General features: G+C 38.0%; 5 protein-coding genes, 1 long non-coding RNA gene and 1 other non-coding gene across 11 annotated transcripts; 3 read left to right on the forward strand and 4 right to left on the reverse strand.

Annotated features, from left to right (window-relative positions):
• Nucleotides 1-17,272: 17,272 nt before the first annotated feature.
• Nucleotides 17,273-107,882, reverse strand: LOC23687449 (protein henna). 2 transcript variants are annotated; one of them, XM_021839842.1, is made up of 4 exons: nt 107,684-107,882; nt 26,216-26,522; nt 25,529-26,151; nt 17,273-17,793 (listed from the first exon to the last, which is right to left on the reverse strand). In XM_021839842.1, exons 1-4 carry the CDS (start codon nt 107,735-107,737, stop codon nt 17,407-17,409), a joined length of 1,371 nt encoding a protein of 456 aa, XP_021695534.1. In that variant the 5' UTR covers nt 107,738-107,882; the 3' UTR covers nt 17,273-17,406. The 2 variants fall into 2 exon arrangements, with proteins under 2 accessions (XP_021695534.1, XP_011493674.1); XM_011495372.2 differs by lacking the exon at nt 107,684-107,882 and adding an exon at nt 37,453-37,677 and having other exon boundaries at nt 17,274-17,793.
• LOC5579875 lies at nt 49,736-498,585 on the forward strand. 2 transcript variants are annotated; one of them, XM_021839841.1, is made up of 13 exons: nt 49,736-50,965; nt 353,762-354,209; nt 363,944-363,946; nt 372,314-372,993; nt 389,410-389,635; nt 390,237-390,604; nt 422,316-422,438; nt 438,185-438,655; nt 452,306-452,428; nt 467,200-467,454; nt 490,283-490,537; nt 496,483-496,622; nt 496,736-498,585. In XM_021839841.1, exons 1-13 carry the CDS (start codon nt 50,914-50,916, stop codon nt 496,901-496,903), a joined length of 3,312 nt encoding a protein of 1,103 aa, XP_021695533.1. In that variant the 5' UTR covers nt 49,736-50,913; the 3' UTR covers nt 496,904-498,585. The 2 variants fall into 2 exon arrangements, with proteins under 2 accessions (XP_021695533.1, XP_021695532.1); XM_021839840.1 differs by lacking the exon at nt 363,944-363,946 and having other exon boundaries at nt 372,272-372,993.
• LOC110675311 lies at nt 107,063-107,532 on the forward strand. The gene is made up of 2 exons (XR_002499359.1): nt 107,063-107,232; nt 107,298-107,532. It is a non-coding gene; the product is annotated as an uncharacterized LOC110675311 (long non-coding RNA).
• An 8,582-nt stretch (nt 498,586-507,167) lies between the features above and the next one.
• On the reverse strand, nt 507,168-577,241 carry LOC5579873 (fibrillin-1). The gene is made up of 7 exons (XM_021839843.1): nt 576,513-577,241; nt 555,431-558,424; nt 554,901-555,365; nt 554,600-554,842; nt 554,410-554,540; nt 508,355-508,514; nt 507,168-507,583 (listed from the first exon to the last, which is right to left on the reverse strand). Exons 1-7 carry the CDS (start codon nt 576,568-576,570, stop codon nt 507,357-507,359), a joined length of 4,278 nt encoding a protein of 1,425 aa, XP_021695535.1. The 5' UTR covers nt 576,571-577,241; the 3' UTR covers nt 507,168-507,356.
• Nucleotides 507,877-507,950, reverse strand: Trnas-aga. Its single transcript has one exon. It is a non-coding gene; the product is annotated as a tRNA-Ser (tRNA).
• On the reverse strand, nt 576,648-829,719 carry LOC5579245. The gene is made up of 9 exons (XM_021843826.1): nt 828,867-829,719; nt 777,719-777,949; nt 693,272-693,458; nt 692,191-692,381; nt 658,238-658,750; nt 640,356-640,481; nt 611,548-611,799; nt 576,912-577,223; nt 576,648-576,853 (listed from the first exon to the last, which is right to left on the reverse strand). The coding sequence occupies exons 1-9, from the start codon at nt 828,988-828,990 to the stop codon at nt 576,648-576,650; spliced, it is 2,142 nt and encodes a 713-aa protein (XP_021699518.1). The 5' UTR covers nt 828,991-829,719.
• A 23,205-nt stretch (nt 829,720-852,924) lies between these two features.
• Nucleotides 852,925-980,976, forward strand: LOC5579871 (autophagy-related protein 13 homolog). 3 transcript variants are annotated; one of them, XM_021839845.1, is made up of 6 exons: nt 852,925-853,316; nt 858,357-858,380; nt 900,750-901,107; nt 956,536-956,731; nt 971,613-972,144; nt 979,018-980,976. In XM_021839845.1, exons 1-6 carry the CDS (start codon nt 853,161-853,163, stop codon nt 979,312-979,314), a joined length of 1,563 nt encoding a protein of 520 aa, XP_021695537.1. In that variant the 5' UTR covers nt 852,925-853,160; the 3' UTR covers nt 979,315-980,976. The 3 variants fall into 3 exon arrangements, with proteins under 3 accessions (XP_021695537.1, XP_001664333.1, XP_021695538.1); XM_001664283.2 differs by lacking the exon at nt 858,357-858,380 and having other exon boundaries at nt 979,018-980,840; XM_021839846.1 differs by lacking the exons at nt 852,925-853,316; nt 858,357-858,380 and adding an exon at nt 879,557-880,114 and having other exon boundaries at nt 979,018-980,840.
• The last annotated feature ends 25,384 nt before the right edge of the window (nt 980,977-1,006,360 follow it).

Raw genomic sequence — 1,006,360 nt, forward strand, 5'->3', positions numbered from 1 at the left:
GATTTTTCTCCAGTGCATTCAGTACCCATAAACGGTAATAGCAAGAAAGTGCTTAAGATGTATGTGTAGTGGCACAATGTCGATAAAAGCCTCGAGCGCTGCCGAGGGGACGTAGAGAACGCACCAGACATCGAGATTTGGAGATGGTCCAATTTTGATTGGATTGTTCTCACTTCACTCTTTTGCCACCACACAAGACACCCATAGAGTAAGGTGGGGAAAAAGTTCGACCTTAGTGGTATAATCAAAGTTTCCAGGAAAACAATAGCAGTTCAAACAAAACAAATACCATACAGTGAACCTTCAAAATATTGGCTATAATTTTACTGAACAAACTTGTGTCAAAATATTTACCCATTTTTAGTTATAACAGTTTCAAAATTGATTGTCTTATTCGAACTTTTGCCCCACCGGTGGGGCAAGAGTTCGAATCTAGTGTGGGGCAAAAGTTCACTGGCTAAAACACAAAATATCGATCCTTTTATGACAGGCATACTTTACACCAGCCGTAAACTTAAGTTTGACGAAAAATACATACTAAATTTTCATCAAAAAATTGCCCAAAACCGGGTTGATTGTAATATACTCAAAAATAGCAGTTTTTCTCAAAGCAAAGTGAAAATGTAAAATTTTGGTGACAGTTTTCACACGATCAGACAAATTTAACTAAATTTGAAGATAATATAAGGATTTTAGGCAATTTGCAATTTTTTCCGTGATTTTATACATGGGTCGAACTTTTGCCCCGCTGATTCGAACTTTTGCCCCACTATGGGCCAAAAATTGGTTTCAAGCATTTATGCAAAAACTAATACACCTCAAACCAACCTTATAACAGGCCTAGAAACGCCCTTCCTTAGCCGAGTGGTTAGAGTCCGCGGCTACAAAGCAAAGCCATGCTGAAGGTGTCTGGGTTCGAATCCCGGTCGGTCCAGGATCTTTTCGTAATGGAAATTTCCTTGACTTCCCTGGGCATAGAGTATCATCGTACCTGCCACACGAGATACGAATGCGAAAATGGCAACTTTGGCAAAGAAAGCTCTCAGTTAACAACTGTGGAAGTGCTCATAAGAACACTACGCTGAGAAGCAGGCTCTGTCCCAGTGAGGACGTAATACCAAGAAGCAGCAGAAACGCCCTTACATAAAATATTGAAAAAGATTTTATCTTCAATTGGTTCCATGCAACGAAAGTTTGACCAAAAATTACAATATTCACGTTGAAAAACAACAAATAGCCATAACTTTTCCAAATCTCAATCGATTTTTATGATATTTGGATTGAAAGTCTCTTACTTGAATAGCATTCGAACCACCATGACATTTATAAGGTTTGTTTTGAATTAGGCTAGAAATCTTAAAAAGAAACTCTTACCCCACTCGAACTTTTGCCCCACTTTACTCTATGTCAATATTGGTCGAACAACTGTTGTGTAAATCCAATTGATATACTTGGGTTTGAGGCTCCATGTTTTACCAAAGGTTCACCGGCATTAACCGAAGGCCATGCAAGCTTTTTTGATTCTGAAATCAATGGGAAGTGTTCAGGAAAATCTGGAATCTAAAATTACTGCTTCATACGTTATCTGTTCAGTCACATTAATCTCAGTGCCATAAAAACGAAAAGGTCGAATTCTACACACTTAGATTAAATTACTGGGGTCGGTAAAATTTTACTGGGTTTTGGAACTACCGAAAAAGTCAGTAAAATGAAAACTGTCGCCACGCGTAATTAAAAAGCAAATTTCACCATGTTTTATTCTTTACCGATATATGATATAAAAAGAAAGCTCTCTGCAAAATTTCAGTGAAAAATCTCTGTTTTTCGATTTCTGACATTTATTTTTAGTTTACTGACTTTTTCGGTAGCTCCAAAACCCAGTTATTTTTTCCGAACAGATTGAGTGTGTATTGCGGTTTCGTCGTTCCATACAAAGCACAATAGATGTTTTATTCAAGTTAACAGAAAGGCCATATTTGCGATACTAACTTGACTACCTGTAGAGCACTTTGCATCAGGTCGCTTATGCACACGCTACCTATCAAAGTTACATTGTCGTCAGCATGCATAAGTTGGAAAACCTCTAATATAGTGCTGCCTCAATAGCGTATCGGCTACGAGATTCCAAAAAAGTGGTAATAAGACTCCCCCTTGGAGTCATCCGCAAACACTTAATTTCCGAATCGCAGCTTAACTCAATGTCGAGAACAGATGACGGTTTTTGAGATTTGATAAATCCAATTGGTAATCATTGTAGGTAGCCCATGGTTTCGTGCAGCTTCCAATATGGCATCGAAAGACACATTATCAAGCAGGATTGCTTCTGAGAGAATGCTTTCTCGATATCGTATACAATTTTGTGTAAAAAAAGTTACTGTCGACTTTCCAGATTGATAAGCATGTTAATTCACATGAAGAGGCAAGTTTGCCAAATAAACATCACGGATGTGATGATCGATAATGCGTTCCAGACATTTCAGAAGAAAAAAGGTCAAACTGATTGGTCTAAAACTCTTCGCTTCTTCATCAGTGGTGGAACAGTTCGCATCACGAAGCAGCTCACGAGTGTACATCAACGCATAACCAAAATGACAGACTCGCGAACTGGCTACCCGAGCAGAAGAAAATAACTACTGAATACCAAATTGAGGTACTCCATACCAGATAATTTCCAATACTTACAACCTGAATGAGGTATGAATGATTTTCATATACAAGTGAAATTTTTCAATAGTAGTTCAATACCTCCAGCAGACCTCAATAGCTGTTCAGTACCTCAATGAAGTATTTTTAATTGCTCTAAAGATTTTTTTCAATACCATTATAATACCAAATTGAGGTATTGACAACTGAACAATACCTAATTTTGGTATGATACAAAAATATGGTATGCATAAGTTATTGGGGAGTTATTTGTTCCTTCTCGGGTAGGTATGAGTAAGTCCGCATCCGAACATCCATGGGATCCGATTGCAACCAATTCAATGTAGAGTTTCCAGTTTGTTGACCGTGGATTCCTAAAACGCAAAGTCTGCGTAGTTGCCATAAAACGCAGTACCGACATTTACCGGCCTGCTCTTAAAAATGTTATCAATATCGTACAATTAAATGCAGGAAAAAAAGTACGACGATGAACCTCATTGGCTCGTGTATTGAAATTTTCTAACAAAAGTAATGATATTGATCTAAAATATAAAGCGGAGGATCCCATTTCGGGGTGAAATTGATCATTTTTGTTAAACTGATTATTGTTAGGTTTAAAAATTACTCTACATAGGGGAACTTACGTATTCTCGGCAGTCTAAGCCGATGCCGCGCATATTTTGTAATTTTCTCGGACATCAGCATACAAAGTTCGTGTTTGTCTGTTTACAATTGTGCGTTGCTCAATCCTCTATCGATTTACACCGACAGACTTGTCAAAATACTTTTAGAAACGTTTTTACAACGCTGCGAACGTCTCTTGTCCGTGTGACTATTGTCGGCAGCCTCATTCTCTTCGGCAACTTTCCCATAAAAGCTGCTGGTGAATCACTTCGGCAGCTCCAAATCAGTCGCATTTTGAGGCGTGTTCATTTGAATTGATGACATCTCTGGCGATATTGCTTGTCCAGTCTCGTAAATCTCGTCAGCGGGAAGCGGGCAGAACAAAGAATCATCTGAATGTTTTCATTGATTGTTTTGATAAAAAAATACTGTGTATTTGGCGTTTGAAATTTGGTTGCTGATAATAGTCGAATGGTGCCGAAGCCGTAAGTCTCCCTAATTAACTTGGACTTCCTGAATCCGAATATGATTGCCAAATTTTTTACAAGACAATATATCGAAATACACAATAATTAAATTTCAAGAAAACCACGGAAATCCCCTTAATGCAGACATTTTTTAAAGGATTTTCCTAATATGTAGCAGAACTTTAATTATTTCAATTAAACGAGCAACTTGGTACGAATTTTGATGGTAAACTCTGTTTTGGGGATATATTTAAGGGGGCAGGATCCGTCATCAATTTGGGAATTTTCAAAAGCAGTTTTTTCGTTCAAATTCATGAAAGTTCGCATGAAAATGTGTTCACTGTATTCTATTCTCCAACCGAAACACAGTGAACACATTTTCGTCGAAAAAAAAAAATCAGTTTTGAACAGAAAGACTGCTGTTGAAGTTTCGATGATGACGATGATTACGATAACGGAGCGTTGAACGTTAAAACAACCTCAAGTTGAGGAGCTCAACAAACTTTCAGGCTGACATCACGTTTAAACCCTTGTTTAGAAGCTTATGGATATCTTTCAATACCACATCAGACGTGACTCTAGAATTTCACATACAATAATACAGATAAACATTCTTTATAATATATGCAATAGTATACAAAACTGTTTAGTTGACACACACAAGATTAACACCATCCAGTCAACATGTTGGTTGGTATAACTTTTGTTATACATCATTAGATATGAATCAATTCAATCGTATGGAATGCATGAAAAATCTATATACCTACAAAAGTTTAGGGTATATGCGTACTTGGCACGACTTTTTCAGAGTTTCTGCAATCAGAAACACGATGCCACAAAATTTTGATGAAAATATAAATAAAAGTTTCCAACAAGCCTCGAACGCGAGACCTCTGGTATAGGAACCGGACACCTTATCACTGTACCACAAAGGGTCACATGGCGAATGAGTTATTATTTCCCAATATTAATGAGTGTTTCATGTACAGCGACACTTGCATCGTTGTTCTTTGAGGCCAATCGTCAGCAGATACCAAGTTTAGGAGGCAATTTTTGCTAAGTTATTGCGATTTCGTATGATGCTTTCTGGATTGATATATGATCTGTCAGTTTATACAACTTAACGCGATTCTATGTTGCACTATTTACGAGATGTTTTGCTGTCAACACAGATTAATCGTATTGGGGATATATATATAACTTGTGTTGACATTGATAATGCTTAATTTGGCATCTTATGCGGTTCTGATTTTTGACGTACGAATATGTGATTTTGGAGGCACGTTCTAATACGTTTCTTCACTGCACAGTAAACATTTGCGAATATTAGCCAGCACGCAATTTGGACATCGATGGAAAATTATAGCAGGCATTTGCAAATTACAAGCGTTAGTCAACACCATTGGCGTAGCGAGGATTTTTTCCTGGAGGGGGGCCCCCCTAGGCCTTACCGAAGTAATGTCGCTCGCAATGATCACAAATTTCGTAGTTTGCATAAATTTTATATATTTGTGATTTTGTCTCACATCCTATATATCGTTACTTGTAAATTTCAATTTTCATTACGGAAAATATTCAATTTATGTCTAATCCAGTAAAAAATCCTTCAAGAATTCTTCCAAAGAACTCACGAGGAATATCTCTTTGTAATTCTTGCAGGAACTTTTCAGATATCGGGGATCTCTTCATGAATTATTTCCGAGCCTTTCCAGTACATTCTCCCAGAACGCGTTAAAGGGAGAGTTCTGTATGACCGGACAGCCTCTATACCTGGACACTAGCCGTTTTTTTTTCAGAAATCAAGAGTAATTTAAAAAATTTAACATCATAATACAATACCTATTGGGAAGTTATTTGGTTACACAGAATATGACGTTTCTGTCTTCAGCCCTTAAAAACACTGATTTTGTCAATAAAAGTGCATAAAAAATAATCAATTTATATGAAGCAGAAAAAACAAATGTTATATTTTCAGTCTATGGTATTGATTTGAATTTTCTTCAACTGATTCACTTGTACGAGTTAACTGAATTTAGTATCCGGGCATAGAGGACACCTACAAATTTTTGCAAATTTTTACAAAAAGTGTGACAGCTTTCAAAAACATATTGTGACGGTTTAACGAGCCACACATATTTTATTCCTCTTGTTCAATCGTAGATCTTTCAATTAGTAACAAAATTCACGCCAAAAGTAATGTACTTTTAGAATTATGAATTTTCAACGAAAAGTGTCCGAGCATTCTGGACTTGACCCTACCAGTTTTCACTAAGTTCCCGCTGAAACTCCCACGGAAAATCATTTCCGGGATTAGAAGTTATTATTTAACAGATTTTAGGCTTTCTAATCTTACCATAATTTTTTTCGAAGAATCTGTATCAATTTGCTCTTGGAGAATTCCAAATTTTGAACATTTCGCCATGAAGGTAAACTACGTACTTATTACACATAAAATTTAATTTTTTGGTTGAAAATATAATCCAGTTGTTCACTAATAATTTGTTGAGGATTTTCTGGATATATTGAGGATTTCTCCAGAAAATAGTACAATAAACACTACCAAAACTGTCTTCAAGATCACCAATATTGGACTCTTCCCACAAACTCATCAGAGAGTGCACTTAAAGGTTTTTCAAACTTTGCCTTCGTGATTCTTCCTAAAGTTTCTCTTCAGTGGGCTTCGTAGCCGTGCGGTTAGTGTCACCGAGGCATTTAGCCGCATCGTGCTAAGGAGTGTGGGTTCGATTCCCGCCTCAGGCCGAAAAACTTTTCGAGAGGAATGTTTACCGACTGTGCCACTGGGCGTTGCATGCTAGTCCGTTGTCTAGTGTGGTGCTTCCTTCAAAGGGCAACTAGCCCACTGGAATCATTAACGTGTAGTGTCTTCAGATTTATTCACCAAATCTTTAAGAAAATCTCTCATAAAATCCCTCAGAAATTCTTAAAGGTTTGCTCGAAAAATTCGTAGCAAATATTATGCAAAAAAAAAAAGTTGGATGATTAATTCAAGATTATAATAATCTACCAGATTTTCATAAGATTCAATTGGGAAAATGTCCTTAGTGATTTGTCAGTTTTCCACAAATCTATCTGCTTTATTTTCACAGAAAATTTAAGATTTGTCTGAAAATCAATTTGAAATTGATCCCCGAATTCCTTCAAAATTCTCTCTCGCAGACTCCTCTCTAATATTTTAAAATTTGTTCAATCACGCCTACCTATTTTTTCAATTCAATCTTTCCAAATTTTTTAGCGGAATACGTTCAGCTATTCTTTTATAAACTCTTCCGTAAAAATACTCCAAAAATTCCCGGAAAAATTTTCTCAGAGATTTCTTTAGATAGTTATAGTATTGCTTCCCCTGGGATGTCGTCGATTATTTCGAATAATTCACCAGAGATCACCCCAAGAATTTTCCAAAGATTTTCTATTTTAAACAGCATTATCGATTCTTCTGGAAATTTAAAAATAGATTTTTTTTAATAGATTTACAAAAGGATTTTAAACTTCTCCAGAAATTCCTCAAAATCTTTACAAATTGCTCTACGAATCTTTTCATTGATTTCTAATTTTTTTAATTGAAGTTCAAAAAGAATTTGGAAAAAATTCTGAATTCTTGTCAGGAATTTCATGAGTTCACCATAGAATTTTTGATACTTTTTGGTGAAATTCCTGACGATGTACCTCACAGAAAAAAGCTTTTGTGGTTTCTTGTGGAGGATTACCTACAAAAAATCTTGTTCATTTTTATCGTCTTTTGTAATGGGCAATGATGTTAAAACGGATGGAATTTTTACTGAAAGTGTTTGTTTCTAACATGTTAGCAAATGTTTTGCATGAACTCCGAAACATCATGGTAGTATGGCTAACTGATAAATCTGAAAATTATTTTTTCTACTTGCAAAAATTACAAACAAAATTTTTGAGGGAATATTTTTAAATTTAGAGGAAATTTGTGCTTTACTTTGGAAATTCGTTGAGGAATTCCTGATGGACTTTAAGAAATCAGGAACCATACGTATAAAAATCCTTATTTTATTCAATACTCCTAGAATTATTTTTTTTCCTTTGGATTCTTTAAAATGTTGCTTTTGGAGAAAGATTTTTAACAAAGTTTTTCGAGAAAGCGTCATGCCAAAGAAGGAGAAACAACAAAATGTTAAAGCAGATAGAAACAGCAGATGGATAACAAAACAACCATAGATAAATGATTTTCTATATTTCTTCTTCTGGAGATGAATAACTGCAGGATAATTGAAACCTCTCTAATGAATTAAAAAATAAACTTCTCTAGGAGCTCTCTAGGAGCTTATTCTTGAAATCAAGAAGAATTCCTTCTTTGACTTCTGGATTCCCCATAATTCTACCAAAAAACATTTAAGAATTCTGCCTTGGAATTACACAAGAATTCAATTCCAGAATATTGTTGCAGAATTATAAAGGTATTCCTAAAGTAATGTTTCAAGTAATATCTTTATAAATTTCTTAATTATTCCCTGCCTAGTTATTATTCTACATGTTTCTCCACAGATTTACTTTACCGCTTTGCTTATTTTGGGAGCAAAAGTATTCCAGGCAGTTTTCAATAAATTTTCTCTTAAGTTTCGAAGCAGAAAGGCATTCCAAAAAAAATGTGGATAATTTCTATATAATCCGAGGATTTGAAGAAGAATTTACAGAAAAAAAGGAGAATTTGTTACGCAATTTACTAAGTATTTTTAAAATATTTCTGAAGAACTTTGCGATAAAGTTTTTAATAACATTTTTGAGAAAACTATATGAAGAAGTTTGACATAATCAATTTTTTTTTTGGGATATTGGCTAAGGCAATGTTTGAGCTTTTGAAAGGTTAAGTATGAATATTTTAGTTGAATCCGGGAACACTTTTCGGGATCAATTTAAACATGAAAAAAAAAAAATCAAAATATTTTTTGACTAATTTCTAAGAGATTTGTAGCAAAAGGTCTAAAGCCACTCTTTGATATACCTTAACGAATTTGATTAAATCAAAATTCTTGAGACTGTACATTTTTTTTCTAGGTAAAACGTAGTATAGAACTTAAGCAATTGAATTAAATTCAAGAAATTATCAAAAAAAAAAAAAAACAAAGCGAAAACAAAGAAAGAACATATTGTTGGATTAAAAATCTATGGCCGATTTTTTTTTTCAACTTTTGGTACAAGCCTTAACCAGGTTGAAATTCGGTGTCGGTGGCCTCTCATTAAGTAAGTGCTACATCAACATTTCCTTCCCCTATCCCAAGTTACGGTAAAGATGGGCGTGGCCGAGAATAGTGATATTCATGCTTTTAGTATTCTTGTTTATGATTTGAACAAGGTATACTCCCCTGCCTTGTTCCTGAAAGTAGTCAGGATGAGATTATTAAAAAGAAACATGAATGTTGCTAGTATACAATCTACGAAGTATACCGTAACTACGCTAACGCTAACGCTAAGCCTTAACCAGGTTGAAATTCCTTGAAGATATGTGTTATGAATAAGGTTTTGTTTTTTGTCAATAATTCCAGCTATCTTATGTCTAAGAAGTTCCTTTAGTAATTTTGCCTATTTATTTATTTGCCGTAAGCTTTAATGTCTATTAATTTTGTTCAGTTGTATTATTTTATACGAGTTGTAATTATGTATGGACCCTCCAAGTTGTAATTATTCAGGGCACCTTCAAGAACATAAGAAATCATATTGCAGGTCGAATGCTGCTCTATGCTAAAACATTTGAAATAGCATTTTTTGTACTATTCAAAAAATACGAATTAAAGGAACTGCATTTCCTGCATACTGACGGTCTTTAGTATCACAGTATTTTTTTTTCAACGAAGTTGTCGAGCGACAGCCGGACGATTAATCTTTCGATGGTCGCACGTTTCACCGAAGACAGAACCGTCACACTGATGCTGTGTATGACAAGCGAGGTTTTCCCACTATTGTTTAACCGAATAAAAGAACGTAACTACTGAATTAGTGTTGGGCAAATTTGTCCAGAACATCGATGTTACTGAATCGATTCACATTTGAACTGCCGAATCGATTCACCGATTTAATCGAATCGTTAGCATCGATGTTTTTGAATCGATTCGAATCGAATGCAAATTGAAATTTATAAAGTTGGAAATTAGACCAAATGCATTTGCATTCGATTTCAACGTCTTTCGCTCAATCAGTTTTTAAAATCAATCGAGCAGATTTACTACTTCAAAACTAATTCAAAAATTGATTTCTCTTCCACCAACTTATTAAGAAATATTTATCGATTTCCACAAAATGAATCGAACCAAAAAATCGCAGGAAGAGAATCGATTCACCCGATCTTAGGTGTTCCAAACATCGATTCAAAAAATCGATTAATCGGAATGAAAACATCGATTTTCGGAACATCGATTCAAAATCGCCCAACGCTATACTGAATATTTGTCAATTGTATCAGAAGATTTTTCTTCACCCTAGAATTTTTTTTTATTTTAATATATATTATCATTCAAAATTCTGGAGGGGGCCTGGATGATTCTGGGGGGGGGGGCTGGCCCCCCTGCCCCCCCCTGTTCCTAAGCCAATGGTTAACACTGTCATTCATCTTAGGTAGAACCTGTTTATCTCTCATCACCGTTTGCTTATAAGGTATGACAGCCGAGAGAGCTCAGGTATGCAGCTATCGCAATGTAGGTCGCGAGTTCGGATCCCGTTTAGAACTTTTTTTTATTTATTCTTCTAGTTCGGCAGCTATTTATAGCTCATTTTCAAACCAGCACCAATGTAAATTTGTGATCGAACATTCTTACGCCCTGTTTGACATCAATTTAAAATTGATGCCCTGGGGTAATTTGACCTTATTCCTCGTTCATCAGGTACATCTCAACACCTTGTATGACATAAACTGAGAATTCATAGCTGCACCAACGCCCTGTAGTAATTTGATCTTATCCTATGGAGATTAAGTGCATCTTAACGCCTTATAGGAAATCACTTGAAAATTCCAAGCTGTATCAACGCGCTGGAGTTAGTTGACCTTATCATGTATAGACCAGGTAATTTAAATTTATTCCACATAGATCTTGGTCAGATCAGGATCAATTTAACGTTCTGTATGGAAAATAAATCGAAATGTTCAGGCTGCGTCAACGTAAAGTACTTTGACCTGATCATTTGTAGATAAGGTGCATCCTAACGCCCCAACTAACAATTTTAGCGCTTTAAGCCAAGATTATTTTCTTTTTGCTGTAAATCTGTAAAGAAATCTGTCAAAAATTGAACGATTAGCGTTAATACAGGTGTAACGCAAACATTTTGCAGCTACAAATCTTAGCTGAATAAATTTCGTCAGTTATCGCTTTTTCTGCTTTCACTAAGCTATAACTAATCACCGTAAAAGGTAGCAACCTAATGATGTGGAATAAAAGTCCCCATTATTCATCCGGCTGCTTCTATACAATATGTTTTGTTATGCTGCTAAATTTACAATTAAGAAGTGCTTTGTCATCAACTATACAGCAAACATACAGCAGTAAGCTGTGAAACAACACTTGTGGCGCATCTACACAGCTTGTAGGATGTAAACATTTTACAGCCAGATGAAGTGGTGTAAGCTATTACATCTTTTACCATTATTATAAAATAATATATGAACCGTTTTCGATGTACAACAAAACGGTGTGTTTTCTTGGCCTTCGATATATACTGTGGTGGCAACAAGGACAACTTCGAGACCTGTAAATGCAAAGATCGTGAGTTCGATTCCAAGCGGTGGCAGGTGCTTTAATTGAGTAACGTTGGGAATGTATTAAATTCAGGTAATCATGATATAAATACCGGAAGCTTCCGGAAATAATATTTAATCCATAATACAGGAAAGCTGTATAAAAATTATTCAACAGTTGCAAAATAGTTGAGAAAGCGCCTTCCGAAGATATGTTACACAACTACTTGTTGAGATAGAGCAATGATCGGTATGAAAAAGAGCTGCCAACATTGCTTAAAAATAGCTGAGTAGATTCGCCAGATTTGTTGGTAAAAGGATGGCATAGAAGCCTTCGTCCGTTTGTACAGCGCCTTTACTCAGCATCAAGCCGTATAAAGAGGGCTTAGAGAATGTTTACATTTGCAATACATGTTAGTTGGGGCCCTGTATGACATCAATCGAAATTGTCAAAAAGTATCAATGCTCTGGGGTAATTTGAACTTGCCTCGTGAAGATCAGTTGCATTTAACGCCCTGTAGGACATCCGTTGAAATTTCCAAGCTCTATCTACGCTCTGGAGTAATTTGACCTTATTCCAGGTAGATCAGGTGTACTCTACGCCCTATAGGACATCAATTGAGAATTTCAAGCTGTATTAACGCTCTGGAGTAATTTGAAATTATTCCACATAGATCTTTGCCATTTCAGGAGTATCTTAAGGACATATCCCCATGAGTACCAAAATGGCCTCTAATATGGCACCTTACTTCCCCCTTCGCTTTCCGCTCCCTCCTCCCACACTTCTCACAGTGTTTTGGAGAGCGATCCCAAAAAATTATTATTTGAAGTTACTAACCTTATTGTAGAGCGGTGGTTTCTTAACTGAAAGCATTCCATAATATGTTTTTCACAAATCACCAGTTTTTGAATGCAAATACGTAGTTATTGTTGAGATTTGTGTTGTAAAATACCACGCACTTCCGAATCACTTCTTCTTCACGCATCGAGTTATTGTTTGCTGGCTTTTCGGTGCCCGTTCTAAAACTCACTTTTAATCGTATTTCTACTCACCGTAGCAATTCAAAAATCTAATGCGATACTTGAAACACTTTGATTATTCACGCACGATGCTCCTGGGAGCAATAAATCACTTATATTAGTCAATTTGTGCTCGAAAACAGCACCGGAACGCGAATTCACTGAGCCTACATTGTTTATGATTCAGATGCGCCGCTCTCACTGATTGGAAGTGATGCCAGTTTTTATGTTTGCAATTAGGATGGTTTGAATATTCATACACTTGCTACAACCACGTATTTTACAATTTCATAATACTCAAAAGGTATACAATGTCAGAAGTGTTGAGAAAAACAATGTACGACGCAATTTAACAGCAAAAATGAATATAAGATATTATACAGTACAATTGACTGTAGAATTCAAATGCATACTGATGGCAACTTTCTCCCTCCGTGAGAAGCGAGAGAAGAGAGGAGAAAACTGCCAAAAATAGTAAACAACACACGTATGGTGTGAAAAATGCTTATAATTTTGGTCAAAAAACATATTCTCACTACCAAATGAAATAAATTGTGATTTTGAGTTTCAATGAAGTTGTTGATGAATTCATATCGACAATAATACCTTTGTATGAAACGTGTGCAAGTAACACTACCTACATAATTTTGTTGGTGGAGGTATACATGAAACATGATGATTTATTTTTGGCCGACGCACATAACATTGTGCTCCGCCTTGTTGGGTGGCTCCAGAGGGTGCTTTAGCGGGTGGCTCGAGTGGGTGGCAACATTATGTTTACGTGCTCAATGAACCTTCACCTTAACGCTTTGTGTAGAAAATAAATCGACATTTTCGAACTGTGCCAACGCCATGGAGTAATTTGAGCTTATTCCACAATGATCATTGCGAGATCATGAGTATCTTAACACCCTCTATGAAGTCAATCTACATTTCCGAGCTGTATTAACACACTGGAATAAGTCGATTTATAACTTGTAGATCAGGCACATATTAACGCCCTAAATGACATGTTTAAAAATTGTTTAGATGTATTGTATATCCACTTGAATATTGGATTATCCCGGCGATTTAGAAGACTGCTCGACACAGACGTCGAATATTAGATTATCCCGGCTATTTAGAAGACTGCTCGACACAGTCGTCGAAAATCGAGGGGAATCTCAATGTATTCCATCCAGATGAAACAATGTTGCGAATGTTGTAGAAACACATAATTAGGTAAACTATACATACCTTACGCGCAATAAACTATTGCCAGTTATTGAATTATTTCATTGAACCTGTATTTTGACCACTAGAAACATTTCTTACAAGTTGAATTGCCGAGTGTCAGCTACAGCTGTTTTAGAAATCTGACTCCACGCCCGCTCTGCTGTCTTTGTTGCTCTACTTGAAAGAGTAGGTGTGCTCGTTTGCGCGCGAAAATCTTCTCGCTCGTTGATGCTGCCAAATCTGACAGCGACTGTTTCACCGACTGTTTAGAACGACGACTGTTTCAAACGGTCGTGAACAATTACGAACTGAACGGACAATATCAACGCCCTGGAGTAATTTGGCTTTTATCCACTTATAGAAAAACAATCGAAATTTCCGAGCTGAATTTTCGTTATTACGTTATACATTTGACGAAATTTGTTCGAAATCTGTCTGCAATGAATGTATGCAAATTTTTGAATCCGCTATAATCCAAATATTAAAATCAAAAGCAATCGCCAACTCTATTTTTCAAGTCCAAAAAACCTCAAAATTTTCATGATGTCCTGCTTTCAAATACCTCAAAAATTATTTCGTATATTATTTTTATCGATTCAATTATTTTTTAGTTCTATTTTTTCCAAGTCTGTTTCATATATGACTTCACGTTCAAACGAAATCAAAGATTCAAAATATTAAATTTAAAAAATATTTTAGAAATATATTTTATATGTCAAGTCTTTGAACTTTCCTAGTCTGTGAGGACTAGGAGCACGCATAATACTTTCATAAAAAAAAAAAAAATGCTGCGTATGGTTGCTACTACAAGTGGGTTAGTATTTTCCGTTGATGTTAGAAGTTATCTGCGGCAACATAAGGAAGACAATTAGAAAGGGCTGAACTGAAATCACCTTCCCAAACTTTTTGGATGCACGACCCACCCAGCTGACCGCCTTATTTTTCACAACCCACCAGAGAAAAAATCGATGAGAATTTAGTTTTATGCAAAGCTAGGCCATAGTTGACAATCCAGTGACTATAGGTATTTTAACAACTACTCAAACAATTTAAATGTGTTTTTGAACATTCTTCTTTTTTTGAATATTTTATCGCACCATGACAAAGAACGGGTATAAAAGAACGTTTGATGTATAGACATTTGGCCGAATGGATGTCGCGTATGCCAAATGGAGTCCTCCTGGAACTGATTCATTTTCATGGATACTCCTATACTCTACTCAACCATCCAGATTAGAATAATTGAGATTGTTGCAAATGATTCTGTCGAGGAAGACTTCAGCAGGAACTAATTTCAAGAATTAGCTGGACCTTTTAAATATCAGAAGAAATTCCGGAAATCAACTTCAACGTCCATTTCCGAGGCTCAAAATGCGTTTTAAGGCAAACAGTTTTATACTTTATTGCAATATTTCAAGATTAAAATAAATGAAACATACAGAATAATTTTAAAGGAATCATGAACAGACCGGGAATCGAACCCAGACACCTTTAGCATCACTTTGCTTTATAGCCGCGGACTCTAACCACTCGACTAAGGAATTGTTGGAGATTCTGCCTGAGGAATTCCGGCTACTATTCCTTCGCCGGACAGACGTCCTTAGCGTGAGAAGAATCTCCGCAAATCATGCATTTAGCATCCATGCGGCAATGTTTGGTACTATAATCCTTCTTTTGGCACCGACAGCGCTGAGTGGGGTTCTGGACATCGAACATAAGTTTTGCTTTTTCTTAAGTTTTAATATTATTTAGATCACTTTTGTTAAAAAGAATCAAATAATATTCTTGAGAAAGCTCTTTCCGATGAATGTCAGATTGAGTTCTCTTTTTCATAATGATTTTATTTCATTTTCGATCTCTTCAGGTGACTTTAATCACTTGATTCAAGTCACTTGAAGAGAGCATTCAAGATTACCTCGAACAAACGTTCAGTTTTGTTGTCATATGTAAAAATTGAGCTTCTTCTTTTCAAGATGGATGCGTGAGAAGAAATTCGCGTAGTTTAAAAGATTGGCAAAATGCTGCAGTTATTTTTTGTGATTTAGAAGAAAGCCTTGATTCGATCACGATTAGCAAAACCCTTTACTTCCCTACTTGAACCGAAGAATTTAGACTAAATGCCTGCTTCAGATTCTGCTCGAAAAAACTAGTCTAAAGCAACGAATTGGTAGTATATTTCGATGCTTTTACTTAACTCATAGACTCATCTCTCGATTTGTTCGCAGTCGCAATCATAATTACAGGGATGACCTTCGAAGCGGGGTTTTCCCAAGACGGCGTACGAATTTGTGTACGAGAGTCCGATTCGTACTGTTATTAGAATGCATTCTTTTTCTCTCTGGCGTAACTTCCCAGTTGAGGAACAGAGCCAGATTCTCAGCTTGACATTCATTTTCTCAACCAACCTCTGCGTAGCCAATAGAATAAGAACGATAATATCCTCGTTTGGGCATTAAAAACATATATCGCTGTCATAGTATACATCAATCTCATCAAGTTACAACCACCCGATGTGTAGTGTGCTAAACACAGAAGGATTTGTATGCCAATCACAATAAAAATAATAATAACATGTTTAGGCTCCAGATGTTATATACATTTAACAAAACCCAAACATATTTTTATAAGCAGACACACCGAATATTGTTGCTAGATTTCATTACATCAAACGAGTGGGATCATACTAAAGGAACAAGTGTATGAATGTAGCTACAAACCGGCATCGAATATAAACAATTCCCAACTCATTGACGGATTTTTACAGGGAGATGTAATTTTTGTAAATATAGTGTTATAGATATTTATTCCCAAGCTGTAGTTCCGATTGGGCGAACGACGTAATTAGCGAGAAAGGCATTCAAAGCCTGACCAATTCGATGTTCCATTTGAAAATCACGTGATAACGAGTCCATTCCAGTGAGCTAATAGAGTCTAAATAAAAAAGGAAACCACGAGCTTATGGTACAATTCACCACCAGATGTGTATATTTTCGTACGGAAATTTGTGTACGCATTAGATATTTGCAGCGAATGACGTTTTTGTAAGAGGATACCATTTTTTGTATAGCAATCAGTTGTATTTATGTATGTGGAAATAGTCAGTGTAGACGAAGCTGAAAGAAGAGAACCCGCCGTAACTAAAACACCAGGGGAATTTATTTGGTAGGATTCTTCGAAATGTCCCGACAAGTAATTGACGAGTGCGATAGAGGATCCGTTCTATTGAATGGCACTGAGTCTTATCGCTATGCCTAATTTAGTTTGGCGATTCGCATGGACGAACAATTTTACGAGGGCTTGACGTAAATGGATTGTTACTGAAAATGATCGGAACGCGGCCCCATAATCTGAAAAGAAGTTGCCTCCCGTCTTACGCTCTGTACAGTAAATCAGTAATTAGCAAACAGCATTGACCTTGGTCTTGTGGTGTCGATGGCAGAGCGCGCTACAATCTCTTGCCGGTGCATGGTTCGATGACTTTGACTACACGCCTTTCCACACGCTTCGACTACTGGGGAGTTATCACTTCGAGGTAATTGCGTTGTGTTCCTGTTTTGGCGGTTTTCGGATGATTGCAAACACAATCTACTCGCTGGGATTGTTTTCAATCGTTTGGCACAGTCTTATTCATATATATTTTGCGTTTCTAAAACAATTTCCTATTTGTGATGGGTGTAATCTTAAGAGTATTTTGTTTAAAACTTAGCATCTACAGCTGCTCCACTTCTACAATTTCTTGAAAGCATTCTGCAGGATCTCGAACTCGCCGTGGATGTTACGCATGAGGTTCGAAATCTGCGGCTTGGAGTCCAGGATTTCCACACTTTGGGTGTAGGCATTGTATCGGACGCCGAAGGGACGAGGAATGGTGTTGGCGTAGGCCACCATTTTCTGCACGGCCTCATCGAAGCTGTTGGCCACGAAATACACTGGTTGGTACTCGGTGATGGGGTACTTTTGTTCGCCCGTTTGAGGGGGATTGAACTCACGGAGTTCAGGCTTGTCGGACAGGCAGTATTGGAGCTCACCGAAGGACGATAGCAGGCCGGCTCCGTAGGCTTTTAGTTCGCCATTTTGGCGACACAGACCGAATTCGACCGTGAACCAGAAGCACTGAAAAAAGATGAACATAGGGTAGAAGTTAGCACGCTTGCAATTTTTTTTGTACATGATTTGTTGAATGATATGGAAAATGTGAGCTAGAAAAATAGAAACTATATTCGAAAGAATTTCTCCGGAAATTACTTCTAATCAGATAGAATTGTTCATGCTTTTAAAGCATGCACAATTCTTAGCGTAATTCATGAGATAGGGCAGGAGAAGCTTCACGAAATCCTGCATGAAGTTCAGAAATTTATCGTTGTTGTTTTTACAGAATTCTCAGAATAGTCCTGCGTATTTTTTCGACAAATTGAACGTATCTGTATTAGGAAATCTTTTATCATAGATTTTATGAGAGTATTTCGAACAAAATCATTATAAATATTTCCAAATGAATTGCTAAAGCTTTACGTTGAGCTCTTGGGATAAACTTCACAAGTAATGTCTCGAACAGGTCTGATAAAATCTTTTCAAATAATACTTCTATAGTATTGAGTTATGTGATAAAGAATTGTAGATGAAGTAAATGATGAAATTGGATCAGAACTTCAGAAGCAATCTCAAAGGGCTTAAAAGGTTTCCAGGGATTAAATAATGATTTTAAAATATCTTTCATAAAGTTAAAGATTTTTCAGTGGGTTCCAAGGAAGTCCACCGTTGATTTACACGACGCTCAAAATGTTGCAAAAGGTTGATGAAGACTCATAACTTTTCAATGTGACTCAAGCGTTGTTGCCACTCTTAGCACTTTTTCATAATAAAACCAAAATCTTTTATCAGTTTGGCCTTACTAAATAGATGCGCGTTTACCACTACGGATATCTGGCTCTCCAAAAATTATAAGTTTGAATATTTTTAGAACAATTTTTTTAGAATTTTCCGGGTAGCTTTCTTCTGAATAGTTTCAGAATTCAGGATTACATACAGGTGAAATTCGGTGAAATTGTAATAAGAAGTTCTGGGAGGCATTCCTGTTTTTTTTAATCTAAACCTTGCAAACGTTTTTCAAACGTTCTGATGGAAATTTTTGTTAAAACTTCTGAAAGCATTTTTTCTCTTTATGGATTCATCAAGAAATTTGGCTATGTATTTTTTCAGACTTATTTTGAAATATATGTACCATCTGAAATGGCTTCTGAACTCAAATCTTTGATCATCAAACTGAAGGAAATTCTTCATGGGGATTCTTTCCTCAAAAATTCAATAAAAATATCAAAACTTTGTCCGATATATTACCGATTGCAATTTCTTGAGGCTTCTGGCAAGAGAAGAAGTTTGCACTTTTTGTGACGGGAGAAAAATATGATTTCAATAGGGTCCTTAAATGTTTGATGCAATCTCGTTTGTCTTTATTAACACGAAAGAGTATATTCTTGCAACTACTTTAGCAATTTTTCTAGCTCAAATAACGACTTTATCATATTTGAACCTTGATTTTTAAAATGGGTTGAAATATAAACCTTGAAACCTTTGGTCATGTTTGACGTTCACTTACAGGGTGTCCGCAAATTATCCGAACAGCAAAATATTTGAAAGATGATCTTGCATTGAAAACAATGAAAAGTTAATGTCCATGTACCTTTTATAATACATCTATATGTTAACACAAAATACAAATTTAAAAAATTCCGAAATGATTGCTTGTTACTAAGATAGGCAAATTTAAATTTTTCGGAGACGTTTTTCCTGAGGGCCGCTAGTCATACTGGAGATGTGTTATCCCTAAAACCTAAAAGAGATAAATCCAAATGTCTCATTATTATTTGAAGAAATCTGCAGGTTAGTGGCTTCAAGTTAGACTGGAAATAGAAAATTGTACGGTTCAAATCCAGTGAGTTCTATGGACATTTCTCTTCCGTCATAAAGCTCGGAAAACAGCTCCCTTTAAGACACCTCAATACATTTGGGTTGGTTTTGCAATTATTTGAAATCGGAAATATGTCAAACTTACTTCTTAAGAATATAATAAGCCAATGGTTAAAACCATGCAAGAATATTGATTTTATTATGCTTGATTGTATAGAGCCATGTCTTCAAAGTTTGTACGGATAATATGCGGACACCCTGTAGTAGTCAAAAACACCAAAGGGGCTTGAGATTTAACATTGGGGTTGTTATACTATCTGGCAATTCGGAAAGGACACGGAAAAAAAATACACCCAACAAATTTAAAACGAGGGGTGTGACAAAATCTCAAAAACCGTAAACATTGTTTTTGGACTCAAACCAACAAAAAACATTCAAAAGTTGTGTAAACATAAATTTCTAGCCTAAACTGAAGCCGTTGGTACTAAAATTGGTGCATGGCTTAAGGAGAAATATATCTTGAACCCTTTATATGAAATCCTTCCGAAATTTATCAGGAAATCCCTCTGTAACTCATTCATAAACCTATCTGGAGCTGTTCCGTCCAAAGATCCTTTTTGAATTATTCTGGAAATGCTTCTGGGATTCCTCTTGCCATTTCTTTATGGCACTACAGATAATCTTCCAAGAATACCTGTGGGATTCTTCAGAAAAGCCTTTCTGGGATTCTCCAAAAATCCCTCGGAAAGCCTCTAGGTTTCTTTCGGAAATCCTTCTGAAAATATTATAGTTATCTCTCTGATCGCTCTGCGATTCTTCAAAAAATCTTCCTTTCTCTTAGATTTTCCTACAAATGCCTCTTGGTTTTGCATGGAAATCTTACGGCTTTCATCCGTAAAATTTCCCTGAAATTCTGCCGAAAATGTTTCTATGATTGCTCCAGAGATATGGAATTCTTTAAAAAGATCTGTGATTCTACTGATTATCTTTTGAAGATTTTTTCCAGAAATTTTTCGGGGTTCCTTACAAAAATCCCTAAGGATTTCTTCGGGAAATCCATCTAAATTATTTCATCCATCAGTTATTCTTCCGTAAATGTCCTTAGATTGTGGGATTCTCCTGGAAATCCGTCTGATACTGTAGTAAAAAAAACTGTTCTGTCACTATCAGATTATTTCGTTCAAATTCTAGGAATTCTTCCGGAAATCTATATGGAATATTTTCGGAAATCCTGGCCGGAATTTCTTTCAGATATCTCACGGGGATTTATTTGACAATCTTATTTTTGGAAATCCATCTCAGAAATTCTTCCAAAAACTCCTCAGAAATTGTTCGGAAATCCTTCTGGCCCTTTTCTAGAAATCCTCTTTCAATTCTAACGGAAATCCTGCTTCAGTTTTTCCGGAAACCTTTCTGGGAAATATTTAAATATCCGTTTGGAATTCTGATTAAATCTCTCTGTGATTCTTCCGGAAGTGTTTTTGATTTTTTTGTGATTCACCATTTCTAAAATTCTTGGTGGAATCTTCAGACAATTCCTCTTGAGTTCAAATGGAAATCTCTTAAGATAACTTCCGTAAATCTTTCTAATATTCTTATAAAATTTCTAATATTCTTATAAAATTTCCCCTGAAATTCACGTGATAACTGAGTCCTGAAATTGTTCCGGAAATTCCGTTTGTTCTTCCGTAAATCTTTCTGGAGGTCGAACATCGCTCTGGACCTATTCCGGTGTATTTCAGGGGATTCTTCCGGATGTCTCATAGAATTTTTCTAAAAGCCCTGGGAATTTCCTGGAAATATCACATGGATTCCTCTGAAATAACTTCTGGGATTCTTTTGGATATTACTATAAAACCCTATTTGAAATTCTTCAATAAATCCTCATGGGACTCTTTCAGATATTTACGGAAATCCATAAGTATATTTTCCAGAAATCTTCCCAAAATTCATTCAGAAATCTCTCTGTGATTATATCGGAAATTATCCAAGAATTTTTCTGGATAGCATTGTACAACTCTAAGAAAGTCCCAGAAGATTTTTTAGAAGAATTCCCGAGAGATATTCGGAAGAGTCCTATAGAACTATTGTCTGAAGAATCCCAATGTTACTTCCGCAAAAAAACCAGAACGATTCACGGTAGAATCCCAGGAAAAGTTCCGATAGCATGAATGATATCTTGATGGTACTGTATTTCCGGATGAATCTCCAAAGGTTTTGCCGAAGAGTAGGAATAATTCTTGAAAAACAAAATCCGGAAGTATCTCTCAAAGAATTATGAAGCAGACATCCCGGAAGAATCCTATGGAGATACTTGAAAGAATAATCACACGAAGATGTCTTCAAACATTTAGGAGGAATGCCCAGAAGCATTCTAGAAGTAATTTTGGAGGAAGTTATGAAAGAATCTTCGAAAAAAATTCTAGTAGGAAGTTTTCAGAGAATCCTCAGACAGATTTCCTAAAGAATCCCATAAGTTTTCCGAAAAAGGCCTCCAAAGGTATCCGGAAGAATTCCTAAAGGATTTTAGGAAGAGCCCCAGAAGAATATTGACGAAAAAATTACAGAGGTATTTTTGAAGAATCTCATGAGTATTACCGGTATAATCTTAGAAACGGAGGAATCCCAGAAGAATTTTTATAAAAGCCCTAGGAAGTCTTCCAACATCCAATAGAGTTTCAACAGGATTTTCTGTAGAAACTTCCGTAATATTTACGACAAAAAAATATAAGAATTTAATTTCCAGGATTATAAAAGGAATCCCAAGGAGATATACGCTAAAATCACAGAGAAATTCCTGCAACAATCCGAAAAATATGCCCAGAAGAATCACAGAAGTAATACCGGAAGGGTCCTATAAAATTGTTTGGAAGAATCTCAGAACGATATCTTCAAAAATACGGGGGCTTACAGAAAAAATAAAGATATATCAGAAATAATCCTAAGATTTCCAGAACAATCCCGAAGGGTTTGGAACAAATCAAGAGGAATTCAGGGAGGAATCCTAGGAGAATTTAACAAAAGATTGTAGAGCAATTTCCTCATGTATACTTAAGGATTTTTTTTCTTAAAACATGTATAACAATATTATGCTTCGAATCAATTTCTTGTGTAGCATTGGATTTTACTGTGAAGGCAAATCGTAACATCAATATTGCAATTAATCTATAAATCTTTTTTTCAGGTGAGTTTTTGCACAACCTAATTAAATAAAAGTCTTAAGAATAGAGCCCCATTCTCATTAAGGATATACATATGTATATTTGTTATTTGATGAGAAATTCCTAAATTATATTTTATCAAAAATTATCAGTAAAAATGAAAAAACGAATTTAGTTTGGAGTTGATTTGATTTCAGGAGGAGAATAATAATAAAATCAACAACCGGTCATTTTAAATCGAGTGGCAGTTTCATTCCGTTTAAAAATATGCGCCTGAGGTATTTTATGCGCCTTCTTTCTTTCGCTATCCTACACAACTCAGCACGAACCACCTCGGGATGGATTGGTGAGCTGTCTGGCTGTTGCAGATGAACAACTTATCGAGTAGCGCGACATCGCATCTCAACTCACCAAAGAAACGGCCAGTAGAGATTAACAACAGCCCTCCTGTTACGATTTTGTCGACAAATCATGATCAAAAGTGTCAAGGTTCAAATTTGAACCCAATTCTATAAATTGAAGTTTAAATGTGATGTAGCCGTTATTTGAGCGGAAAATCCAAAGTAGTAGCAAGAACACGTTCTATTGGGCGGTATGAATAAAATGTAGTACAGTTGAGTTTACTACATTCTCGGTAGTAAACGCTATATGTGGAACACGAGTGGAACATGTTTGTGTCATTTTCCATTCTACACCTTTCGAACATACTATGAATAAAGGTAGCATTTACTATAAAGCTACTGGTAGTTAGCTTCAGAGGTTGCTATACATGCTTTAAGATTGCGGAATTGAATGCAACAATTAACTTTTGAGTAAAAATCATAGGAAAACAATATGAGTTTTGATATTTCGGAAGGCATTGAGTTTTGCTTAGGAATTCTTAGGTTACGAAAACATTCGCCCCTCCAATTCTGAGATTCCGGTAAGATTACCGGCTGTAGCAATTTGTAATATCCGTGTGAATTCTGGCATTATTTTCTAGGAATTTTGGAATGTCGGTAGGAATTCAGATATTTATAACGTAACTCTGAATTTTACGTATAAATTCTGACATCTCAGAATATCAGATTTCATTTGGAATTCCGGAATTTCTCTAGAAACTTTGGGATTCCGATAGGGATGTCGGATTTTTAATGATAATTCTGGTATTTCAAAAGCCCTTCTAGGAATATCGCGGAAATACTAGAAATCTGGTAAAAACTCTAGAATTGGGGTGAGAATGGGATTCCGGTTATTAATCTCTTGGAATTCTGGGTCTGTCTTTGAGACGGTATTTTTGTAAGAATCTATGACTTGTTTTTAATTATGAATCGTGGGTTACAGCTAACCAACCGAGTGGAAGTTTAACAACTAACTAGAGATCAGGGAGTCGTGAGTTCGACACTCACTTTTTCGCAAAACTTCACATAAATTTGTCCATTTAATCCAATTGCAAAGTATATGTAATGTTTAGCATTTCGGTAGAATCTATGAGATTTTGGTTGGATTCCTGCTAATTATTGTGTGAATATTTGGAATTCTGAAACCAATCTTTGTAATTATTGTAAAAACCTTTAAGATTCCGTTGATCTCCAGTTCCGTTGGAATTTCAAAGCAAAGCTTTAATACAAACCTTTTGAATGTCGATAAATATTTTCTAGATTTCAATGGGGTTTTTTGTGGAATCGATAAGAATTTTATTAATTTCAGAGGGAACCCTTGTGTTGTGGGCGAGATCCTCATTGAAGTCACTACAATTCTCATAAAAATCTCTACATTCTAAATTCTACAAATTCCAAGGATACTATCAGAAACCCCACCGAAATAACGAGAATATCACAGAAACACTTAACATTTCCGGAATTCAACATGCTGTTAAAAAACACACACGAGCCTAAAAATTCTACCACAATTTCACTAGAATATCAATACCGGTGCTAGCAAATGTGTGGTTCTTAGTTTGATAGCTGTAATTTCAAGATCTCTTCATAGATTTCAAGCTAAAATTCATCAAGTACTGGCGTTGGCGAAGACTGAATGGAATTTTCTTAACGTGCAGCATCAGTCACTGCACATTTTCGAAAGTAGTAGATACTACATGTTCGAAAGGTTTTTTTTATTAATACCAAAAGATTATTTAACTTTGTGGATTTTGTTTTTGAGTAGTTGCTACATGTAGTAAAGTTCAACGCTTTTTATTTTTGGGTGATATTATTGTGTTATTAATTAAGAACAAGATTTTATCAAAAGTTTTAGGACCCTATTGCTCCACCAACAATGTTTTTTCAAGATACGAAAATAAATCATGACAAAAACTATAATTGCAGTAAATGGTAACAGAACGGAGAACGGTTCCTCATATCATATTCGTATACCATTAGGCTCGTTATGAGTTGCGAATTACAATGAGTATAAAAAATAGCCTAAAAATCGAAGGTCGCCAATTGATCTGTCTAAATTCATACCCCAATTGTTAAACACCACATTTTTTTCCAAATCGTGCATATAAAATTACGTTTCTGTATATTTCCATTCAATAATTGTAATAATTGTAAATAATAATTAATTGTTCAACTTCTATACACTGAGCTCAATAGTTCGCACAAATATAATTTTTCAACAGGAACAGTGAAGATCTCAGTAATTCAGCATATTTTTGATAAGTCTCAAGTGAGATTAACTTTGAACTTTCTACTATTGGCCTAGGATTTTTGTAGAAAATCTTTCATCTCAGTCCATTCACGTTAATCCCATAATTCAAAAGAACACACGTAACTATCCACTATGTTTCAGTTACTCACCGTGGCCAGCTTTTCGATGTACTCATCTGGGGCTCCGAGCGAAGCCAATCCGATTTCCTGCGAAAACTGTGCAAACGAAGGATCGGCAAACAGCGGCGCATGGCCAAGCAGTTCGTGGCATACGTCCGGTTCCGGGGTGTACAGAGGCTTGCTCGGGTGACGGATATACTGCGTCGAGTGGAACACGCGGAACGCCAAGCCGGCGAGGAAATCGCGCGATGACAGCAGGCCAGCAACCGGACGAAGCGTAAAACCGGTACAATCCTTCAGGAAGTTGGACACGTCTTCCAGCTGTGGGATGTTGTCCTCCCTGTAGCCGCAGTTCTCGATTAGCAGAGGAAACACGTGGTTGTGCTCCCGACAGGCATGCGTCGGGTAGAGTTTGGTCAGGTTCTGGAAGACCACCCTCCAAGTGTTGACCTCTTCTTCGGTGTAGTCGACATGTGGCAACGGTTGACCGTGCTTGTAGTTGAACGCAATGTCGGCAAAGTATTTGCGACGGGCGCGGTATTTCTCATCGGTGAATCCCGGATGGTCAGAATCCAGTTCTGCTCCGTAGGATAAAATTTGATTGGCAAAGCGATCCAAATCCCGAATACGACGTGGGAACCAAGGCACGGTAGCTGTCGATAAAAATCACACATTTAAGTTAGTTAAAGTTCAACAACAGGTAGCATTCAAACATACCTTCATTATCCTTGTAATCGCGCGAGATGATGTTGAAGTAGTCACTCTGATCCCGAACGGCTTCAATTGCTGCGCTCAGGTTCTGGCTCTTGCTGTCGCACTCAACCATGAACTCATATCCGGGCCCACGAGTCGACGATCGGGATTCGATATGCAGAAGGTTCACTCTATGCTCGTCGAAGATCTTCAGCATCTTGGCCAAAGCACCGGCTTCCTCCTGTTGCGGCGAAAAGATGATGCTGACATTCTTCGCTTCGGCAGATTCGTGTCCTTCCATGATGTAGGATCCTCCCTCCTTTAGGGTTGGCTATTGAGCAAGAAGAAATAGGAAGTTGATCACTTTGTTCACTGTGCTTCCGCGAGTTCTATCCTCGGCGATCAATGGGACAGAACTGAATGGGAGCCACGTTCCAAGTAGTAGATTTATACCATTCAACCCAGTACGGTTGATTGACTACTGCTTGTTAAGGGGATTTCAACAAAGTAGAAATGGAAAAAACGTCGCAATTAACTGTGATTGACGCGTTCGGATCCGATCGACTGGGGATTCGGATCGGGGTTGTTCCTTTCGAGTAGCGATCGCCACTTGTGACACAAAGACCTAGTGGCGAGTCGATGACTTACTCTCATTCACTAAGCAGTAGCCAGTAGATAGCAGCTAACAGAAGTGTAACATAATCAGTGCGGATCATTGCGCTTGTGATTAGGGGTGTGATAATGATGAAATTCCGTCGGAGATTGCTGGATGCATATTTGGGGAGATTTCGGCTTGTTTGTTCTCCGTAATTACGTTGTTTCAGTTCAGTCAAATTTAGTGACAAATATTGTAGATTGTTTTTGGATTGAATGCAATGCAAGGACATTATGTCTCGTGAGAAGAGTCGGTAAGAAACGAATTATATGCCTTGCTTAACATGCTACATATACTTGAATGAAAATTTTCTTATGCTAAATGTTTTTATGCGTATTAGACTGCTTTACTGACAATTCCATTAATAGCAAATTATGTATGCTATTTAGATCCACGTGATTTTTCACAACGCGATAGATCATGGTCAAGGTTTTCTATCGTTATCAAAATTTTCATGAAATATATCAACACTTATGAAAAATGTAAGCTTTACAGCCTTTTTCAAAATCATTTGCATGTTCTGAAATTCACTGATCTTGATCTGGTTAAAACAATTTCAATTCTGAATAGTTATAACTTTTTCAATACTCTGGGAAATTACATCGTGGATATGTGGAAAATGTATTGTTTAACTTCCATCAACGGTGATGAAATTTCTTTTGAAAGTTACTTCATTGCTTTCATCATCAATCAATGTTGAAACTTATGCCAATCAAAGTAGAAGAAGGTGCTCCGAATCTGATTGCTAAGGTAAACTGGACTTCCCAAATAGCGTCATTTTGATTATTTGAAAGATGACTATTATTTTTGCTTAGGGGGGATCCTCTTGTTCCGGACACCTATTAGTTCATAATTCATAATTCTAAATCTATTGATTTTATGCGATCTTGATACCCATTTATTATATATATTATCATTTTTTGCAGCGTTCAAACATAAATTTGAAAATACAGTCATACCTTGATATAGCGTAACACGATATATCGTAACTTTTTTTGCTCCCATGAAATTTTGAATTAGAAACGTGACTCATGAACTAAAACAACATTTTATATAGATTTCAACTGCCTATCAATACTAAGTTATAGCAATACCAGCATTCGTATAACATATGACACAAAAAATAATCCCCACAGAAATTTGCACTAATAGAAGATTGTGGATCAAACTCAGATAGGTAGTACCTTTAGCTTTGTAGTCTGCGCATCTATCAGAACACCCATGCAGCCATGATTCCATTGAATCTTACTAAAATTTGGACTTCTGGTTGAGCATAGAGTTTGCTAGTTTGGTTCTAAATGTTTAAGTTTGATCATTTGTAATTTTAAGGCTAAATTTTGTATATTTTAGGTTGAAACTATTAAAATTTCTCTATGCAATATTTGAACTCCAGTTTATACTCGGACGCCGTTGAGTGAACACGTACTCGAGAGTGCTGGTCAAGTATTAAACAGTTGCTCACACTTTGTGTGATTTTGTTGTTGTTTATTGTTCAAGCGGAATCTATTCATCGAATAGATAAAAATGGAAACCAGAAAGAACACGTTGAAACTTGCTTTTTCGCAAGGTGCAAAGATGCCAATTCACCTGGATGTTTTACGGTTCATGATGCGAGTACTGAAAATTCCAGCAACTGACGTGCATTCAGTGTATAAGGACGAAAATGACCAACGGTTTTACGTGAAATTTATCAACGAAACAAGCTTCAACAGATTCAGTAGATCGATGGAGGATCAATATTGGTTCCAGTATGCGGATGGTGAAAAGACCAAGGTTCAGCTTGAGATGGCCTGCCGGCAATTTAAGTACATACGGATTTTCAATCTACCCCCTGAAGCGGATGATAAGGACATTGCAGCGGTGCTAGGGCAATTTGGCAGAATCAGACAACACGTGCGTGAGAAGTACCCAACCGACTATGGATACCCTGTTTTTAGCGGAGTGAGAGGTGTGCATATGGAAATACAGAAGGAAATACCGGCAAACTTTTACGTTGGCCACTTCCGTGTCCGATTATATTATGATGGACTGAAGAACAGATGCTTCTTCTGCAAAGCAGAAGGTCACAACAAATCAGATTGCCCTAAGCTGGCAGATTGCAGAGATGCCGGTTCATCGGGATCGGTCAACAGCAGACTCTACAGTCAGGTGACGGCCAATTTGAGGATCGCGAGAGTGTAAATACCGCACCAACTTCGATGACGGTGCTCAGCGTTCCACAGCATCCAAGCGCACGAGAGGCTCCATCGGCAGAGGCCGAAACCGCAACAAAGGAACAGGCAGCGTCGATGAGTGTAGGAGAGACGAATGGTGAAACACCGGAGAGCAGCAGAGCAAACGAACCGAAGACAAGCGGTGTATCGTGCTCCGGCCAGGAGGAGAACAGTTTGAAACGGGGACCATTGTCCACGTCTGAAAACGATAGCTCGGACATGGAAGTAGTAAGCAGAAAGGGACGAGGTAGGAGGAAAAAAAATTCAATGGAGGTGCCTGGTATTCGATCTCGAAGTAACTCACGCCGCAGTTCTAGGAGTAACTCACGGCAAATGAATTAGAGTGGGAAACGGGTTTCTCCCGATGTGATAACTGTTTGGTCTTCACATTTGTTAACCTTTGCAGTATGCCTTCTCGCACTAGTATCTCTCAGGTTTTGATTTTCTCGCAGATTTGATCTTCGCCTAGCTTCCATCTGATTTGTTAGTGATCATGTCATACATTAGAAAGATGGCCACTGTAAATTTGAATGCAATAAGCACTAAAGTCAAACAACATCTTTTTAAAGAGTTCGTGTGGAATAACGACTTGGACGTTATTTTCATGCAAGAGGTAGCTTTTGAAAACTTTACCTTTATACCAACATACAGAGCGTTAATCAACATCAGTACAGACGGGAAAGGAACGGGTATACTAGTACGATCAAATATCGAATTTTCAAATGTAGTTATGCACACTAATGGTCGTATGACCTCCTGTGTTATAGACGGAGTGAATTTTATAAACGTGTATGCACACTCAGGTTCCAAGTTTAAGAAAGAGAGGGAAACCCTGTTCACTCATGAAATTTTGATTCACTTGGGAGAGTTCAACGAGAATATCATTCTGGGTGATTTTAATTGCATTATTGACAAAAACGACTCATCAAGTTCTGTGAAAAACCTGTGCAATGGCTTGAAAAAGTTAGTTAACGAGTTAGATTTATTCGATGTTCAACTGTTAAAAGGAAACGGGCGAACTTTCACATTTGTTAGAGGAGATTCAAAATCTAGATTCGATCGATTCTACGGTTCCAAGAATTTTATCGAGCAGGTAAAAAAAATGATACGGTGGCTGTTTCATTTTCCGACCACCACAGTGTGATTTTAACAGCTTCTGTGAAAGACATCAACCAGATTAACTTTTATGGCAGAGGATATTGGCGAATGAATTCAAATCTTTTAGGTGATGAAGACATAAAAGAAAAATTTGTAACTTATAATGCGAATTTGAAAAACAGAAATTCGTTCCACAATTTGAGTTTTTGGTGGAACAATGATTTAAAAAATGGGATCAGAAGGTTTTTTTTAAAATGAATCGTTCAATTTGAATCGACAAGTCAATAGCCTGAAAAGTTTTTTTATAAATGTTTCAATGATGCAGTTCAATATCAAGCATTAAACATCGACGTCACTGATGAGCTAAACATTGCAAAATCGAAATTAATGGATCTAGAGCAAAGCAGGCTTAATAGGTTTCGGAGTAAATTGAAAGCTAATTCTTTGCACAATGACGAAAAACTATCTTTTTTTCAAGTCACGTCTTTTATCAACCGATCTTCACAATCTAGATTGATGAAGTTGAACGTAAATGGTGAAAATACTTCAAATCCCTCAATTTTGAAACAAGAGATTTTTGAATATTTCTCAAGCAGATTCCAGAAAAACTCTGGGCCACTTCAAGAATGTCATGAGACTCTTAAGTACATTGATCGGTTTTCAACTGAAGATGATAAACGAACTCTAACTGAACCAATCGAATTAAATGGAATAGAAAATGCGATCAGAGAAGCTTCAAACAATAGCTCTCCCGGACCGGATGGAATTAATTATCAATTTTATTCAACTTTCTTTGATTTAATCAAAACTGAAATGCTTGCGTTGTTTAATAATTATCTCATAAATGGAGAATATTCTCCAGCTCTGTTTACATCTGGAATAATAACGCTGATTCCAAAAAAAGGAAATAAATTCGATCTCGACAATCAACGGCCGATCAGCATGCTTAATACGGACTACAAAATTTTTACAAAAATCTTATGCAACAGATTGAAACCTTTAATGAAAAAAATAGGAGCGGGACAATCGGCATGTGTAGAAGACAGTTCTTGCATTCAAAATTTGACCTTACTTCGTAATGTAATAGGGTCCTAAAGCCCTGTCCCAATTTGAGTGCCAAACGCTTAAGTTTAAGCCAAAAACACATGTTTACTCAATTTTCTAATGTTTTCCGTTGGTTTAAGCCCAAAAAACATTTTTTGAGATTTTGTCACATCCTTTGGCTTAAACTCAAATTTTGGGTGCATTTTGTTTTCCGTGTCCCTTACGAAATGTCAGATAGGAACAACCCCAGTGGTCGAACTAAAACCCCTGTGGTGTTTTTGTCGACTAAGCGAACGTCAAACATGATCAAAAGTGTCAAAGTTCATTTATGGACCAAATTTTTAAATTAGTTTAAACATGATATAGCCATTATTTGAGCGGGAAAAATTGCTAAAGTAGTTACAGTAACATGCTTTTTTGTGTTATTAAATAAAAACAAGATTTCATTAAAAATTTTAGGACCCAATTGTGAAAGCGAACAAAAGTAAAAAATTCAAAGGAATAATTCTCTCTGTTGACCTAGAAAAAGCCTTCGACAGAGTAGACCACGAGTTTCTATGGATTATATTGCAAAAGTTTAATTTCCCAACTGTTTTTATTGATTGTTTATAAAAAATATACAAAAACGCAACTTAGAAAGTTTTGTTCAACGGGTTTTTTACAAATTCGTTTCCGATAGGAAAGTCTGTGAGGCAAGGATGTCCATTAAGCATGGCATTGTTCGCACTGTATATCGAGCCGCTTTTGATGAGTTTAAGTAAAAATATCAAAGGAATACTTATCGACGATGTTTTTATTAGAGTCATAGCGTACGCAGATGATCTCAATATTTTTATAAGAAACGATGCTGAATTTAGCTCTACTCTGGAACTGATAAATTACTACAGTATTTATTCCAAAATTAAAATAAATTTCTCAAAATCACAATTTTTGCGACTGAACAATTGCCCACTTGGACCACAACAAATCCAAGAATCTCAAGGATCAAAAATTTTGGGTGTTTACTTCTATGAAAATTATCAAAAAATGATCGAGTTTAATTACGATTAATTGATTAAAAATATCAATTACAGTCTTGCTATGAATTTTACCAGAAGACTGAATTTAATTCAAAAAGTTTGGACTTTGAATACCTACATCCTATACAAATTATGGTACGTTGCTCAACTGTTTCCCCCAGAAAAAAGGCATATTGCAATAATTAGAAAAAAGTGCGGTAGCTTCCTGTGGAAAGGATTATTCTATCGAGTTGAAAGAAAAGAGATCTATGCACCAGAGTACAAAGGAGGTCTAGCTTTGATCGATGTAGAATCCAAGACAAAAGCCCTTTTTGTAAAAAATATACTCTGTAATACGAAAACTCGTACATATGACAAGTTTATGATGGAACAAAACAACAACCGAAAATTATCAATAACTACGCGTGAGTGGATAAATTTTGCAATTGGGCTAAAAGAGAGTAATATTAATTCAAGTAAACAAATATATGATAAATTGATTAATGATATGAACATAACTATTAAGAGCCAGTTCGCGAGAGCCGCAACCCCATCTTGTATCGATGATCTCCGATCAGGCTGAAATTTTCAGGGATCGTTATTTTATATAAAAGAGGATGTTTTGCAAAATATTAGATTTTTATATTAGGGGGAAGTGGGACAAAATGACCCCCAATGATTTCATGACACTAAACATGCAAAATCACAAAAACTGATATAACTTTAGTAAAAGTGCACGGATTATGTTGAAATTTGGCATGATTACTCTACGCTATATAAAATTTAAGATAAGCATGGTATATGAATTTTGAAAGAACTTAAAATCGAGAAAAACAAGTTTTTCATAAAAATTTCAGTGATTTTCAAACCGATTTTTTTCTTACCAACCGAACTAGGTCAAAAAACTAAATATGACGTTTTCTAGGGCAACTAATAGGCTTTCATTTGAGGTATGATCCAGACATGCCGTTTCAAAAAAAAAAATTTGAAAAAAAAATTTTTTTCGGGCTAGTGCCTTGAACTTGAGCCATTTTGCGAGTACCGCAACCTCCTTGCCCAGAGAGGTTGTATTGATGTTCTCCGATTATATTAGGGGTAAGTGGTATAAAATAACCACTAATGATTTTTTCTCAAATACAATATCAATTAAACTGCTTATAGCAATAGTAAAAATGCACGAATTTGTATAAAATTTTGCGTAAAGTAACGTTCTATGAACTTCAAAATGAACATGGTATTTTGATTTAAAAAATGTTTCAAATCGGAAAAAGCTGTTTGTTTTACAAAATTAGTTTTTTATTCAAATCGACTTATTTTTTGTCAACCGAACTAGATTAATAAAACTGTATACAGTAATTTCTCGATTAAATCACGGATCCAAAAAATTTTGGCGTGATATATTGAAACGTGATATAATGAAAATGTTGTTTCTGCCATATAATTTTCATCGAAATTTGAGCTCAAAGTTCTGCAACTAGAGCGAATGAGATAAAAAGCACGTATGAGATGGATCAAAGAGATATTTGTTGGTTGTTTGGAATTATTTGTCAATGTAAAATGTATGAAATTCATACAATTATTGTGGAGTGATAAAATCGAACAGAAAACCATGTTAAAATCTAGAGTGATATAATGAAGCGATATTAAAACGTGTACGGGGACGGATCTGGTGTAGTGGTTAGAACACACGCCTCTCACGCCGAGGACCTGGGATCGAATCCCAACCCCGAGATAGTCACTAAAAATTTCAGTGACGACTTCCTTCGGAAGGGAAGTAAAGCCGTTGGTCCCGAGATGAACTAGCCCAGGGTTAAAAATCTCGTTAATATATAATATGTTAATATATTAGTGATAGTGTCGATGAATACACCACAGACAAACAGACGTCACACTCTCATCATTGTCCATCGATCACCTTTTTAATGGTCGAATTAAAAAATATGGCAGGTGGCCAATCCGCCACCCGCAGCGCTCGCATCGTTTTTGTTTGCGTTTGACGTTTGCACACTACCGCCATCTGTTGGCCCGTCGGCCAAATACAATAATTTTAGCATTGGGCACACATGTCCTCGTGACCATGATTTTGATCGAGATTTGTTCTAAGTGTTACGTCTGTTTGTCTGTGAATACACCTACAACGTATATACAACTTTATTGAATAAAAAATATGATTTTTATATAGTGATTGTAACATAATAATATACAAAGTTATAATTCAAAAGTTTAGTCACACCACATTGCAAAAATATGCTGTAAATAATAATAATAAGTCGAGTCTAGTACACGACACTGAAGACGGCCTTACAGTTGAGGTCGAAATACGCGTATCTGTCAAAAGAAACAAACTGTAGTGGAATTAAATGGTATAGTAATAAATTCTGTTATTCATCTACTTGTAAATACAGTGTATACGAGCACTCGACACTGATGAAGTCTGTAAGTCGCAGACGAAATAGACCTATCTGTCAAGATAAGCAACATATTAGAGTTTAAAGGTATTTGCTCGCCTTACTAGTGATTTTAGTATTTTATTTTTTCTTTTGCAAAAAGTGTAGTCTTAAAGTTCAATTAGTAGTTTTTTTTCTCTTAATCAGGTAACCAAGTTACAATTAGCACAATTTATAGTTTTAAGGGCAAATGACTCTCGGGTTAAAGTCCCCCTTATCAAGCAACAACAACAAAAATTTAAACCTTGTCAAATATCTCATAATAATCTATAGTTTTGCAAGATGTGTTTATTACTATTCAAAAAGAAACCTATTTGGCAGAACTATACTTTTCATAAGGAAAAAGTGAGTCAAAATGACCCCCAATATTTTTGTGTCGGAAAATACACAAAATCACAAGAACTACTGTAACGTATAAACGGATTTTACTGAAAAACATGTTTACTACACCATTTTCGTGAAAAATGCAGTTTTTAACAATCTTCCTCTCTCTTTCACTCTTTCGTGAAATTTTTAAACATCAAGGCTAGTAAAAGTCAAAATTCCATTCAAGATATAAACAGTACAGTGCCTCATAGCAGCCATATGTGTAGTCAGTCTAAACTAAGCTAAACTCAATTATTTATAAAATGATCTCTAGCAGACATATCATCATATAAGGTACACACTCATGTGGCCCTCCCAATCGATCCTATCAAAACATTACCCAAAAAAAATGCGATAGTTGATTCCCAACCAAACAGCGTGAGATGAAACTACGTTTATTACTAAACCGCCGAGGCTGCTAACGAAAACATTAGCACAATGCCTTATTGTTATCCACATAATCACTTTTACAAGGAAGTAACATTTCTTTCAGATGTGGCAGCGGCAACACGGTATGATATAATCGGTATTACCACTACCGACAAGAGGCCTCCATACGCTGCTCATACCGTCCGGATTATTATTCACCACGGTACACCGCAAATGAAGGCCCCTGAGTTGCCCTGCAAAATTTCATATTTAATTTTTTGACCTAGTTAGGTTGACAAAAAATAAGACGATTTGAAAAAAATCTTATTGTACAAAAAAAAAAAAAGGTTTTTTTTTTCAAACACCATGTTTATTTTCAAGTTCTATAACGTAAAGTAAACATGCCAAATTTCATATAAATCCGTACATTTTTACTATAGCTATAAGCAGTTTAATTGATTTTATATTTAAAAAAAATCATTAGTGGTTATTTTATACCACTTACCCCTAATATAAAAATCTGAAATTTTGCGCAATCTATTCTTCTATATAGGAAATCAACTCCTGTAAATTTCAGCTCGATCGGAGAACATCAATACAACCTCTCTGGGCAAGGAGGTTGCGGTACTCGCAAAATGGCTCAAGTTCAAGGCACTAGCCCGAAAAAAAATTTTTTTCGATTTTTTTTGAAACGGCATGTCTGGATCATACCTCAAATGAAAGCCTATGAGTTGCCCTAGAAAACGTCATATTTAGTTTTTTGACCTAGTTCGGTTGGTAAGAAAAAAAATCGGTTTGAAAATCACTGAAATTTTTATGAAAAACTTGTTTTTCTCGATTTTAAGTTCTTTCAAAATTCATATACCATGCTTATCTTAAATTTTATATAGCGTAGAGTAATCATGCCAAATTTCAACATAATCCGTGCACTTTTACTAAAGTTTTATCAGTTTTTGTGCTTTTGCATGTTTAGTGACATGAAATCATTGGGGGTCATTTTGTCCCACTTCCCCCTAATATAAAAATCTAATATTTTGCAAAACATCCTCTTTTATATAGAATAACGATCCCTGAAAATTTCAGCCTGATCGAAGAACATCAATTGCCGTAGCCCAGATAGCCGTAGCGGTAAACGCGCAGCTATTCAGCAAGACCAAGCTGAGGGTCGTGGGTTCGAATCCCACCGGTCGAGGATCTTTTCGGGTTGGAAATTTTCTCGACTTCCCAGGGCATAGAGTATCTTCGTACCTGCCACACGATATACGCATGCAAAAATGGTCATTGGCACAGTAAGCTCTCAGTTAATAACTGTGGAAGTGCTCATAAGATCACTAAGCTGAGAAGCAGGCTCTGTTCCAGTGGGGACGTAATGCCAGGAAGAAGAAGAAGATGCCCAATTAATCATCGTCACTCGATCGTAAAGAATTAAACAGTAGCTCATAGATTATGTTCAACTCTACAATTAATTAGTGCCCGCTTTGTCTGGTTGTAGATTTGATTACTAACAAGCTCCTACTTAGTATGCTCGCTGTTTATTAAATGACTTATGACATATTACAGGTTCACTGCCATCCATTAAGACGCACATAGTTGTGACTACGATGACCGTTGAATGATAACGTCGACCACCATTGCCTCGACATGCGATTTAAAGCTGGTAATTTTATATGAGAGCTTTCATATATTCAATCAGATAGGTACTTTATTCTATTCAAATCAAATCTCCTCTAAAGTTTAGCTGTTTTTAGCTCAGTGTTCAGAAGTACGGTCTTAGTTACGAGATGATGTTTTCAATAGTTTTTTTTTACATTTTGACCGCTAAGAAAACCTAGGCACGTGAAAGATACTATTACCGCTATTATATTCAAAGATATCTATAAATTTCATATAACATTTTCAATTGAATTCTAAACATTTAACATTAAATCCATAAAATTCATTAATTAGTAATATTCACGTGCCAGCGTTGATGACTGAAGTGTAAGCATTATAATAATTAAACGAAATTATCGCCTCATCAAATCAACAATATGTTTTTCCTCAACAACAAAAAAATAATCGTTGTACCTACCCCTAAGGAATCCTGCCTTCCGTACATCTTGATAGTGAACTAATGTTTACTGCAACGCCTCCAACCAACAACGTTTTTCTCTGCAGATTTTAATAACTTCCACAACAAACACCTCCTTAGTAACAAAGCAGTTTTAGCAGTTCTGTTTAACACTGATTGAACTGAAACTGAACAGCCAATTCCGAAACGATCACGATCGACTCCAACTGGAAACTGATCGGTCCGGCTCTTGGAGTAATCGTTTAAGTAACCCGATTCGACATGCTGAATGTATAATACGAATTATAATTGTTGTTATCTCGGTTACCACTAATACCTTACTGTATTCTGAGAAGCTGCACAGAATGGAGGCAAAGATCGAAGACGGACAGCACCGAGTTGTGGTGATGATGATGATGACGTTTCGGGGTTGCTTTCCTATTGGTCACTCGGTCATCAAATGGCGCTGGATTGATAACAGCAGCACGCTCCGCTTCTGATTTATGGTGGAATCGATCGGATGGTTTGCATTTTTATTCGAGGGTTCTCAATACAGGTATGCAGGATCGATGTATGGTTGTTGAATATTAATATGCAACTGCTACTTTTCAACTATATGTCTATGTAAGCGTTATAATTCGTTTTTACGATGGGGAAACATGTTTTGAATATTGCTTATCTGAGTGCCCTACACGTTTTCAATTATTTTTGGCTAATCAGGGAAATGGTGCTGCGTCTTTGGGGGTAACGACAGCTCTGTAGTTATCTCATTAATGGACAAATTGCCTGTCAAAACATTTGATTGTTGTAAATTCATATGTATGCCACTGAATGAATTTGAACATTTTGCCTGTAATGTTTTTGAAACCCAATTTGAAAAATTTCAGTAGTTAATTAGTAGAGATTGAATTGTGAATTGATTGCTTCCTATTCGCAATGGAAAACTCCTTGCCATTGAAGTCCATAAAGTATCATCGTAATTCTTACACGATATAAATACGAATGCGAAAAAAAAACAAGGAAACTCTCAGTTAACAACTGTGGAACTACTTTTAGAACACTAAATTGAGAAGCAGGTTCTGATGCAATGGGGACGTAATACAAAGAAGTAGATGAAGAAGCTCCGTTAATAAAAAAATCGCATTCGGCCCAACGTCATGTTTCCAAATATTGCATTCAGTATTATTGCAGAGCTGCAGCCATTATCATTTTTCTTCAGAATTTTTTTTTCTACCTTCGTTAATCATGTTACATTTTTAAACCTTGTTGAAAGTGACAAGCGCGGTTTTCCCGGTTGCCGAACATGATCTTGAGACAAGGAAAACAAATGAGTCAAAAACAACAATTTGTTTTCAAATCTTTTATTTATTAAGTTCTCTAGTTTGAAGAAGTAAGGAGAAAAAACGCCGCCTGGAGGAGACGGAGTGCGAGGAGATGGAACAACAGTGCCGGTCTCAAGAAACACGCAAGTTCTACCAGAAGCTCAACGCATCCCGCAACGGCTTCGTGCCGCGAGCCGAGATGTGCAGGGATAAAGATGGGAGCATTTTGACGGACGAGCGTGAGGTGATCGAACGGTGGAAGCAGCACTTCGACGAATATCTGAATGGCGCTGAGAGCACAGGCAATGATGAACGAGACTACGGAGGAAATGCCTTCGTCAGTCAGGTGATGGAAATCAACCAGCCCCCACTTTGAGAGAGGTTAAGGATGCCATTCACCAGCTCAAGAACAATAAAGCTGCTGGCAAGGATGGTCTCGGAGCTGAACTCGTAAAGATGGGCCCAGCGAGGCTGGCCATTTGTCTACATCGGCTGATAGGCACAGTCTGGGAAACAGAACAGCTACCAGAGGAGTGGAAGGAAGGGATAATATACCCCATTTACAAGAAAGGCGACAAGTTAGATTGTGAGAACTTTCGAGCGATCACCATTCTAAATACTGTAAATACTCTAAATTCTGTAGTGAACGAGCTCGTGGAAAGTTATCAAGCCGGCTTCGTTGACGGTCGATCGACAACGGACCAGTTCTTTACTGCACGGCAAATCATCCAAAAATGTCGTTAATACCAGGTCCCAACGCATCACCTTTTCATCGATTTCAAGGCGGCGTACCGCGGCATAGGGTGGCATACGATAGTATCGACCGCGTAGAGCTATGGAAAACCATGGACGAGAACAGCTTTCCCGGGTAGTTCACGAGACTGATAAGAGCGACGATGGAAGGTGTGCAAAATTGTGTGAAGGTTTCAGGCGAACACTCCAGTTCGTTTGGAAGGTGTTATGCGGAGAACTTGGCTAAACAGCCAGGGTACGATTTTTACTAGATCTAGTCAATTTGTTTGCTTCGCGTATGATATGGACATTGTCGGCCGAACATTTGAAAAGGTGGCAGACCTGTACACCCGCCTGAAACGCGTAGCAGCAAAAGTTGAAGTGGTGGTGAATGCCGCCAAGACAAAGTACATGCTAGCTGGTTGGGCCGAGCGCGACAGGGTTCGCCTAGGTGCGTTACGATAAACGGAGATACGTTCGAGGTGTTCGACGAGTTCGTCTACCTTGGATCCTTGCTGACGGCTGACAATAACGTTAGCCGTGGAAGTCGGGCCTACTATGGCCTCTACAAGAAGGTGCGATGAAGAAAGATTCACGCCAGCACCAAATGTACCATGTACAAAACGCTCATAATGCCGGTAGTCCTCTACGGGCATGAACGTGGACGATGCTCGAGGAGGACCTGCAAGCACTTGGAGTCTTCGAATGTCGGGTGCTTAGGACGATCTTCGGCGGTGTGCAGGAGAACGGTGTGTGGCGGCGAAGGATGAACCACGAGCTCGCCCAACTCTACGGCGAACCCAGTATCCAGAAGGTGGCCAAAACTGGAAGGATACGATGGGCAGGGCATGTTACAAGAATGCCGGACAGCAACCCTGCAAAGATGGTGTTCGCTTCGGATCCGGTTTGTACAAGAAAGCGTAGAGCGCAGCGAGATAGGTGGGCGGATCAAGTGCGTATCGATTTAACGAGCCTGGGGCAGAACCGCCCAGTAGCCTGGAACACGGTAATATGAAAAATTTAGATTCTCGCTCCAATCCACTTTTTGGATTGCATTTAGGTCCCATAACAACTGTGCAAAATTTCAGCTCGATCGGAGAAACTATATTTTAGCGCCAGCCGTTCAAAGTTTGTATGGGATTTACTATGGGGAAACTTACTTTTGCAAAGAAGTTTTAACTAAACATATTTTCTGTTTTAGTTACATAACTTTAGTTTCCAGTTTAATATAGGCTAAATTGTATTACTTTTGCTGTTGATACCATGAAAAAACAAGTTTAGAACAGAAATAGTGAAAAAAAAAAATGAAAAAAAAAAAAAACTGATTGCATTGATGAAGATAACAGTAACGAGTAAGGGTACAATATATTTTATAATAAATTGAACAGAAATTTCGTTACATTAGAGGATTGTTTTTTTTATTATTCGTTGTTAAGAAATAGATTTCAATGAAAATGATCAACATGATATATTAATTTAAAATGTATCTTCGTCATTATTATCCGAATTCAAATCCATTTTGCAATCAGTGGCCAGATATAGAAAAGATTACACTTGTAATATTTGAAATGTTTAGAAAATTTTAGCGATTATTATACACATTATTCATTTCCATATTTTTTTCAGCTGAATTTCATAATCGTTCATCATACTGAAATAATCTCACACAACCTTTAATGAAACAATTAAATAATACAAATAATCTTTCTTCAAGTTACCGAGTAATTAAGAAAATTGAATGATATGACAATTTCGATAATACTCGAATCTGTTGTCCTCATTAATAAACTGTTCGACATATTTTTTTTGGATGGATTTATATGGGTCTTGAAGTGCAAGAAAAGTGTAGAAAGAGGCCGTTTTCAAATGATTTGCAGCACCCTTGGATTATTTTTTGATAAAGTTTAAAAATTTTGCATTTTTTTTGTCAAAAAAAGCGTAATAAGCAAAATATCAATATATTTTCAAATTAAATTATTCAAGCATTCAAATTACAGAATAACATAAAATAGCAAACAAATTATTTAGTAATCAACATTATCACATTTTTTTTTGCGAAAGCCGCTCAGGCAGGCATGAGCTCTTTTTGATTTAGTTTGTGCACAATACTTATCATTTGTGAAAACTGATTTAGTGGTAACATGCCTGCTTCTTACTTGTAAGATGAAACAATTTCTGGTTCAACCATTTCCGATATTTTTTTTTATTTTTTGGTTCTACATTTCACATATTTTTCGGTAATTTTAATCAAACTTTCAGATTTGAGATTTGTAATGAATTTCACAAATAATTGCAATGTAATCTAAATTAGTAAAACACTTGGTTTTCTATATCTTCCTGTTTAAAAAAAGAAAAACAGAAATTGCTTGAAGTTTTGCAAAATTGTTTAGGGTAGATGTAGCAATAGTGGAGGTACTAAGCACAATAGAACTTCATTTAATCGCCCAAATTCAAGAAGTGCAATTAATGTACATGTTAATGTTTAAACGGGAAGTAAAGACCATTGACTTAATGAAAAAAAAAATGATTTCATCGCAGTAATCCGCGGCATGTCAGTGAAAAATAATACCTCCACTATTGGTACACTGTTCCTTTAGTTGCGGTATATTTTTAATTTGTGTTCCTATAGTTGCGGTATCCGTTCATTTCTTATGGGATCCTCCACTATAGGAACACTTTACCGCAACTATTGGTACAAGTAAAAACAGTTTTAGCAATTTTAGTGTTATTTCATCAGTTTTGAAGCAATTTGAACGCTCTTTTCAACTATTCCGCGTACCAACAAGCCAATACGTCGATTGGCAGTGTCGGTTCTGTGGCTAATGTAATAAAATCAGTGAAAACGGCACTACCGCAACTATAGGAACACCCACAACTAAGGGAACACTTACCCTATCATAAATGTATGGATAAATTGTTTCTTCATTTAATTGAAAAGCATTTTTACTCGTTTAGAGGATATGGGAATGTAAGCTAATAAATGGACACGTTTGTCCTCATATGGGAAACGAGTTTAAAATTAACCTTAATGGTCGACTTCTTTATGTTTCCAATATGCTTACAACTAAACCCATTTGAAGAAATCATCCCATTGAACAAGAAACTAACGCTCCATTTGAAAGTTTGATTAAAATTGCTGAAAAACATGTGAAATGTAGAACCAACAAAAAAAATCGGAAATGGTTTAACCAGAAATTGTTTCATCTTCCAAGTAAGAAGCAGGCATGTTACCACTTAATCAGTTTTCACAAATGATTAGTATTGTGCACAAAGTGAATCAAAAAGAACTCATGCCTGCCTGAGTGGCTGTCAAGTGGTGTCACAAAAAATATGGAAAGGTTGATTACTGAATTATTGGTTGCTATTTTACGTTAGTCTGTAATTTCTAGGGATATTTTGATAACAATGGACCTCACGACAGGTAATCTATTCTTAATGAGTACCTATCAAAATCTTTGGAAATCGCAAATAACATTATTATCACATTTTTCACAGACATCGCCATCGGCTACTGATAAACCAGCTAGCGTGTGTAAGACCATTTACATGTCAGTGTCCAACCTATATAAATTTTGTATTTCTGCTGAGAGTTTATAAGATCAACCAGCCCATATAAACGTAACAGACACATCAATTTTCTGTAGTCGTTTCCTTGTTGAAATCAAATGTTACTGGATTGTATTGCTCTTTGCTTTATCTAATGGAGCAAAAAATAAAATCCTAATCAAGCGTCTTCTTGAACCTATAATAATCATTATATAATGAACCAGATAGGTGAAATAGAAAAAAAAAGGTATTATTTATATGGTACATATCCACATATGCTTGTTTAATGATCGTTAACAATCCAAACTCATATATAAAAATGATGCCAATATTCTTCTGAAATGGTGCGCGTTTCACTAGTGCTAAAAAATATTGATTTGATTAATTCAATGCTTGAATAATTTAATTTGAAAATATATTGATATTTGATAATTTTGATTTTTTTTGATAAAAAATGCAAAATTTTTAAACTTTGTCAAAAAATAATCCAAGGCTGCTGCAAATCATTTGAAAACGGCCTCTTTCTACACTTTTCTTGCACTTCAAGACCCATATAAACGCGTCCCTGATCCATCCAAAAAATTTTTTTGTCGAACAGTGATATTCAGGCTATTCCATCAAGAGCAATGATATATCAAAACAAATCGATGAGTTGATTGGGTAGAGGTCTCCTGCAACATTGAATGCATAATTCTCGGAATAAATATATTGTCTAATGTAATATTTACCAAAAACAGCATGTTATCTTGAAGCAATAAAGCCCCAACAGAATATATGAATAAAACTAAAATGTCTTGTTAAAATCTGAGAGAGAGGAGACAGCTGGCTTAGATTGTGAGCTCCCAAAATTCAAGGGAACCTGTCATCAACTGTCACTGGGAAACCGCACATTCGAAGGGCAGAGCGTGAAAAACTGCAAAATTAGGCCAAACTAAAACTGGATGTGATTGAAAATGTAGGTTGTTTTCCTTTGCTCTCGCATATAAAACCGATGATGATTTAAACTTGATGATGATTGGACTCAAATTACTATTGAATTTTTTAAATTTTGTGATCTTTTTGATATGAAATGGGATGTGAAAATAGTTTCAACCCAGATTGTGCTCTCCGAACCATTGTTCCCAACCCAAACATAAAAAGAAGAAATCAAAGATGCCAAGAAAACAAGCCAGTTGTCAGTGAGCTGTCTCCTCTCTCTCAGGTTAAAATATGGGAAAACAATATTCTCCAAGTCGATTGTTTTTTAACAAATTTATTGAACTTTTTATTCTGTTTATTTATAAATTTATTAATTTAGACACGAATATAATATAATATTAACATAATTATTTAAAGCTTTAAAAAAACTGTTTGTTGCATTTATCAAGAAAATCTAAAATTTCATTGTTTTTTTTTTTCAGTCTTGTCATATGAATGTTTGGAAGCCGAATCATATAACCCAAGTTTATAAGTCAAACAAAAAAAGGAGCTTGATAAAAAAAATGTATTCCATTTTTCAGCGCCTCTCTTTTTACTAACATGATTCAAAATGCTACGTCCACTAGCTAGGACCCCTCCCTCCCCCTCGTCACAAATTCGCGAAGCCCCCCCTCCCCCCTCAAAAGCTACGTCATTTATGGACGACCCCCTATTCGAAGCAAAAAAAAAAATACAATCAAATGATTGAAAGCGTGTGGACGCGGGAGAAGCAATGTAGAAATGGGAGAGGTGGTGAAACTATTTTTGTTTTGGTTTCTTCTATACCGGAGGCGTTACGCTTTTTGACGGGCACAAATAAACATTGCTGAAGGTCTAGCACTACGACAGCCCGTTATTTCGCATTGGTGTAGCACTATCGGCAGATAAACGGCTGACAAGCATTTATTGCCATGTCTTTGAGGCGACTATAATGCTAAAATAACACTGCTGAACACGTTTTTGTCTCAAGCACCAAAATACCGCTATTTACTAATTTAAGGGTTGCTGAGTCCATTGCCGTCTTCAGAAATATCATAGCACGTCTAGTTTTTGAGATATTGACTGTTGAAAATGCAAAATTTGACTGTTTCAGCCAACTTGCATGCAAGTTTGCCAGCTTGTACGGCAATTTATTTGCTTAATTTGTCACAGAATTCAAACTTCATGTATAAAACAATCTTTATCAACAAAGTTCATAATATTTTCGATGGTAAAATGTTATTTTTTGGTCGTTAAGAAAAGTATTGTATTATGCCATATAAGAGAAACGAAGAATTTCATATAAAGACTGCAATCATGTTGGAAAAAAATAGATTTCAATTAAATTTTATCGTGAAATTTCAACTAAATTGTATCTAAATTGAAAGTTCAAGTCCTATTTAGCATGTTTGATAGAGTATATTACAAAAAAGTTTTATAAATCATATTTTAAATTTCATGTAAACATCAATAAAACCAGTGATTTATGCAACTTTGGTGACCTGTAGCTAAAAATTGTGACGTGCTGGAACATTTCTGAGAACGGCATTAGATTCAGCGACCCAAAATCGACTAGAGACACATAATTTGATCCTTCTTCTTCTTCTTTCTGGCGTTACGTCCCAACTGGGACAGAGCCTGCTTCTCAGATTAGTGTTCTTATGAGCACTTCCACAGTTATTAACTGAGAGCTTTCTTTGCCAATTGACCATTTTTGCATGTGTATATCGTGTGGCAGGTACGAAGATACTCTATGCCCTGGGAATCGAGAAAATTTCATTTACGAAAAGATCCTCGACCAGTGGGATTCGAACCCACGACCCTCAGCATGGTCATGCTGAATAGCTGCGCATTTACCGCTACGGCTATCTGGACCCATAATTTGATCCTTGTGACACGCAAAAATGTAACTTTTGTTACGCTGTGTAATTCCATTTTAAATGCTTCATAGCTACTTGGGCGAGGATGGAGAGATGCGGCCACAAACCGAGTATTGTGGCGTGAAATTGTTGATTCAGTGTTATCTGTTTAGATGTTAACTAAATAAATGAATGGATTATTGCAGTTTAGCCCGCAATATGCGTATTTTTCAAAGGGGGCGAATTTGTAGTTGAAATTAGTTACTATACTTTGCAGCACTATGATGAACACCTGAATGGCAAATACAACCTAGTCACAGGAGGTCAGAACAGCGAAGACAGCTACCATCAAGATGGACCCGGAGAGGTAGGCCACTTGTCCGCATCGGCTGATAGTCAGAACCTGGAAAACGTGATAGCTACCGGCATAGTGGAAGTAAGGCTATCTACAAAAATTTTCACGAAATCCGAAGAATTTGTTTGCTTCACCGATGACATCGATATTATTGGGAGAAAATTTGAAACGGTGGCAAATTTGTTCACCCGCCTGAAATGAGAAGCAAAAAGAGTCGGACTGGTGTTGGATGAATAAAAAACAAAGTACATCCTGGTACCATGAGCTCGCTCAACTCTACGCCGAACCAAGTATCCTGAAGGTGGCTAAAGCTGGAAGGATACGCCAGGGCATGTTGCAACAATGCCGGAAAACAGCCCTGGTGCTCGCTTTGAATCCGGTCGGAACAAAAAGACGTGGGGAGCGCGAGCTAGGTAGATTGAACAGGTGCACCAGGACCTGGAGAGCGTGGGTCGCACTCGAGGGTGAGGAGAAGCGGCCATGAACCAAGTGAATTGGCGAAATATTGTTGGCGATGTTTAATAAATAAATAAAAAATAAATACCATATAATGAACCTTAAACATATTGGCTACAGTTTTGCTGAACAATCTTATACAGTCGAAGCTTGTTATAACAACATCGCAAGGAACCGTCGTAATAGAGAAAAGTCGTTATGGAGAATAGATATAACATCAACATAATTTTCAAAGGACCGTAAAATGTCGCTATAAAGAGGTTTTGTCGCTATAAATGCTGTCGTTATAAGGAGTTCTACTGTATCATTATTAACTTGTGTTAGTTGCAAAAGCTTAGCTTAGCTTAGCTTAGACTGACTACACATATCAATGGTTGCTATTCCGTGATTGACCGAAGTCAGTGAAAATGCACAAAGAATCAACTAGAAGTTCAGCTGGGATTGGCCATAATCTTCTTCAGTGTGCCTAATTCAGTGCCTCTATTTATACAAGGTCAATAACGGCGCCGGCCACGTCCTTGCAGTCAGGTGGGATTGAGGGAAGGAATGATAGTGTGTAACCTTTGCTATTTGGAGACCGTGTTTGCCTCTGCATCTCCACAAAGGTTACTGGGAGGGATGTTTGTTAATGGGGAGGATCGTTGGGTCAAAGGATTCACTTTGATAAGCGATTAGACCATGATAAACAATGATTTGTGAGATATATACATGCTTATACGTAAATATAATTGTTCATATAATTTCTATGTAGAGGAAAATTATGCCGACACTTGAGGTGACGAACCATTCAAAGTTTGTTGAACAAATACCTAAATGTAACATTCCTACAGCTGTCAGTACGAAAGCATGTGTTATTATATTTTACTCATTTGAAAAGAAACAAAAGACTCAATTGGTTGGGACATCATAGAACACTCTTATTCTTATGCCGACACTTACAGTGGCGAACCATCCAAAGTTTGTTGAATAAAGTGAACCTTTCGCAAGTCTACACTTGTAGTGTCGAACCATTCAAAGTTTTTTTAATTACAAAAATAAAGGTATATAAGGGGTGTTCTGAAAAAAAAATGTTAAACATAAATAAATCATGAATCAGAGTTTGTGTCGACACTCACAGTGACGAACCATCCATAGTTTGTTGAAACATCATATTTACATCCCACCATTGTAACGATTAAATGTGCAGTCATACATATTTTATAGATTAGAAATAGTAGCATGAAACGAGCTCACGTTATCCTTGACTGAGCAGCCACAATCCACTTTCAGCTTCACTCGTTTGCTCGGCTAGCACTCAGAAAAAAAAAAATAGGCGCGCGACCCGAAAAAAAACACGGACGACAGCTCGGGCTTTCTTGACGCACTGCCCAGGAGCAAGCGTCAAGGTCGTCGAAAGATCAAAAAGAACGAACCGATCGCGGCACTTTTTAACTTACTCCAACCGAACTCCCCGATCACGCCACTTTTTCACTTACGAGATCGACGCGCGACATGTTTGATCCTGCCCTCGTCGCTCGCTCCGGCAAAAGCAAGCGTCTAAGTCGAAAGATCAAACAGAACTAACCGATCGCGGCACTTTTTCTCTTACTCCAACCGAACTCCCCGATTACGCCACTTTTCACTTACACTGAGCCAGAATTGCGTACGAATTTCATAGAGAACGCTTGTGAATTGATTTCTTGACTGGTTTTCTCTCTTTCATAAGATTCTTATGAAACACAAAACGTCCGATATTCACAAGAAATTCTTGTCGTTATCATTAGAGATCTTATGAATATCTTTATTTTCCTAAATTCAAAGAGCGATTCTCTAAATACATAATGGTCCTAAAGAATTTCATAATTGATATCTATGATCCCTCATAAGAGTATCTTATGATATTATACCTATTTGTATTATGAACGCAATGATCGATGGAAGTTCACAAGTTTTTCTTATGAGTCTCATTAGATGCTTCTTATGTCTTTATTCCAAAAGAATTTCGTATGAAATTCTTACGTGGTTTTTGATAGGAAGTCGGCTATTTTTCACAAGTGTTACTTATCATTGTCATACGCGCGCTTATGAATCTCAATCGTGTATATTTTGTTATTAGCATCTCTCCACGTAATCCATAAGATTTTCGTATGAAATTGTTAAGAAAATCGTACTCCATTAGATTGTCTTATGAATGTCAATGATCAATGCGTTTGATATCCAAAAAGAGTTTCTTATGGAATTATATCTGTCTATGTAATGAGTGTTATTTCATAAGTCTGTTGTGGAATGTTATAAGATTCTCGGATGAAGAACAAAATACTTCTTATGTCGTTATTCCATAAGAAATTCTTATGTTTACCTAGACCGACGCGCGACATGTTTGATCCTGCCCTCGTCGCTCGCCCCGGCAAAAGCAAGCGTCAAGGTCGAAAGATCAAACAAAACTCTATTAACTTGTGTTAGTTGCAAAAGTTCAAAAATTGATTGTCTAAAGCAAATTAATGCACCACCGCCACAAAGGACAAAACTAGTGTGGGGCAAAAGTTGAAGACAAAAAGATTGGAATGAAACTTTTACCCCACCTTACTCTAAATAAACTATTTGTCAGTATTTTTATCTTATGTATTTGTAAATTGTTAGAGATTTTCAATTTGCTACAGACTCACGGAATATAAGCTGAAGATAGGCTTGAGTGCAACATTGCTCCCAAGTGGTCATCTGTAACAAGTTTTGAATCTGAACTGTAGCACAATAATGTGAGCTTTTCGCCCGTTAGGTACCGTTATTCGTCTCTCAACGCTCCCTCAAAGAAGCTTTGGTGGGTGGTGGTCTGAATGGGTGGTGGATGGTTTGAACAGACGAACCAAAACAAACGATGCTCTCTCGGTTTACTTTCTTCCGATTTCAGCTTCCAGCTGTGTTTTCATATGTGCTTCGCCGTTGGACCGGCGGCGGGTGGAAAAACCTTTCACGCTCTTTTCTCTCACGTTCTAGTGAGTGGGTGGTGAGCTTCGCGAATACTATTCTCATGTGTAAGCTCCCTCCGATCACGAGGATGGCAGGAAATGAATGAAACGCAGCGTCAGGAGTGTCGCGATTTTATAACGGAACGCAGCATCGAGATTGGGTTCAGTCGTCGTCTGTGGTCCGTGCTGGAAATGTCGCGTTCGCGATTCGATACTGGATGACTTGTAGTTGGTGTTATGGTCAAATCGTTTGGGTTTTGTTAATATTGAATGGAGAGTGTAAAGGTCAGCGATGACAGAAAATGCGTGAATCCGAGATAGTTGTCCATTTATATGAATATTTGATTGGGATGTAAAACAGGAGTTGGTCTCGTTCAAAGTGACAAGATTTTCCGAAGATGTCCTGAGAGAGCAGTATGCCAGGACAGAGAAGAGAAGATGGTCCTCCATCGCAGAAAGGATACTCCGCGTTGGGTTATAAATAATTAAACGTAAACATAAATAAAGCGCAGAAGAATTGTTCGTCCGACAGTCTCGTGCGGGACGTTATCCTGGAAGGATAATCGGCAGGACGTTCATATGGGCTTAGACGTGTCAGTGAAGAGAGCGTATGTGCAATCCCAAGTGGAGTTCGGAAAACGTGCGAAACCCATTCATTGGTATCATTGTGTTTTATCATGAAGGCAAAGAGTGATAGGGTGAACCCGAGTGGGATAATCGGATTGCAAAGTGTTGTAAATTAGCAAATGTTACGTTCTGTGTGCGCTTTCACGCTACAGTGGCACCGGAAATTTATACCCATTCGTGTATTTGAGCTTCGTGTGTGCCCTGGATGTGGAGCGCAAGTCGTCTGTCTGTAGAAGCGTGTAATTTTTGGCATTTTGGTCGGAAGATAAATTACCAGCAGCCATCCTGATGTGACTCGTATGAGCAGGGATATGAGTCTGACAAAGTTCACGTTGGTCGGTGCGAAGAGTGGTGCGTCCGTTGAGGAAAGTGTTTAATTAGAGAAAGAAGAGCAGGCTCATCCTCGGAAATATGAATGTTTGCGTTTAAAATTTCCATCCAACGGTGGTCATGGTCTACAAACCGTGAAAAGTTGGGAATGTGCAGTGTAATTTTTATACATTCTTCACTATGATATATCCCGGCGAAACTTTGCCCAACGGAGAGTGAATCGGCAGCGGCGGTGTGAGCATTGAAATAACATTCAAGCGGTTTTGCAGCAAAGTGTGTGGTCGGATTGTTCCTTGAGGGGTTTACTATCTAGCCAGACAGTAAACGAACGGCCACGGGATTCACTTCCATGGAACACATGTAATCCAGCAACCATGTCGAGGATAATTAAAATTTTGTTGACAACGCTACTCGTTTGGAGATTGGGTAAGTAGATGATAATGTATGTTGTGGAAATCGTTATGTTTCAGGATGATTAAGTTTTGAACATTTTATATGGTTCAGAACCGTAATTTCAGAACATTTTGAACAATTAACAATATCGTTTTTAAAAGAAGGTATTCAAATAGACTGAAGTACTATCAATGATTTACCACAATCGTTTAGACATAGTGGACAAGAATATTTTTTAAATAGGTGTTATGACTGAATATCAAATAATTTTACCAACAAAAATTGCTCAAAAGGAACGGGCCTGATGTAGTGGTTAGAACTCATACCTCTTTTGTCCACTGGTAAAACAAAATAAAATTTGTATTATTTCGAGAAATTCTGCTGTGTCAGTGCCCCTTGCATTATATTGATTTATTTCGTTTTTAATCAGACTATAATATGTGCAAGTTAAGGTCTTCCAATAACTCCTTGGAGTTTGGACATATGGTTCTATATGAGTTAAACAACATGTTTTTTTTATTCAATGCCCTCCACTGATCCCCATAAAAAAAAATCACACTGACCTCCCTGGTAATGGACACTAACAAAAAAAGAAAAACTAATAATTAAATATTAAACGCGGAGATAAGAAAAAACAACAATAGCAAAATGAAATCCCAGTGGAACTTTGTTCCTTTGAAGGGATTTACTGAATAAACAACTAAATTTAAATCAGATATGAGTTAACTAGTGATAGCTCTTGTGGCTTTAACGAATAAACTAAACTAAACATGCAGGGAAAACCCAGCAGAAGCCAGAAAAACCTACATAAACAAAAGGTTGACACGATCAAAGAATATATTCATTTACGTTCCTCAATATGTACTGTTTTAATTTGTTTTTAAATAGTATGATATTTGAAATTGACTTCAAGTCGGAAGGTAGTCCGTTACACTTCAATGATACGCACAAGGCCCATGTTCGTGCATGCATTGCTTCTCAATAATTCATTTTCTTGTCTAATGCGTTGTATGGTAACTCTGGTCGAAAAAACAATATTGTGGTGAAAACTACGATTGCACAAGATATTATGTACAAACATAATAGTTTGTGTATCCCGCAAACCAAGAATTGGTATAATTGTATGTTGTAGTCTAGTATAAAGTGAAACTGTCGAATATAATGATGGTAAATTAAAAATTACTTTTACACATCTGTTCTGCAGTGTTTTAACTTTTTTAAGTTCCGACTTTGCGGCATGACCCCAACCGATAATTAAATATTGAATTATAGAGTGGATACACGCATAATAAAATCGCAGAAGTGCTTCATAGGGTACAAAGGAGCGATCTCTTTTCATAATACCGCATAACGAGGAGACTTTATTTGAAACATGCTTTATATGTGCGTCCCAGGAAAGGGTCGAATCTAAGTACAACCCTAAATATTTGAAAGAAAACACTTGTTCAATTTGGAAATTTTCAACGTACGGATCAGAGTGTTTGCAGTATTTTTTTCCGAGACGAGTGGAAGATCATATATTTAGTCTTTGTGAGGTTCAAAGAGAGATAATTGCCGTTAAAATAATGCAAGAGGCTTACAAGGTCTGATTAAATATCTTCAACTATTGATGATATATTGGAGTGAGGATAGAATAATGCCGTATCGTCTGCAAAGAGCCATGGTGTTTCCCGTAGTTTCAGATTACCCAAGTCATTTACGAACATCAAAAATAATAGAGGGTCACTGTGGCACTCCTATATCAATAGAGCATAAACTACTACGGGTACCATTAAGCGCTACGTACTGCTTACGTTCTGACAGATAACTTTTTATTAGGTCATTTGCCACTTCTCTTATTCCATATCGATCAAGTTTTTTAAGTAAAATGCCATGATCGATAGTGTTGAAAGCCTTCTTCAAATCAATGAATAAGCCCCCACAATCTTTTTGCGGTCTATTTCGCAATACAGATCATCTATAAGCTCGATGATTGCAGTTGAATATTTTATTGACAGTTTTAACATGTTTCAAAACAACGAAAATATTTTTAGGAAGTTTATTAGCCAGATTGTGTCCGATGTTAGCAAAGTAGGTGTTAAAAATTTTAACAACATCTCTATCAGAGTGTACAGTTTCACCGTCTATTTTTAATTTGATTTGTTTTCTGACTTTTTAACGACCAACAATTTCATTCATTTTTTCCACACATTGGAGTGACTAGAACTCTTAAGAATATTTTCATAATATTCCCGTTCACAGCGAGTTTTTGCAGCTTTCACCTTTGAATAAATAAAATTAAAATAAAAAATAATAATAATCTTATTTGTTGCATAGAAAAGAAAGAATCCCTTTTCAGTGTAATGAAAAATTGAGGCGGAAACAGTTTTTTTCAGTTTTTCTTAGCGGTGTAATTTTTCATGAAAAATATCATCCATTCCGACTTATACTTCATTAAAACCAATTCCATATCTTTTTTTCAGATGTTTTAGAAAATTTGCAAAATCTTTGTTTTTCCGATGCTTTGATTGAAATATGGGTTTTCAAAGAAAATGCTTATATGGTCATTTTCCACAAAATTGGCCATAACTCAAAAACGAAAAAAAAAAAACTTTTCAAAAATTTCAGCGATAAAAGCTTATGAAATTACCTTCTCAAAAATATATTTTTGAAAGTTTTCCACTAATTGGAACATAGTTTTTCCGGCTTTTCTTTACGAATTTTCTCAACGGTGAAAAATTTTGTGGAAAACTTTTTCCAGTTATTTTTTTTTTATTCCTGAGAAAATTTGCTTTCATTTTCGTAAAAAAAACTTTGTTTCTATGATGCTTCGTTCTTGAATTAAGATTTTGCAAAGTAAGTAGTGTCAGGGGAAAACAAAAAAATTCCAACTGAGTTTTCCGGAAAAATAGGCGACCCTGAATTTTTCTCAATTTTTTTTATTCATATATTGATGAGCCCTGCCTGTGGAAAAAGTTTCATGAAAATCTGAGACCCTTTGGCCCACTTTGTACGGAAATAAAAAAAAATCCCCATTTCTTAAATGTATTTCAAGTATTGAGGTTTACTCTTCTCGAGATGGCTTGAGAATGTGTTGATTGATTTCTTTAACTTTCGTATTTATTAAGGACTCTTATGTATTTGTGAGATCGAAAAGACCGGGAAAACCACAGGTAAAATTATAGATTTGTAAAAAATCTAAATGTTGTAATACATGCTACAAATGATCACAATATTATTGAAATTGGTCTAGAGTGCCGTAGTTTGGTCAATAGTGCATTTACTCAGCAATTGCGGTTTAAGTTCTGATGCAGTACAAATAGTTAGAACAGCCGTGGGAAGCTAGTTGGATTATAACAATATATTATGACCATTATCAACAATATAAAATTGGCTCCGTAATGTATTATATCACTTGAGCCTATGAAAAATCAGTCAATTGTGAAAGCTTTTGACGACATGTAAGTTCAATTTGTCATTGAAATCATTTGAACATGCTTACCGGTATTAGAATGCCTAATTAATCTATTGAAAATTAGTGATTTTAATAGTTGTTACACTTCAAAAAGGGCGTAACTCAAAATTTCATCGATCTTCTTATTCAAAACTCTTTCCAGACGTTACAAATAACTAAAAACACCTACATTAAATCCAATTTTGTTGGTTTATTTCTTCAGATGATGACGGCCGTAACTTTAAAACGAGTCCTACGATTTTTTTTAAAGTTTTGCCCAGACATGCAGCTTAGCTATAGAAAACGACTGGTGAGCACAGATTTGATGGAGATTTTTTTCTGATAATAACGGTCAGGGGAGCACCGTGGACAAATAAATGATCTAATATATTATTGCTGGCAAGACGAGTTGCAAAAGTAATGGTGCAGACGTATCCGTAGTATTCTAATAGGTTTTTGTACATTATTATGCTGTAAGTTTATGGGTACATTCACTACACCTATTATAAGCATGGGGTAAGACACTCATTAATATTGGTATTAATATCCGTTAATACTGATTAATATATTATTTTTATGATATCATCGAGATAGCCACGATTTTCCTTAAGACATCTGACAGAAGTATCTTGAATTTAAGTCAATGTAGGGGGCTTATACACAAGTGACTAGGGATCGTGGATTGTATATCTTGCGGATCTGACATACCGCAAGAAACAAATTGTATCGGAATCGAGTTGTGGAATGGCCCGGAAATCGTAGAAAAATGTGGGGCATTGATGACAATTAAGCTTCACCGAATGTGATGCATCGTACAAGGTGCCAGTCTCTTTCTAGCCGGACAAAAATAGATTCTGATATTACTCCAACACATATTATGCTTCAGGAACATGTTTTCTTTTCTTTTATTTTAGCTAAAAGGTAATTCTGATCCATTCACCCATAATAATACAATAAACATAACTTGTTTTTACATATAAATAATCAATATGCCTTGGCAACTCCGGCAGCAGGCAAACAGCAAAACTCCATGCATACTTGATAATATTCTCAATATCAATATTAATATCATTAATAAATATTAATACTTTAATACTGGATCTAGTGTGATGATTATAAGAATCGGTTTTGAGGGAGAAGCGAGTGTTAGCCAGCCTTCCATAAGATTCTGAAACTCAGCGTAGTTAAACGAGGATGGACGGTAGATACCGATAACATTATAAAACTGACCATTAGGTTTTACTTCTAGATGAACGTAATGCAATCCTTCAATAGATTTAATATTTATCAATTTATAATCTAGAGAGTTCTTTATGAAAACCGCTAGCCCACCAGAGGAGCTTTCGCGGCAAGAAAATACAGCGTGATATCCAGGAAGATTATAAATATTACTGTTTTCTTTCTTAATCCAAGTCTCGCCAACAACAACAACATCAATGTTCATTCTAAATTCAGTTACAAAATAAAACAATTCATCAAACTTTTCAAAATCGTTTATCCCTCTAACATTCCACTGGACTATATTGTAGCAATTTTCAACTACTTTCTCACATTTTTGATTGAAATCAAACAAATTTTCATGGTGCTTGTCTTGAATCATTATAGTTGTTGAATCCATTTTTAAAGTTAGATAGAAAGTGCTTGAAATATACTACCGCATTGGCATTAACCATTGCGTACAAAGTGACACATAACGCGATCAAGATCCTCTCTATTCTTTACCAATTCTGGTTTGCTAACATTATCTTTTTTAACCAATATGGTGCCACCTCTACCTGCCCAAACGTACCGAACACCCATCATTTCTTGGGATTCTCTAAGCTTTTCCAGCAAATCCAAGGATAATGGAGACAACTCATCGCACGCCGTCTCGCTTGTAGCTTTTCCTTTAACCATCAATTTATCATCAATCATGGTAGAATACAATTTCCCATATTGCTTCTTTTTATTGAAGACCATCTCTTTTGATTTTTTGTTGTAGAACACAATCCTGATAGGGACCATGGTACCACTGCGTCCATTACTAAACAGTCGCTCAGCAGATTTGATATGTTCACTGTTCCCTTGCAGCCCAACGGAGACAAGTAGCTTTTCAACTAATCTGGGTACATTTTCTTCTATCGCTGCTGGAACACCTCACACTATCGCATTATTATCCAGAGCTACCTTATCAGCCTTGTCAGCATTACATTCAAGTGTGTAAACCATTTCCCGTAAATCAGATTGCGATTTCTTCATTTTTTCTATTTCGGCCACTAGTCTATCATTCTCACATTTGAGACGATTGAATTCAATGACAATATCATCAAACTTTGTGGACAAAAATTCCTGGGAATTTTCGATAGCATAAGTAATCTGTTTGACCTCAGTTGTAACTGTTGTCATTTCCTTAGCAACGGAGGCTGAGATTGTTGCTCTCATTTCTGAAGCTAAAGAAAACACAATGGAATAGGATCCTAAAATGTTTAATGAAATCTTGTTTTCATTCAATAATACAATTTTTCCCGCTCAAATAACGGATATATCATATTAAAACTTTAATTTAAACATTTGATCCATAAATGAATCTTGACACTTGAGATCATGTTTGACGTTCGCTTAGTCGACAAAAATACCACAGGGGTTTTAGTTTGAATGGAGAATGGAGAATGATGGAGGAATATTGGAACTATAGGAACCCCGAATGTCAGTTCATTTCCTCGAATATCCCTTTTCCCCCGAAGTATTTTTGGCACTCATAATTGGCATATCTTTAAACATTTCAAGGTTGAGAAAAAATCGATGATCTGATATTCACCCTCCTTCGTTTGATCAGCTGTTCTTTCAAGTTTCACCATCCCCGCCGGTTTTTGCAATATGTATATAGTCGAGAATGATCTAATACCACCTTCTTTTGATTGCTTATCGTTCTTTATAGTTCATCATCCAATCACTGAAGACTATTCTGTTACTTACCTTTGCGACCTGTATCATTTTTCGGGGGGAAACGGCTCATTAGGGGAAATGGGTCATTCGGGGAACTGGCGTTCGGGGAAACAACATTCGGGGAAACGATATTCGGGGAAAAGTAGCACATTCGAATCTACATGTTACTGAGAAAACGCATTCGAAAAACACTTATGAGCAGTTTATAGACCGTTTACCATTTTTTACAGTAATATAACAAATTCAATATTCAATAGACATGTTTTGATGAACTCAATTTTTAAATTAATAGTAGGCATCATACACTCAATTTTTTTAATAAACAGTAGGTATCATACAAAATTTACGTAACAGAATGGAGCAAGGCAGTGACTCAAGATCTAGATCGACTACCAGAATGATGTTTTTTTATTGAGAAAGTCAAGAGCAGCCATGTAATTGTGTAATGAATTTGGCCAAAATTCATACTGAAATTTCTAGCTTGCAACATCACGATTCTATTCGAGAATGGCATCGTCAGCTTGGTTTATCAAGGGATCAAGGCCTACCAGATGATGAAAATTTTCAAGATTCTCAAGATTTTTTTTACAGGGGAGACAATTGCTGTCATGGTAAATTGGGCTCTTATAAATTTGTTTTGAATCTCAATGGAATCCAAATGATTCTCTACAATGTAGTTTTGGTTCCAAAGGGGTTTCTTTGAATTCTCAAGGATTTACATCGAATCTAAATGGTTTTTCAAAGCTGAGATAAGTAACTAAAGAATTTCCAAGAGAATTTTAGATTTGTTTTTAATATTGCTCAAATGTTGCGTCACATTGACGAAACCCTCGGTGAAGCTTTAGTGTCATTGCGATTACCCTATAACGAGTAACGAAGCAAAACAAAAGTAGTTCCAAGACACCGTTTGGTTCTAATAGACCATGGTGTTGACCTTAGATGTTTTTGCAAACTCTAAAAAGTATCTCAAAATCCTTTGTTTTTGCTAGATTTGTTTTGGGCTTAAATCCTCTGAAAATAAAGAATATTTCTAAGAAGGATTTGAAGTCAAGTCTTTTATGTATTTTAGTATTTTAGGGAATTTACGTATTCTCGGCAGTCTAAGGCGATTTCGCTCTTCTTTTGTAATTTTCTCGGACATCACCACACAAATTACGTGTCTATCTGTTTAATTTATGCTCTGCTCAATCCTCTATCGGTTCACATCGAGAGACTTGTTAAAAACTTTTCGGGAAAGTTTTATCAACGCTTCGAGCATCTCATGTCAGTGTGATAGGCGGCAGTCTTTCCCATAAGAACTGCTGGTAATTCTTTTTGCTTACATCAAATCAGCCGCATTTTGAGGCGTATTTATTTTAATTAATTATTCCTCTAGCGAAAGAAATTGTTTGTTCAGTCTCGGAAGTCTCGTCAGGGGGAAGCTGACAGAACAAGGAATAATCTGAATGGTTTCATTGGTTTGTTTTTATAGAAAAATTACTGTGAATTTGGCATTTCAATTATGTTTGCTTATAACAGTCGATAAATTTATCTACCTCAGAATGCAGGAAAACGTATTTTAAGCACTTGAAAGAACAACATATTTCCATAATTTGCCGTAATATTAGAACTTATCCGATCAGTTGATTACAATTAAATTGTAGCACAATTATATCTAAATTTGTTACAAACAACAAATTATGTTACATTTTTGTTAGAAGCACTTTGAGTTAATAGAGTAAATTGTGACATAATTAAAACAAAATCTGTGATAAAAACAAAAGGTGTTTTCAATTTGTTATAAAACATGAGAGCAGTTCTTATAACAAATTTTGTTATGAAAAATAACAAAATGGATTATATTTTTTATATTTGAAACATAATGAGTAACATTTTAGTTTAAGTTATAACATATTTTGTTTCAATTTTGTTTAGTGTAGAGCAAATTGTGTTATATTTTTTTTTATTTTAACTACTAACCAGCCAAAATTATTACATATTTTGTCAGAAAAAAAACGCGCTAACTGAGTAGCAAAATCGGTTGCAACATAGTTTTAATCCACTGGTCGGGTATGTATTTGATGAAACATCCATAACAAAATTCCATCGGAAAGATCAGAATCGTTGGAGTTATCCAATAGCCTTTATAAGACTAAATTATAATCTAGTCTGGTGTGCCTGAACACCGTCCAAATGGTAGTTGATATACACGTATCTGTATAAAAGCATTATAGGCAAAATTGAAAGGTGCAAAATTCTCCAATGTAATTTAATTCTCAAAAAACTAACACAGACGGTCATCATATATGTAACACCATATTCGTGCTATGTACAACAAGCTTCTTAGATGGTGCTTACACTCTGTATACAACGTCTCTGTTCTTGGATTTTCGACTTTATTGTACACCCTTAACTGACTCCATAAAAACATTTCACATAGTTTTTCCTACCCCAAATAATGAGATTCTTGGGAAATAATTCCGCCTCATGTTCCACAGAATCACTGGGTCCAACTCCGACCCGGTAAAGCATGATGGAACTAAATGCCATAGTAACGAAATCCTATTTCTTCCTACACCGTCCTATGAGTTGCTTACGAAATAGAACAAATCTGAACAAAAGTGTGCTTCGTCAGTGTTCGACCGACTCCAGCCGGGAAGGTTAAATAATGGGAAAATCTGCAAATGCTCTGCTGCTTCAATATTGTTCAGGAATGTTCAAGCGGCATCAGGTACACTATGTAAAAGCACCGGAATTTCCATAAAAATATTTCATCCTCTTCTGCACTCACTCACACACATATTCAGCAGAGTGAACGGAGAAACTCGGCAGCAGTTCATTTCCTGTCATCATTTTTCAATCTGTTCAATGGAAGTTGGTTCGAGAACCTGAGCGTTGGCGCACACGTTTCGTAAGATTTAACTCATATTTATTTGCGTGTGCTGCATAACGGGTAGTCAGATAGGGGGAAATCCAACTTGACAAAATGATTCTTCAAATATGTGCAAGAGTCGAATTCCAGGATCAGCGGATTGGTATTACCGTTTTGTCCTGAGTTATTAACATGAAACGTTCAAAGAACAGTTGCATTCATAGACATAGAAGCTATCAGCTAACCTTTCTGCGATTTTATATCGATGGTGTAATCATCGATGTTTTTGCTTCGATCTAACGTTTTTTTTAAATTGATGTTAGCGGCATCAAAAGCGGGTCGATTTTCTTCTTTAGAACTGGTTTTTGAGTTTTTCGACTGATAATCCATAAATTATGTCATGCTTTCGACTGGTCATGTATAAATTATGTCACGCTCCAAGGGGGAGGAACCAACCGTGACAAGTCTTACCAAATTTTCATACTCATACAATAGCGTGACAATGGGACATAAATTGTGTAGCATCCCTAATTTGGAATTAGCCTTCAATATTATGATTTTTTTTTACAATAATCTGGTTTTTAATTTCAATTTATTCAATTTGTATTATTAATCAATTGATTTTGCTCTCAATTTCAGGAATCGAATTTCAAAAACATCGCGTTCGATTTAACCGGTGAACCGATTCCAAAGGTCAAATTTGGATCGATTCAATAACATACTCACTAAAAATAATTTAAAAAATGCGTAAATACGTTCCATCAATCTTTCATCAATTATGAACTCTTCGTACCCGATTTCACGCAAATTTACGAGACATACGTACAATGATGTGTCTTGTTTTGTTCATTAGGGTGCCGACGTTCGTGGAAACAATCTGTCACTGCGTGACACGACGAGATCTTCCCGGAAGCTGTTATTTTCCCTCTCCATGCGGATGCTTCGCATGTTTATTGCAATTAGGGATTACTCTTAATTATTATTCGTTTTGCAAAACTCATTTCTATTGAAGAGAGAGGAAATCAATTTTGGTTACCTGATAAAACTAAGCCAATTTAAATTTAATATAAAAATATTTTGATAATAAATCTTCGAGGTTCTGTTTCGGCTAGGCAGTCTGGATTTCTCACAACGTTTCGGCCACGTTTTCATTTCATTTATTTAGTTAACACCTAGACAGATACCACTGAATCAACAATTTCACGCCACAATACTCGGTTCGTGGCCGCATCTCTCCATCCTAGGTTCTGTCCCACGCTCGCCAAATCGATACGCACTTGATCCGCCTACCAAGCTCGCTGTGCTCCACGCCTTCTTGTACCAACCGGATCCGACGCGAACACCATCTTTGCAGGGTTGCTGTTCGGCATTCTTGCAACATGCCCTGCCCATCGTATCCTTCCAGCTTTGGCTACCTTCCGGGTACTGGGTTCGCCGTAGAGTTGGGCGAACTCGTGGTTCATCCTTCGCCACCACACACCTTTTTCCTGCACACCGCCAAAGATCGTCCTAAGCACCCGACGTTCGAAGTCTCCAAATGCTTGCAGGTCCTCCTCGACCATCGTCTACATTTCATGCCTCTAGAGGTCTACCGGCCTTATGAGCGTTTTGTACATGGTACATTTGGTGCGGGCGTGATCCAAGGTAGACGAACTCGTCGACCACCTCGAACGTATCCCCGTCTATCATAACACTGCTACCTAGGCGAGCCCTGTCGGCCCCACCAGCTAATATGTACTTTGTCTTGGTCGCATTCACCACCAGTCCAACTTTTGCTGCCTGGCGTTTCAGGCGGGTGTACAGGTCTGCCACCTTTTCAAATGTCCAAATCATCCGCGAAGCAAACAAATTGACTAGATCTCGAAAAAATCGTATCCCGGCTGTTAAGCCCGGCTCTCCGCATAACATCTTCTAGCTCAATATTGAAAAACTGGCACAAAAGTCCATCAACTTGTCGTAGTCCCCAGCGGGATCCAAACGGACTGGAGTGTTCGCTTGAAACCTTCACTTAATTTTGCACACCTTCCATCGTCGCTCTTAACAGTCTCGTGAGCCTCCCGGGAAAGCTGTCCTCGTCCATGATTTTCCATAGCTCTGCGCGGTTGATACTGTCATATGCCGCCTTGAAATTTATAAAAAGGTGATGCGTTGGGACCTGGTATTCACAACATTTTTGGAAGATTTGTCCGTTATCGATTGGCCGTCAACGAAGCCGGCTTGATAACTTCTCACGAACTCGTTTACTACAGGTGACAGACGACGGAAGTTGATCTGGGATAATACTTTGTAGGCCGCATTTAGAATGGTGATCGCTCAAAACTTCTCACAATCTAACTTGTCGCCTTTCTTGTAGATGGGGGGCATATTACACCTTCCTTCCACTCCTCCGGTAGCTGTTCTGTTTCCCAGATTGTGCCTATCAGCCGGTGCAGTCAAATGGCCAGCCTCAAGGCATTTGCTCCGTTATCCCGTCCTTCATTGCGTGTACTCTCAGCGCCATTCAGGTGTTCGTCGAAGTGCTTCTTCTACCCGTCGATCCCCTCACGCTCGTCCGTCAAGATGCTCCCATCCTTATCCCTGCACATCTCGGCTCGCGGCACGAAGCCGTTGCGGGATGCGTTGAGCTTCTGATAGAACTTACGTGTTCGCACTGCTGTTCCATCTCCTCGCACTCCGTCTCCTCCAGGCGGCGTTTTTTCTCCCGAAAGAGGCAGGTCTACTGTTGCTGTTTCCACCTTCTGCGGGTCTCTTCCCTTGCTGCAGCATGACCGCCCGCGCTGCATTCTTCTCCTCCAAAACTTCCTGGCACTCCTCGTCGAACCAATCGATCCGTCGACACCGTCTCACGTACCCAACGTTGCTCTCAGCTGCATCGTTGATAGCTGCTCTCACTGTTCTTCAGCAGTCCTCAAGAGGGGCTTCATCCAGCACATCCTTTTCTGGTAATGCAACCTCGAGGTGCTGTGTGTATGCCGCTGCGACATCCGGTTGCTTGAGCCGCTCTAGGTCGTACCGGGGCGGCCGTCGGTACCGTACGTTGTTAACGACGGAGAGTTTTGAGCGCAGTTTCACCATCACCAGATAGTGGTAAGAGTCGATTTTGGCGCCACGGTAGGGTTCTGACGTCGATAATGAAGAAGTGTCGTCCATAAATCAGAACGTGGTCCATTTGTGATTCTGTCTGCTGTGGTGAACTCCAGGTGTATCAGTATGGAAGGCTGTGCTGGAAGTAGGTGCTACGAAGGGCCATATTCTTGGAGGCGGCGAAATCAATTAGTCTTAGGCCGTTTCGGTCATGTTTATGGTCTTCTTCATGGGTTCCAGTCCAAGCAGTCAAATTTGGTGTAAAGTTTACTAATAAAATTGTTATTGGATTATGTTTCTCTAATGGATATTTTTTTAAAGATATATTGAACTGGAATGGTCGTTCGTAAAATAGTCAAGAAGACGAGTTGTTTAATTTTCTAACAGTTAATAGCATACATACAATAGTGCAGCCATTCCATGAAAAAGCGATCTATTTGGTCACCGAATTCCGTGAAAATTTGCTATTTTGTTCCTTATCCGAAATAAGGATACACGTGTTTTCGGATTTTTTTTTTTAATAGAATGACCATTAGAGTGATGCAAATTTTGAAATGTTTGCTCCCCTATGCTAGAACGATTTTAATTATGGTAAATAGCATCCTCTCAAAGTTTGAAGTGATTCGGAAGAAGTTTGACTGTGCACACGCCATTTGAAGTTTATATGGAGATTACTATGGAAAACGCCAATATTTTGTGTTCAGCCCTCTATCTTTTCGTCATAATATTAAAGAGAAAAGTGAACAAATTCTTCTAATGTGAAATCGTCCCAGCCACAACTTTGCCGAAGACCACTTTTTGGTTGGACCTCAGGATAAATTGTTATTCATCATCATAAAGTTGGTTTGCATGTAGCATGCTTCACCAACTGTTCAGCAGGCAACAGTGGTGCTCCTGGTTAGAAGAATAGGTCAAAGTAATCCAGGCTACTATGTTCTACAGCAACAAAGCAGTGTTGCCCTGAAAGTAATTGAATGATCATCTCAACATGATATAGACTTTGTTATCAATAATAACAAATTATCCTTACGTCCCATCGAAATGTGGTCTTCGGCAAAGTTGTAGCTGGCAAGTTTTCACATGAGATGAGTGTATTCACTTTTCCATACATTATTATGCTAAGCAGTTAGCGGACTGAACACAAAGGGTTTGCTTTTTCCATAGTAATTTCCATATAAACTTCAAATAGCGTGTGCACAACCAATTTTCTTCCGAATCACTTCAAATTTTGGGAGGATCATTTTCATGATAATTGATATCGTTTAAACATAGGGGAGCAAAAACTTCAAAATTTGCAACAGTCTAGTGACCATTTCTGAAATAGAGTGATCATAAAAATCGCGACTCTGCAAAATTTTTATTTCAAAAACAAAAAATATCATAACTTCTCAACCGTTTGACCGATTTGGACGAAATGAAAGCTAAAGATTTCGACTTTTCAAGAAAAATATAAAATTTCACAAAATTGTTTTTTACATTTCCATTTTTTTCTGTGCTTTGAAGGCCTCGGGACCAAAGGGGCTATTGTTGTTCTCAATTTTTCTTGAAAGTTCAGAAAATTTTATGTTTACTGTCCAGATGTATGTTTTTTAGTTTTTGAGATATGTAATTTTTTTTTAAAATAAAAAATAAGTCATTTTTTACCGGCACACACTGCACAATGGTCGGGCTCCATATGAAGGAGCGGCCAAAATCACCAAAAACTTTTTTGAGTTTTTTATGTTTTTTTTTTTAAATTGAAATATATCTAATGTATTATATTATGGTTCAAAACTTTTATCGAGCATGAGGATGAAAAAACAATTTTTTTGAAGTTTTAAAACAATTCAATATTACAATTTAGTAATTTTGGTGGTTTTGAACATGAAAAACAACTCTTGTCGCGTCATGTCGACGCCATTTCGAATATTGCACATCGAAAAGCATCCTTAGATCTTACAAACATCGTTTATTTTTTTTTATAGAAATTTGCTGATATTCAAGTTAGAGCTATTTGAATAATTCAATTTTTTACATGTATCTTGATGAAATTGTTCAAAATTATTTTAAAATTTATTTAACCACTCTTCATACACATTTTGATCGAACTCGGTCAAACATAAACAAAATTTGTGCTTTCAAACAAGTTTGATAGCATTCTCAATTAAAAAAAAAAACTTTTTAATAAAATGTTACGTCATATATGAATAACCAATTCTGAAACAATAAAAACGCAAAAAAAACATTTTCAGATTACATATTTCATCGATTAAGGCAAAAAAACTAGTTTTGGCTCAACTTTTTTTTTGATCATTGTGAACTGTAGGTCTCAGCGAATTAGATTTTTATTAAAAAAAATCATAACTTTCGATCAGCTCAATCGATTTCCGATCTTTTTTTTGGAATGAAAGCTAAAGGTTTCAACTTTTTAGAAAAAATATGAAACTTTAAAAAAAAATACAAGTAAAATTTCAAAAACATCTAGATTTTTTTGGCTTTTTTAGTTTTTTTTGGTATTTTTTCACATTTTTTTTCTAGAAATTTCAGAAAATTTTACTTATACCCTCAAATTTTCAGCAATGTATGTTCTTTAGTTTTTGAGATACAGTAAAATGGGGTGTTGAGGGATGAAAAAATATTGCCCTACCATTCTCTCGTCGTGTATATCAAAATTCAAATACAATTATGAGGATCCCATGACAGATTTCTGAGATAATATTGAAAATGTGTGATTTTTGACAGAAATGCAAAATGGGGTGTTAAGGAAATTGAGTAAAACCATATTTTGCAAACTGCAAAATATAATCTTTTTGGTCAATAACTTTGGTGCTTTCATTCAATTTCATAAGTTATTTTCAACCTTAATCAAATTAAATATTATTGAACTTGGAACTCCTGCAAACGCAAACTGTTTAATTTTAGCTGCCAAATTTTTGATAGTTATTAATCCTATTTGGGAACTATCAAAACATCGTTAAACTGTCTTAACATGATTTTTATACTTAAATGAAACAGGATCAGAACCTAAATATCTACAGTTTACGAATCCTGTAAGCTATGCAGAGCAACTTCGTAAATAATCTATAATATAAGGATAATTTCAACAAGCTTTTAGTTTTAATAGGGGAAATGATCAATTTACCCTGTTAATAAAACACTACACTGAACAAAGTATTTGCATGCAACACCCAGTGGCATGGTCGAAAAAATACTGAAGAGAAGTGTTCCAGTATGGAGCGAAAATCTAACGCTCACTATATAACATGTTTAGTGCCCGACGAGGTCGCGAAGTTTCTCAAATAGAGCTCAGAAATGACAGAGTCTATGTACAGAGAGTTACGCAAAGAGGCTTTTTTGAACGATTGTTCTCCGTCGTCTTAAAAAAAAGCCCCTATTTGATTGCTGATCTGCTCGATAGCTGGACGATTTGACAGCTCGATAGGTTTGGTTTAACTCTTCACGCAACTTTTCATTTATAGACTCTGTGAAATTAAAAACAAAAATTTAATATGTTTACCACTTCATAGGATTACCACTAAAAGAAACAAATGCCTCCAAACCATTTTTCATTTCCAAATAAAAGAATAATTGAAACTTTCCAAACAGTTTACCAGTGTGTTCGAACATGTTTTGGAAATAATATGTAGAAAAATCCTATATTTACTGTAATTCGGGGTGTAGTTGATCAGTGGGGAGAAGTTGATCATTCCCGTACCCACATTTATAAACTGCCAAGAGAGCTATTATCCGTTTTCAATTATCACAACTTCTCTCATATCGTATTACCTGATAGCTACTCTTGATGTTTCTTAATTCGGCGCGTCATTCAAGATAGTTATACCACGAAAAAAAAAGGTTTTTAAGGAAATGTTCGATGAAGTGTTCTACGACAAACATTCAACTTGTAGCCGTTGCTCCATGGTTAATCAGTTCATTCAGTTAGAAACCAATAATTTATTTCATCAGGTTGCCAAGGCTAAATAAAGACACCATTTAAATAAACTGTTTCATATATTCTAAATATGTTCTGTGAACACAGTTTTATATTTGCAATGAGGATGAAAAATCATTTTCAGAGAAAACAAAAAGTTCTTTTTGTGAGCGATTTGCTAAATTCAAAGAAAATTACATTCCTTTAGGCGTTTAATGTGATGTATTCTGTAATTCACAACATTCACAACATTTGACCGATTTATCATCAAGTCGTAGGATTTTTGAGACTTGATTGAGGATCAGTGACCCCAAATTTAGTAAAAAACACGTGAGAACATGCATCCTACTAGGAATTATAGAACAGAATCGCTCAAAAGTGATCAACTTCACCCCATTTTACGGTACTTTAATACGTTGTTAACAAGATTTTTCAACCAGTTTTACTTATTTTTTAGATTAGACATTTTTGGTGATATTCAGTAACAAACAGAATAGGGTCCCTTACTTTTACAATGCAGTTTTACTTCACGGAACTAAAGTATATTGGAATATATTACAGCATAAATCGAATAAGTTTAGTAATAGAGAAACTTTAAAGTAGATGGAGTACCGTGTACCTTTTAGTTCCGCTCCTAAATGCTTATCTTTGACAGATACGCGTATTTCGACTACCACTTGCAGTCTTCTTCAGTGTCAGTTACTCGTATCCACTCCAGCATTTAGGAGCGGAATTAAAAGGTACACGGTACTCCATCTACTTTAAAGTTTCTCTATTTGAGATTCTGCTCAGAGGATTCCAACATTCATTAAAGAGAAGTTTAGTAACTTGGAAAAAGTAGAAAAGATAATCTCTTAACACCCCACTTATTTTCAAAAAGATACTTTTTCAATAAAAAATATTAAAAGTCGAAATTTAGATAAAATTTGTAAAAAATTTTGCCCGCATTGTGATCTTAATTAAATATACTTATCTTCTAAGTTACTCACATATTTTTCTAAATATTGTTTCATAGTTTTGTAGTTAAATGTATTCAGCCTATAAAATTTGAACAACAAAATTTGAAGCGTTTTCAATATCCAGACTCCACAACACTTTATTATATTAAACATTCCCTATCACATAATGCAGCTCACAATCCTCCGAACTAATCAAACCTTCCAGATGATTTATATATCGACTTTCGACGTTTTTGTGACTTGTCAAACTTGATGGAGAAGTTCAATCCCTTAAAACCCCACGAGTTCTTATCACCTCGTCTTACGGTATATTTTTTTGAAATTTAAAAATCAGGTATCCCACAATGATAGATTATTTAAAATTCAAGTGAACTTTGACGAAACACAGCTCATACTGATTTGTATTTATCAATCAACGGGGGTTTTAGGAAATTCATAAATAAATGGAAGATGGTAAAAATAGGCAAAAACGATCAGTAAATAAAAAAAAAAACACGAAAAACAGATTTTTTTTTTTCATGTAAAAAAACATTTTTTGTGAAATTTTATATTTTTCTTGAAAAGTCAAAATGCTTAGCTTTCAATTCATCCAAAAAAATTCAAAATCGGTTAAACGGTTCAAAAGTTATAATTTAAAAATAAAATAAAAATTTAGCAAAGTTGCGATTTTTCTGGTCACCCTATTTTGGAAATGGTCATTTCGTCCATATTTCGGATAAGGAACAAAATAGCAAATTTTCACGGAATTCTGTGACCCCCTAGATCAATTACTGAAACTTATTTGAAACATGGATCCAAACTCAAAATAGATTCAATTTTTTTGTTGTTTATCGTACAGTCACCCCACAGTTATGGATCAACTAAGGATAATTTTTCAGAACAAAATATGATTCAAGAACATGGTGAAGCTGTACAAAACAAAATTACCCCTCTGGCACTGCAGAATATAGTTTTTTTTGAGAATACATCTCAAAATTCCCAGTTATTTACGAAAATCTATCGATTTAGATAGAAACTTCAAACGATGTCCACCGCACAGTGGATCAGTGGGAGAAGAGAATCCCTATTATGGATCAAATCGACTCATATTATGGATCAAAACAGCAATCAATCTACGAGTTAACGAATGGTGTGCTAGTGAAAGCATACGTTGTGGCCAGGGATTGAACCCTGAGAAAATTGAGAGAATCTCTCACGTATCGCTCGCTGTAACTATCATAACATGCTGCGCATTATGAGAGACTGTTTATCGTATACTGCTACATCTTTGATCAGATTGGGGGGATAGTAGTGCATGATAAAACTCCTCTAAACATGCTCCAAGCCTGAGGGACACTATTGCTATTGGAAGTTCGTGGATTGTTTATCGTGCCAGTAAAGAAAAACACCGGTAAACAACCTAGAAAAATTGATTTTATCATCGCTCTCTCTTTGGGGCTCTCGCTGCTTCCATTTATCAGACTTGTTACACCTTGCGATACAATGACGATCGTGGACCGCAACAGATGGGATGTTTTTGTTTGCTTGCTTTGATGGTGCTTCATACTCAAATGAGAGCGAATTCTGCAATGCCTGGTGGTGGCGTTTGTTTCGGAATCGTCTTACGCAGCGTCCATTTATTATGTAACGCTAAAATTGGAAATTTTTTACCCCCTCCCCCCCTCCGTAACGATTTTTGTACGAAAAATTTCAAATTTTTGTATGAGCCGTAACGTTTGAGCCTACTCCCCCCTCCCCTTAGAGCGTTACGTAATTTGTGAATGCCGCCTTATGTTTGATTCATAACTGTGGTATGGTTTTCAATGACCCACAGTTATGAATCAACGCTTCTGGGAACACGATTGACATTTTATTTCCCACGAACGGAAAAAAAATGCTTAGGCATATAATAATTGATTGTGATGCTGTACAGATTTATGGTTCAGGTAGGAAAAAGTGTAATGCGTAATTTCAATGCAACTTTGATCCATATCTGTGTGCTATCCATAACTCTGGGGTAACTGTAATTATCGTCTGGATGGAGCTTTATCTAGTTCTGTACCTAAGCTAAGTGTTTTGTTAAGTTTAACAAAGAAACAAATAATTTTCGACTCAATACATTCAGGAAAACTTAATCTTGCATTGCTTTTTGAATGAAGACATTTTCCCCAATTTAACAGCACCATATGGCTGCCACCTTTCCGCACTGATGTTCCCTTCTTTCTCGTCATTCTCGGCCACTAAATTTTCGTCAGAATTCCATGATTGTAATTAAATTGATTCGGACCTTTTTCTTGGAAGCCCTCAATAACTATCGGACGGAAGTCCATCCCGGACCGTCATCGTATTTCAATTTCATAAAGTTGCCGAGCCATCCTGAGAGCCAACCGCCCACTTTCATGAATTATTCTGCTAGATTGAGACCCGGGCACAACTCGGGAGGGAAAAATTCCTGCATAGGTTGCCGTGCATGTTCTGTGCTGGTGGCCCGAAGCACTTCTTTACTCTATTTTAGATTGAAAAACTTTTCCCTGGCAGCCATCGAATCAACCGACCCCCCGAATGGAGGAGTCCATCAGCCGCGGGGTTCGTCCTTTTCCTCCACTGACGAAGCGAGTCGACCAACTAATGCACAGTGGTATCACCCATATCCCAAATATCAAACATCGAGTTGTCTTCTTTTTCACTCCCATCAGTTTCCGTGTATCAATTATAATCTCAAGAATGTAGAAACACTTATTCTTTGAGCGTCCTAGTTGGATATTCACAGAAAAGCCAAGAACGATGTAGTCGAATATCATGGTTTTGAAAAATGTGAAATCAATCAAATGATTCAATACGTTCAATACGTTCGGATATCAATATCAAGTAAATTTTCAAAAAAACGTGAAGTACAGAGCCTTAGAATAGATTCATAATCATCTCTTCTGGTGCATATTAAAATCCTTTGTGACATCTAGGAGCTAATACTGATGTGATTGCACATTTAATAACCTCTACACTGTATTGGTAATACGGTTTTGGATATTTGCTTAAGCACATTTAATAAAACCTAAGCTGCAAAATGACCATGTTCGAACCTGAGAAGGTTCTAGATGCAAATACAGTCAACCCTTCAGAACTCGATATTGAAGGGACCATCGAGTTACGGAGGTATCGAGTTATAGAACACATAACCAGTGCAAATGCACTCCAAGAGACCATCGAGGTATCGATGAAATCCAACTTTTACTATGGTTATCTAACTCGATATCGAGATACCGAATATTGAGTAACGGAGAGTTGACTGTATTGTAGATGTGGATGCGAATAATTAAAACATTGAGGAAAACTACAAGTAGTAGTCGGAATGCGCACATCCGCGAAAATATAAGAATTTGAAGCGAAAACTTAACTTCACATTTTTTATTCTTTCCATTGAATTTTTCATCAATTATTGTATAAGATGATCTATAACGCTTTCTAGAACACAAGGAACCACTGTGCAACGCAACGATATGGTTTTCATTTATCTTGTACCTTCACTAAAGACACCGATCTTGTCTTCGTTTGCCGCAAGCGCCGGTTAGGTTTCCGTTTCGCCCGGTTTGATTGGGGCCCTTCTTCATGTTTAGGTGCAGCTTCACCGTGCGTCGCAACCGCAAGAGTTTCTCACTGAAGAGGCTCCGTCGAAGACGTCGTCGTCTCGATTCGATTCCCGTCTCGAGTGCACAGGTGGGTGGAAGGTGTGGAGCTGATGGTGCAAAATGCACCTAGTAAATCCAGGTGATTGGGATGATGCCGTTGATATTACAACGTCCTGTATTATGAGATCTTTTGAAGTAGCATGTCCTTTGCGTTTCGACTGTGAATATTACTTGAGGTAACATGGTAGAATTCTGATCTGACTGGATTTAGGAAACAATGTAGAAGGAGTTGGAACAGACGCCGTTCAATTAGATACACGCAACCGGAGCCTGTGAGATTTCAATTCAATTCTGCATGATTCTAATACAGAAATTGTATTAGATCCTTTCATATACAGAAATTGTAATGGTCGACAATACAAGGCATTGTATAACAAAGAACATTGAAAAAAAGCGAAAGAAAACGGAAAAATTCTCGTGTGTCTGCGCCGAGTTCGAGATACATGAGAACAGGTTGGCTGCATAATGAGTTTAAACTAACACAATCTCGTCGAGGTCGGGAATCGAACCGGGGGTTTAGGTCTTAACATCAAGCAGGAAACGCGCGCCAGCCAACTTGGCTATATCAGTTGCTGTATGAGAACATGGTTGAAGACTATTAGGTATAAACAACACCCAACTGCTTTCGGCGAAACCGGAGAGTGAAAGTAACTACAGTCAGGTTTCCTAACAGCCACACGGTTGAGGAGCGTAATAAAAATCCGCGTTATATATGGGATTTCATCTATTTGGGAATATTGTCAAATATCTGATACGCGTTAAAAGATATTCCCGTATTGTGTTCGGCGATGTGTTAGTACACAGTACGACCTACCTTGAAGAGCTGAGAACCATCACAGCTAAAAAAATTTGTAAAATAAAGTTTATTTTCATGCACATATTTGGAGCATCAATATAAACCTAAATTTCAACGACCAATCCATTATTTTTCAATCGAATTCACTTTAAATTTACACAATCATGTAATATTCAAACATTTTTAGTAGAAACATCAATGTATATTCATTTAAATTTACATGATAATGTAACAATACACGAATTTGATTTATTTTTACAGTAGACTTCAGTTTACACTACATTGAAATTTAAATATTTTTATCTGTGATCCTTTAAACCAGGAGGTTTCAGCCTTTTTGGCTCGCGGAGCACTATTACTAATGAAATTATGGCACGGAGCACCTGTTGTTCATCATTACTTTGTTTGAAATCTGGATTTTTTACACGCTGAAATCGACTCTATATTCCTACAAAATCGTGAAGTAAGGTTTATGTTGGTCAATCTCTCATTAATTTTGATAATATTTTTAAATTTTAGCTCTAATCTGAAAAGATTTGTTTAATGAGATTGAGCATAGTTTTTTAATCTCAAGGTTATGATGGCACATTTATAAAATTATATTTGTTTTTCGTCTAATATTCAATAATTCGTGGCTTGAAAACAGAAGTATTGCACAGCTAAAAATAAGTTGTAAATTTAAGTTTATTTTCATGCACATATTTGGAGCATCAAAATAAACCTAAATTTCAACGAACATTCCATTATTTTTCAATCGAATTCACTTTAAGTTTACACGATCATGTAATATTCAACCATTTATAGTTAAAAATTGAATGTATATTCGTTTAAATTTACATGATGCTGTAACAACACACGCATTTAATTTATTTTTACAGTAGACTTCAGTTTACATCACATTGAAAATTAAATATTTTTTTCTGTGTGGTTGGTAAATTGTCAAACATTTGTTGTAAGTTCGAACAACTGAGCGAGTTTTTGTAGGAAATATTTTTTTTAAGGACTTTATTAATGTGTCTGAATGAGTTAACCAGAAGTTCGACGCTCTCAGAATTATTCATAATTTTGTATCATTGTATCAACATTTTGATTGTTATTGAGTTTGCATGTATCTTAGATGTTTTTTCGACAAGGATTAGTACCAAACATTCACACCCTAAATGTTTCGAAATATTCTGTCAAGGAAAATAAGATTTTTTCAACTCATAAAGTTTTAAATAAATGAAAAATAAACAATATTGTTGCTATAACTGTCTTACACAAAGTTTATGAGAAAATTTTCACTGACAGAATACTTATTTCAATCTTTCTAATTACAAAATTTTGTCCTAAATTACGAACGTTTACATGAAAGTTCAATATTGATCGAGGGTTTGGCAGCGTGAATATAAAACTCGTAAAAATGTGTTTCGTCAAAAACATCATAAAGTGAAGAATAAAACCCATCTATATATTTTCAAGAGCACAAATTTAGAGAACCAAACAATGGGCCTAATGAAAATTCGATCAATAGGTCGCAACCTATGAGTTACTATTCGGTATTTTTTTTATTTTGTTCTCTAAATTTTAACTCTTGAATATTCTAGATTCGGCTTAGTTTGGTATAATTGAGAATTCGCTCTAAAGCAAAAAGTTGAACTATTTCAAGGTATTAGTACTAATTTTCAAAATTATCGTGGAGCCTATACGGAGCACGATATGAAACCGCTGCTTTAAGCTAAGAATTTGGCCAATGAAAGCGCTTCTTCAAACTTGATTAAGCTGAACCTTATAGAATAAGTATTTTCTTCTTCTTTGTGGTGTGACATCCCAACTGTGATGCTTGCTTCTCAGTTTAGTGTTTTTTTGAGCACTTCCACAGTTATTGGCAAAGAGCTTTACCTGCCTTTTTAGAATTTTTGCATGTCTATATCGGTGGCATTTACGAAGATACTTTATTTCTTGGGGAGTCGAGAAAATTTCCAACTCGAAAAGATCCTCAACCAGAGGAATTCGTACTCACGACCCTCAGCTGGGTCTTGTTGAATAATTGCGCCTTTTCCGCTACGGCTATCTGGGCTCCCAAAAATATATAACATATGAATTCCTTTGGACAGCCCATTAATTATGTAATACAATTTTGACGAATTTTAAGCATCGGGGGGAGATCCCCGCATGGCAAGGTTAATTGTAAGAGAAATAAAAATATTTTATACGTCCTCTTAGATCCAGATGTTTGGAGGTTGACGTCTTCGACTAAGTTGTTCAATAGGTCATAGGCTGACATAGGATAGTTCTCCATTATCAGAAAATTGCGTCCACAAAGCTGTTTTTAGATAATTATTTTAACCAATGGATTCGATATTTTGTGACCAAGAAATATGTAAGTGAGTTTTTTTTCGCAGTTATCTCAGGATCCTGATTAATTGAATATGAAAGATTAAGATAAGGATAAAGATGGAGCTTCGGCAAATTTTACGACTAATAACGTCATATTTCTATGTTTTGTTTTCCCGAAAGGTGAAAAACCATAAAGCACAAACCACAAGGCAGAAAATTCCACCAGGTGCAATTGAAAGAGTCTGAACATATCATAAAAAAACATAAGGCCGAAAATATCAAGAGGTGGAAATACCCAAAAGGCCAAACATATAACAAAAGGCAGAAAAAAACGAATGACAAAATTTTACGAAAGGCAGGGAACCTTACAAGGCAGAAAATTAATCAGTGGGCATGTTGGATTTTAAAGGGATTTGGCATGAAATTTTTAAGGAATAATATGGGGGTGCAAAAGGGTTATAGAAAAGCGAATAATCAATTGTAACTCCACTGACGCCCCTACTAGAATCTTACATACCTTTTCTAAAAAGTAGTTAGCTTGATGTTGCACCCCTTGCCACAAGAATCTCTTCACACACTGTTTCTCCTCCCATGAACTCGACAAGCTGGCTTAAGAAGGGGGTCATATTAGTGTTTAGGTGGGGGGTGCAGAGAGATTACTGAAGAGTGTGTTATAAATTCCAACTACATTAGGGGCCGTTCATTAATTACGTAAGGGTTCATGGGGGGAGAGAGGATTTCATATTTCCAACGTGCCATAGAATTTGATTTTCATTGTCATTCAAAAAATATTATAAAAATATTAGGGTAAAAAAATCTCGAAAATTGTCTTACGTAATTAATTGATGGTCCCTTACTCTCATACTAGAATACATCATGCCCATCTGAAAAACACCGAAAACAGGGTTGAAACTCAACCGGGTTTTGAAATTTTTTCAAATGTTTTAAATTTTTTGTTAAAATAAATATGTGAATTTTCATGATAACTTAACGTTTAATGGAAGTCAATGAAAATTACAAAATAAAAAATGTGTTTAGTTGAAAGGCGGATAACATAATGACAGATAACTTTTATTATAAATTTGAATGGTTTCGGTTTATCGTGTACAGTTTTTTTACGAATTAAAAAGAAGGCCATGGTTCGTGGAGGACCACTAGGTTGTTTGAACGGACAGTTTGACGAACTGCAGTTAATGATATGTTGTCTAAATTCAAATGTTTCTTTGAAATTTCAAAACATTTTTCAAATAGCTCCGTAGATCAAAATTTATTAAAGATTTGGTTTCAAAGTAATTTTTAACGACATTTCCTGGACATTCGACATTCGACTCAATTGTAGTGCTTCCCGCCGCTTGGAAATTCTTTCTCTCGGTCGTTTTCGCCTTGAGAAATGCTTTATTGTTGTTTTCGGTCTTTCGAGGTCAAACTTAAGATATCTACAAAACTTGCTTGCTTACTAGCTTAATTTCTAATTTATTTGCTCACATAAATGTAACTTTTGATCTGCTGAACAACTTTAATCAAGACACTATCGTTCTAAGCAGTCAGCATCCTGAGATATCAGTAAAACAATATTGCATGCTTACAAGCGCCACCTGGTGGAAAATTTACTCATCGACTGGCTCAAATAATGATAGTCAATGATCAACTGAACAACTTTATCCGAAACGTCATCTTGCTAAATAGTCAAGATCCAGAGATACCCGAAACAAAATTTACGTGTTTACCGGCGTTAACTGGTGGTTAAATCTCGAATCCACAAGCTTGCATAATGACAGCCCTTGAACAGAAAACAGATATCTGCAAATCAGGGCCACATTTATGGAGGGCCGAAGGGGTCATGGCCAATCAATAAAATGATACATACATTTTGAAATCGCATTTTATGATTTGGAAGATTTATTGCGATTCCAAAAATCAGAAAGAATGAGCGAAATTTATGCAAATAAACTTAAATAAAATTACTTTAACAAAATCATAGAACATTCAGAATGGAATTTTATAGACTTTACGAGAAACAAGAAGATTCAGAAAGATTGAAAAAGATTTGGACAAAAAATTGATATAGTGCCTTCTTTTGCATAAATTTCTAACGATTTTCTAACGTGACTTTTTCCAACTGTAACGAAAGCTTTCTCAACGAAGTTTAAGACTAGGTTTGAATGCAATTTTAATTTCTGCAGATCAACTAATAGGACTTAAATATTTAAATATTGATTTAGAAAATGATTCTATCGATCACATTGCAGGGTTGGTATCGTTTAAGTACCTTGGAAATAGGAATTTTAGAGACCTTTAGCCTGAAAAAAAGAGACCAGATAGGCACCAAAAAGAGAAAATGGATCCAACAAGAGACAAAAAAAAAACAAAACATAACCTAATAAAAACCTTAAAACTAGAGTTGAATCTTCATCATACAATCAGGCCAGATATTCCTCGTGACTATACTACAGTATTACAGCTGATATTGGTGTATTTTTCATGATTGATTTTCTCTAGAAATTTTGTGTGAATTTTTTTCTCTCGGTCGTTTTTGCCTTGAGAAATTATTTATTGTTGTTTTCGGTCTTTCGAGGTCAAATTAGGATATCTACAAGAAAAAAACTTGCTTGCTTACTAGCTTAATTTCTTATTTATTTGCTCATATAAATGTAACTTTTGATCTGCTGAACAACTTTAATCAAGACACCATCGTTCTAAGCAGTCAGCATCCTGAGATATCAGTAAAACAATATTGCATGCTTACAAGCGCCACTTGGTTGAACATTTACTCATCGACTGGCTCAAATAATGATAGTCAATGATCAACTGAACAACTTTATCCGAAACGTCATCTTGCTAAATAGTCAAGATCCAGAGATACCCGAAACAAAATTTACGTGTTTACCGGCTTTAAGGTGAAGATGAATCGAAGCCAAAGTTCAAATTTTCAAGAGCACGGATCTGGAGAACCGAACATCCTAGCTGGTGGTGACCAATCGATTAGGTTTTCAGCTCAAACGGATGTTTGGTTCTTCAGATCCGTGCTCTTGAAAATTTGAACTTTGGCTTCGATTCATCTTCACCTTAACTGGTGGTAATATCTCGAATCCACAAGCTTGCATAATGACAGCCCTTGAACAGAAAACAGATATCTGCAAATCAGGGCCGTATTTACGGAAGGCCGAAAGGGCCATGGCCCCCGGGCCCGCACATTTTAGGGGACCCCACAAATCTCGACAAAAATATTTAAAGTTAAACTTTTACGAATAACTAGTTTCAATAAAATGATACAGGCATTTTGAAATCGCATCATATGATTTGGAAGATTTATGGTGATTCCAAAAATCAGAAAGAATGAGCGAAATTTATGCAAATAAACTTAAATAAAATTACTTCAATAAAATTTTATAGACTTTACGAGGAACAAGAAGATTCAGAAAGATTGAGAACGATTTGGACAAAAAATTAATATAGTGCCTTCCTTTGCATAAATTTCTAACGATTTTCTAACGTGACTTTTTCCAACTGTAACGAAAGCTTTCTCAACGAAGTTTAAGACTAGGTTTGAATACAATTTTAATTTCTACAGGTCAAGTAACAGGACTTAAATATTTAAATATTTATTTAGAAAATGATTCTATCGATCACATTGCAGGGTTGGTATCGTTTAAGTGCCTTGAAAATAGGAATTTTAGCGACCTCTAGCCTGAAAAAAAGAGACCAGATAGGCACCAAAAAGAGATAATGGATCCAACAGGAGACAAAAAAAACAAAACATAACCCAATAAAAACCTTGAAACTAGAGTTTGAATCTTCATCATACGATCAGGCCAGATATTCCTCGTGACTTTACTACAGTATTACAGCTGATATTGGTGTATTTTTCATAATTTTCTCTAGAAATTTCGTGTGAATTTTGGTATTTTCCCAAAGATGCAGAGAATATTCCGAAGATTTCTTCGGTAGTTCATTAAGTGATTATTTCCCGTGGAATTCTTCCAAGAATTTTCCTAAGCGATTTTCAAAGAATTTTGTTTGAATATCTCAAGAATAACCTATAACCTGGATTTTCCCAAGGATAATTATAGAAATTACTTAAGAAATTCCGTCAGAAATTGCTCCAAAGATTCTTTAAGTTTTTTTTTTTCAAGGAAGTCCCAAGTCCTCCATAATTTTATTCGGCAACTCTTCCATCGATTTCCTTTTGTATCCTTTAGATCTCCTACAGTTACAACTGGAAAATTCGGTTGAAAAATGTCTGGAGGATCCTAGTATAGTCTTTGCCATAAAGTCAAGTAATTACTGAGGAAATTGCTTGAGGTAGTATCGTTGGTGTGCTCAAGGATTTCCTGGAAAAAATCCTCTAAGCATCCTTCGAAAAATCGCTGGAAGAATTTTTGGAATATATAATAGATGAATATCTAGAAAAACGATCTGTAGGGATGCCTGTGAAAGTTGAATAGCGACGCTATATGAGAAGAGTACCAATTTTTCGAGTCTAATAATTTTTCCAGCCTAGCATTAATTTTCGACCCCATACGATTATGGCCAACTTTGTATGAAAATCCGAAAATTGGCACAAATTTCTTGTGGGTCTAAAATTAGTGATTTTCCTCTAGATACTGCATAATTTTGAATCAGGATTTCATACAATTCATCAGGATTTTCTTAAATTTGAAACTGTTAAGTTAATCTGTATTTTTAAATATTCAAACATGAATAGAATAAGCATAATTGGAATTAAGGTACCAATAAGAAGGGAATTATCAATTTAATTTTGTCGTTGACGAATAAGCTCCAAAACATTGAATTTATCTTGTGAACATGTAAAATAAAAAACAAAACAAAATAATAAAGAAAATTTTAGTTACATTAATAAGACATTCAAAATTGACATACTTTAATGAGGGATTTGAAGCATGTTGTGGACGTTAATAAATAGTAAAACTTCTGTTAACGAAAACCTCAAAGAACATTAAGAAATATCTAGTATATTTTAAAATGTCAAAAAAGGGCCCCCGCAAGACAATGGTCCCTGGGCCCCCATATTTGTAAATCCGGCTCTGCTGCAAATCAAATCTTAGATACTGACTTCGCCATCTGGTGTCACTATTCAGAAGCATCGTATGTCATCAGTCTTTGAACTGATGAACAACTTTGCCGAAGACGTCAATCTTCCAAATAATCACAAGCTACACACTTATTTTTTTTTCGCCAAATCTTAGCATTTTTTGAATAGGTAGTTATTAACCGAGATTAGCACCAGTGATCGCTCAGAAAACATTTTTTTCGTCTAGATCTCAGAATTGCGTAGGTACAGAGAATAATCCACTTTGAAAGGACTCGCTCGCATGTATTGGATATCTTAAGTGATTTACTGGATGATCACCAACTCTTAAAGGTAGATCGTAGAGAGTACTGAAATTCCGTGTAAGACAGTTCTTAGCTATCTCTTAGCACATATATGTGCTGAATATCTCCAGTAATACTCAAAAAATGAATTCTCATAAGATATAACAATCGTATGCTTGCAATACACATTTTTGTTGTTGGAATCTTACAGTTTCTCACAAGCTATGTCGAATTTTCAATGCTATGAGAAATACAAACTGGGATTTCAGGGCCCCTAAAAGCTAGGGATCCGGTGCGGACCGCTTTCATGGCACCCCCTAGCTACGCTACTGTGGCCAAAACCAGTACAAGGCCCTACAGGATTCCTGTAGAAAAATCCCTTCAATTATAGATCACACCCTGAATCATAGATAGAAGAGTGGATGGCTATATCAAGTATACCAATATTTTACGTTGGACCAGATGGCTCTCTTCTTGAAGCTGATATGTATGGCTGATTCTGGTGTATATTGGCGTGAGCCTAGACTGAATCAGTTTTACTCACTTTATAGACACTGCATCGTTTTTCAGGTGGACATATTTGCTTTTATGTGTTTAGAGCAATCAACACTTCAGCAGCAAGCATTAAATAAAACTGATGAAAACTGCGAGTATTTGACAAAACATAGGGTCAATGTACCAATAGCCGCATAGCTAAGAACAAAAATTCGTATTAAATCGAAAAATAACGCTAGCGTCAGTATTTTTACATCATCTGAAAGCTTTTTATCTTGGTTTTGTGGGAAAAATATGAAAACAAAGAAAACTCAAATGTTTGTATTTATTATAGCGTGTGCCACTATAGGAATACATGTGCCTATAGTAGCACTATTTATAATTTCTGTTCCTATAGTAGCACTAGCATCACGGCGGTGGCAAAATACTTATCAAAACCGTATATGTACAAAACTTATATATTTTTCCTACAAAGTGTGGATCAAAAGCTTTCGTTTGATGTAAAAAAAGTTCTTAATTCATCAATTATTTCGTATAATAAAAAATAGTTTCTCTCAGTAGTGCTACTATAGGAACAATAGGTTTACTATAGGCGCAAGGGAGCTCAAATTTTAAGCAAAACTAATTATTTCGATCATTTTTTGAACAATATCAATCTGTGTATCAATGGTACTTAGATAAATAGCTCCTGACCTTCATGTCAAAAAATGTTTTGAAAAAATTTATGACAAAACGGCCGAAAAAGGCCACTAGTGCGACTATAGGGGACTGTCCACTAAGGGAACACCGACCCTACTACTTTTTTATTATTTTTATTGAGATTCTGTTCAGAGCGATCGAATAAATAAAATAATACACTTATTCTTAGATATTCAGACTGCTATTATAGCATGTCGAACTCAAACCAGTTATCTCTGTGAATTTTGAATGGGTGCATGGCTATTTTTCTATCGCTGAAAATGAATTGGCAATAAGAGTAGTGTGTGGTCTTTCGGTTCCATAGCATGCTCTTGCAGGGCGAGCGATGGAATCAAGACCAATTGTTTTCGGTCCGCGTGGCGCGAGTGCGAAAAGAGATTGGTCTTCCGATTCCATGGCATGGAGTTGTGTTTGATCTTCCGACCTTGCTCTTGCGGGGGCCGGCGATGAGGGCAGGATCAAACATGCCGCGCGTCGATCGAGTAAAGTGAAAAAGTGCCGCTTTCGATTAGTTCTTTTTGATCTTCCGACGTTGACGCTTGCTCCTGGGCAGTGCGTCAAGAAAGCCCGAGCAGTCGTCAGTTGTTTTCCCTCACGGGTTGCACGCCTATTTTCTCTGAGTGCTTTTATATAGCCTATTATACGAGTGAAGTTCAAAGAGGATTGTTGCTGCTCAAGGATAACGGATCAATTGGTGAGCTCGTTTTATGCTACTGTTTCTAATCTATAAAATATGTATGATTGCACCCTTAATCGTTACAACGGTGAGACGTAAATATGATTTTTCAAAAAAAATATGAATGGTTCGTCACTGTGAGTGTCGACATAAACTCTGATTCATAAATTATTTATGTCTAAATTTTTTTTTATTCAAAACACTTTCTTCTTTTTACCTTTATTTTTGTAATTAAAAAAAAACTTTGAATGGTTCGACACTTCAAGTGTAGACTTCCAAAAGGTTCACTTTATTCAACAAACTTTGAAACGTTCGTCACATCAAGTGTCGGCATATTTTTTCTCTACAAAGATGTTGTTCATATCAAATGAAAATATTATATTTACATATAAGCATGTTAATATCTCACAAATAATTATTTATCATGGTCTAATCGCTTATCAAAGTGAATCCTGTGACCCAACGATCCTCCCCATTAACAAACATCCCTCCCAGTAACCTTTGTGGAGATGCAGAGGCAAACACGGTCTCCAAATAGCAAAGATTACACACTAACATTCCTTCCCTCAATCCCACCTGACTGCAAGGACGTGGCCGGCGCCGTTATTGACCCTGTATAAATAGAGGCACTGAATTATGCACACTGAAGAAGATTATGGCCAATCCCAGCCGAACTTCTAGTTGATTCTTTGTGCATTTTCACTGACTTCGGTCAATCACGGAATAGCAACCATTGATATGTGTAGTCAGTCTAAGCTAAGCTAAGCTAAGCGCTGAAAATGAATTGGCAATAAGTTAGCTCGCAATGGAACATCGCATGACTTCATTGACTCTTTATCAGGTATTCAAATTTCAAAGTGCTGAGCAAACCTGCAGATTGGTTTTTATACAATAATTCAGATTGACCACAGATTGACTGGAATAGTTTGAGTTCAAGTTGTAGAAGAAAATTGTACATCACAGAGCCATCTCCAGGGATACGCAAAGTATTGAGCAAATGCATTTTTCCTGTTCCTATCGCGTCAAGTAAGATTTATCAAATAGGGTCAATATATGGCAATGAAACAAACTTTCAAATTGTCGGAGAACGTACATCTAGAACCTTCTGATACCAGATACCTATGATAATTACTAGTTGGATCCATCAACAGGCAAAAACCGACATTTTTCTAGATATTGAGTCAAGCAGCAATACGGATATTGAGTGATTGCGGATGCTCCTAAGGGGGAGTCTTATTACCACTTTTATGGGTAAATAGCGATTTTTCTACATGAGCAGGGAGGTTTTGCTGACGTTAATTTATAATTTAGTTTCACTTTTCATCCAAATGAGATCATATGTTGGAAAGACACAGAATCAGACATAGAGCGATGGACCACACTGTGCATTTCACACCATCTTCCCCGCCGTCGAACAAGTGATGCATGTGCAACAACTGTGGAACGGAGATTGAAGACATCGGCTCATGGGTGGAGGATATTTGCCAAGAATGGATCGCTGGATAAGATAGGGCTTGATTTAGTGAAATTGAATTGTACAGATTTGTTCCAACATGAGTTGAATCGTTCAATGGGTTGTAGCGGATAAGTTTCTTTGAAAAATCAATAAAATTATCCGGTTGAACGAACAAAGAACATCACTGCGAGGCAATATGTCTATAAAAACAGTTTACTTGCTATTCCATGGACAACTGTGACGTCTCTTAAACTTTTGTGAGTCCTTTGTTCAAGACATGAGCTGTTTGATGTATATTATTTTTTTTTTCAAAAGCACTCACAGATAGTTCAATTGGGGATTGAGCGTAATTTAGATAATTTGATAAGCGAATCCGGATAGCCAGAGGCAAAATGAAATGAAAACGCTTCCTCCATAGCTCATTGAAAGATGGGATTTCCGACAACAACAATCGAACTCCATCATATCGTTGTCAAAATGCCGTTTTCGTGCTCCCCTATCAACCAACCAAAGGGGGCCCCAGCTGCAAAACCGGAACGGCAGCAAATTTCATACCATCAGAAAGCAATAATAGGGCGAATTGGGTAAAAATGTAATATCGACAAGAAGAAAAGAATTTCATAAACTTCAATATACTAGCAATAATACTTGTTATAGCTGTTCTTCCGGTCGTTGAGTCGGTTAGAATGCGGGCTTTCACCACCATCATCATCATCATCATCATCATCATCATCGACTCGACAGTGTGTGGCATCCTCTTGTGGAAGCGGGATTCCCATCACGGTGTGTCTGAAACCGTTTTTAACGGAACGAAAGTCCACTAATTCGGTGCCTACCATTCAAAGGATACAGTTTTCGAGCATTTTCTTCATGGGTTGAGTTGAGATGCACCCAAACATGCTCAACCAACTAATTCCTATCGAAACTCGAAATCAACGGTTGTTAACATTCATCCAAAAACATCTTTGAGTGAAAGCTTTTGTATCTACACACGTAACCAGAGATCTTTCGAAGGTTTATGAATGAAGTGCAGTCCCGAGCAGACTCAAATAACCATATTCTACCAAGTTTGGAGTCGAACAGCTTTATAGCCTGGGTATTAGGAGAACTCAACTCTAGATCAACAGTTAAACAAACGTTCAAACGTTTCTTCTTCTTCTTTCTTTCTGGCGTTACGTCCCAACTGGGACAAAGCCTGCTTCTGAGATTAGTGTTCTTATGTGCACTTCCACAGTTATTAACTGAGAGCTTTCTTTGCCGATTGACCATTTTTGCATGTGTATATCGTGTGGCAGGTACGAAGATACTCTATGTCCTGGGAATCGAGAAAATTTCCATTACGAAAAGATCCTCGACCAGCTGGATTCGAACCCACGACCCTCAGCATGGTCATGCTGAATAGCTGCGCGTTTACCGCAACGGCTATCTGGGTCCCCCGTTCAAACGTTTATTTCAGCTGAATTAACTGTTGTTCAACTACTTATGTTACTTGGGTATTCTCTTTGCGTTTACACGCATGTGGTTTTAACAACAAAATTTGTACACAACTTGTTGCAAAAATAGATTTTTACAGCACTTTGTTTATCTTTCGAATAATTGGTGGACATATTTTTTCGTTAATAACGCTTTCAGAAACACCGTGCGCCATCGTTATGGTGCGGTATTGTGTACTTGGCCGGCTTGATCGAATTGCATCGGAAACTGGAATCGTCGAAGAGTGGACTTCGAGTAAGCAATCTTGGCGTGGTGTTTGATCTGATGGAAAACCATTTCGAAAACTCTGGCCAGGAACGAGTGAGTTTGTATTGTTCGCTGAAAGGATCTCCAGTTGTGAAGCGAAAAATGATGGTTTCTTCTTCGACATCGTCATCCTTAGGAGGAGAGTTGTAACTCGGTTGTGAAGGGTGCGCTTTCAGGATAATGAGAAAAGTTCAGTAATTGATATTTTATTGCCACCTGACCCGAAAGGAGTGATGCCACGGCGAGGAAATTAAACGTGGGAAATGACTCTGATGAGTTTTTCAAATTTAAAATCGTTCAAATAATAGAAGATGGAATTGATTCTTCTCTCACGGTTTTCGCCATTCTTTGTGAGAGCAAATGTCAATAATGATTGAATTATTTACGGCAAATAAACAGCTCTATTTTTAATGGTGTTCATTAAACGCTTCCATTGTTCCAAACCCCGAAGGGAAATATTCGAACGAAAAGAACAAACTCAAAATTAAAATTCAAAAGCCGTATTCTTCATTTTATGGCGTGCTATCTTATGTCAAATGCCATGCCCATCAAACCAAATCGAACCAATCTCCGGCTTGTTCGGGTTGATTTTCCCAGCTAAGGGCTCTGACGGCTGGAGGAAATTGTTTATGACACAATTTAGCTAATCCCAGAAGATGATACTTTTATCTCACTGCGTGACAAAGGTCCTGTGAAAATGGTGGTCAAAGTGTGAGAAAAGAGGTTTGACAGGAAGTGTGCCATCATCGTAAAAGTGCGACTTTTTACATTCGTTTTAAAGCTACGGTAAACAGTTGGAGGGTTTTTCTTAGTCTTGTGGTAACGTCTGCTGCTTAAAAGCAAAATGATGTTGATGGTGCCTTGAAATGCCGTGGACTTATTTGTAGTATCATCGTGCTTCATATAGCGTGATATATAGATTTTTCAGATATAAAAATGTATTTTCTATATAAATATCTTAAGTTCGCAAATGTGGAAGTATTCTCAGTACACTTAATTGAGAGAATGTTTTGTACCAAGCAAAGATTGCACTTTATAATAAAAATTGATTTCATTGAAATCTTTTTCTGATCACATTTTGATATGTTATTAACAACCAAAATGACAACAAACTGAGCTATCAAAATCTACAACATCACGGCATGAAAATTTATTTTCAACATGATGTCAAACTTTACTCGAGACCCATAAGAAAGTAACATTTTTTAATACCGTCAAACGGGGCTTCTTTTGACATTATTTCCACATTCTTCAACTTTGAGGATTTGTAACTCTTAAAATTATGAATAGATATTGATTATTCTTGCCTATGTTTAAGTTGTACATATACGTAACAAATGTGCAAAATATGAGGCAAATCCATCAAAAAATAACAAAAATGCTTGAAAAGCGAAAAAAGTGTGTCCTTCAAGACAAAAAAGGGGCTACTTTGGACATTTTCGCAATTTGATAATGAAATGATTTTTCCTTATAACTTTCAAACTGATACTATAGATTATTGTCCACTGTGATGTTATTGAACGTTTTTCATTGAAAAAAAAAAAAACATAATTTGGAAAATTGCAAAGCTAGACACATATATTACAAATTTCAACGAAACATGCCATTCACTATTCTCAGTTTGCAGTATGAAACATAAATTTTCAACATACTCTTAAATGGAACTATCAGTTTCGAATGACTGATTTTTAAGTTGACATGAACGAACGATGTAACTAATAGGTACTGCGATGATTAATGAGTTATGTACAAAAACTATTTTTTTTCTATTCTTACTGTTATATGAACGATATGTAGAAGGATCATTAATACCAGTAACTAATTCAATACCAGTAAGTAATTTTCATTCAAAACGCAATCTATGAAGTAAAGTTTAGCAAGATCGTAAAGAAGTAAGTTTGCTTTTGTAACATGCTTTTAGCTCTTAGAAGTTTGGAGCTGGCTTGAGAGTAGTTTATTTTAAGCATTTGAAGAAAACAATAGTTTCGTACTGCAAATTCATGTAAAATATGACGGAAAATATTTTTTTAGAGATTATGTTGTGAACTTGTCATTGGTACGTATTGAAATATGTGTGTTTTATGCCTATTCACTTTAACAAACATTTATTTCAATATTTTTATGTTGTAAATATACAAACCAAAACATTATAAGAAAATAAAAGTCGTAAAAATAAGACCTTTGATCATTTATTTTAATAAAACAACAATTTTAAGCAAAACAAATCACAAAATTTTCATGAAACATGACGATTTGATAGTTTTCTGATGCTCCCAATAAGTTTCCACGACATGGGTAAAATTCAAACATTGTTTGCCTAGCCAATGTTTTATAGCTTGTGAATATTTATTCGGACTTTTTCGAAATGTTTTCTTGTTTATCCTGTTATTGTTGATGTTGTTCCAAAAAGAAATCATGCCTAGCAATAGAACATACATTGATTAATAAAAGTGCTGAAGACACAAAATTGCTCAGATTAATATTTACGCTGCAAATAAATACAAAAGGTGAGTGTCCAAAGTAGCCCCCGGAATCAAAAGTAGCCCCGTCCGACGGTACTTTTAATTTAGATGTTTTTGAATACAAATTAAGGCTCTCAACTGAAAATCCAAAAATACTACTGTTGACGCACATTCCAGCGTTTGTGAGGTCAGTGCCGTGAAATGACCAGCTTTTAAAAGGAACACAAGAACGACGAACTTTCCTTCCGGTTACAGAATACGAACACAGAACGGCTTAATCAAACAGTTTATTGGAACATTAACAACAGAACACTTAACTTTTTAACAGGTACGTTGAGCTTATATTTTCACTAGTTACACGTTCTTTGGTTTTATATACTACTGGCTAGTTGTAGAAGGTCTTGATTGTCTTATATAGGCAATAGAACAATGCTAATGGCGCGAAAGCCGAAATAAGCCCGAAGCTCTTAAAATGGCATGAAAAGGATCAATATGATCTTATTAGAATGTCTAAGCATTGTTTGTAACTGCTAGAATTCATAGCTTTACAGTGAAACTGATTTATATACGAGCTACTCTAATTTGGCATTAACAACTACCGTAAGCGAATTTTTGGTTTTGTGCTTTTGATTATTCGGCCTATAATAATCAGCAAAAATTTTAACCCTTACGCATAGATATAAGATAGATTACATACATTTGACGGACGAATATCTTGAAAGATTCCACCAGAGAATGCTTAAGAAATTCTTTTAAACATTTCTCCAAAAAGATTGCCTACGTACTTTTCACATATAACATCCAATTGTTAGATTAAAATATCTTTCAGTTGTTCAATAGCAATTTGTTTAGAATTTTCTTGAATTACTGAGAATTCCTCCAAGAAATAGTACAAGAAAATCTAGGATTGTCACCAAATTTGTCTTCAAGATCACCAAACAAGTATTCTCTCCACAAATTCTTCAGAGAGTGCACCAGCTGTCTTTCTAACTTTGCCTTTGGGATTCTTTCTTAAGATTTTTTTGTTTTCTTCAAAAAATCTTAAAAAAAATCTTTCGAAAATTTTTCAAGGATTGCTTGACAAAATATCAAGGCCTTTTTGCAACAAAAATCAAATAATACTTCCATGTGTTACTCAGAGGTTTCCTCCTAATATTCTACAAAATTTTCATGAGAAATCAGACAAAATTCATTTGAGATAATGCTTTTAGCGATTTCTAAGCGAATCAATTTGATATTTCTCTCCGCATTTCTTGAAAACTTTCTCGAAAGTATCTAAAATATCTTCAAAAATGCCTACCTAAGAAAATTTTGAAACATTCACACAATCCTATAAAGTTTCTACCGGAATACGACTGATACTCTTTTAAGAAATCTTTCCGCAAAAATTCTCAACAGTTGCTCGAGTATTTTTTGCTGCGAATTATATGATTTTTTCCACTAAGATATCGTTCAATGAGTCTTTCCAAAAATTCACCAGATATTAATCCAAGCATATTCCATTGATTTCTTTTAACACCAATACCGATTTTTTTGGGGATTTCAAAAAACTTTGAATTCACTCCATAACTTTTGAATTTTTCGAAGGTAATCGCGGGATTGATTCACAAATAACGTTAAGAAATCTATCGACTCTTCATTTTTAGTTCAAAACAACTTCAGACATCAGCAAATTTGTTACGGATTTCTTTTAAAATTACTCGAAGTGAGGTATAGCAGAGGAGCTTAAGCTGTTTTGTAGGATTTACTACAAAAATTATCGTTCTTTTTCTTTGGTCTTATGAAATGGGGAATAATAGACGTTAAATAGAATGCTTTTTTTTTACCGAAGGTATTTGTATCTAACATCTTAGACAATGTTTCGCATGAACTTTGATACCATGGCACATTGGGCCAGACCGCAAATTTAGGAGGAAAAAATATTTTGACTTTGAAGATGATTTTTAGAACAAAAATGTCTTCGGCAAAATTTTTACATATGATGAGCACTACATTTTGACATTAAGTGATATTAGGGTGGTCCAACAAAATATGAAAATCTTTTTGCCAACTTGTATGTTTTCTAAGTTAGCGCTTTGAAGTTTTCTAGGAAATTGTTCTTTGTTTACTTTTGAACAACTTTGGCGAAGACGCCAACTTTGTAAGTCTACTATAGCCCTTGCTATGGTGTTTTCAATGATGCAGCGTAGGGTAGTCCATGAAAAATTGATATTTTGCCCATAACTTTTTTTTTTTTCAAATTCTATCAAAATTACGTCTTTTACAAAGTTTAAGAACTAGTTGAAATCCGTATTTTGAATAAAAAAATAAAGTGATTCTATTCATTCGTTAATGAGATATGTGATATGTGTGATATGTGTGAAAACGAACATTTTTTTTATTGGGAATTCATGATGTCACTTAATGTCAAAATGTTGTCCTGAATGTAACAATTTTGCCGAAGACATTTTTGTTCTAAAAAATCATCTTCATAGTCAAAATATTTTTCCTCCTAATTTTGTGTTCTGGCCCGATGTGCATGGCGAACTTGATGTAGAAACCAAACATTTCTTACTTGTAGAAATTCTAAACAAATGTTTTGAAGGGACTTTTTTTTAACTATTGTAGAAGAACTGTAAAAGTTTAATGCAAAAATATTGGTGGTTTTTTTAAGAACATTGCCAAATATGTCTTATGGTAAAATTCGGAATGAATGATTTTACTGCATTTGAATCTCGGAAGAAATTTTTGCAGTACTTTAAAAATTTGTTGTGGAAACTGTGATGGAATTTCCGAAATCAGAAACCAAACGTATGAGAATTATGTAGTTTATTCAAAATTCCTTGAATACACACCTTTTTTTAGATTTTTTAAAATATTGCTCTAAAAGTATGAAAAGATTTTTATACGAAGGTTCTCAAGAAAGCATCATGTGAAGGAGGGAGAAACAACAAAATGTTTAATCAGGTAGAAACAACAGATTCACGATTGATAAGTGATTGTTTACAATAATTTTATCTAAAAGTGAATGATAATTTAAACAATGAATTACAAAAAAATCTCAAGTGGTCAGAACATTTTTAGGAAATCTAGCAGGATTTCTTTTTTGGCTGCTGGATTCTCCCAAATTTTGCAAAAAAGCTTTCATGAACTCTGGCCTTTCGTAGTTCAAGAATTCAATCCCAGAATATGGATTCTGGTAAAATTTATAAAACTGTATCTAAAGGAATGTTTGAATGAAGATAAATTTCTTCATGAATATTTTAATAAATACCTTCCCTTTTTAGTTATTTGGCTAAATCTTTCTCAATAGATTCCTTCACCATACCTGGGAGTTTTCAATAGATTTCCTCTGAATATGCAAAGACAAGAGACATTTACAATACTTTTCGTAGATAATTCTTGTATGATCCTGCGGTTTCAACCAGAATTTCCAGAAAAAAAACCATCAGAGTATTTCTTGCGCAATTTATGGTATATTTTTTTTTTTTTTTGAACGACATTTGATGAACATTGCAAAAGATTTTGTAATATATTAAAAAAAAAATATATCAAAAAATATTACAGAAGAACTTGTAATAGAAATTTTAACGCAATATCTCAGTATTTAATTTAACAGAATCAATGATTTTTTTTTTGAGAAATTGCGAGGGAAAACTTTGAACTTTTGAAAATGTCTGGTTCGACCGCCCTGGGCTTCCCGTTCCTACGCCAATGAAGCTATGTTGAAATTTTGAGTGTAGGAATGGGATGCTATTTTTTAATTAGAAGCTTGAAAAATGGGATCAGGCCTAAGATCAAAGAAGTTCTGCACAAATGAGGAGTCTCTCACTGAATTAAAATTCAAATTGTTCTAAGCTATTGCAAAAGTTACAGGTCAAGCCCTACACTGAACATTGATTTTGTTTTATACACTTAATGAAATCGTTGTTTCAAACTACGAAATCATTCGATGCTTTCTCCAACGAAATAGTTTCACAGCAGTTATGTCACCACCACACCAGTTATGTTTAGAGCTTGAATGCATGTGAGGAAATTGGTCCTTGCTACCGTACAATTCGTAGTTGCTACTCTGTGATTGACCAGAACAATCGAAGTTGCACAGGGAATTAATTAATGGGGCTTGGGATTAGTTTACCATTCATTAATGTGCACAAATTGAAAGCTCAAATTTTTAAAGTCAATAATGGCGCCGGCCCAGATAGCCGTAGCGGTAAACGCACAGCTATTCAGCTTGACCATGCTGAGGGTCGTGGATCTTTTCGTAAAGGAAATTTTCTCGATTCCCAGGGCATAGAGTATCTTCGTACCTGCCACACGATATACACATGTAAAAATGGTCAATCGACAAAGAAAGCTCTCAGTTAATAACTGTGGAAGTGCTCATAAGAACACTTATCTGAGAAGCAGGCTTTGTCCCAGTTGGGACGTAACGCCAGAAAGAAGAAGAAGAATGGTGCCGGCCACGTCCATCGGTCATCGGGGAAGGGAAGGAATAATAGTTAGACAACCGTTGTTACTAGAGACCGAGTATACCTCTGCATCGCCACAGTTGTCATGGAAAGGATATTGGGTTAGTGAGATAAGGTAAAGATCTGGGAGTCACCAATGTTTGGTGATGCGATCCATGATATAATCACGCCTAACCGGATTCGCGAAATAATTCGATAATCGCATTGTACGCCGAACAAGTGTTCATCACTCGCCCACGCAAGAGCAAGCGACGCGATCAATATCAAACATCTACTGAGCGATCGCGGCACTTTTTCACTACGACTCGAACGATGCGCGATATGTTTGATACTGCCCTCATCGCCCACCCCCGGAGGAGCTAGGGGCAATGTTGAAGGATCAAACACTACTCTGTGAGAAAATTGATCCTTGCATTCTACAGAAAAAAAGCTATAGGCTAGGATCATACAGGGTATTCTACGAAATAAGCATATGTAATCATTTCCTTGCAGAAAACAAGGAATGCGTTGAGCAAACGATATGTTTCATAATAGCAAACAATGTTTAAGCAGTGTGAGTAGCGGTAGTTGCAGGCAAACGACAAAACTTCGAAAATACTAATCTATGAAATATGAAACGTTTTATACACGAGTATCAGAAAAAATAAAAAGCTGTTTTCAGTGTTGAACGCATACTTGAATTTTGTTCAACACCTTCTAATCCGTTATATTCATTGTTAGATATAGTATAAAATTGTAATCTGAATTAAAACTCACATAAATAAATATACACACTCCCTCTCTCATGTGTAATATAAACCGGAAACCGATGCTACACCAGTGACAGATCTTTTGTTTCGCTGCAGAACGCCACCCATTAGTGGTAGCAATATTTTCCAGCATATTTAACTGACCGCCCACCTCGAGCCGGGCGATGCATTTACTGGGATAACATCCCGACAACAAGAAAAAATCGACCTTACCGAAAGAATACGTTTGTTTTACCAACAGTAGCGAAGAACTTTTTTTTTTGGTTTTTGGTGTGCTCTCTTGTCGTTGCGGATTGTAGAAACACGTATAGCTAGTTACTTACACATACACCTCCTCGACAAAAGCGAATAAATCTTACCATAAATTAAGGCTTGATACAGGAAATGGAGCGCATAGTTCTTTCCAGGGTATCCTCTATTGTTGAACATACGTGGCGTGAAGCGGCACTGTGAGAAATTGTGTAAGCGATAGTTTAAAGTTACCTAGAATTTTTTGTTTCTTGATGAAATCCACTTTTTTATCTAAAAAAATACAAAAAATTCTACGAGACAGATCAGACCGATAAACTTGTAGGTAGGTTCTGGATTTTCAGTGATATAATACATTGAAACATAAATTGCATATTTTACGATACTATAGTTTTTTAACATCAAGAAATTCTTCTACTTTTTTTTAACTTTTTGGTGTGGTTATCTACAAAATTATTCATGACTTTACACCGTATTCAGTAGGTACATTCTTATACGAGAAAAAAAAATGTTTTCGCTTTTAATGTTTGTATTTTTATTCATCGTTTTCAATAAACAATATGACATGCTTCTGTGAATGTTTTGTCAGTGAATTACCTTGGACTTTATAAACTAACCCCCTCAACATACGTTAGTTTAAAGCTGTTTGATAATGTAACATATTGATCTGCTATATGAAAACTGAAAATTCTCGCAGTGCTTCCCGTGTACAAAGCTACACCTTTGCAACCCTTAGGAAAGCACTAGCACCGGCACATAAGCACGCTTCACACCAACGAGAGCAATCCTCCAAAATATATGGGACAAAATCTTCAAGGAAGCACAAAGTAGTACGATCGCGAAAAATTGCAATAAATTTAAAATTGTTCTTCCAGGACTTGGTGAAGAGATGCAGCTACGCTTCTATAACGATGGTAGTAGCAATTTCAGGTTGGCAGGGAAACAAGCGTTCTAACAACACTACTGGCCAAGGGTGTAGCAAGGATTTTTATCAAGGGGGCTTCAACAAAAAGAAAACGAAAACCGAATTTAGTACTATACCTATAAGTCTATTCTAGGATACGACACTGAAGACGGTCTTAGCTGTAGTATCAAGGTAACTTTATCTAGAATATATTTTGTTGTAAGATTATAACACAGGATTATAAATTATGAGAGTAACAACACGATCGTATTTAATAAGGTATAAGAGTACAAATGTGAAGGTACAGTATCAGACATATGCATATAATGCACCAAAACCGTTTTCCCATACAAAATGGTCAATTTCAGAGAGCTATATCTCCGTCTTTTCTCAACCGATTCTTCTCAATTTTTTTCTCTGACGAACTACAAATTACCTCAATTTTTGATGACCGTTGAAAAAGTTGTGAGAAAACCAATGGTTTAAAAGTTACAGATAGGTTGAATTTTACCATAAAAAATGCACCAAGACGAAAAGTGATGTATCAGACAAACTATGCGTCATATCCTTTCGGTGTCTTCAGCGCATTTGGTCCTTATCACTCAATGAACAAATGCGCTCAAGACACCAAGATGCTACGACGCGTAGTTTTTCTGCTACATCACTTTGTGTCTTGGTGCATTTTTATGTCAAAATTCAACCTATCTGTTACTTTTGAATCAATAGTTTTCACACAACTTTTGCAAAAGTTTTCGAAAATTGAGGAAATTTGCACAGTTCGAACGAAACGTGTAAATTTCTGAGACATATAATGCACATAATTGGAGCGTGGAATATCATGGATTTTTACATGATATGTCATGTAAACTTCAATTATATGTCATGTAATCTAGCAGGATCCTGAGTGATTACATGACATATAACACATTTTTACATGATTTCAAACATAAATTTACATGACGTCATGTTTACATCGCATAAATGAAGTTTACATGACGTGTAATCTTCATTAATTTTAACTGTGTGTAGTTCGTCGCTGAAAAAATGAGAAGAATCGGTAGAATAAAGGCGGAGATATAGCTCCCTGAAGTTGATCATTTTGTTTGGATAACGGCGTTGGTGCATTTCATATGTCCGATACTATACATACATTTTTTATGCAGTGTAATGGCGTATGTACATATATCGCCTCCAACTTTGTACTTTTATACGCTATCGTATTCGAGTTCGTGTTTACCTGAGAGAGACTCGCGAAGAGGAAAAATATCATCGTCATATGCAGCCCAGATTCCGCTGTCCCTGTCACGAAACGTCAAATTTATGCAGCCCGCCGTTTTTATGGCTGCAAAAGTGAAAAGTATTGTATTCACAAAAAACTGTTATTAAAAACTTCAGTCGGGGTGCAGTTTTTTCCAAAGTTGTTAATAAATCTAAACACAAGATTAGTTATTTCTAATGTCTGCAACGTTTGCTGGCTTGAAATTCCACTCCAAAGGCTATTTATGATTCAGTGTGATGCAAACGCAATCATTTTTTGCTGAGATATTCATGTGGAAGCTTGAACGGCTTGCGTATGATTGGTATAAACACAAAGTGGAATAAGAAAAAAAAACTCAGCAATCACAGAAAAAGAAGACCGTCTTCGCGAGTCTCGTCTCAGGTGTTTACTGGGCATATGCGTTCATAGGTTTTATACACTACTTAGAAATTTTCAGTTTTTGCTCATTTGCCGATTCCTCTCCTAGCATTGAATTCTAGGGTAAATCTTCCAACTGTAAGCTATAAGAATTGCTTAACATTTTGAACAATTTTAACTATGAGCTGTAATATTGCATTTACTAACTTATGTAGTTTAGCTTAGTTTGAAAGTTTGTGTTCATAGAATCAATCATTACTGTGCAAATGTAGATATCGAAAATTTTAGTTAGTTGTAACAATTTTCTTTTTTAGTTCTACAACTCTTACTATTGGCTCGGGAAAAGCTCTCCGTCCGCGTCAACTACCAATATTGCACAACAGAGGAGTCTGGCCAAGGCTAGGGTTGTTCGCCGTCACATTTCCCCTCCCGTGAACGACTACGATGTCCTAGATCTTTTTCACAACTCTGAGCGACGTCGAGTAACACCAACTTCACTGACGGCCGATGATTCAATCTTACAGCTGTTCATACCCAAGCACGTCAAACTTTACCGTCCGCACCCATGATTCCTTACTTCTCCGTTCATAACGAGTACCAGGTCACCTACCAAAATGTCCCTAACGTTGTCAAACCACTTCGATCGGCGTGATATTACAGTAAGTATTCTTTCAACCATCTTCTCCATAACCCGTCTGTCAAATGCTATGCCAATTTTCAGCTACTTCTCAAGGTTGTTCGATACTCTGTTGGTAACACCGGTAGTTGCTTGACGCCACTGGAGCTACACAGCAGGAAATGGTTGGTGTTGGTGGTTGACCTCTGCTTCAGTCTCCAACGTTTCTTCGTCGGGTTTTCGAGTAGCTTCGGTAAACGTGCCTATGGCAACTTTCACCGTACGTCACGGCATAAAAATTAACAAGGCAGGCTCTTTACTGACATAAATATCAAGTTTCATTGTAAACATGTGACGTCACTCCTATTGTACCATATACATTCCGGATCACTAGATCAATTTTTTCGCAAATTTGTTCGAGGTAGATAGGAATGATGTCGTTAAGTAGCTGTCAGTTTCCGGAATATATCACTTTCTTAGTATACACGATAAAAAGAAACAAGGTATTATATTCCGAAAAATGACATTTGGTAGTGACGTCATTCCTATCGCAATCTCGAACGAGTACAAGAGTAAGCAAAGCCTGCTCTCTTTTACTATCCTTCTAGCCCCATTCTTGGTGATAGGAATGACCTGAGACGAGATTCGCGAAGACGGTCTTCTTTTTCTGTGATTGCTGAGTTTTTTCTTATTCCACTTTGTGTTTATACCAATTATGCGCAACCCGTTCAAATTCTCACATGAATATCTCAGCAAAAAATGATTAAGTATGCATCACATCGAATCATAAATAGCCGTTTGAGTGAAATTTCATGTCAGCAAACGTAGCAGACATTAGAAATAATAAATTTTCTGCTTAGATTTATCAGCAACTTTGGAAAAAATGCTCCGCCGACTGAGGTTTTTAATAACAGTTTACTTTGAACACAATACTTTTCACTTTTTCAGCCATAAAAACGGTGGACTGCATTTGACGTTTCGTGAGAGGGGAATCTGGGCTGCATATGACGTTGATATTTTTCCTCTTCGCGAGTCTCTCTCAGGGAATGACGACACATGTTGTTATTGAAAATCGTTGTTTACACGTGGGAATAGCCTACCTTGTTGTGTATACCGTGCTTAGTATAGTACAGCGTGAAAGAACGTATCATTCGTTCTTACACTCCTCCCATGCGAGGACCTCTAGGTGGGTTGAACGACCACTTCATATTGGCGTTTGTGAAAATTGCGGCAAGCGTACAGTTGCGCTCTTCGATTTGCTTCTTCAATTTATTGTTAGCTCCATGAAGGTTTATTCCATTATCGCTAAATATGTCAGCTGATGATCCACGACGCGTAACAAATTTGCGGATGGCCAGAACGCATGATTCCGTCGATAAGGCATGAGATACCTTCATGAGTACAACACGAATGTACAAGCACGTGAATAGCGCAATCCACGAAAGTAAATGATCGAAAAAATTGGGTGAGGCGCACTTTCAGCAATGGAACCATCACCGCTGGAACCGCTGGAAGTGCCTTTCATACTCGGCATTGCAGACAATTCTTCGCTGAACAATGCTTACGGTTTCAGGATTTTATAACACTGCTTCACTTCATTAACCACCGTTTACCGGTTTGCGTGTTGATAGCGACAATGAAACTAATCTGCCAACAGGTTGGTAATAACCGTTTCTGGTGGAAGTTTTACTGGATACTTCGCCGCGTATGGTGCGTATGCAGATAAGTAAAATCGACCTCGCATGCGAAGTTCATTACATTTATCCATGAACGGACACAATTTAAAAATTTTACTTGATTTGGAGACTACCGTACAGCTTTTTTCGCCAAGCTCTACTTCCACAGAGTAATATTCTTGCTGAACAAACTTCAACAGACTTCTTTTTGCCTTTTCCAACTCAAACTGGGTGAGATATCCAACCTCCAACGGTACTCCCTGTCGCTTCCGCTTAATGTTGTCGGTCAAACGATAAACATATCCCATCGTTCGATGAAGCCTTCCTCAATGACTATGACGCAACAGATCTATGGCTAGCTCTGTTTTAGATAAGGTACCCCGGGGCAAGTGAGAATCCGGGGTAAGTGGGGCGTTTCGTCATAGCTCAACTAGGAAAAGTTTTTCATGGGGGTATTCTTCTAGAAAGTTGAAGATACAATGACAAGGAATGTATTTAGTACTAAACATATTGTTTTTTTTATTACCATGTGGTTCATGTAACAGTTGTCAGTTCAGCACCATTTTCAACATGCATGACAAATTGTGACACGTTTCACGTCTTGCATTGACTCGCAAAAAATATATGTGTTTTAAATCGAATTTCCATCAGTAAGCTATAATTTTTAGTATTATTACAAGCTGCTAACGATAAACCAGTATTTTGTTTTCATTTCATATGAAATTTTCGATGGTCTATCTTACCCCAAAATATATTTGTACCTGGGGTAAGTGGGACCTATCAAAACAAAAACCAGAATCAAAACTTTTCGTACACGTTTCATACATTTTGCTAGAGATTAGCACTGAAACATTCAAACAAATGATTTTTATCAAAAAAGATCAACCTCAAATTACGTAATTGCATAAGAGGGAGAAGGAAAGTGTTATTATTCTTTATTTTTTCATTAATTTTTTATTTTTGAAATACGGCTTCAAAATTGAACAAACACACAGCTGAAATTTGAAATGCACTATGAGAACGATTACTTTTCTATGTTATTTGAACTTTATTTGTTATTTCTACCCAAATTAAGTAGTGATGGAAAACAATTCCATCCCATAAGGTGGTTTTCTGCCATGCATATAAATAATAACAAAACATATTTATAATTTCGTCAATTATTGATTGTTTATTTGCTACATTTTAATTAACAACTTATAAATGATATATTTTGAACATGTTTAATTTCTGTTTACGCTTTTATTGAGGAATTTTCAGTTAATATTAAATGTGAGGTGACATACTATTAAATAAAGGGTTTCTTCCTAAAACGTAACGTATTTTATGGTTGATCCCTTTTGTACATCAAATATGTACTTTAAATTAAAAATCTATGACTTATCAATCCTATTATTGTAATGGTTGACTTACTGATGTGGATTGACGCATGAAACTGGATGTGTCCCACTTGCCCCGCTTAGCGAGGTAACTGCGTCCATTGGCTCATTCTAAAACTTTCTTCCAAAGTTTTCACAATTTCGAAATTATTCGATTAGTTTCATGCACACACCAGCAAATATGTTGCCAAAACGTGATTGTGTTGTTGGATTGAAAAATATTGACATTTGAAAATTTTATTGAATAATTTGTTTGAACTATCGTTTTTTTCGTTCCCTCTTGCCCCGCGGTACCTTACATGAATGTAGTAAGATCTAATTTCTTTAACAGTTGAGTCTATTTTTTATATTATTAATGACACTTTACACCACATTGGTACATTCGTGTCAAAATTGAGTCTAGTTCTCGGTGTTACTGTGGCACATATCCTCTGGTTGGCGTAGGAATTCCGGGTCACGATACCACACTCAGTTTCCGCTGAAATCGGGTCCAGCACGGCACTTAGTTGTAAGGTCAGCTACATTAGTTCCAGTGCCAATCCGACGATTCCGTAGTACACAGAATTTCTGCTACACGTAAACCTACGAACTGACAGTATTTGCGATGATGGTACTTTTCCCCAAATGCCAGATCCCCGAATGACTCGTTTCCCCGAAAAGTGATGCAGTTCAAAAAGGTACAATAATTGTCTTGTTCAGTATGCTGAACTAGAAGGATCGATAAGCATATATATATATTTGATCATTCTCGACTAAACACATATTGCCATAAATGCTGAGTATGGTAAAACTCTGAGAAGCCGTCAATCAAGGGTGCATATTCGATGACCGGTTTTTTAACCACCTTGAAATGCAAAAAAGCTATGACAATTATGAGTGCAAAAAAACTTTTGTGGGATCTGGGTTATTCGGGGAAACGGAGTATTCGGGTAACTGGCATTCGGGGAATTGGAGTTCGAGGAAACGACATTCAGGGAACCGCCATTCGGGAAAAAGTAGCACAAGCAGATTATGCATAGCGATGACACTGTTCAACAGCCGGGTTCCCAACACAGCCGCCTGTAGCTCCAAGGGGGAATAGACAACATTTTCAGCGAAGCTACTTTTGATTTGGCTGACATTAGCGCTACTTCCACTCCCGAGACTGTTTCCACGAAGAAAATAGATAGCGCTGGAAAATGCTGCTTTACTAGCATACACGTTTGCTGCTTGCCTCCTACAAAGTAGCATCGTGGAATACGGAGCGAATCTAATTGAAAATTGAAAATTCCTTTGGAAGTTCTTAAAACAGATTGTTTAGGAATTATTAGCATAGCATAAACTGACTCTACATGTCAATGCACATTGGTCCCAAAGCCATATCTAGGAAGACAAAAATGACTGTGCCTAAACCGTCAATTTTAGATATATGGTGTCTTCGGCAAAGTTTCTCCATATTTTTCAGACATTTTTTTAAAGATGTGAAATTAGGGTGGCCCACATGGTTTACGAGATCAGCATATGAACTTTTTTGCTGACGCATTTAGGACTACACAATGTTTTAGAACAACCGATTTGGAGCAACTTTGCCGAAGAACCCAAATTTCTGTCTCTTATGGTTCGCGAGTTATGATTTTTTTTATCGAAAAAGTTAGGTTGGTACTGAAAAATCAGTTTTTTCTTGATAACTTTTTATATGATAATTTCTCGCAAAAACTTTGTTACGAGCACTTTTAAAACTTTTGATTGCGCAACTTTTTGCCGAAGAAACTACTGTTCTATCTCTCATGGTTACAGAGTTATCAGAAATTTTCTTCGACAAAATGGTTGTTTTCAAATGCCGATATCTCCGAAAGGCGCAAACGTATTTTCAAGCTTTTGTCGGCATTAAAAAGATTATCTTTTTCTCGGTTTATGGTGTAAAACCTGTGAGGACGTTTTTTGTTTGAAACGATTGACAAAATTTTGAAAATAATATGTTTTTTGACCGAAAATTGTCAATAACTTGAAAAATATTCGAGATAGCTCTTTGATGCCTTCAGCAAAAATGTGCAAAATTGAAAATTCTGAAAGTGCTTCATACAAAATATTCATAAAAAATCAACGCTTCAAGATATATTCACCATAAATCGAATTTTATATGGCGAAGAAAGCGAAAAAAGAGATATTTGCTAGAACAAACAAAATAACTGTATGTAAAGTCATTTAAAATTGAATTATCATGTATTGATATCGATCATAGTAAGCGGAATCTGAGGAGTTGAAAAAAAGAAAATTATTTGCTGAAGCAGTTTTCGAGTGTTCAAGACCCACCTCCTGGTTCGTTACCTTAGACAAGTATTTGGTATTTACATCTGGTTCAAATTCAAGATTCATGCATTCTTCAACAGGCGAATGCTGCCCTGACTAATTCGTTTTGCCAGATAGAACAATTGCAGATACTTCTATATTTCTATGGGAGGATATCACGGGAAGTAAGGTTTTGGTAATTTGAAGGAATTCTTCAAAGTATACGTTTTGTTATCGTTTAGGATTGATAATATAATAAACGGGACCGGTATTGAACGCATGACCTTCTGCTTAGTAAGCCGAAGCGGTAGCAATTTATAGCCAACCACGGCATAGGTTAGCGGGACAAACATTATGTCGCGAGAAATAACAAGACTTCGTTTATGGATTAATGTTCCTTGGATCACTGTTAACGTTCAACGCGCCGTCATCGTAATCATCGTCATCATTGAAACTTCAAAAGCAGTTTTTCTGTTCGAAAACAAAAATTATTCGATGAAAATGTGTTCACTGTGTTTCGATTGGAGAATAGAATACAGTGAACACATTTTCCTATAAATTTTCTTGATTTTGAACGAAAAAACTGCTTTTGAAAATTTTGAAATCAATGACGGATCCTGCCCCCTTAAAACTGCTTCAGCAACTAACTTTCCCTGACTCCTAAGATTTCGCTTACTGTGATCGATCTTATTTCATTACATATATTTTCAATTTTAAATGATTTTACATACAGTTATTCCGGTTGTTCCAGCAAATATCTCTATTTTCGCTTTCTTTATCATATAAAATTCGATTTATAGTGAATATATCTTAGAGCGTTGATTTTTCATGAATAGTTTGTATGAAGCACTTTCAGAACTTTCAATTTTGAAAATTTTTGCTGAAGGCACCAAAGAGCTATCTCGAATATTTTTCAAGTTATGGACAATTTTCGGTTAAAAAACATATTATTTTCAAAATTTTGTCAACCGTTTCAAACAAAAAACGTCCTCACAGTTTTTCACCATAAACAGAGCAAAAGATTATCTTTCTAATGCTGATAATAGATTGAAAATCCGTTTGCGTCTTTCGGAGATATCGGCATTTGAAAACAACAATTTTTTCGAAGAAAGTTTCTGATAACTCTGTAATTATAAGATATAGAACAGTAGTTTCTTCGTCAAAAAGTTGCGCAATCAAAAGTTCTAAAAGTGCTCGGAGCAAAGTTTTTGCGAGAAATTATCGTATAAAAAGTTATCAAGAAAAAACTGATTTTTCAGTACCACCCTAACTTTTTTGTTAAAAAAAATCATAACTCGCGAATCAAAGGAGATAGAAATTTGGGTTTTTCGGCAAAGTTGATCCAAATCGGTTGTTCCAAAACATTGTAGAACATTGTGTAGTCCTAAATGCGTCAGAAAAAAAGTTTATGTGCTGATCTCGTAAACCATGTGGGCCACCCTAATTTCACATCTCTGAAAAAAAATGTCTGAAAAATATGGAGAAACTTTGCCGAAGACATCATATATCTAAAATTGACGGTTTAGGCGCAATCATTTTTGTCTTCCTAGATATGGCTTTGGGACCAATGTGCAATGGTTGCTACTCCGTGATTGATCGGAACTGGTAAGAATTGCACTTCGATCCAAATGAATAAATTGCTCGTGACATTACGCCTTGCTTTTGTGTTGGCATTTTGTCATGATTTTCTACAGGAATGACATCAGAAATAAAATAGGCTCACCCTAAACTTCTCCAGATTTTCTTTTGATGATTCCTCCAGTGAAACTTTCATGTATTTCTTTATGAATTGTTCTGATTTTTTTTTTAAGATGTCTCTATAACTACATCAAATTCCAGAAAAGATTCCTAAAATTGCTTAAGAAAGTCCTAAGATCTTTGGGCAAGTATTCGATGATACTTCAATGGAATGGTCCATTATATCCATTATCTAACTGGGAATTACTTAAAAAAAATATTTTTAGAAATTACTCCAGAGGTTTCTTGAATTTTTCAAGGTCACGAATTTCAAGCTCTCCAGTTTCTTTTTCAACTGGTGTTTAAAAAGTTCCATGCAAAATTTCTTATATTTAAATTTAAATAAAATGTATCATAAATTTCTCGATATAAAAACTCGTTCTGGTATTAAGTGAGGTGTAAATTTCATGATTTTAATCTGTGCAAAATTGTCGTTAGATATCCTAGATGAATTCTTGTAGGATTGCAGGATTTATGTGGTCGGTGTTTAGACAGACTGGACCAAGTGTTTTATAATGGTTTCAGGGAAACGTATCCCAGGAAATCGAATTATAAAAATATTTGCATTATTTGCTGTGATACTGGAAGTTATTTATTCGATGATTCATTTGTATTAAAATCGTTCAGAAAAAAACAGTAAAAGTGACTTCAGAATACCAAAATATCATTTAGTCAGCTTTGTTTGAACACCGGCCAGGTATAATTCTTGTACGAATCTTTAGGATGAATGGAGTGATGGATGGAATATTTTCCTGGAGAATTTCTGGACAAAATCGAAAGAAAATTTCTGAGAGAATTTTTGTAGCAATACCTGTGGAAGTTACTGTTGGGTGATTTTCAGGCGGAAAATTAGATTCTCTGGAAAAATTACTCAAAGAATTACTGAAGCACTTCATCGAGTGCGTGTACGATCTTATGTTTTTTTTTGGATTTACATCAGGAAGTATTCTTTTATGAATTCTTTTGTGAATTCCATCTTGATAACCCAATAATAGCCTTTAATAATTTTCCATGAAATTTTTGGTAATGAGACCGCTAACAATCGATTTAGCCGTTTTGTTTCAATCGAATGATGCGAGCTAAAAACTGGGTTTTCTTAGAATTTTTGGACTTACTTGTTCGTTGTGTAAGAAATAAAGAGGGAGATACATTTCATACACACTTAGTTATGAATGCCCAGCCTCGGCTAATTTTAACCGAGATTTGCACAGCCCAGTAGTCGCCAAACAAATTTCATGAGATCTCAGGAGATAAAAGCTGAACAAAGCGTGCTTTGTTACTAAGTAACCTGACAACTTGTTAGCTGAATCTCGGTTAAAATTTAAAACCGAAATTTGCACAGCAAAGTTCGTGATGATTAACTAAGTATAAAGTGTTAGGTTAGAATTTATCATAATTACAAAAACGCTGTTCATAAGTTGCAAATCTTAAATAAAATGGTTCTTTTGCTTGAGATTTGGCAATAATGTCTCCTAAATAACGAGGAATTGTACAAAAAAAAATGACTTTAGAGATCAGTTTTCATAGCAGTCTCCCCCCAAAAAAAAATGTTGTATGTTCTTTACAAGAATTTCTGAAGCAATTGATGAAGTTTATTCGTTGCGTTTTTGATCTAAAAATTTCTAGTCAAGTTTCTCTAAGATTATCGGTAAAGATGACGTAGAGTTTTTGAAAGAACTCTTAGAGGAGTTCTTAGAAAAACACGGTATCGCTGTTCTTAGGAATTCACAAGTGATATTCAAATTACATCCTGGAACAGCTTCTTGAACAATCCTTTGAATTGATTTTTTGAAGCATTCCCTGTGAGCTATTGATAACACTTTGGCATGATTTCTAGCAAGAACTTCAGTATCCCATCTGCTCTCGATACGCCCATGCTACATTGCTGCTTCTGCTCTTTTACTTCCACCGAATGGTTCGCTGTGGGGGCCAATGAATAGAAGTAGATGCACCCGAAGGAGCATAGAAGCAATGCATAAATGTCGCGATATGAACAGTTAGAGATTTCCTTGCGAGCGGCGAATACGACGATGATGGCAGCGAAGACACGACCCGGCAAGACCTCGGACATGACCAAAATCAGCGGGAAACTCAGTCGGTGGCTGCTGGCTGACGCAAGTTGCCCCCGGATAAGAAGCATAAGTTAGTTGAAATTTATTTCGCCCAAAGAAAATTGAATGAAAATATTATTTCACTCAAATGAATTTACGCGTCGCGTCCTCTAAACAAGCTAAACGTGAAGCGACGGCGGTGAAATGAGAAAACGATGCCATGGATGCTCGGCGGGATAGCAATAGCAGCGGCAGCAATGAGATGTGATTTGAAAAAACTTTTTTAGCTAAAGTGCAAGTGCGTCAGACTCAGCTTCTAGGATAGCAAAAACTAATGAATCTTTCAAGTTGGCAGAACGAAAGGGGGGTGAATGGCCACAGTCAGACTAATGGGTTCCCGGAATTGGATGATGGCACACATTTCCTGATAGTAAAGCTGCACATCAGTTGACATCCTGGCTATAGAATCATTCTCTGGACGTGTTTGTAGCCAACAACGTGGGGATGGTACGTTGAGATTGTTTTTATAGTCTTCTGGAACAGTATAAGTAGCAACGTGGTTCAATCGGGAGGGTTAAGAACCATCGCCTATTACCAAGGTCGTAAATGGGTTGTAGTACCACTGCTGAGATGATAATGAATTTTACGTGATTTAATCTGGACAATGTCTTCTGATGTCGAACCAACAACATAACCTAGTGGCGTGCTGGTATTTACCTGAATGTAATCAGTTTAAGGTGAAGATGAATCGAAGCCAAACTTCAAATTTTCAAGAGCACGGATCTGGAGAACCAAACATCCGTTTAAGCTGAAAACCTAATCGATTAGTCACCACCAGCTAGTGACCAATCGATTAAGTTTTCAGCTTTAACGGATGTTTGGATCTCCAGATCCGTGCTCTTGAAAATTTGACGTTTGGCTTCGATTCATCTTCACCTTAAATATCTGCTCAATCCAGGATAAATCAAACAATAATATGAAACATCTATCAACTGACTGATTTTTCGATAGCTAGTCTCATCCTCAATGAAAAGCTCACTCAAAACCTTATAATTTTGTTCGGTGTCATAAAGTTCATTGAGCAAACTTGCAAAGTAGGTTCCCGATAACATTGAAAACCCTAAAAAATTTGGTCAAATTAAGAAACATCAAGAATAAAATGTCAAAGATGGCTTAGAGGATGCTCAGTAGTTCTAAAAAACAGTTTAGCAAAAAGCAAACGCTCAACTCAATTTTACGTATTGCGTGGTAACATCGTGTGCTTATGGTATGTCTCCGTGGCTTCTTAAATGAATTAAAATCTTTCCACTCGTGGTTTGTAAACTTCTCCCTACATAAGATTACTTAAATTCTGTCGAAAAACTTCTTCAACACCTAGAACGACGACAGAAGTCTCACCTAGTTTCTCAAGCCTCCAAAGTTGTGGTCCAGAGGTGTGTGCTGCGGAGAGGCACTTTGATGGTACTCGTTTAATGTGCACCTGAGAATTCAAAGTGTCAGAAGCAAAGACCATAATTACTGCAGCAGCACTCGTTTCCATTAGCACAGCGAGGGGGCTCTGAGAGTACACACATTTACCCGACGCGAGAAGTAGCAGCATGTTTTATTTGTCCTGAGAGTATGGAAACAAAGCGGCATATAATGCAAAAGAGTCACTCACCACGAGTGCATCGCGCGAGATTTTTAACTGCAGCAGTTTCGGGACTTTGGATGATGTTTTTGGCGAAGGGAAAATGCAGAAAACCGCACATGATATACGAACAAACTCCCCCCACCGCAGGTATGTAAAGCATGTCGTCCTGGCAAATGGGAAATGTTAAAAAGCTTTTACCCATATCCCCCCAGGGCGAGTACCCCAGGACTTGGATCGGATGGGAAGGAAATGTGAGTAATGTGCAGCTGGAAGAAAGACACATCTCCCCCGAGATAGGAGGAAGAGCACCGCAGCAAAAATACTACTGCAAGCCCCATTGGATCTTTACTGTGGTTTTACGGACGCCTTTGCATGAACATTTTTTTCCTTCGTCGAATAAAAAAACAACATTGTTTAGTGTCCCCGCGGGATGATGGAAATGAGAAAGATACCAGCTCATGGAATTTTTATGAACCACCACATTTTGCATCGATGCGCTACGGCTACGGAATCCTACCCGACCTGTTTCTGTTTACATCATTTTCGTCTTGGAGCGGAATTTTTCATGGCGCAAAAAGAGGAAATTCGTTTTACATACCTCGGCGGGATCACCAATCCAGGCAATTTTCTTTCCTTCCGAGGACGAGGCCATCACGAGTTTTGCTTTAAAACAAATTGCACATGAAACACAAGGTAGCAGAGATTTGATCGCGAACAGCACAACACAACACTAAATCACCACTCCAATCTTAGTATCGATCGGTTTCCCAAGAGCTACTGATTGTTTTGTGAGCGTTTGTCTCTTTTATTGACGATCATAACATGTGAATGCCAATCTGAAATGAATTGTTTTCTTGTTCGTAGTTTGTAACGATACTCAGGTTCACTCAGGGGATCTCACGGAACAAAATGTGTTGCATTAGGGTGACTCATCTTTGTATGGAAAATTAGGCCGCAACAAATCAGAAATTTTACTTTTATCAATGCTAAAGGTTGATATATTTTTCATAAACGTTTTTCACTTAGAGTAATATTTACACCAATTTTACTGTAGCTTTTCATAATAGAATGTTTTAGTGATCTTCAAGAATGAAGTAATTCACACCTTTTAATGGATATGACATGCTTTGATACTCAGCTCCACAGACCATAAAAGCATAACTGTCCCATATGGAATTAGTAGGCATTGAGAAAATAGCGCTCAAAATTGGGTATTTTTCTTCTCACACAAAATTTTACATTTTTTTAGTACATTTTTGTGTGCCATATTCATTTGGCATCACAGCACATATAACTCATTTTGTTTCTATTGATCATCACAAAATATAAACTTGAACACAACTCACCTGCAAAACATTTCATTTGGATTGTAAGTTCATATTAGGCCGTCCCTTATTTATCGGAAATGCGAAATGTTATACGTTCGTCATTGTAAAGTGCTCGTTTTAGTAAGAAAAATATCAGGTAAAAATTTGAAGTCCGTACGTGGACGCCAAGTGGTCTCCCAACGACCCTAAAGGTATTAGGTGTAGATAACCACCGTGCGCCAAATCGAACTCGAAGTGTACGCATCATGAGTACGAAAAGCCATTAGTTTTTTTCTCAGTGTGACGAATTAAACTTTGTTCACCTTTGTCAAATTTTCATAAAATTTCGTGAATTATTTAAAGTTTAAAGGCGTGTGATTGGAATGAAATCCTTCAGTGAAGAAGTCGAAGGTTTTCCATATTGAAAATAAGTGTCCGGCGAAGTAAGTCACACAGGGGGGCGGGAAGAAACTTTTATCGTAAAGCGGTGTGACTCGATCGATAAGCATTTCTCTCAAATCGTATTCGTCCATGCGATTTCGGTGAATAAGTGAAAAATGGATGATTGAACTGAAGTTATTTATCGGAATACAGTAGATTTATTGCATTTTTGGTGTAAATTGTACAAACCATAACAGCTTTCTATCAGACACGAATGCCATGACAAATGGTAAAGTGTCTTAAATAAAGCATAATAATAATAATAATAACAGCTTTCACAAAATTACACTTGGAAAATGAATCTATCTTGCAAGTAAGTTTGGATATCCGTCGTAGTGGGACATTTTAAGATCGATACGACGAATAATAGTGCTTACGACGAATTAGAACGGATTCCTACATGAGAAATACCACACTCTGGTATAAATGTGGCCAAGGATGGAAATCTAGTGATCATGACAAAATCCATGATGTCTCGTGGTTGTTCGTTATCCTGCGATCATAGCAACAACGATGTATCTTTTGCGGTCTTGTTATCACAACAAACTACGCTCCACATGTTGCACGTGTGCAAACGATTAATTGTTTTTATCATTTTGAGGGTTTTAACACTTTATCTTAGTATTTTACCTCCAGATATGCTGTTTGTAATTCTAAAACTATTTGGACATTGGTTGAGCCATAAATAATAGCGCGAATGCGACATTATTCAAGTTGATCGCTACTTGTAACAATATTCTAACTTATATCCTTTCTACGCGCGCGTTATGATTATCCGGACGACAATCTACGCACAAAAGACGCGTAGATTGTCGTCCGGATAACGTGCTTTGCATGAAATCAGCGATGACCTGAAATTGAGCGATCATTTTGATAATGCAGGTTAATAATCATGGACAGGAATTGAATCGTGAGAAAATTCTGTAACTATCATATCATGCAGCACATCGTGTACTGTACAACTTTGATCAAATCGAGGGGATAGCAGTGCATGATAAACCCTCTTTAACCCTTTCGGGACGGACCATGTTTGAGTGATTATTTCAAAATTTACCTTATAAACTTATCATCTCGTAGAACAAAACATTCTTTATTTTGGCTATTCTATCACTCCATGAACTTTTTAGGGTCAAATTCAGACCAGCACAATTGTGCTGGTCCGTCCCCAAGGCGGTCGATGTTCGAAAAATTTTTTTTTTTTATTTTTTTAGAAAGTTGTTTAAGTCATGCCTTTTTAAAAAATTTTTGACCCGTATTTTTTTATTTCGTCATTAGGGTGCTCTTTCGTGAGATAGGGTGACCCAAAAATTCAGAAATAATTATGTTTGTTTTTAATGCACATTGAAATTTAAAAAAATAATGTATTATAATTAATATGATTTTTTTTTATAAATGGAACGAGAACAATGTACGAGAGATAAAAATACTTCATATTCTCTCTAAGATTCAAAGCATCACGTGACGATGACGTTTATCGAGATTATTCAAGAACTAGTCTACGTCATATAAAAATGGGTAAAAATACTTGTGTGAATAACTTGAAAACTAATTGGCTCAATCAAATCGTCTTTGTTTTGCTATGTTTGTTTATATCCTCCTAAATTATGTGGGATTTTTCCTCAAAAATAATTATGCAATAAAAATTAAAATTGAAAATAATAATAAACCTTCGAATTGTTTAGTGGAATACCTATAAATAAATGAAAACCGAATTGAGAACTATATCATTTTATTCCACTACAGTTTGTATCCTTTGACAGTTACGCATAATTCGACCTCCACTATAAGGCCGTTGTCAGAGTCGTGTACTAGACTCGAAAATTAAATTATTTTTTAAAGACTCCCTCCAACCTCTTTCACTCACTTTACCTAACATATACACTATCATTTTTGAAATCACATAGCCCTCCTTCAAATGATGCTTGAACGATGTTTTTGTTAAGGTTGGTAACATGGAACTAATTTATTTTAAATAACTGGAATCATTCATTTTATTCCTAGATCTAAAAAGGAAACGTCAAAATATTCAGTCTGCGTAAGCAGCTTTCCTAAAAATTCATGTAAATTTACGCCATATGTGCCCGGCACAGTCTTGGGAACTGTGACCACAATTCACCACAGTTCATCGATTCTGCCATTCAACCAAAACACAAAGCAGCAGCAGCATCAATACCATCAGGCTTTGCGCTGCCAACGGTTCACACACTGCTTGACTGTTTTTGTCTCTCCACTATGACCGTTTTCGAACAGGCATTCCAAGGTGAATGATTGAAAAAAGTGTTAAATCATTCAATCGCTAATATTTCGCTAGTGTTTTCAACTAATTGAAATCTATTAGCTCTAACAGAAAGAGCACAATCATTCCGTTGCGATACATATAAACAAGTTCAATTTCATGCTACCTTTATCGAGCAAAAATGTAAAACCCCGAAAACCGCAAAAATCGTGTCATCACTGTGCTCGAGTTATTTCGCATTCGGGGTTGAAAAACGTTGCGAAGAAGAAGATTACAGTTTTGAAGATCCGTGACATTTTTTTGTTTTGAACGGTTATGGTTTGCTTTGGATTTTGATGGTCGGGTAGAAAGATGTAAATGTAGAGGCGGTAAATGTTTGCTCCAGTACTTTTCTCATCACTGGCCCGGCAGCTTGGACGTTTTTAAGTGCTAATAATTACCATAAAATTTCTTCTTCTTCTTTCTGACGCTAAAGAAGCCTGCTTCTCAACTTCTCATTAGCACTTCCACAGATATTAACTAACAGCACAGACAAACAGACGTAACACTTAGAACAAATCTCGATCCAAATCATAGTCACGAGGACATGTACGCCCAATGCTAAAATCAGCGTGTTTGGCCGACGGGCCAACAGATGGCGGTAGTGTGTAAACGTCAAACACGACAAAAACGAAGCGAGCGCTGCGGGTGGCGGATTGGCCACCTAACTTATTTTTGAATCGACCGTTTAAAAGGTGGTCGATGGACAATGATGAGAGTGTGACGTCTATTTGTCTGTGCTAACAGCTATCTTTGTCAATCGACCAATGTTGCATGTGTATATCGTGTGACAGGTACGATCATACTCTACGCTCAGGGAAGTCGAGAAAATTCCCTTTACGAAAAGATGCTCGACCGGCTGGACTCTAATCTACGACCTTCAGCATGATCTTACTTAGTATCTGCGTGTATACCGTATGGCTATCTGGCTCCCAATATCAAATTTATTTTATTTTATTTTTTATATAGAGTCTATTTGCTTAAAATGGAATTTAAGTCATTGTAATACAGTAGAGACCCGATTTTGTCAGCCCCCCGATGAATTTTAGGCTGACAAAATGGGGAACCTGACAAAATCGGGACATATATTTTGTTTCTGTTTTTTTCAAATTTTAACATGTTAATATTTGCTTATGAATTACGTTTACGACTTACATAGCTTTTAAAGGGGGCGAGGGACATGGGCGTAGTCAGGTTTTTTTTTGTTTATCAGGGAGAGAAAAGCGGCCCTCACAATTTCATTCTCAAATTTCACGCCAAAGGATCTCTTTGATCGGCAATTTTGCTCTGGCCTGTAATACAACCGGCAATCTGAATCTTAGTTCTACCTAATCGTTGAATTATCTAAGAATTTTTCTTACAGCTAGACAGCTGCAAACAGTAGACTTTTTGATTTGCCATGAGCTTTTAAAGTTTCGCAATCGGTGTGACCGTTAGATTACTAAGGAAAATGTTAAGCTCGACCATGCTCGTAAGTTTTGCTTTCCCTTCCGTTTCGGTTGCATGTACATTTTAAGCTGTCAATCCTACCGTGGAAAGTTTCCTGGAAAGCATTATGTACGATTAGACGCATGAATATGTGATTTTGGATGCACATTCTTATACGATACGTGGTTCACTGGGTAAACTTATATTGTTGTACGCCGATCAAGTGTTTGTCGCCCATCCCCACAGGAGCAACCGACGCAGTGTAGATTGAGCATAACTCTCAGATCTTGTCTAAAATCAGAATCACACATGATGCCATATTAAGCGTTATCAATGTCAATACAAGTTGTATATAAATCCCCAATACGATTCATAAACGACAATCTGTGTTGACAACAAAACATGTTGTAAATAGTGCAACATAAATTCGCGTTATGTTATATAAACTGACAGATTATATATCAATCCAGAAAGCATCGTATCAAATCGCAATAACTTAGCAAAAATTGCCACCCAAACTTGGTATCTGCTGACGATGGGCCTCAAAGAACAACAAAGTATGTGTTGCTGTACATGAAACATGTATTAATATTGCCAAATAATCAACCATTGGATATGCAGCTCTTGGTGATACAGAGGTTAGGTGCCTGATTACTTATCTAGAGGTCCCGCGCTCGAGACTCACTGGAAAGTTTTTTTTTTATTTTCATCCAAATTTTGTGGCATCGTATATCTGATCGCAGAAAATCCGAAAAAGTCGTGCCAAGTACGCATATAGCCTCCACTTTGGTAGGTATATAGCCTTTTCCTGCATTTTATACGATTGAATTGATTCATATAGTATGATGTATAACAAAAATTATACCAACCAAAATGTTGACTGGGTAACTTTTGATGTATTTATTTCTTAGTTAATTTTCTACAAAATCAATTAACAATCAGAAAATTAACTGTTAGTACTAATGTAATAATCTCTAGTCGAAAGTAAAATATTGATTTTATAAACCCAACGCAAATGCAAAATTTCTTGGTTTTATTTGGCGCCGATGGTAATTCTCGTTTTCCCTGATTAGTTGAACAGTTTAACGATGATCAGAAAAGATAATGTATGTATATGACTAAATGAAAAAAAAAGGTTGCACTTGAGTGATTCCAAGCAACAGCACCAAAATTTGGTAAATTTTTTAATTCATTTTTTCTATTGAGCTGAAACTTTGCACAGTTTTTCAGTTCCATCTAAATCGTCATTTTCCGATATCAAATCTTCAAGTTGAGTCACGACTAACTTTTCAAAAGGATGTATGTGAAAATGGTTCAAATATATTCAAAAAGCTGCACAGCAAAAACGGTTCGTTCGATTGTTAGACTACTAAAGAAACAAAGTTAGACAACTAAATAAAGATTCCAAAAAAAAAATACACACAGTAAAAAAAATTTTTTTTTGCATTAAAAAACATAATTTTTGACACAAAAACTCAAATATCTCAAAACCCTATCAAATACCAACGTAGTTTTTTTGAGGGAAAACGGTCCATTATATTAGCTATCTACCATAAAAATTTGGTGATGGTAAACCAATAAACAAAAAAGTTATGACATTTCAAACATGTCACAATTTTCACATTTAGTAGAAAAAAAAAATATTTTTTCGGTGTAAATTATTACGGGAACCGCAGTTTGTTGCTGATTTTATTGTTAAGGGCCTTGCGTTAATTAAACAAGTCGTTTTCATGTATTCATTAGTATTATGTATATTATATGTATAAATATTATGTATATGTATAAATATTATATGTATATGTATATATGTATAAATTAAAATGAATTAACAGAAAATAATTTTTTTTTTACCAGGATATTTTTTTTAGAGTATGATCGATGAGTTTCTAAATGTTATATATAAACTTTAAAAGTTTTGGATTTGGGTATGCGTTATGAGATCATGAAAACATTTTATTAATACTTATTTATTTATTTATTGTTATTCAATTTTTTTACAATATCGAACACTTTTGCGTCATTATCAGTACAGTTCGAGTATAGTTTTGCTTTAATTTTATTTTCTGACAATGGAATGAAACAGTGAAATTTTTGGGTTCCTTGGATCGTTTTCGCGTTATTATATTGCTCGCTGGGCTCTGATGCCGTTAATTCGTACTCTTCAGTAGTAGTAAAACAAAATGATAATTTTGTTAAATCTTCTTCTTTTCTGCGATTCGCCCAATCAAATAGTTCTTTTGCAGTTTTAATTGGATGCTCACGTTCTTTGGCTAAACTTGCTCTTGTGGCCATGCGCTTTATGGTTCCTCCAATAGCATCACAAGGACCTTTGCCATGTGATGTAGCAAAGAAATGCCATTCTGCATCAATTCCGTACTTTGATTTAAATTAACATAGGCTCGAAAAATTCTTACGGTTTTTGTACTGCGATGCTGCTCCATCAGACATGAAATATATCTTTCTGATTTCTTTATCCTTATCAACGCGTAAAAAGTTAATCATTTTGGCAATGAACAAATTTACAGATACTGAGTCGTGTCTTAAATCTTCGGAAATTACAATAAAACTAAAATGTTCAATTTGCGTACTTCCATTGAAATAAATAACGAATGGATGAATTGTAGCTTGTTGTACGTTCCAGTGATGGGACTGCACTTCATCTTGCAATACAAAGCTATAGTTTTCAGAAAAATCACAAATGACTAAAAATTCACCATCTTGTAATGTATTTTTCGTATTTTTTAAAAAGCGGGATTGCTCTGTTTTAATAAAGTCGTGAGGAATTAAACTTTCTAATTTCAAGCAAAAAGTGACACAAACTCATCTACAGGTTTTACAACAGTTTCTAGGTCACACCTATCCGTGGTCACCCATTGCTCAAATGATAACTGATCAATATAATTTTCTTCAAACTCAGCGAATAAAGTATTTTCAAATGATGAAGAATCTGGACAATCCGAACAAGAACGTAGATAGCAATTTGATGTTGTATTTTCACACAAAAGACTACCAGTTAACATTTTAATATCCTTTGATAAATTGATTCTTTTCAAACTATGTAAGTTTAGGTTAATATTTTTGTGTGTTGTGCACACACAAACATTATGTGTTCCTGAATTGGATAGAAGCTTGCATTGCCTTGGACGAAGGCTTGCAAATGAGGAAAAACCTACCTTAATATTTTCGTTAATTTCCTTGAAGCGTGTATACGCTTCTTTCAAAGTAGTCATCATTAATCGTTTTTGGATTGCTTGACGCTTTCCATCTTTTTTTACAGATACATAATCTTTTTGGCCAGGCATAGCTCTACTTACTTCATCGTCTTCAAAATGTTGAATTATTTTTTCTTTTGTCTCATCTGTTAATGAAGTACTCGACCTAGCATTTTTGGTTGCAAGACAGTTATTTTTGAATTGTTTTGCCTCTTTTGCTGTATTTCTATTGGTTCTGAACTCATCAATGGCGTCTTGAATAGACCACGAGCTTGGCAGCATAGACAAAATCAATAATTTTTCTTTCCTTGTCGTGGCTAGATTCGAGAACCTTTCCTTCATATTCATAATTACCTCATCGTAGTCTGTATTTTCCACATCCTCAGGTCCTAATTTGAAGAGGTTTCTTCGTACAGCTTCGTTGATTTCACGGTATTTTTTCTCGGGATAATTGACGTAACCCATCTTCGTCCATTTAATCGGAGTCACTTTTATTCCAGCTATCCCTTCGTTGAAGCGTTCGATGTTGACCTTCTGGATGCACTCATCTTCTGATTGATTTGTTGAAACAGATGTCGCTGATGGTACCGTGGCAAGACTATCTGCACTTGGTACTTGTGGTAACTCCTCAGTTGTTGTCGGTGCATCTAGTAATTCCTCAGTTGTTGTTGTTTTCAAACTTCCTGCAACCTGATCCACCGATGATGTACAGATTGCCCGTTTGTCAACGTTTAAACGGCAGGACGTACAAATGCGTAAATTTGTATTCAATGTAGACATTGGAGCATAACCAGCCGCTTTCAGTTTATCTATGGTGCTTTCGGTGAGATTTCGTAGCTCTTTCGAACACTTTTTTTCTGCAAACGGCCTGCAACAGTTGAGAAAGCGACTACTCATGTTGCTCGTTAGATTTTAATAAACAAAATCACTTTTAAAGTTTTTACTGACTAGTTTGGTGTCGTTTGCTTGACTGAAGAAAAATTTTACAATTGAATCTTTTATAACCATAGTGGTAGTATATTTTTAGCTTTTTCGTGAGTATGTTCATGGTATGTACCTATCATGTTTTTGATGTTGTTGAAGTTACTCGCTTTCTCCCAAATATGATTAACAAAGTCTATTCTCTACCAAGGCGGGTCTATACCCAGGTGTAATCAGATTTTAACTTTGTGGAGAAAACCAGCGCCGAGAAAACCGACCTGCTTTACGTATACTAGATCACCTGGGTATAGACCCGCCTTGTTCTCTACGAGGTAAACTTTTTGCAGGTAAACTAGTCGTATACCTGTATAGAAAACTTTTTTTGTAGCTTTTGTCTTCAATTTTAGATTTCTTATAGGTTTCTTTTATCAAAAGGTTTCAACACTATTGAGAGAATTTTTCTTCAGTTACGTACAATAAAAAATATGACACTATCAAGACTTTAGATCACAACACTGGATCGCGTCCAACTTTCTAATAGATGCTATAATAGTTATGAATAATAAAATAAAATATCATGAAAACAACTTGTTAACCTCATGTGGTACCCTTAACAAAAAATTCAGCAACAAACTGCGGTCCTAAAAAAATTAACAATGAAAAAAAAAAAAAATTTCACTAAGTGTCAAATTTGTGAAATATTTGAAATGTCATAACTTTTTTGTTTATTGGCTTACCATCATGGTAGATAGCTAATATAATGGACCGTTTTCCCTCAAAAAATTACGTTGGTATTCCGATAGGGTTTTGAGATATTTGAGTTTTTGTGACACAAATGATGTTTTTTAATGCAAAAAAAATATTTTTTTTTTACTGTGTGTATTTTTTTTGGAATCTTTATTTAGTTGTCTAACTTTGTTTCTTTAGTTGTCTAACAATCGAACGAACCGTTTTTGCTGTGCAGCTTTTTGAATAATTTTGAACCATTTTCACATACACCCTTTTGAAAAGTTAGTCGTGACTCAACTTGAAGATTTAATATCGGAAAATGACGATTTAGATGGAACTGAAAAACTGTGCAAAGTTTCAGATATTTTTGAAATGGTCGATCAGAATCGACTTGCATGCCTCCGTGGAAATAAGTTTATAACAGAAGACCAAATTCTACGTACAACTCCGTTTTATGTTCCCCTTATGTTTTTTTAATGTTTGCTTAAGCAATTGCTCTTTAGTTTTTTAGTCAATCGACCAAATAATCTACTTACATCATCCCAAACTGACCTTCAACCTTCCATTATTTTCGTGGTCGATCTAATCCAAGTAATTCGGAATAAATTTATTCAAACCATTTATCGCACATGTGGCCTCTACGAGATACAGAATGTCACTTGCCTAACTTCCCAAAGTGAAACTCTTGGCAACAATTGCTGCCGAAACCCGCTTGTCCGGTCGTTTGTTGTAAGCTGCTTTAGCTATACTTAGCATTATGCCTTCCACACTTGCAAGTCGCTGCCAAATCCGTCTGCCATCGTTGTGGGTATTAAAATATTCTCCTTTAACAAATTCGACCCCGCCACTTCTGTTGTCACAGAACAGTCTCGAACAAACGACGATGAAACTCATCTTTGTTCATTCCGAAAAGATTTAGCTAATCCGTTTGTGGCTGGAAGCTTCTTAATACTTGTCCCTCAGTTCCCGGGCCAAGTAACCCAACCAGTCAGCCAACAGCACTTCAGTCTTGGAGGAAAACTTGTTAAAGAGCTCACGTCCTCTCAGGGGGGAGGCTCTTGTTTGGGGTTTTATAATTTTCCTATGTTCTCTTTCGGGTTCACCGGAAACTCAAAGACGGAAAGGCGGGAAAAGTTTTACGTTCGGATCAGTGAATAAAAGTGCGCATAACGAACCGAAATGCATCCTCCCTAACGAAGGCGACATTGCATTTGCTCCTAGTTAGGGCGAAAACACTTATGTGGTCGTTTGAATTCGAGCAGGCCAAATTCTTCCAGGGATTGATATTTGCTCATTCTTTTATGCTCTTCTGAAAGATGAGAGCGTTGCCAGAAAGAATTCTTTTACGTGATTTTCCACGAATTATTTCTATCATGCCATTCTGCAACAGTTTTCCTCGCAATCATTGCAACCCTTAATCAGATTAAGATTTTCCAAGAATTAACAGTAAAGGTATGGCAACCAGAAAGCTGAAAACTTACTAAACTGTTAATACCTCGTGAAGATTTTGATCATTTGTTTGTGCCTCATCTATGAAGCTTAAATTCTTGGGAAAATATTTCTCCTTCACACGTTCCACCGGTATTCCTTTCACGTGAACGTAGCACAAAGTAGCATTCCGCATCCGCCTGCACGACCAAGGGAATCGCTTTCATCCGCTTCTCTTCCCCTGGCAGACAGATTTTCATATCTTTTGTTCGCTCGCCTGTCTTATCCCGCATACCTTCATAAATGGAAACGCTTCTCCGCGAACTATTATTTGTCTAAGAATGTGCCCTATCGCTTTGGAGGCAGGGGTTTTCAGTATACATGTTCGACGGTGCACTTAACGTACCAGATGTTTTTCAAATTGAACTCTATATTGATCCAACATGTTATTATTCGATATTTTTGTCAAAAGTTTCAGCTTCAAAAAGGATTGTGCGATATTTGCCAGAAAACCATTCGCCAGAAAACTATTCGCCAGAATGACATCCGCCAGAAAGTACCATGTGCCAGAAAATCATTTGCCAGAAAGTACCATTCGCCAGAAAACCATTTGCCAGAATGTACCATTCCCCAGAATGGACGATCCCCAAGTATTTTTTTTTATTTTTTTTTCAGGTGAATCAAGTTTGCAATTGTAGGAGAACTAATCAAGCCACAGCGTTAAATAAAATTGGAAGATTATTGTTGTTTGTATAGAGTAAAGTGGGGCAAAAGTTCGAGTGGGGTAAGAGTTTCTTTTTAAGATTTCTAGCTCAATTCAAAACAAATCTTATAAATGTCATGGTGGTTCGAATGCTATTCAAGTAAGAGACTTTCACTCCAAATATCATAAAAATCGATTGAGATTTGGAAAAGTTATGGCTATTTGTTGTTTTTCGACGTAAATATTGTAATATTTGGTCAAACTTTCGATGCATGGAACCAAATGAAGATAAAATATTTTTCAATATTTTATGTAAGGGCGTTTCTAGGTCTATCATAAGGATGCTTTGACGTGTATTAGTTTTTCCATAAATAGTTGGAATCAATTTTTGGCCCATAGCGGGGCAAAAGTTCGAATCAGCGGGGCAAAAGTTCGACCCATGTATAAAATCACGGATAAATTTGCAAATTGCCTAAAACACACATACTATCTTCAAATTTAGTTAAATTTGTCTGATCGTGTGAAAATTGTCACCAAAATTTTACATTTCCACTTAGTTTTGCGAAAAACTGCTATTTTTGAGTATATTACAATTAACTCGGTTTTGGGCAATTTTTTGATTAAAATTTAGTGTGTATTTTTCGTTAAACTTAAGTTTACGGCTGGTATAAAGTATGCCTGTCATAAAAGTATCAATATTTTGTGTTTTAGCCAGCGAACTTTTGCCCCACACTAGATTCGAACTCTTGCCCCCCCGGTGGGGCAAAAGTTCGAATAAGACAATCAATTTTGAAACTGTTATAACTAAAAATGAGTAAATATTTTGACACAAGTTTGTTCAGCAAAATTATAGCCAATATGTTGAAGGTTCACTGTATGGTATTTGTTTTGTTTAATCTTCTATTGTTTTCCTGGAAACTTTGATTATACCACTAAGGTCGAACTTTTGCCCCACCTTACTCTACTCAAAAAGTACAGCATCTCTTGGACACCATCTCCAGTTGACTCAGTGAGCCAGCTTCGAATATCCATTATGGATAGTGTGGTTCTAGTATTCTAATTGATGGACTAGGTACACATGATTTCTCGAGCGTTCAACGATCAACATCAACATTTGAGTCTTTATAAATATGAATTGAAGAGGCAGCGCTTAATCCTGAGAAACCATGGAAGTAGAAAGAAGAAAACATACCATAGAATAACAATTTCATTCATTAAAAGCTGCTCCACTATGTATGAAAGATACTGGCAATAAAGTAAGGTTGTTTTTTAAATATATGTTTTCCCTGTAAAATGGTATTATGGTTTGGAAGACTTCACAAGAGATTCGCCCTTCTTTTCAGCATAAGCTGTTCTTCAAAGTTTTGTTTGCTTTTTATGGACTAATTCATTGAATATTTACGAGATTTGGGGGCCCAGATAGCCGTAGCGGTAAACGCGCAGCTATTCAGCAAGACCAAGCTGAGGGTCGTGGGTTCGAATCCCACCGGTCGAGGATCTTTTCGGGTTGGAAATTTTCTCGACTTCCCAGGGCATAGAGTATCTTCGTACCTGCCACACGAAATACGCATGCAAAAATGGTCATTGGCATAGTAAGCTCTCAGTTAATAACTGTGGAAGTGCTCATAAGAACACTAAGCTGAGAAGCAGGCTCTGTCCCAGTGGGGACGTAACGCCAGAAAGAAGAAGAAGATTTACGAGATTTCAATATACGTTGCAGCTATTGTTATACAGATTTTATAGCGTGAGATTAAACTTTTATAATTAGTGAATTCCATACGATTTCCTTCCTGAGTTTTTCAGTTTCAATTAGGGGAACTTACGTATTCTCGGCAGCTTAAGCCGATGCCGTGCTTCTTTAGTAATTTTCTCGGACATCAGCAGACAAATTCCGTGTTTGTCTATTTACATTTATGCGTTGCTCAATTCTCTATCGATTCACACCGACAGACTTGTCAAAATGCTTTTGGAAACGTTTTTACAACGCTGCGAACATCCCTTGTCAGTGTGACTATTGTCGGCAGCCTCACTCTCTTCGGCAACTTTCCCATAACAACTGCTGGTAAATCTCTTCGGCAGGTCCGAATCAGTCGCATTTTGAGGCGTGCTCATTTGAATTGATGGCATCTCCGGCGATATCTTTTGTTTAGTCTCGGAAATCTCGCCAGCGCACAGTGGGACGAAATCAATAAAAGTGGGACATGTGTGTTTGTGCTGAAACTATTGGTTTTAGCGTTTCGACATGTTCTACAAAGTTTCATCATTTATTGAGTACTTAATTTAAAAACTGAAAAAATTTCACTTGAAGTGATATACACTGAGAAAAAAAATTAACTTTTTTATTTATTGTCAAAATTGAAAACTGTCTAAGGAGGTATTGTAGGCGACATCATTTCATGAAAGTTTGTCGAAGACGGAAAAGCTCTATCTCCTACACTGACGAAGTTAGGGGGTAAAAACGATGGGTACCCATTTAAAACTCATATTTTCTCCATAACTTCTAAATTTGAATTTCTACATTTTTACAATGTTCTACAATGTTTAAGGTGCTGTAAAAATACACATTTTTGTCAAAGACACTAAAGCGCTAGCTCTTCACGTTGAAGATTTACGAACGATTTTATGATTTTTTCACATCAAATTTAAGTGTGCATATCTTGTAAAGTTGCAAGTAGTAGTAGCTAATTCTAGCATCATGCTGTTCCTCAACCTATTCCCTTTTTATATATGTACGAATAATTGCGGGGTCAAGCGGGGCTCATCGCACTTTGTTTAATTGAAAATTGTATTTCCTATAATTAAATATATATTTTTTTGTAGTTTTTATTTATGTGGTATAGATTTTAAGTTTTGTTTTCATTTTGCTATGGAATTTTTAATGATTGCCCATTTCAAACGATGATAAAATGTTATGTTTTACAGTTTTTGTCAAAATTTGAACAGTTATATGTTTTTAAGTAATGTTTATTTTTCCGTGTATCTGACAGCATTTTTATAAGTGTATCAAAGTGCTAAATACCGCTATAAGATTATAATCAACTGTTCAACTGATTCAACTGTACAATTTGATTGTATATACTACAATCTTAGCTATAAAAAATAATTGAATTGCACTCCTGATTGATGATTGATGATAGCATTCGATACACATGAAAAAATCCAGTAATTTTCACGGAAACAACAACTTTTCCTCTACAGCCATGTCAAATTGAAACTTGAACAGTAAACATTAAAAATTTGCCGTTCGTAAAATGGGCCAAGAGTTAAATATCATAACGAAACATAAAAAAAATTAACAGATAGAAAAAAACAATAATTCAAATTTAGAAAACATACATTCATTTATAGGAAATATAATTTTCAATTAAACAAACTGCGATGAGCCCCGCTTGACCCCGCAATTATTCGTACATATATTCAAAGGGTATAGATTGAGGAACAGCATGATGCTAGAATTAGCTGCAACTACTTGCAACTTTACAAGATATGCACACTCAAATTTGATGTGGAAAAATCATAAAATCGTTCGTAAATCTTCAACGTGAAGAGCTAGCGCTTTAGTGTCTTTGGCAAAAATGTGTATTTTTACAGCACCTTAAACATTGTAGAACATTGTAAAAATGTAGAAATTCAAATTTAGAAGTTATGGAGAAAATATGAGTTTTAAGGGGGTACCCATCGTTTTTACCCCCTAACTTCGTCAGTGTAGGAGATACAGGTATGTTCCGTTTTTATCACGTTCCGATTTTGTCACGTTCCGATTTCGTCAACAAATTATTCCGTTTATATCAACACAAAAAAATGTTTTTTTATTTTTTTTTTAAATGCTTGGAATATAAACTCAAAACTTATTTGAAGCTATTTAAATGTTTTTCAATAGCCCCAGGGTTGAATTTTCGGCATTATGTTGGTGTTGATCACCTACGATACATGGTAGGTGTCAAGTCATATACGATTCAATAAGGTTTAATCCCTTCCTATTCGCTAATCAATTAGAGTTTTCAAATTTAGCATGGGCTGATGGACAAGATTGATGCATCTTTCACCATTCGAAAGTTGCTCTGGCCACGTCCTAGCAACCAGGCTTGACAGAACTCCTCTGCAATGCAAAAATGAGGCGATTTTGATGCTATATTGTGGAGTAAAAATTGCACTCAACATTTTCAACACCGATCCTCTAACTATTCGGATGAGAGTGCAAAAAAGTACGAGGATTTTTTTCTGGTACTCTTTCTCTCTTGTTGCTAAGGTCACATTTACCCACACTTTGAAAGAACTCTTGAGTGTCCCGCCCGAACAAAACAGCACTCGCGGAGTTGTTATGGCACTTTTGCTATTGAATTTTGCTCTGTTCTGGATCTTCCTCGCGGATTTTTCGATACCTCTCTGCTTAGTATTTGTTTTCAGTTTCACGCAAAGAGGTAACGGCAGCACGCTGCTCTAGAGTATGTTACTGAACTCTGATGATGTACAGGAGTAGCATCGTCTGAAATTCGTGTTGCAGAGACTTCTCCTTATTCTTATATAACATGGCACCATATAATTTTCTAAATGAATGTGATAGTCATATATCAATGAGAATGATCAGTTCTTTGTTATAAATAATATACCTGAAAATGAACTCAACAATATTTAGGCAACCATTTTTTATAAAAATTTTTTGATAAGACTGTCGATCCGGTCATATTTTGTACATTATCTTCCATCTCTCAAACTCGATAACATTACACAGATTATAGCATTCGCCATTGATTAGGTCCTGTTTCAAGGGCAGGGGAAGAGGTCCAGCAAAACTTAGCAATCTATTGAAATATTTGGAATTTTCGTACAATAAGTTTGCATCAGGGAAGATAGAAAAAGACTGATGGCTAACAGTTTGAAAAATTGAGCGGACACGCACCTCTTCGTGGAGACCAAAAGTTTAATAAAGAGCTTATATCAACTACCTTACGCTAATTCATAAACCTTAGCGAAAGAGATTCTTAGCTTAGCTTAGCTTAGCTTGGACTGACTACACATATCAATGGTTGCTATTCCGTGATTGACCGAGGTCAGTGAATATGCACAAAGAATCAACTCGAAGTTCGGCTGGGATTGGCCATAATCTTCTTCAGTGTGCATAATTCAGTGCCTCTCATTATACATGGTCAATAACGGCGCCAGCCCGTCCTTGCAGTCAGGTGGGATTGAGGGGAGGAAAGTTAGTGTGTAACCTTTGCTATTTGCAGACCGTGTTTTCCTCTGCATCTCCACAAATGTTACTGGGAGAGATGGTTGTTAGTGGGGAGGATCGTTGTGTCACATGATTCACTTTGATAAGCGATAAGACCATGATAAACGATTATTTGTGAGATATAAACATACTTAGGAATATAATATTTTCAATTGACATGAAAAATTTCCAAATATGAGAAAATAGTGTCGTTACGTAACTTCAAAGTTTGTTGAACAAATAACTGAAAGCAACATTCCTACAGCTGTTAGGATATTTTACACAAATTGAAAAAAAATCGATTGGTTGGACCATCACATAATATTCTTATGCCGACTCTTACAGTGGCGAACCATTCAAAGTCTTTTGAATAAAATGAACGTTTTGCAAGTCTACACTTCTAGCACAGACAAACAGCCCGAACAACGCTTTTTTTTTTCTTTATAAAAATAAAGGTAACGGATTTTATATAAAACATATAAAACAAAAAAGTTATGAATAAGAGTTTATGCCGACACTTACAGAGACGAACCATTCATAGTTTGTTGAAAAATCATATAATTGTAACGATTAAATGTGCGGTTATACATATTTTACAAATTTGAAAAAAAAAAGCATGAAAAGAGCTCACCAATTGATCCTTAATCCTTGATTGAGCAGCCACAATCCACTTTCAGCTTCAATCGTGTGCTCGGCCATATAAAAGCACTCAGAAAAAAAGGGCGCGTGACCCGTGGAAAAACAAACTAAAATTATTCGGGTTTTCTCGACGCACTGCCCGGCAGAAAGGAACGCGTCACCCGAGAGGGAAAAAAACTGACGACTTCTCGGGCGTTTTCGACGCACTACCCGGACTTTCTCGACGCACTCCATTAACCTTAGCGAAAGAGATTCAAACCAAAAAGTTCTATTTTGGTTATGCTTGTTCTGGAGTTTGTACACTTTTGTGTTCTTGATAAACCTATTCAACATCGTTTTACCAAACAAAATAGTAGGATTTAATTTTGGTTAGTGCTAGCCAATTCGTGATTCAACGCAGAGCTAAACGGTAAAGGTGACGCTGTTCTAGAATGACGATTATTGCATCCCAGTCAAAGTTGATAGTGATAGTGAATAAAAATCACCCAATCATTCTACAGAATAAATTTTTACAATTAAAAATACAGGAAACCGTAAATATTCATTTAAGCTTGCAAAACTATCGCAACATATCCCCACATTTAATCATCAATCGGATGTCAAATGAGTGCAAAATGTACCTTAGCAAAATAAAAAAAATTCTCAGTTGATTACTGCGGAAGTGTTTATAACAACAGTAAGCTGAGAAAAACGCTCTTCCTCAGTTGGGATTTAATGTCTGTATGGCATTACATCCCAACTGAGGAAAAGCCTTTTTCTCAGATTACTGTTCTTATAAAAAGCAAAAGGATGAGCCAGACAGAAGAAAAATAAATTTTATCGTGTCAAATCTTTCTTGAAAAAAAAGAAGACAATTATCAGCTTCACCCACTTCCTTGTAGTTATTTTTACAAATATGACGCATCTCATTATGTAATGCACATTTATGTGATTATCGGTTTAGTTTTCCATATTAAATACAATGAATATTTAACCAACAAAACTTAAACTATTTAAGATTCATCGCATTAAATAATCATATTGATTGATTGAGCAGACAATTTTATTAACGATATCATACCATTGAACAATCTTAATACCAATCATAGCTCCGAAACATCAATTCTGTGCATTTATATGATGAAATTGTGTATTATCCTGGCAAAACTGCAATTTTGTTTTAAAATATGTAAAATATTTTGTCTAAGAAAATTATTCCGTTTTTGTCACGGTTCCGTTTTTATCAACTGAAATTTGCCGATCGTGTTGACAAAAACGGAACATACCTGTAGAGCTTTTCCGTCTTCGACAAACTTTCATGAAATGATGTCGCCTACAATACCTCCTTAGACAGTTTTCAATTTTGACAATAAATAAAAAAGTTAATTTTTTTTCTCAGTGTATATCACTTTAAGTGAAATTTTTTTCAGTGTCTAAATTAAGTACTCAATAAATGGTGAAACTTTGTAGAACATGTCGAAACGCTAAAACCAATAGTTTCAGCACAAACACACATGTCCCACTTTTTTTGATTTCGTCCCACTGTGCAGCGGGAAGTAGGCAGAACAAAAAATCATCTGAATGTTTCCACTGATGTGTTTTTATAGAAAAATATGATGTTTTTGGCGTTTGAAATTTGGTTGCCGATAATAGTCGAATGGTGCCGAAGCCGTAAGTCTCCCTAAATGTTGTTTTTTTATATTATTAAGTTTTACAGCGATTTATGGTTTGAAATATATCACAAGTGGTTCTCCCTTCTTTTTATTATATGCTGTTCTTTAAAGTTTTGTTGTTTTCAAGGACTAGTTCGTTGGATATTTACAAGATTGATTCTAATTAATGCCTCCACTCAAAAATCAAAGTTACATTTACTTTGAGGAGCATTCAGATAAATAAGACAGTTGTAGAATTAATAAGAACATTCTATATATGAAGAATGGAGAATTGTTATTTGCTCCAAACCATATCAAGTAGCGATAGACAATGACTCTTTTTTTGAATACTTTTTCATGTACTGAAATTTAGGCGACCATTCACTAAAAACCTTTTGGTCTATTTTTACCCGAATGTTGTTCCCTCGAGTATCATTTCCCCGAACGCCAGTTACCCGAATGACACTTTTCCACGCAATCCATTCTCCCGAATGACCTGAAATTAGTATGGCTCGTGGTACAGTACTGACCCGATTATGTCAGCTCCCGATTTTATCTACCCCCGATTTTAGCACCCTTTTTGACCCGATTTTGTCAGCCTAAAATTTATATTTATTTTATTTAGACTAAACACATCAATACTAGCAATATTCGATGCATAAAGTCAATTATGACCTTGGCCACGTCTATACAATTATCTAAAGGTCGAAATTTTGAATTTTTAAATTCTTAATATACTGCTTCGCGTTAGAAAATGGGTTAACCAAGGTGCGAGGTTTGAGTTTTGACCAACTTCGCCGTGTCGCAACTCGATTCTCAATAGTGCGCATGATGCACACGATGGAGGGCATAGATGCGCACTATAGCGAAGTGACTCGCGACGTAGCGAAGTTGGTAAAAAATCGAACTTCGCACGTTGATTCATCCATTTTTAGTCGCGAAGCATTATAATTATCTATGAAACTTATCAATGTTACCTTGGATTACGGTACATAGAAAAATGGAAGTAAAAAATAATGTCATAAAACTAAGTCCCTAAGTAAAACTTTCCCGATTTTGTCAACCCTAAATGCAGCATAGGGCTGAAAAAATCGGGACATTACTGTATTAGGATAAGAGCAACCACCTTCTACCCCCTCCCCACCCTCCTTGAACGACCCTGTGGTTGAAGGACGGCCTCAAAATAGATGCAGTTCAAAATAGATAAGAAACATTCTTCAGAGACAGAGTGGTGAACTAGAAAAAACGATAAAGAAAACAAGAAAAATGTTGAGTTCGGAGAAACTTTAAAGAACCGCTGATCTAAAAAGAAGGGTGCATATCATATGAATCGTTCATCACCCTGAAATATACAATAAATTATTATAATTATGAATGCCAAAACATTTTCGAGGAAATATGCCACTTGAGAAAACGGGGTATTCGGGGAACTGGTGTTCGGGGAAACGACATTCGGGTGAAAGTAGCACAACCCCAATAGACTACTCATTAAAGAGCAAAAATTAGCTGGCAGTTGTACGAGAAATTCGGTACAATACAATATTTTGATAAAGAACAGCTCGTGGTAAAAGAAAAGGCAATGCATAACTTTGAGAATTGAAACTAGGAAAAAACAGCTTAGAATATTGTCTCAAAATCTCATAGGCAAAAATCTCACAAGAGATGTAGAATAACAGTGTTATAATGTCTCCACTCTGTGCACTAACAGAAAGCTTAAAATGAGAAGACCGATATTGTAATCGCACTATTAGTCAAATTTAGTAGTATTGGAGATGTGAGAAGTGGCACAAGTCGAATATTGTGACGACCATCTTTGGATTCCGAGATATTTCACCCTTCATCAATTAATCAAAATCGACAAAAAAAAATATTCTGGGGAATGGTACTTTCTGGCGAATGGTACATTCTGGCGAATGGTTTTCTGGCAGATGTCATTCTGGCGAATAGGTTTCTGGCGAATGGTTTTCTGGCAAATATCGCACAATCTCAAAAAGTTATTAAATCATATAAATTTTCAATAATCAGTAAACTGAGGAAAATCATAAAATTGAATTTATGAAAGTGAAATAAGTATAACTGTTTTGAAAATCCTAATTATTGTTTAAATTGAAAAAAAAAACAATAGATATCAAGTAGTATCATGTACTTTATCACATCCCACCTGAAACCCCCTGTTCCCGAGAGAAACGATCCGTGCTCAGGACGCGAATCCCTCGTTGCACTCATTATTCAGACAAATATTATGCTTTCCTTATCTCATTACATAATTTCGTGTTGCTGCCGCCAGCTGTGCTCTCTTTTTTGCGCCACTTTGTCTTTTGTTTCCTAAGTTTACAAAATGCGAAAGAAAGATCTGCTGGTTCCTGCTTGCTCCTTGAGTCATGTAAAACTGTTGCACATGGAAAGTGTCGACGAAAAAAACGGAGTACATTCGACGACGTTTGTGGAGTTGGGTAAACTGTTGCGTAGCTAAATTGAAGCTTGTAGGAATCCAAGGGATATTGCCCTACCAGCAGCTTTTTGGGTGTGGCTTGTTGCGTGGGTTTGTAGAACAGTGTTCATTAACTGTCAGGCTGTGATTAAGTATTATACTTTCGCAGAAGACTATTAGAGCTTTGAAATGAGGCACCCGCATGCAAGAACTGAATTATTAAGGAGGATGAAGAGGAGTGAAGGAGTGATTGTTTCCTATTGACACTACAGTAATGAGTTTAATCTAGAGATTAAATAGAATTATCTGACTAGTTCAATACCGAAGGGGTCAAAATGTAATACTTATTTATCATAAGTGTAAACACCAAACCACCGAAATCAGTAAACTGCTTATGTGTGCCTCGGAAAATAGTTTATCTACTTCTTATTTCTGGCGTTGTGTCCTAACTGGAACAGAGCCTGCATCTCACCTACTTATGCGCAGCGCACTTCCACAGCACATAACTGAGTGGCTAAGAGAAACAGTTTTTAAAACAAAAAAAGATTTGCAAAAAAGTTTGGATATTTTTTCTTCATACTTGCAAAAATGGAAGATTTCTCCTAATGCTTCCAAAACTCAACTAATAATATTCCCACATAAACCAAAAGCTCTTTATTTGAAACCTTCAAGTAGACATGTTGTCACGATGAGAGGGGTTCCAATAAATTGGTCAGATGAAGTTAAGTATCTAGGGCTCATGCTAGATAAGAATTTAACTTTCAAAAATCACATTGAGGGCATTCAAGCCAAATGTAATAAATATGTAAAATGTCTCTATCCCCTTATTAATAGAAAATCAAAACTTTGTCTTAAGAACAAGCTTTTGATATTCAAACAAATTTTCAGGTCAGCCATGTTGTATGCTGTACCAATATGGACTAGCTGTTGTAATACCAGGAAGAAAGCTCTGCAGAGAATTCAAAATAAAATTTTGAAAATGATTCTGAGGCTTCCTCCCTGGTATAGTACCAATGAGTTACATAGAATATCCAATGTTGAAACATTGGAACAAATGTCAAATACAATCATTAATAATTTCAGGCAAAGATCGTTACAATCTTCTATTGCCACGATTAATGCGTTATATGTTTAGGTTAAGTTAGGTTAAGTATATTAAAAACGTTTTTTTTTCTCTCTTATAAGCAGGTGAAATCAACTCACCTGTAAAAAAACTGAACTGCTACGGCAAATGAAATGTAATATGTTGTTAACAAAATGTTAATAAAATCTTAAATTTGTTTTACCAAATTAGGATGATAGTGTTGTCTAATAACACAGAACACCTAGATATAAGAAATGAATGTAATACTTGGAATGATACTAATAAAGAAATTAAAAAAAAAAAAAAATAGTTTTAATTTATTTTTAAAGAATGCAATATTTTTTGAAAAATTGAAAATTGAAAAACGAAAATTAACAGCACATTCGCACATTATCTAATTGCAAAATTTTTTTTTTGCTCTTTCCAGGTGAGTAATTGATTCTTGAGAACTGTTTGTCAGCCTTGGTTATCGCACAGCTTAATAAAAGGTCGTAGCAAGCACACAGGTTTGGATTTTGTTTCACAAAGTGATTCTAAATGACGATCTTTCTAAATTTTTCTTTTAAATGAGTTTGAAATCAATTTACCGGCAAACTGAACTGAATTCATATTTGAAAGTATTCGAAAAGATTTCTTCTAACACCTTGAAAAGCTTCTCAAAGATGCTTGAAAAGCTTCTCAAAGAAGCTCTAAAGGCTTCTCCAAGAAGCTTGAAAGGCTTCTCCAAGGAGCTTAAAAGGCTTCTCCAAGAAGCTTGAAAGTCTTCTCGCAGAAGTTCGAAAGGCTTATCGCAGAAACTCTAAAGTCTTCTCGCAGAAGCTTCTCGCAGAAACTAGAAAGGCTTTTCGAAGAAGCTCGAAAGGCTTCTCACCGCAGCTCGAAAGGCTTCTCGCCAAAGCTCGAAAGGCTTCTAGCAGAATCTTAAAAGGCTTCTTGCAGAAACTAGAAAGACTTCTCACAAAAGCTCGAAAGGCTTCTCGCAGAAGTTTGAAAAGCTTCTCGCATAATCTCAAAAGGCTTCTCGCAGAAGCTCGAAAGGCTTCTCGCAGGAGCTCGAAAGGCTTTTCGTAGAAGCTCGAAAGGCTTCTCGTAGAAACTCTAAAGGTATCTCGCTGAAGCGCAGAAGCTAGAAAAGCATCTCGCAGATGCTCAATTGGCTTCTCGTAGAACCTCGGAAGGGTCGTCGCAGAAGCTCGAAAGGCTTCTCGTAGAAGCTCGAAAGGCCTCTCGGAGAAGCTCGGAAGGCTTCTCGCAGAAGCTCGAAAGGCTTCTCGCAGAAGCTCGAAAGGCTTCTCGCAGAAGCTCGAAAGGCTTATCTCAGAAGCTTGAAAGGCTTATCTCAGAAGCTTGAAAGGCTTCTCGCAGAAGCTCAAAAGGCTTCTCGCAGAAGCTAGAAAGGTTTATCGCAGAAACTCAAAAGGTTCCTCGCAGAAGATCGAAAGGCTTCTCGTAGAAGCTCAAAAGCCTTCTCACAGAAGCTCGAAAGGCTTCTCGCAGAAGCATAAATGGCTTCTCGTAGAAGCTCGAAAGGCTTCTCGCAGAAGCATGAATGGCTTTTCGTAAAAGCATGAATTGCCTTTCGCAGAAGCTTGCAGAAACTCGAAAGGCTTCTCGCAGAAGCTCAAAAAGCTTCTCGTAGAAGCTCGAAAGGCCTCTCGCAGAAGCTCGGAAGGCTTCTCGAAGAGGCTCGAAAGGCTTCTCGTAGAAACTCTAAAGGTATCTCGCTGAAGCGCAGAAGCTAGAAAAGTATCTCGCAGATGCTCAATTGGCTTCTCGTAGGAGCTCGAAAGGCTTCTCGCAAAAGCATGAATGGCTTTTCATAAAAGCTCGAAAGGCTTCTCGCAGAAGCATGAATGGCATTTCGCAGAAGCTTTCAGAAGCTCGAAAGGCTTATCTCAGAAGCTCGAAAGGCTTCTCGCAGAAGCTCGAAAGGCTTCTCACAGAAGCTAGAATGGCTTCTCGCAGAAGCTCGAAAGGCTTCTCACAGAAGCTAGAATGGCTTCTCGCAGAAGCTCGAAAGGCTTCTCGCAGAAGCTCGAAAGGCTTCTCGCAGAAGCTCGAAAGGCTTCTCGCAGAAGCTCGAAAGGCTTCTCGCAGAAGCTCGAAAGGCTTCTCTCAGAAGCTCAAAAGGTTTCTCGCAGAAGCTCGAAAGGCTTCTCGCAGAAGCATAAATGGCTTCTCGTTGAAGCTCGAAAGGCTTCTCGCAGAAGTTCGAAAGGATTCTCGCAGAAGCATAAATGGCTTCTCGTTGAAGCTCGAAAGGCATCTCGCAGAAGCATGAATGGCTTTTCGTAGAAGCTCGAAAGGTTTCTTGCAGAAGTTCTAATGGCTTAACGCAAAAGCTCGAAAGGCTTTTCGCAGAAGTTCGAAAGGCTTTTCGCAGAAGCTCGAAAGGCTTTTCGTAGAAGCTCGAAAGGCTTTTCGTAGAAGCTCGAAAGGCTTTTCGCAGAAGCTTGAAAGGCTTTTCGCAGAAGCTCTAAAGGCTTTTCGCAGAAGCCCGAAAGGCTTTTCGCAGAAGCTCGAAAGGCTTCTCGCAGAAGCATGAATGGCTTTTCGCAGATGTTTGAAAGTTTGCTTCTCGTAGAAGCATGATTGGCTTTTCGCAGATGCTTGAAAGGCTTCCCGTAGAAGCTCGAAAGGCTTCTTGCTGAAGCTCGAAATGCATCTCGAAAAAAACTCAAAAGGCTTCTCGCAGAAGTTCGCAAGGCTTCTCGCAGAAATTCGAAAGACTTTTCGTATAAGTTCGAAAGGCTTTTCGCAGAAGCATGAATGGCTCTTCGTAGAAGCTCGAGAGGCTTCTTGCAGAAGCTCGAAAAGTATCTCGCAGAAGCTTGAAAGGCTTCTCGTAGAAGTTTGAAAGGCTTCTTGCAGAAGCATGAATGGCTTCTCGCAGATGCTCGAAAGGCTTCTCGCAGAAGCTCGAAAGTCTTCTCGCAGCAGCTCAAAAGGCTTCCGAGAAGCTCGAAAGGCTTCTCGCAAAAGCTAAAAAGGCTTCACGCAGAAGCTCGAAAGGCTTCTCCCAGAAGCTCGAAAGGCTTCTCTCAGAAGCTCGTAAGACTTCTCGCAGAAGCTCGAAAGGCTTCTCGCAAAAACTAAAAAGGCTTCACGCAGAAGCTCGGAAGGCTTCTCGCAGAAGCTCAAAAAGCTTCTTGCAAAAGTTCGAAAAGTTTTTTGCAAAAGCCCAAAAGGCATCTCTCAGAATGTCGAAAACTGAAAAGGCTTCTTCCAAAAGCTCGAAAGGCTTCTTACAGAAGCTTGAAAAGTTTCACCTGGAAGAGTGAAATTCTTTTCGCAGAAGCTTGGATGGTCAATCAACTGCGGTGTTGTCCATAGAGCGTACTAAGTTAAGAAACAAACTACCAGTTAGTAGTTCAAGTTAATCGGGAAAATGGTTTCCTTCACTGTACAGACATCTCAACGCAAATACCTTCATCAATCTTCAATTGCCAATTCATCTTTGCTCCATGTGTTCATTGCACATCTGTAAACTTGGCACTCCATTCCAGTGGTCATCAGCTCCAACGTACGCTCGTCATACAAGCTAACCTCATTCAATTTCACATTTTGCACACGCATTCCACCTACTGACCCACCAATGAAACGCAGAGGTGGCGGTCGGTCAGCATAAAAGGGCTCCCCGCCTCATTAATCTTAATTACCATGCATGTGTTGAATGCACCCGACGGTCTTGCAGCATAGATGCATCTCACCGCTCGCTGGCTGCTAGTCTTGCTTTTAGCCCAGATGCATTCGAGACGAGATTGGACGTCGGTTAGTATGTCACACTATGAGCTTTTACTGGCAGGCGCTTGCGAGAATGCTGCTACCAAACCACAGAGTGCGACAAGTCAGGAATCTCAATAAGCCATATCCTTCCATAATACCGAACCTGATGCTCCAGATAGGGCAGTTTAGAATTCATCCTTGGGGCATGAAGGATCAAATAGTCATTGAAACATTTCATCGTTTAATTGAATGCCTGATTAGAACGAACGATTGGGTTGGATATGTGGAAAGTGCATTTTGTACCATCTTCCCACTTGCTCCACCAACGTCCCTCCCAACGATGACAACGACGGCCATGGCTCTGCGGTATGCTTCTGAAGCGCCGGTGACCGACTTCATTATTGATCTAATTTGTTTTCATTATCTCCGCCACATTTAATTTATGCAGGTCTGGCAACCTCATCATCCTCAGCTGTCCCCATCTCTAGGATATTTAGCCCCATCATCATCATCACCATCATAGACGTCCTCATTGCCGTTGTCATATAGCTAGCTGTTTGCAATACATTATTAAGTGGAGAAATTTCCATCCCATTCACACTGATTCGGTAGTTTGGTTGAATTTATTTCGGAGGTGGGTGAAAATCAAATATCCAACTTTTCCTCAATCCATCCGGGGGGAAGAAAACGGGAGTGGTGCGTGGATATTATGACGTGGGTTCGCTGAGTAGAAGAGGGTCCCTTTTTAAACTCATTGCGGCACATAAACGTGATCACAATCAAAAATTCAATAAATTTCTCGTTCTATATGATAATTCGGAAGCGCAATGAACGATATTTTATTGATAACAATAAAATGCGGTAGGAGTGCTCGGGAAAGGGTTCCAATGCAGAGAAAGAGGCTTTAGAGGAAGAGGAAGCAATAAAATTACTTTGGAGTCATCGCCATGCATAATTGAATTGATGCGGGTTTTCCCAAGCATTGATGATGAGTTTTATGAAGAGATGCTTCTCAGAGAAACCTACAACAAAGTAATGTATATCTTTTTAGATATTTTTTCACAGGATTCTTCTCATTCAAATTAATTATGATTGTTCACATACGCGAAGAGGATCTACGCTTGATCATTATCGATAACTACACCTTTAATATTGAATTTAGGGGAGGGATTATTAGAGTAAGTTTAAAACTACAAATTGAACTTTAACACTTCACTTTGTCGGAAACTCTTCAATATCGCGAACTTTTTCTCAAACATCTTGAAGAGAAGAAGCACATTTTTTTACTTATGACAACAAAACTGATCGTTTGCTCAAAGTCGTCTTGAAAGGTCTCTCAAGTGACTATAAGTCACCTGAAATAATCAAAAATGGAATAAATGATAATGAATCTTCGAGCTGTTTAGTAGAATACCTATAAGTAGATGAAAACCCGAATTTAGTACTATATCATTTCATTCCACCAGAGTTTCTATCTTTTGACAGAAACGCGTATTTTGACCTCAACTGTAAGGCCGTCTTCAGTGTCGTGTACTAGACTCAACTAAGACTAACTCACCAATTTCTGCTGTCGAGAAGACGCCGTATGAGCTGTGGCATGGGAAGAAGCCGTCGTACTTTCATTTGAGGACCTTTGGATCCGAGTCATACGACCATGTGCTAAATGAAAAACGTTTGAAGCTGGACAAGAAGGCGAAGAAGATGATTTTTGTCGGATACGCCGAAGGAAGGAAAGCTTACCGTTTTCTGGATCCGGAAAAGGATTGGATTGCGATCAGCCGAGATGCCAAAGTTTTGGAGACTGGTGTCTTGAAGTCAGAATGTGCGGCTGAATCGGAACAGTCCTCGCCGGTTCAACAACCAGACTCGTTGTAGATAAAAGCATTCGCTGAAGAGGCGGAAGATAAGGCGGTGTTGTCATTCGGGTCGGAAACTCCCAATCCGGGTTCATTGCCTGAAGCTGTGGAAAACCCGGAGTCAGAGGAAGAACTGGAGGAATCGGATCCCAGTCCAGAAATTGCACGACGTTCATCGCGGCCCAACAAAGGCATTGCACCGAGAAGATTAATCGAGGAGATTTTTGTTGTCGGTGATGTGCCATTTCAGGATACGACGGAGCCATCCGGCTTCAAGGATGCGATGATCGGTGAAAAATGCGCAAGAATGGAGGCGTGCCACGGAAGCTGTAATGGAATCTCATCAGGTGAAAGGTACTTGGGATCTGGTGAAGCTACCTGATGGCCGGAAACCCGTTGGATGTCGTTGGATGTATAAGTTGAAACGGAATACTGCTGGTGATGTGGTAAAATATAAGGCGCGACTAGCGGCTCAAGGTTTCAGTCAGAATTTGGACAGGTCTTTGCTCCTGTAACCAAGTACAGTCGAAGCGCGTTATAACAACATCGCAAGGGACCGCCGCAATAGAGAAAAGTCGTTATAGAGAATAGTTATGACATCATAGTTCAGCATCAAACTCAAGAGCAACAACGTACATTGGCCTAATCATATTAGGGAATTTTTCCTCCAATACTAAAATGTGTTTTAGCTAATCACATCAACCCGAATTGACTTGCTGTACTGCAATCCAATAGTTTGCAACCGTTTGTTTGTTCGAATAACTGTTGTTATGCGAGAAAAGAAATCTTTCAGAGAAAACGATTTCGCCATCATCGATTGTTATTCCGCAAATGGTTATTTGTTTACAAACATTGAGCTGTCAGTGGGAACCACTTTCCAGTGGGAACCAGAGATGTTTGCTCGTTATTTTTCAATGGGGTTGTATGGGCGGTGTCAGGAGGCTGTGAGAACCCTGCTGACTGACGCAAGCAAAAAGAAACTGATCCTGAAGTATTTCGACGTGAAGACGGCGTACCTGTATGGTGAGCTTGAAGAAGAGCTGTACATGAAGCAACCGCCGGAGTTTGAAATCAAAGGTAAGGAAGCATTGGTCTGTCGCTTGAAGAGGAGCATATACGGGCTGAAGCAGTCGGCCCGATGCTGGAACCACCGACTACGTTCTGTCCTCCTGGAGCTAGGTTTCGAGCAGAACACAGCGGATCCGTGCTTCTATACGAAGGTCGTCAATGGAAAGCGTGTCTACCTGCTAATTTACGTGGACAACATTCTGGTTGGCACTGGAAGCGAGGCTGAAATAAAGAAAATATTTGAAGCGCTGAAGACGGAGTTTGAGATGACGGATCTTGGCAATCTGAACTTCTTCTGGGGACTGGAGATCACCAGGACGGAAGGGAACTACGGCGTCTCCCTTGTAGCCTTATCGATCGTGTGGCTGAGCGATTTGGACTTCGTGACGCTAAGGAGGCGAAAACGCCAATGGAAGAAGGATTCACGAAGGGCAAGTCGGAAGGTCTACTTCTGGAGGATACAACGAAGTATAGGAGCTTAGTCGGAGACCTACTCTACATTGCGGTTTGTGCCAGGCCAGATATAGCAGTGAGCGGGCAGGAGTGTCAGCGCACCACGGGAAGAGGACTGGGTGGCGGCCAAGCGAGTGGTCCGCTACTTGAAGGACACGAAAAACTGGCGTCTGCAGTACGGAGAACCGGCTGGAAAACTAATTGGCTATTCCGACGCAGATTTGGCTGGTGATGCCAAAACGAGGAAATCGACGACCGGCAACATTTTCTTGTTTGCTGGTCAGGCAATATCTTGGGTGAGTCGTTTGCAGAGCTGCGTAACTTTGTCGTGGAGTCGGAGTACGCTGCTCTAAGTGAGGCAAGTCAGGAGGCAGTGTGGTTTCGGAAGCTGCTCGAAGATTTTGGCGAACCACAATTGGGTTCTAAAATGTTTGATAAAATCTTGTTTTTATTCAACAACACGAAAGAGCATGTTACTTCAACTACTTTAGCAATTTTTCCTGCTCAAATAACGGCTATATCATGTTTAAACATTAATTTTAAAATTGGTTTCATAAATGAACCTTGACACTTGAGATCATGTTTGACGTTCGCTTAGTCGACAAAAACACCACAGGGGTTTCAGTTTTAACACTGGGGTTGTTCCTATCTGACATTTCGGAAGGGACACGGAAAACAAAATTCACCCAAAATTTGAGTTTAAGCCAAGGGGTGTGACAAAATCTAAAAAACATAAAAAAAATGTTTTTCGGACTTATACCAACGGAAAACATTGGAAAATTGAGTAAACATGTGTTTTTGGCCTAAACTTAAGCGTTTGGCACTAAAATCGGGACAGGGCTTTAGGACCCTATTGAAAACTGTGGAGATATAAGAAGACAACCAAAGTTGCATTAAGGCTAAGTAGCCTGTCATTCGGTTTGGGAGCAATGAGGACTTTTCAGCTTGCAATTTCAAAGTAATATACCTCAGTCTCGATAGTTTATATTGACTTGAAATAGTATCACTATAAGCGCTAACATGCATGAAGTATGCTGATGCTTTTTCAGCTGTGTTAGTGCAAAACCAACTGATTTTCTTTTATTCGAAATCGTGAGATGAATTACCAACAATCATCAAGGACGTGTACAAATTTTAATGACGGCCTACTTCGCCTTAAGTTCGTCGAATGGATCATTGAATGTAGTTTTTGCAAGTGCTCACCGCATCAAAACAAAGGCGCCACTGTATATGGGATTGAACATTGTGACAGCATTGCTGTTCTGTCAAACACACAAGGCTACGGTGGCGCTATCTATGCTTTCCATAGCGGCCGTTTTGGTAATTTTAATGATCCATTGGAGAGAGTCAGTTGGCGATCGAAGCATATAGAAACCCGAGAGGCCTACGTGAAGGAACTGTGCGGCCAACGGGTGCTGATGATAATGTACCGTCCCACCAAAGAGATGGTAGCTGACGCACGTACCAAACCGCTGGGTAGGATCAAGTTGCAGAAGTTATTTTCAATGTCTGGTCTTGTAGCTTACAATTGTTGAGGACTACACTGAGGAAAAAAAACTTAATTATTTCTTAAGGAATAATTATGATTTGGCGCCACAACGATTATTTTTGAAATTTTTAAGTTTTACTTATGATTTTGGTGAAGAATTTCAGTAATAAATTTCATAAGTCAATCAATGAAATTCGAAAATAAACGCAATGATAACAACTTAATTCGAATTATCAATCGATAATATTATTCGCCTTCTATTTCAGGCGTGCTCAAAAATTGACATGTTTTGATAACATGTGATCTGTTTTCGATTAACTTGTAGCCAACATCAAAAGCGGAGTAGTTCTTCTAGCGATTGCTATGATAATTATTTCAAGTAATTCTTGTTAAAGAATTCAAAGCTCTCACTTATGAAACTTATGATCCCATTTTCGAAATGTTTAAGCGTGCAATGAAACCATAATTTGGTTGGTTCATAAGTCTTGATTTATGGAAAACCTAAGTATTTTTGTCTCAGTGAAGTATTGAGGCCGACAATAATCGCTGGATCATCGGCCAAACTACACGAACCCCCAATCGGCCGAACCCATTCACGCGTGCTGACAGATAGAGGTAGCAAAACGCAATGGACCGATGCACGAGTTCACTAATCTGACGTTTGAGCGGTGCCGTATTCACCGGTTTCCATGGTCACATAAATAACACGGCACCGCTCAAACGTCAAATAATGAACCCATGCATAGGTCCATGGACCGATGCACGAGTTCACTCATTGACGTTTCAGCGGTGCTGTGATATTTACGTGACCATGGAAACGGGTGAATTCGGCACCGCTCAAACGTCAAATTCGTGAACTCGTACATAAGTCCATGGAAAATATTTCGGCGCGCAATCGCACCGACTGCTGCGATCATTCTTTTTCATCTTTTTTGTTAACAAGTAACCTCTCGTCGAGTATAGAAGTGTTGTTTTATTGAATCAGTATTTTAAGTTCCAATCTAATTCCGGCGTTATTATTTTATTGAGAACTCTGCCCAATAAAATGCAAACACGCTGGAAAAATTGATTTTATCTAAATTTGATCTTGCAATTTCAACCAAGAGATCGCAGCAAGCCTTGCGCGCTGGCGGCTGCGTTTTGATATTTGTGTCACGTTTACCTCGTTCGCGTTTTTGTTTTGTCTCAATACGGCTGGTGAAAATTAGATTCGGCGGATGGTGCTATGCCACGTGCAAATGTTCTGTGATAAAAGTGCTATGCCATGTGCAAATGTTTTCAAAGTGATAAAAGTGTTTATTTTTTCGGATAAAATATCTTAAGATGATGTGTGAAAATTTGTTTTATTTTTTCTTTACTTTTATTCGGTTTGTTTGCGTTTTGCTCGAGAGTGCTCTGTGATGGCTTCAGCAATTGAATTCGTTTCGAGTGACTCGGTTTTTTTATTTCCTGTGTGTTAAGCGTGTTGATTCAAAAATTGAAGTTTTTTGTCGATTTTTCGTGTGGTGTGTGCATTTTGATGGGCAGTGCTAAGTTACGGCTCACGCTTTTGTTCATTGTTAGAGGAGCGACGGATTGCAGAGAAGTTTCGAAAAAGGAATTTGGTGAGTTTGTTCTGATCAGCAGCGCATGATCACAATGCGTAAATATTAACCATTTGTCGGCCAGAACGTCTACCGAACGTATCCCATGGCACTATCCTTTTCGTAGAATTCTCTGCATCTTTCTTAAGTAGGTGTTCAACCAATCATCCTTTCCCATTCCCTAGCTTTCGCAAGGACATGGCCAGGACAGCTCTCGACTATTGGAGGATGCGTCAATCTTGTTTAAGAGTTAGTCCCAAATTTCTGACTTTGGTAATGGACGGGAAGGAGGCAACCCTCATACAATGATCTAGGACTGTACCACCTACGAATTTGTGCGAAATGCTTAATGCTTATGCTAATGCTAATTTGATCTTGCAATTTCAACTGAATTATGTTTGGAATGATATTTTAAGTCAGATTTGGCATGCTCCACAAAATATATCACAAAAATTTTGATAAATCATACATCAAATTTCATGTCAACATCATAGAAAACAGTGTTTCATACAACTTTGGCGACCTATAGCTAAAAATTGTGACGTGCTGGAATATTTCTGAGAACGGCATCAAATACAACAACCCCAAATCTACTAGAGACACATAATTTGATCCTTGAGACACGCAAAAATATTATTATTATTACGCTGTGTAATCAAGACCTTGGTGGAAATTGCTGAGGATACCTTTATTTAAATCTCTGTGCATGGCCTTGTAGTGTTTCATTTGGAGACCCACTTGGAGCTCAGAGGTGGAAATTTGGAAACCCCTCTGGTTCCTTTTGAAAACTCTTTAAAAATAACTTGGTTGAATCTTATATCGATTAGGGTTGTTTTTCTTTGAATGTTCTGATTGTGTTTCGTAATCAAACGAGTTTTGTAAACCCTGTTCACGATTATATCAATCCTCAGAACAATTGAGCCAGCAAAATGTATGAGCATTAGCAGGTATGATTGTGTGGTGTACAAACATGTGGTAACCACTAATCTTCGAACTGTTCAGTAACTACCTGTTGCAAAACATTTTTATGCGTGAGAGAAACAATGTACGACGCAATTTAACAGCAAAAATGAATATAACATATTATAAAGTATAATTGACTGTAGAATTCAAATGCATACTGATGGCAACTTTCTCCGTCCGTGAGAAGCAAGTGATGAGAGGAGAAAACTGCCAAAAAAAGTAAACAACAAACGCATGGTGTGAAAAATGCTTATAATTTTAATTGTTTTATTTGGTTTATTTAAAAAGTACTTCCAGAAATACAATCAATGAATTTTCAGGAATTTAATGACTTCTACAGAATATACTCTGACTCCTCTACATCAAAACTTTGCCAAACTTCTCCTTGAATATCTCAAGATGTTTATTATAAAGTGTTATATGATTATTAATGTACCACTTAGCAACCACTATCCAAAACAACGTTCTAAAACTGTGACCCGTACATCAAAAATTGTAAGTTCTAATAGTTTTCTTTAAACATTTTTGTTTTACCAATAAATTACAGAGTAATCTTAAATGTGATAACTGTGCCATTTGCAATTCAATGAGCTAAACAGTCTTTATCATGTATTCTCGTGAATTGACGTGAATTCGTGAATTGACATGTATTCCAGGAGCAAATTTTAGTAAATATTTTTAGTAATGAATTGCGTGATAAAAAAGAATAACTTTATAGGGTAAATCATACAGATTAAATGCTTTATTCATTATAAATTTTACATATAAAATATATGAGTTACATGAATAGTTTTTTAATAATTTATCTCTTCCAGAGTTGAGCAACTTAATTTTATTATCAATATGATGAAATACGAAGTGATTACAAAATAAAACTTCCTAACTATAAAATTCACCGATATTCCATTTTACGGGTTTCAACAGTTCCCCCTTTTCAGCATTTCATTTCCTAGCATTCGATATTGATGAATCATTCTTTTCTGTCATGAATTTCAAATTTAAAGGAAAAAAAACTTCACCTGCATCTTAGTGTCGTTCATGCCTACAAGCAGTAAGAGAGTGATTCGTTATGCTCATGTGATGTTCACAGCCAGAAGAGCTTCGAAGCACTTAGCTCGCCACATCAGGCTGCTGGTACCGTCAAGCAAGGACAGATACTTCCTCAATTTTTGAACCACAGTTTTTAGATTTCACATTGTTTCGACAACACGATGATATCCTATTTACGCCTAATGAAATTGGGAAAAATTTCGAACAGTAAATTTTCTCTGCCATATCGTGATTCAAACCAATTCTTTTTTATTGACTGATCCATGTAAGACAGTTGATCAATTTCCCGCCAATCCACGGTCTTCCCGTGAGCACACCTACGAGAAGCAACGCACCGAATTCAATGTTTGCCTGGTGCGATGTGCAAAATTCCCGTGAAGAGACTCCACCGGCTGCGGGATGGATTTAGATGGCGTAAGCAAATATGCTCTGGTAGCTTTTATGAGAGCACATAAACCACGCATCACGGAATACACGCACCTTTTTGTCTGGCGGAGCCATTTCGGCACTCACATTCAGGACGAGAGGCGAATTGGATGGAAGTTTAGGAAGATTGCTTCCGGGCAGATTTGAGTGATTCCAAGCAACAGCACCAAAATTTGGTAAATTTTTAATTAATTTTTTTCTATTGAGCTGAAACTTTGCACAGTATTCCAGTTCCATCTAAATCGTCATTTTCCGATATCAAATCTTCAAGTTGAGTCACGACTAACTTTTCAAAAGGGTGTATGTGAAAATGGTTTAAAAATATTCAAAAAGCTGCACAGCAAAAACGGTTCGTTCGATTGTAAGACAACTAAAAAAACAAAGTTAGACAACTAAATAAAGTTTCCAAAAAAAATACACACAGTAAAAAAAAATTTTTTTTTTGCATTAAAAAACATAATTTTTGACACAAAAACTCAAATATCTCAAAACCCTATCGGAATACCAACGTAATTTTTTGAGGGAAAACGGTCCATTATATTAGCTATCTACCATAAAAATTTGGTGATGGTAAACCAATAACAAAAAAGTTATGACATTTCAAACATGTCACAATTTTCACATTTAGTAGAAAAAAAAATTTTTTTTTCGGTGTAAATTATTACGGGAACCGCAGTTTGTTGCTGATTTTATTGTTAAGGGCCTTGCGTGAATTAAACAAGTCGTTTTCATGTATTCATTAGTATTATGTATATTATATGTATAAATATTATGTATATGTATAAATATTATATGTATATGTATATATGTATAAATTAAAATGAATTAACAGATTACACGAAAATATTTTTTTTTTACCAGGATATTTTTTTTAGAGTATGATCGATGAGTTTCTAAATGTTATATATAAACTTTAAAAGTTTTGGATTTGGGTATGCGTTATGAGATCATGAAAACATTTTATTAATACTTATTTATTTATTTATTGTTATTCAATTTTTTAACAATATCACTTTTATTCCAGCTATCCCTTCGTTGAAGCGTTCGATGTTGACCTTCTGGATGCACTCATCTTCTGATTGATTTGTTGAAACAGATGTCGCTGATGGTACCGTGGCAAGACTATCTGCACTTGGTACTTCTGGTAACTCCTCAGTTGTTGTCGGTGCATCTAGTAATTCCTCAGTTGTTGTTGTTTTCGAACTTCCTACAACCTGATCCACCGATGATGTACAGATTGCCCGTTTGTCAACGTTTAAACGGCAGGACGTACAAATGCGTAAATTTGTATTCAATGTAGACATTGGAGCATAATCAGCCGCTTTCAGTTTATCTATGGTGCTTTCGGTGAGATTTCGTAGCTCTTTCGAACACTTTTTTTCTGCAAACGGCCTGCAACAGTTGAGAAAGCGACTACTCATGTTGCTCGTTAGATTTTAATAAACAAAATCACTTTTAAGTTTTTACAGACTAGTTTGGTGTCGTTTGCTAGACTGAAGAAAAATTTTACAATTAAATCTTTTATAACCATAGTGGTAGTATATTTTTAGCTTTTTCGTGAGTATGTTCGTGGTATGTACCTATCATGTTTTTGATGTTGTTGAAGTTACTCGCTTTCTCCCAAATATGATTAACAAAGTCTATTCTCTACCAAGGCGGGTCTATACCCAGGTGTAATCAGATTTTAACTTTGTGGAGAAAACCAGCGCCGAGAAAACCGACCTGCTTTACGTATACTAGATCACCTGGGTATAGACCCGCCTTGTTCTCTACGAGGTAAACTTTTTGCAGGTAAACTAGTCGTATACCTGTATAGAAAACTTTTTTTGTAGCTTTTGTCTTCAATTTTAGATTTCTTATAGGTTTCTTTTATCAAAAGGTTTCAACACTATTGAGAGAATTTTTCTTCAGTTACGTACAATAAAAAATATGACACTATCAAGACTTTAGATCACAACACTGGATCGCGTCTAACTTTCTAATAGATGCTATAATAGTTATGAATAATTAAATAAAATATCATGAAAACAACTTGTTAACCTCATGTGGTACCCTTAACAAAAAATTCAGCAACAAACTGCGGTCCTAAAAAAAATTAACAATGAAAAAAAAAATTTTTTTTTTTCACTAAGTGTCAAATTTGTGAAATATTTGAAATGTCATAACTTTTTTATTCATTGGCTTACCATCACCAAATTTTTATGGTAGATAGCTAATATAATGGACCGTTTTCCCTCAAAAAATTACGTTGGTTTCCCGATAGGGTTTTGAGATATTTGAGTTTTTGTGACAAAAATGATGTTTTTTAATGCAAATTTTTTTTTTTGCTGTGTGTATTTTTTTTGAAATCTTTATTTAGTTGTCTAACTTTGTTTCTTTAGTTGTCTAACAATCGAACGAACCGTTTTTGCTGTGCAGCTTTTTGAATATTTTTGAACCATTTTCACATACACCCTTTTGAAAAGTTAGTCGTGACTCAACTTGAAGATTTGATATCGGAAAATGACGATTTAGATGGAACTGGAAAACTGTGCAAAGTTTCAGATATTTTTGAAATGGTCGATCAGAATCGACTTGCATGCCTCCGTGGAATCCCTCATTTACAAACTGTCTTCGGGGGTTTAAAGGAGGATATTTTTCGTTGCGACTCTTATATGTATACATCACGGTGAAGCTTGCATGATTTAATGCTAGGAAATAAAGAAATATGCCTAAACGCTGTGACAGATGTTCCTCTAGAAATTTTCTCCTGTTGTACACGGAATACTGCACACTAACTATCCGGAAGTAAAAAGCCTTCGTGCTAATAGCTTCTCCCCTGCATAACCAAGCCACGTTAAGGTACGACCGTTGATGATAGTAAGAGCTTCAACGCCGTAGAAAGTTCCTACTCCCGTTTGAGGATTAGCCTTCAACAACTAGGTAGACGATTTGCTTCAAGGCAGTCAGTTGCGCTCGGAGGTGATTACATGGGGTAGGATGATAAAAGGCAACAGCACGTGAGAGATTAACGTGTGAGCCGATTTGCATAAAAGGTTGCGTTTAAGTTGGTTAGGATTAAGGATGTGAAAGAGAACGGACATGTTGCTTCTTGAAGAGGTACGACTTGCTGTTAGTTTCTGGGAATGACTTTTATAGGCAATTGATCATATAGTTCTTTATACGTGTAATGATTACTGGCTACCTTCGATTAAGAACTCGACGTCTAAATTACTGTCAGCAATGAATAGTAGCATGGAAAGCAACAAAATATAACATAATTTTCCTTCCCCTCCACACTCATGACTTATTGAGTTGCAATATGCTTTTGATAAATATATCCAGAAGCTTCACGAGTCTACAATATTTTCATGAATAGTGATACAACTTGTCCTTGTTACGTGTTTTGTAAATTCTTCAAATACTCTCAGATATTAAGGCAACCCTCAATTGCAAATAATCCTTTTTAGAAGACCAAGTGACACCTGATTCTCAAATTCCCTTACTGTGTATAGAATACTTCTCTTCTTAAAATTAAGCTAATTAGATGTTATTGATCACAGTCTAAATTCCACCAATAGGAATCTTCTTTAGATCTCGTCAGAGACGATCTTCTACACAGCTTAACATTCTCCTTATTCCGGATGCTTTCCCAAATTACTCATTAATCGCACAATTAAAGCCCTGATTTTCCTTCGTTCCACGAACGATGTCCCCAACGAGACCAGAGCGGATTTCATTTCACATCCGAGAAAAAGGCGATTGTCGATTACTGCCATGTCGCAAATACACCTAAGCCTTCCTCTCGTTTCCGCCGTCTGCTGTCCTGTGTGTGGGTGTTGTCTTCCTCGCCACCCATCTCCCCGTCCAATCTTTCGGGAATTAATTTACTTTCTGGTTAATGATAATGGTGAAATCGTCCCTCCGGCAATGGCATCGACTTTGACAAGGACGACGACGACGAAGACGACGATGCCTGCCGGAAATGAATACGACGTGATACTTCTTTTCAATTTGAATTAGCCGATGAAGATGACGAAGGCACAACGTCTTCCTTGGCTCAATGTCGTCTGCCTCCGATTCGACGGGCTCAGCCTTGAGCTTAAGGTTATGTGATATGCTTTTTTCATGACTATACGAAATGAAACGGTACACGGAATTTCTAGTAGTCGTTTTACTTCGTCGTAAGCGCTATTATTCGTCGTATCAAACTTAAAATGTTCCACTTCGGCGGATAGTCTAACTTACCTGCAACATAGATTTATTTTCCAAGTGTAATTTGGTGAAAGCTGTTTTGGTACACCAAAAATTCAATAAAACTACTGTTATTCGATAAATAACTTCAGTTCAGTTATCCACTTTGCGCTTTTTCACCGAAGTCGCATGGACGAACACAATTTGAGAGAAATGCTTAGCGATCGACACCAGTCACATCACTTTATAATACAAGTTTCTTCCCACCCCCTGTGTGACTTACTTCGCCAGGCACTCATTTTTACTATGGAAACCTTCGTACTTATTCACTGAAGGATTTCATTCCATTCACGCACCGTAAAAGTTCTATGATTCTCGATATTTTATGAAATTTCCTCAACGATCTCGTAAAATTGAGAATGTAAACAAAGTTCAATCCGTCGTACTGAGGAAAAAAGCTTCTGCGCATCATTTTGATCCTGCTCGGTGTAAAAAAAAAAAAGATTGTGTCATAATTGTTCGGAATTGTGCTTATATGTTTGAGCTGAATTTTGATAGCGAACAATGAATTGTAAAGGAAATTAATATATTTCATCATGCTGAAGGAATGATCTATATGTTCTAGTAAAACATTTTATTATAGCGTTGATAAGTTGTATTTTGACCACTCACTATATCACGTGAGACGAATCTGAAAACTGATAGCGACCGAAATGAAAACGATACGACGAATTTAGAAAACGGCAAGATGCAATTTGATTGCATTATTTCCATTTATCAAAATCTTATTGTACAATGCGAAAGCCGTTTCATTCACTGCAATTGCATATTCTCACTGATCAAAGCTTAATACGATGGATACTAGCACTTCACCCTATTGCTAATGAAGAACTGAAACGGAATATGAAAATGTTCCGTTAAACTCGATACAAAATCCAAAAAAAGGCGGATTTTTCAAAACAAAACGAAATTTTGATTTTGTTTCGCGAAATGTATTTTTCATTATAATTTGTTTTGACATATTTTTGTATTCTTCTTCACTATTAGACATGTGAAACCAATCAAAACTTCCTTTAGATATATTACCTGAATTGAATGAAAAAAGAAAAAAACGAGGACATTTATTTTGTAAAAGAACAGTGAACAGTGAAACGAAATCGAAAGACACAAATTTCATCTCATCGAATTCCGTGGAATTCCGCAGTATTTCGTTTCGGACGTTATTCGGCGGAATCTTTCGAAATATCGGCTCTACCCCATTTGGCATAATGCCATCTGGCATAATGCCATTTAGCATAATGCCATTTGGCATAATGCCAATTGGCATAATGGCCATTTGGCATAATGGCCATTTGGCATAACGGCCATTTGGCATAATTTGAAGAATACATTTCCTCAAATTATTGTCCTCAACTTTTGGCCTTATAATGATCAGCCTAAATGAAATACATGTCCATTCTAGACAACATAATAGAATCATTTTCGATTTTCGACCAGTGCCCTTCAAGTCACACTTGAAGCTGTGAGATTTTATTCACGTAGCTTCATAAAAAAGTTTTATGAGGAGTAAAAATTAGGCACCGTAGAGTGAGCCAGCTTTTATCATTCTTGTTATGCTCTTTGAACGTCTGTCTTTAATTATTTTTAAAGCATTAGCTCGATTTCTGGCGGTCGCTTGGGTGCCACGATTTTATATTGATTTTTTTTTTGAGGGCATAGAAGTTATATATGAAGAACATCCAATGTTCTAAAGAAGGAAAATCTCAAGAGAGATGCTTTGCCTTAAATGCTACAACAATCAGTTGATACACGGTTATTAGTTAAGCAGAATATTTCGTCTAGTGCTGAACGGCCTTAAATCTCGCCTATCACTGAAGAATATGTGTGTTCCTAACGAAATGTTTAACAATTAGCGAGCATTTTATGCATTCAATAATTGGTTAACTACCCAACTAGAAATTTTACCTTCTTTCAAACATAAGCTGTTCTTTTAGTATGCAGCGTAGTGAATCATAGGCATGCCATTATCGATTTTTAATTACATCGGATGCCCTTGGTACCGTGTTGATTCAAATTTCCCGGACGCTTCTAATTCCGGAAACTCATCTTAACTGAATGAGCACGACTCAGATCACGACTAACCGGATTTCCGATTTAACTCGGTTACGCATTGCATGCCAAACGAGTATGTTTCTGGTCCCATCGCTCGCTCCCGCATCCAATGGACTCAACACTACTCAATCCCAGACACTGCCCCTAATTCACACAAAATTCATTTTTCTTCTACTTTATGCATGGAGAATGTAAAGGACGTGGTAATTATGGACTATAGACGAAAAAGTCGGAATTTGGTCTAAAACATCGCGAAAAGGCCACTGTCCGGCATTCGCAGCGTCCACAGTTCGTTATGACTCGCTAGACTGCAAACTCAAAAGAACAGCTCATGTTTGTCATTTTTTCGTAATTTCAGACCGAATTGTTTCCTCCCCTGTGGTTGTCCACACATAAATTTTAAAATTTGTGTGGACTGTGGTCTTCGGCCAAACCCGTCTTCATCCCATAAATGACCACATGGTTCATGGACGACCCCTAATCTAAATTAATTACCCCATATGTTATGGGATACCTCTCCAGCGATATGCTCAACCTCAGATGTGACAAGTAATAATGTTGGTAATATTATTATCATCAGCCTCAAACGCACTATTTGGACGATCCTATCTTAAAGTATTTCCTCGTACTTACTTCACATTAACTTCTTTGGACTAAAGATCATTGTCAATATTAGTCCCTTTTTCCAGTCAATTTGACTTGTCCTAGACAAACATTTCAAGCACTTTAAGGGGGCAGAATCCGTCATTGATTTCGGATTTTTCAGAAGCAGTTTTTTTTGTTCAAAATCAAGAAAATTTACAGGAAAATTTGTTCATTGTATTCTATTTTCCAACTGATACACAGTGAACACATTTTCATCGAATAATTTTCAGTTTTGAACAGAAAAACTGCTTTGGAAGTTTCGATGATGACGATGATTACAATGACGGAGCGTTGAACGTCAAATGTGTAATGTGTGAGAAAAATATATTTTTTTAAATTATGTCAGATGGCCGTTATGCCAAATGGCTATTATGCCAAATGGCAATTATGCCAAATGGAATTATGCCAAACGGCATTATGCCAGATGGCATTATGCCAAATGGGGTAGAGCCCGAAATATCGCATCCTCTTAACCGTGCTTTGCTTTGGTCGGGATTATGTGCCGCCACATCGAGCAATAAGCTCACTGGATTATGTTTGTTCACTGAGTTTGATGAGGAATGTGACTTTCCGGGAAATTTGACGCTGGATTCTGGTTTGCAGTTTGATGTGTATTTAAAAGTCAAATGTCATTGAATTGTGATCGCTGTTATGAGGTGAAATGCTGAAATTGTGAGTTTTAACAAATAAGATATCATGACATTGATGAATTGAAATGATTTTGTAGGAATTTACTCTTTAACCCATCTTGTAATTATAAAATCGTCATAATTGTCACGAGCACACATTGTATCATTATTTGAACATGGAATTGTTCTGCAGCTGACGTGGACTGACAGGAAACCACCCTACAGGAGTGCATGGGGAAAAAAATCAAGCGAAAGCACACAGGGAAATAAAAATTCAAGTTTAATTAATTTCTGCATATTTTCAGGCGCAATTTTTATTACCCATGCACTGATATGAGTTTTAATTACAATTTCTTTGTACCAGAGGCTACTGCTAGCTATAATTAAATATTCCGGCTCCAGTTTTCGGCCTCACATGCGTGGTTTTTAATAGGCTTAATTGAAACAAAAAGAATCAAGCTCCTTTTATGAGCCTTGTCCGGTGATGGAATGATATGCGGAGTGAAAAATCGGCTTCCATTGTAATAACCCCAAATTCTGGAGAATGCATCAGGAATTATTCAACCGTGTTTAAATTCATTTTTGGATCACAAAATGGGATGATTATTCCATCGTTCGTTGGGATTCCAAATTCCTGAATCTATGAATAACAATGTTGATGATTTGGACAAGGGTACTACAATGTACGAATCGGAACTATTGGTATCTGCCACAAAAATGTTCTTACATTTGTAGGATAATAGCATATATTTTATTCAACGATTCATTTTACCCAAAAAGGGTATCTGCAGCGTTTAAGGTTAGTAAGAGAAATGGAACCCATTGCAAAAATAAGATCAAAATATGACAGGGGTTTCATGATTTATTGAATTTAAACTAATCGATGCATTTTTCCGGTTGAAACAAATTGTGCGGAAACATCAGCAATCTGGCGCGGTGTAAGTTTTCCATAGCGATGTACCTCTCCCAAATCAAATACTATTATTTTGTTTGTTTGGGTCAAAATTCAGGTTGCATTTGTTTCGTAAGTAAAAACAAGATATTTAAAAAAACTTCCACCGCTAACGAACTTAGCTAATACGCCAGCTAAACCTTTTCTACATCATCCGTGACTGGATGCGTCTCTTTATTTGAAGAACGGGTTGGTAAATTCCATCAACAATCGGGAAAGGGCCAAGGGAGCATAGCGCTCCTAAGTAAATATAAAGATCCCTTCTTCATTTTTTTTTTTAAGCACGCTCGTCGTTGGGTAAGAATTTATGATTCGCTGTTGAATGGCGAATGGAATGGATTCGAGGTCTGTTGAACTGCTTTCAGGTCTATCTTAAAGGGTTCTCTAACTTTACTCGGCCTTAGCATTTGTTCAAAGTTCGGCCACCTTAGTTGAACTATATATTCTTATTGAACTTTAAACTTGTTTTTCAACTACAGTGATACCTCCATGAGTCGATGTTCCATGACTCGATATCGACTCATGGAACCATACTAAAAACAAAATTTCATGGTTGCTATGATGGTCCCTAGAAGTAGCTTTCCAAAGGATTGCTGTTCCATGACTCGATATTTCCATGAGTCGATGGTCCCTTCAACATCGACTCATGGAGGTTTCACTGTATATTTAATTATGAAACACTGTTGAAAAAAAGTTGTATTTACCTTGTACCTTGATGGTACAACGTAGCGTCACTTAGTTGTCAAGCGTACAGCCAGCGTATTTGTGATCTTCCATCAAGTCGCCGATATTTTCCTGGTTCCCTGCTGAATATTATTTTCGCAATCCTTTCTTCAAACATTCTCACCAAGTAACCAGCTTACTGAAGTCTGCCGTATTTCACACGCTTAAAAATATTCGCATCTTTATACACTTGATACCATTGCACTATGGGCCAGGGACGCAATCTGGCGGGACAAAATTAATAACTCGGTAACGAAGCGTTTCCGGTATTTGGTGTCTTCGGCAAAGTTTTTGTAATAACGAGGACTATCTACTAACATAAACGGATAGTTCGTAAATCGTCCGCATAGGTGGCGCCACAATCCAACTTTTTACTGTGACGTTCTAGAGAATTGGCATGTTCGGCAAAGTTGTTCATTTTGATAAAACAACTCTCTCGAAGACGTCAAAATTCCACAGCCTACTGTTTTCGAGTTATTGGCGAAATTAGAGAAAATTAGTGAAGAAACGATTTTATTCATCGAATTTGACATTTTTCCTAAGAACCATGTCATATAATATTTTTTGCTGATAAAAATACAACGAACGCAAGCTCTGGTGGAAAAAAATAATAATACGACGCATTAAACCTAAGAAATTATGAAAAAACTTGAAAAATAGAGCAATTTTTGAACCTTAATATCTCCCAAAGCGCAAAAAATCGCAAGCTCATATTTTCAGGCAACATAGAGCAACACTTGATGAAACGGATGTCAAAATTCCAGAGAGGTATATTTTGGTGTTTTTGAGATTTTTTGATTTTTTTACGGTTTCCTTTCCATTACACGATTAATATTGTCATGGCAAATATTTAAGTGTATGCTCAAATTATCGGAAAAATATATTTTATTATTTAATGAAATTATTATATCTGCTCACAGAACAAGCTGGTTTTGGATTTCATCTCGAATTCGTTGTCACAGTTTTCTGGAAGCTCAAAATTTAAGTAAATCCGGTGATTAAACACATATTTAAGGTTAAACAACCTAACAGTTCTCAAAATCGAAGGAATCTCCGAATTGATACCTTTGATCTGTATCATCTATTTCGAAACATCCAAGAATCAACGCTCTTTCCGCTTTAAATCAAATCTACAAGCTCCGGACAAGAGATCGTGCGCTCTGAAATTTAAGTATTTAGAGATATTGACATGAATATGCTTTAAAATTTGATTTTTCGTGTTAAAAGCAACACATTCACAAAATAAATTGCTCACCTCGAACCATGATGAGAACAATTAACTGACACATGATCAAGTCTTTCATAGCATACTATATCATTTGAATTATTGACGAAAAACAATTATGTACCCAGTATAAATCTACACTTTCATCTACATTACTCGATATCAACTCAAGGAACTGCTCTTAAACTGAATTTCATGGCTACTATGCTGGCTTTTTAAACAGTTTTCTGAAAGTTTTTGTTCCACGACTCATTATTTCTTGAAGTCGATCGTCCCTTCAGATTTCTCATGGAAATTAACTGTATTGGAGAAATATAATCAATGTAAAAATAAAATGATAGATCTCAAAAACACCAAAATATACCAAGTGCTATATTGAACAGTAAATTCGAAAGTGCAACTCCCTGCTTCAATTCGTCTAACGTCACGAACGAGGTTGACACCTCGTCTGCACGTATGAGCTTAATTAGTGTCGCTGGAAAACCATGTTCAGTCAGATGCCAATTACGGATGAATTATCCTGCTAAATTCAGCGTACAAAATACGGTTGCGGCGTACGATTCAGTGAAAAGAAGTGAGCTGTGACAGATACTGTCTGAACATGGAAAGAATAGTTATGCCGAGTAACTGACACTGAAGAAGGCTTCAAGCGGTAGTATATATACGCGTATCTGTCAAAGGTAAGCAATCAGAGTGGAATTGAAAGGTATAAGGTACCGTTTTGATTCATATTAACAGTACTGTACTTTGTATGGGAAACATTTCACACGAAATGTTTCAATTTTTGCCGCTCAAAAGTTCTCACTTTGGAGGCTCGTTTTAGTCAACATTTTTCATAGATATCTATGAAAATTTATGATGCTCAGCTGCCTAAGATGCTTCTCTAGTGGTTTGCTGATCTCAATTAAATATTTGACTTTTCTTTGAGCTGTCCGGAATTCGAATCAAAGTGGCCGGAATACGAGGCAAATGTATGGAAGCGTCCGGAATAAGAATCGTGAAAAGTCCACACATTTCTATTTATTTAAAATTATTCATGTCGCGGAATCAGAATCTTCATCCACCATTCGAAAGTTAATTGTTTTAAGAGGAAAATAACCATCATCATTTTACAAATTTTCAAAACCAGTTGTTTTGCTTAAAATTTAAGCAATGTTCAAGAAAATCTATCATTGCATTACACTTGCTATCGGGATTGCGATGATAGATTTTTATGACGGTTCCTTTAAATTTTAACGAAAAAACTGGTTTTTCGTTTTTAATGATTGCTTAAAGGTTCGATAACGGGGAGAAATCATACAGAATGATTAATTTAATATTCTTTCTGATTAGTTATACTCCACGAGGCCTTAAGTGTCCGTAATATGAATCAAAACAGAACTTAAATCTACTTTTTTGATTCTTTATTGAGATGCTGCTCAGAGGGTTCGAAAAAATTATACCGTATTAAAATCCTTTCATTATCTTGGCAAGATATATGAAGATCGGGGCCTTCCTTAGTCGAGTGGTTTTGAGTTCGCGGCTTCGAAGCAAAGCCATGCTAAAGGTATCTTGGTTCGATGCCCGATCGGTCCAGGATCTTTTCGTAACAAAAATTACCTTAAATTCCCTGCACAGAAAAAAAAATCTGTTCTCGTATCCGTGAACAGCAGATGTGAACTCGTCAACAAGCAAAAATACACCGTGAACTAGATCATTTTTATGTGAACACGTTGCCTAGTTCCGAGAACGTTCATGTAAACATGATGGTAGTTCATGGTGTATTTTTGACAGTTCACGTTTTCCAGAAGTCATTTTTGAGCGAGATACAACTGCGAAAGTAGCAACTTTGGCAAAGAAAGCTCTCAATTAAAAACTGTGAAAATGCTCATAAGACTTAGCTGAGAAGCAGGCTCTGTCCCAGAAGGACGTAATGCCAATAATAATAATAAGAAGAAGAAGATGAAGATCGATAGAGATCTTGGTTGGTAAATACTGGGCATGGTGTGTGTCTGATGTAGCTCCCGCAAAACTGGAGTTTTTTTGTTTGTATTTTTTCCTGGTTTTCGAATATCTACCGCTGTTTCGGGTGTTGTTTGGGTTTTCAAATTACCATTTTTGAGTTTTTAATTATTTATATATAAATGGAATTTTGGAATGGAATTTTTTTTCATATTTTTATTTGGTTCTGCATTTTTCCTAATTCTTCCTGTTTTTTTTTTATTTCATGCCATTTTTGTTAATTTTTCACATTTTTTTCTAGTGTTTAATGACCATCTCATGTTTTTCAAGAACTTTCATGGTCGCAAAAGAGACTTAAGTGTCCTTGACGTAGCCACGTCGCAGACCGGCTAGCTTACCTCTTTCTCAGGGTCGGCCACCGAACTTGGGATAACTCGCGACACCAGACACTTATTAATCAACAAGGCGGACTGACTAAAAGGGTTTCGGAACAGGCAACATCCACCGACTCTTTCGAGAATCTTTTAATATTGGGAGAGATAAGAGCTTAAATTTATCCTATTTTTTTCGGGTATTCGAGTGAGACGGGAATCGTTGCAGCGCTGTTCGGTGACGTTGGGGCCCTTTAGGTGATGGTGGGGAAGAGAGGATGGTGCACGTACCTGTAGCAACCCTGCAGTGGGTTCTATGACGTTCACGTGGTGTTCGAGTGGTGGCGTTTACCAGACGAGGGGTGATGCGACATAGGCAGAGATGTGTGCCGTTTGAATATTTCAGAGTTTCTCTGGCCACTTCTAGATACTAGATATGTGGGCCAGTGAACTGACAAAAAATCATTTGAATCCGTTAAGAATTCGCTGAGCGGCGAGGATTCCAGTTTTTTTTCTTTCACTCAGGCCTATACGGGTTAAAGATTTTGCTATCAATGTTGGATATAATAGATGTATTTTAAGTTTTATCATTTAATAATACATGAGAAATGGCTTTGCATGATCAAAGCTAAAATTACGTTACGTGTAAATCTAAGATTTTTTTTTGGTGTGAGGCGTGAGAAGTGAGCGCTACTTCCCCTCCCACGGGTAATCTGCCATTTTCGAGAGCGTCCAGTCGCCTTTGGTGGGGACATACAGGAAATGTGTCACCAAATCCACATCAGAACAGAGGACTATGGACAATAGCGACTTTTGGCTCCACGTGCTCGCCCACTTCAGCGCAGTTCGTGAAGAACATGAACGCCGAGCGGTTTTTCGGGTAAGTACCAGGAGCCTACGGTAGAGATCGTCAAGCGGCATTACGTCGATGGTTAGGGACCATTTACTACATGCAAGCAGTAAACAGGACTACACCCCCGACCCACTAAACCATTTCCATTGCCGCCAAATCCTTCGTCTCTCCGGGACCACCAAGAAGGCATTGCTTCGGAGAGGGGCTATTGCACATCGCATCCTCCAGGTTAGCTGCGTAGCCATGCAGCATCGAACATCGATGACACGCTTAGGGGGGTCCACCAAGGTAGCATGCTGGCGCTTTGCCAGCTTCCCAGGTGGTCCTCACCTCCCGTTGTCCGCTGAAAGCGGGCAGGGTCGACCACTACGCCCGCGCCCAGCTGCACCGCAGGTATCAAGAACTGATACTGCGGGCTTCGCAATTTGACCTACTGAAGGCTAGCACCAGCTGGGATTGCTGACGAAGGGGCCTCCACCTGCCCCGAACAACCAGAGGCTCGTACCAACCCAGTAGGCCGGCGCTACGACAGCAGCGCTACCAGGATGTTCTCCCCGCGGCCACTTAATCGCTGTAAGGGTCGATTTCGACCGTAGGGCACCGGTATGACCTACGTAGCCGACTGCGAACCCTTGGACCACCTGTTGTTTAGCGTCTGCACTAGCCACTCCTCGAGTCCACTCGCCACCTCCTTTGCAGTTCCGAGACGATGTGGGTGATAGCCGATGAAACGGCATTCCAGCCAAACTCGTCTTCACACATCCTCTGGACCAAATTGTCCGGAGTCGTGTCCCGCATTGTGCGGAAACGCGGGCACACGAACAAAACGTGTTCCGCCGTTTCCTCTAAACCTGCACAAACTGGACATTCGGGAGAACCCGCATGACCGAAACGGTGTAGATACTGTCTAAAGCAACCATGGCCCGAAAGGACCTGTGTCAGGTGGAATGTTAGTTCCCCATGGCGCCTATTGACCCAGATATCTAACCTCGGAATCAACCTGTGAGTCCACACTCCCTTGGTGGAACTGTCCCACGCACGCTGCCATTTGACCATGGAGGCCAGTCTGGCAGTCCTGCGTATGCCTCTTGTGCCGCGCATTTCGAAGCACTCTATGTCTTCCATGATAAGGATACCAATAGGCACCATACCGGTGATGACGCAGAGTGCATCGTGTGACACGGTACGGTACGCGCTCGCAACCCTCAGGCACATTAGCCTATAAGTACCCTCTAGCTTGCTACGGTAGCTCTTGGTACTTAAGGCCGTGCCCCAAGCCGGGCCACCATACCTCAGTATGGACGAGGCGACACTGGCCAGAAGCTTTCGCTTGCTGGCGTACACCGCAGAGCTATTGGACATCATCCGGGACAGTGCCACAATAGCTGTGGAGGCTCTCTTGCAGGCATAATCGACGTGGCTACCGAAGGTAAGCTTATCGTCGATCATCACCCCCAAGTGTTTGACGAAGCGCTTCGAAGTGATCGTGCAGTCGCCTACACTGATCACCGCTTGCTGCACCGACTTTCGGTTGTTGACAACAACCGCCTCAGTTTTGTGGTGAGCCAATTCCAGTTTCCTGGAGCTCATCAACTCCTCCACAATTGCGATCGAGTGGGCTGCAGTCAATTCCACTTCTTCGATCGATTCACCGTAGACCTCCAGCGTAATATCATCGGCAAAGCCAACGATGACCACACCCGCCGGGAATTTTAATCTCAACATCTCGTCGTACATGACATTCCATAACACCGGGCCCAGGATGGAACCTTGCGGGACTCCTGAGGTTATGTGAAAGCACTTCCGACCCACCTCTGTGTCATAGACTAATACCCGATTCTGGAAGTAACTTCCGAGAATCTTGTACAGGTACTCGGGTATCCCCAGACACAGGAGCGCATCGGCAATAGCCGCCCAACTGGCACTATTAAATGCGTTCCTTACATCCAGAGTCACTACTGCGCAGTAGCGAATCCCCCTCCTCTTACGCTGGAGTGCTATCTCAGCGGTTTTCTTAACCGTCAGAATAGCGTCTACGGTGGACTTCCCTTTCCGGAAGCCGAACTGGTTGCTTGAGAGACCATTCATACTCTCAGTGTACCTCAACAGTCTGTTGAGGATGATCTTCTCGAGCACCTTCCCCGCCGTGTCAATTAAGCATATTGGTCTATACGCCGACGGGTCACCAGGTGGTTTCCCCGCCTTTGGCAATAGTACCAGGCTCTGCCTCTTCCACGCATCTGGAAATACTCCCAGATCTGAACATACCGGGAGCCTCCAAGATTGCGACTTTGAGGGCCAGGTTTGGAACTCCGTCCGGACTTGGTGCCTTCCCCATGCTTAGGGATTTTGCAATCCCTACAAGTTCCTCATCGGTTACTCTATCCTCATCGCCAGCCCCAATCCCCGGCTGTCCTACAAAAGGAGGCCATGGGCTAGGGTTGTGGCGCGGAAAGAACCCCTCGATGATCCCCTCCAGCATCTGTGGAGATTGCTCCGTAGGAGCAATTGCACCTCTTGTCTTCGCCATAACGATCCTGTAGGCATCACCCCACGGGTTCGCGTTGGCACTCTGACAGAGTCTCTCAAAGCAGGCCTTTTTGCTTGCCCTTATCTCGGACTTCAGCGCGACTTTGGCAGCGGTGAACACCGCCCGTCGTTCTTCACGCTCCTGCTCGGTACGTGCTCGCTGCATCCGCCTCCTGGCCCGTAGGCAGGCACGGCGCAGGTTCGCAATTGCTTGAGTCCACCAGTACGTCGGTGGTCTCCCATTTCTAGGGTGGACTTTCCTAGGCATGGTCGCATCGCACGCACGCGAAAGCACCGCTACCAGTTCGTCCCCGCTTAGGCCGAGTAGGTTACGCTCACGACGGAGCGCCTCCCTAAGTACTTCGTCATTGAAGTACGATGTCTTCCACCTACGAGGGCTTGGCCGTGACCTAGCCGCTTCCTCTACGCGCTGCCTGCTGTTGTTGTAGTCGATACTGTAGCGAACCGCCAGGTGGTCGCTGTGAGTGTAGGCATTGTCTACCCTCCAGTTCGAACTACTCGTTAGGCCAGGACTACAAAAAGTAACGTCGATAATCGACTCCGCTCCGTTTCGGCTGAAGGTACTTTTGGTACCAACATTAGCCAGATCGACATCTAGCACGGCCAGTGCCTCTAGCAGGATTTGACCTCGCTGGTTCGTGATACGGCTTCCCCATTCCACGGCCCAGGCATTGAAGTCACCCGTTATTACAACTGGCCTTCGCCCTGTCAACACGGTCGTCATGCAGTCCAGTGGTCGACCAACTCGGAGGCGCATAACAGCTACAAAAGAGGACCCCGTTTACCTTGGCGATCACGAAGCCCTCGTAGGTAGTAGACACCAACTCCTGGACGGGGTATTTACCCGTCGTCCATATCGCCGCCATTTTTCCGGATCCATCCACGACCCAGTTGCCGTTGCCGGCGGGTACTCGGTATGGGTCCGATATGATGGCGATATCCGTCCCCCACTCAGCAACTGCCTGGTACAGCAGTTGCTGAGCTGCGTCACAGTGGTTCAGGTTCAGCTGCGTTACCTGCACTGTGACTTTTCGTTAATGGCTCGTTTGAAGGTCGGGCACCTTGAGCCTCCCGTTGGATGATTGTTGTTCACGGACTTGCCGGAACAAATCAAGCACTTGGGAGGGTTCTTGCAGCCTAGTGCCTTATGACCTTCCTCACCACAACGCCTACACAACTTGGTCCTATCAGGGCCTTTACAGCCCCAGGACTTGTGTCCTAGTTCCCTACACCTAAAGCAGATCACCGGTTGCTCATGTATGTTCAGTGAGCATACTGACCAACCAACCTTGATCTTGCCTACCTTAGCGGACTTATTTGCGTCCGCCACAGGTAGGTGTACTAAGGCCACCTGAGTACCTGCCGGACCTTTCCGTAGCTGAACGGCAGCGGTGGGCACCTGAATCTCGCACTGTTGCCGCAGTGCTGTGACGAGCTCTTCTGCGTTGGTGATCTCGTCAAGGTTCATCACCTTCAGAGTCATTGACTGCGTCAGAGCCCTCACTTCGACACCCTCGCCAAGGACCTCTTCCACCAAACTTTTGTAGGCGGTGCCCTTGCGCTCCTTGTCGCGCTTAAGCTCGAGAATCATTTCACCTGTACGATTGCGTCTGACACTGCGTACGTCGGCTCCAAGATCTGCGAGCTTCGCGTCACTGCGCATCGCCTTCAGGACTTCCGAGTACTTGGACTCTTCCGTCTTGATGATGATCGCATCACCCTTTTCGCGCTTGGCACCTACCCTCCTACTTTTCTTAGGCCTGGTATCCCTGCGCTCCTGAATGTTCTGCTTCTTCTTCTTCTTCTTTCTCACTACGGTTGTCCAGGGGGCGTCCCCCCCCCCTGATCCGCCCTAACCTGTGGTGATTGAGGACCTCTCAAAGGTCGCAACCCCCTGTTCCCATCACTCCGTGAGGGGCCAGCCTTTTCGGGCCCACCCTTCTCGGCTTTCCGGGACGCCTGGCTGGGGTCACCACTCTGGAAAAAATCAAAGTGGAGTCCTCTCGCTCCACTACCGTTCGATTTGCGGATTCCGATTATTTTCTTCCGAATGGCCACCGGATCAGGAGGCTGATAGTCTAGCATTACCACGAGAGGAGCGGTCACAGATACCGCCAGGTGGGGAGCTGCGACAGTTGTACTACATTCCCCATATACATTAGACAGTTTCACGAAAATCAAAATTTCTGGGATTCAACCAGTCACCCCCAAGTCCTAGTTGCAATACTAAAACAAACTACCAGACAAATTTTCATCCAATTTGGAGAAGATTAGGAGGTGCCTCAAGTCGAAATTGTGTTTTTTGGCTATTTTTTACATTCAAAAAATTCTACCGAGTATTTGGAAAAATGAAAATTCAAATAAATACCACTGGTTGATCGTATTATTAGTACTTTACAACTTTTGAGAACACTGTATGCCGATAAGAGATGGTTTTGACCTCATAAAATTGATTTTTGTTCATTAAAGTACCTGTAAAACATACATTTCTCTACAGTTTTTGTTCTACGAGAATCTTAACCTCATGCCAAATCGTAAAAGTTCAATCGTAGAATCATTCCTTTGTCATTTCTGAACATTATTGTAGTACATCATTTTTGTATCCGAATTACAGATAAATTGTAAAAAATCGTCGGAAATACGACATTCCTCATTCCCCTGCATTTAGAGCTGCTGCTAAATGGCGCAGTTGCTGACATGTTACAAAATTGAACAAAGTAGCTTTGCTTTTTCAATGATGGATGATGATTGAAGAAAATAGCTAGCAAACGTCATCAACGCAGTCGTGTTTCAAACAACATTCGCATTTGATGCCAAGCAATTTCATATGTGATATAGTCCCGAAGTCAAGTTTCTCGACTACCGATCTTGAGGATCAGAGTTAATATCACTTTTAGCTATCCATATTATAGTTTGCTATTGCAAAGCTTTTCTGGCCTGCTGGGAATGTTGTTCCGTACAAGAAAAGTGGATTTTTTTTGACAGAATTAATTAAATAAATTTCTATAGCGAGCAACTTTTGAAATTACATTTCTTCACAACTGAATAAATACTGAGATCTAAAATAAAGATTCACTTGGCCGCGCATCATGATATTCGAATATATTTCTATTCAGGTGCATAGTTCTCAGAACCCTACAAATGATTTAAACATGTTCATACAGAGAATTATTTCTTTAATGCTTGATAGGTTTATGAAAAACACGAATCAGTAAAATAATTAATTACTAATTATGAAATAAGATCAATAATTTCGGACTGATTTTAATTTGTGTAAATAAACATTATTTTTGACCATTATTAACATTAATTGTCTCAATGTGCGCTAAAAATAGCCGACTGAACTCAGCTTGGATCAGCACTAAACAGCAACTGAATAATATTCTTGTTCAGCTGTTAGACGTTGTCGAATAGAAGCTCAAACATGATCAATATTCAGCTATGAGAGGTTTATATTTTGCACTGGACGGTTTATTTATCAATTCTAGGATGGCGCAGATGGCAAGGCATACCGCTGATGATTGGAAGGTCTTGAGTTCGAATCCAGTATCCAGGCGATTTTTAAATATGGTTGTTGATCATGATACTTGTGTACACTACATTAAAGTGCCTAGAAAAACAAATTTTTGTTTTTTATTCGTTTTTAATTATTTTTGGACCAGCCATTCTTCTTCTTCTTCTTCTTTCTGGCTTTACGTCCCAACTGGGACTGGAACTGGGACTTCTCAGATTAGTGTTCTTATGAGCACTTCCACAGTTATTAACTGAGAGCTTTCTTTGCCGATTGACCATTTTTGCATGTGTATATCGTGTGGCAGGTACGAAGATACTCTATGCCCTGGGAATCGAGAAAATTTCCTTTACGAAAAGATCCTCGACCAGCGGGATTCGAACCCACGACCCTCAGCATGGTCATGCTGAACAGCTGCGCGTTTACCGCTACGGCTATCTGGGCCCCCTAAAAGCTGAACTACATGCTTGTAAAACGTTTTTAAAGCGGAAAAATAAAGTTGGTATTCAACGACATGCTTTAAAGTTTCTCCATATTTGTGTGAATAACGCCTGAACAAAGGTTGGCTATGAAAATCATTAAAATTTTATAAAACATGATGCTGAATAAAACTGCCATAATGGTGTTTGTTGAATGAGTGAATGTTAGTTGGGTAGTGTGGTGTTTCCTTCAAAGGACAAATCGTCCACAGGACTGTTTATTTCGTTCTTAAACGCCAACAGTTGGCGCCAGCGGCAAAGAGTACAGGCAACAATCTTTCGCACATTTAGTTTCTTTCACTGGCCGACGAGCGACGACACTGTTGTTTGTATTCCACTCACTGATCGCGGTACGCTGGATCCTCAAATTTCTCAAACTTTCAACACAAGCGCATGGAAGAATGGTAGTCGGAAAACGGTCAAAACGTATGGAAAATAATGAAAAAAGTAAATTACTTGTAATTAAGAAACTGGATCAAAAATGTACTGATTAGAAATCAAGTGTTTAGTTTATCTTCCGTGCTGCTTTCTTTGTTCAGGATTTCGTTTTTACTACCACTGAAAAAGAGCCATCTATTATTGCCTTTTCAGTTTTGAATATCGCCCTATTTGTAGGTGGCGTACGGGCTGACAACTTAGTAGTGTTTGAGAAATTGAAGAGATGGAGAGTTAACAGATGTGTCCTAGCACATCCTAGTCATCGATTGCATAAGTAAATAAAAACAAAAACAAGAATGAGAAGTAGTAAAAGTCTAGAGAAAAGTGCGCCTAATTGGATTAGCGAAGATTAATTTGTTAATTCGTAAAAGCAAGTGTGTTAGCGGTGTTTTGGGAGAGTTTGGTTCAGTTCAACAGCCAAGCATACAAACAAAATATTTGTGGTTAGCTGGGAGTCGGGATTACAAAATATCATAGTAACTACACTCAGACGGACAACGAGACATAACGGGCAGATAACAGACGTACAATAAGAACATTTAATTTGAGCGATTTTGAAATACTGCCGTTGAAGTAGTAAGTTCAATAAATATGGGACTGAATACCAAACTATTAGTAGATGAATAAACCGAATTTAGTACTATACCATTTAATTCCACTAGAGTTTGTATCCTTTGACAGATACGCGTATTTCGACCTCAACTCGTCTTCAGTGTCGTGTACAAGTTTTAAAAACGAAACGTGGATGCACTATAGGAAGAACTTTGGAAGAAATTGTTGAAGATGTTCTTGGAAAATAGTTGGGAAGAACATCTAGTTAACCCGTATAGTGAAAGAAAAAGCAACTAAAACTCTCATCACTCAGCGTCTACTTAAAGGATTTCAACGATTTTTAGTCAGTATACTAGTACACATATCTTGTTTCTGAAAGTGGCAAGAGCAATTATTATAGAATACACTATCCAACATAGTCACAATCTGATGTTTATATGACACGATAACTGATACTGGATGCCTTTGAATTCAGCTGACAATTATACCTTATAGTTTGTCCCATAGTTCCCACGGATCAAATGGGATTGCACTTAATCCATTCGTAATTAATACCTTGATGTTACGCTTCCCAATGCTGGAGCTTGATTGCAAAAGTTCGTGGTACTGCCCTTCACACTTTTCCCTGCAGGACCATCTTCTGGAAGCGTCCTCTCTTTGATGCAGATCGAGAAGTGCAATAATTCTTCCGGAAGTAGAAGTGCATAAAAAAGCGAAACATAAGAATATTATTTCCATCTCGGCGATGGCAAGAGAGGACGCTTGCCAGCTGGACAAGCGTTAAAACGGCGGATCGCGACCATCGCACTTCAGTGTGATTTTTTTTTCTCGTTCAACTGGAGGAAAACGAAACTTTTCCTTTGGTCTGATGGAAGGAGGAAGAATGGATCCTGGGGGAAGCAGCAGGTATCAAACGCAACTTTTATGACCGACCGTGGGTACTTAATTATGTACAGGCTCTCTTCTCTTGTTGCTAACTTCTGCTTTCCAACTCGGGCCAGGTGAAAGTAGTATAAAAAGTGCGAGACAGCACAAATCATCATAAATAGAGTTGGTAGCGGAAAAAAGTGCTGTGCTCATCGCGAAAGTTGCGTTTTATGTTTCAGCAAAGTGTTCGTGGAACTAAAATTATGAGCTCGGAGTTGAGGATTCTGCTTGATTCGAGATAGTGTGTTGTACGTCATTTTTGAGCTATCGTTGTTACGTAGGCGGAGAGAAATCAGATTTATTCTAGGGTTCGCCATATCATCTCTTATTTACATATTCGAAATGGAAATGGAAGTCTAGTACACGACACTGAAGAAGGCTTTACAGTTGAGGTTAAAATACTGTAAGGAGTAGTTTTAGAATAAATTTCTTAAGAATTGCTCTTCAGAGTACTTTCGAGAGATTCTTAGGAAAATTGTTGTTCACTATTGATCAATTTTACGATCTAACCGATGTAATTCCTTCCGAATCGTTGGTTGAAGCCGTTACCTAGTCGAGAAAATCTTGTATGTAATAAAATGATCTATGCTTATTTGTCACTTGAAACTTGGTGTTGATGTGCTTATGTTGAAAATACCAAAAGAATATTTTCCCTTCAAAGCTTCACAAATCGTATCAGTACTTTCGCACTGACTTTCTACGCAAGAAAATGCAAAACTGCACCTCTTCTTTTCCATAGGATGATGCCTCAGACGGCTGAACAGTAAATAGCGAAATAGCGTATTTGGCTCCTTCATGCAGAAAAGTATTTTATATTGCCAAAGGAGTTGCCTCGCATTGCTACCTTCCTATACCTATTTACTTGCTGTTGCTGTCAGCGAAGAATCATTTTGAAAGTAAGCATAAGCGGATCATAGCGGATTGAATCGTCGTCGTCTTCCGTTTTATTACTTGGAATTCGATTGATAGCTGAAGGGTTACGGTGGAAATTGATGATTTTCAATAAGATCTTCTCTGAAAGTACGAAGTACGAACTAGAAAGTAATGCGAACCAATCAAATTGCGAAACTTTATTGCAGCTTATGACATGCAGTATCGATACAGGGCTTCTTCTTCTTCTTGGCATTAACGTTCTCACTGTGACAGAGCCTGCTTCTCAGCTTAGTGTTCTTATGAGCACTTCGATAGTTATTAAATGAGAGCTTTCTTTGCCAAAGTTCCCATTTTTGCATTCGTGTATCGTGTGGCAAGGGGGCCCAGATAGCCGTAGCGGTAAACGCGCAGCTATTCAGCAAGACCAAGCTGAGGATCGTGGGTTCGAATCCCACCGGTCGAGGAACTTTTCGTAATGGAAATTTTCTCGACTTCCCAAGGCATAGAGTATCTTCGTACCTGCCAAACGATATACGCATGCAAAAATGGTCATTGGCACAGTAAGCTTTCAGATAATAACTAAGCTGAGAAGCAGGCTCTGTCCCAGTGGGGATGTAATGCCAGAAAGAAGAAGATATCGTGTGGCAAGTACGATTAAACTATATGCCCAGGGAAGTCAAGGAAATTTCCATTACGAAAAGATTATGGTGTTCACGCAAAACGCGAACGGTGTGCAACAATTCAACCCTGATCAGTTCAGTCGTCGTTTTCACCCTGTTGTTGATCCTGTATATGTAATCCATTCCCCCCTATTCCCATTTATGTAAAGTAACCACATAACTAACCTCGAGTCGCCGCGAGTATTTCGGCTACCACCACTAACAAATACCCTTTTCTACCTGAACCACACACACACACACTACTTCACGCAACCCGACCGATTAGCTTGAGCTCTCCATCATCACACCACCCGGACCACCGATTGCGGCGTCCAGTGTGTAGTACGTGGGAAAGTGGAAATTTCCCACCGAAGCCGTTTCACTGTGCATGTGGTGAATCCTTCTACCTGCAGCCTACTTAAGGAGCTTTCGTGCACAGAATTCATTCATTCAGTATTTTGCCGTTGTATGGCACGCGCAATAAACCGTCGTAGTTCGAAAACCGATACCCAAAAGCGTTTCCCTCATCGAAGCAGCCCAGCTAGTAGTCCTTTTCAGGACTGTTGTTAAGAAATCATATTCACAGTCTGAGCTATCGACACCCCAGGCATTCCTTCAGGAGAAGGAACTGGCCGATCATCCCTGGCATTCCGAAGAGGAATTGGCCGCCGAAGCAGGGATCCTTCAACCGAAAGGATTGCCCTCGTCATCTACTGTTCGTGATCGGACATATGGAACGACCGGGAATTGAACCCAGACACCTTCAGCATGGCTTTGCTTTGTAGCCGCGGACTCTAACCACTCGGCTAAGGAAGGCCCCTGATTCAAAACTTATTGCTTCGATATATCCGAAGAAGGACGGACTAAGATGCGCACTACACCGTAAATGACAACCTTAACTGCGAAATTCTGCGAAAACTCGACTTTCGGTTTGTTGGTTTTTACAAAAACCAAATAGGGGAATTAGGGGCATAATGGACATGTTAAGCAAATGTTCGTTATTAGACCATACAATGGCAATGTTTTTAATTTACCCCCGGCTAGTTTTCAAGTTTGATGTTAGTACGACGTGCTACACTCATTCGTGATGATAAAAATCATATCATATGTCAGAAAAGCGAGATAGAAAATTAGGTCGAAAACAAGGCTGGTAAAAAGGTATCGGGGCGAAATAAACACTTGCATGAAATTTACCGATTCCAATAAATTTAATGACTGTCAATCGTTTCTATATGTAAAAAAGCTCTCCCTCCATCATAATAGCTAAAAAGAACCTTTTTGGGTTCGTTACTTTGCTCAAAAATTATATTATTCTACGGCCTTGCTTATATGCCAATTTGAAACTGAAAAAAACTTCAAGTCAAATTTTGAAGGAAAATTGGAGCAAAAAATAATCTTCAAATCCAATACAGAATTCATGCAGTGTATGAACTTTTGATGAAAAATGCATATTCTCAGATATTGAGAGGGTGTCCATTTTGCCCCATATGTTTATTATGCCCCTAATTCCCCTACAGTGATAGAATGAAAGCAGAGGAATATTAGAATACCATAAACCAAAGAAAAAAAAACATTGTTTTTTGAAACGTAGCAGATAATTTGCAGTTCTTTATATTGTTTTTCTTTGAATTTCTGGACATAATGGAAATTCCTTTTAAGAGAAGTGCACCAATGCGTATTTCAACAGTCACTACGTGGACTAGGAGCAAACGCAACACTTTGTTTTTGGTATAACTTTTTATCGTGTGAGTAAGAATTAATGAACTTTTGGGTAATACTAGTTTAGAGTGTTATGTTTATGTGTACAAAATTTTATCGCGATCTGTCAAGTAGTTTCAATGGACCTATGCACGAGTTCATTTATTGACGTTTGTGCCGTGCCGTGTTATTTATGTTACCATGGAAACGAGTGAATTCGGCACCGCTCAAACGTCAAAATAGTGAACTCGTGCATCAGTCCATATGCATTCGAAACAAGAAGAGCTCCGCTAGCAAATATTGGGTGCGGTGGTCGAATATTCTGATCAGTCGCCCAGATGGATCGGCAAAAGGCTTGGAATCTACCACTCCACCGTGTCCCGCGTTCTGAAGATGTCCCAGGAGACGAAAAACATCGAGCAGCGCATTGGAAGCGGCCGAAAACCCGAAAACGGAATACCCAGAGACGGCGCGGAAGATAAGGCAGTACTTTAAGAATAAACCAAACCTCTCCACCCGAGACGTGGCCAAGAAGATCAATTCGTCGAAGTGATTCGTCCAGCAGACCATAAAGCGGGCTGGGCTACGTGTTATAAAGGTCTGAAAGGCGCCAAGCCAGACTGACAAGCAAAACACGGTGGCCAAAATACGTGCGCGGCAGCTGTACCGTGAGTGGCTGGCCAAGCCAGGCTGCCTCAAGGCGGACACCAAACAAATCTCCGGCCTCGAGTTTTTTGTCGGTACGTCCCGCATGGAGGTTCCGGAAAAGTTCCGGAAGAGAAAGATGGACAAATTCGCGAAGAAGTACCTGTTGTGGCAGGCGATTTACGAGTGTGGACGGTACAGCACGCCGTTCGTTACAACCACTTTAAACGGACAGATTTATTGAGAGGAATGCTTGCAGAAGCGTTTGCTGCTCTTCTTCCGCTTTCACCGTAGTCCCACGCTGTTCTGGCCGGATATCTTCAGATAAGATATTTTTGTTTTAGAAATTATTGGTGAAATTTCAGAATAAAATCCCAAAGTAACATTTGATGAAACTTGATTTACTCCTATTGATGAACTCTTATGCCATTTTAAGGAAGTCTTATGAGGATTTCGTTTATAGTAGTAGGGTCGGTGTACCCTTAGTAGACAGTCCCCTATTATCGCAGTAGTGGCTTTTTACGGCCGTTCTTCTATGAATAAAAGCAAAATATTTTGGACGTAAAGGTTAGAAGCCTTTAATCTAAGTGCTATTGATTCACAGCTCGATTTTGTTCAAAAAATATTCAAAATTTAGTTTCGCCTAAAATGATGAACTATTTTATATTAAACGAAATAATTAAAAAAATGAGATTTTTTGCATCAATCGGAAGCTTCCCAACAAACTTTTTTGCTGAATAAGAATTGAATAAATCGTTCTTAAGCTTTTTCCAGTTTAACAAACTATTATTCAGCTATTAATGTTACTTGGGTTGTGATTCATACTTTAGAGGAAAAAAATGAAAGTTTTGTAGAAACACGACTTTGTTTGTGTTTGCCTCCGCCGTGAAGCTAGAGTTACTATATAAAACGAAATTAGAATTAGTGGCACATGTGTTTGTATAGTGGCACAATCCATAATAAATTAAAATATATGAAGTCTAGTAGTTTGCATTTTTTTTGACAAAACAGAGATTAGAAGCTTTCAGATGACGTTAAAAATAATGGCTTTTAAGGAGCTTCACGAGTAATGTCAGGCCATATTTGAAGAGGAGTTTTTGGAAGAGTATTAAATATGCTTCCTCGGATAATCTCAGGAAGAATTTTTTGAGCAATTTCCTGGGTAAATGCGAATTATTTTCCGAATGTTCTCAAAACCAAAAATTCGTGTGCTATTCTGTATTCAAATTACACAAAATAGTCAACCTGAGTAAAAATATAGAGATTTAGAGATGGTTCAAGCGACTTGAAGGTGAATTTTCAAATTAATGAAATTCTCGCTGAAACCAGGCCGCCACCTGCACCCATCGATAGAATTCCAATTTTATGTCAGTATATGGTAAAACTAAGTGGTGGTCCTTTCGGATTTCTCAAATTGGTGGAACGAACGCCAGCTAACTAAACAGTTTGCGAAAAAGCCCATTTCTAGAAAATCTGAGGTACAGTATGGCCCATAAAAAATGCGAAAATCGTCATATCATGTTTTATGGTAGTTTTTACATAGAAAATGTGAATGGAACATAAATATTATTCATTACTTGTATTGTATAATCTATTTAGACTCAGTTTTTCGCTCTGAACATGATTTTCATCTGTTACTTACACCTTACCAGAGAGGAATTGGAAGCATACCTTCAAATTTTATCATGCGGACGTCGAGTTCAATATCTGTGTGATGAAAGCTTCTATAACATTATTGATGACGTCAGCTTCTTCACAGGCCTTGTCTCCAGCATACGCCCATATCAAATGATAGAATTGGTTCATACCTGGTTCATTAGAGACTTAAACATATTTTAGAAAAAGCGGCTCATTTTGGAGAGCTTTGATTGAACCTTCATATAAGTGTGATAAGCGGCTCCATTTTGCTCAAAACCTATGAGCTAGTATTGATATAAGTTGTCTCTAACCGAAGGAAAAAATTTCATCCTGAAAAATCTGTTATAGGCCTCCGTATATATTTTTTATTCAGCTTTAACAAAAAATAAAGGCATATCAAACCTATAAGACGCAAGTGCCCTAAAAACTATGACCCTGGCAAAATATTTTATTGTGATTATGAAAAACACGTTCTCTTTGGGCGGACAAAATCTTTGAGCTCCTTTGCTTTATAACATTATTTAGGACAGAAAAAAAAAAATATGACAAAAATAGTCCTGTATAGCGAAGTTATGTAAGAATATACTACAATAATCAGAAATTGCATTCACTAGCAAAAACAAGGAAAATATCGCTTGTGGATGCTATATTCACGTTCAAACAATTTTCGCATTTTTTTATGGGCCATACTGTATTTCTTCACGTGCTATGTCTCATATTTCCCTCCTTGGAACACAAAATAAACTTAGTGGCATCGTATAGAGGAAGAATATAACTTTCATCTGAGACTAACGAAAAATTGGCGGCCATTTTAAATTTGGCCGCCATTTTGATTTTTTTAGAAAAACCTTTTTTTTACCATTAGCGCACCGCTCGTTTAGAATTCTGACGGCACAATCAGAAAGCTGAGAAAAAACTGAGTAATGTAGGCTACACAAAACTAGGTGAGCTTGTGTGATACGAGGGCTTCCTGGCAGAATTCTTAAAAACCAGAAGACAAGAAAGGATGAATTTAAAGGATAATTTTTAAAGAAGATTCTGTTGGACCTTCTTGAGAAATTTTGTTTATTTGTATATCAAGTAGAGAGGTTTTGTCTATCCTGTAATTTACCTCTAGAGAAATATTTTTTAATTATCATTCATTTTACTATTGCCCTACTTGCTTTGTTCTTCCTGCTTCAACATTTTGTAGTTTCTCCTTTTTTTTCATGACGCTTTAAACATCTTTCTTCTCATGATGCTATAAACATCCTTCTAAACTCCAAAAAGCAACATTTTGAAGAATCAAGAAAAAGGTAAAATATAGGAGTTTTGAAAAAATGCGGGGTTCTTATTCTTGACATTGCAGTTCGCAATTTCAAATTAAAAAAAAAAATATGTCCTCATAATTTCATCCGGAAAAGTTTCACTATATGCGCTGACATGCAGAGATTGTGCTGATACTTTTTCAGATGCGTCAGTGCAATACCAACTGATTTTCTTCAATTCGAAATTGTAACATGGCTTAGCAACAATCATCAACGATGCGTTCAAATTCCAATGACGGCCTGGTTCGCCTTAACACTTTCGACTAGTTCTTCACTCAAGAATCGTTAGTGCGAAAAAAGAAAAAAATCGCTGGAAAATACTTAGATGAATGCCTGGTAAATTTTTTGGAAGAATCTTATGGAAACAATAATATAATTATCTAAGAAATCCCTGAACAAATTCCTTGGAAAATTTTTGAGCATTTTCGCAGAGGATCTTTTGAAGGAACAGTTGAACATATTCCGCTAGGAACTTCATGGAATTTTTTGAATTCTTTAAACATTTCTCAGTTAAGCATTTTTGAAAAAAAAAAAAAAACATATTTCCGAGAGAATTTTGAAGATGCTCCTCGATTTTAGAAAAATTGCAAAAAATAATTATCTGTGAAAAAATGCAGAAAGATCTGCGAATAACTTCTCTGAGAAATCACGAATAATATTTTCCCAATTTCTTTTCTGCTCATAAAATTCTTGTGGAATATTATGGAATCCTCACAGCAACACCTGGTAAGATCATTTATTTTCTTTTTTGCAGGATTATTGGATAATATTTGCTTCGATTTCTTCAAACAATCCTGTAGGGAAACCTTAGGTTGAACTTCAAAAGCAAAGTTGGAAAAACTATTGGCGAACTGTCTGAAGAATTCTTGGAATGAATCCTTGCTTGGTGATGTTGAAGGCGTTTGTGGTGAGACTACAATTTTCTGTACTATTTTTCGGAGAAATCCTCAGTAATTCCTGAGAATACTCAACAAATTGATTATGAACAACCGGAGGATACTTCAAACTAATAATTGCAATTTATATGTAATAAGTACGTAGAGGACCTTCCAGGAGAAATGATTAAAATAAATTCTAATGCGCTCTGGCGGAATTCTTCGAGAGATTTTTCCAGGAAATTCGATAAAGATTCTTCGAGAAATTTCTGTTTAACTGCAAAATATGTTAAAATCGTGATTATTGCGACCGGCATTACTTCTGTAAAACAAGTATTTGCTATGTCCCCCCTCTGGGTCCCCTCCAGAAAAAAAAAATCCTAGCTACGTCAATGCATGGAGAAATACCTATGATTTATCAAAAAAAGGGCTTTTTCGCAAAATGAGCTAGCTGGCGTACGAGGAGTCCACCAATTTGACAAAACCGAAAAGACCACCCTTTAGTTTTACCATATACAGTCAACTCTCCCTTACTCGATATTGAAGGGACCATCGAGTTAGGAAGGTACCGAGTTACAGAACACAAAACCAATGCAACTGCGATCCAAGGGACCATCGAGTTAGCCATGAAAACCAACTTTTACTATGGTTCTCTAACTCGATATCGAAATACGGAATATCGAGTAAGGGAGAGTAACATAAAAATGGGATTTTAATGATGGGGCCTGGTTTCAGCGAGAATTGCTCATTATGACACCTTCATTGAAGTCTTCATACAGTCATCTCTCCCTTACTCGATATTTTGTATCTCGATATCGAATTAGAGAACCATAGTAAAAGTTGGTTTTCATGGCTACCTCGATGGTCCCTTGGATCGCAGTTGCATTGATTTTGTGTTCTGTAACTCGATACCTCCCTAACTCGATGGTCCCTTCAATATCGAGTAAGGGAGAGATGACTGTATCTTTGTTATTTTCTAACCAATTTTTTTCTCTTCAAAATCAAATTTATGTAAAGTTTCTAGTACATCGAGTTTGTCGAAAATCAACACTAGTCTTAGTTGAAAGTAGTTTTCTCCAATTTTTTCCTCTTTTTATTAAAAAATCATGTTTGTTTGACCATAACTTTATATAAACTTAACCAATTTCAATTCTTCTTACATGCTTTCGATGCAAATTTAGTAGTTTCTAGTCTGTGCGCACAACAAATAAATAAAAAAATGTTTTGGATTCAAAAAATGCCCATAAAATTATTTTTCAACGGAAACGGTACTCTTAATTTCAAATGTTTGACAATTTGACGTTAATACTTAAGCTGAAACTAAATTCCTTCAAGAACGGTAGAATGGTTTTTTTTACCTAAAACAATTCCTATATTAAACATTTGGAGGTATTCCTTAATAACAAATAAAATCAAGATAGCCAAAAAAAGCGTTAGTGCTCATGCATTTTCTGGAGCGGAAAAATTCTTCTAACCATCCCTTGAAACAACGCTGGAAGATTTTTTGAGAAATTTGGTGGTTGAATAAATAGTGGAACTTCTGAAGGAGATCCCAGAAGTATAGCTGAATAGCCTTTGTAAAAATCATTAGGAGAATTCCTGAAGCTTTTACTCGAGGAATCTGTGACAAAATCGTCTAATAGTCTTTGAAGGTCTTTTGGAGGCAGGATTCACTGCAACCAAAATAAAGAAAAAAAAAAGTGACTTTAGAGACTATTCCGCTTGAAATAGAGGCTTCAGGACCTTCCGTTAAAAATAGAGAATTCCATTAAAATTGAGACTTAGTCTCTAAGAAGTGATCTGCTACCAGCCCTGGGTTTTGTACAAACCATGTCCCGAAGATGATAACTGAATTTTCTTATTATGGGTATGGAAATCGGCTTGTTTAAGAATATGCTATGTAACATATTTCCAAATCAATTCCAAATACGATTATAGGCCCTAAATGGCAAAATTAAACCGAGTTATCGAGAATGAATTTTAATTAGGTATTTAAGCTATACTTGTTTAATTATTATTCTTGGTTTACGAGTAATAAGTCGAGTGGAAGTTTAACAACTGCGCAAAATCTTAACATTACATATACTTGGCAAGTTGATTGAATGGTCAAATTGATGTGGAATATGCCAAAAAGGTTACTCCTTCAAAAAAAAAAAGACGCGCTTTGCGAAAAACAACCACGTGATTGTTGAGCTGAAATCGAATTCAGGTCAACTTATGCGTTCATGAGACCTTTCGTGGTGTAGAGGTAACGCGCCCTATCTAGTGAACAGGGAGTCATGAGTTCGATTCCCACCGAAAAGACGTGTAACTTTTTCGCAAATTTTACATCAATTTGTCCATTTAATCAAATTGAAAAGTATATGTAATATTGCATTTGAACGCGTTTAGTTTGCTTTATAGTTCACTTTATTGAACGCAGAGAACAAGTAGGCTTGAACATTGATCAGTTCAAAAACATGAACCCGTGCGAGCTAAAAATTTATTCTAAACGGTTTGGCTAATTTACCAACGAAGTTGGTGTTATGTTTTGCTGTACAAAGCATCGAAGGCTGTATGATTTTTACATTTGTAAAAATTTTCGACGACCAGTCAGTTATTTCTCACATAGCAGCCCAGATCATAATTGCACGAGTTCACGATTTGACTTTTGAGCAGTGCCTTGTTATTTACGAGCCCATGGCAACAAGTGAATTCGGCACCGCTCAAACGTTAAATTAGTGAACTCGTCCGTCGGTCCATAGAAGAAGTGAAATGAAGAAGTGAAAGTTTTAGTATTTTCCCTTCACTCAGGCCTATACGGGTTAAACGAAGTAGTTCGGATCCGGATAAAATGTGGGATTCTTCATTAGATCGCCTTATGCTTGTTACCACTTGTAGTCGCAGTTAGAACTGGGTTCAAGAAAGAAAAGAGAAGCATTAGGGAGGTTATCACATAACATAAGTGGAACTCGAGCTCAAAAAGTGGCACCCACTTTAATATTTGCATGCTGGTATAAGGACATCGGAATGTCAAAAATGTTATACCACCAATACATCAATCGACATTGCACATTGGGCCAGACCGCAAAATTAGGAGAAAAAAAAATTTATTATGAAGATGATTTTTAAAACAAAACTGTCTTCGGCAAAAATGTTACATATGATGAGGACATTCAGTGACATTAGGGTGGTCCAACAAAACACGGAAATATTTTTTCCAACTTTTATGCATTTCAAGCTAGTGCTTTGAACTGTTCTATAAAGTTGTTCTCTGTTAAATTTTGAACAACTTTGCCCAAGACGCCAACCTTGTAAGTCTACTATGGCCCTTGCTATGGCGCTTTCAATGTTGCAGGGTAGGGTTGTCCATGAAAAATTGATATTTTTTCCATAACTTTTTTACTTCTAATTCTATCAAAATTACGTCTTCTACAAAGTTTTAGAACTAGTTGAAACGCGCATTTTGGTGAATGAGTTAAGTGATTCTATTCATTTGTTTATGAAATATGATCAGTTTTATAAAAAAAATCATATTTTTCAAACGTCAATAACGACAATAACGGAGATCCAATTTGCACAGGATCTGAAAGGTATAACTTAGAGGTTCAAATGGTATATTGTATTACTGGAGAACATTGGAGGATTTACCGTATAATTATGATGAGAAAATGAACATATAATTCGATAAACGCATTGTACGCCGACCAAGTGTTCATCACTCGCCCACGCAAGAGCAAGCGACACGATCAATAGATCAAACACTTTTAACAATCCGCGACGCTTTTTCATTTCACTACTCGACCGACGCGCGATATGTCGCCGCCCCCGCAGGGACAAGCGCCAAGGACGAAGGATCAAACAGAATTCAATTTTGATGAGAAAACGATCATATTTTACTGAAAGTTCATGATTTTAGCTGAAATATTCTTGAGTGCTGACAAAAACAAAGTCAAAACCATCGAAAATCTTCTAAATCGAATATATGTGTTTATTTTTTTCTTTTATAAATACATGTTTATATTTTTCTTTTATAAATACATATAAATTTATAAATACGAAATAATTGGAGTACATATCTATGACATAACGACATACTATGAAATGGCATTTACAAGCATTTACGCATGTTCCCGCGGATACGATCCGGTAGGGAATAATTACACGAGAGAGATGTGATCAAATTCACGGTTTATTTCAGACTGATTTGGTACAATACATGGTGTTGTATTTATAGTCCTCTACCCTATTGTACTTGCATAGAATATTCTCGAAGTGTATTGTTGTATACAATAATGTGCTGTATTTAAACTGTTATACAATTGACGGATTGAATATTCTCGAACTGTCAGACAATGACACAATGCAATATAGATAAACAATAACAATGTGTTGACGATCTGAAATATCGTGAGGTAAGTGATTGATTAATAATTTAACGATTCAATACTTATATTTGTATGTTTTAGGTATGATTTATGGAATGACTGGATGAGAATATTTTGCAGGTGAGTATGAAGTGTTGCCAGAATTGCGGTTTTGGTGTATATTGCGTGTTTGTGGCCGGCAGCATGAGGAATGCTGCGTCCACTGGTGCGGTGCTTGGATGAAGTACCCCGGTAGCTTGCTGCTGGCCTGAACAACGCATGTTGTTCAATGAAGCTGAACGTTTGTTCTTTGTAATGTAAACTGATCCAAGCTCAAGCACATGCTTATCAATTGCACATTGCAATTTTACAGTCTATTTTTTTTCATTAAATTTGATCACTTTCAACCATACACAGCCCATTCATTGGAAATATACAACGAATCAAAACGTTTTCATTGATGATTAAAAAAGAGGGATTATATTCCGAACACGCGGATTTTGTATGGCGTGGTGGTTGAAATATTTCACTGATATATGTCATCCAATTCCCAGGAAGTGGAAGTCAATTGCAACTCAATTTTATTTTGTTTGAACCTATTTTATATCCTGGGAGTAGTAATGACTTTCTAGCTCGATGTCAGATAAACCAGCTTAATTTAATTTGTATGCTAAATTATTTATATGAATAGGATTTATTCGTGCTGTTCGGAATATACGGCAGAATAATCACAGTGATTGACAATGGAAACAAAATTTACAATTAAAGGAGATATATTTATATTTTTTCTCCAATTCAGGCTGATTTTTGCCTATTAGTTGCATTTCAAGTCAGCCTAAGCAGCAAGTGTTCGGAATATGAATCTAAACATTATATAAATAAGTATAATATGCTAAAAAATATTCAGTTTAAAAGTTTTCAACCAAATTATGTTTAGAACTTTACAGTAATGTTCAACACGCAGAGAACTGACAGCTATTCAAAATAATATATATTTTTGTTGTTTTCAATAAGTGTTTTCGATTTGTTGTAATAAAAAACATTGTTGAAACTACAATGAATTTTATCAGAACAATCCAGCTTTTTACGCTAGCTATAAAACAACGGGGGGTGATTTGACTTTGACATTTCTTGGCTATCAATTTTATAGTTAATCGTAGTAGGCGATAATTGAAGATTGTTGATTGAAATGTCGATAGTTTTCATTTGTTTTGCTGCTGCGGTTTTTCTGTGCATATTGCAATGCCTACTCCATTTCACACAAAACTTTATTGAATGAAAATGGTCATAACTCATAAACGAATGAATATAATCACTTAATTATTTCACCAAAATACGCGTTTCAACTAGTTTTAAATCTTTGTAGAGGACGTAATTTTGATAGAATTTAAAATAAAAAAGATATGGGCAAAATATCAATTTTTCATGGACTACCCTACCCTACATCATTGAAAACTCCATAGGAAGCTCTCAGTAGGGAGGCTACAGTAGACTTACAGAATTAGCGTCTTGGGTAAAGTTGTTCAAAATTAAACAAAGATCAACTTTATAGAAGCGTTGAATTGCAAAGCATAAAAGTTGCAAAAATATTTCCGTATTTTGTTGGACCACCCTAATGTCACTTAATGTCAAAATGTAGTCCTCATCATATGTAACATTTTTGCCTAAGTGTTTTAAAATATCATCTTCATATTCAAAATATTTTTTTTTCATTTAATTTTGCGGTCTGGCCCAATGTGGCATTGTATTGAAATGAACCAAAGATAACATATATCCAGAGTGGCAACGAAGGGAATGAAAATAACTTTTTATGGTACAACTTTAGAATGAGATTTACACCACTCGTATTCGAGATAATTTAGTCAATGTATTAGATATCTATGTTGTTATGCTAGAATTATATTCTTTAGGTGAACAAATGGAAGGATTTTCGAAAGCAAAAGCTTTTTCACGTTACGAAACAGGAAGTTTTATGATAGGAAATAATATTTTCGAAGCGATCACATTCTGTGGTTATGAAACATGAATATTAAATAGTATGGCAGAAAAAATTCCATTTTATGAAAAAATAAATATGTTTTATCTTCAGACATTGCTTTCCAACGTTGTCGACCGTTCCCCGATCTTAATGTCTGTAATCTTCGCAGCAACTGGTCTACTGATCGAATCATATGTTTTTTGTTTACTCTTGGTACAACTTTTTAACTCGCTTTCCCTTCGGAGTTCCACATATGTTATGTGACGTTATTGAAAGGTATAGAGTACGCAGTTAACAAAGGATAATTGTCCATGTCATTTTGTCAATAGAATATCTCGTAGTTGCCACATAATATAGTAACGTTAGTAATGGAGAAAGGTTTCATAAAATACTAATCTGAGGAACATGCTGTTGTTAGGAGTCCCTTTGAATACCTAAACATGCCTTGAATTATTGCTTATCTCTGTAAACTCTTCATTGTTCTTGGATCACAATGAAAAACTTATATTATAACTTTTTCTTTCATCTTCTCTTTTCTTTCCAGGTGAGTCATCAAAGAAAATCAAACTTTGCCAAATAGTCCTCAATTCGTGTATGTAGGTATGATCTTCATTGAAATCATGTATCCATTCACCATCACGCATTCAATGATGAATCCTGACACACTGATGGCTTCATGGCTTTGGGATTTTTTTTCCCACATGAGCGGAAATATGACACCCGAGAGTTCAAAGTCAGTCAGTGTCAAACGTCTGAATGAAGGGAAAAAGATGAAATTCCTTGATACCATCCTTCGTTTCATATTCACCTACTTCGCAATGCTTCATCCCCCAACTTTGACAATGGCCGATGACTTGTTGTAATATACTGTGTGAACCATCAATGGTAAAAAAACTGGGAAGGATAGGCATCGTCAGAAAAATGAATGATAGAAGGAAAATGTGGATGGAAATTGCTTTTTGCGCATTCTTTCGCCCACTTTTACATGATAAAGGATCTCGTAGCAGTCGCTTTTTTTTTTGCCAGGCATGTGTAGGCTCATAAAAGTATTCACCGTATGGATTGGTTCTCTGTGTAACATGGAATCAAATGGAATTGTGCCATTTTTGTGATATGTTTCCGAAAAAAAAAGTCAATGTCAAAATAAAATACAAGTAAACCGAACGCAAATTTCGCTGGAAATTCTTTGGAAATGTAAAAAGTTGTTAAGAGGATATCAAGCCAGACAAAAGAATACAAAACAACAAAGAAAATGGTAACAATTAAACTGAAAACGTATAGAAATACCTTCATGGAATTCAAACTCTGTACGAAGTAGTTAACATTACTGTGACGACAACGTCACGAACATTGTTATCAACGAAACAAGCAATTTTGAGGTAAGCTGCAAAGTTTTCCAAACTCCAAATATCGAAAAATTAATTTTTAATCGACTTTTCCCAAGTGTCGCTTGCAGCATCTCGATTCGGGGGAACAACAAAATCTTTTCCAAGTCTGCTTCCTCTACTTGAAGGTACTCGACGCCACTTTTTGTCGTTGTCGTCGGAGGAGGTCGTTTACCGGTCGGCGAGTCAAGTAAATAGTAGCAGCCTGTTGAAAAACGCTTTGCCCAGGTCAGCCCCTTGTAATTGGAAAGCCAAAGTCCGAAAGTTTGAAACAATAGTTTCTCGAAGAGAACAACAGAGATGACGACGGCGACGACGACGACGACGACGACGACGACGATGGAAGCTTGAACTTTGTGTATTTCGAGATGTTGGAAATGTGTCCTTTTCACTACGGATTCGAGCCTCTCGAGAAGGGTTCCTGCGAGAAAACAATTTGCTTAAGTATTTTCATGGCAGTTTGCAAGATAAGGCAAATAGATCCAGAGTTGGGTCGGGCTCCGGATTGTTGTTTGTTGCCATGACGGTTTTCCAGAGAGCAAATGGTTTTTGGGGACGAAGGGCAAAGCGATAAGACCGGAAGTTGGAAGTCTGCAAATCGGCAAACGCGTGCAAGATAAATGAAACGGGTTGAAGTGGAACGAGAACTTTACGGCGAATTTTCTTACGGGGGTTTGATGGACAGGGAGTGTGGCAGCGAAATTTGGAATTTCAACCACAGCTTGAGACATTTTGAATCTTTTCAAGAAATAATTTATTTCTCGACGTAAAATATTGTCCTTGTATATGCAGAGGTTTTTTTTTCCTTTCGATTTTATCTTTAATAGGGTGCAGAGCTACTTGGGGGGCCCAGATAGCCGTAGCGGTAAACGCGCAGCTATTCAGCAAGACCAAGCTGAGGGTCGTGGGTTCGAATCCCATCGGTCGAGGATCTTTTCGGGTAGGAAATTTTCTCGACTTCCCAGGGCATAGAGTATCTTCGTACCTGCCACAAATGCATGCAAAAATGGTCATTGGCATAGTAAGCTCTCAGTTAATAACTGTGGAAGTGCTCATAAGAACACTAAGCTGAGAAGCAGGCTCTGTCCCAGTAGGGACGTAACGCCAGAAAGAAGAAGAAGAAGCTACTTGGGCACTTCTTTGAGTCACTTTGGCATGGGGGGTTTTACTCGGCGAATTGTCTAAACTTTCAAATAAGAAACACTCCAATACGATGCATATTTTGGCCAAATATGAGCACCACTGCCGAAGTGATCAAAAAGTGCCAAGAATAGAATCCGGCTCCCTACATTGCAGTTTTTCAAGGCGCAGGAATTGTTTTCGAAAATAATATATTCAACCTTCATACATGAGGTTGGGTAGACTATATCCATCAATCCTTAAACCACTGATGTAATTATGCAAAAGCTCTCAAATAAATATGTTAACATATTCAAATCTTTGTTTTTGTAATAACAATTCTAACGAAGTTTTTCAAAAAGTTTGGCGATACTTCTCTAGTTTCTTTATAGACTGGCAGCCAAACATATTTTTGTCTATCTCGTATGAAATATACAGTCGACTCTTCACATCTCGATGTTTTATATCACAATATCTCTCCTCTCTATGTTCCTGTTAATTTTTCGTTCCCAATTTCCTCTCTGTATGCCGATATGACTAATATCAAAGGTTACTAGACCCAATTTTTGGGAATCAAAATAAATTAGGAACGTGCAATGACGTCTGATTGTTAATTATTTTCTTGGTAACGGATTGTTTTTCAATCTAGTATTCATTAAAAAATTTTTATTCGTCTCAATATCTCCCTATCTCGATGGTCCCTTTGATATCGAGATGTGGAGAGGCGACTGTATAAGGGATGGTACACAAATTATGTCACGCTAAATTTCAACTTTTTTGACCTCCTCCCCCCCTTTGTCACACTTTTTGTATGAATCCTAAGAAATTTTTGTAAGGCTTGTCACGCTTGGCTCGACCACCCCTCCTTGGAGCGTGACATAATTTGTGCATGACCCCTAAGTTTTATTATGCAAATTTGACGTTTTCTTAAAAAAAGACTTTTTTTTTTTGGAAAAGGCTAAGGAAAATAATGAGTTTGGCTATTAAACATACTTAAAGACCTTTTTGGTGATAAACGCTGCGAAAAACATTCTATATTAAAACTCGCATAGTAATGATGATACGAATCATCTTGCGATATTCAGTTATCCCTCGATATGATCCTTAGCTGCTATTAAGGTGAAGATGAATCATAGCCAAACTTCAAGTTTCCAAGATCACGGATCTGGAGAACCAAACATCCGTTTAAGCTGAAAACTTATTCGATTGGTCACTAGCTGGTGGTGACCAATCGATTATGTTTTCAGCTCAAACGGGTGTTTGGTTCTCCAGATCCGTGCTCTTGAAAATCTGATTTTTGGCTTCGATTTATCTTCACCTTAATGGAAAATTGTTAAAAATTGTAGCTCGCAAAATGCGACTAAATGCGTCTCCTGTTCCGTTCCCTGGCTCAAGAATCAGACGGCTTAAGCGCCACCTCCGAAGAGGACCATCTGCCCGGCAAGAAACCCTACCTGAGGGTGGATTTGTTTTATAAGAGTTCAATTAGCAATTTAGGAAACGATACAAAAAAACTCTAATGGTATTGTTGGATAATCAGCCGTTACCTTCTTCTAGTGGAGCATCCTACCGACTCTAACACTGGGGGACCTATGGACGTGGCTAATTTATTGTCGCTCGCCGGGTGTGTGGCTCCTCTAGTCAGTGTTGCTGGATTCCTGTCCTTGACCTGGGTTGGGGTTTCTAGAGGGTTTCCTTGGAAGTTTTGGGTTTCTTCAGGGACACAATGGTTAGCAATACTCGCGGTTAAAGGCTCAAAGTACAACAAAACACTTTATTTTAAACAAGAACAGACTACATTTACTACTTTTGACGGCTGCTTGGGCACGTCAGGAGTTAATCATCAATATTAACCTCCTTTTCCCGAGCAGCCTAGATAGCCGCGTAGTGTCGGTAGCGGTTGTTTCAACTGGCTAAGAATTAACACTACGGACTGCCTGTTCCGCTTAGCTTAGACTGACTACACATATCAATGGTTGCTATTCCGTGATTAGAGTTGCATATTTCTCAGGAGCACATAAATGTACTGACGAGCCTCCAACCAAACCGTCTCTCAGCTCATCGGAATCCTAGTGTGCTGCGCTAGCAGGAGGCTCACGAAAATTCTAAAAGCGCGAGCAAGCCGATGTGCTCCCAGGGAGACTCGTCTCATGCGCTGCTTGGCGCTACGGCTCACCATCGGTATCTAAGTTGTGAAACAACTGCTTAGCAACGAAGATACTCTACGATTTTTTTCGCTTCTTTATGCAGGTGTCTAGATGGTCTACATGACATGGTCGAGGACTCGCGATCCAAGAGTTACAATTTCGATCCTCGTTGGAAAATTTTGTCATCATTTCAATTATTGCGCTTAATTTTAAACAGCACATGTGCTGGAGCGCATGAGACCGCATTGAGACACATCTCAAGAAAAATGAGGCTCACCAAAAAAGGTCTCACAATGTACAGCGCACCCGTGCGCTAGCAAGCAATGAGCCTCCTTCTTCTAAGGCAACAGCATGTGCACAGTAACTCTATCCGTGATTGACCGAAGTCAGTGAAAATGCACAAAGAATCAATTAGAAGTTCGGCTGGGATTGGCCATAATCTTCTTCAGTGTGCATAATTCAGTGCCTCTATTTATACATGGTCAATAACGGCGCCGGCCACGTCCTTGCAGTCAGGTGGGATTGGGGGAAGGAATGTTAGTGTGTAACCTTTGCTTTTTGGAGACCGTGTTTGCCTCTGCATCTCCACAAAGGTTACTGGGAGGGATGCTTGTTAATGGAAAGGATCGTTGGGTCACAGGATTCACTTTGATAAGCGATTAGACCATGATAAATAATTATTTGTGAGATATAAACATGCTTATATGTAAATATAATATTTTCATTTGATATGAACAATATCTATGTAGAGAAAAATTATGCCGACACTTGAGGTGACGAACCTTTCAAAGTTTGTTGAATATAGTGAACCTTTCGGAAGTCTACACTTGAAGTGCCGAACCATTCAAAGTTTTATTTTTAATTACAAAAATAAAGGTAAAAAGAAGAAGGTGTATTGAATAAAAAAAATTTAGACATAAATAATTTATGAATCAGAGTTTATGTCGACACTCACAGTGACGAACCATTCATATTTTTTTGAAACATCATATTTACATCTCACCGTTGTAACGATTAACGGTACAGTCATACATATTTTATAGATTAGGAACAGTAGCATGAAACGAGCTCACCAATTGATCCGTCATCATTGAGCAGCAACAATCCTCTTTCAGCTTCAGTCGTTTGCTCGGCTATATAAAAGCACTCAGAAAAAATCGGCGCGTGACCCGTGAGGGAAAACATCTGACGACTACTCGGGCTTTCTTGAAGCACTGCCCAGGAACAAGCGTTAATGTCGGAAGATCATAAAGAACTAATCGAAAGCGGCACTTTTTCACTTTACTCGATCCACGCGCGACATGTTTGATCCTGCCCTCATCGCCGGCCCCCGCAGGAACAAGCGTCAAGGTCGAAGGATCAAACACAACTCTAACACTACGGACTGCCTGTTCCGGTGGCAAAAGTCCACCTCACAGGTGACCCCTAATTTATGGTGTGATGCGTACCGTGCCTAGGAATGTAGACATTAAATTTGAATTATCACCTATATGGATTCGCATTATGCGTTTTACACAATGTACTCTGTGCTCTTTCGCCTTTGGCGACTTTAAATAGATACCGATCTGTTTTTTTCGTTGCTGGTCTTTTTCGTGCTGAGGTTGCAAAAAGCTTAATCCTGCCCAGTTTGGGTAGTGGCTACGGTTAGGTTAGCTCAGATCAATCTTCAGCATAAAAGAACAGCAACGATCAATCTTTGCAGACTCATGCAAAATGGTGCAGCCCAACCCGAGCAGAAGAAAATAACTACTGAATACCAATTTAAGGTATTCCATACCAGATAATTTCCAATACTACATACCTGAATGAGGTATGAATTAGCCCTGCATAAGAGGTAAAATACCTCAAATAATACCTCAAGCATATTCTACGAACACCAAACTGATAACTAGATCAGGTATTGTAATACCTCAATAATACTTGATGGATTTTCATATAAAAATGACATTTTTCAATTGTAGTTCAATACCTCCAGCAGACCTCAATAGCTGTTTAATACCTCAATGAAGTATTTTTAATTGTTTGAAAGATTTTTTTCAATACCATTATAATACCAAATTGAGGTATTGACAACTGAACAATACCTAATTTTGGTATGATACCAAAAAATGGTATGCGTAAGTTATTGGGGAGTTATTTGTTCCTCCTCGGGAAGTGGCGCTAGTACAAGAACCCTACTTTCGTAGAGGGAACTTCTATCTAGGTAACCTTGTGGACCCAGTTTTTGCTACTTTCAGCAAACTTGAAATGGCAAACTCGCGCTGATCACATCATCTGGGGCAGCTCAGATATCAATTTGAGAGGCTCCAGTCTGATGGAATACTTACGTAGTACTTACCTTGGATTACTTAACATAGGCAATCGCCCAACCTTCATGGTTTCTAATAGAGAAGAAGTGTTAGACATAACGCTCTGCTCGAACAGAATCAGTCACGAGTTGACGAATTGGCATGTATCTGATGAGGAATCATTATCTGATCATCGCTACATCTTCTTTGAACATTCAAATGTAACTGCGCAGATTTTGCGTTTTAGGGATCCCCGCTCAACAAACTGGGAACTCTATATTAAATTGGTTGCGACCAAACTTCATGGATATTCTCCGTCCATTGAAAATCCAAGTGATCTGGATAATGCCGTTGATACTACAACATCCTACATTATGGAAGTTTTTGAAGAAGCATGTCCTCTGCGGTCTGTAAAGACTACAATAGTGTTATAAAAGCTCCTGCTTCGGCCAACTCAAGGTCGAAGCTTGTTATCGCATGTCGAACTCAAATTGAAGTACTGAATTCAGTCAACTCTGTAAACCTTGTATGGGTACCTGGCCATTCTTCCATCGCTGGAAATGAATTAACCGATGAGCTAGCTTGCGATGGAGCATCGCATGACATCATTGGCCCTGAGCCGGCTATTCCAATTTCGAAGTGCTGGGTGAAGCTTCAGATAAACTCTTGGGCGGCAACTCAGAACTAGCAATATTGGAATAGTTTGGAGTCATGTCGTCAAACAAAATTGTACATTACTGAGCCATCTCCAAGGGTGGCGAAGTATTTAACAAATCTGTCAAAGCAGAATTGCAGTCTCTTGGTCAGAGCGTTGACAGGCCACTGCCGACTCAACTATCAAATAGCAAACATTCAGCGTGCTGACTCTTTTGTTTGATAGTTGTGACTCCGATTATGGAACTTCGTATCACCTGATATGTAACTGTCTAGTTTTTGTGCAAATGCGATTCCACTTACTTGGTAAACACTTATTAAGTGAAACTGAATTCAGAAGCCTGTTCTGTTATTCTTAACCCGCTGTGGTAATGAGCTATAGGCTCTCTTTGCGCTCATGCGTTTTGCAGTGCCCTTTTTAGGGCGCTGTTCGAACCCATTGTGGTATGGAGCTACATGCTCTCATTTCGCTTATGCGATCTTCCCTCTTCAAAGGACCCCACTCCTATTTCTTCCCATCTTTCCCTTCCCTTTCCTCTCCCATCGGGTAGATGATGAAATAGGCTCAAATATGGCGATGGCACAAATCTCCCAACTGGTGGGGAACGTGCATTTGGAGCCGGCCTTCTGATACCTGATACCTACCGACTCTAACACTGGGGGACCTATGGACGTGGCTAATTTATTGTCGCTCGCCGGGTGTGTGGCTCCTCTAGTCAGTGTTGCTGGATTCCTGTCCTTGACCTGAGTTGGGGTTTCTACAGGGTTTCCTTGGAGGTTTTGGGTTTCTTCAGGGACACAATGGTTAGCAATACTCGCGGTTAAAGGCTCAAAGTACAACAAAACACTTTATTTTAAACAAGAACAGACTACATTCACTACATTTATTTTACAACGACTACATCTATCAAATTAAAAATGAGGAGGGCGATCTACTCCTGACGACGATCGGATGCACGCTCAAAAAAGAGTTCTGGAAAACGTGAACTGTCAAAAATACACCATGAACTACCACCAATGGACCGATGCACGAGTTCACTATCTGACGTTTGAGCGGTGCCGTGTTATTTATGTGACCATGGCAACGAGTGAATTTGGCACCGCTCAAACGTCAACTTCGTGAACTCGTGCATCGATCCATGGATCAATGCACGAGTTCACTATTCGACGTTTTAGCGGTGCCGTGTTATTTACGTGACCATGGCAACAAGTGAATTCGGCACCGCTTAAACTTCAAATTAGTGAACTCGTGCATTAGTCCATGGTTACATAAACATGATCTAGTTCACGGTGTATTTTTGTTTGTTGACGAGTTCACGTCTGCTGTTCACGGATACGAGAACGGATTTTTTTTCTGTGTGGAACTGAACAAACATCGATGTACCCATCGAGTCATCACTGGACCTCGGTCATCTGCTGGTGTAGAAACTCTTCTGTTGGCGATCGGGTGGTCATCGGTCGAAAACAACTCTAACCTTGGTAGTGATATTGGCTTTCTTGACCACTGGATGATGGGGTAGATAGCACCGTTTTACGGATTCATCTTCATTATTTCCGACCTTCCACATGTGTCCCAATCGTAGATACTCGTCCATGAATGCAATGTACTGTTTCCGAAGCTCACCGTCCCTTGCCAATCTTCGTTCAGTTCCAAGCAAACGCCGGTAGGCGATATCCCGAGATTTGCTCAGAGTAGTGAGTACATCTCCATTTTTGGGTAGAGAAACAATGTAACGACCATCTGAATTTCGTTGGATGCTACGTTGGAACAAGTCTTCACATAATTTCTCCTCCGGTTAGTAAGAATTTTCGAATTCCATCTCTTCGCATGTCCAGAACCATTCCATCAACCTTTCCAGCTCCGTGGTTGCTGAGAAATGGCAGTTGATTTGCTGGGATTTTGTTGAAGATGAGCAGCCACCACAGACTTCCCAATCGAATACTGATTCCGTGAGGGTTGGTAGGCAATTTCCGATGGAAACTCTCTGTCCAGTCTGGAAAAACTCGAAGAAAGCCTCGATGCCAAGGACCAAGTCGACTTCTTTGGATTGGAAAAACGCAGGGTCGGCTAATTGGATTCCTTCCGGTTCATTCCACCCATCCGTGTTGATTGGGACCGTGGGTGAATTGGTGGTTTCCATGGGTAGTCATTTCTCGCGAATAATCCGAAACTCGTGATATGCCGAGAACAGACACATCGACCTGTTTTCTTGAGACCTTCATTCGCTGAGATTGCCGTTCCGATACAAAATTGATCTCCGATCCGGAATCCAAAAGAGCTCGAGCATTAAACTTGACACCAATGTCATCTTCGACAACGACGACCGCTGTTGCAAGCAGAATTCTCGATGAAACCTGAGCAATGTTGCACGCTCAAACGTCCGTGGCTGCCACGTTAGCCACTTGGGTTTGATTGGAACTAGTAGATACTTGGGATACCTGGGAGTTCGAAGGATGGTTGCCCCCAGCAACTGCTACGACCGTTGTAGCATTGTCCTTATGGGCTCTGAAGCATATCAGAGTGTGGTACCACTTCCTGCAGATCCGACAAGAGAATTTGGACCGTTGGATTTCAGCAGTGTATCTCGCTCCGCCACCGATAGTTGTTGGAATACGGAACATTGGTATAGAAAATGGCAATCCTCGCAAGCCACACATCTTCCTGGGGTTTTTTTTTCTATCTTTATTAACGAGATTTTTAGCCTTGGGCTAGTTCATCTCGGGACCAACGGCTTTACTTCCCTTCCGAAGGAAGTCGTCACTGAAATTTTGTTGTGACTATTTCGGGGATGGGATTCGATCCCAAGTCCTCGGCGTGAGAGGCGTGTGTTCTAACCACTACACCAGGTCCGTCCCCTAACCACTACACCAGGTCCTGGGGTTGATTGTTCCGAACTATAACTGGTTTTCACTGCCGTCGGTTTTGGTTTTGTCGAGAAGGGTTGTTGATGTACATTCGACTCCGCTGGTCTAGGTGGGAGGGAATCAAGGACTTGAATCCGTTTCCGGAGGAATTCAGTTAGATCCTCCAGTGAGTCCTGTTCCTTGGTAGCCGCCCATTCCTCCCATGCACGACGGGTTTATGGATCCAGACGCATAGTAAGAAGATTTACTAGCAGCAGGTTCTTATAGTCCACTGGTTCTATGGTCGAGCGTTTGGACGATTCGATCAAAATCTTCTACTAGTGCTCGCAACTCGGACACGGATTCTTTGGATAGGGTTGGGAGCTTGAACAAGGACTGAATCTGCTTCTTCTTCAGCAACTTGCTATTGTTGTATCGCTTGCACAAAGTGTTCCAAGCGATCTGATAATTGGCTTTGGTAATCTTCAAAGAGTCGATCAGACTTTTCGGCTCGCCTTGAAGACACCCCTTCAGGTAATGAAACTTCTGTACCTCTGGCAAGTCGGTTCTCCAGTGAATCAATGAAGCAAACAAGTTTCTGAAGCTCAACCATTCGTCGATTTCTTCGCTGAATGTTTGAAGTTTAATCTTCAGTAGCCGAATATGATCGAGAACACCCAACATTGATGACTGTCCTTGCAATGTATGATGTTGAAAATGTGGCCGGTAAGGTTGTTCTTTTTTTTTGTTGTTGTATAAGACATTTAAGCAACCTGTGTAACATATTATATTCAAAGAGGTTAAGGAATCTCAGTGTTTGAGCCAGTTGTTCCATTTTTTCCTAGTTCAAAGCGCTAGTGAAAAAATGATCTTTGCGAAAGAGGACCACGTGAATACATATTGCCTTTTACGGTCATGAGTTCTCTCGTGGCGTAGTTGTAAATGTGCCTGTCACGCGAATTGGGAATCGTGAGTTTGTTTATCACCGAGAAGACTTGCAACCTTTTAACAAATTTCACATTAATTTTCTAATTTAATCAAACTGCCAAGTATATAAAAGGTTTTAAGGTAAATGCAATTTTTGTTTCGCAGATATCTCAAACCTGTTGTCTATACCTGACTAGTGGCACATAACATAATATAATATATTTATTGAATATATTTCGAATTGTTTATTTTTAACAATTTTATAATAAAATTTAATACCTGCATATGTGGAAGAAAAGTCACTTGGGTTTCTTAAAACATCCATGCGGTAACAAATGTTATTATCTTAATTTAATTATTGACTCAATTGCAAAAGATTGAAAATTGAGTTTTTGTGCTATGAGCCCAAATTTTTATGTATAGTTTTGTTGAAATTTTCATATAATTGATAAAAAAAAACTCGTAAATGAATGTGTTATACCGTATATCAGACAAAATTATAGTTTTGATACTTTGTATCAAAAATTATAACTAAGATATACAACATGTTTTGTTATATTTATGTTTCAATTCATACAACTATCTAGATATTAAGTTCTAGTTATTTTATCGACATCCTGCATCAAGTTTGCAACAACCCATGTTCGATAAAATCTTTATATCATTATAACATACGCTGATAAAAGTTTGTGTCTTCGGCAAAATTGTTCAATGTGTCAAGGATTGCATTCTAAAATCCAGTAGATTAAAAATGTTAACGCTCGGTGGCTTTAGTGAGTATGCCATTTTTGTTTCGATAATTTATCAGGATCTAAGAAGGATCTAAGAAAGACATCATTCTCCAGAGTCTATTGTCAAATTTAAAAACAATCATTCATTGGTAATCTAACGTAATCCTGAGAAAAATCTCATAGAACCGATGTATTGAAGGTTATCACTAAAACATATTTTATTCTATTTTTTTGTAGAAACTTTTACCAATGATTTTGTTACTAACGATTTCCCGAAACATTTCAAATTGGTGGTGCACTAAAAGTATTGTCTGTTAGATTTGACCCGCAGTTCATAAAGGCTGGGCAGGCCTTGGTAAACTAGTCAATCATGCAATTTGGATTTCACTTCCAACTAACAAAGACAAAGAAAATAATACCCACTCTAGAATCTGCTGTTTCATACGTAAGATCAAAAGCCGATGAAACGAAAAGTTGTAATCAACGTTACAAAAACATCTCATGCCATTCCAAAAATAAGGAATTATAGAAGCAAATGGCACTACTCAGTTACAAAAAATGGAACAGAGTAGGATGGCCACCGGAGCCCTATCAACTTACTATTCGCATAGGTATTTCACTTGAAAACCTTCACTGCGTGAGGGTCCTTCTGTGTTACGCTCGTCCAGCATGACCTTCCAGCGGCGAACCGTGAACCGTCCAGTTGTAGTGATAAATCGGTTCATTGCAGAATTATATCGTTTCACACGCCACGTGCCCAAGTGAGGACAAACCCCGCTTTCCTCGGAAAACTCCAAGAAAAATGAGAAATGATGGGGTTCGCTTCGTTCCGAATGGGAAGTTTTATTTTCTCGGTCGGCGAAAGCACAAACTGACCCGTGGGTCGTCGGGTATATCGGTGTTGTTTATGCGAGGAGATTTACTCGGGTTCATCGAGCGACAAGTCACGCGGGTGAATCCGGGTTGAAATATGAACAAAACGAGTGGATCCAACGATAATGTATGAACGGAGATTAGCAACGAAAGATGAATGAAGTGGTGTTTAAAGAGATTATGTTATGGGAGCCAAATTACCCGACCAAGGAATAACATCTGAATTACAGGTTGGTTACATAGTTAGTACTATTTTTTCTAACAAAATGTGTTATAGTTGTTGCAAGATAGTAGTTAATATAACGAAAAAATATAAAAAAATCCTTTACATTAAACAAGGTTGTAACTTTTTTTTTATAATTTAAACAAATAAATGAAATAGTGTGATTTATCAATTATTATTACTAAACTAGTAAAGGTTTATAATTTCTTGCGAAATTGCTTAAATATTAGGATTTTAACAATATACGACACGAAACAAAATTTAAATGAAATGTGTAATAATTGAAACCAAATTGAGTTTCAGTGCCCCAAACACCCTCAGAAACATCAATTACCAAAGTTAAATGAACAGAAATCAAGCAATCATCTATCCGCCGTGATCACTGCGGCAGATTCTTGGAAACCCACCAGAGAGCAGAGGAAAGTGAAAACGGTTATCCTACGAGAAGGCGGCAGGAAATTGCAATGTTTGTGTATCACTTTTTCGTTTTACCACCGCCTCCATTTGTGGCCCTCTGGCAAATAACCTCACATAACATAGCGCCATTGGTGCTAAAATTGCTCCGAAAATGACCACTGAACAAACAGGACATAGGAAGCATCGCACCGTCCTTCGTTTTCGCCGCCAGTCAGATAAACACGGGAGCTGTTGTGGCATCGGGAATCGGATTCGTATGTCCTTGCGAAAACATTACCAAGATGGCAAGATGAAAGAAAAATGTTTTGTCGAGAATTGTCCATCTGCTGTGGGCGAAGACACTTGCACAGGGAAATAGTTAAGACAAAGCGGAAGATATTGGCAAGCTCGTTGTCAGGAGTCGAAGCTTCAAGTCGTTAAATTAGTGCAAACAAGGCGGGAAGTGGACGATCGATATCTCAGGAATTGAGCTCCGGATGTTCGTGATGGCTTACTTTAGTGCTCCAGATTACATGTAATTTTACGCGAAACGAACATTTCCCAATCAATGCATTTTATATCTGCATTACGTCCCCAATGGGATAAAGTATGCTTCTCAGAGAGTATTCCAAGAATACTTTTACAATTATTAATCGAGAGCTTTCCTCGCCAAAGTTGTAATTATTTACATTTGCATATTGTGTGGCAAGTACGATGCTACTATATAGCCAAGGAAGTTGAGGAAATTTCCATTACGAAAAGATCATGGGTTGCAAACTTCTTGATATTATTATATTCCTATATTGGGAACTATTTCCCAATCTGACGAAAAATCGTTAACTATAAGTTTCTATGGGTATGGTATCCTCTTCATTAGTTATGTAAGTTCAATGTCATTTTTGATGGTATTATTTCATTGGTTATTTAACGAATTATTTGGCTTTATTTTTTGCCCCTACTTTCGACACGGGAGTTCTGTCTTTGTCAGAAGGTAAATATTGCTATCGTTTGTAATCCTATGTTTGGTTTAACTTTATTAGCCAGGTCTGGATATAATAAAATAGCCAGACCTGACAGTTAAACAAAACATAGGATTAGAAACGACAACGATATTTACCCCCTGAGGAAGGCACAATGGCCGTGTCGAAACGTCGAGCATATAATAAAGCCATTGTCAAAATCAGGCTTTGCAGAATTCGCTCTCATTTGAGTATGAAGCACGATCAAAGCAAGCAAAGAAAAACATCCCATCTGTTGCGGTCCACGATCGTCATTGTATCGCAAGGTGTAACAAGTCTGATAAATGGAAGCAGCGAGCGAGAGCCCCAAAGAGAGAGCGATGATAAAACCCATTTTACTCGCTTGTTTACCGTTGGGGATAGGTATTTTTCTTTACTGGCACGATAAACAATCCACGAACTTCCAATAGCAATAGTGTCCCCCAGGATTGGAGCATGTTTAGAGGGGTTTTATCATACACTACTGTCCCCCCAATCTGATCAAAGTTGTAGCAGTATACGATAAACAGTCTCTCATAATGTGCAGCATGTTATGATAGTTACAGAGAGCGATACGTGAGCGATTCTCTCAATTTTCTCAGGATTCAATCCCAGGTCAAAATAAAGATTGCAAATCGAACAACATATTTGGTTATTAACCCTTTCGTCGGACTAACTACAACATCTTCCGTTATTGGTTATGGCTTTCAGTCTACTTATTTCAACAGATTTTACGTTTCCATCCGACGTTTCGGATACATCTATTGTGCCTTTCTCAAGGAATTAACTGAGCTCTGTTTTCTCATTGATATGCCCTCAGCATAGGCAGCATAAGTTAACATATAGAATTTTGCCCGTCCTGGTACTTAACACGGGCGTAGAATCCGGAAAAATGATCCTGGTTGCAGAACTTCGATATGGTGCGACCATAACCCAGAAGATAATCATCACAGTCGTTTCCCCGAAAAGTACAGTATCTGCTTGTTCCTCTTGGTGTTACGACCTAACTTGGTCAAAGGTGCTTCTCGTTTCAGTGTAGTTAAAGCATTTCTACAGTTATTAACTGAGAGTTTTCTATGCCGGAGTTGCCATTTTGCATTCGAATATCGTGTGACAGGTACGATATCGCCTTATGCCCAGGGAAATCCATGACATTTTTTTTACGAAAATATCCCGAACCGAACAGGTAGGGTGAAGAACCACTTGGCCACTTCCATGATTCATTTTGGCATTGGGGGTTTCTCACGGATTTTTTTTTTTGAAACTTTGCAAATCTCGCATACTCTGAGATAACGCCCTAAAAGCCATTGGTAGACAAGTGTGTAGCTCGTTGTTTATGAGCAAATGAAAGAATAAGCATCCAAACCAACATTACGGGCAGGTAGATAATGATCCTTTCTTCCCCATAGCATTGTTAAATAACATGAAAATCCATTCAAATGCTCAGAGACAACGAGCTACACGCATGGCTTTTAGGGCGAGATCAGAAGTTATGCGAGAAATAGAAGTACCGTAATCCGGGGTAACATTGATCAGCGGGGTAACATTGATCGGGATGACTCATCTTTTTAAACGTTCAAATAAAGATTTATTGATGAAACATTTTTGAACCATGAATGGTGCCTCTCTTTCGTATATTCATAAGCTAATGATAATTAAGGTTTTTGCCAAAATTGCGTTTAGTTCATGCGCAAATTTGTCAACTTTTTGAAACAATGATTTCTATCATTTTCACTGACACTACCGAAAATTCATGTCTCACATGAGTTCTGCAGACGATGTGATCAAGGAAAATGCGGGTGTTACTAAAAATGGCATCGCCGAAAACGATTCCGTTGTCAAATCTTTCATAAGTTTATTCAATTAGGCAACATTAACTAATTACTATTACGAATGAAGAATTTCCTTAGGAAATTGCCTACTTTTAGGCGTATTCCGCTGTTCAAGGTGTTTTTAATTTTGAAATAACTCAAAAAGTAAATGACTTGTAAGAGTTTGGTCTTCATATTCGGCTTCAGGGGCCCTAATTTTAGTAAGTAACGACATTTCCAATATTAGCGAACGTTGTTTACTTGGGTGATCAATGTTACCCCATATCAGCTGAATCAAAAAATCACTCAAAACATTTATTTAAACATGTTTAAATCTTTCGAAAAACAAAATGAAGTACATAGTTAGGAGCGGTGGGTGCCAGTACTTGTTTTAAAAATATGAAACTTGTAACATTTGTATTGTGAAATGAAAAATTTAAGAAAAACTAAAAAAAATGATCAATGTTACCCCGGATTACGGTACTTTAGTACAACGTATATTGTGTAAATATGTAAATATGGGCTCTCTAGCTTTAAAAAAAACCCGCTATATTCGTGCCAGCGTTGCGTGTATTCTGACAGAAGCTCTCGGTCCCAGCCAAAGATTTGTTCGTCCTCGGTCTTTAGTTCCCATAGCTCCTGCATAGAGAGTTTCGCCGTTGTGATGAGTAGGGTGTCGTCATTCGTCGGTAGTTCTATCTTGGTTCCGAGTGGATCTCTAGACTTTTGATGCGCTGGTCACGGTCTAGATCCACCGATGTTTTAGCGCTCGGTTGTCTTCCGGTACTTACCCTATGACGGCGTCGACATTAGAGGCCCACTTGCGTTGCTCGAAGCCTCCAGCGGAAAGAAGAAAATCTAGCTGCCTACAAAGTTCGATGGTTTCTTCCACGGTGTCTGCTCCAGAGAAAAGGTCGTCCACGTTAAAGTCCTCGCGTAGAACTAGGGTAGCTTTCATAAATGGAGTTTATTCGTCGTCGACAAGCTGGCGAAGTACTCGGGTGGCCAAAAAGGGTGCACACGCTGTGCCGTAAGTCACGGTGTTTAGCTCGTACGAGTTCATGGGTACGTCCGGAGAAGATCGCCAAACGATTTGCTGAAGCGGTGTATCCTGTTCGTCCTCGTGAATCTGGCGAAATATTTGTTTAATGTCGGCGATTAGTATAATGGGATGGGTTCTGGAGCGCATAATTATGGATCGTAAATCCTGATGGACGATTGGTCCGTGACGGCTTCTACACTTGCGGCAGGTGCTAGACGTGGGGCATTAACGAACTTGGTGACCTTTTCGGAGACAATTACGGCATAGTTGGTGGCTTCGGACCTCTTTTTCCTTGTCTTTGATGGTCATCTTGGAGAAAACGGCTCACTGGTCGGAACAGACGAGACACTTGCCGTAGTTGGGTTGGCTGGCCCCGTGACTTGCAACGGGACGATAAGCTGGTTTCTTAGGGGCAGTTTGGGTTGGAACTTCGGGTGATTTGTTGATCGTCTGCAAAACTGTGACTCTTCGTTGGACGAAAGTCGTCAAATCATTGAGGGTTACGTTTGCTTTCGACGACGAATACTCCTCCCAGTCACGTTTGGTAGTCGAATCGAGTCTGATGCGGATTGAGAGAATATCCCAGTACTCCGTATGCTCTCCCAACTGATTGAGTACACGGTCGTTTGCTTCAAGCTGATCAACAAGCGAGTGCAATTCAGAAGCTGATTCCCTTTTTAGGGGGCAAAATTCGAAGAGGGAGTCAACATAAAACTGTTTCAATCTAGCGGGGTTCTGGTAGTGTTCTACCAGCATAGTTTGATAGTTTGCGGCGCCGGTGGCGAAGGTTTGAATCTGCTTGAGGGTATATTCGGATAGGGAAGACCGCAGATAGTAAAACTTTTGTATGCTCGAGATTCCGTGCGAAGAATGGACGAGAGAGACGAACAGATCGTGAAAGTTTAGCCAGTTGTCGAGCTGGCCAGAGAAGACAGGCAACTTCACATCGGGTAGTCGAACCGAAGACGTTGGAGGGACTGAGGTGGTTTGCTGAAGAGCATGTGTACCGTTGGCAGTAGTGGGCTTATTGGTCGAGAGCAAGAATTCCTTGACGTGGAAATACCCATTCTCAGTCCGTTTGAATTTTCAGGTATTGCTCCAAGTCTTCCTCATTCAGCAATTGGAGTTGAGCTGCACTAACGTCCTTCTAGAGGTTGATAACGTGCTCCAGACGCACCGGGACTTGTAGAGCGTCTCGTTCTTCGTTGTATTCGCTCACGAAGGTGCTGACGAAGTTGAACGACGTCAGAATTCCCAAGTAGCACTTGTAACTTGTCCAGTGAATAAGAAAAATAGAGAGAATTACACAGGAATTACACTTATGATACAGAGAAACATATAGAATTTCACTTCGTTACAATAGTGTTGTCATTCTGTTACGAAAAACCTTAGAAAAATGTGAATCATAAAGCAGTTTCAAAGCGGTCCTTCAGTAACATTGTAGAAATTCAATGAAGTTCTATGTTACTGTGCAGTTATTGACACTGTTACAAGAAAATCAATAATTGCAAAATAGTTATACCGCAACTGAACCTTATGATGATTTTAAAAATTGTATGTCGCTTTAGATGTAGGAAACATATTAAAATAAATAAACAATAATATCATAAAACAAATGGTATAGAACGTTAAAATCTCTCTAAAATAAAGATATATGTTTACTTACGGCATGCCATTGAATTTCTGGGTCGAAATGGTTTCAATACCGATGACAAAGATCACTCATTACACTCGGTTTTCAGACGATTACACGCACGACACTTGCGGACAACACAGATTACACTTTTTCAATTAATTCCATAAATTTTAAAGCGTTTATCTATTAAAATTCACAACCAATTTAATTTTTTTCGTTTGTTAATTTCAAGATTACTTTTTACCATGAATTTAGAACAAGAGTAAACAAACAACACCTAGTAAACAGTCAACAGAGAAAGTTACAGCTGCGTTGCAGCATATATCTCAGAAGACTGTCGAGGTTGCCTGCTAACTTTTTTGACATAACTGCAACAATAATGTAACAATCATGTTATTGTATTGCACAATGGGCTAAACTATCGTTCTTATTGGACAGAATATTATCTTTTAATGATGAGCCAGAATTACGAAACAAATGCTATAGTTGGACTTATCATTGTACTTATGCCTTTAATTGTTATACTTGTTTTTTTTTTGTGTTACAAAGTACCCGTTGGAAGTTTATATGAACAAATTGTGCAAACAATTTTCAAGGAAAATAAAAGGATAAAATATAATTCTCTTTAAGGTCTCTAATCACGAGAGTATTAATATGTTTTGAACATTCAGACAATAAAAATACTCATACAAAACAATATTGAATGATAATAAATCTTCGAGCTGTTTAGTAGAATACCTATAAGTAGATGAAAAAACCGAATTTAGTACTATACCATTTAATTCCACTAGAGTTTGTATCCTTTGACAGATACGCGTATTTCGACCTCAACTGTAAGGCCGTCTTCAGTGTCGTGTACTAGACTCGACTTCGTCGGTAAATATTGAATCGCATTAAAAGTTGCGGTAACGTAAGTATGAAAATAAATATGAAGAGGCTTAAAATAATTAAATGGCTTAAAATTCCCTTTTTGATTTTGTTTTTCTTTTGTAAATATTTTGTTTGGCTAAAATTAAATTTAACGACATGTAGTTTGGTGACATTTTGTCCAAGATTCTGCAATTAACTTGCGGTGTTTGTCTGTTGCACAGTTGTAGCAATTTCAACGACTGTAATTCATATGTGACTAGTAATAATTTGCTTCACTTGTTACATATTGGCTCCGTCTCCTGCGCTTTTTTCGTTACATAGCTGTTAAATATTTCGTTGCATTGGCTTTGCCATTTTCTTTGAGTTTGTTACACACAAATTGCTGTGATTTATTAATGACATGGTGTGCTACTTGGGAAGGCCCTTCAAGCGATTCTTGAAGCACCTGATGCGGCGTTCCGTGAACTTCGTGGCGGAATGGAGAGGACAAAGACGCGAAGTGATCTGAAAAGCGACCTTGGTAAGGCAATTCTAATGCCTTGTATTGTTGTAAAGTTCTGGACAGCTAACCTCTGTGTCACGTGGCGGGCGTAGATCTGGCGGATTCAGCGAAGATTCCTGGCCGTCGGACTAGCGGAGTTCACGCTATCCGGCTCCTAGGACCAGTAACGAGTAGCACAGCGGTTGGATACACGTTTTTAGTTTCAGGAACCTTAACTTTCTATTAGTCCTAGACGAATTGCACCTGTTCATCGCGAAGCGAATCAGGGCTTTTATGATCTTCGATTCTGTCATAGCATCAGGAACCCTGTACTACGGTTGTAGTTGAACCGTATCCCGAAAAAATGCCGGAACTCACCGCAGTCGCTCATTTTGGAACACGGAAGCAAGTTTCTTTTTGATCAATCTAATGCGGCTCAAGCTTCTTCTGATAATCACCAGATCGTCGACGTACAAAATTTTGTATACATCATTACCAACACGGTTCCACACGTGCAGGCAGTAGTCCCTCTGCGATCTCACAAAGCCCAGTGGTGAACTTCTGGTTCCAACACCGTGGCGTGTTTCAGGCCGTACAGGGACTTTTGCAGTTTACTCGTCATTCCCGGTGCTGTCTTCGATTCTATGACACTACCCCGAATGCCACTACCCCGAACGCCATTACCCCGAAAGCCATTACCCCGAATGGATCATTACCCCGAACGCCACTACCCCGAATGGGTCACTACCCCGAACGCCATTACCCCGAATGGATAACATTTTGAGACATATTCTAGTTAGAGAGTGGGGAGATAATTGTACGATTCCTTTTGAGTATTTCACGAGTTTGGCTCAAAAATGTATTTTTCAAATATTAGAAGATAAAAAAGCAGCTAGTTGTTCAGCAAATAATTTTTACACACTAAGTTTTGTCCTCTAATTTTGGGAAGATTCACACAGCCACATTGCAGTGCTCTGAAGAACAGCCTATTTCTAAAAGAAGGGTAAATTTATTATGAGAAGGATAGTTATAATATGCAAAAAATTAGGATGTAGTAAAGTCTCTTATTGGAAATCGGTACCCACTTCCTTTACTCATTTTATAGGTGTCGGGCATTAAGATTAAGATCTTCTTAAAGATTTTGTTTTGTAAACGATGGTAATGGAAGTTCACCTTGAGATAGTCGCTGCAAGTGTTGTTCTATGGAACCCGCCTAAATCCAACCTAATAGACGACCGTTCCGCTATCGCACTTGTACACTTGTACATGTTAGAAAAATCGGCGGCCTCTGATTGACGCTACAGTTAGAATTTTTGTTGATTTGTGGGATCATTAATTTGAATTTCTGTGAGATAACCACAAAAAAAAAAATATTTTTATGATTCAACATAATGAAGAAATGATGATGGCAGAAAAGTGGTGAGTAAATCCATAAGAGACCTGTCTGTTTTAATACAAGAAGATAAAAGATACGGAAAATTTCCGATTAGAATTATAGCAGGAATCACTTTAGTGAATGCCTTCAAGATATATTTTTTTATAAAAAGTTGTTCTAAATGGAAATATTAGTGACTAGCTTATCCAACAAAAACGTGAAAGAACAGCCTATTTAAAAAAGAAGGGCAAATTTCTGGTGAAATGTTTGCAGCTATGACGTGAATGATCACTGTAACAACGTGATACTATGGCACAACCTATATTCATAAGAAAGAAAAATATTTGTTCAAAAACAAAATTGAAATATGAACACCACCAATAAGTCCAAATACCGGTGATTACGCAAGCAACATCATATTGAGGGTTATGGATTCGAATTCTTTTCAGTCAATAAAAGGCTTATTTTATTAAAGCCCATTCACAAATTTCGTAACGCTGAAGATAGCAAAAGAGTTTGTGGGTGGTTGTCCTCAAAATGTTACAGCCCAATCACAATATGTAGAATTTCCATACAAAAAAAAAAAAAAGTACGAGGGGGTTGGTAGATGTTAAAAATGGCAATTTTTGGCGAAATGAAATTTGTGAATGAACCCTTGAATTGCGAAGGTGCCCACTGAGCTGATAAACAGGCACTATCTCAGAAAGAATGAGACGAATATGGTTACCATCAAGATATTTCGAAAGAATAGCTGGATGGAAAATATATGATGGACATTTTACCAACGAATTTTACGTGCCATTAATTACCAGCCTTCATTAGAGACGCATTTTTGCACGCAAAACAAGGTACTGTACTGTATCTCATACTATTCGGGGTAATGGCTCATTCGGGGTAGTGGCGTTCGGGGTAATGACCCATTCGGAGTAATGGCTTTCGGGGTAGTGACCCATTCGGGGTAGTGGCGTTCGGGGTAGAGGCGTTCGGGGTAATGGCGTTCGGGGTAATGGGATGGAGTCGCTGTCTTCACACTGTCGAGGACGCATATGTAAAAATGCTCTTTCAGCTCACCATGAAGAAAGCCGGTTTTAACATACATCTATTGGAAGAAAAAGCCCTCGTGGACTCGCACCGCAAGGATGATTCTAATCTTAGCAAATTTGGCAACTGGCGCGAACTTTTCGTCGTAGTGCAGTTCCTGTCTCTACTCGAAACCCCTGGCGACGAATCTTGTTCTTGAGTCTTGTATCGCATCAGCTGCCACACCTGGTTCTTTCCATCGACTGTAGCTACAGCTCGCCCTGAATGGCCTTCAGCCACTCGTCACGGTTCACAGGACTCCCGGTAAGTCTCAGGAACATCTACTGCAGAGGAAAATGCGGCAGTGGTTGCACGGAAACCAGTGAAAAGTCAGGCAACATACTTGGTAACTTTCGATCTCGTTCGCTGCGCCTCGGCGACTCACTCTGGACATCGCGTTTCTTTGTTTGCGAAGGGAGTATCGCGTTAGTTGGGTCATTAAGCTCGTACTTCTCGAAATCGTCAGCATTGGCTTGACAGTTGTCCTCATCACCGGCAGCCTCTTTTGGCACCGGTTCATCTGCTGGTTAAGCTTTAGTCACCAACTCGGCTACTGGTTCTGCATCCCCGTCTTGCTCGATCCAATCCTGCCTTCTGCCGGTGTGGTGTCTCCTGGCACGGCTGCTTTTGGACTGCGGTTCATCAAGTACACCGCCGTTAATGCCGTTTCACACCACATGGCTTTCGGCATCGACGATTCGATCAGCATGATCCTTTATTTTTTCCACCACTATTCGATTGAATCGCACGGCCACATCATTCAGCTGGGACGTGTAAGGGACGTTGGCTTTGATTTGGATGCCCTTCTTCTTTTAGAAGCTTTTCTGCGCTGTAGAACCATACTCACGGCCTTGATCCACGTTGAGTTTCTAGATCTTCAATCCAAACTGTGCGGTCACAAGGGCTTTGTACTCCTGGAACTTCTCAAAGATTTCCGACTTCTGCTTGATCAGGTAGATCATTCCGAAGTGCGACTTGTCGTCGATGAACGAAATGAAATATCTCGATCCGTCCCTGGCTGGCGGATCGATAGGGCCGCAAACGTCCGAATGAATGCGCTCGAGTGGCCACTTTGCTCGCAGACATTGCATCGCAGAATCGATTCTGTCCCGGATTGATGTCCACGCCAGTTGCCAACTGCTTCTGCAGGATTTTGGCCTTGCTATCTTGGCCGTGATGCCATATATCGTTTTGTTCTACCTTGAACCGCAGTTGAACCGCTCACCTTGATTTCGATCTCGTACAGGTTGCCCCTCATTCGATTACTTCTCCATCCTTCTTGAGCACCGTTTCTTGAGGAACAGCACCTCAACTCCAGCAGCAGCCATCTTTTTAACCGACAGCAGATTGTCTCGAAGGTCCGATTCGTAGAGCCTCTTACGCATGTTCAGAGGGACACCACGATTGCTGTTGCCGTTAATTCTTCCTTTGCAGCCATACCTGCACCGTCCTTTGCCACGTTTATTACCACCGTGCACGGGAGCATTTTCACCGCGTCGAAAAACGTCTTCACATTCTCTAAATGGTAGCTCGCTCCGGCCGGAGTCCAATTTGAAATTGATGACATTGCATTTCGGCGTGGTTGGCGCATCACGGTTGACCATGAAACTTACCTCTTTCTTACCTTACATGTGGTAGCTTGACTATTTCATGTGACCGGTTTGACCGCCCTTGTGACATTTTGCCTTGAATCAGTGCACAGTGGTCCAGGAATCAGTTTTACGCGGAAAGATGCATTTTGAGCTTTAGAATGAAACATTAGACAAAAACGGTCTTCTACAAAGTAGTTTGTATTAGTTAAGCCCTTTGTTTGGTTTTATTGAAAACTAGGGTGGACCACATTTTCATAGAAATTGTGTAACTAACTTTCTTATTTGTAGAAATTATATTATACATGGTTCAGCAAAGTTATAGACCATTCCATTTCAAGCAACTTTGTCAAAAAAGTTTTTTTGTATCTCTTAAATTGACCGATTTAGAGCTTTTTTCCTGCAGTGACATAGGGTGGTCCGAACAAAATTGGTTTTCTGGCTCTAGAGTTTTCAATTCAAATTTCTCATCAAAGTAGTCTATGAAACACTTTTAGAGCTTTGAAAAATGCGTAATTTGGTGAGTGTAGAAACTCGCTACCTCCTTCCGTTTAGGAGTTATTGTTGTTTTTCTCTCGAAAACATGCCTACTTTGATTGTGAATATCTCTGATTGGGGCAAACATAAAAAATATCTTTTGACGGCATTCAAAAGACAATATAAAATTGTATATTATGTCAAAAAATTACAGATGTGTAATTTTTGTAACTCTAATAAAATGCCTTGAAAAACAAAGGATTTTAATCAGAAAAACTTTAATAACTTTTGAACTAAAATAGATATCATCAATATTTTTGCATGAAAATTTGCGTTTTGTTAAATTCTAAAAGTCGCTCATAGACCGCTTTGACGATAAATCTGAAATAAGAAAGATAGGGCTCTAAAACTGTTTTGAAGATTTTTATAGTATGTACAGGTCGGACTCGATTATCCGGAGTATCGATTTTTTTTTCACTCCGGATAATCGAATCACTAAGAAAAAAAAAAAAATCTTCGACAAGAGAACTTAAATATTACCTTTTTTCGTTGTTTTATCTATATGATGCGGTGGCGTAGCCAAAAAAAATATTTCTAGGAACTGTAGAGGGTTTTATAAGAAAAAATAATTTTTGATCAGCATGCACAAAAAAACACTTTTTCCAACCCACCTTTCCTCAAATACGTTCAAAACTGCAAAATCATTCTTATTGTATATTGCAATACCAAATTATCTCAGATCTCAGATTATGCATGAAAATTGAAAAACAAGAACATCAAAAAACATATTCCGGATAATCGAGTCTAAAATTCCGGATAATCGAATCCCGGATAATCGAGTCCCCGGATAATCGAGTCTCCGGATAATCGAGTCCGACCTGTATTTCTTTATTATTTTGCATTTTGAGCATGAAAATGAAATTTTAGACAAAAATGATCTTCTACAAAATTGTTTCTCAAAATGTAAGTTTTCATACTGTGTCATTTGAAACTAGGGTGGTCCACAATATCACACATATCATAAAATCAACTTTTTTATTTGCAAAAATACTGGTATATGCTCTTTGGCAAAGCGGTAGAACTTGAAATTTTGACCAACTTTGACCAATCTAGAGCATTTTTTCCTAATCATCGCAGGGTGGTCCAACAAAAATAAGTTTTTCAACTCTAGTTTTTTTAATATTATTTTCTCGTCAAAGCGGTCTATGAGCGACTTTTAGAATTTAACAAAACGCAAATTTTCATGCAAAAAGATTGATGATATCTATTTTAGTTCAAAAATTATTAAAGTTTTTCTGATTAAAATCCTTTGTTTTTCAAGGCATTTTATTAGAGTTACAAAAATTACACATCTGTAATTTTTTGACATAATATACAATTTTATATTGTCTTTTGAATGCCGTCAAAAGATATTTTTTATGTTTGCCCCAATCAGAGATATTCACAATCAAAATAGGCATGTTTTTGAGAGAAAAACAACAATAACTCCTAAACGGAAGGAGACAGCGAGTTTCTTCACTCACCAAATTACGCATTTTTCAAAGCTCTAAAAGTGTTTCATAGACTACTTTGATGAGAAATTTGAATTGAAAACTCTAGAGCCAGAAAACCAGTTTTGTTCGGACCACCCTATGTCACTGCAGGAAAAAAGCTCTAAATCGGTCAATTTAAGAGATACAAAAAAACTTTTTTGGCAAAGTTGCTTGAAATTGAATGGTCTACAACTTTGCTGAAGCATGTATAATATAATTTCTACAAATAAGAAAGTTAGTTACACAATTTCTATGAAAATGTGGTCCACCCTAATTTTTAATAAAACCAAACAAAGGGCTTAACTAATACAAACAACTTTGTAGAAGACCGTTTTTGTCTAATGTTTCATTCTAAAGCTCAAAATGCATCTTTCCGCGTAAAACTGATTCCTGGACCATAGTGCAGTGGCGTAGCTAGAATTTTCGGGGCCCGGTGCGGAGTCAGTTTTTGGGCCCCTAAATTAGAGGTGTTTGTCTTATGTCATTATGATAAATTGTAAAAGAATGAGACAAGTCCATGTATTGAATTAGTAATTCAATAATTCAAATACAAATTCAATAATTTTGTTCAGCTCCATAATAATGATCGTTGGGTTGAAAATGTCCTACTTAGTTATTTTAATGGCTGGTTTTTCATTCAAATAACTTAATTTGATATTCATCAGCAAAATTCAGTTGATATTTCTAGTTTAAATTATTCTGCGAATGAATCTTACTAAAGAAGATAAATTTAAGGATCAATAAAAAAAGCATTCTATAAGATCATGCCTGTTAGGTAACAACAATATTTTTTACCATGACTTCCTTCAGAATTCTATAAATGAAGAATTAACGAAAATTATTGTTATGACGCTAGAATTCAAATCGATTTTCACGAAATTTTGGCCATGAGTTCTGGATATGATCTTCGCGGATAACATGGGCAAGATTCTCACAGAATCTTCAATAAGATTCCATAGCGTTCTAGCTAAAATTTACTTTGCCAAGGTTGGAATGGAATCCTGGACAGCATTTTCAAAGTTTTAAAGTTTATACACAATTCTTTTAAAATTCCGAGTCCTGAGTTTCACAGAATTTTAAGCAGGATTTTGAATCCATGTATAATTCATATAAAATCTTCGGTATTATTATCACAGGGTCAAAAATTTCTATGGTAGACTCTTCCTGTGCATGATTATCATATGATTTCTAAAAGGACTCTCTCAATATCCATCAGCATTTGTTTGTGTTTTTTCATTTCTACAAGAGAAATTTGCTTCATTCACTGACATCTGTCAAATTTCATGCGAATATTTGAGCATTTAAGAAATTGACTGCGTCACATTATTAACTATTGCGATTTGGCCCGCGATTCAAAAAGGTTGGACAGGCCTGAAATAAGCTGTTGCTGTATTAGTTAATTGAAGATTCTTAGGGGCAAGTCCTGAAAGATTCAAGAAAGTTAAATTATTCTAAAGTAGTCTCAAAAAATAATAATTCATATGTAAATTAAATAAGGTGTTTCGGAAGAATTACAAAATAAATTATTTTGATGATTTCTTCATTGTTGGTAAAATTTTTAAAACATACATCGAAAGCTACCTGAGAATAAAAAAAATGTTCTAAATCTATCCAGGATGTCTCGTAACATTCCGAAGCATATTTCATAGCTCAGTGATAACAACCCCTCATTCAAAAAGATGTGGCAAATCTATTGAAAAAAAAAAAAAACTAAAGGGATAAGTTACCTGCTCCAAAAACGCTAAAGTGCCTCATAAATTCAAACGTCAAACATTGTGCACCCAAGTTCAATGTCAAATATAATTTGTAGCGGTATAATTTCATTATATCAGTGTATTTTTAATTCAAATTCAATAGTTTTTAAATATTTTTTGTTCAAGAATAAATCTACAAGTTCAATAAGAAAAAGAGAAATCTACAAGTTCAATAAAAATGAGAAATCTACAATTAAAAAATATGATTGAAAATGTGGATTAGTTTCTGCATATTTTCTTCCAACTATTTGACCAAAAACCCTTAATAGGTAATCCTCAAGTGAGCATTCTTAATGTTTTCCAGTATATCTCAGACAGCTCTATTAGACATTGATTGTTACATATGTGCTTACATCGCGTAACTCTATTGATTTGAATGTTTTGTTGAAACCTTTCTCGTTAATATCAAATAATTTAGCGATAAATACTTAGAGAAGTCCTCAAACTCGCATAAGCTTCAATTCTTGTTGGAACCTTTTTAAGCACTAGACACCACACAAATCAACAAGTGAACATTATACATAACAGGACTATGATTTTGGGGCCCCCAATATTGAGGTTTATTTATTTGAATAAAGTGTTTTACTATGAACCCAAAATAGTGATTTTTGCAAGCAATGCGATTAGATAAAGTGTTTTGCAAAATTGAAATTGTTTCCGAAATATCTAATGAAATATACGTCTGGTTTGTAGCTTGTGATAGAACAGAATGAGTCTTTATTAAATTACAAATTCATGGGTTACTACGATATTCAATATTCCCCTCCTTAACCAGGAATTTGTAGTAATCCTAATTGTTTTGCAGCTTCAACAAATTTTGCAATTGGGACCGCCTTCGTAAGTACGTCAGCCTTTTGCGAATCTGATCCGACGTGCTGAACTTTTATTGTATCATCGTTCAGCTTTTCTCTTACAAAATGATGCCGCATGTCTATGTGCTTTGTGCGAGGAGAATACCCAATTTCCTTTTCGGCTAGGCATATCGCACTACGGTTATCGCAGAATATGGGTACAGCATCTTGGATACCAAATAGTTCACCTCGTAGTCCGCGCCACCATACAGCTTCTTGTGTTGCAGCAGACAACGCCATGTACTCGGCTTCCATGGTAGACAACGCCACAGTTGGCTATTTCTTGCAACTCCATGATACTGAGCCACTTGCGTATTGGCATCATTGCCCCAGTCCGCATCACTGAAGCCCTCGAAAGAACGATCTGGTTTCTTGCAATAAACCAGCTTCATGTTGAGCGTTCCTTTGAGATAGCGCAAAATACGCTTTGCCGCCGTCCAATGAGCTTCGCCAGGATTGTCACTAAAGCTGCTTACAGAGTTCACAGCGTAAGCTATATTGGGCCGTGTGCACTGTGCCAGGAATTGAAGTCCACCAACTAGTTGACGAAATGGAATGTCCTTCATTTTATGTTTCTCCTCAGCAGTTCGTGGACACATAGCTTTCGTCAACTTTTGTGTCGAATCACACGGACTCGAGCTTGTGTTGTAGTCGTTCATCCGAAAACGCAGCAGTAGGTCTTCAATATACCGCCGCTGGTCCAACATGATACCATTCTCCTTCTGGGTGATTCTCATTCCTAGTACTTGCTCAGCTCGACCTAGATCCTTCATCTGGAACGTTTTCATCAAGCGATTCTTCACGTAGCTTACCCATTCCTTGCTGTTCGAAAACAGCAGGAAGTCGTCGACGTAAACAGCTATCACGATTATTTGCTCACCATCCACATGATAGTAGACACAGGGATCGTAGCTGGAACGCTTGAGACCGATGTTCTTCAGTTCCGCATCCAACTTCTTGTTCCATACGCGGCTGGCTTGTTTCAGTCCGTATAACGCCTTACGTAGTCGACATACCTTTCTAGGACAAGTTACATCTGCATAACCTTCCGGCTGTTCCATATAGATGTCTTCTTCATCCAATTCTCCTTGCAGGAACGCAGTTATGGCATCCATTTGGAACACGTCTAGATTCAGTTGAGCAGCCACTGCCAAGAGATAACGAATTGTGGCATAACGCACCACCGGAGAATAAGTCTGGTCGTAATCCACTCCTTTCTGCTGTGAAAACCCCTTTATCACTAAACGAGCCTTATAGCGATCCACGGTTCCATCCACGTTGGTCTTGATCCTGTAAACCCATTTACATTTCAGAGCTCGTCGCCCAGCCGGTAGCTCGGTCAGCTCCCACGTGTCGTTCAGCTTCAACGCTTCTAGCTCCTCACGCATGGCATCACACCACAACGTTCGATCATCTCGCAGGATAGCTTCTCGATACGACTCCGGTTCACATAAACGGGATGGGAAAAGGTTTTCAGCAAAAGTACTAGGGCAAGTGTACCATTAGTGGTGCACCTAAGGGAAAACTGCTAAAACACGGTGTTAAGATCATGAAATATATGATTTTAACGTATCATTCGATAGATCTCAAATCCTTCTATCATTCAAATGTATAAAAATCACGATTCATTTGAAATTTCCCTGCAAAAAGCCTTGCACCAATAATAGGAACACTGTTCCTTTAGTGGAGGTATATTTTAAGGATGGTTCCTTTAGTGGCGCAAACCATTGATTTCTTATGGGACCCTCCACTATGGGTACTGATGCACCACTATAGGTGCAAAGGAGCAAAAAAATTAAGCAAAATAATTGTTTTAAATAGTTTTACGGTTAAATTTCATGAATATTATTCGATCACTTGTATCATTTTCACATCGTACATAATACAAAAATATCACATAATCATTTATTAGTGCGAAACATGCCAAAACACACTATCTCCACTATTGGAGCTACCTCCACTAAGGGAGCGTTTGCCCTACAACTAGTTTATTGAAGATAAAGTTACAGGTTGATGATTGTTTTGGAACTAATCGAGCAGGGAGAAAATTTGCAATTTATAACCCTCCCGGTTGTTGACTCGGTTGTCATGATTTCCTAGACTACGACGTTGACGCCAACTCGACTGTGTCCGGTCTAGGAAAATCCCAGATTGCTACGATTTCAAGTATGCATAAAGAGCGTTTAATAGAATCGATTCAACGTTTGACTATAGCATGTTCCTCGACAATCCTACGTCGAAGAATCTGTAATTTTTTTTAGTGTTCAATGAGCACTTCCACAGTTATTAACGGAGAGCTTCCTTTGCCAAAGTTGCCATTTTTGCATTCGTATATTCGTGTTCGTAGCAGGTACGATGATACTTTATGCCCAGGGAAGTCAAGGAAATTTCCATTACGAAAAGATCCTGGACCGACCGGAACACCTCTTTAACCCATCCCAATGGTTTGAATTCACCGAGATCTGCTTATTCAAATCTCTGTAGCCCGTTCCCTTCAGACTAAAATAGTCGTATATTCCGTGTTTTGCCTCAGTGATGGCCCGAAACCCTAAGCCTCTCTTCACCAACCGCTTCTGATAGGATTGGATCGGATTGGAAATTTTCGTGTGTTTGCGATCAGTTTCACCCGCAAATACGAGGCTTACGTATCTAAACCCACATACTCCCTGTTGTAAGCCCCGGAAGTTCCACCTCCCGTGCTCCTCCTGCCCAACTAGGTGGTAAGCTGTCTGATGTGGGAGGCGGTAAAATTTATAAATTTGATAACGTGTTCGACGGATTTCTATCGGCGATGCAACCGAAAACCTCCGCCCAGTTGCGTGGAGACGGCTTTTCACGCCCCATCTGGTTTCCGACAGGTTGCGGGAAAAGCACCTGCAGTCCAGCTGGGATTAGCGAATGATTGCCAATAAATGGACGAGACTGAGGCAAATGGAGTGCACTCTTACCTACAACCAAACCGGATTGTGAGTATGTTTTAAACTGCACCCGGTGTGGTTTGGATGGGCAGCACTGCGTTCTTCAGGGGCGTAGACAGGATTTCCGTCTAGGGAAGTACGGCTTTCATTGAAAGCTTAGTCACCGATTTCGAATGAGCATGAGCAGTATTGACCTGCAATCCGTAGTTGCTATCGCGTGATTGACCAGAACATTTAAAATTACACAAGGAATCAACAGATGGCTTTCAGGAGTAACTTCCCAGCTTCAGTGTATAATTTCGAGAATTACAAATGTTAGGAGTATCAAAGTCAATGTGGTCCCAGATAGGAGACTTCCTTAGATTTGCCTCAGCCTTAGCCTTAGCCTTAGAGAGCCCTGGTTAGATTTCGCGGCTACAAAGCAAAGCCATGCTGAAGATGTCTGGGTTCGATTCCCGGTCGGTCCCGGATCTTTTTGTAATCGAAATTTCCTTGACTTCCCTGGGCATTTAGTTAGTTTTAGTTAGTGGGAAAAATTCAAACCAAGGATAGGGGCTCTCATTCCAACCCATCAACATCAAGCTTGTTACAACTTGCGAAACATTGCTGATCATGAACCGATACAGATACGAATACAGTGTTATTTGTTAACTAAATAAATGAATGAATGCAGCAAATCAGTTCGTATAACATGGCCCTCTTCCACCTCCCTGGCTATGCTCATGCCGTTCATCAACGCTCGGCTCAAGCACCGCCACCATTAAGGGGTTTGTAGATGCCGCGGAGGACGACGGCGGTCATTCATTGGCTTAAGCGTGTTGAGAATTGTGAGTTGGGAAAACATAAAGAGAAAAGCTTTTTTCACGTGTCAATGCACAGATAGGCAGGAGGTATTAACGATTTATGGGATTTTTGTGCTTCACCGTGTTTCTCCAAAGCTTGCATTGCTGCTGCAGAGAAAAACGCATCACAGTGGGAGTCGTGTTGATTGTGAGTTTTTGGAGGGGAATTAATTGAATTCAATGAAAACGTTATTACCGAAGCAGTAAGCGGAAAAAAGCAAAGCTCCGGTGAGTTTCGATTGTTTTACAACGTACGCAGTAATAATTTTTCATTTCATTTTTTTTATCGTAGTCAGCATATCTCTGTAGATTTCGATGCAGAAAGTATGAACTGAATTCTACAAGTGGATCTTAAATGTGAAAATGAAACTGCCCGAACCTTTTGGGTCGTTTCAATCAGGTCTTCAGATTAAATAACAGAATCAACACCCGCTGAGAATGTGCAAACAGCCGACACCATTTTGCATACATTTCCCAACATTCAATCTCCAATCTGTAAATTTTCCATTCCTCACCATCTAACCGCTGCCCTTGTGGCATGGAGCCGGACCCCTCCTGATAGAATATTTGAATACTAATGCTCTCCTTTAGTCCTTCAGTCAGTCTTCACAGTTCTACTCCCGTCGACTCGGAGAACATATTTGTTAGCTTTTACACAATCAAATATCAATTTCCTTTTCCGCTTCGGTAGCTTATCCCCACCGCAAACACATACACACTCTCTCTATTCAATGAAAATTGTTTGCAAAACCGACTTTGGGAGAGGATATAGAAAAGAAGCTGTAGGGACCATGGCAGCCACTTGAAAATCGATACACGATCCGACGGTTCCTTGGAGGGGAGGATAAATGTTTAGTGCCGCCACTCGCGTCGTCCCCGGAAGGCAAACCCTCGACTTGGCTACACACAACTCCATTCAGCCAACGTCAACAACCAAACAAGGATCAACCGGTTTGCAGCCAGCACCTTGTTCGGAGAGAAACGATCCTATTCACTCAAAAGGCACTCAGAGGCGTATGAAGATTACGACACGTCTTCCAAGGGAGAGCAGAGATATGACGGGTTTACCTTAGATGCTTTGAATTTTCAAATACATATTGAATTATGGAGCTTTCCTTAGCTAAGAGATTAGTCCGCGGCTACCAAGCACAGTTATGCTGACGGTGTCTAGGATTGATTCCCGGTCGGCACGGAACGGAAGTGTATCTTTGAAGTCAAAAAGTGATGAAAATTAACAGTCGTTAGTCACGACACCTAGCGGTAGAAGGCACACATTTTACACAGTAAATTGATATGGAATTATACAACATATTAGTCAACCTAGTATAAACAAGAATGTATCAATCGAAAGGTGCAAAGAGATATTTGAAGAAGTCGTTGCGTTGCAATTTTACAAATTGTGTATTGCTTTTAAAATCTCTACTTGTTACACGTTACACGGACTACAAAAACAAAACTTAAACTGGCATATAGCTCTCAGTAGGTAGTTTTTGCTTGGCAATGGACCAAAGCACGAGCTCACTATTTGACGTTTGAGTGGTGCTGTGCTGTGGCTATGATAACAGGTGAATTTAATAAACTCGTGCATTGGTCCAGATCGACGTGTCTCCGTTTTTTGAGAACATTGAGGTTGCGAGAGAGGCAAAACAGCCCAACTGGGGGTAAAAACTAAACGCGTTTTACTCAAATTCAAATTTCAAGAACTTATTTTTGGGGTTTCATTATTTCCGTGATTATGATTATGTAAGAGGTCCAGGTGAGAGGGGGGAAAGTGTGAGATTACTTACGTGCGTCATAATTAATTTCAGATTTTCACACAAAACATCTTACCATTGGAGAAGATGGTGGTTCAACAATAATAATAAAAGTGTGTTCAATGGACCTACTTAAAAGGAAATTCTGTTGAATTGAGTCAGCATTTTACTTCGGATATACTATTGTGCCCAAATATTCAATGAGTAATGACGTCACGGGCAACATATATTATTTCTGAATACCGCACTATTTCGTCTCCTTGATGTTACTAAATAACTCTAAATTTGAATTTTTTGACTTCAATATGTCAAAACATTATTCTCAATTAGATCTGCCAAATATCCACAAAATAAAAAAGAATTGTGCTTTTATTTATGTTTTCAGCATTAAGCAAATAATCACAAACGGAATAGTATGTGCATAAACAAGCATCACAATATTTCATTAAATAAATATTACGTCATCAGCTCCTACTTGATAAAGGATCGAACGGTACAAAACCATATATCGTGCGGATGTTTGTCCAAGGGACAGGTGACCAACACGGCCTCTTCGCTTGTTGGCAATACGTACAAATCCGTGGTACAAGCGAGCCAAGCGATATATATTAAAATAAATCTCATATGTGAACGAAAATCTCATTCCGGAATAAGACGCTGCTTGAAGACAATAATGACGTCACCATCTCGTTCATAAGAAGCTAACCTATTATTTCGTTTCATCTGTGGTTATTGTTGGATCAGATTCGGTTCGATTCCGTTGTGGTTTCTGCACACGTGTAAATACACGTTACATGTCACGAATACTACTCAACAGTTGTAATGGAAAACATAAACAAAGAGCAGCTGTCCCCGGCAAATTCAAAATGGGATATTTTCCACTATCAACTCTGCGTTTGTGTTCGTGACACCACTCGGAGAGAGCTTAATTGTTGACGTTGTTGAGCTGGTATAAGTATACCAAAAACAGGGAACAGTTCGATTCCAATAATCCGTACCAGTGAAATTAAAATGAAAATTTGGGCTTCGGAGCCGAGGTTGAAGATCGTGTAAATATATTGTTCTTTGCATCTTCCTACTGCATTGGGAATGAAAAGGCAAATAGCCAGCTATAATAGTATATTTACCAAGCTATGTTTTAACAGAAATACCCAAAGTTTCAAAAACTTTGGTTTCAAATGACGAAAAAGTAGATGCTATGATAGCAAATTCACATGCTTTATCTAGTCTATCATAACGATAAACAAAAATGTTTGGATCTCTTTTGAGTTTGTAACCAGGTTTCAAATAGGTTTCAGTAATAACTGCTTTATGTGTGTTATTAGCCGTTGGATAATTAAACAGCTCGTTCTATTTATCATTTTATAACGAGCATTTTAATTCAAAATATTTAAAAATATATATGAATCCATTAGAAAAACGTAATCCAATAACAATTTTATTAGTTAATTTGAACCAACTTGGACTGTTTCAGCCATTGTGGGGGTTTTGAACATTGCATCAATCATTTGATTCAATTGTTCAGCAAAAAAATCAAATTCAGAGGGAGACATTTTACTAGAAGTATTTGCATTTTCCAATATTTTTTTCCATATGGTTTGAAACAATTGAGACGGTTATCGGTAGGAATACAATTTGAAGGAAAGGGGCTGAAACTGCCTGCTACAATTTCGGAATAGGAGTTTCTTGGGGTAAATCCATTCGAAATTAGAAGATTCGAACGGCTACCCAGAAGAAAATTAATTTGTTAATGAGCATGATTATAATTTACTTGATTTGTATAGAGACGAACCAGCCAAGGGCTGAAAGTCTCTATAATAAAGACAATTCATTCATTCATTCATTGATTTGTATGATTCTCAAGTAAGTGATCGTTAACTGAAAAATAAGTATTGCTGGAGATTCTTCCTGGGGAATCCCAGCTGCAAAAAATGTTGCCGTTCATCTGCCTGGAAAGAGCCTCAACGATTCGTTTGCACGACCTGCAATCTCAAAAGTTAGACTTATGGTTGCCCTCGCAATTGGCGAACAAACTTTTTGGTATCTTTATTCACAGGACAGACGTCTTTAGCGTGAGAATAACCTCCACAAATAATGCATTAAGCATCCATGCGGCAATGTTTTGTACCATGACCCCGCTGTTGGCATTGACGGCAATTAGTGGGGTTCTGAAAATTCCTCCAGGTTTTTGGAATTGTTCCCATGTCACACGGACATCGAACATAAGTCTTGCTTTTTCTAAAGCTTTAATGTTATTTGGGTAGGCTCAAATGTTACGGCTCATACAAAAATTAACCATTAACCATTTCACCCTTGGAAGAAAGCACGCATTTCTGAGAAACGTCCTTTCTTCCCTGATTTGTGCCTCGTTTTGTGCATGTTTAATATCCCGCTGTTATTGAGAGGTTTTTTTTTTCCCAAGACAGTGTCCAAGAAGGATTGATACCGCTAGCTTTCACTAATGAGTCCAACGATAAATCGAAGGCACGGGTCCTAACAAGGATTCGTAAAGGTATCACTTGTAGAAAAATAGTACTGAAAAGTATACATCTAAGGTTTAAGAATAAATTTACCGTAAAAATGATTCAACATCCAGGTTGACAATTATTTTTGGAATACCCGAACACTATCGGACAAATTTGAAACAAAGTTCTATTTCAATTTCACATCTTTTCAAGTTTGAAACAAACGTGTCGTACAATTTTAAATTTGTTTCAAACATGGGCTTTGAAAATTGAAATGCAACTGAGCATTTGACGTTTTATCACACGATTGAAATGAAATAGGTGAAAGCCAAAATAAAATTATTTGAATTTTCGAACACGAATGTCATCACATTTCATAAGGTTCATTTGCTCGAAGTTACCCTTCCGTTCTGTGCGGTCGGTCCAGGATCTTTTCGTAATGGAAATTTTCTTTACTTTCCTTGGAGTAGAGTATCATCGTGCTTGCCACACGATACACGAATACGAAAGTGGTATATTTGGCAACGAAAGCTTAATATCTGTGCACGTGCTCTTAGAACACTTCTCTGAGATGCAGACTCTGCCCCAGTGGGGATGTAATGCCAAAAAGAAGAAGAAGGAATAAAAAACGTGTAAATGATAATTTGTGGTAACAACCAAATTGTGACTTAGGGTCGTTTTCAACCCGATAATTCAGACAGCTCACAAAAATTAGTGTGTTGACCGAATTTTTTTCTGCTGGGATTAAACGAAAGGCACACATGTTTAGTTTCAGAAACACTTTCGGAGATCCGGATTTGGTCACTGCTACATCTGAAAAAAGTTCCTTTAGAGTCCCTTACTTTGACATCCTGTAGTTTCGTAATTAAACAAGTAATATGAATCATCCTCATATTGTTGAATAGGTATTCACGTGGACTGTGTATAGAGATTCTCAAGACGGATTCCATGTCAAATCGGTCAGTCACAGAACTCGACCTTCTTCGATTTGGATTAAATTTTGCACATGTTTTTGGTATGGTAGAATCAGTGTTTTCATAGAAAAATTGATCATCTTGACTCAAGTGTAACTGTTGAAAATGGCCTATACATTTTTCCATGCAACTTATTTGAAAAATTCTTACTCCGAAACTGTTGATTTGAGAGAAAAATGTTCTGTGGAGAAGTTGTAGTGAACCGTTTGGACTATGAGAAAAAAATGTACACTGAAAAATTATTTCATTTATTTTCATAGAAAAATCGAAAATAAAACTTTAATTTTAAATAACACAAAAATCCCATTTTAAATATTTTTACATTTTCACCATAGAATCTTGATAGTAAAAAGATGTTTGGGACAAAGTTTCATGATGGAGACATTTTTAATAAAAAAGTTTGTCTAAGAACAACTTTCGGTCGTATTTTAAAATTTTGATTTTTTGTCAAAATAAATACGTTCCGATGATACAGTAAGCATTTTGAAATGATTCTAAGCCATGATAATTACATGAATGATTTCTCTATAATAATACGTTTTCGAGAGTATGGTCTTTACTTTCTTTCCACTTACTTATTTTACTTGATGGAGAATCACGAATAACTTATGAAAATGACCTATTTTTATATTTAAACAATATTTTTTGCATTAAACTCGATATAATTCGAAAATGGCTAATTCTAGAGAAATTTTTCGTACAATCGTGAAAATTTAAAAAACATTTAAAATGGTTTTTATTGTGTAATTTACAATTCAAGTTTTGTTTTTGATTTTGCTATGAAATTATATGTAAATAAAATATTTTTTCAGTGTATATTTTTTTCTTATGTCAAAACGGTTCACTACAACTTCTTCATAGAACATTTTTCTCTAAAATCAACAGTTTTGGAATTAGAATTTTTCAAATAAGTTGCATGCAAAAATGTATAGGCCATTTTCAAAAATTACACTTGAGTCAAAATCACTACTCATTTTTATAGTTTGCACTAACGTAAGAACTACACGACATTCACGAGACGCGACGGAGACAAGACATAACACTTATCGTTCTTACAAATCGTCAAAAAGTTTTAAAAATTACCTTTTCGTCGACCGGTTTCGGGCGCGATATAGCCCATCTTTGGGACAATGTCCGACTGATTACGCTGTATTTTCGTACGGTGTTCGTACTCGTCCAGGTCGAAGAGATGTTACGTAATTGTCGTGTCTGCTAGATTTAACAGACATGATGTGATGGGAGGGTCATCTTCGTTCATCAATGGTTCCTGGGTATTCGTGATGGATTCTACCCCATTACCCCGAATCCCATTACCCCGAATGACATTGACCCGAACGCCATTACCCCGAATTCCAAAACCCCGAACGACCCATCACCCCGAATGACATTACCCCGAATTCCAAAACCATGGGGAAATGTTATCAATATCATCATGTCAAGATAATTGTAAATTCGGGGAAATAGCATTCGGGGTGATGGAATTCGGGGTAATGGTACATTCGGGGTAATGGATTTCGGGGTGATGGCATTCGGGGAAATGGCATTCGGGGTAATGGGGTAGAATCATTGATTGTGTGGTTGGAAGCTGCAGTATGTGCTGCCACCCCTGATTCATTCGGTTTACTGGATTCTACCGCACTTCTGTGTTCTTTCAAACGTACAGTTGTGTTCAGAATAATAGTAGTGAAAGCCGATTTTCATACAAAATGCTCAACTTTGGCATGCTGTAACTATGTTTCCATATGAGCAATCGGCATGAAATTTTGGCAGTGAACTACAAATATGCTCAATTTCATTATCACAAAATTTGTAAATTTTCACACTACCGGCTAAAAAGTTAAGCACCAGGTGAAATCGCTCAAAATAATAGTAGTTTTAATAATTTAAATATCTGCTGTATTTTGAGCTTTAGAATTTTTCTTTACACATCCTTTCAACCAATTCCACCCAAGCTTTAAATGTATAGACAATACAATTTTTTACTAAATTGTTGCTGAACAAAAATTTACAAAATAAAAACTACTATTATTTTGAGCGATTTCACCTGGTGCTTAACTTTTTAGCCGGTAGTGTGAAAATTTACAAATTTTGTGATAATGAAATTGAGCATATTTGTAGTTCACTGCCAAAATTTCATGCCGATTGCTCATATGGAAACAAAGTTACAGCATGCCAAAGTTGAGCATTTTGTATGAAAATCGGCTTTCACTACTATTATTCTGAACACAACTGTACTTTCATTTTGCGACGTGTTTGACCAATGTAAACCGCCGGACAGTCTTTGCAAGTTATTTGGTATATACCTGGCTGTTCTTCTGGAGGAACCTTATCCTTTAGATTACACAGAAGGTCACGCAGAGTGTTTTCACTTTTGTGCACAACTTGAAATCCTTGTCGTTGGAGCGCGTTTTTAATCGGATTTGTGATCGGATTTGAAATCTAGCAGACACGACAATTACGTAACATCTCTTCGACCTGGACGAGTACGAACACCGTACGAAAATACAACGTAATCAGTCGGACATTGTCCCGGAGATGGGCTATATCGCGCCCGAAACCGGTCGACGAAAAGGTAATTTTTAAAACTTTTTGACGATTTGTAAGAACGATAAGTGTTATGTCTTGTCTCCGTCGCGTCTCGTGAATGTTGAGTCAAAATGATCAATTTTTCTATGGAAAACACTGATTCTACCATACCAAAAACATGTGCAAAATTTAATCCAAATCGAAGACTTCGACTCATTCTGGATGGAATCCGTCTCAAATCATTTAGTTATTCATATCCGGTTCCGGAAATCAGGAACATCCGAAAAGTAAGTTTCATCGCAGTTTTGTGTATGTAATTCACATCGGTACTATTTGATGGATGGATATTTTGTCATAAAATTTCAATGTAATAAGGAACCAATAACCGGTGCACATCCCCTGAAAAAATCGGTCCATTATGGTCCATGCGGAATCGGTTCCTGGAGTCCCGGAAGGTGGCTAATCCGGACAATTCGATAAAATTACTCGGATTTATGCCCCAAAACCAAATTAATTGTGTCCAATTCTTTACGATTTTTTATGCTTGGAAGTATTTTGCCAAAAGGATGAGTGGATGGTAATTCTGGCCCTTTTAAAGCACCGGAATTGCCACCAAGAAACCTGTAATATGAGACCACTAAGTTTTTTTTTGTTTTGAGAAAAGTTGTTCAGCGGATCAAGGACATCCGGAAGGCAAACAGTTCGATTCGCAATTTTGCCGCTAGGTGGTGCTAGCAAAATTGAGCATTTTAAGCAAGTTATATCTTGTGATCCACATGAGATAGATAGTTCGAGTCTTCTGCAAAGTGGTTCAGAAGGTCAAGGACATTCGGAAAGCAAATAGTTTGGTTGACATTTTTGCTGCTAGGTGGCACTAGCATGAGAAATTGAGCATTTTAAGCAAGTCCTTCTTGTGATCCACATGAGATAGAAGACTCGAGCCATTGGCAAAGTCGTTCAGAGTGTAGCAGACCCTGTAATTTATAAAATTTCCAGCTGGTGTCACTAGTGATAAAATAAAATTAAGGATTTCAATCGAGCTATATCTTCTGACCCAGATAAGATTTAAAATTGGAGACTTGAATCTTGAATAATTCAAACACGAATCACTAGGAAATAAAGTAAATCAAGACTGAATCACATGAACATAAAGTTAATCAAACTTGAAGCACTTGAAAATGAAATGAAACAGACATGAATCACTTTAGATCATTTGGACATTGAGTGAATGAAACCTTAAACAGTTGAATATGAAGTGTATCAGATATGAATCACTTGGATATGGAGCAAATTGAATCACTTGGAAATGAATCATTTGAATATGAAGTGAATCTGACGTGAATCACTTGGATTTGGAGTGCATCAAACCTGAATCTCTTGAATATGAAGTGAAACAGTTTTGAGTCACTTTAACATGGAGTGAAACCTGAAACACATGAATATAAAGAAGATCAGACAATAATCACTTGGGTTGAATCAACATGCAACGGGTCAGACTTGAATCACTTGAATGTGATAGATAATGACCTTAATCACTTCAACTTCCAAATGCCAAAGGCTTTCTAAACAACATTCTGGTCATTCTGTCTTATTTTATCATGAGATTCAATAACAGTCAACCTTCCATAGCTTGATGTTCCATATCTCGACAAAGAGTTGATGAACCTGAATAAAAGTTGGTTTTCATGGCAACCTCGGATCTCAGTAATATTGATTATGTTTTTTATAACGGGATCATCCCTTTTACTTTAAGTTCAAGATGCTTAATTTCACAAGCTCATCAGTCAATTCAGCATGTAAACTACCGCCACTTAGTGACTAATTTATGAACTAAACTGTTTGTTTTTCGGATTCCCTTGACCTGCTGACAAACTTTGACTAAGACTAAGTTCTCAAAATAAAATATGATTGATTAAATATGCCTATTAGTGCCGAAGACTGATCATTCTATCTAATTTGGATCAAAAGATAAAACTAGTTAAGAATGCTCAATTTTACATGCTAACTAGCGTCACCTTGTGGCAAAATTAGAACCAAACTGTTTGCATTTCAGATGACCTTGACCTTATAATCAACTTGGTCGAAAACTCGAACTTTCTATCTTATCTGGATGATGAGATAGATGCTCCGGCAAAATTTTGAATCAAATTACCTGTTTTCCGAATGTCATTGAAATGCTCAAGAGCACAAATCAAGGGAACCACACATAAGTTTGAGCTGGAAATTTAACTAACTGGTCACCACCAGTGATTGACCAGTGAGTTGAATTTTCATCACAAAAGGTTTGGCTTCGATGCACCTTCACCCTAACCCTAACAAATACGTTCTGAGGTTACGGCCACGGTGCTCCCCTGACCGTTATTATCAGAAAAAAATCTCCATCAAATCTGTGTTCACCAGTCGATTTCTATAGCTAAGCTGCATGTCTGGGCAAAAAAGTCGTAGGGCCCGTTTTGAAGTTACGCCCTTTTGAATGTGTAAGTCCACTAATTCAAAGGAAATCTGAGATATTTTGACGAGTTTTCATTGGCCGTGATTATCAGAATAGATATAATATTAAAATTTGAATCAAAGTTGGTTTACATACCAATTTGTAACTTCTGGGAGGAGTTTTGAATGAGAAGATAGACGAAATTTGGAATTACATCTTTTTGCAAGTGTAACCTTTGAAAACACTAATTTCCAATAGATTAATTTGGCATTCTTCTAAGCAGGCATTCCATTAAGCATGTGTAAATGTTTTCAATGACACATTGCACTTACATGTCGCCAAAGTCTTTCACAATTGATCATTTTTTTTAATGCTCAAACGCTCTAAGGCATTACGGAGCCCTTTTTGTGTCATTATTATTATGCATAAAATATTTCTATGGCCCAACTAGCTACCTTGGGTCTTCCTTAGCCGAGTGGTTAAAGTCCGCGGCTACAAAGCGAATCCATGCTGGAGGTGTTTGAGTTCAATTTCCGGTCGGTCCAGGATCTTTTCGTAATGAAAATTTTCTTGGATTCCCTGGGCATAGAGTATGATCGTACCTGCCACACAATATACTATGCGAAAATGGCAACTTTGGCAAAGAGAACTCTCAATTAATAATTGTGGAAGTGCTCATACACTAAGTAGAGAAACAGGCTCTGTCCCAGTGCGGACAGGCTACTACTGGCGGAGCGGCTACTGGCTATTGCGGCTAATTTTGTATTGCTTCAGCACATAAACTTCAATTGCTGAGTAATGCACAATTGGCCAAACTGTAGAACTCTACTGCCCATAAAAGCATAACTGTCCCATATTGATTTTCGACCCAATACCTTTTTCCGTTGCAACATCCATGTTTTAATGTATATTTTACCATGCATATAAACATTAACACACTTTATTTGGAAATGTAGTGGAAAAATATGAAGTTGATGCAGTCCCATATTGAGAAATAAAGGCATAACAGTCTCTATATAAACTTTCAACCTAAATAACAACTGCATAACGTGAATTGTGTTCAAGTTTATATTTTTCGCTAATCAATAGAAGCAAAATGAGTTGTCTGCGAAATTGTGTTAAATGAATAATATTTGTAGAAATGTACTAAAAAATTATGAATATTTGTATGAGAAGGCAAACTTCAACATTTGAGTACCATTTTCGCAATGCTTACTTTTTCCATATGGGACAGTTTATGCCTTTATGGGCAGTCTAGACCTATGTCAATATTTTTGTGATCATTTGTATTTGTGGCTATTGTATAAATACAATAGTGAAAGAATTGTATAAATCAATCAATCCATTCTCATGCTAACTTGTGAAGAGAAAGCCTCAGTACTTGAAATATGCTCGAGAAAAGTAAGAAACATGCGTTATTATTTGGTTTCATTGAATTTAAAATCATAACTCTTTCAGAGCTTTATGTTACATGTCTCCCTTGAAAATCAAACTCTCCTGAGAAGGTTCTATACCTCCGAATTATAACCGAATTATTACTCCGAATTTTATTAACCCGAGTGTCATCACCCTGAACGCACTATTACACTGAATGCTATTGTTCCGAATATAAAATTAGCTTGCATGACATTGTCCCGTGATAATGGAATTCGAAGTAATGCCATTCTAGAAACTGGAACTTGCGGAGATGGTCTTCGGGTATTCGGGGTAATGGAATTCAAAGCCCCTTGATTGTATTTTGAAAAGCCCCTTGAAAATTCAGGAAAAGATGTATAAAATATGGTAAAAACAGAGTTGTTCATGGACTTAACGTAAATCCCAGTTTTGATGACCGGAAAATCGTAAATTGTTCTGTGGCCCTGTTGATAACCTGCTGGTCTACCTACCAGAATATGGTTTCAATCCTACACAAACTGAAGATTTCCATGTAAACTTTTATTTGTTTTCGATCGCAGACTGTGCTTGTGACTCACCAGCTGCCATGACTCATCACAAACGGAAATACTTTGGGGTTTTCCAAATTAACAAAGACAAACATTCAAAATTAAGCTCTGTAAATGCAACAATTTTGAACTTTATTAAACAAAATAAAACGAATGTTCTAAAGTTTGCATTTCTTCCATTTGTATCGCTGCTTTCTACGTTGTTAATTTTATTTTATTCCATACACTACTACCCATAACCGAAAACTTAACTCGTAAAGTATTCCTTGACGTATACTTCACTTCGATGTACAACAGGCAACAATCAATTGCATGTAATATAATCTGAATCGTGAGTACATGGGTTCAACAAACTAGCCAGAATATTTTGGTACAAGAACTAATTTGGTTACATGATGAAATTAGCTCCGTAATACCTAAAAATACTTGAGCCCATGGGAAATCAGTTGATTGTGAAATACTTTGGTGGCATATAAGTACAATGTGCCATTGAAAACATTTGAATATGCTCAAAGGTATAAGAATGCCTAACTAATCTAGTTAAAATTAGTTTTTCAATGGTTACACTTCCAAAAGGGCGTAACCATATTTTTTTTATCTCCTCATTCAAAACTCATTCCAGAAGTTACAAAAAACTATATAAACCAATTTTGATTCAAATTTTAATATTGTATCTATTTTGATAATCACGGCCAATGAAAACTCGTTTAAATATCCCAGATTTCCTTTGAATTAGTTGACTTACACATTCAAAAGGGCGTAACTTCAAAACGGGCCCTACGATTTTTTAAAATTTTGCCCAGACATGCAGCTTAGCTATAGAAATCGACTGGTGAGCACAGAATTGAAGGAGATTTTTTTCTGATAATAACGGTCAGGGGAGCACCGTGACGGCGCATGCTGAGCAACAATCCGTGTTGCCTTGCAGATGATCGCCAACAAAGTACCTTGCTGCGAGAAGGTTCAGGTTTATCAATTGATAGCGGCTGTTATGGACATATACACGGGTTCACTATTTGACGTTTAAGCGGTTCCGTGTTATTTACGTGACCATGGAAACGTGTGAATTCGGCACCACTCAAACCTCAAATTTGTGAACTTGTGTATTATTCCATAACTAGGTAGATTCAATTGATCCCTGCATCTGAGATGACGTAGAGCAAAGCGGATGGATTTAGGTTGGACAACCTTGATGCGCTGAATTTCGTTTTGATAATATGGTAACCGAAACACGAAACCCAGCTGTGCAGAAGCCTTCGAAATGGTCCTTGAAAGTCAGCTTAGAATCTATCAGGTTTCCCAAATCCTTAAGGCTCAAGAATCCATCATTTAATCATCAGCAATCATCGAAAACTAAAAACTAAATTCTCATGAAAATCTATCATTGAATTACAGATTGTAAGTGCAATGCAACGATAGATTTTTATGGAAATTGCTCCGAATTTGAGCGAAAAGACTGGTTTTGAAAATTTCAAAAACGATTATGGTTATTTTCCTCTTAAGGCTAGGTAGCCCATCATTCATTTTAGCAGCCATGTTGGCTTTTCAGCTCGCAACTGAGTCGTCATTGGTAACATTGATCCAGAAAAATATCACTATATTCGTATACATGCAGAGCGTATGCTGATACTTTCTCAGCTATGATAGTGAAAAACTAATCGATAATTATTAAGGCTAAGTAGCCCGTCATTCGTTTTGGCAACAATGATGACTTCTCAGCTTGCATTTCAAAGTGATAAAACTCAGTCTTGATAGTTTATATTGACTTGAAAATGTATCACTGTACGCGCAAACATACATGAAGTATGCTGATACTTTTTCATCTGTGTCAGTACAAAACCAACTGATTTTCTTTGATTCGAAATCGTGAGATGAGTTAGCAACAATCATCAACGACGCATACAAATTTCAATGACGGCCTACTTCGCCTTAAACTGCTATCGTGAGATGAATAAACCACAGTTATCGATGACGCGTACAAATTTTAATGCTGGCCTACTTCGCCTTAATAGTGGATTCGCATTGCAATTGCTCGCCTGCCAAAACATTGGCAAACTGGATCATAGAATGTTTGCGCTCAAACGAAACGACCAAATATTTTGAAGTATTCAGCAATACATATTCGATTTAAGTGGCACCAGCATCATTCATGCCAACTTTGTTGAATTATGCTAATGCGATTTGGTGCTTCATTTGATCAAATACCGCGGAAAGGTCCGTATAGATGGCGTCAACTAGGCGAGTAACGAAAGAGGTGGAACATGTCAAGTTAGTAGGTAGTAGTCGATCCTCGTTCAGAGATTGAGTACAAGGCGGCTATTATTTATTTAGCTGGTGTTTTACATCAATTAATTTGATAAAACCTCGTTAACGATGTTACGCCAATTTACTCGGTCCATGGCTGTGCCTCTCCAACTTCAATTTTGGCCCACGTTCTCCAGATCTTGTTGCACCTGATCAAGCCACCTCGCTCGCTGTGCTACCCGCCTTCTCGTGCCATCCGTATTCGACGCGAAAACCATCTTTGCAGGATTGTTGTACGGTAGTCTTGCAACATGCCCTGCCTAGCGTACCTTTCCGGCTTTCGCAACCTTCTGGATACTGGGTTCGCCGTAGAGCCTAGCGAGCTCGAGGTTCATTCTCCGCCGCCACACACCGTTCTCCTGCACTCCGCCGAAGATCGTCCTAAGCACTCTTCGTTCGAACACTCCAAGTGCTAGCAGGTCCTCTTCCAGCATGGTCTATGCTTCATGTCCATAGAGGACCACCGGTATTATTAGCGTTTTGTACATGGTACATTTGGTGCGGGGGTGAATCTTTCTCGGACGCAGCTTCTTCTGGAGCCCATAGTAGGCGCGACTTCCACTGATGATGCGTCTCCGTATTTTACGGCTAACGTTGTTATTAGCCGTTAACAAGGATCCGACGTAGACGAACTCATCAACCACCTCAACCACTGGAATGTTCGTTCGAAATCTTCACGATATTCTGCACACCGTGCATCGTTGCTCTTATTAGTCTTGGTGATGCGTTGCTACTTGGTATTCACGGCATTTCTGGAGGATTTGCCGTACAGTGAAGATAGATGCCGTATAGTGATCGCACGATAGTTTTCACATCGAGGGAAGTATTTATCCCGCCAACGTTTTGATAGTACAACAGGACAACTGATGAAGCTGGGGCTGATGTACCATTTCGGGAAGTTGCTTTGGTGGCAGCAACAAATTTGAAGTACTGAAATTTAAAATACTTTCAGGCTTAGAAAATACCGGATGTAAATCGGTGGTAGATGTTCGGAAGACCCCAGCTAAGACGTACGATGTGGACGGCTGCTAGTCGCTGGCAGCGAGGGCTCCACTACGCAGAGAGATATAGGGATTCATTTGTGGCTAGCGGCAAGTGTGCGTCCCGGTGTCCAGTTTGCGGAAATCGAAACAGCCAGAGTCGTTTGTAATGATGCGAAACAACTCAAAAGAACAACCCGTCATTAAATGAGGAAAAAATTGTAATTGAATACTATCAGCTTGATGCCAATTACTGCATTACTAGTGTAACTTAAGACTTTGAGCAGGTCTAACGTCTTTATACCAAACACCCATTTGGCCAAATCTACATGACGTATCGGCGCACAAAGCACGCATGTACGCATTTCACCTCAAATTCATATTATTTTTCGTTATGTTACGATTTTGTGTCTGAAGAAATCTGTAGCAAACTGAAAAAAACTTTAAGCTCCAAAGTGTATTTATATCTTTTATTAATGAATGGAATCTTCTCAGAAGGATATTCGAGAGCAAATTTGCAAAACCGCCTGGCCTTGGCAGACAACTAATTTTGTCCATGTTATGACGCAAATTTGAGCAATTTATACAAATTGATTACTCAATCCCAAGAACCCTCGATTCCTACGTCAATGAACGCACTAGAGCAGCCCGCGTTGCCGCTCCGCTGCCGATTGGAAAACCTGTTCAAACTTTTTCGGGTTTTCCTGCATATAGCAGCTGCACTCATACATTCCGCCAACCCGCTCTTACCACTGCGACCGATGTCGAGAGTTGTATCCGCTGACGAACGGTTAAGAGCAAACATTTGCATAATGTGTTTATCCTTATTGAAAAAGTTTTCCCATAACAGCCGTTTTTTTTCCTGCTCGGATCTTCGCCCTACCTTCTCGGGGGACCCAAACCAAAGGGATGATCTTTCCGTCCTTCGGGGTGCCACACATTTTGTGTGTTTAGCTTCGCTTTTCCGGCAAACGCTTGGCCTTGTCTTGACTTCTAGGATATGCGCCCATAATTCTTCGGAGTTACTGGCTACCAGGTGCCATATTTTACGCTGAGATAGGTCCAGATGTGCTTCCATATTCCGTCTTTGGGGAGTTGGACAAGGAGTTTTAGGGAATGGACTGAGTAGCTTTTTTTATTTGTTACGCAGTGTTTCACATTTTTGTCACTTGTAACTTTCCACCGCCTTTGGGACGACGTGCAGATTTGAGTGGGAAACTTTTGAACAAGCTCATTATAGACCACAGTAGGGTTGGGGGTCGAATAAGTTGTTATATAGAGTGTAATCAGGGGGAACTAATTACAATATGTGCGTAATTGATAGGATAGAGTTAAGAATAATACTTTTTTCTCTATATTATTGAGATTTTTAGCCCTAGACTGGTTCATCTCATTGAATGACACATGTTTTGAAAATTTTGCTTTCTTATGGTTCGATATCGATTCTAATATATGATATGATGGTCTTTAATTCAATCATCAGATTTTTCAAAATTAGAACCCACTATGGTGGTAATCAGGCCACTTATCCAATTGTATCCCATCAGTCGGGAACATATCTGCTCAAGTTTCGTACAGCACTTCTTTGAATCTATCGTTTGCATACCGTGCACTTTTCTTCTACTAAACAAGTTTTCACATCCATAACCTCTCAATTGCCGTTTTTCAACTTCGAGCATTCATTCCAAAGTGATTCCATTTGCTTTTGCCAATTGCTCTACACTTGAAGTCGATCGTAACGTAACGTTCCTACCAGTCGGTGCCAGCCAAAAAACAACTCTATTAAAAGCTCCTTAAAGCTCATCAATTATGAACGTGTGCATGCATGAACGTTTCGGCAAAATGTGTGTGCGTCTCAAAAGCCATCCCATCCTGGGCTAAATATGCCAATGTGCTCTCTGCCGAACTGAAACAAGAAGGAACGGAATTCGATTAAGGTACTATCCCATTTACTTCTTTCCGAGAGTGGGTAGCTCAATCGTCTATTGGAGTTGAAAGAAAATTGCGAGGGAACACATTGGGACAGGCGGAATGGGTTCTGTGTTGAACTTTGAGTGTAAATGGAAATGTTTACAGTAATTTTTCAGTCTACGTGAGATTTCCCGTTTCTATAGGATACACTTGAACCTCGTTTTATGAACTCTATTTTGGTTGAATGATTTTAGTGGTTATATGCTTCATTCCAAATACTCCAAAAGATTGTCATGGATATTGCATCCCACTGACATGAGACGAAAATTGGAGGGAAATGCTAGTTAGCTTGAACAGGTTCGCGGCTCAGCATAAAAATCACTTTTCGTATCAAGTCCACGGATTCACCAGATATTGAAAAGAATATTGAAATTGTACATGCAAAATCCCATTTATTTCCCCAACCCAAATCAATTTAAATTTAGGATTTTGTACTTATCTGCTATTGTTCTAAATGTATTATATGTGTTAAGGCGTATCCAATCGCCGACGTATCAATTCGCATGGCAAATGGTAGTCACAGCCGGCATAGCCCACTTGGCACACCCTGGCTCAACAGCGACGCGACCATGCAGCGAATTGGCTGTTGATGACACTGCATCTCCCTCGACGACACAATCATTGGCATAAACTAATAGGCCTTAGGATGGATCAAGGACAGGCATCGTAGAATTTGCTCTCATTTGACTTTGAAGCACGATCAAAGCAAGCGAAGAAAAACATCCCATCTGTTGCGGTCCGTGATCAGCAATGTATCGCAAGTTGTAACAAGTCTCATAGCTAGGGTAGATGTACCAATAGTGGCGGTACTAAGCACGATTGAACTTCATTTAATCGCCGAAATTCAAGTAGCGCAATTAATGTACATGTTAAAGTTGTAACGGGAAGTAACAACCATTGACTTAATGAGAAAAATGATTTCATCGCAGTAATCCACGGAATGTCAGTGAAAAATAATACCTCCACTATTAGTAGGTACACTGTTCCGGTATATTTTTAATTTGTGTTCCTATGGTTACGGTATCCATAGTTTTCTTATGGGAGCCTCCACTATAGGAACAATTTACCGCAACTATTGGTACAAGTAAGAAAGGCTTTAGCAATTTTAGTGATATTTCATCAGTTTTAAAGCAATTTGAACGCTCTTTTAACTATTCTCTATATCAACAAGCCAATACGTCGACTGGCAGTGTCGGTTCTGTGGCTAATGTAATAAAATCTGTGTAAACGGCACTACCGCAACTATAGGAACACCCACAACTAAGGGAACACTAACCCTAAATAGTAACAACGAACGAGAGCCCCAAAGAGAGAGCGATGATAAAATCTATTTTCTCGCTTGTTTACCGTTGTGTTGGAATCTTCACCTACCCCGGGTAATCTGTATGCCAAGGCTCTGTGGATCTCATTTGTTGGTTTCAATTATCCTAAATAAGGATTCCTAATGAGTCTTCTGGATAAGCTTCTCAGTTGTGGGGGTTCAGAAACCGTATCACTATACTGCAAGTACCAAGAATCACCGCTTTTTGGATGCTGTGTAGATCCTTCTTCTATTCCAGCTCGTCTAGGGATCTTAGGACAAATATCGAGACAACTCAGATTGCTATACGGACATTATCTAGGTGTCACGTCTGCTTCAACTCCTCCTACAAGTCATGATACTTTGCTATCTTGTTGGAGAACCTTTAACAATTTTAACCCTAGACCCTGGACTGGAAATTGAAAGTTAGAATATTTAAGAAGCTCATAAACAAAGGGGTGTACGTGCTATTTTTATTGATTTTTAAATGAGTAGAGCAAACTCTACAGTTTTCAAGCGTTCTAACGATATTTTCAGTAGTTTTTTTTTCCTCTCAACAGAAAAAAAATACATAAATCTTAGGAGATTGACTTGTTCTCTTGTGACTCCTATACAATTTGTATAGCATGAAACATTGCTGAATCAAATTTAAAGGAAATTTTGTCAAAACTAGATTTTTATCACTGACATCCCTTTGTTTTGTTGTCAGGGGCCCAGATAGCCGTAGCGGTAAATGCGCAGCTATTCAGCAAGACCAAGCTGAGGGTCGTGGGTTCGAATCCCACCGGTTGAGGATCTTTTCGGGTTGGAAATGTTCTCGACTTCCCAGGGCATAAAGTATCATCGTACCTGCCACACGATATACGCATGCAAAAATGGTCATTGGCATAGTAAGCTCTCAGTTAATAACTGTGGAAGTGCTCATAAGAACACTAAGCTGAGAAGCAGGCTCTGTCCCAGTGGGGACGTAACGCCAGAAAGAAGAAGAATCCCTTTGTTTCTAACGCCCTTATTTTCATGCCAGTCGTTGCCACAAGATTAAGAAAGCTTTTCGTCTTTAAAGGACTTGTAGCGACTAAGTGCCTTAAAAATAGGAAATTGAAAACCTCTTGCCAGAAAATAAGGACCAAGAAGAGCCCTAAAAGAAATCAATAAGAGGCCGAAAAGAGACAAAACAGAAAAAAAACAATGAAAGCCAGGAGACAAGTGTTTGATTCTTCATAGCATCAGAGCAAACATTTCTCAAAGATCTAACACTTTTTAGAGAATTTTTCGTGACATTACGACAAGTATTACTGTTTGTGTTTTTTTTTATTTTCTCTAGGAATTTCATTGAGATATTATTTCTTAAGGAATTACTTCAATATTTGTTTTGGATTCCTCAAGAGTTCAACTTGGAGTTTTCCAACGAAAACTTCAAGACTCCCGGCCAAAACGTCCTCTAATATTCTATCACTAACTTTTCCAGGATTTCCTTCATTTTATTTTTCAGGATATATATTAGATTTCAACTAGGGATTTCTCTAAGGTTACCTTCAGTAATTGATCCAGAGATTCCTTCTAAGATTTCTGCATAAACTTCTCCAGTAGTTCGTTGAGATTTTCTCAAGTTATTCTTAAGTAATAAGTTATTTTTCAGAATTCTTCCAGAAACGTCTCCAGGAGTCCAGGGAAATGGCAAGAATATTGTTTTTAAAAATATATCTATGAGGTATTCCTAAAGAAAATCCTTTGATAAAACTTAGTTTTAAAGACACCCTCTTGTGGAAGTTTAAGAAGATTTCCTAGATAATTTGCTTAGATAATAAAAAAAATCAATCAAATCTCGGGATAGAATTCCACAGCATTTTATAAAGAAACTTTTCGGAAAACATTGGACAGAATCTCTGTAGAAATTTTGTGCGAAGAACCCCTCAAACAATTTTGGATTTATGGGAGGAAACGTGGATGAATTCTTTGAGTAATCCTATCATTGGAAAGGATTCTTGTAGAGTTTCTTGTAAAAACTCTTAAGCTATTTTTTACTAAACTTTCTGGAATAAACCTTTGTGGATTTTCTCGGAAAATTTTTTGTAGTAGTGTTTTAAAGATTTCTAAGAGCAACAACTGGAGAATTAGTGAAGGATTAGTGAAAAATATCTGGAGAAAATTCTAGGATAGTTTTAAAAAAGACACGGACACCGTCTTCAGCCATTGAGCTGCACAGACTGTAACTTAACACTAGACAACGGACAAGCATGCTCCAATGCACAGTGGTCCAGGAATCAGTTTTACGCGGAAAGATGCATTTTGAGCTTTATAATGAAACATTAGACAAAAACGGTCTTCTACAAAGTTGTTTGTATTAGTTAAGCCCTTTGTTTGGTTTTATTGAAAAATAGGGTGGACCACATTTTCATAGAAATTGTATAACTTACTTTCTTATTTGTAGAAATTATATTATAAATGCTTCAGCAAAGTTATAGACCATTTATTTTCAAGCAACTTTGTCAAAAAAAGTTTTTTTTGTATCTCTTAAATTGACCGATTTAGAGCTTTTTTCCTATAGTGACATAGGGTGGTCCGAACAAAACTGGTTTTCTGGCTCTAGAGTTTTCAATTCAAATTTCTCATCAAAGTAGTCTATGAAACACTTTTAGAGCTTTGAAAAATGCGTATTTTGGTGAGTGAAGAAACTCGCTACCTCCTTCCGTTTAGGAGTTATTGCTGCTTTTCTCTGAAAAACATGCCTACTTTGATTGTGAATATCTCTGATTGGAGCAAACATAAAAAATATCTTTTGACAGCATTCAAAAGACAAAATAAAATTGTATATTATGTCAAAAAATTACAGATGTGTTATTTTTGAATTGAAACCAGTTTTGTTCAGACCACCCTAAATCACCGTAGGAAAAAAGCTCTAAATCGGTCAATTTAAAAGATACAAAAAAACTTTTTTTGGCAAAGTTGCTTGAAATTGAATGGTTTATAACTTTGATGAAGCATGTATAATATAATTTCTACAAATAAGAAAGTTAGTTACACAATTTCTATGAAAATGTGGTCCACCCTAATTTCCAATAAAACCAAACAAAGGGCTTAACTAATACAAACAACTTTGTAGAAGACCGTTTTTGTCTAATGTTTCATTCTAAAGCTCAAAATGCATCTTTCCGCGTAAAACTGATTCCTGGACCATAGTGCAATGGTAGAGCCGAGAAACATTCTTGACGAAAAGTTTCAGTGGCTGCAGCGGGAATCGAACCCACACCTCATGACACGATGCGCTCATTGCCTTGACGACACTAACCGCACGGCCACGAAGCCCAAGTCAAATTGAAACCTGAGGAAATTACTGGAGATAGTAGCTTTGGAGTTTTCAAAGGATTTTGGAGCGAATGCTGGAGAAACTCTTCTAAGCATCCTTCGAAAAATCGCTGGGAGAATTGGTAGATAAATTTTAAGGAGAATTTCTGGAAAGATTCTTGCAGGAGAAATTATTTTATATTTTTTTTTATGTATTTGATATAGTTTTCATGATAATTCCTGAAGCTTTTCCTCGGGGTATCTGAGATAAATTTCTTGAAGAGGATCTTGACTCGTTATAGTATTTTTTTAACCCTGTACAATTTTGCATCAGGATTCAATGCAAGCAGAATAAGGAAAAAAGAGACTTTAGGGACCATTTTGGTAGAAATAATATTAAAAATAGGTAATTTTTAGAGACTTACAATAAAATTGAGACAAAATCTCTGTAAATAAACCTACTACCAGTCCTGTCGTTGGGTTTATTATTTGGATCACGTTTTGTTATCATTCATATTGCAAAATATAAATATCGTTTATATTTATATCTTTCTATGTAAATTTTATTAAACAAATATATCAGAAATGGACCAAACTGCTTGCCTTTACAACCAGTGAGACTGTTCTAATTCCCTCATATATTTCTAGGTAACAAATGGATGATTTTTAATTTCCAGACATGCCAATACTTTGATTTTCCATGTCGGCTAATACTTTGATTTTTCATGGCCATGCATATCTTAATGTCTATTACGTTCAAAGTTACGATTCATTTTACGAAAATAAACTGTAAAAAATAGGTAATTATGAAGCACATTTGAAAATCCACTGTGGGTGAGCCAATAATTGATGCATCGTGGTTGTTCTTTATCCTTCGATCAAAGCAACAACGATTAACCTTTTGTCGTCAAGTGAACACAACAAAATACGCTCCCCGAATAATGCATCATGTTGCATGTGTGCTAGCGATTAATTGTTCGCGAATCACAGTTCAATTATTTTGAGCATTTTTCCACTTTTATTTATTGATTCAACTCCCGACATGCTGTTTGTGATTTCGACGAATTGTGAACAATCGTTCGGACATTGTTAGAGCGAAAAATGATAGCGTGAATGCGACATGATAAAAGTTGATCGCAACTTGTAACAACATCCGATAGACTCTTTGTCCCACGACAAACAGTGCATCGGATGCTTCATATATCTGTTCTACGCGCGCGTAGTGAGCTGTTGAAATCATGCTGCTACAAGAACGCCAGTCCTCTTAGACCGTTCAAATACTGTTTTTTTGTCGCTAGAGACTATTTTTTCCATCCTTACCACCGTGAGCTTCAAAGAATATACAGTGAATCCACAATTAAGAATCACCCACAATTTATGAATCAGCTGCCTTTAAAGGACAGAATAACAGTAAAAAATAGCACAAAACATCACGGAAACATTTTCGCTTATAATTTATTTTGAGTAAAATTGTTTACGTGATGTTTTGTGTTGATTTTTGTTGTTATTTTGTCATTTAAAGTCAGCTGATTCATAAATTGTGGACGATTCTTAATTGTGGATCCACTGTAATAAGTTAACACGTTAGCACTACTTTTTCTTAGTCGATGATGATGATTATTTTCAAATCGTTCTACACAGCGAAAAATATGTTGTAAATTTCAGTTTATTTTCATGCACATATTTGGAGCATCAAAATAAATTGAAATGTCAACGACAAATTGCTTAATTTTCAATCTAATGATCTAACATTCAAACATCTTTAGTTGAAAATTAAACGTGATGCTGTAACATTAGACGAAATTGATTCACTTTTACTATACTCTTCTGTTTACGCTACATTGAAATTTAAATAGATTTATCTGTGTAAATGGTCAGTGAAATGCGATCAAAACAATACTCACTCGGAAAGAAAAAGCAATGCTACACAGAAAGAAAAATGCATGTAAATTTCAGCGCAAAATCATGCACATAAAAGGAATGCCAGATATGTCGCAAATTTACATGACACATCGTGTAAAATTACATCAACATCATGTAAATTTTTGCGAATTGTCGCGTAATCGATTAGAGTCCATGATAGATTGCACGATGTGTAGCAGAAATTTACAGGATGTTATAGTAATTTTACACGATGTGACGTGTAAATTTGCGACATATCTGGCATTCCCTTCATGTGCATGATTTTACGCTGAAATTTACATGGATTTTTCTTTCTGTGTAACTTGTTCAATTCATTCGTTTTCGGTACATGTGTCATGCATGATTTAACTATCATCATGTTGCGATGCAGTGTTCGATCTTTGGGCATTCCGAATACTGCTTGACCGGTAGATTTCTTGACATATTTTCAAATATGAACAGGTTAATCTCCATGGCTTCCAAGTACTGTGGCAGAATATCCTGATTTATGTTGCACTCGTTAGCCGGTAGGAATACCGTAGCTTTGTCGGTCATGAAGCAGTAAATGAGCATCATGATAGCTCCATATTTCATTAGTCGTTGTTTGATTTTTCAGACATAATGCTTTGAATATGATTGGAAAAGAAGCGCTCATTCTCTCTGTTGGAGTCAGGCCTTCTTATTTGTAACGCGATATTCTGTAGAAGATACAATATGCGCATATTAGTTTGAATGATGGTCGATATCGACTTGTGAATCGGTGGCAATCGTCATCGTTGAAGAAAAATATGTAATGGAATTCTGGCACTGGTTGATCACTGATGTGCTCTCAGTCTGCTAATAGTCATTCTCAATTAGTAATATCCTCCAGTTATTGGACCGGAAATGGAAACCAGTGCTGATAGACCATATCCAGAGAACCATCCATCAATCCCCAGAACTGGAAACCATTCAATCGGGTATGCAACAAGCAACCAGCCCATTGCCACAACTCCAAATGGAAAAATCGGTTCTCCACCCGACGAAAACCATAAATCACGCTGGCACATTCACCCGGAGTTCCCGAAAGAAGAAACCTCAAGCTATAGGAAAACATCCGAATCCTGGAATGAAATTTATAATTTCATTACTCTCATTCAAATCGGTTGGCCTGGCAAGCGATTTCGCCTGAACGGCAGCGGCATTGAGCCAATTGAACTCCAGCCATGGGGAAGCAATTGCACACTAACCATCCATCGTAGGGCAAGATGGTTCAAGATGCCAACTTAAGTTCAATAGCATTGTACATAGAATTAGAGTAAGGTGGGGCAAAAGTTCGACCTTAGTGGTATAATCAAAATTTCCAGGAAAATAATAGCAGATGAAACAAAACAAATACCATACAGCGAACCTTCAACATATTGGCTATAACTTTGCTGAACAAACTTGTGTCAAAATATTTACCCATTTTTAGTTATAACAGTTTCAAAATTGATTGTCTTAAACGAACTTTTGCCCCACCGGTGGGGCAAAAGTTCGAATCTAGTGTGGGGCAAAAGTTCGTTGGTTAATACACAAAATATCAATACTTTTATGCCAGGCATACTTTATACCAACCGTAAACTTATGTTTGCCGAAAAATACACTCTAAATTTTCATCAAATAATGCCCAAAACAGGGTTAATTGTAATACACCCAAAAAATAGCAGTTTTTCGCAAAACTAAGTGAAAATGTAATTTTTTTGTGACATTTTTCGCACGATCAGGCAAATTTCACTAAATTTGAAGATAATATGTGGATTTCAGGCAATTCGAAAATTTTTCCGTGGGTTTATACATGGGTCGAACTTTTGCCCCGCAGATTCGAACTTTTGCCCCGTTATGGGCCAAAAATTGATTCCAACTATTTATGGAAAAACTAATACACGTCAAAGCATCCTTATGATAGGTCTAGAAACGCCCTTACATAAAATATTGAAAAATATTTTATCTTCATTTGGTTCCATGCATCGAAAGTTTGACCAAATATTACAATATTTACGTCGAAAAACAACAAACAGCCATAACTTTTCCAAATCTCAATCGAATTTTATGATATTTGGAGTGAAAGTCTCTTACTTGAATAGCATTCGAACCACCATGTAATTTCTAAGTTTTGATTTGATTTGAGCTAGGAATCTTAAAAAGAAATTCTTGCCCCACTCGAACTTTTGCCCCACTTTACTCTAACTTGTAAAACAACACTGTAGTTAACAATATTTTCTATAGCTGTCAAATGTGCAAGCATTGCTTTCGGGATGCTTTTCCAAACCCCCTTGATATTTTTCCATTAGGGGGATTTCAAGTATTCTGGGCCATATTACCCAATGCGTGCATTTTGAACAATTTCCCCCTTTATTCGTATATGCTCGCCCAGGCTCACAGGGTTATAGTGCTGTCCATTCATTTTCGCTTCCCATCTCCTGGAAAACAGGGCTCAGCGGAAGGATTAGAAAGGACTTAGCCAAAGCTGAACCTGTGAAAACAAATGACACCAGCAGCACCACGTCTCCGGTTCGACTCTTGTGGAGGAAGTTTTGCAACTGTACTTACTCTTCGATGCACCGCAGTTTGAACGTGAAGTAGACGAGTAAAAAATAATTGTTGGGAAAAGGATACCTACTGCTAAAGGGGAAAAAAAGAAGTCAGTTGAACAGAAACAAACAATTCTTCGTTCTTGGAAGGCTGGATCTGGGGGCAAGAGGGAAGTGGGAGTTAGCCCGATGGCCGGGTTTTCCACTAAGTCCTTTGTCAGGTCTTCCCGCGTGCTCCTCCGGTGAAGGATGGTTTGAAGTAGGATTATTTATTGATCCTGTGCCGTAATTTATCTTCCGTTATTTTATAGTGCTGGGGCGACGGGTTCGTTCAATCCGTTCGTTTTAAATTGTACATTTCTTTGAAGAGCTGATGAGATAGCCAGTGATAAGGGGTGGATACAAAAAATAAATTTTCACTGTAAGTTCGTAACAAATTAAATATGCATTCAAGATATTTTTCTTAAGAGATGCATAGAAAAGTACTGCATAACTGTGAAATGTTTAGGCAAACTTTTTAAGGATACAATGATGGTTTCAAATCGAATTATTCGAAATTATGTCCTCTATACATACTTTATATATAATGTTGGCCACAATCCGTTACGTTAAATCAATTATACTCCTAGAAGTCATGGCTATCTTCTGAATATTAATGCTGCTTGTCTGTTCATCATCATTCTCCAGTTGCCCCGAACGTTTATAGTCGCCAGGCCCTCTTTCACTGCGTACAGCCAGCGTGGTCTTCCACGAAGTCACCTACCTCTTTCTGATTCCCTGCAGAACATTATTTTCGTATTTCTTTCTTCCGACATTCGCACTAAGTGACCAGTCCACTGAGGTCTGCCGTATATCATACGCTTAATAAAATTCGCATCTTTATACACTTGACATAACTTGTGATTCATGCGTCTGTGCTACACACCATTTCCTTGTATCCCACCGAGTAATGTCCACAGTCCGCCTCAAAAACAGCGAAGGTATTCAGGTCGAAAGTTTTCAATGTCCACGTTTTGTGCCTGTATCAATTCTTCATCTTCATCATCAGAGCTCACAAGTGTTCCAAGTTTGACAAACTCTTCAACAACATCAAACTCTGCCTCTGCACCAACACTACTAGTCCTACCTATATCTTAACCTGCAACCATGTACTTCGTTTTGGTGAAAATAATGGTCAGGTCACAGCTAGCGCATGTAGTAGCATGTCCGAAAGAACTTGAAACTATCGAGAACCAGAGCTACAGGTCCAAAGCCCTGATAAAAGTGGATGGTTGTGATGGCTACGACCGTGGTCATCATCATCAGTCCCTCTAGCACGATGTAGGTAGCGCAACCCTGGCTAGGTGGCCTATCGAAGACTCTTTATCAACCAAGAAAGACAAAAGTAGAGCAAACAGATTGATTTTACGGCAACAGACCCGGCAACGAATGAAGGACAACGATTGGAAAATTGTATCTTAGAACGTGAGAACTTTGAACAAACCCGCGCATGTTGGGCTCCTGGCTAGTGAACTGGGGAATGTCGGCGTGAACGTGGCAGCTATCCAGGAAATACGCTGGCCGAGAACCGGAGAACGTGAATTCCGAGCGGTGAACCCCATCGCCAATACTTCATTCAAGAAGAATCAACGTTGCTGGAGACGTCGACAGCCTGTGGGACCCTATCTACGAAGGTGTGACAACAACAGCGCGGGAAGTGATTGGCACTGGTCAATGACGAAGACGAAACGACTGGTTCGATGAAGAGTGCCAGAGAGTGACAGACATGAAGCATGTCGCCAGAAGCCGTATGCTTGTGGCCGGTACCCAACGGAACAGAGAACGGTACAGGGCAGCGAGAGCCGAAGAAAAGCGAATCCACCGCAGGAAGAAAAGGCAGCACGAAGAAAGTGTGGTAGCTGACGCACAAGAAAGCATGTACCGGAATGATACAGTCAGTGACATAAGTTAGTAATCAAATGCTGTTTTTCCATACAAAATGCCCAAGTTAGGGGTGCTGTATCTCAGCTTCTGATAGTCCGAATTGACTGAAATTTTGATGACAAACTACAAATAACTTGAAATTTTGCCTGTAAGGGAATTATTACATTTCAGTCATTTTACATAGAGTTTCAGAGGGTTGTTCAAAGACAAAAGTAAGTAGCCGAGCGTATTTTTAATTTAATTCGAAAACGGTAAGTCGTCACCAAAAATGTTTTTAGCAAAACGAATTCACTCGTTGCCATGGTCACGTAAATATCATGGCACCTCTCAAACGTCAGATAGTGAACTCGTGCATCGGTCCATAGGCTAATTGATGCGATTCACGTTTTTGAACTATGTACTGTACTGGGAAGAGCCACGTGAGCTTCTCGAAATTCAAGCCTACTATTACGGTTTAGGGACAAAATGTCGAAAGACAAAACGTCGAAAGCCAAAACGTCGAAAGACAAAACGTCGAAAACGGCGGATGTTCAACATTGTTTGCTGGACTTCTTATTTTCACATCGAGGTCGGTTAATTATGCTATGCATAACGTTTGGCACATAATGAATTATTTATTCTTCCGGAAGAGAATCATTCTTTGAAGAAATTTCGTTTCGTTCATCTTTTTTTACTTTCCGACGTTTTGTCCTTTCGACGTTTTGTCCCTTCGACGGTTTGTCCTTTCGACGTTTTGGCGTTCGATGTTTTGGGATTCGAAGTTTTGTCTTTCGGCGTTTTGTCACCCAACCTACTACTATTACCGTTCCCAGCACTGAACATAACCCTACATAAGCATGGGAAAATTCACTCACTCAGCAAGTTTTACATATGTAAGAAATTTTGCCATTGAGCTTATTTTTTTAATTACGGCATGGTCTTGTAAACTATGATTTATGGCCCTTACAAAGTCCCGTTTGAACCACAATTCAAACTTGCCACACATATATTTCATTATGTAGAATGTTCAACTTAACACTTTTGCTTTGTAAATGATATTTCCATCAAAAACTTTAAAACTACAGTTAACTCTCCCTTACTCGATATTCCGTATCTCGATATCGAGTTAGAGAACCATAGTACAAGTTGGGTTTCATGGCTAACTCGATGGTCCCTTGGATCGCAGTTGCATTGGTATTGTGTTCTGTAACTCGATACCTCCCTAACTCGATGGTCCCTTCAATATCGAGTAAGGGAGAGATGACTGTATAACTATAACGCATATCATGTATCGCAACGTTCTTATTACAAGGTTTAGTGCCGTATGTATACCTGAATCAATAAATTATTAAATGATTGAATTAAAAATATGAAAAAAAAGCTGCATGAGGTACCATGTGTTGCGGACACCTGATTTTTTAATTTCGAAAAAATATAACTCAAAAACTATCGCTTGAGGGCATACTTTAAATTTTCTGAAATTTCTAGTAAAAATTAGAACAGTAATACCCTCTTTGGTCCCGGAACCGAAAAAAAACCCAAAAAAAAAAAAACAAAAAAGCCAAGAAAACTAGAACATTTAATATTTTCATGTTTTCAGAGTTTTATTTTTTTTTCTGAAAAGTAGAAGTCTTAAACTTCCAATAAAAAAAATGAAAATTGGTTGAGCTGTTCAAAAGTTATGATTTTTTTAAAATAAAATATCTAATGCGCTGAGACCTACAATGTGCGCCGATTAAAAATTACTGATTTTTTATTTTTCAAAAATTATATCTCAAAAACTAAAAAACAAACATCGATTTTTTTAAGTAAACGTAAAATATTCTGAACTTTCAAGAGAGAGAAACAGAAGTAGCCCAATTGGTTCCGAGGCCTTCAAAACACGAAAAAACGGAAATTTTTGATGTTTTTCATGTAAAAAAACAGTTTTTGGTAAAATTTTATATTTTTCTTAAAAAATCAAAAGGTAAATCAATTATTTATCAGTTAATCTTTAGCTCTCATTTCGTACAAGAAAGTTGAAAATTGATTATAATTTTTTTTTAAATAAAAATTTTGCAAAGTCGCGATTTTTTGGTCATTTTATTTCGGAAATGGTCATCCTAATCAAAAATAGCAAATTTCCACGGAATTCGGTGACCCACCAGATCGGTTTTTCATGGAATGGTTGTAAAACAGTTTTAAAATTAATTATCTTGAATGAATTTTCGCCCTATCGATGGAGCAAAAGTTCGAAGCTAGTGTGGGGCAAAAGTTCACTGTTTCAAACACAAAATATCGATATTTTTGTGACAGAAATACTTTTTACCAGTAATAAAGTAATGTTTGCATTAAAAAAATTCACACTGATTTTGCAAAAAATAATACATCTCACGATAGGCCTAGATTTGCCCTCACTTTCACCTTAAAGTTTAAAGGAGATTAATTCAAATGTCTTATAATTATCTACAGGTGGTTTTGACACAGGCTGTAAATAGAAAACTATACGGTTCGAATCTAGAGAGTTTGACGTACATTTTTTTGCTGTCATGGTGCTTGAAAAATGGCTCTCTCTCTCTCTAAGACCGCTCTAAACATTTGGCTTTGTTTTACATATATTTGAAATCAGAAATGTTTACAACTAACTCCTTAAGATGTTAGATTCTCATGACATCAAATCATGCAGGAATGCTGAATTTATTCCGCTTGATTGCACAGAACTTTTACCATAGCCTCCTTCAAAGTTTGTATGCATATTTCGAAGACATCCTCAATTTGATATAACAAAATAAGAACGATGGGACTAGTCGCTATATTGTTTTATCGGGAAACAAAATATGCTAAATCAGGGCTTCCCAACCGGTAGTCCGCGGAGCTCTAGAGGCCGTGACGACTTTTCAGGGGATCTGTGAAGTCACTGAAAATAAGAATCATTAATTGATGAATAAATGTAAGTTTTTGTTTTGCAATAATAATTTATTACTAGGTTGCAGATTTTTGATATTTCAAACTCCATTGAGCCGATATAGAAGGGACCATCGACTCATGGGAATATAGGGTCATTAAACAGAAAACCTCTGGAAAGTTGTGTCGTGAGACCATCATAGTAACCAAACAATTTTGTATGTGGTACGACTCATAGAGATTTGACTGGGTTAACAAAATGTAACTGATTTTAACATAAAAATATTTAACAAATACTTCCTTTGTCAATAAGAGTTTGAAAAAGAAACTTAAGGTGAAGGTTCATTGAGCACGTAAACATAATGTTGCCACCCACTCGAGCCACCCGCTAAAGCACCCTCTCGAGCCACCCAACAAGGCGGAGCACAATGTTATGTGCGTCGGCCAAAAATAAATCATCATGTTTCATGTATACTTCCACCAACAAAATTATGTAGGTAGTGTTACTTGCACACGTTTCATACAAAGGTATTATTGTCGATATGAATTCATCAACAACTTCATAAAAACTCAAAATCACAATTTATTTCATTTGGTAGTGAAAACATGTTTTTGACCAAAATTATTAGCATTTTTCACACCATGCGTGTGTTGTTTACTATTTTTGGCAGTTTTCTCCTCTCTTCTCTCGCTTCTCACGGACGGAGAAAGTTACCATCAGTATGCATTTGAATTCTACAGTCAATTGTACTGTATAATATCTTATATTCATTTTTACTGTTAAATTGCGTCGTACATTGTTTTTCTCACGCATAAAAATGTTTTGCAACACTTGTGACATTGTACACCTTTGGAGTATTATGAAATTGTAAAATACGTGGTTGTAGCAAGTGTATGAATATCCAAACCATTCTAATTGCAAACATAAAAACTGGCATCACTTCCAATCAGTGAGAGCGGCGCATCCGAATCATAAACAATGTTGACTCAGTGAATTCACGTTCCGGTGCTGTTTTCGAGCACAAATTGACTAATATAAGTGATTTATTGCTCCCAGAAGCATCGTGCGTGAATAATCAAAGTATTGCAAGTATCGCATTAGATTTTTGAATTGCTACGGTGAGTAGAAATACGATTAAAAGTGAGTTTTAGAACGGGCTCCGAAAAGCCAGCAAACATTATCTCGGTGCGTGAAGAAGAAGTGATGCGGAAGTGCGTGGTATTTTACAACACAAATCACAGCAATAACTACGTTTTTGCATTCAAAAACTGGTGATTTGTGAAAAACATATGATGGAATGCTTTCAGTTAAGAAACCACCGCTCTACAATAAGGTTAGTAACTTCAAATAATCATTTTTTGTGATCGCTCTCCAAAACCTGAGAGAAGTGTGGGAGGAGGGAGCGGAAAACGAAGGGGGAAGTAAGGTGCCATATTAGAGGCCATTTTGGTACTCATGGGGATATGTCCTTAAATCTTTCCTAAACGTATCTATAGGTAACTTTTGTCATATTTGCGGAAGGCAGAAATTCCTGACTAAATCTACACAAATTCCTCGGGACTCTGGTGATTATTGACAGGATTGAGAAAAAAAAAACAAATAAAATACTCCCCTGTTACAAATCCAATCATCACGTTTATTTTGTGAGATTTTTAACCATTATACGGCATAGTGGTCTTTGTTAGATTTCTGCGAAAACGTGTATCAAAAATATGGTTTTCGTCGAGTTTCTGGCAAAATTTATAAAAGAAATTTTTGCAACGCCGACTCTTACGTAGCTTATTATCAAGTCGTTCAAAATATTCAACAGATTTCCGATTTTTGCCCTACTAGGACGGCATGACTTTTCGTTGGATTTTTTCAGAGATCTTTTATGGAAGTTTTGTCCTTTAGACCTTTTGTTGTAGACTCGTTTGTAGACCCAACTTCAAAAAAGTTTGCGAACCACTATGCTAAATCATGCTGATATGCCTGAGAATCGGAAATGTTCCTCGGATGTGATGTGACCCAATTGAACTGGATTAGCATCCACTCATGTGCGACATTATTTGTTCGATTGTTATGTTATGTGATGTTCGTGCGATTGCTTTGCCATTGCTCCATAATTGAGAAGTCGAGCTATTGCATAGAAGAATTGCAAAACGACACTGTAAATAGCATAGCAACAACACGAATACTTGTACATTAGTGTGCAGGCTGGACTCAAGATGGGAGCTTGTGTTTGATTCGTCTGATTGCAGATCGTACGTGAGTGCTTTGCAAATTGATATAATTTGTTCATTCGTGGAATGCTCACTTATACCAAAGAATTTGCTCTACGTCCTGATTATATAGAATACAAATACAAAAAATATACTGTTTTTTTAATTAAATGTATTCACACATTGTCATTCAACATTTTTTTCTCTTTCTTTACAGGTAAGTTGCCCCCCTATTAACAACACAAACAAATCGAAAGGTAAATCAATTATTTATCAGGTACAAAGTGCATTCTCAGAGTATTGTTCACATATCGTTAACCTCCTCAAAGAGATACAACGGCTGTCACCGGAAATGGCTATCCGTGTAGCGACAGAATAAAATTAATTATTTCCGTTTATTCTCGGCTTCTCCGAGTGGATGACATCGAAATGTGGCTCCGATATGAGAGTAAAAGCAAACTTGCATTCGTGTCATTTTATTCGCTTCGCGTTCTGTTTTTCACGGTTGTGACTGATGATTGTCTGTCAATGAATGGAATGTTCGATACGTGACACCAACAGAGCACGTTTGCCGGGTAGGGGAAAGGGATGCAAAACTTACCACTGGAACTATCGTGCAAGCAGCATGCTCTCTTGTAACAGTAAACTTTTTGAAAAAGTTATTTTGAACAGAATGATGGTCCAAATCAACGAAAATTTGTTTTTTTTTCTAAAGAACAATTCGGATTCCGACATGGACATTTGACCACTCATCAATTTTTACGTGTAACAATTTTAATACGTTCTAACAAATCTAGAGGCTACTCTATTGGTTTTGCTCTTCTAGATATTGAAAAAGCATTCGACAGTATTTGGCATGAATGTTTGATTGTAAAATTGAAAAACTTTAATTATCCAACAAACATCCAACATAATCCAAAGTTGTCCGTCAAATTGTACACTTCAGGTTAATTATCAGAACTCCAGGTTTGAAAGACTTCCTGTAAGAGCAGGTGTTCCCCAAGACAGCATTTTGGGACCACTATTATACAATATTTTCACATCTGACTTACCTGAGTGACATCCCTGAGGGGATGTCAAAAATCCTTGTTTGCGGATAACACAGGCCTCTCTGCCAAAGGCCGAAGTCTGCGTGTCATCTGTAGTCGATTGGAAAAAAATTTTGGATATTTTTTCTTCATTCTTGCAAAAATGGAAGATTTCTCCTAATACTTCCAAAACTCAACTAATAATACTCCCACATAAACCAAAAGCTATTTTTTTTAAACCTTCATGTAGACATGTTGTCACGATGAGAGGAGTTGCAATATATTGGTCAGATGAAGTTAATTATCTAAGACTCATGATAGCCAGAGATTTAAGTAGCAAAATAGTTTAATTGAGTTTTACTAAATTGGGAACATCTAGATATAAGAAATAAATGTATAAAAAGGGAATAAAATAACTCTGGGATTTATTCGATCACATAATAAAAAAAAATTGATACAACATATGCTTGATTTTTTATTTAAATTAATCTTGCACCACCTGTGCATTTTATACCACCTTCTCTTACATATATGAGATAAAATGAGGATGTTCTTCCATGGATTCGTTTGACTGCTTGGAAAATCAATTGAAACAAATTGCAGTCAGAGGACAATTCGCTTTAATTTATGTTAACACTGATTGCCCCGTTTCTGATCCGGCCATATACATATTCATTAATTTATTTTTTCTCATTTGAATCCATTTATCCAACCATCATTGAGATCAATCAACCCAGCACCTCCGTTGGACCGAAGCCTGCAAGTGCATCTAACGGCTATGATGCAATCGAATCTCTCACACTGCAATTCCATTTGTTTGATGAGTGTTGGAATTGGTTGATGCAGATAAATTCTTACGTATCAATTGAGAACATGATGAGGTCACAGGTCTATAAAAATGTTCATATCAGCCTTTGGCATCAAATGCCAACCCTCGATGTCAAAGAAATGATAAACAGGAACATATATTTCCGCTAAAACTTGATGCAAAGAAGACATTCTTGATTACGTCAACTTTTTAGGGCCCTAGATTTTACTTATCAAAAGCCCCGCGCAAACAACTACGCCTAAATCCCACCTCGCGAAACGCATAAACCTCGTAAAAATAAACACAAATTTATTACGATAAAATGTAATAAAAGAGTAATTTAAACTTTTTCCTTCCGTTGCGTAAGCGGGAGCGTTTTTTTTATTACAGCCATGACCCAACCTTGAGTGTCAGAAGTAGGATTTTTTCCGCTGTCCAAGCATTTTCTTCCTAGTAAGCACAATTTTGTTTCGCTAAGCCGGTGAAAAAGTACCCTCTGGCTGTTAATGCACAATCCCACACAGAAGTGCTCTCCCGCAACCTTCGACCACGGACAACAACGTGATACCCGACTAACCGAAAATTATATCAATAGTGTTTTTTTTTTTCCATTAAAGCAGCTCCCTCCCTGATATAGTACTATTGAGTTACATAGAATATCCAATGTCGAAACATTGGAACAAATGTCGAATGAAATTATTGATAATTTTAGGCAAAAATCGTTGCAATTTTCTTTTGCTACGATTAATACGTTATACATTTTGGTTGAGTTAGGTTAAGGTAGTTGAAAGCGTTTTTTTCTCTTATTAGCAGATGAAAACCACTACCCTGTAAAAAAATCAAACTGCTAAGGCAAATGGAATGTTAAATGTTGTTAGCAAACTGATAAAAAACAACTCTATCTTAATAACATATCAAGCTATGATTCTGATAGTGTCAGCCAGTCGGGATAGCACCCGTAAAAGCGATAAATTTCCACCAGTACAAATGAGTTTCGGAGTTGTGTAAGTTGTTGCTCGTCCGGGTTTGTTGGACTCTGCCCCCCAAGCAACCATCCATCGGTAAGTATCAATTACGCAAAACATCGTTCAACCTTGTCCCAGGTCCTGGATGCGAGCGAACGTTTTCCCCAGTTTTGTTGCTCTTGCCTCGGGAAAAGTTTTTGAAACAACAAAACTTACAACCAAACCAAACCGCATCCATTACAATTGAACGATTACAGTCTGGAGACTCTCTGGTGGAGAGGTTCGGGCTACCGTTGCTTTTGGAATTCAAATGGGAAACTTTTTTACCGACGTGCCCGCATGCACACATCGCAAATCTCTGTGATGATTTTTCTGTAGTTGGGTCAGTCAGAGAGGATTATTTTACCGTTCTGAGTGTGACCTGGATTGTTGGACAGTGGAGATTTACGGTCCACCATTCCAGAATTTTCGAAAATCGATTACTGATACTATCAATGTGCAATGTGGAAATTGAGATTAGATTCCATATGTGTTAGTTGATTATGAATTCACTGTTTAAAAAAAAGTCATCAAAACTATTTGTTGACTGATTTTTTTATAATATAGGTTGAAGCATATTTTAAATGTGGGGCTAGTGGCTATACCATCTAATTCATAAGCAGAAGGTCTTGGGTTCAATTCCAGGCCCGTCAATTTCCTCGTACTTTGTAGTTTAATCTGGGGGTGAGACATTTCGCATAAAGATGTTTCGCATAAGGACATTTTGCATACGGACGTTAGGTATAATGGACATTTGGCATTTTTTTTTGTTTTTTACAAGGGGGAAATCTGCAAACAGATCCCCTGAGAAGATAACTCAGGGAATGCGGGGATGACGCACCAACGACGACCCGCTAAAACCAGCCTATGCACTGTGCTTGAGCAATTCATTTAGAATTGCTCAAGTGGTGAACAGTGCATCGACATGACCCTTGGACTCAGACCCTCATCTCCCCGGAACCACCTTACGGTATTTCTTCGGGAAGGGACCAGTGCATATAGCACAACACGTGTAGCAGAAGTAGCCTAGGCAAACTGCTTCTCCTAGCCGACTTAAACAATGTTACAAGGGACCAGCCTCGGCAGGGCTAATCCTCTGCAGCCAACTCTTGGTCGGCGCGCCATAGACGCTGCAATTCTAACATAATGTGAGTGACAGCCGTGGTTACTGCATTCCAGCACTCGGCATCCGCACACATTCTCTCTATAATATTGTCGGGGGACGTGTCCCCTCCGCATGTAGTGAGCATGCGACCTCTCACAACAATGAAACGGGGGCAATCGAACACGACATGCTCCGCTGTTTCCTCTACACCAGCACAATTGGGGCACGCAGGAGATTCTGAGTGCCCGAACCTATACAGGTACTGTCTATAGCAACCATGTCCTGACAGAAACTGCGTCAGGTGGAAGTTCACTTCCCCATGGCTTCTACCACACCAATCTGACACATTTGGTATTAGTCGATGGGTCCATCTACCCTTAGTGGAGTTATCCCATTCCTGCTGCCAGCTTCTGAGCGTTTCCTCTTTACACGTGTCGCGGACTCCTCTGGTACCCCTTTGGTTGAAGCATTGAACATCTTCCTTGATGATGAGCCCGATGGGCGTCATCCCGGCTATGATGCACACGGCCTCTTTAGATACCGTCCGGTATGCACTTGCTACTCTTAAGCACATTATCCTGTACGTGCTTTCCAACCGCTTTAGGTTTCTGTTCGTTCTAAGCGCTTTTGACCAGATTGGTCCTCCATACCTTAGTATGGATAGCGCCAGCAGAGCTGTTAGACATCATCCTCGAAAGCGCCGCTATAGCCGTAGATGCCCTTTTACAGGCATATTCAACGTGGCTAGCGAAGCTCAGCTTGTCATCGATCATTACCCCAAGATGCCTAAGGGATCGCTTGGACTCTATGGTGCAATCACCTACCGAGATAAGCGCCCGTTGCTCGGACCTGCGGTTGTTGACCACCACCACCTCAGTCTTGTGACGGGCCAGTCCTAGTTTCCTAGACTTCATCCACTCCTCAACCAGGGAAATAGAGTGCGCTGCTGTCAACTCTACTTCCTCCATCGATTCACCATAGACCACTAGGATGATATCGTCGGCGAAGCCAACAATCTTAACACCCGTCGGAAGGGGCAGCCTCAGTACGTCATCGTACATCGCATTCCATAACAGCGGGCCCAGGATTGAACCTTGAGGTACTCCCGCGGTAATTCGAACGCTTTTCTGCCCCTCCTCTGTGTCATACAGTAGAATCCTACCATCAAAATAGCTTTCTAGAAGCTTACACAACTGCACCGGTACCTTGAGGCGGTGAAGCGCGTGTGCTATTGCTTCCCAGCTTGCGCTGTTGAACGCATTCTTCACATCCAGAGTGACAACCGCGCAGTAACGGATGCCGCTCCTTTTATGCTCGATTGCCACCTCAGCTGTTTGAACGACCGACTGGATGGCGTCCAGAGTAGATTTACCTTTTCTGAATCCAAACTGGTTGTTGGACAGGCCGTCCGCACTCTCCGTATACGGTACTAGTCTGTTGAGAATCAACCTCTCCAATAACTTGCCCGTCGTATCTAGTAGACAGATAGGTCTATACGCCGACGGGTCACCTGGTGGTTTCCCCGCCTTTAGTAGTAGCACCAATTTCTGTCGTTTCCATACATCCGGGAAGATTCCTTGATCAATGCAGCGTTGCATCGTGGTTCTGAACATGTCCGGATCCGTGTTCACTGCCGCTTTTAAGGCAACATTCGGGATACCATCGGGTCCCGGTGCCTTGTTTGACGCGAATGATTTCACGACTTCTGCCAGCTCTTCGTTCGTCACTCTCGCCACTTCTTCTCCTTCATCTGCCGCATACGGCGCTGGGGGCCATGGGCTTATGGGATGGTGCGGGAAGAGTACATCGATTATCGATCGCAGCAACTCGGGCGATTTCTCTTGGGGCGCTATGGCTCCTTTGGTCTTAGCCATTACCACTCTGTAGGCGTCACCCCATGGACTAGAATTGGCACTCTCGCATAGACTTTCAAAGCATGCCCGTTTTCGACTCTTGATTTCCTTTTTGAGAGCCAACTTTGCCTCTCTGAATGCTGCACCGCGTTCCTCTCTTTGTGCTTCTGTGCGTGCGCGTTGCATTCTTCGTCTAGCCCGAAGGCAGATTGCTCGAAGATTTGCAATTGATTCGCACCACCAATACACTGGCGGCCTGTTCTCTCTAGGAGGGGCTTTTCTCGGCATGGAAGCATCACACGCTCGTGATATCATAGCAAATAGCTCTTCACCGTTTAGGTCCAGAGTGTTTCGTTCGCGCCTCAGGGCTTCAGTGAATACTTCGCCGTCGAAGCGCGCTGTTTTCCATCCTCGGGCTTGGGTCGAGTTACATCGCGCTGCCTTCTGCCCGCCTGGTATTATACTATAGCGAATCGATTGATGATCGCTATGAGTATAACCGTCATCAACGCGCCAGTTCATGGTACCTAAAAGGTTAGGACTACAAAACGTCACGTCGATGATCGATTCTGCACCATTTCTGCGGAAGGTACATGCGGAAGGACATTTGGCATAATCAGAATTATTTGCCTTCTCTAAAATTCTACCTGCTCTTGTATGAAACTGCTTTATGCGAAACTTCCATTATGCCAAACGTCCGTATGCGAAACGTCTTTATGCGAAATGGGTCACCCCCGTTGTATCTATCACTTGCTAGTATCTTCCACACTTGACCTATTCGTTCATAGCAATCGCTAGAGCCAGAGACGAATAAGAAACGGTTTCTCCAATCATTATAGCACGCCTTTCCTAAAGCTCGATACATAGGCAGTCTGCTAACCACAAAGCAAGCCTCTCTGCCATAAAGTTTCCTTACCCATACCCTCCCGTATGAGCAGGTGTAGATACAGGGGTATATCCGGTCTATTTGGGACCTTTCCTCCCCCTTTTCGGAACGAGTGGAAGAAACACGCACAACCCAATCACAAAACCACACCGACGGATGTAAGATGGGTCGCCTGCCTACGTCACTGATACCGCGAGTTACTCCAAATGGCACGAGTTCTACCAGTTGGACCCGTTGGCGAAAGCTAGCGGTGGTGATCCTTCTTGGACACCGTCTTAAGAAAAAACTTCTCGAAGGTCAAGTCTTCTTTCGTTTATTCACTAAACATGGTATCAACAACAAACAAAAGGAAGGGTGAATCTCTGAATTCACTACTTCCTTCTAAAAAAGTGGGTTTTAAAACTGTCACTACACGTGGCAAGAATGAAAGAAATGAGGTTTCCCCGGAATGCGAACTTTCTTCCAGAGTTGCCTAATATCAATCATATCAGCTGATGGATGATGGTCTAAAACTATCAATATCACTTGCGAGCTATCAATATCACTTTGATTTGACAACCAACAGCAGTGATGCGACATCGCACTCTAGATCAAAATCACTGCAGAATGAGTGATTACGTGGTCATTATCCATGCTATTAATGTTTTTCAGTGACCAACACATAGCTTCAATCTATCTGCAACACTGTCGAAAATATCGTACTGATAAATTGCCATTTTATCTGCTTAATTTAAAGCTAAACTTAACCCATCAGTGATATCCATAGTCTATCGCCATCAATGCACTGGTGATGGAGTAGACAGCATGATGTTGATGTGATATGGAATGATCCGATTTGTATCGCAGTCGGCCTGTACAAATCAGCAAATTTTAAGCATTGATAGTGACATCGAGCAGCTCTGCTTTCTTCCAAGGGTGAAATGAATAATTGTAGCGAAATGAGCAATCAGCTAAATGCTCTCTCTTTTTCGAACACAGCAGTCTCTAGCCCAGGCTCTTTGATTCAAGTGAGGAGCAAAGAGTGCCGCCTATCGTGGTCAGTTGTTCCGAATTTGGGGGTTTTAGGCAGGAGATCTTGAACTCCATTAGGGGAATCAAAGTTTCCTTCCAAATCGCAAAGAAAGGAGACTGTCGCGTTTTGCCGGAAACTCTTAAAGATCGCGAACTTCTTCTCAAACATCTTGAAGAGAAGAAGCATAAATTTTTTACTTATGACGACAAAACTGAACGTTTGTTCAAAGTCGTCTCGAAAGTTCTCTCAAGTGACTATAAGTCACCTAAGAGATCAAAAATGGAATAAATGATTTACTTGAATTTTCCCTAGTCCGTATAATCATTATGAAAAAGAGAACCCAATCTGGCATTGTTCAGAAAGGGCTTTCTCAAGAATATTATTTAGTTCACTTTAACAAAAAAGAACTAAATGATATTGAAGCTTTAGAAAAAGCTAGACTTATGCTCGATGTGCGTGTGACATGGGAATATTCCAGAACCCCACTCAGTGCCGTCGGTGATAAAATTGGGGTCATGGAACAAAAAATTGCCGCATGGATGCTAAATGCATGATTTGCGAAGGCACTTCTCACGCTAAGGACGTCTGTCCAGTGAAGGAAGATACCGAAAAGTTCATATTCGCAAATTGCGGGGCCAATTATAAGTAGAGTTTCCAATCCCGGGAATATTTTCCGGGAACTTAGATTTCCCGGGATTCCCGTATTTCCCGGATAGTTCTATTAGAAAAGGATTGACCATCTATTTTCAAACAAAAACCTTCGCACAATTTTCTTTTCATATCATTCTATCCAGGGACATACGTTAGCCGAGTGGTTAGAGTTCGCGGTTACAAAGCAAAGCCATACTAAAAGTGTCTTGGTTCGATTCCCGGTCGGTCCAGGATCTCTTCGTAATGGAAATTTTCTTGACTACCCTGGGCATCGAGTATCATCGTACTCATCGTACCTGCCACATGATACACGATTGCGAAAATGGCAATTTTGGAAAAGAAAGCTCTCAGTTAATAACTGTAGAAGTGTCATTGAACACTAAGCCGAAAAGCAGACTCTGTCCCAATGAGTATGTAATGCCAAGAAAAAGAAGATCATTATAAGCAATAACCTCACTAGATCAGTGATATTTCGATGTTGTTTTGTTGTTTCAATGTTGGTAAATATTATTTGAATATCATACGAATTATCAAAAATTAAGCTCCACATAGACTTCTGCTTAAACTCACAAAAAAGACAAAGTAACCATACAAATTTACTGGTATAAAATAAATATACATGAAAACCGAATAACTTTAAAAGAAAATTCCATCAAATTTGCTTTATTTTTACGTTTTTGAAAATTTCCCGGGATCCCGGGATTTCCCGGGAAATAGCAATTTTATTTCCCGTTTCCCGGGAAGTCGAATCCCGGGAAAATTGGAAACTCTAATTATAAGCCCAGTTTTTGGGCTTGCCCTTCGCGCAGGCGAGTCGTTGAGGTTCGTGCCAGGCAGATGAACGATAATGTCCGTTACGATAACTGTCGTTTCCGGAATTGCCCAGGTTCGAACAATGCTCATTTTTCTGTTAACAATCGCTTGATTAAGAATCATACCTATTAGGAAGATTATAATCATGATCATTCACAAACTAATTTTAGTTCATCGGGTAGCCGTTTGAATATTTAAATTTCGAATGTAGGAAAACCTTTTGGCGATATCGTAGCAGGTTATTTGAACTCCCCCCCCTTTTCATACTACGAGTACCCGTTCTAATTGTTTCAAATCAAATGAAAAAAACCCTGCCGCCACAGGAAACTTCTACTCCGTCTCTTCGTCTACCAAAAAATCTGACGGAAAAACATCAGATAATGTACCCACTTCAAGTGATATGTCTCCATCTGATTTCAATTTTCTAACTGAACAATTGAATCAAATGATTGATGCAATGTTTAAAGCCACCACTATGACTGAACCAGTCTAAGTTGGTGTAAAATTTACTAATCAAATTGTTATTAGATAGAGATGAGCCAGCCTCGGGCTGCAAATCTCTTAAATAAAGATATCTATCTATCTATCTGTTATTAGATAACGTTTTTCTAATGGATCCAATAAATACTAATTTAAATATTTTAAATAGGAGTGCTCGTTCTTTGAATGGTTAAGAGGACGAGCTGTTTTATTTTCTTACAGCTAATAACGTGCATATAGCAGTTGTTACTGAAACGTATTTGAACCTGGATCTAAACTCAAAAGCGATCCTAACTTTTTGTTTACCGTAATGATCGGCTTGATGGGGCATGTGGGGGAGTTGCAATAATCATTCATAGGAGTATAACGCATCAACTGTTTTCGTCATTTGAAAATAAAGATTTCGGAACTTTAGGTGTTTCTGTTGAAACACAGATTGGTAAATACACTTTCACAGCTGCCTATTTGCTTTTTCAATTCTCTGGGCAACAAGTTAATTCGCTCCAAACTGAATTGCAAAAATTGACTCGAAATAAGTATTTTTTTTTGCCATGGGTGACTTTAATGACAAACATCGGTCATGGACTAATTCACAAAGTAATTCCAACTATCGTCTTTTGCAATAATTTGTTCAAAAGTTAAAATATATAAAAAAATAGGATTTTTTTTTTCTCGCACAGTACATGCATGTTATCGAATTTAAGTGATGCATGGTGTTTAAAATAAAAAAAATACTTTTTTGACGTAAAAAGTACAGTGGGATTCCGTTTTTCGCAACAAAGTCGAAAATTTCAGTTGCCGAAATCGGTACCCATTTTTTTATTTTATTTTTCAATTATTGGTTTTGAAAACATTATTAGAGTCGTTGAGGTTCGTGCCAGGCAGATGAACGATAATGTCCGTTACGATAACTGTCGTTTCCGGAATTGCCCAGGTTCGAACAATGCTCATTTTTCTGTTAACAATCGCTTGATTAAGAATCATACCTATTAGGAAGATTATAATCATGATCATTCACAAACTAATTTTAGTTCATCGGGTAGCCGTTTGAATATTTAAATTTCGAATGTAGGAAAACCTTTTGGCGATATCGTAGCAGGTTATTTGAACTCCCCCCCTTTTCATACTACGAGTACCCGGTCTAATTGTTTCAAATCAAATGAAAAAAACCCTGCCGCCACAGGAAACTTCTACTCCGTCTCTTCGTCTACCAAAAAATCTGACGGAAAAACATCAGATAATGTACCCACTTCAAGTGATATGTCTCCATCTGATTTCAATTTTCTAACTGAACAATTGAATCAAATGATTGATGCAATGTTTAAAGCCACCACTATGACTGAACCAGTCTAAGTTGGTGTAAAATTTACTAATCAAATTGTTATTAGATAGAGATGAGCCAGCCTCGGGCTGCAAATCTCTTAAATAAAGATATCTATCTATCTATCTGTTATTAGATAACGTTTTTCTAATGGATCCAATAAATACTAATTTAAATATTTTAAATAGGAGTGCTCGTTCTTTGAATGGTTAAGAGGACGAGCTGTTTTATTTTCTTACAGCTAATAACGTGCATATAGCAGTTGTTACTGAAACGTATTTGAACCTGGATCTAAACTCAAAAGCGATCCTAACTTTTTGTTTACCGTAATGATCGGCTTGATGGGGCATGTGGGGGAGTTGCAATAATCATTCATAGGAGTATAACGCATCAACTGTTTTCGTCATTTGAAAATAAAGATTTCGGAACTTTAGGTGTTTCTGTTGAAACACAGATTGGTAAATACACTTTCACAGCTGCCTATTTGCTTTTTCAATTCTCTGGGCAACAAGTTAATTCGCTCCAAACTGAATTGCAAAAATTGACTCGAAATAAGTATTTTTTTTTGCCATGGGTGACTTTAATGACAAACATCGGTCATGGACTAATTCACAAAGTAATTCCAACTATCGTCTTTTGCAATAAATTGTTCAAAAGTTAAAATATATAAAAAAATAGGATTTTTTTTTTCTCGCACAGTACATGCATGTTATCGAATTTAAGTGATGCATGGTGTTTAAAATAAAAAAATACTTTTTTGACGTAAAAAGTACAGTGGGATTCCGTTTTTCGCAACAAAGTCGAAAATTTCAGTTGCCGAAATCGGTACCCATTTTTTTATTTTATTTTTCAATTATTGGTTTTGAAAACATTATTAGAGTATTATTACATTATCCTTATAAAACAATATGGCATCAAGGCTTCGGAACAGTACACTTCGAAGCAGATTGTTACGTTTAGGTTAGTTTGTTTATCGTAACAAAATTAAGATTGTAAAGACAAAACTCAATTCCTTGTAAAACCTACAAAATTAGAATTTGTCGCCACGCACGCCTACATCAAAAAACACTAATTGCCATGCTGCACCATAATAACAACGGAAAACGGAAGATATCATTCGTTCCGTGTATATCGCTTTCGAGCAACAACCGCCGATTCAAAACACCGGCCGCTAAAAGCCTTTTTAAATAGGCCTATTCAAATGACGTCTCAAATCAGCTGATCGGGAAGCACTTTGACATTTCTCGCGTAACTTTTCAAAACGTCCTAAGTAACAAATGTAAACAAATCTAGATTATCATTGCAAATCATTTGCGTTGCATCACTTAGCAGCACACTAGAACACTCGTTCTGATATATTAACAACAAATTAATCTATTAAAAGCTTAAAAAAATGACCAATGTTCAAAACTGCATCGCTTTTAATCAATTGTTACATTGGACCTTTGATCAAAGAACCAACCACATGTCCTATGTAACATTGATGAATAAACACGATTCTAATGTTACATTGGACATTCCTGATAAAGCTTTGGAATGGGGTTTAAAAGGTAGAATGGTTTGTAGGAGCGTATCTGAGACATTACTTTGATGTATAGAATGCCGTAATAACTGCTTCTCAATCATTTCAGTCGATATTTTCAGAGTCGCACTGCCTCGCAAAATTGAAAACGCTCAAGTGACAAAAAGAGAATGAGTTACATAAAACTGTATTTTGGTCTTTTTGCCAAACCATGTTTTACCGTTTTGCTGGGTTGGATCAGCTGCAACTTCTCTTTTCATATTATTAGCGCATTGCGTGCATATAGGGGAATGATATTGAGCACAAGATTGAGCATCATGATGTCATTGTATCAATCTGATTCAGATGCATTGCCGATCAAGCATATAAATATACTTCCCGGCAGCAACACGAGCAACGTACATGTGCGACTTGCTCACACATATTTGCAGAGCGATCAATCACCGAAGAGAGGAGAAGCTGTATGTATTTGTTAGGCGTGGGCTCCTTTCTCAAGTGCCTACAACAAGATGGACGGCGTCGTCATCGTCATCATTCCCCAACGCAATTTCTTGTTTCAACCGACGGCTGGTGCTCAGGGTTGCCACATTTAAATCTGTATTTTTTCTCTCAATTATCTGTATTTCTGTATCCTAGAACAAAATATCTGTATTTTTAATCTGTATGCTTCAAAATTTAGCTAGAAGTTGAAATTATGCAGAAAAAAAGCATGAAAATACCAATCATTTGTAACCACATTGCGGAATTGTCTCATCAAAGGTTGAATTATAAAGTTTTCAAAAATAGAAATTTTCGTTTCACTCAAAAATCTGTATAAATCTGTAAAATTTTGGCCATATTCTGTATACAGAATCTGTATATCTATATTTTAACAAAAAATCTGTAATCTGTATATACAGATTCTTGGTCACAAAATATTCGAGAAAATCTGTAAAATACAGATAAATCTGTATATGTGGCAACCCTGGTATCCACTGGTATAGTGCTTCATGGGGAACTATGTTCAGAGCCGCATCGACGCAAGCCAGGTAATGGCATAAGAACCTACTCCCACCCAGTTGGAACAACCAGGCGATGTCAGTTTGTGCCGTTAGCCTACTCGCCATGTCAGGTTAGTGTCATCCGCCCTACTAAGGGAGTAAAATGTCGCCGATGTCAGCCTCAACGCTTATTATCCCATACGTATACCGTTACTTCTCCTTAGGGAGGGTGTTGATTTAGGCGGAAGGTGTCAACGAAAGTGTGACAGTGCATGGGTTATTTTAAGAAGCATAACAGAGGGGGAACGGGGTCAAGAAATCCTGACATCATCCCTTAACCCGAATAAAACATCTGGAATAATGGAATAGAACCTTTACGTCTTCTAAAGTACGTCACAGTTATTCTAGATTCCAAGCTTTCCTTGGCACTTCTTCTTCTTCTTTCAGGCGTTAAGTTACAACGGGAACAAAGCCTGGTTCTCAGTTTACTGCTCTTATGCCCAACTAACAATTCAGAGCCACAAACAAGCATGCATGTTTAATTATTGTTCAATAATGGTAATGACAGCTGAATAAAAAATTTGCTCTATAAAGAGCTGAGAAGGTGCTTTTTTAATACAAACTTAGATCAATGTTCAACGTTATGCATTAGAATAAACAAAAGTTGAATCGCCACTTATTAAACGTTTCCAAAGATTCTCATTCGACTTGTCAAGATTGTTCTACAAATGTGTTTCCCCCAATTAAAAAGCCAATATTCCACTAAACAAATGTATATGTATAAAAGGATATTCAGAAGACGAACTAACGTTTAACTTGCGTCGCACTTCAGATATTCCCACATGTTTAACATAAGCATGAATAAGAGCTGAATAAGTATCTTATAAAATCCTAATTCAGCTTCAGTATATTATAAGAACAGTTGATCCAATAGAGGCCTAAATGACGATTAACAAACACATTGTTCAGCAATAAATAAGCCTTGTAAAAGCGATCACACTACAGCTAAATTTAATGAAATGGACAAAATATCCGAAATTCGTGTTGAGTTCCGAATGCATTTCAAAGCTCATAAATTATTGTTTCTAAAAAATTTTTGAAATAGCTGTTCAGAAAATAAACATGGTCAGTCTCCAGAAATGCAGAATTATTATGAAAAACAAAAATAAACATTTGAGCTAAGTATTCCGATTAGGAGCAAAGTACTGACAAACAAAGCGTGATATTGATTTGATTGACATAAGAGATACAATATCTGAAGACAATATCAAAATTTTGTCCCTGGAACTTCTAAACCTATGAAAAATTTGATGTACGCGGATTTAATGAATAGCTCGCAGCTATTGGTAAAATCTTGCAGAATCTAAATACGACATGCTAATTTTGGTCTAGTGGTTTATTTTAGATATCATTTCCAGATATTTTATATCATATATCTATCGAGTTAATATCACTTTTAGCTATCCATATTATATTTTCTATTGCTAAGCTTTTTTCACCTGCTCGGGATGGTTTTCCGTACTACAAAAGTGGAAATTTCTTTGACAGAAATGATTAAATAAATTTCTAAAGCGAGCTACATTTGAAATTACATTTCTTCACAACTACGATCTAAGAAAAATGATTTACTTGGCCATCTCTGAAAATAAAAATCCCGCGCATCAAGATATTCGAATATTCTTCTATTCAGGTGGGTTCTGAGGACTAACCCTTCAAATGATTCAAATATATTCTAGAACGTTCCGATACTTCCGGTATATCGGAATATCAATATTTTGCTTTCGATATTCGATATTTTGGTATTGATATTTTCTCTTCAATATATCGGTGGTATCGATATTTCCTTCCGATATATCGTAAACTAAAATATAGAAAACAATTGTAGGGTTTTAGCATTAGCACTAGCATGTAGGCGGTATAGTCCTCGACCGCTGTATGAGGGTTGCCTCCTTCTCGACAGTTAGGGTAAAAGCACTATATTTCGACCCATGAAACCAGCATGTGAGTATTAAACTCCTAAAAAGCCTGCAAAAAAACATCAACTAATATTCAAATTTGGCAGTCGAATAACAAAACATTTTATTTGTTCATGAATAACTTCTATCTGATGATATTTCGTTGTAGTTTATGTATTTTTATAGATTAATTACTTTATCGTTCTGTGCTATTTTTCGACCCATTGTTTTATTTTTCGACCCATGCATGTGCTAATTTTCGACCTGTACCAATTGATACAAAATAATCGGTATATTGTATGAGGAAAACACTATATTAATGAATTTATATCAAGTTTGTGCTGATCTGATGGGAATGATTTTTTTTTCGAGAGCGTAAAGGGAACGTGGCAAGTATTAAACATTAATATATGGGCGAAAATTATCAATTTATTATTTAATATTCTTCGATTATTTTTCTTTTTAGAATTATATCCCAATGGAAACAGTGTATGCTTCCCATTTCATTAACTTAACAAACTTTATGATAATCAGTTCAAAAGTTATTATCTGATAGATCTAAGGAAGGCTCCTAAATACCATAAATTTTTGGTTTTGTATCCCTTTCACATCCTTTGAAGATGTTGAATGTAATACGTTTCGTTATTAGTCTAATAGTTTGTGGAATTGCGTGATTAAGTTGTGGACTACGATATTATAATTTAGGAGGAAAGTAACCATCATGTTTTACAAAGCTTTACAAAACCTGTGTGTTTTGCTCAAAATTTAAGCAATATTCAAGAAAATCTATCATCGCATTACACTTGATATCTGGATTGTGATGATAGATTTTTCTGAGAATGTTTTTGTAATTTGAACGAAACAACTGTTTTTGCATTTTTGATGATTGCTGATGATTGAATGATGGATTCTTGAGACTTAAGCACAAACTGCATGACCAAGGAAAGGTGACATTCATGAACACTAATCGAATTTTCTACCATTTAAACGCTTTCACGTGGAACATACTACATTACATTCTACTGTTGCGATAGGATATAGTACAGCAACGGGATATTGTTATTTTAACATGTAAAGCCATTTTGTATAAAACATTAATTTCATTCCATTATTTAATAGTTCAAGTAAAAAACTCAAATTCTTCTTTTAGCTCTCGATTTTGACTGCTTTTGAGGCTTCGACATTTATTTGATGGGCCGTTTCGGTACATTGTTTTTCCCCTTCAAATTTCGCTCAAATCGTTTTTCTTCAGCGTGGACTTTTTTCTTCATACCGGATTCTCTCTTCCGCTCCTTTCTAAGAATATCGCGTTTTTATTTATCATGCTCTATCAATTCACCTGGATGATTGTCTTTAAAGTAGCAGGGCCTTTCAGCAGTATCAAGAAACCCTTCGACATGCTCCAACGTTGAGTCACGTTTCACTAGCCATTCCCGTCGCTGATTGCCGAATTCACACCTCAAATTCTGCCTCCTCCTCCATTGTGGTCGGTACTGTACTTGTCTGTACTTTTTGGGCGCTATAATATGTTAATTCATATAATTTTGTTTAAATTGAAGCAAGATGAGTATATTTCTTACCGTTTTGGTTAAAACCGTTGTAGCAAGAAATTCAACTCCACGAAAGAACAACCACCATTATGAACGATGTTTATTTTTGATGAAGGGTCGAAAACTGAAACACATCACCTGCTGAAATCATGGCATGCTTTTTCGACCGGTCGAAAATTGAAACCTGGTGTTTCAATTTTCGGACAATTTCAAACGCGTAATAAAATTTATTTTCGCTTATAAATGCACAAAATTAAATACAATATGCTTAAATTTTATCTGTCTTCATCAAACTTTATCGATTAAGCATCACTTTGATCAGTCTTTATATTGATTTAAGCCTTTTCAATATGTGACGATTTTTCATCGAAGGAAGAAAAAAGGACTGATTCAGACACAGGGAAATCAGGAATTATCAATTTAGGATTAAAACTCCGTTATATAGATACAATTTTTAATGGATCATGACAGGTATAACAGCAATGGCATATTCCAGTGATTTGAAAATGTTTGAAAATTTCAAATAGTAGTTTAAATAGCCTTTGTTCTATCAATGGGTCGAAACTTAGCACTGGGTTGAAAATTAGATCCCTTACCCTACCATAGACAAAGTTTTGAGAGAAATATCCCTCTGAGTTAAGAATTGTCTTGGCCATGTCCTTGCGAAAGGATATGAAAAGATAATTGACCGGATACCTATCTACATCCAGCAGAAAACTCGTCTGATTGGTACGCAAAATTTGCGTACATAAAAATTATTTAACAATCTGACGAGAGTCGCAGAGACCTCTACAAGCTCTAAGTGAAAAATAATTGTATTTCCAAATATTACATATTTCTTGTTTAAATACGAGACATATATTAGCTTTGGAGAAAATTCAGAGCAGTTTCCGTTCGAATTCTATTATAATGTTTGCTAACAGAAGATATTTATGTAATTGTCAGTCAATAAAGCGATTATCTTGAGTATTCAAAGATTTTTTTTTGTCGAATTTAAGGGAACTAAACGGCAAGTCACTAAGCAATATAGGAATTTTGTCCCATTGAAATATACAGTACCGGACAGAATAAAGTCCCAACAAACATTTTTGCTAAACAAGAGCTGAAAAAATCGCGCTCAAGCTTATTTTAGTTTAATCAATTATTGTTCAGCTACTAATGTTACTTGGGGTACGCATTGGCCGTTTTTCCATACAAAATGATAAAGTTTGGAGTTTTATATCTCGGTTTCTAGTTGTCCGATTGACCTGAAATTTTCACCGCAGCTTGAAAGTAACCTCAAATTTGCTAGGCTAGAAATTCATAGTTTTTCATTGACGAACTTTTAAGTTATCGCAAATCTCAAATTTCGAGAAAAATGACAAAATTTTAAAGTAAAAATAATTTTTAAATGAAAATATTTAGAGCAATATTTCCTTCTGCAAAAATGTACAATTTCATAAGACACACAAGTTTGCAGAACATCATTTTTCGGTAAAACTGATTGTTTTCAAAATATTTGCAAAATTAAATTTTGCAATTTTTTGCAAATTGAGGGATTTTCAATAATTTAAAAGATTTTGTTTCAAATGCAGTGATATTTTAATTGAGTAAAACCTAGGTTATATCTAGGCTGTGCTGAAAATTTCAGCTCAATCGGACCACTAAAAGCTGAGATTCAGATCTCCAAACTTGACCATTTTGTATGGAAAAACGGCCAATATGATATTCCGATATATCGATATTTTGAATCAATATATCGGTGGTATCGATACTTTCTTTCGATAATCATATCGAATCAAATATCGATACTTTGCAATATCGGAACGTCCCTAAATTCATCTAGAGAACTTTTTCTTCAATGCATATGTAATAGCTTTATGAAAAATACAAATAAAACATAATCAAACTATAACTCATTAAATTATTTAAGTTTATGAATCAGTTTTGAACAAACTAAAACTTATTATGAAAGTAGATCAATCATTTCCAGGCAATGGACATGTCCTATATCAACTGCAGCGATTTGCAGTAAACAGGATGTCCCGGGCCCGATCTATCTGACAAGCCAATCGAGCCCTCTGTCACCATAGAAGATGGTGTCTCCATCATGTCGATAGCCTGGTCATTTCAGACTGATTTTACTTTGTGTAAATAAACATAAATTTTCTCACTGTGCGCTAAAAATAGCCGACTGAACTCAGCTTGGATCAGCACTAAACAGCAGCTGAATAATATGCTTGTTAAGTTGTAGATCAGCGTACTATGTGTTGATTAGACGTTGTCGAATAGAAGCTCAAACATAGTCAATATTCAGCTATGAAAAGTTTATATTTTGCACTGGATGGTATAAAAATCAATTCTAGGATGGCGCAGATAGCAAGGCATACCGCTGACGATTGGAAGGTCTCGAGATCGAATCCAGTATACAGGCGATTTTCAAAAAAAGATTGTTATACTATCATAATAACTGTGCACACTACATTTATAAAGTGCCTAGAAAAATATGTTTATGTTTTTATTAGTTTTTAATTATTTTTGGACCAGCCGTATAAAAGTTGAACTAAATGCTTGTAAAACGTTTTTGAAGCTTAAAAATAAAGTTGGTATTCAACGACATGCTTTAAAGTTTCTCCAAATTTGTGTAAACAATGCTTGAACAAAGGTTGGCCATGGAAATTATTAAAATGTTATAAAACATGATGCTGGTTAAAACTGCCATAATGGTGTTTGTTGAATGAGTGAATGTTAGTTGGGTGAGCACTTTCCCAGTTATTAAATGTCTTTACCATTTTTACTAGTGTATATCGTGTGGTAAACTCGAAGATACATTATGTCCTGGTTATTGTTGGCTCCAAAATTTTGGAATTTCTCCACAACGTTTTAATTGGTACAAGTTTTTATTTTTTTTCGATCTTCACAGTATATCTTCATCAAAAAATACCTACATTATAATTAGAGCCGCAGGGAAAACCGAGCCATTGTTCAAATTACAATCTCCCAATTAACCGTTCAACTTTGTGTTCTCTGACTTGACTGCACAACTGATACGGAACATACCGGGTTTCATTTGCCACCGGAAAGGGAGCTGTCAGGGGACGTTTATGCTCGTTATATGGGCCAACCGACCGATTTGTACAGCAGCAAATTGAAAATAAATAACCGGTTATCCCTCGGAGGAAATAAATGTCCCAGGATCCGTTGTTAGCCATCCAGCTTCAATAAAACGACAACAGCAGAAACCGACGTACATATGTTTGCTACCCGGAACAGAATATTTCATCGTGATGACCTCCCGGCAAATTTCCGTCGAACGAATTGGATCCACTCCGTTGGATAATGTAAAACGATTTGCTTCTGTTGTCTCGGGTGGACATTTGTTCAGGACCGGACGGAATGTGGATGTTTAGTTTTAACGATGGATCATTTTTCTAATCGTTTGGAGGGACTTTTATGGTGTTTTGTTGACGAGTTTGAAGCGGAAAACATATATTAGCTCAGTAATTTCCTGTTTGGATTTTACTGCTCTGATGCATTTTACATACGAGAAGAACGAACATTTCGAGTTCTCACAATGATGGTTTAAAGCGTGGAATATGATGAAAATACCAAATAATAATTTGGAACGAGGAAAATTTAATATACCACGCTTAATTTTTCCACGACAAATAACATGCAAATACTTTGTCTGAGTCTGCTTTAGAGTGGCTTGCCTCAGTGGATCGTGAAACATATCCTTATTTTATTATTTTTATTCACCCTAATGGTTTTATGGTCATTTTCACAGAAATCATTGGTTAATCCATACTAAACTTCATGAATATTCAACATATTCCAAATATATTAAACATAGACTCGATGTTAATTTAGAAGAGCGCACATGAACTTTTGATTTTGAGAACATTCGAAGAGTAAGCCGTAGTCTGAAGCACGGCAATGTACTATGACGAGAAAACTCTTGACTGGACCAGAATCAAACCCGATATCTCTGGGTTGGCATTCCGTATTCTTACTCGCTTGGCCAACTGAAGGCTTTGGGCCATTGAACCGTGTACAGGCTTGCATAATCCTAGTCATACGAACTTATTCTGTTCATCTCTGTTTTGAAAGCCTACATAATCAGAACATTGAAGAATTGTGTTTCGACTTTCACAACTTGTTTCCCTTGTTTCATTCCACCGAGTTTTCAGCATACATAGTACAGTCTGTACAATTTTCATCATATTCAACTATGCATCTAAACTCCACTGGCTGCAGCAACACCATGCAGTCAGCTTCATGTAGAAGCAAAGGATAAACAAACATTTTGGCTAGCTTTTTTTCAATTCGGTCACTTCCGGTCTGGCGCTTTCTTCCATGTTTGAGCATATCCGCCCTCCCCGGATAGCTAGGCGACTAGCTATGATGCTCTCTGATGATCTGAACCCAACAACAATGAGAAGATTACGTCCTGCTAGAAAGCGAGCTTCACTTCACGAGTGAGTACGTGTTGAAATTGAGGACACGATAAATAGGATGCAGAATAACAGAGGCTCGATTTACCGTAGAGAGTCAGAATTACGTCTTGTTTAAAATCTGATGACTTTTCCTCTTTCTTTCTGATATAACGTCCCAAATTGGACAGATTTTTAATCCGAAAAGATCCTTGACCAATGGAATTCAAACCTACGAACCTCAGCATGGTCCAGTTGAATAGCCGCGCGAATTTGAAAAAAATCTTATAATTGTGTGAGAAAGCATGATTTAGCTTATCAAAATAAAATTACATATTTTGAATGGATGTTCTGTAACACTGAGTCAAATTTCGTACCTAACGGTACGCTATACCTCTTCATCCGTTTGATCCACACACATTTTGCGTCCGAATCAAACGAGCGGGCGTTTTATTTGGGTCCAGTGCAGTTTGTGTGATGTTGGGGTGAATCACTATTGTTGGCATGGCGTAGATCCCTCCCCATATTGCTGCCGATGCGGATTATGGTATGCCTATCAAATAGTGTGGATACTGCAGTTGCTACGGAGTGTGCCTCGCCGAGTAGGGGTAGCTGGTTTATTTATGCACTGTTATTTAGCCTCCAAGGGTTCGTTATTGGAGTCCGATGTTTTCGGCAAAACCATTGCACAGTGGGACGGATTGAGGTTTTAGGAGGAAAGATGGAACTCACGCCTTCAATTGTGATTTTACGTAAAAATAATGTTCTACAAAGTTGTTTCTAATATAAAAACATTTTTTTCGGTCGGAACGAAAATTAGGGTAGCCCTATGTTAAAAAAGATAACCATCAAAACTTGTTTAATTTTCGGAATATTGATAAAGTTTGTTCTACAAAGTTGAAGATCGAAAAATTTCAAGCTGATTTGATAAAAAAAGTTTTTTCCTAGCTCAAAAATTGATCGTTTTAGAGCATTTTTCGCTATTGATGTAGGGTGGCCCATCAAAAATTGTTTTTTTTTGGTGTTTAATTTTTATTATTTCAAGTAAAATTGTCTTCCCATTACTTTCAAGACTAATTGAAACGCAAACATAAAAGATATAGCTAATGGAAACAAATAGATACAAGAGTCTTTTCGTAATGAAAATTTAATTTACTTCCTTGGACATAAAGTATCATCGATACTAATACATACGATATACGAATGCAAAATGAAAAATATGGCAAAGAAAGCTCTCACTTAATAACTGTGGAAGTGCTCCTAACAAAAATAACCTGAGAAGTATGATCTGTTCCAGTAGGGACGCGATGCAAAAAAAAAAAGAAAAGAATATTGATAAAAAATTTTTCTGATGAAAAGTTAAAGACTTTTTGATAACCAAAAAAACATGTTTATATGTTTGTATAGTTGGGAAAACAAAATGAATTGTGTTGACATGACGATAGTGTTTGTCAGCTTAAAAATGTGAATAATCGTATTATACTTCGGCGGATCTGTTTGCTAATGATATGACTGGTTCATATATTAAAAACCGTTACTAACAGACTTTTGAAGAAACTCCCAAATTTACTATAATGTTCAATTTTCAGGCATGGCTATCTCTAAATTATAGCCTTAATTAATCAAAACATCTAAACATGATCAAATAATGCATATAGTTATTCTTCTTAATCTAGCCTTGAAAGTCAGCGTCATAATCAGAAATCGTACTCTAGTAATATACCGTTCCAGATACGATATATCTCCTACGGTGGACAAATTACTAGTGATTTTTCGGTGGACAAATTACTAGTAATTGAGCATTCGTTACTTCCAATCAGAATGTTTCCCAAAGAGCCCAGCAAATCCCAGAACAGAAGTATTCGGAAGTTTGGGATGAGCCATGTCAGGAAATTCAACCGTGAGGTAAATTTAGATATTTTCAAAAAACTTTTCTCCTTGTTTATATTGCTAAGCTCCTTTGACTCTTTTCGGAAGTACGTATGAAATAAGTTAGTTTTTTATTCCGATTTAAAGCCGAAAGATAATAATTGTCATGCAAAAAAAAAATCTTTTTTTGCCCCAACTACATTTACAGTGCTGTTCTGAATAATAGCAGCGCATGTCGATTTTCATACAAAATGCTTAACTTTGACATGCTGTAGTTTTGTTCCCTTTCAAGCAATCGAGCTGAAATTTTCTCCACAGAACTACAAATATGATCAATTTTGTAACTAAACAAATATCAGTTTTTTCTGAGTTCCTGCCGAAAAGTGAGACACTAGGTGAAATTTTTCAAAAAAATAGCAGTTTTTCATTTTAAAATTTTTCTTCTACAAATATTTTAAACATTTTCGGTTTAGGTGTAGGTTTGATAAGTAGGAGGAGATTGTTCCACTGGTAAGTGATATACAATTTAAAACTATAATGTCAAGCCGAAATTCAAATTTTTAAAACTGCTATTTTTTCGAACAATTTCACCTAGTATCTCACTTTCCGGCAGGGGCTTAGTAAATTTTGAAATTTTGTGTTTACAAAATTGGGCATATTTGTAGTTCTGTGGAGAAAATTTCAACTCGATTGCTTGAAAGGGAACAAAACTACAGCATGTAAAAGTTGAGCATTTTGTATGAAAATCGACATGCGCTGCTATTATTCAGAACAGCACTGTACATGTTAAAAAACGTTTGTTTTTCATGAAAAATGTTTATAACTATTCACCGACAAAATTGTATAGGCCTCAAAATATGCGTCTAAATCGTCTAAAGATGAAGGAATGACAACTTTGATGAGAAAAAAATAAAAAAAAAATAAAAAAAATATAACACAAAAACCTATTTTTGAAGGGCCACCCTACATCAATAGCGAAAAATGCTCTAAAACGGTCAATTTTTGAGCTAGGAAAAAACTTTTTTTATCAAATCAGCTTAAAATTCTCCGATCTTCAACTTTGTAGAACAAGCTATGTAAATATTCCTTAAAATAAAAAAGTTTTAATGGTTATCTTTTTTAACATAGGGCCACCCTAATTTTCGTTCCGACCAAAAAAATTGTTTTTATATTAGAAACAACTTTATAGAACATTCTTTTTACGTAAAATCGCAATTGAAGGCGTGAGTTCCATCTTTCCTCCTAAAACCCCTATCCGTCCCACTGTGCATTGGTCATTTGGCGAAATGTTAGGGTTCGATGTGATAGGGGCCCTCGAGGTGCAGTCAAATTGAAGTGGAAAGTTAATTCTCCGTTGTATTTGGTCATGCATGAATCATGTACAGATAACATGAATTTAATATTTTTGGTGGGTCACATTCCTTGCTGTGCGCTTGAACAAGCCAGTTCAGTTTTTGGCAGTCGGTAGTGTTTTGGTTTTTTCTTCCACCGCCCGTGTGGTTTTTACCAGTGCAGTATTGTACCGTAGTGCTTTAAACCGCGCATCGTGAAGGAAGCGAACCAGATTGACAAGGGTCAACTGGTATCGTGCCACAATAAAACATTGTCACCTTCATCCCCCGGTGATTGGTTCCCCCCGTGCAAATCAACAGCGAAGACGGCGATACGATTTTTTGCCAACCTACGACGTGGAAGGCTAGCTGCTTTGCGGTCATCGAACGGGAACGGATAAGTAGCAAATTTCTATACCTATCCATACTCTATTGAACTGCTTTCGCATCTCCCAGAACAAACAGTGTTGAGTTCAAAGTTGTTTTTCGCTTCGCCTCTGTCTCTCTCCCGGAGCTATTTTGCTGGCTCTGTTAGGGGAAGTGTGTACCAAATAGTCCACTGACTGTTTTTTTTCTCTTCGAAAGTTTTTTTTTTTTTTTTTTTTTTTTTTATTATTATTTTTTTTTTTGCCCTTAGAGGGGAGGTGTGTACAAAATAGCTCACTAATTGATTAGTTTTTCTGCTCATTTTTTTTTCTCCGCATTTTTTTTTTTTATTTTTGTTGATTCGGTTGCGGTTGGATTTTTCCCGCATGGACGAATCGGATGGAGGCGATACGCCTCCTAAAGATCTCGTTGCTCGAACGCGGTTTTATCAACCGTCTTCGGCTGGGCCTTGGGTTGTCTATTTCCGGCGCAAAAATAAGATTTTGAATGTGCTCTCGATTTCCAGAGAGCTGACGCGTAAATATCCTGGGACCGTTATTCACCAAGTGAAGCAATCCAAGCTGCGTGTAACTGCACCTAGTTACAAAGCAGCGAATGAGATTGCTCAGCATGAGGCTTTTACTGTGGAATACTTTATCTACATTCCTGCACGAGAAGTCGAGGTGGAAGGGAAAATCATCGACGCGAGTCTGACATGTGAAGACATTAAGACTGGCAAAGGCGTTTTTGAGAACCGGTCAATTCCTGATGTGGCTATACTGGATTGCAAACAGTTGCAATCAGTTTCCATGGAAGGAAATAAGAAAGTTTTTTCGCCGTCCGCCTCGTTTCGAGTGACTTTTCCTGGTTCCGTCCTCCCGAAATTTGTTTGCATTGATAGTGTTTTTTACCCAGTGCGTCTTTACGTGCCGAAGGTATTCAATTGTACCAACTGCAAGCAGCTTGGCCACAGTGCTAGCTTTTGCGACAACAAGCCCCGTTGTGGCAAATGCAACCAAGCTCATTTAGAAGATACTTGCACACAGGAAGCTGAAAAATGCAGCTACTGTAGCAAGGATCTCCATGACTTGCAGAAATGCCCGGCATACAAAAGACGCATTCGAAATGAGAGTCGCTCAATTGTGAAGCGCTCCAAGAAGACGTATGCGGAGATGGTGAAAGCTCTAAATCCGCCTGCAAAAGAGTCTTCATCAGCCATCCCAGTTGGTAACTCTTTTCAAGAGTTGTCTTCCGATGAAGCGAACGACGACGAAACCGATGGGGGAGATTCTTCGGAGGTACACGCACCCGGTAAAAGAAAGTCTCCATCTTCTCCGGGATTGCGCCGTAAGGTATTAAAATCTTCCCTCAGAAGTTTGCCTAATTCCAAAGGTGGTGGGGCAAATTTGAAAATCCCGAAGAAACAGGTCTTTGATGCTTCCGTTCCGTGTTGCAGCAAAGATCTGCCGCCCCCGCCTCCACAGATAAAATACACTTCGAAAAGAAGCTCTAGACAAGAAAGCAAAAGAAATGCTACTGAAGCTCCTCGTTCTTCATCAAAAACCCCCAGGGCCAAGCGAGGTCTGATAACTTTTACGGCTCTTGTGGATCGCATATGTAATGCTCTCGGAGTTTCAGACTCATTCAGAGGCATACTCGACCTTTTTCTCCCCGCAATAGAAGAGTATCTCAAGGAATTGACTATTTCATGGCCCCTCCTAGCTGCGATCATATCTTTCGATGGCTAATTCATCAAGTGAGGTACAAGATATGATCACTGTGCTACAGTGGAACTGTCATAGTCTAAAACCTAAATTAGACACATTTAAGTTTTTACTTCACAATTCCGATTGTGATATATTTGCACTCTGTGAAACATGGCTTTCTTCTGAAGATGATCTTAACTTCTACGATTTTAACATTATACGCCAGGATCGAGATGATAATTACGGGGGTGTGCTTTTAGGGATCAAAAAGTGCCATTCATTCTACAGAATCCCCATCCCGACTCATCCAGGCATAGAAATCGTTGCTTGCCAAATAAACGTAAAGGGTACAGATCTTTGCGTAGCTTCTGTTTATATTCCTCCAAGAGTTTCAATAAACCGCCGTCATCTCTGGAATGCAGTCTCCATGCTCTCATCCCCAGTTCTAATACTGGGTGATATGAACTCACATGGTACTGGATGGGGCGAATCTTATGACGATTATAGAGCGGCTATTTTCTATGATTTATGCGACGATTTCAACTTGAACATTTTGAACACAGGTGAAGTGACACGTATTTCATCCGACGGCAAAGAAAGCCGTCTTGACCTGTCTTTGGGATCAAGTTCACTATCATTCGATTGCATGTGGAAGGTGATCGATGATCCCCATGGTAGTGATCACTTGCCCATAATAACCTCTATCAGAAATAATTGTGAAAGGTCAGAACAGTCAATTCAGGTTCCTTTTGACCTCACTAGGAATATCGATTGGCAAAAATTTGCATCAGCGGTAACTTTTGGTATCGAATCATTCAACACTCTCCCACCGTTGGATGAGTATCGATTCCTAACAGAATTGATTTATAAAAGTGCATTAGAATCCCAAAAGCAACGAGTTCCAAGTGCATCCTTCAAAAGACGACCAGCCACACCTGGTTGGGATGATGAATGCACTCTGTTGTATCGAGAAAAATCTAATGCCTTCAAAGCTTTTCGCAGATATGGTACCTCAGAACTTTATTTAGAGTACTCGAAGCTCGAAAAAAGACTGAAGAATCTTATTAAAGCGAAGAAGCGTAGCTATTGGCGACGTTTCATCGATGGTCTCTCACGAGAAACTTCAATGACGACGCTTTGGAGAGTGGCTCGCAACATGCGAAACCGCTCATCCTCAAATGAGAGTGACGAATACTCCAATCGTTGGATATTCAACTTCGCAAAAAAGGTCTGTCCAGACTCAGTTCCAGCTCAACCGCCATTCTGGGAAACCCAGAGTGACGATGCGTTGGACAGACCATTCACTATGCTGGATTTTTCTATGGCTCTTCTTTCATCAAACAATTCCTCTCCGAGACGCGATATGATTAAGTTTAATCTTCTTAAAAATCTCCCTGATATCGCTAAAAGACGGTTGCTTGACCTGTTCAACTCATTCATAGAGCATAACATTGTTCCACTTGAATGGAGACAGGTCAAAGTAATAGCTATTCAAAAGCCTGGGAAACCAGCGTCCGATCACAATTCATACCGCCCGATTGCTATGTTATCATGTTTAAGGAAATTGTTAGAAAAAATGATCCTTTTGCGACTTGACCACTGGGTCGAATCAAACAATATGCTTTCCAGTACTCAATTTGGCTTTCGCAAGGGTAAAGGAACAAACGATTGTCTAGCGTTGCTTTCATCAGATATTCAACTAGCCTTTGCGGACAAGGAGCAATTGGCTTCAGTTTTCTTGGATATCAAGGGCGCTTTTGATTCAGTTTCCATAGAAATATTGTCAGAAAACTTGCACAATAGTGGACTACCTGGAATATTGAATAATTTTTTGTACAATCTGTTGTCAGAAAAACACATGAGCTTCACTCTCGGTCAACTGACAACTTCCAGAATTAGCTATATGGGTCTGCCCCAAGGCTCATGTCTAAGTCCCTTGCTTTATAATTTTTATGTTAAAGATATTGACAACTGTTTGGAAGAACCATGCACGCTTAGACAACTTGCAGATGATGCTGTGGTCTCTATGAAGGGCCCACGAGCGGAAATCTTGCAAAGACCATTGCAAAATTCCCTTGATAATCTATCCACATGGGCTAGAAATTTAGGGATCGAGTTTGCTCCGCAAAAAACTCAACTGGTCGTATTTTCAAGGAAGCGGAATCCAGCCCAACTAAAGCTTAAGCTATTGGGAACAGACATCGATCAGTCTTTGACTTCAAAATACCTTGGGGTCTGGTTTGATTCAAAAGGCACTTGGCGAACCCATATTAGATATTTAACAGAAAAATGCCAACAAAGGATCAATTTTCTACGAACAATTACCGGAACATGGTGGGGTGCTCACCCGGAAGACCTCATAAAACTCTATAAAACAACCATTCTATCTGTTCTAGAGTATGGCTCTTTCTGTTTTCTCTCAGCAGCAAACTGCCACCTGATTAAATTGGAACGAATTCAATATCGTTGTTTGCGTATCGCCTTAGGGTGTATGCACTCAACACATAATGCGAGCCTAGAGGTTCTGGCAGGGGTTTTACCGCTACAGAACCGATTCTGGGAGCTCTCGCTAAGAATACTTATTAAGTGTGGAGTGAGCAACACACTCGTTATCGAAAACTTCGAAGAAATGCTCAAACTGAATACTCAGTCGAAATTCATGAGAGTTTATCTCTACTACATGTCATCTGACATTAGCCTTCCATGTTATAACCCTCCACGTGTACGCTTCACCAATGACAGTTCCTCTGTTGAATATGATCTGTCCATGAAACAAGCTATTCTTGGAATTCCAGATCAACTTCGATGTATAACTATCCCACGTGTTTTTAACGCAAAGTACCAGAATGTCGATTCCTACAGGAGATATTTCACTGACGGGTCCCGTATAAATGGATCCACTGGCTTCGGTGTCTTCAATGAAAACTATTCCGCCTTCCGAAAACTTCAGGAACCTTGCACGGTTTATGTTGCTGAGCTGGCAGCAATCAACTTCGCTTTGGGGATGATCTCAAACATGCCCGCAGACCACTTCTTCATCTTCTCGGATAGTCTCAGTTCTATTGAGGCACTCCGATCGATGAAACCTGTTAAGCATGCATCTTACTTTCTTACAAAAATAAGAGAGCAGATGTGTGCACTGGTCGAAAGATCATATAAGATTACCTTTGTATGGGTCCCCTCACATTGCCTAATTTATGGCAATGAGAAGGCGGACTCTCTCGCAAAGGTGGGCGCTGAGGAAGGTGAGATTTATGATAGACGAATTTCACACGATGAATTTTTTCATTTAGTACGTCAAAGTTCTCTTCGCGGTTGGCAAAGCGATTGGCTAAACGGCCAACTGGGACGGTGGTTACATTCCATAATTCCTAGAGTTTCCTTGCGAGCGTGGTGGAAAGGTTTGGAGGTAAGTCGAGATTTCATTCGCGTGATGTCAAGACTTATGTCCAACCATTACTCGCTAGATGCACATTTGCACAGGATTAACCTCGCGGTGAGCAATATTTGTAATAGGTGTGGTTCCGGTTATGATGACATCGATCACGTAGTTTGGCAGTGCCCGGATATGGACGCCTCCAGAGCGCAACTTTTGGATACCCTTGAGGCCCGAGGTAGACAACCCTATGTTTCAGTTAGAGATGTGTTGGGAACCCGTGATTACATGTATATGGTCGCAATTTACGATTTCCTTCGCTTGTGTGGTATAAAAGTTTAATTCTCTTGTGTTTTCTTCCCCAGTTTTTTTTTTCTCTGTGTTGTCCCCTTTGTGTTGGATTGAGGATCCTGGCCATCCGGCAGACGCATACCGACACGAAATTGGTACCAACGCCATGAGACGAAAGTTACGATATACCTCCCGGATGAGCTGCAGAGAACCCTAAACCCGATCCTTACCATGTCCCTCCTTCAACAATTGTGACCACTAACCTCGAGTTGCCACGATTACCCTGGATCCATCCCGTACTAATTTTGGCACTCAAAAAGTCAATACATTGTAAATAATACAAAAGATGAATTTCGGCTCCGTAAAGCGTTAAACGCGATTGAGCCACAAATAAATGAACTAGATAAAAAAATATTTTTGGTGCAAACTCTGCGTGTTATGAGTAATGAATCAGCATTTTTCATACATTTTTCGTTCTTTGTTGAATATGGATATCAGGTATTTGAAAGAAGTCGAGTCTAGTACAGGACACTGAAGACGGCCTTACAGCTGAGGTCGAAATGCGCGTATCTGACAAAGGATACACACTCTAGCGGAATTAAATGGTATAGTACTAAATTCGGTTTTTTCATCTACTTAAAGGTTTTCCACTAAACAGCTCGAAGATTTATTATCGAAGTCAACTGCCATTTTTGCATTTTTGTCATAGACCACGTTCGAAACAAATTTGAAAATTTTAGTATGGAGAAAAAAACAAGCAAGGGGGTCTGAAAAAAATGACCCATTGTCCATTGGTCATTTTTTTCAGACCCCCTTGCTTGTTTTTTTCTCCATACTAAAATTTCCATCAACCTCAACTTCACCGTCAACTTCAACTGACAGATCGGTTTGAAGCAATGATTTTTAATCAAGCAACCCACAATTAAATATGCATTGCGTCAAATACACGCATGTGCTAATAACACTGACACTTAACTTTGACTTTTGTCCTGGAGAAGCTCCGAGGAATTTCTGAAGGAACTTTGAAATAATCCATGGAGGAAATCCAAATCCGAAAGAATTCTCGGTGGAGCAAGAAATCTGAAAGAATTCCTGAAAGAACTCCAAAAGTAATCCTCTGAAACTCTGAAGAAATTCATGGAGGAATGTGCAAAGCAAATCTGAAGGAATTTCCGAAGGAACTATGGAGAAAATCCCCGGAGGAATTCCTTGTGAAAACCTTGAGATGAGTTCCTGGAAGAAATCTCAGGAATTTTTTGAGCCAATCCCCGGAAGAACTTCTTCCCATTCCCAAACGACATTCCCCGAAGAGTTTCTGCAGGAAATCCTCGGAACAATTTCTAGAGGAAAACCCGGATGAGTTTCTGGACCAAAACCACAGAGGAATTTCTGGATGAAATCCTCGCATGAATTGCTATTGGGAATCCCTGGAGAAATTCCTGTATGAAATCTCTGCCTAAAAATTTTTTGGACGAAATCTCCGTAAGAATTCCTGGAGAAAATCCCTGGAAAATTTTTTGGATGAACTCCCCGGAGGAATTTCTGATGCAAATACTGTAGGGTTTTCTGGAGGACATCCCCGTAGGAATTCCTGAAAGAAAAGACCACGAAACACCCCCCCCCCCCAGCCAACACATGATTGTATATAATACGATATATGAGTACAAATGTGGAGGCGATATACGTACTCTCATGCCTCCACTTTTGTACTCTAATGCGCTATCGTATACGAGTTTGTGTTAACTGGGCCAGTGGAAAATCTAAATAGGAATTCTTGGTGAAAATGTGGTAAGATACATCGAAGAAACTTCGTTACAATGCGTGGAAAGAGCTCCTGGAGATTTCTGCAGGATGAATTCGTTAAGGAATTATCAGATGATGCCCGTACTAATTCTTGGTGGAATCTTTGGACGAATTCCAGCAGAAATTCCAAAAAGAATTCTCCGGAGAAATAACTTGATGATCTCCTTCCTTCCCAAATCATTCATAAATTATTCATAATTTCACTTGCCTCAAATGAGAGGGAACCAGAGACGGTGGCTGTTGCAGGGAGAATATCTGAACTGGTAAACAAACGTGTATTTTCAAAGGAATATTTCCATTCATTCTTCCTAGGGCTCTCCAGAATTTATATCAGATATTCCTCCATGAACAACTGTAAATTTCTACAAAACATTCATATAGGAATTATTTCAGGGTTCCTAAAGAAATGTTTCCAGCAATACTTTCTAAAATTCCTTTTTGAATTACTTAAAGTATTACTCAAAAAAAGCCTCAAGAGATTGCTATGTTTTTTTCTTCCTTTGATTTTTTTAGAAGTCTTGCAGGAATTAGTCCGGAGTCTCAGTCAGAAATTTCTTCATGTATTCTTGAAGAGATTGATCTATTGACTTCTTTAAAGATTGTTTCAGGAAATCGTCCGATTATTCAAGAATGTGTACAAAGATTTCTCCAAAATTCTCAGAAATTCTTTAAGAGTTTGCTCTAGGAATTCCTCCTGAATTTCTTTCAGAATTTCATTCAGAAATTTTAACTGTAATATCTTGAGGCGCTCACAAGACGCGTCGCGAGACTGCACACAAAACTTATTGTTCTTGCAAACATAAAAATGATTTAAACATTTAATTTTTTGTCGACCAGTTTCGATGTCCAACTGTAGGTGGGCAACATCGAGCCCGAAACCGGTCGACGAAAAAGGTAAATGTTTAAATCTTTTTAATGTTTGTTAGAACAATAAGTGTTGTGTTCAGTCTCGCATCGTGTCTTGTGATTGTACTATAGTTCTTACGTTAGCACAAAATCTTAAAAATGAGTGAATTCCTAAGGAATTTCTGGAGGAATTCCGAGAGAATTCCTGGAGGATCCATAGAAGAAACTTGAAAGAACCCCCGGTGGAGCTCCGAATGTATCCCCGAAATTTTTTTTAAAGAATTCCTGCAGGAATTTCTACAGGAACTCCTGGAGAAACTCTGAAGCAAATCCTGGAGGAACTCTGAAAGAATTCCAGGTGGAGTTCTGGAGGATTTACTGAAGGATGTCTGGAGGCATTATTCGAGGAACTCTGTAAAATCTTAGGGAAAATGCTCGGAGAAAATATGAAGGAATTCCCGAAGGAGCTCTGAAGGAATTCCTGGTGGAACTGTTAAGAATTTCTTGAAAGAATTTAGATGGAAGTTCTAAAGCAACTCATGAATAATTGCTGGAGGAACTGCGAAAGAATTCATGGGAGAAATCCGAAAAAAATCATAGAGAAACGCTGGACAAATTCCAGGAAGAACTACGGTGAAAATCCTGAAGGAACTATGAAGGAAATCCAAATGAATTCCCGGTGGAGCTTTGGAAGAACTGCCGAATGAAATCCAGAAGATTTGAACGCCAGAGAAACTTCTGGAGGAACTCGGGAGAAATTTCTGTAGGAACTCGAAAAGAACTATCGGTGAAGCTCCGAAGAAATTCCCACAAGAACTCTAATGGAATTTGCGGACGAATTCTCGGAGGAACTCTGGATAAAATCCTAGAGAAACTCCAAAGGAATTCCTGGAGGAACTTCCGAGGCGTTCCTCGAGGAACTCCGGGATAATTTCTGGAAGCTATATAGCTGGAGAAAATTCGAAAGAATTATCGATGGAGCTCCGGAGGTATTTTGAAGGAATTACTGAATGATATATGTAGGAATCGCTAGAGGAACTCCAGAGGAATTGTAATTTCCCCGAATGACGTTTTCCCGAATGAACCACTTTCCCAAAAGCTGTTTTCCCGAATGTACCATTTCCCGGAAAAAATCTTAATGTTAGCTACATACTGAAAGTTGCCGACACTTCCATGCGCTTTTAGATAAAAGCCTAAAATCTCTAAATTGGACTGAATTTGGGTCAATTAGGTGGGTATCACGCATGATGAAAAAATCCTTGACGGAATAACACTTGACCATACAGCTTCATGGTACGGAATCTGGCCACATTGCTCTAATTTTGTTCCCTATATGGTTGTCTGCAGACATGGTATGACGTATGATTCAATATCCGAAGACTAATCCATTGCCCGGTACTGCGTGCAGCGCCGGATTTGAATCAATGGTCCTGGCATGGGAGGGAGGCACAGATACTAAACACATAATATGAAACAAAACTTTTCCAAACTGCAAGATAACTCCAGCTCACCAACGACAATCAAGGCAGGCTTGAGGAAAATTGCTAGTTTTCATTTGTTGTGCACCTTCGATCTTCCTGGACAAACATGGGAAAAGGGTCATAGTTTTCTATGCATTTTATTTTCACTTTTAGTTAAAAGAGTAAAAAGATACGTATTACAATACTTATATTCAATCAAAATAAAAGGTGCTACCGTGACATTGCTTTTGGACTTGTAGGAATTGATTTTCAATTGATTGTTGCCATCTTGGATGAAATGCAAAAATATGTGTTGATCAATTACACGCTTTTTTCATGTTTGTCTACTCTTTAAGATCCGGGCTCACAGTGACAGTTCGTGACAGCAAAAATCTCTGCTCACTAGGGTGCGGCTTATTTTTCAAAAGTTCTCAAACCCAAAAATTCGTGTGCTCTACTGAATTCAAATCACATTAAAAGAGAAACCTCAAAATCTGAGCCAAAAATATTAACATTTAGAGGCGCAGGCGTCTTGAAAGTGAATTTTCAAGTTATAAAAATGACCTGCAGTGAAGTAAACAAAACTTTGGTATTTTCCAACCAATTTCAAAACTTTTAGCATCATTATCTTCAGAATTGAATTTATGAAAACTTTGTAGAACATCAAATTTGTCTAAAATCAAAACTAGTCTCAGTTTGAAATACTTGTATTCAAATTTTTTATCATTATACTAAAAACTTCAACTTAGTTGGACCATAACTTCTTGAATACTCAATCAATTCCAAATCTTTTTTCATGTTTTTGAAGCAAATTTAGATGTTTTCAAACTGTTAATACAACACATTTTTCTAAAAAATGGTTTTGACTAAGTTTTTCACCGAAAACTATCCAAAAACATGATTTTAATGCAAAAATCAAATTTCTTTTGATTATTGAAGTTTTTTTTGCCGGAAATTGCATTTTTTCTGTTAAACTTAAATTTATAAAGCATTTAGCTTTTACTACAAATTGAATAGTGCATATATTTTTCAACATATGCAGACATATTTTTGTTTCAAAATTATTTAGAAATTGTTGCAAAGTTCTTCTCAAAAGTTTAACAAATGAGAAAAACCAGTTTCAGCTTTAAAAAAGACTGGCATTTTTCGTTCAAAAATAATGTTTTTGTGCAATTTTTGCTGAATAACTTGGTCAAGACATTTTTTTTTAGTGCAATGTGTTGTATGAAAGGTTTGAAAACAATTTTGAGGTTTGAGCTCAGAATTTGAGGTTTCTCTTTTAATGTGATTTGAATTCAGTAGAGCACACGAATTTTTGGTTTTGAGAACTTTTGACAAATAAGCCGCACCCTACTGCTCACCTTGACGTACAGAAAAATTTGCATCGGTTTCTCCCTCCCAGGTCCTGACTTTGATCCACAGCTGGCGGTGCACAGTGAGTCCGATGCTTTCTTTGTGGCTTTCAATCCGTCGAAATAGTTTATTCGTACCCATTCAGTACAAGCCAAACAATATATCTTGGAAAACAAAATTTTGCAATTTTCAATCTTGATCAAGATGTTTATAAAATTGAAAACAAGCAACTTTTATGATATCAATTTATTGTTACAGAAAAAATCCCAGAACATTTGCCTAAGTTTTATGGGTCACGAACTACTAATGAGCGGTTCCACGCCGTTTCGCAAACCCGATTATTTTCGTATTTTTTGAATCGCCTGAAAATTTGCATACAGATTCTTTATGACCAAAAATGCCATTATGCACTTTCAGACCGCCATTTTGAACCTCGCCTTATTTTTAAGAAGGGCGTATCGGAAAATGGCCTGGCAAATCTTTAAAAAACTGTAACTCGAAAACGGTTTCTCCGATCGATTTCAGATCTTCTACAAAATTGTAGGTATTGCTTAGGACTGTATGGAGAAAAATATGCATGGTGAAAAAAGTTACAGATTATTTTTAATTTCAAAAACAAAATTTTAAAATCGATTTTCTCCAGAAACGCAGTCTCGATTTATATTATTTTTGGTAATGTTTTAGGGGACAACTTATGTGATTTATTGCACAATGTTTCAAAATGGAAGAATTATGGACAAAAAAGTTATAATTTTTTAAAAAATTACAGATTTTGAAAAAAAAATAAATTAAATAACAATAAATGTTCATGTGATTATTTGAAAGTACAGACTAAAAAAAATACTTATGTAAATTTTTTCTAGGTTGCATCAATTTCGAGATATACTCATATTTATATAAAATTTTCAAATAAAAAAAGAAAAATAGGCCCTTTTCAAGCATATTTCGTGTTTCTCCATTCCAGAAAAAAAATATTTCGATTGAGCGAATCGTAGCTAAATCATTTATCGTTTGATCAAAACATTTATGCTTAAGAGTGCACGGTAAAAAATATAAACGATATTTTCAAATGAAAATTTGAAGCTAATAGTTCTTAAAAACCGCAACATTGATGTTTTTAATTTTTGGATATATTTTGCGATTGTTGTAGGTATTGTTTAGGACTATTTGGAAAAAAATATGCACGGTAAAAAATAATGACAGATTTTTTTAATAAAAAAAAAATTAAAATCAATTTTCTATGAAAATGCATCGGTGATTTTTATTATATTTGGACATGTTTTAGGGGACAACTTATGTGATATATTGCACAATGTTTCATAATGGAAGAATTATGGACAAAAAAGTTATAATTTTATAAAATATTACAAATTTTGAAAAAAAAAAAATTGTTTATGTGTTTATTGCGATTTTTTTACCACTTAGACTTTGATGATCTGAATTTCGTCTTTCTCAGATTTCGCCTTTGATTTCGCTGCCCCTTTTCGATCACCGTCGCCCATGCAATTATCCTGATGTTCATGACAGTTCACTCCGGCCGGCTCAGTGTTTACCATTTTCTCTTTGTTCTCGACTCACCAGCTGGTCTGGTTTACATAACAAAACCAGCTGGTCTTCCGATGTTTACAGTCATCGTCATTGTTCTAACCTCCAGCTGGTGTGTCGAAACAGTGGTAGTGACAGAAATCAAGGATGAAAGGTTAATGGTGTTTGAAAATGTACCATCAGTACATTATTGGCAGCTTCTCAATTTCGTCATGAAAGTCTTATCATTCGTGAAAACTACAAGTTTTATCACTGTAGCAATCATCATTGAAAAAAAAATGCGGTACAAAAACTTCGTGGTGTGAAGTACCTATGTAGTATATAAGGTAAGTCTGAAACCGTGAGAGCATTAGTGTTGTATCAACAGTGATTGTAGGTGACGTTTATTTGCCTGTGAAATTGACGGGCTACGAAAGAAGATACAGCATCATATTGTGGATTAAGGAGGCGTTTTACAGGAGGTATTTATTTTTGTTGTGCGTGAAGCTGTACAAATATCATTTTTTCGCAATGAGTTATATCAGTTCAAGATGTATTAAAGTGTTCAAACAAAGTTGTTCTAAACATTGTCGAAATCTTACGGAAGATAATATTCAGAAATTGGTTTTGTTGGGATTTGCTGAACAGAATAAATTAAATAGTAAGCTTAAAATTTGTGATTCTTGTCGTTTAAAACTGTCTAAATGTACTCAACTATCTAGTAGCGATGACTCATCGAGCAGTGATGAACATGTAACTTCTGATACTGAAATGAATGTTCCAAGTCAGGAGTCTTTGGTAACTGTACCGTAAATGACCTCGGTCAATACGACTGATTCTGAAATAGGTGAATGTTCACAAAGTGTAAATATTGAAATTTTTAACAAATCAATTTCCAGTATTTTAACATCTCCAATTGATCGTAAAAAAATGAATTCAATAAATTATGTAAAGCGAAAATATGAAGAAGTTAATAAAAATATATCCAAATTTATCGTTTTACATAAATATGTTTTATTTATTTTTTTTAAATAATTTATTTTTTATCCAAAAATTTTCCGTCTTGAGGCATTGTGCAAGAAATTACAAACAATATGCTGCAAACATATCCAAAAATTAAAAACATCAATTTTGCGGTTTTTAAGAACAATGAACTTCAGATTTTCGTTTGAAAATATCGTTTATATTTTTTTACCGTACATACTTTTTTAAATAGTTTAGTATATAGGTTTTGATCAAACAATAAACAATTCAGCTACACTGATAAAAATCCACACGCTCGATCTGTGTGTTTAAAATTATGGATTGATTCATGAACGTCCATATCGATTTGCTATGATTTTCTTGCAAACTTCGTGTGTGTTAAACATTAAATTCCTGTGTTTTGCTTCATGGATTGATTCATCAACCGACAACAGGGATTCCATGTTTTTTCCACATAAGTTCCCGAAGCTTTCTCTTCAGAGTCGTATGTGTCAACCTATGGACGCATAGATCATCACTCCAACACGGATTCAGTGTGTTTTGCTTATGGTTATCTTGTGTCATAATCATCATGTTCAAGTTGGTCGATTCATTGATTTGCGCAATGAGATTGTTATGATGAAATCCATGAGCTATGCTATCGATTTCCATGTTCAAAGCTTCTAAATTGTTTGAGATCAACCCATGGGATGCATAGTGAACTGAATTGCGGTTGTACCTCGTGTCGAACGACAGTCATCATCATGCTTCCAAAGAGAAGAAGCAAATTTTGAAGCTGAAAGTGTTAGATGAAAATTTGTGAATTCAATTTTTCTTTTATTAGTGAAGTTGACCGATATACGAGAATTCTACCTTTCTATAAGAAAACATTGATTATAATGTATAGTTTAGTAGAAAAATCGGATTCCACTAACAGATTTTCCTGGCTTTCAGTTTCGAAACAAAATGGAATATGCTTATCCCTGGCTTCCCAAATTATGGATTTGCGGCGCCCCGCTTGTTACTGGCTCACGGATTTGAAAAAAAAAATCAAGAGAGCTTGCGACAAGCAGAGGAGCCTCGGATCCATATTTTGGGGAGCAAAAGTTTGTCTACCAAATTTCTTCTTTCAGTCCCATGACATTTATGTTCTATCACACATGACTATCTAAAGCTACTACATTCGAATTCAATAAGCAAATCAGTTGGTTTTCATGATTTAATATTTGGAAATTCATGTTTGTTTCACATGACAACCTAATGTTGATACACATGTCATTATACCGTGAAATCAATGATGAAATCCATATGGCTACCACACTCAAATCATGTGGTTTTCCTCATTGCGCAAATCTATAAGTAAAACACACGACCTTGACGTTTAGATTTTTCTCAGTGTACGATTCACTCAATCAAAATAAAATATATCTGGAATGGAGAAACACGAAATATGTTTGAAAAGGGCCTATTTTACTTTTTTTTATTTGAAAATTTTATATAAATATGAGTATATCTCGAAATTGATGCAACTTAGAAAAAAATTACTTAAGTACTTTTCGATTGTAATTTTTCTGTACTTTCAAATAATCATATAAAAAATTATTGTTTTCCTTTATTTCGATTTTTTTTCAAAATCTGTAATTTTTTAAAAACCATAACTTTATGTCCATAATTCTTCCATTTTGAAACATTGTGCAATAAATCACATAAGTTGTCCCCTAAAACATATCCAAAAATAAAAAAAATCAAAACTGCGTTTCTGGAGAAAATCGATATTAAAATTTTGTTTTCGAAATAAAAAATAATCTGTAACTTTTTTTTACCGTGCATATTTTCCTCCATAGAGTCCTAAGTAATACCTACAACTTTGTAGAAGATCTCAAATCGATCGGACAAACCGTTTTCGAGTTACAGTTTTTTAAAGATTTGCTATGCATATTCCGATACGCCCTTCTCAAAAATAAGGCGAGGTTCAAAATGGCGGTCTGAAGGTGCAAAATGGCATTTTTGGTCATAAAGAATCTGTATGCAAATTTTCAGGCTATTCAAAAAATACAAAAATTAAATTTAGAAAAAAATTCGTCATGTTCGGTGGAATTGCTCTAATGCGGAAGCAATGATCGAATAAATAATAGCCTCGAAACGATGTGCTAATCTGTCAGATGCGTCCCAAACAAACTTATCATCCTCATTTCTCGCGTAACAATTCAAAAGGGCCAATCCTCAGATCGTTGACTCTGAGAAAATTCGATTTGAATATCATTCACCACATTTTCAATTCCTATTTTTCAGATTTCAAATCAATCAATGTGATTTCTTGCTAGTTGAGTGACGATTTACTGTTACTACACACTAATAATTGATTTTATTCTGAAAACTGAAAAAAATGTGGAAAAAATGATGAGTTTAAATGCTTGGCCCATTTTCGATTTTCATCAAGGCATGGGCCTTTTTTATTGGCCAAAATAGAATTTTATTAGCGTGCTTGGCCCAAGGCTAGGCCTTTTCGGTTTTCAATGAATGAGCAAGAGAGAGTCATTGGCCTCTCACCATGCTAAGGCCAATGACAGTTTGCGAAATTTTCCGATTGTAGGCCTTCTTGATGGAGCGAGAACCAATCATTGGCCTTTTCGAGCGGGGGCCAATGAATGGTTTGGAAAAAAGCGGTTATTGGCCGTTTTGAAAACCGAGTTTATAACGGTAAGTTTTATGATTATGTTGACAGTGTTTGCATAATTTGTGGGTGTTGGGAGATGCTATCGAATGGTATCAAAACCCGATTTGTTTACAATTTGATCATTGGCCCTTTAGAATTGTTACGCGAATTTTTTTCTTTTCAATTGTCCCTTTTGGGTCACGTTTTTGAATCCTACAAACAGTTTTCAATCAGTCAAACTTTATTTCATAACTTTGTCGTTGCCCGTTCAGCCAAATGTCCTATGAATTATGTCCGGACAAATGACATAAGGCATCACATTTGTTCACCTCTTTGAAATTCATTCAGTGATTCAGAAAATTACCCAATAACATAATGAAACGAAACAACATCTCATTCATTGTATTGCTTCCTTGATCCAATTTATTGTTTTATGTAAATCGACAGCAACCAGTGCTTAGTACTAACATTGCTGCAACACCATGTACACAAAGGCATCCACTTTTAAGAACCTTATCCAAACATTTCACTTTCCTTATTTGCTGTTTATTCCTCCGAAGAAAGCGCGAAAAACGGAAAACGAGGCTTCCGATACGATCCCTTTGTTCCTCAATGTTCTCCACGGTTATCAAATGGATCAGTCCAATCAGTGGAGGAAAAGTGAGTTCCTACTCTGGAAAGCGAGGTGCTCATCCGGCGTGAAGGGTAAAATTGAACGAATAAGGGTTCCCCGTTGGATTGCTTTCCGCCGCGCGCGGTACAAATTGTCTCGAGCGCCAAGCAGCTTGAAAGTGACTCCGTAGGCGATATCAGAAAAGGGAGGGAAACTGGTGGGAAAATTTTCACTCTAACTAAGCGAAAGGAAGCAACTCCGGAAAAATAGCTCCAAGAAGCCTTCCGAGACGAGTCGATGCGGAACGTGTCTTCCTTATTATTCAGTGCTTATGTTTTATGTTGATGACACAGTTTTTCGCACGTTTGCCAAGTTTGCTTTCGTCTGTGCTTTGAGTGACACTTGTGCAGAATAACAGTTGTTTCAGGCGAGAAGAATTGTGTCGCAGTTGTTAGTCTTCCGACGTAGGAAACTTTCTCAAGTACCCTCAGAGAGTGATTCGTCGTTTTTTCCTAAATTGACTTCCCATTGGTGAGCTTGAATCATTCAGATTCATTCGTATTTTGCGAGATAATGGCACCGTAAGGCATTGACACAGAGACACTGGAAGTTGGAGTTATTTCCGCAACATCACAATGTAATTATACAACTTTTCCTCTCAAGTACCCCCACTGGTGATCATGATGTTTGTTCTTGTTTGTTGGGCTTTATCACACTTTGAAGCATTGTGCTGCTGTCCACACAAACCAGAACACGACCCAACAGATCGGAGTCGGAATTTCGATACAGTCATTTTCACATTCCGACAAAAGGCGGCGTCCATTTATTACGTAACGCTAAAATTGGAAATTTTTGACCCCCTCCCCCCCCTCCGTAACGCTTTTTGTATGAAAAATTTTAAATTTTTGTATGAGCCGTAACGCTTGAGCCTACTCCCCCCCTCCCCCTAGAGCGTTACGTAATTTGTGGATGCCGCCAAAGGCCTTCCTATCGAACTACAGTTCCGAGCAAATGCCCATGCAAAGTGCGGAGCAAACTTTGTCTTGTAATGCAACACACTCGATAGCATATATGTATGTCGTTCTCCTATATGATAATGCACATATTAATAGAATCGCAGTATAACTTTGTGTTTCTCTTACTGAGAGCTCTTTGGTAATGTATAGGGGAAGTTCCCCAGTACCGGACACCTAAGCCGATTAATTATTTCAAAATTGGTTTTCTAACATCTCTTATTTTCCAAAAAAGCCGGGTTTTTTTTTTCTACGAAAACGTTGCATTTGACAATGTCCCTGTATTGGGTGTCGTCCGGCAATGGGGGAACTCTCCCTACACATTAAATAGACGACCGGCTCGTATAATTGCAAATTGTAGTTCAAGAACGATGCAACTATAGTACCATTGCCTCATGTTTATTACTCGACTAGCTCAACCTAACTTCAAACTGCTCCGCACAGTCATTGATCATTGATCTCAATTAGCCTTCGTTTGACTGAACAGAGTTCGGAACACAACCATCGTGTTTGCAAGAAATGTGCACCGAAGGCAACTTTTGTGCATCTCCCATTTAAATTTAATTAGCAGTAATGAGTTAGGGAAACTTGGGCTGTTTTTCGCGCCAAGAAAGTTACTTATTGACAATGAGAATCGTGGGAAAAGCTGGCATCGGATGGAAAGTTAACTCATATATTGACCAGCTTTCAATTAGTGTAATTAGTTGGATTTCTCTGGTGGAAAAGTGATAAGCACACGGCTTATGGCTTACGATTTATGACGTTGATTAAAATATTTCAATAAATTTTGTAATTCACAGAGCATGATTGCTAAGTATGCATATCACTTTCTTACAAAAAATAAAGAGCATATGTTTTCAATTGGGGCCTTTCTTAACCAAGTGGTAAGAGTCCGTAGCTACAAAGCAAAACCATGCTGAAGGTGTCAGGGTTCGATTCTCAGTCGGTCCAAGATCTTTTCGAGAAGGAATTTTTTTTTGACTTCCCAGGGCATAGAGTACCTGCCAAACGATATACGAATGCGAAAATTGCAACTTTGGCAAAGATAGTTCTTAGTTAAAAACTGTGAAAGTGCTAACAAGAACACTAAGCTGAGATGCAGACTCTGACCCAGCGAGGACGTAATGCCACAAATAAGAAGCTATGTTTTCAATGCCGAAATATGACATTAATGTGGTTCTCCTCACATTGCTTAATTTATGGGAATTAGAAAGTGAACTCTGGAAAAGGTAAGCTTCGAGAAGGATGAGATTCATGATGGTAAAACTATACCCAAGTTATTTTTATTCAGTACTTTACTTGTGAGCAATTGGCGTTGTTATGTTAAGATGGAAATGTTGAACAAATTTCAATAAATGAATATGATCGAAAATTTAGAAAAGTTCTCAACTTTCCGGTGACAGTAGTAAATATGTTATTTATCAGTGATTCCAAGCAACAGCACCAAAATTTGGTAAATTTTTTAATTCATTTTTTTCTATTGAGCTGAAACTTTGCACAGTTTTCCAGTTCCATCTAAATCGTCATTTTCCGATATCAAATCTTTAAGTTGAGTCACGACTAACTTTTCAAAAGGGTGTATGTGAAAATGGTTCAAAAATATTCAAAAAGCTGCACTGCAAAAACAGTTCGTTCGATTGTTAGACAACTAAAGAAACAAAGTTAGACAACTAAATAAAGATTCCAAAAAAATACACACGTAAAAAAAAAATTTTTTTGCATTAAAAAACATTATTTTTGACACAAAAACTCAAATATTTCAAAACCCTATCGGAATACCAACGTAATTTTTTGAGGGAAAACGGTCCATTATATAAAAATTTGGTGATGGTAAACCAATAAACAAAAAAGTTATGACATTTCAAACATGTCACAATTTTCACATTTTGTAGAAAAAAAAAATTTTTTTTTCGGTGTAAATTATTACGGGAACCGCAGTTTGTTGCTGATTTTATTGTTAAGGGCCTTGCGTGAATTAAACAAGTCGTTTTCATGTATTCATTAGTATTATGTATATTATATGTATAAATATTATGTATATGTATAAATATTATATGTATATATGTATAAATTAAAATGAATTAACAGATTACACGAAAATAAAATTTTTTTTTACCAGGATATTCTTTTTTAGAGTATGATCGATGAGTTTCTAAATGTTATATATAAACTTTAAAAGTTTTGGATTTGGGTATGCGTTATGAGATCATAAAAACATTTTATTAATACTTATTTATTTATTTATTGTTATTCAATTTTTTTACAATATCGAACACTTTTGCATCATTATCAGTACAGTTCGAGTATAGTTATTTTCTGACAATGGAATGAAACAGTGAAATTTTTGGGTTCCTTGGATCGTTTTCGCGTTACTATATTGCTCGCTGAGCTCTGATGCCGTTAATTCGTACTCTTCAGTAGTAGTAAAACAAAATGATAATTTTGTTAAATCTTCTTCTTTTCTGCGATTCGCCCAATCAAATAGTTCTTTTGCAGTTTTAATTGGATGCTCACGTTCTTTGGCTAAACTTGCTCTTGTGGCCATGCGCTTTATGGTTCCTCCAATTGCATCACAAGGACCTTTGCCATGTGACGTAGCAAAGAAATGCCATTCTGCATCAATTCCGTACTTTGATTTAAATTGACATAGGCTCGAAAAATTCTTACGGTTTTTGTACTGCGATGCTGCTCCATCAGACATGAAATATATCTTTCTGATTTCTTTATCCTTATCAACGCGTAAAAAATTAATCATTTTGGCAATGAACAAATTTACAGATACTGAGTCGTGTCTTAAATCTATTTTACAATAAAACTAAAATGTTCAATTTGCGTACTTCCATTGAAATAAATAACGAATGGATGAATTGTAGCTTGTTGTACGTTCCAGTGATGGGACTGCACTTCATCTTGCAATACAAAGCTATAGTTTTCAGAAAAATCACAAATGACTAAAAATTCACCATCTTGTAATGTATTTTTCGTATTTTTTAAAAAGCGGAATTGCTCTGTTTTAATAAAGTCGTGAGGAATTAAACTATCTAATTTCAAGCAAAAACATGACACAAACTCATCTACAGGTTTTACAATAGTTTCTAGGTCACACCTATCGGTGGTCACCCATTGCTCAAATGATAACTGATCAATATAATTTTCTTCAAACTCAGCGAATAAGGTATTTTCCAATGATGAAGAATCTGGACAATCCGAACAAGATCGTAGATAGCAATTTGATGTTGTATTTTCACACAAAAGACTACCAGTTAACATTTTAATATCCTTTGATAAATTGATTCTTTTCAAACTATGTAAGATTAGGTTAATATTTTCGTGTGTTGTGCACACACAAACATTATGTGTTCCTGAATTGGATAGAAGCTTGCATTGCCTTGGACGAAGGCTTGCAAATAAGGAAAAACCTACCTTAATATTTTCGTTAATTTCCTTGAAGCGTGTATACGCTTCTTTCAAAGTAGTCATCATTAATCGTTTTTGGATTGCTTGACGCTTTCCATCTTTTTTTACAGATACATAATCCTTTTGGCCAGGCATAGCTCTACTTACTTCATCGTCATCAAAATATTGAATTATTTTTTCTTTTGTCTCATCTGTTAATGAAGTACTCGACCTAGCATTTTTTGTTGCAAGACAGTTATTTTTGAATTATTTTGCCTCTTTTGCTGTATTTCTATTGGTTTTGAACTCATCAATGGCGTCTTGAATAGACCACGAGCTTGGCAGCATCGACAAAATCAATAATTTTTCTTTCCTTGTCGTGGCTAGATTCGAGAACCTTTCCTTCATATTCATAATTACCTCATCGTAGTCTGTATTTTCCACATCCTCAGGTCCTAATTTGAAGAGGTTTCTTCGTACAGCTTCGTTGATTTCACGGTATTTTTTTCTCGGGATAATTGACGTAACCCATCTTCGTCCATTTAATCGGAGTCACTTTTATTCCAGCTATCCCTTCGTTGAAGCGTTCGATGTTGACCTTCTGGATGCACTCATCTTCTGATTGATTTGTTGAAACAGATGTCGCTGATGGTACCGTGGCAAGACTATCTGCACTTGGTACTTCTGGTAACTCCTCAGTTGTTGTCGGTGCATCTAGTAATTCCTCAGTTGTTGTTGTTTTCGAACTTCCTGCAACCTGATCCACCGATGATGTACAGATTGCCCGTTTGTCAACGTTTAAACGGCAGGACGTACAAATGCGTAAATTTGTATTCAATGTAGACATTTGAGCATAACCAGCCGCTTTCAGTTTATCTATGGTGCTTTCGGTGAGATTTCGTAGCTCTTTCGAACACTTTTTTTTCTGCAAACGGCCTGCAACAGTTGAGAAAGCGACTACTCATGTTGCTCGTTAGATTTTAATAAACAAAATCACTTTTAAGTTTTTACTGACTAGTTTGGTGTCGTTTGCTTGACTGAAGAAAAATTTTACAATTAAATCTTTTATAACCATAGTGGTAGTATATTTTTAGCTTTTTCGTGAGTATGTTCATGGTATGTACCTATCATGTTTTTGATGTTGTTGAAGTTACTCGCTTTCTCCCAAATATGATTAACAAAGTCTATTCTCTACCAAGGCGGGTCTATACCCAGGTGTAATCAGATTTTAACTTTGTGGAGAAAACCGACCTGCTTTACGTATACTAGATCACCTGGGTATAGACCCGCCTTGTTCTCTACGAGGTAAACTTTTTGCAGGTAAACTAGTCGTATACCTGTATAGAAAACTTTTTTTGTAACTTTTGTCTTCAATATTAGATTTCTTATAGGTTTCTTTTATCAAAAGGTTTCAACACTATTGAGAGAATTTTTCTTCAGTTACGTACAATAATAAATATGACACTATCAAGACTTTAGATCACAACACTGGATCGCGTCTAACTTTCTAATAGATGCTATAATAGTTATGAATAATTAAATAAAAATCATGAAAACAACTTGTTAACCTCATGTGGTACCCTTAACAAAAAAATCAGCAACAAACTGCGGTCCTAAAAAAAATTAACAATGAAAAAAAAAAATTATCACTAAGTGTCAAATTTGTGAAATATTTGAAATGTCATAACTTTTTTGTTTGTTGGCTTACCATCACCAAATTTTTATGGTAGATAGCTAATATAATGGACCGTTTTCCCTCAAAAAATTACGTTGGTATTCCGATAGGGTTTTGAGATATTTGAGTTTTTGTGACAAAAATGATGTTTTTTAATGCAAAAAAAATTTTTTTTTTACTGTGTGTATTTTCTTTGGAATCTTTATTTAGTTGTCTAACTTTGTTTCTTTAGTTGTCTAACAATCGAACGAACCATTTTTGCTGTGCAGCTTTTTGAATATTTTTGAACCATTTTCACATACACCCTTTTGAAAAGTTAGTCGTGACTCAACTTGAAGATTTGATATCGGAAAATGACGATTTAGATGGAACTGAAAAACTGTGCAAAGTTTCAGATATTTTTGAAATGGTCGATCAGAATCGACTTGCATGCCTCCGTGGAATCCCTCTTATCAGAAAGTGTTGATTCATTAAAAATCATAAAGATTTTCTCATCTTAATAGAAGTACTATTTTATGACCTGCTTCGGTCACTCCCATTGATCATACAAGTAACGAAAACAACCACAAAAATGATTTAAGACATTTCCTTACACCGCTTGAGCACGATGCCATTCGGCAGCATAAAGGTGACCGACGACGCCAACGCTTGTCCCCAGTCTGGCTGCTCGGTGGTTTGTAATCAAATTTCAGAATTTGCATACATTTAATCCTTTCCATGACTAGGCGACGACGACGGCTACAACAGGAACAGCAACACGACGGCAGGGACTTTCTTTTTAGTTCTCGTTTCGCCAGGGAGACTTTGGCCGGAAGTTGCTAGCCTCATATCTGGTGCCGCTACCGTGTATTTGCCGTGGTTAGTCAGTTAAACGCTACGTGTTCGTTTTGCCATTCCACCGTTGCGAACGAAACACGACCAGAAGCTAATCTGCATATAAATTTCAATTTCATATTTATTCAAGAATGCATAATTGCGGAAACTGTTCCGTTCCGACTGACATGCACCGAGTACGGTATGATTAAGGAGCCATTCACCATTGCCCAGATGTGCACCAATTTAGGCTAATTCAATGACTCAGATAACCCTCGCAGGGAATCAAATCCAAAAGAACAGAACAGCAAATTACTTAAGCATCTGTCAACCGCCCTGGGTCGGAACTCTCAACAATTGCAAACGATTTGTCCCAATCATCTGGATCTCCCCTTTGTGCCGTAAAGAAAAACCTAGCGCAACAATAATGAACAGAGACACGACCATTTCCCGGAGGAGCCATTTCCATAAAAGTTGGTTCCCACAAAAAACACAGTCAAAAACTCAAAACAAGCTAAACGCTTTATCAAACGTACAAGAGGACATTTTTGACCTCCCTTCGGAACGGAGTATCCCATGGAAAAAGAACATCGAATCGGAGTGTAACGAAATGGAAAATAAAGTTACTGGATGAATGAATGTCTTCGGGAAATTGTATGCCACCCACCCTTTTTGCGGCAGCCTGTTTAAGGCACCGATAAAACAATTTTATAAGAGAACTTAACCTAACTTAAATAGACGCATTTATACTGGCAATAGAAGATTGCAGTGATTTTTGTCTAAAATGATTAATAATTTTAATTGACATTTGTTCCAATGTTTCAACATTAGATATTCTATGTAACTCATTGGTACTGGTAAAGGAGGGAATTGAGAACCATTTTCAAAATTTTATTTTGAATCCTCTGCAGAGCTTTCTTCTTGGTTTAACAACAGCAAGGCCATATTGGTACAGCATACAACATGGCTGGCCTGAAAATTTGTTTGAATATCAAAAGCTTGTTCTTAAGACAAAGTTTTGATTTTCTATTAGTAAGTTAATAAACACATTTTCATATGGCTTTACTGGCCTCAATGTGATTTTTGAAAGTTAAATATTTAACTAGCATGAGCCCTATATACTTAACTTCATCTGACAAATTTATTGAAATCTCTCAAATCGTGACATGTCTAGTAAAAAGTTTCAAATCAAGAGCTTTTGGTTTATGTAGGAATATTATAAGTTGAGTTTTAGAAGCCAATCTTCCATTTTTGCAAGTATTAAGAAAAAATATACAACGTATTTGCAATCTGCTACAGATGATACGCAGGCTTCGTTCTTTGGCGAAGAGGCCCGTGTCATCCGAAAACAAAGATTTTTGACATCCTTGAGGTAACTCAGGTAAGTCAGATGTGAAAATATTGTATAATATTGGTCCCAACATGGTGCCTTAAGAAATAGCAGCTCTTAGTGTACGATTTGACAGATAATTTTGGATTATTCTAAAAATGTATGTTGGACAATAAAAAGTTTTTTTTTAAATGTTACGATCAAGCCTTCATGCCAAACACTGTCGAATGCTTTTTCTATGTCTAGAAGAGCAAGACCAGTAGAATAGCCTTCAGATTTGTTGGAACGAATCAAAATTGTTACACGTAAAAGTTGATGAGTGGTCGAATGTCCATGACGGAATCCAAACATTGGCAAAAATTGAATTTTTCGTTGATGTGGACCATCGTTTTGTTCCAAAATAACCTTTTCAAAATGTTTATTGATAGAGGAAAGTAAGCTGGTTGAACGATAGCTAAAAGCTTCTGCAGGACTTTTGTCCGGTTTCAAAATTGGATTTTTCCATTTGTCAGGAAAATATGCCATTTCCGAAAGGGCTTAAAGCCAGGGATAAACAATTTTATTTTCAAAATTTTGGTTTCCTAATTGTGAAAATCGTTTTTTAATTTCTTTCTAATCCTGCCACATTATTTTAATAGCAGGATCGCAAGTGCGTTGAACTTGCCTTCTCCTCACGTTTTTAAGACGGATCAAGCGTTTAAGATCATCGTCTATAAACACGGATTCTAATAGGCAGCTATGAAAGTATATTTACCAAGCTGTGTTTTAACAGAAACACCCAAACTATCAGAAACTTTGGTTTCAAATGACGTAAAAAGTTGATGTTTTATACGCCTATGAATGGTGATTGCAACTCATAAACAAAAAAGTTTGGATCTCTTCTGAGTTTGGATCCAGATTTCAAATAAGCTCTTCAGTAATAACTGCTATTAGCTGAAAAATTATAGCTCTTTACCAGAAGAATGGGCATTTCAATTCACAATTTGAAAACATTATTTGAGTCCATAGGGGAAACGTAATCCCATACCAATTTTATAATTTTTTTCGGTATTGAGCATTTTGCACCTTATTAGACTACTGTGCAGAAAATTTTTGCACAGTGAATATTTTCACACCTTACACAGACACCTGCCTAACGGTATAACAGTTGCTTAGATACCAACGTTTTTCGCCACTGTTTTGATTTTTTAATGGGCCAACGATCGCTAGTGGTAAGTGTTTCGATTGCAATGGACCAATGCACGAGTTCACTCTTTGACGTTTGAGCGGTGCCGTGTTGTTTACGTGACCATGGAAACGAATGAATTCGGCACCGCTCAAACGTCAAATTAGTGAACTCGTGCATCGGTCCATTCGATGTGTTTTGAGTGATCTACACTACACTTCTTACTCTCATATCTTATTTTCTTTTAGTCATCATCGTCATAAATTGGAGTTCAATATGAACATAGCCAAAAATGCCGCCGGAAGAATGCTACGATATGGGAAACAGACGCTGTGTTGAATCGTTCCTAGCATGGATATCAGACGCTCCAAGTTGGAGATGCAAAGAACTATTTCACCGCAGAATATCTCAAGGAATCGTTTCTGGTGGCACGGGCCGGACTGGCTCTTAGGAAATCCAGAAGAATGGCCACACCCAACAGTATCATCGACCGCTGAGGAGGTGGAAGGAAAAAATGCCGAACTATAACGGTTACAACATCGTATTTGGAGATGATTCCGACTGCTGCAATCTGATAACGATTGATGAAGCTCCTCAGGAAACCTAAAGCAGAGAGAATGACTGGATTTCTCAGTGGCTGATTGAGACATTCGGTAGCTCAAATACTTTCAGTAGAATCTGAGGACTTCAAAAACCCAATTATTCTTCCTAAGGGGTATCGGGTGTTGTTTACTTGTTGAACTATACCACTAACGCTTACTGCCATATTGCCCAAAATGTGATCTAACTAACTAACTAACATAACTTTTTCCCAAGATTTTTAACATTTTTTGTGTTTTCTACAAAGTTGTTAAACATCTTAAAACGCGTGTTTTTAACCCATGCAAAGACGCTTATAGATAAAAGTTTTTATCAAATGACGAAAGGGGAGAGATGGTACTTCCATGATTTGCAAGAGTTGTCTGCGCCATTTTGCGCCGAAGCCAGTTATAGAGGCCTAAACTACCCCTTGAAAAAAGAGTAATTCATGAATAACTTTGTTACTTCAAAAGATAGGGCAATGGTATGTTCAGCAAAAACACGGGTTTTTCTATGACTAACAACTTTGTAGAAAACACAAAAAATGTTAAAAACCTCGGAAAAAAGTTATGATAAAAAGTATGATTTTTAGGGGTCATTCACATACAACGGTGTATATCTCAAGAAGTATAAGAGATAGAAAAATCGTGTCTTCGACAAAGTTGTTTCAAATTGCCAATTCTACATTTTTTCTGAAGACACCATATGTCTATCTAAATGTTTTGAAAAAATAGTTTTTCTATCTCACTGCTAGGTGGATTGATCACCAAACTTTTTTCGTAAAAAGTTGCGCCTTAGTATACCAAGAAACTTCTCCGAACAAACTATATCGCTAAAATCAACGGTTTGGGCGCTATTCAAAAAGCGCATGGAATCGAGAAAATAAAACACAGTGCATTGTTGCCTGCCGAGCAGTTGGTAAAGCATGCAAAATGCGAACCCATTTTATAATTATGAATAGCAATTTATCCTGACGTACAATCAAAATGTGGTCTTCGGAAAAGTTTTAGCTGAGAAGATTTCACATGAGCAGAGTTCGTTCTCTTTCTAATAAAATATTATGGTGAAGAGATAGAGTTCAGCCCTCTTCGTTTTCGTTTTTCATAGTAATCTCCATATAAACTTCAAATGGCGTGTGCACAGTCAAATTTCTTCAAAACCATTTCAAACTTTGGGAGGATGCTATTTACCATGATAAAAATCATTTAAGCATAGAGCAGCAAAAATTTCAAAATTTGCATCACTCTACTACTGTCCACGTAGAGCTGGTCTCCGACTTATCGACGGATCGGTTCAGCGGTGCGCTCTACTAAAAATTACCTGTTGCACAACAGCGGATGATATCTCCACACGCACTATGGGCGGTTTCCATACAGACTGGCGGCCAAAAATATTTTTTCCATCTCATGTCGTATTTATGAGTTTTATGATACAAATTTGATGTTTTATTTTCAAAAACAAGTTTTCGAGTCTAACTTTTGGATAGGGCCTATAGCGAAATATTAAACTTTGTTATTTATAATGTATATAAGCCATTTATGCTATTAACGTTGTGCAAACCATTATAAATATTAAAACTTACATAGAAATGATGATTTGAATGATTTAGCGAAATTCAGTTATTTTCTGAATCAGTTTTTATCTGTTTTTAATAGAAAAAGGTTAAAAATATTGGAAAAATTCAAAAAGCCTTAAATTAAAAAGTGTAAATTTGTGCAGCTAAATTCTTCACGATCCTTTAGTTTACATCTTAAAGTACCCTTGTAACTGAATTTAAGCCTGGGACAACTTGGGACAAAAAAGTACTCGATGTGTTAACAATAAGCTTATTCGATTTTTTTAACCGCTTTAAAAAAAAAAAAACATCATAGAAGCCACTATTTTGAAGCTTTTTCTATTTATTTTATTGTTTCTAGGAAGCCTTTTTTGTAAGCTTTTATATGGTGTAAAAACATTTCACGTAAGTATTATAGAAAAAAAGTTATATTCATTTGAGTAAACCATAGTTTTTGTTAATAAAAACAAGTTTTTCTCCATTGGCTCAACTTTGGCACCTCATATCTGAGTGTGCAATGCAAATCATGCCCTAATATTTTGGGGATTTCTTAGCAGACATGTTTACAATGAAATGGCAAACAAAAACTGAAATTTGAGACATATCACTTTTTTGTTTATTGGCCACCTGATAGGCCATAGTGACACGTAAGGACCAACTTCGGGTCCCGATTTTTATATGCAAATATTTGCCAGCTCATAGTGATGACCAAGGCGGGTTTAATTCTCTAAGGTGTTTCATTATGCTCACTTTGTGGAGAAAACTAGACAAAGTAGGTGAGAAAAGACTGACCGTTTTGTTTACAAACATCTGAGACAGGTAGTCGAGAGATTGACTCCTGATTGGTTGGAGAAATAGCGTTGTCAAGAATAATTCTAATCTGGTCGCCAGGGGGCCATCAAAAGACGATCTCTTCGTAGCTCACAACAAAAACACGTTGAAGATAGTTTCTCCTTTTATTTAGTGGCTTACACAAATTTTTACTCATTTACTTGCGTATTTCTAGAAATCGTGTAATTTTTGAGCAATAGCACACTAAAATCAATTCCGTCATTATGCGCCTTACCCAGCTTAAACCCAGGTTAATGAGTAGTTATAAGTTAACGTGAACAACCCAAAACTGTCAGATTCCCCAAAAGCGTCATTTTCCCAAAAGTGTCAAAATCATGTTGACCACTGTTCATGTATATGTGGTTGACAAGCTTGGAGGGCCCGTGCTGGTCGCCCCTGCTTCTTGTGTGCTCTACTTTTTTATGTATACACCAAGTGATTATACCTTACTCTGGCTGTAACTCCAGGATATACTAGTTTGTAAAAACGTGCACGTTAAATACAACCAAATCTTATTTGATTTCAACCAAAATCTTAGGTCGAAATTTGCACAAACATAATCTTAGTTTGATATTACTTTGTGCGTTGTTTGTAACAAACTAAAATTCAATGTAGTTTTTAGGTTGAAAATGTCATTTGATTCTACCATCTTTAGTTTGAAACAACCTAGACATTTGTTGTTTGATTTGACAACGGTGAAAACAACTAATATTTTTTTTCTTTTTAAGAGACTTTGCCCTGACGGGGCATTCGTCTCTGAACTAATATTACTGTTTGCGTTTGACATGCAAATCCAGTCTAACTGAGCTTCAAATGCGGTAACACAAAGTAACCAAAGAATACTTAGCAACCATGATGCATATCAACGCCAACCTAGCAAAGAAAATCAAATTTGAAAATCTTACCGCATTTGGTGTTCCCGCATTTGATATTTGCATTTCAAACGCACACAGCAATGTATTAGGTTGTTTAAAACTACGAAAAGTGGTTTTAACAACTAAAGTAAAATTTAGAACAAATCAATTTATTGTTTGTTTTTATTTTTTTTTTTTGGTAGGGAATCCTGCTTTGCATTCAATGAAAATGATAATAAATTTAAAGATAAAAACGTCAATGAAAAACTGAAATTTATTGTTTACTTCTCCAACACTGATATATAAATAATAATAAATGCTTCAAATAATTCAATGCTAGTAGCTCCTTCATTAATTCACGTGATTCCAGGTTGGTTCCAAGTGGTTCCAGGGGAATGTTGAATATTTCGCAAAACATTATCTGCAAAACACATTTATCGTTGCATTTAAATTGAGAAATGTAAATTTGAATTGTACCTCTAAATCCTCCATAGAAAAACAAAGGACGCATGACAGCAACTTTAACAAAAGAAACATGAAATATAATTGAACGGTATAGAAATCGATATGTTTGGATATATAAGGCATGCTTACCCAATAATGCACACTAGCAAAGATATAACACTTTACACGAACAGGTACGTAATGGTTACATAATTGGTTAACAATGAATTAATATTCACGTCTTTCTTTAAAAAGATGTCTGACAGTGATCGTTGTAAAAACAGAATTTATCAAACGAAATATTTAGTTGATTTTGAACCATAAAATGGTTGTTTACTTTTTCAAATCAAATCTTAGTTTGTTTCAAACTTATAGTTCGGTTTGGTTTCACGAAATCACTCCAAACAAAAACAAACTAGTTTATAGCAAAAGTAAATAAGATTTTGGTTGAAATGGTCTAACATATCGATTTATTACAACTACAACCAATATTGAATCAAACTGAAAGTGTTAGTTTAAAATATCGCAAATTTCAAGGTTGATTTAAACATTGTCAGTAGTTTGTAGCAAACAAATTCATAATTAGAATCAACCAAATTTTTAGTTTGAACACCAACCAAAAAATTTGTTGTTTCAAACTGGCTTGATTTTTCTCCGTGTTGCAGGTTGTCCATACTATGCCTGCATTCCTACGGATGGATGGACAGACGAATCTCATCGCCACTGCCCAGCCCATGCGATCGTTGCTTCTGCAATTAGCGTTGGGCAAATTTGACAATAACATCGATGTTACTGAATCGTTTCAAATTCAATATATCGAATCGATTCACCGATTAAATCAAATCATTTGAATCGTCAAGCTCATATTAACATTTACAAAAACAAATTTTCAAAATGAGACCAAATGAAATTACATGTGATTTTTAAATTCCTACGATTAATAACGTTTGAAAATAAATATTACATATTGAACACTTTAAGACTGATTCTTAACTACGTCAATTCTTTGAAAAATTCTAATAAATTACATCGTTTTGAATCGAAACAAAAAGTCGAAGAATATCGATTCACTCGATTTCAAGTGCTCCTAACATCGATTCAAAAAATCGATTAATCGGTACCAAAAAATCGATTTTTGGAACATCGATTCCAAATTGCCCATCGCTAACAACAATGCGGAGAGCTATTAGTTGAGACTTGGATGCGGCGACGATAAAATCGATGGATAGTAGTTGGCTTGGGTGCTCTCGCACTAACCAAGCCGATCGTTGGTCCTCTCAGCGGATGACGTCACTTTTATCGATCACAAGAGCACGGTGGATGAATGGTTTACAATATTTATAAGGTTATATATTCCGAAAACTGACAGCTACCCGACCAGTGGATTACAACAAATTTGTTGCACAATCATATAATTGTGCTACAAATTTGTTGTAATCATCTGGTCGGGTACTGGACGACGTCATTCCTATCCATCTCGAACAAATTTCTTGAAAAAATAATCTAGTCATCCAGACCGTATATGCCACGACAGTGGGTGGATGGATGGCTTGCTCTGATGATGATATCAAACGCATCTACTGCTCAGTTCCACTTTAGCTTCACAACGCGATTGGTCGCATTTTCCAAAATATTGCTGTTTGCGTTTGATGTGCAAATCTTGTCTAACTGAGCTTAAAATTCGGTAAAACAAAGCGATCAAAAAAAGCTTAGCAACCACGATCCATATCACCGCCAACCTAGCAATGAAAAATAATCTTTGACTTCGCCTTCCTTGATGAAAAATCTTACCACGTTTAGTGTTCCCGCATTTGATATTTGCATTTCAAACGCACACAGCAATACCTTTTCCATTGATTCGTTATAAGTTATGTAGAATATAGTACCGTTTTGACTCATATTCCGAACACTTAAGGCCAACAGTGACTTCATATGCCTCTGATGGGCATACATTTGCTGATATTAATGGAAATTGTATTTTCTCCGCAAAGCCTAACTGTTAGCTGTTGGGTGTGCCGTAAAAAATATTTATTAAAACTTGTTTAGTATTGTTTTAACGCAAAAGTATGGAACAACATTTTGATTCAAATGCCGAACACTGTGTTCATTCTGTCTCATATTCCGAACACCTTGATTCAAATTCCGAACAGCAAGAATAAATCGCATTCAAAAGAATAATTTCGCAAATAAATGTATCTGAGCTAGTTCTACTGGTCTCGAACTAGAGAACCAAATCGCCATACAAAAACCGAGTGTTCGGGATATGAGTCTGTTCGGAATTTGAGACAAAACGGTACTAAGTTGAGAACAAGACGTGTTTTATTAAACGGTACGAAACGAATTCCACCTGACCGCACTGAGTTACTCAGGTGAAGGCTGGAATCTGAATGCCGTAAAATCAAAGGCACAGGTCTATCGTGTGTAGTCTTACGATTCTGTTGCATGCTCCTTCGAGGCAAGCGACGGTGAGCTCGTTTCATGCTTATTATCGCACATTTTTATCGTGGCACCGTTAGGTAAATTTCGAACAAATTATGGATAATTCGTCACTACAAGTGTCGACATAAATCCTTATTCCTGTTTCATGTATTTTGAATATACACATACCTTTCTCTTCCCTTAATTACTGCAAATAACCTTTGAAAAGTTGAATGTCGACGTACGTCTTTAATATTCTACCAATATCTTCCATTTTTAGAGCGAAATAAATATTAAAATAAGAGTTTTTTACTTATCCATGGATCACAAAACCGAGCAAAGGTGACTCCCAAAAGTGACCAACACTCTTTCCGTGGTGATTGTGGAGATGCGGTAAGAGCCACCCCTTATTCGTTTGGATCGGAGTGCATGTTGTACCAGTTCTTATCAATCTATCTATGCTATGTTTTGAAGCATTGTTTTATTTTTTTCTAATGCATGTTTCTAATTGTTAAGGTAAATTGCTTCATTCAAGCAGTTATTTATTTTCTATGGAGTATTTGCATTTTCTTACTGTCGCAAAAACCTTTTGCCCTTTTTTCCTTCTGAACAGAACAGAACAGACCAGACAGATATCGTCGTCAAACGCAAATCGGAACTCACTGCCAGCCGGGATCCGGATCTTTTAGGGAGAAGGAGGTTTCCATTTGACTGGGTACGTTCACTTATTTAGGCAGCAGTCTGGGCAGACCTTTGAACCCGGCCTCTGCCACTCTTGGGTCCTTTTCTCGACTCTGAAACTTGGGCAGGCGATGGGCCAGTGAACACTTGAACAAACACCAGGCACTGCTGCTGAATGGGTCCAGATTTCCCGGAGGCCTTTCTGTATGCATGATTTGAATAATATCTGGTTGGTTGGCTTGATTGGTTGAACAGTTGTTTTGTCGTTTTGGTGAGTCTTTTCGCTATAATTCTGTTGATTGTAAAAACAGGTACCTATTCAGTGTGCACAAGAAGTTACGATTACTGTTTTAGTTATACGTAGAATGAAAGTGATGAATGTGTTGACTAGTCAACTAGTTCAACTATTGTAGATTGTTGGGTCATATTTCAAAATGTTCGATACCCAGTATGGAAATCGATCAAATGAACCACACTTTCGCACAACCAGTCATCAATTGTAAATGCCTTCATTAACACCCCTCACACAGTTGCAGAGCCACCACTTCGTTCGGCAGCCACTCGGGCACAATGTAATTATTTATTTAAATTAATTTCCACGTTTTCCACTGAGAGTTCGCCATCGGAATTGTGGTTTTTGTGTGTCCACATGGCTTACCGTTTGTAGTCCGGGCAGCAGTAGCGAAAGTAGCAATTGCACCCGATATCGAAATGGACCGCAGATAAAAAGAGCCGGTGGCCCCATCTGGCCAGTAGGTGGGCTCCCCGGATTGAGTTAATTACACTGTAACTTTCTGACCATGCCGATTGTTTTGAGGTTTTCCACCCCCTCCTCGTTCCCCCAGTAGATACCCCTTGGAACAAAGCATTCTTGGCCCGGAGTACGAATGTATCTGCTGGGAAAAACAATTATTTTTTTGCCACTACTCCGGGGTTTTTTTCGAGTTTGAAATCCAGGACGCCCAAAATGATAAATCACTGTTGTGTTCCTGCTGGGCGAATATGCGATAAGCAAAAAGTCACTAGCAAAACATGGTATTGGGGTTCGGATGAAGAGAGAAGAGTGAACCAGAAGTAGTATCTACAAACAGCACACGACAGTCGCTTTTTATCTCGTGTTTACACAGACCAGTGATTACATTCGGTGGTGGAGTAAACTGACTGCAATTTGTTGATTGTGGGATGGGAAAGTATTGCTTCATTCTTAAATTAAGTTTTTTTTTAAATCGGTGAAATCAGTATTTCACTCAATTTTCAATATAAAAATAGGAAAATTCAATCATCGATACGACAAGAAGACAAGAGGACATGAGTGATTTGACCAATATCTATAAATTTGAAGTGCATGGTTGCAGGTAGGGACCAACGCAAGTTGTCTAGTGTTTTTATTAGTACTGAAGTAGTGCTCTATGCAAATGTGTCATCAATTCTAGAGGAGGTAGTTGATCTTAGATCCAAATATCTAAATCAATCTTGTCACAAATACTTTCTCTATCTCATATATCACATAATTAAACATTTATTTATTGGCTAAACAGCGCGTTCCTTTCTAGCTTATAAAATCAGCTGGCAAAGGGCATACATTAAATAATTTCTCCATCTTATCATTTACGACTGCAGGTATACTGACTTCCCAAGTCATCACTGAAATTGCTTTTTTAGCGTGGGGTTTCCAAACATTCATTTACCTATTTCTTATAGTCGCGTCCTACTCTGTGATTAATACTGACCTTGACATAGCACAATAAATATCTTTGCTGGGTTTTCTTTCCAATTACTTCAAATATACCTTTTCACAATCCCACACAATTGCCCAAAGTCTTTGAAGCATCAAAAAAAAAAAAAAACAGCAGCGATGAATAAGTTATTCACTTTAATGTTTTGTTCTGTGTTGAAGATGCAAATGATTTTTTCTTCTATTTAAATGAACTCGATAAAATGCTAATATATTTTTAAGCTTTTGAGCCTCGAATTTTACATGTCTGAGGAAAACATTCATATATTTTACCATGTTATGGAATCTTTTGTATCAAATCTGTGGTCGAAGTACCCGAGCAGAAGAAAATAACTACTGAATACCAAACTGAGGTATTCCATACCAGATAATTTCCTATACCTACAACCTCAATATACAATACAACAAATAATACCTTCTGCATGTTCTACAAATATCAAGCAGATTTATAGATCAGGTATTGTAATACATAAATAATACATGATGGATTTTCATATAAAAATGAAAACAATGCTTGGTGGAAAATTTTTCCTTCTTTGAAAATAGATTTTCGACTTTTTGTCCTTTCGACTTTTTGTCTTTCGACCTTTAGTCGTAGATTCGTAAAATTGCATAATTCCCGAGTACCCATCAGCACTTTTCAAGACACGCTTGTAGCTGGCAGTACTCATTCGTATCGTTCCATTAAAGATTGTTTACCCTATTTAGCTAAAATATTCAATTAATTTTTTATTTCTATTCCTTGAACGAGCAAAATTCAAGTATTAAAAAAAGCCAATGTTCGAAACAAGGAAATTTGAAACAGAAATGATGTGTCTTAAATGCTACAAAAATCACTTGATACACGACAAATAATTCAGTATTGGAAATTTTACCTTCTTTCGGACATAAACTGTTCTTTTGAGATTGTCAAGATATAGGATTTACTTGGTATAAAAGTTATAATTCGTTGAACCGCCATTTTACTTATCTCAATTAATTACTTAATCACTGTGCACCAATTTTACGCATTCAACGACAAATTTCGGTAAATTGAAATCAGTTATCCCATATGAATTTCCACCTACGCGATATCCTCCCACTTGAAGGGACAATTCTATGAACAACATTTTATATCGTTAAACGACTCCAGTAGCAAATATTCAGCCATATTCACAACCTAAGATGTGATCAGTGATATACTAACAAAATAACGTGTCTCTTTTAAATTTTTTTCTTGTTCGTCACACAAACTTTTTTGTACTAAAAAGAATCATTGTCTATATTTGCCCCGTTTTTCAGTAAACTTTAATTGTCTTAGAAAAACATTTATATCACTAACATTTCAATGTCCCGGACACCGGCCTTAATTTACCCAAAAGTCGTTATTTCGACCACTTTTATGCATGGAGAATGTAGAACACGGCGCAGTTATGGGTACTAGACGAAAAATCCTAATTTAATAAATTTGAATCAGCACGATATTTATTTTCTTAAGGCCGCACGGGACGTCATCATAATCACCCTATCCATTTCAAGAATCAAATGCCAAGAACCATTCCATATATCGATGCGAAAAATGTATCACTATGATTCTATATGTGTAGTGCACAACCCAATAAATTTTCAACTTCATCGGTTCACTAAAATTCGGGATTTGCTTCCACAAAGTTTTGATGATAATTGTTAGAGTGAGACAAAAGATAGGGAAAATAACACGGTCTCCCGTGTCACCTTAATAAGTTTTGCCAAATGGCCGTTATTTCAAGTGTACATTATGCAAAATGACATTATGTCAAACGACTTTATGCCAAATGGAGTAGAGCCGACCAAAGCAGCTACTGTGTGGCCTCCATAACTACATAGTCCTTAACGTGAAGATGCATCGAAGCCAAACCTTGAATTTTCAAAAGCACAAATCTAGAGAACCAGACAACCGTTTGTGCTGAAAATGCTACTCGCTGGTGGTGACCAATCGATTAGATTTTCAGCACGAACGATTGTCAGGTTCTCTAAAATTGTGCTCTTGCAAAATCGAGGTTTGGCTCCGATGCATCTTCACCTTAAAACTTCATGTGATGTGAAGAACCGAGAAGAAAACAAATTAAAAACATCGTAAATTTGTGGAGCACAATATACTCTTCAAGACGAATAATTTATGTGATCCTTGGTCGTCATCCACGACGTCATCTTCGTCCTGCCCTGTCTTGCTGGATTTATTCTGACTCGTAGTGGCTCATAGCTGGCCAATAGTAAAAACGAAATGCAGTTTGTAAACTTTTTATTGATAGTTTTTCTGGCTTTCTTGTGTATTTGACAGTTATACCCTTAAAGTTTAGTTGGATTCGATATACAGGTCTTACTCGATTATCCGGAGTAAAAATTTTTTTTCACTCCGGATAATCGAATCCTCCGGATAATCGAATCACTAAGAAAAAAAATTGAATAATATATTTTTGTTGTTGTTTTATTTATATGATGCGGTGGTATAGCCAGAAATTATTTCTAGAAACAGTAGGGGTCTTTACAAGAAAAACATTTTTTTGACCAGCATACACAAAAAAGCACTTTTTCAAACCCCCCTTTTCTTAAATACGTTGAAAACTGCAAAACCATTCATATTGTATATTGCAATACCAAATTATCTCAGATTTATGCATAAAAATTTAAAAACAAGAACATCAAAAAACAAATTCCGGATAATCGAGTCTAAAATTCCGGATAATCGAATCCCGGATAATCGAGTCCCCGGATAATCGAGTCCCCGGATAATCGAGTCTGACCTGTATTTCATTTATACATCATGTGAATTGTAGGTGTGTCAGCTAAAACTGACCATTTTGATTTTTCTCAATTTTCGTGGTATCCAGAAAAATCGCTGTTTTTGTACTCACATTCAAAAAAACATTATCCTTTGTTTCGAAGATGTTTTGAATTGTATTTTACATATTTACTTTTTGAGAATGAATCTAAGGAATCTATGACATTTGCTCGAATGACATTTAGATGAATGAAATTTAGTCGAAAGACGTTTAGACGAATGACGTTTAGACGAATGACGTTTAATCGAATGACGTTTAGTCGAATAACGTTCAGTTGAATGACGTTTAGACGAATGACGTTTGGTCGAAGGACGTTTAGTCGAATGACCTTTAGTCAAAAGTACGTGAATTGCAACAGAAAGCATATGACATTTGGAGGAACCGACATTTCGTTTCGAAGTGATTTAGTCGAATATAGATAGGATGGAAACAAAGTTTGACATTTAGTCCGATTATTGTCGAGTGATTGAAAAATTTACAAAAAATATATGCCATCTTATCAATAATAAAAATATGGTTAGCATCAATTTGATGTACCATAATCTTCAAGCATATTCATCAATCCTTGCCTTTTTAGCTTTTCATTCAGGCTCATTCTGTTAGTCGAAACAAGCTGATCTCAAATGGAAGGAAGCCAAGTTTTGTCAGCAGTCAATTCTTCTCACCTTACTCGATTATCACAACAGTTTATCGATACTCTTATCGTCACCATTAAGTTAGTTAGTTGTTTTATACATCGTCACCATTTGAAGCTACCACCGCAAACTCTATGACTCATCTAAAGTCATGAACACCGTCACCATAATAATCTGATTGATCTTAAGTAGCGAAATGTATTGTATATAATATTCGAAAACGTGTGTTTTTAATATTCGAAATATCAAATATCAAACAAGATCCCGAACATTCTTTCCAAATGCTTCGAACGGATGAAAACAACATGTTTATTACTAAGAACGGTGAAATTTTGAAACAATAACAAATTCATGATTTATTGAATTATATTCTTCGTTGAAAAATAAAATAACTTGTTTAGCGGTTTTCAAGGAATTATTATATTATAAAAAGTCACTAACATTAAATATATTATCCATTGCACTGGAAAACTGTTTTAATGAGTTTTTTAGAATACCATTGAAGTCCAAAGTATTTGCATAACTCCAAATAGTTAATCTTAAATAATTTTCTTATTAAATATAATAAAATTCAAACCATACATTCCATGGTACAAAAAATGGAATTTGGCTGTTTGGGTTCCGGGTCATTTGGCCGAATGCCATTTGCCCGAATGCCGTTTGGCCGAACGCTATTTGGTCGAAAGGGTCATTTGGCCGAATGTCATTTGGCCGAAAATCAAAGCAATAGTGAACTATAGTTAACATGCATTTGTAATGAATTTCAAAGAAATTATTATGCTTATTCTAAAAGTAAGATAAATTATCATTGATAATCATTTAATTAGCTCCTTAACGTTAGATCAAGAAACAGTCAATGCTGAAAATAGAACGTCCTTAATGTAAGCCATTATTCACTTCTCTGGTAAAAGCTGCCAGCAGAGGTTTTTTAACTATAGTTTTTTCGCATCGCGTTTGTAGTCTTGTAGGCCTCTGACAGTATCTAAAATGGTTAACAACTTGATCGTCCTTCTGTTGGAGCTGGTTGCTTCGATCTCTCGAATCGCACTAAGCAAAATATTTCATGGTTCTAGCAACCACAAATCGTTGTTTCTTGTTTTTCACGGTGCAGAGTTCAGTTCACACGTTGCAATCTTAATCTTGGAGGAGAAAGTCATCTCACCTAAGTCAACCGCCCGAGTAACACACATGTTATAGGGAGCAGGCCGTTAGGCCGAAAGTCGTTAGGCCGAACGTCGTTAGGCCGAAGGCCATTAGGCCGAATGCCGTTAGGCCGAAAAGGTCGTTAGGCCGAAAGGGTCGTTAGGCCGAAAGCTATCTCAGGCTACAAATTTTTTCCCGTTTTCGGATTTTCACTCCACGAAGTGAAACATTAATGCGATTATGTTGTGAAAAAATGAAGCAATTTGGTGCAGTCGTCTTTGAGTAATGAGCATTTATTTTTCTGGTACCACGCTGGACAAATAAAAATCTTGAAAACCTTTACCCCATCATATCGTAATTTTCAGATTTCTTTAAGAATACTAAACCGAATTGGCATTGTATAGTACACATATTATTTTTTTGATAAATTGACCAAAATCAAAATGGCTGGCAAAGACATTTCATATGAAGAATATGGTCCCCCAAGGAACATCGGAATATTTTTTAAACTAGTTCTTCTTCTTTCTGGCATTACGTACCCACTGGAACAGAGCCTGCTTCTCAGCTTAGTGTTCTTATGAGCACTTCCACAGTTATTAACTGAGAGCTTACTGTGCCAATGACCATTTTTGCATGCGTATATCGTGTGGCAGGTACGAAGATACTTTATGCCCTGGGAAGTCGAGAAAATTTCCAACCCGAAAAGATCCTCGACCGGTGGGATTCGAACCCACGACCCTCAGCTTGGTCTTGCTGATTAGCTGCGCGTTTACCGCTACGGCTAACTGGGCCCCTAGTTCACCAATGATTAATATCGACAGGGATTCCTAAACTAGTTTTTTGAGATATTGTGAATAAATGGTGCAAAAATAACGAGAAACAAAAAGTTATCGCGATTTGATTTTTTTTTAGCGGTAAAAAATGAAGCTGTCGATAGAGGGGTTAATCAAATGGAAATGACATTTGACTATTTCAGATGCAAAATACAAACTATTTTTTTAAATGGCTAACACATCAATCAGTGTTTTTTCCTTCTTTTAAAAGAAGGCTATTCTTTCTAGTTATAATTGACAGCGGATGTACAGGGTCAGAAAAGATAATGCAGATTTAGTGATTTAGATGAGTAGACAAAAAATACTCATTAGTTAGCATCCATATATCTATATATATACGGTTCGTCTCAAAATTGTAAACTTTCCAAGTAGATGAAAAAACCGAATTTAGTACTATACCATTTAATTCCACTAGAGTTTGTATCCTTTGACAGATACGCGTATTTCGACCTCAACTGTAAGGCCGTCTTCAGTGTCGTGTACTAGACTCGAGTCGAGTCTAGTACACGACACTGAAGACGGCCTTACAGTTGAGGTCGAAATACGCGTATCTGTCAAAGGATACAAACTCTAGTGGAATTAAATGGTATAGTACTAAATTCGGTTTTTTCATCTACTTATAGGTATTCCACTAAACAGCTCGAAGATTTATTATCATGTAAACTTTCCGTTAACCGCGAATCTGCTACGTCATATATGGACGGTCCCTTAAGGTTTTTTGTTTGACATCCACTCCAGTAAAACTCTGTATTAATTCAAAATGAAAAATGTCGAATTTCCTAAAGGCGAAAAATATTTTTATTTTTGAAATGAAGTTTCTAACATTTTCTTCAGTGATGATCCTTTTTTTAGACATCGGCTTTTCTTTCATGTTAAGCTTCAAAGTAGTAATTGACTAAATGCTAGGGTCAGATATTATTTCTTCTTTAAACGCTGGCAGATTGTTTTCTTTACTAGTTGTTATTGGAGTTGTAGTTGCTTTTATTTTCATCTTTTATATTTTTATTCTATTAACATCAGCTTATCTTTGGATAAGACGTTAAATTAAGAGAGCTCGAATTCCCCAAAATTACGCATGCCAATACTTACAGTAGGCTAACAGTACAATAGTAAAACTCTCTTTAAGGGTTCATTCAACTGTAACGTAGCGCAAAATTTGCCAATTTTAGGCTCCCTTCCTCCCCCACGCAAAAGGTGGACAATTTTTAATTTTTGTGTGAAACGTATCACTATGTAAGACCCCCTGTTACGTTACGTAATATTTGAACGATCCCTAACCAGCTTTTGTCATGATCTAGTGTCTGCAAATTAACTAAGTAAGCATTGAGTCATTTTAACAAAAATTATCGTAACAAGTAATTTCATCGTGGTTGCTATAGTATTTTGGCATGTTGCTATGATTCATATTTGTTGATTTTGTAGAAGAAAATTATTTCCATTTCGTCGTCGTCGCAAACGGACCGATTTTGCGTATTCGAATTTCGTCATAATGTCCGACCATATTGAAGTATTGCGTAGCTCCCGTGGTGGCGAAATATTAGTAGTTAACGACTACTTATATCATCGCAATAAGAAAGTAAGTAGTAACGCTGTATTAATTTACGTAAACCTAACATTGTTTTGTATTACCAGGCTGATGATACCCACTACTGGGAATGCTCCCGAAGAAAACACAACAAGCTACAAGAGAGCAAGTGTTCTTCCAGACTGGTGACGAAATTCGTGGGCAACAACCACGTAATTATTTCGGGAAATCCAGCTTCTCATCATCATGCTCCGGATCCTGCAGCGGTTGATGAGTTCAAACTCCGCAACAACCTCAAGCGGCAAGCAGAGCATGATTCCGGTCCTCCAGCCAGAATCATTCGAAAAGTTGCAGCTGAGTTTTCGGTTGGAGTTAATCAACGCTTCACCAATAACGCGCAGAAAAAGGTGATCCAGCGCCATCGTCCATCTGCTCAGCCACCGCCAAATCCGGGAAATCAAGAATTTGTGATTCCGGAAAAGAGTCGAGTGACATTTGAAGGCGGATTATTTTATCGAGGTGAAGTGACAGACAACAACGGTGGAAAGGCGTTAGTCTTTGCCGCGGACGATGATCTCAGGAGATTGGCTTTATCACGATATTGGTTAGCAGATGCCACCTTTGATACTGTCCCTGGAGAGTTTAGGCAAATGTTTACTGTTCATGGAAGTGTAGGTCCGGATCATGTGAATACTGTGCCAGTAGTGTTTGTGTTAATGACCAAAAAATCACAATCATTATACCAAACAGTATTGTCACATGTTTCGGAGGTGGCAGCCAATATCGGGATAGAGTTGAACCCCACCATGATTTTGACCGATTTCGAACTTGCTATGATAAACGCGTTTAGCCACGAATTCAAAGGTGCCTCACAGGTGGGATGTTTTTTCCACTTCAGCCAAAATTTGTGGAAGAAAGTTCAAAAAAGTGGTCTTGTTTCTCAATTTTCCAGCCAAGGCTTAAACGACCACTTTAAGCGCCTTCAAGCTTTAGCATTTTTGCCAGCTGAAGATGTTCCTCAAGGATTAGCTTTATTGGACAAACAAATACCTGAGGTGATGCGACCGTTGGTAACGTATCTTGAAAATACGTACGTGTTGGGTAGAATTAAGCCAGGAACTTCTCTAAGAACGCAACCAATGTTTTCACCTGCTCTTTGGTCTGTTTATAATAACGTACTGAACAGTTTGCCACGTACCACAAATAATGTGGAAGCATGGCATAGCCGATGGGCAAAACTAGTCGGAGAGAGTCATGTGGGTACATTTCGGATAATCGAGGAGATGCGTCTTGAGCAAAAAGCTTCCGTTAGTCGTGCATCAGTATGGCTAGCGGGAGGAGCGACAGGCAAGAGAAAAGAAACCATTGATAAAGATGTACGCCTCCAGAGAGTAGTGCAGAATTACAAGGAATATCAGTTATTGGATTATATTAATGCTGTAGCATCTAACCTGAATAGTAAATAGTATTTAATGTCAAGTATTTTAGTTTGCTATGACTGTAATAGAACATGAACTCGTTAAACATAATAAACAATATTTCGCTTACACATAATTTGTAGCATTTAAAGGCAGACAGTATCACTTGTTTGACTCAACCATTTTTGACAAGCTAATTTTTTTGAAATCCTAACATCGCTCAGACGGCTTTAGGACATTTGGTCGAGAGACATTTGGTCGAATGACGTTTGGTCGAATGACATTTGGTCGAAAGTACATTTGGTCGAAGGGACATTTGGTCGAATGGACGTTTGGTCGAATGACTTTAGAAAATTTCGTAGGAAGATTTTTTAGTAATAGTTGATCGCAATATCGATTGGTTCAATATATATAAAATCAAACTAATTTTTTGTTCAATGGATGATCTAAAGTTTGTTTTAGATGAACATATTTTTCATCTGAGGTCAGTAACGAATCCATCTACATGATAATTATTATCTACGCTTAACAACGTGATTAGTATATGTACTAGCGTTTATATATGATTAATTATTCTTGAAAGTGTTCACACTTAGATTTTATTACCGAAGTCAGTAAAATTTTACTGGGTTTTTGAACAGCAGAGTTAAGTCGGTAAAAAATATAATTACCGAAAATTCAGCAAGGCAGCAAATATCGAAATGTCAAAAAAGTACGGATTAAATCAGTAAAAATTGTTGCGAAACTTTACTGTCTTTTTCAGTAAAGTGCTTTTTATTTACATTTTTTTGCTGATTTTTTCAGTTAAACGATTTTAGTACTACTGGTTGTTCGCGATATGAATATAATGCTAATCATTCCCACCCCTTTAGGCATTCCCATTTAAAAAAAAAAAAAAACTTCTCATGGTTGGAATATGATGTCCTCATTTCCTCGCGACTTCCCAAACTGGGTTTATATTACACCATGGTTTGCCAGAGATCCACTTGTTTTTTTTTTTTGCAGCCCGAGCATGTCTCCGACAAGCTGGATCTCCGAGAATGATTGGGTATGCTTTGCATACAAGGAAAGAAGGAAATACATGACGAATATTATATTTATCCACCAGAATTGAAACGGCCTCCAGTAAGTTCAGAATGCAAGACATGTTGCTGCACAATCTTAGCACCAGCCAAATTGTCCAGCATTGTGCGAGTTCCGTTGCACAAACATTGGCGGAAGATCGTTTCGATTTTTATTCGTCTGATTTTCGCATACTTAGCATGAGTAGTAATGCAGATGGACGAGTTAAAATACCTAGCAAATGTATATTTCTATCACAAAATTGAAATTTTCGTCAGTAGGCATTCTTTTTCTGTTTTTTTTAGCTATAAGTACATACTCTTGGCAGATAGCACACGTGGTCAATTGTTTTCATTGCATATTAACGAAAACTCGGTTAAAAAGAATCGATACTGATAAGTCAGTAATAACATTTTACTGGCTTTTTGCTTCTTTCGGTGAATTTGAAACTTTACGGTACTATCAGCATAATTGATTACCGAGTTCAGTAAACTAGGAAAAATTTTACTGAAAATTAGTAATATTATCCAAAAGAGCTGAAATCTCAGTATTTTCTGTGGTTTACTGATTGAAAACCGTAAAATAAATTACCGAACAGAGATATCGTTTTTAAGTGTGTTCATATTCTTCACCCTTTTTGAATTGGGATTTTATCCAATTTTGTAAAATTTTAGAAATTATTTTATCTTTTTATTGCTCAATGTTGAATTTATTATTCTTTAAAAATATCATCATTCTTTGTGAAACATCCTCCTGAATACTCTCGTTGTTCAGATATTGGAATATTATACATTGTTGAATTTATTATTCTTCCACAATGTCATCGTTCTTTATATATTAACCTCAGTGTGAGTGCTCGGAAGCATTATTACCAATCACATTTGATGAAAAGGTAAAATTTGCGGGGACCAGATCTGATACAGCTGGATATAGAACAATTTGATCATCTTGAATGGTATGCATATAATGCAGTTTTGTGCAAAGAATAAACAGGCTAATTTTAATGGCCATGGCTTTTACGAAACGATTTTGACGAAGTGTATTTAAAAGTATTAGCTGTATGATATGTTTTCCTTTCCTTATGATTTAGTGTAATGATTGTTACTCTCAGTTCAATTACATTCTTTGACTCTGACTCAATCACTGTGATTGAGTCAGAGTCAAACCCTGTACAATAATCTGAAAAATCCCTATTCGACAAAATTTTCGACTAAAAATCCTTTTAACAAAATATCATATGCTTCTTAAAGCAATAAATTTTTTTTCGACCGAATGTCCATTCGACGAAATGTCCATTCGACGAAATGTCCATTCGACCAAATGTACTTTCGACTAAATGTCATTCGACCAAATGTCATTCGACTAAATGTCATTCGACCAAATGTCATAGATTCTGCTCAGACATAGTGAAACCAATCTCGGTGAAATACTCAATGATAATTCACTTGGCTTGACTTGAAACCTAATTGTACTATCAATTCATTCACCTTTCCGACCCAATGGCCTATTCGGCCCAACAACCCATTCTGCCCAACGACCCATTAGGACTATAAGCCATTTTCGGTCTAATGACCCTTTCGGCCTAACGACCCTTTCGGCCTAACGACCCTTTCGGCCTAACGACCCTTTCGGCCTAACGACTCTTTCGGCCTAACGACCCTTTCGGCCTAATGACATTCGGCATAACGGCCTTCGGCCTAACGACATTCGGCCTATCGGCATTCGGCCTAACGGGATAGCACCCATGTTATAATTGTATATTATCAACTAATATATGACTAATTTTGGTAATATATCAGTTGATAATTATAACATGTGTGTTGCTGGGGCGTTGAGCTAAAAGGAAATTGAAAAATACTTTCAACTAATTTCAATAACTATGAAAATTACTTCACTCTTAAAAGAATAGCCTATGATCAAAAGAAGGAATTATCTTTTATGAAAATTTAAGCACGTGTAATGCAAGTATTCATTTTATCAGAATAACTACAAAGAACTGCCGATGACTTAAAGAAGGCAAAATTCCCAATGAAAATATAAGCTTAATTATTGCCGACATGAATGAAACCAGTATAACTCGAAAGAAAATCCTATGTTTAAAAGAAGGCTAATGTTTGAGCTCGGCCGTGAACCCAACGATTTTAGGGCGGAGCGCTGAACTGGGGAAAATGGATACCCGGACCAATTCCGGGGCAGGGAAATCTGGAACAAACACTGTACTTCTGCTAATACTAGACTTTTGTTACTTATGGCTTACAATTGCTTTGCTTTAATGTTCACTGGTTGGCTTCCGAATTGAGACTGACTCGCTCGAGCTGGGTATCCTCCTTTTATAGTGCTCCAGCTTCTATCCAGATACTTCGGAGCCCATCTGTCGCGTGGCTGTTGCTAACGTGGTTGTTAACTGGCTCAGTCGTAGCTACAAGCTGGCTACGATCAGAAAACTCCTTGTCGCTGGGCACGCTAATCGCGTACAGATAAAATTATGATGAAATCATTAAAGACACTTGAAACCTTAGCACACCGTTGATAACCCAAAGACGAATCAACCATCAGCTTAGAGTCTTGCACGATGTGTGAAGTCTACAACTTCGTCCTGAATAGACGGTTTCATTCTATCATTATCGTAACGCCACATCATACAAATCAACAATTAAATTAGTGATTGGGCCAGATTTATGAATCCTTCACATCAGCGTTGTAGAAATTTGATTTTTTTTTCGCAATTTGGCCAAACGGCATTCGGCAAAACTACCCGTTCGGCCAAATGGCATTCGGCCGATTGACGTTTGGCCAAACGGCGTTCGGCCAAACGGCGTTCGGCCAAATTACCGGACACCGGCTGTATGTTGACTGGTCATTCCAAAATAATCTTTCGACCAAACGTCAATTGACCAAATGTCATACAACGAAAATTTCCAACAAATAATATTCTATAGAATTTTAACCAGAAGTCCTTTCGACCAAATGTACTTTCGATCATATGTCATTCGACTAAACGACATTCCACCAAATGTAATTTGACGACCTGTCCTTAAGCAGTTAATTAGTGTCGAAAATATTTATTCCTCCAAAATTTTGCAATTTTTAAAAGTTTGCGCAAGATGTCCAAAAAATCTAAATTATCATGTACCACCCAATTTATCACTTCTTCTTCTTCTTGGCATTAACGTCCTTACTGAGACAGAGCATGCTTCTCAGCTTAGTGTTCTTATAAGCACTTCCACAGTTATTGACTGAGAGCTTTCTTTGCCAAATTTGCTATTTTCGCATTCGTATATCGTATGGCAGGTACGATTATACATTATGCCCAGGGAAGTCAAGGAAATTTCTTTTACGAAAAGATCCTGGACCGACTGGGACTCGAACCCAGACACCTTCAGCATGGCTTTGCTTTGTAGCCGCGGACTCTAACCACTCGGCTGAGGAAGGCCCCAACAATTTTATCACAAAGGTCACTGGCAGTGTTGCCAGTTTAGCGACCAACAAAGATTTAGACTAATATGACCAGATGTGTCCAGGAAAAAATCTGGAACGCTTGTTTGATCTCATCCCCAATGTACGCAATTCACATTCATATTCAGTCTAAGACATGTACTATATACTAAGTTAATTGAAATAAAAAGTATCGACACTATACTGTCAAGTTAAAAATGGCTCTGTCCCGGATAATCCTTGACGTCTGGTCACTTGATTATAGATCTGATTGTGACGCTTGAAATTCGACAACGTTTTTGAACCGATGGTTGTAAATTATGGAAATTTGCAACAGCTGCGCAGTGAGCATGACCTCGTCTGGAGTAGTTGGCAGTGTTGTCCTGTTCTTATGCTGCCCATAAAAGCATAACGGTCCCATATGGATTTTCAAGCCAACATCTCTTTTCATCGCAACATTCATGTTTTAATGTAAACTTTACTGTGTAAATGCAAATTAATACATTTTGTTTGAAAATATTGTGGATAAATATGAGGTTGGTGCAGTCCCATATGGAAAAATAGAGGCATAACAGTCTCTATAAGAACTTTCAACCCAAATAGCAATTGAAGAACGTGAATTGTGTTCATTTTTGTATTTTTCACTTATGAATAGAAGCTAAATTAGTTATCTGTGCGATGTTGCGAAATTAATATGGCTTGCAGAAATGTACTAGAATATTATGAAGATTTATATGAGAAAACAAACTTCAAACTTTGAGCGATATTTTCTCAATGCCTACTTATTCCACATGGAACTGTTAAGCTTTTAAGGGCAGTATAAGCAAAATGCCTTGAAAGTAGCAAAACACCCGTTGCTTAGGGCAACCAAAAGTTACTGTAGAAAAATGTTCTATTTCCCGCTGCATTCCCCACATTTACAGCCGGTAATGACACTACTGATTGAGAAAAATCACGCACCCAAAATAGGCTACTTGATGAGATTCCTGTTTTAAAACTACTGTATGGACCGATGCACGAGTTCACTAGTTTGACGTTTGAGCGGTGCCGAATTCACTGGTTACCATGGTCACATGAATAACACGGCACCGCTAAAACGTCAATTAGTGAACCCGTGCAAAGGTCCATAGTGAGAGGTGCCACGTGAGTTTCGCAAAATTCAAGCCTACTACTACTACCACCATTCAGAGCCCTGGTCTCCCCATCATACTACTCAGATAACCCGAATGGAAAGAGTTCAACCAAAGACAAATTAAAGACCTCCGTGTCCCTTGCAGTTGCCCAAAATTTTATGGCTCATAAGGTAATCTAGAATGCCGTGAAAAGTGTACTGCGATCTGTCAAACTTGGGTACCTTTTGTACTACCGAGGGACCAAATGCAGTACTAGAAGTGGTACCCAATCTGTGCCCGAGTGGGACGGACCTGGTTCAACGTACCTTCGTTCGATACGCTCTTCTCCAGCTGCCTTGGGCAAATCCTACCAATCAGCCTGATTACAAAAGCCGGTGCCATCTCATTGCTTTAGAAACGCTCAATGCCAGACGTACACATCTACAGAGGCTGCTTGTTTTCAATCTGATAGTAGGAAATGTCAAATGTTCATCGCTTAGATTAGAACTTAGAATAAGAAACAGTCTTTGGATTTCATTTAATTCAAGACGGTGATAAATAAATAAATATGGCTTCATTTGCGCATTTTTGCGCTAAGTTATACAAATTCATATTCATATTCATACAAAATGAATCAGATTCCTAGACTTGCCGTACATCAGACTTGTTACAAAGATCGCATTTTTTGTCATCGTCAGATGCCTAATATACTCAAAAGCCACACACAGTTTGCCAACGCTATTCTGCTCATAAATCTTCGAACTGTTTAGTAGAATACCTATAAGTAGATGAAAAAACCGAATTTAGTACTGTACCATTTAATTCCACTTGAGTTTGTATCCTTTGACAGATACGCGTATTTCGACCTCAACTGTAAGGCCGTCTTCAGTGTCGTGTACTAGACTCGACTTCGACTGTCAAAGGATACAAACTCTAGTGGAATTAAATGGTATAGTACTAAATTCTGTTTTTTGATATTCTGCTCCAAATTGGTATACAAATACAGTCGACTCTCCAAATCTCGAAGGGACCTTCGAGATAGAGAGAGATCGAGACATAGAACAAATTTTTGATTAAAACTAGATTTAAAATCACTCCTTTAAAAGGAAAATCAAAAACAAACATACGTTATTTTGTCTTCGCAAGTTGTTTTTAATCCCTAAATTCTAATCTAGTAATCTTTAGTAATCTTTGATAATGGGTTTATCGACATACGGAGAGAAAATCGGGAATGAAAAATGATGATGATGATTATTTAGCCACCATCAGCGCAAGGATTACCTATGGCTGCAGAGTCATACCGGGATGGAATGATCTACCTGATGGTTTGTTGTAGCAGGGCTAGTTAATATCTTTGAAGACCTTTGGAAGACAACACTAAGGCTGTTTTTTCATGATAAAAGGCTGGCGACCCCACGCACTTTCATCCAGTCAACAGTTCAATTAACTCCCTTAGGCTACCCCTCCCCAATACCCAATATATAGTAATATATCATATATAGTGTTATTAAAGTATCTTGGAAAATCGGGAATGAAAAATCTTCAAGAACTCATCAAGATATGGAGATATGGAGGTTATCGTGATATGGAGAGTGAAAATGTATGCAGAATGAAGGGACTGAAAAAATCATCGACATAGGGAGAATCAGACATCGAGATGTTGGCACGGTTTAATTTATTAAAGTAACGAAAAATACCCACTTGAAACGAATCCTGGGTAAAATACTCCAAAACATCGATGTTTTGTATCTGCGACCATTTCTTTTAAAATACCTTCAAAAATCTTTTATATTTAAATAAACTACGATTCTTAACAATTCGAGAAAGATTTGTATTTATATCCACCATCTGTATGCAGTGCGGCCACTGTGTGGCATTGCATCTGGTTATGGCACGATTGGTTTAACGTTGGCAAATTTTCAAAGAATTTCCACTCTCAGCAAACGGAACACCTAACTGGGATATTTATATTTCACGCAGCGCATTAAAGCTGATGTGCATCAAAGCTGAGCCAGCAATTCATCGATTAACTCTTCACCCGGAACCGGTTGCCGGATGAGAAGATTCCGTCCGAGGGCAGGATGCTTGTTCCGAGAAAAAAAGTCCGAAGTCGTCTTAGCGTCAGACTTAACCGAAGATAAGTTTTCAATAAAGCAACAAAAGCGCCTTTTCGAGCGAATTCCAACCCACCGACCAAAAAGACGATGAGGACCGAGGATGAGAAATCAAACTTTGGACGGGAAGTGAAAGCGAAAGGGTGATTTAACATCACTTTGCTCTCAGAACGGTACCAAACCGGAGATGCTGCTGGGAAATGAACTTCTTTTTCTTTTTTCTGGCGTTACGTTTCAACTGGGACAGAGCCTGCTTCTCAGCTTAGTGTTCTTATGAGCACTTTCTCAGTTATTAACTGAGAGCTATCTCTATCGATTGACCATTTTTGTGGAGAAAATTTACAGCCAAATAAGATCCTTGACTAGTGGATTCGATCCCACGCCCTCAGCTTTGTCTTGTCGAATAAGTGCGCATTTACCGTTACAGTTATCTGGACCCCATGGTTAAAATGAAACGATTCGTTTTTTTCGGGAGGTGCTTTTCTGGTGAAAGTGACTCAAAACAGCTGGAGAAGTAGCATCTGCTTGGTGGTTGGACTTCATGTGCATGTCGACGAGAATGTGTGGCTGAGAAGGAATTTCCTTTAGAATTCCCTTTAGTAGTGCATGGAATCGGATTACGTCACTTTAATCTCCCAGGACGGAACTTCAGTTGCAGTACCGAATGGCCATGTGGGGCATATGGAAAACGATAAATTTTAAAAGAGCTTTAGTTCGGCTGGTTACCGAGTTGGTGGATTCGATGATAAGGAAAATTTTATGTTTATTTTCGACATGTTAAAGTTCATAGTGTCAAATTGAGCATTTTATAAATCTGGCGAAAATATGAAATTAAGAGATAATAAGATATCTAGAGAGAATAAGAGAGAGAAATCCAACAAAAGTTTGCTTTATCAAATTTTAAATATGAATATTGATGCGTGGTGATGGGAATTTGGATACTCTTCCTGACTCCTCTTATTCTCTTCGTCGTGGGGGTTTTTAAATAACTGTTTAGACTCAAAATTGGGAGTTCGGATGTAAGTGAAACAATATTATTATTCTTGATTTCTAATTATTATACTGAGAAAATCATGACATGCCAAAGTGTAATTACCCTAGTAGTCCTTTACTCTATGTTGTACGAAGCGTGTCCTCGTTGACATTTTTCTGACTGATTTCTCCTTCACTGAATGTCAAAAAACGAAGAGGCACACATCATTTGTGGAACCTAACTGATGAGGAAACATTTTGGGAAAAACAGCTGTTCGCGAAATTTGGTGCTAAACAAATGGAAGATGCTTCTTGGAAAAATGTTTTCTGTCTGAAGCACGTGTCGTTTGTTATACTTATCATCAACCAGTCAGACAGGCAATTGAAATGCGACGTTTTGTACTCAATCAGTATTTACTCGTAATATGAACAAGAAACCTGGTGTCAGACCTATTTACATATTCACTTTAGGGTTGTATGTGTGCGTGCACGCCATTTGAATTTGGAGCTCTCATTGGTGACTTCTTCAGTTTGAACGAATCTAATGGAATATTGTCTGTCGGAAAAACGGAAATAAAGAAGTTTCTTTCATTTATTGTAGAGCAAAAACCCAAGCGTTCATGCATCATCTCTCATAATAGAGGTTTCTAAATCTCTCTGAAATTGAGCACCGGAAACTGCAGACTCAGACTCCATGTTGTGGAAAATATTAGGTGGTATACACCTAGGCATGCCTTGGGATTGGATTTTTCAACTAGATCATAAATTGAATCAATTTGGGAAACGACTGTTGATTTTCAATACAATGTTTGCAAAGAAAGCAGGTAAGAAAGGTATCGAAACAAAATCTCCAAGTATTTTTCAAATGCTTCGAGAATTCAACCTGAAAACTCTACAGTCAAAAATTCACTCAGTTTATTATTTCAACTATTTTTCTCCAATGTTCTTCAAAAGGGCGGTTTAAAATTCAAAATGTTTTGAAAATCCAGTCTCTTATACCTTTCTTGCCATCCTTATCATTAAAATAGTGTTATGAGAAATTTTGAGCTTCGGAGGCGTTTCAAAGGTGGCCCTAAGACAATGTAGATTTATATGGAAATTACTAAGGGAGAAATTTTGAAAACTGTTTCCATCACGTTAGTACAGGATGTAAGTAGAAACTTATCATCTCATGGTAAAAACTTATGTATGGAACATTTTTCATTATTTTTTCCACGATAATTTCCATATAAACCTCCCCTGTCTTTGGGGCACTTTCAAATAACAACCGAAAGAAGCTGAAAATATCACAGAACATATAATTAATTATGTTTGTTTAGGGATTTCTACTTTAATTATTTCAGTCATCTGGCTTAAACACTCTTCCAAGTTTTACTTTAGTTATTATTCCAGAGATTCTTGCAAAGCTGTTTCCAAGTGATACTAATGCATCCCACCTTAGATTTTTGGACTTCTATAAAATAAAAAAAAAAAGTTCGGTAATCCGAAGTCGTAATCAGAAAAAATCTAAACATTAAAAGTTTATAGATGTCACCGTGAGCTCAAGATGCAATTCTTCCTGTGAAATTCCAGAAATTTCTATAAGATTTTCTTTTTTTTTTTTTTTTTTTAAATCTTTATTAGAGTGTATTTTAACGCACGAGGGCTAGTTCTACACTTTATAAGATTTTCGTTCAGGATGGCTTAATGAATTAAACCTGTAATCAACCGTTTTCCAACCTTTATAATCACGTTTCAGTAAGCTATTCACATGGAGCCCCGCTGTTCACATGTTCCGGGGACCTCCTGTTGGGAAACATGTAGGGTAGGTGTACCAATTATGGATGCAATATGTCAACAGTAGTGATAAAAATCAAGTTTTCACCGCGTTTCTAAAACGTAAGCATGACTTGTTGGTGTCAATTACTAGTTTAAAACCTTGCGAATCTGTTGATTTAAACAGTTTTAGTACTAAATTGACTTTGAGCTGCTAAAAATTGATTTTAAAAAGCATTGTCTTTGTACCAATTATGGCAATAGCGTTCCTAGCATTCGACATAAAAGTGTACCAATTATGGACTATCGAATATTTGCACGAAATGAATTCAAACGCCATCCAGAGCGAATGATAATGCAACGCTAATATGTAATAAAGTGATTGCTCATAAAACTTTCCAAAAAATTTATGTTAAACAGATTTTAAATCAATTTATTGCAAAGGGTTCATGGGAGAAAATTAATTTTCGAAAAGGAGTCGAAATGTAGTGTAAATGCAAATTATGATACAAAACAGCATTAATGATCTCACATTACCTTTCCAGTGCCTAATTTTAACGAAAAAAAAGAGGGAAAATTCAAAAACCGAGTGTCGCTGAAAACCCTTCTATGCCATGAAATTAGCATCTTCCGCTTGCGAACGTTTTCGAACGTGTGATTGAAAAACCTTAGTAATTGGGTACAAAACACGCAGATAATGCCTTACCAAACCGTCCCGTCGTGGAAGTAACCCGTGAAATAGCTTTACTTTTTTTATTTCACTGATCAAAAAATGTAAACACACCGCCTCCAGAGTATTGCCATAATTGGGCTCTCATACACTCTTTGTACCATTTATCGACATAGTGGAAATAACACGATTTCCAACTTAATACAGAAGATTTGTTTGCACACCAGCTACATTTATTCATTTGTTCTCATTAGGCATCATACATTCATCGGTTGAAGCAGTTTTTCCGGATGAAAACATACATTTCGTAACGGGTGTCCCTTAGCAAACTGCTAAGAAGGTGACATAAATGTGAGGTAAAATTTTCAAATGTTCATTTTTCGAAGCTTATTGCACGAATGTTCTTTTCAAGGTTTAGTTACCATCAAAAACAAATAGTTTTATCATTTCTGTGAATATAAGCCGTTATATTGTGTGAAACATTAATAAAAATCTTTTTTTGTTCCCACTATTGCCATAATTGGTGCTATAGCCATAATTGGTACTTCTACTCTAATTCCTTTGAGAATTTCTAAAAATTACGTTAAAGATGGGGACGGACCTGGTGTAGTGGTTAGAACACACGCCTCTCACGCCGAGGACCTGGGATCGAATCCCATCCCCGAGATAGTCACTAAAAATTTCAGTGACGACTTCCTTCGGAAGGGAAGTAAAGCCGTTGGTCCCGAGATGAACTAGCCCAGGGCTAAAAATCTCGTTAATAAAGATAGAAAAAAAAATACGTTAATGATTCCTTCAATAAAAAAATGAAGGGACTTGTTTTTAATTACACATGTTTTCTTTCTGAAAGTCTTCAGGAGATTTGATGCAAAACTCTTTCAGGTATTACCCCTAAAATATCTCTTAGGACTGCTTGACATTTTTTCCCAGGTATCCTTGAAGAATTCAGTCATTTAGTTGCAAAGAATTCCTAGAGAGACTTGTAGTAACTTCAAACCATTTTCTTGAAAGCATCTTTGCGAGCCAAAATTGAACAGTATTTTTTTTTTCTCTGTTTTCAAACTCATATTTTCTAAGTCTGCTTATCAATTCAATTACACTTCATTACTTCCTCACAAGACTTATGCAGTAATTTCTGTTAGAGCTCCAAGAGCAGGGGTTGAATTCTGATAAACACTAAACTAAAACACATCATGAGAGTCTGGTTTTCGTCTACTGCTTTGATTTTATCGTGAGGATTACAATGCATGATAAAATCCACTTCTAAGCTTCAAACCTGGAGGCCATTTTTGCTGTAGGATATTTTTCAAAAGACAATTTACACCGTCTTCAGCCACAAGCTGCACAGACTGAACGAACACTAACATTAGGCAACGGACAACACAGAACACCCAGTAGCCCAGTGATGAATTTTCCGTTTGACGAAAAGTTTCCACCGATCGGAGAAGGAATCGAACCCACACCCCGTGACACAATACGCCTCAACGACTGACGCCGTTAACCGCACGGCCACGAAGCCCAAATATTCGGAGATTAATCATCATGCCTTTACTGGCACCTACCCCTGATGGTAAATAAGCGAAAAAAATTGGCTCTATCATCGCTTTCCCTTTGGACCTCTTCTTTGCTGCTGCTATTTGTCAAGTTTGTTACAACTTGCGAAACATTGCCGATCATGGACAGATGCGATGTTTTTCTTCGCTTGCTTCGATCGTGCTTCAAAATCATTTGAGATCGAATTCTGCAATGCCTGTGCAGGAGTAACATTTGTGAAATACCTACGAAGGAATACTCATTTAAGAGTTCCTTTGGTACCTGATGGACCATTGAACAAATTTCTTACGTGCGAAAATCCGTAGATTTCGCATCATGGATACGAAAATTAAGTACCCTGGCCAAAAGGAAATGTCTGAAAACTCAGTGCTGTGTAAAAAACATCCAAAATTACTGGTGCGTCTTCCATTATTTGCGAGTAAACTCGAAGCAAGGAGCAGGAGATAATATGTTTATGTGCGAGATAGAGCGAGGCACAATCTTTCTTTACTTTTTCAATAACTGCATTCCAGCGCAAAAAACCACTCTAGGAAAATTCCAGCAATGTTTTGATGGCGGATAAACTTAATTAGTGCTATGTAAAAACATATAGTGGTGGATCTTCATATAATTGGTAAAGTCATAAACATAAGGTGGTAAAAAATTATGTTTATCGTGTTTAAGAGTTTTGATATTCACATACCTATTGATGCTATGAATTAAAGTGGAATTTTTGACGCGTGTACAAAATGCAAAAGGCAATTCGATACCACGCAGTCCATCGCATGTGCTGTCTCGCAGCAGCATGTGTAGCACCGAAAGAGATTTGAGTCGCACCCAGTGTTATAAGCAATCACGCTAGTCGACACGTTTGTTCTGATATTCGGCAGCGCTTCACTTGAACATTCTCAATACGAGCGATCAAACGAATGTCGAATAGAAACATGTCAATTGAATGCCACTCACCACGATAGCTTCGCTAGCAAACGTTACGGTTTTGTTTGTTTCTGTTCTGCTTTCACTGTATGTGTGTCACATTCGACGTAACAGGCTAGATCAAACTATAGTGTGTTGTTTATGATCCGATGTTTGAATTCTATGCAAAACTTATGATTTATGCAAATGTCATCGTGTTAGACGACATTCAATTGAAACTTTTTTGTGTTTTTCGACGTTCATTCTATAGCTCGTGTTTTGACTGCTGACCATGGCAACGAAACGAACGTCACGCAAAGTGTCGAATGTTTACAGCACTGGTCGCACGCCATCCCTGACCGTCATCATTATTTGAGCTTTCAATTTCTCGTTTGACGGTCAGCTTACATTTCTGGACAAACATTTGAAAAGGGCCAAGAGGTCTTGAGCCTTTTTTTAGAAACGTTGCTGTTGAGCCCTTCGTAGCCCGCCCACGCAAACTAACACCACAATCAGGAAGATTGGCGTTAGCTCTTCCTAATAGTGGTATTAGTGAGCGTGATCGAGTTGAATTGGGCTCAACAGCGTCTTGCAAAGCTAATGTTTACCAATGTCGATGTGCCCTTTTGAAATGTTTGTCCAGATTTTTCGCTGAGGAAACTGTGGAGGCTGTTGTCGATAACTCTGTGAAGATCTCGGCAGATAGTTCTGTCAATACTTCTAAGAAAACATCTGTAAGGAAACTTCTGCAGATGTAAAGATCTTAGCAGATTCTCCTGAGAATTAAGATATTAACCCGTATTGGCCTGAGTGAAAGCAAAAAAACTGAAACCCTCACCGCTCAGCAAATTCTTAACGGATTCAAATAATTTTTTGTCAGTTCATTGGCCCACATATCTAGTTTCTGGAAGTGGCAAGAGGAACTCGGAAATATTCCTGTGGCAGGAGTTATTCTGCTGGGTCACTAGGTCAAGTCGGGTAAAAAAAGGCAATTTTTTGGGACATGCCAAGTTACTTTTATTTATTTGCAATGACAATCATTTTAATTTGCATAAATCATTAAGATCTGATATTCAACAGTATAAATGAAGAGTTTTGCACCGTTTGATATATACCGGATGTGGCCATTCGGACGTAATACCCGGGAGAACGGGCTGAAGATTTGTTGGATACTAAACCGTTTCAACTCTCGAAAAGAAGAAATCAAACATAATTGTGCACTGAAATGCGTTCACATAAGCTTGGCACAGATGTTCAGATGCAAATTGGCCACTTTATCATAAGTTTGAGGCGTTCCGGGACCCAAAAATGGTTATTTGTAGGATGAAGCAAATGCAAAACTCATAGTTATCCAATTCAATCGTTTCTCAAAAGGCTTACACTGATGCGATTTTCTTGAAATTCCGTCATGTAGTGGCCACATTATAGCCGATTCCGGAAATTATCTGTGACTTCAAATTTGCCTACCTTCAGGGGCACAAACGCACAGTACCGATCTCACCCGACCTGACCCAGTGATCCACCAGAATTACTCCGGCCACAAGAATATTTCCGCGTTCCTCTATTCAATTCTAGAAACAAGATATGTATGCCAGTATACTGACAAAAAATCATTTGAATCCATTAAGAATTCACTGAGCGGTGAGGTTTTTACAATTTTTACTTTCACTCAGGCCTATACGGGTTAATACCTCTCTGGTGATTTTTGTGGAGATCTCAATGAAGATCTCTATTAATTTCTGTAAAGATTTATATGTGAAACTTTGTGGACCCTTTGCAAACCCTTTAAAGACTTTTACAGAAATCTCTACAAAGATTTCTGTAGAGACCTCGTTATTCTGTGGAGAAATTTCTTGAGAATTATGCGAATACTTCTGTGAGATAATTGATGAAAATTTGTAGGAGTTTTTTGTGCATAATTGTGTAGGAAGTTTTGTGGTGATCTTGGTACAAATTTCTGTGGAAGCCTTTGTTAAGATCTCTGTAGAAACCCTGATCTTTGTGCAGAACTTCTTTGGAACATCGAATCTGGTTTACCTTTTCACTCATTTGAAATAGTATAGTTACGAAATGGTCTTTACATTCTAAATTTTAAACTTGTTTTATTTTTCATGCTCCATCATTGAACTCATACTCTCCTTTTTATGTTTATACATTTCTGTGCTATACCAGTGAGCAACGTAACCTTACGCAAGGCTCTTTCACCATTAATCGATTAATTTTTCTATTGCATATTGAAAATATCCTATATCCTGAGAAGTCGAAAAAACTTAAGATTCGAAAACATCCTCAACCTGCCACCTGAACTCGAACCGATGTTCCTTGATATTGCTAAATAGCTGCGCGTTCATAGCTAGGCCTAGCCCGTCATTACTCAATTACAATATTACGGGGAAAATATTGGCTAAAAGTTTAAACAAAAAGTTCAAATTTCAAGAGCATCAAACAAAATATCTATGCTAAGTTCCGCCATGTTTATTTCTTGAATTGCGCTCCAAATGAAAATGCCCTTAGTTTTCTCTTATGATCCTGTATTCGATTTATATGAGAACCGACAAGTTATTGTACACTGACGATGTCTTCTTCAATTCTTAGTCTTACGGAGATTTCTTTGTTACGAAAGGAATCTCTGAAATTATTTTCTCTCTAATAAGCGGCTAAACAACTTCGTGAATGCCGAAGGACATTCCCGCCGTGAGTTATTCCTGTCAGCGTAATGGATCGCGAATGATAGATCGTCCTTTTCTTTCCTATATAGATCACATCACGTTGTCATTATGAGTTTGTCCATTTCTTTTGAAAAAAAAAAAAACCCCGATTACCAGTTTTTTGGCTATTGAGCGGTTCTACAGAAAATGACGACTTTTTTCCCAAATTTCATTTTTATATATTTTGATTTACATGAAATTTTGCACATGCTTTCTTTATGCCTGAAAATGCCTTTTTGCATCATCGGTTTGCCATTTTGACTCTAGCCTTACTTTTGAAAACGGCCTAAGAAAAAAATTCGTTAGTAATTTTCAAAAAATTATAACTTAGAAACGGTTTGTCCGATCCGTTTGGTGTCTTCTGCAAAGTTTTAGGTTATTTTTGGGACTATCTGGAAAAAAATATACACTGTAAAAAAAATGTTGTATTTTTTATAATTCGAAAATAAAGCTTAAAAATCAAGATTCTCAAAAATCGTATTTTTGATTTTTTTTATATGTTAAAGTAGACAAAAAATGAAGTATTTTGCACAGTGGGTAAAGATGGAGAAATCATGGACAAAAAAGTTATGATTTTTTTAAAAAAGGTTAATTTTTGAAAATGGTCATAATAAACTTTTGAAATGTTTTTCAACTCGATATTATGAAAGTACGCAAAATTTACAACAAAATAGGTGTACAAGAAAATCAGGCTTACTTTTGCCGTTTTAAAGATACAGCGATTTTAATACAAAATTATGATATAATTTTCAATTTTCGGTCATTTTCGAATGTTTTTCGAGGCTCATAAGCCTAGAAAATTGTTCATTGTCTGAAAGAGCACATAATTTTTGACTAAAATGTTTGAAAAAATATTGATTTGGTAATTTTTCATGGTATGAGGCGAAATAAAAAATGTGCCCTGTAAAAATGATTTATTTATTGTTTTAACGAAACACAACTTCAACATTCAACATTGTGATATTTTGATATGTAATTATCAAGAAAATATGGAACAAAATGTTAAAAGTTAAAAAATAACGAATATAAAGCAATCAATACGTGAAATGCATTTATATCGATTTAAGATAATGAAATATTTCCATTAGAAAACAAAAACTTTATGAGTAGAGGAGTAACGTGCTCAGTTGTCTCACACAAATATACCTGATGTATTCTTAAAGTACAGCACGTTGGTATATTTTTGTGGTCGGACAGAAACGTACCTAATAGTTGATTCAAGTACCCATGTTAGTATAAAAAAATGCTGATGTAGCAAAGACACAAGCAAGTGATAAACAAGCAAGTGATAATCAAGTGAAAAGTAAAATATAGCTTAGAACAATGAAGTATAAAATGAACACCATCAACTAAGGTTGTGTAAATGTGTTTTCAAAAAAGTGTTTAAAAAGTTACCGAAATCTCAAGGAAAGTAATATTTAGTTGAACTAGGATTTGCAGATGAAAATCAGCTAAATAAACAATTTAAATAAGAGACGAACCAGCCAAGGGCGGAAAGTCTCGATAATAAAGACAATTCATTCATTAACCCCTCTACAAGCAGCTTCAGTTTTTACCGCAAAATTCAAAATCAAATCGTTATAACTTTTTTTGTTTTTCAATATTTTTGCACCGTTTTTTCACAAGTTCTCAAAAAACTCTTCTATTATTAGGATCTGTGTCGATGTTGATCATTGGTCATCTGGTTTTGAAGATATTCCAAAATTCCTTGGGGGACCGACTCGTAACCAGAGCCCCCCGTTAATTTCTCAGGCTACAGAATTTTAATCGTATTCGGATACTCACTCTTTAGAACAATACATTAATGAGAGTATGTTGTGAAAAAATGAAGCAATTTGGTGCAGCCGTCTTTAAGTAATGAGCATTTAGGTTTCGGGAATCACGCTGGCCAAATAAAGATCTTAAAAACTTCAAAAAACATCATATAGTAATTTTGAGATATCTCCAAGAATTCTTAATTGATTTGTATGGTTTTTTCAGTGTAGCTCCTTATTACCTGTCATTTTATAGCCCACATTTGATTTTTTTGGTAAATTGATCAAAAACAAAATGGCCGCCAAAGACATTTTATATGGAAAAAGTCGGTCCCCCAAGGAACATCGGAATATCTTTAAAACCAGATCACTAATGATCAATATCGACACGGATTCCTAAACTAGAAGAGTTGTTTGAGAACTTGTGAATAAATGGTGCTAAAATATTGAAAAACAAAAAAGTTATGACGATTTGTATATTTATTTTGCGGAAAAAAAAATGAAGCTGCCGGTAGAGGGGTTAAACAATTTAAAATTTGCGATTCGTGTCGTTTACAATTGGCCAAAAGAACAGCATTATCAAGCAGTGATGACTTATCAAGTAGTGAAGAGGAAGATGTTTGCATGGAAGAGGAAACAATAGAAGCATCAGCATCAGCAATACAATACAGTCAACGAATTCCAATATGAATAGTCCTAGTCAGGAGTCATTGGAAGCAACGTCAGCAACATCGATTGAGACAACGGATTCCATTCATTTATTCCAGTTTCCGTAGATAAAATAGAATTTACGCAATTTTCAAACTGTAATGATAGTAAAAAAATGGTAAACATTAAGAAAAAGTAAGAAATCTGTATCAAAATAGGACGCTCCATCATTGTATAAGAACATGAAATAAAAAGCTTTCAGAAAAAAAATATTCTCTATTTTATCAACTCGAAAAACATCCGAAAACAACCAAAAGCTGTGAATTTTCAGTTAATTTAATTTTAAAATCGCTGTATCTCGGAAACGGTAGTAATTTGCAAAATTTTCTCATATACCTGCAAATATTGCGTACTTTCATAAAATCGGGTCGAAAAGCATTCGAAAAGTCTATTTAGAGCATATTAAAATATCAACCTTTTTCATAACTTTTTTATCCATGATTTCTCCATCTTGACCCACTCTACAAAAGACTCCATTTTTTGCGTCGTCCGATAGATTTTGCTCACGATTTCCGGCGTGTTTTCGTCTCCAAAGATTTTTTTCCCTGTTTTGGAGCGTCTTGCTGGGTAGGTATTTGGGAAGGCAAGCGAGACGGTTTGTTTTCGGGACGCCAAGAAGTTTTGCTGTCAGTGTCAGTTTTGTGTTCAGTCGAGGATGGATTACCAACTGGTGAGTTCGTTTCATGCTTGTGATAACACATATTTTCTTGAAAGCGTAACTTGTATGTAATATTAAAACAAACTTTGTATGGTTTCTTATACAATTTCAATATACATATATTTTTCTCTTTTTGACATTATTAAAAATTATCTTTTGAATTGTTCGACATTGTGAATGTTGACGTATTTTTTAAAACTTCTACCATATCGAGACAAAATGCACAGTAATACTCATATGTAATTTTCAAACAAACTATGTATAGTTCGTCACTACAAGTGTCGGCATTATTCCTGTTTCATATAATTTAACATGTATACATGTAATTTTCAGTTTTCGTCTTTTGAATTGTTCGACATTATAGATGTTGACGTATTTTTTAAAGCTTCTACCAATAACTTCTCGAGACAAAAATACAACACTAGCTCTAAATATAAGTCGTATATTTCCCCCTTGTCCATGGATCGCATCATCGACCAGAGGTGACTCCCAGATCTTTTCCTCCCTCACTATTTAACACCCTTCCCGTGGTGATTGTGGAGATGCAGAGGTATTCTCTGTCTCTAGAAGCAACAATCATTACACCCTAACATTCCTTCCCCATCCCAACTGACTGTAAGAACTTGGCCGGCGTCGTTATTGATCAATAATATTAGATCTACTAAAATTGCACTTGGAGAGTAAGCGGAAACTCCCATCCCTTATTCATTTGGATCGTAGTGCAATTCTTACCAGTTCCGATCAATCACGGAGTAGCAACCATTGACATGTACAGTCAGTCTATGCTATGCTATGCTATGCTATAAACATTTGGAATATCAGAACATGTCATGATTTGTTAGGGATTGATCTGTCTTCTCAACTTATTATCCTTAGAAAGGCTTTCTTAAATGACGTTATATTTTATTCGGAACAAACACAACAGTAGTAAACTCAAGATACAAAAGTCAATGGCTTCACCATCTAGAGTGGCTTAATTCTCCCCTAGAGGTAAATTCACCTCCGGTTGGCCTACTTTTTCTTCGATAACTGCCATTAAGATGGAACAGCTCATTTAAAGCAGTCATCTCATTCGAATCGAATCAGTAAAAGACAGTTCGATAAGCGTAGCCGGAAAAGGGACACATTCTGTGCGCAGGGAAAGGGTAACGAACCGAGGCTTTCCAAGAGCACTCGGCTGTGCTGACAATGCCACTTCTGTGTTCAATAGGCAATTTCCCTATTCGTTATGATGCCCGATGGCATGAGCAAATTCCTGAAGAAGCTTTCACTAATAAAGCTGACAGACTCTTAGATTGTAGCACGAAAATTTGTGTTTCAATCCAATTAAAATTATATGTGTTGTTTTATTCCTTGTCTAATATGGATAAATAACAACTTTTTCAGTTTTACACTTTTCTAATGAATTTCGAATGGCTAAAAAGCTATAAGGTTCAGGTTTTGTGTGAAGCCTTTCAAACGTGCGTTCAAATATTTATATTAGTGTTGAAAACGTTTCAAGTTCTCCAGAAGCACTTTGCAAAGTGGTATTAGAAGAATTTTTAAACAACGCTTGTTTGAGCAAGGACTGTTCTTCCTGTCGAAGAACAAAGCCATTATTATCATCGATGAGAATCGGCGCTGGTCCGGAGATTGACTCTCGACTGATGAAATTGACTGCCAAGGAGTAACACTTGAGGTTGCTCGTTTGGAGTTTGGCATTCTTGAGGAACAAATTCCACTCGAAGGGAAGTTGTGAACAAGCGCGCGCCTCGTTGAATTCCACTTACATTAGGTAAATTATTTGATTTAATCTCACCTCGATACGACATTCGCTGGTTAGTCGTTACATACAACCAAACGGCACCCCAGATAGACGTGCGATCAAATTAGGCTCTCCGTGTGTAATGTTGGCCTATCGCCGCTGACAATAAAACCTAATGATTTCTGTTAACTGCCATCGAGCACGACAGCTAGAGGTTTGGAAATGGAAGCCAAATTAACAAATATTTAAAAAAGGGAGACACTCTGCGGTTTATCAAAGAGTAGTCAAGAAAATAATTAGACATTAACAATAGTTTAAACATATTTAGTAATAAACTCAATACACCCGATTCTGTTTTTGCATGGATTTTTTTTTAACACGGCCGTGCAAAAAAAGTTTCCATACATTTTTTCCGCCAAAAACAGCAATGATAGATTATAAACTTGCAAAGCAAACACAAATTATACTGCAATTAAAAATTGTAAATAAGGAATTGAATATAAGAAAGTAGCACAAGAATATATTAAATTAAGCACAAATTAATCAAAAAAAAATCGATAATAGATTTATGATAAGAACTTAAAAACAAGAAAAACGACTATGAAAAAAAATCAAAAAATCATTTGAATAAAAAATATATAAAAGTAAAAATTGAGGTTGCTATTTTTTATTTGTCTTTGAAAAATTTCCAATATTTATTTCTAATATATAAATTTATGTTTTGTCTTGGAAAATCTTTGCTGATGGCAATTTTAAATTTGAATTCTACGGTTTATATATTTTCAGCGGGGATATCAGGTACTTATAAGTTTTTTTTTCTACTGATTTATATCCAATATTTGCGAGTGTTTGATCCGTTGAATCTGTTGCATGCTCCTTTGTGGGTGAACGACGGAATTCGGATCGTGTCCGGTTCGCATACTAATCGCACTATAGGTATCGACCATTCGTGTATATGTTCACGTAATTATTTAAAAATATATCTTTATCATTTACCAAAACGAATCCTTTCCCATATCCAAACTCCCAGTGTTTTCTTGTGGAAGTGCAGAGGACTCCTCGGCTTCCATAAAGCAAGTAACACGTCAACATTTCCCTCCCATTCCCAAATTGACCTGCATTCGGACGCAGCCGGCGCCGGTATTGTTTGCTATAATAATGAGAGCACCAGTACTTACACATTGAAGATTTTACTGATCCTGAGTAGCATCTGTTGGTTCCCTGTGTAAGTACAGCTGTTCTTGCAATAAAGGATTAGCAACTGCGGGCGGTCAATCATGCTCATGCTCATACTCATGATTTATATCCAATATTTGCATTTATAGAACAATGGCTGTTTTCCGATAAACCAGTGATGGTCATCCTTTTTCTAGGGCATGATAATATTATCCCTGTTTGGAAATGGCACAATATTTGCTCTCCCGCGAAGAAGAGGTGTCAACGATGGGGAGGGAACACACACCTAGTTGAGGCCGCTGCCAGGAGCCAGAACACCTTCAGGGGTTGACTCAGTCCGGATGGTTGGGGTTTAACGATATCACGATACGGTTCATTAGCTTCCATGCAATGTGGTTAACTGTTGTTTTGTCGTGCCGGATTCGACCGGATTCAGCCCCATTTGCAGTACATTTTCGTGAGGCCTACCGTGTTTTGCTATATTTAAACGGGCAGGAACCTACTAATGCTCCTCCAAAGTGTGTCCTCCGGAATGATCGGAAAGCACGCAATCCTCAGAGTGTCGTTGTGCTGTGCTTGTTTTCTGGGAAATTAATTAGATTTGGTTTAACATTCGACTTTTGGGAAGAATATAAGCCCAAATAATAATTTCCAAAGTTTCATAAAATATGCAGGTTTAGAAAGTATCTCATAATTTATGAAATAATATTTCCTTTCGAGTATCATAAGGACGTATCTGCAGTGATCGATTTTTCTTCGTCGATTCGGTCTTTGTGGATATAAAATTAACATTCTTTCCCTTCACCGATGATCATAAGTACACATTAGCTTCATACTCTTAAAAGAGTCCTTAAAGCCGAAGGAAAGTAGGTGGTAGCGTTCTCGCCTATTAATCGCATATATTTAGTTAGCTAGTTCTGAGCTACGGTGTCTAACAATTCCATCTTTTTTTGCTCTTACTGAAAACATGAATGACGTTAAGCAGCTTATTTGTTGTCGTCCATCCTCATAAAAGCGAAGAAAGTTTGTCAATAAATAAATAAAACACACATTTTCCCAAACTATATCCAACCCCACCATTACAGAACAAACTACGAGCAGGAAGACGATGCAGTTTAAGGCCAACAAAAAACCACAAAAAAAAATGAAAAGAAAAGATCACACGAAACAAGACGACACAAAAGTTTATGAGCCCAACATGACAGCTTGAAGCAACAGGGGTAGCGGTGGGACGACCAATGGCAATGAGTTTGCCTGTTTGTAGATTTTCACGTTTTTACTGCAGAAACGTGACTAGCTTGGGCAACGGCTTGGAAGAGTGGACCAACAACGGCGAAAGACAAACAAGGCGGCTAAGGCAACGCGTCGATATCTTGCAACCCGTTCGCATAACGGTCGGAAAATAAACTCTAATCGATCCGAGCTCACGGACTGACAACGGAGCGCTAAACTGCGACAGTCCAGATGGGTTTTGCGAAAGAAAATTAAAGATTGCTTCGGAGTCTTTTAATGGGTTAGGCTACGCCCTGTATGAGAAATAAAGGTATCGGAAGGTGAATTATGTATGCTGAGAATTTGGCACGCACGATGCTTTGGAAGGGTTGCAGGACAAAATGTCGAAGGACTGAAGGTCGAATTGACAAAAAGTCTAATGGGTAGGAGATTGAATGGTGAAACGGATAAAATATTGAGCTTGAACTTGTGATTGATTGGACGCCCGTGGATGCTATTCCAGTATCGCTGGCACAGTTGCACTTACACAAGGAACCAACCAACTGACTGCTAGGGAATAACAGACAGCATCAGTGTATAAGTGCTGGTCATCTTCTATTTATATACAACAATGGCGCCTGTCACGTCATAATGCAGACCAATGATGGAAAGGGGGAGGAATTCATTATACATTCAAAACAAGTGCACAGTAGACCGGATATACCCCTGCATATACGCCAGTTTATGCGGGAAGGTAGGGTGATAATTTTATGGCAGAAAGGCTTGCTGTTTGGTTAGCAAACAGCATATGTATCAGGCGTAAGGAAAGGCGTGCTATAATGATGAAAGAGCGGAAACGTAGGGAAACGGTTCTTCTGCCCGTCTCTGGTTCTAGCAAATGCTATGAATGGTTGAAAAGATCAACTGTGAGATATCAAGACTGGAAGACAGAAGCAAGTGAAAGATACAACTACAAAGTACGAGAAAAGGGACGGGCCTGGGATTTGACCCATGACCGGACATGGAGGTCTTTAATGTGTCTTTGCTGGAATCAAAGCACCTGATCACATGTATCTACATTGTATGTCTATCAAATTCACCACTACTGGTCTTCACGCATAGCTGTCAAGAGAATTGGATCGACGCAAATACATTATAATAATAATAAATCTTCGAGCTGTTTATAAATGAACTCCTACATTCCGACGAATGCCTCGACTGAGCAGGAGCTTTCTTTTGCTGAAAATATGATCGCTACTGGACTACAGTAGATTTGTAACGTGCGTAATTCCAACGACAGATTGCTCCACTTGGCTTTTGTAAACAGTAGTGAGGTTGAACTACTTGAAGCGCCATCAGCTATTTTACCAACTGACCGTCATCATAAACCTTTTGTGCGACGCCTAGCCACGCGCAGTGCCAGCGAGAATCCAGACGTTGCAGTAGGTCAAGATTTTGATGAAGCCGTTATTGATGATTTACATCTGTTGAACTGGGATGAAATCTTCAACGGAGCAAATATCAACGAAGCGGTCGATACTTTTTTTTAAGACACTAAGTACACGTTAATGCTTCCAGTGGGCTATTTGCCCTTTGAAGGAAGCACCACACTAGACAACGGACTAGCATGCAACGGCCAGTGCACAGTGGTCCAGGAATCAGTTTTACGCGGAAAGATGCATTTTGAGCTTTAGAATGAAACATTAGACAAAAACGGTCTTCTACAAAGTTGTTTGTATTAGTTAAGCCCTTCGTTTGGTGTTATTTAAAATTAGGGTGGACCACATTTTCATAGAAATTGTGTAACTAACTTTCTTATTTGTAGAAATTATATTATACATGCTTCAGCAAAGTTGTAGACCATTCAATTTCAAGCAACTTTGCCAAAAAAGTTTTTTTGTATCTCTTAAATTGACCGATTTAGAGCTTTTTTCCTGCAGTGACGTAGGGTGGTCCGAACAAAACTGGTTTTCTGGCTCTAGAGTTTTCAATTCAAATTTCTCATCAAAGTAGTCTATGAGACACTTTTAGAGCTTTGAAAAATGCGTAATTTGGTGAGTGAAGAAACTTGCTATCTCCTTCCGTTTAGGAGTTATTGTTGTTATTCTCTCAAAAACATGCCTACTTTGATTGAGAATATCTCTGATTGGGGCAAACATTAAAAATATCTCTTGACGGCATTCAAAAGATAAAATAAAACTGTATATTATATCAAAAAATTACAGATGTGTTATTTTTGTAACTCTAATGAAATGCCCTGAAAAACAAAGGATTTTAAGAAGAAAAACTTTAATAACTTTTGAACTAAAATAGATATCATCAATATTTTTGCATAAAAATTTGCGTTTCGTTAAGTTCTTAAAGTCGTTCATAGACCGCTGTAACGAGAAATCTGAAATAAGAAAGATAGGGCTCTAAAACTATTTTGAAGATTTTCATAATATGTATTTCTTTATAATTTTGCATTTTGAGCATGAAAATGAAATTTTAGACAGAGATGACCTTCTACAAAATTGTTTCTAAAAATGTAAGCTTTCACACTGTGTCATTTGAAACTAGGGTGGTCCACAATATCACACATATCATAAAATCAACTTTTTTATTTGCAAAAATACTGGTATATGCTCTTAGACAAAGCGGTAGAACTTGAAATTTTGATCAACTTTGCCAAAAAAAGTTTTTCTGTAGCTCAAAATTTGACCAATCTAGAGCATTTTTTCCTAATCACCGCAGGGTGGTCCAACAAAAATAAGTTTTTCAACTCTAGTTTTTTTAATATTATTTTCTCGTCAAGGTTGTCTATGGACGACTTTTAGAACTTAATAAAACGCAAATTTTCATGCAAAAAGATTGTTGATATCTATTTTAGTTCAAATGTTATTAAAGTTTTTGTGATAAAAAATGTTTGATTTTCAAGACGTTTTATAAGAGTTACAAAAATAACACATCTGTAATTTTTTTAAATAATATACAATTTTATTTTGTCTTTTGAACGCCGTCAAAAGATATTTTTTATGTTTGCCCCAATCAGAGATATTCACAATCAAAGTAGGCATGTTTTTGAGAGAAAAACAACAATAACTCCTAAACGGAAGGAGATAGCAAGTTTCTTCACTCACCAAATTACGCATTTTTCAAAGCTCTAAAAGTGTCTCATAGACTACTTTGATGAGAAATTTAAATTGAAAACTCTAGAGCCAGAAAACCAGTTTTGTTCGGACCACCCTACGTCACTGCAGGAAAAAAGCTCTAAATCGGTCAATTTAAGAGATACAAAAAAACTTTTTTTGGCAAAGTTGCTTGAAATTGAATGGTCTACAACTTTGCTGAAGCATGTATAATATAATTTCTACAAATAAGAAAGTTAGTTACACAATTTCTATGAAAATGTGGTCCACCCTAATTTTCAATAAAACCAAACAAAGGGCTCAACTAATACAAACAACTTTGTAGAAGACCGTTTTTGTCTAATGTTTCATTCTAAAGCTCAAAATGCATCTTTCCGCGTAAAACTGATTCCTGGACCATAGTGCAGTGGCACAGTCGGAAAACATTTCTCTCGAAAAGTTTTTCGGCCTGAGGCGGGAATCGAACCCACACTCCTTAGCACGATGTGGCTAAATGGTGACACTAACCGCACGACTATGAAGCCCGCTATGAAGCCCACCCACTTTCTACACATTGGTATTCGGAATCATTAGCAGACACACTCCGCTCCGCAGAACTAATCCTCAGCGGTCGAACTATCAGCCGTGGTGGAATTCGGATCTTCGACACCAAAGAAACGTTCTTCGCAAAGCTCGCCGTCGCTTCTTACGCCATCGCACTGAAGAAAACAAGAGTTTTCTCCGTAGTCTTGAATCTGAGTACAACGAATGTGTGTCTTCTTCGTTCCGTGAGTATATTTTTCGTATTCAAGATGAGGTCAAGGCCGATTCTTCCTCTTTTTGGCGATTTTTCAAAAGCAGGAAAGATGCGCAGACAATCCCATCCGAAATGTCGTACGGCGACTCATCGAAGGGTCTGTCGAACTTTTCGCCGACTATTTCAAATCCTTTTATAACGTTGAAACTCCACCGAATCCGCATGAGATGCTGAATTCCCTGCCGTCTTTCGACATACATTGACCGTTTCCAACGTTTGCCGTGGCAGAAGTCGTAGGTGCTCTCAACTCTTCCAAGGGTCATGGACCTGATAAACTCCCTCTGTTCTTCATTCAACGTTGCGCAGGAGTACTTGGATCACTTGTTTGCCGGTTGTTCAACCTGTCGTTATCGGAAGCTGTTTTTCCGGATGCTTGGAAAGTTACTGCTGTAACGCCCATTCACAAAGCCGAAAATATCCATTACGTGAAAAACTATAGACCCATCTCGATTCTCTGTTGCTTAGCTAAGACACTGGAACTCTTAGCTCACAGTAGAATGTATGCTGCGGCTATGCCAGTAATATCGCAATATCAGCACGGCTTTGTGAAGAATCGGTCAACAGCTACTAACTTCATGGTGTACGCTAGTGCTGTGAACTCTAGCTTGGAAAAACGCTGCCAAGTGGATGGTGTTTACGTGCCGCAAGATAGCCACCTCGGTCCTTTGATTTTCATTTTGTTCATCAACGACTTGAGTCATCGACTGAATTCGAAGCACCTTATGTACGCAGACGATTTGAAATTATACCGTATCATCAGTTCCATGGTCGACTGTGCTGCCCTTCAGCAAGACATCGACGCTGTAGCACGCTGGTGCGTAGTGAACGGGATGGAAATGAATGCGTTGAAGTGCAAAGTGATAAGCTTCACTAAATCACGGTCGCAGTTGAGCTTCAACTACACTGCAAATGGTGTCAGCTTAGAACGTGTAACGTCGATAAAAAAACCTGGGAGTGATAATGGACCGTAAGCTGATTTTGCTGAACACATCTCAAAGACAACAACGAAAGCTTTCGCTTTGTTGGGTTTCATTCGTCGTAATGCATCCGAGTTTGAAGATGTGTATGCCCTGAAGACCGTTCACTGCGTAATCGTTCGCAGCCTTGTCGAATATGCTGTTCAAATCTGGGCACCATATCAAGAAACGCATATTTCTCGCATAGAAAGGGTGCAACGTTGTTTCATGCGGTTTGCGTTACGGAGGCTACCATGGAACGATCCGCTCAGACTGCCTCCTTACGAGAACCGCTGTGAACTAATCAAGCTTGAGCCTTTGTGAACACGTCGTGTATTTCTCCAAAGAATGTTTGCTTTCGATGTCATGACACAGCCACAACCAAGTCAAACGGCACCAAGCAGTCAGACACAAAAAACCACTCAACCTGCTACACAAACCACAATCTCTTATCCCATGATTCAATCAAGCTCTCAGCACACAACCCCATAGCCCAACAACAGATCCACTTGCCACTGTTACACTGAAAGCTTCGAAGCAATCTTTCTTTACTTATGTCCACCGCCTACTTTTAACCAACTTTTGGGAATGGAGACGTGTCAAGTCAACAGTACTAATTCAGCGTTTGAGGAGATTTTCAACAAAATCACCAACGACGAATGAAGATTTGTCGTAGTCCTGCCGAGGAAAGAGAATGTCATGGAGAAACTGGGAGAATCGAAAAATATTGCCATATAACGATTCCCAAGCCCCAAGAGACGACTAGATAGCGATCTTCTACTCAAGACAATGTACACCGAATTCATTCATGAATATCTGTTGATGGGTCACATGTAACAAGTTCCGGGGGAAATTACCAGCGAAGAGTCGGTACATTACATGATCGACCCCTGAACTTAGTCGGACTAAATACTGTCACGTGCGGAATGGCCAGTGATCCGTATCTGGCGACAAGATGCTTCAAGAAGCTTGGTGAAGATTATGCATTAACGCATCCTGTTGTATCTGAGGTGATAAAACATGATTTATATGTTGATATGCTGTCAAACGCCGATAGCATCGAAGAAGCTAGAACGCTAGTGAAGCAAGTTAACAAAGTGTCGGATTCAGCAGGGTTTAATCGCCGAAAATGAGACACGAACTCCAAGGAATTAGGGACAATCCTCTGGATGAGTCGATACAAGGAATGTGGAGAGAATACAAACACAATCTGATGGCCCTTGAAACTCTCACTATTCCTCGAATGCGTTTCAGTGCAACTGCACGGATTCAGCGATGCGTCAATTGTAGCGTATCTCTATCTTTGTTGCATTGCCTCAAATGGAACCGTTATTGTACGGTTGATTACTTCGAAGTCTCGAGTTGCAGCGCTTGAGAATTTGAAGGAAAAGAAGAGGAAAATGATTATTCCTCGTATCGAGCTGTTAGCTGCACTCTTGTTGTGTTATCTCTACGAAAGGTTCATCCAAGTAAAGAGTATACCCGTTGCGGTTTTCTGGACAAACTCCACCATTGTGAATCACTGGCTACAAACACTTCCAAGTCTTTGTGGTTAATCGAGTATCCGAGATGTAACAGCTCACCCAAGGCGGAATTTGGAGTCACGTAGCGCTAACCAATAATCCTGCAAACCTAATTTCTCGTGGGATGTCAGGACTTCTATATGAACAGCGTCCTCAATAGTTATTGCAGGATCAATGTTACTGTCCACAAACAAGTCTAGTTCCAGAAGATAAGATCGACACTGCACTCCTAGAAGAGCGGTCTTAACAAGCGTTTCCCGCGCAGGTAACCCCCCCTAGTGAGGTGCTTGAACTACGATAGTTATACCAGGAGCTTCAGCGTATTGTGGCACTTTTGAATCTAAATGCAAGGCAAACAGGACCTTTAGCACTAGCAGATTTAGAGGCAGCTTTGTTAGTATTGGTGCGTCAGGCATAAAAAGACAGTTTTCCAAAGGAGCTAGCAGACCTGAGGAAGCATGGCAAAGTAAAATCATCGTCCAGGATTAAAACGCTACATCCAGTATTAATGATAGATATCATGTGCGTCGGCAGTCGGCGGGTCAATGCGCCAGTGTCGGAAAATCGAAAACATCCTTTCATTTTGGTTCATCACCATCCTTTGGCACTATCGTTGACAAGGCATTACCATCACAAATTTCATCATGCCGGACAGCAACTTCTAGTAGCCAGAAAAGTTATACACGGGTGTATTCCGTGTTTTCGGAGAAAACCGAAGGTCGTCGAACAGTTTATGGCTGCCCTCCCAGTGGAGCATGTTACTCCATCGGCACCATTTTTGATGGCCGGTGTGGATTACTGCGGATCTTTCCATATAAGTTATTCCAGTCGAAAAATAGTCCGGTGAAGTGCTACGTCGCGGTGTTTGCCTATTTAGCAGTGAAAGCCATACATCTAGAAATCGTCATGGATTTGACAACACAGACATTCATTGCGGCTCTTCGGCGCTTCGTTGCAAGACGAGGCTGACCTCAAATGATTATGTGTAATAACGCTACTACTTTTGTAGGAGCTAATCGTGAGATGAAAGAGTTACTCAAGCAGCTTAAAAGTAACCAATTCCAAAATCCCGTAATCCAAGGAAGCAGCTAACGAGGGCATCGAATTTAAATTATTTCCACCCCGAATTCCAAACTTTAACGGCCTGTGGGAAGCACAAGTGAAATCGTTCAAAACCCACTTCATAACGGCAGTAGGGCTTTGAACTCTGAAGTTAGAAAAAATGTTGACAGCTCTAATCCAGATTGAAGTGGTTTTAAACTCGTGGCTGATGATAGTCAAGAGTAGTGATCCAGCCGACTACGAAGCTCTTACTCCAGAGCACTTCCTTGTGCAGCGCCAGCGTTCGCTAACTGCAATAGCGGATCAAAATTTCAATAATGTTCCCGTCAGCAAACTGTAGATATGGGAGCAAGGACAGACTCTCACTCAGCAGTTCTGGAAAATGTACCAGACCCAGTACCTAAGCAGAATAAAAATATTGCTGGGGGTACAATGGTTATGGTCAATGAAGAAAATACACCTCCTCTGAGGTGGTCATACTCGGTAGAGTGAGCAAAACATATCCTGGTATCGATGGAAACATCCGTGTTATCACGATAAGTACTAAGAGGATAGTAACTTCGATAGAAGTATAGCTAAGCCTGTTCCTTGCCTATTTGGGACAATTAAATTTCGCAACAAATCACCAGTCATTAAGCACTCCATGAGTGCGTCAACTGTGACCTAAAGATCACCACCTCTACCATACTCAAAGATCAATCCGAAAGTCTACAATTGATGAAAGGGCAAGTCTCGTCGAGTATTTTCTGTCCAAGTCTGAAGCCATTCAGTTCAACATAAGAGAAAGCATCCACTCCTACTTCGGTGCACCGGGTTCCTGCGGAGGCTACTGGGTCATCACCAAACTAAGTTTAGTATTAATCACTTCTGTGTCTTCAGTAGCACTATCACCTGCTATCACTCTATCACCTGGAGACATCCAAGGTACCCTCTTCCGTTAGTTTGGCAATGGCAAAAAAAAAATACTACATCCACCATTTTTTTTTTGAGGAAATGGATACAACAATTCAACCACCAAGCGGTGAATGGCACATACGACGATGTCAACCAAGAAGATATTCACCACGCTGAAGCAAGTGCATCGCCAGATTCTATTCCATTGAGAAGACCAATCATCAATGTACTACAGACTCCTAGACACAAACCCACCATATGAATCGAAGAAGCTGCAGTCCGCAGTATCCAGTTGCACGCGTACTCTTCAACCGCAGTACAAAATGCTGCGATTAGGGTTCCGATAGCCGTAGCGGTAAACGCGCAGCTATTCAGCATGACCATGCTGAGGGTCGTGGGTTCGAATCCCGCTGGTCGAGGATCTTTTCGTAAAGGCAATTTTCTCGATTCCCAGGGCATAGAGTATCTTCGTACTTGCCACACGATATACACATGCTAAAATGGTCAATCGGCAAAGAAAGCTCTTAGTTAATAACTGTGGAAGTGCTCATAAAAACACTAATCTGAGAAGCAGGCTTTGTCCAGTTGGGACGTAATGCCATAAAGAAGAAGAAGGGTTCCTAGTACCGACCCCTTTTGACGAGTACCGGTTTTACGGCACTTTAATACTCAGTACCGGTACCTACCTTGATACCTTGATGGCTACAGCGTAGCGTCACGCCATTGCCGAGCGTATTGTAGAGCTCCATCTTCGTCGGTCTTGGGCGAAACTTCTCCAGTTGCCCCGAGAGTTTAGGGTCGCCAGGTCCTCTTCCACTGCGTACAGCCAGCGTATTCGTGGTCTTCCCCGAAGCCGCCGACGTCTACCTTATTCCCTGCTGAATATTATTTTCGCAATTCTCTCTTCCGACATTCGCACTAAGTGACCAGCCCACTGAAGTCTGCCGTATTTTACACGATTGATAATATTCGCATCTTTGTATACTTGATACAACTCGTGATTCATGCGTCTGCGCCACACACCATTTGCGAGTTTCCCACCGAGTATTGTCCGCAGCACTTTACGCTCGAAAACACCGAGAGCTTTCCGGTCTGACTCTTTCAACGTCCACGCTTCGTGCCCGTAGAGAGCCACCGGAAGAATCAATGTTTTATACACGGCGAATTTTGTTTCCATTTGCAAGCTGCGGGACCTAAGTTGGTTACGTAGTCTTAAAAGGCCCTATTCACAGCCGCAACTCGTATTTTCACTTCGCGGGAAACGCCGTTGTCACATGTCACAAGTGTTCCAAGGTAAACAAATTCTTCAACAACTTCAAACACATCCCCATCAAACACTACCTCAGCACCTACACCACCATGCCTGACTCTATCTCTACCTGCAATCATGTACTTCGTCTTGGTAGAATTAATGGTCAGGCCCGTCCTCGCTGTTTCCCTCTTCAGAGGCACGAAGGCCTCTTCCACTGGCCTGCGATCGATTCCAATTAGGTCTATAACGTCCGCAAAGCCAAGGAGCATGTGCGACCTTGTGATAATAGTTCCATTTCTCTGCACGCCAGATCTCCTAATAGCACCCTCGAGTGCAATGTTGAACAGTAAATTTGAAAGTGCGTCTCCCTGCTTCAATCCGTCTAACGTCACGAACGAGGTTGACACCTCGTCTGCGATCCGAACACTTGATTTCAAACCATCCAGCGTAGCAAAAAAAAAAAAATAAATAAATAAAATACCGGCACTGGAAGATTTTTTTTGCAATAAATGTAAAGCACACAGTATTGGATAAAAAATGTGCAGCTTTTTTAAAATCGCCAATAAACACAAGTTTGTTGATGCTTTCTCTTCATTGTTATGCATTAAAATACCAATCAAATATGGTCTTAAAATAATAATGAGAAAATCGTTCTAATTCAAGTTTTGTCTGGCGTGGTAGATCACATTCGTTCAAAATTAATAATTTATTGACTATTTTCGTGTTATCTGCCATATATATGCGTATTTTTGTAAAAAAACACGAAAAAAGTTCGTGAAGTGTCAACAAATATTTCGCTTTGGACAGACTCGTAATATCCCGTACGATGGGGTGTTAAGGACTCGTGGGGTTTTAAGGGATTGAACTTTTCCATCAAGTTTGACAAATCACAAAAACGTCGAAAGTCGATATATCAGACATCTTATTGGAAGAGACATCTTAAATGCTTGATTTGTTCGGAGGATTGTGAGCTGCATTGTGTGATAGGGGATGTCTATTAAAATAAAGTATTGTGGAGTCTAGATATTGAAAACGATTCAAATCATTTTTGTTCGAATTTTATAGGCAAAATACATTTAACTACAAAACTATGAAACAATATTGTGAAAAATATGTGAGTAATTCATAACATAAGTACATTTAATTGAGATCACAACGCAGACAAAAACTATTCAAAATTTTATCTAGATTTCGCCTTTTGATATTTTTTATGGAAAAGTCTCTTTTTGAAAATAAGTGGGGTGTCAGGGAATTATCGTTTCTACTTTTCCAAGTTACAAAACTCATTCGATTTATGGAATAATATATTCCAATATACTTTTGGCTTGTTCCGTGAAGTAACACTGCATTGTAAAAGTTGATGGGTCTATTTTGATTGTTACTGAATATCACAAAAATGTCTAACCTCGAAAATCGGTAAAACTGGTAGGAAAATCTCGATAACAACGTATTAAAGTAAATATGAGTTTTTTCTTAATACTATTTCCAAAACTAATTTGATCGCACTGGTAAAATGTTTGGAACGTTAAATGATTCTTTTGTTTGGAAATGATTTTGAAGCCATTGATCCTTTTAGTGGTAATCCTATAAAGTTGTTAACAATAATCATATTTTGACATTTCTCAGATTCTATAAATGAGGAGTTGTGCGAAGAGTGAAACCAAATCTACCTATCGAACTGTCAAACCGTCTGTCTACATATCGCGCAAACCAGCAAATATAGGGGATATTTTCGAAGGCGAAGGAGAACAATCATTTAAAGAAGCCTTTTCGCGCAACTCTCTGTATATAGTCATTTCTGAGCTCTTTTTAAGAAACTTTGCGGCCTCGTTGGACCGTAAACGCATTGTGTTATAGAGTGAACGTTATATTTCCGCTCCATACTGGAACACTTTTCTTCTTCAGTATTTTTTTGACCATGCCACTGGATGTTGCATGCAAATTCTTTGTTTAGTGTAGTGTTTTATTTATAGGGCAAATTGGCCATTTCCCCTATTAAAACTAAAAGCTTGTTGATTTTATCATTATATTATAGATTATTTATACATTTGCTCTACATAGCTTATAGGATTCGTTAATTGCAAATGTAAAGGTTATGGTTCTGTTGCATTAAATATGAAAATCATTTCAAGACAATTTTACGATGCATTGATAATTTCCAAACACGATCAATAACTAGGGTCGATGTACCAATAGCCGCATAGCTAAGAACATATATTCGTATAAAATCGAAAAATAACGCTGGCGTCATTATTTTTACATCATCTGAAAGCTTTTTATCTTGGGTTTGTGGGAAAAATATGAAAACTGCGAAAATTCATATGTTTGCATTTATTATCGCTTGTGCCACTATAGGAATACATGTGCCTATAGTAGCACTATTTCTAATTTCTGTTCCTATAGTAGCACTAGCATCACGGCGTTGGCAAAATACTAATCAAAACCGTATTTTTACAAAGCTTTTATATTTTTCCTTCAAAGTGTGGATCAAAAGCTTTCGTTTGATGTAAAAAACGTACTTAATTCAATAATTATTTCGTATAATAAAAAATAGTTTCTCTCAGTAGTGTTACTATAGGAACAATAGGTTAACTATAGGCGCAAGGGAGCTCAAATTTTAAGCAAAACTAATTATTTCGATCATTTTTTGAACAAAATCAAGCTGTGTATCAATGGTACTTAGATAAATAGCTCCTGACCTTCATGTCAAAAAATATTTTGAAAAGATTCATAGCAAAACGGCCGTAAAAAGCCACTAGTGCGACTATAGGGGACTGTCCACTAAGGGAACACTGACCCTATAAAAGATTCAGCAGTTGAAATAAAACGGTTTGCGTTTGCAGGAGTTCCAAATTCAATAGTATTGATGTATAATCTGATTAAGGTTGAACATAACTTATGAAATTGAATGAATGCATCAAAGTTTTCGACCAAAATGATTATTTTTTGTTGTTGGCAAAACACCCCATTTTGCATTTCCGTCAAATATCACACATTTTCATGATTATCTCAGAAATCTGTCATAGGATCCTCATAATTGTATTTGGCTTTGGTGCTGAAGAGATGGTAATTAGCATAAGCTTTTATGTAATATGTTCCTTGATCTACCTGAGAAGTTCATCGTCAACCATCTGTTGTGAAAAAAAAATGATTCAAGCGATTATTAGATTTTTCATCAGCACCGCTTCATCAATGCTTTCCAGTACCGGTATTTCGGTACTAAAAATTGGTCGGCAATACTGGTACTCCCGGTACCAAAACCCTAGCTGCGATTCATTCAAGCAAGGCTTTCGATAGTGGTCAACAACCATATCGCAAAGCCGGCAGAATTTGAAGTACAAATTAGTGTATTACGATACCCGGTCGAATGGAGTTCGCTTTTTCAGTATCCGCAGAATGAGCATTTTTCTATCCGGTGTCCGAAGTGCAGTGACCAGGTGGATGTTGAAGTTGTCCTGGACTTGCCTTTTTGTTCAAATTATACAGTCCACTATTACGGCAGTCCAGAACAGTGTACTAGACTCTTGCTCAATTAATATGTGATCCTCACATTATTTCTATATACCCTTTCGTCCTTCTGGCTTCTTTGTTCGTGTGACCTTTCTTGTCAGTCGAGTCTATGACATTTCACCCTTTGTCCATTCGACCTTTTGTTCATTCGACTTCACTTCTGTTTCTTCATATTCTTCACAAGAGTTCATTTATCCTTATAAATTAATCAAATGTGTTCTTTTCCTGCCACGGTTGCTCTTTCAAGCATCGTTACATCTTCGTCCCCCAGGTTAAGGTTGGTAGTTCATTTTCGGTGTCAATTGACGGTTGTCGTTCGTGCCGTTCCGAGGTGTCATAAAAGGACAGCTCCCCGGGGACGTCTTCCCATCGCTCTTTTGGATTGGTCGTTCAACCAGAGCGAGTAGTGGAAGCACGGAGAAGCTGTAAAGTGCTCGAACGTGTCTTCTTCTCCGAGCTCCAGCTGTGAAAATTCACTTCGTTCTATGCAATCGATGTTATGTCCCGGCAGAGGGAATAACACCTTCGCGACTGACGAGACCCTTGTGACGGAGTTCCTTCTGCTTGGTAATTCATGCAAGATGAATTCCGCGAAGAGGAATATTGGAACTCAATTGGCAATAAAATGGAAGCGAAGGATAAATCGAGCGGATGAAATGCAATAGAGATATTGATTATCCCGATTGAGTTCAAAAATTCATGTTGGAAAAATAATAAAAAAAGAAACACATGCATAAGTGCATATCGTGCAGGCAGCATGCAAAATAATCCGACTTCATTTCGTCTCATTGAGCAAGGTCTTAAATAAGGAATAAGCTTCGCTCGGGAAATTTAACGATGCGTGTGCAGTATGCGAAAATGAAAAAAAAGAGGTCATACAACATTACTATCCTCATAAAACGATCCATTAGGCGGGCAACAGTAATTACGAGTTATTTCATTAGCTGAAACGGATGCTACCGTACTACTGGTTGAACTGGTGTTCTCTTTATTATTTTTTTTTTAACCTGTAACGAATATATTTTTGGTGTTATTCAGGAATAACGTAGACTACGTTATGGACATATCAGAAGCTTTAACTCATGCCCCGTAAACTTAAAATTTTTGAAAATTGGTTCCGTTTCGTCTCTTTTGTTCGTACAAAGTAAGTCGGATCAAACCATAGCAGCTGTCAAATCAACTTTGTTATCATAAATTAAGTCGCATAAGAACACAAATCAGTTAGCAATAAAATCCACACACTCACATTGCATGCTATTTTCTATCATACAGGGTGTTCGTAAATTATCCGAACAACAAAATATGGGAAAGATGATCTCACATTTAAAACAATAAAAAATCATTGTCCGTGTATCTATTTTAATTTATCCATATGTTGATGCAAAATAGAATTTCAAATAATTTAGAAATTGTTGCTTTTTTCTGAGATAGGCTAATTTTAATTTTTCGAAGACGTTATTCCTGAGGGCCGCTAGTCACTCAAGAGATGTTTTCTCTCTAAAATCTGAAATAGATTATTTCAAATTTGCTACTATTGTTTGAAGTAACCTACAGATCCTTGGCTTCAAGTTAGGCTGGAAATAGAAAATTAATCGGTTGTGAGTTCTATGGACTTTTATCTTTCGTCGAAAAGCTCGAAAAACGGATCTCTCTAAGACCTATCAACACTTTTGGCTTGGTTTCTCAAATATTTGAAATCGGAGATGTGTGAAACTTACTGTTGAAGAATATAATAGGTCAATGTGTTATACCATGCAAGAATACTGAAATTGTTCCGCTCAATTGCATAGAGCCATGTCTTCAAAGTTTGTACGGATAATTTGCGGACACCCTGTATTAAACAGTGTTGATAGACTCACACTCAAAATCTCAATCAATACGCTCTCCCGTGAGAGCAAACTCAATAGAGATCTGCTTTGCAAATCTCACGCTTGAGATTTTGATGCAAAATCAACTCAATCAACTCAAACGAAAAAAATTATTCAATCGCAAAACCCGGCAAAAACTCGTGAAACCCGTATGTTGTTGTTTACCTTAGAAAGGATTAACATAATTTTACCAGATTAACAAGAAATTATTGCCGTGTGTGAGTAAACTGTGGAAATACGAGACAATGAGTTAAAAAGGTGAGCCAACTCATCAATGATTTTTTGACTGCTGAGTTGCATGATTAACAACTCACGCATGAAAAATCTCAAGCGTGAGTTGTGAGAAATTGAGTTTTTCACAACACTGGTATTAAATATACGCGTATATCGCCCCCAGTTTTGAGCGAATAAGGCCTTTTCGTGATATCTTATGCGTGAAAATTTGCACATATAAGCATCATATAACGCAAAAGGTGATTTCGTTTTACGTACATTCTGATTGTCTGGGACTCTTAGAATAATACATCGAAAAAGTGAACGGTCCTGGTGTAGTGGTTAAAACGCTCGAATCCCATCCTCGTTGATCCCGAGATAAACTAACCCAGGGTTAAAAATATCGCTAATGAAGATAATAATAATATATCAAAGAGGATTTAATTTTTGCGTTCAAGATCTTCAATTTTCTGCAAGGATGGAAAAAAATCGTCTCTAGCGACAAACAACACGGTATTTGAACGGTCTAAGAGGGCCGTCGCTCTTGCAGCAGCATGATTTGAACACTTCACCACACATGCGTTTCACCGATACATGAAGCATCCGATGCATCGTTTGTCGTGGGACAAAGAGTTTGTCGGATGGTGTTACAGGTTGCGATCAACTCGAATCTTGCCGTATTCGCGCTATTATTTTTCGCGCAGACCATGTGCAAATGATTTTAGAATCATATATAGCATGTACAAAGGCAAATCTCATAGATAAACCGAAAAAATCCTCAAAATAATAAAACTTCGACTCGCGAACGATTAATCGCTAGCGCACATTGAGAACGATGCATTATTCGGCGAGCGCAGTTTGTTGTGATTACTTAACGACAAAAGGTTAATCGTTGATGCTATGATCGCACGATAAAGACAACCGCGATGCATCATGGATTTTGTCATGATCACTAGATTTCCATCCTTGATTTTCTGTTATATGAAGAGAACTCAAAGACCTTATAATTTCTGGTATTTTGTACGTCTATTAAATAACGATCATATGACGCAAAGGCTTCTCATATTTAGCTCGTTATGTTCTAGTGGTTATAACCTTCAGAGAAAAATTCCTCCAAGTCATGCATACATTTTCATTCCGGTATCTCCTCTGATGACTAAATTTCCCCCTTTTATGCTCGTTTTTATTCGCAGGCTTGGCGAGCACTAATAATCATCAATTATCATCATCCATATCACTTCCCGGTCCAGATTCCAGAGCCAGGAGCAGCACGAGTAGCAGTAGCAGTAAACGAGGTCAAAGTTGGCCACAGCATTCCCAGAGGCAGCAGCAGCAGCAACATGTGAACGGGGAGGGGAAATTAATAGACAATAAACTACGAGACAAACTACTTTCTTACATTGGTAGCGGCAGCAGTAGCAGGGGTGGAGGAAGCTGGTCGGAGGAATCCGACTTCCGGAGAACCGGACGAGCCAAGCGTGAGAGTATTTTCACCGAGGGCAAGACAAATAAATACTACGATAATAGAATAAGTGATGAGCCAGCGGCCGACCCACGCATCACCGAGGAAGTTTTGCAGATAAGCAATCTAACCGAGGAGCGAATTCGAGAGGAAAATGAATTGCTGGATCATCTGAATCGGTGAGTACCAGAAAGTCTCATCCCCATGTACGAATACAGAGAAACCTCCATTTATGTAATGGATCAGGGAATACATAAATAAAACTTCACCTAAAATATATGGAGGAGGTTCAAAGTATCCTTTTTGCTTCACACCACTAATTCGAGTCTGTGTGCCCTTCCAAAACTTGAAATCATTTTGAAAAGAAGTTCCAATTTCACAAGTCCTTCAAAGTTTGTATGGGAATTACTTAAAGAGGAAAATAACCATAATTGTTCTACAAATTTTCAAAACTCATTTTGCTTTATATTAAAGCAATATTCGAGAAAATCTATTATTGCATTGCATTTGCTATCTGTGATGCAATGATAGATTTTCATGAGGCTTTCTTCAAATTTGAACAAAAAACTGGTTTCAAGTTTTTGATGATTGAATGATGGATTCGTGAGCCTTAACCCATATCCGCCCAGCGTCCTAAAAATAGGACAGAAGCCCCGAACGCCCAGCGTCCTATAAATAGGACAGTACTTGTAGTGCAAATATCTTGAAAATAAAGAGGTTTAGGAAAAAACTGTCTTCTGCAAAGTTGATCACAGGACTGCTGTCTTCCACTTGGTAACTATTTTAATTCAGAATTAACTCACCAGGTGGCGCACAGACGCCAACAAATGTCGCATTTATAAGCAACATATGAAACAACTTTCCAGCGTACAAATATCTGCTTCGTTTATATCTCAGTCCAGCGATGAGATACAAAATTGATGTCTTCGACAAAGTTGAACAACTAAATAATACCTATTCGCATAGAACCTTACAAATTCGGAAAACACTCCCAAGATGGCGCTAGTGAGCCAAAACTTTATTTGCTTATATCTTAGCCCAGTTATGAGATACAAAAATGGTGTCTTCGACAAAGTTGAACAACTAAATAATACCTATTCGCATAGAACCTTACAAATTCGGAAAACACTCCCAAGATGACGCTAGTGAGCCAAAACTTTATTTGCTTATATCTTAGCCCAGTTTTGAGATACACAAATGGTGTCTTTGACAAAGTTGAACAACTAAATAATACCTATTCGCATAGAACCTTACAAATTCGGAAAACACTCCCAAGATGACGCTAGTGAGCCAAAACTTTATTTGCTTATATCTTAGCCCGGTTATGAGATACAAAAATGGTGTCTTCGACAAAGTTGAACAACTAAATAATACCTATTCGCATAGAATCTTATAAATACGGAAAACACTCCCAAGATGGCGCTAGTGGCCAAAACTTTATTTGCTTACATCTTAGCCCAGTTATGAGATACAAAAATGGTGTCTACGACAAAGTTGAACAACTAAATAATACCTATTCGCATAGAACCTTATAAATTCGAAAAACACTCCCAAGATGGCGCTAGCCAAAACTTTATTTGCTTATATCTTAGTTCAGTTATTAGATACAAAACTGGTGTCTTCGACAAAGTTGAACAACTAAATAATACCTATTCGCATAGAACCTTACAAATTCGGAAAACACTCCCAAGATGGCACTAGCGAGCCAAAGCTTTATTTGCTTATATCTTAGCCCAGTTATGAGATACAAAAATGGTGTCTTCGACAAAGTTGAACAACTAAATAATACCTATTCGCATAGAACCTTATAAATTCGAAAAACACTTCCAAGATGGCGCTAGTATGCCAGAACTTTATTTGCTTATATCTTAGTTCAGTTATGAGATACAAAATTGGTGTCTTCGATAAAGTTGATCAACTAAATGAGAACTATTCGCCTAAAACCTTATTTGTTCGGAAAACACTCTGTTACGTGAGAAATGTGTTGTGAACCCCTGTGCACTGTCATGTTTGTGTCTGTCATTCTTCGTGTGTTTTATGTATGCGCCAGTGCTATCGAAATATGAATATCAAAACAAAGATTATGAAAACGAGATGCAGCACGGGCGCGAAGGAACCTCCTTTTGTTCCTCTGTGTAAAACACCGAAGTTGTAAGTACTAATTAGACATTATTGTGTATACTAAAACTAAACGACAAATATATTACAGCTTTACAGCATAGGCTAATAAAACTAAGTTCGCGTTTTATTACCTTGCTAAAAGGTCGGTGCCCAACGTTGGTGTTTCCAACACACTCAAAAGATGGCGCTAATGGTCGAACATTTTGATTGTTTGTATCTCAGTTCAGTGATGAGATACAACATTGGTGTCTTCGACAAATGTGTTCAACTGAATGAGATCTATTCGCCCGAAAACTTATTAGTTCAGAAAACATTCACTGGATTGCACTAGTGGGCAAATATTGTATTTGCTTGCATCTAAGTTTAGTTATGAGATACAAAATTGTTGTCTTCGACAATGTTGAACAACTAAATGATACTTAGTCACATAAAACCTTATAACACTCACAAGATGGCGCTAGTGGGCAAAGATTTTATTTGCTAATATCTCAGTCAAGTGATTAGATACAAAGTTTGTGTCATGGACAATGTTGAACAACTAAATGAATCCTATTCGCCTAAAACCATATTAGTTCGGAAAACACTCACAAGGTGGCGCTAATGGTCAAACATTTTATTTTTTTTATATCAGTCCAGCGATGAGACTGAAAAAAACCGAACTCTCGAAATTGGTATCTTCGACAAAAGTGTTCAACTAAATGGGATCTATTCGCCCAGAAACATAGTAGTTTGGAAAATTCTCCCAAGGTCGCGCTAGTAGACAAACATATTATTTATTTTATCTCAATCTAGAGAGCGGATACGAAGTTAGTGTTTTTGACAAAGTTGGAGAACTGAATGAGACCTATTCGCCTGGAAACTTATTACTTCGGAAATCACCTGAATGGCACTACTGGGCACAAATTTTATTCGTTTATATATCAGTCCACTGATTAAATCCAAAGAAAACTATTCGCCTTAACCCTTCTTAGTTCAGAAGTTATTCTCATGATTGAAGTCCAGTGATGAAAAATTTGGTATCTTCGAAAACGATGATCAACTAAAGGAGATATTTTCGCAAAAAAACATATTAGCTGGAAATTGTTGTTATGTGCTAAACATCAAGGAAACAACCAATAAGAAATTGGTCAGCCTAGATCAAAACAATGGATACTTACTATTGATCCGAGCAACAATCGCTTATTTCGGATGCATTGCTCCTCACATTTTTAGATGAACCTTGACACCATTTAGATCTTTTGATCTTTTGAAGGGAGTAAAGAACGAAAAAACCGACAAATTGATTTATCCATCCATGAACTGAACAAGGGTGAAGGGCGGCTGTCAAATGAGAGTAAAATTGAATAGCCGCAAGTCCAGAACCAGTTTTATGACTTAAACGTGGAAAAGTAAAAATTATTTTTCGCAAAATTGCAGGTAATAAATGCGCTTGAAAGATATTGTTTACAAGCAGTTACTTAATACGCGCTACGTTGTTGCCAATTTAATCAGAAAATTCTACCTCATTCCCAAAATGAATGTTTTCGAGAAAATTGATTACGTCTTCACCATTGTTTGGTCGTAGTTTTGTATGGTTGTTTACTTTTTAGAACCAGCGACGCGTTGAGGTAGCAGTAAAGAGCCTTCTTTGCTGATCTCACTAAGACCAAGAATTGTGACATTTGAGCGGGCACGTTTCAGTATGCTCCCCAGGTATTCTGGCTAGCTCTAGTGTCAAAAATCTTGGACCACGTGGATTCAGTTCTATCGGTGAATAAGACTATATGCATCAATGATGCAGTAACTTCAACGTTATAGCCGAATAATGTTGGCTTCAAGTATTCACATCTGTAAAGCATGTAATAGTTGGAGTCCAATATTTGACTGTCATTGGACTGAAGAACTAACTTTTGATCAGCACTAATGAAATTCTGATATTGCAAATAAATATTTCGATCGCTGTCAGACCCGAGCCACATATACTAATAACTTCACCCAGAAAAAAATATTTTGATAGTTATGTTTCTATTATCAGCTGGCAAGTTTTATATAATCTTTTTGAAGACTATTTTGAAATTTCTATAGGTTTTTTCTAAATCAAAATATTTGATGTAAGATTTTATTTTGTTTTTGGTATAAATGGTATAAGTGTGCATAATTGTACATGTACATGTATGGGGCCCAGATAGCCGTAGCGGTAAACGCGCAGCTGTTCAGCAAGACCAAGCTAAGGGTCGTTGGTTCGAATCCCACCGGTCGAGGATCTTTTCGGGTTGGAAATTTTCTCGACTTCCCAGGGCATAGAGTATCTTCGTACGTGCCATACGACATACACATGCAAAAATGGTCAATTGGCATAGAAAGCTCTTAGTTAATAACTGTGGAAGTGCTCATAAGAACACTAAGCTGAGAAGCAGGCTTTGTCCCAGTTGGGACGTAACGCCAGAAAGAAGAATAAAATGTATGGAAATGTATGTATGTCTGTATCTTTCTTACGTGGTTGAGCAGAAAATTGTATTGAAGTCACTAAATGATTTAGTTCTGGCATGAACCTTTCGCCTCTGAAATTTTTATTCTTTATGTTGCAATTTCTTTATCAGGGTACGTCCATAAATTACGTCACGCAAAGTTTTGCCATATTCATCCTCCTCAATTTTTCTCTGTTTCACACTTATTGTATGGATTCCAATTTTTATACGGGTAGTCACGTTTCATTGTAACCCCCTCCTTCCTCTTCTGTACGTGACGTAATTTATGAATTACCAACTTGTTTACATTTTAATGGGTCTAACTGCATGGAAATATATTTGATTAATCTCGAAAATAAACTTATAGGACAGCTAGATATGGACGACACACTTTAAAGAATTTTTTTGGATCCCCACCATAGACTTGATTTTTTTTGGTGAAATAAGGTTTAATTTATGGGAATACGACTATGAATAACGAAAACGGAGCTGAATTCCAATTGTGAGATACCTTGGGCGTTAACGGGTTAAGAAAAAAATAACTTGCTTCATAATCAACTAATATGCTTTCTACTATGCTGATACTGTTGGATACATTGATCAGCTACAACTTTGTCGAAGATCGTATTCAAATCGGACGTCTCAGTAATCCGTTCATTCAGCTGAATGCATTCAGTGATTGAATACTGAACGCGTTTGCTTGTGTCTCCGAGATTGCGGATTGGTTCTCACTCTACTTCGTGAGTCTTTCGATTTGCGGTTTATCTCAAAACGCTGATCCCAGTAGCGTTCGGCTCTTACTGAGCATCAGATGCTTTGCTAATTTTTAGCGGTAGCTTGTTTGTGAGTTGAAGAAAACTTTTCTTAGATCACTACGAAGAATATATTTGCCTTTAAGATATTAATTTTGTTTAGCATTGTAGTGTCCGGAGGGAGTAACCGGCATATGCAAAGTTAATGGCTCAATCAGCCGAATTGCAACAGGACCAATTCCAGCGCGACTTTATCGCTCGAAGCACTTTACAAGACTGACGTGTCATTCGTCTCTTACCGTTTGCTTAGGTTTTCATTGTATATGCCCTTCTGCTTAGTTTATATCTTCTTTAGTACCCCTCCCAATCTCTACATTCTCCTCCTAATCTACTCTTATATTGATAAGGTCGTTTTCTCTATTATCTTTCAATGAAAAAATAAATTATAATATCTTTCATTCATCTCTTGCTCTCCTTAAGTTCTTTCATACTAGAGATAAAATACATATTTTCCAAAAATGTTAGAACATTTTGTTTTAACATCATTATTCCTCATTCCTCATTCCACACTCTTCACACGTCACGCTTCATTTCTCATTTTTCACTCCTCACTCCTCATCCCTCATCTTTCATTGCTCATTTCTTACTTCTCATTACTCATTCCATTCCATTCTTCACTCTTCATTCCTCACTTCGCCTTATTCGTCTTTCTTCACTCTTCCTTCCTCATCCCTTATTACTTACTCCTCACCAGAGTTGCCACATATACAGATTTATCTGTATTTTACAGATTTTCTGGAATATTGTAAGATCACGAATCTGTATATACAGATTACAGATTTTTCGGAATTATACAGATGTACAGATTCTGTATACAGAATTTGATCAAAATTATGTCGATTTTTACAAAATTGAAAATACATAATTTTGAAAACCCTAAAATTTAAGCTAAGCTGTATGAGCTTCTGCATTGTACTTACTAGCGATTGGTATTTCTTTGAAATTCTTAAAAAATGTTCATGACTATCTCCATTTTTAGGTATACAGATTTAAAGTACAGATATTTTGCTCAATGATACAGAAATACAGATTATTCAAGGAAAAAATACAGTTTTTATTGTGACAACCCTGCTCCTCACTCCTCGTTCTTCACTCCTCACTTATTCCTCATTCTTTGTTACTTACTCATAATTCCTCATTCCTCTCTCCCCATTCCTCACTCGTCACTTTACAGACATCACTCCTCAATCTTCACTCATTCCCCACTCTTCGTTTTTCACACCTCACTCATTCCTCATTCCTCATCTCTTATTCCTTATTTCTTAATTCTCATTGCTCATTCTTCACTCCTCAGTCCTCATTCCTCACCTTTCATTCATTCATCTCTCATTCCCCTGTCCTCATTCGTCATTCATTCCTCTCTTCTTACTCCTAAATCACAACTCCTCATTCCTCATTACTCATTCCCAGAGTTAGGAAGAGTTCTGAGATTCACACTACAGTAGGCAAGCGTAGCAAATCACAGTCAACGATGCCAGTGAAACTCGCGCCTATCGCTGCTGTAGGAAAAATACCTTGAAAATAGCAAAACACTAGTTGCTAAGGGCAACCCAAAACTACTGTAGAAAATTGTTCTATTTTCCGCTGCATTTCCCGCATTTACAGCCTTCAATGACACTACTGATTAAGAAAATTCATATTCACAACATAAGTTACTTGATGAGATTCACGATTTTAAACTACTGTAGTGAGAGAAGCCACGTGATTTTTGCGAAATTCAAGCCTACTACTATTATCATTCCCAGCCCTGCTCACTCCTCATTTCTCATTCCTCATTTCTCACTCCTCATTTCTCACTCCTCATTCCTCATTCGTCACTCATCATTTCTCATTCCTCAATCTTCATTCCTTATCTCTCATTCATCATTTCTGACTCCTCATTCCTCATTCTTCACTCCTCTTTCCTCATTCCTTACTCCTCATTTATCATTCCTCATTTCTCACTCCCATTCCTCACTCCTCATCCCTCATTCTTCCTTCTTCACTCCTCATTCCTCATTCCCAACTCCTCATTTCTCATTCCTAACTTCTCACTCTTCATTTCTCATTCCTCATTCTTCACTGCTAACTCCTCACTCTATATTATTCGATCCTCATTCCTCACTCCTTACTCTTCACACCTCACTCCTCACTCCTCATTCCTCACACCTTATTTCTCATCTATCATTTCCAGGCATAATTTCATCCCATTTATCCGCCTACATTCATACAACACGCATGACATTTATCGTTCGTGGAATATAACGAGTCATGAACGAAAACAAGACAGGCACACACCACCCACTGCTTGGCGCCTAACGAGAGAGTGAATGTTTACATTAATAGGGCTCTCCGGTTGCGATGTGCCACGAACTGTTATGGTTCGTGAACTGTTACACTCTCCGAATATGGTTCGATCGGCTTATTCGAATCAAAATCCAAACACTGCTCATTTCTCAGTTCTCATTCTTCACTAGTTTTTCCTCACTTCTCACATCTTATTCCATACTCCTCATTTTTCATCTCTCATTTCTCATTTCTTGCTTCTCATTCCATATTCGTCACTCTTTATAGCTTAACCCTATCAAAGGAACTGCTTTACCCTCTCGGGGGAACTACTTTACTCTCGCGGGGGAATTACTTTACCCCCTCTGGGGAACTACTTAACCCTCTCGGGGGAATCAGTTTACCCTCTCGGGGGGATTACTTTACCCTCTTGGAGGAATTGCTTTACCCTCTCAGGAGAGTTCATACATTGCATTGACGTATTTCACCACATACCATACTGATTAAGCAAATCACATTAAAGTCGGCTTCAATGTTCCGAATTAATTAAATATTCATAAGCATATGATACCTACATGAATGTCAAGTTGCCTCAAGTGCGTACAAAAGCTATTTACGTAATATTTCGTAAATGGAATTTCCGTAAAAAGAGTTACGTAAACGGAGCTTCCAGTTTAGTTCCAACAGACAACCGAACGAGACGAGTGCGAAAGTTATCCTCATAGATTGTGACATTTATTGGATTGGAACCGAATGTTCTATGTTGGTCAGGTCAGGCAGGCAGACTGCGGTAGAAAACGGTCGGTCGTTTGATTTCTACTCCAACCAGCATCAGTTCGAAAAACACATTTGATCCATATCTCATCTCGGCTCATGAGAGTGTGCCATGCGGTGGGTTAGCATTTGGTTCGGTGACCTCGTTCTTTCGGTTCGATTCACCACACGAAGCGGCATCCATAAGGGTGTTGTTCACCGGAAATTGTCACCAAATTGATTGATTGATCGGTTTTCGGGGTCAAACGGCTATGGGCACGTGCGGGAAAATAAAAAGGCGAATGAACCATCTCAGTCGGATGGAAAAGGTTGTATTGTATTTTGCTAGATACAAGCTTTTAACTCTCTAACACTCGTTTTTTATTGTTTAAAAGAATTCATAGCTTCGAAATCGAACTGAATCTTTCGATTTTTAGCTAATAGGTACGAGCATAATACACATTTCAGGAAAAAATATACAACTATCGATAAATCTTTGTATTTCTGAAAATGTTTGAAAAATTTAATATTTTTTAAGTTTACAAATGTATTTTGAGTGTTTTACAAAAAAAACTTAGTGGCATAAAATTAATTCCAAAGTTGTATTTCTGTTGGTTACATGGAAAATAAAATATATTTCAAATTTTTTCTTTCTCCTGATAGTATACCGAAAAAACATTAATTTTTGTTATTGTTGAAATCGGTATCCTCTTCTCTTCAAGGCCTAGAGAATAAAAAAATGAACTGAGATTTTTTTTAAATAAAAATGAGAGAAACAAACATTTTGTCCGAAACGAGCATACATCAAATTTAAGATGGCGAAAAATGGTATTTAGATAAAAAAAAATGTGTGCTAGAGGGATAATGTGTAGCTGGGACATAATTTAAGAAGATTCATTTAATTGTCATAACTAACAATGGAAAATAATTGTTCTGACCATTCAACTATATTTTCTCCGCCCCAACTTATCCATCATCACGATCTGGTCGGGCAGCGTTCAACCTCCATCAAAGGGGGGAAATAAATTTCCACCTAACGCCCCTCCACCGTTGCGTTTGCTCCATTCTTCATTTGCTTCCGCCGTCCGGAAAGTCGCATTTCTGTGTCCGGATATGGCGCTGGCAAATCGAATCACTGCATAATTGATGACCGACCTAAATGCCGTCACCATTATTGCAGTCGACGAAAGCGATTTAGTGCTTGGCAATCAGCGGCAATAAATGTGGACAGTCGAGTCAGCCAATTTTTCATACTGCTTCCAATTGTGTAGGGCTAGTGGAGACTTCCCTCGCACCCGTATAGTTTTTGACGATTTCATTTGATGTTTGGCCAAAGGCCACAGTCCATATAAATTTCAGGAATTTTCTATGTACGAAAGGTGCGGAAAATCTAAAAAAAAATCGTATTTAATGGAAAAGTACTGCTCTTCCATATTTTCTATTGAGTACGCTATCTTATTTTTGTACCGTAATCCGTATATGTGAATGTAGTAGTGGTACAAATTCTTCCTCAAGCCAGTTTCCGATACGGCCAAATTGGGAAAATTTGGTAATAAAACGAATCGGTATCATTCGAAAAGTCATAACTCATGTTTTTTTCACAAGTTATTCTTTTGTCAGCAAAATAAGATAAAATTGATAAAATGAAGTAGTTTTTGTAACAAAGTTTATGTAGTCTAAATCATGTGAATTCTGAGATGCTTCAACACTCTTAGTAGAAACGCCAAAAATTCACATTTTCCATTTTAACGTTAGAGTATGAAATTTTTCATAATTTCAACAAGTTTTCACTGTGGATACTATTAGAGAGATGTATTTCATCGTATGAGCAATGAGATTTTATGCAAATTAGATTTTTTTTATTGTGCTTCTGTCGAAAATGTACGGTGCATGGGCTCTTTTCAATGTATATGATTCCTATTACCGTGCAAAAGGCATGAAATTAGGGTCGTGAGTTCGAATCCCACCGGTCGGGGATCTTTTCGGGTTGGAAATGTTCTCGACTTCCCAGGGCATAGAAGAATGCATTGAAAACTGTGTGCATTGAAATATTTTTCTTAGGCACGACGAAGCTAATTTCGGATTTCAAACTCCATCCAAACAAAAGTAGCTACCCTGTGGGGCATTATATTATTAGATTAATAGTGGATAAATGCTTAATGCCATCCTTTCTCATTTCTGCGCCACGAAACATTACCTCTGGCGTCACATTTTCCTCAGTCAACCCGAATGCGGGGCGTCGAAACGAGCGCTTAGAATTTCTAATTATGATCATTTAATTTCACCGTCTTCTTCCAACCGTCTGAGCAGGAAAACTGGGAGTGTCACCGGTGACGCTTTCTATTTCGCTGAAGGAAATTTTCCGGAACAAAAGAACGGCTGCTCATACTTTCATCAAGTATACTACGGAACTCGTAGAGCAACTCTGACGGTTAAGCACCACAAAACAGGTGATGAAAATGCCGTGAAACGTTTGCAACCACCGTTGTTAAAGTGTGCTAGCACTGAAGGAAGCAACAGCCTCTTCGTCAGCAGCATTATCGTAATCATCGTTGCTCGATTTTGCTTTGCCATGAAATGAGTTGAAATATCTTCGTTTGTATGCGGTGGAATACATGAACAATGGAGTGGAATAGTAATCTAGTTGATATTTTTTGCAAACTAAACTACATATTTTAAATAAATCCCTGAAGAAATTTCAGGACTCATCCCCAGAAAAATCTGTAGAACAATTCTTTCTGAATGAGGAGAGAATTCCTGAAGGAACTCCTGGAAAATTTCAATGTTGCAAGCTTGGAGATATCCTTGAAGAAGGTCCCAAAACGACAGAAAAATTGGCGATGATTTAAAAGAATTTACGCAAGGTTTGCTGAACACGCATGCCTATGAATAATGTTTATCAGTCGTACCAACCAATAAACATATATTACCTGATTCATTACAAATGGGTAATCTTTTTTCCCACACACTCTGTTTCGAGAATTTCCTACCGTTTTTTTTTGAATAAAGATTCAAACATTGTATCAAATACCTTTATCACATTATTGCATAAATCCTCGTCTGCTGTATCCATATGATAAATGAAATACAAATACAGGCTTCATTGCATTGAAATCGACCATAAAGCGCTTTGCTGCCCATCAAAAGCCCCCCCACTGATTGGTTCTAGCCAAAGGATGCATTCAGAACGTGACTCGATAATCCCCTTATTGAAAAGCCAGATTTTCTCTCCATCCCCAGACGAAGCCACATCGTTATCAAAAAGGATTAAACGGGATATGACATGGTGTTAAAACGCTGTTGGGCCGATCCTCCCCCGTCAGTAGGAAAGCTCAGCTCATCCGAAAAAACAACAGTAAGGGCGACCCACCGCCAGCCAAGCGTTTGCTTTTTGCGGAGAAAGCTCAGAACTTCCCCGTGCACATAAAAGGTAGCAAATTTTGATGAATTTTATAATCACGTGCTAATGGTAATGACACTGAAGCAGGATTTGCCCGCTGTAGTCCCATCTTTGCTTTCACCGAGAGTGCCAAATGAACGGGGATGATACCGTTTTCAATGCACAAGGGACGGGTTTGCGAATAATGACGGTTCCCATGGACTGCATGTTCGATGCGAGTTTCGCTTTCTCGTTGTGAGACTGAAAGTGCTGACACAGTAAAAAATAAATTGTATTAAACGAAATCACCTTTTGCGCTCTTATGTACAAAGTTTCTTGCATAAGATGTCGTGATAAAACCTTATAAGGTAAAAGGGTGTAATACGCCCCCCCCCCTTAAGGAAAAACTGCTCTATCGCAGTAGCAAATGCATCACTTCTAAAGCTTTCTATGTCAATATGTTGCTTACTTAGTTGGCCATGCTCTGCACGCAACTGTCTCTTTCCAGGTTGCTTCAAAAAAGTGTACACGATGTTTTTTTGTGAACGGTCCCAATGTTTACGTTTCAAAACAACCCGAGCAATATGCCCATCCTATAGAAAAAAGGTCCACAACGTTTTAGAAATGTTTCCAAGGAGAATTCCACCACCTGCTAATCTTAAAAGGGTTCATTAGCTGTCGTCTTCCGATAAAAGTTTTGGTATTAAGTATAATAGTAAAGAATGGGCTTCATACTCCCTGAGGCTTGCTTATCAATCATAAAATTTTAAACCAAAAACCTGATTTTCGATCTTTTTAGAAATCCAATGGATTGTTTATACTTTTCAAAGAACATATATGCGCAACATCATTTTTTCGCGAATATTAAAGATATGTGATCATATTTACATGTTAAAGAACCCTCAATCCCGTGAAAATGAAGAGGGGCGTATTGTCCCGTTGGGGCGTATTACACCGAGTTACCCTACGTGAAACAGTGGAGGCGATATAATTGCATATTTTATATAATGAAAAATAGCAAGCAATGCAAATATAAAAGTTTTATAACGAACTAATCTGTAATCTTATGCGATTTAATTTCTGATAACAAAGTTGACTTGACAGCTGCTACGGATTGATCCGACTTACTTCGAATGAGTATGCGGGATGAAACGAAATGTACCTGTGAACCCATAAAAAGCGTTCTATACTAGGAGATTCATCGATCAAATTATTTCATCCACCATGTAGTGCGGGAACGTTACAATTTATATTCATAACATTGATCGTAAATTGTTCAAGTCGATTTCTGGTTGTCTGGACATCGTTTAAGATGTATATTATTCGCGTCGTGATTGTTGCGTAATAGTACACTCGAATAATTGTAAGAAAATAGATGGTTTTCCGGCATTTCTCCGAATGACGTTTTCTCGGATGAACTAATTACTCGAGAATTATTTTCCCGAATGTATCATTTCCTCGAACAAAATCGTTATGTGTTATACACATGCAACACTCGCGATTCGAGATATGTGCACCGAATACGACGTAATATTACATTTTTTGCTGTGTACCCAGAAACAATGTCAGTTCGGAGTGAACGAATCACGTTTGTAGCCAATTATAATTTTCTTTGATCCCAATGGTTGGCAAAGTTCATCCGAGCCGTAGTCAGTCAGTCAACCAGTAACAACGTTAGAGTAAAGTGGGGCAAAAGTTCGAGTGGGGTAAGAGTTTCTTTTTAAGATTTCTTACTCAATTCAAAACAAATCTTATAAATGTCATGGTGGTTCGAATGTTATTCAAGTAAGAGACTTTCACTCCAAATATCATAAAAATCGATTGAGATTTGGAAAAGTTATTGCTATTTGTTGTTTTTCGATGTGAATATTGTAATTTTTGGTCAAACTTTCGTTGCATGGAACCAAATGAAGATAAAATCTTTTTCAATTTTTTATGTAAAGGCGTTTCTTGGTCTATTATAAGGTTGCTTTGAGGTGTATTAGTTTTTGCATAAATGCTTGAAAACAATTTTTGACCCATAGAGTAAAGTGGGGCAAAAGTTCGAGTGGGGCAAGAGTTTCTTTTTAAGATTTATAGCTCAAATCAAATCAAAACTGAGAAATGTCATGGTGGTTCGAATGCTATTCAAGTAAGAGACTTTCAATCCAAATATCATAAAAATCGATTGAGATTTGGAAAAGATTCGAACTCTTTCCCCACCGGTGGGGCAAAAGTTCGTTTAAGACAATCAATTTTGAAATTGTTATAACTAAAAATGGGTAAATATTTTGACACAAATTTGTTCAGCAAATTTATAGCCAATATGTTGAAGGTTCACTGCATGTGTATTTGTTTTGTTTTAACTGCTTTTGTTTTCCTGGAAACTTTGAGTATACCACTAAGGTCGAACTTTTGCCCCACCTTACTCTATGCTGAGAACGCCACATATAGGTACATGTGAGCAAAGGAGTTGCTTCTCTGTTGCACGAAACATGTAGTTTTACGCTCCGTAAAACGTGAAATGTGACACAATGGGGTGAAAAGTTCCGACTCGTCAGGTGGCGGCTGAATTATCCTCCCGGCTTGGGTCCGTGGTGGTTGAATCCCATAATCCAGACGACATAGTTGTGCCACTCTTGCGGGTTTTGGTAGGATAGGTTTGAGCTATGATGTATTCGTGCCAACTAGCTAATAATGGGTGGCTGATGACATGGCATTTCACAGGTAATGGCAGATGTCGAAATGTTGAACACGTTCGGTATGAATAATGGAATTTGCTGCTGTGCATTATCATAAAGGGAAAGCTCATGTCCTCAGTCTTTTTATTTGTGCTAAAATAATTACCTTGTCTAGTATTATAATAAAATTTGGTATACTATAACCATATTAACAGCAGATTTTATCATTAATTGGATGATTTTCTTTTATGTGCTAGCTTCAGTGAGCAATGCACTCTCATATTATGCGTTTAACCCCAGCTTATTTTTTTACCGTTAATACAATATTCAAATCGCGTAAACTTTTTTGTTTCTCAATATTTTTGCACCATTTTTTCACAAGACCTTTAAAAACTTTTCTAGTTTAAGAATCCGTGTCGATATTAATCATTGGTGATCTAGTTCTAGAACGAAAACGGCCTTAGACTGATTGATTTCGCCGCCTCCAAAAACATGGCCATACGTAGTACCTACTTCCAGCACAGCCTCCCGTATCGGTACACCTGGAGATCACAAAAACAGACTGAATCGCAAATCGACCACGTTTTGATTGATGGAAGGCACTTCTCGGACATTATCGACGTCAGAACCTATCGCGGCGCAAACATCGATTCGGACCACTACCTAGTGACGGTTAAAGTGCACCAACGACTCTCCGTTGTGAACAACATTCGGTACCGACGCCTGCCACGGTACAACCTGGAACGACTCAAGCTACCCGAAGTCGCAACTGATTACGCGCAAAGCCTTGAAGCTGCGTTGCCGGAAGAGGGAGAGCTCTCCGAAGCCCCTCTTGAGGACTGCTGGAGTAGTCTCAAAGCAGCCATTAACAACGCAGCGGAAGGTGCCGTTGGGTTCGTGGAAGCAAATCGACGGAACGGTTGGTTCGACGAGGAGTGTCGGACGGTTTTGGACGAGAAGAATGCAGCGCGGGCGATGATGCTGTAGCAAGGCACCCGTCAAAACGTGGAACGATACAAACAGAAGCGAAGACAGCAAACCCATATATTCCGGGATAAAAAGCGCCGCCTGGAAGAGTTGGAGTGCGAAGAGATGGAGCAGCTGTACCGTTCTCAAGACACGCGTAAGTTCTACAAGAAACTCAATGCATCCCGCAAAGGCTTTGTGCCGCGAGCCGAAATGTGCCGGGATAAGGATGGAGGTATCTTGATAGACGAACGTGAGGTGATTGAAAGGTGAAAGCAGCACTACGATGAACACCTAAACGGCGCAGAGGAGGAAGATCAAGATAGCAGAAAGAATGGCTTCATCAGTACGGCGGATGAAGGAGACGTGCCAACTCCCACAATAGGTGAAGTTAAGGATGCTATCAAACAGCTCAAGAACAACAAAGCAGCTGGAAAGGAAGGTATTCGAGCGGAACTTTTTAAAATGGGCCCGGACAGGTTGGCCACTTGTCTGCACCGATTGATAGCCAGGATCTGGGATACAGAACAGCTACCGGAGGAGTGGAAGGAGGGAATAATATACCCAATATACAAAAAGGGTGACAAGTTAGAATGTGAGAACTATCGAGCGATCACCATTCTTAACGCAGCCTATAAAGTGCTTTCCCAGATCATCTTCCGCCGTCTATCGCTACTGGCAAGCAGATTTGTGGGAAGTTATCAAGCCGGTTTTGTGGACGGGCGATCGACGACAGACCAAATCTTTATGTTGCGGCAAATCCTCCAAAAGTGTCGCGAATATCAAGTCCCTACGCACCACCTATTCATCGATTTCAAAGCGGCCTATGATACCATCGACCGCGAAGAGCTATGGAAGATTATGGACGAGAATGGTTTTCTCGGGAAACTGACTAGACTGATCAAAGCAACGATGGATAGTGTACAGTGCTGTGTGAAGATATCGGGTGCTTTATCGGACCCGTTCGAAACACGCAAAGGACTTCGACAAGGCAGACCATCGCCTGGCAGGCCTGCCTCCTGTTCAATATTGCGCTAGAAGATGTTATGAAACGGGCGGGCTTCAACATGCGGGGCACGATCTTCAATATATCCAGCCAGTTCATCTGCTTTGCTGACGACGTGGACATTGTCGGAACAACGTTCCAGGTGGTTTCTGAACAGTATACCAGGCTGAAACGTGAAGCTGTTCGGGTTGGATTGAAGGTAAATACGTCGAAGACGAAATATCTGCTGGCTGAAGGAACCGAGCGCGATAGAGCTCGCATTTGCAGATGCGTGATGATCGACGGGGATGAGTTCAAGGTGGTGGACGAATTTGTCTACCTCGGAGGACTCCACAAGACCTTGCGGTCTGGTAAACTTCACTTCCGTACTAAGTGTACCATGTACAAGACGCTGATAAGACCGGTAGTCCTCTACGGGCATGAGACGTGGACAATGCTCGAAGAGGATCTGCAAGCGCTAGGAGTTTTTCAACGACGTGTGCTTAGGACGATCTTCGGCGGAGTATGTGAGAACGGTCTATGGAGGAGAAGGATGAACCACGAGCTTGCGCAACTCTACGGTGAACCCAGTATCCAGAAGGTCGCCAAAGCTGGAAGGGTACGATATGCGGGACACGTTGTGAGAATGCCGGACAACAATCCCGCAACAATTGTGTTCACCTCAAATCCGGCCGGTACAAGACGAAGGGGAGCGCAACGAGCTAGGTGGTTTGACCAAGTGGAGCATGATCTTGGAAGTGTTGGGCGATCGAAAAACTGGAGGTTAGCAGCCATGGACCGAGTTAATTGGCGTAACATTGTGGCGCAGGTCATGTCTTGAAGGACGAAGAGCCAGCAAAATAAAGTAAGTAAAGCTTCTAGCCTTCATGTCAAAATTTTTTTTGAAAAGATTTATAGCAAAACGGCCATAAAAAGCCACTAGTGTGACTATAGGGGCCTGTCCACTAAGGGAACAATGACCCTACCTATGAAAACTAAAACTTGGTTGTCCCCAAATTTTACAGTTAAATTTGTTCACTATTTACTATTTACCACTTACAGCCCATATATATCTCACTTTTTTTTCTGGGGAATGGATATCTGGGAAATGTCGAACAATCTAATTTCGTGACATATGTTAAACAAATATTTCTAGTTCAGCTAAATTTCTTAAAAAAAAAAGTTTTTATATATTTTGCTTATCCCTTGGGCTCCAAACTAGGAAGGAAAAAATCTTTTACGGTATGTTTTGCACGAAAATTTTGTACACTTATTTGAATGAATATTTTGTTTGGAAATCGTACTTTTTCCAAATATCTTGACCGGGCAACCTCAGTTTGATTGTAATATCCGTAGATACCATTTGGAAGTAAGCCCCTGAAGTTAGGTTAAATTTTTTACTATGCATCATTCCTTTCATAAGCATGGGATTGCAATTCGCCTGTGGAAGTTCTAAACTGCTGCGAAAAATGAAATTTTGATAATAACTAAATTCTGTTTAATCAAATTTTGGGATGTCCAACTCAGAAACCCTAGATGTATGAAGTGAATATAATGAAATTATACCAATAAAACAATTAAGAATAAACTAACATCATGAAAAAATAGTAATAAAATAAGATTCCAGTTGTGTAATTGTGGCGCTTCTGTAATTGGCCCGCTTTCTTAAATTGTAATTCTCAGCCACGTCACACTTTTCGTACATTCATCACATATACAGGAAGTTCCTAACATCCATCATGGGGACGCAACGTTTCGACATGACCTCATTCATTTATCTTTCAAAGCATCTCTTCGTCACACGGCATGATTCATTCCACTTTTTTTTTTTGCTATCTTGTTCCATTTTTCAGAGAGCATTTTCCGGACAGAAGCAGCAGTAGCAGTCCTAGTAGTGTCACTGCAGCAATCAGATTGCCAGAGGAAACCGATGGAACCGGAGCTGCGTGGAAGAAACATCCAGGGGGTGGCAAAAAGGGGCGCCGAAGAAAAGGCCACAAGAAGAAAATCAAACGTATAAAGCCGGTTGTCAACGACGATGGAAGTTTCACCCGAGCTTCCGACGCAAACTGGAAATGGAACGTCCTGGAGGGGGAAGCGGACGAGAGGACAAATTCTTCACAAACCAGCGTAACCAAATTATCATTAAACGAATCTGAGCAACAACAACCAAACCAGGAATCAGGACGGAAAAAGCACAGGTCCAAGGCGACTACTTCCCACCCAAGTAAGAGGAAAGGGGCAAAGTCAAAGAGCTCCATCCGGTCGGACAGTCGGAACGGAAATCGGAATAGGAAAGCCGACCAGGACCAACTCATCCTATTAAATAGCGATGATATTTACGACGGAAATATGCAAACGGCAGTTCAAAGGGATGCTTCGGGCAGTGGAGCTGTGGGCGCCATTGGGGAAATGGTAAATTTTTCTGACGAGGGTGACAGCTGGCCAGGGCAACGTCAAAAAGATCGGCAAGAAAAGCTTTCCCCAGAGCAAAAGGAAATGCGAAAGCAGCGGTCGAAGGAGCAGAGGAGGTTGGAAAGGCAACAGAAGAAACAATTGGCAATGTTCGACGAAGGTAGGTGGATTTGTATTTTTATAGACAGGGTATTGGTAGTGCTATGTGTACCGTGCTCAAATATTGATATCTATTATTTGAAGAACAAAGCCCAAATCGTTTTGTTTTTCTTGCTCGTCGAAATGCAAAAAAAGTCTGTTAGCACTTTTTCATGACCATTGAACGCTTAAAAGGAACAGTTACCCTAGAGGGAACGCATTTTTTCTTAGTTTGCCTTCGCTTGCATAGCTCAGTACTGCCATTCAAAGAAATTGAACAATCAGAGAATGCAAAGATAGGAGCGTTCGATCTATCTGAGACAATTCCTTTTGAAATTGACAAAAGCGTTTGTCTAATGAACTTTCTGGAGCATAGATTCCAGTATTTCCGGCTCGTATTCCAAAATAATAGCTTTAACATTGAATAGTCATTGATTAAATACCTTCTTAATACATACCACAAGGGTTAGATTATCATCCCTACATGATGTTTCCATTGTTACTACACTTAACAATAACAAACATATATTCATTGATTCCGCCAGATATTCTTAATCAATTAATAATTACTCTCCAGAAAATTAAAAACAAGCTTTTGATCTTCAAACAAATTTTCAGGCCTACCATGTTGTAAGCTGTACCGATATGGATTAACTGTTGTTAAATAAAGAAGAAAGCTCTGCAGAGTATTCAAAACAAAATTTTGAAAAAAAAATCTAAATCTACCTCCTTGGTATTGTACTATTGGGTTACATAGAATATCCACTATTAAACATTGGAAAAAAAATTCGTTACACTCTTCTGTTGCAACAATTTATCCTTATATTTTTTTGTATTAAATATGTATCAACGTGGCACTTTTTACTTTGAATTACTCTGAGAAACTTCTCGGATGAGGATCTATGAAAATTCTTGAAGTAACTGCAGAAGAATACCTAGGAGACTTTGAAGTATTTCTGAGGAATTACTGGAAGAGCTCTGAAGAATTCCTGAAGAACTTCGATAAAATTCCTGAAGGAGCAATGGCGGAAATTTGAAGGAATTACGTATGGAGCTCCATAGGAATTCCCGGAGAAACTCTAAGATAAATCCATGTGGAACTCTGAAAAAGCTCTTGGAGAATCTCCAAAAAATTGCTGGGAGAACTCCGATGATTAGCTGAATATTTTTTCGAGTAACTCCGGTGAAATTCCTATGGACAACATCTCGAAAGAATACTCTGGAAATATCTGGAGAATATTCAAAAGAATTCCAGGAGGAGCTCTGAGGAATTTTTACAGGAACTCCAAGGAATTTTTGGAGCAACTTTGACAAAATTATGCAGGATTTATGAAGAAAATACGAAGGAATTACCGGCAAAATTATTGAAACAATTCCTGAAGAAACTTTTTAAGGAACTTCGAAGGAATTCCTGGAAAATCTCCAAAATTATTCCTGAAGAAACTCCGAAGAAATTACTGAAAAAATTTCGAAACAAATCTTGGAGAAATTTTGAAGAAATTCTTGGAGTAATGCCCGGAGTAACTCTGAAGGAATTTTCGCAGCAACTCTGGTGCAATTCCCGGTAGAGCTCTGGAGCATTCCCCATAGGAAGTTTGGAAGATTTGCTGGAAGAACTGCGTAGGAATTGCTGGAGGAACTCGGAAAATATTCTTGGAGGAATGCCCGAGGCATCTCTGAAGGAATTCCCTGAGGAACTCTTAAGGAACTTCTGAAGGAACTCCGGATAAATTGCTGAAGGAACTCCGGAAGAATTGCTGCAAGAATTGTGGAGGAATTCCTGAAAGAACTACGTACAAATTCCAAAAGCAACTAGGAAGAAAATCCAAAAATATTCCCGGTGTAGCTCAGGAGGAACTTCGTAGGAAATGCTAGATAAAAACCAGAAGAATTGCTGAAAGAACTCTAGACGAATTTCTGGAACGACTCAGCAGGAATTACAGGTGAAGATCCGAAAGAATTCCATGAGGAATTTTGAAAGAATTCCAAGAGATACTTTGATCTTAGAGAAACTCCAAAGGAATTCCAGGAGGAACTCTGGAGCATTTCTTGGAGAAACTCTAGAGGTGTTCCTGGAGAAACTCCGGATACGTTGCTGAAAGAACTCCGGAGTCATTTCTGGGTTATTGCTTGAAGAACACCGGAAAAATTCCTGTTGAAGCTATGGAGGATATTCGAACGAATTCCCGATGGATCTCTGGAAGAAGTTTCCAGGAATGGCTGGATGAAATCCATAGCAAACGCTTGAGGATCTCTAGACAATTTTCTAGGAGAACTCTGTAAGAATTCCTGGTGGAATTTTAGAAGAAGTTCAGAGAAATTGCTGTATGCAATTCAGAGGAATCGCCGGAAGAAATCAGGATGATTTTTTGGAAGAACTTAAGAAAAATCCTAGAGGAACTTCGGAGAAATTACACGAGGAACTCTGGAGAAATAACTATAGCTCTGAAGAACTCCTGAAGAAATTTCGGAAAAAAATTCAGGAGGAAATCTGAAGGAATTCCCGGTGGAGATCCAAAAGAATTTCCGGGGGTAATATGAAGAAATTCCATGAGGAACTCTAAATAAATTCTTGTAGGACTTTCAAAGAAATTCCTGCAGGGATTTCGAAATAATTGCCGGAGGAATAATTTATAGAGAAACTTAGGAGAAATTCTTGATGAAACCCAGAGGAACCCTGAAAAAAATCTGGAACGGTCTCCAAAGAAATTTCTTAAGGAGCTTGGTAAAATCCGAGGAATTGCTAGAGGAACTCTAAAAGATTTCCTAGAAGCCATGGAAGAATTCCCGGTGGAGCTCCAAAAAGATTTCCGTAGTAATAACGGTAGAATTCTCGGAGGAATTCTGAAGAAATTCCCGGTGGGCTCAGAAGGAACTCCCGGCAAAAGTTCTAAAATGATTCGTGAAGGAACTCCAAAGGAATTCTTGGCGAGACTCTGAAGAAGTTCATTGAGGAGGTTTCGGAGAATGAAAAAAAAATTCACCGGAGGAATCTCTGAAGGAAATCTCCGGATGAATTCCTGGAGCAAATGCCCAGAGGAATTCTATGAAGAAATCCCCGGAGAATCCGTGCAATTCGCGGTGGAATTTTTGGAGAAATTTCTGGTGGAAAACTCAAGAAGTAATTTTTGGTGAAAATTCCTGGCGGAATTTCCCGGAAGAATTTCTAGAAAAAATCTTGGTGCAAATCTTTAGAGGCATTCCTGGGAGAATTCCAGGAGCAAATCCATGGAGGATTTTTTTGTGGAAATCTTAAGTGAAATTCCTACGAAATCTCCCTGGAGTAGAACTTCTAAAGATTTTCTGGACGAAATCACTAGAGGAATTTGTGGAGGTAATTCACAGAAGTGTTTCTTGAGGAAATCATCGGATATGTTTCTTGTCTCGAGTATCATTAATATCTGAATAACAGTTTAATCAGCTGTACTCTGCTGGAGAGTGATTTGTTCAAAACTTATTCAGCAAAAATGTTTATTGGGGAAGAAATATCCTTAGCAATTCCTGGAAGAAATCCCCAGAAGAATTCTTGGGACAAAATCCAGCCAATTTCCGAACGAATTCCTGAACGAAATTCCTAGTGAAAATCTCCGGGTGAATTCCTCTGATAAATTGAAAAAATCCTCGAATGAATTCCTGGATGAAAACCCCGGAGAATTTTTCAATTAAATCCCCGAAGGCATTTCTATAGGAAATCCCCTTTGGTGTTTTAAGAGGAAACCCCTGGAGGAATTCTTGGAAAATACCTTCGGGAGAATTTATTAAGAAAATCCTCCGAGGAATTGACTTGATACGAATCTCTTTCTTTACTTGGAAACCGGCGTTTCCACGGAAATTGGTGTACAGTCTAAACAATACAATGCCTATAGACACAGTCTCATAAGGTGAGTATCTGTCCAACTACGTTATTGGTGTATCGAAAGGTGCTTAGCTTGTGAAATATTTGCAGAATCAATTCTGGTCAACGACTTCTCAACGGCATTTTGGTGCTCCGTCAGCGTGTCACGCAGCTTGTTTTGGTGATTGGCATTTCGGACTGGAGGAAGGAGTGTTGGCAGGTTTCAGAGAGAAATTGTACAAGGCCAATTTAACAGGCGCACCAGGTGAGTACCTGTCCAAATCCGTTCATTTCTCTTGGAATGGTTCCCCGCTTTGCCTTGTACATTCGCAGGCCAACTCGTAATTCGACGCTCCGCCATCGCCATTAACGCTACGCACCATGGAAAAGAAGCTGAAGGCCAAAATCCACGTCAGGGACAACATTGTGGACTTCCTGACACGTACGGCAAAGTTCGTTTGGAGAAATTGGAGGACAAATGGGACGAATTTGAGGAGGTACAAGCCGACATCGAAGAAACAGAAGACCACGAGGAGAGCATCGAGACGCGTCGAGAGGTCAGGGAAAGTTTCGAAGAAATGTATTTCAAGATAAGGGTAGGGTTAGTTAGCAAATTACCACAAAATACGCAAACGCATTCGACACAAGGGCCTTCTTCATCCATGCCTCATTTGGAGTCGTCTAACGTTAGTACTACGTATGACTTCCCCAAATCAATCTTCCCAAGTTCGATGGAAGTTTTGAAAAATGGTTGCTTTTCCACGACACATTCAAGGCCCTGATTGATTCTTCTCCAGATTTAGGTGGTATCCAAAAAATTCCACTATCTACGGGCGTCTTTAAGAGGTGATGCGTTGCAATTGATCGATTCCTATCCAATGAGTGAGGCTAATTATTAGGCTGCTTGGAATGGTTTGGTCGCTCGGTTCTCCAACGGTTACCTGCTGAAGAAACGCCATCTGAATGCGATGTTCGAGTTCCCGAAAATCCGGAAGGAGTCAGCTTCGAGCTACTTCGAGCGCAACACGAAAACTTTCGACCAGTTAGGGGGGCGTACGAGCAGTTGGGGTGCAATGCTAACGCATCTGATGGTATCTAAGCTGGATGACGTCACGCAGAAACGGTGGGAGGAACATGTATGGGACCAAGTCGAACCATCTTTCGCCTTGCTGGTGGAGTTCCTGAAAAAGCAAACAAGGGTGTTGGATGCAGTTTGCATGGCAGTTAAGCACCTTGGAAATCACGTCTTCTTGCTCACTGTGCTGCTGAAGATCAAGGACAGCTGGGGAAGGACGCATTTGGTACGAGGTCTATTGGATTCCGGATCACAAGCAAACTTGATGTCGGAAAGGCTCTGTCAGTTACTCAAACTGCCTCGGCATGCGAAACGGGCGGAGATCAGTGGCATTGGTCAGACTCGAAGAAACGCAGCGTACAAAGTATCCATTTCTATTTCCTCACGTGTACGAGACTTTTCCTTGTCGATGGAATTGCTGGTTCAAGGGCAGGTCATATCGGCACCGCTAGCTGGCACAAAACTTGCGGATCCCGAATTCTACGTGTCAGGCCCGATAGATTTGGTATTGGGTTTTTCATCTGCTTGATGGTGGCCGGGTTCAAGTTTGTAAAATCGACATTTCGCTTCCGGTTGGGTAGCTGCTGGCGAATTCGAACGATCTGGCACAAGCGCGATGGTTTCCTGCCATCTCGCGACTGCGGAACCACTAGACAAAGCAATGAAGGCCTTTTTGGAGCATCGAAGAGATTTCGGACAAGCCTCCGCGTTCCCAGGAAAAAGAAGATCGCGAACAACAATTCCGGGCGACGATCGATCGAGACGCTACTGGTCATTACGTTGCGCGATACCCGAAGAAAATTAGTTTTCACGAAAAAATTGGCGATTCTCTCAGCACAGCATTGCGCCGATTTAATCAACTGGAGAGGCGATTGGGTAGAGACTCAAATCTACGCCAAAAGTACTGCGACTTTCTTCAAGAATACCTGGATTTGGACCATATGCGCCCGATAGAAACTGCGCAAGATGTGCAGAATGAACAGCGAACAGTTTGCTACCTCCCCCCCCCACCCTGTTTCGAAGGAGTCTAGTTCGACAACAAAGGTTCGGGTGGTTTTCGATGGCTCAGCGAAGACAACAACTTGCTCTCTCAACGACGCTCTTCTCACTGGTCCGGTGATACAAGACGACTTGATAGACTTGATGATCCCCCAAGTAACCACAAGCATTAAGGCATTACCGTATTTCAACTTTTATTCAACGAGTGCAATGCATCATTGCTTTTATTCTGCAATATGCGTGCAGTAATGCTTTAATTCCATTTTATGAACGCAATGTAGCATTGTTCTATTGTAGCAATGAAATGTGCATTAATGGTTGATATACGGTCACCATTCAATGCTTCATTGCATCATCTTACTCAATGCTTCATCGCAACAAAAATGGCAAGATTTCATTGCTCTATTTATTGTCAACCTTCCCCTCACTCAGGCAAATAGACTATAGAAATAGTTGAATATCGCTTATGAAAATTCGCCACAAGAAATCTTGTTGAAATTCGTAGATTTGTCTTACGAGAAACCAGAATTTGAAAACAAAAAATAAGCAACAGCCTGGAATTGAACCAAAAACCTTACGATTGATAGGCCCGTGCACACACCACACGGCTATCGACGATTCAATGTGCCGAGATGCTAAAACGATATATAAAACGTGAAGATTTAGCCCCACACAATGAAAACAAAACAAAATCTCAACAGCAAAAAAGCGACAGCCGTGGTAAACTTGGAAGTGCAACAGTCGTGTCCACTTACTTATTGCGCACTTCACCCCAAATTGGACTATCACAATGTTTGTAGAGTGCAAAAAAGTGTGATAAGGGTGCTCGCTTGCATCGGATCATTAAAACGTATTCGGTACACTTGTTCCTTGAACCACAAGGAATAAGTGAACTAAAAACACCATCATGATTCGACGTAATCCTGAGCTGCCTACACACTTTGAAGGAGCTTACACACTTGGGACGGTCCAACTTGGAGTGAAATCGACAATATTTCTCACTGGCAATGAAAGGGAGCAGCTTGAAGTTGCACAATTTTCCCGGCCAAGACATCCAGCATTCATGGTCCGGAGGATAGGCGCGGCGAGTCATCGAAAACATCACACAATTAATTTAGGTTCAAATCCCAGCAACAGGGAGTAAACAAAATACACATATGAATCATAGCAAAAAAAAAAGCAACGCTGACCTGACATCCAACGAACAAAAACATTTTTGTGTTTCTTTTTTTAATTATTTCCTTCATGCATTAAATACACTTTGGCTAAAGCTTTTATACGGTACAGACAGTAACTATACTTTAGCAATTGCCAACATAGAGCTAGGAAATGTAGCCGTATTTACACTTTAATAGCGCCCTTTTCCACTTTAATACTGCATTAAGGCTGATACAAATATTAAATTTCTTTTATGTCCGAGACCACTTGGAAGGTTCGAGGGGGGGGATAAAAATAAATTAGGAACAAAAAAATAAAAATGAAAAAAAAAAATATTTTTTCGAATTTTTATTTTTAACGATAATTGTTATACTTTTTCCAAACGTCCTCTGGATCATTTTTTTACTTGTGTTTTACTTCAAAAATCGAAAAAAAAAACCTAAATGATTTCAAAGAAATGATGAATCTTTTTTTTTTCTCCCCTTCAAAATTTTCGGATTTTTGAAGGGGGGGGTGACATAAAAGAAAATTAATATTTGTATCAGCCTAATGAGACATGTAATGCAGTATGACTTTATATGCCATATTTTATAGAAGCATATAAAGTGATATTGATGCAACTATATACAGCTGTACGGTTACTTGGGCCGTTTTCGCAAACATAACATAGCCTTCGTAGCAGATGTGGCCAAAATGTACCGGCAGGTGCGAATTCATTCGGACGACACACCCCTGCAACGCATTTTGTGGCGGTTAAATCAAGACGAGCCAATTCAAATTTTCGACCTGCCAACGGTTACGTACCGGGCCTACCACCATCATCGTTTGTCGCTACACGCGTGCTCAAACAACTCGCGTTCGACGATGGTACCTAGCAAATACGAACACGCGGCCGCAGCAGTGACGAACGAACGATGATTTTCTCTCGGGAGCGGAGTCGGTTGAAAAAGCAAAATCGCTGAGAACTGATGTCCAATCTCTCATGACCGAGGGCGGATTTGAGATAAGGAAGAGGAGCTTGAATTCACCAGAAGCATTGCACGATCTACCCCCTGATTCTCTCGAGGGACAAACGACGGTACATTTCGACGCAGAGCAGAAGGTGAAAACGCTAGGAGTAGCATGGGAGACGAGGTTGGATTGCTTGCTCATCGACATACCTTCAACAAGAGAAGAGAAGCAGTGGACGAAGAGGAGAGTTTTCTCAGCAATCGCTCAGCTGGTCGATCCACTTGGGTTGGTTTCTCCGGTTGTCGCGTGGGCCAAAATACAGATGCAGCCCCTCTGGTTGGTGTCACTCGATTGGGATCAAGGGATTGCTACGATGATCTTTTTCTGTTGCCGCTTATTAAACGATAGCGGAGCTCACCCATACGAATGTGCACATCAACAAAGTAGCTGGTGTGAATGTGGGGAAATGAATCACGGTCCACAAATTGAACGCATTACTTGCGTTTCATTCTAAAGAAATTGATTCACACTTCCTGTTTTGTCTGTTAGGTTTCTACGGTTTGATTGTGCATTTCTGCAGCTCATTACCATCATCAGCTTTAGCAGATTTCATTGCGCTTCATGCGTTTTGTACTGTTTTCTCTCGTAGGAAAAGGTAAATATCCGAAAAATATAAGTGTGTGAGTGGAATTTGACTCTGGAGTATAAATTATGCTCCCGATAAGGAGGCACACCTCAAGCTGTCAGATTCCATAGTCAAAAAATAGGACGTCATCCCTCTGATTGGGATGATCTCGTCCCCGATGAGATGGACGATAAATGGTTGGAGTTTTATTTGCAGCTTCCTCTCTTGCAAGACTTCAAGGTTCCTCGTTGCACCTTCTCTCAAAACTGTACCATTATGCAGTTCCACACATTTAGCGATGCATCGGAGGTCGGGTATGGAGCGTGTATTTACGCACGATCCATCAGCGAAGGTGAAATCAACGTGCAGCTTATTGCGTCCAAATCTCGGGTCACGCCAATCAAGCGACTCAGTCTGCCACGTCTCGAGCTGTGTGCTGCTTTTTTGGGTGCAAAATTGTATGCCAAGGTCACAGGAGCACTCAAAATGGAAGACACACCCTGTTGGTTCTGGTCAGATTCCATGCTCACGCTGCATTGGATACAGGTACCTCCAAACACATGGCAAACCTTCGTGGGGAACGGTACATCTGAAATTCAACTCCTAACGCACGGGCAAAAGTGGGCACACGTAAGGGGAACTGACAATCCGGCTGACCACATGTCACGTGGTTTGCTACCGAATGACTTCATTAGTAACACGCTGTGGAAACATGGGCCACCCTGGTTGGGAGAAAAAGAAGAAGCATGGTCGAGACCTGGGAGGGAGGCACCGATACTAAAAAAAAAAAGACAGCCTTGGTGAAAATTGCTAGTTTTCATTTGTCGTGTACCTTTGATCTTTCTGGACAAACATTGAAAATGGGCCACAGTTTCCTATGCGTTTAATTTTCAGTTTTATTGAAAACAGTAAAAAGAGCCTCATTCCAATACGTTATATTCATTTAGAATAAACGGTGCTCTCGTGACGATACTTTTGAATGTGCATGAATTGATTCTAATTCGATTTTTGCTACTTTTGATGAAATGCAAAAATATGCTTTGGCTATTTAGGCGCTTATATCATGTTTGTCCGTTGTTTAAGATCCGGGCTCACAGTGACAGTTCGTGACAGCAAAATCTCGGCTCACTGTGACGTAGAGAAATTTTGTATTGGTTTCTCCCTCCCAGGTCGAGACAATCACACCTACTGCCCTCAGCTGAAGATGTCCTCGAACGACGAAAAACTGTGCTGGTAGCGCAATCACCCACAGAAGAAAATCCACTTTTCGAACGGTATTCCTCCTATTGGCGTTTGGTGAGAATTACTGCTTATCTCCGTCAATTCATTGATCACTATCGTTCGAAAACTCATCAATTTGAATCCTTCCTCACCACTCTGGAGCTGCGAGAAGCGAAAGTAGCCCTGGTCAAATAAGTTTAACAGAAGAAGTTTGCCGAAGAACTCGAGCAACTCAAGCAGAAAGGTCCTTTGCCAAAGAAGTTTGCTCTTGAGAATGGTCGTCCTATCATCGATGAGAACGGTATTCTGCGTCTTGGTGGCTGGCTCAACTACTCCAATGAGAACTACCAAACAAAACACCCAATAATCCTTTATAGCTAGCAAACACTATCTCGCCTCATAGCCGCTCATATTAACACCCTCTGTTTGCATGCCGGCCCTCGCATGACTCAGGCAACGATGCGTGGTGAATTCTGGCCGATCAGTGGTAAAACTTTGGTCAATCATGTGTGTCGAAAATGCCTAAAAAAATGTTTCCGCCAAAATCCTGCCCCTGTAACTCAACCTCAAGGCCAACTCCCTCAAGCACGAACCATACCTAGCCGTCCCTTTTCGACCACCGGCGTAAACTTGTGCGGGCCATTATATCTAAAACCGGTACACCGCCGAGCAGCCCCGTAGAAGGTTTCCATCTCCGTCTTTGTGTGTTTCGCCACGAAGGCAGTTCACCTAGAACGACGTGGTATTCCAGCAGAGATCCAGTCCGACAACGGAACTAACTTACAAGGCGCGAAGAAGAAGCTAATCCCCATGCACCACATCTTCAACATCAAACCGAACCTGCGAGCAATTGCCAACGAATGCAATAGCAAGGGCATCATCTGGCGATTCATTCCTCCACAAGCACTCAACTTAGTTGGCCTTTAGGAGGCGGCCATGAAAACAGCGAAATCCTCGTTGGCGAAGACGATTGGTTGCCATCATCTGTCCTACGAAGACATGGTCACTGTGCTGTCGAGGCGAATATGAACAGTCGCTCCCAATTACCGCTTTCCGACGATCCTTCCGAGCTCAACGTCCTCCCTCCTGGCCATTTCCTGATCGGTGAACCACTGCTTACCCTACCAGATCCCGACTACACGACAGTACCAACTAACCGACTGCAGCACTATCAACAGCTACAGCAAGTCATCCAAAACCACTGGCAGCATTGGAGAAAAGAGCATCTCACCGAACTCAATCAGCAGTGACAGAGGTCCAAACAACCCACGGATATTCGAAGCGGTCAGATGGTACTAGTGGCGCGGTAAATGGCTGGGCATGGATTACCATTGGTACCTCGCTTACCTGCAGGAATAAAATAGACCCTTTTGTGCGGTCCTTAGCCTCTTGCCCAGCAACTCCTATCCCTACCTCCTCGTGGTACTGGCCGGGGTACGAGTAACGTTGGGGAAGATCGGGTAACCAACCCCCGGTGGGAACTTTGGTCGTGTGCTGCCAGGGAAGGGGGGGGTTTGCCTTTGCAAACCTGGAGGGTCTGTACTCCATGTTAGGAGCGGCTCACAACAGCGTCTGTTCCCCATGTCAGGGGCGGCTGATCATCGTCCGAGTGCCAGAGAAGGACTCTAAGCTAAACTGTGCACTATGGCCCTCCGAACATTTAGGGGGAATGGTCCCCCGGAAATCTAGGGGGTTGGTGTCAGGCCCTGCAAGTCAACCGTAAAAACACATCAGCACAGGAACGTCAACGAGAGAATACGGACCGGAACAATCGGCAAAGACCACAGCGACGAAAATGACTGGCGATCGGAAACTCGGTACGTGGAATTGCAAATCTCTCAACTTCATTGGAAGTACTCGCATACTCTCCGATGTACTGAAGACCCACGGTTTCGACATCGTAGCGCTGCAGGAGGTGTGCTGGACAGGAGCATTGGTGTGAACGTTTAGAGGTAATCATACCATCTACCAGAGCTGCGGCAACACACGCGAGCTGGGAACAGCTTCCATAGTGATGGGTGATATGCAAAGGCGCGTGATCGGGTGGTGGCCGTTCAATGAACGAATGTGCAAGTTAAGAATCAAAGGCCGATTCTTTAACTTCAGCATAATCAACGTACATAGCCCACACTCCGGAAGCACTGATGATGACAAGGACGCATTTTAGCGCAGCTCGAACGCGAGTACGACCGCTGCCCAAGCCACGACGTCAAGATCATCATAGGAGATTTGAACGCTCAGGTTGGCCAGGAGGAGGAGCTCAGACCGACGATTGGAAAGTTCAGCGCCCACCGGCTGACGAACGTGAACGGCCTACGACTGATAAATTTTGTCGCCTCCAAGAATATGGCCTTTCGTAGCACCTATTTCCAGCACAGCCTCCCGTATCGGTACACCGGCACTTCTCCGACATAACCGACGTCAGAACCTATCGTGGTGCCAACATTGACTCCGACCACTACCTGGTGCTGGTGAAACTGCGCCCACAACTATCCGTCATCAATGATGCACGGTACCGACGCCCGCCCCGGTACAATCTCGAGCGGCTGAAATAACCGGATGTCGCCAATGCGTACGCGCAGCATCTTGAGGCAGCGTTGCCGGATGAGGGTGAGCTCGATAGGGCCTTGACCCTCTTGAGGACTGCTGGAGGACAGTCAAAGCAGCTATTAACGACGCTGCCGAAAGCATTGTCGGATATGTGGAACGGAGCTCAAGATACGATTGGTTCGACGAGGAGTGCCAGGAGGTTTTAGAGGAGAAGAATGCAGCGTGGGCTGCAATGCTGCAGCATGGTACGCGGCAAAACGTTTAACGATATAGACTGAAGCGGAAACAGCAAACACGCCTATTCCGGGACAAAAAGCGCCGCCTGGAAGAGATGGAATGGCAAGAGATGGAGTTGCTGTACTGTTGTCTAGAAACGCGGAAGTTCTATCAGAAGCTCAACACATCCCGCAAAGGCTTTGTGCCGCGAGCTGAGATGTGCCGGGATAAGGATGGGAGCATCTTGACGGACGGACGCGAGGTAATCGAAAGGTAGAAGCAGCACTACAATGAACACCTGAATGGCGCAGAGAACACAGGCACAGAAGGACAGGACAACGAAGGCGATAGCTACGTCAGCACAGTGGACAGCGGAAACCAACCAGCTCCCATGATGGGGGAAGTTAAGGATGCCATTCAACAGCTCAAGAACAACAAGGCCGCTGGCAAGGATGGTATCGGAGCCGAACTCATCACGATGGGTCCGGACAGGTTGGCCGCTTGTCTGCATCGGCTGATAGTCAGAATCTGGGAAACGGAACAACTACCGGAGGAGTGGAAGCAAGGTGTTATATGCCCTATCTGCAAAAAGGGCGACAAACTGGAGTGTGAAAATTATCGTGCAATCACCATCCTAAACGCCGCCTACAAAGTGCTGTCCCAGATTCTCTTCCGTCGTCTATCACCTATAGCAAACGAGTTAGTAGGAAGTTATCAAACAGGTTTCATCGACGGCCGCTCGACAACATACCAGATCTTTTCTGTGCGGCAAATCCTCCAGAAATGCCGTGAGTACCAGGTCCCTACGCACCATTTGTTCATCGATTTCAAGGTGGCATACGATAGTATCGACCACGTAGAGCTATGGAAAATCATGGACGAGAACAGCTTTCCCGGGAAGCTCACAAGATTGATCAGAGCAATGATGGACGGTGTGCAAAACTGCCTGAAGATCTCGGGCGAACATTCCAGTTCGTTCGAGTCTCGGCGGAGACTACGACAGGGCGATGGACTTTCGTGCCTGTTGTTCAATATTGCGCTTGAAGGTGTTATGCGGAGAGCCGGACTTAACAGCCGAGGCACGATTTTCACGAGATCCGGACAATTTATTTGCTGCGCGGATGACATAGATATTATTGGGAGAAAATTTGAAACGGTGGCAGATTTGTTCACCCGTCTAAAACGCGAAGCAACAAGAGTCGGGCTAATGGTGAATGCGTCGAAGACAAAGTACATGCTGGTTGGCGGAACTGAGCGCGACTGTTACGATAGACGGAGATACCTTCGAGGTGGTGGACGAGTTCGTCTACCTCGGATCCTTGTTGACGGCTGACAACAATGTTAGTCGGGAAATACGAAGGCGCATCATCAGCGGAAGTCGTGCCTACTATGGGCTCCAGAAGAAACTACGGTAAAGAAAGATTCATCCCCGCACCAAATGTACGATGTACAAAACGCTCATAAGACCGGTAGTCCTCTATGGGCATGAGACGTAGACTATGCTCGAGGAGGACTTGCAAGCTCTTGGGGATTTCGAACGCCTAGTGCTAAGGACTATCTTCGGCGGCGTACAGGAGAACGGCGTGTGGCGGCGAAGGATGAACCACGAGCTCGCTCAACTCTACGGCGAACCCAGTATCGTGAAGGTAGCTAAAGCTGGAAGGATACGCTGGGCAAGGCATGTTGCAAGAATGCCGGAGAACAACCTTGTAAAGATGGTCTTCGCTACGAATCCGGTCGGAACAAGAAGGCGTGGGGCGCAGCGAGCTAGGTGGATTGACCAGGTGCACCAGGACCTGGAGAGCGTGGGTCACAGTCGAGGATGGAGAGAAGCGACCATGAACCGAGTGAATTGGCGAAATATTGTTGGCGAGGCTTGATCAAGATAATTGACATAAAACCAAATAAGTAAGTAAGTAAGATGGTACTAGTGAAAGAAGACGGCAAACCTTCGGTCGCTTGGCTACTCGCACGGATCGTAGCAGTTCAACCTGGCAATGACGGCATCGCACTGTGTTTTAATTTCTCGTTTTCATGCGTTTTTTGAATAGCGCCCCAACCGTTGATTTTAGCGATATAGTTTGTTCGGAGAAGTTTCGTGGTATATTAAAGCGCAACTTTTGACGAAAAAAGTTTTGTGATCAATCCACATTTAGATAGACATATGGTGTCTTCGGCAAAGTTGTGGAATTGGCAATTTAAAACAACTTTGTCGAAGACACAATTTTTCTATCTCTTATACTTTTTGAGATATATGCCGTTGTATGTGAATGATCCCTAAAAATCATATTTTTTATCATAACTTTTTTCCAAGATTTTTAATATTTTTTGTGTTTTCTACAAAGTTGTTTGTCATAGAAAAACCCGTGTTTTTGCTGATCATATCATCACCCTATCTTGTGAAGTAACAAAGTTATTCATGATTTACTCTTTCTTCAAGGGGTAGTTTAGGCCTCTTTAACTGGCTTCGGCGCAAAATGGTGCAGACAACTCTTACAAATCATGAAAGTACCATATCTCCCCTTTTCGCAGTTGATAAAACTTTTGTCTATAAGCGTCTTTGCATGGGTTTTTACTATCAAACAAATAAGCCTTATTAAAACGAATTCGACTGATAATTCTTTGACTTTAAGAGATAGAGAGGTGCAATGTTCAGCAAAAACACGCGTTTTAAGATGTTGAACAACTTTGTAGAAAACATGGAAATTTTGAAAAATCTTGTAAAAGAGTTACGAATTGTTTAACTTAAAGTACACAAATTTGTATGAAAAAAATCATTTAAAATCGTTTTCGATTATAACTTTTTACTTAAATTTTTAACAGAATCCACAGTTGATTTTTTTCCTGAGAGTGATTAAATTTTATTGTAAACATCAATAATAGTTGCACTGGTCCCGCACTACCATTCCTGTATCGTAGAATATAGTAGTAACATAGTGTACAATTCTGCTAAACTAGGACAAATGTATCATTATAGTTAATTGCTCAACAAGTGCAGAACCACACTTTCACCGCACTGACCAGTCATTTTCCGTGCTGCAACCGTGCCAGAAACGCACAGCAACTAATCCTGCTTCCCCGAGTCCAAGAGAACCCGCAAAAACATCCCTTGTTGCACCCCCGAGGCCATCATGCTCTCGGGTAGTGCTCCTTTTTTTATTATTTCTCGCACATCTCTCAACACATTCACAGCTTGTTCGTCGCCGGAAGCCATTCAACGACTACGACAACTACCGGCACACAGATGTTTCCGTTTTTTTGTCATCCGATTAACAGTAAAAGGACGGAAGGAGATAGCTTATCTCATGTGTTTGTACCGTATAACGAGGTAACATTCATCGGAATCACCCAACTCGTAAAAAGTTTGAAACAATTTTTTTTTGTTGAAAATTTTTGAAAGCTTAAATGGCATTTTTTTTGTCTTCAATTCATAAGCTTATAATAAATAAGTTTTTTTTTTTTGCAAAATTGGTGCTTTGTTCAGGGGTAAATTTTTCAACGTTTCGAAAAAACTATTTTCTTGATTATGGATGCTACTTTTAAAGATCCATGTCATGCGTGCCGTATGATCTGTAAAATATATTAGCTATACAATTTGATAGGATTGCAGAATTTCTTAAGATTTTTTTGAAACATGCCTAATTTTTTTGAAAAGTGTGAATACGTAATGCCAAGAAGAAGATTTGTTTTAAAGGAATAAAATTTGCAACATTTTCCTTTTCAGATTACATTTTTTAAGAAATATTGAAAAATCTTTTCCAATGTTACCCTGTTTGACGATACGTATTTTTTTCCTGCTCTTCTCCAGGGAACCTGGTGCTGATGTCACCGCCGGAACAGTTGCAGCAGCTTCCGCCAGCCTCGGCCACCGAACCCAGCCCCGGAGTGAGCTCGGTGACGTTCGCCTCGGATGACATGCTCAGGACGGAAGCCGTCTCACTACAGCGCATCGTCATCGTTGGGGATCTCTCGTGCATGAAGGATGACTTTATTCCTGCTCCGTCGATTCCCAATGCGGACATCAAGTATCTGAGGTAAGCCGGTGAATGGTAATTAAAGCGAACTGGGAAAGGATTTACAAGGTTGAAAAGATTATCCAGCAGAATGAAGGGAGATATTCGGAATTATACATACTCTTTTACATGCACAATTATTCTCCTGAGAATTTTGAGGGAAACAACATATCTTGGGAGTTAAAAATTTTGAATAATTGAGCACAATTTAAACCTTCTGTATAAAAGGGCGTAATTAGATTTTTTTAAACGCAAATTGTAAAATCTCTGAAACGCTCTAAGGTGTGGAAAAAATCCTCAATCGGTTCACTAACAGAAACGATACAGTCCTTCAAAATATTCTGGGGTGATGTTTCCCCGGGGGTTGATTGAAAAATTGTCTTTTCAATCAGAGAGAGGCCATAACCATTTAATTGGATATCATTTCTCTCAACATACGCTGAGTTTTATTAAATCTGATCAATTATTCATTTAATTTACGAACAAAGCCAAAAAACTCAGACATAAAATTGTTTCAACTCGCAATGGAGAATTAGCACATTGTTTGACAATTCCGCAACTTTCCAAACTCTTGAATGTCCCATTCCACATTTCTAACCCATCGCTATTCTACCTTCCGCAGAAACGACATCTACGGGCTGGAGAACTCCTTCCTGGAAGCCGAATACCACTGCCGACCAGGATTCGAGCTCCGGTATCCAAATGCGAACGGAAACAGCTCGAACCTAATCTGCCGCAAATCTCGGTGGATCGGCAAGCGGCCTTCCTGCGTGCGGATTAAGAGGCCTCCATTGTCGTTGTCATCAACGTCATCGTCATCATCCCCGCCGAAAGAGGAAGCCACGGCGAATAAGGCGCGACAAAATAATGGCACAAAGTTGTGCGGAAAGAAGCATAATTGCCAGCAAGCGTGCTTTGTGAAGAATGACAACGTGACGCGGGTTTGCTCCTGTTTCAAGGGATTCAAGATGGTTGACGGGCGGTGCGTTGGTAAGTAATTAAATTAATGGGATGAATCATTTTGTTAAAGTGACAACGGCGTCTATACGTTATTAAAGCACACATTATCTCGTGGATTGAAGTATGTGAATACCACATTTTTGAATAAGGGGATCATTGTTGATGAGTGGACGTAACATTTTCACATGAAGATTTGAATTATTTAATAATGAATTTGATGAATTTATGAACAATTGAAATGCCAGAATGATGCAAGGGGATGTTGAAGCCGATTACATGAACCAAGATTTTTGTTCAAACAAATTTAAGAGAAATCATCTGAAATAAGGTTCTGCACAGAAATAAATAAATAACTTGATAAAACCTCGCCAACATTATTTCACTAGTTCACTCGGTTCATAGCAGCTGCTTTCCACCCTCACCTATACCGTATTATCCCAGATTCCCTTACAAGGTTTTTTTTCTATCTTTATTAATGAGATTTTTAGCCCTAGGCTAGTTCATCTCGGAATAAACGGCTTTACTTCCCTTCCGAAGGAAATCGTCACTGAATTTTTTTGTGACTATCTCGGGGATGGGATTCGATCCCAGGTCCTCGGCGTGAGAGGCGTATGTTCTAAGTACAACACCAGGTCCGTCCCCTCCCTTACAAGGTTACTGCTACAGCACATTGGAGTATGTAAAATATTGTGTTTATCTGAACAAAAAACTAGATTTTGCCACATATATTGAGCTTTTCGGTAATCCATGGTTTTTGAATAAATCAACTCATTACGTGTGATAAAGATGGATTAATTATGAAAAAAGTCCACGTGCATAGGTGGGATTTGAATCCACGACTCTTGTTAGATATGTGCTTATCAATTAAGCAACCGTGCTATTTTTTTTTTTTTTTTCATAATTCCACTCATAAGTTCTCCACCTCCACAACGCGAAATGAGTTGAATAATTAAAAAAAAAAACTAGAATTTAAATTTAGTCTTAAGTTTTAAAGTACTATTTTATTAGTTAACTAGTGATCTCGGCAAACTTCGTCTTGCCATCAAGTAGGCTGTTGAAAAACGATTTGAATCACCCCATACAAAATGACAGGTCCGTTAACTCTCGTTTTTTAGACTTTTCTGGTGAATATCCTTGGAATTTGATGCACACAAACCCTTGTCGAACGAAGCGGAGAAAGAATCATCCAAATCCGTAGACCCGTTCGTAAGATATTTCGTGACATACAAACACCATTCCATTTTTATTTATATAGATATTATCGTTAAAAATGCTTTTCGTTGAGTGGCAATTTCAAATTCCGACCGGCCGAGTATGTTTTGGAGTTGAATATTTTTCGAATTCATAAGACAGAGTATCTTCATGCTAGCCAATCATGTAACTACAAATGCAAAATAATATATTGTCAAATAAAGTTCATAGTTGATAACTATGAAAGATTTTATAAGCTGAGATGCAGGCACTTTGCCATTTGGGATTTAGTGTAATAAAGGAAGACGGGGAAGAGAATAGAAAAAGAAACTGTTTCGTGTTAAGGCTAAGTAGCCCGTCATTCATTTTTTCAACAATGATGACTTTTCAGTTTGCATTTCAAAGTGATAAAACTCAGTCTTGATAGTTCATATTGACTGGAAAAAGTATCACTGTGCGCGCTAACATGCATAAAGTATACTGATACTTTTTCAGCTATGTCAGTGTAAAACAAACTGATTTTCTTTGATTCGAAGTCGTGCGATGAATTAGCTACAATCATCAACGACGGGTACAAATTTTAATGACGGCCTACTTCGCCTTAAATCATAGGTCATCTTGACCAACTTTGGTTTTCGCGATTTTCACTGATATGATCTCATGGTCCATAGTTCAGTTATGTGATTATCGTTTTGAGACTTCATATTACATTTTTTGATATTCTGACCAACAAAAACTTAAACTTTTAACGAGTTCATCACAGTCAGGACCGGACATTTTTATGTCATTGGACGAATTTTCAGTCACCAACTGACTGACTCATGCTTGCCTCTCAATTGAAACTATACTGTTTCTATTCAATTCGACAAACCTTTCCTTTCATCACAGCAAGCGTAGTCTCTCATTTCTTTCGTGTTTCTTGTGCATCGCGCGTCATAAATCGGAGCCTCACCGCAGTGAGCTGATCTTTCAATCGGTAGTCTCCATCTTTAGCATTTGATTAGTCCAAATGCACGAAGTGGTGGCCCCCTTAATGTATCTATCTTAATTTATGACATTACATGTTATATTCATTACTATTGAAAAAAAAATAGGTAAAATTCAATTTCAAACATTTTGATGAATTTCAATGAAATCAAATGAAACGTTGCTTTCAATCGGGCAACGAAACGATTGAGTATGGAACGAAAAACTAAGCGACGCAGTTGTTCGTCACCATCGAGACGACACAACTAAGACCTCAGTGTTTCACAAAATGCTTTCGAAAATGCACAGCCCTGATCACAGCCCCTAAACATCAATACTGTGCATGTATAATAGGGTGCCAATGGAATGTATGGGAAAAATTTTGCCATCGAATTTCAAAAAAATGGTGGTAGTGCTCAAAAGTTTTATCTCCTCGAAAAAAGTCCCCATGCAAAATTTGAGCTCAATCGGCCTTTGTTAAGTGGACCCCCAAAGCGATCAAAGTTTGGCTTTTTTGACCCAAGAAAAATCTCCCAAGGGGGGGTTTGGGGGTACATGAAATCTCCGAAAACGAATTTTTGTTTTTATACCAGATGTCTTAGAAATGCATGAAACGTCGAGATCTGGTGTTATCTAGAAATTTTTGTTTTGAAAAAATCGACCTTTTGGGACTTAGTAAATATTTGAGTTGGGGGAGTGAGTTGAATTTGAAATGAACGATTTGAATTCAATTGCTGAGAAATTCAAGGCAATAGTATTGAAACATATCCTATATCATTGTTGGCCACTGAAAGCATATTATATGTGATATTTCATTAGGGTGGTTCATTTACTTTCCATTAGAGTGGTCCTTGTTGTTAAAAAATAAAAGATATAATTTTAATTGAATATTGAAGACAATAGTATTGGAACATCTCTCACATTATCGTAAGCCATTTTCTACATTTAATATGTGGTATTTTATTAGGGTCCTCTTCTTTCTGGCGTTACGTCCCCACTGGGACAGAGCCTGCTTCTCAGATTAGTGTTCTTGTGAGCACTTCCACATTTATTAACTGAGAGCTTACTATGCCAATGACCATTTTTGCATGTGTAATCGTGTGGCAGGTACGAAGATACTCTATGCCCTGGGAAGTCGAGAAAATTTCCAACCCGAAAAGATCCTCGACCGGTGGGATTCGAACCCACGACCCTAAGCTTGGTCTTGCTGAATAGCTGCGCGTTTACTGCTACGGCTATCTGGGCCCCATTAGGGTGGTTCACTTATTTTCCATTACGGTGGGCCTTTCTGTCGAAAAAACATAACTTGAATGGGATATTAAAAACAATAGTATTTTATCACCTCTTTCATCATCGTAGGGCATTTCCTTCATTAGATTCGTGATATTTTATTAGGGTGGCTCACTTATTTTCCATTGGTGTTTGCCGAAAATTAAAAAAAAATCAAGAAATTTTGAATTTGATCCTTTTTTTTAGCACAATAGTATTTAAACACCTCTTTTATAATCGTAGGCCATTGTCTTCATTTTTGTTTTGAGAGGCTTCAAATTACTCTGAATTCATGCGCCTCTAGTTCCATTTGATATGCGACATCATCGTAGGACACTGTTAACATATTTCATTAGGGAGTTTCTCTCATTTTCCATTAGGGTGCATCATTTCGTCCATTTTCCTTAATTATGGTGTCTTTGTAAAAATTTCAACCTTAATATCTACAGACCGAAAGATTATGGTGTGGACTACTACATAATATTTGCGTAATGTTCGACGAAAAATGTTAAGGTAACTTAGTTAGCAACAAAAGAGTTTTCTATGAAGCCTCTCATTGTTAGAAAGGTCCTTTTGAAAAGTTTTGCGTAATTTTCATTCGGAATGCAACACTTCACTAAGCTGAACCAGTTCGGAGTCCTCGTCTCATACAAAATCCGCTTGCTACTTCGTGATTTCAGATGCACTCATCTCAGAGATCAAGCATTGAGCCTCAGTGACCTTTCCAATTTAGTTTTGCAAATTCCGAAGGAAATTCCAGAGAAAATTCTGAAGGAAATTCTAGAGGAAATACCGAAGGAAATTCCAACGGAAATTCCAGAGAGAATTACGAAGGAAATTCCGGAGGGAATTACGAAGGAAATTCCAGTGGAAATTCTGAAGGAAATTCCAGTGGAAATTCCGAAAGAAATTCCAGAGAATATTCCGAAGGAAATTCCAGACGAAATTTCTCAGGAAATTCCAAATGAAATTTCGCAGGAAATTTTAGAGGAAATTCCGAAGGAAATTCCAGAGGAAATTCCGAAGGAAATTCTAGAGAAAATTCTGAAGGAAATTCTAGAGAAAATTTGGAAGGAAATTCCAAAGAAAATCCCGAAAGAAATTCCAGAGGAAATTCCAAAGGAATTTTCAGAGATAATTTCGAAGAAAATTCTAGGGGAAATACAGAAGGAAATTCCAAAGGAAATTCCGAATGAAATTCCAGAGGAAATTCTGAAGGAAATTCTAGAGGAATTTCCGAAGGAAATACCGGAGGATATTCCGAAGGAAATTCCAGAGAAAATTCCGAAGGAAATACCGAAGGAAATTCCAGAGGAAACGAAAATTATAGAGGTACTTCCGAAGAAAATTCCGAAATAATTTTAAAGCTTCAAAAGAAATTCCAAATAAAATTCCGAATCAAATTTAGAATAAAGCTCCAAAAAGAATTCCGAAGGAAACTCCAGAAAAAATTCCGAAACAAATTGAAAAGTAAATTTCGACGAAAATAACGTAGAAAATTCCAAATCAAATCCCGAAGGTAGCTCCAAAAGAAATTCCAAACGAAATTTCTAAGCAAATTCCGAAAGAAATGCTAAAGCAAATTCAAAAGGAAATTCCATAAAAATAAATCCGAATGGATTTATGAAGGATGTTCCGAAGCAAATTCCAAAGAAAACTAGGACGAAAATTGCGCAGAAAATTCCAAATGAAATTCCGAAGCCAGCTCTAAAAGGAATTGCAAAGGAAATTCCATAAGAAATTTCAAAGGAACTTCCGAAGCGAATCCCAAAGGAAATTCCGAAGGCAATTCCAGAAGAAATTCCGAAAGAAATTCCAAAGGAAACGCCGAAGAAAATTTTGAAAAACTGAAGAAGGAAATTCCGAAAGTAATTCCAAAGAAACCAAAAATCACTTCCTGAAGCAACTTACTGAAAGAAATTCATGAAGAAATTCCAAAGGAAATTCTGAAGTAAATGAGATATGAAGTTCCGAAGAATACAAAAGAATTTTAAAGGATACTCCTAAGAAAATTCCGAAAAAACAATTCGAAGGAAATTGCAAAGTAAATTCCAAGAAAATTCAACGGAAATTCCGATGAAAATTACGTAAAACAGTCCAAAGGAAAATTCCGTAAAAAATCCAATCAAAACTTCTAAATAAAATTTCGAAATCTCCATAGGAAATTTCAAAGGTGATTCCAAAGGAAATTCCAAGGAAACTCTATAACAAATTTGGAAGTAAACTTCAAACGAAATTCCGAAAGAAATTTCAAAGAGAATTTTGAAGGAAGTAATAAAGGAATTCCAAAGGAAATTCTGAAGAAAATTTGATAAGTAGCCTCAAAGAAAACTGCAAAGGAATTTTAAAGGATACTCCTAAGGAAATTTCGACGGAAATTCCAAGGTTAATTCAGAAGGAAACTAAAAAAAATCCAACGGAATTTCCGAAGCAAATTTCAGAGGAAATTCTGACGAAAATTGCGTAGAAAATTCCAAAGCAAATTCTGAAAAAAAATCCAAAGGAAATTCCGAAGAAAATACCGTGGAAAATTCCAAAGGAAATTCCGAAAACTTCATTGGAAATTCCATAAAAAATTCAAAGCAAATTCCGAGTGAAATTCAAACAGGAATTTATAAGGAAATTTCGAAGAAAAAATCACAGCTCCAAAAGAAATTCCAGAGGAAACTCGATGGAAACTTTCAAAATATAAGGGAAATCCCGAAAAAAAAAATTAAAAAAAAACTGAATAAAATTCTAAAAGAAATTCTGAAGCACATTCCAAAAGACATTCCGACGACAATTCTGAAAAAATATCCAGAGCATATTCAAAAGGGAATTTCTAAGAAAATTCCAAAGAAAATTCTAAAGCAAACCCCGAAGCAAATTGCAATGAAAAAAGGAAGTTAAAAGAAAATTTCGTAGAAAATTTCTAAGGAATTTTCTATGGAATATCCAAAGCAAATTAGTAAGGAAATTCTCAAGAAAACTCTGTAGAAATTCCAAAGAAAATTGTGAAGAAAATTTCTAAGAATATCCCGCACTAAATTTCAAAGGTCCAAAAGAAATCCCAAATGAAATTCCGAAGAAAGCTCCAAAGAAAATTTCGAAGGAAATTTAAAAGTAAATTCCAATGCTTCGAAAGAAATTTCAAATAATATTTCGAATACAATTCTGAAGGAAGCTCCAAAGATAATTACACAGGAAATTCCGAAACAAACTCTGGAAGAAATTCGGAAGGAGACTCTAAAGAAAATTCCAAAGCAAATTTCAAAGGAAACTCAAAAAGAAACTCCGAAGTAAATTTCGAAGAAAATTCCAATGAAAAGTTCAGAATTAAATTCCGAAGGACACTTCATAGGAAATTTTGAAGGAAATACCACAGAAAATTCAAAAAGGCACTTCTAAAGATACCGAAGAAAATTCCACAGGATATCCCGAAACAAATTCAGGATAAATTTCCAATTTTGATGAAAACTCCGTAGAAAATTTCAAAGGAAATTTCGTAGAAAAGTCCAATAAAAAATTTTAAAAGGAATTTCGAAGGGAATTCCTATTAAAATTCCAAAGGAAACTCCAAAGAAAATTCCGCTGAAAACTCCAACGAAAAAATCCATATAAAATTCCGACGAAATTTCTATGAAGAACTTTGTTACATCTTTGAAGAATAAACGAGATCTGATTGTTAAAACTGGAATTGCCTACGTTGTCACAACCGAATCGGGTGTACTATAGCAAGCAGAAGGCAACGTACTTTTGTTTCGGGAATGAAGAAGCCCAAGGCTGAGAATCTCTTTAGAAAATATAAACTAAACACTTTTGTTGCCCTTTATTGTCGCCCATCAATAGCTTGATCATAATTTGAATACGTCAAAAATTATTTCATTCCTTTTTTACCTGTATTTTGATTATGGCAGTTAGAGTTGTGCTTCACTGAATTCACTGATTATTGTTATTGGAACGTTTTATTTTAACTATTCAAAAGAAAACCTTAATGAAAATATCTTAACGAAGAGTTGCATGCCAATGAAGAATCATGATTCAAAACTATACAAACAATGTTGATTTCTTGGATCTGTTGAGAATATTTTTTTTTTATTTACAAATTAAATGATCACCCTTATGCAAAACTGAGGACAATAGCCCCAATAAAATATCACATATTATACGTTAACAGTGGCCTACGATGACATAGGAGATGTTTAATTACTCTTGTATTTACCATTCCACTCAAATTCTCATTTTTTTTTAAAGGACCACCGTAATGGAATATAAGTGAGCCACCCTAATAAAATATCACGAATCTAATGAAGGAAATGCCCTACGATGATATAAAGATTTTTTAAAGAGGTGATAAAATACTATTGTTTTTAATATCCCATTCAAATTATGATTTTTCGACAGAAAGGCCCACCTTAATGGAAAATAAGTGAACCACCCTAATAAAATACCACATATTAAATGTAGAAAATGGCTTACGATAATGTGAGAGATGTTCCAATACTATTGTCTTCAATATTCAATTAAAATTCTATTTTTAATTTTTTTTTTATTTTTTAACAAAAAGGATCACCCTAATGGAAAGTAAATGAACCACCCTAATGAAATATCACATATAATATGCTTTGAGTGGTCTACAATGATATAGGATATGTTTCAATACTATTGCCTTGAATTTCTCAGCAATTGAATTCAAATGGTTCGTTTCAAATTCAACTCACTCCCCCAACTCAAAAATTTACTAATTCCCAGAAGGTCGATTTTTTCAAAAAAAAAAAAAAAATTGCAAATAACACCAGATCTCGACGTTTCATTCATTTCTAAGACATCTGGCATCAAAAAAAAAAATTTCGATTTCGGAAATTTCCTTTGGAGATTTTTCATGGGTCAAAAAAGCCAAACTTTGACCGCTTTGGGGGTCCACTTAATGAAGTCCGATTGAGCTCAAATTTTGCATGGGGACATCTTTCGAGGAGACAAAACTTTTGAGCATTACCATTTTTTGAAATTCGATGGCAAAATTTTTCCCATACATTCCATTGGCACCCTAATGTACATGTATCACCAAATTAAATTTCTGTTATAAATATAATGAACAATATGTTAAAATGTCAGAGCAATTGGTGGAATTGTTTGATAAGGTTAAAACTGTTCCTGGTACACAAAAATATCATTGTTTTATGCCTATTAGTGATACACAAATTGCAACCAAACGGTATACCAATTCAGAGGATGAACCAAAAATATTCAATTTATTCAGTAAAGCCCAAAAATAATGTAAATATTCATGTGCAGATACTACGTTTTAGGATATATAGCAATAATAAAAACAAAAACAAACCACGACTGCTTCCATAAGCATAATATTTCCAGACACCTGTTAAGATTGGCTTTGACCAAATAAGAAATTAAATATTATTGTGATATCTTACCAACCATAAAAAACCCATCGGATTTTTAGAAGGAGTTGATTTTCTCATAAGCGGTATGGTGCGAGATCAATTGAATTTAATCTAAAAAAGTGTATAATTTCGTTTTATTTCTTTTAACTACTCCCAATAAAACAGATATAATCTATTTTGTGATTAAAACTCATTTATCACTTGAAAATATGATCAGCCTAGACTATTTGAAGCGAAATGAAAATTAAATAAAAAAATCATTTTGGACTTAAAAAATTCGATGTTAGAAAAACTTTTTTTTCTAAAATATGCCCAATTTGCAATGTATGGACGACTTTTAGTAAATTTAATTACGAAACTTTTTGCTTAAGGATGATCAAAATCTGAAATGGCCGTTTTTTTTTAAATCGACTTTAAAGTTTTGATTTTTTTTTTCAGTGTAGAAAATGGGTTTTTATTTTTTCAATATTTTTTTCACAAACGTCAGGAAATTTCACGACAGTCCCCCATACAACACTTTTTAGTAGGTCTTGCCGTTTTCGAGTTATACGGGTTTATAAAAAAAAAGAAAAAAAAACCTTGGGACTTAAAAATTTCGATGTAAGAAAAACTTTTTTCTCTGAAATATTCCCAATTTGCAATGTATGGACGACTTTTAGCAAATTTAATTACGAAACTTTTTGCTGAAGGATGATCTAAATCTGAAGCGGCCGTTTTTTTTAAATCGACTTTAAAGTTTTGATTTTTTTTTGTGTAGAAAATGTGTTTTTATTTTTTTAATATTTTTTTCTAAAACGTCATGAAATTTCACGTCAGTCCTCCATACCACACTTTTTTGTAGGTCTTACCGTTTTCAAGTTATACGGGTTTATAAGAAAAGTAAAAAAAAACTTTGACCCTTTCCAAATGTTAGTCTAGATCGATTTTGAAAAAACAAAGTATGTAAAGTATCTTAGTTTCACATAGTCTTCACACCCAGAAAGTTTCATTGAATTCTGAAGGGGTGCTGCCAATTCCTTTGTCGAGTTGGCGTGAAATCCGTCAAAAACATGTCATCGCTTTGAAATTTTTGTATAGGCGAACAGGTAAAAAAATAGGATTTTTTGAAGTTTTTATAATCAAAAAAAGTTTTGAATGTAATCTAGAAATGTTCTCTACACTACTACAATAAAATAAGATTAAAAAAAATAATTGCTAGTGCTTCAATATTTGATTCATGGACAAACAGTTAAAAACAGAAGATATTTCTTAGTTCTTTTCAGTAATTTAAATTTTGGGTTAAATCAAAAATTTATATTTCTTGTCAAACTGTAACGTCTGGCTGTGATAAACTTTTACGGAGTGGCATCCGCACAGGTTCGCGTGGTGAATTCGAATGATTTTTATTCATTAAGTATTAACCTACGAAGCTTAACTCTGCACAGCTTATTCTAGGAGGAGGTACTTAAGTTGGTTTACAAAAGATGGTTCAAAACATGGTCAACCAATCGCGTACGTTTTCCGTAAGTGTTGGTGACGAAGGTTACCAGAAGAAGTTGGCAAGAAATGTGAGTAATGTTATTACAACAATCGTGCTGCGTTTGGCTCTTGCATTCTAGACCACCGGAAAAGAAACATGTGGTAACAATAATTTCAAATGTGGCAGTTTTTCTGGGCCAGCAAGTGCGGAAGGCACTTGCTATTTGTTGTTATGAGTTTACAGTGTACACGTCAACTTGGTGGGTCTGCAAAAAGCAGCTCTCCATGGAATTTGAGATAGTTGCATGTTTAATTTTAGTTATTGGAAAAAGGTTGAAAGAAAATATGCTACAAAACATGTTCTCTGCAATTCTACAAGCAAATTTGTGTTAAAGACAATGTCAATGAGACAAAAAAAATCATGACAGAAAGATAAGTAGATGAAAAAACCGAATAAAGTACTATACCATTTAATTCCACTAGAGTTTGTATCCTTTGACAGATACGCGTATTTCGACATCAACTGTAAGGCCGTTCTTCTTTCTTAAAAAAAGGTTTCTAAAGTCGAGTCTAGTACACGACACTGAAGACGGCCTTACAGTTGATGTCGAAATACGCGTATCTGTCAAAGGATACAAACTCTAGTGGAATTAAATGGTATAGTACTATATTCGGTTTTTTCATCTACTTATAGGTATTCTACTAAACAGCTCGAAGATTTATTATCATGATAGAAAGAAGTTTTATCTATTATGTTCCTATCAAGAAATAAAACTGATCTAGACCAGTTACAAGTTATCTAGATCAAATCCAAAGGTTTTGATCCCTATATTCTAACCAATTCCAAAACACTGTCGAATATTTCAGACCTCTACCATGCACGTCCAGAGAATCAAAGGTTTTGGCATGCAAAATCCGCGATCTACACAAATCTACCTCGCTAGGGATACTCAAAATATTTTTTTTTTGCTTTACAGGCATTATATGTATAGTAATCTAGGGTCATTCAGGTTTGAAAAATCTTAAATTATAACATTTGCAGTAAAATTGGACAAGATTCTAATGCCACTCCATTTAAAAAAAGACACGGACACTCCACTAATGCCACTCCATTAAAAAAAAAAAGACACGGACACCGTCTTCAGCCATTTAGCTGCACAGACTGTAACTTAACACTAGACAACGGACAAGCATGCTCCAATGGTACAGCCGAGAAACATTCCGCACGAAAAATTTCAATGGCTGCAGCGGGAATCGAATCCACACCCCATGACACGATACGCTCATTGCCTGACGACACTAACCGCACGGCCACGAAGCCCACAATATGTGAAAAACATTAGTATTGACTTAATTGCTCGAGGGAAAATTTGAACACCTCTAAGAACATTTTTTTCCTTGCCGTTATAAATCATGGAATATGGACATGAGCTACATGAAAAAAAATGAAAATCAGTTGAACCGTTTGCTGATATATGACTGATTGCAATTTAAGGTACAACTGGTATTTGATCCCGGGGCTCCTAGTGTTAAAAACGGACGTTTACTTAACAGATGGTGGGCATTTTTCATCCTTTCCTATTTTTGAACTTAACTTGGAAAACCAGTTGATACAGCTATTAGGGTGAGATCTTACAAGAGCCTCATAGTTAATTCGTTCAGTTCAGCTTTGAAAATTGAAAAAAAAAAACAAATGATTTAACACTTTAATCTATTTTTGCATGCCAACTTATTTTACAACATTTTCACTTTTTCCACGGACATTGCAAAACGTGTTCTACACAATTTCTGCAACCAACTTTAAAAAGTGAGACCCTTAACATAGAAGAACATTCTGTCCAAAAAACTGCCTTTGGCTACTGTTTTAATTTTGTCATCAAGTGCATGTACCTCCACATTCCATCGCACAGAAAATCGTTCTCAACCAATGTAATTTCCCCTGCAATTACAATTTAAATTCTGCCCCGGAAGCTACGTTCAGTTACCGGATGTAGAAGCGTGAAAAATCAGAATGGAGAATAAAATAAAAATTTATTACCTCGTTTTCCGAACCAATTTATCAAACGACACTTGACTGTCACACGATGCGGTGGAAAGGTACAAATTGCCAACATGCCACCACCTCCAGCTCCACCACCATAGATATTGGCACTTCCGGTTGGCCATCCACCATCTCGTCGCCGCCGCCGGTTCTAATAAATTCCAATTTTGCAACCATCATTCATTGGCCGACCCCATAGCGATTCATCCTTTTCCTCGGAACAAACACCTCTCTCTATTTAGCAGGGTGAAATAATTTATGAAAAAGAATCAAATTTTTAATTGACAATTTATCATCCTGGGCGAGAACGCGGTTCCGGTGTCCTCTCGTCGGCCAAAACCGACCAAAAAGAGGGCCACAAAAGCTGTCGGCATGTAAAAAATCAATTAAGATGATGGCTTTCCCGTTTTTACGTCGACTACGGAAAACCGGGATGGGAGGGTAGTTTGTGCGAAAGATGATTTATAAGCCATCTGTGGCTTCCGAGGCAAGAGGGAATGAATGGGTCTGGACAAAGATTTAGAGCTCTTTTCATCGCAACGGTGCCCATTAATTTGTAGGCTCTGTAGGACTGGTAGCGAGTATCGATTTAGTGATATGGTCACTATGTTCGACCTGCTCACTAAAAAGTCGCTATTTGCAGTCACTAAATTTCTTTCTTAAAATAAAAGGTTTCTAAAAAGTTACTATTTCTGTGATTTCCGAATAAAGGAAATACAAACTGGGTTGCTTATTGAACTTTCACAGAGTTTTTTTTATTTCGAAAATCTTAAGGTGAACTTTAGTCTCTTTCTGAAAAGCATCAGGTGAATATTCCTCAAACATTTTTGTCTGGAGGTCTGAATTTTTTGTCGAAGCTTCTTGAACAAAAATTTAGCGCCAATCCGGACAAACTTCAGAAACATTTTTTTCTGTACTCTCTGATAATAAAGGTTCGAGCTATTTAGTGGAATACTTATCAGAAAATAAAAACTGGATTTAGTACTATATCATTTAAATCCACTAGAGTTAAATGGTATAGTACCAAATTCGGTTTTCATTTATTCACTATTTTTTATTTTGCGTTCCAACCACTACCATCCCTGGCTCTGTGATAAATTTGGACAGAGGGAGAGCTGTCGGTGGTCTTTCATTGGAAATCGGTGGGATTCTTTTCTGTTTTGGGAAGAATATTGATGGTCATTACGCCTAACGCGGGGGTTCCGGTTACGAGCGTTCAAGCCTTTTTTGCCCTTTCCGGTGGCCGGTAAAGGAATGCGGTGGCGATAAGGGAGTGATTACGCGTAAATACCGATCGTAATTTGTTCCGCGGCTTGGTTCGAGTGAAGTTTGCTCGTAAATTTCCGGGAAGCAACGCCTCGGTGTGGCTCATTAAGAATTGAAGTATTTACGATGCTTGAAAGTTTGGGGGAATTACTTACGATGGTAAATGATTGAAACGGTGGAGCTATTAAGTACTTTTGGAATTCAGTGAAGGACTTGGATGTCTAGCGGAGATCTAAGGCTCAACTTGACAAAGTTATTTTTTTTCCAGAGTGTTACACGTATGGAAAGACGATAACAAAAATTAAAAAAAGGAAATGATTATTCACTTACCCACCAACTGTGAGCTATCTGGTCTATTGACCATTTCTGGATTGGTATGCGGTTTAAAAAGCAAGAGAGTATCTATTTGCTATGAGAAAACGAGATCCACGTAAGGAGGAATGCGAACTCGCAACCCTCAGCATGGTTTTTGACTTGTGCATTTAATAATCACGACTTATCGGATTCAAAAAAAAATACTGCTACACAAACAGTGGGTATCAAATTCCGTCAATCGTTTTCTTCCGTTGATTCTCCATTCCCTTTTTTGCTACGAAAGCAACCACTAAGTTCATAGCATTGACAATGCTTCCCATCTTCATCATGACAAAAGTCCCAAGTCAACGAAAATCCACCGACAGGCATCACCTCCAGTCAACAACAAAAAGACGTGAAACGTTTTTGCCCAGAAATCCACCGCAAGTCGTTCGGTGGCGCAAAAACCGCAGTCATTTGCAGACTTTCCCCGAATCGATGGTCTGGCGTGGCTTGTGGTGATTCACCCCTGCCATAGTTGGAGGTGTCATTTCCACACAAAACAGCAGGAAGCCGTGATGAACAAGCTTTGATTGAGTTTTGCTGTGAAAGCAACAGCTTATAAAATTTGATAGGGCGGGCGCGATCGATCGGCGTCGTAATTTTATTTGCGGATAATGATTCTCCATTGAGTGCCATCGTCAGCCCAGATGTGGGAAAGCGTTATCTCCGTCATTACAGTGCAAATAATAATTCTTGCTCCCCCACGACCGCCACTTGGATTGCTCTTCGGTTCAGGAGGCTAAAAGCATCGACAACGGTATGAATTATTTATTTGGTTTGGAATTGCGGTATGCTTAGGACAGCGATGGACAGGGTGTGCGATGTTATGGGTTTGTAAGTTATGGTTTACTGTTGTCGATGTTGTAAACTGGGGGAAGTTGACCGCTATTTTATAATTTTCCTGTTTAGGAGTTTAGACACATAGCTTAGTGGTAATGTTCTCGTCAATATAGCCAAACCATGCTGAAGGTGTCCGGGTTCGATTCCCGGCCGGTTTAGGATCTTTTCGTGTGAGAAGCAGGCTGACTCCAATAGAGATTGAATGCCAATTTATGCAATTCATTTCTAGTACTACACCCCAACCTCTTTTTACAACCGTTATCGGGGGGTCGTAAAAAAATCATGGTTATAATTATGTTTTTGAAAAATGCAACGTCCAGACGCGGAAATACTGATTCGAGATATTCGGCAAATTTGAAGCATGGGTTGAGAACTTTCCAAAATGGCCGTTCAAGTTTTCATATTTTGGTAATAGATGGCAACACTGCTCGATTGTTATCGAAAGAGCCAATTTCATGGAGGTGTGATATGCAAATACCAAAAACATTTGAGGGTAACGATACTGAATGTTCACCAAAGTTGAAGGAAATGTTGCGTGCCATACAATCGGCCGAATCACAAATGTTCATGTGGCTGGCAACACTGTTTAAGAAAAATAAAGAAATGATCAAAACCATAAAACTTGAGCGGAACTTGCTAAGCAATATAGCAATACTCTTCAACTGTAATCCAGTTTTTCATAAAAGGTACAAAATTTTGTCGTAGCTGGCAACACTGCTTAAGTGAAATTGTGCCACGATGCAGTACAAGTGTGCATGCAACTTTTGTTTTGCGGATATCTTAGGATCAGGCATTGCAGCATTCGCTCTCATTTGAGTATGAAGCACGATCAAAGCAAGCAAAGAAAAACATCCCATCTGTTGCGGTCCACGATCGTCATTGTATCGCAAGGTGTAGGGGTTCCTGGGGTAATATGCACCACTTAAGGAAAATGTGTCGAAATGAACACTAAACAACATGTATGTAGTGTTTTAATACATGAATCTAGTTGGTTCGGGTTCACCCTACATGGTGTTGAGCGAATTTTCATCATAATTACATTAGATTGTTGGAAAATTTAACTTTTTTCAAACACTACATTTGCGTGAATTAAGATTGATGCGGGGCACGATGCACCGCTTTTTGGGGCAGAACGCATCACAACATTGAGGCATGACGCACCTAAACAAAGGGGCACGATGCACCACAACAATGAGGAAAGATGCACCGTCGAGTTTTAAACGTAATTTTATTTATCGTAAAAACACGAGTTTTGGATGATTTTCGTCTACAAGATGATACAATTGTGCATAAATACGTTAGTAAATACTTCAAATAACCTAACTTTTATGATTTTAGTTTATTTTGGCGTGGATCGTTCTGCCCCGACCAATGGAGTGCATGTTGCCCCAACCGGGCGCTTAACAGAAAATGTTATGGAAAATAGAAATCGTTGTGTTATATCGCCAAATTTTGTCATCAACAACTTACCCAGCCACTAATCCTTCGTTTTATGGTGAAAGGTTGTAAAAATTCTCAATTCATTGCTTTCAAAACAACAAGTGAAATGATCGGGAAAGTTACATCAGAATCGTGCTTTTGGAATTTATTGTTCTATCTCCCTGTTGAGTTTTTCAAAATGTATCAAATTCTCAGGGTGTCAACAATTTGCAACGTTTTATCCATCCGCATAGTGTTTTCCTCTCAAAACTCGTTTATTCCAGAGAAATAGGCAAGGTGCGTTTCGCCCCGGCAGTGCATATTACCCCAGGAGCCCCTAACAAGTCTGATAAATGGAAGCAGCGAGCGAGAGCCCCAAAGAGAGGAGCGATGATAAAATCAATTTTTCGCGCTTGTTTACCGTTGGGGATAGGTGTTTTTCTTTACTGGCACGATAAACAATCCACGCACTTCCAATAGCAATAGTGTCCCCCAGGCTTGGAGCACGTTTAGAGGGATTTTATCATGCACTACTATCCCCCCAATCTGATCAAAGTTGTAGCAGTATACGATAAACAGTCTCTCATAACGTGCAGCATGTTATGATAGTTACAGAGAGCGATACGTGAGAGATTCTCTCAATTTTCACAGGATTCAATCCCTGCTCAGGATCCTGACCACTTTTCAGGCAGCCATCTCGAGGTGAATGATTGAAAAAATGTTAAATAATTCAATCGCTAATATTTCGCGTGTATTCTCAATTACTAGAAATCTATTAGCGCTAATAGCAAGAGCACGATCATTCATTGCGATACATATAAACAAGTTCAATTTCATGCTGCCTTTATCGTGCAAAAATGCAAAACCCCGAAAACCGGAAAAATCGTGTAACCACTAGGCTCGAGTCATATCGCATTCGGGTTTGAAAAAACGTTAGGAAGAAGAAGATTACAGATTTGAAGAGCCGTGACATTTTTTTGTTTTGAACGGTCATGGTTTGCTTTGTATTTTAATGGTCGTGTAGAAAAATGTGAATATCGAGGTGGTAAATGTTTGCGACAGTACATTTCCCATCCCTGATCCTGACCACTTAGAAAGATGGCGTCTTCGGCAAAGTTGTTCAGTAGCTTAAGTACATCATTATTCTAGTCAAGAGATTCGAGATTTTGCCAACAGGTGGCGCTAGTGAGCATAGGACTTTTGTTTTGCGGATATCTCAGGATCCTTCCCACTTAGAAAGATGACGCCTCCGGCAAAGTTGTTCATTAGCTCAAGGACTATCATTATTCTAGCCAAGGATCCTGAGATATACGCAAAACAAATGTTTCATGCCCACAAACGCCGCCTGCACTGTGTATTGTTTTCTCGATTTCATGCGCTTTTCGAATAGCGCGCAAACCGTTGATTTCAGCGATATAGTTTGTTCGGAGAAGTTTCTTGGTAGGGGCTCCTGGGGTAAAATGCACCAGTTAAGGAAAATGGTCAAATTTATTGCAAAAATACTATGATTTCATTATTTCAACATGAACAAACACTTGGATAATAACTATTCTCAATCAGCATGCAAGTAATTTTGATCAAAATGCGTTAAATTCAACAAATTTAGTGTTTTTATAAAGCACTACAATCCAACGAATCATTGTTATTACGGGGCAAAATGCACTTCTGCCGGGGTAAAATGCACTACAACAAGGAGGCAATATGCACTACAACAAAGGGGCACGATGAACCAAAATAAAGAGGCAAGACGCACCATAACAACAGAACACTGCATAAACATCGTATTTTCGTGAAATTATTGCTTTGTTTTATAAAATTTACATATTTTTTTAAATTAATTGTATTAGGGAGCAGGATCTTACTCTGGGCATATTTTATTCACTCTGAACGTTGCTTGGCCGTTTGGAACGTTTGGCCGCAATATGCGTCGTATTGAAGTATTTCTTTATGTAATGTTTCAGACCCTCAGGCCAAAAGAAATTATGGAAGTGTTCAAGTAATTCTTTAACCTAAACCTGTAATAATTTTGATAATCCAACGAATTCATTTATTTCTCAAATTCATACAGAGTTTAAAGAATAAAAAAAAGCAAGTTCATGAGACGAGTGTGCAACCCCGTCTATTTGCACGAACTGCACTTCTCTGTGTTGCCTGCGCATGTAACATGGAACCAATCTTGGCAAGTAATACACTTGGACCAACCAGTTCCGTTTCCTGAACGTGAGAATGTTTCTCCACATGTGCTGCAAAGTAAATCGTCAACAACATCGGTGACCAATACCTTCGCTTTACGATTTGTACGCTTGCGGGCTGTTTTCTTGATATTCGAAATATCCTTCAGGGCAGATGACTCAATCAGTTTTTTACGATGTGGAGATGACGTCAGTTCAGTAGCTTGTTCCTTTTTTGTCCCAGCTTTCTTTCGACGGGAGACCATGGGGCGTGCCACAGTCAGCTTTTTGGCCACTGATCGGGGAGAGATCTTGAAATTTTTCAGACTGTTCGTTTCGTAGTTGGCCGGCTTCTCCAAATTGTGGTCCCAGCGTTCTCTTTTGTTCTGCTTAGGCTCGGTATCTGAAGTTGGTTCTGTTGAAAGATTGCTGATTAGGACCTTGCGTTCTTCCTTCTTTCCTCCCACTGCTTCCTGGTGGTGTGTAGACACGTTTTCTTGGTTTTCCATTAGCTCCAGCGGTATTTCGGGCAATTCAACAGCCATGTCAGGTGGCATGTCATCATTTTGGCCAGCAATCGACAAGTAATATTCCTGCCAGGTATCATCCAGTAGAGCGCAATCGTTAGATGAATCAGGTTGTTGCTCAGGTTGTTGCTCGGCAAATGAGTACTCGAGGTTCGAAATTGGACCAATGATGATATCCCCGTTACTGTGAATTACATAATACTCATTCTCGTCGATTTGATCAATATTAATGGCACTCTGAACATCAACAAAACCGACATTGTCATTGGCCTGATCGTGCTCATTGATCTCAGGCAGGCTTATCGATTTTCCGGGAATCTCAGAGACTTCATTCATAGTTAACTTTAGATAATTCGCTGCAGTAAAATCAGCGTCGGTGAATACATCTCGATTGAAAGGATGAATGCCCGTAGTGCGAAATCCATTCTGAGCAACTTGTACACTAGCCGATTTAACAAAAGCTTGATTGACCAACGCACTGATGTTGTATGCAGTAATTGCTTTCCCTAAAAATATACAGAAAGATATTTCAGTTAAGTATAACGCTACTCTGAAAAACGATGGTGACCTCAAAACAGCATTAAACGTCTTAAAAAAAAAAAAAAAAAAAAAAAAAAAAAAAAAAAAAAATCATAATTGCAAACATTCGTCCAAATGCCTCATTTTTTACCAACCTAATCATTGTGGTCTAAATTTTAAAGAAAAATGACACACATAGTCGTATTAAGGGAGACGATTCATCAGGGGCTGAAGAAAGATGATCAACCCTCGAAAAAGAACGTTGTAGGTTCAGAGAGGGTCTTCCTTAGCCGAGTGGTTAGAGTCCGCGGTTACAAAGCAAAGCCATGCTGAAGGTATCTGGGTTCAATTCCCGGTCGGTCCAGGATCTTTTCGTAATGGAAATTTCCTTGACTTCCCTGGGCATAGAGTATAATCGTACCTACCACACGATATACGAATGCAAAAATGGCAAATTTGACCAACAAAGCTCTCAGTTAATAACTGTGGAAGTGATCATAAGAACTCTAAGCTGAGAAGCAAGCTCTGTCCCAGTGATGACGAATGCCAAGAAGAAGAAGGTTTTGAGGTCATATCTCAGCAATCAGACAAAAAAAAATCTTTCATTTTGTTCGTACCTGGATTTTGCTTGTGAAAATTTCCAACCGCCTTTCCATAGTGTGACTTGAGTGGGCCCATCATAGCAACGTCAAGGGGTTGTACTTTATGCGAAGTATGTGGTGGAATCGAAATGATTCGTACAAAATTCCGTTTGGCCTTCTCGAGCATTTGGAAATTCCGTGTATGAGTCGAGTGTCCATCCAATATCAATAAGATCGGTGAATCAATCGTCGGGCGAGTGTATGACAAAAAGTGGTCAAACCATTCCACACAGGTAGTGATTGAGCTCCACCCACTTGGGTTGCACGCAAATATCGATCCTTCAGGTGCTCCAACTTTTAGAGCGTCGTTCATTCGCTGCCTAGCGAAAATGAACATTGGAGGCAAAAACTCTCCGGACGCTGACATGGCCATAACTACCGTAGTATTCACGCCTCGCTCACTAGATGAAATTCCCGCTACTTGATGCTGACCCTTTTTCGCAATAATTTTCGATGGCTTCGTTTGAACCTATAACGACGCAAGCATTAAAGCAACCATTTCATGAGGTTTGTGCAGTTCTTACCGTAGAAAATCCCGTTTCGTCCATGTTCCAGATTCGGTGAGCTGGATACTGATGCTCGGCAAAGATGCGCTCCAAAAGATCAAAATACTTATTCACACTAGATTGATTGAATCCGATTGCCCGTGCCAAGGAAGTATTCTCGGGTAAACGTAGCGTAAGATCCGGATGCCGTTTGAGGAAACACTTCAGCCAGTCGTAGCCCGCTAGTCGCTCAGATGTTTTGAAAGGATGTGGGATTCCATTGGATTCAGCCAGCTCAAAAGCCAGGCTTCTTACATCCCTCTGGGTAAGGCCGTAATAACATTCACTCATATACAAAACGTATCCCATCAGTTCCTCCTCCTGCTCCTTCGTGAACACCGTTGCGAAACTTCCGAATCGTGCAGCAGCCGTTGGGAATCTTTCTTTGGCTAGGTACCGGAGCAGCGTTTTCTTCGGGATACCGTATTGTCGAGAAGCATGGCACTTTGAAATCCCGCACTTCACAACAGATATTGCCAACCGCAAGTTTTAAAAAGTTTTGTGATCATCCACCTAGCAGTGAGCTAGAAAAAACATTTTTTCAAAACATCTAGATAGGCATATGGTGTCTTCGGCAAAGTTGTGAAATTGGCAATTTGAAAAACCTTTGTCGAAGACACGATTTTTCTATCTCTTATACTTTTTGAGATATATGCCGTTGTATGTGAATGGCCCCTAAAAATCATAATTTTTATCATAACATTTTTCCAAGATTTTTAACATTTTTTGTGTTTTCTACAAAGTTAATTTTCATGAAAAAACCGTGTTTTTGCTGAACATATCATTACTCTATCTTTTGAAGTAACAAAGTTATTCATGAGTTACTCTTTTTTCAAGGGGTAGTTTAGGCCTCTATAACTGGCTTCGATGCAAAATGGCGCAGGCAACTCTTACAAATCATAAGAGTACCATATCTCCCCTTTCGGCATTTGATAAAAACTTTTGTCTATAAGCGTCTTTGCATGGGTTTTTACTATCAAACAAATAAGCCGTATTAAAACAAATTCGACTGATAAATCTTTTACTTTATGAGATAGAGAGGTGCAATGTTCAGCAAAAACACGCGTTTTAAGATGTTGAACAACTTTGTAGCAGACATGAAAAATGTTAAAAATTTAAGTAAAAAGTTATGAGAAAAAATGATTTTAAACGAGTTTTTTCATACAAATTTGTGTACTTTGTGTTAAAAAATTCGTAACTCTTTTACAAGATTTTTAACATTTTTCATGTCTTCTACAAAGTTGTTCAACATCTTGAAAAGCGTGTTTTTGCAGAACATCGCCCCTCTCTATCACTTGAAGTAAAATAATTATCAGTCGAATTCGTTTTAATAAAGTTTATTTGTTTGATAGTAAAAACTCATGCAAAGACGCTTTCATTCCTTGTCCACCGCGACGCGACCGGAGTTGACCACGTTTAAGGGGTCGTCCATGATTAACGTAATGGTTTATGGGGGAGGCGGGGTACCCGAGCAGAAGAAAATAACTACTGAATACCATATGAGGTATTCCATACCAGATAATTTCCAATACTACATACCTGAATGAGGTATGAATTAGCCCTGCATAAGAGGTAAAATACATCAAATAATATCTCAAGCGTATTCTACGAACACCAAACTGATGACTAGATCAGATATTGTAATACCTCAATAATACTTGATGGATTTCATATAAAAATGAAATTTTTCAATTGTAGTTCAATACCTCCAGCAGACCTCAATAGCTGTTTAATACCTCAATGAAGTATTTTTAATTGTTTTAAAGATTTTTTTCAATACCATTATAATACCAAATTAAGGTATTGACAACTGAACAATACCTAATTTTGGTATGATACCAAAAAATGGTATGCATAAGTTATTGGGGAGTTATTTGTTCCTCCTCGGGTAGTGTTAGTCTGAGATTTCTTATGCGCCGTTATAATTATTTTTTATATTCATACAAAAAATCTTACATTGGGGGGAGGGGAGTCTGAAAACCGCCAACATTGTCTTACGTAATTGATGGATGGCCCCTTACGCGCCAACATAGTGATCCGGTTCGAAGGACCACTTTGTTGGCGCATTAAACATTGAAAATCTGCATAAAACGCCTAAATGTATGCAATTTCCCTTGAAATTAGCATGTTAGTCAACAATAAAACAGTTTTATGAGCAAAAAACTATTTTTGTAGTGCTGTACGACTTCAAAAATGAGCTCAGCAGTTCACACCGAAGCTTTCGCAACATTTTTAACACTCAAAGTTTACATGCTGGCTTAGCACCAACGGATTGTTTAGTACCGACATTTCCAACAGTATTGCTAACACCTTCAAAAAATGTAAATATTTCTACACAAAACTAAACTTAATAAAAATGAAATAGCTTTAAATCATCATTAGACATCTATAAACTAGAAAACATGGAATGTATTTGATGGCAACGAAGCATTGAGCATCCTTGAAAGGAAATGCTATTCGGTACCGACCTGATCAAATTCACCCCAGTGATCAATTTGCCCCCGAATTACGGTACTACTTTATTAGCACCACTTTACTATTTACACTACTGTTATTTACTTTACTTTTTATTGGGATCACTTCACTTCGACGTATATTCGCTGCGGGTTATAACATGACTAACTCGAAGCGGGAAGGTGTCGCGTATTTATATCAGTTCGTTCGTGTTCTAGAAGCTTCGAAGGTTCTCATTCTCGAAGGTTCTGGACCAGCTGGCACACACTGATGGCATTCACTGGAACTCTCGTCACAAACACCTTCCCAAGCCCAACAATCTACTGTTGAGACTTTGTGTCAACTGGGAGGAATATGTTCCACACGGAACGAGCCGTAAACATGTGCGATCTAAAATGAATCCAAAATGCAGCCACTTCTCGATCCATCCTGACTACGGCACTGAGTCCACGATTATCAACAATGCACAACGGTTCGAATCGACAATTTAGCCGAAAAAAAATGTTTTCTCTGTTCTTGTCCTAAAATCGACGTTCGATGTCTTCACAGAAGTTATTCGTAATTGAGTTTTGCATCTTCTAAGAATAAAATTGAATTAGGTGGCCCTTATTTAAGTAATTTGTAATTTGTTTATTTATTCTTACGGTAACTTGTTAGTTTACACTTTTTATCAAGTCAAGGAAATTTTTAAGGAAACTACATATTAAAGTCAAAACTAACAAAATTACTTAATAATGCAAAACAAAATGACTAAAGGAAACAAAAAAATTAAACAAAAAAATAACATAATTGCAAAAAAGGAACAAAGAAGGTTTAATGTTAAATTAAATTTTTCATCACGCTTTTAAAAGACGATAGTGTTGGTTTTTGCTTTGTTTCGACCGGCAATCCGTCCCAGTAGGTGGCTCCGAACACCAGCAGGCTTTTGCCACTCGCCGATGTGTGCCTTGGTATGATGAAACAACGAGCTCGTTCTTACTGTCCACGTTGTAGATGTTGCAAGATATATTCTGGTTGGTTCCCATAGTAGGCTTGCCTCATGAAAGTACTGATTCGTAGATGATAGTTTGGAAGTAAATCGTGTCCCAAAATTGAGTTGCGAACAGCTACAGTAGAATCACGCCGCCGTAGATTGAAAACGAAACGCACAGCTGATTTGTAGCACCGGTGTAGTTGCTCCTTAAGGCTGGCAGCTAACCCAGGGAAATACACAACATCACCATAAGTGAATATGGGTACCACGACGGCTTGGACCAGCTTTCTCCTCGTTGGAAGTGATAGAACTGGAGCGAAACGACGGAATGTGCGTAGTGTATTGTAGGTTCTCGTGACTACATCGTTCACCTGATTAGTCCATGACAGGTTATTGTCAAGCTGCAGTCCAAGATTCGTTACCTTGGTAGACAAAGGTACTACCTCGCCGCAGAATGAAATCGGTATTTGGGGATTAATAGTTCCAGTTCTATTTAAAACTATTGCCTGAGTTTTCTTTGGGTTAGGTGATAGTTTATTAGTCTTGGCCCAGTGTTTCATCACTTCGAGGTCCTCGTTTATGGTTTGGATGAGCATGTCGATTTCCGCCACAGGCCCGGTAATGTACACCTGGAGATCATCGGCGTACAGATGGTGGTTGCACTTCAGAGATAATGGCAGGCTGTTGATTTATATAGAGTTACATATTTCTCAGGAGCACATAAATGTACTGACGAGCCTTCAACCAAACCGTCTCTCAGCTCATCGGAATCCTAGTGTGCTGCGCTAGACGGAGGCTCACGAAAATTCTAAAAGCGCGCGCTAGGTAATGTGCTCTCGGGGAGACTCGTCTCATGCGCTGCTCGGCGCTATGGCTCGCCATCGGTATCCAAGTCGTGAAACAACTGCTTAGTAACGAAGAACCTCTACAACTATCTTCGCCTCGTTATGCAGGTGTCTAGATGGCCTACATGATATGGTCGAAGACTCGCGATCCAAGTGTAACAATTTAAATCCTCGTTGAACTCTTTTATAATCACTTCAATTATTGCGCTGAATTTTAAACAGCACATGTGACGGAGCGCATAAGACCGCAGTGAGACACATCTCAAGCAAAATGAGGCGCACCAAAAAAGGTCTCACAATGTACTGCGCTCCCGTGCGCTGGCAAGCAAAGAGGCTCCTGCACCTAAGGCGACAGCACGTGCACAGTAACTCTAGATGTATAAGCTGAATAACAACGCGCTTAAGCAAGAACCTTGTGGAGTACCGTCGAGGACACCAAGCTCGCCGTACACAGAATTAGAAAGGCGTACCGACTGCAAGGAATGATGAGATAAGGTCGCACGCAGTTTGAAAAAAAAAACGAAACTCGTTGCGCAATTTTGCTTCCAAGATTCGGTGGTTGACGCAGTTGAAGGCCAGCGAAAAATCTACTAGGACCATGACTGTGCAGAGGTCCCTGCCGAAACCGTCGTAAATATCATGAACGATTTTAGTTAGGGCAGTAGTAGTGCTGTAACCTTTGCGATATCCAGATTGGTGTTTCGCAAGCAGTGGTGCATTCGGGTTGTCGAGATGGTCGGTGATTTGGGCCAATAGAATCTTTTCAAGCACCTTAGATATTGCTGGCAAAACACTGATTGGACGATAGTCTTTGGCTTGGATGGGATTCGGAATATTAGGAATTGGAGTAATGATGGCATTTTACCAGCTACAGGGGAAGATCTTCGAATCGATAATTGCGTTATACAGATGGGAAAGTGCTGGTAATATGAAGGGACAAAGAAGCTTGATGAAAGATATCGGAATGTCATCAGATCCAGTGGCGTTGGTATGAATTTCAAAAATCTTGCGACAGACCTCGTCAACGTTTGTATGTTGAAAATTGAAATTCGGTCCGCCATGATCTATCGCTGTACGGTGGATTGGCTCGGTGGATGAACCAGATTGATCCATACTTTGCAACTGTCTATGACCTTCGCTGAAGAAGAAATTGAGTTCATCAGCGTTAATGGCATCTATAGATGAGCCCTTCTTTGTGTTGTTGTGGATCCCTTCCCTCCGCAGGTTACACCACAGCTTTTTCGCAGGTAGGTTGTGATCAAAATGTAATTCGGCATAGCGCTTTTTAGCTGCAAAAATAAGGGAGTTAGCCCTGTCCCTCTTCCTGGTATAATCCAGCCACTGGTTGTCACCACGCACTCTGTTAGGGTTGCGTGAAAACAGGGTGTACGCCAAGTCCCTTAGTTCCACCGCTGCTTTGATTTCATCCGTTATCCATGGTGTTTGCTTGTCGCGTATAACAAGAGTGCGTTCCGGAGCATGCTGCTGAAGAAGATGCTTGAGTTCGTTGGTCAGAAGTTCTGCCTTCATCGATGGGTTTTCGGCGGCATAGAAATGCTGCAGATCCTTGGCTTGGTAATCGACTTGTAAACGTAGGGAGTCAATTGCTTGCAAATTTCTCACACGAATGGTTTGTGGAGTTGACCTTGGTATCCGTATGTTGGCCAGAAGATAGATCACTTCATGATCAGAGATGGTATTGCCGGTTGACGTTTTCGATTTGATCACATTCTCTGGCGAGTCTGTGATAAGCAGATCAATCGTTGTCAAAGAACTTTCAGTGAGACGCGTGGGGCCCGTTGGTAAGATCGTGAGATTGAAAGTTGCGTTGATGCGAGAGAGTGCAGATAGATTAGCTGAAGGATGGGTTGATTTGACATTGATGTTGAAGTCCCCTACGATAAACAGCCTGTCGATTCCAAAATCAAGCAAATCGATAAGTACCTTCTCGTACACTTGACTGAAGTATGGATTGGAGCAGACTGGATTGTAGAAAGCCGCGACGCAGATGTTCAGCTGATTAATCTTGAGTTGGACAGCTAAAAATTCAATTCTTTGTCCAGTGGGGGTAGTCGGGTCGAAAACAGATTTTACGATTGGCGTGGCTTTTATTCCTTTCTGGACGTAGATCCCTATTCCACCGCAGGCCCTGGTGCCACGACCTCTTCCACACGGCAATGAGTGCTTGACAAAGTTGTAACCAGGGATGCGTATGGGGCCAGCAGGACTAGATGATTTGAGCTTTGTTTCGGTAACCGCAAAGATTTGGTATTGGTTACCGTCAAGTAAAAGTTTGATTTCATCAATATGGTGTTCGAGCCCTTTCACATTGAGGTGGCCGATACGAAGGTTTGGAATATGATTTCTGGGCATATCGAGTATTCTATCGTCAGCAGTGTAGTGTGGAAAATTAACAACGTGAAGAGCTAGACACATCTGCCGATATCGCGTCGAAGAACACGGACGAATCGTCTTGTCTACTGCGCTTATTTTCGGTGAGATCGAGAAGCTGATTAATACTATCTACACGAGTATAACGTTCTTCTCCTGGTAAAAGGACGGCAATGGTGTCGTTGCGTACTAAGACTGATCTGATGATTTTTCTCTGCTTGAAGCGAAGTGCGAGGTTACGGATTCTAAAGGATTGCACTGACAACATTTCATTGATGGTGAAACGGTACTCAAGTGCTGGAGCACGTTTTAGTTGACACAACTTTGCATTTTTGTGCCTGTCGAAATATTGGCGTAGAACTCTATCACGCATCTCACGGTTGTCGAAAATGACTACAATGGTTGGAGTGATGATTCTGTCCGACCATTTCGATGGCTTGCCTTGGAGACGGAAACAGCTTTTAACATTGGAAATACCTTCATGGATTTCGAGAAAATTAAGTACGTCTTCCACGATGCGTCGCACGTTTTCACCTTCGCAGAACGGGATTTTATTTATTGCAAGCCTACAACAGTTTGCCGACTGGGAGCAGGTGTTTACAAGTTTTGCCCCCGCTTCAATAACTTCGAGTTTTACTTCGATGTCGTTGAGTGGAGCTGATTGGGCTTGGCATTTGGTATCACGTTGTTCCTGATTGTTGACCATGCTGCGGATCCTATTGATTTGTTTTTTGCTGTTGCATCGTAGCATGTCAAGTTCCGCTTGCAACTTTCCGAGTTGTGTGGACAGATCTTGTACTGTTTGGTCAAGCTTCACAATCACATCGCTCCCTGCAGCTAAAGTCGATTGTTTGGCGACGAGACTTCCTCGCACTGCACAGTTCTCGCAGAAGAACGTGAAGTTCTGGATTTCTGGAGCTAGAGCATCGCTGATACGGACGCAGCAGAAATGATACCAAACGGTGCACTCATCACAGCAGATCCATTTTACTTGCTTAGCTTTTTTCGTTTTTCCCCGCACAGGAGGCTCAGCAAATCCGCATAGGCCACACTTCTCTTCTTTACCCATACTGTAATATGTACACACTACGCTGACGATTTTATACTGTTTACTGCTTCGATAGCATATCAACAAAGTTTGATTTTTGACTCAAACTTTTTTGTTTGATAGAATTTGTGGCAGCGCTCTTTCGCAATCTTTTAGAAAATGTTACTTTGCACAACTTTGTCGAAGACACTTTTGATCTAGCTCTTCATTTCAGCTAAGTTAATTGATTTTGAAAGTTTTAACTCAATGTAAACCCAAACAATCCGTTTTTTTAGTCAAACATTTTTATTTTCAGTTCTACGTAAATGTGATCTTTGAACATCGCAAGTTTGTAATTTTGAAGTTATTGCTGTTTGCGTTTGAGATGCAAATCCAGTCAAAATGGGCTTCGAATGCGGCAACACAAAGTAACCAAAGGATACTTAGCAACCATGATCCATATCACCGCCAACCTAGCAAAGAAACCCAATTCTTGACTTCGCTTTCCTTGTTGAAAATCTTACCGCGTTTGGTGTTCCCGCATTTGATATTCGCGTTTCAAACGCAAACAACACAATAAGCAAATTTAAGTGAAAAACTATGATTTTTTTAGATGCCCATAACTCATGGAGTTCATTTTTTTTTTATTTATAGGCACTCCGTGCTCGTGGCCACTACTCTATCTATTTTCAACTTATCTATATTTACATCTGATTTCACTCTCTCCTACTCTTTTACTCTCACACCGAGCAGGTAGGAGAGAGCTCTGCTATTAGTGAGGCTAGCTGCCTGCGAAGAGGGTCAGTTTGTCTCAGTCACCATCTGATACTGACGGAGGATGGATGTGCTCCCCAAAGCACGGTCCTCCGTGAGGCGTTTTCTGGTGGCTGGACGGGTTTTTTGTGGAGGGGCTGGGAATCGAACCCATGACCTTCATGGAGTTGATTTGATAAACATTTTCTTCAAACGGCATTCGGAAGACCATACGATAGGCAACTTTTGCTGCAAAACTGAGAGAACGTAATTTTTGTAAATTCAGAAAATTTATTTCAAAAATATACTTAAAAAACTCAAAATTCGCCTGTAACTCACAAGATTTTAAAGTTAATGTGCTGCCCTCAGCAAAGTTGTTTACAAACTTGCGATGATCAGCAAAAATGTGTATCATTAAATCCTCTGCAACTCTCCTGGACATAGAACTGAAAATAAAAAAGTTAGACCAAAATAACTGATTTTTCGGGTCCACCTTAAATTAAAACTTTAAAAATCAATTTACAAAGCTAAATTGAATAGTTAGATCAAAAGTTCCTTTAACAAAGTTGTTCAAAATAACATTTCTAAAAGATTGCGAAAGAGCGCACAAAATCTATCAAACAAAAAAGTTTGAGTCAAAATTTAATCTTAAATAAGGGCAAGGTGTTTTCTTAGAACCAATTAGAACTTAGAACTCAATTACGAATAACTTTTTTGAAGACATCGAACGTCTAAAATCGACGAGAACAGAGAAAACACTTTTTTTCCGGCAAAATTGTCGATTCGGACCATTGTGCAATAGGTGGGAGCACCATGCGAGTTATCAACAGGAACTCCAGTGCCATGAGTTCCCTATGAGTGAGTGTATCCCCAAAGACCTAACTGAATCATTTGTCTCCTGGTTTTCGAAGACGTTTTCTAGGAACCAGACACTTTCCATATAACATTTCTTCGATCGCCAGTTTGTTTAAAGTCAAGTTTTAATATGCTTTTAGAAAAATAACATACAGATCGGTTGAGTTGTCTCCATGAAATCTAATGCCTACAAAGTGATGTTTTAAGATCTTCTTAAGCTCTCATTTTCTCATCAAGTTTTATTTAAAAAGCAAATAAATAAACATGAGAAAAATGCTACTGCCTGAGATATTTACGTAGATTATGACTACGCCTCAGATTCCTCAAGGATTTCAGAATATCTTCGAAACTAGATGACCAATTATCAATATAACACAGACTCTAGAATTGTAAGAGTTTCTTGAGAAATTTTGCAAATATGGTGCACAAATATTGAAAAACAAAAATGCTATCGCGATTTGAATTTGCTGTAAAAGATGTAATGGTCAATGGACGGGTTAACAGCAATTTTCTTCGTTTATGAATTTTGTTACATGGTGTTTACGAAAGTTGGTCGTGAACTGTGGACAATAATTTGATAAAAAAAATTGAGAAACGGGCTTTATCCTGAGATCAACAATGGGACTTATTCTTTTTCTTTGTATTACGTCCCAACAGGAACAGACCCTGCTTCTCAGCTTAGTGTTCAATGAACACTTCCACAGTTGTGAACTGAGAGCCTTCTTTACCAAAGTTGTCATTACGAACTCTTACGAAACGATCCTGGACCGACCGGGAATCGAACTCGGACACCTTCAGCATAACTTTGCTTTGTTGCCACTACGCTTAGGAAGGTCCTCAAATTTAACTTATTATCGATAATATCTGCATGAATAGAAGAAAAAGAAAACTGTGAAGAAAAAGAATGATAACTTGGGATGCATGATCAAACAGTTACATTTCCCCATATCTTCAGTACGTTAAAAGCACGTATGACTAATACAGCCCAAACTGTCAATTCAGTTATCTCTCGTGACACATCTACCGTTATTCCTAGGTGTTGCAAACCCTAACTCCTAGGACACCGGAAGAAATCGCCAACCCGGAAAGACGACGAAAGGAGGGTGGGATTGCTTTCAAGATTCCATCACTGCCAGAAGGAATCAGGGCGCAGTCAGTTTCGTGTCGCAAAATGACACATCAAGGCGAAGATGATGGTGGGGCCTGGTAGAGATACCTAAGAACACAATTGACGTCCCGCTGTGTGGTCTTCGGGAGGGCAGAAGAAGGCAGGATAAACTACTAGCAATAACATTACCAGCAGGACGTCTTATCCTCGCTCGGTGTCATTGTGATGAAGTTTCACTATTCCCGCTCAAGGAAGAAAAACGCGGCAAATCCCTGAAAGATAGTTGTAAATCATCCGTTTCAGAATGGTCGGTTCTTTTGCAGGGCGTTGGGAAAAAGTTAAGTAGAGGGAAGGACGGCCCTTGCGGTTGATGCACTCCCCAACGGCATTCGGGGATGATATATACTTTCGTTGTCGTCGTCTCCAAAGTCGATGTACAAAGTGACAAAGTGATGTTGCTCGAAGCATTATCCAACCTGGAGTCAAGTTGTCATGAGATAACGAACGGAGGAATGAGAATGAATTTGCTTTTTGTTTTCCTGTTTGCCAATTTCTTTCTGATGGTTCTGATTGTACTATCGCGAATTGGAAGAAAAGGTGGTTGCTTTCTTGTGATTTTACGTTGACGAGTGCTCTACAAGGTGTTATGAATTATTTGATTGATTATTTTCGATACAAGCAGAACATTGAGTAGTTTGACCATTGAGTATTTCAAATTATCTATTTTTTACATTTTAATTTCAGACATCAATGAATGCACCGAATACGGAGAAGACGTTTGCGAGTATGGATGTTCCAACACGATCGGATCGTTTATATGCAAATGCCCAAAAGGACTGCGGATTACAGACAATAATAAGTGCATGGGTAAGTTCTCGAATGATGAATCGTGGTAGATTTTCTTTAGATGCTAATGTTTAAGGTGTGATTCTATGAAATGTTACAAATCAATATTTTCCCATATGCGAGGCAACTTTTCATGTTTTTAGGAAAAATGTTAAAGATGTTCAAAGAATCGCTGAACACAATCCTTAGCAGATATTTTTGCGAAAACCTGTAATTCTTCCATCCAGACTACATGACAATCCAGACTTCAGACTTTTTGAGAGAGTAGGGTCTAACTTTTTTGTTTGAATAACGTAACTAACAATAATTCAAAATTATTATAAAAGTCAACATCAGCTACGTTGGAACAATTTGATTTTATATAGGTTCTACAAAAGAACTTATCTACTGTACGTTCTTCCAACCACTTTTGATTGCACCATATGCTACCCGACCGTGTGTAATTTGCAATCACGAGTAAAACAGAAAACCATTTCTTCGTTTATTGCACAATGGCATCTATTGGCACAATGGCTCCCACCGCAAATTGGCAGCATCTCATGAGCTGGTCGTCTTTACGTGGCCAACGAAGCAAGGCATCTTCCCAATTGCCAAGCAGGTCCCTCAACGGGGGCAAGCAATAGAGTAAGGTGGGGCAAAAGTTCAACCCAAATATTATCTTGAGAAAGACTTGAAATTTGTCTTTTCCAAAACAAGATTTTATAGTCAAATTTAGTGAAATATGCCTGCTCGTGCTGAAAAAGTAATCGAAACTCAAAAACTGCTATTATTTTAGTGTATTACAATTCAACTAAGCAGAGCTATGCTGAAGATGTCTGGGTTCAATTACCGGTTTGTTCAGGAAACTAAGTGTATATTTTTATGCAACAATCACTGGTGTATTGTATTTACTTCTTAAAAATAGTCGCATTTTACGTTTCAATCGTCTTTGAAAATTGATTTTGATATGGCTTTAACTAGGAATGGATTGATATACGTTTAGCCAAATCGTAGGCAATATGCTTAAATTTCACTAAAAGATATTTATTTGTTTCCAAATATTAAAGTTTCTTTGAATACATTGATAATTCCGCTAAAGTTAAACTTTCTCCCCACCGTACTTTATTCATACATACGAGCTCAGGCCAGGATTTGCGGACGACCAGAATGAGAGCTTTCGGTTACAGGTTCAGGCTGCTATGGGGTGGCTTTATCTTCCAAACCATTTACCGTCGTCGTCGTTTGTTCTGTTGGCGCACATCTGAGCAATGACTATCAGTTGTTACATTGCCTTCCGAAAACCGATGCAAACTGACTTGAAAACTAGCTTAAATCGAGATTATGGCATTTGCATGTTTTAATTACTGTTGACCAGTGGCTTTCCGATGCACGAAGCACCAAGCTACTGTCCGAAACAGTCTCATCTCCAGAAGCTCAAAGTCATCACCTCTAGCTTGATGTGGTCGAGTGAGTTCTAAACTCGGTAAACAAATTGAATTTTGAAGTGGTTTTAAATTATTTTGAGTTGCAGATCTATGGCAGGCAGAATTGAATTGAGGTTTGTCTGAGGGATGTTTTGAATTATATTAACATTTTCAATCTCAGCTATATATTCCACCTCACTGCTCGAAACCGATGAAGAAACCCAGCTCGGTGTATAATTCATATTGATGGAGCTTTTCTCTGAATCTTAGTCGTAGCTCGATGCTAGTTGGTTGGCATATTTGAATATGCCTGTGCAGGAATTAAATTTCGATAAAGCCTCCTATATCAACAAGAGCTTCCGGATGATCCCTACGAATATTGACTATGTTTTTCAAAAGCCTGAATGATACAACCTCATTGTTGCCACAATTTTAATATCCATTCCAGCTCTTAATTCCATTGACATTGGACAGTGAATTCCGACTATGTAATTAGAAGCATAGAGTAAGGTAGGGCAAAAGTTCTACTACGATAAGACAATCAAAGATTCTAGAAAAATTATAGTAGTTGAAAACAAATCAATTCCAAGCAGGGGACCTTCATCATATTGATTACAATTTTTCTGAACAAAGTTATTTCAGAATACATATTCATTCTAAGATATAACAGTTTTGAAATTTGCTTTCAAAAACGCACATTCACCCAACTGGTGGAGCAAAAGTTGGCACTGTCAGCACTAAATAAGTCTGTAAGTCGCAGAGAAAAGACGTTTATCTGCCACAAGGTAAGCAAAATATTAGAATTACACGAAATTAACTCGTCTTTATAATGATATTTAGATTTTTTCTTTTCATTTTAAAAATTAAAGTTAAGTGTTTTTTAACATATGTTTCAGTTAAACCACCAACAGTGAAAGTGTAGTACTCTATTTAGATTTAACTAATATGGTTAGATGATTTTATACTAGTATCAATATAGACATGATAGTTTTACCTGTGTTACAAATATTATTGAGTGGTGTCAGGTCTTTGGGCTGAAATACTTTGGGCCGAAAAACGTTGAACGGAAGTTTGTTAGGCCGAAACTTTAAGAACCTCATTGGAACCAACATTTTTTTCTTTTTTGTGTCATATGCTGTTCTTTCTTCTTTTAGCTCATATGGCCTATTTACTCTTTCGTCCCAACGTACTTCGGTCTAACGAACTTCAACCTAACATACTTCGACTTTAAGTGCTTCGGCCTGATGTACCAGCAGCTTATTTAGTTTATTCTTTTCGATATTCGTATAAATCCCCAACATCTTTGTTCTAGTTTAAATATACTTACCGAAATGGCTGAAAATCTGACAGAATTTAACTTTCAGTATACTGCCGTGAATCGTAAGTCAGTCCCATCTGTTAGAAGTAGGCATTAAGAAAATAGACTGAGAAGTTTCCAAACTTTCCAAACTTAGGGGGGTCTGTAGCCTTGAGGTTACGCTTTCGCTTCATAAGCGGAAGGTCATGGGTTCGATTCCCAGCCCCTCCACAAAAAACCCGTCCAGCCACCAGAAGACGCCTCACGGAGGAGCATGCTTCCTCCGTCAGTATCAGATGGTGACTGAGACAAACTGACCCTCTTCGCAGGCAGCTAGCCTCACTAACAGCAGAGCTCTCTCCTACCTGCTCGGTGTGAGAGTAAAAGAGTAGGAGAGAGTAAAACTAGATGTAAATATAGATAAGTTGAAAATAGATCTGTATCGGTAAAGAAGCTACAAGATCAACTGTGTCCGGCACAGTAGTGGCGACGAGCGCAGAGTGCCTTGGATAAAAAAAAAATATGATTTAAAAAAAAAAAAGTTTCCAAACTTTCCATAAGAATTTTCAAAAAAAAAAAATCCAGGAGATTGAAACATGGTTCAATCTCAATGAAACTTTCACAACTTGCTTATCACTCCGATATCTTTCCGAGAAAAATATAAAGATGACCAAAACACAGTTCATTATGGAGTTTCACGTTGCAAAATTCTGTAATGGGAATGTCATGCGATTACATTCCATTATGGGACAATTTGACTTGATGGTTATTACTATTATTGGGTCAAAAGTTCGTCAACTGAGGCAAAAGACATTGATATCCTTGTGGAATTGTTTAAAACTTTGAACTAGCTACTAAGAGATGTTTGCATAAAAATGCACATTTAATCTGAATCTCAATATTGTCCCAAAACTTTCATTAGGAATTGTTCGATGGATTGAACCAGTTATTTTGCTAGACTTTGCACTAGGAAAACTCCGATGATTTCACCCAGGAAATTTTTGATAGGAAAACAATTGCTCAGAGATTTCATGCGGGAATCCCACCTGACATTTACGCCTGGAATTTCAAAAAGATTGCACAAGACCAGGGACTTCACCAGAACTAGTTTCAGGGAATTCTTCAGAAATAGTCAATTATGGATTCCACCAGAAATTCGCGATTTCTTTCTACGATATTTTCGCTACGGATTCTACCAGGAATTCCTCCAGAGATTAAAATGAAAATTCTTCTAGGGAATCCTTCAAGAAATCCACCAGTAATTCCTCAAAGGATTCCACCAGTATTTCCTACAGAACAACCTGGAATTTCTCCAGATATTTTTACTAGGAATTTCAACAAGAATTTTCTTTAGGAATTGAATCAAGATTTATTCCAGAGATTTCATCAGGGATTCCATAAGAGGTTCCAAAAGGGATTCCACCTGAAGTATTTCCAGGGATTCTCTCTGGGATTCGACCAGGAATGTCTTGAGGTCCGAAGTTCCTCCATGGATTCCATCAGGAATTCCTTTCCAGGAAAGAACCTATTTCTCCAATAATTTTACCCAGGAATTCCGAAAAGTATTCCACTAGGACTTTGTTCAAAGAATTTTCTTGCAAAATTCCACCAACGATTCCACCTTGAATTTCTCTAGCGGTTCCTTTCACATTTATTCTAGAATTATAACTGAATTTTTTCCATATTTTTTGCTTTGAATAATCTTAAGGGTTTCAGCTGAAAATCCTCCAATGATTCCACCAGCAATTTTTCTAGGGATTCCACTAGGAATTCCTTCAGACATTCTAGCTGTATTTTTCAGGAATTTCATCAAGGTTTTTTCCAATTATCATATCAGGAATTTTCCTAAAATTCCACCAAGAATTGCATCAGGGATTGAGAATTTTTTCGGTGGTTTCAACAGCAAGTTTTCTCAGTATTCCACCAGAATTTCCACAACAAATGGAATTTCTTCAGGAATTCCTTGTAGAATTCCCAGAAAACATCTTGGTCGGATCCCAGTCGGAAATCTTGATGAAATCTCCTTAAGAATTCCGGAGAAAATCCCTAGAGAAAATAATTTAGACTAGGTATGGTTGAATCGCTAAAAGATTACACCGCTTAAAAAATGTTGTAAATTTAAATTTATTTTCATGCACATATTTGGAGCATCAAAATAAACCTAAATCAAACCAATCCATTATTTTTTAAACCTATGAAGTAATTCGTGGAGGAATTAAAAAAAAATACTAGAGGGATCTCTGAAAGAGATATTTGTGAAATTTATGGTAAAATTGCTGATAGAATATTTTGAAAAATTTCTGGAGGAATTCCTGTAGAAATGGGTGGAGCATTTCCTGGTGTCATCCCTTGAAATGTTTCTGATGAAATCCTTGTCAGAATTCCTGATGTAATCTCTTTAATTCAAGTGTAGTTTTTGGAGAAAACACAGATAAAATCATGAGATAATTGCTGGTCGAATCATTGGGATAATTCTGTTCCTGGTCATTTGGCCAAATGCCGTTTGACCGGAATTGAGAATAATAGTGAACTTCAGTTAGCATACATTTGTAATCAATTTCAAAGCTGAATTCCAAAGAACAATTTATTCTTGAAGAAGGATACATCATCATTGATACACAGCTCTTTAGTGTTAGTTCAAGGAACGATCAAGAAGAGTATTCTAAATGTAAGCAATTATTCAGTTCTCTGCTAGCAGTAATAGGTGCTGACATAGGTTTTGGCATTGCGTCTGTAATCAGCTTTTGGCAGTTAGTAAAGTGGTTTACGACTTATTTTTCTTTCTGTAGCATAGATTTGCTTCAATCCTTCTGATAGTACTTAGTAAATTAATTAATTTCTAGCCACCACTAGTTTGGCTTCTTCTTTTCACAACGGAGAAACAGTTAGCTTCTTTCTTCTTCGTAGGTGTTCACCGAGTCGATCTGTCTAATTTTTTAATAAGATTCTATGAACGTATAATAAGCCTTAGTTCCATTAACTATGAAAAATACTAAAATATGAAAGAACAGCCTATTTCTTTGACTTGGCACATGATATACGAATGCGAAAATGGCAATTTTGGCAAAGAAAGCTCTCAGTTAATAGCTGTGGAAGTGCTCATAAGAACACTAAGCTGAGAAGCAGGCTCTATCACAGTGGGGACGTTAAGTCAAGAAGCAGAAGGGAAAATTCTGTACAAATATCTTTGGGGAAGTTCCTTAAGAAAGATCTTGGAAGAATCTCTAGAAGTATACCTGATGGAATACTTGGCAAATCTTTAAAAGTAATTTTCACTATTTGCCTGTAATATCCCTGGAGGAATTTTTGAAAGAATTCATGGGGGAATGTTTTAAATAATCCCTGGAGAAATGGTGGCAGAAATCCTAGACAAACCCATGATGTTTTTTTTTGAACTCCTGAATGAATCCTTGGAAGCATCCCTCGAAGAATCCCTAAGGAGACTGTTGGACGAATCTCTATTAAAAAGCTTCAAACAAAATGGTGGAGTTATTAAAGATGGAGTATCTGGAGAAATTCCTGCAGATATTCCCATTCCTGCAGAAACCCATGGAAAATTTTATGGATCATTCTTGGTCACTAAAGAAATTTCAGGTGAAAACTCTCAAGGGATTCCTGATGGAGTACTAGGAGGAATCCCCGAAAAAAGTCTGACACCCATTTCTTGTTTAATTCCTGGAGAAATTCCTGAAGGAAACGCTGGAAAACTCCTGGTGGAATTACTTATGGAATCTCTGGATGAACCCCGTATAAAATCTTTGTATGATTTTTTAAAGACATACCTGCAGGAAGTCCTGGATGAATAACTGGGAGAATCCTGCAAGAACTCCTGAATAAATTTTGGAAGGAATCCCTATAATTCCTCAAAAAACTTCAATGATAATAGTGGAGGAATTCCTCGGAAAAATGTCCGAAGAAATATCGTATAAAATACCGAGATAAACACTTGGGAGAATTTCTAGAAAATATGTTTGAGAATACCTCAATTAATGAGTGAATTTCTAGAAAAAAAAAATCCTAGTTTAATCTGTGTTACTGCGGGAATTTCTTAAAAATATTTTGAGGAATCCCTGAAGATTTTTTCGGGAATCCCTGATGAAACTTAAAGTACACTTTTGATTGGAATTCATATAGAATTATCTGTAGAAATTATTGCAGGAAATCTTGGAAGCACCTCTAAAAGTATCTCTGGTGAAATCCCTAGAGGAAACGTTGTTGAAATATCGTTGGAGAATTTCGGAAAGAAATTGCAGGTATACCCCTGGTGGAACTTAATGAAAAATTTCAAATTTTCGAAAAATTTATTGATGTAATCTAGAAAAATTTGAAGTAGAATTGATGGAGGAATTGAATTTTGATTTGGGGCCGTCCATAAATGACGTAACGTTTTTTCACTGATTTGTTACACCCCCCCCCCCTCTCGTAGCATTTCGTCACAAAAGCTGATACTCCCCCTTGGAAAATACGTAGCATGTAAAGCACCCCCCTCCTATCATTTTTTTACTCGTTTTCCTTAGCGATTGGGTTAAAAAAAATAGATTTCAGAAGTTTGACAGACAGTAGCCCTCAAAAGTATTTTGGAAAACAGTTTTAAATTAACTTATTTCCTGATTAAGTTACATAATTTTGGTTTTCAGTTTTGTATAGGCTAAATTGTACTACCACCGGATGTTCCAGAGGGAACCTGTAATTAGGGACAATTGAAATTGAACTCCAATACATATCGTGCGACGGTTAATCTGTGCATTCAGATCGACTTTTTTGTCGAACAGTGTTATAAGAAGCTTTAAAAAATCGGTTGGATTGCATTTATCAAGGATATTTTAGGATTCTTTCAATCTTTTCAAATAAATTTTTTGAAGTTCAATAATCATTTTATAACCCAAGTTTATAAGTCAAACAAAAATATAATTGTTTGTCATTTTTTCAGCGCTTTTTTACCGACTTAATTAAAAATGTTACGTCCACTAGCTAGGACCCCTCCCTCCCCATCGTCACACATCGTCACAAATTCATGAATCCCCCTCCCTAAAAAGCTACGTCATTTATGGACGATCCCTTTGTGAAAAAATACCGAACCCCGGGATACCTTATATAAAAAAAGACTGCATCAGACATTTTTAGACATCTCCGAAAGGCTTGTACAAACTCCTGTGTTATCCAACGATACGATTTGCATCAGACCACACCAACCTTCCAGCTACACATCCGTCCTTGGACCTAAAACTCGCATTGGCTCACATAACTGCGGCAGACAGAAACAGAACAGTAAGGCATTTAAATATGCAAATTGCAATTTCAAACAGCCTAAATTCTATAAACATTCATAACAAGTTGAAATCAAATTCGCACAAGTTTGTCGTCTGTCATCTTCGGCAGTCTGTCACCTTGCCTAGGATCCTCTGTGCTGCATCCCTCCAAATCCCTCCAACCGTTGTCATCATAATCACTTTCATCCTTTTCCACTCGATTCGAAGGACTTCCCATTTTGAGGCAGGGAGCAGGAGAAACTGAGTCGAACAATGAGTTCCATATCTAGAAGGAAGCTTTTGCTCGCAATACATTTTTGCATCCAATCTACTACAATCCATATCCTCCGAGGACCTTCTAGAGATATGGCACATAAGAGTATCCTGTTCTGTTGCGTAATACTTTTGGTTCGACGAAATTTGAATGAATAGAAGAAGAAAAAAGTAGACAGTGCCCCTAGGCTTTCCAAAGAAAGCGAGATGTAACAAACTTGCATGTCGTTCGTTTGCTCGTTTGAAAGCGGATATTGGAATGATCTTTTTTATACCGAATTCAATACTGTGTAGACTCTTGATCAGTGATACGGTCTGGCTGATGTGTAATAGTGTCATCATTTTCTGAGAAAAAAAAAATATCTTGTGAAATTATTCTAATACTTTTTGGAATGCAGAGCCCCAGACGAAAATGGGTATGTATCGTTGCTCTTGAATGGGTTTCTAAAATTTACTGCCCAATGGATTGTGGGAAACTGTTTCGCTATTTTGTTTAGAACTGGTAGCCATTGCTGATAGCAGCAGAAAAGTAATATCGTGCCAACGGGGTTGCTCGTTTTTGAAACAGAAGGAAGAGTGTTGCGCCGACAGCGGCATTGGAGTTAATACTTTGATTACTTTCTTAGTATTGCAATGTTTTTGGGAAAATTTGTCGGTGTTACACTCATTTTCATCTTTCTCTCGTGAAACAAATTATTAGTATTGATTGCTTGTTCAAATTCCCCAAACAGCTTCACATTATGATGAACAAACCAATATAAATATATGGCCGTACCAAAAACAAATGTTTGTACTTTTTTTTCACCAAAACCTTATTTTTACATGAAACGTCGAGATATAATGTTACTTGTTTTGCATGGGTTTTTGAAATTTTGAACTGAAAACTTTTCTTTGCACGGTACGCATCCTCCGTTGTTTTCAATCGGGTGTATTTGGCATAAAGTTATGTTTACATTCTCTGGGTAATATCAGTTATGGTTCTTCCATCGAGTTCAACTAATTTGGATCACTTGTAGCTTGAAACATCTTAAATCAGAGGCACGTTGCAAATATTTTCTACACACTGAAGCTAAGAAAAATTGTTTGTTAATTGATTGGAAATTGGAAGTTACTATAGTGGGGAGCAAAAGCATGAAATGACATTTTGGTCGGTTTCGATTTGAGTTAAGGTAATTCAACTGTCCAATACTTCTAACGATTTTTAGGTGGTTTTTCCATTCAACAGAAAAAATAACAGAATTCTTAGAAGACTGGCATGTTTTTTGTATAGAATGAAAAATTGCTGAATAAACTTCAACGTAGATTTTTTCTAAACTAGGTTTTGTCACTAACAACCTTTTGCTTTTAACTCCCTTATTTTCATGCCGGTCGTTACAACAAGACTAAAACAGCTTTACGTCTTTACAGGGCTGGAAGCGACTGAGAGCCTTAAAATAGACAATCGAAAACCTCTTGCCAGAAAAAAAAGACCTAAAAAGAAACCAAAAAAAGGCCGAAAACAGACCAAACATTAATCAAGAAAACAAAACGAAACCTTAGGATCCAGGAGATAAGAGTTTGATTCTTCATAGCATCAGAGCAGACATTTCTCTAAGGTCTAAAACTTTTATTTGAGAATTCCTCGTGACATTACGACTAGTATTACTGTATGTGATTTCATCAGAAACTTATTCAGATATTACTCCGGAAAATCCTGAAAGAGTTCATTTAGTAATTATTTCCCAAGAAACTTCTCCGCGAATTTTCCCAGGTAATTTCTTCTGGATTTTTTTAAACCTCAAGAATTCAACATGGATTTTCTTAAAGAGAACCACAGAAATGGAATTTCTCCAAAGATTATTTCAGAAATCATCTGAATTTCTCCAAGAATTCTTTAAGAATTGGTTCATAAAAGTTCTAACTCCATCGATTTCCTTTTGCATCCTACAAGAATCAAAACGTATTCTAAAATTCAATCAATAACTTCTCCAGAAATATCTAGGAATTTCCTTTAGAATTGTCTTGCTGGATTTATGTAAGATTTCAACTAGGGATTTGCTGCAATTGCTCCCAAGATTCCTTCTAAGATTTCTACAAAAATTCCTCAAGTAATTCTTTGAGATTTTTGTGTTTTTTTTTTCTAAAGAAAATCCTAGAGTAACCTCTGATAAAACTTGGGTAAGTTTTAAAGTCACCTTTAATAAACAAGTATCTCTGAATTAACTCCTTGGATTCTTGGGGAAGTTTTAGAAGATTTTCCAGATAATTTGCAAAGATAATCGAAAAAAATCAGTCGAATCTTGGATTTTCTAAAGAAATTTCTAGATGAACATTGGACAAAATGCTTGTAGAAATTAGTGTGAAAACTTTATTAAGCTTTTGAAAATTGCATGGAATTTTTTAGGATTCTTTTAAAGAAATGTTTGAATAAACTGCAGGGGTAAAACTTGGATGAAATGCTGGAAAAATTATAAAAAAGAGATTTGTTTGAAGAACCCCTCAAGAAATTTTAGATTTCTGAGAGGAAATGGGAATAATTCCAGAAGGAATTCACATTCTTGCAGGGTTTCGTAAAAAAAGAATCGTAAGTTATTCCTTTTAAACACTCTAGGATAAGCATTTGTGGATTTCCTCCGAAGAAATTCTGTAACCATCTTTGGAAGATCTCCTAGAGTAACAACGGTTGTAGAATTAGTGAAAAAATATCTGGAGGAAACTCTAGGATAGTTTTGGATAGAAATAAAAGTTATTCCCTGGAGCTATTTCTGGTTACAATCTTCTAAGCTTCCTTTGAATAATCTTTGAGGATTGGTAGAGAAATCTTAAGAAGGAGACCCTTAAAGTATTCTAAATAATATCCCTATGATAATTCCTGAAGCTTTTTCTCAGAGAATCTGAGACGAAATTATTGAACAGCCTATTGAACCCTATAGACTCTGAGAGCTTGTACAATTTTGCATCAGGATTCAATGCAATCAGAATTGGGCAAAAGAGTTTAAAGACAATTTAGAATGACATAGATACCCTAGAGACCTTTTCTTAGAAATAGATTGGGTAAGTGTTCCCTTAGTTGTGGGTGTTCCTATAGTTGCGGTAGTGCCGTTTACAATGATTTTATTACATTAACCACAGAACCGACACTGCCAATCAACGTATTGGCTTGTTGATACACGGAATAGTTGAAAAATACGTTCAAATTGCTTCAAAATTAATTTTTTTGTATTATAGACCTTTTAATCCAACAAGGGAGTTCTGTTTGATCCTTCGACCTTGACGCTTGCTCCTGGGCAGTGCGTCAAGAAAGCCCGAACAGTTTTTTTTTTTATTCATTTTGGGTCGCGCGCTTATTTTTTTTTTCCTGAGTGCTTTTTTATAGCCGAGCAAACGAGTGAAGCCGAAAGTGGATTGTGGCTGCTCAGTCAAGGATAACGGATCAATTGGTGAGCTCGTTTCATGCTACTATTTCTAATCTATAAAATATGTATGACTGCACATTCAATCGTTACAATGGTGGGATGTAAATATGATTTTTCAACAAACTATGGATGGTTCGTCACTGTGAGTGTCGACACAAACTTTGATTCATGATTTATTTATGTTTAACATTTTTTTTTCAGAACACCTCTTATATACCTTTATTTTTGTAATTAAAAAAACTTTGAATGGTTCGACACTACAAGTGTAGACTTGCGAAAGGTTCACTTTATTCAACAAACTTTGGATGGTTCGCCACTGTAAGTGTCGGCATAAGAATAAGAGTGTTCTATGATGTCCCAACCAATCGAGTTTTTTGTTTCTTTTCAAATGAGTAAAATATAATAACACATGCTTTCGTCCTGACAGCTGTAGGAATGTTACATTTAGGTATTTGTTCAACAAACTTCGAATGGTTCGTCACCTCAAGTGTCGGCATAATTTTCCTCTACATAGATATTGTTCATATCAAATGAATATATTATATTTACGTATAAGCATGTATATATCTCACAAATCATTGTTTATCATGGTCTAATCGCTTATCAAAGTGAATCCTATGACCCAACGATCCTCCCCATTAACAAACATCCCTCCCAGTAACCTTTGTGGAGATGCAGAGGCAAACACGGTCTCCAAAAAGCAAAGGTTACACACTAACATTCCTTCCCCCAATCCCACCTGACTGCAAGGACGTGGCCGGCGCCGTTATTGACCCTGTATAAATAGAGGCACTGAATTATGCACACTGAAGAAGATTATGGCCAATCCCAGCCGAACTTCTAGTTGATTCTTTGTGCATTTTCACTGACTTCGGTCAATCACGGAATAGCAACCATTGATATGTGTAGTCAGTCTAAGCTAAGCTAAGCTAAGCTAAGCTAAGCTATAGACCTTTTAATCCAACAAGGATCATTTAGGTCATTCAAAATTGATGAAATAGCACTAAAATTGCTTAAATTTTTCTTGCTTGTACCAATAGTTGCGGTAAAGTGTTCCTATGGTGGAGGGTCCCATAAGAAAACAACGGATACCGCAACTATAGGAACACAAATTAAAAATATACCGCAACTAAAGGAACAGCGTACCAATAATGGAGATATTGTTTTTCGCTGACATGCCGTAGATTACGGCGATGAAATCATTTTTCTCAATGGTCGTTACTTCATGCTACAACATTAACATGTGCATTAATTGCGCATCTTGAATTTGGGCGTTTAAATGAAGTTCAATCGTGATTAGTACCTCAACTATTGGTACATCTACCCTACTTAAAGAGATTTGTATTATCATAGAGACCAAGTATCTAAAACGAAACCAACTGGCAGTCTTCTGGAGTATTCATTGAATCAACTTTTGTTATCATTCATAAAAAAATGGATATCCTTTATATTTATATTCTTTTCAAATCAATTTGATTAAACAAATTAGACTAAAGTAGATTAAACTGACCAAAAGTTTCATCGCGCAGAAACTCCATCAAATATTTCGCTGCAATTTTTTCAAAAATTTTACAATGAAAAACTTTGAAAAAATTGTTGAGTGTCTCCAGAAGTCGAGAATCTTGAGAGGCATACAAAATCTTAATCTTTAATAAAAAGTGTAATACAAAATCCGTTATAATTTTACCAAGAGTAAGACAAGTTAAGGTAATAAACAATGAAATAATAATAAAAAACGCAACAGATGGATAAATGGATAAATGAAGGAATGGAGAAATACATAAGTTGATTGATGGAATGATTGATTATCTTGACAATTCAGCCATCCCAAGAAAAACCGATCTAGTGGGTCACCGAATTCCGTGAAAATTTGCTATTTGGTTCCTTATCCGAAATAAGGATACATGTGTTTTTGGGTTTCTTGATAAGGGTGACCATTTCCGGAATAAAATGACCAGAAAAATCGCGATTAGATCGGTTTTTCATGGAATGGCTGAATTTGTAAATGATGAAATGAGTGTTCAGCAGACAATTACACCAAATTACTTCCAAGTACAGTTAAAAGCGATGGATCATTCAGGATAGAGTTTGGTAAGATTTCTATAAAATTTCTGATACCTTTCTGTAGAAACATATTAAAACTGATTCAGACAATGTTTGTCGTGGGAATCGGTAGGAATATCTTGTCATGTTGCATTAATGGAGATATTCAAGTGGAAACTATCAGGAAACTTTAAAGAAAACGGTTCCTGCAAAACTCTGGCCTTATTTATGTAGATTGTTTTGGACCAAATTGTGATATGATTTTGTCAGAATACAGAGATCTTATTGAAAATTCATGTAAGTACTATTTTCAGAACTTTTAAAGATGGTGCAATGACATTATTGGTTATAGAGACTGCATTGAAAGAAATACATTTTTTCTGCAATAAATTGTAGGAAAATTAATTCATTCTACCAATAACTATCAATGTTCTAGTTCTAGTTCTAAGTAAGAGTTGTATTTTTCTACCTTTTCCATGAATCGTTTAACTGATCAAAGAGGCCTCCCAGATCTTTTTCCTTCCTCTCTGTTAAACACCTAACCGATTGATTGTGGAGATGCAGAGGTATTCTCGGTCTCCAAAAGCATCAATCATTACAGTCCTTCCCCATCAAAAGTGACTTGGCCCGCGCCATTATTGATCAATAAAATGCGAGAGCTGTTATAATGTGCACTTAGAGAGTAGGGGAAAAACACCAATTTTCGACTCAGCACTAGTGTTCGACTCATTCATACGATTTTCGCCTACTGTGTATGAAAATCTGAAAATTGGCACAACATTCTTGTAGGTCGAAAATAAGTGCTTTTCCCCTATGCGGAAAGACTCATCCCTAATTCATATGCAACGAAGTGCAATTCTTAGCAGTTCCGATCAATCATGAAGTAGAAATCATTGACATGTACAGTCAGTCTATGCTATGTTATGCTATTTTTTAGGAAAAGCTTTTGAAATTTTTTTCATTTTCTTTTCGAAAATTGTTGTGCCAGAATATTAAAAAATATCTTTGCAAAAAATGTGATTTCATTTGGAAAAAGTGTTTCTATCCGATTTTCGGAAATACCTTAGAATAATTCCCAGAGAGAATTTCACTTTTTTGTATTTATTTAAAAAATGAAAAAAAGAACAGTTAAATTAGAAATACTTAATAAAAAAATGTTTATTATATTATTTTTTGAGCATATGCATGAAAATTGACACAAATGTGTATTTAATCAGTATAGCCCCGACAACAAAAATTACAACCATGCAACCACAAATCGTAGAAAACACACACTTTCACCACGGCTCACAACCCTAACCTAAAAAGCAAAATCTAGTGATAAAGCTGTTTCACAAGTAAAGTGGTTATGCTTTTGGCCAGAGTTTCGTCTCCTCATCGTTGCAAGTTAGCAGTAGTAGCTATTTCACTCTCTTCACTATCTCCCTCTGAAGCAAATGATTATGGGCGTACAAGTTTTCAACAGCTTTGCGTTTAGTTTTCCCCCGCCATGGGAGGTTTTCTTGGGTCCCACCACCAATAGCGAAACCGGCGCTGAGAATTATGTGATTACTATTTATTCAAGAAGACATTTTAGATTTGTTCTGTACGAGCACATTTTGCTTTCCAAATGGGTGAGGTTTCCATTGCTTCAGGCACACCAGATTTGAACGCAAAATGCAAACTGATTGCAATAGTTCAGTAGTTCTCAACGTTTTTGAAGATGCAGCCGCCGGTTCAATTTTTAATCAGGTTAATTGAATGCAGCTCAAAATAAGATAAAAATAATCTTCAAAGTTCTTCCCAACAATTTAAAAAGTATCTAACAAAGGATTAGTTAATGTCTTTATCAGGCATTAAACAATTTTTTCAAAGAACTTGTTCACAAATTAAGTTAAAATTTGGACAAATTTGTGGAATGCATTATCAGATATTCTCTAAAGGAAAGGCAAATATCACGCCTGAGAAGTCAGTACAGCCTCTTAGTGGCCCGTGGACCACTGGTTGGGAAACACTCAATAGTTGCCAGCTTCGGAAAGCTGCCGTAGCAAATCAAGCGAAGAAAATCACAGTCCGTCTGATGCAAATGCAAATTAAAACAATTTCCATTCCCTGTGGCTCTTTGCAGATGTGAACGAGTGTCTGCTGCGGAACGGCCACGGACCTTGCCAGGATACATGTATCAACACTTGGAGTGGCTACCGCTGCAGCTGTTCGGGTTTGCCCGGGACTCGCCTCTCGGAGGATGGCCACAGCTGCGAGGACATCGACGAATGCACGGTCAACAATGGCGGCTGTTCGCACACCTGCCTCAACACTTTGGGGAGGGCATTTTGCGTCTGCCCCGAAGGCTATATGCTCGACGATGACTGGAAGACTTGCATCGACATTGATGAATGTTTAAACCAGAAATCGATTAGGCAGGAATTTCGCTGCCGGGGCAGTTGCGTCAATACGGTCGGTTCCTATCGATGTCTGCTGCAGGATGGCGATGACCAGCTGACTAAGCAGACCGATGACGAGTCGGAGGATGATAGCGACGATGATACACTTTGCCCGGTTGGCTACTATTTTAACACCACAATGGGAGACTGCCAAGGTAAGCCCTTTTCGAGGGGGGGGATGGCTTTGATTTGCATTTAGATTGTTGAGAAGTTGAGTCGAGCTCGGGAGGGTTTGAGATTGTCCTGTCTGGTTGTAATATTCATAGTCCTCGAGACGAGTGAGATTTGATTTCAGTTGTGCTACCGATGCTCATCGTATTTACATACTGGTGGAATTGATGTAATTAACTAGTGAAACTATTTGAATGGAGTTACCCTGTGCTCACAGCATAAATTTACATGACAATGAAGGATTATGACACAAATTGATTAGGTTTGGCGCTTCACAATGCTTCGCTAAAGATGATACTAAAACTCCAATTGAACTTTCCGGACGTATAGGGCTATTTAACGGCTGTCATGGGGTATGACAGCTGTATAATATTATATAAGCTTGCATTGTATTTTAAAGTACCATTTGCATGCTTTGGGTAAACTTATCAATATTGTATTTAATGGGTGGATTATGCGATTGAAAGTTTACTCAGATCCGTAAAAGGAATTGAAAACTTACATTTCTCAGATTTCATAAAGGCAATTCAATCTCTCGAAACCCTTAAAATTGAAATGGATCATTAACTTGTTGCAGATACAGCAGAACTGTGTTTGTCAATGGACGTAGCAGTAGAGCGATTCAAATTTTGAAAATGTTTGAGAAAATAATTTCCCATATGGTCCTTTCCATTCTTACCATAAAAACAGTCTTCTGTAAAATTTTCAGCTTTCTAGGTGGTGATTTATAGGTGGCCCAAAGACAATGTAGGTTTGTATGGAAATTACTATAGATAAATTTTGAGAAATGTTCCAAACACGTTAGTCCTTTAATGTAAGAAGAAAATTATCATCCCATATTGAAAACTCATTCTTCAAGCTTCAATGAAGGATGTTGCTGAAGAAACAAATCCCTTTTGAGCTAATTTTGTTTGGGATTTTTGTACATGTTTGCAGGGCTATAATCTCATATTAGGCTAAATAATAGCAAACAAAGTCATGAATTATCTCTTCTGCTATCCGTTCGATTGAATTTCTCACTTCAGCAAATTTGTTTATTATGGTTTGAAGAATGAGTTTGTACTATGGGATTACAAGTTTGTACTTACATTACAGTACCGTTTTGATTCGAATCCCGGACAGCTTCAAATTCCGGACACTCTACTTTGCATGGGAAAGATTTCACTCGAAATGTTTCAAAATGGGCCGTAAAAAGTTCCCAATTTGAAAGATGATTTTTATAAACATTTCACATAGCAATCCATGAAAATTTACAATGTTCAACTAGTTTTGACGTCTTTCTAACGAATTAGTGCATTTAGGTAATGATTCGACTATTCTAATTGTGTTTTTCATGAGCTGTCCGGAATTCGAATCAATGTGTCCGGAATTTGAAGCAAAAAAGTGGTTGTGTCCGGAATAAAAATCATGAAGAGGCCGAACATTTTTGTTGATTAAAGTGAATTTAAGTGAATTTAAGCTGTGGAATCCAAATCTTCACCCAGCATTCGAAATTCAAGTGTTTGCAAGGCCTGATTACGCTTAAGTTGTATAGGAAACGATTCAATTTATATATGTTCCGATTTGTTGAACTTCACTGAAGCCTTAAGTGTCCGTAATATGAATCAAAACGGTACTAGCGTGTTTGGAACATATCTCAAAATTTCTCCATAGTAATTTCCATATAAACCTACATTCTCTTTGGGCCACCTCTAAATCACCACCTAGAAAGCTGAAAATTTCACAGAACACTATTTTCATGGCAAGGATGGTAAGGGACATATGGGAGATTGGATTCTCAAACATTTTCAAATTTTGAACCGCCCTATTGTAGTAGCTGCATAATACCACCCGTAGCTAGACGAGTTTTTGTTTTAGAAGAACCACTTCTTTTGGGACTCTATCCACGTAGGTGGTCACAGCAACGCAAGATGTGATTGGCACTATCGCTTCACAGCTTGCGCTGTTGAATACATTCTTCACATGAAGAGAGACAACCGCGCAGTAACTGATGCCCCTCCGTTTATGCTCGATTGTCATCTCAGCTGTCTGAACGACCGACTGATTAGCATCCAGAGTAGATTTACCTTTCCTGAATCCAAACTGGTAGTTGGATAGGCCGTCCGCCCCTTCCGCATACGGTACTAGCCTGTTGAGGATCAACCTCTCCAACAACTTTCCCGTCGTATCTAGTAAACATATAGGTCTATACGCCGACGGGTCACCTGGTGGTTTCCCCGTCTTTGGTAGTAGCACCAATTTCTGCCGCTTCCATACATCCGGGAAGATTCCTTGATCAATGCAGCGTTGCATCGTGGTTCTGAACATTTCCAGATCCACGTTGACTGCCATTTTTAAGGCAATATTCGGGATACCATCGGGTCCCGGTGTCTTACTTGATGAATGAATTCACGACTTCTGTCAGCTCTTCGTTCGTCATCCTTGTCACTTATTCTCCTTCATATGCCGCATACGGCGCTGGTTCTCTAGTTCGCCGAGCTTGACTCGTGTCAGCTTTTACGCTCTTAACTACTGTTCGCGCTGCATACTGACAGCCCGATGAATTTTCAGTGTACCCGATTGCTGCAATTGATTTGGCAACGCTTCAAAGCTTGAGCAGAGAGGAGTTGGCGAAGACAATGCGCGCAGCAGAAATTTTTCAAAAGTTTAACGGCGTCCGTCGCGAGCGGTTACCATTTTCGTTCTTCCATTATAACAGTTTAAATTCATTAAAACTATGTGGGAGAAAGTTACCAATACAAAAATTAAGGAAGTGGTTGTGACTGAATTCTTCCGAAATTCCAATAATCATCCAGCGAAAACCAAAAAGTGAAGGAAGAACGTCACCTTGGCAAGTGTGCAGGAGCGAACAAGTCGCCATTGCAATCAAGTGTTGGATGAGCGTAAAAGACGCCATCTTGAAAAGTTTGAAGTTTTTGGAGCAGGAGTTTCGGAGCTGATTTTGGTGCATGTGCAGGCAGAGACTTGGGATAAAGAGGTTTGTCGACGATGGGAACATACAGATAAGCACGATGAGCTTCCCACGTACAATAAAATGCTGGAGTTCTAGAAAGAGAAGTGTTTCACTATGGAGAGATGTCATGGTCCTGGAACGAAGCCAGCATCAAGTCAAGCAAAGCAGAAAGCTTTGTTGAAAATGGTTAAGGAATCAATAAACGTACATGATTCATGTTTTATGTTGTGTAGCAAAAAATAAATCCGAGGGTAAATACACAATTACTCAATCAAAATATGTTAATCTTGACGCTCATACTCCTAAGCTATACAAGGTTTCTGATAAAATAAAGTTATACTAAGTCAGTTTTGCCAGCCGGAATACGGAGCCTGGGGTCAACCAGGCGAATAGCGCTTTAGTGTGACATTTAAACTTCTTAGTTTAGATTTTTTCCAGAGTGTATATTATTGATCAATAACATCAGAACAAACGCCTGTAGGTATGCATCATATATGCATAATCGATGAAGAGAAATAACTCATGTTAGTTAGGCCCTATTGAAGTGACAGCACAGAAATGCACAAGGGGCTACCATTAACAACGCTGTTATTTTTTCCCAATTTTAGATCCCCCTAGTAGTCATTTGTTCATACACAAAATTTACAATTTGTATGGACCGTGGTCATTGGGCAGAATCTCTCCCCTCCCCCAATAAATGATGGTTAATGGATGACCCATAAGCACGCATTTTTTTAATTGATTTATTAACCCTTGAAATACTCAAATGAATGGATGGTGTTTCTACTATTTGATAGAGAACATAATTAGAGAGATTATAATAAAAAAGCATGTTTTTCACATCTACATCGCTATTTTCCTTATCATGGGTACATTATCCTCAGTCCCTAATATTGGCACAAAGTGATCAATTTCCAATTTCAATTCGTTGTTCCACCTCAGGACGCAAGATTGCATTACTTCCTAGCGTCTTGTAGTGAAAAATTGTTAACAAACCCGCATCTTGTCACCTTTATTCACAGAAGAGAAGATCGATGAAAAGAAATCGATCATGCGACTTTCGCCCTTATTATAGCACACGCTTGAATTTGCCTTCTTTTGAGCTATTTGAGCCATTTGAGTAGGGTAACGGTCGTATTTTGGACCCCCTAAGGAAGTGATTTTACATTTTTGTCCCAATTAATTAATTGCACAGCGTAACCAAGTCAAAAAACATACCAAAATGTAGAGAAAAACTTCCTCTACGAGATAAAAATGCCCATACGGGTATGTAGGATCCAAAAGGCGTCGAAAATAATTGAATTGTGATACACTGTTTTTCATTATTTTGGACACACCAATACATTTTAGACCCTCGAAGTATATATTTTGGACCCCCGGCAATTTTTTATCGTTTGGCGACAAAGTCCACGGCACTGGTTGTATAATATGCTTTCCCATAGTCTAATCAATCGATTGACAATGGAAAAGCGAGGGAATTCTACGCTTTTAGGTCAGAAATTAGAAACAAGTTTTTGTTTACATTTGAAAAATTTCTGACGTCTTCAATTTCTGTGTGTAACGTGTTGTAACGGTTGCATGGATGAACCGATTAAATTAAATTAATTTCAGATAAAATAAACACATTTTCCATGCAAAAACGCTTGATGCAAGTGCGGAATGGTCCTATCTTTCCAAATGGCATGCTGATTATATTGGTCTTTCGATTTAAACTGGAAAATTTGCAGGAAAATGGCCCAGGGGGTCCAAAATATATAGAGGTCCAAAATATATTGGTTACCCTACATCACAAAATGTGCTTTCTTGGACGAAGCATTTAGTTTTCATACTTTTGTAAGGTTCCAATCAATTGGCTTAGGGGATTTTTGCACATTATATGATGATTTAACGCAAATTCATTGTTTTTCCCATTAAAAGCAAGACGATATCGTTAAGGTGTTCATTTTAAAACCTCCTCCCCTATTGACAGCAGTGTAATTTATTGGCAGTTTCAGTATAGTTACACATCAGTTTCAAAATAACATAAGATTTCTGGGTAATTAAAATTGTTGAATTTACAATTTGCAGCCTCTCTAACAGCTTTTTAATAGTTATCATCATTTTAGATTGGCTGTCCTCAAACAGTTATTCGGAAGTGTTTCTGCAGCAAGATAAAATTAAATGGCGATTTGTGATAGGCAACCCAGAAAATCCAACTGCGGGACACGAAACAACGTGATTTTGGAATCACAATCTTCACAAACAATTAAATTAAAATCAAAAACGCTGCTGATTTGAGTAACAGTGTCAACATCCATTTTTTGTGTCAGTTCTAATGGAATAATATCTCAACAATCCAGGTATCATGTGTTATTCAATATGCAATTACTATCTATTTTATGAGCGCGTCAATTTTGAGCAAGTAAAATAATTGATTTCACCACAAATTCAAATCGGCATGCTAAATCTATTATGTACTTGTGCATAATTACGCGTTTGGAAATCATACGTATTACTTTTATTGACATTCAATTCTAAAATGGTTGTTCGGTTCCAAAGCTGTCAGAAAGTAACAACAAATTCAACGCCGTTTCATTTATTTTGTCGCAGGAAAACCCATGCGTAATCAACAAATTACATAGCAGTCGCTTGTAAACTTCCTATGAAACGATCAAACAAGTTACATAAGGCTCGACTTTTTGCGCTTTTTCGGTTACATAGCAGTATTTTTCCATGTTGCAAATGTATCATATTGAAACTATTGAATATGTTAAGAAGCCATTGCTGTAAGCTACTTGTAACAATATGTGCTGCTTGGGAAGCAGCTTGAAGGTAATAGTATGTACGTGTCGTGTAGCGTCATGAATTTGCTGAATAATCTCCAAGCTGAAGTCAGGTGAGTCCTCTAAGAAGCTTAAGAATTTGAATCCATATTTCGATGACGACGTCTTGTGTGTGGATGGCCGCCTGCGCTACTCAAATCTATCGTACACGAGCAAACACCCGTGCATTCGGTTGCCTCAACCGAAATGTGGTGGTTGATAGTCTTATCAGATGTGTCCACCGCGAAAATCTGCACATCGGACCGTAGGAAGGAAGCTCTGGTGAAGGGGTACGTTTGCATTTTCATCTGCATGGTTATTATTATTATTATCTTTATTAACGAGACTTTCAGCCTGAGGCTGGTTCATCTCGGTTGACGAATACCTGCATGGTTACAAAGGGGATCCATCTTGAGGCGGTAGAAAATTTGACGTCGGACGCTTTCATCGGTGCGTTGCACCCCGGAAGAGTTGTTTTCTGAAAACGGGTCGAATTTTGTGGTTGAACGAGTTGCAGGAGCTGTTCAACCTGTTTAACACTGCTTATACCGACGACGGTTTCTGTAACATAAAGTACCGAAGGGTCGAAAAATGTGAACGGTAAACTTTGCACGACGATATCTCAGCTGATAATCAATCAATTTCCATAATTTTTTCATCATTGCAACCGTTTACTATCCTTGATGCGTTTATTGAAGACCGATTGAAATTTTATGCCACCTTGGCTGAGAATTGACCGGATCAAGACCGTTTACATTTTTTGCCCACCACCCGCTGCTTGTATACAAGCGTTGCATGCAAGTTGGTTATTCCGGAACTAGCTTTGCGGCCGGATATTTCAAAATTTTGACCAGCTAGAAGGGTTCTGTCTTCGGGAGAAATGTACAGGGCAGTGCTCGCTTCCTCATGGTATATGTAATGATACAAAATTCCACCACTACGAGGCGCTAGTGTACATAAACACTTCCGGTTTGTTGATATTGAAGGATATCTCGGAACCTAAACGAGATTGAAAATTCCTGTCTTAGAGAAAGTTGTTCAGAATGAGCCAAGCTTCCCCGAGGGATCCAACGAAGTTCAAAATTCATCCAATACGTGGCGCTAATGTACGTAAACACTTGCGGTTTACTGCTATTGAGGGATATCTCGGAACCTAAACAAGATAGAAAATTCCTGTCTTCGAGAAAGTTGTTCAGAGTGAGCCAAGCTTCCCCGAGGGACCCATAGAAGTTCAAATTTCAGCCACTACGTGGCGCTAGTGTACGTAAACACTTCCGGTTTACTGCTATTGAAGGATATCTTGGAACCTAAACGAGATAGAAAATTCCTGTCTTCGAGAAAGTTGTTCAGAGTGAGCCAAGCTTCCCCGAGGGACCCATAGAAATTCAAACTTCAGCCAGGCTCTACCCCATTTGGCATAAGGCCATCTGGCATAATGCCGTTTGGCATAATGCCATTTGGTGTAATGGCCATTTGGCATAATAGCCATTTGGCATAACGGCCATTTGGCATAACGGCCATTTGGTATAATTTAACTAAATATTATTTTTCTCTCACTTTTCAAAACGTTTATTTGGGTGCTTGAAATATAGACAAGTAAAGTATATTGGAAGAAGGGGAAAATATTGACCATGATTTTAAGTTTGAATAAGTAATGTGAAGTACAAGGAAACACATTAAGAAATACTTATTGTCACAATGTGTGAATTTGAGGCTGATGACAAAAACATCAGCAATGCAAAGTCACATCTGCGATTGAGCATATCGTGGAGATGGAGATCCGAGCATATGGGATAATGGATTTCAATACAGCATCATTAGAATGGTTTCAAGTTTGAGTGTGTTGAAACACAAACACCGAACCGAATCGTTGTGTAAATTTTGACCAAATGAAAGAATGGGCTTGAATTCCATAAGCTATGAGTGCGGCTGAGTACTCTCTTGGATTTTTTTGAATTTGACGTATACGTTATATACCTAGAAGAGAAGTTGAAGTGGCAGAACCTGCAAAATAGTGCAGCTAATTGTTCCAATTTTACAGAAATGAAAATTACGCGTTGGTGCAGAGCAATTATTATAGATTAGTGAATTTCACCTTCTTCCAAACATGAGCTGTTCTTTTGAGTTTGCGTTTTAGCTAATCTTAACTTTTGTACCGTGCTGCTTCGAATTGCTAGACGCTTTGAAAACTGAGCAGCGCCATGTTTCTCGGTGTTTTTGGACCTTATTCCGACTTTCTCGTAGCGGTGTCGATGGTGTAGTGGTAAGCGTTACTGCTTCTCACCCCAGTCGGTCGGGTATCAATTCTTATCGACGCCGTCAGTCGCGTCTTCTTTCGGAAGGGAAGAAAAGTCCTTGATCTCAGCCCATTTACTGATGTGTTCGATATGTAGTGTCTCAGGTGTGTCTTGCTGTCTCTCTGGGCATCGGAATTTTAAGGCTTCGATTCTAGACCCAGCCAAAACAATCTTATTAAACAAACAACTAGCCCAGCGAAATAAGAAGAAGTGTTTTTTCGCCTAAACTCCGTAATTTCAGCTTCTTCTACATTATCCATGCATAAAAGTAGCCGAAAGAAAAAATGTTTGTGTGAATTAAGGCCGGTGTGCAAAATTTGAAGCGTACGGGCAATTCGAATCAACACTATCTGATGTAATAAACTTCAATCTTGGCGTGCCTATGATTCGTTACGCTGCAAACTAAATAGAACAGTTGATGTTTGAAAGAAGGTTTTTTGATTTTTAATAGAGTAATTCGTCAATTATTGAATGCCTAAAGGCTCGCTAATTGTAGAACACGTCATTAGGAATACATGGACTGTAAAAAATAGGCGAGATTTTCCGCCATTCAACGAGATGTTAACTGCCATACTGAATTATTATTCAGTATCCACTGGTTTTTGTAGCATTTGAGGCAAACCTCTCTCTTGAGATTGTCCTTCTTTAGAACATTGGTAGTTCTTTATATTTGGTTTCTACGCCCTCAGAAATAAAAAAAAAGCAATATTTTTAGAGGCTAAGCTAAATGGTTTCATATGACTGCTTTTTCAGCAGCGACAAAATTGTGACATCCAAGCTACGGTCAAAAATCGAACTACAACATTATCAGAAATAAAAGAAGACAGACGCACAGTGGGACGAAATCAAAAAAAGTGGGACATGTGTGTTTGTGCTGAAACTATTGGGTTTAGCGTTTCGACATGTTCTACAAAGTTTCATCATTTGTTGAGTACTTAATTTAGACACTGAAAAAAATTTACTTGAAGTGATATACACTGAGAAAATTTAACTTATTTAATTATTGTCAAAATTGAAAACTGTCTAAGGAAGTATTGTAGGCGACATCATTTCATGAAAGTTTGTTGAAGACAGGAAAGCTCTATCTCCTACACTGACGAAGTTAGGGGGTAAAAATGATGGGTACCCCCTTAAAACTAATATTTTCTCCATAACTTCTAAATTTGAATTTTCACATTTTTACAATGTTCTACAATGTTTAAGGTGCTGTAAAAATACACATTTTTGCCGAAGACACTGAAGCGCTAGCTCTCCATTTTGAAGATTTACGAACGATTTTCTGATTTTTTCACATCAAATTTAAGTGTGCATATCTTTTAAAGTTGCAAGAAGTAGCAGCTAATTTTAGCATCATGCTGTTTCTCAATCTATACCCTTTTAATATTTGTACGAATAATTGCGGGGTCACGCGGGGCTCATCACAGTTTGTTTAATTGAAAATTGTATTTCCCATAATTAAATATATATTTTTTGCAGTTTTTATGTATGTGGTATAGTTTTTAAGTATTGTTTTAATTTTGCTATGGAATTTTTAATGTTTGCTTATTTTAAACGATGATAATATTTTATGTTTTACAGTGTTGTCAAAATTTTAACAGTTATATTTTTTAAAGTAATATTTATTTTTTCATGTATCTGATTACATTTTTATAAGTGTATCAAGGAGCTAAATACCACTATAAGAATAAAATCAACTGATCAACTGATTCAAAAACTACAATCTTAGTAATAAAAAAAAATTGAATTGCACTCCTAAGAACATTAAAACATAGAAAGATACATATTTGTTTTGATAGCTATCAATGACATTGCTTGGATATCTATTATAGCGCTGTATATCTGTATATGTATTGATTTCCTAGATTTGCAAAATTACAAAAAGTGACAGACGGTATCTAGCATAGGGACAAAATTGAGTATTTAAGGATTAATAAAACTGTGTTTAACTATTAATAAGCCTGATACACTTGAAAAAATCCGATAATTTTCACGGAAACAACAACTTTTCCTCTATAGCCGTGTCAAATTGAAACTTGAACAGTTAACATTATAAAGTTGCCGTTTAAAATGGCTCAAGAGTTAAATATTATAACAAAACATAAAAAAAAAACAGATAGAAAAAAAAACAATAATTTAAATTTAGAAACATACATTTATTTAAGGGAAATACATTTTTCAATTAAACAAACTGCGATGAGCCCCGCTTGACCCCGCAATTATTCATACAAATATTAAGAGAGTAAAGGTTGAGGAACAGCATGATGCTAAAATTAGCTGCTACTACTTGCAACTTTACAAGATATGCACACTTAAATTTGATGTGAAAAAATCAGAAAATTGTTCGTAAATCTTCAAAATGGAGAGCTAGCGCTTCAGCGTCTTCGGCAAAAATGTGTATTTTTACAGCACCTTAAACATTGTAGAACATTGTAAAAATGTAATAATTCAAATTTAGAAGTTATTAAGAAAATATGAGTTTTAAGGGGGTACCCATCATTTTTACCCCCTAACTTCGTCAGTGTAGGAGATAGAGCTTTCCTGTCTTCAACAAACTATCATGAAATGATGTCGCCTACAATACTTCCTTAGACAGTTTTCAATTTTGACAATAATTAAAAAAGTTAATTTTTTTTCTCAGTGTAAATAACTTAAAGTGAAATTTTTTTCAGTGTCTAAATTAAGTATTCAACAAATGATGAAACTTTGTAGAACATGTCGAAACGCTAAACCCAATAGTTTCAGCACAAACACACATGTCCCACTTTTTTTGATTTCGTCCCACTGTGAGACGTTGAGAGAGCATTATACGATTGATCAAAGCGAGATCAATCTATGGTGGCCAATTTTATACTCCTCATATTACTCCTTCATGAAGCGATATGTATAAGTACTAAAATCTACAAGTTTGACTTGAAAGGCACCGGTCGGAACTCGGAAGTGATTCATTTTTTTATCGAGTCCAAATTTGAGATTTTTTTTGTGCAAGAATACATTTCAAATTATGCCAAATGGCCGTTATGCCAAATAACCATTATGCCAATTGGCCATTATGCCAAATGGCGTTATGCCAAACGGCATTATGCCAAATGGCCTTATGCCAAATGGGGTAGAGCCCTTCAGCCACTACGTTTTTTTTCAATCTCGTTTCGTTCCGAGATATCCTTCAATAGTAGTAAACCGGTAGTGTTAACGTATACTAGCGCCACATAGTGGTTTATTTTTGAACTTCTATGGGTCCCTCAAGGAAGCTTGCCTCACTCTGAACAACTTTCTCGAAGACAGGGATTTTCTATCTCGTTTAGGTTCCGAGATATCCTTCAATAGCAGTAAACCGGAAGTGTTTACGTACACTAGCGCCACGTAGTGCATGAACTTGAAACTATGCTAGGTCCCTCGGGGAAGCTTGGCTCACTCTGAACAACTTTCTCGAAGACAGGCATTTTCTATCTTGTTTTGGTTCCGAGATATCCTTCAATATCAACAAACCGGAAGTGTTTACGTGCACTAGCGCCACGTAGTGGTGGAATTTTGTATCATTACATATACCATAAGGAAGCGAGCACTGCCTTGTACAACTTTCCCGAAGACAGAACCCTTCTATCTGGTCAAAATTTTGAAATATCCCGCCGCAAACCTAGTTCCGGAATAACCAACTCGCATGCAACGCTTGTATACAAGCGGGCAAAAAATGTGGACGGTCTTGATCCGACCAATTCTCAGTCATGGTGGCATAAAATTTCAATCGGTTTTCAATAAACACATCCAGGATAGTAAACGGTTGCAATGGTGAAAAAAATATTGAAATTGATTGATTATCAGCTGAGATATCGTCGTGCAAAGTTCACCGTTCACATTTTTTGATCCTTCGGTACTTTACGTTACAAAAACCCCCATCGGTATAAGCAGTGTTAAAGAGCAAGTAACAGAAAAGAAGTTCTGTCAACCACGAGAGATTCGTTGGAAAATGATTCCGCTAGGCTCTCCCACCTATGTGGGTTATGTGAAGCTAGTTTAAAAGGCACAAAATCTGTACTGAAGAAAACCTGCAATACCAATTCATGATGGATTCATGATACAACGATGCAGTTTTCGACGCTTCTGTGTCAAATCGAGGCCCTCCTGAATTCGCGGCCTCTTTATGCTCACTTGGAAGATGCGGTGGATCCGGAACCGCTAACTCCGGGGCATTTTATGGTGGATCGACCGTTGACAGCCATACATGAACCAACGTATGAGGAAATACCAGTACACAGGTTGTCACGGTGGCAATATGTACAGCTTCTTCGAGGTAATTTTTGGAATCGTTGGTATCGAGAGTATCTGGTGGAGCTTCAGGTACGTAGTAAATGGACCAAGAAGACTGGCAACATCCGTCCTGGAATGGTGGTGATGATATAGGAGGATAACTTACCACCGCAAGTTTGGAATCGTCGATAAGGTTTTCCCCGGGGCAGATGGATTCACCCGCGTCTGGGTCTGGGATACAGAGGCGGCCAAGACACAAGCTGGCCCCACTTGGCACTTTCCATCTACGCTGGAATAGTCGCCTTTGTGATCCTATGGTTATCTATGCAAGCAGGAAGGCCATACTACGGTTGACATAGTCCTTCATAGGGTACTATGTTGATGGCATCTGAGCCTACTACCACCTAGTTAGAACAACCAGGCGACAGATTTGGAACTGTCTGAGTTCTGCCACGGTTTTACGGGACGGGAGCAGCCTGTGCCATAAGCTCACTCGCCGTTCCAGGTCATTTTCTTTTGTTTCATAAAATCAATTCAATCTCTCAAAAGGGTTCATGCACAAATTATGTCACGCTCCAAGGGGCCGGGAGGGGGTCAAGACTAGTGTGGCAAGCATTACAACATTTTTGGAGGGTTCATACAAAACCGTGACAAGGGGAGGGGAAGTGGGTGCTAAGATATTATTCAATTGGAATGTAGTTAAAGCTGGCAAATATACCCAAGACATTAACAATGTCTTCCAGATGGTGCTTCGATTTTCATTTCATATTGATCATGACAACGAACGAAATGTTTCGATGGGCATCTTATTCTTCGGAAAGGTGTACACTTCGCGAAAGGAGATCAGGTGATTATTGAGTTGACATCGAATTCATGTTAACTTCTGTCCATGGTTCCTCTCGTAGTGTAGGGGCGCCCTATCTAATGAACAGGGAGTCGCCTAGTAGACGTGTATTCTTTTAGAATTCCTTAGTTTTACGGTAGTTATTTAAACTTCCTCTCGGCTGGTCAACCGTGAACAAGAAATTATAATAAAAAAAGCGTTAAAACTATCTAACATCTGCTGTAAATCATTATCTTTCACCATATTATGTATGTTAACTACTGTTACACCAAATATAAAGAAAGAGTTTTGGTATGCAAAAGTTCTTCCACCGTTTTTAAATGTAATCCAGATTTCACTCAAACGCAACCAGTCGTGTGATAAATCCTCCACTCGACTCAACTACCTTGAGCTACTTCAGTGTTTATAGACCATAATCATCCAATCAATCTAACTAGCCCACCTTGTTTCCCAAATCACAATCATCTCTTGAATCTTCTCCAACGCGATTTCAGATACCGACGAATGCATTCGGGAAAACGGCGGCTGCCAACATCATTGCATCAACAGCGACGGCAGTTTCTATTGCTCCTGCAAGTACGGATTCAAACTGGATGCCGATAAGCATAGCTGCCTTGGTAAGTGTCTACCAACCGTGTATCATTGAATCGTCCATGATAGGAACGAATTCAAGTCCATGCATGTAATACAGGCGGTTTTCGATCCTTCACAGCTCACATAAGGAGCCTATTCAAGATTTCAACATTTCGTTTCCGGTTGATGAATTGCGTTTGTTGAGGTTTGCCCGAAGTTGAAATCGCTGTTCATGCATGTCGATATTAAACAATCGAACGAATGCAAACGGAACTAATTTATCTTCTCGTAGATCTGTTACAAATTGCATCCAATTATTGGACAGGTTTCAGTCTAGCTGCTTTATTACCCAGTAGATGCTGTACCAGGCATGCGGAACAATTATATCTACATTCATCATAATCTAATTACGCTTTGATAGCGCAGTGATTTATAGCTGGACTTTGTACGACAGCCCTGATAATAAAGGGTTCATGCCAAGAAAGGGGAGATTTATCGCTGTAATTCAAAGACCTTTCCATAACAATGTTGTAGGAGTGCAGTCTTGTGGAGCTGTTGCTATTTGTATCTACACATGGACTATGCACAAAACTCCAGGCTACCTGTTAGTCATTCTGTCAGCTCATTCATCTCGGTTTGCCACCAGGATTCCCTTCCCCAGAGACCCATGCCTGTGGTGGTAACTAAGACGTTCAACCCCAGACAGAGAGCGAGTGAATCCCCGAAGACAATATTAAGCCTTTCATTCAATTCTGATTCCAGAGTGGAGCACTCCTTCCCACCACAAGCTTCTCTCCTATGGGGAAATCCTTCAAAACGAACCCAACCGAGTAAGCTAATTTACATCAGCTACTCGCAAGATGATTTATTCATTGCTATCGTCGTTCTCATCGTCCTTGTCGGTGGCCGTCATCTGTCATCGTACGTATCCCTCTCTATCAGTACACGCATGAACGCACTTTCGGAAATAACTAGGATGAGTTAACAATGGTGAACAGCAATACGTAACAACACATTCGGACGAACCCTAATTGTGGCTCGAATGGTCAAGAAATACGCTCGAATGTTCGTTGAATGATGTTCCATAAACTCTAATAGTTTCCAATCACCATCCTTAGTCTGTAAACGGTAGGTATTTCTAAGAATCATGATCACGATACAAGTAATATCTTCGAAGGAAATGATAAGAGATTTATAAGCTTCTAATTCCTTGAGTTATATCTGGCTTTGAGAGATCGAGTACATGTTTCCAGTATTCACATTTTTATTCCTTTGGACCCGGATATGGGAATTTTTCCCAATAGGAATCGTTTGGAAATGCATGTTGGTACCTATATCCTGAATTCTGAATGCACATAGGATCTTTTTCTTCTTTCCGGCGTTACGTTCCAATGGGGATAGAGCCTGCTTCTCAGCTTTGTTTTCTTTTGAACACTTCCACAGTTATTGACTATGAACTTTCGAAGTGGCGAACTCGCCAAGGGCGAAAAGCCACTCAAATAAGGATTAATAATATTTTGAACTTTCATTGCCAATTGAGCAATTTGAAAAGCAATATCTCGAAAACTTATTCAAACAGACTCAAGTTAGAAAAGCTCACAAACTTACTTAAGCAATCCTACGTGTCTCGCAGATGAAATTCTACACGTTTCGCTCTAAACAAACTCGATTTTTCACTTCTAGGACGTTTAATTTCAGGATTTACAAAACGGCGTAAGTAAGATTTTCAACTTTCGCAACCTAACCATTACTTTCACCGCTGCGTTGTATTGAGAGACAAAGTGACTTAACCACGAATCAAAACAAAACACTACTTGAGTCGATTTTACACTGGTACAAAAACGACGTTAATAACTTTTCATTTTGTCATAAAATTTTTGTGGGGAACAGTTAGAACTACGTAGTATTTTTTATGTTTACAAAATGCGCAAGTTTGGGAATCTGTATACCAGCTTCTGGTAGTCTATACCGGCTGAAACTACAAATAAACTGAATGTTGTCTGTGATTATATTATTACACATTTCAGTCACTTTTCCAAGAGCTTCAAAGGTGTGTTTAAAGGCAAAAGCAAGTAATCGATAGATTTTTTTTAGTTTTTAGTGCGTTCAATATATATGCGTTACTTTCAACAATGAAAAACATTGTCTTATAAATCAATCACCCACAACTTACCGTTTTAGAATATAATAAAAAAATCTATAGGTCTTTGAACAACTGTTTAAATATAACATAACTGTGATAAATTGAAAAGTTGAGTCTAGTACGTACATTATAGCTTAGGTCGATTATGCGTATCTATTAACTCTCAAACCAACGTCTGACTTTTCATTAAAAATAAACTTTAAAAAATCACAACTTGGCCAATTATAAACAAACCGCATACTCTTCTAAATTTATTATGTTCCGGAAGAAATGGGACTGGCTACTTGGTTCCTGAGTTTTTCAGGATTCAAATGAGGTAAGGTAAAAAGGTGTAATACGCCCCCCCTTAAGGAAAAACTGCTCTATCGCAGTAGCAAATGCATCACTTCTAAAGTTTTATATGTCAATGTGTTGCTTATTTAGTTGGTCATGTTCTGCACGCAACTTTCTCATTCCAGATTGCTTCAAAAAAGTGTACAAGATGGTTTTTTGTAAACGGTCCCAATGTTTACGTATCAAAACAACCCGGGCAATATGCCCCTCTCATAGAAAAAAGGTGCAAAGCGTTGTAGAAATGTTTCAAAGGAGAATTCCACCACCTGCTAATCTTAAAAGAGTCCATTAGCAGTCGTCTTCCGGTAAAAGTTTTTGTGTTAGGTACAATAGTAAAGAATGGGCTTCATTCACCCTGAGGCTTGCTTATCAAAAGCAAAATGTTAAATCAAAAATCTGATTTTCGATATTTTTAGAATTTCTATTGGATGTTTATACTTTTTAAAGAACATATATGCGCTACATCATTTTTTCGCGAATATTTAAGATATGTTATCATATTTAAGTGTGAAAGAAGCCTCAATCCTGTGTACTTTGTAGTAGTAAAAAGCTACCAGTAGGTCGTTTAACATTGTTGCTCAATAATTCTGGCCATTTTGGATACCCGATAACCTGGCACCGGTTCCTGATTCTGTTCAACTGTAAGGCCATCTCCAGTGCCGTGTAGTCAAGGGATACAAACTCTAGTGGAACTAAATGGTTTCTCATCTACTTGAAAGCATCCATGACAAAATTAACAAAACTGCTAACAGTAATACAAATAACTTTGTAATAAACGGCTCTTCTGAAATGAGCCTTATTGAGATTAGACTTTCTGCTTTTATTAAAGGGCTATCCATAAACCACGTGGTCTTTTTTATATTTTCAAAACCGCCTGGCTCCCGAACGTCGATGACAGCAATAAGTTTTGTTTTAAATTGAGTTGGAAATCTTCAAAAGGAACTCTTGCCCCACTTTACTCTATTGATCGTAATCTTTGACCAGACCCTCCTCCATCTTCTCCCCATAGATGACCACGTGAATTATGGTCGGCTCCTAAACGTTAAACTCAAGCTAAGAAAAGTTTTATCTCTTAAAAATGTTCAGAAAAATACTGTTTTAGGAAGAAGATACATTAGAATGCATTGCTTTGGAAAAATTGCTCAATTATTGAGGAGGTTCAAATCAATGATAGCAATGAAAGAGTAATACACGCAACCGTTTTTCATTGAAAACAGTCTAATTTATAAGCGGTTTCTTCACCACCGCTTAGACCTTAAACCTGGTTTAATCGTATGGGTAAACGTAGTTTACGACTTAAGCGAAGGTGAAGAAATCGGCCCTTAGTGAACTACACTTTGGCTTATAGATCTCCGATTAATGTGCAATTTCTATCGCAACTTTAAAATTGATATAAATTCATTGCGTATAAGATACAGAATTAAGCTATCTAAACATTTCATTTTGATAAAAATAATAAAATCTTGATTGTGAAATATTCAAGATAGTGCCGTTTTTTGTATTTCGAAAAAAATAAGTACGGAGCCATATTCGGAGGCTTTTTAAAATAGATGTGGGTCGCTAAGCCAACATACAATTGTCGTACCGTAATCTGATGTAATATTGATCAGTTGTTTAAATATCTCTTAAAAAGTTCACTCGAAATGCAAATGGTGTAGGTTTTGGCGAAATTCAAATGTTTGTAGGCCCTTATCGCTCGTGACTATGTACTGGATTTTGTTTTCTGAAAGATTTATTCACGTTTAAAAATAGTTCAAGACGATTTTTTAATTAAGCCGTTATGGGATAACATTGGTCACCCATGTATACAACGTTCGGTAATATAGGAAATGTAGTTACTTACTAAAGTCATGGTCCCTGAAACCGAATATGGAGGACAAATTCGTACAAGTAATTTACTTTTTGAGTTATTTTAAAATTGATAAATACCTGGAACCGCAGAATACACCTAAAGATAGTCAATTTCCTAAGCGTTGTGCAGTATTTAAAATAATTTATTAATTTTGCCTCATTGAACATACTTATGTTTCGACAGCGGAATCATTGTCGCGGACTTTACTCACTCGGCTCTGGGTCCCATAGGATTCATATGAGACATGAATCTTCGATAGCGTCATCCATAATTACATAAATCATAAGTATGAGAAGCAACTACAGCCTGATCAACGTCTATGCACCGACTAACGACAAACCCGATGACATGATGGACGTGTTTTTGCCAAAACGCGACGTGAAAATTGTCATCGACGACGCTAATGCGCAGGGGAGGACTTCTTCCGCCCTATCATTGGTAAAGAGAGCCTTCACTCTGTTACCAACAACAACGGCATACGTTTAGTGAACTTTGCTGCCACCAGGGGGATGGCAATCAGTAGCACCTACTTCGCACGCAAGAATATCCGCAAGCACACCTGGCAACACCCAAATGGCGAACTTTGCAACCATTTCGACCATGTTCTGGTAGACGGCCGACATTTTTCAGATGTCATCGATGTTAGAACTTTCAGGGGTCCTAATATCAACTCAGACCACTATCTCGTTATAAGCAAAATTCGAGAGCGACTTTCAATTGTTTCGAGTTCTAGGAATTGACAATCGTTGCGTTTCAATAACCAACGAGAGAAGTGGTGGGAACTGTTCAACGAAGACCAAGGAACGGTTGGTTCGACGAGGAGAGCCAGAGTATGACGAACGAGAAGAACTTGGCTAGAAGCCGGATGCTGGTGTCTGGTACCCGTCAGAGCAGAGAGCGGTACAAGGAAGCAAGGGCAGCCGAAAAACGGATCCATTGCAGAAAAAAAAGGAGCATGAAGAGGTAGTAATTGCTCAGGCGCAAGAAGCTATGAAACAGAACGACATGCAACGGTTCTACGAATCCGTCAATGGCGTGCGGAGAAAACCAGCGCCGTCTCCCGCCATGTACAACGACCGCGAAGGAAACTTGGAAAGAGTACTTCGAGTCATTGTTGAACGGAGATAACGGAAGTGGATCTGGTAGCAGAATTCAAATCGATGACGATGGAACCAGGGCAGGCTGTGGAACTTCCAACGCTAGATGAGGTAAAGAATGCTATCAATGGGCTGAAGAACAACAAGGCTGCTGGGAAGGACAAGCTCCTGGTCGAACTTCTCAAAAACGGAAGTGAGCAGCTGCACGAATTCCTTCACCATATCATTTTGAGGATATGGGAGGAAGAACAAATGCCCACTAGTAGGTTGGAAGGTCTCATTTGCCCTTTGTACAAGAAAGGGCATCGACTCGAATGCGCCAATCACCGAGGGATAACACTTTTTAATTCGGCGTACAAAATCATGTCTGGAATTTTGTTCAACGAATACCAATCTGGTTTTCGAGAGGGCCGATCAACGATGGATCAAATGTTTACCATGTTTACCCGTCAAATCCTAGATAAATTCCGGGAGTACAACTTGCAGACTCATCATCTGATTGTAGATTTCAAAGCAGCGTACGATTCAGTGAAGAGAAACGAGTTGTGGCAAATTATGTCCGAACATGGCTTTCCGGCGAAGCTGATTAGACTGATTCGTGCAACGCTTGATGGATCGAAATCTAGTGTGCGGGTGGTGGACGAGATTTCGTCATCGTTCGTAACCTTAGATGGATTGAAACAGGGTGACGCTCTTTCTAACTTGCTGTTTAATATAGCGCTCGAAGGTGCTATCAGGAGAGCCGGTGTGCAGAGAAGCGGTACCATTATCACACGTTCTCATATGCTTCTTGGCTTTGCGGACGATATTGACATCAACGGGATCGACCGTCTGGCAATGGAAAAGGCGTTCATGCCCTTCAAGAGGGAGACAGCGAGGATTGGGCTCACAATCAACACCACAAAAACGAAGTGCATGATAGCTGGTGGTCAACTTGGGTCCGGACGTGTTAGTGGTAGCGAAATGGTGCTAGGTGGTGAAAAGTTTGAAGTGGTGGAAGAATTGGTGTATCTTGGAACACTAGTGACATGCTATAATGATGTTACCCGCGAGGTGAAAAGACGTATTGCAGCTGCGAGTCGGGTTTTCTACGTGCTCCGTAACCAGCTGAAGTCAATGTTACCCCGGATTACGGTAATCGAAATCATAATTTCCTTTCAATTAATATTAAGAATTGCGATAAGAAATAATGGAACTTGTGTTCATCTAATTGTTGAAGTCACTTTTAACTATTTATTTAGAATCGACATATATATTAATGGAAAGTAATATGACGAACGACGCCTAAGGGCTAAGTTTCTTGAAATCTGCACTTCAGAGACCTCATGTCAGAAAAACGTGGCTGAAGAGGAACTTCATTTCAACAAGATTTGTTGAGAGAATTCAGTAATACAGCCATTCCATGCAAAACCGATCTACTGGGTCACCGAATTCCATGAAAATTTGCTATTTTGTTACTTATCTGAAATAAGGAGACACGTGTTTTTCATTTATTTTATTAGGGTGATCATTTCCGAAATAGGGTGACCACAAAAATCGCGATTGCAATTTTGTTCGGGATACCTTTAAGAATTCATCCAGAGATTCTTCCAAAGATGCTCGTAGAATTTGAACTAAGGAGTGCATCAAAAATTTGTTCCAAAATTTCTCCACTCCAAAAATTTGTTCCAAAATTTGAACCACCTATCCAGTGGTTCTTCCGTAGATTTCAGAAATTACTCCAAAAATTCTCTCGGGATTCATTAGAATCTACTTTTATGTTCATTCAGATTGTTTTATAATATTCCAACTATAAATTTATCCAAAGCTACCTTGACTGATTTCTCCCATGTTTCATTTAGGAATTCTTTGACAGGTTTTGCAATTTTTTTCCAGCGAATTCATCTAGGATTTCTCTTGGAATATATCCAAAGAGATACTGAGAAAGCTTTTTAGAAAAAATAAGGGAATTCGCTGAAAAAAATCTGGGAGATATCTCTAAACTAAATTTTAAATATATCACTGATCATGGTGAAAAACATGCTAACTTCCTACAAGAGAGAAGTCTTTTGAATATTTTCAGATTTTTTCTGAACTCTTGAGAAAGTTGAAGAAGAAAGAAAACTGGAAAATCCTTGTTCAAAAATTATTTAGGAAATCTTTGAAAGAGCTCGAAACAACAGGAGAAATGTGTGACAAATGACATGTGAAGTTCTTGGAATTATTCCTAATAGGTATTGTGGAATAATCCCTGAAAGAATTTATGGAGCAAATCCCAAAACAATCACTGCGGTAATTATTGATGGTGTGATTCTAAAAAATAGAATTCTTATATAATTCCTCTTCATACAGTATTGAACAAAATATTTGCTTTTTTTCGGTTTTCTATACAAAATGACAAACTTTGGTAAGCTATATCTCAGTCGGTCCATAACGATTTGAATGGAATTTTGGCAGAGCATCAGATATAACTTGAATTTTAACATATACTTTTGAGTGATTTTTTCAATCACAAGTTCAAAAGCAGTAACGATTTTACTGAAGAAATTTGTTTTGACGATTTTGTATAATTAACATAACTAAACATATTGAAGAAATAGCTCCATGGTATCTTCAGCAAAGTTGTAGATTTTAACGAGATGAACAAGTTTGCCAAACACAGTTTTTGTGTGGGACTATCAGATTTTGAGATAAATAGTTTTGAATTTTTCGTCGAGAATTACACTTAGTTAAACCGGATCGTAGCAGGCCATGCGCGCGGATGGCAGCTCTTTGATTGTCCTGTCACGATTTTTTCTCGGTACCACATTATTTTCGATTTGGCTGATGGTGCTATGCCACCCGGCAGTAATTTCAATGTGTAGTAAAGTGAAAATAGTGGAACATAGTTGATAGCAGAACATGTGTTTTTTTCTTTTCACCCTGGACATTAGCAGTACTCCAGGTGCTATTATTCAGTGAACATAGAAACGTTTAGAAGTCAAGTAATAGATTGATTGGCGAAGACGTGTTTGTCTTCTTTTCCGAACATTCCATCGTGCTCGGAGCAGTGTTTGATCCTTCGACCTTGACGCTTGCTCCAGCGGGGGCGGGCGATGAGGGCCGGATCAAACATGTCGCGCATCGGACAAGTAAAAAGAAAAAGTGCCGCGATCGATTAGTTCTTTTTGATCCTTCGACCTTGACGCTTGCTAGCCGAACAAACGAGTGAAGCTGAAAGTGGATTGTTGTTGCTCAGTCAAGGATGACGGATCAATTGGTGCGCTCGTTTCATGCTGCTATTCCTAATCTGTAAAATATGTATGACTGGACATTTAATCGTTACAACGGTGGGATGTAAATATAATTTTTCTACAAACTATGAATTGTTCGTCACTGTGAGTGTCGACATAAACTCAGATTCATGAATTATGTATGTTTAACATTTTTTTTTCAAAACACCCCTTTCTTTTTACCTTTATTTTTGTAATTAAAAAAACTTTGATAGTTTGACCCTACAAGCAGGTCCGTCCCACTCGGGTTCAGATTAGGTACCACTTCTAGTACTGCATTTGGTCCCTCGGTAGTGCAAAAGGTACCCAAGTTTGACAGATCGCAGTACACTTTTCACGGCATTTTAGATTACCAACTTTAGGGCAACTGCATGGGACATAAAGGTCTTTAATGTGACTTTGATACAAGTGTAGACTTGCGAAAGGTTCACTTTATTCAACAAACTTTGGTTGGTTCGCCACTGTAAGTGTCGACATAAGAATAAGTGTTCTATAATGTACCAGCGAATCGAGTTTTTTGTTTCTTTTCAAATAAGTAAAATATAATAACACATACTTTCGTCCTGACAGTTGTATGAATGTTAAATTTAGGTATTTGCTCAACAAACTTCGAATGGTTCGTCACCTTAAGTGTCAGCATAATTTTCCTCTACATAGAAATTGTTCATATCAAATGAATATATTATATTTACATATAAACATGTTTTTATCTCACAAATAATTATTTATCATGGTCTAATCGCTTATAAAAGTGAATCCTGTGACCCAACGATCCTCCCCATTGACAAACATCCCTCCCAGTAACCTTTGTGGAGATGCAGAGGTAAACACGGTCTCTAAATATCAAAGGTTACACACTAACATTCCTTCCCCCAATCCCACCTGACTGCAAGGACGTGGCCGGCGCCGTTATTGACCCTGTATAAATAGAGGCACTGAATTATGCACACTGAAGAAGATTATGGCCAATCTCAGCCGAACTTCTAGTTGATTCTTTGTGCATTTTCACTGACTTCAGTCAATCACGGAATAGCAACCATTGATATGTGTAGTCAGTCTAAGCTAAGCTAAGCTAAGCTAAAAGAGAATTAAACTTCAGTTAAACCGTTATTACTTATAAACTCGTGATTGGAAAAAAATTCATAAATATATGTTGAAATTCAAGTTATATCTGATGTTCTTTAAAAGTTTCATTCGAATCGATCCATAAATAACTGAGATCTAGCTTACCAAAGTTGGTCATTTTGTATGGAAAATCGAAAAAGTTGCAAATGTTTTGTCCAATACTGTAAATTTCTTTATTCCTAAAATAAATCTAGAAAGTAATATTAAAGAAAATGGTAGATAATTTTTTTAAAGCATCTTTCTAGGAAATCCTGTAAACATTCCAGATGAATCTGCGGAGTAACTCCATTGTTGGACTGCTAAAGAATATCCTGGAACCAATTGTGACGAAATTCATCTTGACATATATTGAGAAATCACAATAAATTGAGAAATGACAGAAAGACGAATTAGCTACAGTAATCTTCAGAACAATTTATGGAGAGATCCTTGAAAGAGTCTTTGTACGTATTCTTGAAGAAAGGTCCAGATGATTCACTCAAAGAATCCCTTATGATTTTCCATAAGGAATTCCTGTGGAATTTCAAAGTGCATCTGGATTCATCTCAATGCAAAAAAAATAAAAAGAAGTGACTTCAGTGACCTTTCACTTTCGTGTATTCGAAAAATGCTTTGGTATTTTTCAAGAATGTATAAAATATAGAGTATAAACATTCGTTTTGAAAGGCATGGGGATCGGCTTGGATAAGAATGTGGCGGATAATTAAAAGTTTGCAAACCAGTTCCTGTCTTCCTCAGGCTAAAGTAATGAACGTACCCCCGGATAAGCGATAATTAACAGAATAATGTATATTTTAATCCAAAAAAAACTATGTTCTGTTCAAAATAGGGGCCCTACACATTACCAATTCAGGTCCTGTTCAAATCTGATCCTCCCTGCCTGTATACATTTTTGTTTGCTGAAACCAAATATCTAAAATATCTATTGCTATGAGAAATTTTCATGACCGCACCCTCTTAGCTACGCTACTGTTAAAGGTTTTGGAATTTCTCGGCCCACCAAAAGTCTTTATCAGGCTGTGGTGAAAATTTCTGGTCAATCGGTACACCAGAAGCTGATAGTCAAGTCTGGAAACTCGATCAGAGCTTGGTAAAATGGAATAGGCAGAAAAAAATCAAAAAGGATTGTCAGTCCGAAAAGGTCACTTGGTCGGATAGTTCGTTAAATTTAAAGAGTAGCTAGACCGGTACAGCTGTTAGGCATACAAATTAATTATTAAGACGGTTAAACTATAAGGTTAACAGCTAGAATGGTCCAAATATTCATAGAAAGTAAGAAAAAATGTTTCATTAAGGACAAAACAAAACAAAAGGAAATCTATTGTGAATCGCGAGTGAATTTCAGATAAGAAAAAAAAAATAATTGAAATTGACAATTGTGGTGATTTGAGAATGAGCTGAATATGGATTGAGAACGAGGGGCCCAAATAGCCGTAGCTGTAAACGCGCAGCTATTCAGCAAGACCAAGCTGAGGGTCGTGGGTTCGAATCCCACCGGTCGAGGATCTTTTCGGGTTGGAAATTTTCTCGACTTCCCAGGGCATAGAGTATCGTGTGGCAGATATACGCATGCAAAAATGGTCATTGGCATAGTAAGCTCTCAGTTAATAACTGTGGAAGTGCTCATAAGAACACTAAGCTGAGAAGCAGGCTCTGTCCCAGTGGGGACGTAACGCCAGAAAAGAAGAAGAAGAAGAACGACCCACCTTAGTGAGAATGTTATTGATGAATTCCAAAATAGTGCAGACCTTCCTTAAGCTTATGGCAACCTCTGCGACAATTGAGCTAAACAATCGTTTCAATTTTTGGAATCCGTGTCGGTATGACCCTATCTGTTTTTGAAGATATAAGGTACCGTGGGGTAAGTGGATACAGAAAAATCAATAGTCAACTTCATTGTTATGTACAGCTAACGTTAATAATGTAATTCAAACTTTTTTTCTGTGGATGACAAATAAGGAACTAATGTACTGCAAATCGTCAATTATTTTGATTTTTCTGATTGTTATGTATTGAGTATGAAGGACTTGAAAATTTACGCCAAATGATCCACTTGACCCACCATGGTGGGGTAAGTGGATCACCAATAAAAAAGTCTATTCTCAAAACAAATGAGGTGTAATTATGTATAGTAAGAATGATATTACTCTCGTTCTTGTTATTAGTGCTAGTTATATTACATTTTGATACTTTTGAAATAAAAAAGTATCTATATTTTATCAAAATATTATGAAAAATATTTACACATTAATTCACACTGAAAGAAATATTGTAACTGGAATAATTTGGAGAAAATCCATCTGTTTTATTCTCATAAGGTATACAGAAGTATTGTAGGATTATTCCTAATGATGTTTTCGAAAAACACTCGTAGTTTAAAAATATTAGTTACATTTACTTTTGTTTAACAAACTGAAATCTTTTTATTCCTTTCATGAATATAATTGTACCATCTGTCTAGAACAATTTATATCGTCAAATAAGGTACGATAATATGCTTTAAATTGCAAAATTTGTTTATTTTGCTCTTTCACAATTCAGCTCAGATAATCCACGAAAAGTTTTGTTTGAATTTTACAATATTTATTCTTTTATATTTCTCATACCAGAAAGAGAGATTCAAAATACTTTTAGGTGGATTAATTCAAATTTTCTATGGAACTTTGACAAATTTAAGCTGGGAATGAAAAAAGTTGAAGGAAAGCAACATTTGAGGATAATTAAACTAATTCAAATTCGCATTAGCATTCTGGTAATATGCGATAACAATGCTTGATCCACTTACCCCATCCCATTAAAAAGTAGGGGGAAGTGTACCATGTTCAATATATCAGTATTTATTTTTAAAAATCACATATTTTTCATTGTGATTCACTCAATTGGAACTGAAATGCTCACCATGTGTTGAAAAAACTAATAGTATTCGATTTTAGACAGTGATGCAATGGATTTTTGAATGATAGAAAACAATTTTGAAATTATTTGATTTTTGCAGCTAATAAGTTTGTTTGTGTTAGTGTACGTGTATTACCAGTTTTGCAATAGTATTAGTGTGGACGTAAGAATATAACCTAAAACAAAGCAATGGTGCGAAAACATTCAACATATTCAAGTATTTATGCTTAATATGGACAAATGATCCACTTACCCCACTGCTACACTTCCCCCACTGTACCTTACCGGTTTTTCTTGAAGGATCGACATATCTCATATAATATTTCTTTAGTAGCAATTTAGTTTTCAGTCAATTTATTAAAACAATAAATGTGGGCTATACAAGGAGCTTCTCTGAAAAATCATACAAATCGATTAAGTTTTCTCCGGATCCAGATGACCAGTGATCGAATTTTACAAATTGAAGGGTTTTTGAGAACTTGTGAAAAAAATAGTGGAAAAATATCGAAAACCAAAAAAGTTATTGCGGTTTAAATCTTTTTTTTTTTAATTGTAAAACTATGCTGCTTGTAGAGATGTTAGGCAAAGTCATGTTTAAGGTGCTTTGTTTTGTCTTGGAAAGAAAATGTCCAACCCATAATAAAAATAAAAAACTTATACAAAAAAAATGTTAGTTGATATCTTTGTACATGGTTCTAGAAATCTAGAAAAAAAAATTGCTGTGTCAATTCATGTACAAAATATTTTTCAACAGTTAATAAGTCAAATCGAAACAACACTAACAAATTTCCCCTAGTATGTATGAAGTTGTTTAAGAACTCAAGATTGTCTAGGACTAATGAGTTGGGCAACAATGTACTGCCAACAAAAAAAAAAGATAAATTGATTCACACAGCAACTCTTTGAAGCTCGGGGGAAAAAATCACCGGAAGACAGACGTTGAAATTAATTGAATTATTTAAATTTCTCCGTCACGTTCCATCAGAGAGCGAGTGAAGCCGGTGGCCTACGAATGCACGAATGCTGTAGTAGATATTGCTTTTATTCGTCCATTCATTAACGTTGGAAGGTTCCAGTAAGCATCATCAGAATTTCCCGACCCACTTTGATGAAGAGTACGAAACAGTGCGGAAAGAACGCGCCAACATTCCGAAAGTGGCGTCAGTTGAAATGTGAAAAAATTCGGTAGCAAATTTTCAAGTCATTTGCCGCTAAAGGGTGGTGGGAGATGAAATTTTTATTCTTCTTTGGTAGCTCATGTTCAACTAATGACTTTCTATTGTCTCTCGATAAAAGATTCTACGGACTGTTTTTCAGATTCGACTAGTAATTATAAGATCGTAATTTTGCTTGCGTTTGACATTTGTGATGCAAATGTAAGCTTAGAAGAGATGAAATAGGCAATTTAAAATAAAACTCTTTTCTAGCATAGTCAAGAGTGTACTCAAGAAGTAGACAGTCTTCTAATTAAAAATTGTTGAGGATGGTCATACTCGTCAACGTTGGAACTTAGGAATTTTACTACCACCCATCATTGCACGTTTGTCTTGAGAAAGTCAGAGTGCCAAATAGTGAAATATCAAATTACGTGGAAAGCATCCTTTCAACTTTTCACTCTTCCAGAGGATCCCAACTCTGCTTCGTTTTATGCACGATATTTTGCGGTGAAGATTTTTCCACACGATTTCATTTAAATCGAACGACGTTTTAAGAAACCTTCCTCAACCCTTACCACTTTACCCGAACCCGTCCAGTTCGAAGGAAATTCAAGGCGAGAAATAATCAAACGTTCGAATAGGATTCTCCACTTTTTTTCATTGGAACGTGACCTCGCTTCCCGGATTGTTGCCTTTTCTCAATTTTCGGCCTTTCTCAAACTGGCTATGCTAGGAGCCGTTATCTGGCAAGGGAATCAACAAAAATTGAAATTCAAACCTGATTATGTATTCCAAGTTAGACTCCGCTTTCGTGCGGTTAACCCTTCTTCGATCGCTTTCAAAACATCGAAAATCGAAATAGCACCGACACTTCCTTGACTTGGCACCAAGAAAATTAACCCCTTGCATTACTCCCAGCTCCATATAAATCCTTACTGTCTTTTCTACATTTTTTTCAACAGTTCTCAACGGTTCACTGAAGTTGGCAGATGTGGCATGCCCTCCGCTGTTTCCTCCGAGGCACGGATATTTGGAGTGCAGTCGGCCGATTGATGAGATTTCCGATGGACCGAACGGCGGCCGGCTCAAGATCACAAATCGGCCGGGAAGTCAGTGTATTCTGAAGTGTCCAACAGGGTACCGATTGGAAGGGAAGTTTTCCAAGATTTGCGGAACAAGCGGCGAATGGATTGGCGACGAGAGCGGAGCTTGCATCCGTAAGTATCATCTATATTTGATTTGAGATTAAGTTTAAGGTGAAGATGCATCGAAGCCAAACCTCAAATTTTCAAGAGCCCAATTCTGAAGAACTAAACAGCCGTTCAAGCTAAAAACTTAATCTATTGGTCATCACCACCGTGTGACGAATCGATTAAATTTTCAGCTCAAACCGCTGTCTTGTTCTCTAGATTTGTGCTCTTGAAAATTTGAGATGTGGCTTCGATGCATCTTCACCTTAAGGCAATTTAGACCAATGGTTCACAAGCGTTTCGGTGCCACGACCCTCTTTGAAGCCTAACAATCGCCTCACATTCCCCTGAAGATGGGTATTCTTGAAATAAATGTTTATGAAAACCTACTGAAGATCTCAGTATGATTCAACTAGTGTGCTTGACAAACAAATAACGGCTGTAATCCATTAGTAAACAAATTGTTTAACTTTTTTTTTCTACAAATTAAACTTTTCCCACATAGTTCTTAGTTATCTTTAAAAAATGTTCAACATACAACCAATGCATTATTGAATGACATTTTCCTCTAGCTTTCCTCATATTCCACACCATTTGCTCCAATCAGAATGACTCTGAATCCAAAACCCATAAACTATTTTACCCATCCAGAACTCTCTCATCTGTTTCGTGACTGCAGCAGTTCCAAACTTTTCCGTCCATTTTACAGCTCACACTAAACTATTAGCTAAACTAGCGCATAAATCAAGCGAATGTCACAACTTTTCACCCAGCAGCCAGCATCCTTGACCCTATCGAGAAGGGCCATGCCATCATCACCATGTGTGTAAACGAGAGCAGCGAATGTGATGATGATCATGAACCGCTCGTTTGGATGAAAACTGGGGAAAAAACGTACGAAAACTTTGTCCTTTGTCAAATTTAGCTGGTCAGCGGAGAAAATATACACATTTAGTTATATGAGTACCGAGGAGAATATCGAGCACCAGCTGGTTTTGATTCTAGCATGTGCCCCGTAGCAGCTGTCGTTCCATCGACAGTGGCCCATTTCTTTATAGGGGAAGACGGGTAAATAGAATCGTTAAGTAAAAAGATTGGTTTACGTAAATCAGATTCATGCACTTGAAACTCAGTTTGTATCACATTTCTTGTATTTTTTCTAGTAAACTATGTATAAAACATTTTTGACAAAGTTTTTGTAAAGCTATGTTATCAATACGATAATTTACCTAGATGTTCTAGGTCAACCTTGAACTCCGTGAGATCCAGTTTTTCAGATCTACAATCGCAACTAATAATTTATCGAGAGTTTATTAACAATATTGATACTCATAAAGTCCCATGAAAATATTGTCCGTCAATTTTGAGTTCCACCATACAAGAACTTCATTGAGTTAATTCGTTCAGATCTGCAAGCGTAAACAGTGAACTTTCGGAAGATTATGAAAAAGATTGATACGTATGCGGGTTTATATAATAATCATCTTCCAAGATTTGAGTTCAAGGTCTATTCATGATAATAAATCTTCGAGATTTTTAGTGGAATACCAAGTGGACTCTTTAAACTTATCCAAGAACTACTTGAAGTACAGGCCATCTGATCTACAAGTATAACGAGTAACTTTTAAGAATCTTGCAAACCATAATGATATCCATACAGGCTCACATTGTTAGGATTTACCAAGTTTTGAGCTCAACGAGCATTGAAGGTAATGATAAAACCTTTAAGTACAGGTCTTCAAATCTACAAGCATGACTGGTTATCTCTCGAAGGTTTTTGAACAAAATTCCTACCGGCTCACTAAAATGTATTCTGTCAAGTTTTGTGTATGATGACCGTTAAAGGTTATACAGGACTTTATTTGAGTACAAGCCTTACCATCTACAAACAAAACCAGTGATCTTCCGGAGGATTAAGAACAAGGGCGATACAAATACGGGTTTCAAGATTTGAGTACAACGACTGTTTGAGGTTATCGAAGAATTACTTAGAGTACAGATCTTCAGATCTAAAAGCATAATGAGCAGTGTTTCAGAACCTCCCAAACTAGAGTAATACCCATACAGGCTCATATACTAGGGTTCTTACTAGGTTTGTGTCCCAAGACAATTAAACGCTATCCTAAAGCTTCAATATAAAAAGTCCTTCTGAGCTACAACTATAATCAGTTGGTTCTCTATGATTTTCTGACAAGGTTTATATTCATGAAGGCTTATTAAATTGTGTTACACAAAGTTAAAGTAAATTCCGAATTCCGAAAGCAATTATTCGTTGGAATTTAAGGATAACCTCAGAGCGTAGTTGAGTAAATGGCGTTCGGGGAAACGGGTCATTCCGGGAACTGGCATTCGGGCACTGGCACAGCTTAACCGTTTTATTAAGCCTGTATGTGTGTACATTTTATTCATCAACGTCACGCTTATTGATCTAAAGGCCTTTTGTCTAAGTATATAAATGGTAGGCTGAGAACTTTGAACTTGGTTAACATATTTGTTTCAATCTATATGAGTGTAAACCTTGTTGATTTCAATAGATTAAGGTATTCGAAATTGTGAAATCCTTAGAAGAAAGATGTACAATGAGCCATTAGACGCAGTTGCCTCACTAAACGGGGCAAGTGGGACACATCCAGTTTAGTGCGTAAAACCACATCAGTAAGTCAACTGTTGCAATAATAGATTTGATAAATCATAGATATTTCTCACTCTACACTCCTTACTCATTTCTCACTTCTCACTCGTCGTTCCGCATTCGTCATTCCTCATTCCTCACATTTCACTCTTCACACTTCGCTCCTCATTCCTCATTCCTCATTCCTCACTCTTCAAAACTCATTTCTCATTTCGCAATCCTCAATTTTCATTCATCATTATTTATCTTTAATTCCTTATTTATTACTCCTTATTCCTCGCTTCTCTCTCCTGATTCCTCATTACTCATTCCTTGCTCTTCATGCCTCACTTTTTATACCTCATTCATCATTCCTCATTCCTCGTTTTTCACTCTTCGCACTTAACTCCTCATTCCTCACTCCTCAATCTCTAATCCCTACACCTCATCCTTCATTTTTCACTGCTCATTCCTCATTCATCACTGCTCATTTCTCATTCCTCACTTTTTACACCGCTTTCCTTTTTCCTCGCTCCTCATTCTTTACTCTTCACGTATCACTTTTCATTCTTCATTTCTCATTCCTCACTTCTCACTCTTCATTCCTCCTTTCTCATTCCAAATTCCTCATTCCTTGTTCCTCACTCTTTACACCTCATTTCTCATTCCCCACTCCTCACTCTTCACACCTCATTCCTCACTTCTCATTTCTCATTCTTCACACCTCATTCCTCACTTCTCATTCCTCAACTTTCATTTCTCATTCTTCACCTCTCATTCCTCACTTCTCACTTCTTACTCCTCATTCCTCATTCCTCATTTCTCACTCTTCACACTTCTTTCCCTCACTTCTCATTCCTTATACCCAGGCACGATAATTCTCCTCAACATCATCAGAGTTCGGCGACTCTAGAGCAGCGTACTGCCTCTGCCTTTTTGCGAGGGAACGAAAATAGGCTAAATTGAGAGGCAACGAAAATTGAGCGAGGAAAATGCAGCACAAAACACACAAGAGTAGAATTCCATCAAAATAGATTGCCATCACATTTCCCCGAGGACTGCACTGTTCGGGCGGGAAGCTCAGGAGTTCTTTTGAAGCGTGCTTCAAGCCTCTGGTATCAAGCCTGCTTATACCTCGTTCTTCATTCCTTACTGCTCATTCTTCATTTCTCACTCCTCCTTGTAGTGTCCGAAGAGAGGAACAGGCACATTAAGAGCAAATGGCTCGATCAGCCGAATTGCAACAGCAACAATACCAGTGCAACTTAATCGCTCGAAACACTCTTCAAGGCTTTTCATTCGTCGATTCCCGTTTGCTTAGTTTTTAATTGTTACTGAAACTATATGCCCTTCTACTCAGTTTATATCTTCTCTAGTACCCCTTTCAATCGCTACACGGATAAAATTAAATACTCAAAAGTGAGTTAATTTCACTCAATTCGGGGGGTTCGTGCGTTAACCTTATTTTGAGTTGATGGGGTAGAAGTTGTTTTCATTTGAAGCCATGCGAAAAAATATCTACTGGTCAATTTTTTTTTTTCACTTAATCGGCAGATCAACTTCCAGTGCTATGCCTGTTGCCAAAGAGAAGGGCGACCAGGCATTACCATCTCATCTGATCACTTAGATCATCTTTGGATGGTTGTGAGATATTATCTTCAATCCAAGAGCGCTTTGACGAGATCCTATCTTTCGATCTGATGCTTCAAAAGATGTTCTTGGCTGTCGTTTGGTGAAGAAATGATTGTGGAGTACAGAGCCTGCGTTATGAGATTCGAGCCAAGAACCTTCCGATTGTGAGACACGTACTCTATCACTCAACCGCTTCGTCATCTCTTTAATTTAATTTCACAACATAAAATAGGGTGCTCATATCACCCCATCGACAAAAAAAATCGAAAAAAAATTTCAATTTCGAAAAATCATTCATTTATTCTTGATTTTTTTAAGACAATGGAAATCGTGCGTATCTAGTGTATTTATCTAAAAATTGTTGGAAATCATACAAAGATCCGAAAATACCATAATATTTTCTGCACTTCTATCGACTTTTCTTAAGGTGGCCGAACGGTCCCACTCTCCCCAATGGGGTCATGCACATATTACGTCACGTTCCAAGGGGGGGGGGGAATGGCCAAGCCAAGCGTGACAAGCCTTACAAAATTTTTGTATTACTCATACAAAAATCGTGACAAAGGGGGGGAGGGGTCGAAAAAGTCGAAATTCAGCGAGTTAGCACCCGAGCCAGCCGGGCCGGAATGCTGACAACGACTTTGTCGCCAGGTGGCAACGAAAACACCAAAAACGGGGGCAACGTGAATAACATGAATTGCTGACGGCATCAACGGAGCGGATGGCAACACCGAGGATGGCGACACGATCGATAAGTGCAATTAATCAGTTTGAAGTTGTAATTATAGCATTGCTCGAAATAAAGTTCAGTTGTTCTTAGGCTAGCAAGTAGTGTAGTAGTATTTTTTAAAAAGGGAAACTCCCTGCAAAATTCTTAACTGGAGGCTCCGGCGAGATCCTCCTGTGCGGGAATTGTATAAAGTGAAGTGTGTGTGTGTGTGTGTGTGTGTGTGTGTGTGTGTACAATCCACCTCCCACTGACCGGCAGTGCTTTTATGGAAGAAAATTGTATGCATGTATTTATTGATACCCTTCGATATCTTTATATCTGCAGACAATTTTAGCCCAGGAGATGAAAGGTGATAGCTCTACTGAAATTCCAACGACCCATTTCAAGAATGGCAGTAAATACACACACATTCTGAGGTCATTTTCATATACAGTAAGCCCCGCATAAAAACACCCAGATATCAAATGGATATCTGAAATATTTTTACACTTCCCGAATCGAACATTAAATGTTCGACCCTGGCACGTATTTAGTTTCATATGGAAATAGGTAGGTAAATAATAATAAAGAATGATTTTACCAGGATGTAATGCTGTTTCTTCCGTCGCAGCACTGTGCTTACCGCAAAATACAACGCACTTTTACACTGCACTGCGCGCGAAACACGATTAATCCTGCTTGACCGCTTCACCCGCCCCCGCAGGAGCAAGCGGCACGGTCAAAGGATAACACACTACTAAATAAGTCCGCGAATCACGCCACTTTCGCCCCCCCCCTCGCACTGCGCGCAAAACACGATTAATCCTGCTTGACCGCTAAACCCGCCCCCGCAGGAGCGAGCGTCACGGTCAAAGGATCACACACTACTAAATAAGTCCGCGAATCACGCCACTTTTCTCCCCCCCACTGTACTGCGCGCGAAACACGATTAATCCTGCTTGACCGCTTCACCCGCCCCCGCAGGAGCAAGCGGCACGGTCAAAGGATCACACCCTACTCGGAATTGTATAAAGTGAAGTGAACGGCAAAAATCTTAGTGAAAAAAGTGTAGCAAAAATCTTGCAACTTAGTTGCTTATCATTGGTTCAAAGAGCCAAGTTACATTTAGTGCATCACTGGTTCAAAGAGCCAGGCCGTAAACGTATCACTGAAGCGAATCGCAGGACACTGAGGAGCACCACCCGATCGGCGTGCACGGCCCGAAGTAGCAGCAGCAAAAGCAGCAAAACGGATACCCAACCACGCCTGCCTGCGAATCCCCCGTCAGAGAGGACAGCCAACCAGGACCAGCGATTAGATGTTGGCCTACATGTAAGTAATTGATTACTTATTTAACCTAAAAAGTCCAAATATTTTTGGCTCGATACAAAAAAGTCCAATTATCATTGGCATTAGTTAATCCTTGGCAATAAGTGATAGTGATAGTGATTATAAAAGTGAAAACGTGAAAGTAAAATGACAGAAAACAATCCAATTTATACTGAGGCGCAGAAACACGCCATTACTAATTTTTCTAATGTCGGAAAATTATCCGACTTCGTGAAAGGGTTAAATACCTTTGACGGGAAGCCAACCGACTTAGTCAGTTGGATTACCGATGTAGAGGGATTGTTCGATCTTTTTAAAGATCTGCCCCAAACTTCAGTTGAATATGGAATTTTGACCCGAAGTATTCGTAGAAAAATCATCGGTGAAGCTGCGGATGTACTGAACGCTAATAATGTTTTTTATGAATGGGCCGATATTAAAAATACATTGTTACTCTATTATAGAGACAAGCGAGATGTGCAAACACTTGACTTTGAGTTGACCACAATTAAAAAAGGCCTTAACGAATCTCTAAATTCCTACTTCAGTAGGGTGAACGAACTGCTATCTGCGATTATCGTGCAGATTCAAATAGATAATGAAATGGAAGAAAACGCTACTGCACATTCAGATTATTTTCGAAAAAAGGCACTAGATTCTTTTACAAGAGGATTAGAAAAACCTCTGAATGTCTTATTGAAAACTGCAGACGTGAAAAACCTAAGCAAGGCTTATCAATTCTGCATGGATTATTACAATATGGATATACGGTCCGCTCCATTCAGGAACGAACACAGTAATTATCCAACCCCAAAACCAAAAGAATTACATGTTCCTTCTCTACCATTTAATCAAATAAGACCAATACCTCCACCAAGAAACTATCCGCCTCTACCTCCGAAACCGGCACCAAGACAGCACCCTCTACAACCCCAACCACAATTCCAACCACAATTTCGATCACAATTTCAGCCACAATTTCAACCACAATTTCGATCTCAATCCCAAACCCCAATGCAACCTAGACCATTCCAAAATCAAACGTCCCAACCTACAGCTAGATCTATGCCAGAGCCTATGGAAGTTGATAGAAGCATTCGATCAAAAGTTATAAATTATGGAAATTATGGGAAGAGAGTAGCTCACCCAGTAGAATTGCAGGTTGATTACGAACCCGAATATGAGCACGAATACGATTATCGTGATCCGCAAGAGGAAGATCAACTGTATAACGAAAATATAGAAGAAGACCAAGAGGAAACTGAACCAATGCCCTCAACTTCTGGCATTGCGTCCCATTTTTTAGAGTGGAATCCGAGTTGGTAATTCCAACTCTTCCGTATATTTATTTAAAAACAAACATCGGGGAATTCCCATTCCTCGTGGATACTGGCGCGAACATTAACATGATAGAACCAAAATTAGCTTACAGCTGCAAAATAGCTAAACCATATGACTTCAAAGCAAACGACATATCTAGTGCAAACGGAAAGTTTAATGCCACCTCTGCTATAGACATTAATTTTTTTTACCCCAAAATTAACCACACAGCACAATTTCTGTTACATAAATTTCATCCATTCTTCAAGGGCATAATTGGAACAGGTATTTTGACCTCATTGAACGCAAAAATTGATTTAGGAAATAACACTCTTAACTTGAGTAAAGAAGACGAAAATTTAAATATTCCACTTTTGGTACATAGACCCGAAAATAAACGAACAACGAATTCATTGTTCAGAACTGATCATTTACCAGCAGATAAAAGCAAAAAACTTCATGAAATGCTCAACGCTCACCACGATATTTTTCACCTACCGAATCAAAAACTAACATGCTCCACGAATGTTGAATGTGCAATCAACACAACAGACGACATTCCAGTACATCAAAAAGTGTATCCTTACCCAGCTGCCTATGCAGATGAGGTGAAAAAACAAATCGATAAGTTACTTGCTGACGGAATAATAAGACCATCCCGTTCAGCATGGACAGCACCCGTTTGGATTGTACCCAAGAAGTCTGATGCTTCTGGGGAAAAAAAGTTTAGAATGGTGATCGATTATCGGAAAATTAATGAGAAAACCATACCAGACAAATATCCTATGCCTGAGATAAGTTATGTGCTTGACCAACTTAAAGGTCAAAAATACTTTTCAACTCTTGATTTAGCATCTGGCTTTCACCAGATTAAAATGAGAGACAGAGATATTGAAAAGACGGCATTTGCAATTAACAACGGGAAATATGAATTTACCCGGATGCCGTTCGGGCTTAAAAATGCGCCCGCAATTTTTCAACGAGCAATTGATGATGTTTTACGTGAACACATAGGCAAGATATGTTATGTGTACATAGATGACGTCATTGTGTTCGGTAGTACTTTTGAAGAACATTTGAAAAATTTGAATACAGTTCTTGAAACGTTGAAAAAAGCAAATCTCCGAATTCAGTTAGATAAGTCTGAATTCTTACACTCTGAGCTTGAATTTTTAGGATACATTATTACTGAAAACGGTATTAAACCTAACGTCAAAAAGATTGAAGTCATGAACAGATACCCAGAACCAAAAAGCCTCAAAGAACTTCGCTCATTTTTAGGTATGGTAAGTTATTATCGTAGATTCGTAAAGGATTTTGCAAAAATAGCAAAACCCCTTACAAATCTTCTGCGAGGGGAGAGAACATCTACATCCAATAGAAAAATTAGTCTATCCGATTCTGAAAAGCGCTGCTTCGAAAAACTCAAAAATATCTTATCCTCAGACGACATTCTAATATATCCTGACTACAAGCAACCATTTATACTCACAACAGATGCATCAGAATTCGCTATCGGAGCCGTTCTCTCACAAGGAGAAGTTGGTAAAGATCGTCCAATTCATTTCGCATCTCGTACCCTTTCTAGAACAGAAGAAAAGTATTCGGTTCCCGAAAAAGAAATGTTAGCCATATATTGGTCTCTTCAAATATTCCGAAATTATCTATACGGAGCAAAATTCATGATCCTAACCGACCATCAACCCTTGACTTTTGCATTGTCACCAAAAAACACAAACTCCAAACTCAAACGAATGAAAGCTTACCTGGAAGAACATGACTACAAAATTGTTTACAAACCTGGAAAAGCCAATGTTGTGGCAGATGCCTTAAGCAGAATTGTTTGTTCTATGACCATCACAAGACATTCTGCCGAAAACAGTGATGATTTCTACATACAAGCTACTGAGTCGCCTATTAACATATTTAAATATCAAGTTATCCTGAAAGAAGGACCAGATAACGTTATCGTTACTCACCCATTCCCAAACTACACTAGATTAGAAATATCATTATCAAATATTAATGAAAATTCCTTATTACAGACACTTAAGAAGCATTTCGACCATTCAAGGATAAACGGATTGTATACTTCTGAAACTATTATGGGAAAACTGCAAGAGGTTTACCGAAAACATTTTGCCCAAAATAGTATTCTGAAAATCCGCTTTTCTCAACGAATGTTAGAGGACGTAAGCAACGAGGATCAACAATGGAACATCATACGGGATGAGCACTATAAAGCTCATAGAGGATTCGACGAAAACAAACAAAAAATCTTTCGAAATTTCTTTTTTCCAAAACTTAGTCAAAAAGTTAGGGACTTTGTAACTAACTGTCAAATTTGCAACGAATGTAAATATGACAGGCAGCCTATAAAGTTTCCAATTCAAAAAACACCAATTCCAAAATCACCTTTCGAAATAGCTCACATCGACATAATGTTTCTGGAAAATAATAGTTTTCTAACTTACATTGATAAATTTTCAAAATTTGCGCAAATAAGACAAATTGATTCGCGAGCAGCTGTTGACCTCATACCGGCCATCAAAGATATTTTGCTCAAATATAAAACACCCACCACACTTGTGATGGACGGCGAAAAATCTTTCATGACGGGAGAGTTAGTTAATTTTTACAACATGCATAAAATAACCCCATACGTAACCGCCACGGGGCGAAGCGAGATGAACGGAACCGTTGAACGTTTTCATTCAACGCTTCTGGAACTCTACAGAATTACTAAAACCGAACAACCCAATATACCAGTTCCCGACGCGATCCAACTGTCACTCCAAAAATACAATTCATCAATCCACTCTTCCACCAAATTCACTCCTATAGAAGTAATCCTGCCTTCCTCTCGTACTCCCGAAATAATAGAAAAAGTTTACCAAAATCTACAACAGACACAAAAAAACGCCTTAGAACACCACAATAAAAACAGGAAACATATACATATAGACGAGAACCAAGATGCATACGAAACCACTAGACAAAGACTGAAGCACAAAAAGAGATACAAAAAAATCAAAATCACCAATGTAAACAAAAGCACAATTACCACCGACGATGGAAGAAAAGTTCACAAAGACGACATAAAAATACGAAAAATATAAAATCGACTTTTTCTACATTTCAGACTTTTACCCTTACTCCTCAATGGACCACACCCACTGTCTGCAAAACAAGATGTAAAGATTGACCTACAAGACCTAGGACGACAGCCTTTATTGGTATTCCACCACAACGAAGCACGAATCAGACTCGACTACAGATACTACATTCACCATTTCAACCTTACGTCAATAAAATCCCAAGTTAGAAACCTCAAAAACCAATTTGAAAATTTCAGCAAAAATCAGTTTACAGATCTAATTATAGAAAAATTTAACGAAATAGATTTTGCATTTAAAAGTATTGACCCTCTTAAACGACATAAACGATGGGATAGATTAGGAAGTGCTTGGAAATTTTTAGCTGGAAATCCAGATGCTAATGATTTAAGAATAATTAACTCTTCCATTAATAACTTGATTATTAACAACAACGAACAGATTAAGATCAATAGAGAAATCAATTTACAATTGAAAGAGGCAATTTTCAAAACTCAAAAAGCTATCAATTTGTTCAACATAGGATCTGTAGAAATGTATTGTACAAAAATATTGTTTCATCTCAACTACCTTACCGAGAAGCTTAATCAAATTATCGAAACAATCACTTTGGCAAAATTAGGAATTGTAAACGAAAAAGTTCTCAGTCAACGAGAAATTGAGATTTTAATTTCAGATCTAGATAAAGAAAATGTTACAGTTCATACAGGTATTGAAGCCATATCTTATGCTTCGACAGCAATTCTATCAAACAGGTTAGAAATCGCACTTATCATCAAAATGCCCAAACTGGACCCGAGGATCTTCGACAAGGTGCACATTTATCCAATCGTGCAAGAACAGAAGCAAATTCATGTGCCCACTCCATTCTACCTTATCCATGAGAGCGAAATCTACCAGGTAAACTCCATCGAACCCACTATATTCGACAATAGCGAAATACAACTAGATAATTCGACATGCTTACCACGATTACTAAAAGGGAATCCAGCAGTTTGCAATTTTACTGTGAACCATGCCAGAGGACAGATTATCTATCTGGATGATCAACATTTGCTCATCAACTCACTAACAAATTTCACACTAATCTCAAATTGTGGAATAACCGATAGAAATCTATCTGGATCATTTGTCATCTACTTCAATAACTGTCAATTGACCATTAACAACATTACATATCATAAACGGACCCAAAACCTGCCGGAAAATCCTATCAAGCTTCCGTTGGACGGCATCGAAGTTAAGAAGCACAGAGAAGTTCTTAACATCAGTCTAGAACATCTTCATCAATTACACCTAGACACCAGGAAAGAATTAGAAGTCATCCGTCTATCGGCCAGTAGTATCACTTGGCCACATTGGACACTCATCGGAGGGATTTCATTCTCTCCTCTCATAATTGGTACGATTATTCTAAGTTGTTTCAGGGGAAGAACCATAAGAGTAAAAATCAACGAACGTCGGAAAGCAAACAACAACACCACGACTGGTAGTCAACACCATGCCACCAAGATCTCCCCAATAGACCTGGAAAACTCTAATGGTACGATTACATATAATCAACATAACATCTTTCGGAAACCTTCACCAGCGGATATGATTCGGATGGAACCTCATCTCTAAGGAGGGACGAGTTAGCACCCGAGCCAGCCGGGCCGGAATGCTGACAACGACTTTGTCGCCAGGTGGCAACGAAAACACCAAAAACGGGGGCAACGTGAATAACATGAATTGCTGACGGCATCAACGGAGCGGATGGCAACACCGAGGATGGCGACACGATCGATAAGTGCAATTAATCAGTTTGAAGTTGTAATTATAGCATTGCTCGAAATAAAGTTCAGTTGTTCTTAGGCTAGCAAGTAGTGTAGTAGTATTTTTTAAAAAGGGAAACTCCCTGCAGAATTCTTAACTAGCGTAACATAATTAGTGTACCACCCCTATACGAAATTCACACGTACCGATGCCACGGTATTCAATAAACAATAACTAATTGTGGTAACTGCCGCTTGCCGATTAACTTCCGCGAAAACTAATTACGGTATGCGCTCGTCGCAAAATCTGCTAACAAACTGAAGCTCTACAAAAGGATCATGTTCCATCCGTGCTAGGTTTTTGCAAGCTTTAACCCATACCTATTCAGTGCGCATCGTACCTTCGTGCTGTGCGTACACGAATTCTCTCTGCTCTTGGAAGTTTTCTTAAAAACTACCTAAAGCAATAAAACAGTACTTTTCAGTGCTACACAAACAGTACTTTTCAGTGCTAAAATTAAAAACGGTACTTTTCAGTGCTACTTAAACAGTACTTTTCAGTACTATTTTTTCTACTATTGATCCCTTTACGATCCTTGTTTGGACCCGTGCCTTCGATTTTTCGTTGGACCCGTTGGCGAAAGCTAACGGTGGTAATCCTTCTTGGACACCGTCTAGGGAAAAAACCTCTCGAAGGTCACGTCTTTCTCGTTTATTAACTAAACATGGTATCAACAACTAACAAAAGGAAGGGTGAATCTCTGAATTCACTACTTCCTTCCAAAAAAGTGGGTTTTAAAACTGTCACTACACGTGGCAAGAATGGAAGAAAGGACGCTTCCCCGGAATGCGAAGTTTCTTCCAAGGGTGAAATGAATAATTGTATTGAAATGAGCAATCAGTTCGATGCTCTAGACAAATTTTCCGAACACCAAATCGAAGCAGCCTCTAGCCCAGGCTCTTTGATTCAAGTGAGGAAGCAAAGAGTGCCGCCTATCGTGGTCAGTTGTTCCGAATTTGGGGGATTTAGGCAGGAGATCTTGAACTCCATTAGGGGAATCAAGGTTTCCTTCCAAATCGCAAAGAAAGGAGACTGTCGCGTTTTGCCGGAAACTCTTAAAGATCGCGAACTTCTTCTCAGATATCTTGAAGAGAAGAAGCACAAATTTTTTACTTATGACGACAAAACTGAACGTTTGTTCAAAGTCGTCTTGAAAGGTCTCTCAAGTGACTATAAGTCACCTGAAGAGATCAAAAATGGAATAAATGATTTACTTGGATTTTCCCCAGTCCAAGTAATCATTATGAAAAAGAGAACCCAAGCTGGCATTGTTCGGAAAGGGCTTTCTCAAGAATATTATTTAGTTCACTTTAACAAAAAAGAACTAAATAATATTAAAGCTTTAGAAAAAGCTAAACTTATGTTCGATGTCCGTGTGACGTGGGAACATTTCCAGAAACCTGGAGGAAATTACCAGAACCCCACTCAGTGCCGTCGGTGCCAAAAGTGGGGTCATGGTACAAAAAATTGTCGCATGGATGCTAAATGCATGATTTGCGGAGGTTCTTCTCACGCTAAGGACGACTGTCCTGTGAAAGAAGATACCAGAAAGTTCCAATGCGCCAATTGCAAGGGCCCTCACAAAGCTAACTTTTGGGAATGCATTTCACGCAAAAGAGTCGTTGAGGCTCGTGCCAAGCAGATGAAGGATAATATCCGTTACGATAACGGTCGTTTCCGGAATTTGCCTGGTAGAGTATCGAACAATGCTCATTTTTCAGTTAACGATCGCTTGATTAGGAATCATACCCACCAGGAAGATCATAATCATGCTCATTCACAAACAAATTTTAATCCGTCGGGTAGCCGTTCGAATCTTTCAATTTCGAATGTATCTACCCACGGTAAATCCTTTGCCGATATCGTAGCAGGTAATTTGAACTCTTCCCCTGTTCGTTCCATGAGTACCCATTCTACTTGTTTCAAATCAAATGGAAAAAACCCTACCGCCACAGGTAACTCCTACCCCGCTTCTTCGTCTACCGAAAATTCCAATGGGAAATCATCAGATGATATGTCTGCCTCTGATTTTAATTTTCTAACTGAACAATTGAATCTTATGATTGATGCAATGTTCAAAGCCACCACTATGACTGAAGCAGTCCAAGTAGGTGTAAAATTTACAAATCAAATTGTTATTGGATTACGTTTTTCTAATGGATCCAAATAATAATTTAAATATTTTAAATTGGAATGCTCGTTCTCTGAATGGTAAAGAGGACGAGCTGTTTAATTTTCTTACAGCTAATAACGTGCATATAGCAGTTATTACCGAAACTTATTTAAAACCTGGATCCAAACTTAAAAAAGATCCTAACTTTTTTGTTTATCGTAATGATCGACTTGATGGGGCATGTGGGGGAGTTGCAATCATCATTCATAGGCGTATAAAACATCAACTGTTTTCGTCATTTGAAACTAAAGTTTTTGAAACTTTAGGTGTTTCTGTTGAAACACAGTTTGGTAAATATACTTTCATAGCTGCCTATTTGCCTTTTCAATGCTCTGGACAGCAAGTTAATTGGCTTCAAACTGACTTGCGAAAATTGACTCGCAATAAGTCAAAATTTTTTGTCATTGGTGACTTTAATGCCAAACATCGGTCATGGAATAATTCTCAAAGTAATTCCAACGGCAGAATTTTATTTGATGAGTGCTCTTCAGGATATTTCTCAATTCAATACCCTGACAGCCCTACATGTTTTTCCTCTTCTAGAAATCCATCTACGATTGACTTGGTCTTAACCGACTCTAGTCATCTTTGTAGCCAATTAGTTACTCATGCTGATTTTGATTCTGATCATGTCCCTGTTACATTTCAAATATCGCATGAAGCGATTCACAATCCTATCAGCTCCACTTTCAATTATTTACGAGCCGACTGGAATATATATGAAACGTATGTTGACTCTAATCTTGATGTTAACATTTCTTTAGAAACTAAAATTGATATTGACAATGCTCTTGAAACTTTAACAAATTCCATTGTTGAAGCCAGGAACATTGCAATTCCAAAATGTGAGGTAAAATTTGAATCCGTGATTATAGACGATGATCTTAAACTCTTGATCCGTCTTAAAAACGTGAGGAGAAGGCAATTTCAACGCACTCGTGATCCTGCTATGAAAATTATATGGCAGGATTTGCAGAAAGAAATCAAGAAACGTTTTGCAGATTTAAGAAACAAAAATTTTGAAAATAAAATTTCTCAATTGGACCCCGGCTCTAAGCCCTTTTGGAAATTATCTAAAATCTTGAAAAAACCTCAGAAGCCTATACCGGCATTGAAAGAGGAAAACAAATTATTACTAACTAATTGCGAAAAAGCTCAAAAACTTGCTATGCAGTTTGAAAGTGCGCACAATTTTAATTTAGGACTTACTAGTCCAATTGAAAATGAAGTTACTCAGGAGTTCGAAAATATTCTCAATCAAGAGAACGTTTTCGAAAATGCCTGGGAGACTGATTTGGAAGAAGTGAGAACTATTATTAAAAAATTCAAAAATATGAAAGCTCCTGGCGATGATGGAATTTTCTACATCCTCATCAAGAAACTTCCAGAAAGTAGCTTATCATTTTTAGTTGATATATTTAACAAATGTTTTCAATTAGCATATTTTCCTGACAAATGGAAAAATGCTAAGGTTGTTCCAATTTTAAAACCAGACAAAAATCCTGCTGAAGCTTCTAGCTATCGTCCAATCAGTTTGCTTTCCTCCATCAGTAAACTTTTTGAAAAGGTTATTTTGAACAGAATGATGGCCCACATCAACGAAAATTCAATTTTTGCCAATGAACAGTTCGGATTCCGCCATGGACATTCGACCACTCATCAACTTTTACGTGTAACAAATTTGATTCGTTCCAACAAATCTGAAGGCTACTCTACTGGTCTTGCTCTTCTAGACATAGAAAAAGCATTCGACAGTGTTTGGCATGAAGGTTTGATTGTAAAATTGAAAAATTTTAATTTTCCAACATACATTGTTAGAATAATTCAAAGTTATCTGTCAAATCGTACACTTCAGGTTAATTATCAGAACTCCAGATCTGAAAGACTTCCTGTAAGAGCTGGTGTTCCCCAAGGCAGCATTTTGGGACCAATATTATACAATATTTTCACATCTGACTTACCTGAGTTACCTCAGGGATGTCAAAAATCTTTGTTTGCGGATGACACAGGCCTCTCCGCCAAAGGACGAAGCCTGCGTGTCATCTGTAGTCGATTGCAAAAAAGTTTGGATATTTTTTCTTCATACTTGCAAAAATGGAAGATTTCTCCTAATGCTTCCAAAACTCAACTAATAATATTCCCACATAAACCAAAAGCTCTTTATTTGAAACCTTCAAGTAGACATGTTGTCACGATGAGAGGGGTTCCAATAAATTGGTCAGATGAAGTTAAGTATCTAGGACTCATGCTAGATAAGAATTTAACTTTCAAAAATCACATTGAGGGCATTCAAGCCAAATGTAATAAATATGTAAAATGTCTCTATCCCCTTATTAATAGAAAATCAAAACTTTGTCTTAAGAACAAGCTTTTGATATTCAAACAAATTTTCAGGCCAGCCATGTTGTATGCTGTACCAATATGGACTAGCTGTTGTAATACCAGGAAGAAAGCTCTGCAGAGAATTCAAAATAAAATTTTGAAAATGATTCTGAGGCTTCCTCCCTGGTATAGTACCAATGAGTTACATAGGATATCCAATGTTGAAACATTGGAACAAATGTCAAATAAAATAATCAATAATTTCAGGCAAAAATCGTTACAATCTTCTATTGCCACGATTAATGCGTTATATGTTTAGGTTAAGTTAGGTTAAGTATATTAAAAACTTTTTTTTCTCTTATAAGCAGGTGAAATCAACTCACCTGTAAAAAATCTGAACTGCTACGGCAAATGAAATGTAATATGTTGTTAACAAAATGTTAATAAAATCTTAGATTTGTTTTACCAAATTAGGATGATAGTGTTGTCTAATAACACAGAACACCTAGATATAAGAAATAATGAATGTAATGTTTGGAATGATACTAATAAAAAAAAAAAAAAAAAAAAAAAAAAAAAAAAAAAAAAAAAAAAAAAAAAAAACCCCATACCTATTCATCGATCATCAATGGTCAACGCGTCTCTTTCACACCCATTTGTGAAATCATCTTCTCTCGCTCTCATCATTCGCAACGTCTCCATTGAACGAGCCCATCATTCTCGCTTTCATCAATACAACCAAAGACGGCAGTGTGTGGTCGTATCATATTCGACCCGTTTCCAATGAACGCTAAAGCTTCCACTATCCCACACGTCAAATGGAAAGCTCATCGTGCACAGGGCTGGGCGCTCACATTAGACAACACTGAAACATTCCTTTTTTGCTTTGCAGACATGCACGGAAAGAGGCATTTTATCGTAAATCTCATAACGCAGGCTCTGTACTCCACAATGATGTTTCAATCCGATTTCTCATCTAAAGCCTCTTAGAAAAACTCTAATAATGCGACGAGGTTCAAAGGTGTATTAGATGTATGCATTTGTTTTTCGTTGGTTATACTAGAAATTTTCGCCAGGAGGTACACGGCTGCCTGATATCTCGTATTTCAAATCATTAACATCATTAGAGAAATATTATGCAGGTTGGGGTTTTCCTTCAAAATTTTTCGTAGATTTCTTCTAAGATCTTTTGAAGTTTTTTGTCCATATCCTTCGTAGATTCTTAACGGAATCTCATCATATCACTTATGACGAATTCTTTGAACATATTGCAGATTCGTAGGTGTACGGCAGATCTGCTCAAAAATCTTAAATGTGATTGCAGATCAGTGTGGTGTCAAAATCTGCTTATGCTCTCGGTGCAGTTATTCCTTACTGTAGTTTAGGAAACAAAACTACACTATTCTGTTCTCCAAAACTTGCATATTGATAGGATTTAAGCCATTTACTATAACAAATTTCTTGTCAGTCATTTGGTAGTAACAATGACTGGTCCAACACTTATGAGAAAATTCTTGTGTTTTGATAAGATGATACCTAAGTCGATTCCTAGAAAGTTTTACAGTGAATCATTTTGGTCATTCTCAGTGGATTTCTAGTTGAATGATTTATTAGTTAATTCAAGCTTAAATCTTCTGCTTATGTCATGGGTGGACTTTAATAAATAACATATTACATAGGAACACTTTAAATTTTCGTTGTAAGATTATTTGTATATTTTTGGTAAATTTATAGGCATGCACATTGACATAGCTTCTTTTAATGATTTTTCTTGCGCCCAACGGGAGTGGGTATCACGCACATAATTTCATCGTCCAAGAGTCTTGCTGAACGCATCATTTGTAGGAGAATCCGGTAAGTTATTCATCAATACAATTTCGATGAAACGACGCACTAAATGCTGCAGGGAGCGGGCATCGATCTATCGGTAGTTTGCAAATCTAAAAGTGAAACCAAGGAATAATTAATATTATTAAATATTTATCATTTACCGTAATCCGGGGTAACATTGATCAGTTTTTAGGATATTTCTTATAAATTTATCTCAAAAATGCAAATATTCTGAGTTTTATATTTTTAAAACAAGTACTGCCACCCGTAGCTCGTGTCTATATACTGTATTTTGGTTTTTGAAAGATTTAAGCATGTTTACAAAAATGTTTTATGTGATTTTTTTCATTTAGCTGATATGGGGTAACATTGATCATCCATGTAAACAACGTTCGGTAATATTGAAATATCGTTACTTACATGAATCTTGGCCCCTGAAGCCGAATATGGTGTCCAAACGCTTACAACTCATATATTTTTTGAGTTATTTTAAAATTAAAAACACTTCGAACAGCGGAATACGCCTAAAGGTAGGCAATTTCCTAAGGGATTTCTACATTCTTAACAGTAATTCGTTAATGCTGCCTAATTGAACATACTTATAAAAGTTGTGTCAGCGGAATCGTTTTTGGCGATGCCATTTTTAGTGAGAACCGCATTTTCCTTGCTCATATCGCTTGCAGAACTTATGTGAGACATGAATCTTCGGTAGTGTCATCCTTAAAACCATTGAAATCATTGTTTCGCAAACTTGACAAATTTACGCATAAAATTAACGCAATTTTTGCAAAAATCTTAATTTTCAATAGCTTATAAATATAAGAAAGAGAACAGACATTCATGCTTTGGAAATGTTTCATCAATATATGATGATACCAACTTATTACAAGGTGAGTCATTCCGATCAATGTTACCCCGCTGATCAATGATACCCCGGATTACGGTACTTACTCCTATGGACTCTCTTTCAATTTACCGTTTTGGACTTGAGATGCTCCCTTTGCCCGTCACTGATTTCGACAGTTTTTCTTAACGATTGGTTGCGCATGGCTTACTGAGTTTGAACGATTTAATCTAGCATCGAAAGAATCCACGGTAGACACAACAAGGTAGGCTATTAGGGACGGACCTGGTGTAGTGGTTAGAACACTCGCCTCTCACGCCGAGGACCTGGGATCGAATCCCATCCCTGACATAGTCACTAAAAATTTCAGTGACGACTTCCTTCGGAAGGGAAGTAAAGCCGTTGGTCCCGAGATGAACTAGCCCAGGGCTAAAAGTCTCGTTAATAAAGATAGAAAAAAAAAAAAAAAATAATATAGGCTATTCCAACAGTTCGAACGAAACGTGTAAATTTCTGAGACATATAATGCACATAATTGGAGCGTGGTATATCATGGATATTTACATGATATGTCATGTAAACTTCAATTATATGTCATGAAATCCAGCAGCATCCTGTGTGATTACGTGACATATAACACATATTTACATGATTCCAGACTTAAATTTACATGACATGTTTACATCGCATAAATGAAGTTTACGTGACGTGTAATCTTCATTATTTTTAACTGTGAAGATATTGATGAAAGAGCGATCAAAGAGAGCTAAGGTGATATCTTGCTATTCGATCCGTATTTTTCTCAGATGATCAAATGATGAGATGAAATGCAATGCCTGAGGGCGACTGGACCGGGACTGAGCTTCTTTAAGCAAATCAAGCTAACTCCGCAAATTGGTGGATACGCTAAGGCCAAAATTAAAGTTTTATTAGTTCAATGTCTTCATGGCTCATTTGCCTCGTATTACAATTTTTTATTGCAACCACTATCTGTGCCCTATCTTCCACTCAGCAAACATCTACTGGCATTGGCTTTGCTGGATCTCCTCTGTGTTAATTGTGGTAAATTTACATTAGAATAATACATTTGCTGACACATTTCAACAGTTACATACTACTTTTATATAAACTATATAATCTAAATTATAAGTCCCGGTGAAACGGCTTTAGAAAATTCTTACAACTTTCGTTTTCTTATGCTTTCTTATGATAATTTTTACACTAAATTAATTCACAACTCTCATCTTAGTTAGCAGTTTCTCTCAAGTATTTGAATTGAATCTAAACGTAAATCACTATCGTAACAATGCTATTTACTCTAATTTGAGGTAACGCACTAAGGTACGGTTTTTGGGTTGTTTTGTCCTTCGCTCTCTGACAACAATAGAACGAACGTATGAAATAAGAGAAAAGAGAGAAATAACTCAAAAATAAGTTAAAAATACTCATATATGGGTTTTTATTTTTCTCCGTGTACAGTCTGAGCATGAGCTACGCATGATTGACTGCCCGCAGTTGCTACTCCGTTATTGCAAGAAAAGCTGTACTTACTCAGGGCACCAACATGTACTAAGTACTCAGGATCAGTAGCATCTCCAATACGTTCTGGTGCCCTCATTATTATAGCAAACAATCACGGCGCCGGCTGCGTCCGAATGCAGAGCAATTTGAGGATGAGAGGGATATGTTGACTTGTTACTTTTTTTGCGGAAGCCGATGAGTCCTCTGCACTACCACAATAAAACACTGGGAGTTTGAATATGGAAAGGATTCGTTTTGATAAACGATTAAAATAAAATTTGAAATTAATACGTGAGTATATACAGTATATATTATACACGGGTGACCGATACCGATAGTGCGGTTACTAAACCAGACACAATCCTAATTTCGTTGTTCGCTCCACAGGTCCATGCAACAGATTCAACGGATCTAACAGTCTCCTCTTAATCCCTACAGTCTGTGGACAAAGTTATATAAAAAATAGGCGTGTCACAATGGATCGAATAACTGTTCGCATACCCCAACACGAAAAAAATCCCAGGCAACATAAACTACAAATAAATATTAAGGTCTTACAAAAGGTCACAAAACCGACCACTTCAAAAGAGTAGTGTTTCTTGTAATCAATGTTCACAATTATCCACAGATCCTTAAGTCCTTAGAATAAGTTAACCATGACTTACACTACGGAACAAGTTTTTGTCTCAAGTTCTTCAATAGCGCTATTTACTTAATTTGGGGTCGTTTTCGAAATTGTTCTAAATGCATTATTTATCGATTTCAGTCAACTTCCATGCAATTTTATCGGCTTGTAAGCTGATTTTTGTCCTTAATTTACTACAGAAATCAGTGTTTAGGTACTAAAGAATGCGAATCAACGCGATTTGTAATATTTTCGTTTATACAACGATACTTTTTGATTATTTGGGAAAGTATTGAAATTGGCCATATCAAATGAAGGATGTCTAAAATTGGCAACGAATTTAGCCACCCCAAATTTAGTAAAGACACATTATTTGACCTTTGAGGCACGTATAAGGTTTTGTGCCGCTATGTAATGATTCACCATCTAGATCAAACCACCCAGGATTTGTGAAGCATTCTACTTCTGAGAACCAAAGAGAATTTAACTTTTTTTTTCAGTAAAGTTGAGTTGTAAAATCGTCAAGTCTCAATAAATAATTTTAATCATGCATAAGGGCTCTTAAACGACATGCTACGTTGAAAAGTGGTTTATTGATTTTAATTACCTTACCCCGCCTTCCCCTACACGTATGGCTTATTCAGCTTCTGACGAGTGGATGAAAAGGGACCTCTTTCCTCTAGTGCTCAATCCACCTGGCCTGACGGGTAAATGTATTGCGAAACTTTCACTTGTGGTTTTAGGTGACTCCGGATCCGTTCAAATCACCTGCGACTATGAAACAAAAGGGACCACTTGCCGGGTTTAATTAGCTGGAAACACAATTGGAAAGCTTATTCTACTCGCTCAATGCAATCGCACGTGAACAGGTTGCATGAAAAGGAAAAGTTTTTTCATCTCACAAGTGCTCTCGCCGAGTTCAAACCTCTTTGACACAACATAATGGAACGAACAAACCTCTAATTGCTCTGACCGTCATTTTTTTTTTGCTCGTTCTTGTTTCTTCAGGATATCCTCAACCGAAGCTGACCTGCCCGACGAGTGTAAATGTGGAGCTTCATCCGAACGATACGGACCACACGGCGGTCAAACTGCGGAGACCGAAAACGGACGTCAGCTGGGATCGGGACATTGTGGTGGAGCCGTACTGGGCCAAGAAAGATGTCCTGGAGCTGCCACTCGGGTCGATCAATATCAGCTATACGGCCAAACATCCGGTTTCCAAGCTGACTAGCAGCTGCACTTTTGTCGTCAATGTCATGGGTAAGTTGGTGCACATGGTTGACGATAGTTTTTTGTTCGTCCGTCATACATAGATGTCGATTCTGTTGTGTTACTAGTTGGGCTTTGAGCTTTGATTTCATGGCGGAGACAGACTGTGCATGAAAAGAAACGGCTTATTTACGAGGTTGGGATGAATTTCCGCGATGCTTGATGGAAAGCTCATTTGTTCTTCATCGCTGAAGAAGAGCTGTTGGCCCGCGCTTCCAGATTTCAACTTGTAATAAATTCAGTTTCGGTGGTTTAGTCAAGAAGCAAGCCTTTTAGGAACAAATACCAGAAGCCCCCTGAGTGGCTGATCCGCACAAGATTTCAAGAGTGAGCTACGTTTCCAGATTTCGACTTAAGTCCAGTGATTCACTGCCGTTGTTCACCAGCCACGCCACGAAACATTCTGCTGTTTCGTCATATAAGCAGAGAATGGACCTATGCACGAGTTCACTAATTTGACGTTTGAGCGGTGCCGAATTCACTTGTTGCCATGGTCACGTAAATAACACGGCACCGCTCAAACGTCAAATAATGAACTCGTGCATCGGTCCATTGAAACATTTGCGTTGAGGACTCCATGGCAATCAACTGATAACATCCCGCAGCTCTATTTATCGGTGACAGCATCGAAGCTAACAAAGCCATCGGCCCTTTTCATCAAATGTGACGAGAAGAGTTAAAAGAGTAATATTTCCGACTCTATGGCATGGGGGTTTTTTCTCGGCCGAATTGTCTGAAACATTGCACAGCAAAGCTGCCAGATGAATTGATAGAAAACCTGTATCCACCAGGTTAGAAAATCTGTGTCCCATACAAAAAAATCTGTGTCCATACAAAAATCGTTGAAAGAAAATCTGTGTTCCATACAAATTGAATCTGTGTCAGAATAAAAAAATCTGTGTAATACAGATAAATATGTATATGTGGCAGCCCTGTTGCACAGAGAAGCACCTTAATACGACGCATATTGTTTTTCAATTCAAATGCCAGAACCTCAACCGAGTTTAACCTGGCCTGGTTTCTGGCATTTGAATTGAAAAACTTGTGTTGGCCACCGAAGAAGCATAGGTATTGAATGAAGTCGTATGCTTCCGTGGGGTTATTGTACTAGGCAAACATAACTGCACAAAAGTACTCCTAGTAAGCGCATGAGACGAGCCTCACGAGATGTCTCATGAGACTCGCTCACTAAGATATATTTTGTACGTATCCGAATCTCGTGTCTCACATATTCTGTGCCCTGCGATATCAAATGTCGCATGGCAGCTCATTTAGGTATACATGAGAAACACGACACTCTGCTGAAACCATCGTCTGCAAGGCTCAAATGCACTGTCACCAAGGATGGAAATCTAGTGATCATGACAAAATCCATGATGCATCGCGGTTGTCTTTATCGTGCGATCATAGCAACAACGATTAACCTTTTGCCGTTAAGTAATCACAACAAACTGCGCTCGCCGAATAATACATCGTTCTCAATGTGCGCTAGCGATTAATCGTTCGCGAATCAAAGTTCTATTATTTTGAGGATTTTTTCGGTTTATCTATGTGATTTGCCTATGTACATGCTATTTATGATTCTAAAATAATTTGCACATGGTCTGCGCGAAAAATAATAGCGCGAATACGGCATGATTCGAGTTGATCGCAACCTGTAACAACATCCGACAAACTCTTTGTCCCACGACAAACGATGCATCGGATGCTTCATGTATCGGTGAAACGCATGTGTAGTGAAGTGTTCAAATCATGCTGCTGCAAGAGCGACGGTCCTCTTAGACCGTTCAAATACCGTGTTGTTTGTCGCTAGAGACGATTTTTTTCCATCCTTGACTGTCACATTGAGATTTTCTCATGAGACGGCACATGAGCCAGTGAAGATGTGATCGTTTGAGCTAGTACATTGTTACATGAGATCTAAAAAAATGTATCTCACCATAGCACGTGCTCAAGCGCGCGATTGTTTTTGTGCGCTCATGGCAAGCTGATCTCAAGCTCTTGATATGAGGCGCGTATACATGATGTCTGCATAAAATAGGCTGTTCTGGAACCTGTACGTGATACTCAGGAGTGGAAACACAGGGTCTATTCCTCATTAATTGACATGTTCTGTCGAATAAATGAAGATTGAAAAGTTGCATAATAGGTTTTGGACATGAAACTGAAATGTTCTCTAAGAGGCCTTGGCGGAACCAGTACCAGGTGCTTAGAAGTGACCTAATTAGTTGATACCTAGTTCATACTTCATTAATTGACATTTTCTTTCGAATTTACGAAGATTGACATTGATAATAAGTTGATTCTATTTCTTTTGGCATGTACTTTCCAATCCACAAAGATTGAGACAAAAGCAGAAATATCCCCAAAAAAGCCCTTATGGAACCTATGCCAGAAGCTCTGGAGTGGCCTAATCTTTTATTACCGTGTTTCTTTTTTTTTTCATTTATTGACAAGTTATTTAAAATTCATTAACATTGAGATGTCGCACGGTATGTTTTTGGACATAAAACGGAAATGTTCCCCAAGAAGCCCTCGTGGAACCTGTGCCTGGAGATCTAGAGTGGCCACATCTGTTCGTACCGAGCTGTTTCTTCTTTTATTGACAAGTTCTCTCGAATTCACGAAGATTGATATGTCGCACGGTATGTTTCCGACAAAAAACGGAAATGTCCTCAAAGAGTCCCTGGCGGAACCTGTTTCAGGTGCTGTGGAGTGGCCACATTTATGGATATTTAGTTTATTCTTCCTTTATTGACATGTTCTCCCGAATTGAAAAAGATTGAGACGTCGCACGGTATGTTTTGGACATGTCCCCAAAGAGGCCCTCGTGGGTCCTGTGCCAGGAGATCTGAAGTGGCCACATCTGTTTTAACCGGGGTTTTTCTTCTTTATTGACAAGGCGACGTCCATTTATTACGTAACGCTAAAATTGGAAATTTTTGACCCCCTCCCCCATTCCGTAACGCTTTTTGTATGAAAATTTTTAAATTTTTTTATGAACCGTAACGCTTGAGCCTACTCCCCCTCTCCCCCTAGAGCGTTACGTAATTTGTGGATGCCGCCCAAGTTCTCTCGAATTCACGAAGATTGATACGTCGCACGGTATGCAAAATATATTGCTTTAAACACGATATAATTAGAAAATGGCTACTTCTAGAGAAATTATCTTTAAATGCATTATGGTTTAGAATAATTTCAAGATTCTTATTGTATCATCAGAACGTATTTATTTTGACAAAAAAAATCAAAATTTCGAAAACTGACTAAAAATTGTTCTTACAAATGCTTTTTTATTAAAAACTAGTGGTCCCGGCAAACTTCGTCTTGCCATCAAGTATCAAGGCTGTTGAAACATGTCATGAAACCTCCCATACAAAATGACATATTAGTACTCCCTCATTTTACCAAATTTTCCGAAAACTCCCCTTGAGTTTTCCGTCACACGAACACGTCGGAACCCTTCAAGCAGACAACAGTGAAGGAATAGTGCAAATCGGTTATCCCGTTCTCAAGCCATTTCGTGACATACAAACACCACTCCATTTTTATTTTTCTAAATTTCATCATCATGAAAGTTTGTCCCAAATATCTGTTTACTATCAAGAATCAATGAATGGTTCGTCACTGTAAGTTTCGGCATAAACTCTAATTCATATTTTTATGCATAAAATCCTTCCTTTTACCTTTATTTTTATAAAAAAAGGCTTTGAATGGTTTGGTCTGTTTGTCTGTGCTAGAAGTATAGACTTGCAAAACGTTAATTTTATTCAAAACACTTTGAATGGTTCGCCACTGTAAGTGTCGGCATAAGAATATTATGTGATGATCCAGCCAATCGATTTATATTTTTCAATTTGAGTAAAATATTGTTACACATGCTTTCGTCATAACAGCTGTAGGAATGTTGCTTTTACCTATTTGCTCAACAAACTTTGAATGGTTCGTCACTTCATGTAACGACATTATTTACTCCTATTTTAAAATTTTCCATGTCAATTGAATATATTATATTCCTAAGCATGTAAGCAAATAATCGTTTATCATGGTCTAATCGCTTATCAAAGTGAATCCTGTGACCCAACGATCCTCCCCATTAACAACCATCCCTCCCAGTAACCTTTGTGGAGATGCAGAGGTAAACACGGTCTCCAAATAGCAAAGGTTACACACTAACATTCCTTCCCTCAACCCCACCTGACTGCAAGGACGTGGCCGGCGCCGTTATTGACCATTTATGAATAGAGGCACTGAATTATGCACACTGAAGATGATTATGGCCAATCCCAGCCGAACTTCTAGTTGATTCTTTGTGCATCTTCACTGACTATGGTCAATCACGGAATAGCAACCATTGATATGTGTAGTCATTCTAAGCTATGCTAAGCTAAGCTAATATCTGTTTACTATCAAGAATCAATGGTAAAAATTTAAAAAACATTAAAAATGGGGTTTTTGTGTAATTTAAAATATAAGTTTTATTTTTGATTTTTTATGAAAATAAAGAACTATATTTTAAGTGTATATATTTTTATTATAGTTCAAACGGTTCACTACAACTTGTTCATAGAGCATTTTTCTCTAAAATTCAGTGTCGGAGTTAGAATTTTTCAAATAAAATGCATGCAAAAATGTAAAGACCATTTACAAAACTCATTCTCGAGTCAAAATGATAATTTTTTCTATGGAAAACACTTATTCTACCAAAACAAAAACACGTGAAAAATTTAATACAAATCGAAGACTATCGAACACGATTTTTTTTATTTTCGACTCATTCTGGATGGAATTCGTCACGTGTAATCACAGAGATATAGATAAAATACTTTTTTATGTTTATGAGGGGTTGCACAGAAGTGTACATTAGAGCGGTTCGAAATTTAAAAACAGTTTTAAATTCAATCTCCCATATCTTCCTTACCATCCTTACCTATTTTTTTACCTGTTCTGTGAATTTTTCAGCTTTCTAGGTGGTGATTTAAAGGTGGCCCAAGACAAAATAGGTTTATATGGAAATCAGTATGGAGAAATTTTGAAAAACGATTCAAACACGTTAGTACTGGGATGTGAGTACAAACTTATCATCCCACAGTAAAAATTAATTCTTCAAATCATAATTAAGATATTGCTTGGGAGAGAAATTTAATCTTACGGATAGGAGAGGAGAAATTAATTTGTTTGTTTGCTAATTTTATTTATTTATTTTAACTAAAAATGTTGATAGAGGGAGAAGCCCATTTGAGTGCTCTTTCTCAAAAAGGCACAAAACTAATTTATCTTTTCTTATAACGTTACAAAACAAAAACTTAAACTATAGGCTCATACGGCAAAAAAAGAACCGTAACAGAGCCGTAAACTGTAGCATAATCTAGACTTGAGTGTTCATTCGGTATTATATCCCTGCAAACATCTGCAAAAATCCCAAACAAAAATAGCTCAGAAGGGATTTGTTTCTTCATCAACATCCTGCAATAAGGTTTGAAGAATGAGATTTCACCATGGCTTGATACGTTTGCACTTACATTGCATTACTAACGTGTGAGGAATATTTCTCAAAAATTTTCCATGGTAATTACCATATAAACTTACATTGTCTTTGGGCCACCATTAAATCACCACCGAAAAAGCCGAAAATTTCACAATACACTATTTTTATATTAAGGATGGTAAGGAACACATGGGAAATTGGATATTCAATTTTTTTTTTAAATTTTGAATCGCCCTAGTGTTGATACTCCATACTCGACTGTCCAGCAAAGGCTACCCACAACAACGCATAAACGAAACTTTCACTCTGGTGACATGGAGTCGATTGCATACGTTTCATGAAGCACACTCGTCACCAATTCCTCCTACTACAGAGCGTGATTAAACTAAAAATGTTACTTGGGATATTCACTGTAATCAACAATCATTTTTCCTCTCTTCCTGAACAGCTGGCAAACCTCCAACGGTTGACTTCTGTCCCGACACCCAGATCTACACCATCGAAGGTCGACATCAGAGCGTAAAGGCCACCTGGGAGGAGCCAATCTTCTCCGACAACGTGGGAGTCGTCACCATTACAAAGTCCAATGTGAGTTACCCCCTTTATGTTGCATGTTTGTAAAAAGTCCTGGCATTTTTTTTCTTCTCATGTTGCATAAATTATAATCCCATTTCGTGTGCCGTCCATTCGCTGCTAATTAGAGCCCGGGAACGGATTTCGGCGCCGGCAGCCACCTCATCACCTACGAAGCCCACGACGAAGCGGAATGGAGCTCCAAATGTGTCTTCAAAATAGTGGTCAACGTCAGCAAACGAAAGGACGTTCAACATTTCCAGCTCCCAATCCTTTATAATCGGTTTTACTTCTAATTGTGCGGTGCGGAGCGGGAGAGGTCCAGAGTGGGTGACCATCATCGTCTCTTTGATTTCTTTTTTTCTTATTCAACATGTTTGCCAGAGTTCAGTCCGAAGTACGGGTTGGTCAGACTATTTTTTCCAAGCGTCGCCCACTAGCCAGAGTCGGAGGAGAAGCTGCTTAATTTGGCCGTTCGTGTTTTTTGCGACTATTGCGTTGGATGCAGCTATTTTCAACTTTGTTACTGTTTGGTTGATGTTCCATTTGCGGACCAGTGGCGTTAAAAAACGGGGTGACATCAAAGGCAAATCCTTTAGAAAACTGTGTAATGACGGGATGTACAGTGGTCTACAATCGTTTTGTCGAGTTCCATTTGTATTCTAAAAGGTGTCAGAAGAACCCAGGTACAAGTTAGTTTTTACTGTAAAATTTTCTGTCCGTGGTTATACTTCAACTTTATTTTATACTTTTCCATGAGTAAGTGATATACTATATATACGCATACACTGAAATCAAAAAAATGGCTTAAGCACAAAAAATGTAGTTCTTAACTTAGACAATCGTTCAGTCGTGTTGCATTTTAATTCAGTTTATCATGAAATATGTGTACATTTTTCGCGTTTTTTTTTCATAATATATCATGACGTACCTAATTTTTAAAAAATCTGCATGATTTGCGTTGGAATTCTAAATTGTCATTGTTCTTTTTGGAGCAATTAGTAAAAATATTTGAATGACACGAGGGCCTATAAAAGCATAACTGTCCCGTATGGATGTTCCAACCAGCAACTTTCTTTCATCGCAACATTCATGTTTCAATAAATACTTTACTAAAAGCTATTGTTTGAAAAGCTATTAACAAATAGCGGTACACATATAACCTCCCTGAGGAAGACTCCAACCACGAGCCGAAACGTTGGAAGTTACATAACTATTCCGCTTCCAATACGATTGACCGGAAAAGCCATAAAAGAGGGTCTAATTCTCTAGTAAATTTGACGCAATTTTGAGGCTCGGCTACGCGAATGTCGACCACTGTAATAGCTCTGAACACGCCTCTGTGGAAGGTAGTGATTTTTTTTGTTTCGTTTATTTGAGCTTTTCAAGTATAGAAAACGAGCAGCATGATGAAACAAATAAAAAATGGAAATGAAAACAATAATAAATTGCTTAAGAGAGATAAAAAAAGCATAACTATACAAAAGAACCCAACACGAAAACTCCCTCCCTCTATCAGTAGGAAAAGCTGACATACAGAGTGAAGCAGCAAAGACAAAAAAAACTCAACAGTTAAAAAAGCTTCTGATGAGAACTTTTGTAAATAGTTTTGGTTGATATTCGAGTGTTGCACAAAAGTGCAGCAGAGCGCTAAAAGTGAAAAAGTCAGCCGACGAGAACAACAACGCTTTTGTTACAAAGCGGCAACAGTGAGACAAAAGACAACGCGCTGTAATCAAAATGTGTACATGATAAGCAACAAGCGGAAAATGTGTTTCGAACCAAATTATAATAAATGGAAATGCACGTTTTTGTGACGGGAGGGTATGCGTAGTATTTAGAGGATCCAGTCGTGGAAGGAGGACTACTTCTGTGACGCTATCCTTGTCCAGATATGCAAACGGCGTTGGAGAAGAAAAATATGCTTAGGATTTGTACGAGCCAGCATTAGAGGTTCTCCTCCGATTGTAGTGAGGTGTAGAACAAAACCATGTTTTAACGATTGACAAAGGTTTTGAGCTTGTGTTGAAGAAGAACAAGTTTGCTTTTATTTCAACCAGAAATCTAGTATTAGTGGATGAAAAATGGATAAATTTAGCTTTTAGGTGGTAAGTGACCAAGGCTCTTCACAAGAGAAGTAAGAATAGAAATGCAACAATATATCACTTTAAAACAAAACTAAATTCATTATTGTCTTCTATTTTGGCAGCAAATGATGACATTCACAATGGAATTCCTATATAATATCATAGTATTGACTATCTTCATGATTATTTTTCCTCAAATTCTGATCATGCGACTCTAATAAATGTCTTGTCGAACAAATAATTCGAATTCCTTCACAGGATAAAGACGTTTTACGTAACAAGTTTTGAACAATTAAATTTGGAAACAATTTTTGAAACCTTTAATTTAACAATTTACAAATAATAGTAGATGAAAACCAGAATTTAGTACTATACCATTTTCTTCCACTAGAGTTTGTATCTTCGACGCGTATTTGGCCTGAACTGTGAGGCCGTCTTCAGTGTCGTGTACTGGACTAGACTTACAAATAAAATTTTTAGTTCTGAAGATGTGTTTATTCAATACAAAGCATGCTCTGTCTCAGTACGACCAGAAAGAAAAAGAACACCGCAAATCATTCCGACGATCAAGGAAATATTTATCAATTTATTTTTCCAAAGCTACCACTCTTCCGAATCCTTTCAAGCAAATTGCTCCCAAAAGCAAACATAAAAATGCTAATTACCATCCAGCCAGGCCAACTGGCTCTTTTATGCGAACCAATTGCCCAACGATCCAGGAGTGAGGAAAAAGCACTCTAGCGATGCAAAAATGTAGAATAATCCGATTAGAGAAAAATTATTGACATTACTGTCATAATACTACCGTTCCTTTCCTTGCACGATCAGCAAGCTTTGTGGGATTTTTTCCCAGTATTTTTCATCGACATCAACATCGGTAAGGAGTACGGGTGAAAATATTGGAGAAGTTCTTTTTTTGGTTTTGATTCCGATATTTATTGAACTCTCAAGCGGGGGCCGATGATTCGGTGAGTTTTTTTTTATACTTGTCATTTTTGTTCCAGGGTACGATAGGGTCAGTAATAAATAGGGAACAGTTGCCAATGCAAATGCAAAAACATAACAGTGCGTCATGAGCTTTTCCTTCGTCTTGAATGAAAACATTTTTATATCTATTTTGATAAAGGTAAAGCTTCTTTACTGCATTCCGGAATCGGGCTTAGAGGCTTCTTCGAAAAATTAATCAAATTCCAAAAAAGGCATAGGAGAATGGGTCTCATTGTGAGGTTTTGTTTTCAAATTTTGTATTTGAGTAATTTTCGCTGAGACCGGCCCTGAGTGTAAATAACACTTGGTCTTTCAAAATGTTAAAATTTATACTCATTCGAAAGCTCCTGTCGATGGGTCTGCATGGGTCAAATTGATGGACCCATTGGTAGTTATGATTAAAACAGTTTTTGAAGACCCCTCAATTTTGACAATTCCTGACTCACTCAAACTGTTATAACACAGAAATTTATTCAACAGTCCCTTCACAATAAACATGGTTTTGGAAACAAAAAACATAGGAGCTTCATTCGCAAAAATAAGTTATTTGGCGGCCATATTGGATTTGACCGCCATATTGGATTTCATCGGAAATACTGAATTTTCATGGTGTTCGCAACCACCGATTTTAAAAGTTTTTGCATCATTAGAAAGCTAAGCTAATTTTACACAAAGTATGAAAAAATTAGAGGTGTCTTTTCTTATCACAAGTTATGTGCGATTTTGTCAAACATTTCTTATCGTGCAGGTGCAATTTGCGGTGAAATAATGGTGCTATTGCGGTTTACGCTCGCTGTGTTGTATTTGAATTGCAAAAAGTTATCTCTACAATATAGTACATGAGATATTATAAACATTGGCTGTAGGAGTCATCCTAAAATGACGTCCATAATTTGGAGGAAGGGGCGGTTTTAATGAAAGTATGACAGTGCATGTTTCAGGTATTAGAATTAGTCGCGAGAGAGGGGGGACGGGGGTCTAGAAATTCAAAAAAATGGGTACGAAGAGAGGGAGGGTGTTGATATAGGAGACCCGCCACTAGTATGAAAATAAAGTTTTCTCTTACTATTCGTGACATGATATGCGTGTGACCCCTATGAAGTATCTTGTGTGTGCTCGATACCGAGTGAAAGCTATATATTTTCATACTAGTGGGGAGTTCTCTTATATTGACACCCTCCCTCTTTTTGTACACCCCCCCCCCTTTTTTTAAAGGGGAAGATTCAAATATGACGTCCATTGTTTCTAGACCTCCCCTTCCCCCTTCCTAACTTTCTCCAAAACCTGATACATGCACTATCCATGATTTTAGTAGGCCCAAGTAACCAAATAGCACTTTAATTTGCCCTGCGTGCCAATAAAGTGCTATTAAGGTGAAACTCCACAAATTTTAATGTAAATGTAGTGGTAGGCACAACATTATTCTCTTATTTCTGGGTATTAGAAAATATGAATCAAATGTACATCGTTGCCCATATTATGTTTGTAGTCAGCGTTTGTTTTTAAGTTCGCTTTTAAATTGCCGGATGTCGTACATAACTTCCAACGATACTGACAACACTGCAACAGCGAAAGTGGACAAAAAATAGAAAAATAAAAAAAGTGAAATATTGTGATAGCGTGATTGTTTTGACCACGGTTTTGCAAAGTTTTGTGTTACTTCTACCAGAAATTTACTGCTGCGTGTTCTAAAATCTACAATAAGTGAAAGTAAATTGTATTGGACGTCCTACGTTTTGCAAGAGCAAGAAAATCAAGTGGAAAGTGTCCTTCATTTGGCGGTGGATTACTCAAAACTAGCACCAAAATACTCGTCACACTTGATGAAAATGACCACGTATCGTCAGATTTCGGGCATTATCAGTTGAGAAAACGATTAAGATGGAAAAGTAATCCTGTTCTTATAGCGTGTTAGCAATTTGGTTGTGATTTATTGCAGATAAGTTGCATAATTTTAGAAAAAGGGCAATGCGCTGGCTGAATTTGTCAGTATGCGTGAAGAAGCCATTTTCCCTGCCGTGACAGGGATTCTATCCTATATGTCATTAAACAGCTGACATGCCCTATATTAGTCGTGTAATAGTCCTATAAGGTGAAAAAGATGAATAAACAGGCTAGTGGTTTCTTGGGAGTAATGATATTTTCAAATTTAAGGTGAAGATAAATCGAAGCCAAACTTCAAATTTTCAAGAGCACGGATCTGGAGAACCAAACTTCCGTTAAGGCTGAAAACTTAATCGATTGGACACTAGCTGGTGGTGACCAATCGATTAGGTTTTCAGCTTAAACGGATGTTTGGTTCTCCAGATCCGTGCTCTTGAAAATTTGAACTCTGGCTTCGATTCATCTTCACCTTAACGCACGTTGTTTTCATGGGTGATCAATGTTACCCCATATCAGCTAAATACAAAAATTGATTCTTAAATTTCCGTGTGGATCCTGATATTCCAGTGCGGATTTTTAGATTTTGGTGTGAATCGTCGAGTTCCAATGTAAAACCTTTTATTCCAGTGTAGATTAGGGCAGTTCAAAATTCAAAAAAAGTTTGAAAATTCAATCTTCCATATCGTCCTTACTATGAAAAATAGTGACTGTGAAATATTTAACTTTTACGGCGGAGATTTAAATGTGGATCAAAGACGATATAGAAATTACAATGGAGAAATTTTGAAGTATGCTCCAAACACGTTGGTTCAATAATGTAAGTAAAGACTCATCTGCCCATAACTGCATATATGTCACATTCGACATTTTTGACAATTTCGAGTTAATACCGGGGATGGTCATCAAATGATAAATACTTTCGATCAACTTACTGAAATATGTGAGATTGTTCTAGAAAATTCGAAAAAAATACCAAGTTGTTTTGTCACATTGGTGATTGTAACCGCATAACAGTCACATTGAGATTGTATATGAGCCCAGTAATGTAGTTGCAATGAAATTTCTATCAGAACTATTTTCTGACTTTTCACCCATTTTTGTACAAAATTTTAGCCTCAAATAATCACTTTTAAGCTCTTAGTGATTTATAGAAATTTTAGTTTCCTCCCATACTTGGTATCCCATTCACTCAATGCCTACTTTTGTCGAATGTTACAAATATGCAGTTACGGACAGTAATCATTTCATAGTGAAACTTGTTCTTCAAACCATAATAAAGCAAGTTGCTGAAAAAACAAATCAGTTTTGTTTGAGATTTTTGCAGAAGTTTGTTGGACTATATGTTAGATAATAGTTAAATAGTGGCAACAAATCTAAAAATATACATTCTTCCATCCATCGGAATGAATTTCTCTCATCGGCAATTTCCTTTATTATGCTTCGGAGAATGAGTTTTCACTGTAGAATGATGAATCTGTACTTACATTACCTGACCAGTGGATTACATCAAAATTGTAGCAGAATTATATCAAGATTTGTTACAAATAACAAATTATGTTTCATTTATGTTAGAACAGTGGTCCCCAACCGAACTGCTTGTACGGGCCCTTTAATGGTTTCAAAAAATGACACGGGCCGCAAGTTATGTGAGGATCAGGGTAGACAATCTTCGCCGTCAAATGGAAAAAAAGTCAGCAACGAAACTTACAAAAGAATAGTCAACCGTTGTATAACTATTTGCTGTAGTGATCCGTCTTATAGGCTTTGCGTTATGACGAACAAATAAGCTTCTTTCGCAATGGTAGAATCTTCGTTCGGGATCTCTGAGCTGACCAAAATATGAATCGTGTCGGCTACAGATTACGGGCTTTAAAAAAATAAATAAAGCACAAACAAAGAGAGATATGAGGAGAGAACAATGAGGAAAGCGGGTTCAATAGCTAATACAAGCAATTCTGTGATGGTATTCGTCGTTTGATGCTTGACAAGCAAATATACAAAAGGGGTGTCTTTTTTTTAAGAAATAATATTAAAAGAAACAAACTTCGTTAACTATTTTGGATTGAAGTTAGTCATGGAATCTTTCGTCGATGACGAAACACAGAGTCGGTGTCACCGACCTGCCCGAGTTGAACTTTATTTTGCTGGCGTAAACGTAAATGCTAAACGGTTTTCGATCGAAGAGAATTCGAACGTAAACAAAAATAGGAGTAACTATTCATGCTGACGATTTTTTTTTATTTCGTCACGATTGTCAGCCTTCGTGAGGATTCATTTTAACGACTTTTTATGTGACTACAAAGATCTCTTTTTGAAGATGAGATTTATGGAATTTAAGGAAGCGTTGATGACATGAAATATCTAGATTTACATTTACATTTAAATTTGTAAATCTTTGAAATATTTTCAACCAAGTAAAAATTCAAAATACATTTATGAAAAAATTCTGAGGTGTCCGGTCTTTCTTTGAAGACTTGAACACATTCTATGGCCATTAACGCTGAACGTTACTGAGGAGTGAAGACATTTTTGAAAGCATGAGGAAATTTTGAAGCCATTAGTCTGCCGTAAGATTTAGGGAACCTTGGGATGTTAGACAAGCTATTTCTGAAGAATTAAACACAGATTATACCTCATTATTTCTTGTTAGGCATTCCATTGTTGGTCATGTAGAGAGCAGGCAAAAGCCTGTAATTTTTGTAATCATTAGCAAGAACTTAAGAATTTAACCGTTGTCATCAATAATTCACTGCTTGCGGGCCACTTCACATTGCCATTCAAAATTTGTTCGCGGGCCGCACAAAACGCTCTCGAGGGCCGCATGCGGCCTGCGGGCCGCAGCTTAGTGACCACTGTATTAGTAGCACATTGAGTTGATGAAGAAAATTATAACATTATTAAAACAAACAATAAAAAGTCTGTTCAATATCTGTTTCAGATAATACATGATTAAAACACAATTTGTTATAAAAAAAAACTGAGATCAATTACTCATAACTCATTTTGTTTTAATTCTGCTATGTAAAACAACAAAATGTGTTATATTTTTGTTTGATTCGAAACATAATTAGTTACATTTTGGTTTAAATTATAACAGATTTCGTTTCAATCTTGTTTATTGTAGAGGAAATTGTGTTATAATTTTTGATATTTTAACTACTCACCAGCCAAAATAATAGCATATTTTGTAAGAAAAAAACGCACTAACTGAGTAACGAAATCTGTTACAACTCTGTTGTAATCCACTCGTCGGGTACTGTACTAACGTGTTTTTCTCATCTGTAGAGCCTTTTAACCACTGCCTCCATTATTTAGGATTATTATGTTGTATGACCCATAACTAACGTGTTTGGAACATTGTTTAAAAATTCTCCATATTAATTTCCATTTAAGGGGACACGGGAGACCGTGTTATTTTCCCTGTCTTTCGTCTCACTCTAACAATAATCATCAAAACTTTGTGGAAGCAAATCTCGAGTTTTAGTGAACCGATGAAGCTGAAAATTTATCGGGTTGTGCACTACATATATAGAATCATAGTGATACATTTTCGCATCGATTTGCTTGAGATTTGCTTCTTGAAATGGATAGGGTGATTATGATGACGTCCCGTGCGGCCTTAAGGCAAAGTAGGCCGTTGAAATTTGTATGTGTCATTGATGATTGTTGTTAATTCATCTCACGATTTTGAATCAAAGAAAATCAGTTGGTTTTGCACTGACACAGCTGAAAAAGTATCAGCATAATTTATGCATGTCAACGCGTACAGTGATAATTTTTCAAGCCTATATAAACTATAAAAAGGGGATTTTTTTTTATTTCCGTACAAAGTGGGCCGAAGGGTCTCAGATTGTCATGAAACTTTTTCCACAGGCAGGGCCCATCAATATATGAATAAAAAAAATTGAGAAAAATTCAGGGTCGCCTATTTTTCCGGGAAACTCAGCTGGAATTTTTTTGTTTTCCTCTGACACTACTGACTTTGAAAAATCATAACTCAAGAACGAAGCAGCGTAGAAACAATTTTTTTTATGAAAATGAAAGCAAATTTTCTCAGGAATAAAACAAAATATTAACTGGAAAAAGTTTTACACAAAATTTTCCACCGTTGAGAAAATTCGTAAAGAAAAGCCGGAAAAACTATGCTCCAACTCGTGGAAAATTTTCAAAAAAATATTTTTGAGAAGATAATTTTATAAGCATCAATCGCTGAAATTTTTGATATGTACCTTTTTTTCGTTTTTGAGTTATGGCCAATTTTGTGCAAAATGACCGAATAAGCCTTTTCTTTGAAAACCCATAATTCAATCGAAGCATCGGAAAAACAAAGATTTTTTATCAAAGCAATTGAAAATTTTCTAAAACAAAAAAAAATTGTGGAAAACTGTTTCCAGATAGTATTTTGTTTTATTCCTGAGAAAATTTGCTTTCATTTTCAAAAAAAAACTTTGTTTCTACGATGCTTCTTTCTTGAGTTATGATTTTTCAAAGAAAAGGCTAAAAATGACACATTTTTACATGTTTTTACAAAATTGGCCATTACTCAAAAACGAAAAAAAAACCATTTCAAAAATTTCAGCGATTAAAGCTTATGAAATTACCTTCTCAAAAATATGTTTTTGAAAATTTTCCACGAGTTGGAGCATAATTTTCCGGCTTTTCTTTACGAATTTTCTCAACGGTGGAAAATTTTGTGGAAAACTTTCCAGTTAATTTTTTTTTATTTCTAAGAAAATTTGCTTTCATTTTCATAAACAACTGAGTTTTCCGGGAAAATAGGCGACCCTGAATTTTTCTCAATTTTTTTTTATTCATATATTGATGAGCCCTGCCTGTGGTGGTCCGCGGACCACCGGTTGAGAAACCCTGGTCTAGACCGTTGAGACCTTCTCCTCTCTTAGAGTTGACGGATTATGCTTAAACTTTTTCCCGAATGAAAATAACCACTCTAATGGAGCTTTCTTGGGATCAAAAGGCTATACATTTCCAGAAGTTCTGTGCAAATACCTCAATACTGAACTTTATGTTGTCATATTTAAAAGCATTGCCAGTTGGAGGATATAATATATGCAATAAATTTCTTAGGAAAAGCTTCCATGAATTTCTGTATTAACTCCTCGAAACATCTTGAAAATTATGAACCATGACATTTTCAACGAAAGCTGTCCTACTGTTGCCAATATCCCCTCCACAAGCAAAGCCTCCCATCAGCATTACCAACGATGGCAGAGGCGATTCCCAAGAATTTTCATTTTGTAATTTCCCTTCCGTAATTTAACTTCCACCTCCCGGTCCTTACTGCTGCATATCTGCTGATTTATAATCCTGACTCATTCAATCGAATGTGATATTTTACCTTTACTTCCCTCCGTACGAACCCCCATAGGTATCTATTGTAATCAATGAATAAGAAGTGAAGCACACATGGAAGGCGAACCACACGGAGCATTTCCCAAACAATGGACTTTCTTCAAGTCAAGGTCTTCCAGTAAAAAAAACACGTTTCCTGCAAGTGAAGACCTAACCGCCATCGATTCGTTTCGATTAAGATGACGATAAAAAGTGCTCCACAATATGAGAAGGTATTATGAAAAATGTCAAGTATTTAAGCACATGCATTCCTTGCTTTATTCTGCGTCTTCTGGCACATGTTGTTAGTCAGCATAAATGTGGCCTGGCTCTGCACTGCAATGGCAGATAGTCCTTCTTTTCTTGCTCTTCTGCCACCACGATAAGGATGAGATATTGAAAGCTATCGAGTGAGGTTCAAGGTTTTAACACATCAGCACTTTCAGGCATCTTGCGTCTTGGCTCCAGCACTGGTTGAGGCAGGTTCTTGATGCTGGGAATTGTCCTTGCTTCGCTTTTTGAACCACCTTCGAGGATGGGGCGTTGGGTGGTTTCCTTGGTGGTAGGACTGTTCCTCCTGACGATGGTGATTCTGGTGCTGTTGGTGGTGACTCTCCTGTTGTTGACTGAATGCATTATCCCATGATGAATAGTAGCGGAGGAAGTTGTCTGAATTTGGAAGAAAGAAAAAGTTATGTGAGATGGTGTTATGAGCTTCGATGGCTGCGAGAATGTTGAGGATTGTATAGAAAATAATTAGCAACATCTATGATACGGGTAGTGGAAGTTAAGTGTACGCCTTAAGGCTACGATGCATCGAAGCCAAACCTCAAATTTTCATGAGCACAAATCTGAATAATCAGACAACCATTTAACAACTACCGAAAAGCTAAACATTACATATAATTTGCAATTGGATTAGATGGACAAATTGATGTGAAGATTTGCAAAAAAGTTACACGTCTTCTCAGTGAGAATCGAACTCACGACTCCCCGATCTCTAGTTGGGGCGCGTTAACCACTACGCCATGAGAGGACTCATGAACGCAGAAGTTAACCTGAATTCGATTTCAGCTCAATAATCACGTGGTTCTTTTTCGCAAAGTGCACCTCTTTCGGAAGAATTAGATGCCCATCCAAACACAACGCTTTCTATATATATCCAATGCCTAGCCCGAGAGCGCATTGTTGCGTTCATGAGTCCTCTCATGGCCATTTAAGTTAAAAATTTGTTCGACTGGTCACCACCAGCGAGTAAACAATCGATCGATTTGTACTCTCTAAAGTTTTAATTTCATTCCCAGAATAAGACATTCTCCAGAATAGTTTCAGTTCATTTTTAAACGTACGAAAAAATTGGTTTGGTTCATGAAAAAATAAACATGGCCTTATGCTCAAATACGCGCAATTTGAACTTCATTCATTTGAATTCATACTTACTGTATTTCCTGTGGTGCTGCTCGATTGCCGACTGATCCGGATTGGGGGATTCCTCAAGCTCCTGTAGATGTCTCTGAAGCACCTGTTGCTGATGACGCAGCCGAGCCAACTTTTGCTTGATTCGGATATTTTTCACCACACATCCTTGCGGAATGTGGAGCTAAAGCGAAACGAGTGATGCGAAATAAGCAAAACAAGAATTGATTAACCATCCAAATCACTTAGCTCTACTTTCGACCAAATTGGGTGTACATGAACGAAAACTCATGATAAAAGCATGCGAGCACGCGATATGATGCAAAACCAATGGAATATCCGGTTTATATGGCTGATGTGTTTCACGTGTGTAAATGTGTAAAGCGTGTTTCGGACGGATTCCACTTACCTCAAAGCAAAGGCACTCCTCACAAATGGGTCGACTTACCTCGATCCTGTTTAATAATAATGGGTCAAAGGACGGACCGCTTCATCCTATCTGTTCGGAAGGACATCGTTCTAATTTACGGTAATTTTCACACACAAAGTGCCAACGAATCGAAATGCAACCATGGGTACGACCGGGTTTGACCTGAATTGGAAACGAATGGTTCCACACATTGAATGACCCATCTCCCGGTCGTTTGGTTCTGACGGCAAAGAGGTATCGTGTGAGATTGTAATTGAGAGGACCAAGCGCAAAGAGGCTTAAGTGACATTTTAGGCGGTTTTGAGTTGAATATAATAAAAAATCTACTCTTTTTTTTCAATTTTTTCATCAGTTGATATATCTATACAACGAAAAAAATCATTAACCGGTGAAGATTTGCTTGTTTTTTGGTTTCCGTACAATTGAAATGAATTGATAAAAAAAAACTACAGAGTGGGTTTTCTAAAAACTAGGTTTTTGTCACTTACACCCCTTTTGCTTCTAGCCCTGTATGAATTGAGGACACAGATACAGAAGTTCGTTTAGCAGGAAGTATGTAGATTGCGCTATTGTACGGATTTCGGTAACCTACTGTTACGTCTCTAGCAACATGCCACGCAGGCATTTGATGACAATCAAAAGTGCGGTAAATTCGAGAAGTGCTCATTGTTTTTTAGGACTACGATGTAGTTCAAGTACATGCAGGCACTGGGTCGTTGTAATATCGTAGAAACAGAACTATGATGAGCTATGAACTTTCATGGTTTAATCTTTTAACTGCCACTCTGAAGAGTTAAAAAAGTTTTTCTAGAGTATTGTTGATGACCTGCTGTCATGGATTCATCTTCAGTTTGTCAAAACAAAACATCAACATGCACATAATAGGCTCATATAACATACCGTAAACAATAATTTCTTACGATAATTAAATGTTTGGTTCTCATATCAAGATTGCTTGTTCTCTTAAAAAAATAAAGGTGGATCTGGTCGATTGGATGTTTGGTCGAATAATGATTCTTTGCAAAATATTGCGAAGCAACTCAAAAAATGTTCGTACCTTTAATACCTCGTTGTCATCAATAGAACGGAAAATTCTGACTCAAATATGGTCGGCGTTAAGTCAGAGTGGACCAAGTGACATTTTTCATATTTTGAGAAAAATGGGCTTAAAGTCTAACGCTTTGTAATATTTTAACTGGTTAAAAATTAACTTCAATATTTCTACACATCTTGGTGTCACTTTCAAACAATATAATGTGAAGTTATAATCATGAAAAATCATAATCCAAAGCTCTGATAGAACGATTTTTTCATGGATTATGTGTACTTGGTCCGCTCTGACTAAACTAAAGACCACCGTTCAGTTAGTTGGTTCACTCTGACTGAACAATTTCTAGGAAAATAACAACCATTGAATGCTTCCATGGTCAAGCTGGGTGCGTACCTCTAAGATAAACAGATCATTAAGATCCTTCGACATCAGTTTCGCAAATTCTTCAATAATTCATATCGTCAATCCCGAAATCTGTGGCATTTTGATAGTTTGAAAGTTAAAAATTTGCAGAGTGAGAGCATTGAAGTTAGTGTTGGTTTATATAGTTATTTGTAACTTCTGAGACGAGTTTTGAATGAGAGGATAGACGAAATTTGGAGTTACGTCCTTTTGGAAGTGTAACCATTGAAAACACTAATTTCCAATAGTTTAATTAGGCATTCTTTTAAGCAGGCATTCTGTTAAGCTTGTTCAAATGTTTTCAATGACACATTGCACTCATATGTCGCCAAAGTATTTCACAATTGATTATTTTTCCAAAGGCTCAAGCGCTGTAAGGCAGTACGGAGCAATTTCGTGTCATTATTATTATTCATAAAATATTGTTATGGTCCAACTAGCTACCTTGGACCTTCCCTAACCGACTGGTTAGAGTTCGTGGATACCAAGCAAAGCCATGCTGGAGGTGATTGGATTCAATTCCCGGTCGGTCCAGGATCTTTTTGTAAATAAAATTTCCTTGACTTCCCTGGGAAGTATGTTCGTACCTTCCACACGATATACGATGCAAAAATGGCTACTTTGGCAAAGAAAGCTCTCAGTCAATAAGTGGCGTAGTTAATAAAAGTTGTGAAGCAGGCTCTGTCCCAGTTGGAACGTAATGCCAATAAGAAGAAGCAGAAGCTACCGGCTATTGCGGCTAATTTTGTACTGCTCCAGAACATAAACTTCAACTGAGTAATGCAAAATTTTCCAAACTATAGAACTCTAGACCACTGTCAATACTTTTGTGATCATTTGTAGCATACATCACTACATTTAAATTTTTCAAAAATCTACTATTTTACCATTGGGTCTTTTCGATTTCACGAACACGTTAGAGCTCTGTATAAATGCAATAGTAAAAGAATTGTATAAATCAATCAGTCCATTCTCATGGTAACTCGTGAAGAGAAAGCCTCAGTACTTGAAATATACTTAAGAAAAGTAGAAATTTTCGTTTTTATTGGTTTCATTGAATCATAACTCTTTCAGAGCTTTATGTTACATGTCTCCCTTGAAAATCAAACTCTTTTGAGAAAATTCTATACTTTAACTCCGAATTTCATTAACCCGAGTGACATCACCCTGAACGCACTATTACACTGAATGCTATTGTCCAGAATATATGTTTACCTTGTACGACATTGTCCAGTGATAATGGAATTCGAAGCAATGCCATTCTAGAAACTGGAACTTGTGGAGATGGTCTTCGGGTATTCGGGGTACTTACTTACTTACTTACTTATTTGGCTTTACATCAATTATCTTGATAAAGCCTCGCCAACAATATTTCACCAATTCCCTCGGTTCATGGCCGCTTCTCTCCATCCTCGACTGTGACCCACGCTCTCCAGGTCCTGGTGTACCTGGTCAATCCACCAGGCTCGCTGCGCCCCACGCCTTCTTGTTCCGACCGGATTCGTGGCGAACACCATCTTTACAGGGTTGTTGTCCGGCATTCTTGCAACATGTCCTGCCCATCGTATCCTTCCAGCTTTAGCTACCTTCACGATACTGGGTTCGCCGTAGAGTTGAGCGAGCTCGTGGTTCATCCTTCGCCGCCACACGCCGTTCTCCTGCACGCCGCTGAAGATCGTCCTTAGCACTCGGCGTTCGAAAACCCCAAAAGCTTGCAAGTCCTCCTCGAGCATAGTCCACGCCTCATGCCCATAGAGGACTACCGGTCTTATGAGCGTTTTGTACATCGTGCATTTGGTGCGGGGGTGAATCTTTCTTGACCGCAGTTTCTTCTGGAGCCCATAGTAGGCACGACTTCCGCTGATGATGCGCCTTTGTATTTCCCGACTAACATTGTTGTCAGCCGTCAACAAAGATCCGAGGTAGACGAACTCGTCCACCACCTCGAAGGTATCCCCGTCTATCGTAACACTGCTTCCTAGGCGGGCCCTGTCGCGCTCAGTTCCGCCAACCAGCATGTACTTTGTTTTCGACGCATTCACCATAAGCCCGACTCTTGTTGCTTCGCGTTTCAGGCGGGTGAACAAATCTGCCACCGTTTCAAATTTTCTCCCAATAATATCCATGTCGTCCGCGAAGCAAACAAATTGTCCGGATCTCGTGAAAATCGTGCCTCGACTGTTAAGTCCGGCTCTCCGCATGACACCTTCAAGCGCAATATTGAACAACAGGCACGAAAGTCCGTCGCCCTGTCGTAGTCCACGCCGAGACTCGAACGTACTGGAGTGTTCGCCCGAGATGTTCACGCAGTTTTGCACACCGTCCATCGTTGCTCTGATCAATCTTGTGAGCTTCCCGGGAAAGCTGTTCTCGTCCATGATTTTCCATAGCTCTATGCGGTCGATACTATCGTATGCCGCCTTGAAATCGATGAACAAATGGTGCGTAGGGACCTGGTACTCACGGCATTTCTGGAGGATTTGCCGCACGGAAAAGATTTGGTCCGTTGTCGAGCGGCCGTCGATGAAACCTGCTTGATAACTTCCCACGAACTCATTTGCTATAGGTGATAGACGACGGAAGAGAATCTGGGATAGCACTTTATAGGCGGCGTTTAGGATGGTGATTGCACGATAATTTTCACACTCCAGTTTGTCGCCCTTTTTGTAGATAGGACATATAACGCCTTGCTTCCACTCCTCCGGTAGCTGTTCCGTTTCCCAGATTCTGACTATCGGCCGATGCAGACAAGCGGCCAACCTGTCCGGGCCCATCTTGATGAGTTCGGCTCCGATACCATCCTTGCCAGCGGCTTTGTTGTTCTTGAGCTGTTGAATGGCATCCTTAACTTCCCCCATCGTGGGAGCTGGTTGATTTCCGCTGTCCGCTGTGCTGACGTAGCCATCGCCTTCGCTGTCCTGACCTTCTGTGCCTGTGTTCTCTGCGCCATTCAGGTGTTCATCGTAGTGCTGCTTCCACCTTTCGATCACCTCGCGTCCGTCCGTCAAGATGCTCCCATCCTTATCCCGGCACATCTCAGCTCGCGGCACGAAGCCTTTGCGGGATGTGTTGAGCTTCTGATAGAACTTCCGCGTTTCTTGAGAACGGTACAGCAACTCCATCTCTTGGCATTCCACCTCTTCCAGGCGGCGCTTTTAGTCCCGGAATAGGCGGGTTTGCTGTTTCCGCTTCAGTCTGTATCGTTTCACGTTTTGCCGCGTACCATGCTGCAGCATTGCAGCCCGCGCTGCATTCTTCTCCTCTAAAACCTCCTGGCACTCCTCGTCGAACCAATCGTTTCTTGAGCTCCGTTCCACATATCCGACAACGCTTTCGGCAGCGTCGTTAATGGCTGCTTTGACTGTCCTCCAGCAGTCCTCAAGAGGGGCCCTATCGAGCTCGCCCTCATCCGGCAACGCTGCCTCAAGATGCTGCGCGTACGCATTGGCGACATCCGGTTGTTTCAGCCGCTCGAGATTGTACCGGGGCGGGCGTCGGTACCGTACATTGTTGATGACGGATAGTTTTGGGCGCAGTTTCACCATCACCAGGTAGTGGTCGGAGTCAATGTTGGCGCCACGATAGGTTCTGACGTCGGTTATGTCGGAGAAGTGCCGTCCATCGATCAAAACGTGGTCGATTTGCGATTTTGTCTGCTGAGGTGATCTCCATGTGTACCGATACGGGAGGCTGTGCTGGAAATAGGTGCTACGAATGGCCTATTCTTGGAAGCGGCAAAATCTATCAGTCGTAGGCCGTTCTCGTTCGTCAGCCGGTGGGCGCTGAACTTTCCAATCGTCGGTCTGAACTCCTCCTCCTGGCCAACCTGAGCGTTTAAGTCTCCTATGATGATCTTGACGTCGTGGCTTGGGCAGCGGTCGTACTCGCGTTCGAGCTGCGCGTAAAATGCGTCTTGTCATCATCAGTGCTTCCGGAGTGTGGGCTATGCACGTTGATTATGCTGAAGTTAAAGAATCGGCCTTTGATTCTTAACTTGCACATTCGTTCATTGATCGGCCACCACCCGATCACGCGCCTTTGCATATCACCCATCACTATGAAAGCTGTTCCCAGCTCATGTGAATTGCCGCAGCTCTGGTAGATGGTAAGGTTACCTCTAAACTCTCGCACCATTGATCCCTTCCAACACACTTCCTGCAGCGCTACGATGTCGAAACCGCGGGTCTTCAGTACATCGGAGAGTATGCGAGTACTTCCAATGAAGTTGAAAGATTTTCATTTCCACGTACCGAGTTTCCAATCGCTAGTCCATTTTCGTCGCTGTGGTCATTGCCGATTGTTCCGGTCCGTATTCTCTCGTTGACGTTCCTGTGCTGATGTGATTTTACGGTTGGCTTGCAGGGCCTGACACCAACCCCCTAGATTTCCGGAGGACCATTCCCCCTAAATGTTCGGAGGGCCATAGTGCGCAGTTTAGCTTAGAGTCCTTCTCTGGCACTCGGACGTTGATCAGCCGCTTCTGATATGGGGAACAGAGCTGTTGTGAGCCGCTCCTAACGTGGAGTACAGACGCTCCAGGTTTGCAAAAGCAAACCCCCCCTTCCCTGTCAGCATACGACCAAAGTTCCCACCGGGGGTTGGTTACCCGACCTTCCCCAAGGTTACTCGTACCCCGGCCAGTACCACGAGGAGGTAGGGATAGGAGTTGCTGGGCAAGAGGCTAAGGACCGCACAAAGGGGTCTATTTTATTCCTGCAGGTACGCGAGGTACCAATGGTACGCCATGCCCAGCCATTTACCGCGCCGGGTTATTCGGGGTAATGGAATTCAAATTCAATGGGTATAATTTTTAAAAAATATAAAAAATATGGTTAAAACAGAGTTGTTTATGGATTTTAAATTCCAGTTTTGATTACCGGAAAATCGTAAATTGTTCTGTGGCCCTGTTGATAACCTGCTCGATTACATACCAGAATACCCTACCAGAAGAAAATAACTACTGAATACCAAATTGAGGTATTCCATACCAGATAATTTCCAATACTACATACCTGAATGAGGTATGAATTAGCCCTGCATAAGAGGTAAAATACCTCAAATAATATCTCAAGCATATTCTACGAACATCAAACTGATAACTAGATCAGGTATTGTAATACCTCAATAATACTTGATGGATTTTCATATAAAAATGAAATTTTTCAATTGTAGTTCAATACCTCCAGCAGACCTCAATAGCTGTTTAATACCTCAATGAAGTATTTTAAATTGTTTTTAAGATTCTTTTCAATACCATTATAATATCAAATTGAGGTATTGACAACTGAACAATACCTAATTTTGGTAAGATACCAAAAAATGGTATGCATAAGTTATTGGGGAGTTATTTGTTCCTCCTCGGGTATGGTTTCAATCCTACACAATCTGAAGATTTCCATGTAAAACATATAAAATTAAGCTCTGTAAATGCTACAATTCTTAACTCCGTTAAACAAAATAACAACGGATGTTCTAAGCTTTGCATTGTTCTCTTCCATTTTGTATCGCTGATTTCTACGTTGTTCATTTTATTTTATTCTATACACTGCTGTCCATAACCGAAAGCTTAGCTCGTAAAATATTCCTTGACGTATACTTCGCTTCAATGTACAACAGGTAACAATAATTGCATGTACACTAAACTGAACCGTGAGTACATGGGTTCACCAAGCTAGCCAGAATATTGAGCTACAAGAACTAATTTGGTTACATGATAAAATTAGCTCCGTAATGCCTTAAAACACTTAAGCCTATGGAAAATAAGTTAATTGTGAAATACTTTGGCGGCATATAAGTGCAATGTGCCATTGAAAACATCTGAATATGCTCAAAGGTATAAGAAGGCCTAATTAAACTATTGGAAATAAGTGTTTTCAATAGTTACGCTTCCAAAAGGACGTAACTTCCAATTTCGTCTATCTTCTCATTCAAAACTCTTCCCAGAACTTCCAAATAACTATATACACCAACTCCAATTCAAATTTTAATATTGTATCTATTCTGATAATCACGGTCAATAAAAACTCGTTTACATATCTCAGATTTCCTTAGAATTAGTGGACTTGCACATTCAAAAGGGCGTAACTTCCAAACGGGCCCTACGATTTTTTGAAAATTTTGCCCAAACATGCAGCTTAGCTATAGAAATCGATTGGTGAGCACAGATTTGATGGAGTTTTTTTTTTCTGATAATAACGGTCAGGGGAGCACCGTGTATTAAATAAGTGGATAGAGACATTTTACATATTTGTTACATTTGGCTTGAATGCCCTCAATGTGATTTTTGAAAGTTAAACTCTTATCTAGCATGAGCCCCAGATACTCAACTTCATCTGATCAATTTATTGGAACCCCTCTCATCGTGACAACATGTCTACTTGAAGGTTTCAAATAAAGAGCTTTTGGTTTATGTGGGAATATTATTAGTTGAGTTTTGGAAGCATTAGGAGAAATCTTCCATTTTTGCAAGTATGAAGAAAAAATATCCAAACTTTTTTGCAATCGACTACAGATGACCCGCAGGCTTCGTCCTTTGGCGGAGAGGCCTGTGTCATCCGCAAACAAAGATTTTTGACATCCCTGAGGTAACTCAGGTAAGTCAGATGTGAAAATATTGTATAATATTGGTCCCAAAATGCTGCCTTGAGGAACACCAGCTCTTACAGGAAGTCTTTCAGATCTGGAGTTCTGATATTTAACCTGAAGTGTACGATTTGACAGATAGGGTCGGTGTTCCCTTAGTGGACAGTCCCCTATAGTCGCACTAGTGGCTTTTTACGGCAGTTTTGCTATAAATCTTTTCAGAACATTTTTTGACATGAAGGTCGGGAGCTATTTATCTAAGTACCATTGATACACAGCTTGATTTTGTTCAAAAAATGATCGAAATAATTAGTTTTGCTTAAAATTTAAACTCCCTTGCGCCTATAGTAAACCTATTGTTCCTATAGTAGCACTACTGAGAGAAACTATTTTTTATTATAGGAAATAATTGATGAATTAAGAACTTTTTTTACATCGAACGAAAGCTTTTGATCCACACTTTGTAGGAAAAATATAAAAGTTTTGTAAAAATACGGTTTTGATAAGTATTTTGCCAACGCCGTGATGATAGTGCTACTATAGGAACAGAAATTAGAAATAGTGCTACTATAGGCACATGTATTCCTATAGTGGCACACGCGATAATAAATACAGACATTTGAGTTTTCGTAGTTTTCATATTTTTCCCACAAAACCAAGATAAAAAGCTTTCAGATGATGTAAAAATAATGACGCTAGCGTTATTTTTCGATTTTGTACGAATTTTTGTTCTTAGCTATGCGGCTATTGGTACATCGACCCTAACTTTGAATTATTCTAACAATGTATGTTGGAAAATTAATTTTTTTTCAATTTTACAATCAAACCTTCATGCCAAACACTGTCGAATGCTTTTTCTATGTCTAGAAGAGCAAGACCAGAGTAGCCTTCAGTTTTGTTGGAACGGATCAAATTTGTTACACGTAAAAGTTGATGAGTGGTCGAATGTACATGGCGGAATCCGAACTGTTCATTGGCAAAAATTGAATTTTCGTTGATATGGGCCATCATTCTGTTCAAAATAACCTTTTCAAAAAGTTTACTGATGGAGGAAAGCAAACTGATTGGACGATAGGTAGAAGCTTCTGTAGGATTTTTGTTTGGTTTTAAAATTGGAACAACCTTAGCATTTTTCCATTTGTCAGGAAAATATGCTAATTGAAAACATTTGTTGAATATATCAACTAAAAATGATAAGCTACTTTCTGGAAGTTTCTTGATGAGGATGTAGAAAATTCCATCATCGCCAGGAGCTTTCATATTTTTGAATTTTTTAATAATAGTTCTCACTTCTTCCAAATCAATCTCCCAGGCATTTTCGAAAACTCAATCAAGAGAATATTTTCGAAGTCCTGAGTAACTTGATTTTCAATTGGACTAGTAAGTCCTAAATCACAATTATGCGCACTACCAAACTGAATAGCCGGTATTGGCTTCTTAGGGTTTTTCAAGATTTTAGATAATTTCCAAAAGGGCTTAGAACCAGGGTCCAATTGAGAAATTTTATTTTCATAATTTTTGTTTCTTAATTGAGCAAAACGTTTCTTGATTTCTTTCTGCAAATCCTGACATATAATTTTCATTGCACAATCGCGAGTGCGTTGAAATTGCCTTCTCCTCACGTTTTTAAGACCGATCAAGAGTTTAAGATCATCGTCTATAATCACGGATTCAAATTTTACTTCACATTTTGGAATTGCAATGCTCCTGGCTTCAACAATGGAATTTGTTAAAGTTTCAAGAGCATTGTCAATATCAAGTTTAGTTTCTAAAGAAATGTTAACATCAAGATAAGAGTCAACATACGTTTCATATATATTCCAGTCGGCTCGTAAATAATTGAAAGTGGAGCTGATAGGTTTAAGAATCGCTTCATGGGATATTGGAAAAGTAACAGGCACATGATCAGAATCAAAATCAGCATGAGTAACTAATTGGCTACAAAGATGACTAGAGTCGGTTAAGACCAAATCAATCGTAGATGGATTTATAGAACAGGAAAAACATGTAGGGCTAGTAGGGTATTGAATTGAGAAATATCCTGAAGAGCACTCATCAAATAAAATTCTGCCGTTGGAACTACTTTGAGAATTATTCCATGACCGATGTTTGGCATTAAAGTCACCAATGACAAAAAATTTTACTTATTGCAGGTCAATTTTCGCAAGTCAGCAAAGAGCATTGAAAAGGCAAATAGGCAGCTATGAAAGTATATGCTCCAGACTGTGTTTCAACAGAAACATCTAAAGTTTTAAAAACTTTAGTTTCAAATGACGAAAACAGATGATGTTTTATACGTCTATGAATGATGATTGCAACTCCCCCACATGCCCCATCAAGTCGATCGTTACGATAAACAAAAAAGTTAGGATCTCTTTTAAGTTTAGATCCAGGTTTTAAATACGTTTCGGTAATAACTGCAATATGCACGTTATTAACTGTAAGAAAATTAAACAGTTCGTCCTCTTTACCATTCAGAGAACGAGCATTCCAATTTAAAATATTTAAATTATTATTTGGATCCATTAGAAAAACGTAATCCAATAACAATTTGATTTGTAAATTTTACACCAACTTGGACATGGAGGCAGACATGTCATGTGAATTCCCATTAGAATTTCCGGTAGACGAAGAAGCGGAATTACCTGTGGCGGTAGGGTTTTTTCCATTTGATTTGAAACAAGTAAAATGGGTACTCATGGAACGACTAGGGGAGGAGTTCAAATTACCTGCTACGATATCGGCAAAGGATTTACCGTGGGTAGATACATTCGAAATTGAAAGATTCGAACGGCTACCCGACGGTTTAAAATTAGTTTGTGAATGAGCATGATTATAATCTTCCTGATGGGTATGATTCCTAATCAAGTGATCGTTAACTGAAAAATGAGCATTGTTCGATACTCTACCAGGCAAATTCCGGAAACGACCGTTATCGTAACGGATATTATCTTTCATCTGCCTGGCACGAGCCTCAACGACTCTTTTGCGTGAAGGACAATTCCAAAAATTGGACTTATGGTTAGCCCCGCAATTACAGCATATGAATTTGGTGGTATCTTCCTTCACTGGACAGACGTCTTTGGCGTGAGAAGAACCTCCGCAAATCATGCATTTAGCATCCATGCGACAATTTTTTGTACCATGACCCCACTTTTGGCACCGACGGCACTGAGTGGGGTTCTGGTAATTTCCTTCAGGTTTCTGGAAATGTTTCCACGTCACACGGACATCGAACAAAAGTTTAGCTTTTTCTAAAGCTTTAATATTATTTAGTTCTTTTTTGTTAAAGTGAACTAAATAATATTCTTGAGAAAGCCCTTTCCGAACAATTCCAGATTGGGTTCTCTTTTTCATAATGATTACTTGGACTGGGGAAAAGTAAATCATTTATTCCAATTTTGATCACTTCAGGTGACTTATAGTCACTTAAGAGACCTTTCAAGAAAACTTTGAACAAACGTTCAGTTTTGTCGTCATAAGTAAAAAATGTGTGCATCTTCTCTTCAACATGTTTGAGAAGAAGTTCGCGATCTTTGAGAGTTTCCGGCAGAACGCGACTGTCCCCTTTTTTGCGATTTGGAAGGAAACCTTGATTCCCCTAACGGAGTTCAAGATCTCCTGCCTAAATCCCCCAAATTCGGAACAACTGACCACGATAGGCGGCACTCTTCCTCACTTGAATTAAAGAGCCTGGGCTAGAGGCTGCTTCGATTTGGTGTTCGGAAAATTTGTCTAGAGCATCGAACTGATTGCTCATTTCGATACAATTATTCATTTCACCCTTGGAAGAAAGTTCGCATTCCGGGGAAACGTCCTTTCTTCCATTCTTGCCACGTGTAGTGACAGTTTTAAAACCTACTTTTTTGGAAGGAAGTAGTGAATTCAGAGATTCACCCTTCCTTTTGTTAGTTGTTGATACCATGTTTAGTTAATAAACGAGAAAGACGTGACCTTCGAGAGGTTTTTCCCAAGACGGTGTCCAAGAAGAATTGCCACCGCTAGCTTTCGCCAACGGCTCCAACGAAAAATCGAAGGCACGGGTCCAAACAAGGATCGTAAAGGGATCAATAGTAGAAAAAATAGTACTGAAAAGTACTGTTTTAGTAGCACTGAAAAGTACCGTTTTGAATTTTAGCACTGAAAAGTACTGTTTTATTGCTTTAGGTAGTTTTTAAGATAATTTCCAAGAGCAGAGAGAATTCGTGTACGTACAGCACGAAGGTACGATGCGCACTGAATTTTTGGTTTTATTTAATAATACGAAAGATCATGTTCTTACAACTACGTTAGCAATTTTTATAGCTCAAATAACGGCTTTTCTGACAAACAAACGAGATAAGTTAAATGTAAATAACGGCTATAACACATTTAAACTTTAATAAAAAAAAATGGTTCCATACATGAACCTTGACACTTCTAATCAGGTTTGACGTTCACTTTGTCGACAAAAATGCCACAGGGCTTTAAGTTTAAACACTGGGCACAGCAAAAAAATCTTAAATTTACATGGCATGTAATTTTTTATGATAATCATGTAAAACGAGTTGCAACTGAACATTCAACGATAATTAATGTAAACTGTCTCATTGCATTCGTAAATGCTTGCAATCTTGAGTGAAACTGAAACATTTCATGATCTTACATCCAACATTCGCCAATGTTGCATGCTTTCTTGCACCTTGAAAGTGAAATTGCAAACAAGATTTCTCGGTTTACATGATTCTACGTTGAATATTCTGTCAAAAATAATGCACATGGATCGACAGCATGTCATTCCATGTGCATTATTTATGATTGAATTTTCAGCGTGAATACATGATTTTCACGCTGAAAATTCAATCATAAATAATGCACATGGAATGACAACCGATCCGTTTGCATGCAACATTCTTCGAGAGAAGACATTTCGCATTCAATATTAAGGATTTTGGTAACAATGTTGTATATAATAGATGTGTTTATAGGTTTTATCATTGAATAAAACATGAGAAATGGCTTGGCATGATTGAGGCTAAAATTACGTTACGTGTAAATCTAAGATTTTTTTAGTGTGGGGTTTTTCCTATCTGACATTTCGGAAGGCACACGGAAAACAAAATATACCTAAAATCTGAGTTAAACCAAGGAGAGTGACAAAATCTCAAAAACCGTAAAACATGTTTTTTAGACTTAAACCAACGAAAATTATTTAAAAATTCAGTAAACACGTGTTTCTGGCCTAAACTTCAGCGTTTGGTATTAAAAATGGGACAGGGCTTTAGGACCCTATTGATTTATTTCCAGTCAATTTGTTTGGGGTTGCTGAATTATATGTTATGTTCGGAAGTATTTCATCACATCACAGTTTTGAGCTATAGTTCTCCAAAGTTATTGAAAATACCGATCTTATTAATTTTGAGTCAATACCTTAAAAAGGATTTCATTAATGTTTTTTTTTACCAAAGATGCAAAAAAAGAACTATGGCACGGAGATGATATATTTATGTAATAGATTTTTTCAAATGTCGATTATTTCGTATGGCTGAATACAATTCTTTTCCAAAACATCAAAAAGTATCACCTTATATATGAAGTATTCAAATTTTTGCTAATTAGCATACTTTAGTACAAAAAATTTTTCTGTAGTAAATTACGCATGTCAATCCGCATACAAGCTGGTAAAATTGCATGCAAGTTGACCACAACCAATATATAATGACAGTTTTCTTTTCACGAGATTGTTGCTTGCCACATACTTGTAAGATTTCTTTCCAGATAATTGAAAATTTTCTCAGAGAATTTTTAGGGTGTAAGTACGGCGGATTCATGATGAAATCTTATATCCCTTCAGATCCTTGGTGGAATGCTGAGGTTCAAAACGTTTTTCAATCAAGAAATATTTTAAGGTAACTCGAAAAGTTCTCAACGAATCTAATTTTTAGTAAACATAAAATAAAATAAAACATTCAACTAAAAATTGATCTCCGTTACACATAAGACTTCTTTTCTCTCTCGTCAGCTTATAATAGAAACAGTAATCTTGATATATGTTGCAAGAAAAAATAAATTGCCGGATAAGCTTGATATATAACGTAATTTCATATCATACAATGTAACAGACAGATTACCCATAACACCTAAAATCTCGTTTCACCCTTCCCGCTAGCCGTCCTAATTGCCATTGTTCGCTTGCTTCACCAGAAATTGACCCAATTAGTTCCGAGCAATTGAAAATTATTCTCCACTTAACATCCCACCGTCGGCGCCATAGTCGTTGCCCTCTCCATTCAGTTCGGTCACATTAATCGATCATTTACACAGTTTTCCTGGCTTATTCAGCTCGATTGCCCACTTTTTGCATTTTTTGGTGTAATGGAAACTTCCCCCTCGTTTCACCCTTCATATCTCAGCCAGATTTGATTTCTTGAATTTTAATTAACTGCCAGGGGCTTACCGAGGAGAGTTTGGCGTTTGGCTCATAGCTAGTGAACTGTAACCATTTCCAAAGAGGAGGGTGTCCCTGCGGTGAAAAGAAAGGTGCGGAGGTGATGCCCAAACTCAAACCATTCCACCACCAGAGGGCAGCCACGTTATGATAGATTAACTTTTAACTGAGTTCAACTTTTGGCCGTTTTTGGTCCCCATCTGCACGCTGCTAACTGTTGGATCGTAATTTGCACTGTGTGTAGAGGAAAAATTTCTCTCATTATGAAAATAGTAGGTACCTACGCTGAAACCACTGACCGGGTGGCTGGAATTGCCTCCATGAGTCCCTGCACCTGATCCTTACAGCAGCAGCAGCAGCAGCGGTCTGTCTATACCACACAGGAGTAAAATTAATCGTAAACCAGGGGTAGGTTCTAATGAGTCCGTCATGGCCATAAACCTCCCCCACCAGAGAAAGCCACTCTCGGTTTAATTTTCTGATCTAAGCAGGGCCGGTTTAGAACCATACCCTGTCAACCGACAATAGGAGATCTACGCGTAGTGCAACTCTGCTCTACATCAATACTAGGATGTTTGGTGGCAATGACAAGTATGGGAAAACGAGCAGACGAAACCATCGCTGCGGAACACTGGTTTTATTGGCTCGGGACGACGATTTTCGCCGGACTGTTTGGAAGTTTGAGTTAGGAGGGTCGGGAGAGTATCCACATTTGACGGGTGGCCACAAAACAGACCTGGAACGTACTGCAGGTGGGGGAGGTTTGGACAGCAAAAAGTAAATGACCAACGTACCTAAAACCAGCCAAAATAATCTGCTGAGGCTGGCACATTTTGCGGTCCAATAAAGCACAGCATCAAATCCAGCGACCGGTAGTAAACGGGAAGGCGTACTTCTGGCATAAACAAGTAAATACGATGTAATGGGATACCACTGATTGATTGAGTAATATTTATCATTTCCAGAATTAGTTTGAATTGAAAGTTTCAAAAGCAAATAAATAATACTAGATTGTGAGTGAATCGTATCTCGCTTTGTGGGGCTTCTGTGTACCGATACCACAGTCACCTCTGGTGTACTTGAAGGATACAAATCAGAATAACAAAAACAATTTCAACCCAAAAAATATAGAATATTTTGTAAATCCACTCGGAGGCGGTTAGATGCTTCAAACCATCAAGGCATCCAGGGTTGCTGCTGCTCACCCGCCTGACGAGGGAAAATACAAAAACTTTGCTGAAACTTTGCTAAGCGCATCAGTACGGTGCATATTTTGGCCAAATATGAGCTCGGTAGCTTTAAAAAAAACCGACGGCCAATATAAATCGAAAGTGCCAAGAATAGGATCCGTTAGTGCAAACTATAAAAATGAGTAGTAATAGGATCCGGGTCCCTACTTTATATTAAAAAAAAATAAACTTTGTATCATTGAATTAGACTCGAATGACAATTTGATTAAAAGGTCTCTAATAAAATAATCAATCTATCATTTCTCTATGTTTTCTACAGATAGAAATGACAATCTTAAGATAAACAAAAGAAAGGAAAGTATATGAACTTACAAGAAAACTTATACATAATAAAGTTTTAAATTTCTAAGAAATTTCAAAAATTACCAAAAAAAAAAAAATTTTTTACAGGCTGAATCCAAATGTTTGAAGTCACTTTCCTACAATATCGGAGGGCTCCAGAAACTTTGCTACAAATTATTGAAATAACAATATTGTGAGATTTTTTCATACTTTCACTGTGAATTCTTCATGGAAGACAACGGTTTCTTCTAAGTCTACATTCAATCCACAAATTGATTCCAAAATATGTTTCCGGAAACCACTGAAGAATAACTACCAACCTTCAAAAGTTTTCCCGCAAATTTTAGCAAGTAAATTATTGATAATGGAATTCTCAGAGAAACTTTCAGCGAAATATCTCAATATATTTCGCTGAAAGTTTCTCTGAAAATTCCTTCAAATAGTTTTCCCAAAAAAATATTGCAAATTCTTCCGCGAACTTCAACAAAATTCCTCCAAAAACATTTCCGAAATTTTCATCAGAAATTTTTCTCTGCTTTTTTGGAAATTCCACTTGAAATCCCTGGATTATACAATAATTGTCTATGAAAATGGATTTTGATTTTTATTGCTTTAGAAATGTTTAGGGAAATTTGAGCATGAGCATGATTGACCGCCCGCGGATGCTACTCCGTTTTTGCGAGATCAGCTATAGTTACACAAAGAATCAACAGATGATGCTTGGGACCACCCAGTGAACACACAATCGTATATGATGGCATATATGAGTACAAATGTGGAGGCGATATACGTACATTTTACATACAGCCTTATGACATATGTGCGTATATCGCCTCCACTTTTGTACTGTTATGTACTATCGTGTATACGATTTTGTTTTTACTGGGCAGTATTCATCTTCAATGTGTTCTTCTTCTACGCAATACCAGCGCCGGTCGCGTCCTAATGCAGGTCGATTAGGAAATGGGAGGGAGCATGTTGACGTAAAGCTCGCTTGTTTGAAAGCCGAGGAGTCCTCTGCACTTTCACGAGTGTTCACTTGGATTTTGGATTTAGGAAGGATTTTGTTGAGGATTCGTCTTGGCAAACGATTAATTATGTTTTTAACCCCGTTCTCACATTATTGTCGTTTCACAAACTACCGGAATATTGTTGACTTTTTGTGCTATGTAGCACCATTTTACAAAAAATATTTTTTCTAAATGCGCTCCACAGTCAACTCACCAATCCTAAACTGAAAATTATCTAGTATGATTATATTCTTTAAAAACACTCTTCTGAAGTGAGAAGTGAGGGTCATACCGGATTCGCACCGATACTACTACATGTCATTCGCATTCACGGTCTTCTTTCTTTCACCAATATATTCAACTTTTTCATTCATACTGTTTTTTTTTCATTCAACGCTAGTCAATATTCTCATTTCCTTCACACCTTGATTTCGTCATTTTGTTTAAAAACTAATGAAAATTACTGCGGACGTAATTCACATTATGACTGAATGACACATGATGTAAGTGATGAAATGATGTAAAAATGTGTTCTGAAAGATGTATTGAACGAAAAATGTGATTTTACATGATGATGGACATAAAAACGATGCCATAATGATTGACATTTCTCGAATCAGACACTATCGTATTTAAAATGTGATACAAATTCACGTTATTTGGTTCGCTTCTTTTATGTGCATCCAAAAGACGTAAAATCACATGATTTTTTTGGAGTGTGTGGCGATGGTGACTGCTTGTTTGGCTCGTTGGTTCATCAACTGTATGGACCGATGCACGAGTTCATTATTTGACGTTTCAGCGGTGCCGTGTTATTTACGTGACCATGGCAACGAGTGAATTCGGCACCGCTCAAACGTCAAATTAGTGAACTCATGCATTGGTCCATATCGATCATTATTATGAAAATGTACAAAGAAAGAAAAATCCATGTAAATTTCAGCGTAAAATCATGCACATGAAGGGAATGCCAGATATTTCAAAAATTTACATGACACTCCGTGTAAAATTCAATCCACATCATGTAAATCTATGCGAATTGTCGCGTAATCGGTAAGAGTCCATGCTAGCTTACACTATGTATAGCGGAAACTTAAATGATGTTATTGTAATTTTACACGATGTGTCATGTTAATTTTCGATATACCTGACATTCCCTTCATGTGCATGATTTTACGCTGAAATTTACATGGATTTTTCTTTCTGTGTAGTGTATTATGCTAACGAGCTTGTACAAGGCGTTACGTCTGAATCAGAACGGATTTATGTTTATTTGAGGCTGTTGGATTCATCGGAAATTTGGGCAGGTACCTAGTGCTTGGTAGCTATTTCAAATCATTTTAAGGTGGGTATTCACGTACATCAAGATACGCTGGCATGCGAATCAGTCCGATAGAGAGTGAAGAATTGAGGCATCCGGTTCTGAATATCTTCTACCCCACTTCCGTGAAAGTGAAGGAAACTCCACAGAACGCACTATGATAGTATCGTGTGTATTCGTCTCTGCGACTTTACACTATCATCCAATTATAGATGGGCAAAATTAATCGGAGCCGTTCAAAAGAACCGAATCACTTAACTGACCGGGTAATCCGTGGCACTTTTTTTGGCGACAGTCGGTTCATTTGATCAGCAGTCACCCATCGGATCAGATGAAAAGCGACCAGTAAACAGTACGAATTGACTCTTTGCCGTTATTCTCTTTCGTTCGTATCTCGGCTTTATTATAACGCTTGACACGTGTCTTGCTTTGCGCGCCACGCCGCACATGCAAGCAAACTTTGCTGCTGCTCCGTGTTCTCAGCCCTCTCAGCGCTCTCAGCATAGACAGGCAATTTTGCCCCGCCCACTTGCATTACAGACAAACGAAACATAAAGCGAGAAATTGTCCTCCAGAACGGCAAAGCGTATAGTTTTTCATCTTTCGTTTGGTTCGGGTAGGAAAAATCGGCCGAATATCGTGTTCATATCCAGTCGTATCGTGAGTTTCTAAGGATGAAAGTACGGAGTACAAAGAAGCAAAAGATCGTACAACACATGGCGCGTTACTCGGGATAAACCGTTGGATCCGTTGACTCGGTTAATTTCGCTCTTCTTTTACGAGTTGCTGGACCACTGAACCTTTCAAAAGATCCGATTCACTAAAGTGACCCAGACAACCAGAAATCGCATGAAAGTTCACGTTGCAACTCGTTTATTCATACTAATTACATCAAACCCGCAAAACACCGTGGATAAACTCGTCAGATTGATGACCTTCCTCGCATAAAACACTTCTTTTCTGAGTTCACTTGTACATTTTGTTTCGTCTCGTACACACGTACAAACAAAATCGGATCACTCCGTAGCAGCTGTCAAAACAACATTTGTTATCATAAGTTAAGTCGGATAAGATCACAGGTTAGTTCGGTAGAATATTTATACACTCGCATTGTATGTTATTATTCATCACATAATTTATGCACGCATATCGCCTCCACTTTTGTACATAGAAGGCCTTTTCGCGACATCTTATAAGTGATATGTTGCACATACAAAGCCTCCAGGTGATTTCGTTATACGTACATTTTGGTTGTCTGGGGAGTGGTTCTGTTCACTAAAAAGAGCTATTTTTCCCATCTCTACATCCAATCAAGCTGCCACAATTAACTACCTGCTATATGTTAATGATTTTGAAAATGAGTATACATTTTTGGCTCATGAAACAAGCTCTCTTTGGTATTCTGTGGAACATCAGATATCCGGGAAAGTTGTTGACGAAAACACCGTTATTTACTAAGATTTTTGGTAGAATATGAATGCCAGTCATTGTCTTCTGAAGAGCTATTGGCTTTGGGTTTTCCCGAGGAGAACTTGGAAAAATATATTTTCCATTTGAAACTTAGAAATCTTCATTTCTGAACATAAAATTTCGTGTCTAAGAGTTTAACTCCAGTGCGAGGCGGTATTTATGAAAAGGTTGACTTGATGGAGAGATACAATCGATCTCAACCCAGTATGGCAGCGTATTGAATATCAATCGAAGACATATAACATCTACCACTGGACAATTGGAGCAGATTGAGATTGCTCATGACATCGTTCAAAACAGAAATCTTTGCTACACCTGAAATCCATTTGACCCCAGTTGTTCTAGTTGATAATATGAGGTTGAGATTCGCTACCCACGGCGTGTATATGGGAAAGGTTTATCACAAAAAATAGGCATCGCTAAATCTTTCACCATTCGAAAATATAGGTTTTTAGCTTTCATTTGACGTGTTCCCCAAAAAATCCACCGAGGGATCCCGAACATTTTTTTTTAATTAAAATTTTTGTTCTTTAGAGTACATTATTTTTAAATGTAATCATTGCAAAAGACAGCTTCGTTGGATAAACGTTTTATTTCCATATAAAAGTTCATAAAATAAATATATATACATATCTATTGAGTTTCATTTTGTAAAAAAACAAAACTGTCCTATGTGATTTTGAGGATTTATTGAGCTATAGGACACTTATTCGATTAGATATGTTGTAAGTTCGACTGTTCACTTATTCATACTGTGGAAGTATATCTAATCGAGCACTGTTTCTTTTCATGGTTAGAATACATTAATTTTTTTCTTCTTCTGTCTGGCATTACACCTCTGCTGGGACATAGCCTGCTTCCCAGCTTAGAGTTCATTGAGTACTTAGTTATTGATTGAGAATTTTCTTTGCCAATCAACCGTTAAAGATTAAAAGTAGAATGGATCAACATTACAACGGCCTACGAAAGTAAATGGAATATGCTTAAACGCCCTGTTACCCAAGTCTTAGCAAAAAACTTAAAAATCCTCATTAAGAATATTATCCAGGCACCCGGAGTAAGTGACACTACACAGTCTTTTTTAATAGTATTGAAGTTATTTTGATGTTTTTAGGTTGGAATTTCAAAATTTAATAAGAATATAGTGGAAGATATTTCCTGTTAAATCAAATCATAAAAATAATTCCACCGTGAAAGTAGTTTTCTGACAAGCAGAACAACAATAATACAATTTTCACAATTACTGCAGTAATTAAAACACGTAAGTAGCTTACAAACAAGAAAGTTTTACCATTTTATACTCCTTTTAGATTGATATCATATTCATATAATATATGTTTTCAACATGAAATATGGTTAATTATGTGATTATTGGCAACGGTAAGTGTTATGAGGAAGAATAAAAAGTTACATTTCATGTGCCCACTTGCCCCGTAAGTTGAGTAACTGCAATTTACAGTAGATTTTTATGACTTTATTCTAAGGGTTTCAATATCTCGAAAACATACCTTCCCATTCGTGCGGACATCAGCGAATACAGGGTGCAACTTTTGCAGTTTTTTGGGCTATTTCATGAACGCAACATCAATCAAGTGGCTGCATTGGTCGTAGCAAAATGAGCTCCATACAGCATGTATTTTACATTACCTTTTGGAGCTTTTTGGGGGGTTTTGCGATGATAGCGACTCAAGAGTCTGCCTTGAGCTCTGCCTCTGTTTTTACAGTAGCTCCATAAACTTAAGTCAGGAGGAGTCAAATTAGGATCATGTGTCATGTGTCCCTTTTTTATGTCAGATGTCCATGGAATTTCCGTTGCAGAGACATAATGAACAAACTTCCAAAGATATCGAATTTATCGACTGTTTCGTACTGATTGAAAAAAAATGACTCAATGATTCTTTTGGTCTGGTCCAAACTGTTAGTACTTACTTGGTCATGGAATGGCGTTTCTTGAATCTTGAATAGATTTTCTGTTCCTCAAATGTGGCTTTTTTGCTTATTTATGAAGCCAGATTGTGCCTGTTGACCACGATATTTTCAAGGATTTAACAGTTGAGTTAACACAACTGCAAGACTATTTTCAATTCAAAGAGTCACTATTTTGGCATGTTGTTTTCATATCATAATAATTGTGGAAAATATGACAATATTAACCCAGCAGCAAGTGATATTGATTTGTAAAAATGGTTCAAAAGAGCTCTATTTCGTATCAATCATTTAGCAGCATCCATTTATTACGTAACGCTTAAATCGGAAATTTTTGACCACCTCACCCCATCCCCCTTCGTAACGTTTTTTGTATGAAAAAAAATTAACGCTATTCCCCCCTCCCCCTAGAGCGTTACGTAGTTTGTGAAATTTTCAGGATGGTTGATTAGATCTCATCGGTCGAGTATATTTTCTTACACACAATATAAAAAAATAAAACAATCATGATAGGCGAATCAAATTCTCAGTTAATGAGTAACCGAAGAACTCTTATTTGAGAACTTGGCTTTGTCTCAATAGGGGTGTAATTCCAGAAAGAAGAAAAAAAAAAATCTTTTCTAAATATGAACAGAAACAGTTATACACGAGAATCAAATACACACTTAAATCCGAATGCCGATCTCAGCTGTGCAAATCTCGGTAAAAGGTCGTTTGTTGACATCTTAGTAAAAGTGACGTTTGGTAACGGCACCCAAAGGTGCTGTTTTAAGTAAACTTGATGTTAGGCTGACATATCAGTTAAAATTAATTTGCTTACCGCTCAGCTGTGCGGATCTTGGTAAAAGAATGAAAATTAGTTGAACTCAACTGAGTGGAGGACACACACTGTACGAGTAAGTGTCGTATCCCCAAGATCACATAGGACAGTTATGTCTATTACAATATGTAATGTAATATATCTATGTTATATCAAAATTCATTTGAAATTTGGGCTACCATCGAGCTTGAGAGAAAAAAAACTGTCTTTCACCATGATTATATTTGAAAATATTGTGCTTCAAAACAAAAATTTAAAATAAAAAAAAATGTTCGGGATCCCTCGATGGATTTTTTTGGGGAACCCGTCAAATGAAAGCTAAAAACCTATATTTTCGAATGCTGAAAGATTGAGCGATGCCTATTTTTTTGTGATAATATTGTTCTACCAGGCACGCCGTGTACCCTTAATCTAAATGTTTGTAGAAGTGTGCTGAGAAGCAGAACGCCATTAATTCGGTTCTGAAAACGTGCATATCGCTGCTCTCCAACTCTTCAAGGCATTGAAGTCTTGACATCGAACTAGAGATAGCATCTAGGTCCACAGCCAAGAGGTAGAAGACGTGGTTTAGCTCATCTTGTTAGAGTACACGTTGATGTAAAAATAAAAGGTCAAATATGTTCTGGCCCTAATATTCTGATAGCTGAGATATTCTACCGGGTATTTATTTTTTGTTTTGCCACCAGATGATTTAAATTGTATTAATATGCAACGATGCTGATACAAACCGATGCCAAACAAGTCTTTCTCAAAACGGCTTTAGCATTGTACATTAAAATTCTGATAAATCTTTACCTCTTTTTGGAAAAAATGCAAAGAAAATGCATCTTGCCGTATTCTCAATCTGTCGTATCGTTTTCATTTCTGTCGCAATAAGTTTCCAGATTCATCTCACAACTTACTGTGTATAGTGAGTGGTCAAAACACTACACATCAACGCTATAATAAAATGTTATACTAGAGTATATAGATCTACGGGCATCTCCCTCCATTCCTTCAGCATGAGCATACTTATTTCCTTTTAAATTCATTGTTGGTCATCAAAATTCAGCCCAAGCATATGAACACAATTCCTTTTCATCGTACAATTATGGCATTTGCTCACAGTGCAGCAAAAACAACACAATCAAAGGAACCGTATTTTTACGTCGAGCATCGCGCACTCATTGATGTGCACAAGTTTTTTTACTCAGTACGATGGATTGAACTTTGTTTACATTCTCAATTATATGCAGTCGTTGAGGAAAGTTTCATAAAATTTGGTGATTTATTTAACATAAAACTTGTGGTGGTTGGAATGAAATCCTTCAGTGAAGAAGTGCGAAGGTTTTTCATAGTGAAAATAAGTGCCCGGCGAAGTAAGTCACCCAGGGGGGCGGGAAGAAACTTGTGTTGGAAAGTGGTGTGGCTCAGTCGATCACCAAGCATTTCTCTCAAATCGTGTTCGTTCTTGCGATTTCGGTAAAAAAAAGTGCAAAATGGATAATTAAACTGAAGTCTTTTATCGAAATACAGTAGTTTTCCTGTATTTCTGGTGTACAATTGTACAAACCATGACAACCTTCACAAAAATATACTTGGAAAATGAATATATGTTGCAGGTAAGTTGGAATATCCACCGTAGTGGAACATTTTAAGTTTGATACGACGAATAGTAGCGCTTACGACGGAGTAGAACGAAACCCTAGTTGAACACCAGAAAAGTTTGTGGAAGAATCACAAGGAATATTCCTCGCGAGTTCGAGTTCTTTGTAGAAATTCTTGAAGGATTTTTTACTGAATTAGACAAAGAAGGAATATTTTCTGTAGTACAAATTGAAAATAAAAAATATCTCTGTTGTAGATCAATATGAGAAAAAACACAAACCAATAAAATCAAAACAAGTTTATGAAAACTACTAAAAAAATATGTGCAAATCATAATTATTAAGACTGTAAAACAAGAATTTGCTAGCATTCAAACATATCTAACTTATAGCTCCGCAAAATTCCACCCATTTGTGTCCGTCGTTTCACATTGGCTTCAGTTTTCGTATATGTGTCAAAAGCGACGATTCCCATGTAGCAGGGAAAACGTACAAATTGTCAGCTGACATCTATTCTAAACATGTACAACCAACGATAATCTAACATTCTTCCAAAGTAGCAAATCCCTCACGGTTATCCTACTTGTTCCATCTAGTTTACTAATTCCCATCCTTCAAACTAGAGTTAAACAACGCATTTGACCCATTTCTTTTTTTTTCTCGCACCGAACAAACTGATTCATAAGTTGGGAGAAAACTTCTTCACCGCTTGCTTTGTCGCCATCGCTTTCCAGCTCATTACGGAATGCACACTACGAAGTGCAGTGCAGTGTGGTGTGGTGTCAGTAATGGCGTCGAAGCAGGCGTTGGAAAATTGGTGAAAACTGTCGTTGGAACAATGCGCGCTTCCGCGATGGGATTCATTTGTGAGGGTGGCGAAACGGAAGTATTGTTGTTTTTGTTGATGAAGCAGCGACGGCGCGTTCTTGCTGTCAGAAAAGTGAGCAAAAAGTATTACACCAACAAGCGGGAAACCCGATCTCGGTCGGTATTGTTGCGCCCTGACATACAACACTACTGTTGGAACAAAGTTTTTGCAGAACGAGAAGAAACAAACAAACAAAAAATGGGAGATTCGGAGGAAAAGTTTTTTCGCGACTTTTTGCGCTCGACACATTTTAGCAACCGGAAAAGTTGTAATGGCAGTTTTGCTATTCGTTACCGTTTGCAGGAGATTTTTTTTTGTCAAGCTGCACAACTCACCACGTTTCGCAGCAAGCTTCCGTTGCCTTGGAGAGATTGTTGCTGGAGCTGTTTTTGATGAAATCGTTTTGATACCTTTTTATCCGACGATACGGTCTATGGAATCATCGTTATTGTTGTTCAATTTGTTAAGCTATCAAACAGATATTTCGATATCGATTGTTGTCATGCAGCGGGACTATCAGTTCACTTTTGTTACATCATGTACAATGTCAACGAAAATGTTATGAAGTCAGAAAACCACACAAAAATACATGGATTACCAAAAAAAAGTTAAAGTAAAACAAAAATGTTTAAAGCAGATGTAACGTAATTCATATTACCGATCGAGTCTGCACCTGATTTCTGCGAATACTCTGAAGCCAATAATAGCGTCGCTGATATCGACCCTAAAACCACAAAATCACACACAATTATGATAAAACAAATACGAGTTTGATGGACACACTGCTCTGTAGTAGCACACATTTTCAAATAATCACCACTAATTATTTACACAATCACACGGCCTGTCATCCATTGGAAAATCACATGTTAATTTTGTGGCTTCAATAGGTAACCTTATAACGTGGAATAATACTATCTCCCTTAATTGACTGGCAGCTTATATAACTACTGTTACAATACCATTATCAATAGCAGGCCACACATTATCACCTTTATCAGAGTTAACCACACGGTCAAGCATAAGTCAATTTCGCACGCGTTTAAATCGTTTAAATTGTTATACCCGACAAAGCAACCAATGATTCCATAAACGGTTCAGTGTTAATTCACTCGTTTTGAGAGAAAAAAAAATCACAAAAATGCTGCGTAAATAAATTATTGTGCATTTAGACAAAAATTGTCGGGAGGGCGCTGGCAAACTGGCAACTTTGCTTACTTCCGATACTTTTTTTTGTTCAAATCATATGTTTTCGCAACACTGCACCTAGTAAATCAAAACAAAAACATCGTGCAGGATGACACACTAATGGTTGTGAAAAATCTTCCGTGGAACTTTTGCCTTGGCTCTTCCTGGAACAGGACAGGTTCACGGCGGTAAAGGTCCACCAGCCATTCCCTCCTTCCACCACTTAGTTTCTCAAATACCTGCTTTCACTGTTTTTCTTATAGACTCCGTTTTATCCGTAGGCCTGTTGGCGGCGCATTGTTATCGTACTTTACTTCCCTTTTCAGCTAGCCAAAACAAGCTCATTCTCATCATAACGTAGCTGTCAAATCCAAATGTCAAAAAACTTCGGAAGTAAGTTCGGAAGTCGGAAGTCTGGACTTCCGAACTTCAATTTAGTGCTGGCGACACAATATGATTCAAACGTGGGAATCGCATTTTTGTTAGTCGTCCGAAGGAGAGGAGACAGGGTAGTTTTTTTTTTATATAAAGTAGAATTGATTGGTTTCCGATGCAAAATTTTCATCGTCACACTCATAGCTGTCGAGGCTCGCAAATGACGCAGTAGGCAGGACAAAAAAAATGGTGCGAAAACATGTATCAATAAATCAATAGCCCGGTCAAATTACTCATTTTCTGTATGAGCAAACAAACGCTTTCCGTGTTTCGCTTTTTTGCGTTTCTTTTTACTCGAAACAAGCTTAAAGCTTTAAATTTTTGGCTTTGTTTAGTGTCCGAGATATCTTCCGGTTCATCACAACAAATAATAAATATGACATCATTGGCACTGCACATTTCTCACGCGTGAATGTTGCGCAAAATTTAATTCGAGTATAAATATTACTAATCTATATCTATATGTTATCTATATAAATAAAAATGGAATGGTGTTTGTATGTCACGAAATGGCTTGAGAACGGGTAATTGGAATATACTGTTGAATTTGTCCAGAGCTCCGACGTGTTTGTGTGAAGAAAAAGTCTAGGAAAGTCTACAGAATAGTGGGAAAAACGGGAGAAAACTAATCTGTCATTTTCTACACGGGACTAGCATGACGTTTTTAAACAGCCTACTTGATGGCAAGACGAAGTTTGCCGGGACCACTATCTATATAAATAAAAATGGAATGGTGTTTGTATGTCCAATTTGGCTTGAGCCTTCACCCTGGTCAGTTAGAGGCTCAAGATTATCCTGATTTCCTTACGACATGTGACTGTTAGATATGGGTTAGGATAACATATCTCCAGGAATTATCCGAGAAAAAACTTACAAATATTCCTTACTTCTTCTTGTAGAGTTTCCTTCAAAAAATTATGGAAAGTTTGGTACACCGGGGTAAGAAGAATCGACTGGAATAAACTCAAATGGAAAAATATCGTAGTAAAACACCATAATGATGACAAATTTTATAGATAAGTTAAGTGGATGCATTACTGAAATATTTTTTGTAGTAATGCATGTGGATCATTTAAATAAAAAACTGGAGAATTCCATTTTTAGACTCTCTGGATGAATAGCTCAAGAAACTCTAGTAAAACAGTACCAGTACGACAAGTGTAATTTTTAATTCCTGCGTTAGCTCTGAATGTATATGACATAAATAGATGAGAGAATGAAGCAATTGGTAGAAAATCAAATGGAACCTAAATGTAGGAGAAATGTTACGGGTCTAAGATTTATTTCATGACCTACTGAAAAAGGAATAGCCTTTAGAACACTTACCCTGTGAAATTTTCTGGTGAAAATCTTGGAGTCTCCAGAAATTTCTCCGGAGATTCCAATCGCAATTTTCTACTGGATCTTTAGGAATTAATCCAGATATAAATTAGAGGAAATTGCATGGATTCCTCAAAGGAGGTTCTAAAGGTTTTTTTTTATATTCCTCCAAGCATTTCTTCAAGGATTCTTTCATGAATTCTTAAAAGGTTTCACAAGGAATTTTCAAAAGACTCCCCCCTTTTCGGAGATGAACCAGCCAAGGGCTGAAAATCTCCCTAATAAAGATACAGTGACCCCACGCAGTTGAATCACCCACAATTTATGAATCAGCTGACTTCAAAAGACAAAATTATTATCAAACTTGTCACAAAACATCACAGAATTATTTTTACTGATAAGAAACTATGTGTAAAAATAATTCTGTGATGTTTTGTGACAAGTTTGGTAATAATTTTGTCTTTTGAAATCAGCTGATTCATAAATTGTGGGTGATTCAACTGCGTGGGGTCACTGTAAATAATAATAATAAAGACTCCCGTTTTTCATAGAGGTTCCATAAATTTATCCAGGTATTCTGCACCATGACTGCACACATTCCATTACGTGGACTTTCATTGGGAATTTTTTGCTAGCGACGATTGAAGCAGGTTAGATCAAAATTACAACGCAAATACCGTGGGAACCGTTATCCCGTTAGTTCAACCAAGCTAGCTACCATTATTGGATTTACAGTAGGTTCATCTACAAGCGATATACTCAACGATCACACCAAAATCTGCGAAGAAATCCTTATTAATTACTTGATGAATTATGAAAGTTTGTAAGCTCAAAATGCACAGAAAAAGGCTTACCCGTTGAGATGTGTTTGAAAACCGAATAAAGAGCTCTACAAGATAAAATGTAGATCGAATTAGCATACAGAGAAACACCGGAGAAAATGCTTTCCAAATGGAACAGTTCCGAACAACGACCGAACATGTGCAGACTGCAATCGCGAAGGTTAAGGTATCCCAGTGAACATTTTGGTTGGTATATTTTTTGCTATACATCATTATATCAAATTAATCATTTAATCAAATTACTCGTATAAAATGCATGAAAACGCTATATACACACCAAAGTGGAGGCCATATACGCACTTCCCACGACTTTTTCAGACTTTCCATGGTCAGCAATACGATGCCACAAAATTCCGATAAAAATTAAAAAAAGTTTCCATTGAGATTCGAATACCGGACCGTTGGATCCCTAACCCGGTACCATAACTCTACACTACAGACCGCTTGTGAATAAGGTGTGATTATTTGCCAACATGAAAGGAAGTTTGTTATACAGCACACACGCTTTGTTGTTCTTTGAAGCCCACCGCCAAAAGATATAAGCCTCGGGTGGCAAATTTTGCTAAGTTATTGCGATTTCATTTGATGCTAGTCTGCATTGATATATGATCTGTCAGTTTATACAACTTAATGCGATTCTAGATTATACTATTTACGGCATGGTTTGTTGTCAACGAAGTTTGTCGACAATGAATCGTAGTGGAGAATTATATACAATTTGTGTTAACATTTATTCGTTTTGATTTGACATATTGTGCGATTCTGATTTTTGACGTATGAATATGAGATTTTTGGCGCACATTCTTATACGATACGTGGTTCACTGGTATCATACGTCATGCCAGACGGAATTCTGTCGTGCATTTTCAAAAAGTGCAGCGATGCCTTGATACAACCGTTGACACCGATAAACCTGTATACAGTGGCGTAGCTAGGGTTTTGGGGGCCCGGTGCGGAGGTAGATTTGGGGGCCGCTCAAATAGAGGTTTGCAAAATATGTCTTATTAGCTTACACATACCTACAAATGTTTCTCAAAAACGTTGATTATTTAAAAAAAACGTGATTCAAAGGTCAAAATATTTTCTGCTAGTAAAAATTAACCCGTACGAGGATTTAGGAATAAAAAAATATATATGAAGCAATTGCTGCAGAAGTTCCTATAAATTTCTGTTTTAAAGGATCTTTGAAGGATAGACATCTTTATTTAAGAGATTTGCAGCCCGAGGCTGGATCATCTCTTTCGATCTTTGAAGGAATTCTTGGATAACTTTCTGTATGATGTACGGTATTTAGTTGTTTGCTTACGGTTATACCTAGATGAACGCTTTAAAGGCCCTTGGAAAAATATATCAATTCATAGGAAAATAGCTGATGAAACGGCTCTATTTTAGTATTGTGAAAATCATTGAATTTTTTTGTGGTTTTTTATGCAGATCTAGGAGGCAATCAAGATGAAATGTTTGAAGTTATTATTGATATTATTTTATGAGAAATCCCAGCGAAACTCAGGTATCTTGAGATAAAATTTTGGAATATACCTTAAAAAAAAACATGCAGGAATTCTGCTGAAGTAAAAATATTTTCCTAGAACTCTGTCAAAATTCCTGAAATTTTTGGATTCTTTTTTTTTTACTTTTGAGAAACTTCTTAGAACAGAAGTCTTGTAAGAATATATAAAAATAATCTTGAAGAAACTGGTAGAATTGCTTAGAAGTTTCTGGGAATATTACTGCTTTTATCACTTGAAGGACTTATTGTAGTAATGGATGAATCCATGAAGAGGATTTACAATTATTTGACGAATTCAAACTTACTTATACCAGATGAAAAATTTTCAAATAAATTTCAGAAAGTATATTTGAAATAAATAAAACAAAGAATCCCTGAAGCTAGTGGTAAAGGAATACAAACGGTACGCCAAGAAATCCCTCTAGTGGTTTTCAGAGGCCTTCTCAGTGGAGTTTGTGGTTAAAACCTTGATAAATTCCTAGAATGATTTCTGTAAAAGTTCTTGAACGATCCTTGAGAAAATCCGGGTATAAATTTTCGGATTTTCTGTGGCAATTTGATTGAAAATACCTTCATAAATTTACAACCATATAGGAAAGCCAGATAGATTATTATTACTAGCAATATTGTAGTGTATTTTTTTCAAAAAATATTAAGAAAGTCCTACTGGCACTGTTTAGAATATTATGTACAGTTTCTACATGAAAGCGCTTGAAAAAGTTCCCTGGATTTGTTGCTTGTGTTTATTCCGAAAAAATAAAGAATTTCTGCAAACATTCCTAAAAATTCCAAAATGAATCCTGGTGTAGTGGTTAGAACACTCGCCTCTCACGCCAAGGACCTGGGATCGAATCCCATCCCCGACATAGTCACTTATGACGTAAAAAGTTATAGTGGCGACTTCCTTCGGAAGGGAAATAAAGCCGTTGGTCCCGAGATGAACTAGCCCAGGGCTAAAAATCTCGTTAATAAAGTCAAACCATCCAACCAACCAACCAAAATGAATAATTGAAAATATTTTCTCGTTTTTTTCAACGTAATCTTAAAGGAATCTCTGAATACGTTTAATGAAAAAAATCCATGGGATAGTTTTATATAAATTACTAGGAGAAATGTTTTAAGAAATGCCTTGATGAGTTATTCACGGTCATTTGAGAATAAGTTTGGATGATTTTTGGTAGGTATTTTTGGATGATTTAAAAATTGAATCTGTAAAATTTCAATATACATTCAATGTTTAAAATAATAAATTAAAAAAAAAATGTAAACTTTTTGTATTTTATCTGTTTTTACTCAAGTTTGTGCCCTTAAGGTAGGCTTACCAGAAGAATATTTCAGAAAGGAGGACATTTTGCTTCACTGACTCTGAAAAAGGAAGACATTTCAAAAACCTGTTATACCAGAAGTGTTTTTAAGAAAAAAGAAACAGTTTTTTTTAATTGACATTTTTGTCATTTGTTCGAAAAGCAATAAACTAAAAAGTTGCTTCCTTGAAACTGTGAAAAACCGTGTATCTGCACCGAAAAAAATCTTAGCGGTGAACTCATTTATGACGAAAATCCTTAGCAACAAACCTTAGTGTTCTATTTTCTCTGATACAAAACATAAGACAACAACCTTAAAGAAAAATATTTTGTATTGGGCTTAGAAAAGCAAAGAATTTTGGTCTGTTTTTCACCGAATTTAATTTTATTTCATTTAATAGAGCATTTTTTCCAAAAAATATATTTATGGTGAATAGTTCTGAAAAAATAAATTAACTTTTTTTTTTCATTCGAGAGTTAAAGTTTATTTGTTACACTATATATATATATATATATTTTAAAAGATGAAAAGGGTTTGTGCCTCTGTGGAATAGATATTCATATAAAATGACTTAAAATTATTTTTTCTCCTTAAAAAAAATAATTGGACCCGTGGTATGCATTTTTCAATATCACTTTTTAAGATAAAATAAAGGTTGGTTATATGACTGATAAGTTTGTTTTTGAATTCAATCCCAATATAAGATAATTGAAATATACTTTAAATTTGAGTGCAAAATATGTGTATTGAAAAATCCAAAGCATTTCAACCCATTAATAAGTCTTCAAACAGCATGGAAAAGGTCGCTCAACATGCACAGCGAGGGGACAATATAGAGTTTTCAAAGGTATACTTTTAAAGGAATAATCGAACATTATTTAGATAAGACACCAAAATACTATTTCCCATTCAATTCTAAACTCGTTAATTTTACCATTGGGTTTAAAGTGAAAGATTTTTCATCCTTGGGGCCCAGAAAGCCGTAGCGGTAAACGCGCAGCTATTCAGCAAGACCAAGCTGAGGGTCGCGGGTTCGAATCCCACCGGTCGAGGATCTTTTCGGGTTGGAAATTGTCTCGACTTCCCAGGGCATAGAGTATATTCGTACCTGCCACACGATATACACATGCAAAAAAATGGTCATTGGCATAGTAAGCCCTCAGTGAATAACTGTGGAAGTGCTCATAAGAACACTAAGCTGAGAAGCAGGCTCTGTCCCAGTGGGGACGTTACGCCAGAAAGTGAATAAATACCTAAAGATTCTAACAAATAAATAATTAGAAAACTAATTAATATCAAATTATTTATTCAATTAATAGGAGGACATTTTCAGCGCAAAGGAGGACGGGAGGATATATGATTAAAAAGGAGGGCATGTCCTCCCAAAGGATACCGTCTGGTAAGCCTACTCTAAGGGGGCAGGATCCGTCATTGATTTCGGAATTTTCAAAAGCAGTTTTTTCGTTCAAAATCAACAAAATTATCAGGTAAATGTGTTTACTGTATTCTTTTTTACAACCGAACCACAGTGAACACATTTTCATCGATTAATTTCGTGTTTTGAACAGAAAAACTGCTTTTGAAGTTTCGATGATCACGATGATTACGATGACGGAGCGTTGAACGTTAATATTTATTCGCGCCCTCCGTTGTGGTCTCGGATTTAAATGAAAATAAATAGTCGACCTAAAGTCGTTGGCTTACTCATTCTACAAAATTCATGCTTTTGAGAATATCTCAAACATATCTGTCAAATTTCTAAAATGAGTGACAATGAGAATAGCTAATATTGTAAAAAAAAAATATACAGGTTAAAATTTCACCAATGCTCCAAAATTCTGGAGGCCTACAAACTTGGTTAAATTTGATTGGAAATCAGAATTCATGAAGTATTATATAAATATAAATAATTATGAATCCAAAGCCGTAATTAGACCCAACATCTTCAACATAGGTAGTTCAGCCTACTTCAGAATCTACATCAGGGCCCCGTTTAGCTATTAGAAGACTCGGATTTCTCATGCGTGCTATCGATTGAACAACAAGAAAAATAACTATACAGGAGGAGGTCCCTAAAATGTGTAAAATGTGGGTAGATTAAGGCTGGGCTGTGGGCCCCGGTAGGACCGTGGCTGTGGGCCCCACATTTTAGGGGCCCCCAGTCACGGTCCTCCCGGATCCCTCAGCCCACTCTAAAATATTAAAAATAAGGGATAATAAAGGGGCCCCTGAACATCGCAGATCCAAGTCTGCTTATCATGCTCATTTTTTTTGGGATCTTACAAATTGCCAGTTTCTCACAAGCTATGTCGATCTTTTAATGCTATGAGATATCCGCACTGCAATTTTGGGGCCCCTAGCAGCTCGGGGCCCGGTGCGGACCGCACCCACCGCACCCCCTAGCTACGCTACTGCCTATATATCTGTATAACCTGTTCAATAAGTTCTAATACACTTTAAAAATGAAAACACAAGATATTCTACCTCCTTTGTGCTTTTTGACGCGGTTGAGACGATTGTCAAAAGAATATTGGAAATGAGCTTCTTGAGTTGGTCCATAATGTTCACTTGATGTACGACCATACATAGAAGTCCAGGGGATGAAGGTCCAGGGAGCAGGAACTCCACAAAGTCTTATCGAGAAAATCAGTCAAATTCTTTCGACACCATGTTTGGACGATAATCTCCGTGTGGGCCGATACACCGTCGTGTTGAAAGACGTAATGATCCTTCCCGTAAAGGTCCCGAAATACAGGGGCTACAAACTTCTCCAGAACCTCGGTCTTACAATTCGCTGCGTTGATGATCACTCGTTTTTCTCGATAAACACCAGGGCTTCCCACGCCTGGCTACGGCCCCCAAAACTATTACCGACGTGGCACATTGGAACCGCGGGATATTTATGAGGGAAAGGGGAATGCTGGCGATCGTCGGCGCCCACAGCCGATCATTTTGGACATTGTGCACCTGTTGCAAGACAAAGAGTTTCTCATTAAAAAAAAAACACGAAATCCTGACCTGCTTGCCGCGAAAGTATCAGTTTGACGCTGTCCAGCCTCTTTTTCGTTGTTGGCTCCGTTACTCCGTGAACCTTGTGTTTCTTATAAAGCTTATACCGCAGGTCCTTCGTCATGATGATGTGAGCAGTACCTATTGACACATCCTGGTCAGCAGCGGTCTTCCGGATCAAGCGGCGAACCCGCTACTTCACCACCTTGATGACTGCTGGCGTCCTCGCCGAACCCGGATCTCATACGATCCTTGGCCGAGCCCGTTCTCCGATACCGACGGATGGTGTTATAAATGAAATTCAGCTTCACCCCGCGGGATTTCAACCGGTACTCTTTCATCGTGCGCGGTAAACAGACAACAAATGACAGCAAGTCGAGTTGGCCTATATACGAGGCTAAAGCTGATACCAATACCAATACACAAAATGCAGATGGTGCGCACCTACACAACGATGACAAGATGTACACGAACTTATTGAATGCCCTGTACAATGCCTTATTACGTCAGAGCAAGCTTCCCAACAGTTGGAAGTCTTCTTAAATGTTTCCAGTGCACAAAAAAGAATGACAAGCGCAATGTTGAAAATCCTAGACGCAAAACTATCTTTTGTAGAACATTATAATTCCATAATAATCAAAGCAAACAGCATGCTTGGCGTCATTAAGAGGCTCAGTAACAATTTTCTAGACCCATATACTATTAAATTATTATATATAACAGTTGTAAGATCAATTCTGGAATAGTATGGAAACTATACCATGCCATACACGAAGAACGCATAGAATCAGAAGAGAAGCAATTCCTTTTATACGCCCTATGGAAATTGAATTGGACTGTACTGCTTCTTCCGTCATATGAAGCAAGCTGCATGCTCATCAACTTGGAAACATTTAAGCAACGCCGGGAATTCGCAATGATTCTCTACATCAACAAAATTATTTCGAACCGTGTAGGCTCAGTTGCACTTCTTTCTCATTTAAATCTCTACACACCTTCTCGGCATTTAAGAACAAGAAAATTATTTGCAGAAAAACCATACAGAACGAGTTATGCTCGAAACGGACCAATTAACCGTATGATATGTCAGTATAATGCACATTGCGAATTCATTGGCATTACTATGTCCAAAGAGTAGCTTAGAGAACGACTTAAGGACAAAAGAAGTAATCCATAGTATATAAGAAATTATTGTAATTATTGTATGTAGTCTACTTGTGCTTGACGAAATAAATAAATAAATAAAAACATCGCTGTGTGCCTCCAAGATTTTTACGATTATCAAGGCTCGCATGATCTCATTCGTTGGTTCAAATCATACCTCAAAAACTGTCAATTCTTAGTAAAAATTGGATTAGACACATCCAATTCGTTCTTCTGTTTGTCTGGAGTGGTACAATGGAGCAACTTGGATCCTCTACTGTTCTCTTTATTCATCAACGAGCTTTCTACCACCCGGGTGCCGTTTATTATATGCACATGATGTGGTCATCATATGACTCCAAGACTGTCTTCTTCTTTAACAGTCAATTAATCACTTCGTTGACTGGCGCAATAAAAGCTTATTAACAGTCAAATTGTATGATCTAAATGTTCGAGACCGCACCCCACAGCAATAGACGAGTCACATAAATCAACTAGATTTACAAAACAGACCCCTAATCGATACATCACTTCACTACATTTTAAATAATAGTGCATCCAGATGAAAATCAATCCAAAAAATCCATAATGTTTCCAAGGTTTTTCAGTTATTTTGCCGATAGGAAAACTTTAGCAAAAGTCAACACATATTTACGAATCATCCGACAATTAACTTCATACTGACACAAGAACTGCATGTTTGTCACATTCGACATTTTTGACAATTTTGAATTAATACCGTGGAGAGTCATCAAATGACGAACACTTTCGATCAACTTATTGAAATCTGTGATATTGTTCTAGAAAATTCGAAAAAAAATCCAAGTTGTTTTGTCACATTGGTAATTGTAATCGCATAACAGTCACATTGAGATTATATACACTCAGGCAAATGGACTATCGATAAACATAGGAACCCCTTATGAAAATTCAACACAAGAAATCGGATTGAAATTCATAAATTTGCCTTATGAAACCAGAATTTGAAAACAAAAACAGTTTTCGTGGCAACCTGGAATCGAACCAAGAACCTTGCGATCGATAGGCCCGAGCGTACACCACGCGCCTATGTGGTGTGATGCGAAAACGATACATAAAGCATTCATATTGCAATAATCGTTCCACCTTTCATAAGGCAAAATGTATGAAATTCGATACCATAATTTCGGGTGAAATTGATCATTTTGCACGGTTTTTCTAGTCTGTTTTCTATTATGTTAAGAATGCCAAACAACTAAATGCAGGAAAACAAGTACAAAGGTGAGCCTCATCGACTTATGTACTGAAATTTTCTAACAAATGTCATTTTAGTGTTAAAAAATACCTCTAAAATAAAAATATCAGAGGATCTCATTTCGGGGTGAAATTGATCACTTGTCAATGCCATTATTGTTAGTTCCCAAAACAACTCTATATGATAAATTTGAACTCCCTGAATCCGAATATGCTTGTAAAATTCTTAGCAATGCAATATTTGTATAAATAACGAGTAGTTAAATTTCTAGAATTACGCGAAAAACGCCTAAATGTATGCAATTTTTTAAGGAATTCAGTGATATCTAACAGAAATTCAATTATTTCAACCATATTAGATAATTGGTACGAGATTTGGTGATGAAATCTGGTTTGGGGATATATCTCAAGCATCCTCACAAACTTTCAGGTTTATACCATGTTCAAATCCTTGCTTATAAATAGAAGTTCATAGGTGTTTGTCAATACTGCACCGTGCATGATTTTGAAATTTTACGTTATTTTCATTGTAATAAACATTCTTTAACGCAGAAAACTTCACAACACACAATTCTACAATAGTTACGACAATCAACGTTCATTTACTGCAGCTTACATTGATATTTGTGCTCCATTACGAATAAATAAAATCGTGTGATACGATGATCAATTTCACCCTTCTGATCAATTACACCCGATTTTACGGTAGTCCAGTTCGCTGCGTGTATGAGCCACGTAATGTAGTGGCAGTAACACCGCTAGCGCATGACGGATCACCATAGTAGCATGTCCGAAAGAACTTGAAACTATTGAGAACCAGAGCTACAGGTCCAAAGCCTTGATAAAGGGTGATGGTTGTGATGGCTATGACCGTGGTCATCATGTAAAGAACAAACGGACATTGTTGTATCGTGTCAGCACCGAGGAGGCAGCTCCTCTAATACGATGTAGGTAGCGCAGCCCTGGTTAGGTGGCCTATCGAAGACTCTTCACCAACCAAGAAAGGCAAAAGTAGAGCAAAGGGATTGATTTTACGGCAACGGACTCGGCAACGAATAAAAGAAAACGATTGGAAAGTTGGATCTTGGAACGTGAGAACTTTAAATGAACCCGCGCGTGTTAGGCTCCTGGCTCGTGAACTGCGGAATGTCGGCGTGAACGTGGCAGCTATCCAGGAAATACGCTGGCCGAGAACCAGAGAACGTGAATTCCGAGCGGTGGACCCCATCGCCAACACTTCATTCAAGTACCACATCTCCCAAGTAACACAGCTAGTTATATATGAGTTATTATTTCACGTTTAGTACATCATATGTTGTATTTTTCTGGAATAATTAACTATATATCTGACACTTGTACAGCTAAAAAAGCGCAAAAAATGGCGGCTTATATAACATCTTATAGTTCTATCAACTATTTATATTAATATTCAATGGACGGTTTATAGACTTATTCTCAACAAAATAAAGACAACAATAAGATCTTAAATGATTTTAAGTTCTAATAAAGTTATTTTCCAGCATTAAATATACATATAACACATGTAAACTGTGAAATATTTCATTTGTTGATATTGAGTTATTTAAAACCACAAATAACATCTTTACGACACAGGCTGATTTATCAATAACACAGGCCAATGTTTTGGTTGGAATAAAGCTATTTGCAAGTGATATACCTTGCAAACAACATTTTTGTTACTGAATAATCAGATACTAGTCGAATTTCATGCAAGCCTACAGAAAAACAAAAATTATATTGCATTAAAAAAATAATGGCTTCCCCATCTAGAAAAATGATTTCTACGTTAGGATATATTTAATCCTGAATTATACTATGATGAAAAATGTTGGAAGTGTATCATATTCAGGAATAGTAGGGATGTTTAGCATGCGATTTGAAATTTATGGTGTAAATTTCAATTTCACCTTTCCATAATTCACGCGCCATTATAAAATGTCCAAAATGCAATACAAGTTCATTCAAAATCTGATGTTTCGTGAAATTTATTTCATTCGCCACAAAGATACAATATGGCAGGTTTTGCATAAAGCTTACAGCGCTGGTGATAAGTTTTCGGACGGTTGATTTTAAAATTAATTTTAGCAATGCTCCACATTCGCATTGATTACACATTAAAATGTTTCTCTACTTACAATATCCCATGCCTACACCGCATAATATACTAAGGTAAATCCAATTAAGTAAAATAAATGATTGCAGCTTGGCTGACTTAATATTACATAGTTATTCATATTCTTAGCCGGTGCTGTAATCTATTTTATGTATTTAGCAGAAGGTGAAATTTTTCGTTCTGATTTGAAAATAAGTTGAAATTACGTTATAATAATATCCTAATAACAACTTCATAATTGATACTCGCGAAATTTAATGTAACGTTCATAATACATCTTGAGAGCATATTTTCAACATACTCTCTCAGAATAAATTCGATTGTTTTTCCGATAACAATTATAACATCAAAATAACTTAAATATAGCTTCCTGTTTGGTGGAATGATTTTATCCATCAAACGTCAAACATCTGTTTTCATATGTCAGTTTTGTTTATTCTTCAACAATATTGGTAATCAAAAGTCGCGCATTTCTGCGGTCTAGTGTTTTATCTGTTTTTAATGCTGTTTGCTGCTGTTTGCGCATCTCGAAATGATCATCAACTTCATCCGTGGCATCAGGAAGTGATTAATTTATGATTATGTTGCCAAAAACTGTCTCCAATTGAAAAGGTAGGTGAATTCTTGTGCATGCAGCAGGCAACAAGGCATCGGATTCTGTTTGAAGTGTTGTATTGCTTGATTTGTCAACTTGCAGTTCTTTTCAAGATCCCGTGTTTTCTTCAGCTGTTCGAATATCAGCTCGTGGCGCTTTTTCCAGATCTTTACTGTCGAAACTATTATTGTTACGTCTTTATTTGTATGTATAACAAACATCATGCTAATTCAGACCACAACACTCCGGCCTAATGTACCTGGAAAATCATAAGTATAGCATTCAATTGGCATGGCAATTCAATTGGCAAAGATGATAATCAAAAAGATATACGATATACGAGTCTAAAAAACTATCTTGAACCTGCAGACGCTAGGGATTTTTTAGACATATTGTTATTATAAGCAGGCAAATTGATGGCAATAATTTATTACGATTTATTCTTGTTTTGAAATGCGTCAAGTTTGAATCTTGTGTAAAATACATTTAAAAAACATAATTATAACATGACTTCTATACACATCAATATATAAAGCATAGGTTTTATTAGAGTTATATTTAAGTTTATAGAGCAATAATTCAACTATGACAAGCCTTCACTTTCCGACTATTTTATCAACGTTATATGTTTTTTGAAAGCTATTTTATTGCAATAATAATACAAAACATGTTAAGGATTTAGCCTATATTACACTTATATGACAAGATTTGATATCTGTTATTTTAAAAGATGTTTTCAGTGTTACTTGGGCTACTACAGCAGTGGTGACAGAGCGGAACGTGGAGTTGGCTACAGCAGATGAAGCGAATTATTCGGATTAATTTGGAAACGGATAAGCTACCGAATCTGTGTGTTGAGAATAAAGGGCAAGTTCTTCAACTACATCCTGATCAGCATATATGCGCCAACGAACGATAAGCCCGATGACAGGATGAGTTCTATGAGAGCCTGGATAAGGCCTACGGAGAGTGCCCAAAGCTAGACGTCAAGATAGTCATCGGCGACGCAAATGCGCAGATCGGGAAAGAAGATTTCTTCCGACCCGCCATAGGAACGGAAAGCCTTCATTCCGTTACCAATGATAATGGCCTGCGGCTAGTAACCTTCGCTGCTGCTAGAGGGATGGCAATCAGTAGTAGGTACCTACTTCGCACGAAAGAATATCCGCAAACACACCTGGCGACGCCCGAGTGGCGATGGCTGCTCCCAAATAGACCACGTGTTGGTTGATGGGCGACATTTCTCAGATGTCATGGATATCAGGACCTTCTGAGGCCCTAATATCGACTCGGATCATTATCTCGTTCTAGCTGGAATTCGGGCGCGGTTATCCAGCGTTACGAGTTCCACAACAAACAGAACGCTGCGCTTCAATATACAACGCTTGTCGACTGATGGGGTAGCTGTGCAATACCGTCAGCAACTAGACGAGCAGTTGGGAAGAATCAACGTTGCTGGAGACGTCGACAGCCTGTGGGACCCTACCCATGAAGCTGTGACAACAACGGCGCGGGAAGTGATCGGCACTGGTCGATGACGAAGACGAAACGACTGGTTCGATGAAGAGTGCCAGAGAGTGACAGACATGAAGAATTTCGCCAGAAGCCGATGAAAAGCGAATCCACCGCAGAAAGAAAAGGCAGCACGAAGAAAGTGTAGTAGCTGATGCTCAAGAAAGAATGAACCGGAATGATATGCGGAGATTCTATGCAACGGTCAACGGTGCGCGGCACAATACTGTACCAGTGCCCGCCATGTGCAATGATCGAGAAGGGAATTTGCTGACCGATAAAACGGCGGTGGCTGCCAGGTGGAAGGAGCACTTTCAGCAATTGTTGAACGGTGTAAATGGAAATGTAGCGAGGAACAGGATGAACATAGATGACGACGATCAAGCTGTGGACTCAACGACCATAGGAGAGGTTAAATAGGCTATTAGCGAGCTGAAGAACTGTAAGGCTGCTGGGAAGGACGAGATCCCGGTCGAGCTTCTCAAGCACGGAAGCGAGCAGCTTTACCAGTCGATCCACCGAGTACTTCTGAAGGTATGGAAGGACGAAGAATTGCCCACCGGCTGGTTGGATGGCCTCATCCGCCCTATCTACAAGAAAGGGTACAGACTGGAGTGTGCCAACTACAGAGGAATTACCCTGCTGAATTCGGCGTACAAAATTCTGTCGTGCATCCTGTTTAACAGACTGCGACCGCTCGAGGAGTCCTTCGTCGGCGAATACCAAGCTGGTTTTCGTGAGGGCCGTTCGACAACGGGCCAGATGTTTAGCTTGCGAATGATCCTAGACAAATTCCGGGAGTATAACTTGCAGACTCACCATCTGATGATTTTAAGGCGGCGTACGACTCAGTGAAAAGATATGAGCTTTGGCAGATAATGTCTGAAAATGGTTTTCCGGCGATACTAATTAGGCTGATACGTGCTACGCTGGATGGTTCGAAATCAAGTGTTCGGATCGCAGACGAGGTGTCAACCTCGTTCGTGACGTTAGGCGGATTGAAGCAGGGAGACGCACTTTCGAATTTACTGTTCAACATTGCACTCGAGGGTGCTATTAGGAGATCTGGCGTGCACAGAAATGGCACTATTATCACAAGGTCGCACATGCTCCTTGGCTTTGCGGACGATATAGACCTAATTGGAATTGATCGCAGGTCAGTGGAAGAGGCATTCGTGCCTCTGAAGAGGGAGACAGCGAGGATAGGCCTGACCATTAATTCTACCAAAACGAAGTTCATGGTTGCAGGTAGAGATAGACTCAGGCTTGGTGGTGTAGGTGCTGAGATAGTGTTTGATGGGGATGGGTTTGAAGTTGTTGAAGAATTTGTTTACCTTGAAATACTTGTGACATGTGACAACGACGTTTCCCACGAAGTGAAAAGACGTGTTGCGGTTGCGAATAGGGCCTTTTACGGAATACGTAACCAGCTTAGGTCCCGCAGCTTGCAAACGGAAACAAAATTCGCCCTGTATAAAACATTGATTCTTCCGGTGGCTCTCTACGGGCACGAAGCGTGGACGTTGAATGAGCCAGACCGGAAAGCTCTCGGTGTTTTCGAGCTTAAAGTGCTGTGGACAATACTCGGTGGGAAACTCGAACATGGTGTGTGGTGCAGACGCATGAATCACGAGTTATATCAAGTGTACAAAGATGCGAATATTATCAAGCGTGTAAAATACGGCAGACTTCAGTGGGCTGGTCACTTAGTGCGAATTTCGGAAGAAAGAATTGCGAAAATAATATTCAGCAGGGAACCAGGTAGAGGTCAGCGGCTTCGGGGAAGGCACGAATACGCTGGCTGTACGCAGTGGAAGAGTACCTGGCGACCCTAAACGTTCGGGGCAACTGGAGAAGTTACGCCCAAGACCGACGAAGATGGAGCTCTACAATACTCCCGGCAATGGCGTGACGCTACGCTGTAGCCATCAAGGTATCAAGGTAGGTAATGTAGTGGCAATGAAATTTCTATCAGAAATATTTTCTGTCTAATCACCCAATATGCAATATAAGCTGTGCAAAATTTCAGCCTCAAATAAACACTTTTGAGCTCTTGATAATTTTTAGAAATTTTAATTTCTTATCATACTGCCATTAAATGCATACTTGGTATTCCATTTACTCAATGTCCACTTTTGTCGAATGTTGCAATTATAGGCACTAAAGTTGTTCGATAAACCAATCCGCATGGTAATTAAATTAGTTAACTCACTGTGCGTGTGTAGTGATGGACACATTATAAGTAAGGAATGAAACAAAAAATTCTCCTGCTCTGTTAGATTCCGAACCCACGACCATTATATGCTAGACGTGCGGTTTACCAACTAAAATTTCGATCCACAAGACGGTCCAAAATCCTAGCAATCTTCTAAATTAATTAGTCACCAATTGGCTCGATAACTTAATTGATAAAGCACTCGTCTAAAATACAAGAGTCGTGGGTTTGAATCTCATCTGAGCACGTAAATTTTTTTCTTGCATAATTTCACTTGGATTTTTTTTCATGTTCACAAATGCGCAATGAGTTAATTGATTTTGTTTTACTGATTTTATTACTCTCATTTATTTTACAGATTTAATTAAAAACGATAATTGCAGACGACATGAAATTTTTTTAATTGAAACCAAGGACTAACAAATAAAATACTTGTAAGACCCATAAAATTGTATTTATTTTCACTTCACTCAAAAAATATAAATCACGCACTCTCTGTCCAAATATCTTCATCTACCCATGGAAGAGACACCCAAACTGAAAGAAGCATTCTTTCTGAAGAAATGTATCAACATCTAGCTAAAATCGATCACATATCTTTCTGTCACATCACAGCATCACAAAACGATAGGCGCCTATCATCGCTCTATGTGCTTCTCTATCAATCGCTTTCCGATTCGATTGCTTGTGGAAGCCCACCAGAGAGCATGTTGATACGATACGTATGGTGATGGCTATGTTCTGTTACATGCTTTCCTAGATCGATGAAAGCGATGTCTCATTAATGGGATGCTACACATAATGTATGCCTCAATTTTCGTTGTGTGTTTGCTACACACACATCACATGCTCACTCAATCACAGATCTCGACTCGTTGTTTGATTTCATCGATTTGGCTTATGTTACACTATCTATCTGTATTATTTTTCAGAGGGGAAAGTGGTTTGAGATAAACGAGTGGTAAAAGATGATTCGTCTTTCAAAACAAATTGATAATAAATTTAAGAAAAGTAACAAATTTTATGATTTTAAACACTTACTTGCACGAGATTATAATTTTCTCAGGATGCTGTCTTGGGCCAAGTTGTTCAGTATTAGTTCAAAATTCGACCACCGCGTGGCGCTGGCGTAGATTTGAACTTCTGGTAAGGATTAATTATGCGCGATTTCTCGAGGTTGTGAAAATATGACGGGTGTTTTCATCTGCAAGCTTGTTCAGGAGAATTAAGAATTTCCCTTTGCTGTTTTACCTTGAGTAATGTAATTAGGAACCAAAAAAAAAAGCTTTGATGATAAATAGTGTCGTTACTCGTGAGACCAATAATACAACAGACTCGTGAACATAAGTTTCAGTGAAGAAATGTTGTTTATTTCAATAAATACTGTTATGGCAAGAAACAACACTGCCCAAAATAGCTTTGATCAAGCTTGATAGGAACTTGTAATTAAGACGATTCTCTCCTATAGACTTCAACAATATGCCTATGAAATATGATACAGTTTTAAGCTAAGCCTCATCTCTAAATGGCTAAATGGTAAATTCGGCGATGATTCAGTTGTATGGCCGCGGCCGATGATAGCGACGTCGATGCGCAAGCCAATGATACACGTCGATTAAGAACTCTACATGATCAGACCAAGTAATATGATTGCTCTCATCGTCATCCTCTTCGTTCGCATCTTCACCATCATCCGTCTCATTTATTCGATCAAGCTCGTCTATGTCGTAGTCATCCTCCTCCTCTTGGTCCTCATCGGAGCAGTCCCAAATGTGGATCATTGTTGAAGTGGAACCAAGGCTTGGATAACGTCCTCGACCAACTACGAACGGTGGACGGTGAAGTACCGGAGGAACGACGATCTGTTTTCTATGATTTTTATGATTGTGAGTATTGCGATGATGATCATTGTTGGCTTCTGCGGATGTACGGCGGTGAAGGTGATTGGTCGCAGACATTGATGAAGTCTTGCTGTTGCTAGAGCTTTTGGATGGAGTTTTGGCGGTGGAATTCGCTGCATTCGGACGAGCGGTACTCGATGAAGAATTAGATCTATGCAATGGCACTCGGCTTTGGCTGGTAGTGGTAGTAGTAGTAGGAGTTGGAGTAGTAGTGGTAGAAGCAATCGGTTTTCCGCGAAGGTTATGATCGTGCACAGGCCGGCGATGATGCGGATGCCAAATGGTGTGAAAAATAACGTGCAGTCTACTTACGGGGCTGTTGGGGTCTACCAGAATGGGTGACTTGCCCGGACATATCAGATACGATTCATGGTTTTCTAGCCGGTTGGTCTCCAGTGGACGTCCATGAACTGGCCGTCGATGTCCGTAAGGTTCGAGGGAAGCTGAGAACAACAAATGTAAGAGATTCATTCCTGTTCAGAACGTAGAACACCATTCTTACCCTTTACGGTTATACCAAAGCTACATTTGGCGCTCAACCCATCGGAATCCGTGGCTACGTAGTTAACGTAGTGCACTCCAGCTATCAACACCTGACCAGGAGTGTGCGATTTGTACAGTTGCTTGATTTCGGAGTCAGTCTCAAAGTTGGGTTCGACCCAGTACACCGAACGGGAAGTCTCGTGGTTCTCCAGTTGAACGTTGAACGACTCCGGACAGTTGACGACTTGTGGAGGTCGACGTTCTGCAAAATAAATGTTCAAACATCTGAATGTCGCTTACGTTATATATTCTAACTTTACCTCTAATTGTGATTAAAACCCGACAGACATCATTCATCGGTGAGTTTGGACTTCGGGCTCGGAATGTCACAGCTGTCTCCCCAGCAGGTAACTCCGCTTCCAAGTGTTTACCCCAGGCCGGGTGAGCATCGACGAATTGATGCCAATCTACGTTGCTCTTGGGTTGCTCCAAGCGAATCTTCATAGTGTAATGCCCGACCGGGAGCACTTCATGGACATCCGGAGGACACTGGATGTGCGGTTTTATGGGGGCCGGTGTCGGAGTAGTAACCGGAACACAGCGGAGATTTGGCGTAGGAGTCCACTTCTGCTCTGTATCACACACGGTGGTTCGTTTCCCAATTGGTTTGAAGCCAGCTTTGCAATGTAGAACACAACGTTCTCCTGCGAAGATCTTGCCAGACATACAGGCTACTGGAAGAATCGTGCCATGTTCTGGGCGGTGTAGCCGTGGACATGATTGAGCTGGAATTTGCGATAACATATCAGAACTTACTACCTAAGTTTAAATGACAAAGCCTTATACTTACGAACGCATAGCGATTCCTCTGCATCCCATTGCCCGGTTCCGTTGCAGTGTTTCGTGCCAGGTCCCAGCAATTTGAAGCCTTTGTTGCACGTTATGGAGCACTTTGTACGGTAATAGATCTCAGTCTTATGTCGTGACCGGGAGCATCGTACATCACCGTTCTTGGGAGGAGTCAACGGCTTACAGCGATCCTTGATTTCGAAGCACGTTTTTCGATCCTTGCCCATCTTATGACCTGTGGGACAAACACACCTGTGGCTTCCAGCTAGATTAATGCACTTTGCTTTGTTTCCGCAACCACCGTTGTTCTCAAGGCATTCGTTCACATCGATACATTGACCCAGATCGTTCTTCTCGAATCCGGCAAAGCATTCACATGTGTAAGATCCTTCCGTATTGACGCACTTCTGTTGACAGTTATTGTCGTTTGGCGTTTGACATTCGTCGATGTCCACGCAGCTTGCTGAATTGGACTTGCTTACCATAAATCCTTCCCGACACGAGCACGATGGAACACCGTTATGTAGATTGCAGAAATGCTGACAACCGCCGTTCCTCAGCGCGCAGGGATTGCTTACCTCACAAGTTTTGTTGTCGTTCATCAAAGCAAATCCTGACTCACATTCACATCGGTAACCTCCAAGGAAATTGACGCATCGTTGGCTGCAGCCGCCATTCAAGATCGAGCACTCATCATGGTCTTCACATGTTGCCTGATCATCACCCAAATTCATCCCTTCTGGACATAAACATTTGAAACTTCCGTGCTGATTTTCACAAATATGTGAACAACCTCCATTGAAGTTGTTGATCTTGCATTCGTCAATATCTAGGCAAGTCACTTTATCAACGTCCAACCTCAATCCGGACGGACACGAACACTCAAAGCTTCCTTTCGTGTTGAAACAATCGTGAGAACATCTCTTCAGTTCATCGGAGCACTCGTCAATGTCCGAGCAGGTTCGATTATCTAGCTCTAAGCGGTGACCGTCTTCACAGCCGCAGCGATGCGAGCCGGGCAAGTTGATGCAGTGGTGTTCGCAATCAGCTTTATTCGGCAACGTCTCACACTCATTGATATCTTCACAGGTGAACTTATCCCGTCCAAGGATAAACCCTGAAGGACACTCACATTCGAACGTCCCGGGCACGTTCACACAAATATGTGAGCAATCGTGGATCTTTGTGGAGCACTCGTCTACGTCACGACAAGTTTGCTGATCATCTTCCAATTCAAATCCAGCTTCACAAGCACATTTGTAATCTCCCAGTAGATTGATGCAGATGTTCGAACAGTTTCCGTTGTTTTCGATGCATTCGTCGATATCTTCGCAAGTGTGGCGGTTACGCCCAAGCTCAAAACCTACCGGACATGAGCAGTGGTAACTACCGGGAAGGTTCGTGCAAGTATCCGAGCATCCACCGTTTCTGTGCTCGCACTCGTTGACGTCGATGCAAGTTTTGAAGTTGTTCCGCTCCAATTCGAATCCTTTTGGACACGTACAGGACACTACACCGTGTTCGTAGTGGCAGCCATGAGAACATCCGCCGTTATTCAGCTCACATTCGTCGACAAAGTCACATGTTTTGCCATCCTCCATTAGGTAAAGACCTTTTGGACAGGAGCACTGGTGACTTCCCAGAAGATTAATGCAGATGTGAGAGCAATGTCCATTAGATTTTTCGCACTCATTGATGTCCAGGCAAGAATGGCCGTTCTCAGATAAACGATAGCCACTATGACAACTACAGTGGAATGAACCTTCTGAATTGTGACAGGCGTGATCACATCCACCTTGACTCATGGAGCATTCGTCAATATCTACGCACGAACGGTTATCATCTGGTGATGGTTCAAAACCTTCATAACAACTGCACTTATGGCCTCCTTCAAAATTAAGACAGTTCTGCTCACAACCTCCATTATCCTCGTGACATTCGTTGATGTCATGGCATGTCCGTTGATCAGAGTCAAGTTTGAATCCTTTTGGGCAACTACAAAGCGTTTCACTATCCGGATTACAGATATGTGAACAACCACCATTGTTAAGATTACAGTCGTTGATGGTCGTGCAAGTTTTGCCGTCCTCTGCCAGTTCCATATCATCCGGACAGTCACAGAAGGTCTCTCTGTTGAAGAACGTACATATATGGGAGCACCCTCCGTTGTTGGTCGTACATAAATCCATCTGTCTACAGATACCGTATTCGTCCAGCTCCTTTCCCTCCGGACAAACACATCGATAGCTTCCATAAGTATTCAGACAATTCAGATCTCCACAAAGATCTTCATTATCTTGTTCGTCACATTCATCAATGTCATCGCAAGTTTTACTATCCGTAGATAACTTCAAACCTTTTGGGCAACTGCATTGGTAATCTCCAGCTGTATTATGACAGTTATGCGAACACAGGTGCCTACCCAACTCACACTCGTCGATATCGTGACAGCTATGGTCGTGCTGTTGATATCCCAAAGGACACTCACACCGATAATCTCCGCCTGCGATCATCCGACATACTCCAGGATTGCATCGCTTCTTGTACTCTTCACCACAGCTGTACACATTCCTGCACGTCTTCTGATCGTACTCATCCAATATGTAAAACTCCGGACAGCTACATACGAACCCCTCCGTCCCATCCTTACACTCGTGTGAGCATCTCGTTTTGTTCGGATTTTCATACAAATCAGCACAGAAATCTCTCACGCACGTCCTCCGATCATGATTCAGATGAAAGTTATCCGGGCATCTACACTCAAACGAGCCGACCGCATTCACACATTCGTGGGAGCAAATACCAACCCCATGACCCGCCTCATCTTCATAGTCATCCTCCTCTTGCTGACCGTAGGCTTCACACTCGTTTATATCTTGACAGGACCTGTCATCGTCAGCAAGCTCGTAACCTGCCGGACAGGTGCACTCGTATCCACCGTAGGCATTCCGGCAGTAGTCGCACCCATGTTCCGTCTCTACGCACTCGTCGATATCTGAAAGCAAAAACCAAAGAAGATCAATCAACGCAACGCTCGGCTCGAATCACGCTCATATTTCCAATTTAGATTAGTTACTTTTTCCGTGCCCCGAAACCGCCCCCCGTACATAGTAAAGGTACGAATGTAAATTTGATCATCGACTGACTGAAAAAAACCTACGACTGCCACACGTTTGTTTGATGTGAGAAAAAAAGGCCACCACTGTGGTACACACATGCCGCAGGGATCAATCATTCATTCGCGAATGGGACTAATTTGGCAGACAGGATTTGTGAAACGCGAAAAAGTTTCTGGTCAGTCGTGTGTGAGCCCACCGCCTGGGGGCAATATTCAGGACGGAATTGTCCGAACTGTAACGCCATTCATAGCGGTGACAACTCGTTATGGCGAACGGAAGCGGGGCTGGTTGTACGGATGTGATATGAAAATGTTGAAGGTAGTAAATTTTTCGTTAATAATTGGTTGTACAAATCAAACACGTTCCTTATTTTGAATATGTATGCGAACAACTTCTGGATAATAAATTGCAACAATATAAAAAAATGCGAAATATAGCTCTGAAATAAAGATCAAACTAATTGCTGCGGGAACAAAGAGGGGGGCTTTCAACCGAATTGTATTGAGCAGCTCGCAAACTCCTTGATGTGGGTGCGAATCAGCTGTAACCCGAAATAGTTTATTTTATTAGTAAATTCAGTTCACTATAGTGAAATTCGACTCACAAATTTTGTTGTTGAGGTTGAAATATCTTATGAAATAGCCCATTGCCTCGATGATCGTACAGTATACATTACACCTGTTCATATTTGAAAAAATATCTGGAAATCTTCCAGTCAAGCAGTATTCTGAATTCTTATGCTAAGAACAATGTCTTATCAAATTTTCAGCTCATTTGATAGAGATTCCACTATGTTTCAAGTTGAAAATGTGTTTTTAAGGCTCACCCACAGCGGTTTTACGAATGTGATCCCTAATTAACTATTTTTACAACTTATTTTCGTAAGATGAAAGATATCTTTGAACGGGGTTGAGTTTCAGAAATGCATAATTATCATGTTCTGGATATACAAAATGCGAAATTATCATACAAGTATGTTTTTTAGAGAGAAAATTCCCCAAAAATAGTGATTTTCAAGAAACTTGAAGCACAAACCTCAATCAAACTATGTTTGAACTTGCTCCTATCATAAGAACGTGTTGGTCAAAAATTCGTAGAATTGAATAAACTACTATGTAGAGGTATTTCCGATGAGCTTTAATGTTCCGTTCAGTAGTTATGAATTTTCAAAGCTTGAAAACAGTCCAAAACACATAATTGATTTGAAGCATGTCTAAGTTTTCTCCAAATTAACTGAAATTTTGACCAGAAGTTCATATCGACATGAAAAATTAAAATATTGGTTGACTGAGGAACTTCCAGACATTTGCATAAGTCTATACTATCAGTTGGCAAAACTTGCTGATAAGATATTTCGTACGGAAAAGTACTAGAAGCATTTTAAGTTTTCCAAAATGTTGACATTTAACATCACTGACTGTGATACAATTGTTGATAAAATTTAGATGTAATGATCGTGTTACATATTTTAACCACTCGCAAAGATTTTAGATAGTTAAGGGAAATTCAATAATTTAACTAAGCTTCTTATAGCACGTTCACGCTCTAGATTTTACGAGTCTCAACTGTCCTAGTGAGAGATCGTTTACCTCCGTTAGAACAGTCATTCTAATACAAAGACAATACGACGAGGCAGTGTTGGCAGCAACGCTAATTTTTATAAAAAGAAATTGATATTGTTTCTAGCATTTATCATCTGTCATAAACAGGCTTTGAAGAATTCGCTCTCATTTGAGTATGAAGCACGATCAAAGCAAGCAAAGAAAAACATCCCATCTGTTGCGGTCCACGATCGTCATTGTATCGCAAGGTGTAACAAGTCTGATAAATGGAAGCAGTGAGCGAGAGCCCCAAAGAGAGAGCGATGATAAAACCCATTTTACTCGCTTGTTTACCGTTGGAGATAGATGTTTTTCTTTACTGGCACGATAAACAATCCACGAACTGCCAATAGCAATAGTGTCCCCCAGACTTGGAGCATGTTTAGAGGGTTTTTATCATACACTACTATCCCCCCAATCTGATCAAAGTTGTAGCAGTATACGATTAACAGTCTCTCATAATGTGCAGCATGTTATGATAGTTACAGAGAGCGATACGTGAGCGATTCTCTCAATTTTCTCAGGATTCAATCCCTGGTCATAAATAATCATGTTTTAAGTACCGGTACCGAAAATAGTAACTCATTTTTGGCACCGTAATACTGTTGATACCAGTACCGGTATTTTTGATAGCTACTCAGAAATCTTTCCTAAACCTCAGCAGTACATCAGTAGTCATAGTATTATGGGTCATCCAATATTATTGGTCATTTCTATTTAAATGACATGTGGCACAGAGTGACTAATAATCGTGACTAGGTGACCCATAATAGTGAGAGCAGCGTAATTGATAAAAAATGATAAAAAAAATCCTGTTACCTGATTATCATCATCTGATATCCGAGATTGATGTCATATTGGTTGAATCAACAGCCAACATATCAAAATTGAGAACTCACATTTGATCGGCGAATAACAAAATAACAGTTAATTATGTTATCACTGAGTTTAAGTTGATAACTAAAAGCTTATAATATTTTTTTAAATGAAATGGTTATATATCGCTAACATTTTTTTAAAGACAAGTATTCGGGATTAAACTTATGCTCAAAAAATTTCAAAAAATTGTGTGAAGAAAATTCTATTTTGTATATAAACACTCGATCTATGGAAAATATGTGTGATAACATATTATCAAACATGTCTGTCACGGATACAATGATAACAAATTGTGTTATCATTCGGCTTTATTAATAACAGAATATCTTAGATATAATAGCGATAATGAAAGTTGTAATCAATTTGATATTAACTAGGTATCCGGCATTGCTCGGAAACCTTACATTCTATCATTAACTAACCAGAAACTGCAAGCACTTAAGGTGAAGATGAATCGAAGCCAAAGTTCAAATTTTCAAGAGTACGGATCTGGAGAACCAAACATCCTTTTAAGCTGAAAACTTAATGGATTGGTCACTCGCTGGTGGTGACTAATTGATTAAGTTTTCAGCTCAAATGGGTGTTCGGTTCTCCAGATCCGTGCTCTTGAAAATTTGAGATTTGGCTTCGATTCATCTTCACCTTAAGGCTCAAGAAACCATCATTCCGGCATCAGGAAGCATCAAAATGAAAACGAGATTTTCGTTCAAATTTAAAGAAATCCTCATGATAACTTATCATTGCATTACAGATAGCAGGTGCAATGCAATCCCGAGCAGAAGAAAATAACAACTGAATACCAAATTGAGGTATTCCATACCAGATAATTTCCAATACTTACAACCTGAATGAGGTATGAATGAGCCCTGTATAAGAGGTAAAATACCTCAAATAATACCTCAACCATATTCTACGAACATTAAACTGATAACTAGATCAGGTATTGTAATACCTCAATAATACTTGATGGATTTTCATATAAAAATGAAATTTTTCAATTGTAGTTACCTCCAGCAGACCTCAATAGCTTTTTAATACCTCAATGATGTATTTTTAATTGTTTTTAAGATTTTTCTCAATACCATCATAATACCAAATTGAGGTATTGACAACTGTACAATACCTAATTTTGGTATGATACCAAAAAATGGTATGCATAAGTTATTGGGGAGTTATTTGTTCCTCCTCGGGATGATAGACTATTATTTTATTTTTAAGATTTCTTACGCACCATACAATTAACTATATTTAAAATTTTCATTCAAAATACCTCAAAAGATGGGGGCTGAAACTTCCTGAAAAATTTCTTACTTAATGGATTGACTATCCCTAGAGTATATTTTAAAACTCTTTCTGGAGTTAGTCCAAGAATTTATTCAAAATGTTTTCCGAGAATAGTTTCAAGAATCACAAAAAATTTCTCCTACTTTTCCGATTTTTCGATTTTTTTTTTTATTTTCTTATCAGTTTTTTCTTCCAGACTCATCCTAATTCTTCTGTAGATTTGAAAAATACAGTTTATATTTCTTGCAATTTTGCTAAAATGAAAGATTTATTTGAATTTTTATCCGTCAATAAAGACGCCTCTAAACATGTGAAAACTTGTAAAGCGCTAGTAAAATGGAGCACATGTAAAAAATTCCAAAGCAATTTTTTTCGATAGGTCAAAATATTTCGAAGAACAAAAACGTCCATTTATTGTAATTGACAAAATTAAGAAACGGACTTTTTTTTTATTTGTTGTTGTTGAACCTTAAAGAAATGACATCAGAAATTTCCTTTCAATCCAACGCAGTAAACAAAACTGGTATTCGTCTTAACAAAATTTCAGGTATTTTTTCAAGGCATTTATATGAAACTGGATTTTCTTTAAACCCACTAATTCTTCTAGAATTTTTGGTGTCAATCTTCCAGAAATTTCTTTTAAAAAATCGCCTAGAGGTTTTCTGAGGAATGCAAGCTAGAACCTTTCCGGATTCCTGAACAATTAAACTATAAAAGTGAATTCAACGAAAATTCCTGAAAGAAGTCCATCAATAATTTATAGAGGCGTACTTATCTAGGTTACAAAACCACTAAGCTTGATTTATAAAAATATCTCAGGACTTTCTCTGAAGAAATCCTTCAAATCCTCTGCAGTCTTTCAAGAAATGTATTTTGGAACGCAATTTAGATTTTTTCCAGGATTCCTTTACAGAAGATCCCTGCAGGATTTATTCAAAGATTTATGGTATTGCACTGAAGACATTCCAAGTAATGCCAAAAAAAAATAGAACTTCCTCATTTGTTTTCAATTCCTTCAAAACTCACTCTAAATTATTTTCTAGGCATTCAGTTATTTCTTCAAGAATGTATCCACAAAATAAATCAAGAATCATTCCACAGCAGTGAATCAAATTATCATCAAAATAGACGAAAAACAAACAACAAAGTAAGCTCGCGCACAACCGTTTGTCACAACTGTTGCGGATAAGGACACAATTAAAAGCAGAATTGTCATGACAATCACAGAGCGCAATATTGTTGCAACCTTTTCAACTCGTGATTAATCAGTAATTTTAAACACAAAACCAAATTTGTTTTATGGATGCTGTTTGATAATGTGTCATTGTTTACCAACACTGAGAAAGTTCGAAAGTTTGAAGAATTCGCTCTCATTTGAGTATGAAGCACGATCAAAGCAAGCAAAGAAAAACATCCCATCTGTTGCGGTCCACGATCGTCATTGTATCGCAAGGTGTAACAAGTCTGATAAATGGAAGCAGTGAGCGAGAGCCCCAAAGAGAGAGCGATGATAAAACCCATTTTACTCGCTTGTTTACCGTTGGAGATAGATGTTTTTCTTTACTGGCACGATAAACAATCCACGAACTGCCAATAGCAATAGTGTCCCCCAGACTTGGAGCATGTTTAGAGGGTTTTTATCATACACTACTATCCCCCCAATCTGATCAAAGTTGTAGCAGTATACGATTAACAGTCTCTCATAATGTGCAGCATGTTATGATAGTTACAGAGAGCGATACGTGAGCGATTCTCTCAATTTTCTCAGGATTCAATCCCTGGTCATAAATAATCATGTTTTAAGTACCGGTACCGAAAATAGTAACTCATTTTTGGCACCGTAATACTGTTGATACCAGTACCGGTATTTTTGATAGCTACTCAGAAATCTTTCCTAAACCTCAGCAGTACATCAGTAGTCATAGTATTATGGGTCATCCAATATTATTGGTCATTTCTATTTAAATGACATGTGGCACAGAGTGACTAATAATCGTGACTAGGTGACCCATAATAGTGAGAGCAGCGTAATTGATAAAAAATGATAAAAAAAATCCTGTTACCTGATTATCATCATCTGATATCCGAGATTGATGTCATATTGGTTGAATCAACAGCCAACATATCAAAATTGAGAACTCACATTTGATCGGCGAATAACAAAATAACAGTTAATTATGTTATCACTGAGTTTAAGTTGATAACTAAAAGCTTATAATATTTTTTTAAATGAAATGGTTATATATCGCTAACATTTTTTTAAAGACAAGTATTCGGGATTAAACTTATGCTCAAAAAATTTCAAAAAATTGTGTGAAGAAAATTCTATTTTGTATATAAACACTCGATCTATGGAAAATATGTGTGATAACATATTATCAAACATGTCTGTCACGGATACAATGATAACAAATTGTGTTATCATTCGGCTTTATTAATAACAGAATATCTTAGATATAATAGCGATAATGAAAGTTGTAATCAATTTGATATTAACTAGGTATCCGGCATTGCTCGGAAACCTTACATTCTATCATTAACTAACCAGTAACTGCAAGCACTTAAGGTGAAGATGAATCGAAGCCAAAGTTCAAATTTTCAAGAGTACGGATCTGGAGAACCAAACATCCTTTTAAGCTGAAAACTTAATGGATTGGTCACTCGCTGGTGGTGACTAATTGATTAAGTTTTCAGCTCAAATGGGTGTTCGGTTCTCCAGATCCGTGCTCTTGAAAATTTGAGATTTGGCTTCGATTCATCTTCACCTTAAGGCTCAAGAAACCATCATTCCGGCATCAGGAAGCATCAAAATGAAAACGAGATTTTCGTTCAAATTTAAAGAAATCCTCATGATAACTTATCATTGCATTACAGATAGCAGGTGCAATGCAATCCCGAGCAGAAGAAAATAACAACTGAATACCAAATTGAGGTATTCCATACCAGATAATTTCCAATACTTACAACCTGAATGAGGTATGAATGAGCCCTGTATAAGAGGTAAAATACCTCAAATAATACCTCAACCATATTCTACGAACATTAAACTGATAACTAGATCAGGTATTGTAATACCTCAATAATACTTGATGGATTTTCATATAAAAATGAAATTTTTCAATTGTAGTTACCTCCAGCAGACCTCAATAGCTTTTTAATACCTCAATGATGTATTTTTAATTGTTTTTAAGATTTTTCTCAATACCATCATAATACCAAATTGAGGTATTGACAACTGTACAATACCTAATTTTGGTATGATACCAAAAAATGGTATGCATAAGTTATTGGGGAGTTATTTGTTCCTCCTCGGGATGATAGACTATTATTTTATTTTTAAGATTTCTTACGCACCATACAATTAACTATATTTAAAATTTTCATTCAAAATACCTCAAAAGATGGGGGCTGAAACTTCCTGAAAAATTTCTTACTTAATGGATTGACTATCCCTAGAGTATATTTTAAAACTCTTTCTGGAGTTAGTCCAAGAATTTATTCAAAATGTTTTCCGAGAATAGTTTCAAGAATCACAAAAAATTTCTCCTACTTTTCCGATTTTTCGATTTTTTTTTTTATTTTCTTATCAGTTTTTTCTTCCAGACTCATCCTAATTCTTCTGTAGATTTGAAAAATACAGTTTATATTTCTTGCAATTTTGCTAAAATGAAAGATTTATTTGAATTTTTATCCGTCAATAAAGACGCCTCTAAACATGTGAAAACTTGTAAAGCGCTAGTAAAATGGAGCACATGTAAAAAATTCCAAAGCAATTTTTTTCGATAGGTCAAAATATTTCGAAGAACAAAAACGTCCATTTATTGTAATTGACAAAATTAAGAAACGGACTTTTTTTTTATTTGTTGTTGTTGAACCTTAAAGAAATGACATCAGAAATTTCCTTTCAATCCAACGCAGTAAACAAAACTGGTATTCGTCTTAACAAAATTTCAGGTATTTTTTCAAGGCATTTATATGAAACTGGATTTTCTTTAAACCCACTAATTCTTCTAGAATTTTTGGTGTCAATCTTCCAGAAATTTCTTTTAAAAAATCGCCTAGAGGTTTTCTGAGGAATGCAAGCTAGAACCTTTCCGGATTCCTGAACAATTAAACTATAAAAGTGAATTCAACGAAAATTCCTGAAACAAGTCCATCAATAATTTATAGAGGCGTACTTATCTAGGTTACAAAACCACTAAGCTTGATTTATAAAAATATCTCAGGACTTTCTCTGAAGAAATCCTTCAAATCCTCTGCAGTCTTTCAAGAAATGTATTTTGGAACGCAATTTAGATTTTTTCCAGGATTCCTTTACAGAAGATCCCTGCAGGATTTATTCAAAGATTTATGGTATTGCACTGAAGACATTCCAAGTAATGCCAAAAAAAAATAGAACTTCCTCATTTGTTTTCAATTCCTTCAAAACTCACTCTAAATTATTTTCTAGGCATTCAGTTATTTCTTCAAGAATGTATCCACAAAATAAATCAAGAATCATTCCACAGCAGTGAATCAAATTATCATCAAAATAGACGAAAAACAAACAACAAAGTAAGCTCGCGCACAACCGTTTGTCACAACTGTTGCGGATAAGGACACAATTAAAAGCAGAATTGTCATGACAATCACAGAGCGCAATATTGTTGCAACCTTTTCAACTCGTGATTAATCAGTAATTTTAAACACAAAACCAAATTTGTTTTATGGATGCTGTTTGATAATGTGTCATTGTTTACCAACACTGAGAAAGTTCTCGAAAATTGCAATGCGAAGCCCAGAAAATCGCCACGCACGTGGTGATCGATCTTTGTTATATTCTGTTCAGGTGATGACAAACTCATGTTGCGGAATAAAATTGTTGCAACAAGAATAGGAGGTGACAATGTCTTTGTTGCTGCGTGTTGGGTGACAATTTATTCACTGTTCCAGAGAGGTAAGAGTGTAGAAGATGTACTTTTCTAAGGGATTTCTCCGCAGGCATCTCTTTGTAGAGTTCTTAAAAAATTACTCCAGAGATTATTAAAAAAAATTCCAGCGTTTTTCGTTGAAATATTTCCTAACCACCCTCAATGATTCCATCAGCAATTCAAGAATTTCATCTGAAAGTTCATATATTTTCTTCATTCCAAAAGATCTTCTTAATTATCATTTTGAAGATCCTCATTACATTTTTCGAGAGATTTCATGTATTTTTCCTTTTCATTGAGGTTTTGTTTTTCGACAAAAATAAGAAAATCAAATTCTGAGGCCAGTACCGAACTTTTTCGGAGACAATTGAGTTCAATCCCTGCATCGCAGCTAGAAATTCTAGCTCATTGAAACCCGGCGCATTTTCGTACGAATTGTGTGTCAGACGACGGCGATGAAGACGATGACTGCAAAATTGTCTAAACATCATCACGTATGCATTGGGCGGGAGTGCTAAACGAACGCATCTACCATGGGATCTCACGAAGTCGTTGTTGAGCTGCCGGGGCACACTCCAAACTAACTATTGCGGATAATTTCGTATGTGTGGCGGAGTGCTTGTGAGCATGCTTTACTAGATGGGCACCCGTGTCAGGTGAGCTATTCGATGCGGAATACAAAGTTGTGCGGCAAGTTTTGAATCTGTATTCTTCATCTTGGTATTTACGTCCTCACTGGGACAGAAGCTGCTTCTCAGCTTAGTGATCAATGAGCGCTTCCACAGTTATTAACTGAAAGCTTTCTTTGCCAAAGTTGCCATTTTTGCACTCATATATCGTGTGGCAGGTATGGAGTTCTGTTTGATCTTTTGACCTTGATGCTTGCTTCTACGGGAGCGGGTGATGAGGGCAGGATCAATCGTGTTGCGCGCCGCTCGCGTAGCACGGTGGAACAGTGTCGCGGGTCGCGGAACGCGTCAGTAGTGTTTGATCATTTGATCTTGTCGCTTGCTCCTATGGGGGCGAGTGACGAACACTTGTTCGGCGTTCAATGCGTTTATCGAGTAATATCGCGAATCCGGTTAGGCGCATTCATTTCAAATTATATATTTATCGTTTACCAAAACGAGTCCCTCCCCCATATCCAAACTCCCAGTGTTGACTTGTGGAAGTGCAGAGGACTCCTCGGCTTCCATAAAGCAAGTAACACGTCAGCATTTCCCGCCTACCCTAAATTGACCTGCATTCGGACGCAGCCGGCGCCGTTATTGTTTGTTATAATAATGAGAGCACCAGTACTTACACATTGAGGATGCTACTGATCCCGAGTAGTGTCTGTTGGTTCCCTGTGTAGGTACAGCTGTTCTTGAAATAACGGAGTAGCATCTGCGGGCGGTCAATCATGCTCATGCTCATGCTTATTCTTTTGCAACTTTTGGTAAATTCGATGAAATCTTTCAAATCTTGTAAAAAATATGACTTTTCTCATATAAAATTTCAGTTTAAGTACTCTGAACTGGACATATTTAGGAAAAATTTCTGGAGGTAATATCTGTTGAAATCTTCTCAACTATCTGATCTATTGTTGAATTTTGTGAGATTCTTTGGATGTTTTCTATCGGATTCTTGGAAAGATGTTTGATAGACTTCTGGTAAGATTTTTAGTGGACTCCCAACAATCTTGGAAATTTTTTTCCATTATATGTGGTGGTTCTCAGAGAAAACCATCGGGTGTGTCTGTCAAGGATATCTGTCGATGAATAATGATTGAACAACTTTCATAAACTTTTGTTTAGAGATCATCAATTTTGGGGGTCCACGGGAAGTTTGTAAAACTTTGAAAGGGGTCACAGTTCCAAAAAGGTTGAAAACCACTGAGTTAAGTGGTCTATTTTGTGAGTCACTGACTACTCTATAAATTTGATTAAATTGGCAAGAAAATCTAGAATAAAACGTGTTAATGTGAATGGAGCTTCAAATTTTGAAGAGCACGAATCTGGACAACCAAGCACCCGTTTGAGCGGAAAACTCTATCGATTCGTCACCACCAGCTAGTGACCAATCGATTAAGTTTTCAGCTTAAATGGATGTTTGGTTCTCCAGATCCGTGCACTTGTAAATTTGAAGTTTGGCTTCGATGCATCTTCGCCTTAATATTATTTTTAAAATTCGTTCGACCACATTGGTAAAATTTTTGGTAAGTAGAAAAAGAACTTTTTAGGATACGTGGCCATGTAACTAGTATTGTCGGGTTTTGTACTATAATGCGTGCGTTAGATTTCCGCTCCATGCAGGAAAACTTTTCGTTTGGAATATTTTCGACCGTGCATGCAAATCCGTCGTTTAGTATGGTGCTTTATTTAAAGGGCAAATTAGTCACTTCCGCTATTCAAAATTAGAGCTTAACTTTCGAAAAATATCCTTATGTACGAAAACCGCAAATATGTTGGTTATGATCTTGTTTCAAGGCAATTGTGTGAAGCACTGATAGCTTAATTTCAATAGAATTCATATGATTCAGCAGTTACAATCAAACGGTTTAAAGTAATCATAGAACGAAACCACACCTTGAATTTTCAAGAGCGCAAGACTTGAGAACTGCGTTGAAAATTTATCGCATTGGTCACCACCAGCAAGCAAGTAATTTGATTGGTTTTCAACGCAAACTGTTATCAGATTCTCCAGTCTTGTGCACTTGAAAATTCAAAGTTTGGCTTCGTTTTATAATCACCTTAAGCAGGCCTGCCCAACCTTTTTGAATCGCGGGCCAAATCTCAGAAACAATATTATGCGGCGGGCCAAAGTTTTCTGAATCCAGATTTTTTTTACTGAACGAAATAAAAGTTATAAAAGTTCTTTTTGAAGAACTTTAAAACAGACATTTGCTTCTGTGATAATCTTGCCGGAGATTCTGTGAGGATTAAGCTCATGATTTTTCCTCAATATAGCCCAAGTTTTTGGAAATTCCATTCTGAATCCTGCGAGAGTATTGTCCAAAATTTTTAAAATAATTATTCCCAGAATTCTATAGGAAAATTTTGTAAAATTTTGTTTAAATTTTATCTAGTATTATTTGAAAATCTTGTACGGAGTTGTCTAAGATTGAAGTCCCGGGTTTTGCGTTAATCATGCTAGGCGTTTTGTAAAAATGGTTCTCAGGATTTCGTCAACTTATTCAAAAATCCTGTTCTAGAATATGGAGAAGTCTGTCCTACTCAGGATTCTGCAACAAGTTTGTTAAGGATTGTGTAAGAATCTTTCACAGAAAAATATCCCGCATTCGGTGGCAGGCCTGTCTAGCATTCTTTTAAATCCTAATAAGATTGTACAATAATCTTATTCAACATTCGGTGTGAATCCTGCCTAAGTTGTTCGTGAAATTTATGTATCTTATTTAATTCTATAAGCTTCTAATATGCCCAACCTCGTGCTCAGGAATATGATTCTTGCTTGATGATTAATCGAGATGTGCCTTCAACTTTTAAATTCATTGTCGTTGTCGAACTTGATATAAATGTTGAAAAAGAAAATTATTAGCGACATTCTAATGAAATTTTAGTCTTTATTTTTTTGCGAATGAAACATTTCCAATCATTAAAAATATCAAACAAATTTAGAAAGATTCAAACAATTTAAAGAATCTTCAAATTAAAATAGCATAAAATTGAAGAATCTTATTTTTTAATAATCAACCTTGGAATGTTCAAACATCAAGTTTCTAGAACAGTGAAAGGGTCAGGTATAAAAGAAGTCTTCAAGCTCTTCGCGGGCCGCACAAAATGAAGCGGCGGGCCGGACGTGGCCCGCGGGCCGTACGTTGGGCTGGCCTGACCTGAAGTTTGCAAGAGCTCTAACTTGATAACTTTGAAGTAATATCATATGCCTTTGGAACCTATAGAACTGAAGGAAAACTTCATCGTTATTAACCAAGAAGATAAAGTTTTTTGCTGTTGGTAAAAATTAATTTAATTTACAAAGCTCAAATTTCCTAACACCTCCTTTCACATTTTCCTAAAAATAATCACACATTTTCATGATTATCTCAGAAACCTATGATAGGATCATCATCAATATCAACACTAGACTGGCCCAGCTCAGTATGAGAGAAAAATAAAGTTGTGTAATTCCACGGGGCACCCCCCAGGATTATTCCCTGGGGTTAGAGGAAGACTTCCTGAAAATTTCAGTTCATTTGGTCGTTCCATGAGTTGGCGCAATTGAATTTAAGTTAATATGGGATTTTCAGCTAAAACACATGGGAAACAGCACATCATCTCCTGTTTGGGTCAGCAAAATTGTTGATTGCGTTCAACTGAACCCAGAATGTCAAAAACACTACTTGATATCATAGCGAACAATATTGTAGAAGGTTATATGATGATTAAAATAGAAAAAGTTGGTGTTTTAACTATCTGAAGTAAATTTGCATTATTGCTTAGTATCTCTTCAACTTAGCTGGTTGGTAGACACTAAGCGCATTATAGCCACCTATGACGCTGGGCGAGCTGCGGTACATACACATGCATATATGTGATTGTACGGGAGTGCTGATCTAAGCCTAACTTTCAACAACTGAAAGGTTTATAAAAAATAGCTTAAATCCAGATACAACCTTCTGCAACTATGTTCATTAGGGTATCAACTAATGAATTTGTCATTCTGTGCTCAATTGAACTCAATTGATTAATTAGTATACGGCACGAAACAGTGACATTCGAATTGAATGCGCCAGCTGGGCAAGCACCAAATGAGTTGAAATTTTGAAAGAGCTTTTTTCTTACCCTAAGGCACATATCTAGAGGGTGCCCCGTTGAGTTTTACAACTTTTTTGTTTAAGGGCCAGTCTAATCAACACCCTGTTTTAAGGTATACTCATGGAATTTGCCAGTTCCTGTTGCTAAATGATGCAAATACAGAGAAGAAGCCTAAAAAAATAAAACAAAGTTTCTTCTTCTTCTCCTTGGCGTAACGTCCCCACAAGGACAGAGCCTGTTTCTCAGCTTAGTGTTCTTATGAGCACTTCCACAGTTATTAACTGAGAGCTTTCTTTGCCATAGTTGCCATTTTCGCATTCGTATATCGTGCTGTGACAACAACGGCGCGGGAAGTGATCGGCACTGGTCAACGACGAAGACGGAACGACTGGTTCGATGAAGAGTGCCAGAGGGTGACAGACATGAAGAATGTCGCCAGAAGCCGTATGCTTGTGGCCGGTACACGACAGAACAGAGAGCGGTACAGGGCAGCGAGAGCCGGAGAAAATCGAATCCACCGCAGAAAGAAAAGGCAACACGAAGAAAGTGTGGTAGCTGACGCACAAGAAAGCATGAACCGGAATGGTATGCGGAGATTTTATGCAACGGTCAATGGTGCGCGGCACAATACCGTACCAGTGCCCGCCATGTGCAATGACCGAGAAGGGAATGCTGACCGATAAAACGGCGGTGGCTGCCAGGTGGAAGGAGTACTTTCAGCAATTGTTGAACGGTGAAAATGGAAATGTAGCGAGGAACAGGATGAACATAGATGATGACGATCAAGCTGTGGACCCACCGACCATAGGAGAGGTTAAAAAGGCTATCAGCGAGCTGAAGAACTGTAAGGCTGCTGGGAAGGACGAAATCCCGGTCGAGTTTCTCAAGCACGGAAGCGAGCAGCTTTACCAGTCGATCCACCGAGTACTTCTGAAGGTATGGGAGGACGAAGAATTGCCCACCGGCTAGTTGGATGGCCTCATCCGCCCTATCTACAAGAAAGGGCACAGACTGGAGTGTGCCAATTACAGAGGAATTACCCTGCTGAATTCGGCGTACAAAATTCTGTCACGCTTCCTGTTTAACAGACTGAGACCGCTCGAGGAGTCCTTCGTCGGCGAATACCAAGCTGGTTTTCGTGAGGGCCGTTCGACAACGGACCAGATGTTTAGCTTGCGAATGATCCTAGACAAAGTCCGGGAATATAACTTGCAGACTCACCATCTGTTTATTGATTTCAAGGCGGCGTACGACTCAGTGAAAAGAAATGAGCTTCGGCAGATAATGTCTGAAAATGGTTTTCCGGCGAAACTAATTAGGCTGATACGTGCTACGCTGGATGGTTCGAAATCAAGTGTTCGGATCGCAGACGAGGTGTCAACCTCGTTTGTGACGTTAGACGGATTGAAGCAGGGAGACGCACTTTCGAATTTACTGTTCAACATTGCACATGAGGGTGCTATTAGGAGATCTGGCGTGCAAAGAAATGGCACTATTATCACAAGGTCGCACATGCTCCTTGGCTTTGCGGACGATATAGACCTGATTGGAATCGATCGCAGGTCAGTGGAAGAGGCCTTCGTGCCTCTGAAGAGGGAGACAGCGAGAATAGGCCTGACCTGAGACGAGACTCGCGAAGACGGTCTTCTTTTTCTGTGATTGCTGAATTTTTTCTTATTCCACTTTGTGATTATACCAATTATGCGCAAGCCGTTCAAACCCTCACATGAAGCTCGCAGCAAAAAATGATTGAGTTTGCATCACATCGAATCATAAATAGCCGTTTGAGTGAAATTTTATGCCAGCAAACGTAGCAGACATTAGAAATAATTAATCTTCTGCTTAGATTTATCAGCAACTTTGGAAAAGACTGCTCCGCCGATTGAGGTTTTTAATAACAGTTTACTTTGAACACAATACTTTTCACATTTTCAGCCATAAAAACGGTGGGCTGCATTTGACGTTTCGTGAGAGGGGAATCTGGGCTGCATATGACGTTGATATTTTTCCTCTTCACGAGTCTCTCTCAGGGCCTGACCATCAATTCTACCAAGACGAAGTACATGGTTGCAGGTAGAGATAGAGTCAGGCATGGTGGTGTAAGTACTGAGGTAGTGTTTGATGGGGATGTGTTTGAAGTTGTTGAAGAATTTGTTTACCTCGGAACACTTGTGACATGTGACAACGACGTTTCCCGCGAAGTGAAAAGACGTGTTGCAGCTGCGAATAGGGCCTTTTACGGACTACGTAACCAGCTTAGGTCCCGCAGCTTGCAAATGGAAACATAATTCGCCCTGTATAAAACATTGATTCTTCCGGTAGCTCTCTACGGGCACGAAGCGTGGACGTTGAAAGAGTCAGACCGGAAAGCTCTCGGTGTTTTCGAGCGTAAAGTGCTGCGGACAATACTCGGTGGGAAACTCGAAAATGGTGTGTGGCGCAGACGCATGAATCACGAGTTGTATCAAGTGTACAAAGATGCGAATATTATCAATCGTGTAAAATACGGCACACTTCAGTGGGCTGGTCACTTAGTGCGAATGTCGGAAGAAAGAATTGCGAAAATAATATTCAGCAGAGAACCAGGTAGAGGTCGGCGGCTTCGGGGAAGACCACGAATACGCTGGCTGTACGCAGTGGAAGAGGACCTGGCGACCCTAAACGTTCGGGGCAACTGGAGAAGTTTCGCCCAAGACCGACGAAGATGGAGCTCTACAATACGCCCGGCAATGGCGTGATGCTACGCTGTAGCCATCAAGGTATCACGGTAGGTATATCGTGTGGCAGGTACGATGATACTCTATGCCCAGGGAAGTCAAGGAAATTTCCATTACGAAAAGATCCTGGAACGACCGGGAGTAGATCCCAGACACCTTCAGCATGGCGTTGCTTTGTAGCCGCGGACTCTAACCACTTGGCTAAGCAAGGTCCAATTAATTAAAACAAAGTTCTTGATGCTGAATTTTCATTCTTAATGGGATAGATCCTGGTTTTCAGCTTAGCGTTTCACTTCCACAGGTTTTAGCTTGCGCTCATTTCTCAGTATTTTTTTTTTGCATTCTTTCGTTGTTGTAAAGACATTACCCTCCAGTAAAAATATAGAAATACCCAGAACCTTGAACTGCATTGTAAATCGAACTCACAAACCTTCATCACGACTTTTCTCTACAGCTGTGCAAAGCTAAGTAAAGCTTTTAAAATGTGTTATTATCTGTATGATCATTTCAAACACAAAGCAATTACAAGAGCCATCTGCATTATTATGAGCATTATATAAGACTCTAAGCCTACATACAATATGAAAACCGATTTCCAACCCAAAGTTCACCATCGGCATAATCTCCTCTATCCGGAGCACCATGTTGGCAGTAATTTTCGGGCATGCGAATCTGTTCAACATTATACAAAACACATCCGCTCTGTTCTTGGGACCATTTCCACTTGCACTTCTGTTCCACACTGCACCGAACATGTGCACGATTTAAGTACAGATTTAACAACTCCCCACACAACCACCAAACTGAAAACGGCAGAAAACAACAACGCTTGTATCTAGTTAAGCCTACGCATCGTGGACCAAGGCGGGGACTTTTCCCGGTTCAGGAATCGGCAGTTACAAATTACAACAACAATTAACATGCTTGGCGGTTGCGTCCCGGATCACGGCAACGGATTTCACTGTGACTACGACCCTTTTGTGCAGTGCATGTTTCCAGGCTGATAAATGTCACCCGTGAATATGTGCGAACTTCCCAAAAGCGCTCCAACGGCATCAGTTGGTTTTGGCGAGATTGTGCCGCCATGTGGCAACATTGCTGCATGGTCCAACAATCGTACCATCGCCGTCGTACTCACCTAGGGTTTCTACGAGAGACCAACAACAGGAGAAGACCTGCAAATTGAATCTACATGCAACAGCAGAAACGAGACGACGAACAATGATGGAACAACCACGGTGCTCTCTACACCGATATTGTCAGAAAAAGTTCTCTTAAATCTGTGCCCATCAGTATTCGCTTCTTTATGCTTTTGATACAACTCGTGATTCCCACTGTCCAATATACCCCGTTTTACGGCACGTCAAAACGAAACCTACTATATACTTATATCTTTGATTGTTTTTAGACATATAGTTAAGTAATGTTCATTAACAGATGAGCACAGATTTGATGAAGATTTTTTTTGTTTCTAATAATAACGGCCTAGAAAGCACCGTGACAGCGTGAAGTTTTGCAACCAACCAACCTCGCCTTTACGATAAGCGCTGCCGTCTGGTCTGGTAACTAAACAACGAATGAAATCGGTCTGCATAGAAGCTGCTTCCGCTTTGTTCCGTTGCACCGTTCAATGAAGGTGACAATGTACCAGTTAGTATTGGAGTGAGAAATTCAATTAACTAAAGCGCGGACCAAAAATGGCTTGTGTTGCACACCTGCAGTTATTGGTCCCATTTAGAATCGGCCTAGGTTGACAAGATTTTTTGTTCAAATATTTAATTATTTATCCTGAACGGTCACCTTCCAAATTCACACTAACCTTCGCATTCCCCATGTGAGTTGAGTCGGAGTCCTTCTCGGCAGTGCCGTGGCACCATTGTCGTTGTGCTGGTAGTCGTCGAAGTGGCAGGTGTCTCCGTTTCCGGTCCCAGATAGTCATCATTATCTTCACCATCTAGGTCCTCCTCCTCCTCTTCATCCGGCGAGCGATACGATTCGGTAGTCGTTGAAGTGGACGTATGACTCCCTGGCAACTCTCCTTCACTTTCCTCCTCCCCGTGGTGATGCCGATGGGGATGGTGATGAATTTCCACTTCATTTTGCCGCCTATCAACGTCCGGTTGCTCTTTGTCGTTGTCGTCGTAGTCATCAATCTTTGATCTATCGATTGCCGGTATTTGCGGTGAATAAGATTCCAATTCGTTGTTCAATTGGCTACCATCATCATCTTCGTCATCGGTGCCGTCAACGTCCTCCGGGAGTTTGCCTTCGGTGACCGCTTCGGGCTTAATTTCAGATATTTCCGTCGTGGTTGTGGAGGATGTTGCGGAGGGCGAATCAAGTTCATTACCCAGTTCGGTGTCTTCCTCGGCCTCCTCGTCTTCATCGCCGTCTTCTTCGAGCTCGTCCTCTGTGGGGGATGCCTCGGTGGAGATGGGTTCCGGTTGCCGACATCGATACGACCCGTGAAGATTTTCGCATCCATGTGGACAGAGCTCGGCAATCGAAGGGTCCTCACATTCATCGATATCTGTTTAGGAGGAATGGAATAAGATTCGGGTGATAAGCGAACAAATGCTTAATGAAGGTTATTTGTCAGTAAATGAATATAGATGGAAAACGTTAAAGTCATGTGGATTATCGATATTCATAATACATTTTGTATACGCACTGCTGAAAAGGTTTAGAACAAAAGTTCGACGGGCAGAATGTGGAAAAGGCAACAATTCGAAAAACAATAAGTCGAAATGACAGGAGCTCGATAATCTGTGCTTAAGGTGAAGATGAATCGAATCCAAAGTTCAAATTTTAAAGAGCACGGATCTGGAGAACCGAACATATGTATGGAGTATGGAGTTCTCTGTCGCTTGAAAAACGATTTAAATGTTGCAAGTAAAATACAGTTGCATAAATCAATCATCTCTCCTCATCTAGACTTCTGCCCATCCATCTTGTTTCTAGCAAATGAAACTCAAATATCGAGCTTGCAACGTTTGCAGAATAAAACAATGCGTTTGATTTTAAGATGTAACCGGTTCACTTCCTCCTCTTTTTTATTAGATGCCCTACAATGGTTATCAGTGAAGCAAAGAATTGTGTATTTGACAATGGTGTTTATTTTTAAAGTAGTAAATGGATTGTTGCCTCGATATTTATGTGATCGAATTGAAAGAGGAAGTGATGTTCATAGATATAATACTAGAAACGCGGATGATATAAGAACACCGTATTTTATAACCAGTGCTTCACAAAATTCTTTGTTTTTTAAAGGAATCAATGTCTTCAATTCGATGCCTATACACATCAAACGTGCAACAACACTAACACAGTTCAAAAGACTATGTATTTCACACGTCAAAGCTGCCTTTTGAACAGCTACTCTGATAAGTTTTTTAGACTTAGACTAATTTTATATCTTGACGAAGTTATCATTAACTGATATTTTGTATGGAATAAATTGTATTTGTTTTAATATTATTGGGGCACTAATAAACTATAATGTTCGCCTCGATGATGATGATGGATTTTTTATATTTTGACGTAGTTATAGTTTACTCTTTTTTGTGAAGTCTACAGAGATTTGAGCCCCGCGCGCGGTACACAGGTATAAATGACTTTTGATTATTTATCAACCAATTTGGGGATTTAGGCTGTTGGATGATTCTATTAATTAGTAGTAAGTTGTCTGGTTGAATGTCGGAAATTTCTTGAAAATGCAAATAATGCCCATAGTTTTTGAAATCAGCTTGCGGGGTTACCAAATCTGGCAATGTTTTGGATTTAGTTGAACTTTCATGATCACTAATAATGCTTACGAATATTGATGGTTGAGACCAACAGTGTTTTTTAAATTTGTTTTTTTTTTTTTTGCTGTAGAGTATGGAAACTTCTAATGTTGTTTACACCTGTTATAATAATCAGACCGAAAATTGCTTGTAAATCTGGTTAACATTGATCACAATTAATTATCTAAAAGATATATCGTCTAGCTCAAACCTCTGTAGGGGTATGCGGCGGGACCATCATTATCATAAAAATTACTTAAAAGAAATGCATATTGTGCTTTAAAAAATAAAAAATAAAATCTGTTGAAATCAACCAAAAGTGCTAAAAATAAGATACACCCCTATAAATGGGAGTATTCCAAGTCCCGCTAGCTATATTCAGGCTTGATGGAAACTCCTCTGCGATGAGGTGATTTCGCCGTTTTTCTGAGGAGAAAAAACTGAACTCAAAATTTTCAACGCAGATCCTCAAGAGATTCGAGTGAGAGTGCAAAAAATGTGCGAGGATGGTGCTCTCTTTTGTTGTGATGCTCCCCTTTACTCACACTCCAAAAGAACTCTTGAGTGTGCCGCCCGAACAAGACAGCCCTTGGGGAGTTGTGAAGGCATACTTTTGGAAGGAATTTCACTCTCTTGTGTTTTGTACCGCATCTTCCTCGCTAATTTTCGTTGCTTCTCTGCTTAGCATTTTTTCGCTCCCTCGCAAAGAGGCAAAGGCAGCCTGCTGCTCTAGAGTATGTCACCGAACTCTGATGATGTTGAGGAGCATTATCAAGCCTGGCTACATTCATCAACACTAACGCCATTATATTGAAGGTATTTTCCCAGAAATTAATAATTTGAAAGAAACAACATAGGTACCGTAAAATGTGGTGTTGAGGATACGTAGGGTATTAAGGAATTGAACTTGTCTATTAAGTTTGACAAGTTACAGAAAGGTCGAAAGCTGATATATCAATCATCTGAAATGCTCGATTTGTTCGGAGGAAAAAAAAGCTGCATTATTTGATAGGAGCTGTCTATTAATGCAAAGTATTGTGGATTCCAGATGTTAAAAGCCTTTCAAAACATTTTTGTTCGAATTGTGTGCGATCGAAATATTCACTTACAAAACTTTGAAGCAATACTGAGAAAAATATGAGAGTAAAGTAGCAGATAAGTATATTTAATTGACATCATAATGTAGACAAATACTTCTGAAAATTTTATCAATGTTTTTGTGTTTAATTATTCATATAAAAAACGTTCTTTTTTCAAATAAGTGGGCTATGAAGGGATTATCTATTCTTCTTCTCGTAAGTTACTTAAATCAGTCGATCTATGCCGTGATATATGTCAATATACTTTTGGCTAACTCTGTGAAGTAAACTGTAATATGAGAGTTTAGAGGTATATTTTCTGAGTTACTCAATATCACCAAAAAATACTGTTCCGTCCCGACGTCACAAAATTCAGTTCGAGAAATGCTGGCAGCAGGCAGCAGCGGAATATTCCATCATCAATATCCTTGCATTGTGCTACCTGGTTTGCAGCATCAAAATAGGGAGCGAAAAATACCCCAAAGGACAATTTGCGTCCCTTTTCTGTTCATTTAATTGCCATCCATCTAGCCAGCTATGTATAGCGTGAACGCATCAACCAAACAGATTGCACCACCACTTGCACAATCTTCATCATCATCATCATCATCATCGAACCCACTGCAGCATCTTCCAGGCAGTGGGAATTTCCATCATTCCCCACACCGTTGCACATGCAAGACTTTGTTTACCTGCAGCTTATATAAGCAGCTTGCATGCGCAAGAACATCATCAGTTTCGATTCAGTTTCGTTTGAGTTAACATCAGTTTCGATTCAGTTTAGTATCAGTTTCTTTGAATCAGCAATCAGTTTAGTATCAGTTTTCTTTGAAGCTTTGTAACATCAAGTTGAGAATACAGAACAGTAGTCAAGTGAATTCAAAGCATCTTTTCCTCCTCCACCAGTGGAAGCCAAGCAGCCTTCCGTGAAGGCTTGAGTCATCAATAGTCCATTTCAGTCGAGCTATCGGTCCTGTGCCCTGTTGCACCAAGCAACAGGTTAGCGGACGATCAACAGATCGTTCCGTTCAAGCTCAACAGAGCAAACCCCGTTGCACGCCGCAACATATGGTCCAATCGAGCCGGATCGAGGAGCCAGTTCCTTGAAGGCTGCAACAGCAGCAGAGTCAGTCGTCAATCAACAGATTGAGACAATTCCATTCGCCGATAGCAATCAGCTTTCCTACCAAAGGATTGCTGTTGTTCCTGCCCGGTAGCTCGACACAAGAGCGAAGAGAACATATTCCTGGTTTCCATTGGCGGAGAGAAAACGAAATTCCCAAAGTGATAGTGAAGTAGTGAAAAAGTCCAAATCAAGACAAGAAGCGTGTGTGTGAAGTGTGTCCCGAAATGGCCAACGTGAAAAGGCTGTTCGCCGAACGCAGCCTCATTGAGGCCAAATTGACCAAGATTCAGCAGCAGTTAGTGAGAGACAGCACCGCTCAACCGAGTTTGGCACGTGTAAAGCTGTATCAAAGAGAGCTGCAGTTCCTCTACAAGCAATACCAACGAGTGAACGGTGAGATCTTGTCCGCAGTCCCAGTCGACAGGTACTCGGATGTGGACGAGGATTATGAGCGCTTCGATGACCTCCACGATGATGCCTGCTTACTGGTGGAAACCTTGTTGCATTCATTCCCGAGCACCAGTGACAGGTATCAGATGTATCATTCACCATCATCCAACTACTTCGCTGCGACCACTGCGCCACGTTGGCGCACCCCACTGATTCGAAGCCGATCACCGAGTCCACCGCCGGAACAGTCCGTTCCAATTCCGGACGTGATGGAGAAGCCAAACACGTCGCCACCGAGAGAACTGTCCCCAGAGCAGCTGTTTCCAGATCAAGCCAACGAGTTGAAGGTGAGCCATTTTGCCATCAACCCAATCCATTCCGTGCAGCCACCAAGCGCTGAAACTTCAGCCATGAAGTTGAATCCTGTGTGTGGAGCAGCCCTGGTCCATTCCGAGGGTGATCTCGCCGAGGTCATCAAGAGCAAGTCGGCACCAACGCCGATTGTCCTGCCTTCTGTTGCTCCAATAGCTCAGAAGTGCCATCGAGAAGAAGAAGCAACACAACGAGAGAAAGTATCAACCCAACGAGCAGGTGTGCCAATCCAACAAGGAGAGGTGCTAACCCAATGTCAGCTACCAAAGCTACCCACCCATGAAGATTCCACCCACCGTGGAAAAGTGCCAAAGAGATGTGTAGAGGTGACAACAGTTGCCTACCAACACAAGTCCAACCCTCCAAGCAAGCAGAGTGAGCATCAAGCTAATCCAGCAAATCCGACACTAGCAGCGGATTTCAACGTCGGCAATGAGACAACCAAGTTTGTCGACATCGAGAGCAACATCCCATCATGTGAAAGCTACCAACCATACGATGATGATCCTGCAGCAGTTCATCAAGCGACGAACACGTTTCCAATTCCAATCAACCATGTTGGAATCCATCCGAGGCCGACGCCATTCGAGAGAGTTACCGGATTTGGTGCGTTGCCGAAGACATTCCTCGTGCCACCTGGTTTCCATCCAACGCCTAGGTTGGCACCAATGCCAACAGAAGTACTTCCAGTGCCCAAGCCACTCCAGCATTCAGCAGTAAGTACGTTCCAGTGCGCATCCGGTTCCCGTCCGGTGCTCCAGCGGATCCCTTGTGTGACTGGATTCCGCTCAATCAACAAAGAGTTCCCAAGTGCGACCGGATTGTGTCTGGTCGTGAAGCGATTCCCTTGTAGGACCAGATTCCGTCCAGCGTCCAAGCAATCATCCCGTTTGACCGGATCTCATCGAACGCCGCAGCGATTCACATGTGTGGCCGGATCCATTCCGGCATTGAAGTTTTCATCCAGCCTGACCGGATCCATTTCGGTAGTGCAGCCTTTCCAGCGTGTAGCAAGATTTCAATCAGTGTCGAAGCATCCCAGCTTTGTGACCGAGTTCTGTGTGAACTCGGACCAGCATCTGAATGTAGCCGGATTCCTTCCGGTACTGAAGCAACCATATACTGTGACCAGATGCCAGCCGATGTCCCAGCGATTTCCAGCAGTAAGCAAGTTCCAACTGGTGCCCAAGCAGTTCCCGTGTATTGTCGGAACCCATCCCATTCCAGAGAAGCCTCCAGATTCGACCGGTATCCCTCTTCCGGTGTCCAAGCAGTTGCGGTCGCCAACCGAAATGTTACCAGTGCTCAAGACGTTCCTATTGCTGACTGGTATTCCTCCGGTAACTCAGCTAGCTCCTGCGAGTATCAAGCCGAATCGGATGTCAGCAGGCATACCTCCGATGATCAAGCCAATCCCGAAGATGAACGAGATGTATCCAGCGAAGCAGTCGTGTCCAGAGTCAACCGGAAGCCATCCGGTATCCAAGTGGTTCCAGCATTCAACCACAATTCCACCGATCTCGATGTCAATCCCGACGACAGCCGGAATCCGTCCAGTGAGGGAGACAATCCTGATGCCCACCAGATTACGTCCGGTATTGAGAGAAGCTCTGTACCAGAGATCGATCGAGATGATGCCACCGGTCAAACCGACTAGTGGTTCAAGCACCCCCATATCAACTCAAGGCAGGAGAAACCACCAGATGAATCCACCATGCAATGTCGAGTCAGCGAAGCAATCCCCGAGTGCGTATTCCGTATGCATCCACCCAAGCAACCGAGAGATCATCCAGAGCATAGTAACCGAGGATCGTGAGCAGGAAGTACCACTCAACGAGTACGTTAGTAACAAAGTCTTCAAGCAACACCAGCCATCAGATGCGAGTCAATCCTCCAAGCATTCCGCCACCATCAAGTCATCAGCAGAAATTCATCCAAGAATCAGCCAGCGATGTTTATGCCAGCAGTTCAACACTTCATCATTCAATCAACAAGATTCCATCCTTCCCATCGAGGACAACATCAACCTTTCGCTGCAAGAAATTGTTGATACGAGGTCTCAACCGGGGGGAGAATGTTCCGTCCCGACGTCACAAAATTCAGTTCGAGAAATGCTGGCAGCAGGCAGCAGCGGAATATTCCATCATCAACATCCTTGCATTGTGCTACCTGGTTTGCAGCATCAAAATAGGGAGCGAAAAATACCCCAAAGGACAATTTGCGTCCCTTTTCTGTTCATTTAATTGCCATCCATCTAGCCAGCTATGTATAGCGTGAACGCATCAACCAAACAGATTGCACCACCACTTGCACAATCTTCATCATCATCATCATCATCATCGAACCCACTGCAGCATCTTCCAGGCAGTGGGAATTTCCATCATTCCCCACACCGTTGCGCATGCAAGACTTTGTTTACCTGCAGCTTATATAAGCAGCTTGCATGCGCAAGAACATCATCAGTTTCGATTCAGTTTCGTTTGAGTTAACATCAGTTACGATTCAGTTTAGTATCACTTTCTTTGAATCAGCAATCAGTTTAGTATCAGTTTTCTTTGAAGCTTTGTAACATCAAGTTGAGAATACAGAACAGTAGTCAAGTGAATTCAAAGCATCTTTTCCTCCTCCACCAGTGGAAGCCAAGCAGCCTTCCGTGAAGGCTTGAGTCATCAATAGTCCATTTCAGTCGAGCTATCGGTCCTGTGCCCTGTTGCACCAAGCAACAGGTTAGCGGACGATCAACAGATCGTTCCGTTCAAGCTCAACAGAGCAAACCCCGTTGCACGCCGCAACAAATACTTATTTCGAGTACAGTAAAACTGGTAGAAAAATCATGATAAACAGTATGGGCATGGATTTTCTTGATATTATTATTATCATGGGAATGCTTTCAGAGCCATATAAGCACTAACTAGATTAAAAAAAAACAACAAAAAAAACAAAGTACATAATACGTCTTTTCAGGCGTCGTGGTCATATTTTTAGTTTTGTTAGATATCAAGCTCATTGTGTCGTGGAGTGTGCGTATGATTTCCAATTCATTCTGGAAAACTGCGCGTTAGGATTATTTCCGACTGCGCCTCTGGATTGTGTATGCAACTCCATCGTTTGAAATAACTACTTAACAAATGCAACTACGCATATAAATGATACCAAACGTACTCCGAAACAAGATAATTAGTTTAGAAAATGTCCTTCTATCGGAACTGTTTTTATTAACTTGGGATTTTTATGATAGTCTGCGGTGTAAGTTGTAGCTATACTCTAGTGTAACTTTAGTTTACAAACACTCAAACATTCCTTAGCTAATACTCGGATAGGATAAAATAAAGCAAAATTCTTGCTCAGAACATAATCCCTAATTTTGCATGCATTTTTAATGCCCCATAAAATAGAGTTTTTCTTCTCCAGCAAAAGCCACTGCTCTTTGGTGCAGTTCAGTGGTAAAACTTTGACTGAGCCGACCGCCTCCCGCCAATAGGATAGAATGAGCCCAGCCTGAAAAACATGCTCTGTTCAACTTTCGGAGCTCTATTCAGCAAACCACCACCACCACAAACCAGACCAGACCCAGTCGTGGAAAGAAAAGCAGCATAATAAACGTGAAAAGCTCACCACCGCCGCCCGCACACAATGATTGCAGATATAATTTAATCCTGACGGGCTGCTGGAAATATTCGCCAAACTTGATATTTATTGAAAGCAGCACATGTTTACGCTCGTATCGGGCAAAACGACGACGCGAATAGACGAACAACTTTTTTCCCCGATGAGAAGGATATGCTTTTTCTTCGTCCTGCAGCGCGCTGCGGTTGGTTAGTGGTCGATGCGCATGGAGCAAATGTTCCCAAACATTTCGGATGTGGGACCCACCTAGCACAAATAATAACTAACCAACGACGCAACATCCACTGAACCAATATTTCTGACAAAACTCATTGATAAAATCTCTACAATTTTCATTTCAGAAAAAAAAATTAAACAATTTTGGAGTCGTGACCCGAGGAGTTTGAGAAACCATGGCATAGAGGCATACCGCCTAAATAGTGTACATATTTGAGACGAACTCTCGTTTGCAGCACACGGTTGAACAAATGGCGAACAACTGGGGATGAAAAGATTTTCCTCAGCTCTCTGAATGGGTGCTGATGTGGAAGCCAAAGTTTTTGGAATATCTAGAAAACGCTATGAACTGGAAGAGAATTCCTTTACTAGGAGATGTAGGCTTTCAAATTCCAACCGTATTTAATTTCGAGCAAAAATAGCACGGAAGATGCAATCTTTTCATCTACTAGGCTGACGAGTTTCCGTCGAAGAGCTTATGCCACAGAAAAAATGTATTAAAAGGAAAATCAGTAAATTGATTTAAACAAAAATCTCAATACTCTGTATATTTTCCAGAAAACCTCAGCAAAATGAAAAATATGATGTCATATGAAGGTTGATTTTGATGCCGTTAATAAAGGGATGTATTGTGTTCAGTCCTACCCAGGCTGTTCTGGATATGTTGAAAAATATAAATAAAAAAAACTATCGAAATCATTCATACGCTAGAAGTATTTCAATAAAAATTCTCTCGGAAAATTGCACATCATCATATTGCACTCAACCTTGAAAACGCTAGATACAGCAATCAATAACCAATAGCGTATCGAGGCTTGTATTGCAATAAATATTTCGTTCATTCTGCCAGAGAAGCTGATGGTATCCTAAAACATAAAACGTCCCTATGCAGAATGACTGCCCTGATATTGTTGACCATAAATCTTCCCATGCCTACAAAAAAAACCTTTCCCCATTTCCCTTGAACTGGAATAGTTTGATAACAAAACATTTTCGAACGAAAAGCTCCGGAAAATGCCCCCTATTCCAGGCCGCGAACTATTTCCATCAGCCGCAACCGAGCTAGATGACCTATTTTATTGTATGTTTGAAAAAGATAACAATACAGCACCAAAAATGATCTACGTTTAAAAATATATTGCTTTGGCAAAAAAGTCGACTGTTTAGTTTTAGTTCGTAATGGCAATGGTTTTCAATTGCCAACAACTGAGCTAGGGTAAAAGTACGTGCAATGGGGTGTAATGGCAAATGTTTACATATTCTATTGTCTTCAATTCACTTGGATCTTCGTGCGTTAACCAATCTCACTGTTTTTTTTCTTCATATTTTTCAAACTCACAAAAGCAGCCCTCGCCTTTTTGATTCGTGCAAATATGTCTATATTGGTGCTTCCGTTTTCCGCCATCTGACTACCAAAATATTGAAAGCTTTCGAAATTCTCCACTGTTTGCCCAGCTACAGTGCTTCTAACTGCACTAGATATCTTCACATTCAACGATTTGCGGGCAAACGGAAAAATCAAAATCACACCTTGAAACGAACAAATTATGATCGCCTATCTCAATTTGATATTGTAAAGATGTTCGAAAATTTTATAAATCTCAGCGCTATAGCTCAACATCTAAAAATATGTAAACAAGATCAAAATTAGTTCTTTGACATGAAACAAAACACATCCGACAACAAAATGGTGAGACTGTACAGTGCGACGTCAGGACAACTTCTAGAAGTAAAAAGAAGTCTCAGAAGGCGAAGAAGACAATGCTCTTATTTCCTTGATCTTCCAACTGATAGGCATAGCCGATTGGTTAGCATCTCTGTGTATAGATCTAAAGGTCTGTCAGTCATTTGTCAGATCATATTTTGATATTGATTTGTTGGTTAATCAATACACTTGCTAGATATTGTTTTAATCTTATAATATCTTCACAAGATATTGTCCAATAATTATCCATATTAATGTTTGATATTATTTTTGATCTTTTATCTCTTATCTCAAACAAACCAATAGCTGATTAAGATCGTCAGTAATTAATCTTTAGAACAACAAATTTTGATCTTGGTCGGCTTATTCCACCTGCTCGGGTTTGGGCTTGCTGACGTTGATTTTTAGACCTGCCGCTAAGGAGCGTTCGTCAAGATCATCTAACTTACTCTGCATGTCCGAGCGTCATTTAGATGCTCCATGATAATGGGTTGCCACAACGATCTTCTCCTGTATCCGTTTCAGGATTACTTAGCTCAGAACTTTGAGCACTATACACAATAACATGATGCCTCGTCAATTATCGCAAACAGTCAGGTCACTCTTTTAAGGTACCTTCACTAAGATGCTATGCATCCAGTCGACCGGAAAGGTCGAGGTTTCCAAGACATTGTAGAATATTTGAGTTATGCAGATCAGAGCTAGGAATGGTTATAGTAGTAGGCTTGAGTTTTTGCGAAAATCACGAGGCTCTTCTAATAAAGTAATTCAAAATTGTGAATCTCATCAAGTAGCCTATGTTGGGTACATGAATTTTCTAAATCAGTAGTGTCATTGACGGCTGTGAATGCGGGAAATAGAACAATTTTCTACAGTAGTTTTGGGTTGCCCTTAGCAAAAATGAAACCAATTGCCTGTCAAAAAAGACCACTTCTCATTGGTTGTTTTGGCAAAGGCCTACTTTTACATCGTTGAGTTGGATTGCAACAGGGCATTTTGTTGCTAGCACGACCGTGTTGCCAGTTCAAAAATTAAGTTTTATCAAAAGTTTGAAAATTTTTCATGAAATCTTTTCGTTTCAAATCTATTTATATTCGATGTTAAGTTCAAAGCATGTGTTCCTACAGTGCCAAAATAAATATAGAATACCTAATTGAGACCAAAATAGTGGAAACTGGGTCAATACTCTCTAAAAATATCACCGGTTTTAAATTTTAACCTGATTTCTTGAAAATATAGCATCCTCTATTGCACTAAATGAATGAAGCGTGCAGGAAACAATCAAATTATGAGCCTTGATATTTGAATTTGTCATAATATTTGCATAAAAAGGATACTGGTAACACTGGCCTTTGCATCGTCAAAGTTATCGACTGAAAAACAACATGGCAGTCTTAGTTGAGCTGTCACGTCCTGTCCTAGGGCCACAGCAGCGATACGCGTGGCTCATCTGACTGTGATTTGCTACACTTGCCTACTGTAGTGTGAATTTCAGAATTTTTCCCAACTCTGATGCAGATATCACGTGTCAGCCTTGAGCATCTCGGCTGATATGCGATTGACTCCTGAGGCTCTATTTGACTGCATGCTGCGGATGACCGTTTTTTATCTCAAACACTGATGGAGCATCGGTGTTGACACGGGTAATGCGTCGAACTCTTGGCAAGTCGTGTCGAGAAGTTGATGGAGTAGTTGACGCTTCTAAAATATTTTCGTTTCAGTTAGTCAGCTGGGTCGGTAGACAGCTGTCCAGACGTCAGGTTCATCCTTGCCCCACTAAAGCGACGTCATATATCGCAGAGTAGACGAATGTCGCTGATTGCTGCAGTTTCTTTGCCTTTAGCGTTTCACTTTTTTTTCTAGAGCCAAGTATTACTGATGATCTGAAGCTTTGGCTCCACGGGTTTTCGCTTGCTTTTGCATGGCTTTAGCATTTCTCCCCTCCTCTATCCTTCTCCATGTGTCATCCGTGATCAACTGTTTTCTTTGAGTACTTTAAGTACGTAGTTCATCCAATTTTTTTTACCCTCCGCTATCCCCCACACCAAAAAGCTCAAATGAGCCCCCTGGTAGTGGACACAAACTTATCTAAGCATGAAACTGGACTGAAAAATAAGGATTGTTATATGTAAATGCTTAGAATTATTCATACAAAATTTAACAAGCAAATAATAGGATAGTTATAAATAAAAGAAAACAAATGTAAAATCCCAGTGGAACATTTTCCTTTTAAGGGATTTACAAAAACTACATAAATACATAAACTACATAAATATATAATAAAAAAAAAATAAACGAAAGTTGGTTTAACAATTGATTTTGTGATCATAATTGATATTCACTCAGTTGGGATTTCAAATAACTTTTCAATTTCACTTTGAATATTTCACGACTTGTTAGCTGTTTCAAATCAACAGGAAGCTGATTGTATTTTAGTGGACCGATAAATTTAATTCTTTTCTGTGCAAAATTAGTAGTGGCTCTTACTCTTTGTAAATTGTTTGCCTGTCTTGTTCCGTAAATGTTTGCAACTTGAGGAAACTGTATATTGTGATGCATAACACTGTTATGTAGGACGTCAAAAACTAACTGATCGGTTTGTAAATCGCATAGGGCTACCAGAGGTAGAATATTGTGTGAATTATCGGAATACAACATGTAAGTTGAGAAGAGAAGTGGCCTTTTGAAAATTATTTTTAAACACCTATTTTGTAGTACTTGCAGTTTCTTTAAGTTTGAAATACATGCTCTTCCCCAAACAGAATCCAAGTAGTTGAGCTGAGAATGTATGTAGGCGTGATAAAAGGATAAAAGGGCCTTTCTTGTTATAAAAGTAGAAATACGACGCATAATGCCACATAGAGAAGCGACCTTTTTTTCTATACATGTAATATGGTTTTTCCAGGACAAAGTTTTATCTAACGATATTCCTAAGTATTTGAAGTATTCGACTCGTTCTATTATAGATGTACCTATCCTTACATCGCTGTTGAAATTTATTTTTTTCCTGGGAGAGTGGAAAAACATTACCTTTGTTTTTGTTAAATTTAGCGAGAGCAGATTATTACCGAAGTACGCCAATAGTGTATGTAAATCTTCTTCCATCTGGCGCATGATTGTTTCACTCGAAGAACCAGGATAAAATAGTGCCGTGTCATCCGCAAATAACCGGGGTACTCCATGTAACTGCAAGTTTCCTAAATCGTTAATGTACATGAGAAACAGGATTGGTCCTATGTTACTGCCCTGTGGAACGCCTATGTTAATGGGTTTAAGTGAACTTTGAACGCCATTAACAAAAACAAATTGCTTGCGGTTCTCCAGATAACTTTGAATTATATGCTTTGCCACACCACGAATACCGTTCATTTCGAGCTTTTCCAAAAGAATCCTGTGATTAAGCGTATCGAACGCCTTCTTGAGATCCAAAAAGAGAGCACCAACGATTTTCTTGCTGTCAAGTTCATTTATTATATTATCAACTAATTCTGTGATAGCTGTTAACGTGCTGCAACCTTGTCTAAACCCATATTGTAGATTATAGAAAACATCATGCCTATGAAAGAAATCTAATATTCTAGCCACCAATAATTTCTCAAAGATTTTGTTGAAAACAGACAAAGTTGATATTGGGCGATAGTTGCCAACATCAGCAGAATCGCCTGATTTGAATATTGGTATTACTTTGGCTACCTTGAGACAATTTGGGTATCTTCCAGTTTCAATAATTTTATCAAACATTGTTTGAAATATATGTGCAAACACATTACAATTATTTTTGATAATTTTTACTGGAATATTATCAGGGCCGCATGCTTTGTAAGTTTTAAGATCATTGATAATCAAAAGAACTTCATTAAAAGATGCTGGACGCAAATATATCGACTCTGAAACACGTCGAGCATTTATTGATGGAATGTTAGAACTTTGTTTGATATTAGTTGCCAGATTATGACCAATTGTAGAAAAATAATTATTGAACTCATTAGCTATTTCATGACTATCAGTAACTTTCCTTCCATCAAAAGATAATTCAATATTATTTTCATTCGGTTTGTTCCCTAAAATTTGTTTAAGATTTCTCCAAAATTTACTATGAGGCGTGTTATTTAAAAGAGACTCGTAATATTGTTGTTTGCTACGCTTTTTCTCAGCATCTTAATCTCGTCGTTAGCGATGAAGGCATTCTTGATGGCGATATATTGTTCTTCCAATTTGGCACCTTCGGGAATGTCCGCAGCGCGAATCCTCAAATCTTCGACGAAGGATCTCTTTACTGTGACGACTTACAGTTGGCGTGTGTTGAATCGTCGACCATTTCCAATTCCCTTTACCTGATGATACGTGGCATTCAGTTCAAACTGCAAAAGTTCTTCTTTTCTTGCATTTTGGCAGCATCGTTTGTCGCATAACATTGGACTATGGAAAGGTTGCGAACCTTTGTTCTAAATGTGGAAAATTTTATCGTCCCATTTAGAGTGTCCATCCCGGGACATCCTGGAACAAAAAATCCCGGGATTTGACAAATTTCGGGATTTCTCGTTTCCCGGGATTTTATTTCTGACATCCCGGAATTCCCGAAATGTACGTAGAATTTGATGAAAACCACTAACTTTGAATAAAAAACAATGAAAATTTTCCTCACTATCAACCTCATTTGATAAAGTAGAAAAGCATAATGAAAAAGATAATAATCTAATATTTTTTTCATGTAAAGATCAATTTAGCAAGTAAGAAACACATATTTTCATTTGTCTAGTTGCAAAGTTTTAATGCTTTTCTTTTCAACATTAACCGTTTTTAAAAGCCTATGCTGAGATAACAAATTCGAAAGTACACCTAAACTGCCGCAAATCGCAAGTCAGTACTATCTGTAAAAAGTAGACATTGAGAAAATTGACTGAGAAGTTTTCAATCTTGTTTTCCATACAAATATTCAAAAAATTCCAGGAGATTGGAACATGTTTTTAAAAAGACACGGACACGGTAATGCTTCCAGTGGACGGTTATATCCTTTGAAGGAAGCACCACACTAGACAACGGACTAGCATGCAACGCCCAGTGGCACAGTCGAAATACGTTCCCGACGAAAAGTTTTCCGTACTGAAGCGGTAATTGACCCACACTCCTTAACTCGATGCGGCTAAATGCTTGGTAACACTAACCGCATGGCCACGAAGCCCACAATTTGTTCATAATGAAACTTTCATAATTTGCTTTTCACTCCGTTACCTTTCGAAGAAAAATATAAAGATTATCAAATAACGAATCGATTTTGTGTTACACGATGCGAAAATCTGCAGTGGGACTGACATGTGTTTACTTTTCATTACGGAAAAATTCGACTTGGTGTTTTATTTTTCCTAATTTTACTGAACAAAAAGTGATTTGTCGTTAGTGCAGCTGAAAGATCACTAAAAGATACAGTGAAAACTGATATCAACTCAATTTTGACCAAAATGCAGATGGGACTAACTTGTGATTCACGGCAGTAATTTTCAGTCCATAGTTTTAGTAATTAACTTTTAGCATGATCGACAATACCTTCAATGAAATTTAATCTTTTTTTTTTTTGTAAAATTTTTATGACTTTTCAAACGTTTGAAGCAAATTGCTTTGAAATTATGACTTAAGTTTTTATCATACTTCCATTCATAAGTGTTATAGAATATTTGCAAAAATCCATAGTAAATCCGTAATTAGTCAAGCTTAGTTTTGATTTTTGTTAGGTTACTTCATCAGAATAAGAAAATCTTATCTGAAATGTGATTTGCTATAATTAACATATTATTTTGAAAAGTTACATTATCGGTTTATTTCATTGAAAAAAAATTGTCTTGTTAAATTTGTATTTCCATTTCAACTGAAATGCTTGTTTTATTGAAAATTTGATAAATCCCGGGATCCCGGGATTTCCCGGGATAAGCAAAATGGCCGGGAAATGGACACACGCTCAAAAAAGCGTTCTGGAAAACGTGAACTGTCAAAAATACACCGTGAACTACCATGATTGGTCACGTATACATGATCTAGTTCACGGTGTATTTTTGCTTGTTGACGAGTTCACGCCTGCTGTTCACGGATACGAGAACGGATTTTTTTCTGTGCACTCTACTCCCATTGATAGGCTCCCACTTCACAAGCGCAGCGTGTGCCTGGGCGCGCAGTTGGAAATCAACACTCCGGTGACGTGGAGCGTATCCACCTCGTAAGACAGAGCATGTCAGAATTTATCCCGATGACAATCTGTGTCAACCAAAGTTTGATCAACGGACTTCGCTTAGTCCCAGGATTTCAAGCTTCATGCGGCATGCCTCATTGGTAAGTTGTGCCAGTTCTCTCTGTTGGGCTGGGGTTAATTCATTCCGTGTTCCAAATCTTGTTCGTTGTTTCGTGCTAAAAGTCGTTGCTGTCAAATCAGTTCGTAATCATTCTCTGTCGGTTTCATGAACGATTTAAAAGGTTTCAGGCACAGTAGATTGTTGCCTGAGGTTCCCTATCGTTGGGGCCGCCGTCACAGGATTAGCTTCCGAGGAAGAGCATTTCAAATTAAGCCGCTGGATGTCAGGACAGACGCTGTTTGAGCCGCACCTCCTCACTCTAGCTGTTGTCAGAAGGACAACAATGCCCAGGCTGCACTATCAGTTAAGGCGACATCCACAAATTACGTAACGCTCTAGGGGGAGGGGGGAGTAGGCTCAAACGTTACGGCTCATACAAAAATTTGAAATTTTTCATACAAAAAGCGTTACGGAGGGGGGAGGGGGTCAGAAATTTCCAATTTTAGCGTTACGTAATAAATGGACGCTGCCTAAGTACGAAACCCTTAGCAGGCGGTCTTTGTCATTGGTTTACCCATGGAAGCATGAGGACCAGACCCAGTGAACCACGTATCATATAAGAATGTGCATTCAAAATCACATGTTCGTACGTCAAAAATCAGAATCGCACAAGATGCCAAATTAAACGCTAACAATATCAACACAAGTTGTATATAAATCTCCAATACGAGTTATAAACGACAGCAAAACATGTCGTAAAGAGTGCAACATAGAATCGCGTTAACTTGTATAAACTGACAGATCATATATCAATCCGGAGAGCATCGTATTAAATCGCAATAACTTAGCAAAAATTGCCACCCAAACTTGATATTTGTTGACGATGGGCCTCAAAGAACAATAAAGTATGTGTTACTGTATATGAAATATGTATTAATATTGGCAAATAATTACCAATCCATCATGAAACCCTTGGTGGTACAGTAGTAAGGTATTAGATCTAATCAACAAGGTCCCGTGTTCGAATCTTGTTGGATTTTTTTTAATTTTCATCCAAATTTTGTGGCATCGTATATCTGATCGCAGAAACTCTGAAAAAGTCGTGCCAAGTACGCATATAGCCTCCACTTTGGTAGGTGGATTTTCTAAACGACTGAATTGATTCATATAGAATGATGTATAACAAAAGTTAAACCAACCAAAATGTTGACTGGGGAGTGACATTGGACGTTCCTTCCAGATTGTCGGCCCTTTTTTTGCAACCCAATTGGGTCCTAAAATTTGTAATGAAATCTTGTTTTTATTTAATAACACGAAAAAGCATGTTACTGTAATTACTTTAGCAATTTTTCCCGCTCAAATAATGGCTATATCATGTTTAAACTTTAATTTAAAAATTTGGACCATAAATGAACCTTGACACTTTTGATCATGTTTGACGTTCGCTTAGTCGACAAAAACACCACAGGGGTTTTAGTTCGACCACTGGGGTTGTTCCTATCTGACATTTCGTAAGGGACACGGAAAACCAAATACACCCAAAATTTGAGTTTAAGCCAAAGAATGTGACAAAATCTAATAAAAATGTTTTTTGGCTTAAACCAACGGAAAACATTAGAAAATTGAGTAAACATGTGTTTTTGGCCTAAACTTAAGCGTTTGGCACTAAAATTGGGACAGGGCTTTAGGACCCAATTGCTGACCAATGAGGAAATGGAGAAATAATCGATGTTGCACTTATACACTCCCGTGCAAAAGTTTGGGTTCACCCCCTCAAAAACATGCAAAAGTGTTCTGTCCATATCTCTGTGATTACACGTTCAATTAAAACTCTTTAAGCCGCATTCGAAAGGCAAAGAGTTATTCTTACTTCGTATGTATTTTTCCAAAAACATTTTTTTTTTAATTTTGTATACTAAATTTCTACCTAAAGTTGCTGCATTTTTCAAAACACACACTAAAAAATCATACCTAATTTCCTCAGCATTGGGTCGACCAAAATTTTGAATCAAAGTGTCATTAGAATCGTAATCTTAAATTTTTTGAAGAAACCTCACGAAATTTTGGCGGAAAAATCTGTAAAGTATTCAAAATCAATGAAACAGTCAGTCAAGTCATCGTGCAAAAGTTTGGGTTCACCCCTCAGTATGATGCAAATCGTGCAAAAGTTTGGGTTCATCTGAGCCGTTTTTGTCAATATCTCTACCATTTTTCAACCGAGTAGTGTGTGATCCTTTGACCGTGCCGCTTGCTCCTGCGGGGGCGGGTGAAGCGGTCAAGCAGGATTAATCGTGTTTCGCGCGCAGTACAGTGGGGGGAGAAAAGTGGCGTGATTCGCGGACTTATTTAGTAGTGTGTGATCCTTTGACCGTGACGCTTGCTCCTGCGGGGGCGGGTGAAGCGGTCAAACAGGATTAATCGTGTTTCGCGCGCAGTGCAGGGGGGGGGAGAAAAGTGGCGTGATTCGCGGACTTATTTAGTAGGGTGTGATCCTTTGACCGTGACGCTTGCTCCTGCGGGGGCGGGTGAAGCGGTCAAGCAGGATTAATCGTGTTTCGCGCGCAGTGCAGGGGGGGGGGCGAAAAGTGGCGTGATTCGCGGACTTATTTTGTAGTGTGTGATCCTTTGACCGTGCCGCTTGCTCCTGCGGGGGCGGGTGAAGCGGTCAAGCAGGATTAATTGTGTTTCGCGCGCAGTAACAGTGGGGGGGGAGAAAAGTGGCGTGATTCGCGGACTTATTTAGTAGTGTGTGATCCTTTGACCGTGACGCTTGCTCCTGCGGGGGCGGGTGAAGCGGTCAAGCAGGATTAATCGTGTTTCGCGCGCAGTGCAGGGGGGGGGGGCGAAAAGTGGCGTGATTCGCGGACTTATTTTGTAGTGTGTGATCCTTTGACCGTGCCGCTTGCTCCTGCGGGGGCGAGTGAAGCGGTCAAGCAGGATTAATTGTGTTTCGCGCGCAGACAGTGGGGGGGAGAAAAGTGGCGTGATTCGCGGACTTATTTAGTAGTGTGTGATCCTTTGACCGTGACGCTTGCTCCTGCGGGGGCGGGTGAAGCGGTCAAGCAGGATTAATCGTGTTTCGCGCGCAGTGCAGGGGGGGGGGCGAAAAGTGGCGTGATTCGCGGACTTATTTAGTAGTGTGTGATCCTTTGACCGTGCCGCTTGCTCCTGCGGGGGCGGGTGAAGCGGTCAAGCAGGATTAATTGTGTTTCGCGCGCAGAACAGTGGGGGGGAGAAAAGTGGCGTGATTCGCGGACTTATTTAGTAGGGTGTGATCCTTTGACCGTGACGCTTGCTCCTGCGGGGGCGGGTGAAGCGGTCAAGGATTATCGTGTTCGCGCGCAGTCAGGGGGGGGAGAAAAGTGGCGTGATTCGCGGACTTATTTAGTAGTGTGTGATCCTTTGACCGTGCCGCTTGCTCCTGCGGGGGCGGGTGAAGCGGTCAAGCAGGATTAATCGTGTTTCGCGCGCAGTACAGTGGGGGGGAGAAAAGTGGCGTGATTCGCGGACTTATTTAGTAGTGTGTGATCCTTTGACCGTGCCGCTTGCTCCTGCGGGGGCGGGTGAAGCGGTCAAGCAGGATTAATCGTGTTTCGCGCGCAGTGCAGGGGGGGGGGGCGAAAAGTGGCGTGATTCGCGGACTTATTTTGTAGTGTGTGATCCTTTGACCGTGCCGCTTGCTCCTGCGGGGGCGGGTGAAGCGGTCAAGCAGGATTAATCGTGTTTCGCGCGCAGTACAGTGGGGGGGAGAAAAGTGGCGTGATTCGCGGACTTATTTAGTAGTGTGTGATCCTTTGACCGTGCCGCTTGCTCCTGCGGGGGCGGGTGAAGCGGTCAAGCAGGATTAATCGTGTTTCGCGCGCAGTGCAGGGGGGGGGGCGAAAAGTGGCGTGATTCGCGGACTTATTTAGTAGTGTGTGATCCTTTGACCGTGCCGCTTGCTCCTGCGGGGGCGGGTGAAGCGGTCAAGCAGGATTAATCGTGTTTCGCGCGCAGTACAGTGGGGGGGAGAAAAGTGGCGTGATTCGCGGACTTATTTAGTAGTGTGTGATCCTTTGACCGTGACGCTTGCTCCTGCGGGGGCGGGTGAAGCGGTCAAGCAGGATTAATCGTGTTTCGCGCGCAGTGCAGGGGGGGGGAGAAAAGTGGCGTGATTCGCGGACTTATTTAGTAGTGTGTGATCCTTTGACCGTGACGCTTGCTCCTGCGGGGGCGGGTGAAGCGGTCAAGCAGGATTAATCGTGTTTCGCGCGCAGTACAGTGGGGGGGGAGAAAAGTGGCGTGATTCGCGGACTTATTTAGTAGTGTGTGATCCTTTGACCGTGCCGCTTGCTCCTGCGGGGGCGGGTGAAGCGGTCAAGCAGGATTAATCGTGTTTCGCGCGCAGTACAGTGGGGGGGGAGAAAAGTGGCGTGATTCGCGGACTTATTTAGTAGTGTGTGATCCTTTGACCGTGCCGCTTGCTCCTGCGGGGGCGGGTGAAGCGGTCAAGCAGGATTAATCGTGTTTCGCGCGCAGTACAGGGGGGGGGGAGAAAAGTGGCGTGATTCGCGGACTTATTTAGTAGTGTGTGATCCTTTGACCGTGCCGCTTGCTCCTGCGGGGGCGGGTGAAGCGGTCAAGCAGGATTAATCGTGTTTCGCGCGCAGTACAGTGGGGGGGGAGAAAAGTGGCGTGATTCGCGGACTTATTTAGTAGTGTGTGATCCTTTGACCGTGACGCTTGCTCCTGCGGGGGCGGGTGAAGCGGTCAAGCAGGATTAATCGTGTTTCGCGCGCAGTACAGGGGGGGGAGAAAAGTGGCGTGATTCGCGGACTTATTTAGTAGTGTGTGATCCTTTGACCGTGCCGCTTGCTCCTGCGGGGGCGGGTGAAGCGGTCAAGCAGGATTAATCGTGTTTCGCGCGCAGTGCAGGGGGGGGGGAGAAAAGTGGCGTGATTCGCGGACTTATTTAGTAGTGTGTGATCCTTTGACCGTGCCGCTTGCTCCTGCGGGGGCGGGTGAAGCGGTCAAGCAGGATTAATCGTGTTTCGCGCGCAGTACAGTGGGGGGGGAGAAAAGTGGCGTGATTCGCGGACTTATTTAGTAGTGTGTGATCCTTTGACCGTGCCGCTTGCTCCTGCGGGGGCGGGTGAAGCGGTCAAGCAGGATTAATCGTGTTTCGCGCGCAGTACAGTGGGGGGGAGAAAAGTGGCGTGATTCGCGGACTTATTTAGTAGTGTGTGATCCTTTGACCGTGCCGCTTGCTCCTGCGGGGGCGGGTGAAGCGGTCAAGCAGGATTAATCGTGTTTCGCGCGCAGTGCAGGGGGGGGGGAGAAAAGTGGCGTGATTCGCGGACTTATTTAGTAGTGTGTGATCCTTTGACCGTGACGCTTGCTCCTGCGGGGGCGGGTGAAGCGGTCAAGCAGGATTAATCGTGTTTCGCGCGCAGTGCAGGGGGGGGGAGAAAAGTGGCGTGATTCGCGGACTTATTTAGTAGTGTGTGATCCTTTGACCGTGCCGCTTGCTCCTGCGGGGGCGGGTGAAGCGGTCAAGCAGGATTAATCGTGTTTCGCGCGCAGTGCAGGGGGGGGGAGAAAAGTGGCGTGATTCGCGGACTTATTTAGTAGTGTGTGATCCTTTGACCGTGCCGCTTGCTCCTGCGGGGGCGGGTGAAGCGGTCAAGCAGGATTAATCGTGTTTCGCGCGCAGTGCAGGGGGGGGGGAGAAAAGTGGCGTGATTCGCGGACTTATTTAGTAGTGTGTGATCCTTTGACCGTGCCGCTTGCTCCTGCGGGGGCGGGTGAAGCGGTCAAGCAGGATTAATCGTGTTTCGCGCGCAGTACAGTGGGGGGGGAGAAAAGTGGCGTGATTCGCGGACTTATTTAGTAGTGTGTGATCCTTTGACCGTGACGCTTGCTCCTGCGGGGGCGGGTGAAGCGGTCAAGCAGGATTAATCGTGTTTCGCGCGCAGTGCAGGGGGGGGGGGCGAAAAGTGGCGTGATTCGCGGACTTATTTAGTAGTGTGTGATCCTTTGACCGTGCCGCTTGCTCCTGCGGGGGCGGGTGAAGCGGTCAAGCAGGATTAATCGTGTTTCGCGCGCAGTACAGTGGGGGGGAGAAAAGTGGCGTGATTCGCGGACTTATTTAGTAGTGTGTGATCCTTTGACCGTGACGCTTGCTCCTGCGGGGGCGGGTGAAGCGGTCAAGCAGGATTAATCGTGTTTCGCGCGCAGTACAGTGGGGGGGGAGAAAAGTGGCGTGATTCGCGGACTTATTTAGTAGTGTGTGATCCTTTGACCGTGCCGATTGCTCCTGCGGGGGCGGGTGAAGCGGTCAAGCAGGATTAATCGTGTTTCGCGCGCAGTACAGTGGGGGGGAGAAAAGTGGCGTGATTCGCGGACTTATTTAGTAGTGTGTGATCCTTTGACCGTGCCGATTGCTCCTGCGGGGGCGGGTGAAGCGGTCAAGCAGGATTAATTGTGTTTCGCGCGCAGAACAGTGGGGGGGGAGAAAAGTGGCGTGATTCGCGGACTTATTTAGTAGTGTGTGATCCTTTGACCGTGCCGATTGCTCCTGCGGGGGCGGGTGAAGCGGTCAAGCAGGATTAATCGTGTTTCGCGCGCAGTACAGTGGGGGGGGAGAAAAGTGGCGTGATTCGCGGACTTATTTAGTAGGGTGTGATCCTTTGACCGTGACGCTTGCTCCTGCGGGGGCGGGTGAAGCGGTCAAGCAGGATTAATCGTGTTTCGCGCGCAGTGCAGGGGGGGGGGCGAAAAGTGGCGTGATTCGCGGACTTATTTAGTAGTGTGTGATCCTTTGACCGTGCCGCTTGCTCCTGCGGGGGCGGGTGAAGCGGTCAAGCAGGATTAATCGTGTTTCGCGCGCAGTACAGTGGGGGGGGAGAAAAGTGGCGTGATTCGCGGACTTATTTAGTAGTGTGTGATCCTTTGACCGTGCCGATTGCTCCTGCGGGGGCGGGTGAAGCGGTCAAGCAGGATTAATCGTGTTTCGCGCGCAGTACAGTGGGGGGGGAGAAAAGTGGCGTGATTCGCGGACTTATTTAGTAGGGTGTGATCCTTTGACCGTGACGCTTGCTCCTGCGGGGGCGGGTGAAGCGGTCAAGCAGGATTAATCGTGTTTCGCGCGCAGTGCAGGGGGGGGGGAGAAAAGTGGCGTGATTCGCGGACTTATTTAGTAGTGTGGCCTTATCCACAGAGTCAGAGACGTCACGAACTTTTAAACGAATTTATTCGGGTAACGTTAAAGTTTCCTATAAACAAACTACATGATTAGATATGTTGTTCTGGTACAATTTCAGATAGACTTACGTTTTATGCATTGAGCACTCAAATTATTGTCTCGCTACTCAGTTTAAACTGAATCTCGGGTAGGGCGAATATGACCTGACTGAATAGTTATTTTTAGAATTTACAAGGGTATTATTATTGTAGTTTTACCTTAATGATAGTTATGTCAGTAAACGCAGTGACGAAGCAAATTCATGGGGTAACCTCATAAATGGGGAACCTGAGAACAATCGGCATATACTGTACGAATTCATTATAATTTCATAATTTGTTCTCACCTGAGAGTTCAATTAGCTTAATAGCAAAGTATAAGGATTCTTAGTAAAATATTAGCAATTACAGCCGAAAATATTGGAAAAAGAGTTAACTATTTCAACCTCGCGCTACAAACTCCTATCTTTTTCCGCCTCCCTTTGTGTTGATGCCATACATGTCATTCAATCCGTTGTCATCGCTGTCACTCTGATCTAATGCGCAAGGTGCTGGATAGCAGGTGCGGCACTACCAGAGGGGTGTTCGCAACAGTCCCCCCCAGCAGGTGGACCCTGGTCCAGCATGCTTCTGTTTCCTGCGATGTCCAGTACCGCCAATTTTACCACCGGTCGTTCATATATTCCGGAAATGGTTTGGACAGTCGCTGAGCGCACTTGACCATCCTTCGAAGTTTTGATAGCTATTACTCTGCCCTTGGGCCAACAGTTTCTCGGAAGGGTTGAATCCACTTTAATCACGACATCTCCCAAAACAATCGATTTTGTAGGGCTGTACCATTTAGTTCTGCGAGTAATTTCTGGAGCGTATTCATTGACCCATCGTTTCCAGAAATAGTTTGCGAGAATGTCTGAAGTTTGCCAAGAATGTTTCACAGCTTTAGCACTATCGCAATAGGGTACAAGGGGTTTTGAACCATTCGAAGAACCGACCAAGAAATGGTTTGGTGTTAAGGCCGGTGACGACTCGTCATCGATAGGGACGTGTGTGAGAGGTCTGCTGTTGACAATATTCTCAATTTTGATCATTGAGTTCCTTAAAACTTCGTCGGTGGGCGAATGGCTGAGTTTCAGTTCCGTCAGAATCCGCTTGACAGTCTGTATCAATCGCTCCCAAGCGCCTCCCATATGTGGTGACGCGGGAGGATTGAATCTCCAAGTTGTAGTTGGTGTTGTGAATTCTGTCGCCAACTGATGGCTATCGATGAGAGCTTGCGCTTCCTTCAGCTCCTTGGATGCTCCCACAAAATTGGTTCCGCGATCACTTATTATTTCTATTGGAGTTCCCCGTCTACCAAAGCAGTTATGCAGAGCCATTATGCATGAATCAGTCGATAGAGAATTAGCTATTTCAATATGTATAGCTCTAGTCGTCAAACAGGTCACCAGGACTCCCCAACGTTTCTCAGGGCGTCTCCGAACTGTGACTTGATAAGGCCCAAAGTAATCGACGCCGATGTAAGAAAATGGGCGCACGTACGCCGCCAATCTCTCCTGGGGTAGGTTAGCCATCATTGGAGGTTCCGGTCTTGCTCGGCGAATTTTACAACGTTGACAATCTCTGCGAATTCTATTACACTCAACACGCACCTTTGGTATGTAAAATCTTTTACGTGCTTCGTTAACGAACGTCTCGTTACATTGATGGTGGTATTTTTCGTGGATATCTTGGAGCACTAACTTAGTTAGTGGATGGCTTCGTGGTAAAACAATTGGAAACTGTGTATTTTCACCAGCGAAGTCACACACATCGATACGACTGTGTATGCGCATCAAGCCGGTCGAGTCGAGAGCTGGGCCTAATTTGTAGAGAGGGCTTGTCTTAGGTAGGATTGGCGTTCTTGATTCCTCGTGACGCGACAACGTTGTCATCTCGTTACCATAACATTCCCATTGAGCACGCTTGAAGAGGAAAATTTGAGCCGATAATAACTCTTCGCTAGTGAATGGGCCTAGAAGAAGTTGTTCGCCTTTCATTTTACGCCTAACATTAGCAGGAAAACGCAGAACTGAAGCAGAAATCCGTTGTATTCGTCTCCAACTCGAGTAAACTTCAGGTCGCAGTATATTATTGCCTCCATACATGCAGTGGTGCATTAACCTTGGTCGCAATTCCTCTTTAGTTTCTCGGTTTACACACGTTGTCGGCCATTCTTCAATCGGTCTTGATAAGAAAGGCGGTCCAGAAAACCATCGAGAGTTTACGTCGAAATTTGGGTGGTTCTTCCACTTTGTGCCCTCGTCGGCAACGTTGGATTTACCTGGCAGCCATTTCCATTCCGACACATCTGTTGCTTCCAATATTTCCCCGACGCGAAAGGCAACAAATTGAGAATATTTTCGGTGGTCGGATTTGAGCCAACACATTACGTCACGTGCGTCTGTCCAAAAATAGCGACGTGTGATTTTTATGGAGTGACCCTCTTCGATGCTTTTTGCTAACCTGGTACCAATAACCGCAGCCTGAAGCTCAAGACGTGGAATTGACACAAATTTTATTGGCGCAACTCGACTTTTAGAACCTACCAATGAGCATGAGATATGTTCTCCTTCAGTGAACCGGAAATAGCAAACGGCAGCATACCCAAGTTCGCTGGCATCGACGAACGTATGGAGTTCTACGGTTCTTTCGAATCCTCGTGAAGGTGACAGGTGGTAACATCGAGGGATTCGAACAGATTCGGCCGTAGGGAGAAGATCGAGCCAGTGGTTCCATTTTTCCAATTGTTGCCTGCCAATTTCGTCGTCCCATGAAATACCCACTCGCCAAATTTCTTGGAAGAGCAGCTTCAAATGTATCATGTAGTTGGACAACAGGCCAAGGGGATCGTAGACCGACATTAAAACGCGCAGAATATCACGTTTCGTTGGGTGTTTCTGACCAGTAAGCAATTTCTGATTCCGTTCGGTTGATAACTTGTAGCGGAATGTATCTGTTTTTGTGTCCCACCACATACCAAGGACTTTTTCCAAAACCGTGTCCTTGTTCACATCCAGGCTTTTCTCTGTTGTGGGGGTATCCCCTAAAGCATTTACAACGACTGTTGAGTTCGAAATCCAATTTCTCATCGTGAAACCTCCCTGCTGATGTATGTGACGCACATCCTTCGCTAGCTTTATAGCCTCTTCCTCCGTATCAACGCTCGCTAGCATGTCGTCGACATAGTGGCCCTTCTCAATAACTTCTACGGCTTCTGGAAATTCAGATTGAAACCGATTCGCGTTTTGTTTAACTACGTACTGGGCGCAGCTAGGCGAACATTTAGCACCGAAGGTCATTACCGTTACTATGTACTCACCGATCGTGCCATTTCGATCACACCATAAAATACGCTGGCACTGCTGATCATCTTCATTCATTTGAATGCGGAGAAACATTTCCGCGATGTCGCCGGAAACAGCTATACGTTTCTCCCGGAATCGATACAATACAAACGGTAGAGCTGTCAGCTGATCTGGCCCCTTCATCAGGACAGCGTTGAGAGAGGTCCCTGCCACGACAGCCGCCGCATCCCATACAATTCGAACTTTGTTGGGTTTGTTCGGGTTGTACACGGGGAACATTGGTAAATACCATATACGGTTGCTTTGTTTCCGCTGCTCTTCCGAAGACATTTTACGAACGTATCCTTTCATGATGTACTCGTCCATCTTATTCATCAACGTTAAAGCTAAATCGGGGTCGCGCTGCATTCTTTTCATTAGACATGCATGCCGTCGAAGTGCCATGGGCTTGCTGTCAGGGAGTCGGACGTCGTCGTACTTCCACAATAATCCGGTACAGTACCTTCCATTATCAAACTTTGTCACAGAACGCATCATATTCATAGCACGTTCGTCCTCGGTTGAGAGAAGCAGTCTCTCTGGCTTTGAAATGCCCACGCTTTCCAGAGCAAAATAGTTTTTTACATCAGAGTTGAGCTCTATGTCTGTTTCCATCAGGTGATGGCAAACGTGGAAGCTATGTGGAATCGTTGTCGAGCTGGAGTGTCCACCTGTAGAACACGTCCCAAACACCATCCATCCCAATCTCGTTTTGGCTGCAATGGGCTCATTTTCTCCTCCTTCCCGACTTTCCAAGGGATGCGCTAGTCTAACGTTGTTCATCCCAATCAGTATTCGCGGTTGAACCTCTGAATACGAGTCCACCGGTACACCTTGAAGATATTTATGCTTCTTTGAAAGATCTTTGAACCGGAGGGACTGATACGGTAATTTCAATTGCTTCACAGTAAAGACTTCGGCAAGTCTATGTAGGTTTGATTCATCGCATGACCCAGAAATATCCACAGCAACAATTTTGGCTGAATCTTCATATTTACAGGTATCACCAGTCCAACGAAGACATAATGGATAGCTATGTCCTTCCAATCGCAGCTCGGAAGCCAAGTTTTCCTCCAATAAGGTGACCGAAGATCCAAGATCCAGAAAGGCGTAGGTCCGTATTTTCATCCCTTGGTTATGCAGAGTAACGGGGACATACTGGAACAAAACGGGTTTACTATCTGCTTGATGAGTGTTGCAGTTGTGTCCAGTGTCGTTATGACTGGTCCGATTACACCCGCTATCATGATGATTCCCAGCTGCTATCGCGCCAGAGGTCATTGGTCGATTATCTTTTGCATCGTTATGCAGCAACCTGTGGTGTTTGAAGGTGCATCCATTTTTACCACATGTCCTGGTCGATTTACATGGTCCTGAGTGCTTCGCAAGACAACTTCGGCAAAGCTTGAATTCGCGGAGTAGGTTCCATCGCGACGGATGATCCAAGATCAAGAACTGTTTGCAATCTCCTACACTTTCGCAACCTCCTTGACAAATTATGCACCCACTCGAATTTGCTCCATATGCACATGATTTTGGGCTAGGCTCACTGTGAGCGTTCAGGAACCCGTCGTCTCTTCGTAGGCGTCGTGGTTTTTCCGGCTCATTCTGGATTTGCGGTATAGTTACGGTACTTGCCGCTTCAGCGAGCGTGTACAGCCACGAGCTAAATTCCGTGAGAGTTACACGAAACAATCCTTGTCGATGGGTCGCCCAATTCAATCGTATCATGGGTGGCAGTCTATCTACAAGACTTTGCAGGAGAGAAATATTGCACAGATGTTCATCCAGGTTACAGTTTTGAACCGTTGCTACCATGTTTCTAACGGCAATGGCGAAGTCGATCAATGTGTTCAACTTGTCGGGTTTTGGAGCTGGTAATGATTGAATCTTCTGTATAAGCGAGTGTACTATTATCTCCGGTCGGCCAAAGAGCATTTTCAATGTTGCTAATACGCTGTCAATGTTTCCTGGATGGAGCAACTGAGAACGCACCGCTTCAAGTGCTTTTCCTTTTAGGCATTTCTGCAAACGCATCATGTTCTCTTCCGCTGTGTATCCACACATTCGCGTTGTGCCCTCGAAGGTACCGAAAAACAAGGGCCATTGTTCCGGATCACCGTTATACTCCGGAAGGTCCTTGGACACGGCCTGGCGAGCAGCGATTTGGCTTCTGTTAAGCATTGTTGAGTCGTTTCCAAATCCAGTAGTTTGTAGTGGGTTGGCATTAAGCAATTCTTGATTCACTCTATTTTGCACCGGTGGAGAATGTGACTGGAAACAAATGCCGCCACGTGACGGTCTGTTGAAGCTCTGAGAATTCATCACCGGGGAAGAATGAGATTGCGGATTGGGTAGAACGGGAGCAGGTGGTAAGCCGACAGTTGCCATCCGTGGTTGATGAGCCGAAAATAGATGACACTGCGCTGCTGCGCTCGCCGTACCGCTATAATATGCCGCACGTGGAGGGTTGCTGGTCGTCGAATCGGAGACGCGATCTAATAGTAATTGGTATCTCTCAAAGAGGTGCTTCATTTCTAGTGCCTGTTCTTCTTCTAAGAACCGCAGCCGGAGTTCATTCGGCAATCGGGAAACAAAGTTCTGCCGAGCTAACGACACAGGAGAATCAGGTGTAGGCTGTACTGAATGTGATGATGGAGGGGGCACAGCGTACGGCGGGAGTGTTGAGGGTGCAGTTGTCGTTAACGGGTCAATCAATGGAATTGACATAAAACTGGTGTAGGTGCGCGTGGGATCACATGTAATACTCGATGAAGACGCTTGCAAAAAACGTTGGTTCGTCGATGGATTATTAGGCGGCACTGAGCAGGCTATATTTACGATTCCAGCTGTGTTATGAGACACCGAAGTTACCTCTGGCAGCATTTCTGCACTTGCAGATGGCACGATATGGCTTATTGACGTAACAGTGGACGTAGTGATCGCTGGAGCAGAGATTCTGGCACCTTGGCATCTCTGGCAGCTCCAGTCATAATCAGCGATAGCGTCGGTTACGCCCACACAAGCAAAGTGATACCACCTTTGACATTCATCGCAGCTAACCATTTGGCTGGTGTCCGGTTGTCCACACAGAAGGCAGCTCTGCTCCAAACTGTGTTCGTCGTGATCTTGACACGAACGCGACATTATTCCCAGATCCACTTCATCCGAGAAAACGAAACTTTAAATTGTGGCCTTATCCACAGAGTCAGAGACGTCACGAACTTTTAAACGAATTTATTCGGGTAACGTTAAAGTTTCCTATAAACAAACTACATGATTAGATATGTTGTTCTGGTACAATTTCAGATAGACTTACGTTTTATGCATTGAGCACTCAAATTATTGTCTCGCTACTCAGTTTAAACTGAATCTCGGGTAGGGCGAATATGACCTGACTGAATAGTTATTTTTAGAATTTACAAGGGTATTATTATTGTAGTTTTACCTTAATGATAGTTATGTCAGTAAACGCAGTGACGAAGCAAATTCATGGGATAACCTCATAAATGGGGAACCTGAGAACAATCGGCATATACTGTACGAATTCATTATAATTTCATAATTTGTTCTCACCTGAGAGTTCAATTAGCTTAATAGCAAAGTATAAGGATTCTTAGTAAAATATTAGCAATTACAGCCGAAAATATTGGAAAAAGAGTTAACTATTTCAACCTCGCGCTACAAACTCCTATCTTTTTCCGCCTCCCTTTGTGTTGATGCCATACATGTCATTCAATCCGTTGTCATCGCTGTCACTCTGATCTAATGCGCAAGGTGCTGGATAGCAGGTGCGGCACTACCAGAGGGGTGTTCGCAACAAGTAGGGTGTGATCCTTTGACCGTGACGCTTGCTCCTGCGGGGGCGGGTGAAGCGGTCAAGCAGGATTAATCGTGTTTCGCGCGCAGTGCAGGGGGGGGGGGGCGAAAAGTGGCGTGATTCGCGGACTTATTTTGTAGTGTGTTATCCTTTGACCGTGCCGCTTGCTCCTGCGGGGGCGGGTGAAGCGGTCAAGCAGGATTAATCGTGTTTCGCGCGCAGTACAGTGGGGGGGAGAAAAGTGGCGTGATTCGCGGACTTATTTTGTAGTGTGTGATCCTTTGACCGTGCCGATTGCTCCTGCGGGGGCGGGTGAAGCGGTCAAGCAGGATTAATCGTGTTTCGCGCGCAGTGCAGGGGGGGGGGGAGAAAAGTGGCGTGATTCGCGGACTTATTTAGTAGTGTGTGATCCTTTGACCGTGACGCTTGCTCCTGCGGGGGCGGGTGAAGCGGTCAAGCAGGATTAATCGTGTTTCGCGCGCAGTGCAGGGGGGGGGGAGAAAAGTGGCGTGATTCGCGGACTTATTTAGTAGGGTGTGATCCTTTGACCGTGACGCTTGCTCCTGCGGGGGCGGGTGAAGCGGTCAAGCAGGATTAATTGTGTTTCGCGCGCAGAACAGTGGGGGGGAGAAAAGTGGCGTGATTCGCGGACTTATTTAGTAGTGTGTGATCCTTTGACCGTGCCGATTGCTCCTGCGGGGGCGGGTGAAGCGGTCAAGCAGGATTAATCGTGTTTCGCGCGCAGTGCAGTGTAAAAGTGCGTTGTATTTTGCGTTAAGCACAGTGCTGCGACGGAAGAAACAGCATTACATCCTGGTAAAATCATTCTTTATTATTATTTACCTACCTATTTCCATATGAAACTAAATACGTGCCAGGGTCGAACATTTAATGTTCGATTCGGGAAGTGTAAAAATAGTTCAGATATCCATTTGATATCTGGGTGTTTTTATGCGGGGCTTACTGTATATGAAAATGACCTCAGAATGTGTGTGTATTTACTGCCATTCTTGAAATGGGTCGTTGGAATTTCAGTAGAGCTATCACCTTTCATCTCCTGGGCTAAAATTGTCTGCAGATATAAAGATATCGAAGGGTATCAATAAATACATGCATACAATTTTCTTCCATTAAAGCACTGCCGGTCAGTGGGAGGTGGATTGTACACACACACACACACACACACACACATACACACACACACACACACACACACACACACACACATACACACACATCTCTACCATTTTTCAACCGATTTTAATAGTTTAAAGCTTTTATGAGCGCAAATAATGACGCGTATGATTGGTTTGAGATTTCACAGATTTAAGTAAGTTCAGGTGAACCCAAACTTTTGCACTATACACCATACTGAGGGGTGAACCCAAACTTTTGCACGATGACTTGAATGACTGTTTCATTGGTTTTGAATACTTTTCAGATTTTTCCGCAAAAATTTAATGAGAGTTCTTCAAAGAATATAAGATTATGATTCTAAATACACCTTATTTTAAAATTTTGGTCGATCCAATGCTGAGGAAATTAATGATGTTTTTCAGTGCGTGTTTTGAAATATGTCACAACTTCAAGTACAAATTTAGTATACAAAGATCAAAGAATGTTTTTGGAAAAATACATATGAAGTAAGAATAATTCTTTGCCTTTCGAATGCGGCGTAAAGAATTTGAATTGGACGTGTAATCACAGAGATGTGGACTGAACACTTTTACATGTTTTTTAGGGGCTGAACCCAAACTTATGCACGGGAGTGTACGTACGTGCTATGCTGCTCACTATAGACAGTATATGGCAGAGGTTTGCCTTGGTTAGAAAGTTACCAATGCGTGCCATTGAGATCTAAGATTGGAAGCGAAGGAAAAGGTTGCTCGTCCTTTTCTAGTCTTATTGAGCTGCTCGAGAATGTTTAGCATTTCGATCACTTCCTCTTTACTTCGAGTGTTGGGCACTTTGCGAATCTTTTCTTAAAACCGCAGACCATCAAATAAGTTGCGCGCAGATCGATTATGCGCCGAGTTGTGGGTCGGTCAAAACGATTTCAATCACTTGAACACAAGAAAGTACGAACAATTCTATTCCGTATGTTGTATATCGATAAAACAATTATGATCGCTCTCCAGTTTAGGACTCGAACCCTAAAAGTGATTCACTGCCTCGGCGAGATATTTTGACAATTTTTTATTTACTTTTTGGCTGGCGCACAACTCCGCGCATGGGGCACCGGCGCGCAACTTGTTGGACAGTCTGCGGATTTAAGTAAAGATTCGCAATAGCGACAGTTTTAAACTGAAAGAAAAGATATGCTTGGATGTGAAACATATTTGAAAAATGCTTTAAGAAGAAGCTAAATCGAATCCAAACTTGAAATTTTTGATCGATTGATTGATTGAAACGCTTACAATTTGATCGATTGTCATTACCTGCGAGTGAGCAATCGATCAAGTTGTCAACTTGAACGGATACCTAGTTCTCTAGATTTGTGCAGTTGAATTGAAGTGTCATACTAATATTCTTTAGTTTTGCATTCGTTTTGCTTAACCGATTAAGAGAAATTATGATATTTCCTATCTATCAAAGTTACCCGCATTATCAAAGATACCCCGTTTTACGGTAATATAAAAAATTGTACGTTTCATATTTTTCTACGATCAACCTACCACAGAAGAAGAGCTTGATGGTTTTAAAATAATTTCAAACCTGTTTTTTCCGTTAATTACACGGAAAATAAAAAAAATACAGAAAAAAAATTTAAAATTAATATTTTAAAAGTAGAGTAAATATTTGAATTTTTATTATTGCCAAAAATTAGTAACCAGAAGAGGCTTCAAGAAAAATGTAAAAGGATAGGGATGTTCAAAAGTAAAACTTAAAAGTAAAAATAAAAAACAATATTCATAGATTTGCGTATATAAATAAATCGATGCCCAAAACGTGTTTAGAAGGATTTTAGATAACGCTAAATGATATTTAGATCGAAAATAAAAATTTGAGTATAAGAGGGGTTACTTTATGCTCTGGTTATTTGGGACATGACTAATTTTCATAGATACGAATGTTTCAACAAGGCTACATAATAAGCCTCGATTTTCCATTGACACTCCAGAATATCATGTGAATATATTTCATTGCCTCATTCAATATCTATTGAGCCCATCCGTGACTTTGAAGTTATTTACTACAAACATACATTGGTACAAATACCCTAAAGTCCCCGATTGTCAAAGCGGATGGTCTGTTTTCAATTTCGCAACCCGCAAAGCGACGGAACGTTTTCCATCAATCTCAGCTTGCATATGTACTGTCGATTCGGTGGTGCTGATTTGATGAAAGGCAGGATTTTCCATCGCCCCTCTCCACCCAGAGAATCTCTTTTCACGTTCCACGATGAATGGCGAAACTTTTTCCTCCATTGCCATTCGCCGTTGGGTAGACTTTTCCAACGCATGAAATGCACTGTGCAGTATAGTTGTTTTGCGCACTAAATATATATAAATGTATGGCCAAATAGAGCAGAAGCGAAGCATCAAGCGGCAGCCAGCGAGATATGTTTGCATAACAAAAGCATCAACGGCGGAAGAATGTTTGAGGATGAATAATTTATGACTTTGAAATGTAGTTTCGATGCAGATTTTCCGCCGGGGCTCGGCTCTCAATCGGTGTCGATGTTCCGGTAAGCAAGTCAACAAGCGTTCTGCTCCTTGTTTGAGTGGAACTTGTAAAACTGAGCTGAATATTCATTCGTGAAGAATTAGTTTCGAAAGAGCAGTGGCAGTAAAAGAATGCCAAATTGAGTTGCACGTAAACGGGTTGCAGCCTAGAATCCTATCATACCTTGGCAAGTTTTCCAATCGTCCCCGAGGGAAAACCCCTTCGGACACAGGCAATACGTCCTGCCCATCGTACTGAGGCACTGATGGGAGCAGCCGGCCTTTGGACATTCGCCGGCGTCTTCACAGCCGTGGCCATCTGCCGAAAGACGAGTTCCCGGAAGTCCTTCGCAAGTGCAATTGTAGGAGGCCCACAGATTGATGCACGTGTCCTGGCAGGGGCCGTGACCATTCCGCAGCAGGCACTCGTTGATGTCTGAATGAATAATGATTGAGAAGAGGAGTCGAGCCGAAATGAATGTTTGATTATTGGAAAAGTTAGTGGAAGTGCCGCGGTTAATCACAAAACGAAAAGTACACGTTGTATTCTTGAGGCACGATATTTGTTATGCATGCCATTAGGTATTAGAGGTTTGCATTTAGAAGCAGAATTAGACAAAGACATACATGAAAATTAAGGTATTCCTACAAATGACAGCCCGACTAGAAACATTGAAGATTTGTGAACACAACCGGTAGGTAGGTATGTGTAATCGAGCATTTGAACTTGCATCGATAGGGCATAGAATTACGAAAAAGGGATTTAAAGTTGAATTTCTTAACATAAACAAAATACAATTTATAACAACCGATAATAATTTACTAATACATCTTCAGTCTATTTGTTCGCACCTCAACGGACCGTTCCGGTGGCAAAATTGCTCCACTGTCTCCTATGGACCAATGGACGAGTTCATTATTTGACGTTTGAGCGGTGCTGTGTTATTTATGTGACCATGGAGACCAGTGAATTCGGCACCGCTCAAACGTCAAATTAGTGAACTCGTGCATCGGTTCATATCAAAATGCTTGTAGAGGAACGTCAAATGCGGGAGCAACATCATCACCAGCAGCAGTGCGCGTTCACTTACTGACAGAGCTGCCATTTATACAGATTTATCTGTATAATACAGATTTTTTTATTCTGGTCCGGATACAATTTGTATGAAACACAGATTTTCTATCAACAATTTGTGTACGGACACAGATTTTTTGTTTGAAACACAGATTTTCTAACCTGGTGGATACATATATTCTATCAAATTTTCTGGCAGCTCTGCTCACTGATGTCAACAATTACTCATGAGCAGTCTTCCCAAACGAACACCGAACACGTTGGTTCAGGCGGTTTCGGTACTCTCCTTGTACTCTGTTTTCGTGTGCAAACCGAAACGCTCGAAACTGAACCTAAACCCAAACATGTGTAAAGTGAACATCGGTGCAAACGCCGGTTCGAAAACCGGTCCAAATCTTCGGTTGCATTCGAGCTTCAGAACGATGACACAAACGGAGAGACAGAAAATTGTTGATATCCACGCTTATCAATTTCTACTTATCGTGTCTTGTTGTTTGATATAGTAAAATCCTTGGTTTTTTCATAAAGTTACCACTGAATGTTACTCAAAGTATTAATCTCAATTGATCTGCTTAAATTAAACATTTGTTCAAGTCTCAAGGGTCTTGCGATTTGAACCAAGAAGTTCCATATATGATCGTAGAAATTTATCTGCGTGGATTTCAACCGTTCTCTGTCTGCCTACTTTGTGCCATTATTTGAACCCAAGTTTGAACCGAAGTACACGTGTACCGGGTTCGCTTTGATACACTGGTACAGAGAAAAAGCGCGGTTCTGGTTCAACACAAGTTGCAATGTTCAAACCAAAGTTGCACATCGGTTCGGTTCATGGGAAGACTGCTCATGAGTGACACGCGTGCACGCATCCGCCGTCAATTGGAGCTCAACGTAATAGTATCATCTGACCCGGCTTACGGTCAAGTGTGAAAGTGATGTTTTAAAGTGAAAGTTTAAATAGTAAAGTGAGCTGACTAAAGCTCTGTAAGTGAAAAGTTAATAAATTGTGAAGTGGAAATGTTAGTTCCACCCGTGTTTCTTTCACCCAAGAAAGAAAATCCCAATTGAGGTACTGCGGCGTCAGATAAAGTAGAGCCCTTTCTCACTGGTCAACGAGGCGACCAGACGAGGAAACCCCAGCCGATCAATGAGTCGATCGGTATCAATGGTAACATGCTTGCCACCGGCGAGAATACCAAATAGTGTGGAATCTCTGCCACAACCGAGCGTGCGAGATTCTTGCCGATCTTCGAGTGGATCAGAACCGTCGAAGCCTTCTACTGGTCAACGAGGCACACTGTAGAAGCACACACACTCAATCTGTTCGGTAAAAATAACTGGGTTTTGGAACTACCGAAAAAGTCAGTAACAGGCTTCCGAATTCTCACTCACTCTCACGATAATGGATTTATCCCTCACAGCAATTTTCAGCGATCAGCTGCCTTGCGATTTTATCCATCCACAAAACAAAGCGAAAATAGATAATTTCACATTTCCGCAGCTGTGAGAAGTTTGTTTTCTCTTTCTCCGATCCATGGAGAATTTTTCCTGTATCCATCGCCACGAGCAGCAATTGCTTTTATGCACCAAATTAACCACTCTTTTCGTCAAGATGGTGTGGTAGCATGGTTAGCGTGCACGCATCGCGGTTGTTTTTAGCAATGTTCTAGGTTCGAATCCCGTCGCCGGCACTAGTTTTTGTTTATCCACATAGTGATAATTCTCCGGAGCAGTTGGTGAGCGAAAATATGATGAAGTGAAAAACAAATTATCCACAGAGTGGAGTGATTTTCGGTTATCCTCCATCGTAGCTCCAGGGAAAATTAGTGTGAGCGATAAAAGATGTTCACGCGAGGAAGCGAAAAAAGCATTATCCTTACGTGCGAAAAATCGTGGATTTCGCATCATTGATACGAAAATTCAGAACCCTGAGTCAGTAAACTAAAAAAAAATGTCAGAAATCGAAAAACAGAGATTTTTTACTGAAATTTTGCAGAGAGCTTTCTTTTTATATCATATATCGATAAAAAATAAAACATGGTGAAATTTGCTTTTCAATTACGCGTGGCGACAATTTTCATTTTACTGACTTTTTCGGTAGTTCCAAAACCCAGTAAAATTTTACCGACCCCAGTAATTTAATCTAAGTGTGCAGATAGCAGACGTTTAGGTCCGATTGTCAAACTGTGTAAGTGTAAGACAATCTACGATCATTCTAAATGGCAACACAAATAGCAACATCGTGGTGGCGCTGTTATCGCTCAATTCCCATAACGATGTCAGTGATGATATGAAAAATTTCAACATACTGATACTCACCACTATTTGACGCAATATGCTGTGTGGTGGCGTTAGTGATTTCAACGTGTTTTATTTTGAATATTTACACAGTTTCTCAGAAGATTTTTGCTCTAGCATAAAAATCTGTTTTCTGTGGTAGAAGCATCCGTGCTCCCTGGCCAACGAGGTGACCAGTCCAGAATTTCCCGCGATCAATGAGTCGATAGGTAGTATCGCAGTTCTTTACTGGTCGGTTTGCGCAGCGATCGGTTACAGCGAAGCCTTCTGATGACCAACGAGGGAATCAGTAGAAGCAGGGCTCATTTCCCTGGATAAAATCGGTGTGCAGATAACAGATCTTAAAATGAATTCATACAGAAATTTTTCTAAGAATTTTCTAAGGAATCCATCAAAAGATAACTCCATATATTCGCCTGGAACACCTTCTTGGAATTCTTTTTATCTTCCACTAGGGTAGGTGTACCAGTTATGGACATAATGGTTCCCAATTTCGCCATACCTGATAATTTGATTATCTTCAAAATTTTAATCATTCTGTGTATTTGAGTAGTTTATTATCATACACTCCCGTGCAAAAGTTTGGGTTCACCCCCTCAAAAACATACAAAAGTGTTCTGTCCATATCTCTGTGATTACACGTCCAATTGAAACTCTTTTAGCCGCATTCGAAAGGCAAAGAGTTATTCTTACTTCGTATGTATTTTTCCAAAAAACATTATTTGAACTTTGTATACTAAATTTTTACTTAAAGTTGTGACATTTTTCAAAAAACGCACTGAAAAATCATATTTAATTTCCTCAGGATTGGGTCGACCAAAATTTTAAATCAAAGTGTCATTAGAATCGTAATCTTATATTCTTTAAAGAGACCCCACGAAATTTTGGCGGAAAAATCTGAAAAGTATTCAAAATTAATGAAACAGTCAGTCAAGTCATCGTGCAAAAGTTTGGGTTCACCCCTCAGTATGATGCAAATCGTGCAAAAGTTTGGGTTCACCTGAGCCGCACGCATATCATTTTTGTCAATATCTCTGCCATATTTCAACCGATTTTAATAGTTCAAAGCTTTATTGAGCGCAAATAATGGCGTGTACATGATTGGTTTGAGATTTCACAGATTTAAGTCAGTTTAGGTGAACCCAAACTTTTGCACGATACACCATACTGAGGGGTGAACCCAAACTTTTGCACGATGACTTGACTGACTGTTTCATTAATTTTGAATACTTTTCAGATTTTTCCGCCAAAATTTCGTAGCGTTTCTTCAATGAATATAAGTTTACGATTCTAATGACATTTTGATTGAAAATTTTGGTCGACCCAATCCTGAGGAAATTAAACATGATTTTTCAGTGTGTTTTTTGAAAAATGTCACAACTTTAAGTAAAAATTTAGTATACAAAGTTCAAAGAATGTTTTTGGAAAAATACATACGAAGTAAGAATAACTCTTTGCCTTTCGAATGCGACTTAGAGATTTTCAATTGGACGTGTAATCACAGAGATATGGACAGAACACTTTTGCATGTTTTTTAGGGGGTGAACCCAAACTTATGCACGGGAGTGTATATATCTTGATGTTAGAACATTTAAAATATTTCAAAATGTGAAAATTTTCGAGAAAACATATATGTCCAAATAGGGAATCACTATAGCCATAACTGGTACATTTTCCCTATATGTTTTTCTTCTAATTGTTCAATCAATATTCTAGCAAACTGTTTCAGTAAGGACTGTTCATTTTATAAAGTGGACACCTTGTTTATGCTATATCTTTTTTATTTATTGATGAAATCGTAAACGGTTTTCTGTGTATAGTTCAACTATTATTCTACAATGTTATGAAAATACAGAAACTTACAAAATGCTTTCGGTTGAAGAACTAAATAGTTTTTGCAAAAACTCCTAATAAAAACTGTTCGTCAAGTTTAAGCATTATTTTTCGCATGAAAAAAATCATAAATTTAATGAACAAATTGTATGTTGGTATCCTTTACTATTCAACTAAAGGTAGAGCTTTTAAAAACATCAATAATATTCCATCAGTTCCTGTCGCTGAGTCACTTTAGTGATCTATTCCTTATCGTCAAATTTGCTGATACACCATCTTTTTACTACCAGCAAAAAAGTAAAGTAATAAGCGTGTTCAAAACTGGTTTAGATTACTAAAGAAACTATATATGTATAAAAAATAAGCAAAATCTTGAGTTTTAACCGCATTCTTGGGTACCAAATTTACTCTTTATGGACGTTTTATTGAAAAATCCCATACTTTTAAAATTATATACGCATCTTTATCGATCTAGAGCAAACTGTAAGCGTTTTTCTCAAAATATTTTGATAGGTAGTCTCAGAATAACACATTCTGAAAATAATACATGCAAAATAAATTTGATTTAATTCAAGCAGTGTTCCCAATCTTGATGATTGTCATTGTGCTTTGAGTGGTCTTCTGAAAATAAATTATTTGTTTTTCTATTGTGCTTAAAATATGACGTGGGGACTAAATCAGCAACTCTTTGAAGGCGTAAGTTATTTTTATTATAAATACTATATTATTACTTCCGTCTGGACGTACTTTAAACCTTTAAATTCTACTCATATCAGTTCCATTTAAATTTAAGATATTTTTCTTTAAAAAAATTGATAACAAATGATTTTATGATATCTGCAAAATTGCTTCTCCAAAAATAACTTGATATTTTTTAGCAAGCTTCTAATTGATGATGCTTTCTAAGTACAACCATTTTTTGAAAATAAAAAATATAAATTGTCGAATTTTCCTGCCGATTTTTAATAATCCTTGATTTTGATAACCTCCAAAAATCGACCGTTCTAAACGTTGTGCCTTATTAGTGTGAAATCATATTATTTTGGTAACTTTTTTATTAGCACAGCATTGTACAATATTAGTCGAACGATGTACAGAAAACCGATTTCGATTTCATTGATAAATTAAAAAGATATTGCATGTCCAAAGTGTCCACTTTATAAAATAAACAGTCCTTAATTCTTGCATATAACATACTAGGAAGTTTGTAGCGATACCTCAAAGTATTAGTCGAAGATCCCACTTTCGAGAATTCTTCTCCATATTTTTGGGATACAATCCTTCTTAAACTTGATCGGAAATCAGGAATTATAAATATTTTAAAAAGCAACGCAAGATATTTTTCATGTTCGTTTCTAAACAATTTATTGTTTTTTTTAATTCTTCAGATATTTTCAGTAATCCCTCATGATACAGGTATGTTCCGTTTATATCACGTTCCGATTTTGTCACGCTCCGATTTTGTCACGTTCCGATTTCGTCAACAAGTTATTCCGTTTTTATCAACACACAAAAATTGATTTTTTTAAATTTTCAAAATTTTCCGAATTTAAACTAAATACTTATTTTGAAGCAATTGAAATGCTTTCTAATAGCCTCAGAGTTGAATTTTCGACATTTTGTTGATATTGAGCATCTACGATGCATGGTAGATGTCAAGTCATATACGATTAAATAAGGTTTGACTCCTTTTTATGCAATTATTCAATTGGAGTTTTCTAACTTAGCAAGGTCTATTGGATAAAATTGGCCCATCTTTCAACAATCGAGAGTTGCTCTGGCCACGTCCTAGCAACAACTGGAATTCATATTTAGTTGAATACGTACTTAAGACAGTTGCAGAGACCTCTCCTTTTTCTTATATGACTTGAAATAAAATAATTTTCTATGTAAATTTGATAGACATATATACTCCCCTCCCCCTATGGTATGATTTATATAACCGCTTACATGATTAATGGACGATCCCATATATGTTCAGTTCTTTTTGATAAGGGATGCATTTGGGAATGAACTCAAGAATGTTTGGGCAACGACAAGAGACATGATCAAGTTTATTTTATTCTTGATAAGAATGTCGACCTTGTTATATTTTGGACATTATCTTCTATCTCTCAAACTCGAAAGCATTGCACAAATTATTGCAAACAGCAATTGATTAGATCCTGTTCCAAGAAGATCCTGTTTGTAGAAGGTTTTGTTGCCATCTCAAATTTGCTGGAATCTTGATCTTTGAGCAGACCATGAACCCCTTCCCCAAATGAAGACTGAAAGGTTAATTAGGGGTCTTATACCAACAGCCATACGCTTCAGAAAACTTTACAATAAAGTTTCTTACCAAAAAGTTCTTATTTAATGAAACTTGTTCTAGAGTTTGTACACTTTTGTGTTTTTGTTGAACTGCCCATAACTGCATATTTGTCACATTCGACATTTTTGACAATTTCGAGTTAATACCGGGGAGAGTCATCAAGTGATAAATCTTTCGATCAACTTACTGAAATCTGTGAGATTGTTCTAGAAAATTTGAAAAAAATACCAAGTTGTTTTGTCACATTGGTAATTGTAACCGCATAACAGTCACATTGAGATTATACATCAGTCTCGTAATGCAGTAGCAACGGAATTTCTATCAGAATCATATTCTGACTATTGACCCAATCTGCGATATGAGTTGTACACAATTTCAGCCTCAAATAAGCACTTTTGAATCCTCAGTGATGTTTTGAAATTTTAGTTCCCTCCCATACTGCATTAAAATCAAACTTGGTATTACATTTACACAATGCCTACTTTTGTCGAATGTTACAAATATGCAGTTATGGGCAGTGAACTTTTATGTAAATAAAAATGGAATGGTGTTTGAACGTCACGAAATGCCTTAAGAACGGTCTGATAGACTTACATGATTATTTCACTATTGCATTGGTCAAGTGTTCTCACGTGTTCGAGTAAAAGAAACGATTTGAAAAATTATCGGGAATAACTGGAAAAACACCTGGGAACTAATCTGTCGTTTTGTATGGGAGATTGCATGCCATTTTCAGCAGCTTACTTGATGGCAAAACAAAGCTTGACGGGACCACTAGTATTCAATATCATTTTTACTCAACAAAAACCTAGAAATTTAGATCATTATATAACGAAGCCACAGCTCTAATTTTCAAGAGCACACACATTACGGTTAGTTATTGCCAGTCTATTAGTGATCTAACGTAAAGCTAAAAGGCGATGGTGGTGCTGTCCTGGATTGGCGATTAGTGCATCCTTGTCGAAATTGGTAGTAATAACTTTAGAAGCAAGATCACCACAATCATTTTACTGTTAAATTTGGAAATTCAGAGCACAGTAAACCGTAAGTATTCATTTCAATTTGCAAAACTTTCACAACATAACTCCACATTTAATCATCAATCGGATGGGACCAAAAATGCAAAAAATGTACCTTGGCAAAAAAGCTCTCAGTTGATAACTGTGAAAGTGTTCATGATTCAGATGAGAAGAAGGCTCTGTCTCAGTTGGGATGTAATGCCATAGAGAAGAAGAAGAAGAAGAAGAATAAGCAGAAAGATGAGGATGAACAGTAGAAAAAGAAGTTGTTTCTTGTTTTATATTTCTTATAAAAAACAGCAATGATCTTGCCCCACTTCCTTGTAGTTATTTTTACAAATATGGCGTACCTGGTGATGCAAAGGACATTTATGTGATTATCGTTTTCAATGTTCTATATAACATTTATTGAAATTCAAACTAAGAAAACTAAAACTATCAATGATTTATTACAAAATCATATTGATTGATAGGAGTCTGCAATCAACTTTCAATACGAATCTATAAGAATGAACAATCTAAATGCTCCTCAACTCCTCAACATCAATACTGTGCATTTATATGATGAAAATGTGTATTGTTTTGACATAACCGCAATTTTAATTTCAAATTTGCCAAAAATTTTGTCTAAGAAAATTATTCCGTTTTTGTCAACTGAAAATCGCTGATCGTGTTGGTAAAAACGGAACATACCTGTATTGCTTTGAAAATTGCTTCTGTTAAATCTCTCGGGATTTTGCCTTTAATGACTCCATAAAATTCTTCAAAAATCCATTTTCTATGGGAATCCTTAATCAGAAACGACCTACAACTAATCAAAAAGAGTATTCTGAGAAATCTGTGAGAATTCCTCCAATGACTCTTCAAGAAATCCTTCCAAAAATCCAAAACGATATTATCCTAGTAATTTTTACAGGAATTGAACTCCTTCAAGAAAGTTTGCAAAATTCTTCAGATAATTGGAAATTGTTAAGGAGTTTTCATTCTTGGATAATTTTAGGAATCAAGAATTTTGCTTGGTATTTCTCTGGGATTCCATTAATGATTTATTCAATAGTTGGAGTTATATGAAGATTTTCTGAAAAGAGCTCATTAATTTTTTTATGTATTTTTCCAAAATTTTTAAACTTTTAAGATGTGGGGTTAGGGTGCATTAACTCGAGACAGCAAACGCAGAAGTTATGGTTGCTTCAAGCTACAATAATGGAATTTATTAGAGTTTTGTTTGTAATAAAAGCTAATATAAACTCACAAATTTAGTGACCGTTACTTAGAAATTAGCAAGATTGGATCACGATTTCCTAGCGTGGCATATACCGTTTTTACCAATAATCTTATATAAAAAGTACAACTTGTTTGTCCACAACGACGGAAAAATATTGAGATTCTACTGACGATCAAATTCAGAGATAGTGCTTATTTCTGCTTAATAATTATCGCGAAATCAAAAAGATTCTTAAGAAAATAGTTTTAGGAAATTTGACACTTTTACAAAGCCTAGATGACGAAGGATATTTTGGTTGAACTCCCAATAGCCGTCTGTCATTTATCGGTTACGTCATTTGTCATCTAGGGGAACTTACGTATTCTCGGCAGCCTAAGCCGATGCCGCGCTTCTTTTGTAATAGTCTCGGACATCAGCAGATAAATTCCGTGTTTGTCTGTTTACATTTATGCGTTGCTCAGACTTGTCAAAATGCTTTTGGAAACGTTTTTACAACGCTGCGAACATCTCTTGTCAGTGTGACTATTGTCGGCAGCCTCATTCTGTTCGGCAACATTCCCATAAGAACTGCTGGTGAATCACTTCGGCAGCTCCAAATCAGCCGCATTTTGAGGCGTGTTCATTTGAATTGATGACATCTCTGGCGGTATTGTTTGTTCAGTCTCGGAAATCTCGTCAGTGGGAAGCGGACAAAACAAAGAATCATCTGAATGTTTTCATTAACGTGTTTTAATAGAATAAAACTGTGAATTTGGCGTTTGAAATTTGGTTGCCGATAATAGTCGAATGGTGCCGAAGCCGCAAGTCTCCCTACGTTGTCATTGGTCATGTAGCGCTATTCTGGTGAAGGTTGTCTAAACGAGGGATCTTGTCGGCACACAAGAGATTTAAGAATGTTTAAAAAAAAATATCTTAAGTGTTATTATTTTATTTCCTCTAGGCAATATAACGAAGCTCATCTAAATCATCTCACATTGGTGTCATCAGTCTAATCCCGTTATTTATCTTGAAAACTTTTCTCAGAATATAGGTAAAATAATGGGAACATAGACATTTCAGGACTTCATTCAATGCTTGATTCAGGTTTTACTTTTATGAATAAAATTTATCAATGAATATCTGTTGGAATACTACCAAAAATCAATCTGCAGAGTCCCAACGATATTCGTCGTTATACTTCTTCCTGAATTCCACGAATGTCTGCAAGCGATTTGCACAAAAAGTCGGGTAAATCCTCGAAAAATGAGTGCCCTGAAGTATTTTTATGAGAATTTCCTGAAGAAATTTCCGCATTGCTTTTCAGGATTTTTTGGGTTTTTTTAGGAACTATACTTCCTTCTACATTTGCTTCCTTCGACATTTTTATAATTATAACTTTTCTATGAATGTAATAACACCACGAAAAATACATTTGTAGAATCCAAAGGTTATTTGCACAAAGGGTATTCTTAAAAAAAAACCCTGAATAAATCATTAGAAGACTTCTGGATGCATTTTTCAGGAAACGATAAGAAATATGCTAGAATCCCTTCATTATTTCAAAAAAAATGCTAAGAAGAGTTTCTGAGAAAACAATTGCAAGTAGTTTATAACAAAAAAGTGCAGAGTACCTCTTAAATGTATTAAGGTGATCCAAGAGTAATTCTTGATTCTTGGAGTAGTTGTTGGTGTTAATTCTGAACGAATTGAAGAAATGACTTCTTAAAACATACAGGGGATAGGCAAAATGATTGAGATAGGCAAAATTTTGCCCAAATTCAAATGCTTATAACTTTATGAAAAATGGATGAAATTGGATGCATCTGGAAGCAGTCGACGGCAAATTTGGTCCAGTTTTAGGAACTTCCTTGGCCATGCATATTGGCCACTGGACACCGGAGATGTTCCGGATTTTCTGAGGTCATGTCCAAATGTCATTTTTTCTGTCGCTTGTATTTTTGTGCGGTGTAAAGTTAGATAGATGTTTGCAATTTTCCTAGAAACAAGAACTAATGGGAAGTTGAATGCCACCGGACGCATTTAGATTGGTTGGAAATCTTCAGAAATATGACCATTTCCGTAAAACTGGTTCCGGAAAGCATGGTCAGTCATGTTTGTATTTCCAATCATGTAAATATTATCCGGAGCTATATCCAAGTGGACATCAACCTTAAAAATGATGTTTCGTGCAGCGTATTCAGAACCATTAGATGCACAGACCACTCTATAGAACGTTCCAGGTGCCCTGGGGGAAGTGGTCAATTAGGAACATATCTGGAACCATATCAATATGGGCATCAAACTTCATGATTTTCAAAGGTTATGCTTTCCGAAGCATTTCCAGCACCACCGGCTACCATGACCACCTTATAGTAGATTCCAGGTGCCCCGGGGATGTGGCCAATTCAAAACATGCCCGAAAACACATCAATATGGGTAAAAACATCAAGATTTTTGAAGGTGATGCTAATAGAAGTATTTACAGCGCAACTTATTTATATGACCACTGTATAGTAGGTTCCATGGGCCCTGGGGGATGAGGTCATGTTTCGAGTTGGCCACATCTCTAGGAGGCCCTGGAATATACTATAGAGTGATTATTATATCTTGTGGTTCTGAAAATGCTCGCCATTTTCCAAGTCACATGGATCTTACTGTTTATGGTAGAATGTGATTCTAAACAGATGAACGGACATGTTCCGAATTGGCCACATCCCCCGGGGCACCTGGAACCTACTATGAAGTGGTTATGGCAGCCGGTGATGCTGGAAATGCTTCGGAAAGCATAACCTTTGAAAATAATGAAGTTTGATGCCCATATTGATATGGTTCCGGATATGTTCCTAATTGACCACTTTCCCCAGGGCACCTGGAACGTTCTATAGAGTGGTCTGAGCTTCTAATGGTTCTGAATACGCTGCAGGAAACATCATTTTTAAGGTTGGTGTCCGCTTGGATATAGCTCCGGATAATATTTACATGATTGGAAATACAAACATGACTGACCATGCTTTCCGGAACCAGTTTTACGGAAATGGTCATATTTCTGAAGATTTCCAACCAATCTTAATGCGTCCGGTGGCATTCAACTTCCTATTAGTTCTTGTTTCTAGGAAAATTGCAAACATCTATTTAACTTTACACCACACAAAAATACAAGCGACAGAAAAAATGACATTTGGACATGACCTCAGAAAATCCGGAACATCTCCGGTGTCCAGTGGCCAATATGCATGGCCAAGGAAGTTCCTAAAACTGGACCAAATTTGCCGTCGACTGCTTCCAGATGCATCCAATTTCATCCATTTTTCATAAAGTTATAAGCATTTGAATTTGGGCAAAATTTTGCCTATCTCAATCATTTTGCCTATCCCCTGTATATCAAAAGTATTTTTACAGTTTTTCCTAATGAAAGCAAAAAAATCAAAGAATCTCTTTAAGGGATACTTTTGGAGCAATTTTAAGATGCTTTTCATTCGAAAGCTTGAAATGAATTCTTCCAGAGTTCGGTAGAAGCTTCATTGATAGAATTGTGGAACTTGTATTACAGAGACCCAGTTAAAAATACCAACAGTAATGTCTGGAGAAATATTTTGACGAGGTGCTAAGAAAAATGAATTGGTAAAATAAGACGAAATTTTTAAAACAATTCTGGATTGTTTCCTGAAATAAACATTGACAGTATCCCAGAAACACTTCCTTGAAGAACTTTGAATGTAATTCCGGAAGGAATCAAGTGGAAATTTTCGGAGGAATCTGGTATAAAGTTGAGAGTATCATTTGGCAAACTTAAAGAAAAATACTTGAGAAATTTTTGGAGTAGTTGACGGAGGATTTTTTTCAATAAATGTTAATATAAGATTCATGCATTTCTATAAAGTTTTCCGGTTGATAGACAAAACCAGAGGAAAAGCTAAAATCTATTCTTGACGAAATCTTTACAGGAATTCAGAGACATTTTCTTGTCAAATTGCTGATGGGATTGCTTACAGGAATAGTGAGCAAAACTAATGTGGGGATGTTTGCACAAATTTGAAAGCAAGTTTTGGAAAATATGTTGGAAGAATCAAAAAAGTACTTCCTCCAATACTGGAACATGTTGAGAGATTCAATGGTTTTATCATTCTTAGATTATTTTTGCATGAAATAAAATAGAAAGGCTTTCGATTCGACATATTCAGATATAAAAAACGAGCTTTCGTTATTTTTCGGCGATTCATTTTTCCCCAACCCGGGGCCCAGATAGCCGTAGCGGTAAACGCGCAGCTATTCAGCAAGACCAAGCTGAGGGTCGTGGGTTCGAATCCCATCGGTCGAGGATCTTTTCGGGTTGGAAATTTTCTCGACTTCCCAGGGCATAGAGTATCTTCGTACCTGCCACACGATATACGCATGCAAAAATGGTCATTGACATAGTAAGCTCTCAGTTAATAGGCTGAGAAGCAGGCTCTGTCCCAGTGGGGACGTAACGCCAGAAAAGAAGAAGAAGACTGGCACAGACGCCCTAGTGATCGTTTTTGCGTAAAATTCGTGAAAAAACTTTCAAGGTCTTACAAAAACCTCCACATCCCTCCCCCTCTAAGGGAAATCCTGGCTGCGCATATGGACTGAGTTCTATGGCTTATAGAACTGACCGATAGGAGTATACAATCGCGATCCAGTAGAGCATCACCTTTATTTATTTATTTTTTCCTATCTTTATTAACGAGATTTTTAGCCCTGGGCTAGTTCATCTCGGGACCAACGGCTTTACTTCCCTTCCGAAGGAAGTCGTCACTGAAATTTTTAGTGACTATCTCGGGGATGGGATTCGATCCAAGGTACTCGGCGTGAGAGGCGTGTGTTCTAACCACTACACCAGGTCCGTCCCCATCACCTTTATTGATATAGGTACTCAAAACGCTTTTTTCAAAAATACACAAATGGTTTTCAAAGTATTTTAAAGTGGATTCAGTTAATACGAGCTTTCGAAACATTCTCCAGAATTAAAAGAAGCTCGCCCCTCGTAACCCCTACGAACAAGTTTTGAAGTTTCCTTGGTGATTTGCAGAGGTTCTCCAAAATTTCTTGAAGGATATCCAAACCTGGAATCGTTCAGAGAGTAATTGTTTTACAAGTGCTACCAAAGAAACCCTAAGAGATTTTCAGAGAGACCCAAGGAATCCTTAGAGATTGATAAGGATTGAAAAAGCTTTGAAAGATTATGGAGGGGTTTCTGTGGTCTGTCTGTCCAAGAAAGCTCGGAGTTTAGCCAAGTTCTCCTCCGTAACAGTTTTCTTCTTTCTGGCGTTACGTCCCCACTGGGACAGAGCCCGCTACTCAGCTTAGTGTTCTAATGAGCACTTCCACAGTTATTAACTGAGAGCTTACTATGCCAATGACCATTTTTGCATGTGTATATCGTGTGGCAGATACGAAGATACTCTACCGTGACAGTTTTAATCAGTTTCTATATTTTTTTTCGATGTTTTGTTTTTCCGACGTTTTCAAGTACAGGGGTTTGAAAAAGTTACACCCCAACCTTGTTTTACGACCGTTTTTGAAAAATACAACATCTAGATGTGGAAATACTGATCCGAGATGTTCGGCAAAGTTGAAGCATTGATTGAGAACTTTCCAAAATGGCCATTCAAAATTTCATATTCTGATAATAAATGGCAACACTGCTCGATTGTTATCAAAAGAGCCAATTATCTGGGGGTGTTATATGCAAGCACCACAAATTTTTAAAGATAACGATACTGAATGTTCAACAAAGTTGAAGGAAGTGTTGCGTGCTATACAGTCGCCTAGTGGCAAAATTACGAACCTCATGCCTTTTATAATGATAGCGCTTGAGTTACTGGACAACTTTTCCGAAGACGCCATCTCTTTGAGTAGTCAGAATCCTGAGAAAATCACAAAATAAAAAAATCATACTGAATAGCGTCACCTAGTGGAAAAATTACGAATCTCATGGTTTTTATAATGATAGCGCTTAAGGGGGCAGGATCCGTCATTGATTTCGGAATTTTCAAAAGCAGTTTTTTGTTTAAAATCAAGAAAATTTACAGGAATATATGTTCACTGTATTCTGTTCTCCAACCAAAACACAGTGAACACATTTTCATTGAATAATTTTTAGATTTGTACAGAAAAACTGCTTTTGAAGTTTCGATGATGACGATGATTACGATGACGGAGCGTTGATCGTTAAACTACTAATTTACTTTGCCGAAGACGTCATCTTCCGAAGTGCTCAGGATCCTGAGATAACCGCAAAACAAAAATGTCATGCTTACTAGCGTCGCCTAGTGCCCAAATTTAAAATTTCATGGCTCAAATAATGATAGTTCTTGAGATACTGAACAACTTTGTCAAAGACTCCAACTTTCGCCAGTTGTCACAAAATATAAGTTTCATGCTCACTAGCGCCGCCTAGAGGCAAAATTTCGAATCTCATGGTTTTTCTAATTATATCCTTGAGCTACTGATTAACTTTGCCAAAGACGTCATCTACCTAAGTAGTCAGGATCCTGAGATAACCGCAACCTAAAAGTTTTATGCTCACTAGCGCCGCCTAGTGGTAAAATTTCCTTTCTCATGGCTTTTCGAATGATAGCGCTTGAGCTACTAAACAACTTTGTCCAAGACGCCATTTTCCTAAATAGTCATGATCCAGAGATACCAGAAAATCAAAATTTTCATGCCCACTAGCACCACCTAGTGGCAAAATTCCACACTTCCACCACATATTACCCCATAATTTACTGAACAATTTTGCTAAACATCATTACCCTTTATTTTGATTACTTTTTAATAAACTGATCATTCATAAAACGGTCATTAATTGTCGTGAAAAAAACGGTGGTAAAAAGAGGTTGGAGTTTACTATGGATTTTCAAGGGAATATCATAAAATGCAAGGGAATATAAGATGATTAATACAGAGAGACCTATTGAAAACCCTTGCAAATTCATAAGAAATTCTGAGAACTATGGAAATTCATAGAAAATCTCTTGTACACACATGCAAACTTTTAGGATTAAGGGGATACCGACAACTTTTCTGAGGTACTCAAGCTTTCCCCAAGGAGTTCCCAAAAGTTCTAAGGAGCAATCAAAAGTTATATTTATAAAAAGTCCACATTTTCGGTACATAACAACTTAAGGCCCAAACGCAATGATAGCGGAACGGCAACGGAAGTGGAACCGGTTTGGCCAGAATAGATCACTCCATCTCGGCTGAGCTCGAGCTGTCAACGAATGAAAGTGAACCAACAAGCAGGAAAAGCATAAGTCAATGCAAGTGACAGTAGGCGTCTCTCAAGGCCCAACTCTTTGAAGCGGGATGTTTCATGAAGATCTGACTTTGCAGTTCCCCATGAAGATGATGATGGTGTTGCAGATGGCGTGTCACTAACGAAGATGAAATGCGGTCCAGCGGATGGACATCAACGTCGGAATACTCTGATAGTGACTGTCTCGTCATAGATAGTGTTGTATTCGATTTATCAAGTCTTGAACGCGTATAGGATAATATCGTCAGAAGCAGTTTGCTCTTCATTTACATCACTGAAACGGAGAGCGAGTGCTATAAGCCAAGAGATATCAGAAACTTACAAAAGATGGTCAGAAATGGATCGACAGTGAAGTGGCAGTAAGATAGAACCAGGTAGAGAAACGAAGACATCGTGTTGACGTGGATTGATATAAATCATGATGAGGTGCACTTCCACCTGATGTACTTTCTGTTAGACCATGGGGGGCTTCGTTACAAAATTAAATACACTGACTTTACTTTAAAATATTCGGTAAAAAATAGTTCGAAGTGTTAAAGGTAAATTGTATGCTCAAAATTATTCTGAATACCATTCTTCAACTTTGAAAGACAATAGCCCCTCCAAATAGGATTCAAACCGCGAAAACATCACAGGAAACATGAACCACTATTTCCGTAACACATAAGTACGTTCACATGCTCTCAAGAACCTGTTAACCTAGTTTACTACCACCCATCATAATCCCGCGTCAACCATCAACGCCATCGGGGCACACAATTCGCAGCAAACTCCACGTCGTCGTCAAAACGGGGCACACAACTTGAAACGATACTTTGTACAAACATTTTTAATTGCGGAAATTTACGCTTTGGAAGCTGAAAAGATTTATTACGGTGCAAGGATTCCTTCTTCCTCCTGTTTAACAAGTGTAAGCTGCGGTTGCAAAAAAAAGTACTTTTCCAAGCCGGACTTGACGTCGTCCGTGAGATGGCGTCGAGATATCCAGAGAAGGTGGATACAGATCTTCCATCGTATTCTTAGGAGAGCGTTGATGCAATTTTCCCGCAGTTTTACGATTGGCACTAAGCGTGAAATTAAAAGCTGCTGCTACTTAAAGGATAGCCCCACACACACAGCGATGAGCGAAGGATCTGTGCCAGTATGACTACACTTTTGATGGCTGTATAGAATATTTGCTCTATGGTTTTCGTCGATGAGAGGAGGACGTTTTTCTGTCTTCATTCACTGGGAAGCTCGGCTTTTTGGTTGTGACGAGCTGGTGCAGCTGTCAGCCATCATCCTGACATAGTTTAGCCGTCATTCTTGATGAGTTTTTTTTTCTGGTTGGCCTTGTAAAAAGCTTTTTCATTTCGTTCGCACGCAGATTTCCTCCCAGTCATTAGCAAATTACCATCGCTAATGAATGGTATTGAAACAGTTCTCTAGTTTTTCAGGTTGTGGTTTGTAAAAAATGGAACATGGTTTTTAGAATGCTATCAAATGAGAAGTAGAAGTTGATGAGGTAAAGGACAAAAGATTCGTACATAATTAGTAGAACACCATGTTAGGAATTGTAGGAAAATACGATAAGAATTTGTAAAGGGGGTTCTCCCAGTGCCAGACACCTGAGCCGATGAATTCATAATTCCAAAATTATTGGTTTTATGCGATCTTCTTGCTCATTTATGAAAAATGGTTTTGCTTCTTTTCCCCGAATGTCAGTGTCCCGATTTTCGTTGCCTTGAGAACTTGGAGTTCACCTGAAGTGTGCGATTTGACAGACAACTTTGGATAATTCTAACAATGTATGTCAGCAAATTAAAGTTTTTTAATCTTTCAATCGAGCCTTCATGTCAATTACTGTCGAATACCTTTCCTATGTCTAGAAGTGCAAAATCAGTTGAATAGCCTTCAGATTGGACAAGCATTCCTCACCTATACCTTTATTTTATTTTATAAGGTGATGTATTGTAAACATAAAACGTATATTTCAGAAAACCCTTAACAAATTAGTCATTGTTCAATGAACACGAATGATTATGTAAAGCTTGCGTTTCCATGTAGACATAGATTCAATAAGTCTATTGAAACAGAACGAAAAAATCTGCCTGCACAACAGAAAGGGCAACATAGCTCTCTCTAATGAGAACAAACAAGTTTAATTACGACAATGAATGGAATTTATCTTTTCCTTGGCGAGCATCTCATCATCATCATCTTCATCCGAGGCGGATTGCATTTCCCTAGCCCGACTTATATTTCCTTCTACCTTACATTGTATTGCAAGACCTCGAAGTACAGAGAGTGGCTGGGCAAACTAAGAAAATAGATAATCGAGTTGTGTTGAATACCAAGCTCGGGACATTTGAAATCTGTAGATTTGGATTGACTCTGTTGTAAGGTTTCAACATTTTGAATACATGAAAAAGGAAATTGAAAACCTAAAAAAGTACTTGTTTCCAGTGACACTCGAAGCCTAACTAATTAATAACTAATTAATCATCGGGTGCACTTACCAACTACACCACAGAGAAAATGATCATTTCCATCCACTCAGGTCCAGTCAGTACGCGAATGATTAACAGAACTTTTCTCGCAAGCCAGCACAACCCCTGACCCAAGTGCCGGTACAATTTCAGCACTATTAGCACCGCTAAAGTTTCATTTTATCTCCGTTAGTCCACACAAACCGGAGCCACAAGCTGGGGAAAAATCACGACCTTCATCGTTTGAGAGCAAAAACCATGGCAGCGCAAACGAAGGCGGGTATGGTCTGTTTTTGTGTATTTCCGACGTAAAGTCACTTTTCATCATTATCATAATAGTACAAGCACAGCAGACAAGACAGCCCAACTTTGAACCAATGGGGAACTTCACTACGCGATGCTGCTTCTTCGGTTCCAGAAGCCAGAAGGCAGTGTAACTAAATAGTTCCGACTGAATGGATGCCGCTCATGGCCGGCCTGTTAGACCCTACAAAGTAGAGGAAAAGTTCTGCGCTTTGGAGTGTAAGTTGCGAAACGAGTAGCTCGAGCTGCAAAGGAGAAAAGTCGAGCCGGGTCTTGTTGTTGAAGGTCAGGCTTTGGGAGCATGATAGGGAAGAAAGCTCTGGTTCTATGGCCGGATACAGTTAGGTGCATATACACCCCAAAAGCTTGGAAGAAACTGAACCGGTGTTTGCTGTTTGTAGAGCATCCTAATGAGACTTGTAGTCTCGAATTCCATGTGCAATGGATCAGAAGATTATGGAAACACGAAATTCGGCGTAAATACTATAACGATACGAGCATATTTGCATACATTATCTTGAGCTACCAAAGACAACTAAGCTTGTTTATTCTCTTTATATTGCCGACACTAAAATGTAAGTAAATTTACATTTGAATGCTTTTGCTGTACAATTTTCCTGTTTTTGAACTTAAAATCTTTTTAAGAATAACTTTTCCAGTTGCTCGTATAATCCCTATTATCTTGTACTGCTAGCAATTCATTTTCCAGTATACAAATCAATTCCATTCTTTTTTTTAATGCTCCCTGCGTTTAGAAAGCATATGCCTGAGGAAAAAGGACAAAAAGTGACCAATCAAGTATTAAAAAAATGAGGCAAAACAAGAATCAGAGAACATTCCAAGAGTTATTTTATTATTTCTGGCTAAAATTTCTCGATAATCAAAAGGTGGTAGCAGCACTTCAAGACAATTAAGAAAATATCTTCGTCGGTATTTCGAATGATGGAACCCAACCAAACTCCATTTTGCGGGACGTTAAGGTGACCATCAACTCAAGAACCATTAAAAACAGTACCTGGGTTGAAATCATAAAGATCGACCCTGAGATGGTGGCCATTTGTCTGCACCGGCTGATAGGCACAATCTGGAAAATAGAACAGCTACCGAAGGAGTGAATGGAAGGGGTAATATACCTCATCCACAAGAAAGACGAAATTTTTGGATTGTGACAACTTCCGAGAGTTCACCTATCGAGGTCTATTCGCCTAAAAAAATATTTGTTGGTTTCTTTTCGATACTTTACACCTCCAAGGTTCATTCGTGTTGAATAGAAGTTCAACAGAAATTACATTTCAATGACAATACAATACAAATACAATTAGTATCTTGATTATTCAACCTTTTATAACTTAATTTTCCATTCGCTTATACAAAATATTATTCCAGATCATCTAACATTGCCTGCCACCTGTAGTAAACAAGTTCGTGGCAAGTTATCTATGTAACAAACTCCAGGAGTTACTTAAAGAATCTTAAGATCTTAAAAAGTAATATCTGAACGAATTTGCTGCAAAATTCTTGGAATTATTTCTACTTGATTTCTTAAAATAGTCCTTGTACTTAAGGAATAAGGTAAGTTTAAGGAATAATTCCTGAAAGACCCGTGAGAAATTTGGTTAGTATCATACGTTGTGCAAGTTCAAGCAGTTCCGGAAAAATTCTATCGTCATGATTTTTAAAGTGGAGGCACAGCTGAAGATTTTGGTGGTGGGAATGAATTTATTAGGTCATCAAAAAATATTGCATTTCAACAAAGTTTCTGAAAACTGAGGTTTTAAAATAAATGAAAATCGACGTGGCTCACAAGAATACAAAAATTTGAATGGTGGGGGGCTGAGAGAGAGGAGACAGCTGGCTTAGATTGTGAGCTCCCAAAAGTCAAAGGAACCTGTCAACAACTGTCACTGGAAAACCAACACATTCGGAGGGCAGAACGTGAAAAAGCGTCAAAACTCAAGTAAATGTAATTAACATTTCTAGGTGTTTTTCGATGCTTTCACATTTTAAAAAGTAGAATAACTAAATATAGTTGTGTGCAGTGTTGAAAGACTCACACTCAAATCTCAATCAATACGCTCTCCCGTGAGAGCAAACTCATTAGAGATCTGCTTCGCAAATCTCACGCTTGAGATTTTGATGCAAAATCACTCAATCAACTTAAACCTTAAAAAATTATTCAGTCGCAAAACCCGTAAAAAACTCGTGAAACCCGAATGTTGTTGTTTACGTTAGAAAGGATTACTATAATTTTACCAGACTAACGAGAAATTATTGCCGTGTGTGAGTAAACTGTGGAAATACGAGACAATGAGCCAAAAAGGTGAGCCAACTCATCCATGATTTTTTGACTGCTGAGTCTCAAGCGTGAGTTATGAGAAATTGAGTTTTTCACAACTCTGGTTGTGTGTTGGCAAACTGCTATTGATTTTTTTGTATTCATATCCTTTTTATAGTGAACAACATGAAGTAAATATGATTTTGAGCAAAATAAGTTTATCTGACCGTTGTGCACTACTCAAAAATTGAAAAAAAGATAAAGAAGTAGATTAAAAAACCGAATTTAGTACTATACCATTTAATTCTACTAGAGTTTGTATCCTTTGACAGATACGCGTATTTCGACCTCAACTGTAAGGCCGTCTTCAGTGTCGTGTACTAGACTCGACTTAAGATATCAAGATAAAGAAGGCTAGAAAACATGCCATCTGTCAGTGAGCTGTCTCCTCTCTCTCTCAGGTGAGGTGAGTAAGGAGGCTGGAATCGAGGTGCTGTGTTTTTTTATCTTTGATTAAAATGTGTAGTATAGCGGAGATTTAGTGTAATCATGTGTTTGAGGGTTTCATTGATTCATGTTTTGCGCTATAAGATTCGTGTGAGCAGATGGAACGTTCAAAGTGTGCGTGTATTTTTTTTTTTTTGGTGAATAACGGGAGAAGAAAACGCAAGAGAGCGAGAGCTGAGAGTCAGCGCTCAGCTCGGGGACGTGTTCAGCGAAAGTGTGTGCAAAATGTAGAAAATGAAAATAATCGGTGTTGTGTTAAGGGGGCAGGATCCGTAATTGATTGTAGGATTTTAGAGAGTCAATCTACACGATAATAAGTTCTCTGGACGGAGAAAATAAAAAAAGCCCACATTTGAGTATTTTTTAACATATTTTTGAGTTATTTTTCTCTCTATTTCATTCGCTTCTTCTATCGTTGTCAGAGAGCCAAGAGCAAAACAACCCAAAAACCGAACCTAAGTGCGTTACATCAAATTTGAGTGATTGGCATAGTAGTTGAGTTATTTGATCTGCCGGCTGAGTGAAAAGAACTTAGCCGATAGGTCTTATTTCGCATGGCATCTTCTACCTCATCAACTCAAAATTAGGTTAACGCACGAACCCCCCCGGAGTGAGTGAAATGAACTTCCCTTTGAGTGATTGGTTTTCTCCGTATGTATTTTATAAGGCTCTCGCACCCTCTTAGGACTGAAACGGCTATCATCCACATACAATTCAACCTTTTTTTACGACCGTTCTTTTTACGACCACTTTTTTACGACCGAAAATCCGATTATCAACCGTTTTTATAAATGATCAATATCTTAAAAGGTAATTGAAATGGAGGGTCATGATGCTCAGCAAAATTGATCAGTAGATTAAGGGCTAACATGCGCTAACATTGAAAGGCGGCGCTAGTGGGCATCGACATTTCGGTTTTCTGAAATCTCAGGATCTTAGAAAGATAGCGTCCTCGGCAAAGTTGTTCAGCAGCTCAAGGACTATCATTATTAAAGCCATGAAATTGAAAAATTAGCCACCAGGCGGCGCTAGTTAGCAAGAAAATTTTGTTATGCGGTTATCTCAGGATCCTGACCATTTAGAAAGATGGCATCTTCGACAAAGTTATTCAATAGCTCAAGGGAATAGAAATAGTAAACCATTGAAGAATAATGCCGCTGGTGTTCCCATCATTCTTCGTCAGAAACATGTTGTGTACATAAGTGTCAAACTGCATGCATTTTCGCGTTGACATTTGGGGATTTTTTTTTTATTACCGTACGGGTTTGGGCCGAAGGGTCTCAGATTTTCATGAAACTTTTTCCACAGGCAGGGCTCATGGATATAGGAATAAAAAAAAAATTGAGAAAAATTCAGGGTCACCTATTTTTCCGGAAAACTCAGATGGAAATTTTTTGTTTTCCCTTGACACTACTTACTTTAAAAAATCATAACTCATGAACGAAGCATTGTAGAAACAAAGTTTTTATATGAAAATTTAAGCAAATTATCTCAAAAATCCAAAAAAAATATGAACTGGAAAAAGTTTTCCACAAAATTTTCCACCGTTGGGAAAATTCGTAAAGAAAAGCCGGAAAAACTATGCCCGAAGTCGTGGAAAATTTTCAAAAAAATATTTTCGAGAAGGTAATTTTATAAGCTTTAATCACTGAAATTTTTGGAATGCACTTTTTTTCGTTTTTGAGTTATGGCCAATTTTGTGAAAAATGTCCAGATGTGCCATATAAGACTTTTCTTTGAAAAATCATAACTCAAGAACGAAACATTGTAGAACGAAAGTTTTTATATGAAAATTGAAGCAAATTTTCTCAGAAATCCAAAAAAAAAATATGAACTGGAAAACTCAGGTGGAAATTTTTTGTTTTCCCTTGACACTACTTACTTTGGAAAATCATAACTCATGAACAAAGCATCGTAGAAACAAAGTTTTTATATGAAAATTTAAGCAAATTTTCTCAAAAATCCAAAAAAAATATGAACTGGAAAAAGTTTTCCACAAAATTTTCCACCGTTGGAGAAATTCATAAAGAAAAGCTGGAAAATCTATGCCCGAGCTCGTGGAAATTTTTTAATAAAATATTTTTAAGAAAGAAACTTTATAACCTTCAATTCTGGTAACGGTGGAAAATTTTGTAGAAAAGTTTTTCCAGTTCATATTTTTTTTTTTTGGATTTCTGAGAAAATTTGCTTAAATTTTCATTCAAAAACTTTCTTTCTACAATGTTTTGTTCTTGAGTTATGATTTTCAAAGAAAAGTCTTATATGGCACATCTGGACATTTTTCACAAAATTGGCCATAACTCAAAAACGAAAAAAAAGTGCATTCCAAAAATTTCAGTGATTAAAGCTTATAAAATTACCTTCTCAAAAATATTTTTTTGAAAATTTTCCACGAGTTCGGGCATGGTTTTTTCGGCTTTTCTTTACGAATTTTCCCAACGGTGGAAAAATTTGTGGAAAACTTTTTCCAGTTCATATTTTTTTTGGATTTTTGAGAAAATTTGCTTAAATTTTCATATAAAAACTTTGTTTCTACGATGCTTTGTTCATGAGTTATGATTTTCCAAAGTAAGTAGTGTCAAGGGAAAACAAAAAATTTCCACCTGAGTTTTCCGGAAAAATAGGCGACCCTGAATTTTTCTCAATTTTTTTTTATTCATATATCCATGAGCCCTGCCTGTGGAAAAAGTTTCATGAAAATCTGAGACCCTTCGGCCCAATTTGTACGATAATAAAAAAAAATCCCCATTTATAGACCCGCCTATCTCCACCAGCAAAAGATGTTCCGACAGCGACATTCTTCTTCTATGGTTTATTACTTTTATTCTCAAGGGCTATCATTATGCTAGTCAAGAGATTCGAGATTTTTCCACCAGGTGACGCTAGTGATCATGAAACTGTAGTTTTACGGAAATCTCAGGATCCTGATTCCTGACCGCTTAGGCGTCTTCGGCGAAGTTATTTAGTAGCTCAAAGGCTATCATTATTCAAGCCAAGATTTCCAAGATTTTTCCACCCGGTGGCGTTAGTGAGCATGGAACGTCTTCGACGGAATTATTCCTTTGCTCAAGGGCTGTCATAATTCTAGCTAGGACGCCATCTTTCAAAGTGGGCAGGATCCAGAAATATCCGCAAAACAAAAGTTTCATGCATACCAGCACTGCCTTGTGGCGGAAATTTTAAAATTTGAATCCTTCATAAAAAAAAAACAGGATTACAGTTGAAGAGTATTCCTATGGTTTTAAACATTCTATTTTTCTATTCCACTCAAGTTTTATAATTTTGATCTTTTCTTAACTCTTCTTAAACATTGTTGTCAGCCACATGAACATTTGTGCTTCTTTCGAGAGAAACTTAAAAGTAGATGGAGTATCTTGTACTTTTTAATTCCGCCCCTAAATGCTTATATTTGACAGATACGCGTATATCGACTACCACTTGCATTCTGTGGATACTAGTAACTGACAACGAAGACTATAGCGATTTCATTCAGCAAAAGTCCCCTATAAGGATAGTCAGTTGCATTGGACACGATACACAAAAAGTCACTGCGAAACAAATATCCCAACTTTAAAGAATGCACAGTGATTCGTCTCCACACAAAAGATGGAAACAAGTTTTGAAAAAGATTTCTCATATTCTTAAAAAGTTTCTTTGCTCTGATTGAGTAGATTGTTCATGTTTTAGAACTATTTAACATCATTGTATGGCTAACCCGTTTAAAAGTAATTTTTAATATATCAGAATTTTATGTAATCAACATGTGATTTGGCTTCGTCAAGCTATACGTCACTTGAGCGCAGATAGTGAATGGTTTGCAAATCGACTAGCTGACTCTTGAAAAGCACCCAAACAGAAGTATTCATTACACTCATTAATTTATTATCGTACTCAGAATGGTCACATTCAATCTGGTTATTCAAACGACAGAAAACCTATGTTGCTTTGCTACAATTTCCACTCAATCTTTATGAAACTTTAGAAAAAGAATATTCAGTTATCGTATAAAAATACAAAAATATTTTTGGAATTATTAGTGCAAGTCAGTTTTTCGACTATTTTCCGCTCTCGCATCACTGCGTTGTTCCGCCCCTTGGGCACTATTAACAATTATTGGACCAAGTCCAGAGACTTCAGATGGATTTCTGCAGGATTGTCCTAGAAATGTTCTATTAATTTCTGTAAAAAAATATAATTAATATGAACTGCAAGAAATTGTCTTACATCTTCTGCAAAATATATTTTACCAAAGTTTTTTTTTTAACTTTTTTTTCTAGGATACTCTAGATAATCTGGAACAGCTTCCAGTATTTTCTCCAGCAAACTGTCTATCGATTTTTGCAGGACTCTCCAGGATTACTCAATGATTTTATCAAGATTGTTTCACCATGTACGAATCGCTCATGAGACCAGTACACATACCTCATTCCTTAACACACCATCGAACACAAATTATAAAATGATCCATTTAACATTTTTGTAGATACTCACATGGAACCAACAAGTTCCATCCGAAGGCGATAATCAGTATCTCCCATGCAAAGTTCTCCCCCCTGCACCATCCTGAAGACACACGACTGTAACTCGAAAGCATCAACTTTTCCTTGAACTTGCATTGTTGCGCGTTCCTTCATTATGGGATTATCTACAATTACATTTCGCTCAACGTGATGCCATTAAGTACCTCTCCTATGCAAAACTAAACCTTTGACTTTTCTCTTCACAAGAATCAGGGGGGGCAGGCAGGCAGACAAGCAACAACAGCAATGTGAGAATATTCATTAAAGTTTCCGACTGAACTGAGGCGCCATAAATGTGCAAACTACCAACTCACGTATCATTAAATTAAAGACATTCTGGCAGGTGAACAGCAGTCGGAGTGCGGCACCTTCCGCTCAAGAAACGAGAAACTTGGGAAATAATTTACCTGACGCTGCAGTAGAGCGTTTCGCTTGGTAAAGATTTTCCTAAGGTCCCTCCGGAGGACCCGAAGGCGGTAAATAATTTAAATTATATCATCTCCTGACTAGAAAACTGCAAACGGTGCTTTGTGCTCTCGCCTAGCCAAAATTTCGGTAGTTTCACTCAGAAGCCGGCGATAGCGTTTGAAGCTAACTTCCATTCGATGAACTCGGTGTCTATCTTCTGACGTTTGATAGGTGGTATGGCGATGATGAACTTAATGAAAGCGAATCGCAAGTTTATCTTGATGAGTGAAGCTAAATTTTTGGTTCAATCAAACCGAATCAATCACATGTCTAAGCAGGTTCGCTAAAGCGATCGCTGTGCACGTGCACTAGGGTGGTTTTAATAACAACAAAGTTTGGAAAGCTCTCTTCTATATTTTTTACAATCTTTAAAATGAAAATAGAGTTCTTCCAATCCTTCAGCCATTTTGGTGAAAATTTTAAGGGTGTCCAAAGACGTAAACTTGTATCAGTGTACATGTAGTGTACAAAGCCAAAATAAAAAGTGCAATGCCGTGGGATACTTCCTTCGCGAGATTTGTGCCTTTGAAGTTTTAGTGCAATCTCAGAAGATGATTCCAAACTGTTTCACCTTGAGCAACACAGGCAAAACTGTAATATTCACGTTAATGCTAAAATACAATTGTACTATTTTCCCCCAAATACCGGTTCCTCGAAAAGGAGAAAAGGCACATATAATTGTCATTACTTTATGCAATTCAATGTAGTGAATGAATCGGTCATCTGATATGCATCCCTATTTATTTGCTTCTTATTTTCTTTTTTGAAACACTCAACAATAATTAAATTAAAGACACACAAAGGACACAAAGGATTTACGGTATTGGAAAGGTTCAACTAATAAATTAATTGTAATTTTATTCGGTGTACCTCCAAATGTAACTTAAGAAAAACTATATAAATTTATGTATAATTCTTCTCCTACCCATAGGAAATATTTATTCCATACGACAACTTTCTTCTCTGTGGTTTGAAGAATAAGTAGTTGGAGACTTATAGATGATTGCTTTGTACTTATATGTGAAGAACACTTTTCTTAATTTATCCATAGTAATTTCCATACGTCGTACTTCGTCTTTAGACCACCTTTAAAACACCACCGGCGTCGTACTCTATACCATCGTAGAGATTGTTAGGAATATATAAGAGATGGTATTTTCAAATATTTTAGTCATATTACCCACCCTAATGAGAAAACTGGTGTCTACCATTGCAAGCCATTGACGAAGTTAAGCACCTTCGTTTTGTAGATTCTATGTGAGAGTGTGAGCGAGATTAGTCAGAGTTGTGGAAATTGGCGATACCGTGAAATTAGAACCACCACCAACGTTTGGTCTAATCAGCATGATGAAAGCGATTCGAATGATCTGATAGATGCTGCTGGAAGCGTTAGTATACGCCTCAACAGAAAATGGAAGGTACCTAATTCACTTACCGATGCATTTTCGACCATCAAGGACGTCAATTTGAAGACCCGGCTGACAACTGCACTCGTAGGATCCAGGCTTGTTGGTGCAGGTCTGCTCGCAGCCTCCGTTGTTCTCCAAGCATTCGTTGATGTCTGGAAGAGAATCGATATTGGAAGAAGTTGTAAATTGGAATGATGTAGTCTTTTTTATCGGAAAAATGCAACTTAAAGGGCGAACACGAAATTATTGCGACACATTCAAAAGGGCATAACTTTTCTACCATTGGGTAAAAATCAACCAAATTTTGCACACTTTCTCATTGATGTGTATTGTTTACCTGCTGTCAAACTCGAAGTCGTGTTTTCCGATTCAACGAAAATGGAGGTGAACCAACGCGAGTCGAGAGAACAAATTCTTTCCAAACACCTGGAATTTCCTGACCTGTCGCACCGGCAGTTGGGAAAAATGTTGAACATTCACCAGAATGATGAAGCGGTTCCACGTTGACGTAGGACCACGACAAAGGAAGGAAAAAACCAGGACCGGAGATGAAACAGACGGAGCAAAAGGTAAAGCGGATTTTTTGCACATAGTTGAGTTGGATTGCAAAAGGGCACTTTGTTGCTAGTTAATAAATTTGAATTTTTATCAAAAGTTTAGATATTTTGCATGAAATTTTTTTGTTTCAAAACGATTTTTATTCGATGATAAATTTACCGCATGTGCTTGTAGGCTGCTAAAATTAATATGATTACTCAATTGAAAGCAATGTAATGGAAATTGTATCAATTATCTTTAAACATATCGACGGTTTTAAATATAAACCTGATTTTCAAAATAGCACTGCAATTCTACTGCAGTAAATGAAAAAAGCGCGCAAGAAACAACCAAATAATGAGCCTTGATATTCGAATTTTTCCACAAGCTTTGTTTAAAAAGGATACTGGTAGCATTAGCTTTTGTATCGTCAAGGTTGGGACTGAAAAACAACGGGGCAGTCTTAGTTGAGCTGTCACGTCCTGCCCTAGGGTATTCCGACAGCACTTCCTTCAGGAAATTATTTTAAAAACTCTTTCAAGCAATTATTTTGTTTAATTTACTCTATTAAATTTTCCAGAAATTTTTCCAGCATTTACTCGCGAAAGTTCTACAGAACTCGTGACAAAAATTCCTTTAACAGTAACAGTATCTTAAGGAATTTTTCCAATGATCACCGGGAGTTCCTACTGGGATGCCTCTGAAATTCTCCCAAGGATTTTGCCTGAAACTCCCTAAACAGTTTTGCCAGGAGTATTTCTAAGAATCCCTCCAGTAATTCCGCCAAGAATTCCTATACGGATTCTTCCAGGAGTTTTTTTCGAATCCCCCCTCCCTCTCGAAGAATAGAGTTTTTCCAGTCATTTCTACTAGGGTTTCACCAGGAATTCCATTACCAATTTTCCTTAGGCTCCTTCATGAATTTTGTTCAAGGATTTCTTCTGGAATTTTTCCAGAAGAGTCTCCAGCTATTATTTCTACAATTTCTTTAAGGATTTCTCTAGGAACATATGGAATCATCAGGAACAGGCTTGATAGAAACTCCTCTGCGATGCAGGCAATTTTGACGTTTTTCTGAGAAATAAGCAATGAACTCAAAATTTTTAACTTGTTCCGCCCGATCAAGACAAGCCTATGGGAGTTGTGATGGCACTCTTGTTTGATGGAATTTTAATCTGTTGTGTTTTGTGCTGCATCTTCCTCGCTCATTTTTCGTTGCCTCTCTGCTTAGCATTTTTTCGCTCCCTCGCAAAGAGGCAAAGGCAGTAAGCTGCTGTAGAGTATGTCATAGAAATCTGATGATGTTGAGGAGTATTATCAAGCCTGCGTTTACTTTCTCCACACCTTTGAACATTAATTCAGGGACTCCTCAAGCATTCCTTCAGCAAGTTGAAATTTCTTAAAGGGCGCCTCAGTAATACATCCTTGAATTCCTTCAGGAATTTCTCCAAGAATATTTCCATAAGAACTGTTGCAGGGATGTCTTTTGGAATCACACCAGGTAGGATTTCCAATTTAAAAAAGAAAATCGAAATCCACAGTTTATATATAAAAAAAAATCGCTTCATAGACAGGGACGTCTGTTATAGCGGTTGAAGCACATGCCTTTCACGGCCAGGACCTAGGATCGAGCTACTTTACAGTTAAGATCGAAATACGCATAGGTACCTGTCAAAGGATACAAACAATAGTGGAATTTAACGGTGCAGTACAAAATTTGGGTTTCCATTTATTTATAGGTATTCCATTGAGGAGCTCGAGGATTTTTTATCAATAGCCTATTTCTTATTCTAATTATATTCTGTTTTCCAGGATGTCCATTGAATCTAGCAATACCAATGAGAAAAAAGAACCCACAAAACCACCAACTGAAGGATGTTGAGAGAAAAATACGATGGCAACGCACTTCATCTGTTTTTCTGACCAAAGCACATCAAGAAGAAAAGCATTGGATGGCACAGGAGACACCATCGTCGATTGGATCGCACTGGTCACAGTTAATATCTTTCTCTGGTCCAATTCGGTCCCAAGAGATTGCCATCTTCTTGGGATCTGTTGTGCTTTGCTCTAGTTTGAGAAGACGACCAAGTGACAAACATAGTATGAATGAACGGTATACCAAGACACTATTTGCTTGTTGGGTCTTTGCGTGGATCTTTTGAGAAAAAGTGGCAAGCCATCCAAGAACTGAAACTACCCACTAGTGTGCGAATCTATCGTTGCGGTCAATGTGTTTCAAGAGAAAAGCTAATTTTCCCTCCCATTTAATAAGCTATGGGGCATTGAAGAACATGCAGCGTTGAAAGAGGAAATGCAAGAATATTGAAATGAGTTTTATTTTCTCGGAAGGTCAAATGAATAGCTATGGAGTGCTAAAATGACGTGATTTCTTATGTTGTATAAATGTTCACTCTATCAATGTGCATTGAATTCTTTTTATTTTTCCATGAACATTGTGATTAATTTCACGTTTCTAGATGAACCATGAATCAAGCAACTAACGAAAATAGCATTCTGTTGAACGGCTACTATTATAATAAAAATCTATGATCTATGACATGCGAAAAAGGGGGCCCAGATAGCCGTAGCGGTAAACGCGCAGCTATTCAGCAAGACCAAGCTGAGGGTCATGGGTTCAAATCCCACCGGTCGAGGATCTTTTCGGGTTGGAAATTTTCTCGACTTCCCAGGGCATAGAGTATCTTCGTACCTGCCACACGAAATACGCATGCAAAAATGGTCATTGGCATAGTAAGCTCTCAGTTAATAACTGTGGAAGTGCTCATAAGAACACTAAGCTGAGAAGCAGGCTCTGTCCCAGTGGGGATGTAACGCCAGAAAGAAGAAGACATGCGAAAAAGAAACATCAGAGAAAGCATACCAAACCAACGTTCTTCAATTCCTTTCAAAAGATGTGATCTTTCTCGCCAATTTGATTTGGTGGAATTAAAAGATTTGCTTCATTCAAAATCAAAAAAAAATTCTCGCCGAGTTCAATCCCAAGTAAAATCGCAACTAATTAGGGTCGTCATTGAGCTTATCATTCCCTATCCATAGGAATGTCATCTTTTGAGCGAAAAAGAGAAGAGTCATCCAATGGGGACGATTTAATTTTCAGTAACAAAATGTGACAGTTCAAGGATTGACTCGTTGAATATCCATTTAAGAAACTCAGTGCCATTAGCAAAAAGTAGCATTACTGCTTTTGAAGAATGGGCCTTAAATAAAAAAATGACATATAAAATAGTTATGAGAAGGATTTTATTCATACATGTTATGATACAAATTGTCTGCATTATCATAAATTTGAGGCGTCCCGGGGACCCGAAATTGGTCATTTGTAGAATAAATCAAATGCAGGAGACAAGGTATTCCAATTTAATCATTTATCAGAAGGTTTACGCTGATGCATTTTTCTTAAAACTCCTTGATAAAGTGGCCACATTACAGCCCATTCACAAAATTATATGTGGCTTTAAATTTGCCTACCTCCAGGGGCACAGCAGCACAGAACCCTTGTAACCCGACTTGATCCAGTAATCAGGGTAGACAATCGTCACCGTCAAATGGAAAAAGTCGTCGACGAAACTAAAAAAAGAATCGTCATCGTCACTCAACCATCGTTGGATGACGATTTGCTGCAGTGGTCCACCACAAAGGCTCGGCGTCATGACGAAAAAATAAGCCTCCTTCGTTATAGTCGAATCTTCGTTCGGGAGCTCTGAGACGACTAAAAATATGAAGCGAGGCGTCGATTGATTATGAGCCTTTTTTGAAAAAAAAATAAATAAAAACAAAAAAACAAAACGTGTCCAGAATTGAACAAACGATCTCTGCATCGTCAACGTCACGCGCTTACCAACAGAGCTATTGATGAAACTTGAGGAGTACGGATTGAATTGCCAATACAAGCAATTCTGGGATGGCATTTGCCGTTTTGTGCATAGCAAGCGAATGTACAATAAACGCCTCCTTCGTTTGAGAGAGGGGAGCGAACGGAATGACGACAAAGTTGTTCGTTGATGGTTTTGGATTGAAGTTCGACGTGCATTCTTTCGTCGATGACGAGACGACGACCTGCAAGAGTTATTATACTGGCTGACGATGTCTTTTTTTATTTCGTCATCGCACTGTGACGAAGCTGACGATTGCCTGCCCTGCCAGTAATCCACTCATTGGCGTAGCTAGGATTTTTTTCTGGAGGGGGCCTAGGGGGGGCCTGGTAAACACTTGTTTTACAGAAGTTATTGTTTTAACAGATTTGTACTGATTTTAATTATTCGTTATTTTGTCTTATTTCACGGCACATCAGTGATATTTGTAAATATCAATTTTTGCTACGGAAAAAAATCATTCCTTTTGTAATCCAGTCAAAAATCCTTCAAGAATGTTAGCAAAAAAAACTGTCCTTCGTTATTCTTCCTCGATTTTTTCAGATATTCAACCATGTGCTTTATAGGGATTCCTCTAAAAATTCCTACGGGAATTTCCTCAAAAAATATGTTTGTACTGTTCGTTCCTTTTTCAAGAACTCTTTTACCAGTTTTCACTTAGTTTGTTCTGGGATTCTCGTGGAAAATCGTTCCCAGACTGTCTGACCTCACCAGAAAATTTATCGAAAAATCTCTATCGAACTGCTTAAAAATCTAATGAAAAATTCTGCCAGAGAATGTTTTAGAAATTCTTTGAATCATTTCTCCTGGAAGGTCCTCTACGAACTTTTTACATTTAAATTCCAATTGTTAGTTTAAAGTATCCTTCAGTTTGGTTCATTAATAATTTGTTTCGGATTTTCAGGAATTACTGAATTCTAGAAGTCTCACCAAAACCATCTTCAAGATCACCAAGCAAGGATTCATTCCACGAATTCTAAAGAAAATTTGCCAACGGTTTTTCCAACTTTGCTTTTGAAATTCTACCTAAAGTTTCTCTACAGGATTGTTTTTAAAAAAATCGCAGCAAAAATTATCCAGACTTCTAGCAAAGAAAAATCTTTCAGATGTTACTCGAAGTACTCCTCGCAATGTTCCACGGAAATTTCATGAGCAATCAAAAAGAATTCAATTGTGAAAATGTTGTTCATGTTTTTCAAAGATACTCTGTGCAGATCTATCTGCATTTTTTTCACAGATATATATTTTATAGATTTCTTTAAAATCAAGGAGCAACATCTCGCGTTTGTTCAAAACTCTATCGAATATATATTTTTTTGAAATGACTAACTAAGAAATGTTTCAAGAATTCTATCATTCCTATAAAGTCTTAGAGGAATAGTTCAACTATTGTTTCAAAATCTCTTCCGCAAAATACGCAAAGATTCGTGATTACTTCTGGGATTTCTTAGAGAATTATATCATTGTTTCCCTAAAATTCCCTAAGAAAATTTCCATCAGATTTACTAAGATTGAACTTCTCGAAAAGTTTCTCCAGAAGTTCCATCAAGTATCTTTTCAGGTTCTAGAATTAACTCATTTTTTTCCTAATAGTAATCTCAGGATTCTTCCATAAATAACATATACAAATTTATCTTCATTTTTCTGGTTCAAACACTACTCCAGGAATATCTCAATATTTTCATGGATTGCTTTACTTCACTCCATATCAGATTTCTAAAGAAGCAGATAAAAAAAGGATCAAAAGAAATTTGGTGGTAATTTCTTAAATAATTGCAGCTTAAATATAATTTAAAAACAAAATCTGAATTCCTGTTATTAAATTCAAGATTTAAACCGTAAAATTTCTGAAACTTGTTGACAATGTACCTCACTGAAAAGCTTAAGTGGTTTTGTAGGATCTACTACAAAAAATCTTGTTCTTTTTTCTTCTTCTTTGATAATAGAAAATAATTGGTGTTGAAACGGATCGAATTTTTACTGAAAAGGTTTGTAACTTAAATCTTAAATAATATTTTATATGCACTCCAAAGTTTCATGATGGTGAATATATTGATGTAGAATGAACCCATTTGTTATTACCTTTAGAAATTCAAAACAAATTTTTTTGAGGGTTCTATTTCTATAGAAGTTTACCGCAAGTTTTAAGCACATTACCAAAGATATATTGTGGTAAATCGTAATGTAAGATTTCATGAATTAAAATCATAGGTGAAACTTTTGCATTACTTTGAAAAATTTGTTGAGAAATTCCTGATGAACTCTCAGAAATCAGGAACCATACGAATAAGAAATCTGTAATTTTTAAAACTCTTATAATATACCCTTTTAAAGATTATTTAAAACGTTGCTTTTTGGAATATGGAAAGATTTTTGTACGAAGTTTCTCAAAGCGTCATGTGAAAGAAGAAGAAACAACAAAATGTTGAAGCAGGTAAAAATAGATGGACAATAAAGATAATTTATAATCTTTTCTCTAGAGGTAAATTATAGGATAGTTAAACTCTCTTTAATGGTTTTACAAATAAAACAATTTTCTCAAGAAGTTCCATCAAGATCATCTAAAGAAATTATCCTTGACATATATCCTTCCTTGATTTTTGGATTCCTAGATTTCTGTCAAAAAGCCTCTTGAAATTCCACCCTCGAATCGTACAAAAATTCAAATCAAAAACATGGACTCCGACAAAAACAAAAAGATCAATACAATTTCCATTGTGAATACCTTAATAAGTCCTTTCTTCTTTCCTAGTATTCTTTTCATGTTTAATGTTTCTCTACAGATTCCTTTACCACTATGTTTGGAAGCAAAAGTTTTCCTGGGGTTTTTCAACAAATTTCTTCTGAGGATTCGAAGGCAAGGGACATTTAAAAAAAAAATCTTTACAATTCTTGAATAATCCGGGTATTTGAAGCAAAATTTCTAAAAAAAACATAGAAGAATTTATGACGAAATTTGTGATTTCTTTTTGAAACATGATGAACTTCGCGGAAGAATTTGTAATAAAATTTGTTGGAAAACTTTTTTAAGAATTTTACAGAAGAATTTCAAGTAGAACTTCCAGCGAAATATCTCTGTATTAGACTTGACAGAATCAATGATTTTTTGGAGGAAATACGAGAGGAAAATGAACATTTGAAGAAATAATTAACATTATTCAGGTAAATCCAGGAGCATATTCAGGAATCAATTTGCTAATGAAAGTAGACCTAGAAGGAATGCATGAGCACCAGGATTAATTCGCTTTGAAAATCCCACAACATTGTTTGACTAATTTCCAAAAGATTTGCAAAAGTTCTAAAGCTACCCTTTCAATATTCCTTAAGGAATTTGATTAGAGTAAAATTCTATAAAAAATATCGAAAAGTTTTATGAAAAATTTTACTACAAATCTGTTGAAAACTAATCAAATAGTTTATGAAGTAATAAGTTTTCTTGAAATAATATAGCAATACATTTATTCATGCGAAAATACTTGAAAAGTTGAATCAACATCAAAGAGGGAATTTATTGCTGGAATGAACGATTTTGTTGCATTTTTCACACCAGGTTAAATTTCTGCTATTCAACTGAAAAAACTTGGTCATGCCTAAATTTCTTAAAAGTTAAGTCTTATTTTTTTTTTAATTCCCGCTATGTATTGTCTGAGAAATTCCTTTAGTAATGTTGTCTATTTTACCAATTTTTTTTCGATCATTACACGAATTGAAGTTAGTTTATGGATTTCTTTAGTAAATTCTCAAAAGGGAAATCATCCTCAACGGACACCTCGAGCAGGGTATCCTCGAAAAAATGAGAAATAAGAATGCAGTGAATATGCTGCTTTATGCTGTAACAGCATTGTTTGGATTATTAAATAAAAATAATTTTGGTAAGCATGTTTCCAGGATATTTACGATTTTTTGTATCACGGTATTTTTTGCAACGGCCATCTCCGAAAAATTGCGCTCATCGCATATAACAAGAAGCTAGTTCTAACAATAATCATTCGTTCGAAAGTCGGACAGTTAAGCTTTCGGTTGTCGCACGATTCAACGAAATCAGAACCGCCTCGCTGATGCTGTGAAAACCAAGCTAGGTTTTCTCTCAAATAACGTAACTTCTGAAGAGATTTTTTTGTCCATAACAAGAGTCATGTACCTGATACATAAGATTTTGCTTCATGTTAATTTATTTTTTATTTTTAGTATCATCAAAATTTCTGGGGGGCCTGGATGATTCTGGAGGGGGCCAGGCCCCCTGCCCCCCCCCCTGTTCCTACGCCAATGAATCCACTCTAATAACTCCGGCCACAGTAACATTCCTGAGATCCTTCGACCACTTTTAGAAACTAGATATGTGTACAAGTATACTGACAAAAAATAATTGAAATCTGTTAAATATTCGCTGGGTGGTTAGAGTTTAAGTTTTTTCCTTTCACTCAGGCCTATACGGGTTAAAAAATGAGATCTGCTGAGCAAAGTTCTTCGACAAATCATAAGCTATCCATAGACGTAGTCATTCACAATTGATCATAGCCTGACCTATAATAGATTGAAAATGCTCTGATAACTCTCTATGATTCTTGGTAAGTAGATGGAAAGGGACATGCAAAACATTTTTTTTGGTTCTAATAATTTCGCACTAACTTTTATGCGTAAATTTTTGAAACTTTGTTTTCTACAAAATTCTGAAATGATCTCAAAAGGCGTCATCTTCATGATAATAAATCTACGAACTTTTTAGTGGAATACCTGTAAGTAGATGAAAAACCGAATTTAGTACTATACCATTTAATTCCACTATAGTTTGTATCTTCTGACAGATACGCGTATTTCGACCTCAACTGTAAGGCCGTCTTCAGTGTCGTGTACTAGACTCGACTTAACCTACAGTTGAGGTCGAAATACGCATATCTTTCAAAAGATACAAACTATACTGAAATTATATGGTATAGTACTAAATTCGGTTTTTCATCTACATGTTCAATGATTACTTCTCCACGCAAGGACCTCCCGGAACCAAACTTCGAAACGGGACACGAGATGCTGCCTAGATATCCTTTCCGCATGCTGCTGACTGATGGTCCTAACGAAACGAGCGCAATGAGACTGTCAGCTAAAGCAGCGCGATCCATCGCAAACTTTGTTCCGGTAGAACAAGACGGCTTGTCTCGCTCACATCTTTTGCAGCTCTGGGAACACGATCCTAATAGACGGGGCCTCGCAAAGCAGAAAAGTAAATGAATCCAATTAATTAACAGCTATTTACAATTTACACCATTTTCCTCTTTCTTTTCCAGTTTCCTTCAGGTTTACTGCTTTTTTTTTTGTTCTCGGTAGCCACGTCAAGATCCCGAAAATAGCTGCTGGAGGAGGTAAACCTTGTAATAGTCGAACCGGGCGTCTGGCGTTGGCACTTGAATGACAGGCGAGAGAGGCGCCTTTCGGGAACACGGGATTCTCCGAACGTTCCAGTCGGCCTGGCCAGATGATGATGATGACAAAGATGAACATGACACTCGATGGGGGAAGCCACCACCCCCGCGCCTGACTCGTGGCCCATCTGGTTGGCTGGTCGGAGCAGGTTCACTGCACTTCTGCCTGTTTAGACTGCATTTAAAATTGTCTGTTGTCAAAAGGTTGGACGACCTCGCGTGGGTTCGTTTCTTCGTCTACCGTGATTCGTGCTCGGTGTAGGTTGAGACAGATGTGCCATAACGCTCGTCAACGGGGGTGGGATAAGCTCATGTCAAATGAATGCCTTGCTCCACCAAACACCCTTTACGATTACAAGGTAATGAATATTTGAACGGGGCTCTGCTAAAGAGATGGGTCATCATGAAACTGAATTGATAGATGTATCCCGAATATTGGATGCTACACCATCCTCCAGCTGTTTCTCATAATCTCATAATCCTCTGTTAAGCATGACAATCAACAGATCGTTAACTGCACTAATCGTATGGGTCGGGAGACATCCCAGTTTAAATCGTCGTAAAAAAGTCGATTTTCCATCTGTTCAATCCGGAACCCCAACACTAAACTGGCAATCCATCTTACCGGGAACGCTGAGCACGAAGCGATAAATGAAGTGTTAAACACGAACGGAGCAAATTTGACTAAATGGCCAAGTGGCGCTGTAAAAACCACAGCTGCTCACGTCTGTCTCTTTTTTTTCATTCTCGGGAAGAGGAATTTCCCCGCGTGTGACTGTTGATAGAAGCAAGACCCAAAGCGCGTGCTGACAATTAATCAAACGCTTCAAATTCTTCGTCACCACCTCACAGCTAGCAGAAGAGACATCTCTTAACGTACGGGGCTAGACCTAGATGGTGAGATTGACACAGAGGTGTTTGAAGGGAGCTCTTTCCATTCTCTGTTTCGGCAGAATCGACACTTTCGTAACATTGTGTTTTCGGTACTTCAGTTTGTCGTATTCTGCAAAGGTGAAATAAATCACTTAATGGATCTATGAAAAGAATGGACGATTCGAGCAACGTTTATTCCAAACAAGAATAAATTACCTTCAAACAATCATATTCGAAGAGATTCGATCCATAAGTCTTTGATAACACGTCTAATTCGAACTCGAACTATGACACATTCGAGTGGCAGTGATTTAATATTACTACACAGTTTTTTTTAATCAAAAACTGTTTTTAAATTTTATTCACTTTATTTTGACTTTGAGTTGTGATAATCAACGCGTCATTAAAATCTTAATCCTATGCTTTTTGAAATCACTTGCAAAATTTCAAAGAAAATAAATATTCAGTATTGCAACGATTTCAAATTGCAGGTAGGAAGTGTAAATGATGAAGTATTGTAATCCATCTGAATTATAATTTGTAATCCCAAGAATATAAAGTGGATTCTACTATGAATTCTTCAAACCATTCCGCTTACGATACTTACATTTTTTCGGAGTCTGGAGATTCAAGAATTATCCAAGCGACCATTTCAAAAAACAATCCAGTTATAATTTTTGGAATGCTCTCGGAATATTTTCAGCAATTTCTTTATGAATTACTGCAGAACTTTCTAAAAGTATTTATGCAAAAACTATTCTATGTACTACTGAAATTTCTTCAAGGATTCTATGTGGAATGAAATCCTCCAATGATTCAATCAACAATCTCTTCGAAAAGTCCTCTATTTATGCAGTTAGTTCTCTAAGTAACTCTTGGAGTATTCTAGAGATTTTTCCTCGGATTTTTTTCACCACTATAATGTATTCAGGAATTCATCCAAAAACTGATCAAGTTCCCAGATCAACCAGAGAATTCTTCTAGAATTCTGCTGATAAACCTACCACGTATTTATTCAGAAACTTTTCCAAGAAAGTTTTCTTGTGATTGCATCATGAATTATCTTCTATATATATTTAAAAGAACTTTTGGTAAATTTGTTCTCAAATTCCGTAATTTCCACGAGATTTTTATTATAAAATTCTTGAAGTTTCACAATTGCCTGCTAGACATGTTTCAGTCCAAGAACATTAACTTATATAAATATTTCTGAAAGATCTCATCTATTAATTTATTTTAGAGTTCCTCCAAGTGTTCAAGGATTCATCCAAAGATTTTTCTATATTTCTTTAAGTATGGCTCCAATAGACGCGTAAAATAAAAATAAAATAAAAATTTAGAAAATAATGTCAGAAAGACTGAAAATACCTGCTAGGTCAATAAAATCAATTTATGATTGATGTTGAACGAAATTTAGAAAAAAAAAATGCTTCGGTATAACGTAACGAGAATAAAAAGGTATTACTGTATAATAATTAATAGCTTACCAAACTGTGGATCGCGACTTTTAGAAGGCGAATTATAAATTTCGACAGCAATCGCAATTTTGGGACCTGTTGGAATTCCAGAAGGATTCCAAGAGTTCCTTCAGGAAAACCTGCAGTGATTTCTTTAACATTTCCCCCGAAGGGATTTTAACACAATTTCTTTCAAGATAATTTCCAACGTAATCGCTACAGCGATTTCTCCAGGGATTCCATTATTTCTCCAGGAATAACTTTGGTTCGCTAGCAAATTTTTGAGATCGATTCCAACAGGGTTCCAGAAAGACCTTCAAAAATTCCGCCAGGGGTTCTTCCAGGGACTCTACAAGAGATTCCTGTTGGAACATTTTTACATGAATTCTTTTAGAGATTTCACGAGGAGTTCCTGCAGTAATACTTCCAGTGATTCCTTCATAGATTCCTCCAGTAATTCAGAATTCATCCAGGAATTCTAACATTTTCCAACATTTTTGCACACATTTCTTTAGGGATCATCAGAAGTTCTCATCAAGATTCTGCCATGAATTATTTCGGAGATTTTGTTAGGGCTCCTTCCAGGGATTCTACCAAGATTTTTTGCAGGAATTCCTCCAGGGATTTTATCGGAAATTCGTCAAGGTGTTCTACAAGCAACTAGTTAACGAATTTTCCAAGAATTTGCTCCAGAATTTTATCCGGAGACACCACCAGAAAAATCGCAACGTGGATCACTCCAATGATTTATCCAGATAATTCTACTGCTATTCCCCAGGAGTTTCTTCCGAGGCTCGTACTGGGCCTTCAAAAAATCTAGATTTTTCTAGGGATTCATGATGGTGCATCTTTACATGAATTCCCTTTGAGATTTCACAGGAGTTTCTGCAGTAATACCTAAAGTGATTCCCTCATAGATTCCTCCAATAAAATCTTCCTTCAGGAATTGTCCAAGGATTTTTCCAGAAATTCTTACACACTCCGAAATTTTTGGGCACATTTCTTCAGACATTTCTTCATGGATGACTTGGAAGATTTCTTCTGATATTTCTCTAGAAAACCGTCCAGTGACACCGCCAAGTATTGCTCCAGGAAAATCTTTAGAAGGATTCTAGCAGAGATGTTTCCATGGCTTTATTCAGGAATTTCACCAGGGGTTACACTAGGACAATCTCTCCAAGGATTATCCATGATATTTTTAGAGCGATTACTTCAGAATTTCTCTCAAGATTCTTCCATGAATTATTCCGGAGATTTCATTATGGATTTTTCCAGGGGATTCTACCAGGAATCTTTGCAGGGATTCCATCAGGAATTCTTCCAGAAATTTTATCAGGAATTCCTCCTCTACAAGAAGTTACTTAACGAATTCCCCAAGAATGTGCACCACAAATTTTCCCGCAGACACCACCAGAAAAAAAACGCAACATGAACTACTCTAAATATTTATCCAGAAGATTCTCCAGCTATTCCCTAGGATTTTCTCCAGAGGCTCGTACTAAGTTTTCACAAAATCCTCCAGGGATTCCTTCCACAGTTCCTTTAGAAATTCCTCCGGCTTACATAAGGACAATCCTCACATAGATTTCTCCTGACAAATCTCCATAGAAATTCCATTTGGAAAATCTCTTCATGGATTTCTCTAAGGATATCTCCATATATTTTCCATGGTCTCCAAGGATTATTCCAGAGATTTTTATAGAAAAATGTCTACAAAGATTTCTTTTGGGATTCCTCCAGCAAAATCTTTACTGTGATTCTTCCTGGAAAACCTCCAAGGATTCCTCCTTAGATGCCTCCAGAGATTCCTTCAGCAATTAGCCAGAAATTCCTACAGGAGTTCTCCCAAAAACTCCTCGAGAGATTTCTCTGAGAAAATCTGTATTTATATCCTGCAATGATTTCCTTATCAATTTGTTCAGACATATCTCCAACGATTACTCCAGAAAAACCTTTAGATGATTTTCACTGAAAGTTGTTTCAGGGATTTCTTAAGGAATTTCTCAACAGATTTCCTTTTTTTTTCAGAACAGAGATGAATAGAGACATAGTAGTGGGGTTCATAATTGCATTTGATCCCTTGGTACTGCAAAAGGTACCCAAGTTTGACAGATCTTTAGATGATACACTTCTAACGGCATTCAATATTTTGCTCTTTCACCTTATGTGCCATAAAATTATGGCCAACTGCAAGGAACATGGAGGTCTTAATTCGTTTTTGGTACGAGTGTGATGATGCTAGCGATTTCGTTACGTGTTATCACTCTTGATATAATGTATCAAAGCATTGCTACACAAAACAACATATTTTTTATTGTTCATCCATTTGTTATATAGCAATAGAAGTGGAAATTAGAGCAAGTGCAGTGGTTGTAAATGCAAGCAGTTTGGTCTATTTGTGTCGTATTTGTTCATTAAATTGATTGGAAAGGGTTTAAATCTAAAAGATACTTTTGTTTGTTCCTTATTATGCATGCATTGAATCCTGATACAAAATTGTACAGGCTCCAGAGACAGCCTGTTCAAGAATTTTTTATTTCAGATTCCCCGAGGAAGAGATTCATCAACGTTTCCTCCCAGAAATCCAAAATTCCTTGAGGGGTTCTTCGAACAAATCACTTTATTTCTAGGAATTTCCCCAGCATTTCATCCAAGTATTGCTCTTTTTTTTCTAAAATTTCTTCAGAAGTTTCTCAAAAAATCCCGAGCAATCTACAAAAGTTTATTTAACTTTTTACAACAGTTAACACTACATTTTTTTCTTATCAATGGTTCCTTCGATCATTCCAGCACAAATTTCTTCTGTCCAATCTTTTTTGAGAAATTCCTTTAGAAAATCCTGCGGAATACTATCCCGAAAATCCCTATAAAATCTTACAAAACTTCTTCAAAAGTCTGGGAGTTTTGAAGAGAGATCCTTGTTCAATAAGGATGACTTTTAAACTCGCACAGGTTTTTTTCAGAGGTCCGTACGGAATTATATTTCAGAATTTTTTTTGGCATTTCCCAGGAGACATTCTTTGAAGAATTCCTTAGAAATATTTTTTTTAACTAATAGAACTAGTGGAAGTATTTCTGTAGTAATCTTAGAAGAAATATCTGTAGCAATTGCTGTAGGTATCTTCAGAGAAATCTTTAGTTGAAATCATAGAAAATCTTTAAACAATTCTGGAGAAGTTATTGATTGAATTTTAGAACATGTTTCGACCAGGAATCTTGGAGAATATTCCAGGGAAATCGCTGTGGGAATCACTAGATAAATCTTTGCAGGAGCTAGAACGTTCTTAAAAAAATCTTAATGATTTTTTGCAGGAATTCCGAAGATTTCTGAAACAAACTTAGGAGAAATTTCTTTTCTGTGATACTCCTTGCGAAAAAATTAGTTGAATTCGTGAGGTATCCTAAACGAAATTCTCGGAGAAATTCACTAGGAATATCCGAGGAAAAATTTTTGAGGAAATAATTACTATATGTACTCTTTTAGAAACTTCCGGATTAATGTCCAAACATACCTAAAATAATTTTCGATGAAATTCCTCGAGATGATCATGAAAATAAACTCATACACAATACTTGTCGTAATGTCACGAAGAATTCTCAAAAAAGAGTATTAGATCTAAGGTAAATATATGCTCTGATGGTATGAAGAAACAAACTCTTATCTCCTGGCTTCTATTAGGTTTTGTTTTCATAATTCCTGTTCAGTCTTTTTCGGCCTCTTTTTGATTCCTTCTAGATCTTTTTTCAGGCAAGTTGTCTCTTATTTACTATTTTAAGGTCCTCAGTAGCCACCAGCCCTGTAAAGACGAAACACTTTCTTAGTCTTGCTGTAATGACTGGTTTCCTTTGCATTTGAGCCTCTTAAATATAGTAACTTTCAATTTCCAACCTAGGATTCCATACGATTAACATTCTTCACTGTGCACAAAATATATGCTAACGTTTGTCCTACTCATGATTTAGAACATGAACGCGTTTCTGCTTAGGGTAATTTCTAATGATATCCCTGGAAAAAATCATGGGAGAATCTCCGGGGGATTTTTGGACGCCTAGAACAAATCTATGGAGAAATTGCAATGGGTATCTCTGGAGTATTACCTTTGAAGTTTTTTGGAATAATTCATGTAGCGATTTTCCTTGAGGACCCTTCTCCTTCCCTGGGGGAGTTTCAAAAGGAAACTCTTGAGGAATTTCCATTGGAATTCGTGAAGTGATTTTTAGTAGAATCCCTGAATAAATTCCTGATGGAATCTCTGAAGCGATCCCTGGATAAATCCTTGAAGAAATCTCAGGAATAAGAGGAATCTCGAGAGGAGGATGGAGGAGGATTTCTGGGGTAATCAGTACTTCCTACACGATATACACATGCAAATGGTGCATAAGCATAAAAGCTCCCAGCGAATTACTATAGAAGTTCTCCCAAAACCCGAGAAACAGGCTCTATCCTGGTTGTGACGTAACGCCAAAAACAAGAAGAAGTATTTTGTGTATAATATTTGACATTGTGTCTATTTAGATCTGGATGAGAAGTCATGATTTTTTAACTGTCGCATGATGGAACTATATGATGGTCTGTAAATGACCATCTGAACCGATTCCGAAATATTCCGACCAAATCCGGCCAAATCTGGTTGTTGTTTCTCTTGATGCTCTTGTAAAAACCATGAAACTTGAACCGTCGAACGATACATGCGTATGAACTTCTGAATATGACATGTACAAATTCCTTCTGAAACAAGGTTCTCTTGCGTCCAGAATGGCCATACTTACAAAAAGTGTTCATGATTCCATTGTAGGATTCCATAGAAAGCTATGAGAATAAAAATAGATTTAGAAATTTTATTTTTGAGAGCGTTTCAAAGTCATGGGTCATTTTTAACCCATAATGCATGTGTTACTTTTTTTGTAGCGCCATTCCTAGCTTCTCTAAACACGAAAATGTTCGTTTTCAGAAGTTAGGAAAAGCAAGGCAATTTCAGATTTCTATCTCTTTTCGCTTCAAAGTTACAGCTCATCTGTGCCGATTGACCGAAAATGACCCCAATGCTCAAGGTAGGTTCTTCCTAGGAGGCTTCGTAAGCTGCATTTATTTGATATACAAATATATGTCTGAGGATTGTTTCTGTTTCAGAACTATTTATGTACGACTTAATATAAAATAAATACTTTTAGGCGATTTTGATTCTATGATTACTTTCATTAACTCTTATATAATCGTAACATTTTTTTTTTAAATTATGCTGGAGTGTTTTTCAGCTGAAATATTTTCAACAATATCAATTATTTGAATATGGGTAATAGTAGAATTCAGGAGTGTCCGTGGAGACGAACCACTGTTACAGGGTATGGCATAGATTTCATATATAATTAGATGAATAGTTTCAAAGTGAATAATTCGATCTAACGCACATCTATCTTATTGTTAGACTCATTTTGAAAAAAATAACTATTGCCGTGGTTTAAGCTTAGATGAATGGAAGAATGCCTTAATATAAGAAAACCAAGGTGAGTCACGAAAACGAAGCCGGATGGTTTGGTGGATTACACAAGCGAAAGGTTTGGGAACCTTTGGCATAATGTATTGGTTACAGACATTTAAATGCCCATCATTTCAGTATTTTTCAATTGCGTGAACAAATAACTCTCAAGTTCTTTTCAACTGAATAGACTGTTATTCAGCATGTTACTTTCAATTAGTTTTAGAATCATTTTACAACAACGATATACTCACCGTGACATGTGCGACCATCACGCTCATCAAGTAAGAATCCATGATAACAGGAACATCGTATCTCCGGGTGAGATTCGTGTCCATCGTGGCACTCATGGTCGCAACCTCCCCGATCAACACCACAGGTTGCTATTTTTACAGGTGTCGCTGTGGGTCCTTCAGTTATTGGGTCACTTTCTTCTCCGTCTTCTTCACCGTCAATTACATTTTCTTCAATGTCATTATCATCCTCCGCAGTTGGTTGTGATTCTGGATGGCGTATTTGTTCAGTCGTTATCTCGACACTTCCTTCACTGTGTTGTTCGTGTCTGGAAGGGGGTGTGGAGGTGGATTCCACGTGGTGGAGATGTTCGTCTGTAGAATGCTCGGTGGTTTCAGTCGCGATGGTGGTTGCAGCCGTTGTTGTTGGGGGTAGAGGGATTATTTCCGGAATTTGTTGCCTATCCTTGCCACTTTCCGATTCACTGGGTTGCTGTTCTGGATCAGGTTCCCCCTCATCTTCTTCGTCGTAATCTGTGAAGAAGGAGATAATTGAACAAGGAAATGGCAATTAATTGATACTTCCCGAGTAAATATACTCCATCTTTGCTATTGTTATCTTGTATGTTCTTCTTTCTTTTTCTGGCATTACGTCCCCACTGGGACAGTGCCTGCTTCTCAGATTAGTGTTCTTATGAGCACTTCCACAGTTATTAACCGAGAGCTTTCTATGCCAATGACCATTTTTTGCATGTGTATATCGTGTGGCAAGTACGAAGATACTCTATGCCCTGGGAAGTCGAGAAAATTTCCAACCCGAAAAGATCCTCGACCAGTGGGATTCGAACCCACGACCCTCAGCTTGGTCTTGCTTAATAGCTGCGCGTTTACCGCTACGGCTATCTGGGCCCCTCATCTTGTATGTTATCTACTTTAATAGTCAAGAAAGAAACATCGTGTCACAAATAATTGAGGGAAAAAATACTAATGACATGGTTATCATAGTCAATGCCCTCGACGACTGACGACACATGTTACATATTGGGTGATTAGGGAATTGAGTACTCTAGTTTTTTTTATTTTTCCCGATGTTTCGATCCGTTTGGGACCCTTTTCATGGGCTCAATCACAACGATTTCCTAGCCATGATGGCTTTGCTAAACTCTAATATGTCATGCGGAATTAGCGGTATCGAACCAATATTGTTTCAATGACATAACCTCAGACGAAGTTCATCTGAGATGATTTTAAATTTTTGTGTTATATGAGCAGCTGTACAAATTAATAGCAGTAACGTGGGTTCTGAAGAATCACCTCTTGAAAGAATTTAGCTATACGGTCTGAATCGAAAAACAGAATGTTCATTCTGAAAAACAGACAGCGCAGCGGACATGACAAAAAGTTGAAGCTCAATGCTTCGATACAATCCCTACCCTGTTCCACATTACTAAGATTTGAGAAGGCATATTCGATATATGAAAATGACGAAGTATGCGAGAAACATCCCCATTCCTGGAAAAATCCCTCATACAATTTCATGAGGCACCACAACCACTTAATCACCTTTCAGCAAGCGTCAACACATTACAAACAGTGTGGAAAGCTTGGTGGTTTAACTTCAACTGACAGCTCAAACAAACCGCCACCGTCATCAGACACGTCTCCAGCCACTCACACCGAGATCCGACTCAAGTATGCTCCTCCATCGAGAAACAAGGAAAGCAGAGTGGAAAAAGTTACAACGAATATGATAAAAAACCGAACACCCATCAAGCGAAACAGTAGTTCCAGAGTTCGTTATCAAAAACCACTTAAACAAATTATTCTCACCCTCCCCCCGTGGCTGCGGTACGACCTGGACCCACCTTCTGCTGGAAAGAGATTCCTCTCGCTTTCGATCGTCGACAAACTTGTAGCAAGAAGCTTAAAACATAAAAAAACCGTCCCGCCAGTCAGCCACCGAAAGCGCATGATATCAAGCTGTGAAATAAATTAATTAATATCAAGATCCAGATCAAACCGTTTAACCGTTCCTTCACGCCCTTAGCCCAACCCCTTCCAGTGGATGTGGCGCGCGAGATTACATACATGGCAACATTTTTACACCATCACCATCGCAGTGGGCCAGGAACGGAATTCCAAATATGCAAATCGAACTATAAGTGCTGATGATCCAATGGGAATACACAAAGCAGAAAAATTTTAAGTACGAATTTTAGTAATCATCATAACCATACGAGCTTGACCGCATGGTGCGCTTAATTAAATAAATAATCAAATCACTTAAAACTATAAAACAGAAAGTTCTAGTATTTGACGAACGAAATTTGTTCACGTCCTTTGTTGAGCACAGCACGGTTCGATCCCCAAAGTACTTTCTCAAAAATATCATAGCACATCTAGTTTTTAAGTTATTAGCTGTTTAAAATGCAAAATTTTACTATTTCAGCCAACTTGCATGCAAGTTTTCCAGCTTGTATGGCTACTTATTTGCTTAGTTTACCGCAAAATTCAAACTTCAAGTATATAACAATACTTATCAACAAAGTAATACTTTCTATGCTCAAAAGCTATTTTTTGATGGTTTAGAAAAGTACTGTGTTTTGCCATATACGAGAAACGATGCATTTTGTATGAAGACTGCAGATTTGTTGAAAAAAACAATTTAATCTAAATTTAATCGTGCACTTTCAACCAAATTATATCTTCAATGAAAGTTTAAATCCTATTTTGCATGCTTGGTGGATTATATCACAAAAAAGTTTGATAAACCATAGGTGAAGACGAGGTAAGAGCGCCCGCCGGGGTAAGTTGGACCACTTCAGTTTGGCATGAAAATAACGGTTTTCTTAGAAGTTCACCAAGCACTTGCCATGAACATAAGATTTTTGACATTCCGAACCATTCAGGGTGATATATACATTACATTTTCCATATTAAATATTAAAAAAAGGTTCTGCTCGTCAGTAATGAATTTGATCTAAAATTAACAGATGCTCACTTAAAGATTTCGGAAGGGATTTTTTGTAAAAACATAACAAATTACACCCGATTCTGTTTTTGCACGGATTGTTTTTACACGGCCGTGCAAAAAAAGTTTCCATACATTTTTTTCCGGTAATTTTTTTTTTACATAAAACGTCGAGAAATGGTGTAACTTTTTTTTTGCACGGTTTTTGAAATTTTGAAAATTTATTTTTGGACGGTACGCATCCCCCGTGCAAAAATAGAATCGGGTGTACGTGTCCATGCTTTAACAGAAATGTGAAATATGCTTCAGTGAAGCGTAAATATTTTGCTTTGAAATAAGACCATTGTAGTGAAAGGTTGCACAAGCGTGGTAAAACACACCATTGTTGATGGGGTAAGCCCGCTACCTCTAATTTATACCAAATTAAATGTCTAAGCCATTTTTAAAGTTGTTACTACGTTGTACATTACTATTCAAGTAAAATGAAATCAATTTTGTTAGAAACACAAGCCAAATCCGCATATTTCTCCAAAATATGGGTGTCTTAAGGTTATGATAATTGTATATCTAAGTTTTTTGAATTAAATAACCCTAAAAATGATTCAATACGTTAATCAATGAAGTATCCATAAAACATTATATTCTTCAGAACCACAGGGAACTGATATATTTTTTTCGCAGAAGTGTGTACGAAAATCTTGGTGGTCTTTTTTACCCTATGGGTGAGCGGTTTTAACTCATCACTAAAAATAATCGTGATAAGACATCACCTTTTCAAACTTCAAGAAATTAATATTTTTACAAATACAACAATATTTTTTTTGATTATTCCTAAGGCTTCAAAAACCGACATGCTGCGTCGAAAAAGGATTAGATGATTCTTCATTTTGACATATGAACTAAACTGCTTAGGTTGACGGTGTTACCTCGTCTTTCCTTACTTTAGATTTCATATAAACACCAATGAAAGTAGTTTCTTTGTACAACTTTAGCGACCTGTAGCTGAAATTGTGACGTGCTGGAACATTCTAAGAACGGCATCAGATTCAGAAACCCATAACACATAATTTGATCATTGAGACACGCAAAAATGTTATTTTTGTTACTCATTGTGTATTTTCTCGTTGAAATTTAAATATAAGTAGTTCAGAGTGTACGGTTTACACTGTATTTTTATTGCTATCAGATTTTGGAAAATTGTAAAAAATCGCCAGCCGAAAACCAAAGTCGCTAATTGATTTTGCGGAGGTAGCTGGAAAATTCTCAACTCTATCATTGGGATATCGAAAACAACTCGAAATCGTGCAGTCAAGGGTGCGTAGTGTGATTGACTTACTTCGAAACTCTGAGCATGGAACGAAAGGAGCAATGCGATCAGAATGGATGTTTTATAGCGATCAGGATTCGTGGAAGCATGTCGTGAAAGCCTTGTAGGTTATCCCAATGTTTGTGGCCAAGAAAGTTGAATCTGTTTATCGAAACGAACGGCAAAATATAGTGACGAAACCTCATTGTCTCATTGCGTCAAGGCGAACTTCCGGCATTTGTTCTTCATCGCTCAGCATCAGCTTGATGTTCCAGAGGAAGTAAGAAAGTAGAAACTTTCAAACTATGCCAAGAAATACATAATTTGGCTGTTCATATAGCAAACGGAGTGATACATGATGGGCAACAATTCCTTGCTATTGCGTTCAATCTACGCCGAATGAAGAAGCCTTCCCCATTAGACCCGGTCCTGGGTCAATCGCTTCCACTCGCACTGAACGATAAGCGACCTTAAATCGTCCTCAACTGCTAAAAGCCATCTGGTACGCGATCTGCCATGGAGGAAACGGCTATAGACTTGGTATAACTCGTGATTACGTTCAAAGACCTCAAAAGCTCTCCGGTCGACCTCTTTTAACGTCCAAGATTCGTGGTAGTACAGAGCTACCGGAAGAATTAAAGTCTTGTACAACGCTTGTTTGGTCTTCGCCTGTAAGCTGCGGGACTTGGTTGGGTACGAAGTCAGTAAAAAGCCCGACTCGAAGCTCTTTTACTTCACGGATAACATGTACGTCGGATAGAGGAGCGTTATTCCTCGGTAATTGGTGCACTCCAATATATGCTATTTTTTGAAGAGAGGGCAAATGAGGTCATCTATCCAGTTAGTAGGCAGTTATTCTTCCTCCCATATCCTTAGTAGTATACGGTGAATTATTCTATGCAGCTGCTCACTACGGTGCATGAGAAGTTCGGCCGGAAGCTCATCCTTCACAGCAGCCTTATTCTTTAGCTCATCAATGGCCTTCTTAATATGAAGATACATCGAAGCCAAACCTCAAATTTTCAAGAGCACAAATTTAGAGAACTAAACTGCCGTTCAAACTGAAAACTTAATCGATCATCACCAGCATAGGACCAATCGATTAAGTTTTCAGCTCAAACCGCTGTCTATTTCTCCAGATTCGTGCTCTTGAAAATTTGAGATTTGGCTTCGATGCATCTTAAACTTAAGGTGAAACAGCTTGGAATCAACTTCTAAGATTGCACTAAAACTTCAAAGCCACAAATCTTGCGAAGAAAGCATCCCACAACAGTGCACTTTTAAGTTTGGCTTTGTGCACTAGCAGAAAGCTTAAAATAAGAAGATCAGGGACGTTTACCAACTATTTCTCCAGTTTTGTGCCTTTGAAAACGTGAGTAGGGGGAGAAGTCGGCCATTGTGCCGGCCATCTTTGGACTCCGAGATGTTTCACCTTAACCTCATCTAGTAATGGAAGTTCCACAGCTTGACCATCGTTGTCGATGTTTATTCTGTTCTAATCACCGAAGCCTTATATACTATGCTGGAGGGAAACTAGAACATACTGGACATGTCCCAGCTTCGAACACTCCGGAAATGTCGGGGATCTGGGTGCACTGCGCTGTCCTATCCGTTGCGCGCAGTGACGGTGATGATGGTGATAATGACGGTGAGCTCCCTCGACGGTGGTTGCGTGTGCGAGAGTTACTCATGGACGAGCAAGGATGGAAATCTAGTGATCATGGCAAAATCCATGATGCATCGCGGTTGTTCCTTATCGTGCGATCATAGCAACAACGATTAACTTTTTGTCGTTAAGTAATCACAACAAACTGCGATCGCCGAATAATGCATCGTTCTGAATGTGCACTACCGTGATGCATCATTACCCGGACACTTAAGTTACGCTGAAAGTTCAAACGCAGTTTTAAATTTGTTTCTGTCGCATCTAGTATAAGTGTTGTCACTACTAAAATAAGTTTAAGTCTAAACTTCAAATTATGGACAAAACAAATAGTGAAAAATACAATTATAACATGTTAAACGTTAAATTTATAACCCATGCCGTGTTCTAAAATCTGGACACATGCACCAAAATGCCGGACGCCTTTGAATCGAAACCCGGACATCCGTATTTCGGTTGAAAATACGCATGAAAAACTAATAAAAACACCTCAATGTAACTAAAAATCTCCAATGACATAGAATTTCATGCATATAAATGTTAAAAAATATAAAAAAGACCAAAATGTTGAGTAGAAACACTTTTCTGTTACCTGTAGTCCTTTCCAAGTGCCTCTATTTGGGATTCACTGAATGAATCCTCGACACACTTAAAAAAAAATTACGGATTACGGTGAAATTTCACCGTAATCTCAACAGCTGAAGCTTCGGTGAAAAATCACCGAACAATCTGTAAAATCTTAGAACAAAATCATAAAGAAAAACAAGAAAATGGTTCAGACCGGGGATCGAACTCCCGACCTACCGATCAGGAAGTAGGCTTGCTACCACTACGCCAGCTTTCACTGCTTGTTAGTGGTGTGCAAAAACTGAAACAAAAGGAAGCTCATGCCTGCCAGAGCGGCTGTCACACGATTTCACAGAAGTTCGGTGAAAATAATGCTGTTACCGAACTGTTCGTTAGTATTTCACAGGATTACAGTAAAATTGTTTATTTCACGGATTTTTTCCGGTAAAATCATAGATTTCACAAATTTTCTCCGGTAAAATAGTTGATTTCACGGATATTGTCGGTAAAATAGTATATTTCGCAGGAAAATCTGTATTTTTGTTGTTTACAGTTCAGTTTCGGTGATTTATTTCACAGGATACTACGATTTATTTTAAGTGTGTCAATATTAATGCTTTTCATGCGTAAATCCATTCTCTGTTGACTAATCACACTTTTTGTTATGTAACTATGCACTTATCTACTAATTCAACTTAAAATATTTTCCAAACACATCAAATATGAGATTTCCATGACATGTCCGGACAAATGTTCACTTGTCTTGAAATCCGGACAGCGCTTGAAATAGTCCTTTTTGCACCACAATTCCTTATTTGCACAATTCTTCTCACTCTTTCGTGTACACACTTGAAAACTATTAATTTAAACACTAATCTTATGCGAAAAGTACTTAAATTTATTAATGCAATAGCTGTACCGTAAGCTTAAAACGATTGACGATGTTACCGAACACTTCAGTACTGGATTTTGGATCTTTGGAGAAACAACGTCCAACCGGTGCTGCCGTTTTGTTTTTATTTTTAACACTTCATTGCAAAGGATTACTGGATGTCATTATGCAACAACATGAACAGATATATTCAAAGTTAAAAATATTTATTGATAACCTATGTTATATGATTGATTTCATACATAATTATATAAATACAATCAGAGTGTCCGGATATTGATACCGTCCGGATTTCGATTCACCACGGTAGCGATTAATAGTTCGCGGGTCAAAGTTTTATTTTGAGGATTTTTTTTTTTTGTTTTTCTTTTGTGATTTGCCTTTGTACATGCTATTTATGACTCTGAAATCATTTGCACATGGTCTGCGCGAAAAATTATAGCCCAGCTCATTTCTCACGCTAGTAAGCAAAATCTCTATACCTTCAATAGCTTCGTGGACAACATTGGGTTTTTCTTGATGAAGCGAGAGTCTGTGCATCACTTCCGTATTGGCATTCAGCTGTTTTTCGAGAACTTTTCGTTGCTCCAATAGTCCGTTAAAATCCAATTTCGCCTGAATTAGCTCTTGGCAGGATTCACAGCATGGTAGTACGTAAGTTAAGGTAGTGGACCCTTCCTGTCTCTCCTCCGCAGTGAACCCCTCTGCACGGTGACACCAATGCAGTTTGCATGAAACTTTCGCGGGCAGCCTACACATGACCACAAGACCGAGTCGACAGAAGTGTCGCAAGCACGAATTTCGCAACTCATTACGCTTGACAAAAAAAAAACTGATTCGATTCTAAACAATATCGCGCACGGCTCCTGTAGCTACTTAAAGCTGATGTAATAAAAATTTAATCACAAATGAAAACGCGCACAGGTGGGCTGGAGCCATTAACAAACACGTCCGAACTGGTTGACGACTTAAACATCACACGATGGTCAGACAGTGAAGTAGATTTTGTTAGAGATTACAAAACAATTTGCTGACATTAGAAATAATAGCGTGAAGAACTACTTGAGAACCTCAATTATTCACTTTGGTATTCACTTTGGCCTTCTAGCTTTGGACGCCTTCTGGATACTGGGTTGGCCGTAGAGTTTGGCACACCGTGGTGTTATTATGGTGCTAAGCACCCGTGGTTCGAAGACTCCAAATGCTTGCCGGTCCTCCTCGAGCATCGTCCACGTTTCACGTCCGTAGATTACTACCGGCCTTAAGAGCGTCTTGTACATGGTACACTTGGTGTGGGTATGAATCCTTTTAGACCGCAACTTCTTGCGGAAGCCAGAAAAGTCCCGACTTCCACTGATGATGCACCTCCGTATTTCAAGGCTAACGTTATTATCAGCCGTCATCAAGGATCCAAGGTAGACGAAATCGTCGATCACCTCGAACTTATTCCTGTCAGACGTAACACTGCTACCTAGGCGAGCCCTGTCGCGTTCGGTTCCACCTGCTAGAATGTACTTTGTTTTGGACGCATTCAGCACATGTCCAACTTTTGCTGCCTCGTGATTCAGACGGGTGTACAGATCAGTCACGTTTTCAAATGTTCGGCCGACAATGTCCATATCATCCGCGAAGCAAACAAATTGACTGGATCTCGTGAAGATAATACCCCGGCCCTTGAAACATTCTAGACAGCAGGCACGAAAGTCCATCACCTTCTCGTAGTCCCCGACATTTTTGGAGGATTTGTTCTGCAGTAAAGATCAGGTCCGTTATCGATCGGCCGTCAACGAAACCGGTTTGATAACTTCCCACGAACTTGTTTACTACAGGTGACAGACCACAGTGCAGTGGCTGCAATGGCAATCGCTCGAAAGTTCTCAAAATCTAACTTGTCGCCCTTCATGCAGATGGGGCATATTACCTCTTCCATCCTCTGCTCCTGTAGCTATTCTGTTTCCCAGATTGTGCCTATCAGCCGGTGCAGACAAATAACCAGAATCTCCGAACCCATCTTTATGAGTTCAGCTCCGATACAATCCTAATCAGTAGTTTTATTGTGCTTGAGCTGGTGAAGTGGGGGCTGGTTGGTTTCCATCGTCCGCATTACTGACGAAGGCATTTCCTCCGTTGTCTCAACCTTCATTGCCTTTGCTCTCAGCGCCATTCAGGTGTACGCCGAAGTCCTGCACATCTCGGATCTAGGCACGAAGCCGTTGCGGGTTGCGTTGAGCATCTGATAGAACATATTTGGTTTCTTGAACCCAGCACAGTTGTTCCATTTCCTCGCACTCCATCACTTCCAAGCGGAATTTTTTGTACTAATCAGATTTTAATTAAAGAAAAAATGTTTTAATGCTGACATCATATCAAGTTGAAAGTGATTCAGTAATTGTTTAAATTTTTACCGACTTTAGAAATCTATTATAATGTTATATAAATAAAAAACTAAATGTAATATTATAGTGTTGGTTTGGATTCCAATGAAATATTTTTTATTCCACTCTGGCCCACAGTGTATTTTTGATCCCTCTTACTCGTCACTTGTCCAATCATCCCAGCAGAAGTGCCACCGTAGAATTGGAACGACAGGCGAAAACAGTTAAACCACGCATTAAACAAGCATTAGTGGTTTTGGAAAAATGTCAATAATCGTGGTTTGACGAGAGGGCCTGAATTGAATTATACCGAAACGATATGATACGACGCGTTGTCGCTATCTGTAGGGTGGGTGTTCCCTTAGTCGAACTAGTCGCTTAACATGACCCTTTTGATGTAAACCTTAGCAACATATTTTTTGTGAAATCCAGAACTTGTTATCTGAGCAACGATGATTGGCATCTCGATATTGTCCAAAACATTCTTAAAATAATTATTTCGATGAAAATTGAAGCGCCCTCGCCCCTATAGTACCGCTTTTTTAGCACTACCGGATACCCCCGTTGTTTTGACCACGGAACGCAAAATCAAAACAAAACAGCGAAAGAGGTTACCAGAAACACGATTCTAGGGTGACTAGATGTTCAAATTAAAAATGAACCCCGATAGTTTGCATGAGGTACCGTTCAAATTAGCGGGGGTGCACGGTACTGAGAGAAATTATGTTTTATTAAACTACAGAAGTGAAGTGAACTAAGAGAATCGATTTTTTTTAGAGCTTTGGAAAAGTATGAATTCGACTTAACTAGTGCTACTTAAATAACAGAAATTTGAAATACAGTCGACTCTCCACTTCTCGATGTTCTACATCTCGATATCTCTCCCTATGTCGATGATTGCTTCGGTCCCTTCATTCTGCGTACGATTTCTCTCTCCATATCTCGATATCCTCCTTATCTCGATATCTCCATATCTCGATGTGTTCCTGTTGATTGTTTGTTCCCAATGTTCTCTCTATATGTCGATATGAACATTATCACTGGTTACTAGACCAGATTTAAGGAATTCAGAACAATTTGGAAACTCGAAATGAAGTTTGTTTGTTTATCATTTTCTTAGTAACGGAGTGATTTTCAATCTAGTGTTCATAAAATTGATGTTCTTTGTCTCGATCTCTCCCTATCTCGATGGTCCCTTCGATATCGAGATGTGGAGAGGCGACTGTAATACTATGGGCACATGTGTTTCTATAGTGGTTCAAGCAATATAAAATTGAACAAATATAATATGAATTTTTGTAATTCTTATATTTTTCCTTAAAACCACGATAAATGCTGGCTTTATTATATGATTTCATGAAAATATTTAAGTAGATGAAAACCTGAATGTTGTACCATATCATTTAATTCCACTAGAGTTTGTATCCTTTGACGGATACGCGTATTTCGACCTCAACTGTAAGGCCGCCTTCAGTGTCGTGTACTAGACTCTCGAAGTCGAGTAGTTAACTGCATATTTGTCACATTCAACATTTTTGACCATTTTGAGTTGGTACCGTGACAAATAACAAACAGTTTCGTTCAACTTACTAGAATCTGTCAGAGTGTTATAGAAAATTAAAAAAAAACACCTGGTTGTTTTTTCACAATTAATAATTATAATTATAATTATAATTATAACCGCTTAACAGTCGTATTGAGTTTGCACATGAGCCTAGTGATGTAGTACCAATGAAATTTCTATCAGAATTATTTTGTGGCTATCCACCTAATATGCAATATTAGCTGTACAAAATTTTAGCCTCAAATAAGCATTTTTGAGTTTTTGGGAATATTTAGAAATTTTAGTACCTTTCCATACTGCCATCAAATGCACACTTGGTATTCCATTTACTCAAAGCATAATTTTGTCGAATGTTACAAATATGCAGTTATGGGCAGTGTAGGTACTCCACTAAACAGCTCGAAGATTTATTATAAAAATATTAGTTCTTAAACGATCGACTATTAGTACACCGACCCTAGGGAAAACGAATCAGCCTCATTCTGATTCATGTTGCAGCTCAGCTAGACAGCAAAAATGCCAAAGTCATCGCCAAACAATGCTTCATCATCGTGGGCACATGCCTCTGGACTCCGATCATTTGATATATCTTTTTCGTTGGATCAAAAACAATCATCAAAATCTTCAAAGGGAATTCCGTTATCACAGGCTCATTAGGAAATCACTTTTTTTTCTGTTCATCTCATCTCGGATTGTTTCCATTATGTGAAATAAGATTCTTATCGCTATCCATCCTGTTTGTGTCTGTTTCATGTCGCTCCAATGACTGAAGCTTTTGATAGCCTCTTTGCTCAGTCTTGACGGCAACAAATGTTCACAATTTGTAAAATGAGACGCAGATGCGTTAAAACTGGTGCTAGAGAGCCATCAGGGCCTGAAAGCGATTGGAGTGTGTAGGAAAAGCGATTCTAGCTTCGCTCTAATTTATTTGATGATGATTCCAAGAGCTTCGCCCAATCACTGTTCTCGAAGTTGTTTGCTGGCACCAAAATATTGTGTTGATTGAATTTATTACTACCTCCCACAATTCGTACGTTTCGTAGTGACACGTTCTGGTTTTCATAACTCAACAGGAACCCCATCAAGCTCAAATCAATGCTGTATAGACATTCCATGATCCCGGCCGAAAACACAGAAGACCGACCTTCGCAAACCGCCAGGCGCATTCAAACATACCTAAATTACACATTTTACCTGTCACTTGAATCTGGCACTCCGTCGAAACTACAAACAGCTTCGTCCTGTTACGGAGTTAGACGAATGGTTCGTTGTGACCGCCAGCAAAGCCACTAACTAGCCACTCGCCTCCATGATGGCGTAGGTATGCCTGTATCGGACGGCTTGGCTACAGCTCAGTTTTCACATGGAACATGTGGAGCGAAATGGCCGCACAGTGGGATGAAACTAAAAATAGACGGTTAAAACCTCTTAGAGAAGTTTTGGCCCATAAGTATCTTCGAAGCATTTTTTTTTTGTTAAATAGCATGGCCAGTAATAGTTAAACATATTTAAGGCATTGCAACCACAAAGTAACTTTTTATGTATTTTGACAGAAGACTTCGCAAACTAAAGAGAAGAATGAAAAAAGTACACCGATTAATCCAATTCAGCCTTTTGTAGTCCTGGTTCACCATCAAAGGATGAGATTCTGTCCTAGAAGTAAGATAGTTTAGCCCATTGTACTAAACAATAGAGCGCTGCATATGACGAGCCTAACCTCACTTATTTGACAGCTGCAGGTCCTGTTGTTTACGTTTCGGACTTAGTCGTTTTTTCCATCATTTTTTCATCTTCGCATTTCTATCAACAGCATGCTGATGGTGACGATTTTCCACGGTAGGAAGATAGAATAATACGATCCGTGGGATTTGACCTCTCCTCGCAGCAAACTTTCACGAAATTAAGAATGATTCGAAAAAAGTACTTAGTCCAAACTGTAAACAACAGGACCAGTACCTGTCAAAGTTGATGCGTGAAGTCACAGTGCAGTGGAGTATAACATAACTGTTTCATTATTGTAGTTATGTCTAAAAAGTTTCAAAAATAAATCTTCAATTCTCTTTTGAGATGTATGCTGCAACGCAGCTACAACATTTTCGGTTGGTTGTCGATGTGTTGAAAATCATTCAACTGTTATTTGTTTAGAATTGTTCTAATTTTATGCTAAAAAGTGTTCTCCAAATCAATAAATGAATGAAATAAAATTGTCTGAGAACATAACTAGATGAACGCTCTGAAATAATTGAGTGCACTCTTCGTTGACTGCATCTAAATGATCCAAAAACATCTATGGGCCTCTAAAAAATTTTAACCTTCTATTCTTAATTTCTTCCCAATGTGGGCCATCTCACTGAACCGTATCCCTTCTCGGCCTCTCTGTGGACTCTGTTAGCTGTTGAAGGAAAGTGTGACTGAATGGGGAGCTTTGATGAAGTCTATTCAAGGACCGACCCTCCCGTGTACCCAGTATAACGAAACGCCACCATGCGAACCGGCTGGTGGAGCTGACGTTTGGAGGAATACGGTTAGAGTTGATTCGATTATTAGGACCAATCATGCGATTTTATGCCGATACCGCGAATGTGAAACGGTTCGCTACAGTTTGTGGCAGCCGGTTGACGCATGCCACCCCGGTGCGGTTTCATCCTACTCTCTGGAGTGACGTACAACGGTGAGAGCTGGCCATTGTGGATCCTGAAACCAACTTCTATTCTATACGTGAGAATTGAATAAAAGGACATATGTGCGATTTAGTCTTTCATTACAATATAGTGCAGTGCAATAAAAGTAGAATTCTTTAATTTTAATTTGAGATAAATTTGTATTTGCCATCCAAATAGCCGTAGCGCAGCCATTTTTAGGCGATTGTAGTCCGGCATTCTTACAACATGCTTCAACCGACCACATATCTGGATACTGGGTTCGCCAAAGAGCTGCAGCAGCCCTTGATGAATTCTTCTCCATGATACACCATTTTCACCACTGAAGCCGATCCTAGGCACATGACAGTAGTCTTCAAAGTGCATCCTTTTACTCCAGAATTCAAACAAGAATGTTTAGAATTAAAGCTCCCCCAGATCTAAGCAACTTTTTACAGCGACAGTGACAAAAAATCGTAGGGATTTCGCTGATGATTCGCTGCATGCCCCGTTTGATGAGCGCATCTAAGCCACAGCGACGCGATTTCGCAGCGATTCGCGTCGTATCAGTCAAGATGGTTTCATAGAAGAGTGCTTGCAGCGACACAACAACGAAATCGCGACGATTTTTTGTCGATGTCGCCGTAAAAAGTCGCGTGGATTTGGGGAGCCTTTAATCTCAACAAAAGGGATCGTTTGGAATTCTGATTTTTCAAACTCTTCTTTCTGTCGTTACGTCCCAACTGGGACAGAGCCGGCTTCTCAGCTTAGTGTTCTTATACGCACTTCCACAGTTATTAACTGAGAGCTTACTATGCCAATGACCATTTTTGCATTCGTATATCGTGTGGCAGGTACGAAGATACTCTATGCCCTGGGAAGTTGAGCAAATTTCCTTTACGAAAAGATCCTCAACCGGTGGAATTCGAACCCACGACCCTCAGCTTGGTCATGCTGAAAAGCTGCGCGTTTACCGTTACGGCTAGCTGGGCCCCTCAGGGATCGTAATTTTGCTACAGATTCAAGATTGAACGCTTACTCATGAAGTGTCACTATTTTATCTCTGTACGGGAGATGTTTGTTTAAGAGGAAAATAACCATCATCGTATTACAAAATTTCAAAGCCAGTTTTTTTGCTCAAAATTGAAGCAATGCTAATTAAAATCTATCATTGCATTTCACTTGCTATCTTTAATGCGATGATAGTTTTCAATGAGGAATGCTTTCAATTTGAGCGAAAAAGCTGGTTTGTGATTTTTGATGATAGCTAATGATTGAATGATAGGTTCTTAAGCCTTAAATTTCTCGTGGAATCCTGACATTTTCCCAGCTTTTTGCGAATGCTCATAGCCATCACAAGTAAGCACCCTTCCTTGTAGAAATCCAACGATATGACACTTGGCTTGGGTCGTTTGAAAACCAAAAGTATGATGATCCTAAACGCCCCAGACAAATATCCCTACCAGAAAGATAACTTATTCGTGGCGGCCATTGATGCTCTTAAAAAAGCCTAATTTGTCTTGTTTGATTACAGTGAAACCTCCATGAGTCGATGTTCCATGACTTAATATCGACTCATGAGATCATACTAAAATCAAAATTTCATGGCTACTACGATGCTGGTCCCTCGAAACAGCTTTCCAAAGGATTTCTGTTCCATGACTCGATATTTCCATGAGTCGATGGTCCCTTCAATATCGACTCATGGAGGTTTCACTGTCTTTGCATAACGCTCTAGATTCGTTTCATGTGAAAAGGTTGGAATGCCTCAGGATCTAGGATCTATTGGGGGCTTAAGTTTTGGATTTCACTTGCAATAATAATAATAGTAATAAGAAACAATGCTTCAACATAATTCTTCACAAAATCGTGCAATGATAATACAGTGCGATTCCGTTTTTGGAAATTTTCATTTTTGGCATGTTCCGTTTTTGGCACCCTTCGATTTTGGCAACAAAATTGATCTATTTTTGGCAACATTAAAAATTTTTGTAGATATAATCGTATTAACTGCTCTAGTATTTTGAACAGCAGTTCAGCAACACATCAACTATATTTCAAAGTTCCATCTTCCCCACATCCCACAAACTAATAAGGGCTCTCGTATGCGCTTATTCACTTCGGGATGGTTATTAGTCATGCATTCGCAACGTTTCATGAAGACATTGATTTTCACCAGAATCTCAACTAGGGACTAATTTCATACAGAGTTTCAATCAGAAATTTCGTCTGATCTTTTCAGCTCACTGTTCTTATAATTATAGAATTACATAAAACCATAAATAAAGCAAAAATTTGGATATATAACATTTGATAGAGAATTTAATAAAATAAATTACGTTATTTTAATGAATGGCAGAAGTGTCAACATATAATCCATAAAAGGTGTGCGAGCTAATATAGATTTCTAGTAGTGAGTATATTGAACCATTTCACAAAAATCAAAATGTCTGGGATTCAACCAGTCACCCCCTAGTCCTAATTGCAATAGTAAAACAAACTACCAGACAAGTTTTCATTCGATATGGAGAAGATTAGGAGGTGCCTCAAGACGAATTTGTGTTTTTGGCAATTTTTTACCTTCATAAAATTCTAACGAGAATTTGGAAAAACGAAAATTAAAATAAATACCACTAGTTGAATGTATTATTAATACTTTACCACTTTTGAGAACACTGTTTGCCGACTAGAGATGGTTTTGACCTCATAAAATTGATTTCTTTTCATTATAGTACCTGTAAAACATACATTTCTCTACAGTTTTTGTTCTACGAAATTCCTAACCTCATGGCTAATCATAAAAACTTAACAGTAGTATCATTCCTTTGCCTTTTCTGAGCATTATTGTAGTATATACATCACTTTCGTGTCCGAATTACAGATAAATTGTAAAAAATCTTAGGCAATACGTCATTCCTCATTTCTCGGCATTTAGTGCTGCATTTAGCAGCTGCCAAATGGCATAATCGCTGACATGCTACAAAATTGAACATAGTTGCTTTGCTTTTTCAATGATGGATGATGATTGAAGCAAACATCTAGCAAATGTCATCAATGCAGTCGTGCTTCAAACAACATTCGCATTTGATGCCAAGCAATTCCATATGTGATATAGTTCCGAGGTCAAGCTTCTCGCCTTCCGATCTTGAGGATCGGGGATATTGAAAAGGTTTCCAGAGATTTTGAAAAGGTTTCCAGAGAAATTTGGGGACTCCTAGCGGTAGACTGCGAATAATAAACGTTTAAAAATTTTCATTCCTATCGAAATGCTAAGAATTATATGCAATATCCTGTGGTTTCTTAGCGAGCTACTTCAGAGTACTAACGGAATCTTGTAGATTTCTTACGAGCCTCTGAAATTCCTTTCGGAGTTTTGAGGTTTTTTAGCAGGATTCTGTACTAATTCGTCACTTATGTAATTATTGATTTTACATGGTCCACACATACAAATAATGTACATAAAACTTATAGAAATCATTCAAGATATTTAAGCGATAAAAAGTATGTAGAACATCGGACACAATTCACAATACGGCTTCACAAACTCATAACATATGTAGCCCACTCCTACTGAAATCTGCATTGAAGTGAATAGTTTCGAAGTCTCGATGTAATATGGTTCCATAACGATGATGTAATTACATTTTCATGATGATTTCAAAACCATCCGTTGAAAAATAAAAATACAAAAAAGAATTCCGTTTTTGGCAACTGAAAATTTCAACTTTGTTTCCAAAAACGGAGTCTCACTGTAATTTTATTTTTCATGTATTCCATTTATTACTCAATATATCTGGTGTTCAATTCTTTTTGTGTTTAGCACATCTTTCTTAAGAACTCCAACTGAACAAAAGGCGACTGCTTTCTTGAAACCCATTAGAGTCAGTTTTATTTAAATTCCCGAATAAATGACCATTCCAAACTGCATCTTTTGATCATTACCACCAAAACTGGATGCGTTAGACCTGGAGTGACTTCGACAGATGGATTGAATTTGTCTGAATATTTTCACATTAGTTAGAGAGGGCTGACATCTGAATAGTTTTACTTAAAGATTGCTGGAATCAACACAATTTTCCACCAACATTCATAAATTTAAAATTATACAGAAGTAGATGTGATTATAGGTATGTCCTGTCCAACCAAATTTAACACTGACACTAAATCATCAACGGTCAGCAGATATAATTCCATCGTTACGCCACCATCAAGGATTCTCATACCGTTTTGTCTCAAATTCCGAACAGACTCAAATTCCGAACACTCGGTTTTTGTATGGCGATTTGGTTGAAATGTTTCGCTGAAATATGTCACCAAATAAGAACGAAATGGCAGTCAATTGCATTTCAATTTAAACGTTTCCAATTTATTTTTTACCGCGGGATTAGTGATGACTCTCAAGTTTGAGACCAGTAGAACAAGCTCAGATAAATTTATTTGCGAAATTATTCATTTGATTCCGATTTTTTCGTGCTGTTCGGAATTTGAATCAAGGTGTTCGGAATATGAGACAGAATAAACACAGTGTTCGGCATTTGAATCAATATGTTGTTCCATACTTTAACGTAAAAACAATACCAAAACTAATTAAATCAACATTTGTATTGGTACAACCAACAGCTAACAGTTAGACTTTGCGAAGAAATTTAAATTTACACCAATATCAGTTATTTTATGCCAATCAGATGCATTTGAAGTCACTGTTGGCCTTAAGTGTTCGGAATATGAGTCAAAACGGTACAAGAAGTTAGATTCAATGCATACCTTGATCAAAAGAAATTGAGCACACGCAATCGATCTTGCTCTGGATGATTTGGATCTCAGCAGCTTTTGAAGTGATGGACAAATTGATGTGAAGATTTGCGAAAAAGTTACACGTCTTCTCAGTGAGAATCGAACTCACGACTCCCCGATCTCTAGTTGGGGCGCTTCTTCTCACTGAGAAGACGTGTAACTTTTTCGCAAATCTTCACATCAATTTGTCCATCTAATCCAATTGCAAATTATATGTAATGTTTAGCTTTTCGGTAGTTGTTAAACTTCCACTCGGCTGGTTGGCCGTAAACCACGATTCATAATTAAAACAAGTATTTTGAAGTGAGTTTTTTTGTTGTCTGACAGAATATTAATCAACTGGATTTATTGAAAATCGTACCTCGCATTTGCCACAGCCAGCACGTTCTTCTAAGTTGGTATTACACTTTATTCCACTCTTTCAGTTACTGTTCTACATCTCAAACTCTTACAATCAACTGGTGCACAGAAGTAGCCGACTTATCTGAGCCCATCTTAATAAGTTCGGTTCCAATATATTTTACAATTGCCATATTTTCATCATTATGCTTGCTGCCTTTCATATGTCCTTCGAAGTGTTGATTCTACTATTCCAGCACGTCACGATACCTTCATTGTTTTACCGAAACCTTTCGATTCGCAACACGTGATTACTCCCATTTCTTCACAATTCATATGTTCCCGGAGATGCTTTTTACTCCGAAAGTAAATAAATAATAATCATAATAAAAATAGTAATTCCGAAAACATAATACTAGACAATAGGAAATCATACTCCAGTGGCACAGCTGAGAAACATTCCTGACTATAGAGGGTACTACACTGTTGATGGCTGCTTCAACGCATCTCCAGAAGTCCCCAGAAAAAAAAACTTTCATCAACTTTCCCTCGTTCAACAATATTGCAATGCATTGCATGTAACCTAAAACTATATCAGGTTATTAGAGTCGTTCCAGATCAAATTCAGTGCCCGCTGGCTGACTGACAACTGATTGTTATCGTCACTTTCGTGAATATGGCCATTCAAAGCACCTATCTGCAACGCATCCTTCCGTATCGGAGTATCTGGAGCTCACTACAGCAGACAGTATCTCAAATCGACTACGTTTTGATCGATGAACGATACCTTTCTGGTACAATCTTGTCGGAACCATTGGTTGCTCTAACCTGGGCAGACAATCGTCAGATCCGTCACCGTGTGTCATCCAGTATAATAACTCTGGACGGTCGTCATCTCGTCATCGACGAAAGAATGCACGACTAACTTCAATCCAAAATCGTCAACTAGCAAATTTTTCTTCATTCCGCTTGCTACCCTTACTCATGAAAAGATGGCGTTTACTGTATATTCGCTTGCTTCGCCTACACCAACGAATGCCATCACATAATTGCTTGTATTGGCAAATTAACCCGCTCTTCAAAATATTCTTAGATAGCTCCATTGGTAAGCGCGTGGAGTTGAAATTCAGAGGTCGTTGGTTCAAATCCAGACGTGTTTTGTTGTTTTGTTATTTTTTTGAACTGCTTTTAATCTGTCGAAGACATGATTCATATTTTTAGTCGGCTCAGTGCTCCCGTAGGAATCGTAGTTGTTCGTCATGATGTCGAGCCTATGACGATTGTCAAGCTTGGCTCTAACATTGATTCCATAACTATCTAGTGATGGTGAAACTATGCCAAAACTATCCATCATAAACGATGAACGGTACCAACGCCTGTTTCGGTACAATCGAGCGCGACTAAAATCATATACAGTCGCCTCTCCACATCTCGATATCGAAGGGACCATCGAGATAGGGAGAGATCGAGACAAAGAATAATTTTTTGATGAATACTAGATTGAAAAACACTCCGTTGCCAAGAAAGTAATGCACAAACAGATGCCGTTTTGCGCTCCTAATTTGTTTTGAATCCCAAAACTTAAGTCTAGTAACCTTCGATATTGGTCATATCGACATAAGGAGAGAAAATTGGGAACGAAAAATCAACAGAATCAGATATCGAGATATGGAGATATCGAGATAAGGAGAATTTCGAGACATGGAGAGAGAAAATGTACGCAGACTGAAGGGACCTATGAAATCATCGACATAGGGAAAGATATCGAGATGTAGAACATCGAGATGTGGAGAGTCGACTGTATAAACCTATATCAAATTGTCAAATCGTCTGCCTATCTAGTAAACCAGCAAAACAAATAGAGGTCATTTTCGAAGACGAAGAAGAACAACCATTCAAAAAGTCGTTTTGCGCAACTCTGTGTTAATCAAATCTGACGTGTAGCATTTTGAAGTAGCGTTAGCTCGATTGGACCCCTTTTGAAGACATGACTACAATGACCAGAGGCGATGAACTAGAAAAATAGGAAACCAACCAGAAAAAGTTAAAGATGCCATTCAACAGCTCAAGAACAACTGGGCATCTGTTAAGGATGGTATGGGAACCGAACTCATGAAGATGGGTCCGGAGGTTGGCCTTTTAAGTAATAATCTAGGATACGCAGCAACTAAAAGAGTTAAAGCCAGGGTTATAACTAAACTGTTACATGCACTATCTACAAAAAAGGCCACAACATAAAATATGACAACTATCGTGCGATCACTATTCTAAACATCACCTACACAGTGATATACAGGATAATTTCCGTCATCTAACGTCTACAGTAATCCTAATGTGCTGCATTAGCCGGAGGCTCACGAAAATTCTGAATGCGCGCGCTAGGTGATGTGCACCCAGAGAGACCCGTCTCATGTGCTGCTAGGCGCCACGGTTCACCAACATTATCCAAGTTGTGAAACAACTGCTAAGACACATCTCATGAAAAATGAGGCACACCAAAATAGGTCTCACAATGTACAGCGCGCCAGTGTGCTTGCAGGCAATGAGACTCCTGCACATAAGCCTACAGCACGTGCACAGTAACTCTACATGTGGCAAATCTGCCAGTAACCATGTGAGTATCAGACCTCTACGCAAGTTCTGTGTATAGATATCAATGCGACTTGCGACAATTTTTAACTTTGTAGAGCTATGACAAAATCATGAACGAGGATCTGTAAGCACTTGAAGTAATCGTGCGATGCGAACTTAAAACCATCTTTGGCATGAGCAGGAAAAGGCGTGGGCGTACGATCCAAAGGAACTGATCAGCGGGGATCGCAATCGAGGATGTAGAAAAAGACTACCATAAACCGAGTGAATTGTCAAAATATTGTTGGCAAGGTTTTATGAAAATAACTGACGTAGAATAAAATATATAATACAAAAATCCTCCATATTACATTACCGTACCCATATCGACATTATTACATCCTAAATATTGCTGTCTAACAATCTGACATAAAAGTGACCATGGATTGCTCTGCTAATTTTAACTAAGTATGAATTCATGAAATTCGACAACAATTCACCCCTCACTCAACAGTGGTAAAAAAAATCTGACACCTGATGCAAAACTTAGGGAATATCTCTGTATACATTTGCAACGCTGCATGGTATCAATGGCAGCTGCCAAAACAACGCTACCCACAATTACACCTTCTTTAGCCATCCGCTCATAGTTCCATACCTCGTCTCAACTATGCTCAAAACGCGAATCCCAACCACGCTGACCAAGACACGGAAACAAAACCCAAACCCCTTCGTAGCCATATCGCTGAAATTCAATCTCCAGATCGTTTCCATTTCACCTTCTCCTAACCAAGACGTTGGGGAAGAAGCGAAGATATTTAAGCACCACCAGCACTGATTTGCCGATAAAGGAGCCGCAATGGTGGCCAAGATCCTGAACATCAACGCTTCGCGTGTCCCACCTTTTCCTCCGCATTAGCGCGCTCCATTAAAGGTGGCAAAATTAGTCCGATCCAGAGTGGGGGTGGTAAATTGTTATTATTGATTAGATTACATTTCGTCTTTCCAATGGCTCTGACCGGTGAGATATTTGGCGGCACTCCCTCGGCCAAGACGTTCCCCCGGACAACAATGGATCTGAGAAATCGAGCGCGGATTGCCAGGCAGCCACTTTGGGCAAGTGGGATCGGGGGAAGATGATTCAAAATGCCAACTTAAGCTCAATCTGATGATACAGAATGTTATTTCATTACAATGCAAACTGGGCCATTTTATCCCATGAGTGCATTTCATACCACTTTACCCTACTAATCGTGATAGTTTCAGAGCCATCGATCTATTTATAAATTGCGGTACTTTACGCGGCACAAATCCCCAGTTTGTCAGTGATCAAAACAAAACCGAATTGATCAATCGATTTTCGGATCTTGAACAAGCAGACGCGCGATGAAATCGATATCCACCTCGACTAGGTCAGAGAGATGTGGAGCCTAGATTGAGCTGCTGATTCTTCTTGCGGGCCGAAAATCAAAGATCGTGAAATGATGCCGTGCGGGAGATTAGTGTCTCTTAATCCAATTTATTATGTTCATAAAATGTTGATTCTTTGTAAATATTGGTCCCCGTGGCGGATTCCATTTGACTCATCCATCTCTGATACAGCTCTCGGTATGTGGCCAAGGCGCGAGGGAGGTTTGCTCTTTGGTGCGAACAGGAATTGTAGGCGCAAACAGTTTAGCCGGGCCTGTCTTTGGCGCAGCTTGGGAGAAGTGACTTAGATGTTTTAAATAGTAATTGGAATTTGCCGAATTGGGACGTCGAAAAATGCATTTAGAAAGTACGTCGGAGAGCGATGACATCAAGTGAGTTGGGTATGGATTTAAAGATCAGGTTGAATCAGAAGAGGTTGGGTATTTCAACGCTCCTAATCTGTATTTAAAACGGTTCCGGAAAATAGACAATAAAATCTGTAAATGTTATAGGATTTTTTTATAGCAGCTTTTTGGCTTAAGTGAAATAAATTAAATATACACAACACCAGATCAGCCGTTCTAATAATATCTGTCCAATTGACTCCAATGAATTTAAAGGTCTGGTATGATTATTATAGTGGCTTTTCGTCCACTTAAGTAGTGTTTGAGTTATCATCTAAACAATCAATAAATAAATTTTTTTAAAGAAATTACCAACAAAGCGAGATGAGCTTTAATGAAAACAAGGTATTCCAAGAACAAAATAATCAACACAAGTACATCATTCGAAGAGATTTTCCATCATACCGGTCAGCTTGTAACTATACCATCACGTAACAACATAATTTCAGATTATCAGATTGAAAATTTATTGTCTTTTAATGTGTCCTTTTCTCACTCAGTGTTAATGGTGTTTTTCGTTCCGAGCTCAAGTGTCCAGATTGAGTTGAGAAAACAGCCCACTTTATCTTGTGGGTACAAGGCAATGTCTTTTCGAAGAGCAAGTTGTCGAATAGGAGGAAGGCATCAACAAATGAACAAGTTTTACTGATCGACAACGAGTGCAATAATAGTAATTTACGGAACAATGTGCAGAAGGATGATTTCTTCAGCACGAGTCATAAATTTATCCTACGAGGCTTGCCGAGAGAGAAATTATATCGGAACGCATTCACCATTATTTTACAATTTCTGAAAATTTGTGTGTTATGATTCAAACAGTTGCGCAATGAGAAAGCATTGCGTAATAAATCATTACAGCACTGGTTTCAGTTGCGTAATTACTATTCCCGCACTGCATACATCAGTACAGGAAAGTAGGCCGTTTCATGATAGATTGGCATGATGAAAAACAGCCTATTACGATGAGAAATTGCAAAAATGAATTAAAGCAAGGGACATTGCAATACCAACATGTGAAATAAACTTTAAGTTTGTTATTAAAGGCGATGATCTTAAAATTTTGAACTGTCTTTAATTGAGTCTTTGAATTGAGAAAAAAACAAATAATTCACAATTGGACTCTAGCTTCAAGCGTTACTGGAAATTATGTAAAACATTGAAAAAGACTCAGAATCCATCTCCTATGTTGGAAGAGAAAAACGAAATATTATCAAGCTCAAAAACATGCTATGCAGATTGAAAGTGCGTAAAATTTTTAATTTAGGGTTCGCTAGTTCATATTGAAAATCAGCTTACTCAAAATTTTAAAAGCATTTCCAATCAAGAGAACGTTTTCGACGGTTCTGAGGACTGATTTAGTGGAAATCATAATCGGAAAATTAAAAAAAAATGAAAGCTTTTGGCGATGATGGGAACATTTGCATCCTTATCATGAAATTTCTAGATGGTAGCTTCTAATTTTTGATTATTATGTTTAACAAATGTATTCAGTAGGCATGTTTTCCTGATAAATGTTAAAAAATACAAGCTCAACCCCATTTTAAAATAGGGATAAAATCCTGTAAAAGCACTAATTGACTTCCATCATCGAACAACGAAAGTTTACTTCAGTACAAATTCAGTTTTTTTTTCCAATTAAAAGTTCTGATTTCAACATAGGCATTCCACTTCTCATCGTATATAACATGTAACAATTCTGATTGATTCAAATGAATCTCTAGATTATCCAACTGATCTTTCTCTTCTCAAACCATAATTTATAAATCATTTGATTTGATTTTGAAAGACAAAATTATAATAAAATTTATCACAAATTTTCACAGAACTATTTTCACTGATAAATAACACAATCCTTTTAGTCATTTCAATACTTTTTATCTCAGTAAAAACTTTCTTATTCTGATATGAACCAACTATATTTCTGAATTATTTTTATTTAGAAACGAATGAGTTTTGGAGATCTTTCTAACATTTTTGTGTGAAATACATGATTGATAATTTGTGGAAAATAAACACACCTATCACAATTTAGAAATCAGCGTCCATACTGCTAGTAGGGGATTTTTTTTTATTACCGTACGGGTTTGGGCCGAAGGGTCTAAGATTTTCATGAAACTTTTTCCACAGGCAGGGCTCATGGATATATGAATAAAAAAAAATTGAGAAAAATTCAGGGTCGCCTATTTTTCCGGAAAACTCAGGTGGAAATTTTTTGTTTTCCCTTGACACTACTTACTTTAAAAAATCATAACTCAAGAACGAAGCATCGTAGAGACAAAGTTTTTATATGAAAATTTAAGCAAATTTTCTCAAAAATCCAAAAAAAATATGAACTGGAAAAAGTTTTCCACAAAATTTTCCACCGTTGGGAAAATTCGTGAAGAAAAGCCGGAAAAACTATGCCCGAACTCGTGGAAAATTTTCAAAAAAATATTTTCAAGAAGGTAATTTTATAAGCTTTAATCACTGAAATTTTTGGAATGCACTTTTTTTTTCGTTTTTGAGTTATGGCCAATTTTGTGAAAAATGTCCAGATGTGTCATATGAGACTTTTCTTTGAAAAATCATAACTCAAGAACGAAACATTGTAGAAACAAAGTTTTTATATGAAAATTTAAGCAAATTTTCTCAGAAATCCAAAAAAAATATGAACTGGAAAAAGTTTTTCACAAAATTTTCACCGTTGGGGAAATTCATAAAGAAAAGCTGGAAAATCTATGCCCGAACTAGCGGAAATTTTTTAATAAAATATTTTTAAGAAAGAAACTTTATAAACTTCAATTCTGGTAACTTTTAGGATGTACTTTTCTTAAGTTCCTGATCTATGGTCAATTTTGTAAAAAATGCAAAGATTTGTTTTCAAAGAAAAGGCTAATATGGTCATTTTTCACAAAATTGACCATAACTCAGGAACAAAAAAAAGTACATCCTAAAAGTTACTAGAATTGAAGTTTATAAAGTTTCCTTCCTAAAAATATTTTAATAAAAAATTTCCGCGAGTTCGGGCATAGATTTTCCAGCTTTTCTTTATGAATTTCCCTAACGGTGGAAAATTTTGTGGAAAACTTTTTCCAGTTCATATTTTTTTTGGATTTTTGAGAAAATTTGCTAAAATTTTCATATAAAAACTTTGTTTCTACAATGTTTCGTTCTTGAGTTATGATTTTTCAAACAAAAGTCTTATATGGCACATCTGGACATTTTTTACAAAATTGGCCATAACTCATAAACGAAAAAAAAGTGCATTCCAAAAATTTCAGTGATTAAAGCTTATAAAATTACCTTCTCGAAAATATTTTTTTGAAAATTTTCCACGAGTTCGGGCATAGTTTTTCCGGCTTTTCTTTACGAATTTTCCCAACGGTGGAAAATTTTGTGGAAAACTTTTTCCAATTCATATTTTTTTTTTGGATTTTTGAGAAAATTTGCTTAAATTTTCATATAAAAACTTTGTTTCTACGATGCTTCGTTCTTGAGTTATGATTTTTCAAAGTAAGTAGTGTCAAGGGAAAACAAAAAATTTCCACCTGAGTTTTCCGGAAAAATAGGCGACCCTGAATTTTTCTCAATTTTTTTTATTCATATATCCATGAGCCCTGCCTGTGGAAAAAGTTTCATGAAAATCTGAGACCCTTCGGCCCAATTTGTACGATAATAAAAAAAAATCCCCAGTACTTAGTATTTTTCCCAACCAAAACTTTTGCACGATGACTTGAATGACTGTTTCATTTATTTAAACTAGTTTTCAAATTTTTCCACCAAAATTTTGTGAGTGATCTTCAAAAAATATAATATTACAATTCTTTTTTGTTAAGAACATCTGAAAACTCTTGAGAATTACCTAAACTCACTGGACTTGGACTTCTGAGAAACTTGCGGTATGAAAAAAATAACAGGTAACTGCTATTAGCCTCTTGGTAACCCAAGCAGCACAGTTGGTTTCAACTCAATAATAAAATCATCTCTTGAAACTAATCAAAGTTGTCAATTGTTGAAAATATGACTTACAATAACACTGAATACCAACGCAAAAAGCGCAAGAGACGGAGTCTGTTTGCAACATATTTAAGTTATATCGAAATTGCTGATTTGTTGCAAAATACTTAGAAGAAAAAAATGAAAACAAAAATGTCAACGAGAATCGATCCTCCGACATCAAGATCAGTAGCATTCAAAACATATGATATCTAAGCATCTTCTTTGTAAATTTTAAATAATTTTGACACCGTTGAAGAATATATTGAAGTAAGTGAATATTCCTTCCAGAATAGCTCAAAACTCTCAAATCACGATAATTTTCGATTCTTGCGTTAGAATATTTTCAAATTCACGGAGAAGATGTTTGAATACTATATCTTTCGAATGGTAGGTGCAAAATTCTTAAACATTTTTTGTTTTGATAACGGTCTCAGGCACGCCGTGTACATAATAAGTAAAGTGTAACTCAACCCTATTGCAACTGGATTAAAATAAACAATCTTCTTGCTGTCATACACGTAGTTTAGTGCAGCTTTCGCGCAACTGGGATGAATCTTCTTGAGTTGTGGGCATGGAAACTTAAATTGAATGCAAGTTGCGGATGGCTCAAATGAAAGTAATTTGAAACATAACATCAAAATCGGCATTTTGGGAGAAGTTGCAAGAGTTTGTTTGAAAAGTTACTGAGCACATCTTGATAAACCTAACTTCATTGCTATTTGCAAAGCACATTAGCAGTAAATCTCGTCGTTTCAGAAAGGTTGATAGTCAAACACGGAGTGAAATGCATGTTCTCTGGAACGGCCATGAAACTTTTTGAGCTTTTGATATTAATATGTTATCGAACTAGAACTAGATAAGTTACAGATGCTTTTATTGATACGTGCTTGAAACCGTTTTTGGGAAGCATCTCTTTGGAAGATGTTTCACGTGCTACTTGGGAATCCCTGGAAAACTCTTCAAAATGGAAACATGGAAACCATTAGAATCTTTGGAAACATGGAAACCATTAAGATCAACCACAAGAAACCTTCTTAAAAACTTCAGAGAACTTCATTGGACGCTTTAGGAATCCCTTGGGTAACGTTTGATGTATCCTGGAAACCTCTAAGGTACTCCTTGAAAATTCTTGAAGATCACTGGTAGCCTCTGGGAACCACTTAGGAACAAATGGCAAAAAAAAACTCTGAAAACCCCTCAGGTTTCCCTGGGGTCCTATAGCGACGATTTGTGAACCTTTAAATCACTCTTTGGAAAACCCTTGAAAACTAAAAAGCCATATCCATGGTCTATATAATCCTCTTGTAAGGATACTTTCAAAACTTGAAACTCTTGAAATGGAAATATGGAAAACATTAGGATCTTTGGAAATCATTCAAAAACAACCTTCTTGGAAACCTCTGGGAACCTCTGTGAATACTTCGGGAATCCCTTAGGTAACTATTGATGCACGCTCAAAACCTCTAAGGTACTCCTTGAAAACCCTTGAAGGATACTGGTAGCCTCTGGGAACCACTTAGGAACCACTGACAAAAAAAAAACACTGAAACCCTCTCAGGTTTCCTTGGGGTCCCATTGCAAAGTTTTGTGAACCTTTTAATTACCCTTTCGAAACGCCTTGAAAACCAAAAAGTCATATCCATGGTCTATATAAATCTCTTGTAAGGATTCTGTGAAATGAAACCAACGTAGAATTTTTGGAAGATATATCACATTCCAAACAATACATATTTCAAAATTGAAGAAATGCTATTTTAAGGGGGTAGGATCCGTCATTAATTTAGGAATTTTCAAAAGCAGTTTTTTCGTTCAAAATCAAGCAAATTTACAGGAAAATGTGTTCACTGTATTCTATTCTCCAACCGCAACACAGTGAACACATTTTCAACGATTAATTCTTAGTTTTGAAGAGAAAACTGCTTTTGAAGTTTCGATGATGACGATGATTACGATGACGGAGCGTTTAACGTTAAAGTGCCTACTACTACTTTTTAGCTACAGAGTTTATTTCATAAAAGTTCTATTTTCAATTAATTAATGTATTGCCCGAAAATGTTTAAGGTGAAGATGCATCGAATCCAAATCTCTTATTTTCAAGAGCACAAATCTGGAGCACCGAACATCCATTTGAAGTGAAAACTTAATTGATTGGTCAGGTGCTGGTGGTGACCAATCGATTAAGTTTTCAGCTCAAACGGATGTTCGGTTCTCCAGATTTGTGCTCTCGAAAATTAGAGATTTGGCTTCAATTTATCTTCACCTTAAAAATCACATTTTGTGCAATTTCAGAGCGGAGAGTTTAAGGGGCCTATTTTATAAATTGAGCAGATTCACGTGAACCGTTCGCAGTCCCTGTCGATCAAAGCAAGCATTATTATTATAGAAGTCACATGTCCACTCCCATAGTATAACGGTCACATAGAGTGACACTTATCGAAAGATAATTGTTTTAATTGAATTTGTTGTTAACGAATGAACTTAATATTTCGCGAAATCGGAATCATTAGATATATCCCAACTAACATTCACTCATTTAACAAACACCATTATAGCAGTTTTATTCAGCATCATGTTTAATAACATTTTAATAATTTTCATGGCCAACCTTTGTTCAGGCGTTGTTCACACAAATTTGGAGAAACTTTAAAGCATGTCGTTGAATTCCAACTTTATTTTTCAGCTTTTAAAACGTTTTACAAGAACTTAGTTCAGCTTTTATACGATTGGTCCAAAAATAATTAAACCAAAACAATATTTTTCTAGGCGCTTCAAATGTAGTGCACAATCATCATGATATAACAACCATATTTAAAAATCGCCTGGATACTGGATTCGAACTCGAGACCTTCCAATCGTCAGCGGTATGCCTTGCCATCTGCGCCATCCTAGAATTGATAATTATTTGTCCAGTGCAAAATATAAACCTCTCATAGCTGAATATTGATCATGTTTGAGCTTCTATTCGACATCGTCTAATCAACACATGGTATGCTAATTAACAACTGAACAAGCATATTATTCAGTTGCTGTTTAGTGCTGATCCAAGCTGAGTTCAGTCGGCTATTTTTAGCGCACAGTGAGAAAATTTATGTCAATGATGGTCAAAACTAATTTTTATTTACACGAAGTGAAATCAGTCTGAAATGATAAAGGTGAATATGCATCGAAGCCAAACCTCAAATTTTCAAGAGCACAAATCTAGAAAACCAGACAGCGCAGCGGTTCGAGCTGAGAACCTAATCGATTGGTCACACGCTGGTGATAACCAATCGATTAAGTTTTCAGCTTGAACGGATGTTTAGTTCTCTAGATTTGTGTTCTTGAAAATTTGAGGTTTGGCTTCGATGCATCTTCACCTCAATCTTATTTCATAATAAGTTTTAGTTTGTTCAAAACTTAAATTTGAATAATTCATCAACTTAAATTGAAATTCATTTATTTTATAAATTATTTTTGTAATTATTAATTATATTATTGATTTGTATTTTTCATAAACCTATTATGCATCAAAGAAACAGTCTTCTGTATGAATATATTTAAATCATTTGAAGTGTTCTGAGGACTATGCGCCAGAATAGAAAAATGTTCGAATACCTAGACGCGTGGGATTTTTTCCAGAAATGGCCAAGTAAATCATTTTTCTTAGATCGCACTATTCAGTTGTAAAGAAATGTAATTTCAAATGTAGTTCGCTATAGAAATTTATTTAATCAATTCTGTCAAAGAATTTTCAACTTTTCTTGTACGGAACAACATCCCGAGCAGGCGAAAAAAGCTTAGCAATAGCAAATTATAATATGGATAGCTAAAAGTGATATTAACTTTATAGATATAACATATAAAAGATATGGAAATGACATCTAAAATTACCTACATACAAAGAACAAACAAAATTTTGATGTTTTCTTCAGATCTTTTATGTCAATCAAGTCAAAATCACGCTTTGTTTGTCAGTACTTCGCTCCTACTAGGAATACTTAGCTCAAATGTTTTTTTTGTTTTTCAAAATAATCCTACATTTCTGGAGGCTGACCATGAATATCTTGTTAACAGCTATTTAAAAAGTTTTGAGAAAGCATAAGTTATAAGCTTTGAAATGCGTTCGGAACTCAACACGAATTTCTGATATTTTGTCCATTTTATGAAATTTAGCTATAGTGTGATCGCTTTTACAAGGCTTATTTATTGCTGAACAATGTGTTTGTTAATCATCATTTTGGCCTCTATTAGATCAACTGTTCTTATAATATACTGAAGCTGAGTTAGGATTTTATAAGATTCTTATTCAGCTCTTATTCATGCTTGTGTTAAACATGTGGAAATAGCTGAAGTGCGACGCAAGTAAAACGTTAGTTCGTCTTCTGAATATCCTTTTTTACATATACATTTGTTTAGTGGAATATTGGCTTTTTAATTGGGGGAAACATGTCTTGTTCAGCTTATTAGTAAAACTATCTTGACTAGTCGAATGAGAATCTTTGGAAACGTTTAATAAGTGGCGATTCAACTTTTGTTCATTCTAATGCATAACGTTGAACATTGACCTAAGTTTGTGTTAAAAAAGCATCTTCTCAGCTCTTTATAGAGCAAAATTTTTATTCAGCTGTCATTACCATTATTGAACAATAATTAAACATGCATGCTTGTTTGTGGCTCTGAATTGTTAGTTGGGATCTCATACCCTTTCTGGCTGCTCACAAACAATAGTACAATCTTGATCAAATCGCTTTTCATTTTATTCTAGCCTTAGATGGTAGAACCTAATAATCATCATCAACATGCTAAAATAAGTGAAAATTTCAAATATTATCAAAAATTTCACAGACAAAATTGTACATGAATTGAACGTATATGCACAACTTTACCATTTAGAGTTGAATACATTAGAATATATTGTTTATTTTGGTTTTTCATTATATTTTTATCAATTATTTTGTTAAATCAAGTCAAGGCCAGGACCCAGATAGCCGTCGCAGTAAACGGCAGCTATTTAGTAAGACCAAGCTGAAGGTCGTGGGTTCGAATCCCACGAGTCAAGGATCTTTTCATAAAGTTAATTTTCTCGGCTTTTCGTGGCAAATAGAGTACCTCCATACCTGTCACCACGACAGACGGTTGCGCCACTTTTCCTCCTCCTTTATATTTACATAATATCTAGTGTTGAATATCTTTCAAAAATTGAAACAAGATAATGGGCTACACTGTCCTTCTACGCCTACTTATCCCATGTTCTATATAAATCTTATGGATCGCGGGACAAATATGGGTAGAACGGCAGTAAAGTATAGTGAATGCTTGTGAATATAGTTAAAATTATTAAAACTAAGTTTAAAGTGAAATTTGATTTAATAAATGAATGATCAAAAACCTACAATTGTGTTCAGTAACTTCTCAAAATGCTGATATCATCTGGTTATAAATAACATCAACGAATTGTTTTCGTCATCCAATTCGTTTCTACACTCCTCTACATTTCCAATCAGGCATACTTGGGAAATCGGAAAGCAAATTTCCCAATCATCATTTTTTGCAAATAAAACTCCCCTAAGCTCGACACTATGCTAGAAGTGTTTCTATTTGAAAATGCAATCATTCTTCTCCACCCTAACCCATTTCGTTACTTCATTTAAAAGTCAACATCCTTTGTCGGTCCTCGGCTCCGGCTTAGTCCCCAAATGATCAACACGTGTCCTTTTTGCTGTTGGTCTACTAGTTCTATCAAAATGTCACATTTTCACCACTTGAACCGAATAAAATTGGCTGCAATCTCGAACCACACGCTTACAGGTACACACACCTGTGCCTCCCCAGTTCTCACCATTCGAAAGCTGACTAGAAAAGGACGTAAACCCAACCTTCTCGATTAATTTCCATGCAATCCACACATTCAACCACAGCTCAGGCCATTGTCGGTAGAAAACTCCATCGATCAAAGGTGAAAAGTGGCAGCCCAAACTGAACTGTACGGCACACCTATCTGTGAGGGAAATGTATGCAGAGTGGCTCACATAAGCTTTTGTGCAAACTTGCGAAGGAAAGCCAAACAAAACTGCAGCATCCATATTTCTGCCACCCATTCACATCATTCTCTGGGAAACCCTTTCACTGAAGGCTTCCACGTTCTGCAAAAACCGAAGTGGGCTTCATCACTGTGTGTTCTTTGTCCTGTTGGTTACACGGTGGAATAGGTATGGGGGAAGTTTTTCCTTAGTCAATGGCAAAGAAACCGAACGGTCTCCAGCAGGGACGCATGCCAGTGACGTAGGTAGGGAGGGGGTGTTTCTACCAGATACTGGTAACTTTTATGGCAAATTTCTAGTTTTTCTCACAATTTTTGATCATAAATGGGAATAATGGGGAACTACTACGTCGCTGTTCCTGACGCCCCTCCACATCACCCCAGGGTTTCAAAGAGTAGAAACCATTGCCTGTGCAATAGACCAAAACCAGTAATGCACACAGTAGTAGTTCGTTATACTCCGACCGACCAACCACACTTACCTTCTTCCTCCTCCTCGTCCTCTTCCTCTTCGTCTTCTTCGCCCTCGCCCCTCGTCGATACGCAGCTGGGCGTTTGGCCTATCCACTGCTTGCCACTGCAGAACAATCGATCCGTGTCCGGGGGCTGCAACTCGTAGTAGTCATCGCATTCATAGAATGCCACCAGAAAGATGTGGTCATCTTTTCTTCGCCTGCAAGAATTCCGAGCCAAACAAAATGCCATGCGAATTAATATAGATCGAACGGAAAATGGGAAGATGCACTCGATCAATTGTTGCGTGCGCTCAAAATAGGTAGAGGAATCAATTTTTTCCATAAAGGCTTATCTCTTGTTTATACCAGACATTCGAACTTATTAAGTTTTTTAAAGTTTTGTATTGAAACAAGTCCAAAAATAATATTTTTCTGTTTTTTTTTATTTTGCCAGGCCCCTTGTTTTAAACACAAATTTTGAATGATTTTTGTTTTCAGTGTGCCCTCCGGAATGTCAGATAGGAACATTTTGTGTCGAACATGGAACCCACGTGGCATTTTTGGCGACGAAATAAACGTCAAGGTTATTGTGTAAAGGTAAATCTGTAGTAGAAATTTTATAATAAATTATTTTTAGTTGAGTGGCAAAATTTGTCTAAGTGTTTTAAATACATCCTTTATCTGATAAATTAATTAATAATAGATTTTATCAAAAACTTCAAGGCTATATGAAGCCGTATTGGATTATACACAGTTTTATAACGCAAATCAGCATGAATAATTTTGTGTTTAGTGAACTACATTCAAAATATAAAATCCCTTCCATTTTATCCTACCAATTCTTTGTAACAATAATTCATTTCCTTTAAAATTTCAACCGTTTCACTTTAATTTAGCCACTTTCTAAAGAAATCATTTAAATAAATTAAAAACAGACGCTATTATGAGTACGGAAGCAAGATTTTCATTCAGTTCTGATATTTTTCTTACATATGAATTGGAAGTTTTAAGTTGACATGTATTCGGCACAAATAGCGCTTTCAACAATAAATCAATTTTCTCATACTAGCCAAAACCGGTCCTTCTACCCTATAGGAACCATACCAACCTGTTGTACTTGACTACGTAGCCATTGTCTATCTCCGGAGCATGAATCAAGCCCTGAGCCATGCAGGACAGATCCAGCTGCGAGGCCAACCCATTGTCGATGGTGGTTTCTTCCTGGATGTTTTGCAGCTTGCCGGGTTTGCGTTTCTTCTGATGGGGCTGCTGTGGGTTACCTTCGTCGGTCAGTTCTGTGGGAACGGAATGGAAAGCAATTTTATTACTTTTGGAATAGATTACTTTTGGGAAAGACATAGGCGATGCGTTGAATCTGAGCAATCTGAATGAAGTAACACTTCAATCAACGAAATAGTAAATAATCAATTACCAAATTTACGAATTCCACAACCTGCAGATAACTGCAGGTATTTCAGTGCTGTCTAATGATTCTTCTTCCTTTTTCTTGGCATTACGTCCTCACTAGGACAGCTGTCCTCTAGGCTCTAGAGCCTGCTTCTCAGCTTTCTTATGTGCAATTCCACAGTTATTAACTGAGAGCTTTCTTTGCCTTAGTTGCCATTTTCGCATTCGTATATCGTGTGGCAGGTACAATGATACGTTATGCCCAGGGAAGTCAAGGAAATTTCCATTACGAAAAGATCCTGGACCGACCGGCAATCGAACCCAGACACCTTCAGCATGGCTTTCCTTTGTAGCCACGGACACTAACCACTCGGCTAAGGAAGTCCCTCTGTCTAATGGTTATATAGCTCAATTCTTTTTATCAATTTATTTTATATCTCTCGTAATCTTGGTTTGAATGTAGGAACGAATTCATATGCTGCAATGCCATGTTTTTGCCACATATAACCGTCAAATCAAAATGTCTAGAACAATAAACATGCCGTTTTTATTTAATTTTTCATAATATTAATCTATAACATTTTTCACAATTCAATTTTTCATAACAACAATCTCTAGGGTTTTTACCGTGTTTTGTCTTGAGTTTTGGTGAGAGAAAATATTAAACTTTCAAATTGTGTTGAAGCTATTCACAATTTTAGGAACACTGCAGAAACGTGGATGGGGCTTTAAATTAAATTTAGATTATTTTAATTTGATTTATCATATACACTACCCGTCATAAATACGGACTCACTAAAATAAGTATTGCAACACTCAGCTGAATATTGAATCACCCTGAAAAGTTTAGCATCACCTCAAAACAGGTAATTTCACATTGCTATATCTCGAGATCCATACGACTTGCAAAGAAGCGATCTTCAGCAAAGTTGTTCAGGGGATCAAGGACATCCGGGAAGCGATCAGTTTAGTTCGCGATTTTGCCGCTAGGTGGCGTTAGTGAGCATGTAAAATTGAGCATTTTGAACTAGTTCTAGCTTGTGCTTCATAGGAGATAGAAAGTTCGGATTTTCGGCAAAGTTGATCAGGGGTTCAAGGACATCTGGAAAGCGATCAGTTTAGTTCGCGATTTTGCCACTAGGTGGCGCTAGTGAACATGTAAAATTGAGCATTTTGAACTAGTTCTAGCTTGTGATCCATAAGAGATAGAAAGTTCGGGTCTTCGGCAAAGTTGCTCAGTGGTTCAAGGACATTCGAAAAGGGAACAGTTTAGTTCGCGATTTTGCCGCTAGGTGGCGCTAGTGAGCATGTAAAATTGAGCATTTTGAACTAGTTCTAGCTTGTGATCCATAAGAATTTGCCACTAGTGAGCATGCATTCAAAAATGAAGTGTCACATGACATGAATCATTTGGATATAAAGGGAATCATATCTGAATAAATTGAACAAGAATGTAATCGGTCCTGAATTACTTGTGCATGAAGTGAATATTACATTAAACACTTGACTATGAAGTGAATTAGACATGAATCACATGAAGTGATTCTCACCTGAAACACTTGAATATGAAGTGAATTGGACATGAGTCTCTTGGATATGGAGCTAGTCAAATCTGAAACACTTGAATATAAAGTGAATGAGACCTGAATGCCTTGAATTTGCTTCAAAAACCAAACATCAATCACTTGGATATTGAACTTATCAAATCTGAAAAACGTACATAAAGTGATTCAAATCACTTCAACTTCCAAATGTCAAAGGATTTCTGAACAGCATTCTGGAAATTCTATCTTATCAAATTCATAATGTTTAGGTACAGTAATCCCTCCAGAGTAAACTGTTTTCTGGATGCCCTTGACTTTCCGAACAACTTTGCCGAAGACTCAAACTTTCTATCTCATCTGGCTCGAAAGATAGTATTTGTTTCATATATTTAATTAAACATGCGTACTAGTGTAACTTAGTGGCAAAATTAGGAACCAAAAAATTTGATATTTGGATGTTCTTTTTTTTATTTTTGTTCTTTACTTACTTAAGACTCGAACTTTTTATCTCTTGTGGATCGCAAGCTAGAACTAGTTCAAAATGCTCAGTTTTACATGCCCACTAGCGCCGCCTAGCGGCAAAATCTCGAACCAAACTATCTGTCTTCCAGATGTCCTTGACTTTCTGAACAACTTTGCCAAAGACTCGAACTTTCTATCTCATGTGGATCAGAAGTTAGAACTAGTTTGAAATGCTCAATTTTGCATGCTCACTAGCGCGACCTAGTGGCGAAATTTACAACCTAACTGTTTGTTTTCCGGATGTACTTGGCCTTCTTAGCAACTTCGTCGACGACTCGAACTTTCTATCTCTTATGGATCACAAGCTAGAACTAGTTTGCAATGCTCAATTTTGCATGCTCACTAGCGCCACCTAGCGGCAAAATCGCGAACTAAACTGATCGCTATCCAGATGTCCTTGAGCCCCTGAGCAACTTTGCCGAAGACCCGAACTTTCTATCTCTTATTGATCACAAGCTAGAACTAGTTCAAAATGCTCAATTTAACATGCTCACTAGCGCCACCAAGCGGCAAAATCGCGAACTAAACTGTTCGCTTTCCGGATGTCCTTGAACCCCTGAGCAACTTTGCCGAAGACCCGTACTTTCTATCTCCTATGGATCACAAGCTAGAACTAGTTTGAAATGCTCAATTTTACATGCTCACTAGCGCCACCTAGCGGCAAAATCGCGAACTAAACTGATCGCTTCCCGGATGTCCTTGAGCCCCTGAGCAACTTTGCCGAAGACCCGAACTTTCTATCTCTTATGGATCACAAGCTAGAACTAGTTCAAAATGCTCAATTTTACATGCTCACTAGCGCCACCTAGCGCCAAAATCGCGAACTAAACTGTTCGCTTTCCGGATGTCCTTGAACCCCTGAGCAACTTTGCCGAAGACCCGAACTTTCTATCTCCTATGGATCACAAGCTAGAACTAGTTTGAAATGCTCAATTTTACATGCTCACTCGCGATACCTAGCGGCAAAATCGCGAACTAAACTGATCGCTTCCCGGATGTCCTTGAGCCCCTGAGCAACTTTGCCGAAGACCCGAACTTTCTATCTCTTATGGATCACAAGCTAGAACTAGTTCAAAATGCTCAATTTTACATGCTCATTAGCGCCACCTAGCGCCAAAATCGCGAACTAAACTGTTCGCTTTCCGGATGTCCTTGAACCCCTGAGCAACTTTGCCGAAGACCCGAAATTTCTATCTCCTATGGATCACAAGCTAGAACTAGTTCAAAATGCTCAATTTAACATGCTCACTAGCGCCACCTAGCGGCAAAATCGCGAACTAAACTGTTCGCTTTCCGGATGTCCTTGAACCCCTGAGCAACTTTGCCGAAGACCCGAACTTTCTATCTCCTATGGATCACAAGCTAGAACTAGTTTGAAATGCTCAATTTTACATGCTCACTAGCGCCACCTAGCGGCAAAATCGCGAACTAAACTGATCGCTTCCCGGATGTCCTTGAACCCCTGAGCAACTTTGCCGAAGACCCGAACTTTCTTTCTCTTATGGATCACAAGCTAGAACTAGTTCAAAATGCTCAATTTTACATGCTCACTAGCGCCACCTAGCGGCAAAATCGCGAACTTAACTGTTCGCTTTCCGGATGTCCTTGATCCCCTGAACAACTTTGCTGAAGATCGCTTCTTTGCAAGTCGTAGGGATCTCGAGATATAGCAATGTGAATTAACCTGTTTTGAGGTGATGCTAAACTTTTTGGGGGTGATTCATTATTCAGCTGAGTGTTGCAATACTTATTTCAGTGAGTCCGTATTTATGACGGGTAGTGTATGTAATATTTTGTTTGTAAAATATAAACTAAATAACTTATTTTGAAGCAATTGAAATGCTTCTTAACACTTCAGTCGTCGCGCTGTTGTATTTTGTACAACAGTGGTGAAAAAACCTCGCTCATCGTACACAGCATCAGCGTGGTGGTTCTGGCGGTGGCAAACCGCGCGACGACTGAAGGGTTAATAGCCTCAGGGCTGGATTTTCGTCATTTTGTTAATATTGAGCATCTACGATACATGGTAGATGTCAAGTCATATACGATTCAATAAGGTTTGACTTCTTCTTATGCAATTATTCAATTGGAGTTTTCAAACAAAGCATGTTCTGTTGGACAAGATTGGCCCATCCTTCAACGATCGGGAGTTGCTCTGGCCACGTCCTAGCAACAACTGGAATTTGTGATTAGTTGAAAACGTACTTAAGAGAGTTGCAGAGACTTCTCCTTTTTTATAAGATATGGCTTAAAAGATCCTGTTCCAAGGGGTAGGGGAAGAGGTCCAGCAAAACTAAGCAATCTGTAGGATACTTGTTTTTAATTAATCATGATTCGTGGTTTACGGCTAACCATCCGAGTGGATGTTTGACAACTACCGAAAAACTGAACATTACATATACTTTGCATTTGCCCATTTAATCCGAATGCAAAGTAGGTGTATGAAATGTTTAGTTTTTCGGTAGTTGTCAATCTGTAGAAGATTTTGTTGCCACAACGGCCTGATAGACTTACATGGTTATTTCACTCTTGCATTGGTCAAATGTTCTGACGTGTTTGAGTGAAGGAAACGATTTGGAAAATTATCTGTAATAACTGTGTTGGTTTTCCAGTGACAGTTGGTGACAGGTTCCCTTAGCTTTTGGGAGCTAATCTAAGGCAGCTGTCTCCTCTCTCTCAGTTATTTAATATTATTTTTACTCAACAAAAAACTACAACTTAAGTTAGTTTATTGCCAGTCTATTTGTTATCTAACGTAAAGTTCCAAACGCAATGATAGCGGAACGGCAACGGAAAATGGAATCGGATCACCAGAGTGAATCACACCATCCTGACTGAGCTGTCAACGAACGAAAGTGAACCAAGTCTGGATCGATAAGCATGCTACAGTATATTCTGGCGAACTGTTTCCGCCAAGGTTTTTATAATGATATGTTTACCGATCTAAGCAGTCAGTAGGTGCGCAGTGTGGTTAGCTGCGGGAAAGGTGGAAGTGACAGCTGGCGAGTTGGCTAGCTGGCGGGTTTGTGTAGATTGTTTTTCACTCTACCGTTTCTATGAGGTTGATAGGGCATGTTTACCCCAGCAAACACATATACAATGAAGTGAAAATTTTCTTTAGAAATGACCAGCTGCTTTGTCGCGAATCAAATTTTCGTCGATTCCACGGAATTCCGGTGTTTTGAGTTGCAGGAAAATTGCTTACAAACTTGACTAGTTGGTTAACAATTGCATGTAATACATGTAAATGTGGAAATTTAGAAAAGTTCTGCGGCTGAGAGCCATCCACAATCGACGGTCCACCGATGGAAAAGAGGATGTGCCACGGTGTTGCTGTCTGACGGTGACGGTTGTATTCTTGTAACTTTAACTCGTAAGTTCATAGTAATTCTACTATCAGTGTATTTACAGTGAAGACAGTAAAAGAAATTCAGATACTTTGCCACATATACCACACAGATATTGGTGTACAAGAAACATTCTATACCTACTTTGTCACGCCATGAAACTCCAAACAAAACTCCAAACAACCAAAACAAACTTGCCAGCTGTCTCTTGGTATTTCAAAATGGCGGAATGGGAAATCTAACACATTGGACTACCTCCCTTCTAGATACCTTGGTTTCTGCTTTCCGTTGCCGTTCCGCTATCATTGCGTTTGGGCCTTAAAGCTTAAAGACGATGGTGGTGCTGTTCTAGATTGGCGATTAGTGCATCCTTGTCGAAATTGGTAGTAATAAGTTTAGAAAAAGATCACCACAATCATTTTACTGTCAAATTTGGTAATTCAAAGCACAGAAAACCGTATCAAGTATTCATTTCAATTTCAATTCAATTGATCAGCTTGCCCCGCTTCCTTGTAGTTATTCTTACAAATATGGCGTAATGCAAAGGACATTTATGATATTATCGATTTAATACTCTATATTACATTTATTGAAATTCTAACTAAACAAACTAAAACTATTAATGATTTTTGACAAAATCATATTGATTGATAGGAGTCTGCAATCAACTTTCATTACGAACCTATAAGAATGCTCCTCATAGCTCTTAAACGTCAATACTGTGCATTAATATGATAAAATTGTGTATTATCCTGAGAAAACTGCAATTTTCATTTCAAATTTGTAAAATATTTTGTCTAAGAAAATTATTCCGTTTTTGTCAACTGAAAATCGCCGATCGTGTTGATAAAAACGGAACATACTGATAAACTGTACTGATGAATTCCATCCAGAATGAGTCGAAAAAAATAAAAATCGTGCTCGATAGTCTTCGATTTGGATTATATTTTGCTCATGTTTTTGGTATGGTAGAATAAGTGTTTGGCCTTTGAGAAAAAAATACACGCTGAAAAAATATTTTATGTTTTTTTCATGAAAAATTCAAATATAAAACTTAAATTTTAAATGACACAAAAACCCCATTTTTAATATTTTTTTTAAATTTTAACCATATAATCTTGATAGTGTACAGATGTTTAGGACAAAATTTCATGATGAAGAAATTATCAATAAAAAAGTTTTTCTAATAAAAACTCTTGGTCGATTTGAAAAAAAAAATGTCAAAATTTATACGTTCTGATGATACAATAAGAATCTTGAAATGATTCTTACCCATAATGACTATATGGATAATTTCACTAGAAGTAGCCGTTTTCGATTTATACCGAGTTAAAAGCAAAAAATATTATTTAAATACTAAAATAGGCAATTTTTATTAGTTATTCATGATTCTCCATCAAGTAAAATAAGTAAGAGGTAAGAAATGAGGTCTATACTCAGGAAAACGCATTATTATTGATGGAAAATCGCGAATAATTAATGAAAATGACCTAATTTAATATTTAAACAATATTTTTTGCATTAAACTCGATATAATTAGAAAATGAGTACTTCTAGAGAAATTATTCATTTAATCATTATGGTTCAGAATCATTTCATGATTCTAATTGTAACATCAGAACCTATTTATTTTGACAAAAAAAAAACAATTTTGAAAGATCTATCAAAAGTTGTAAGTAGAAAAACTTTTTTGATAATAATTTCTCCATCATGAAACTTTGTCCCAAACATCTGTATACTATCAAGATTCTATCGTGAAAATTTAAAAAATATTAAAAATGGGGCTTTTAAGTTTTATTTTTGAATTTTTCATGAAAAACATAAAATATTTTTTCAGTGTATATTTTTTCTTGTAGGCCTAACGGTTCACTACAACTTCTTCATAAAACATTTTTCTCTAAAATTAACAGTTTCAGAGTTAGAATTTTACAAATAAGTTGCATGCCAAAATGTATAGGCCATTTTCATAAGTTATTCTCGAGTCAAAATGATTGATTTTGATTGATATTGTATCATACCAAAAACATGTGCAAAATTTACTGCAAATCGAAGATGGTCGAGTTCTGTGACTGACCGATTTGACATGGAATTCGTCTACTGTCAATGAAACGTTTCAGAATCTTGAAATCCAATGGTTATACAATCAAAGAGCGCCTTGATTCATCTGACAAATGGTAATGAGAAAACTCCAAACAAACAATAATTTCCCTTTTTTTTCTTATGAACGGTTGCGAAAAATTGCTGAGAATTAAAGGAAGGACATTAGAAAACTAGGGCAAATAATGATAACCAATAGGGAAAGCTAAGTAATTTAGAAATGTGTACAGCGCATTACCATGTGAGGTATGCGTTGTTCATAAAGTGTCCATTAACTTTGGTCTAGAGTTTTGTTAACGTCGTTCAACCGTGAACATATAACCTCCGTGAACAAGTGTATGGAATGAGGTTTGGTTTTACAATTGTCTAAGAGGTTAGGTTAGGTTGACACGTCAAATAGCGTTTGAAGGCGAAATGCTGCAGATCGGGCTGTCTCTTCAGAACGGATTACAACCAAAGAAACATTAGAAATTGAGTTTCAGTTTTTTCAGCTGTAATATGCTTGAGAGTGACTTATTCAACTCTCAATCCAGAAAAATGTTTGTTTGGATGAGTGAAAATATCCGATGATCCGGAGCTAGCTGCAAGTACCCTTCGAATTATTTCTGAAGGTGCATTTCGTCAAACCATACTGCACATGCAACTTGGTCGTTTCTGGTAAAATTTTGGTGAGCCAACAGCTGTTAAACTCCTCCAGCTTGACAAATAGGCGGGACAATGAGTGCCTGTATTTTAATGATTAGAATTTCCAAAATGAACCTAAAAAGAGAAATCTAAAACATTTTATTGGATCAGAACAACAACTTTCCAATCGAATGGTTGACGTTCTCAGCGGATAACTAGATCATTAATCTCACATTTGACATTTGAAAAGGAATATTTCATGCGAAATATTTCATTGCTAAAGATACGCAGAATTACGTTTTACGCAGCTTTAAGTGAATACCCCTACTGACGTTCCATTCAACTTCGATCTGGATTCGGATTTCATTAATTGAATTAAAAAAAGTGCTTTTTTAAACTAACTCTTTCAAATGTACCGAAGAAAACGATTTTCTGTTTCAGCGACTGTTTTTATCAAATTACCTCTATAAATGATGTTTTGTCAAATAATTAGCATTTTTGAATGTTTTGAGTGAAAATTGTACTTTTGGCCAGCATTTGTATGGGATGCGGCCACTGTGCGGTGTCTTTATAATTGTAATTTGTATTTTACAGATCAAGTTTATTACCAGAGTAGCAATTTAAAATTTAAAACAAAACAAGCAATCAGAAGAAGTCCAAGATAATGGAGGAACCTTGACTTCAATATAAATAAACTGAAAATAACTGCGTTCTTCATATGAATTAAAACGATCAACCGAATATCACGGATTTTCCTGAATTTTGCGTCGAAAGCCAAATTTTTCGACTTCTACGAAACCGCGAATTTCCTTAGTCCCTAGTTGTAATTGTCCTGCAAAGTAGCTTTAATGGCACTTTTAAAATTCCAAATTTGTTCCGGCCTAATTGCAAGAAATTAACGTTTTTCATTATTTTCCATGCGTTTTGACAGTTCTCGACTATTGTATAACTTTTTTCACTAGTGTTGGATTGTTTTGCAGTCTTCGGCAATATTGTTAATCGTAAATACCCATCCAGATCTGTGTTCAGAATTTTTAAAGATGACAATTGGCGACCTCTGGCGATTTTTCTTTGCAAAAGAAAGACTTTGAACGGCTTGAGTATAATTTCACTTTGAATTTGACTTTGAACGGACTTTGAGTATAATTTCACCAATTGAGCTGAAATTTTACACAGTTGTTATGGGATCGTAAAGCAATTCAAACAGAGGACAAGAGCGAGAATCTAAATTTTCCATATGACCGTGTACCAGGCTAATGTCCATTTCCATGGTATTTTTTTCCAAATTTAGGACCACTTCCTCCCCCCTAGTGGTAATTTGTCCACACGAAAATTTTAAAATGTATGTGAACCGTGGTAAATGGCCAGACATCCCCTTCCCCCTTAAATGACCACGTGGTTTATGGACGACCTCTAATATTGTTCGGATCACCAGCCCTGTCGTCGTAAAATTTGAGCTTCTTAGTCGTCCCTTTTTGAGGAGGGCGTTGCTATACCCCAGAGGGTGCTTCTACTCCCAGGCACTAATGATGTCGTCTCATAAGAAATATCACAAATATTTTAATGTTTAGGAATCAACTGTGATGGAGGTTACGTTGATATGGGATTTCGACTTTCAGTGTATATAGAGCATAAACGGAAAATTCGAAAACCCTTAGTAACATTTTAATATATAAAAATTACAAATATCACAAATATTTTAAGTTACATTCCTTACAAATGAAAACCAATATGCATTTGCACGTATTTGTTTTGGGTTCCATTTCTATTAATATATTGCACAAAGAGATCAAGTATCAAGAGATGATGGGCTTAAACATTATTTAGTTGAAAAAATTGCTGATGTAAAAAATGAATGTTATTTTGTCCTTGTATTCATTGAATCAACCTTAACAATGCCTACTGTGACTATTTCCTAGAGTCATACACCTAATACTATTACGATGTGCCCTTTAAATAGAAATCTCAATCCATGAAATAAACTCAGTCTTGTAGAACCTATCACTCAGTGTAAAACGAATCATATAGTGACAATCTAAAAACCACAAAGAACCGTTTATTTAGAAAGGTTTTTGTGTCTCCCTCAAACTTCAAAACTTTTCTCATGTTCAGCATTTCACTTTTAAAACAATATTTTGTTATTGCATTTCGCTTTTTAAACAAAATTGTGAAAAATTAAAGCAAATTGATGCAAAAGTTTTCCAGTAACGTCAATTTATGTTTCTGGTACTATTCTACCCGTGTAAAGCTCTTCCAAAGTTAAAAGCATAATTTTGACAATACAACTTAATTGTATGATTTTTTTATTACTTGATATTGCATTTCTTTTTGTTTGATAAATTGACTAAGAACAAAATGGCATTGTACAAAATATGATGTTTGCATTTAATAAGAAAATCGTTCATTCGTTAAATATTGTTGTAGGTACTGCTTTTTCTATCTTTTTGATGCTGATCTCAGAATTCAAAACAAAGCGCTAAAGGTGAATCACGTTTTTCTGATAAAATTCAAGATGGAGCCAAATTCAAAAAAGGTCGCCAAAATTATTTTAAATTAGACTACAACTTTCCTCCATGACATGCCCTAAGATTGCTTCGTGTTTCAGGGAATATATGAGAAGAAAATACGTGAAGAAATACATAGAATTTTTCAAAAACTGAGCTTTTTTGCCAACTGTCAAGCTAGGATCAAGCAATTTGAGTCAACCAAAATGCTTCTCCTCTAGTTTTATAAAATTCAAGCAAAATACGACGCAAACTGTAATTCCAATTCTATATGCCGATGGTAACCGCGTTTCAACGATTATTACTCAACCGGTCCTTGCAGTCAGGAGGGATTAGGGGAAGGAATGTTAGTGTGTAACCTTTGCTATTTGGAGACCGTGTTTGCCTCTGCATCTTCACAAAGGTTACTGGGAGGGATGTTTGTTAATGGGGAGGATCGTTGGGGACAGGATTCACTTTGATAAACGATTAGACCATGATAGATAATTATTTGTGAGATATAAACATGCTTATTGGGTCAATGTACCAATAGCCGCATAGCTAAGAACAAAAATTCGTATAAAATCGAAAAATAAAGCTAGCGGCATTATTTTTACATCATCTGATAGCTTTTTATCTTGGTTTTGTGGAAAAAACATGAAAACTACGAAAACTCAGATGTTTGTATTTATTATCGCGTGTACCACTATAGGAATACATGTGCCTATAGTAGCACTATTAATTTCTGTTCCTATAGTAGCACTAGCATCACGGCATTGGCAAAATACTTCTCGAAACCGTATTTTTACAAAATTTCTATATGTTTTCTACAAAGTGTGGATCAAAAGCATTTGTTTGATGTAGAAAAGTTTTTAATTCATAAATTCTTTCGTATAATAAAAAATAGTTTCTCTCAGTAGTTCTACTATAGGAACAATAGGTTTACTATAGGCTCAAGGGAGCTCAAATGTTAAGCAAAACTAATTATTTCGATCATTTTTTGAACAAAATCAAACTGTTAATTAATGGTACTTAGATAAATAGCTCCTGACCTTCATGTCAAAAAATTTTTTGGAAAGATATATAGCAAAACGGCCGTAAAAATCCACTAGTGTGACTATAGGGGACTGTCCACTAAGGGAACACCGACCCTATGTAAATATAATATTTTCATTTGATATGAACAATATCTATGTAGAGAAAAATTATGCCGACACTTGAGGTGACGAACCTTTCAAAGTTTGTTGAATAAAGTGAATCTTTCGCACGTCTACACTTGTAGTGTCGAACCATTCATAGTATTTTTTAATTACAAAAATAAAGGTTAAAAGAAAAAGGAGTTTTGAAAAAAAAATAGACATAAATAATTTATGAGTCATAGTTTATGTCGACACTCACAGTGACGAAACTTTCAAAGTTTGTTGAAAACTCATATTTACGTCTCAACTTTGTAACAATTGAAGGTGCAGTCATGCATATTTTATAGATTAGAAATAGTAGCATGAAACGAGCTCACCAATTGGTCCGTCATCCTAGAGCAGCAACAATCCACTTTCAGCTTCACTTGTTGCTCGGCTATATAAAAGCACTCAGAGAAAATAGGCGCGCGACCCGAGAGGGAAAACAACTGACGACTTATCGGGCTTTCTTGACGCACTGCCCAGGAGCAAGTGTCAACGCCGAAAGATCAAAAAGAACTAATCGAACGCGGCACTTTTTCACTTTACTCGACCGATGCGCGACATGTTTGATCCTGCCCTCATCGCCGGCCCCCGCAGGAGCAAGCGTCAAGGATCAAACACAACTCTTGATTATGAAATTTATTACTGTCACATGAAAATTATTAGTCCAGAATAAACAAGGGTATGAACTGACTGTCCTAAGAACATATAAGTCAAACTTCGAGAGTGGTCTTGGGCTTCTTAATAATCACGTGCTTTTATCGAGATAATTTAACTAACAATTTCTTTAACAATACCGAATATTAGGGATCAAGCGCATACAGCCCTGTTGGCAAAAGCTTTTATATAGTTATATCCATTTAATTAAGGGATTGTGCTACTTTTCCCTAAATATTAATTTCCCAAATGTCTTTTTCTCGAGCGCCAGACCCTTGAATGGCTGTTCTCGGAATATCCCGTTTCACAACTTCCCGCATTTCAGGGTAGTGAACGGACCAGTCATCTGGTACGCACACTGTCACTGAGAACTACTTTTGTACCTTCATGAATTGCATCACTTCTCGAAGAGACAAATTATTCGGAAAAATGGCATTCGAGGAAAACGGTTATTCGGGGAACTCTCATTCACGAAAACGACATTCGAGAAAAGTAGTACAATCGTTTGATAAATGGTATACACAAATTATATGAGACAAAATATAGATATTATAAGCAACATATAGAACGGAAAGAACTAACCAATATAATAAATAAATTGCTCGGCATACACAATAAGCTGATCAACATTGATTCTGATTGCTTCGCTCGTTCCCGCTAGAGCAGACGACGCAACTAAAGGACCAAATACTACTCTTCACTTGATATACATTAGTTAAGGTCATAAAGCCAACAAAATTTAATTGGTTTCCTAGAGGGCGTTAAGTTGCAGCTTACCTACGTGAAACAAGGTTTAGGGCGTTGATACAGATTAAAAAAAAAATGATTGATTTTTACAGCGCATTACAATTTAATTCATTAATATGAACTTTTCTGCTGAGAGTTCGACTGTATTTTCAATGATTGATGAAATATCGGCAACGCAGTCTTTTCTGTTAAAAACGAGTTTTATTATTTAACCCGACGTTTCGACGCTGGTATGGCGTCTTCTTCAGGGGAAAAATGATACGTTCGTTTTGTGTCTAGGGTTATGGCTAACTTTAACTGTCAAGTGTAATAATTTTTGGTACATGACTCAACTGAAATGAACTTTAGGATATTTCAAGCTATTTTTTGAAACAATTTGCGCGCTTTATCTGTAGAATTCTTAGTTGGACCTTCACTGTTATTTGTTGCAACGGTTTTCTCTTGCAAGAGAAGGTCCAACTAAGAATTCTACAGATAAAGCGCGCAAATTGTTTCAAAAAATAGCTTGAAATATCCTAAAGTTCATTTCAGTTGAGTCATGTACCAACAATTATTACACTTGACAGTTAAAGTTAGCCATAACCCTAGACACAAAACGAACGTATCATTTTTCCCCTGAAGAAGACGCCATACCAGCGTCGAAACGTCGGGTTAAATAATAAAACTCGTTTTTAACAGAAAAGACTGCGTTGCCGATATTTCATCAATCATTAATATGAACTAAAGTTAAATTACTGCAGGATATTGATAGATCTTGGAATTTTGAATTAATGTCTTTAAGGGCGTTGAGATGTACCTGATCTTCATAGGATAAGGTCAAATTACTCCAGGGCGTTGATATTGCTCAGTATGCATGCACATTTTAACATGCAATAATTTAACTTCAAAGAGTTAATATGCGTCTACATGAAACAAGATCAATTACTATATAGCTTGACAATTTCGATTGATGCCACACAGGGCATTAAGATGCACCTGATTAATGTGAAATAAGGTCAGATTACTATAGGACAAGCTTGGAATTTTCGATTCATGCCCACAGATCGTTAAGTTGCACCTGATCCATATAGAATAAGGTCAAATTACTCAAGGGCGTTTCAGTTTGGAATATTCAATTGATGTCCTAAACGGCGTTTAGATGCACCTGACCTACATAAGATAAGCTTGAATTATTCCAGGGCGTAGAAAAGGCTAGAATTTCAAATTGATGTCCTAGACAACCTTAAGATGTACCTAATGTACGTGAGAAAGGAAAAAATGATCCAGAGCATTGATATATCTTGACAATTTCGATGACATCCATCAGAGAGTTGAGATGCACCTGATCTTCATAAAAAAAGTCGAATAACTCCAGGGCGTTGATACTGCTAAGACATTTCAATTGATTTTCAACAGGGCGTAAATATGCTCCAGATCTCGCAAAGATTAATATGGAATAAAGTCAAACTACTTCAGACCGTTGATATAGCTTGCTCGATTCATGTTATACAAAGCGTTCAGATGTTTCTGAACTACCTGAAATAAGGCCAAATTTCTACAGGGCGTTGCTTAAGCTTGGAATTTTTGATTGATGTCCTACAAGGCGTTGAGATGTACCTGGTCTACATAGAATAAGGTCAAATTACTCCAGAGCGTTGATTCAGCATGGAATTTTAAATTGATGTCCTACAGGGCATTAATATGCACCTGATCTCAGATTTACGTGATACAAGGTCAAATTACTGCAGGGCGTCAATACAAATTGGAATTTTCAATCAATACAGGGCATTGAGGTGCACCTGATCTACGTAATACAAGGTCAAATTAGTGGAGGTCGTTTATACATCTTGACATTTGTCCCCCCGTTAAAATGCAACTTATTTACATGGAACAAGGTCAAATTACTCCAGGGCGTTATTAAATCTTGGCATATTCGATTGATATCCTACAGGGCGTAAAGATGCATTTGGTCTACGTAAAATTAGGTCACATTACTCCAGGGCGCAGTTAAAGCTTGAATTTTCAATTGATGTCCTACAGGCGTTGAGATGCATTTGATCGATATGGGATTAGGTTAAATTACTCCAGGGCGTTGATAGAGCTTGGAGTTTCTATCGACGTCATACAGGGCGTCAAGATGCACTTGATTTACATGGGATGAAGTCAAATTAATCCAGGGCGTTTATGTAGCTGATCTATATGAAACAAGTTCAAATTACTCTAGGGTGTCGATACAGATTGTAGTTTTCAATCAATGCAGGGCAGGGATTTACTTAAGACAAGGTCAAATTAGTCAAGGGCATTTATACAAATGTTAAGATGTCCCTCAGAGCGTTAAGATGCAACTGATTTACATGGCATGAGTCCAAATTACTCCAGGGCGTTGATAATGCTTGGAACATTCAAGTGATGTGGGGCGTAAAGATGAACTTGGTCTACATAAGGTGAGGTCAAGTTACTCCAAGGCGTTGATAAAGCTTGAAATTTTAATTAATGTCATACAGGGTGTTAGGATGCTACAGATCTATATTGGGGCAAATTACTCCAGGGCGTTGATACTGCTTGGAGTTTTCGATTTTGATCTACGTGGAATAAGGTCAAATTACTCTAGTGCGTTGATAAAGCCTGGAATTCTCAATCGATGTTCTACAGGCCAATAGATTTGGTGAAATTAGTCTAGGGCGTTGATACAGCTCGTAAATTTCATTTGAATTTCTACAGGGCGGTAATATGGCCTTGATATATATGAAATTCTATGCAAACAGGTTTAAATAACTCCAGAGCGTTGGTAGGTACAGGTTGGAAATTTCGATTGATATCTTATGGGGCGTTAAATTGTTGTTGATTTCGCGCATTATTTTTTATGTCTTCGGGTGAAAAATTCTAAAAAAAAATCTGGGAATAGCTTCTTAGTCGTCAACTAAGCGTGACTAAGCAGGACGACAGGGCTGCGGATCGCTAAAATTTGCAGTCACATTGGACGTCTTTTACAAGAATGACGTATTTTTAAGTTCAAATATCATCAAATTTTGTCATTTTGATTTTTTTTATATCGAGTATTTTGCTAATCACATGTAAAAAAAAATAAGCCATATGTAATATAGTTTTTTTTTCTTAGTGTGTTTCATAATAAAATAAATTTTGACAAAATGAGAAATATTTCACTTTTATTTAATTTTGAATTTTTTTGTAAGTGTTGAACTTGTGCTTATTTCATTCAACCACATTAAGGCTTAAAAAGATATATGTCGCTACAGAAAGTCGCTCAGTTGTTGGAATTAAAAGTTGTAAAATTCCCTCACCAAACCAATTTTGCCTTTTTTAAACCACATTTTCTTTGATGTTTGACGAAAATCCAATAATAGATTTATTTAGATGTCTACTTGGCACAGTTTAAATCAGAAATAAGCTTGCTCAGAATAAAAAGTTCAACGTAACATTATTTTTTTTTAAAGATTGACCAACATATATCTAACTTTAAGATTTTTGTAGGAATCGAAGGATCGACTTACGCTTGTAAAAAAATCCGGATGTCAAGTGAAGTGGTAATAAACACCTGCTCTAATCATCTAGCATTCGAAATGGTGCCATCACTACAAGACTGTTCATACTGAATATTGAATGGTTGTTGTGGAATATTTCGATTCGGATTTCAAGAACTGAGATTTGAAAAAACAAAATAAGTATTTGGGTTTTTACCAAAACAGAAGATTCTCTCACAGTCAATATTTCTATTTGGAGTATACCCTAACACCTGTTCATGATCTTGATTATGGTTTGGGAAGATGCCAAACTTTTACTAAATTGAATTAATACGAAAAAAAACTAAGATTGTGCACCCAATCCATAGCTATCGAATATTTGCAGAATAAATCTCTTCTACCGTGAAAAACCCAGGTATATTATTCGACTTACTTTCTGAACGGCATTTTACTACACTGCAAACAATTGTTGAACGGAAATTGAATTCACGTAGATATTGTGATATACTGTTTTGTGGGTGGAGCCTAAAGCGAAATGCCATAATCGAGAAATGGCATGCCTAGTCAACCAATTTAGCATAGCAGTTTTACGGTTAGGTACTAATTAAAAAAATGCTATCTGGGAAATCCATGTTGCATTTTTTGATAAAGTGGAAATTGAATTCGTATCGGTCGATACTTCTTAACAATGAACAAGCGTTATGAAAACTCTCAGGCATTGCAAAGTTTTACTTATTCTTAAATATTAAAAGCCATAAACAACGTAGCTTCTAAAATTTGTGTTTGTATTTTTTTAAGTTTTATTACATGCATTATCGAATTCCAGTCAAAAGGTATACGGATATACGTTTTATAAAAGCCTTTTACGATATGCTAGTGTTTTAGTTTAATTTTGATAGCTGTCTCGTCACAGATTCAGCATACACCCATCGATGCACACTCTTCTGCGAAACGAATCCACAAAAACCAGAAACAATGCCATCGCAATCGAAAGAGATGCAAAATTTATTAACTGCATTCAAGTGCATGCATGAAATATGCAGATCGAAACAACAATTTATGGGTGCACCAGGAGAAGAAGAAGCTTCCCGTTTGCCTATCCTCGAATCCATACAAAACCAGTCGATACCTATGTGTTTATGTTTATGGATGCTCCGGATTTATCTGAACCATTGCCTCCGCCGGCCAGATATCATTCCGATGCCAATATGAGTAAGTATGCAACTAGATTCCCAAATACCTGCAAGTTAACTTGAAACAAAACGAAACTTACTCGTCCGAATCGGAACGACCACTGGGTGAATCCAGATTTTCTCCTCGCATTCATCTCTAGCTACGAAACGGCAGCCAGCGTGCAGCAATGGAAGAATCGCTACGTAGCTCCAGTCAGTTGGTAGAAGATATGGAACAACAATCAATCATATTTGGGAGCTTCCCTTGGTCTCGCTTCGAAGGTGTTTCAAAATTGGTTTTGGAATTTTTCCGGATCGTGTAACGTAAACGAATGGGTTTTCCCATGAGTAAGCTTGTTTCTTTCCAGGGGAATTGAGGTTCAGTTGTTGCCGGAAGTGGATCAATTGATGGCAGCAATTTTTCAGAATGGCTGTTAAGATGTATGGAGTTTAAACCGTGAGATGATGCTTCAGCTAAACTTGTTCACTGTCTGTACATCATAAATATCCGTTATTTGGCAGTTATCCTCCAGCAGTTAAAAAGATTACATTTGCTTTATTTTAAACTATTATGTTTGAAAATAATCATTTTTAGACTGTAGCAGATCTAAATATTTACTGGTGACATGAAATGAAATTTCACCGCAATCAATTTTTTAAAATGTGCATGCATTTAGTATCTATGCGGCAGATACAGAGAAAAATGTAGGCCCACAGCACATAAGTGCGATGCGCAATGAGCTTGAAGAGATAAATCACGCTTCCTTCTATCATCATACCAGAAGTGACAAAATCAGAATAAATTGAATCATTATTCAGAAATATACACCAAACGACTAATCTCACACTCCCGTGGTCTGATCGCACCCCAGAGGAAGCAGATGCATTATTAACCCGTAAATCATTTCATCCACCAGTCGGTCTCCGATTCAAGGGCGGAAACTTCAAATGCGATTGTCGGCACACGTTACTCGATTTATTATGCAATTCCATCGGAAAACCACAACGCCACATACCAGAAGGGAGGAAATCCCATAGGAGGGCGCCACAATTTGATTGAAATGAGAAAATTGTCACTCTGATGAACGATAGCCAGGCACGCAAATTAATTTCAAACTTCCGAATCGGTTACTAATATTGTGAATTATGCTTATGAAAGAGTGGCAATTGTTCGAGGTCCATCAGCCAGGTGCAGAGAACGATCGATATTAATTAGAGGCACTCATTTGATCCAGCAGCAAGCGCCCAATCCGGACCTCATTAGATCGAATTGTGGTCCCACTTGTCGTCGGTTGGCGTGGGACGTTCAAATGTGGGTGGAGAGCGATATTAATTTCATCGAGTCACAGTCAGTGGCTGGCCATGGGGCCTCCCAACTATGTGTTTGAAATTTTATCCATTCGTCGATGCGAACCAATTGACACCGCACCGGTGGGGGTCCCTGATCCAAAAAGCTAACCCAAAATAAGCCGACTTGCTACGGCACAAGATATTAATTATGCAAATTGACCGCGACAGTTTCGATAAACACAATCACATACAAACAGCTCGCATGTTCGGCCGAGTGGGCCGGCTCCGGATATTATATAGTAAATAGATAATTATTTGTTTTGACAAATTCAATCCGATTTAGTAATTGTCTTGTTTATTTGGAAAATATTCAAATCATGTCAGATTTATGGGCTGCCTATCGGAGGGTGTTTAGTGATGGTTAACGATAAGCCTAGCGTGAAATACGCGACCATAACGAGATTGAAACTTTGCTTTAAACTATATTTGATATAGTTTCGAAATGGTGATAAACCTATCTATATGAGATATATTACTTGTGAACAAACCGATTTAGCTCCAGCACACAAATAGAAGCATACCGTGATGCATCGGTTGTGCTGCTTTTCCCCAAATGTCGGTTCCCCTAATGCCGTTTCCCCGAACGCCAGTTCCCTGAACGCCGGTTCCCTGAACGCCAGTTCCCTGAACGCCAGTTCCCTGAACGCCAGTTCCACGAATATCCCGTTCCCCCGAATAGCCCTCGAAGAGTTTTTGGCACTCAGATTTGTCATAACTTCATACATTTTGGGGTGGTGATCATCAGATATTCTTTATTTGATTGGTGGTTCTTATAAGTTTATAGTAGATCAAGAAGTAGGTACAGCGAGGACGCGATTTTGTGCCCCTCGATGAATTTCAGGCTGACAAAAACGGGAACATAACAAAATTGTGATTATTTTATTTCTATTCTTGTTTATCATCTTGAGCCGTGTAAAAATTTGATTAACACTTTACTAACAACATATACTTTTAAAAGAGGAAGGATTTCCAAGAATACGTTTTTGAAAGGACCAATCATATGAAACAATTTTATGATTGTCGAATTCTTCATTTGCTGTAATAACTTTGGGAGTCCTCAAAGGAACACAAAGCTAAGAAACAGGCTTTGTCACAATTGGAAGGTAACACCAGAACGAAAAAGATGAATATTTAGTAGTCAAATTTTGGATTTCTCAACGAAATTATTTGAGTTATTTTGATTGGTCTCGAACTAAGAAGTCGTTTGGAACTTGAGACAGAGCGGTATTTGCTATCAAAATGTGGTGATCACTTTTTATCTCTAACCATTCTCGAGTCATTGAGAGATTTTTAGGGCATTTTTAATCTAAATCAAAGTCCAACGCGAAGAGTAGTCCATAAATTACATAACGCTCTTAAGGGGGGTAAAACTCAAGCAAAATGTGACGATCCTTACAAAATATTTGAAGTCTTTATATAAGAAGTAGAAGAGAGTTTTTAACCCATCTACCGTCAGCTTCATATTTTACCGCAATAAAAATATTCAAAGCTCGATAACTTTTTTGTTTCTCGTTATTTTTGCATCATTTTTTCACAAGTTCTCAAAAAACTTTTCGTGTCTTAGAATCTGTGCCGATATTTATTATTGATCATATGAATCCGAAGATATTCCGAAATCCACGTGAATATCTCAGGCTACCAAAATTTTTATCGTGTTAGGATATTCACTCTTCACTCGGAGTATGAGTGAGAGTACACACTCAAACAGAGTGTGAGCGTTCGGTAAATAAATTTACCGAAACAGATCTGTAATTCACAGAAATACCGAAGTTTCGGTAATCGATGAGTTTTTGACAGTGTGTCAGGAGTGAAATTACAGATCTCCGGTAATCTATTGTTGAGCTGTCAAAAAAATCACCGAACCGTCTGTGAATCACCAGTATTACCGAAAACTGTAAAATATTTAACTGAAGTTTCGGTAAACTGACCCATAGATCACCGAAATCAGTGATTTGGCAAAGTGTCAAACTATCATTGGTTTTTCGTCGTCATGGTGAAAATGTTGGCAAGCCCATGTTATACCGATATAAAAATGTGTTCTAAGGATTTACCAATTACGGAAATACGATGGAGGTGAGTAAAAGATAGCTTAAAAGTGATTTTTTATATGAACTAACGTTACTCTTTGTGGCAGGATTGCAACGACCGCTGCTTCTCCGCCATTCTCCCGCAGCCCAGCACGAGTCCCCGTAAAATTATTTCATGGATAGATTTATGCTGTTAGATCATGATTATATTATTAGAAGATAGAATAAAGGTGAAAATGTGAATTATACGTTTACGTTGTCCTTTTTCCTAATAGCAATTTGGTTATCCGGAGAAACAAACCCATGCACCATATTTACAGATCTACGGTAAACGTTCACCGAAAACTCGGTAGTTTTGACAGCTGAGGTGCGAAACGCAAATTACCGAAAGGTCAGTAATCTATTCGTTTACCGAATCGATTACCGATCGTTCAGCTGTTGAGATTTCGGTAATGAGATTACCGAAGTCGGTGATTTGGTCTAAGTGTGTATATGAAAAATGACGATCCCCCAAGGAACATCGGAAAAAACAAGATCACCAATGACAGATATCGACATAGATTCTCAAGCTACTAGAGTTTTTTGAGAACTTGTGAAAAAATGGGGCAAAAATATCGAGAAACAAAAAAGTTATCAAGGTTTGAATTGCGGTGAAAAATTAAGCTGCCGGTCGAGGGGTTAAAAGCCTGATTTTGCGTGACGTTTCATCAAATATCATCATACCGAATCAATTTTGAAGTTAACAAGGTAAAACATGACGAAAAATATTCTATTTTAAATTGAGTGACAAAATCGGATCAATAAGCTGACGAAATCGGGGGTTGAAAAATAAGGTCAGCACTGTATTCCTTTTTGTTGATTATCGTTCTCTTTATTTTTTATTTTCTCTTTGAACCGCACAATTTTTCGGAGAAACGGGTCATTCGGGGAAATGTCATTCGGGGAAACGAGTTATTCGGAGAACTGGCGTTCGGGGATCCGACATTCGGGGAAAAGTAGCACAATCGATAGATCAATACCCGGACGCTTAAGGCGACATAAATGTTCGAATTTTTATACGAGTATGTCGTATTATAAAATTCCTAATGTAATATTAAGGACTGTTCATTTTATAAAGTGAACACTTTGTTTGTGCTATTTATTTTTTATTTATTGATAAAATCGTAATCGGTTTTCTGTTCTTCGGTCAACTATTTTTCTACAATGCTATGAAAATATAAGATCTAAGAAAATGCTTTTGGTTAAAGAGCTAAATAGTTTTTCCAAAAACTCCTTAGCAAAGCTGTTTGCCAAAGTTTAACATTATTTTTCGCTAAATCCTCATTTTTATGAACAAATTGTATGTTTGTATCCTTTACTATTCTACTTAAGGTATAGCCTTAAAAAAAATCAAATATATTCCACCATTCTCTGACATTAGGTAACTTATGTGATTTACCCTTCTATGGCCAAATTTGCTGATACATCATCCTTTCACTCCAAGTAAAAGTGAAAAGTAAAAAGCGTGTTCCAAACTAGTTTGGATCACTGAAGAAACATTATCTGCATAAACGAGAGCTAAATCGTGAGTTTAAACCACAGTCTTAAGTATAAATTTTACTCTTTATGGTAGTTTTACTAAAAAGTCTCACACTTTTAAAATCATCGATCGATCTACAGCAAATTGTTAACGGTTTTCTCCGAATTTTTCAATTGCTAATCTCAGAATAACATACTATGGAAAAAATATGTGGAAAATGAAATCGATTTTATTACAGCAGTATTGCCAATTTTGATGATTGTCAATGTACTTTGAAAGGTCATCTAAGAATAAAGCAATTGTGCTTCTATTGGGCTTTAAATGTGACTAAATAAGTAAATCTATGGCGGCGTAAGTTATTTTTCATAATAATACTATATTAGTACTTCCGTCAGGACGCTCTTTAAACCAAACAATTCTACTCATTTTCTCATATTCATATATTTTTCTTAAAAAAAATATAGGGCAAAATAATTTTATTATATCTGTAAAACTGTTGCTCCAAAAATAACTTGATTTTTCTCATCAGGCTTCTGATTGATAATTCTTTCAAAGAAAATAAACAAAATAAATTGCCGAATTTTCTAGCCAATTTCTAACAATCATTTATTTTAATAACCTAAAAAAATCGACGGTTCTAATCGTTGTTCCATATTTGGAATTCAATTATTTTGGAGAATTTTTATTATTATAACACTGTATAATACAAGTCGAACGATGTACAGAAAACCGATTGAAATTTCATTGATAAATTAAAAAGATACAGCTTAGCTTAGCTTAGCTTAGCTTAGACTGACTACACATATCAATGGTTGCTATTCCGTAATTGACCGAAGTCAGTGAAAATGCACAAAGAATCAACTAGAAGTTCGGCTGGGATTGGCCATAATCTTCTTCAGTGTACATAATTCAGTGCCTCTATTTATACAGGGTCAATAACGGCGCCGGCCACGTCCTTGCAGTCAGGTGGGATTGGGGGAAGGAATGTTAGTGTGTAACCTTTGCTTTTTGGAGACCGTGTTTGCCTCTGCATCTCCACAAAGGTTACTGGGAGGGATGTTTGTTAATGGGGAGGATCGTTGGGTCATAGGATTCACTTTGATAAGCGATTAGACCATGATAAACAATGATTTGTGAGATATATACATGCTTATACGTAAATATAATATTTTCATTTGATATGAACAATTTCTATGTAGAGGAAAATTATGCCGACACTTGAGGTGACGAACCATTCAAAGTTTGTTGAACAAATACCTAAATGTAACATTCCTACAGCTGTCAGGACGAAAGCATGTGTTATTATATTTTACTCATTTGAAAAGAAACAAAAAATTGGTTGGGACATCATAGAACACTCTTATTCTTATGCCGACACTTACAGTGGCGAACCATCCAAAGTTTGTTGAATAAAGTGAACCTTTCGCAAGTCTACACTTGTAGTGTCGAACCATTCAAAGTTTTTTTTAATTACAAAAATAAAGGTATGTAAGAGGTGTTCTGAAAAAAAAGTTAAACATAAAAAAATCCTGAATCAGAGTTTGTGTCGACACTCACAGTGACGAACCATCCATAGTTTGTTGAAAAATCATATTTACATCCCACCATTGTAACGATTGAATGTGCAGTCATACATATTTTATAGATTAGAAATAGTAGCATGAAACGAGCTCACCAATTGATCCGTTATCCTTGACTGAGCAGCCACAATCCACTTTCGGCTTCACTCGTTTGCTCGGCTATAAAAAAGCACTCAGGAAAAAAAATAAGCGCGCGACCCAAAAAGAATTAAAAAAAAACTGTTCGGGCTTTCTTGACGCACTGCCCAGGAGCAAGCGTCAAGGTCGAAGGATCAAACAGAACTAACCGATCGCGGCACTTTTTCAGTTACTCCAACCGAACTCACCGATCACGCCACTTTTTCACTTACTAGACCAACGCGCGACATGTTTGATCCTGCCCTCGTCGCTCGCCCCGGCAAAAGCAAGTGTCAAGGTCGAAAGATCAAACAGAACTCTTCATTGATAAATTAAAAAGATACAGCATGCACAAAGTGTCCACTTTATAAAATGAACAGTCCTTATTTAATACATTATTACAAGCAAGATCTACACGAAAGTGATAAACTTTTTGGTAAAAACAGAATGGCATAGATATTTTTCAAGTTTCCACTTATTTTGATATTCAAAATATCTATTCTCTAGCACTTATGGCTAAAACTTTCTATAAAAAATATAGCTCACAAACTTTTTCTGCAATCAAACGATGCTCGCGCGTTTATCGATCGTAAAGCGAAGTATGCATTTCAACAGAAAAGTAATCGCCTATCTCGTTGCGTGGGAAATTTCTTGCAAGAAATGCCCAAGAAAAGCATTTTTCTTAGATCGCAGTACAAAAAAATATCATTTCAAATGGAGCTCACTGTAGGAAATTTCTTGACCATTTCTTGAGCAGAAATGGAACAGCATGCCTAGCTTAAGACTTGAGTTGGAGTTGGACCACGACGAAATGACGTCCAACACGAACAAATTATTTGTTTTTATGATTTGCCGATGGCGACTAGTTAAAAAATAAATGTTAAATGATTTATGTTGTTCATCGTAAAGGGAGTGATTGAAAATCAAACATATTATCAATAAATTTTAATACTAATTTCACACTAGAGCTGATATTACATAATATAGGCTCCCTTGATATAAGAAACCTTACATCTAGTTTTCACTGGAAATAATAGGTGTGACGTTTGATATCATGATAGCCTATATTATGTAATATCAGCTCTAGTCTGAACGTAGCATAACTCTTATTTATTAATAGCATCAGAGTGTCCAGATATAGATACCGTCCGGACTTTGATCCATCACGGTATAGATACAGTACTGACCCGATTTTGTCAGCCCCCGATTTAGTCTGCTCCCGATTTTACCTACCCCCGATTTTGTCAACTTTTTGACCCGATTTTGTCAGCCTATTTTAAATTTGTCAAAAAAAGTGTTATCGGCATGTTTTACCACGTTTACATTAAAATTGATGATGATGTTTGATGTCATGCACGCATGGGCGTAGCCAGAGGGGGCAATGGCAATGCCTTTTATAAAGTGTTAAAAATCGATATTACCAATATAAGGGAGGGGGAGCCCCTGATAAAAAAAAACTGACTACTCCCATGTCCATCGCTCTCTTAAAAGTCCATGTAACCATTAAGCACGTCATAATTTGAAAAAAAGGAACAGAATAAAATGACCCGATTTTGTCAGGTTCCCTATTTTGTCAGCCTAAAATTCATCGAGGGGCTGACAAAATCGGGTCCTTACTGTCATTCATTGAAATGAACAACTTTCCCAAGTAGCTCTCAAGATTGATGGATGGATGAATAATGTTTAAAACTGTGTGAAGATTTGATTTTTGGTGAGCTAAACTTTTTGAAGAAGTCACTCCACTTTGCTCAAGTGCCGCAGATCAGTACTCTTATTGATAGACTTTCGAGCCTTCTTATTTATATAACAAACAATTACAACGTCGACTGCGTCCGAATGCAGGTCAGTTTGGGGATGCAAAGAAATGTTGACGTGTTACTTGCTTTAAGGAAGCAGTTGAGTCTTCTACACTGCCACAAGAAAACAATGGGAGTTTGGATATGGGAAAGGGTTGTTTTAGGAATTCGTTTTATCAAACGATAAACATATACAGTCGACTCTCCACAACTCGATATTCTATAACTCAATATACTCTATAACGGTGGATTTTTCGGTCCCTTCAAATTCCCATACATCGTGCTCTCCATAAGTCGATATTTCTATAACTCGATATCTCCACTAGTCGATGTCACGTGAGAGGTAAATTTATCTCCATAACTCGATATCTATTTTAAAATCTTTCTTATTTTGGGAAACTTGATCCAATTTATGCTTGGAGGTGAATAAATGCTTGCAAGTTGTAATAAAAGTTGAAAAACATGAAAAATAAAAAAAAATTGTCAGTAAAAATAACGTGATTTTTCGAGCATTTCTTAAAAAGTTTTCAAATAATAGTTTGTAAAGTATTATCAACAAAATAATATTGTTTTCTTACAGAAGTGATCATATATGTATTAGAAATACAGAAATTCGTTCCTTCGATTTTGTGATTTTTCGTGTCGATATATTCTATAATTCGATAATTCTATAAGTCGATGGTCCCTTGAATATCGAGTTATGGAGAGTCGACTGTAATTTTAAATGAATGCGCTTGACCGTATTCGATTACATGATAAACGCATTACACGACGAACAAGTATTCATCGCTCGCCCCCACTGAAGAGGCGGCTAGATCAAATGATCAAACACTAGGGTAGGTGTACCAGTTATGGACCTAGTGGTTTCCTATTTCGCCATACGGGATCACTTGAATGTTTTCACACTTTGAAAGATTTTGTGTGTTGTAGTTGTAAGCTTTGAGATATATCTTGATGTTTAAATATTCAAAAAGATTTAAAATGTGAAAGTTAGCGAAATTTCACGTATGGCCAAATAGGGGACCACTATGGCCATAACTGGTACACTTTCCCTACTCAGCGTCACGAGTAAATGATATATAAATACTAACGCGATTCGCTGAATTTTGCGCATCCGACCAAGATTGATGTTGATCACATCACCCGACGACGAGTTCCTTATACGTAAGATAAACTGGTTGGATGAACCTTCAAACCATAGAAATCCTTAATCATCGAGAATAAGTGGATTATCAATGTTAATCAAGTTGATTGTTGAATAATTATTGTAAATTAATTAGAAATATTCAATTTGCTATGAGGATAAGTTCAAGAATTTAATTTCCACCGATTTATAAACGTATGATAATAAAACGTATAAACTTCTGTGATGTATAGTACTTAAATTGAGAAAAACATGTCATGTGTATAAACATGACATATCATGTAAACTTCATTCTTATGTCATATAGTCCAGCAGGGTTCTGTGAGTTTACGTGAAATAAAGATTGGACACTGAAAAAATGCGACACCTTGTTTTGGGTGGGTGAAAATTAATGAAATTTTGGGTCATATTAGTTTAGAGTGTTTATGTGTGCAAAATTTTATCGCGATCTGTCAAATAATTTTCAAGATGCATTCGAACCAAGAAGAGCTACGCCAGCAAATCTTGGGCGCGGTGATCGATAATCCAGATCAGTCGCTTGAAATCCACCATTCCACCGTGTCCCGCGTTGTGAAAATGTTCCAGCTGTCAGTTTTCGGAATATATAACCTTATAAATATTATAAACCGTGGTCCAGCAGACCATGAAGCAGGCTGGGCTACGGTTTTTAAGGTCAGGAAGGCACCAAACCGGACTGACAATACTTGTTTTTAATTATGAATCGTGGTTTACGGCTAACCAGCCGAGTGGAAGTTAAACAACTACCGAAAAGCATTACATATACTTTGCTTGCAATTGGATTAAATGGACAAATTGATGTGAAAATTTGCGAAAAAGTTACACGTCTTCTCAGTGAGAATCGAACTCACGACTCCCTGATCTCTAGTTAGGGCGCGTTACCCCTACGCCATGAGAGGACTCATGAACGTAGAAGTTAACCTGAATTCGATTTCAGTTCAAAGTGCACCTCTTTCGGAAGAATTAGATGCCCATCCAAACACAACGCTTTCTATTTATATCCAATGCCTAGCCCGAGAGCGCATTATTTTTTAGGTAACGGACTGACAAGCCAAACACGGTGGCCGAATTGCATGCGCGGAAGCTGTACATACATACATCAAGGCGACACCCAACAAATCCCCGGCCTCGAGTTTTTTGTCGGCACGTCCCGCATGGAGGTTCCAAAAAAGAAAGATACACGGTTCGCGAAGAAATACCTGTTGTGGCAGGCAATCTGCAAGTGCGGACGGTACAGCAAGCCGTTTGTTACAACCGGTGCCTTGAACGGGCAGATTTATCGAGAGGAATGCTTGCAGAAGCGCTTGATGTCCTTCCTCCGCTCTCACCATGGTCCCACGCTGTTCTGGCCGGATTCTGCTTCGTGCCATTACGCCAAGCCTTAATGGATTTGTACGAGGCGAAGGGCGTTAATGTGGTCCCGAGAAGGCGAGCCCGCCAAATACACCAGAACGATCGAAAAGTTTTGGGCGATAGTGAAGAAGTTGAAGAAAAGCGGAAAAACATTCAAAATCAATTGAGCTTTGAAGAAAAACTGGGAGAAATTGTGTAAGAAAAATGGGCAAAGCCTCGCCCAAGATTTCATGAGCAGTGTTAAGAGATATGTACGAGCATTCAGCTTGGGGGAGGAAATTCAATAAATAAATCATGCCAAAACATAGCTAATATATAGTTATTTAACCCCTGAGAATTTGAGAAGTATCCAATTTAAAATGTATATTGTTCTTTGATTTGAACGACTTGCCTATGTTCTTGGAAAATCGGAGATATGTATGTATTAATCGTAAGCAACAAGGAAAAACGAATCATATCATTAAAGAAGCCAGAGCAGACAGGGTAGGGCAATTGCACCCACCTCCCTTCTTGACCAACGAAAAAAACATCAAAATTAACTAGATTGCTACGAAGGTTAATACAAAGTTAAATTTTTCAAAGATTATGTAATTTCAGCATTTATATTTAAATAAAGTTGAGTCATGATACACTTTATGGAGAATTCAACGTATCCAATTTAAAATTTGACTTCTGCTCCTTCCTGAATAATGGAAATATTTTCGCCTCTGAAATGATTGTTGTGATTGAATTTCTCTAAAACATTTTTAACATTTACTTTTATAAAATAAATGCATCCTGACTGATTTTTTTTTTTAATTTTTGCAGATCATCAATAGCTGCCAAAAATCTTACCAGAAGTTATTCGAAGATTTTACCAACAGTTCGCAATATATCTTGAAAGCAATCTGCAAACAACCTATTTTGAAACTTAATAGGCTCATCTGCCAAATTACCTTAAACAAATTTACCGAAGAAGTTGATCAAAGCTAGATTCACATATTCCTCAAGATGGATTCCTGTGATTCCTCTAGATGGATTTTCTCTCCAAGGGAATTTCTTTAATAATTACTCCAGGTTTTATTTCCCGAAGTTGTTCCTTGGAGTACTTCGGATCTTTTCAACGAATCGTTAACAATGCCTTAACGTATTTTTAGAACGCATCTTTAAAATCATGCCACAAATTTCTCCAACACAAGGAATTGCTTTATGACCTCCGATAATTGGATTTGTTTATGGATTTCCCCTGTATGTTTATCGAGCATTTCTGCCTCAATTATTCAAAAAATTACTCCCGGTATGACATAGAAAGATCCTTTAGCGATTCCTGCAGAAATTTCTCCAGACAACTCATTGGGATTCCCGATAATTTTCTCTGAGAATTCTCTCTGAAGCTCTCTCGAGGACTTTTCAAAAAGTTCCCCGAAAACTTTTCTAGAAACTTCCAAAAGTTTCTTCACAAAAAAAATAAGATTTTATTCAGAAGTGCCTGAAGTAATATAACTTAATTTCATTCAGGAATTTTGTATTACATAAGTTCTTGAAGGAATTCCTTAAGAAAAATCTGGATGAATTTTCAAAGCATTCTTGGGAATTGTATTAGAAACCTCGAGATGCAATTCGGTAGGATGCTTATGCTCAAATGAATTCAAAGTTGAAGTGATGCGAAATTTATTGTTACTATTTTAAAAAAAATTCTAATAAAAATCCATGGGTAAAATTTTATAAATAAGTCTATAGGAATTGTGGTGATCTAAATGAAATTCTTAGATTCAAGGTTCAGTAGCAGGTGTTAATTTCAAAATTATCGGTGAAGTTATCTTAAAGAATGTCTGTATGAAAATACTTAAGAAAAGAGTAACATGCACAGTGGTAAATAATATAGTTATATGTAAATTTGAGTGTAATTCTTGAAAGAATTAAGGAGGAAATATTTGAAGGCATCGGTTAAGAAACTGAATGTATCATTAGTTGAACTCTTTGAAAAATACTAAGTGGAAAATTTCTATAGAAATCCCTAGACATTGCTGTGGGAGAATTGAAGGAAAACTTGCTAGATCCCTGGAGATTTTTTTTCTTTCTGGAAGAAATACTGATGGAAACTTCTTCTTCTTCTTCTTGGCATTAACGTCCTCACTGGAACAGAGCCTGCTTCTCAGCTTAGTGTTCTTATGAGAACTTCCACAGTTATTAACTGAGAGCTTTTTATGCGAATGTTGCCATTTCTCGTATATCGTGTGGCAGGTACGATTATACTCTATGCCCAGGGAAGTCAAGAAAATTTCCTTTACGAAAAGATCCTGGACCGACCGGGAATCGAACCCAGACACTGCTGAAGGTGTCTTGACTTTGGTTTGACGCCGCGGACTCTAACCACTCGGCTAAAGAAGGCCCCTTGAAGAAAGCGTAACTATTTATTCCAAATTTCAAAGTCGTCCTACTAAAATGAGCGAATTTTGCGTGACGGATTCCCTGACCCATCAGAACTTGAATTGTTTAAATGACAATACATTTTTAAGTTCATACATTATTGAAAAAATATCTGCTTCTCCATAACCACCTAATATCTCATCTTTCATGCAAAATTCCCTATAAATGTCGTATCCTGCCATCCTAGCGTAATGTATCAGCTAAACAGGACATCACAAAACCCCAATCAGCGACGGTACCGCAGAGATCACTCGTCTTCTGTCCGGCCTGACACTGGAGCAAACGAACAAGCAAATAATTGAACTAGCATAGCAGACGTTCCTCGAAAAGGCTACAATCTCCATACAATTTCGCTGGAACGAATCCCAATCCACCTTTTGTCGCCGACCGTCGCAAGTCACATCTGCAACATTTTCCCATAATGAAACGCGTTCCGGTGAAATTTTCAATGCAGTCGTCGTGTCCCAAAACGGATCCGGATTTGGCCACGAAAAGCTGTGAAATGGGAAGATGGAATACTTGAACCGAGCAGTTCGTTCCTCCCCGGTTCGACATAATCAAACATTGAAAACGTGTGCCGTAATCCAATTTCTTCCTCCTGCCTAATCGCATGAGGATTGGGCATCCGGATGGGAGTTCTGACTGTTAATTAGATTTCCTTCAGTCGAGCAACGGCTGCAAACAATGTGTCTGTCTGTTCTGTCTAGTAGTGATGTAGCTTCGGTAAGTACACTGCAATCATCACAGCCATTTCGGCGATAATTCACCATTGGGAGCGCAGCTCAACAGCAACGTAACATGTGATTTGCTTATGCAGATAAATTGGCTCCCAGTGTGAGCGTTGGATGCGCTTCCCGAATAAAATTTTTCAATTAATTCAATTGTTGAATTATTCAAACACCATACAATCAATGGTGCACAGTAGACCGAGTATACCTCTGCATCTCCACAGTTGTCATGGAAAGGATATTTGGTTTGTTGGATAAGGTAAGGATCCAAAATTCACCTATGGTTGGAGATATGATTCATGATATAATCACGCCTAACTGGATTCGCGATATAACTCGATAAACGCATTGCATGACGAACAATTGTTTATCGCCCGCTCCCGCAGAAGCATGCCGCGCGCAGTATCAAACACTACAACAAGATTTTAGACCATATGTTCCTCCTTTTTGTGTCGTCGGCCTTTTGTCCTTTAGACCTTTTGCCTTTCAACACGGTATTGTTACAATAAAACCTATTGTACTTTTCTAATACTTTTTATTAGGGTTCGCATACGCGCCCGGAAGCTTGTTTGGAGACATGTATTCGGGCATGGAATTTCAAGCACATTGACCCAGCGTTAAATTTCCGAAACTCTCGCAAGGGTTGATTCGATTGAACGATTTCGTTGTTGTTGGTCGATGGTATTGTGTGAATGGCGCTCGCTCGGGTTTTTGGGGATTCTAATGAGACAGCCGCAATGGAAATAGCTGCGGTCATTTAACTTCAATGGGGTTCGGAAATTGAGGAAGCTTGTTTTGGTTAAAGCTTTCCCGGAAAGTGGAAAAGGGACGTGAAAGGGACAAGTCAAAATTCGAACGGTTCACAGACACTTTGGATTGGATTTTCCCTTCCGAGGGTTTTGGGGAAGGAGTGAAATAAGTATTGGACCTTGTACAAGTTAGACAGCACTTAAAGTTTTTGCTGAAAACGGCGTTAGAACTCTCGTAAAGGAAAACAGAACAATTCTGTTCTCTTTCAATTTCCATCGGTTTCTGAATCAACTCGTCGATAGTAATTGATACTTATGATTCTTCCGTAGTGATAATGAAGAAATCAACGGATAAAGCATAACCAAATGAAAACCCGAATTTAGTACTATACCATTCAATTCCTCTGCCTGAAAGCCTGCCTTCAGTGTCGTGTACTAGACACGACTAGACGGGAAAAAATCCCAAACTTCCTCAAAATTGCAATCTTTCCAAAGTATGCAAAGATTCCTAAGAGTTCTCAAGGGGTTTGACACTGAAGACGACCTTACAGTTGAGGTCGAATTACGCGTATCTGTCAAGAGATACAAAATTTAGTGGAATTCAATGGTATAGTACTAAATTCGGTTTTTCATTTACACAACAAATTCAATTAATCATTTATGTCACGCTAGTTGGGGCATGATCCAAATAAAAAGGTCTTGACATTCGAGCTGCTGACCGTCGCACTAAAGCTATGTGCTATCTTCTATCTTCTATCTTCTATCTTCTATCTTCTATCTTCTATCTTCTATCTTCTATCTTCTATCTTCTATCTTCTATCTTCTATCTTCTATCTTCTATCTTCTATCTTCTATCTTCTATCTTCTATCTTCTATCTTCTATCTTCTATCTTCTATCTTCTATCTTCTATCTTCTATCTTCTATCTTCTATCTTCTATCTTCTATCTTCTATCTTCTATCTTCTATCTTCTATCTTCTATCTTCTATCTTCTATCTTCTATCTTCTATCTTCTATCTTCTTATCTTCTATCTTCTATCTTCTATCTTCTATCTTCTATTCTCTATCTTCTATCTTCTATCTTCTATCTTCTATCTTCTATCTTCTATCTTCTATCTTCTATCTTCTATCTTCTATCTTCTATCTTCTATCTTCTATCTTCTATCTTCTATCTTCTATCTTCTATCTTCTATCTTCTATCTTCTATCTTCTATCTTCTATCTTCTATCTTCTATCTTCTATCTATCTTCTATCTTCTATCTTCTATCTTCTATCTTCTATCTTCTATCTTCTATTTCTATCTTCTATCTTCTATCTTCTATCTTCTATCTTCTATCTTCTATCTTCTATCTTCTATCTTCTATCTTCTATTCTATCTTCTATCTTCTATCTTCTATCTTCTATCTTCTATCTTCTATCTTCTATCTTCTATTCTATCTTCTATCTTCTATCTTCTATCTTCTATCTTCTATCTTCTATCTTCTATCTTCTATCTTCTATCTTCTATCTTCTATCTTCTATCTTCTATCTTCTATCTTCTATCTTCTATCTTCTATCTTCTATCTTCTATCTTCTATCTTCTATCTTCTATCTTCTATCTTCTATCTTCTATCTTCTATCTTCTATCTTCTATCTTCTATCTTCTATCTTCTATCTTCTATCTTCTATCTTCTATCTTCTATCTTCTATCTTCTATCTTCTATCTTCTATCTTCTATTCTATCTTCTATCTTTATCTTCTATCTTCTATCTTCTTCTCTATCTTCTATCTTCTATCTTCTATCTTCTATCTCTATCTTCTATCTTCTATCTTCTATCTTCTATCGCAAAATAGCACAGACAACTCTTACAAACCATGAAGGTTCCATATCTATCCTTTCAGCACTCGATAGAAACTTAATAAGCGTCTTTTCATGGGTTTTTACTTTGCCGTATAAAAACGAATTCGACCGTTAATTCCTTTACTTTAAGTGATAGATCCCCCGCCCATCCCACTGTGTTTTATTCTCGATTCCATGCGCTTTTTGAATAGCGCCCAAACCAATGATTTTAGCGATATAGTTTGTTCGGAGAAGTTTCTTGGTATATTAAAGCGCAACTTTTGACGAAAAAAGTTTTGTGATCAATCCACCTAGCAGTGAGATAGAAATACTATTTTTTCAAAACATTTAGATAGACATATGGTGCCTTCGGCAAAATTGTGAAACAACTTTGTCGAAGACACGATTTTTCTATCTCTTATACTTTTTGAGATATATGCCGTTGTATGTGAATGGCCCCTAAAAATCATATTTTTTATCATAACTTTTTTCCAAGATTTTTAACATTTTTTGTGTTTTCTACAAAGTTGTTTGTCATGAAAAAACCCGTGTTTTTGCTGAACATATCATCACCCTATCTTTTGAAGTAACAAAGTTATTCATAAATAACTCTATTTTTTAAGGGTAGTTTAGGCCTCTTATCTTCGGCGCAAAATGGCGCAGACAACTCTTACAAATCATGAAAGTACCATATCTCCCCTTTCGGCAGTTGATAAAAACTTTTGTCTATAAGCGTCTTTGCATGGGTTTTTACTATCAAACAAATAAGCCTTATTAAAACGAATTCGACTGATAATTCTTTTACTTTAAGAGATAGAGAAGTGCGATGTTCAGCAAAATCACGCGTTTTAAGATGTTTAACAACTTTGTAGAAGACATGAAAAATGTTAAAAATCTTGTAAAACAGTTACGAATTTTTTAACATAAAGTACATCAATTTGTATGAAAAAACTCATTTAAAATCATTTTTGTTCATAACTTTTTACTTAAATTTTTAACATTTTTCATGTCTTCTACAAAGTTGTTAAACATCTTAAAACGCGTGTTTTTGCTGAACAACGCACCTCTCTATCTCTTAAAGTAAAAGAATTATCAGTCGTATTCGTTTTAATAAGGCTTATTTGTTTGATAGCAAAAACCCATGCAAAGACGCTTATAGACAAAAGTTTTTATCAACTGCCGAAAGGGGAGATATGGTACTTTCATGATTTGTAAGAGTTGTCTGCGCCATTTTGCGCCGAAGCCAGTTATAGAGGCCTAAACTACCCTTAAAAAAAGAGTTATTTATGAATAACTTCGTTACTTCAAAAGATCTTGTTAATACGGATAGAAAAAAATCGGAGCTGAAACTTTTGCACATTTCAAATTCTGAGAAAAACACAGAGTTTGCTTATCAAACTAACAAACTGCAACAAAATAAAACACATTGGTGGCAGTATATTGAAGAGTAACCAATTATCCAAAAATCCATTGTTACGGTGCTGTCAAACAAACATCAATTTGCATTTCATTCAATTGCAATACATACCTACCTAAAGGATAATAGTGTAACCGATATTATTTGCATGATAATGAAGTGTTTCAGGTCTTGATGATAAACAACATCATTGGGTAAGCTTTCCTAGCGAACAATCAGTTTGTTGCAAATTCACAGTGGAATGAATTATGCGATGGCGTTGATGAAATTCTGCTGTCATTATCATAAATGAGGTGCTTCATATTCGTAGAAGATAATTTTAAAAATAGATAGCTCAGTCTAATTCCATCCAAATCTGCTCCAAAATTTCTCTCCCTAATTTCTCATTATTCCTACATGGGGATTTGGCCCAAAATTCCACAATAAATGTTTGTAATAATGATTAGCATCCATTATCATTATCGTCATTATCGGGTTCCGTCCAGGCCGGCCGTGACTTTCATTCGGTAAACCACTGGCTAACGATGAAATTGACTCACCATTAATTAAATTATTCAATGGCCGCCATAAGTTCCTCTGGGAAGGCCTGGCCTCCTGTATCGCACTTCCTAAACAACCCAAAACCTTCTTCTATCTTCTATCTTCTATCTTCTATCTTCTATCTTCTATCTTCTATCTTCTATCTTCTATCTTCTATCTTCTGATCTTCTAATCTTCTATCTTCTATCTTCTATCTTCTATCTTCTAACTTCTATCTCTATCCTTCTATCTTCTATCTTTCTAAGTCTTCTATCTTCTACCTATCCTGTCTATCTTCCTTATCTTCTATCTTCTATCTTCCTATCTTCTATCTTCCTATTCTTCTATCTTCCTATCTTCTACTCTATCTCTATCTCATCTTCTATCTTCTGATCTTCTATCTTCTTATCTTCTATCTTCTATCTTCTATTCTATCTTCTATCTTCATCTTCTATCTTCTATCTTCTAATCTTCTATCTTCTATATTTCTATCTTCCTATATTTTATCTCTTATCTTCTATCTTATCTTCTATCTTCATCTTCTATCTTCTAATCTTCTATCTTCTATCTTCTATCTTCTATTCGTTCTATCTTCTATCTTCTATCTTCTATCTTCTACTTCTATCTTCTATCTTCTATCTTCTATCTTCTATCTTCTATTTCTATCTCTATCTTCTATCTTCCTATCTTCTATCTTCTATCTTTTATCTTCTATCATTCCTACTTCCTAATTCTTCTAATCTCTATCTTTCTAATCCTTCCTATCTTCTATCTTCTATCTTTCTATTCTATCTTCTATCTTCTATCTTCTATCTTCTATCTCTATCTTCTATCTTCTATCTTCTATCTTCTATCTTCTATCTTCTATCTTCTATCTTCTATCTTCTATCTTCTATCTTCTATCTTCTATCTTCTATCTTCTATCTTCTATCTTCTATCTTCTATCTTCTATCTTCTATCTTCTATCTTCTTCTATCTTCTATCTTCTATCTTCTATCTTCTATCTTCTATCTTCTATCTTCTATCTTCTATCTTCTATCTTCTATCTTCTATCTTCTATCTTCTATCTTCTATCTTCTATCTTCTATCTTCTATCTTCTATCTTCTATCTTCTATCTTCTATCTTCTATCTTCTATCTTCTATCTTCTATTCTTCTATCTTCTATCTTCTATCTTCTATCTTCTATCTTCTATCTTCTATCTTCTATCTTCTATCTTCTATCTTCTATCTTCTATCTTCTATCTTCTAGCTTCTATCTTCTATCTTCTTATCTTCTATCTTCTATCTTTATCTTCTATCTTCTATCTTCTATCTTCTTCTTCTATATTCTATCTTCTATCTTCTATCTTCATCTTTCTATCTTCTATCTTCTATCTTCTATCTTCTATCTTCTATCTTTCTATCTTCTATCTTCTATCTTCTATCTTCTATCTTCTATCTTCTTATCTTCTATCTTCTTATCTTCTTCTTCTATCTTCTATCTTTCTATTCTTCTATCTTCTATTCTTCTATCTTCTATCTTCTATCTTCTATCTCTATCTTCTATCTTCTAGTCTTCTATCCTTCTAATCTCTTCTTAGTATCTTCTATCTTCTATCTTCTATCTTCTATCTTCTATCTCTATCTTCTATCTTCTATCTTCTAGTCTTTCTATCTTTCTATCTTCTATCTTCTATCTTCTATCTTCTTCTATCTTCTATCTTCTATCTTCTATCTTCTATCTTCTATCTTCTATCTTCTATCTTCTATCTTCTATCTTCTATCTTCTACTTCTATCTTCTATCTTCTATCTTCTCATCTTCTATCTTCTATCTTCTACTTCTATCTTCTTCTATCTTCTATCTTCTATCTTCTATCTTCTATCTTCTATCTTCTATCTTCTATCTTCTATCTTCTATCTTCTATCTTCTATCTTCTATCTTCTATCTTCTATCTTCTATCTTCTATCTTCTATCTTCTATCTTCTATCTTCTATCTTCTATCTTCTATCTTCTATCTTCTATCTTCTATCTTCTATCTTCTATCTTCTATCTTCTATCTTCTATCTTCTATCTTCTATCTTCTATCTTCTATCTTCTATCTTCTATCTTCTATCTTCTATCTTCTATCTTCTATCTTCTATCTTCTATCTTCTATCTTCTATCTTCTATCTTCTATCTTCTATCGCAAAATAGCACAGACAACTCTTACAAACCATGAAGGTTCCATATCTATCCTTTCAGCACTCGATAGAAACTTAATAAGCGTCTTTTCATGGGTTTTTACTTTGCCGTATAAAAACGAATTCGACCGTTAATTCCTTTACTTTAAGTGATAGATCCCCCGCCCATCCCACTGTGTTTTATTCTCGATTCCATGCGCTTTTTGAATAGCGCCCAAACCATTGATTTTAGCGATATAGTTTGTTCGGAGAAGTTTCTTGGTATATTAAAGCGCAACTTTTGACGAAAAAAGTTTTGTGATCAATCCACCTAGCAGTGAGATAGAAATACTATTTTTTCAAAACATTTAGATAGACATATGGTGCCTTCGGCAAAATTGTGAAACAACTTTGTCGAAGACACGATTTTTCTATCTCTTATACTTTTTGAGATATATGCCGTTGTATGTGAATGGCCCCTAAAAATCATATTTTTTATCATAACTTTTTTCCAAGATTTTTAACATTTTTTGTGTTTTCTACAAAGTTGTTTGTCATGAAAAAACCCGTGTTTTTGCTGAACATATCATCACCCTATCTTTTGAAGTAACAAAGTTATTCATAAATAACTCTATTTTTTAAGGGTAGTTTAGGCCTCTTATCTTCGGCGCAAAATGGCGCAGACAACTCTTACAAATCATGAAAGTACCATATCTCCCCTTTCGGCAGTTGATAAAAACTTTTGTCTATAAGCGTCTTTGCATGGGTTTTTACTATCAAACAAATAAGCCTTATTAAAACGAATTCGACTGATAATTCTTTTACTTTAAGAGATAGAGAAGTGCGATGTTCAGCAAAATCACGCGTTTTAAGATGTTTAACAACTTTGTAGAAGACATGAAAAATGTTAAAAATCTTGTAAAACAGTTACGAATTTTTTAACATAAAGTACATAAATTTGTATGAAAAAACTCATTTAAAATCATTTTTGTTCATAACTTTTTACTTAAATTTTTAACATTTTTCATGTCTTCTACAAAATTGTTAAACATCTTAAAACGCGTGTTTTTTCTGAACAACGCACCTCTCTATCTCTTAAAGTAAAAGAATTATCAGTCGTATTCGTTTTAATAAGGCTTATTTGTTTGATAGCAAAAACCCATGCAAAGACGCTTATAGACAAAAGTTTTTATCAACTGCCGAAAGGGGAGATATGGTACTTTCATGATTTGTAAGAGTTGTCTGCGCCATTTTGCGCCGAAGCCAGTTATAGAGGCCTAAACTACCCTTAAAAAAAGAGTTATTTATGAATAACTTCGTTACTTCAAAAGATCTTGTTAATACGGATAGAAAAAAATCGGAGCTGAAACTTTTGCACATTTCAAATTCTGAGAAAAACACAGAGTTTGCTTATCAAACTAACAAACTGCAACAAAATAAAACACATTGGTGGCAGTATATTGAAGAGTAACCAATTATCCAAAAATCCATTGTTACGGTGCTGTCAAACAAACATCAATTTGCATTTCATTCAATTGCAATACATACCTACCTAAAGGATAATAGTGTAACCGATATTATTTGCATGATAATGAAGTGTTTCAGGTCTTGATGATAAACAACATCATTGGGTAAGCTTTCCTAGCGAACAATCAGTTTGTTGCAAATTCACAGTGGAATGAATTATGCGATGGCGTTGATGAAATTCTGCTGTCATTATCATAAATGAGGTGCTTCATATTCGTAGAAGATAAATTTAAAAATAGATAGCTCAGTCTAATTCCATCCAAATCTGCTCCAAAATTTCTCTCCTTAATTTCTCATTATTCCTACATGGGGATTTGGCCCAAATTCCACAATAAATGTTTGTAATAATGATTAGCATCTATTATCATTATCGTCATTATCGGGTTCCGTCCAGGCCGGCCGTAGCTTTCATTCGGTAAACCACTGGCTAACGATGAAATTGACTCACCATTAATTAAATTATTCAATGGCCGCCATAAGTTCCTCTGGGAAGGCCTGGCCTCCTGTATCGCACTTCCTAAACAACCCAAAACCAAAACCTATTTGCTCCGTAGTAAACCGTCAGTTGAAACATTCTCGGAATTATTTATCGTGCGATCTGCCATTTATTCCCGGTCGAAAAATTGCGGTTCGGCTCGTTTGGTCCTGGCCAAGGACGATAACGGATGCTGTGTGCGTAGGCCGCCCTCGGCTAAAACGGGAGAGCAACACACTGTTCGCTGGTAAATATCTGCATAAATAATGTATGAAGTGTCGGCAAGATGGACGGAGGCACAGAATTTTGCGGCCTCATTTATCTGTCGAAGGGCAGAGTTATTATGTGTTTGTGCGGGTGTAATTCAGAGATATTAATTGTTGTGTGAATACCATAATCCTAGGATCGTTACGACGATCGCCAATGCGGGTTAAGCCAAGGATCTAAAGCTGTATGATTTGTGTTGTTTCCTGGCTAGCAGACGGAAAACATTTGCCATTGCAGATAAGCTGTGCAATTAATTTGTCTTTAATTTGCAAATATATTGTACGATAACGGAGTGAAATTTCCTGAGAGAATGTTCTGTTCGGATTTAACAATGAATAGGAATTATTCCCGGTTATTCGACCTCAAATTACCGAACCTTCATTTTCGACCCTCATTCATTACGGTTAAAAATGAATTATTCTGCATAACCAATATTCTGATATAAATCTCTAATGAATAAGCTGATGAATGTATTCCAAGCATGCTTTTAGCAGCTAAATAAAGCGATTAGAATGCCTAACGACTTACTGAATGATGTGAAAAAGCGTTGCTAATGACTTGAACGTCCTCTCTTGCTAAATGAATCAATTTCCGACCCTGTTTCTTTTTCTTGGTATTACGTCCCCACTGTAAAGGAGCCTGCTTCTCAGCTCAGTGTTCAATGAGCACTTCCACTGTGATTTTGTCAAAGTTTCTATCTTCGCATTTGTATATCGTGTAGCACTACGAAAATATCCTGAACCTACCGATAATTAAACCCAACCACCTTCAGCATGGCTTTGCCATGAACGCTACCACTAGGCTAAAAAGAGCCCTTCCGACGCTACCGGAACTGAAAGTCATCGTTCGGCTGTTTGCCACATAAAACCTCTGCGAGCTCCGCTCCTAGATAAGAATGAGCTGGTAATAATTCCTTACCTGTTCTGAGGACTCTAATTGAATGACAACGCAACATTGGTCTGAGAGCTAGCCCGATAAAGGTTAGAAGGTCTTGATTTGTTCGACTTGTTATACATAATGAAAGACGAAGAATGGATACTATTCCGTTTGACTCACAAAGATTGCGGAAATTATAGTTATTTTCTGAGCCATGCATATAATACGGGAGACACTTTAATAATAGAAAGGCTATGAGGGATCACACTTGTTGAATTACTGACACTAATTCTATTGTGCAAATGTGTGATGAAAATGCAAACCGAAGTTCTTCACTACTAAATCTGTTAGATTTCACTCTAATGTTTTCTTACAATACTTGACGTACATAAACCATTGAACAAATTTCCTTACATATCTTTTATAATGGCTAGACCCTATTCTTGGCATCTTAAATTCATTTCGGCAGGGTGTTTTATTGAAAGTTACTGAGCTCTTATTTTAGCCACAAGTGTGTCGTATTGAAGGGCTTGCAAGTTTCAAACGATTCGGACGAGAAAAACCCCACATGCCAAAGTGAATCATGGAAGTGTCTAAATAGTTCTTTACCCCATATAAATTGGCACATACAAATGAAGACATGAAGAAAACTCTCATCACGAAAAATATAAAATCCATCTGTTTTGTGAAGGTTAAACCACAGACAAATCAAAACTATCAGAAGCTACATTTAAGTATTTAGGATTTATTCGATCGTTGTGCTGAAATTTAGGTTTTGCAACGAAGTTCTATTGATCTTTTTTTTTTGGATTCCATTGGTACCTACGAAGACAAATATTATTGCAGGAATCTAGCCTTATGAGATTAGAACCAGAAGAATTTATTTATCCTTGCTTAAGAAACATAAACCAAGCTTCTAAAAATTATATGATCAAACTGTTAGGAATTTTCTTCAGTTATCATATTGAAACACCAGAAAACTTAATAGGGCTAGGAAACTTTATATTTTATCTTAATATTAACAAGTAATTAAGTAAATATAAATAAGGTTTTACAAAAAAAAATGAGAATCTTGGAAGAAAGGATGATAATTTTAGCCAGTTTCTGATGAATCCTCTCAGGGATCTCTTGGAATCCTCACAGAATTCTCATCAGTATCCTCTCAGGATTCTCATTGGATTGCTAGCAGAATACACATAAGATTCTTCGCGGGATTCTTATCAGAATATATTCATGATTCTAATCAGAATTCATCAAAATCATCGCAAGATTCATATCAGCATTCTCATCACAATCCTCTCAGAATTCTCTGCATAATTTTCTCAGGATTCTCGTTGGAATCCTATCAGGGTACTCTTCAGAATTCTCTTGGGGTTCTCATCATAGGTCATCTCTCGATATGGTTGTCTGAATCCTCGTAAAAATCAGAAACCCTTTAAAAGTACTCATTGGAATCCTTTCACGATTCTCATCAGAATCCTTCAATTCTTTGAATACTCACTAAATCCTTTCCAAACTTTTCTTGATAATACTTCCAGGATTCTCATCAGAATCCTTCCAGGAAAAAACTCGCAACATAGTCCAGTTCCATCCAAATCCTTCCTGGATTCTTATCAGAAATGTTTTTGAAGTACTATCAGAATTTTTCCAGGATTCACATTAATTTTTTCCACGATTCCTTCCAAATTATCTACGATTCTCGACGGAAATATTGCCGAGATCTCATCTGAAATTCAGGAATTCTCAAAGACATTTTTTTAGGACTCTCATTATAATCTTTCCAAGATTTTCATCAGAAACCTTCCAAGGAAAATGTTTAGGTACGAACAAGTAAATGATACCAGAATCATAAGGTAAAATAAAGAATACCGCTCGAGTTAGGTAGACATAACAGTCCTTTCCCCTTTAGAAACTTTCTAATAACTTTTTGAAAACACACCTACACTACCCATAACGCGGGTAGATCACCTTTTCGTGGTGCGATATGGGGTAAAGATCTACTAGTGAACCCTAATCCTGACTGCTTCAAACGAAGAGAACAGGATATTATAGTAATCAAATGAACACTTTTTAGTCCTTGTTGCATTTTAGACCTTGTTGAAAGTGACAAGTCTCGATTTTCCCAGTTGCCGAGAATGATTTTGAGACATAAAATAAAGGGTTGAGTACAACAATTTGTTTTTTAATCTTTTATTTAATTCGTTCTTTAATTTGAAGAAGTAAGGACTAGGATTCTGATGCATGGACAATATCGGTGTAATTTCTTGGCTTTATCAAGGGATCCGATTTTGACTGATAAAGGGGCGCGCCTGTGGAGAGTGCTCACACCCTTAGAAGCGTATAAATAGCGGAACCTTTTAATTAGAATCATTTCCTGCGATCAAGTTAGGAATTACAACTGTAAGAAAACCGAATACTTTATCACATCTCAATAGTGATAAGGTAAAACGACATGCACTAAACAAAGGACACGGGATATACTACAATAGATCAAATATTGGTTGCAGTGGTTTATGTTCCGAAAAAAAACACACCTACACGTTAGAACAACTCATACAACGAGCTTTCGAAAATTCCACAACTTTATCTTCCTAACGCAATTTTCTCATTTCATGGGCACATCAAAACATTAAAATCATCGGATTCATTCAGCTCAATATTACATTTGACAACTTCGTCAACACCAAAGAACAATTTCTTTCATCTCAATACAGCAATCGCTTCACAAAAGAACAACTATCCCAACTAACAATTCAGAGCCACAAACAAGCATGCATGTTTAATTATTGTTTAATAATGGTAATGGCAGCTGAATAAAAAATTTGCTCTATAAAGAGCTGAGAAGGTGCTTTTTTAACACAAACTTAGATCAATGTTCAACGTTATGCATTAGAATGAACAAAAGTTGAATCGCCACTTATTAAACGTTTCCAAAGATTCTCATTCGACTAGTCAAGATTGTTCTACAAATGAGCTGAACAAGACATGTTTCCCCCAATTAAAAAGCCACTATTCCACTAAACAAATGTATATGTATAAAAGGATGTTCAGATGACGAACTAACGTTTTACTTGCGTCGCACTTCAGCTATTCCCACATGTTTAACATAAGCATGAATAAGAGCTGAATAAGTATCTTATAAAATCCTAATTCAGCTTCAGTATATTATAAGAACAGTTGATCCAATAGAGGCCAAAATGACGATTAACAAACACATTGTTCAGCAATAAATAAGTCTTGTAAAAGCGATCACACTATAGCTAAATTTCATAAAATGGACAAAATATCCGAAATTCGTGTTGAGTTCCGAATGCATTTCAAAGCTCATAAATTATGCTTTCTTAAAACTTTTGGAATAGCTGTTCAGAAAATAAACATGGTCAGTCTCCAGAAATGCAGAATTATTGTGAAAAACAAAAATAAACATTTAAGCTAAGTATTCCGAGTAGGAGCAAAGTATTGACAAACAAAGCGTGATATTGACTTGATTGACATAAGAGATAAAATATCTGAAGACAATATCAAAATTTTGTTCCTGGAACTTCTAAACCTATGAAAAATTTGATGTACGCAGATCTAATGAATAGCTCGCAGCTATTGGTAAAATCTTGCAGAATCTAAATATGACATGCCAATTTTGTTCTAGTAGTTTATTTTAGATATCATTTCCAGATATTTTTTATCATATATCTATCAAGTTAATATCACTTTTAGCTATCCATATTATATTTTCTATTGCTAAGCTTTTTTCGCCTGCTCGGGATGTTTTTCCGTACAAGAAAAATGGGAATTTCTTTGACAGAATTGATTAAATAAATTTCTATAGCCAGCTACATTTGAAATGGCATCTCTTCACAACTGAATAAATACTGCGCTCTAAGAAAAATGATTTACTTGGCCATTTCCGAAAATAAAAATCGCATCAAGATATTCGAATATTTTTCTTTTCAGGTGGGTTCTGAGGACTAACCCTTTAAATGATTCAAATATATTCATACAGAGAACTTTTACTTCAATGCATATGTAATAGGTTTATGAAAAATGCAAATAAAAAAATATCAAACTATAATTTATAAAATTATTTAAGATAATTAATCAGTTTTGAACAAACTAAAACTTATTATGAAATAAGATTAATTATTTCAGACTGTTTTTACTTTGTGTAAATAAACATTATTTTGACCAACATCGATATAAATTTTCTCACTGTGCGCTAAAAATAGCCGACTGAACTCAGCTTGGATCAGCACTAAACAGCAGCTGAATAATATGCTTGTTCAGTTGTAGATTAGCGTACCATGTGTTGATTAGACGTTGTCGAATAGAAGCTCGAACATGGTCAATATTCAGCTATGAGAAGTTTATATTTTGCACTGGACGGTATAATCATTAATTCTAGGATGGCGCAGATGGCAAGGCATACCGCTGACGATTGGAAGGTCTCGAGTTCGAATCCAGTATACAGGCGATTTTTAAATAAGAATGTTATACTATCATAATAATAGTGCACACTACATTTATAAAGTGCCTAGAAAAATATTTTTTTGTTTTTATTAGTCTTTAATTATTTTTAGACCAGCCGTATAAAAGCTGAACTAAATGCTTGTAAAACGTTTTTAAAGCTGAAAAATAAAGTTGGTATTCAACGACATGCTTTAAAGTTTCTCCAAATTTGTGTGAACAATGCTTTAACAAAGGTTGGCCATGGAAATTATTAAAATGTTATAAAACATGATGCTGGATAAAACTGCCATAATGGTGTTTGTTAAATGAGTGAATGTTAGTTGGGATGTTCACAATAAACGACAATTTCATCAGCTCTAAAGAACAATTTGGTTCAACTCAAAATGGCCCTTTTCTAAAACAAATAATATTGGCAATAGGGTCCTAAAATGTTTAATGAAATCTTGTTTTCATTTAATACCACGAAAGAGCATGTTACTGCAACTACTTTAGCTTTTTTCCCGCTCAAATAACGGATATATCATATTAAAAAAATTAATTTAAAAAATCGATCCATAAATGAGCCTTGACACTTGAGATCATGTTTGACGTTCGCTTAGTCGACAAAAATACCACAGGGGTTCAGCTTTTTAACACCGGGGTTGTTCCTTTCTGACATTTCGGAAGGGACACGGAAAACAAAATACACCCAAAATTTGAAAACCCCGAAAATTTCTTACATAATTAATGGATCGCCCCAAGCCATTAATGTTTTCCGGTGACCAACAAATAGTTGCTATCCATCCACAGTAAGGGAATTAGGGGCATAATAGACACGTTAAGCATATGTTCGTTTTATGACCATAAAATGGAAATGTTTTTAATTTACCCCCGGCTAGCTTTCAAGCTTGATGTTAGTACGACGTGTTACAGTCATTCATGATGATAAAAATTATATCATATGTCAGAAAAGCGAGATAGAAAATTTGGTCGAAAACAAAGCTGGTAAAAAGGTATCGGGGTGAAATGAACAGTTGCATGAAATTTAGTGATTCCATTATATTTAATGACTATCAATCGTTCCGATATATAAAAGGGCTCTCCCTCAATTATAACAGCTAAAAAGAACCTTTCTGGGTTCGTTACTTTACTCATAAATAGGATTCTTCCACGGCCTTGCTTATGTAGGCTTCGTGGCCTTGCGGTTAGCGGCGTCAGTCGTTTAGGCGTATTGTCAAGAAGCGTGGGTTCGATTCCTGCTCCAGTCGGTGAAAACTTTTCGTCAAACGTAAAATTCATCACTGGACTACTGGTTGTTCCGTGTTGTCCGTTGCTTAATGTTCGTGATTGTTCAGTCTGTGCAGCCTTTGGCTGAAGACGGTGAATGAATGAATGAATTGTCTTTATTAACGAGACTTTCAGCCCTTGGCTGGTTCGTCTCTTTGAAGACGGTAAATTGTCTTTATAATGTGCCAATTTGAAACTGAAGCAAAACATATACTTTTATACCGTCAAACATTTCAAATACAATACAGATTTCATGCAGTGTATAAACTTTCGATGAAGTATGCATATTCTCGAATATTGAGGGGGTGTCAATTCCGCCTCGTATGTTCATTATGCCCCTAATCCCCCTACTGTCAAAAATATCGTACTGATAAGTTGCCGTTTTATTAACTCAATGTAAGGCCCAACTTAACCTTTCAGCGATATCCATATTCTATCGCCATCAGTGCACACTGGTGATGGAATAACCAGCATGATGTTGCTGGTATACGGAAAATATAAATATTAGTAGTAGAACGCTAGTGGCGCTGTTGTCATAAAACTGATTTAACTAACTATTACCTTTAATTGTTATTTTTCATTAATTGATCGATTCCACGCAAAAAAGGATGATTTGTTTTGGCCTTTGACACTTTGAGGCCTGGTGCTCACGCTGTCACAACGCAGCAAACTAGTTGTTGGTCACATAAACAGCAGCGACATTAGCATTATTAGATGAATGCTTCTGCTTATACGGAATGATCTGAGTTGTATCGCAGTCGGCCAGTCGAAATCAGCAAATTTTAAGCCTTGATGATGACAGCGAGCAACTCTGGATTTGAGTTGATTTTCCGGGTTCGTATACTAAGACTTCCGGTCTCCTGCATCTGAACATGTCTAATGGCCAAGTGATTATTGTGGTTCAAGAATGTTCCACATGAGCTCTCAAGAATTGATACATACTATATTCATAGAGCTTGATTTATCGACTGGTATTAGTTTTTTTTTTTTTGCTTTGGTTTGGCATCCAGTCTTATGAAATCAGAGGAAAAACGTTGGATTGAAATACATAATGAAAAAACAGAACTCTATTATCCTAAGAAAAAGGCAAAATACATCAGTAAAATTGAGAAAAAACTGCAAATTTTTGCATCGTGTAGCACAAAAATGAATTGTTATTTGGTCATCTTTATATTATTCTTGAAAATGTAATGGAGTGAAAAGCAAATTATGAAAGTTTCATTAAGATCGAAACATGTTCCAATCTCCTGGAAGTTTTTGAATATTTGAATGGAAAACGAGATTGAAAACTTCTCAGTCAATTTTCTCAATGTCTACTTTTTACAGATGGTACTGACTTGCGATTCGCGACTTTCAAATTTGTTTTCTCGAGCATAGGCTTATAAAAACGGCTGATGTTGAAGAAAATGTATTAAAACTTTGAAACTACACAAATAACAATATGTGTTTCTTACTTGGTAAATTGATCTTTTCTTGAAAATAAGTACTCGTTTATTCTCTTTTTTGTTATGCTTTTCTACTTTATCAAATTGATAGTTATGAAAAATATAATTGTTTTTCATTGAAATCTTGTGGTTTTCATCAAATTCTATGTGCATTTCGGGAATCCCGGGATTCCCGGGATGACAGAATTAAAATCCCGGGAAACGGGAAATCTCGAAATTTGTCAAATCCCGGGATATTTTGGATGGACACTCTAGTTTTGTACAATTCGTGTAATTTACGGAACAAAATCGATTGTTCAAGCCAGTGAACTTCGATCAGATTCAGTTTCCTTCCACCCAGGCCAGTTTGTTGTTCATATGATACGTATCAACTTAGATCAATCGTAAAGATTTCCTTTCACATTATTTGAAAAAAAAAAAAAAAAGATTACCCCTTACAGGAAACGGGAACCAAACATCCAAAAATGGTTTGTTTTCCACCGCAGCTCCTGCACTTATGCAATATTCTGCTATTGTATTGCTATCGTATAAACGACTTGTTGGTTTTTACCATCCTTACCCTACCTCTTTCGGTGTCGTACACGGTAAAAAATCAGCACGCTCGATTGAATAGATTGATCACTTGACTCAATTCAAAACACCAATCACCATGATTTGAAGGGTTCCAACTTTGGATTTGCTCTACTGTCTATAGAACTAGACTCAGAAGTGAAAAGCCGTTGATTTTGAACATCATGTCTTTTGTATGAAAGCAATCATTGACAGCTCGTTGTAGAAACTGATTGAGATCAATTCAACCCCTTTCAACAGATGCGAGTTGGTGTCGAGGTAAGATACTAGACTTGCGCTCCGAAGATTGGTGGTTCAAATCTGGGTCAGGCGGAAATGTTTATTTTAACTTTTTTTTTATTTCAAATCAAAACATGCAACGTTGAATTCAAGTGCTGTTACCTTGATTTTGTCAAGATTCAACAGTAGTGCGAAACCAAGTGCAGAACTATTGATAGCATGGTGCTTATTTTTTACCGTGTAGAGAAACTCCACACGCATAGGGTGGAGCAAAATACAGTCGGGTCTCCTATTAAACGCATTCCTTTAACGTGCACTCCTATTACGCTCACTCCTATAAGACACACCAGGACGTTATAGGAGACCCAGGGCTTATGGGATTTCATCACTTTGGGGGTGTCGTTGAATATCTCGTGTGCCAGAAGAGATAGTACAGTACTGTCTTCGGCGAAGATTCAGTACTAAGTACGATCTACCTTTAGGAGTTGAGGATGATCCTTTTAGTTGAGAACTTGGCCGGTAGGGGCGCTTTTTCTGATTTGCACTATATGAACCATGGGGGATAAGAATGCAAAATTTTGTAACATATGATATCTCTGAATCCTGATGTTTTGGAAGGTTGGTGTCTTCGGAAGAGTTGTTCAGTAGCTCAAGGGCTGACATGTGGTGGCCATTTTAATACGGAATTACGCCACCAGGCGGCACTAGTGGGCATGGAATTTTTGTTTTGCGCATAGCTCAGTTGCCTGACCACTTAGAACGATGGCGTCTTCGGCAAAGTTGCTCTGTATCACAAGGGCTAACATTATTTGAGCCAAAAGTTTCGAAATTTTGCCACTAGGCGGCTCTAGTGAGCAAAGAATTTTTGTTTTGCGCATAGCTCTGTAGCCTGACCACTTAGAACGATGGCGTCTTCGGCAAAGTTGCTCTGTATCACAAGGGCTAACATTATTTGAGCCGAAAGTTTCGAAATTTTGCCACTAGGCGGCGCTAGTGAGCAAAGAATTTTTGTTTTGCGTATAGCTCAGTAGCCTGACCACTTAGAAAGATGGGGTCTTCGGCAAAGTTGCTCAGTATCACAAGGGCTAACATTATTTGAGCCAAAAGTTTCGAAATTTTGCCACTAGGCGCCGCTAGTGAGCAAGTAATTTTTGTTTTGCGTATAGCTCAGTAGCCTGACCACTTAGAAAGATGGCGTCTTCGGCAAAGTTGCTCAGTATCACAAGGGCTAACATTATTTGAGCCGAAAGTTTCGAAATTTTGCCACTAGGCGGCGCTAGTGAGCAAGGAATTTTTATTTCGTGGATGGCTCAGTAGTCTGACCACTTAGAAAGTTGGCGTCTTCGGCAAAGTTGCTCAGTATCACAAGGGCTAACATTATTTGAGCCGAAAGTTTCGAAATTTTGCCACTAGGCGGCGCTAGTGAGCAAAGAATTTTTGTTTTGCGCATAGCTCTGTAGCCTGACCACTTAGAACGATGGCGTCTTCGGCAAAGTTGCTCTGTATCACAAGGGCTAACATTATTTGAGCCGAAAGTTTCGAAATTTTGCCACTAGGCGGCGCTAGTGAGCAAAGAATTTTTGTTTTGCGCATAGCTCTGTAGCCTGACCACTTAGAACGATGGCGTCTTCGGCAAAGTTGCTCAATATCACAAGGGCTAACATTATTTGAGCCGAAAGTTTCGAAATTTTGCCACTAGGCGGCGCTAGTGAGCCAAGAATTTTTGTTTTGCGCATAGCTCTGTAGCCTGACCACTTAGAACGATGGCGTCTTCGGCAAAGTTGCTCTGTATCACAAGGGCTAACATTATTTGAGCCGAAAGTTTCGAAATTTTGCCACTAGGCGGCGCTAGTGAGCAAAGAATTTTTGTTTTGCGTATAGCTCAGTAGCCTGACCACTTAGAAAGATGGCGTCTTCGGCAAAGTTGCTCAGTATCACAAGGGCTAACATTATTTGAGCCGAAAGTTTCGAAATTTTGCCACTAGGCGGCGCTAGTGAGCAAAGAATTTTTGTTTTGCGCATAGCTCTGTAGCCTGACCACTTAGAACGATGGCGTCTTCGGCAAAGTTGCTCTGTATCACAAGGGCTAACATTATTTGAGCCGAAAGTTTCGAAATTTTGCCACTAGGCGGCGCTAGTGAGCAAAGAATTTTTGTTTTGCGCATAGCTCTGTAGCCTGACCACTTAGAACGATGGCGTCTTCGGCAAAGTTGCTCTGTATCACAAGGGCTAACATTATTTGAGCCGAAAGTTTCGAAATTTTGCCACTAGGCGGCGCTAGTGAGCAAAGAATTTTTGTTTTGCGCATAGCTCTGTAGCCTGACCACTTAGAACGATGGCGTCTTCGGCAAAGTTGCTCAGTATCACAAGGGCTAACATTATTTGAGCCGAAAGTTTCGAAATTTTGCCACTAGGCGGCGCTAGTGAGCAAAGAATTTTTGTTTTGCGCATAGCTCTGTAGCCTGACCACTTAGAACGATGGCGTCTTCGGCAAAGTTGCTCTGTATCACAAGGGCTAACATTATTTGAGCCGAAAGTTTCGAAATTTTGCCACTAGGCGGCGCTAGTGAGCAAAGAATTTTTGTTTTGCGTATAGCTCAGTAGCCTGACCACTTAGAAAGATGGGGTCTTCGGCAAAGTTGCTCAGTATCACAAGGGCTAACATTATTTGAGCCAAAAGTTTCGAAATTTTGCCACTAGGCGCCGCTAGTGAGCAAGTAATTTTTGTTTTGCGTATAGCTCAGTAGCCTGACCACTTAGAAAGATGGCGTCTTCGGCAAAGTTGCTCAGTATCACAAGGGCTAACATTATTTGAGCCGAAAGTTTCGAAATTTTGCCACTAGGCGGCGCTAGTGAGCAAGGAATTTTTATTTCGTGGATGGCTCAGTAGTCTGACCACTTAGAAAGTTGGCGTCTTCGGCAAAGTTGCTCAGTATCACAAGGGCTAACATTATTTGAGCCGAAAGTTTCGAAATTTTGCCACTAGGCGGCGCTAGTGAGCAAAGAATTTTTGTTTTGCGCATAGCTCTGTAGCCTGACCACTTAGAACGATGGCGTCTTCGGCAAAGTTGCTCTGTATCACAAGGGCTAACATTATTTGAGCCGAAAGTTTCGAAATTTTGCCACTAGGCGGCGCTAGTGAGCAAAGAATTTTTGTTTTGCGCATAGCTCTGTAGCCTGACCACTTAGAACGATGGCGTCTTCGGCAAAGTTGCTCTGTATCACAAGGGCTAACATTATTTGAGCCGAAAGTTTCGAAATTTTGCCACTAGGCGGCGCTAGTGAGCCAAGAATTTTTGTTTTGCGCATAGCTCTGTAGCCTGACCACTTAGAACGATGGCGTTTTCGGCAAAGTTGCTCTGTATCACAAGGGCTAACATTATTTGAGCCGAAAGTTTCGAAATTTTGCCACTAGGCGGCGCTAGTGAGCAAAGAATTTTTGTTTTGCGCATAGCTCTGTAGCCTGACCACTTAGAACGATGGCGTCTTCGGCAAAGTTGCTCTGTATCACAAGGGCTAACATTATTTGAGCCGAAAGTTTCGAAATTTTGCCACTAGGCGGCGCTAGTGAGCAAAGAATTTTTGTTTTGCGTATAGCTCAGTAGCCTGACCACTTAGAAAGATGGGGTCTTCGGCAAAGTTGCTCAGTATCACAAGGGCTAACATTATTTGAGCCAAAAGTTTCGAAATTTTGCCACTAGGCGCCGCTAGTGAGCAAGTAATTTTTGTTTTGCGTATAGCTCAGTAGCCTGACCACTTAGAAAGATGGCGTCTTCGGCAAAGTTGCTCAGTATCACAAGGGCTAACATTATTTGAGCCGAAAGTTTCGAAATTTTGCCACTAGGCGGCGCTAGTGAGCAAAGAATTTTTGTTTTGCGTATAGCTCAGTAGCCTGACCACTTAGAAAGATGGGGTCTTCGGCAAAGTTGCTCAGTATCACAAGGGCTAACATTATTTGAGCCGAAAGTTTCGAAATTTTGCCACTAGGCGGCGCTAGTGAGCCAAGAATTTTTGTTTTGCGCATAGCTCTGTAGCCTGACCACTTAGAACGATGGCGTTTTCGGCAAAGTTGCTCTGTATCACAAGGGCTAACATTATTTGAGCCGAAAGTTTCGAAATTTTGCCACTAGGCGGCGCTAGTGAGCAAAGAATTTTTGTTTTGCGTATAGCTCAGTAGCCTGACCACTTAGAAAGATGGGGTCTTCGGCAAAGTTGCTCAGTATCACAAGGGCTAACATTATTTGAGCCGAAAGTTTCGAAATTTTGCCACTAGGCGGCGCTAGTGAGCCAAGAATTTTTGTTTTGCGCATAGCTCTGTAGCCTGACCACTTAGAACGATGGCGTTTTCGGCAAAGTTGCTCTGTATCACAAGGGCTAACATTATTTGAGCCGAAAGTTTCGAAATTTTGCCACTAGGCGGCGCTAGTGAGCAAAGAATTTTTGTTTTGCGCATAGCTCTGTAGCCTGACCACTTAGAACGATGGCGTCTTCGGCAAAGTTGCTCTGTATCACAAGGGCTAACATTATTTGAGCCGAAAGTTTCGAAATTTTGCCACTAGGCGGCGCTAGTGAGCAAAGAATTTTTGTTTTGCGTATAGCTCAGTAGCCTGACCACTTAGAAAGATGGGGTCTTCGGCAAAGTTGCTCAGTATCACAAGGGCTAACATTATTTGAGCCAAAAGTTTCGAAATTTTGCCACTAGGCGCCGCTAGTGAGCAAGTAATTTTTGTTTTGCGTATAGCTCAGTAGCCTGACCACTTAGAAAGATGGCGTCTTCGGCAAAGTTGCTCAGTATCACAAGGGCTAACATTATTTGAGCCGAAAGTTTCGAAATTTTGCCACTAGGCGGCGCTAGTGAGCAAAGAATTTTTGTTTTGCGCATAGCTCTGTAGCCTGACCACTTAGAACGATGGCGTCTTCGGCAAAGTTGCTCAGTATCACAAGGGCTAACATTATTTGAGCCGAAAGTTTCGAAATTTTGCCACTAGGCGGCGCTAGTGAGCCAAGAATTTTTGTTTTGCGCATAGCTCTGTAGCCTGACCACTTAGAACGATGGCGTTTTCGGCAAAGTTGCTCTGTATCACAAGGGCTAACATTATTTGAGCCGAAAGTTTCGAAATTTTGCCACTAGGCGGCGCTAGTGAGCAAAGAATTTTTGTTTTGCGCATAGCTCTGTAGCCTGACCACTTAGAACGATGGCGTCTTCGGCAAAGTTGCTCTGTATCACAAGGGCTAACATTATTTGAGCCGAAAGTTTCGAAATTTTGCCACTAGGCGGCGCTAGTGAGCAAAGAATTTTTGTTTTGCGTATAGCTCAGTAGCCTGACCACTTAGAAAGATGGGGTCTTCGGCAAAGTTGCTCAGTATCACAAGGGCTAACATTATTTGAGCCAAAAGTTTCGAAATTTTGCCACTAGGCGCCGCTAGTGAGCAAGTAATTTTTGTTTTGCGTATAGCTCAGTAGCCTGACCACTTAGAAAGATGGCGTCTTCGGCAAAGTTGCTCAGTATCACAAGGGCTAACATTATTTGAGCCGAAAGTTTCGAAATTTTGCCACTAGGCGGCGCTAGTGAGCAAAGAATTTTTGTTTTGCGTATAGCTCAGTAGCCTGACCACTTAGAAAGATGGGGTCTTCGGCAAAGTTGCTCAGTATCACAAGGGCTAACATTATTTGAGCCAAAAGTTTCGAAATTTTGCCACTAGGCGCCGCTAGTGAGCAAGTAATTTTTGTTTTGCGTATAGCTCAGTAGCCTGACCACTTAGAAAGATGGCGTCTTCGGCAAAGTTGCTCAGTATCACAAGGGCTAACATTATTTGAGCCGAAAGTTTCGAAATTTTGCCACTAGGCGGCGCTAGTGAGCAAGGAATTTTTATTTCGTGGATGGCTCAGTAGTCTGACCACTTAGAAAGTTGGCGTCTTCGGCAAAGTTGCTCAGTATCACAAGGGCTAACATTATTTGAGCCGAAAGTTTCGAAATTTTGCCACTAGGCGGCGCTAGTGAGCAAAGAATTTTTGTTTTGCGCATAGCTCTGTAGCCTGACCACTTAGAACGATGGCGTCTTCGGCAAAGTTGCTCTGTATCACAAGGGCTAACATTATTTGAGCCGAAAGTTTCGAAATTTTGCCACTAGGCGGCGCTAGTGAGCAAAGAATTTTTGTTTTGCGCATAGCTCTGTAGCCTGACCACTTAGAACGATGGCGTCTTCGGCAAAGTTGCTCAATATCACAAGGGCTAACATTATGTGAGCCGAAAGTTTCGAAATTTTGCCACTAGGCGGCGCTAGTGAGCAAAGAATTTTTGTTTTGCGCATAGCTCTGTAGCCTGACCACTTAGAACGATGGCGTCTTCGGCAAAGTTGCTCTGTATCACAAGGGCTAACATTATTTGAGCCGAAAGTTTCGAAATTTTGCCACTAGGCGGCGCTAGTGAGGAAAGAATTTTTGTTTTGCGTATAGCTCAGTAGCCTGACCACTTAGAACGATGGCGTTTTCGGCAAAGTTGCTCAGTATCACAAGGGCTAACATTATTTGAGCCAAAAGTTTCGAAATTTTGCCACTAGGCGCCGCTAGTGAGCAAGTAATTTTTGTTTTGCGTATAGCTCAGTAGCCTGACCACTTAGAAAGATGGCGTCTTCGGCAAAGTTGCTCAGTATCACAAGGGCTAACATTATTTGAGCCGAAAGTTTCGAAATTTTGCCACTAGACGGCGCTAGTGAGCAAAGAATTTTTGTTTTGCGCATAGCTCTGTAGCCTGACCACTTAGAACGATGGCGTCTTCGGCAAAGTTGCTCTGTATCACAAGGGCTAACATTATTTGAGCCGAAAGTTTCGAAATTTTGCCACTAGGCGGCGCTAGTGAGCAAAGAATTTTTGTTTTGCGTATAGCTCAGTAGCCTGACCACTTAGAAAGATGGGGTCTTCGGCAAAGTTGCTCAGTATCACAAGGGCTAACATTATTTGAGCCAAAAGTTTCGAAATTTTGCCACTAGGCGGCGCTAGTGAGCAAAGAATTTTTGTTTTGTGCATAGCTCAGTAGCCTGACCACTTAGAACGATGGCGTCTTCTGCAAAAATGATCTGCATCACAAGGGCTAACATTATTTGAGCCGAAAGTTTCGAAATTTTATATATACGTAGAAATCGGGAGAAAAAGTTTTTTTTTATAAGATTGAATTATCGTTATGAAAAAGAAGGTTTATATTTTAAAAATATTCAAACAAGAGTGTCGTGTAACTAAAGAGATAAGGACAGTCATAGTTGTCTCATTAAGATTGTTAGCGAATGGATTTCCCAATTTATTAGTAATGACTGACATTCCAACCTAACTTCATTTCTATCCAATCCATACCTTGGAAAATGTTCAAGAAATGAAGTTCATGCAATGACGAAATAAAAATAAACATACATATTTTTTCTCTGGTTCATATGAGAAGCTAACGATCACATATTTGAGTAGTAAACGGATCCTCACTCATTCTCATATCAAATTATTGATCAAAAATTCTCTCAATCCGTCGAAAATACTAGGATACTAGCCATACTTTTATCCGATTGTAAAAATAATATATATATTTTTCTCCAGGCACTTTTACTTAAGCGTGACAATGCGAAGAAAATCGATAGCCTAGTGTCATATTGAACAACTTTGGTCAGGGTACTGAGCTATCCGCAATACAAAAATTTTTCGCTCACTAGCGCCGCCTAGTCGCAAAATTTCGAAACTTTCGGCTCAAATAATGTTAGCCCTTGTGATACTGAGCAACTTTGCCAAAGACGCCATCTTTCTGAGTGGTCGGGCTACTGAGCTATGCGCAAAACAAAAATTCTTTGCTCACTAGCGCCGCCTAGTGGCAAAATTTCGAAACTTTCGGCTCACATAATGTTAGCCCTTGTGATACTGAGCAACTTTGCCGAAGACGCCAACTTTCTAAGTGGTCAGACTACTGAGCCATCCACGAAATAAAAATTCCTTGCTCACTAGCGCCGCCTAGTGGCAAAATTTCGAAACTTTCGGTTCAAATAATGTTAGCCCTTGTGATACTGAGCAACTTTGCCGAAGACGCCATCTTTCTAAGTGGTCAGGCAACAGAGCTATGCGCAAAACAAAAATTCTTTGCTCACTAGCGCCGCCTCGTGGCAAAATTTCGAAACTTTTGGCTCACATAATGTTAGCCCTTGTGATACTGAGCAACTTTGCCGAAGACATCAACTTTCTAAGTGGTCAGACTACTGAGATATCCACGAAACAAAAATTCCTTGCTCACTAGCGCCACCTAGTGGCAAACTTTCGAAACTTTCGGCTCAAATAATGTTAGCCCTTGTGATACTGAGCAACTTTGCCGAAGACGCCAAAATTCTAAGTGGTCGGGCTACTGAGCTATGCGCAAAACAAAAATTCTTTGCTCACTAGCGCCGCCTCGTGGCAAAATTTCGAAACTTTCGGCTCACATAATGTTAGCCCTTGTGATACTGAGCAACTTTGCCGAAGACGCCAACTTTCTAAGTGGTCAGACTACTGAGCTATCCACGAAATAAAAATTCCTTGCTCGCTAGCGCCGCCTAGTGGCAAAATTTCGAAACTTTCGGCTCAAATAATGTTAGCCCTTGTGATACTGAGCAACTTTGCCGAAGACGCCATCGTTCTAAGTGGTCAGGCAACTGAGCTATGCGCAAAACAAAAATTCCATGCCCACTAGTGCCGCCTGGTGGCGTAATTCCGTATTAAAATGGCCACCACATGTCAGCTACTGAACAACTCTTCCGAAGACACCAACCTTCCAAAACATCAGGATTCAGAGATATCATATGTTACAAAATTTTGCATTCTTATCCCCCATGGTTCATATAGTGCAAATCAGAAAAAGCGCCCCTACCGGCCAAGTTCTCAACTAAAAGGATGATCCTCAACTCCTAAAGGTGGATCGTACTTAGTACTGAAACTTCGCCGAAGACAGTACTGTACTATCTCTTTTAGCATACGAGATATTCAACGACACCCCCAAAGTGATGAAATCCCATAAGCCCTGGGTCTCCTATAACGTAGATTCCTATTACGCCCCCCAACCATGTGTCTAATAGGAGACCTGACTGTAGCCGTAGCGACAAACGGTATTATCCGAATACATTTGAAGCCTTTCACTCCATAAAATTCTTTACCGGCTGGTTTCCAACCATAGAGTTTCCTCATGGGCTCCAAACAATATAAAAATGCAGAAATGATCGAATGGCAAGGCACCGTTGAAAATGTTTCAAACTCTAGTAGAACACTTAATAGAGAATCAGACTCTGTCTCAATTGGGACGTAACGCAAGAAAGTTAAAGATTGCATAACAGGATGGTTCCGACTATCGTTCTTGTTCTGCACCACTCATTACTGACAAGGGAAGGTCACGATGGTGTTACACGGGGTTTTCAACCGGACTATTTTTGTTAGATTCTACATGTCGAAATATGAAAAACCCCAAAGCCTTTCGGGTGATGGAACAGTGGTGTAGCCAGGAGGGGCTCCGAAAGGGTCGATTTTGCACGAATATAATATTATTGAGTCAATTGAAAATTTGTCAAATAGATTTTTGTCAGTATTAATCACGATAGTAATGAACAGAATTAACATTAATGTATGTTTGTAATGTATTTTTATGATTTTAGCGTAACTAACATGGAATATGGACACCAAAACAAATTTGGTTTAATCAAAATAGTATACCAACAAGAAACCCATCCCGATTGCGCCTATGGCATGGAAAAAAACATTTGAAACATACATAAATGTCAATTCTGTTCTCTTTCATCACAATAAATACAAAAAAAAATATTTTTGTCGAATTCACAATTAGCCTAATAATATAATATACGTACAAAATCGCCCCTTTTAGAGCCTCTCCTGGCTACACCACTGGTTCATCACCCGAAAGGCTTTGAGATTTTTCATATTTCGACATGTAGAATCTAACAAAAATAGTCCGGTTGAAAACCCCGTGTAACACCATCGTGACCTTCCCTTGTGAGACGTCCGATTTGAACTCGTTCTTGAACAAAGTTATAGCTGACAAATGTATCAGACAATATCAGTGTAGTTCCAACCCTCAAGGACATATGTGAAAACTATAATTTGAACCACCCTAGTGTAAAAAAAACATTATCGTAATCATTACTGTCATTGTTGAGTTTTTAAGCCCACGGCTGATTCATATCCAGAGTTGTGTTTGATCCTTCGACCTTGACGCTTGCTCCTGCGGGGGCTGGCGATGAGGGCAGGATCAAACATGTCGCGCGTCGGTCGAGTGAAAGTGAAAAAGTGGTGTGATCGCTTAGTTGTGTTTGATCCTTCGACCTTGACGCTTGCTCTTGGGCAGTGCGTCAAGAAAGCCCGAGCAGTCGTCAGTTGTTTTCCCTCTCGGGTCGCGCGCCTGTTTTCTCTGAGTGCTTTTATATAGCCGAGCAAACGAGTGAAGCTGAAAGTGGATTGTTGCTGCTCAAGTATGACGGATCAATTGGTGAGCTCGTTTCATGCTACTATTTCTAATCTATAAAATATGTATGACTGCACCTTTAATCGTTACAATGATGAGACGTACATATGATTAATCAACAAACTTTGAAAGGTTCGTCACTATGAGTGTCGACATAAACTCTGATTCATAAATTATTTATGACTAAACTTTTTTTTTCAAAATTCCTTTTTCTTTTTACCTTTAATTTTTTAATTAAAAAAAAAACTTTGAATGGTTCGACACTACAAGTGTAGACTTACGAAAGGTTCACTTTATTCAACAAACTTTGAAAGGTTCGTCACCTCAAGTGTCGGCATATTTTTACTCTACATTGATATTGTTCATATCAAATGAAAATATTATATTTAAATATAAGCATGTTTATATCTCACAAATAATTATTTATCATGGTCTAATCGCTTATCAAAGTGAATCCTGTGACCCAACGATCCTCCCCATCACCAACATCCCTCCCATTAACCTTTGTGGAGATGCAGAGGAAAACACGGTCTCCAAATAGCAAAGGTTACACACTAACATTTCTTCCCCCAATCCCACCTGACTGCAAGGACGTGGCCGGCGCCGTTATTGACCATGTATAAATAGAGGCACTGAATTATGCACACTGAAGAAGATTATGGCCAATCCCAGCCGAACTTCTAATTTATTCTTTGTGCATTTTCACTGACTTCGGTCAATCACGGAATGACAATCATTGATATGTGTAGTCAGTCTAAGCTAAGCTAAGCCACGGCTGATTCATATCCACTATAATGACATGATTAATTATTAGTGTAGTACCGTCGACAATGGGTCTAGGGGGTAAGAATGGGTTAAAACGGAAAAATTTGATTTATGAAATATTTCAGCTAATAACGCTGATGTTACTAAAATTAAAAAATCATATGTTAGGGAAGACATTATTACACATAATTCATCACAATATACATTTTTAGAAATAATAGTTTTTGTTTACTATATCAATAAACTTATATGTTATATGTTAAATTTCTCCTGTGCAAAGTATCACGCATGTACTTTAGCCTCTATCGTTATATTAGTAGTAGATTGAAAGTCTTTTCATTACACTTCACACATATTATCCGGAATCTATTTGATTTTTTTACAAAAATTTCATTTTTTTTCGGTACGGTGTCTAAAACATCAAAAATGGGGGTGAGATTGGGTCCAGCAAGAACGATAGTAAATGAAATTGCAAGTCCGCTTTTTCTGACATTTTACGGTGTTGGATGTTTTCTTTTTTCATTAAAATGTGTTCATTCTTTCTAAATACAGCATCTCTTAAAAATCAAACAAGTCTACTTGAGTATTCCGAGCATTAAATAACATTGTAACATTGTGTTTCGTGCGTAGCAACATCGTAAAATTTTATCAAATGGATTTTTTTGTTAATTTAATTTTTTATCAGTGTTTTCATGTTATAGAAACATCTCACGAAAGTACAAATGAGTGGGATCGCTGAAATATCGGGATTATGACGTCAACATCTGCCTGAAATGTATTGATCGTGGAATGTCGCACCGAAATTTAACTATTTGCGAAGGTTTAAAATAATCACGGTTTCCGTACACCTTTGGCGAAACTGAATTGGCTTTATGGCAAAAGGGATGAGACTTTAAAGACAATTTGAGGGAAAAAATAAGAAAATTTATGTAAACTTGACGATAAATGTTGGGTTTACATATTTTTTCCCATAGCTCTTATTTATTTTTGTTAAAATCGTTCTTTTAACCCTTTGGGGCCGGCGCGGTCATATATGACCGCAGTACAAAAAAGGCTGTAAAAAAATAACCAATGAACAAATGTATATACTGTCTTCGGCAAAGTTGTCCCAAATATACTCTTTTATCAGAGAAAAATATGAAGTATATGCCTTTATGACCTAATTGACAACCTAGAACATCCTGAACATCCTGAAGTTTGGAAAATTGAACTATAAGTACATACGAAGCGTGAAATGCTGTTTGTGAACATAAATGATGTTCAGGCTAGATAATACAGAATTACTCTTTTAGCGAAAACACTATTTCACTTGCTTTGCTATGTCCTGGGATGTTCTAGTACGTCCAAACTGTCCTGAAGCACACTCTTTGAAATCTACAACCGTAACAGTAATTGTTTCGGTTAAAAACAATAACATTACAAATTCAAATAGAATCTACCAACCTCTGAGAATCTCAAGAGCTATTTCAAGGAACGTTTGGGATATTCCAGGCCTTCCAAAATACCCTGGAGTTCAGAACTTCAGGTCTACACTTGTTCCAGTAGTTATTCTCGCTAAACTGAGTGAAGTTATACAATCTACAATGTTTACTGAACCTTGTCACGGATCAAAAGGCTACTTCAAGAAACGTTTGAGGTATTCCAGGCCCTCCAAATTACCCTGTAAATCTGAATTTCATGTCTACATTTATTCCAGTAGTATGTCTTGCTAAACTGGGTGAAGTTATATAATCTACCATGTTCACTGAACTTTCGCACGTATCAATAGGATGTTTTAAAGAACGTTTGGAGTATTCCGGGCCCTCCAAATTACCCTGGAGTTCAGAACTTAAGGGCTACACTTTATCTCGCACTCAGAAATTTATCTCGCTAAGCTGAGTGAATTAATAAAATATTTCCTGTTCACTAAACCTTCTCAAGCATCGATAGGCTGTTTCAAGGAACGTTTGGGATATTATAGGTGCTCCAAATTACCCTGGAGTTCAGAACTTCAGGTCTACACTTATTCCAGTATTTTTTCTTGCTAAACTGAGTAAAGCTATATAACTTACCAAGTTTACTGAACCTTGTCACGGATCAATAGGCTAATTCAAGGAACGTTTGGGGTATTCTAGGCCCTCCAAATTACCCTAGTGTTCGTAACTTCAGGTTTACATTTGTTTCAGTAATTTATCTCACTAAACTGAGTGAAGTTATATAATCTAACATGCTCACTAAACCATCTCATGGATCAATAAGCTCTTTCAAGGAACGTTTGGGATATTCCAGGCCCTCCAAATTACCCTGGAGTTCAGAAGTTCAGGTCTGCACTTGTTCAAGTAATTTATCTCGCTAAACTGAGTGAAGTTATAAAATCTAACATGTTCACTGAATTTTCTCACGGATCAATTAGCTGTTTCAAGGAACGTTTGGGGTATTCCGAGCCACCCAGCTTACCCCGGAGTTCAGAAATTCAGAACTACAATTGTTCTAGTAATTTTTCTTACTAAACGATGAACCTTCTCATGGATCAATATGCTGTTTCAAGGAACGATTGAGGTATTGCAGATCTTTCAAAATTTCCCCAGGACTTCAGAACTTCAGGTCTACTATTTTTCCAGTAATATTTCCTTCTAAACTGAGTGAAGTTATATAATCTACCATGTTCACTGAACCTTCTCACAGACCAATTGGCTATTTCAAGGAACGTTGAAAATGATCAAAGTTTTCCCTTTGGGGCCGGCACGGTCATTTATGACCGCAGTCGGGAAATGACTGTATAAAAAGAACCAATGAATAAAATTTACTCTCTTCGGAAAAGTCCTTGCAAATATACTTCTCTGACAGGGAAAAATTTTAGGTGTATGCCTTAATGTCCTACTTGGCAACCTAGAACATCCTGAACATGCAGAAGTCTGACAAATAGAATAATTAGTATAAAAGTAGCTTAAAATGCCTTTTGTAAATACAATTGATGTTCGTACATGATAATACATACCTATTATGTCAAGAAAAACGCTGCTTCACATGCCTTATCATGTCCTGGGATGTTCTACGACGTTCAGACTATCCCGAAGCTCAATTCTCGAAATTTACAGCAGTAGTTGCTTGCGCTAGAAATAATCAGCGATGCCAGATTTCTTTGGAAATCATTCCGTAGACGAAAAGTGATAAGCGGGGGAGAGATCCCCGGCATTCCGTAGATTTCCGTTGGAAAAATCCGTAAATTACCGTAGAATAATGAGAATTTCCGTAGCTTTCTGTTGGAAATATTCATTTTCCGTAGAATTATCTTACGGATCCGTAGAAAGTGCTCAATTCCGTAGATCTACGGAAATTTCCGTAGATCTGGCAACGCTGCAAATAATAATATTTTCAACTCAAACGGTATCTATTGACCTCTGAGAATCTCAAAAGCTTTTTCAAACTATCCTGGAGCTCAGAACTTCAAATCTGCCCTTGTGGCAGTGTTTTTTTTCGCTAAATAGAGTTCAGTTATATAATCTACCAGGTTATATAGGGCCCCCATACCCGAAGCTTTAAAGGCGCGGGTATTCATCATGACCATGCTGAGGGTTCCGGGTTCGATTCCCGGTCGGTCCAGGATCTTTTCGTAATGAAAATATTCTTGACTGCCTTGGGCATAGAGTAAAGGGTGTCCACGATGAATTTGCCACACACAAAATTGATTCGCAAAATTCGAGTTTTCATCCAATTGCCATCAAAACTTCAGGGATTGAGAAATAACTATTAAACTTCATTTTACCATTTTACTCGTATTTTATTTACAGTCCATACGTAAATGCCCGCACCTTGGCCTCAACCCCGGCCATGAGATTCTGCACAACCTGTGAATCAACCGTAAACCAAATTTCGAATATCTTAGACCTTAGGTCTCCTCCCCGATTTTAAAATTTGAAAGTTTACATGGAGCGTAAGTTTTCGCCCCCTCCTTCCTCTCCCCACTAAAAGTCTGCGTGGTCCATGAACGGCTCCTATGCCCTTTTACGAAAAATTAATTTGAATTTAACTTACAGATCACTGTCTTCTTCTTCTTTCTCACTCTCCGAAGAACTTATCTCACTCTCACTGTCAGTATCGCTATCAGATTCTTCATTGCCACTTTCTTCCACGATTTCTACTTCATTTTCACTATCTGCTCGCTCAGCAGATTCAGATACGCGCTTCCGGAGGCTGTATTCCATTTTTGGTTTTCAAATTCGTTGCTTTTCAACAAACACTGTTGTGACAGGTTGAAGTTTGTATTTACAAAGGGACTATCTTTGGCCAGGATTTGCACGCTAACCCCCAGCTACCTAGTGGCTGGGTGAATCGTACCCATTTTTTGTTATTAGGAGTTGTAAAAATCTGGATAACGCTTGAACCCAGATTTGTTAAATTTAGGAAATCGACACTTGGTAGTTTTAAAAATATGGCGAAAGCATGGTAAAAGACATGAAAACATAAGAAACAAAACAATGTTCATCTACTCGTATTTACGGATGCTTTGCAGTTACAGAAAATTTACTGCACAGCCATACAGTTTGAAACGAAAAACGCACTACGATTCATTTTCCAGCCGAATAAAATGGAGCCGTTTAGCACCTAAACAAAGCCACCAAGTGCCCTATGATAGACTCTCAACTAGATTTGGATGAGAGTGTCGTGAATCTTCTAAAGCCTCTCGGCTATACGGAGCGACGCCGAATGAGAGAAAGAGGTGGAGATAAATAATGTCGTCACTGCGCAAGCTTCCATTGAAGTGTTAGCTTATGCGTGCGGAAAAATTTGCACCCTTGGCAAAGAGTGTACCAAGTGCTTAACTGACAATAAGGCAATCCATGAGACAGCTGTGATCAGCTATTTTTTGTTGTTTACCATGAATTGGCCACATCCCCCGGGGCACATGGAACCTACTATAAAGTGGTCATGGCAGCCGGTGATGCTGGAAATGCTTCGGAAAGCATAACCTTTGAAAATCATGAAGTTTGATGCCCATATCGATATGGTTCCGGATATGTTCCTAATTGACCACTTCCCTCAGTGTACCTGGAACCTTCTATAGAGTGGTCTGTGCATCTAATGGTTCTGAATACGCTGCAGGAAACATCATTTTTAAGGTTGATGTCCACTTGGATATAGCTCCGGATAATATTTACATGATTGGAAATACAAACATGACTGACCATGCTTTCCGGAACCAGTTTTACGGAAATGGTCATATTTCTGAAGATTTCCAACCAATCTTAATGCGTCCGGTGGCATTCAACTTCCTATTAGTTCTAGTTTCTAGGAAAATTGCAAACATCTATCGAACTTTACACCGCACAAAAATACAAGCGACAGAAAAAATGACATTTGGACATGACCTCAGAAAATCCGGAACATCTCCGGTGTCCATTGGCCAATATGCATGGCCAAGGAGGTTCCTAAAACTGTACCAATTTTGCCGTCGACTGCTTCCAGATGCATCAAATTTCATCCATTTTTCTTAAAGTTATAAGCATTTGAATTTGGGCAAAATTTTGCCTATCGCAATCATTTTGCCTATCCCCTGTATTCAAAACGTGTTTCTACTCGTTTACGCATTTAGACTCTACTGACGTTTTCACAAATTGTTCTCAAACAAAATGTGAAAAGCAGGGGGGTTGAAAATAGTATATTTTTACGTCACATAATTTATGGATGCTTCCCAATAGATGTCGCTAATTATGACTGGAAACTTTGTCGAATACACCATGTTTCGGAAGTGCTTCGTATCGTGGTTATTAATTTTTTACCACTAAATCCTGACTCTCATCGCGTTGTAGATCTTGTGTACTGAACATCACGACAAATTAGATAATCTAGAACATTCGAAATGATCTGATACTATTTGCTGAACACTCAGAAGGTTCAGAACATACGGTAGATTACAGTTCATCACCTTGTATGATGAACAAGGTTGTTATTACAAGCATAGACTTCAAGTTATGAACTCAAGAGCAGTTTGGAAGACCTAGCACCTCCCAAAAAAATATTTGTCATCTTTTCTTGTTATGTTTAGCATTTTCAGCACCAAAACTATTGAAAGGCGTTCAAAAAACTGTATAATAGTTCTTGGAAAAAATCAGGCCCCAAAGGGTTAAGTGGGTTTATAATACTTGTGAAACATCTTAGATATCTTTTCGTTCTGTTTGCATAGTATTTCATCAATATTTTTCAGCAATGAATGGTTTTGCAATCACATTCTCAAAAACAAGTTATTTCAATTACAGTGACCCAATGTCACCCCCTTTATGGGGTGATATTGGGTCATTTTTCATTCACTTGTGGTGCCGCTGTGAATAAATATTTTTCTTTAATTTTTTAAACAGTTGTTAATGTACCATCAAAGTACATACACACCAAATTTGAAGTTTATTGGAGTTAAATTGCGATAGTTATTCAATAAATAAATCGTACATATCCCTTTTTGACCCATTCTCACCCCCAACGACGGTACCGTAAAATCGGGTGTAATTGATCAGAAGGGTGAAATTGATCATCGTATCACACGATTTTATTTATTCGTAATGGAGCACTAATATCAATGTAAGCTGCAGTAAATGAACGTTGCTTGTCGTAACTATTGTCGAATTGTGTGTTGTGAAGTTTTTTGCGTAAAAGAATGTTTATAACCATGAAAATAACGTAAAATTTCAAAATCATGCACGGTGCAGTATTGACAAACACCTATGAACTTCTATTTATAAGCAAGGATTTGAACATGGTATATACCTGAAAGTTTGTGACGATGCTTGAGATATATCCCCAAACCAGATTTCATCACCAAAACTCGTACCAATTGGCTCATATGGTTGAAATAATTGAATTTCTGTTAGATATAATTGAATTCCTTAGGAAATTGCATACATTTAGGCGTTTTCAGCGTAATTCTTGGAATTTAACTATTCGTTATTTATATAAATATTGCATTGTTAAGAATTTTACAAGCATATTCGGATTCAGGGTGCTCAAATCTATCATATAGAGTTGTTTTGGAAACTAACAATAATGGCATTGACAAGTGATCAATTTCACCCCAAAATGAGAATCTCTGATTTTTTATTTTAGAGATATTTGTTAATACTAAAATGACATGCTTTCTAACAAATTTCGGTACATAAGTCGATGAGGCTCACCTTCGTACTTGTTTTCCTGCATTTAGTTGTTTGGGATTGTTAACATTATAGAAAACAGATTAGAAAAACCGTGAAAAATGATCAATTTCATCCGAAACTACGGTACCGTATGTTGGTTGTGGTTGTTCAAAGCTCCATTCTACTTATAGATCATTTTTCAACAATTTTACATTTATAATAATGGATTACAAATATATTGGATTGAAGCTTTCTTGTTAACGTTAATAATTAGATATGAAAATATAAAAAGAAGCGTGCAATATATAGTACAATTACCTAAAATACAGTTATCCAAGCTCTAACAACTCTGCAGCATAAAATCTCGTTAACATAAAATACAGATCATGTTAACATAATATCTTTTCATCAAATCCATGATATCAGTTGAAGTTTCCCTTACAAGTGCAACTCACGAAACATCCACCCTAATCACGAACAAAAGCAGAACAGCGCAGGAACAATGCCCGATTGCTGCGGTTCGATTTCACGCTTGTCTCCCAAAATTGCGATGCTGCCGAAATTCGATGCTTGTTGCCCCATCACCACCTCCAACTCCCTTCCATGCAATGGGTCGGAAAGGAATGGCTGGAATCCCCACATACAAAATCCACAACGGCAACCAGAGATCGACGTTTCATTGGCATCTCAATTCACCCAACCTCCCCGTGCTGCTTTTGCCGTTGCTTGAAAACACGAATCAAACATACAAAAGACGGAATTGGGTGCGACGCGTGTCGTCGATCTGGGAGAAAAAGAGTTGTGCCCTTTGGGATTAGATTTTCGAGAGATGAGTGGCAGTTGGGACCGGTCTCGAAAGAAAACGAAATAAGAATGCATCTAATAACGATCGTTAATTTATTGATCCCCTATTTGGAATGGTGGCCAAACTGAGAATCTAGGGAAAGATTTAGAGACGGTTTGTTGAGAAAACGTTTGGTAAGATAACGGAGATGTTTGTTTTCCGCCCCACAACGTAAAATTTGTAACAAATTGGGAACAATTTTGGATCACACTGATTTTACCAATTTGATTAGTTGCTGCCAAATCATTCTCAACATTATTGGTAATTTGAATATTTTTGGTAATTTAAAAAGTTTACAAAATCCTAATTAAAATTTCATTTAAACTTCAATAAAACCAGCACTTTACACTCTGACGACCTGCAGCACAAATTTATGACGTGTTGGAACATTTATAAGGGCGACAACGGATTTGGCAACTCCAAATTAACAGGGGTTATATAATTTGTAATTTAAGATACGTGAAAACGTTATTTTTGACCCGCTATGTAATTAGCTTGCTGATGTGGTATCAATTATTGTGAATATCACACGTTTTATTCTGTAATGTAATTCAGCGATCATACTTTCTACAGCTGCAATGTGCTCTCCATACCATGCAAAACGTTGGATCCTGGCAATCCCAACAAGATTCAGTTTCAATTTGTTTCAAAATCCAATCATCTCTCACCGTCAGTTCCCAGCAGCTAGGCCCTGGTTGCTTATGATGCGATTCAGATGAAGTTACCGCTCCCGGGTAACATAACATCCCATCATATGCGTACATTTATTTATGAATTCAAATAGAAACACTGCAAATTGAAATTCTGCTGGAATATGAACCGCAAACTTCGGATGCCGCCGACTGCTGGAATGCTGTGAATCAGCTTATGTAAATATCGGCTCCTACGAGCTAACAAACGAGAAAACACCTCTTCTCGGCAGTCGAGCTGAGCTGATAATACCATACAAGTGATTTAGATTTTGGTGGCAGAAATTGTTTCTCTCACCTACGCTGTTACCGGATACCCGTCATCGATCCAAGAAAAGTAAAAATCGTAGGCTCACAAACAAAGACAGATGGCGAGGATCAGGTCTAGCTTTCCAACAACTGGCAGGTTGTTTATTGGCTGTGCTGAATTGCTAATAAAGCTGATATTAGGAACGATTCTCCCAAATTAACACTCAAAAATTACCTCATCAGAGTTGGGATCCACGTTTATGCGGTTGGAATGGACTATGGGTAAGAAATCAAAATTTTGCGACAAATTTGCAAGAACTTTAATAACGAACAAAAATAAAATAAAATCTACGGTGTACAATCACACATGTTTTAATTCATGAAAAATCCATGTCAGGACAAATTTTTTGGGCTCTTGTCGCAAAATTTTTATTTCTGGCCCATAGTGGAGCGTCTGTACACCTCCTAATCTGAAAGTTTTCACTCGAGTGCAGCAACCTGCACCAGAAATGGTGTCGCAATAGTTCCATCGCCAGATTTGGGATCGAGAATCACACTCAACACTACAATCGCTCCTATAATTTACGACTGTGACAGACTTCGTCCCATCCATATGTACCGATGGATCTCAGTCTCCTACCCACTTGCGGCAAAGTTCATAAATAACACGCATTGTAGGGAGGAAAAATCCAATTCTTGCCACTTGAATGCTCTCATCTCTTGATGATGATGATAATGGTGATACGAAGTATCATTTTTGCAGAAGATTAGTGCATAGCTCATCATAAAAGCAATAACCGGTCGGATGGGTTCATTCCCGGTTTGCGTAATCGAGAGGGAATTTCTTTTTTTGAATCAGAGACGAATGTTTCAGCATATGGGGGGCTGCTGCGTTGAAGGAAATTGACTGCTCCCCAAGCAGTTTCCGTTTCCATTCGTTACGAGTGATTTGACGGCGAATTTGAGATTTGAAGTTTGGAGGGATTGTTTGATGGATGTACGCAAAGTTTAGGCTGATTGATGTGATGAAGTATTCACGGGGGGTTTGCAATAAGTGACCGCAATCAAGTTAGTAACCGTGATAATAATAAATCTTCGAGCTGTTTAGTAGAATACCTATAAGTAGATGAAAAAACCGAATTTAGTACTATACCATTTGATTCCACTAGAGTTTGTATCCTTTGACAGATACGGGTATTTCGACCTCAACTGTAAGGCCGTCTTCAGTGTCGAGTACTAGACTCGACTTTAGTAACCGTATCAAAAGAGATGAATCTTTGATTTGTAATCTGTGGTTTTGTACAGTTTATTTAAACAAAAAAACTTTAAAGTAGCTGAGATATTTAACCATATCTTGGCCTTCCTTAGCCGAGTGGTTAGAGTCCGCGGCTACAAACCAAACCATGCTGATGGTGTCTGGGTTCAATTCTCGGTTGGTCCAGGATCTTTTCGTAATGAAAATTGACTTGACTTCCCTGGGCATAGTTTACCATCGTACCTGCCACACGATATACGAATGCGAAAATGGCAATTTTGGCAAAGAAAGCTCTCAGTCAATAACTGTGGGAGTGCTCATTGAACACTAAGCTAAGGAGCAGGCTTTGTCCCAGTGAGGACGTAATGGAAAGAAGAAGAAGAAGATATTTAATCATCAAAAAGACAGATATGTCAGGTACTTTAATTGAGAAAATAATGTGCAAAACTTCAATGCGCATTTTGCTCTATCTTCTGACGAATACTACATAGCTATAAACAGTATTTCTGATTGACACATAAACTATTCAGTACGATTTTCAAACCGAATACCTTCAAGCTACCATTCACCGTGCATTTAAAATAAATCTGCACATCAAAAATATATACAATTTTTCGAAATAATTTAAAGCGAACTAGAATACGACTACGAAGCGTGCAGATGAACCACAATTCAGAGAAAAATCTAAAATTAATGGTGTATAACAAAATAATATTCAAAAATGTCATGTTAAAGTCGCCTCGTATTGTGCTATGGAACCATTTACCGTGCATCTAGTTTTCGTTATGATTTAATTTCGTATCTTGAAGAAACGTTGTTGGTGGAGCAATTATGTTGCTGGTAGTGTGCGTACTCAGTTTTAAGGGTATTCGAAACTTAATTTACAATAAAACCATAAAGATTTGGAAAAATTACAAAATCATTATTTTTAATTATAATCATCATAGGGGGATTGACTGTATTGTCCAAACGATTTCATATTTCCTCAACAACTTAAAATGAAGTAGTTAAATCATGACGTACCAATAAATCCAATATTATCCATTAATTTCATGGCTTCGTGGCAAATCTTATTCGCATAAAATCTCAAGATTCATACGATGAAATACATCTTACTAGTAGTATCTACAGCGAAAACTTATACAAATTATGAAAAATTTGATTCCCCAGTGTTAAATAAAAATGTGTATTTTTTACGTTTCTTCTAAGAGTGTTGAAAAATCTCATTATTGAATAGAATTCACATTATTATGGCTACATAAACTAAGTTTTTCAAAATGCATTGGGACAAAAACTACTTCATTTCATCAGTTTTATCTTATTTTGCCAACAAAAAAAATAATTTGTGAAAATTGTATGAATGGAATCTAGGAATCTGCATATGTGCACGGTGAATAGAGGCCACACAGAGACTGATGACTTGACAGTAATCTCCTTTTGGCCCGTGCCTTAAATTTTCTCTAACACCGTTTGATTACAATTACTATGAACTTCCTTCCAAATAATAAAATAGGTTTCAAAACTTTCGCTAAACGGGACAAAAAATGGCATTTCTTCGGAATGCACGTTTTCTTCCAAGGAAAAGAAGTTTTCCTTTCGAAGAAAACTAAGCGTTTGTTCAAGGTCGTCTAAGGATATCGAAGTGAAATTAATGATTTTTTTTTTTAAATTGCAAAAATAATATTTTTTGAATCCCACTCAATGTCGTAGTTACCAACAGTTGTGGCATGGTACCATACATTACCGTATGGATGCTAAATGCATAATTTGTGGAGGTTTTTCTCACGCCTCGTCCTATGAAATGATGTCTGTTATGTGAAACAAAATACCAGAAAAAATAACCAGAATATTGTTCTAATAAATCTTCGATCTGTTTAGTAGAATACCTACAAGTAGATGAAAAAACCGAATTTAGTACTATACCATTTAATTCCACTAGAGTTTGTATCCTTTTTCATCTACTTTCAGAATATTATCCCTAGCATGAAAATGGACAAAGCTAAGGTCCAGCTGGGTAGATTGTATCTTGTAACGCACTCTACTGCAAACAGAGATACGGTACATGGAGTTTTGGAAACTTAACCCGTATCCACCCAGCAAATTAAAAAAAGTTCAAATTACTGTAATTTCTATAATTCTTGATAGATTGCTTTCGTTTCACTTCGAATGGAATCGCCAGGATGTCTAGTTATTAGAGAATCATTGGAATTGCTGGAAATGTCCACAAGGTTCGGCTTATTTTTCGAAATGTCTCAAAACCAACAATTCGTGTGCTCTTCTGAATTTAAATTACATAAAAAGGGTGGCACAAGCGATTTGAAAGTGAATTTTCAAGTTATGAAATATGACTTTCTGTGAAGTCTTTATAACTTTGTTATTTTCAAACCAATTTTGAAGTTTTAAGCATCATTCTCTTCGAAATTATATTTATAAAAAGTTTATACAATATCAATTTTGTCTAAAATTGAAACTAGTCTTACTTGAAAGCAGTTTCAATCAAATTTTTCCTCTTTTTACATAAAAAAACATATTTTTGTGTGGTCATAACTTCATGAATACTCATTCAATTCCAAATATTTTTACATGCTTTTGAAGTTTATTAAGTTGTTTTCATACTGTGTATACAACGAATTTAATTATAAAATGTTTTCACTTAGTTACTTAACTATTCATAAACATGATTTTTTAATGAATAAAGTAATGTTTTTAGAATTGTTGATTATTTTTCGCGAACAATTACATTTTTACTGTTTAACAAAAATTTATGAAACATCTTGTTAAATGTAAACATTTAAAAAAATTTAAAAAATATATTTTTGTTTTTACATTGAAATGAATTTTATTGTAGAAACTACTGAATCCATGGTAAAATTAAGAACTGCACTAACGATTTTCAACCGACTACATTAATCTGTTAACTCTACCAAAACATAGTCAACATCACTACACAAGAAAATTTCTTCTGTTGATTTAACCAGAGTTGTAGTATTTTTGACTAGAAACATTCTTGATTTGAGAAGTTTAGCATCATACTTTTGACCACACTGTGTTGTACGGTGGGGGTCACGGATTGAAATACAATGCTTTGTAGTGGATGCTACTATGGACATAGTCAAATTTACTGCACTGCGCAGTGATTTTCACCAGATTATAGTAAACTTAACAAATTTTTGTAGTCGGTTGAAAATCGTTGGTGCAGTTCTTAATTCTACCATGGATTCGGTAGATTATACAACAAAATTTGTTTGCGTGTAAGTTTATGTAAAATTGCTTCTTATAAGCGGTTTCTTCACCATTACTTAGACCTCAAACCTGGTTTAATCGTATGGGTAAACGTGGTTTACGGCTTAAGCGAAGAAATCGGTTCTTAGACTTTTTTAAAGGTTTAACAAATAATAATACCCACTTTCAGCTTAAGTATTAACGATTAACTGACAAAAATTTGAAAAATATAACATTTTCTTTTTAAAACTCATGTATTTGGACAGTTTTTGTAAAATAAGTAAATCAAAATTATATTTCAGAAAATTGTAGTACTCACAATTTAAAACTAAATTTGCTAAAACTGAATGATGCTAAAAACTTCAAAATTGATTGGAAAATAACAAATTTATGTCGATTTCACTCGTATTTCATAACTTGAATATTCATCTTCAAGACGCTTAGTGTTCTAAGAGAATTTCCACATTTATTAACTGAGAGCTTTCTTTGCCAAATTTGCCATTTTTGCATTCGTATAATGGCAGGTACGATGATACACTATACCCAGGGAAGTCAAGGAAGTTTCCAATACGAAAAAATCTTGGACCGACCGGAATTCGAACCCAGACACCTTCAGCATAGCTTTGCTTTGTAGCCGCGGACTCTAACCGTTCGGCTAAGCAAGACCACAATACTAAAAACAATAATTCATGGTTACTATGATGGTCCCCTTAAACAGCTTTCCAAGGGATTTGTTTCCACGACTCGATAATTCCATGAGTCGATGGTCCCTTTAGATATCGACTCATGGAGGTTTGACTGTAATTCCATGTCAAATGTGTTCTGACCGTCACAGAACTCGACCATCTTCGATTCGCAGTAAATTTTGCACATGTTTTCGTTATGGTAGAATATGTGTTTTTCCTCGAAAAATCGATCATTTCTACTCAAGAATAACTTTTGAAAATGGTCTATAAGTTTTTGCATGCAAATATATTTGAAAAATTCCAACTCCAAAGCGGTTAATTTTAGAGAAAAATGTTCTATGAATAAGTTGTAGCGAACCATTTGGACTACAAAAAATATAAACACTGAAAAAATATTTATTTTATTTTTCAAATAAAATTCAAAAATAAAATTTAAATTTTAAATTACGCAAAAACCCAAATTTTAATATTTTTTAATTTTCTCTATATATTTTTGATAGTAAACAGATGTTTGGGACAAAGTTTTGTGATGGAGAAATTTTTAATAAAAATGTTTTTCTAAGAACAACTTTTGGTAGATTTTCAAAATTTTGATTTTTTTTTGTAAAAATATATGCGTTCTGATGATACAATAAGAATCTTGAAATCATTCTAAACTATAATGATAAGCATGATCATTTCTCTAAAAGTAGCCATCTTTGAATGCAAAAATTTATACACCATTTTCAAAAGTTATTTTTGATTCAAAATGATTGATTTTTCTATGGAAAACACTTATTCTACCATACCAAAAGCATGTGTAAAATTTAATCCCAATCGGAGATTATCGAGCACGATTTTTATTTATTTTTTTTTTTTTTGACTCATTCTGGATGGACTTTTTCAACTTCCTTTTCAATCAACTTTTATAGTTTCGACTACGGACGTCATGTGAGAACTAAATTTGATAATAGGACCAGCCTTGAGTATTTTTTCGGAATTTATGGGAACTCCTTAGAATCGTCTGACGATAGGTCAATTTTATGTTTCTTCTTAACTATCGAAATGTGGGTGTTAAACTTCGGCATTTTCAAACGCTAACTCAGACATGGTCGTGGAGAATCATTTGAAAAATATTGGCCACCTAGATGACAGGTCTAGTGACTGTTTGGCAAAAGTCGTGTATTTCACAATATTATAGGAATCAACAAACGAATTTTTTTTCTGTCTTTATTAACGAGATTTTTAGCCCTGGGCTAGTTCATCTCAGGACCAACGGCTTTCCTTCCTTCCGAAGGAAGTCGTCACTATAACTTTTTTGTAGTGACTATCTCGGGGATGGGATTCGATCCCAGGTCCTCGGCGTGAGAGGCGTGTGTTCTAACCCCTACATCAGATCCGTCCCCGTAACAAACGAATTGTGCAAATGTTCTGTCTGATATTTTATATGATTGGTCGTATAGAATCAAGTGGGACGTTATCAGTTCAATGTTCAATTACTGCAAATATGCAAAGACTATTCAAACGTTTATTGCTTCTATTGGGACAAATAAAAATATCAGCATTTTAAATGAAAACTTGCGATAAAATATGACAAAGAAAATGGAAAGATATTGTTTTCCGCCATTTTTAGTCATGTAGAGATAAACGGTTATTTTCAAAAAAAGTACGAACGTACTTTACAACTTCATAAGATTGTAGTAGTTACAAATTACATAAATTACATGTAATTACAGTCATTTGGGGCATTATCGTAATAAGCACAGAGAAAATATGATCCAAAATGGCTACTGATTATCTATTTTATAGTAAACAACGTTGTGTTGCACCGTAGGTATGAGACAATATATAGTTTAAATATTTTATAGAGCCAGTAGCGTACCCACGAGGGGGGTTTTAGGGTTATCTGAATTAATGGGTCTTTCACCTCTTTACAAATACAGTCTCCCATATCTTCCTTTCCATCCTTACAATCAGGCTTGGCAGAAACTACTCTGCGTTGTAAAAATGAGTAAGAATTGAACTCAAAAATCACAACACCTATCATCAAACGGTTCAAGTGAGAGTGCATCAAAATACGAGGATTTTTTCTGGTATGGTAAAAAGGTTTAACAACCACCTCCCTCTCTGCAAAAACTGCTCTATCGCTGCGGCAAATGCATTACTTTTATAGTTTTTGATGAGAAGCTGTTTTTTATTTAGTGGCCAATTCTCTCTTGTCAGGTTGTTTCTTAAAAGGGTACTAGACGTTTTTTAAAAACGGTCCAAATCTTGACATTTCATTTTATTTTTTATTTTTAAAGAAATGATTCCAAGGAGAATTCCACCACTTGCTAAGCTTAATAGGATCCATTAGCAGTCTTCTTGTGGTAAAAGTTTTTGTAATAAATACAATAGTGTAGGATGCGGAGTAGTGTTTGATCTTTTACTCGCGTCACTTGCTGCTGCGGGGGCGGGTGATGTGAGCAGGATCAATCGTGTCGCGCGTCGCTCACATGGCATGATTAATTAGTGGCGCGGATCGTGAAGCAGGTAGTAGTGTTTGATCCTTTGCTCGCGTCAAATTATTTATTATGGTCTAATCGCTTATCAAAGTGAAACCTGTGACCCAACGATCCTCCCCATTAACAAACATCCCTCCCAGTAAGGGTTACCAGACGTACTCTTTTTAGAGTACATGTACTCTTTTTTGCTTAAAAAATTTGTGTACTATTCTTTTTTGCTAAAAGGGCTCAAACGTACTCTTTTCAATATATCACTGAGAATTGACGAACTAATCAAATAACCTATTGAAGTAACCAGCCGAACAAATAACATATTTCGTTAAATACGATTTAAACAAACCTTTTTAAAGCATGTTTCAGCTGAATAAACTGGTATTCAGCTAATAATGTTACTTAGGAGGCTAAGCTCTTTCAAATGATAACACAGATAATCCACCAATTTATCTCATTTCACAGAGCAATAAGTTACCAAACGATACTTATGTTAAGAAATAATCAACTTATTATGAATAATTTAACCAATTCTATTCTGGCACTTTAAAAAAAAACACGATGTTTTGGGCCTAAACTTTTGGCAATGCAATCGTTTAACCTGGTGTGGGTATGAAAAGGTTCAACAGTAAAAAGAAGTAATTATTGAAAACACAAATGTGAACTATTGAATCAGTTAAGCTACTATTAATTAAAAAGTGTGAAGTGAAAGTGAAACTGAAATTAAAGACATTTCTTCTGGAAACGAACCTTTTATGAAAGCCAATATTCTAAAGAACCGAACGGCTATTTGTGCAATCCACGTCATTGTGGAAAATATTTTATATACATTTTCACAAAGTCAATGTCCAATCTGGTAAAGCTCACAAACAAAAAATGTCAACTCAACAAAATTGAGACAGGCACGCAAGTATAAAGTGCGATTTTAATTTTTCAGGATAGGCTAAGTGTACTCTTTAGTACTCTTTTACAGAACTTGAAAAAAGGACTCTTTCCGATGAAAGCAAATATGGTAACCCCACTCCCAGTAACCTTTGTGGAGATGCAGAGGCAAACACGGTCTCCAAATAGCAAAGGTTACACACTAACATTCCTTCCTCAAATCCCACCTGACTGCAAGGACGTGGCCGGCGCCGTTATTGACCATGTATAAATAGAGGCACTGAATTATGCACACTGAAGAAGATTATGGCCAATCCCAGCCGAACTTCTAGTTGATTCTTTGTGCATTTTCACTGACTTCGGTCAATCACGGAATAGCAACCATTGATATGTGTAGTCAGTCTAAGCTAAGCTAAGCTAAGCTAAATACAATAGCGTAGGATGCGCTTCATTTATGCTTGCTTGTCGGACACAAAATTTTAGGCCAAAAATAAATTTTCGATATTTTTTAGAATTTCTATTGATTGTTTAAACTTCTCAAGGATTTAATATGCGCAACATTTTTTTTTTCGCGGATATTTAAGTAATGTAATAATATGTACGTGTAAAAGAAGCCTCAATTCCTTAAAAATAAACTAGATTTACCCTACTATTTCTCTCTGCTTCTATGCTTACCCTTATTCACACTTTAAAAGAACGCTTTAGTGACCCTTCCAAACAAAATAGGCCTTGCGGAGTTGTGATGTCACTCTTTTTGATGGAATATTCCTCCTTTGTGTTTTGTGTCCATCTTCCTCGCTCATTGCCTCCCCGCTTAGTATTTTTTTGCTTCCTCGCGATGAGGCAAGTACAGCACACTGCCAAACTCCAGTGATGCTGAGGAGTATTATCCAGTCTGCTTACAATAAAAATAATACTCCGTGATATTTGGTAGCGATTTGAAGGTGGCATAAAGATGATGGCAATTACTATGGAGAAATTTTTAAAAATGCTCCGAACCCGTCAGTAATGTAAGTATAAATTTAAAATCTCATAGTGAAAACTCATAAAGCAATAATAGAGGAAGGTTCTGAAGATGAAAATACTTTTTAAGCTAGTTTTGTGATAGATTTTTGCAGAAGTTTGCCGGACTAGAATCGCACATGTAGCTAAAACTAGCAAAGAAATGCTTGAACTTCTCGCTTCAGCAACTTCGTTTATTATGGTTTGAAGAACGAACTTTCACTACGGAATGATAGGTTTGTACATATATTACTGTACTAACTCGTTTGGTACATTATTAAAAAATTTCTTCATGGAAATTCCCATATAAAGCTACACTGTCAATGGGCCACCTTTAAACCACCAATAAAAAAGCTGAAAATTTCACAGAACTCTATTTCTATCGTAAGGATAACAAGATTGGGAGACTAGATTTTCAACTTTTCTTAATTTTTTAACCACCCTAATGAGGCATTGCAATACCAAAATGTAAAGTAACTCTGTTGTGATAAAAGACGATGGCCAAGTAATATTGGTAGCTGAATAGCTCAAATAAGCTGTATAAAGAGCATTTTAGTTGTATAAGCTGTTATTAAGCTACCAATGCTATTTGGGAAGTTCTTGCCTTAAAACATGAATGGAATTTCAACATACTTGCAATCCTGCTATGTAAATTGTATGACAGTATCTGGAAAAAGTAATTAAAAGCTTGTTTTTCTAAATTGACATGTAAATATTTTGAATTTTTTTTTATTTAACTTTGATCGGAAGAGCATCTTTTTTGAAATTATAAATGACATTTCGAAACCGCAAGAGGAGTAATTCAAAAGTTGCAAATTCAAATGCATTTCAGTAGTAATTCTAAAGCATGGAGAATATAGAAACCTTAGATGATTTTGGTTCAATTTTCAAGGTACAATATTAAAAAAAAAACAGAATACATAACAGCCCAATCAACTAAGATTATGTAATAATATTAAAGGGCTTCCATTATGTACGTCACGAAAAATTGGCTTCTTTCTGAGTCTAGATATGGATAGATAATTTGACAGCGTACGACAAAAGTTTTGAACTTAGTAATTTCGATAACGGTGTCGCACGCTATGTCTGAACCAGACGATTATAAAAATCGAATGTACATCGGATTTTTTCTCGCTAAAGATCAGTATTTGGTCTATATTTTTATAATCGGAAGGATTTAAAATATTTTATCGGTGAATTTTTTACATACATTTTGTATGGGTGGAAATGCGTCGAAAACGTGATTTTCAAAGGATTTAATATAAAAAATGGCTAAAAAGTGAAAAAAATCAAAATTTCACCGATCGAATATTTTAAAACTTTCCGATTATGAAGATATAATCTAAATACTAAACTGTAGAGAGAAAAAAATCCGATGCACATTCGATTTTTATAATCGTCTGGTTCAGACATAGCGTGTGTCGGTCACGTTTTTAGTGTGAAGTCTACTGCAAATAATCACATCGAGATCGACTCTGTATCTCCATGGTTTTCAAAGAAAGGAGTTTTTTTGATGAGAGTGTTCACCTTGGCAAGTGATACGATTCATGTGACCACAGATTAAGAAGTAATCAATAAGTACGTTGGCATTTTTGACATATTTAAAGATTATTTTTTAGTCATTGCGACAATTATAAAAAAGAATGGCATGAAACGAGCTCACCAGTTGTTAATCAATCCTCAGTTGAACAGTCACAATCTCGGCATCAATTCACATAAGCTGGGATATAAAATCCTTCCGATGGCACCTGAAAACTAACTCGCAGGCTTGAGCCTTCGCAGCCTTCTGCCGGTAGTATCTTTTTTCCACAAAATTAACTATATTAGATTTTTTTTTTATATTTTTGCTCAATTTTTTCAAAAATTCCTAACAACACCTCATTTAAATAGTAATTTTATGAGAGTCTATCTTAAAAATATGAAATCGACCGTTTTTTTTTTACCGGTACTGGTATTTTACTGGTACCGCTCTGTTCATGTAAAGATTTTGAAAACTTTAAAAGCATCATTTTGTAATTTTAAAATTTATAAGAAAAAACTCAACTGATGCATATGACTTTGTATGTAAGCTACCTAACCTGACACCCTTTTTATAATAAAGCGTCTATAAACAAAATGATGGATAGAGAAACTCTTATTGGAAATGTCAGTCCCCCAAGAGACACCTTCAAAAACAAATGACTTATGATAAATAATTACATAGGTTTTAAAACTAAAAGAATTTGTGGGAACTTGTGAGTAAATTGTACAAAAATAACAAAAAAAAAGGTTTAAGCAATTTGAATATGTTTTTATGGTAGAAATATGCTGTTTGTACAGGGGTTCAAAAGCTTATAATTTCCCACATACATTATTGAAATAAGTCAACTGTCAAATCGTACAATTCAGAGATCATAATCCGGTAGATTTTCTGTAAAAGCTAGCGCTACGTAATACGTTGAGCTTGCTGCGTACGATTTTAACCGAACCGATTTTGAAGAGCTTAATCAAGCATTTCAAATAACTGATTGGACTCCTTTGTATGCGGCAGAAAACGTTAACGCTGCGTTGGATTACTTTGTCAGTACACTGACTGAACTGTTTAGACTCCATGTTCCACTACGCCGATCACCTCGTAAGCCGGTGTGGTCAAATGGAACTCTTAGAAGATTGAAACGTCAGAGGGCGGCAGCTTTACGAAAGTATTCAAGACACCGGAACCCATTTACGAGAAGATCATTTATTGTTGCGAGCACCAAGTATAAATGTTACAACCGCACATTATACGAAAGACACGCTAGACGTACGCAAACGAACCTTAGGCAGAACCCAAAACGATTTTGGTCATTCGTGAATGAGAAACATAAGGAATGTGGATTGCCAACCTCCATGTTTTACGAAAACGATTCTTCAGACTCTCTTGATGGTATCTGCAATTTATTTGCTAAACACTTTTCAAGTGTTTTTGACAACACCACTGCTACTACTGAACAACTTGATGACGCAATCAGATATGTACCTGAAAATATACTTGATTTCCACACTTGCGATTTTTCAGCTAACTATATTTTATCAGCATTGCGCAAAATAAAGTCCTCAACTGCGGTCGGTCCAGACGAAAAAATGTTCAAATGCACTATGCGAACCACTACGCTACATTTGCAACAGCTCTATCCGGCAATCTACGTTTCCCAACCGGTGGAAGGACTCTGTGATGTTTCCTGTGTTTAAAAAGGGTGATAAGAGGGACGTGGCGAACTATAGAGGAATAACTTCACTCTGTGCTGGATCTAAGTTGTTGGAAACTCTAGTAAGCCAAGACCTTCTGCGCGCATCAAAAGCTTATATTTCGCCGGACCAGCATGGTTTCTATCCTAGAAGATCTATTTCAACGAATCTAGTACAATTTACTTCTTTCTGTATCACCAATATGGGAGAAGGTGCTCAAATTGATACGGTTTATACGGATCTGAAAGCTGCATTTGATCGAGTCAACCATCAGCTACTGCTCCGAAAAATACATCGACTGGGATCACCGACGGATTTTGTGCAATGGTTGAAATCGTACCTCGTGAATCGACAGTTGTGTGTGAAGCTGGGCAATTGTCAGTCAGTTGCGTTCACTAACCATTCAGGTGTTCTTCAAGGAAGCAACCTTGGACCGTTACTCTTCTCATTGTATTTCAATGATGTGTGCCTTGTTATACCTGCTGGATGCCGATTAGTATATGCGGATGATTTGAAAATATTTCTTATCGTTAAATCTGCAGACGACTGTAGGCAACTACAGAGACTCTTAGATTTGTTTTCCCAGTGGTGCGAGGCCAACTTTATGTGCATAAGCGTTGGAAAATGTGCTGTGATATCATTCTCACGATGTAGGAATCTTTTGATATGGCCTTACACAATCAGAGGAAATGCGATTGAAAGAGTTGCAAGCTTTAGAGACCTCGGGGTGATTCTTGATAGTCAGCTTACATTCAGAGAACACTACTCGTACATTATTGCTAAAGCCAACAGGAGCTTAGGATTTATCTTTCGTCTGTCTAAGGAGTTCACCGATCCACATTGTTTAAAGGCTCTCTACTGTTCTTTGGTACGTTCAACACTTGAAACCGCTTCAACTGTGTGGAGTCCGTACCACGACGTCTGGATAAAGCGAATCGAGTCAATACAGGCTAAATTTATCCGGTACGCATTGCGGTTTCTTCCATGGAGCAACCCTGATGAGCTTCCTCCTTATGAGAACCGATGCCACTTGTTGGAACTGGACACACTTGAAAAACGGAGAAAGATGATGATAGCCGTTTTCGCTGGAAAAATCATTACCGCGAACATTGATGCTCCTTTTATTCTATCCAGAATCAATTTGAATGTAGTACCCAGACCCCTACGTACTCGAAATTTCCTTAGGCTGGATTTCCAACGAACTGACTACGCTCAGCATGAGCCAATTCGAAGAATGTGCGAAGTTTTTAACTGTGTGTATGACCTGTTTGATTTTAATATGAGTATTGATGTCTTCCGTAATCGTTTATATTCTAGAAATTTGTGATGTTTAATGTTAAAATTAAGAATATTCATGTAGACATTTTTGTTCGATGAATTATGAAATAAATAAATAAATAAATAAATAAATAAATAAATAAAAAATACAGAATTCTCGGTGCAATAATGTACAATATTTTCTTATCTTTTTTTTTTTTTGAGGATATCATAGACGTTTCGGCCTAAACAAAGCCGGGATATTATCCGTAGTAGATTGCAAATAAGTTTGGATATTCTTGCTTCATGTTTGCATGTATGGATAATGATATAAATTATGCCTTAAAATTCTTTGTTTAAACATGATTGACACCTTATCCCCCTATTCAATATCAACCACTAAATAGGTACTCACCGTTCACGCATTTTGGCAACTCCTTCACCTGCCACTCGTCGGAATCGATATCACATCGTATGTCCGCCTTGCCTTCCAACCTGAAGCCCGCCGCACAACTGTAGCGTGCCGTCACAAACTCTTCGGTTTCGTCCACGGTGATACGGGCACTCCCGTGGGCTATTTCCGGCGGTTGTTCGCAGTCTTCATACGTCGCCGATCGCCGCTGTCCAGCGGATGGTTGCGCCAGTGCTAAAATTACAACAGATAAGCAAGCGAAAAAGAAACGGAAATTAGAACGACCTGTGGTGTCTGTGAGTGTCGCCGCCGGTATTGCCAACAAATCGATCAACTGGAGTTTGTGCGGTGGTTGGCCACTTCGACGCACCCCTTGATTGATGTGCGTGGAAATTGCGATAAATTTGGGAAGTGGTTTCACTCGGTAGAATCCGATCGCATGTCAATCATCCGATTAGAGAGATCTTTGTTTTGACGGGTTTTGATGGCTCCCCGGAGACCGCGAGGGAGATTTGCTGTGACGGATGCTGACTGCCGTTTGCAAAGATTGGTTTATTGGGCCGAGCAGATTGTGATTTCAATTAGAGGCAGTGGCTGTTGGATTGACGGAGTCGAGGGGAATTTAAGGAAATTGATTCAGAAATCATGAGTTTCGAGGAAATTAATTTAACTACAAAAACGCATCACTATCCCATGTGAATACGATATCAAGGAACTGATGTGCAATTATGTGCGGTATACATTTCTTCGATCGTCAGAAGACTAAATAAATTACACTCTATTCAGTGCGATGCATTATACTGCTCATATCCATAAGTCAATCCAAATTTTAATATTGAACGGAAACAATTCTATTCCCATTGACTTGGGTCAAATTAAAGAAATACCACTACAAAATCTTATCTCCAAATTGATATATTATCAAACTGATTTTCATCATTATGACCTACAGAAACAATTATTCGTCTACAATAAAACTCTCGTCATAAAAATCGATTAAATTCCAACTAACCCGCTGCTACAAAAATGACGTAAAATGTGTGACAAGATCATAAATTAGTATTTATTTTATTGGCACCACGATACGTGCCCTGCTGCGATACAACAAAAGAATCCAACAACCTTAAAAATAACTACATTGCAATGGCAGATTCGATTGCAGCGCTCGAGAGTAGCTACAAAAAAAACTATACGGCAAAAAGTATCGAATCGAATCCATTTCGATCACATAAATCTCCAGTGGCTTTTTGTGTGGAACAGACAGCGCCGTGGCGGTAAAGTTTGCTGTTCAAGTGCATTCTCGTTCACATAGCCAGAAGTGGTAATGCATGTGACAAAACAGTGAGGATGAAAAACAGATAAAATGTTGAAACATAAAATTAAAGCATGTCAGTTCGCTAGATGATATGAGTGTTCAGCTGTTGTGTCCATTATTAGTTATGAAATAAAATAATGAAATACACAAACATATTTTAAATTTTTATCAAAAAAGGCTTCATATACCGACATTGTCGGTGCGGCATATTTTTCGTAAGTTCTCAAAACCGAAACTTTGTGTGCTCTTCTGAATTCAAAACACATTACACGAGAAACTTCAAATTTTAAGCCAAAAAAATTGAGGTTTAGAGGTGGCGCAAGCGACTTAAGGTGAATTTTCAAGTTATGAAATATAACCTTCAGTGAAGTCTTTTTAACTTTGCTATTTTCTAATCAATTTTTAAGCTTTTAGCATCAAAAATTAAAGATGTTTGTAGAATATCAAATTGAGCATGAGCATTTTATAACAAACAATAACAGCGCCGACTGCGTCCGAATGCAGGTCGATTTGGGGATGGGAGGGAAATGTTGACGTGTAACTTGCTTTATAGAAGCCGAGAAGTCCCGTGCACTTCCCAAGAAAACACTGGGAGTTTAATTATGGGAAAGGATTCGTTTTGGTTAACGATAAAGATATAATTTGAAATCAACACGTAAGCATATAGACGGATGATCGATACCGATAGCACGGTTAATACGCGAACCGGACACAATTGATCCGGAATTAAATGTTAAAGTACTAAATTCGTTTTTTTCATCTACTTGTAGGTAAACAGCTCGAAGATTTATCATCATATTTTTGTATTCAATTTGTTCTATACACAGTTAGAAAACAACTAAATTTGCTTCAAAAGAAAGTAAAAATATCTAAAATCGAATAAGTATTCATGAAGTAATGGTCGAACAAAAAAATGACTTTTTTAACTTTTAACTCAGAATAGTTTTAATTTTAGACACATTTCATATTCTACAAACTTTTTATAAAATTAGCTTTGGAAAGAATGATGCTAAGAGCCTAAAAATTGGTTTAATATTATGAAGACTTTACTGGTTGCACCAACTCTAAATCTTAATATTTTTGGCTCAAAATTTGATGTTTCCCTTTTTATGTGATTAGAATTCAGAAGAGCGCAAGAAATTTTGGTTTTTAAAACTTACGAAAAATAAGCCGCACCATAATACGCAGTTCATTTCAACTATTATATTTATCGACAAGACTTTCAACCTGAGGCTAGTTCATCTCGGTTATAAGCAGTTTCTTATCATCTTTTATTGGCAGGTAAACTTACCTCCAACGTCCATCAGGTGTTCATTATAGTGCTGCTTCCACCTTTCAAATTTGAGAAAGTTTTGGCATAAATCTATCGTTGAAAAATGCTTTGGCATAACTAGTGAATAGATTTAACGTTTTCTGACAAACCCCTACAAAACTCTGAGGTAACTTTTTTTCAAGATATTTGAATGTTTTAGAGTGTTTTTTTAAACTCCAAGTTGCCAAATTTTGAAACTTGTAGTTGCCAATGTAATTTTCTATTTCAGGGAATATCCGACGTTCACGCTGCGAAAAACCATTTCTAATGAAGTTCACGACAAATACAACAAAGCATCTGACCAAATTTGTGGGGAAACCTTGAGCACTATTTTTGAAGTTTATAAGTTTATCAGGTCAAGTTTATAATCTCATAAGATAATCCTGGTGGGATTCCGAAGAGAAAATGTGAAAAAAAAACATGGGTTTGCTTTTAAACAGCAACTTGCGCAAATCCCTTTAGTGATTCCTATAGAAGTTATTGTTATCTTGAGGGAACTTTTAGATACATTTTAAAACAAATTTTCAGAGAAATATCCAAAAAAAAAACTCTAGGACGCATCCCAAAACTAAATTGTAAAAGATTTCCTGATCGAATCACTGAACATCTTCAAAAGAAATCTTTACACGGACTTTAGTAGGAATCTCTGATGTATACCTGGAGGGATTCCTTGAAGATTTCATTGAGGAATCGCTGAACTCCTCAAACAATTGTTGAACATACGTGTAATAAAATTCGTGGACTAGAACAATTTAAAATCCTCGGGGGAATTTCCTCACATCGGCTGTATCCCTGAATAAATTTTCAGAAGATTTTCTAATGGAAACCCTGAAGCTGAACTACCCAAATACGATTTTTGCAGTGTACCAGCTTGATGCGAGATCGCTTGAAGATGAACGAAAAAGCGATCCTGTTAAAGAACTAGTGCATCGCGAAAACCGTGTTTGAGGAGCTATGCCCTAAAGTAATTCTTAACGAAATCTTTAAATATTTTTGCATAATTTTTTTGAAGAAAATTTAAAGCATTTCTTGAGGAAGTTCTTGGCCTAGATGCTGCAAGAATCATTAAATTTTTTTCTCGAAGAACTCTAGCGGAACATCATATTCTTCTTCTTCTTTCTGGCGTTACGTCCCCACTGGGACAGAGCCTGCTTCTCAGCTTAGTGTTCTTATGAGCACTTCCACAGTTATTAACTGAGAGCTTACTATGCCAATTACCATTTTTGCATGCGTATATCCTGTGGCAGGTACGAAGATACTCTATGCCCTGGGAAGTCGAGAAAATTTCCAACCCGAAAAGATCCTCGACCGGTGGGATTCGAACCGACGACCCTCAGCTTGGTCTTGCTGAATAGCTGCGTGTTTACCGCTACGGCTATCTGGGCCCCTGGGAACATCAGATATGAAATCTTTAAATGTATTCTTGAGTAAAACCTGGAGAAACTAAATCAGATTATTCAGAAAGATGGAATTTTATATTTACAAACTTTTGGTGAAACTTCTTCTTCTTCTTCTTCTTGGCATTAACGTCCTCACTGGGACAGAGCCTGCTTCTCAGCTTAGTGTTCTTATGAACACTTCCACAGATATTAACTGAGAGCTTTCTTTGCCAAAGTTGCCATTTTCGCATTCGTATATCGTGTGGCAGGTACGATTATACTCTATGCCCAGGGAAGTTAAGGAAATTACGAAAAGATTCTGGACCGACCGGGATTCGAACTCAGACACCTTCAGCATTGCTTTGCTTTGTAGCCGTGGACTCTAACCACTCGGCTAAGGAAGGCCCCTAGTTGGGAGCCATTATTCAAAATTAGAGAAACTGCATCAAAAGAAGATTAAAATATTTAATACCCCTTGATTTCACTTCTATTGCAATGTTGTGCGATACTGGAATCCACTGCGTGTATAATGTACTATGCACATATGCTGGAAGTGGATGCGAGTAACTGACGAGTAAAGATATATTACCTATCGGAGGAAATAAAAGATACAAAATACTCAAATAAACTTTTGTTTCACTGAATTAAGAAACTTGTTCCGAGAACAAAAAAGTAAAACAAAAGGTGTTTTTTTTTTTTTAATTTTGGGTTTTTTGTTTAAAATCGGCAGAAAAGTGGAGTAGTGTGTGGTCTATTGATTCCGTTGCATGCCCCTGTGGAGTGGGCGACGGAATCAAGATAAATTGTGTCTGGTTCGCGTTGTGTGAGAATGTCATCGTATTCAGCCAAGGATGGATTGCCAACCGGTGAGCTCGTTTCATGCTTATGATAACATGTTTATGCCGTGGCAAGATAATGTTTGTGTAATTTTGAAACAAAATATGAATGTTTCGCCACTACAAGTGACCAGAGGTTATAAATGAAGAGTTGCGCGAAGAGTGAAACTTAATCTACCTATTGAACTGTCAAACCGTCTACCTATTGAGCCGATCAGGGGCTATTTTCAACGACAATGAGTAAAAGAAACAAGATAAGGTGTGTTTTCGAGTTCTGTGTTTCTTTTTCAAAATCGACTGTTGAGAATCGATTTTGAAATTTGCGAAAACATGAGTGCGATTCAAAATCTAGTTCAGTGACTGAGATCCGTGACCGCTATCTCTAAGTCTTCTCAGCTCATGCTCATCTCGGATCGAATACGTCGTTCAATTCTAATTTATTTTTCGATGTGCAATAGGAATAGTTTGGATTAAATTTAAAAAGTATTCACAAAGCAGAAATTAAAATCGATGTGATATATAGTTATCGATATCTAATTGAAAGCCAAAAAAAACGATTTTTGACCAGAAACACAAAACTTGCTTCAAATTAATCATTGATCCTTCAACGTTATGGGATGAAGTAGCGGTCACGGCTCCCACTCACTAAAATCCTGTTTTATTTTTTGCATTTTTTGTCATTTTTCAGCAACACCCTTCCCGTGATGATTGTGGAGATGCAGAGGTATTCTCGGTCTCTAGAAGCAACAATCGATTGCTGAATCATTTACGTTTCAAAGACCTGATTGTACATCACATTTGCAATGGGACTGATGTGCAGCTAAAATGACATGATATAACAATTAATTTTTTGTTATGATAAATATTTATAAGATACATAACAACAAAAATCTAGTGTAAACATTCATAATAACCTTATGGCGAAATTCTTCACTCGGGTAGAAATTAAAATGCAAAAACAATGATATCACGATTCCAGTATGTTTTAATCTTATGATTTGGACTCATGAGTCAGATTGCTGTTATGTTTTTGTTGCTAACTGATCGGAATCATCGAGCATCCGTTTATTATAGACTAAATTAAAAAAAAGTGCTGGAGCGAGATTCACACCAAGTACCATGTTATAGAGAGCCACGTACTCCACCACACAAATACTTGTTATTAAATTATTTATTAGTATCACTACAAACATTACATTCTTTTCTTATATCTAGGTGTTCTGTGTTAGAAAACTATCATCCTTATTTGGTAAAACTAAATTAGGAATTTATTAACATTTTGTTAACAACTAGTCCATTTCATTTGCAGCAACAGTTCAGAATTTTTACAGGTGAGTTGATTTCACCTAAAAGTAAAAAAACGCTTTCAATTAACTTAACCTAAATATTAATCGCGGCAAGAGAAAATTGCAACGATTTTTGTCTCAAATCATAAATTATTTTATTTATAATTGTCCCAATGTTTCAACAACCACACAAACACTGTATCGTATTGATTTTTGAGTGACCGATACAAATAAGTTAAATCAAAGCGTACCGCTTAGTGTTGTCATGCTAGATGTTTCGCTTATGAAGAATCATGATTATGACTCCAAGAATTCCAATTCCAATTCTCGGTGTTAAATTCAGGACCTAACCAAATATGTGAACATTCCTGACTTGTAAATCATGATTTAGGAATCAGATATTGTTTCGTGTGTAGACATAGTTCGATGAATACTTTCGATGATTACTGAACTAAAAACTGTATTCAGAATTACTTTTTTTTTTCATTTCAAAATGTTGCATTATGGCGCAATTGTCATCATTTGCCATAGGGCGTATCTACCAGTTAGTTTTGGCGCCTCTTTCGATGACAAAATGTGGACGGGCACAACGCATCGACGGAACAAATATGGACATCTTGCATCGAGTGAGATTCGAAATAACCACAGCTTATCGCTAGAAGCTTTTCATCTCGTTTACCTAAGCAGAATTATATGAAGAAAAAACGAGGCGTCACATCTCCCACTGAATGATTTGGCACCGTGCGTGTAAACATATTATTTACGACCGGATCGTGGCGAGGTGGACAATCGGTTTAGGTGTAAAATTATTCAATTTTGGTGTTTCTGAATGGGGCTTTGGGCTGTATATTGTCTTCTTTGCGACCGAACCTGTTCCGCAGCTCCAAATTGGTGGCCACCATTAAAAGTGTCGTAAAATTTACGAGATTCAGTCCATTCGGCATCAGCTCTCAGGTTTTGAATGTTCCATTCATAGAGCTTGGAGTCAAGTGATAGAAACGAGAAGTTATAGCTGATCAAAAAGTAGTTAACGTAACCGAATGAGGAAAATTCGATTCCATCGTGATCGGGTCAAAGAAATCCAATCAATTTCACTCCAAGGAGTAGGAAGTTTTATTCGGTGACTGATTTGGTGCTTTTACTCCGAACGTCATTCAAAAACCACTCCACACTTCTAATCACCGAACAAAATTCCTCACGACGGTGATCGATGTGAATCTTTTTCAATTAGTCAGATTTGGTGTAGCCAAACCCGTGTGCCCCGTGTAATAAAGCATCTGCTCCTTAAAAGGCAGTGAAGGAGAATCCCCGATCAAGATATCGAAATGGCCACCAACGACCCGACATGACCACGCAACGAAAACTGCCACAAGATTGATGGCCCTTTGGTCGGGTGGTCAGACGCCAAACTACCTACTATCAAATGGCATAGCGTGCGTGAGTGCGTAACGTAGCTAGTGGCCGAACGGCGGCAACCTAATGTGTTAATCTTTACCTAATTTGTCGCGTTTTTGAAGGCCCGGCACTTAATAGGGAGTCGTTTCGGTTGCTTCTTTATTTCCTTGCATTACGGAATTGTGAGAAGCGGTGTCATTTGGGAGCTATAGAGATAATCAGAGATTTATTCAGTAGATGGCTTATTAAAAATTGACTGCGAAGGTATTTCAACATTGGACAAGTAGCTCACGGACTTGAACGGGATACATTCTTCTTTTTCTTGGCGTTACGTCCCATCTGAGAACCGACTTCTCAACTAAGTGTTCTTATGAGCACTTCCGTAGATATTGACCAAGCACTTTCTTTGCCGAAGGCCATTTTTTCCAATGCAATTGCACATAAATACGTTAGTAAGGACTTCAAATGGCCTAACCTAATGATTGTAGTTTATTTTGGAATGGATCGTTTTGCCCCTACCAATGGAGTGCATGTTGCCTCAACCGAGCGCTTAACAGAAAATGTTATGGAAAATAGAAATCGTCGTGTTATTACGTCAAATCATTTTATCAACAACTAACCCAGTCTCTAATCATCTTTTTTTTGGTTAAAGGTTGTAAAAATTATCGAATTGGTACTCTCGCATAGACCATCAAAGCATGCCCGTTTCGACTCTTGATTTCCTTTTTGAGAGCTAACTTTGCCTCTCTGAATGCTGCACTGCGTTCTTCTCTTTGTGATTATGTGCGTGTGCGTTGCATTCTTCGTCTAGCCCGAAGGCAAATTGCTCGAAGATTAGCACCTGTACACCGGCGGCCTGTTCTCTCTAGGAGGAGATTTTCTCGGCATAGAAGCATCACACGCTCGTGATATCACAGCAACCAGCCCTTCACCGTTTAGGTCCAGAGCGTTCCGTTCGCGCCTCAGGGCTTCGCTGAATACTTCGCCGTCGAAGCGCGCTGTTTTCCAACCTCGGGCTTGGGTCGAGTTACATCGCACTGCCCTCCACCTGCCTGGTATTATACTAAAGCGCATCGATTGATGATCGCTATGCGTATTACTGTCATCAACGCGCCATGGTACCTAAATAGTTAGGACTACAGAACGTCACGTCGATAATCGAATCTGTACCATTTCTGCGGCAGATACTTACTGTACCCACATTTGCCAGTTCAACATTTAATGCAGCTAGGGATTTCAACAATAGTTGGCCTCTTTGGTTGGTGCAGCGGCTACCCCACTTCACTGCCCATGCATCAAAGTTAAGAGCTATCACTACTGCCAAAAGGGCGATATTCAAAACTGAAAAGACAATTCTCGATTACTTTTTCAAATCGACGTAAGTAACTTTTATACGGTTTTGAGAAAATTAATTAGGAAAAATCAAAATCTATCTTCTAAAACTGTTTTAAAATGAATCACCTTTTCAACATTTTTTTGCCGTGTACTTCGCTCAAATTTTGCATACACTCAGCTCACGTTCAAAAATTAGGTAGTTTCTATTATTTCCCACAAACATAATTATAAGAAAATGATAAGCTGTTTCATTCAGATACTTTCGACGTTTTTCTACCAGTGTAAAATCGGCTCAAGTAGTGTTTTGTTTTGATTAGTGGTTAAGTCACTTTGTCTCTCCATACAGCGGGCGGCGAAAGTAGTGGTTAGGTTGCGAAAGTTGAAAATGTTACTTTCGTCGTTTTGTAAATCCGGAAATCAAACGTTCTAAAAGTGAAAAGTTAAGTTGGTACAGAGCGGTACGTATAGATTTCCGCCTGCTTAACACGTAGGATCGATAAAGTAAGTTTGTATACTTTTTTGACTTGAGTCTGTATGAATAAGTTTTCGAGAGTTGATGGCTCTTTTTCAGTGGTAGTAAAAACGAAATCCTGAAGCAAAGAAAGCACCACGGAAGATGAACTAAACACAAAAAGTTATGTATTCACTTTACACTTGATCTCTAATCACTACTTTTTTGATTCAGTTTCTTAATTGCTTGTAATTAACGTTTTTCATTATTTTCCATACGTTTTGACAGTTCTCCGACTATCATTCTTCCATGCGCTTGTGTTGAAAGTTTGAGAAATTTGAGAAACCAGCGTAGCGCGATCAGTGGGTGGAATATAAACAACAGTGTCGTCGTTCAGCGGCCAGTGAAAGAAACTGAATGTTCGAACTTTCGAACAACCTTTAGGTTGTTGTCTGTACTTTTTGCCGCTGGCGCCAACTGTTAGCGTTTAGGAACAAAATAAACAGTCATTACCCTACACAGCTAAAATATGTTGTAAATTTCAGTTTATTTTTCATGCACATATTTGGAGCATCAAAATAAACTGAAATTTCAACGACAAATCGCTTATTTTTCAATCGAATGCACTTTAAGTTTACACGTTCATGAAACATTCAAGCATCTTAAGTTGAAATTTAAACGTGATGCTGTAATAATAGATGATTTTAGTTTACTTTTACTACCTTCTTCTGTTTACACTACATTGAAATTTAAATATTTTTATCTGTGTATTAGTCAATTCGGCTGTCATCCAATTTTTCATCATTTTTGAAGCAATAGAACTTTTCGTTGATTTTTGCTATCGCAAAACCGTCGTTTAACCTTCGGGCTGTCGCGCTGTTGTACTTTGTACAACAGTTGTGATTTATATGCTATCATTTTGCAACAAAGATATCTATCGACACCAAACCAAACCAATGTATTCCTCAAGAATCATCTTAAGAACAATACTCGACAATTTTTATTTACAGTATGGCCTTTATAATAGGTTAAATCAACAAATTAACATGGAAGTCGCATAATAATGAACGCACTATGTACGGTTCGAGGAAACCACAGTTTGAAATCGTCATATCTCAAAATCCAGATAATATAGAAACTTGGGGTCTTTAGTAAAGTTGTTCTGGAGGTGAAGCGCTATCTGATGGTACCTCATTTAATTCGGAATTTGACCGCAAGGTGGCACTAGTGGGCATGGAAGTTTTACTTTTGTTTTTGCAAATTTTTCAGGATCATGACCATTTAGAAGGATGTCGTCTTCGGCAAAGTTGTTTAGTAAGCTAAGGACTATCATTTTTCGAGCCAGTTGATTCAAAACTTTGCCACTAGGCGGCGCTAGTGAGCATGAAACTTTTGTTTGCAGATATCTCAGGAGCCTGACCACTTAGAAAGATAGTGTCTTCGGCAAAGTAGTTCAGTAGCTTAAGAGCTATCATTATTTGAGCCAAGAAATAGGATATTTTGCCACCAGGCGGCGCTAGTGAGTATATTTATTTTGTTTTGCGGATACTGCAAGGTCTTGACTTTTTAAACAGGCACCTTCTGCAAAGTTGTTCAGAAGCTCAGCAACTATCATCATCTTACAAAATCTCGAACTTTAAAAATTAAACAAAGAAAGAATTTGAGCTACTGAACAACTTTGCCGAAGACGCCATCTTTCTAAGTGATCAGGCTCCTGAGATATTTGCAAAATAAATGTTTTATGCTCACTAGCGCCGCCTAGTGGCAAAATTTTGAATCAACTAGCTCAAACACTGATAGTCCTTGAGTTGCCTTCGATGCCTCATTTTCTGCACAGCATACTTCTGTCGGGACCATTGCATTTCCACGACTTAAGGCCATTCCCAAAATACTTGAAGCATGCATCAGGAGGCTGTTATATGCTCAGCCGGCAAATCGACCTGCCTACCTTGTGTATGCCCAAGTACTTCGCTTTGTTAGCCTCTGCAACCGGCAGCATTATCGCCACCATCTGGGTGCCCTGCGGGCCCTTTCTGAAGTAGATGGTCTTACTGGCTACGTCGTCACACTGCTCTTTGAGGGCAGCCGAGACCTCCGCTGCATCGGTGACCTCATCCAGATTTTTACACTGAAGACTCTTCTGCAGTCAGGGATCTTACATCAACCTCATCGCCAAGTACTTCTTGTGCTAGCCTATACCCTTTTGCTTGGCGTCCTTTTTTAAAACTACGATCTTTTCACCAATCCTAGTTCGCCTTATACTACCATATGCTCAGCTCGTGCCACCCTTTCCGCCCTGGAGGATAGCACCGAAGATCACTTTCCGAATCACACCGAATTCACTTATCAACCATGCGTCTTTTCACCACGTATTCATACTCGGAAGGCCCTCTCTTTCGCATCGCGTCCGTCATGAGGTACTATGTTCAGAACCGGATCAGCGCAAGTCAGGTAATGGCAGTTTGGGCAAGAGTGCTTTGGTACTTTAAGCGGCACCGGTCACTGTGACAGAGTTGCATTCGGATTTTTGTGGTTTTTATGAAGGTTCATCAAAGTCCACTGTGAACTCCACCACATCCTGGGCAACTCCCCAACTCGCAGAGGTCCTGGGGGGGTCCGTTAAGCCCCTGGACTTTCATCCCTGCTGCCCCGAAATATGCAATATGCGCATCGACATTGCATATCTTGTGAGCACGAAGATACTCTATGCCCTGGAAGAGTATCCCTTTACGAAACTACGTTTATTTGGCTTTCTCAGTCATAGGAAAAAATCAAAACCGTATGTTTTGCTTTGCCCAACGTTTCGGCTCTTTTATTGGGCCTTTTTCAAGAGTATAGCTGTCAACCGTTTTTTGTCAATTTTAACAATAATTGCCGTTTTTTGATAGGGAGTTTCCTGTACATAATTTTACACATAGAATAATAATTTCGAGACACTGAGACACTATGGCTATTATCAACGACTTGAACTACGCTAGACGATAGATGAACATCTTTGTTTGTGACAGGTTCCGATAGTGCTTCAAATGACCAATTGACCAATTGACGGCTTGAATTTCATGATTTTTCACTCATACGTGAATTGACATCATCTCATATACTATGGACCGATGCACGGGTTCACTATTTGACGTTCTAGCGGTGCCGTGTTATTTATGTGACCATGGAAACCATGGAAAGAATGGACCTATGCACGGGTTCACTATTTGACGTTTTAGCGGTGCCGTGTTATTTATGTGACCATGGAAACCAGTGAATTCGGCACCGCTCAAACGTCAAATTAGTGAACTCATGCATCGGTTCATTCGGCCCCGCTCAAATGTCAAATTAGTGAACTCGTGCATTGGTCCATAGCTACGTTTCAACTAGATCAGAGCCTGCTTCTCTGGTATTTCACAAGCGCTTTCACATTATTGGCCAGAGAACATCCTTTTAAAATTTTCCAATTCTGGCAATCATGTGCAATATTCTCTAAACTTAAAATGGTGATACATTCTGTCGAATAGATCGATTATCGCTTAATTTATGATCTCGCCTTAAGCCATTGATAACCAAGTGTGCTGCTTATTGTTACTGAGCAAACGAATGGATTGACACGTTATTTACCAATACTACGAAGAAGAGAAGATCCTGTCTTCCAGTGGTGATAGTTTTTATCTTGATTGACTCATTTGATTAAAACAATGGGCTACACACTAGGGTACGGCTTATTTCTCAAAAGTTCTCAAAACCATAAATTCGAGTGCTCTAATGAATTCACATCACATTAAAAGAGAAACCTCAAATTTTGAGCTAAAACTGATAAGATTTAGAGGTGGTGCAAGCGTCTTGAAGGTGAATTTTCAAGTTATAAAAAATGGCCTTCAGTGAAATCACCATAACCTTGTTAATTTTTAACCAATTAGGCTGGAACAATTTTGAAATTTTAATTTTGTCATAACCGGTCCCCCACCCCAATTCAAATTTTTCAAAAAGTCAGAGGGTGGGAAATAAATAAAATGTCTTACTTTCAGAGTTGGTTTTCATTGATTTTTGTGTTTTAGCTAGTTTTGTAATTCGTCCTTACGATATTACATGAGATAACAGGTGTTATTGGATTATATGTCCTAAATCTGTTCGTTAATGCTAATTGGTGTGGGATTTTTATTGAACGGTTTTTTTTTTCATTTAGAATCAAGTTTACGCTATTTTTACTATTTTTATGTTTATTGCTTTCTATGAACTCTTAATAAACAATGAATTTGTCAAATCAATTCAGCAATTGGCTCTTAAAATTTATTTGAATACATGTTTTCCTAGTAAATTTTCCTTCTTCTGGATGTATAAATATTGAAAGCGGGATCATCATCCACAAGCTGCGTATCAAATGTTTTTGTCCTTGTCTTCATTGTGTTTGTGTAAACTTTATGATTCTATTATTTTAGTTAGTTTTCAGTTTCTTGCCTATGAAAATGGTTTATTTATTTTGGAGCCAAGGTTCCTCCAACAATTTTCGTATCTTTCAGTTAATCTTAAACTTCTTCTGATTGCTTGTTTTTTTTTTAAATTTTAAATCACCACTCTGGTAATAAGCTTATTATCTTGATCTGTAAAATACAAATTACAATCATTAACACACCGCTGAGTTTACTCATTTAAAATGTAATTTCACTGAGAATATATACTATAGTGCAAAATTTGACCAAAAGTATGGGGCCACGACAAAGCCGAGAAATTTTAGTTTCATCACCTTCGTCACCCGTGAAATTTCAAGATTTATATTGCGAATTTCCATTGTACCTACTTTCAACCTATTATACTGCCGTCCTATGCATATTTATCTCACAGTCGCTAAGGTATGCAAAGAACATGGCACAAGAGGCAATATATTTCACAGAGCCAATTTTATTTAAATTTATTCAAATCTAGTGGAATACTATTGCAAGCAAAATGTTACATATCTGTTAAATCGAATTAATATAATCTAAATTTAATATGAAGTTGCATCCAAGTGCAATATTTCTGCAATGTTCCTAAAATTTTTAGTAGCTTGAACACAATTCGAATACACTAAAACGAGTTATAAAAAGACAATTTAAAAATTTAATATTTTCTCTCATCAAAACCCATGAAAAAAGACGGCAAAAAACTGATTTTGTTGTTATGAAAAATTAATTTTTAAAAAAGGTATAGATTGATGTTATGCAAAATAAACGAATTCACATGATTATTGTTCAAAACGTTTTGGTTTGACGGTTATATGTGGCAAAAACATGGTTTTGCAGCATATGAGTATAAAATAAGGCTAAATTCACCTGAATTTTCATTTTATTATTTATTGTCCCCCCCTCGACACATATTGATGGAAGGTGACAAAAGAAGATTTTAAGATTTGTTACGGCCTTATGGAAATCAAAACTTTGTAAAACTTCAATGAGGAAAAATTTGAAGTGAACTACTTTCATCTAAAACTAGTATTGATTTTAGACAAATTTGATGTTCTACAATTTTGAAGAGAATGTTTTTTTTTTCCTTCGTGGGGACATGATACCACTGCGACCATTGATTTGATCTATTGTGGTGTTATCCTCTTTGTTTTTGCCGTACTGTAGAAATATATTACTATATGATGTAACTATCTCCACAGGTATTGGCGTGCATCCCAATCAGGTACTACATTTCGGATAAAATTTAGTACCTGTTTTGGATGGTAGATTCGAATTTCATTAGGCTCTAGCAGGCCTTTATATAAATGTTTGCAACGCTTCCCGGGCAGACGGAAAAATCAAAATCACATCTCGAAACGAACAAATTTAGATCGCATATCTCAATATGATATTTTATAAATCTCAGCGACATCTGAAAATATGTAAACAAGATCAAAACAAGTTCTTTGGCATGACACGAAACACAAAATGGCCGGACTGAACAGTGAGACGTAAGGACCACCTCTAGGAGTAAAATGTAGTCTCAGAAAGCGAAGAACCTGATGCTCTTATTTCCTTGATCTTCTATCTGATAGGCGTAGCCGAATGGTTAGCATCCCAGTGTATAGATCCTAAGGCCGAGGATTCGATTCTAAATGCCGACTTTTTGATTTTTTTTTATTCTTTGCCATCTGTCAGATCATATTTTGATATTGATATGTTGGTCAATTAAAAGTTTGCCAGATATTGTTTTGATAAGATCAAATATCTTAATGAGATATTGTTTAATACTTCTCCATATTAATTTTTGATATTATTTTTGATCTTTTATCTCTTATCTCCAACAAACCAATAGCTGATTATGATCGTCAGTAATTATTTTAGAACAACAAAAGTGGCCTGCCCAACCAACCAGTCTCATATTTCTTTATAGATTTTGACCAACGGTGGCGATCGCTAACGGTTCAAAACGAATCTATATCGATCGCTATCGAAAATCACTGACTGGTTGCCCGGGTGTTAATAAGCCAGTATAAGTACTTAGATCGTGTTTATTGAGATTTAATAACCTCTGTGTTTGGTAGGCATCTGGTTCAATGTATCGTTTGGACTGGCGAGAGTCCATTGCGTTCTTCCAGTTCAGTTTAATTTTTGCTTTCATCCAGCTCTTTAATTTAAGAGAATGTTACTAAAAGTTTCGAAATTGATTGAAAAATAACAAAGTTATGTTTACTTAACTGAAGGTCACTTTTTATAACCTAAAAAATCACCTTCAAGTCGCTTGCCCACCTCTAAATATTTTTGGCTCAAATTTGGAAGTTTCTCTTTTTATGTGATTTGAATTCAGAAGAACACACGAACTCTTGGTTTTGAGAACTTTTGAAAAATAAGCCGCACCCTACTACACACTCGGTTATCAATTGCCTTAAATTCTCGCATAATTTCTGATCTCGCTCTAAAAGCCATTGGTAAACGGCACTATGGCTTATCAGGTGGCCAATAATCAAAAAAGTGATGTGCCCCAAATTTCAATTCTTGTTCGCCATTTCATTGTAAACATGTCTGCTAAGAAATCCCTAAAATATTAGGGCATGATTTGCATTGCACACTCAGATATGAGGTGCCAAAGTTGAGCCTATGGAGAAAAACTTGTTTTTATTAACAAAAACTATGGTTTACTCAAATTAATATAACTTTTTTTATATAATACTTATGTAAAATGTTTTTACACCATTTGAAAGCTTACAAAAAAGGCTTCCTAGAAACAATAAAACAAATAAAAAAAGCTTCAAAATAGTGGCTTTTATGATGTCTTTTTTATGAAGCAATTAAAAAAATCGAATAAGCTTTTAGTTCTCACATCGAGTACTTTTTTGTCCCAAGTTGTCCCAGGCTTAAATTCAGTTCCAAGGGCACTTTGGGATGTAAACTAAAGGATCGTAAAGAATTTAGCTGCACAAATTTGCACTTTTTTAATTTAAGGGTTTTTGAATTTTTCCAATATTTTTAACCATTTTCTATTGAAAACAGCTAAAAACAAGTTTAGAAAATAACTGAATTTCGCTAAATCATTCAAATCATCATTTCTATGTAAGTTCTAATATTTATAATGGTTTGCACAACGTTAATCGCATAAATGGCTTATATGCATTATAAGTAACAAAGTTTAATATTTCGCTATAGGTCCTATTCAAAAGTTAGTCTCGAAAACTTGTTTTTGAAAATAAAACGTCAAATTTGTATCATTAAACTCATAAATACGACATGAGATGGAAAAAATATTTTTGGCCGCCAGTCTGTATGGAAACCGCCCATAGTGAACGGGCGTGTAGCTCGTTGTTTTTAGGCAAATGAATGGACTGAATAAAAAACTATTACCACTGGGAGGTTATGGAGGATATTATCTTCATCGTAGAATTGTTAAAAAAAAAACATGTAAATCCATTCGTTTGCTAGGAAATAATGAGCTACACACTCGGTTACCAATGGATTTTAGGGCGAGATCAGAAATTATGTGAGAATTATGCGAGAATTTTACGTTGATTTTTCAAACGTTTAAATTAGGGTAATAAGATTTATTGCATTCCCTCATTATTTCAATTTAGAAGTACCCAGGGTATCTCAAATTTTAACCTAACGCCTAATTCATCAACAAATTCAAAATTTTCAATATATTTCAAAAATTTTACTCATTTGTTTTTTTTTTCAGAAAGTCGTTCGGTCCCGGATCTTTTCATTACGGAAATTTTCTTGACTTCCCTGGGCATAGAGTATCATCGAACTTTTGCCACACGATGTACGAATGCAAAAATGGCAACTTTGGCAAATAAAGATCTCAGTTAACAGCTGAGAAGCAGGCTCTGTCCCAGTGAGGACGTAACGCCAATAAAAAGAAGAAATAAAGTAAAGCACAGTTTCTGTTTAATGGAAATCTAGAAGGTTTATTTATGTGGTCTGAAGCGAACATCACCAGTAAATAACTCCATTAAGAGCATCACACTTCAAGTAAATTTATTGGAAAATCAATATAACTTGACCATTTCAATAAAATAAACTCGATCTTTAATTTGATTTTTATTGCTTATCATATCCGTCCAGCAACAGCCGCGATAAGATAAATCTCATCCCCTTCGGTAACAAAACTTCCTAGAACAAACATGCCGATAGCCCTTGAGCACACACACACACCATCCGAAAATCGACTAATAAATGATTCGATTCGAATCCGGACCGACAGCTCTTCTGTGTCGCCTCGCCGGAGTCGGTAGTGGTCATCAGAGATTTACATCATCACACAATGGAAGTGTGCAGCACTCTATTGACCCGATCGTCGCCCGGTCGTTCATTCATTCATTCTCATCGAAATAAACAGCGGGTGGCAGCTGACCCATGCTGAGAGCAGTGAGTTACCGGTGTTTGGTTTTCGTGTTTTCCGACGAATCTCGCGTGGACTTACGTGTGGATGCTTATGCTGTGCGACCCGAGACGATTCCACCCACGTGGCAGAAGTTCCATCAGTTGCCGACTTTATGGGCGATATTTAATGCACGCAGTTTAATGAAGATGGGTAGCGATGGAGTGGTAGGTGACACGATGACGCCTTGGGTAACACCAAAGATAGACTTATAAGGTCGTAAATTGGGCCTGCCGGTTACAGAAAAGGGAAGAAATCTAAAACGATCGTAAAAATTTGCTGCGAAATCGAAATCGTTAGATGAAGACCATATAGCTAAATTATTCATTTTAAAATAGAATAAGAAGTTCTTCAATGCACGTTGTAGTGTCGTGCATTGCGTAGGAATGAATCAATAGTGCGGGTACTACGCGAACCGGACATGTTCCTGACTTCATTGTTCGCTCCACAGGAGCATGCAACAGATTCAACGGATCAAACACTACTGATGAATAAAAACTTATAGAAAAATTCCAACGGAGTGACAACTACTTGTTGAAGCATTACCGATTTAAAACTGTTCAGTTTAAATTCTAACACCACTGCGATTTTGTCGCTGTTTCACTGTAAGCTTTTGTCCTTTCTTCCATCCAACACAACATATCCAGTCAGGCAGTGACAGCTCATGTAATGGAAATGATTGTCAGCTTGAGGCCTATTGGGCAGGCGAGGATAATTTAATTTATTAGTAACCCAAACGACCATTCTAACTGTTGGACTATCAGAAAAAACTCTATCCAACGACCATCACTGCATCGATTGAACCTCAATCATGATCGGAACAATGACCTGTCAAAGCCTCTTTATTGAACCGTTGGACCGGATGAACACTTCTCAGCACTACTAATGAAAACGTTTTCATCCTTTTCCCAGCAATCAACCGACGCCATCGACGACATGACAGCCGAGCAGAAATCAAATTGAGCCCTTTCTCGTCTCTCGTCTTGCCGTAGAATTTGATGAACCGAAAAAATCTTGTCAGCTTCCAATTGAGAACAGAAATAACCCATTGGAAAAAGTCAACGACACTTGGGGACGACACACATTCGAGTGCATCCAGCGAGCTACAACATCTACCGTGAATGAAAAGTGAAAATTGATGGGTGGAGGGTGAGCTGGTGACGGGGAAACTTTCTTTCACAGGATTTTTTCACACCGGTTCGGATCAACTGTCACACGGTTGCACCAGTCAGCGGTTTCTGTTTTCAGTTTTCCCTTCTTCTTTTCACGTGAGTTTTCTGCTGCTTTCAAAAATGTTAGCTCTTTTAGTTTGCTAGTTTATTATTATGCCATAGGTGCTATATTTCCAGTATAATCTGAATGACAGCCGCAGTTACTGCATTCCAGCACTCGGCATCCCAACACATAGCAGATCGAGTGCCATGCACCTCGATGCACTTAGAGTTACATAATTACCAGGAGAACATAAATGAACTAACGAGTCTCCAACCAAACCGCCTTTCAACGCATCAGAATCGTAGTGTGCTGCGCTAGGTTCACGAAAATTCTGAAAGCGCGCGCTCGGGTAGATTCAACACATGCGCTGCTCGGTGCTACGCTCGCCATCGGTATCCAAGTTGTAAAACAACTGCTCAGTAACGAAGAGTCTCTACAGCTATTTTTACCTTATTATAAAGGTGTCTAGATGGTCTACATGGTACGCTCGAAGACGCGCGATCCGGAAGCTACAATTTCGATTCTCGTTTTAAAATTTTGTCTTCGCATCAATTATTGTGCTGATTTTGAACAACGTATGTGACGAAGCGCATGAGACGCATTGAGAAATTACCCTAAAAAAGCAAGGAACACCAACCTACCTTACCTTACCTTGATGGCTACAGCGTAGCATCATGCCATTGCCGGGCGTATTGTAGAGCTCCATCTTCGTCGGTCTTGGGCGAAACTTCTCCAGTTGCCCCGAACGTTTAGGGTCGCCAGGTCCTCTTCCACTGCGTACAGCCAGCGTATTCGTGGTCTTCCCCGAAGCCGCCGGCCTCTACCTGGTTCCCTGCTGAATATTATTTTCGCAATTCTTTCTTCCGACATTCGCACTAAGTGACCAGCCCACTGAAGTCTGCCGTATATTACACGATTGATAATATTCGCATCTTTGTACACTTGATACAACTCGTGATTCATGCGTCTGCGCCACACACCATTTTCGAGTTTCCCACCGAGTATTGTCAGCAGCATTTTACGCTCGAAAACACCGAGAGCTTTCCGGTCTGACTCTTTCAACGTCCACGCTTCGTGCCCGTAGAGAGCCACCGGAAGAATCAATGTTTTATACAGGGCGAATTTAGTTTCGGTTTGCAAGCTGCGGGACCTAATCTGGTTACGTAGTCCGTAAAAGGCCCTATTCGCAGCCGCAACACGTCTTTCCACTTCGCGGGAAACGTCGTTGTCACATGTCACAAGTGTTCCAAGGTAAACAAATTCTTCAACAACTTCAAACACATCCCCATCAAACACTACCTCAGCACTTACACCACCATGCCTGACTCTATCTCTACCTGCAACCATGTACTTCGTCTTGGTAGAATTGATGGTCAGGCCTATCCTCGCTGTCTCCCTCTTCAGAGGCACGAAGGCCTCTTCCACTGACCTGCGATCGATTCCAATCAGGTCTATATCGTCCGCAAAGCCAAGGAGCATGTGCGACCATGTGATAATAGTGCCATTTCTTTGCACGCCAGATCTCCTAATAGCACCCTCAAGTGCAATGTTGAACAGTAAATTCGAAAGTGCGTCTCCCTGCTTCAATCCGTCTAACGTCACGAACGAGGTTGACACCTCGTCTGCGATCCGAACACTTGATTTCGAACCATCCAGCGTAGCACGTATCAGCCTAATTAGTTTCGCCGGAAAACCATTTTCAGACATTATCTGCCAAAGCTCATTTCTTTTCACTGAGTCGTACGCCGCCTTGAAATCAATAAACAGATGGTGAGTCTGCAAGTTATACTCCCGGAATTTGTCTAGGATCATTCGCAAGCTAAACATCTGGTCCGTTGTCGAACGGCCCTCACGAAAACCAGCTTGGTATTCGCCGACGAAGGACTCCTCGAGCGGTCTCAGTCTGTTAAACAGATGAAGACCATATAGCTAAATTATTCATTTTAAAATAGAATAAGAAGTTCTTCAATGCACGTTGTAGTGTCGTGCTTTGCGTAGGAATGAATCAATAGTGCGGGTACTACGCGAACCGGACATGTTCCTGACTTCATTGTTCGCTCCACAGGAGCATGCAACAGATTCAACGGATCAAACACTACTGATGAATAAAAACTTATAGAAAAATTCCAACGGAGTGACAACTACTTGTTGAAGCATTACCGATTTAAAACTGTTCAGTTTAAATTCTAACACCACTGCGATTTTGTCGCTGTTTCACTGTAAGCTTTTGTCCTTTCTTCCATCCAACACAACATATCCAGTCAGGCAGTGACAGCTCATGTAATGGAAATGATTGTCAGCTTGAGGCCTATTGGGCAGGCGAGGATAATTTAATTTATTAGTAACCCAAACGACCATTCTAACTGTTGGACTATCAGAAAAAACTCTATCCAACGACCATCACTGCATCGATTGAACCTCAATCATGATCGGAACAATGACCTGTCAAAGCCTCTTTATTGAACCGTTGGACCGGATGAACACTTCTCAGCACTACTAATGAAAACGTTTTCATCCTTTTCCCAGCAATCAACCGACGCCATCGACGACATGACAGCCGAGCAGAAATCAAATTGAGCCCTTTCTCGTCTCTCGTCTTGCCGTAGAATTTGATGAACCGAAAAAATCTTGTCAGCTTCCAATTGAGAACAGAAATAACCCATTGGAAAAAGTCAACGACACTTGGGGACGACACACATTCGAGTGCATCCAGCGAGCTACAACATCTACCGTGAATGAAAAGTGAAAATTGATGGGTGGAGGGTGAGCTGGTGACGGGGAAACTTTCTTTCACAGGATTTTTTCACACCGGTTCGGATCAACTGTCACACGGTTGCACCAGTCAGCGGTTTCTGTTTTCAGTTTTCCCTTCTTCTTTTCACGTGAGTTTTCTGCTGCTTTCAAAAATGTTAGCTCTTTTAGTTTGCTAGTTTATTATTATGGTCTATTGGAGCTATTTGTTCTATCTTTCACGTTTCTACAACATTGAGCCAAAATTTGTTGGGCAGGTTGACGATGGTCGAGGAGACGTCAACGGTTGCGTGGGGCGATCGTGGGTGCGCCAGAGTGCATTTCAACAACACAAAAGGCAACATTCAACAGATTCCTCAATGTCAGTTCGGGTGCTGCTGGGGAAGTTGGGAACGAGATGAGAAATTTTCGGATTTTGGGGTCAATTCAAACCCAGAAAGGTGACGGTTGGGTGCCGTTTTGGGGGGGGAAAGTTTACAAGATTCACACAATCAGTACCCTCCTACTAGATTTTAACATTTTTTGCTTTATTTTAACAGTTGTTTCCATCGAGCAAGATGTTCGAGATGATTTCATATCAAACAAGATCAATGATAGAACATCGTAAACCAGAAGCGTATGAAAGGAGTGCATTGCTACTAGATTTGAAGCACATATTTTGCCTGTTTGTTTTTTCTCAAGATTTTCTCCAACAAATCATTCAGTAGTTCGGTTTGTATAATCCAAACATTTCATAACTTCGAAGAGGTTCTTCCAATTTCGGTTGTAGGACAAAAGGTCGAAGGACAGAAGGTCGAATGACAAAAGGTCGAATGACAAAGATCGAATGGACAGAAGGTCGAAGGGACAAAAGGTCGAAGGGACAAAAGGTCGAATGGACAAAAGGTCGAATGGACAAAAGGTCGAATGGAAAAAAGGTCGAATGGACAAAAGGTCGATTGGACAAAAGGTCGAATGGACAAAAGGTCGAATGGACGAAAGGTCCAAATTGTACCGTTGAAAGGATTATCGTACATTCAGTTGCTAACATTTTAATCACAAATTCCTCCCTTCGCATCTGAAGTTTTTCCTTCTTTTAGATGATAGCTGTACTTCAGAACTATCGTTTGGAGCAATAATTTGTATTAATGCTATTATTTGCCAAACAAAAGATTCATTTTCTGAATGTCGGTTGTTATTATTTTGATACTCCAAAGCATAAAGTAATTATTATTAGCTTTCTATTTGATACATTTTCAATAGGGATTTGTCCTTCTTTGAAACATTGGCTGTTCTTTTGGAGTTATACATTATAATGGTTTTATACTGTTGTAGACACTTGTATCGACGGTTATTCCTTCTTTTATAATCGACCGTTCTTCATAGATTTCACTTTTACATCTTGCCTGTATTTTTTTTAAATACAGGCTGTTCTTCATGCTTTACAGAGTTTATAAGCATTTCAATTGCATTTCTAACAAAAGAATTTCCTTCTTTTGAAGTTTTGCTATTTTAGGGCTATGCATTAGAGTTTTATCTGACTGTTGGTTTCGACTGATTTTAATAAGCATCAGGGAAAATTAATCATCCTCTTTCTGGAATTAGGTCCCAGCTAGGATAGAGTCTGCTTCTCAGCTACACTAGCATTTACTGAGAGCTTTTCTGATAATTTGATCATTTTTGCATTTGTGCATCATGCTTTTTATTAGGAGATGATCTGCAACCCGAACCGATGCAACACTTTATCATATGCAGAAGAAAAAGCCAAGGCAAACTGCTTCTCCTAGCCGTCTTGAACATTGTAACAGGGAACCAACCTCCACAGAGCGAACCCTCTGCTCTGCAGTCAACTCATGGCGGCATGCCATAGGTGCTATATTTCCAGTATAATCTGAATGACAGCCGCAGTTACTGCATTCCAGCACTCGGCATCCCAACACATAGCAGATCGAGTGCCATGCACCTCGATGCACTTAGAGTTACATAATTACCAGGAGAACATAATAGTAGTTTACGGAACAAGTTGCAGAATGATGATTTTTACAGCACGAGTCGTAAATTTATCCTACGAGGCTTGCCGAGTAGGATAATTACGACGAGTGCTGTAAAAATCGAGTTCTGCAACGAGTTACGTACAACATTTTTTGCAATTTCGTAGAAAATCACTTGAGGGTATCAAAAATTATATCGGAATGCATTCACCATTATTTTAGAATTTCTGGAAAATTGTTGTGTAATGATTCATTACGCAACTCAAAACAGTTGTGTAATGAGAAAGCGTTGCGTAATGAATCATTACAGCACTGGTTTCAGTTGTGTAATGACTATTCCCGCCCTGCATACTTCAGTGCAGGAAAGTAGGCCGTTTCATGACAGATTGACGTGATGAAAAACAGCCTATTACGATGAGAAATTGCAAAAATGAACTAACGAGTCTCCAACCAAACCGCCTTTCAACGCATCAGAATCGTAGTGTGCTGCGCTAGGTTCACGAAAATTCTGAAAGCGCGCGCTCGGGTAGATTCAACACATGCGCTGCTCGGTGCTACGCTCGCCATCGGTATCCAAGTTGTAAAACAACTGCTCAGTAACGAAGAGTCTCTACAGCTATTTTTACCTTATTATAAAGGTGTCTAGATGGTCTACATGGTACGCTCGAAGACGCGCGATCCGGAAGCTACAATTTCGATTCCCGTTTTAAAATTTTGTCTTCACATCAATTATTGTGCTGATTTTGAACAACGTATGTGACGAAGCGCATGAGACGCATTGAGAAATTACCCTAAAAAAGCAAGGAACACCAACCTACCTTACCTTACCTTGATGGCTACAGCGTAGCATCATGCCATTGCCGGGCGTATTGTAGAGCTCCATCTTCGTCGGTCTTGGGCGAAACTTCTCCAGTTGCCCCGAACGTTTAGGGTCGCCAGGTCCTCTTCCACTGCGTACAGCCAGCGTATTCGTGGTCTTCCCCGAAGCCGCCGGCCTCTACCTGGTTCCCTGCTGAATATTATTTTCGCAATTCTTTCTTCCGACATTCGCACTAAGTGACCAGCCCACTGAAGTCTGCCGTATATTACACGATTGATAATATTCGCATCTTTGTACACTTGATACAACTCGTGATTCATGCGTCTGCGCCACACACCATTTTCGAGTTTCCCACCGAGTATTGTCAGCAGCATTTTACGCTCGAAAACACCGAGAGCTTTCCGGTCTGACTCTTTCAACGTCCACGCTTCGTGCCCGTAGAGAGCCACCGGAAGAATCAATGTTTTATACAGGGCGAATTTAGTTTCGGTTTGCAAGCTGCGGGACCTAATCTGGTTACGTAGTCCGTAAAAGGCCCTATTCGCAGCCGCAACACGTCTTTCCACTTCGCGGGAAACGTCGTTGTCACATGTCACAAGTGTTCCAAGGTAAACAAATTCTTCAACAACTTCAAACACATCCCCATCAAACACTACCTCAGCACTTACACCACCATGCCTGACTCTATCTCTACCTGCAACCATGTACTTCGTCTTGGTAGAATTGATGGTCAGGCCTATCCTCGCTGTCTCCCTCTTCAGAGGCACGAAGGCCTCTTCCACTGACCTGCGATCGATTCCAATCAGGTCTATATCGTCCGCAAAGCCAAGGAGCATGTGCGACCATGTGATAATAGTGCCATTTCTTTGCACGCCAGATCTCCTAATAGCACCCTCAAGTGCAATGTTGAACAGTAAATTCGAAAGTGCGTCTCCCTGCTTCAATCCGTCTAACGTCACGAACGAGGTTGACACCTCGTCTGCGATCCGAACACTTGATTTCGAACCATCCAGCGTAGCACGTATCAGCCTAATTAGTTTCGCCGGAAAACCATTTTCAGACATTATCTGCCAAAGCTCATTTCTTTTCACTGAGTCGTACGCCGCCTTGAAATCAATAAACAGATGGTGAGTCTGCAAGTTATACTCCCGGAATTTGTCTAGGATCATTCGCAAGCTAAACATCTGGTCCGTTGTCGAACGGCCCTCACGAAAACCAGCTTGGTATTCGCCGACGAAGGACTCCTCGAGCGGTCTCAGTCTGTTAAACAGGATGCGCGACAGAATTTTGTACGCCGAATTCAGCAGGGTAATTCCTCTGTAATTGGCACACTCCAGTCTGTGCCCTTTCTTGTAGATAGGGCGGATGAGGCCATCCAACCAGCCGGTGGGCAATTCTTCGTCCTCCCATACCTTCAGAAGTACTCGGTGGATCGACTGGTAAAGCTGCTCGCTTCCGTGCTTGAGAAGCTCGACCGGGATCTCGTCCTTCCCAGCAGCCTTGCAGTTCTTCAGCTCACTGATAGCCTTTTTAACCTCTCCTATGGTCGGTGGGTCCACAGCTTGATCGTCATCATCTATGTTCATCCTGTTCCTCGCTACATTTCCATTCTCACCGTTCAACAATTGCTGAAAGTGCTCCTTCCACCTGGCAGCCACCGCCGTTTTATCGGTCAGCAAATTCCCTTCTCGGTCATTGCACATGGCGGGCACTGGTACGGTATTGTGCCGCGCACCATTGACCGTTGCATAAAATCTCCGCATATCATTTCGGTTCATGCTTTCTTGTGCGTCAGCTACCACACTTTCTTCATGCTGCCTTTTCTTTCTGCGGTGGATTCGCTTTGCTTCGGCTCTCGCTGCCCTGTACCGCTCTCTGTTCTGTCGGGTACCGGCCACAAGCATACGGCTTCTGGCAACATTCTTCATGTCTGTCACCCTCTGGCACTCTACATCGAACCAGTCGTTCCGTCTTCGTCGTTGACCAGTGCCGATCACTTCCCGCGCCGTTGTTGTCACAGCTTCGTGGATAGGGTCCCACAGGCTGTCGACGTCTCCAGCAACGTTGACTCTTCCCAACTTCTCGTCTAGTTGCTGACGGTACTGCGCAGCTACCCCATCAGTCGACAAGCGTTGTATATTGAAGCGTAGCGTTCTGTGTGTTGCGGAACTCGTGACGCTGGATAACCGCGCCCGAATTTTAGCTACAACGAGATAATGATCCGAGTCGATATTAGGGCCTCGGAAGGTCCTGACATCAATGACATCTGAGAAATGTCGCCCATCAACCAGCACGTGGTCTATTTGGGAGCAGGCATCGCCACTCGGGTGTCGCCAAGTGTGTTTGCGGATATTCTTTCGTGCGAAGTAGGTACTGCTGATTGCCATCCCTCTAGCAGCAGCGAAGGTTACTAGCCGCAGGCCATTATCATTGGTAACGGAATGAAGGCTTTCCGTTCCAATAACGGGTCGGAAGAAATCTTCTTTCCCGATCTGCGCATTTGCGTCGCCAATGACTATCTTGACGTCTTGTTTTGGGCACTCTCCGTAGGCCTTATCCAGGCTCTCATAGAACTCATCCTTCATGTCATCGGGCTTATCGTTCGTTGGCGCATATATGCTGATCAGGCTGTAGTTGAAGAACTTGCCTCTCATTCTCAACACACAGATTCGGTCGCTTACCGGTTTCCACCGAATAATTCGTTTCATCTGCTTCCCAATCACTATGAAGCCAACTCCACGTTCTGCTCTGTCGCCACCGCTGTAGTAGATGTGGTACTTGAATGAAGTGTTGGCGATGGGGTCCACCGCTCGGAATTCGCGTTCTCCGGTTCTCGGCCAGCGTATTTCCTGGATAGCTGCCACGTTCACGCCGACATTCCGCAGTTCACGAGCCAGGAGCCCAACACGCGCGGGTTCATTCAAAGTTCTCACGTTCCAAGATCCAACTTTCCAATCGTTGTCCTTTATTCGTTGCCGGGTCTGTTGCCGTAAAATCAATCCGTTTGCTCTACTTTTGCCTTTCTTGGTTGGTGAAGAGTCTTTGATAGGCCACCTAACCAGGGTTGCGCTACCTACATCGTGCTAGAGGGGCTGCCTCCTCGATGCTGACACGATACAGCATCGTCCGCTTGTTCTTAACATGATGACCACGGTCATAGCCATCACAACCATCCACCTTTATCAGGGCTTTGGACCTGTAGCTCTGGTTCTCAATAGTTTCAAGTTCTTTCGGACATGCTACTATGGTGAGCCGTCATGCGCTAGCGGTGAACACCAACATAGGTCTCAAAATGTACAGTGCACGGGTGAGCATGAAAGGAATGTGGCTCTTGCACTTAAGGCTACAGCACGTACACAGTAGCTCTGGATGCACTACGACCTGAAAAGTCTAACAAAATTTCACCCCGAAAAGATCGTTGACCAGCTGAAATTGAACATCCCTTAGTATGGTCTTTCTGAAAATATGCGCGTTTTCTTCACGTCTATTTTAGCTGTAGCGCTTGTAATAACTTGATTTTTTATCTATAGAGTATAGCCTTTTGTTCTTCCTAAATTGTTGTCCATTCGACCTTTTTCGTCATTCGACCTTTTGTCCATTCGACCTTTTGTCCATTCGACCTTTCGTCCATTCGACCTTTTTTGTCATTCGACCTTTTGTCCATTCGACCTTTTGTCCATTCGACCTTTTGTCGCTTCGACCATTTGTCATAGATTCTCCAATTTCTATTCCATTCAATTTCCCAATTGATTATGGCAAAAAATTTTCCATAGATTACCTTAGAGGTTTTAAAAAGTTACTTCATGAGAGTCTCACAGGATTTTATACAGAAGTGCGTCCAAGAAATTTCTCCAAAAAAGTATCTAATGGTTAGTCCATGGTTCAACCATTTTTTTGCTCAACATCTCCAGGTATTTTTTAATATTCCATTACAAATATCTTCAGGTAGTACTCAATTGCTTCTTCTTCTTTCTGCTGTTACGTCCCCACTGGAACATAGCCAGCTTCTCAGCTTAGTCCACAGTTATTAACTGAGAGCTTTCTTTGCCTAAGCTGCCATTTTCGCATTTGTATATCGTGTGGCAGATACGAAGATACTCTATGCCCTGGGAATCGAGAAAATTTCCTTTACGAAAAGATCCTGGACCGACCATTACACCAGAAGTCACTCGATAGAATTCTTCAGAATATTTCATCAACATTTAGGTAATATTATTCCTAAAATACCTCAAGTGTTTTTAACTACCACATAAAACGATATGAATATTGTTTCATAACAAGCTCTTCCAATAATTCCTCAAACTTCTTTACGTTTCTGAAGCAGCTCTATTCCTGTTATAAATTTCCCTCAAGGATTTATATAAAGATTCTCTTCGAATTGTTGATGAAATTTATGTCTTGATGTAGTACAGCAGTTTTCAAACAAGAGGAATTCAACCTTCCTAAGGGGAGTAATAGTATGTCCACGAAATTCATGGGAAATTTTTCTCTTTTCAATCATGCCAATGCCACACACAACGATGTTACACACAAATGGAAGATAGGTTATTTTTTGTTTTTTTCGATACGGTGAATATAGAAGAAGTTTCGGGTGAAATTCAGATTTGACATTATGGGACGGACCTGTTGTAGTGGTTATAACACACGCCGAGGATCTGGGATCGAATCCCATTCCCAAGATAGTCACTTATGACTTTAAAAGTTATAGGGACGACTTCTTTCCGAAAAGAAGTAAAGCCGTTGGTCCCGAGATGAACTAATCCAGGGTTAAAAATCTTGTTAATAAAGATAGAAAAAAAGAGATGTGACTCATTGAATACGGAATAGTTGCAGCGTGAAAGATTTGTTTGAATCAAATACCCTATAAATTTTCTCGTCATTCCTAAGGCCTGAATCTGAATTGTCCTTTAATTTATATTGATATTCGAGTTAGAATAACCAAGTAACATTACTTTATTTCGTTCTGTGTGCAAAAATAGTGCCATTATACAGCTGGCTTGCCTTATATTAGCCGTATAATAGCCCTATTCAAAAGACAAATTAGCGTGCTAGTGGTTACTTTTGTAGATCGCCGTATCCTATGAAAAATTCAATACCGAACATGAATTGAAACGATTGTTATAAAACAAATGTTGACGGAAAATCTATGAAATTGTAATGAACAATACTGTAATAACAGTATTTCACCGAGCTTTTATTGTACTACTTTATGAAAACTCTGGCCAATATTGGCTATTATTTGCAATTTAGTCACACCGATACTATGCATGATAATATGTTTATTTCCTGAACGAGAAGTTTACAATTTCAGATTTTTCTCATCGAACATTCAGTTGATGAAGGTATAGTGAAATTTCTTCAAAAAAAATCCTTTAAGGTGAAACATCTCGGAATCCAAAGATGGTCGGCACAATGGCCGACTTCTCCCCCTACTCACGTTTTCAAAGGCACAAAACTGGAGAAATAGTTGGCAAACGTTCCTGATCTTCTTATTTTAAGCTTTCTGCTAGTGCACAAAGCCAAAATAAAAAGTGCATTGTGGAGAAAGCATCCCTTCACGAGATTTGTGGCTTTGAAGTTTTAGTGCAATCTTAGAAGTTGATTCCAAACTGTTTCACCTTAATACTTAACTGTAATTTAAAGGATTTTTTTTAAACAAATCGCATAAAATTTATATTACATTTTGTAGGGATATTGCTCTAACCTCTTTTTGCAGAATATTTGCGGTGTTAAATATTCTATAGCAGAGCTGCCCAACGTAAGGCTCGCGGCTTCATTTTGTAATAGCCCTCAAAGAGTTTTAATCTTCCAATCGCTGCACGGTTTGCCACCGTCAGAACCACCACGCTGCTGTTGTGAACGAAAAGCGAGGTTGAAAGAACAGTGTTGTAAAAAAACAGCGTGACAACTGAAGTGTTAGATTCGTTCCATATCTGGCCCGTTGAATGTTTTACCAACTTGAAGTTAGAGCATATTAGGTCCAACTTATTCAATTTCTTTAACTACAATCTTTATTTTTTTTTCTAATAGAATGTTCAGTAGCTGGATTCTATGCACTTTATTTCAGAATGTAAAATTTAGCTTGAAGTTGAAGTTTTGGCGTTAGTAATGAGAAACCCATTTCACACTTCGTAACAAAAAAAACTGAATTTCCATCGAACTTCAACAAAGTAACTTTAACAAAATCTCACTAGATTCTCACAAATTCCTGGGCGTTAATTTCACACAACTCTGAGAAGATTTCAAGCAAAACCCTGGGCATGGTTCTTACAAAACCATCAACATGAGTTTTATAGGAAGCTTGTGCAGAATTCTTATTTGTGTGAGGCAGCATTCTAATAGAATCTTTCGGAATATCATTAATAAAACAAAATCTAGAACATAATCTTGGACATGGCATTTACATAATTCTTGGTAGGATTCTAACACAATTCTGAGCAGGATTCCAATAAAAAACTATAAATCAATTTCATACATTCCTACACAGGATTACGAAACAAATTTTAAATAAGATTCTGACATAATGATATGCAGAATTTCCACAAAGTCCTGCAAATAATTCTTATTTAATCCTAGGTGAAATTCTTGCAAAATCTTGAGCAGCTTTCTCGAAAAATCCAGGACATTTTTTTTTTCAGAATAGGGCGATATTCAAAACTGAAAAGGCAATAGATGGCTCTTTTTCAATGGTAGTAAAAACGAAATCTTGAAGCAAAGAAAGCACCACGGAAGATGGACTAAACACAAAAAGTTATACAGTTAACTCTCCCTTACTCGATATTCTGTATCTCGATATTTCCCCTAACTCGATGGAATGCGCGGTCCCTTCAATCTAGCATACTTTGATCCCTCTGTAAGTCGATACCACTCTAACTCGATGTTCCCTAACTCGATGCGATCTGTTTCAGTTTCCTATGAAAGTTTACCTCTCTAACTCGATATTTTCATGAAAATTTCCAAATATTCTCCAGATGTTAATAAATTTCATAAATTTGATAATTATGATTATAGTGATAGTAAAATGGTTCACAAGTCATTTACGGGTGATAAAAAATTAAATTTTAGAAGACTATGCAAAAAGTGTCACGTTGCCAAATGAACAAAAAATTTACTATTTTTCATATTTAATTTACTATTTTGAATGTACTTTGTCGAAACAATCAAAATTTCAAAAATTGAAAAAATTATGTTCTGTATCTCGATACCTCCCTAACTCGATGGTCCCTTCAATATCGAGTTAGGGAGAGATAACTGTATATTCACTTTACCTTGATTTGTAATCACTACTTTTTTGATCCAGTTTCCTAATTGCAAGCAATTTACGTTTTTCATTATTTTCCATACGTTTTGACAGTTCTCCGACTACCATTCTTCCATGCGCTTGTGTTGAAAGTTTGAGAAATTTGAGAATCCAGCGTAGCGCGATCAGTGAAAGGAATACAAACATCAGTGTCGCCGCTTGGCGGCCGGTAAGTGAAACTGAATGTTCGAAAGGTTGTTGTCTGTAATTTTTGCCGCTGGCGCCAACTGTTAGCGTTTGAGAACAAAATAAATAGTCATTACCCTATTGGGCAAGAATTTATAGGACAAGTTGGATTCTGAATGAATTCTGAGTAGTTTTCTTATAAAAACTTCGATTCCATTCCCACAAAATTCAATGCAAGATGCTCAAAAATACTCGGGAAACGTGCCAAATTGCAAGTATCTTTAAATAAAAAGTTATTGAGTGATTTTGTTTGATTTTGATTTTTTGTGGACTATAAAAAAAATAGGCCCATCACCAAAATTTGTTGCTGAGATTAGGCCCGCAGTTCAAAAAGGTTGGACAGGCAACAAATGGTTTTAATAAATCTTCAAGCTGCTTAGTAGAATACCTATAAGTAGATGAAAAAACCGAATTTAGTACTATACCATTTAATTCCACTAGAGTTTGCAACCTTTGACAGATACGCGTATTTCGACCTCAACTGTAAGGCCGTCTTCAGTGTCGTGTACGAGTCTAGTACACGACACTGAAGACGGCCTTACAGTTGAGGTCGAAATACGCGTTTCTGTCAAAGGATACAAACTCTAGTGGAATTAAATAGTATAGTACTAACACAGACAAACAGACGTAATACTTAGAATAAATCGCGATCAAAATCATAGTCACGAGGACATGAACGCCCAATGCTAAAATCGGTGTGTTTGGCCGATGGGCCCACAGATGGCGGTAGTGTGTAAACGTCCAACGTGAACAAAAACTATGCGAGCGCTGCGAGTGGTGGATTGGCCACCTACCATATATTTGAATCGACCGTTTGGGGCTTCAGAAATCAGATGAATCGATTTTCTTCATTCGATTTGTTGATTCAATTCGTTTTGTCGAAATTCGTGAACATTTCTTAATGAGTTGATGAAAAGGAAACAAATTTTAAACTAACCTTGACGCAGTTGATCGATTCTATTGAATTTAAAAACTGTTTTATTTCAAGGATGATAAATTCGAAAGCAAATGCATTTGGTCTCATCTCAAACTTCAAAAATGTTAATTGAAATTCGATCCGAATCGATTCAAAAACATCGATTCAAAGTATTCGATTAAATCGGTGAATCGATTCGGCAGTTCAAATGTGAATCGATTCACCAACATCGATGTTATAGACAAATTTGCCCAACGCTAAGTGACGGACGAGGAAAACGTGGCTAAAAGCCGGATGTTGGTGTCTGGTACCAGTCATATCAGAGAGCGGTGCAAGGAAGCAAAGGCAGCCGAAAAACGGATCAATCGCAGAAAGAAAAAGGAGCATGAAGAGGCAATAATTTCTCAGACGCAAGAAGTTATGGAAAGAACGACATGTGACGGTTCTATGAATCTATCAATAGTGTGCGGAATAAAACAGCGCCGTCTCCCGCAATGTGCAACGACCGCGAAGGAAATTTTCTGACGGATGAAACAATGGTGGCCTTCAGGTGGATGAAGAAAGATAACGGAAGTAGATTTAGTATCGGAATTCAAATCGATGACGATGGACAGGATATGGAACCTTCAACGCTAAATCAGGTAAAGAAAGCTATTAATGGACTGAAGAACAATAAGGCTGTTAGAAAGGTTGCACTCATCAATCACGGAAGTGAGCAGCTATACGAACTCTTTCACCGCACCATTTCGAAGATATTGGATGGTCTCATTTGCCCTTTGTACAAGAAAGGGCATAGACTAGATTGCGCCAATAACCGAGGGATCAGATTGAGACCGCATAAGAAGTAGGGTAGCAGGGTAACGCTCTTTCTAACTTGCTGTTTAGCATAGCACTCGAAGGTGCTATCAGGAAAGACGAGGTGTAGATAAGCGGTACCATAATTACATTCTTATGCTCCTTGACTTTGTGGAAGATATCGACATCATGGGAATTGACCGTCGGACAGTGGAAGATGCGTTTGTACCTTCCAAGAGATCAACACCACAAAGACGAAGAACGTTATAGCTGAAGGTCAACGTGGGTTCGGACATGTTAGTGGTAGTGAAATGGTAGTAGGTGGCGAAAAGTTTTAAATGATGGATGTGTTGGAACACTATTGACATACGCTTATGATAATACCCGCGAGGTTAAAAGACGTATTGCAATGCACTATGGTCGGGCTCCATATAAAGGAGCGGCCAAAACTACCAAAACACTTTTTTGAGATTTTTATGGTTTTTATCATTTTGAAATATACCTCATGTATTATATTATTATGATTCTTAATTGAAATTGAACTAAAATTTAAATTTCTTTGACTTTTATAACGTCAAACTGACAGAAGTCAAAAAATTGAAAAATGTAACAATAAAATAAAGTACCAAATTCATATTTAAGGAATTCAATATTTTCCCAAAGTTACGCACTATCTGAAAGCTTATGGTTCAACACATTTATCGAGCATGAAGATGGAAAAAAATATTTGGTTGAAGCTTTAATACTGTTCAATATTACACTTTAGTAATTTTGATGATTTTTAACATGAAAAACAACTCTTGTCGCGTCATGTCGCCGCAAATTTGAATATTGCACTTTAAAATGCATCCTTAGATCTTACAAAAAACGTTTAAATTTTTTGCAGAAATTTGCTGATTTGCAAGTTAGAGCTATTTGAATAATTCAATATTTTCATACATTTTGACGATATTTTTCATACAAAGTTGATATAAAATTTATTTAACCATTCTTCATACATATTTTGATCAAACTCGTTAAAATACAAACAAAATTTGAGCTTTGAGCCAAATTTAATTGCATTTCTAATAAAAAAAAACCTTTAAAAAAAAGTTACGTAATATGTGAATAATCCCTTCTGAAACAATAAAAACGCCAAATAACATATTCAGATTACATATTTTATCGATTAAGGCGATAAAACTAGTTTTGGCCAAACTTCGTTTTTTTCTGACCATTGTGCAATGGTCAGATTTTCAAATAGCTGGCATAAACCCAATTTACAAATTTTGTTTTTAGTTGAAAAACATAGTCAAACATTCATCTACTACATCAGATAGTTAAGAATACATCTTCGTCTTCTTATTGGCATTAACGTCCTCACTGGGACAGAGCCTGCTTCTCAGCTTTGCACTATGGGCGATCAGGTGGCCAATAGCATAGCATAGCATAGCATAGACTGACTGTACATGTCAATGGTTGCTACTCCGTGATTGATCCGAACCGGTAAGAATTGCACTTCGATCCAAATGAATAAGGGATGGGATTTTCCGCATATTCTCGAAGTGCAATTTTAGCAGCTCTCATATTATTGATCAATAACGGCGCCGGCCAAGTCCTTACAGTCAGTTGGGAAGGGTAAGGAACGTTATTGTGTAATGATCGTTGCTTCTAAAGACCGAGAATACCTCTGCATCTCCACAATCATTACGGGACAGGTGTGGTTATTGAGGGAGGAAAAAGATCTGGGAGTCACCTTTGGTCGGTGATGCGATCCATGGATTAGGAGGGAAAATACGAAACTTAAAACTAGTGTTGCATTTTTGTATCGCAGTAAAAATATATTGAAAGAAATTATAAAAAAGTCGACATTCATAATATCGAACTATTCAAAGGTTATTTTTAATAATGACGAAGACAGAAAGGATTGTGTATTTGAAAAGTGTATGTAACAGAAATACGGGTATTGTCGACACATGTAATGACGAACCATTCAAAGCATGTTTGAAAATTAAAAAAAAAAGTTACATTGCAACCAAAAAAAAATGTCTTACGTCGACATTCATAATGTCGAACTATTCAAATGTTATTTTGACCAATGACGAAACATAATGGTATATTAAGTTTATATGAAACGCGAAAAAGTCGACACTTGTAGTGACGAACCATTCATAGCTTGTTTGAAAATAAAATAAAAGCTACTTATAGCAACGATAAAAATGAATTATCATAATCATGAAACGATCTCACCAGTACTTCATCCTCTGCTGAACACGAAGCTTTTCGCACTTGATCAACACGAACCGAACACGATTGGTCTTGACTTCGTTGCGCGTCCCACCGGAACATGCAACCGAATCAAAAGACCACGCACTATTGTCGATTTCTATTTTTCCGCACTCGAATGACGCGAACCGAACACGATTTGTTTTGATTCCGTCGCGCGTTCCATCGGAACACGCAACCAAATCGAAACACCACGCACTCTGCTCTGGCCATCGCAAAGCACTACCCAAGCGAACGAAGCCAGCGAAAATACACTCCGAGCGCGCGAAAATGAATCGGAAAGCTTGAGCCTTCGCAAAGCACTTGGCAAACGAACGACGCCAGCGAAAATACACTCCGAACGCGCGAAAATGAATCGGACTGCTTGGGTCCTCGCAAAGCACTGGGCAAACGAACGAAGCCAGCGAAAATACACTCCGAACGCGCGAAAATGAATCGGACAGCTTGAGACTTCGCAAAGCACTTGGCAAACGAACGACGCCAGCAAAAATACACTCCGAACGCGCGAAAATGAATCGGACAGCTTGAGCCTTCGCAAAGCACTCTATGGGCGATCAGGTGGCCAATAATCGAAAAAATGACTTGATCTGATAAGTTTTTCTTGTACATCATTCCATAGTAAACACTTCTATTAAGATACTCCTGAAATATTAGGCCAAGATCTTTTATATTTTATTTAATACAGTATGTCAAAGTGAGAGATTTTAAGAATGAAGAATTCAGTGCAAACACCAGGTACACATTGAATACAATATACTACATAATCGTAATGTTTTATACAGATCTTCATACACTGCCCAATAGCTTATTCAAAAAGCTATCTTAGAAAAATAAAATGAAATTAAAAATTCATACTTTAGTTTGGAAAAATGCGGGGAGAGCACTGAAAAAAATATTTTTGATTTTATTTCGAAACTTTACACATCCCATATTTTTTGTCCCAAGTTGTCCCAGGCTAAAATTTATTTCCAAGGGTACTTTGAGATCTAAACTAAAGGATCGTGAAGAATTTGGCTGCACATATTTGCACTTTTTTAATTTAGGACGTTTTGAATTGTTCCAAGATTTTTGATCATTTTCTATTAAAAACAGCTAAAAATAATTCAGAGAATAACTGAACTTCGCTCAATCATGTATATCACCATTTCTATGTAAGTTCTAACATTTATAATGGTTTGAACAACGTTAATCGCATAAATGGCTTATATGCATCATTAGTAACAAAACTTGTTATTTCGCTATAGGCTCTATTCAAAAGTTAGTCTCGAAAACTTGTTTTTGAAAATAAAACATCAAATTTGTATCACAAAACTCATAAATACGACATGAGATGGAAAACATATTTTTGGCCGCCAGTCTGTATGGAAACCGCCCATAGTGCTTTGTGTTCAATGAGCACTTCCACAGTTATCAACTGAGAGCTTTCCTTGCCAAAGTTGCCATTTCGCATTCTTATATCGTGTGGCAGGTACGGTTATACTAGGGACGTTCCGATATTGCGAAGTATCGATATTTGATTCGATACGATTATCGAATCGAAGTATCGATACCACCGATATATTGAATCAAAATATCGATATATCGCAATATCATTTGATATATTTGAAAAGAGCAAAATTCTTTATCTCTTAGTTTACTCAAGTTGAGTTTCCTGCGATTCATAAAAAATATCTTTGAACCCTCAATATCATCGAAATGTTGATCGATATGGACATGAATATCTTCTTTTACGATACATCATATAACAATTGCTATGTGAAATGCTTTCAAATATTTAAAAATCAATTGTTTTAGAAGAAAACCCTACAATTATTATCCAAATATTGGATTACGATATATCTGAAGGAAATATCGATACCACCGATATATTGAATAGGAAATATCGATACCAAAATATCGAATATCGAAAGCAAAATATCGATATTCCTATATATCGAAAGTATCGGAACGTCTCTAGGTTATACTCTATGCCCAGGGAAGTCAAGGAAATTTCCATTACGAAAAGATCCTGGACCGACCGGGTATCGAACCCAGGCACCTTCAGCATGGCTTTGCTTTGTAGCCGCGGACTCTAACCACTCGGCTAAGGAAGGCCCCTTTAAGTTAAGTTAAGAATCTTATTCTTAAGTCAACTTATTCTTTTTCACCAAAAACCGTGCAAATTTAGGTTTCAGCATATTTTTTCTGGTCCCAAATCATTTTCATATAGATTCAGCATCCTCGACTGAAAATTTATACTCAAATGCCGTTAACCTTATTGAATTCACACATATTATTATAGGTACTCTAGAAAATCAATTCCGTACAAATCGCCAACCCTGCCACTCCCCCACCCGGGGAAATCTTGCTCAAACGCGCTTTTAAGACTAAGAAATCGACTGAAGAAAATTCTGCTTACCTAAGTCTGCCTAACCGTTTCTACAATAGCTTAATTTATTGGCTAATATTAATTAAAATAGGCCAAATTGAGATGGTTTTTAGAACAATCGGTTGGGCGTCAGCCAATCAATCGATATAAAAATTTAAAAATCAATCAGTGTTTAGCACCATATTTGAACGAAATGTGGACAAAATACAAATTTGTTCTTGCATATTCAGTCTCTCGATTTCGGACAGTTTGATTTTTACAAAATATTTTAGTTATTTTTGCACCAGTGTCTCAAACACACTTATTTTTTACGTATTTTACAGAATCTCAACATGTCTGAGTACTTGACAAACCACAAGAACCTGAATATTTTACTGGAGAATCCTAGATGGATTGATTAAGGGCCGTCCATTAATTAATTAAGGGGTTATGGGTTTGAGATTTCTTACGCGACATACAATTAATTTTTGGTTTTCATACAAAAAATGGTGGGAGGGGGGTTGTTAAATCCCAAAAAATGTCTTACGTAATTAATGGACAGCCCCTTATCGTCTAGAAGGATCGGCGAAGCATTCGTGAAGCAATTTGCGAAGGATCTTGAAGGAGATAATCTCAAACGGATTTCGCTGATGTTTTTGAGAAAAGAGCTTTGGTTTTCCTCCGACTGGTATGTTGTGCACTGAGAGGTTTTCTCGGCGATGCAGTCTTATGGAGCAATTAAAACTACAAAATATGTTCTATGCCCACCTGACGAAGAACGACCTTTTTCTAACCCTTGAGAAAGATGGTATAGGCCATTGAAACGTCGGGCATAGAATAAATTTTGTTGTTTTAATTGCTTCATAAGACTGCATTGCCGAAAAAAATCCCCCAGTGCGAAAAGAGCTTTGATGAGCTCGTTTTATACATTTTTTTTATAATTTTCATGAAACTATGTCAGATTCGATCTGCATAAGCAAGTTTGTCTGTCCAACTTTACCCAGGCTGATAGAGAGTTCTTTTTGATCCTTTGACCTTGACGCTTGCTGCTGGGCAGTGCGTCAAGAAAGTCAAGTTTTTTTTTTCCTTTTCGGGTCGCGCGCCTTTTTTTTTTCTGAGTGCTTTTATATAGCCGAGCGAACGAGTGAGGCTGAGAGTGGATTGTGGCTGCACAGTGAAGGATAAAGGATCAATTGGTGAGCTCGTTTCATGCTACTATTTCTAATCTATAAAATATGTATGACTGCACATTTAATCGTTACAATTGTGGGACGTAAATATGAATTTTCAACAAACTATGAATTGTTCGTCACTGTGAGTGTCGACACAAACTCTGATTCATGAATTATTTATGTTTCACATTTTTTTTATTTTAAGAACACCCCTTTTTACCTTTATTTTTGTAATTAAAAAAAAACTTTGAATGGTTCGACACTACAAGTGTAGACTTGCGAAAAGTTCACTTTATTCAACAAACTTTGGATGGTTCGCCACTGTAAGTGTCGGCATAAGAATAAGAGTGTTCTATGATGTTCCAACCAATCAAGTTTTTTGTTTCTTTTCAAATAAGTAAAATATAATAACACATGCTTTCGTCCTGACAGCTGTAGGAATGTTACATTTAGGTATTTGTTCAACAAACTTTGAATGGTTCGTCACCTCAAGTGTCGGCATAATTTTCCACTACATGGAAATTGTTCATATCAAATGAAAATATTATATTTACAAATAAGCATGTATATATCTCACAAATAATTATTTATCATGGTCTAATCGCTTATCAAAGTGAAACCTGTGACCCAACGATCCTTCCCATTAACAAACATCCCTCCCAGTAACCTTTGTGGAGATGCAGAGACAAACACGGTCTCCAAATAGCAAAGGTTACACACTAACATTCCTTCCCCCAATCCCACCTGAATGCAAGGACGTGGCCGGCGCCGTTATTGACCCTGTATAAATAGAGGCACTGAATTATGCACATTGAAGAAGATTATGGCCAATCCCAGCTAAACTTCTAGTTGATTCTTTGTGCATTTTCACTGACTTCGGTCAATCACGGAATAGCAACCATCGATATGTGTAGTCAGTCTAAGCTAAGCTAAGCTAAGCTAAGCTAAGCTAAGCTAAGCCAACTTTACCCAGGCTGATAGCTTATCTTCCTATCGATTTCACTTCTTTCCAACTCAATTCTTTGCAATGTCATCATCCCTTCCTACGTTCATGGCACACCAAAACATAGCCCGAACAGATGCACCATCATCGCCAACCAACGGCGCATACCTAGCACGTGTTGGCCCGATATTAGATGTCAGCTCGCGAACGAAAACTCAAAACAGCAAGCATAACGTGATATGCGACCGTTGCGTCAAGGGAGAATAACACACACCCGTTTTGCACCTCCGCGGCCTCATAGAGACGCCATAGAGCACGAGTTGCCACCAGACAGCCAAACAGTGGATGGATACAAAAACATCAACCAAAACTAAGTTTTTTTATTAAATAAATTTAGCCGCGTGCAGTTTTGGGATTGACTTGCCCAAACGCCAGCCAGCATCATTTGTAGGGAACGAACAGTTGGGTTCAGAATAATAGTAGATGGAAAGTGATTTTCATACAGAATACTCGCCTAACTTTGTTTTACTATCAGCAATCAGTACGAAATTTTGAAATTATATTTATACATCTTGTTAAAAAGTTAACAAATTGAAATCACTTAAAGTCACAGCCTGCTGCTTAGCTTCCACAATTATTAACTGAGAGCTTTCTTTGCTAAAGTTGCCATTTTCGCATTCGAAAGAAAAATTCAAAACACAAAATACTGCAGAATTATGAGAGCTTTTTCACCTGGTTCTATTTTTTTAAAGATGCTTTAGAAAATATAATAATATGAATTTTAACAGTTCTCTGGCAAAATTTCAAGCCAGTTGCTCCTAGGAAAACAGAGTTAAAGCATCCAAAAGTTGAGTGTTTTGTACAAAAATCGACTTTCACTACTATTATTCTGAGCATAACTGTAGCCATCCAAATTTGAGACGAATCCCCACTATCTACAGCCGGTGCGGGACTTGAATTGACTTGACAGCGGCGGCGACCGTTTTTCTTCCGGACGACGAAAACAAATTTATTGATTAGCGTGCGTTGGTGGCAAAAAGTGGAAACATCCCTTCAGCCCATGATGGGAGTTGAATCGAGATCGTGCAAGGTGTGAAAGTTTGTTTTGTTTTCGGTAGAAGATATGCTGCTTTTGGGGCCGTTGGTTGTGATATTCGCGTTGGAGGCGTGAAAGGTCCATAAAATTTTGAATAGGCGGTTGTTGGCCACATGCGGCGGAGGTGCGATGATAATCCAAATTGGGAGCAAATAGCTCGCTAGGTTGTTCCAATGGAGGGATTGAGAAATTGCGGCGGATTGTCTCCCTATAAAGCTCTTATATTACTTCGGGGTAAGTGAAGCCAAGTGCAAGAGGCGTAATTTATTTATCAGCTCTCAGGTGATTTATGACAGTCTTTATTGCTTCTTGTGTCGGGACGATGCGGAAATGAAGATGTATTGTCTTTTCTAAGGCTGGTGGTGGTTTCAAAGCTTTCGGTACTTGCGAATCAGCCAACGATTATGGCAAATTGAAATCTATGTCTGAAGGAAATTGGATGCTATGCAAGGTGAGTGATTAATGATTGTTTTATTTGCATTAGTTTATTGGCAGGATCAATTTATTTAAGGGTGAGATTAAATTTAAAGTGTTAATTAGGGTACACCGGGAAAAGATGAGACAGCTGGGGTAAGATGAAATGGCAAGGATTCATAATGAAATTTTATAGAGATTGTGAATTTTATATACAGAAGCTTTAAGATAACAAACAAGGAGTTCTGTTTGATCTTTCGACCTTGACGCTTGCTCCTACGGGGGCCAGCGACGAGGGCAGGATCAAACATGTCGCGCATCGGTCTAGTAAGTGAAAAAGTGGCGTGATCGGTTAGTTCTTTCTGATCCTTTGACCTTGACGCTTGCTGCTGGGCAGTGCGTCAAGAAAGCCAAGTTTTTTTTCCTTTTCGGGTCGCGCGCCTATTTTTTTCTGAGTGCTTTTATATAGCCGAGCAAACGAGTGAGGCTGAGAGTGGATTGTGGCTGCACAGTGAAGGATATCAATTGGTGAGCTCGTTTCATGCTACTATTTCTAATCCATAAAATGTGTATGACTGCACATTTAATCGTTACAATTGTGGAACGTAAATATGAATTTTCAACAAACTATGAATTGTTCGTCACTGTGAGTGTCGACACAAACTCTGATTCATGAATTATTTATGTTTCACATTTTTTTTATTTTCAGAACACCCCTTTTTACCTTTATTTTTGTAATTAAAAAAATAAAACTTTGAATTGTTCGACACTACAAGTGCAGACTTGCCAAAAGTTCACTTTATTCAACAAACTTTGGATGGTTCGCCACTGTAAGTATCGGCATAAGAATAAGAGTGTTCTATGATGTTCCAACCAATCAAGTTTTTTATTTCTTTTCAAATAAGTAAAATGTAATAACACATGCTTTCGTCCTGACAGCTGTAGGAATGTTACATTTAGGTATTTGTTCAACAAACTTTGAATGGTTCGTCACCTCAAGTGTCGGCATAATTTTCCACTACATAGAAATTGTTCATATCAAATGAAAATATTATATTTACAAATAAGCATGTATATATCTCACAAATCATTATTTATCATGGTCGTATCGCTTATCAAAGTGAATCCTGTGACCCAACGATCCTTCCCATTAACAAACATCCCTCCCAGTAACCTTTGTGGAGATGCAGAGACAAACACGGTCTCCAAATAGCAAAGGTTACACACTAACATTCCTTCCCCCAATCCCACCTGACTGCAAGGACGTGGCCGGCGCCGTTATTGACCCTGTATAAATAGAGGCACTGAATTATGCACATTGAAGAAGTTTATGGCCAATCCCAGCCAAACTTCTAGTTGATTCTTTGTGCATTTTCACTGACTTCGGTCAATCACGGAATAGCAACCATTGATATGTGTAGTCAGTCTAAGCTAAGCTAAGCTAAGAAGCTTTGAGACAACAAACAAGGTTGGTAAATGGCTGGGCATTGCGTACCATTGGTATCTCGCATACCTGAAGAAATAAAAATAGAACCCTCTTTGTGTTCCATAACATCCTGCCCAGCAACTCCTATCCCTCGCGGTACTAGCCGGGGTACGAGTAACCTTAGGGAAGATCTGGTAACCAACCCCGAAGGGAACTCTGGTCGTATGCTGACAGGGAAGGGGGGGGTTTGCTTTTGCTTCTGCAAACCTGGAGCGTCTGTACTCCATGTTATCAAATCAAGCAACGAATAATCAACGGGAGAATACGAACCGGGACCATCGGCGAAGACCACAGTGACGTCAAGGGACTAGCGATTGGAAGCTCGGTACTGTAGTATTGTGGTATTTCATGCAATCAAGTAGGCTAGAGAAGAGTGTCAAATTAGGATGAGGAAATAAACATTATTCTGATTCTGTACTTCACTGAAGCAAGATCTGTTTTGTGATTTCTACATTGGCGACGAGTATAAAGCACAAAAGTTCGTTTAAAGTAATGATAAAAAAAATGTAAAAAAGAGGAGGAGGAGATTAAGAAGAATAATTCTGGTGAGTCTGAAAACGAGAAGCAAACGCACCGAAAGGAGTCCCTGAGGATAACCGTTTGGCTGTGCGCAGCAGTAACTCGAGTGAGAGGAGAGTTGTGAGTATGGTTTGTTTTCCCGGTATAGTAATTCGCCGTTATGCGGGTGCAATAGTAATATTAAGTGTGCTGTTCCAATATCCCAATTTCGTCTCAAGCATAACAAATTGATGCCTTTTCAAATTTGAAACGAGTTCTTCTGGTTCACGAAAGAAATTAGATATAAACAACAGGGAAGAAATATTTTACGAAAATCAATGCTTACTGAGGATCTTAAAAAACCAGTTCAGAACTAGAAAAATGATTTTTGAATTTTAATTACAATCTATCACAAATGCATATATCAATTGCAATATTCATTGGTGTTGAATTAATCTGCATTGAGTAATTATTGGTTTTAATTTTAACATGATTATATAAAGAGGTAACATAAAAGAATTAGGTGTGAAAAATTACTACGGTTTTTTATCTTGTTTGATTTATTCAGACAACATTAAATCAATCTAATTTGCTTGAAATTGTAACAGTCGCATGTTCGCAACTATCACATATTTGTTTATTTGAAACTAAACTGTTTTATTTGATGTTTTGGCATGTACGAAAACTTGACCTCATAGATATTGGATTGTTGGGAGGAATACTCGCAACCATTGATTTTGAAAAAAAAAAACAATATTTTATAAGCCTTATTAGAACATTTTTAATTTTAATGAAAATTTGAATAATAAAGATTTTTGTTTGGTCAGATTTACTATATTGTTATTGAATAGAAAAATGAAACAAGATGTTTGTGCTTGGTTATTAAACAAAAAGTTCTTCAAATTTTGTTCAAGTCTATGTTGATTTTGAAAAATAATGAAGAAATATATTTACTTGCACTTAACGTTAGATATTTATTGAAATTGTAAAACAACAACAGAAATATATAGTCTTTATGAACAATTAATCAATGAATAACCATAATAACCAGTACTGAAAACTGTGAAATGACCACCAATGTTTTATGTGTTTAACAGTATAACAGTGCTGTAATAAAATTAAATACAGTATTGCTGTTTTAGAGATAACTTTCCGTTTTATGGGTTTTAGAGAGTTACCGCAGCTGACTACTGATTTTCACGAAGAAATCGATGATTAACTACGATGATACTTTGGAAACCACGCCGATGACTGCTGTTTTTCCACAATTTGTACCTCACAAGCATGTTATGATTTAATTAATTGATTAAATAATGCAATGAATTTTGCAGCTATCGCTGGACGGATAAATTTAAAAAGATCCGCAATAAGTCCAAAAACATTGTAAAAAAATGCTTATATAAGATAAATAATTTTACCATATCAAACTTAAAAATAGTAATTTTTATTTGTAACTGTTCCATGTTGAAGTTATTAAGAAGAAATGCTGTGAAGCAGGAATAAATATCATTATAAATGCGTGAATAACAAACAATTGATTTCTGCATTGAAATGATCAAGCGGTAATGTTTAATCACAGAGAACAGATGTAAAATTAAAGACCAAATAATTGTAGCACAGATAAATTGTAGAAAAAAAAACGAATAACCAGTAATGCATACACTGGCATCAGAAGGTGGTAGTGAGTACATATCACATAAGAACAAAAAGTATGCGAGCGACGCGAGTAACTATTGACTTTTAAATAAATATTTGAAGTTTTACATTAATAAAAGGGACATTCACTCGTTCAACTTAAAATTATGTATTGGTCTAACGCTTTGTTGAATTTTAGTTTTTAACATCTAAAACCTTGAAAATCAGACACACAATTGACCATGAGACCATACATATGTTTAATCGTGTGAATTAAAATGAAGGTTCAAGAACACGATGCAAAGCACATAAGGTATGATCTCAGTATAAAGTAAGCATTTATTTAGTTGGAAATGTATTACTGGAATTGAAAAAAATATCAATTGTTGGAAAAGTATCATCCCATACTATCATTAAGATATTGAAGTAAATCCACCTGTCACTGAAGGGAATTACGGATTCCAGACGGTCATACGGAATTATAGGAGGTTCAAAGAACTTTAGTCTAATTCCTAGTAAGAAGCGTAGGGAACATTGTGAATGTTCTAGTCCGTTTCTGTATCCAAATATAGGGGATAAAGTTATCCTAGTCTATTTGGAGTTGAAAAATATGACTGAATTAAGGGGATTACGAATCCTAGTCCATTCTCGTGAACGAAGGGTACCCTAGAAGGTACCAGTCCGTTGAAGACCAAAATGAAGGAGTTATACTCAGTTCATTTGGCGTAATAATAATGTATCACTTGATGAAGGAAGCCTGAAGATCTTTAGTCCATCTTAATAAGTGATAAAGAGATATGCATAGGGAACATAAATGTTCCAGTCTGCAGTTGAAAAGACCAGATGTAGGAGATCAGTCTCAGTCCTTCTGGCAATCCAGTCTACCATGAGATGTAGGAAGTAAGTCTTCAGTCCATCTATGGTAAAGGGATAAGCAAAGGAAACAAAAAGTTTCAGTCTGCAATTTAAAAAGACCAGATGTAGGGGATCCGTCTCAGTCCTTCTGGCAGTCCAGTCTACCATGAGATGTAGGAATTATGTCTTCAGTCCATCAATGGTAAAGGGATATGCACAGGAAACAAAATGTTTCAGTCTGCCTAAAAAGAAAAAGACCAGATATAGGAGATTCATCTCAGTCTATTTGGCAGTCCAGTCTATCATAGAATTAATGAAGTTTATCAGTCAATTGAAACTTTTCATCTAGTGATAAAGGGACATCATATAACTTTGTATGATATGTTTCTAAATATAATTTCAATGTTAAAAAAAAGCAAAATTTTAATAGTTTCTGAAGTAGAATACTACCTGGATTGGCGGAACATACTAAGATGAGGCGTTACAACATCCGAGATTCAAGAAAGAAGAATAGACTAAGGACAACCTATAATTTGGCTGTAAACAGAAGGTCTATTCGGTAATGTATTGTTTGAAAACCAAAAGTGAGAAAAGAAGGAATAATAGAGACTAAGTATACTGACGATGGTTAATGTATTGTTAAATTTCAATAATTGATTCCTTTTTCATTTAGATATCAAATAAACATGGACCGTGTTGCGTTACATACGAAATACCATACACATTAGAAGTGATGCGACAAATTACGGATGGCTTGTCCAAATTTGCGTCCAGCGGATCGTTCACAATGTATATTCTTAAGTTATGGAAATTACTTCATTTAGTAATACTTAGGCTGTCTATGATTTTGTAAATTTAATTTATTAATAATTTCGATTTATGGAAAAAGGGAGAGATGTAGTATTGTGGTATTTCATGCAATCAAGTAGGCTAGAGAAGAGTGTCAAATTAGGATGAGGAAATAAACATTATTCTGATTCTGTACTTCACTGAAGCAAGATCTGTTTTGTGATTTCTACAGGTACGTGGAACTGTAAATCTCTCAACTTCATCGGGAGCACACGCATACGTGCTGAAGGACCACGTATTCGGTATCCTAGCGTTGCAGGAAGTGTGTTGGAAGGGATCAATGGTGTGAAAGTTTAGAGGTAACCATAGGTACCATCTACCATAGCTGCGGCAACACACATGAGCTGGGAACAGCTTTTATAGTGATAGGTAATATATAGAGAGGCGCGTGATCGGGTGGTTGCCGATCAATGAGAGAATGTGCAAGTTGAAGATTAAAGGCCGGTTCTTCAACTTCAGCATAATAAACGTACACAGCCCTCACTCCGAAAGCACTGATGATGATAAAGACGCTTTTTACGCGCTGCTAGAAAGCGAGTACGACAGCTGCCCAAGCCATGACTCAAAATCATCATAGGAGATCTAAACGCTCAGGTTGGCCAGGAGGAGGAGTTCAGACCGACTATTGGAAAATTCAGCACACAACGGCTGACGAACGAAAACGGCCTACGACTAATTGATTTTGCCGCCTCCAAGAATATGGCCATTCGTAGCACCTACTTCCAGCACAGCCTTCCATACCGATACACCTGGAGATCACCACAGCAGACAGAATCGCAAATCGACAACGTTCTGATTGATGGACGGCACTTCTCCGACATTATCGACGTCAGGACCAATCGTGGCGCTAACATCGACTCTGATCACTATCTGGTGATGGTTGAACTGCGTCCAAAACTCTCCGCCGTTAACAACGTACGGTACCGACGGCCACCCCAGCATGATCTAGAGCGGCTTAAGCATCCGGATGTTGCAACCACATATGCGCAGCTGCTCGAGGCTGCATTACCGGAAGAGAGTGAGCTGGATGAAGCTCCTCTCGAGGACTGCTGGAGATCAGTGAAAGCAGCCATCAACGATGCAGCTGAGAGCAACGTCGGGTACGTGGGACGGAGTCGACGGAACGATTGGTTCGACAAAGAATGTAAGCAGATTCTGGAGGAGAAGAATACAGCATGGGCAGTCATGCTGCAGCAAGGGACCCGGCAGAACGTAGAGCGTTTTAGTCGGAAACGGCAACAGCAGACCCTTCTATTTCAGGAGCAAAAACGCCGCCAAGAGGAGACGGAGTGCGAGGAGATGCACAGTTCGAACGAAACGTGTAAATTTCTGAGACATATAATGCACATAATTGGAGCGTGGAAAATTATGGATATTTACATGATATGTCATGAAATTTTCAATTATATGTCATGTAACAGGATTCTGTGTGATTACATGACATATTACACATTTTTACATGATTTCAGACTTAAATTTACAAGACGTCATGTTTACATCGCATAAATGAAGTTTACATGACGCGTAATCTTCATTATTTTTAACTGTGTGGAACAGCTGTGCCGGTCTCAAGAAACACGTAAGTTCTATCAGAAGCTCAACGGCTACGTGCCGCGAGCCGAGATGTGCAGGGATAAGGATGGGAGCATTTTGACGGACGAGCGTGAGGTGATCGAAAGGTGGAAGCAGCACTTCGACGAGCACCTGAATAGCGCTGAGAGCACAGGCAATGAAGGACGGGACAACGGAGGAAACGCCTTCGTCAGTACTGCGGAGGATGGAAACCAACCAGCCCCCACTTTGAGGGAGCTTAAATATACCATTAATTAGCTCAAGAACAATAAAGCTGCTGGTAAGGCTGGTATCGGAGCTGAACTCATAAAGATGGGCCCGTGGAGGCTGGCCATTCATCTGCACCGGCTGATAGGCACAATCTGGTAAACGGAACAGCTACTGGAGGAGTAGAAGGAAGGGATAATAGACCTCATCTACAAGAAAGGCGACAAGTTAGATTGTGAGAACTTTCGAGCGATCTCCATTCTAAATGCGGCCTACAAAGTATTATCCCAGATCATCTTCCGTCGTCTTTCACCTGTAGTAAACGAGTCGCTCACGCTCCCTTACTCGATATCAAGTTAGAGAACCTTTTTAATTAAATTTTACGCATTTTTTGACATTTTAATTGAGGGGGTTAGAAGCAAAGGGGTGTAAGTGACAAAACCCAGCTTTGAAAAATCCATTTTAAATTTTTGGGAAATAGAGAATTTAGCCAATCTAGTACCAATTATGTTATTTTTTCTATCAAACAAAACAAACATAAGACACAGTTGGAAAGCTTGGAATCAGAAAAATATTTAAGCTTATTTCTCTCAAAGCTGACCAAAATGTCACTTACACCCTTTTGCATTTAGGCAATCAAAATTTTCAGAGGCGTGCTAGATTTTCTCCGCCATCTGCTAGTAATTTGAAAAATTATCATACTATTATACTGATTATAATTTAGGAGCTGTAAAATTAAAAGTTTCTACAAAAGAGAGGGGGGTGTACCTAATAGCTCTTAAAATTTTAGTTTCTAAAAAACATTTGTAGGGATTTATGATTATACCTAGTTTAAATATATAATGTGTGCATACGATGGTTTTCTTCAAGTCAAGTCTAGTACACGACACTGAAGACGGCCTTACAGTTGAAGTCGAAATACGCGTATCTGTCAAAGGATACAAACTCTAGTGGAATTAAATGGTATAGTAATAAGTTCGGTTTTTCATCTACTTATAGGTATTCCACTAAACAGCTCGAAGATATATTATCAACGAAATTAGAATTATCTTGATGAAATTAAACAAACAATGCGAAAGTTTTTCTTTAATTCGATGACAAATTCTTACAAAATTCCCCTTAGAATTTCTAAAAGAACCTTCAAAAAATTTAGTAAAAAAAAAAAGAAACTGTGGTGTACTAAATAATTTAAATCAGTCTTGACTGAAGGGCGCTCAAAAAGTGGTTCGACAAGGGCGATACACCCGATTCTGTTTTTGCAAGTTTCCATACATTTCCCGCCAAAATCTTATTTTCGCATGAAACGTCGAGAAATGGTATTACTTTTTTGCACGGTTTCTTAAATGTTGAACTGAAAACTGTTTTTGCACGGCACGCATCCCTGTGTAAAAACAGAATCGGGTATATAAGGACACGCTACGGCTCTGGTTCTACTCTAATATATATATATATATATATATATATATATATATATATATATATATATATATATATATATATATATATATATATATATATATATATATATATTTTTTTTTTTTTTTTTTTTTAACGTATTTCCTTTGCCACAAAATAAAACCATAAATACAATGAATCACATCTTGTCGTTGCATCAAATAATAATAAACATGGTTTTGCTAAGAGTCTTAGTATAAGACTTTATCAACTGTTGCCACAGTCTCTAAATCTTCGCTCTAATCCATCCGGAATTCTTTTCTTTCAACACTTACATGTCAGCAGCAACAATAGTATCTGCAGCATCAGTGGCGCCTTCACTGCATCAACTCCCATCGCACCCATCCGGAACATTCGCCGGGACCGTAAATTATCTCTCCAACTGCTGGCGGCTGTCATCGTTGTCGTCACTGAGCCATAAAACACTTCTTCGAACTCCTGAATATCCGTACCACGCACTTTTGAGCCTCCTCGATCGCGTAACAAAAAAAAAAGACAAATCTGATGTGATCCAAGACGTGATCTAATTGCGATCACTGAAAGCCTTTGTCACTTCTCACTCGCGAAACCGAACCGAAAATTATCCTGCGATTAACGACTGGTGCCAAAGCCCAAACTGTTAGGAATGTTAACGACACTTTCTTAATCATCAGACACTGACTAACTGACTCTGTGCATTCGATTATTGCTTTCCCGGATCTCGAAAATCTATCACTTCTATAGGGTGCTTAGTCACTTCACTGTTTTCTGATCGTCGTATTGCAAAAAAAATTGCCAACTAAATTATGTTTGCAGATGGTGGATGCGTGTGGTGCTCTACAAATTCAAATTCCGCCCGGAGATCGAACGACAACTACGGATGACGATCGGCTTAGTTCTATAAGATCTTATCGCAACTATCCGAGACGCGTGTGCTACCTCGCTTTGAAGAAAAAAGAGCAATCAGCTTACTGTTCAATCATAATTTGAATACACACTTCTTAGTCGATGATCAAAAGATCGATGGGGATTCGCGCGGATTGGTGGTCGAACCTATTATTGACCGGTCGGGAAGAGAAGGCCGCCCATCGGAAGATATGAACACGATCGCGTACAAAAGACGACTGAATCCAGATCGAGATGGATTGGTACATTTTTATTTGTTAGTTTTATTTTTTCCCTATCCAAGTCCCGGTGAGGAGTGTGACTTCTTCTATGTCTTCCTCCGCAGGCCACACGCCGCTGACTTATGCTGCCCACCGGCTGCTGCTGCGGCCTGGTGAGAAGAGATATGCTCGAACTGCGAATCACGGTGCTCCCCAGACCGTTGTTATTGGAGAAATATCTCCATCAACTCTGTAAGCCCAAGCGATACAGTGCTTAGCCAGCTGTCCGCTCAACCAGTGTCATTCGAATTAATTGTGAAAAAAAATCTGCTGAGCACGAAAGCAAGAGTTTTGGAATATTTATGCCAAAATTATATGAAAATCTGTTTTCATAATACTGTGACAATTCTCGCATAATTTATCTCGTCCTAAAATCCATTGTTAATTAAGTGTCCATAATGCCAAGAAGAACCAAGTGTATAGGTTGTTGTTTCTGAGCAAACGAATTTGCACATTATTTAACATGAAGAGAAGATCCTCCTCTATCTCCCAGTGGTGATAGCTTTTATTTTGGTCCATTCATTTGCTTGAAAACAACGAGCTACTAATGGATTCTAGGGCGAAATTATAAGTTTTGCTAGAATTATGCTAAAAAAAAAACGTCAAATTGCATCATAAAATACCGTCGGTGGAGGTTGAAAATGGGTCAAAAAGGCATATGTATGATTTATTTTTCGAATAACTATCGCAATTCAACTACAATAAACTACAAATTTGGTGTGTATATACTTTGATGGTACCGTAAAACGGGGTAACTTTCATAGTTTTTTAGAAGAAAACTTGAATATTTATGCATGCTGTTTCAAAGAATTATAATTTATATTTTTAAAACTAGTACTGGTATCCTAAATATCGATTGCAGTTGATAGATTGCCAAAAGATTTATTCTGAATGGATATATAATTTTTCAAATAATCGAAAGTCGGTTTTCTGTTTTGGGGTAACTTTGATAATGGAGTATAAATCGAACAAAATTGAATGCATTACGGAACATTTATAGGGAGTTGCATACCTCTAGGCGTTTAACGCTATATGGAAATTACTGACTTTGATTACAAAAATGGTCCCAGTTTGTAAAAACGCTTTTCGCTAAGAGATTTGAGACCGAATTCATGTTCTGCTACAGCTAGGCTGTCAAGGATAAGTGACGAACTCATTATGACTTCATGAAAAAGTGATCATAGAATAGATTGTTTGTAAGCGTTTCAAAAATGCTAATATCTAATAGATTTTTTATATTTGCATATAAATCCTTAAATGTACTTGGTTCCAACGAAAAAAGCTTTGACATAAAGTGTCATACTAATAGTCTTTACTTTTGCATTCGTTTTGCTTAACTAACTAACAGAAACTTTGTTATTTCGTTTAGTAGGTTGTATGTCTTGCATTATCAAAGTTACCCCGTTTTACGATACATTAACAATTGTTAAAAAAATTTAAGAAAAATATTTATTCACAGTGGCACTACAAGTGAATGAAAAATGACCCAATCTCACCCCATAGAGGGGTCACTGTAATTGAAATAACTTGTTTTTAAGAATATAACTGCAAAACCATTCACAGCTGAAAAATATTGATGAAATACGATGCAAACAACACGAAAAGATATCTTAGATGTTTCACAAGTATGATAAACCCACTTAAAAGAACGATTATACATAAAAATTAAGAGATTGGAGAAAAAATATGTGAACCCAACATTTATCGTCAAGTTCACATAAATTTTCTTGTTTTTTCCCTCAAATTGTCTTTAAAGTCTCATCCCCATTGCCATAAAGCCTATTCAGTTTCCCCAAAGGTGTACTGAAACAGTGATTATTTTAAACCTTTGCAAATAGTTAAATTTCAGTGGGACATCCTACGATCAATACATTTCAGGCAGATGTTGATGTAATATTTCCGGTATTTAAGCGATCCAACTCATTTGTACTTCCGTAAGATGTTTCTGTAATATGAAAACACTGATGAATAATTAAATTCAACAAAAAAGTCCATTTGATATAATTTCCTCAAATAGACATCTTTGGTGTTTCAGAGATACTGTATTTAGAAAGAATAAACACATTTTTATGAAACAAGGTAACACCCGTCACCGTAAAATGCCAAAAAAGTGGACTTGCAATTTAATTTATTATCGTTCTTGCTTGACCCAATCTCACTCCCATTTTTAATGTTTTAGGCACCGACAAAGAAATGAGTTTTTTTTTTGAAAAATCAAATAGATTCCGGATAATGCGTGTGGAGTGTATTGAAAATACTTTCAACCGTCTACTAATATAACAGTAGAGTTTAAAGTACATGCGTGATACTTTGAACAGGAGAAATTTAATGTTGAAATTTTAAACAAGTTTCAACATACAAGTTTATTGATATAGTAAACAAAAACTACTATTTCTAAAAATGTATATTGTGATGAGTTATGTGTAATAATATGTTCCCTAGCATATGAATTATTAATTTTAATAATATCAGCGTTATTAGCTGAAACATTTCATAAATCGTATTTTTCCGTTTTGACCCAATCTCACCCCCTAGACCGATTGTCACCCCCATTGAAACCTGTATTGTAAGAAGAATATTCATAACCGTCGTGCGGAATGACTTTTAAGCCACTATTTTTTCAGCAAATTAATACCAGAAAAATGAAAACAATTTTCAAAAATACGTTTAAGTAGCCACTAGAAGACCATAGATTAGTTTTTGACGTACCGTTTTGATTCATATTACGGACACTTAAGGCCTCAGTGAAGTATAACCCAGCTTGGACCATACAAAATAAATCATTCTATATGATTTTTTAGCGTTATCGAGCGTCAGAAGCCCTTAACTTTCGGATGGTGAGTAAAGAATACGCGTCCGCAACTTGAATAATTTTAAATAAATCAAAACGTGTGGCCTTTTCATGATTCTTATTCCGGACGCTCCCTCACTTTTGCTTCATATTCCGGACGCTTTGATTCGAATTACGGACAGCTCATAATAATCGTTAATGGAACAGTCAAATCATCAATTGAAATCGTTCAACCACTTAAGAGACGTCTAAGGTAGTTGGGCATTATAAATTTGCAATAATATTCATGGAAAAAAACCTAATAAAACGAGCCACGAAATTGAGAACTTTTGTGTGAAATGTTTCCCATGCAAACGAGAGTGTCCGGAATTTGAAGCTGTCCGTAATATGAATCAAAACGGTACAAGTTAGCCATATGATGCGTCGAAAAGGGCGGCCAATATCATCCCTTACTGCGATTTTTCACTAATATTATTTAAAATCTTGTACATGCTTATGTGGGAATCATGTCCTGAATTCTGTCAAAAACCTTCTCAAGATTTTGCGACAAACTTCCTCGAGATTTTGTAAAAACTTACCTTTGATTTCATATGAATCTAGTCCAAGATTCATTTTAAAATCCTTCTCTGAAATTTCATAAAGCTAAGAATGCTATCAAAAACTTTCTCACTATTATGTGGAATCTCTTCTTAGGATTTTGTAAGAATTATGTCCCAGATTCAGTTGCAACCCTGAATAATATTCTGTGGAGAAGTTCAAAGATGCTATGGGAAGTCTGCTTACCGCTCAACGCTCCGTCACGTAATCATCGTCATCATCGTAACTTCAATAGCAGTTTTTCTGTTCAAAACTGAAAATTTTTCGACGAAAATATGTTCACTGTGTTTCAATTGGAGAATACAATACAGTGAACACATTTTTCTGAAAATTTTCTTGATTTTGAACGAAAAACTGCTTTGGAAAATTCCAAAATCAATTACGGATCCTGCCCCCTTAAAATTCTGTTATAATATTTCCCAAGTTTTCGTGAGTATTATGTCCCAAGTTTGATGAAAATCATGTCCATGGTTTTATCAATAATTCTATCTAATATTTGTTAGCATCCTGTCCAGGATTGTAGGAGAATCACTCTCAGAAAAATAAATTCTGAGGATTCTATGATAATTCAGCCTTTGAATCAGTGAGCTTGAGTTTAAGTATTTTCCCTTATCATAAGAACTTCTGATCAAGTATTTCATTTGTGTTATCATATTATGAAGGAAAACATTTTATATTCTAACTATAAGATTGTAGAACATTCAACTGAATAGACAAGGTACATATCTTGGACAGCCCTGGTTTACCGTTATCATCAGAAAAAAAATTCCATCAATTTTGATAAGGCTATCCATCACGGTAAAAATAAGTAAGATATTATACTCCGACAAATGACATTTGGCAGTGACATCATTCCTATCGCAAACTTGAACGAGTGCTAAAGAAAGCAAGGCCTGCTCTCCTTTACTATCCTCAAGGCCTCATGCTTGACGATAGGAATGACGACACATGTTTTGATGGAAAATCGTTGTTCACACGTGGTAATACCCTACTTTGTTGTGTCTACCGTGGCTATCCATAAAGAATTTGACAGCTTAAAGTAAGTGTTCATGCAATTGAAACGTAAGGGTAAACAAAAAATGCGAGTGTTATCAGAGCTTAACATTTTACTTTGTAATTGACCTTTTTACAAGACGTTTAAAATCAGCTGATCTGGAAGCACGTTGACAGTTCGTATATGAATACATGACAGCCCCATGCATGTTCCAGAATTCCACACAAAATGCATAGACGGACCTGTCAAAAGAAACGGCCTATCGAACAGCCACTCTGATCGCGGAACGTCTAAAGCTCGTGGTGAGTTATACACCATCAGAGGCGCGGCCACGTTCGAAACCATGGGTAGGACAAACGTTGTCAAATATTTTGTGGGCAGGGAAGCTAAAAATGTTTAACCCTAGCCCTGACGTTAAGGAGTGTAAGTGACATTTAGGTGGGTTATGAATTGAAGAAACTTTACTGTTTCCAAGCGTTCTAGCGATATTATCATTTGATTTTTCTACTCAAAAGAAAAAAAAATATTCTTAGAAGACTGGCTTTATTTTTGCTTCTCATACAATTTGTATACAATGAAAAATGGCTGAAAAAAATTCAAAGTAGATTTTTTCTAGACAAAGTTACGTCACTGACACCCTCTCATTTTCCTGTCAGTCATTATCACAAGACTGAGAAATCTTTTCGTCTTTACAGAGCTGGTAGCTAGTAATCTGAGTAAATTAGAGACCTCTTACCAGAAAAAAGATACTAAAAATAGACCTCTAAGGAACCAAAAAGAGGCCCAAAACAGATCAAACAGGAACCAAGAAAACAAAACGAAACCTAATAGGAGCCAGGATATGAGAGTTTGATTCTCCATCAGTTTTCGGAGATCTAAGACTTTCTTTAAGAATATCTCGTGACATTACGACAAGTATCACTGTTTGTGTTTTTTTTATAATTTTCCCTAGGAATTTCATCAGAAATTTATCCAGGTATTTGCCCAAACTTTCATATATTACTTCACAAATTTTTAAAAGAGTTCATTAAATAATTATTTGCCAAAGAATTTCTCCACGAATGTTCCTAGAGATTTTTTTCAAGAATTTTGTTAAGAATACCTCAAGAATTCAACCAAGATTTTCACTTTCTTTGAAAATAATTTCAAGACAGTCTTACTTCTACCAAGAATTTATTCAGTGATTCATTCATCGATTTCCCTTGAACATTCTCCAAGATTCCCAGTCAAAACATCTTCTAAAATATATATATAACTTCTCAAGAAATTTCTAGGGATTTCCTTTAAAATTGTCTTTGAGGATTTATGTAGGATTTCAACTTGGGATTCCTCCAAAAATACCTTCAAAAAATGCTCCAAAGATTCCTTCTAAGATTTCTACACAAACTTTTTCCTGTAATTCTTTGGGATTTTCTAAAGTAAGTCTCAGTTTATTTTTCATGAATTCTGCAAGGAATGTCTTCAGGGAAATGACAAAGAAATTTTTCTGAAAAAATAATCTGGGAATTTTTAGTGAAAATCCTAGAGTAACCTCTGATAAAACTTGTGTATCTTTTGGGGCCTTCCTTAGCCGAGTGGTTAGAGTCCGCGGCTACAAAGCAAAGCCATGCTGGAGGTGTCTGGGTTCGTTTCCCGGTCAGTCCAGGATCTTTTCGTAATGGAAATTTCCATGACTTCCCTGGGCATAGAGTATCATCGTACCTTCCACACGATATACGAATGCGAAAATGGCAACTTGGCAAAGAAAGCTCTCAGTTAATAACTGTGGAAGAGCTCAGAAGAACACTAAGCTGAGAAGCAGGCTCTGTCCCAGTGAGGACGTCAGGCCAAGAAGAAGAAGAAGATGTTTTGAATTTCAGGATCTCTGAAATAAGTTCTGAGCTCTTAAGAAATTTTTAGAAGATTTCCTAGATAATTTGCTAAGATAATCGAAAAAATCAATCGAATCTCGGGATAGTATTCCACAGGATTTACTAAAAAAATCGAAAAACATTGGGCAGAATCTCTATAGAAATTTGTATAAGAATGATCGGGGAAATTATTGAAAAATAGCTTATAAACTGGTGAAAAAATTATATAAAATTTAGAAGATTGTATGGAATTTTTTTAAGAAATTGTGTAAGAAATGGTAATATTTGAATGAAATGCTCAAACAATGAAAAAAAGATTTGTTCGAAGAACCCCCAAAGAGTTTTGGATTTTTGGCAAACGTGGATGAATTCTTAAAGAAATCCATATGAACAGGCGGAGGAATTCTTGCAGTGTTTCTTGAAAAAAAAATCTTGAGCCATTTTTTCAAACACTCTGGAACAAACCTTTTTGGGTTTCCTCGGAAGAAATTCTGTAGAAATCTTTGGGAGACCACCTAGAGTAACAACTGCCGAATTCGGTTGAAGGAATAATAAAAAAAAAACTGGAGGAAATTCTAGGATAGTCTAAGAAAAAAAATCAAAGTAATGCTTGAAACATTATTGGAGGTAGTAGCTTTCGAGTTCTCAGGGATTTTCACGAGCAAATTCTAGGGATATTCTTTAAGGCATTCTTTGAAAAATCACTGGAAGAATATCTGAGAGAAGAGGTAGAAAAATTTCTGGAGAAATCCCTGTATCAGACCCTTAAAGTATTCTAAATAAAATAACTATTATAATTTGTGAAGCTTTTCCTTGGGGAACTTGAGACAAAATTCTTGAAAAACCTGTTGAACCCATTATAGTCTCTTAAGGTTTCTTTGGAGCGTGTACAATTTTGCATCATGATTGAAGGCAAGCACCATGGTGGTAAAATAGATACTTCAGAGACCTTGCATTAAAAATTAGAGACTTTTTAGAAACTTGTTTTAAAATATTCCAGGAAACTTGTATAAAAACAGACCAAGCCTCTAATAAGAAACCTACTACCAATCCTGTCTTTAAGATCAGTCATGGATCAATATTTCTCGAATCCTTTTTCAAATCGACGTAAGTAACTTTCATACGGTTTTGAGAAAATTAATTAGGAGAATCACAACCTGTCTTCAAAAACTGTTTTAAAATGAATCACCCTTTTAACATTTTTTCGCCGTGTACATCGCTTAAATTTTGCATACAATCATTTTACGTTCAAAAACTAATAGTTTCTATTATTTCCCACAAAATATTTTAACAAAATGATAAGCCGTTTCATTCAGTAACTTTCGACGTTTTTGTACCAGTGCTAGTGGCCAATCGATTAAGTTTTCAGCTTGAACGGATATTTGGTTCTCCAGATTTGTGCTCTTTTGACAATTTGATGTTTGGCTTGGATTCATCTTCACGACAATGTGACTTACATTGTCGCTCCATTCAACGGAGCGGTGAAAGTAGCGGTTGGAATTCTTACTTACGCCGTTTTGTAATTCCGAAATTAAACGTTCTTAAAGTGAAGAATCTAGTTGGGTAAGAGCGGAAGGTGTGGAATTTTGTCTGCGAAACACGTAGGATCGATAAAGTAAGTTTGTTCACTTCACGGATTGATTCTACGGCAACAGACCCGGCAACGAATAAAGGACAATGATTGGAAAGTCGGATCTATGAACGTGAGAACATTGAATTAGTCTGCACGTGTTGGAGTCCTGGCTCGTGAACTGTGGAATGTTAGCGTGAACGTGACAGCTATCCAGGAAATACCCGGCCCGGAGAACGTGAATCATTCATCATTCATTCAAACTTCATCATTCAAGTACCACATCTACTACAGCGGCGGTGATAGAGCAGAATGTGGAGTTGGGAATAGATAGAGCTTCATAGTGGTTGGAAAGCAGATTAAGCGAGTTTTTCTATGGAAACCGGTAAGTGACCGATTCTGTGTGTTGAGAATAAAGGACAAGTTCTTCAACTACAGCCTGATCAGTATATATGCGCCCATGAACGATAAGCCCGATAGCCTGAAGGATAAGTTCTACGAGAGACTAGATAAGGCATACAGAGAGTGTCTACAATAGGATGTCGATATAGTCATCGGTGACGCAAATGCGCAGATCAGAAATGATGATTTCTTCCGACGTGTCATTGGAACGGAAAGCCTCCATTCCGTTCCCAATGATAAAGGCCTGCGGCTAGTAACGTTTGGCAATCAGCAGTACTTACTTCGCACAAAACAATACCCGTAAATACCCGTAAATGGCAACACCCGAGTGGCGATGCCTGCTCTCAGACATTTTTCAGAAGACCCTATCTACGAAGCTGTGACAACAACGGCACGAGAAGTATCACTGGTCAACGACTAAGACGAGACGACTGGTTTGATGAAGAGTGCCAGAGAGTGACAGACGTTAAGAATTCCGCTGGACGCTGTATGCTAATAACAATAATCAAATATTTCTGATTTTCTAAAAAATTGGCGACTTAAGCCATCAAAAGAGCGTAATTTCAAAACGGGCCCTACGATTTTATTTTAAATTTTGCCCAGTTGAGCAGTTTATCTATAGAAATTGACAAGTGAGCACAGATTTGATGAAGTTTATTTTCTAACAAGAACGATCTGGAAAGCACCGTGCGAAATAGAAACACCGACGATGACAACGCGACGCATGGTCCTACGGAAGACGCATTTTAGTTATAGATGACGACGACGCTCGACGATCGGTGGCGGCAAACATTTTACAACAAACCCAAAAGATCGCGCTCGCTGGTGATCCCAAAAGAGCAACGGAGATCAAGATTGAGTGGGAAAACTGGGTGTCGGGCCGGTCCTCGTGGACTTGTGCGCGTAGCCATTCCGCGACGAGTCTTTTGCCGCTGTGTGGACCTGTGATCTCATTGTGTGAAAAAGAGACTTCGATGGTGCCGCCTGGTGTTTTGCGAAGGCAAAAATGGGAAATAAGGAGAGGAAAATAGATGTGATGCGTGTTTATGCACCTGGTGTTCATGATGGGAAAATGGTCAGCTATGTGGATCGCAGCAAAAGTCACATTTCCGGTGCACTTGAAAGTTATTGTATCTTTGTATCTGGCGTAATTTATAATTTAGTGCGCGTAGTACTCTCGTGCTGTGCGTACACAAATTCTTTCTGCTCTAGTGAGTGTTTAAAACTACCTAAAGGAATAGAATAGTACTTCTCAGTGCTATATTGGTCTCTTTTCGATCTTTGTTTAACCCGTGTCTTCGTGTTTTTGTTGGACGCGTTAGCGAAAGCTAGCGGTGGTAATCCTTCTTGGACACCGTCTTGAGCTCTTATGAGGTCTCGTCTTCTTTCGTTTATTCACTAAACATGCTTGCAACTACAAACAAAAGGAAGTGTGAATCTCTGACTTCACAACTTCCTTCCAAAAAAGTGGGATTTAAAACTGTCACTAAACGTGACAAGAAGGAAGAAAGGACGTTTCTCCTGAATGCGCGCTTTCTTCCAGGGGTGAAATGGATAATGTTGAAAATTGAATCGAAATGAGCAATCAGTTCGATGATCCAGCTCCGAACACCAAATCGAAGCAGCCTCTAGCCCAGGCTCTTTGATTCAAGTGAGGAAGCAAAGAGTGCCGCCTATCGTGGTCAGTTGACCCATAACGCGGGTAGATCACCTTTTCGTAGTGCGTTATGGGGTAAAGATCTACCAGTGAACCCTAGTCCTGACTGCTTCAAACGAAGAGAATAGGATATTATAGTAATTAAAGGAACATTTTTTAGTCCTTGTTACATTTTTAAACCTTGTTGAAAGTGACAAGTCTCGGTTTTCCCAGTTGGCGAGAATGATTTTGAGACATAAAATAAAGGGTCGAATACAACAATTCGTTTTTTAATCTTTTATTTAATTCGTTCTTTAGTTTGAAGAAGTAAGGACTAGGATTCTGATGCATTGGCTTTATCAAGGGATCCGATTTTGACTGATAAAGAGGCGTGCCTGTCGAGAGTGTACCCACCACATTCTTCAAAGGGTATAAATAGCGGAACCTTTCAATTACAATCCTTTCTTGCAATCCAGTTAGGAATTACAACTGTAAGAAAACCGAATACCTTATCACTTCTCAATAGTGATAAGGTAACATGACATGCACTAAACAAAGGACACGGGATATACTACAATAGATCAAATATTGGTCGCAGTGGTTTATGATCCGAACAGAAAAAAAAATCGTGGTCAGTTGTTCCAAATTTGGTGGATTTAGGCAGGAGATCTTGAACTCCATTAGGAGAATCAAGGTTTCCTTCCAAATCGCAAAGAAAGGAGACTGTCGCGTTTTGCCGGAAACTCTTAAAGATCGCGAACTTTTCCTCAGATATCCTGAAGAGAAAAAGCACATTTTTTTACTTATGACGACAAAACTAAACGTTTGTTCAAAGTTGTCTTGAAAGGTCTCTCAAGTGACTATAAGTTACCTGAAGAGATCAAAAATGGAATAAATGATTTACTTGGATTTTCCCCAGTCCAAGTAATCATTATGAAAAAGAGAACCCAATCTGACATTGTTCGGAAAGGGCTTTCTCAAGAATATTATTTAGTTCACTTCAACAAAAAAGATCTAAATAATATTAAAGCTTTATAAAAAGCTAGACTTATGTTCGATATCCGTGTGACATGGGCACATTTCCAGAAACCTGGAGGAAATTACCAGAACCCCACTCAGTGTCGTCGGTGCCAAAAGTGGGGTCATGGTACAAAAAATTGCCGCATGGATGCTAAAGGCATGATTTGCGGAGGTGCTTCTCACGCTAAGGACGTCTGTCAAGTGAAGGAAGATACCAATAAGTGCGCAAATTGCGGGGCTTGCCCTTCGTGTAGGCGAGTCGTCGAGGCTCGTGCCAGGGAGATTAACAGTAATATCCGTTACGATAACGGTCGTTTCCGGAATTTTCCTGGTAGAGTTTCGAACAATGCTCATTTTTCAGTTAACGATCGCTTAATTAAGATCAGGAAGATTATAATCATGCTCATTCACAACCTTTTTTCCAACGGGTAGCCATTCGAATCTCTTAATTTCGAATGGATCTACACAAGGAAAATCCTTTGGCCGATATCGTAGCACGTAATTTCAACTCCTATCATTTTCATACTATGAGTACCCATTCTAATTGTTTCAAATCAAATGGAAAAAAACCCTGCCACCACAGGAAACTTCTACTCCGCCTCTTCGTCTACCGAAAATTCTAATGGAAAATCATCAGACAATGTACCCACTTCAAGTGATATGTCTCCCTCTGATTTTATTTTTCTAACTGAACAATTGAATCAAATGATTGATGCAATGTTCAAAGCTTCCACTATGACTGAAACATTCAATTACGTTTTTTTAATGCATCCAATAAATATAATATTTTAAATTGGAATGCTCGTTCTTTGAATGGTAAAAAGGACGAGCTGTTTAATTTTAACAGCTAAAAACATACATATAGCAGTTGTTACTAGAACATATTTAAAACCTGGATCCAATCTCAAAAAAGATCGAAATTTTTTTGTTTATCGTAATGATCGACTTGATGGGGCATGTGGGGGAGTTGCAATCATCATTCATAGGCGTATAAAACATCAACTGTTTTCGTCATTTGAAACTAAAGTTTTTGAAAATTTAGGTGTTTCTGTTGAAACACAGCTTGGTAAATATACTTTCATAGCTGCCTATTTGCCTTTTCAATGCTCTGGACAGCAAATCAATTTGCTCCTTATTGACTTGCGAAAATGGATTACCTACTTTGCTCTTGCCCACAGTTGACCAGCAGGAGTTTTCTCATTTTATTTTGTGTGGGGAAAAGCATCTAACTTCAAATATCTTGTGAATGGAAGATTTAATCGAAAACATATTTAGTAGGTGTGATAGCCATCATCATTACGCGCAACCGGTACCAAATATTTTTTCGAAAATAGTTCCCAATTTTGAGAAATAATTCGTTAGATGCTTTTCGCCATACACATACACACATACATACACATTTCACGTTACCTTTTAGCGATTTTTCGTGCATAGACACTAGCGCATGTGCGTATCAGGACATGTATGTAACCCTTTGACTCGCAGTAAGTCGAAAATTTTCGTTATTGGTGACTTCAATGCCAAACATCGGTCATGGAATAATTCTCAACGTAATTCCAACGGCAGAATTTTATTTGATGAGTGCTCTTCAGGATATTTCTCAATTCAATACCCTGATAGCCCTACATGTTTTTCCTCTTCTAGAAATCCATCTACGATTGATTTGGTCTTAACCGACTCTAGTCATCTTTGTAGCCAACTGATTACTCATGCTGATTTTGATTCTGATCATGTCCCTGTTACATTTCAAATATCCCAAGAAGCGATTCTCAATCCTATCAGCTCCACTTGCAATTATTTACGATTGGAATATATATAAAACGTATGTTGACTCTAATCTTGATGTTAACATTTCTTTAGAAACTAAACTTGATATTGACAATGCTCTTGAAACTTTAACAAATTCCATTGTTGAAGCCCGGAGCATTGCAATTCCAAAATGTGAAGTAAAATTTGAATCCGTGATTATAGACGATGATCTTAAACTCTTGATCCGTCTTAAAAACGTGAGGAGAAGACAATTTCAACGCACTCGCGATCCAGCTATGAAAATTATATGGCAGGATTTGCAGAAAGAAATCAAGAATCGTTTTGCTCAATTAAGAAACAAAAATTTTGAAAATAAAATTTCTCAATTGGACCCTGGCTCTAAGCCTTTTTGGAAATTATCTAAAATCTAGAAAAAACCTCAGAAGCCAATACCGGCATTGAAAGAGAAAAACAAATTATTACTAACTAATTGCGAAAAAGCTCAAAAACTTGTCATGCTGTTTGAAAGTGCGCACAATTTTAATTTAGGACTTACTAGTCCAATTGAAAATGAAGTTACTCAGGAGTTCGAAAATATTCTCAATCAAGAGAACGTTTTCGAAAATGCCTGGGAGACTGATTTGGAAGAAGTGAGAACTATTAAATTAAAATTCAAAAAGATGAAAGCTCCTGGCGATGATGGAATTTTTTACATCCTCATCAAGAAACTTCCAGCACAGACAAACAGACGTCACACTCTCATCATTGTCCATCGACCACCTTTTTAACGGTCGATTCAAATAAATTGAAGGTGGCCAATCCGCCACATGCAGCACTCGCGTCGTTTTTGTTCGTGTTTGACGTTTACACACTACCGCCATCTGTTGGCCTGTCGGCCAAACACACCGATTTCAGCATTGGGCGTATATATCCTCGTGACTATGATTTTGTTCGAGATTCGTTCTAAGTGTTACGTCTGTTTGTCTGTGTCTGAAGGCTATTCTACTGGTCTTGCTTGACATAGAAAAAGCATTCGACAGTGTTTGGCATGAAGGTTTGATTGTAAAATTAAAAAACTTTAATTTTCCAACATACATTGTTAGAATAATTCAAAGTTATCTGTCAAATCGTACACTTCAGGTTAATTATCAGAACTCCAGATCTGAAAGACTTCCTGTAAGAGCTGGTGTTCCTCAAGGCAGCATTTTGGGACCAATATTATACAATATTTTCACATCTGACTTACCTGAGTTACCTCAGGGATGTCAAAAATCATTGTTTGCAGATGACACAGGCCTCTCCGCCAAAGGACGAAGCCTGTGTGTCATCTGTAGTTGATTGCAAAAAAGTTTGGATATTTTTTCTTCATACTTGCAAAAATGAAAGATTTCTCCTAATGCTTCCAAAACTCAACTAATAATATTCCCACATAAACCAAAAGCTTTTTAATTGAAACCTTAAAGTTGACATGTTGTCACGATGAGCGAGGTTCCAATAAATTGGTTAGATGAAGTTAAGTACCTAGGGCTCTTGCTAGATAAAAATTAAACTTGCAAAAATCACATTGAGGACATGAAAGCCAAAAGGAAGAATCATATCAAATGTCTGTACCTACTTATGAACAACCTTTTGAACTTCGTAATCTTACTCGCACGCCTCCACCTTGTAATTTCTCCGGTATTACGATCTACTTTACACGCTCAAGGAATGCGACCCTAATGTCAACGAAAATGTCGTGGAAAGCAGCAACACCTTAAGCACGTTAGTTTCGCCTCAATCGGCACAGAACATGTGTTAATATGCGATAATTAGGTAGCGGCGTGATCTCGCCAATCTTTCGCAGGTGCCTCGTCATAGCGCTTAGCTCTGCTTCCCATTCAACGTGTGAGGATGATGGTGTCATCTTCCTTGGTGTATCCGTCTCTCTGCCATGGTACCTGGTGTCTCTCTAATTTGCGTGGGATATTCGGATCGGTCTTTTTGCTATTGGGCGATTTCCTAATAATGCCGGGGCTAAGCTAGTTCAATCGTTTCCACTGGCGAATGGCGAGACACGCGCCGCAACTCTAAAAGAAGCATGATTCATTGCTACTAAGTTATTAGATTCGATGTCAAAAATTTGATAATTTATCGTGAGGCGCTAAGATTGTGGGCTGTGCTTTTGATACATGAAAAGATGGACATTAGGAATTAAAAATCAATTAACTGGGTCTGTTAGTATTATAGACTTTAGATTGGTGCGCTTAATCATGCAGGATGATGGAATAAATATTCGAAGCAGCAAGATAAATTTCCTCGAGGAACTTACACGGCAACTCGGATCTAATCAAACCTGAGTTATTTCAACGCAAAACCGTAGTTAAGGCCAAAAACCCAAATTTGGCTGAATTTCCGAGCCCTCCATTAGATACTTTGCCTATGAAGCCATAAAAAATACTTAAATTTAGTTTAATTTAACGCAAAATTAGGTTCATTCAATCCAAGAATAATGCATTTACCCTAATTTGGTTTATTGGGCCAAACTTCTATTTGGTAGGTGCAGCTCTCTCTATTTTTGACAACATTGGTGAGCAAGAGAGAGAATACCGAAATATTATGCTGTTTTTCTTCTTTCTAGCGTTACGCATTTCGGGAACAGCGCTTGCTTTTTGGGGTTTTAAAGTACTTTCACAGTTATATCCTGAAAGTTCTCATTTCCAAATGAGCATTTTTGGGCGTGTGTATACATATAACATGTTACAAGCATGACTTTGCCCTGTACAGCAAAAAATGTATTGATATTTCACGTCGTTTACGATGCACATAATTAACATAGATGGAACTCCACAAATCACGTCAATTAATATATATTATTACAACAATCAGAATGTAATTTAAATACGTTATATTCACAACGCGAGTGATGTGTCTATAAAACATCGTAAAAAATTAACCCTCTAATACCCAAATTTTTATTTTCGATCTAAATATCATTTTTCGTTATCTAAAATCGTTCTAAACACGTTTTGGGCAATGATTTATTTTTATTCGCAAATCTATGAAAATTGGTTTTTGATTTTTGTAATTTTTATTTTTGAACAACCCCATTTATTTTTTCTTGAAGCCTCTCCTGAGTACCGATTTTTGGCAATAATAAAAAAATCACATTTTTACGGTACTTTTGAAAATATTAATTTTGTAAAATATTAGAGATACGATTTTTTATACTACACGTTAAATTAACCCCAGACATTTGTAGGTTATACAAGAATACAATTTTTCAAACATTTTTCGAAAATATAAAAAAGTTTCAAAAGTCATAAAGAACTTCCCTAATATGCGTGTTATGAGCCAAGGTTTAATAATTTTGTTGCTATGTGGGTAGTCTTAACTTATCGCGGTAATTCATTTTCATACACTGTGTATTTCTATCGCCACTGAACTGCGAAGTGCGGGTTCATAAGTGCACAATAAAAGTGAGAATAAAAATGTAAAATCATCGAATCGTTTTGTTTCCTTAATACTTAATAATGAATTTGATAATGAATTCGAATAAACATTTTGAAGGATAGTCTACAAAGCAAGAGGGAAGAAACTAAGACGGTTTTATGTACACTTACCTTGCAATATAAGTGTAACACCGAATGTTGTGTGCAACAAGTTGAACACAAGATTTGAACTAAGCGTTATACGTAATGCCGCATTGTGTCATAACTACATCTGGTAAAATTGATAACGTAACGTAATGTAACAGTGCAATAAATTTCAACACGCTAAGAAAATATTACACTCGGTTGGGTACACGCTAAGATCAGTCTACCCAAATATGAGAAATCGCCGAAAACTGCACACACTAGGGATCGTCAAGTTCATAACGCTGAAGTGGGTGCCCGCATCAATTCGCGATGACGGAGGCAATTACCACAGTTGACCCTATGCGTGAAGCTCCGATTTCTTTGCATGGCAAAGCATAGGAAGTCAATTTTCAAATGCTTCGAAAAAAATCAAAACTAAATTTAATTAAATCCTGTTAAGTGTTCGGGGTTAGATTTATGATAAGCTATAGAAATAGAAATAATAAACCATAGAAGAATAATGTCGCTGGTGTTCCCTTTGTTCTCGCTCAGAAACATGTTGGGTACAAAAATGTCAAACTGCATACATTTTCGCGTTGACATTTATAGCCCCGCCTATCTCCGCCAGCAAAAGATGTTCCTGCTGCGACGCCAGCGACATTCTTCTTCTATGGTTTATTGCTATAGAATTCACAGTATATTGAGGAAAAACTATAAAAATCAAAATAATGCGTCTATAATGTAGCCCATCAATAGTCTATCAACATGTACTGAAAAGAATTTAAATAGCTATTGTAATTAATTTTATATCAGCATTTGAAATTTCACTTCCTATACCTTGCCGGGTTAAGTTTTCGACGCTTCACGCATAGAGTAAACTTTTTCCAGATGGCAGCACCGTACCTTCGTTAGAGCGAATGCGAACCACAGCTCAACAACACTAGAAACAGTTTATTTTCCATTGCGAACCATAATCAATATGGTTTGCTCAACCGTAATCGTGTAGTCACAGAATCGCTGGGAATTGAAGCTGAGGCAATGTCATATATAACAGGTCCGGCTCTTAGTATGTGTTTGCTTGTATTAGTCACGAAAAATATGTCAATAAAACGAACAGCTGATGGTGACGACAAGGCTGCGAAAAAAAATTGTTCGCAGCTTTCTCAACGTGACGTCATCTTCGGCTACTTCGTGAACTTTCGGCTCGCCGAAGATGGTATTGCACAACTACCACTTCAAAACTGATGTTATCACAAATACTAATTTGATATTCGCCCGCACCTCTAAATACCCCACATCGAAGCTGAGGTACCTAGCTACGTAGCTCTTATGCCAAATAATTTCCTGGTGTAGTTCAGCCTCCCTAGGAGCCGGTGGCTGATGTCAGGCGCACACTGAGGGCTAATGGATTATTGGCTTCGGCAAAAAATGCAACAGATAGCGTTAGTGTGCAGAAGTCTTGAGCATTTTAAATGTATGGAGAAATTTATTAAAATTAGATTTTATGCTCAATAAACGAAATATTATGGAAAATATATATTTGGTACAGGTTGTAGGTAATAATGTTGGTAAACTCCGGGACCAAATATTTTTCGCGGAAACTACGAAATTTTTTGAATATTTGAAAAAATATTGAAATCTTCATACATTTTCAATGACCGAAAACTCCTGGTTTGCATTTCTATATACCGGGTACCCCCGTTGGTTTGACCATATTTAATCTGAACGCTTTTTAATCTGTACCCCGCTAATTTGCACATCGTTCAGATTAAAAATGGTTCAAACGTCATTTAGCTCATGGAACGCAGTAAAGTGAAAAGGAACGCTGTGAAACGGAACGCAGAATCGAAATAAAACAGTGAAAGAGGTAACCAGAAACACGTTTCTGGGGTGACTAGATGTTCAAATTAAAAATGAACCCCGATGGTTTGCATGAGGTACCGTTCAAATTAGCGGATGGATTCTTGTTAGCTCACGCGTTTGTTTGTTTTTTTTTTCGACTGGCTATCAGGTATCAGAATTTGGGCTCAGGCGGCACGTTCCCCTACAAATGGGAGATTTGTGCCTCGCACGTCATAGCCATTCATCACTTACCCGATGGGAAAAGGACTAGGAAAACAAGGAGAAAGGAAAGGAAACTTGTAAGGGATGATTAGATTCATACAAACACCCTGGAAGGATGCTTGTAAGAATTGATGAGCATCAAAATTCACTTCTGCACCCCCGGAGGGATACTGAAAATGATTTCTAAACAAATTCACACATTCTATGATGACGTTACATAATCTACCACAGCAGAAGATGCTTTGCCCTTTAGAGTACGAGAACCTGTATTATTTCAGAGAACACGACAAGAAACTATATGAAAACCCGTAGTTTATAAAAAAGTTTCGTCCTTAATGGAAGATTGAATAACAATCACAAATACTGAAAAAGAACAGAGGTGTCCTTTTCAGTCTATGTGTCTTTTTAATCCTTCTGAAGTTTTCCAAAACAGCTGAATTCTGGGAAACCATACTATTAGACACCATTTTGATTTAAATCTTCAACAGCATTCCGGGAAATGCAACAAATACTGCACTGGTGAAGATTATAAATTTAATAATGAATTTGTAATCAAGTGGCACCTTTCCATTTATTATTAGCAAACTTCATTTGATCCAGTCTTAGCTTTCCTGGTTTCCAGATGAAACCAGATTTTCCAAGTCTGAGCTCAAAATCGAAGAATGATAAGATTAATGAATTAGGTGCCGTATTATATTGCAGGACGTTTAAGTCCTTCATCAGTTCATTCTTTATCGCATTCATAAAATATGCCTTTTAAGCCTTATTTGCAAACGCAATGAAGTTCTTGAACAGCTAGTTTTCCCAAAGAGAGATTATACCGATCAAAGCAGCGGTATTTATCTCTCTGGGGTTTCGCATAGTTTTTGCCTTTGGCGGCTAAACTAAGATCACTACTATTCGTGTGAAGCCTCTACACATTGTAGTTCTTTTCCAACATGCAGTATTTCTCCTTTAGCACGTCCAGTAAATGCTTTGGAAGAACACACTGAATGCTGCACGGAACTACTAAATGATTTAGCTAAATGTCAACTATTATACTAAAAATAATATAATCGCAAAGTCAAAATAATCAAACGTCCAGAGTCAGAAAAAAATGCCTACTTCTGATCGTCTAATTATAATTGTTGTTGAACCAACAAACAAACTGAACGCCAAAAGCTATAGCAAAGAGTCTATACAAAATCATAAACGAATTGCACTACAGGGATAAAGTCAAGGCGAACATTTTGCCATACACCTTTAAATACCCCACGTAGTACAAGAAGCTCAAAAATTATAATGCACTCTTATACTCTCATGTAGAGAAAAATTTAGTTTGCAATACATGCATTAAATCATAATACTGTATTCCAACCAAACGACGAACATTTACTGTCATACGTTTCCCATGAACATATACAGCTTTACGTTATTTTAGTGGAAATACCAAATAGTGAAAAATTTGTAATACAGGGATATTTTAACGACGGACATAATGTCATGCACCCGGAAGATATTGTTGTTATTGTTGAGGAATAGATTCTCGTGCACATTTTCAACGTGGAAAAATAAATACTCACACGTCAGGTTCAAGGGTGGAGGGCGGCTGTCAAATGGGAGTAAAATTGAAAAGCCGCCAACCTAAGTCCAGAACCAGTTTTAAGGCTTAACGCGGAAAAGTAAAAAATATTATTCGCAAAATTCCAGGTAATCAATGCACTTGAAAGATATTGTTTGCAAGCAGTTATTTGCTACGTGCTACTGCAGTGCGCTGTTTGCAATTTAATTAGCAAATTTGGCTTCATTCCCAAAATTGATGTTTTCTAGAAAATTGATTACGCCTTCACCATTTTTTGGTCGGAATTTTGTATGGTTGTTTACTTTTTAGAACCAGCGACACGTTGGGGTAGCAGTAAAGAGCCGCCAGTTCCACCCTTGGTCAGGTTATATGGCACTTTAATAGAAGCACACACCTTGCATTCAATGTACAATTCAACAGAATGCGTTACATGTGCGTTACTTGTTGGTTTTGTTAGCTACGACGCCATCCAATATATGGCAAACGTGGTGGGAGAATATTTTGGTGTGACAAAATTATTTAGGTGTGAGTCTATTAGAGGGCAAAATCCTCAATACCCCATTCAAACAAGTGATCATAAAAATAATTGCACTCTTCCACTCTCAAAAAGAGGCTAATCAGTCAACAATATTTTCGTTCGCACGGTTATATTGATATATCATATACCCCCACAGATGCACGCTACCCTGTAGGTAGGTAGTGTCAATAGGAGATACATTGTTGAGCGCATATTTTTGTACTTCAGTTGTCCCATCACAGCAAGCTGCGTACAGAACTATATTGCTCTATCGGGCTGTAGTTTTTACACACGGCTATAAAAGAGCCCGAAATGAAAACACTATATGGAAGATGAGATGTTCTCATATACAAGTAAGGTGCCGCACTTTCTACGTGTGAGGTAGAAATTAGCCATTGCATCAAATGACGAAGTTGCGCTTCAAAAACTAGAAATATTGCTTTCACTATATTTCTTTTTAGAAGGGTCAGAGACACTTCACTTTTCTTCACCCGTTAACACAGTGGTAATACACTTTTTAAAACTCATTGCACATTGGTCCACGGAACGAAATTAAGTGGAATAAATTAATAGCTTGAAAAATATAAGAGATAGAGTTTTGGTATCTTCTGAACATTTGTTTGTCTGGTCATGGCGCGTTATATGCAAAAGTGTCCTAAACGCCAAATTTCATAGCTTTCGAAATTCGCTCTCAAACTTTTTTATTTCAAAAGATAGCGCAACAAAATGTTCTACAATATTGAAGATTATGAAAAATATCTTTTGAAATAAACAAGTTAGAGAGCGAATTTCGAAAGCTATGAAATTTGGCGCTTAGGACACTTTTGCGTATAACGCGCCTTGACCAGACAAACAAATGTTCAGAAGACACCAAAATCCTATCCCTTATATTTTTAAAGTTATTAATTTATTCCACTTAATTTCGTTCCGTGGACCAATGTGCATTGCCTGAAGGGCAATTGAAGGATGACACCAAAATAATATTAATTAAACTGGTACATCATACAGCAAGCGTCCACTACCCAATGGCACTACCACACTACTAAAATACTAAAAATGAACCCCGATGGTTTGCATGAGGTGCCGTTCAAATTGGCGGATGGATTTTTGTTAGCTCAGTATCAGAACACGCGTTTGTTTGTTTTTTTTTTTTCGACTGGCTTAGGAACGTTTGTTTTTTTTTTTATTCTGAACACTAAGCTCCTCCGCAAAGCAGGTTTTTTTTTCTCAGCGTGCCTGAAAAATGCAAGCAACCGGATTGACCGGCAGTGAAGGCCCGCAAGACGGCAATTGGGAAAGGTTTGTATAATATATTATTCAGGGAGTGCGTTTTGTTAACAAAAAATGTATTACAGATGCCATCCGGAAGCCTCTTCGCCGCTGCAAATAGAGGCGGTGTACGTGTCGAAATCAGATTGGTACCTGCTGGACCCGCCGGAGCCAGAGTGCGGAACTAGCAGAGGAAAAACTCCCATGGTTTTGGTGCAGAGTCTGCCATCCTCTGTAGTCCGGAGGTACATCAATGAGAACAACGCGCATATATTCGGTAAGTTTTTCCGTTCTAAAGCTAAGTATGCTGTTTCGCTCAAGAAAAGTAAAAAATTTCTGCGGAAGAAATGGTCAAGAAATTTTCTACAGTGAGCTCCATTTGAATTGACATTTCTTTCAACTGCATACTGCGATCAAAGAAAAATGCTTTTCTTGATCATTTCTTGCAAGAAATTTCCCACGCAATGAGATAGGCGATTTCTTTTCTGTTGAAGTGCATACTTCCCTTAAGCTAAGTATGTTGTTTCGCTCAAGAAAAGTAAAGAAATTCCTTGACTGAAAGGGTCAAGAAATTTCCTACAGAGAGCCCCCTTTGAAGTGACAACTGCGTACTGCGATCAGAAAAAAGTAATTTTCTTGACCTTTTTTTGGAAGAAATTTTCCACGCATCGAGATAGGCGATTCCTTTTCTTGTCAGTAGCAAACCAGGCTTTAATGAGAAATATGTACCTGAAAAGAAAAGTAATCGCCTACCGGATTAAGTAATTGAAGGGTATCGCAAACCACCGTGAGCGCTTGCTTCAGGGAGTTGATTCATGCAAAATGGTGCAAATGTCAAAAGTGAAAAAGTAGTTTTCGCCGTTAAAATCGACAAATTAAAAAATAAAATAAACACACAGCTGTTTAATTCCTAAAATAAATAGGATGTGTTTTTATTTTATTTATTTCGATGTGTTCATTTCAAGGGCGAAAACTGCTTTTTCATTTTTGACATTTGCTTAAATTTCACTTGCACCTTAATCCTATTAAATCAGTTTTCGCGTTTCGCGTTTACTCTAGCCAATAGAAATATTAGTAGTAGAACGCTAATGGCGCTGTTCTCACAAAACTGAATTAGTTTATTATCACCTTTAACTGTATCTTTTCATTGTTTTACCGATGCCATGTTGTTGTGGATGATTTTAAAATTTATTTGACACTTTGAGGACCGGTACTCAAGCTGTCAGCGCGTGGCAAACTAGGTAACACGAACATTAAGCCCCACGCACAATGTGAGCGGCAGCGCGGCACAGCGGCATGACGGCGGGCCCATCTTGAGGTACACTCTGCTTGTCAAGTCAATGTTGAGAAGGATTTAGTCAACATGGGATTGATAAGTGGAGTGTGGATCAAGATGGGCGTGCCGTCATGCCGCTGTACCGCGCTGCCGCTCACATTGTGCGTGGGGCTTTAGCGACATTAGCATTCTTAGGTTAATGCTTCTACTCTCTAGCCGCACTCTAACGTGGCATTTTCGACCATCCGTTTTTCGACCTACCCGGAGAGCGTTACGTTACGTTACGCTGCTGCAATCCGTCAGTCAGCTGTCAACCGATGAGCATCGATGCTGCTTGTTTTCCTTTGCGACTGTGTTTTCCTTCTTGTGTAATGGTCCTCTAGTTCGAGATCTGTTTTTTAAAATTCGGTGGTGAAAAATCGTCTTAAATTCGAAATTGTGCGGTCGCGTGTGATTTTATTGTGCATCGATGGTTGCCTGATTGAGTGATAATTTGTGATAACGTGAATTGCGGTGTAGAAAACGTGAGTTTCCTTTGTGAAATTGAGGTGTGAAAAGTGAATCCTGGTATCGAATGGCGATGGCGACCCAGGCAGGGGTTCTGGACAAAGGCAGTTTGGAGAAGTTTGTCAAAATTATGGCAATGAAATCGGCACAGATTATTGTGCAGGCACGGCTGGGCGAGAAGATCCGAACCGACTGCAATCCGAGAACTTCCGGAAATGATTGGGTGAGTGCTTCCTCACAGTAAAATGCTACAAAGGGGGGAAATGGGTTTAGGGGCCTTATTTTTGATGGAGCTGTTTTCAAACATGGTGGCTGCCAGAACAAGTTTGAAAACAAAAATCAGATGTTTCGTCCAGCTTGTTGGTGGGGAAGCTTGCAGGTATGTGTTTTCCTATGAAAATCGATTCGTTTGATAGAGCACGTCATTAGAGGATGATGCGATGGTGAATGGAATCGATCGAGGTCATCAGGTTGTTCAAACAAGTTGTCCTCAAGGATGTCTCTTCTCTATAGACGATAAGTATAATGTTATGAATAAACTTCTTGAATCAGCTGTGTTTTGTAAAAACACAATGTAATCGACAAAGGAATATTCCACCAATATCCGCGCTTATGCTTTATAATTTATGTATATTATTAATATTTCTACGTCTTATTTTTGAGCCACCATAAGCCAATATGTTATTCGTTTTTTGTTCCTTTTAATTGTGAAGATTTGGTGTAGAAAACGCTTCCTCATTTACGTTTTCTTGAACCAATGTAAAGTTCAGCTAACAGATTATTTTTTATAACAAAGTTCAAATTACCAAATTAAAAAAAAACAAATTTAAGAGAAATTTTGGATTTTTAGAGTTAATCTTTGAATGAAATTGAAGTATTCGGTTTAAATATCGATTTTAGTAATTTCACTATAAATTCATTTTCTCAGGTTTTTCGTCATGGCTTTCTCCAGAAGATTCTAACGAAATTTTTGAAACATTCAACTTAGGAATTGCTACAAGTATGTCGCCATACACTTTCTTTTGTTGAAACTTTAAATGCTGAAAGGTAAAGCATTTAAAGTTTCAACAAAAGAGGGATGGAATGTACCTAAAAGCTAATAAGTTTTAAGTTTATAAAAAAAATAATGGGTAGGGAAATACGTTTATACTTAGTGTTAATATATAATGTGTGCATACCATGGTTTTCTTCAAGTCGAGTCTAGTACACGACACTGAAGACGGCCTTACAGTTGAGGTCGAAATTGAGATCGTATCTGTCAAACTCTAGTGGAATTAAATGGTGTAGTACTAAATTCTGTTTTTTCATCTACTTATAGGTATCCTACTAAACAGCTCGAAGATTTATTATAACCCCATTTTTAATATTTTTTAAATTTACCCTGTCCTTTGGTTCAGAAAGGGGTATGGGCGCGTTCTGCCAATTCGTTTCGGCATTGAATCGACGAGGTTCTGCAGCATTGTCAAAGGAATTTTACGCCACTCCTCTCTAACAGCTGCTTCCAGCTCTCGAACTGATCCGAACTGCCGTCCTCCACTGTAAACCCGTCTTGCGAGGATTCCCCAAAGATTTTCGATTGGGTTTAGGTCCGGACTCCGCGCTGGCCAATCCATAACTGGGATGTCCCGCTCCAAAAACCATTGTTTGGAGGCCTTGCTGACATGGATCGCAGCGTTATCTTGTTGAAAAACAAATTCGTTTTCCATCACATCCTCCGTAAATGGGATCAAAACACTGTCCAGAAGCTCAACATAGTTTTCGGACTTCATTCTGGTAGTAATTGTTGCAATCGGGGTTTTACCTCTACGTGAAAATGCAGCCCAGACCATCAAACTTCCTCCACCGAAATTTCTGCTCAGCTTCACTTGCGGATCCTTCCGAAGATCGTGCCAATAATACGCGCAGCAGTCAGGACCATCAAGATTAAACTTCTTCTCGTCGGAAAAAATCACGTTGTTCCATTCCCGCTTCCAAGACATATGGTTTCTGGCAAAATCCAGTCTTGCCTGAACATGCCTCGGAGTAAGGTTGGGTTTTTTGGCCTTTTTCGTGTACACCATGTGTCCAGATCCACGTAGTATTTGAGATACTCGCCTTGTTGTGATGGAAAGACCCAATTCCTTCTTAATACCGGATGAATCCAGCTCCCCGGCTTCACCAAGCTGGATAATTCGGTTCCTCTCACGGTTGGTGATCTTGTAGTTGCCCTTGTTTTTCTTCCGGATGCCGTAATTCTCACCTTTCTTCAGGAAATTTCGCACGACCGTCTCTCCTCTACCGATCCTCTTGGCGATTGCACGGTTACTTTGGCCAACATCCTTCAATTCAAGGATTAATCTTCGCTCCGTTTCGTCCAAGAACTTTCCTTTCCTTGAAAACTGTCAACAAACAACACTGTGCACGAATCGCAAAACTTTCCGCACGCATCCGTTTACATCGGCAGCAAAAGAAAATGACAAGTTTTTGTAGTGTGAGTGAAGCAAACACAAATGGCGTTAGCTTGGACACTGTGCGCTTATAGGAATTTCCTGGCCAAAAAATGATATTTTTATTTCACAAAATCGAAAAATTATTAATTTTGACTGTCTTTCATACAACCAAGTGGAAATATAGTAAATATCATTTTAGTAACAGATCGTCAATGTTTTATGTAATAACTAGTCGCAAATGTTGAAAAATGCGTGTGCGCTTATAGGAATTTCGGCCACTGTATATAGATTCTAAATTTATGAAAACTATGCCTCTTTCTAAATCCCAATTTGCTTATCAAAGCGGAAAATCAACGGTCTCAGCACTGCACACGCTAGTGAACAAGATCGAGAAAACCTTTAATGCAAAAGAAATCGCTCTTATAGCATTTCTTGATATTGAGGGCGCGTTCGATAACGCTTCTTATTCGTCTATAGGTTCGGCAATGTTGAGGAGAAACTTCGACCCGTGCATTGCAACCTGGGTACATGCTATGCTAGCAAATCGACAGATCTCATCTGAGCTGAGTGATTCGCGCATTACTGTAATGGCTACAAGGGGATGCCCTCAAGGGGGAGTACTCTCTCCCTTATTGTGGTCATTAGTGGTGGACGAACTGCTAGATAGCTTAGAAAGACGGGGTTTTGAAGTTGTTGGATACGCAGATGACGTAGTCATTATTGTACGAGGCAAATTTGACAGCGTTATTCCATCAAGGATGCAAATTGCTCTCAATCACACAATCTCCTGGTGTCAAAAAGAGAAACTAGGAATAAACCCTTCAAAAACAACAATTGTACCGCTCACAAAAAGACGAAAGGTACAACTCCACCCTTTTTTCTTGAACCAAATACAATTATTTTACTCAAATGAGGTCAAGTATCTTGGCATCACACTTGACGCAAAACTAAATTGTAACACCCATCTTCAAACAATCATAAATAAAGGTCTCAACTCACTCTGGGTTTGCTCAAAGACCTGTGGTAAAACATGGGGTCTAAAACCCAGTATGATCATGTGGATCTATAAAACAATCGTTCGGCCTAGAATAACCTATGCGTCTCTTGTTTGGTGGCCTAAGACAAAGGAAGCTACGGCTAGAGCTAAGCTGAACAAAATTCAACGTACTGCCTGTATTGCCATAACCGGTGCAGTTCGTAGTACCCCCTCGTTTGCCCTAGATGCTATACTCAATCTGCCCCGGCTGGATCAATTCATAAAGCTGGATGCTGAGAAAAGTGCTCTTAGGCTAAAACGATCAACAGTCTTACTGTCAGGGGACTTAACAGGTCACTTCAGTATATTATACGAATTTTCGATAAATTCTATTGTTGAAAAATGTAGTGACTGGATGGAAAAAGTGGTAAACTATGACTCGCCATTCACGGTGGTCTTTCCTTCTCGTGAGGAATGGGAAGGAGGTGGACCCACCATTTCACCAGGATCTAATAAATTCTACACAGATGGTTCAAAAATGAATAATCTGACAGGGTCTGGAGTATACGGACCGAAAACCAAAATCTCTGTCTTTCTTGGACAGTGGCCTACAGTATTTCAAACAGAAGTCTATGCAATCAAGGAATGTGCGCAGCTGTGCCTGAAAAGAAATTACAGACATGCCACCATCTGTATTTTCTCTGATAGTCAAGCAGCGCTTCAATCTTTGAAGGCTTTCACTTGCAACTCAAAACTTGTGTGGGAATGCATTCTTGCACTGAAATCCCTAGCTGAACGCAATCGAGTTAAACTATATTGGATCCCAGGACATACGGGTCTAGAGGGTAACGAAATTGCCGATCAGCTAGCAAGGAATGGATCAACCAATATGTTCATTGGTCCAGAGCCATTCCTTGGCATTTCAAACTCTGCACTAAACACGGAATTGAACAACTGGTTGTTCGGTCAAATTCAATCAAATTGGAATACAGTTTCCAATGCGAATCAGTCCAAAAGGTTCGTAACAATAAACACGACACAAACACAAAAACTTATAGGTCTCAACAAAAGGGATCTCAGAACATACATCGGTCTAATAACTGGTCACTGCCCAAGCAGATACCACTTATACAAGATCGATGTCGTTCAAAATACAAATTGCCGTTTCTGTGACGAGTCAGACGAAACCTCACAACACCTTCTCTGCTCTTGAAGTGCACACATCCATCGTAGGTTCAAAATATTTGGCAAGCACTACTTACAGCCAGCTGATATTTGGAACGCATCCCCCAGGGAGGTGGTTAGCTTTAATAGGCTGATCACGCCAGATTGGGGGAACTACAACACTGCAACCTAGGACTTCTGCCCATCAATGGCAGATGGTTCAAAGTTCAGTCAAATGCGCAAAGTATTCCGGAGGCCCATTTGCTACTGGAAAATATTGTGTACATAGTGTAATAGGGTATATCACAATAGTCCTAACAAATGGACGCAGTGATCCCACACCCGACAGATGTTATCGCATGTCGAAGTCAAATAATGGAACTGAATTCAGTCAACTATGTAAATCTGTATGGGTACTTGACCATCCTTCCAACACTAGAAATGAATTAGCTGATGAGCTAGCTCGTAATGGTGCATCGCATGAGTTCTTTGGTCCTGAGAACTTTAAAGATCACTATTGTAAGAAAGCAATATTATTTAGTAAAAATTACATGGTTTTCGAGGACTTTGAAACAAGTTTTAAAATAATAGTTTTCAAAATACTATACTTTTAAAAACTATTATTTGAAAACTTTTTTCAAAATTCTCGAAAAATTATGTTATTTTTACTGACAATCAATATTTTTATTTTCAGGATTTTCAACTTTCTCTACAACTTGTAAGTATTTATTCATCTCCAAACATAAATTATTCCAAGGTTCCCCAAATGAGAAGAAATTTCAAATAGAAATCGAATTATAGAGAGATATTTACCTCTCACGTGAAATTGTAGGTTCTTGCTGAAGTCTTTTACTTCTTGTTTAGCGACTAGTGATCTCAGATTGATAACACGTCAGATTAAATAATGTAAGTTTAATTTCAAAATTAACCTTTTTAACTTCACTATTCTTCAGATAAAGGATAGTTTCAACACTTCACATTATAAAATATGACAATATTTAGGTTTTGGACACCGAAATACGATTAAGATTTGAACATCGTGTATAGGTCCTCCATAATATAACGGATACCCTATCTGAATATCAAAAGAAATAAAACGCCGACAATTGTGATTCAAAAGATCGAAAATTGAAAATCAAGATAAGATAGATAATCCAATTTTAGATCATCGTTAAGTTAACCCCACATTGAGCCCTTGCGACCGTGACTTGCAACGCGGGAATCAAAGTCCACATTGTGAAACAATTTCCACAAAGACCACGTTCAATTTATTTTATTACACCATTCTCAGATAGTTGGCATAACGGCCGTGCAAATATTTACCCTCCCGCACCTACAAATGCATTCTCGCCATTTCTCGTCGCCGTGGGTGACGTTCAAGAGGAAAGCTTACGCGGTGATTCAAAGTATGTGTACCCAGTGTGATGTGAATAAGTGCAACAGCTAGCGACTCGTTGACGGAAACATTTAGCTGATGCGCAATTTTTTTCACAAACGAACTATGGGTTATTGCACCGAACACACTATTGCATAGAGGCACCGCTGCAGCATTAGTTGTGCATTCTAAGACAGACTGCATCAGGATCAAGTTACGTCTCGTCGCGTTGGGCATGATTAGAATATAATCGACGCAATTGTGCTCCCAGCAGATCAGAACTACGGGCAATTCAGACTGTTTCCTTGTTCACCGTTTTGGATTGAGTGCTATATTGCTACAAGCAACTATAGCTTTGTCCGCTCGGAATAAGTCGTGATGAATGTTTCTCCTTGAGTGTCTGATTACTTAACTGCCATTTTTCTAATCCGGAGTTGATCGTCGTGCTCTCCAGTAGGGCAAACATCGTTCAAGAGTAGCCAAACGCTCTCCATTAGGGTGACGATGATCGTCACGATAGCATATATACTAGAAAATCCCCTTTACTTGACTCGATTAGAGCTGACAGATATGTGTCACGGCCGTTTGCCATTTGAACGAACAAGGCAATTTGTTGGCAGAAAGCTTTTGCTGTCCCACTTGTGCTTGTTACAAGCTCCAACGTAAACGCCGCCGGATATCGGCCAGATTCGTGTAGTTAAATCTAGATCATCGTTCCGCCTATTCCGGGGCTGCAACGACGATTCGATTTCTTGACTAGGTAGTTGATCTAGTTAACAGTTTTAAAAGGATTGAAAACAGTCTGGAACTTTTATTGGTGGTGGTTTCATTGATTGATGATTAAGCACTGGTCAGTTTGTGGTCAGATATTACTTTTAATAGATCTCTGGTAGAAATTCCTCAGCGTTTCTTTCAGTAATAACTTCAGAGTTTCTGCAATTTCTGGATAAATTATTTGAGGACTTTTTTGAAAAAAATCTGGGAGAATCTGTTAAAAAAATATGTATTTTCAGTAAGGACCTTGAAATCTAAAAACAAATTCTTAACGAAAGTTTTGTTGATAATCCTATATAGTAATTTCTGCAGATATCTTTAGAAAAATTACTGGTTGATTTCTCGAAGAAATATCAAACAAAAATTTTGGAGAAATTTCCAGGAAGGGAGGGGTGCGGGCAACATTTCCACCCTCCTGCCCCCCCCCCCCCCCCTTCTGGTAACGCCCATGCACATTCGCCATAGGCAGGAAAAATTATGACCTTGTAACATGCGATTTCCTTGTTCGTAGTAGTAGAATGCCGCGCACTCGAACTTCCCTCCCTCAATTTCACAGTAATTGTAGGCGCCCTAGAAATAGAAAGCGTCACGACTAGCCACGATCCGTATCACCACTGCAATCACTGCAAATAGCGTACGGACAAAGGTAAACAACCAGCACATCTAAATTCGAGTGAAGCCCTGCGAAAACACACCGCGAGTGCAACAGTGTTGTTGACTGATCTACTCGCCGGCAAAATGTAGGAAAACAAATTGCATAACTATTTGCACCGAATTGACGGTTGACGGTTGCACTCTCGCTCGGATGGGATAGATCATCCGAGCAAGGTAGCATTCTAGTCTGAACCGGATCGAAACTGGTTGCTAAACTTAGGGCGAAAGAACTGACATTGATGAGACGTGTTGTGCATCGGATTTGATGCGGTTAGATCAAGATTTTTGATTGCATATTATAAATTGGTCGATGTTAAGTCAGAGTGGTCCAAGTACAAAACATAGGAAAATTGGTTTATTCTGTCATTAGATACAAAATTACCTTACCTCCATTTCACTTTGGTCAGATTAGATGTATGTTGTAAACTGCGCGAGATATGTAATAAATTTACTTTGGGATCGCGAGACATTTCAATTGATTTTAATAGTTTTTTCGGCATGTAATGCGTCTTCTTTTCATCCATCAATAGAAATTCATGAATATAACATAATTCGATGCATTTGATTTTGATTTCTTGCCATTTTACATTTTGGATTAGTTGGTCAGAAATTGCAACAATTTTTGTGCAGACAGAGTGGACCAAGTTTCGACTGCAATAAACTGATTTATTATTATAATTTTAAGTCGGTTTGAGAGTCTGATAGAAGGTTTTGGTACCGTCAAACGGGGTAACTTGCAACAGGGGTGAAACTTGCAACACTTCGACATGTAACCGAACTGTCGTTTCGGTATTGAGTAAACTTATTATAATTTATTCCGCCATTTATTGACCTTAGGTATACAACAGAAGATTTTGCCGAGGGTTTAGGTATTGTTTCTTTTTTGGTTGGATTACTGGAGAGAAAATCATATTAGACGTTGGATTGTATAAAAATAATGCTGAAAAACGTTCCCCGTACCACACAAACGATAGAAATGTGTCATTCGAGGCATTTGCTATCAGTTACAGTATTAAGTAGTGTACAAATTGACAATGTTTTGATAATTTGAGGCTTCTTCTTCTTTCTGGCGTTACGTCCCCACTGGGACAGAGCCTTCTTCTCAGCTTAGTGTTCTTATGAGCACTTCCACAGTTATTCACTGAGAGCTTACTATGCCAGTGACCATTTTTGCATGTGTATATCGTGTGGCAGGTACGAAGATACTCTATGCCCTGGGGAGTCGAGAAAATTTCCAATCCGAAAAGATCCTCGACCGGTGGGATTCGAACCCACGACCCTCAGCTTGGTCATGCTGAATAGCTGCGCGTTTACCGCTACGGCTATCAGGGCCCCTGTAATAATTTGAGGCTTATACACTATAAAAATTCAAAAACGTTTTTGACTCCCCTTCTGGGGTAACTTGCAACAGCAATTTTGATCTCAATTATTTGATATTTCTTGCCGTTTGTCATCGAAAACACATGAAAACAGAATTGAACATATATTTGTTCAGTTAAACTAAAATGTTTGTACCTCAATCAATACACGTTTGGTACTAAATATTAGAAAATTCATTAATCGTATTATTTTTAGATTAAGTTTTATTTTCTTCATAAAAATAATAAATAGTTTTGAAAATCTGTATAAAAATTAACCTGCAGATCTATCATTGAGAACTTTCTGCATAAAATATGATGAAAGTTATGTCAAAAAAAAACAACATAAATCATTATAAACCATATCAATATGTAACGCGTCGCTTCGATTTAAATACAGTCGTAACGTAACCTCGATATAACGTAATTTTTACCTCGATATAACGTAACTTTATTTGGCTCCCATTTATTTTTCCAATTTTTATCAAACACATTGTTTGTGAACTATAATAAACAATTTCCAAGATTCAAACACCAACCAATACTTAATCAAAGTAATGCAAGCGTTTACTATCACTGAATACAGTCATAAAGCGATATCGAGTGAGCTATAAGCTAATGTTAACACCCTACATCATTCTTCTTTATTTTTGTTGCATTTACGCTCCCACTGGAACCCCCTCCCCTTGGTTATGCGACCTTGCCGCGATGGGAGGGCATAATCCATTAGCCCATATGATGGAAACCAAAGGCGTAACCTGTAGTGGTGGTATCACATTTTGGCACTTTTTGCTTAAAGCCGCGTCATAATTCATATGGCATAGACGCAATAATATCTCGGATGTGATCCAACGGACATTCTGCGTCATTGATAGAATTGATGCCCATTTCAAATAATTAATCTATTCGAAGTGGACATTAATACTATTGGTGACGTTCAGTTTGCCTTTTGCTAACCAGAATGAACCGTAGCCACTCTTACTATTAGCTAGCTAGATACATCGTTATCATATACGACGTAGGGAATACTTAGGAACTCTTAGGAAAATGACTAGTAGATTCACTGAGTAGAAATAAGTGGCGACAATCTTATTTTAATATGGTTTTTACATTGCCATAATAAGAAATACCTCTTTTGTAACAGCGGTATAAAAAATCTAATTCCAGCTTCATTTTCGCAAAATTTACAATTAGAAAGTAGGCGTTGTGAAGCATCGCATTTGCCACCGAAAAGTGAATCTTGTAGGAGACTGTAATAGAAGCCTAAGGTAACTTTACTCTTCAATATTCACTATAAAAATGACTATGGAAAGTAAGACGCTGAGATCGATCATTAGGGTACACTTGCTAGTTTCGAAAAATTGTTGAACAGACAAGGAAAGCGACTTTTTTCTTTAAGGATATATGAACGTAATGACCAATGAATACTTTTAACAACAAGAAATGAAATTAACTAGAACTACTACTAAACAGCCTAATTTTGTTAAGACTTGACGACACTTGACATTTAAGACTCTAATCTTACGTAAAAGACAATAGTAATCAGAATAGCACTTGAATGACAAATTATTCAAAACCATTTCGACTAGACAGTATTAGTAATGCACTACTATTTCAAACAAATTCTAATGGAGCTGCTGATTTTCATAATGCTTCGTTTTCTCAGAAGCAAGGGAATATGGGTACTTTTCAAAAACTACCACGTCACAATACTAATAAAAAACAGTGTTCATGTGGGCGCCATTGCCTAGTCCGTCTGAGTATTGGTCCTGGTAGAGGGGAAACTTGGCAAAAGCCAGACCGAGGGTTCAGCCTTGACAAGTTAAGCTGTCAGGCAGCTCCAACTGAATACCATACAAAAAAAAAAAAAAAAAAAAAATTTACGCTCCCACTGGAACCGAGCCTGCTACTCACTTCAATTTTCTATGGAAGCTTTATTAATAACTAATTTATACTTTGTATTAAAAAAAAACTAGATGAACCTCGGATTAGACTTGTGTGTCGCCGGGCCACGCTGCCATCGCCGATCCATTTAACGTATATTTGATGAGCTTTTCTTAAAAATGCTCATGGAAATATTAAGCTATTGCTTTAGGAATTCTTACAGATATCCTTCAAATGATGTCTCCAATAATTTGATGTTGATCTCCTGAAATTTATCCACGGATTACATCTTGGATCATTCTGAGGATGCCTCCAGAGATTCCTCCAATAATTTCTCCATGGACTCATCTTAAGCTCTCCTCGTATTCATGTAAAAACCTAAAACATATTCTTAAAATAATTCCGACAGGCATATTCCAGAAAATGCACTAGTTAACCCTCCTGATATTCATGTTTAAAACCATCTGAGATTTTCTTCAGAAATTATGCTAGGGATTCCACCAGATTGTTTTTTAAGCGATTTCAGAGATTCCTCCAAGAGCTTTTATGAACATTTCATCAACATTCACTTAACTGATTCCCGTCTTAAGAACTCCTTGAGGAATTTCATCAGAAAGTTCGCATTCAATTCTACCAAGAAATGGTTTAAATATTTCTTCATGAATTTCTCCAAATAGTTATATCTATGAATCCTACTGTGCATTTGTGCAAAAATTTCAAAAAGTTATTTCTCCAGGGTATAAAGTGGATTCAACTATGAATTCTTCAAATCATTCCGCCTATGATACCTTATTTTTTTCGGAGTCTAGAAATTCATTAATTATTTTAAAACTTTTCCATCCATTCTTCCAGCGGATTTTTAAAGAATAATTCAGTTATAATTCTTGGAATGCTCTACAAATTTTTCCAAAAAATCGTACAGGTATTCAAAACCTGAAAACAATTTTATCGGCATTTATCCAGCAATTTCGTAATAAATTTCTGCAGAACTTTCTCCTTTATATGTATACAAAATTTCACAATGACTTGTTTTCATTGGGGTTTTCAAGTTATGCTTGAATTACCATCTAGAGATTTTAAATGGATATTTTTTTACAAAAATATAATCAGGGATTCGTCCAAAAACTGAGCAAGTTCCCCAGATCCCCCAGAGAATTTTCCTAGAATACTGCCGATAATCCCACCACGTATTCGTTCAGAAACTTTTGCATGGAAAATTCCACAAAGATAGTTGTTGTTTTTAATGGAATTTTTTAGTGACTTCTTTAAGAATTTTGAAAAAAAAAAAATTGTTCGAAGGAATTCTTGGGACATTCATTCTAAAATTCTGTGAAGAAATTACAAAAAGATGTGCTCTAGGAGTTTTACCACGCGCTCCCCATAACAAAATTCTTGAAGTTCCATAATTGCCTGCTAGAAATGTTCATGGACTGCTCAACATCAACTTTTTTAAAGGTTTCTGAGAGATCTCATTTATAAAATTCTTTTAAGAAAAATATTTTTCATTAAATACGGAAAAATATCGAAAAAAATATGTAAGATAGACTGAAATAACTGCTAGTTTAATAATAGCAATGTAATACCCATTTTCTCAACAAGTAATATATTTTGAAATAAATTTACAAAAAATAATATTTTGCTTCGATATAACGTAATCTCGATATAACGTAACGAGAATAAAAATAAAAATACGTCAAAAAACAACAAATAGCCATAACTTTTACAAATCTCAATAGATTTTTATGATATTTGGAGTGAAAGTCTCCATGACATTTATAAGTTTTGTTTCGAATTGAAAAAACTCTTGCTCCACTCGAACTTTTGCCCCACTTTACCATATCATATACTAGAATTTTTCAGTGTGGACACCTTATGCAATGCCAATGGAGTTTTCAATCGAATTCATTTAATGCGCATACTTTAATCAATAATTATTATTTTTCTAAGTGTAGAGTAGCATGTTTTTGATTATTTTCCTGCTTTTACTGCAGAAAATTATTAAATGATCATAATAACACGATATAGGTTAAGTTCTTAATATTGTACTTTAAGTAGCACTGAGTGTTGCATGTTACCCCACATAAGGGGTAGCATAAAAAATGTATATTTTTCGTCTCTTCTGGTCCCATGAAACAAAATACTGATAAAACTAAGTGGTATTCTTTTTTCCTCAAATTTTTCATTCATATAGCTATGAAGTTGAAAATTGTTGCAAGTTACCCCGTTTGACGGTAGATATTAAAGTCTCTGTATGGAATACCCTAGAACCAGCTGTTTGGACAAGTATATTTTGGCCGGTATTCAAGATGTTCACTTGGTCCACTCTGATTAAACGCATTTTTGAATATTTCTGGTCTTCACTGCTCTGATCCAACAAAGCTCTAGTTGTCCAGCTATCGTAATGTAACTGATTTTAGAATTGAAGATATGAATTCCCAATGATTGTTATTTTCCTATAGATTGTTCAGTCAGAGTGAACCAAATCACTGAACGTTGTTCTTTGGTTCAGTCAGAGCGAACCAAGTGCACTTAGTCCATCAACATATAACAACGTTACATTAGAGGTTTAGATTATGTTTTTCCATGAATATCACTTCACATTATATTGTTTGGAAGTAGCCTAAAAATGTAGGCAAATATTGAACCAGAATTTTCACGAGTTAAAAAACTGCAAAGTGTAAAATTTCAAGTCGATTTTTCTCAAACCATGAGTTTAAATCTTGATAAGTTCAGCTCCGATGTCACCTCTACCATCTGCTTTATTGTTCTATACATGTCTGATGGCATTCTGAGCTTCCCGCAATGTGAAGGCAGGATGTAGAATTTTCTCCTTTATTTTGATCTTCGCTGTATGCACTCTCAGCACCATCATGTGTTCATCGAAGTACTGCTTTCACTTTTCAATCGCACATCTTAGCTCGTTGCACGAAGGCTTTGTGGGATACAAAAAAAAAAAGAACTTACGTGTTTCTTGAGACTGACATAGCTTTTGAGTGCAGTGCAGGGGGCAATTCTCCAACCGAAACACAGTGAACACGTCGTTTTTCGGTTTATTGGTGCTTTTCGGTGATGATTAATAACTTCCATTGAATAATTTTTACGTTTTAACCTACTTTTATTCTTTCGGGCATCTTCAAAAAAATTCCGCCGTCCGTACGTCCGTTGAGGCGGCACACTTAATTCGAGAATTAGGTAATTAAGCAAGTATGGGAATCACTTTTATAACTTTTTTTTTGTTATAGAACACGTCAAATTAAAAAAAAAACAGTTAAAATTTTCCGTCTAATTGCCTAAATCGTGAAGATACTCTAGAATCAACGCATTTTATTTCTATTCCTTGCGTTTTCCCACAGTGTCTATAGCATCCACCCTATCGTCCTATGTGTTGTATTCGTAATTCAATTTTGATTGTATGCTTCGTGAGACACATCTACGCAAAAACCTTACGGTGCATAGCAGCATATCATACACACCGATCTTCCAGTATTGCTCGTGTACATATTTTGCCGCACACTATCCCACCATATCATTCGGTCTTTCGTGATGTTTGTGTCGTCGTCATCGTCTCCCCCTGGCGAGCATCGATCTCTCATAGCGACCGACACACCTCCCAGCGCACGAAAACCAAGTCCATCAATTACAACAACTCTCTAGGTTGGTATATTTGTACACACGCAGACGCAACATTCCATCGAAATCGCGCGGGAATGCACCCAACGTGTACCACATGATGTATGCCAGCATACATCTTCCATACCGCTATGTTCCATAATACGAAACGATCGAACGTTTGCCCAAAGGGAGATGCTCTGCGTAAAATATAGCTTCCTGCTCAATACGATTCGGGCGCTCAATGAAGCAAAATAAACAAAGAAACGATCGTTCGGCCCTTTCTGTCATTCATTCGATCGTTCGGTCGTTCGCCTGGGGCGGATGGAGTTTTATAAAAAGTAGAGCACTTTGCGCTGAAAAGCGTAAAGTTCACCGTTGCGAATGATCGTTGTTGATCGTTCGATGATGAGGTGTAAAATGATAAGCTTCGATTCCGCGAATGAAAGAACAGTCGCTTTTGCACGAGACCAAAGTGCTTTTTAGCTACAAATTCTGTTCGCAAGCGATCATGCATGATAAAGCATGGGAGCATAAAACATAAACTAGCATGTGTTGAGTCACGTACACAGCAGCTTAGAGGACATTCCTGTGGCGATTAGTCATATGAAGCGAAACTCATATTCTGGCTGTGAGATGGAAGTAACAACTCTAGGTCATTTGCAGACCGTTTCGTTTTCTAACGATTCGGGTTGTATCTGAATACAAAAGCGACGGGGAACGCATTGCGTTACAATATTTATGTCTCTGTTGTTGTTTACAATGAAGATTCATGTTCTGCTGTCTCCAACGGTTTCGTTTCGGAAGGGTTTTGAATAGAGGTGTGTGCCGAAGCGTATTTTAGCGGCGGCGTATGTTGTCATTTAAACTGGCGGCGGCGGTTTTTGAAATTATCGTTTGAAGCGTGGTCGATAAGAATTTCTATTTCACAAGCTGGTCATGAATATTATATTATTTCAACGTGACTTCCAGGATTCTCGGAAAATTTTCGGTAGGTCCGGGATTGATATTTACTAATAATTATAGCGAACTACTTTCAAAACGCACTGTAAAATTCTGAATAAACTTCAACGGTTCCCGCCAAAATTCTTGATCGAATCTTTGCAATAACTATGGTGAATTCCACATGATTTTCTTGAATCACACTTTCACTAATTCAAAAGACTCCTATACGCAGTGTTGTAAGCAATCACGGTAGTCGACACGTTTTCGTTGAAAATCGGTGCGCATCCCTTAAACATTCACGAAAAGAGCGATCAAACGAATCTTATTAAAAAGGAATCTTTTTAGAAACATAGGTGTCCAATGATCTTTGATAGAAACCAGCACGAATCTCATCAGAAATAGGGGTAGTCGTAGCAGTTTCGCCAATGGAGTGAAATGATCCTTTTTCAAAATCCAGTGAAAATCGTAGATTTCCTGGGGAGTTGTTTTGTATTTTTTGCCAGTTTCACCGATTTCTTGTGAGTTGCTGTTTAGATTACTGGCAGCAAGATATTGAACAGATACAAAAGAGAACTCATAGAACATCATTAGGAACATTGAAACATTTCTAGAAGAACACTTAGGGGTTCCTGACAACTTGACGACATGCTTATTAGATTTATATTTATGTTTATGGTAAATTTTTGATGAGATCTGATTGACCAATTTCTTGAAAGTTATTTGAAAAATCACTTGTTTTAGTAGATTTATAATCAGGTTTTTAGTGTATTCTAGAAAAGATCCATAGCTGATTTGTCTTAATATTCTTTGTAGATTCGTAGAGTTCAGTGAAAAGTTTAACCAAAAAAATATTGGATAATTTTCTAGGACGATCTACTGAGATCCAAGAAAAATGTATTGAAAATCCCTGCGGAGTAACTTTTCATACTGAATCTTGTTGAAGCCTTGTCAGGATTACTAGTTCGTCTAGTACAACAAGGTTTAGGTATTTTTGTAAAATTTATGACGTGGTTCTTGGCAAAATCTTTGATGAATTGCTTGGAAGATGCTTTTTGGATTTATGTCAACAAATTTTGCCTGCTTCAAAGGCAGTACTGGACAGCGTCAATATGAATATAATTTTTAGTTCTTTATCTCGTATGATTGTCATTTATATCGCTGAAATCATGGAAGAACAGCCAATTAACTTATCAAACACATTTATTTCTCGAAATTCTTAGAAATGAAATAGAAAAATTAATAGCAAACAACATTAAAATTACTCCATTCAAGTCGAGTATTATCACCTCGCCCAACGAGACAGAGAATCTTACTTATTCTGCATTCTGCGATCAACCTGAAGGTTATAAGATGATATTTCGGCCATAATGACTTTTAAATAATATCAAACTTATTATGACAAAGTTTCGAATGAGCGAGAAAGTTTCATTTCTTCAATATATTTTCTTACTGGGTCACGAGGAAGACATTTAACGACTGGATGCATCGCGCACTCGAAAAATTCGGGAACCTATGGGATCCACTTTGCATAAGAGTCTTCCCAAGTAACCATGTTTTTTTTTATTAACGGCACTTTACACCGGAAGGGAAATCGATAAATAATGCATTTCAAAATTAAGTACATGGCAGTATTTCGGAGCTTGAGACAAAAAGTTGTTCTGCAGTGTTATTAGAAGATTCTGTCTATAACTTCTTTATGAAATAAACCATAATTTGCGAATGGAAATGTGCATCTTGCCATAGGAAATACGGAAATTCTCAACATATTGAAACCTTGTTAGGAAAACGCATCTTAGGCAGGGAAAAACTTAGTATCACAAGGAATCTGCTAAACATATTACTTGGAACGATTTCAGCGTCATTTCCACATAGGCGTAGTAAAAGTATACAAGCAACCGGGCAAAATAATAAGAAGCGGCTTGACGAACAAATTTATCTGGCGGCGGCGTAAAAAAATCGTCGGCGACGGCGGTTCACACCTCTAGTTCTGAAACCACCCAAAGCATAGCGGATGGTGGGCGGTTTTCAGCCCAGCCAGAAAAGCAAGGTCTTTGACCAAAGGTGGAATATGGAAACATATTGTAAACAAACGATGAATCATCAAAACAAACGCATTGAATGGCTGCAGCAGCGTTCAGGTGTGTTAGTAATGTTACAAACGGGTTGTAACAGGTACACAATATCAACTGCAATAGAGTTGTAATTATCTGTCTGATAGTGAAGGTGCACGTGGGACATGGGATACTTGAATGCGAATCCAATAGTTCCACTTCCATGTTGGTTGTGGTAGTAAATCTCGTCTGGTGAGATTTGCAAAATTTCATACTCATTCTAATAGGCATGCGCCCCAAAATATATTGGTAAATGTATGTGAGCAGAATTCCGAACCGAAATATCACAACCACTATTCGTCTACGGCTGACAACTGTCAAAACGGCAAAGAAAAATTCCACGTGGTCGTCGGCTGATGTTCAAGACTGATAGGCGCTTCAAAAGTCACGTACACGACGAGGTTCACCTTGATGTGGGTAGTGAGACTTTCAATTCTTATCAGCCTTTCGCTACCGGTTGCTATTTTAAAAATTCATAGCTGATTGTGTTAATACGGCAGAAAAATTCCATAAAATGTTTTCACTTTTTAAATAAATATTACACAGTTCATCAGAACATGAATCACAAATAAGATTACAAAATTAGAACCAAATGAGACATTTTTAACAAGCACTGGCTCCGACAATAATTGAATCTTAATGAAATCATCAGTCTCTTGCAGTCTTTCAGAATTGTCTGTAACTCCGAGATAGACATCTTCATTTATGAAAATAACAGCCCGAGGTCTGGCTCATCTCTTAGTAAGTGTCTGTCATGCAAGATTTCCCATTAACCCCATAGCACATTATAGACATCATATCTGCAGCAAAGCATTCACGTTGCACAGTACTTTGAGTTTCAGTATGTGCAATTGCTGACCCATCCCTCAGAGCAAAGTTCCATCGCAACAATAAGTATACAAAGTGAACGTCTGACTCCCATCGGTATCGACGTCTCGTGCGAAAAAATGAAATTTAATCAATCTTCATTCACTCTCTCTTCAGACGTGATGATGCTGCGCTACTATTACATCACCGTTGCTAGCTATCGTTGTTTGGCGCAACTATCTGCCATATTGGCCTTGGATAGAAGGTTGTTGCAGTTATGACGAACTGCACTTTGCGACCCATTGAATCGATTTCCGGGGTTCTGTCGACTAAGCCTCCATTGCCGCCGCATTGTGATGGGAAGCAGCCTTAGCTAGTGCAAATCTAGTTATCTCGCCATCTAAAGATGCTAATATTGATAAGGCTTAATTAATTTCATTGTTTAGAAACTGTTGATTGGAAATCATGATTTGAAATTATACTCATTAACCCTCTAATACCCAAATTTTTATTTTCGATTTTAGTATTATTTTTCATTATCTAAAATCGTTCTAAAAACGTTCTGGGCATTTATTTATTTTTATTCGCAAATTTTTAAATTTTGGTTTTTGATTTTTATAATTTTTGTTTTTGAACATCCCTAGCTTTTTTCATTTTTTCTTGAAGCCTTTTCTAGATGTTGATTTTTGGCAATAATACAAATTTTAATTGTTACGGTATTTTGAAAAATATTAAATTTTTAATATTTTTTCGGAGCGTATTTTATTTTCCGTGTAACTAACGGAAAAACAGGTTTGAAATGATTTTAATACCACCAGGCTCTTCGTTTGTGATAGGTTAATCGTAGAAAAATATAAAAGGTACAATTTTTTATATTACACGTTAAATGAAGCCCAGGCATTTGTAGGTTATATAAGAATGCAATTTTTCAAACAATTTCTAAAAATACAAAAAAGTTTCAAAAGTCATAAAAAATTTTCTTATATGCGTGTTATGAGTCAAGGTATAAGCCAAAAATAAAATCATTTTGATTTCCGAGCTACGAAAAAATACACATAATTCCAAAGTGTACCCCGTCTAAAGGTTGGGTATTAGAGGGTTAAGAGTTTTGTAAGTTACACACATAGTTTATATGTGTGTTTTGAAAGCATCGAATTTGTTGACTCAATATGGATGAATATTACTTTTTCTGCCGTATTTAGAAATGCCGAAACATTTTTAAATAATTGCCAGTGCAGAAGCATAAGGATAGGCCATGTAATCAAACAGAAACATGTGTAGAACATTAAGTGATTTGTATCTTAAATTTTCATAAGTTTCACTTCAATTAACTTGACTTTTAGTTTGCATCATATAAAATTTAGGTTAGTAGAAGTGCTCTTAAGTACACTTAGGCCAATGCGGACGCAAATCCAAGAAAAAGTGAAAAATTTACAATATTTTTTTATCATATTGGGTCCAACAAACGATCTTCAAAAGAAACGCTAACTTTGGAGTACGCGCCAATTTCAATATTCTCAAAAGTCTCGCTAAATATTGTGAGAGAAACCCACTAAGCATCTCCCAAAAATACATCATTGTTTCATCAGAAATCTTGCTAAGAGTTCCGCCGCGTATATCACCGGGAAGATTAGAACAAAGAAATTTTTTTAGTCTTGCTACTGCTCTTGCAGTAAATTACAACAGATACGAAAAATACTACATTTCTGAGATAATCTGGTTTTTTTTGGAGCCTTGATCACTATTCTAAAAACTTTTTTTTAAATTAAAATGGCCTCTAGCGTTGTAGTGAATTCTGGTGCAAAATTCTAGGATCAGAGAAACCTCCAGAGATCATTACGTAACTATTCCACAAGTTCTTATTGATATTCTTTCAGATCTCGAGGAATGCTTCAGGAGATCTAGTGATTTCTCCAGAGATTCCTTCTCGAATATTTTCAGGGACGCTACCAACGATTTCTCAAGAGATATTTAAAGGAATTTCTTTAGAATTTGGTGCAGAAAATGCTTCCAACGCTACGACCTTCAGTAATTTTCACAAAGACTTCTCTGAAAAAATCCTACCCATTATCCCAGCATTTCCTCCAGATGTTTTTTTCACTGATGAGCAATTCTCGCTGAACCAGGTCGCCATCGGCACCCATCGTTAGAATTCCAATTTTATGTCATTGTTCGCTAGTTTTCGATAAAACTTAAGGGTGGTCCTTTTGGTTTTCTCAAATTGATGGACCCCTCGTACGCCAGCTGGCTAACACAGTTTGCAAAAAAGCCCATTTTTTTTATAAATCTTGGGTATTTCTTCACGTGATATGTCTCATAATTCCCTTGGAACACATAGCTAACTTAGTGGCATCGTATAGAGGTATCCTATCTGCCTCAATACTGAATACTGCCTCAATTATTACATGTATTGCTCCGATCATTCATATATAAATTTCTTCAGGGATTCTGTCAGAATTTCTGCTAGGATTCTATTCAAAAATCTTGTAGGACATTATTCAGAGATTTGAATGTTTTTCAGTCATTTTAGTAATTTATTAAATAAGAATTTCATCAAGAATCCAATACTTCTAAAAGATATCATCTTAGGAATTCATCAAGGTATGCTTAGAGTTGACACAAGTTTCATCGGATACATCGGATATATCGGAAATTTTCCCATAAAAAAACCTTGACATTTCCCTGACGAAGACTGGCAAAAAAATTATTAAAGACTTATTTAAGAAATTTAAAAAAAATGAGCCATTCCTGAAGAAATTTGAATTCTTGAAGATCTTTAAACGGGAATGTTAGGGAAAGTCCTAGGGATATATGGATAAATTTCTAGAGGACTTGGAATTTTCTTTAAGAATGAAAAGATTTTTGGAAGGATTCCTGATTTTTAGAAAAAATCCAGATTGAATTCATGAAGGTATCTAAAAAGAAATTAAAAGTAATTCAAAGTTTCTAAATAATTGAAAGTTCGTGAAAAATCATAAGTAAAACACGTGAAAAGATCTTGGGAGTAATATGTGAAATAAATCTACAGCAAAACGAACAGTGAGGAATCAAACTCCCATGTCGTGGTTCCTGTTAGGTTTCATCTTGTTCGTTTATTTTTGTTCAAAGTTCTTCGAAGTTGTTATTTCCAAGACAAGATTATCACTATCAGCCTTGATTTCCCCAAGATATAATCTGTTCAAAAATACAAAACGCCCTCCAAGGAAATTTTCTGGGTGCGCTACTGATGTCCATCAATCTGAGTTTCATTTTAAGAGAGAGGTTATTTATTTTCTAACGTTCGAATAGAATATTTATTTACTTCATATCTGACTTTGATGATTAAAGGCACTTTCAGATCATTTGATTAGCATTCTTGGTTTTCGAGGGAATTCAAACAAAATCACTTGTTTTTCTTAACAATTTAGAACAGAGTTATTTTTTAATTGAAGTGAAAAATACTTTGAAATTAGATTTTTTGTTCAGGTGTTTTGGAGCTAAACTCCTATCTTTGAAAATTAATTCATGAAAAATAAAAAATTCGTCAATGATTTTGGATTTTGTCATGGACCAATTTTTTAAACCTGGAAATATCAGGGAATTCCATTTTTGTAGATGAATAGACACCCTGAAGAAGATCAGAAATGTTTGCCAACTAGTTCTCCAGTTTAGTGCCTTTGAAAAAGTAGGTAATGGGAGAAGTCGGCCATCTTTGAATTCCGAGATGTTTCACCTCAACAGGTGGAATCATTTCGAAAGATATTTATTGGAGGTTTATTATTATATATATTGAGTGACGATTACTTCTACTATGACTAAAGTTATCTTTTTAAAAGGACACTAATGTTACTGTAAAATTGACGTATTCGTTATTGTAAGTAGAAAGTAGAAGTAGACGTTCAAAAACAAACCCACAACCATTAGCATCGACCAAAAGACTTGGGAGATTCAAAACTTATATTCTGAACGTACCTGTATTTCATACTATAATGTGAGCGACGGATTACAAAACAAGATTAAACACGAAAAATAATGAAAACCCACACTGAACAAAGAACATTTTATTTATTTTCCCCTTTCGACTTTTCGACAAGGAAGATAGGGGAGGGGAGTGATAAAAGTAAACTTGTTCCGGCCTTAGGGTTTCATAAAATACTTAACAAGGAATCCGCAAAGTATAGAAATCTGACATGGATTTGACAAATCTGACAAACAATATTTAAAGACATCAGTAGAAAAAAAAACATTTTCAAACGAAATGAACTAAAACGTTAATGCTTAACTATTTTCTTACCAAAGATTAGTCATAATGCGGAGTAGAATATTTAAATATTTTAAATAATAAATATTCGAACTGTTTAGTGGAATCTATAAGTAAATGAAAACCGAATGTAGTACTTTAGTGGAATTTGATGGTATAGTACATAGTTTGGTTTCCAGTACAGTACTGACCCGATTTTGTCAGCCCCCGATTTTGTCTGCCCCCGATTTTGACTACCCCCGATTTTGTCAGCTTCTTGACCCGATTTTGTCAGCCTGTTTTAAATTTATCAAAAAATAGTTTTCGCCATGTTTTACTATATTTTCATTGAAATTGATGATGATGATTAATGTCATGCACGCATGGGCGTAGCCAGAGAGGGCAATGGGAATGCCTCCTCCCCTTTGGACGATGCTAAAAACAATATTACGGGAATTAATCATGTGTTTGTATTCTTAAAAGATTGTCTCCAGCACTGATATTTATATAATTGTTACATGATGATAGATTGGAAAACTTATGGAGTATACCAAATAATCAGCCTTTTGAAAAACTTCTTGCCATAAATTATTCGAAGGGTTTATCAAATCTGTTGGGAAACTCAAAAAGGTTCTACAAAACTTATTGTCAGCAGAATATTATCATTAGAGTAATCGGATAAAACTCCTCGTATTTCCCACAGGAATTCCACTCGAGATATCATTCATAATCCTCCAGATATTTCTCCAACGTGTTTCTCCAATTATTCCTGAAATTATTCTATAAATCGTTCCTGTCTGTACCTCGGATTTCTCCAGAGATTCCTCAACAAAATTTAAAGGTGTTTTCTGGAGGTGATTCTAGAAATTCTTCCATAAAAACTAAATTGAGTTATGCCAGTATTAAACCAAATATTAAAAGAGTTATGTACAGCGATCTCAAGTATCATAAAACTGTGTTTCATTACTAAGCAACTTGGCAATTCGCTAGTTAAATCATGCTTAAAATATAAAAAAACGGGATTCATACAGCCGAGTTTATGACAAAAAAAAACATGTGTGTAGGTTCATTCATGAATTCCTCCGAAAATTTCTCTCAATACTATTTCAAAAAATAATCTATGGATTCCTGTTGAAACTTTTTTTTTCAAAAATTTCCAAGCAATAATTTTATAAATTGTTCCAGAAACATACTGGGTACACCGAAAGGGTTTTGCGTCTAAATTAAAATTTATTTTTGCTTGAACTTAAACTCGACCACAAACTTCACTCAAAATTCTATTAGAATATTTTTATTTTTCAAGTGATTACTTCAATAACTATCTGCTTTTAGTCCTTGTTGAATTCATTCCATTTTTATCTTCAGTATGTCTCGAGATAAACTTCAAAATTTGCTCACGAGATTTTCAGAAACTTGACTAGGAATTTTACCAAAATCATTTTGAAGCATTAAATCATCCCTTAGGTATAGGAATAATTTATGAGATTTATTCACAAATTCATTTTATATAATTTATGAATACTTCTGCGCTAAAAACCCAGCAACAAAAATCCATGAAAACTAAAGAAAATTTCTTGGTTTTCATACAGTATGAAATATTTTTACATACATTCCATTTCCAAACATTGAGTTTTAAAACAATGTTTAGGAAAAATTATGCGAAAACTCCGTTTGAAACATTCTTCAAATTATACTAAAATGAATTCCAAGAAGAGCTTCGAGGCAATTATTTATGCTATTTCGAAGGAGTTTCTAAATCAAGAGGAATTTTGATGTGCACCTCTTTAGGAGTTTCTGTGTTCTGTGAGAAATTCTTAGATAATTCATCGATCATGTATAACTAGGAACTCATGTTGATTCCATTTGTCTTACTGGACAAAGCAAAATTGCCGATCAAAGGGACCACAACAAATCGAATCTTTGGAATTTTTCCAATAGGTAAATCTGCAAGACTTTAAATAGACCCGTCACTCAACACTGAAATAAGACGCGTTTAGGACTTTACTTAGCTTACTATGAAAAAATACGGTGGGTATCTTTTATAGTTTTATGTTTCATACAAAAAGAGTGTCATGTAAAATGATCGTTTTGTCGTGAAAATCTTCGTTAAGAACCGATCTTACCAGGAACATGATAAAATGACCCGATTTTGTCAGGTTCCCCATTTTGTCAGCCTAAAATTCATCGAGGGGCTGACAAAATCGGGTCCTCACTGTACTCAAATATTTCAAAGGTGGCTTAGTTATATCCTTGAGATAAAAATTTGAAAAGTTCGTATTGACCTGAATAATTGCCGTTTTGTAAATATTGTTCGCCCGGGTTCTTCAATTGATAAGTTAGTTAATAGTATATTTGGGTCTTCTTTTGCTTTGGAGTGTAAAATTTGTTGTAAGAATGTTTTAAGAACTAGAATTTCGGTTGAATAATGCGCGATGAATTAATAGTATTTTTCTTCAGATTATTTCAAATGCTACCTGTGATCAGCGTTGCCAACCTTCCAGATTTGTCTGGAATATTCCAGATTTTTGAGGCCCTTATTTTACAAAAATCTAGAAATCCAGATAAAATTTTCAACGAATTTTCCGGACAAAAGATTCAAAATCTTGTAGATTTTCGAAAAAATGACTTAGCATGCCTGCCTGTGATAGTTTTGTTTAATAAAATAACCTAATACATAAAAATAGAACAATAATCTCTAAAAGTCTCTCTAATAAAGAAAATTCATTCATTCATTCATTCAACAATAATGGCGTAAGAATCAAATGTGTGAAAATCTGTGCTAGTCCTACTATCTGGTGTCCCAGATTCTTCTTTTTCTCTTTGGAATTATGTCCCTACTGAGACAGCGCCTGCTTCTCAGCAAAGGGTTTTAGGAGCACTTCTTCAGTTATCAACTGGAAGTTTTCCAAAGTTTGACAGGTACGATTATACAATGCCCAGGAAAGTAACCATAGACTAAGTAAATATTTAATCTTCTTCTTCTTCTTCTTGTTTTTGGAATTTACGTCCTCACGAGCACAGAGCCTGCTACTCAGCTTAGTGTTCTTATGAGCACTTCCACAGTTATTAACTGAGAGCTTTCTTTGCCAAAGTTGCCATTTTCGCATCCGTATATCGTGTGGCAGGTACGATGATACTCTATGCCCAGGAAAGTCAACAAAATTTCCTTTACGAAAAGATCCTGGACCGTCTTAAATGTTATTTCCAGTGCAACCCATGGTTTCTGATATCAAGAAAGCTTATATAACATAATGAGCCCTAGTTTGAACGTAATATAAATTTCCTTATTTGAGAATGTGCGACTGTTAAAAATCATGAATATTTGAGAGTCTGTGTCGTGAATAATTTAGTTTTTTTTTATTTTCATGTTTTTTTTTCATTTGGTACTTGGTTTCCTTCAAGTCTGAGTCTCTTTTGGTAATTTCCGTAAATATTTTGAACAATTCAACCGCCTCCGTCAACCAATCAAACAATTTATAAAACATTTTAATTTATTTGTAGATGTAAATTTAATCGATCTCGGTTCAAGATTCTGAAATATATACTAAATAATCATCAATTTAACGCAAATACATATTAGAGAAATAGATTAATCATTATTTATCTAGCTTTACTATCAGCATTCGCAGCATTATTTAAAATTATTTGAAAATTTCGCGCCATTGATCATGCGTAAAAAAATCCAGCAATGATTCAAAACAAACGACACAGTCATATCGGAACACACCCATCTGTCGTCCTGACAATGCCCTCGCTTACGTGTCACGTTGCTGGAATCATTTCTTTCTCCTGGTTTCAAGTATTCTCCAGTTGGTTCTCGTTAATTCCCGTTCCCAATCATGCCAGAATAATGCAACATAATTATATCCATGTAAAGCCATAACATTATCGTACACAATGTTGCAGCTGCCCCGTTCGCCTCACTACAGTATGCACTTGGGTTATGCTGCAGTTGCTCCAGTGTGAGTGCGCGGTTCCAGTTTCCTCTGTTTATGTAGTGGTTTTTCCAACACATCAATTCCCACAACCAGCAATGCTGGATGGATATCAATTCTGTGCACCAGTGGTGTATTAGTGCAGCATAGTTTTCCATTATGGTCGGTTGGGTTGACTCGTTTTTTGCTGTGTTCGCTGTTTTGATGTTGGAAACTCTCTCACACACAACGAGTCATTATTGCGATACAGTTGTCGCATCCGAGTGGATCCATTTTTCTCGCGTTACGAAAATCCCATTTTTGGGAAATTGAGTTGCTTACGTGAAACGATCCGTTCAAGTGACTGGAGAAGAGTTGATTTTTCTTTCTGGTGCATTCAAGTGACGTTTGATGTAAGTGCAGTTTCGTTGAATCGTGCTCTAATTTAGTGCTTTGGAGAAAATCAAGACGATATCTTTAGGTTGATAGTGCAGTAGCACGTAATCTAGCGTGGTTAGAGGCAGTGTGGGAAAGTCTCGACTGTGAGAAGAAATCAATCTGCCATACGGCAGTGGGAGACTAGTGGATCATAGATATAGATATTGGAAACTCTGGGAGAGTGGCGAAGGAAAAATTGATTTAATATAATACAAGGCAAGAAAGCTGCTTTTGTGGTGTGGATTGTGAATTTAAACGTGGATATTATCAAGTGCATTAGGGATTTATGATTTTACGTGATTCAGTTCAATAATTTGGATATATATTTTGAACATCTGGAAACCTGTTCCCTCAGTTCTAATAGGTAAGATACTTAATGTTTCTTTTCATGGAATAATAAACACATGCTTTTCCATCCTTCGTTCAATATATTCCCTAATCTTGAATCGCATCGCCTTACAGTGTAATCGCCATACAATGATAATTAGCGAAATCGTTTCCCATTTTTAGTTTCCCATTCACTCTCCCGCGGAGATGGAGATCTAAAACACCTAGACGGGAATCAATATGGGTAATGCTTCTCGGTTGAAAGTGAACCAGAACATCAACGGCGCCTTCCCCACTTTACTATGTACTAGGGCGGTTCAAATTACAAAAAAAGTTTGAAAATCCAATCTACCTTCCCGAGCAGAAGAAAATAACTTCTGAATGCCAAACTAAGGTATTCCATTCCAGATAATTTCCAATACTTACAACTGATAATTGGATCAGATATTGTAATACCTCAATAATACTTGATGGATTTTCATATAAAATTGAAATTTTTCAATAGTAGTTCAATACCTCCAGCAGACCTCAATAGCTGTCTAATACCTAAATGAAGTATTTTTAATTGTTTTGAAAGATTTTTATCAATACCATTTTAATACTAAATTGATGTATTGACAACTGAACAATACCTATCTTGGTATGATATTAAAATATGGTATTAATAAGTTATTCGGGAGTTATTTGTCCCTCCTCGGGTTACAGTGCCACCGATAAAAATAGCGTTCTGTGGTTGTGATTTAACGTTGACCCATAGACAATGAAGGTTTATATAAAAATTAATGTTTTAATCACAATAACTTGCTTTATAGAAGTATTAGTTTATCATCTTAAAGTGAAAGTTCTATCTTCAAATCGTAATGAAAAAAGTCGCTGAAGACAGCAACTCAATAAGATGGATAGGTGAAAAGATATACATCAATTTGTTTGTTATAATTTTAATATATATGGGTTTAGCGTCTGGAAAACTTTGGTAAAAAATACAAATAAATTTTGCTCAAACTAGATTCGTTTCTTCTATAACTTTTTACAATAAAGCTTGAATAACAAGGATTACAAATTTAAACTACCATCAACTTGAACATGACACTTCTACCGGTGTTAGAAGAATTATTTTTTCGTTATACATTTTCATACAAACCTCGTATGTGTTTTTGAGTCATCATTAAATTCTCATCAAAATGGATATAGTAATTTACGGAACAAGTTGCAGAATGATGATTTTTACAGCTCGAGTCGTAAATTTATCCTACGATGCTTGCCGAGTAGGATAATTACGACGAGTGCTGTAAAAATCGAGTTCTGCAACGAGTTACGTTCAACATTTTTTGCAATTTCGTAGAAGACAACTTGAGGGTAACAGACATTAGATCGGAATGCATTCACCATTATTTTACAATTTCTGAAAAAATGTTGTGTTATGATTCATTACGCAACTCAAAACAGCTGCGTAATGAGAAAGCGTTGCGTAATGAATCATTACAGCACTGGTTTCAGTTGCGTAATGACTATTCCCGCACGGCATACTTCAGTGCAGGAGAGTAGGTCGTTTCATGACAGATTGGCGTGATGAAAAACAGCCAATTACGATGAGGAATTGCAAAAATAAAATTAAATAGCTCTATTTTTATCATAAGGATTATAACAAATATATGAAAGCTAGAATTTTCAAACTTTTATGAACCGCCCTACTATGCACTGTAATTGGTGGCGTGCAGCCCATCTCCATCAGCTCAATTATTTTCCCATCTCTGCCGCTATCCCTCGCCACCCTTGTTGTGCACCCCTCATATAGAAAACTCATTTTTATAGCCAGGTAAAAACAGCGAATCGTTCCTGGACTCGCTATAGTATTGCGTTTTGCGGTTGCAATTTTTTTTGGTTTTCCTCCCGTAACGAACGACGAATGGACGCCGATCGTTGGGTTGTGGGGATGTTTGTTAGGATTTTGGCTATAGGAGGATTTTTTTTCCTATTGGAATGATGTTTTCAGTGCACGTCGAATCATTTCAATCCAATTGGAGTGTACGAGATATGGTTATGTATTTTAAATTATATTTTGTATAAGTTGAATGGATAGGAAGGATGATCTTGATTGTAAGGATGATCTTGAATGGATAGGAAGGATGATCTTGATTGAAATCTTAGCTGTTGTTCAATTGGATTTGATTAGTTATTTTTTGACATGATAAGGTGTTTGAAAAGATTATCAGCTATTTCTGGCTTTTTCATCTCAATTGTTCTTCTGCCAAGAAAACTTCTGGTCAAGTAATCTAAACCTTAACTGAACAAACCAAATTAAGATGAAGTATTAAAGTTCAATTAGTGTTTTTATTAACCTTAGTAAGGGTTTCGGGTCTTTTTAGACTTATTCAGGGAGTCTATTACCTGGAAGAACCTGGAAAACCTTGAATTATCAGGGAATTTTATTCATCCTGGAAAAAAACCTGGAATTTTCAGAGAATTCATATCCCAGAGCAACCATTATTTGTCAGAAAACTCTCTTCATTCGAAAAAAAAAATTCGGCTGCGCCGCTCTCAAAACACTATATGAGCTGTTTTGATCCTGAGTAAGGATCCTTTCGAGTATGAAATTGTATCAGCTTACCAACAGATTGATGTTTTCAATGTCTCTATATTTATTCAGTAAAGAACTAACAAACATATCTAGGACTGGTAGCATGTTTTTTTTAGATATCATTTTATATGCATGCAAGTCTTTAAAAAGACTCTATTTTTGAGAAGGTGAAGTCTCTATTTAAACCAAAATAGTCTCTTAAGTCTATTTTTCACTTATCCTGCTTGCAGGTAATTGAGATGCAAAATTTCTTCTCATATTTCTCGAGAACAGCTTCAGGAATTATCCTTGTGGTTTCTTAGAGATTTTATCAGAAATTCTACAATTCTGAGCATTTCAACGTTATTACCTCTAGTAATTTTCTCAGAGATTACTATCCTAGGAATTCCTCCAGATATTTTTTCACTAACTATTCAACCGAATTCCCACAGAACAAGAATAGCCGACAAAAATTTCAACGCCATTTCATCTACGGTTATTCCAAAGAATAGCTCTTCGAGTGAATCTATGTTCATATTTCAAATAATTCCTAAAATTCAACCTGTGTTTTATTATTAGGTTCCTTTAGGTTTCTTTTTTATAGGAATTGGTCCAGCATTTCGTCCAAGGTTTACTGGAGCTCATCCAAACATTTTCCAACGAATTTCTCAAAAAATCCCCATGGAATATTGAAAGTTCGTTGAGGGTTCCACACCAGTTAACACTACAGCATTTTTTGTGAATTCCTCCGATTGTAGGAATAATTATTCCTACACAACTTTTTAGGAATTTCGTCCTGTTTTTATGATTTTTTTTCTTTTTTCTCAATTATCTTAGCAATAATCTTGGAAATCTTCTAAAGGTTTTTCAAGAGTGAGTCTTCCTGAAAATCCTCTTTCATCAAGGGTGACCTAAGAAATTACATAAGTAACTGTAACAGAAGGTAGCCTGAAAATTGGTTTAGGAATACGTCACGAATTTTTCTCAGCTTTCTGGAAAACTTCATTCAAATTTCCGTAGAGAAAACTTTTGGAAGAATGCTTAAAAAAAGTTTTGAAAACATCCTTGAGAAATCTCTTAGAATTAATGGAGGAATTTCTTAAGAAATCTTAGAAGCAATGTCCGGAGTAATTCCAGAAGGTATCCTCAAAAAAAATTGTAGTCAATATCTTAAAAAAAATCCTGGACATCTGGAGAAGTTTCTGGTTGAATATTACAACATGTTTGAAACGGGAGTCTTGGGGGATGTTCTAGAAAAACTGAGTGAAGAATCACCAGATAAAATCCTAGAGGACTAAGGGCTTTTTCGAAAAATATCTGAAATAATATATGAAGGAATTTTTGATTTAAGCCCTGAGATATTTTTTGCAGGTCGAATGCCTAAATTTCGAATACCAAAATGTTGAATGCCAAAACGTAAAAAAAATCGAATGTCGAAGGGACAAATGAAGAAAGAAAAAATGCGAATATCTGATGTAACGTAAAATATTTGCATTTTGCTTTTAATAATGTTTTGATAAGTCAATACAGTAAAAAATATACTTCTTTAATGTTATTACTGTGATACTATAATTTTTAGTTGGTCTTGGAAGGGATAGTAAAGAAATCGCAGTTTTTTAAGACATCTATTTTTAATTTTCAGGTTACAAAAACATTTTCTCAGTCTCCCATCAAAGGTCTTATTTAAGTCAAATATTGCAAAAAGAAGACGAAGGGCATGTATTGATATAAACTTTTAAATAAACTATAGTTGGATTGAAAGGGTTTCCTACTTAATTTGGTTTTCATTTACTCATCAATTCATACTTGTGTCGTTTTACCATTAACCCTCTAATACCCAACCCCGCCTTCAGACGGGATACACTTTGGAATTTTGTGTATTTTTTCGTAGCTCGGAAATCAAAATGATTTTATTTTTGGCTAAAATCTTGACTCATAACACGCATATAAGAAAAGTTTTTTCTGACTTTTGAAACTTTTTTGTATTTTTGAAAATTGTTTGAAAAATTGTATTCTTATATAACCTACAAATACCCGGGGTTCATTTAACGTGTGATATAAAAAATCGTACCTTTTATATTTTTATACGATCAACCTATCACAAAAGAAGAGCTTGGTGGTATTCAAATAATTTTAAACCTGTTTTTCCCATAAATACACGGAAAATAAAAATATTTCCAGAAAAATATTAAAAATTTAATATATTTAAAACTAGCGTAAAAAATTGAATTTTTATTATTGCCAAAAATCAGTAACTAGAAGAGGCTTCAAGAAAAAATGAAAAAGGGTAGGGATGTTCAAAAATAAAAATTATAAAAATCAAAAACCGAAATCCATAGATTTGCGAATAAAAATAAATCATTGCCCAAAACGTGTTTAGAACGATTTTAGATAACTAAAAATGATATTTAGATCGAAAATAAAAATTTGGGTATTAGAGGGTTAAGTACTATTTTGCTTAACTACAAAAATTCTCTACAAAAAATAAATCAATATTTAGAACTCAATTTGATACTGCACATTGGAAACTTGCTATAGATCTTGATTTTTATCTATGTAATCCTAAATATTTGTTCTCTGAAATCAATCAACGATCTAATTGTGCTTATTAAAGAATAGAATGAGTAACTTTTTGAAGAATAAAGAATTCTCTAAGTATCAATAAGAATAATAATAAAGAATTTAAAAATTCGATTTTTTTAAAACTTAAATACATTGAAAATTTTACTGTTTTGCCGTTTTCCAATAGTGCTTTGAGGTGATTTTTCCGTCCAAAGAGAAAAATATAATAAGTATTAGAAGATTGGCTCGTTTTTCTGGCTTAATAATTTGTATAGAGTGAGAAATTGCTGAAAATCTTCAAAGTCGTTTTTCTGCAAAGCTCCTTTTGATTCTATTTAGTACACGTTTTCAATTTGTCTCTGGTTGCCATATTCTCTGGAAAGAAAAAAACAAAGTATTTACTGTACTGGCAAGTATACAGTACACAAGGCCGATTGACCTGAAAATTGAACTGCACGTTGAAAAAAAAAACTTCAAATTAGATTTGTAAATGAATCATCAAATTCTATGCAAAAGAATCTTAATTTTTAAAATCCACCCATTTTGAAAAAAATGACCAAATTCTGATACTTAGCTATTTTGAAATCAAACAATTTAGGATAAGTATAATCTTCTACAAAGTTTTGCTGCTTCCATACTCTTGAATAGAATTTGATTTATTTCTCGTAAAACAAATTTCATGTTATTTATGAGTTATATTTGCCCCCTTGGCACCCCTCCAAATCCGGGCCTGCTTTTATCTGGTGTTTATCATTGTCAACTTACCGTATGTTCACGTTGTCTTCAGAATCGATTAGTGATTTTTGGAACTATGGTTGCATGAATCGCATCACTTACCAAGCTATGATCCGTCCCCATTAACAAAACTCCTTCCCATGACAGCCATGGAGATGCAGAGGTGATCTCGAACAAGTAACAATAGATCCCAAGTAGCACACGAAACATCTTCCACAGAGATGCTTTTCAAAAATCGTTTCAATCGCGTATCAATAAAAGCATCTTGTAACTTACTTGGTTCTAGTTCAGTTGCATAACAATATCAAGGATCACAAAGTTTAATTTCCGTTTCAATGATCATGCATTTCACTTCTTGTTTGGTACTCAACATTTTTTTTCTCTAAAGTATTTTGCAGCAGATAAGCAATTTCGAAATTAACTTAAATATGTTGCAAACAGACTCCGTCTTTTTGCGTTGCTATTCAGTGCAATTGTAAGACATATTTTCAACCACTGACAACTTGGATTAGTTTCAAGAGATTATTTTATTCTTGAGTTGAGACAAACTGTGTTGCTTGGGATGTTACACTAATATTCCTTCCCTTGTTATTGACATCCTTATTGACTTAATAATGTTTGGAGTTCTCTAAAGTGCACATTGAAGATGGAAAGCTACTTCCAAGCTACATCTGTTGATTCCTTGTGCACCTTCGATTATTCGGGACAATCACGGAGTAGCAACTACCAATTGTACGGTCATCAGTGCTTATGCTTATGCTTGATTCAAATCCAATTGAACATACACACTAGGACACTTTAAAGTGAATATTGAGACGAATATGAAACAATTTGCGTTCTACTTGGAGGTGATTTCAAGAACCCCACTCCATGCCACAAGTGTCAACAGTGGAGTCATGGTACCGAATATTTCTGCATGATTATGCATGCATAATTTTCGGAGGGTCTTCTCACGATATGGACGTCTATAATGTGAAGCAACAAACCAAAAAAAGTTTGAGTTGATTTGATTATAAAAAACACCAATTTTCTTCCAAAAACACGTGATCAGACTAATCTCGTCACATTCCTCATTAAAAATTCCTACAGGATGTGCTACAAACTCATTAACTGCAGCTCCACAATGGCGCCAACCCATTCGCAATCCATTTGGTTCAGAAGTCATTTTACATCTCATAAAAGGCTCCGGAACGATGCCCGTCTTTAGTCTTGAGCGTGGATCGATTCTTGCCTCTGGCAGCAGCAGCACCATGCAGATAGAGGACCATAAATGGCGGTGTCATTTTTTTTTATCATTGCATTCGCCCTCGCACTGTCAGCATCCGTAAAAGTAGTGCAATGGTCCTACGCAAGACAAGACTCGTTTTTTTATATGTTTACGAGTTGCAAGTTAAGAGACTCTTTGGTCGGGTTTCTGTTGGCTTTGTGGGCAAACATGGCGAACAATGAAAGGCTGCTGGAAAGTTGATTCATAACTGGAATTTTATTGCGAGGAGAAGCCAGATGGTTTGATTTGTGAAGGAATTTTCTAGTGTAGATCTGAAATTTATTGTTATTGTTATTTTCCTGGCTTAATTCGATTAAAGACATACAGAAAACGGTTCTCCGACATTACCCGGAAAACCATTACCCGGAATACAATTTACCGGAAAACCATTACCCGGAAAACCATTTACCGGAATGAACCATTTACCGGAAAATCATTACCCGGAAGGACCATTTACCGGAAAATTATTTCTCCATTCCTCGACTTTTTTCATTAACTTCCTTTTAATCGATTTACAGTCATTCAGGTCAGTATGTTGACTTAAAAATATTTAAAATGACAGGGGGTGCTTCAAAAAAGATAAGCATCGAAGAGGAGTCTAAGATATCTTCATACTTGATCATGCCAATATGCACTATCTTCATATATTTGCATTTCATAGATAATTCACCCTTCTTTTAAAAATAAGCTGTTCTTCCAATTTATCTTTGCAGCTTGACCTGGCTGAACTGGCTAAATTTGGCTACAACTATGTAACTTTACTTTTAACATGCGACCGTCGGTTCTCCAAGTGCCCAATAATAAATGTTAAATTGGGTGTGCTACTTTTTGCCGAGTGTCAATTCACCGAATGTCATTTCCGCAAACGTCAATCAACCGAATACAAAACCCCCGTATATCCCTTTTTCTACAATGACCCATTTCGGGTCATCTGATATTCACCCTTCTTTATTTGGTTGGCTGTTCTTTTGACTTCCACCAATCTCGGCATTTTTGGCAAAATGGTTTTATTCGAAAATTTCCAAATATCTTCTTCTTATGCTGCTTATTGTTCTTTCTAGTTTATCACCCTGGCCTTGAATTTGAGATACAGCCATGCAGAGGTATGACATTCGAAGAAAAATAGCACAATCAAGCAAATTCAAAGGAAAAGTAGATCTATTGAGGTTTAATATTTTGGAATCCAAAGATGGACGTCACAATGGCTCTGCACTGTTTTGATTTTGCATGGGACTTTGACGTTTACTGGCCTTGTTGTTTACTAATTTCACAGAAGAGTAAAAGTGACCGAATGATTTTTGTACAGAGCCCCATAGGCCTTTACATTGTTTTGATTTTGTATGGGATTTTGACATTTACTGGCCTTGTTGTATAAAAAATTCATGAAAGAGTGAAAGAGAGAAGTACATTTTTGTGCAGAGCCCCATAGTGCCCTACTCTTGATCACTAAAGCACATTTAGGGGCCTATTTTATATGTCGAGTCGATCACAATGACTCGACTGGAGTCACTGTAGACCATAACATTCACTCGACACAACTCTGTTACTCGAGTTTTTAACGGTAGTCACTCTATGTGACTGAATTACTAATGAAGTCGACGGATGACATCTGAAATAGTCATGCTTGCTTTGATGAACAGCGAGTCTCATGAAATTGCTCGATTTATAAAATAGACCCCTTAGTTGCAATTTGATTTTTTTAGCTTTTCTCAAACCATAAAGCTAAAATGAGAATTGCACTGTTGCATGTTGCTTCCCTCGCAAGATCAATGTTTTTTTTTTATTTTGATACAGTATTAAAATTGGATTCTAAACTGTTTTAACTTTTTGTTTTAACCTTATTTGTTAGGCGATATTTTCGACTTGTACTAACCTCGTTAATAATCTTTTCATTCTTTCTATCATTACCTGTAATGTTTAGTTTTATAGCCTGAATTTGAAAACATAGATTTCCGATCTATATCATCTATATCTATTCAAAACTATTTCTGGTTGGCAAATTTGTCGACGTTTCAGAGCTAGAGTACTTACATACTTGTCAAACTATGAAGGGATGCAAAAATGGTCGGTTGACATAGGCTCTCAGCAATTAACTGTAGAAATGCTCCTAGAACAGCTGAGAAGCAGGCTTTGTCCCAGTTGAGTCGTAATGCCAGCGAGACGGACGACATATTTGGTCCATAGCTGTTTGGAGATGTCTTTTGAAAAAAGTATTATTATGAAAATTTATTGGCTTTTTTCGGTGAATACAGTACCTATACTCAGAGTGAAAGGAACGAAAGTAATGAAATGACAAGATGGATAGAATCGCAAGCGAGCGACGAGAGAAATGAATAGAAGTTGAAAATTTGTTTTAACAGAGGGCTATATGTGTGAACAACAAGCCAAAAATTTTCATAATAACAAAGCCATGCGGTGATTAAACCTTATAAATGTAGAATACAATTGGCAATGGAATCTAGCTTCAGTTTGAATAGGATCAAATTTTGTAGAAAGTGTTTAATTTGTGCTGAGCATTAAAGAAAGGGGATAAAGCTCGTCGAAAATTGAAGATTTGGCTTTCCGGGTAATGGTGCATTCCGGTAAATGGTGCATTCCGGTAAATGGTTTTTCCGGGTAATGGTACTTTCCGGTAAGTGGTCTTCCGGTAAATTGCATTCTGGGTAATGGTATTCCGGGTAATGGTATAGAATCACAGAAAACCTAACAGCCACTTTACAGATCTTTATTTCTACTCATTTCTAACAAAAATATGAATGGATTTAATAGTATGCAGTATTTTTCGTACAGTTACCTCTTAATAATTCTATTATAAACTTTGCTTATTATGGAACCCCTTCAGAAAAAGATGATATCCAGACTCATGACAATTTTTCTATAGGAGATTCTACCGGAGCAACCTCATTTGTATTCCTGAGCAGAAGATCAAGAAAAAATGACTTAGAGTAGCAAGGAAATCCTATAATCATAATGGAACGATTGATCTCACTCTACATTTGCTCGTTCCGTTCGAAGTCTACACCACAATGCATATAAAACAATTCAACTGGGTGCCAACAGCCAACGCATAATCACGTATAAAGCAGAAACCATTTCCCATTTGTTCGCACTTTGATCGCTACGCCAACCGGCAAGAAGCGTACAAATTGATAAAGTGACGACATCCGTTAACTTGCGCTTAAATATGCGGGAGTCGAGTGTACACTGAGGCGACGACATGCTTGTGCGGTTGTGTCAAATCTTGCACGTCGTTCCGCCAGTCCTCGTTGCGGTTGTTTAGAACGTTAGAACTCAATTGATTTGTTGTTTACTTTCTAGAAACCCCCGAAGCTTCCAGCACGTAAGTCACGTCCATCCACAAAACCCGGGGCTTCACGTTTGGATATCCTTTTCGTATGACTGGAAAAAATTGTCGGAGTCAATGGATATCGTTATCAGACAGTCGCTTTTGCCCTTGCACCACCAGACGAATAATGTTGTTATTTAGCCGGGTGAACAAAGGCCGATCATGGCGACAGATACTAAGTTGCATACAGAAGTAGCAACTACGACTAGGGTGTATGAACTGGTATTCACTATAGTACCAATTTTCTACACCCCCACACGATAATTTGCGATACAAAAAGCCATACAATGTTTAGCATTCATAAAATCACTAAAAAAATATGTGGCAATATTCTCAGAAACCTTAAATTTTGTTGTAAAAAAATCCAGCTCCTTTGCACTTTTTTTGCCATGGTGTTCCTGAATTTGCCACCTCCCATAAGAAATCAATGGAGATAGTGAATTCCGGAATCAAAATTAAGAATAGCGGTCCAGTTTATTTGGATTGAAAGCTTTCCTTTCAGATATTGACAGTATTCAAAAGTCATTAAGATAAGTTTAAAGAAATAGTTTTCCTTACGATGACGAACACTGGTACACGAACCCTATATCGACTGGGCGTATCGAATCTAGAAGGGCGATTCCGAGAATTGGTTCTGAATAGGGAAATCTGGTTTGATAAGAGAGACTGGTTGGAATTTCCAAGTGTTTTGCAACGTGCCACCCACCATTACATATGTTTGGAATGGAATGGAATGTTATCGCAACTCGATCAACCAGCGGTAGAACGCTACTGTGGAATCTACCGACGCGAGATAGGTCACGGTCGCTTCACGAGATGTAAGCTTGGATGTAACTTTCCACAGAATCTGGAAGTTTCGTTATTTTTCTGTGATCTTCGTCTTGAACAGTAGCGCACCATCGCTGTCTAGGCAACAACAGATCAATCTCAAAAAGTCAAACAATCGAGGAAAGCATACGTACGAACGCTTAAAAATGTTTACAAATATGATGGGAAACTTTCCGCTGCTCTCTCAGGCGATCTGAGGTAAACCTTATTGATAAAAGCAATGGCGCCATCCGCTACTGTCTACAACGTAACATTGTTGGAAAGTAATATGTAATATTTGAGCTATCGGTAGGTACCGGACGTAGCTCAACAAAAGTATTATCATATAATTTGAGTAACGCATCAGTCAATCACGTTGAATATTTCTTCATTTCTTTATTTCAAACGTGAGAACAAATTAAAGATACCGATAATCACCAACAATAAAAACAAAATAATAACCATGAAACAAGCCTGTAATTCTTATCCAAATAGATTTTCTAGTATTTACTTCGACTGATTGCTGTTTTTGTTACAAGTGTAACGTACAGTTTTGCCGAGAAGATTTTTTTCATCATAAGTCAATTCTTTTTCTCTCTTAAGCCTCTCTTAAAGCCATTACAAATCTTGCATCCCAGATTAGTGACCATGAGTACTTCCACATATATTAACTGAAAGCTTTCTTTGCCAAATAATATTTTTTGTGTATATCGAAGAAACTATGCCCAGGGAAGTCGAGAGAATTTCCTATACGAAAAGACCCTCAACCTGCGGGATTCTAAACCACCACCCTCAGCTTGGACTTGTTGAATAGCTGCGCTTTATCGCTATAGCTAACTGGGCCTTTGTGACGAACATTATTGGAGACAAGACCAATTGATGAATGATTATGAATGTGTTTTGTAAACTGAGCATTTCCATCACATCATGACACCTACTCAGGAAGGTTTGACGGTAAATCTATGCTTTCTATATGCCCCTATAAAACGGCACTCTTCAGTTGCTGTCCGGTATTGCAGCCCAATAAAATATGTGGGCTTTTGAATGCACTTCATTAGGATGGCCATCCTGCGTTCAGCTTCACATACTGTCCGATCATCCCTGCAAGACTGACTTCAAATGATTTTGAATCGTTCCGGTTATTAAACAATATCTGCCTGCCCCGTTCCGTTCTCACATGAATGCGTTCTTTCCCCTATTTTCTGAAACCACAGATATGTACAGTATTGGACTATATATTAGCAACATTTTAGATTTTCCTCACAAAATGGTCAACTTCAGAGGGTTAGAATGAGAAGTTATTTATGGACCGATGTTGATGAGCAAACTTATGCATTTAGCTGAGATGATCAAATACGCTGAAGACACTTTATGTGTACGCCTTTCATATTTTGAAATAAACAGTATGGAATTTTTGAATGAAAATCGAAAAAGTTGTAAAACATTTTCCAATACTGTAGATTTCGCCGAAATTTAATTAGGCTTTCAACATTGGAGCCAACATCTCTCTGTGCCTCATCCCGCAGTTACGCATGGAAAACTCCATTCGGTCCACTGGCTACACACACGCCTTCCTGAACTTTTTCCGATAAGTTCCGTAATTGAGCTATTATCATCATCTAATTTACTTATTCACGTTACCCCTGTCCGGCCGATTGGATCACTTAATACGAGCTGGTCAGTCGCATCGTCGTGTCTTTTGCTGGGCTAGTGTCACTTTCGTTGCTAATGAAAATAGACAAGTAACTTTTAAATAGAAGACCAAACCACAATCCTCATGTGTAGCTACACTCAGTGAAATCAAAATAGCACCAACCTTTGTTTTTGCTGCTAGCACATCACAGCACATAGACCGACTGTACATGTCAATGGTTGCTACTGTGTGATTGATCGGAACTAGTAAGCATCGCACTTCGATCCAAATCAGTTGGTATGGGGAAGGAATGTTAGTGTGTAATGATTGTTGCTTCTACAGACCGACAATACCTCTGCATCTCCACAATCATTACGAGAAGGGTGTTGTTTAGTGAGAGAGGGAAACGTTCTGGAAGACACCTTTGGTCGCTGATGAGATCCATCGATATGGAGGAAAAATACGACTCATTCTTAAAACTAGTTTAGCATTTTTGTCTCTTGGTTAAAATATAGTGGTAGAAGATTAGAAAAGACGTCGATTTATCTATTCAGAGATTATTTTTTGTAATGACGAAAAAAGAAAGGTATGTGTATGTATATTAAAGTTGTATGAAACAGCCAGTCTTATGTATGTCGACGCTTGTTGTGACGAACTATTCATATTTTGATTGAAAATTACATGAACGTTGTCACGATAAAAATGTGTTATCATAAGCATGAAACGAGATCACCAGTTGGCAATTCATCCTCGACTGAACAAGAATGTTGTAGTTGAGTTTTATTTTGAGGACATGTCAGCAAAGATTCATGAAAAAATGAGTGCGAAATAAAAATAGTACCATTCGAGTTTCAATTGAATAATTGACTGAATTCAAAACATTTCATCAAAAATTATGCCGTACTGAATGTTTTAGTGTTGTTGAACTGGACTGGTGCTGTGTAACATGATTTCCGAATACTAAACAATCAAATCTTAAACAAATACAAAGGATCACATGGTTCATAAACCAGTCTTTATAAGCCGTACCATACTAACTGAAGGTGAAATAGCCTTGACGTTTAATAAAAAGGCAAGATTTTAACTAATACAATCACAATTAGAATTTGACTGCATTGGTCGCGTTAATATTTGAAATTAGTTACAATATAAGCTTTTTACGAGATGATTAGACTCATGAGTTACCCAATAGTACTTTTTTCAAGGTTATTTTTATCGATACTTGCTTGAACAGCGTTTGTTCTTTAAAATGATCTTTGTGAGGCTTAAACATCCCTATCATTTGAATCGGAAATCATGACTTCCATATGACTTAATAAAATTAAACACTTTTTGGAAAAGTTTAAATGATTTCATACCAATAGAACCATTTTGTTTCTAAAAACAGTAAGGGGAGAGCACAAATTTTCGGCCTAGCATTAATTCTCAACCTATACATATGATTTTGGCCTATTTTGTATGAAAATCCGAAAATTAGCACAGATTTCTTGTGGGTCGAAAATTAGTGCTTTTCCCTTACTTACCCGATTTTTTCAACCCATTTTTGCGCAAAACTTTTTATTGGCACTATTTCACAATATATATGTTTTTAATTTGTTTATCTTGTTCAAGTTATTATGAATTATTATGAATAACATTAGATGGAAATAATTCTGATAAATTGCTTACTCCTTAAAAGAAAGCTGATAAATGAGAAGCTAATTGTTGGTTGGTTGGTTTGACTTTATTAACGAGATTTTTAGCCCTGGGCTAGTTCATCTCGGGACCAACGGCTTTACTTCCCTTCCGAAGGAAGTCGTCACTATAACTTTTTACGTCATAAGTGACTATGTCGGGGATGGGATTCGATCCCAGGTCAGAAGCTAATTGTGAGAATTATTGAAAAAGTTATAATTAAATCCAAAGAGCATAACGTTGAGCAATTCGTGACGGTGATGCAGGAGAAACCTTCAAAAAAAAAATCACCGAGAAAAGCACCGTGTTGGTAGACTCACACTAAAATCTCAATCATAGAGTTCTCCCGCGAGAGCAAACTCATTTGAGATATGCTTTTCAAAACTCACGCATGACATGCTCACGCTCATGCGGTTAAAACTGATTCAATCATAAAAACCAATCGTAAATCTGCCAAAATCCAATTTTGTTATTTACATTAGGAAGGTGATTTTTCTAGCATGATACCAAAGAAAAAGTACTTTGCGTAAAAAATCTCAAGAATGAGATATGAGTAGTACAATCTCTGGACGAATTCCTTGAGTAATCCCTTGGAAAAATGCATGGTTATATCAGTGAAAAAAATATGAAAAGTGTGACTTGAGAAATCCCTGCAGTGATTCTTGCATGAAACTTTGGAAATAAATCCTTGTAGGAATACAGTCAAACCTCCATGAGTCGTTATATGAAGAGACCATCGACTCATGGAAATATCGAGTTGTGGAAACGAATGCCTTGAAAAGCCGTTTGAGGGGACCATCATAGAAACCATGAACATTTGGATTTAGTATGGTTCCAAGAGTCGATATCGTGTCATGGAACATCGACTCATGGAGATTTCACTGTAATTGGAGCAACTTTCAAAAACTGTTGTCATTCTAGATCAATTTCATGTTTGGTAGTATAGCTGATATTATTATTATCTTTATCGAAGAGACTTTCAGCCATTAGCTGGGTCGTCTCTATGTATAAGGTACAGTGGGGGAAGTGTATCAGCGGGGTAAGTGGGTCATTTGTCAATATAAAGCATAAATACTTGAATATGTTGAATGTTTTTGCACCATTGCTTCGTTTTAGGTTATGTTTTTACGCCCACACTGATACTATTGCAAAACTGGTACTACACGTACACTAACACAAGCAAACTTGTTAGCTGCAAAAAGTAATTAATTTGAAAATTGTTTTCCATCAATCAAAAATCCATTGTATATCTGTCTAAAAACAAATTCTATTATTTTTTTGGACACATGGTGAGCATTTCAGTTCTAATTGAATGAATCACAATGAAAAATATGTCATTTATATAAATAAATACAAATATATTGGACATGGTACACTTACCCTTACTTTTCAATGGGGTGGGGGCAGTGGATCAAGAATAATTATCATTTATTGGCAGACTGCTTACGAGAATTTTAATAAGCTTTAATATCCGCAAATGTTGTATTCCTTTATTTTGTTCCATTCCCAGCTTGAATTTGTCAAATTGACCATACAAAATTTGAATTAATCCACCTAAACGATTTTTTTAATCTTTCTGGTATAAAAAAATATAAAAAGAATAATAATTTCAAAATTCACACGAAACTTTTCGTGGTTTATCTAAGTTGAGTTGTAAAAGAGCAAAATATACTAATTTTCCAATCGAAAGCATAGTATCGTACCTTATTTGACCATATAAATTGTTCTAGACAGATGATACAGATATATTCATAAATAAAATAGAACGATACAGTTTGTTATTCAAAAATTAATGTAACTAATATTTTTAAACCAAGAGTGTTTTTCGAAAATATCGTTAGGAATTATCTTACAATACTTCTGTATAACTTATGCGTATAAATGGATGAATTTTCTCCAAAGTTTTCAACTTACAATGTATTTTTTTTGTTCAAATTAGTATGAGCTAATATATACATACTTTTTATTATATTTTGATTAAATAAAGATACTTTTTAATTTTAAAGTATTCAAATGTAACATTACTAGCACTAATAACAAAAACGAGAGTTATATGATTTTTATTAAACATAATCACACTACATTTGTTTCGAGAACAGATTTTTTTTAATGGTGATCCACTTACCCCACCATTGTGGGACAAGTGGATCATTTGGCGCAAAATTTTAAGTCTCTCATACTCAATACATAACAATCAGAAAAATCGGAATAAATGACGATTTGAAGTATAATAGTCCCTTATTTGTTATCCACAGAAAAAGGTTTGAGTTACATTATTCACGTCAGCTGTACATAACAATGAAGCTAACTATTGATTTTTCTGTATCCACTTACCCCACGGTACCTTACCTGATATTTTTCTGAAGAATTTGGAAGCTGAAGAAAAAAAAATGGTTCAAGAATCCTGCAAACAATTCTAGAGGAGTCTTAGGATTAATTGTACAAGAATTCATGGTAAAAATCTTGAAGAAATGCTTGAGAAGTTTTTTGAAAGAGTTCCTGATGAAATTCCACGAGATATTCTCAGAAGTATATTTCTGGGAATTCAAGGAAGATTTGCTAGAAAAAAAATCCATTGAAAACTACTTAAAGGATTTATCTTTGAAAAGTTTATGAAGTAATAATTGTAGAAATTCTTAGAAAAATCTCTTGGCTAATACTGAGACAACCTTTTGAAGGATTCCCTACAGAACTTTCATTAAAACTCCTGGAAAAATAATTTGTTGTAGTAAAAAATCCTATGGTCTTATCTTGAGGGTTTATTTCCACATAAAATTGAAGCAGAATCTAGAGAAATCTAGTCTGAATGTACACAGAAATCCCCGTAGACGTCCTTTCAAGAGTTCCAATGAAAATACTTAGAAAACGCTTAGTCTCTAAGCCATAAGGAGTGTATCCAAAAGTAGTGGCAAACATTTATAACAATCTCAAAAAAAAAAAAAAAAAATATGTTTTAAAAATAATGAGGAGATGATTTTAATAAATGACTTGTGTATGAAATTTTTTATATTACTAACAGATAGCGAAGAAAATCTTGCACACCTATAAAAAATTGAATTGTGAAAAATATGTAAAATTTCAAGAAAAATGACTTTTGTTCATGCTAATATATTCTGTGGCACAATTGTCATGACAGAGTGAAAACATATTTGGAGAAATGTATTAACCAGCATTTGAGAGCCAATTCAAAAACCGAAAAAGTGGATTTTTGAGCACCTTGTTTTTTGATTTTCTTTTTCAATCGAACACTATTGAAACGAAACAGCAAAATATTGATTGGAAAAGCTTCTATACCTAATTATAAAATAACGTAAGCAAAAAAATAAATGATAGGTCATTTGGCATAAAGCCGTTTGGCATAAAGTCGTTTGGCATAATGAGTCTTAAACCAAGAATTTCTTAAGGAGACATTCATTTTACGTTTTTATTGAATCCCACTGACAACATCAGGCTTATTTGGGAGTCAATTGATACAAAAATGACGCTTAATTCAACAATCATATGCTTTTAAATAAACTAAGGCATAGGAAACTTATTGCCAATAGTGTTTAATTATTTTTCTTGAAATTACCCTTCTTTAAAATATTGATTTTTCTTTTGAGTTGCGCTAGTGGATCATTACTTTAGAACCTGGTAATATTTCAACATATGTTTTGCAAATGCATGATCTCCTTTCGAGATATGCTGAATTTTTTTTATTTCAATCACATATTTTCCCTTCTTTCGATAATAGACGGTGTTTTTGACTTACATTTTGACTTGTCATTGAATCGATCAAAAATATCGCCACATTTTTTTTTAAATGTGTTTTTTATTCGAGTTATACAGTGAGAAGATTTTCTTTTGCTTCCAAACCTTGAACATTTTAAACGAAAAATAATTTGCTCTCGTATATAGGCTATGTTTACATTATGCTTCAATAATAGATCTTAGGATCGGAGCTTTCAATATTTCGCAAATATTTTTTTCCTTCTTTTACTAAGTAATTTTCATCAAGTGTTACGTCCCAACTGGAACAAAACTTGATCCGCAACGAAATGTTCTATAATCATTATCTTTATTATTAAGTGCAAACTTCCTTTACCAGCTTGCCATTATGCCAAACGAACATTATGTCAAACGACTTTATGCCAAATGAATTTATGCTAAACGACCTTATGGCAAACGACTTTATGCCAAACGAGGCACAATAAAAAAAACGTACTGTTTATAATTGCCGCTTTACTTGACAAAGCTTGATTACAAAAAAGTGACTCTCTGAAATCGACTTCATTCCAATAATTGAGTTTTGGAACAATATTTTTTCAATCCGTTTTACGTGCTTTATGAAGGAAACTTATTTTCTGATAGAATAACCCTTTCATCTTATCTCGTTTAATATAAATGTTCATCTTATTTCGAAAAATAAATTTTGTACAATATTTTTTTTGTTTTAAAAAGAAGATTGATTGAAGATTTGCTTAAAAAACAGGTTTAAAAAAATCATCTATGCTTTGATATATACTGCTTTGAATGTTTGCGAATATTTTCCGATACACTCCTTACTCTAAGGTGAAGATGAATCGAAGCCAAACCTCAAATTTTCAAAAGCACGGATCTGGAGAACCGAAAATCCGTTTGAGTTGAAAACTTAATCGATTGGTCACCACCAGCTAGTGATCAATCGATTAAGTTTTCAGCCTGAACGGATGTTCAGTTCTCCAGATTCGTGCTCTTGAAAATTTGAGGTTTGACTTTGGTTGATCTTCACCTTAAAGCTTTCATAGAGGTATTTGTGGAAGAAAATCCACATAAACGTTTGGTGTTATACATGGCGGTATTCTTGTTACTTGAAAAGTTTTTGGAGAAAATTCTAGATTTTTTTTTCATTTAACTTCTGTATTTAACATTTGCGAAGCAATTAAAGAAAACATGATTGAAAAAAAAACAGAAAAATCCTTAAAAGAAACCTTTGAAAATATTTTCAAGACATAAATAGAGTAAAATCCTTTGACAAATCTGTGGCGGATTTCTTGAAGAATAGCCTGTTCTGATACTTGGGCAATTGCTCAAAGTAACTGCTGAAATAAATCTTGCAGGAAGTTATTGAAATAAATATTCAAAAAATCCTCAAGCAATACCTTTTGTACAATAATTACTATAAGGATATCTGCATGAATTCTTGGAAAAACCTCTGAATGAATTCCATGAATAAACAAGATATCTTCTTAGACACAACAAGATATCTTATCTTCTATCTTTATATCTTCTTAGTTGTACTGATAGAAAAAATATCAGATGAATCCCTTGAAAGCCGACCAAATTTATATTATTTTTAGAACAGTCTCTGAAAACCATCACCGAATTCAAAATGGTTAGTGGTTAGTTAGGTATTTTTGATGTATAACTCATTTGTGAATTTTCCTGAATTTTGAATCTTCGATGTCGGCATGAATCGTTGGAGAAATTCCAAGAGGCATCCCGAAAAATTCTGGATCAAATCCGTAGAGATAATTCTGGAGAAATTTAAAAAAAAATCCTTTCGCGAATTTCTATAAGAATCCCTGGAGCAATTTCTAAATCAATGGCTCAATACTTCCTGGTTCCTTTTCTCTAATTCTCTGACCATAAGAATCAAATTTCACTATGGTTCTCTAACTGTATATCGAAATATAAAACATCGATTTAGGAAAGTTGACTGTATTTTGATTTCGCTGGGTGTATTTGTTTCCATGGACTATGGACAACGATTGCCATGGCGCTCTACGGGGAACCAAGGTCGAGTTCAAGTGTACGGCCAAAAGAGGCAGTCAGTGGGTGGATGGGGCTTCATTTTTCTCGCCTCCTTTCACCTTTTCCGAATGCTAGTTTCCATAGTGGCGAAAAGCACGCGCGCACATCCACTCATCCGTGCGGAAAATCGATACACTTCCAAGTAACATACATTTCACCGGCCACCGGTAACGGTAAAGCCCGCCAACACCACTTGCTGCTTATGTGGGCGTAGCGCCGTCTGGTGTTGTGTCGCGTGCGTTTACAAAGGCTTAACATTCTGTAGAACCGCTGTTGAACACTCGTGTACTAATCGGTGTCCTTTTCTCTCCATCCACAGTTTAACATCGCCATCGTCGACCAGCCGGACGTTCTAGCGGAAACGAAGAAAGTGCTTCAAATCAGTCAACATGAATCGATCGTCACGCGATTACCGTTGTGCGTAGAAATCTCTCTCCAGACCGTGGAGGGAGATAATATGATTTTGGAGGTTTGGTCCCTCAGTGTACAGGCGGACCAGTGCGACCCGGCGTCGCGAACTACACACTCGGTGTACAATCGTATGGGACTATTGTTGAAGTCTTTGCTTTCGGTTACACGGTCAACTCCCGCGTACAAACTTTCCCGTCGGCAGAGTGCGGATTCGTATCAAATTTTCTATCGGATATATATTGGCGAGCCGCAGACCCATCAGTTGGGTAAGTAGGTTGTTTTTTTTCTTACATTGGGTTTCAAATGTGAGCGGGGTTCGTCTGTATTTTGCTTTTTCGAAAGTCACAGCTACTCCCCGAAGAAATACCGTAAGGTGATTCCGGAGATTGAGGCCATTGGTAATGTTTGTGTTTTCTGTAAACCACATGAGCAATTCATCGCGAATCGCTCACTAATAGTGCATGGGCTGGTTTTAGTGGTTCGGCATCCCCATACTCCCTGAGCTACTTCTCAGATGCCCCCCCCTCCCCTTGTAAAAGAAGGCCAGAGAGCTTATGTTGTATCAGAGAAATCAAAATTACCTGAAGGCCGTGGTGCGAGATATTCAGAAAAGTATCTTTGATGATTCATTGTTGGCTTTTTTATGTTACATTGCAGATTCACAAACAACGCTGTAGAATGTCATAAACATCACGTAACATTAACAATTTAGTCTTACTTACTAATATCTTTATTGGCAGCATGAAATTTCATCGGTAAATATCTGACCTTGCAATAAATTCTGAATTATTTTACGTTATCCATTCTTCATATTTGCAATTGATTTATGTTTTAATTTTAACCATTTTTTTTTTAATTTTAACCATTTATTACTATTTATTCGTTGAAACATTATTTTTTTCTTCTTTTTCCTCATTATTCTTCTTGGCATAGCGTCCCCTTTTCTCAGCAAACGATTGTATGAACACTTCCACAGTAATTTATTAATGTAGTTTTATTTGCCAATGTTGTTATATTCGCTTTCGTATATAATGTAGCAGTCACAATGCCCAGAAAAGTCAAGAATACTTCACAACGAAAAAGATTCTGGATCTACCTGCAATTCAACCCATACATCTTCAGCATGGTTTCAATTTGTAGCACGGACGTTACCACAAGGCTAAGGAAGCCCCCCCATCAAAGTTGTATGAAGTCTAATTTTAGCCACGAGGGAAGCGCTTTCCTAATTTCTATTAAATCCAGTGATATGCCTAGTCAGCATGATCCATGTTTGCCGAGTCATTGCACCCAATCGTCCCCGGGGCAGTTGGTAAAAACCCACTTTGCGTCACTGCCATCTTTGTGTGTAGATACGTAACAAACGAACCAGTCAAGTGCGTCCTCCATTCTACTACACGGTAAAAAATATCAGCACGTTCGATTGAATGGATTTGATTCTTGGCTCAATTTAAAACACTAATTACCATGATTTGAAGAGTTCTACTTTGAAACAGCTTTACTAACTCTTGCTTTTAATTCAAAACTAGTTGATTTTGAACATCATGCCTCTTGTATGGAAGCAATATTTGACAGCTCATTAAAAAAAGTTATTGAAAATTTAAAGTTATTATGTCGTAGTTAGATATAAGACTAGCCGTCAAATTTAATTGCAAACCAAACATGTGACGCTGAGCTCTAGAGCTGTTTCTTCGATATTGTCAAGATTGAAAAAATGTAGTGAAAATTCAGGACCGAAACTATTGATACCCTTGTGCTTATTTTTTACCGTGTTTTTCTGTGGCATCAGGTGATTCGTCTTCCTCCAGCACGCGCTTCAACTTTGGCGCCTGGAAATGCTAGTCACGTTCGCAAAAATAAGCAGCATTTTTTGCATGCGCAAAGGGTGACCAAATGTGAAATATGGCTATAAAAGACAATACTCCGCTAACTACCGAGGTTCATCTGCATCTTTCCAGTGCAAAAGTTTTGAAATGTAGTTGGCTTGTAATGGAAATCCAACACTATTGGGTATGCTATTCATGCTACTTGTGGCTTTGTGTGGCAATCATCCTCCAATGTTGGCGATGCATTTTCTTGACACTGCTTGAAGACGTTTGCATAGCTGGGGTGTTTGCGTAGTTAATGTTTTCTGACAGACGTTCGTCAGCACATATGCTTCGACTATACCGGATGCTAATATTTGCATTTTGGACGGCAGCAAAGAGAATTGCATCATTCGGGTTTGTGGTTAAGTAAATAAACATCCATAGTTTGTTGATTGACGTCACCTTTATAGTCATGAATCTTAACTGAAATAAATTTGAATCGATTTGAACCGTCTGGATGCATTTGTTGAGCAAACTTGCACCCTATCATTCATCCATATGCCAACCACATCATGCCTCACTGTCTGTCTGTCAGTCTCAGTCAGCTCGAATACGAGTGCCACTTTCACTCCGATCCAATCCGTTTTACGATATGAAAAATTTCAAGTATTTCATTCATAGCCAACCACATAGCATTACATGGCGTTTTCACGTGAATCCAACTTCTACGCAATCTACCATATCTCGTGATCGTGAGGCTTTTTTTCGCTCTCTGCCTTTTGAGCAATCCGATTTCGGAATAGTGTGCAGTTATGGGATATGGAGACTGATGTTAGGTTTGTTCGTGGAGCTGCAGCTACCAATGCCATCATCAATTCATAACCTGTTTCGGTTGTTCGGCTTTGGAAACGCGATCCATCTTCTTCAATCAGTCTCCAACCCGTACGGAGAACTCCAAAGACTTGACTTGAACCAATAAACGGAAAATTATAGCTTGAGCCAACTTTCCACCTTCTTCTCCCTAGCTCTATAATTGTCATGATCAACCGTAAAAGGAAACGAGAAAATGTGAATTGCCTTCAGCACAATTCGGTTTCATTCATGCCCGCTGGAGTGGAGCTAGTCGTACAACTCTACCACCACACGACTCTAAATCTACACACCTGCATCCGATTAGAGCTGATCGGTGCTAGAGAAGACTAGATACCTACATACGGATAAACCCCCCTTCTCACTTCAGCCAAACGACCTGATGTAGGTAATGGCGAATTGCAGAAAAAAACAACAACGAATTGATTAAAAAATATTTCTCGTTCTCTCAACGACGACGACGACGGCGGAACGACCTTGCAAAGCTTTTATAGACCCGTAGCGCATATCCGAGAGGTGCTAGTTTCACGAATATGAAGCCATCTACACAAACACAATCAATCGAACGCGCGCACTGGACTCAAGTGCACTTGCTACCGATCTGAAAGTATACCCAGCTATGGTGTCCAAAGTCCATTCATTCCGCTAACCACAGTCATTCCACCGATAGTTTTCGATGCATTGAATAAACATGAGATCATGGTACCGCTGGCTGCTGCTGCTGCTGCTACTGTGAGCCTACACAAAACGTATAGAGGAGGATGAATGGTCGGCCGCGGTTTTGGTTTGAAGAATTATTGGTCGTCGTCCGTTCGAAGTTCAACCTTCACAAGGCTGAATTCGGTCGCTTATGGCGCTGATGGTTGTTTGGAGGATGTTGTAATTAGTGGATGAGTTTTCTGCTTTGGTGGCTGAGTAGATGGCCGTTCAAGCGTCAGGGCTTACAAATTTTATGGGTGTTTACTTTACAGTTGTTCATTGTTTGATCACCATATGATGTGGTGCTATTTGTCCATGATGTTTTAGATGTCTGCTTCATTCATTCATTCATGCTTCAGGTACCACATGATAGTCTCAAAAAGTATTTCCTTCGTTGTCAAACATTCTTTTATTTTTTTTAGTTCTTTATCAGTATCATTTCAAACATTACATTCATTTCGCATTTCTAGGAGTTCTGTGTTAGACAGCACTATCATCCTAATTTAGGAATTTTTACAGGAGAGTTGATTTCACCTGCTTATAAGAGAAAAAAAAACGTTTTCAATCTACTTAACCTAACTTCTTCTTCTTCTTTCTGGCGTTACGTCCCAACTGGGACAAAGCCTGCTTCTCAGATTAGTGTTCTTATGAGCACTTCCACAGTTATTAACTGAGAGCTTTCTTTGCCGATTGACCATTTTTGCATGTGTATATCGTGTGGCAGGTACGAAGATACTCTATGCCCTGGGAATCGAGAAAATTTCCAACCCGAAAAGATCCTCGACCAGCGGGATTCGAACCCACGACCCTCAGCATGGTCATGCTGAATAGCTGCGCGTTTACCGCTACGGCTATCTGGGCCCCTAACCTAACTTAACCTAGGTATATATCGCATTAATCGTAACAATACACGTTCAGAAAAGAGTTCTGGAAAACGTGAACTATCAAAAGTACACTATGAACTACCATCATGTTTACGCATAAACATGATCTAGTTCACGGTGTATTTTTGCTTGTTGACGAGTTCACGTCTGCTGTTCACGGATACGAGAACAGATTTTTTTCTGTGTAGAAGATTGGAATCTAAAATTATAATTTCGTTTTAATCATTTCAAGACTGCGTAGCCGTAAATTCCACAAATAAAATTATAATTTTATTTGACGTTTATTCCAATGTTTCAACTTTGGATATTCTATGTAACTCATTGGTATTGTGCTCTGCAAGATAAATCCACGTAATGCGATTATCTGGAAATGTCGACATATCGTCGCAGTGATAATGATAATCACCAAATGTTTCAGATTTAGTAAATTTGAAACTTTTGCGTCCTTGAAGAATGAAAAATTCCAAGCCTACTTGAATTTTGACGTTGCGATTGAATTGCGCGCATATCTTCTGCGCGTTACCGCCGCCGCTAGATGTGGATTTAAAATAAGCGCCGCAATAACAGGGAGGAAGCTGCAGAATTATTTCCAAAATTTTATTTTGAATCCTCTGCAGAGCTCTATTCCTGGTAATACAACAGCTAGTCCATATTGGTACAGCATACAACATGGTAGGCCTGAAAATTTGTTTGAGGATCAAAAGCTTGTTCTTAAGACATAGTTCCGATTTTCTGTTAATAAGTGGATACAGACGTTTTATATATAAGTTACATTTGGCTTGAATGCCCTCAATGTGATTTTTGAAAGTTAAATTTTTATCTCGGATGATCTCTAGATACTTAACTTCATCTGACCAATTTATTTGACCCTTCTCATCGTGATAACATGCCTTCTTGAAGGTTTCAAATAATGTGCTTTTGTCGAAATAATATAAGTTGAGTTTTGGAAGCATTAAGAGGAAAATTACAAATGTTCAAAACCAGTTTGCTTGCTCATAATTGAATCAATGTTCAAGACAATCTATCATGGCACTACACTTGCTACCTGCAATGCAATGATAGATTTTCAAAAGGAATTCATTGAATTTGAACGAAAAAACTGGTTATTCATTTCCGATGATTGCTGATGATTGAATGGTGGATTCTTGAGCCTTAAAATAAATCTTCCATTTTTGCAAGTATGAAGAAATAATAACCAAACTTTTTTGCAATCTACTTCAGATGACACGCAGGCTTTGTCCTTTGGTTGAGATACCTGAGGCATCAGCAAACAAAAATTGTTGACATCCCTGAGGTAACTTAGGTAAATCAGATGTGAAAATATTGTATAATATTGGTCCCAAAATGCTGCTTTGAGGAACACCAGCTCTTACAGAAAGTCTTTCAGACCTAGGGTGAAATATGTATTTTGGACAGGCTAACGATATATCTGGAAACGGCGATCAATTAACTGCATAAGATACTAATATTTTATTACGTTATTATGCTTATATGCTTAATGTCTCACTGTACTTTGAGTTTCTGGGGAGAAAAAGCTTACAGACTGTAGCATTGGCTGCCAAAATAGCGCTTTTTAGCGGCCTGTCTGTTGTACATTTCGGACACCAAATATACTTTTTGGACTCCCTCGTGTGAATATGATTTGGACAGAGGCGTTATCTCAATTTTCATACAATGGTTTCTTAAAAAGACGATCATATCATAACATTTCATGTTTTCGCTTATTGGATTTGTAAATTATTGATAATCAATAATTTCTTTTAATGCAAGCAAATATTATCAGATCCACGAAAAACGCCTGCAAGTATGCATGCATGCGATATTCCAGTGTGTTTCATCAGATGGCCAAATTATATCAACTTAACAAAAACCATAATCTATTTTGGACAGCATCCGATGTATGCCTTATACGCTCCTGTTAAGATTTTAGATGAACTAAGCTTAAATTTTAGAAAAAAATTATCATGTTGACACTTTTAAACTTTTTATGAATGCCAATTCTGAGCGCTATTATTGCGTTAAATGTATGTTCTTGAAATGTACATCCTCTTGAATTCGTAGGTTTCACCGATGCACTGTTGATACTTTTTGCAATTTTGATATTTTTGAAGTTAATTTGTAATTGTTATGGAAATGGCCATCATTAGTTAGTAGCATAGTGTATTGATAATGCAATACATGATTTCCCGTGCATAAATTCCTCACCATCTCATTGTAAATGGGCATAGAACGACCAGTCTGTCCAAATTATATGCATGTCCAAGTTATATACGTTACCCTACAGTTCTGATAATTAACCTGAATTGTACGAATTGACAGATAACTTTAGATTTTGCTAACAATGTATGTTGGAAAATTAAAGTTTTTTTTTTATTTTACATTCAAACCTTCATGCCAAACACTGTTGAATGCTTTTTTTATGTCTAGAAGAGGAAGACCAGTAGAATAGCCTTCAGATTTGTTGGATCGGATCAATGATCGAACGTCCATGGTGGAATCCGAACTGTTCATTGGCAAAAATTGAATTTTCGTTGATGTGGACCATGATTCTGTTCAAAATGACCTTTTCAAAAAGTTTACTGATTGAGGAAAGCAAACTGATTGGACGATAGCTAGAAGCTTCTGCAGGATTTTTGTCTGGTTTAAAAATTGGTACTACCTTAGCATTTTTCCATTTGTCAGGAAAAAATGCTAATTGAAAACATTTGTTAAATATATCAACTAAGAATGATAAGCTACTTTCTGGAAGTTTTTTGATGAAGATGTAGAAAATTCCATCATCGCCAGGCGCTTTCATATTTTTTTATTTTTATTTTTTTTTAATAATAATTCTCACTTCTTTCATATCAGTGTCCCAGGAATTTTCGAAACCGGACTAGTTGGACTAGTGCGTTGAAATTTCCTTCTCCTCACGTTTTTAAGGTGGATCAAGAGTTTAAGATCATCGTCTATAATCACGGATTCAAATTTTGGAATTGCAATCCTTCTGGTTTCAACAATGGAATTCGTTATAGTTTCAACAGCATTGTCAATATCAAGTTTTGTTTGTAAAGAAATGTTAACATCAAGATTAGAGTCAATAAATGTTTCATATATATTCCAGTCGGCTCAAAAATAATTGAAAGTGGAGCTGATAGGATTGAGAATCGCTTCATGAGATATGTAACAGGGACATGATCAGAATCAAAATCAGCATGAGTAACTAATTGGCTACAAAGATGACTAGAGTCAGTTAAGACCAAATCAATCGTAGATGGATTTCTAGAAGAGGAAAAACATGTAGTGCTATCAGCGTATTGAATTGAGAAATATCCTGAAGAGCACTCATCAAATAAAATTCTGCCGTTCGAATTACTTTCTTACTTACTGTAAGAAAATGAAACAGCTCGTCCTCTTTACCATTCAAAGAACGAGCATTCCAGTTTAAAATATTTAAATTATTATTTGGATCCATTAGAAAAAAAAAGTAATCCAATAACAATTTGATTTGTAAATTTTACACCAACTTGGACTGCTTCAGTCATAGTGGTGGCTTTGAACATTGCATCAATCATTAGATTCAATTGTTCAGTTAGAAAATTAAAATCAGAGGCAGACATGTCATGTGATTTCCCATTAGAATTTTCGGTAGACGAAGAAGCGGAATTACCTGTGGCGGTAGGGTTTTTTCCATTTGATTTGAAACAAGTAGAATGGGTACCCATGGATCGAACAGGGGAGGAGTTCAAATTTCCTGCTACGATATCGGCAAAGGATTTACCGTGGGTAGATACATTCGAAATTGAAAGATTCGAACGGCTACCCGACGGATTAAAATTTGTTTGTGAATGAGCATGATTATGATCTTCCTGATGGGTATGATTCCTAATCAAGCGATCGTTAACTGAAAAATGAGTATTGTTCGATATTCTACCAGGCAAATTCCGGAAACGATCGTTATCGTTACGGATATTATCTTTCATCTGCCTGGCACGAGCCTCAACGACTCATTAGCGTGAAGGACAATCCCAAAAATTTGACTTACGATTAGCCCCGCAATTAGAGCATATGAACTTGGTGGTATCTTCCTTCACTGGACAGACGTCTTTGGCATGAGAAGAACCTCCGCAAATCATGCATTTAGCATCCATGCGACAATTTTTTGTACCATGACCCCACTTTTGGCACCGACGGCACTGAGTAGGGTTCTGGTAATTTCTTCCAGGATTCTGAAAATGTTCTCATGTCACACGGACATCGAATAAGAGTTTTGCTTTTTCTCAAGCTTTAATATTATTTAGTTCTTTTTTGTTAAAGTGAACTAAATAATATTCATGAGAAAACCCTTTCCGAACAATGCCAGATTGTGTTCTATTTTTCATAATGATTACTTGGACTGGGGAAAATCCAAGTAAACCATTTATTCCATTTTTGATCTCTTCAGGTGACTTATAGTCACTTGAGAGACCTTTCAAGACAACTTTGAACAAACGTTCAGTTTTGTCGTCATAAATAAAAAAAAAATTGTGCTTCTTTTCTTCAAGATGTCTGAGAAGAAGTTCGAACCTTGATTCCCCTAATGGAGTTCTAAATCTCCTGCCTAAATCCACCAAATTCGGAACAACTGACCACGATAAACGGCACTCTTTGCTTCCTTACTTGAATCAAAGAGCCTGGGCTAGAGGCTGTTTCGATTTGGTGTTCGGAAAATTTATCGGAACTGATTGCTCATTTCGATACAATTATTCATTTCACCCTTGGAAGAAAGTTCGCATTCCGGAGAAACGTCCTTTCTTCCATTCTTGCCACGTTTAGTGACAGTTTTAAATACCACTTTTTTGGAAGGAAGTTGTGAATTCAGAGATTCACCCTTTCTTTGGTTAGTTGTTGATACCATGTTTAGTTAATAAACGAAAGAAGACGTGACCTTCGAGAGGTTTTTTTCCCAAACGGTGTCCAAGAAGGATTACCACCGCTAGCTTTCGCAACGAAAAATCGAAGGCACGAGTCCAAACAAGGATCGTAAAGGGATCAATAGTAGAAAAAATAGTACTGAAAAGAACCGTTTTTAATATTAGCACTGAAAAATACTATTTATGTAGCACTGAAAAGTACTGTTTTATTGCTTTAGGTAGTTTTTAAGAAAACTTCCAAGAGCAGAGAGAATTCGTGTACGCACAGCACGAAGGTACGATTCGCACTGAAAGCGATGGAACTGCTCAGCCGATACAGTCGGTGACAAAAATTAATAATCAAATACTGTTTTCCCATACAAAATGCCCAATTTTGGGGCTACGTAATTCAGCCTCTAGTAGTACGAATCGACTTAAACTTGAAAGACGATTTATAAATAATCTGAAAGGTTGTCTGCAGTGAATTTATTATATTGCAGTCATTTTCCAAAGTGTTTCAAAGAGTTGGTCAAAGACAAAATGTAAGTAATCAAGAGTTTGTTCGTTAAAGTTGTTCAGTATCAAAAGTTACGCTAATATGCAAAACACGCCAAACACCCACAATTGTTTGTTTTTGAATTAAACTATATCTTTTGGTTACTTACGTTTGTCTTTGAACAAACCTCTTAAAAAAATAAATTCGCTGCAAACAGGTGGTATAGTGCGTCATTCAAATTTCAGCCAATTCGAACTACAAGAACTTCATGTACAGAGCCGCACATGTAAGCATTTTGTATGGGAACATTTTGTTACTATAATTTGTCACTGGGCCTTCCTTAGCAAGAGGTTAGAGTCCGCGGCTACGAAGCAAAGCCATGCTGAAGGTGCCTGGGTTCAATTTCCGGTCGGTCCCGGATCTTTTCGTAATGAAAATTACCTTGACATCTGTGGGCATAGAGTATCATCGTACCTGCCACACGATATACGAATGCGAAAATGGCAACTTTAGCAAAGAAAGCTCTCAGATAATAACTGTAGAAATGCTCATTTGAACACTAAGCTGAGAAGCAGACTCTGTCGCAGTGAGGACGTTAATGCCAATAAGAAGAAAAAGAAGAATTTGTCACTGAATGTAGATAAAAAAACTCTTTATCGTTCACGTCGATACACACCTAGAACCATCACTTTTACCACTGTTTTGTGCATCTCCACCCGACGAGCAACTTGGCAATCATTCGCGGGTGGCAACAAACCGGTCCGCGTCGAGAATAAAGATATCCTTCGGACAAGGCCGTCGACGCCCGAGTGCCGGATTTGCTTGCACTTGGCAACAGAGCTAACTAACCCGCGGTAACAGATCATCAACACCCCGATTCTTTTTATATTTTGAATAAAGAAATCGGTATAAATAAAATGCCACCCGGCGATTGTGTAGATTACCGGTTCGGGGTGACGACGGCGAGACATTGTGCATCTAGATAATCGTAAGTGAATGCATTGCTTACGTAGTCTTTTGTTTGAATGTTGGCTTACTTTGCAAAACGGACTGTGCGGGTAATGAATCTAGGCTCAAAAAGGTCAATCCGCGGCTTGTGGACAATAGTCAGCCGGCGAACACGATTCAACTTTACGATGTCGATCGATGCCGTTGCTTCTGTTGGTGGATATTTTACCGGGGAGTAAACAAATTCATTATATTCTACCGGTAAGATCGTCGTCTACTCTGGTACTCGGTAAACAGGTTTATTGACATTTGCAGGGGCTCGATGCGTGTTGTTGACTTTGCTGTCATTCGTGTGGTATTTACAAGCATGTTACCGTTGCATGTTCGGTCATCTTGATGAGAACACGCAGTTTAAATCTCATTACTCACGAAACCTTATCTCCGACAGATTTATTACGCTATCCATTTCATCGAGCACTTCGGGATTAATTACCACTTCCTTATAATCCAAGCCTTCTAGAATGGAGCTCTGCGTATGTTCTGCCATTAATTACTGACCTGGGCGACCGCTGAGCAGTGCGTTGAGTTGTTTTCTATCTAGTACCAGGGATTTTGAGACTATTTAGCTCGTGGAGCACTAGTTTTTTATCGCGACTCCGTTTGAAATCAGAAATTTTTAACGCGCCTAAGTTGATACTATATACTTCTAACAAAAATCGTGAAAGAATACATATATATTTCCTTTGATTGATTGTTATCTACGAAGATATGCTTTTTTTTATTTAACTCTCTCTTACTCTACGTTTGCCCTAACTCGATAGAATGCGCGATCCCTTCCAGAAATTGGGCTATTCAAGAGATCCATTAGACATTTTACAAGTGCCGTGGAGCTCCTGGTGAGTCCTCGCGGAGCACTAAGTGCTCCGGGGAGTACGATTTGAAAGCCGCTGATCTAGGAAGAACTTGCGTTCGTGACCCGACAGTCTGAGATGCAAACGCTTGCCCCGAGAGTCTTAGAGACATGATCTATGTGTCATGTTCTACACGACACTTCGTGAGGAGAGCTGAACCAGTCTCAGACTGAAACCAACACAACCGCACGCACAAACTGAAACTGCAGGCCGTCTAGCTAGAGCTAGAGAGAGGTGTGATCACGCGAGACGGCGGCGCGATCGTCGAAATCCTGTTACCTTCTTGAAATAGAATGCCGGTCGTTGGCGCGGCGAACACGGCATTGAGGGGTTGCTCTCGAAGGGGTAGCAAAAAATCAACCATGTGATCTAAAAATAGTCAACGAACGAATGTCGACAGCATTGCAATTGTCTGTGTGGAGCGCTGCAGCTGCACTGAATAAGCCGGTTCTTTGTTGGGATTTGAATTGAACTCAGCAGTCTTTAGATTTTGCGGTTCATGGCTTGAATTCTCCCGAATTGTATATCGCCCGGCAGTATTTCCGGGAATCCACAAATTTTCCACAAAAACATCAATTACCGTGAACTCATTACTGAAACCAAGCAACATCACCATCATCATCAAATTCCACTCTGCATAATGTCACTTCACCATTAGCTGCAGCACTAATGGAATCTGCCTGAAGAGTCATCGCATCGAAAATTGATGCTGCTTACTCGAGTGACACGACTACAGTAAAGTCGCACAATTCATGGCAGAAGTGTTTCCAGCAAGCAAAAGCATCATACGGGCGACTGACTGGTGATGTGATTCCCAAGAATTGAGGTTGGATTTGAATCCTTGACATGGCCTCGTCCGACGTACGACCGATGGGTCGTAATACCTACATTAGCGTTAGGTTGGTGAGGAGTCACATCACGCGTGCAGCAGGAGGTATCTCTATCTAATTATATGACTTCGCTGGTTGATGTTTTTTTTTGCATTGGATATAAATGCACCTGGCAGCCTGCCTGCGAGGCTTGTTGTGGGGATGTCTTGCATTAATGATTGTTTTTCTGCTCGTTCCCCAGATGTTGTTGTGGTTTATCGGACATTCCGTAGGACAATCTAAGCACTAACCTGTCTAATGGTGTGGTTTGGAAGGTTTGTCAGTGGAATGCAGTAGGGGGAGATCCCCCAGTACCGGACACTTAAGCCACTAAATTCATAGTTCGAAAAATATTAATTTAATGGGCTCGTGTTACCCATTTATGATAAATATTATCATTTTTATAGTGTACCAAAGTAAATTTGAAAATATAAACATGAATTTTGACATTACATTTTGATGATGTATTTTAGTACCAAATTGATCGATCTTGAAAGGTGGCACCCAATACCGGACACGATCCAGAAATGCCTCGAAATCTGAAAATTTGAACATCATTGAATGTGTACACTATAGGAATAGTTTATAATTACCAATTCAATGCATTTGCATCATTTACAAGAATAATTTGAGTTTTTCTTAGTTTGCAAGATGCCTATCAAAAACATCTTCCATATATGATGAAAAATAGCACATTTTACGATGTTGTTCTGAATGTTAATTCTTACTAATTTTATTGCATGTTTGATACCATGATAGACGGAACCCATGAAAAATGAAAGTATTTTGAGACACTGACGCAATAATTACAAAGATATCATATAACAAATCAAGCTGTCCGAAACTGAGGGACAGGAGGTGCTTAACGAACATTGTAATTTGTTCATATTTAGTTCGATTATGGTACAAAATACATTCATACTATCTAATTAGGATTATGTTCGATCATGCTTGCGTGATCCAAAGTATTTTTTCTTATTCAAAATAATTACTAAATAGGCTCAAAATTAAGGAGATACGTCAATTTTTTAAAGATTTTCAAACTTTTCTACTTTTTTAAAAAGGCATGCATATTTCAAGGATGTGTTATTCTACGCAAACAGTAGTCTCCATAATAGCTTTCTTTTCTACTAATACACCTTCTTGATTGGACCATGATTTCTCAATGTTTCGACTTTGTCCGGTATTGGGTGCTGTCCGGCACTGGGGGATCTCCCCCTATACGCTCTCAAAAAAGATTTTCGATCATTCGGTTTTCCATCTCAAATTCACAATTTTTCCCCTGTAAGCAAAGGGGAAAAGTAAAAGGCACTTATTTTTTTATTATTATTATTATTATTTGTATATTTCATCCGACTTTTGAGTCTTAATGAATAAAATCTTAGAACTAGTTATAAACATATCGCAAAAGCCTTGTCTTGAATTTCTTGGTCGTAACATTAAAATCGAACAGATGAACAACTTCGTTAAAACACTCCATCATTGATCGCACTGGTTCTTGGGAAGCGTAGTCTCGTCGTCTGAATGGCAATCGAAGAAACTCGGGACGGCGAATGGCGTAGTTTGGAGTATTGAAGCTAATCATTTGAAGCAAGTTCGGCGCATCAATCTCCGCAGCTATTAGTTTAGCTACAAACAGAGCTTTAGCCCGTTTTCTTCTTTGCTCCAATGTTTCAATTCCTATCAGAAGACAGCGACCCTCGTACGGTGGAAGATTTAGTGGATCACTCCATGGCAAGTTTCGTAGTGCAAATCTGATGAACCGTTTTTGAATGGATTCTATACGGGAAGCTACAGTGCTGTGGTAGGGATCCCAAACAATTGAAGCGGTTTCAAGGATTGGTCGAACAAGACTAACGTACCGTTTTGACTCATATTCCGAACACTTAAGGCCAACAGTGACTTCAAATGCATCAGATAGGCATAAATTATCTGATATTTGAGAAAATTTAAATTTCTTCGCAAAGTCTAACTGTTAGCTGTTGGGTTTGCCGATGAAATTGTTTATTTTAACTTGTTTAGTATTGTTTTTACGCAAAAGTATGGAACAACATTTTGATTCAAATGCCGAACACTGTGTTTATTCTGTCTCATATTCCGAACACCTTGACTCATATTCCGAACAGCACGAATAAATCACATTCAAATGAATAATTTCTCAAACAAATTTATCTGAGCTAGTTTTACTGGTCTCGGTCTAGAGGATCATCACTACTCCAGAGGTATAGCATAGATTAGAAGAGTTTAAATTGGATTGCAATTGACTGCCATTTCCTTGCAGTTTGATGACATATTTCAGCGAAACATTTCAATCAAATCGCCATACAAAAACGGAGTGTTCGGAATATGAGTCTGTTCGGAATATGAGACAAAACGGTACAACGATTTGAGCGTGTACGGGTCTCTAAACTCTTTGCTCAATTTGCACATAAACCCTAATTGGCGACGTGCTTTGTCGATGATCTCTTCATGGTGATTCCTGAATGAAAGAGTGGAATCCAGACACACGCCAAGGTCTCGAATAATTTGAGTTCTGTTTAACAACTCTCCGTCGATAGTGTAGTCAAACGACACATGACTCATTTTTCGATGGAAGCTAACAACGAAGCACTTGGAAATACTAAGCTGCATCCTGTTGACACGACACCACGATACGAACTTGTTAAGGAGAGTTTGGAGCTTATGACAGTCTTCTTTACCATTTATCAGAACGTAAAGCTTCAAATCATCTGCATATACCAGGCAGAAGCCGTCTCCAATATGTATAATAGCGTCGTTCATAAACAGCGAGAACAAAAGCGGGCCCAAGTTGCTTCCTTGAGGAACACCAGAACTGCTCACAAACCATCGTGAAATAGAAGATCCTATTTTTACAGCCAGCTTCCTATCGTAGAGGTACGAACGAAGCCATTCAACAAAACTAGGCGAACATCCAAGCTTGCCCAACTTTGCAAGCAATATGTTGTGATCAACCTTGTCAAACGCTGCTTTCAGATCCGTGTAAATTGCATCTACCTGCCGGCCTTGTTCGATATTCCGTAGACAAAACGAGACGAATTCACTCAAATTTGTTGATACACTTCTTCCTGGATAAAATCCATGCTGGCTCGTAGAGATATAATGTTTCGTCTGGCAATACATGTAATCCGACACAATAATCTCAAATAACTTTGAGCACGCGCAAAGCGACGTAATACCACGATAACACCGTACATCATTTTTACTGTCCTTTTTATGCACCGGAAACATAAACGATGCTTTCCAGCGTGTAGGGAAGGTACAGACTCTCAGTGAAAGATTGAAAAGATGAACTAGAGGCTCCAGTAATTCTTGACTGCATTTTTTCAGGATACACGAGGCAATTCCGTCAGGTCCAGGAAGATATGATAATTTCAACTTCTTCGTCGCTTTCTGCATTGCTTCAATTGAGACTTCGAATGTAGCTACTTCTACACATCCAGCAGGAGTCAATTCCATGGCAGCATCAGTGCTTCCAGAGTTCGAATCAAACATGGAACTAAAAAAAGAAGCGAACAATTCGCATTTGTCCAACGAAGTATTGGCACGTTTTTGATCCAGATACATTGAAGACGGCAAACCAGTTTCTTTGCGTTTGGATTTTACGAAGTTCCAAAAACATTTCGGATTGTGTTTTAAATTCTGTTCTGTGGAGGCAGTGTGTTCTTTGTACAATCTGCAATTCAAACTGCGGTATTGGCGACTCGCCAACTGAAATGCCAACTTGTTTGCTGCAGTGCGATTTTTGCGATACAATCTTTTTGCTGTGCTGCAACGCCTTTTCCAACGACGCAGCTCAGTGTTCGACCAAGCTGGCTTTTTCGGAGAACGTCGACGTGGAACGAAAATAGCAAAAGCGTTCTGAAGGATAGTCGTGAATCTTTCAACAGCTTCATTTATAGTCGGACATTCTATGACAACCGCCCAGTCCACTAGCGTCAAGTGTTGGCTCAACCCAATGAAGTCGGTTTTTCGGAAATTCAACGAATTGATGTCAAACTCGTCCTCGAAGGTATTTTGCGAGGGTTCGCAGTTTTCGATGGTACAAGAAAAAGGCTTGTGGCAAATGTCAATTGGAACCAGAGGATCGTCGACTTCCTCAATAGTCAAACCGTTCAACAATTCTTCACTAACGAATAACAAATCCAACGTGTTTCCGTAGCAGTTTTTTATGTAGTTCAATTGCCACATATTGTTTGAGCTCATTCCGTCTAGCAATGCCGCATTGGACTGCGTCAGAGAAGATGAAGTGACGTCCACTGAACATGTGTGATTTACGTTTCTTATCCATCGAAGACCTGGTCGATTGTAATCACCAAATACAGCAACTGCATCATGTTTAGGGATAACAGATTCCATGCTTGTAATATGGCGATTCGTCAATTGCACATCCGACGCTTTATCCGGAGGAATATATGCTGCTCCAATAGCAAGACTACTTCTCTTCATTCTCAGGGACACCCACACATGCTCAAGTCCCTCGTCGTTAATCGGGATCAAATTGGACGGGATTGTGCGCTTCACTGCGATAAGAGTACCGCCGGAACGTTTCTTGGTGCTTGTTAGCGGTGTACGATCACCACGATAAACGACGTAATCATTACCAAACAGCATGCATGATGGAATCACTTCATCCAACCAGGTTTCAGTCAAAACGACCACATCGTAGAGCGAAGCAGTAACAGAAGTGTGGAAGTCCGTGATTTTTGTCCGTAGTCCTCTGACGTTTTGATAATAAATCGAGACCCCAGTGCCTTGTTCGTCGTCGTTGCAGATTTGAAGCATCGGTTCAGTAGTCATATCGTGGTCAACATCGTCACTACAGAACCGGACTGGTTCAGTCGGAAATTGGCTAGAAGCAATGGACGAATCAAGAATCGTTGATTGCATGACGGTATTGAACTTGCCTTCGAGATCGGGTTGGAAGTCCCTTACACCACGCCCACACGCAGGGCCGGGACCACTGCTGAACGCTGGCAGGAAAAACTCGACTGCGGTGGGGGGCTTCGGAACTTCCATAGAGCTAACATCGTTGCGTCCCAGTGGTGAAGTTTGAATTGTTGAACGAGATGAAGCTGATGCAGATAGGCTGGAATCGATGAACGGATCAGAAGTCATCGAGATCATTGAAAAATCGTACTTGCCTGCAATATCGATTTTTCTATCAATATACTTAAACATTCATGTATTTTATTTCCGAATTCATCTATTGAGACATCTAAAGTTTAAGATAAAACGAAGCCTCCCCGTGCACGAAAAAAAAAGCTGAACAAGATCATAACTTGTTGCTCTAAAGTGAATAACTGACTTAAACTAGTTTGTTGGAGATAAAAGATAAGGGATCAAAAATAATACAAAAAACTAGAATGAAAAAGTATTGAACACTATCTTATTACAATTTTATAGAGTCTAAATAATTTCTGGAAAGCTTAGTAATTGGCAAACAAATCAATATTAACATGTAATCTGACATATGACGATGAAGATGACCAGGATTAAACCCTCGACCTTTAGATTGATAAACGGAGATGCTAATCATTAGGCTATATTTTACAACTGACTGTTGAGGGAAAAATAAATATTAAGTTTTCTGTTTTTTTGTTCTATTTCTAGCTCTTAGAGATTGTACCAGCGTCTCACTGTTCGGTCGCGCCATTTTGTAGATGAATGTGTTTTGTTTGAAAGAACTAATTTTGATCTTTTATGTATGTATTTATGTATGTATGTACTTGTATGTATCGTACATATTTTCAGATGTCGAGTTTAAGCTGAGAGATTTACCCAATTTTCAAACATCTGTCGAATATCAGATTGAGATATGAAATCAAAATTTATTCGTTTCAATATATGATTTTGATATTCCCGTCACATCGAATTTTCAAGAGCATATATCTAAAGAACCGAATCACCACCAGTTGTGTTGTGTTAACTATTATCTGATTCTCCAGATTTGTGCGTTTGAAAATTCGAATTTTAGAATAAAATGGAAGTAATGCCTAGTTAACATCCTGGAAATTCTCTAAGAAGTCCTCCAGTAGTTCCTTCAGATTAGCATAAGCATGAGCATAGATGACCGTACATTTTGTAGTTGCTACTCTGTGATTGACCAGAACAATCGAAGTTGCACAAAGATTTAATGAATCGGGGAAGAGTTGAATGTTGCATCACCTAGCGGATAAATTCTTAACTACTGCCAAATAGCCCTTGATCTGTCGAACAACTTTGCCGAAGACACCAACCTCAACAGGATCTTGAGATATAGAAGATTGAAGAAATTTTGGTACTAACGCCACCTAGCGGGTAAATTCTCAGTTTTGCTATTACCAGATAGCCCTTAGTCTACTGAACAACTTTCCCGAAGACATCAACCTTCTAGCTCATCAGGATCTTGAGATATAGAAGATAGAAGAAAATTTGCCACTAGCGCCACCCAGCGGATAAATTTTGAATAAGATTTCTTGCTGCTGGATTACCCTTTATCTGCTGAACAATTTTGCCTAAGACACCAACCTACTAGCTCATCTGGGTCTTGAGATATCCGTTGAATGGATGATGTGGTCAATTTTGGTACCCCAAGACAATCCGGTATTACTCCGAAATCACTTAGACCATATTCCCAAGTTTCCTGGACCATAAACTAGAAGAGTTTTTTTGGGAAGTTCTGAAAATTTCAACAAAATTCATCAAGAAACAAAAAAGTTATGCACATTGACGCTTTGTGTGTTTTTTGCATGTGAAAAGTATGTTGGCTGGATGAAGGTTAAAAGTACCTACAGATTTATTCAGGAATGTCTCCAAGGAGTTTTCTATGAATTCCTCCATATAATCAGCCTTACGGAAACTCTTGAGATTGGGAAGACTTTCTGGAGTAATCCCAAAACATGGGGAAACATCCTTGCACTAAACAAATAAAAAATCACGTTTAAACTTTGTTTTGCGGAGTTCTTTAAATTTATCTGAATACCCTGGCTCCATCCCGTACTAACTTTGAAACTTATAAAGTAAATACATTGTACATAATACAAAACATGAATTTCGGCTCCGTAAAGCGTTAAACGCGATTGAGCCTCAAATAAACGAACTAGTTAAAAAAAAAATATCTGAGAATTTTTCTCGGTCTTACCGATACCAAAATCACTTTTTCCCGAGCATGTCCCCCCAATTACTCTTCAAGAACTTCCATAACATTTCCTCCAGTTCCTAGTTTAAAATATCAAATTTTCTGAAATGTCCTGAACTTACTTTGTTGCTTTGAATATCTTATGGATCTTCTTATCTCTGTCGTTACTTCCCAACTGGGACAAAGCCTGCTTTTCAGCTTAGTGTTCTTACGAGCACTTCGTCAATTATTGAATGAGAGCTTTATTTGCAAACTGACAAAGAAATTCTTAGTAGAGTGGAAGTATCCATAAAACTCTAAATTGAAGAGCAGATTCTGCTATAATTGGGATGCAATTCCAGAATAAAAAGATTTTAATGAATCTTCGAGCTGTTTAGTAGATGAAAAAAACGAATTTAGTACCATACCATTTAATTACACTAGAGTTTGTGTACTTTGACAGATACGCGTATTTCGACCTCAACTGTAAGGCCGTCTTCAGTGTCGTGTACTAGACTCGACTTAGTCTAGAAGTCGAGTTTGGTATTTGGTAGATAAGGTTTTAGTGCATTCTAGAAAATATTCTTAGCTGATTTAAACAAAATTCTTAGTAGATTCGTAGCGGTTGGCGGAATTCTTAATAAATTTGCCAAAAATTGCAATAGATCTCCCGAGGATTTTGACATTGTGTTTGGCTTAGCTTTACCTGATCTATTGAAATTTTTGGCAAATTTATTAAAAATTTCGTTTGATGATTTCAAGAGTTACCGGTGATACTGATTCTTGATGAAGTATGATGTATTACTAGTTTGAATATTCCTTAACACTTCACTCGTCGCGCTGTTGTCTTTTGTACAACACTGGTGAAAAAACCTCGCTTTTAGTTCACAACAGCAGCGTGGTGGTTCTGACGGTAGTAAACCGCGCGACGACTGAAAGGTTAATCTATGACAGAGTTGTTATGACCCAGACAACCAGAATGTACATAAATTGATATCACCTTTTGCGTTATACGATGCTTATATTTGCAAAGTTTCACGTATAAAATGTCGCGAAAAGGCCTTATACGTACAAAAGTGGAGGCGATATACGTGCATATTTTATATGATGAATGTTGGCATGCAATGCGAGTGTATAGAATTTATTACGAATTAATCTGTCTTTTAATGCAACTTAATTTATGATAACAAAGTTTATTTGACAGCTGCTACGGATTGATTCGATTTACTTTGTACTTGTATACGGAACGAAACTAAATGTACTGATGGAATCAAACGATTTTATTCATCGAGTTGTGTTGGTGTGCTGATTTTGGCACAAGTAAGTGACTTTTCACGTATATTCTCATGCGACTTCTGGTTGTCTGGGGAGGCCCCTAACAAGATTTTGTATGGATTTCTGCTAATGTACAGTGAGTTCTTCCAATCACGATCGACAAATTGGGTAGGTCTTTAATAGATAAACAAAAAGCGAGGTCATTTGGGTATTCTTAGGCAGATTTTGGTTGAGTTCTTGACGAGCTTCTTGGCCAAATGTTTGATAATTTTTCATAGGAGAACCGAAAAATGTTTTTTGACGAGATATTCTTTCTGTTAAAAAGATCGTTCCTTAGATCCAACATGAGTTTTACCAGAAGAATTTGTTTAGAAGCAAGCCATGGGCCATGTCTAACACATAATTCAGAAAGTATTTTTAGATGATAACGGGTTGGCTATTGAATTTCTCTGTTTTGTGAAAAATTTCTTAATTTAGAAAAACAGAGCAAAAATTTGTTTATATAATTCCTAGATATTTTTTAAACGAATAGTTTGTATATTTATGTGCAAAACTCTATCGAAATTGCATCCATTTTAACCTTAAAGTATTTTATAAACTTGACCAAAAATTAGAAATTAAATTATTTATATTTAAATTAAGTTCTCCAAATAGATTCATTTTGTATAAAAAACAACAACGAAAATATCAAATCGAAGAATCGCTTTGTCATCCGTTTTTAATTGTTTGGTCATCCGGGAAAAATCCGGGAATTGGAAAACTGATTTTGAATGGACATTCTGATCATTAGTATTAATTTATTTATTTATTTCATTTTTTAACTTCAAATTTTGAAAGAGGAAAAACCCCCTTAGAGTGATTTTTTATTAAAATCTTTCTCAAAAAGGCACAAAACCTCTTTATCATTTCTGAATACATTATAAAATTAATAATCTTAATAATAAAAGGCTCAAACGGCATTGATCCATAGCAGGGCCAATTTTTTGTCCTAATCGTTACTCTAAGTGTATCAAGTTGTTGCTTCTACTTATAATAACGGAGGTTTTTTTAGTTTTTACATCGTATCAGACATTTTGGTTTCTTATCTTATTCCAAGAATATGAAATTTATTTTCATATGTGGAAGATCTGCTACTCCACTAATTTGGATTCGCTTTCTTCCTAGTTACTCAAAGATAAGCTGTTGAGATCGAGAAGAACCTGTCTCATGAACAGAAACCGATGCTCAGATGCCTCAGATGCTGATTAAGTCATTGTTTCACTTCGACCTCCTCATTATCTACGACAAATATGTCAATTTCCCGGCCATTTTGCTTGTCGCGGGATGGGGCCTTCCTTAGCCGAGTGGTTAGAGTCCACGGCTACAGAGCAGAGTCATGCTGAAGGTGTCTGGGTTCGATTCCCGGTCGGTCCAGGAACTTTTCATAATGGAAATTTCCTTGACTTCCCTGGGCATAGAGTATAATCGTACCTGCCACACGATATACGAATGCGAAAATCGCAACTTTGGCAAAGAAAGTTCTCAGTTAATAAGCTGTTAATAAGAACACTAAGCTGAGATGCAGGCTCTGTCCCAGTGAGGACGTTAATGCCAAGAAGAAGAAGAAGAAGAAGAAGAAGGGATTCGGGACAAAATTCATGCTTATCTCAGGAAATCCCGGGATCCCGTTATTTCTAAGATTTTTAATAAAACTTGTATTTTCCTTGAAATTTCAACTTTATGACGTTTTTACAATTAAACTTTAAGAGAAAGGTTGTTTTGAAGATAAATAGTTGAAACTAAAATGAACTACATCAAATTTATTCTAATGAAGTTACTAAATAAAAATCAAAGCTTACATTGGCTAATTACGGGTATGTTGGGCAAGTTTAAAATTTTTCTTTCATAAAAGAAATGGTAAACATTTAAGTTATCTTACTAAAACAATTTGATCCACAAGAGAATCGTTTTGAAAATGTTGAAGGTACTGTAGGGAGCGTACTGAAATTTAATAATTGAACATTGGTTTTCTAAGTTTTTTCTCAGTCGTTTTCATAACCTTATAGCTATTGTTGTTAAAAATGCAATAAAACACTATATATTTAACAATTTAGAAATATTAGAATTTTTATGTTATTGGTTCATTTTTCTTCCTTTATGGTGATTTTCTGTTTTATCGAACAAATGTACAAGTGCACATTTGTGACTGAACAAAAATGTCATGGATTTGCGGTAAAATTTACTGGTTTTCAACAAATTTTACATTCATCTCGGAACATCGTTTGGCCAAAAAGCTGTATGATTGATGTAGGTAGTGTAAAATACTCTTACGGTAGAACGTTTAGCATATATGATATGATATGATATAAATAGTGATGAATAAGCCTTCTAAATCCGTTATTTTCAAAGCATTCTTCAAGCAGTCTCAAGAAAACCGTGATGAATTAGTATTGTAATGAAATTATTTTTGGGGCTATTTCGAGATCACCGAGCTGTAAAAGCAATATCTTGAGTAACGAACTTCGAAAATAGTTATACCAACCATGATATGGGAAGACATTCTCTCGCATTAAACCTTAATGGAAAAATGCGGAAAATAATTACTCACAACAAAGTCTCGATGCAAAGAGCAAGCTATTATTCAATTTCAAACTCCATTCCGCGCAACCAGTCCGGTCGATGGAAGATTTATGGTGCTGGCCAGACCCCGTCTATGGTAGTCATCACTTTCCAACTCGGTCGTTACGTGTGATGCTGCCGCCATGCAGTGAAAGGGACTCCCCTATGCTAACCATACCCAGCAAGCAACATTTCTTCGGTTGGTGGAAAATTTGCAAACCTCTCTCTCTCGTAATGAAAATGCTAATTACTGTTTGACTGCTTATGCTAGCTGCAGTGACGTTCACGTCGATAACCCATTAATATTTTTATAGATGGAGACAACATTGGACAGGAAGCTCTGCCAGTGACCAGTTGGTCCAAACAAGCAGAACTGGACTCTGCGTTTCTTAATGAGAAAAAGTTGCATTCCAACCATAAGATTGCAGGCACTTTTCCGAATGCTCTTCGTCGGATTTAGTTGTATGCTTTGGCAGGGGCTTGGTTGAATGGCGGTAATGTAGATATTAATTAGCGCCATTTCACGCCGTCATCGTTGAGCGACTCTCGCACAAAACTGCGCTGATGGCATCAAACGGGAAAAACCAATTTAAATTCCACTGGATTGTATCCAATGGGATCGCACAAATGGCAAAGCGTTGGCGGGGGATTTTTCTGAAGTGAATCACTCACTCACGACGACGGCGACGCACAGTGGCCGCACTTCATGTAAATGTTGGTCAGAAGCACATACTTTATTCAAACCATTCAGAAATTCCAATTCATTATAAATATCAGTTAAAGAATTTGCAAACTTCATTTTCTTTCATTCTGATCAGCTTTGGGCCACTACGCCACGGTTTGGCTGACTGTCCGCTGCCACTGCAGCCTGACCCCCACTGGGCAGATGTTGGGTACTGAGGTGTGCATGGAATGCAGATATCAAGCTACTGCTTGCAGCAGTAATTTGTTTGTATATTCATCGTGCTGCCCTACTTCCGATGGGCGGTTGAGGTAGCAGGCAGAAAAACATACAATTATCGACGACAGCCCGAGACCTCAACATACCATTCCGCCTGACTGCATCGCATCTAACCTTGTCGAATGGATGAATTTAATTAATTACCGCAAGACATTCGATTGATATAGTTTCAAATTTCCAAATCGTGCCTGTGCTTTATTCAGTATTTATAACTAATTATCGAACAAAAGAAAGGGCCTTCGACAGGTCGCCGTAGCTTGAAGTTTTCCAAACACGTATCTATTAACTAGTAAACACACGCGTGCTATACGATAAATAGGTCAAATGGAAACGCCTTTCTACAGGTCGTGTGAGTTTAATGACTCGACAAAATGTAACGATAGGTTCAGAATTCAATGATTGACGATCATCCAAATACTTTGGAACGACTAGCTAAAGTCTATCGATGAACGTCGACCACCACCCCTAATTGCATAACTATCGCATGCAAATGTATTCCGAAGAGGTGCGATGTACAACAACACTTGCTATTGTTCGAGTTTCGATCGTACTTTTGCCAAGAGCGTTCGAAAGTCTATTATCGTACGATTTGCATTGGGAAAGAGGGTCGAACTCGTTTTCTTCGGTCGTCAGAACGGCTATGGTTTCTTAACTTTGATCGGGTTCTTGTTTATAATAAATGTCGTTTGTTCGATCCAAATCAATGACAACTAAAAAATAATGCCCCCAACCATTAACAACACTCTACACATTTCAACAGATTATCGACTACACGATTCAGATGCATTTTTCTCTGTTTCGATGTTTGTTCAATCAGTTGGCCAGTCGAGAGGAAGTAGCCAACACCATGAAGTAGCAAAATGCAGCGTTAAAAATTGTTTATGTTTTTTGCTTTCATGTGTGACTTCTGTTTTTAAATCGAGGCACGTGCGACTGACGAGGTAAAAATAAGCCCACCTGGAATGTGATTTTTGTTCGGCTTTGTTTTCACTGGCAGAACGTACGCAACACATTCGATATGCCGCCCACTTTAAGGGATCCGATTGTGGTGAGGTTAAATCGTATGAGAGTCAAACAGGTATTGAAGTTACAATACAATGTCTAGCGTTTCGTTGAGATGTTTTAAGATAAGTTTTTTTGGATTGAATATTTTCGCCTTTCTTAATGCAAGGCAATACAGAATGTTATATCTGGTCAAATAAAATTAAATAGGGCCTTCCTTAGCCGAGCGGTTAGAGTCCACGGTTACAAAGCAAAGTCATGCTGAAGGTGTCTGGGTTCGATTCCCGGTCGGTCCAGGATCTTTTCGTAATGGAAATTTCCTGAACTTTCCTGGGCATAGAGTATAATCGTACCTGCGACACGATATACGAATGCGAAAATGGCAACTTTGGCAAAGAAAGCTCTCAGTTAATAACTGTGGAAGTGCTCATTGAACACTAAGCTGAGAAGCAGGCTCTTTCCCGTTGGGACGTAAATGTCAAGAAGAGGAAGAACAGTAGATTGTGTCCAAGAGCACTAAACCTTATCGCAAAACATAACTTGCTCAAAGTCTACCAAAGATCTCTTGAATAATTCCGAACAAAAATCTCTTTCGATGCTTCCTAGAACTTTTCAGGATACATTCTATAAAGATTTTCGTTGCAAACTAATTGACAGGACAATAATCTTTGCAGAAACTCATGAGATCTGGATTCGAAAAATGAGCAATAAATGTGTTTAAATTTCTATCCTGAAAACTTACTCCAAAATCCGTCATTACAGAAATGGTTTTGTCTATGAAAAGTATTCTGGAAATCTCCGAATCACTTAGTATCTAACTGCTATGTGACCAATCCAATCATTTCTCTGATATATCATCGGAAACCACTAGAATCTAAAAGAATTATAAAAGAAAATCGCAAATTTCTCTTTAGTAGTTGTTTTGGAATTTGATGGAATCTGTTTAGAATTTTAATGGAAATCTGTCGAGATGCTAGCTAAAAAATCATAGACAAATTCGAGATAAATCATAGATCTTGTCAGAGTTTTTTTTACGCAATTCGTCAAAAAAATAAAGAACCAGTCAAAAGGCCCATTCAATAACAGCTGAGATTCAAGATTCACAGTTCCTGTCTTCTTTTCATTTCTGGCGTTAGTTCTCAATTGTGATAGGTCATGTTTCTCAGCCTAGTGTTCTAGCGGAACTTCACAGTTGTTAAAGTTCAGAGCTTTTTCACCAATAGACCATTTCAACAAGGTGAAGCTTTCCTTAGGTATGCTGAATTTGTCAGGTCTCGAGTCCAGGTAGGTCTAGGTTCTTTTCGCAACGGAAATTGCCTTGACTTGCCAGGGCATTTATCATGGTATAAAGTACATCTGTTATAAAATATACGATTGTGAAAATGACAAAGAAAGTCTTCAGGTTATAACTGTGCAAGTGCTTTTAGAATAGGGGTCATTCAAAAATGACGTCCACCATTTGGGGGAGGGGGGGTGTTCTACGAAAGTTCGACAGTACGTGTATAGGGTATTGAAAAAAGCGTGACAGAGGGGGGAGGGGGGTCTAGAAATTCCGAAAAACGATGGACGTCATATTTGAATCGTCCCATACTTAGCTGAAAAGCAGGCTCTGTTTCAGTTAGGGTTTTGGTAACGGTAGCTCCGGTACTGAAAATACCGGTTCTATCGACTAATTTTTGGTACCGGAATACCGGTATTTTCAGTACTCATAAATCCTACTATAACCTTACATTTTATTTGATAATGCTTCTAACGTACGTTTGTCGAACAAAAACCCAAGCTTTAAAAATACGTTTTCGCTTAAAAAATCTCATAACGTATTGTACACCCTTAGACTAAACTGATTACTTTAAGAATACTATTAGATATCGTTTCTTATAACTTTGAGAATTTGATAAGGAGCGAGTAATAAGCAAGTCGACCAGATACAACAATATACTGACTTTTTTTTACAAATGTTCCGTCAAAATAAAATTTTTACGTAGAAAATAGAAATTCGGCAATTAAGTCGTTGTAATTGTAGAACGCTCAAAGCAATACTTCGCTTGTCGTACTATCAGCATAATACTTTTTTTTTTTCAAAATTGATCATTGTGTAAATGTCTGATTTTTTTGTCCACATTATATTTTTTAATGAAAAATGTCAGAACTATAGTATTATTTGAAAAAAAAAATGACAAAAATTGTATTTTCCTGGTACGACCGGTACTGGCTGATATAGTACCGAAGAACCGGCACTGAACAAAAGTGTTCGGTACAGTAAACCCTAATCCCAGTAGGGGCCTGTGAATTAACCACTACTGCTATTTATTTGGATTTTTAGTACACATATTCAGTTTCCATCGTTCACCTAGCCAAGGATGGATCTACAACCAACTCACGAATACTCGATAAGGTACCCCGACATAAGTTAAAATGGGAGAGGAAAGATGGAATGCACTGTTTCGAACATAGTATCTACAAATGTTAGCAAGTTCTTAACATCTAACATCAGCTTTTCCTTTAGAGTTTTTGTTGATTTTTTTACTAAGGTTACCCCATATTTTTATTTCAGAATGTTTCTTACAAAGCCTTCATAAATTTATCAACAATTCTTAGAGTGGATTATTAAAAAAAATCCAGACAATTATTTTTCAATAGATTCATATTCCTCCAGGAATGACCTAGGTAGTCGCCCTGTTATTCCTTTAGATTTTTTTAGGAGAATAATTTTGTAAGATACTTTTCTATTCCATTGTTCAAACATAACTTAATATATTGATCTAAAAATTCATGAGGAGATTCTGCAATTGATTGCTCCAGAAATATTAAAAAAAATTCAGGGAATACTGCTATCTATTCTTTCAAACATTTCTCCGGTAATTGTTTTCGAGTTTTCTCTTCCGTTCAAGGATTTTTCTACAAATTCCAACAAATATTTGTCCAATAATGTTTCAAGTTATTTTTTTTAAATGAATGCCAGCGATTTTTCCTGGAATCATTCTGATTTTTAAGATAGTTTCTTCTGTGAATACCGCAATTTGTTCGCGAGATCCTAAATACATTTAACTAGAAATCCCAGAAATCCTCAACGAATTTTTCCTTTCCTTATGCAAACGTTTCTTCTTCAGGAACCTTCTCAGACTTTCAGTCAAAAGTTCCTTAAAAGATTAAAAACATGCATCACTCATTAGAGTGGAGCATTTATTCAAAGCTTGCTCAATGATTTTTTATGGTATTATCCAAGAATTTGCTATCCAAAACCGTAAAAAATCTTCCTATTTTTAAATACCTTCAAGAATTCCTGCGGGACTTATGACCCATGAAGGATGCAGAATGTAAAGTATACTTTCTTTTTGAAATAATTTGTTATATTTTGAAGGCATTATATTGTTTGAGCTAGGAAGGAAATTCTTGATTAATTTTCAGAGAATTTTACCATGTGAGGTTAGTTTTGGAAATATACGTAATAATATTCTCCAACCGAATTATTAGAGTAACATCAATAAAAATTGAAATATGTTAAACTCATGTCGGCAAGATTAAAGATTTCTAACGCGATAGGTAATGGCGTTACATTTGAAGAATTTCTGACGAAATTTTATCAGGTAGAGATGGGCGACTCACCTTCGAATCATTCAAAAGAGTCGACTCTCGAAAATGAGTGAACAAATCATGGTTCTTTTCAAACGAGTCACGGTTCACTAGCACCGCAGTTTTTGAAGGTTAGTTAAAAAAATTACCAGGGATAACATTTTCGAGTTGGACATTACATAGTAAAGTATATGAGTTAGTTCAAGTTGTCATATAACAAATGTTTTCATTCGAAAACAATTGAATTTTTTGTTTCTTATGCGATTGGACCAGTTTGCCCATCTCTACTATCCAGTGAAATAAAATGCATTATTATCGGCTCAATTAAACCCAAAATTCATAAAGAAATGGTCGTGAGTTTCGTTGTCAATTTTCTGGCAGAATAGTTTAACGAAATTCTGTAGAAATGCTTCTTCTTCTTCTTCTTCTTGGCATTAACGTCCTCACTGGGACAAAGCCTGCTTCTCAGCGTAGTGTTCTTTATGAGCACTTCCACAGTTATTAACTGAGAGCTTTCTTTGCCAAAGTTGCCATTTTCGCATTCGTATATCGTGTGGCAGGTACGATTATACTCTATGTCCAGGGAAGTCAAGGAAATTTCCTTTACGAACAGATCCTGGACGACCGGGAATTGAACCCAGACACCTTCAGCATGGCTTTGCTTTGTAGCCGCGGACTCTAACCGCTCGGCTAAGGAAGGCCCCATGTAGAAATGCTATGAGACGCTTATTTTAGCTTCAGTGAATTAAATAGCACAGTTATCAGTGACATAATAAAAATACAAAATATTCAACACAATAGAAAATATTTGTATACATAAAATTTTGAAGACATGAATTCAAAAAGTCAGAACATCCAAGCTCAAAAACTTTACTGAAAAATATGTCATCTATCTTGACAATAAGAAAACGAAATACTCCATTTTTACTCCTACATCACAACATTCATACTGCTCAAAGATTGTCTCATATCTATCTTTTGTGCTAAAGATGTCGTGAAAATGGTATTGTAACCCCACAACCTTTTAAGGATTTTTACAAATCTTTGAAAATTACTCCCAAAATCATAAACAGAATTCCCTACGCTAGGTTGTGCTGTCTGATGTCTGTTACTCAAGATTTTGGTTATTTAGAAGAGTTTTGCCTTCAGAGAAACCGATCAGTAGACCAAATGATTTATTTAAAATTGAACGGATCGGTGGCCGTAATAAGCACTCATTATTTTGAATGCCTGTTCTCAGATCCTCAAAACTCAAAAAAGTCATGACTTCTACAATGTTGATTAGGGGGTCAAAGCACACCATATGGTTGTGAGATGAAAAATTTCTCCTAAGGCTATTTCCCGGGCCTTTGCAAATTAGTTTTACTAATCACCCAATACTCAATTTCCCTCTAATGGATTTTCATCAAACGATTTCCTCAATTACCATACAAACCCGCCGTACTCCAGTGAACGAGTTCGCATTGATCAGTCCTGAACGGTAAACGTTACCGGTTTTCTGCCGGCCGAAGTGTGACGATCGCTGGACGCCACAGTAATTAAGCCATGCAACCAATCGGGTGACCACGTAGGAGGTGTATTTAATTGAAAAATAAAATCAAGCCGAACCAGTTGACCAACGCCACGCACGCAGCCAACGACGTGATTGAATGAAAATAATTTTCCTAATGAATGCTCAGCCAAGTCGGTTTGTCGCCAACAGTGTCGACTCTCGGTAGGAAGAGACTTTCAATGCGAAATATTGTCAACAAGCTAAAGTTAGATTGGGGTTTTCGAACTTATGGAGCACAGGTTTGTTCTCTGTTGACTCGATGACAAATGGCTCCAATGGTGAAAGTAGTTTTGCAGGATTTTTCTCTCGTTTTCATGCATAATGTATTCATTTTGATAAGAGCAAGGAGCGCAAAATTAGTTTTTTGGCAAGATTTACGTAAACATTCATTTAGGGTAATTAAACTCTAATGAAATTAAAAGTATATCATCTGCATCTTAATTAATTAGATAATGCTCGTGAAACCACTTTTCAGCTTATGCCAGCCGTCTGCTGTCGTTTATGATCGATTAGGCAATCATCAGACACGACTCGATACGGTAGACTGGTTGAAACCCCAAAGGAGATGACAAGTATATTATGCAAGCTTCTCTAATTTCCCTGCACATCTGGTATCGAATGTCTTTGCAACGCCCAACACGGCCTAATCGTCTTCATGAGATGATTTAAGAGACAAGTACAGCACTAGAAAATTTCTATTTTAAACTGACTACCAGAATGCAAACATACAGCGAAGCCATTTATAGAACTACCACAATATCGACCACATGTGACACAATATCACATGCGGAAACTACTAAGAATAGACCGTCTGAGTGCGGTTTGTTTAAATAAGGAACTAAAAACAAATCATCTGCTATCATCAATCGGTTGGGCGGGCACTCTAATGCGTGCCATCACTCGTGCGGTTTGTCGGATGATTAAAATGTAGTTTAGCGAAAAACCACTGCAGGCTCAAAACAAAAACAGTGTGGCGAGAAAGTCGCGCGATTACGATGGCGCAAATTGAATGTAGTCAGTTAATCGATCGTTGTAACTACATTATATGTAGTTTGTTTTTGTCAGTTTTTAGTTTTGCTCTGTGATCAGTCGTTTCTAAACGAGACATGCCTCTCACGATGTTTTCATGAGTTATTTTGAATTTTCGATTTGTGTTTTCCATTCATGAGACCACTTGTCGATAAGCATTAGATTAATGGTTCCTACATTAATCCTACAATTTCGATACCTTGTAATTAGATTTTCCATTAATTTTCTCTTTTTAATGTATTCGAATCCTCTGAGCACAATCTCAATAGAGAAAACTTAAAAGTAGATTGGAGTACCTTGTACCTTTTAATTCCGCGCTAAATGCTTATATTTTGACAGCCATTTTCGACTACCTCTTGCAGTCTTCTTCAGTGTCAGTTACTCGTATCCACTGAATGGTTGTCGAAATACGCGTATCTGTCAAAAATAAGCATTTAGGGCGGAATTAAAAGGTACAAGGTTCTCCAATCTACTTTTAAGTTGCTCCATTAATTTTCACTGCAATTTTATTGTTTCATATTCATAGCTTTTTGACGCACCTTTATTATGTATTTTGATTTTTACTTAGTCAATATAAATTGTCTTCATCTTCATCTCTTCTTATTACAGTGAGTTCCCGATTTTTTCGCCCCTCGATGAATTTGAGGCTGACAAAACGGGGAGCCTGGCAAAATCGGGTCATTTTATTTTGTTCCTGTTTTTCAAATTTTGATGTGTTACATGGACTTTTAAGAAGGCGATGGACATGGGCGTAGGTTTTTTCATCAGGGGCTCCTTCCTCCCCTTATATTGGCAATATCGATTCCTAACACTTCATTTACGATTTTCACGCCAAAACGATCATTATACACTACCTCTGCACCCTTATTTGCATGAAACATGAAACTATGCAAGATATTCACCTTATTCTTTTTCATAGTAAGCAAAGTTAAGTCCTAAACGCGTCTTGTTTCAATGTTGAGTGACGGGTCTATTTAAAGTTTTGGAGATTTACCTATTGAAAAAATGCTGAAGATTCTATTCGTTATGGTCTCTTTGATTGTCAATTTTGCTCTTACCAGTAAGACAAATGGAATCAACCTAAGTTCCTAGTTATACATGATCGTTAAAATATCTATGAATTTCTCCCAGAAGACCAAAATTCCTTAAGAGCTTCATATTAAAATTCCTCTATTTTTTATAAATTCTTCGAAATAGCATGAATAATTGCCTCCAAGCTCTTCTTGGAATTCTTTTAAGTATAATTCAAAGAATATTTCATTCGGAAATTTCCACATAAATTTTCTAAATTTTCCTAAACATTATTTTAAAACTCATTTATATCAATATTGAGCTTGAGCTTGATTGGCCGCCCGTGGATGCTACTCGAGTATCGCCAGATCAGCTGCACTTACACAAGGAACCAACCGAATGACTGCTTGGGACTAACAGGCATCCTCAGTGTATTAGTGCTGGTGATCTTCTATTTTAGCGACAATGGTGCCCCGACCAACCAGTCTTCATAATTCTTTATAGATCTTTGACCAACGATGGCGATCGCTAACGGTTCAAAACGAATCTATATCGATCGCTATCGAAAATTACTGACTGGTTGACCGGGGCCTGCCACGTCAGAATGCTGACCAATGTGGGGAAGGGGGAGGAGTTGATGATGCATTATACTGGCCCACTGTAGACCGTGGAGTTCGACTGCATCTAAGCCAGTTCATGGGTGAGTGTATGGATTGGGGAAAAGGCATGGCAGAGAGGTTTGCTTTTGTGGTTAGCAAACTGCCTATGTATCAGGCGTAAGGAAAGGCATGCGCGTGGAAGGATGGAAGCTTTAGGGAAACGGTTTCTTATCCGTCTCTGGTTCTAGCGTTTGCTATGAACGAATAGTTTTTGAGTGTGATAGATTTAGAATGGAAGATAGAAGCAAGTGAGAGATTTTCAACTACAAAGTACGAGGAAAGGGACGGGCCTGGGATTGAACCCATGACCTTCTGCTTATGAAGCAGAAGCGGTAGCCATCAGACCACCAACCCCGTCAACATTTATATAAATATTTCTAGCAATATGAAAATCAAGAACTTTTCTTTAGTTTCCATGTTTTTTGTTTGTGTGTTTTTAGCGCTGCAGTATTCATAAATTACATTACATGAAGTCGTGAATAAATCTCAGAAATTATTCCTATGCCTATCGGATGATCAAATGCTTCAAAATGTTCTTGGCAAAACTTCTGATCAAATTCTTGAAAATCTCGTTAGATGATTCCTGTAGGAATCCGTCGATAAAGAAAAGAAAATGAAAAAAAAATGACATAAGGTTAATTGGATGAATTTTTAAAAGAATGAGTTTTTAGAGGAATATCGGAATTATAGAAAAATAGATTTTTATGAATCCTTGATCTTCATCAAGAATATTCTAAGAAACCTTCAACAAAACGTATTTTTGAAGGGATCTTTTGAAGAGTTTATAAAGTTATTGTAGGCACAATCTCAATAACATTTTAAGAAGCAAATTGTGAAGGATTATTGAGACATACTGAAGAAAAAGTATGGAAGAATTTAGCAACGAGTATTAGAAGATAATTATTGAATTCATTTCATAAAAAATAAAATAATTCTATAAGAATTTTGGGTGTAGTGATGGATTATTGAGACATACTGAAGTAAAAATATGGAAGAATTTAGCAACGAGTATAAGAAGATAATTATTGAATTCATTTCATAAAAAATAAAATAATTCTATAAGAATTTTGGGTGTAGTTTGAGTTCGAGTTCTGGAGAGAATGCATGAAGGAACATGCATTTAGATGAAAAACCCATTGAGTGTACCCGGTATATATTTGGACCGATTTATGAAATTATTTGTTGAACATTTTGGAAAAAAGATTAAACAAGATTCCATAGATTTATTTTTGAAATAGTATTAAGAGGAATACATGAATGAACATACGCGCCTAGTTATTTTTTTGTCTTGAACTCTGTTGTGTGAAAATCGTTTTTTTTTTCAATTTTAAGCATTGTTTAACTAGCGAATTATCAGGTTGCTTAGTAACGAAACATGATTTTGTGATACTCGAGACCCCATGAAATTCGCTAGTTTATTAGAAGCCGAGATACGGCATACTATATTAAGTTTAATGGAAGAATTCTAAGAAGCATCTCCTAAAACACCTTAAAATTTTGTTGCTGAATCTCTGGAAACCTTCGATTCTCAGGAACGATTTATAGAATAATTTCAAGAATAATTGGAGAAACACGTTTAAGAAGTATCTAGAGGAATACAAATGAAATCCCGAGAGACATTATTGGGGAAGAACGAGTAGCTTTTTCTAATTACTTCAATGATGATATTCTGCTGACAATATACAGTAATGTTCCGATTTTGTCAGCCCCATGCTGCATTTAGGGTTAACAAAATCGGAAAAGAGCTAAAATCTGGAAAACAGATTTTGACTGGTTTTTCTAAGAACAACTTCTGGTCGATTTTCAAAGTTTTGTTTTTTTGTCAGAATGAATACGTTATGATGGTACAAAAAGAAACTTGAAATGATTCTAAACCATAATGATTATATGAACCATTTCTCCAGAAGTACCCGTTTTCGAAGTACGTAGAGTAAAGTGGGGCAAAAGTTCGAGTGGGGTAAGAGTTTCTTTTTAAGATTTCTAGCTGAATTCAAAACAAATCTTATAAATGTCATGGTGGTTCGAATGCTATTCAAGTAAGAGACTTTCACTCCAAATATCATAAAAATCGATTTAAATTTGGAAAAGTTATGGCTATTTGTTGTTTTTCGACATAAATATTGTAATAATTGGTCAAACTTTAGATGCATGGAACCAAATGAAGATAAAATATTTTTCAATATTTTATGTAAGGGCGTTTCTAGGTCTATCATAAGGATGCTTTGACGTGTATTAGTTTTTCCATAAATAGTTGGAATCAATTTTTGGCCCATAGCGGGGCAAAAGTTCGAATCAGCGGGGCAAAAGTTCGACCCATGTATAAAATCACGGATAAATTTGCAAATTGCCTAAAACCCACATACTATCTTCAAATTTAGTTAAAATTGTCTGATCGTGTGAAAATTGTCACCAAAATTTTACATTTCCACTTAGTTTTGCGAAAAACTGCTATTTTTGAGTATATTACAATTAACTCGGTTTTGGGCAATTTTTTGATGAAAATTTAGTGTGTATTTTTCGTTAAACTTAAGTTTACGGCTGGTATAAAGTATGCCTGTCATAAAAGTATCAATATTTTGTGTTTTAGCCAGCGAACTTTTGCCCCACACTAGATTCGAACTCTTGCCCCACCGGTGGGGCAAAAGTTCGAATAAGACAATCAATATTGAAACTGTTATAACTAAAAATGAGTAAATATTTTGACACAAGTTTGTTCAGCAAAATTATAGCCAATATGTTGAAGGTTCACTGTATGGTATTTGTTTTTTTTTAATCTGCTATTGTTTTCCTGGAAACTTTGATTATACCACTAAGGTCGAACTTTTGCCCCACCTTACTCTAGAGTTTAATGCAAAAAAAATTATTATTTCAATTATTAAAATACGCCATTTTTATTAGTTATTCGCGTTTCTCCATCAATAAAAATACGTTTTCCAGAGTAAAAACCATATTTCTTTCCACTCACTTGTTTCCTTTGATGTAGAATCACGAATAACTAATGAAAATGGCCTATTTTAATATTTGAATGATACTTTTTGCATTAAACTTGTTATAACTCGATAATAGCTACTTCTAGAGAAATTATCCATATAATCATTATGGTTCAGAATAATTTCAAGATTCTTATTGTATCATCGGACGGAAGTTGTTCTTAGAAAAACTTTTTTATTAAAAAATTCTCCATCATGAAACTTTGTCCCAAACATCTGTTTACCATCAAGATTCTATGGTAAAAATTCTACAAAAAATTAAAAATGGGGTTTTTGTGTAATTTGAGATTTAAGTTTTAATTTTGATTTTTTTTTTTCTGAGAATAAATAAAATATTTTTTTACTGTATATTTTTTCTTATAGTCCAAACAGTTTACTACTCTTCATAGAAAACTTTTCTCTAAAATCAGCAGTTTCGAAATCAGGATTTTTCAAATAAACTGCATGCAAAATCTCATAGGCCATTTTCAAAAGTTGTTCTTGAGTCAAAATGTTCAATTTTTCTATGGAAAACACTTATTCTACCATACAAAGAACATGTGCAAAATTCAATCCAAATCAAAGACTATCGAGCACGATTTTTATTTTTTTCGACTCATTCTGGATGGAATTCATCAATGGGGGCATTTGGTCGAAAAATATGAAATTTAGCGTGATATTTGTGCACCACTCCTTGTATTTTACCTCGACACCAACTCGCTTCTGTTAGAAAAGTTGAATTTATTTAAATAACTTTCTACAACGAGTGGTCAATAATTACTTGAGATTATAAAAATCGAATGTGCTTCGGATTTTTTCCCGCTATAGATCAATTTTTGCTCTATAATTTTATAATCGGAAAGTTTCAAAATATTCTATTTTTGAATTTCATCCAAACATTTTGTATGCCATGAAATGCGTAGGAAACGTGATTTTCATGGGCTGTAGTATGAAAAATAGCTAAATAACAAAATTTCACTGATGAAATATTTCAAAACCTTCCGATTATGAAAATATAACCCAAATACTGAACTTTAGCGGAACAAATCAGAGGTACATTCGATTTTTATAATCTGCTGGTTTAAGCATAGCGTGAGAGTGCGATTCGAATCGAGCTCTTATGGACTAACATTAGGGCGGTTTAGAATTCAAAAAAGTTTGAAAATACAATCTTCTACATCTTTTTTGGTGATTTAAAGGTGGCCCAAAGACGATGTAGGTTTACATGGAAATTACTATGAAGAAATTTTGAAAAATGTTCTAAACACGTTAGTACTTTAATACAACATTATCATCCCAAAGTGAAAACACAGTCTTCAAAGCATAATAAACACGAGAGTAATTCAATCCTACGAATAAAAGAAGAGTTATTTATAAGTTTGTTTGCTATTATTTAGCTTCATATGCGATTATAGCCCTGCAAACATCTGCAAAAATTCCAATCAAAATTTGCTCAGAAGGGATTTGTTTCTACTGCAACATCCTTCATTAAGGTTTGAAGTATAAGTTTTTGCTATGGAATGATAAGCTTGTACTTACATTACATTACGTGTTTGGAACATTTTTCGAAATTTCCCCACAATAATTTCCATACAAACCTACTTTGCCCTTTAAATCACCTCCGAAAAAGCTGAAAATTTCACAGGACACTATATTTATGGTAACGATTGTAAGAAAGATATGGGCGAATGGATTTTCAAACATTTTTAAATTTTGAATCCCCTAACCAACATATACTGTGTGTTTAATTTCAACACATTCTTAAAAACTGCTATTTTGTTGGTTTCTTTTGCTTTTTTCGCAAAATATGTGACACCTAAAAATGTTTCTCAATGTGACAAAAACTCTTAAATCATGATGATTGCTGTTTTGAATTGAGTCAAGAGATCAATCCATTCAATTCCTCATATTTTACCGTGTATTGGCCTGATTGACTGCTCAGTCGGCCAAATTGATCCACCAGTCGATTAGACTACTTACTTCAATACACATTTTAATGTCAAACTTACCACGTGTTCAGGTTCGCACATTTTCATCCACGCAACGCATACTTACTTGCATAGGGCACCCTGTCGAAAAACCCATCTCTCAAAAGCACCCCTATAGGCATCTCTCCCGCCAATCGCCAATCCCGCAACCACTTACAACCGGTTGGAAAACGTGACTCGATTCTTTGCTAAAAATTTTCCAACGCTTTCTTAAAAACAACCCTCTCATTATAAATGTCGAAAGTCAATATAAATAAAGCTGTAAGCCGGCAAAGCGGCGTCAACGAGTCCGGTCACTTGACCATCTTTCCCATCTCAAGTGACACCTTCCGTTGAGGTGCCCCACCTATGTAATAGTGCAAAAAGTACACACCCACCTGCTCGTGGAGAGCGTTGATGACACCCGCAAAAGTTGATTGTTCTATTAACTATTGCTGCTATTGCGAGAGTGAGAGATAACGAATTCGAAAGGATCCGGTAGGGCGGGAAGTTGGATGAGATGTTTAACTATTGATTGATTGATTGTATAGATGGAAAAATTATTGTTATTCTCAAGTGCCAGCTTATTGTTCGCGTTGCAGTTGCCCAGTTGTTCAAATATTGCACACGAACGAACAACAACCAACCCTCGATCAGAAAGGGGAGGAAAGGGTTCAGATTGTGGTGACGCACGTTTCCGTCGAGCCGGTGCCAGTGGGCAGTTTAAACCGGTTCGGGTTGCAATTGCACAGAACGAAAACTGTGTGGTAATGCACTTAGAAGGGGGCAGTACTCATTCGGTTCCAACTAGGAACTAAACAAATATTGAAGCACTATGAGGGGCAATAAATTCTTATCGCTGTGTATTGCGACTTTAGCTTTTTTGTGTTCTTTTGTAACGGTCAATAAATCTCGATCGATGTGATTTCCCAAATATTATTGTTGAAACTGGTATTTGTATTACTGTTAAAATTACATAACTCTTCGAACAGCCAAAAGAATGTTGGATCTCAATAAGTCTCGTTACGAAAATGCATTCCTCTGGGTGTTATTTTTATGCAACACTGTATGAGGAAGCCTTACCAAATATGACCGGAATCATTCGTAGCATTTTGTTATGACAATTGGCTTAAGAATTTTCGCGGTAAAAACATTCACTGGCGCTGATATTTCCCACATGGACGTGTAGCAAAGCAGTCACTTGACTGATCTCATTGATTCACGTGTGCCTTTACTAGAAATGACATTATCACACTAGACGCTACTGTCATCAAGTGCACGATACCGTCATCATCCATTCAATTGGCATCCGTAGCGAAGCTATGGGAAAAGTGCTAGTCGTTGTTGACACGAACTGCACCAGTCGGCGATAAACAGCTTTTCCTCTGAGGGGAAGTTAGGCGCCAATATACAATATAGGTATTCGAATAGCGGTTGGGTTAACCACTGTCCGTCTACGAGTAATGCTTTTAAATTGGAAAATAACAATTCTGATCTTTATGACTTCTTCCAGGTTTGATACTGAAGGCAATTTTGAACAGATTTGGTAGTTCATCCATTACATACACATACACTAGGGAATTTACTACTGAATGCAAATACAAAAATGTGCCCATAAAAAGCTGTTTTAATTGATAAAAGACACTTAATTTGTAGCATACCTAGTTAGGCAAATCAATCACCAATATCTAAGGTAAGGTACCGTGGGGTAAGTGGATACAGAAAAATTAATAGTCAACTTCATTGTTATGTACAGCTAACGTGAATAATGTAATTCAAACTTTTTTCTGTGGATATCAAATGGGGGACTAATATACTTCAAATCATCGAATATTTCGATTTTTCTGATTGTTATGTATTGAGTATGAGAGACTTAAAAATTTGCGCCAAATGATTCACTTGCCCCACCATGGTGGGGTAAGTGGATCACCAATAGCAAAAATCTGTACTTTAAACAAATATGATGTTATTATGTATAGTAAGAATGATACTACTCTCGTTCTTGTTATTAATGCTAGTTGTTTGCGCGCGCGGGAAACGGATCGATTTCGGATACCGTAGAAACTAGTCACTATTTCACTCCGTAGAAATCACTTTATTCCGGCAATTAATTAACACTACTATTCGCGGATAAAAACAACTTTATTGCGGACTGAACGGACGAGGACTATATTTCCCGGCGGTCTCAATGTAACTCACTTTATTCTCTTATGTACACGATCAGCTGGCTGCTGAGAGATCGACTGCTCCCAAAAGACTCCTCTCGCATCTCATATTATGTGCTGTCTCGTAACGAAAGGGGTAGCTTAAAAGCGTACGACAGACAAGGATCAACAGTATTGCTACCTGTGGAACATGTTTACTACTTCTCATTGCTCTCAATTAACCCTCGCGTAGCCATGCCGGCCGCCTTGAAATCTCGGCGATTTCAAACAACTACCTACTCCATACTAACTTCTATCTACTCTTTACTACTTTGTTGAATTCACTTTTTACTCTTAATTTACTATTTACACTCTCGGTCGCCGGGTTGACCGTACTCCTACTGCTACTGGTGCTGGACGTATTGTGTTGCTGCTACTTCGGACGATTTCGGATGGTTGCTGGACTTCGATCTGGATTCTGGACGATCCTTGCTGCTGCGGACTTGATTTCTTCTTCCATCTAGGCTGACGGATCTGCTGCTCTTCGACTCTTGGTGGATAAACGGATGCGGTTGGACTTCTGACTTGCTTGACTGGGTGACTTGTTCTCGTCGGTGGTGATTGGTCATCGGTAAGACGAGGCTTCCTCGCCTCGCCGCGGTGGATCTATCAATCATATGAACGGGTGCTTTTTAAACTGAATTACTGGACAAAACAAAGACTTGCCTGGAACGGAGGCCTCCTGGCCTCCGCGGCGCCTCCAGGCGCTGATGATACCCCTACACGTCACAGTGGCGATCGTCGGTACTTGCTAGCGAACTACAAATGTGCTGGTGGAACCATTTCCGATTCGAGACCGTTGTTAGAGTTGGCCATACCCGTTGACGACCTCTTCGTTGATTCCGGGAGGACGAATAGCGCTCTTCTACCTCCGTTGCGAGTTCGCACACTCGTACCTCAAATAGCCAAGCGTGTGATTGTGGTTAGCAGGGTTTTGAATTGTGCAGTCTACGACTGCCGAGATGACTGACTTCACGGAACAAAATAATATTGCCGAACTAAGTTCAGCACGACTGCTTCATGCACCGTTCATGCAGAACGTACCACCACCAGAACAAAACAGATTACCTCGATAATTGGAGAGACCGGATCGAATAGTGACTTCCATCGTTTCTTGGGCTTGAAACGAGGACGGAATGTGGCTACGAATGAAAAATGAGCCGATTAACTTTTTGAAATTCAAAACATTACTTAACTTAACTGGTCTGCGGAGGTCTTTCGACCTCCGCCGGTGGAGGAGTCCTAGTTCTCCCCTGATGCGGATTGCATATTGTCGCTGATTGGAAGGATGCAGATCTTCGAGATTGCTCGTTTGTAGCTGCCATCCTTCGTTCGGACTGTCACTACCCGAATGTTTCCGTCTGCTCCAGTGTGTACTTCGGTTATCCGACCCAGAAGCCAACTCAACGGTGGCTGATTCTCCTCCCTCAGTACCACCATCGTTCCAATCTTCACGTTGTCACGCTTCTTGGTCCACTTCGTGCGGTTATGCAGGTTGGACAAATATTCGGTCGACCATTTCCTCCACAAAAGTTGCACAAAGTGCTGCACGGTTTGCCATGCAGACAAACGGTTGTCCGGTAGACCATCAAGGTTCGGCTCCGGAATCGCTGCCAACGGACGTTGGATGAGAAAATGGCCCGGTGTTAGTGCCTCATAATCACTGGGATCGTTGCTGACTGGTGTAAGCGGACGAGAATTCAAAACTGCCTCGATCTGCGTGAGCAGTGTCTGGAACTCGTCGTACTGTAACGTCCTTGAACCAATCGTTCGTTTCAGCAACGTTTTGAACGATTTTACTGCGCTCTCCCACAATCCTCCAAAATTTGGGGAGCGGGCTGGTATGAAGCGGAATTCAATGCGTTCTTTCGACGATTCTTGGACCACGGCGTTCTGGAACTGTTGATTGACGAAGAGCTTCCGTAATTCTGCCAACTCGCGTTTAGCTCCGACGAAATTTCTGCCGTTGTCGCACATGATAAGCGATGGTTTTCCACGTCTAGACGAGAACCGTCTGAGGGAAGCCAGGAATGCCTGCGATGTTTGGTCAGCCACTAACTCCAGGTGGACTGCCTTCGTTACCAGGCAAACGAAAACAACGACAAAACACTTCACGGGACGGGCAGAACGCTGGGGGTATTTGACTTGAAACGGTCCACAAAGATCGATGCCGACGCGTTGGAAGGGACTACAAGGCGTAACTCTCTCCGATGGTAGATCGGCCATCAATTGCTCGTGAATCTTCGGCTTGACACGGAAGCAGCGTACACAATCATGGATCACATTTCGAGCTAGATTTCGGGCGTTTGTCGGCCAGAACTTGCCACGAACAGTCGAAACTAGTAGTTGCTGTCCCGCATGGAACAGATTCCGATGATATTCGGTCATGACAAGCATGGCGAATGGATGGTGATGACCGATGATATACGGATGTTTCCTACTCGACGGAACCTTGGCGTTCCGTAACCGGCCGCCAACGCAAATAATGCCGTCCACCATTTCTGGGTTTAGCGAAGCGATTCGCGAGGAATCTTGAACACTCCGACCACGTGACAGCTCGGCGTACTCTTGCGGAAAGGATTCTTGCTGTGCTAGGCGAACTAGCAATCGAAGAGCTTCGTCGCGTTCGACGAGCGTTAGTTGACCTTGCTTGCGATGGTCACGATTCGCACTCCTTGCATTGAAGCAGAACCGTTGTAGGAAAGCTACAAGCTTTACAAGCTCTGTCAGCGAAGACCGTAAACCGAAAATTTCGCTAGGTTCCGTACTGGGCAGTAATGCAGAAATGACTCCCTTTTCTTCCAAAAGCGACGGATGCAGTTCGCTTGTATCTGGCTCAGCTATCGGCCAGTTTGCTCGTTCTTGGAGAAGCCAATGCGGTCCATGCCACCAGAGAGACTCGTACTGCAGCTGCGGGGGTGCCATACCCCGAGAAATGATATCTGCCGGGTTTTCCATTCCAGGGACGTGATTCCAGGTACCGCCAACGGTGATGTGCTGGATCTCCGATACTCGGTTGCTGACGAACTCCTTCCATCTGGAGGGAACTGACGATAGCCAGTACTTCACAATCGTGGAATCCGTCCAAAAATGCGACTCCACGGTCATGTGGATGCTGTCGATCACCTTCTCGTAGAGATGTGCGAGTAGTAACGCTGAGGAAAGTTCAAGCCGTGGTGTGGAAAGCGATTTTTTCTTCTTCTTGAGGTTCTCGAGAGGAGCAACTCGAGACTTTGCTGTCAGCAATCGTACGTCTACAGTACCGTCTGCCGCGACGGTTCGAATATAGATGCACGCACCGTACGCCTTCCTGGATGCATCGCAGAAACCATGCAGTTCTACAGACACCCGAGAAGTTGTAACGCCAATCCAACGTGGAATCCTTATTCCGTCCAAGCCGATCATATTTCTGCGATATTCAAGCCATCTTTCTGTCATATCTTCGCTCAACGGACTGTCCCAGCTACATTCCCGCTTCCAGAGTTCCTGAACGAACAACTTTGCTTGAACGATGACTGGGCCGATCAATCCCAAGGGATCGAATAAACGGGAGATATCGGACAGAACTGTCCGCTTCGTTACTGCATCTGATTCATTCCACTTCGGAGTGCTGAAGCGATAGACATCCAAACGTGGTTCCCACTGTAGGCCTAGTGTCTTCACAGTAGAATCGCTTGAATCCAGCGTGAGAATGGTCCGATCGTCGTGTAGATGCTCCGGAACGTGCCGCAGAATTTCTTCGCAATTGGAGTTCCACTTTCTCAGCGTGAAACCTCCGGATTGCATCAAATCCACCATTTCTTCGACGAACTGCTTGCCTTCATCAATCTCGTCCACGCCGGACAGCATATCGTCGACGTAGAAATCTTCTCTTAGCACGGCGGCTGCCATGGGATGGGACTCCTCTCCTTCTTCCGCCAATTGTTTCAGGCACCTCGTGGCAAGATACGGAGCTGAAGCAGTACCGTATGTGACGGTTGTCAACTCAAACGTTCGAATTTCTTCGTCGCTGCTACCTCTCCACACGATCCTCTGGAGCTTTCGATCATGTTTGGAAACTGCAATCATGCGATACATCTTTGCAACATCAGCAACGACGGCGTAACGATGGAGACGGAATCGGAGATTAATATTGATCAACTCGTCTTGTACGACGGGACCGACCATCAACGCATCGTTCAACGAAACTCCTGTTGAGGTTTTGCAGGAGGCATCAAACACCACTCGAAGTTTGGTTGTTGTGCTCTCCGGCTTGAAGACTGCGTGATGGGGCATATAGTATGCAACTCCCTCGCAGTCCTCGGTGACTTCTACCATGTGTCCCATGTCCAGATATTCTTGGATGAACTCGGAGTACTGGTGCTGCAGTTCGGAGTCCGCTGATAATCTTCGTTCCAAACTATTCAACCGTCTGATTGCAGTAGACCTTGATTCACCCAATTTTTCGATGAGGAAATCCTTCTTCGGCAGAGCAACTACGAATCTTCCCGTATCGTCGCGTACAGTTGTCTTCGCAAAGTTCTCCTCGCAAGCAGATTCTTCCACGGAATGTGTACTGATGCAACGACAAGTTTCAATTTCCCAGAATCTAGTCAGCTGGTCTTGGAGCTCCGCAGTTGAGCAGACGTTGACTATGGAACGGGATCCGCTGATTGGGCAATCCGGCACTCGGCCAGAGACGATCCATCCAAAAACAGTATTCTGCAAAGTCGGTCCATTCTCCGTCGCTTTCAGTCGTCCATCTGCCAGCAAATCCAAATAATGTTCTGCTCCGATTATCACGTCCACCGGTCCGGATTCATGGAAGTCTGGATCCGCCAAGAATTCTGTTTCCGGCAGACTCCATTCCGATGGGCTAAAACTGGAGGTAGGCAACGACACAGTCAGCTTCGGCAAGACGAAAAACTGCATCTCTTCTTCGAACGGAGAAATCATTCGCGACCTTGGAGAAACTTCAGCACTCACTCGCTTGGTGGATACGCTTTGTGCAGACCCAATACCTTGCACGGACAAAAAGGTGGGTGAAACTCGAAATTTGAGCTTGTTCGAGAACTCCTTAGTCATGAGACAGTGTTGGGAGCAAGAATCCAACAATGCTCGAGCAAGCAGGACATTTCCAAAACGGTCTTTAACTCGTACGAGTGCCGTTGACAAGAGGATGTTGTGTGTAGGTGTCTTGGGTAGTGCAACGTAGTTGTGGCTTGTGCTGGCTTGACTTGTGCTAGGCTGTGGCCTATTGATTTGTGAGTTGGCAGTGTGTGTAGGTGCATTGTTTGATTGAGTATGTGCTTGTTGGTTCGGTTGCTGTGGGTTGGACTGTGGTTGACGTTGGGGTTGGCTGGCTTCTTGACTTCGCGTTTGCGCGGGTGGAACGGAGGATCTTACCGGGTTGAAGTGGAGCATGGTGTGGTGTTTCTGCTGGCAGTGGTGGCAGACACCTTTATCGCATGTTCTTGAGATATGACCAGGATGCAGGCAGTTTCGACACAACTTGCTTCTCATCACCGCTTCGTTGCGTTCCGTGACCTTCATCTTCTGGAACTTGTTGCAATGGAACGGAGAATGCCAAAACTCGCCGCAAAATGGACATTTGTTGGACATCTTCACCACAGCATGACACATAGCAAACTTCGTCGGACGTTGATCGGAGCTGGTAGACTTCGACGGAGCTATTGACTGCAACACCGCGCACTGGTTGCGCAGGAATGTCACCAAATCCTGATATTTCGGCACTTCCTTGGAGTTATGATGAGCTTCCCATAAACGCAATGTCGCAGTATCGATCCTAGCGCAAAGCATGTAGGCGAGAATGGTACTCCACTGGGCTGTTTGCTCGCCTACCTTGTCCAGCATCTGCAAATTCTTCTCGAACTCACTAACGAGGTGATTCAGTCCGTCATACGACTCCTTCTTGAGTGGCTCCAGCGAAAACAGAGTGTCCAAATACGCCTTGACGATAAGTTTCTTATTTTCGTAGCGCTCCAGGAGAACCTTCCACGCAACTTCGTAATTGGCAGCCGAAAGCTCGATGGTGTTGATTTCCTTCAGAGCATCTCCCGTAAGCGACGTCCGCAGGTAGGTGAATTTGTCCATCGAGTTCAACTGTCCGTTCAGATGAATCAAACTGCGGAAGGTGTCGCGAAACATTACCCACTCTCCTAATTTGCCACTAAACGTGGGCAAACTAATTTCAGGTAACTTCACCTTGGAATGCGCTGCGCTTCGATCGGCTGGTATTCCACCTTCGCGCTGGACCGGATCCTTGTGTGGAAGCAGTTTTAGCAGGACCGATTTCTCCTTGCAGTAGCGGTTTTCGAATTCTTCGGCCATGCGGAAGTTTTCCTGCTCACGGGTGTGCACATCCTTTCCGCCAGAAGAACCCTTCTTCAACAGGTCGCTCTCGTCTTCATCCTCCTCCTCTTCCTCTTCGTCTTCCATCAGCAGCTCAATCTTCTCACGTAGGATGAAAAACTCCGAATACACTTCGTTCAGGCCCTTGAGTCGCACTTCAACTTCACACTCATCACGATCTTTGTCGAAAGCGGTCACAAACTTCTCCACGATTGTCACCTTTTGCTGAAGCAAGCGTTCACGCTTCAACAAAGCACGCAAATCACTGGCCATCACTGCACTGGTCAAATCAAATTCAATCACCAAGCACGAATCACTATCACCGGTACACTTTCACTGTGACAGATCTACTCGACGTTCCACGATCGCGTTTAAAGTAGACAGATTTAGAACTGTACAACCCAACGACAGCAGCGAGGGGAGATGAACCACAGAAGAAAAGCAACCAACAGACCCAAGCGGAACTTCGAGACCAACAGAAAGCGGACACAACTCATGCACCTTGCCAAAGGAAAAAACTCACATGCATTTACTGGATTTATTCAGCCTTATTTCGGTTGGCCACATGCACCAAGCCACCGTTACACAGTACTTCCCTGAATCTGCAACTGCAATTCCGATGGCGCCGACGTTGTTCTGCAACACTTTCTTCGATGGCGCACGGTTGTTAGCAGCTTTCTTCCTCCTGATTGCGCTCGAATTGCCCCAGCGATGGCGATTTACCGCGTCGAAAATGGCACAAATTCTTCACGCCGACCTTTGTTCACCGGCGGTAGGCACACTTTCTTCCTCACTTGCACTAAATTTCACCACCCGCCGTGACGATCGACACTGTTCACGGTTCAATTTTTCTCTGCGGCTTTCGCAATGTAAATCGCCCACACAGTAGCTCGGAATTCTGTTTTTCGCACTGTTCACTTAAGCGGTCTTCGTATCCGCAAACCGATCCTGACCGTCCTCGATCCGGCTCGAAGGACCAAAAATGTTTGCGCGCGCGGGAAACGGATCGATTTCGGATACCGTAGAAACTAGTCACAATTTCACTCCGTAGAAATCACTTTATTCCGGCAATTAATTAACACTACTATTCGCGGATAAAAACAACTTTATTGCGGACTGAACGGACGAGGACTATATTTCCCGGCGGTCTCAATGTAACTCACTTTATTCTCTTATGTACACGATCAGCTGGCTGCTGAGAGATCGACTGCTCCCAAAAGACTCCTCTCGCATCTCATATTATGTGCTGTCTCGTAACGAAAGGGGTAGCTTAAAAGCGTACGGGCGCTGCCATAGTAAACGCGTCGAGCGATGCGTGCGCGTGTGCGAGCCCGCAAAGCAGAATATCAACAACAGGAAATCCTTTGATCGCATCGCGTTCGCGGACGCGGACGCGTTACTATGGCCGCACCGTACGACAGACAAGGATCAACAGTATTGCTACCTGTGGAACATGTTTACTACTTCTCATTGCTCTCAATTAACCCTCGCGTAGCCACTAGTTATGGTACATTTTAATACTTTTAAATTAAAAAGTATCATTTTTTAATCAAAATATATTGAAAAATATGTATACATTAGTTTACACTAATTCGAACAACAAAAAAACATTGTAATTAGAATCATTTGGAGAAAATTCATCCATTTATACACAAAAGGTATACAGAAGTATTGAAGGGTTATTCCTAACAATGTTTTCGGAAAACACTCGTAGTTTGAAAATATTAGTTATATTTATTTTTGAATAACAAACTGATTTTTTTATTCTATTTATGAATATGTTTGTATCATCTGTCTAAAATAATCTATATGATCAAATAAGGTACGATAACATGCTTTCAATTGGAGAATTAATATATTTCGCTCTTTTACAACTCAGTTTAGATGAATTACGAAAAGTTTCGTGTAAGTTTTGAAACTATTATTTTTTTATATTTTTTTATACCAGAAAGGTTAAACAAACTTTTAGGTGGATTAACTGAAATTCTCTATGGCGAATTTGACAAATTTAAGCTGGGAAAGAAAAAAAATAAAGGAAAACAACATTTGCGATTATTAAAACTTATGGAAATTCTCGTAAGCAGTCTGCCAATAAATGATAATAATACTTGATCCACTTACCCCACCCCATTAAAAATTAGGGGCAAGTGTACCATGTCCAATAGATTTGTATTTATTTATAAAAATCACATATTTTTCATTGTGATTCATTCAATTAGAACTGAAATGCTCACCATGTGCCGAAAAAACCAATAGTTTTCTATTTTAGACAGAGATACAATGGATTTTTGAATGATGGAAAACAATTTTAAAATTAATTAATTTTTGCAGCTAATAAGCTTGCTTGTGTTAGTGTACGTTTAATACCAGTTTTACAATAGTATCAGTGTGGACGTAAGAATATAACCTAAAACGAAGCAATGGTGCGAAAACATTCTACATATTCAAGTATTTATGCTTAATATTGACGAATGATCCACTTACCCCACTGATACACTTCCCCCACTGTACCTTATATTTTTTTATTTTTTTGGTTGCGAAAAACTGTTAAGTTAGGTACATTTTTAGTAATCTAGTTTTGAAATAATCGAACTTTTGCCCCACCTTACTCTTAATATTTTGGCATGAATTTGTTTAGCTAAATTGTAGCCAATGTTGAAGGTTGTGTGGTATTAGTTTCTTTTCTATTGCCGAACTTTTGCCCCACCTTACTCTATATGATTTTTTCTCTGCTTTAAAAATCAATTAAGTCTCAATTAGTATCATCATCCTTCGCTGCACGCAATGTACACCGGCTGTACATTGATGCCTTTTTATAAATGAAAATAATTATATTTACTCTTAGTCCATAGATAACCATAAACATGGGTGTGGAAAAGGGCCTACCCTTTTCATTATATCATCAACTGATACGAGCGAAGTTGCTGCTGTTTTCTCCTTTGGACGGATAGTCCAAGACGATCGGCACTTATTTCGGTTGCAAGTGCCGTTATTGAAGTGGCTCTTAAAAAGTAACCGCAGCTTGTTCAATCCAATTTAATGATGCCTCGCCTCCACTTGTACGATCCCATTAATGGTTGTTTACTTTTCTATTTTAGCTACAAACTAGTTTTGGTCTTGCACGAGAAAACAATCAATACGACAGTGAAAGGGTACCGCCAACTTTATTTTTATGATAGACGACACTATGCATGATACCATTTTTTTAATAATTCTCCCTGCCTATGTTCGTTGCGATTTAGGACCAATGAGGACCAAATTAGGTCTTTATAAGATTTTTTTCATATACACTCCTGTGCAAAAGTTTGGGTTTACGTTCTCAAAAACATACAAAAGTGTTTTGTCCATATCTCTCTGATTGAAAGTCTAACTGAATTCTGTTGCGTTGAAGGAAAACAATGAGGTAATCTTACTATGAGGGTATTCTGACATGACCTTTTTTTGAATTTTGTTTACGAAATGCTTACTTAAAGTTGTAACATTTTTCCAAAAAACACACTGAAAAAACATGGCTGATTTTCTTAGCATTGGGCGACTAAATTTTTTAACCGGTACGGCATAGAATGCGTAATCTTATATTCAGTTCACAGAACTAGCGAAATTCACCCCTTAATATGATGAATGTATCGTGCAAAAGTTTGGGTTCACCTACAACGGATGCAAATATTTTTTTTTAAATCTTTGCTGTTTTTTGACAAAGTTCAATAGTCTATAGCAAATTTCAACGTTAATGGGCCTAACATGATTGGTATAAGATTTTACAGAAATAATTTAAAATTTTGGTCGATTCAATACTGAAAAAAACTAACCATGTTTTTCTCAATGTTTTTTTAATCTCACAACTATAACCCCTTCTTAACATTTTTCGCCGTGTACATCGCTTAAATTTTGCATGCAATCAGCTCGCTTTAAAATACTAAGTAGTTTCTATCTCTTCCCACAAAAATGGTATGACCAAATGATAAGCCGTTTCATTCAGTTACTTACGACGTTTTTGTACTAATGTACAATCGGCTCAAGTAGTGTTTTGTTTTGAGTCGTGGTTAAGTCACTTTGCCTCGCCATACAACGGAGCGTTGAAAGTAGTGGTTATGTTGCGAAAGCTTAAAATCTTACTTACGCCGTTTTGTAAATCCTGAGATTAAACGATCTAAAAGTAAAAAATCGAATTGGTTTAGAGCGGAACGTGTAGAATTTTATCTGCGAAAAACGTATGATTGATAAAGTAAGTTTATTTACTTTTCTGACTTGCGTCTGATTCTATAAGTTTTCGAAATTTGATGTTTTGTTTAAAAAAAAAGTTTTCGAGAACAACTTGTGAATAGGGCCTATAGCAAAATAATGGGTTGTGTTGATGTATATAGGCCACTTGTGCGATTAACGTTGGCAAACCCATTATAAATATTAGAACTTACATAGTTTACAATTTAAAGAACCCTTAGACTAAAATTTTAGCCTGGGACAAAAAAAGTATGGGATGGATGAAATGTCGATAATAATCGAATATATTTACCCGAACTCAAATTCAAATTTTTAATTAATTTCATTTTTCTAAGATAGCTTTATAAGTGAGTTTTTGAACAGTGTATTAAAATTTATAAGAAATATTACGGTTGTGTAGTATATTTCATTCAACGTACAGGGTTGCTGATCCAGTGGTAATGTGTATCCCAATAATACTGGTAGCGCGGTTTCAAGTGTGTTATAGGCAATGTTTATATTTATATGTATTTTTCTAAAATGAATGTGTAAAAAAATCTTGGACATTAGTAAGGAAAGTAACAATCAAAAACCTTAATTTTGTTGGTCCTTTGCACCAGTAATAGTGGGGAGTTTTTATAATAGTGAATATCAATGGGAAATCAATGTAAACTATTATAGAAACAGAAGTTAGCAAATAACACTACCTTTTACTGGAAACTGTTCCAGTAAAGGAGGAAGAGCTTTTTTGAGAGATTGAATGATTTTATCATTCTAAAATTATTTATCACGTGAAATAGAATAGAAAAGCTATTCAATGACGTATTCAGATATAAAAAAACGAGTTTTCCTTATTTTCTGGCGATTTTTTATTCGTCAACCCACTAGTATTGCCTCTATCACTGACACAGACGTCCTGCAATGTGAATTCTTTATTTTTCCTAAAAATTCTAACTTTAGCTTACTGTAGCAATGAAACTACAAAAGATCTTGCACTTATATTTTAAGAATATTTTTTTATTTGTGTTTACCATAGAAGAACCTTTCGCCCATAGTGAAGGGTAAGCGTTCTAATATCCGACCCATCACAAGTTTTCAACCCACTCAGCAGTATTGGATTTTGTATGACCGCCCAAAAATTGGTACGTTCCCAGGCCGGAATTACCAAAGGGGCAGTTGACCCTCCGTGAAACGGAATGCAGAATTCAAACAATACTGTCATAGAGGTTACCAGAAACACGGTTGTAACATGACCATAAGTTCAAATTAAAAATGAACTCCGATGGTTTGCATTAGCTACCGTTGAAATTAGTGGGGGCAAACAGTATAAAGCAAACTATCACAGTTTTCTGAAATGATTCTGTCAAAATTATAGTTCTCTATGTCCTGAAATGATTTTGAAAAGACGAATATTTTAAGGTAATTCATTCTGACACACCGCACCGACCTGGTTTTCTAATTATGATTTTGTATTAATATTTTCATGTTTTTGTTGAAATATTAAAATTTTTACTAAGAATTTAGAATTTACCATAAATTTGACAAAAATTTTTGAATTTACCATAAATTTGATCCCAAATCTACAGAATACAAATTCAATTATGTTTTCCTCAATCTCCCAATTACTGGCCCAAGTGAAGAGATTATCAAGGTATTTTTGCTGTGGTATTTGCAAGATTTCAGCTTGTGGGCTTTTTACAAACACTATGGCATCATCTGCAAGTTATCTAAGCGTGCATGGTTCTTCCAAACTGTTGTCAATAACTGGAACATCCAAATTATAAACCTAAGAACTAAGACATGAGCCTTGGGGAAGTTTGACAGTCAGATAAAGCTAATTCTGGAAGTTGTCAGTTGAGTAAAGGTCATGCGCTTTTCTGAAATCAATTGCTCTTAGTCCGTAAAGGCTAGTCGAATATATGATGAAAGCGACGCTAGACAATCATAGTTCATGTTCATTTTTGACTTAATTGAGTACGATTCAGTCAAAATTCTATATCATCATCTATCATGTACGACTTTTCAAGTATTTTATACGGATGGTTTATGTTACGCAACATTCACGAATTGAGTATAGTCAAATTTCAAATTCGAAAAGTATTACAATTTTCTGAAGTTTCCCGGATATTTTATTAACTTTCATATTTCATATTTTCATACTTAGCGTTGCAGGCTTCTATAGATCTGACCCGGGCACCCCGAAGTCCGGATCCGGCTTTGTGTATAATTTTCGTAGGTCAAAAATATCGGAACTTCTTTAGCAGAACATGGTCAAACCTCAACATTTATATGGCTGCAGATAAGTTTGCCAATCTTCACTAAACATAAAAATAAATAGCTCCATAATAACCAACCAAGCGCTAGTTGGACACTCCACTGCCAATTTGGAGTGTGGACATACATCACACTTTTAGAAAAACCCAGGAAACCATGGCAATTTTCTAATGAGATCTTCGCTGGAATACTAACGACAATCGAGGCGATAATTGATCAGTTTCTTGAAAGTTCTTGAAAAATCACTGAAATTAGTAGATTCCTGATAAAGATTTTGATGAATTCTGATATTATTGGCTGATATTATTGAATTGGTAGTAGATTCGTAGAGATTGGCTAACAGCTAAGCCATAAAATAAAGCAAATTTGTTTGGAAAACTACTTAAGTCAAGAACAATTTTTGAAAAAAAAAATCAGCGGGTATTTGGATTTACTTTTGATACTGATTCTTGATGAAGCCTTGTTTTGATTACTAGTTTGACTAGTCCTTGATCTATGGCAAAGTTCTTAAAAGGCCTCTGAGTAATTTTTAATAATTAATTCTTGGTATGATCTTTATAGGATATATGAATAGGGAGTTTCTTGGTTAAATCTTTTAATGGATTGCGAAAAAGAGTTTCATCATGTCGCGAATTTCTCAAGGAACTAGCCGTGGGTCATGTCTAATGAAGACATTCTTAGAATGGAATGGGTTTGCTTTGGAACTTTGCCCTTTTGTGGAAACATTGTCTAAATTTGAATACATAGAGCTGAAATTTGTTCATATGAATTATAGAAAGTAAACGGATACTTAAACATATAGTTAATATTTTTTTATCCAAAACATTTTCGAAATCAAACTTTTTTGAACTCACTATTTTATAAATTTAATCAATAATAATCAAATCATTTAGATCAAGTCCTCCTCGAGTGAACGAATATATCAGGTCGTAGGATCTTTTTGCCACCCGTTTTCAACTTTCAGGCATCTGGGAATTGAAAAACTGATTTTGTCCCACAAATACGATAAAACAGAAAAAAATTCCAAAAAGGGAATCATAAAAGTAGAATTATACCATTTAATTCCGCCCTAATTGCTTATTTTTTGTCACAGACGATGTCAAAAGATACAAGTTTATGAGAATAACATTTCCCTCCCATTGCACAACTAAAAGCACTGTTGATCCTCTTATCTAATGCCCACTCGATGAGATTTTAAGCTGAAAACTTAATCGACTGGTCACCCCTCGCAAGTGACCTATTGATCAAGATCTATGGTCTTGTTACTTTGCGGTGTGGCTTCGACTCATCTTCACCTTAAGAATACCAAATTAGGATAATCAATACTCAACATTTTTCAATACGTTCCATACATTAGCTTTCGAGTAACTCTGCACTAGAGAATAACAAAAATAATATAATATGAACTATTGCAAAACAAAAAGAATTTTTAACGACCCTAAAGGAGTATTTTTGAGTAGTTATTCGATACTATTACAAAAACATGTTCAGAACACATAAAAAAGCAAACTGAGATATGATCAATACTAGGTTCACTAAGCAATACCTATTTGGAATATAACACCAATATATGTATGGTATGTTGAAAGATTTGATGAATTTGATTATTACTCAAAATCGATTTGTTTATGATTAGTCTAGCCTTGTACACGACACTGAAGACGGCCTTACAGTTGCGGTCGAAATACGCGTATCTGTCAAAGGATACAAACTCTAGTGGAATTAAATGGTATAGTACTAAATTCGTTTAATTTCATCTACTTATGATTATCAATCTATGATCAATTTCTCCGACATAAACAGTTCAATGAAAGTTTCAACTGCATAACACCCTTAATGGTTGCATTCCTCTGCGAGCAATTTAAATTGATCTGTTTACAACTTTCCTCCTGTCGACGGTTTATCACTAGTCGACGAGCCCCAAGATTTGACTCCAATCGCTCACCATTAATCGCATACAATCGCATACTGTCGTGACACACTAAAACCCCCCCTGAACCCCACGCGACTCACTCAAGCTCACACAACAATCGACCGACCGTTTAAAATGCGTTTATTCAGCGTAATGATTATTTATATTTTTTGCCCTACACTATCGTCGTCCCAACCTTAGGCAGGGGCGCCATCAGCGAATTCCACTGCTATTCCACACCAGCGTGCACCGGTTTGTGACTGTGTGCTCAGCAGCAAAATTGCATACGTTGCAAGAGTCGTTAGGCAACGGTTGGGGGCGTCCGCGACCTACAGAAGGGTATTTGGGTTTGGGGCTGAGTGCGCGGGTCTCTACGGGGAGTATTGTTGGGGACTCCCATACTCTCAAACTGCGGACGCGCGACTGTAGACTGACTGTATTCGTTCATTGAGACCTGAGAGAGAAGTGTTCTACAACCAAGGCGACAGACATACGGACATACCATCATCTGTATTAGTCGCCTCTGGATTGCCCTGGTAGGGTAGTGTGCAAAAGCGTGAAGTTGTCGTCGTTAGTTTTGCTGGTGATGGTGTCGGCTCAAAGTACACGTAGCCCTCTCGAGTCGAGCTCTGCTAATACCCAATACTAATCGGTAATTTTCTCTTTCTCGGCTTCATTCCGCAACAGGCGATGGTCACAAGCAGATACGCGTCGGACAGTTGTGCACCCAAATTGGAACGCTAGCCATGGCAGTAGCCTACCGAACCAAGATGACTATCTCGCCCACGCAAACCGGACGGGACAACACAATTATGCTGAAGAGTGACCACTTCCTCAAGGATATCAGCCCCAAGCACATCCGGTACAACTTCAACAAGAAAAAGTAAGTATCTTTGGAACCATCTAGAGAGGTTGTGAAATAACCGTGCAGAGGATGTTGGCGCCAACTGCGGAAGGATGTCGTGTGTGAAGTGTGGGGCAGCAACCGTAGTGAGTTGGCAAGAACTGAACTTGTGATAAGAGGAGCGGACTGTGCAAGTGGATAAATGGAGGATGTTCGCAACCGGTATTCACTTAATATCTGTTGAAAAAGTGCTGTTCAAATATAAATTGAAAAATACTGGTGCCAAGTTGCGCCATACCACCAAATGAATTTCAAAAATGCATAATGTGAAGTGAAGTCTAAAAATAATATCAGAAGAAGGCCCGTTTCGTGTCGACGGTGGTGAAAATTGTGCGACAAAGGCAGTGCAAAATATCTTTCAGCGATACAGATTCATCATCCGATGGGATCGACTTATGAATCACTCACGTGAATCGATGAATGTATATATTTTGGTTGATCCCGCGCGATAACCAAGAGCCCTCCCGCCTATATTTAACCGTGAGCTAGATCAAGAACATCTCTAAACAAACCCAGTGAATAGAAAAGCAATCCCGCATCGAACCGGATATGGGAACAAAGTTGAATTCGTTCCTCGAAAATCCCAATCCCTCCTTATGCAGCGCATCCTACGAAACCTTCTTCCGCGCCCTCGGGGTGCGTCCCTGTGGCGTGGCGCTCTGCTGCTGGTCCTAAATGTGTGTTCGTGTGTGTACGTGCGCGCGCGAGTGCCGAAAATTAACCGTGCCGAAATACACGTTCGTCGCGTTTCGGCGGTGGGGTCGGCTTTCAAAGTTGCACACATTCGTGCGTTAAGGTTTTTTTGGCGGAGAAGGCCAATCCAATGGATGTGGAATGCGACTGTTTAAAAATATAGGAGCGGTTGGACAGAAGAAGAGCAGCCGACGGAAGAACGACGGCTAATGGCCAGATTGAATCAAATTTTTCGAATGTTCGGGCCGTTGTGTTCGGTCTGGTGTGAAAATAGTGGTATGTGGCGCTTCGGATGGGGGTTTCCTCTAGGCTAGGGTGCAGGTGACGGAGAAAATTGATGCGACAATGAAGTTTTTTATGCGGGGCAATTTTGAACGTTCCTTGAGTGAATAAGCGTACGTGACAGTTGTATTTATTATAACATGTTGAAAATCAGCTCTGCAGTGTTCAACATAACTGAGCCTTCTAAACAGATTAACTACTTGAAAATGTGATATAAATCAATTTGTGTTGAATTGGCGAGCATTTATAACATAGTTAACACCCACTTATGTACAGCGATGAGGGATCTAATGGTCTTGGAAAAATCGCACACGATAAAACCTTCGTCGTCATCTAATATACATATAACGGATGTCTTGTGATTCCAATAAGAATTCTTGAAATCGTCTTTATACCTCCTAAATAGGTGCCCAGCTGATCATTCTTTTCCAAAGATCACCAGAACGTGACAAGAGCAGTATGTTTTGCTAAAAGTGCAATGACAAATTTTAAAAGTCTGTAGTACCACAACTTCGACGATAGTTTGAAAATTTCATCTTATTTGATCCACTAGAAGTGCCGCCACAAACGATTCGAGTTTTGTGTGAGAGAAGTTTACGAAAATATTAGTGCAAATCGTCGGTTTAGTGTTCACAACTCTAGTCCATGAGTTTCCCTTATTCGAGAAATCAAACAAAAAATATTAAATTTGGAAGCAATCAGTGAAAAACGGAGGTAAATCTGTTCTGAGGTGATAAAGGTTTGAATCTTAAAATTAAGGGTGCTAACGGTGATAATTCAATGCTAAGCGTCAACGACACGATTGGCTATTCAGGTATATTTTCAACTATCAAATTATTCAATTGTTTTGAACTCCTACCCGTTTATGAAAATGGTAGCATTTACAATGTTATATAGTTTTTCAAGCACAATGCTACCTGTTCGTTTTGTTTTATTTGAAGTGTAATTTTCAACATAGTATTGTGTTCATCGGATCGAATGATTTGACAACAATTTCATATCGGTGTTAAGGTTCAAGAATCCATCATCAGCAATCAAAAACCATTTTTTTTTTGCTCAAATTTGAAGCATTCCTCATGAAAACATATCATTGCATTACTAGTTGCAAGTGTAACGCAATGATAGATTTACATGAACATTGCTTTGATTTTGAGCAAAAAAACTGGTTTTGAAAATTTTTAAAACATAGTGGTTATTTTCCTCTTAACAGAGACTTTATCTCCGAAGCAGGGACCCCAGTTTATTTGTTTTCTTCTTCAGATTACATCTGAATCTAGACTCTGAATATTTCTAAGGCAAAGCCACAAATTCAGACAGTATTATCTAAAAAAAATCAAAAATACTCTAAACGGTGTAGTGTACATATTAATGTTTCCGTCAAAGTTCTAACGATTCATAGTTTCATAACAATATCTTCAATCTATTCCTCCAGATCCAGATGACATCCTTGAGTGTGATATCTGCAGAAATCTGGCATATCTTTTTTCAATAGGGTAAAAGCACCGGTTTTGGCCAGCCTAAGAGAAAATGTCAATAAAAATTAAATGGAAACCCGTATTTCTACTACAAATATGTCAAATGCAAGATTTCAATCCATATTATGTGTGTAAAATATCAAAACTTAGCTATAACCATATTTTCGCTTTGAAAATCCCGTTGGTCAATATAGGCCAACGGAACCAGTTTCGGCCAGAGATTTAACTTCAGTTCCTAAATTGGCCAATCGCATTGGTTTTTCATGAGAGTGGCCAAATTAGGAGTGCCCTGGCCAAATTAGGTGTATGTGAGTTAAAATTATAAGGAAAATTGATTGTTTTTCTTATGTTTTGAATCAATTTGGACGAGTAAATGAATGTAGCTCTATCATGTGAATGTAATCTACTGAACACAAAAGGATTCATGCTGATTGGCTATGTAAAACAGAGTATAATCCCCTATGGCTACAACTGGCGTATGGCCAAAACCGGTGCTTCTACCCTACTTCTGCCAGAACTTGCTTCCAAAGAGTCCAGAGAGTAAATGCCAAAGTTGTCTGTCTATTATTGAGGATTTTACCCTCTTATAGACTCACACCTAAATAATTTTGTCACACCAAAATATTCTCCCACCATGTTTGCCATATATTGGATGGCGTCGTAGCTAACAAAACCAACAAGTAACGCACATGTAACGCATTATGTTGGATTGTACATTGAATGCAAGGTGTGTGCTTCTATGAAAGTGCCATATAAACTGACGTGTGAGTATTTATTTTTCCACGTTGAAAATGTGCACGAGAATCTATTCCTCAACTAAACGAACAATAATAACACTTTGAATTGTTCATTAAGCGCTACAACAGTCAATTTGAATGTTAGAACACTACAATTACAAATTGTGGAGCACTACAACAGCTATTTGATAGAATTTTCTAGAGGTTACTGGAACATTGTTCTTCCTAATTTGTAGAATATTCTCGAACTTTTCATCATTGCCGTTATTGTTTTTAAGAACATAGTCGGTGATTGAAACGTAAACAAACCAGCATAGTTTGATTGAAGTTGAATCGGGTAGCAACATCTATTCAGCAGAATATTCGAGAATTTACGGTAAGATTCTACTCTCCAATTCATAGAATCATCTGGTATTTTTTAAATATATCACAACAGAGCAAACACTTCAACAGGCTGCAATTATTTCAGATCAGAACATTGCAACAGCCAGGTCAGATCAGAACATTGCAACAGACCAGGTGCTGGATGGAGTATGATCATAGCATAGATTTAGGCGATTTGCTTTCATTAGAAGCATGCGTGTTGATGTCGGGTTATGTTAATAAAATTGTAGCCATTATCCTCTACTTCTGACTTTACTTCGCTACTGGGATATACTCTGCTTTTCAGCTTATTGTTCATGTCTTACTTTCATAGCTGTGCATAGAGAAATTTTCTTTGTCCATGTTTTCTTTTGCAGTTGAACAGAGACATTATTGATCTTTGAAAGATTATACATGGCTTTTGGCTTGAAAATTTCGTTCGATCGTGGCTAGCCACGATGGGTAGGCTGGTTCTTTTATAATTTGTTAGCAAAATGTATCTATCCTGCCAGTTAGAAGTCTCTGAGCTTTGTTTGGACATCATATTGCCTAAAATTTAGTTTTTATCATAAACAACTCAACTTATATTTTTCAGCATTCCAAGTTCATCAATGGTTACCCTATCGATTTGAAGAAGCATATCTCAAGTTTCACTCCATATATCGAGTTGAAAATGTATCATTATACTTCCGCATATGTAGTGCACAACCCAATGAAATTTCAGCTTCATCGCGCCACTTAAACTCGAAATTTACTGTAAAGCTGGAATGAGATAAAACATACGGAAAATTTAATGGCCTCCCGTGATATAATATAAGTTAAAAGTAAACCATTTCAAAGGTTACTTAGTTGATGCTACGAAAGATGTTAAATAGAGGTTGCTGCGATCTATTTCAACAAGCTATCATAAATTTACCAATCTTACAACAATCTCATAAACGCAGACATTGTTGTCTATGCACCAACGTTTAAAATCTATTCACAGCTTCCGGCCCGGAGATGCGTGGGCTGTAAATCAGATTATAAGAACCGTACACACGACGACTGTTTTTCTTTCAAAACCCTGCTGCTGCGATGTATGCAAACAAGCAACACCCGCCCATCAAAGGCGAACACTGTGCGGGCGGACGTCCATTGCTTTGCTTTTGAGAAACCAGATGTTCATTCTGTGCACGGCTTTTATGTGGGCGAAATTATGCTACTGTCGCTGCAGCTATTCTACTGTCGTTGAGAATGAATACGGTGACTTGCGACTTTCGTCTCTTGGCGTTGCTATTTCCGTTGTGGAGAATTGGAAAGGGACCTTATTATGATGTATGAAGCGATGCTTTGTTCGTTGAATCGAAATGAGTAAAAAAATCACGGAATGGAGCATCCCGAGTATAAGAAAATTGCTGCAGAATACCAAGCTAGGGAATTCCATTCCGGATAATTATCAATACTTACCACCTGTATAAGCCATGAAACAGCCCTGCATAAGAGTTAAGATACCTCAAATGATAACTCATGCTAACACCAAACTCATAATTGGGTCAGGTATTGCAACACCCAAATAATTTTCATATAGAAGTGAAACTTTTCAATAGTAGTTCACTACCTCAAACAGTCCTCAATAGCTTTCGAATAGCTTTCAAACAATATTTTCAATACCACAATAATACCAAATTGAGGTGTGAACAATGGCTGAACTACTGGACAATACCTAATTATGGGCTGATACTAAATTATGGTATGCATAGATAGGTGCGAGTTACTCGTTCCTGCTCGGGATGCAGAAGATGCTACGGAAATTTCCACATCGGTTGTTGATGAGCACCGATCTGCGGTCTCTTTATCAAGCGGAGAAAGTTTGAATAAGCGCCGATTCATCTCGGCGCTAGGAGTTCGTTCATTCATGATAAGAGCAATTGCGTTACTTCTTTGTTCAAGTCAGATTAAGTAACCACGCGATTGCTATTTTAATATAGTTCCCTTTTTTTCGTCACAATTTTACGTAACTGATCGGTTGAACGACGGGGGACTATTTCCAACGAAAAGTGCATTGGATAGATAACGAAGAACGGTATCTATTCTGAACCGGACGAGCAACCAGTTATCAGAGTCGTTATGGGACCTTTTTGGAAAGTGGAAAAACCCCTCTCAACTTTCAAAGAATGCACCCGATAAGATAAACCAATGTTTTTTGCTGCATTTCTGCAAAACAATGCATTTGTTCTAGCAATAAAAAGTGCAAGCATATGGAAACCATCGGAATTCGACTGCAAAGAAAAGTTGCTGACGGCTATCGCATTTTGTCTACCCTAATAGTAGGCTATGCACGCACTTCCTCCGTTTACAGTAGGAATGACGACAGTTTACACGCCCTCCGTGCGCAGCTTAGATTACTCATCGTAGTAGGTATTGGAAGCGCCTAGTCAAGCTGTTTATCAAAGTAAACTATTGTTATGGAAACAATCGATGACATAGATGTTTCCTTCGATGATGACTAATAGTGAGACTTTGACCAAGAACCAACTTCCAAGGAATGAGGCAACCAGACATTGCATAATCAGCTAATCACTTCTCTACTTGACTCACTCAACCGCGCGCCACCCAATTACAACATAGGACGGCCTTCGCGCAATCTAAAGGGAAACCATGTGTCACCACATCACATAATATAATAGCCACGGACGACGACCGTACAAGTGCAGTGGTAACACTCGATTCTAATCACTTCTTGTCACACTGACTGCAGGCTGGTGCGTAGTTGCTGCTGCAGACTTTCGCAACAAACCAATTTCCTCCGTTCGCGCGGCGGAGATAATTACGAATCGCCGTCATCATTGCCGCCTCAGTGAACCCCAATGTCCCCTACCTGGCCAACTCGCATGTGACGCATGAATTATTAGAAACAGCTTAATTTAAGCCTCGTTTGTCGCAAGGGTTGCTTGGTTCAACAAGGCCTGCTTTGCTTGAAGACACTCGGCTCGAAGAGTTAGGGGTACTGATAATTGTTAAGACAGTGCAACTAAGTTTACGCTGACATCACGCTTCCATGCCACTATCAGCAGCGCACAGGTTGTAGTTTAAACTAGTTTAGCTGGGTTTTTATACTTCCAACCGACCATCACGAGAGAAGGTGAATCGTAGCGACAACGGTGGTGCTGTTGCTAGGTTGAAACAGTGGAGGTTTTTGAAAAGTAAACAACGGGATGTTTGTTGATTGCGGTGTGCAATCTTAATTTTTTGCAAAACAGTGCAAAATTCCAGTTGTAAAATGAGTTAGATGAACTTTTATTGTGTTTGGTTTCATTCATTGAGTTGCTGTCGAAGCACTCTGAGTCATGAACCCTGTCCATGATGCCAAAGTTGATATGCTGATCTTCCAAATGTCGCTTACGTCAACTATGCGATCATACTCAGAAGATTAATCACCTATCTATGTCATCAAAGTTACTAAAGTAAACTCTCCATAACTAGATATTGGAAGAACCATTCAGTTAGGAAGATATCGAGTTATGTAACACAAAATCAGTGCGACTGCGATAATAGGGATCATCGAGGTAGCCATTAAAACCAAAGTTTAAATATGGTTCTTTAAGGCTAAGTAGCCCGTCACTCGTTTTGCAGCAATGATGATTTTGGAGTTTGCGATTTCAAAGTGATAAAACTTAGTCATCTTAAGTAATACTGATTCAGAAAAGTATCACTACTTGCGCTCACATGTAGAATGTATGCTGATACTTTTTCAGCTATGTCAGTACAAAACCAAGTGTTTTTCTTTGATTCGCAATCGTGAGACAAATTAGCCACAATCATGGATACATTCTATTCTTCTACACTGTTTCTAATTGGATAACCTATCCACAATACATAGTGGAAATATATTCAACACAAATGCGATTCGATTAAGACTCGAATCAGCATTTTTCATTCCTCTATTCTCGTATTCCTTTCCATCAATCATTTGAGAGCGGGGAAAATGTGCCTACCGACAAACGAAATGACACTCAGCCCACGAGAGTGAAAAAAAAGACTGTCAATCCCACGCTTTTCCGCACAAGAAAAGAAGTCTTTCATTTTCACTTTACTGCGATAGAAGCACAGCATCTGGGATTGGGGAACATGCACCGCAATAAAAGAGTTTCGATTTTTCTCCTACCAACCGGCAACGGAGGGCCGGAGGAGCTGCGTGGGATGGATTGGAGCCGACGACGCAATATCGGCCTGGGCATAACTCATAGAGGAGCCGTGTGCCAGATCCCAGACAGATACCAACCCGCAGCTCTCCGGGACACGGTATGTTGCGGTACCTACTTGCGCGTAGGGGTGAATATATATGATTCAGGATTTAATGGCAAAAGTGTTATTTATGGGACTTTGGGTGAACGTGAGAAGCTTAGCTTGCTAGGGTTTGCAGGTTTTCGCATAAAAAGATATATGCTTTTAAAATTTACTTTTTATTACCTGTAAATTGGGTTAGGTAAGAAGCACCACTTTGGAAACAGTTCAGATCCCAAGTGTTTTTTTTTCACATATTCTGGCAATAATTCGAGCTCATTCAAAATTTCATCAACATTTGTCTTATCCTTGTACTTTTCATATAGTTACCTCATAAATTCACCCCTAAATTCACGAAAAAACTGCTTCATGCAACGCGATCAGTATCTCATGTTTCAGTTTTTTCAGAGATTCCTCTGAAAACTCATAGAGATTTTGGCACGACTTTTCTAATAGATTCTTCTTTGAAATTTTTCAGAGATGCTACCTTCGGATATTCTCCAGAAATTATTGAAGCATTTTTCGATTGTGTGAAAACCCTGAAATTCCCATTATATAATTTTTGATGATTATTCAATGCTTTTCCTGGAATTTCACCAGGCAACTCACAAAAAATCATCATGAATTTTTATACAGATTCCCTAGAAAATCGCTTCAAGAATAAATCCACAGATTTATCTACAAGTCCTTTAGAATCAAAAATATCCTCAAGGCGTTTATTATAGGATTATTTAGCAGGATGAGGATCATCAGGAATACCGTCAGAAATCAGACAAAAAAAAAACGTTAAACGGAAAAACGGAAATCTCACACAGAAAAACGTTTAAAATCAACAACAATTTCAAGTATTCCACTGAAAACTGTTTGCCCAGAGGAAATCTTGCAGAATTATTTTGTTTTGGACAGACAGAACTCTTGCAGAACTTGAAAACCGAATTCCTAGAAGAGCGTTGACTCTTCACAGAACTTCGATTAAATTACAACGGAATTTCAGAATCAAACCCTAATAAAATTTCTTAAAGAAATCATTCAGAATTTATGATCTAGAAATGCTTGGAAAATCCTAAGATGTAGTGCATTTAGATTTGATGGAAGAGTTTCAGCTGGCTTTCTATAGAATAAATGTTTAGTCAATCGGAGAAACATTTCTTGAGGTGATTATGAATCTTAATTCCTGTTAATGTTCATAATCAAGCATAGCTTCACTTCTGCACATTCCTCAACCTGATAAAAACCGAACAATCATCATTCAGTTAACCCATCGCCCAATCATGACTGACGCCATCGATCACGTGATCATTTGCTAACCAAATAAAAAACATGCATACTATCGTTGTTAGAGCATGCAAACAACTTCAGCATCCCTCCCCCCGAAAAGATAACGACTTTTGTGTCAATTCATTCACCATCATTTAGCCACCATATCGTGACGTCCGACGATAATTGCAACGTCTGCCGCCGCCGCCGCCACAAGCTGCTAAAATGATATCGGTCATGGCGGCGCCCCCCGTGTTTTTTTCTGTCGCTATCGCAGCCGACTTTTTTTTCATGACACAGTGCAACACAATTTCGAGTTCATCTAATGTGAACAAAATTTTGTCTTCAAATCCTGAAAGTACAGTACCTATTTGGGTTTTGGTAGATTAGTTCGAAATTTGGAGTTACACCCTTTTCATTTTTTCAGCTTGATTCTATACGGCAATGTTCATAAACCATTGGGAATTTATCTCTTCTTGAATGATTTCTGCAAAGATAAGCAAGTTTGGCAATTAAAAAGTTTCTTGAAATATTCAAAGCAACTTGCAGAGATACATGGAGGATAACCTATCTTTAGAAAATTTCGTGAATTCCGGTGCAACTATCGAGAGTACCCGGAGAAAACTTCAATGGGGAGTATTTTCAGCAAATTTCTGACGAAGCTTTAGTTGCAAGCTTTTCAACCACCTCAAAAGTTTAAAAAAAAGATAATATTTAAGTTCTTTTATCACGGATCTTATTTTTTTAGTGATTCGATTATCCGGAAGATTCGATTACCCAGAGTGTAAAAAATCGATACTCCGGATAATCGAGTCTGACCTGTACCTGCCAAGGATATCTGTTGATTCATGATGAGATCTTTGGATTCTGAAGGTTTTCACATACATCAATTTCGAGAACATTCATTTTAGGAGTCCGCAGGATATTTGTAGAACGTGGCCCCTTCGTCGCAGCTTTCTTAAACGTGTAGAACGTGACCTTTCGAGAAGCTCGTAGAAGGTTGGGAACCATTGGTCTAATTGATGCACAGCCAAATCTGTATCCTGCGAAAAGTCACATGTCAACCTTTCAATATCAGGTCAGGATTCAGGAATAGCATGGATTTTCCAAGACTTCAATGCCAATTTAAGATAACCCTCCTGCATCTAGTACACAGAGAAGTCATAAATGTCCCTTATTTGCCGTTAAAGAGAGAAAGAAATATCAACCCCTCTACTAACAGCATCATTTTTTCCAGAGAAAAAAAATATTCACATCTTGATAACTATCTTGTTTTTCAATATTCTGGCATTCAAGTTTTCAAAAAACTTCTAATTATAGAATCTGTGTCGATTTTAGTCATTGATCATCTGGATCCGGATATTTTCTGAAATTTCTTGGGGAACCGACGCGTAGCCATAAGTCACTTAAATATCTTGGACTACAGATTGTTTTTCTCGTTTTCTGTTATTCACTTTCCGAAACAATACTTAGATGTAAGTTAGTAATTTTAAGATTTCTTGAAGACAACTAAGCCATTTTTTTTCAAAGAAGCTCCATATTACCTAACATTCGGAATATCTTCAAAACCGGATGATCTACGATCAATATCTATGCAGATTCTGAGAATAGAAGAGATTGGTGAGAACATATAAAAAATGGTGCAGAAATATTGAGGAACAAAATAGTTATAGCGATTTGAATATTTTTTATGGTAAATAATTAAAACTGCTGGTAGAAGGGTTATATTGTCATTCTTATCGTTACGTAATTAGGGTGACCCACATGTAAAAGAGATTCAAAATCAGGACATTTTGCAATTTTCACAACTAATATTCAAAATAGTCACCTTTTCTAAGGTTTTTTTTAATTATTTTTATTGTTGGAGGCTTGTAATGCAATGAAATTGACCTGTGAAGAAATTTCAGCATTATTTTTTGGAAGAAATTACTGTTCAAAAGTGAATGTTCAGAATTTAAGACGTTTTTTTTATTTTATTTTTGAGACTGAGTTCTGGTGTAAATAACAAATGAAAGATATTTCCCATTTATTAGAGTAAAAATATATCAATATAATTTAACACAAAATTTCCAGCTCTTAAAATTGTTTGTTGCATTCCTCGGAAACTTGCAATTAGTGGGTATGATTCTTGAATATAATCAGCCTTTCGTTAAGACAATAATCTGTCCTCTTCCGAAGACACTTGGTGTTTCGACTACGATTCGCCAAAAGTTCATCACTGGCTTTGCATCTCAATTTTATTGTTTGATGTCAGCCAAAAACCCAGTAAAAATCCTCTTTGCTGAACTGTCGCTTAAAATAACATCAAGTATCTCGCCAGGAATCCACCGTCATAAATCGTTTAAGCCTTTACCGAGGGTCTCAAAGTATCCATTTAGATTTCCAAAGAAACCCTGCAATAAGCTCGCCAGAAATTTACTGCTGATTTTTAAAGAAATCTGCTTAGTGTCTGATCAGGATCTTGGTAGAAAATTACTAAGAATGTCACTCAAACATTATCATAATTCACAAACAATCTGATAAGTATCAGAAATTTCACTAAAAAAGCTTTCGTCATGTTTCCACCAGAATTTCGTGAGAATTCGCTAGAAAACCATGAAGGATCCTACTTATATTCGAAGTTTTTGGCAGAGATCTAATACCTATAAGATAAGTACCGTAATCCGGGGTAACATTGATCATTTGTTTTTTGAATATTTCTTAAATATTTCGTTTGAATATGCAAATGTTGCCAATTTTATATTTTTAAAACAAGTACTGCCGCCCATAGCTCGTGACTATATACTGTATTTTGTTTATTAAAAGATTTGAGCATGTTTAAAAAAATGTCTTGAGTGACTTTTTGATTTAGCTGATATGGGGTAACATTGATCACCTGTGTAAACAACGTTCGGTAATGTTGAAAATGTCGTTACTTACTAAAATCATGGCTCCTGAAGCCGAATATGAAAGCCAAACGCTTACAATTCATTTACTTTTTGAGTTATTTTAAAATTAAAAACTCCTCAAACCACTGAATACGCCTAAAGGTAGGCAATTGACTAAGGGAATTCTACATTCCTAACAGTAATTCGTTAATGTTGCCTAATTGAGCATACTTATCAAAGTTTTGACAACGGAATCGTTTTTGGCGATGCCATTTTTAGTGGGAACCGCATTTCCCTTGTTCATATCGTTTGCAGAACTTATGTGAGACATGAATCTTCGGTAGTGTCATCCTAAACCATTGAAATCAATGTTTCGAAAAGTTAAACAAATTTACGCATAAGGTGAACGCAATTTTTGCAAAAATCTTCACTTTCATTAGCTTATGAATATGAGAAAGAGAAACACCATTCATGATTTGGAAATGTTCCATCAATAAATGATGATACGATTTTGTTATGAGATGAGTCATTGCGATCAATGTTACTCCGCTGATCCCCGGATTACGGTAGATGAAAACCCGAATTTAGAACTATACCATTTAATTACACTACCGTGTGTCAGTGTCGTGTAATAGACTCGACTTAAATGGTATAGTACTAATTTAGGGTTTTCTTTCATTTATAGGTATTCCGCTAAGCAGCTCGAAGATTTATTATGAGAATACCACCATTACATATTCACAAGTTGTGCCTTTTTGAACGAAGAACTGCGTTCCGAAGGCTTAGAAATTCCAAATATTTTATAAGATATACTCATACGAAGGGAAATCATTCTGAAAACTTGAAAAGAAAGTAACTTCAAATATCGAACTAATCAATCAAACCCCAAACACAGTTTTGCAAGTATGGCTGTGTACTTTCTATTGTTGCACTGTGTAATTGGCTACACACGACCCCACACGGCCTGCTGCGATAAAGGGTGCTAATCGGGACGCTTTTGATAATAAGAAATCGAGTGCAAAGTAGATCGGGTTTCTTTGCTCACACCCAGGCCTGCTGTGATGTCCTCTATCTCTACACCTATAGCCTAACATTTTGTGATAACACCCTCGAAGAAAACACGAAAACAAACATGTGATGATGTGAGGAGAATGCGCGCACGGAAAGGTGAAGTGGGGGAACTTTTTACCCGGGGGGGGGACGCACGCCACTTCGCCGGCCGGCTGTTCGTTAGTTATGGTCTCCCAAAATTTCACGTTCAAGGTCAAGCAGGAGACCTGATGGATGGGGAAAATTGCGTCGTGCGCTTCGGAGGGCAAACCTGGCAAACTGCTTCTAACTGGATGATGGTGCGCTGTTTACTAGCTAGCTGCTACTGCTGTTTTCGTGCAGTGCTGCGCCATTGACAAAAGGGGGTGAAATGTCCGGGGGGTGGGGAGGGATGACCGTAAGGGATGGATTCCTGTTTATTTCACTCTTCTCCGAGTGCTGATGGGAATCGGGAAAACCGGCTCGAGGCGGTTCCCTGTCACGCCATATCGCATACATTAATCTGCGTCGCCGCCGGCCTAGGAGGGAAAAAGGACAGAAACAACAATGGCAACAATGTCAAATTATATGGCACCGCCTAACTAGCGATCTCCAGTGACAATTGAATTACGGGGGGCTATCGATTTGGGGAATTTGAGTTAATAACTGATGAGTTCTGGCAGCGATAGAGTTGTTTACGCCGATTGTTTGCTTCGTTAACAATGACTGATAGGGTTTTGATTGCTCTAAATATCACTTCAGTCTTCAAAATAGCCGAAAACGGAGCCAATGATCAGTATCAAAACGATATGATCAAATATTTACAGTTTCATTTCCCAGTGATGCTTTACAATCAATTTCGGAATTATATTATAATATCCTCCCTTTGATCCTTTCGATACATAAACGTTTGCATACACGATAACACCCCTTGAATTACCTGCAAGCTCGTAAACTCTTGATGCGTCTTGAAAATGTACTGCGACGTACTGGTGATCTGCAATCATTATAACCAGACTGATGGTTCACATCAACGAAAGAACAATTCTTGCCAATGAACAGCTCGAACTCCAACATGGACATTCGACCAAAAACTTTTAGGTACTTGTAATGTATTTGATTAATTCCAACAAATCGAATAGTTATTCAACTGGTCTTTCTCTTTTAGACACATAAAAAGCATTCGACAGTGTTTAGCATAAATATTGAATAAATTTTAACAAATTTTCAACACACATTATTAGAAGAATTTTAGGTTATCTGCCAAATCCTTCATTTCATGTCAATTATCAGAACTACAGCATTTCTGGGACCAATATTGTACATTTTTTTATATCTGAATCTGACTTACCTTAGGGACATAGGGATGTCAAAAATCTTTGTTTGCAGATGACATAGGCCTCTCCGCCAAAGGGCAAAACCAGTCATCTGTAGTGGATTGCAAAAAAAGTATAGATATTTTTCTTTATACTTGCTAAATTATAAGATTCCTTCTATCGCTTCTAAACTCTGTAATATTTCCATATAAGCCAAAAGCTCTTAATTTAAAGCCTTCAGGTAGACGTGTTGTCAAGATGAAAGATTTTCCAATAAATTGAACAAATCTATGACTAACAAATGAATGTAATGTTTGAAATGACACTAAATAAGCCGTCAAAAAAAGCTCGCGATCTCGAACACGCTTCTTAGGAACAGGGATTACCCTCGAGCTCACTCAAAAGACCGGTGAACCTTACACCTCTGCTTGAAAGTTATCTCTCCCTGCAAAAGCCGCAAACATCCTCTCGTCGTGTTAATTACTTTCACTTGAAAAGGCACACACGTGCGCCAAACTTAATCTCCTTAAACACTTATCAAATACTCACCTTTCCCTCCCCCCCATTTATACTTTCAGTGAAAAGAAAATGATCGACATGGACAAACCGATGCGATGCGGTGCCTTCGTGGACCCATCGCGAGTCAAGCTTCCGTACACCGGCGACGACTACATTCTCAAGGAGACGCCACCCTTCCATTGGTTGCTCCCGAAGCCCAAGGACGACACAAGTTCCCTCAAGAGTGGCACCGATGAGGACCGGCAGTCAATCAATTCGCCAACCGCCCCATCGGGACCGGTGGCATCCGACGAGAACTTGTCCTCCAACGCAAACAACCTCAACAACGTGAACAACAACAGCCAGAACAGTCAGAAGGGATCGCTTGAATCGACGGTAGTCGCGGCCCCCGTGAACTTCCGGTTGTCACAGTCACCCAAGAGCGGCGACTCGAACCTCACTGCCGGGGTGGTGGTAGCAGGAGCCACCGGTACGACGACAGGATCCAACTCCGGTTCGCCACCGCCCTCGTTGACCGGCGAGTTCCGGAGGTCGTCGCGGTGGTCCATCCGGGACACGGCAGCCGAGAACGAACGGTTGCTCAAAGAACTGGTGAGTACCTACCATTAATATTAGAACAATAGTGAAGCTGTGACACTCCTTTGAAATCCTTTTCTTCTATCATCCTTTGAAGAGATCCACCTAGATTTTAATATTGAGTCTAACGATGATCTTACAAAAAATATATATAAAAAACCTTCAGAAAGAGCTTGTTAAAAGCTCCAAAAAATTTCGTAGGCAATCTCAACCAAAAATCCCGCCAGCAATTTTCCAAAGATATTCCTATCCCAAGTAACATGAGTTGCTTAATAACAGTTTATTCATGTAAATTATGTTTAAGAGTAATTTATTTAATTTTATCCAGCAACAATTTTGGTTTAGCACAAGTTCGTTGAAGATTTCCTCGGTAAAAAATCCAAACGATTTACAAATAGATTTGAGATATTTCCTCATGTATCTCCATGGACTAGAAATCCGGAAAGATCTCACCAATACATTCTATAAATATATTGTTGGGTGTCCACCTATGGAGACTTCTATGAATATCTCAAGAAACATGCAATGTGCTTCTGAAGGGCCAGTTTTAGGTTCTGAATAGAATTGAAAAAAAATCCAGAAACTCTATGGAAACTTTGTCAGATATCCATCAGAAATTTTCGCATAGGATCCGTCAGACAAACCTTAAAGCAATAAATACTGCTAAAGTAATCCCCAAAAAATCTCTCTAAATCTCCTGTTGATACATTTGAATGGTTTCCGTAAATAGTTTGAGTGTAAAAAATGAAGAGTTTAAAATATTCCTAATCCCTTTCATAATTTGCCAGCGTCTCAAGGAATCTTGAGGATCGTCAAGAAAATGGTGAAATTTGCCTGGGTTAACCAAAATATGCTAGGAATTTCGTACTCATACTTCTTTGAACGATCTTAGTGTAAGTTTCAAGCTCACACTTGAGTTGAACAAAATAAGTTACAATTTGAAATATTTCTAATGTAAAAACTGCAACTCAACTGTAAAGCTTTCATGCAAGCGAGGTAAAAATTCAATCACATTTGTTTATCTAGCAAGAAAAACAACATTAGTTCAAAATAGCTTAAAGGGTCCGATCACGGCCGCCTAGGAGTTCGCGGACCATCGGTTGGGAAAGCCCTGGATATAGATAGAGATTAGCTGCCTCAAACCTATTGAGCCCCACTATCGTCCATTCTGCTATCTCTCCGCTTCTCCAAATTGTGCTTACGTCAATCTAACTAGATCTGTGTGCGTGATCGAGGTTCTTTTCGGGTTGGAAATTTTCTCGACTTCCCAGGGCATAGAGTATCTTCGTACCTGCCACACGATATACGCATGCAAAAATGGTCATTGGCACAGTAAGCTCTCAGTTAATAACTGTGGAAGTGCTCATAAGAACACTAATCTGAGAAGCAGGCTCTGTCCCAGTGGGGACGTAATGCCATAAAGAAGAAGAAGAAGATCTGTGTGCGCGCACGTCAACAAATTTTTATCTACGAAATTGGTTTTGCTTTGGACACCCACAGTGGTCGGTCGGTATCTCGCGAGATAACGAAAGAACAATGCCAGGCTTCATTTAACACCATACGGCTGCTGATTGATCGAACAAACCTACACCTAGGTATGTTCAAATCGACCGAGATTCGGACCGAAACCGGTTTTTGTTTATTCGGTTTAGAAAAATCCCAAACATCCAGTTCGTACTGGGAATTTAGCGCTGAATCAACGTTCGGTTTAGGATATTATGCATGCATCTTTGGTGCCGACAGTACAGTTTGTTCACTGGAGGAAGTCGGCTTTGTTGATGTTTTCGATGCCTGCGGTAAATTTGGATGTGAGTCATTGGTAGATTGTCCTATGGTAACGTTGGGTTGGTGAATAACAAAGTCGTTTTTTATCACAGTTTTGAGTGCGTCAGCTTTGCACGTTCCATTAATCACGTGACCTCAAGTCAAAACAATTGTTATGCCTTCCGAGTTCGGGGAACGGTCCCCATCTTTTATTTTGAGACAACGTCTATCTCAATATTCGGTTTTCTGGGATTATGAGAAGACCCTTTTTATATCCAGCCCTTTTGCTGTTATACCAGCATGATATTTGAACACTCCAAGGCTGATTATGACAACTTCAGATTATTCAATTTTAAACAATTTTATTTTGAAGATTGTTCACGTTATATTTTTTTAATCTTCTAAATATACTTGATTTCGTGAATGATTCAACGTTTTTTCCGTAACTTTTTTTATTTGGAGTTACATATCAACATTTTAGAATGCCTTAAGCTCTATGTTGTAATTAGGTTTGACTGTATCATTTGATCCAACCGTTGCTTCAATTGCATTTGAATTACACATTTAGATACACCGCAAAAAGGTTCTGGTTCTATGAACTGGACACTTGATCCTTTCCTTGCAAGTAATTCAGCTTTTTCATTACCTTCCATTCCACAATGGCCTGGTACCCAGTATAAATTAATTTGGGTTTTAACGGCCAATTGCTTTAGCAGTGTTATGCATTCCTATACCTGTTTTGATTGGCTTGTGAATGATTGGCTATCTGAAAATATGCAAATCCGTGCATGCCTGTAGGTATTTCCTTCTCACATAAAGATGCACATTCCTGAATGACTAAAATTTCTGTAAGGAAAACAGTGGTCCATCTTCCCACTGCTCTCATTCTTTTTTGAACCATCGTTTCAGAAAATAATCGATGCTGGTGATATATTTAGACCCTCCGATTCCCATACTTAGCGGTTTGTTTAAGGCGAAACAGATTTGAATCCAACTTCCAAAATTGCACTAAACCTTCAATGGCATCAATCTCGCGAAAGAAGCATCTAACAACAGTGCCTTTTTATTTTGGTTCTGTGCACAAGCAGAAAGTTTAAAATTACAACCTACCGCCTATTATTTCTCCAGTTTAGTGCCTTTGAAAACGCGAGTAGGGGCAAGTCGGCCGTTGTGACGGCCATTTTTGGATTCCGAGATGTTTCACCTTAAATCACTTTATATGGCATATCTAAGTTCATCCCATTTTCCATCCAGTCATTTCATTACTACCAATGGATTAATTGGAAAATCTTTCAGTATATTGAGATGCCCGAAAATATTGTCTTCTACAAATGTATCAGTTCTTTTCAGGCTTACAGCACTCTTTTCAGCTTACATCTGTAAATACTGATGTATAAAGAGCTGCCTTCAAGCCCTTAAATTGTGTACCGTGCATTTCTAAGCGTTGCAACTTTCTAAGGTTTTTTTTTTGGGGCTATATGTTGTTTTGTTATTGTCCATCAAACTAATGGACCATAAACTATTCTGGGTCCTACTATAACCGTATAGATCCAATGCCTCATTTTGTGTTTGAGTCCACATTTGTTTACCAAACAATCTTTTAATCACCCATAGAGCATTTGTGTATATTACCAGCTTTAAGTGGCACCGATGAGCCCAAGTATAGTTCAATACTGATTGCTTTCTGTCTGTGATTATATTATTCAACTTTCCACGAATCATTATTACCATATCATCTACACTGCCGTGAATTGCAAGTCAGTCCCATCTGCATTTTCGAGTTGAGCTCAGTTTTCAACATATCTTCCAATGCTTTTTCAGCTGCACTAATGAGATAAATTGTTTTGTTCAGAAAAATTAGGAAAAAACAGCAAGTCAAATTGTCCCATAATGAAAAGTAACCGCATATCAGTCCCGCTACAGATTACCGCACCGTGAAACACAAAAATTAATCGTCTTTTGATTATTTTTCTCGGAAAAATATCGTAGTGAAAAGCAAATTCTGAAAGTTTTATTAAGTTTTGATCATGCTCCAATTCTCTGGAAATTTTTGAATAATCGTATGGAAAACAAGTTTGGAAACGTCACAGCCCATTTTCTCAATGCCTACTTTTTACAGATGGGATTGACTTGCGATTCACGGCAGTACAAACCCAATAACTTCAAAACGTTTTTCTACTACAGTTAACTCTCCCTTACTCGATATTCCGTATCTCGATATCGAGTTAGAGAACCATAGTAAAAGTTGGTTTTCATGGCTAACTCGATAGTCCCTTTGATCGCAGTTGCATTGGTTTTGTGTTCTGTAACTCGATACCTCCCTAACTCGATGGTCCCTTCAATATCGAGTAAGGGAGAGATGACTGTAGTTCAATAAGAAGATCATTTCACCACAATCAACCATAACAAAGGAGACAATACACCTCTTTGAGGACATAGGCTAGCTATAAACCCTAAAAGGCGAATTGGCCACTAGCCCGGTTACTTGTGTAAAGTTTGGTATTTAGAAACAACCTTCTGTAATTTGTATACATCAGTTTTTTCTATGCTTTCACAGTAGAACCTCCAGGTTTTTCTAGGAGATTTTCTTATTTCTTGGTTGTACGTTGCAAGGGCCTTTTTGTATTGGTCCCATTGCCCATAAAAGCTGCAGAGATTTTTTCCTTTAGTTTTCTAAAGATTTATTCTATCATGGAACATCTCTATTTGAGAATTCTTCCTTGATTGCACAACTAGTATCATATGCACAAATAATTTGTCCATTTATATTTTATGCAATTTTGCATGCTTGGTCTAGTTGATCACTCATAATTGTTAGATGTTTTTTGAATTTAACTAGTCCTTTGTTGGCCGAAAGGATTTCTGTTTGGTTCAGTTACTTTCTGGTTCTTACGAAGCCCAGGTGGTTTCCAGCCTTTAAGCATTCTGGTTCATTCGAGGCCCGGAATGATTTTGGACTTTCAGAGTCTTTTAGGTCATTTGATAGCCTAGAGCTTCTCTGTCCCTTTGGACAAATAGTCTGGTCTTTTGAAGATCCAGAACTGCCTTGGACCTTTGGAGGTTAAGAGAGAAATTGGTCCTCTGGAAGCCCAGATTGATGCCCAAAAGTATTGTTTTTTACCCTTGGTGATTGTTTACATCTTGTTGTGTCTGGTTATGATCCTTCGAGGATTCTACCTTTGACGGATTCCCGTATATTCAACTTGTTTCCGCGACACTATGATCTTGTTGGTTCCCAGTGAAGTACTTCCACATAATACTAGCTATGATTATCATCAAATCCGGGATATTTGGAAAAGTTGTCAAACAATCCTTAATGAATTTCATAGATTATTCTAATCACTTCTGTAGATTCTGGGACAGGATTGAAAATGTGTTTTGATTGTGAGTCTGACTGAATTCTAAGGACAATGTTCACAGAATTCTTCACTGGAATGATTTCATTCTTGGAAAACCCTAAAAAGGATTTTCAATTAATACTAGACAAGATTCTAACATAATCCTATGCAAATTTCTGATAGAAGCCGGGATTGGTAGTCTATAGGCTATCGCTTCTACGTCAAAAGCAGAAAGTCGGTGGTTAAATCCTAGTCCCGTCCTCCCCTCCTCATATTTGTGACATTCTTCTAATAGCTATCTTTCTCTATCTCTGCGTCATCCCTGATAATGACAGCAAACATCGTCATTTTTATCTATCGCTAGAATTGAATCAATTGCCTTAATAGTTTACCACAGTAGTATCCTTACGGTAGAGGAAATACAGGAGATTCTCGGGTTTCCTAATAACAACGGCTATCTAATTAACAACAAGTACCTTAATACGGATTACGATCGGGCTCACAGGACATTGAATCGAGTATAATATACAACCATGAAGACAGTCTTCTTGTTGAAAAGAAATAGTATAGTACTTTTAATTCACTTACAGATGTTTCACTGAACAGCTCGAAGATTGACTATTTTTGGAATGGTTTGATAAATCAAAGTCAGTCTTCGGCTTATGAAGAATTGTTTATCTTATCTCTTTATCCCGATTCTGTTCAGGAAGTTCAAATACGTAAAAGAGATTCTTCAGCTAGTGTAAAGACCATAAAATTAGAATCTATTGAAAAACTTAAGCACTCTTTCTGAACTAATAAACTAGTAATAAACTAGTCTTATTTTAAAATTCACCTTAATAAAGGATTTAAAAAAATGCTGTACAAAGCTTATTTATTATTAGTCGTTTTGGCGTATTATTACTGCTACGGAGTGCGATTTCTACTACAGTCCGAGTAACGATTACGTTAAATGAAAAAATCTTCACTGGGCCACCATAGTAGACTCAAAATGACCTGGAATGGAATTATGCATTCTGTTCCGATTGTACGATGCAATGCTTTGCATGTTTCATCTTCTGCCAAGCTACGTAAGTTTATGAATAGTAGTTAAATAAATTTGAATATAATTCACTTACTTTTACCTCTAACTAGTCGACGTTCTCGCAAGCTTTCAAAAATTCGCGAGTTTCTTCTGTTCAAACGCCATTTTGATTCATTATGAAAATTGACCAAGCTCGATTCATAAGAAAAACGTATGATATTTTTCGAACAAGGCTTGCTTTGAATTTCATTAGCACATTGTATGAAATTTTATAGGGCCTCGTATCATTCTTGAATCTGATTCGTATGCTTTTCATATGCGAGTTATGGAAATCATACGTGTCGTATAAAAAGTTTATCAGCTAACTCATTAAGATGGATAAATTATAGGTGAAATTATGAAAAAAATCCATGGCTGGGATTGGAGCCGGGCACGTGGATTTTTTTCATAATTTCGTCCATAATTTATCCAATTTTATCACGCGTAATGAGTTAATTAGTTTAATAACCATGCGGATTGGAACAGCGTGTTATGAATTACATAACTTCAATTTCTTCAGTATGGGTGTACCGTGGGTACGTTGTTAGTAATGTTCAGTTTACACAGCCTTAGGTTGAAGACAGTTAAAACTAGTATTCATTGTTCTAAACAATTCTGAATTACTATGAATAAAAGCCCTGTTCCCTAGATTACCAAGAACACATTGCTATTCATTTCTGTCAACCAACCTTCATTATTTCTTTTCTCCCCTTCCCATTGCAGCACTTCCCCTTCGCCGCATCCAACTCGCCCATCGGTGACCTGGCCAAGTTCTTACGCGACTGCTCCAACCCACCGCCCCTGCAGGAGTTCAACCAGCTGTCGAACGTGATTTCCAACGTCGACGACGAAGAGGCCCCGAATGCCGACGACGGTGGCCGGATATTGGCCGGTGCCGATGAGGATGAAGACATCGACGACGTGACGCGACAGCTGGAACAGTTCGAAACCAGTTTGCCGGAGTTCGAAACGCTGGTGACGTCCCTCTGCCAGACGGTGGACAGCAATTCCAACAGCTAAAAGCCTCGGAACGGACCAGCAGAGCTTCTTCTTCGTTCCGGGTCTCGCGAGAGACGTTGTTGACCTGTTGATTCTAGTGCAGTGGGGCGGGTATATTATTGCAGTTTTTCTTAGTCGTTTAAGAGAGAACAGTCTGATTGATGATATTCATCTATAAACCATTTTTTATTTTTAACTTGATTTTTTCGTAGGCTTAGGAGATACGGTAGCTTAGCGGCTAAAATATGATAAGGACAATTATATCATTTTCAGTTTTTGGGACAGGTAAATTGTGTATTATAGTTAACCGATCGAGGGGAGTAGATAGCGTAGGGAGAGCGAGAAGAGTTACTAAATGCTGTAAATACTTTGGAGAGGGCTTTTTATTCGTTAGAAAGACGTGGGACGTGGATCATGCGAGGGAAAACGAAAGAAAGGATTTACAAAAGATAGTACACAATATTTAAGAGAAAAGAAACAAAGTTCCTTATCTTCATTGCTTTACTTCATTCTAGAATTGGCCTTTTACTCTGTTTTCATTGTCCTTAAAATATTGAGTAATTAGAACCTTTCTTAACATTTTCTCTGAGTCATAGCTGTAAATAGTAAAGCAAACCCGAGAGCATATTCGATTCACTCGTTTGTCGATTCATCGTTGACGATTCAAATTTCAGTTTCGCTGATGCTGGTTGGCAGATTTAGCATCTGATGACTTCTTTGCCAATTCGGCGTCTGTTCCAAACCGTTACTTGAAAGACTCTACAAAAGAATTAGTCGATGCTGCTCTTCGTAATCAAATGTAAGCTTAAGCCTAAAGAATCAGTTATTTGATGTTTTATAAGACGCAGAGCATATTTTAAATCTTAACTTTATTTTATAATCAAACAAGTAAAAGTAGCAAATAAGCAGGGCTTAATCGCTTTACAGCCATTGTTTTTTAAACCCTTTTCTTTAGCCGCCTAAATCTATTCTTTTCTATGTCCATCAACCAAAATTTGCACTTAGCACAGTCTCATTATCTTATAATCCTCACTCCATTCAAAGACTGAATGTAAAAGTTTCCATTTATCGATAAAATTCAGTTTCTTTCCAAACCTCTAGAAGAACGATCGAGGGAGAATTAATCAAACCATTTATACTACGATTCAGATGATCGGCAGCAAACCATCGACCGCTAGTAGAGGTCATGGCCACCGATCAAATGGAAACGATTGTTAATGCACTGTTGCTCACTGAAGATTCGAAATTTATTTGTCGCATAGCTCAACGGTAATATGACAATTTATGTCACCATACTATTCTATTCAGAAATTATCTAAAACGAAAGACCTGCAACAGAACGGCGCAGGATATAGTGCTTTATAATCATCAGTAGCGAGAGCGAGTATCGTTTAGTCGCATATTGAAACATATACATGTAGAGATCATCCAATCTAAAATCGAAAATCGCAAACATTTATCCATCAGAGTAATTTCATAGGTTTTTGTTTCCCGTACCAATCACACCCGGACAGAATTGAATAAAAGCAGATTGTTTATTGTGTAATTCAGGAATGAAATTGTCATTAAAACCCAACTCCGTAGCAAACAAGCTGATATTTCAAGACGAAAAAATAATGATACCTTTTTTCAAAAACAACACACAAAATAAACATTTTTTGGTTTATTCAAACATAAAACAAATCTCCGTCGTTTTTTTTTTATTATATGATGTTTATGAGAGAAAGAAAGTCATGCCCCTGACCAATCCCAGCAAAGTGCCGTCCCGAGTGATAAGGTTTATATAATTTGCGATTGATTTATTTTGTTGGTAAACAATTTTTCGTTATGAAAAAGATTACCACTCTGCTGGTTGATCATATCTTGGTTTTGGTTTGTGCAGCAGTAAGGCTTCTTCTACTGAGCCCAATGTACAGTTGTGTTCAGAATAACAGTAGTCAAAGCCGATTTTCATACAAAATGCTCAACTTTGTCATGCAGTAACCTTATTTCCATACGAGCAATCAGCATGATTTTTTTTGCAGAGAACTACAGATATACTCAATTTTATTATTACAAAATTTGGAAATTTTCACACTACCGTTTAAAAAGGTAAAATCGCTCAGAATAATAGTAGTTTTTCTTTTGTAAATTTTTGTTCAGCAACAATTTGGTAAAAAATTGGCTTGTTCATACATTTTTAGCTTGGGTGGAAGTGGTTCAAATGATGAAAGAAGAAAAATTCAAAAACTCAAAATATAGCAAATATTAAAATTATTAAAACTGCTATTATTATGAGCTATTTCACCTAGTGCTTAACGTTTTAACTGGTAGTGTGAAAACTTTCAAATTGTGTGATAATTAAATTGAGTATATTTGTAATTCACTGCCAAAATATCATGCCGATTGCTCATATGGAACCAAAGTTACAGCATGACAAAGTTGAGCTTTTTGTATGAAAAAATGCCTTCACTACTATTATTTTGAACACTACTGTAGGTACTCAAGCAAAAAAATAAATCTAAAAAGAATTCAATTATGTTGTATATGTAACTAACTTTGTTCTTTTTGTCATGGTGTTTTCTAAAATTTATTGTACCATCAGAGCACTAGTATCGGCTCATGCCCCTATTTCCGCTCACTAGTGTAAAAATTGATTTTTCTTGTCAAAAACCAACATTTTCCGCACGTATATATTCCAGCTTATTAAGGTGAAACATCTCAGAATGCAAAGATGGCCGGCACAATGGCCGACTTCTCCATCTACTCACGTTTTCAAAGGCACAAAACTGGAGGAATAGTTGGCAAATGTTCCTGAGCTTCTTATTTTAAGCTTTCTGCTAGTGCACAAAGCCAAAATAAAAAGTGCACTGTTATGGGATGCTTTCTTCGCGAGATTTGTGCCTTTGAAGTTTCAGTGCAATCTTAGAAGTTGATTCCAAACTGTTTCACCTTAACAACTTTCAATTCTTTATATTGAAAACACAAAACCTTGTGAGCGGTTATTGAATCACTAGGTATTTTTATGTGTTCCAATAACCGCTCATGCAAAAAATTAAACAAAATTTTATAGAGATGTCGATTTTAGTATTGCTGTTATTTTGAAAATTTTCGTTTCTGCGGTAGCCGCCAAGTTCTACCGCAGCTGTCAAAGTTCTACCGCAGGCTTGAAAATCATTGTATCATTGAACAAAACCATCTAATCAAAGTATACAAGTAGAGTCCAATGGGGCCCAGATAGCCGTAGCGGTAAACGCGCAGCTATTCAGCAAGACCAAGCTGAGGGTCGTCGGTTCGAATCCCACCTGTCGAGGATCTTTTCCGGGTTGGAAATTTTCTCGACTTCCCAGGGCATAAAGTATCTTCGTACCTGCCACACGATATACGCATGCAAAAATGGTCATTGGCATAGTAAGCTCTCAGTTAATAACTGTGGAAATGCTCATAAGAACACTAAGCTGAGAAGCAGGCTCTGTCCCAGTAGGGAAGTAACGCCAGAAAAGAAGAAGAAGAAGTAGAGTCCAAAGTTTTGAAAAACAGCAGAAAACAACAATTATTAGCGTGGTTTCCAAGGTATCATCGCAGCCGATCGATGATGCTTTGTGAAAATCAGTAATGTGACAGTTGCGGTAGCTTTCACTTCAACTGTAGAATGGAAAACTATCTCTGAAATTGCAATATACAGCCTTCTTTATTGCAGTAGTAGCTATGGTTTGACCCAGTAGCTACAGTCAAAAACACAACATCCCCTTCGTCATCGGTTGTGACGCCAATGCTCATCACCTTGTATGGGGAAGTACAAACTCAAATATCAGAGGTGAGCATCTTTTGCAGTTTCTTTCCTCCAAAAATATTGACATATGCAATGTCGGTGATAAGCCTACATTTGAAAACATTTTACGACAAGAAGTCCTTGATCTGACTTTATGCAGTCAATCCATCTCGGATAAAATAAAAAACTGGCATGTTTCTAATGAAATATCTATGTCAGACCATAAACATATAGTCTTCGAGTGGGAAGGGGGTCTAATGATTCAAAAGTCGTTTAAAGATCCCAAGAAAACTGATTGGGAAACCTACTCAGCTATTCTCCGTTCTGAAGACTATATAATAGAGCCGAATATTCAGACTATTATACAGTTAGAAGCAGCTTCGGATTCTATTAAAAACAAAATTCTAAATGCTTATCAAGAGAGCTGTCCGATCAAAACAGTAAGTTCGAACAGAGATGTTCCATGGTGGAATTTCAACCTTGATAAACTCAGAAAAACTGCTCGGAAGGAATTCAACCGAGCCAAACGCACTTCTGATTGGAGTCTATACCGAAAGGCTCTGACAGAGTATAACAAAGAAATGAGACGAGCAAAACGGAAATCATGGGTTCTCATGTGTGAAAGCATTGAGAAAACTCCCGTAGCTGCTCGACTTCATAAAACTCTTTCGAAGGATCACTCCAATGGTTTGGGAAGTCTTCAAAGGACTGACGGTTCACTCACTGTGGAACCTCGTGAAACACTGAGTGAAATGCTAAGAGTTCACTTTCCTGATTCAATCCCACAAACGAGTCTAAATGCTGAAGGTGCCAGACTTGACGTCTCAGTTCCACACGGGTTCCTATCAGGGGACTCAGGAGCAAAAAGGGACGCAATAAAGGTTGCCAAAGAAGCTTTTACTCGCGATAGGGTTGTTAGGGCAGTGAGATCTTTCGAGCCATTCAAATCTGCTGGCATGGATGGAATCTTCCCAGCGCTTATCCAAAAAGAGGAAGAGACACTGATTCCACACATGGTAGAGATTTTTAAGGCAAGTTTAGTTCTGGGACACATTCCAAATGATTGGCGTCAAGTTCGAGTTGTCTTTATTCCAAAATCAGGAAAAAAGGACAAAACCAACCCTAAAGCATTCCGACCGATAAGCCTATCCTCGGTAATGCTTAAAATCATGGAGAAGGTATTATGCGAGTATATAGATTCTAAATTTATGAAAACTATGCCTCTTTCTAAATCCCAATTTGCTTATCAAAGCGGAAAATCAACGGTCTCAGCACTGCACACGCTAGTGAACAAGATCGAGAAAACCTTTAATGCAAAAGAAATCGCTCTTATAGCATTTCTTGATATTGAGGGCGCGTTCGATAACGCTTCTTATTCGTCTATAGGTTCGGCAATGTTGAGGAGAAACTTCGACCCATGCATTGCAACCTGGGTACATGCTATGCTAGCAAATCGACAGATCTCATCTGAGCTGAGTGATTCGCGCATTACTGTAATGGCTACAAGGGGATGCCCTCAAGGGGGAGTACTCTCTCCCTTATTGTGGTCATTAGTAGTGGACGAACTGCTAGATAGCTTAGAAAGAAGGGGTTTTGAAGTTGTTGGATACGCAGATGACGTAGTCATTATTGTACGAGGCAAATTTGACAGCGTTATTTCATCAAGGATGCAAATTGCTCTCAATCACACACTCTCCTGGTGTCAAAAAGAGAAACTAGGAATAAACCCTTCAAAAACAACAATTGTACCGTTCACAAAAAGACGAAAGGTACAACTCCACCCTCTTTTCTTGAACCAAATACAATTAGTTTACTCAAATGAGGTCAAGTATCTTGGCATCACACTTGACGCAAAACTAAATTGGAACACCCATCTTCAAACAATCACAAATAAAGGTCTCAATTCACTCTGGGTTTGCTCAAAGACCTGTGGTAAAACATGGGGTCTAAAACCCAGTATGATCATGTGGATCTATAAAACAATCGTTCGGCCTAGAATATCCTATGCGTCCCTTGTTTGGTGGCCTAAGACAAAGGAAGCTACGGCTAGAGCTAAGCTGAACAAAATTCAACGTACTGCCTGTATTGCCATAACCGGTGCAGTTCGTAGTACCCCCTCGTTTGCCCTAGATGCTATACTCAATCTGCCCCGGCTGGATCAATTCATAAAGCTGGATGCTGAGAAAAGTGCTCTTCGGCTAAAACGATCAACAGTCTTACTGTCAGGGGACTTAACAGGTCACCTCAGTATATTAAACGAATTTTCGATAAATCCTATTGTTGAAAAATGTAGTGACTGGATGGAAAAAGTGGTAAACTATGACTCGCCATTCACGGTGGTCTTTCCTTCTCGTGAGGAATGGGAAGGAGGTGGACCCACCATTTCACCGGGATCTATTAAATTCTACACAGATGGTTCAAAAATGAATAATTTGACAGGGTCTGGAGTATACGGACCGAAAACCAAAATCTCTGTCTCTCTTGGACAGTGGCCTACAGTATTTCAAGCAGAAGTCTATGCAATCAAGGAATGTGCGCAGCTGTGTCTGAAAAGAAATTACAGACATGCCACCATCTGTATTTTCTCTGATAGTCAAGCAGCGCTTCAATCTTTGAAGGCTTTCACTTGTAACTCAAAACTTGTGTGGGAATGCATTCTTGCACTGAAATCCCTAGCTGAACGCAATCGAGTTAAACTATATTGGATCCCAGGACATACGGGTCTAGAGGGTAACGAAATTGCCGATCAGCTAGCAAGGAATGGATCAACCAATATGTTCATTGGTCCAGAGCCATTCCTTGGCATTTCAAACTCTGCACTAAACACGGAATTGAACAACTGGTTGTTCGGTCAAATTCAATCAAATTGGAATACAGTTTCCAATGCGAATCAGTCCAAAAGGTTCGTAACAATAAACACGACACAAACACAAAAACTTATAGGTCTCAACAAAAGGGATCTCAGAACATACATCGGTCTAATAACTGGTCACTGCCCAAGCAGATACCACTTATACAAGATCGGTGTCGTCCAAAACACAAATTGCCGTTTCTGTGACGAGACGGACGAAACCTCACAACACCTTCTCTGCTCTTGCAGTGCACACATCCATCGTAGGTTCAAAATATTTGGCAAGCACTACTTACAGCCAGCTGATATTTGGAACGCATCCCCCAGGGAGGTGGTTAGCTTTATTAGGCTGATCACGCCAGATTGGGGGAACTACAACACTGCAACCTAGGACTTCTGCCCATCAATGGCAGATGGTTCAAAGTTCAGTCAAATGCGCAAAGTATTCCGGAGGCACATTTGCTACTGGAAAACATTGTGTACATAGAGTAATAGGGTATATCACAATAGTCCTAAAAAATGGACGCAGTGATCCCACACCCGACAGAAGAAGAAGAATGGTTTGACCCTGGGAGGGAGGCACAGATACTACACACGAAATATAGAACAAAGTTTGTTTGAACTGCAAGATAACTCCAGCTTGCCAACAACAATCAAGGCAGGCTTGGGGAAAATCGCTAGTTATCTTTTGTTGTGTACTTTCGATCTTTCCTGACAAACATGGAAAAAGAACCACAGTTTTCTATGCACTAAATATTCATTTTCATTGGAAAAAAGTAAAACGAAGCGTTTTTCAAAGCTTTATATTCAATCAGATTGAAAGGTGCTCACGTGACATTACTTGTATTATGTGTGTTCATGCACAACCAGAATAGAACAGCCCCACTGTACATTATTGGTAGCAGATCATTGATGATTATCAGCATACATGCAGTAGCTTAGAGTTCGCGCCATAATCAGTGTATATGTGTATGCTTCAATGTAAATGCTTTGTATTCCATGCCCTTTTTGTTACATGTTTGTTCGACCAAATTAATTGTCTTTAAGAAGTATAAAACCGCCATAGTAACAAGATCAGCTTATAGTCCTTGAGATCTCGTTCTACAAGTGACTCACAGTTAGATCGCGCGCGCAGTTAGCATAAGTCGTTATAATAAATCGCCGTTAGTCAAAGTTAAGTTACAGTTTGTGCCAATACAGTTTGAACCTCAATATATCAGTCGAGTTTGTGTTGAAGAAACCATATTTTAGTCGGTGCAATAAATCACAGTTAAGCCACGAATTCTCGATTCTGTTTTGCCATGAAAAAGTACCACTCGGTAGTGATCCAAACCAACAGACGCTCTTATGTGCGCAAACATAAAATGGTCCTTCGAACCGGATCGGATCATCGTCGCGAGTGCCGTACTTGTTGTCCGTCGGGAATTCGTTCAGCAGTCCGTGTTTGTTTGTGTTTCGTAATCTCCAAACCGTCAATCAAGTGTGGGCGAAAACAGAAAATATCGCCCGAAGAGTAACACGCTTATCCAAAACCCGCAAGAATGTGTTACTAACTGTGCCAGAAATTATGCCGACAAATTTGAGCAACATTCCAGTATCGACAGCATTAGTTAGTTGCCATTGTCCAGATAGTTTCAAAAATTGCCATTTTGTTGTCCGTGATTTGCGCCATCTTTTTCGGTACTATGTTTGTCGCGAAAAATGCACTCGACCCAAAAATGTTGGTGCACCATAAAAGGTTCTCGGATGGGTAAATTCTGTGCGGTCATGAAACACGACCACCTACGCATGAACAAACTATGAACCATGAAACGGGCGAAAATGAAAAAGTGTCAAAAGCAGCTCTTGATCAGTGCTACTGTCATCGCGGGTGCCAATGTGGAAAAAGCAAAAAACATACGGCAACATTAAACAATCGTTTTCTGAATTCGATTTTGTTTTACAATTTTCTACTGTGAAAAAGTTTTTGCAATGGCCAAACAACAGTACGGATTTCCAAGCAGTTCTCTCCGAAAACACGATTGTTCTGCAGTGTCGTTTTTGGAAGATGTGGTGGCCCAGATTGATGTTCGATCTCAGCTATCGGAAGAGGAAAGTGAATTCCTTCGGACCGCGCTTTCGCTCCTTGTTCAATGGAGAAATCGAATATTGGCGGAGTGCAAGGTTTTGAAAATGAGTGCTACCCAACAACTGAGGTCGACGAAACAAATCGACAAGACCATTCAAGCTGTGCTGTACAAATCACACGGAAAATCGATTCCTAGCACTGCACAGTCTGATCCAGAAGATGAGTCAACAGGAGAAGCAGAGGACATTGAAGAGGATGGCGTTCCAACGATGTTCAGTGGCACAAGGTTGGCAAAGGTGAAAGTTATCCGGGCATCTTCCGTGGCACAGGGAAAATCGCTTTCGTCACCAATTCAAGCCGTATGCCATTACTGCCGAGGAAAACATTTCCTGATCAATTGCGAATCATTCAGAAACACACTTTCCAGTCAGCGACTCGAGTTCGTTAAGGAGAAGAACCTGTGCATCAACTGCTACGATGCTTCCCACCGGGTTGGTAATTGCCCCCACGATCCCCGATGTGTTCGTTGCTCTCAGAAGCATCATACGAAGCTCCATGCCGGGTTGGTACGTCTACACGAAGTTGGCCAGAAGGACACACAAGCGAAGTGAGAGGACAACGCGATTATGCAGCAGTTTTTATTCAAGTTAGAATGCACAGAAGAGTGCAATTTTTGTTGATTGAGCACTGAAAAGTGCATTTATGATGAGTGGACTACAGTGATTACTATGAATTCGTTAAATAAACAATTTTTCGTTTTTTTTGTTGATTTATGTCGATGAACTTTCAAACTTCCCATTCCGCCATGATAAACATTTGTGCATCCTAATTCGCCTTTGCAATACCGCCGTATTGAGGCCATCATTGGAAATAACCGCAAGGTTCTCAGCATATCCATCACACTCCTTCATGTGGAGTCAGCGGAGGCCAGGCAGGCCTCCGCTTCAGGCAAGTTTAATTTTGATTCATTTTACCATGGTAAAAAGCACCCTCTCATCTGTTTCAGAGTGGTTTATAGCGTTTGCTGCATAGGTGCAAGCCTTATACAGTTGGGAGCCCATCAAATGGCCGTTCGTTACTCGGTGGCGTTTTAGTAGAAATAGCCTCTATATGTTTTGGAACGATTTATCCATCATTAAATCAATGAGATCACATATCAATGGAGTTCAGTAAGATGGTTTAGCTGCTTTCTACAGTGTTGGTCACGCAAGGCCCAACACTTCCGAGCCAACGGTGAAAGTCCGTTGGTGCCTCATGAGCACTTTGCCATCAGTCCAGTGAAACGTGTCACTGGGGCATGAGGATTAGTTGTAGAAAGCAACTTACTACGTTCAGCAGTTTTCGACGATGTTGGCCGTTCAGGGTCCAGCATAATTCGAGCCAACGGTTAAAGGTCCGTTGGTGCCTCATGTGCGTCCGCCAGCAGTTCAGCGATTGCCATCACTGAAGCATGAGGATGGTTCGATGCGATATTTTTCATCCAGATCCACTCAGTCCGAGTGGATGCAGCACTTTACTTACTTGTTATTGTGCTGCACAAGCTTGCTATCGAAGCAAGCACCCCAATGCTTGTGCGCTCGCAAGATTGGGTTTGTGGGGACCGTTTCGCAGCCGCGAAGCATGCCTTCGACTCAACTAGTGCCTCAACCGGAGGTCGACAACTAGTTTGAGAATTCCAAGGAGCGCAACCGAAGATATCGTCATCAGCCAGTGGGGACAACAGTACCCTTCGTCGAAGACATCAGCATCAGTATGTTCTGTATACGTCGAATCAGTCGGCGTAGTAACAGATCACCAGTTAGTCAACAGATCATCAACGCCAACCGGCGTCCAACGGAGGCCAGAGGGCCTCCAACCAGGCAAGTCGTTTTTTGTTTCTTTAATTCAGTTAAAAAAGCCGTCTCTCATCTCATTGATAGGAATCATCGTCGAACACGACCAAAGGTTGGTCGCAAGAAAATCAGCACCGAGTATTTTTGGCAACGCCATCAGAGCACAAGTTCAGTCAATTGAAACAATCATCCGCACAGCATGAAAACGGATCAGTACAATTCGAAGGCATCTTCGGTCAGACGAAACCAGCGGAAGACAACCCGTTACAGTACGAAGACGTAATTTGAACATCATAAATAGGATTCGATCAGCAGTTCGAAGAACTCAGCAGTCACTCAAGCAATGGATAGTACTCAACAACCGTTTCCGAAGACAAATCCAGTAAATCTATCGACAAGCATTGTTAAGGCATGGCGGTTCCAGCAAAACGCGCCGTCACGTCCTCCCGGAGCTCCAGCTCCGGGACACAGTTAAGTATCACTGTTCCAACTTACAATCAGCCGTTTTCCAATGTTTGATGCCCCTCGATACTTCCAGTCAAGCACCAATTCGAGGACGTTGACAAGCCTGGAACAGTTCGCCAATCAACGAAGTCAACGTAGCAGTGATTGAATGCAGCAGCCATCCACGGAAAAGGTTTTCCAAGTATGAGCTCTCGAGGACAGACCACATGTACATCGCAACATGTCGCAGTCGATTCTACCCCATTACCCCGAATCCCATTACCCCGAATGCCATTAACCCGAATGCCATTACCCCGAATTCCAAAACCCCGAACGATCCATCACCCCGAATGACATTACCCCGAATTACAATATGATGGGGAAATGTCATCAATATCATCATGTCAAGATAATTGTAGATTCGGGGAAATAGCATTCGGGGTGATGGAATTCGGGGTAATGGTACATTCGGGGTAATGGAATTCGGGGTGATGGCATTCGGGGAAATGTCATTCGGGGTAATGGGGTAGAATCGTCGCAGTCGCAGTCGCAGTGTGAACAGGAATTCTCCTACGATCAGCAGTTAAGTGAATCAATTATTCAATCAGAATGTAAAGAGAAGAAAATCACCAGCATGCAGAACCATACGTCAGAAGATGACAGCAGGGTTGCGATGGATCTTCTTCGTGAACAATGATCGACGCATCTTCGCGATCCAACATTCGCCAAAATTCATTTTTCATTTTTGCGTCACGAAGAGCATCGCAAAAAGCGAACGGATGCAACGTCGAAGAAGCAAAATGAACACACCGATAAGTGGTTCGCGAAGCCTCTCCCCTCGTAGGATTCATTTATCCACGTGCTGTTCATTCTCGTGATTCATTGCAAGGTTGCTTCTTCTCGTAAAGTCAAGCAAACACTCCACGCTAAGCCAGCTCCACGCAGCGCATGTGTTAAAACTACACAGAATGAGGCAACCAATGCAGAACTGGCTGACTGAGTGAAAATTCTGAGTAGGTCGCACTAATTCTGTGAGTTGCCGACGTTTTCGCCTTCGGCTGTCCGAGATCGATGGAAAGGGAACTGTCAATGATATCCCGCGTGGCAGCAAACAGTTGGCCGTTGGTAAGATGGGGAGTTTTCTGAGATGTTTTCAAGCGAAAAGCCGGAAGGTGGTCGCAAATGCGAAAGTTTTTTCCCCATTTGCTTCCGCTTCGGCTATTGAAAATAAAAAAATCTCTGAAAATCTTAAAAATTGGAATGTTTTTTTTTAATGTTTTCAGAAGCAAAACAAAAATGGAAACGAATTCCGCATTCCAAGCGTTCCTCCTCTGTGCGCAATTCACTCATTCAGTTTTGTTCACCACCGTTTGCACAAAACTGTGTACAGCCCCTTTGCACAGAATCTGTGCTGCACGAAAAGAGGCCAATTTTGTGCGCTCGGCACTCATTTTTGAGCGGAGCAAGTTTAGCGTGATTGTTACAAGCCCACATGAAGATGATCGAAATGAATATTTTTCTGTTCTTCGCGAAGAGCAGGCGGCGTGGATCGTACCGTTCACATTACCAAGCGATGGAAAATCACCCGATGATAGCGTCGGGAGAAACAGCGATCCGAAAATGAAACACGAACGAATGAAGCGCCCGAACGGTTGTTTGTGTTTATTCGCAGATTCTGTTTTGATGCCTACGAAAATTCATCGTGCCTCGCGTTTCCGATCGTTGTTCAGCAACATTGGATGACAGAGTCCAGCTGTTAACGAATTGCTTATTTCGATAAGTTTTACAAATGAGATATGGTAGATAGCGTAGGTCGTTGACAAAGTGAGCGCGATTTAGTTAGATAGCAAGTACAGCAAAGGATTTTAGTCAGTATCACACAGTTAGTTAAAACATTTCATTGAAAGGCTTCAGTTTGTAGACTTCCGTCTTTCAAGGGGGGCGGTATGTTCATGCACAACCAGAATAGAACAGCCCCACTGTACATTATTGGTAGCAGATCATTGATGATTATCAGCATACATGCAGTAGCTTAGAGTTCGCGCCATAATCAGTGTATATGTGTATGCTTCAATGTAAATGCTTTGTATTCCATGCCCTTTTTGTTACATGTTTGTTCGACCAAATTAATTGTCTTTAAGAAGTATAAAACCGCCATAGTAACAAGATCAGCTTATAGTCCTTGAGATCTCGTTCTACAAGTGACTCACAGTTAGATCGCGCGCGCAGTTAGCATAAGTCGTTATAATAAATCGCCGTTAGTCAAAGTTAAGTTACAGTTTGTGCCAATACAGTTTGAACCTCAATATATCAGTCGAGTTTGTGTTGAAGAAACCATATTTTAGTCGGTGCAATAAATCACAGTTAAGCCACGAATTCTCGATTCTGTTTTGCCATGAAAAAGTACCACTCGGTAGTGATCCAAACCAACAGACGCTCTTATGTGCGCAAACAATGTGCATGAATTGATTTTCATTCGATTTTAGTCACTTTTGATGAAGTGCGAAAATGTGTTTTAATCAGTTACGCGCTTTTTCCATGGTAGTCCAATGTTTGAGATCTGGGCTCACAGTGACAGTTCGTGACAGCGGAATCCCGGCTGACTATGACGTACAGAAATTTTGTATTGGTTTCTCCCTCCCAGGTTTGACCATAAAAACATATCAGGATAAATAACGCAATTCGAAAATATGCATTTTTTAGTAAGTTCGTCACGAAATCTGTTTACCGCGAGCGGAAATAGGAACACTTAGATGTAGTAACAAATGCAATTAACGATCAACGCTCCGTCATCGTAATCATCGTCATCATCGAAACTTCAAAAGCAGTTTTTCTGTTCAAAACTAAAAATTATTCGATGAAAATGTGTTCACTGTGTTTCGGTTGGAAAATAGAATACAGTGAACACATTTTCCTGTAAATTATCTTGTTTTTGAACGAAAAAACTTCTTTTGAAAATTCCAAAATCAATGACGGATCCTGCCCCCTTAAATAAGTTTTTATGACAGTTTTTTCAGCTGAATCTGCATTGCTCTTTCGCATTATCCTTCTTGAAATTACGTTCGGACTGGGACAGAGCCTCCTTCTCATCTTAGTGTTCTTATGAGCACTTCCACAGTTATTAACTGAGAGCTTTCTTTGTCACAGTTTGCCATTTTCTCATTCGTATATCGCGTGGCATGTTGCAAGTACGATGATACTCTTTGCCCAGGGAAGTCAAGGAAATTTCCACTACGAAAAAATCCTGGACCGACCCGGAATCGAATCCTGACACCTTCAGCATGGCTTTGCTGTAAGGCCCCAATTTCAGAAAACTGGTTCACTTTATATCTTGAAGTTTTTTTCTAAATCATATGTAAAATGGTAGTGAAAGACAGTTCCAAATTTTTATCACTTAGCATGGATTTACACATTATGGTAACATGAAAGTTTTAACACATACCTAAAAGAGATCCCCGATGCATACTTCGTCATGAAAAGTTATATAATTTCGTTCACACAATGATGGAGACGAACCAGCCACAAGCTGAAAGTCTCGATAATAAAGATAATAATAATAATTTCGTTCACTTGGTTAAAATCTACGATTTTCTCCTCAACTCACCGCGTACTGGACTCATGTTTCAAGCATGGCGGTTCATTAAAGAACTAATTGCGGCGCTTAAGGATTGACAGAAAAAAAAAATCAAAAAATCAAATATTTTTGTCAAATTTTATTTCAAAATTATAAATTAGAATCTTATAAATAAAATTCAAGAGGATGTGCTATGGTATGAGTTTTTGATTTTTCAAATTCGTAATACACTGTAATCTACATCTGTAATTTAAAGCCCTACACCTTCCCGCATGAACTGGTGTAGATACAGGGGTATAACCGGTCTACTGTGGGAGCCAGTTGCATCATTAATTCCTCCTTCCCCTCATAGGTTTGCATTCGGACGTGGCAGGCGCCATTGTTGCCTAAAAGCAGAAGATCACCAACACTTATACACTGAGGGTGTCTGTTAGTCCCAAGCAGTCATTTGGTTGGTTCCTTGTGTAAGTGCAGCTGATCTGGCGATACTGGAGTAGCAACCACGGGCGGCCAATCCAGGTCAAGCTCTACATTGCAATCTCAATTTACGAACTAGATCGAGGGTTCGTAAATTGAATCAGTTCGTAAAACAAAGTTTTGTCTTTAGGAGTCTGCTTTCGGGTGCTGTTAGTTCAATCGAAGATGGCGTCGAAATAGAGTTACATATATCTCAGGAGCACATACATGTACTGACGAGCCTCCAACCAAACCGTCTCTCAGCCAGGGTTGTTATTCAGCCATTCCATGAAAAACCGATCTAGTGGGTCTCCGAATTCCGTGCAAATTTGCTATTTTGTTCCTTATCCGAAATAAGGATACACGTATTTTTGGATATTTTGATTAGGGTGACCATTTCCAAAATAGGGTGACCAGAAAAATCGCGATTTTGCAAAATTTTTATTTTTAAAAAAATAATTTTAACTTTTGAACCGTTTGACCGATTTTCAATCTTTTTGGATGAAATGAAGGCTAAAGATTTTGACTTTTCGGGAAAAATATAAAATTTCACAAAAATTGTGTTAAAAAAAAAAAAACTCAATAGTTTCCGTTTTTTCGTGTTTTGAAGGCCTCGGGGCCAAAGGGGCTATTGCTGCTCTCATTGTTTCTTAAAAGTTCAGAAAATTTTACGTAAACTGTAAAATTTTCAGCGATGTATGTTTTTTAGTTTTTGAGTTATATTTTTTTAAAAATAAAAAATCAGTCATTTTTCATCGGCACACACTGCAGATCTCAGCGCATTAGAATTGTAATGTTTAAAAAAATCATAACTTTTGAACAGCTCAACCGATTTCCAATCTTTTTTATGGAATGAAAGCTTAAGGTCTCAACTTTTCCGACAAAATAGAAAAAAATAGAAAACTTTGAAAAAAAAAAATTGAAAATATATGAAAATTTCTAAAAAACACGTTTAAACATATTTTTATCAGATTTTTCAATTTTGTCTGAATAGTTGAAATTTTTAGCTTTCATTCCATACAAAAAGATTGGAAATCGGTTAAGCTGTTCAAAAGTAATAATATTTTTTAAACATTACAAATCTAATGCGCTGAGACCTACAGTGTGTGCCGATAAAAAATGACTGATTTTTTATTTTCAAAAAATATATCTCAAAAACTAAAAAACATACATCGCTGAAAATTTGACAGTATACGTAAAATTTTCTGAACTTTGAATATGAGAACAGCGATAGCCCCTTTGGTCCCAAGGCCTTCAAAACACGAAAAAACGGAAACTATTGAGTTTTTTCATGTAAAAAACACAATTTTTGAAAAGTCAAAATCTTTAGCCTTCATTTCGGCCAAAAAGATTGAAAATCGGTCGAACGGTCCAAAATTTATAATTTTTTTTTTAAATAAAAATTTTGCAAAATCGCGATTTTTTTGGTCATTCTATTTCGGAAATGGTCACCCTAATCAAAAAATCCAAAAATACGTGTATCCTTATTTCGGATAACGAACAAAATTGCAAATTTTCACGGAATTCGGAGACCCATCAGATCGGTTTTTCATGGAATGGCTGTATTACACGGCGTGTCTGGTAGAACAATATTATCAGAAAAAATAGGCATCGCTAAATCCTTCACCATTCGAAAATATAGGTTATTGGCTTTCATTTGACGTATTCCTCAAAAAGTCTACCGAGGGATCCCGAACATTTTTTTTTATTTTAAATTTTTGTTCCTTGAAGTACATTCTTTTCAAATATATTCATGATAAAAGTCAGTTTTTTTTCACGATGGTAGCCCAAGTTTCTAATGAAAGTTGATATAACAAAGATATATAATATTATATGTTGTAATGGACATTACCGTCTTATGTGATCTCGTGGATTTGATATGCCATTGGACACTTATAAGTACAGTGAAGGACACACTCAGTTGAGTTCAACTAATTTTCATTCTTTTACCGAGATCCACACAGATGAGCAATCAGCAAATTAATTTTAACTGATATGTCAGCAAAAAATCAAGTTTGTTTAAAACAGCACCTTTGGATGCCACTGACATCAATCGTCACTTTTACTAAGATGTCAACAAACGACCTTTAACCGAGATTTGCTCAGCTGAGATCGGCATTTTGATCTAAGTGTATATTTGATTCTAGTGTATAACTGTTTCTTTTCATGGTTAAAATAGATGAATTATCTTTTTCTTCTGTCTGGAATTACACCCCTATTGAGACAAAACCAGCTTCTCAGATAACAGTTCTCCAGTTATTCAGAATTTGATTCGCCAATCGTTCATTAATATTTTTTTATATTGTGTGTAAGAAAAATATTTTCGATGGATGAAATCAAACCAATCACCTTGAAAAAAATAGGTAATTCATAACTATCTCACGTAGTTTTTCCTTCAATTGTTGATACGAAATAGAGCTCTTTGAAACCATTTTTTCAAATCAATAACACTTGCTGCTGTGTTAATATTCTCATCTTTTTGACAATTAATATGATATACAAAGATGCTTGATTTACTAGTTTGGTAGTAAGGGAGAGGAGATAAACCCTTCAGTCTGTTGAAAACTGTGTTTTTATTTAGTATTATTGTTGACTGTGAAGCATTTTACAAGTAAGCGTAGAAAGGTAGTTGATGTGCTAGTAGATGGACGAGGCAAGTGGAACATATAAGTAATTCAGTAAATTGTCCAATAAAATATTCAATTTCAAATATTTTTAATATCTAATGGATCAGTCACCTTGTGATAGCATACAGGGTGCGCCATCTTTTATGTCGGTGTGTGAATATTGAATAACTTTGAAATTTATTAACCGATTGATTTGGGTTGACATGTTTTGGAAACGTGAATTCAGTACACTTTTATCCATGAATAACTTTACACCGAAACAACATGCCAAAATAGTGACTCTTTGAATTGAAAATAGTCTTGCAGTTGTGTTTACTCAACTGTTATATTTTTGAAAATATCGTGGACAACAGGCACCATCTGGCTTTATAAATAGGCAAAATGGCCACATTCGAGGAAAAGAAAATCTATTCGAGATTCAAGGAACGCCATTCCATTACCATGACCATGGCAATTTGGACCAGCATTCTCGCCAAAAAAATCATTGAGTATTTTTTTTTTTTCAAGCAGTACGACATTTTTGGAAGATTTTCATATCTTTGGAAGTTTGTTCATTATGTCTCTGCAACGGAAATTCCATGGACATCTGATATACATAACGGACATATGATTTGATTTTGAAGGTTCTAAGTTGACTCCTTCTGACTTAAGCTTATGGAGCTATTTGAAAAGCAAAGTGTATGCTGGAAAATCTTGGGCTATTGACGAGCTCAAGGCAGACCCTTGTGCCAATATCATCGCAAAGCCCCAAGCTTACTAAGGTTACTGTTAGAAATGGCTTCTTGTTGTGTGCGATTAGCGCAACTTTTCGACATCTCCGTTACAAAAAATACCGTGTACAAATTAGTGTCAATATCCAGGAAGTTTGATTCCCAAAATTCGTTTTTTTTTTTAATAATCCAAATAATGCTGATTTAGCATAAAACAGCATATTCACTGCATTCTGATTTATCATGTTTTTGAAGGAAACCCTGCTTGAAGTGTCCGGTGATGATGATTTCCCTTATGTGAATTCACTTATGAAATCCAAACATTAACTTAAACTCGTATAACATTAAAAAATATAATTGAAAAAAAAAGACAAAATTACTAAAGAAGTTTCTTAGATAATACAAAGCGGAAATTTTTGTCGAAAAATCAGGCTTAACATTCAACTTTGGCATGACCAAGTTTTTTGTTACGATGAATGCCAGAAATTTAACCTGGTGTGAAAAAATGTATCAAAATCGACCGTAGTGCTTTATTTCAGCAATAAATTAATTTTTATTCATTTTTTGAAGTATTTTTGTACGAATAAATTTATTGCTTAAGCTTTATTCTTACAATGAAACTTATTATTTCATAAATTATTTGAGTAATATCTAACAGATTTGTAGCAGATTTTTCCAAAAACACAAAATTCTAGTATAATCAAATTCCTCAAGGAATATTAAAGGGTAGCTTCAGAACTATTGCAAATCTCTTGGAAATTAGGAAATAAGGGGATAATATTGAGGGACTTGCTCATACTTTCGAAGCGAATTCCTCCTGGTGGACATAAATTCCTTCTATGCCTACTTTTTATTAGCAAATTGATTCCGGAAGATGTTCCCGTATTTACCTTAAAAATGTTACTTACATCCATCAAAAGTTCAGTTTTCACACGCAATTCCTCCAAAAAATAATTGATTCTACCAAATCTAATACTGAGATATTTTGCTAAAGTTCTATTGGTAAATTCTTATGTGAATTTATTTGAATAGTTTTTTTTCCAAAAATGTTATTACATTATTTCCGCAAAGTTTAACAAAATACCTTAATAAATATTTCCAAAACACTTCACAAATTACATCAAAATCTCTACTATGTTTTGTTTTTTTTTTTTTTTCTAGAAATTTTGCTTCAAATCCCCGGATTATTCAAGAATTGGAAAGAATATTGTTTTTAAAATATCTCTTGCCTTCGAATCTTCAGAGGAAATTTGTTGAAACTCACGAGACAAAAAGAAGTTGGCATAGCGGTAAAGGAATCTGTAGAGAAACATGTAGCAAAATAACTGAGAAGGGGGAACGATTTATTGAGGTATTCATAAAGCAATTTATATTGATATTTCTTAAACACTTTTTTACCAAGTTATTTTTACCAGTTATTGGCAGAATCCATATTCTTGGTTTGAATATTTGTGTGATATGAGGGCGAAATTTCTAAAGGCTAGAGGTCAAGGAAAGACAGATTTGAAGCATAATTCTGCAGAAGATTCTGATGGACCTTCTTGAGAGATTTGGTTTATTTGTAAATTCATTAGGGAGGTTTTAACTATCTTGTAATATATCGCTAGAGAAAAGATTATAAATTATCTTTCATTGTACCGTCGCCCATCTATTTATTGTTCTACCTGCTTCAACATTTTGTTGTTTCTCCTTCCTTCGCATGACGTTTTGAGGACCTTCGTACAAAAATTTTTTCATACTCCAAAAAGCAACATTTCCATGAATCTAAATAAAGGTAAATTAAAAGAGTTTTGGAAAATTGCAGAATTCTTATACTTATGGTTCCAGATTCTTAAAAGTCTATCAGGAATTCCTTAACAAATTTTCAGAGTAATGCAAAAGTTTCCCATATGATTCAAATTCATTTATATCTTGATCACGAATTTTACCACAGTAGATCTTCGGTAACGTTCTTAAAAATACCGGCAATATTTCAAATCCTACAATATACAAAATAATTGATGATCTACAAATTTGGAATTTTTAACGCTAGGAAAAAATGAGTTCTGCATCGATATGTTCAACATATTATTTTGTCTGTGATATGTCTGTGAAACTTCGGAGTTCATATTATTTAAAATTTTAGTTACAAATAATTTCAGTGAAAATTCAATCCATCCAAATGATTGGTGTTAAACATAATTTTCTATTATAAATGACACAGAAAAAAGAACAAGATTTTTTGTAGTAAATCCTACAAGGACCACCTAAGATTTTCTGTGAGGTACATTGTCAACAAGCTTCAGAAATTCTACGATTTGTTTCTTAAATTTGACAACAGGAATTCAGTTTTTTTTTTCAAATTATATTTACGCTGCAATTTTTAAAAAAATAACCGACAAGGTTCTTTCTTTTGTATTTGTTTCAATTTTCAAAAGAGTCAATTATTTTTTCAAATCTGATATGGGGTGATTCGTAGAGGAATTGGTGAAGCAATCTCCTTAACAATATTGAAATATTCCAGGAGTAGTTTTGAATCTAAAACTGGAGAGTGGATAAATTTTTGAATTTTATTTATGAAAGAATCCTGAGATTACCATCCCCAAAAAAAATTGGGATTATTTTTAAAACCTTAAATAATACTTGATGTAACTCCTAAAGAAAATTCAGGAATGAATTGCAAAATCTTAGTAAATCTGGTGAAATTTTTTTTTTTCAAATAATTCCCAAAAGGAGCGATAGTGCGGTTCAAAGAAAAAAGTCTCTGAAAAATATCAACAATAATATAATTCTCTAAGAAACCCCTCAACAATTACTCGGGAAATCTTTGAGTATTTTCGCGGAAGAGTTTTTAAAAGAACAGTTGAATGTATTATGCTCGGAACTTTATAGAAATATTATTTGAACATTTCTTAGTTAGGCATTATTGAAAAAATAAAGAAAAAATATATTTTCGAGAAAGTTTTGAAGGAAGGCGAGATGTTGCTCTGCTTGCGAGATGTTGAAATCTGAAATATAATTATCTGTGAACAAAATACAGATATGAATGACATTTTCTCAATTGAATTATTTTTAATTACTCATGAAATTTTTGTGGAATATTACGAGGAATTCTTGCAGTAACACATGGAACAGCCAATCATTTTTTTTTAAGTTTGGATAATTTTTGCTGCGACTTTTTCAAACAATCGTGTAGATATATTTTGGAATGAACTTCACAAGCAAAGTTGGAAAAACTATTGGTGAACTCTCTGAAGAATCCTTGCTGGATGATCTTGAAGACATTTTTGGTGAGACTCCGGAATTTTTTGAACTTAAAAAAAATCCTCAGCAATTCCAGAAAATCCTAAACAAATTGTTAATGAACACAGGTGGATTCTTTAAACTAACAATTGGAATTACATAACACGGATGTGCCGCGAAATGAGACTAGATAACAAGTTATTAAAATCAATGCAAATCTGATAAAACTACGAAATAAGTAAAACAAGTGTTTGGTAGTTTGTCAGAAAACCACTTTCACGGTGGAATTATTTTTTAAGGTTTGATTTAACAGTTTAATATCTTCTACTCTCTTCTTATAAAATTTTGAAATTGTATATTAAAAACATCAAAATAATTTCAATACTATTGAAAAAATCTTTGGATTGTCACTCCAGTGTAGTAATAATGATGTACTTGGGAAAAGTAATTAATGATTTAATAAAACAATTCGCAAGTGTATGTCTGAAAATACTTGAGAGTGACAGATTTCGAATGTATCGTGGTTCATCTTCGTTCGGTTGCTTCAAGTTCTACTTCTTGTTGTAACAACGGACCAGCTATGTGAGTGTGTGAGTCTGAAACTAGCAACACATGCTTGGGCTTGCTTTCTGGTACAGGTAGCATGGTTGAGTGACGGCAAAGATTGAATGCGTGTGAGAGGGAATGAGAATAAGTTCAACCAGAGTTGGTGTGCGTGACGTGTTACTGCTGGGCTTGATGTTGAAGGCCGTTCTGTTGAAATGATGCGTGCGTAAAAGATTCTGTGAACGAATTTGTTGGCGAATGGACGTGTTGTCCTTGATTCGCGTTTTCGGTTACTACACAGTAGTTTTGATTTCCCAAGTACATCATTATTACTACATCCAGGTGCCTCAAAAATATGTTTAATTATGAGTTATTTTAAGCTTTTTGATAGACTTGGCGTATAGGGCACTTAAGCGTACTCCATTTACTTAAGTTGGCTGTTTTAATGCTGATCCATTCTACTTTTTATGAAAAAATACAATTTACACCGTCTTCAGCACAAAGGCTGCACACACTGAACGATTACTAACATTAGGCAAGGGACAACACGAAACACCCAGTAGCCCAGCGATGATTTTTTCGTTTGACGAAAAGTTTTCACCGACTGGAGCGGGAATCGAATCCACACCTCGTGGCACAATACGCCTAGACGACTGACGCCGCTAACCGCAAGGCCACGAAGCCCACTCAACCTCATAATAATTATGGTTGATTGGCAAAGAAAACACTCAATTAATAACTATGTATTCAACGAACTCTGGGAAGCCGGCTATGTCCCAGCAGAGGTGTAATGCCAGACAGAAGAAGAAGAAATTTAATGTATTCAAACCATGAAAGGAAACAGTGCTGGGTTTGATATATGTACTTACACTGTACGAATAAGTAAACAGTCTGACTTCCAACATATCTTATTGAATAAGTGTCCTATAGCTCATTAAATCCTCTGTTTTTGTTTTTTACTAAATAAAATTTTCATTTGTAAATTTTCGTTCAGCAACAATTTTATAAAAAATTGGCTTGTTCATACATTTATAGCTTGGGTAGAAATGGTTGAAACGATGAATAAAGAAAAATTCAAAAACTCAAAATACAACAGATATTTTAATTATTAAAACTACTATTATTTTGAGCAATTTAACCTAGTGCTTAACTTTTTAGCCGGTAGTGTGAAAATTTTCAAATCTTGTGATAATCAAATTGAGTATATTTGTAGTTCACTGCCAAAATGTCATGCCGCTTGCTCAAATGGAAACTAAGTTACAGCATGCCAAAGTTGAGCATTTTGTATGAGAATTGGCTTTCACTACTATTATTCTGAATACAACTGTATGTATATTTTTTATGAACCTTTATATGGAAATGAAAGTTTCATCTTAAGCTCGATGACCTCGAAACTGTCTTTTACAATGATTACATTTAAAAATAATGTACTCTAAAGAACAAAATATTAAAATTAAAAACATTTGTTCGGGATCCCTTGGTGGACTTTTTTTTGGGGAACACGTGAAATCAAAGCTAAAAATTTATATTTTCGAATGGTGAAAGATTTAGCGATGCTTTTTTTGTGATAAACCTTTCCCATACACACGCCGTGTACGGCGAACCCAGCATCCAGAAGGTAGCCAAAGCTGGAAGGATACGATGGGCAGGGCATGTTGCAAGAATGCCGGACAGAAACCCTGCAAAGATGGTGTTCGCTTCGGATCCGGTTGGTACAAGAAGACGTGGAGCGCAGCGAGCTAGGTGGACGGATCAAGTGCGTATCGATTTGGCGAGCGTGGTGCAGAACCGAGGATGGAGAGATGCGGCCACGAACCGAGTATTGTGGCGTGAAATTGTTGATTCAGTGTTTTCTGTTTAGATGTTAACTAAATAAACGAAAAATGAAATCGCCTTCTCTGATCCAGAAACGATCATTCTTTTGCTCATGAATATAGCGATCACCGTTATTGCCTTCATCCGGTCATATTTGAACTAAATTTCAAACAACCGACTACCGAAACCAACTGAGAACGACATTCTCCACGCCTCGACAATGAGTAAGTACATTCTGCAATAAAGCTTATTTTTGTTAAGGGTAATAAACGAAAAAGCAAAATGCTTGATTTACTATTAGGATCAATTCAACTGTGAAGGTTAAATAACAAGGAACAACGTCGTGGCTGAAGTATTCGAGTCACGAATTATCAAACATGATTAGTGCAAAATAATGAAACCAGAAGCATTAATTTCATACTAGGTACCAAAATTACTTTCACCACTCTGTTGAACAAATGACGAGCTTTTTAGCTCTTCTTTTCACACAGAAAGCTTTCAAGAGCTTTCAGTTGTTTCTAGTATGCTGAATTACGACTGAAAGCTAGCGCTTCAATGAGCACATTAAGGTAAATCAGCTTGGAATCCAGCTTCAATAATGTACCAACATTTTCAAGGCACAAACCTCACGAATGAAGCATCGAATGAGAGTGCACTAGCAGAAAGTTTTAAATAAGAATGTCGGCTTCCTACGTTCAATATTTCAACAGATTAGTACCTTTGTGACAGCCTTGTTTGGATTCCGACATGTTTCATCTTAACCATTAGTCGATTTGAAAACTACATAATATATGACGATGATTTACTACAACCTGATCTACACTCTTGTCTTAGTAAACACCAATCTATCGAATCCATAATCCATATAATTTATATGTAAGATCAAAAAATAAATATTGAACTGACCAAATCGTATACAAATTGATTTTGCAATCATCATTTGCATTTGGGTCAGCAGATATCTACCTGCGATTGGTGGATATTTTTCGAACGTTTGTCGCAATAGTTGTCTCCTCTTCGGCTATCTTCACTAAGTTCACCGATCATGCACATAGGTACATGTGGATCACAAGAAAAATTCACTCTCCCTGTGCATGCTAACCGATATGCTATCACATCAAACATTCGTGCAAACAGCATGTTTGGCTAGCGAAGTGTGATTATGGAATTCCTATGGAACTGTAAGCAATTTCAGCTCAATAAGTTGAAAATGGCATTGGCGTAAATAGGAGGGGGGGGGGGGGGGCAAGGGTGATTTTAGAACCACCCTACACCACCCCCCCCTGAAAAGTTCAAGCCCCCCTAGAGAACTTTAACTCTCATACTAAGTATGCACCTTTCTGAAGGGATTTTTACGATCAGAAGGGTTAAGCCCCCCCCCCCCAGATTTGAGTTCAAGTTTCGCTAATAAATAAGGGTCATCAGTCAGGTTTTGGTTAAAGTTTTCGTGTTTGAAAAAATAACTGAAAAGTCAAGAAGTTATTAATGTTTGGTAATGGGTAGAATTAATATTCGTAGAACTTACATTGTAAATTTGAACACCTGTAAAACATGTTGTTTTGAAACTTCAGCTAAAAATGATATTTGTCTTATCTTAATAGATATACCATATCCAGGGCCGCACAATTTTATTTCATTGAAAGCATATTCAGTTCTCAGCTGACTGACTCGAGCACAACATACACATACACGGCAGTCTCTTGATTAGTGTAAACATCAAATTTGGTTGTAAACATGTGACTTCATTCCAAAATGTAGGTAATGTTAAGTATTTTTAAAAATATTTGCAACATTTTGTTATGCATAAAATTGATATTTCAAAGCTTTCCTGCGTTATCATTGCTTGTACAAAAAGGCAAAAACAAATATGGATAGAGAAGAAATTAGCAACAAAATACCAAACCTGAACTTGAACAGTGAGCTATCGCGAAAGAGAGGGCGAGCATGAAAGCTCTCAAATTAACCAAACGAAGCCAACATCAATTTGAGCTGCAGCTGTCCGAAAACCGATACCTAGAAGTTCCAATAGTTCACTCACCCTCTCTGACCATGTGCGTAGTTTTCCTCGCCCCTGACGACACATTGCCACGATTATTCCGTTTTTCTTCGGTTCGAGTTTGAAGGAGAATTCATTCGAACCGAGTGCAAATAAATAGCCTACTGTTCGGTTTCTGTTATGATGCCGATGGTGATGACATGTTTTCCACGTACCTGTCGTTATAACAACCGCGACAATGTGTTAACCTCAGTAAGCTTTGCAGCACGCGGTTTGTGTTTGTGCTCTCTCATCGCGGCACACTCTCTATGCGGGCGCGCAAAACCCGAACAGCCGCCGCCACGAGGAGGCGTTTCGCTCTGTATTTCTTTCCTTCGTCGGCCTACGCGCGCCTCGTCCAAAGAGGGGTATAATGCAACTTTCAATTTATTATTTATTTATTTGGTTCTACATCAATCAACTTGATAAAACCTCACCAACAATATATCGCCAATTCAACCGGTTCATGGCCGCCTCTCTCCACCTTCGACTTCGACCCACGCTCTCCCGGTCCTGGTGTACTTGGTCAATCCACCTAGCTCACTGCACCCCACGCCTTCTTGTTCCTACCGGATTCGAGGCGAACGCCATCTTTACAGAGCTGTTGTCCAGCATTCTTGCAACGTGCCCTGCCCAGCGTATGTTTCCAGCTTTAGCCAACTTCTGGATATTTATTGGGTTCGCCGTAAAGCTGGGCGAGCTCGTGGTTCATTCTTCGCCGCCATACACCGTTCTCCTGCACGCCGCCGAAGATCGTCCTTAGCACCCGGCGTTCGAAAATCCCAAGAGCTTACAGGTCCTCCTCGAGAATAGTCGACGTTTCACCTTTGAAATGCGATACACAACTTTCCCAATAATCGATCTATCAAAGCATAGCACAATATTAACGTTCACATTATTGTTTTAGATTTTAAAACAAAAAAATCAGGTGAAATTTTCGTTGATCTCCATATACAGTGCTGTTCTGAATAATAGCAGCGCATGTCGATTTTCATACAAAATGCTCATCTTTGACATGCTGTAGTTTTGTTCCCTTTCAAGCAATCGAGTTGAAATTTTCTCCACAGAACTACAAATATGCCCAATTTTGTAAACACAAAATTTCAAAATTTTCTAAGCCCCTGCCGGAAAGTGAG

This window comes from Aedes aegypti, chromosome 2 (assembly GCF_002204515.2).
Source record: "Aedes aegypti strain LVP_AGWG chromosome 2, AaegL5.0 Primary Assembly, whole genome shotgun sequence".
Lineage (NCBI taxonomy): Eukaryota > Metazoa > Arthropoda > Insecta > Diptera > Culicidae > Aedes > Aedes aegypti.

Bases quoted from the DNA above. Each gene is read 5' to 3' on its own strand.
- LOC5579875 (XM_021839840.1), top strand. From the start codon at position 50,914: ATGTCGAGGATAATTAAAATTTTGTTGACAACGCTACTCGTTTGGAGA. The intron at 422,439-438,184 runs GTAAGTTCTCGA...GGCTCTTTGCAG, and splicing joins AGACAATAATAAGTGCATGG to ATGTGAACGAGTGTCTGCTG. The intron at 467,455-490,282 runs GTAAGTATCATC...TTGTTTCTTCAG, and splicing joins CGAGAGCGGAGCTTGCATCC to GATATCCTCAACCGAAGCTG.
- LOC23687449 (XM_021839842.1), bottom strand. From the start codon at position 107,737: ATGGCCTCGTCCTCGGAAGGAAAGAAAATTGCCTGGATTGGTGATCCC. The intron at 26,523-107,683 runs GTATGTAAAACG...CTTGCTCAATAG, and splicing joins GGATTGGTGATCCCGCCGAG to CCAACCCTAAAGGAGGGAGG. The intron at 17,794-25,528 runs GTGAGTAACTGA...ATCTTTTTTCAG, and splicing joins ACATCGAAAAGCTGGCCACG to TGCTTCTGGTTCACGGTCGA.
- LOC5579873 (XM_021839843.1), bottom strand. From the start codon at position 576,570: ATGGTGCCACGGCACTGCCGAGAAGGACTCCGACTCAACTCACATGGG. The intron at 558,425-576,512 runs GTTAGTGTGAAT...TTTTGCTTTCAG, and splicing joins CTCACATGGGGAATGCGAAG to ATATCGACGAGTGCGTAGAG. The intron at 507,584-508,354 runs GTAAGTATGAAT...TTCCAAATTCAG, and splicing joins GCAGCACCACAGGAAATACA to ACAACTTCCTCCGCTACTAT.
- LOC5579245 (XM_021843826.1), bottom strand. From the start codon at position 828,990: ATGACAGCCGCCAGCAGTTGGAGAGATAATTTACGGTCCCGGCGAATG. The intron at 693,459-777,718 runs GTGAGTACCTAT...CCGTTCCCACAG, and splicing joins GTTGCCAAAATGCGTGAACG to AACTGACCGACGAAGGTAAC. The intron at 577,224-611,547 runs GTATGATAGGAT...CCTCCTAAACAG, and splicing joins CGATTGGAAAACTTGCCAAG to ATATCGATGAATGTGAGGAC.
- LOC5579871 (XM_021839845.1), top strand. From the start codon at position 853,161: ATGGCGATGGCGACCCAGGCAGGGGTTCTGGACAAAGGCAGTTTGGAG. The intron at 901,108-956,535 runs GTAAGTAGGTTG...ATTCCGCAACAG, and splicing joins GCCGCAGACCCATCAGTTGG to GCGATGGTCACAAGCAGATA. The intron at 972,145-979,017 runs GTGAGTACCTAC...TTCCCATTGCAG, and splicing joins AACGGTTGCTCAAAGAACTG to CACTTCCCCTTCGCCGCATC.